The 1,130,453-nt window shown below is 44.4% G+C and overlaps 1 protein-coding gene across 6 annotated transcripts; it reads right to left on the bottom strand.

Annotated features, from left to right (window-relative positions):
- Window positions 1-160,421: 160,421 nt before the first annotated feature.
- Window positions 160,422-970,865, bottom strand: MTUS1 (microtubule associated scaffold protein 1). Of its 6 annotated transcripts, XM_069200374.1 has the most exons (17): window positions 970,745-970,865; window positions 887,842-887,902; window positions 747,483-749,684; window positions 716,378-716,585; window positions 609,794-609,985; window positions 558,720-558,857; window positions 531,273-531,374; window positions 527,728-527,763; window positions 374,601-374,809; window positions 276,797-276,863; window positions 214,072-214,286; window positions 211,397-211,502; window positions 197,154-197,227; window positions 196,959-197,057; window positions 170,075-170,191; window positions 165,533-165,630; window positions 160,422-162,948 (listed from the first exon to the last, which is right to left on the bottom strand). In XM_069200374.1, the coding sequence occupies exons 3-17, from the start codon at window positions 749,463-749,465 to the stop codon at window positions 162,735-162,737; spliced, it is 3,858 nt and encodes a 1,285-aa protein (XP_069056475.1). In that variant the 5' UTR covers window positions 749,466-749,684; window positions 887,842-887,902; window positions 970,745-970,865; the 3' UTR covers window positions 160,422-162,734. The 6 variants fall into 6 exon arrangements, with proteins under 6 accessions (XP_069056475.1, XP_069056504.1, XP_069056485.1 ...); XM_069200403.1 differs by lacking the exon at window positions 887,842-887,902 and having other exon boundaries at window positions 970,745-970,827; XM_069200384.1 differs by lacking the exons at window positions 887,842-887,902; window positions 970,745-970,865 and adding an exon at window positions 844,276-844,688.
- Between the last annotated feature and the right edge of the window lie 159,588 nt (window positions 970,866-1,130,453).

Below are 1,130,453 nucleotides of genomic sequence, written 5' to 3'. Positions count from 1 at the left end.
AAAACATCGAAATTCACTGAAAAAAACAAAACAAAAGTTACAGCAACATTATAGTTAGGTGGATGTTTTACCCATACAAAACAGACGTTCAGCAGTTATAGTTATACTTATCTGAAGAAAATATAATTCATGCTAGAAAGTAACTTTGGGCAATGAGTTATAGTTTCTTAACAAAAGTATAACTATTACTGCTGAATTTTCAATGGTTTTGTATGGGTAAAACGTCAACCTAACTATAACATCCTTGTAACCTTTGTTTTTTTCAGTGAAAATAAATAAATAAATATATATATATATATATATATATATGTATATATACAAATATATATATGTATATTCACTTAAAAAACCAAAGGTTACAAGGACGTTATAGTTAGGCTCACATTGTAAACGTACAAAACCATAGAAATTCACCTGTTATCTCAAGTAACTATAACTCGTGCCCTAAGGTTACTATAACTTGTGCCAGCCATGCAATTTTTTCATCAAAAAGTTGACTGCAAAAATTACATTGATATTATCATTGATGTTATCAAACATGTCATGAATTCTGTAATTTGTGGAGTAATTAGTGCATGGCGAGGGTGCGAGTTATAGTTACCTTAGGGCACGAGCTATAGTTACTTGAGATACTTAACTATACCAGGTGAATTTCTATGGTTTTGTACGGTTTAAATGTGAGCCTAACTATAAAGTCCCTGTAACCTTAAGTTTTCTACATGAATTTCTCTGTTTTATTAAATTCTATTTCCTAACTATAACGCCCCTGTAACCTTTGATTTTTTTCAGTGAATTTCTATGGTTTTTTTTAACTTAAAGTAATTTCATCACTATGCGTTAATTTACTCACAGCCACACAAGGCTAAAGGCCTTTGGTCAGGTCCTGTGGCCAAACCCTTGTAACCATCCAATCCTTTTTAAAAAAAATTTATTGAGCAGATGCATATCTTGAAACATTTGCAGGAAGCAAAACAGAAAATTACACCTTGTCTTCAAACAGCTTAATTGACACTTAATTAATTCCCTACGAATGACGGCTGTGGTAACTCTTTACCTATCTCATAAAGTCATAGATACATCCTCACTTTCAAAAGTTGGTCCCCAAATAGCCTTAAACTTGCGGACTGCGCCTATTCTTTGTGCATATAACTTTTCCTTTGAGCGTACCAGATTCGTTTTTGCCTCCCAAGCTTTAAATGTAGGAGGAAGGGGTGATTTCCAAGCTCGTAAGATAAAAGATTTTGCAATCAATGAAACTATAAATAACAGCTGCTTTGCCCTTATCCCTAAGACAGGGTGTTCCGAAATTCCAAACAAAACCCCCAGGGTATCTGGAACAAGTACACACTTTAACTTGAAACTAATCCACTGAAAAACTTTATCCCAAAAGGCCATAAGCTTGGGATAGGTAAAACACATATGTAGCCAGTCCCCTGGGTTACCATTACATCGCGGACAAGAACCTGAGGTAGTCGGGAATGCTATTTTAATATGCGCTGGAGTAAGATATAGCATTTATTTAGTGAAGAAAGCCATTCTCTTAAAATTACCCACCCCCGATTGCCTTATGAGACATACTATTGAAAGTCCTCCACATTTTCAGCTCAATTTCACACTCAGTGGCTCTCTTGATCTTCGATAAAAAAAGGCAGAATCTGCCATGCTTTCTGGGGGTTGAGGATCCGGTACCAATTAACCACCCCTTCTCACTCCCAAAGAATGCCTGCACGATAGAAAAGAAGGGTAGATCGACTAATGAGGCATAAGGAAGCAAAAAATGCTGAATCTGAAGATAGGAGCATTTTAGAGACTCTGGAATAGGTGCCCCAGCCTGACATTGATCCCAAGTATTGACTTGGTCTCCTACTAAAAAGTCAGAAAATCTTGTAACTCCCGAATTCAACCTTTGATTTAGATGCACAGGCATCAGCTTTAGACCCATTATTGTTGAGTAGATCAATGACATTTCGGGATGAAACCCGGGAATTTGATATTTCTCCAGAAATTGAAGAAGTCTAGTATAGATTACAGTAGGGACTTTATATCTAGTAAGTTTGGGTTGCCGCAGAAACTTGAGAAATGGTGCTAGCTGGCATCTATTCTCAGATAGCATGAATTTAAGATAGACGCAAGAGTTGGGGGATGTGATTACTGTAGAAATCCAATGCATAAACGTTGAATTGTAATATTTCCTAAAATTTTTAACCATCCAGTCCTGAGAGAGAGTTTGAAAGCTTGAGAGAGAAAGAGCAGTTTAGGCTTTGATGAATAATATACTTAGAATGCGATATCTCCGGAGAAATTGAAAAGAAAAATGTTTTTGTCAATTAAAAAGAGTGAGATCACCTTTCAGTATGTAACTTAAATATTTTAGTTGAAAAGAAACTAAGGCAGGTAATGACCATGGGCTCACCTAGACTGGAACCCTTAACCTTCAGTGTGCATATCTGAGATCTTAACCACTAGGCCAGAGGTGACTCTTTACTGTGCAGTGTCCAGACTTAGCTATGATATTCAACCAACAGATTTTGAGGGGAAAAATACGTCGATGTTACATCTCTAGGAATGTTTAACAGTCAAAACATTGGAAAATAAACAGACCACTCACTCACTGCCATGAGATACAAAATTTTGAACCTTTAGCCTGCTGAGTGACAGTCCAAGAGCTTTACCATTAGACCAGAAGTGACCATGGTATGCTGTTCGTCAAAACATGACTATAACGTTCAACCAAACATCTTGCAAATTTGATGATTTGAAGTCATTGCATGGAGTGACCATTGCAATAACAATCTCTCTCTTTTCCATCCCATTATGGGATGGAAGACAGAGAGTGACAGGACCACGGTGGGATCCTCAAGGCCCTTGTGGTCCTAGCCAGCTCCCCGCATTCTGCGGGAGCCGGCAGTGCTCCCACAAGCATGGAACTGCTTTATATAGTGGCTTCCTGCTTGCGCCAGAAATGTTTTCAACTGGTTCCCTGCACGCATATTTGCATGCAGGGAAACAGATGAAAACTTCACTTTCTGCAAGTGAGAGCTGTTTGACAGGTCTCACTTGCAGAAAGTGAAGTGTTTTCTCTGATTTGGTGGTAGTTGTCAAAGCTCCTGCCAAGTGAGAGCAAGTAGCTATGTCCCGATCGTGATGGCCATGGGACATAGCAGGAGCCAGCCCTAGAGGGTGGAGGTCCCCAGGGCCATCTATGGCTCCTCAAGGGGGACCACGCAGTCCCCCTCCAACATAAAATAGCACCAGGGAGGTAGTGGTCCCCAGGGCTGCGGGGGGGGGCGGACTCCCCGCATTGTATTTGATTTCAGCCCTGTGGAGGTGGCGGCCCCCGGAGTTGCGGGGCGTGCAGCTTCCCCCTATCATATTTGATTAAAGAACCAGAGAGGTGGTGGTTCTTGGAGTTGCAGGGGGCGCACTGCCCCGCATATTACTGAAAGTTAGACCCAGGGAGGTGGCGGTCCACAGAACCCCCTCTACATTAACAAAAGCATTTTGCCACAGGGAGGTGGTGGGCCCTAGGGCGCTGGGGACACGTGTCCCCCCGCATGTAAGTTAATCGCCCCGGGGAGGTGGCAGCCCCGGGGCTTCAGCAAGCCCAGGAGGGGGATTGAGTGTGCCCTCCTCCTTTATTTTAGCATGCCCCCAGGACCTGGCCCACCTGGTGGCTTCAGTAAAAGAAAAGGGAGGGAAAACACACATTTTTTTTTAAAGCATCAGAAAAATCTGCAAATTGTATCTGCAGATTTTTCCGACTTTTGTTTTGGAAAAATGCTTTTTAGCCCTGGCGTGGACCCTTTGGGACCCCAGCACCAGAGCTGAGGGGTGAGGGTGTCCCTATCCTGGCCCCTTTTTGTTTTTTTTACATTTTGTCTGGGACTCGGCTTCAGCTGCCAACAGATGTCTGCCAACTCTTCCTAGTTGAAGTGTTGGCAGCCAATCAGATAGCACGGGACAGTTGGATCAGTGGAGGATCTGAGTCCCTATGTATCTGTATTTTTTAGACTGAAGGGATTTACACAGAATGAAAAAAGCACACTTTCTGGACCAAGAGCTAGCTTTCTGCTGAATTTGGTGCAAGTCCATTCAGCGGTTCGGGCTGCAGTCGTGTTCAAAAAGTTGAAAAATCCCAATGGCATTAAACAGGGAAAAAGTGTTTTGGGTCCCCCCCCATCATTTTTCTTAGTCCCCGCTTGATGAATCACACTGAAACATTCAACACAGCAGCTGAACTGACCTAAGTATACGTTTTGAAAATTCTGTGAAGATTGTTGAAGCAGCGCCCAAGTTATTGGCAAAACAAAAAATGCTCTGTCTATGGAAAAAATTGTCCTAACTAGAACTACCTACTGGCGGCCCCCAGTATGTGATAGATAGATAGATAGATAGATAGATAGATAGATAGATAGATAGATAGATAGATAGATAGATAGATAGATAGATAGATAGATAAAACCATTCTTTTACAACAAAGGCTGTTGACACAGGCACTCTGGCGCAAAGTGAATATTTTATTACCTGAATCGCACCAATGCATTACGGCTCTGAAGCCTGAAACAAGCCTTGTTGACTGGGTTCATGCCAGCCACATAAATAAATACAGCTTTCTATCCTTGCCCACCATCTTTACCATAATGAAGGACTTTGTGGAAAAAGAAAGTAAAATAAAATATTTATATATATATATATATATATATATATGTATATATATATATATATATATATATGAACACTTCCGACTAGCGTGACAATCCTGCTCCAAAACGTCAGCGGTGCTCGTCAACTTGCGAGCGCTACCTCGCTATAAATCCACACTTGTTCCCCTTAATACAGAGAAGGGCAGCACTCTGCGGGAATCGTAATTCATCGGGGTTTATTGGCACAAAAGAAAAGAACGCGTTTCGGCGTTACCGCCTTCATCAGCTTCTAATTCGCCATTTTGTTTTTCTACATTTATATCACATGATCTTTACGCTCAATCCCAAATACATTACAATCAATTTGCCTTTTAACTAAATTTACCATCATAACATTTGTTTACATATATCTAATTTGTGTCAGTCACCATATAAATACATAAATAAATAAAATAAATCTTATTTAAATACAAAATTGCCAACGTATATGCTGCAAACCGAAAAGACCCAAATATACGTGCAACGATGTGGATAGAAATAAAAGAGAATAACAACAATACAAATGCCTAAATAAATATATTCATACAGTACCCCATTAACTCGGTCTGTATATATCATAAACATTCATTAAACAATTAATTTTCCAAATAGAATATATTTATATTGAAATTCATGAGGGTAGACTCTCCATTAATTGATATAATTGATTTTGAACAATCTTATATCATTATCATACATCTTGACCCTTAAATTGTATTGCCTTGATTCGATCTTACGCTTTTTATCTTATTGAATTTTTCTTCATGATATCATGACCAAATCCGGCTCAACTCCCAACTTGGTAATATGAGGACTAGATGTAATGAATTTGTATTTGGATAAACGACATTTATATCTATCCATCATAGCCATTTGATATATAGGAGTAGACTAATTACCACCTCTTAATTAATATAGATGTATGTATAGCTCCTCACTAGTATTCAAACCATTTGGTTCCTTTGTGTCGAGTAATAATATATATCTCGACTCTAATTTACGCAGGTTTTTCTCTCGGTCTCCCCCTCTACTATCTCTAGATATGCCATCAATTACACTGTAGCGTAACGCCTCTATTTTCCCTCCGTGTATCTCATGAATGTGTCTGGCTACTGGATATGTGATATCATTATTTGTGATAGCTCTTAAGTGTTGCAGGACTCTCTTATGTGCCTGTAATTTTGTGCTACCCACATACAATTTAGGGCAAGTACATTTCAAAATGTAGATCACATAGTCACTTTTACACGTGTATCTTCCCTTTATTGTGTGTACCGTCCTATTGCTCATGATTAAATTTTTAATATTTTCTCCATTTTTGCATGCTTTGCATTTCGTACACTTGTAAAAGCCATCCTGTGTGTTCAACCATGTTGTTTGTTTATTCAATTGTCTAATATCACTTTTTACTAGGACATCTTTCAAAGATTTACCTCTTCGATAGGTTAATTGTGGTCTCCTCATCATTCTCTGTCCTATTATAGGATCACTCCTTACGACATGCCAGTGCTTTTGTAATAAATTACGTACTTGATCATGTGCTTCATTGAATGTTGTAATGAACCTCACTATTGTACCACTATTCGCACCACTGTTTGTCTTGTTCTTATTTCCCTTTGGCGAAAATAATAGATCTTCTCTAGCTCTTGATTTTATTTTGTTATTAGCTCTTTCAAGTGTCCTATCAGTATATCCTCTATTGTGTAATCTCCTCTCCATGTCTGCCTGAACTTCTTTGAATTTGATCTCAGTACTACATATCATTTTGGCTCTCATCATCTCACCAAATGGAATACTTTCTTTTAGCGGTTGTGGGTGATGACTAGAAGCATGTAAAATGCTGTTGCCTGCAGTTGGTTTTCTAAATAATGTGGTTTCTACCCTATTATGTTCTATCATCACTTTTACATCAAGAAACTCTATCTCACTTGTATGTATCTTACTTGTAAATCTTAGATTACAGTTATTCTTATTTACTTCTTGTGAGAATTGTTCCGCACTGGTCATATCCCCTTTCCAGATGATGAAAATATCGTCTATATATCTCAACCAGAGTACAATGTACTGATTCCACTGGTCGAGAGGGGGAAAATTAAGTACTTGTTCTTCCCACCAACCCATATACAGGTTCGCGTAGCTCGGTGCGAAGCAAGTTCCCACAGCAGTCCCGCATTTTTGCTCGAATATGTCATTGTTATAAAAGAACATATTATGTTGCATACACCAGCCTATCATGCTAATTAACATCTTGCTATGTTGGAAAAACCTAATAGGTCTCACTCTCAAAAAATGTTCGATAGCTTTCATCCCTAAATCATGGGGTATGCTCGTATATAATGCTGTTACGTCTAACGTCATGAGGAGGAAATCATCCTCCCATCCGACGTCGAAGATCCTTTTTAGAAAGTCAGTACTGTCTTTCAAATATGATGGCAAGCTCGCAACTAAAGGGGATAAAAATTTGTCTATGTACTGTGATAGGGGTTCAAAGAGACTGCCTCTACTTGAAATTATAGGTCTCCCAGGGGGTTTCACTGCGTCTTTATGTATTTTAGGTATTAAATAAAATACAGGTAGTTTTGGGTAGTCCACTTTCAAAAAAATGTATTCATCCTCTGTAATCAGACCTTTGGTTTTCCAACTCTGTAATTCTATGTCAAACTGGTGTTTGACATTCTCCACATATTCCTTGTCTATCCTTACGTAGCATATAGGATCATTCAATTGTCTATATGCTTCTTCCATGTATTCTTCAATTGGCCAGATCACGATATTTCCACCTTTGTCTGAACCTCTCACCACTATTTGCGGATTGTTAGTCAACTTTTCAAGGGTCTTGATATATCTAGTCTTAATCTTCCTTGTCTTATTCATTTCTCTTTTTTTCAATGTTTTTAAACCTTTGGTTATAATCTCTGAGAATTGGTCAATTAGATCTCTGCTGGATCCTGGCACAGTTTTCGATCTTTGTTTGAGTCCTGAGATCTCCAACTTGTCCGTTGCTATTCCTTCCAAGTCTAATCTGGCAATTATTTGCTCATCGTCTGTTATTCTGATGTTTTCATCCATTTCCCACAATTCTTTTAATAAACTTGCATCCTCAATTAATAAATTATCAGCCGATTGTTTCTTAAAGGTATCACCACTGATTGTCACCACCTTTTCATCCTCTCCAATTTTATTGTTTTTAAGGGTATGAATCTTTAATAACTTCATGGCGAGGTACCAGACAAAGAGGAAGAGGCCGAGACAGAAGAGACGAGGGGGGAAAAGAAACCTACACAGAAGGGTGCGAGAAAGTAACCCGAAGCAACAAACGATACTAACAGATGATAAAACAGTTGTGAACCTGTCAAAGCTTGTATTAGAAGAAGATGACATTAAGAACCTGTCATTGGGATTATCATACTGTCAACCCAATCATTTTGAGTATGTGCAAAGTCGAATAGACCTTTTTCTGTTTATACGAAAATTGAAGTTATTAAAGATTCATACCCTTAAAAACAATAAAATTGGAGAGGATGAAAAGGTGGTGACAATCAGTGGTGATACCTTTAAGAAACAATCGGCTGATAATTTATTAATTGAGGATGCAAGTTTATTAAAAGAATTGTGGGAAATGGATGAAAACATCAGAATAACAGACGATGAGCAAATAATTGCCAGATTAGACTTGGAAGGAATAGCAACGGACAAGCTGGAGATCTGAGGACTCAAACAAAGATCGAAAACTGTGCCAGGATCCAGCGGAGATCTAATTGACCAATTCTCAGAGATTATAATCAAAGGTTTAAAAACATTGAAAAAAAGAGAAATGAATAAGACAAGGAAGATTAAGACTAGATATATCAAGACCCTTGAAAAGTTGACTAACAATCCGGAAATAGTGGTGAGAGGTTCAGACAAAGGTGGAAATATCGTGATCTGGCCAATTGAAGAATACATGGAAGAAGCATATAGACAATTGAATGATCCTATATGCTACGTAAGGATAGACAAGGAATATGTGGAGAATGTCAAACACCAGTTTGACATAGAATTACAGAGTTGGAAAACCAAAGGTCTGATTACAGAGGATGAATACAGTTTTTTTAAAGTGGACTACCCAAAACTACCTGTATTTTATTTAATACCTAAAATACATAAAGACGCAGTGAAACCCCCTGGGAGACCTATAATTTCAAGTAGAGGCAGTCTCTTTGAACCCCTATCACAGTACCTAGACAAATTTTTATCCCCTTTAGTTGCGAGCTTGCCATCATATTTGAAAGACAGTACTGACTTTCTAAAAAGGATCTTCGACGTCGGATGGGAGGATGATTTCCTCCTCATGACGTTAGACGTAACAGCATTATATACGAGCATACCCCATGATTTAGGGATGAAAGCTATCGAACATTTTTTGAGAGTGAGACCTATTAGGTTTTTTCAACATAGCAAGATGTTAATTAGCATGATAGGCTGGTGTCTGCAACATAATATGTTGTTTTATAACAATGACATATTCGAGCAAAAATGCGGGACTGCTATGGGAACTTGCTTCGCACCGAGCTACGCGAACCTGTATATGGGTTGGTAGGAAGAACAAGTACTTAATTTTCCCCCTCTCGACCAGTGGAATCAGTACATCGTACACTGGTTGAGATATATAGACTATATTTTCATCATCTGGAAAGGGGATATGACCAGTGCGGAACAATTCTCACAAGAAGTAAATAAGAATAACTGTAATCTAAGATTTACAAGTAAGATACATACAAGTGAGATAGAGTTTCTTGATGTAAAAGTGATGATAGAACATAATAGGGTAGAAACCACATTATTTAGAAAACCAACTGCAGGCAACAGCATTTTACATGCTTCTAGTCATCACCCACAACCGCTAAAAGAAAGTATTCCATTTGGTGAGATGATGAGAGCCAAAAGGATATGTAGTACTGATATGAAATTCAAAGAAGTTCAGGCAGACATGGAGAGGAGATTACACAATAGAGGATATACTGATAGGACACTTGAAAGAGCTAATAACAAAATAAAATCAAGAGCTAGAGAAGATCTATTATTTTCGCCAAAGGGAAATAAGAACAAGACAAACAGTGGTGCGAATAGTGGTACAATAGTGAGGTTCATTACAACATTCAATGAAGCACATGATCAAGTACGTAATTTATTACAAAAGCACTGGCATGTCGTAAGGAGTGATCCTATAATAGGACAGAGAATGATGAGGAGACCACAAATAACCTATCGAAGAGGTAAATCTTTGAAAGATGTCCTAGTAAAAAGTGATATTAGACAATTGAATAAACAAACAACATGGTTGAACACACAGGATGGCTTTTACAAGTGTACGAAATGCAAAGCATGCAAAAATGGAGAAAATATTAAAAATTTAATCATGAGCAATAGGACGGTACACACCATAAAGGGAAGATACACGTGTAAAAGTGACTATGTGATCTACATTTTGAAATGTACTTGCCCTAAATTGTATGTGGGTAGCACAAAATTACAGGCACATAAGAGAGTCCTGCAACACTTAAGAGCTATCACAAATAATGATATCACATATCCAGTAGCCAGACACATTCATGAGATACACGGAGGGAAAATAGAGGCGTTACGCTACAGTGTAATTGATGGCATATCTAGAGATAGTAGAGAGGGAGACCGAGAGAAAAACCTGCGTAAATTAGAGTCGAGATATATATTATTACTCGACACAAAGGAACCAAATGGTTTGAATACTAGTGAGGAGCTATACATACATCTATATTAATTAAGAGGTGGTAATTAGTCTACTCCTATATATCAAATGGCTATGATGGATAGATATAAATGTCGTTTATCCAAATACAAATTCATTACATCTAGTCCTCATATTACCAAGTTGGGAGTTGAGCCGGATTTGGTCATGATATCATGAAGAAAAATTCAATAAGATAAAAAGCGTAAGATCGAATCAAGGCAATACAATTTAAGGGTCAAGATGTATGATAATGATATAAGATTGTTCAAAATCAATTATATCAATTAATGGAGAGTCTACCCTCATGAATTTCAATATAAATATAGGCTATTTGGAAAATTAATTGTTTAATGAATGTTTATGATATATACAGACCGAGTTAATGGGGTACTGTATGAATATATTTATTTAGGCATTTGTATTGTTGTTATTCTCTTTTATTTCTATCCACATCGTTGCACTTATATTTGGGTCTTTTCGGTTTGCAGCATATACGTTGGCGATTTTGTATTTAAATAAGATTTATTTTATGTATTTATGTATTTATGTATTTATACGGTGACTGACACAAATTAGATATATGTAAACAAATGTTATGATGGTAAATTTAGTTAAAAGGCAAATTGATTGTAATGTATTTGGGATTGAGCGTAAAGATCATGTGATATAAATGTAGAAAAACAAAATGGCGAATTAGAAGCTGACGAAGGCGGTAACGCCGAAACGCGTTCTTTTCTTTTGTGCCAATAAACCCCGATGAATTACGATTCCCGCGGAGTGCTGTCCTTCTCTGTATTAAGGGGAACAAGTGTGGATATATATATATATATATATATATATATATATATATATATATATATATATATAGGTACACACACTGAAACGTATACATATAGTTAGTTATGTACATAATATATACACCTGCATTTGCATATAATATATAAAATTTAGACATTTGGAGTGTACACTGTAGACAATATAACTCATTGTTTACTGTGCTAAACCTTATGTAATGTCCAAGTTGTGCCACTGTAATTAAAATATTAAACGTGGGCCTAATGCAAATGTGCCTTATGTATGCATAAATTAGTATTTGGTAAATTGGTAAATATAAAGGTATGTGTGTGTGTGTGTCAGTGTCATAGTGGTCACCACTATGTAGTTAGTTTCCCTTAGAATATTATTTCTTTTTTGCTACGAAATCTGGTGCCATTTGACAAATGTGCACAAACCTTCCCCAAAAGAGTTCATCCACCTGAGCTTCTTCACTGAAAGTTTTGTGCCAAGCTGTCAAGCAGGAGCCAAGCTAAGAGGGGTCCCAAACCGTGGATTTCCCATTTTTATTCCCATAGGAAACTTCGCTCTCTGATACAGAAACAAACGGCTCAGTGGAATTACATCAAATTTGTTAAAAAGTTAGAACTTTATTCTGAAAGCATGCTTTTTTGTGATTTGGTGTGAATCCATTCAGCTGTATTTAAGAAATATGCATTTAAAGTGGTACTCAGGTTGGGCTTGAAGGGGTTAGAAAGTTAGGCATGTCTGGCCAGTTAGTGCTACAGGAGCCCACCTGTACAGAAAAAAATATGGCCTTCTGATTGGCCAAGACAGCTTTCACTACGGTTGGCCATTTTTGGTAGAGTGGGGCTTGGGCCAGTCTTGCTGAGTTAAGCGATCTGATTGAGCCCCTGAGACCTAAATGAAAAAAAAAATTGTCACTCATTACTCTTCCGAGACTCAGCATGGCTCTCCTCTAAGCTACAGCTGAAGTTTCACCCACCTTGCACTATGGTATTGTTTAAGCTTCCCCAAGGAAGTTTGCATGGTACCCCAGTATACTGGGGTGAAGCTTGAGCGTCAGGTACCACAGTGCCCAAAAAAATAAAAAACATATTAAGTTACAAAAATGTGGTTTGGTGTCTGTAAGTGGACGAGCGTATGTGAGAGGTTGGGAGTATGGCTGGGCTTGGGTGGATGCCAGGCTCAGTCACCAACCCTTCACTACGCATGGCCTTTGGCCACCACAGCAGGGCAGCTGGCTGAAAATGATAACAAAACATGAAAATCACTGTAGTACTCAAAGGTTTAAGTTATGTTATAGTTATGTATAGTAATAAGGTCTTACTTTACAATAAAAAGATAAACGAAATTCACTGAAAAAACAAAGCGACATTCTAGTCAGGTGTTCAAATAAAATAAAAACTAACTTTTAAAAACCACTGAAATTAAATTTACCATTTATAATTTACTGCATTGCTTATGACCCCACATATTTCATCACTCATAACAAATGACATATTTGATGACACAACTGATGACAACTCAAATTACATCATTGATGACATCATACAAGCATTATGACATGTTCTATACAGTTTGTGAACTTGAAGTAATGTAACACACTACACCTGTGGGCAATTTTGTATTCACCTGAATGGGATTATTCTATTAAGGACTGCACATAACCCACAATTGTAAGTCAAGAGGTTGACTGGAATTCACTTGCCACTGCAAGGCCCTATTGACAACCCTCTGTAGATTAGTAAAATACACTACACACATTTCTGAGATGGGCACAATGGCATACAACCTTAGAGCCATGCTTACAACACCAGTGTGAAATAAACTGCCCTTAATGGGTCATTCCTACATTATTCAACTATCTGCAATGCCTCAAAATCTCCAGTGAAGTTCTGGAAATAAACACCCACTCCTTATAAAAGTCTTTGCGACCACAGCAAGAAACACCTACAATATTGCACTTAGACACTATCACCAAGTGAAAGAGGCCAAGAAAAAGGCCCTGACCCCGAGAATTGAATCTCACTCCAACAACTGCAAGCAATTTTTCATCATAGTCAAGGAATTCACCAACCTGACAGCCACAACCAACACCATCACCCCTAAACGAGAACTCTGCAACAACCTCTCTGACTTCTATGAAACATCCCAAAGCTCTACAGCAACCAGGAACCCCATCAACCTTCCTACCCTGCTAACCTCATCAGCTAAAGACTACTAACTTACAGCATGCAATCCTATAACCTTTGAGGACACTGCAGAAATAACAAAGAGAGTTCTTTCGGGCACCCACAGACTCCTGTCCCTACCATACTTACAACCTGGGAAGAGCCACAATCAGCACTGCACTTACTTCCATCATTAACACCCCCTTCAAAACAGCAACCTTCCCAGATAGATGGAAACATGCTGAAGTCACCGCAGTCCTCAAAAATCCCTCAGCCGACCCCAAAGTACTCAGCAACTATCGACCCATCTCACTGCTCCTCTTCCCAGCCAAAGAAATAGATAAGACCATCAACAGACAACTCTCTGACCACCTAGAACACCACAAACTCCTGGACAACTCACAATCAGGATTCTGAAACAACCACAGCACCAGAACAGCCCTCATCGCTGCCACAGACATATGCACTATCCTCGGCTGTGGACAAACCGCCGCCCTCAAACTCTCCACTGCTTTCAACACCATCTCCCATGACACACCCATCACCAGATTACAGACAGGGGAAATACAAGGACCAGCACTCAAATGGATAGCTTTTTTCCTCTTGTGAAGAACACAATGGGTAAGGCTCACACCATTCATATCAACAGCCAAGGACCTCATCTGCAGAGTCCCACAGAGATCATCACTCAGCCCCACACTTTGCAACATGTACATGACTCAACTGGCTAACATTATCAGATCCCACAAAATCAACATCTTCTCCTTTTTTTTCCTCTCAGATGACACTATCACCTCCTAGACAAATCTCAAACAATGCATGACCAGCATGGCCAATTTGATGAAAGAAAACTCCCACAAGCTCAACAGCAGCAAAAACACGTGCTGATCTTCAGGAATAAGAGCTCACCAAAACACAGTTGCCAGACTCATTCTCGAGCTCCTGCGCTGATTCCAATTCTTACTCCTCCTTAGAGAGCTCTACTGGCTCCCCATCCAAAAGTGCTGCCAGTTCGAACTTACGCACATGGGACCTGCATAACTCAATCACTGGCTTCACTTCCATGAACTCACCAGACAACTTCGCTCAGCATCACTCTCACTTGCACATGCACCCTGCATCCACATAAGCAAAACAGGAGGTTGGTCATACCAAACCGCTAAACAACCTCCCAAAACTTCAGGGCCTCTTCCTCACTTCTGCAAGAAGCTAAAGACCTCGTTTTCCAATTAGTTTTCTTGCAGACCATTGAGACTGCCTGTACTCAGGCCCAGTCTCACCAAACACCTACTCTCGCCTACCCAGTATCTACATACCCTCATGGGTGACAAACAGCACTCCACAAATCCACCTTACATTTAACATGTGCATGTGCCCAGCTATCCAGTGGTAAATGACCTATTGCCAACAGAAGCTTTGGCCTTGCTCACAGATTTATTAGAACAGGCTTTGGCTTCAAGCCACAACCTGCTTTCTAGCATACTACTGCAACCCACATCAGGTTGGCTCAGCATTTACTCTGTTAGACATGTAGTAATGCTTGCAACCCAAATATTAGTGATTGGTAAACGGTGCACCATATAACTTTCAACTTGCACAACCACGCTTGCCTTCAAGACATTCGCAGTTTCCATGTTTCAGACCTGCACATGTACACTCAGTAACTCTTGCTATATAGGGGGTTATTCTAACTTTGGAGGAGGTGTTAATCCGTCCCAAAAGTGACGGAAAAGTGACGGATTTACCACCAGCCGTATTACGAGTCCATTATATCCTATGGAACTCGTAATACGGCTGGTGGTATATCCGTCACTTTACCGTCACTTTTGGGACGGATTAACACTCCTCCAAAGTTAGAATAACCCCCATAGTGTTATGAGGTATGTCATCAATGAGGTCATTTGAGATGTCATCTGTGATGTCATTTAACATATCATGAGTGATGCAATATGTGAGAGCATAAGCAGCGCATGGCAGGAGCGCAACTTGTACTTATCTCAGTAAACCATAACTGTTAAATTTCAGTGTTTGCTAAACACTAAGGTGGTCATTACAACCCTTGCGGATGGTGTTAAAGCGGTGGTAAGACCGCCAACAGGCCGGCGGTAAAAAATTTGGAATTATGACCGTGGCGGAAACCGCCAACAAAGACAGCCACTTTAACACTCAGACCGCCACAGCGGTACAAACAAGCAGCGCGGCGGTCACCGCCAACAGACAGGTGGAGGACAAAGTACAGCCCACAGTATCACAACCTACCAATCCACCACCTTTTCCGGGGCGGATTCACCGCGGACAAAAACATGGCGGAAACAGGACTTCGAAGGGAAAACGCTCACCTCTACACACCCCACGAGGAATCCGGACACCATGGAACCAGAGCTGCAGATCCTGCCAGCCCTTATCTTCTTGCTCCTCCACCGGGAGCACGAACGCCGGCGACGAAGACAACAGTGAGTACTACACCTACGACACAGGGGAGGGGGAGGGAAAAAACAGGGGGACACACACGCAACACGCAACACCCCCACCCCCACCCACAACAACACACACACTAATACAGCATGATACATTATAGTTACACCCCCCAACTCCACCGGAAGAATGCAAAGACAAAAGAAAATGAGTGTAACCATTGTAATATATTAAAATCAAGTACCCAGAAATATATATATACACTATAAACAAAATATACACCAAGAATAGTAGTCCAGGTAGTGCTCCAGTGAAGTCCGTGGAACACTGAACCCACACGGTATGGGCGAGGCCCACACAAGATCCCCGACCATGACAGAGAGAACACTGCAGGGACATCATAGAGCAAGAAAACAGGCACCTCAGGGGGAGGGAAAGGGAGGGCACCTCAGCCGGTTGAGTGCACAACGCCAAATCCACGAGAGGGCCACATGCCCACTGTTCCATCCTGGGGAGTGCAAAGCCACAGTCTCTCAAGTCTCTACAGTGGGTGGTTTGCCCACTGTTCCATCCTGGGGAGTGCAAAGCCACAGTCTCTCAAGTCTCTACAGTGGGTGGGTTGCCCACTGTTCCATCCTGGGGAGTGCAAAGCCACAGTCTCACAAGTCTCTACAGTGGGTGGGTTGCCCACTGCCTTATCCTGGGGAGTGCAAAGCCACAGCGTGGCTGGTGCTGGCGGTCCTCTCTGGCCCAGCGGGGCTGGTGCTGGCAGTCCTCTCAGGCCCAGCGGGGCTGGTGCTGGCGGTCCTGTCTGGCCCAGCGGGGGGGTGCTGGCGGTCCTCTCTGGCCCAGCGGGGCTGGTGCTGGCGGTCCTCTCTGGCCCAGCGGGCTGGTGCTGGCGGTGGCCTCTTGGGGAGCAGGGCAGGCGCTGGCGGTGGCCTCTTGGGCAGCAGGGCAGGTGCTGGCGGTGGCCTCTTGGGCAGCAGGGCAGGTGCTGGCTGTGGGCTCCTGTGCAGTCGGGATGATGGCGGTGGGCACCTGGGCAGCGGGGATGATGGCGGTGGGCACCTGGGCAGCGGGGATGATGGCAGTGGGCACCTGGGCAGCGGGGATGATGGCGGTGGGCTCCTGGGCAGTGGGAATGATGGCGGTCTTCTCCGCCGTGCTGCTCTTCCCAGACCTGCTGACTTTCTTGTGGCCCTTCCCCACCTTGGAAGGTGTCGCAGCTGACCCCACACTCCCACCTGTACCTCTGGGAGCGGCTTTGGTGGCTGGAGTCTTCCCCCTCTCCGGCCGGGCACTGGCCAACTTCTGATGCTTCACAGGTGGGGGACTGTCCGTGCTGTGGTTCTGTGCCACACTGGCTGCCCTGGTGGCCGGTGCACTCCAGATTCCGGTGACTACAGGCACCACTGGTCCCAGAGATGTTGTGGCTGAGGTGCTAGGTTGGGACCTGGAGGGTCGGGCCCTAGGAGGCGGGCGGGGTGGGGGAGGTGTGGGAAAGAGGTCAAGGTTGGACAGGAAAAGTTTTTGGGAAACACTGGGATGGGTAGCTGTAGGGGGTTTGGGATTGGAGGAAGAGGTTGTGGTTGTAGGAGGTGTTGGTTTGGTGACTCTGGGTGAAGGTGCATGCGCTGGAGGTTGGATGGCTGTTGGGTGGGTGTGTGCCTGTGTTTGTGTATCTTGGGAGGTTGCGTCACAGACACACTGGGAGAGGACACAGGGGACGTGTGAATGGTAGTGGGGATGGTGGCTGCACGTGAGCAGGGTGTGGTGGTGGGTGTGCTGGTGATGGAAGTAGTGGCTTTTGATGTAGTGCATGCAGGTGTGAGTGTAGACGAGACTGGGAGGGAGGTGGAAGATGAGGAGGAGGGGGACACAGTGGAGGCAGTGGATGTTGGTGTGTCTGCATGTGTGTGATGCTTGCGTGAGTGCCTGTGGGATGTGTGGTGCTTATGTTAGCCAGAGCTTCCCTTGTGTGTTGACGTGTGTGCATGCTGGTCTGAAGGTGTGCTTGGGATAGGCTGAGGTACAGGGGATTGGGTCGGGGTGGAGGAAGTTGGAGGGGTGAGGCTAGACACAGGGACAATGGCTGCCATCAGTGCTGAGGCCGGAGTCTGAAAAGCTCGCTGAAGGGCCACCTGACCAGAATGAATGCCCTTCAGGAATGCATTGGTTTGTTGCAACTGCCTTTCTGCACCCTGAATGCCATTCAAAATGGTAGACTGTCCAACAGTGAGGGACCTGAGGAGGTCAATGGCCTCCTCACTGAGGGCAGCAGGGGTGACTGGGGCAGGGCCTGAGGTGCCTGGGGCGAAGGTGATGCCCACCCTCCTGGGTGAGCGGGCACGGGGCAAACGCTGAGGGGCTGCTGGGAGGGCGGTGCTGGTAGAGGGGGTGGCGGCTGTACCTGTAGATGTGGGGGGCACAGATGTTGCCGCCACCACAAGGGAGCTCCCATCAGAGGACGAGTCCGTGTCACTGGTGTCAGCTCCTGTCCCCGCCGTGGAGCTCCCCTCGCCCTCTGTCCCACTGGTGTACTCCGACTCCGTTGTCTCGCCCTCCAGGGCCATGTGGGATGCAGCTCCCTCCTGCTCCGTTGCCACTGCTCCTCCGCCTGATGATGCTAATGCACACAAGAACAGGGAGAACACAAAAAGGGGGGGACGACAGAAGAAAGACATGTTGAGTGCATGCATTACCACTACCGTTGGCGGACACGACAGACGCAGAAGCCCCCTGCACTACGCTGCGCACTTGGCCTCCACTGTTCAATCCCTGGGACATGGCCTACAAGGCTATGGACGACATCTGCTCACATCGATTTCACAGGAGCCTGACTAGGTGTACTTGGCACTGTACACAGGTGGGGTGGGGTGCCACAGCCTCTGCCAGCTCAAGGGGACCTTGCCTCCTAACCTCGCCCTGGCCTAGGGAAACCCACAGCCCACCTCCCCCACCCAGACACCTCCACTGTGCGCAAAATCAGCAGAATGAGAGTGTACTCACCCCCTTGTGGCTGCTGTGATGCCCCCCAAGCGCCCATCCAACTCCGGGTACGCCACCGCCAGGATCCTGAACATCAGGGGGGTCATGGTGCGACGGGCACCCCTCCCACATTGGGAGGCCATCCCCAGCTGGGCCTCCGCCGTCTTCTTGCTCCAGCGCGAATGTCCTCCCATCTTTTCCGTCTGTGGTAGACCCCCAGGGTCCGGACATCCTTGGCGATGGCACGCCAAATATCTTTTTTCTGGTGGGAGCTGACTTACATGAATTGTACAGGGGGAAAAAAAAGGTTATTACCAACTGCATTGTCACAGTCATTGGCCACCATCCCTACCCTTGCCATGAAGCACATGCACTCACCGTCGTTTCATGCATGCCTCAATCTCCCCCCCCCCATATTTCATCCACCCTACTCCACACAGGCATAGCCCATACAGCATGCTCCCAGTGTATTTACCTGTTTGTCTGGAGGACTGTAGAGTAGCATGTACTGGGGGAGGACCCCATCCACGAGTTTCTCCAACTCCTCTGATGTGAAGGCAGGGGCCCTTTTCCCAGTCGCACGAGCCATTGTCTCTTCCAGACCGATGTCACAGCAGCACTTGCAGTGTAGGTCCTCTCCTGTCGAAGATCAGGTATCGAGTGATTGAACAGACAGAAAATGGCGGTCACGTCCGCGGCAGTGCGTACCGTCACCGCTGACGTACCTACTGGCTTGACCGTGCCACAATCCAGGAACTGTGTGCCCAGTTGGAGCCAGACCTGATGTCAGCTATCCGTCATCCCACAGGAATCCCCCCTCAAGTGCAGGTGCTGTCAGTACTCCATTTCCTTGCAAGTGGGTCATTTCAAACAACAGTGGCCATAGCATCAGGGATGTCCCAGCCTATGTTTTCCAACATGTTGTCCAGAGTGTTGTCTGCCCTGCTGAAACACATGCAGAGCTACATCGTTTTCCCTCAGGTGGAGGATTTGCCTACAGTGAAAGGAGACTTCTATGCCCTGGGACATATCCCCAACATCATAGGTGCCATTGATGGGACACATGTGGCTTTGTTCCGCCCCCCCGCAGGAGTGAATAGGTGTACAGAAACCGGAAGAGTTATCATTCCATGAATGTGCAGATGGTGTGTTTGGCAGACCAGTACATCTCCCATGTGAATGCCAAGTTCCCTGGCTCAGTGCATGACGCTTACATCCTGCGGAATAGCAGCATCCCTTATGTGATGGGTCAACTCCAGAGGCACCGTGTGTGGCTATTAGGTGAGCACCTGGAAGCAAGTCAGTGGGAATGGTTGTCTGGGTCTGGGGATATCACTCCAGGTTAGTGTGTGTCTAACAGTTGTCCCTCGCCATTTGCAGGTGACTCTGGTTACCCCAACCTGTCATGGCTACTGACCCCAGTGAGGAATCCCAGGACAAGGGCAGAGGAACGCTACAATGAGGCCCATGGGCGAACACGGCGAATAATAGAACGGACCTTCGGCCTCCTGAAGGCCAGGTTCAGGTGCCTCCATATGACAGGTGGATCCCTAGTCTACTCACCAAAGAAGGTGTGCCAGATTATCGTGGCCTGCTTTATGCTTCACAACTTAGCTTTGCGACAACAGGTGCCTTTTCTGCAGGAGGATGGTCCAGATGGCAGTGTTGTTGCAGCTGTGGAGCCTGTGGACAGTGAAGACAAGGAAGCAGAAGAAGAGGACATGGACAACAGGAACTCAGTGATCATGCAATATTTCCAGTGAGACACAGGTAAGAATACAAACCTGCCTACTACATGTACTTTACCACTACTAACTCTCTACTGTCTGTCGTTTTCACCCAGTGTATGGTCACTGAGTTGTCACTTTCCCTTACGATTTCACAGATGTGGGTCCCACTGTGTGACATCTGCTTTGATTCCTCATGGACTAGAGCTGTGTGACATAGGTATGTTGACATTACAATTGTAAGAGCATTTTGCCACAGTAATTGCTAATACACTATTCCGAAATCACAGACTGACTCCAGATTGTTTTGTTCTTCAAGGGTGTTTATTTAAGTGCTCAATATTGGAGGGGGTTGCAAAATGGTGAGGGTTGATGGTGGAGGACTGTCCATGGCAGAGTCCAGTCTATTAGTCTCACAGGTGCATTGCCCAAATGGGCATAAGAAGTGGAGCTTGGGCAGTTTAAGGATGGACAGGGTGACAAAGTGGGACATAGGGATGACATTCAGGGTGGTCTCATTTCTTGGCGGGGGTCTTGGCATCGTTCTCTGTCTTTGTCCTGGATCTCAGGGACGGTTTGCGGGGTGGTTCTCCCTCTGCAGGGGGTGGGGTGCTGGTGTGTGGTCCTGTGGCGGTGCCTCCTGTCCACTAGCGCCGGCGGAGGTGGTGGGCAGTTCATCGTCCATGCTACTGTCAGGGGCCCCTTGTAGTGCCACAGTGTCCCTCCTGGTGTTGAGTACTTCCTTCAGCACCCCTACGATGGTGCCCAGGGTGGAATTGATGGTTCTGAGTTCCTCCCTGAAGCCCAAATACTGTTCCTCCTGAAGGCGCTGGGTTTCCTGAAACTTGGCCAGTACCGTTGCCATCGTCTCCTGGGAGTGGTGGTAGGCTCCCATGATGGAGGAGAGGGCCTCGTGGAGAGTGGGTTCCCTGGGCTTGTCCTCCACCTGTCGCACAGCAGCCCTCCCAGTTCCCCTGTGTTCCTGGGCCTCCTGGACCGTGTGCCCACTACCACTGCCCCCAGGTCCCTGTTGTTGTTGGGGTAGTGTGTTAGCCTGGGTTCCCTGTAGTGGGGGACACACTGCTGCTTGACGTGTCCTGGGGACAGAGGTATGGGCCCGCTGGGTGGGTGCTGTGCTGGTGTTTCCAGAGGGGGGAAGCTCTGTGGTGGCCTGTGACTGTGTGAGGGGAACCGACTGTCCAGAGGTCCCCGATGGGCCGGGCTGGTCATCTAGATCCAGTTGGACAGAGCTGCTGTCATCACTGTGGGCCTCTCCTGTTGGTGGTGTGGACATGTGTGGACCCTTCTGTCCGGTGACATTTGGTAGGGGTCCTGCAGGGGTATAAAAGGATGTTTATCACATCTGTGTGTGCCATGGTGTGCAATGGGTGGGTGTCCGTGTACCCCAGTGCTTGCATTCCTGTGTAGGACCTTGTGTGATGATGGTTTAGGGGGGTGTATGGGTATGTGCAGTGGCCATGCTTTGGTAATGGGTGTCCATGCTTTGTTGTTGCATGCAGGGCTGGGTGTTGGGATGTGTGGGTTGTGATAGTGGAACATTTGTGAGGAGTAGGAGTGATGGGGTGAGGGTGAGTGTGGGGGTATGTGATGGCATGCAGGTAGGGTGGGGGATGTAATAGTTAAGATTTGACTTACCAGAGTCCATTCCTCCATCTATTCCTGCGAGGCCCTGAGGATGCAGAATCGCCAAGACCTGCTCCTCCCATGTTGTTAGTTGTGGGGGAGGAGGTTGGGGTCCGCCGCCAGTCCGCTGAACCGCGATGTGGTGTCTTGATACCACGGAACGCACCTTCCCCCGTAGGTCGTTCCATCTCTTCCTGATGTCATTCCGATTTCTTGGGTGCTGTCCCACTGCATCTACCCTGTCCACGATTCTTCGCTCCATCTTCCTTGCAATGGAGGTGTGCTGCACCTGTGATCCGAATAGCTGTGGCTCTACCCGGACGATTTCCTCCACCACGACCCTGAGCTCCTCCTCCGAGAACCTGGGGTGTCTTTGCCGTGCCATGGGGTGGTGTGGGTGATGTGTGGGGTGGTGTGTGTGGTGATAGGTGGGGTGATATTTAGTGTTGTGTTGTGTGAGGTGCGTGGAAGTTCTGTGGGTGATGGTATTGTGTGCCTGTGGATGCTTGTTAGTTGTTTATTGTGTCTCTCTCTGGCCTTCGTTCGTGATTTTTTGTCATAGGGGTTTGTGGGTAATGTGGGTGTGTGTTTTATATTGTATTGAGTGTGTGGGAGTACTGTGTGTATGTGTATCAGGTGTGTGTATTTTGAATTGTCCAATGTGGCTGTGTTTTGTAAATGTGTGTGTATTTTGAGCCAATGTGTGCCATGTGTGCCGCCAATGGAATACCATGGTTGAAAGACCGCCGCGTGGATTTGTGTGTCGTGATAGTGTGGGCGTATTTCTGTTGGCGTGACAGTGGAGGATTTGTTTTTGCCAGTTTATCACTGACATTTGGTGTGGCAAACTTGTGTGGGTGTCTGAATTTTGGCGGATTCCGAGCAGTGGGTCATAATGGCCGTGGCGGGATTCCGCAGCCGCGGAGGTGTGTTGGCGGTCTTCTGCACGGCGGTAAGTGGCTTTTGCCGCCAATGTTGTAATGAGGGCCTAAGTATTAGTATTTATCTTATTGTAACTCCTAACTATAACTTTAACGTTTGCTTTTTTCAGTGAATTTCTAAGCTCTTATTGCCATACCAAAGAATAACATCACTTAAAAGTTTGTTTGTTCTTCAGTCAAAATATATGCATATTTTGGGGGGCATGGCCAAGAAGGCCAACATGACGGTCGAGCTTTGGCAGTGATCCTGTCCCCCACTGTTAATCCTCCCTCATCCTGCCTAACAGTGCTCCATTGACCCCCCTCCAGTGCCCTCTTACACTCTCCCCCACTCTTTTTGGCCTCCTCTTGCACAACCCGAAGAGGACCACAGCGCTCAACTTGGGCCGCATGGAACCTGGGCGGCTTAATGGCTGCTGTCGTGTGATATGTCTCGCATCTGGAGCAGCTTGTGAGTGTGACCCTTGTGCAGCTGTGACCCCGCAGCCCCTGTGTGTTCTGACCACTAAGGAGGTGAGTGTGCCTCCCCAGTAGCAGGTCCAACGCGGATGGCACATGCTAGATTCCATAGCAGGAGCTGCCCAGGTCTCTCCTCAGCCTACAGCGACCACTGGACTTGTGTCACAGGCCTGGGCCAGCCAACACATTGATTCTCTCCCCAGATGGAGACGGAGACTGGGACCAGTGATTTTGCTGCATGAGCAGAGCAAGGGAGACTGTTGATGCCCCCTATGGATAGTTAGAGGTAGGCAGCATACGGGGAGGCCAGTGTTGTGATTATGCAGCCCCTGCATTGATCATCAAGGCTGCACAACCAAAGGTCCATATGAGGGCCCAGGGAAGCTCAAACGCAGCATCATCTGACCAGGGGCCACAGTCCACCGCACATCCCAAGGAAGAAGTAGGGGTGCAAGGAACCCCCCCCATTGGAGGATTCCCCAGAGGGGGGAGACAGCCATGGGTGGCTCTTTGGGGTGACCAGTTAGAAGTTCTGCCTTGGCAAAATTGCAGCCGACTCCTATACAGATCGGCTGAGACGGCGGGCCCTGGGGAGCAACTACAGTTGACTGGCATGCCGTGGATCATGAAAGAGAGGTATGCCAACCCATATGGTGACCTAAGTGCCTTATCCTACAGCGTATGCAACCTTCCTAGTCGATGAAGGTGGGACCTGCCCGCTTACGCATTATCATGATCATTTGGGCCCCGTACTAGCTGAGGCTGCCTTACAGAGTCCCCTTGGCCTTAGATAAAACATGACCCCACCTGGTCACGACACTGAGGGAGAGAGGTGGACCGGACCTTGGAACACAGACTGCTGCCACATGGGCAACTATGACTACCAGACCTGAGGTGCATTGATGGTGACTGATTGCCCCATGTGGGATGGGAGATAGTAGGCACCCAAAACTGCATGAGATCCCTCATACAGAGGTGCTCCCGAAACTTGGAAAGAGTGGGGGTGGGCCCCACTGCTGCATAGACCAGTTATGGGGAGATAGCATAGACGTTCACATCCTAAGAGCCCACAGGGCACTGCACTGGCCCCCGTACCTGGGCCATCCCACCACCTTGGATAAGACGTGCTAGCAAACTCTATGCCAGAGCTCCAACAATCGAGCGCTATGAATCCGGTACTCTACTGCCCCAATTGTGTGAAGTCCTCGCTTTGCCTCCTACTTGCCGATGCCCACAGATTCACACTGCAACTGCAAAACTGAGAAATCACTGGTTTGCGGAGGCTGGGGGGGACACAGGGAAGTGTGAGATTGTCAGCAACTTGGGTCAGTCATCCACCATTCGGCTCCTGCTTCCCTCTTGCAGGCCACATGACTCCTTTTCTGGGTGGCCCTGACTGATCACCACCGACTGCTCATGTTGCCCTGAGGCAATTGGGTCAGTGCTACTGGACTCTCCTACTGGTCCCACCTATGGACCATCTCTGCCCCGACCATTCTGTGTGTCGCCGTGGACTTTCCTCCAGGGACTTTGACCTTGATGGGATGGGATGCTCATGCTGCCCTGGGTCTGCTCCCAGTGACCTTACTTTCCACCATCATTAATCAAGACATACCCAACAATGGGAGATGGTAAACCCTCCCCTCCGCAGGCGGCTCAGACCAAAATGGACCAATATACTGTTCTGGCATCAGAAAGCAAAGCGACAGCGGAGAGTCCCCACTCCACCACTTTTATTCAGCCTACTACAGACTTGGGAACTAAAACATACCAGGACTCAAGGGAGGCAGTGGGAACCAAAGTAGATGATGTCTGTGTGACCTTTCACTTTTGAACCATGACTTACGCAAAGTCGTAGAGAGGGTGACTGAAACTGAGACAGGGTTTTCAACAATTGAAGTTGACAGTGACACTTAAACGCCAAGGGGGTCATTTTGCGGGAGCCAGAATACCGGCAGTGCTGGCGGTATGGCTGGCTCCGTATTTTGACTTTTCCGCTGGGCCAGCGGACGGTAACAGTTACCGTCCGCTGGCTCAGCGGAAAAGTCACATCAACATTGCCGCCGGCTCGTAATTGAGCCGGCGGCAATGCTGAGGTGCAGCGGGTGCAGTAGCACCAGTCGCGCATTTCACTGCCCGAAATTCAGGCAGTGAAATGCGCGACGGGGCTCTGCCTGGGGGCCCCTGCACAGCCCATGCCAAGTGCATGGGCAGTGCAGGGGGCCCCAGGGGCCCCCTGAGTCCCCTTACCGCCAGCCTCTTCCTGGCGGTGCTACCCGCCAGAAACAGGCTGGCGGTAGGGGAGTCATAATCCCCAGGGCAGCGCTGCCCTGGCGGATTATCACTGCTGGGGCTAAAATGGCAGAATACCGCCAGCCCCGGCGGTGCGACCGCGGCGGTACTGCTGCGGTCAAAAAGTGGCTTTCCGTACTACCAACCTGTTGGCAGTACGAACGCCACTTTAACCCTGGCGGTCACCGACCGCCAGGGTTGTAATGACCCCCCAAGTGTCTAAACTGATGTCCACAGTGGCTAATCTGGACAAGATAGCTGAGGATGCTGAAAATCTCTCCAGGCATTACAATTTGCACCTTGTTGGCCTTCTGGAGGGAGTGGCAGGACTGGTTCTGACCCAGGATCCCAGCAGACAAACTATCTGTCTTAATTGTAATTGAGAGGGCACGCAGAGCACCGACTAAGAGGCCCCAACCCAGAGCCCCATCTTGCCCGGGGATACCTGCGAATCCTCAAATTTGGAGACTGTTACACCATCCTACATGAAGCTCGGAACCAACCGACCAACGACAATGGAACTCTAAGTTCATGATTGTCCCAGGTTACACCAAGGCGGTCCAACAGAAACAGCGCTCCTTTGATGAAGTTAAACAGAAGCTTTGTGCTCTTGACATCCACTGTATGATTTTATTCCCAGGCGGCCTCAGAGTCATTTTTGACTCCTCAACCCAGTTCTTCAACAGCCATGAGCAGGCCTGGGAATGGGCAGTCGAACAGCAGTCGCTGCACCCCATGGAACCAGGATATTGAGTGGGTCAAGGGCTTAAGGACCGGCCTCTGCCACTCCCCATCCAAGGGGATCAGAGGAAGCTCTCCAGGTCCCAGAAAGCAGGACAGAACCGAGGGGGAGACAGATCTCGGTGAGCCCACCACCTGTAGAGGAGAGTCTGACTTAAATGGAGCCTGATGAGACCCTCACAGCTACCCCAAAACTGTTCAGCTCCCAAGATAGTGTACCCATCCCTCTGCCTAAGCCCCACCTTCAGTTTGGACTGAATGGGGGGGGTGGCCTGCGATAGAGCAGAACTTGACCACTGGCACCCAGAATGGTATTGGGTATCTCAATGGCCAACTCTCTGGATTTCTGGGAGAGGCGGCAGGGGCTACATACACTAAATTTGAATGCTTTAGTACTGTATTTTTTTAATGGCTACTTATATGGTTCCTAAATTTAGCCCTTCACTTTAAATCTGATCACTATATTGCAGTCAGGCTCAAAGATTCGACTTATGGGTGACTCAAACTGCCTTTTAAATTTTCCCCAAGGTTTTCGTATTTTGTGTTCTGTCCACTGGCGCAGATGCTTCAGGGGAGGAAGTATGGGATGGGAGGAGTTTAGGGCGGGGTTGTGTTGTTTTCAATGGGACTGTTCATCTGTTGTACTTTTGTTTCTTTTCAGGTATCCACAATGCAAGCTGTGCACTGTATCGTTACTGTTCCATGACTACGCTCTGGGTTGCCATGCACAGACCACCACTATCATAGACTGGTTCCCATCCACCACACTTATATCCCACTTTCTAGAAAAATGAATAAAATCATCTCCTGGAACGTAAACGGTCTCCTGGGCCATATTAAGAGATCTGCGGTGTTGGGCTGTATTAAGCGATATAGATCAGATGTAGTCATATTCCAGGAGACAAACCTCCTAGCTTCTCAATGCTCCTTCTGGGTCGATTTGGATACAATAAAATCATCCACTCAGGCTTTGCCAAAGGCTCAAAAGGAGTCACAATAATATTGCATAAAACCTTTCCACTGACAGTAACCAAGGTTCACGAGGATCCCCAGGGAAGATATGTGGAGATTGAGGGATGTATGGCTACCCAACACTATACTTTTCTCTCCTCTTTTGTCCCTCTGCAGCACCTGCACCCGACCTCACAAGAACTTCGATCCCTAATAGTAGCCCTTCCATCCGTTGCCACCCTAGTAGGTGGGGACTTCAATGCGGTTCCCGATCCTGTGAAAGACACTTCTGACTTCCCGCGCCTCGGTAGGTAGACATACTCTACCTATTTGATCTCTTGGTGGGATTCCATTGACCTCTGCAATGAGTCGCAATAGTAGAGCCCATAAAAATGGTCTTACACACACCAGTCCTTAGCCCACAACATGGAATCAAGGATTGATCTCCTCTGGGTGACGAGTGCCAATCTTTTTTCCCTATGGTTAATTCAGATCTTGCCATGAGGTATATCCATTAATTCCCCCCTCCTTCTTGATTGGGGTACCCTGCACCCAATCTAGAGGTTTAGCACGTTGCATCTGTTGGATTCAGAAAGTGTCACCTGTGTGGAAGAGACCACAACGCTATGGGCACTGAGTAAACCCACTCTGCGAGGATTGCACAAGGGCTATGTGTGGTGGAAGGAATTGGTGCTGCTGGCACAAGTAGCAGACTTCGAGTCCCAAATCCTTACGCTGGAACACCAGGTCGGTGGTTCTAACATGGACAAACCCAATCGTCTACTGGCGACAGCATGATCCATATTGAGACAGGTCTCCCTGGAGGAGGCAAAACAGGGCTGTAGGGTATCGACCCAATGGGTATATGAATTGGAATTTGGCAAGTTGCTATACTGGTTAGCGAATGACCCACAATATTACCAGTAGGATTGTACCTGCCATTAGAGATTCAACTGGTAACCTCCAGGGGGAACTGCCCACAATTGCTTGAGTTTTTGTGGCATTTTACCAAGACTTCTATGAGGCGCAACCCCCAACCTTTGAGGCCGAGAAACCCCTTTTCTGGAACATACTTCTGCCCTTGAGCCCCTGTTATTGAGCTCATGAGCTGGATCAACCTCTGACAATCGAAGAGGTAGGCCAGGCTATATCCCGAACCTCAATCGGGAAATACCTCAGGCCCAGATGGCTTCCCTATTGAATATTACAAGAGATACTGTACCATTCTGACGGTGCACTTGCAGGCACTTTATACGGCGGTGTCACGCCAGGAATCATTCCCCCTGGACATCAACTGTGCCACCTTCGTTGTCATACCCAAAGCAGGACTTCCCGCAGATCGATGGCCCTCCTACCAACCGACCTCCCTTACTAATGCTGACATCAAGGCCTTTGTTAAAGTTCTAGTGGTCAGGCTGAGTCGAACCCTGTCCCACCTCATTCATCTAGACCAATGTGGTTTCATGCCGGGTAGAAGTACCTGCCACTATATTTGCTGAGTGTAGTTAGCCCTCTCCCAAACACACCGCCAGATTGTAACCTAGCCCTTCTCCATGTAGACTTCTGGAAGGCATTCATCACAGTTTCCTGGACTTTCCTCAATGCTGAGCTCCAGCGAGCAGGCCTTGGCCCATCGTTCCAGAGAATGGTACATGTCCTATACAACACCCCCACAGCTCAGATCTCTGTCAATGGAGTTCTGTCCCCCCCCATTTCCAATTCATAGAGCCATGCACCAGGGATGCCCCCTATCCCTGCTGCTGTTCACCCTAGCTATTGAGCCCCTGGCATCTCTGATACGTTGCGATGTTCAGATCTTGGGCTGGAGATGAAAATCTGGACTTGAAGATCGGATAGCCCTATATGCTGATGATATACTTTTCCTTAGCGACCCCCAAGCCTTGGTCCCTCGATGTCTGGAGATTCCAGACTACAAGTCAATGCACGTAAATCCCTGCTGGTGGAGGTGGCTGTGGAAACTGCAGGGTGACACTGGTGCCCTGACATACCTGTCCGACTGAACTCCTTGTATGCCATGGGATTCATATCATGTCTTGCAGATTAGGCCCGGTCCCTTAACTTTTGACCCCTGGCCTCGAGTCTGGACAGGGACCTGTGCAGATGGAGGAGATTGCCTCTTAACCCCAATGGGACGTATTGCACTCCTTAAAATGATTTGTCTCCCCCAGTACTTATACATTTTAATGAACTTTCCTTATCCAGTGCCCCAGGGATGGGTCGTTCCCTGACCTCAAAGTTGATATCCTTTATAAGGGCAGACAAGTGACAATAAGAGGCATTTTACTCATTGCGGAAATCTCCTTCGGATGGCATGTTCGACATTTATGGCTACCATCCAGTGGCACATCTGGTGCCTCTAAATGAATGGTTTACAGGGGGCAGGGACGACCCTGCCTACCACCTAGAACTACATTTTCTGGGATTTGAGGGACTTCTTAACTTGCTCTACGGGGGCTTATTGCCCCTTATGGCCCCATCCTGCACTCGTGTGGCAGTGCTTTGCTGGAGGGCGGCACTTCGCCTTATCAGGCGGGACCACCACCTGACACACTTGACTCCCCTATGGCCGGGCACCTGGCTTCAACAGGTTTTGAGCCTTAAAGACTTTGCCCAATAGGACCAGACTGAAATCACGTACTTGGGGGATGTTTACAGCGGGTATGTCCTTCTAAGATTAGAGAGATATATACGCCCTGTACCAGACACAATTTTTTCAGATTCCTCCAACTGCGCCATGCTCTGGTGGTTAACCTCCCACTAGACTCCACGAATACAACCAGCTCGAGGCAAAAATCTTCATGGGGCACCTAGGTAAGGGTGCCATATCTTTGATTTATGGCTCACTGATTATCAACGCCGCAGATGGTTTCTCTTTGGGGAAAATTGGAGGGTTGGCTGGGCGAGCTAGATGATGATGTTTGGAGGGGCGGCATGTCTGGCTCGAAGGGAACTGGTGATGTGATCGCGGCTGCATATGATTCAGACTACCTACCTTCATGGAACCTACTTATCCCCACATCGCATAAACAGATGAGTCTATCAACACAGGCAGCCTGTACACGTTGCGCTTTCCCCACTGCTGACGTCTATCATGTGGCAAGGGCTTGCCCAGTTCTACGTTCCTTTTGGGGTGAGGTGGGTCATAAAATCTTAGTGGCTCTGAATCTTTTGACTGAATTAGGCCCCTAGGCAGCACTGTTGGGTCTTATGGAGGAGTTGGGGGGACCGTGCCCCTGCACTTCTGCTATCTGGCAGGCAGTAAATAAAAATGCCTGCCCTATGAACCCCCTGACTCTTACTACTCGGTGGGGGGATGAGGCATCACACAATCTGCCCAGAATGGGAGCTCCAGTGCTCCTAATACTCCACATGAGGTGCTTTTCCTCACCAGGATGGGGCCTCCATCGAGGTCTCCACCCCAGTCCTGTGAGGGGAATCAAAACCAAGGCCCCCGCGTCCCTGTGGAACTCCGCAGAATGATAAGAGAACTCACATGCAGCTTCACTTATGGTACGGCTGCTCCTCTTTTGGGGGAAATGTGGTGCTCTCAAAGGCGAGCCCCTGGCTCTGGGGCCCGCGCCTGACACAAAGCCCAACACTCTGCCACACAAAGGAGTACCTGGAGCTAGCGGCACATGTGCCTAGGTCATCTGAGACTCCTGGGCCAGCTGTGGAAGGCAGAGCACTTCTCTTGGGGCCGCGGCAGTGAAAAAGTTCCACACAGAGGAACGAGCGCAGCCTCACTCTGGGAATCCACAGCAGGAGTGAGTGCTGGCTTGTGCCCCGGGGGCACTGGTCAGTGCGCCTCGTCTCCGATCCATATAACCTGCTGGCAGCCGCCACTGTGGGTCTCCTTCTCCCTGCCCCTCCTGGGACCAGCAACACCAGGGAACAGGCACCACCACTGCAAGGGGAAGCAACAAGGGGACCCAAGCGAGACAGCAGGCTACTGAAGTGCCCACCAAGAGATTCTAGCACTCAGCTTGAGCTCACAAGTAGAAAACAGGGGGTAGGGGGCACACCACCCAGCCCCTGGAGACAGCTGTTGAACATCAGATACATGGAAAGCAGTAGGAGGCCAGCACATTAGGCAGCCAGGCAGAGTGGTAGTACCCTCTGCAGACCAACAAGTACAGGCAGCATTCCAGGGTCACAAGTCCAGTAGTCCAGATGGCAGTTCCTTCCTAGCACCAACATCCTCGGATGCAGCATCTGGCTCCAGGTCCATGCAGTGTCTAAAAACGTGGGGGACAACCCCCTGTACTTATACTTGTTTTGTACAGCTTCCACAAAGGTGGGGAGCGGGTTCCAACCAGTTCTAGCCAGTTTCAGGAATATCCCCTTCTCCACCACTGGCTCCAGACATCTGTAGGGGGTAAACGAACCCTTTGTGTGAGACCAGGACACAGATGCATTTGTGCCCCACCTCTACCTCTCCCAGCACAGGAAGACCATTCAGTATGCAAATGTACTCCTGTTACATCTCCACCCTCCCTGTGTGTTAGCTGTCTGGAAAATATGCATAAAGCCCAGCTGTCACTCTACCCCAGATGTGGAATCGAGTGAAGCTGTAAAAGCATCAGTTTTAAGCCTAGAGAAATGGGCACTTTCTATAAGTGTCATATCTACAATGGTATTAAAAAATCCACCTACACCAGGAAGCAGCATTTCTCACTACCATTCCAATCATACTAACCGCGCCTTCACCATCCCTCATACATCAGGAAATACCACTTAGCCATATACAAAGGTGTTCCCAATGCACTCCTATGAGACAGGCAGCACTCACAGCAGTGAGAACCCACATAGGCTATTTGTCACTACAAGGACAGGCCACACAACAGGGCACATGTCCTACCTCTTACGTGCACTGCACCCTGCCCATAGGCCTGCCTAGGGCCTACTTTAGGAGCAATTATATGTAGCAGAAGGAGAGTTCCAGGCCTGGCAAGTACATTTAGATGCTAAGCCCATGTGGCAGTAAACTGCACACGCAGGCCCTGTGGTGGCAGGCCCGAGACAGTTTGGAAAGGCTACTTCTGTGGGTGGTGCAAGCTGCGCTGCAGGCCCATTAGTAGCATTTAATTTACAAGCCCGAAGTATAAGGGATAAAACTAGACAAGGGATTTACAGGTAAATTAAATGCGCCAATCAGGTGTAAGCCAATCACACAATGTTTAGAAGGGAGAGCACATGCACTTCAGCACTGATCAGCAGTGATAAAGTGCCCAGAGTCCTAGAACCAACAAAAAGAGGTCAGAAAAATAGGAGGAGGAAGGCAAAAAGTTTGTGGATGACCCTCCACTAAGGGCCAGGTCCAACAGGCATGCTAATTGAAGTAGAAAGCGTCCCTTGTATAGCTGTATGAGCTGGTTTTATTCATGAATTTTATGCTATATTTTTAATATCTGTCAAGCTTATACATTCGGCTGTATGTTGTATACCTTGTCTTTTATGATTTTAGCTAATCGAATAAAGACTATTTGATGATGATACAAAATGTTATTGTGTTTAATAATACAGGCATCCTCCACCGCAATACAATTATCAATTACATAACATCCCTGAATTACAATATTCATTAGAACAGTAATCTCAAACAACATCTTCATTTTGGTGATATCCCATGGTATGTCCACCACTTCCCCAATAGTTTGTCATGTTTTTGGTGACATCCTTGTGCCTCATATATTGATTTCTCCTACTACGTACACCAGTCAACCCCCCTTCCCCATAGCTGTAGCGAGGAGAGGTGAAGGTTGTCTCCACAGGTGAGCCACGTCTCTCTTCACCACCAAACAAGCCATCCTTATAGTGAGGAGGAACCGGTATTGAGGGATGGTCACTATTTGAGGGTAGGGCTCGATAGCGGGCCTGATTTTAATAGAACGTATGCATGAAACAATGGTTTGTGTAGCTCCTTAGGTTCTCTTTCAGCCTGGGCCAGAGATAAAAAGTGTTTCTTCACCCAGGCCAGCTCCTTCCTAGTAATTAGTTCTGGGGAGCAGTACAGTTGGGGGAGGTTCAACCTATCCATGACCAATCTAATATAGTTGATTCACTGGATACTACTCCCCTGTCCAGAGATAAACAGTCCTTGATAACAATGTGGTTGTTTTAATTCTGGATTAATCCAGATCCTGGTAATCTAAGCACGGGGACCAGGGCCAGAAGGTAGGCGATAGTACCATTGCCCAATTTGTCATGAACTATAAAGCTGGCTGTGGACTGAGGGGCCACTAACAATTCAAAACAAAAAAATTCTAGTCTACTTGCAGTTCAGATATCACATCATCTTGTAGCCCCTAATGTCACATCCATAACTACTTAGGGAGATACATTTAGAGTGATACTCTTTTAGACGGGCTGGTAGGGGTTTAGCAAAAAAAAGGAAGGATATACATAATTTATACAGTGGTGGTTGCCAATGTGTAGTTATGCGTGTGTCATAGTTTCCATAGGGAGAGTGTTTTTGTTATAACTTTAGTGCCATTCGACGAAACTTTCCAGAACAAAATTCATCCACCTCAGCTCCTTCATGGAAAGTTTCGGGGTGATCGGTCAAGCAGGGCCAAGAAAAACCGAGAGTCCCAAAAACTTTTTTCCCTATGCAATTTCCATAGGAAAAATAGAAACTATACAGAAAAAAATGGCTGAATAGAATTACACCAAACTTCAAACAAATTTGGCTGGAAGTTAGATATTTATCCAGAAAGTGTGATTTCTGTAATATGGTGTAAATATGTTCAGCCATTTAAGAGGGGAAAAAGTTAATGTCTAAATACAGAGATACCTAGTGTCTTAGAACTTCTGCAGGAAAAAGTGACAAAAAATGGATCCTGATTGCCTGGTCTCATCGGACAACATTGGGACTAAGCAATGTGGTTGGCAGCCATAACATAAAGAAAAATGTTGTGGCAACCATTACAGGACACAGGCCCTGATTACTGAAAAACAGAAACTAAATAAGGGGGTAGGGTATGGAAACTCTGATGCAATGGCCTTCGGCAACAAAAAATAAATTTAGGGTATGTCCCAGCCCCATGAGACCATCTGGTCTCATGGAAAAAGAAAAAAAACTTTAAAAAAAGGTATTGCTCAAATGTGGATTTACCTTAAAGAAATTAAAGACAAGAGGTGTTTGGCAAAACAGGAACAGTTGGTTAATTTTAAATTAAACGCAGTAGCTAGAAAAGCAGTACAGAGTTTGGGGTCTGATAACCATCTCTTAAAGTTACAGAGTTCTGAGCGCCATTATATACGGTGACACGCTACCCTCGCTGTTTTGGAAGGACATGATCCGACAAGTAGTCTTTGGATGTTTGGACGCCTTTTGGGGAGAGGAGGCGGCAGAGCATTTGCTTACGATAAGAGTCAGGTAATGAACTGAGATGCCTGACTGCTCTGGAGAATTTCCCTACTGACTTGGTGCCATGTTGTTGCTTTGTGATATATCGGATCTGTGCATGGAGTTTGGAGTTTTATGGGGACAGCATTATCCCAAGTGCGTGTGAAGCCTGGCTCCCAGCACTGGAACATTGCTTTGTTTTGGAACTAAAAGGGGGCCTGCCCCTTGGCCTGGTGGCTTGTTGTTGTAGAATGGGGTCCTTTCGACTTGGAGCCCATCCCAATTTGGACTTGGATTTGGGTGGAAACCCTCTGGGGTTCTGAGGTAGAGCTTCCTTCAAGACTAGTGCCCTCGAGGGCGGACTTCTTTAACTTATGTTGGACCAGCTTAGCAATCTCTCTCTGGGCATGCTCCTGTTTTTGGCCTTTCCAAGTGGGCCGCTGCATGGGCAGCATGGGTGGTGGTCTGCACACCTCAGTCTCCAGGACTCTTTCCATGTGGTTGGTGGGGGCACCTCCTTGGAGTATTGTTCCAGTTGCCAGGCATGCCGAATCCCCTACAACGGTCACTTGCATGGGTACCATATCAATCAATCAATCGTAGCATTTGTAAAGTGCAGCACTATCAAACGTAAGGGTATCTGGGCGCTGAGGGTGCCATGTCTCAGTCGAAAAGACATATCTTGAGTCTCCTTCTGAAGTCTGCAAAGGAGTGAGCTGTTCATATGTGGAGGCGCATACTGTTCCAGGACTTGGCTGCTGTGTAGGAGAAGTAGCAGACTCTGCTGTGGCTGCAATGGATGCAGGGTGTGTGTGCAAAATTTAGCGAGGCACAGCGTAGTTGTCTAGCTAGAATGTAGAAGCTCAGTCGATGTAGGACAGCCCTAGGTTGTGGAGAGCCTTGTATGTGAGTGTGAGGATTTTGAATTGCCATCACTTCTGGACAGGGAGCCAGTAGAGTATCCTGTGGTGTGGGATGATGCTTGAGCGCTTGGGGAGGTTGAGTCTGGCTGTGGTGTTTTGTAGAGTCTGGGGCCTTTTAAGTAGCTGGGAGGACACTCTGGTGTAGAGAGCATTGCCCTAGTCAAGGCGGCTGATGACCAGGGCATGAGTGACTGTGTTTCTGGTGTCGGTAGGGATCCATTAAAGAAATTTGGCGGAGCATACAGATGATGTAAAAGCAGGAGGAGGCGACAGAGTTTACTTCTCCGTTCATGGATAGTTGGCAGTCGAGGATGATGCAGTGGTTTCGTGCCTCGTCTGATGGCGAGGGTGTTGGTCCGAGGTCTACTGGCCACCAGCTATGGTCCCATATGGAGGTGTTCTTCCAAAAGAGCAGGATTTCCATTTTGTCTGTGTTTAGTTTGAGGCAGCTGTTTTTCATTCATGTTGCTACATTGGTCATGGCGTTGTGGAAGTTGGCTTTGGTGTTGTAGAAGTCTTCGGTGAGTGAGAGGATTAGTTGAGTGTCATCAGCATGGGAGACTATATTGAGTCCGTAGGATCTGATGATGTTGAATAGGGCTTGGTTGAGGGAGGATCCTTTGGGTACGCCGCAGGTGATGTTTTTGGGTGTATAAGTGAGGGGAGGAAGGTGGATGCTCGGAGTGCGGCCTGAGAGGAAAGAGGCAACCCACTAAAGGGCATTTTGTTGAATGCCTATGTTGTGGAGTCTGTTGAGGAGAGGGTGGTGGGAGATTGTATTGAACGCTGCAGAGAGGTCCAGAAGAATCAGAGCTGCTGTCTCTCCTCTGTCAAGGAGGGTCCTGATGTCATCCATGGCGGCGATCAGTGCAATCTCCGTGTTGTGGTTGGGCCAGAATCCTGATTGTGCGGTGTTGAGAAAGTGTTTTCTTTCAAGGTAGTCAGTGAGCTGTTGGTTGATGGCTTTCTCAAGCACTTTGGCCAGGAAGGGGAATGGAGAGAGTGGTCTGTAGTTTTTGAGGGTTCTGGGGCCGTTGGAGGGTTTCTTTAGGAGGGGTCTGACCTCTGCATGTTTCCATTCACCTGGGAAGGTTGCCATGGAGAAGGAGGTATAAATACTGAATTTAGGGGTGTTACAGGGAGTGCCAGGTGGTAGCCAATGGGCTACTCACCTGTAGTGTGAATACACAGTGGAATGTCCATCCTGCCTGGGAGGGGAGGTCACACCTCTGCCCAGAGGAAACACTTGTTCAGAGCCCTCCAGGACACTGGCTCTCACCCCAGGGGGACAGAACTTTATCTAAGGTGGCTGTACTGGTTCTGACCAGTCAGTGCCCACGTTAGGAGTTGGTAGGTTTTGCACGGGGCACCATAAGTGCCCTCTGAGTGCATGTATTAATCAATCCATCACTGGATTCAGTGAAATTTTATTAATATGAGATTGTGAGAGAACAGGGCTGATTGCAGAGGCCCCCTAACATTTTTCCCCCATTTTCCACTTTTTGCTGGTGTTTTCCTGACTCTGATGGTGCCCTGAGTACTGTTAACCAGTCCCAGGGCCTGTGCTCTGTGTAAAATCAGTATGCAAATTAGGCTAATTATAATTGGCTAAGTCAACCTACCTATAAGTCCCTAGTATATGGTAGGGCATGGAGGTTTAGGGACCCCAGCATAGGTAGTGCCCCCATAGGTGCACTGTTGAGGTGCCCAGTGTCATTTTAAAGACAGACCTGCCTTGCTGGCTGCTTTTAAAATAAAGTTACATGCAAATTCAACTTTGGAATTAAAGGTAGTTTTTAAACTTAAACTACCTTAATTTTACATATAAGTCACCCCTAAGGTGTGCCCTATGTGCCCCTAGGGCTGGGTGCCATGCAGCTATAAGCAGGGACCTAATAAAAATAGTTTTATAAGCCCTGCTGAGGTAAAACAGTCAAATCTGTTTTTCCCTCACTGTAGTGAATGGCCTCCATAGGCTAGAATGGGGAGACTTTGTTTTAATTAAAAAAAAATCTCCTTAAGTAACAGATACAAGAAGTTTGGTATCAAATTAATTGTTATAATAAATCCCACAACCTTTCAGTTGTTGGATTTAATATAACTTGTTCAGGTAAAGAGTTTTAAACTTTACCTGAAAAGTTGCCAACTTCAGCCCTGCAGTGTTTTTGCTGCTGTGCTCCGGTTGGCCAGCCTCCGGCAGCCTGGCCAGGCTGCCTTGAGGAGATGTGAAGTGGCCTGGCTCAGCACAAAGAGATGTGCCTGGGGGAGGAGATCTCCCCTCAGCAGATGGTGAAGCAGGAAGGGGGAGGGCTGCCAAACTGGTCTTCAAAGGCAGAGAAGGACATTTGGAGCAACCCAGCAACACCCTCACATCCTGCAAACCCAGACAATTAGGTGCCCCCTTGATTACATAAGGAAAGGGCAGGAGAGGGGTGTGTCTAGGATTTTTGACCACACCAGTGGGTGAGCTCAGCCAGATGTAACCTCCAAAAATCACTTTCAGCCATGAGGGATTTTTGAGGAATGTTGCTCCCTGGGATTGATTTTTGCCACACTTCCCAGGAAGTGGTCTTCACAGGGGGAAAGACTCTGCCCCTGATTGGAGAACCAGGATACCCCTGTTGGTTTTCACCCCAGAGCAGGGATAAAACTGGCAGACCTGCACCCACACCTCAGATTCCAACAAGGAAGAACTACAGAAGAAGAAGGACTGCCCTGCTGGACCACTGGCCTGCACCTGGACACTGCACTCTGGAAGACTGCACCAGCTGCACACTTGGGCTTCACCACAAGAAGGACTTTGCCTGGCTTCAACTGGTTCAAGGATGGGCTCCCTGTTTGCTACAGGTACAAAGGAGCTGCCCAGAGTCCCCTGCATCAAGTCCTGCAAGCAGAGCCCAGCTGACCAGCGTCCAGTGGCCATTTGAGGATTCTGACCAGGTGCATTCTGGGAATTGTAGTCCCAACTCTCAAGGAGCAACTCAGAGCTTCTGAAACCTTGGATCAAGTTGTGGACACTTCAAGGACACAAAAAGGACCTCTGGAAGAAGATCCAGAAGTTTGGATACGTTTGGAATAACGCCATAAGTTGAAGAGGTGCATTGTGGGAGTTGTAGTTCCAGACCCCAAGAGGCACACCAGAGCCTCTGAACCCTTGGCTGGTGCTATGGACCACTTTCCTGAATCAAACACTTCTGAAAGTAAGTGTGACAGTGTTACCTCGTGGGTGGCCTGAACTCTGGACTTTGTTCCTTTCCAGTGTGACCTTTTTTAACCCTTTGAGCGCTAGTTGCTTCTATGCGCTAGAAAGCATTCATTATTTAAAAATTCACATCCGGTTCCCCTTATCCGATTTTATTCGTTTTGGTGTCATTTGAAAGATAAAAATATAATCTATTTTTATAAATTGATTTTGGATTTTTCTACTGTTTCCTATTTTTTTTTTAATTACTGTTTTGTGATATTTGAATGCTTTACGCTTTGTCTCCTAAGTTAAGCCTTGTCGCTCGTTGCCAAGCTACCAAGGGTTGGCTAGGTTTAATTTACTGAGACCTAACTGGACCTAAGTGGAGGTTAGTGGCCTATTGCTAAGTGTAGGTACTTACCTGCCCTTACCAATAACCCATTTTCCAACAGAGATGTTTGATACCAAACATCCCTAACTTCAGTGAAGCCATCATGTAGCTGGGGAACTCATAATGATCAGTGGCCAGCACATGCATTTTAAATGGCTTCACTATTCACTGGCTATGTCTGAGAATCAACACATACCTAGCAGGGGCATATCTGCTCATGCAGATATGTCCTCACATGTAATATATTGCACCCTGCCTTCAGGGCTGGAAGGCCTGCCAGAAGGATGACTTACATATATTATGCAGTATAGCTGGACAGGGCACACAGACTGTGTGCCATCTCGTGTTTTCATTTTGGGTCTGTACCAAGGAACGCATTCTGCAAAGGCAGCACTAGATGCACTTAGGTAAGAAGGTCCCTGAGAGTGGCACAATCTGTGCTGCAGCCCTCAGGGGCCTTCCTTTAGTACCCCATGCCCTGGATACCAGGGGTACCATTTACTAGGGAATTACAGTGGCAACTAAAGGTTTGCCAATAGGGACAAAAACTACTGTGCAATTTTATGGAAAGAGATCTGGCACTGGGGACTTGTTTAGCAGGGACCCTGTACACTTTCAGTCAAAATCACACCAGAAACCAGGTAAAAAAGTGGAGGGGGCCATGTCAAAAGAGGCCCTTTCCTACAGTCTTGTCCTAATATATTAGTCGGGATGAGGGAAAATACAGAAGCTGTCCCCTCATCCAGCCCCCCCTATCTCCAGCTTGCGGAGTTCTGTGAAGTTGATCCTAGCCATCATACCCAAGACCACTTGTATAATGGGAGTGTTTTTTGATAAGGGGACTGTTCCTTCTCGCAGGCATGGTCTTGTCTCTTCTTGTCTATTAGAAAGTTGTATGGTGTGTCGTTTACCAATACCGTGATCATGGGGTCCTCCTCAGGATAGCCTTGGGCGTACAGTGGGGTGCGTGTCTCTTTAGGCGTTTTGGTGGGATCTAGTGTAGGTTTCCTATTTTGCCCTTTGGTTGGTGGGACAAGTCCTGCACTCACCTTCGCTGTTGGATCCTGAGGGACTGGAGCTCTCTTCCTTGCTATTGCTAGTTGTATCACTGTTTAGGTCTGTTACAAAATTCCCTGGTGCCCGTGCATGTCTGTCTGGATGGGTGATAGTGCATCCTCCCTAGTGTCACAAGGGTTTGATAGACTGAAGGCTGATTAAAGAGAATCCTAGTGCCGACCTGGGATGGGGATTAAATCATCTGGGCCTGCCGGACTGGTGGCTCCCCAGCCCTGGATCCAGCAACTCGCTGCCCGGTGGGGGGCTCTCCGGGCCCCGTAACCAGCGGAGGCTCTCCAGGCCCCGTAAGCAGCAGATTGGTGTAACCTAGTGCAGGAACAGCTGGACTGGCAGGCATCAGAGAAAGCACCTTCATATATGCGTATGGTGGGGGAGGTGCGTAAACCTTACTTGCGGGTTCTGGCTGGTTACAGGTCGGGCCACCTAAAAGATGGCCCATAGTTCTAACAGAGCCTCTCTTTTAGTCTTCTTTTGCCCTACAAAATTGGTCTGAATGTGTGTCCTTGTGTGTTCTATTATGTTGGTGTTGAAGGTTCCTCTCTCTGGCCAGGGGAACACATGTGCCTTAGTATGTGTTTGACATTCACAGCAATATTTATCTAGCCTGCATGGGGAATCTAGTTTGGTTGTGGTTTAACAGTGTCTCTATAATTGGTTGGGGACCTCTTTAAGAGACTGGTATAGTTCTAGATTTCTTGAGTTTTATATAATCCTAAATTCTACTCTGATTGTGGGGAAATATGTACACAGGATTATGCCGGTAGTAACTATTAGCTACAAGCTCAACTTTAGAAAGAGATGCATCAAACAGACATTCCACAATACATAAAACAATGCATATGAAGGGTCACAATCTGAAAGAAAGTGCAATGGTTAATTCAAAACATTAAGAACTGTTTTGGCAGTGGAATAGCTGATATGGAATAAAGATTTGTGAGAAAAAGATAACTTCTTCATATACACATTAAAACATTTAACGAAACATAGAATTTCAATATGAAATATAGTTGCAATAGTTTATCAGCACCACAACATCAACAATGCATCAACTGAAAATCACAGTGGAAGTAAAAAGAGATGAGAGAAAATAGTGAGAGAAAAAAAAGTGATGACTTTGACCAAAAATAAACCCTTAGCCAGCTCCTAGCGTATGCTGCCCGATGGTGAGGGGAGGCTCTGTGTGCTACACAGGACCAAGTGAGCCTGATAGTCTGTCAATATTGGCTCGGGGACAAAGATAGCAACAATTTATGCAGAGAAGGAGCAACTCGACAATTACAGGCTCTCCTCAGCTCAGCACAGGCTACACCTAATCCCCAAGGTCCAAATCTTACCCGAAAATCAGAATTGCAGCCTGTTTCACACTCAGGGGAACCACACGTCTCACTCCTTTCAGACACCACCAGTGTTTAAAAGACTGGTAGTGTTGAGGAAACATTTTTAAACTAAAAACTATTGAGGTGTTGGCCCTATATCACACCCAGGGTCTATGTGTATAGTCTGTGTCATGCCCAGTTGTCCAAGCGGTGAGGCCTCGTCCCTAGATCACATTCAGGGGTCAAGCATACCACCTGTGTAATGACCAGCAGTCCAAACAACTAAACAACACTTTCACCTTCCCTAGCCATGTGCTGACTATTATAAAAAGATGATCTCCACGGGATCGCCTCCAAGGCTGCCTTATGACTACTCAGTTCAGACACATGAAATATGTCAGATTTCTGTCAGTGGCAGGGAGCTCAGATTACATTTTTACCCTTCTTCCTAGTTTTCCATACACTGAATGCTGGGACTAAAGATCAGATGTAGTTTCTTACCCACTGACGGTGGCTTCAGGATGAGCCTCCAACCCACATATTCAGCAGAACTTTCAATCAATTGCGGTGTCTGCTCACCTCTTTATGTTGTGCAGATGTGAATCAGTACGGCCGGGGTCCTCTTCCTTCGGCTGCAGTTGGGCTCAAAAAACCAATCTCTCCTGCCTGGCTCACCAAAATGTTGCACAAATGTGGATTTACCATAAACCATTGAAAGGCAAGATGTGTTTGGCAAAACAGGAACAATTGGTTTAATTAAACACTGTGGCCGGGAGAGCAGTACAGAGTTGAGGTCTGATGACCGTCTCTCAAAGAGAGTTCTGAGCACCTTTATATACGATTCTCGAAAGATCATAAAACAATCCTATGCATTCTTTGGAGAAAGGAATCCGGGCCTAGGCATTGAGTCATAAATCTGACCATCTGATAAATTGTGGGTCTCGACCTTGCGTGTTCAGGATGTGGGCCAGTAGGTTAGATGTCCAGCATGGGGAGCATGTGATCACTGGGTGTTGTGTGTGTTGTGCTCTGATTGGCTGAGTATTCCTAACTTCGTGTGGCATCTAACTTTTATGGCGTTTTGGGAACGCACACCCCTCCGGCAAAATGTGTTTTTTGGGGGCCAATCTCCTAGGACTACTGTGGTGTCGCTGCCTATCTGAGGGATCGATCTGGGCTTTTCCTGCTTGCACGTTGTCTATGGGCTATGTGTCACCCCACCTGTGATCTGTCAATCAGTTGCTTCAGGCCTAGGTCGCAGGGCTTATGTGACCACATATTTCCGACTCGGGGTTGATGAGGAGGTCACATTGGGTGGAATCAACAACAGTGATCAAGTTCGTTGTTATACACACATATATCATCGCGTACATTGACATCGTTTTTATCAATATCAACAAAGGAAATGAGGGGTAGGGTTATGTGGCCAGCTGGCTGGTTAGGGGGGTGTTGTTCACCCATGGAGGGTTGGCTGTAGGGTGTGTGCAGATATGTATTACCCACTGGTGGTTGCTAATAGGTAATTAAAAGTAGACCTCTTTTCTATAGGTAGAGCTTTTTTTGGTTTGTTCATAACTTTTGTGCTCTTTGACAAACCTTCACAAACCTTTCCAAAATAAAAATGTTCATCCACATCAGCTCCTTCCTGGAAAGTTTCTGGGAGATCCATGAAGCAGGGCCTGCAAAATAGGGGGGGTCCCAAAACTAAATTTCCCAGGGCAGTAAAGTACCTAAATAACTTGCAACCTCGCCATGCACTGCTAATTACCCCATATATTACATCAATTACAACATGATCTACAACATCATTATTAACATGGATGCAAAATCTGACTTTCGGTGGACGGAAGATCACCCTCCTGAAGATGGTAGTGCTTCCCCGCCTCTTATACTACTTCTCCAATTAGCCCTACTATGTCCCGGTTGGCTTCTTCCGTGAATTGGAGCCTATAATGTGGGAATTTATCTGGAACAACAGCTCACAACTGCCGCTGAACTGGGACCTTGGCATGCAGCCGATCTACACACCCTGGGTGACCTTTATAGTGAGAGTGGACTCATTCCGTTTAGTGAACTCTCTGCAGAGGTGGGACTACCGTCGGGGCAGTTTCTGCTGTACACTCATTGTTGACGGCGCTATCGCACAGATGGGGAGATATGACATCTGAAACCCTAACACAATTACTAGTGCAATACATACAAGTCATGGAGCAAGGTAGGCATCTGATACGGTGGTTCACTGATGCGCTTAGAATGGACACGCTAAATACCCAAACTGCTTTGCGCGCCAACTGGGAGGGTGATCTGACTGAACCTTTTACTGAAGCAGCATGGTCAATGGCACTATCCAGCCATACGAATGTCCCCCGCAATTCCAGATTCCGCCTTATCCAATTTTATATTCTTCACAGAGCCTATCTCATGCCACACACATTAACAAATACTTTAATCGTGTGGACGCTGGTTGCCCCTGCTGCAACCTCATAGGGGCAGACATCCTTCACATGCTATGGTCTTGCCCTTCCTTAAACATTTATTGGCATGGAGTCACATCATCCCTATCAAAATGCACATCAGGTCCATTGTTGATGGATTGGGGCTCCTGCCTCCTGGGTCTCTTCCCGAGAAATAAAAAGCGAAAAGCTTCCACAAGGTTCCTGGACCTGGGACTTCTGACAGCCAAGCGCCTCATCACTAAGAAGTGGAAAGCCACTGAGCCTCCACCAGTACTAGCTTGGGAATGCTCCTTTCTGATATGGGCGGAGGCAGAGGGGGTTGCACTACGACGCGAAGATGCTATAGGCGTGCGTAAATATCCCCTGTCCGCTAGCTGGGACGAGATGCTGACCCTTTTACACAAAGCAGAACACGGCATAGACACTGAAGGCGCAGTTGCACATGACAATGAACTAGTGCTGGATTAGTCAATTTATATGCTACAATTGCTACCAGGTCCATTAATAGCATATTTTCTCACATAGACCCCTAGCGGTCAAGCTAAATTGATAATAATCCATTTACCTATCATGCCTTGGACACGGGTGGAGATACAGTAATGCAGACACAATGGGAGGCCCCTGGGCGGTGGAGTTGGGGGACGGTGAGACTGGGCTCTAAGTTTAGTTCTTTGTTTTTCTTGTTTCATATAATTCTCTTTCTTAACATTGCTGAATCTACAAGATTATTAGTAGCTTTCTGAATGAGAGACTTCGTTTATGCCAGAATTGTGTAGACACTTGGTTTTCTGGAGGTGGTTTACAGTATGTATTGAGCTACCATTTGCACGATGCTGATTTCAAGTGCACTCTCCGTTATCTGCCAATTCAATATTGCTGTGCAGCTAGTCAACATAACTATTCCGTTATAGAACCAAACACAATTTGTTGATTCTCCCACAGGGAGTTCAAATCTATAGATGATGCACATACTATGGGCCTCATTAGAACCCTGGCGGCCAAATACCGCCAGGGTTGTTTTGGCTATTGTACCGCCAACAGGCTGGCAGTACAATCAGCCTCATTATGACTGCGGCGGAAGCGCCACGATCGGACCGCCGGGACCGCCAGTTTTAATCCTCCAGGGCAGCGCTGCCCAGGGGATTATGAGTCCCCTTCCAGCCAGCCTGTCTATGGCGGTAGAGACCGCCATGGAAAGGCTGGCGGGAAGGGAAGTCGCGGGGCCCCTGGGGGCCCCTGCACTTGGCATGGGCAGTGCAGGGGCCCCCAGGCACACTGCTTTTCACTGTCTGCACAGCAGACAGTGAAAAACGCGACGGGTGCAGCTGCACCCGTCGTACGGCCGCAGCACCATCGGCTCTATTAGGAGCCGGCTCCCATGTTATGCCCGACATCACCGCTGGGCCGGCGGGCGGAAACTCTTTTTCCGCCCACCGGCCCAGCAGGGATGTCAAAATGGGGCCGACAGGAGTGCGACCGCTCAACGGTCAAACCTTGGTAATGAGGGCCTAAATGTGTTTACAGAATTTCACTGCCAGATGGGCCTGTATTAAAAGAAATAAAGCTATGTGGAATAAATAAAACCAATAAAAAGATTGAAAAAAAAAAACATGAATGCAAAATCTGAAATGAGATCATGGATGACATGACTGCATAGTGGAATGCAAGTTATGGTCATTTTAGGGCTCAAGTTATAGTTACTTGAAAGGAGAAAAGAGAGTGTTTTTTGTGTGTTTAAAACATTACAGTGTCATTGAAATATTAGCCTAACTATTACGTTACTTTAACCTTTCTCAGTGATTATATATTAGCTACTGCCAACAGCCGGTAGATAGATATAGTTAGGACTTAATTCCCATAGACAAACCATTTTTCGCTTTGCCAATAACTTTGGCACCGTTTGATGAATCTTGATGAAATTTTCAAAACTTGTATGCTAATTACTTCAGCTGCTCTGTGAAAAGGTTCAGGGTGATTTGTAAGGAGAGACTCAAGAAAAAGAGGTGTGGGGAGGTCCCAAAATGTGTTTTCCTCATGCAATTTCCCACAGTGATTTTGAATTTGGCTACAGTCCGAATCGCTGAACGGAATTACACCAAATGTGTCAGAAAACTCAATCTTGGCCCAGATTTGGTTTAAATCTGTTCAGTGGTTTTGGAGTTATTACAGGAAAAAGAAATATAGATATCTAGAGACACGTACCCTTCACGGATCCACCCGTGGGGGATCTGCAAATCCAGGTGAAAGCAAGGACCTGATTGTCTGGCCGCAACCTGACACGAAAGTTGCAGCTGCCATGTTTTTTTTTAATCCCTTAGCCTGAGGAGGGCAGAAGTATTATGTAAAAATACATAAGGGGCCAGGGTAGAAGTATCCTGACCACTTACGACAAATGCAGGAGTCTCTGGGGTACCCCTTATGTGCAAAAGATTGCCCATTTTGTTTTGTCTAACCCACAGATGCACGGATCCACTGTGAGGCTCAGTGCAATCCTCAGTGTAAATCTGCAATGGATCTGCAGATACAAAACCCAGTGAGAAACAAATGCACCCACTTACACCAAACCCCCATCGCGCATGGGCAAAGCTGTGCACAGCTTGCGTGTATGCAGTGTGGGGTCTGCAAGCCAGGCCCTGCGTCCAACTGCCACAGTGCACGGCCAAAGGTGGCAGTGGATGTATTAACGTACGGTAATTATATATTACTTTACATTGAAAAACATAGAAATGCACTGAAAAAAACAAAGGTTACAGGGACGTTATAGTTAGGTTCACATTTTACACACACAAATCCATAGAAATTCAGCAGGTGTACTTATTCTTATCTGAAGAAACTATAACTTGTGTCATAAAATAACTTTAGGCTACGAGTTACAGCTTCTTAAAATATGTGTAACTATAACTGCTGAATTTCTATGGTTTTGTGCGCGTAAAACATGAACCTCACTATGATGTCCCTGTAAACTTAGTTTTTTTCCAGTAAAAATTATATATTTATTGATTTGCATGAAGCTTTATGGCGACAATAGTAAAAAGTTATAGAGGTAGCGGAGGAACAATATCGCTTGTAGTTAATAAGTAAGACACTGAACTATTTTTTAATCTGGAGTTAAATAGGGGAATCGGATTGTTATCTACGCAGTAGATTTTTTTGCCTGTAAATTAAATGTCCTCTTTCTTTTCCCCTTTCAGTACAACCAAAAAACAGGGCCTAGAAGGCTAAGTCTAGAGCCTCAAGCACTTTGTGAGGCATTCTCTCTGGTGCTACTAAGTCATGTTTTACCCATTTAATATTACTAGCTTTAACAATTAATATCACTTAGGGTCAAATGCATCATGGCCTCCTGTGTTCTCTTTTTTATTTTTCCTAACTTCCCCTCACCTACTTTAGTTTCCATTAATCCCTCACACCTCTGTGTTTCCTTTTGTATTCAATTCTGTTTCTGCAGCCTCCAATGCCTTATCGTCTGTTATTTTCTTCTTTGCCTATTTTTTCTTACTGTGCCATCAAACTCTTTCTTACAGCTCTTTTACATTTCACCTCTCCAAATAAGTCTCCTTAAACTTTAGCAATAATTTCAGATCTGTTCATTTTTTTTTGACTTGTGAAAACACTGTAATTTGTAGTTAATATTACTAAATAAGTGCCTTTTGTTTTTATCCAGGACCTGTTCAAGCCAACATGATGAGGTAGGAGGGCAAGGAGAAATAAAGGGCAGCATGTTTTGTGAAGGCATTCCTTCATTCTTTGCTCCTAAGTCCAATCCCAAACTGTCCACCTCCCTACTTTGTTTCTGTCACTGCTTCTCTACTAGTTAACTTAACAGCAAGAAGAAGAGGAGTGTTCACTGCCCACCCATAACTATTACCATCCCCATGGTGTCCCATCCCACTTCCATCCAAGCCTGTGTCCTATTTCTTCAATGACTTTTTCCTAAGGTTCTTTTCTTTTTCTCTTATGCCATCTCCTTCACTGGTCCATCTTCTACCTTCCATGAACCACTTGACATACGAGTCACACAATCCAACCTGTCCATAACCAAACCTAACCCAAGTCAAAAAACTGATATTTTAGACCTTACCTAACACACACAATGTTTTCTGGGGGATTTAGGAACAGGTGGACGTGTTGCAGGTAGAGAGGTGTGTTCATTTTTCGATAAAATATATACTGAGTATTTAATTATTATGGTTACTTATTATTATTATGGTTAGTTGTTCCATTTATTGTACTTATATTTGCAAACAGGATACTCCATCTACCTGTCATCAGAGCAGACGCTGAGCCCCAAATGTGGTCCATCACACAGTATAAAGGGGACAACATTAACTAAACTAAGCATAATGAACATTCAAATCACAGAAGGTTATTACAGGTTAGCTTCAGAAAAATCCTAAGGAACATTGATTGATTCTCCGTGGGGCATAGGTTGTGGAAGAAAAAGAGCACAATGCCTATCCTAGGCCTATGATTGTTATAATTTATTCTCTGTGCTATGATGTCCCTTTCAGGCCTGGACAAAGGGGATTATGAATATTGATGACAGGGTGGGCAGGAATAATTAGGTAACACTTTAGAGAGACAAGCACAGCAATCAGCAAGTCTAAGAGCATGGTCTGTCAGACATAGAAGAAAGGTGACGGTTAAGTTAATCTACTTAGTCCTTAGCAGCCAATAGATTGCAAAGTTAGCTATAGTTATCTAGGCTAAATTCCAAAATGGCAATGATAAACAGAGTTCAAAAATATATGTAATAAAAGTTTAAAGAAATATAATATATACAGATGGTGCATTTGCATTTTTCAGGCAATGTTCATCTTGGGAGCAGGGGTGAACGGCTGAGCAGGAGCGCCATGGAGGTTCCACTTCTATGCAGAAGTGAAGGTCTGTATAATGCGAAAAGAAAATGACAATATTTGTGAGAGTCAAAGTAAACAATCATGTTGCACAAGAAGCAGTCAAAGTGTAGAGCGTAATCTAGCATACAATTAACTAAGGGCTACCAAACAATTAGCTACAAGTACCCTTAATGATTGAACACCCATACAATAAAAAAGTTTAGTTGTGCCCATCATTATGTTAAGTGCTAGTTGACAGCCACTTAGAGGTTTATTAACTCAATCCTCTTGTTTCACAGAGAAGTAGATAGGAATTGGTCTTCTTTCTATAAAGACATGCACATTTAATTTCTTCCAAAAAGAGACTGAACTCTTGAATAAGTCTTATTTTAGACAAACTGAGACGTTTCAGTAGATTCAAAAGATGCTGATGTGCAAATTACAAAAAATCTAGGAAAGTAACACTCCCAGCATTCATCCTAAGTCAAATGATCACCCAAGAATTAAATACCAAGTTTACTTAAGCTACATGTCTCACAAGTCACCTTTTGCAATTCATTGATGCAAGTTACTTATTCCAGGTGTGGTGTCCACATATCTAGGTGTATTTTTTTGCAATGGAAGTGACATACATAATTTGTGCAGTACAGTCCTTTACATCTTCACTTACAGCTGAATGTGGGAAACCATTTTTAGACATGGGAGGCAGATGGTTTGTTTCTTTAGGAAGTAGACGTCAATTGCTAACTTAGCTAATACATTATTTATGATTGACCCTTAAGTTGAATTAGCTCTCTTTCCTTGTCACCCAGACCAAATGGGTGAGTCTGCCCTGATTGTTTATCTGTGCTGTGCACAATGGTCCATTTAAGTTTATTCACATTTGCTGCACTCTAAATACAAAAGTTCAACTTTCCTTTTTTAACATAGCAGGAGCTTGTGTTGTGTTTTTTTTTTAAATCTGGAAAGTAGAGTTAATCCTGAAATTCAGGGAAGTCGGCAGGAGAATGATCACTCACCACACGGAGATACTTACCTTATCCATGGTTGTGTCTTTTGGAGCCTTTTAAGTTTTGGGTATGAAATGTTTAGTCGTTTTAACCATCATCAGTCTTTCCACGTTTTGAAGAGAGATATTGGTCCTTCTGACCATGACAACTGCCCCAGCTGCATTGAACAAGTGCTCCAAAGATACACTAAGTAAACGGAATGAAAGATACTATATTAGCAGTTTGCTAAAGTTCTTGCACCTGTTCCTTTTTTCCATGCCAATAGGTCAAAGGGTCTTGATCCAGGTAGACCTATGTATGGCCATCCACATAGTCATGTCTCATCTCAAGTGTCACTGTTGTTGACACTTGTTGTTTCTAAGTTGCCTGTGCACTTGACTTGTGTCCTGCTCTATCCATAAACCAACCCATTGCAGATGTTGTGAAGTGATGTGAAGCTGTTCGAGCAATATATTTAGTAGCAGGTGATGGAGTTACCACTGGTGGGAAGATTCAGGCCAAAACCACGCTCTTTTGAGGTTGAAGGTAGTACTGTATTTCTGTTATGGTCTCAAATGTTCAATTGTTAATTCTATAGGTCTTCAACTTTCCTGACAATCCAGTTTTTGTAAACTGAGACGTCCACTGTTGAAAAAGTAATGAAAGTAGTCACTGCTTTTTTGTACCATAATGCCGATGTACTTTTCAGAGGGCACAGATACTTTTTGCAGCCTTTGATTTGTATTCATATAAAGAATTACACTGTTGGTCATTACGGCTGCTTCTTCATTTACATTGGTAAACATTTTTTCCACCTTTTGCCTTTTTCCTTGCAAGAGACTGTGAAGCTGATGTGTCCAAGTGTCCAAGGATAAATGAGTCTCATCATCATTTGGCTCAGCATAATGCTCTACTTCCTGCCCTGTTCCTAGCTCAAGAAGATCAGGAGTAGCAGAATGGGGTTAATTTGGGGTTCCTGTCTGAATTTTGTTGGCTGCTGGGACAGTTCAATTTTCGATTAACTGTACTAATCTATGACTGCAGCGCTGGGAGAGAATGGCTTCAACTTTTGAGGTGGTGCAGTTGCTGATCTAGGGGTGATCCTCCTCCCAGCTTCTTCCTGCTCAGAGGAGAGTGCAGTAGGTCTGCCATGCTACTGGAAAAAGGTTGAGGGGGGATGCCAGTGGTGGCACTGGCAACAGACTACTTCTCACTGGCCACTTTCAGAGGAACCTACTTCTTTAGGGTCATCTTCTTTATTTCTTGTATGGGGCAGCAGCACAAACTAAAGCTCTCGGCAGAGAGGTCTCACTGGAATCCGGAGTCAACTTAGTCACATGCTTTGCTCTGTCTCAGTCAGTAAGTAGCCTCTCATACACCAGCAGGCAATGAAAAATAAGGGTGAGAGTGAGATTTAGTATAAATGCAATATATGGAATAAATAATCAGCATCATATTTTTTTTTTTTTTAAATCAATCAAATCAAGATAAAAATATCCGCTGTCCCTCTAGGTCCCACTGAGCCTCTGTGAGAGGCAGGGGCGTGGGGAGGAAAAAATTTAAAAGTTGGATATAAAAATATCTGGCGTCTCCCCATAGTCCATGGGACCACTATGGAAGGCAGGCAAAAAATTAATATAGAAATAGCTGGTGTCCCTCCAGGGCCCACCGACCCTGTGGGAGACAGGCAAAAATGTAATGCATTAATTAAACATAAGCCCTCTAGGACACATGGGAGGCAGGCAAAAATAAAATAAACAAAAACCGCAACCGTGTACTACAGATGACTACAATGGGCCACAGGCACACGTTTTTTAAATATATTTTTATTGTTTTGTTTTACACTTACAAATCTTTAATTACGTTTCCTTTCTCTCCCTCCCCCGTACCCCCCAGTTGTTCAGGTCGGATTCCCGTGCTCCTTTCCTCTAGGCGATGTCACTTTGGTTCTTGCTGGGCCACAGGCACACTTATATGTATCAGGAGAAATATACAAGGGAAAAACTATAAACAATTAATTTCAGTGCTCCTAAAAAAAATTAATAACATGTTCAATAATCAGAAATACCCACTCGCTTATAAAAAAAATAATAGTAGTTTCCCACCACGTGCCAGCAAGGAAAAAGGTAAGGAGAACAAATTCAAAAATGACTGCCTATGACACACACATAGACATATAGGGTTGACAAAATGGCTGTCGCTACATGGAGGCATGGAAAGCAAAGAACATGGCTGCCTTACTCTGGCTGGGGCCCCTTCTTCCCTCTTCATTAACAAAACCTTGATTGGTTGCAGGGGAAGGATTGCATAAATATACACCCACAATGTGACTTGCCCTATCCATGGGCCTAGTACATCACCAGCAAAGCAGCAATAATAAATTCAACAGCACACCGAAATGTGAACAATCAGAAAAGTTTAACCCCTTTGCTGCTGAGCCTTCCCCCTCACCCCCACCCCAGTGCTGAGCCCTTTGTTGGCTATTTGGAGTAGTTCTCGCTTAGGCATTTATAACTCTTTGTCCACATAAGCTATCCACGCCAAAAACATCCTAAGGATTCCAAAGGTACCCAGAGTTTTCAGAAAAATGGGAAAAAAAGAGCTGCAGAAGAAAGCATGTGGTTTTTCCCCTGAAATTTGCATCAACAAATGGTTTGCGGTGCTAAAATCACCATCTTGCCAGCTTTCATGAAAAGACAGACTTGAATCAGAAAACCACATTTTGCAACACAATTTTGGTATTTTACTGGGACATACCACATTTTTACTATTTTTGTGTGCTTTTAGCCTCCTTCCAGTTAGTGACAGAAATGGGTGTGAAACTAATGCTAGATCCAAGACAGCTAAACATTTCTGTAAAGTAGACGAAATTCTGAATTCAGTGAGGGGTCATTTGTGTAGATCCTACAAGGTTTTCCTACAGAAAATAACAGCTGAAATAAAAAAAAGATTGAAATTGAGGTAAATAAACAGCCATTTTTCTCCACGTTTTGCTCTGTAACTTTTTCCTGCGATATATTTTCAAAAGCAATATACCGTTACGTCTGCAGGACTCTTCTGGATGTGGGGATGTATAGGGCTTATAGGTTCATCAAGAACCCTATGTACCCAGAGGCAATAAAGGAGCTGCACCTTGCAATGGGTTTTCATGGTATACCGGGTGTACAGCAATTTATTTGGTGAAATATAGAGTGAAAAACAGGTACCAAGGAAACCTTTGTATTTCCAAAATGGGCACATGATAAGGTGTTGAGAAGCAGTGGTTATTTGCACATCTCTGAATTCTGGGATGCCCATACTAGCATTTGAATTACAGGGCATTTCTCAAATAGACGTCTTTTTTTACACACTGTCTTAAATTTGGAAGGAAAAAATGTAGAAAAAGACAAGGGGTAATAACAGTTGTTCTGCTATTCTGTGTTCCCCCAGGTCTTCCGATAAAAATGGTACCTCACTTGTGTGGGTAGGCCTAATGTCCAACATCGACACAACACATTTTTACATTGAAATCTGAGTTGTTTTTTGGAAAGTGCCTAGCTGTGGATTTTGGTCTCTAGCTCAGCCTGTACCTAGGGACACCTACCAAAACCAGTGCATTTTTTAAAACTAGACACCTAGAGGAACCCAGGATGTGGTAACTTGCGGTCTCTCACCAGGTTCTTTTACCCAGAATCCTTTGCAAGCAATATTTGGCAAAAAAAAAAAAAAAAACTTTTTCCTCACATTTTGGAGATAGAAAGTTCTGGAATTTGAGAGGAACCACAAATTTCTTTCCACCCACCATTTCCCCAGCTTTCCCGATAAAAATGGTACCTCACTTGTGCGGGTAGGCCTGGTGCCCGCAACAGGAATAGATCACACAACGGTCAATTTTGGTCCTTACAGGAGGGCAACTGTTGACCCTGGTGTGATCCATTCCTGACGCAGGCACTAGGTACAGGCACTCAAGTGGGGTAGCGTTTTTATCAGGACAGGTGGGGAAACACTGGGTGTTAGGAATTTTGTGGATCCCAGGATATTCCTGTAGTTTGTGTGACAGAAATGCAAGAAAAAATTGAGTTTTTATTCAACATTTCACCTTTGCAGGGTATTCTGGATAAGAAAGCTTTGGGGAATCCACACAAGTCACACCTCTGTGGACTCCCCCGGATGTCTAGTTTCCAGAAATGTCTGGGTTTGGTAGGTTTCCCTATAAGTCCGTCAAGCCCAGGACAAAAAACGCAGGTGCCTGCCTTACAAAACCAGGTTGTTTTGTGATAGATAATTTTGATGTGTCCACAATACGATTTGGGTGGTGGGATTTGGGGCTGAACTAAATTGGGGAGCTCCTAAAAGAGCACTCTCTCTGTGCTTGCCGCTGCATGCACCTGCTTTCTGGGTTGAGCTAACCCGCTACTGTCCCGCTGCACAGACTGTGCTTGCGAAGGGACAGCAGGACTGTCCTCATCACCTCCCTCATAATCAATGGAAGAGGAGTTATCAAATGGGACTCCTTCGACTGAAAAATCACTCCCAGAGTCTGCACCATTGTCTTCTCCCTCAGATGCTGTCTCAGTATCTGACCCTAGGTCAGAGCTGTCCTCTATAACACGGGTGAGGGCTTCAGCAGCAGTCATCCAACGAGATGCCATCTCTGCTACTGGCTAAACTGTTGCTCTAAAACACTAGCCTACGTAGACAGTCACAAAATTGTTGGTGGGTGGGTGGGTGTGATACGTGCTACAGTAGAGGTCCTTACCTTTGCTTCTTCCCTCAATCAGCACGTTCTTTCAAGACACTCAAAAAAAAGACTTCACCCTGTCACATACCAATCATCACAGTCTTTAACACCTCTAGCGCCAAGTCCAACAATCCTTATTGGTGCTCCCACTCCCATGACCTCCTCCTCAGATTCTCTCACTACCACTCAGCAAAAGTGCCCTTCATCTCTCCATAGCTACCCGCACATACATTTCATTTGTATTATAGCGCAGGTAATGGCTGACTTTACTAATGTACTCAGCTATTTACATAAAATACAGTTTTGATCTTTGCAGTAGGCATATAAACCTTTTGCGCTACTTTATGGCATCAAAACAGTCACTAGACAAAAGTCTGATCCTTTTGTAGCAGAAACATAATCACAAAGACTTATGCTGCCTAAAAGCTACAGCTGAAACATGTCAGTTGAAGTATGTGCATTGCTTTGAAGACGCAAGCTGAAACTGCAAGACAACTGGTGGAGAATATATATAAATATATATATATATATATATATATATATATATATATATATATAGAGAGAGAGAGAGAGAGAAAGAGAGAGATCACTTTTATATGTGGGTCCAGTTTTCCTGGGGGCCGATCGGAGCCCCCAGGGAAACAACACACGTGTTGACAAAAGTGATCTATAGATATATATATATACAATCGCCACCAGTTGTCTTGCAGTTGCAGCTTGCGTATTCAAAGCAATGAACATACTTCAACTGACGCGTTTCAACTGTAGCTTTTAGGCAACAATAAAAAAGATCAAGACCTTCTTTGGTCGAAAAGCACTTTTTCTTAAAAAATTTGTTGATGAATATATATATATATATATATATATATATATATATATATATACACACACACACACATATACGGATCTATATATCCATATATTTTTTTAGTAGCTGTATGGTTTAATTGGGGGCCATATTGCACCCACAGGGGGTCACCCTGCTCACAGGCGACCGCCTGTCAATTTCTTTTTAGTTAAAAAAAAAAAACAATTTGCCCCTGGGGGTTCCCGTTTACCGAGGGGGGCCGACCCCCCCAAGTGAAATCCCCGGTGTCTAGTGGAGTTTCCTGGCCCTCGATCGCAAGAAACCAGTTCAGGAAGGCCTTGTTTGAAAGGGGAGAGTCTCCCCTTTCAAATGAGTCCTTTCTGAACGTCAGTAAGGCTGTTTGCGGCTGTTTTCCCCACTGGAGCAAGAAGCGGCTCCGATGAAGAAAACAAACAGTGACGGATGTCACAAAGGGGTGGGTGGGGAATACAGGGGAAGAAACAGAAGATCTTCTGTGTCTCCCGGGGTATTTTTACATTTAAAAAAAATCTTTGGGTGCAATGCACCTGAGGATTTTTTTAAACCCCTCCCTGATGTCGGCCACTGGTTGTGACCCGCACCAGGGAGGTAGTATGGGCGTCGGCCAGTGGCATTAAAGCAGTTTAAAAAAACTTTTAAAATGTCACAAACACAGGCAGCATACGTCAACACCTGCAAGATACGGTCTACATGGGCATAAACTCCTGCAGGCATCCTGACCCTATGCATGTACAGGCACAAGCAGACAAAAAAGCACTTAAGTCTGGCATGAATACAAGGTCATCCACATGCACCTAGAATAATAAAAATATATCTCGAGCACACAAGTAGTGACCATGTGGAAAAAATACATTAAAAATGCATTCAAGGGCTACAGCAGACTAGACTCTAAAAAGTAAATTGCACCAGGGTATGATGACAAATCTGGAAAAACAAATCATTGAAACACAAGGAAATCGGGTAAATGTTATTAACTCTAGGTGCCCACAATCCAAAAATGTCCTTTAGCCTTTAATCTCACATGGGCCTGCTTGTATTCTTCCTTCCGTAAACTTAAGGCCCTCAGCAATAAACACAATTAAAAAACAAAATCAAGAAAGGAACAAAAATAGTGGTGTCTGCCAACACAAACCTTCTGCAAAAAACTGCACACAACCTAGTTGATTTACCAAAAACAGCACAGATTCCAACATCCAAAGGTGGATCGTCCAGCAGAGATTGCCGACAAAGGAAGAGTGATGCTTTCGATCCAAAGCACAGTGAGGAATCTTCAGGACAGGAAGAACAAGTTGATCACTCTCACTCTCTGTGGCACTTCCCCTGTGCAGCTCAAAACATTTTTTTTCTAAAAATATGTCTCATGCTCCAAATTTACCCGAATAGTACATTTAGGTAAAAAAAACGCTAACATGAAATGGCAGTTATTTTATCAGTGCCTTTCTTAAAGAAATGCTGCTCATGTTCGTGTCACTATCGTCGTTGCCACACATTCGATCACATTATTTCAGTGCTCCTGCAAGCCTTGTTTTCCCCCAAACAAATATCTTTTATGCTAGGTTGTGTAATGGTATGATTCCATGCAATACGTGCAATTTTGTAATGCAAATTTTTTGAGATTACATCAAATTACACCAGTGTAATGAAAATTATGCCTGGGCGTAGCAGTGGACCCTATTTTGCAAGACCATTCTTCTGTGGAAATGGGAGCAGCAACAGATCATCTTTTCAAAAATAGATCATCTTGCCGGCTCCCTCAATCCAAGAGAAGATGCTTGACTTACTGGAAAACCACAATTAGGAGCTACACTCATAGGGAATATCCTGAGCCTGGTGTAGTACACTTCCTTCTCAATGGTTCCCTGGGGAATACCTTCAGGTTTGGTAGGTCTCATGGCCTTCAAGCTGTGATCCCTTTCTGCCCAAAGTACTGCAGAAATTACGGCAGGATAAGACAGAATTGATTCAGGTCGCTTCAGACTGGGAAAGCAGGATGTGGTATGCCGACCTGCTGTCAGTCAGCATCGACATCCTCTTCTCCTCCAGAATGGATCTGTTCTCACAGGAGGATGGTTAGTTCCTTCACCTCAAACCTGAGACACTGCAGCTGCATAGGTGAAGATTAAGTGGTGACAGCCAGAATAATTTCACATTCCTGATAAGGTTCCAGATATCTTGACAGTCAGGAAACCTACTACCAAATTCATCTAGGCAGGCCGTTGGAACAAGTATTTCCAGAGGTGTGTTGGAATGTAAAACCCCTTTCAAATCTCACTTGGCCGATGTCTAGAGGTTTGGCACTGTCTCTTGAACAAAATGGTGTGACAGTGATTAGAGGTAAAGCCTACCTGGCTTCACCGTCTACATTTATATGTTTTCATAAGCACCCTTCCCCGTTTAAATTGACACTAGTTGCACAGCTTCTACAAATGTTGTTTTACGCGTTTCTTCACACTCCATTTAAAAATCACCGTTGGATGTGGGAAAGTAACTTTCTTGATGGCATTACCATTGGAACGGATTCTACAGCCATTTCCAGAGGCATCTAGGTTGCCGACATCTGTATGTTCACCCATGCATACTTTTTTCAAGCGCTACTGCCTCATGTCTAAGGTACACAGTGATGGATACTTTGCCAGAGCTGTGTTTATTTACTTCCTTGGATAACCTGCAGTAGTCAGTCTCACCTTCCAGGGAGGTGCTGCTTCAGGACTCATTCATGATGTAAAGAATCTGTGGAAAAATGCATCCGTAGAAGAAAACGTCACTTACCTTTGGTAATATTACTTCTGGTTGATACATAGGGGCATATTTATACTCCGTTTGCGCTGGAATTGCGTTGTTTTTTTTTACGCAATTCCGACGCAAAACTAACTCCATATTTATACTTTGGCGTTAGACGCGTCTAGCGCCAAAGTCCATGGAGTTTGCGTCATTTTTTAGCGTGGACACCTACTTTGCGTAATGAGATGCAAGGTAGGCGTTCCCATCTAAAAAATTGACTCCGAGGCATGTGCGCCGTATTTACACTCCCGGGCAAAATTCACGCCCGGGAGTGGGCGGGTCAAAAAAAATGACGTACGGCCGCTTTTGCGCCGTTTTTTAGCGTCTGGAAAAAGCAGGCGTTAAGGGACCTGTGGGCTCTGAAGGAGCCCAGAGGTGCCCTCCCATGCCCCCAGGGACACCCCCTGTCACCCTTGCCCACCCCAGGAGGACACCCAAGGATGAAGGGACCCATCCCTGGAAACTTAAGGTAAGTTCAGGTAGGTATTATTATTATTTTTTTTTGGGTGGTATAGGGGGGCCTGATTTGTGCCCCCCTACATACCACTATGCCCAATGACCATGCCCAGGGGACATGAGTCCCCTGGGCATGGCCATTGGGCAAGGGGGCATGACTCCTGTCTTTGCTAAGACAGGAGTCATTTCACTGGGGGTTGGGAGTGAAAAAAAATGGCGCAAATCGGGTTGAGGTGAAAAATTTGCCTCAGCCTGACTTGCCCCATTTTTTGGCGCCCAAGCTCCATATCCCCCTACGCCGGCGCTGCCTGGTGTACGTCGTTTTTTTCCACGCTCACCAGGCAGCGCCGGCGGCTAACGCCGGCTAACGTCATTGATTAAATACGGCGCCCGCATGGCGCTTCAGAATGGCGTTAGCCGGCGCTAATTTTTTTGACGCAAAACTGCGTTAGCGCAGTTTTGCGTCAAAAAGTATAAATATGGGCCATAATATCCTTGAAACTTTTTCAACACACTTCCTCCTTCCCGATGAGCTAGTGTCTTGATAAATAAGATCCCAAAACAAGCTAACATATTGTAGCTGTTGTGGATTTTTTGGTTCCTCTCCACATGGCTCTTTGCCGTACGTAAAGTAAGTATCAGGAACCTGATGCCAGCACTGTGCTAGATGCATAATATACTCATATCTGGAGTGAAGTCCTGCCTGAAGCCATTTGGTGCACTCAGTGGCAATGGGGAGTTATTGCTGGGGGGACATTTTATTCACCCAGTCTGAAGCCTGGAAGGAGTATTCATAAGGTGAGGAATATGCAGGAAGATTATGTACACACCAGAATAATTACCATAAGTAACCGATGTTTCTTCACTGTGACTGGCTAGATCTTGCACAATAGTACAGCCTCAATCTAATGTGCAACTTATTGGAGATACATTTGTAAGCAATCCTATCCCAACTGAAAAGGTTTGAGTCACAGGATACCAGAACATACAGGGGGTCATTCTGACCCCGGCCGGCGGCGGAATCCGCCGGCCTGGCTGGAACCGCCAGAATACCGCTGCGCGGTCAAAAGACCGCCGCGGGTATTCTGGGTTTCCCGCTGGGCTGGCGGGCGACCGCCAGAAGGCCGCCCGCCAGCCCAGCGGGAAACACCCTTCCATGAGGATGCCGGCTCCGAATGGAGCCGGCGGAGTGGAAGGGGTGCGACGGGTTCAGATTTTCAGTGTCTGCATGCATGAAAATCCTGTTACGGGGGCCCCTGCAGTGCCCATGCCATTGGCATGGGCACTGCAGGGGCCCCCAGGGGCCCCACGACACCCCATACCGCCATCCTGTTCCTGGCGGCTTGGCGGTATGGGGGTCGGAATCCCCATGGCGGCGCAGCAAGCTGCGCCGCCATGGAGGATTCCCCAGGGCAGCGGGAAACCGGCGGTACACCACCGGTTTTCCGTTTCTGACCGCGGCTGTACCGCGGCTGTACCGCCGTGGTCAGAATGCCCATGGGAGCACCGCCAGCCTGTTGGCGGTGCTCCCGCGGTCGTTGGCCCTGGCGGATTTTACCGCCAGGGTCAGAATGACCCCCACAGTGTGTGAAACCCCAACCTAATGCAATCCTCCCCAAACAGGGGGAGATCTATTTTCTCAGTAGAGCACCTGCACCAGAGTTACCAATCTGCCAATTGCTAAGGGCCAAACCATCAGTCTAATCCTCATGAAGGGTATAAAACTCATAGATTTCTAGCTATGGTATTTACAATATGGCGACATGCAACAATGCATATGACCATGCTAAATTTGTGGATCTCAGAAAAGCCATACATTCTACTGCAAAAGTAGAAGACGACCTCTGGAGTAGATTTCAGGCTTTTCCCAAAAAGGCTTTGGGAAATCATGCCCCGTAATAGCATAAAGACCAGACCGCTTACAAATTTCTAAATTATTATTCACTTTAGTGATGCCGTGTTTGAGGGTGGCACAGCTCTGAGATTGAAATAGGCCAAAATGATTCTTTCTGAATATAATCTCACTATACATTTGCGATTTTGCCAAAAATCAAAGCTGCATAATGACTTTAAGAACGACTTAAGCCAGTGGTTCTCAACCTGTTGTCCAGAAATCAATGGGGGTCTGCAAAGCCTCTTCAGGGGATCCATGGCTGCTTAGAAATCTAACTAATATTAACAGATTAATAAAGTGTTGTTAGACCTGGCAGCTCTTGGCATTGTTTCCCTGTATTTCGTTTGCTTCTGACCTCCTGTTTTTGGATCCTGTGCTGTAATTCGTTTTGATACTCTGGGCACGTTAACATTGCTAACCAGTGCTAAAATGCAAATGCTCTCTGTCTAAAAGATATTGGTAATTGGTTTTTCCATGATTGGCATATTTGATTTACTGGTAAGTCTCTACTATAGTGCACCATGTGTGCCCAGGGCCTGTAAATCAAATGCTACTATTGAGCCTGCAGCACTGATTGTGCCACCCACGAGTAGCCCTAGAAACATGTCTCAGACCTGCCACTGCAGTGTCTGTGTGTGCAATTTTGAACTGCCAATTCGATCTGGCAAGTGTACCCACTTGCCATGCCCAAACCTTCCCTTTTACTACATGTAAGTCACCCCTAAGGCAGGTCCTAGATGGCCCCATGGGTAGGGTGCAATGTATTCAAAAGGTAGGACATGTACTGGTTGTTTTACATGTCCTGATAGTGAAGTACTGCCAAATTCGTTTTTCACTATTGCAAGGCCAATCTCTCTCATAGGGTAACATAGGAATTGCCTTTAAATATATTTTAAGTGCAGTTTCCCATTGGGAGCAGATAGATATTTGGAGTTTGGGGTCTCTGAACTCACAATTTAAAAATAAATATTTGGTAAAGCTGTTTTTTGGACTGTCTGTTTGAAAATGCCACTTTTAGAAAGTGGGCATTTTCTTGCTTAACCATTCTGTGCCTCTGCTTGGCTGCTGAATACATGTCTGGGTCGGACTGACAGTTAGGCTGTTTGTGAATTCACTCTAGACAGTGACACAAAGAGAGCTGAGGTGTGTCCTATATATCATAATGAGTCTTCATAGGCTAGAGTGAGAGGGAGGATCTGACACCTGCACTTGAAAGGGCTGTGCCTGCCTTCTCACCCCCTCGTGTGTGTCTGGGGCAGGGTTTTGTGCACTACAAAGACTTTCCTTTGACATTTGCCTACTTCAAAGGCAGAAATGAGTATAAGTATTGGACTGCTGATCCCACAACTTTAGATTACTTCTGGGTCAAAAGGAACCTCTGCCAAGGAGAAGAGCTTGATGCTTGAGGAGGACCTGCCACTCTGCCTTTTGATTTCTGTGCTGGCCTGATGCTGCTGCTTTTGCCTGAAGAGGATAAGGACTGGACTTTGCTTCCTGAAATCCTGCTTGTGAAGTTTCTCCAAGGGCTTGGACTGAGCTTGCCCCCTGTTCTGAAGTCTCGGGGCCATCAACAACTATTTGCCAGCACCGGGCTCTCTTGCTTAGACCCCTATCCTGACAAGTTGTGCCACATCCAGTCCTTGGGCCCTTAAAAGGAGAAGCTGGTGAACTCAAGGTGAAAATCCATGCACCACAGCCGAGCGGCAGAAAAATCAATGCAGCGCCTGAACCGCGGCTGAAAGGTCAACGCAGCACCGGTGAAATTGACACATTTGTCACGCATCATCCGTGGGAATCAAAATCTTTCACATTGCCCAGAAACTGACTCATCGCTTAACCGGCAGAGAAAGAAGCAACGCACTGCCTCACTTGAGAGTAAGGAATAGACGCATTGCTGCTTTTCCGATGCACGCTTGCATGTGCTGCTTTATTTTTATGATGCTTACCAGGTACTTTGTGCTAAAACAATGCATCCATTGATTTCTATTTTTAAAATTGATATCCTTTCTTGTGTACGTTTGGATTTTTGTCATTTTGGTCTTGTATGATTTAGATAAATATTGGCTATTTTTCTAAACTGGTGTGGAGTGCTTTTGTGGTGTTTTCACTCTTACTGTGTGTGTGTGTGTACACATACTTTACACATTGCCTTTAAGATAAGCCTGACTGCTTGTGCCAAGCTATTGAGGGGATGAGCAGGAGTTACCTGAGCTGTGTATCTCTCTTACCCTGACTAGAGTGAGAGTCCCTACTTGGACAGGGTGTAAACTGACTGCCAACTAGCGACCCCATTTCTAACAAAGGTATACAAATAAAGTGGCTAAATGTACAATTGGAAATTTTAAAACATACTGTAAATGTCAAGGTAACTGAAATTGGAGGCTAAAAATACAATTAGGATCCTCAAATTGATTTGTTGGAGCAGGTGCATTAAAAAGAATATAGTACAGAAGATTTGTGGCTTCAATTGAATTTAGAAAAGCTCCAACCTTTCTATTAAAAATTGTATATTTTTATTTTAATTGTTTGCAAATAAATACATTTTTCTCTTTTGTGTATGCATATGGAATGCTTGTTTCTGCATTTTGTGTGTATTGTTTTGTGGTTCAAATCATCAACAATGTTTAGTCCTGGGCCTCTGACTTCCAGTAATGACTCAGTTGGGGGTCTCCAGATTCCAATAATGATTCAGTGGGTATCCCCGGGTTCCAGTAAAGATAAAGTGGGGGTCCACAGAAGTCAAAAGGTTGGGAACTACTGACGTATGTGATTGTCTATAGAATACAAGTATGTCCACTTCACCCCACGAAGTAGATCACTCAAAACGTCTGTAACTGAGTCTCCACTAAGTGTCAGGAGGTGAAGGCAGGCATGTGTAATTACAGAGTTAGCACTCAGAAAGATAACGGGGCAAGTTAAATACTAGGCTATTCAAAGTAGAACTATGATTGTAGAAATAAGAAAACAGGAGAAGACTGTAAGCAGGGACATAGAGAGAGAGACGAGACATGCAAGAACAAGGTAAGGGATGTACTAGCTTGATCAAAGTAAGGGATGTACTAGTATATGACAAAAGGTATCTTCGTAGCTTAGAAGACACCCTTTGGATTGGCATTAGCATCCTACTCTTAACAACAGCCATACAGCAAGGTCATAGTTGAGTCCTGCTGTTAGAGAGACTGTTGTACTTCGAGTAAGATAGACTAAAACGGGCAACAACAGTGAGACAGGAAAGACTCCAAAGAACCTGGACACACCAGCAGGATTACCTGATCAGAACAGAGACCCGGTCAGAAGTCACACTGTAAAGACTACAACAAACAGTGGAATGGAAGAGAAAACCAGAGTAGAAAGAATAACCAGACCACAGGACAGACAATATAGCAATGAGATAGAGAGAAAGACTTATGAACAGGGCTTCAGAAATCAAAAACAGGAATACAGGGATCAAGAACAGACTGTATGGCAAAAGGGACTGTGGCAAGTAATGGCAGTTGAAGCACTAATTCTGAATGCAGAAGCCAGCCATCAATCCCTCCTCTCAGCTCACAGTCACAGAGGGTGACTGGACCTCACAACAGGTGTAAGCTAGTTGCAGCACAGTGCAGGTAAGAGCAGTTAAAGTCCTTCCTTTTTGGTTTATGCCTGATGGAGTGAATAGAGGTTTCAGGAAGCAAAATTCATGCAAGAAAGCACATCGACCTGCTCGAAGTTCAAAATATAAGATTCACCATAAAGCTTTTTTTTAACTGTCAGGTTTTTAATAAGACATACAAGTACCAAAATGCATTAGGAATTTATAAGTAAAACCTGGAAAATAAGGTGCTAATCATAATGCTTGAAAAATTATGGGGAAAATATGTGACGGATAGTGAAGGTTATGTCACCAGTCAAGAAAACTGAAATAAAATTAAGACTCGGCTGAAAACAATAATTCGACTTACTTAGTCTGTCATGGTTCAGGACTCCTTTAGGCAATTCTGCCCAAAAAAGTAAAAGCTAGCCAGATGCAATGGTCCAATGAGTGGACCTCTCTACATGGGGTAAAAATCAATTAGTAACTACCCTGAAAATGGGGGAAGAGATGATTGCTTATTAACCCTGTAGGAAAATACCTCAATGGGTAAATTGAACCCAAGAAAACACAGGTGCTCATTAAACCACTAAACGGAATGAGCTAATAAGTAACCTGGAGGTATTTGGTGAACACCAGGGTGTAAACAGAAATAATTTTATTGTGACAAAAGATCTCTGGCTGGTAGGGCTCTGTGGAGGGAAGTTCATACACCTTCAGGCACAGGCACGCCTGCCCTATGGAGTTTCAGCAAAGCAGAAGACACAGTAGGTTTATTCTTTTACCTGCATCATGAACTTTATCCGTACATGCTGCTTTGGATTTACTTCATAATTGGACACTTTGGCCTTCCTTGTCTTTCACCATTTTAATTGATCACACTTTATTTTGATTGTTTCAGCTGCACTGTATGACCACTCACTTTATAGAGCACTATGCCTTTTGCAGACCTTTTGTTACACCTGTCATCCATGGTGTGGTCTTCCCCTAACCCCCTTTGCCTTAACACTGCCTGTTTTCTGAGTTTTGCAATTTACCACTTAATGACAGAGCTAGAGTGATTGTGCTCTCTCCCTTCAACATGGTAAAAATGAATATCAGTTTGGCACATTTAAATTTACTTGTAAGTGCCTAGTAAAGTGGTACTACCTGTACCGAGGGCATGTAAACACACTGCTAGTAGGCCTGCAGCGCTCATTGTACCACCCACTCAAGTAGCACTTAAAAATATGTCTCAGGCCTGTCATTGCAGCCTGGCAGGTATTAAACTGACAATTTCAACATGGCAATATAAACTCTTTACCAGGCTCAAACCTCCTTTTTTAATAGATATGTTACTACTAAGTAGGCCCGAGGCAGCCCATAGGGTGGGGTGCAGTGTATTTAAAAGTGGCACATGTTTCTTACATTTTACATACCATGGTAGAAAAAACAAAATCCTAAATTTGTTTTTCAATACTGTAATGTCCATCTCTCCCACTAGATAACATCGGGTTATGCTAAAGTTTGGTTGGAAACAGAAAGTAATGTCAGGTTTGGAATCAAATAAATTGTAATTTAAAATCCTCTATAGTCTGATTTTAAGTCTCAATTCTGAAAATGGCACTTTTAAAAAGTTTGTATTTCCCACACATTTGGTGCCTACAGCCTGTGCCCTGAGTCATGTGACTGTGGATAGCTTTGCAGTTGGCCTATGTGTATTCCTCCCAGACAGTGAGGCAGAGGGGGATTAGGTGTTGTTAGGCTGTGTCATCCTGCCAGGATGGTGGGAGGAGCTGTTTTTTTCTACACTTTTTATTCCAAAGGGCTACCTCCAGGAAACACACACACAAAAAGACATGGCATCAGTCTTTTTTCAGCCCATACTACTTGGAACCTTGGAAAGGGAGACCTTTCCAGCACTAGATGTGGGTCTAGCCAGAATGTTACCCTCACTTTAAAGGCATCAGGTATAAATATTGGACCTTCTGAACTACCTGTTCAGTACACTTCTGGACCTGTGGACTATACAGAAGGAGGACTATCCTGCTCTGTGACAAGGAAGACTAGACGCGCTTCCTTCATCCTAAGCTAACCTGAGTGACTCCAAGAGTCGGTTGGCTGAGCGACATTTTCTCAGCTACAGGGACACAATAAGCTTGAGGGGCTTCCTGCAACTTCCCAGCTGATCTGCTACACTGCTCCTACATGAGCCCTGCTGGCCTCTGCTGGAGATAGTCCCTGATACTCAAGACGTGTCTCCCCAGGCCCTGGGCCCTTACCTGTTATCAGAGTGAACTTCTCCTTGTCTAAATGAAAGTTCATCTAAACTGGAAAAAAGTGATGCAAAGCTATGCTGCACCAGTGAAAGCTTCATTGGAATAGATGGCAAGCAGTGCAAACCTCCACTGCACAGCTGAAAGCTTCATCGGAACTGATGCGGAGTGATGCAAAGCCCCACAAAGCTTTGCTGCACAGCTGAAAGCTTCATCAGGAGTGACGCAAAGCTTATCTGAACAGCTGAAAGCTTGATCGAATCCAATGCACAGTGAGGCACAGCCTTGTTGTGCATTTGACAGCTTCATCAAAATAGACGCTAAGCGATACAAAGCCTCGCAAAGCAACGCTACACAGACCTCACACAAACTACATAAGGTACAACTCCCCGCGGGCCAAACTTGTTCCTGTTAAAATTTACTCTATTTTCTTGAATCAATTTCAATTTCAAATTTCTCTTATTATATTATTACTATTATTACTGTTTGTGTGCTGCATAAACAATTTACAGCGTGCCTCAGAGTTAAGCATGACTGCTTTTGTGTGAAGCTACCAGAGGGCTAAGTACAGGTTAATTTTGTGATTTCTGTGGTTCACCCTGATAAGGATTGTGGTTGTTGCATAAGTGGGGCTTAAGCCCCCTTCAACTAATAACCCAATATCCTACACCTTTTATATTCTATGTTAAGATATTTAGGGCCATATGTATGAAGACATTTTCCCATTGACATAGAATGGGTAAAATCCTTTGATACATCTGGCCCTTAATGTTTCTCAAGGTCTCCTTTGCCTATGTTTATAAAAACAGTTCAATGCAGATACAGTTGTTTGAAGATTTGAATGTAATAGGAATAATATCTCTAATCGATGAAAGTTAATCACTATCTCTAATTCTGTTGACATATTTTTACTATCATTTATACCTAGATGTACATTGCTGCTTTTCCATGATATTAGATCTGCCCCCCTTTGATCTTCAGGTTGCTCCTGTGGTTATTGTATCTAAAACACCACTGTGATGCTAGAATCCACATTGTCTAGTATGTGAAGCACTAGTCTGGTGCAAGCATGCACATTGCTCTTGTTTGTACAGCGCCATCATCATCATGTGAGAATCCACATTACTCTGAAACATTTGGCACCAGTGTAATGTCAAATAGCAAGCTGCCCTAATTTGTAAAACTTCATTTCAATGCAACAACCATTTCAGCCTGCTACCAACATCAACGTGTTTCCCTTGTCTCACACTCCCATTTTCCCTCTCCTATTCGCATGGGCCTGAGCTAGAAGCAGTTTCAGAGGCTGTGGTTGTGTGGACGTGGATCTGCAGTGCCCATATATCGACTACTGTACAACAGATCACTGTAGAATATTTGCTGTTTCTGCAGGGTCTCCGTGGATTTTTCTCCTTTTGGTGGACCCTATTTATGCTGGCTTTAGAAATCAGGGCGCTACCAAGGGATAAAGTTCCTGTGCCTCTCCTTTAAACATGACAAAATTGGCATACACCTAACTGGCATATTTAACATACATGTAAGTTCCTAATATATGGTATAAAGTGTATCCAGGGTCTGTAAGTTAAATGTTACTAGAGGACTGCAGCACCAAGTGTACCTTCCATTACAGTGATAGTGCAAACATGACTGCAGGCCCACCATTGGTAGTCTGGCTGTTGCAGTTTTAAACCACAAATTTGATCTGTTAAAATACCCTGTAGTCCACCCATTTTTGCCAGATCTTAGGATGTTTTTGTGGCAGCTCCTCACCTGATATATAGGTATCTCTTGGCCCGTACAGTGATTCAGTCCATGTTTCCAAACATTCAACACAGGAGGTAGCTCTGATTTCCACACTCTGGCAATGTCTTTCTTCGCTACGGTGAGGCCCAGCAACAACAGTGTGCGTTGAGATCTATTTCTCCTCACTCTTTCGGCTACATGTAGAAGTATTAATTTTGGGATCTAATGGTATGGTTTGTGATAGGACTATACCAATACAACCTGTGATCCCTTCCCAGAAGGGTCTCAGCACAGGGCAATCCCATACAGTATGTATAAATGTACCTTCCCACCTTTGAAAATGAAGGCACTGCAGTGATGCTATCATACCCATTTGCCAGAGGTGCTGCCTGGTATAATACACCATATGGAGATATTTTAGTTGTATCATGTGTAAGCGTGAGGAAATAGCCTCCTAACAGGGTGACCGGACCACCTCGTTCTAATTATCATCGTCTAAGGCTATAACACCCTTCTCCCACAGCTGTTTCAGAGCCTCTAGTAGCCACATTTCCTTCACAGCCCTCAGAGAAGTCCACAAATCGTAAATTGTCTCTGCATGCTCTTTCCTCAGCATCCTCGACCAGTAATGCCAGTTTCTTGGTTATCCCTTCCAGGCTCTGTACTTTGTGTTGAAGGATATGTACGGAGATCTTCACTCCCGATACCCTAGTCTCAGCCTTAGTGATTTGTTCTACTGCAATCCGTAAGTCCTGTATTAACAGAGTAACATCAGAGCCGACCACTTCTATCTTTGCGTCAAGCATGTCTCTCAACAGGTTAATGGCTGTCAGCAGTGTTGCGGTGTCTGGGTGCCCACGGACTGTCCCCCAGGGCCCGCAGTCAGCGATGAGGCGCTGGCTCTTTGTATATTGGCCCATAGTGCTTTGTGTTCAGACCTGGTGGCGGCTTGTCTTTGGTTGTGTTGCTTGATTACGTCAACCCTGCTGTATATTTATGGTGTGGCTGGTCCGGCACACCTGGCGGTCCCAAAGGCCAGTGACTGACGTCTGCTTCAGACGCGTGCCTGTGCGCCTAAAGAACAGTGCGGAGCCAACAAATGTCCACTGCTGTACACTACATCAAAGAACGCAGGGATCCCCATCCAGGCCACGTGCTGATCCAGGGGTGATCTTGATGCACTCATCAGCAGCAGACTAGACTATGGTAATGCCCTCTACGCCGGCACCACACTCAAACGCAAACTCCAGAGAATCCAGAACACAGCTGCACGCCTCGTCCTTGGCCTCCCCTGCCACGAACGAATCTCACCACACCTCAAATCCCTTCACTGGCTCCCCATAGACAAGAGAATCACATTCAAGATCCTCATCCACGCACACAAATCCCCTCACAACACCGGCCCAACCTACCTCAACGAAAGAGTGAACTTCCACACTCCCACACGCAACCTCCGATCAGCTGACCTCGCCGTAGCCACAGTCCCCCGCATCCAACGCACCACCACAGGAGGCAGGTCCTTCTCCTACCTTGCCCCCAAAACCTGGAACTCCCTCCCCACCAACCTTCACAAAACCAAAGACCTCCTGCTCTTCAGAAAGAACCTCAAGACATGGTTGTTAGAACAGTGACAAACCTGGCCCCCCTCCCAGCGCCTTGAGACCCTCACGGGTGAGTAGCGCGCTCTATAAATTCTTTTGATTGATTGATTGATCTAGCTCCATCCCCAGGGCTCACAGAGCCACAGCCGGGATAGGGGGCAGGGATCACTCTCCGTGCCCATCTGGCATGAGCCCTGTGAAAGCTAACAATCAGGACCTTACACCATCTACTCCATCCCTCTGCACCACCAGAGGACCAATGTAGGTTGCCCCCAAGGCCATGGACCTTGGCAGATGGGGGGGGTCCAGTCTCAACCAAGCAGGAGACAAGAGACTAAAGCGCACCCAGTGGGGGCCCCATCACTGCCCCAGGGCTCAGTTCCATTGCCTAAGCCAACCTCCTTTATCTTATCTGCATGCTGTCTTTTGACCCCATGGGGCAACGATCCTACCGCTCCCCTGCTGTCTCCTTTGGAAAGACCCCCGGGGTCGCAGATCTGCACTGCGTGTGTCACAGATGGGGAACTCCACTCAGGAAGACACATCAGCCCCGGCCCGTCTCTGCTGCTGACTTCCTCATGGCGCAGGTCGCCCGACCGCAGCTCACCAGCTCTGTGCCGCACAGACACCCTCACGGCTCAACACAGTGCTGCGGGAGGCCCCCAGGGTGATTTAATGCCCCTTTGGGGGGGGTCAATGACTGAGGACTATGCAGGATTATAGCAGGCCACCAGGAGTGTTCTCAGAAGGCGGCCTCCATGTTGGGCCGCTAAGCCACACTTTATGAGCATCGTTTTTGACATTAAAGTGTCACATCCTGCTTGACAGGTCTGCTGAGATTTTACATACAACTCTTGGGGCGCACTTCAAAGAGGTTTCACTTGTGACAGGCAAATGTTAGCCAACACGTGGGCAAGGCCAGTCCCTTGCCCCCCCCCCCCCAGTCCAGCAGACTCCAATTACAGTGGGCCTCTTTTTGACATTACAGTGCAGCTTGCCAGGTATGCTGGGGTTTGACATGTAACACTTGTGGCATACTTTAAGGGGTGAGAACAGGATGCCAAAATAATTCTTGTGTATCCACTGTCTTGTTGCTGGAATTCCTACGTTCTTCTACCAGGCTTCCATTCTGGGTTTATCAGGAGTACAGTGACTGCTTTCAAACTGAATATTAGAATTAGATGAGGGAATACACTAAGATTATCATTATACACTCCCCAAACCCAGCTTTGAGACACACGTTTAGTGTGGCTGAAGACTTTCGCCATCTTGAAAATGCCCAAAGCTGTAGGGTTAACCTTGGGAACTTTTACCCCATTGGTTAGAGCGTGCCCATAAGTCACTCCCATCCACTAGTTCACACCAGGCTAAATGTGGTACCTAAAGACACCCACTTCAGAACACTCCTGGACCTGAGGATGACCAAGAGAGGAGTGAATCTGCTGTCTGTGACCTGAGAAGAGCCTGAACAGATGGAGTTACCATACCTGCTCTCTCTTGTATGTAGGGCATAAAAGTGAACTCCAAGGGTCATATGGCTGATCGCCTGTTAAAGCTACAGGGACACAAAAAGTTAAGATAGGCTTTCTCATACATCTGCCCAGCGACAACTGACCCTGGAGTGGACCATGCCTTTTGACTCGTGCTTGACAACCTGTACATTTCTAAGGACCTCTTCTGAGGTCCTGGGTGGCTTTAGAAGTGTACTCCTGTGGTGGATTGGGACGTAAAGGACTAAAGTCAGAAGGTAAAATCTCTGATCAGGATGAACCTGATTGGTGTATCCGACCTGTGCTCCATCACAGTCAGCGTCAAATTTCCCCAAGGTCCCGCAGCCATTAATTATCATTGACACTTTGTGGTTCTTGTAACAATTCCTACTTTAAACTTCGCAGACTTCTATTTCCAGTTCCCCTTATTGCATTGTTTATTAAATGTTTTTTTCTATTTTTCTACTTTGGTTTGGGATTTTTATTGTGTTGCATTTCAGCCTTATTACTGTTTAGTACTGCATAAATACTTAACGTATTGCCCCAGTTAAGCCTGTCTATTCTGTGCCATAGCTATCTGGGAGCTGAGCTTAGGTTAATTTAGAGACTTTGAAAGTTCACCATGATAAGAGTGGGGATTATTCTTTAAAGTGGGTAGTCACTCACAACAAATAGTAAAACGTTTTTTTACAATCACAATTATCTTTATGCAACTCCACTGGCTCCCACTGCCTGCCCATTTTATGCTCGAGATCAGCTTCATAATCTTCAACGCAGTCACCTCTGGCACCCCACTGCACCTCATGACAAAAATGAATTAGTGGACAACTTGCGACAAGCACCATAGTCTGAATGGAAATCGGCAAATGCTGAAAGGAGTAGACTAGATGCCAGGTGTTTGCCTGCTATGGTTCAAATATCTGAAATAAAATTCCAGGCAACATTTCTTCTCCATTTTAATAGATAGCTGAAAAATAATCTTTTCAACACCTGGGGTAGCCAGGGCATTACATGCCTTAATGCAGGCAATAAAAGGAGGCCGGCAGTCACTGGTTTTGTAGTAAAAGCCACTACTTTGGATGAAGTGGAAGCTCACACCACCTGGTTCATCATCGACAACTATGCCCCTGCGAACACCAATCTGGATTCTGGACCAACCCTTTTCACACCCACGACTCAAGCACTCTCCCTAGCAGCCACAACCCACCACATGGGCTTGGTCAATCACCCTACACTGCAAGCCCAGTCCTTGATGATGTAATGCCGCTGCCCCTCTTTCTTCTCTTCCCCTGGTTAGAATGTAGGTAGTCAATGTAAATCCACCACTGTGTGCAAGCTCCTCGTTACTTTGTAGCTAGGTTCCCACTATGTAGGTCACATACATCCATGCATTGGGTTAAAAGTACATAGTTAGTGGTGCAGTGGAAGATGGTGATAAAAGGAGAGACAAAATAATACTGGAAGAGAAGGAGCAGATGTACCAAAAGATTGCAATGTGTACGATGATTTAGCTGGGCTACCTCAGAGCAGGACTGGTTGATACTGCAGAAAAAATATACATTTCAGCTTCTTTCACAGGACGTTTTAAGAAAACTTGCCCTAATAAACTTTGAGCTTTCATTTTATCTTCTTCGACAAGCACTCATCTTTTTGTTATGGTGCCTTGATGGGAGTTACGTATAAGATTAAGTGACTTACCTTGCTATTACACCTGTCACTTCATAATAGTGATCTGTAACTCCCTGCTAAAAATGATGATTCCTGTTAAACCTGAGCCACTGTACATTATCAAGACCTCTCAATACCTGCTGTAAATTATTTTAAATCATAGAAGGACAAGTTACTTACCTCAGATAATGCCTTATCTGGTAGAGACATTATCTAGTTGCAGATTCCTTACTTTAGAATTTTTCCCATATTTTTCTCGAACAGAACCCCTGTGCGATGTTAGGTGGCATCAGTTGGCTCTGCATCCGTCGTCGGCATTTTCCACGCCGGATATGATGTTGTGGGTCCTATATAGGTCCTACTCCGGCGCTCTGACGTCAGTTTCTTTTCATGACTTTTCACATCAGAAGCGCAGAACCATGAAGAACACTGACCACTGGTGCATCAAACCTAGAGACCTGAAAGGGGAATCCCTGTCAGTAGATTCACAAAAGACTTTGTATGGTGGGTAACAGACTATGTTAAATCTTCAATGTGCACATCCAGTGTTGATCAGATGTTAACAATCGGAGATAATCGCTTGATATGGAAATATGACACCCTTAGAAATGGGCTTAGTAGCTCAATAGGAAGGCAGATTCTTGCCACGCTGTGAAGGTACAATATGACAAAACATGTGATTGCCCTTGGATGTAAATTTTGTAAGACAACTGTGATAACCTGTTTCATTTTAATGAATTTGCTGTCTCTATATCTGTATTTCTATGTAATAGACTTCGGGGTGGGCTTACTACGACGAACTGACCTGACATTCCTGAATGGGTTTATATTCATGGTGTTAAGTGGATTACACCACTTATCACTGAATTATTATGAAGAAAATTATTGATTCTCATTTCATTTATTTTGAACATGTCATTTCCTGGTTCTCTGTCTCATAAATCATGGCTATTTTACTGAATGGATCAAATTGCGCTGTGTTTTATGTCTCTGATGAGATACTTTGATTAATACTATGTTCAAATTCATTCACTTTTGTAACATTGCTCAGGATTCATATGTAACAACATTGAAGATAAAACATTGCTCATGATGTTAACATGTTTTTCATCCTTCCAGGAATCAAATGCATCACTGAGGTAGAAGTTCCTTTTGACTCAGTAAGAGTGTGGGGAACTGTATAATATAACAAATAATATATTACTACTTACAAAAATTTCACAATAGAAAGAACAATGATTCATCAATTTATATGATTGCAAATATGAGCTCTGCAGGCCTAGTTAAGCTAACACCAGAAATATAATGCAAATAATATATTTGATAATAAAACACACAATGTGCAAACGTGTAAATTCAGCATTATTAATATTATATAATCAAAACAAATAAAACATTATATTATGAGTTACAAACTTGTAAAAGCATCAAATTAACTATGGCAGTGAAGTGCATTTATTTTTATGTGCCTCTTTATTTGAACTCATAAATCAAATAAACAAACCAAATTTGATTTCAAACTAGCAATTAATCTAGATTCTAAAATATACTTTGACATTATTTAAATCATGTTAGCACATTAGTAAATCTGGTAGGTACAATTGTGACCACCAACAATGAAAACATGAGCATTTTTAACTTGTGTGTCAGTGCAGCTTCCTACGTTAAGCTGTTAATCATGAAATCTTCTGCTGACGTCTGGGTCACTAAAAGCATTATTAAAACTTATGCTCCAACAGTCCCTCCTCTGACGGCAATCACAAAAGGGCACACTCGTTTCAATGAGACAACTCAAAAGTTTGATGTCTTTTTCCGGTAAGGACTGCTGTAATTCTCAATTTTCTTGCGATTAGCATACTAAACCTTTCTCATCTTCTCCATTTCTATCTCTTCCCTCTTCTGTTTACTCTTATTTCTCTTCTCTTTCCACAGTGTGTATACAGTACTTTATATAATCCAAGTGAAACTAAGGCACACAAAGCCACAATCAACACAGGTCCCAAGATCATTCCTACTACTCCCTTTCCAAAGTTTCCAAACCACTTTCCAATGGTTTAAAAGACATTACCTATTGCTTGCCAGGCAGCTGTTGCCGTCAGTCCTTTCAGGTAATTTTTCAGTTTTGTGATGTTAGAGATAAACTTTGTTATATCTCTTTACTATTGTCAGGTATGTACTTGTAGCAATGCAGTGCATGTAAAACTTTACAGACTCCACCCTCCTTCGCTAATAAAGTCCAAAGCAAGACGATTTTTCAAAACCTTGATCAAACAGCGATCATCTCCGCATCCATTAAAAGCATAGCTCCAGCATAATCAGTAGACATTTTATCTACTATGGTTGACCACTTCCTAATCTTGATATCATTCAACATCACACTAACTATATGATGGAATGATGGCACCAAATATATCACCTGTAATCTCTGCTACATTAGCTCCTCTCAACTCTGGAATTCAGTTTTCCTTTCCAGACCGGATTTTCAAAACTATTCAGATGATACATTTTCAGAAATACCACTCCCAGCTAACATGACCCATACCAGCCTTTTGGTAGTTTGTAATAGGCATTTTCCCCACAAATGAAATAAACACTTGGTATGGCAGGATCCTGTTCATTTAATATAAAAGTCCAAACACTTTTATACAAAAATACATTCCTACATTCACTAGTACTTACAAAATGTAGGTCTGTTTTCGACTTAGGTCTATATATACATAATTTCTCTACATGTTGCCAACCTAAAGCTAAGTGTCCCTGTGTATCACTGCCTGTTATGTGTGTAGCATCTTTCTGTCAGTCCTGTAAAACTACTCTTTTTCTATTTTGGCTCTCATTGCTTTCCTTCTGTCATCTACTTGACCAATGAACTCCTTCTACTACTGTAAGAATACAGGTTAAACTGTTTGTGTGTGTATGCAGTTCCAAAAGTCAGGGTTGGTTCAAAGAAAGCTCCCACTGTGTCAATGTTTTTCGTTTTAGCAAGACTACTCAGATGCTGACGAATAGGCACAAAAGAAAACACAAGATCATAGTTTGAATAGAAGTATTGTATATACTCCTGGTTATACAACCATCTTAGTAACAGACTACAAGAGATTCCATAAGTTAGTGATAAACTGTGATAATTGATTCACATCTCCCTTTGAGCCGTCAATGTGAAGCAGTCCCTCATCCTCATGCAGGGGATCTCGCTCTGTGTGCGAGTCTCTTAGCATTGGTGTAAATGTGCTGTAAACCTCTTCTTTCACTGGCAGACTCAAACCAACTATCAATTAAATGCTAGCAACCACACACACTGTTACTAATCCCACACACATGAACTTGCATTTACTCCTTTTACCTTGGTCCGGTTTTAGGGCTTGCCTAGAACTCAGACCAAAAATATCGAATTCAAAAATAAAAATCAAAAACCAAAAATGCAAAGCAGCTCAAATAATTTACAGCATGTTATCGTTTTATGTGAGCAAAGCAAAACCAAAAAAGTTCAAACGTCACTACTAAAAGTTCAAATATCTCGAGTAATAAACCATCTGGTAATCACTGAATAGCACTTCCAGCAAATAATGTTTTTGTTCGGCAAGCGGCAATGAGATTTCAAAGTTCAGTTCTAAATCAATTTCAAGTTCCAAAATGTTCAGCTGGGTTTGAATTGTCAACACAAAAGGCAACAAATGCCATCTCCCAGTCATCAGCTCCGTCCATTAAGGAGCTGAATATTTTCAACTGGCACTCTTTCTTTTTTGACCTCCTTGCTGCACAACCTTCAATATTACTGCCACTGATTCTTCAGTCAATTTAGCAGGATGCACATTTATCACTGGGCATGGACTTTTTGCAGGTTACTGGTCTCCTAACACAATTGTTTTCTCAGGCACAACTGGGACTTCAGCGTTTTCTGAGCTAGCAGGAGTCAAGTGACTGGGACTCAACCCTTCGGCACGTTTGATTGCTTTTGACGCACTCAGATTTTCACCAGACTGTGCATGCTCTGCGATAGACACTTGTTCAGTCCTCACAGTTTGGCTAACCTGGACCCCTTACCTCACTGTATCTGACTCTAGGGGAACAGGCACTATATTTTCAAGAAGATTTGGAACTTTGTGGATGTGGCTCGCATGAACCCAGTTCTGTAGCCAAGCACACTTTACAGCAGTCGTAGTCACCAAGACAACCTAGAAAGACCCTTTCCAGCATGGTTCCAAGCATGACTTTGTGACATGCTTCTTCACCAGAACCCAGTTTCCACGACTCAGGTTATGGCACAATACTTATGGTGGTTGAGCAGTTGCTTCTTCAACCTGGCGAGACAAAGAGTGAACCACACCAGCTAGTCCTTTGCAATAATCCAGCACTAAGTCACCTGTAATCTTCACAAATGCAAATGCAGACACAGCTGGCAATCTCATAGCACGCCCCATAAGGATTTTGTGAAGGGACAATCCTGTCTTTCTGTTGGGTGTTTTGCGCATGCTCATCATGACATGACGCAATGCATCCAGCTATTTCAACATTATAGATACACACACCTTTTCCAGTCAAGACTTCAGCTTTCTATTGATTTTCTCGACTAATCCTGGGGCTTCTGGTCTGTAACTGCAATGCAATCTTCGCTCAACTTGTAAAGCCACACACACCAATTTCATGATCTCATTATTGAAATGAGTTCCTCGGTCTGACTCTAGAGAAGTCGGAAAACCGAATTGAGGTATCAACTTGAGCAAAAGCAGCTCTGCAACTGTAAGGCTATCATTCCTGCGAGTTGGGTAAGCCTCAACTCAATGTGTGAATACACACACCACCACAAAAACATACCTCAATCCATTACACACAGGTATTTCAATGAAATCAAGATGCAATCTGTTGAAAGAACCTCCTGATCTAACTAATGTGACTCAGATTAACTACAATGTGTTTCCCTATTTTCTTTTATTGACATGTTACACATCTGCGACACATTGCTTCTGCAACCAGTCTAAATCGGGAGTTGAACCATGTTTGTCTGCCCTGATCATTGCATCTCTACCTATATGAGCCTGTCGAAGGTAATACCTTGCCATCTGGGACAACAAACTATTGGTAGACAGTGCTTTTCCCTCACTGGAAACCCAAACACTATCCTCATCTCTGAACACAACCTGCTCTACTCCAACCCCTTTCTTCTTCTGGCACTTCTTCCTGAAATCTTTTTACTTCTTCCCAAGTATCAATTGCTGTCAAAGACATTTTGATTTGTCTCACTAGTGCTTTGTCCCTCGCTCCATTCCTAATTAAAGGATGTACCATAAGGAGCACAATAGCAGGCCACTTGGTCAGCATAGGCATTGCCTAACAAGATATGTAATCATTTGACTTTTGATGTTCAGCACATTTAACAACTGCAATTTTCACACATAACTGTAATGCTTTCAATAATTGATAAACCCTATCACTGTTATGGATAGGTGATCCAGAAGAGGTCATAAAGCCTCTCTGGGACCATAACTGTCCAAAGTAATGAACAACACTAAAGCCATACTGGCTAACACTGAAAATGGTCACTTTAAGCTGTTCAGAAGCATAGCATGCTCTGGTAAGAGCAACCAATTTAGCTGCTTGGGTAGAAAAGACTCCTTGAAGCAGTGAAGCTTCCATCACTCATGAGACAGTGCAAACTGCATAACCATCCTCCATGATCCTAGAGTTCCATCATTGTCTCTTAAACAGGAGCCATCAATTAACATGAGTCATTTTCCTCTAGTGGGGTATCCTGTATATCATCAGGTCTTGGTTTGGTGAACAGTTCAGTCACATCAAGACAGTCATGCTCCACCTCATCTTCACGGTCATTTACATTTTGAACAGTAACTGGTAAACGTGTTGCTGGATTTAAAGTCGTAGAACTTTTAATATTAACATTTGGGGATCCAAAATAACTTGTTCATAATGGGTCAAACGAACACTGGTTAAATACTGGATCTTGATTTGTGTCAAAAGGACTTCAACGGAATGGGCCACAAAAAAGTTCAGGGGGTGACCCATGACAATGCTTTCACACTGGCTGATAGCTACACTCATGTTTGACACAGCTTTAAACAGCCGGGCAATACAGCAGCTACAGGATCAAGTGTAGCTGAAAAATATGTCACATGCCTGTTGCCACCTCTGTGTAACTGTGTCAAGCAGAAAGCGCACAACCATCTCTTTTGCAACAAACAAATAAAAACATTTGTTGTTACCATGCAATACCAGAGCTGGGGCTTGGAATAGGCTTCCTCTCAGCTCGGAGGAGGATTTCATGCATGTGTCATCAACTGGTACCAGATCTGACACCTCCTTGAGTGTCAACTTCAGTAAATGCTTAGACAAAAGTGAAACATTCAGAATCCACTGGTAGCAGTAGCCAACGATTCCCAAATACATTCTGACACTCTGTCACTGGCGGATTCACCTGCAAGATAAATGAAATTCTGCCTTGGGACACTTTCATTGCAGCCCTCTCTATGTGGTCATCTAAGTATTTAACTTAGACAATACTGCAACTTTGCTGGGGAAACTTTATGTCAGTTTTCTCCTAAGTGGATTAAAAGGGCAATTGTATCTCTCCCCCAGGCTTCACATGTATTTGATGCAACCATCAGATCATCAATGTACTGCACCAAAACTGAATGAAAAGGCATTTTAAGGGACTACAAGTTCTTTTTCAAAATCTGATTTAAAACCAGTGGTGACTCCGTATACCCTTGAGACGTACAACACCATGAGAAAACACAGCTTTTGAATTTAAAAGCAAATAAAAATTGACTATCCTCGGGGAATAGAGAAAAATGATTGTCACAAATCAATGACCATAAAGCATTCCACTTCACAAGGAATCTGGAACAATCACTGGTGGATTTGGTACCACAGGACAAAATGGAACAACAATCTCGGTCACTTTTCTCAAATCCCGAACTACGCAGTATTTTCCATTGCATTCTCCGCAATCCTAAAATAGGGGAATTACATGGGCTTCCCAGGATCACTTTCAGAACACTGTGTTCAATAAAATTTTAAATGACAGGAGTTATTCCTGCAATTACTTCTGTGTCATGTTATACGACGGGATCCTCGGATACACTGCGTTTGGCTTCACTGTAATTTTAACTGGCTCATCTCCTTTCCTGAAAAAATCCCAAACTTTCACCATAACTGTCCCTTGCAACTCCTCGGGTAAATCATAAACTGTCATTATTGGGAAAATGACATGAGTGGGTACACTTCCGCAACCTCGCAGGGCGTTTCTTCATCACTGTTTGTCTGACTGGCTGTCCCCTTGTGTGTGCGCAGCTAATAGAACAATTTAGCTTGCACAATGGATCACGACCTAACAAGCTCACAGGACTTGAATCGCAAACCACAAATTGATGCCGGTCCTCAAATTACCCTATTTTGACTAGGACATGTTCTTTAATTAACTGCTGATTTGCCACTGCTACCACCTGAATTATTTTTCCTGACGAGGGCACATTTGGTACTTCTGCGGTTCCGACTGTGGAACGTGTAGCTCCAGTGTCGACCAGGGATGAAACATCATGTCCCTTAATGCTGGCATTTACATAGGGACCATGTTGACCTACCTCTAAGGATGCTGCTAACATGCAATCCTCATCATCAGTGCTATCACTGTTAAATGTTTCTGAAAACTTCTTGTCACTCAAATCAATTAAGGGAAATTGTGTTACCAAGCGATTTACACTTTCATTGTTTTGCGGAGGAATTATTACCTGCTGCTGTGTCACTGGGGCTTGTGGAATTTGCATATTCTGCAGAACTTGAATCTGTTGTGGAACCAGCATCTGCTGCGGGACCTGCATTTGTGTAATCCTGTAGGAACAACTACAATTTGGACTCTGGGTCTTTGGATTCTCTGAATTTGAGCTTGATCACTGCCAACAGTCTGAGCAACACCACCATTTTGCACCAAATTATTCACAATATTATAAGAATACTCTAGTCTTCAATGTACGAAGTTGCCGCATGCACAACATGGCTGCAATTTCTTTATTGACTGCACATCAATGACATTGCCACTCTGATCTATCCGAACACCACATCCTTTACCTCTAAACTGAGGCACGTTGTTAACCTGCTGTTGCATGCCTTGCATTCCACTAGTTTTCACTATCATCTGCGGACTCTGATTTCCTGTCTGAGCACATTTTATTTTCATCACCATCAATTTCTCCTTCAGCTTTTTCTGCTTCAATTCAATTTTGTCACTACAGCACCTTGCGTACTGTAATACCTCAAAAATGGGATTGTTGTGCCAACAAATCAAATGCTGCTGAATCATTGTGCTGACCTCGCTTCAATCCTTGCAGAAATCTAAATACAAAACCACTCATGTTTTTTGGCTCAATGGTTTCAGAACCACTGTGCTGTTTGAGTGTTTGCAACAATCTCTCATAATAGGCATATATCGACTCTTGTTTCTTGTACTGTCCTGTCAATCTCTTGAAAATCAACATCTTTTGGGGAAACTTTGGGCCATATTTATACTTTTTGACGCAAAACTGCGCTAATGCAGTTTTGCGCCAAAAAAATTAGCGCCGGCTAACGCCATTCTGAAGCGCCATGCGGGCGCCGTATTTATTGAATGGCGTTAGCCGGCGATAGCCGACCGCCGCTGCCTGGTGTGCGTGAAAAAAAACCACGTACACCAGGCAGCGCCGGCGTAGGGAAAAATGGCGTTTGGGCGTCCAAAAATGGGGCAAGTCAGGCTGAGGCAAAAAAATCGTCTTATCCCGATTTGCGCCATTTTTTTTGGGCGCCCAGACGCCATTAACATGACTCCTGTCTTAGCAAAGACAGGAGTCATGGCCCCTTGCCCAATGGCCATGCCCAGGGGACTTCTGTCCCCTTGGCATGGTCATTGGGCATAATGGCATGTAGGGGGGCACAAATCAGGCCCCCCTATGCCACAAATTTTTTTTTAAAAAAATACTTACCACAACTTAACTTTTGTTCCCTGGGATGGGTCCCTCCATCCTTGGGTGTCCTCCTGGGGTGGGCAAGGGTGGCAGGGGGTGTCCCTGGGGGCTTGGGAGGGCACCTCTGGGCTCATTCTGAGCCCACAGGTCCCTTAACGCCTGCCCTGACCCAGGCGCTAAAATCCGGCGCAAATGCGGGTTTTTTAGTCCCGCCCACTCCCGGGCGTCATTTTTGCCCGGGAGTATAAATACGACGCATATGCATCGCAGTCATTTTTTAAGACGGGAACGCCTACCTTGCATATCATTAACGCAAGGAAGGTGTTCACGCAAAAAAATGACGCTAACTCCATGAACTTTGGCGCTAGACGCGTCTAACGCCAAAGTATAAATATGGAGTTAGTTTTGCGTCGAATTTGCGTCGAAAAAAACGACGCAAATTCGGCGCAAACGGAGTATAAATATGCCCCTTTGTTCTTCAGAAATTCAATCACTTTATAATACCTTTTCATCACCTCTTCAGACAGCGCACCTGTTACTGGATCTCTCGGCGGTTCGCGATTTGGCCAATCAACACTTCACTTCCACTCAAACCACAAATCAGCTGGAACCACAATTTCAAACAATGTGTTCAAATCTTCCCACAGGTATTTTGAAAACTTCATAAATCCCTCTGTCTGCTTGTACCACTCTACTGGCTTCTCCCTCAATCTCAGGTAATCATTTGTCAATGACAATATGTTACTTCTGCTCCAGGGACATGAACATAACATCCACCTGGAATTTCCCTCATTGGTAACATTCTTACATTATCATCAGCTTGATTTGCTCCAGCCGGAGAAAATTCTACTTTGCTTTCCTTTGATCACTTTTCTAGGCCCAGATGCCTTCCCATTTATCTAACGCACCCCATGTTTGAATGTATGTAATTAATTCCTTTATATGCCGTCTCATATCAGGTGATCTAATGTTTGCTATGTCTTTGGTACTGAACTATAATCTGTAGCTTCTTCTTAAGGTATTAGATTTTCTTAAATCTACTACTTGTCAGCTAATTCTGCTAACTTCTCATAAGCTAGTCCTGCACGTTGTGCAACATCTTTGCCCATGAATCAAAATTTGTCCTCTGTATATGTCCAATCGCTATGTCTCTAGCGTGCCCATAGTTAATTAATTTAATTCTAATTTTAATTATGTACTTTTCTGGTGTCTCTTCTAACCTAACGTTGCAATTTGATACACCGGTTGCTCCTTTTGAGCTCAAATTATCTAACCACTCAGTTAACTGCTGGGCTGAAAAAACATACAAACTAGTATCTCTCTGTGGCATATTTTGCGGGGTACTGTAATGTACACTTGTAATCTGACCTGGTGTGGGCAGGTAAGGAAGTGGGGTTCCCTGAGGACATCTTGCATCAAAAACTGGTTCTGCTTGATTTAACATATGGTTTGGTTCTGCAATTTGTATAGAGGTCAAAGTTGGGACTCAAAAAGCTATTCTCTCCATCTCTGAATTGTTTGAATATCCTGATCTCTGCATACAAGTTGGTGACATCCATGCAGATGCTGTTGTTTCATGAACTGCTGAAACATTTGTGGACTGGCCATTACTTCCAGGGTTGCCTGAAGCATAAAATGGAACAATAGGACCTATAGTCATGGGAACTGTGAATTCACACAAATTTTCTAAAACATCTAAATTAAAAGTTCTGTAACAAGGGAGAGCTAATGAACCTTCTTTCTCAGTGAACTTGCACCACTGTTTAACTGAAAGTCCTTTTGCCTCTGACACTTCATATGCTGGTGATCCTTCGGGTGCTACCTGTTCACACCTTCTAACTGGAATAAACATCTCCTGTCAGCGCACTTTGAAAATTTTCATATGTGCACAGATTAAATTAATCACAACGATTTTCAATGAAACCAGGAAGTAAATCCACAATCCCTTTCGCAATCTGTTCTCAACCAATAGCAACACTGTTCTGTCCACCAATAGGAGTGCAGCTTTCTCAGCAACTGACCTATCCCAGAGCGATACAAATGACGTCACATTCACTTCACTCAGCAGCTGCAGTCGCTTCACAATTGTGTCTCACACAATCGCTCACAAATACAGTAAATGCAAAACATTGCGAGCAAGTCCAAAATCCAAAAACCTGTCTGCACACTAGAGGTAGTGCTCAAACACTTTGAAAGCTGTACAGCTTACGCTTCTGACTGTGACTTTTGCAATTACGCAACATGCTAAACTTGACCAGCAATTTTCATCCTGGTTGATACAGATCCTCCCTGTGCACTGAGGATTCACCCAATACCATACAATAACTCACACTCCCTCAATAAATACTACTTGTAAAGTCAATGGTACCACATGACACATACCACACTGCAGACAAATTAACCAAGTGCATTCTACACTTCTGCATTACCCTAGGGTCTTAGGCCTCGACAGACCCATCAACAACAACCGCAGACAATTTTTTAGCACAAGGTGCCTATTACTTTCAGTACGACTCCGCAAAACATTTCACAACATCACACTTCACCGCAATCTTTGAGCAAAAAGCATTGCAAGCGCAAATCCCTACTTATACTTACACAACACGACACTTGTAGACAACATTGGCATTTCATCAACGTCCCAAACTAACCATAGAACAAACAATGGGGTGGGCAAATTAGTGAAATTTTTGACTGGGCAATAACATGCCTAATACTGAACAAAAATATGGCTACCCCTTTGGTGGGACGCAACCATCACTCTTATAAAAAATGTGAATCCTAATTCCCTAACATTAGCCTAAAATGTGGTTCCCCCCCTCTTATGGGACAGAACCATCACTGTGCTACCAAACTGTTAACAATGTTTTCATCCTTCACAGGAATCAAATGCTTCACCAAGCTCGAAGGACCTTTTGACCCAGAAAGAGTATAGCGAACCCTACAAAAATGTATATTAACATCACCCAAACAATTTAAGCAACATGACCAATGTAGCCACGGAAGGAGACTCCAATCAATGAAAAGTTTCAAAGCTTTATTTTATAACCACAAAGCTAATGTCATGAAGCCTGTGTGCAAAATCAAATTTTAAAGATAAATCAACACCATTGGCTTCCCAAAATGGCAACACAAATTTAATCAAATTAGCATCAACACAATAAAACATTCAAAAATAATAATACATATCATTAAAGAGACGACTTGAGCCACAGAAATATATCTCAAATCAGACTGTATCAACATTAGTCATGCTCAATTAAACAGAATATGCAAATTTGGGTTGAGCTTAGATTGTCCCTATAGCTAACCAAATTATGACAGACGTGTGGGGACAGGATAACACATGCAGGTAAAATACAAAAGACGACAAAAATAATTTGAAAGAAATATATATCTGAGGCTACAGATTACTAACTAGAAAAAATAAAAAATAGTGTTGGCATGCTAACTTGTATTCTAGAAAAAGGAAAAAGGATGTCAAGGGAAATGGCAATCAGCAGGGAGATATACCTCTCCCAAGGCCATGGTTTCAGAAGCTATAACACCTGTCCTAACTAGGATTAATAATAATACTTTGTCTTCTGGCTGCATTCCCCATCACTGGAAACATGCTGTGATCAAGCCATTGCTGAAAAAACCTACTCTTGACCCGGCTTTATTTGAGAATCTGAGACCTATTGCCCTTCTTCCCATTGCCTCCAAAATTATGGAGTAACATGTGAATTCCCAGGTGTCAGGTTTCCTGGAAAAGTCCAACAGCATTCACAATACCCAGATGAGTTTTAGACCTTTTCATAGTACGGAATCGGCCCTTCTAGCTGTTACTGAAGATGCCAGGCGCCGTCTAGATGGAGGCGGCTATGCAGCTATTATTCTTCTGGATCTGAGTGCAGCACTTGACACAGTGGATTATGAGATTCTGCTACACAGAGTCGCTCAAATGGGCTTTGAGGACAAATGCCTTAAATGGCTGACAAGTTTCCTTCCGCATAGTACATTTCAAGTTGTAAATCAGTCACATTATTCAGACACTTTCTGCTTAACATGTGGTGTTCCACAGGGCTCCTCGTTGAGTCCTACGTTATTCAATATCTATATGGCCTCTTTAGCAAAGACTGTTGAGCCACATGGATTATCTCTTATCTCCTATGCGAACGATACTCAGTTGGTCTTCTCTTTCTGCACTAACAACTCACAATCGGCCGTCCTCTCGTCTTGTCTCTCGGACATTGCAGTTTGGATGCTGGACAGCAAATTGAAATTAAATGATGGAAAAACTGAGGTGTTGCTGATGGGACATTCTCTTTCCTCCCAGCCCTCCTTACTTGCGTCAGAAGGATTAAATACTCTTCCCCTGTCAAAAGATAGTATTAAGAGTTTGGGTTTCTGGCTGGACACTCAACTCTCTATGGGATGCCATGCAAAGAAACTAGCCTTCTCTTGCTTTGGTGTACTGATAACCTGTAGGAAAATGTTCCCTTTCCTTCCGTTTTTAGCCAATGGGCTTATTGTTCAGGCCTTAATTCTTTCTCGTTTGGACTATGGCAACGTTAGGTTTATGAGCTCCCCCAAATATGTCCTGAGGAGGCTACAGGTAATACAGAATGCCGCTGCCCCCCTTCTGCTGGGAACCCCTAACTACACCTCAGCAAAACCTGCCCTGGCCACTCTTCATTGGTTACCTGTAGAACAGCGTATAAAGTTTAAAGCAGCCTGCCTGGTTCATCGAGCCCTTCACAACAGAGGTCCGGCCTTTCTCAAACAGATTATCACCCCCTATATTCCCCAACATCTGCTCAGATCCTCCTCTGCATCCCTGATTAGCGTACCACGGTATAAAAGATCGAGATGGGGAGGTAGATCCTTTGCTCTCAGGGCAGTCCAGTTGTGGAATTCTCTCCCGGCCGAAGTTCGGTCAGTAGACTCTGAATTCTCCTTTCGGAAATCTCTGAAAACCATTCTTTTTCCTTTATAGGGCTCTTGATGGTTGTTTCTTTTCCGTTTGGTTGTGCAGCAGCGCTGTGAAGCCTTTGGCATCCATGTGCTTTACAAAATTTCAAAATAGAAATAGGTCCGCATTCAAGGAGTCTTCATCAGCAGAGCATTAGATAAGCAGCAAAGTCTGTTAGAAGCCCCATCAGGGAAGTGCAGAACACGAGCTGCACAGAACCAGGGTTAAGAGCCAGGGAAAGACGGAAACTTACAAAGTCCATTCCTATAGTAAAGCACGCAATTAGTTCAGATTTGTCGGTTCAGTGGCCTCACATTGTGCAAAAGAGGCATCATCCAATCAAAATTCAATAAAATGCCAGGTTACAACAATATGGTATTTTCTCAGGTTTAGTCTGAATTAGCCTACTGTGAATCCAAACAGTCAATTACAATTTACTCTCACTTGAATCAATACAGTTTCTTCCAGGGAGTAAAATGGACTTGTCTCAGTTCCACGTGAATCTGCATTAGTTGAAACAATTTATGTCATGCTATATCCAGAAACCTATTCGTTCCGGAAACAAGGTCATTTAACTTCAAGTCTCTTTATAACTGAACATAGGATATACTACTACTTCCAAAGCATCTCATGAGAACAGAACCTAGAGGAAAATTTCATATTAGAAAGAACAATGATTCATCACTTTATATGACTGCAAATATGAGCTCTACAGGCCTAGTTATGCTAACATAAGAAATATAATGCATTAATATATTGTTAATTAATAAAACACACAATGTGCAAACTTGTAAATTCAGCATTAATATATCAACAAAAAAATAAAACATTTCATTATGAATTGCTAACTTGATAAGGCATCACATCAACAATGACAGAAGTGCATTTATTTTTCTGCGCACATCCATTTAAACTCATAAATCACACATTAAATTAAATTAAACCAGCAATTAATCTAGAGACTAAAATATCCTTTGACATTATTTAAATCTTGTTAGCACATTGTTAAATCCCTTAGGCACAATTGTGACCACCAAAAATGAAAACATGAGCACTTTTAAAATACCTCAGTGCAGCTTTTCTACCTAAACTATTTAAAAATATCAATTATAACACAGTCACTGCAAGGTTTAAGATCTTTACATTCTTTCTGGGGGATGGCTAATTCTTTCCTTTTTTAAACCCCTATTTACACTAGGAGTTAAATAGAAATTGTTGGCAGAATTAACATTCTCCTCGTTTTTCCTTCCAATATGGCCGATACCTATCTGTGGTGTAGTCTCCCATTGACTTTGGGTATTTGTTAGTGGAACAACTTCTGGAACCCCATGCGGCAGTGATAGCTGTAACAGACGCCGTCTCCTCGTGCAAACTTGTCTCGGAGGCAGATATAATAGAAGTAAGTTTCGTGCTACGCATGCAAGGCATTGATATGCCACATTTTATTTCACCTAAGTCCCGAAGTTTCTTTATTCTGTGACAACAGTGGGTTTAAAACAGCCCCCAGCGCGGTAAACATTGCTTAAGATGTATTAGGTGGTATTAATAGGCTGGAATGGATGTTGATTTTACAGTTGCCCCGATAACACCACCCAAATTATTATTCTTATGTTTACTTTTTAATAGTAAATCTTTTGGATGTATATAGATAGACCTGACAAAAATGAGAATTCCAGGTGATTTTAAAACCTACACAAACCTTTGAAATGAATGTTATTAGAATTTAGCTTGCTTTATGCGGCAGGAATACACTAGATTTTTTTTTGATTTTTTTTATCACAGCTGCCCTGAAAATGCCACCCTAATTATTCTCTTGTTCAGTTTTTGGCAGTGAATCTTTGGAAAGCATGAATGACCCGATTAAATTATGAGAATTATAGATGATTGTATACCTCACAAGAGCCTTAAAATGAATGATGCCAGAATTTGGTTGCGTTAGCCCTTCACTCAAAGCACTCCATCTACTGATTCTGATTATTATTCTTCGATCTGAGACAAGGTTTCTTCTAGGTTTCAGCCAATGTGAACTCAAACGACTGTCAAACGATACATTGCTGACTTATAGACCAGATCCAATGTGAAGAAATCTAATCACACGTATACACAGGACTGTCTCGGTAACTTGTAAGCATTTGCACTACCCTATATCTCTTCATAAAACCGATGTCTTGACCATCAAGCATCATTGTTTTGAATCCTTCCATAGATAAAATCAGTCAAGTCCCCATCCGTATGAAACTGTGTGCTTCATTCCCTTGAATCAACATTGTGTTTCACGTTGGACTGTAGCACAGCAGAGTAGATTTACTCATTCTGTCATCGTGCACAACAAGATATTTTTCTTCAGTCTCAGTCAGGGGACCTGTGGAGATGCATGACTTCACGTGCCAATCGTTATTTCACAAGGGTTCCTCTCCTTTCTTTTCTCTTTGCACCAGGGAAGATGGTCTAATTTAAGAGCACAACAACCATCTCTTCAGTCTGTTCATCAGTTTTTAAGCCGACTCAAGGTTAGAGCAAAAAGGTTGTAATTTTATGATACATTTTAAATCTATAGGGGACTGGTTTTGTTTTCTTGAACATCCCTGTCCTGAGGATCATCTCATTGACAAACTACCCATCTTTCTACTGATGAATTTAGATTTTCTGTTATGTTAATATAGCATAGTCAGTAAACTCCAGAAATATGTTACCAGGTATATCAACATATGTTAGAAAACATCATAAACCAAGATGGGTATTGTTGATGTACTCAAAAATGTCTGTTCATCCTCTGTCATCTGTGATTACTTGTATTATACACTGGATACACACAGATTGAATTTTGTGTTGAATATAGTTGATTCAAATACAATTACCTGCAGTCTTGATCCATTCTTTCTTTGTTGAATGATTGGTTAATTGACTTTTGAAATACAATTCTGATGTGAGTAAACTGCATCACCAAAAATGTGCAATTCTGAAAAACTTTTAAGAGGATTAAATACCTTGTAGGCACCTTTACCTGTTTGTTTCAAATACCCAAACCCAATAGGTACCCCAATCGACCCAGATGGAGATGCCATTTGTGATCGACTAAGCATTGTTGGTTGAGCTTGTCCACTCTGCCGTTCAGAGAGCCCTCCATATGTTAAACCACCAGAGGAATGACCTGTTGTTCCAGCCCATCCAGATGCGCAGAGCCTCTTGACAAAGGGTCCACAACCCCACCCCGCCCTGCTTACTGTAGTACTACATGCAGAGGTATTGCCCATGAACACCTGCACTACCTTCCCATTGAGAGAGGGAAGAAATGCTTTCAAAGCTAGTCTGATCACCCGGAGCTCCAGCAGGTTGATGTGGAGTCCGGACTCCACCAGAGACCAGATGCCTCGGCTCTCCACCTCTTTCAGGTGGCTGCCCCATCCCAGGAGTGACGCATCTGTCATTACTGTCAGATTTAGTTGGGGAAGGGAGAGGGATCTGCCTCTGACTCAGTCAAGGTTTGTTAGCCACCATTGCAGATCTTGCAGTTCACTCAGAGATCTAGCCCATGTCAGAGAGATTCCCCTGATGCTGCACCAAATGGAACTCCAGGTCCCACTGCAGAGCCAGCAAATCCCATCTGGCATGTGTCACAGGCAGGATACCGTAAGGCCCAGCAGTCTAAGAGTCATTTTCACCAAAATCCATGATAGAGGCTGAAGCATCAGTATCATAGCGTGAATATCCCAGACTCACTGCTCACAAGGATAAGCCCGAAACTGCAAAGTGTTCAGATCCGCTCCGATGAAAGGAAGCATCTAAGCAGGAGTCAGGTGTGACTTCAACACGTTTATAGTGGACCCCAGCGAATCCAGGAGGTCCGTTGCAGTCTGGAAGTGGGAGACAACAGCATGGGGTGAGCCACCTGCAACAGCCAGTCGTCAAGATAGGGTAAGACTGAAACCCCTGATCTGCGACCACTGCCAGCACCTTGGTGAACATGCGAGGGGCACTAATAAGGCCAAGGATGCACGGTGAACTGAAAATGCTCATAGCCTAATGTAAAACCGCAAGTAACGTCTGTGGGCAGGCAGGATGGGGGTATGGAAATACGCGTCCTGCAAGTCCAATGCTACCATCCAGACTCCATGGTCCAGGCCAGATAGAAACGGAGCCAGGGCGATCATTTTGAACTTCTTCTTGAGAAAGAGATTGAGGGGCCGAAGGTCAAGGACAGGACGTAGGCTCTTGTCCTTTGGGCACCAGAGTGTAGAGGGAATAACAACCAGAACCTAATTCTGGCACAAGGACCCTCTCTATGGCCAAGAGAGTTGTAACCTCCTCGCAGAGAAGTGTCAAGTGATCCTCTGTCATCTGATAGTAGGATGGCGGCATGGATGGTGGGGTAGTCTTGAAGGGGAGGGAGTAGCCCCTTTGGATTACCTGCAAAACCCACCTGTCTGACCTGATAGATTGCACCTGGAGCAGATGATGGCAAATCCTGCCTCTGACTGGTCACTGGAGGGGAAAAGTCAGATTAGGAAGATTTTGTGGCAGCTGCAGAGGGGGGATGGAGGACTGGCCAGACCCTTGGCTCCCTGATCCACGAGGGTGGTGGATACCACATCCCTGGCCACGCAGAGGCTGTGTAACATGCACCACAGCTGAACTGGAATGGACGTGGCAGTACGCCCTTTCTGTAGCCACGAAAAGGGTGAAAAGCAGACTGAGGGACAGCCTGCTTGGCCCAAGGACCTGGCCGTAGCATGAGAATCTTTGAAGCGCTAGAGTCTGCTTTCTCTCCAAAAAGGTGGATGCCATCAAAGGGCATGTCCCTAAGGTTGATTTAGACATCCCCCAAAAAGCCAGATGTCCTCAACCAGGCGTGGCATCTCAGGGTCACTATTGATGCAACCGCTCTGCCCAGTGAGTCGGTCATGTCCAGTCCACATCAGATCGTGAACTTTGCTGCATCTCTCCCATCAGTAACTGCTTGAGAGAGTATAGCCCGGGCCTCCTCCAGCGCCTGTGGCAGCACTCATGCAACTATATCCCACAGCGTATGGAAATAGTGGCCCAAAAGGCAAGCAGTGTTCACGGACCACAATGCCAGGCTGGTGGAAGAAAACATCATCTTCCCAAGATGGATTCCCTAGCCGGGGGTGCAGAAGGGAACGCTCCCGGGGATGTGGAGGCTTGCATAACCAAGCTCTTAGGGCTGGTGTGGGGTGTTGCAGCAGGAAACATGGGTCTCCTGGTGCTGGGCGATGATGACAGGCAAGTGCCCTGTTCACAGGAGCCCCTATGCTGTGTTTGGACCAGGTACCCAGCAGGACATCGGTAAGGGCTACATTAAAGGGCAATAGTGGGCTCAGAGGATGAAGCACCTCTGTCAGGAGGTTAGTCCTGACTGCCACTGAAGGGGGGCGCTCGAGGTCCAGGACCTCAGCCACTCTCCGCACCACCATTGAGTGGGACATTCCCTCCTCTGTAGCCACTTTAGGTGAAGAAAGCTTATCAGTGTCTGGGCTCCCTCAGTGAAGCCAAATCACTAGCTTCATCTAGGTCTGTATGCCAGTCCATAGAATCTTGGAGCTGGTATTCTAAAGGGACCAGTGACCCCTCCCATTTCTCATCGTTCCCCCAGCCCATAAGAATAAGTGTCAGGATCCAACATAGGGGGCAAGGCCCCTGTCAGCGGTGGAAACAGCATCACACGATGCCGATCCGGCTCCATGTCAGAGTCAGAAATGAGAATGGGGTTGGCGCTGTCTGGGCGGCACAGGGAGAGTCTGTATCTGAAACAGCATCGGGGAAGGTTGAGGTGGTAAAAGCAATGCCATTTCAAATCCAAGAACGGATCCATGGGTGCCCCTAGGGTCAAAGCCATTGGCGTGGAAAGTGAGGGGCCCCCCTACAGTGCCCAAAGGTGCACCAGTAGAGCAAGACTGCCCAAAAATGCATGGTCTCATAAAACAATGAGTTGGACAGGGGTTGCTCCAGTTCATGGAAACTTGGAAGGCGCAGTGCCAACCCAGACTCCTCAGGTTTAGAGCGACAACACTACTTTTCCCTTGTCTCATCGGCTAATGGACGAGGTGAAGTTAAACATTTGTTCTTTTTTTTACTACTTCTTGTGCCTCGACTTACCTGAACGTCCCAAGGACTTGCAGTGAGACGTTGATGAGGGGGCGCTCCACGACCAAGACATTCCTGGTGACCCAGGTTGGGACGCAGAGCTGAGCGCCGGGCCGCCAGGAACTTTAGGGACTGTTCCCTCAAAGCTTTTGGATTTATGACCCGGCACTCGGAGCACAATTTTGGGTCATTGTAGCGCTTCAGACACCAAAGGAACACACCAGGTGCAGACATGTCACAGACATCACCCGATGGCAGGATCTGCAGGGATTAAATCGGGTCTTATGTTAAGACATCCTCGAGGCACCAGGAGTGTAGACACTCAAAAATCTTTGTAAAAAAAGACTACCCAAAAAGTGACTGAGAGGCAGCTCTTCAGATCAGCACTGGGTGGTGTGGAAAGAAAAGAACTTATGTCAGCACACTGGGGTGGCACACATATAGGATCTGCAACATCATATCAGGTGAGGACAATGGGGGCAGAGTTGATCGACACCACCCAACACGTGCAGGGGTACTGCTTCAGAAAAATAGCCAGATCTAGACTGATGCCTGGGGAAACTCTAAGGTAAGGAATCTGCAACAAAGTGTCTCTATCAGATACAACACCTACCTCAAACATAGAGCGCAACCAGATGTGTTGATATCATGCAAGTTAACCCACTACTCGATAATTTAAATATATCATGCTGATAGAAACGTGACCATGAAACAATACACATGCACAATCATTTTGCAGCGATGCCTAATGCATCCATGTTAGACTTTTCATCCTTGGCGTGGTCTCCTTAACTTTTTGCCTCTGTTCCCCAGGTTGTTGATGTGTCCTGGATGCTGATTTTTTTCTGTTTTTGTTACTCTGGGCACTTTACCACTGCTAACCAGTGCTAAAGTGCAAGTGCTCCTTTACAAAATGTGTATGTAATTGGCTTATCCATGATTGGCATATTTGATTTACTCGTAAGTCCCTAGTAAAGTGCACCGGAGGTGCCAGGGCCTGTAAATCAAATGCTACTAGTGGGCCTGCAGCACTGGCTGTGCCACCCACATAAGTAGCTCTGTAATCATGTCTCAGACCTGCCATTGCAGTGTCTGTGTGTGCAGTTATAACTGTAAATTTGACTTGGCAAGTGTACCCACTTGCCAGACCCAAACCTTCCCTTTTCTTACATGTCAGACACCCCTAAGGTAGGCCCTAGGTAGCCCCAAGGGCAGGGTGCAGTGTATGATTAAGGTAGGACATATAGTAATGTGTTTTATATGTCCTGACAGTGAAATATTGCTAAATTTGTTTTTCACAGTTGCAAGACCTGTCCCTCTCAGAGGTTAACATGGGTGCTACATTTAAATCTGATTAAAGTGTAGATTCCCTTTGTGAGCGGATGGACATGTGTAGTTTGGGGTCTCTGAGCTCACAATTTAAAAATACATCTTTTAGTAAAGTTGATTTTAAGATTGTGTGTTTGAAAATGCCACTTTTAGAAAGTGATCATTTTCTTGCTTACACCATTTCCGTGACTCTGCCTGTTTGTGGATACCCTGCCTGGGTCAGTTTGACAGTTGGGCTGGTTGCACCTCACACTAGACAGTGACACAAAGGGAGCTGGGGTGTAGCCTGCATATCCTGATGAGTCATCTGTGCTAGGAGGGAGGGGAGTAGTGGTCACTCACACCTAAAAGAGCTGTGCCTGCCCTCACACAATGCAGTCTCCAACCCCCTGGCGAGTGTCTGGGGCCTGGCCTAGGCAAGGCAGGATTTCACATTCAAAAGAGACTTTACTTCAAAGTAGGCCTACTTCAAAGGAGAAACTGGGAATAAGAAGGGCACCCAAAACCACAGACTTTAGAACACTTCTGGAAAAAAAGAGGAACCTCTGCCTGGAGAAGAGCTGAAGAGCTGAGGAAGAAGAGCTGCCCTGCCTATGACTGTGCTTTGTGGAGCTATCCTGCATTTGCTGCTTCTGCCAGAGTAAGAGGGCAAAAACTGGACTTTCTGTGCCTTCCATCTTGAGAAGAAATCTCCAAGGACTTGTTTGAAGTCTCAGGGACAGCAAAGACTTCTCTCTGCCAGCACCTGGAGTCTCTGGAGAGACTCATACTCTGCCCTGTGGTGCCCATCCAGTTCCTGGGACCCTGAAAGGAGAAGCTGGCAGCTTAAGAGGAGGAAATCCATGCACAGAGTGCCGTGCGGGGAAAATATCGACGCAACTCCGATCTTTCAGCTGAAGAAACAATGCGCCGCCAGCTTTGCGGCTGAAAATCAACGCTCGCCGGAAACGTGACTGAAGAATTGAAGCACGTGGCTGATGAAACAACTTGCAGCATCGCTGACAGAGACTCGGAGATTGAAAACCACGCTGCGTGGTTTTTGAATCATCGTGCGGCTGGATTTCCGATGCAAGTACCGCTGGGCGTGTAAGAACAACACAAGGCCTACCCAGACCCCAGAATGCTGACCGGATTGACACATCACTCTCCTGCGGAAACAAGGAACTATGCGCCCCGACCCGGCGAAAGGAGAAACGACGCAAGGTCCCGCTCGTGAGTGGAATCGACGCATCACAAGCCCTTTTTGACGCACACTCGCCAGTGTGAGGTTATTTTTGACACACCCAAGGTACATTTTCACAGTGTTAGTGTGTGTTTTAAACTACATAAAGACTTTTTTTGCTTTTTACTTGATAACTTGACTTGTGTATTGTGGATTTTTGTCATTTTGGTCTTGTTTTGTTTCGATAAATATTTTCTATGTTTATAAACCTGGGTTGTGTCATTTTGTAGTGTTTTCATGAAGTTACTGTGTGTGTTGGTACAAATACTTTACACCTATCTTTAAGCCTACTGCTCTGCCAAGCTACCAAGGGGGTAAGCAGGGGTTAGCTGAGGGTGATTCTCTTTTACCCTGACTAGAGTGAGGGTCCTTGCTTGAACAGGGGGGTAACTTGACTGTCAACCAAAGACCCCATTTCTAACAATCCCTAATACGAATACTCTTCCTTGTTTGGTCATTTATCTCTTAGCTACTTAGAGACTTATCACTACACAGATTATTCCTTATTGCAATAATATTGATGTGGTTAGGTCTCATTTTCGGACCAGATTCAGTAACAGGAATTGGCAGAATAAGCCTTTCCTGCTGACATCTGATGTAATCTCAGGGTCACGAGTGTTTAAAACACACAGGTTCAATGGAGGTATTGTATGGTTCCATGTGTACAGTGCTTACTACTCCTATGTGGGCATTACCCACATGAATAGCAAACTATGGCAAGAAGGGAGTGTGGTCAGGAGAATGCTATTTTTGTTTTGAGCCTATATGGGAAGTTTTTCCATGCTGTGAGTGATGATCACTGAGGTGTAGATAATATGTTAGGGATTGCAGAGCTTGGTGGTGTGATGGGTGAGGGTATGTGAGAGATTTTTTGGGGTAAACAATTCTTTCCATGTGAAGAGAAAAAACAGGGACAGAACACAGATCCTGAGCTCTAATGTGATGTTGGCACAGACAAATGAATCTGTTCAAAATGAACCAAGCATAATTTCACTGAAATAACGTAGGACAAAATGTCATCAGTTTACCCTGACTTTGATAGAGACAACAGATATTTTGGAGTGCCTTTAGTTTCCTTGCTATCTTGTGAGAGCGAGGCCCCATGATGTCACCTGTGCATGAAGAGATAATCTATAAAACCTACAAGCGCACATATCAGTAAGCCACCCAGGACAGCCTATCACAGAGTCCTGTTTCCACACTCTGAGGATGCAGATAAATAACTACAAGTGACTACTGAATAACACCACAAAAACCATCACCCAAGCCCTCATCACGAGCAAACTGAACTATGATAACTCCCTATATGAGGGAATAACCAAGCAGGTCATGAAAAACATGTTACTTACCTTCAGTAACAATGATTCTGGTAGAGACAGGATCTAGCCGCAGACACCCAATAGATTTTTCTGCAGGTGCCAGCCTGGATCCAGAAACTTTTTTCCCTTAGTATGTCAGAGCATTGGCAGAGGGTGTCACATGACTCCGTAATGACGTCTCCTGCTGGACGTGACGTCAACTGAGTCTATTTAACTTCTTCGCAGACGCCATTTTCTTCTGTGACTATTCTCCATACTCAGAATGTGGAGTCACAATAGAAACCGGCAATGGAAACAGTGTGCTTGAAATAAAGACACCTTTGTGTCAAGTATCACCTAAGTCTTAAGCTCAGGCATAGATTACCAAAATGAAATCTATGGAGACCACAAAGAAACTCAGTGTAGACCGTAATTGCAGGTTCCACACTGTTGGAACACAGATCAGCATAACTAGCCACGGAGCAGAACCTCTCGCCATGAAAAAGTATATTCCTTTCAGACCTACCTCAAAAGGTAAACATAATAGAGTATCTTGTGCAGAAATACAGTCCCCCCCATGAAGAGAACAATACTAATCAATTGGCATATAAAATATTTGTATCACTAGGAAAAGAAGCAAATATAATAAAAACATCATCAAGATGCGTGAAATACATATCCACTGACTTAGGAGTGAAGAACCAATGCCTACGTAGTACCAATAATATATGTATATGTAGGAAGCGGGCTCTATATATACCAAAATGAGGCCTAGTGTACACAGAGTCTAGGGGTTCCCCCAGAGGCTTAACAGAGGCTAAAGTAGATAATACTAATGCTCTCTTTTGTGATAGTGTGGTTGAGCAGTTAGGCTTTTCAGAGGGTAGTGCAAATAATTTGTTGTACATACAGTGTAAAAAAATTATGCACACACTCAATTGTTTTTATATAGTAAAAATATATTTTGCTACTTTAATACTAGAACCAGGAGAACTTTGTTGCAGGTAAGTACAGTGTTCAGTAGGTATCAAGCATATATTTATATCAAATGTACTTTGATTTTAGCACTTATAGCAGTTTACAAGTAAGCAGCAATTTTCTATTTCAAAAGTTAACCGTGCAATTTTTGTTAGGAACCTATGCAGTTCTAGGGGAGGAAAAGTATTAGTACATTTTGAAGGTAAGTATTTGACTTACAGTTCCAGTCTCTGGGGGGGAGGTCACAGGTCTACTCCAAACACACACCCTCAGCGGCACAGGGGCTGCTGGGTTCAAGTTGCACACACAGAGCTGGGCTCCCAATGCTTTTCAATAGGGGGGAACCCCAGGCGTCACAAAAGATGCTGCAGGCTGGGTCAAGGGGGTCGGTTTCAGGAAAACCAAAGGCTGGACAGGCAGGTGAGATGCCCGCTGGACGTTGCTGGTCAGTTGGTTGGATTCCTCAATGTCAGGGGGCTGAGGTTGAAGGGGTCTCCTTGGGCATCGGGAGTCTTCGTCTGATCCGGTCGCAGTCAGGGGGGGTCAACCCAGGTTCGACTAAAGGTTGGAATCGCCTGCAGCCCTCCTCTGGACCAGTGGGCCACCTGGATCCGGGCCGTGGGTGTTGGGTGCAGAATGTACAGGGGTCGCAGATCCAGGGAGGTTCTGGAGTCGTTTTGTTCTTGGTCCTCTGCTGGGCAGGCAGTCCTCTGGGGGTTTGTAGAGGTCTCCCGTCCTGCAGGATGTGTCACCTTCTTGGAGCAGGTGTCTTTGAAGCTGCAGACTGGCCAGTAGGGCTGGGGCCATGTCAGTTGTCGTTTGGAGTCTTCACTGCTGGGGTGGGCTTATCAGTCCTTCTTTCTTCTGAGGTTGCCAGGAATCTGGTAAGGTTCAGGGGAGCACCTAAATTCTAGATTAGGGGCGTTGCAGGGTTGAGAGAGCAGTAGCCAATGGCTACTGTCCCTGAGGGTGGCTACACCCTTCCTAGGCCCACTCCCTTTGAGGAGGGGGGCACAGCCCTAAACCTATTGGTGCCTGTCCTCCAAAACAAGATGGAAGATTCTGCAGATAGGGGGTCACTTCAGCTCTGGACGCCTAAGGTGTGGTCACAGCTGAAATGGTCACTCGTCCTTGTTTTTCCAAATTTTCCCGCCAGACTTGCCACCAAAAGTGGGGCTTCGTCCGGGGGCGGGCATCTCCACTAGCTGGAGGGCCCTGGGGCACTGTAACAAGAGGCCTGAGCCTATGAAGTTCAACTCCATGTGTTGGAGTTCCTGCAGGGAGAGGTGTAAAGCACCTCCCCCCAGAGCAGGCTTTGTTCCTGACCCCAGAAAGCACAAAGGCACTCACCCTATGGGGTCAGAAACTTGTCTGTTTAGTGGAAGGCTGGCACAGACTGGTCAGCCTTACACTAAAGGGTTGGGTAAAATACAGGGGGGGGGGCTCTCTAAGTGTGGGTTCATTGTGCTGAGAAGTTTGATACCAAACGTCCCTGCTTTCAATTAAGCCATCATAGAGCTGTGGAGTTTGTAATGACAAACTCCCAGTCCATGTACTTAATATGGCCACACTGCACTTAAAATGTCTAAGAATGGACTTAGACACTGTAGGGGCATATTGCTCATGCAGCTATGCCCTCACCTGTAGTATAGTGTACCCTGCCTTAGGGCTTTAAGGCTGTAGAGGGGTGGCTTACCTATGCCACAGACAGTGGTTTGTGGGCATGGCACCCTGGAAGGTGTGCCATGTTGACTTTGCCCTTTTCTCCTCACCAGCACAAACAATCTGCAATGGTAGTGTGCATGTGCTTGGTGAGGGGTCCCTTAGGGTGGCACAATACCTGCTGCAGTATTTAGAGACCCTCCATAGTCACAGAGACCTTGGTACCACTGTTACCTTTCACAAGGGACTTAGCTGTGTGCCAGGCGCAGTCAAGTTAGCATCAATATCAGGCAAAAAGTGTGGGGAGGTACCATGCCAAAAGGGGCACTTTCCTACTCTCTCTCTCTCTATATATATATATATACATGTATATATATATATATATATATATATATATATAAAAACACATGTTAACACATACACACATATATATTATAAACACCCATACATGTATATATATTTGTCACTCAATGTGATTTAACTTTAATAATAAATAAATTAAAAAAAGACAAGAATGGCCTTGGTATAGAAGTGGAAACAAAGGTCAATTTAGGACTTTTATAATGAATAAAAGGATCAAAGGAAGTACTAGAAAAGACCCCAATAAGGAGAACTGTTATAGTGAATAGATTCTTAAGAAAAGAAACAGTCAGAATTTAATCAATACATCCAATGACAACACACCTCAAAATGTGAACTGACCTACAATAGTCATGTAAAATGAAAGCAATTGTACCTACGAGGTATCAATAATAAACTGTATCAAACATGACAGATAATATCCTCATAGAGAAGAAAAGGTACCCCTGAAAAGGGGCAAAATCTTTCCAAAAGAAAGGAAGTCTTGCATGCAAGTGCAAAAAATGTAAAAGAACTCCCAAGTGTTCAATAACAAGAGGGGACGTGGTCTGACGCCGATGGTGCCAGCAGCACAGTGAGAAGCTCCTGGTCCTAGAGCCCTTTTTCACCATAATCCTGCGGTGCATCCCACACTTGAAGGCAAGGGGTGCAGTGGACGCTGGCGCTGACCAAGCCGAGTCCTTGGACTGCGCAGCTGAGCAATAAGGGTCTTGGTGAGGCTCAGAGGAGTGAGTGCGGCCCTTAAATAACAAGATGGTGGCACTGAAGGATGCACGCACAGGAGTACTGTGGGACTGGGCCGTGGGGAAGCCTCTGATTCTTTGCCCAGGGAGACGGTGTAATGGAGTTACCGCAGTGGTGGCCGGAGCAGATGCTGAGAGGCACAGCGTGCAGCAGGACTGGCCCCTGAAAGAAACCCACCAGGAGGGCCTGCTCTGCGATGGAGGAGATGTGGGGGGGCGACGGCCACGCATCTGTGTCCACCCGGTTCCATCGCAGGCGGAGGAAGAATCGGAGGGGCAAGAAGATCGGATAGCTGGCTCAACAACGGGGCCTACCTCGATGCCTAATTGGAGGTGAGGCATAGTGTACCGGGTGTGAAGCAGTGGGGGGTATTAACCGGGGACTCCGTGTCTCTGTCTCCTTCCCCTGCCTTTCAGCCAGGAGCAGTAGAAAGAGCACATTGGAAGTGGGGGGTTAGGAGAGCTGTTGACTCCCCCCAAAGCAGCTTGGTGGTGCACTTCCCCCCCAGACTGGTGCAGCTTGAATGATTTTACGGGTAGCCCTACGAGGAGTGGGCGACCCTGGTTCGGACCTACCTGCGACCTGGAACCTCTTTCTCCCCACTGGCTTGCTTTCATCCCCTGGGGCCTACTGCCTAATGACCCTTCTGGCATCCTCTGGGCCTGGAAGAGAGTGAGGAAACTGCTGGGAATGCAGCCTGAGCAGAGTGGGGGGGCCATGAACGTCAGATGTACAGCTACTAAGATATGAGGTCCCCCTCCTGGTCTTTCTGGTGCACCTCCCTAGGACCTGCCTGAGGTACCCGTGACAGGGCTTGCTGGACGCTTGAGGAGACGACTTGGTGGGTTGCAAAGGCACATGAACTGACACATCCTGATTGAGCTGAGGATTGTGTGGGACCCCGCGTAGGAGAACCAGGTAGCCAGGCCATCTGCTGATCTTGTTGGAGAGGTGGCGAGTGAGTGTGAAGAGGAGCTCATGTGTTTGTTTGTGGCTGAAGGTGCGGCCTGCCTGCTGGCCCGGAGGACATCTTTGGAGACATCTCATCCCCTGTGGGTGATGATAGCAATGGAAAAATCCATGAAGGAGGACCCCATCCTTCATCCTTGCTCGTGGATGGAAACCGAGATGAGTGCACAACATGGTCCGATACTGCAGATGTAATATAGACCATAACAGCTAGAGAGGCTCTAGAAGCAAAGATATATACCCTGGGTGCAGACTTGAGCTTGCTAAGAGATGACCACCAGAGGTTTGCGGAGCGAGTAACTGCCATGGAGAGGGAGGTAGCAGGATTGCCCCCTGTGGTCACGGATCTTACAACACACCTGACTACAATGGAGACTAAGATCAAAACCTTATAACTCTGTGCTGAAGATGCAGAAAACAGGCTCTGCCAAAGCAACATTAGAATAGTGGGGCTACCGGAACGTTTAGAGAGTAGCAATATAATAGACTATCTGTAAAATCTAATTTGCACAGAACTCCCACAGGAGGGACTGTCCCCCTTTTTTGCGCTGGAGCAAGTCCACCGGGTCCTGGGCAAACCGCCACCCCCAGTGCCCCCCCCACGCCCAGTGGTGGCAAAGCTACTCTTCTACAAGGACCGGGACTTTATACTAGCCCAGGGTCAGCAGAGGGAAGATTGGCTGATAGGAAGTAGCACGGTCAAGATCTTCCCTGATATCTGCTGCAAGATCCAGAGACACCGAGCTACCTTCAATGGGGTTGCAATATGGAATGATGTTTCCAGATCGCCTTAGAGTCGTGACTGCTGAGCGAGCATGGTTCTTTTACACCCCCCAAGAAGTTTGGGACTAGATCAACAACCACCCTCTGCCGGGACCCAGCAACATGGTGAAGATGCGGTGTCCTTTTCCTCGATGAGGGCGGAGAGCAAATCCACGCAGTATAATGACACCAACTGGCGAGGAATCTCAAAGAGAACAGCGACGAGCAGTTGAGGCGGTGCCACTTCTGGGAGATGCAGATTCTGGATCCCTGGGTGGGACTCATGGGGACCAAGAGGAGGAATCCGATTCAGGCCTAGCCTCTAGTGATTCAAACTCTTCCAGCACTTTATTACTGCATGTCACACCTGGAACTGCAGATGATATTATCTAACAGCCTTCTGAGTCATCATCTGGTAGGCTGAATGTTGCTCGGATAACTGGCCGGTGTTGTACTGTATCTCCCCAAGACAATGGAATGCTGCTACATTGGGTTAATCTATTTTAAGGCTGATTTTAATATACCCCAGGGGAACTTCCTCCTGCATAGCGCAGTCACCGCAACCATCTGATGACACTGGCGAAATGGAATTGTTGAACCTCCACCCCCTAGGGATTTGACGCTACACTGCACTCTCATCCGGCACCATGAAGGTGGTCTCCTGTTTGTACAGGGCCATCGGGTAGGGGCGAGAGTTTGTGTGACTCCAGTTCCCCATTAGAGAAACTAAGGACCAACTGTGAGAGGTACTCAGAGATTCAGATAGCAGAAGGGGCCTGGAGCTTCATTCTTGAGAGGGTGTCTCACGTGTCTAGAAATGCTTGCTTCAAACTGATTAATTTTTATGTTCTGCAAAGAGCATATCTGACCCTTGAGCGTATTCAGAAATATTTTCAGATAGATAATGCAATGTGTCTCAGATGTGGGAAACATAAGGGGGGCCTATTACACATGATGTGGAGTTGCCCCCAGCTTTGCCCCTGTTGGGAGGGGGTTACGGGCTTACTGACCACAGTCTTAGAGAAGGAAATTCCATATACGCCAGGGCACTGCCTTCTGAGTTGATTCCCGCACACCTCCAAAAATAAAACTATTAGAAAGTTCCAAGATTTTGCGTTTTTTAGCGAAGCGTGAGATTACAAGGAACTGGAAATTTGCAGGGGGACCCCGACTACTGAAGTGGCACAATGAATTGGTAAGATGGGCAACAGTAGAGGGACAGGTAATGCTGAGGGAAACCAAGAGGGGAATTGGCACAGTAGAGGTGGCACGTGCATGGGAGGGGCTCCTAGATGAGTTACAGACTGCCGACACAGGCGAAGAAGCAGTGCCATGAGGTGCCTCCCCGGTCTCATGACAAATTTGATTCATGCCTGGAGTATACTACCTAGCTGAACTTTGGTAACTGGGAGCGTAGACAGGACATTAAACACATTGTTGATTCTCGATGATGCAGTAGTTGGGGACTGGGGGGGGGGGGGGGGGGGGAAAGTTACAGGGATTGTTCTGGTTAGTTGTGGAAGGCCAGCAGCTGAAGACGCAAGATAGACAAGAAACACTCAAATCTAACAATTTATGTTTGATGTACATAGCTCATTGTCATATGTAAAGCAATTATACTATTGAACCCATGCATGTGAGCATATTCTGCTCGATCTTTGCACCATTAAAGAATAAAATTCAATAAAATGTTTTTAAAAAAAAGAGTTCAAAAACAAGAAGTCTACACAATAGACTAAGCAAAAGTAACAAAGAGATACATCTCTATGAAGACGTATTATGGACTGACCGAAGTCAGGAAAAGTAGTAAGGATGTTCAAAGAACATTTCAACACTATGGAAAGGTCTACACCAAAGTGTAGAAAATATGTAAACAGCAAGGAATGTGTAATAGAACCCTATAAGACCAAAACAAGGAAGGTCATGAAGTCCTGAAGGAGAGAGTGATATCACAGGAAAGAGATAAATGTACTCGTCAAAAGGTACCACCACAGCTAACCTATTTGACAGTACAAGGGGACATAGTAACCAATACTCCTAGTGTTAAAGAAAACCAAGAGCCGCTAATATCTCCAGTTCCCTATAAGGGCTACTAGTAAAATGGTATAATGCAAAGGTTGGATAAACTAACTGCCCTGGGAGAATTGGGAGGAAACCCCCCACTGTTAAAGGAAAAACCAGGTAGAGCTGCTCTTAAGTATACCAGCATAGGACGTGAATACTGCACACAGAGTATGATATGTATACCAGACAGGTACTACTCTTAAGCATAAGCTTGTCTTCCGAGTGAAGCAACCAATATCGCCTTACGTCAGGTGTGTTATAAATGATAACCTCTAGTTGTGCAATAGTAACTAAATCATTACTTTACATCAAGTAATAAAGATCAGGCATAAAAGTGACAAGCTAGGGAAACTATTCACCTTGCACACCTCCAGCGGCATCCCAATGAGGCATAACTGAAAACCTCACAGTAATGATGAAAAAAACAAAGTGTGGCAAGAGACCCAGAAATGAGGTTAACTCATAGCTCCACCCCTACTATCTCAAAAATGTCTCACGGCAGAGTCAGCCTGTGCATCAAACAAATGGGCACCATCAAATGGCATGTCCAGTAATGTAGATTGTAGTGGCAGTGAAAACCCTGAGGAATGTAACCAGGCACAGTGATGGAGAGCAACTGAGTAAGCCATAGCTCGACCCACAGTCAGTGGAATCCATGCCACAGCAAATGACCAATTTAGCTGCATTCCACACCCATCCTAAATTATAGGAGTAAGTAATTATAGGAGTAAGAATACTCCTGACCTCGTCTGGAAACAAGGGCAAGCTGTTCGCTGAAGAGTCCCATAAGGAATGAGAGAAATGTCCAAGAACACAAGACGTGTTCACAGAACATGGAGCAGAATCATGCCTGCCACAGACATCTAGGGCTCTAAACAGTATCAGGAGGAGCATGGGGAAGGGACTCCATATCAGGGAAATATAAAGCGGCCTGTGCCACAAAATTGCAAGGAGTAGGATATCTGATCAAACAAGGTGGGTCACCCAGGGCAGAGAGGTGCCAATGGGATATATCCCAGTCACCGGAGACCCAGAAGTAGGCTTAGCCCAAGAACCCAACAAGACGTCATGTAATGCCTCACTATTAGGAAGCACCGGCACAACCTCGGTTTGGCTACAGTGGAGTAAATCAATTAAAGGATCTGAAGACAACTCCATTAAGAGAAGAGTGACCCCCAACACCTCCGCAATCCTCTTTGGCATATCTGTAAAGGAGGAACTTGCTTAAGTAGCAAGTCCAGGAGGGGGCAGAAGGCCTGAGAAGAATCCAAGCCACTAGCAGTAGCCAGATACGATAAACAGCTGTCCTCTCTAGGAGGCCCCTACTCCAATACCACCTCACCACCATACCCTAAAGCAGGAGCAACAGGAATGGAGTCTTGCGGGGGAAGGAATAGCACCGTTCCCAGTGTTGAATGGCATTGAAAGGGCAAAGCCGCAATGTTGTCATCAACATCAGATGGAGAGGGGCAATCGACTTTGATCGGCACCACCAGCGAAGCCGCCGGAGTTGGCTGATCGGATGTCAGCACCGAAGGTGGGAATCCCAAAAGGCTGTGCACTGGCACTGCAGTAGACACATCAGAGGATGTTGCAGGCCTAACTGAAGCAGAGGACAAACTCGCTGGTGTGGCCACAGCTAAGGTGCTGCACTCCAGAGGAAGGCATCTGACCAAAGATGGCAGGCAGGGAAGAATAAATGCACATATTTGGTCTAGAATCGCCCCATCTCTCGGAAAGGGAGGAAGGTGCTGGGCAAACTGTGACCCCGACTCAGCCGAGGAATGACGGGAGGTCGAGTGCGGTTATCTCAGTTAAAAGTCGAGGGCTCGACCATCTATGGAATGTACCTGTGGAACTGACTCCTACTCGTTGAAGGAGACCAGCGACTTCTCGGCCGGCTCTCAGACTGGACGTCAGACTGAGAGGGAGATTTCCTGCGATGGGAAGACCTAAACAACTCCATTTGCGCCACCACAAGCTTCATTCTACGCTCACCAAGAGCCTTCGGCTGAAGTTGCTGACAGGAGCCGCAGTCCTCAGCGTAATGGTGCTCACCTAGGCACCACATGCACACAGAATGGGGATCTGTAGCCGATATCTGCCGTCCACAGGATTTAAATCCCGACGAAATAGTACACTGTTTCTGAAGACAAAAACGCAGAAGGAGGCTGACACCGGTCAGAATAACCATCTCCGTATCCAAGCAGCAAGCGCGGAAAAGAAGGAACTGGCATCAGCGGGGGAGTTATATAGACTCTGTTGAGGTCACATCCTGTGGACGACATATTTACGGAATCATGTGATGCTCTCTGGCGATGCCCAGTAGTGCTAAAGGAAAAAAGTTTCTGGATCCTGGGGAAGATTCTAAGCTAAGGAACTTGCGGCTAGATGTCTCTATCAGATAAGGTTCCTCATCATTCGGAACGCAGCAGCCAGACTGAACCTGAACCTTCTATGCCCGGATCACACCACACCTGAGGGAGCTCCACTAGCTCAAGATACACAAAGGTGCAAGGTTCAAGCTCCTCACCTATACATACAAAGCACTGTACAACTTAGGCCTAGCCTACCTCAACAGCTGCACACATTTCCACCAACCAATCAGGCTACCAGCACTCAGGCGGACTCTTACTTGCATACATCCCACTCAACCACAGAAGCAGATCTAGCGAGGGGGCCTTACTATACATTGCTCCTAAAGCATGCCACAACCTCCCACTCCATATTAGAGCCGCCTCTTCTCTTGTTGAATTCTCAACTGCGAAGTGCCAGGATAACCACAAGGGTGATAGAGCGCTATACAAATATATACAACATAACATAGGCCCTCATTAAAGGTTAAGAAAATGTACAGATCAGACAACAGTTAGATCATTTGTGACCTCTTGTGGGTGAGCCATACCGGTTCATGAAGCTTCATAGCTCTGCTGAAGAAAATCAAAGACATTCCACTGTGAAAGAGGAGCTGTGACTCAATTTGTAGTAAGGATTGAGCTGTGCAATCAAAAGAGCAACCACCATGGAAAACACCCCTCAGTCTTTAGTGCTTCACTGGTGAAACTGTCCCACTCCCAACTAGACCAGGGTGATCAGTCATCTGTGAATTTCATGGATAGTCCATTATTTGAGCCTCACGTCCATTGCCTTTGATGATCGTTTTCACGGATGCTATCTGTAATTCTGTAGACTGCGGCGAGCGATGCTGTTCGCCTGTGAGAGGCCACAGAGATTTGCAATACTCACGATGGGGGCCAGCTCACACTGCCTGTGAACTTAAAGGGCCGCAACAGCCCCTCCCTGACCTAGCATCAGCCCACTGCCATTCTGTTTGCTGCCCGATTGTCACATACAGCATGACAATGTGCCAACTCTGTGCAGTTAAAGCCTGTGCTGGGCCTCCTCCTAGGGCATGCCATTTTGCTTTTAATGAGGGGCTGGTGTCACTGCACCAGAGGCCAAGCTTGGGGGGAGAGGGGTCCATTTTGACACTTCTTACAGACTTAAAGGCACAGACTACAAAGTCCCTTGTGTCTCAGCAATTTCTAGACAATAACAATAAAAAAGTCAATTTAACTCTGGTGATTAATGTATCTGTTCCAGAGATCTGAGGTTTGCATAGTCTGAGTTCTGACTCAAAGTGGACTGGAAAGATAGTGCGCCTCCAGAAAAGCACAATGATTAACACACAGATCAAAACATTGTTTTTAATGTACATAGTTCAGTGGGTTACTGGTTTTGTCACAGAAAAGTTTTAGTTAATTGCAGTTCTTAAGATACAATCCTAATATAGCACAGTGAACTATGAAGTAAAATCAAATAACAGCACAGAAACTTCAAGGAATGGTTTTACAACCTTAGTGTTTTGCCCTCAATCTTTTATTATTCTAAGGTTGCTAAATAGGGTTCCATTTGATACTAATAATAAATACTTAGTAAAAACAACCCCAGCCACTATGTTATGTTTTAAAACCTGAGTTTTTATTTTTTAAGACTAGGCAATCTTAACATATGATGCCTACCAGTACTGATGACAAGTGACTCCTACAAGTTGTAATGCTCATTGTCTTAAAAAGGGCTACTGGAATTATGCGGCAAGGGAGTGCCAAATTATGCAGCTGAGAAAGGCAAATTATGCAGCCTAATTCAGCACATTTTTGTGATAGTAATACCTTATTATTTTGCAATTTTTAAACTTGTTAACACTATCTGGGCATTGGATGCACCTCATCAGTACCAGCTTAACACCCAATGATAGATATAAGCAACAGAAAGGTGAATAGTAAGCCTTTGTAAAGGACCTTTCCCTGCGGAAAACACAATTTCAGCTAAACTCTGCAGATAATGCAGTAGATGATGGATTACTAATTGCAGAAAATCTATAATTATGTGTATATCGCCGTAGCTGCACAATTGCATAATTCCAGTGACCCTGGTCTTAAGTAACACTTGCTATACATTGACTTACACTTTAACAAGCCATTGTCTCTGTATAATATGTATTATATAATGCACCCGACACCCTACTCTAAATACAAGACTATCACTATAGAAAATATTAAATACACATGAGAGCCGGACGATGGAGAGCTGAAGGGCACCTCTGGAGGCTAGTACTGATTGAATCCTTTGAGAAGGTGTTTTTTTTGCAGGGGGTGCAAAAAAGATTCTTTCACCGTCTGGCACCAGCACTAAAGCCAGTCCTGTCAGGAGCGTAGCTGTCATTCCTGCAGCTTTCCAGTCCCCAAGGCCCTTCTTATGCGGTTCGTATTTTAGTAATAGGACTGCATGGTTCAGATGGCAGCACTGGCAAGTGTGGGAGACTTAGAGCACCCCACTCCACTGGTAGCCGTTAGCCTAACTACTGGCTAGCTCGGGGTGCCTCACCGGAACCCCCAAACCTGTTGGGGTAAAGGTGATTACGGCAACCTGAACATGGCACTCCAATTCCCTAGGGAAGCCATGGAAACAGATCGCACCCCTTCCGCTCAGTTACTCATGCATGCCAGGGCAAGACATGAGGTGCGCAGTAAGTTTTCAATATATTTATTGAAGTAATCGCAATCTAGTATAAAAATACACATGCTGCGATGATTAGGCAGATGAAACAAAGCAAAGTAACCAACATTATGATCAGGTAGAAGAAGATGAATAACCCCACCATAGTGTGTGTGCTACTAGATGTTCTAGAAGTTGCTACCCAACCCTATGTCTACGCCTGAGAGCATAGTGGTTGTAACACTCTACTTTGCACAATCTAAGGGTTTCGCTCCAGACCCATATCTGGATAGAATCTCAGGAATCGGCCTGTTGTGTAGATGGCATCCCTCTCGGGAAGCTGGAAGTTCAGCGCAAGCAAAACTGCAGTACGTGTCCCGGTAAGATCATGACCGGAAAACTCTCTGCCCTCCTTGGGTCAGTGTGTAGTTTACAAAATAATCTAAGTCACATTGGGACCACAGTTCTGATGTAATGCTGTGTCTCGGAGACAGAAGCTGGCTCCTGGACTGGTAACACAAGTTAGCATATCATGTACTTTGTGTAACCGCCCTGGACAAAAGGTACAGATTATATGTAGTGCAAAGGCTGATTAAATAAAGAGCGCCAAACTCGCCTTCCTAGAATGAAGCAGCTGATAAAATATGTTAAAGCCATTGCTAAGAAGCAGTCTCTGAGTATGAATATAAATGTGCATAAAATGTGAATAAGACACTAACTATAAACCTAAACTAATACAGGAGTGCCCAACTCGGGTACTATAGGGGACCTCACGACACCCTGAGGAAAAAGCTCGTCAGCAGGGGACAGACTGGTAGGAAGGCATAGCCTATGAATAGAGGGAATTCATTTTATTGTAATTCTTGTCTCTGTAAAGTTTTTATTTCAACATTTCCAGTCAATGGCAAGCAAAGCACACATGTAGAAATCCCTAAGATAACATGGCCAGTGTGCTGTAATCCAAGAATCTTCTATTGCCACACTGTAACCTGCTAAACAAATGCTCTGCGCTGGAAACTTGGATTGATTTCTCCCTCATTCTTTTCTCTTAAAGTGATTTTATGTCTGTAGATGTAATATTATATAATTACTGTAGCAGGGCCCTAATCAAAAGGCAGGGGAGCACTGTACAAGGGTCCAAAACAAAGTTTAAGTCCGAACACCTGTGCCAAATATTTGAAGGACATACTTACTAATGTTTCATACAACACAGAGCAGCAAGTTAAGATGCTGTGCTGTATTGTGTGAAAGGGAAAGAGCAGAGAAGCACCATGTTGTCAAAGATATGGTGCATTGGAATTGGGGCTGCAAGGTCTAACATGCAAAATCCACAGTGAAGTCTCACAATCTTTTTGCTCACTTCCTATACAACCTTTTCATCTATCAGTTCCCTTTTATCTGTACCCTTTTGTCTCCTACCTTGCCATTTGTCTCTGCCATTCTCCACATGCCTTACCTTGGATCCCTCTTTACCATGTATATGCTCTCTACACCTTTTTTCTCTTTTCAACCTTCTCAGCGTATTTCTACCCCATCTTTTTCTGTTGTCTTTTCTCTTTTTACCATCTGCTTCTTCTCTCAGGTGGCAGGCCCTCACTTGCGTTCCTTTTCTGACTGTTCACTCTCACAGTTCCAACCTTCGGTCTCTCCCTCTCAGTAAACAACCCTCTCCACTTTTTCACCATCATTTCTGTTTTCCAATCTCTAGTAGTGCTACTGCCTGTAAATTCTATGTTCAGCAACAGACCGCTGCATCTGGCACTTTCATTCATGGTACAGAGATAGAATTGTGAAAAGTGCCCCTCACGTTGGCGGTCAGATTCTGCATGAAGTGTATATGTTTGCCAGTCTTTTCATCTTTAAAATTGTCCACCTATGTGTGGAGGTTTGCTCAACACTCCAGTGTAATACAAACTAAAGAACAAAAAACTATTTTAGTTTGTACTTCTTGTTTTATAATGATGAAACCTCCTCAGATGTGTCTGTAGAAATGACGTTTTGTCCTGAATTTTGACCCTTTGTCCTGAATTTTTACTGTCATTCTCCAGAACTTGCATTCTTACCAGGTGGTCACACTAAGCTAGACCTTCTTTCTTCTGCCAATGTCGCCATTAGACAGCCAGGGAGAGAGAATGTGCACACCTATGCAACGAAACCCCTTCATTGTGAATGAAAATGTCCTATTAGTTCACCAACAGTTCACTAGATTAATAGTAGAACAACGTTACCAGTTCCCCAAGATAAGCTGTACATCATACTTGTGGGTATTTATAGAATTCACCATTTTCGCGTGAATGCCAACTCAGATGCATAATTGAGACTAATGTGCTAACCACAGCATATGTAGGGACAATGGTGAAAGCATTGTCCTTTTTCAAACTAACTGGGCATTCTCTTTTAATAACGCTTCAAATAACCTGTTGAATCAAACACTAAATGATTATCAGCTTCAGATCTGCTGTTAAGAACTCATGACATTTTAGCGTATGTGTAAAAAAATTAATTATGTTGGTGGCTTTTCTGTCTCTGTAGTGAACCTCAATGCTAAATTCCACTGGTAAAGTCCATACTGCATTACTTTGTCGGTTCTTGCCCAACGTACACCATACTTTGAAATGAAAATGCACACAAGCTTCTCCTTCGTAACATTGTATTGCCATATTTGTTGTGCATCATTCAGGTTTAGTCAGGTTATAAACGGACCCCAAGAAAGTATTTAATTGTTACAATGGGAATTCCCTTAAGAACCAAAGCAAAGTAACAACTTCAGAAACATTTTTTTACCACATTTCTGAGGCACGTAGGGCTTGGTCTCATTTGGGGACTTTTCTAGGTTTGGCTTATTGTGTTTGATTTATATTTCAGAAGAATGTAGCTGTCCAATGTGCTCACAAGAATTGTGTATATATTCACTGAAACTGTTAAGGAATATATTATGGTTTTGCCTGCTTATGATATATATGATCAGATAGAGGGCGGCCCTCTATTGTTGAGAAATTTACAAGAAGGATTAATGTCACAATTCCCAAAAAAAATTGAAGACCACTGAACTTGGGTTGTTTTTTAATTTAATCTTATTGGTTCAAGGTTATTCCTAATTGTTTTCCTCAAGTGACACTCAAACTCTCAAAAAACACACAGCAGCCATTATGTGGAGGTCCTTTAGAACACTAAGGCTTATTCAGGGCAGCAAATCACAATTCATGAGAAGGAGTATCAGTCAAAATACTAACAACTGGTATGATACCATAAGGGTGGTAAAATCTGATAGTCCAATAAATATGAGGTGCACCAACACAGGGTATCACGTAGTAATTGTCTTCTAAACAGTGCAGTAGAATTTTTTTTAATGCAATTATCTAAAAAAATTAGCAACACATTTGCATCACAAAGGAGACACTTTCATTAAAGTTCTAGTTTCCTGTTTAAGTCTAATCTGCAGTTTTTGCAACTCCCTATGGAAATTGAAACTGAAAAAAACTGTCTTTCATGCCATTTGACAGGAAGTTTGTATACAAGTTTGTCAAAAAACACAAAAAATGTAAGTAAAGAAAACTAGGAATTAACCATAAGCATGCACGCACAGTTGTTGAATGTGTAATATCAAAACATATATATATATATATATATATATATATATATATATATATATATATATATATATATATATATATATAAATACACACACGCACACACACACACATACACAGACACAATGAAAAAACCAAAGGTTAAACCTTGTTATAGCTAGGAAAAATATCTTTTGATACAAACTAAATCTAAAATACACAAATATTACAAATTCTTAAGTCCTAGTTATATGTTAAAAAAGTTATAACCTATGCACCACCTTTTAATTAATAAAAGTTTTGTTTGTAGATAAAGAACTACACAATATTTTTAATTTCTAAGCTTATACCTATACCTTTAATTTATAAATTACGCAACACCTTCCAACTATAACTTTCGCAGCTCCATTGTTTTCAACTCAGTAGCTGCACTACATTAACTATAACTCACGCCTTCTGCATGCACTGTTTATAACATTTTATATTAGCTCACGTATACCATCGAAAATAAAAGTATTTACAAGAACAGTTATGACATTGCACATTAAATATTTAGTGAGAACACATTGCACGGTAGAGTGACGCAGAGTGCAGCGGCATCAAATATAATACTGTGGAGTGGAAAAGCATGGTGTGTGGCAATTGATACAGACATACCTTGAAAGTGTGTGAATGGATGTAGATGTAATGTGCCAGGAAAATATATTAGGTATAAATTGTAATATTGGTAGTATGCGCGAATAGTGTATATGGAGTGTAAGTTAAAAGTTGTAAAATAGTTATATATTGTGCCACAGTAAACTTGTGGCATACTGCGGTACATGTGGATAATAAAGCAATATGTGATTTGCTAACAGCTGTGTTTACCAAACATAAAAGGCAACCACATCGTTTTCAGCACAGTTTGGCTGTGTTCTGTGTTTTGCCACTTTCTAAGTTGGGGTCTTAGATATAGGAAAGCAGTAGATTTTTAGTCGATCCCTACCTGTTACCACTTTATTAAAGTGTAAATAGAGAGAGAAATGTATTTTCATTTTCTTCTTATCTTAACAGCAGTTTAGGGAGAACTGCACATTTTTTTTAATTTTAAGTACAGCAGTAATTTGTATGTATTATGGTGGTCCATCATAGACTTTTTGAGAATATTTAAATATGTTCAAAATAGAAAAACACTATTGTACACTATCTGTAAAATTTAAGGTAGTACAGTGTATTTTTTTATTTTTTTTATTTACTTTTAAGTACATGGTACTGCAAAAGCAATAAAGTGATCGCCCGTACATTTAAAAAAAATATATAGAAAGTTATATATACTTTTTCCTCCTACCTATTTACACTTTGTTAAAGTGGTAATTGGTAGAGAAAAAAATATCAAACCTAATACTTACCTATATCTAAGGGCAAAACGCAGAACACAGAAAAGTGTACCTAAAAACAGCATGGCTGCCTATAACTTTTATAAAGACAGTCATTAAACAAACACATAGGCCCTCATTTCAATATTGGCGGTATTGATCGCCTACCACCACAGCCGCCAACATACCACCGCCGTGGCTACCTGCCATCTACCGGTATCATGACCGCCAACGGTATTCCGCCAGAATGCTGGCAGAACACCGCCGACAGTCATGGCGGCGCACGGCGGTAAGGCAGCGCTGCTGACAGCAGCACCGCCACGCTAGCAAAACACCACCGACCGTATCTTGACCAATGATACGGCCTGGTGGTGTTTTGCTGGCGGACGTTGCTGCTGACAGAAGCGCCGCGGACCGTCTCCAGCCGGAGGACCCCCTGCAAGCAGGTAAGTCAGGTTCTCCGACCGGAGAGGGGGGTGGGGTGCTGTGTGTATGTATTGGTATGTGTCCATGGGGGTGTGAGTCACGTAGGATGCATGCATGAATGAGTGATTGTGAGTGTTGTGAATGCATGTGTGTGACAAGGTATGTTGGTCTGTGTTACGGTGTGTGGGTATGTATGTGTGCATGCATGGGTGGTGGTGGGTATGCATGTGTGTATATGGGTGCACTTGTGGGGGTGTGCATGTGTGGGGACAGGGGAGGGAGGGGGAGTGTGGTGGAGGACTCTGGGGAGGGGGTGGGGGACAGGGGAGACCCCTATCAGTGCCAGGGAAAAAACTCCCTGCCACTGATAGTGCCTACCGCCATGGTTTTCGTGGTGGTAACTTTGGCACAAAAACCATGGTGGTAGGCCAGGTCGTGATCCCGAGGGTGGGACTGTGACGGGCGCCGGGCTGGAGACCGAAGTCTCCAGCCCAACAGCCGTTACCACCCTGGCGGTCGGTATGTTAAAGTGGCGGATGTGGATGGCGGTAGCCGCCATGGCCCAAATCCCATTTTTTTTTTTTTTTTTTTACAGCTGGCCTGTTGGCGGTATTACCACCGCTTTAACACCAACCGCCAGGGTTGTAATGAGGGACATAATGCCAGGTCATCACTATGTACCACAGTGTTCCAGTGTTCCATGAAATAATGCCAAATTTCAGTGAAAAAAGGAGCAACAAATATCAAAAAGTTTAAATGCTTCAGAACTTAAAATAAACTTACCCTACTTACCTGTAGTACCCAAAAGGATCATCTGTGCACCATAATGTGTAATCCTGCCACATTATATGAAATCCGTTCAAACGTGTTGTGGACCCCTTCCCCCCCTTCATCTACGCACACCCTTGACCAGTCACCTTAGAACTTTCCATCCTCTGCCAATGTAACAAAAATAAAAAAAGGCTTTAGGTCTGGAAGGTTTTGTGACAAATACTTCAACGGTTACAAAGTTGTTAGCAACCGGAAGTCCATGGAATTCCTACAGAGAGGCTCTATATACATATATACTTAAAGATATATATGCCTAAGAACGAGGTCCCACAAGTCCTGCTTACTTCCACCAACGGGGCTGGTGCAGAGCAACGGTAGTGGAAACCATTTTAAATTATATTCAGAAAATATGGCAACCAATCCATGTCACCAAAGGATGAATCTTAAGAAATATTTATTTGCCAACGGATGGTCTTAGTCACAGCCAGGATCAACTATCAAAACGCACTGTTAAACAAATCTTTCTTAAGATGCATCCTGGAGGGTGAGCCTTTGTTTGGTGACATGGATTGGTTGCCATCTTTTCTATGATATAATATACATATACATACATGCATATATATATATATATATATATACATACATAAACACACACAATATATATAAATAAAATATTTATGGATAAATGTATGGATAAATCATTACCCTCTATCCACTGGTTCATAGCAGGTAGTGCTCCACATTCATGAGCTCTACATATCCCTGACACCTAATGTGGGGCACCACATTTGCTAACTGCTTTTCCTTGAGTCACAAGACTTGCTGTGGTCCAAAATGCATCAGTAGTGTAAGTTTAGAGCAGTGTTGAAGACAGAGCATGCTGTATACAATAAAAGGAATGAAAAAGAAATGCAACATCCGGGATCATTGCTGGTTTCTGGTTATGTGAGTTGGTGCATGTGAATCCACAGCCCTATAATTCACAAACAGGTGGTTAGAGGGTAAGCAACATTTTCCTCTCCAAAGCGGTGGTTAGCAAGCAGATGATGTGGATGTTTGAAAAAGTGTGCTTAGGACAGCTTGGTCAACCACAGCTGGTTGATGTAACATAATGTCTATACAATAATGCTTGATATAGGTGTGTGGCGATCACCAAGTGGCAGCTTTGCAGCTATCCATTAGAGACGTTACCCAGAAAATCTAGGGTGCCAACTTATTTCTTGTAGTATGAGCTCTAGCAGGCACGGGGTGTGTGCATTGGTCCTTGCCTGCTTTAGAAATGGCGTGACCCTTCTAGGTTTTCCCAAAGGCCACAAAGAGTTGGTTGGACTTAATTAATGGCTGAGTTCTATCAATATAATACATGTGCATGTTCTTTAAATCATGTGTGTAGTGCCCTCTCCACTACAGACTGAGTGAAAAAAAGATGGGGAGATCAAAGCTTTGGTTGATGTAAAAAGGTTAAACAACGTTTGGCAGAAATCTGGGGTTGGTGCAAAGGACCATACTATATTTGTGAACATGTGGGATGATTGGTTACCATATTGTAAGACCCTGAAGCTCACTAATGCATCTCAGAGAGGTGATTTCAATTACGAAAGCCACCTTCCAGGACACAAACTGCAGGACTGAAAGGGTGGATATATTGGGGTTGCAGGTGTGACTTTTTCGCATTGATATTGAACCCTAAGCCATGAAGTTGGGACACCACTGAGTGTGCGTGCTAGGCATTGCTGTTTATTGCTGCTCTTGACCAACCAATCTTCCAAGTATGTAAAGACATGTATGGCATTTTTATACAGATATGCTGTTACTACAGCTAGGCACTTTGTGAATAACCTTTGGACCTTTAGTGACTCTGAAGAACAAGTAACTTACCTTAGGTATTGCCTTATCTGGTAGAGACTATCTAACTGCAGATTCCTTGCCCAGGGATCAGTCTGGATCCGAAAGATTTGTGAGCAGTACATCATCAGCAACGGGATGATGTCACGGTTCCCATAAAGGTGCCACCCAGTTGCGCTGACGTCAGTTACTTTTTATGACTTACCACGCCAGAAGCGCCGAGCCATTTAGTGCACTGACTACTGGTGTGAACAACTAGGGCCCTGAAAGCGGTCTGCCTTCTCCATAGAAATCTATTCGCAGAGCTGGGAGGACGAGTAGGGTGGTGAGGAATCTGCAGCTAGATATAGGCCCTCATTACGAGCCTGGTGGTCGGTGATAAAGTGTTGATAATACTGCCAACAGGCTGGTGGTAACTACCGCCAAATTATGACCAATGTACCACACGGACCACCATGGCGGAAACAACAGCCACCACGGCGGTAGCCGCCTACAGCCAGGTGGAAATCAATGTTCCGCCCACAATATTAAGACCTGCAAATCGCCACCTTTTGCCGGGGCGGTACCAACGACATCAAAAGCCTGGCGGAAACTGAGCTCAGAAGGGAAAGGACTCACCATTGCAAGACACAGGGAACAACCACGCCACCATGGAACCTGAACTGCATGTCTTCCCGATGATTTTCTACGTTATGCTCCAAAACGAACACCAATGCAGGCGAAGACGACGACGGTGAGTACATCCGCCTAGCACACAAGGGAGGAGGGGAGGAAAAAGAGAGTGACACACGCACAACACACACACACACACACACACCATACACACAACCAGATGTACAAGAAAGCAAGTTACTCACCCTAAATCGGCTGAATGAATTCAAGGACAAAACGATTTCTCAAAAGTGAATGTAATGAGATCAACACAATATGAAAAATAAGTTAGACAAGATAATAGATATATACATATGTACAGAAAAAGGAACACAGCTCAGTCCACAATTTGCGTAGGCCGCATGGCCACAGGCCAAAGTCCAAGGCCACACATGTCACCTGCTTCAACACGGAGAGAACACTGCAGGGGCATTAGTTTTTAAATAGGCAGGAGGACGGGGGCAGCTTAGCCGGGAGATGTAACAAGGCCACTGGTTCTGGAGGGGGCAACATGCCCTGTGCTTGGTCCTGGGGGTGCAAGGCCACAGTCTCTCAGGTGGGTGACTTGCCCACTGGTCCTGGATGGGGCAACATGCCCTGTGCTTGGTCCTGGGGAGTGCAAGGCCACAGTCTCTCAGGTGGGTGACTTGCCCACTGGTTCTGGAAGGGGCAACATGCCCTGTGCTTGGTCCTGGGGAGTGCAGGCCGCACAGCAGCCCATAGAGGCAGGACTACATACCGTCCGCCAGCGGTGATGGCTGCACAGTGGTGGTGCTGCTGGTGGGGGGAGGCTCAGACGGCTGCACAGTGGCAGTGCTGCTGGTGGGGGGAGGGTCCTGGCCATCCCTTGCAACCTTGGATGGCTGCACAACCAATGTAGGTGGTGGGGGCTCTGTCACATTTCCTGGTCCAGGCCCCTTGGTCTTCCTGCCTGCTGGGGCAGGCTCCTTGGTCTTCCTGCCTGCTGGGGCATGCTCCTTGGTATTCCTGCCTGCTGGGGCAGGCTCCTTGGCCTTTAGGGTGGCAGGTGCAGGCTCCTTTCCCGTCTTGCCTGCTGGGGCAGTCTCCTTCCCTTTTAGACTGGTTGGTGCAGGCTCCTTCCCCTTCAGGACATGTGGCCTGGATCCCTTTCCACCACGAGTGGGGCGGTGATGACTGGGCACGTGGACAGTGTGGCTGAGGTGCTTGGCTGGGTTCTTCCTACACTGGCCATACGTGCAGGATGGGGGGGAGGGAAGAGGTCAATGTTGGATAGGAACAGTTTTTTAGGGACATTGGGTCGGGAAGAGGGAGAAGGAATGGGAGTGGAGGATGAGGGAGTGGTTATTGGAGGTGTCTGTGCTGCTTTTGGGTGCAGGTGCATGGGCTGTATGCTGTTGTGAGGTGGATGGCTGTTGGGTGTCTGAGTGCTTGTGTTTGTGTATTCTAGGAGGGTGAGGACAGACAGTGGGAGAGGACACACGAGACGTGTGCATGGCTATTGTGGAGGTGTCTGCCAGTGAGGTGTGTGTACTGCTTGGTGTGGTGATGCTAGTAGTGGATGATGATGTAGTGCATGCAGGTGTGAGTGTGGACGTAACTGGGTGGGAGGTGGTGGAGGAAAAGGAGGAGGAGACAGTGGAAATAGTGGATGTTGGTGTGTCTGCAACTGGATGTTGTTTGTGTGAGTGCCTCTGGGATGAAGTGTGGTGCTTGTGTTTGCCTGTGACATTCTTGGCTGTTGTCTTGTGTGTATGCTCATCTGTATGTGTGATTGGGATAGGTTGAGGTTGAGGGGAATGGGACTGGGCAGTGGTAGATGGAGGGGGGGGGGGGGACAGTAGAAACAGGGACAACGGCTGCCATCAGAGAGTAGGCTAGAGCCTGAATCGATCTCTGTAGGGCCTCCAATCCAGTGTGAATGCCCTCCAGGAATGCATTAGATTGTTGCATCTGGGCTGCCAGACCCTGGATGGCATTCACAATGGTTGATTGCCCTACTGAGATGGATCTCAGGAGGTGAATAGCCTTCTCACTCAGAGGAGCAGGGCTCACTGGGGCAGGGCCTGAGGTGCCTGGGGTGAAGGAGATGCCCACCCTCCTGGGTGAGCAGCCACGGGCAACACGATGAGGGGCTGCTGGGAGGGCGGTGCTGGTACGGGAGTGGCAGCTGTAGCTGGGGTGGTCACAGAAGTGTCTGCCACCACCAGGGAGCTTCCATCGGAGGAGGTATCTGTGTCAGAACTGTCCCCTCCACTCTCCGCCGTGGTGTGCCCCCTCGCCCTCCGTCTCACTGGTGCCCTCAGCGTCGTTGGACTCTGCCTTCTGGGTCCTGTGGGATGCAGCTCCCTACGGCACTGGTGCCTCTGGTCCTCTGCCAGATGATTCTAATGCACATAAGGACAGGATGACAAAACATAAACGGGGGAAAGAGGCAAAGGATACACTTGTTCAATGGCTGCACCAACACCACCGTTGGTGTACTCAGCACCCTCACACACAGGGAACAGCCCTACACAATATGCATTGCACTACCTGAGAAAGAGGTAGCAGCCAAGGCATGGGGAGGGGCAGCACACCTGGGACCCACGCAGCCCTGACCAGTAGTGGATGCCTACGAGCTAGGTAGCTAAATTTGCCCTTCTGCACCCTAGCCACCAGGGGACATACGCTGCAATGTCAGGCCTGGCCTAGGGGCACCTACTGACACACATCCCCCACCGCGTGCCACCCTACCATGCGTAAGTTGTAATGATGGGCACTGTACTCACCCCCTTGTGGCTGCTGTGATGCCCTCAAGTGCCCATCCAGCTCAGGATAGGCCACCGCCAGTATGCGGGCCATCAGGGGGGTCAGGGTTGGACGGGCACCCATTCCTCGTTGGGAGGCCATCCCCAGCTGGGCCTCCGCCGTTTTCCGTGCCCAGCATCTCAGGTCCTCCCACCGTTTGCGACAGTGGGTGCACCGCCTGCCACAGACACCCAGAGTCCGCACCTCCTTAGCCATGGCACGCCATATACCCTTCTTTTGATGGGCGCTGACCTGCAGAGGCAACAGACACAGGAAAATAGATTTAGACAACCAGTCCAGCCTGTTACCCATATGGCCCACCATACCCATTTCCATCACCATTTACACACACATGGCCCAGCACTTAACCTGTATGCCGCCCAAAGGACATCCACCCACCCCCCCTTACACAAGGCCTTCACACACACAACTCCATGCATTCATGCCTCATGCATTGTGCTCACAGTGTACTCACCTGTTGGTCTGGAGGCCCATACATCCTCTGAAGTGAAGGCTGGGGCCCTTTCTCTGGTCACACGGGCCATGGTAGGTTCCAGAGACAGGTCACAGCAGCTCATGCAGTGTAGGTCCTCTCCTATGGAAGGTCAGGTAGAAAGTGAGGAATCTGATAGGAAATGGCGGTCACGTCCACACTGGGCATACCATCACCGCCGGCATAGATCACCATTGGCCACTGTACCCCATAGGGCCCAATTATAACCAATGAGGAGTTGCACGGCGGTTCCCGACCGCCTCCCGCAATGGCGCACAACGTCAGCTGAATTACCTCACTCCGACCTGTCCCTCCACACAGGACAGGCGGACGCCATTTCAGATGGGAGGGCAGGACCTGGAATAATGCTGCGTCACAGTAGAAATTAGGACATACTGGACAAATCACAATGACCCATTACATGATTACAGGATGCAAAGTTCTGTTGTAGCTCCATTGTGCGTTTGTGACCGGATCCTCACTCTTGTGTCCTTTAGATTGCTACTGCTGTGGATGAATAGGAGATGAAGACATACCCCTGTGTACAGACCCCTGGTGGACTTGGCAAAAATGGAGGACAGGCACATTATCCTCACCTACAGACTTGACAGGGCCACAATCACAGAGCTGTGTGCCCAATTGGAGCCTGACCTGATATCTGCTATCCGTCACCCCACTGGGATCGCCCCTCTTGTGCAAGTGCTATCTGTACTCAATTTCCTGGCAACTGGTTCCTTCCAAGTGACAGTGGGCTTGGCAGCAGGAATATCACAGCCAATGTTCTCAATAGTGCTGACAAGAGTATTGTCTGCCCTGATAAAACACATGTGCAGCTACATTGTTTTCCCCCAGGTTGAAGATTTGGCCACGGTGAAGGCTGAGTTCTATGCAATGGGATATATCCCCAACATAATTGGGGTGATTGATGGAACACATATTGCATTCCCCCCCCTGCCAGAATGAACTGGTGTTTAGGAATCAGAAGAGTTTCCACTCTATGAATGTATAGATGGTGTGCCTTGCGGAACTGTACATCTCCCATGTCAATGCTAAGTATCCTGGGTCTGTGCATGATGCTTTTGTCTTGAGGAAGAGCAGCATCCCAAATGTGATGGCCCAACTACAGAAGCACAGGGTGTGGCTAATAGGTGAGCCCTGGTTCCAACCCAGTATATGTTGGTGTATGGGTATGATGTGGGCCATATGGGATAGTGTGTGGCTAACTGGTGTCCCTCAAAATGTGCAGGTGACTCTGGTTACCCCAACCTATCATGGCTGCTGACCCCTGTGAGGAATGCCAGGACAAGACCAGAAGAACGTTATAATGAGGCATGTGAGTGAACCAGAAGGACAATTGAAAGGACCTTTGGGTCTCCTGAAGGCCAGGTTCCAGTGCCTCCATCTAACAGGATGCTACTCACCAAAGAAGGTCTGCCAGATAGTGGTGGCATGCTGCATGTTGCATAACCTGGCCCTCAGATGCCATATCCCATTCCTGCAGGAGGAGGAGGCTGGAGATGCCTGTGTGCCAGTAGTGCAGTAGTGGACCCTGTGGACAGTGAGGATGAGGAGACAGAGGGTGAGGATGAGGACAACAGAACATCTGTGATCTGACAATACTTCCAATGACACACAGGTTGGACAGTATTGCTTCACACTTCAATGACATATTTTTGGATTTGTGTGGCAATGGCATGCTGATATTTCCCACTTCTATGCCCTCTTACTGTTCCCTCTGGCAATTCATTTTGCAGATGTTGGTGGCCTCACATAGACTCCTGGTGTGATCACTGCAGCCAGCTACAGGTCATTAATCTATGCTCATTTTCTGTACGATTGATTTGCAATGTTTGCACCTGTTTCAATGAATACATATTTGATGTCATACTCCAAACTTTTATTTTCCCAAGGGTGTTTATTGAACTGCTAAAATAGGGAGGGAATCAAATGTACAGAGAAGGGGATTTTTATGTAAAGACGGGGCAATCACTACTGTATCAAACAGAGTATTCAATGGACGGTGCTTCCCAAGGTTGTTCCCCCATACACCCTTGAACCGGAAAGCCAAAAGGCAATCCCTAATTACATATACCAATGGAAGCACTCAAGTCCCTGTAATAGTATTAATAACAACCAAATTCAAAGTCCACAGTTCCACTTGAAATGTTCATCAGCTTCTTTAATGTTTCCTTTTAGCAGCTACAGCCAAGCCAACACGTGTTTCGTCTGGGTAAACATCCCCCCACAGACGTCATCAGGGCTTCTCTCAACTGTTAATAATATACAGTATCCAATTAGTATTGTATTTAGAATCTCGCTTACGAATTTCAATTCTTAGCAATATATTATGCCCCAGCTATCCAAGACTGCATACAAATATAAGTTGGTTAGACCAGGAACACAAGGGATTCTTTAAATGTGGTAATTGTAATGTTTGTAAATGTCATGTCAGGGACAAAGGGGTTTTGCCGGAATGGGAGGCAATAAGAGGTATCCAATACAAACATTCATAAATTGTAACACAACGTATGTCATCTATATGTTGTTATGTAAGTGAAATCGTTTATACATAGGGAGCACCAGCCGCCCACTGAAAGTAAGGATTGGAGAGCACTGGAGAGCTATCAAACAAAATGATGACAGATTTCCCATTGCTTTACATATGAATGAATGTGACATGCAGGACACACAAAAAGAATTCAATTTTTTGGGATTTGACCACGTAAAAATAGATCCAAAAGGAGGGAATAGAGAACTTGTTTTGAGAAGAAGGGAATCATGTTGGATTATGAGATTAATGGCAGTAGAATGTGGTTTAAATTCCGACTATGAACATGAATATACTGAATAATAGTCGATCGCGTGCACGGACGAGTGCGGCCTTCATATCAGGGAACCACTATATATTATACATACACCAATTAGGTTATGTACTATACATATAGATCTGATTAGTTTCAACATATTGACCATAATATGGGTTATTACAGTCAAATAAATAAATAATGTAAATATAAAAAACATAAATAAAATATAATATCTGAGAAACATTATTTGGCTATCAAAACCGTGATTATAGATATAGGTATTATAATAGGATACGAGAATTAAGGATAAGTATCAATGAGCATAATTGTTACTTGAAAGTGCTTTGGAGATGAACATTTAGTTTTCTTTTTATACTAATATGTTTGGTAGACATGAGTAGTTAAGCCCCCCTTTTTTTTTTTAATGTTTATCAACACACGTCACATCTTTACATTTATGAGGACAATAGGCCTCTTTCTATTTAGACTAACTACAATAGAAAGGGACGGGAAGTCTGGCATCAATGTTCATGAAGGACTAATATAAACACACACATTAGCTACGAGACCTTCCTTTCGGGTACTCGCATTTGGTAGATCAGCTGACACTCTGCCACCAACTGTAAATATACAATCGAGGCGGCGTGACAGCGTGCTACAAGACGACCATCTACTATTGCCAAAGATATTCTGTTACGAGAGGTAACATTAAATTTTAAAGGCGCGGTAGCGCGCAACGAGGCAGCAGGTAACTATTTATCTAAGAGAGCGTTTTTTTCCTTTTACAGAAAGACGAATGCAATACATTTAAAAATAATGATTTTCAAATGATACAAGTTAAATATTGTAAGTAGAACAATTGGATATGGACGATATAAACTATGCAGCTTGTTATAAAAAAAACTTTTAAAAAACATAGAAAAATAGTGTTTGAATTTACCTTACTTTTAATTTATTTGTGTCTATAGATACACTGAATCTAGGTTCGAATATAAGGATAAATACGAGGTTTATCGTACAAGGTAAAACCAATACCTTGTATTTATCTTTATCCTAATTGGATGGACACACATTGGTGTTTCTGGTATTGGGAGCCACACTCGCTGTTGCATGTGAATCTGTTTTTATATAAAAATCACTAATTTTAAAATCACTAATTAAAAGAGAGAATTAGCTGATGTAATAGACTAACAATGAAGGTAATAAGGTTTCCACCACATAGAAGGTAAATATATATATTTTGGTATAAAAAATATTAAATATGTGGGTTCATTAGGAATTGAAATTCGTAAGCAAGATTCTAAATACAATACTAATTGGATACTGTATATTATTAACAATTGAGAGAAGCCCTGATGAAGTCTGTGGGGAGATGTTTACCCAGACGAAACACGTGTTGGCTTGGCTGTAGCTGCTAAAAGGAAACATTAAAGAAGATGATGAACATTTCAAGTGGAACTGTGGACTTTGAATTTGGTTGTTATTAAAACTATTACATGGACTTGAGTGCTTCTGTTGGTATTTGTAAAATAGGGAGGGGCAAGTGCAATGGGATGGGGTGATGATGGAGTAAAGTCCAGGGTATTTTTCCAGTCTGTTTGTAGCACAGGTGCATTGTCCAAGGGGACATAGGAAGGGCAGGAATGGAAGGTCAAAGTGGACAGGGTGACAGAGTTTGACACAAGGGTGACAATCAGGAGAATCATTTTCTGGCGGGGGTCATGGCAAGTGTCTCTGGCTTCTGTCTGGATTGCAGGGAACATTTGCTGGGTGGTTCATCTTCTGCAGGGCGAGGCATGCTGGTGGCCTGTAAGTCCTGTGGCGGGGCCTCCTGGCCACTAGCGGAAGTAGAAAGCTGTTCAGATGTCTGGCTAGTGGCAAGGGCCCGCTCTTGTGTGACTGCCTCCCTCATAATATTGGCCATGTCTGCCAGCACCCCTGCTATGGAGATCAGGGTGTTGTTGATGGCCTGCAAGCCCTACCTGTTCCCCTGGTACTGTCCCTCCTGCAGCCACCTGTTCTCCTGCACGTTGTCCAGGATCTGGCCCATTGTGTCCTGGGAATGTTTGTAGGCTCCCAGGAACTCTGCACGTGACTCCTGGAGAGTCAGTTCCCTGGGCCTGTCCTCCTCCTGGCGCACGACACTCCTTCCAGTTTCCCTGTTGGCCTGTGCCTCTGTCCCCTGAACCGTGTGCCCACTGCCACTGACCCCAGGTCCCTGATTGTCTTGGGTAAGAGGTGTGGCCTGGGGGCCCTGTAGAGGTGGACACACTGCTGATTGATGTGTCCTGGGAACAGAGGTGTGATTACGCTGGGTGGCTGCTGTGGTGGTGTTTCGTGATGGGGGAGACTCGGTGGTGGTGAGTGACTGGGCATCTGGCCGTCCAGTGGTCTCTGATGGGCCATGTAGGTCATCCAGGTCCTGCAGACCAGAGTTTGTCATCACTGTGGGCCTCTTCAGTTGGTGGACTGGATATTGCAGGCACCTCCTCTACGGTGACATTGGCTGGGGTACCTTCGGGGATATAAATGATGTGTTATGGTTTCTGTGCCTGACATATTGTGCATCCATGGCTTGCCCTCTTTGGTTCGATTTGCCCTGGCAACTTTCACTGATGTACGTTGGTGTACGGTGGGAGTTAATTCTCTATAGTGTCCAGCCTTTAGTGATAGGTGTCCATGCAGGGCTGTGAGGGGTGTCCATGCATTGGTAGACCATGCAGGGCTTGGCATTGGGATGAGTGAGATGTGATGGTGGGGTGTGTGGGAAGTGGTGGAGTGATGGGAGTGAGGGTGGGGGTATGTGATGGCATGCAGGTAGGGTGGTGATCGTGGTAGAGATTTGACTTACCGGAGTCCAGTCTGCCTCAGATTCTGGCCAGGCACTCAGGATGCAGGATTGCCAAGACTTGCTCCTCCCATGCTGTTAGTTGTGGAGGAATTGGGGGTCCACTGCCAGTCCTCTGTACAGCAAGCTGGTGTCTTGCTGCTATGGAACTTACCTTCCCTGCATGTCATTCCACCTCTTCCTGATGTCAACCCTAATTCTTGGGTGCTGTTCCATGGCGTTGACCTTGTCCATGATTCTCCGCCATAGCTCCATCTTCCTAGCTATCGATATCTACTGCACCTGTGCTCCAAATAGCTGTGGCTCAACCCTGATATTTTCCTCGCCCTGGACCCTTAGCTCCGCCTCTGTGAAACGGGGGTGTCTTTGTGGTTCCATGGGTTTTGTGTGAGGTGTGTTGGTAAGGGTGTGTTGGGTAATGTGTTGGGGTGTGTGATGTGGGCTGCGTGAGTGGTGTATAGGTGTGAATAGTGCGCGGCTCAAGTTGTGTCATTGGTCTTGATGTCTCTCTGGTGGCAATGGTTTGAAAAGGTAAAGGGTTGCGGGTAATGTGGGTGGGTGTTTTATAGTGGTGTGGGTGTGGTATGTGTATGGGTGTCAGGTGCGCATTGTTTGAATTGTCCAATGTGGTGGTGTTTTGTTTGTGTGTTTCCATTTTTTACGGTATGTACCGTCAATGGTTTACCGCTGCTGAATGTCCGCCGTGGCGATTCGTGGGTCATAATGTGATGGACGTTGTTCTGTTGGCGTAATGGTGTGGGTTTTGATACTGCCACTTTATCACTGAGCTTTTGTCTGGCAGATTTGTGTTTGTGGCTGAGTACTGACGGATTGGTGTGTGTGTGTGTCATAATATGGTGAACGGATATCTGTCGCGGCGGTGGTAAGTTGGTAGCAGTCAGCATTGCGGTAAGTGGGATTTACCACCAATGTCATAATGAGGGCCATAGTCTCTACCAGATAAGGTGTTAAAAGGTAAGTAACTTGTCAATCTGATAGATGCTTCTATCTGCAGATTCCTTGCCTTTGAATAGATACTTAAGCAATATCATCCCTAGAGATGGGTCTGCAGATCAAATTCAAACAAGGAAGTCCTAGAGGATCGAATGGGCAAAGTGCCCATCCCTACACACCTGACTGTCCAGGCAGTAGTGTTTAGTAAAAGTGTGCAGAGATGCCCACGCTGCTGCCCAACAGATATCCAGGACAGGAACTCCACGTGCTAACGCAGTGGTCGCAGCTTTAGCTCTGGCGGAGTGAGCTCGCAAACCTTCAGGAGGCTGGTTCTTGGTCACTGAGTACCAGATTTTAATGCAGAACACAGCCCAGCTAGAAATGGTCCACTTTTGAACCACACTACCGTTCTTCGCACCAACATACCCCACAAAAAATTGGTCGCCTACCCAGAACTCTCTTATTCGATCAAGGTAGTAAAAAAACACTTCCTTTTTGGGTCCAGACAGTGGAGTCACTCCTCTTCTTCGGAGGAATTTGGAGGAGCAAAAAACATATGTTGTGTGATTGATTAGCCTGCAAGAAAGTGGGTGACAATTTTCAGTAGAAAGGAGGCCCATGTGCGGAGCACCAACTTGTCAAGGTAGTCAGAGAGGTAACGCAGCTTAGATCATATGGTCTATAGCTCACTTACTCTGCGGCAGATGTAATTGACATATGGAAGGCTCTTTTCTGAGTCAGAAACCTAAAGGAACAATTGTGGTGAGACTCAAAGGGTGCACACATTAAGAACCTTAAGACCAGATAGAGATCCCACTGAGGCATTATAAATGGTGAAGGAGGAAAAAGATGAACAAGACGCTTTAGGAACCTATGTACAATAGGGGATTTGAACAATCAGGGTAGGTCAGGCAGCTGCAGGAAGGCAGAAACAGCAGACAGAGAGCCCTTAAGAGTTCCCAGAGCAGTACCTTGCTGGGCAAGGGAAAGAAGGGGCAGAGAGGATCAACATATATAATTATAGGATTTTTTTTTTAATGAGGTGCATGGCCTCATAAATCCCTTTCAGCTGGGCAGAGGCTCGACTCTGGCTTCCAGAAAGTCAGGGAGACGCAGAGTTGGCCCAGTCACAAGCTCAAAGGAACCAGGCTCTGAATGATGATGATGCTCCCTCATCTCATCGGCTGACAGATGAGGCAAAGTTGAAGACCACTTCGACTTCTTGCTCTTCTTCTTGTGCCTCGACTTACCCGACCGTTCTGAAGACAGAGTGGCACAGTGACGACTTCGGGCTCCAGAACCGATCCCGGGACCTTCCTCTCGACCAGGACCTCGATTTACAGGGAACATGTGGGTCCACTGTGAGCTTTAAGGCCCACTCCCTCAAAGCCTTAGGGTGCATGGCACGGTAATCACAGCACGCGTCAGGCAGACAAGGTGCAGGTCCATCACCGACATCTGTTGATGACAGGCTCCACAGGGATTAAATCCTGTCTTCCTTGATGACATGATTCTACAAACCAGGAAAAAAATCCTCAAAAATTCAACAAAACATTTTAAAAAAGCCAGACAAAAAATGACTGAGGGGGTAGTTCTTCTCCGGTCAGCCCTGGCTGGCGCAGAAAGAAAAGAACTGACATCAACGTGCCTGGGGGCGCCTATATAGATACTGTGAGTCATCCCAGCGCGGATGACGCCAACGATGCACGCAGAGCCTACTGATGCCACCTGACAGCACGCATGGGTACCTCACAAAAATCTTCTGGATCCAGACAGATGCCTGGGAAATTCAAAGGTAAGGAATCTGCAGCTATAAGTCTCTATCAGGTTGGCAACACCTTGAGCTCATAGTGTTGTCTTTTTACCATGAATCAAAGGTACTGGTGATGCACTGGGTGGATTGTGATGTGGAAGTATGCATCTTTCAGATTCAGTGCAGACATGAAGTTACCCTGGTAGAGCAGCTGGATGACATCCTGCAGAGTGATCATGTGAACATTTTAGAGAGCATGAACCTGTTCAATAGCCAGAGGAAGCCACTCTTTTCAGGGATGAGGAAGTAGATGGAGCACACACCACTGTCCCATGATCTTCTGCATGCACTGGTTAGATGGTGCCCTTTGCCTGTAGTGCGGCCATTGTTGCCACGTCTATTTCATCTGCCGGTCCCCCGTTTTCTGGGCATCCTGAAAGGGCTGTTGTTGGCAAGATGGACTCTTGCCTGAGACCTCTGGTTTAACAACCCTGGTTTGTTGGCTGTGAAAGGCAGATCTGCGTCCTCCTTAATTGTTTCCAGCATCTGGAACACTGTGGAGGAAGGGGTGGGGGTGGAGGGGTAACACACGATGATCATCAAAAGGGACATTTAGATGAGCTGATATACTTGGTCAAAAGCCTAATGTTTTTGCCCTCAGCAACTAACCCCTATTCCAGTTTCATCTGGGAGGTGCTTGACCAGCTCCTCCATTTCTTCCCAGATTACTGGTCGTATCAGGAGAGTAGACCCACAGTACAGATAAAGTGCCAATTAGTAGGTGACCCAAATGTCAGGTTTTCTTGCTGCATCTATGTGCTTGGATTCCTTACTGGGTGGCTGATTGTCCCCTGTTGCATGTGTGGATGCCCTTTTATATGCATTGTGCACAACTAGGGAGTTGGGGCAACCTGTCCAAATATACACAAAAGGCAATCAGAAGCAATTTTAACATTTCTTTCAACCCTCAGTTTTCCACTTTGGCCTTTATGTGGTCTTTAAAATTACTTGCACCAAGCTAAGCACTCACTTTGGCATTAGGAGGTAGTGTACTGTCTGCTCCGTTTTGGAAATGGTCTCCACTAAGATGTCGCCCTCATCCTTAATGACACTATAGCACACAGTAGTAAAGTGAGGTAGTGAGGGCTTGGTGGATTAGGTTTTGAGCTCTGGTTGATTAGGGTTTGAGCTCAGGATCCTCCAGGAGGTTGGCTATGTAGCTCTACCATAGGTGCTCTCTCTCAAGGCTGGAAAGGCTCGTCATAAGTGCTCTGTAAAGAATAGGAGCTCCCAGGGAGTGTGGGGATAGTGGTGATAGAGGTATTGTGGATAAAGGAGGAATAATGGTGTGGTGGGATTGTGGCTGAATAAATAACCCTTTGGAGTATGGGTGGCCTCGATTTATCCAGGCCTCAGTCATCCTCAAAGGCCATCTGTACTTTTTTAGGATCCAGATAAGCCTTGGAGCAGAGGCTTGGTGAGGGCTTGGCCTATGTCTGGATGTACAAAGTTTCTTCTGCTTTGCATTGAGGACCTAGACAGTTTCTCAGAGACTGAGCCCTCTATGGTGTCTGATGGTTTAAATGTGGGTTTTAGCAATTGTTTTGACACTGGTGGTGAGGCAGCTTCCAGTTTCACCTCCTTGCACTGCTGGGACACTGGAAGGCTTGGCTTCTTCCTTCTCGGTGCTGGGCAGATCTTCGGTCCCATTTTTTATGAGACTTGTCACTACATTTAGTGGTAACCCACCACCATTTTATCTGGCTCTTCTTGCAGCGGAAGGCACCACAGGCATCACAAGACGTCTCATCATGGTCTGGTGTGAGAGATAAATTACCGACTCTGTGATGGTCACGCCAGAGCTATTTGGTGTTACATTTAGAGGAAAATTGGAAATGTTTATGGTCTATCCCATTGCCCTAACTGCATTTGCCCAAGAACAATCAAGAAGACTCTGGGTTCGTTGAACTCTTAAGTGAGGATGATTGGGCTTCGAAGGCTAATGGTCACTCTCTGTATGGTTCGAAGGATCTCTCTGCAGTTCAGGAATGGTGTCATGAAAATCAGAGGGTGAGTAGCTGGTACGGAGAAAAGCTTGCTCCCTCAGCAGTGTTCTGAGCCAAATGACAACAGAGAATATAATGAGATGGAAGCCCGTGTGTTAGCGCATTATTGACTATGGGTAGAGTCACAACAGTTCTTGTGTCCGACTTAAACGTCTATGAAGAACAAGTTGCAAACATCCGGACTCAATACTAGAAGGAAGGAGTATGCAGAGCATGTGTATCTAGTGTCATTTTGCTCAGTAAGCTACTCCAGACATAGACCAGCCACACACAAGTCAAACTCGGTGCTGCTCGTTTTGTTTACAAAATAATTTAAAAAATAGCTTGAGGGTTATCAACACTATCATTTCATACAAATTTATATCTGTGGAGCGACATCACCTTTCTATGTAGTCTCCCCCGATTTCTTTGCATCTATGAAAGAGAATGTACTGCCCACTTTGACTCTGGGAATGGAGAAACTGCTAAGCAGCTAAATACCTCAATGCGGTCAGCCTGAAAGACTTGTGGGACCCAGTCACCCAGGACCATTGACAGACAGTGGAGATTCGTGTGTTTTTTTAGGTTGAGCTTAAGCGTGCAACCTGGTGTATACTTATACTGCGGAAGGAAGCAACTTCATTTGTTGGTTGCAGTGTCCTTTAAAAATTCTCTCTCGCTAGTGGCCAGTTCTGCCTTCTTCTAACTCCTTTTTCTGTTTCAGAGCAGTGACCAACAACTGTATTGTTCCAATTTTCTTTATCTGTTGCTGTGACTATTGTTTTTTTTACATTTCTTTGGTGGTCCCCTTTCACTGTGCGTGTGTGCGTGTTTTAGGCTGGTAGCTGCCTGCGTTTTATTGCAGCATTCCGTTCCTCCCACCTCCACCCATGTCGCTGACATTTGTTTTGGCTTCATTCCAGTGCTGTCCTCATACCCGGCTCCTAAAGAACAAGTTACTTACCTTCTGTAACACTTTTTCTGGTGGATACACTAGCTACCTGTGGATTCCTTACCTTATGAATTCTCCCAATGCGCCAGCCTTCGATGGAAAATTTACTTCCCAGCTCTCCACGTCGACCAGGACGTCACAATTGCACTGCTCCGTCTGACGTCACCGTGGCAATAAGAGGTCCTCCCTGGAATGCTGAAGTCAGTTTCACCCTTTTTTATGTGCCTTTGAGGCAAACAGGTGAAAAACGACCTTACGATAGCACATATATACATACATATAACCATACTGATGTAATAGAACTACAACATTTATTTGTATAAAAATGTATCAAAACATATATACACTCATAATAAAAAAGTCTTGGTATGACCAGACAGGCAACAGGGATCCACCAGAAAAAGCGTTACTGAAGGTAAGTAACTTGTTCTTCTGATGGATACAACTACCTGTAGATTCCTTACCTTATGAATAGAGCCCCAAAGCAGTACCGCACTCTAAGGTGGGTGCCTGACTAGTCACGCCAAGAAATCCTGCAACACAGAACGTGCAAAATGGCCATCCCTCCTGACTTCCGAATCTAAGCAGTAGTGCTTCGCAAAAGTATGGAGGGAAGCCCAAGTTGCCGCTTTACAAATATCTACCACTGGAACACCCCCAGCCAAAGCTGAAGTGGCAGCCTTAGCCCTGGTAGAATGAACTCTAATACCCTCAGGAGGAATGTTCTTTGCGAACGAATAACAGATCTTAATGCAAAGAATGACCCACCTGGATATGGTTCTTTTATGGACAGCTCTGCCTTTCATCTTGCCCACATATCCAACAAAGAGTTGGTCATCCGACCGAAAGTCATTTGTTCTCTCCTTATAGAAACTGAGAGCCCTTCTGGGGTCTAAGCAATGGAGTATTTCTTCCTCTTTTAAAGGATGAGGAGGAGGGTAGAAAGATGAAAGGGTAATAGACTGCCCCATCTGGAAAGGAGTGACAACTTTAGGAAGGAAGGCACCCTGGTTTTCAGCACCACTTTGTCAGCATAGAATGATGTAAAGGGAGGTTTGACACTAAGAGCCTGAAGCTCACTCACACGTCTAGCAGACGTAATAGCTATAAGGAAAACTGTCTTAAAGACCAATAACCTTAAAGAACAAGAATGCATAGGTTCAAACGGTGAACCCATTAAAAAAGTCAAAACCAGATTTAAATCCCACCGAGGCATAAGAAATGGAGTAGGAGGAAACTTATTTGTTAGACCTTTCAAGAACCTGACAACTATAGGTGATTTGAACACGGAAGGTTGATCCAGAAGGCAAAGAAAGGCTGACCGCGCCGACAAATAGCCTTTGACAGTCGCAACTGCACAACCCTTCTGCGCTAACGTTAAAGCAAACAACAGAACATCAGACAGATGGGCTCTCAAAGGATCCATTTGTTTCTCTCCATACCAAGCCACTAATTTTGCCCTCCTGCCGGCATAAACAGTCTTAGTGGAGTGTTGTCTGGCCGATAAAATAACATCCACTACCTCTGGTGGGAGAGAGAAAGAACTCAGATTGCCCCGTTCAATCTCCAGGCATGTAGGTGCAGGCTCTGGAGGTGGGGGTGTAGAACCTGCCCCTACGACTGCGAGAGGAGATCTGCCTTGAGAGGGAGACTGAGCAGAGGGCACAGTGAGAGTTGGAGAAGGTCAAGGTACCACACCCTTCTCGGCCGATACGGAGCTATTAAAATGACTTGAGCCCGATTTTGGCGAATCTTCCTCAGAACCTGAGTAATCAAGGGTGTGGGGGAAACGCATCCCCCAAAGCTCCTTGCACCGGATACTGGAGGCTGCAGAATGACGGGCAGTGCGCGTTCTCCTGAGTAGCAAATAGGTCTATCTGTTGAAAACCCCACATCTGAAAGATGTGAAGGACCAGGTCCAGATGGAGACGCCACTCGTGATCAGACGAGAAATGCTGACAGACTGTCCGCACGTACGTTGAGAACTCCGGCCAGATGATTTGCTACCAAGCGAATCCGATGGTCCTGAGCCCAGGACCAAAGCCGAAGAGCCTCTCTGCAGAGAAGGTACGACCCTACTCCTCCCTGCTTGTTGATGTACCACATTGCGGTAGTGTTGTCCGTCAAGACTTGAACTGACTGACTGCGAAGGGACGGGAGGAAGGCCTTGGGAGCCAGACGTATTGCCCTAAATTCTAACAGATGGATATGAAAAGTCTGTTCCACTGGAGACCAAAGACCTTTGATCTCCAGGCCCCCAGATGAGCTCCCCACCCTAGAGTGGAAGCATTCGTTATGACCGTAGCCACTGGAGGTGGTAGTGAAAACAGTCTTCCTTGGGAAAGGTTGCCATCCACAGCCCACCATCGTAGATCTGCTGCAGCGTCTCTGGAGATCGTTATCGACTCCTCAAGATCCCCTTTGTGTTGAAATCACTGCCTGCAGAGGCACCACTTAAGAGCCCTCATGTGCCAGCGTGCAGACCGAGCAGGCGCAGGACCTTGAGGACTGGAACAACCACTCCATTTTGAAACACTGGAATCAACGCCTGAATGTCCTGAATCCGCTAAGGCGGAGGATAGGCCAGATTCAATGTTGTGTCCAGTACTGCCCCTATGAACAGGAGGCGCTGAGAGGGCTCCAAGTGAGATTTGGGCACATTTACTGAAAAGCCCAGACTGAACAACAACTGAGTTGTCATTTGCAGGTCATGCAGCACGAGCTCTGGAGACTTGGCTTTGATCAACCAATCGTTCAGGTAAGGGAATACCGATATTCCCTTCCTCCTGAGACTTGCTGCAACCACCGCCATCACCTTCGTGAAGATTTGAGGTGCTGAAGTAAGACCAAAAGGAAGGATCGCAAACTGGTAGTGTTGCGACCCCACCACAAACCGGAGATACTTCCTGTACGACTTGAGAATAGGGATATGAAAGTAAGCAATCTGCAAGTCGACAGACACCATCCAATCCTCTTTGTTCAGCGCCAGAGTCAGCATCTTGAATTTCTCCTGCTTGAGGAACCAATTCAAAATCCTCAGATCCAGGATAGGTCTCAATCAACCATCCTTCTTGGGGATCAGGAAATATCTTGAATAACAACCCTGACCACTTTGCTGCTCTGGAACCAACTCCACTGTGCCTTTTGATAACAGGATTTGAACCTCCTGCTGCAACAAGTAGAGATGGTCTTCTGAAAAAAACAAAAGATGGGGAGGGAGGGGAGGGAGAAACTCCCGAAAAGGAAGGGCATTATCCTTTCCTCACAATATTTAGAACCCAGGAGTCCGATGTGGCTAACTCCCACTCGCAGAGAAAAAGAAGTAACCTTCCCCCTACAGGAGAAGTGTGACTCAAAATGGGTAGAAAACTAAGGCTGCTTCCCTTGTTGTGCTCCCACAGAGGAAGAGGATGATGCGGGGTGCTGCTGGGTGGCCCCTCTTGTCCGGACTCTCCCCCGCCCTGTAAAGGATCTATATGGAACACTGGCAGGCTGTTGGACTGTGGACTCCCATGATAAATGGCTCCACGCCCAAAGCCCCTAATCCTGCGAAAGGACCTGCAAGCGGTAGCAGTGGAAGCCTACAGACCCAAAGACTTTGCTGTGGCCCTACTGTCCTTGAAGTGCGCTAAGGCAGAGTCAACTTCGGCCCCAAACAGCTTTTCTCCATCGAAATGCAGGTCCAATAAAGTGGTCTGGACATCTGTAGAAAAGCCAGAAGACCTCAACCATGCATGCCTCCTAGTAGCGATTGAAATACCCATCGCCCTGGTCACTGAGTCTGTAGTATCCAGACCAGACTGGCTAATCTGCTTAGCCGCAGTTTGAGCGTCTGACTGGAGCTCACCGAACTGCCCTTGCATATCCTGCGGTAAGTCAGGAACTACAGTTTTAGCCGCATCCATTAGGGCATGCACATATCTACCTAACACACAGGTAACATTTGCTGATTTCAGGGCCATACTGCAGGATGAAAAAGTCTTCTTGGCGGACTGCTCCATTTTTTTGGACTGTCTGTCCAAAGGAGTAACAGGGAAGGAGCCTGGTGCCGAACGAGCTGAACATGAGGCCTGGACCACTAACCTCTTCAGAGTCGGACGCTTTGATAAAAATCCTGGATCTCCCGGAGCCACCCTGTACCGTCTTGCAACATATGTATTCACAGTTCACAATGACACAGGCTTCCTCCAATATAGGCTCCGTAAGAGCATCATTAAATGAAAGCAAGGGTTCTGCTGAAGCCGAAGAAGGATGCAGGACCTCGGTCAAAATGTTTGTTTTAACCTCAGCAGCCGGCAATGGAAGGTCCAAGAAATTTGCCGCCTTACTGACCACAGAATGGAAGGAGGCCTCTTCCTCTGTAAACTCCCCTGGAGATTAAAGATCCCACTCAGGGGGAAGTGTCCAGCCCACTGGCTGAGTCTAGGCCCTGATATTCCCCAAGGGCTCAGCAATCTCTCCTTCTTCCAGCAGCTGTCTCAGGTACTCCTGTTCTTCTAAGAGCCTTAGTGCTCTCCTACGCAACCTCAACCTGGCCTCCAATCTCAGCGTTGTCAGAGTTAGCCGACGTCAACGTTGACGATACCGGCTTCAGGACCAATAGACACAGACCAGGAGCAGGAGACACACTAAGATCCAATTGCGACCCATCCATCGACTGTGTATGAGGCGACGTCATCGGCACCGTAGGCCTATGAGGCAATGTCATTGGCGCTGTACCGGTACCCTCAGCTGGATAAAAAGGCATGAACGGCGCCCGACTTATATGGAGCCGGAGAGACCAATGAGAATGCCAAGGGACCCGTGGGACCAGCCGGTGCACCAGCAGGGGCCATAGCATTAAACATGTTGAACATGGCATTAAAAAATGCTGCCGGATCCGCTCCCATAGCAGGGAAGGCAAGATACCGTTGATCTTCCTGCAGCACTTGCGCCGGCTGGGCATCAGAATCCTGCACCCCAGACGAAAAGAAAGGACTTTCTTGGGGTGCAACCACCTCGAAGACCGATGGCGCCAGCGAAGCCTGAGGGCTTAGAGGTTGTGAAGTCACCGTAGGACTAACCTCCCACGTCGCATGACGCCGTTAAGATGGAGATCTGGATCGTGAACGACCTCTAGCCGAACGACGCAGAGAGACGTATCAGCGCCGCTTCTATGCTTCTTCGAAGAGTTATAGGAAGACAATCTCTGATGACTTCTGTGCCCTTTCTTTGCCTTAGCCAGAAAGAGTTTGGCTTCTCTCTCCTTCAGCGCCTTCAGATTCATCCTTTGGCAGGACACACACTCCTCCACATCATGCTCCGAACTTAGGCACCATAGGCAGTCATTGTGAGGGTCTGTGACCAACATATGACCCCTGCACTCCCGACAGGGTTTAAATCGAGACTTTCTAGGAGGAGACATTGTAACCAAAGACAAAAAGGACACCTTCGAAACAGTAGCTCCCCGAGAGCTAGGAGAAAACCATTAGCATCGAAGGTATGGAAAAAAGGGAGCTGATGTCAGCACGCCGGAAAGGACCTCTTATTGCCACGGTGACATCAGACGGAGTAGAGTGTGGAGCCGTGCAATTGTGACGTCCGATGTGGAGAGCTGGAAAGACAATTTTCCGGCAAATGCTGGCACATTGGGAGAATTCATAAAGTGAGGAATCCACAGGTAGTTGTATCCATCAGAAATAACCTTATTTAACTCAACAAACTGCTCCTAAAATAAGCTTATTTTACTAAACACCACATGCCCTTGCATCGCAGAGTCTCTCTCTCTCAAGGGCCTCTCCCTGTTAGCACTCGTGACATCACACACAGGGCATTGCTGATCTCCTTTACTGAGACCATAAATATTCTCAGGCTGCTCTGCTAACGTCATTAGAGCTTTGTTGAAATGTGAGGCAAAAATGCTTGGTGTAAACTTGTTTCTCAAAAGTGGCACCAGCGAGCAGCCAAGGCTGACTGCAGGAGGTAGTAAAAGGATTGGAGCTCAAAAACCATATGAATAGCAATCCCTTTCAATTCAAGTTATATTTTTATTATGGCTTAATTCAAAGTACGGGATTATGGAATGCAACTGCAAAACTGCTCCTGGTTCACTTGCTCCCCAGTAAGTATGTTTTGAGGCCTCCTGGGCACAGTGTCCTGAAGAGTGATAGTGGAAATTTGGCGGCTCTAGTTCTGTGTCAGGTGTCAGCACCTTGACCACTCCTGGCGTTATGTTAGTTTTATTCTAACCCTTGTAGTTTTGATTTTCCTCATTGTAAAGACTGGGATGCACGCCACAAAATTCACAGAATAAATTAAGACTGGTTGAGACACTCCAGTGGTGCAAAGTGATGTCTATGTGCACTCTGAGTGACCCGAAAGGAGACAAGCAGAACAGATTAAAAATTTTAAAAAAAAAAACACATGCTAAAGCTGTGAGCTCTGTGTGAAAGATTACTGCCAGTGACCTCGGCTCCATTGACCTCATTCATAGCGCCGCAGTAAATTGAGGCAAAAACACCGGGGTAATAACACTGGTGCATAGCCTTGGGTCGGCACTTGATTTTTAGTTCTGCACTTACAAGGGGGATAGAGCACAGAACCATTCTCGGAGATTGGTTTACCTGATCACACGGGTGCCTGGGCAATTCTCTCTTCGCTGAACTCAGGGGGACATTGTGAGCGCACAAACCCAGACTGGGCGAGGTTTCTTCATACTTGCGACCATAAAAATGAACGCAGGCCCTGCATCCCGTATTACAATCGCCTCTGAGCTCGTATCAGTGATGGCGCAGAGCACTCTGTCATCCTTTCACCCATATGCGCCAACATTTTAGAAAAGAAAAGTGGGAGATTTTAAAAACACTAATCAGGAGAATGTATTTCACACTGACGTCTATAGGAGCTGGAGGCAATTTCAGGCAGGAAAAAGCCAAAATGTATACATTTTTGCTCCAAAAATTATTAGTCTACCGCCTGAGTCGGATCTATTGGCTTGTGTGCGTGCCTGTGCTATAAAACCCCTTAGCACAGAGACAGAGGTCACACTTGCACAAATAAACATGTTGAAAAATCAACTAGAGATTTCCGCTGTGAACAGTCGCCCTCTGCAAGGCCTTCACACAGCGGCAGTGGACTCATCCTGGGGATGTCTGTCCCCTCCTGATGCAGCAAGAGGTAGAAGGGTATCCGTCAACTCAGCACTGTTGGCTGTGCGTGTGCGCTGCTTCCCATCACACCTTGGAGCTGCCTCCCATCACAATGGCACCCACACTGGTGCTGGTACCCATCCTGGAGCTGCCTCCCATCACACCCTGGTGCTGGTACCCACCCTGGAGCTGCCTCCCATCACACTATGGCACTGGTCCCTACCCTGGTGCTGTCTTCCATTAGACCCTGGTGCTGTTACCCACCCTGGCGCTGCCTCCCATCACACCCTGGTGCTGCCTCCCTCCACACACTGACACTGGTACTAAAAGATGCTACTGCCCATCACACGCTGCTACCCACATAGTTGCTGCCTCCCATCACATGCTGGTGCTGCCTCCCACACTGGTGCAGTGGCGCTGCCTCCTGCAACAGGGGCGTACCTTGGGCAGTAAGATGTGGGGGTGCCAGGTTCAGATTTTCAACAATCAGACTGTTATTTAATGAAAAATACATCATTCAATAAGGAGGGTGCACGAGAGGGGCTTAAGGTGCAGTGGAAAGGGAGAGGAATGCAGACTGGCAGGGTTACTAAATAAGCGAAAACAGAAGATTTTGTAAAAACAAAAAAAAAAAAAAAAAACATTTTTGAAGACTTTTTCACAGTCCGAAATTTTATATAAGTAAAACTCTCTGGTGAAATAAGACGGACATCTCATCATACCCGAATTAAAGCACCTGTACCCAACTATTCATTCGAAAATATAGTTATTAGAGGGATGTGTGACACCTTAAACTCCTCCTCCCCAGCTACATTCTTGTCCCTCACACAATGGAATTGCAATCTCCCCACGCTAGCGTGCTGCCACACTGGCACTGCCTCCCACTCCTGTGGTACAGCCGTGCATTCTGTGAAACAGCCAACCATCCCTCCCTCCCTCCACATGACCCTCTCAGGAAGGCAGCCTTAGGGTCACTGCGCGTCACTAACCTAATCTGTAGGGTGCGGCTATCAAACGCAGGTGGCTCTGGAAATTCCAGATTTACCATTCAAATATCAATGTTCTTCCAGATACGTATTGGGAAAAGTTTACACTGCAATAAATGCCATTCAACTTTCCAGTCATAGCCCAAAACGTGTGGATTAGTGTGCTATCCGTCCACTCCAAATGCTTTGGCATCTAGTCAGGGGCATGAAGCACTAAATGCAGCTGTGAAAAAGTGCAAATCAAATGCATAGGACAGGCTTGTAGTGATCAGCAGCGAAGGGGTCCACAGGGAGCAAGTCACTGCACACCAGTGGGTGTATATAACTCACACATACTAATCACCACTGACTGATGATCCTGCCCTAAGTGTAAGGAGAGCTGGCATCCCGGATTTGCCTGGACAGTGCTGTTTTTTTTTTGTGTTTTTTTAACCAGCTGTCCTGGCAGATTTTGGGAAAGTTAGCTCATGTCTGGTTTTTAGAGAGGGGCGCCTTAAAACTGTGGGAGGTAATTTTTTTGTTTTCAAAAGAAAAGATAGTTAGCAGGTGTCATCAGAAAGCAAACTAATTAAAAGGCATTATACTAACTTTTAAAATTGCAATTTGTTTATGTTCTTGGTGCCTCTTCTGTAATTCTGTGCTCATGAGCACTGTCATTCTGTGCGCTCGGTTGAAGTAAAATTGTAAGTCCTTCTTTTATTTTGGTGAAATGTCCCAGTTTTTGGCCTTAAAATTCTGGTCACCATAACAAGGCATAAACTGAAATTTTTGTTTCGCCTGCTTCATCACCAGCATCAATGGTACTGGTGTGATCGACCTTGGATGGATCAAACAGAGAGCTTGCTCTGCCCTGCCAGGATTTGAATTTGTGGCAGATCTTCGCAGCATATGTGCAACTCATTAAGTTATCTTTCTGGGTTTATTGTCAGTGTGACTGTTTTGATCCTCCTTGCACCTCATAACAGCCCCTCTGGGTGCACAACTGAGGACGTTTTCCAGGCAGGTCAGCTGCACTGGCCCCCAGCCTCATCCGGTCTGGGACCAAATTACCAGCACCTCTGAGAGTTGGGTGACCAAGACTCCTGGATTTGCCAGGACACTCCCGTGTTTAGGAAGATCGCTTTTCCGATGTGTTGGTATCTATTTGGGCGTTTAACCACGCCAGTTACTATCACTCGTTCATGGGCTTGCTTTTCAAAAATCCTTTATCATCATTGGTAAATGCTTTACGTTTGCCCCTCCTTGGGGCAGTTTTGTTACCGCCTTGACCATCGACCATGTTACATGGATAATTGCATGCTTGCTGATATGTTTGACTGAGCGTACTTTTTAGGGTCGAGCGTGCGTTGCATGCGCTCGCGCATGCGTATCGCAGCGAGACACTTTAGTTACTAGAAAAGGGCTCGGAGCCCTGTCGACGTCACGTCAGTGTCCTTCATTGGTTCATGGGCTTGCCTAGTAAAATCTGCTTGCTTTCATTAGGCGAAGGCAGCACATGTCATGCCTTTATCGGTGGTTAGCCCTCCTCGAGCGCAGCGACCAAGTACAGAAAACAGGCGAGGCTCGCTGTTTTCTGTCTGATCGTGGACTACATTTTTCTCTATTTTCCACGCGATTTCGCTTGGCAGAAGTCGAGCGCTTTACACATTTCATTTCACTTTATTGGGTTACCTACATAAAAGCACTTTTGCCAATAGATGAAAAGTCGGGTTAGGAGTTTACCTCGCGATCAGCTCTAACATGAGCAAACGCGAGACCCGTTGCATTGCAAATGCTTGTTCCTTTTGTGTCTCTCTCTCACGGTCACCGTGGCACTTTGAATCGGCTCGCTGTTTTACTACCATTTTCAATTTATGTGTCAAGAAAAGTCCGGTTAGGAATTTACAATGCTAATAGCTCTAACTCGAGCAAACGCAAGATTCATTTCAATGCAAATACTTGTTTCAAACTTGCTGACTTTTATATTTTGAACATTTTAATTCAATTTCCGTTTCTAATTTTTCCTAAATAGATTTGGAATGAAAATGTCACTTACCCAGTGTACATCTGTTCGTGGCATCAGTCGCAGTAGATTCGCATGTTCTGCAATAGCTCGCCATCTGGTGTTGGGCCGGAGTGTTACAAGTTGTTTTTCTTCGAAGAAGTCTTTCGAGTCACGGGACCGAGTGACTCCTCCTTTTGTCTCCATTGCGCATGGGCGTCGACTCTATCCTCGATTGTTTTTCCCCGCAGAAGGTGAGGTAGGAGTTGAATTGTAGTAATAGTGCCCATGCAATGGAGTGACTAAGTATGCACCTATTTAAGGTTGAGATGATACATATATAAATAATTGAAGGTAACTTCTAAACTGCTACAGGCTCCCGGGGAGGCGGGTGGGCACATGCGAATCTACTGCGACTGATGCCACGAACAGATGTACACTGGGTAAGTGACATTTTCAGTTCGATGGCATCTGTCGCTGTAGATACGCATGTTCTGCATAGACTAGTAAGCAGTTATTTCCCCAAAAGCGGTGGATCAGCCTGTAGGAGTGGAAGTAGTCTGAAATAATGTCCTTAATACGGCTTGACCTACTGTGGCTTGTTGTGCGGATAACACGTCTACACAGTAGTGCTTGGTGAATGTGTGAGGCGTAGACCATGTGGCTGCCTTACATATTTCTTGCATTGGGATGTTTCCTAGAAAGGCCATGGTAGCACCTTTCTTTCTGGTTGAGTGTGCCCTTGGTGTAATGGGCAGCTGTCGTTTAGCTTTAAGGTAGCAGATTTGGATGCATTTAACTATCCATCTGGCTATACCTTGTTTTGAAATTGGGTTTCCTGCGTGAGGTTTTTGAAATGCAATAAAGAGTTGTTTAGTCTTTCTGATGTTTTTTGTTCTGTCAATGTAATACATTAATGCTCTTTTGACATCTAATGTATGTAGTGCCCTTTCAGCTACGGTATCTGGCTGTGGAAAGAACACTGGAAGTTCCACTGTTTGATTTAGATGGAACGGTGAAATAACCTTTGGCAAAAATTTAGGATTGGTTCTTAGGACGACTTTATTTTTGTGTAGTTGTATAAAAGGTTCCTGTATAGTAAACGCCTGAATCTCGCTTACTCTTCTTAGGGAAGTAATGGCGATGAGAAATGCCACCTTCCAGGTTAGGAACTGTATGTCGCAGGAGTGCATGGGTTCAAAAGGTGGACCCATAAGTCTAGTTAGGACAACATTTAGGTTCCATGAAGGAACAGGTGGTGTTCTTGGTGGTATAATTCTCCTAAGGCCCTCCATGAATGCTTTAATGACTGGTATCCTATATAGGGAAGTTGAATAGGTAGTTTGCAGGTATGCAGATATTGCTGCAAGGTGAATTTTAATGGAAGAGAAAGCTAGGTTAGATTTTTGTAAGTGAAGCAAGTAACCCACTACCTGTTCTGGAGTTGTGTGTAATGGTTGTATTTGATTAATATGGCAGTAGCAAACAAACCTCTTCCATTTACTTGCATAGCAGTGCCTGGTGGATGGCCTTCTGGCTTGTTTTATGACTTCCATACATTCTTGGGTAAGTTGTAAGTGCCCGAATTCTAGGATTTCAGGAGCCAGATTGCTAGATTCAGCGATGCTGGATCTGGGTGTCTGATCTTTTGGTTGTGCTGTGTCAACAGATCTGGCCTGTTGGGCAATTTGATGCAGGGTACCACTGATAGGTCTAGCAGCGTTGTGTACCAGGGTTGCCTTGCCCAAGTTGGTGCTATCAATATGAGTTTGAGTTTGCTTTGACTGAGTTTGTTTACCAGGTAAGGAAGGAGAGGGAGAGGAGGAAAAGCGTAAGCAAATATCCCTGACCAGTTCATCCATAGGGCATTGCCCTGGGATTGTTTGTGTGGGTATCTGGATGCGAAGTTTTGGCATTTTGCGTTCTCCCTTGTCGCAAACAAGTCTATCTGAGGTGTTCCCCAGAGTTTGAAATAAGTGTTCAGAATTTGGGGGTGAATTTCCCATTCGTGGACCTGTTGGTGATCTCGAGAGAGATTGTCTGCGAGTTGATTTTGTATCCCTGGTATAAATTGTGCAATTAGGCGAATTTGGTTGTGAATTGCCCAATGCCAAATTTTTTGTGCTAGCAGGCTTAACTGCGTGGAGTGCGTCCCCCCCTGCTTGTTTAGATAATACATTGTTGTCATGTTGTCTGTTTTGACGAGAATGTATTTGTGAACTATTATTGGTTGGAAAGCTTTTAGTGCTTGAAAAACTGCTAGAAGTTCTAGGTGATTGATATGCAGTTTTGTTTGATGTACGTTCCATTGTCCTTGTATGCTGTGTTGATCGAGGTGTGCTCCCCACCCTGTCATGGAAGCATCTGTTGTTATTACGTATTGTGGCACTGGGTCTTGGAAAGGCCGCCCCTTGTTTAAATTTATGTTGTTCCACCACAGAAGCGAGAGGTAAGTTTGGCGGTCTATTAACACCAGATCTAGAAGGTGACCCTGTGCTTGAGACCACTGTGATGCTAGGCATTGTTGTAAGGGCCTCATGTGCAGTCTTGCGTTTGGGACAATGGCTATGCATGATGACATCATGCCTAGGAGTTGTAATACCATCTTTGCTTGTATCTTTTGTGTTGGATACATGCGTTGTATGATGGTGTTGAAATTTTGAATTCTTTGTGGACTTGGAGTGGCTACTCCTTTTGATGTGTCTATTATGGCTCCCAGGTATTGTTGTACCTTGCGTGGCAGAATTTTGGATTTTGTGAAATTGACGGTGAACCCTAGTTTGAAGAGGGTTTGTATGATATGATTTGTGTGATTTGAGCACTCTATTAACGAATGGGCCTTGATTAGCCAGTCGTCTAGATATGGGAACACATGTATCTGCTGCCTTCTTATGTGTGCTGCGACTACCGCTAGACATTTGGTAAAGACTCTTGGTGCGGTTGTTAATCCGAAAGGCAGTACCTTGAATTGGTAATGTATTCCTTTGAATACAAACCTTAGGTATTTCCTGTGCGATGGGTGTATTGGTATATGGAAATAAGCATCCTTGAGGTCTAAAGTTGCCATGTAGTCGTGTAGTTTTAGCAATGGCAATACTTCTTGTAGTGTGACCATGTGGAAGTGGTCTGACTTGATGAAAGTGTTCACTACTCTGAGGTCTAGGATTGGTCTCAGTGTTTTGTCCTTCTTTGGTATCAGAAAGTACAGTGAGTAAACTCCTGTGTTTATTTGTGTGTTTGGCACTAATTCGATTGCATTCTTTTGCAATAGTGCCTGCACTTCTATCTCCAGGAGATTGGAATGGTGTGTTGTTAAATTTTGTGCTTTTGGTGGTATGTTTGGAGGGAATTGTAGAAATTCTATGCAATAACCATGTTGGATAATTGCTAGAACCCAAGTGTCTGTAGTGATTTTCTCCCATGCTCTGTAATAATGACCTATTCGTCCCCCCACTGGTGTTGTGTGGAGGGGGTGAGTGACATGTGAGTCACTGTTTAGTAGTAGGGGTTTTGGGGCTTTGGAATCTTCCTCTATTTCTAGGGAATTGCCCTCCTCTATATTGTCCCCGAAAACCTCCTCTATACTGTCCTTGGTAACTGGACGGTGTGGCTTGTGAGGTGCTGGCTTGTGTGCTTTGACCCCGAAACCCCCCTCGAAAGGGCGTTTTACGGAATGAGCTGTAATTCCCTCTGCTCTGCGGGGAGTAGAGTGCGCCCATGGCTTTGGCAGTGTCCGTATCTTTTTTGAGTTTCTCAATCGCTGTGTCCACTTCTGAACCGAACAGTTCTTTTTCATTAAAAGGCATATTGAGAACTGCTTGTTGAATCTCTGGTTTAAATCCAGACGTTCGGAGCCATGCATGCCTTCTGATAGTTACAGATGTATTAATTGTCCGTGCAGCTGTATCTGCAGCGTCCATGGAGGAGCGGATCTGGTTGTTGGAGATGGCCTGTCCCTCCTCAACCACTTGTTTCGCCCTATTTTGTAAGTCCTTGGGCAGATGTTCAATGAGATGTTGCATCTCGTCCCAGTGGGCTCTGTCATAGCGCGCAAGTAGTGCCTGGGAGTTCGCGATGCGCCACTGGTTTGCAGCTTGTGCTGCGACTCTTTTACCAGCTGCATCAAACTTGCGGCTTTCTTTATCTGGGGGTGGTGCATCTCCAGATGTGTGAGAGTTGGCCCTTTTCCTAGCTGCTCCTACAACGACAGAGTCTGGTGGCAGCTGTGTAGTGATGAAAACCGGGTCCGTAGGAGGCGGCTTATACTTCTTTTCTACCCTTGGTGTGATTGCCCTACTTTTAACCGGCTCCTTAAAGATGTCTTTTGCGTGGCGGAGCATACCAGGGAGCATAGGCAGGCTTTGGTATGAGCTGTGGGTGGAGGAGAGTGTGTTGAATAAGAAATCATCCTCGACCTGTTCTGAGTGGAGGCTTACGTGGTGAAATTGTGCTGCTCTAGCCACCACTTGAGAGTACGCGGTGCTGTCTTCTGGTGGAGATGGCTTCGCAGGGTATGCCTCCGGACTGTTATCTGACACTGGGGCATCGTATAGGTCCCATGCGTCCTGATCTTGGTCACCCTGGCTCATGGTGGTGTGAGCTGGGGAGTGTGATGGAGTTTGTGCTGGTGAGACGTTAATCACAGGCGGAGGAGAGGGTGGTGGGGTAACTCTTTTCACCACTTTTGGTTGTGGTGTCTGTTCCGTCTGGAACTCCAACCTTCTCTTTCTCCTAATGGGGGGAAGGGTGCTTATTTTTCCTGTCCCCTGCTGTATGAAGATACGCTTTTGCGTATGGTCCACATCAGTTGCTTGCAGCTCTTCCTCAAACCTATGCTTCTGCATTTGGGAGGTTAGCGAGTGCTCTTCTGTATAAGAGCCTGAAGCTGGGTCGCTTGCAGTTTGTTTCGGCATCGAAACCCTGTCTGCGTGTTTTTTCGGCTCCGAGGTGACTCTTTTCTTTTTCGGGGCCGAAACCTCTCGGCGTCGATCTGTTTCGGTGCCGCTGTCTCGGCGTCGAGCCGTGTCGGCACCGGCATCTCGGTGTCGAGGCTTGTCTCCAGCACTTTCTCGGTCCGGAGAAGGCTGCGTGCCGGTGTCTCGACCGGAGTCGGACGATCTCGGCACTGTTTGGGCCTTTTTCGGTGCCGATGGTCGGTCACTGAATTTATGGGTCGAGCCATGGCCTGGTGGCAGTGGCGTCCCCTGGGCCTTGTAAATGTGTCTCTGTGTGGTTTTCGACGTCTTACTCACGGTTTGTGTATCGTCGAATCCTTCGGAGTCGGAGTCTTGGATCGAGAAGGTACCTTCCTCTTCCTGTTCCTCGAACTCCCGTTGGGCTGTTGGTGCGGACGCCATCTGAAGTCTTCTGGCTCGACGGTCTCGGAGTGTTTTTCGGGACCGGAACGCACGACAGGCCTCGCAGGTGTCTTCGCTGTGCTCAGGTGACAGGCACAGGTTGCAGACCAAGTGTTGGTCTGTGTAGGGGTATTTATTGTGGCATTTGGGGCAGAAACGAAACGGGGTCCGTTCCATCGGCGTTCTTCAGCACGCGGTCGGGCCGACCAGGCCCCGACAGAGGATCGAAAAAACTACCCCGAAGGGCACCGGAGCTCTTCGATCTTCGATGCGGTGTTGAATGTAAGTACGCCGATCCCGAACGCAACAATACCGACGAAAATCTTCCGAAATTAGCTAATTGTCCGTTCCGAAACTCGGAGCGACAGGAACACGTCCGAACCCGATGGCGGAAAAAAAACAATCGAGGATAGAGTCGACGCCCATGCGCAATGGAGACAAAAGGAGGAGTCACTCGGTCCCGTGACTCGAAAGACTTCTTCGAAGAAAAACAACTTGTAACACTCCGGCCCAACACCAGATGGCGAGCTATTGCAGAACATGCGTATCTACAGCGACAGATGCCATCGAACATATTGTTTTCTGAACTTTAACATTGTCCTGTGCTGCTTATAGTAACGCACGTCTGTGTGGAAACGTCATGTACCATAATTATCGGGAGTAAGCTCAAGAATTCTCAGTGAAATTGCAGTTTTCCGTATGAGGTGCTCAGATGGTAACTGTGTGAGTTCATACGTTACTGTCTGCGGAGTTAAAAATCTAGGCCCTCACAAACAGGTTCTAGCTCTATAAAAGCTAAAGGACGCACAATAGCAGTAAAGCGCTGGGACATTTGTCAGTATGTTAAATTACAAATATGGCTGAGAGCAGGACAGACGATTTCTTTTGCACTGGCCATTAAGCCTGCTGTGAAAAACACTCAAGGCACCAAATCAGTATCAGAGCCATGACATCTACACCGCTTCATTTTATAGAACCCTCCAACTAATCACCCCAGAGATACAAAACACCCCTTTTTAATATGTTACAATGTATATGTATATATATATATATATATATATACACAAACACATATATATACACACACATATATATATATATTTGGTCCTGCATCCCATCCTCATTTTCCATAACTTTTTCTGAAATATCCTAAACGACGAGCAAAGCCAGGAGCCTGGAGTAGTGCTGTGGGGTAGCCACGATGACCTAACAAATGCCTGTGGTCTCCTGCAGGCTTCCTATGACCAAACTACTACTCTTCTGCAGAACGCTTCCTGCCACCTCATCAACCCTGCAAGTATGAGGCCTTAATCCTGGATTTGTTGTAATGTAATATCTATGGGTCTTTCTACAGCCACACAACACAGCAAAATTTATTCTTCTGGGGTTAGCCATAACAAATGTAGCTTTATTAATTCCTCCATGATTTGTAACAGACTGAAGTTCACCATTACTTATCAAAGTAACTGGGGCATAAGTAAACATGGTTATTCCAAAATAAATACCTGCCGAAAAGTCGAGTGACGTAGAGTTCAATATTGGATAGATGTTGTATTGAGTGGGAACTTATGTTGATGAAATGTCTGCTTCTCAGTCCATCATCATAAAGTGATGATACAGTGACTAGCAAAATGTGACTCACTTGAGAGATCTGATGGCCAGGATATCTATTTAGGTTTACACTACGGTTTCTTATGTCTGTGGAGTTCCAACTTAACTGGACTCCAAGGGTGCTCCCAATGTACCCCCTCCATATCTGGTAAGACATCCTCCATCTATTCTGATATTATTCAGGTACTTACAACACAACAGCCTCCAAGTCTAAAACAGGTAAGATTTCATTGGGTCTGTCCTCTTCGTCCTCCCCATTCACCTGGCTGGCATAATTCACCTAGCAACTTATTAAAACTAATGTACAAGTTATTTACCTTCGGTAACGAAATATCTGGTAGAGACATATTCTAGTTGCAGATTCCTTACCTTAGAATTTTCCCCCAGGCATCAGACTGGATCCAGAGATTTTTCTTCCAGCAATACCCTTGCGCGTCGGTAGGTGGCGTCCGTCGACTCCGCAGGCATCGTAGTTGCCGTTATGACGTCGGGAGTTGTACTTAGACGCCGCCCTCGCGCAGTGACGTCAGTTTCTTTTAACGACTTCCCACGCCAGAGCGCAGAGCAGCTAAGAACACTGAGATTGGTGCGCCAGAGCTAAGGACCTGAAAGGGGGGGGAAGCCCTGTACCTAGAAATCAGTTTGCAAGCGGGGAGGATGGGTGGGCGGTAGGGAATCTGCAACTAGAATATGTCTCTACCAGATATTTTGTTACCGAAGGTTAAGTAACTTGTACATCTGATAGAGACTTCTAGTTGCAGATTCCTTACCTTAGAATAGATACCCAAGCAAAGCCATCCTCTGTGGTGGGCTGCGAACTAAGATCATACTAGAAAGTCCTGCAGGACCGAACGACCAAAGTAGCCATCCCGACGGACCTGACTATCCAGACAGTAATGCTTGGCAAACGTGTGCAGGGATGCCCACGTAGCTGCCTGACAGATAGCATGCAGAATGCCTGTCCTGGATAACACAGTGGATGCAGCAGTGGCCCCGGTAGAATGAGCCCGCAAGCAGTCAGGAGGTTGATTTTTTGCCAAAGCGTAGCACACTGTGATGCAAAGAAGCACCCATTGAGAGATGGTACTCTTCTGCACCGCCTTCCCTTTCTTCGCACCCACATAGCCAAAGAGTTGATCGTCCACCCGGAAGTCTTTAGTACGATTGAGATAGAATGCCAATGCTCTTTTTGGGTCCAGACGGTGGAGTCTCTCCTCCTCATGGGAAGGATGTGGGGGTGCGCAGAAGGTAGGCGAAGTGATGGACTGGCCTACATGAAATGGTGTAACTACCTTAGGAAGGAAGGAAACTCTAGTGCGTAACACCACTTTGTCAGGGTGCACAGACAAGTATGGAGGCTTTGAAGAAAGGGCCAGAAGCTCACTCACCCTGCGAGCAGAGGTGATAGCGATGAGAAAAACAGTTTTGAATGTGAGGAGCCGCAAGGGACAATTATGCATTGCCTCAAAGGTGGTACACATCAAGTAAGTACGTACAAGTTTAAGATCCCACTGAGGCATGATGAAGGGAGTGGGAGGAAATAAGTGGGTGAGCCCCTTCAAAAACCTACTCACAAGAGGAGATTTAAAGAGTGAGGGCTGATCAGGAAGCTTAAGAAAGGTGGAAATGGCAGACAGATAGCCCTTAAAGGTGCCCAATGCAAAGCCCTGCTGGGCTAAAGAAAGAATGAAAGAGGGGCAGAAAGGGGGTCAACAGATTTGTTGATGTACCATGCCACAAATTTATTCCCACGACCGGCGTACACAGTTTTAATCAATGGACGCCTGGCTGCCAAGATAACATTACAGACTTCGGGTGGAAGGGCAAATGCCTTCAACTGTTGCCCCTCAATCTCCACGCATGAAGGCGGAGGTTGGACAGGTTTGGGTGGAGTACCGTCCCCTGCTTCTGCGTCCTGAGAACCGCCCAAAGAGGCAGCCTGAGTGGAGGAGCGACGGACATGCTCAATAGCTCTGGATACCACAATCTTAGAGCCCAGTCCGGAGCCACCAAGATGACTTGGGCCCGTCGTTCTTGAGAACTCTGGGCAGAAGAGGGATAGGCAGGAATGCCTAAAGGAGGCCGGAGTTCCACTCGAGACGAAAAGCGTCTCAGAGCGAGTGCCGCCTTGGAAACTCCAACGTGCAAAGTATCTGACATTGCGCGTTCTCTGCGGAAGCGAACAGATCTAACCAAGGCTCTCCCCACTTGAGAAAGAGACCTTGCACCACCTCCGGATGGAGACGCCATTCGTGATCAACAGTGCGTCAGCGGCTGAGTTCATCGGCTCTGGTGTTGAGAGAGCCCACCAGATGTTGAACCATCAGGGTAATGCCCTGATGTTCCAGCCATGTCCAGAGGTGTAGTGCCTCCTGACAAAGGGTCCAGGACCCTACCCCGCCTTGTTTGTTGGAGTACCACATGGCGGTAGTGTTGTCCATGAACACCTGCACCACTTTCCTTTTGAGAAAGGGGAGGAATGCTTTCAGCGCAAGTCTGATCGCTCGGAGCCCAAGCATATTTATGTGGAGTCCCGACTCCGCCGGAGACCAGAGGCCTCTGATCTCTGCCTCTCCCATCTGGCCGCCCCAACCGAGAAGCGATGCATCTGTCACTATAGAGAGATCTGGTTGGGGAAGGGAGAGGGATCTGCCATTGACCCAACTGGGATTCGAAAGCCACCACTGCAGGTCTTTCGCAGTCCCCTCCGAGATCTGGACCATGTCGGAGAGATTCCCCTGATGCTGGGCCCACTGGAACTTAAAGTCCCACTGCAGAGCCCGCGTATGCCACCTGGCATGTGTTACTAGCAGGATGCAGGAGACCAAGAGACCCAGCAGCCTCAGAGTCTGTCTCACCAAAACCCAAGACCAAGGCTGAAAGATCGGAATCATAGCCTGAATGTCTTAAACTCACTTTTTGGGAGAATAAGCCCAAAACAGCACAGTGTCCAGAACAGCTCCGATGAAAGGGAGCGTCTGAGAGGGAGTCAGGTGTGACTTCGGCACGTTGATAGTGAACCCCAGCTGGTGCAGGAGGTCCGCTGTAGTCTGAAGGTGGGAGACCACTGTCAGGGGTGAAGCCGCCTTCAACAACCAGTCGTCTAGATAGGGGAAGACTGAGACCCCTAACCTGCGCAGATGAGCTGCAACCACCGTCATCACTTTCGTGAACACCCGAGGGGCACTGGCAAGGCCGAAAGGGAGCACGGTAAACAAAGTGCTCGTGACCTACCACGAATCGTAGGTAATGTCTGTGGACAGGCAGGATGGGGATGTGGAAATAAGCGACCTGCAAGTCCAACGCTACCATCCAGTCTCCCGGGTCCAAGGCAGACAGAACCTGAGCCAGGGTGAGCATTTGGAACTTCTCCTTCTTGAGGAAGTAGTTTAGGTGCCGAAGATCTAGGATAGGGCTCAAGCCTTTGTACTTCTTTGGTATCAGAAAGTAGTGGGAATAACCACAACCTACTTCTGGCAAAGGGGCCCGTTCTATAGCTCACTTGGCCAAGAGAGCCGCGACTTCCTGGCGGAGAAGCACCAAATGATCCTCCGAAAGGTGATGGAAGGATGGTGGCATGTGTGGTGGTGCAGATTCGAAAGGGAGGGAGTAGCCCTTCCGAATTATTTGCAAAACCCACCCGTCCGTGGTTATATCTTCCCAGTGGGACAGGTGATGGCGGATTCTGCCATCAACTGGACGGGAGTGAGGGGACATACTAGGAAGGTTTGGAGGCTGCTGCAGGGGCAGAGGTGGACTGGACTGGACAGACTTCTGGTTCCTTGTCTCACGGCCACGTGGGATTCCGCGCCCCCGGCCACGCATAGGCTGTCCAGCGTGCATGGCCCGTTGGCTGGGTTGAGGATGGGACAGGGTGCCCCTTCCGTGGCCACGAAAGGGACGAAAAGTAGACTGTGGGAGGCGTGTGGCAGAAGAAAGGCTAAGGGACCAAGCCGTGGCCCAGGAATCCTTGAACCTCTCCAAGGCCGAGTCCGCTTTGTCTCCGAAGAGACGGGTGCCATCAAAGGGCATGTCCATGAGTGACTATTGGGCATCCCCCGAGAAGACAGAAGTACGTAACCAGGCATGGCGCCGTAAGGCCACTGTCGTTGCAACCGATCTGCCCAGAGAGTCGGACGTATCCAGCCAACAACAGATCGTGAACTTTGCCGCGTCCCTCCCATCTTTGACTGCTTGGGAGATGATAGCACGGGCCTCCTCCGGTATCTGCTGCAGGACTTGCACAACCTTATCCCACAGTGAGTGGGAGTAACGGCCCAAAAGGCATGCAGTGTTCACGTACGCAGCGCGAGGCTGGAGGAAGAAAAAACGTCTTACCAAATTGTTCCAGCCGTTTGGATTCCCTATCCGGGGGTGCGGGAAAGAATTTTCCAGAAGAAGAGGACGCCTGGATTACAAGACTCTCAGGCGTAGGATGTTGGGACAGGAACTTTGGGTTGTTCGGCACAGGCCGATGGCGGCGAGCGATAGTCCTGTTCACAGGAGCCCCTGTGTTGGGTTTGGACCATGTACCCAAAAGTACATCAGTGAGGGCCTCATTACGAGGGAGAAGGGGTTCAGACGTAGAAGCCCCAGGCTGAAGCACCTCCGTCAGGAGATTAGACCTGACTTCAACAGTAGGTAGCTCAAGGCCAAGGACCTCAGCCGTCCTACTAACCACCATACTATAGGTAGCTCCCTCTGCCGTAGCCACGGTAGGAGGAGACCGCATGCCAGCGTCAGGAGAAGTATCCAGACCACTGGCTTCACCCAAGTCCTTTGCCCAGTCCATAGTAGGGCCTTCCTGGTATTCTTAAGGGTCCAGGGACCCCTCCAATTCCTCCCCGTATTCGTACCCATAGGAAAATGGGTCAGAATCCGACCTCAGGCGAATAGGGCCCACCGAAGCCGATGGCGGCGTCGGCCAACGCTGCTCTGACTCCAAGTCGTCGGGAATGAGAATTGGGTCGATAGTGGGCACTACTGACGTTGGGAGCGTCGATAACCGACCCAGCGCCGGGGAAGGTCTCGAATGTGCGACCGGTGTTCATGCAGATCCGCGCACGGATCTGGAGGCGACCTCGGTGGCTGGGGCCGAAGCCGCCGGCGTGGAACCCGAAGGCCCCTCAGCCAAGCTCTTTGGGCCCGAAGGCCCCGTATCGGGGTCGGCACACCCAAAGATGAGGCTTATGGCCTCGTTGAACTCTGAGTTGGGCGGGGGTCGCTCTGGCTCTGGGAAACTCGGGGAAGCGCGGAGTCGACCCAGACGTAGGCTCCAAGGACAGAGGCCTAGTGCGTGGACGCTCGTCCCGCATCAGCCGAGCACCGGGGTGAAGTCGGAGAGCGATGGGACTTCTTCGACTTCTTCTTCTTACCTTGACCCGAGGACTTCGAAGAAGACGAGTGGTGATGGCTCCGTGACCGATCTCGAGACCTTCCTCTCGAGTGAGATCGGGACCTACGCGGAGTCGAGTGCCGGGCTGCCATCAGCTTTAGGGACCGCTCCCTCAAAGCCTTCGGATGCATTGCCCGACACTCGGAGCACGACTTCGGGTCGTGCTCGAGGCACCACAGGCAAACACGATGAGGATCCGTCACCGACATCATGCGGTGGCAGTCCTCGCACAGCTTGAACCCGGTCTTCGGGGACATCCTCGACACACCAAGTGTCACACCCAAAAAGTTCGACAAAACAGTCGAATTCGGCCAAAAAATAGCTGAGGGTAGCTCTCTCTCAGATCAGCGTGTGGCGCGGAAAGAAAAGAACTGACGTCACTGCGTGAGGGCAGCGGTCTATGTACTACTCCCGACGTCATCACGGCGACCACGACGCCTACGGAGTCGACAGACGCCACCTACCGACATGCAAGGGTATTGCTTGAAGAAAAATCTCCGGATCCAGTATGACGCTTGGGGGAAAAGTCTAAGGTAAGGAATCTGCAACTAGAAGTCTCTATCAGATTAGAGTCACACGCTGTGAGCTGCTTCATGAATTCAGCAAACTCATACAGCTATGTAGTGCTGAGCAGGCACAAAGATTCGAAAAACAGCCAATTTATCAACATTTTCTCTGCAGACAAAAGAGGCCCAAAAACTAAGAATTAATATTTATGTGGACCCAGTTGACCAGCTTATCATGCCGAATGGCAGAGCTGCTTAAGCTACTGAAATGGTGGGGTTCCCTATGCCACAGCACACACCCATAAACAGGCCCCTTAGAACGCATCAAAAATGCTATCATATATGTGCATCAGTACTAAGATATGACCACTTACAGTTTACATAACCTGGAGTGGGCATGCACACCTGGCGACAATATAACCAAATTTGTAGACTCCTACACGTTACAACCCACACTTGGCTGAGAACTGAAAACATTGGCGATTCACATTACACACACTTCAATAGTGGCCCAGCGAAAGTCATGATTTTTCTCAAAAGAGCAGCTTAACGAGACAGCCTTCTAGGAGAGTTAACTACCCGTCTCATTGATTGAGCTTGTGAGATATGAGGCATAAAATGTTTAAAAGATGTGGGGGACGAATGTACAAACTTCGTTATGAGTGCCATATGGAAAATTGTGCCCACTTGGACACGGAGAGCAGTGTTTAAACGCACACACACATCTGTGCATTCATTCACGACATCAACGACATTTATAAAGGCACCTCTATGGTCAGTGGGGTGGGATGGAATGATGATTCAAGATTAAACGGAGATCTACTCTTTCTCTCCTTTCAGGCCCATTCGCCATCGATGGTCAGCCAAATCCATCCACAGAACATGTGTGAAAAGAACATATTTTTATGTACATAAGGCTACAATCGCCAGAAAGCAGCACCAGCCACAAAGATATTCCCATTTTATTGCACATCACCGAGTGTCTGCAGTGTAATAAGATCGTTGGTTAACATCATCATCCGAAGGTATGCCTCACCTGCAACATGCATCTGTAACCAAGCACTGAGTACCAATTGGTCATACTTGTGGCATTTGTTCACTGGTTGCTATACACATTGTCATACCTCTCAAGTAGCATCCCAAACCCTGACAGATGAAGGAAGGACATTGACACCCACGACAGAGTGGATTTCATGCTGTGACCTGCCTAAGAGACTCATGACTAGGAACTGTGATTGGGCCGATGTGGAAGTATAGACTTTGGCTAGACAGTGTGTACGGTTAAAGCATGAAACGAGGTGGAGACAGAGAGCAGAGATAGAGGGACTCAAGCAAAAGTAAAGGGAGAGAAAGGCACAAGGGGAGACATGGACAGTGATGGCTCCTCGCAGGACAGAGCCAGAGAGGTCAAATGTAGTATTCCATATCAAAAGGATATCAAATGCTGTAATGAATGGGGAGCGAGTTAAGTGATCAACAGATTTTAAAAAGCTGCAGCGTGGGAGGGTAGATCAGTATGAATTGTAGCAAGCCATAGAGTGAAGAATTAGGAAGACACATGAAGCTGCAGTTGCATTGACGACTATGGGCATTATGTTGGAAGTGCAAACATCTGGAGATGCAATTGCTAGGCCAAGTCTCCTCTGATGAGACCAACTAGTCTGAAACTGGTCTTTGGTTTCTTATGTTTCTGCTAAGAAAAACAGAGGAAACAGAGGGAATCATCAAACATGGATGGCCATCATGTTCATTCTAAATGTGCTGGCCATTTTGGAACATTAACATAATGACTCCCTATGTACAATACTATTTGAATATGACTGCCACCTTTATTCTTAACACAGCTTTTCTTTGAATAACAAAATAATGATAAACTTTGTACAATACTATTCCAAGATGGCGGTCGTGTTAATACTGAATTGGTGAACAGGCTGCTTGGATCACTGCATACAAAATGAGCAGCTTAGCGGCACTGACTGGGTAGCTGTCAGCCGCTCTGAAAAATAATTAGTGACCCAGTTGCAGGAGAGCATTACAGTAAAGGAGTGATCAATAGCCGTGGATGGGGAAGCTGTTATGTCCACTTAGGAGAGGGAGGGTTTAATTTGCCTGAGGTTATGAAGTTGCGGTTAGGCAAAATACTATAATTCGGAGGGTATGACATCACACTCAATGAATGGGTATCAAGTGGACAGATCCACTTGTGAATGTCAGTGCCAGCTGGGCTAGTAGCTGAAAGGGGGTGACCCAATCTGTGTGAGCTGTACTGTGTGATGAACCAACACTGCGCTTCAGGCGACCAATGGCTGAAGGGGGCTAACTGAAAACCCCTAGATGTGTATATATTTACAATTTGATGCATCAATCTATCTATTTTATTCATCTTGGTGGTCTCTAACCACTGTATGACAAGGGTGGTGACTCTGTTGCTCCTGGGTAGACCCTAACAAAATCTGAAATACGCCTTCCACTGCCAACTGTTGATGACAAAGGGGTATGTGTAATTTACAAACTGGGCATTAGTCTAAGCTTAAGTTGCCACTGTGCCCAAACTCCTTTCCTTTCACCCCTTACTCGCTAAACTTAACCCAACAGATTGCACGTACAGACACTAGTAAATGTCACCTCAGTCATCCAGTGTATATAACTAATAATGAAATACTTTTCTGTTTAAAACACCGATCCATCTACTTTGGTGTCTGTCTGTTTCTATCAACTGGACCTCATGTTCTATCCTGGTGCCACTGCCCCATAGAACGAGATTCTCTCACTCCTGTGTTAATTCTGTGTAGTGTTTCCTGGTGGCTTGGCACAGCAGCCAGGGGCTAGGATTCTGCCGCTCCTGATTTAACTAACAGATGTACTTCAGGGTAGCTTAACACTACCACAAGAGGATGGGATTCTGCCACCTGTGGAAGGACTGTGTGTAGTGTTACTGTGGTGCCACTACTGGCATGACCTGGTATGATTACATAAGTGCTTGTATAATCGCTACAACACAGCATGTCCAACCACTTGCACGACTGCCTATGTAACAGGTTGCACAACCTCTTAAGGACATGGCATGACAGAATGCATTGCAGTTTCTGACAGCCCTCAATAACAGACTGAGGACATGTTGCATGGTAAACTACTTCTAAACTGTGTCACAACCGTGTGATAAACAAAACAAAATGTAACTCAATTTGCATAACAGCTGTCTCTAATGTTGCAAGTATTCCACAGAATAGTATGGTAACTGTCCACAATGCGCTCCAGTATGTCGCCAGGTCTAGAGAGGGATATATGAATGACATTACAAAATCATACAATGTCAGAGTTCCTTATGGTGTGAAGCATTGCACATAATGCATAGAACCAACCACAAAGGTTTTACTTTCTTTTTTTTTTTTTTTTTTACTCTCCCCATATAAGGAGTTGCACAATAAATTAGCTTAAAATTCATATTGCAAAATACAAGACAAAAGCGCCCACTACAACAAGACACCAGGAAATGGTCAGGCATTTATCGAGAACATGCTCAACTAAAGAACATTTAGCAGGTTTGTTCCAACACCAGGACGAAGCTGGACAAGTGCTTGACATAAAAGGAGGGAAGGTAAGAACCGGTAATTAAAGGTGAACCGAATGTGAGCACCCAGGGTGTGTATACGTGCAGCGTGGCGCTATAGATCTGTATTCCTCAAAAAGTTGGCAAGCAAGATTTCCTTAATTCCAGTGGCCTTGGAAATCGCCCAAAACATTGGTTCAAATATAGGAAGCAAAACTATAACAAGTGACGGTTTCTGACCTCAATCGCAAATTAAATAAAGGCAATGTTTTGTTAACGGCACTGTTTGTATTTTACGACTTTATGGGAACGATATTTTTCATAAACAAAACAAAAATCAGAGATAGTAATGACGCATAGTTATTGTAAATTCCAGGGAAATGGAAGACTGTAAGTGTAAATACATGTGACTTCACTAGGTGCGGCAGCTTTACGACTAAATCAGCTATTCAATCTAAAATTGCAAAATATAGATTGTGAGTGTGGTGTCCTGCTGGACCCCCACTAGTGTTTGTTACAGAGCTCTCTCAGCCACTCCTTGGGGGCTGGCCCTTACACCCACCCCACACCAACCTAACACAGGCACCAGCGGTCAGGTGACCCTGCCAACAGAGGAGTCCGAGTGCATGTGCTCGTGGCCAGGTCTAGTACTATTACTCTGGTGTCTGTCAGTCATTTACCTTTCATGTGGGCCTAGGGCCCAGAACATAACAGTAGGGGAGAGCATAACTTAAGGACGAGCGCCAATTGCAAAAGGGACCACCCTGTGTGTGGCAAGTGTGCTTTAAACGACAATATAACCTGAAGCTATTCCGGCACTCCCTCACAGGAAACCGCATTGGTGCGAGTTACGCTTGGGTACATTCATAGCCAGAAACCTGCCAGTGAAGCCTGTTTTGTGGTAGGCGGATTTTGAGAATAAAGGTGGCACAAGTGGAGTTTTCTTCAGGTGTACTGCAAGCTAGGACATCCAATTTGCATTTCATCTAGATAAAAACCATAAAGAGAAATGATTATGTTAAAAATAAACCCCAGAGCTGTAGTTTTTGGCTAACCAGCAATCTAGAAACTTAAATGTAAATACATTAAGCAAACCGGTTTCAAAGATAAGGATTGAAGATCTGGAACACACTACTCCAAACACTAACGATTATTGCACCAATACATTTATTTTCTTATCACATACTTGAATATAATACAGTTTCATAATTACAAACGTGAGCAACAACCACAAAGTTTTTACTTTTTTTTGTTTACAAACAGGGGTCTCTCACAAGCTTGACGTATCCGTTTACATGTATGTTTAAAAGGGCCTTTTGCAGGTTTGTACTCACCGTCTTTTTTTCCACTAAATTCATAAAAATGCCCATCACTGCTTACCACAGCAGGAAAGTGTGCATGGAAAGGGGGGCCGCTCTCCTATTTGCAAACCTCGCGGCAGTAGCTTTGGTCCACACCTTCAGCAGAGGCAGAAGAGATGAGGCAACATCGACTCAGGCCGATTCGTTAATTAAGTCTTTATTGCGAGAAAATGACCCGAGGCATTAGGCCAAATAAAAATAAAAAAAAGTACGTGCACTCAACAAAAAAGGTCAAATATACAAGCGAGACTAAATTAGCAAATTTGCAACGTGTTGGTTTGACATGTGAATAGCTCTTGTATGGGACTGAATACAAAGTAATATTTTCCGCTTCTTAGGAGACACTTGACATCTCTCCTCGAACAGACATGCCGGTGCTATGAACAGCAAGTGCAATACAGTCGGTGCAGCATGTCTGGCTAGTTATGCGTCCTAAAAATGTTAGTTCAGAGCACATGTAAATGAAAATGTGATGCACATTTATATGTATTTAAGGCAGTGGAAAGAGTCTGTAGTGTGAAAAGGAAAAATATCAAGAAAGCAATATTTATTGTAAAAACAAGTCAAACCTACATACATTGAGCACTTCACAACTACTATCCTTGTTTTCTGCAGTCGATTGGTGACAACTAGCCAAGCTTTATTTTTTAAACTTAAGTGAACTTGTAACAGACTCCCTGGGACTGTGTACATGAAGATGCAGGGTGCACATAAACTTAGGTGTAGCTCAAATTACAGACACAAATACACAAGAAGTGAATGAGGGCACTTTCAATTCTACAGAAAGTTTAACTCCTACTTTATGTTTCAGGACAATGGAGCTCAATTTGAGCTGGTGCTGGGCCTTTTACTCCCATGTAAATGATTTTTGTTAGTGGCTGTTTTCAGACTTTTAGTGGAGTTATCTTCTTGGCAGTTGGTGTCTGATGTACGTGAATGTCAACTGTAAGAATCTAAAATGAAACCATAGAATTTTTTGAACCATCATAAGAATTAGGTGAAGCACAGTGAAAGATAAGTTCCATTATACAGGAATTCAATTGTAATTTTCAGTTTTACAATACAGAGTTAATAAACAATGTTTGTATCCCAGACTTTCAGGTCGCATGCTTTAAATATTGAAGGTCTCGGTAGAAAAAGCCTCACAAATCGAAACTGATAACTTGAGTGGAATTAATTTATGCTTTTACATGTTTCACTTATTTTAGTAGAGCCAGTGCCATTCACACAATATATGTTTCCATGAGGCACTCATCTACTGTTTTTCTTCTTTTTGTTCGAACTTTGTTTTGTTATGGCGCCCAATTAGTGCTTAACTGAGAACTGAGCTCTTTCGAAACACTATTTTTCATGACCTGCTTTAAAAACAGGCACCGCAACTACTTCCCTTGCACATTTAGCTAGGAAAATGCAGATTTTTTTTTTAAAGACACCTACAGGTCATACATGGCAGTGCCACTCACGTCAAACCTGTGAGCAGGATTGGAGAACGTGAGGGGTTATAGAACGAAAGTATGCGACCTTGCACGGGTGGCTGTTTTCGCCTCTCCTAAAGGTCGAGCCCAATCTGCGAAGGGAAAAAACAACCTGGAAAGTTCAGGTATTTAAGAAAACATCAGATAATATCTACTGTTCATTGCAAACACCACAAACGCACGAACCCAAGCCCACCCCATGTGTACACCCACTCCACTCACACCACGCTCCCCTGAAAAAGGTGTCTGTGATAAGGAAACAATATAAAGGTGGTGGTCTTTATCTACAAGCCCCTGAGCTTTGTTGTCCTAGAGTAGCTGTAGGTGAAAAGGCAAAGTACGCAAGATTCAATACATCTTGCAGTTAAGTGCTTCGTGCAACAACGTCCAGCGACAGCTTGTCCAACGGAAGTCCTGCTCCAGGGAACACCCACAGTCTTGCTCCCATATTCAGCCCTACTCCCATGTGTTCCAGTATCTTCCACAACCGTTCACCCGCCAACAGTTTCCAGTCATGTTTCCATATTGGTATCGCAGCTAATATAGCTTTTGCTTTGAGTACAGTTCGGCATAACTCCGCAGATCATCTCTGAAATGCTTTTAGGAAGTCTCTTGCTTCCCGTCGTGTCATCTCGGCGACACAGTTGGGCTCGAAAAGGAGCCCGTACTCCGGGAGGACTGGAAAGGGATGGGAGACGTGGGCGAGAGCTTTTTAGGGCTGCAGAGGTCACCATTGTGGAGTTTCCAAAGAAGCTCTTCGTTTTCCATCGACAGCCTCTTGTTCACTTTTGATTCTTTCTGGAGGGATTCCTGCAAAACAGCCTGTTCCGTAGAAAGTTGTCTAAAATAAAAAAAAGAAGCAACAATTTGAATATGTACGTGAACCGTTCTTTTAATCGGACTACAAGAATGGCTGTAAAATGCATCCTAACCATTGCAAGAACACGAATATGGCTCCCTCAGCTGTGGCTAGGAGGACATTTCTTGAACTATAAGTGGCTCGTCAAACCATAATACGGTGCATGTTAATAGCAGATGGGGTGAGTAATGAAGCATGTGCCAAATATAAAGAGTAAACCACAACTAAAGCAATTTAAAACGAAAAGTGCCAAAAGACACTATGAAGCTGGAAACAGACAGAAGAAACAAGACGTAAGAAGTAATACTTCTTGTAGACGTACACACAGCTCTAATTGCGGCAAAACATTTCTGTATTACAGCACGAAGAATGCAGTGGACAAAATCTGGCAGGCTAGTCGGTGAGGGGAGGGGGACAATATTAGAATAAAGGTCCTCCGAGAGAAAACGCTTGTTTTTGAAGAAGGAAAGGAACTGATGCTATGTTGGCCATTTTTCCGGCACAATCAGATTTGTTAAGCGGCATTAGGTAGGACCCACGTGTTGTAAGAGCCAAAGAATGATGACATAAATAGGACGATCCGGGGAAGGACAACATGGTCTGTGGCAGCAGACACTTAGCACCAAAGAGAAGACCTGGCCTGGTGTAGACCGCCAAACATTTATCTTTCATGGAACTTTTTAAACTTCACAGGGGGCTTGGCCTCTTGTTGAGTAAAAGCTGTGAAGACTACTAGTATGCGCAAAGGAAGTTGATCTGATTAAAAAGTACACGTTTTAAATGTTTTCTTTGCATTCTGGCTCAGGCCCTCTCCCTTGTGCTACTTTGAAGAGCACGAGTAGAAAAGTCTATTCATCACTCCTGGGCTTGACGTCTGCTGGAACTTCAAGTGCCAAGAAAGTCTTATGATATCTGTGGCAACAGGAGTTGGGGGCTGCTGACAACACTCCTGAAAACTATGTGTGTGATTACAATAGGACATGTACCAGATCTGTGAAAATCAAAATCTGCAAAATCAGACACCATAACCAGCCACCTTATGAACCAAATGGAACTTTGTCAATTTCTCATAACTCAGCCACAAGCCCTCATACATCCCATGAAAGACACAGGATCACTGTTCAGCCTGAACAACTTTAACTGGTTCTTGTCACTAGAGAGAGTACCCCATAATTGCTGCCAAAGTAGAACTAACTGAGAAACTCTATTCGACATTAAGCATCCCCACTTTTGATGCTGGCTGCAGAGAAACGCCTCCCATCCTCTGGAGCTTTTTTATTTCTGTTTCAGACTGCTTACCATGTGCATTCAGTAGGTTTGGGGCTGCCCCATATAGCCTCTGGGTTTCTTCTAGCAGCCTCTTTCAATCACTGGTTTGAGACTTTGTAAGTCACGTCTTGGCTCAGCCCACAGGAGTTTTCAGTTCTCACTTAATGTTGCTGGATGTATCCTTCTGCCTTGACTTGATTGTTTTTACCTTGAATTACATGAAGGGCTACTATATGTTGATAGCTGTTGCTGTCCCCTCTTGCTAGCTCTCTCCTGTGTCTTGCTCTAATGTACTAACAGTGCATGCATGTGCTTCACATCTTTCTTCACTTCTGTGCCCTAACAAATGTATCTAATCTCAGGGTTCTCATCATATGAAAGCTTGGATCCCTCTGCACTGAGAGCTTGTGATGTTCAAGTTCCATAAATGAAACTAAGGCTGAAGGTAACTTTCTTGGCCAAGATGAACCTCTAAAACAGCATCTGACCATGCACACTTGTGAGTCAGATCCCATTCAGTCCAAACTGCATGAAAATGTTATGTTAAAATAATTTCTAAAGAATACACATTCTCTAAGGGATATTCTGGCGCTCAGGACAGAGAAACAGAACAGGAACTCTAGGATGGAAAGAGCCAATTTTTTAGGAGTTTCTTCAACTGGGTGTAGTCTGACATAAGTTTCAGACTTAACGGGGAAGCATTCCAGTGGGAAGCAGCAAGATGAGAAAAGGCAGTCCATTCTTGCCCTATAGATTTGCCTTTTAGCAATGATTACCTATAAAGCTGATCTTAGAACGCTGATAGGTTTACAGAAGGAAACTTTATGTTGCAGGGAGTGTGGGCCACCAGCAAAGTGTGTTCGGTGTTCATGGCAGAGTATTTTGTAAGTGGGCCATTTGCTAACAGGCAACCAATGAACAGTTCTAAAAATGTGGAACACAGAGGATATGGCCGGGAGGTTGCAAATCATGCATGCCACCATAGTCTGAATGAGCGATAGTGGAGAAAAGAGATATTTTGGGACGAGACAGAGAGACACAATCTTATTTTCCTTAATATTTTGCACAACGCATTAGTTCCTACAAAGTTATGTTAACAGTCACATCTATTGACTTACACTGAAAGATTTCAAATACTTGGCAACTGTTTTCTTCGGATTTTTTTTGTGTGGTAATCAGCCAAAACATGTACTTTTTTTTTTTTTAATTTCTATTGTACGTGCTCCTACTACTACTTGTCATTACACAGCCAGGGGTTAACATTTTGATGGAAATATTAGTTACTTCAGAAATCTACCTCGACAGTGCCATGTGCTTGTCCATTCTGGCTTTCAGATCCTCATTCTCCTGTTGACACTTCTTTAATTTTTCGAATAAGGTTGCGTTGTTGTCCACCTACGAGAAATGGAATATTGACAGTAACCACATTTGCAGTTTTCCATCTTACTCATTCAAGTAAAAGTACTAACCAAAAACACTTTCTATTATGTAGTCTGCCCAATACATCACTGACCCAGAATAGGCCATAGGAGTCTTTTTTCTTTTACACCTTTCATAATTTTGAGCATGCTTCAGCCCTTCTCTTCCCTACTCCTATTTGCAGGAGTGATAGGTTTAGTTGGCAAGGTACCGGGGGGGACCCAAACCTTGACCAAATCCCGAAAAATACAAATACATATAGAGGGGAATTTTAAATCCTTGGTTGGTGGCAAAAACAGAGCAGGTGGATACGAATGTTTTCAGAATTCAAACATTAAGGATTAAGAAAATATAAAAAAGACTATCACATTTAAGATAAGGAGTTAAAGGCCTAATAAATGTAGATGGGCCCACTCTAACTGCACTTGACCCTAAGTCATCTGTTCATGATGCATTCAACACCACATGCCTTGCAGTGTCTATTGTTCACTCACGGCTACCACTAATAATCTACATTAAAAGTTGAACTGCACCCTCAACCATTGGGATAGTCACTTAAATAACCAGTATTGCGAACTTACTGACCCACTTCTAGCCAGGCCTCTTAAAGGAAGTCCTCTAAAACATTACCAAGTCAATAGTTGCATAGTTATTTCAGGGCTAGCTAAACTTCCAGCCACCAAACTTGACCACCACGAAGGGCTGCTGAACCTTCTCACTGTTGCCTCTTCTGCGAAAAAAACTGTAAGGGTCAAGTGAGGTGCATATACCGTCGTCCTCCTCTCACATTTGCTTCCTCTCACGTGTGCTTTATCAAGATAGGTTACTTTCTACCACATTACACTCTTTAGGGCCTCAGTAGGCCTGTTCAGCTCGTCACTGCTACACGTCGACCATGCAAATTTGAAACAAAATTTATTTTTGTGCTGCACTGGCCATTCCCACTTTGACAACCAGACGCACTTGCTAAATTTCTTACTGTGGAACTATCCATTAGCTCGCTACAACTGAGTGACGGTCGAATAACCAAACAACAAACCTTTGCTTGGCAATGTGACTCCATAGAGGCACTAAGACTCAACGGTCATTTCAACGTGTTACAGAGTCCCGGAATGTTTGATGACCCTTCCCCCAACTGCCTGGCAAACAAAAAAACAATTGGTTTAACATGAAGGTCAGGTGTCTTTCACTACATCTCACGCCTGGTTAACCGAGGAATGGCACCTACTGCTTCATCCTCAAATACAACTCCCCACACTCACAATTTGTCGTTTATCTGACCAAGCAAGCAAAGGATGCAGCACTGGATTGGGTAGTGGGAAGAAACGCTAAGGCACACCTGCTTACACCTCAAGTGTATGAATAGAGTAAGTGAAAGAAGCACAAATCATGGGGTGCATAATTCATTTCTCTGAACAAAAAATGGTTAAAAGACCATTTGTGGGACTACAAGGTGGCTTAAGAGGTCAACTTTTTTCTGGGGCTCAGTGACATGGGACAATGAAATGGTAGCATTGCTGTTTTGAGTACCTGATAAAGGCAACAGATGTCCCGCAAGAACTCTTACTGAATATTACATTATCAAGATTCTAAAGAATGAGAACCTTGCCTTTCTTAACCTAGGAAGGATTAATATCGAGTCACATGGGAGGTAGTGGTGGTCTCCTGGCAAAGAATGGAATTTACCTTAAAATATTAAACCTGTTAATCACTGCTTCAGGAAAGCACTAAAGCAAGGGAAAGAAGTTTTGGCATAGGCACTAAAACGTTCTTATTTGCATCCTACAGGATTACCACATTGTGGGGAAAGGGACGAGGGTGCTGCTGCTCCAAGAGAGATGGGAAAATCAACAAAAGATGACTTTTTGATTTCCAGGGCCCAAAAACAAATCAAACGGGTCTGGGTGCCTGGCTAATACTGCATATTAGGGGATGCACACAGTTGTGCCTAGTGGGGACAACAGAGGTTTTGGCCTATCTTCAGGTGTGGGTCTAGTTAACACCAATGGCTTGTCTCTGGCTAAGTTTCAATGCTTGTTAGACCGTGTAAAAGGCAGTAATGGTTTAACAGTCCCTTTCCTCACGCTGTTCCACAACAGGAATAATCACAGAGTACAATGAGTTGCACGTTCCAGTGCTGCAACACGTAAATACATTTTTAGGTCTGGTGGTGTTGGCAAATACATTTTGATTTTACCATTATTAAACACATAGTATACCTAAATGACAGCTCATCCAGCCCTCTTCATTGACATTTTTCTTCCACTCACTACACTATAGTGCTGACCAAGTGTCCAGCATAGGGCACTTGGTCAGCACACTTCAGCCACTGGCTAATTTTACTAGGAGTGACAGCATTCTGCTTTTTCACAAAGGGCACACCTATACACAAAAGCTTTCCACATTGCCAAGGTCTACTTTGCAAGGAGTGCTTTTGAGACACAAAAAATATGTACGGTTTTAACACCTTTTTTATTACACTGGCGAGGGGCCCAACTGCTTTTCCAATAACATATTTTTACAAAAACCATGACAAAAGGAAAGAAGCACAGATAAATCCAAAAAACTGACAGATAACTTCAGATCTATTGGCTTGGCCAATGCTCGTTTTAAAAGCTCACGGTTATGGGGAAAACAGGCTTCACACCAGGTCGGTAAAAGTTTGCACTGGTAACAGACTCATGCTGTCATATTTCAGAATGTATTCGGAATATATATTATTGCCTCTGATGAAATGTGTCCATTGGATTCACTTACGTTTAAGAAAGTAGTGCTTACGTTTGAAGAGGTACTTCTAGAGTTTTACAAAATGTCAAGTGACCAGGAAAGTGATATGGACTGGTAACACCAGAATGAAGCAGGATTGGCAGAAGGTTGAAATTTACATAGGGGCGAGGGAGGCATAAAAGCCAGTTCAACTACCTTTTGAACTGGTTGTGGTGTGTGCGTAACTTGCCAGCACCAGCATGGAACTGGGTCCGGGTACAATGACTATCTGAACTCTAGGGATGGTCCAAAACCTGATCTATTTGCTCAAGGGGTTGAAGCTTATATAAAGTGCTCCACACTTACACACAAAGACGTGGGAGCTAATTCATACCTTATATAGCTGTGAAGCCATGTCTCATCCTCCATCCATGATGGCTGTAGTTTGAGCAGCAGCAATTTTCTAGTGATTTTCTCTCCACATTCTACTTCAATGAATGAATGATGGTACGTTTACACCACACAAAACCCAGCTCCTTTTAGTGCTAAGAGAGTATCATCACACAGCTTTATAGAAAGTGGTAAGTTAACAAAAAACTTCGGGCGTAAAAGCCTACTGAAATATCTGTAGCTATCAGTGGATCCAAGGAGTAGCGATTCCACAACTGAAGAGCAAGCAGAAAAAAGGCCCCGATTCCCAACCTAGCTCTCTGGTGTCAGGGATGGTAGCACATACTGAGTTCAGCAGAAGTCGTGGACAGCAAAACAATTAGCTGTGTCCTTACAATCCTGCATCTGTGAACGATTTGCTGGATAAATGTCACATACTTTAACTTCTTCCCACCAATCATACCCAAGCACATGGATAACGTATCAGCAAATAGTTACTGCACATTTACGAACAGCACAATGAAGCACACTTTACAATTTACCAATGTCATTTAAGAAGGTATTCCACTGTCACATCAGAGCCATTTAAAAGCGAGCACCCATTGCTCATCAGACAACAGCAGAGGACCAAAAGCCACAATTGGCTCTAAAATGTACATTTATATTAGCAAAAAATGTCGAGGAAGCAAAAACTGCATTGTTTTTAATACTACATTTTGCCATCCTTGGTCACTCTTAGAAGGACCGGCACTGCTGTATCTTTGTAGCAGCACCTGCTGCCAGGTAAAGAGAGCGAGTGCACGGTGCCATATTTTAAAAACATACTCTCTGGTCGAAACAACTGATCCTTCTAGACTACTGTAAGGAACATTGTTTTAATAATTTAAAAAACATGCATGTGTATTTTCAGATCTAACTACACGTGACAGTCCAAAAGGCATTTCAATAAGAGAATGAAGGCAAAAAAAAAACGTGTGCTTGTTGGGCATCTTCACTGTAAATCAAACTTTGATGACTAAGTCCGGAGGGAGTTAATTTCCGCCCAGATTCAATTATTTATGACATGCTGCTCCATCCACAGGAACTAATGCAGACTACGCGATTCACTCACAGTCGGGTGCTGGCAACATGATTCCAACATACTAAAGGCGTCAGTTAAATGAGCAATCAGGCATAGGTCTAAAAAACATACAATATAACCTTGACCTGAAAATGTAGGTAAGAAATGCTATCTGCGCCTCTGACTGAAACCGCAGGATTTCAGCGCTGTAGGTTGAGTCACTATAGGCTCTGTTCAGCATTAGACAAGAAAAGGAAGGCTTACCAGTTTTTCAACCTGCATCAACTTTTTGTCTTGCTGATGCAGTTTTTCATTCTTTATCTCCATCACGGCCTTTAAGCTTTCTAGCTCCTGCTCCAAGTACATAATCTGAGGATTTTTCTGGAAAAAAAGGTTTAAACATTTAAGGGGTCTGTAAAAATAGCCACCTTTCTATAAGAATAAAATGGGCATCCTGATGGTAAAGAACACACGGTAAACCACTGCATCACGCCCATTAACCCCTTGTGTCACAATCATTAGTTTGTTAAGTGCTGAGGCTTTCCCTTCCTCATTCCGGTACTGAGCCCCTTTTTTTGTTTTTTTGGGACAGTGTGCTCATAACTTTTTTTCCACAAAAGTAGGCAGGTCGCTTTTGTATCCTTTTCCCACCACATGTTGGAGATTCTAAAGGTACCCAGGGTTTGACAATTTCCCTGAAGAGGACCAAGAAAATAGCCGCAAAAATAACAATGTTTGTTTTTTCCACAATATTTTGGCAATGGTTGTGCTAGGATCACCCTCTACCCAGCTTTCAGGAACAGGTACAATCATACAAAAATACTTGAGATTTTGTAATGGTAGCCTGGTTTTCTTCTCGTTTGTAATATCTACCCCTCCTTGCAGTTTGTGCTGGAAACAAGAAAGAATCCCAAGTGGAACACAAAACTCTAAATTCAGCAAAGGATCCTTTGTGTAGATCGCTCATGGATTTCACAAAGAAACCAAAAATCACTAAAAATAAGGACAAAACAGGAATATATGATGTTTTAAATCGTAATTTCTTGCCCTACTGGCTAATTCACAAAAGCAGTACCCCATGATGTCCTTCAGATGTGTCTGGTCGCATGGATACACTGGGTTTCATTAAGAGTTTGGCGGAGGGGATTACTCCATCGCAAATGTGACGAATATCCCGTCCACCGTATTACAAGTTCCATTATACCCTATGGAACTTGTAATATGGCGGACGGTATATCTGTCACATTTGTGATGGAGTAACCCCCTTCGACAAACTCATCATGAGACCCATAGTGTTTGTTGGTTGTTCAAAACCAGTGACGCCCAGAGCTAACTGAGCTGCAGCTTACAATCATTTTTCATTGTTGAGTGACCATGCTTAAGTTCATATGGTAAAATCTACTGAATGAAAGAAAGGGAAACCTATGCATTTTTTAAATGTGCCCAAGATAATTAGTCTAGGAACTGTATGTATCTGTACAAATCTGAATTTGGAGCGACCCTGATATTAGGCAATTCAGAAAGCATTTTGAAAAATGTGTTCTTTTCTTGTCCACAGATATACATTTGGAAGATAGAAACATGAAGACATTCGACTGATAAATGTTTTACTAATCCGTGTCCTCACACTTCTCCTAAAAAAAGTCTGTACCCACTTGTGGATGAACCTAATACCCAAGATATGAAGGGACTCATAACACAACAAGAATCTCAAGACTGTGCATTTGAAATTCACCCATTCTGGATATGTGGGTAGCTACAGTATTTGGGCCTGGGGTCAGTCAGCATTCAGGGAACCATATCCTAGCAAACAATGCTGATAACTAGACAATCAGCTGAGGTCTGAGTGGCGTCACTTATGTGGATCTCACTATATTCTCTTGCCACAAAAGTTCTGCAAAAGTCAAGCCTTGGCTAGAATCACAGATTTCCCTCACATTTCAGTTAAGCAAAGTTCTGGAATCTGGAGGGATCCACACAATTACTACCACCCAGCATACACACTTGTCTCAATAAATATACGTCATTTATGTGACTGGGGCTATTGTCGGTGGAGGAACCGGTCAAAACCTGGACTGTGTGAAGTTAATGTGGTGTCAATGAGGTCTTCATAGGGTTACAATTTTGGTACACTTCTAACATGTATTGGGCAGCCCGCACAATGACTTTATACATCGTTGAAGATGGGTGTGTGCTAGATATGAGCAAAGATTGATAAAGCTGTGTCATGCAGTTGCAATACACAGGTACAGTAAGTATTTTTTAAATGCTGACTTTTTAATGGATTCAATAATGCCTGGGAGAAACCAAACGCGATGAAAAAAGTCAGCAGCTTGCTTGAGCCAACCCGGTAGTCTAGATGTGCCTTTGAAAGCATGGAAGTAAATTTTAGAAAGCAATACAGAACACTGCTTCACCTTCCCGCACATGTGCAAGGTGTCATCTGATTGGCTCAGTCTCTGCCCCTGATTTGGAACCTAGTGATCAGGTCTGCAGGTCATATGAGCTTATCACAGATCAAGAGCAGTACTCGCTGTTGACTACCAGCTGTTGCTAGACCCATTCTGTTGGGTGCTACACCTTCAAGGGATTTCCATCTTCCTTACCCATCTTTGGTGGTTGTCACCATCGATAGCTAAGGAAGATGTCGAAAAGATACAACTCCATTCTGATACCACAAAACCGCCAGATGAACCTCCCCATTTTACGATGACTGATGATGTTTCCGTTATCTCAGCCAGACCTTCTCAACATTATCTGAAGCCATACAAAGTAGCATGCGTTCTCGCAGGGCCCATAAGCAGATATATAAAATGAGACAACAGAAGCCTAGGACTGCCTCCACTTTATAAATGCATAAACATTAGTTTGTAAAGGGCAATAATAGGAGCTTTGGGTTCTAATGTTCTCTTTTGACACTAATCAAAAACACTAACAAGTATTGGCAAAGCCAACAGGTCAGGGTTTGGCAAGCTTGTGTGATGGCAATTTTTATTTTCTACTACAAGTAAAAGCAAGAGAAGGCCAAAAAAAAAAAGATATAGTCATATAAACATCCCGGTCATATGCTTGAAATCGTAAAAAGCATTTAGCATTTAATTTACAAGTCTTGGGTACATGTAGTATCACTTAAATTAATTGTGCCAGTTTGGAGTAAGCTAATTTCACCACGTTTAAAGGAGAATGCACAAGCACATTTTGCTCTGGTTGGCAGTGGTTAAGTCCACACACTCCTTAAAATAAAACAAGAACGGGTTTAGAAAACAGGAAGTGTGAAGGCAAAATGTTGGGGGGGGTGAGGGTTTACTGAGAGGGCCAAGTCCAACAGAGGCAAAAAGTGAACGATACGTAAACAGACCAATGAATGAAGAGGGCTGACCCAAAGCCCCTCACTGCACCTACTAAGTATGTATTTTGTGTTTATTAAATTTTTGATTACATGAGACTGGCAAGACAACTAAGGCTATCTTTGGGCCATATCTAAAAACCCAGATACACTAAGTGGTGTCTTAAACAACACTATATAACAGATTCCACAAAAGAAAGGTGTCACATCTCGAGTTCCGATTTGACAATTTTAAGGACATCTCCCTAGCATTAAAGTTTACATAAGACCTTCACAGACTTCAAAATCATTCTTAATATAAAGATATGCGAGCATGGGCGGTCTTTCTGCGATAACTTTATATTTTTCTGAAGTGCCCAAAATGTATCATTTGCTTGTGAGAGATGTGCAGGTTAAAAAACAGAAGCCCATTAAATTAAGGCACCGACTTGGCTTTGATCAAGCCACGCCCATTGCCTTCTGGGTTTTGTTTTGAATGCAGGAACAAAGACAAATCAGTAGGGACATGGGTGTTTCTGAAACGAATTAAGAGCAACCTTATGTAGCAAAATCTGAAATGTTCGATTAATAATGTAGTAGTTTAGTGCAGGGCATGCACTAAAGGTGGAAGAGTCTTTAATAAATTGACAGTGCATATCCCCACAGGAGAAAAATGATACCATACATTTTCAAAAGTCAATAAGTGTACTGCACCATCAGTGCAAAACCTCAAACACTGATCATGAAAACTAGAAAAAAATGTCAATATGTGTCAAGCAGAAAAAATAAGCAAATGTGACATCCTTTTCAACACTTTAGAAAGGACCTAACTGGGCCTGTGGCAGAATAAAAACACAAAGGTTAAACATATAGCATCCGATTGTTAATGCTTTTAGGACTGCGCCGGTAACAAGGGATTGATCTAGGCGTTTAAAAAATACTTATTATTAACTACCTACGGATTCATTATGAACGTTACTCTACTAGCCTATGGGTTCCAAGGAGATGGAAATACTTCACTGCATGCTGCTGTAACTAGGCCAAGGTGAAATGTTCGTTACACCGGGGTAATTTTGAGTAATTTCCAGCATTTCGCTTTAAATGAAATTCACAATATTCCGCCTAGTCCTGTAATCAAATAAACGTTTGGGCAAAAAATCTGCTGCAGAGCACAACAACAAGAATAATCAGAACGTAAGTGTTTTTTTTTTTCTTGCACGTAAGATTTTGCACTATTTTTAAGAGTGGAATGCTGGCTTTCCATTATGTATAATTTGACATAGTTTCTCGGAAATTTCAATGATTTATACAAATAAAACTTAAGGAAATATCGCACACCATTTGGCCATTATGAATGAAATACTACTCTACCATTCTAAGCTGTGCTGGAAATAATATAGTAGGGGAACTGACAAATGAGGCTGGAGGTGTGACGGGGAATCAAGAGTGGCCGAGTCACGAGGGACAGGGTTAGCGACAATGGTCTCTGCATACATATACACCATTCATTCACAATCTCCAGCAAAGAAACTGGCTTCAAATGTCCAAAATTGACTGTATTTTACTTTAGGGTGTAAAGCCTCTAATTTTGAAAAGAGGGGACGGGAGAAGAGAGAGTAAATGTGTATAAATGTGTTATTTATATATAATACATGGGATTATGTACTCCCTGAATAAATGGTAGTTACACCAAATCGCTGAATATAAAGAAAAAAGTAAGAACTCCACTATTATAAAGTTATTACAGTTTAATTATGATGCGTCAATGCCTTCTGCCAGCAGCCAAGTGAAAGGTACGTCAGGTAACGGATCATAATTAAAGCAGCTGCTTAAAGCAACAAATGGAACATTGCCCTTTTTTCTGCTCTATTTTAATAGTTTATAATGATAACCAGAGAGAAGAACAAGTTACTTACCTTCGGTAAAGCCTTATCTGGTAGAGATAGAGGGGGTCATTCCGACCCCGGCGGGCACCGCCCAAACACCGCCCCGCGGTCAAATGACCGCGGGGAGCATTCTAACTTTCCCGCTGGGCCGGCGGGCGATCTTCAAAAGATCGCCCGCCGGCCCAGCGGGAAAGCCCCAGCAAAGATGAAGCCGGCTCCGAATGGAGCAGGCGGATTTGCTGGGGTGCGACGGGTGCAGTTGCACCCGTCGCGATTTTCAGTGTCTGCCAAGCAGACACTGAAAATCTTAATAGGGCCCTGTTAGGGGGCCCCTGCACTGCCCATGCCAGTGGCATGGGCAGTGCAGGGGCCCCCAGGGGCCCCATGACACCCGTTCCCGCCAGCCTCTTCCTGGCGGTGTAAACCGCCAGGAACAGGCTGGCGGGAAGGGGGTCGGAATCCCCATGGCAGCGCTGCTTGCAGCGCCGCCATGGAGGATTCCTTTGCCCAGGGGAAAACCGGCGGGAAACCGCCGGTTTCCCTTTTCTGACCGCGGCTTTACCGCCGTGGTCAGAATTGGCCAGGAAGCACCGCCAGCCTGTTGGCGGTGCTTCCTCTGCCCTCTGCCCTGGCGGTTTCAAACCGCCAGGGTCAGAATGAGGGCCAGAGTCTAGTTCCAGATTCATTACCTTAGACCCCCAGAAGTCCGTGTGTATCTGAGATTTTTCTTGAGCAGTACCCCTGGGCACCGTCAGTCAGCTCTGCGTACATCATCGCGTACCAGATATGACGCTGCGGAAACTATATAAGCGCCACCCCAGCACGCTGGCGTCAGTTTCTTTGCACTACTTTCCACTCCAGAAGCACAGAGTCATGAAGAACACTGACCACTAGTGCGTCAAAACTAAGGCCCTGAAAGAGAAGTCCCTGTCCCTAGAAATCAGTTCGCAGAGCAGGGAGGAAGGATGGGTTGGTAAGGAATCTGCAACTAGAATATGCCTCTACCAGATAAGGTGTTAACGAAGGTAGGTAACTTGTTAATCTGATAGAGACTTCTAGTTGCAGATTCCTGACCTTAGAATAGATACCAAAGCAATACCATTCCAAGAGGTGGGTCTGCGAACCAAGATATTACTAGGAAATCCTGCAGGACCAAACAGGCAAAGTACCAGACTCTTTGGACCCGATGTCCAGGAAGTAGTGTTTGGTGGATGCATGCAGTGATGCTCACATTGCTGCCTGACATGTCCAGGACTGGGACTTTGCATGCCAACGCAGTGGTTGCAGCTGCTGCTCTGGTAGAGTGAGCGCACAAACCCTCCGGGGTTTCTTTTTAGCCAATGCATAGCACATTTTAATTCAAAGAATGACCCATCTAGAAATGGTTCTCTTCTGCACTGCCTGACCTTTCTTCGTACCCACATACCCAACAAAGAGTTGATCATCCACCCGGAACTCTTTGGTATGATCAAGGTAGAATGCCAACGCTCTTTTAGGCTCCCGGCAGTGGAGTTTCTCCTCCTTAGAAGAATGAGGGGGTGCGTAAAAAGTAGGCAAGGTGATGGATTGGCCTACATCAAAGGGCATGACCACCTATGGCAAAAAGGAAGCCCAGGTGCGAAGCACCATTTTGTCAGGATAGATGGAATGTAGGGTGGCTTAGACAATGCCTGTAGCTCGCTCACCTTGCAGGCAGATGTAATGGCCACAAGGAAGGCTGCTTTCAATGTTAGAAGCCCAAGAGGACAACTGTAAAGAAGCTCAAAAGGGGTACACATTAGAAATGTCAGAGCCAAATCCAAATCCCATTGGGGCATGGTGAATGGTGATGGAGGAAACATGTGGGTAAGACCCTTAAGGAACCTACTAACAATAGGAGACTTAAACAAAGAGGGTTGGTCAGGTAATCTCAGAAATGCAGAGATAGCAGACCAATCATCTTTGAGGGTGCCCAAAGCAGAGCCCTGATGGGTCAAAGAAAGTATAAACAAGAGGCCCTAGGCGACAGGGGCAGAGAGGGGGTCAACAGACTTGTCTGTACACCATGCCACAAATTTGTTAAATCAACAGGCATATACCATTTTGGTGGAGGGACGCCTGGCTACCAAGATATTGTTACAGACTTTGGGTGGAAGGTTAAGAGCTGTCAACTGCCACTGCTCAATCTACACGCAAGAAGGCGGAAACTGGACAGGTTCGGGTGGAGAATACTCCCCTGCTGCTGTGACAACAGATCCTCCCGAAGGTGTCTGATCGGAGGATCGATGGTCATGCTCAATAGCTCAGGATACCAGATTCTTCGAGCCCAGACCGGAGCCACAAGGATTGCTTGGGCCAGGTTGGAAGCCTGAACTCCACTGAAGATGAAAAGCATCGCCAAGCCAGTGCTGCCTTGGATACTCCAACGCGTAAAACTGCTGACATTGCACGTTCTCTGTGGAGGAAGACAGATCTAACCAAGGTTCTCCCCACCGCTGAAAGAGACCTTGCACCACCAGATGGAGATGCCATTTGTGATCAACCAGGCATTTTCAGCTGAGTTTGTCAGCCCTGGCGTTCAAAGAGCCCACCAGGTGTTGAACTACTAGGGAAACACCTTGATGTTCCAGCCATGTTGAGGCGCAGAGCCTCCAGACAAATGATCTACGACCCCAGACCGCTTGTTGCATTACCACATGGCCGTGGTGTCTGTCAATACCTGCACTACTTGCCCTTTAAGAGAAGAAAGGAATGATTTTAATCCCAGTCTGATCGCCCTGATCTCCAACAAGTTGATGTGGGGCCCGGACTACGCCCGAGACCAGAAACCTCTGTCCCCCATGTGACCGCCCCATCCCAGGAGTGACACGCCTGTCACTACGGTCAGATATGGTGAGGGAAGGGAAAGGGATTTCCCACAGATCCAATCGCAGCTCAAGAGCAACCACTGCAGATCTTGTGCAGTTCCCTCCGAGATGTGGACCATTTCAGAGAGATTTCCCTTATGCTGCACCCACCGGAACTTCAGGTCCCACTGCAGAGCACACATTTGTCACCTGGCATATGTTATCAGCAGGAGGCCATGAGGCCCAGCAGCCTCAGAGTCATTCTCACTGAAATCCAGGATAGAGGCTGAACCATTGGTATTATAGCTTGAATATTCTGGACTCGCCGCTCTGGAGGATAAGCCCTAAATTGCACTGTGCCCAGAACAGCTCTGATGAAAGGGAGAGTCTGAGAGGGAGTCAGGTGTGACTTCGTCACTTTTAAAATGAACCCCAGAGAATGCAGGAGGTCCACTGTAGTCTGTAGGTGGGAGACAACAGCCTGGGGCGAGCCCGCCTTCAAATAGCTAGTCGTCGAGGTAGGGGAAGACTGAAACCCCTGAGCAGATGAGCTGCAACCACCACCATCACAGAGGGGCGCTGGTAAGGCCAAAGGGAGCACAGTAAATTGAAAATGCTTGTGGCCTATGGTGAACCGCAAGTAACGTCAGTGTTCAGGCAGGACGAGAATGTAGAAACAGGCGCCCTGCAAGTCCAGCATTACCATCCAGTCTCCTGGGTCCAGGGCAGATAAAACCTGGGCCAGAGTGAGTATTTTTAACTTCAACTTCCTGAGAAAGATTGAGGGACCAATGGTTTAGGATAGGGCGGACACCCCGTCCTTTTTGAGCACCAGAAAGTAGTGGGAATAACAACCATGACCTACTTCTGGCACAGGGACCCTCTCTATGGCTCCCTTGGCCAAGAAAGCCTTAACCTCCTCGCAAAGAAGTGCTGTGTGATACTCCACCTTCCGATCATACGATGGTGGCATGGATGGAGGGGTAGTCTCAAAGGAGAGGAAGTAGCCCCTTCGGACTATTTGCAAAATTCACCTGTCTGATGTGATGGACTGCCAGTGGGGCGGGTGAGGGTGAATCTGACTGGACCCTGGTGGGGAAGCGTCAGACTAAAAAAGGTTTGGCGGCTACTGCAGGGTGGGGGGAAATCTAGACTGGCAAGACCACTGGCTCCCTGATCCACGAAGGCGTTGGATCCCACATCTCAAGCCATAGAGAGGCTGGGCAACATGCACGGCACAGTGGCTGGAGGGGAACGTATGTGATTGGGTGCCCACTTCCGTAGCCACGAGGGGAGAATAGTACAATCAGGGGGACAAGGTGCAGCTGTGAAACGAAGGACCTGGCTGTAGCCCAGAACTCCTTAAAGTGGTTGAGCACCGAGTCTGTTTTGTCTCCAAAGAGACAGGTGCCATCAAATGGCATGTCTATAATCGTCCTCAATTGGTAATTGCCTAGTGAGTCGGTTGCATCCAGCTCACATCGTATTGTGAAATTCGCTGCGTTTCTCCCATCAGTACCCGCTTGGGAGAGAATGGTCCAGGCCTCCTCTGGGATCTGAGTCAGCACCTGTGCAACCCTGTCCCATGAATTATGGCTATAATGGCCCAAAAGTCATGCGGTGTCCACAGACCGAAAGGCCAGGCTAGAAAAAGAAAACATCTTCCCAAGCTGATCCAGCCCTTGTGTTTCCCTATCCGGGAGTGCAGAAGGGAATGCGCCCGGGGACGTGGAGGCTTGGATAACCAAGCTCTCAGGGGTTGGGGGTTGCATTAGGAACACTGGATCATTTGAAGCGGGTCTATGGTGGTGGGCTATAGTCCTGTTCACAGGAGCCCCTGTGCTGTGTTTAGACCAGGTCCCTAGCAGGACATCAGTGATGGCATCAATAAAGGGTAAAAGAGTTTCAGAAGTGGAAACCCCAAGCTGAAGCGCCTCTGTCAGGAGGTTAGTACTGACTGCCACTGAAGGCAGCTTGAGGCCCAGGACCTCACCAGCTCTTCTCACCACCACTGAGTAGGACCCTCCTTCCTCCATAGCCACGGTATGGGGAGAAAGCAAGCCAGTGTCAGGAGAAATGTCCTGACCACTGGCTTCACTCAGGTCCAACCACCAGTCCATGGGTTCTTCCAGCTGGTTTCTCAAAGGGTCCAGTGACCATCACCATACACCACCCCAAGAGACTAAGGGTCAGGATCCGATCTAGGGAGCAAGGTCCCAGTCGAAGTTGGAATCGGCATTGTGCGACGTCAGTCCAACTCTGGTGTTGGCAATGAGGATGGGGGTCAATGCCGACTGGAGGCATGAGTGGCGCCAGAAGCATTGACATCAGAACCATTGTCAAGGAATGTTGAGGTGGTACGACCAACGCTTGTTAGGACCCAGGAATGGATTCACGGTTGCCCCCCAGAGCTGAGGTCAAAGCTGCAGGCGCGGAACCTGAAGAAGGCCCTGCCGAGCCATTAGGGCCCGAAGGCACTCTGGAGGAGTAGGACTGCCCAAATGTAGCGCATGGCCTCATACAACTTACAGAGTTGGACAGGGGTCGCTTGGGCTTCTGTAAACTTGGGGAGGCACGTAGTCGACCCAAATGCAGGCTCGGAGTTCAGAGGCCTGGAATGATGACACGCCTTTTCCCTCATCACGTCGACCGACAGGCAGGTATGAGTCAAAGAACGCTTGTTCTTCTTTGACTTTTTTTTGTGCCTCGACTTACCCGACAATCCTGAGGACTTGAAGTGGGACGATGAAGAATGGGGGCTCTGTGACCCTTCTCGGGACCTTCTTCTCGACCAGAGTGGCGTGCCAGGCTGCAAGGACCTTTAGGGACCGCTCCCTCAAAGCTTTCAGACTCCAGGACCGTCACTTGGAGCACAAGTGAGTTGTGGTTGCGCTCCATACACCACAAGCACACGAGGTGCATATCAAGGACATCGCCCAATGGCAGGATCTGCAGAGCTTCAACCCAGTCTTAACGTGGCGATATCCTTGATGCACCAGGAGTGCCAACACTCAAAACATCCTCTACAAAATGTCAAAAAAGACCAGGCAAAAATTGAGAGAGGGGTAGCTCTTCTTCGGATCTGTGCTGTCTGGCAGCATGCTGGGGTGGTGCCTATATAAGTCTTGTGATGACATCCGGCACGCATGACAGATACGACCGACAACACCTGATGGTTGCAGGGGTACTACTCGAGTAAAATCTCTGGTTCTAGACTGACGCATGGAGGAAATTCTAAGGTAAGGAATCTACAGCTAGAAGTCTCTATAAGAGTACGTTTATTTTTTCATTCTTTAGAAAGAGGAAAGTTAGAATTGTTCTGCATGTTTCTACATGTTCCATGCTACTGCAGCTTTTTTTTTTTTTACCTGTATTGAGCTGTTCCTAATATCTGTTCTAAAAAAAATATCAAATAGGTTTCTGAGGTGTTAAATTTTGCACTAGATGTTTTATTTATATTGTTTGCGTTTGCAAACATGCTTATTCTTTCATATGAAAGAGCTACGCACCAAGGTTTTAAGTGGTTAGAGGGAACGGCGATGATGTGTCCATGTATTATATGGGATAAAGTAACCCCTGGCATACATGATAAGGATATTCCAAGTCACGTCGGAGTTCCTCATGTTTCTGTTGGCCTCATTCCAAGAATATGGAACTCCTCAGTGACTTGCAATATCCTTTTAATATACGCCAAGGGGTACTTTATTCCTTATATATAAATATTTCTATATATCGAACATCAATTACTGGGGATAGTCCTCATGTGGTTAATAAACTTGCTGGAGAGATCTGTGTGTAATCTTTTACGGGCCAGCTGGAATCATCATAGAATAGCAATGTATGTAACCTCAGGGGATTAATTTATTTCATGCAGATTCTACTGCAATACAGATGTCACAAGGTCAAATTCTAGAAAAACTGTTCAGTGGATTGATAATGCGACTGCTGAAAACAGCTGATAGTTACCTGCAAGGCATACGTGTGAATACTTGAGGTTTTAAATTGATATTGTGTTCTTTTTAGGGTCAAACCAAATCTAAATCGTTTAAGATAGTATCTATTAGGCATTTAAAAAATTTTTTTTTTACTAAGTTTATCCCAAAATCGCATCTGAAAAATCAGATCAAATCGATTCTCTAGTGCCTCCATGATAAAACATTTTATACACTGAGCTATAGTAGCCATATGGTCTCAGATAACCCGATATTAAACAATTTAAGTATTTAAATAAATATTAATAATTAGGTAATGATAGTGGTACTGTTTGAAAAAGATATAAACATTTAGGGAGGACACTTTTCTTTATCAGATTGTAACTGCCTGTCAGGGATAAGGGTAATCTGTGTCATCTACATAATGGAGTAACAGATTTTGTAAGCAGCTAATCATAATTTATTGAACTATTTATGTTGATAGCCTAACAGGTAATGGGAGCAGTAGCCACACATTCCCCAGACTAGCAAATTCTAGGCTCAATATGTTCTTTGTTTTGGCGATACTGAGTTTCTAGCTAGCAACCCGGACAAATCGATCAACTCTCTCAGTAACTGATCTTGTGTTGGCTAAATAGACTGCAGCATCGTTGGTATATGCAGATATTCTAATGTAAATAATATTATATACCATCAGCAGGATACTGTCATTTCGTGGCAATGATATTAAAACGTTTTTGATAGCATTAATAGGATAGGGCCGTGGCCTTCAGACCTTTTAATGCCGAGCCCCTATTAGTGAAAAAAATAAATAATTTCCCCCACTCTCCGAATCTTTACAATTATTCTACTAAATTGGCAATGTTTGAATATGCCTGGACTTATATAAACATTGCAATTAAGTTCTGATACTGTTTAAAAAAAAGCAATCAAATACATGATGCCAAACATACTATTCTACTCGGGTGGGCCTCACTAACGTAAAAGTATCCACAGTGTGATTATTAGAATGGGGGTGAAGCGGGGGTTTTGAAGAGTATTTGCAATCCCTTCCATTTTGGCACATACTCCCAGCTTGGATATAAATGACACAACGTGTTAGTGATGGCCCATTACAAAGCCGTTCACTGCTGCTCATGTTTTTGCAGCTTAAAACAAAGCCCTGTTATCAGCATGATGCTTCTTTTGGCCTGAGGCTGGTGCCTCTCCTCCCCCAGGATTACTTAGGCCCCCCCAGTTTGAAGACCCATGGCATAGGGGATATAGGACAGCACTACTGTATTCCCCCTTAATAGCACTATCCCCCAGGTGACGCTCGGCCATTTATTAGGATCTTAGAGAAAAAGCCTGATATAATACCTGAACCCACAGAATAATGTGGAGCCAAACTCCATTTAGTTTATAACCACACATAGGAATGGCGGCGTGGCGTGGTCAAAAGCCTTTCTGGCATCAAACAATCATGCTATCTGGAATATTCAGAGATCCAGCTGCATCAAACAGATTCCATGATTTATGTGGGTTGTACTGCAGCCTAGTGTAAAAGCGTGGTATTCTTTGGTTACCAAATATTCTATGTATTTTACTAGCCTTATGGTGGACACCTTTACATATATCCTGGTGTCAGCATTAATAAGTAAAACTGAATGATATGATCCATATTTATTCAGTGGCTTCTCTAGTTTCAGAAAAAAAGGCACATTTAATCCTATTCCACGATGAAGAAATTTGAGATCTACCTGCAATATACTGTATAATTAATTCAACACTGGTGCCAGTAATTGCCCAAAAGTGTGGTAGAATTCCAAAAGGCTCCATCTTCCCCCACTCGTCTTACCAGATGCTAGCCTGGAGGCAGCCACCTGCTCTTACACACGAGATTGGCTGATCAAGAGTGTCTTGTATCTCTGTATCGAGGACAGGCAGTTACCTTGTTTAGATATTCCCCTCACATTCTCTTCTTCATATTTCAGGTCATCTGTATATCAATTTGTATAAACGTTTTTGAAATTGATCGAAAATGGCAGATGGATCAAGAAGGTTTTCATCCTGTTCATCCTTAAAGCAGCGTAATAAATTGGTGTTCGCCTTTTCTCTAACTTTCTGTTCTACTAATGTTGATAATTTGGTTTCTATTGTTGCTCCCTAAATGAGGATTGTTAATGTACTAGGTTTCTATCATTGCTATCGAAATGGTGCTAATTATTGTAATCACAGAAAGCCCCACATACGTTACAAATGTAAGTGCACGTGTGTTACCTACATGAAGTTTCAGAAATGAAAGCACTTTCATTAATATTCATCTATTTGCCAACTTGTGAAGTGGTGGCCACAGTGTATCGTGTTTCCATGGATGATCACTGAGCCACTTTATTAATCCCCCAAATCATCCTCGTCACCAGTACTAAAACCAGGGAGAACATCAACAGTAAGTACATCTGGCCTTTGCAAGGACCCAAACAAGACTGCACAATATTGGGGGCTTTGGCATATGCCACCGGGGTAAAGCTCAATTTTTTTGTAACAATGTTGACTCTCACCAAGACTAAAATATCCTTTTTCAGAACTATGTTTTGGTTTCTATTTCAATAATATTCTTTATTATGTTTATTGCACATTTCACATTAAACACTCATGAATATTCATAAGTATAGACCTAATTATTGTTTCACAGCTCGTGCTGTTTGCACCAAGACTAAGCAAAGCTCACAGTTTACAGTTTGATACAGAAAGTTATATGCACAAGATAGATGTTGGGACCAGAATCTCCCTTGTATGGTATGTAACATGCACCCTGCAAGGACTGACCCAACTGCATGTAAAACTGGTAGGGTGACTTTGTTAGCATGCTAACACAATTACCAAGTGTGTATGGTTCCGAGGACTGTCCAAGATAATGTAATTGTCTATTAGCTGTTCTGTGATCTGGATGGCGCAGTAAGAGGGCCCTTATAACCTACATAGGGCAACTCCATGTCCTGGGTAAAAAACAATACAGAGTTTTGTGGATTATTAGTGCTGGAAAGACAATTTCATGTGTCATTAAGGGGTGTGGTATTACCACCACTCGTACAGTTCCAGTTTAGTGTGATTCCCTAACATCCTTGCGCTGGTATTCTGTGCCCATGCTTAGCGAGTTCACTGATGGGGGAATGCATAGGACATGCATGGTGACCAGATTCTGTGTTTGATGGAAATCTGAGTACTGGAACAAGTGGGATCCATTTTTCACAGCCCCTAGTTTAGCATGGCACAAGATGGAGGGTGAATACGGCTTTTCCAGACAGAAGAAGTGTACTTGCACCATTCCTGTGGCTGGAGTTTGGAGACCCAGGCACTGAAGTGAGGGAGAATGGAGACAGAGATGAACTTAGAAATCCAAATTAGCGAAGGACTGCTGATTAATTTTCCTGAGCACTGTCCTAGTACGGGTGAGGTATGGGTCCTAAGTTGACAGTTGGAAATGAGGAGGAACTTTTTCTAGTCAGGGCCTGCACTTTTGCCTTTTCCCGAAAGCTGCTTCAGGAAAGCTGCTAACAAAAGTTGCACACTTCAATGTGCCCATCTTTTGAATACGTCTGCTTGAAGCCATCCTCATTACCATCTGCTATGACAGCCATCACCCTGCATAAAGGCGGTGTCTGCCTTATGGCCCAAAAAAGGTCATCTGATAAAAAGCCATCCCCAAACCAGTTCCAGAACCTTGGAAAATGGATTCACAATCCGTCTGGAAAATGAGTACTAAAGTGGCACTCTAACCACCCTAAATTTTTTTTTATTCCATAGCAAAGAGCTGCTGTGTGGTCAGGTCTTACGTATGCATGACAATCAGGCTTCCAAAGGTGAGCACACATCAACTGAAGTTTGGCCAACTTGCTACAGAAACTGATGGTCTGCCTATCTCCTAGAGGCCTGTCAGCTTAGGCACGGAAGGAGTGTGCTTGGCCTTGCAGAAGTTTAGACTGTCAGAAGGATACGTCTAGGTGAGCTCTCTGAATAAGGAATACCCAGAGGCAACTGACTGCCATTCGGAGCGAAGTCAGAGCCGAACTGTGTTGTGATGGGTACCCCAGTATCCTAGTGTGGTTCCCATTGCAGACCGCTTAAAAGAATCAAGCCTAAACTCAACATTGTGCCGTTCAGCACCCCTGCAGCATGTTTGAAGGCCTGCTGCTGCCACTGCCCAATGTCAGTGCACCAGGTGAGGGAGCTGTGCAAGCCAAAGTGGAAGCCTTGTGCTCACCCAGGAGGCCACAGCTGCCGATTAAACCACCTCAGAGTCTGTAATGGCTGAAGAGAACGCCCGTCTGATCAGAGGCCACATCTGCCAAAGAGGTGCACCCCACTGAGCAGGCCTGCCAGGCTGCTGAACTACCAGCAGTCAGAGTCCAGAGCAAGGCCGTCGCTGCGTTCCTGCGTCACTAGAGCGGATACAAAAGACGCAAGTCAGATGAGAGAACTTACCAACCCCGCACAAACTATCTCACTCTGGGCAGGGAAAACGGGGCGCAGATGTCAAAGGCTGGATCGGCTTCACAGAGGTATATCCTTCATGAGAACATGGTTGACAGTGTGATTGCTTTAGGAAAGAACTGTTGGAACTCCTCTTTGAATTATCCAATGGGGTAATCACTAGGGAACTGCACACCAGCCTAATCGAGGAGCATGCCTAGATGCAATGGCCAACGCTTACATGTGCTAGTAGTGACAAGACTTCCCCTACTTTCAAAACTTTTTACTTTGCCCCTCTTTAGCAACTTACTGAATTCAGTTTATTCTGCTGCAGTACTAAAATGCCAAGTGAAACTTCTCTCCTGATTCTGTGTGGCAGTCTTAATGCCTACATGGACCACGAGGATAAAGAGTGTCAAATGGCTATGGTAAAAGGCCCTTTTGTGCTGTAGGTCATCATCAGTGCATTTTGACCTTTCTCCATCAGAAACTTGACTTTAATCCCTTGATGTTAGCAAGCTTGTCATTTCACTCTGCCTTAAAGTTCTACAAACTAGATTTCTAGCCGCCTCGGTTGTTTCATACTGTGGTTTTTATGTACACTCACACCTTGCAGCAAACACTTTACCCTCGCTCCTCTCTAGTGATCAAGCAGACATTTTCTCATCACACTGGCTCGTGCCGATTCACCAACTCGGAACTAACACTCCTCCCAGGTACGTTGACTGCCATGAAATCCTCCGTTTGATGTAACACTTCCAGATTTTAATGAGCACGTTTGTTGCAAGTCTCAACCCCATACCTAACGGGTAATTTCCATCTTGCCAACAACACTGTAATAATTATACACACACTTAAACTACTAATGCGGAAATGCGACGCAAAATAAGTGCATGCAACTTCACTCGGGTAACCACACATCCTGCCTTCGGCGCCATGGCTCGTTATTCTCTCCAGCACTAAATTTGAAGCTTTTCAGGAGCAGGGCCACGCCTTGCTTTGAAGAAAAGACGAAAAACAACTGGATACTAGAGAGGACTTAAATGGACTAATTAGGAGAGAGAATTAGCTGAAGAAATATTATTTAAAATGTAAGCAATATCATCTAAATATATTTGAGAATCCACTGTATACATCTCTTTTAGTCAGAGGAAGCATAGGGCCTAAATAGGGTATTTTCTCTTGGAAGTCTTACTTGCTTTAGGTGCAAATACAGGGCCTAAATGGCGCGAAACAATACTATCTCACTAGAAATGTGTCACAACACGGTATTGCCCCAGGAAAAATGAAACAATAAATGATCAAGTGTGGACTTATCTGGGTTGGAAAATCAAAGCACTGAATGTACTCCTTTACAATTGATGCAGCAGAAACCTGAGCTATTGTTGCCTTTTGGGGGCACTGAAGCTTGGGCAATTACCAATGCAGTGATTATGCTTTTAAATGAAAACTAGCACTTGCCTGTAATAGAGTGGCTTAGAGAGCTGTAGTGTACAGTACAGTAACGTAGAGTGCAGTGACAGTGCAACTGTGTAGAGTGCATTGGCGTAGAGTGCAGTGGTTAAGAGTAGAGTGGCATAGAGTGAAGTGGCATAGGGTGGTGCAGAGTAGTGGCATAGAGTAGATTGTTTCAGAGTGGAGTGGTAGAGTGGCAAAGTGTAATGACTTACAGTACAATGGTGTCGAGTGCAGTGGCAGAGTACAGAGGTGTAGAGTAGATTAGAGTGGCACACAGTGGACTGGAGTACAGTGCAGGGCATAGACTTGAGTGTTACACAGTAAAGTGCACTGGTGTGGAGTGTACTGGCATAGAGTGCAGAATGGCATACAGTACAGTGGCACAAAGTGGAGTTCTGCAGAGTTGAATGGTGTGGCCTACACTGGAGTGGTGTTGAGTGCAGTGGTGAAGAGTGCAGTGGCGTAGATTAGAATGGTGAAGACTGCTTTCATGTAGAGTAGTACAGGGTAGACTAAAGAGGCACAGTGTGAAGTGGCACAGAATGCAGTGGTGAAGAGTAGAGTGGAGTGGTGCGGAGTGGTGCAGAGTGAAGTGGCATAGCGTGGAGTATTCATGGTGTGATAGCACACTGCCATTACAGACAACACATTTTCAACTGAAATTACCATTACATTTGCACAGACATACAGTTTCTCTAATAAAACTATACAGAGCACAGATGGCTGTGTGCAAATTCCATCACCTAGTTCAATGATTCATTTTGATCATAAGTACTTGTTTCCAACACACTTCAGAATTAGCAAATAATGTGCTTCATTTGTGCATTCACAGTTGTGATATGTTCTGAAATACTGACAGTTCATTTAAACATAGTTGTGTGCTAGAAAACAACTCTTGCCCCCCCATACTATCCAGCAAGATTTTCAAATAAATCCTCTCACTTTGCATTAAGAGAAAGAAAAGTAAACCAGCCCCCTTGAAAGACAGCACCTGACATCTGACCTTTTCTTTGACTGCACAGCAAATGTGACAAGAACAAGATTTAAAGGCCTTTTTACAGAAAACAAGTTTGTGGAAGGATACAAAAAATGCAGTTTATGCAATTAGAGGGGCAAACGGAGCATGGAGAGCCTAAAGCAAATAAAGCCAGCAAGTGAAAGCCATAAAGCATGAGTTACAAACCACAAAAGCCAACGGTAATCAGCAAGCGGAATGCATTCCTAGGTAAACGTCCTCCTGTCCCCAAGATGTCCTTACCAAACCAGACAGGTGCGACCTATAATGGAAGGTTTAGGGTTGGCAAAAGGTTTATTTTGCCTGGTGGAAAAGGGAGTTTAAAACTGCACTGCAGACTGCAGTGGCAGGTTTGAAGCAGGTTTTAAAAGGCATCTTTAGTGTGTGGTTCAAGTGCTGCAAACCACTATTAGCATTTCATTTACTGACCCTGGTATAGTTTACGTACAAGTAAACTGAATGTACCAATTAGGCATAAGCCCATTTTACCATGTTTTAGGGAGAGACCACAAGCCTGTTACCACCTGATAGCAGGGAAAAAGTGCACAGAGTCCTAAAACCGAACAACTTGTTCAGCAAAAGAAGGCAAATCTAGGATGACGCTGCACAGATGGCCTTTTCCAATAGGTGGGAAATGCCAAAAGGTGTGGATTACAAATGAACAAGAAGTAAAAAGAAATCATCAAGGACGGTGTATAGGGAAACTGAAAGGTAGGGCATACCTTGGGAGATACCAGAGATTGAATGAATGTCTAAGGGATTATAATAGAAGCCACATGAAAAAACATTAAGGTAAAAATAAAACGTGGCATGGTGAAACAGGAAAAACAAAATAATAAAATAATTGGAAAAAATAATGTGCTGAGGTGCTACGAAGGTAGCAGTGGATCTCTTCTACCAGCTATGATAACTGAGTTCATTAAAGAATAAATACATTGAGACAAGTCATTGGCTGAGACATCATTTAAAGGCAAGGATACATTGGTAGAAGAGTAGAATTTTACTTAGGAGGGCTTAGCTATTACAAAATGTTTTCCAAGAATTTAAAAATTGTATTTAAAAAGAAAAGAGCATTCTTTATATCCAAAAACATTTTTTCTTATACTTGGTTCAGAGTAAAACTCCAACACTGAACACTATTGGATTTATACCAGTGATGTTCAAAGTTTTAAAGTCAACCACTTCCCTCTCCAAAACCAACCTGCACGAAATATTTTCTTCACGGATCTCCAAAATGACAAACACATTTTCTAACATTTCCTCCAAGAAGAGAAGTACGTAGGTGGGGCTTGAGAACACACACTTTAAGAACTGGAAGCAAAACTGGATGCAGTAGTGATTTTCAATTTACCACAGTAAACAGAAGCTCTATAAAACAATGCAAGCAATCCAGGCATTTTATGTGAAATTGCTGGGTAAAGGGTATTTTAAAAGAATAGACATCAGTGTGTGCACCCCAGTTTGAAGGCCGCTGCATCATGCTAAATATTTTTTTCTCTGAATGTTTGTGTTTGGTAAATATAGATTGATACACAGAGGTTCTAGTTTAAAAGGAGGTACTAAAACAATAAAGCTATCCCTCTGTTAAGCAGTTACACAACTGTATACAATTTTGTGAAACATAAAGTGCACAATTATTTTCACTTTAAGCGTTTTGAGTCTCTCTGAAAACCTAACATCGTTTTTATGAAATTTCACCAATACTCACCATCGTAACACACGAGGAGGCTCTGTGCAGCACTTCATCTACCTCAAACTACGACCACTTAACCCGAAAGTCAATGCTCAGCCCTTCCCTATGCCAACTAACCTGCTGTCGCTTCGCCTTCAATATTATGCCACATTTTCTTTATTTACATCAATATTTGAATCAACATCATTTCCACCTTAATGTATTCATTATAAATAATTCAAATTTTTATAATGAGGCAATATCACAATTTCCTGTGATTGCTAAGAATTTAATTATCATGCAAATACTTTCTCCAGTCGATTTTGGAAACCGAAAATAACAAGCACTGGCAAAGCCAAGAAAGAAATCTTCTTCCTATGAAAATACAATCTGCCACTGCCTTGCTCTCTTTTCGAAAACTCCTAAAAACCTGGCTTTATAGCCAATAGGCTTTTGCTGTTTATGTGGGTGCTTATTCTGGCTGCACTGGTCCTCGTCACTCAGCGCCTAGCCGCCTTCGGGCAACTGTTTGAGCTCTACAAATATTCAAATCCAATCACATGAAAGGGGAGGGGCATTCCTGTTAGCCTGCCAAAGCTTTCTTCTCCTCAGCTGATCGCTGGGAGAACACACTAGCAATCCTACAATAATTTTTCTTCTAAGAAAAATCATTCAAAATATTAGTAAGCAGGGGCGGCAAGCAGGCATGGGGGGGAGATGGGGCTACTTTTTTTTTATAAAAAGAGAGGAGACAGGAGAAGAGGGGAAACAGGCTGAGACAGCGAGAGAGTGCCTCTTGCGTTCAATACAAGGCCCTGAATTCAGCACTGGAAGGATACAACTCATTCAAGCAAAGGTTTTTAAGATTGAAAAGTTATTTGGGCAGGACAACCACAATAACAGGGAGGAAAGGCATTGAGTCAAAAGCAGGGAAACGAGATGGACGACAAAAAAAAATCATCAGAGCATAATCAAGGACAAACACAAAGCCCATTCTAAGTCTATAATGAGCACAGCTCGTCAGCTGTCAAACACCTGAAGTATAAGGGCAACAAAAAACTGTAGTTTTTCAGTGGCTTCAAATCAGTTTACCCTTCAACCAGAGGTCGAGTGATTAGTTGCTGGCCTTGAAGCTATCAAAGGAAATTAACATGGGCGCCATTGCTTTCACAGAGACCTCTGATACACGATTACTGGGAGAGTGACTTTGGAGCTTACGATAAATAATTCCATTTTCTGATTTTTTTTCTGATGGGATGCTCCACACTCCAATTACAGCCGTTTTCAGGGATAGGGTCGACCATGATTCTCGTTCGTAAGCTTGTCACAAGAAGAGGTGCAATATGAGATCTCCATTATCATTTAACAAACATGTTTCTTTGGAGGGTTTTGGCACTAAGAACTGCACACAAGCTAGTAAATTAAGACAAAAGCACAAACACATGGAATTGCTGCATCACTAAAAACTGTCAGCCCCACGTTTTAGCTCTGCCCAACTCTCTTGATAACATGCCAGCCACACTGATGTAAGAAAGTACTAGAGGTGGTAACAGGATAATAAGGAATGCAGTTGTACTGAATGTTCCATGTCCTGCACAAGAACAACCCAACTATTTTGTAAGACGGTAATAAGAATCAGCAAAAGTAAATATCCAAAAGTTTTCTTCACAGAAAAGGGTAATGGCAGGAATTTTATGAAGTGGGATTGCTAAACCTCCAAGACCGAGACTGCAAGAAAACCATTGGCAAAGCAATTGGTCTCAATTGTGAAAACTAAATATACTGCCTATGCCAATGGTTTTGTTTCTTAAATGAATGCCCTCTGCATGCGTGCACATGCATATGGGTGGCCATCGTGAAATGGTTTAAAAATATTTTAAGATGGCCGCCTGGCGATACAGTGACAGCTGACACTCAGGTCGCCTTGGGCTGAGAAGACTAGGGGCCACTGGAGGAGTGGGAAAGAGTTGTATTTTATAAAAAAGAGTGGGTTGTGTGGGACAGAGGTTAGAAACTCTCCTATGCTCTGCCATGCAAGGCCTGACAAACAGTGGAAGGATGTGTGCCATCCAATCAAAAAAACTATGAGAACAAAATGCACCTGGTTGGACAAAAGAAAGAGAAACCAATTAATTAAGAGCAGAGATGTGAGTTGACAAGAAAGCATCCAAACATGAGTAAAAAGCTGGCCTAAAGCCCAATCTATGCACTCAATTGGTCGCAATAGGTATACGACAACAGGCAGCTGAAGTTACCTCTAGTCGAGACCTAAGAATGAGCTGAAAAGATTCAAACAGCACTACCAACAAGTGTCAAGCATTTTGAAGAAATGTAAAAAAAAGAAAAAAAAAAAAAGAAAGGGGCAACTCAATAATCCCTTGCGGGCATGAGTAAATATGTTGAAAGGTAAGGGGCTAACAAGGGAACCAATTATGGCTAAGGAATACTTGAATACTTTGATGTAATTTACTTAAATTCTCCGTCCAAATAGTGTTTTAATACGAGTGAGACGATTCATTCAGTGTAGATGTCCAACTTGTCCTCTCATTCTTGATGACTTTTCATGATTCATTCAGGTTATAGTTCTTGTGAGGTCATAATTACATTTCCAACATAATCTGGTTATACTGAGGATGATCTCGCGGACTGTGAACAATAGAGACAAACATCGGTGATAATTCCAACTCCTCCGTTATGCAATTATTGGACTTGATTAATCATTTTGTGTTATCCTGATATCAGAGTGGATTTTCCATACATTAATCTCTGACTTCCTAAATTTCATTTGATGTGCAAGATTAATGTTTATGTGGAATTTTATGTTTTGTACCCCTAAATATGTATAATGAATATAATGGATTTATCCCGAATTTAAATTGGCGTGCGCCTTGTTCTTTAGATTTGCTACTCCATTAATTACATAAGGTTTCATCGTGATTTACTCTCTGCTGTTACTATTTGGTTAGAGAACTTAAATAAATTACATCAAAGTATTTCTTCTCCATAACTGGTTCCCCTGCTAGCTCCTTACCTTTCAAAAAAGCATTTTGCAGAGCCATCTTTTAACAAGCATATCTCCTAGTCCAAATCAAGACCAATATGCACATCTGTAATTTGTATGGAGCGCTACAGTTTAAGCATTCCAAATACAATGCTATATAGAGCAAAGTAACACACTCCATTGGTTTCTTGACAATTGCACCTGGAAACACGTTAAAATGTACACTGGCAATGTATTTTTCCTAAAGTGCAAATTCTTACAATCTCACTAAACTGGGGAAGATGGAGCCCTGATCAATACGTTAATAGTGACTGTGGATAGTATGAAACAATTGTTATTGTGCACAGTGCTTTCTCCTCATGTCCCATTTCCCAAATCTTTTTGAATGTTATTCCACTCCAATAAGGCATATTTACCTCAGAGAACCGTTTTTTTCATTTTGCAGAAAGAACATCTATATATCATGTCACAGTGGATTCTGTGAAGCTTAATTTTTCACCCATGATCGTTATTAACTCAATATGGTGGACATATGGGGTGCTTCATGAGCAGTTTCATGTTCACAGAATATAATAAGAGGGATTCTCCCTCCTATGCAATCATCTGTCCCTGGAACATACCATCATGTGGTCAGGCTAGTGAGCAGTGGTAAAGGACAGAGGTAAGGGCTGAACAGTATATTCTTGGAATGGAACGGCGAGAGTCCAGATGACAGGCAAGAAGAATAAGCACCACTGAGTGCAGAGAGCTCTTAAGCTGGAAAACAGTCTGCAGGAGATAGCTTTAACCACAGTTAACTCTGGAACATACCAAGAGAAGGACAAAGTGTTGCTCCCTAAATCCGGTGAAAATCGGAGTGCAAGACAGGCACTCAATAATACCACTTGCCTAAAGACAGAGGTCTGGGGGTTCACTGTGCAATCCATGTAGGAGGAGTGACCACTCAAGACTGCAAGTCTATGAGGAGATGACTGAAAATGTGCATGAGTGGAATGACCAAGTTGATGATGCAAGAGTATAAAAGCAATGAGAACATAGGGAATGGGTATCTTGCCTTCTGAAAACAAGAAAATAGGAGTTAGGACCAACATTCTCAAATGGATAGTAATTAGAATGTCCCGAAGAACAGATACACAACACAGGCTGTGCTGATCTTCAAAGTAGGGCTATCGATTTAACCCAGGAACCTCCAGATAGTATGACTGACTTGACATTTGACTAAGTATTGTACAGAGTTTTAAACAGCATTCGCAGGCTAAGTAGAGCAATAATTGTAATGCTTACGATTCCAGAATGTTCTTTAAATGCATCCAAATTGTGCAATGCTAAGACCCTCGGTTTGGGACTAGTCAGCACTACATGAAACTACATTAAAATAAAAATCTACCTACTATAGGGATCCAAACATGGCAACATAAATCTTTATCTGAGCCTTATTTAAAGATGCCCCACTGCAATAAAAAAACCTGGTATTAAACAGCTGAATTTTGACTTATGACTATTTTAACCGTAGTGCGGATGGAGGATAGTGCTGACATACTTCATCCTCGACACAAGAAGACTATTTCCTGCATATCATCAGGATCAGATCACATCACCTCCCATCAAATGATAAAGAGGCACATCTCCTTAATAAAAGCAACTGTACATCAGAACATACATTTGACTGTGCTATACTTATTAAGTAACCCAAAACTTGCAAAAGCCCTTAGCGTCATCTGTACTAAGGCAAAACATGCGTTGGCTTATATAATTGAAATGTGTTTAGCGTCTGTTAAAAGCAACAAGCCATAACTAAAAAATAATGGCCCTTTTTGTACATTGCAAGTGAAAGCTATCTTTGGGCTCGTTTCAAAGAAGATGAAAGAGAAGACAAATCACGAGTTCAAGACCTTAATGAATAATTTTATCTGTACTGGGGAACTATTGGTTTATCATTGCTATCAGGAAAATGATTGGGATGTAACGTGGGATGTCTGCACACTGGATACTGCTATAGGGAGTAGATGAAGAAGCACAAGACGCTAATAAATTCACATTGACATTACCAACAACATCATGATGCCAGGCAAGATCCTTGATAATAATGGATCCAATAAGTACCAAGGCCCTAAGGCTACATCTTCTTTGAATATACCTTATGGTTTATATGAATGACACCAATCACTTACCTGCAGATGTGTGCGTTGTGTGCATACAAACTTTACGAACTGTAGAAATCCCATAATTTTATCCCCAAATACTAAACAATGTAAGACAAAGGTCAAAGTACCATTTAGGCGTGGGTGACAATTAAAGGAAACAATTATGGCTGTGCTACATTTTAACTATGACTTACTAAATGAAGTTGAACTAAAAGTTGAACAGAAATGAGAAGCGGCTGAGAGGGAAGGACAACTGCCGCTTTGCACAGGAAGAAAATGGATCAGAAGCAGCAGAAACAACAGTACAGGGAAGCGCAACAGAAAGGACACACGATTATTAGTGAAATAGGCAGTACTTAGGCATGGCCTAATGGACTTCTCGGTCCAAGAAAGTGCACTGCAGAAAATCCAAGAGGCAGAGCTTCTGGCGATGGCTGCCGGCAGAATGAGGGATAGATTTTGGAACGAGGGTTGGAGGGGACTTGGAGAGGTCAAAACAATATGTGCTCTGGAGTTTTGCATACTGATGGTTTTGAGGATGAGTGAATGTCATATCTAGGGGAGGTGGTTTGGTAATCAGTTGTGCGATGTAGAAGGAGGGAAGGCAATTTGTTGAACTCACATAAGTTTTAAGGGAGTTTTAAAAGATGTGAAGGTGGAAGACAAAAGAGATAGATGCAGATCTGTCTTGGCCTAGGGCAGGTGTCAGATCTCGGATTCATCCATGGTAAACAAATCGAGATCTTTGAACTATGAATGGCTGCCTCGTTAAGTACTGCCGGTTAGATAGTTTAATTACTGTTTGCAAAAACAACCGCAAACCTATGCTCAAACATACTGTTGCAGTAAATATTACAAGGGGTGTGCGCTGGAAGTACTGCTGGGGTAATATCCTTAACACAAAAACACAGTGCTCCAGTCAACCGTTAATCAACCCTATAATTTACTGACCAATGCGCAACTCCTTTTCACATCGGTCAGTATTTATTTACTAGGATTTCATTCGTTTTTGTAGCTGTGATACGAGAACATCCAGCATTGAGCGTTAAAGTCACAATGGCACTCTGGAATCAGTGAATTTGAGAGCAAGGGCTGTGGCTAGAACAGCGTTCAGAGTCCAACCAAAGTTGTAATGGATGATGTAGAGAAAAAAACGGATTTCTTTAGAGAGAACACAGCGGTAGAATACGAGCCACAAAGCTGGGCCCGCGAGACAAAAGATCAAATGCGGTTATCTGGTGCAAAATGAAAATGGAAAGTGGACATCAGGGTCATAAAACTTAATACCGAAGTCTCCTCTTAGTACCACCAGTACAAAGTTTAGACACATACCCAGGAAGGCAAGGAACAAAAATGGAGTTTCCCTGACCATCAGGTAACTCGTCTGTTACTGCTTCTTCTGCACATAATCTACTGAAAATACTCAAAGAAACCCTACCTGATTTGATTTTTCTTTAGCCAGTTTCCTTTGCTCTTCCTCAGTCCTAAATTTTTCTCTTAACGATTCATTTTCACTTTTCAGCTCATCAATTGTTTTCTGCAACACGAAATTGCTTTTATTCGTAAATATTACTGTCAACGATATTTTAGAAACATGCCCATGGGCAGATTTTATTCAGGAAACTCTACAAACCTGCAATGTGGCTTGCTGTTCTGCGAGTGATTCTTCCAACAGGGACTTCTCGTGCTCTTGCGTGCTCTTGAGTTCTGAAAAACATAATCAGGCCTGTTAGCATGCTATGGAAGGAGCATGACAGGGGTTACAGGTCATAAATGTCAAGTGCCCCGAACCACACTGAGAAGGCAGAGCCGATGTCCTAGCAGTGTAACAGCGGTCACAAATCCAGAGTAAAAGCAACTTTAGGGACCTCTTCTGCAGACACATTTCTGTTAGAACTTGTTTGTACATAGTGCTTTCTGGTACACGAGCAGTGCTATGAAGCAGAAATGCCACTGTACCCAATGAAATACCATTCAATGTATCCATTTTCGGAAACACTAAGTAATCAGAACTGCATGGAATCGGATTATGATCAATATGTCATCAACAGATGTCAGAGGTGGGAGTTTAACTGGCACAGCAATCTTGCCAGCCTGATATTAGAGCTTTACCCATGCAAGGAGATCCCTGTAGATCCTCAGATCTCAAACCAGATTGTCGGCAATTTCCTCAGGCCACGAGCCCTGAATTACTGCACAGAAGGAGAGATGAAGTTCGCATGCCTGAGTTATAACCAAATAAAGCACAGGAAAGACGAGGAATACATCCCAAGAAGAAAATTCATTGGACATCATGTATTGGTCAGGAGCAAAGCAAGCACGGATGTCTATGCAAAAGTGATAGCAACTTTCAAAGTCTCCTTTAAAGTGAAAGAAACAGTATGAACGATCACGCAGTCACCATATGCTACAGTGGAGCAGTGGTTCACTCAGTGGAAGACGATATACGCAAATGAAATAAAATGGCTTTCGGTAACCCTCGCAAAGGAAAAGATTGTATGTATTTCTGTAAGAGATTGAAGCAGCTGTACACAGAGGAGCCAGTTTAGGATTGCAAGTTAGGGAATCTGGTCAGGACATATCGTAGCTATCAAAGCAGGTGATTGGGTTAATATCAACGGCTCAAAAAATATTTAGACTTCGAATAAATAGAAAAATTAAACAGCTTACGTTTAAAACACTAAGGCTCCTACTGTTGATGAATAGCAACATCTTCAGAGGACAGACTAACTCATCCCAGGGACAAATAGAACATGTACTATTGGATTCTATTTGTTCGAGTCTTTCGTGGACGCAAACAGAAAAACTATACTGCAGACGAGGGATTGGAGCAGCCCATTCTTCTACAGCCAAATGGGCGAATCCCAGCAGCTAGCGGGAAGGATGCACAAAAATCTCCCACAATCGCACACAGGACAAGATGTGCCTGATGGGAGCAGAGAACATTATCCCAGGAAAGGAATGAAGTTCGACTGACTAGTTTTGATGACCGAAGTATAGCACTATCGTCATGAACGCACAACATGGCATGCTACTTTCTTTAATACTGAATGCCTTATTAATTTGTAGGCCATTCTTGCCCAGTGTTGTTCTCCTTCATAATGTTACAATGTGGTTGTTATTCCATTTATTGTACGTGTGCCTACGAAAAAGGTTTTGTGGTATGAATACTGGGATTAAACACACCTTGACAGAAGTCGTGGACATAAAACAAAATAACAGGCAAATTATCATTACAACCAATGACCTTTCCTCAACTTTGCATTATCCTGGATCAGAGGACAAAAGGTAAAAAGTTTACATAGCTAGTTGGACCAGTGCTGATCTTTGAGCTTCCACCAGTGCAAGCTCTTACCGATGTTGATTAAGTGCGGTGCACACATTTGCTTTCTGAAGAAAAAAGGAGCTTATATAGTAAAAAGCTTGGTGGGCTATGCATAGCAATTCGAAATCTATGCTCTCCAGCTGGAGGTCAGTGGAGAAATCACACAGTACCAGAGACAGCTGTCACTGTTTAAGAAATCTCAAGAGGAGGGGCTGCGCCATTCAGCAGATCAAGAATCTGATATAATGCAAATGTCAGATATACCCAGATAAAGCAATCGAAATTGACAAAACTAGGTCCACTGACCCTTTTGAAGGAATGCAAATATGGAAAATATTGAGAAGATATCAGATATTGAAATATTACAGCTTAACCAATGAGTCTCTTCCACCCACTATAAATCACTGAAATATTAGTTCAAGACTTTCTTGATTGGGTTAGACTTTTATAGAGAGCCCTTGGTGCTGGTACGAGTCAGCAACAGTGTCATGGGCATTTACCCTCCACAAGGGAATGAGACAGGGGTGCCAACTAACCCCCATGATCTTTGCACTGGCCCTCGAGCCTTTAGCCACTTGGGTTGGACAGTGCCCCTTCATATGGGCCATACCAATGGGACAAGAATGGGATGAGAGAATATCCCTTTACACAGACAATGTACTACTGTATGTGACACAGGGCTCTCCATCGACCAGATTTTGCAAATTTTTTGTATTTTTGGAGATTACTCTGGATCAACTGGGGTAAATCTCTGGTGTTCCCACTAACTGGAGAAGCACTACAATTGCGGAGGCGATGTACAGCACCACAAGAGATACGTGGCTTTAAATACTTAGGTATTTATATCACTAGACAATTAGACAAATTTTTAGACAGAAATTTGCTACTGCAACAGGGACAATTTCACTGGGACATACCCCACTGGCGGGCACTCCTGCTCACTTTAATGGGGCGGGCTGCCCTTTTTAAAATGATGACCCTCCCACGCTTGCTATATGTCCCCTAAAACAGTTTAACATCCCCTCCCCCGGAATTGTTCCACAAATTACTCTGGAATGGTGGCACCTCGCGCAAACTGCAGGGGGGAGGATATGAGGGAGGCCTAGCGGTCCCAAATGTGTTACAGTATTATTGGGCCTCCCAACTGGTTGTAATAAATGAATGGCTTTATGCGGTTAAAGAGAAACCTGCTGAGTGGACAGGATGGCTATGCGCCCTGGCAGCTGCTTGCCCCTCCTTTACCGGCGGGCGCGGGAACGGACACTGCCCCTCCATACTCATTCGGTAGTGAGGGCATGAAGAGAAGCGACTCAATATTTGGGCTGGGACGTTAAATGCCCAGAACCCACTCCTTGTGGGACAGTAATATGCTCAGAGAAGTGGGAGGCCTGCAAGACTTCTCAAAGTGGGCCTTGATAGGAACTGAACACCTTGGAGATGCACGGAGTATTCAGGCATACATTACATTTGAGTCCCTTCAAACAGAATTTAAAATGAGTGACACTGAAAGGTATAGGTACCTACAACTAGGGCATGCATTTAGATGCCATATAGTGGAAGGGGAGCAGTTGCCTCTGGCAGCCCCATTGGATAACTGAGTACTATCGGACCCCCTGACCGGAAAAAAAAACCTACCTTCTTTACGAGAAGCTAATGTACAATGCTCTGGGCCAACTGGGGAAGCTGCGGGCAGCGCAGGATCAGGATATAGGATTGCTGGAGGATGAGGACTGGAGTGAAGAGATACAGAGTCCTAGAGAGGTGGCGATTTGAGCCCACTTTAGATTAGTACAACTTAAAATTCTAGTTAGAGTAGACTATTCTAGGACGCTACGGCACTGGATAGGGAAAGCACTTACCCCAATGTGTCTTAGAGCGTGTGGGCAGGAAGGGACCTTTATTCACATATTATGGGAATGTCCTAGAATCCAAGGCTACTGGGGAAAGATAGCAGATATAATGACCCAGGTCGCAGCCCTAGACATACCTTTCAATGCTAAATGGCTCCTGCTAAATGTCACTGGGGACGTAAATTGGCCTAGGTACCAGAAGATTTGGTTGAGACTAGCTCTGCCAGTGGCAACGTGTAATACAGCACGAATGTGGGGATTCTCCCCATTAACCACAGGTGGTCGACTGTGAACGTGACCTTTACTGGTGCCAAATAGCTTAACATGTGGTGTACCTTAGTAGGGGACTCCCGCGGAAATGGCAATAGTTATGGAAGGATGGTACACCTAGCAAGACCTATAGATTTGGTGAGAGTGGTGGTCACCGAAACTGGCTTACAAGTGTACATGGGTTTTCTGGGAAGCAACTTGTGTATATGGGAAAAGATTGGATTTTATTATGTCGTCTTACAGTGTTTCACCAACATATTACCCATACTGTATGAGGAGCAACATACTGTATGATAGACCGCCTATTGTTGCAAGTGAGTATTTCTTAATAACAAAATAAAAAAATAAAAAAATTATATATATATATATTTATATATATATATATATATATATATATATATATATATATTTTTTTTTTTAGTTCAAGCCATGCATCTCCCCATCCCGGACACCTCCTCCCCCCTTTGTGCACGGACACTGTTACATTTTCTCAAGCATTATAATGACATTCACAATCTCCCCACCTTGGGGGGACAGAAAACTGTATTGGCCACTAAAGTGTTGTGGTGTTATGGGCTTGCTGCGCCCCTTTTTTTCATCAGAATGCCATCCTTGTTGTCTAGTGGTCCTTACTGCTTCTCCATGAGTAAGTAACTTGGAGGCAACAACGTCCCAATCTGCCCTCCCATGAAGGAATAAAGGCTGTCCTGGAGATGGGTGGATGACGTCCCCTGCAAGTATGAAAATGAGTTACTTACCTGTAACTGCAGTTATAAAGTATTGGTGTCTTTCATAGATTCATATGCGTGAATCATTCTCTGTCGTGGAAATGGGAGTCCCACGGTACCATAAAATAGCAGTATGCATCATCACCATAGGCCTTAATGGCAATTGACCATCTATTGAACAACATATCTGCATCTTTTTGTAAAAAGAACCAAACATGAATCAGGTGACAGACCTCTGGAACACTCCCAAGAGAGGCGGTTTCCCTCCGATTTTGAAGCTCAAGTGAAGTATTTGAATGTAAGTTATCAGGGTGAAGAGGGTGGGTTGCATGTGAATCTATGAACTACTGGATAAGTGCAGTTACAGGTAAGTAACTTATTTTCTTATCCAGTATTGGATCTTTCATAGAGCCACATGCTTGAATCAGAATATCAAGCAGTATTTCACCATTGTGTCATGACACAATGCCCTAATTGCGGATGGGCATAATGTAGGGGGAAAAAAAATACACACATGAGTTATGCAAATAACACCATGTAATAAATGAACATAGTCAATTTGTAAAGAAATGTTCTCTTAAATAGAAATTCACCTTACTGTGACAAATGTCTCAAAACAGCTCTTCCTACGGCTGCCTCCTCTCTGAGTGCCGAATGCAGGCAGTAATGCTGCGTAAATGTGTGGGTATTCTTCCATGTTGCAGCACGGCAAATCTTCTCTCATGGCACACCCGCAAACAAAGCAGCTTGGGTGGATACCGCTTTGGCTTTGACTGTAAGCAGTTTACCTGCCTTTGTATGACAATACTGAAATGCTGCAGAGATCCATCTTGGAACTGTGGTCTTGGGAACTGCATACTCTTGATATGCTTGGCTATATGACACAAACAGTTGATCAGATTTGCGTATGTCCTTAATACAATGCAAATAGAATTTAATACATCTCTTAAGATCCAGTGCGGAGAATGATTGGTTCATTCAGATGGAAATTAGTTGGCACCTTTGGAATAAATCGGGGATTTTTTCTTAAGAGAACAGTCAACTGTGAAATGCAAATATGGCTCTTGTGTTGTGAAGGCTTGTATCTCGCTAATTCTTCTTGCAGAAGTAAGCACTAGTAATAATGCCACCTTTGCCGTTAGAAATCTTAAGTAAGCTTTGCGAATGGGCTCAAAGGGTGACTTCATTAATTGAGCCAGTACTATATTGGAATGCCATTCCGGTAATGGGGGCCTGAGCAGAGGGAAAGCCCTAAAAAATCCTTAAATAAATTGTTTTATTAGTCTTTCCAAGCAAAGGGATGGAGAATGAGAAGACCTTCTGTATCTCGATATTGCTGCAAGGTGGACCTTGACTGATGCAAGCGTCAATCCAGATTTTCCCCAGAGATAATGGGTACGGCAAGATCTACCCTGGAGACACTTTTAAAGGATGGAAGTTAGATTGCTGACACCACTTGCAAAATCTTTTCCATTAAAACGTGTATGTTTGATGGTGGAAACAGCTCTTGCTTTGGAGAGTATATCCTTGCATTCTTGAGGAAGGTCTAAATCCTTGAATTCATTCAACTCAGGAGCCATGCACATGTGTGAAGAGAAGATGGGTCCGGATGGATGATCTGCCCCTTATCCCTGGTTAGCAAAGTTGGAAGTGGTGGTAGGTGAATGGGTTTGTATTCAGACATCAAGAACAGTTCCATATACCAGTGTTGCCTGTGCCATCTGGGAGCAATGAAGATCATGTGACACTGCTCCCTTTTAATTTTTCTGAGAACCGTTAGTATGAGGCGGTTAGGGGGAAAAGAGTAGGCATAAATCCCTGACCATCTCATCAAAAGGACATTCCCTCACGATCCTGGGAGTGGGTACCGACTAGTGTAGGATTGGGATTTGGCATTCTTGTCTGTCTCAAACAGGTCAAATGCTGGACTGCCACAGTATTAGAATATTTTGATTATCTGCTCTTGATCCAGCTCCCACTCGTGACACCTGTCCATTGTCCTGGTGAGCGTGTCCTCTAGGGTGTTGGTTACTCCTGACACATGTTCTGTCTTTAGTGATATGTTTTGAACAGTGAGCCAGTTCCAGAGCTTTTGAGTTTCCTGGGAGAGCGTTAGAGATCGTGTTCCTCCCTGCTTCTTGATATAATGCATGCTGGTGGTACTGTCTGTGCAAACCAGTACTGAGGCACGTGCTAATCTCGGGAGAAAAGCCTGCTGAGGGAGAAATATAGCCTTCAATTTTCTAATCTGTTGATATACTATGTTTTCTGTTACGTTGAACAGTGCCCCTGAAGCTGCAAGTCTTGCAGGTGGCCACCCCAACCCTGCAGGGAAGCATCTGCTGTTATGATGAACTCTGGGATCTGAGGTAGAAACGTGAGACCCATGACAAATGAGAAATTTGGGACCACCATTCTAGAGCTTTTTCCATAGCTGGGGTAATAGCCACAATATAGTCAAATTATCCTTCTGTCACTATCCAGTTTTTGCAATTCTTCTTATAATGGTCTTATCTTGAGGTGTGCAGGAGGTGCCAGAATGATTGAAGAAGTCGTCATGTCCAGCAACGAATTCTAGAGGCGAACCAAAGCAGACTTTTTTGACAGCCTGATTGCTAGTGCTCTTAGCTTGGTTTGTCTGTCCTGAGATACATATGCCCTGTTGATGTTTTCCAGAAGAGCACCCAGGAATATTGTAGTTATTGATTTCTGTAAATTGACTGTGAGACCCAGCCTGTAAATTAGGTTGAGACACACTTGAGTGGTCTTGGCAACAGGAAACTTTGTTTGCTTCTGGAGAGGGCCTTGCTTGTTATAGGCTGCTGCCAGAGGCTGATGGTACTGTTGCTGGTAGCCTTGCCTGTATTGAGACTGAAAGGACTGAAACTGCTGAGGACACCGATATGATCCTCGGAAAGAAGAGAAACCTCTTCCACGGACCTCACCCCCTACAAAAGGGAAAGTTTCCTATACTCCAGGGATCCTAGGGATCTAGCAGTGTCTGTCATTTTTTATTGCTAGCAGTACATCATCAATGTGCCACATCTAGAACCTTTGACTGGACCTCCAGCCTACAAGATGTCGATTTAAGCCATCCTTGGCATCTGAGGACAGCTGCTCCTGCTAGTTGACGGAAGCCTGCTGAAGCTATGTCAAGCGCGCAGTCTATTACCTCAGGCGAGGTACGTTCTCCTTCTTGAAGGATCTTCACTGCTTCTGCTTTCTTGCCTTCCGGAATAAGGTCTGAGGTCCCCGATATCAGACAACACCTGCCTATCATAGCGGCCAAGTATCGCCAGCGAGTTAGCTGCTCACGCTACGACATGAGGGAGAATCTCTTGCCCACGTTATCCAGAGGTCTGGCCTCTTTATCTGGTGGACTGGAAATAAGGGTGGACGGATTCTTGGAACAGTGTTGTACTGCTTGAGATTTCAGTCTGGTTTGGGGCGCCCTGAAAGGCAGGCTGGGGAATCTTCTGGTGCTTTGTATTTATCTACCCAAGCCTCGAAAAATCATAAAAATTTTACTAGACTTGCAGGCCGTATGACTTAAATAATCTACTCGACCTAACTGTAACGTACTTGACCCGTAAACGGGTCTCAAATTGTGTGATCCAAGGCAAATAGTTTACAGAGTCGCCTTTTTCTTCATTCTCACATATGACTGCATCTTCAAATCTGTGAGCTCAGCATTTCTGCAGTACAGAAAAAAATATTTTGTTTGATTGAGTAGACTAACATTTGCTGCATGCATCACAAGAATCTAGCCCACATACCCATGACATCTGGCCCACATAACCCAGGACTCCTTTTAGTTTACTAACAGCATTGCCATCAGGGCAGGAGCGTGTCTCAATTTGTTTAAACACTCACTTTTAATAAATATATTACTAAACCATGATGTGGTAACATATTGACATCTACACACAGTAACTTTCCAAGAAATGTCCAAAAACATCTCCACTAACTTGCAGCTTTACTGATAAAACTATATATTGTATTAACAATCTCTGAAAACTGGGTTTCAGAAAACATATCCTTTGCACATCAACACTAAAATATTCTGATTTGTTTTCATCTTATTAAAATATTTTTTTCATCACACAAATATAAAAAATAGGGCTTTCACAACTATTGAAATATATTTTGAAATGTTTGCACAGTTGACAGTCATTTAAATGTTGTGTGTTAGGAAAAACCTGACACCCTATATCCTTTTATTTTACATTCTAAGCAGCAGGTCACAGGGTTCACCTTACAAAGTCCTGGAACTCTGCAGTCAGAAGGAAAATTACTTGTAAGAAAAACTGACTTTTGATCTCTTTTTTCGAACCCTGCTACCCATGCTGGCACAGCAGTCACGATAGCCAGACTCTTCCTTATTTTAATCCCCTCGCCCCATATATAATCAATAATGGGGACTGACCTTACTGATTTCCTTGCCTTCTCTTTAAAGTCATAGAGGAAGCAGTCAGCCTGTTTAATGGAAGTTGGAAGATGAAATCATGCTGCGGCTCGGTCCATCAAGTTGTGAAACCTTTTGATGTCCTCAGGAGGATAATCTGATGGGTGCAGCAGTAGAGGTGACAGTGCAGGAATTAAATAATCATTCCACTCATCTTGTGGAGGAGGATTATCATGCATCTCCCCTTCTTCCCTTTCATCCTCCGATGAAGAGGGGTCTTCTCGTGGTGGTGCCACAATGCTTTTCAGTGTAATCCTGGGGGTAACAGGTGTAGGCAGATTCTGAAGTGTAGATGGGGCAGACACTGGAGGTGGTAATGGTTGAGGTTCTGTTGGTGGTTCAAGAAACCTCCTCCTATAATCTTGCAATATTGCTTGCAGGTCTTGAACCAGGGTAGAAGGCAATTGCATTTCTACCTGTGGCCTTTGAGGTGCATAATGGTGCTCATAATACCTTCTTGGTGGAGGGGCATAATATTGTTGGCCATAGATCTGTTCTTCATCCTCATAATCATCTTCCTGGCATTTCACAAGTAGCTGGGAAGGACTATGCACAATTCCAAAGGGTCCGTCGTCATCTGAATCCTCCATGTCCAATAGGTGAGAAGGAGGAAAAGGCAATACTTTCCTAAGAGATGTTATGGCCGGTGTTAAAGTCTTTTCATGTATTTTAAGTCTCTGCAACGGTTCCCTCAATATCGATGATGCCTTCGCCGATTGCATGGTTGTCTTCTTTGGTGTTTCTGCCGACGGTGGGGTCATAGATGTTACTGTCAGATTGAGTAGTCTATGAAGTTGTTATTGACGGAAGTCACGTCGGCGGGGTAGTCGGCGATGATGGTCTCGGTGGTGTAGTCGTCGTCAATGGATGAATTCTAATTGACAGCCGTTATCATTCCAGTGGACGAAGGCCTGGTAGAAGATACCATGTGTAGTCTCTTTTTTCCCACAGGACTTGAAAGATCTGAAAAGTCCTGTTTTGGAAATATCAGCCATATTTATAGGAATTCGTGCTTGAAGCAAAGGTAAAACTGAGCAGAGCTCACGGAGACTCCCTTCACACGATGTGCGGTAGAACATCTGAGGGAAACTGCCTCTCTGAAGTGTTCTAGAGGGTGCTGTCACCTGACTGGTCATAGTTTGGTTCTTTTTGCAAAAGGATGTGGATATGTTGTTAAATAGATGTCCATTGCCATTAAGGCCTATAATGATGATGTGTACTGCTAGTTTACGGTAATGTAGGACTACCACTGAGGACAGGGAATGATTCAAGCATGTGAATCTATGAAAGATCCAATACAGGATAACTACATATTCCACCCCACCTCACACTCTGCTCCCACAACATATTATAGAGTAGGGAGAAGGTGGATGCAGCTGTATGACTAAGCTCCAGTAGCATGGCTCCTGAACTGCAGATAAAGAGGCAGTGGTGGTGATGGTGCTCAGGAATGGGTTAGATACAACAAGGACAACCCAGTACGGCATAACACACAGATAGAATGGTTTTATATTTTACACCAAAACATAGAATTACTGGTCAACAATTTAAGCTAGCACATATTAAACACAAATGATAAATATAGAGCCAGTCACTGTCTCAGTAATCATCTAAGTACTGCAAATATTATTACACAAAAAAGTAAATGTAAGTAAAAACTTTGTGATCTTAAGTGATCACACAATGTGCACTTTGACAGTTATGTGCACCAATGAAAAGGGTCACAAGCCTGATAGAACTGGAGTAAATAGGATGTAAGCCTAATCAATTAGAAGGTCTTCATCAGGACAGCTACAAAGAGAGCCCGTCAGGGTGCAGGTCAATATGTCCCAACTGAACTCACTGAAATGAAGGGCTGATGAGTTTACTATGAACCATGAGGGGCTGATGCTCCCATTACTATAATGATGATTACTAACCACAATAATGGAAACACAACCTGTCCTGTCCATTAGGCCCATGCTCCAGTGGAAAGTAAAGCGTTCACCCATGTGTTGAGAATTCTGGATGATCAGGTGACACTGAGAGTGGACAAATGCTACATAGGACATTTTTGGGTCTGGATTCTCCAGACACCAGGGAAACCTAACTCTGGGCATTCTGAAAACTAGAGCCCCAAGTGAACCCTGGGAGGAGGTGTGGCTTTCAATGATCCCTTAACGTTGTCATACCAATATTTTTGTGAAAATGCCAAATCTATGTCAAGCGCAGATGTCTTTTTATTTTCCATGTGGGATGGTTGCACTTTGTGGCCGGATTTCGAATTTTCTAATTACTGGCTTAGAATGTTGAGACACAAAAAAGTTGCCTTGTAACTTCACTTTAATTTTCTTGGAATATGGTAAACTAGAAACTTAAATAAAGTTTTTCAATTCCTCACCTTTTAGATTAAGATTTTTCAACAACAGTGTCAGTAGTAATACAGGGACTAAAGATAAAAGAAAGTGATTAAGGACCAACAGGGTTCTAGCCACAAACTGTATTTTAGTCGTTGAATCTTGAAGTGACAGCAGTGTGAAGTGTATCCGTCTTGGTTGCCAAGGATTTATTTCTGGATTGTTGTGACTTCTGGCTCTCTCTGAGTTGCATTTCACCCCACTGTTACTAAAGTTCAAAACAATCGAACGATATTTTCTTTTGGAATATGAACTATGTTATAAGCGCACATAAATGAGCTATTTCTGTGCTAGGGTGGAAACGAGAAAGACACGCAAAAAAACTGGAATAGCAGGAATTTCCTCCAATGGCTTTGTCGTATGGAATGCATTGCCTCCATCTTCGAATATGAGCCGTGTATTGTGGCTTATTTCCATGCTGTAAAAGGTAAACAACTTCGCAAGCCTTAGACAATCATCATATAACCCTTAAGCAATCACATTACAAAGTGTATAGGTATGTATGCATGCAATGTGGTGTGCACACAACTACACATCAACAGCAGTGCATATTAATGGATGATTCACCAATATTAATCCACTTCAAAATACTGTAACAAAATGTTTCCCAACGCAGGATGTCTACCAATGCAACTTAGAAGATGAGGCTGCTCACAGTGGCCCCAAACCATACACAAGCACCCACACTGAGAATCACTGAACCAATCGCCCATGCCGCAGGCAACAATTTATTTTCCAGAAATCATAGATAAGTGACATTAGTCTAAATCAGTGGTTCTTAACCATTTGAATTCTGTGGTGCCCTACTTAATCACGAATAGAATCCGGGACCCCCACTGGATAAATATTGGAATCCGGGAACCCCCACTTAGTAATTACTTAAAGCCGGGGACCCCGGCCTACGCAGTTTTGATGACCTGAACCTCAAAACACAACAACGTAGAAACAACCATTCGTCAAACAAAAACACAAATTATTACAAAAAAATGACATTTTAATCGAAAGGGTGGAACTTCACTAAATTCATCTGAGGCTATCCATTGTCCATTCTGTTTTCTATCTGATGCCCTTGCACTGCTCCCATGAATGTGAGGACACAGCCTTAATTTTCTAGCCTCCATTGTCAAATTCCTTCACACTTAATTTTTTTTCTTTATTGACATATATTTTGTTAATCTGTTAATATTATTTGATTTGGGCTAAATCGTTGAACAAGCAGTTTTCCTTCCGTATGATGCTGGTAGCTCAACAGTTCTAAATTTCACTGACAATTTAGGCTGGTAGTGTTAGGTTCCATCTCTTAAGTTGTGAAGGCTGTGTTACAATGGGCCTACCTGACCATTCTACACCCAACTGTGACACAGAAACATTAAAGAGGCTTTGCTGGTAGAATCGTGTGAACTTTAGTAGTTACAAATACAAAACAGAGCGCAGGAAAAAAACTCCTGCACCTTTCACCTGCGTGGGAGAAGTATTTTTAATGGAGGCACCACTTTTGAAAGCTACAGAACTTTGTTGAAGGAGCACAGTGGAACTAGCTACTTTAATGTGTACCCTAAAACATGCTGGATGTTTTACTGACCAGATGATCAGTAGGCTCCAGCAAATATTAAAGACTAAAAGAGTTATCAAAACTAAAATGGCCATATGGAGCAGGGACTAATGCTCGTACTGCAGGTGAATGGTTTGCTTTGAGGAATGAATGAGGTGAAGCAGCCAGAGACTATTCACCCAGGAAAACAAACCCTGGGAGGGAGTCCTGAAGGCCATTCTCCGTTCTGAGTAAAATCTTCAATATATTTGAATCTTATGAGTTTCTCTTGAGAACAGCAGTTAAGACCTATACCTCTGTCCATGCTGACAGAGGCTCTGTCTTTTAATATGATTCTCTGTGCTGTGGATCTGTCAAAGCCAGGACTGTGCCCACTCTCTCACTGAGATGGTGAAAAGGCTGAAATGGTGGAAGGACACCTGTTTTTTTTTTTAATGTATCAGATGTGTACAGGGGTTGGAAGAGGTGGACAGGATACAAAAGGCCATGTTGCGCACCACATGACCCCCCTGGTTCCCTGCATCTGTGGTATCAGTTAAGAGGAGCAGTGCTCATGTTTGTGCCATCCACAACAAAGATCTAGCTAGCCTAATTGTGAATAACAGGGTTTCTGCTATAGATCATTCGATATCAACTGTACTCCTTGATGCCACTTGGAACCCCTAATGGTAAACAATCCTGTTAGTGACAGCAGCCCTTCTGTAATTCTATGGCAGCTTTCTGGTACGGTGTGAGTAAATGCACCAATGTCTGCATCAGACATGAACCATAATCTACTCAAAACTGAATTTGTGTTACAGCCTTCCGAACTCACATTGGGCCACCATGTGCAACATGATATAGGCAACTCCATGGGTTAACCTGGTTAACAGTCGACAGCGCCTGGGGATCCTAAAGAGAGCTGGAAACCCCTACAAAAAGTAGGCTTCCAGCTCGTGTGTGGATGCTCTCTATGGTTGTAGGATATCACCGTTTTTGCAAACTTACCAAGAGCATGAGGCCGCTTCAGAAGCATTTAATCATGAAATGGAGAGAGTGGAAGTCGCTCAAAGCCCTGCCTCCTCTCTCTGCCCCATTCTATCCCCACAAGGTCCCGCCAGGGCTGATCAGGCGCCTTCCAAAACCTATTTTCTCGCTGTTGGCTCATAAGGTGAACACTGTTTCAAGGTTGGCAGTTCTCACATTACATGGTTCTGTAAGTGTACACCGCGTGTGCCGTTGGACTGTTAAGAGATGCAACATACTATAACAGCAAGCCCGTGGATAAAAGGCATGTGTCACTACCATTACCTGAAAATGACCGTTCGTACTGTTCCTGGAGTTGCTTTATTGCATCAAAATGAGTGTTCTCAAGTTCAAGTCGAAAGATTTCATGGGTAGAATTTAGATCATCGACCTACAAAATGCCAAGCATCAACATTCCATTAGAACCAACGAACAGTACAACTCAGTGCTAGCAACCACTGCTGCCGGTCATTAACACCACATGTTCACGTACTGCAATTTACAGCATTAACAGGTAAAACTGTAAATGTAACAGAAAACACATTTTTCGAATTAAATTGGCAAATGCTGCCGTAGATGCAGCTAAAAAACCCACCAGGAAAAAAACTCTTCTGCTCCCAGAGATCGGGCAACACGTGTATCACAGCAGGCATCGCAAAGAACAGCCAAAGCTGTTCACAGTATTTCATGGACAAAGTTAATACATTTGCAAGCAATACTAAAATAAAGCAAACAACAAGGAAAACATTGCAGTTCTGTGGCCCGGGTCATTCACAGCATTTCCCAAAGCAGAAGGTTTTTACCTTGCTTGGAGGGGGGGAAAAAAACACCTTGAGAATCTGAATATTTGTAGTTTGTTCAAGACATACAGACCCAAGGACAGGCAAACAGGGAAACAATGGAAGAGAATAAGAGAGGGAAACAGAAAGAAAAACAATGATAAGGAGATTCCAGGGTAAGGCATAAACGACAAGAAAAATAAGGAGGCAGAAAAATTTCAGGGAGAGCAAGTCAAGGACAGAAATTAAAACAGACCTGTTCAGGAGGGGGGACGTGGGGAGGAGGGGGGGGGGGGAGAAACAAAAGTAGAGGGAGATGTAGACAGGGTGAGACAAAGAATGACAGAGAGGATAAGAAGTGAAAGGCAAGGAGAGACCGGGATAGGCAAGAAACAAGAAGAGAGAAAGACAAGGAGAGGCAGCGTGAGGGGGAAAAAGAGGCATTAAAAGACGAAGCGTGTGACAGGGAAGCAGGAGATTGAGATGGATAGACAAAGGAAGGTGGAAAGAACGACAGAGTGAGATGGGGAGAAAGAAAGGGAGAGAGAAACAGCATAACCAACACTGAAAAGAACAGGGAGAGCAAAATACATTGAACGACACAGGGTGAAGACAAAAATAGGCAGAAAAAGAAAAAACAGAGAGACAGTTTGGTATTAATCTACCTTTCCTTCATCTATCACCCTATTTATCTACATCCTGCTATCTAGCTAGCGTATCTACCTGACTTTATTTTTACACATTTACCCATCATCTGTCAATCGACAACAACCCATCAATGTATATTTCTTCCTCTATCACTCTGCCTATCCAATACATTTCCATAGATACGTTTTTAGGTTGCGACTACTGGGCAGTGTGTGCGCTGTCTGCTGTGACATGTATTGTGTCCTACCAAGGACAAAGAGTGGCTTGGAGCTTGCCCATTGCTTGGCTTATCTGTCACTCATTTGCATCCTTCTTATTTGTGTCCCAGCTAGCCAATTTTGTGTTTCACTTTCCAAAGAGCGTTGCCTCTCTACCATCTCGGATTGGCTTGCATCTTGGTTTTCACTGCTTGCTTTTCAAGCACCACCTTTTTTCTTTTGTGTAAAGCACTTCATGAGAGTGCATGTGGTTTTATTAAAGTGTCTCCCTCATGTACTGCTCTCCCCCTGCACTCTGTTGTTCTCTGTCAACCATGTTTCTCCCCTTCATGTTCTGCTTGCCTTGTTTCTGCTGCTCTCCTCCTTTCTCTCCACTGTTGCTTCCCACCACACACGCCCTCCGTGTTGCTTTCCCGAATTAGGGTTGCATTCACCTGTGCTAGTGCCCCTGTGTTGCTTCTGCATTCAATGTTTCTTCCGCTTCACTCTGCTCTCCCCGGTGCTGCACTATATAATGGTGCTTCTTTCCCAGTGTTGCTTTCGCAGCCCGTTTCCATTCCCTATGTCACTTTCATGTTACCCCTCTCAAAACTGTGCTGCTTCTACTCCCTGCTTTAAAAAAAAAAAATAAAAAAAAAAAAAAATAAAAAAATAAACATACAATGCTTTTGTGTATGGGTTTATTTTATTTTTTTTACATTTTTAGTTACCAATTCAACTCAGATTGGTACCTAAAAATATTTAAAAAACGACATTTTGGAGGCTCGCACATTGGTGTGCGTATGCCGACAAAATGACAGCAGCGTCAAAGGCTTTTTTTCTTTTCAAAACTTTAACCATACTGCTAAGAATATTCGATTGCTGCGCAGTGTGACTAAAAACCATGAACAAAGCCAAAAGTGAGACCTACTGCCTTTGCCAATGCTCATCTACACCACTATCTGTTCGTTAGCCTGTCTCTCACAAGTCCATCTCTTTGTGTACGACTATCTTCGTTTACCCACCACTATTTACCAATTAACCTAACCAGCAATGTATAAGCAACAATATCTCTCTATATAACAATCTCTATCTTTAAGTGCCTATCTATCTCTACGTCTTCCTGTCTGCCTCTCAATCAGTCTGCATCAGTCCCCCAAAAAGCCTCTATTATCTCTGTCTGCCTCGCTCGGTCGGTCTGTCTAAATACAGGTCTAAGAGACACACTCCCAACATGTGCGGGGACACACGTGCGTCCTGGGCACAAGCTGACCCCGCCTGTGTGGTAACCGCAGTCTCTGCCATTCGTATAGTGTTTTTTTCTACAGTTACAGACCTTTCCTTGTAATTCTGCCTTATATTTCTCAGCTTCTTGCACAAACAGGTTCTGCAATTTCTGAAACTCTTCAGTGTAATAGTCTTTAAGTTTCTCCTCTCGTTCCTCAAGCTCCAGCCGGTGCTGCTCCTTCAGTTTCTCGAGGATACCTTCATAGGCGACTTGTAATTCATTCCTCTCTTTTTCTAACTTCTCGCAGGTGGCGGAGCTTGATACTAGAAAAGGGGCAAGAGAGAGGCCATTTAGAAAGGACATCATCTTCGTATAACTAAGGTACACAAACGACCTCTACTGTGTGTGGCATACATGCATCAAAAGAGGCATGAACTCAAGAATGCAATTTCAAACATTTACTAGTTAAGAAACTTCTCATTTACTTTTCCCAGTAGCTAGCAGAATGTCATTTTCAAAAACAATAGCACAGACATGGAAAAAAAAATCTTTAAATTGCCATTCACTGAAATAAAAAGCTAATTAAACACTTTGTCAAGACGCTTGATTTGCCCAAGGCAGGCGTACATCTGATACATTCAAAACCGACTACCTGTGCACAAAGCAACAGTGGATCCGTGCCACGTAAAGGGAAGCAACAGGTGGAAGGTTCACAGCAGGGTTCACGTGAACGTGGCCAGAGGCATAATTGAGCACTTGCATCACTGCCCAGGGTTATTTACCAGCATTTGACATAACTGGATGCATCAACGATGAAAAGTGTGGATAAGAAAGCAAACTCTGGCTCACATAAAATGTATGTCTAAACAAGGCTTTCAGTACTGTAGTTTATACAGATGAATCATCTCTATGTTTGAAAGACCATTACTGAAGATGATTACAAGAGTTTCTGCTTCACACAGAGTAAAGTTTTACACCATCATCCAGACAGTTTAATAAACCAAGAAACTGCATTTGTTCTAGGCCTGGTTCTAATTACGCATACGTAATTCGCGGTATTCCTGAATTTCAATCTATACAAAATTTCTTGAAATTTTGCTTTCAGAAAATGTTTGTAATTGTTTGCCTGCAAGTGACACATTCACACAAAAAATATATCATCCAAGACACATTTTTTGCTCAAACTAATCCCTATCGGTATTCTGCAAGACGTATTTACTGGAAGTGCGTGCACACATGAACAAAGTCAGATGAGATCACAGCAAAACATATTTTGCCTTAAAAGCATAATTTAATGACATTTTTATATAATTTTGCTGGGAAATATTATGCAATTTCACCCTTACTTGATTTCCTGACACAAATCAATTACCCTTAGGAATATTAAAGTACTGTAGTAAAAAACAACCTTTCTAGTTTAATTAATTTTACATTTCCCTTTTTTTTTTTTTTTTTTAAGTTTGTCATCTAAACGGCATGTAGTTGGTGAAAGTGGAAGGGGTGGGGTCCGTGTGCCCAAATTTGATTCACTTTTGACCATAACTGCGATGGTGGAACATACTTTAGAAGGGCTTTTGAGACTAATTTAAGTTCAAATTCAAATCTCTCGTAAGGCATCCAGTTCTTAGATAAAAGCCACTCTGATAATATAAATGTATCTTCCTAAGATGAAACTTTTTGACAGAGCGTGGGTGCTTTTGGCCAAGGTCATCTGCCATTCTTGGAATATTCATATTATGTGTCCCATACCACGAACGGGTGAGTGTATGAATGAAGAAGGGTAAAGTTCCTCTGAGAAGATTCCAATGCCATTCTTAGCATCTAGTTTTAGAAAGACAAAAAAGATCCAAATCATTCAACCCCACTGGCACCTTAGTTCAGTTTGAGGACAAAAGCAGGGGAGATATAGCTTACTGTAGTCACTGCCTAGCCAGAAAACAAATGAATTGAACAGTCACACAAAAGTATCAAGACAATGCTGGCTAGATTCTATATTTAGGCACCACTGATAATATACAACTCTGGCTTTGACCAAAGCTTTCACTAGGCTATGCATGTTTTCTGTTGTGATGGGGATATTTCTAACTTCTATGGGGTCAAGTAGCAAGGAACATTTTGGAAATCTGGAAAAAGCATTAAGTACAAAATAGCAAAGCCAGAAAAGCTGCAAATGCATATAGTTGCTGCCATTTGGATGAATTATCAAGGTATATTTTGTTAGCGGCATCTGACCCGAAAACATACATCTTCAGTACAAGCCTTCTCAGCATCTTTAAAAGAAATTCACTCATCAACAATCATGACAAGCAGGGTCAAATACCTTCACCTCTGCCATTCCAAGATTTAAAGCGACCATCCTGGACACAGACTTGTAGCTGTTCAACCCCTTAATGCCTAGAGGTAACAATTTTATAACAAAATGGAGGCACTGTCCTTTAATACCTCACAGATATCTGTTTGATTACTATCGCTTCAATTATAACTTTCAGAAATATATTAAGCTCACTGATAATTTAGCGACATTATCAGTGCGGTCCTAGGTGCTCTATATACCGCAATAATCTCAAAGGCACAATTACAGTAATGAATTCTAAAAACAATTGTTAAAAGAGAAGACCCGAGGGTCTGTAATTAATCACAATAACTGGAGTTTACAGTTAAATAACATGCACACGTCAAGCTACAAAGTGCCATTCTCTTAGGATGCTTGGTCACCTGTCAGAAAAGGAATCGCTAGCCTAACAGGTGTATACTGATGAAGGAATGATTACAAAGTCCTGTCGCCGTACACAAGCTTAGTGGAGTTTAAGAAATAAGGTGAAGTGCGAAAACATTTTCAACTATTCCACGTTCACAGGATGCCATGCATCAAATGTTATTTCTAGAACGAGGACCACTGCATCTACATAAAGTGCAGATATACTAAAACTAAACAGAGAAACGTGGTACTCGTGGAAGTGCACAGGTTTAGGGCTGGATTGGAAGAAGGACACACCTCTTTTTACATTGAAATATAACGTGTAGATGTTTCAAATTAAGACGTGGTATGCGTTTCTCAATGATTATTGGCCGTTTTTAACATATAAAGAAGCATGCATTAAGTAACTGCGCGCTAACCAAAGAGATTGTTTTTTAGTTCTGATAGAAAAGAAACCCACGGTGTAGGCGCGGATGTATACACCATAAAGATTAACTTAGTGCGTTGCCAGTCGCTGGGGCTCCAGTCCTGCGGTATCATTTCCCTGAAGAACTGCATCAGTGACAAGAACTCACACCGGGAAAAAGAAAGTAAAGGTTTTCAATTCATGCACTAAACTTCAGAAGGCTCAAGACCTATGTTATGCAGCCACAGATAGTGGAGGTAATTAACAAGATACCATGTGGAATATTTACCTGGCGTATTTGTTTGTCAAATTAATTTTATTGTCTAAATAGGTGTAATATAACCAGGAAAATTAGAGCCATTGTTCCTTCATGAATTGTTGAATTCTTATGACGATAAAAACCTAAGTTAAAAAAAGAAATGGAGTGCTTCTTCGTGCTAAGGTAGTTTGAGAAAGTCACTGACAGTTCAGGTTAAGGGGTATCACCCCAAGCCCCCTTAAGTACCATGTCATTATATAACGATAGCATCTACTTCAAGAATATTTTTGTTACTCCTAAATAGAAAGACTGCATTAAAGGAATAAACAGCAAGGAGAATTTGGCCCCTAAGCTCAAAGGGTAATAAAATTTCTTGGAAAATGTACTAAACGGGACATAAAATAGTAGAAAAACAAGGGTAGTGAGATGCTGCAGACTGGCACCTAGCATCTATTTTTAGGTCTTGCCACAAAAGAGCAAATGTACTGTCACTTGCAACACAATTTTGCTTACTTACAGGGGGATTAGAGCCCGCCCATTGCTTGCCATTGGTTGACTTAGTTTTCACTCTCACTTCCCTTGCTTTGCTCTGGTTAGTGTCTGCCAGCTTTACTTCCTCCTCATGCGTTTGTGTTCCTCTCCGGGAGCATGCCCCAAATACTGCTTCCTTGCCAGTGTCCTTCCCCTTCTCACGCTTTTGGAGCTACCTTTTCCTTCAAGTTGCAGCAGTCCCTAAGAGTGCATATGGTTGCAGGCCATCTCTCCCATCCTGCCGCACACTGTCGCTTGCCCCTCCTGTTTTGCCGCTTGCTTGCCCAGTTCCACTCACCCGCTCCCACATTGTTCCTTGCCCCGACTGCATTGGTGCTTACTTGCTCCATTCGACCCAACCACCCTCCTGCACTACTGTTTATTCCCACCTATCACCTTCGCATTGTTGCTTGCTTGCCCCATCCCTCCTGCCTCCTCCAGCTTGTTGCTTGTTTGCCCAATCACCCTCACCCAATCCGCGTTGTTGCTTGCCCAGTCTCTCACCCCCTCCCACTTTGTTGCTGCTTGCCCTATCCCTCTCGAATTTGTGTTGCTTTCTCTGTCTCTGTCCATCCCATAATGTTGTTGTGTCCCTCGGACCTACCACTCCCCTTCCAAACTGTTGCTACTTTCCATTACCTCCCACATTGTGGTAACTTGTTTGCTCTGTTCTGCTGCATTGTTGGTTCTTGCCCTGTCCATCCCGCAGTGTTGTTGTTTGCTCCGTTCCTTCTGCACCGTTGTTGCTGACCCCTTCGGTGGCACCAGGAAAAATAAAAGCTATGTTGTCGCCAGCAGTTTCCCTCTCTAACTTCCACCTTGCAGCACAGAAGAGCTCTGCAATACGGCCTTGCTAGAATAATCCACAATCTCTCATGTAGGTGAGACTAGTTGGCTTTGCCCGTGCTGTTTTTTGCAAGTCATTTAAGCGAAGGAAAGGCTTTTTTTTTTTTTTTTTATCGTTCATTTTATTCTGGACAATTTTAACTTACATAATAAGCATACCTAAAATTACTGGGCTATCGTGACATGCTCATTTAAGATACCTGCAGGCAAATGAGAGATCTGGGTCTGATTTAAAGATTGAAGATAGAAATTAGGCCAGAGAAACTCAGTTTTTCACAATTTTTTCAGTCCAATAAAAAATTATTTGGTAGCAGTTCTACTGTAGACTTTGTGAAACCCCAAGAAACCCCCCAGAGGCATGAGTGAGTGCTGAGAAAATACAGTTAATATGATATGTTAAATATTTGCTGCCAGAGAGTTCATGGACAAGGAAAAGGAAAATGAGTGTGGCCAAGTGCTTTGGCATCTTGGAGGTAATTCCCTTACAACGGGAGGGGGTCATTTAGGAAACAGCAAGTACCCCGGTCACGGTAAGGAATGCGGGAGCAGGCAAGGGAATGCTAGCTCAGCGAGCTATTTAATGTAGACACTGATAAACTTGTGCACTGCTGAAAAATCAAAGAAAAACCTGCCGCGGATAGACTGTAACTACAGGGAGTGCAGAATTATTAGGCAAATGAGTATTTTGACCACATCATCCTCGTTATGCATGTTGTCTTACTCCAAGCTGTATAGGCTCGAAAGCCTTCTACCAATTAAGCATATTAGGTGATGTGCATCTCTGTAATGAGAAGGGGTGTGGTCTAATGACATCAACACCCTATATCAGGTGTGCATAATTATTAGGCAACTTCCTTTCCTTTGGCAAAATTGGTCAAAAGAAGGACTTGACAGGCTCCGAAAAGTCAAAAATAGTGAGATATCTTGCAGAGGGATGCAGCACTCTTAAAATTGCAAAGCTTCTGAAGCGTGATCATCTAACAATCAAGCGTTTCATTCAAAATAGTCAACAGGGTCACAAGAAGCGTGTGGAAAAACCAAGGCGCAAAATAACTGCCCATGAACTGAGAAAAGTCAAGCATGCAGCTGCCACGATGCCACTTGCCACCAGTTTGGCCATATTTCAGAGCTGCAACATCACTGGAGTGCCCAAAAGCACAAGGTGTGCAATACTCAGAGACATGGCCAAGGTAAGAAAGGCTGAAAGACGACCACCACTGAACAAGACACACAAGCTGAAACGTCAAGACTGGGCCAATAAATATCTCAAGACTGATTTTTCTAAGGTTTTATGGACTGATGAAATGAGAGTGAGTCTTGATGGGCCAGATGGATGGGCCCGTGGCTGGATTGGTAAAGGGCAGAGAGCTCCAGTCCGAATCAGACGCCAGCAAGGTGGAGGTGGAGTACTGGTTTGGGCTGGTATCATCAAATATGAGCTTGTTGGGCCTTTTCGGGTTGAGGATGGAGTCAAGCTCAACTCCCAGTCCTACTGCCAGTTCCTGGAAGACACCTTCTTCAAGCAGTGGTACAGGAAGAAGTCTGCATCCTTCAAGAAAAACATGATTTTCATGCAGGACAATGCTCCATCACACGCGTCCAAGTACTCCACAGCGTGGCTGGCAAGAAAGGGTATAAAAGAAGGAAATCTAATGACATGGCCTCCTTGTTCACCTGATCTGAACCCCATTGAGAACCTGTGGTCCATCATCAAATGTGAGATTTACAAGGAGGGAAAACAGTACACCTCTCTGAACAGTGTCTGGGAGGCTGTGGTTGCTGCTGCACGCAATGTTGATGGTGAACAGATCAAAACACTGACAGAATCCATGGATGGCAGGCTTTTGAGTGTCCTTGCAAAGAAAGGTGGCTATATTGGTCACTGATTTGTTTTTGTTTTGTTTTTGAATGTCAGAAATGTATATTTGTGAATGTTGAGATGTTATATTGGTTTTACTGGTAATAATAAATAATTGAAATGGGTATATATTTTTTTTGTGTTAAGTTGCCTAATAATTATGCACAGTAATAGTCACCTGCACACACAGATATCCCCCTAACATAGCTAAAACTAAAAACAAACTAAAAACTACTTCCAAAAATATTCAGCTTTAATATTAATGAGTTTTTTGGGTTCATTGAGAACATGGTTGTTGTTCAATAATAAAATTAATCCTCAAAAATACAACTTGCCTAATAATTCTGCACTCCCTGTAGATACCAGGTAGATGAACAGCAGAGAGACCACCAGTAAACAGAAGAGATGATGCCATAACAAACAGTAAACCGATGTTAATTATTGTAGTATTCATGTATCTAATGCAAAATCCCGCATACGTGATTGTACGGCGCAGACCTTCCCGGGACACGTCAGGCGCCCGGCGACACACAGTGCATTAAGGAGCGGAGTACACGGCTGCTGCCGTTCCTCCCGGGCCAAGAAACCGCAGCTCGTGCACTTCTTTGTTGCTCTTTCGGCCACATACAAAACGGCAGCCTTCGCCAGCACAGGAGATGTGCTTGTAATGTTTGTGGCTTACTGTGAAGCCCTCGGGAGAATCTCCTTTAAGCGGTGACAGGGAATAGGCGTCTTGAAAGCTAAAAGCATTTTAAACCGCCCCGGTGAGATTAGAGTTCACCACACAATGGGTATTTTCTCCAACTCCCTATCAATCACAGGGTGATGCTGGCACCGCTCTACCTGCTCCAGCATTTCTCTCAGACCATTACAAACAGCTAAAAATATCTGAAACAGAGGATGTTAAGGCCAGTGATGAAGAGTTTTCAAAAACCGTGCACTCAAGCAGCCACCAGTCAGCCGTCTTTGTCAGGATCCTACTCTCGCAGATCTGCACGACAATGCAACCGCATCAAGAAGACCCCCTCATGACATCGAACAGTCAATGCAAGGCGCTCGACATGCATGCCACATATAACAAACAAGCCCATGATCCATGCTAGAACAGCAGTCAGCATCCGCCGGATGCAATCTGAGAAAAACACAAACAACCTCATCATGTATACTCAACCTGTAACCACAATGTCTTGATGTGAGCTACAACAGGAAGTAAGGAAAACCATTACGTGTATGCTTTAACAGTAAACACAATGTTTCTAAGCACCCTACAACATAAAACCTTAATCGTCAACTGCATGCTTCAACAGGAACCACCATATGCCAAGGTTAACAATACCGAAGATGAACTGCCATACGATTCATGCTACAACATACATGAAAATCTACCCCATTACATACTACATCAAAGATGCGGCCAATAGATGGATGCGTACTACTATAGCAAACATTAACAGCTACGGAGTGCTAGACACAATAGCAAACACCAGCTATGAAAAGACAATCGGGTATCTGGGAAAAGTAAAGAACTGCACTGGTTTCCAACACAGAAGCAGATTTATTATAGGGATTTGTGTATGCTGTGCGTAGGAAAGTACCCTCTTTTTGGCATGGTTACCCCCACTTTTTGCCTGCTGCAGTGTGTTTTGATTGTTTTCACTGGGATCCTGCTAACCAGGACCCCAGTGTTATGCTCTCTCTCCCTCTAAATTTGGTTGCTTAGAACGTTGCACACCCCACAATTGGCATACTGGTGCCCCCTTTCAAGTCCCTAGTATTTGGTACCTATGTACACAGGGCATTGGGGCATCAGGGGTTCCCCATGGGCGGCAGCATGTACTGTGCCACCCACGTGAGCCCAAACAAAATGTATGTGCTGTCCTGCCATTGCAGTCTGCATGAAAAGGTGCATGTACACTTTCACTGCAGGTCATTTCACCAGGTCACTATAGACACCCCTATGGTAGGCCCCTCCTAGCCCAGAGGGCTGGTACCTGTCTGTGAGGGCATCACTGCATGAGCAGAGGTGCCCCTAGGAACTCCACCTCCATTACACTGGACTTCGTAAGTGTGGGGAAGGCATCTTTACCAGTGTACTAGACACAGTGTCCAGCTACATAACGGTAACTCCGAACCTGGCATGTTTGGTATCAAACATGTCAGAATCATACCCCAATACTGTTGGCAGTATTGGTTTATGACTCCACGCACCCTAGGGGCTCCTTAGAGGACCCCCAGCATTGCTCCTACTAGTCTTCTGGGGTTTTCTGGGCAGCCCGTGCTGTTGCCACCCCTCAGACAGGTTTCTCCTCTCCTGTTGCGTGACCAGCTCAGGCAGAAGAAGGCAGAACAAAGGATTTCCTGTGGGAGAGGGAGTTAACACCCTCTCCCTTGGAAATAGGTATTACCTGGCTTGGGAGGGGTAGCCTCACCAAGCCACTGGTATGCTTTGAAGGGCACATTTGGTGCCCTCCTTGCATAAACCGGTTTGCACCAGTCCAGGGACCCCTGGTTCCTGCTCTAGCACGAAACTGAACAAAGGAAAGGGGAGTGACCACTCTCCTACCCATCACCACCCTAGTGGTGATGCCCAGAGCTCCTCTAGGTGGCCTATTGATTCTGCCATCTTGAATCCAAGTTGGGCAGAGGCCCCTGGAAGCATCTGAGTGGCCAGGTCAGGTAGGTGACGTCACAGCCCCCTCATGATAGGTGGTCACCCTGCTAGGTGACCAATCCCTTTTCCTGGGCTATTTAGGGTCTCCCTCTTGGGTGGGTTCTCAGATTTGACATGCAGGATTCTAGCAGGGCTCCTCTGCATCGTTTACTTCATCTTCTGGCCACTGGGACTGCAACTGGACCTTCCAGGAACCGACAATCTGCAACTCTAGCGACAACTGCGCTCATTGTTTCTCTGGCTCCTTCCAGCAAATGCAACATTTCCCCAGCCGTGCATTTTCTGAGAGCGACAAGTCTTCATCATGCACAAAATGAAGGAATCTCCCTTGGAGTGAAGGAGTCACTCCCTTGCATCCGCAGGCACCAACTGCAACAATCGGCTGAGTGGATCTTCTCTCCTCTGGAGCTGCGTGGGCCCCGCATCACAGGTGGTGGTCTGGAGTGGTCCCCTTGGTCCTCTCTACCAGCTGTCCAACTTGGGAGATGGTAAGCCCTTGCCTCTCCTTGCGAGACAGTATCCCTGGGCACAGCGACTCTTGTAGCTACCAAGGCTTTTTTGTTCCTCCTCCAAGGGACCTTCAGGCTTCGTGTAGCCCCGGCATCCAGCACTCCTTCCTGCAAAGCACAGTCTCCTGTCTGCTGCTCTAGCGACGTGGGACTCCTCTTCAGATGTGCTGAGTGGGCCTCATTACGACTCCTGTGCCTGCTCCCCTTGGATTGCCTGTGGGGGCTGCCTCCTCTTTTTATGACTCTCCCAGCTGCTGGGAGTCACCCCCAGAGTCCCCTCCTTGGGTCGAGTCCCTTGCACCTTGCTGGTCCTCTTCAGCCTTGCAAATCTTCTTCCCAGTCTCTTGCATTTGCCAAGGTTTGTTGGTGGTTTTCTAGCACCACTGACTGCATCTCAACCGTTGACGTGGATCATCATTTGCATCACTTCTGGGACTCCTCCTCAGCTCCTGTGCTGCACTGCTGACCTTCTTCATCCACTGTCGACATGGTCCTGCATCCAGAAAAGGGTGGGTAGTGGCTCCTGCCTCCAACTGGACACCCCCAACTCAAACCGGACTCGATCCCCTTCCTTTGCAGGTCCTCTACTATCAGTAGACACCTTTTGATTCTTCCATTCTTGGTTTTGGGTCTTGCATAATTCTTTTCCAAAGTCCTCGTGTTGGTTTTGGGGAAAGCCAGATACTTACCTCTGCTCTCCTGGTCGCCACTCTGGTACTCAACTCTTGGGGTCCCTAGTTCCTCCATCTCCCTTCTACCAGTTCCACTTCGTTGCGAGGGGGACTGCCTTTCACATTCCACTTTTTTAGTATATGGCTTGCCATTCCCCTAGGGCCCTCAAGATTTGCTATTGCTTTTACTGATGCCTACTGCTTTCTATCCTATTTACTGATTGCTAATGTGTATATAATAGTGTGTTTACTTACCTCCAGATAGGAGATTGCACATTCAGTATTTAAGTATTTGTGTTTCTATAACTAAGTACCTTTATTTTTGTAACACTGTGTGGTTTTCATGTGTGTAAGTGCTGTGTGACTACAGCGATATTGCATAGGCTTTGCATGTCTCCTAAATCAGCCTTGGCTGCTCATCCACAGCTACCTCTAGAGAGCCAGGGCTTCCTAGACACTACCTACACTTCACTAATAAGGAGATAACTGAACCTGGTATAAGATAACACTATAGGTGCTCACCACACACCAGGCCAGCTTCCTACACTGTGTAAGGCGGTTTCAGCAGCCAGACAGACGTTTGCATTCAAGTAAAGACTACCATACAAAACTTGAAAAAATGTGGAAGAAAGATGCTTAAGGTTGAAGGAGCCATGCTTTGGAAATCCCTGCCAGTGAAAGTGAGAAGGGCCAGCAAGTGGTTGAGATTCGAGCAAAGTCTTAAGAGTCACTTAATTCAGTTATGATACTGAAACTGTTGAAGCATAAAAACTCCAAGCTTCATTAGGACATGGAGATGACGCAAAAATATTATTTCTGTTTACTTTCTGCCGAGCCCTATATACAATACTCTGTAGTTTAGTAAAATATAATACACACATTCCTGAGATGGACACAGTGGCATACAACCTTAGAGCCATGCTTACAGGGCCAGTGTGGAAAAAAAAATCTCCCAGTGGGACAGGTACAGTCTACATTATTCAGCAATCTGCAGTGCCACAAAAACTTGAGTGAAGTTCTGGTGATAAACAGCTACACCTTATAAACATCTTCACTACACAGAATTTGTAAATAGCACTGTATTACAATTATTTAAAATTTGAATCCAAAAATCCACTTGTGTATGATTTGTCACCAGATGTTTTGGACACACATTTTCAGGAACAGGCTTTGGCTTAAAGCCACAACTTACCTTGTAACATACCTCTAAAACCCACATCGGGTGTGCTCAGCTTTTTCCTTATTTAACATGGAGTTATATTTGCACCCCATCTTTAGTGATTGAATAATTTGTTGCACGATTACTTAAAATCATTACATCGTTAGTGATTTGTAAATCGTGCACCATATAACTCTTCATGCTTAACCACACGTGTGTCCAGGACCTGTAATATTTCCATTCTATATCCATTCTATTTGCGAACGCTTGTTTATGGCTGTCTTCTTTATTAATTTTTTTAAGGGCACTGAAAGTATGGGGCTTAAGGAACTTAAACGATTTAAGAAAAAAAAGTACTTACAGGACTTAATGGAGTAAATATTTATGCAATCTAGAGGAACTTGTGATCGGGTTAGTGTTTATTAAAATGAATTTTCAATGATGCATGGGCCCTGCTTGCTAAATGTGAGCTAATATATAATGGTGTCTTGAATGACAATATTGGAGTTATTTATGAACAAATGCCTTTTTGTTTTCTGACTGTTAAAGAATAAGAGATCAACTTAAAAAAATATATGGAAGAGTTAGGGATTCATTTCGCAATAAAATCTGTGAAGGGTAATGATTATGTTGTGGATATATAAACAGTGAATACTTATTTATGTGTGTGGAGAAACAATTGTTATTCGATACTGGAAAATGTTTGCTTACGATTTAAAGCAAAGGAGAATTGTTCTAATATTGGGTACTTATTTTTGTTATGGGCGAGAATAACTGAGAAACATGTAAAATGTTTTAACATATTGTTTTTAAGCACATTGTTTTCCGAGTGCATGTTTTTAATTACTTACAGCCTTGATATAGGCTTGGTCCCCGAAACACGTGACGGCTGACTGTATCCTTGTGGATGCAATAAAATATACATATGAAGAAGAATCTAAGTAATAAATAATTAAATTAAGACCAAGATGTTTGGGCTAACAATAGAGTACGTTTAGATATATGAACTCTGATAAATCATAACCTTACTTCCTGTGGAACATTTATGTAGAAGACTGCACCTTTGGAGTTTTGCTGCTGGGCAATCAGTTCCTCCTGACCCTGAATTTTTGATTGAAAGAATAGAGTTGGCCTTTTTCATGACCGAAATTAAGTTGTTTGTCACTTTTATTCTCAGCAAAGGTTCTGTTTTTGAGCTAATTTCCTGGGACACATTTTACAATTCTTTTAGCTGTTCTTTTTATTTATTCATTGTTTCTTTTTTTTTTTATAGTCATGGTTAAACCCATCCACACTGACTAGATTTTTCCCCCCAATTTTCATCATCGATAATGGGTTCTATCCACTGAAGGATAAGAGAAAGTGAGGCATGCAGGGGGTACATATTCTTTAAAATTTATTTTGTGATAGTGGCTGAAACTACATATCAATTTATTACCGAGGATTCTGCAAAACGTTATAAAAAAAACGTTCATAAAAACTGAACTCCACATAGAACAGCAGTCACCCGTATGGTGGATTATGGAACTGAGAAAATATTGCACAAATCGAGAAGGATTTCTCCCTGTGTGGACAAGTATGCCCCATTAACCTCGAGCTGCATGATCTTCAGAAAAGTCGCATCAACATGCACTCTTGCAATGTTCCATATTATGTACATGGATTAAATGACCATTTGCATATGTTTTTGATTGTGATGTCTTAACACGAAATAAAGTTTGCGTTAGAAAAATCTTTAAATGACTTGGCTCAAGATTACTGCATACTAATGAAAACCATTAGACTTAGGCGTAGAATCAATACTGAATGTCAGAGTCCTACAGGTGCTGGCTGGCAACACCTCTTTGACTCTCTTCAGTAAGACTTAGAACAAACCGCATAGAAAAACGTTCATAAAAAAATAAGTGAAATGTAATCTACCCAACTCAACCATCGGGAGCCACGTTGAGCCACGATTTCTTTGAATAAATATTTAGGACAACATAGTAGAGATAATGATTATACTGGAAGAATTCACTAACCACTAGGTAAAGAATCATACAGGAGAACCTCGGTGCCTCTTGATCAGTGCTCAGTAGAGGCTGCAGAACGGCAAGCCTTTATTTAGGGTTGCGAAAAAGCTGTTCATGCAGATGTTGGCTACCTCCGAGTAAGGAGACCTAAATGGATGAATGTATTAAAAGACCCCAAGGCAAGATTAATCGAAACTCTGCAAGTTATTAATTAATTCGGAATTTGAACATAGATATCATTTCATTAAAACGTGAGTTTATAAAAAGAGAAGAAAGTGAGGGCCAACGTCTAGCTGCCGTTTATTCCGTAGTGTTGCGAGGTCATCACTGAGCCTTAGCTACACTGCATGAGAACCCAACACCATGACAAAAATTCTACACAGACTTGAGTAGAAAAAGCCTACACAAACTTGTATACAGAAGATATGGGCAAGCAAGGCGCATCTAGACATTACACCAGTATGAGATGCAGCTCTGAGCATTCTTAATAACCGTCTGGGGTTGTTACCCAAGATCACACCAGTAAAAATGTCCCGAAAGCTGCTAAATAATTACCCGTGTGTTCGGTTTTCTTTCTATGTGATACAAGTATGCTTCACACTGTCAATATATTAGTACGAATATGTCGTAGATGGAGATGAAATAAAATAAAAAACCCAAATTCTTAAACGGAGCTATGAAGTAATGATAGAAGATAGAAAGTACATGTTTACTGCCATGCACTGGTGACCAAGTGTATTAGCAGCTTGTCTATGATGAACTGTGTATGGCCTAATGGCAGAACATCCTTTCAATACAGAAATGAAGCAACTGATTGCAGGTAATCGAGTGACTAGTGGGGTCACGGTACCATGCTCAAATGCAAATCCTCCTCATAATGTGCTGGTAACGTTGCTAGAGGTAGCCAAATACATTCAATGATGAAGGGGCACTTGGCTACGAAAACTGAGAAGGACACGTAGAAGAGAACGAACACATCTGAATATTGGAAGGAGTGGGCACGCATGCTAGGAGAAGTACCTGAAATGTATCACTCATAATTGACTTTGCTATGGCGCTATTGTCCTTACCTCCCTCACTATGCCCAAGAAAACAAAGACAATCGCTCTCCCACCATTCCTTTAGTACATGTAACATTTTCTTTCCATCAAAATCATTTGTAAAATGTAAACATTTTAAAAATATGATATCACGCAATTCCATGTGGAGGAAAGCATGCTCATTCTAAATTGTATAAGAGGCAGAATCCCCCCAACCGTCTTAGGGCCCTCAGAATACTGTGCCTTTTTTTGTAAACATGTCTTTATTGAAAGTGGCACATCACAAGCCGAACAGTTTAACACGCAGATTTAAGTTATAAACAATACAACATGTTTTCAATAGGCATCCCAGCATACAATGTATGAAACGGTGGGGTAGCCTCGCACAACGGGGTTAATGGATGACACATTAATACCGCCTTGTACACATTCTTCAGGCAGCATCCAACTAGCAACCTGCTGGTCAAGGGCAATAACCCAAAAAACAGTATAGAGAAAGTAAAAGAACCTCCATCAAATCAACAATAAAAAGAAGAAACCAACTAAAGCACCAGGGTACACCCACAGCGTCAGTCTCTCTCCATGACCCCCCAGGCATCGCCCTCGGGTGGGGAAGATAAATAAAAACATTCAGGCTGCAACTGTTGCTTCTGCAGCTCAATCAAGAGATTCAGCCACTTGTGCGGGCTCAGACATTAAGACTGAAGGGTGGTCCTACACCTCTGTAGCAGGCAGGAACTCTGCAGGCCTCTGGGAATAGGACCTCCCCAGCACCCAGTCGCCCCAGCGTATCACTCCATTTTTTCCAACTCTCTCTCAGCATTCTCATCAGTATGCACAAGTCACAACAACTGCTCCTCCGTAACCCCCCTCCATTCATGCATATCCGCTAACCACTGAGTCGTGTCCAGTGAATGGCAATGCGCAGCTTGGCTAATATCAATCCCAATAGGGCAAATCTATGGCTCATGTCACGTGAAAGAATGCCACAAGCTCCACCCCACATCTAGGACACGCGGCGGACCGTACTGCATTAAATGATTGTAATCATTGTAAGTGCAGTGCAAATGGTGAAACTGGGTGAGTTTGAATCACACATTGAAAACCACCTCCAAGATCTGTGCATAGGCTCACTGCCACACTCCTCTGTTAGAGGCTCAGGCATATCCCTCGCCCATCAGCCACGGACCCTAGACATATCCGTCTTGTGGTCAGCCTTCAGTACCTCATACAGGGGGATATCATGCCTTTTGAGGAAGGTGGGTCCAGCCACAGCGTCCGCGGCTTTGTGGGGAAGCTGATTCAGACGTCGGGTGCCATGCAAGATACATTGGCACAATGTAGAAATTGGCCCGGCTGTAGCTGGAAGAGCTCTTGCACCTCTCCAAATGGGAAGACGATTGCCACTAAGGTACAGATCACCAGCCGTGGAACAGTCCCCCTCATACCATTGCGTCAGATCCATTGGAAGCTTAGTAGCCACTTAAGGGGCAGCAACCAGGCGTGTGGGGGCTTGTACAGCACACGTAACTGCTTCCAAACTTCTGCCACATGCCAAACAATGAAGGGGCCTCCATCTGGAGCTCTTGTCCCTTTCCTCAGGTACCCAGCGAGGTCAGTGCCAGCGTCCCACTCCACCAACAATGCCTTTTCCCCATTCAGTCCCTGTGTGCACCACTGTGCCGTGTACTGCAGTAGTCTGGCAAAGTAGTACATTCTGAGATGTGGGACACCTAATCCCTCAAGCTCAGTGTCCAGTTTCAATATCTCCAGCTTCACCCTCCTCCTCCTTGTAGCCCACACCAGGGTCACCAGGAGGTTGTTTGGCTTAGTAAAGGTGGACTTCAGCATCCAACAAGGTGAATCCTGCAGGACGCAGAAGTAGCGTGGTAACAACACCATCTGATTCATAGCCAGCCTAACCATCAAATACGGATGCAGGTGGTTCCAAAAACAAATGGATATCTCCAAGTTTCTAAGCACCCTACCCATGTTAAGGCGACAGTTGGCCTCCGAGTTATGGGCCAGTTGGATGCCCAGGTAACGGAAGTGATCACACTCTCACCAGAGTCCTGTTGCAGGAAGAGCAGCCTGGTGGCACATCACTGACTTCACACGGTTAAACTCACAGGCCGGAAGTCAGATATGATGTCTAACAACACCAGCACTAATCTCGTCGGGTGGGTGACAGAGTAGTGCATTGTCTGCATATAAGGTGACCAATGTGGGTGCGCCCTCTCACTTCTGTGCCCCAACAGGCCATATCATGACATAGTTGAATCATCAAAGTGAAGAGGAGCAACAACAGTGGACACCCCTGCCTTGTGCCCCATTGAATGGGGGAAAAACTCAAACTACACACCCAGTCCGGGCATGCACCACCGGCTGGTTATATAACAACTTCACCCATGCCAAGAACACCGGAACCAGCCCCATCCACCTCAGTATCTCCCCAAAGACTCAGCTCAGTGTATCAAAGACTTTTTCAATGTCCAGTGCTACCATGGCGGCTGAGACATCAGTCAGCCACCAAAAGCAGCACGTGGTACAGCCTCATTGGATCATCTGCGTCCCTCTGCCCGGCATAAATCCACATTTGTCTTTGTGCATCAAGTGGGTCGCCCCTTGCCTAGCCTCATCACCAGAGCTTTGGTTAGGATCTCAGTATCAACTCCCAGCATTGACAGGGGCTAGTCCGAACCTGGATCTGTTGGGTCCTTGCCAGGTTTTGGGCACATGACAATCTGGGCCTCCTGAATATATGGAGGCAGTAGCTCACCGGGCCTGAACTCCTGTAGAATCCCCAGGCAGGCGGGGTGCCAGTAATCCAGCAAAGGCCTGATACTACTCCATCAGGAGTCCATCTGGACCCTTGCGCCATATCACGAACCTCCTCTTGCAGCGCCTTTAAACGGAGCTCCGCTTCTAGCCCCTGCACCTCTGGAAGCCGAGGGAGCTCCAGATCATCCCGGAACTGCCAGGTATCTCCTGGGCCACGCCCACCTGTGTGCTGGCCACAGCGCCATTTTCACGCCTCAGTGAGAGGATCAACGGGGGCAGGCTTTCCGTTCTGAGCAACCATGCCAGCATTCTCTGACTTATCACCCTCCCTATGAAGGAGCTGCCGTCACGGCGGACCAAACAGTGCAGCCTCTTCCAAATTTCCCCGACGTGTCTCTACATCCTCAAGAGGGCCTCCCGGCATTCGCCGCCCATGTGTGAATGTCGCAGAAGGTATGCAAGACCCTCTCCCCCCGTCAATTCTACACCAAGGCGGCGTCGTGTCATTCTGTGACCTTTAAATAGCACTTGACGTGTACCTCTAAGTTCATGAAAGGGGTGGAAAGGTTATCACATATGTAAAATAAAAGACACGGTGCACTCGCAATAACAGAGGCAAACTGGTAGCATTTAGTACACCAGCTCCTCTGTTACGAAATTACTGCTGCAGTGGAGTTACAGAAGCTACAATATGTGCACAAGGCTTAAACCAAAACTATTTGAATCGGTCGCTTTCTCTTCCACTGTACTAAATACACAACTTCAATCAGACGTGTGCTACACGACGTCTACATTTCCGGCACGTCACTAGCTAAAGCTGCCCAGGGAAAGCAAGTACTGGTTGCAGCTCACCGCCTCGTGCACGGAGGCTGGCGGCACACCGGCCAGGCATCCGTCATCGAAAGTCACCCCTCCCGTGGAACTTTCAGAGTAGTTTCCCACGGAAGCTGGAAACTTGCACCAGGGTCACACAAGGAAGGCACCTTCCTCAATTCAAAAATCGAATAAAAAGAATAGATCTAATTAAAATGAGCCTAGCTCGAAGTTAGATAGGCACAAACTGCCAGAGTTCACACAGGTGTTTCCAGACATTTGACACTCGACAGATGAAAAGCTGGGAAAAATAAACTTTCAATCACTCCTCGGAAAACCTACAGCGGAACGCTAAACTAATTCACCGGGAAGCCAGGGACTTTCAAAGTGCCTGAAACAATTGTGGTGTTATAATTTGAAGATTCAGACAAGCTTGTAAGACAAGCGCCACTGGTTTCAATTTGGTACGAACGACTGAAGTTAGTAGAAGAAGCCTTGGTAGCTGGATTCACATCGACTCATGAAGCAGAGGAATTTCTCCATGAAGGCCCTGAGAGCTGAACCTACTGAGCCAGGCCTGACAGTGTCTATTCAACATCTAGAAGATGGCTCAGACTTGGCTCAAACTTACTGCATAGTAGTGCAACCACTAGTCTTGGGTGTAAAATCAAAAGTCCATTAAGCGCTGAACGTTAACAGTTTTTTGATTCTCTTCTGTAAGACTTTCAACAGACTAAATAGATTAAAGTACTCTAGTACCTGTTGTTATTTAAGATGATAAACTTAAATATTTCGTGAAATGTAATTTGTAAATCAAAGCCAATAATCAGAAGCCATGGTGAGTCAGTGATTTCTTTAAAGAAATGTGCTTTTAAGGCAACACAGTGGATGGTGATCATACTAGAATAGGGGCATAACAGAAGCCCCTGCGGCACCGAAGGGGGCACAAACCTTTAGGTGGCCCCAATTCAGCCAATGAATGTCTGTGAGATAATGAAGACTCAGGATCCCCTCATCACATTCTGCAGAAGGTAAGGTCCCAACAGTTTGCCTAACGCCACTGAAACAGGGGTGTCCAATCTTTTCTATAACTAGATCTACTTATGTGTAAAAAAAAATCCTGAGCTATGAATATTAGTGTAATAGTGACCATGTCAAACACGATTACGTTAGTGGACACCCCATGCATCATGCAGAGTTGTCAGCAATGCCTCCCTATTGGTAATACATGGCAGCCATAGTTGCAATGCCCAGGCACCTGGGTAATATTAGTAAAATAGTTTCACTCATATCCACTTGAAATAGATTTTGGACATCCTTTACGAGTTATGAAAACACACAATTTCATCACCAAGACAAACCTTTTAGTTTTGGGATACATATATTAATTCAACTAAACAAAAGCTTCGGATTCAGTGTTTTCCAAACTGTGGGTTGCAACATATTTGTGTGTGGTTAGCCCATTTTTGGTGGGTCGCAAAAATCCAATCTATAAATAAAGAGGACTTTAAATTCTGCATTTACCTCGTCACATTTGCTGGGCTTGAAAGAACAGAGGTCAGGCTACAAATTGCTGATTCTGTTTTTTTAACATGGCGACTGATGTTTACGAACTAATCTCACTTTGCTGACAAAGAAAATAAAAGTTAATTTTGTGACAATCTTGCTGGGTACACATTGTGAAAGGAAAGGCATTAGGATGTCATTTTTAGTAACACAAACTGTAAATACCTGTAAATAAACTGTACACACAGCATTTAGGAAAGCAAAAACGAATTACATAAATAATTTTGAAGTGTCATGGAAAAAAAAATGTAAATAGGGTCAGAAAAAAATCAGAACACTTTATTTGGTGATACACACATATTCACTAAGCCCTAGTTCCACACATTATCATGTGTGTGCAATATAGCTTGATCAGTAAAACTATGTGCAAATTTAGTGGCCATTTCAGTGGAATGTGCTGTCTGTAAATGCCACTGCGCTATCACATAGTGGTATAGTTACATAAAAAAAAAATCCCAGAGTCATGTTCATTTAAGTTACATGGGTCGCAACAGTTTGTTGTTCTAAAAAGAGGGTAGTGGTTCTGAAAAGCTTGGGAATCATTGTTTTAATATAATACCATATGTTGCACACAGGAGAGCTACTTCCAGGTAGCTGGAGAGGTACCAGTAGCTAACAAGCTACTCGTTGGAGAAGCCAGTAACTAAAATAATCCATTAATCACAAACTATCCTTAAATCTATAACCGATTATTGGAGTGCTTTTAACATTTAGAAGATGTGCCCATCCTTCACAGCATACGGGCACACTTGTAGACAACCCATAGAGGGCAAATGCAAGTACACTGGCTTAACATGGCCCCAGCTCTCGGAAGAGACCTCGTCAGTGACCCATTTACATGTAGGCAGTAGAATGAATAACCCACTTACATGTAGGCAGTAGAATGAATAACCCACTTACATGCAGGCAGTAGTAATCCACTTACAGGCAGGCAGTAGTAGGAAATTAAGGTTGCTTCACTTAACCCAAAGTTACAAGACACACTCAGGCCACCATGAGGGCTACAGAAATAGGGAACCACTATGCAGAGATGGAACCTGACTAGAAACCTACAGAAGAAATGGTTGCAGTAGAATGTAAATGCCCATTTTAATCCATAGAGGAAAGGCATATTAGTTCAGTGTAGAAAACATCACATTGTAATTTCACGGGGCAGCCAGCCTAGTCATTTCACAAGAGAAATGAATATGGAAAACATTTACAAAATATAAACAAGTAAGCAGCTACATTAGAATGCAAAAAAACAGAAAAAGGAGAAGCAAAATAATAAGAATATTGCCACAGATTCAATTAACAGGGAGTACCTGATAGAGCCATGAACAAAGTATAACCTAACTATACCTACAGCAAAACAAAACCCACAATTTCAAAACTTGCTAGAGAATTAAGTTTATGGAAAAAACACACCATCAAAACGAGAATAATCACAACACAGTGGAAAAATTAAATACGAATAGAACAAAACTTTATTCACCCAAAACAGAGAAAATTAAAAGACGTCAGAGAGAAAACCAATTAAAAGAAATAAAATGAGGGGAAAAGGAGAGAACTAAGAGACACAATTGTAAAGAGTTACGGATCAACTAGATTATTAAAGAGATAAGTGGAATAAATGTAATAGTATCACAATAAGAGAAAATAAGTGGTGAAAATACCCTGGTTGACTGAGACAAGACACCAACAAAAGGTGAATGTACAGAAAACCAACATAAGAAAAAAGGGGCAAAAGGAAGGCTGTAGGAAGGCTGTGAGAAAAAGTAAAGACAGTAGAGGTAACAAGAGGGTGTAAAAACAGACATTAATAAACACGAAAAAGGATACTGGGTAGAGCCATAATGGAAGGAAAGGAAGGAGAAAAGGGGGAAGAGCAGAAGACCAGTGCTTGCTTTAAAGAGAAGGGGAGCCAGGGACGAGAGTAAAAAGTGAGAGGTATGTGCCAGGAAGACGCCTTACCTTAAAAAACCCCACAAAAAAAACCCACACATGAACTCAAGAAATAAACACTACAAACTCTCTACCAAAACAAGGCTAGATAGAGGGATTATTTTCAGAGATGAAAGACTGACAAGAACTACTTGCATACATCAGGGCAGAAAGATTCAGTGTCGTATACCAGGGTTTCTTAAAATGCCATGCACAAATTGAAACAAGCAATGCTAAACCTCATCTCGACAAGCTAATAGAAATATCTACCAAATTATTAAAACATTTACTGGCAAAGCCAAAAGGTCTGCCATTGGCTTCCAGCCTTTTAGCTTTACCAAGGTTTGGTTTGTTGTGTCATAGTTTTAATGAAATTTTACTACTTGGGAAGTGTGAATTCTTGCCAATATAAAGAAAAGCATTGGCTAAAATCCAAAATATTTTTTATCTCAAAAAAGTACACGATATTATAATAGTTCCATGCACTAAAGGGAACTACTTTGTGTATGGATGAACTCCTTGAAAAAGAACAGAATGGCTTCACGCGCATTGAAGCTAGCAAATGGCTGAAATGGGCTGACCAATTGTCCATGCTATATGCTATAGCAGGAGGAAGAAAAATTTAAATATCAATAAAAGACAAATGGACGTAGAAGGTATACAATATATAAATATAGTAAAATAAAAAATTACTGGACAAAGCCAGCCCTAAATACAAGTGGACCAGTAAGTGGAACAATACAAATTGATCTGTCATTCATGTTCGAAACAGTGACACGGCAGGGTACATACCTTTGATGTCAACCCCAGCGGCAGACAGCAGAAAAAAAATGCAGTCAGATAAAAGACTACCGTTGTCACAAACATATAAAGAAATAAGCATTTACAATACCTTAACATTCAATCAATCAAGTGCTTGAAACATCGCAACAAAGGAAATTGGGATATAAAAAATAAACCAGGTGTAAAATCACCTTAAAAGTAAGCGAAGCCCAAAAGCAAGTAAGACCTCAGCTAACCTCAAAAATCAAAATATTTCAAACAGGACTATTTCTAACCATAAGTTGTTTACTGAAGATAAGAATGTGGAAACAAAGCACCTAGTAAAGACTGACACAAAAGTTAACCAAAGGTAGTATAATTCAAGTTCATTAAATGTGGTGCCAACCCTGGAACTAGGTACTAACCCTTAAAACAGCAGACCATCTTTAAAAATGTGCTAATATGTTGATCAACTAAGCAGAAGAAACCTTCAGCGGAACCAAAACGAATCTCATTTCTTGCCACTGAGCCCAACCCAATCAACATTACCAACATCACATTCCACAAAAAACGTGGAGGTAAACGGGGAGTCTCTTCTAAACGTGTATGAGGCTATTCAGCTGCTAAAATCTCTTTGCTCAGCCCCCATTACTGAAATTATCCTTCAGCAAAGTAAAAAAAAAGTGCCACAAACATACCGTTAAAGTTAATGAAATAGGTAGTTATTTAGGTCCTGTCACTAAATGCAGCAAAGGAGAAACTGTGTCTTATTTTAGTTACCCGTGGGCATATTATCATAAAAGGTGTCAAAGTAAATGAACACTCCTTAGTTGCCACTAGGGCACTAAAGTTATTCGAGCAGGGGTCACATACACTAGAACCACTCCTGTAATAAATAATGCACTGGCATAAATACAGCACTGGAGCAGTAAAGGGGGGTAGTCCCACGTATGCATGGGGACACGGCAATAAGCAAATTAGGAAACACTTTGCCTCGTGCCTCTCTAATTAAAGATGCTGACGCAAAGCCAAAAAAAGTCAAGGGATGCCCAGCTAGTGTGCTCCTTGGAATAAGAGAAATGGAGTCCTATGGACTCTCTCAGGTATCCACCTGCAGGATGGTGGAATCGCTCACTGAAATCACTCTCTGCACTTATCCTGCTGGGTGATCTGTTCTTTTTGATATGCAAGCTTGGGTGTCACCCGCACATTGAAATGCTCACTAGCGGATGCAATTACCCATAAATGTGCAAAGGTGAACACAGTAATTGTGACAGGGCATGGTCTGCTCCCAGCACACAATTAATGCTGCACCGTGGCACACAACAGGCCTGAGTTTCCAATCTGTAATATGGGGCCAGGTGCTTTTTATTTGGTTCCACGCCATTAAAACAATTTCAGAAACTACTCTTAATTGAACATGGTATTCTACCAAGGCTGCAAACAAACCACCTACTCTTTGGGGCACCTGGAGGCCACTTTGATCATACATACCAACATCCAACTGTTTACAAAGAGAAGCAGGGGCAAGGTAAATAGGTCTCACCTATACAAGAACTATTAGCTTTGGCAATGTGTTTTGCCATGTTGTACACCAGTGTGGCTGCTGTTCAGTGTGGCTTAAAGTGAGTGGGGGAAGTAGAGTGTCAGAGTGGATTTGTTGGAATGTTGTAGAATGGAGTAGGAGGAGTAGTGTGTCAGAGTGGAGTGGGAGTAGAACAGGGTGGAGTAGGTTCGAGTGGATTGAGATACTGGAGTGGATTGGTGTTGAGTGGGGTGTATTTAAGTGGGATGAGGTGGATGGGATTGGTGTGGATGGTTTGGAGTGATAGGGCGGGGTGGTGTGGATTGGAGTGTGTTGAACTGGAGTAGGTGGATTAGACTGGACTGTAGTGGGTAGGGCTGGATGGACGTAGTGGGGTGGTTTGGATGGACGGAGTGGGGTGGTTTGGATGGATCGGAGTGGGGTGGGCTAGATGGATCGGAGTGGGGTGGGCTAGATGGATCGGAGTGGGGTGGGCTAGATGGATCGGAGTGGGGTGGGCTAGATGGATAGGAGTGGGGTGGGCTAGATGGATAGGAGTGGGGTGGGCTAGATGGATAGGAGTGGGGTGGACTTAACTGGGGTGGGGTGGACTGGAATAGAGTGGGTGAAAAGAAGTGAGTGGGGTGGATTGGAGCAGGTGGATTGAAATGTGGGGTGGATTGGGGTAAGGTGGATTGGGGTGTGGTGGGCTGCAGTGGGAAGGATTGGACTGGGGTTGGGTGGACTGTATTAGGGTGGATTGGATTGGGATGGCATGGAACGGTGTGGGTGGATTGACTGGAGAGGGATGGACTATATGGAAGTGGGGTAGATTACGGTGGTTTGGAGTGAGGTAGATTATTCTGGAGTAGGGTGGATTAATGTGGACTGGGGTGGGGTGGACTAAAGTGGACTGTATAGGAGTGAGGTGTATTGGGTAGTGGTGACTTGACTGGAGTGGGGTAGTTGGACTGGAGTAGGGTGGGTTAGACTGGAGGGGTGGACTGGATTGGTGTGGGGTGGACTGAGCTGTAGTGGGGTGGATTGTGAAGGAGAGGGGTGAATTGGGGTGAGTGGGGTGAGGCAGATTGTTATGCACTGGAGAGGGTTGTTTGGGATCAAAGCAGTGTAGGTTGGAGTGGGCTGGCTGTTTTGGATTTAAGTGGGCCAGACTGGAGTGGGTTAGATTGAAATGGACTGGAGTGGGGTAGGTTGTTTAAAATTGAAGTGGGGCAGACTGGAGCAGATTATTTTGGATTGGGGCAGGTTATTTTGGATTGGAGTGAGGCAGATTGTTTTGAATTGCAATGGGGCAGTTTGGAGTGGGACAGATTGTTTTGGGTTGTAGTGCAGCAGACTGCAGTGAGTCAGACGGATTTGGATTTAGGCAGATTGGAGTGGGGCAGATTGTTTTGGACTAGAGTGGGGAAGATTGTTTTGGATTCAAATGAGGCAGACTGGAGTAGATAGGAGTGGAACACACTGTTTTGGATTGGAGTGGGACAAACTGTTTTGGATTAATGTGGGGCAGACTGGAGTTGGGCAAATTGTTTTGGAGAGGTGCATATTGTTTTTGATTAGAGTGGGGCAAACTGGAGTGGGGCAGATTAGACTGGGTGGGTTGGAAGGATTCAGGTGTGGTGGATCGGGGTGAGTGGTTTGAATTGAAGTGGGGTGGACTGGTGTGGGGTGGGCGGACTGTAGTTGGGCAGATTGAAGTGGGGTGGATTGGGAAGTACTGCATGATTATGTGTTACAGCATCATTTCAGAAATTACACATAATTTTAAAAAACGATGTCGCTTTGCAATATTTCACACAAGTTAATCTTTATCTTTTAGAAGAGCACATGAGCAAAAAAAAAAAAAGAAAACTAGTGGAAAGTGAGAAAAGGCGACTTGTCAAAATAAAAGAAAGTTAGGTTTAAAAAAAAAAAAAAAACTCAGCAAATTTTTTTGTCCTGCTGTGCAGGTTTTTGCCAGTCACAAGCCTTATGTTTTTGGGGCACTAAAAGTTTAAAAGAACACAGAACCGCAAACATGTTGGAAGAAGCGGATGGGCACAATGAAGATGAATCAATCAGTGCTCGGTCCCTGCTCCACACAGAGGAACAGAAAATATGTCAGGCTTGCCTTGACGAATTACGAGGCTGTAAGGAAGAGTGCCATGCAAACCAACAAATGGCGAGCGACAGGCAGGCTCAAAGCCCTTCACGGTACACAACAGAGTCGTGCAAGCAAGACGCATTAGCTAGAGCATGCACTCACAGGCTCAACCCTAAAAAAGGACCTTAATTACAAAGTGACGGAACAGAGTGTCCTCAAGCAATCCACTCATTCTCAATAATACCCGTGGTAAAGCCATAACCTTTTACAGACACACACACCACATGTAACTGTTTTTATTAACAGTACCCTATTTCATGCCATCACCTTGACCCCTTCGCTGCCAGACCTTTTCCCCATCAGGGGTCAAGCCTTTTTTTGGCTGTTTGGGGCAGTTTGCGCTTAGGCACTCAACTTTTTGTCCACATAAGCTACCCATGCCAAATTCCAAACATCCTAGGGATTCTAGAGGTACCCAGACTTTGTGGGTTCCCCTGAAGGAGACCAAGAAATTAGTCAAAATACAGCAAAAAATTTCGTTTTTGTAAAAAAAAAAAAAAAAAAAGAATTAAAAAAAAAGAAAAATACGAAAAAAAAAGGAAAAAAGGCCTGCAGAAGGCTTGTGGCTTCCCCCCCTGAAAATGGCATCAACAAAGTGTTTGCAGTGCTGAAATCTCCATCTTCCTAAATTTCAGGAACAGGCAGACTTGAATCAGAAAACCCTATTTTTCAACACAATTGTGGCATTTTACTGGGACATACCCCATTTTTACTATTTTTTGTGCTTTCAGCCTCCTTCCAGTTAGTGACAGAAATGGCTGTGAAACCAATGCTGGATCCCACAAAGCTAACCATTTCTCAAAAGTAGACAACATTCTGAATTCAGCAAGGGGTAATTTGTGTAGATCCTACAAGGGTTTCCTACAGAAAATAACAGCTGAAATAAAAGATTATTGAAATTGAGGTTAAAAAAACAGCCATTTTTCTCCACGTTTTACTCTGTAACTTTTTCCTGCAATGTCAGATTTTTGAAAGCAATATACTGTTACATCTGCTGGACTCTTCTGGTTGCGGGGTTATGTGGGGATTGTAGGTTCATCAAGAACCCTAGGTACCCAGAGCCAATAAATGAGCTGCACCTTGCAATAGGTTTTCATTCTATACTGGGTATACAGCAATTCATTTGCTGAAATATAGAGTGAAAAATAGGTATCAAGAAAACCTTTGTGTTTCCAAAACGGGCACAAAATAAGGTGTTGAGAAGCAGTGGTTATTTGCATATCTCTGAATTCCGGGGTGCCCATACTAGCATGTGAATTACAGGGCTTTTCTCAAATAGACGTCTTTTTTACACACTGTCTTACATTTGGAAGGATAAAATGTAGAGAAAGACAAGGGGCAATAACATTTGTCCCGCTATTCTGTGTTCCACCAAGTCTCCCGAAAAAAATGGTACCTCACTTGCATGGGTAGGCCTAATGCTTGCAACAGGAAACGCAACATGGACACATCACATTTTTACATTGAAATCTGACGTGTTTTTTGCAAAGTGCCTAGCTGTAGATTTTGGCCTCTAGCTCAGATAGGGAAACCTACCAAACCTACACATTTTTAAAAACTAGACACCTAGGGGAATCCAAGATGGGGTGACTTTTGGGGCTCTCACTAGGTTCTGTTACCCAGAATTCTTTGCAAGCCTCGAAATTTGGCCCAAAAAAAAAAAACACTTTTTCCCTCACATCTCGGGTGACAGAAAGTTCTGGAATCTGAGAGGAGCCACAAATTTCCTTCCACCCAGCGTTCCCCCAAGTCTCCCGATAAAAATGGTACCTCGCTTGTGTGGGTAGGCCTAGTGCGGGGGGAACCTGCGTTTGTGGTCGTGGGCTCAGCAGCCATCTAGGGAAACCTACCAAACCCAGACATTCCTGAAAACAAGACACCCGAGGGAGTCCAGGGAGGTGTGACTTGCAATTCTCAGCAAACCTCAAATTTAGCAAAAAAACTCATTTTTCCCACATTTCTGTGTGGGATCACCACACTGGGACAAATTTCCTATCACCCAACATTCCCCTCAGTATCCCAGTAAAAATGATACCTCACTTGTGTAGGTGGGCCAAGGGCCTGTGACAGGGACGACACAAAAACATGTTGAAATTGAGGGAGAACCCAAGCGGGTCCACAAGGGTAGTTTGAAAAAAAACATTTTTAGGTTGACAAGCGTAGCAAAATGTTTATTGGTACAGATGAGACCATGCTGGGTGGTAGGAATTTTGTGGATTCCTGCAGATTCCGGAAGGTTCCATCACAAAAATGTGGAAAAATTTGTGATTTCCAGCAAAGTTGGAGGTTTGCAGGGCATTGAGGGTAAGAAAATGGTGCGGGGTGCATGTGAAGCACACAACCCTGGACTCACCTAGATGTTTCGTTTTCAGATGTGTCTAGTTTTTGTGGATTTTTCTACATGGCAGCATCCCAGAGTCTAAAAAGTGCAGCCCTCACCATTCCAAGTAGGACGATTTGGAGAGTTAGCCAAGCTCTCATGGCCCAAATGTAAAACCAAAATAATCAAATGTCCTCTTGCTTGCCCTGGGATAAGATGTTTTAGCGTGTGGGGGAAGAGATGAAAGACTGTTACCCCCTTCAGTTGGGGTGGGGGGCATAACCAGGCCCATACTGGTTGGTAGCCACCACACCACTATTTTTTTATTTTTTTTATTCCCTGGCATTTAGTAGACTTTCTGTCCCCATGGGGTGTGGATCAGGGGTAATTGCCACATCTGCCCACTGGTGGGCAGAACAACTTTGGCCCCATTTATATGGGGTGGGGGTATGGCCATACGCCCAGCCTCTTGTTTTGAAATAAATATCTTCCCTGGTCTCTGGTGGGCTTACCCAAGGGGCCGCTCCCCTCATTGAATAATTTATATATAAAAAAAAAATCCCTGGTGTCTAGTGGTTTCTGCCCCCCACACCCCCCCTTTGGGGGAAAATCGGCCTAACAAAAATAGGCCGATCTGCCCCCGGGGGGAGGGCAGAAATGGACTAAACGTAATTCTGTCCCCCACCCCTCCCCCCCGGGAACGACCCTTGCCTAAGGGGTCGCTCCCCAGATATAACAAACATAAACAAACAAAAATAATTATCCTTGGTGTCTAGGGTGTTTGTGCAGGAAGGACCTAAAAATAATGTGGCCCCCTGGGAGCAGCCCTTGCCCAAAGGGCCGTTCCCCTCATGACAATTACAAAAAAAATCCCTGGTCTCTGGTGGGCATTTCTGCTGCCAGATCGCATTGCGATTGGGCAGTAGAAATGCTGAGAGAGAAATGAAAGGAGAGGAAAGGTTGGGAGAGGGGGGTTTGGGTTGCAAGCAGAAGGGGAAGCAATTCCCCTTCCATCCCTGCAGTGGGGGCGCTGAGGTGAGGCTAGCTCTCACCCCATGAGCCAGTACCAGGACGTAACTGTTACGTCCTTGGCAACTCAGTGCCGCAGCCAAGGACATAACTGTTACGTCCTTGGCTGCGAAGAGGTTAAACAACATTTCAACCCTATTTTAAAACAAATTAACAAAGTGGCCACAATTGTTTGGGGGAATACAAAACAAAAGATGCAACATTTTAGTAGATTTGTTCTCTGTGCTTTTGACATCTGACCACCTTTTCTCCAAAAATATTATCCTAAAACTAAACTTATGTTGTGGAATCTCACCTGTTTACACAATCAGAAACTGACATTTACTGAGGTTGAAATATTGAGTAAAGGCTTGGATAACATTAAACTATTCATTTATAAAACTAATGTTAAACAATACGATGCTGGTGCTACGATGCAGATCTTGCTCCAGGACATATGCTCCATTTCACAGAAAAACCTCGATGGACCACAAATACTATAAACTAACACACATCTACATTTTAGATTTTCAGGAAAAAAATAACATCTAGTAGATCTGCTACACTACTTTTTTTAGACCCGACCAAAAGTTTGGTTCTTAAACCTTTACTGAAAGATGTACGTAACCAACAATGTGGCACAACGCGTACTATATGGACTAGAAGATGATGAAGCAATGCTTGTTCAACAGCCATACACACGACACCTTCCGACACATAAGGCAGAGTTCAACACCTGAATGATGGGCTTCTAGGCTGAGGAATAACAAGTCTACCGACGCTCGCAAGGAACAAACGATGAAGACTCACCAGTGACTGCCAAACAATAAAACTCTTTTGAAGTGTCCTGTACAGGAATTAGGGGGCCCCGGGAAAGATATATATTGGGAGCACATGTTCAGAACAACATCGAAATTTATTACACTTCCTAATTCAAGCCTGCATAATCCCAAACTATACTAAATTACATATTATACTTCCAGTAACTGGGTCACAAAAATATAATTGAAACATGCCTTGCCATGGGTCACAAAACTACGTTAGTTAGCACTGGGTAAACAGAGACAGAGTAAGAGGTGTAGACAGGCAGAGAGAGGGAGAGTGGTTTGGATAGTCAAATACGCAGTAGACCGATGGCCAAACGGACAGAATGTTTACTTCCCTAGGGAGCCCTTTGGAAAGTGGGGGACGTTCAATTGCCCACTTTGCCCTTGCCTTAGAACGACTCTGCTCTATATGGGAGGATGGCAGCTGACACAAATATCAGTAAGCAAACTAAATGTGGGAATGTGATCTAAATAAGAAAAACTCATCTCAAGACACAAACATATAATCAGTTTTTTGTTCTGGCACTGAAGCCATTCCTATTTAATGTCCAGCATTAGCGTGGAAGGTAGGTCCCTCTGTAGCTGCAATCCAATCTGACAGAGCACTTTTTTCAGATATTGCTTAGCCAGAGTTGGCTGCTTTCCAATTGGATTTGTAATCTACATTATACTTTAATGCAAAGCCAATATATATTTCTAAGAGTTATCTTTAGATAACAAAACAGACCAAGGTCCTTGAATAAAAGCAGGGAACGCAATGTCAGGCAGGTATGAAGGTCAACCAATCGACCACAAGTTGCAGGCAAAACAACTATATAACCATTGCCAATGCCAATTCATCCCTCTCTTGGGTTTTGCGAATGCTGACCATTCTAATTTATTCATCATGACGTCACTGTGGGCATTTGTCATGATGTGGTTGGTATTTGTTTTTCTATTAAATTTACCATTCTAAGATAGCAGACCCCAATCATGGAGTGGTACTTAAAAAAAATATGTGTAAACGCATAAGAAAAAGAAAGGAGTGATCCAGTTAGTTGATGATCTCCAACAAAATTATGAAGTTTAAAGTAAAAGTTAACTTAAAATAAAATGCGATGGGGAGGGGCAGGGAAGCAATGAAGGCAAGGGTGTCAGCAACATTAGCAGCAGAGAGAAGAGGTGGGAGGTTAAAATTTAAATGTAAAAGATGCATGACAAAAAGAGAGGTGGATACCATGGAATGAATATGGAGACAGAAAACAGGATGCAGTGCAGGGGTGATTTGATAGGGGAAGCAGCATACAAGGCAGAGAGAAGGAAAACACACGAACTTCCATGTAGTGCTAAAGGAAAACATTTACTTCCCTGAATGCAAACAGCGAAGGGAACAAGTCATCCTATCGGAACATAGTGAGGAAGAAATCTCCAAGAGGAGAGATAAAGATAGATTAGGCAAGAAAGCCACTGAATAAGAATAACAGCAATAGGACAGGCAAGAATGCCATTCAATCAAGATCAAGGGGCTGACAGAAAGCCCACTACATGAATATATTTTAATGTACTAAAGACAATATGTCTAGATGAAAGTAATGTTATGCACACAAAATCTAGAATGATTGGAGCCTTAATTTAATTATATTCTATCAAATAAATCCATTGCTTCGCTACATTGCTTTTCTTCATACCGAGAGGGGAACCAATGCCACACAAAGCAAGAAGCCTCTCCCTTTACCCACTTGACCTCTTTTTGGACTATTTCAATGGCTGAAGTGCAGATAAGGAGAAGCAAGCATTGGAAAACCAATGGGTCAGGCTGTAATGAATCAAGACACAGACATGTCATTCACACACGCTGTTTGAATGTCTTTCATACACAAATGCTGTTTAAAGTCTGCCCTTCTGGTTTTGCCAATTTGGGGAAATAAGAACCAAAAATGCTTTTGTGTAGATTACACATAGGAGAAAGAAGTGAATGTGACAACTGCTACAATACACACAGCATGAGTGAGTGTACATTTGAGATGTAAAACAGTCCCTCATGCATCCCGATGGAAGGAGTTCCTAAACAGTGTAATGATACACCAAATGGCTAATAGCTGGGCGTGAGAGGGACATACTCTTCTGGGTGGAGCCAAAGCCCACTTTATTTATATTGTATAGCATAGCTAACAATGTCTTGCAAGCAGTTGTGTGTGAAGCCCAAAAAAAAAAAAAATCACGATATGATAAGTAGATAGGAGAAGCTCAACCCACCATACAGTTCAAAGTTTGATTTGCCCCATCGATGACAGGAGCAATCTGGACTGGACAGTTAGTATACCTCAACGTTGTCATTTTTATGCAGTTTTCTTTTTAATAGCACGAATGTGGCCCAGGGTGTTGGAGCGCTTTACAAAATAACCCAACTAAGAACAAGAGTACTGAACACATTAGTAGAACAGCATCAAGACAGAAGCAAATGTATACTTCATATCAAGGGACAGACAGAATAGAAGTGAACAAAGAAAGTAGGACCACTTCCAAGTGAGAGTAAACAACAAAAGCATGTGGGGCCTGAGAGATTGTCAACTAGGAAGTTGTGTGAAGTCTTAGTTACCAACCACATCACAACACCATGAACATGTCTATGGAACAGGAAGATATTAGGATCCTTTCTGAAGCTGCTAGGCATGGGTGGTATGGAGAACTGGTGTAACCAAATTCCAAGTTCTTGTGGCGCTACCAGAGAAACATCTATCCATATACTCTTCATGTGTTAAGGTGGGACGCTCAAGGATAATGGACTATGCATTTCTTCTCTAGGTAGACACCCTTGCATTCTCCACCTGCATATTCCTGTTTTGTCAAGGGGTAGTTGCCATGTGCCTTCGAGGCTGGAAACGACATGGAAAATCTGAGCCAACTCTTACAAAGTTACAACGCTAATGGTCACTGCACTGCAACTTCCCTTCTAAAGTCATTAGTTCAAAAAGTCCCTTTGCCAGTATTGATGTGTTTCTCTTGCAGGGAGAAGGTGCAATAACATCAAGATGCGCCTTGACAATCAAAGACGAAAAGTTCTACTTTAGCAGAACCTAACTGCCACCTGTCAGTCCTTGCACTAATGAAATGTACTACAACAAATTGTTCTCCGGAATGTCCAGCTGCACTTAAGTAATAACACTAGATTTGTGGTGCCTTGGATCAGAAATGTTATCCGTTTGCTTATACTTCTTTTAGATAGGACCTTAGGAGCAAAAGAGAAAATGTTCCTCCTAAACATTTTCCAGTCAGTTTCATATCATAAGGATGGTACCGAGGTAGAAACTCGTTTTAGAACTCTAAAAGTACATCAGATTTGGAGTCTCCATATTTCAACTGACACTAGGTTCATACAGCCCAACTACAGCCAGTCAGCTGCAGCCGGTCATGTGACCGCTCAGATCTTCCCAACCAATCAGTAGCCAGCATTGGCTTTAGGCTCTCCTTTGCTTGAGCTACCAGAGAACATTTGCCAAGAAGCCCAAACCGAAAGGTACTTCTAATTTGCTCCTATTACGGCCCAAGTGCTGGAACCTCTGCTTCATGTGTCTCACTCCTCACTATATGACAGAGCCAGCTACATCATCCCACATCTCCATGCAGCATACCTACTATTTCATAAGCATGAAAGAAAAAAAAAAAAGAAAAAAAACTTTTCACACCCTTCAAAAGCAGCCAGCTCAAGAAACACCTCAACAGCCTCAAACAACAAACTCTCATAGCATAAGTTGCAATTCAAACTAAAGTCCACTTTAGTCTGGCAAGCAACAGACCTCAAGGAAGCAATATTCGTCACAGAGAACTGCCATACATTTTTCACTGTTCTCAATGTAATAACTCTCCACTAAAATAAAAAATGGCGTTCAAATAATCGATCAACCATTCTATATTATCTTCTCCCTACCCAGTATTAGCCATTTCCTCATGTCAAAAAAGTTTGATATCAGAACCACAGCCCTGACCTTCCTCGGCAATCTCAGAGGTAAAGAAAATATTAAGATCTTGAAGAAGTGTTCATCAACAGCTGCACATGTCCACCATCAAACAAAACTTGACACTATCAAGAGGAACACCTTGGACGTCTTCTACTCCTCCAACACTACTCATACCGGCTCCAATCAATGGCACATGGCCAGGGCCAACAACTCAGCCGTCGGCTTCATCCTGTTCTATTTCAGACCCATCCCCTGAGAACAGCTGGAACCAGCAAAATGATGGGATCGCCCATTTTAAAACTTCCAAATTGATGCACTACCTGAGAATTTAAACTCTCTAGCACCTGCATCGGAATAGCCCTAACCCCATACCCGAAGTAATCCCCTAGTGCTCCGGCCACTGTGCTTTATGTAAATCCAATCACTCTTTTCCTCTGTACATTTCATATTTTCATACACTTCTTCCTTTACACACAATACCACACAGCACGTGCTGCTATGAGGCCAGGCCTGCAGCAGCTGCACCCACATGCACACAGTTGCTTGTTATTTTAAACATGCGTAATGCACGCTAAACCAAGGCACATTGAGGTCACGCAGACACAAACATAGACAAGACATTTTAATTTGCAACTATCATAAAAACTGTATTTTCTTTTATAAACAGACCTTGGAAACAAACCGAACCCCGAAATAGAATTCCCAGATCCAAGAGACGTTGACTAGGGACGTTTTATCAGTGGGATTTAGAAGCAAATGTTGCAGAGCTGTGTGGTGATCAATAGCACGCTGAAGACACGAGGCCAGTATCTGCCCATGTGTCGTGACCCCACAGCTCTGTGAGCACAGAGCTTAAATGGATACAGACAAAAGGGAACCGGCCGATTAAATTAACCAAGGACAAAAACACCAATCAATGTTATGACAAGGACTGCACAGCCTGCACAATCCGCCTGCAGACAAGGCGCTGCCATTTAATGAATTACTTTGCTTAAGGTGAATGAGCGCCCACTTAAGGCAGAGATTTATGGAACCTCACGCAATCCCTCGGCAGACTCCAACCCCCAAGAGGCCTGGCCCACGTGGATGCGAGGCTGGTCTGCGCCCTGCCCCGGCAGGCAACGGGTTAACAGAACCAACACAGAAATCGAGGGAGAACAGAGAACCAGCGTTGTAAACAAATGCCTACGTCTTGTTTCCCGTCATCAGACAGGGAGTAAATCAGACAGATATTGCTGTTTTGTTTCACGGCCACTTCAATTCTACGTTCTATTTTCTCAGAACAGTACATCATTTTAATGCCTGAACTTATATAGTGAGCCATATAATTGCGATAAAATTACACAGGCAAGAAAGCGGTCTATGTAAGATCCACAAAGCAGTAAACGAAGGAGCTTTTATGGCATACGCGGTTTTGAAATTGGCGTATCCGTTTCCGTAAACTACTAATGTTATCTTACAGCATGGCACCTCCTTGATCGGGTATCCCTCCTATGGTTTGGCTGTGGTCGCTTCGTTCAATGTCTACTTGTGGTACTTTGCTATGGTGTTATGTAGGAGTCACAAAAACCTCTCAAACAGGGTAAACATGGGAAGCCGAATCTCAACCAAGCCACAAATCAAGGCAGTTCCAGACCTCCCCGTCAGTCTAGACAGGCAACAGGCAAAGACATAAGCGAATCAGGGTGAAGAGAATCTTAAGACATTCCAGTGCTTCTGGAAGCAGCTACATCTCAGAAAGCCAGGTTTTCAATAAACATCAGTGTGTTGTAAACTACACCAGTACTGGTAGAATCGTCAATCAAAAATGAAGGACTGTTTTAAAATAAATATTAATTCAACAAACTCGCGCCTTTAAACAATGACATCTATATCGTCCTTTTTCATATCCTTGCCTGACAAACTCAGGATTGGAACCATTAGAACCAGCAAATAGGAAGGACGCTTTCAAAAAAAGGACCGAGGGAGGCTGTTGAATGGTGAGCGCTCTATCTGACCGGGGTACAATCATAACATTTCAAGGAATGTAAATAACAATTCACACTACGCTGTGTACAACATGTTGCGTAGCACACAATTGTGAGAAGTAGCCCTATGTTTTTTTTGTCAACTAAAGCAATACAATGGCATTATAAAAACACATCTATATTCGTTTGCTGGTGTGGTGCAGAGCTGAGAGCAGATGTTAATACTTTCTTTACAGCGAGAAACTGAGGAGCCAAAAGTAATATTTGGACTAGGATTTATGAGCCAAAAAAGGTGATCTTCAGACAATGAAAAAAAAAAATAATCTGTGAAATTGCAGACAGATAATTCTGGAATAAAGTGGCATTAGCACTCACTTGCAGGAAGTCACCTATAGTGGATCCAGAGTGCCAATCCCAATACATCACATAACATCAGAAAGAGTCCTTTGCCTCCCCTGAGACAGCCTTTTCCAACTGCTTTAGATGACAGCTTTCTTAGTGGCAGGCTTTAGTTTCAGGACTGTATATCCTTTTATTGCTCCCCCACGGACACACTCCCTTTGCTAAACTCCCTGAAAGCAGGCATCATATGCCTGACCAAACTTGTCACATTAACATGCACATCTTTGGTGTATGCATGGTGTGCTATACACAACACTTAAGTTATACAAAGGCCCAGAAAAAAAGATTCACCAGCACAAGAGTCCAAGATCACGGATAAAGCTTGATGAGCGACAGATGTAATCCTCATGACCACCATGGTATCAGAGTTTGTGTCACAACCGACTGTCATATCCAGTAGGAACAGGTACAGGCATTTACACCTCTTCAAGCAACAGCCAAGGAGCGGTTCACTACAAAATTCTAGAAAGCTACATTAAGCTTGATACCGGGCAGAATTTACAAAAACAAGCCCAGGGATGGATTCGTAAGCACCCCTCAGAATCCAAGCTTTCTGAAAGGCATGTGGGCCCAAGGGTGCTGAATATCGCTACAAAACAAAATAAATTATTGTCTGGGGCATAAATAGAGAATTCCTTTTAGAAGCAGGCGCCAGTGTAATAACGTGGGTTTTAAGTTACAGTTTCAGTTGGTTGATATGGTAAGTGGGAGGGCTGACCGGATCGCCATGTAGAAGATGGTGCAAGGGTTTGCTTACAATTTTTCCGTCTGATTTTGACCGTTTTTATATTGAACATTATTGGAAACTTTAATTTGCTTAGGGACCTTCACTGAATTAGTTACACTGCATGTGGTGCATATAGTTTCCTTACCATGCGCAGGACCACCTTCAGATGGTTCATTTGTCTTTGGCTACTTCAAGCTTTTACATAAAAATAGCTCTTCTTGGGACTCGGTGTTATAACAGCTATATATCCTTATGTTTTGAACTGATAGATTAAAGTAGGACTCCACATCATAGCTTCTGAGGGTTTTATTTATAATGGAGATATATTTTGGTTAGACAGAATCTTTTAGTGAATCCACAATTAGGTTGATAAATCATTTGTAAGGCCACAAGTCCAAGGATGGACACACTGATGACTATTTTGTAAACATCCACATAAAAGTAGCTGAAGGTTATTTACTCTATGGTTCAGACACCGGTTGTTTAGAAGAAGCTGGTACAACTGTATTGCAGTTCACTGTATAATTATTATAGTGTTTGTTATCCTTGGTTAGGCCACAAAACACTGATCCACCCTGGAATCTTGCAGCCCTTCCCAAGTGATTAAATGTTAAGAGTACAGGCTGCAGTTTGCCTTCAATGGAGGTGTCCGGTAAGGGACATTACAAGTAATTTAGTCAGTGACATCGAAGTCGCTTTGGTCTTAGTTGAGCTGTGATAAAAACGAAGTAAGGCTGGCAAAGTAGACCAACTATCCTACTCTAGATCTTTGTTTTTATTTCAATCTAGACGCTAGATGTATAAAACACTGTTGATTAGTAGCCTTGACCCATCTCTGAGCCACGCTTTGACAGCAAGATGGTTATTTGTGACAAACACGTACATTTAAGCAGAATGACAACAAGGTTGCCAGGCATCTTAAAGACTCCCACCGTGCTTGTGGTACCAAATACAGTTTTATGAATTTGCAACACTCATAACGTTGTTTCTAGTTAAACTAAACATGCTCTTTGGTTCAAAGGACATCAGCTATCTGAAAGAATGTTTGATACTGAAGTCTGACAAATGTAATGAAATCAAATAGGTTGGCAAATGATCACATCTGGAATGCCAGTGTTTGCAGGCAGTTTCCTGGATGCTAACTATGAGTTAAAAAGTTTTACAAGTCAGTGAGTGATCTTATATAATAATATAAATGAAAAGAGACAACAAATGCGCAGGCAAGTGCAGACACATTTGGCGAAAGTAGCCAGCCTTTCTGTCCACAACTTGGACAAGATCTCACAGCCTTCCACGATGCATTTGTGTGTTAAAACAAAAACTTCTCTTTAGGAGTAGGTTTCGTTTATTCAAGTAAACATTGAACTTGGATTTCTGGGAGGGGCTGGCTCCATCATTGCAGAGATGAGTCCATTAATAAAGTTTTTGAAACTCCAACACAGTAGTGTATTTCTCCATAGCAGGCATGTGTGTGCTGTGCACCAGTAAAAATTGTATAGGGCTACCTCTCACCCAAAAAAACAATGACAAATTTACACAGGGATAAAAAAGCTGAGAAGTCCATCAAGCAGAAAGTGAAAGGAAATACCTAACCACCTACAAAATAAACAAACAACTGGTATTACTGTGAGTGAGCGTACTAATGAGGGGACTTTGGTGGGAGCAGAATGTAGTTGGGGTATGTTTGTGGCCTGGAGAAGTTTACACTTACAGCTGGTGAGCAACCTTCACATTGGTCGAAGACCTGACAACACAAGAAGATGCAGAAACTGGGATGAGCCCTTCGAAGCTCAACAGTACAGTGGTAACCAACTTTCAGCATTACTGTAATTCTGTGTTGGATGTGTTGTACATAGTATTGGAATGACTCTGCATCAAGGTGCATCAGAAACTGCATGCAGGATAGCCATTCATAATTTAATTTTCTGCCTGCCCATCTGCAAAATCAACCAGTGCGTCCAACTGATTTTAGTTGAATTTGAAAGGGGAGAAACAGGCTAATGTGCAAGTGCTCACAAGTATGTTTTCAACTAGCCCTGAAAGAGTGGCTTAAGGGGTATTTGCAACCCGTTCCACAAGATATGATTCATGTAGAGCGCATCATTCCTTTTACCAGTGGAATACTTGCTTTCCTGAGACAAGGGTGGATAATTTAATGTGCTTTTGGTAAGTAATTCTGTAAGTGCACATCAGTCAAAATGGAATCTGTGGCCCAGCCTAAGAAGCAGTGTTTCGAGAGAGGAGGCAGCTTTAATGACATAATTGTGGGCTGATTGAATGAGACTGTGTCCACAGCAGAAGGATGCGGCGATAGCAGAAAGGGCAGGTTTCCCTACAGCACTGGAAGGGGCTCAGACGTCATACAAGAGTCTGACGGAGAAACACTAATGCACGGTCCACCGATGCAAAGTCCATTTACCGTTCATTTCATTGTCATTCGTTCCTATTCACGGAACAGGAGGCTCCCTAGCCGTGTTCCTTCAGCACACTGCAGTCTGGGCAGCTGCTTTTCACGAGCAAAACAAGAGTAATGGCTCGAAGCAATCCAGCACGGAGCACGGGACACACATGCCTTAAGAAAAATTAGGTATTTTTTTTATAAATGAACAGTCGAACACTAACTTTACCTAAAATGGAATAGTCTTCGCGTGAAAATGGGATTGCAGAAAATAATCCAAGGTTTAAACACCTGGCCTCATTGGTGTATTTTAGACGGTCTTCACAGACACTCCAGTCTTGATCTCTCTTTCCATGTGCAATATATCTTTGCAAACTATATACCGTATTACCCTTCATTTGTCCACTTTATATGTCTTGAACTAAATAACCTTCCCCTCTACTAAGCTTTACTTGTCATTCTTAAACAGCACCCCTTTTTCTTACAGTTTGAACCCCTTCTCAATGAAACGGCATCTAGAAATTGAGGTTTGCAGAATATCCCTTATTTGAAAACTAAATAAAATGGAATTACTCAGATTTTTAAATGTAAGGCAAACCGGGATTTACATATTGTATATTAATGTCATTATTAATTGTAGGTAAATATACCTTTCTTAAAAGAAATAAGAAACATAAGTGAAGGATTACATATGACGAAAATACTACCCAGGTTACAGAGGCTGTCCACTGCTAGTTTTGTTCCAATCCCTATGTAGAGAGCTCTTGTCTGGTGTGTTGATCCCTTCAATGCAATGATGGCAACTTTAATTGCCACTCTCAAGTCTCTGCTTTTGAATGGTTAATTTCCTCTACAATGGTCCTGAGCTGCAGATGTAACATTTCAGCGTACAACACATTTACTACTCACGTAACGTGTATGACACACTAAACTCTATACTGCTAGGGTTTTTCATATTCCATTACTAGCTAAGGTTTGTCATATTCCATTACTATGCCTTCCTAAGCAGATTTACATTGAAACTTTTTTTTAATGAACTACACTATAGCTTATTTTGATACCAACTTATCCCAACCGTACCTTGGGTTAGAGATCGTTGTTTAATTGGTTTTCCCGTAACCAAAGTCTCTTACTATTTGAAAAAAATGTTATGCACGTGATTCAACTGGGTTTCTCTGTACATGAGAAGGAATAAGGACATAATTTGTCTCTGACCAGTGCAGAACATGGTGAGGTAAATGCAGTGCTATATTTAGATCATTGCTTCATGCTGTCAAATTCAATTGCTTTTGGTTTGCATATGTCTAGGCAGCCTCGGCCAACTAAAGCCATACAAAAAGCATGGATAGCTAGAGAACTACACATTTCTATAAACTGGACACAATTCTCAAGCGGTCCTTAAATTCAGGACCCTAATATCCCAATAATGGGTACAACAATATTGTGTAAAAACCTATCTGTAATCATGTCTCTTTACAGTACATCTACATTAACACTTGGCTAGCGTTGCCTTCCACTTTCCGGTAAAAAATACCCACATTTTTCAGACAGAACTACTTCATAACCAGAGCCCACAAACGAGCTACACCAACTTTGCATTTCATATTCACTATCTTCCGTTTTGCACAGAAAAATAAGAGACATGATGCGGTGCACAGGAACTAAGTAAAGGATTGAAAAGTGTTAGACCTGTCAGCTCTTGCCGTGGTTTCCCCAGTCTTTTTGGATTCTAACCAGTTTTTGATCCTGCGCTGAATTTCGTTGTTGCTGGCTTTAGGACTCTGGGCTCTTTACTACTGCTGACCAGTGCAAAAGTGCAAGTGCTTTCTGTATACATTGTATTGGTAATTATTTTACCCATTATTGGTGTATATATGGTTTACCAGTAGGTCCCTAGTAAAGTGCACTACGTGTGCTCAGGGTCTCTAAATCAAATGCTACCAGTGGACCTGCAGCACTGATTGTGCCACCTACATGAGCAGCCCTGCAAACACGTCTCAGACCTGCCACTGCAGTGTCTGTGTGTGCAGTTTTTACTGCCCAAACCTTCTATTTTACTACATGCAAGTCACCTCTAAGGTGGGCCCAAGGCAGCCCCATGGGCAGGGTGAAGTGTATTTAAAAGGTAGGACATGTACTGATAGTGAAATATTGCTAAATTCGTTTTTCACTATTGCAAAGTCTATCTCTGCCATGGGTTAACATGAGGATTGCCTTGAAATATTTTTAAAGTGTAATTTCCCACTGGGAGCAAATAGAGACATGCAGTCTGGGCTCTTTGAACTCATAATTGAAAAAAATACATCTTTTGGTGAAGCTGATTTTTGAATTGTAAGTTTGCAAATGCAACTTTTTGAAAGTGGGCATTTTCACACTTAACCATTCTGCGTCTTTCCCTGGCTCTGGGTCATGATGACAGCTGGGCTGTTTGTGAATTCACTCTAGACAGTCACACAAAGGGAGATGAGGTGTTCCCTGCATATCCTGGTGGGGCTTCTGCACCCGAGTAGGGCGGTGCCTCTCCTTACACAAAGCAGTCTCCAACCACCTGCAGTGTGTCTGGGGGCCAGGGTAGGAAAGGCAGGCTCTTGTGCACTATGAAGACTTTCCTTTGAAGTTTGCCTACTTCGAAGACAGAAATGAGTATAGGTACTGGGCCTCTGAGACCACATCTTCAGAACAATTCTGGACAGAGGACATTCTGCCAGGAAGAAGAGCTGGATGCTGTAGGAGGAACTGCCACTCTGCCTGTTGCTTTGATGTTCTGGCCTACTGCTTCTGTCCTGGGAGTGAAAGGACTTGAACTGAGCTTGCCTCCTGTTAGAAGTCCCAGGGACATCGAAGACTTCATCTGCCAGTGCTTGGACTCTTCTAATGAGAGACCAGGCTTGCCAAGTAGTACCAAATCCAGTCCCTGGACCCTTGGAAGTGGAAAATTGAGTCCGGAGGAAGAAAATTAACGCATCGGGTCGGCAAGGCTGAAAATCAATGCATTGCCAGGCTTGCAGCGGAAGAAATAATGCAGTGCCTGCCTTGCGGCACAAGAATCGGCGCAGCGCCTGCCTTGCGGTGAACGAATCTGTGCATCGCTTGTAGGACAGATGTAGCGCCTGTTCCAATGCGGCTCATCACAGGGCATCGTCCCTGGCCTTCACTTTCGCATCGATCCCACACCCCAGCAAGGAACCAAGACTGCATCACCTCTCCTGCCAGTAGTGAACTGATGCATTTCTTTGTTTTCCAGCACCTCACCTCCTTTGTGGCCCACATGGTCTTTGACACATTCCAGGGACTGTGTTAAAAAGATACAACCATTGATTCCTCTGGATTAAGACTCATTTCAACTTTTAAAAAGTTATAGCTTTACTTGAGCATGTTGGATTTTTGTCCTCTTGGTCTTGTTTTTTTCAGATACATTTTGGCTATTTTCTAAACTGGTGTGGTGTGGTGTGTGTGTGTGTGTGTGTGTACACAAATACTTTACACATTGCCTGTGAGATAAGCCTGACTGCTCATGCCAAGCTACCAAGGGGGTGGAACAGGGGTTATCTTAGCTATGTGACTCCCTTATCCTGACTAGAATGAAGGTTCCTGCTTGGACAGGGTACACACCTCTGCCAACTAAAGACCCTACTTCTAACAAAAAGTACACACAACTAGAAATTTAGGGATGTGCGTTGCGCACCTACAAAAATAGAACTATTTGTCCTGCTTCAACCCCAAAATTGTGTAGCAAAAACACATTCGAACACTAGCTTGCTGAAGAGCTTAGAAATCGCATAGCAACCCGACTACTTACCAACAAGTCTCAGCGTTTTAGCACTGCAGTACAAGTTACTTACCTTTGGTAACGATATATCTGGTAGAGACATATTCTAGTTGCAGATTCCTTACCTTAGAATTTTCCCTCCGGCGTCAGACTGGATCCGGAGTTTTTTTCTTTGAGCAATAACCTTGCGCATTGTTAGGGGGCGTCGGTCGACTCTGCAGGTGTCATTGGCGTCTTAGTCACCGTGATGGCGTCGGGAGTAGTACATAGACACAGTCTCAGCACAGGGACAGCAGCTTCTTTTCCCATCTTTCCACGCCAAAGCGAAGAGCCGCAAAGAACATTGAAATTGGTGTGCCAGAGTAAGGCCCTGAATGGGGAAGCCCTGTCCCTAGAAATTAGTTTGCAAGCGGGGAGGATGGGTGGGTGGTAAGAAATCTTCAACTAAAATATGTCTCTACCAGATATATCATTACTGAAAGTAAGTAACCTGTACATCTGATAGAGACTTCTAGTTGCACATTCCTTACCTTAGAATAGATACCCAAGCAATGCCATCCTTGGAGGTGGGCTGCAAATCAAGATCATACTAGAAAGTCCTGCAAGACCAAAGAAGATGTCCCTACGGACCTGTCTGTCCAGGCAGTAATCTTCAGTAAACGTGTGCAAGGATGCCCACGTAGCTGCCTGCCAGATAACCAGGACAAGAATTTCATCTGCTAACACCGTGGAAGCAGCAGTTGCTCTGGAGGAAAGAGTGTACAAGCCCTCAGGGGTTTGCTTCTTTGCCAAACCATAGCACATTTTGATGCAGAGAAGTACCCATCGTGAGATGGTATATTTTTGCACTGCATTCCCTTTCTTTGCACCCACATTTCCAACAAAGAGTTGATCATCCACCCAGAAATCTTTAGTACAATTGAGACAGAACGCCAAAGCTCTTTTTCAATCCAGGTGGTGGAGTCTCTCCTGCTCATGAGAGGGATGTGGAGGTGCATAAAAAGTAGGCAAAGTGATGGACTGGCCTACATGAAAAGTTTTAACCACCTTGGGAAGGAAGGAAGCCTTAGTGCGTAACACCATTTTGTCAGGGTGGGGATTTAGAAGATAGAGCCTGAAGCTCACTCACTGAGATGGCAACAAGAAAAACTGTTTTGAAAGTAAGGAGCTGTAATGGACAATTGTGCATCGGCTCAAAGGAAGAACACATTAAGTAAGTAAGGACTAGATTGAGCTCCCACTGAGGCATCATAAACGGAATGGAGGGAAATAAATGGGTGAGGCCCTTAAGGAATCGACTAACAATAGGAGATTTAAAGAGTGAAGGCTGATCAGGCACCCTAAGAAAGGCTGAGAGAGACAATAAATAGCCCTTAAGGGTGCCCAAAGCAGAGCCCTGCTTGGCCAAAGAAAAAATTAACAAAAGAACCTCAGAAAGATGAGCAGAAAGAGGATCAACAGATTTGTTGGTACACCATGCCACAAATTTATGCCGACAGGCGTATACCGTTTTGGTGGCGGGGCGCCTGGCTGCCAAGATTACATCACAGACTTCGGGTGGAAGGTCAAAAGCCGTCAACTGAGGCCACTCAATCTCCACGCATGAAGGCGGAGATTAGGCAGGTTTGCGTGGAGAACCGTCCCCTGCTGCTGTGACAGAAGATCCTCCCGAAGGGGCAGTCTTCATGGAGGATCGGTGGCCATGCTCAATAGCTCTGGATACCATAATCTCTGTGCCCAGTCCGAAGCCGCCAAGATTACTTGGGCCCTGTCATTCTTGATCTTCTTGAGAACTCTGGACAGAACTGATATAGACGGAAAGGTGTAAAGAAGGCCAAAGTTCTACTCAAGATGAAAAGCGTCTGGGCGAGTGTCGCCTTGGAAACTTCAACGCGCAAAACAGCTGACATTGCACGTTCTCTGCGGAGGCAAACAAATCTAAACAACGATCTCCCCACTGCTGAAAGAGACCTTGCGCCACCTCCGGATGAAGACGCCATTCATGATCGGCTTTGCATTGACAGCTGAGTTTGTCTGCTCTGGCGTTCAGAGAGCCCGCCAAATGCTGAACCACCAATGTGATGTGCTAATGTGCCAGCCATGTCCAAAGGCGCAGCGCCTCCTGACAAAGGGTCCAGGACCCTGCTCCGCCCCGTTTGTTGCAGTACCACATGGCAGTAGTGTTGTCCGTGAGCACTTGTTCTACCTTCCCTTTGAGAGAGGGAAGAAATGTTTTCAACGCAAGCCTGATCACTCAGAGCTTCAGAAGATTGATATGGAGACCAGACTCCGCTGGAGACCAGAGACATCTGATCTCTGCCTCTCCCGTGTGACCGCCCCATCCCAGAAGTGACAGGTCCGTCACTATGGACAGATCTGGTTGGGGAAGGGAGAGGGATCTGCCACTGACACAATGCCGATTCGAAAACCACCACTGCAGGTCTTTCCCAGTCCCCTCGGAGATCTGGACCATGTCGGTCAGATTTCCCTGATGATGCGCCCACTGGGACTTCAAGTCCCACTACAGAGCCCACATAAACCATCTGGCATGTGTCACTAGCAGGATACAGGAGGCCATGAGGCTCAGCGGCCTCAGAGTCAAGCTCATCGAAACCCAAGATCGAGGCTGAAAGATCGGAATCGTAGCCCGAATATCCTGGTCTCGCTTTTTTGGAGGATAGGCCCGAAACTGCACTGTGTCCAGAGCAGCTCAGATGAAAGGGAGCATCTGAGTGGGAGTCCGGTGTGACTTCGGCACGTTTATATTGAACCCCAGCGCGTGCAGGAGGTTCGCCGTAGTCTCAAGATGGGAGACTACTTTATGGGGTGAGTCTGCCCTTAACAGCCAGTCGACGAGGTAGGGGAAGACAAACCCCCAACCTGCGCAGATGAGCTGCAACCACCGCCATAACTTTTGTGGACACCTGAGGGGCGTTGGTAAGGCTGAAGGCGAGCACAGTGAATTGAAAGTGCTCGTGACCTACCACGAATCTTAAGTAATGTCTGTGGGCAGGCAGGATCAGAATATGTAAATAAGCGTCCTGCAAGTCCAACGCTACCATCCAGTCTCCTGCGTCAAAGGCAGACAGGTCCTGAGCCAGGGGGAGCAATTTTAATTTCTCCTTCTTGATGAAGAGATTGGAGGCCCAAAGGTCTAGGATAGGATGTAAGCTCGTCTTTTCTGGGCACCAGAAAGTAGCGGGAATAACAACCATGACCTACTTCTGGCACAGGGACCCTCTCTATGGCTCCCTTGGCCAAGAGAGCAGCGACTTCCTGGTGAAGAAGTGCCAAATGTTCCTCCAGTATACGGTTGAGTGATGGAGGCATGGCTGTTGGGGCAGATTTGAAGGGAGGGAGTAATCCCTTCAAAGGATCTGCAAAACCCACCTGTCTATAGTGACAGATTCCCAGTGGGGCAGGTGATGGCGAATCCTGCCGCCAACTGGACCAGAATGAGGGGATGAACTAGGAGGGTTTGGAGGCTACAGCAAGGGCATGGGTGGACTAGGCAGACCTCTGGTTTCCTGTCCTACAGACATGTGGGATTCCACACCCCCGGCCAAGCAGCAGCTGAACAGCATGGGTGGCACGTGGTTGGGAAAGGGACCCAACAGGAGCCCCTTCTGTGGCCACCAAAGGGGTGAAAGGCAGACTTTTGGGGACAAGGGGCAGTGGAAAGGCCGTGGGACTGAGCCGTAGCCCAGGAGTCCTTGAACCTCTCCTGCGCCGAGTCTCCAAAGAGACAGAAGCCATCAAAGGGCAGGTCCATAAGAGTCTGATGGACATCCCCTGAGAAACCAGATGTAAGTAACCAGGCGTGGCGCCTCAAGGCCACTGTCGTCTAACCGATCTACCCAGAGAGTCGATCGTGTCGAGCCCACATCAGATAGTGTATTTTGCCATGTCTCGCCCATCGGTGACAGCCTGGGAGACAATAGACACGGGCCTCCTCTGGTATCTGCGGCAGAACTTGCCCGACCGTATCCCACAGAGAGTGAGTGTAACTGCCCACTGAAGGAAGAAAATCTCTTATTCCAAAATTGTTCCAGCCTTTTTTGATTCCTGATCCAGAGGTGCGGAAGGGAATGCTCCCGAAGATGAGGATGCCTGGATAGCAAGACTCTCAGGCTTGGGGTGTGGGTACAGGAATTTTGGGTCGTTCGGGATGGGCCGATGGTGGCATGCGATTGTCCTGTTCACAGGAGCCCCTGTGTTGGGTCTGGACCAAGTACCCAAATGGACATCGGTGAGGGATTCATTGAATGGAACAAGAGGCTCAAATGTGGAAGCCCCTGGTTGACGCACCTCCGTCAGAACATTAGACCTGACCTGAACAGTAGACCGCTCAAGGCCGAGGACCTCAGCCGCCCTACTGACCATCATGGAATAAGTTGCTCCCTTCGTTGTAGCCATGTTAGGAGGAGACAGCATGCCAACATCTGGAGAGGTATCCAGACCACAGGCCTCGCCCAACTCCTGTGCCCAGTCCAAGTTAGGGTCATCCTGGTATTCATAAGGGTCCAGGGACCCCTCCAATCCTTCCCTTAATTTGAACCCATAAGAATAAGGGTCAGAATCCGACCTGGGGTGAATAGGCCCCATCGAAGAAGGATGCGACGGCTGAAGCCAGTCCGACTCAGAGTTGCCAGGGATCAGGCTCTGATCAACATCGATGGTGGGCACCAATCGGCGTCGGCAGAGTTGACAATCGAACCGGCGCCGGAGAAGATCTCAATGGTACAACCGGCGTTGGTGTGGATTTGGAGGGTACTTCGATAGCCAGAGCAGCGGAACCCGAAGGCCTCCAAACCAAACCCTTTGGGTCTGAAGGCACCATAGCGGGGTTGGACTGCCGAAAAATTAGGCGCACGGCATCATAAAATTATTTCAATTGAGCAGGGTTCGCCCTGGCTCCAGGAAACCCAGGGAGGTGTGGAGTGAATCCCAATAGCAGGCTCTGAAGACGGAGGCCTCGGGCGTCAACGCTCCTCCCGCGTTGCATCAGCCAAGTAACAGGGTGAAGTCGAAGGATGAAAAGATTTCTTCAACTTCTTCTTACCTTGACCCGAAGACTTCGAAGAAAGCAAGTGGTGGTGGCTCTGCGAACTGTCTCGAGACCTTACTCTCGAGCGAGACCGGGATCTACGCGGAGTCGAGCACCGGGCCACCATAAGCTTGAGGGACCACTCCCTCAAGGCCTTCGGGTGCATGGCCCGGCACTCGGAGCATGACTTTGGGTCGTGGTCGCACTCTAGGCACCACAAACAGACCTGATGCGAATCTGTCATGGACATCATGCAGTGACAGCCCTCACACAGTTTGAAGCCGGTCTTCGGGGACATCTCTCGACGCACCAAAAACTTCACAAAAACTCAACAAAAGAGTTGAAGTCGTCACAAATTGACTAAGGGTAGCTCTCTTTGGATCAGCGCATGGCACGGAAAGAAAAGAACTCACGTCACTGTGCCGAGGTTGCGTCTATGTACTACTCCCGACATTGTCATGGTGATTACGACACCAAAGACGCCCGTGGAGTCGACCAACACGCAAGGGTATTACTCGAAGAAAAATCTCCGGATCCAGTCTGACACCTGGGAGAAAATTCTAAGGTAAGGAATCTGCAACTAGAAGTCTCTTATCAGATGCAGGTAATAGGTAATGCACATATGTAGGCTAATGTACATCACTCAACGTTAGCTGCTATTATGTGCCAGCAGTTTATGACAAACATATGTTTCTCTTCTAAGGGATCAGAGACCTGCCCTAAACAGAACTAAGAAATATTTTAAAAAAGTAGACTTTATTGTGAACACAGAGAGGAGTCCGTTACAGAATTCATGCAAGTCGTTTCAACCCATAAATTGAACTTTACATTAGAAGGTATATCAAAATCTACTGCTCAGCAAATGCCATACATTCCTACCTACATTTCTACACTCCTGAGCAAAACGGCACTACTTATTCACATAACATTGGTTCAGGAGATACAAAAAAGAAGGAACTTAAACCAATCATGCTATGGGCAAAACGTGTGCTCCACAATCAAGAAAGTACACGCTCCGCAGGTTGTGCCCTAGGGGAAACCTGCACACAGGGAATCCGTGCAACAATGTACATTTCTGAAAAGTAGAACATCTGGTGAATCCACTGAAAAATTGTCATGGAAGTCTTACCTAGCAAACCTTGACATTCTCAATAACAATGAATTGACATACTCGTTATGGCAGAATAAAAAACAAGTTAAAGTTGGCCATATAAAGCACTAGGTTTCTCTCAAGAGTGTTTTAAAGCTAAGCTACAGAAAGCAGATGCATCCCAAGAAGAGAAAATATCTATGTTTTTAGTGGTTTTCTAAACTGGTTATGACCTATTGAGTGCTCTCGCATCTTTATGCAGAGTTACAATTTTTAGCTGCCATGTATGAGGGTATAGTCCTCCCATCCTGGCCTTTTTAACGGTGGTAATGCATAAGGGATGGCCAGAAGGTGATCAAACGCATCTACTCGCGGCATAACAAGTGAAGAGATTCTTAAAATATTTGGGATTAGTGGCATGACAGACAGAAAGGTTTAAAGTAGATAACTTTCCTACAGGGAGCCAAAGAAAACAGAGAGATTGGCAGCCGTTGAAGAAGGAAGACCTAGAAGGTGTGAAGCCATATTCTGAATGAGCTGTAATCTGTTAAGGTTACGCTGGGATGCTAAAATGTAACAAATTACAATAGTAGTTATAACTGTGTAACTCAAATTCTGACTGTAAAGAGGAGTGCAATTTTGTCTGAAGATGGAAAAAAAAAGCAGACCGATTTGAAAACGTGAGCATTTGATAAGGAATCGTCCATTAAAACACCCAACTGTTGTGCACATGAGAATGGAGTGGGCAGTGCACATAGCTCATCAAGCTTCCACATGGATGACAATAGCGATCAACTACCAGAGAGGCTCAGAACCTCTGTTTCCTCGATGTTTAGCATTAGGAATTGTGCCTCATTCAGGAAGCCACAGCTCACATACGAGCCCCGAGGTGAGCTGGAGCCTACCCAAGTGAGCCATTAAAAAACAACTGGTTGTCATCCATGTATGACACTAACCAAAGGCTGAAAGACTGAACCAGCAGGAGCAATGCGGTAATATAAAGATGGAAGAGGGCTGGGCTCAGGGAAGAGCCCTGAAGGCGACCACAGATCAGCTATTTGAGCAAAGAGTGATAGGGTGGTAGAAAGACCGCCTGAGCACTTTGACAAAGGAATTTCAACCAATTAAGCGCTACTTCCGGCAAACCTATCAACTCTAACCAATAGTTTAAAATCTCATGTGAGAAGGTATCAAAGGCAGTGCTCAAGTCTAGCCACTCCGCAAAACACATAAGAGATTTTCAGTATTAGCGCACAAGGCAAATTCAATACTGAAAGGAGTACGGATCAAGACTGTACCTTGCTCAATATGTTGTTGGATACAGTGAGTAAAGAAAGGAGGATGTCAACTTCTTTCTCTGTTACATTTGAAATGAAAGGATGAAATTGAAGGTCAGCAGAAGGTTTGTTTTTTAAGTAAAGGATGCACCATTGTCTGTATCCATACATGGGGGAGGAGGGAGAGGGGGACATGGGCAATAGCACACTCTAAAGAATTATTAGACAACTCCGCATCGCCTGTTTTTAGGCAGTCATGACAGTCCTTGTGAAAGCTACACTGAACAGGATCTAGGAAATTACAGTCAGACACAATAGCAGTACAGCCAGTGTTGCTATTTCTCTGAAAGCAAACCTCTCATGACCAAGAGTCATCATTCCCTAGTATTCGATAGGTGTCTGCTACAATGACAATATATCATTGTTATCCTCTCCTGGGTGCCAAGTTTGACAAAAGAGAAAATGTAATGTGCAGAGCTGAGATGCAGCCCGCTTCTGTGTGCATCCCACCACGAACCCCAAACACAAACCCAAGATCTAGTCTAGTGTAATGCTCTACCCACACATAAAAGTTCAAAACCAGAAGACTTGCCCCATGTCAAGGCCATGATCCTCCTACACCACAGGCCCAGGAGACAGTTTGCTTTCCCTGCTGGAAAGCGGCAATCTTTTCATGATCCCTTGACAAATAGTGGTAAATGTGTACACTTAAAGGGCTAAAATAAAATGTTTCCTTTTATCTGACATGCAGCTCAACGTGGACAATGCTTTCTAGGGCCTCCCGGTCCCACACATCAAAGACAGCCTTTATCCCTGTGACACAGGGCAATCACTCAGACGCACAGTTCTCTATATGCTGAGAAGAGCAAGCGGTCAAAACATAGTGGTTTGCCCTGTGGCTTGGGCCAACCTCATGAACTCCTCACCCCCGTACATGTACTGGTCATATTACTGCTTTGGAGCTACTATTCCGTTTTGAAAGCATATTCTTCCATAAAAAGTTTAACTCGTGTCAACCCAACTGAAAGACTAATTTGACTAGGAATACTCTCATGGCTGCAATCCAGCCTACTACATTAGAAGCTTTTGCTTAGCTGAGGTAATATATGCATTTAAAAATGTCTACTCTAGAAGAAAATGTATGTATTTTCATATCTCATAAGCTGTTTGGAGAAAAATATTTGAGTTAGCAAAATATATGTAAAAGTTGGTGTTTGAGTGATAAATCATGTGCTGTGGGAGAATTATTGCTCATATTATCTTGGTGCCAGGGCCACTGCAAGAATGGCTGTTATGTTTTACCCATGTAGAGCCATTTCAAATTGATTTAAGTGTTTACGTTGCTGCTGCCAACCCTGCCTAGTGCTTTGGGGAGATCATTAATAACAATCTTGCATGGGTGACGACTAATGTAATCTTGACTCATATGGTCAGTATTACTACACTAATATCTGCTCAGAATGATTTTTGAAGGAAGATGTTAGAGACCACATTCGATGAGCTTCCTTTCAAAATAGAGAATGTAATGATAAGCCGCCTTAAAATAATGTACCCTTGTAGATTTTGTGGTATATGATTACTATAGAAAAATTCATAAATGCCACATCATTATAACTTCTCACATAATTCACTATAAAAACTATCAGCTTTGGTATTCATAATATGTATGTGCTTTCCAGTTAATCTATAGTAGTTCCAAATAATGAACGAAAGCAATCTACTAAAAAAGAAGATGGTACATTTGTCAAAATATACCAAACTGGGAAGCCGTGTTTGGGCGTTTTTTTAGTACCCACTATACAGGGTTCCATATAAAGATCAAGCAAGAATGCCTATGTTATGTTACACATTTTATAGAGCGCATGGCTACCCTCGGGTTTTCCAGCGCTACTAAACCCTAACCACAGAGGGGATGAGAATGATACGCAACGAGAAAGGAATAAGAAAAACGGACCTAGAATAACAAAGTTTTCAAGGCCTTTCGAAATTCCAATTCTTGCTCCATCAGCCGAAGATTAAGGGGAAGCGAGTTCCACAATTTAGCTCCTAAAAACATCAGAGAGGACCCACCCCATCTTGCTTTCTTTATTTTCGGTACGATTACCAAAGCTAGACTAGTAGATCTTAAATCTCTATTCAGCCTATAAAAGGTGGCCAGATTCCTAAGGAGCATAGGTCCTCTATCATGCAAAGACCTGTGGATATGACAGAGACTTAAATTTGATGTGCTGTCCAACAGGCAACCAGTGCAAAGAGGCCAATCCAGCCTTCACAGAAGACCTTCTCGGGATGTTCAGTAATAAATGATCTGCAGCATTTTGAACTCTCTGTAATTTCTTTTTAACATATACTGGGGAACCTAGGAAAAGGCCATTCCCATAGTCTAGCCTTGAAAGAATAATAGCTTGCACAACAAGTCTTCTAGCCAGTGCTGGCAGAATAGCAAAGATCTTCCTAAGAAGTCTCAATAAGGCAAAACAGGTAGTAGATATGTTCGTAGCCTGCAGGTCTAGTGTCAGAAGGGGATCCAAACTGATCCCCAGGCTCTTAACATGCTTTTTAGGAGGAGGGAACTCACTAAGTGCCGAAGGACAAGTGTGAGAAATTCCAGGCCTTGGTTCAGGGCCAAGAATCATGACTTTCGTCTTCTCCTCATTTAGTTGCAATTTACTCTGAGTCATCCAGCTTGAAAACGCTTGCATACAAGTACGGAAAGCGGCACCTTCAGAGGTCTCATTAGCAGAAAGGGAAACCACCAGTTGGGTGTCATCAGCATAGGACACTAAAGCTAACCCAAATGACTCCACCAAAGAGGCCAAGGGAGCCATACAGATGTTTAACAGTGTCGGACTGAGGGCAGAGCCCTGAGGTACACCAAACCTGCACTGCAGTTTGTTTGATAGGAATGATTGATCTAGGACCTGAAAGGACCTGTCCTGTAAGAAGGAAGTAAACCAGGCAAGTGCCTGTTCCTTAATTCCGAACGCCCTCATTCTCTGGATCAAAACCTGGTGGTCTACAGTATCAAAAGCTGCGCTCAAATCCAGCATGATAATCACTGTGGTAAGACCCTTGTCTACCCTCTTTCTGGCCTCTTCCGTCACCGCAATTAATGCAGTTTCTGTGCTGTGACCAGTTCTAAAGCCCATCCGAGTGGGTGGAGCAACCCATTCTCTTCTAAAAAAGTAGAAAGTTGCCAATTGATACATTTATCCAGAATTTTAGCAGGGGTGGGCAAAAGGGAAATGGGTCTAAAATTCTTCAACACTGTCGGATCAAGAGAAGATTTTTTTAATAGTGGTTTCACTGTAGCATGCTTCCAAGAGCTATGTACTACTCCTTTGGAAAGAGAATCATTAAGTAAATGTGTCAACATCAGGACTATAACTTCCGCCCCCTGCACCAGTATGTGAGGAGGGGCAGGGTCCAGGGAGGATCCTGATTTCAGGACACTCAAGAAATCGAACACTTGAGTTTGAGAAAGAGGGTTAAAGTGAGAGAGACAGGCTGTATTAACACCATTAACAAACTCTTCCTCCTTCAGTGAGGGACTATTCTCCCCAAAAGTGGCATAGATGTCCAAATGTTTTGGTGGAAAAATTCAGCTAGTAAATTGCTGTGTTCTAAGGAAGCCTCTAAAAGGTTGTCTTTCACCGGCGCATGTAGAATATCTTTTAATATTTGGAAAACTACTTTGGGGGAACCTGCCGCACCCTCAATTTGTTGCTGGTAGAAAACCCTCTGTGCCTCCTTAATTTCAGCATGATACCTTCTAATAGCCCCCTTGTAAGCTTCCCTATCTGCTGAAACAAACAGCTTTCTCCAAGTTCTTTCTAACTTTTTACATTCCTTTTTTAGGAGAAGTAATGAGGGGGTAAACCAAGGGGCACTACTTGTTCTCCGCGTACCAGACTATGTCCAGACTTTCCGTGATCCAGTCACTGAAAGCCTCAACTTCCGATCCACTCTTGCTCATGACACTGGACACAACAAATAAAATGTCCTTGGGATTTGCTTCTCTCTCTCTCCCTCTACATTTTCTCGGCCACTCTTCTACTTTACAAGTAAACAAATCCGAGCCCCTTCAAATATAAAAAAATTAAAGATCCATGCATGTTGTCTAATGAAGCTATTATACAAGTTTACTACAGTGAAAGCGTGTATTCAAGTGTAGTATTCTGTCGACCCAAGCACAGGAGGTTGTGGTTGCCAAGGAACTTTTATTAACTAGTACAATACATTTAATTGGTTATAGGACTGATATAATCTAGAATAAGTACTAGCAAAAGGAAGCAAGATGCCCATCCCACAACTCAGACCATTCAATTCTAATCAGAACTGAAAAAAGTAGGCTGGGGTTGGATTACTCCATTCTAGAACAGGAATTAACACTGATTTTTAAAAATTAGTGGTAGAAAAAAAAGAAGAAAGAAGATGCTCACATATCAATAAAAAATTTCAAACAAATCACTGCGAGCATATCAACTTTTCATTGAGGGCACAATTTCATCAAGGCTTTATACTAGGAGAAGTCTGGTCTGTGTGTAGGATAACCTCCTCGCGATCTTGCAAAGCCAGATATACACAGCCATTGTTAAAAGTGAAAGAAAAAAATGCCTACAGACATAGGAAACCAAAAATGTGTTTAATCTTTTAAAGTACCTTAGCTGTCATTGAAGCACTGAGAGAGGGAATGCCTATCCTTCACAATGGCCATACATCATACCACTCGCATAATCTGCGAGTGTATCCTTCAAAAAATGTTTTTCAATGTTCAGTGTTGTGTCCAGGAAAAGGGGAAACTGACTTTTTTTTCCATCTACCTTTAAAAGCTTGTGGCAAATAACATTTCTGCCAGTGTCATTCACGTTAAGAATTTTATTTCAAAGGTTGATGTTTTCTGTTTTTTCACACCACATGGCTGTGGATTGCAAAATTTGACCCTGAGCCCTGGTACAAGATAGGATGCAACAATCCGACCCAACGAGTAAAATCATGGGGGGTTAGGGGGAGGAGGATAAACACTGTAGCTGATTTTATTACATACATATATCTATATATATAAAATAAATTTCTGCAGTGCAAACCATGCCAAAATAATCAGATTGGTTATATGCCAAAGGAAGGTAAGCATAAAGTCAACAAGTGATAAGAGGTAGCGGATTTGTGTTATGTTTTTTTAAAGAGATGCGTCTTCAACTCCTAGAGAGGTCCTGATGCACACGGGAGTGTTGTTCCAGAAATGGGTACATAGATGGAAAACGTTTATGGTTGTGTTTTTTTTTTATTTCTTAAACTTTGTCTGCAGTATGGTGTGTCCTTGCTGCCGGTGTGGCAAGAACCACCAGAGATCGTGAGCTTGTTTGAAAGGTAGAAGGGGATGCTGGCCATGATGGCTTTGTAGCTGAGGCAGCTGGCTTTGAGGATGGTGGGGCTGGCAAGGGGAGCCAATGGAATATGTAGAAAGATCTACAACTGCAGTATTGCATACCCCGGTAATAGATCTTTGTGCATACTTTTACTTGGATGGAAAAAGTAAAAGGAATACAGAATCTTGTTATTTAATAATTATTAACTTTAGAGCTCAAAAAATTTCGAGTTATGCTAGTTAACGCTGTTGTAAAAGAAGCTTCAGTCTGCAATTCATACAGCAGATGAGCTGCAAAGTTTCCAAAAATCTAAACTCTGTGAATTGAGGAAACTTAACTTGGTGCTTTTGCCTCCAACACCAACCCAGCCGATGTGCAATATAATCTTACAATCATATTAGGAGCTGTCAATCAACCGGAAGCAAATCGCAACTGCATGAAGGATGTCGTACTTCTAAGTTTCATTAAAAACGTTTATTCATACATCTATTCCAGAAAAAATGATGCTGTTCAACGCTTAAACACCTTCAAATCCCAAACCAGCCAATTTTGGGTTTAAAGATATTTGGACATTGTACGGTATAAATATTACCAAAATGGATGTATGACTGTTTTTAATGACATTTTGGTGTGTGGGTGTGTGGTGTCAATCTCATCACACCACTCATCCGACGAAAAACCCTCCCAGTGTTCCTATCCTCTCTAGTTTTGATCATTTTAATATCAACTGCTGATGAAGCCCAAAAAAGACTACAATGATCATAACATCAAAACACCTTTAAACCCAAAACGAGCCAAATAGCGTATAAAGGTTATTTGACATTGTATGGCACCAATATTACCATAATGGATTTAAAGTGTTTTTAATGAAACTTTGGAAGTAAAACACCCTTTATACAGTTGTGATTAGGGTTGGACTGACTGGCATCTAATAGGGTTCTCAAATTTTTCAAAGAACTGGAACTGGAAAAAAAAAATAGCCCTAGCTCTTTTGGCAGAAACGGTTGTAATTTTCTAATCAAAGAACTAGGGCATGGGAAGATCCATAGGGAAAAAATATATTATTCTGCAAAAACATCCTCCTAATTATGGGATAAAATGTTTAAGGTAATAAGAAATTGATCACTGTAGTCTTCTTTTGGGTTTCATCAGCAACTAATTATAATGAACAAAACCTGCAGGCATAGGATCACTTAGAGGGGCTTTCAGGTGAGTGTTCTGTTAATATTGACACTGCATAGCCACACCCATCTCTGATTAAAATGTGCTAAGGCAGCGCTGAAGGAATGCACACAATGCCTGCACGACTGAGGAGACTTCACTGTACACAATGACCAGAATTAAGGCTTACAAGCATACTGGAGCCACAACAAACATAAGATGGTAGACCTGGGTAGTGAGTTCGTAGTAACTTAGCTGGCAGGTTTTTATATAGTTCATATCAATAACGCACACACTGCATTTACATTGAAATGTGAAGATTTAAGAAACAACTTTAAAGGCCCCAGCTCCCTGAATTGGGCAACAATCTTCTACAAGGAATGCAGACAAATTACAACCTCAGCAACATCAGCAGTGTTTTTGTTTGAAAAGTACAGTAAGCACCTGAAGAAATATATAGCTTTCCCTGACCCTCTGACTAATGGATACACAGTACACCATACTAGGACAGTAAATCAATATAAATTTGATTTTCAGATACAATGAAGTCTTGGCAAATCTTTCAGTGTGCAGCGACACTGCTGAGTCGTATAAACCTTCACAACACACTAAAAGAAAAGAAATCTTAACAAGCAAACTAACCATCAGAAAACAGTATTTAGGAGAGATTACAGCAAGAATGGCTGATTCCGAAGGTCGTTCTCGATACTCGCTAGCAGCAGTTGTACCTGCACAGCTTCGGGTCAGCTATGCAGCGGCACTTAAAGAGTTGATGTAATTATGCCCGTACATTAATTAAAGAGAATTTTAGGCAATAAACATTCAGCAAATAAAATACGAGTGGCCCTGCTGGCTCACAGCGGGCACGGGTTAAAAACAGATACATGTCCAAATAATAAAAAGTCCTTTGCTGTCTGCTATTGCAAATTTGGTCAAGTGTGTGTTAAGACTCTGGGAGCACGATGGTGTAAGGTACACGATCTTTAGCAGGTGCATCATAGGTGGAATTCGTGATGTTTTACAGCAGAGCACAAGGCATCATTATTTTAAGAACATCTGTTAAGGGGGTGGTCTCTAAATGTTTGGGGTTCCTATTTATTGCAGTTCAATATGGAATTGTAAGCAAACTAACATGCAGCCGCCCTGATGAGAAACTGTTTATTTTCATACTCAAAAAACACTAAGCTAACATTCAATTAACTTTCACTTTTTCTGACAAATTTTCTTTAGATCCTGGACTGGCTATCGATCGACGAGTGGGGTTCTATTCAGCTGTTCAGCAATATCCAGGAGCCAAAGAAGAGTCCTCAAGTACTGGCAAATGGTAATTTGCACTGATCTAAGTACTGGCCTGATGGCCCCTGGGCAAAGTACTGGGAACAGAGGGCCAACGAAGGCGGTCATGTTATCCTGCTGCTCTTGGTTAGCTAAGAAGCTGAACAGAGTTAAGGAGTGCCTCTCAAAGTTGCATTAATCATAAAAATATAAAAAACTGAGAGGGCAATTAAAAATATCATGTATTGTAATAAACAGCATTATCCTTCTACGGGGGTCACTATACTGAAAGCATCTACAGACAAGTCGGTGCCACCAGGATTAGAACAAGTGACCTGCAATATACAACGCATCCCTGCGGAGGACACAATCATCACTGAGGGGAGAATTAAAACATGACCTGAACAAAAAAACCTGAATGTTACACGTGCATCAGTCAAGGAGACTCAATCAATGTAAACAATTTACAGATAATCACGTGCAGAGAACAGGCCTCAAACAGAAGCTTCACATGGGCCCCCTGGGAGAAGGATATCTTGACCCTGGGCTCATGACCTTGTTCACAACTGTGTTTGTAATGTGTGTCACAAGCAAAAACAGTTTAGGTTTTCTAGATGGGCTATATATACACGGATAAACACCCTGTATGGAGTACCTTGCTGCTATAGTTTCAAGCATTTAATTCTATCAAAACTAAAATTTATCCCAAGAGTTAAATGGTTACAATGTACAATATTTAATTTAGGACGTGGTTATGTTCCGTGGTTAAAACAAAATCCAGTCATCCTACAAATTAGTGAAGAAATAGGTTTGCCACCCCTATCACCACAGTGTTCTGCATGCAAAACTTTGCAAGTCCATAATTGCCATAATACTAACTTTGTTTGAGGAAATGTTTGGCACTTGGTTATGGAAAACCTATGAGCATACTTATGCATAATTCGAATGTAAGTGTTTAGTGCCATGTTCAAGAAACGGGCTTTCATCACATAAAAACTCTTCTCTCTACACTCAGAGGAGAAGTCTTAAGAAAAAAGATACATTTGTTGGCCTACTATCGCTCTTAAAAAGTCACAACAACCCAAGATATTGTATGAACTTGTTACTGAGGTAAACAATATTACTTGGAAAGAGATGATGCACTTTACTTTAACTGTGTCTGCACAAACCTGCAATCAAAAGGAGCAGGGCCAATCCCTTTAATGAGGCTAAGGTTAGGTCATTATAGCACTGCATCATTTACAGAGCTCTTTACTCCTCTTGTAATCCACCTTCTCAAATTACCCATGAAGTCATCACACCCAACTCCAATCCCTAAGGCCATCTTTTACCATGCAACTTGTCTGTTGTGCTTTGTAGTTTTCTTAGAAGATTAGGGCTCCGCACTAATGATCGAACACCCTTTGAACCTCTGTCCATGAGACCTCCATTCAAAACCTCAAATTCCTTGTTTAAAGATCCATGTCCCATACACACTCTTCTGTGCTGCAGAAGCTGCAGGACATTGACCACGCATATTCTATAAAGCCCGTTGTCCCTTGAGTTAGAAACCATGTGTCACTTCATGGCAGCAAATATTACTATCTCCTAACTTCCACGTCAGCCTAGAGGAGAGCGAAGCCTCAAAACCAGGGACATGCACAACCGAAACACTACTCTCTCCGTGGGTGACGAACAGAGGTATTTTACCATTTACTGAGGTTCCTATCCAACACACATACTGAACTACATGCAAGAGTTCTATAATGCTTTCACCACAGGAATAAGCTACACACTAACTTATGCGGCCCATTCTTCTTATCAATCAGTATTCCTCTACGAGTTGCAAAGATTAAATAATCTTTTTATACCAGCACACTACACTTTTCACTGGCTTCTGACTGCAGGCGTTGACATCTTAGCTTCACAACCACAAAAGACTTGATAAACAATTCTTTGGTCCGACTCTTGAAGACATTTTTGCTCCCCAGAATATTACCTTTGAGACTTCGCCACTGCTTCGAGTTGCATTCGGCAGATGTCATGCATATGAGGAGTGTATCAATCAAGCTATCTGTAAATGCCACAGCACAACTACCAGTCAGTTTCTTTCATAACTCAGGAAAGTCAATGTCCTCTCAACAAATTAAGTGCCTCGCCAAGAGAGTCCAGTCCTTGCAGTAAAGGATCTTCCCATCATCTTCGATTACATTATCAAATGTAAGGAGACTGCTAAACCTCCCTCTGTGAGTTGCATCAGGCACAAATTTGCCCACCAACCACAAGCCATCTTCAACTCGACTGCTACTCTTAACACCCTCAGAGCGCATCACCCATGGTTCACAGGCTACCGTAAGAAAGAGGATTCACTCTAAACTCTTATGCTATCATTTCAAGTGTACCAAAGAAAGAAACATACAACACACAATGCAGATCATACAACAAATAACTAAAATAAGTACAGTAACTTCCTAATATTTGGTGCAAAGACAATGGAACAATCTTTCTGTCACTATATGTGAACAGAGCTTGGCAATTAGATGTAACACTACCAATCACTAAAGCCAGCTAGGAAATAATGGCAGAAATGAATTACATGGCAAAGTACTTATCTTCCTAAATATGACAAGAAATTGATTTTCCAGCTTATGAACTTGGGCCATTTCACATTAATGCGGCTGATGCACAAGTTAGTCTATGACAGTGCTTTCTCAAGTCGTTCAGTAGTTTCAACAAGCACAAGTTCAACCAATGAATGTTCGCTGTCAGTTTTTACTGTGTGCTGTACTACTTGAGAAGGAAGCGCTCTTAAAGTTCAACACATATGGCTTCAGTGAGAGGCTGAGTTCAAACTGGAATGGCATGGGAAGCAAAACAAACAATGGATCTAGGCCCAGATCTCTGTACTGGGGTGAATGTTTGACATTGTTCACCATTCCGTCCATCACTTGTTCTTTTTGCATTGGTCACCCTAAGTGGGAAGGGTATGCACAGACATGGGTCCCTTGCTCCCCATGCCACTGGAATCAAGCTAGCCTGGCTGATGATGGGTGATACCCTAAAACCGGTCCCAGGATGCTTGTTTCCAGTCCAGGGAGGACCTGGCTTGGCAGTTCGGGCTGGACTGTTCCCATGCGCAGGGTCAAGACTGATTTTGCATTTGGCTGGGTCCAAACTGGAATGGGATGGGTGGCAAAAAAATGATGGATTTAGGCCCAGATCTCTGTACTGGGGTGAGTGTTTGACATTGTTCAGCATTCCGTCCATCACTTGTTCTTTTTTTCAGTGAGTATATACCATATTCTACAGTCAACCTTTTAAACAAAATCATCCCAATGGTTACATTTCTAATGGCAAACACAAGTAAATTACACATACGGGAAACAGTTCCAAAAGCAATCCACGTGGAAAACACATCACAACAGGACACAATGGTAAGAATTGTCAGCTGCACTTTAATCCTTAGTTCAGTAAGTTACTTTACACCAAAGTACTGTATGTTTATTTGGAAACCCCGCTCTCAAGATTTCCTCTGAAGTCCCTCGATGCAAAGTAGACAAGATATCTAAAGTTTGAGCAAGGGGGGCTAGTTGTATTTGCTCAAAGGATTTCCAAGGCGTTTTTCAGCATCTAATTGCCTGCCCCCAGGTATTCTTTTCCATTTGCCTGCCGCTGTGAGCACCATCAAAGCACAAATGACCTATTATGAAGTCCATGCCTCATTATTCCCTCGACTGTTATCTGGTGAAAGATTGTGCTTGCGAACCGCGCGGAAAGCAGACCTCCACACAGCACGGCCAGTGTATGCCTCGTACTGTTCCATAACATACATTCCTCCCTTACAGCGAGGGGAAATATTTTGGCGACCCTATGAGCACTTCCCGGGAAGGCCGTGCTAGGTGGCGGCAGCTCCCTGCCAGGAATGCGGCGAACCTGGGGTCAAGCTGGCAGCCTCCCGAGAAATGCAAAGCCAAAGTGCGTGTGCGCTATCCTGTCATGGAGCCGCTGCAAGCGCCTCTGCGTGAACGGCCGGGCGGCCCTCTAGGCACCACAGTAACAGCGAGTAATCCAATGGCGGTTCTTACCTAGGTCTCCTCGGAGGCTGACAAGTTCCTGAGATAAGGCTCTGCGCTGCTTCAGGGCCTCTTCGCGCTGCGAGAGAGAAATAAAAGAGAATGTGTGTTACTCGGACAGCAGGCAGAATCTGGCACCTTCAAACTCACAACTTCCCTCCTCTGAGCAGCAAAAACAGAGGAAGAGCCCGCAGCCAAGAGGGAACGGGGCAGGGAGAACTGTTGTTTCCCCCATCATTATAAAAACACAGATGCGCTCCAAGGCTCTGGCGCGTCAATATGTGAGCACAAGCTTACTGTAAGCAACCAGACACATCAGAAAGGTTAGCGGCTTTGAAAACACTTCATCACACACTATCACGAAAGTACGACTCCGAACAACAAAGGGCACTTAAACACAGCTTGGAAAATATAGTAAATGATGCGTATTCCAGCACCTGTGCGTACGCCCCCACACACTTGAGAACGTAAGCAGTTGTAACTTGCACGTTAGCTCGTCTCTGTTCAATATCCTTATTAGTCCACGTACACCTATATTCACTGATATAAAAATACATGGCAGATTACAACCCCACCCATACAAAAGAAGTACCAGTCTGTGCGCTATACGTCATGGACGAAACTATTAATAGAGCACCTGTGAGTGGTACCGGGAGCCAGGGAGGTGAGGAGCCCCCTGGACCCCAAGTATGTCGCTACTTTATTACCATACTGTGGCAAGGGGTGCATTTTGTTTTCTTGCACGAGGGTCGATAGCATCCTTACTACGCCACCGCAGTCTGGCCGCTATGCTGATGCCAGCAACATGCCATGTCATCTCAAGTTTAGTCAAGAAACATTAACCTCTCCAGTGGTTTACCGAAACGTGCACCCTGTTAATGTAAACTCCGATGCAAAGGCAGGGCATACAGCCCGCTGTACAGGATCCCCATGAATGTTTGTAGCGAATGCTCGGTCCGATGCACCCCATGCGTCGGTTACATCCTAGCAAGAGAGACCAGCACCCTGCCACCTCTATCTGACCTGCTAACTTACGCGTACCATGCATGCCACACACACACAACACAAACAGAAGCCAGAGTAAAGGCTCGCGCACGTCCGCAATAGAAATGCTGTCCAGGCGTACAGCCACCAGTGCGCACGTCTAAGTCCGAACTGCGGCTCCCTCATGTGCACGAGATCCTTCCAGATGTCAGGGCTGTGCAGTCATCCAACACTGCGGCGTGCGCGAAGCCGCAGACTCCGGAGCCAGGAGTTGCCTGATGTTAACCAGGTACCTAACTGCAGAAGGGTCCCGGACTCCAAACTCGGCACAGCCCAAGAGAGCCCCCGTTACCTTGCTCGCCGCACACGGGGACTTCAGGCACATCCTGCTGCTGGAGCAGCCCATTTTCAGGCTCCGCTGCCCTCTGCGTGACCCCCGGGGCGCACAGGTGGAGGAGGCACCGGGACCCGGGCAGGCTCCGGCCACATTTACACGGCCGCCTCTGGGAGCCCCATCTCATTCTGTCCGCTCTGCAGGTTACCGTACTCCTTGTAGGGCGAGCCCTCCCCCCGTCCCTCCCAGCAGAGGCAGGCACTGCAGCTCCTGCCGCTGGCACAGGCAGCCTGTGATTACTTAAAGCCACAGCCCCTCGCGCAGGAGCACCGAGGCAGGCATTAGACTGATCGATGGCCACTTACTCAAATATCATCTCACGCCGCGGAGAGCCGCCCGCCACGCATAATGGCGGCTAATTTTAGCCATTTCACTATGACGCCATTGATCCTATAGCACATATTTGCACATGGAAAAACAGAGTCACCAAGTTCCTTCGTACACATGCGAGCAACATAAAATGCATTCTTAACATTTTCTGTGAAGAAACAGTTATACAAGTTAAGTGCAACAGTTCTATTGATGTTTACGCTAACATAACCTCCGTGTTTTGTGCATGGCGTCTAGTTTCAATAGGTAATGGATCAACAAAGGGGACAGCAAATAATAATAACTTATAATGTCCCAGTTTATGGAAGCACTTTGAAGAAAACTGCACGTGAGGGGCAACTACACCAGCAACTATGGTAACCCGGGTGCCTGCTGCTAACATCCTGCTGACAGCAGCCCACAGGTGGTTAGCGGCTGAGAAGGGAACTCCACCTTTAGCCAACATCTTCCTACTGTAAAACGTCAAAACTTGACACGATTTCAACGAGCAATTCGCTGAAGGGGCACAAAAGCACAATGAATTATCCACTTACATTCGTACAAGGGAGGGGGCGCAGCAGGGGACAAAACTCCTGTTAAAAGATTTGCTGAGACTGCCTCAAGAGACCAACAACAAAATTAGGGAAAAGGAGGACAGAAAATATTGGCAGCGCTATAACGGACACTGTCTAGGTAAGGGTTTTCGAATATATGAAAAATGGGACTATGAACCCAAGAGTTAAAAACACGCAGTTCAATTACCTGTTCCAAACCCAGTGCCAAATTTGTTAAATAACATAACAATTGCCATGGAGCTCGCTTCTTTCACCACCTATTGCCCCTGCCAGCACTGCCAATTACAGTACCAACCCCATTACTAACCATCACACTCCTGCAAGTATGACAATTCAGACTATTTCAGAGCCCATAACTATAAGGACTGCTTGGTCAGCAGCTATTAGTGATTTTTAGTCTATAATAAATTAATAGACAACTTTTGTGCTTATCTCTAAATTAGACAAACAGTTCCACATTGTGGCAGATTGTCATAAGTGCTGGAGTTGAAAATTAAGTGCCAATGACCACAGGCACCACCAGTAACCACAGTCTCAAATTAAGCACGGACCAGACCTACTTAATGGCACAATATAAATGCCCGACATACTAGACGTCATACTGATAACCTAGACATTTTCACCTGGTATGGAATTGTATGCTAATCAAGGAATACTAGGAATCAGTGTTTAATAGAATAGCAGACCGTAGACTAAAGCCCAGCAGGCTGCCTGTCAAAATGAATGGAGCACACAAACAGGTTTACAGATTTAGATTAGAGTATATGCTAGCAGTTAGACTTTTCGTCCTTGGCGTGGCCTCCCTTAACTTTTGCCTGTGTCTCCCAGGTTGTTGATGTGTGCAGGACTCTGATTTTGCTGTTTTTGTTACTCTCAGCACTTTACCACTGCTAACCAGTGCTCAAGTGCAAGTGCTTCTTTACAAAATGTGTATGTAATTGGTTCATCCATGATTGGCATATTTAATTTATTAGTAAGTCCCTAGTACAGTGCAGAAGAGGTGCCCAGGGCCTGTAAATCAAATGCTACCAGTGGGCCTGCAGCACTGGTTGTGCCACCCACATAAGTAGCTCTGTAATCATGTTTCAGACCTGGCATTGCAGTGTCTGTGTGTGCAGTTTTAACTGTAAATTCAACTTGGCAAGTGTACCCACTTGCCAGGCCTAAACCTTCCCTTTTCTTACATGTCAGACACCCCTAAGGTAGGCCCTAGGTAGCCCCAGGGGCAGGGTGCAGTGTATGGTTAAGGTAGGACATATAGTAATGTGTTTTATATGTCCTGACAGTGAAATATTGCTAAATTCGTTTTTCACTGTTTTAAGGCCTGTCCCTCTCATAGGTTAACATGGGGGCTACCTTTAAATCTGATAAAAGTGTAGATTCCCTTTGGGAGCGGATGGACATGTGGAGTTTGGGGTCTCTGGGCTCACAATTTAAAAATACATCCTTTAGTAAAGTTGATTTTAAGATTGTGTGTTTGAAAATGCCACTTTCAGAAAGTGAGCATTTTCTTGCTTATACCATTTCCATGACTCTGCCTGTTAGTGGATTCCCTGTCTGGGTCAGTTTGACAGTTGGGCTGGTTGCACCTCACACTAGACAGTGACACAAATGGAGCTGAGGTGTAGACTGCATTTCCTGATGAGCCATCTGTGCTAGGACGGAGGAGTAGTCACTTACACCTGAAAGGGCTGCGCCTGCCCTCACACAATGCAGTCTCCAACCCCCTGGTGAGTGTCTGGGGCCTAGCCTGGGCAAGGCAGGATTTCACATTCAAGAGAGACTTTGCTTTCTCGAAGGAGGAATTGGGTATAAGAAGGGCACCCAAAACCACAGACTTTAGAACACTTCTGCAAACCAAGAGGAACCTCTGCCTGGAGAAGAGCTCAAGAGCTGAGGAAGAAGAGCTGCCCTGCCTGTGCTTTGTGGAGCTATCCTGCAGTTGGTGCTTCTGCCAGAGTAACAGGGCAAAGACTGGACTTTGTGTGCCTTCCATCTTGTGAAGATGTCCAATGGCTTGATTTAGAGCTTGCCTCCTGTTGTTTGAAGTCTCAGGGACAGCAAAGACTTCTCTCTGCCAGCACCTGTAGTCTCTGGAGAGACTCCTACTCTGCCAAGTGGTGCCCATCCAGTTCCTGGGACCCTGAAAGGAGAACCCGGCAGCATAAGAGTAAGAAATCCACACACAGAGCGCCATGCGGGGAAAAGATCGACGCAACTCCAGACTGCGGCTGAAGAAAGCGCGCCGCCTGCTCCGCAGCTGAAAACCGACGCGCGCCGGAAATGCAACCAAATAATCGATGCACGGAGCTGGAGAAATGATGCAAAGCATCGCTGATGGAGGCTAGGAGATCGCAAACCCTTGCTGCGTGGTTTTCGGATCATTGTGCGGTTGGATTTCCGATGCAAGCACCGCTGGGCGTGTAAAAACAACACAAGGCCTGCCCGGACCCGAGAGTGCTGACCAGATCGACGCATCGCTCTCCTGCGGAGAGAACAAACAACATGCCCGACCCGACAAAAGGAGAAATGACGCAAGGTCCCGCTCGTGAGTGGAATCTGCGCATCGCAAGCCCTTTATGATGCACACTCAACCGTGCGGGGTTATTTTTGACGCACCCAGGGTACATTTTCACACTAACAGTGTTAGTGTGTGTTTGAAACTACATAAAGACTATTTTTGCTTTTTAATTGATAACTTGACTTGTGGATTTTGTCGTTTTGGTCTTGTTTTGTTTAGATAAATACTTTCTATTTTTCTAAACTGGTGTTGTGTCATTTTGTAGTGATTTTCATTAAGTTACTGCGTGTGCTGGTAATACTTTACATCTAGCACTCTGAAGTTAAGCCTACTGCTCTGCCAAGCTACCAAGGGGGTAAGCAGGGGTTAGCTGAGGGTGATTCTCTTTTACCCTGACTAGAGGGAGGGTCCTTGCTTGAACAGGGGGTAACCTGACTGTCAACCAAAGACCCCATTTCTAACACTAGCCAAGAGAAGATTCACCATGGGGTAGAAAGAGCAGAATGACCATCATTAAAATCAAGTGTAACAGACACACAAAGATGGGGAACTGTAGAGTCCAAGACACTGAATGCGCTATAGAAGCAAAAAGGTGGGACAGCGGACACTAAAATGCGGGACATGTTTCTGCTAGAACTTGCCACGGGTGAGAGACCACCATGAGAACATGTAATCACAGACTTGACCTATGAAAGACATAACCAGATGAACAAAGGAACATTCACTCCTGCCTACAGCAGGCAACACTATAACCAGAACCCCTAATGCAAACAACTCTTGACTGATGGACACAGTAGTTTATTCAAAGATCATTGTTGTTTATATGTAATGAATACTCTAAATTCTGCTACACATGGTGCAAACTGCAAAAGTGGTATGACAACACCAATACCATGTATGATAAGCATGTGGTGCAATAAACTTCAAAACAATAGAGTGACTGTTGGGATGGTAAGTCTTCTGCATGTCTCTTGAGAGCATGCTTCCCCTGCCTTATGGTAATTTACAGACCAGTTTCTTAAAAGTTACTGTATGGTTTCTGGATCCTTACCTCAGTGAACATGACACACACGTATGTCCCTGAGGATCTCCCTGTTTACATGGACTGAGACCATAGAGCTTAGGGGCATGCATAGCGCAGCCGTATTTCAAAGGGAGTGGCTACTGCCCTCTCTACCAAGGCGGTGGTAGACTGACAGTGGTGGTAGCAATAAATCTATAGTCAAGGATACCTGTATCCTTGTACCCTTGGTGGTGGGGGATTGGATGGGGCTAATAGCCACCCTCCTGAAAAAGGCTGTGCAGTCTTCTTTGCCTGTAGGCCTGTTGCCTTTGTCAATCTGGGATGTGTGTTTGAGAGCCAGTAGGTTCCCTAGGGGAGAATGGTGAGGTGAGGCATTGTATTTAATGTGAGCTGAGCTGTTTTTCTTGACATTCCAGTTCCCCTATGCCCCATCCATATTCCTTGAAGAAGCCTGGTGGGCTGGGGTAGACACTTGCTCGTATCTGTGTTTAGCTGCAGTAACTGCTAGGAGGGATCCTCCCTTCTTTCTTTGTGATGGGCAGGGCCTCCTGGTCTGGAGCTAATTAAAATTCCTCTTTGGGAAATAGCCCCAGCTGATACCAAGAGCCTGTCCTGAAGTACAGCAACTCATCCTTCCATTCCTTGTACATGCAGTGAGCATAACACACAGGTGCCTCATGATTGGAGGGGCACCCAGGATTCAAAAGTAGCAGACCCTCTGATTGGATCAGCCTATCAATCAGAGGTGATAAAAGTCTGGCCTGAGTGGTCAGTGGCTGTTCAAGATTTGTCTTCAGTTCTAACAAGCATCTACAGAAGCCAGCTGTGGGCCCGCGGTGTTAAGGCAAGGAAGCTTGCTCACCCTGTGTGAACTTGAGTTTTCTCTGTGATGGATGGATCCTGCTGTGAAGGAATTTGCCAGTTGTGAAAGAGCAAAAGGATCAATCAGCAGCCTGGAAGCAGAGGACCAGTAATGTTGTGAGGCTTGTCAAGCGTTGAACAAGGACATTGCAAACAGCCGCTCGAGATAAGGCAGCTTGCAGCACAGCGACAGAGGGAAACTGGGAAGCTTGATTCCAGCCCTGAAAGGTGAGATTACTTGTCCCAGACACCTCTCCTGTGCTGTGGGAGCGTGTGTGACACTATCAGTTACTATCTATAGCTGGTGAAGTGTGTCCTTCTGTACAGGCCCCCTTCTCTTTCTCTTTGTGATACATAGGGGTAAAAGTGTGTACTGGCACTCTGGCCAGCCAAGTACTCTCCTATAGCTAGCCAGTGGCTACTTGGCTAGTGGGACTCCAGTAAGCTGTGCCAAGACATCAGGCACCTGTGACCAGATCCCTGACGCCACCAGAGCAGTGTTCTTGCTAAGGATGGGAGGGCACCTCTGTTCTTTAGGTGGTGAGTTGTGAGGCTGTTCTGGAACATTTGACTTATCACATGCTGAAACTACACCATTGCAATACAGGGATGGGTATCATACCTCAAAGGAGAGCAACCCTGTGCAACATGGTCTGTAATATGCAATGCTTATTGTGTTTCTCCATGCTGTGTTTTTATAGTGCTTACCAGTCTAGATGCTAAACTACTGTTTGGGGTCAGAACTCTGGCCCATAGGGTGGGAGGGATGTCTGGTTTTCACTGTCTATCCTAGTTTTATGTGCAGTATATTTCTCTGTGTATTAAATTACTTTTTTTTTACTGAATGTCTAAACCCATCTCACATCCTTGAGTAAGCCTTGGACTGCTCTGTCTCGCTACCCTGAGAGAGTAAAGTGCTAGAGAGGAGTGCTATGTAATTCAGTTTTGGTCCACTAGTACTGAGGACACCAGGGGGGGGGGGGCACTCTAGTTGATGAGACTGGAGCACAGTCACCCCCCGAGGACCCTGGTGCCCAGGAAACCTGGTCTAACAGTGACTTACAAAGGGAGAGAGCATGGTTATCACAAGATATACTGCAGAAGAAAGCAAGAAACTTGATTCAGAGAAATGAGCATGAATGTCATGATATGGAGCAGTGTGCCTCTTAGGAATATTGTGGCAGACAGGGTGGAGGCCAGGAACAAGCTTTATGCATGCAGCACGGAATCAGTAATCAGACTATCAATAGTTATACTTATTTTTAGGAGATGCTATTATGTCATTTCGCTAACACATGCTTCGAACTTCATAAACTATCTTGTTGATCTATCAGGACAACAAAATGTCAACATAACATCAGTGTTTTGCACCTAGTGATTTGCCAATGAGATCAGCAATGTGAATCACTCAATGACGTTCATATTTGGAATTATCTTTACTACTCAAAGTTAAACACAATTAAAGTCTGGCTTGAAGTTATAAAGTACACATTGAGGGATGGGCAAGTGCCTTAATTAAATAAAGCCACTGTTAGAAAATGGGTCTCTAGTAGGCAGAGGTCTGCACTCTGTCAAAGTAGGGACCACAATCCTAGTCAGTTCAAGTAACATATACACTGAAAGTTTACCTGTGCTCACACTATTAGCTTGAAACAGAGTATTCAGGCTAAACTAAAGAGGTATTGTGTGAAGTATTTGGGCACACACACAGTAATACAGTGAGGCACCACAAAAGGACTCCACTCCAGTTTATAAAAATAGGCAATATTTATCCGAGTCAAACAAGACCAAAACGACAAATACCCAGCATACACAAGCCAAGTTATGAATTTTTAAAGATGAAGCCAAAATGCAGTGCTTAGAAGACAATAGTTCCCACCTGGGGCTATTTGGTCGAGCTGGACCGGGCAAATCCAAAAGTTCAATTAGACTGCAATGGAGGGCGGCTTGATACACAAATCATGCAGACGATCTGACAGTACATTTGTTGCGCCGATGCTTGGTGATGATGCATTGATCTAGAGGAGGGGGATGCGCTGCGCTTGCAGATGATGCGCTGTTTCTTGATCGGGCAACGTTGGTGATGAGTCAATGTCCAGAAGCAAAGACTACTGGTTCTGATGTGTCAGTACTGCATTGGCCAGGTCGGGCTCAATTGTAATTCAGGGTCGCTGCGTTGCGCAACTGGCGAGTGGTGTCTACTGCTTCGGTGCAGGCAGCAGCAAAAGCGGCATTGCTGCAGCACAATGCATCAGTTCAAAGTGACTCACCAATGTCGCTGGTCAGTTCTTGTAGCACCACACTCACCTCCAAGGGCCCAGGACTAGATTTGGCACCATTTGTGGAAGCAAGACTCACAGCAGAGGGGCCCAGGTGCTGGTAACAAGATGCAGGTGAAATCTTTGATATCTTTGAGACTTCAGAAACAGGAGGCAAGCTTAGTCAGGCCCTTAGAGAAACTTTATATTGCAGGATGTAAAGAGCTAGATGCAGTCCTCTCACTCACAGGCAAGAAGTAGCAGGGTGCAGGCCAACACAGCAGAGCAAACAGCAGAGTAAACAGCAAAGTGGTAGTCCCTCCTGACAGCCCAGCGGTCCTTCTTCCTGGTAGAATGTTACCAGTCCATAAGTGTTCCGAGTATATGATGTCAGAGGTCCAATACTTATACCCAAAATGTGCCTTTGAAGTGGGGGAGACTTCAAAGTAAGGTTTTGAAGTGCCGCAGTTCACTTTCAGCCCAGTCCTGTCTGCCAGGAGGTCTGTGGGGGGTTATCAGTCCCTTGTGTGCAGTCAGGACACTACCCTTTGAAGTGCGAGTGACAGCCCCTCCACCCTTTCTGCCCAGGAAGACCATAGGTATGCAGAAAGAATGCACAAAGGTAGCCGTCGCCTAACCTTACACAGATCAGATCAGATGTGGATTGCTGGCAGGCTAAGGTAAGGATGGTTAAAGTAAGAAAATGCCAACTTTCAGAAAGTGCCATTTTCAGACCTGCAATTTAAAAACCACCTTTACCACAAGATGCGTTTTTGAATTGCGAGTCCAGTAACACCACACTCCATTTTTTTTTTTTTTTTTTTTTTTTTAACTTTTCCCAATTGGGAATTGCACTTAAAAGATAGTGTAAGGCAATCCCCATATTAGCCTATGAGGGAGTGTGTACTGGGAATAGTGAAACACAAATTTAAGAGTTTTTTCACTACCTGGACATGTTACACTTAAGTACCTGTCCAACCTTTTAAATACACTGCACCCTGCCCTTGGGGCTAACCAGGTCCTACTTTAGGGGTGTTTCACATGTCATAAAGAGGAAGGTTTGGGCCGTCAAAATGGCAGTTTACACTGTGCACACATGCTCTTCAGTGGCAGGCCTGAGGCATGTTTGAAAGGCTAACAAAGTGGGCATCACAACCAATGCTGCAGAGGCCAACAAGAAGCATTTGACGTAGAGGACCTGGGCACACAGTGCACTTTACTAGGGACTTACTAGTAAATCAAATATGCCAATCATGGAGAAGCCAATGTTACCGTGTTTTAGATACAGCACATTAACGTTAGCACTGGATAGCAGTGGTAAAGGTTGCAGAGTCAAAGCCAACAAAACCAGGGTCAGAAAAAGAGGAGATGGAAGGCAAAAAGTCTGGGGATGACCTGCAAAAAGGACCATTTCCAACAGCCACTGGAATAATAGCCATGATTCCAGTTTTAACTCTACAACTTTTGCTCCTGTGCTGTAATATAACAAAGGTACTGTGCCCTCAGTGTGTACTTTATAACCTCAAACCAGTTGTAGTCACTCCTGAGTTATAAGTACGACTTCAAACATTAACATTGCTTACAGACTCATCTCTGATGTAATCGCCTAACTACTAGGTGGGAAACACTAACGTTATTGAAAAATATTTGAGCCCTAAGAAAGTGACAATTTAAAAAGTATTAAGTAGAGTAACACACAGAATTAATGAAGGGTAGAAACTAGTAGTAAGGTTTTAACTTTTAAAATTTCCACTAAGGGACATATGACTACATCGTTGTATGCTGACCTTCTGGAGCAGGTGGACCTTTTGGAACTGAACTACACCAGATAATTTCTCCAGTAGAATTAAACATTCCCAAGTTTCTGTTACTGGGTTTAAATCTTTGTAAAACGCAAACGCCAAGCAGAAGCAGGATGCTTGGATTTTTTTTTAATCTACCTGTAGCCTATCAATAAGAGATCACCATGCTACCCATTAAACTGGCCATACTCTTGACGCTATTTTCACATCAAAATCTCTTTTCACCAATGTACTGGTTCCAATCCCGGTGCCGCAGACCTAACATCTCAGGGTACCCTTTTCAATGAAGAGCAAGATATTAAAGCAAATGGAATGTCCTCTACCAATAGGTAGGATATTGCGTGCACCTGAAAAAATCCCAAAAGAGACTTTAGAGAACTCATTTAGGTACACCTTTTTTCCACCAAACAAAAACTTGGGTACTGTCCTGACAGGCTGTGGTTAAATGCAGGAGTAATTAAATCATAATGACACTCATGTCTAAAATGGTTACCTTCGCTGCATTTAACAAAAACACATGTGCTGCTCCCTATAAGGGATAATGCCATCAGGTCCATGCTTCTCTTACGAACTAGCTTTAGTCAAAAGTGCAGCAGTAAAACGGTGGAGAAATCGTGGAGACTTTTACTACTAGGCTGATAAGATAACCGACCAGATGGCATTAGAAAACAATAAAAGGAAATTAAAATGTCAAGGCGGATTACTTTACTAATAAAATTGAGATAGGCAAACTTTCATCACGAGAATGTTTCACAGTTGTGAAAAATCTTTGCAATCCTCCCGATTTGTAAACCTATATTTCCATCACAAACGCTGTGTAGTTATCTATTTTCTTTGAGAACAATATTGAAACAGTTGCTGCCAACTTTCCAAACTATCCTATATAAAAGAAATGCTGTTTCCTCATGGTGAAATTTCCTTTGTATAGACAGCGGTGTACAGGTTGCAACAGCTCTGCCACTGATAAGTATCTTTTTCAGATGGTGCGGTGGTAGAGGCTTCTGGGTATCACAATTTCCTGAGTTTAAAGAGGAGCAAAAGGTCGCCCTCCAGAGCTTATTATCATGGACATAAATGGTAACATCAAGTAAAAAAACTAAAGGTCCAGAAGGAATTAAGGAATATGCTTTGAGAGAGAACTCTTAGCTGGGATGGTCATCCCCTGAGGCCTTCATCGTGTGGTCACACATGATCCTAAGGAGAGTATAGGACTTAGGCATGAAGTTTAGGAAAATCAATCTGTCTGAGATGTCATAACTCAGAAATGGCCAACCTAAGCAAACACGAGGGTCATTTAAAGCACATTCGTCATAAGCTAAGAGGTGAGCAAATGTTGCACAAGGAAGGGATGCATTTATCAGCCATGGGCACAGATTTATTCATTGATACTTTTTGAGCTTTTTCAACACCTGTCAGTTGGCGGTGAGTGTGAAGGTATGGAGGGCCCTAGTTACCCTTGTGATGCGATAGCAGGCCATAGCAACAGCTAATTTTAAAGGGTAAGCCACCTCTTCAGCATTCCCTTTAGGACAGCACTGAGGGAGTCGGACAGGCTTCAGCCTGCATGGACATTCACGTCTGCTTGGGTATTTAGACCCACAGATCACACAGCAGAGTATGGCATGGGGCTGTAGCTCCCAGTTTTACAGCAGGAGCGCCCCCTTTGTTACTTGTTGGTGCGAAGGTGCAGGGCAGGTTTTCGGTTGGGCAAAAGTCACGGACTGCCCCTCATGGATACGGGTGGTTTCACCACTGTGTTCTGGGACGAACAAGCTTTAAAACGCTCCTGTGATATATGTGAAATTCTTGATTACAATGTTATGTTCTGGTGTTATGTTTTGCGAGATAATAAACTTGGCTTGTATGTGCCCAAATCTAAACGACATTGTATTCATGTCACTGATTCGTCTGAGTTGGAGAGGGGGCAGAGTCGGTAACTGGGAGTCTTCTGGGCGTACCTGTTCTGTGGTTGTTACACTGTGATGTATTTATTTATGTAGGGCCTTTTCCCAGAATGGAGAAACCACCATGCATCAAGGTGAGTGTAAACTATGTCTTTGTACATGGTCTTGGGAAATTGTACCTATGTCACTAACATTCTGCTCCATCATTTTTGTGGGCTACCAATACAGACAAAGGCATGCACTGACCATAAATAGTGCGATTCTTTAGAGGAAACAATAAATCAGGAACATTGAATTCAGTGCCAAGATTAAAAGTTGTGAATTTTTAAGTGCCACTGTGCTATCAGTGTAGGTTTACACATGGTCATGTGAAGAGATTCACAAATATACAGTCACAGGTTGACTTATCAAACACATTGAGAACTGAGCCCCTGAATCACAAACACAGGGAAGTATATTAGAGTACACCTTTACAAGCATTTGTAGGGTGAAATGACACTGTAAATCCGTACCAGTTGAGGGTCATTCTAAACGTGTAATTTTGTATGTGTTTGACAATTTACAAAAATTGTGCTTTTATCATGCGGAACGCCATACTCAAACCTCCTGGGACAATAAAAGCCGTTTCCCTAAAATGATCATGGCAAGGTGGTGTGTGCAAGGATCGGTGGTGGTGGCATCGGTGGTGGCACACCCGGGCAGCACAACCAGTTATCGCAGTTCCTGCTTACGGTCTTCCTCTACGACCCTGAGACCTGGGAAAAACCTGCTGAGATTTTTCGGTGTTTTGGAAAGGCAATATGTTGGTGCTGTGCAAAGTTTATAAAAATAAAAATGTGGAAAAACAATTAAATAAACTGATTGGCTCGGCGGCAGAGGTCCGGAAGATTTTTCACTGAAGCTTCCTGTATCCGATATCAAACCTGGCATTAACATGATGGTTCGTTTCTGAACGATACATGATACAGTCAATTAAACCATAGTGCGGAAGGCGGCGGAAGAACACGACAGGCCAGCGTATGCGCTGCACAGTGTGCGTCCTGGATTTCAGAGAAGGCGGATTCAATACACCATCAGGCGCGTGCCTGTGAGGGGGCGCTGCCTTACGATTCCACTTCACCCATGTGCAGCAAAATGTCAAAAGGATACTGTGCGGTGCTGGAGTTCAGGCATGGGATCTGTACAGACGCAAGAGGCTCGGGTTTCTTTCTAAGCTACCCACCCGGGTGCCCGTGGCGGCAGGTGTAGGCCGAGCCTGCGGGCTGCCCACAGGAGCGCTCAGCGCGCCAGCCTTCCTCCATCAGAAGACACCTCCGGAAGCAGGAGGGTGACAGAAGCCCAACACCGCACGTACGGACAGGACGCCCAGAAACAAACAGAACACTGCAAGAATCCGAATTCAAAAGTCGCTACTCATACCAACTTCATTAGTTTTAGGAGGACAAGTTACTCATAGAAGTGAACTGGTACTTTGTGACGCAGGGAGCTCCTACCTACTAATTTTTGGACTGCGCATTGTAAGTATTCAAATATTAAGTCAAATCGACATAATGCGAAACCCTCGTGTGCCCCACGGAATGAGACATGTTAATGGAAATACACAGAAGCAGTTTTGCGGGCACCAAGGCATGCGCACAGAGACGCTACTTTCTACACAGGATGAAAAAAAAAAAGATAACGCCCTTCTAACCACACTCAATACACAGTACAGAGTACAGAGTGCTAGCCGTAGAGGAAAGCGCTTCGGCGCCCCACATGGGGTAGTAAATGCTATATAATGGTAATATACACTGCAATACAAATATTTCTAGTTAGGTCACACACATGAATACAGTCCTTAAGTTTAGTGGCTCCTATGTAGCTTCTTTTGATTGTTTTCAATGCTATATCCAATGCAAGAGACAGGTGTTTTAGACTCATGATCCAGGCCTTGGGCCAATACTTATGGCTCTGTCTGACTCCACCAAACAGCAATGATATTTTACGCAGAATCTAACAGTTTGTAGAGTCTGCGGTCTGGTGCAGGTTAGCAAGGCTCAGTTCTAAGTTGATGTAACAAGCTCGGTTCTTCTGAGGTGGCTGAAAGGCCAGACAAGGAGGGGTCCGCTGCACTAGCCCTTGGGAAAGAGTACAGTTCAGATGTATGCATTGCTCATAAACAAGCATTCACAAGCTACCACACACATCAGAGAAACTAGGAGAAACGACATATCTAGCAAAATTGAGAATGCTGGCAATTCGTCCAAAGAGTTCTACAAAATACTCAATGATTTCACTAAGCCATGTGCCTATTCCTTGGTCATCCCAGCTTCACAGCAATTATGTTACTCTTTGGCCAATTTCTTTGAGGATAAAATTGAAGCCATCTATAAAAAGTTTCCTGTCAATCAGTTGGATCAATGCAATGTACTCTATCCTGCCTCCTTCCAACTCCACCCCCTACCTAGACAGTTTTGAACCTCTGACTTTGGATCAAATACTTGGGTTTCTGACCAAAATTAAATCTGGTCCACCCAGGATCTCTGTCAGGCTTGCGACTTTGAGAGCACCCACCATTCTTTCGTTATTCAATCTTTCCTTAGACCCAGCCAAAATTCCATTAGCCTGGAAGGCCACTGAGGTCTCTCCAATACTAAAAAAAAAAAATGCCAACCCCAAAAGTTTGTTCAATCACTGCTTCATCAAACTTCTCCCACTACTGGGGAAAACGTTGGAAAGCTTAGACTACAAACAGCTAATGGCATTTTTGGACAAATATAAGATTCTTGCTCCTTCCCAAACAGGATTTAGAACTGGCCACAGCACAGAGACCTTGTTGGTGGCTGTCACAGACACCATCCGCCTATCTCTAGCTGCTAGCTCTCCTGCCATGAGTGTTCTGTTAGATCGATCAGCGGCCTTCAGCACAGTTTCTCAAGTTATTGTGCTGAGCAGACTGAGAAAGATCGGTGTTGGGGACAACACTCCACAGTGGCTTGCTGACTTTTTAGACAGCCATGCAAAAATGACCATGCTGGGCTCGTTGAAATCATATACTATTTCCATCAATAAAGGGGTGCCCCAGAGCTTATCCTTGAGCCCGACATGGTTTAACATCTAAGTAGCCCCACTGGCCCTAATTGTCAAGTCTTGTGGCTCTGAGGTCATATCATATACGGACGATGCCCAGCAGATCATCTTGGTGGGTCACAACATTGATGGTGCAAAGCACAGGACTGTATAAGGAGGATTTTAGCATGGATGACAGCAAACTACCTCCAACTGAACAATGAAAAAACGGAAAAACTGCTGTTTGGCAAAGCTCAGCATCTCTGGTCCCCCGCCTGGTGGCCTTCTGAACTGGGAGTAGCCATTTCCCCTAGGGAAGCCGTGAAAAATCTGGGTGTCAAACTAGACCAGGAGCTGTACATGAAAAACCATATGGCCGCAATCTGAAGGGCTTGCTTAGCAAACATGCAGCTACTGAGAAAAGTCTTCCCCTGGCTTCCATCTTCTGCAGGAAAACGCTGGTTCAGGCCCTAGTTTTAAGTTGCCTTGACTACAGCAATGTACTGTTTATGGCCAATGGCACCTTATTGTCTAAATGCCAGGTGGTGCAAAAAATACCTGGTCTATTATCTTCCAGCAGGCTCCCCCTATGCTCCTATTCTAAGAGCCTTACACTGGCTTCTGGTCAGAAAACGCTGCGTTTTTAAGAGCTGTTGCCTTACCCACAAGTCTTTGATGGGTAGAGCACCCACTTAAAGGACAAATTACATCATTACTGTTTCGCTGGAACTTAAATCTCTGGTGATAAGACACTACTGACTGGTCCCCGCATTCACATTTCCAGATTTGGCAACTGAGCTTTCTCCTTTACTGCCCCCGGGGCTTGGAATCAACTTCTGTCCATCTCTGTTGCTGTTCCGATTTTTCCAAGTTCAAAAAACTCTTGAACAGCTGGGTGTTTTAGGCTGTGGATGCACTTCTGTGATGGCTGAGCGCGGAGATATACCTTCGGGTGTGAGTCGTTGCGCCACATCAACGAATAACATTGCAAGGAATCATCCTGGTGTAGTTAGAGGATATGGTAATGCATATTTAAACAAAGATGTTGCCTTGGAAATTCTCAGTTCATGGAAATCCAGGGATTGTTAATTTGTGCATGTCTGGCTGTTTATCTGTCTCACTCTGCATCCCCCTCTCACTCTGTGCGCCTGTCAGGGCCCCTCTGTACACACTTATCCGTGCGCCTTCGTGAACCTGTCTCTCGCAGCATCCGACTGTCTCCATCTCTGAGTCTGTTTACGTTTATGTCGGCCTGCGTGTGTTTGAGAGGCTTTCTGCATCTTTGTCTCAGTCTACCATTTTCTTCCAGCTCCTAACCCAATCTCCATCTTGTCCGTTCCTGGGCAGCCAGAGTTTGATTGGCTGTAGTCGAATTTTTTTCTTCGAATCGCCTATTAAAAAAATGTAATCTTTATGGGTAGAGCGACTGTTTCACAAATAAAAAATAAAGCACTACTCAGGTAAAGACTGTTCATCGCATGCCTTTCAACACATTCAGATAAATTACATATTTGCTCCAGCTAGAAAGAACCATGGTCCGTTTTTACATCTTTCAGAGTTAACGTGTCTGTTCGTTACTGACTGTTGTTACGGTCCAAGTGCTCCAGACTATTTTCTTATTTGTTTTGAGCAAGGTTCATCTTCCTTACTCAAGTTGCGTGCTTCCAGTAACAAGGTGTTGTCTGATGTGGCGCCGTTCTGTACCTCCTTTCCCATTACCAAACTCTTCTTTGAACTACAGCCTATATTCTTTTTCTATAGATGGGCGTGAATCATTTCCACTGCTACCATTGTAAAGTTGAGGCACAGAAATCCTTTAGTGTTCATGCACATTGCAGGAAATTAGGATTGCTTTTGGAATAAAGAAAAGGTACAATTGGCTTTAAGTTAGTTTAACATAAAGATATACTTTAAAACACAACAGTAACTTACACAAAAATTGAAAGAAAAAACATTAAGATAAATGTACTGGACAACCATCCCTGGCACTCGTGCGCTTCTTTATACAGGGTATGTGCGCGTGATCAGGAAAAATGTCGTCATTCACAGTACAAGAGAGCCAGTGGCTGAAGTGGGCCAACCTAGTGCCCCACGCTGTAGCAGTCCCTGGATGAGTAGGTCTACCTTTAGGAACTCTCCAAGTATGTATATACCTATTTGCTTGGGGTTTTATCTCATTACATGAGGTGGCGACCAGACCTAAAAATAAGAATGAATGAAGCATGGACATCTTACAATGCAAATAAGAACTCCCAATAAGTTAAATGTTTATTGAGTGAAAAAAAGAAGTACAGGGCAGTAAATCAATACATCGCTGGGAAATAATCAAAGCACATTTTAAAGTATTTACTGTTTTTTTTTTTTTTTAAAGACGCTCACAAAGCCTCACAAATTTAAAAAACAAACATGCAAAATTATGAGTTTCCCCGGGCGCGTCTCCCAGGAAAAGAGGGAGCTACAGCAATTATTCATCCAACTTGTTAACAAATGCGTGCTGTCAACATTCAGCTAAAGCCATACACTTCCATGCACACAGACTGATAGGATTAATTTGTTGGGTGTAAACCTTGTGAAATTAACCACTGTGTCCCAGGCAGGTGCAGAAAGACATTTCCAAACAATTAAATAGTCTAGAAAGAATGTCAATTTATTGCAGATGTAAGAGTAACCATCTGCAGGTAATTTTTTTCCACCATGGTTTGAATCTAGTATAAGTGATAGCAAACAATTTCTGACCAACTGCGCAGTCAAATTACATTTTAGTTTGAAGGGCAACCCAAAGGAGCACTGATTTTAATTCCTGGAAACGGGTAAACGCGCAATATGTTATTGTATTACTTTATGTTGTTTGCTTGTGTTTCCTGTGAGGGAGAAGTAATTTGATAAGTGACAGCTGAGCATTTGTGATAAATATACTGCCTTTTTGTCCGGACAGTGGGACAGAAATTAATGTGCCTTGACACTGCCCCTTTAATAAAAAAAACTGGCAAGAAGGTTCGAGAAACCGACCTCCCCCGTATTTACTTTGTTCCTGGGACATATTTTGGCCAATTGTCTGCAGAACTGTCAGAGCTCTGTTCAGTGATAAATGTAGAATGGAAAGAGGGAGGTGACACAATCGTTCTTGATATTTTCCCATACTGAGCAAATCCAGCAAATTAGTATTAACTGTGTCTTTATCCAGCCCGCCTTGAGTGAAGAAACAGTCTTCGGCTAGGCTTTCACTTCTTGGCTGGCGGTGCTTTCTTATAGGGCCAGGACTTGTAAAGAAAGGGAGATGGAGGTAACAGATTGCCTCGCAGATAGGGTGCAATGTCTTGAAAACTGAACCTCTTAAAATGAACACCAAGTCTCATGCACTGTTGAAAGGAGGGGAAAAGTGATTCAACCACAGCTGATGTTTTCATGCGAATCACATTTTCTCAGTTTCTCAATCAATTCGTGGTACCGCGGGCCAACGTTGTGAAATATACTTTCAAATGTTCTTTCTGGTACAACGCTGGGAGATTAGCGCGCTCCTCTGCTCTGCCTTTTAAATCAGGGACGGTAAGAAAATACTCTTTCTAGTTTGACATGAGCCAGGATGGGGCGAAGGTTGGGTCCTTAGCTCCTGAAAACTTGCGTTGGACCAAAAGTACTCACAACACGTGTTTTTGGTTCATATCACTGCTTGTGCAGGTAAAACAATATTATACTAGATATAAACTAAGGGTTGTAAATCTGCCCAATACATAAACCTCAGAAGTCAGTTACTTGTGTTTTTAGTTCTAAGGAACACAACTCCATGTATTCTGCTCCTATGCAATTCTCGATAGAAGTGAGATTAGATTGAGAAACGTGAACTAGGCCCAGGCAGACTGAGTACAACGATTATGATAAGCAGGTTCACCTTCCTGCATTCTATTTATTCTGTAAAAACATGTCAGGGTACCCTCCGAAGATTTATGCTAAAGTTTGTCTATCAGAAATTTAGCCAGGATTGATAGCGAACCATTTCTGCTATATTCGCCATCCGTTTGAAGAGATATTCCTAATTTTTACGTTAACGTATGCTCCCTTCACAGGTCACTATAACCTATCACTATAACCTACATGTAATAGGATTGTAAAAATGTGGGTTCCTTGGAAGAAAGGGTGCAGAGAATACAACTGAAAGTGTGTCCACACGTTTTTGCCTCAGTCTGGTACATGGAATGATGCTAGTGCACACACTGGTCTAAGAGGATAAAGGTCGGAGAATTTAATAAGCACGATGACTTGTCTCAAATCGTCAATTCTTCAGCATTTGCAGCTCATACTTATAATTTTTAGACACTTGGTACCATACATACAATTACATAGGTATACAATGGAATTACTTTCTAAATAAAATAAAATAAAACAAGCATTGTAATGTTTTATTTATGAACACCTAAGAATGATGGAAAATAACGGCCACAGAGAAAGACGGTACAAAAGTTCAATATACTTGCAACGAGTTTGAGGTCTCTCTCGCAAGTAAGTGGCGATCAGAATCTCAAAGATGCTATTACACCTCCGGGCAATAGGCTAGAAGATAGTACAAGTTGCTTCATGAATGTCTGATGTCACCAGAATCAAGATTAATCAATGCCTACATTGCAAGGGTTTTACAAGCGTTACAAATATTGGGAACCAGAGATTTTCAATGGTCAACAATGAAGAGTTGGTTCTACTGCACGTAGCACTTGTGGCTCTTTTTTACTTATTTCTGATCAAAACAAGACAGCTTATGTGATGCATTAGGTAGAACTGTTACTAGTAGAACAAAAGGTCTCTTAAAGAGTCTGCTACAAAATACTGGGCCACAGACCGCTTTAGGATGTCAGAATGAGAAAAGGAAACCATAAATAATAAAAACAGTAAGGAAACAAAGCACTGACAAAGCCAATGGGCTGGGTTTATTACGCTACCTCATGTTTTAGCGGATTACAGCAAGAAACATGGGAGCCAGCAGGAGCGAAGAGAGAGGGCTACCAAGATACAGCCAAACATCCAACAGCATTAGTTAAGAGATAAATGCTCTACTAGTCTTAGCAAATAAGCAATTGATAAAGTCTCAAGCAACTGGATGAAAGTGGATGTTCCAAAAGCCCAGTGGTGGAAAGGGAGACGCCCCGCCCCCAAAGTCAACTCTAACTTTATAGTTAGCAAAAGGGCAGTTTGACAGCTGCACTGTCAAAACCCAGCCCTAACCAATGAGCTAAGTGAAATTCAGTAATGCAATTGAAATATTTTTTAAGCTTGACCTATACACCTAATTACAAAGATGTCAGCACTGAAGGGAGGGAGGAAGACATAAAGCGCCATCATTGGAGTGTAAAGTCTAATGATTTATTACACGTATTATGGTAAGAACATTCAATTAATTTCAAATGGTTAATTAGGTTCTTTTGAACATACATACATTATAAACTATAACATACTTATATCCCACATTAGGCACCAGTATTTCATTGTGTATCAATCTTCCATTCTTTTGAATTTACAATACGTGTTTTTTTACATATTTAGAAACGTATATCCCACATATTTATACATATAATAATGTCACTGTGGTCTCTGAAGTGAACTTTAATGTTATATTTACCAGAATAAAAAGTGCAGTTTACATTTTTTCTGTAATGCTCATCCAATTATATTATAGCTGCAAACCTTTATTTAGTTATTGTCTATGCCTTACAATAGCTACATAAAATGTATTTGAATAATCAACCTGATTGTTTATATGACAAATTATGTTAATCCGTTGCGGTGTTATCAATGAAACATTCATGTTACCCACAGCAGGCTGAACATCTCCTGGTGTACCACAGCAAAACTATGGCAGTGGCAAAGTAACTTTTCGAAAACGTCCTCATATCATCTATAGCAAATACGGACTTCTCCCATCTCGGGCCAGCAAGAGTCACCCACCATCCCCTCTAGAGCCACAAAGAAGAGCAACTGTCTGTGCTTAGGTAGTAAGATAAAGGGTGCCCGAACTTATGCTCAGAAACCAGCAACCACTTCATCACTTTAACTTTGGCGTGCTGAATATCAAGGCTGGCAGTGCTAAACTCAGCGCATACCTCTTTAATCCACTACCAGACACTCCCTGACATTTTCTCTCACACTTGCAGGTTCTTGCCTCCCCCCTTTGTGACGGGTTTGACATCTTTCTCTTGATGTGTCTTTACGGTCTGTGTGTTTTTCGCCTTCTTGCGCTCTGAAAATATTTCTTATGAGAAATAAGTGCTGGTGCCCCTCACCGGCATAAATTAAGCACTGGCAACTGTATTAAACGCCATGACTACAATAACAGAATCAACATTGACCTACAACCTCGTACATTATATAAATAGGTTACAAGGACGTTACAGGGAGGCTCACATTCTAAACTTAGAAAACCATACAAATTCAACAGTTACCGTTAGTGTTATTTCAAGCAACTATAATTTGTGCCCTAAAAGTGCCCTTGCCATGCATTGCTAATTACCTCACAGGTTTATGGCACTCATGCTATTTGCAGTTAAAAAAAAATAAGGAAAATGACTACTCCTGGAGTCGACTCCCTCAGTGTGAAGGTCTGTGACCTGCACCATTACGCTACACTTTTTAAGCCGTTCATGGACTATCTGGGACCGCGGGTGAGACTCTGGGCCTCCCCTGCGGTCCCTGTCAATTTATTTATTATTTTTGGCCCCTTACAAGCTATCTGGAACCAGGGGGGGGGGTGGGGGGGGGGATTCTCAGGGCGTACCATTGCTCCAGCAAGCAGGTAGCTGCTTTTAACCGCAGTTCCCTGCTTGCTGGAGCAATGTTTTCATCTGTCTTCCCTGCACGCAGATTCATGCACACAAAATAATTTTTAAGATAATACTTTACCTAAAGTACATAAAAGTCGCAACATACCTATTTTGATGAGACGAGTTCTCAAAGGAATTAGATAGGTTGGTAGCATCTGAAATAATTGAACCTATCCAGGCTGCAGATTGGATTTCTCCCTTTGATATTTCCAGGCGCAGTAACGGGAAGATACAATTGTGTGTGGTTTTGCACCACTTAAATAATAATATAATAGATATGTTTCCTCTTCCCAAAATTAACAAAATGGTCACATGTTTAAAGGGCGCAAAATGGTTTTCAACCACTGACCTTTCGTCGCCATACCATCAAATCTCCTTATCACAGGAATCAAAGGAATTGACGTCGTTTATCACTCCCTTTGGTTGTTTTCAGTTTAAAAGAAAGCTATTCGGATTGGCATCAGCAGCTGCTGTTTTTCAGAGGCTCATGTTCCAATCGTTTATCAAGGTTCAAGGTGTTACCTTCTTTCAGGACTATATCCTGGTGTTTGGATCTAATGAAGAGGAACATGAGTCTAGACTTTAGGAGTTTTGAGAATTTTGGAAGAAAAGGGTCTCACTGTAGAACAAAGTGTAGGTTTGCAGAAAGAATTATCACTTATTTAAGACATAATTCATGAATTAGTTATTAAGCCAAAAACAAAGTTGGTAACAGCCCCTGAGAAGGAGGATCTGAGGTCTTTTCTTGGTATGGCAGAATACTGTGCAAAGTTTATACCTAATTTTGCAGAAAAGACATATAATATGTGTCAGTTATTTAAAACGAACTGCATTTGGTTGGTCTCCGGAATGTGAAGATGATTTTAAGAACATAAATCTGTTAATGCTACGACATTAAAGAGCTTTGACCCTTCTGCAGATAGCATCATCACTACTGATGCTAGTAAGAAAGGTCTTGGGGCAGTTTTATCCCAAAAAGACAGTCAGGGAAGAGAGTATATAACTGCATTTGATTGGTGCCTCCTCAAGACTAGCAAGAATCTCTATGCGTATTCAAAACTTTGTATATAAAATTGCTTATACACGAGGGAAGAATGTTGTTCTGGCGGATTGTTTGTCAAGGATGCCGGTTATGTTAGAAAAATGTGAAGATGAAAAGTGAAATGAATTTGAAGTGGCTACGATACATGATCAAGGTTATTCCGCAATCAACAAGGATGAGTGGCATAATGAATTTTTGAAAGACCAGACCTTACAAGAAATTCATGGATATGTGGCGAGTGGTTGGCCAAAGAAAGAATCTTTAAATCCAGCTGTTAAACCTTATTGTGAGATAAGATCAGAGTTGACAGTTAATGAAGGAATCTTGGCAAGGAGAGAAAGGATTATTCCTCCAGTAAATTATCTGGGAGTTATGCCACGAAGGGCACCCTGGTATTGTTATAATCAAGGCGATTCTCAAGAACCTAAATCGGTGGTCTGGAATGGATATACATACTGAGGCGAAAGTAAGAGAATGTGGGGCATGTTCTACTGCTGGTAAGTCCTCACATAGACTACGTCCACCTAGGAGTTAGGGATTTCTTCCTAGGGAGCCATTGGATACTGTTGCCATTGACATTATGGGACCATTAGGTGAACAACAAAAATATGTTAGTATTAAGAGATTTATTTTCTAACTGGCCTGTGGTTAGAGTAGCTGATAAGATGCAGATTGTGTTTGAATTCCTGGACAGTATATTCACATACAAAGGTATTCCGGCTTTGATGTTAAGTGATAATGGAGTTCAGTTTTTATCTAGAAAAGCCAAAGCATATTTTGACAAACTAGGAATAAAACACAGAACCACCTCTTAATATAATCTCAGTGGGACTGGTATGGTGGAAAGATTTAACCGTGAATGAAGTGGTTCCATTCAATTGGCTTTAAGGAACAATGAGGATTTGGTCAATATGATTGGAAAAACTGTGTGGGCATATATATTGAGACTAATATAATGAACCTACTGGATTACCCCCATTTGTGGTTTGTGATTATGTGAGATAGGAAACCAAGATCCATGTATAATCCTGGATGGTTATTTTCTACAGGGGTAGAATTTTGGTTGGAAGAGGAGGTAAAGAATAAAATACAACTTGCCCATGATAAAAGTAAAGTATATTATGATGCTAAACATGGTGTGAAATCAGCAAGAATAGAAGTGGGTGACTGGGTCCACGTGAAAAAACAGGATTTGTACAAAAGGGGAAGAGTAAATGTTATGACCCTGAGGAAGAGGTGGAAGTTTTACAGAATGCTGTGAGATTAAGGAGTGGCAAAGTATGGAATTTAAACAGAATAGCAACAGAAAGAAGGATTGAGTGCATTAAAGATGGAGAATTTGAATGGCTTCAGTATGAAGTAGAGACACCATGTACTTCTGCAATACATGAGCAGAGTGATGCTATCAATTCATTTAATAATGATGAATGAAATGTCCAGGGAGATTCTATGCAGGAAGCCAATATAAATGAACCAGAGAGTCTTACAAGGAAAAATAAGGGGAGTATCAACACACGATGTACTGAAGATGAGAAGTCCAACTCAAATGTTTTGGGAGACCAGGATTCCAATCAAAACACTATCAGGAGAAGGAGAGCTCCTGGTTGGTTAACAGATTATATAGTTGAAAATAATATGTGATTTATTAAACACACAGTATAAATTGCATGTTTTTTTAACTTTTGCTCTATTAGTATTTATACATTTTGTTAATGAGGAAAAAGGGGGGGGGGGGGTTCTATGATGCTTAGTTTCATGGAATGTTTGATTAGCAAGCATCCATGGGATGTTTATGTACAACCATGGTAGGATGTTTTGTGTCAGTTGAAGGCTGGACACGAAGTGAAGCTGTGTACAGACTGCTCCTCAGCTATAATAAACATAAATGCTGATTTGCAAATCCAAGTGTTTCGTACTTAACAGATACGCCCTCCCAAAGACTATTTACAATTTGAAAAACCTTTTGTGCATCTGTTTTATTTTCTCCCTGCTGTAATGCTATCGTTACCTTGAGGCATTAAATAACAAAAATTAGGCTTGACGTTTCTGAAGTGAAAATACTTTTGTCATGTTTCATCAACAGAGCACACAGACATGAGCGGTAAGAGGAGTGTAATATATCATTAAGCAAAGAAAGGTTCTCTAGGTTGCACACGTAGACAGAAATGGAATGAAGCATTACTCTAACTCCCCGGGTCCTAAACTGATAGTCTAGAGGGCTAATGCACTTGCTGATGAGATGCTCCTACATTCTGTAGCCTTTACAAGTTGAGTTCTTGCCACTCAGCCTTTCATTTCTTACATAAGAATGGGACAGCAAGTGCTGTAAAAACACTTTAGGTCCTGCATCGATATCGCCGTTTTGAGCAGCTAGGTGCCCGTTGTCTGGATAAACAAAACGCTTCTTTTAACTTCACACAAACGTAAGGTTTTTGAGCATTTTGAAAGGTAGAGCGCATAACTCACTAGACCACTAAAAGTTGTTAGCTGTTGATTAACTCGTAGATGTGAATGTGGGGGTGTCCTCGCATCGAAGTCCTGAAAAAGTCAGGGCCACAGTTTTCACAAATGTGGCCTAGAAATCTCACAAACACGATAAAAAAGGCTAAAATCGTGACTAAAGATAATGGTGATGCGGTTCAGAGATGAGAACTGAAGGGTGATTAGAGAACATGATCATAGAAAAGATAAGGGGAGGGAAAACAAAACGGAAGGATAGAATAAAAGAATGATTAGGAATGGTTTAAATAAGAGTAAAGGAGTGACATGAACAGAAGAAATATGACAGTGGGCTACAGAAGAGCAGATGGGTGATGAGTGTCAAAGTAAAGAAGGCAATGAAGCTGATGTGAGCTGGAAGAACGAAGTCTGAGGAAAGAGGAAGATGGAGCAGGAAAGAGCTGGAGACTCAGACTAGGCAATTGTAGTAGGGTGACAGAGGGCATGGACTGAGAAGGGGACGAAGAGAGGTGCGGGAGCAAGAGGGATAGAAAAGGGTAATGTGTTGAATGAGGCTTTTAACAGATGAGGATGAGACAGAAAGGTGGTCGGAGAAGAATAATGAGCTAATTCGTGATGGGGAGGGACCAGAGAAGGAGGGTGAAGAGAAGAGTGGTAGAACAAAATGGGAGATGCGAGTGATGGTTGTGGAGAGTGTTGGGAATAGGAGAGACTATTTGAAAACAACGGGAAAGAGGCAGGAACATACTAGTCACAATTTAGACTGAGCTGTTCAGTTTTGATGCACTCACATGAGCTGCATTTTGCTCTTAGCTCCCATTAAAATACATTCTAATCAAGAAGCTGACATCCAAATATTGATTGAGAATCTAGCTACCAATTGAGCAGTCCAGTTGTCCACATCGGAAACTGTAGTCTTGGCACAGTGAGCAGCTAGAGGTGGAAACAGGCCCACGTTTGAGGATTGGTTAGTTCTGCTCAGGTTACCAACTTAATATGCTTTTCCAAATGTTATCAAACCTTTAGGAGTAAATGTGCAGCTGCTAGCAGGTTCCTCAACTTTAAAGATGTGCACAAAGCTTTACTATCAGTCTAAAATACATAGCCCCCAGGTTTCTGTAGCTCTTCAGCATGCTCATGAGCACGCTTTATAAAATCCATGGCTTGGAGCAGCAAGGGTTCAAATGAGCTGCCAGTGAAGAACGCATATATGGCAACAAGAGTGCAAGGTCTGATTATACAGACCCTCACATCCACTCAGATACACAGGCACACACACACACGTATGTGTGCGATAGCAGTTCAAGCTTCCTTTGCATACACAAAATTGTTTCCCCAGAAGCAGCAGCAGTGAATGCAAGTCTGACGGAAGATGGTGAGGTGGAGTGAGAAGGATAAGGTGGAGAGGGCTCAGAAGAGTGAGCGGAGGGATGACGTTAAGACAGAGAGAGGATGCAAGGTACAGAAAAAGGGTGAGAGTAAGGTGAGGGTCAGGCAGAGAGGAACCAAGAGCCAGGAGAGAGCAGGGTGAGGTGGGGAAGAGAGGAGCTGGAGGAGAAGAGAAAGGAGAATTAGGTGGAGAGGAAGGAGGATAAGGTAGAGGTGGGTGAGGTGAAGACAGAAGTAGTGAGGCAGAGTGAAGGGTGAGGTGGAGAGAGAAAGGTAGGGTGGAGAGGAGAAGGTGAAGCAGAGAGGGAAGGTTAACAGGCGGGAGAGTTGGTGGGAGGGAGGTGGGTGAGGCACAGGGAGGATGCTAAGGAAAAGAAGGTGGGCAGCAAGATGGAGTGAAGAAGGGTAAGTTGGAAAGAGAGGGTGAGGCAGAGTGAAAGGTTGAGGCAGGGAGGAGGAGGTAAGACAGAGAGAAGGGTGAGGCGGAGGAAGAAGCATCACATGGAGAGAGAGGAGGTAGATGCACAGTGGGTGGATGGGCAGCTGGTGAAGGAAAGCAGTGATGCTAGAAAAAAATTGAGGGTGCAGCAGAGAGAGAGCGCAAGGAAACCGAAGCAGGGAGAGAAGGATGAGGAAGAGAGGAAGGTAAAGTACAGAGAGGAGCGTAAAGTAGAGAAGAGGATGAGGCAGGATGAGGCAGGAGGAAGCAGAGAGTAAGACGGAGAGGGGAGCAGGGTGAAGAGGAGGGTGAGGAGGGAAGAAAGGAGAAATCAGAAGACACTAAGCTTATATGTACACCCCCCCAATAGTACTGAGTAAAATGTGTAGACCGTCCATCATGCCCAGAGCCAGCTCTCAGACACCGGGAAGACACAAGGCAATCCCATTCATCTTCATGAAGCCCCCAGTGACTTCTCATAGGCCTCCCACATCCTGAATATGGGCCTCGTACTGTCACTCTTTTCACACACATTGACATGACCCTGCTCTCCCCCTTAATGTTTGTACTACCTGCTTTACTCACACTCAGGTGGTCCTTCTTGCCGTTCTCCTCTTGGTCCCTTCTCACCTAGGCAGTTTAGCTTTAGTTAAACCCCCTCCCATTCCCCCCTTTTCCGCAAGTACTACTGCACTTGCTTTCCTCCTGCATTGGTTGCACATGCTGTTAACTCTGGGGATATCAAAAACCTAAGAATCATCGGACCCCAAGGATGCTTTTTCTAAAGCATCACTTAATGTTGTTCCCAAGATCTGCGTCACTCGACTGAAAGTCTTAGCTCAGAAAGCACGGTCACATTGACAATAAACAGTACTTTGCTACAACCTGACAAAATTAAGTCTGTGCCCAATTGCATCCAACACACTCTCATTTCTTCCGGTCTGATGGTACAGCTGCATTGATGATATGCACTTAAATCTTCACCTAAAGCACAGGTCTTCAAACTGGGGGGTGGGCCCCCCTACGGGGGCCTCAAGTGGTTTCTGGCCAAAAGAAGCATTCAACAGATAACATGCCATGTCATTGCATTTTTTAAAAGGTAGCAGTACTTAACTGCAATGTTGAAATAGGTCTAGACCTATTCAAACATTGAAAATTTTATAAAATAATTGCAAAATATTATGAGGTTGCGCCAATGGTTTTTTATTTTTCAACTGCAGTGGCGCAGCATTAAAAAGTTAGGAGACCACTGACCTAAAGGAACGATGGCAAATATGGTCACTGGAGGCGGTCTGTCTTCTAGTAAACAATGAACACATTGCCAAACGGGGGCAATATTCCAATGTGAGGAACATTAACAGACCTGCCAACTCACATAGTGCCGTGTGTCACACAAATTTGGCTCTTTTCACAAGGTCTCCCAGTGAGGAATCAAAATCACACAGTGGCGGGCAAGAGGAGCTGGAAATCTCTGAAAAGTGTGGGCTTCCAGCACCTCTTTGGCAGCTGCAAGCATCCCAAGATACAGGCTGCAGCCCCAGCAACCTTTGCTTTTTTGTTTGCCAACATACAGCCCAGCCCCTAAAAAGCCACACCCCCTTTCACACAGCAAACTTTATGATCAAGTTGTCAGGTCTGCGTTAAAAATAAGGGTGGAGTAAATAGATATAAAGTGTGTGGCGGCCATACTTTTCCTCGACGAGTGGTGTGTGCGCACATGCACTGGATTGGCCTGTCACTGCCTGGCTGCGTGATCATCGACAGAGACCTTGGCGCTAGAGTCGGGGACAAACAGGCAAGTATTTATTGCAGAACTAGTGAGTATGTTTAAAAGAATGGAACAAATACTAAAGGGGAAGCGGGGGCTGCAGGCCGGCACCGTGCCCTTCTTCAGCCTTAAGTCACAAACCGCTCCTGAGAGTCAAAGGTTGCACCAACCCGCATAATCTCTTGCTCTTACAATAAAATAAAGCACATGCTTGCTCAGTTTGTACCCCATAGCTCATTTTCGCCAGCACAAAAATAGTTAGGGTTGAGTTAAGTGAGTATGAGTGCTTCCCATAGCAAGATCACAGGTGACCCTGTGACCACAATCGCGGTCCTACTTTCTTCTCAATCTTTCCTGCTTAAAGGGGCGCATTACCGGCAGGGCATCTAGCATTAATCATCGAAATGCCTTTTGTTTTCAATTTAGCGGGAACACGGGTTCCCGCTGTTTTGTCGCATTACGTTACTGTATATTTCTGCATTACGACACCAGGAAGAATAAAAAAGCGCACTGGCATCACCATGTCATGAGGTTAATGGAAAATGAAATGCCGCATTTGAAGACATAAAACCAAGCCATTTACAGTACGGTGTCAAAACGTGATCCTCGATTTCTTTCCAGCAACGCGATGAACAACGAGGCACGGGGACGTGAAAACGATTTATGTTAAAGTTATTCAAGCTCAGGAGCGCAAGCAACCCAGAATGCACTGCAGTGCTACCGGATCTGTAAACCATGAAGGTTTAGACAAGAGTGGGGAGGTGAAGAGAGAATATTCACTGAAAAAAACAAAGGTTACAGGGACGTTATAGTTAGGCTCACACTTTAAACATACAAAACCACAGAAATTCACCTGTTATAGAGTTACGTTACCTCAAGGAACTATAACTTGTGCCCTAAGGTAACTATAATGCATGCCCTCACGATGCACAGTTTCTTTTTTTTTTTTTTTTAACTGCAAATATTACACTGATATTATTAGTGATGTTATCAAAGATGCCATGAGTGTTGAAATTTGTGGGGTAATTAGAAGTGCATTGAGAGGGCACCAGTTTCAATTACCTTAGGGTACTATTTCCCAACTATAACGTCCCTGTAACCTTTGTTTTTTTCATTGAATTTCTATTTTTTTATAATTATTTTTTTTTTATATTAAATTTCATTAATCCAACCACCGCGCCTTTGGCTGTGCGCAGCAGTGGTCGCCCCCCCCCCCCCATAAGTATTCCCAACCTTTTACCGTGCATGGCCTTCACCATGAGCAGCAGGGGTTGCATTCCAGGCCTGGCCTGCAGTCAATTCTTCCGGCCAGTCACCCAACCTTACATGGCTGCTTGGCCATGTGTGGCGGAGTTACCTGCAGCCTATCTCTCTGGGTGTGAGAATAGGTGTAAGGGGGTGAATCTGGAGGTGAGGTGGCTGTAAAAATCTGAGTGTAAAAGTGCATGCATCAGTGTCTTAGTGGGTGACTCAGTGTCCGTGCAGGTCTTTGAGTGAGTGCATGAGTGGGTCTGTGAGTCGGTGCATAAGGGTCTGAGTAGAGCTGTGACTGGGTGCATGAGAGTCAGAGTGGCAGCATAAGGATCTGAGTGGGGTGTGTGAATGAGAGGGAGATTTAAAGAGGGAGGGAGAGAGCTATATGATCTATTTAGAAAGAGATTTCTGCAGAAATTGAAAAGAAAAATGTATTTGTCAATTAAAAAGAGTAAGAACATCTTTCAGCAGGAGCCTTAAATATTTGAATAAAAAAATAAAAGACAGAAACTACCAGGGACACACCTGGATTCGAACCCTCAACACTTAGTATGAAGGTCTGCGATCTTCACACTTGAGCTATTTATTAGATTTTTTTTTTCATATTTCTTTTTTAGCCCTTTTTGGGCTATCTGGGACCACTGGGCGAGCTCAAGGTCTCCCCCGCAGTCCCCGACTATTTAAAAAAATATATATTTTAGACAAAACCCTTTTGGGCCTATCTGGGTCTGCAGGGGAACCTCAAGGCATCCCCTGTGGTCCAATTGCTCCAGCAAGCAGCCAGCTGCTTTTAACATCAGCTCCCTGCTTGCTGTAGCAAAGTTTTAATTTGCCTTCCCTGCACGCATATCTGGGTGCAGGGAAGACAGCCGAAAACTCTGCTTTCTGACCTGGGGATGGGTCCCTGCACCCCCGCACGTATGTGAATATATCACCCTGGGAAGGTGGTGGTACCCAGGGATGTGGGGGGGATTTGTGTAAAAATAAAATAAAAAAATGCTTTTTTAGCCTTGGGGGGGGTCCCTTAGGGACCCTGGCACCAGAGCTAAGGGGTCAGGGTGCTCATACCCTACCCTTTTTGTATTTTTTATTCTTTTTTTCTGGGACTCAGCTGAAGCAAAGTCCCAACATGGCTGCCAACACTTCCTCATTAAAGTGTTGTCAGCCTATCAGATCTCAGCACGAGATCGGGAGGGGTCGCGAATCCTTCATTCAATACAAATTTGGATTTCCTTAAATTTCTCAAAAACTACTGAACGGATTTCCACAAAATAACAAAAAAGGCTTTTTCTGGACCAAGAGCTACTTTTCTGCCAAATTGAGTGTAGTTCCGTTCAGTGCTTTTGGCACCATCGCTGATCAATTTTTCCTATGGGAATTCACAATGGAAATTCTCTAAAGTTGACTTTCCCCTTTTATTTCAGCCACCACATGACACATCACACTGAACCTTTCCAGACAGCAGCTCATGTGACTGTCAAAATGTTTGGGAGATGTTCGTGAAGATTCGTCAAGCGAAAGATATAGGCAAGTAAAAAAAACTGCTTTTTCTATAGACACCAGCTCCTAACTACAACTACCTAGAAGCAACCTATGACTTAGTGGCTTAATGTTCTTGCTTTTGTTGTATTTGAGTTACAGATACAATACATTGTTTTGTAGTATTGTAAGAGGGACTAAATTGCTCTTCTTCCATTGATGACCTTTGGGACGTTTTTGCACGATACTAATACTACCCAGGCATTATCAGAGCAGCTCCAAACTGCTTCTGCAAGTCTAAACTACCGTGCTGGTGTTTACCAGATCTGATCTTGGATTCCCTCCTGTGGGTAATCAACAGGACTCACCATTTATCTAACACCCCATTCTGGACCTGGGGGGGCTCTCCGCTTGTTTGACAGGAGGGTTTGTTGAGATCTGGTTGCTGCTTACTGTAGACTGCTTCTCTGCTTCTGCACCAGAATGGTGACCATCCACAGTGACTCTGCAAGGCACCTGGAACTATGGGAGTGTTTAAGCGGGAGAAGGCATAGGAAATGCCCGCATTCACAAGCAAGAGAACTTGCCCTGAAGAACTTATTCCAACGACCCAGGTACCATTTCAGCTATGCCTGGAGGAGAAAGCTGACAGGGGAAGAAACATTTTAATACATAAGAGTCTCAACATTTAACAGACTGACCAAGTAAGTCACAAGTTTGGGTTTGGGGGACATGGGCACAGCTGAAACACACAAGTGTGATTAGCTGTAGTCATGTTATTTCCCTTTTCCGCTAGTATAACGTTCGGGATTAAAGTACTGTTCAGAAACAATACTTTTAGTACAGATGTCATTTGGTAGTGTTTCTGGAGCATTAAGTTGTAGCAAGCTTGCTACTGTATCTATTTAAAAGTTGTGTGCACTGTCTAGTTCCAAGTATCTAACCTCACACCACCTCCACAAATAAGCCTTAGACTATTCATCCTCATTTACTCAGTTTTTAGAGCAGTTGTAGGTCCACCCTTGGGACATCAGTGGTAAACAACCTTGAACTGTATGGCTGGGATCCAATAAATCCTCCAAACCGAGAGTCTTCTAGAAGGATGTCTTCTGTGTTTAGTATGCTGGATTTAAATTTTCGCTTTTGTTCATGTGAGTAATGTTTTCCATCTGAGCTTCAGGGCCAGCAAGTGTAGTCTCTCTAGATTTAGGGAAGAGGTGAACCACCCTCCGGCAACTCTTCTCGATTATTTTCTTAGTAAGGGATATTACGGTGCCCACTGGGAAACACACAGAAGAGATGTGATGTTCAACTACAGAGTAAGTGCTTACACGCTATTGTTTTAGAGGGCGCAAAGGTGGTAGCAGAGCTTAGGGTATGTAGGCACATATTTCCTGTGTTTGGATTGACACTGCTGGTCTATTTCAGTGATATTGATAGAGAATTGTATAATGGTGTGATTAGTCCAACAAAACTTGTATGGGTCATCCACTATTCCACATACAAGGCAGTGTAAGAAATTGGGTTACTGGTTGACAGGGGTGTAAACTCCGTTCAAACAAACACAATCCTTGTCAGGGTGAGCCCGTGGAAATCAATAAATGAACATGTGCTTCTGTCCCCCCCCCCCCCCATAGCCTGGCACAAAAGCAGTCAGGCTTAACTTACATATTTAAACAGCAGGCAAACAGTAGTAAAGGGAAGCAACGCAAGAAAAATCCCACACCAAGTTAGAAAAATGTAGTATTTTTATTAGATAAAATGACATCAAAACAAATAAATCCAATAGGCAGAACAGTAGTTATGATTGTTTGAATTTTATTTAGTGAAATCTAATGCCTAAAAGATGAAAGCGCCAGCCATGGTTATCTGTCCGCGCAAGACTGAGACAAAGTCGAAAGTTAAGGCTGACCGCAATGAAACACTGGTTGGATACAAGGGGTAGATCAGATCCAGTTATGGCTTATTTTTGAACTTAGAAAAATTGACAGAAAAATTTCCAAAGAAGGTAGAGTCTCCGGGGAAAGGCACCAGGCTGTGTTCGGGGATAAGTCATTGACAACAGGGAGCTGCTGGAAGAGTACCGGGCTTAGGCAGCCGACGAAGGCGGCAAAAGCTCCGAGTGGCAGAAGCTGGATTTTCAGACCAAGGTCATAGTCAATGGGGGTGCTGGTCGTCTTATTATTTCTGCTTTCATACTTAGAAGTTTTTCTGGAAATCTGATTGGCCAGTGTGTTCAGGCTGTAGCTGAAGAGGGCTCTACAAGGCCAGGGAGGCTGGGAAGTGCCACTGAGAGTATATGCTGTTGTGGAAAATAACGTAGCAAGGAACCCAGTCTGACCGACTGCAGATGAAACATCTGGGATGAACTGGCAGATAGATCCCAGTCTTCTGTTGGTTCTCTAGGCAGTTTTTCTTGAAAAACTTAAAAATTCCCAGTTTTTAGGCTTAGGCAAGAGCAGTACCACTAACATCACTTCCAGGGTTCCATGACCCAAGTGGCACCACTTGGGGGTGAGGACCCACTCCAGCATAAGCAGGCAGCAGAGTACAATAAGGACTATTGTACAAATGAGCCCTTGGAGTCACTCTGGTGATCAAGGGTTCAAGGAGCAGGTCCAATATTCATTCCTCAGGCGGCAGGGCAGTCCTTACAGTAGCAGGGCAGACCTACTGAGTCTTCCACAGGTAGAGAAGTGAGATGAGGAGTGGTTCTGGGGGGAGGGGTAAAATATTTATACCAGGTGCTAGCCTTTGTGTATTTGGGGGAGGGTGGGAACTCTACCCTACCCTAACCCCGCATATTATTCTCAAAAGGTACCCTTTCCCTTTCAAGGCCCCAAATTGCATGGGGTGATAAAAGGCTAATGTCAGATTCCTTTGTGTGTGCTGGAGGCAAAGCCCTCTGAAGTATAAGTGGGGCAGGGCAATGTTCCGGTTCAGCCATCCTGGAAGGGTGGCCCATCGTGTCCACACCTAGTCCCATGTGCTTCACTGTCTAGGAGAAACACACAAACCACAACAGTAGGGCCACTCACAGTCATGCAACCAAGGACACTGGCTGAAGTCACAAATGGTTGGCACAAGAAAATGCCAACTTTCTGAAAATTACATTTTCAGAATTGTAATATAAACTATGATTTTACCATTAAAGAGGATTTTAAATTACAATTTGAGTCTAAACAGCATATCTATATCTGCTTCCAGTCCAAAGCTATCACTGATTGAATGTGATAAGGTAGCCCAGTGTTAGTCAATGGGGGAGATAGGTCTTACCACAGATTGACTTTTCCACTGTATACCTTTTAGTACACATCCTATTTTTTAAATACCATGCACCTTGCCTAAGCAGCTGTAAGTGCTTACCTTAGGTATGACTAATAAGTATTTAAATGTAAGGTTTAAGCCTGGCAAAAAGTATTTTGGCAGATCAAAATGGCAGTTAAACAAAAGCTGCACTAGAGGCTGCAATGGCAGGCCTGAGATGTTTTAAACTGCTACTTTGATGAGTGTAATTATGAGTGCTGCAGGTCCACTAGTAGCATTTAATACACACGTAGTACCATTTAACAGGGACTAGCAAGAAAATTAAAGGTGGCAATTAAGTGTAATTAATTTTAACATGTATTAAGGTGTGAGCACACACACTATAGAACTGGTTAGCCGTGGTAAAGCGTATAGAGTCCTAAAGCCAACAAAAATGAGTTCAACAAGATAAGAGGGGTGAAGGCAAAAAGAGTAAGGAACTGACAACCAAATGTGTCAGGTCTAAGAGGCAGGATACAATCAGATCAAATATAGATCCCTTATAATGTGTTTTATGATAGTCAAGATTGGTATCTCGCAAAAAAAAGGCTTGCAGCAACTGTAATATGCGTATTACCATTCTACTAGATCTCTTCTTCTTTAGTATCTCTATCACACATGAAGCAAGACAACATGGATCAGGGTTCAATTGAGATTAAAGAAGGTGGTTCCATCCAGCAAAACTTTTCTCCTACCGTAATCATGTTTGGCTCTGTATGCCCAACATGGCCTACAGACCTTTAAGGAGCTGTAGTAGCCACAGTTTTGTACAGGTACCCCCATTCACTTCTGGACATCTTAAAGTCCCTGTGAGGATTAAAGCTGTGGCCAGGAAGAGAAAAGTATATCAGTAACCGGCACTAGGTAAGCATAACTATATCTTAACACACACCACTGAGAAAGCTTTAAATCCTACCCCCCATACATTAGCCATGTTACGTTAAAGGCATGCCGAAATGGGATAGGCCACATCTTTAGGCTTTCTCTGCAACCTACTGCACTAAAATCAAACTAGCTGCTCTGCTCTGGAACACAGTTTATCCTAGGAGAGAGTAACCTGCCACCACCACCTGCTCACCTCAAAACTCAACATACTCCCTACTCATTTAATATGAAAGCATACATCGAACCGTAGTGGGCAATTTAAACTGTGCTTTCTCAAAGTGTTGTAATTCACAAGTAATTACTTTGTGCTGGTTTACCGATTGCAAGAAACCAAAAGTGCTTCTGTTTTTTTCGCACAATCACAGCACTCTACAAGGCTGCCACCGCAGTGCCTTCTTCCTATTGGCTGCAACAGGCATCCAGTCTGAGCAACGAGTGTGGGAGGGAGGAACAACAGATGGCTGCATCCCCCAAAGGGGGACAGTAAAGGGGAAAGCTTGGAGCAGACGTTGGGGGTACATGTGGGTAGACCTCATCTACCCACTAATCTCCCCAGGGTGGGCGTCATCCCCCTGCCAAGAGGTTTGTGACCAATCAAATACGCTGATCTTGCCCTGGTGTAATTGTCCGACACCGGGACGCATTCAGCAGTGCCTACATGTTGATTGCTTTCCCTTCTCAACAGCAGCAGGCAGGGGAAGAGTTTATTTTTTATTTTTACCTCCAGCTGGGCCCAAGAAAAGGGCTTTAACACAAAAAGGTACAGAAGCACACGAAAAACGGACTTCTTCCCCTGTTTGGAGATAGGGGAGATGTTTGAAAGTCAGAGCTGTATTTGGACATCATAGGAATCCTGTCAGGTCACGTGGGAAAGCCATTTCTTTTGGGAGAGGAAGCCTCACACACTTCTTGTCATCCTTCATCAAAGGTAACTTCTCCCAGCTCTGGTAGGGCAATGCCACCAGGGCAGACTCAACCTCCTTGTGGGTTCAAAAGGAGGGAGTTGGAACCAGGAGGTTGAGCCTCCCACAAAAGAAATGGCTTTCCCATGTGACCTGACAGCACTCCTGTGACATCCAAATAGGGCTCTGACTTGTTTCTCCGAATAGGGGAAGAAGTCTGTTTCTCGTGTGCTACCGTACCTTTTTTGTCTTGATTTATCTAGTTCAGTGAAGATGTACAGTGGCACTTACCTCCTCTCCATTTTGTCTGATTTAAGCACAAGATAAGGGCCTCGTTTAAAGGGCCATCACACCTTCTTTTGTTCCAGCACAATCCTGTCTGGAATATCTAGAGCCCCAAGCCTAGCTACCAGTGCAATGGAGGAAGAAAAAGGCACAGTTTGTTATCACTTCACAAGGGCTTAAGAGAAACTACAATTTGGAGGCAGGTTTTCTACTTTGTTCATTTTCTATATAAATAAAAAGTGTACATGCACCGAAAGAATGTCAGATGTGACGGTCTGTACAAGTATTTAAATAAACAGTTTAAATGCAGCTAACCTTTATTTCATCTCTTTTGTATGGCTACTAATCCCAATGCATGTTACATAACATGCAAATATTATACATTGACAATCCTATCTGTGTAAACCAATGTACAGGATTGTTACTCAAGACAATGAAGACTACAAGGTGTAGGAGTCTCATATCGTCCTTCATCCTTCACTGTGCTACATTAGAAGAATTGCAGTTTATGAACTGCAAGTAATAAAAGGATCTCTGTTTTAAGAGTAATATGCCAGTCACCAATCTACATAACATCAAAATCTATCATCCGAGTGTTACACAATATGCTTTGCAGGAGACACCTTAACCCTCTATGCTACTGAGAGTCACAACCGACTAGGCAAAACACGGGTCTCTTCAGAAAATGCATACACCACCAGTTATCTTACTATTACAATTATTTGCTGGGAATTACTGGGCACACAGACCACTGCAGCAGAAGCCTTAACCCCATAAGATATTTTAAAATGCAGCCTTTGCAAGCAATTAAGCGAGAACAGATCTGCTGCAAACATTTCTCCTAGCTGCCAATTTCTTTGTGGCTATGAGTTTTTTTATTTTATTTTTATTTTTAAATAAACGTATGAATTGAAACTAAGATTTACTAAGATTTTGCATCGGGGTTCACCATTTGTTTTGGTCCAGTCCCAACACAATCTATTTTAGGATTTACTAAGCCATGCAAATCCAGATTTGCATGGCTTTGTGGAAAAAAATTAACTCAAGGCAGCACCAAGCACTCCCTCGTCTTATCATGCATCAGGTAGGCATTAACTGGTAGGTCCATGCGCGTTCCTGTGCATCTACCGATGTATTTTGAGGCAAACCCATACTTACAAAGACTTGCCAACATGGGTGTGCACCAAAATAGTGTGCCTACATTAGGCTGGCATAATGTATTATGTCTCCTGATTTCCTCTTTGCATATGTGGGTTATGATGTCACTTCCTGTGATCTCATGTGCCCTGTCACTTGCATACTGCCTAATCTGGTTAATCCCCCCACTTCTTTTATTAGGACTTGTGCCCTGGGAAGCCCCCTAGTGTTTCCCTACTGCCACGACAGCAGCACTTTAGTGGCCACTTGGTAAACTATCCACGCCCCGCATAATAGCTATGTCACTGACCTTGGGGAGAGTGATGTCACCTCTGGAACTGGGGTCTCGCACTGCTGCTTTCCCTCTTTTGTTCGCAGCAGCAAATTAAAGAAACAGCAGCTTTCCAGGTGAGTAGGAAAAGGTGGTATATTACGGTCCCCAAAGGGAGCATTTGTGAAAACTGTGGCTGCAATTGCCATTGCGTGCAGCCTGAGCAATGAGTGTTGTGGGAGGAAGGAACAGAGCGGTATCTGCGTCAACATCTCACTCTGGTACCTGCTTCCGCTCCTGCCACGTTCCCAGCTTCGTGTACAGTGCGCTTGTTTTCAACACACGAGGCTTTCTCTCGCCTTGACCTGCTCGGACAGGGCACGTTGTTTACAGTACACAGGAGTAACGCATCACAGCCGGTGGCACAACATAAAACGGTGGGGGCCTCCACACCCCTGCACAGTGCGGGGAGGATAACTCCCGCACTTGGCACACTACAGGCCCGGTGATAGACACCAATTGACATCCAGTACAGTGCATGCATTTCTTAGCATATAAAATGACACTTTAGCAACCTTTTTACAGTGGAATCAATTGGCCGCTTTATTAGTGTGGACAAGCGATCGTGTGACTGCCTCAATGTTAACATATTTACAGGTTATGCAGTTCGGTCAATGATCAACAAGCGTTTAGTACAAATGTCAAATAACTTTTGTCTTGTGCATTCTTTAGTTTTCAACCCTTACACGTCTAAGTTCTCCATTTGACAATTTGTCAGGCGTTCCATTGTCCTCTGAATTTAGCAGCGTGCCCTCTGAGCTGCAGGGCCCTATCATATTAGATGGAGGAAGAGGAGTGCAGCCCAGAGCGCTCTCAGAGCGACCAGCGGGTCAGAACTGTGTGCAAGGGTGCCTAAGGATACCGACTGCAACCTCGGAGTCAAAGAGTCAAATTACACTTGCCTACGAGACCTGAGCCTCTATGGAACACCGCCAGTCGCACACCACACATGGCACTTGAGTCGGACTGACCCTCTATTTCTAGCGTTGGTCTCCTGTTTTCATGAATGCAAGAGAAGCAGGAGAGGAAGCCCCCCCTGCTTCGTATAAGGGGTTTGTTTTTTAAAGATGTTCTTGGAATTACCTGCAGCATAGGGTGTCCACTTGGCCTACAGAGTGGTGAGCGTTTATCTTTGCAGGGAAGCGTTTCATTTACAGGAAGGCTGTAAATAAACCCATACAAATTAGTGGCAGAGAAAAGCCAGAGGTGGAGACGAGGCACACATGTCTATAATTCAGAAACTGATGGTTCACGAGCAAGGGGGGCAGACATGCGAGCTTTTCTGTCGTCGATATACTTATCAATGAACACTGCTTAACGTGTTTATAAAAAAAGGAAAATAACTTTTTTTTAGATTACTTTCGCTGAATAACGGGTTCCATTCTCTCACTCTTGCAGGTTCTTTTTCACTCCCGCAATTCACCCTTTGCCACCACGTTTCCTGCAATTTCCTCCTTCCTCGCATTTTCTCTGGGTGCAAAGATTATGTAAAATCAGTCCCAACCCCCCCTTAACCCCGCCAAATAAAATCCGAATGAGTGCCAGCCACCTGCACAAATTGTTATGTGTACTTTTATAGCGCTCTATGACCTGTGAGGTAATCTTGGTGCTTAGCAAGTGAGAGACTAGACTCAAGGAGACCTACTCTAAGAGCTGGGTCTTCAACTTCTTGTGGAATTCAAGCAGAAAAAAGGCGGCTCAGATGTGGTCACTCCATGCTTTAAGAGCAATGTAAGATGGCACAACCTCCTCATCTGTTTTTTGTGTATGGTGGGATGTGTGCTAGTAAGTCTGGCTGAGCGAAAACATTTGGAGGGTAACACAGGAGTTAAAGTTGTTCCATGAGCTGTGTTTTTTGTCTGAGAGGGACAGTATCATGTTAACAGCGTAGGTGAGTATGTTGATGTTATGAGCGCAGATAACTTCAGCTAAAGAGTCAGGTAGATGATGAAGATGACTGAGCTCAGTGAGGAACAGTGTGGAGCTCCGCAAATTAGTTCCTGGACTTCTGAGGAGCAATATGGTGGCATACTGAATGTATGGGTTTTTCCAATGAGAGAGATGCAGACCCATAGAAGCAGGGGTCCTTGGATGACTGTCTCGTGGGATCATCTGAGCAGGTTGGGAGACCTCTGTTGAGGATCATCTAGATGCCATCTGCTGCTGCAATGAGAGCTGTCTCAGTACTGTGGGTGGTCTGAATCCTGATTGTGTGATGTCGAGATGCTGGTGAGTCGCCTCTTGATGGCTTTTTCTGGGACTTTGGCTGGGTATGGGAGGAAACAGATCAATCAGTAGTTTGCAAGCTTGGACGGGTCTCTGCAGAGGGCTTCTCAGGAAGGCACTGACAGCTTTGTGCTTCCATGATTCTGGGAAGGTGGCTGTGTCAAAGGCAGTGTTAGGAACAGGGAGTCAGAGCTTCGCTGACTGCAGTTGAACCTTTGTCAAAGGTGTGATGGGAGCACAGATTTGAAGGGGCTGCAGAGTGAATGTTCTTCATGACTGTTGTAGTTTTCTCTGTGGTAAAGGCGTCCCTTGTTGTCAGGGTATTGCCTCTGTCCAAATCCAGTAGACTTGTTACAAGGTTGCTGGGGTCTGGGTGTGGGATTAAGTTAAGCATGGTCCGTGTCTCTGCATAAGACACTAACATAGCACGGGAAGCTGCATTTTACAATATCCTATGGGGTTAAGGCCACTACGTCAGAAATGTTTCTATGCTCAGCAAATTTCACGAGATACTAATAATGGTAAAATAATTGTTGGTTAATGCACTTACTGCAGAGATCTGTGTTTACTATTCACAGTTTTGCCACAAAGTAGCATAGAGGATTAATGTGTCTCCTCCAAAGCACATTGTGAAACATGCCAATAACAGATCTGAGTTGTATGCAGATACGAAGGTGGGTTACTGCTTTTCATACAGAGATACTTTTGTTACTTGCAGTTCATAAGTTGCAATATTACAAATACAGCACAGTAACCTATGAACTGGCATCAAGGAGCTACATGCAAACTCCAAGGCAGTTTAGAACCTCGTTTTTCCCCCCTCACTGCATTGCTATCTAGGGTTGGTATAAAGAGTTCCTTGGGTAACAAAGGCTTATCAGTACAGACAACCCCAACCACTGTATTACATTTTAATTCCTTATGCAGTGTTTTCCAAGAAATGAACGTTTAACTTATAATGCTAGGACTCCTAAAATGTGCAACCCTCATGTTATAGGTAACATCCTGTACACAGATTTACACACTTTTATGATTTTTTTTTCTTCTGTACAATGTATATGTTCATGTGATGAAAAGCGCTCTGGCACTTAAACTGGAATGAGTAGCGCAAAAAAAAAAAAAAAAAAAAAACGAATAAGTGCTATTTAAATCGCCATTTGTGTAGTTACTCATACTGACTATGCATCTGACATTTTTACAATCCATCTCTTCTTCTCTGGCTGTCAGATTCGTTCTGACAGTGGTTAGTTTTGGATACTAAGGTTTGAGCCTCATTACTCCATATTCACTTTGAATATTAAAATAACAGTTTTGGTTTCTTGTTAATCTGTAACATATGGTCACAGGTGAACTGGTTCACATGGTCAGTATTGTGACACAGGTAACTGTCAAAAGGGTTTTCAGAAATATCAGCAAGTTTCTTGATCACTGGGTTTTCCTTTTGATCAAGTCCTTTGTAGAATTTCCTGTTGAGTTTGTGGAGATCGCTGATCCAACATCTCAACGCTTAGACCTTTATCTCCTCTCCACTTAGGCTGATCTGAAGATGCTTTTTGATCGTCTTTCTGATGAATGAAGTTGCTGTGGTTTTGCTTGTGCTGAAGTTTGTCTGTCAATCATTGTACCATCCCAATATTTTGGATGTTTCAAGGTTCTTATCACCTTCTTTTTCGTTGAAAGACCAGGAGATGCGAGGTAAGTGTGTGGGAATGTTTGTAAATAGAGTAAAAAGAAATGGCCCAAGAATTGATCCTTGATGCACTTCTTCAAGAATAGGGCTAACTGTTGAGCATTTCTCTTGTATAATTACGTCAAAGGTGCACAAGTGCCTTTGGCAAAGTAGCTACACAGCTGGTTTGCCACATAACTTAGAAATTGAAGCTTAATAAACTTGATGATCAGTACTGTGTGTCATACCTGACCAAATAACTTTGGCTACTTCCAGAAAGACAACTGCAGTTGATCTGTGGATGTTAAATCCATTATTTATAATCTCTACTAATCTGAAGAATTGTTGAATCCTCTTTCCAGATCCCAACTGTTCTTTGGAGAGAGGATTGCTAGACGCAAAATTGCTGAGATTGGCAAGACTAGCCTTTTCGAATAGCCTTGGTAAGCCTGAACGTATACATATAGGGTATTAGTTTGAATGATCTCGTAGTGATTTTCCAAGCTTAGGAAATGCGATGACTCCTACTTCATTCCAGGCTGTGCTGAATACATGCTTTGAAGATCAGGTGCAGCCCGTCCTTTAGGGTAGAGGGGCCACCCCCCCACCTCTTGCACCTGATGAAGAGAGCCGGTTAGGCTGAACAAAGGTCAGCCTGACAGACACTCTTCATGTTCAGGTCAGGCAGCCAGGAGCAGACAGGCGCGATTTGCATAGACTCCTGGCTGCCTGAGTTGAACTTTACTGGGCTGAGGAGGTCACAGTTCGTGTGGCCGTGACCTCCTCGGTTCAGCAAAGGTGCCTCAAGGCCCTCTCCCCGGGCGACGAGGGAAGCGTCACCCATTGACTTCGACCTGGGCGCTTCAGGTTGAAGCCCTGAGGTGCCCAGGGCGAGTTTCAATCCGTGACACCACGTCACAGAGTGGGATGGGGTCAGCAGTCTCACTGACCCCATCCCTCTCTGTGACGAAGTTGGGACTGCTGCCTTCCCTCATTGGCCGACCTAAGATCAGCCAATGAGGGAAGGCAGCAGTCACAACCCTCCTGGGACCTCTGAGGATAAAGGTGTGTGTGTGATATTTTAAAATGAATGTTTGGTGCATGCATGCATTTTCGAATGGTGTGTGTGTGTGTGTGTGTGTGTGTGTGTGTGTGTTTGTGTTTCCCGCCCCTCTCCCTTCTAAAGCTGCCGGCTGCCACTGTTGAAGATTCCAGCAAGACTATCCATTGCTGTATCTGTGAGCATCTTGATGGCCTGTTTACTTATTCCATTTCGTCTTGGTGCCTAAGTACTTAATCCCTTGAACATTCCTCAATGTTTGCAGCTTCTGTTTTGGGTGGGTGTTCCAAGTGATGACATGCAACTTCTTATTTTACATCTATTGTCAGTCTGCTGGCCTAGTTAGGCTTGAAGGATGCTTCTAGTGTGCCAGCAAGGGCCTCTAGCCTATTCTATATTGCTGCCTGGACGGTAAGCCTTGCCATTTATAGGTGGGTTTGCTTTGTTTTTTACCAGACAAATGACCAGCCATTGTTTAAAGAGTTATCCAAGTCACTCAGTAGCAGCTTCCAATTTTGCACATCTGGCTGATCTGCCTCCTCTGTAGTTTAGTGAGCATAATGTACTTCTTCAGCTGGACATTCAGCTGGATAGGAGTACAATACTTCTGGGATGGTCTTATTGTTTTGTTTTTGTCAAATAATTGTTGCCTGATGCCTTTCGGGAGGCTGGAGATGGACATTCTTAAAATGCCTGCATCGCTCTCTTATATTTAGGGGTTTGCACACCTGTGTTTTTTAATGTATTTCTGTGTAAAGCCATTTTAATAAGGAATGTGAGGAAGTAAATAATTTTCTCATGTTAATTCCCTAATAATAAATGTGTGATTATTAGAATACATGTTTCAAGTAAAGTGTTTTTGCACCACATTATTTCATGGCAGAAAGAGAAACTGAGGGGGACACATAATGAGTAACAGTCTGATATGGTCCTAGAGGACCACTGAGGGGGTCTGGTAAACTTGAGGCTGAAGGCAGAGCGATTTGGAAATGTCACAAGATCCCTGAAATCCAAGAAAGCAACATGGGAACATATTTTACAAAAGATCAATAATGCATTTTTTGGATCTCATGTTTACTTTGGTGAAATTAGAATAACCACAATGCTTTTGTCAAACAAGGAACGGTTTATTGAAAACAGTAAGCAAAATACTTCACTGAAATGTTTGTTTTAAGAAGGGAGAAAAATAATTACAAAGTTTTACATAAAATGTTTTACCTTCTTGAAAAACACATTCTGTCTTTAGAAAAAATAAATATTGTTGCCGCTACTGCCAATAAGGCAGAGCTCACAACGGAACAAAATGGAAACGTCTAGTTTTCATGAATACATTGTTGACTAAACAATAGGCTGTGTTTATGCCCAGACTAATTTGAAGCTACAGCAAAGCAGAGATAACAAGGATCTTGAGCTCATTTAGAATGTTAAGCTTTTGCTTAGCTTTCATAAACTGCCTCTTAAACAATAAGCAATGGCTGAACTCAGATGCTTAAAGCTTCTCTTCCAATGTTCAATTGAGGATTGGCCCTCATTGCAATTTGAGTTTTATGATTTTCCTTCAACCTTCACAAATAGATTACTACAGTAAAATTGAATAATGTTGGCGTTCTGCAGAGGCTGCCTTCCATAGTACTTTTTATGCAAAATATGAAAAATATTTTAATCGTTCTTGTGAAATGTGTATAATACCACTGTATTTTGTCTAAAATTGTTATTTACAGACACAGATGTCTGTTAAATAGGTATCTCATTGCTGTGCAGATGACAGCTACTTTCTTTTTTTAATTGAATGAACTTCAGATATTGATCAAATACAGAATTTTCTATAATTATTAGCCCCCCCCCCCCATCTAGTATCCCATGGTGCTCATCATTTGTTCTATGGACTATGCTCCATCCCTAAATATTGTTTTGTGAAATTCTAGACATCCATTGTATCCATTTTTAATACCAATTACATCACCGACCGTGCAGTAAAACAAACAGTTGGCAAGAAATAGGTTAACCTCCCACACATTACAACATTCCATGAGCATAAGAAAATGTAATACTGTCAGCAAATTGATCTTTTAGCAGAATAACATCTGTTTTGCCTCATGTGATAGCATCTGCACCGTCAACAAACAAAAACACAGCAGTTCGTTCTCTGAAGTAGTAATGTGTAAAGTTGCTGAAACAATCTGCCATTTAGCCACTCCAATTGAAAAACACATTAACTGGATTGCAACTTCGTTGATCTAGCACAGCAGACTATGCCAGCCCCACCCTGGTACACAGAGCTTAAGGCATAGTGCTACAAAACAAGGCCATCAGGAGACAATACAAGCACTGTGCAAGAAAATAGGTCTGTACTACTCAGACAATACACAAATACGTACATACATATATATATATATATTTGTGTATGTATATATTTTCTTTTTTACTGGCAGTTGCTAGTAGGAAGTTATATAGGACCTAGTTTCCATAAATGGAGCATTTTTTATTTTGTTAATAACTTTGGCACCATTTGACGAATCTTCACAAATTTTCAAAAACTAGTACGCTATTCACTTCAGCTGCAGTTTTGAAAGTTTTGGGGTGATTGGTCAAGCGGGGACCAAGAAAAAGTTGGTCCCAAAACATGTTTTCCCCATGCAATTTCCCATAGGGAGCTTGAACACTACTACAGCCCGAATTGCTGAATGGATTTATACCAAATTTGGCAGAACGCTAGATCTTGTTCCAGAAATAGCTCTTTTAGTGACCCAGTGTAAATCCATTCAGTAGTTTTGGAGATGTTAAAGGAAAAATAAATATAGATATCTAGGGACAGGGATCCAACAAGGACTGGCTGCCAGCAGCAAAAGTGTTGGCAGCCATCTTGGGACTCAGACTCAGCTGAGTCCCAATAAAAGCGAAACAAAAAAAAAAAAAAAACACCCACCCACACACACCCACAACCCCATCTGCAGATTTTTTTTTTTTTTTTTTTACACAAGGCCCATCTCTATCCTGTGCTACTGCATCACTCTTCCACTTGTCTTCTCCTTGCTTTTCCCTTGTTTTTACAGCTTTCTGCTTGCCTTGCTCTTTCCTGTTTTTGAGTGCCCTCTCCCTGTTTTTCACTAGTTTTCATTTTCTCCTTGCTTTTCCCTCGTTTTAACTGCTTGCTCCTTGTTTCTTCACCATTTGTGCACCTTCTCTTTGCTTTTCCCTAGTTTTCACTGCTTTCTCCATGCTTTTCCCCCTGTTTTTTGTATGCCTTCTCCTTGTTTTTCCCTAGTTTTCACTGCTTTCTCCTTGCTTTTCCCTCAGGTTGGATGCACGCCGAGAGTGGGTGAGGAGATGCAGAGCATGGTTGCCAACCCTCGCTATGTTAAAAAAAAAAAAAACATAGAAATTCACTGAAAAAACCCGAATATTACAAGGACATTGTAGTTAGGAAACAGCATTTGTTTCCTTGGTAATCTAAAGAAATATCATAGAAAAATCACTTATGTTAATTTCTTATCTGAATTACCCAGACTTGAGCGACTTGATGCATTCTGGTATGTTTTCACTTGATAAATCTCATTTCATTAATTCATTTAATAAAAAAAAATAAAAAAATCACTAAAAACCAAAGGTTACAGGGATGTTATAGCTAGAAGCAGAATTTCTAAACACAAAACCATAGAAATTAAGCAGTTATCTCAAGAAACTATAACTTGCACCCTAGCCATGCGCTGCTAATTACCCCACATATTACATCAGTAATTGCATCTTCTATGACATTAATAATATCACTGCAACATTTGCAGTAAAATTATTGATCTGCAAACTGTGCATGGCAGGGGCACGAGTTATAGTTTCTTGAGATAACTAACTGCTGAATTTCTATTGTTTTGTGTGTATAAATTTTGATCCCAACTGTAACGTCCCTGTGACCTTTGTTTTTTTTTAGTGTGCATGTTGTTTCTTACCTAATGGCGGTCACCAGTAGGTAGCTATAGTTAGGACCTAGTTTCCATAGGAAGAGCATTTTTTGTTTTGCCAATAACTTTGGTGCCATTTGACAAATCTTCACGGAATTTTCAAAAGTAGTTTGCTACTTACTTTAGGTGCGGTCTTCACCGTTCCAGGGTGACATTTTCCCATAGGGTCTTTAGACATGACTAGAACCTGTACTACTGAACGAAATTACAAAAAAATTGGCAGGAAGCTAGACCTTGGTACGCATATTGTGCTCTTTGTTATTTAGTGTAAATCTGTTCAGTACTCTTTGAGATATTAAAGGAAAAAAGAAATATAGATATCTGGACAGTTGATGTTCAGATTGCTCTGATTGGCCAACTTAAAGGAGACTAGTCAATCCTAATTGGTTGATGACAACCTGAACAATATGCTTTGGCAGCCATCACAAGACTCAGGGACTTGTTCCGTGTCCTAAAAATGAATAAAAAAAATATGTAAGTGAGCAGGATGCACACCCAGATCCCAAAGGGCATATATGAGGGTCCCAAAAGGAACCCCCCTTTGTCTGACCACAACATGGACTACAGGCTGTGGCAGCACTCACTGAAATGCATCGTAGTGAATAGCAGGTTTTGACGGTCACAAAAAGGAGAACATAGATAAGGTGATACCAAACTTTAGTTACAATATAAATAATTTGTTAATGACACCACACTCATTTTAGGAACTGTGGTGTGCTTTAAGGCGATTTTACTCTGAAAAGGCCTTCTGCTGGGATTTTATGAATACTGTTTGAGAGAACAAAGTTCTCATGATTTTTCCCAGAGAGGTTATGAAAGATGCTTTAGAAGCTAAAATGAGAGCACATTATCTGTTAATTCACACTATCCTTTCTCAGCCATATGAGAATGAAGTGCAACATTCTCAGCAAAACATGTACATGTAACAATTGATTCCTGTGTGTTCTACTACAGCCTCCCAGGGCGTTCTTAAGAACAACTAGAGCGCTAATATTCTTACTTGTGACACAAGTGTGGTATACCTGAAGCCATTTTAATTGAGTCAAACTGGAAATCTTAAAACATTTAATTTAGAAAGGAACAAAATGAGATGTTTCATTTTGTCATATAAATCGCGGTCAGTGCTGTAGAAAGAAACATCAGGAAATATCAGGCCTTTTCCCTCTCGGGTGCCAAGCCTTTTTTTGGCTATTTGGGGCAGCTCGCGCTTAGGCCCTCATAACTTTTTGTCCACATAAGCTACCTATGCCAAATTGCGTCCTTTTTTTCCAACTTCCCAGGGACTCTAGAGGTACCCAGAGGGCTGCAGAAGAAGGCTTGTGGTTTTTTTCCCCCTGAAAATGGCATAAACAAAGGGTTTGCAGTGCTAAAATAGGTATCAAGAAAATCTTTGTATTTCCAAAATGGGCAAAAGATAAGGTGATGAGAAGCAGTGGTTATTTGCACATCTCTGAATTCCGAGGTGCCCATATTAGCATGTGAATTACAGGGCATTTCTCAAATAGACGTTTTTTTTTATCACTGTCTTACATTTGGAAGGAAAAAATGTAGAGAAAGACGAGGGGCAATAACACTTGTTCTGCTATTCTGTGTTTCCCCAAGTCTCCCGATAAAAATGGTACCTTACTTGTGTGGGTAGGCCTAATGCTCGCAACAAGAAACGCAACATGGACACATCACATTTTTACATTGAAATCTGACATGATTTTTGCAAAGTGTCTAGCTGTAGGTTTTGGCCTCTAGCTCAGCTGTCACCTAGGGAAACCTACCAAACCTGCGCATTTTTGAAAACTAGACACCTAGGGGTATCCAAGATGGGGGGGGAATTGTGGGGCTCTGACCAGGGTCTGTTACCCAGAATCCTTTGCAAACTTCAAAATTTGGCCCAAAAAACACTTTTTCCTCTCATTTCGGTGACAAAGTTCTGAAATCTGAGAGGCGCCACAAATATCCTTCTACCCATCATTTCCCCAAGTCTCCCGATAAAAATGGTACCTCACTTTTGTGGGTAGGCCTAGTGCTCGCGAAAGGAAATGCCCCAGAACACTATCTGGACACATCAAAATTATCAAATACAAAAGTACCTGTTTTTGCGGGGGGACCTGCGTTTTTGGTCCTGGGCTCAGCAGCCATCTAGGGAAACCTACCAAACCCAGACATTTCTGAAAACTAGACACCTGAGGGAGTCCAGGGAGGTGTGACTTGCGTGGAGCTCCCAATGTTTTCTTACCTAGAATCCTCAGCAAACCTCAAATTTAGCTTAAAAAAAAAAAAAACGTCACATTTTCCCCACATTTCTGTGTGGGATCACAGCACTGGGACAAATTTCGTACCACCCAACGTTCTCCTTAGTCTCCCGGTAAAAATTATACCTCACTTGTGTAGGTGGGCCAAGTGCCTGCAACAGGGAAGAGCCAAAACATGTCGAAATTGAGGAGGAACCAAAGCGGGTCCAAAAGGGCAGTTTAAAAAAAATCATTTTTAGGCTGACAAGTGCAGCAGAATTTTTATCGGTACAGATGAGACAATACTGGGTGGTAGGAGTTTTGTGGATTCCTGCAGATTCCGGAAGGTTCCATCACAAAAATGTGGGAAAATGTGTGATTTCCAGCAAAGTTGGAGGTTTGCAGGGCGTTGTGGGTAAGAAAATGGTGCTGGGTGCATGTGAAGTACACCACCCTGGAATCAACCAGATGTTTAGTTTTCAGATGTGTCTAGGTCTTGTGGATTTTTCTACATGGCAGCGTCCCAAAGTCAAAAAAAGTGCAGCCCTCACCATTCCAAGTGGGACGATTTTGAGAGTTACCAAGCTCTCATGGCCCAAATGTAAAACCAAAACCCAAAATAATCAAATGTCCTCTTACTTGCTGTGGGATAAGATGTTTTAGTGTGCAGGGGGAGAGCTGAAAGACTGTTACCCCTCCAGTTGGGGTGGGGGCATAACCAGGCATATACTGGTTGGTAGCTACCACCCCACCATTTTTTTTTTTAATTCCATTGCATCTAGTACACTTTCTGCCCCCCAGGGTGTGGATCGGGGTAATTGCCCCATCTGCCCACTGGTGGGCTGAACAACTTTGGCCCCATTTATTTGGGGTGGGGATGGGACCCCCACCCTCTTGTTTTGAGAAAAAAAATCTTCCCTGGTCTCTGGTGGGCCTTCCAAAAATAGTCCGATCTGCCCCCAAGGGGGGTGGGGGGGGGGGGGGGGAGGAGGGGCAGATATGGCCAACAGTAATGTGCCCCCATGGGGAGCGACCCTTGCCCAAGGGGCTGCCCCCCAAAACAAAACACACACACCAATCCCTGGTGTCTAGTGGCTCACTGGGGCGGTCGAGGGTGGAAGGGTAATCTATTTCCCTTCCAGCCCTGACCTTGAGGGCTGGTAAACTGATGTAATGGTTACGTCCATGGCGCATGAGAGGCTCATCCATGGATGTAACCATTACGTCCATGGCCCTGAAGGAGTTAAGTGAGTTCTCAAGTATCTTCCTCTTCTATTTAATTAAAATATTCTGACATGCACACCGAAACATGCACTTTCAACACCAGCAGCAGAGTACCGGTTAACAGCCTAGTAATCAGCAGCTTTACTACAGTGTCCTGATGGGAAACTAGAGAGCTAACATTCTGAATTTATGCCAAAAGAGTGGCACATCTTAACACCATCTTGATGGAATCGAAGTGGAAAACAAAGCATTTTCTACTAAGGATACTACAGTAATTGAGGAATTAGGGCGCTTCATAACAAATAAGTCTCCCAAGATGGCCACCAGAGAAAAAATAGCCCAAAGGTAGCACAAATAGCACCCAAATGTAGCTCAATGACAAAAGTGTGGCAAAACACTTGATTTTTTTTCTTCAGTTTTATATAGCACACACTTCACCCAAAGGTATTCTAGTATTTTACATGGGCATTAGTTACATTACACAGGAAAACAATCGTTTTGGTTTTAGGTATGGGGAGATTAAGGGATTTTCCCAGAATCACAGGATTTTGAGCTGACGCCGAAGCTCAAACTTGGTTCCCCAGTTGCAAAGTCTGCAGCTCTGGCAGCAGAGCCACATCCTCTCCCGTAAGTGTAACATATAATCAAGTGATCAACTGGATAAAAAAAACAAAGATAGAAAATAATTTAAATTTTAGAACTCAGAAATTATGCGCCCATTTTAGTTGTTAGAGCACTTACCATAATTTCTATGGGAATGAGAATCTCAATTTTATTATTTCTAAAGGAAATGCTTTAGGTATTACAGTTTTGAATACATCAAGATGAGATCAGGCTTGGGGGAGGGTGCAGAAGACCAGGGGCCTTTGGATATTAGCTTCAGTGAGGGGACAGAGAGTAGAGTCTCCATCTGGCACACCATCATTGTACCTTTTGATGCCATTGTGATATTTTGCTCTATGTAGACTGCACTGTGTCAAATGTAGGTTTATTGAGATGTTATGGAAATCAATAAAAAAACGTTTTACAAAAAAAAATGTCAGACATGCCACACTTTTGTAACCAACTTAGAATGTTAGCAATCTAGTTGTTCATTAGATTACTGTGGGGAGGCAGATGTCAGGGCCCATGGACTCTGATAATTGTGGGCAGGGAGGAGGGTGCATAGGGGACAAGTTGACCACGGTGGGCAGGCAGGAGGGGCAGTGGCGGCACAACGGAACATGGAGGGCAGGGGCAACAAACCAACCATGCAGGACAGGCAAGAGAGGTTGTGGCAATTTAACAGACCACTGAGGGCTGAAGGAAGAGGCAGTAGCGGTACAAGCATAAATGCCAACAGACCCGATTCAGGCAAGTGATTCCTGATGTTTTTAAGTCCAAAAGGGCTTTACTTTATCTGTCTCCTGCCTAAAATCTCCTCTTTTTCAATGTGTCAATGGGGAAAAATCAATTCTGCAGGGTTGTTTTTTTTTTTTTTCCCTTAAAAATCTCCCTCTTACCAAGTTCAAAATGTTGGCAAGTATGGTAGATTGGATCAAGGAGGGCAGAAGGAATGGGGTAAGAAGAAGGACTCAGCAGAGAGCAGGAATGAGATGGGCAGATGCACCAAACTGACCTTACAGGGCAGGCATCAGGTGCTGCAATACACCACACAGGGCAAGCGGCACAACAGTGCTGCCCAACAGACCATGAAAGCAATAGGAAGGGAACAGGGCCATGCATATGGACAACAGAGAGCAGAAGGAAAAGAGGAATGGGCAACAAGCTGACCATACTGGACAGAGAGGCAGCTGCAGCAAAACGGACCATGAAGAGCAGGAGAGGGGGCATGGGCACAATAACTGACCAAACAAGGCAGGAAGGTGGGGACAGGGGCCTGTACATGGGAAATAGAGGACAGAAGCAGCCAGCTGACCATGGAAGGCAGGCACTGGAAGCGCAACACACCATGGGGGGTGGGGGCAACAGTGAGACTATATTGGAGCATATACAGACAAAAGAGAGAAGGTGGGAGGGAGCCAGGGGCAGAATGCTGACCACACTGGGAAGGTGGGAGGGGCTGTGGCAGCACAGATGACCACACATGGCAAGTAGGTTTAGTGGCAGCTCAATGGCCATGGTGGGTAACAGGGAGGAGGCAGGGGCATGCACAAGGGACCATGGAGGACAGAAGGGAGGAGTAGGGGCTGGACACAGACATGAGAGGGGAAGGGGCTTCACAACAGGCCACAGGCAAGAGGAGCAGTTGCAGCACAACAGAACATGTAAATCAGAAGAGAGTGGTAGCAAAATGGACCATGAAGGACAGGAGGGAGGGGGATAGGGACATGGAACTCGGACATGCAGGGTAGAGGTGGCAGGGACAGACGGCAGCCATCTGATCATGTTAGGCAGGTGGGAGGGGCAGTAGCAGTTCAACAGAACACTCAAGAGTAGATAGGATGGACAGCAACAGGTCCATGTAACATGATGGACAAAAAGGAGGAAGCAAGGGCATGCACACAGACATCAGAGGGCAGGGGGAAGGAGGGTAGAGTTCAGCAAGCTAAGCACAGAGGCTTAGCAAGAAGGCACTGATATGGACTAAAACTGGGCAACAGAGGGCAAAGATATCAAACTAAATGGAGGGCAGAGGCAGCACTTCGGACAATGCAGGGTGGAGGGCTGGTGCGAGGACTCGGACAACAGAGGGTAGGGAGGAGCTGGTGGATGGGGAAGCAAACCAACTTTTCAAGGCAGGAGGGAAGGGCAATGGTATACCAACAACGGCCACATAGGGGGCTGTAATGAGGGAGCAGGGACATGGACTTGGGCAATGGATGGCAAGGGGGGGCAGCACAATGCCAGGCCCGCATTCAATCCCCCGTGCATTGTGATGGGCATATTATATAACTATAGTTAGAAAACAGAATTTTAAAAACCTTCAAAATTCACAAAAAAGCTAAACAAAGTTACAGGGATGTTATAGTTAGGTTCAGATTTTATAAACACACAAAAAGTTGAAATTTAGCTGTTAGGAGTTATTTCAAGGGACTATAACTCGTGCCCTTGCCATGCAGTGCTAATTACCCCAGATATTAAACACTCATGAAATCTTCTATGACATCATTGATAATATAGCTGTAACATTTGCCGTAAAAGTATTGATGAGAAAACGGTGCACGGCAAGGATGCGAGTTATAGTTACTTGAAATGAAATAACTCTGAACCTAACTATAAAGCCCCGGAAACCTTAGGTATTATATATATATATATATATATATATATATATATATACACACACACACAAAAGCAGACCTCACAGAGCAAGGTGAACAGGCCAGACCCAGAATATGTGGTGACATAAGCATGTTTGTTTGCTGCCTACCCTGCGACGCAATCACAATGTTGCACATGGCTTAGTGAGTTATACTGGGACATATGAAAATTGGTGTAGTGAGTGAGGAGTGCTGTAATAGACTGATGATGTGTGATTGGTACGGGCAACTCGTTTTGTTATAGGTGGGTGCAAATAGGAGTATGCAGATTTTTTGTGTGAATTGTGTTGTACGTACCGGAGTGATGTAGATGACTGACTTTTGGTTTGAGTGGCTACGGGTGAATAAGAGGGCATGCTATGATCTGAGAATTGAGTGGTAGATGGAGCAGAACGCCAGAGGTTGAGTGAATAGCAAGAAAATTGTGAAGGGCAGATAGGGTTATGCATGTGAGTGACCTAGTGAGCAGTGTCCTAAATAAATAGATAAATAAAAGTGGAGACCGTTGTGCAAGAGGTTGAGTAGTTTCAGTGTTGGTGAGCGAGGGAGGCTTTAAGTGATAGAGGGGAGTATTACTGGGTGATGGGAAATGGTTGTGGTGTTTGGATGCGGGTAGGCAGATTGAGGTGGCTGTATTGAGAGTGTCTGACGGCTTGTGCTAGCAGTCAGTAGAAAGTGAGATGCCTTAGACACGTGGTGTCAGTGACTGTAGCAAAGCACTGAGGCAAGTTACAATACACGGCTGTGATTAGTGTACAAAATATTTCTGGCACTTCCCATACTTCTGCAACGACAGATACATTAAGAACTAATGTTATCTAAAAACAAAAAGTGTCTTCTATGGAGGAAAAATGTTTCTTAAATGTAAAAATATATGTTACTGAAAGATAAAAAAAAGCTAAATTGTCAGTTTGCTCGCCCAGAACAAACAAATACAGATGACCAGAGTATATATGCTGCTAAGTCAATTCAGGAGTTTAATAACCCCACATTATTTAGTGAACTGTCCAGAACTTTTAAATATAAGACATTAATACTATAGGACAAGTTGATATTTACATATACGTATATGCTGAGTTTGTGTTACATCTAATAACTTAAAATTCAATTATGTTTCTCTGATACTACCACACACATTGGATGTAGAAAGCACAAATACATGTAGTCTCCCATGCTTTACAAAACAACTATACAAAGTTCCTTTATAAGTTCAAAACTACCCTATTTACAAATATGGGCCACTTTTTTTTAGCCATCTGATCGCTAATTAGTGTTATTTTGGTGTCCGGCACTATTTTCTGCCCCAATCTGACCCTGTCCATCAGCCATGTTTCTACTTTTGACTAATTTCAAGTCCGGATGAATCATATCTTTCACCAATTTCTGCTGTCTCTCATTCTTGTCCAATATATGTTTTGTTCATTTGTTCTTGGAAGATTATTTTCCAATTCAAAAAGCTTGAGAAATTCTATTTTTCACTTTTTTGTGTCTCTTAGCTTAGCTGATGGATGTGACAGTAGTATCCAGCTGCTACGCAATGAACTCTCACATTTACTTAACGGCCACCCATGTTACTTAACTAACTTTATATAAAGGCATCAATGCTGTCAACCTGATTGTCATCATTACATATCAGACTGAGCCCTTATCAAGTGGCTGTCCCCACCTCAGGGAAGAAAATCTTCTCTGGTTGAGGGCCGATGAAGATTTCCATCTTCCGACAACATTTTCAACTCTTCTCGGATCTGAATCCATCCTCTGCTTATGAAATCTATCAAAGCTGCTTGCAAAATCCTCCCTGCATGTAATTAGCTGAACACTGTCACGGAAAATAGGGCTGAACATCGTCGTCGAGAATAAGGTATCAGAAGTCCAGTCAGGCCTCCAATTGTTCTGAGCCACACTGAAGATTTGATATCGCACAGTACACAATCTGCCATGAGCACTGCTCAAGTCATTCTTAAATCGGTCTTTGTATGGGAATAGTAGAAGATAGACTTGTGATGTGCAGCCTAGTGACAATGCTGCAAAATCAAGTTTTCCAAGTTCTTAAGGGCTTATCAAATCACGCAAGAGATAAGCACACACCTTCAGCCAGTGGTAAAATACCACGCTGTGTTGAAGTGCAGTTAAAGTGTTATCACTCATGGTGGCATGGCCAAGATGGCGACCTTGCAAGTTGCACAGCATGGAGCTCCACACACCCAGACCCATAAAATATATCCTGAGCCCATGCCAAAATCTCCATGGCGGAACAAATTGCTGCATGGATGTTCATGAACACCACGATTAAAGCTAGGGGCCTCCACATCACTGATGGTGCCGGGTAACAGATGATAAAGAGGATGCGGCTGAGCAGCGCCGCTGGCCGGGGTAGTCATGCAAGGCCAGATTACTGGAAACGGACCATGGTAAGTTGGGGGGGGGGGGGGGGGGGGCAAGAATAAAACAGAGCCGCCTTCTTCAAACCTCTTCGGGGATGAAATTCAAAAACAGCAACTGAACAGAGGACCCGAACCGCTGGCACCACCTCGTCAAACACGCTCTACAGGAAGCGACAGCGGTATAGAGGAGACGCGGGCCTCAGTAAATAGCCCACAGTGACTGAAACTGAGCGGGGTGAAGGAGGGCCCAAGCCTCCACCCTAGCAGTGCATTGTTTAGCCCCGAGAAGCAGAACAGGCTGACTTGGCTGCGTGGGGATTGGCCCCGCAAACACTACTTCAGCAGTCCTGTCTGTAGACATGCACAAAAGAGAAGACGCAACGTGGCCTACCGCACCATCACACAAGTGGTCTCTACCAGACTCACCCCTGCTGCCACAATCCAGGGTAAGAAAATCCCAGAAATAACCCTGCAGCAGTGCCCTGCACACCTTCCCCCTGCTGACGAGCACAACTGGCTGAGTGAGGCCGAAACAATTTGGACTGGCGGCTGCCTCACTAGTAAGCCCATAACTGGTGGTGCTGCTCAGAGGGGGACTGCTGGAGTTCGTATATTCCTCTCCCCTACGGCAAAGTGTCCATAACCTCTCAAGAGAAGCCTCTTGAACACTGGGAAACCCACTCTCGGCCCTCGGCTGGTGGGAGGGGGAGACAGGAGGGGTTGGGGTAGGAGGCACCGACTCTCCTGGCACTGCAACTTCCACCATTGCATGGCTCCTTCCCCTCTCCTCATACAGTGCCCTCACCAGCAGTACTGGGGGCTGATCGGGAGGAGGTGTCAGCAACAAGGCACCTATTAAGGCACTAGCTGTTGAAGAGTCTCCTCTCACTATTACTTAAACCCACAGCAACTGAATTGCTGCGCCCCACGTTATCAGAGACGCAGAAGATTGCTCCACGTACCTATTCGTACTTCTGGTCATTGATTGATTCTTGTTGCGATGGGCCACACTAAACAATATAGGGCGCCTGCACACACACACAGGTGGCATGGAAGGGGAACGTCCACACACCCAGGACGAAAATCTGTGTAACAAACAAGCAGCGCATTCGGGCAGGTTCGATGAGATATTATGCGCAGTGCTAAACATTAAAACCACGTTGAAACCCAAGATCGACGCATTGCGAGTTCGCAATATGGGCCTAATGAAGACCACAAGAAACTGAAAGAACAAGTTGAATCAATTGAATCCAGCTTTGTGTCACTCAGACTGACAGTTTCAGATGCCACTGCACACATAAGGGATCTGCAAAAAGAGGTGGCATACTTCTAATCCGACAGCGAGCGGATGACGAAGAGAGAAGATCTCGCCACAACAATGAGCATATAGTAGGCCTTCCAGAATGAATACAAGGCCCCAGTATGGACCTGTACCTCGAGAATGGTTCTAAAAAAACAATCCTCCAAGGTAAACATTCAACCTTTTTTTTCAGCTGAACATGCACACAGGGTACCAAAGGCAGACCACTTCCAACGGGGGTACCACTCGACCAGTAGTAGCCCATCTCTTCAACTACTGAGAAAGGGACCATATCCTGCAAATCACCCGCGCAAGGGGTCCATGGAAAGTGGAAGACTCCCAGGTTAATATCTACCCTCTTTACACCTTGGAGGTACAACGCTAACGTTCCTCCTTTCTGGCAGTAAAATGGAGCCTCAGAGACAACAACATTAAATCTGAACTCCAGTTCCCTGCCACGCTCTGAATCAAGCACAAAGATAACACCACCTTTTGCATTTCCCCGAAGGAGGAATGGGCGTGGTTGGAGCAGAAATGTATAGCCATCACACCTACATAGATTCAAGAGCGAGGTGCGGCGTGGATAAAGCAGAGGCACTGGGGGCCTTTCACAGTCAGCCGCCAGTTGGCCCCTTGAAAGAACAGGGAGAGAGCGCTGGGGGTAACTGAGGTGGAGCAGCGGGTGGCAACACTCCCCTCTCTCCCCCTCCCAACCGACCCGGGATAAGTGGACGATGACATCAGAGAAACTGCTCAGGCACTAGGGGGTGAACTGTTGGGAGGCAGCTCCTAGGTGACTCCCCAAATGGCTGACGAAGTGGTATAGTTGCTTACATAACTTGTGGTGCCACAGCACCACTAAATGTAATGCACCAAGGCATGTAAGCTGGTGGAGGTTAAGACAATACTGCATGGGGTGGGATCTATGAGCCATACATCATTAGTGCTTTTACTGCTTACTAAGCCATGCTTCCCTAACACGTCTCATGTAATCGTAGTTGAACAGTTTGTAACTTTGTTAACTAAGTGCATTATAGCGCCATTGGTTGGACACCTGTTGGCGCACCAATCTGGGAAGGGGTGTTTGTTGTTGTGTTCAGGGTTTGACATTGGGCCCGTTTACATAGCAAATACTATTTTTCATTTCATGTATTTGTTTAGGTAAATGGTTGATGGGAAATCGGGTGGGAGTGGGCGGGGACAGCCAGAGAGCAGTGGAACCAAGCAGACATGACACTGTTCACACCAATCCCTGATCCAACACTGAACTATGCATGACACAATTCTCCTTCTTGTCCTGGAATGTTAGGGGACTGGCGGGCGATGTCAAACGTTACCGGGTGCACCAATACTAGCGTAGACACTAAATACATGCACTGCTCCAGGAAACTCTTCCCACGGCACCGTACCTCAAAATTATGCACAGATGCTGGTGGAGCACATTGGTGGGAACTACATACTCTAGATAAGCCAAGGGTGTTCTAGTATGGGTGGCTCCAGGAGTGCCCCTGGTAGAATTGCACTCCAAGAGTGACCCGGAAGAAGATACACCTGGTGCTAGACGGGAATCTTGTCAGCTCACTTATATTGATAGTCTCCCCATATGCCCCCCAACTCCAACCATTTCAACTGTGTCCCTGACTTGGACTGGGACCACTCCCGTCCTCCAGTGTCGGGGGCCCAATCCACAGCCCATACGCAACACCTGAGGCAATAGGCAGATCACACACAGGTCTCAGATGCTTGGCGTAGTTTGCATCCCCATACTAGAGAATACCTTTTCGGGCTACACGACCTCCAATTTAGAATAGACACCTTTTACTGCAACCCAGAGGTGCTGTCAAAAGTCAGCAGCGCAGAATACCTTGGGTGCACCCTATCTGATTACTGTCCCTTGCAAATCTGGTTGACATGGGGCCAAGGGCAACCAAGAATACCCACACGGAGACTCCCAGTGCCACCCTTACAAGGTTTAGGCATTTCATGACACTCTACTATGCCAAAACTATGTATACTTTGAGGCCAATGAAGGCAAGGCTTTTAACACCAGCATAGAATGGGATGCATTCAAAATAGCTTTTAGGGGTCACACGATTAAGACAGTCTATGGCACCAGACAAAAAATGCGCCGGGAGCTGCAGACACTAGAAACCGATATGCAGCGATTGAGCAGCTTTTACCAAAAGACAGTGTGGCAGCCGCCCCACTGGCACAGACATGTATCGATCACAAGACGACATTGGACTGGTAAGGCAAATTAGATTACAGTAAATACCAGACGAAAAAACACGTGGAAGGTGGTAAGGAAAGAAAGCTTTTAACTTGGCTTGTGCATTCAAACTCTTCCAGGGTTCCAATTACCGCTATTCGTGACAGGACAGGACAAATAGTCAACACACAGGAGTCCATTAACTCAGTTTTCTGCTCGTATTAATCTTTGTTATACTCCGCCCCAGAACAGGTAGAGGGGAATCACATTGAGGTTGTCTTCAACACTGCTCCTCTGCCACGCCTACAGGCATCCATGAGCGCTGAACTGGAGGCACCCCCTCTACTGGCCTCTGAAATGAATACGCAATTCCTGTGGAACGGTCACCCACGCCCTCATTAGCAGCAGACTTGACTATGGCAACGCCCTCTACGCAGGATCAACGGCCAAGCTCCAGAAAAAACTCCAGCGCATCCAGAACGCCTCAGCACGTCTCATCCTCAACCTCCCTCACCACGAACACATCTCAGCCCACCTCAGAGCCCTCCCCTGTCTACCCGTCAACAAAAAGATCATCTTCAAAATCCTAATCCACGCTCACAAAGCCCTCCACGACACCGGACCGGCCTACCTCAACAATCGACTTAACCTCCACAACCCAACACGCCAGTTCCCCTCCGCCGACCTCGCAACAGTCCCTTGCATTCACCGTACCACAACCGGTGGCAGATCATTCTCCCACCTCGCCGCCAGAACCTGGAACTCCCTCCCCACCAACCCACGCAAGATCCAGGACCTCTTGACCTTCAGGAAGCGCCTCAAGACCTGGCTCCTCGAGCAGTAGCCCCCCCAGTGCCTTGAGACCCTTCCGGGTGAGTAGCACTTGAGACAGACGGCTAGCCGACTGAATTCTAAACACAACTAATTCCTCAACTACCGAAGGTATATAATTCCACTTATTGAATGGAGATATTGCCTACCTCCTATGCGAGAATTGACACTGTTGGTGCTACCGAAACCGGCCAGAGATCCCCCCCACCCACTCTTGATGGGGTCCGCTCTCCCTGCTAAATGCAGACTATAAGATACTTGGTAAGGTACTGGTAACCAGACTGATCCCCGCAGTACAAAGTATAATTCACCTAGACCAAAACGGGTTAATCTGGGGCAAGAACACTTATGAATCTTAGACACTTATTCATGCTTATGAGCTGGGTGAGAACCAAGTAAGCCAACCCTTGGGTCGCAACAATAGACATAGAAAAGGCATTAGACACTCTTAGCTGGGAATATCTGTTGAAGGCACTTAAAAAACATAGGCATGGGCTCCCGCTTTCTCAAATGGATAACTCTGATCTATAACACTCCATTATTGCGGGTGAAAACAGGCAACACTATCTCTGACCCATTCAGCATCGAACAAGGCACTCAACAAGGATGTCTTTTGTTGCCACTGACATTTGCCCTAGCGATGGAGCCCTTGGCATGTGCACTTCTAGTACATGCACTGGAGTGGGGTATCCGAGCTGGGGATAGATAGCATATAATATCGTGGTACACAAATGACGTCTTGGTGTACCCTCGCGACAATGCAGAGACACCGAATCAATTGATGGCCCTCCTGCAACAGTTTTGAAGAGCACTGGGACTGAAGGTGAACTGGGAGAAACCCTGTCTATTACCCCTCACTACCTCATCGGAGGAGCAATGAGAGAGACTCCTGATCACCGCTTTGCCATGGGTGTTTGACTCCATTAAGTATTTAGGCGTCAGAACATATCACTCAGATAAGGACCCAATAGACGGGAATATCGGCAGGGCCTTGGCAGGCATGTGGTCTTCCCTCCAAGTCTGGACTTCAATTCCCCTCTCACCAATGTGTAAAATTGCCACCTCCAAAATGTTGGCCCATCCCAGGCTACTATACTACTTTTCTGCCATTCCAGCCCTTCTGCCCCACAGGCTGATTACCGACATGCGATCCTTGTTGACATCATTGATATGGGGCATGGGCCACCATCGGGTGGCCCTCACTAAACTATATGCCCCATTGGAACAGGAAGGAGGGGGCCAGGGAGGGTTTGAGTTTGGTGCCCCAACCTACGAATACTATTTATTATGCAGCCACCCAGCTTCAATGGCCTATGCACTGACTGGCTTCTCAGAACCAGAATGAACTAGGGGTTGGCCAGGGGGAATTTCCACAGTTCAAGTATTGAGATAGCAGCTAAGTACAAGCTCAGAGTTACCTGGGGAGGACAACAATATTTTAATGCGGGTCACCACAAAATGTTGGCTTATATACACACGCGCAAATCACTCCCACCCTCTATGTGCACAAGGACTACCCCTCTGGGCAATGCCGGGTTGCTCATAACTACATAAACACCCGGACACTGCTGCCTGGACAAAGACAGGCCTCAAAGACTGGGGGGACCCCTTTACAGACCAGGTGCTAACTACATTTGATAACCTGGTGGATGATTATGGCATACCACAGGGCACCTTTCTCAACTATGCCACTCTCATACGCTACCTGAAACAGTTCTGGGACAAAACACATGATGAACCAGAATCATCAGTACTAGTTCAGGTGCTACTAATGCATGGGGAGCGTGAAAAGCCATCATCAACCTGTACAGTTCCTTATGTATAGACAGAGAGCAACTTCTACATGTGCTTAAAGCTTACTGGGACTCCGCTCTCAACGTAACACTCACAGACAAACAATGGACGCAAAGCATCACTATACCGAAATCTATCTCCCCTAACGCCAGACTAAAATTCATACAATTCAACTACCTACACCACATCTACCTTACTCCTGAGCAGATACATGTCTGTGGTGCCAGCTGCATAAAGCTGATTTCATAAACATGGCATGGTCATGCCCTCACAATCCCCTATTGGAAAGGCATAACTGAGCTCCTACCCATGATAGTGGGACATCAACTTCACAGAGAGGGACTACACTACATCCTGGGGATCACTTCCCACACCGTGGAACGTAAACCTACCAACAAACTCATTGACCTGGCTTTAATCCTAGCTAAGCGCAGACTGGCAATGTGCTGGAAATCTGCTACAGCCCCATCCCTTACCCTGTGGATTTTGGACCTACGCACAGGGATTTTAGCAGAGCAACAGGCGACACCTGCACCAGAACACGAGGCACACCACCAGTCAGACCCCCAGACTGGCAGGGATACCTGGAGAGAGTAGAAGCACAATCCACCATAGGAGTACCTGAATGCAACCCACCATAATCCCTTACATATATCCCTACACCAACTGCATACACCACACATTCATGAGTGGGCACAGTCCCCTCCCCCCCCCATACGCAACAGCACCATAGTGAACACCGCACAGTAGAACCACGGCAATGTTCCCAGACTGCCAACCCACAAGAAAGAGATTGACACCAACACCGTTGAACACAGACCCCCTCTCACCACCAGCACATCGTGCTGCAATCCACATTTCGTTAGCTGCCATACATGGACCCTCAACCACATACCACTATTAAATTTTTTTATATTCTGGATGCCTATTGGCTATGATGAGGATGCTGGAGTCCTGGTTTTAGCCAGGCTGCAGCATTTTAATTAAATTTAAAAAGTGTTTTTCTCACAACATCATTATCTTCTTCATAAGTATGTTTAAAAAATGTGTATGTAAGGGAATGCATCTTTTTGCATGATCACTCCCATTCTTTTTATCTGATTATGTGGGTTTTTAGACACTGTACACTGGGACTCTGATAACCAGGCCTCAGTGCACATGCTCTGACACCTAAAAACTTGTGAAACTGGTACATATAACTTACTTATTACCTAGATTGGGGAACCCAGGGCCTGTAGGTTAAGTCACTAGAGGAATGTAGCACATATTGTGCTACCACTAAAGTGACAAAGCAAAGCATGTTTTCAGGCCCGTTTCTGCACCCAGAGTCAGCAGTTTTAAAACTGCAAATTTAACCTGAATAAATCAACCTCTTGCCAAGCCTATGAAAACAAGTTACTTACCTGTAACTTCAGTTCTCCAGTAATGGCATCTTTCAAAGATTCACATGCTTGAATCATCCCTGTCGAACTGGGAGTCCCACGGTATATTAACATAGCAGTATACATTCTTATCATAGGCCCTAAAGTCAATAAACAATCTCTATAATAACAAATCCATGTCCTTTTTATAAAAGGACCAAACTTGACTTATGACCAATCAGACAACAGCACCCTCCCAAGAGAGGCTGATTCTATCAGGTTTTCGAGCACAAGTGGTCATTTTATCCCTAGTTATAAGGGGAGACTCTCAGGGGAGGAGGGTGGGTCGCATGTGAATCTATGAGAGATATCAATACTAGAAAACTGAAGTTACAGGTAAGTAACTTGTTTCCTTCTCTAGTATTGGATCTTTCATAGATTCACATGCTTGAATCAGAGTAGCAAGCAGTAACTGTAAACAGAAGCAACATTTGTACTAGATATATTTGTGGATCATCATATTGAGCATATATGTTTAAGTTATCACTCATATATACAATATTAAATAAATGTATACATTTTATTATATCTACAAATATATATATATATATATATATATATATATATATATATATACACACACACACACACACATATATATATATATATATATATACACACATATATACACAGATATCTTAAAAGAGCAATGGAGGCTCACCTTATTGAAATAGCAAAGCACTGCTTGGCCAACAGCTGCATCAGTGCGTTGAGCCGACTCGAAGCAATAGTGCTGCATGAACGAATGCACACTTCTCCAAGTCGCAGCACAACATTTTGTCCAAAGGCACACCAGCTAACAGAGCTGTAGATGTAGACACTGCCCTGGTGGAGTGTGCTGTAACATACTTGATATGGGCTTTCCTGCTTTACAGTGGCAAAACTGTATCATGGCTGAAATCCATCTACCGATGTTCGCTTTAGTCACTGGGGCTCCTTTGCACATCTGACTATAGGATACTACTAGTTGAGACCTCTTTCTGAGATCCTTTGTATAATGTAATTAAAACTTGAGGCGCTGTTTGATATTCAAAGTGTGCAATGATCTTTCTGCTGGTGAGTTTGGATGCAGGAATTTTTTTTCAGTATGATACGTTTATTAAGATGGAAATTGCAAGGTACTTTAAGAATGTACCTTGGGTTAGTTACAAGGATGACAGAATCATCTGTGAAGGCTCTTGAGTTGTAAAGGCCTGAATTTCACCGACTCTTCTGGTGCTTTTAACAGCTAAGAGTAAAGAGACCTTCCAGATGAGAAACTAGAGGTCTGCTGTGTGAATGGGTTCAAACGGTGGTTTCATCAGTTGACAAAACTATGTTTAGATGCCATTCAGGTATAGGAGCCCTCACTGGGGGAAGACGCTCTGAAGAGGCCTTTAAGAAACTATTTGATGATTCTGTTGGAACACAGGAAGAGCCATCTGTAAGCGTATATATTTGGAGATCGCAGCAAGATGTATCTTCATAGAGGAATGAGCCAGACCCGATTGGGCCAGTGAAAGCAGGTAAGATAGAAACTGCTCAGTGATATTTGTAGAGGATGCAAATTTGATCTCTGGCACCACACATAGAATATTTTCCATTTAAATCTGTATGCTTTTAATGTGGAGTTTGCTCGCGCCTTCCAGACAATATCTTGACACTTGTCAAATGCTCAGATTTTTGAACTCATTAAATTCAGAAGCCACGCACAGAAGTGGAGAGACGATGGGCCGGAATAATGTATCTGGCCTCTGTTCATCGTTAACAATTGAGGAACTAGTCTGAAGGGAATGTGGGTGGTCTCGGATAGAAAGAGGACTTTCATGAACCAGTGGTGTCTGAGCTACTTCGGAGTTATTAGAATGATGAGACCTCTCTGCCTTGATCTTGCTGAGAACTTTCAGGATCACAGAATTCAGGGGTGGGGGGGGAAGCGTAAGCAAAGATCCTTTGACCCTGTCACCAGGCAGGTCGCTCCCCCCATCTGCCACGCAGCCCCCTGTGGGTTGAACCTCCGTTGCCGCTTTTGCAGCCTGACTACTCGCTCCCTTGTTTCTGTACCCCTGCGCTTGGCCTCTGTGCCACTTCGTTTTTTCATTCAATGCCCCTGTGTTTTGCTTTCTGTACCCCTGTGCTCTGTTGTCCCTCTCCCGTTGTCTTTTCCCGCGGGTTTTTCCCTTGCTGCTGAGCCCCTGCTGCCCCGCCCCCTTCACTCCCATTGGCTGTCCCGCTCCCACCTCCCAGCTGCTCCTCCCTCCCTATGCCCTCATATGGAGGCCGTGAAGCCGAGGAACTTGAGGTAGGAATGAGAGACCCTTGTCCAGATGGTGAGGAAACATCCACAAGCTTAGAGCTGATATAATTCGAGAAGTGACTGTGATTAGATCCTCAAAGGATCCATTTACCTATAATCACTGCCTGTCGAGCAAGTTTTGCAAAGGCCCCATCTTTAAGCAACAAAACGGTAGGCAATCTATGGAAGAGGACATCATTCCTAGGAGCGATTTGTACATTCGCACAAACATACTTTTTCGTTTCAAGTTTCAGAGGTAAGCACTGTAGTTTTTATTGTCTGTCCTGCGATAGGTAGGCCTTGTTCTGTATGGTGTCCAAAGTTGCTCCTAGGAACATAATTTGCGTTGATGGTACAGTCGAAGATTTGAGGCGGTTGACTGTTAGGCACAGGTTGCTGAAAAGCTTCAGGCAAGCTGAGGTGGCTTTTGTTGCTTGGGTGGCTGAGGGTGCCTTGATTAGCCAGTCATCAAGGTATGGGAACACCTGATGACTTGACCTTTTCAGCATGGCTGTCACAGGGGCTAGGTATTGTGTGAAAATATGTGGTTCCGATTTGAGAACAAAGGGAAGAACCTTGAATTGGTAATGAGTGCTGGCTTCCACAAATCTCAGGAATTTTCAATGTTATGACATATAGGGATGTGAAAATATGTATCTTGCAGATCTAGGGCTGTCATATGAGCTCCATGATTTAGAAACCTCAGGATATCTGAAAGAGTAATCATATGTCAAAATTGCTTCCGCAGGAACTTGTTCAGCTTCAGTAGATCCAGAATAGGTTTCCATTCCCCTAATTTCTTTTGGCTTAGGACAAAACGGGAATAGAAACCCATTCCCTTTTGGCATGAAGGAACTCTTTCTATTGCTCCCTTCTCTAGCACGGTGCGGGCTTCTTGTTGCAATAAATGATGATGAGGCGGGTGCGTTCCCTTTGGAGGAGTCGTAGGCGGTCGTTGGATGAACTACAGGGAATGTCCGTGGGAGATGAGCTCTACTACCCACTTGTCTGTCATCTTCTGCCAGTGATGAATATAGTTGGAAATATTTGCACCCATCGTTGGAGAAGGATTGATAGTAACCGCCACTCGGTACAGTTCACTGTTTTCTGATGGACTTCTTCCCAAGAGAGACCTGTTTTCTGTGAGGCCCTTGTTTATGGAATGCTGCTCAGGCGGCTGTCTCCGTGGTTAATGCTGGTAATAAGGTTTGTATTGTTGATGATAAGGTTGCTGGAATCGCTGATAAGCACCCCGATATGTGGAGATGCTTCTCCCATGAGCTCCACGAAAGGGTTTTTTCCTAAACTGTAAGGTCCCCACTAAACTGGCAGTCTCCGTGTCAGCTTTTTTTGACTGTAGGCGCTCAGCAACATGCTTTCCAAAAAGAGCCTCTCCGTCAAAGGCCATGTCTAATACTTTTGTTTGAACTTCTGGCTGAAACGAGGTGGATTTTAACTACCCTTGTCTTCTCACGAGCACGGCAGCCCCTGCCAGCTGGCGGAACCCCACAGATATGATGTCCAGAGCGCAGTCAAATATTTCTGATATAGTGCCTTTCCCTTCCTGCAGCAATTTATTTGCTTCTGTTTTCGGGTATCACTTCAATAAGAGCTCTGATGTTTAATCCATATTTGTCTGCCATAGCAGGCTAAAATGGCCAGAGCATTAGCTGCCCACATCGTAACTGCAGACATCAATGTGAAGGGTTTTCCTATGTTGTCTTGGACAACATTCCTATCAGGAGGAGCTGATATGGCGCAGATTGATTTTTGAAGCAGCACTGTCCTGCCTGTGCAATAACTGAGTCCGCCTTCAGATGACCCACTAAACAGGCTGGTGAATCTTCAGGGGTTTTGTATTTTTTGTCTATCCGAGGCAAGACAGCAGCCAGATTCTGCATGAATTTAATGCCTTCCAGCCAGATGTCATTTATAATTGGGATAGAACTCGCTGATTTTCTTTGTGGTTCTCCAAAATCATACAGAAAACACTAAGATTGACTTATTGGGAGCTGAAATCTATTAGCCGCTCTCTGCACTAGAGCATGAAACCCATCAATATCTTCAGACAAAGTCTACTGGATGGAAGGCAGGTGGAGAAGGTGTTGGAAAGAGATATTTGCCCACTCTTGGTGTACGGGAGTGTCATGGATCTCTCCTTCCTCATGTTCGTCACTAGATGATGAAGGATCATCTTGAGGAGGAGCAGCAATGGTGGATTCTGGAGGAGTCATTATCGGCATTACTGGAGGAGGTATATGCTCTGGTTTTCTCGGTACTTGCGGAGGAGGTGGAACAGTGACATATTATGCAGCTGGCTGCTGAGCCAGATCAGGAAATCTAGTGTGATAGACTTTTAGCATGCCCTGTATGTCCTGCAATAAGGATAAAGGCATTTGAACCAGGTATTGAGGTGCATAAGGTTGCTCACGAAATTGGTAATGCTCATGTGATAGAGGCGGTCTAGTAGAAAATCTGGGTTCTTCATAAAATTCCTCTTAAAACTGTTCATCCTAGTCTTGAAGGTCTTGCCATTTTACCTTCTAGTTCAGAGGGAATATGTGCTGTTTCGAATGGACCCTCGTTGTCAGAGTCCTCTAAATCCAGGAGATGACTTGAAGGGTACGGAGATACCTTGCTGGAAGAGGTGTACTTAGGACGAATACATTAAAAAAAAAAATTAATGACTGCTGACTGTGTCATCGATGATGCAGTTGTGGATGCCTTAAGCACTGTTAATGATGGTAGTATCTTTGCCGACGAGGACATCGATGGCAGGGTCGTCGACGGTAGGATTGCAGTCATCGACAACACCTTTGTCGATGGAATAGGTGCCAAGGCAAAAGTGGACGGAGTCACCACTATAGTCAACGTTAAAGTAGCGCTTGTTCTCGTTGTCTGTGGTGTCGTTGATGCTGTGCTCATCGACAAACGTTTTAAAGTAGATTTTACTGTTGACGGTTCTAAAGAGGATTTTGAAGAGCTGACACCAGATTTGTTTAGGTTGATTAGAAGGATGAGATCTACTCTGCTTAGAGGAAATGTTTTCCTTTTTGTCCTTGTTAGCTGTGCCCTTGATATATCGTCTCATGGTGAAACTTTTAAGACCTTTTTTGATGTTTACGGGCATTACTTGTCAGAAGGCCTTTTCTGTTTTGATGACCTTTTGTGAGAGGTCACAGAGGAATCAAACCTCTTCAGAGCTGCCAGTTCTAGAAGCTTTAGACTTCTGCAGCCACAGTAAAAGTATACCCTCACGATCTTTTAATGTCTTTGTTCAAAAAGTGCAACGGATTTTACAGTCTTACCTTATAAATGGGGCGTAGACAATATATTCAATTTATGTGAGGGTCATCACATGTAGTCTTTTGTTTCCACATGAATTATAGAGTCTAAATAACCCTTATTAGGTGTTTCAGCCATACGAAAATTGAAATAAACTGTACAATACCACAATTTGAGGAAAAAACTGAACAGAGCTCAAGGAGACTCTGTTCATACAACGTGCGGTTGAAAATCTGAGGGAATCAGCCTTTCCTGGGAGTGTTCTAGTGGGTGCTGTTGCATGATTGGTCATAAGTCAAGTCCTTTTTTAAAAAGGACATGCAATATTTTATTAAAGAGACTGTTCATTACCATTAGGGCTTATGGTAATGATATATACTGCTATGTTAATATATAGTGGGACTCCCACTTCTACAGCAGTAATGATTCAAGTATGTGAATCTACGAAAAATTCAATACTGGAGAAACGTTCCTTTCTAATACTTGTAAGTCACTTGTACAGTTGGCCCTAATGCCCATAGGGAAGGGTGCATGGTACTTAAAAAGCAGGACATGTGCACTAAGTGCACTAAGTGCTACATGTCCTGGCAGTGAAAAATTCTAAAGTTGTTTTTCACTGTGGCAAAGCGGACTCTCCCATATAAAAGCACCGAGTTACATTATAGCACCTTCTAATACATTACTTTGTTTTGGGAATAGCAAGAACCATGATTCAAGGACTCAAATAGTTATCTAAAATCCAATCAAATGGTCAAGGCAGATTTTAAATTACTATTTAGGAAATGCCACTTTTGGAATAAATTGCATTTTCCTGCCGAAAGCCTACGGTAGTGTTTTCAGAGTTATTCTCACCTGGCACCCTCCTGGCCCCCTGCAAAAAGGTACGAATGGCTCCCAGGAAACAGAACATAAAGGCCTTGGCAGGGAGGTGGAGGTGTGACCGCCTCATCACAGGATGGCCTGGAGATGTGCAGACCAACTACACTAACTTCAAAGGATTGTCCCCAGTCACATACAGATTAGGTATGATTTGGATGCCCATACCACTGTCCAAGCAGCCAGAGTGGCACCAACCCCAAAGGAAGGAAAACTGTTTTCAGAACTGGTTTTCATGAGGAGTTACTCGTTTCCCTAGACACACCTCTGGGGTGTTCACAGAGCTAAGCCCAGGGAAAGAAAGCTTGTGCCATCATGGATTTTGGCAGAACAGTGCACTTTGGGATTGTTTAAGGCCAAAGCACTCAGACGTTATGTCTAAGTGGGTAGAGTTGCTCCTGAGAACTTATTTTCCTATTTATCAATGAGTTTTCCCCCCCCATCCACAAGCTGTTGGCTGGCATAAATGTGGCATTCAGAACTACTTTCTTTGAACACCTGTGGAAGACAGAAGGAGTGTATCTGCCATTGAACCCCTGGAGAGGATTCTCTAGGACTGTACCTGCTCTCCACATGTACTCCATGGACTAGTTGACCAGCCTCCTTCTCAGCTACAGGAACACAAAAGCTGCAAGAAGTCCGAACCTCTGCAGAGTCCAGCTCACACCAGTTCCAACTTGATTTGCCTGGTACCCTGCTTGTGGCTGGCTTATGGGACCCTCCCCCCTAAACTCACCCCCTCCTTCACCACCCAGACCTCTGCCCTCTCACAGTTGACAATGCCGAAATGTGTGTCAGACTCAACTTGCTGGTTTGCTTCATTGAAAGGTTCCTGACTTGGTGAAAAGTTAGTAAGTCTAAACATAGAGGACGTCACTGAAGTCAACACCGAGCAACAACCAGTTGATCAAGGATTTCGGACCCTTGGATTTTCCCATCTTTGACGTCAAGCAACTCAAACCTCCCACCAGAGCCAATTCTCCCACTGAGGCCCTGGGCTGCAGCAGCCCACGGCTGACAAGCCATTCTTTGAATACAGCCTGCAAACTGGCCTGTTGAGGAGGAATTTCCTCCAGAAAAACAGAGTCCGAAAGTAAAGTTTCCGTCATGACGAAGCTGGTCCCTGTAACCAACCTGTGGCCGGCATTAACTTTTGACTTTGACCCGGTATAGCGTGACCAGACACCTGCTGTTAGCACTTTGTTCTTTTTGGCATGAGAAACACCTAAAACTTGAAGAAATTGTATCTCCAGTTCCCTACATATTACTGTTGTCTTGGTGTATATTTCTTCATTAAAATTGTCTTATTATTATAAATTAGAGTGAGATTTTTATTTGTGTGGGGTTTTCTACTTCTTAACTGTTTTGGTGCAGGTAAATGGTTTACACTTTTCTGCCAAGTTAAGCCTGTTTACTCTTTCCTTCATCTACAAAGCATTGAGCTCAGGTTTACATCATTGATACCTAACCGGACCTAGTCAGAAATAGTGCCATTATTACTTGAGGTGGCATTTCAAATAATAATCCACTTTCTCTATCTAGAGACAGCCACTGAGTGTGCGGTCTAATACTGTCTAATTTATATGTTCTATTTCTCTTGCTTGGCACCATACACCTATATACTCTCTCTTTCCTACCACTCCAGATCCCTATAGTATAACCATGTACTAATCCTGTTCCTTTGATGCTCAAACACACTCTCCTCTGGTACCTTGATATTTTGCTTCTCGTCAACCCAAAGCATCCATCTCACAACCATGCTGTCAATGGTCTTTCCAGTCTCTGATGTCTTGAGAATCACTTACTGGGCGAAGGTGTGGTCCGGGAGGATGCCATTAAAGGGCCGGGAGTATTAACCCAAACCAGGGTCTGGGAGCACAAGTAACAAAATGGCGTGGTGACCTTTCGAGTCGGTGGCACCAACCAGACCAATGTGGCTGGAAAAAGATGCAAGAGGCAGGGTAAATGCAATGTGATGATTGTGTGGCACTCCCTGAACCAGCCAAACTGATCAGTGTGCCGTTCTTCAAGGTGGGGACATGCAGCCCTTTTTGCAGGGAAGGCAGCAATGTGAAGATGTCCAACAAGCTATGTAGGTGAAGCTAGTATGGTCCACGGTGGAGTACCAAAGCTCAGCGTGGATTTGCAACAGCACAGGACAGCAGCCATGCAAAAAGTGAGCTTTGGTGGCAATAGAATGAGTAACACAGGAACAGTGGATGCTGAAGGCAGCTCAAGGCTAGAGTAAGCGCTGAGAGAAGAGGAGCCTCACCGGAGCCACACCGATACGACCCCCTCCCTATCGGCAAAATTGAGCATCGGGCTTAGAAGAATCAGAGTGCGCTTAGAGGAGAGAGAGCTAGCAACAGAGCAAGCCGCACCCCTATCTGGACCTCGCTTCCCCTGTTATCAGAAGTGAATGAGTGCCAGGGCTTGGAGCACAGCCCAGAGCAGTGAGCAAGCTGAGCACAATATTGACCTTGGAATCCTGCTAGCTAGGCTGGGACAGACAACCCAGCAAGGAGGAAGAACCCCTTCTTTCTTTTTCAATTGTAGGAGGAAGTATGGGGTAAAAGGAACCCTTGCAGAGCTCAACAAGTGGTAGGACAAACAAGACAGACATTGTAAGGGCCACTGAGGCACAGACAGCAACACAGCAGGTCAAGAGGATGAATGGCTTAGAGGACATTCAACTGAAAAAGTGCGTACAGCAGGATCCACAGAAATAACAGTGAAATTAAAAGGTAACCCAAAAAGTTACAACAAGCTGCCAGGATGCCTGCCATAGGGACAAAGGGCTCAGGCAAAAGAAAAGGGCCAGCAGCTTAGCATCTGAAGCCACTTTGGCATTGAGCTAAACTCTACATTCTAATGGATTAAGACCACCTCAGCTGCTATGGGATGAGAGTATGAGTGGCTGGGGCACAAATAATGGGCACCTCATTGTGGGAAGGCTCCGGATGAGTGGTGGGGGAGGGAAGGAGTCAATGTTGTGCCTCCATGAACACTTTTGGTTTCTCAAATGGGTGTCAAACTGTTGAAATGGAGCATTCAATAGTTGCAGTGAGCCCATGGCACAGCAAGTAGCAGCAGCTTCACAAATCAAGGGTCCATGGGAAAGGCATTTGGTAAATGGCTGGGTTTGGCAACAGCAGAGACAGTGGTTGGTAGGGCACTCCAGCGTGGGATACACAAAAATGGACAGAACCATGGTGCAAGGACAAAGGTGTGTGGCTGTCAAACGCCCGCGTGCTGGCCTTCGGAAGGCCAGGATGAGATGTGCCACCTGGTCCCTATGGTGATCAGATTACTGAGGACACACCACAGGCTGGAGGTGCTGGTGGTACACTTGGAAGGCAACAACTTAAGGATATAGAAACCTAAGGATATAGACAAGGGGTCGCCTGCCGTTGATCATGAAGAGAGACAAGACAACCATAGCAAGCATGTTGGGGCCCACCAGCATAGTGTGGTCAAGTGGATACCTAGATTTCAGTGGAAGTGTGGCAAGATTAAGAGTGCAGAAAAGGGGTCTAGGAGAAAGCTCAATATTGTGAGGAACACGTTTTGCAAGGGCTGGGAAGGTACATGCCACTGAAAAATCAACCTGCGGGAACCCAGCTACAACTTGGATGAATGAGTTTGCTTTTCAGGGGTAGGCTCCTGCTAAACATCTTGAGGGCCCTGGAGCTAACAGACTGTTCTTAGCGGACACAAAGTTAGCAAGGGAGCTGCACAAGGGCAATAACTCTAGATTAGCTTGATGGACTCAGAGTTAGCAGTTGGGCAGGAGGAAAAGCACCCACAACAAAGACAAAGGGTGTCTAGTGACCCAGGGACTTTAGATGCCATAGAACAGGTCTTTGGGGGAGTAAACAATAGTACAGTAGGAGATGTCAGACATGGCACTTACTGCAAAACCCAGAAACACCCGAAACTGTAAATGGGTTGTCACTGGCAAGATTAAGCCTCAAACAAAGGCCCCCACCAAAATCAAGACTTATGCAAGGGTGATGAGAAAAGCTTATGCCTTATGGTAGCTACAGGTGGTAATATATGTCATAAAATATGAACAAATGCAACCTTTGTTTCTCCAGTACTGACTGTGCTCCTTTCGGAGCGGGATCAAAGGGTGATTGTGAAAGGAGGGCCAAGTGGCAGAAGTGAGTGGATTAGGGCAAAGGCCGAGCCCAGGTTAGTGGCCCATTAAGGGGCCGGGATCATTAACCCAGATGAGCACCCAGGGAGTCCAGGCAAGAAGATGACAGAGCGCAGAGCCCGGCGACTGGTGGGAAACAGAGGAACTCTGGGGAGGAGGGGGTTGGGGATGCTGCACGATGATTGAGCAGTCGCTTTGAACCAAGCAATCTAATCAGGGCACTGCAATTCAGGGGGCAAAAACCCTGCTGCAAAGTGGGGATCAATTCAAAGACCCACCCATAATGAGGTTGAGGGAAAAGAAAGAATGGAAGGGCGGAGTAGCAGTCGTCAAGGTAAGGTTGCAGAGCGTGAATTGTTGAATGTGAGCTAACACTCTGGAAATAAAGAGGACACCCATAACAGTAAGACTAGGAGTGCCTGGTGGCTCAGCAGGCCTTCAGTAGGCCTTCTGACAAGATGGCACTGCTGCCCCACCCTAGGGCAGCCATCATATAAACGGGTGGCTGGTAGCAAGATTAAGCTGTGAACCGGCAGAAGGGCCTCTTGCGGAAATCAACAATTCGACAATTATGCAGATATGATGATGAAGGTTGATGCCTTATGCTGCCTGCAGGTGGTTATGTATGACAAATATAAAACTGCAGCCTATATTTCTCCAGCATCGACATGGCGTTTGTCTTTGTGAGCAAGGTCAAATGGTGTTTGGGGAAAGGATGGCTAAGTCACACAAGTAAGCAGGATATGCCTATGCAGTGTATCCTGCGAAGTTTATGTTCACCCTACTCAGTGAACTGCAATACTATCCCTTGGTCTCTGCATACCACTCAGTTTTTCTTCAAGCAGCCATCCATGTACCAGCGTTCTCTACACCTGTCCTCAAACCTATTCCGTTAGTGAAATCTCTCCTTCACTTTTACAGCTCTCCTATTGTTATTGTCTTCACTTTGATGAGAAGTCAACACGCAATCATCGACTACTTCACTCTCCAATAATACCAAAGTTTAATCCATGCCCACTATTCCTAAAGCGCATGAACTGGAACAACACAAGATGTCCACTGTACCCAAGAAAAATATTTTCCTGTAGAAAGACCATGGACCCCCAAATAATACCAATCCTTGTCAGGGTGAACCACACAAGTCAGTAAAGAAACATGTGCTGAACTCTCTGGTAGTCTGGCACAAAAGCAGTCAGGCTTAATTTAGAAGCAATGTGTGGGGTATTTATGGAGCAGTAAAAGAATAACCAAGTCAAAATGCAAAACAATAAAAATCCCAAACCAAATTAGAAAATTAGATTAAAATTTAAGAAACAAAATGACGACAAAGTGACAAAAATTCAATAAGAGGAAACTGTAGCTATGATTTTTTTTTAAGATTTTAGTAAAATTAGAGCCAAATGTCTCAAAGTGCCTATAACAGTCAATGGTCGTGGTAGAACAGGGCCTAGATTCAAGTTGACACTGACCACAAGGGAGTTTAGGCCAGATACAACTACCAGGTTTGTAATGGTCAAAGATTTTACCTAAATACCATGCACCCTGCCTCGTGGGAATTTAGAGCTTTGACCTGACGGATGACATGCAAGTAAGAAAAAAAAGGCTAAAAGCCTGGTAAAAGGTTTATTTTGCCACTTCGAAATGGAAGATTAAAATTGCATACACAGGCTACAGGGGCAGGCCTGGAGACATGTTTAGAGGACAACTGTAGTGAGAGGCACAATGAATGTTGCAGCCCACTGGCATTTATTACAGGCCCTGGGCACATGTAGCATCATGTACTAGAAAATTATAAGTAAATTAAATGTGCCAATTAGGTGAATGCTAATTTGCCCTGGTTTAGAGAGGAACACACAAACATTTTACCACTGGTTAGCAAGGGTAAAGTGCAATCAGTCCTGTGCCCAACAAAAAATGGGTTCCGCAACAGAAGCTAAAAATCTGAGGTGACCCTGTAAAAAAGGTAAATTTCCAACACCACCTTTTAAAATCTTTATGTTGGTGTATAGAACTGGCTCTATAACGGGCCTTTCTGTTATAGCATTTTAAAACAGCGTTCAAACATGTTTGCTTTGACTTTTTTTTTAATTCTTTATAGTCATTTGGGAACGAAAGTGGACACGTGGTGCATAGTAAGCAACTGGTACACTTACAATATATTTTCTGGCTCCCAGATGATAGCAATACCATTTTTGGATGGTGACACTTTTACAATTTATTCTAACTAGCCTTCAGGCAATTTACAGGGGCATTTCTGAAGCTCCCTCTATGGCAGTTGTCGTGGAAAAGACAAGCTGGGATTTCATTTGACATCTTCTACCTGGGTACAGTATCATATTTAGCACGGTGCTCCAGGTTACTCTTGGTCAAGCCATCCTCTAACCCAAACCATACAATGTGGCCACTGGGGGAGACATGATTTGGGTGTTCAAAGTTTAGATATGTGACCTGCCAGGGCAGCAAAAAGATTTTTGGTCGGGGAACTAAACGCCAGAATGAATGTCCATCCCTTACAGCAACTGTCTGGTGAATGATGTCACGGTAGACCTCACAATAAACAAAGTCACGTTCTTGAAATGGCTACTGTTGATGATCGTTCGAGATCCAGGACTGGGTAAAGAGAAATGTATTTTTTTTCTCTATACGGAGTGGCCCATTTAACACCAGTAATATCTTTTGGTGCCTAGAGGCAAATTAGTTCACAATCTCAGTAAGTTGAAGCACACAAAAGGTATTCAGCAATCCCACATTGTTAGATCGAGTCTAGGCCAGTCGATTAGCTTTAACCATGCCCACTATAGCCATTCGTTCTTTGTTGAGCTCGTCTTAAATGCTTCCTTTTTATTGGTGCATTTGTTTTCTAAATGTCCCTCCTTTGTGTGCATAGTTACCTCCCAAGCAATTTCACAAAGAGAACATTTCTGTTGGCCATCACACTACGTTCAGGCGAGTTCACACTTTGTCCTGCCACAGCCCCTCCTCCCGTCAAGGAATTGCAGCCTTAGTGTTCTTTTGGTTGTTCATAGCAATACGTTCACACCAGTGAAAACACTGTTTAGAAAGGCACCAGAGGTTTCAGTTTTCGTTTGTTCTTGTACCTATGCTTGGGTATACGTAATTCAGGTTTTCCAAGCCACTGACCCCTCCACTGCTGTTTTAGAAACAGTTGGTTCTGTGTGTCTTTTTCACCCTCTGGAAGACACACTCCTACACTTTCAGTCTTCCTCATCGTAAAGTCCACTACACAGTGCTGCAGCTGCTTATTTGGTCCCAGTGGTAAAACCTCATTCTTGATCCTATAGGCAGTGCTGCTAGCTACTTCTCTAGCCCCAGTGGCAATTCCTCATTCTTAGTTCTGTAGACAACGCTACTTCTCTAGTCCCAGTGGTAATTACTCATTCTACATCCTCTAGACAATGCTGCTTCCGCTTCTCTGTTCCCAGTGGTAATTCCTCATTTTTAAGCCTCTAGACCAGAGGTCTTCAAACTGGGGGGCCTCAAGGGATCCCAGGGTGGGCGCCAAACTCTGGCCAAAAGAAATATTATACAGACAAAATGTCTTTGTTTTAAGCAGAAGCATGTTATTGCAGTTTTAAAAAGGTAACAGTACTTAACTGCAATGTTTAAATAGGTTTAGACCTATTTAAACATTGCCATCTTTCTAAAATAATTGTTAAAAATTCTGAGGGGGGGCCCAATGATTTTTATTTTTCAACTGGGGGGGGCGCGGCATTAAAAAGATTGAAGACCACTGCTCTAGACAGTGCTGCAGCTGTGTCTCTGTTCATACATCCACTACACTCCAAACCAAATTACACAGGTAAAAGACATTGTAATTTACAATGCCAATAGCTCTAACTCTCACAAATGTGAGACCCCTTGCATTGCAAACGCTTGTTATGCTCTGCTATCGTGAATGATCTACCGGCTCCTGGCGATGTTAATGCGGAGTCGTAGCACACATGGTGATGTATTACAGAGAACGCCAGCATGCAGTTATGCAGCAAATAAAACACAAGGGCTACAACGAACCCAAATAATGTGCGAATAAATCCAAGACAGAGCAATTGCAGATGGTCACGGGTGCCTAGAAGGAGCCCGTGGTCGGTCAGGCACTTTTATCTAAGAAAGCTAAAATAAGGCAACGGAGGAAAGAGAATTCCGAATTCAAGAACTACAGAGTTTTCGCTCTTCTGTCAATAATAGAACAAGGCTGTAGTAAAGTGTAAGTAGTGCGTGGCTATCAACAAAGGTGCAGTTAGGTTGAACAACAATATGGAGATACCAGCAGTAGTGAAATACACACCACCTTTGGGAAAAACGCGCTCTGCTGGCGACCAACTAGGTGCTCAATGGCGGAAGTGGGGAGTGTTCACTCAAGGCACTCTCCAGGTTAGGCAGGCGCTACAGTGCGAAACGTGCCTGTTGTTCCAATGCAGTCATCCGAACCACGGTTTCAAAGCAGGCCGCTGTACTTCCGTTTTGCATCTTCTAGAAGTGACTTGGATTTTAACGGCCGAAATAGACGCGGCGCTTGCATAAGACAATACAAATAACTGCACCTCGTAACATTTGGGGCCGGTCAAATCAGGGGAGTAGCTTCAACTGGTAAAGCAGGTTAAGTGGCCCTGGGGCCAGAACCATGCATTCCGATCCGTGTTGCATTTTACATCTCAAACAAGAAAGGGGGGACGGGGGTAGCATTTCCCTCGGTGCATTACAGCCAATGACACACTGGCTAGCCACTGATGGAAATTAGTGAGCCTGGACTGAACACGAAGCATAAACTGAACGTCACCACAACAGCGGCTCTGCGCGCCGGGCCCACACCAAGGCGCCTGCGTGAGTTACCTCTGGAAAGAGAAGCAACTTTCATAACGTTAAGCTGTCAGCTGCTCACCCCGGGGTCACGGAAGGGGGATTTCACTCCGAGGGAAAGGAATGCCAGGAGGAATGTGTAGACAGCGCGCCAGTTCACCGGGAGATCCTCTTCCAGCCGCGCCCAGAAGGGACCGGGCAGAGCCCCACAGCAGCAAGGGCGGAGATGTGTGTAATACTGTGCAGTGCACGCAGGCAACGGGCAGCTCGGGAAAGTGGAAGGGACGAGGGTACAGCGGAAGGACAAAAATGATCCGTAAAGCTCCAAGGGTAACTTCACTTCTATTGTCGTCTCAACTCCTCAGTAAGACAGACAGACAGTCAGTCAGTCAGTCAGTCAGTGCGGTAACGCGCTGTTGTCCCTGGTCTCTGCTTCTAGAGAAACTCGGGGAGGAGCGAGAGAGACTAACTATAACGAACCCCGTGCATGAAAGGTTGCGTTACAATGTGTAGCTTGTACATGGAGATTACAACATCTGTAACTGCAGACTACTAGCACAGCCTCTCTGGTTACAGACAGCTAGCTGCAGTGCTCATCTGGTGTCAGGCTATAAGCAGTACTATTCCTCTGGATTCAGACAACCAGTAGAGTTCAATGACCTTATAAAGGAACCCAGCCTTCTGCCTCATCCCGCTTTATAGACAGGCATCAACTTGGCTACTTTATCAAAAGTTTGGGAATGGTTCGTAGTAGGAATTTTCTGGATCCATTAAGATCCTCACAAATGAGGAAAATGCACAATTTTAGTCTAAGTTTTACTTCTGCTTGGCTTTCTGTGTAAGAAAACGTAGTGAGATCCACTCCAGTCACATCACCCTTGACTTCCCGGGGTATATAGTTTTCACAAAGGCCTGGGTGTAATAGGTTTTCCTGAGGGAGGCTGATCCCAAGCCACAATACCACAACTACCCACACCGTCAATAGGCATCAATTTTCATGGTGAAAAGCTGTCCTCTCCACTTTGCATTTTTGGGTCACTATGTCTCGTGTGATGGGCCCAGCACATAAATGGGGAGCCCTTTTATGAACAGGATTAGTGTGGGACTGCAGAACAGTGGGATCGTAGCATAGCAGAATAGTGATTGATATCACTGAATATCCCTATTTTTAGCTTAGACATGTAACCAGTAAGCATGAAACACATTTTACAAAATTCCCTCTGAATCACGACAGAGTGGGTAACACCAAATTAAGGGTTGTATAAATAAGTACTATTTCTGAACTTAGTATTTTAGGTACATGGAACAATGCACAGGTTTCCTTCATATCCAGGCTTAGTTAATTAGATGTTCATATATGAATTGCTACATGAAATATATATCATAAAATATATTTTATCAAGTTGAGTTGTTGGCTCTGGGTACTGCATGTTTCTGGACAACCAACAAACATATTCCTGACCAGAAGGGTCTAGCAGTTGTAACTGTAAATTACTTTTCTAAATTGGCCATCGGGGCAAGTAATTAGATTTAAACATCACCAATTTCATTTTTTACCACTTATTGTCATTATTTTACAAACTGCAAGCAGGTAGGACTAAAAAAAAAAAAAAAAGGAAACTTGACAATCACTCAGAAAAAGACAAAAAAGGATTTCAAAACATGTTTAAAAAAAAAAAAAAAGAAAGAAAAACAATCCTGCTAGTTCTTGAAAGCTGGAGATCTTAAAACAGCAAAACATCTGTTGATGCTATTTTTAGGAGGAAAAACAAACACTATCAGAGCAATTGTTTTTTTTTCCAAAACAACATTTTTCCTATGTTTTGGCTATTATCTCCGTTACCTCCAAGGGATTCTAAAGGAGGGATTCTACAATCTGAGGTAACTTTACAATACCGAACATACAGTGGGAAAAAAAACGTTTGGGATAGGATACCTTTTGTGTGAAACAATTGGTTCTGCAAAATAATTAAAAAGGGCGGAGCAAGGGGTGGATAAAGGTACTGCAAGACTCAGAAGCTAAGGGGTTAATGTTTGAACGCTCCAACATATATAGCTTTCCAGATGCCTCTATCCACATATTGTTTTAAAGCTCATCTAGGGCCCGCCTTTTACATTTGGTCTGATGGGTTCCACCCTTGTTCTTTTCTTTCTTTTCACTTTGGGCAAATAGGGGAAGATATTTATTAATTTTACAAAGCTGTGGAATTTATGTATTTTATCGTTATTAGTGTGCTAATACGAACGGAATTATGCTTTATTTGTATAATTATTATTGTGTAGGCAACCGAAAGGTCTGTATGTAAACTGCACCATATAACTGAAGACCCTGGTGACAAGGGTCCCCGCAAAAAGGTGTATATTTCATAGTGGCTTCTTGTCGTACTTTGACATCTTTAAGGGTTCGTAAGAGTCCCAATGTATTTTGATGGGGCACTTCCACAATTTCTGTGCTTCTTCCCTGAGGAACCCTTGGCTTTCAGCCTCTGCATAAAATTCTATGTATCTGTGCCACGTTTGCTACAGGGGGAAGCGGGGATTTCCATCTCATAGGAATTACACCCACTCGGCAAGTACAAGGGCCTGATCAATTAACTTTGTAGTGACTTTGGTGTTTTTGCAGCCTGGAGTAAATTTTTTAATAAGAAGGCTTCTATGTTTTCAAGCTGTGGTCCTAGCAAGCAGGCTTCTATGTTTTCAATTGTTGTCTGTAGGCTATTGTGACAATGCAGTGCTTGGCCTCATCCCATAACTGGTACAGTTTATCACAAGACCATAACGTGACTTAAGTCAGCTGGTGTATAATGGCATATAGGACAGGCTGCTGCTGGTCCATACAAAATGTGATGGAGTTAATGTTGTGTGAGGTAGGCACTGTGTAGTATGCTAATTCAAATAAACAAATTCTACATCCTAGTGTTAAAAAGGACAAAAGGGAATTGCATACCTTTCAGAACCTCAGGAAGGCACAGTAAACATGCGTCTTGCGTGGTCTGTAAGCCCATTAAAACAGAGGCAGTTCATTCTAGAACCACCACTTATCCCTGCAAGCCTATGAGTGGCAGAGAGGCCATGGTCCATTGTATGGAAGGACTGCTATTTAGCCCACCATCACCAAGGCTAACTGTAAGCATTTGTCAATGGCCAGTACACCTGCAACAAAAATCCAAGTAGTCTAAGACTCATGGTCTAAAACCCACAAGACTCAACCTACACAGTGACAACATGCCGAAAGACACTAACAAAACGCTCAGACTGAAGACTAGAAAACTCTGGCCCAGGCAGGCAACATTCAGTCACATCTGTGTAGGCTGTGGCTGAGGCACGGCATGTCTTAAGTGTGCAAAAAACACACTTGACAATGTTATATTTACCGAAGAAGACATTCACATAAATGCTGATGTGCGTTCGGCACGTTATTTGAGTTATTCCTATCGGGCCAGTGTGATTGTTTAAGACAGTGAAATGCCTACATCTTTTTAAAGATGTGAGAGAAATGGAGTCCATTTAATTGTTCCAAAAGTTTATTTTATAAGCCCGGGTACAGCCAGCTGGTACCATCCAAAAGAGTGCACATAATATACAGGCTGCCCCATGAATCATGTCGGAAATCAAAATAAAATACGACATGATGGGCTGAAAAGAGTTCATGGCTCGGGCCAGCGTCTAAGCTGGAGATGTCAACTAGGACAAATGCATTTAAGATGCAATCAATCTTAATTGTGAACTGAAAACGGATCCCTCGTGACAGTAGTGCGACCAGGATGCACGAGGCGACCCGAGGCTGCCCACGAACCCTATTAATAAGTTTGTTTACTTTGCGTCTTCAACAAGCATGAGTGAGTGCCCGCGTGCCCTTAAAGTATAATAAGTGTGAACACCGTGGCAAGCTCACCATTTATTGACTTCTGCGTAGGAGCAGCAGACGAAGATGGCATGCCAACATTTTATTTATTGACAAGATCATTCAAAGTTCTGTTGATACTGGAATTCCTAAATGCATTCAAAGCTGTGCAGAAACTCATGCATTTCAGATAGAACACATTTTCTGCTGTCTTATATTCAAATATGTTAATTTTAATACACTTTGCAAGAGAAGCTGGTAAGTCCAAGGAAATGCTTGCGAGTTGTGTTATTTTGGCAGACAAATTATTTCCGCTGTTTGTACACATTACATTTTGTTTTATTTAGTGGACACTCAAAAGGCATTCAATGATAGCTAGTTTTCACACTTTCCATGATCTCATTTTGCAGGTATCGAATGTGCTGCTGTGTGTATTAAATGCACAGAGCATTTAAAACATATTTTTTCTTACCATCCTGCAAGTTACCTTTGCAGCCTCCACGGGCAGATCCAGAACTAGGCAGTCTTCTGTCAATGGGGAGACTAGCACTGTGCTTGAGTTAAGTGTGCAATCTCGATGAAAACACAACCTGCTGAATATCAGGGGTTGTTAAGAAAATGAACATTTCGTTTGAGAACTTCCCCTTTCTAAAACATTTGTTAATTTTCATTCAAAAAACGTTTGCGAGGTTTCAAATCCACCGTCCAGTGTGGAAAACACCTTCTAAATCTCATTTACATTACCAAAATTAAAGGCACTGTAATAAGTACTTAAAAAGAAAAAAATACTTAACTTGTCCCGATGAGACCCCTTAACTAGCACGAGGTTGAACCCTTGACAGGCCATTCCCTTGCAACATGTGTGTGCTAATAGATACAACAGATCTAGTTAAGAACCTTTTTTACTTACATTTCAGGGTGAGTGACCCAATTTTCACTTAAAAGGTACTAGCCAGGTACACTTACTCATTTAAATGGTACACAAAAAACAAACAATTGACATGGGTCCAGCATTCAGTCCTTGGTAAATAAATCAAAATCTTAATTCTGCTTTGGTATGGTGGACATCATACCTACATGTAGGCTCAGATCATTTTAAGGGGATAGTTGGTCCACTGAGCCAGGTGCTGGGTGGGACTGAAGTGGTGTTTTTAGGCAAAAGTATACTTTTTCAGTTAAATGTGAAATCAAAATACAGAGTTCTCTCACTCTATCCGAAGCAGCAGTACATTTTGTCTAACACCACCTCTAAGGAGGTCTCTACCACCCTTCAGAAATGTGTGCAGATCCACACTAGCATATTCATGGGAAAGTAGTGAATGTGGGAGAGGTCGCAAAGGAGAGCAACTCCCTGCACCCGGACGCAAGCGGAGCAGAACTGGTCTATTTGTGCTTCTCCATCTACAAATATGGTGGATTAATGCACCAACAAGCTAGGCCCTGCTAGGCTAGTACCGAGGCATTACGCTTCCATCACTAGAAACGAATAAGAAGTGCTGGGAATTCCATGCCAATATTATCAGAAACAGCATTTCCAAACTGTAATAGGCAGTGAAACAAGTGCATACCTCTAGGGGAAACAAAGTCAGCTAGGGCTCAGGGGCAAAAAAAGTAACAACTCACAAAATTACTTACAGGCTATATACACCCGTCCTTTGCCTTGAAACTATGTTTCACTTGTTTGCCTTCGAGAAAGTGCAATATGCGTATTAATCAGGCGTTCTATAACAAGCATCATCAATGCCCAACATATAAAACTAACAATCCTACACGTATTAAGCTTCTTTGAGTTATGGTAGTAGGTCCTGGATGTGTCAGAACAAGTCTATTACCCTTATTTAGCCATAGAGCGCAAGGCTGAATGTTAGCCTTTCTCTGGCTCCGGTAAAAAACAGATTCATTTTTTAAAATATGTTGTAGCCTATATTGCAAATCTCACATAATGAGCCCTTAATCTCTCAAGGGGAAAGTGAGGAGCACTGCTAAATTATTTATAAGCAACTGGGTTGATTTACACCTCCAAGAAGCCACAAACTTTCCTGGACTAGGCCACTGTACTTGGTGCACCATCATTTTAACACTACCATTCTCCATTTGCGGATTATATTGTCACTGAGACCCAAATATTTTAAAATCAATCCAGTATCTGTCCCCAAACACTATAGCCAACACTGCCTCAGGACTAGAAAAGAACCTACCCATCTGCACGCCACATTATAGCAAGAGCTGCAATATGATATACTCTCCAGACATTGTCGAAAATACAATATTTAGAAGAGCTTACAGAATGCATGTGGAATGTCTTGTGGCACAGAAACTAAGAACAACCATCTAACACTGGAGGAGAATTTCTGTCCTGAAACTAGCTCAAGGGTTGCACAATTCCCCGAATGTGGTAAAAGGTGGCATATGGCGGCAAGGAATGCCAATTTACATGCACCTAAAGACTTACAATGAAAACCGTGTTTTAGACTAAACTCCATCCTGATAGGATCACTGCATCCATGCTGTGCAAACACGGTTTGTGAAAATGAACACTCAGTTCACAGTTCAACAAAATACAACAAGATCTGTTGTTATTGGTGTGTTTATAGAAACAAACAAATCCCTTCAGGGATGAAAATGAGCTTAGAAGCGAGAGGCACACCCCCAACGGACAGTGTGTGCTTGCTTCTGTAACACAAGTTGCACACTACATAATTGATGGACTGGAGTTCCCAGCTACACCCTGCGCCCTGCCCAGAAACATTCCTGTGAGATTGTGCCCAACGCAGCTTAAAAATCAGGACATACAAGCAGGGCGGCACTGCATTTCACAACAATCCTTAACAGCTGCTCCTGGGCCCATTTCACCAGGTGGGAAGAGGTTGCCAATAAGACTGACTTTCTACATGAAGAATTGTTTCAATTGTAATGTAATACTATGCTATTTGTAGAGTGCAACAGTTACTTAAAAGGTGTCCTGGCGATTGACATTTTGAGAGACCAAACAGATGCAAAAAAGAGTGACACATGATTCAATTGGCAATAGGTAGCCAAATGCAAACTGAACAACGCAGAGTGCGCAGTGGCTCTTTTGGAAAGGTTCAAGGTAAGGCAAGGAGATGACTTTTGAATGACCTGGAGTCAGTGAAGGGTACTGGAGGTCAACCCAAGAAAAGGGAGCTGCTTTATTTTAAATAGCTTAAAACCTTGACCTGAATTACCAGCTGAGTTTCCTCTGGGAAGAATCTTACATAGGTGTTTTAACAACAGAAAGCAGGTTGACGATAGTTTGCTGACATGAGCCGAAAGGGATAACTTACGGTCCAGACAAAGCCAAATGTGTGCACTGCGGATGCTGGGGTAAGGGCACAGCCTAACCCTGGAGGCCACGGGCCAGAATCAATAGTAAATGACGAGTTGTTACAGCAGATTAAGTGGACCTGTGTTTTAGTTAACTCTGACGTCTCTCATTTGTTATTCATCTATCCTACAACTGAGATCACGCAATTAAGAAAAATGTGATGATATCAAGCGAAAGCTGGATTTGGTTATCATCGGAGAAGCTCATGAACTTCCGGATGAAAGATCGAATCAGATGGGCAAGCGGCCTACAAAGGTTAAGAACCGCACGGCCCCTGGGCAGGAGCCGTGATGAACCCCTGGTGAAAGTGCTTTAAATGTGGATAATGTCTAGAGTTCCTGATCCTGGTCTTTACTAATTGGCCTGATAGTGTCATTTTTTTTGGACACATTATATTGCTTTTGTTAAAGTAAACTTATCGCCTGACGCAGTGTAGCCACTGCAGCAGTGACTGTGCACTCTGGGGCTGATAATTAGTTAACTTTTTTTTAAAGCTGTCCACAGAAAACCTAGCCGAAAATCTTTTGCCTGCATAAACGTTAGTTTTGGTAAGGCAGACCAAATTTGTAAAGTATCTGAGAGCGCCCTTTCATATCCTTCCTCAGGAAAGTTAAACTGTAGTTGTGTCTGGCTTCCGTTAGGACCCTGTTATACCAAGAAGTAGTAGGGAGAGCCCGATTAGAGAAGCGAGAAGAAATAAAGAGCTTTGTTACTCCAATGTCTAAATGCCGAAATGTCCATATCTGATGATTGAAGGACGGCAAAGTAAAAGAAGGGAGAGCTGATCAAAGAGATCCTGGCCAGAGTCTGGACCACATAGGGTTTACTGATCTGTACAAGATGAACAATTTGCCCATAGAGAAATAATGGTATTTTATCGAAGAAAATTAGAAATGGTTTTTGAATATAATAGCAAGTCAACTGCCTGTTTTGTTAAGGCAGCAGCTACATCTGAGCCGATGCATGATACATTTATGCATTAAGACAGTGGTTCCCAACCTTTTAACTTCTGTGGACCCCCACTTTATCATTATTGAAACCCAGGGACCCCCACTGAATCATTATTGGAATCTGGGGACCCCCCCACTAAGTAATTACTGAAATAATATGTTAATAATAATGCATTTTCTAAGCAGTCGCTGACCCCCAGGGGTCCCCGGACCACAGGTTGGGAACCACTGTACTAAGACACTCAGATAAAGTAAAACTAATCTATTACATCGACAGTTCAAACATTTCTGAACATCCTTAATGCAACACACACAAAATAACTTTTCTTTAAGTTAAATAACAAAACAGTGCATTCAGACTGACTTTTTAAGCAAGCTGGCTTCCTTTCTCTATTCCTACTCACAAATCACTCCAATCGTATTAGGAAAATCACAGACCTGTGTTCTTTTGTACCTTCAAATTTAAAACAAATTGATGAAAACAAACTGCTACTAACTCACCAAATAAGTTACTTGGAGGTACTCGTAAACAAGACAATTCAAAGCATCTGGATGACAGGTTATCTGCCACGCCACAGGTTTGGGACTGGAAGAGCCATCTTCACTAACTAGGAGCGCAACTCGGCTCCACTCTACACTCCGCTTTCCCTCAGCTTTGTCCAAATTCTCCCAATTGTAACCCGCAGCTTCAAAATGCAGCACTCCACTGCTCTCAAACACAGTGACACCATAAAAATATCTAAATATAAATAGTACTGCTTTGACGTGCGTGAACGATGACCATCCTATTTTCTCTGAAATATTTGCCCTGACACCCCCGAATGGTTCAATCTTCTGGCAATAACAGTTAAAATTCAATAGCAGCTTACGCACGAAGGGTTAGGTATTAAAATTAAGATGCTGCATGTTGTCTACAATCCCTGAGTGATTAGCCACACAATAGACATGTTTATCCAGATAAGTAGATCAACAAATGAATAGACATCTTAAAAACTACAGGGACCTTGTTTATATAGTGCCTTTTACAATATAATGCTCACAAACGTCGGCATAATCTCGCAACGAAACCCACAACACAACAGCAATTCACTCACTTACCCATAGGAAGGCGTACACAAAGACCCCAGGCAATAATTTTCGCAATCACTAGGGGATCACTACAGACCCTTCAAAATAGAGGATTCAGAATTGGCGACTAACATGTGTACTTTGTTATGAGTCAAGAAAGTTAACTATTCATGTCCCTACGCTCCTCAAACACCAAAGGACAACAAAATATAGCAAAACAAAAGGATACAATGACCAACCTACCTAGTACTTGCACAGGAAGAGGACAGAGTCCTACGTTCACCTTCTGGGCTTTTCACTGGGGATGTAGATTCTAAATATCTTGCCATTTAGAGGCCCTACAAACTTGGGGTCAGTGGTGAAAGAATGCCTGGTCGTGCTGATGAGGAATGGGCTCAGACTTATTCCTGTTCAAGATAAAAAACAGAACCTACAGGGCACAAAGTTCTCCCATCAAGCCGCAAAGAAGTCTCGCAATTGGACACAATAGAAAGCAGACTGGGTGCCCAGCCACTGCAATAGCTATTTCAATGATGAGTCGTGGAAAAACGGTGGTGCAGTGAGGGAGTGTGTGCCAAGCAGGCTCATTACCCTTTGTAGGTGATTATTTTGTTGGCAGCCCTCCTTTGGTCTATGGTGATGGATAGAGAGGGCGTCTAAGCAGTGTCCATATCCCTAGACTACTTGTGCTTAAACACAGATAAGATTAGATGAGCTTCAACAAGGTCTAAGACTTTTCCCTAGCCCAGAGTGAATGAAAAAACACACAGAAGGGCCTGCCTTCTGCCATAAATCGTCCAAAATAAGTTTAAACAAGAAAACATGGTCTAGTTGTCATTCTGGCTGTGAAGTTCTTACATTATTACACTTTATTGTCAAAGTCACCAGACATAGGGCCTGATTCTAACTTTGGAGGACGGTGTTAAACCGTCCCAAAAGTGGCGGATATACCACCTACCGTATTACGAGTTCCATAGGATATAATGGACTCGTAATACGGTCGGTGGTATATCCGCCACTTTTGGGATGGTTTAACACCGTCCTCCAAAGTTAGAATCAGGCCCATAGTGTGTTTCATACCAGAGTCTGTTTGGCAATGAATTACTGCGGTGATGTCAAGAGAAACAAATACTGGAAATACAAGTACAACCTGATTTATTTGAAAATGTCCAAACTCCTTCACAGTGGGGAAAAAAGCAGCACTAGCGAGGCACACAAGTTCAATAATGTTTAATACACAAGAAACGTTTTCATTAAGCAAGATTCTGAGAGCAAAATGTCAGTGCAATGGGAGTGGGCGACTCTGAAGAGGCCGTGAGCCCTTAGACAAATTAAAAAGCAGGTAGAGGGTCTCCATGAGTTGCAAGACTGATGTTGGTCAGCTGCTAAAATGTCAAATCCAAAATGTCAGCCTGCAGTAAAGGCTTCTGTCAGTCACAACTGGAGCGAAATCAACTACTCTAGCTGACAAGTACCCAAGAAACACAGCGGGCCATTCAGAAGAGTTCAAATGAAGTCAACATTCATCGAGCCTTGCAAACTGCGGCAAAAAACTGTACTGATAAAGGGCAACACAATCTAAAGCACAACTTTGTGAGTGAAGCTAGGTATTTTATATTTTTAAAAGCCTATTTACCAGTATAGTTCGCTAGGAGATGAGTAGGAAAGCAATTCTCATGTTATCAAACCAATTAAGGAACGTAAGTATCATTAGTCAACATGGGTTTCTACTTCATATGCAGCAAGGATTACCTCCTTACTTTTACCCTTCCAGAATCCGGAATGCCCAGTTTGCTAGTTTCATTGCCAATGATCAAAGACTTTCTTGGACAAAAGGTTTCGTTCCCTCTAGACAGTGATCTGCCAAAACAGGTTTGACATTGATCAATTAACTACCTAAAAAACATGTTCTGCCTGTCACGGCCATTCTGTATTCAGTTACCCATCAAGAAAAGTTCCTATGGCAGGGCCTCTCCAGAGAGCTGGTATCTTACAGACAGGAGGAATTAAATACCCAAGTTAGGAATACCAAATGAGCTGAAAAGGCTTTACGAGAAAAGAGAGTTAAGCAAGACATTGCTTAGTTTTGCCATCTTGAAAAGCATCACAACAAAACATTATGAGCGCACCTTTGCTGTAATTCAACCCCCGGGGAACAGAAATGGGCAGATATGGCTAAGGATGAGAGAGACTGAATGTACAGGCAATCTGGCGTGAATGGGTTAGAGAAATTCACCAGCTAAAAGCTAACTTTATAAAAACTGCAACCATTTCTCTCAAAGCAGAGATGCTTGAGAAGATCAGAAGACTACACGTTTGAAAGAATCCTGTCTGTTGAAGAACTGAGGAGTAAGTTCTTGGTTCATTTTGAATCTGTGGACCATCTGTCAGGCTGCTCCAAAATTTTAGAAGTACGCAGTCTCTCTCAGATATCCCTCTCACTGTGGAGCCTCTCGGCAGGGAAGAGAAGTGAGGATGATTAAAGGAACAGAGACATCTGCACTGGCTGGAAGAAAACCAGTAAGACCAAAGGTAATAGGCGTTTGTTTGGTGTCCTCCTTGGAAGTAGGTTAAAGTTTTTTTCTAACCTGAACATCCGGCATGGAGTCCAACAAACATTCTCTGGAGATTTGTATTTGGAATAGTCCCTTGATATATGGATTTGGAATCTTACTGATCTTTTGAACAGAATAAGCTGCAAAAGTTAACTAAACAAAGATTGTAACCTTGGTTAACAAGATTACACTTGGAGCTTTTCATCACAAGATACAGAACCTCACCCCAAAGAAAATTGACAAAGGGACACTGTATCCATGAACAAGAATGGTACAAGAACGGACAGACCTGTTACCACTACATGGTAAAAATGCAAAGAGAACCCACGGTGGCATGGTTACAGCGGATTATCGATCAGGAACAACACACCTAAGATGAGAAACACAACACCCACAACCACTGCACAATAATTACTGACACAAAGCACTATTTGGAAAGGACACAGTCTATTACACAACAACAACACAAACACTGGTAATTTTGAGGTGGGAGCGTGCATGACCTAAACTCCTCTTCACAGCACCCAAACAACACATAAGAAAACGTCTTGCAAACTACACCATCCACCCTTATTCAGGCAAGGTGAATGATGAATGCATTCCCATCTGTAGTGAATACTCCACAAGTCAATCCTATTTCAAGTTGAGTTTATTGTATATACCCCAGCACTGCACGTAGATGCCTCTACACGATGTTCTCACCTCTAACGTCTGTCTTCTTCTCCCTCCCTCCCGTCATATTCTATATTCTTTTCTACCTCACTGCCTTCTAAAATCTTCACTGTACGGTGTCACAAGAAAGACATGCTTCAAGTCCATTCTTATACATTCCCTCATAACGCAGCTGCCTCCTTATATTAAAAGATCTGCATAAGTAAATCAAAAATTATAACATAGGAAATAAAATAATTGCCAATAAATAAAACCTAAATAATTATCGAACGCTGTGAGCTGCACACAATGGTATGCACAACATGCTTACCATTCAACTCAGTTGCATCACATATAACAATCTTTAGGCTTGGGTGGTCTGGCGATTAGGCTCCCAAACCTACTTCTTGTATGAACTTCACCTGTCCCCTACACGTCATCACTCCTTTGCGTGGGTGCAAGTGTTCCGTTAGATGCAGGAATATCGTCTGAAACACCACCACTTCAATTTTTTTCTTGATCTTCTCCAAGTGCTTCCTTCTAACATTCAAGTTGGATTCTCACACACTTTTGTTTTCCCACTATATGGGGAAATGAGACTAAAATGCCACACTTACCCGTCACTCAATAAAACATCACCTTCACCACACTCAAAGGACAGTAGAATCTCACCTAATTTTTCCTGGTACACCAGGCCTTTTGGCCGTTTCTCAATCTCCTATGTGTATATCAACCTGTTTACAATTGTGATTGTTATCATAAAATCATTTTGTATGTTCCTGTGTCTTATTTAGGTTGTCTCACACTCTTGTCTTGCATTTCCACCCCACATTACCTTTTTTTAATGGGATCCTAGCCCTCACCAGTTCAAACAGGCCATGTCCTCTAGTAATATCTGGTGTGACTAAGTCCACACAGTCTTCCACACTTCACTTTCCCATTGTAAATTTGCATCTTTACCCAATTGTTTTGTGTTCTTCAACACTGTGTTATAGCACTCAATAGCACTATTTTCGGATGGATGGTATTTACATGTTTATTTTTGCTTTAAACAATTTATTTTCAAATATGTCCCCAACTCATTAGATGTAAACTGGGTTCCATTATCCATTAATATGGGTTTTGGCAACCCTTCCCTCAAAAATATTTCATAAAACCACCTAACTATGGTATGGGGAGCCACTCTAGATTTGATACATATCTCTGGCCACATAGAGAAATGGTCCATCAATACTACAATATACTTGGGTACACCTTCCTTGTATATGGGCCATGCTAAATCCACTCCTACTCTTCACCATGGCATGGTATAGGGCATAATGGGGGCTTGAAAGTTGTTAAAGGTTTTTTCATATTTGTTACAAAGTGTACACTCCATCACTTTCCTCTCAATTGTCACATCAATTCCTAGCCACTAATATAGATATTTGACACTACTTTTGGTCTCTGAAATCCCTAGACATTCCTTATGACAAATATCCAGAATCCTTTCTTTGAGTACTTCTGGGGGAACTACCCTACCATTAAACAGAACCATATAATTTTCTATAGATAACTCATGCTTCAGTTCCCAAAAGGTACGTAAATTACTCACCACTTCACTCTTAGTTGGTCATCCCTCTGTAATATATCCTGTCAAAAGCACATCTGCATTCAATATCACTTCCCATTCTTCTTCTGGAGGGCCTTAGCCTTGATTATTTTCTGTAATTTTTGCTACATAATACTTATCTATTTCTCCTTCCTCTAGCTTTGCAGTGTAGCAACCTACTTAGAAAATGTGCAATTTTATTCTTTGCACCAAGTACATATTGCACCTCATATTTGTAGTCTAATAATTTAATAGACATTATTGCTATACATGGAAATGCTTTAAACAATCCACCTGTGGCAAGCACTTCTGTGAGCGGCTTGTGATCGCTACGCACCATCACCAACATTCTCCATATAATTGGTCGATAGTGCTCTCATTATATTACAGAATACTTATCTTCAGTGTTTGTCAGTGAACGAGAGGCAAATGCAACCACACACACTCCTCTCCATCCTTGTCCACCTGTGTTAATACACCACCAATACCTCTGTTGCTTGCGTCCGGTGTGACTATGCATTTTACATCTTGATCAAACCCCTGCGAGGCAGGTGCACATGAAATATCATGCTTAATCACCATGAGAGCATCTTAACAATCTTGCTACCATGTGAATTTTATTTTTGAGTAGTTGTCATAAGTTTGTCTTATGCAATACATTTTGCTAGAGAAATTATTCACATATCTGGAACAGAATTCTGCCAATCCTAAGAATGCCCTGACTACTTATTTATTTGTCAGAGTTGGTGCATTCTTAATCCCCTACACCAATTCTGCCCTGGGTTCTATGCCCCATTTGACTGATTTGGTGTCCCAAGCATGTAACGTTTTTCATTGCAAATTTAAATGTTGTTTATTCTGGCGGAAGACCATGGGTGTCTAGAACTTGCATAACTTTTTTCAATGTGGAATCATGTTTTTTCTTATTTTTTTCCATAATCAAAATATCATTAAAAAATATATCACACTACGAATCTCTTCAAACAATTTAAACATAAGCCTTTGAAACACAGTGGCTGCAGACACTAACCCAAAAGAGACTCCAACAAATTGATAGCACCTGAAAGGTGTGATGAGGGCTGTCAGCCTGTGGCTGTCAGGATGTAATGCCACTTGATGGTATGCTGAGGTTAGGTCTGTGATGGTGAACCACTCAACTCACTTGGTTAATGATAACACTGCATTGATTTCTGGTGATCCACCATGATGTTCTTAAATAAGTCCCTTAAATCCACACATAATCTCAGTTTACCATTTGCATGTCTTGCCACTACCAAAGGAGAGAAGATTATTTTGCCTCTATATTGCCTGCTGTTTGTAGTTTTTCTAGTTCTCTTGCCACTCCATCCCGAAGTCCTACTGGACTACTCCTAGCTTTGTAAATAGAGGGCAGTGCATTGTCTTTTAAAACAATTCTATGTTGAAAAACCTTCAGTTCTCCTATGATACCTTGGATATGTACAAGTAATGTTTACTCCATCTGTTACTCCTTCATGGGCAACTGAAAGTGTTTCAGGGCTGCTTGGTCAAGGGTTATACCTAACTCACCCTGATCCCACCATCCAAGTACCAAAGGACCAGATTTCTGCCTCTCTGTCTTTGAATCTAGAGCATAATTTCCTAAACCCCAATAAAACAATGGGTTCTCCAGTTAAGCCTTTGGAGGATATATCTGGCGTTTCCAAGACTTCCTCTAAAAGAGTTTTGAATCTCCTGATGCTTATGGATTCCTTAACAATCGCGTTGGGAGATCCTGAAACCGCTGCGACAGTCACCCCACCAACTGATTTATCACATTTTGGTTTCTTTCTTTGGGCCCCATTATTATGTTCCTCTGAGGGGCCATCTATACTCAAAGCACACATTTTTCTCATCCTCTTCTCTGTCGCCTCTGAATCGGATTCCTCCTCCAAAAATGTTGTCGCTCATTTTATTTTCTTCTTACACATTTTCAAGAAATGCCCCGTAATGCCACAGTCCAAACATCTTTGGTTACAAGCTGGACACCTCTTATTCACAAAACAATCTGTAAAACCACACCTAAAACATTTTACTTTAGAGTTTTGTTCTTCCCATTCCTCTCGGTTTGTATTTTTGCACACTGTCTTGTCTTTTAGGTGTATCATGTGAACCTCCCATAAGTTTCTTTTCAATCCTAACTTTGTCAGCTCTTTCTGGACTGGTTTCTCCTCTGTCATATTATCCTTCTTGTTCTTTAAAAGTACCACTTTAGCACACCTCCTTGTGCGTTCTACTCTTTTAACTTGAAGCTTGTTCTGGCCCATAAACAGACATGCCTGGCAGAGTTTGCAGCATGCATCACTATATGGTCTCTTATTAGTTTGTCATGCAATGTTCCAAACAAGCATGTTTAGTGCCTAACTCTTTAGTGGAGATACACATCCTTCAACTGATGCTTCCTTGGACCACTTTCTATGAAAGAACTTGTAACAGTCTATGCCAACAGACGGTAGGTGCACAGTAATTGTCTAAATCCGCGAAGGCGTTAGTGAGTACATCACCCTGGCCTTTTTGCCTTTGTTTCTTTCCCATACGATTATATGTTTCCAGCCCTCAAGGTCCAAGGCAATGTAAAATATTTTTTCTTTTTTGTGGCCTATAATCATCTTCATCACAAGTAGGTAAGTAATTAAAAAAAAACAAAATCACGCCATTCCTGCCATCAAATAGCATTGTTTCCAGAAGTTGGTGTGAGCGGTTGTGGAGGAGACAGGTTTCAAGTATTACTAGATGCCATTTCTTATGTGCATAGACATTATTGGCTAGACATAGTACATGATTAAAATTGCCAATAAATAATGCCAACAACGACCAACCAATGAACACAGCATAAAAAAAAATAAAAAAATAAAAAAGCCCCAAATGCAACTTGAACCCTATCACTGAGGCGATATTTTCGGCTTTTGTTTCGATCGAAGCAGTCCACAGCTGGTTGCAGTACAATTAATACCACAAGATGACGGCAGGGACTACGCTTGTCAGAAGGCGAGATGAGGCAAGAATCGAATGCGGTGTATAGCGCAGTGCACGCCAGGCACAAGACCAGATGGCTGGTCCAAGAGACTCCGGTTAATGTTCAAAATCGTACACAAGTTGTAATAAGAGTTAAACTATTGTATTCAGGGCAACTCACTTGATTAAAGATACTGGGACAGTACTGATTTATTGGCTTCCATTTGTGGAGTCCTTCATAGTGAATCCGGTGATGTTTCAAATGAAGGTGTTTGAAACGTTTGTGCTGTTCAGCTTGATTTTTGGTGACTGTAAAGGGAGGTTGAGTTGTGTGCTCATCACCACTTTCTGTAGTGAATACTCCACAAGTCAATCCTGTTTGAAGTTGAGTTTATTGAATATACCCTAGCATGGCACAGAGCTGCCTCAACAAGATGTTCAATCCTTTAACTCCTGTCTTCATCTCACGCCCGTCACATACTATATTCTTTTGTACCTCACTACCTTCTAATGTTTTCACAGTACAGTATTACAAGAAAGACATACTTCATGACAATCCTATACTTTATCTCACACCACCACCTCACTAGATACCCCACTATATGGTAAATCAACAATCACAGACATGAAATAAGTAGCCAGGCAATTACCAAAGGTGAGCTATAAAAATCCTTTGTAACAACGGAAGTATAACATAACATACCTGCTTCAGCAACTGCTGCACTAACACCGTTATCGCTTCAAAGCGCTGATTTCCGCTGATGATGAGCTGCTTCAGCTGTGTGATGAATCCACTCTGCTTCTCACACTTTGCTTTGCATTGGGCGAATTCAAGAGCTTTCCTATCTTCTGTTGAGATTGGTGCCGGGGTGCTGGTAGTTTTTGTGTTGGCCTTCTGTTTGCTCTTCTCAACTACGAAGAAAGAAGTTCCATGTCAGACCCTTCATACTCCATTCTAGTTTAGATTACTAGTATATGACAAAGATGAGCTTCAGTTTTCAGAGTTTCTCAGGTAATTCATTTCAGTACCATGATGGGATTTACAGGTAACAGGCATACATCTAGGTGTTATTTGCAGCACAAAAGCACATTGGTGGGTATATTAGTTTTATTCCTGCCTAAATCATACCTTCAGTCTAACCCGATCAATGTATTATACTGTAGAAACAAGAACACTTAAAAATCAATGACTTTCGGGTGGGGGGTTGTGGCCACGCTGACTACTGCAACGGCCACTTGGCTGTGAAGCTCCTCCGGCGACCCCCGTGAACATACAAGGAATGGACGAACTCAGCCAATGCCGACAGTGGAAAATGGGGCTCTACACTGCCAGAAGGAAGGGGAACGGGGGAAAAAATTGCAACAATCCCACATTTGCTGAAGCGGACGCCGTGATTATCGGCAGCCTGCCTGTGCTCGGGCCTGCTCGCTATGCAGGCCCAGAGGTGACAGTGACAGGGGCCTCAGGTGAGCCTGAAGCGTGCGGCCGACCGGGCACAGAGCTGCCAGTTACCCCAAGTTGTTGGCACCCTACCCCTTCACATCGCCCGCTGGAAATAAACCCTCCACATGCCTGTAGTGAGAGATAGGAAGTTTTCCACCGTGCCGCGAACTAACGGAGCCCCAGGCTGCTTATTTTTGTCAGCAAGTGGCCCCCATCGCTTACTCCTGTTTCCCACCCGCAGCAAAATATCGGGCTGAGACTGTGCCATACACGGAGGTAGGAGATCCTGGCTCCACTACCACGCTGCGACTGGGCCCCTGGGAGTCATAAATATTTTGACTCTGGGCGCTCTCTACACACTGGTCTGCTCTGTACAATCAATATTCCACCCCTACTATCTTCATTCCCACGGGCCCGTGCGGACCACACCACCACTCACCCTGCGACACTGGCCGATCCACAGCCCACCTATGCTGGAAAACCTTTATGCTTTGCTAACACGCCACTTAGCCTTTTCCCGAATTGTGTAGAGGGTTATGGAACTGGAGCAGATGTCATCTGACCTCTCAGCACTGTATACCTCCTTCCAGCATAGCGCCTACCCCATGATCCTCTGCATTACTTCACGGTGGGCACCAACTTGACAGTGACTAAAGAGGGGGACGGTGCTTCACGCACCAATATGGACATGGTGAGAGGGGACCCCAAACAACGAAAGCTTCCTTTCTAGAAACTCACGACATCAGAAGTGACTGCTACGGCCCCACTGGCTGGAGGAGGCACCAGTGGGGAACAGTGGATGGCGGGTGCAGACGACATCATGATGGGCGGGTTTCCGCACATACGGACACTCAACAAATCGCCTAGAGGACACTGATGAGCGTATTTCGGGACTGAAGGACAGAACCACGAAAATGGTGAAGAGGCTGGAAAAAGTGGAGGCCAGACTGCTAACAGTAGCTATCAAGAACGAAGAATTGGAAGTGACAGGCCGCAGAAACAACCTGCATACAGCCAGTATCGCAGAAACAACGAACATCGGCCGAATGGATCTCTTTGTGCAGGGCCTGCTCGTGAAGCTCCTGGGCCGTCAAATTTTTTACCTTATTGTTTGTGGTGGAGCGAGCACACTGCTTGTTAGGACCGCGACCCGCACCTGGGGCCCCGGCCCAACTTATGACGCGGTTGCTTAACTACAGAAACTGCGACACTGCGCTCCGCCTTACTAGGGATAAAGCTAAACTATACACCTGCTGACCAGGAAGCCAGGAGGAAATTCATGGATGCAAAGCGGGCACTCCAAAAGCTGGATCTCGGCTATGGCATGCTCTACCCGGCCAGGCTGCAGGTTGATGTGAACAGTAAATCACAGTATTTTGACAACCCGGTTGATGCCCGAACTTTCTGCAAACAACATACCAAGCATGGCACTACAATACCGGCGCTCAACCCGGAAAATGAAGCTCCTGATGCGGGCCTCTCCTTCAGCATGGACCTTTTCCCTCCAGACACACTATTGCCCCTGCTTGCAGGACTACACTCTATGGTTCTCTGGCATGCCCCGTTGGACTATACTAGCTAAGATCACTCACCACTGATATTCGCTCATTCTAATACCAGTATGCTGTTGCTAATCTTTTTTGTTCTTACGGGGGTACTTTGCCTTTGCATTGTCACGTCCACATAGTTGATACCAAAGTCAATATTACCAAGTTGGGGATGTTACTTTGTTGGGGCTCACGGGATTCACCTGGCAGTTTCCCGCCAGGTGTGGGTGGGCTTTTACTTTTGTCTGGGTTGAATGTCTACACATTGATACAATGCTTCCTATATCCAATGTTTTGTCTACTGAAATGCCATAATCTACCATTAACCTGATGGCACCGCACACACAAGAAAGCAGGCGGCAGACATGACCTTCATGTCCTGGAACATATGCGGTCTCAACAAACTTCGTAAGGGTAAGCAAGTGTTACAATACCTGACTAGGCACAAGGTGCAAATTGCTTTTTTTGCAGAAGACGCACCTATCTGCGGGTACCACACACTCCTTTGCATCCACATGGGGCCTACACCGCTACTATGCCAGCTATAGCACGTATACTCCTGGGGGGGAGGGTTGTAATATATTCCAGTGCTTAAGATTCCGCCCTTCCTTTGTTCCTGCTCTTATTCGGATGGGGAGGGCAGAAGTATTCTTGTTGTGAGAACACTTGCGGGTCTCAAAGTATTGCTAATTAATGTTTATGCACCAAATGTTGACTCACGTGACTTCTTTCACATTTTACAATCCCAAATAGACTGGTTTGAGGCTGGCCACGTATTCCTGGGGGGTGACCTGAACATGGTGTTACATCCCTCACTGGACACCACTGCCACAGTTCCTACCACTAAACCCCCATCCCTCTGTATGTTACTATCTGTGAGGCATATTCACTGCATGATGCGTGGCACCTCCATAGCACTGATGCATAGGCTTTCACTTTCTATTCGGCGCCCGACAGCACCTGGACACGTATCGACTACTGGCTCCTAACTAGCTCAACTATTCAATGGGTCACCTCCAGAAAGCATCACCCACGCACGTTATCCGATCATTCACCGGTGTTGCTCCCACTCAGCGTTCCCAGAAGGGTGTTGTGAAATTGTAGTGTTACCCGAACTTAGCGCTGCATATGATGCACTATTCCAATCGGAACCATAGTCTAATACCTCCGGCTCAATTACAGTTATGTGGGCACATGCTATTCTATGGGACGCGTTTAAAGCATATGCAAGAGGCATTCCTATTTCTAAACATTCTGGGGTGCTGCTCGACATCAGGCGCAGTCTTGTGCAGGTGGAGGCACGGCTTGCGTAGATTGATGGCAGACTACAGAACATGATGCCGATTCCCTCTTCCACCATCATAAACTACTTTTGGATGAATTGCACGGCCTAGTGGAAAGAGAAGCATGTCATATAGGGAAATATGCCAGGGCCCATAGATATGGGGAGGGAGAGCGTCAGGGACGCACAGTGCCAAGAATTCTCCACCCGTCGTACTCTTCTGCGTGCATACTTGAACCGAGGAGGGAGGAAAGCACGAGTGCCGTGGGCCCCGCGGAGGTCCAGTCGGAATTTTTCAACTACTACTCATGCGTCTACGTGGCCCAACCCACTTTATCCATACATCGCTGCAACAATATCTTGATGAGACTGTGATGGTGTGGTTAACCACTGCCCAACAATTCCTCAATGAGCTCTTCACCACCGAGGAAATAATACAGGCCATAGATGCTACTGAAGGTACGTGTGCCCCTGGACTGGATGGGTTCTCCAGGCTGTTTTATAAAGCGTATAAGGAGATATTGGTGCCGTGACTTCTGTGTACGTCCAGGCTGTTGAAACTGGAATTCTCCGAGCAACATTATGGGAGGAGATCATCACTCTGCTGCCTAAACCTGGCAAGGACCTGTTTGGATGCAGCTCATATTGACCACTATTTCTTCCCAATTTTGATAAGAAGGTCCTTGCCAAACTAATAACTACAAGACCTCTCACTTCTGCTAGACTAAATCATATCCCCACCTCAGTCTGGCTTTGTTGCGCACCGCTCCACTTCTATTAACCTATGCACAGTTTTCTCAGTCATGAACAGAATATGTCCTACAACTGCAGCGGTCAAAGCACTAGTGGATTCAGAAAAGGCTTTTGATTCCCTTGAATGGCCATTCCTTCATGCCACCGTATGTAGGCTTGGATTTTACGGGGATACATGGCTCTGATTTCGCTACTATACTCTAAACCCTCAGCTACTATACGTCTTAGTGGAACGCTGTCTTCTTGCTTTCCCATCGAGCGGAGAATCAGTCATGTATGCCCACTCCCCCCCTTACTTTTCATTATAGCAATGGACCCCTGGTGCGCAATATGCAGGAGAAACACATTCACAGAGCTTTGCAATTCAACAGCGGTACGCTTCTCATATCACTATATGCAGACAATATTTTGTTGTTTATGTGCCACCCTTGAGACAACCTTAACCCTATTATGGATGAAATAGTCCACTTTGCCACACTCTCGGGTCTACACAAACTGGGGAAAGTTGGAACTCTTCCCACTCACTGACTTCACCACCCCACCCCAACTATCCCTTAAAATGGTGCAGCGAATCAACATAATATCTTGGTATTCATATTCACAGAGCTAAAGAACAGATTATACAGCTCAACTATGGGACTGCCATTGAGAGACTGACTACGCAAGAGGTTCACTGGGTGAAACACCCACTGTCCGTGAAAGGCTGGATTTCTCTTTTTAATATGATGGTGCTTCCACAGCTTCTTTACCTCTTTTTAAACATTCCTATCCCACTCACTAACTTCTTTTTGACACAGTCCGCGGCTTACTGATTCGGTTTGTAAGGGCGCATCTGATGGGAGGTCCTCACTCTCCAGTATGAGCGTGGAGGCTTTGGAGCGCCCAATATGCAACTTTATTTTCTAGCAGCGCAATGTCACTTCTCCTACCACTGGTTTCATCCCGACGCGCATCCCTTAAGTAATCCAAGAACATGACCTCGCTGCGCCAGTTCCTTCACGAACACTCCTGCCCGGGGCGTCCCACTGGACCCTAGAGATGTTCAAACGTTCTCTACTACAAGCTGGGCATGGCGCAAATTTGTACACATACTACAGTTTGAATCACTTTACTCTCCTGCCTTGACAAATAACCCATACTTCCCCATCACGCAAGAAGCACTAGTTCAGTGCACGCTACAAACACTTAACATTCACACGCTCGGTGATGTATTTTCAGACCACATTTTCTCACGTACTGAGGATGCTCGCTTTGAGCACTTTGTGCTATGTTGCCCACAAAGCACTTTACGCGCTCGCTTTCCTTCCTAACCTCTGGCCCCTGCAGACTTCTCCCCATTCACATTACTTATCACAACATACTAAGGGGCACATCTCATTTTCAAACTCTACCGAGCGAGCATTGCTATTCTAGCCGTCTCTGATGTGAAGCTCAGAGAAGTCTGGGAGGCGGGCCTGGGTCAGCCCCTCTCCGAGAGTCTGTGGTCCACCTGTTGCACCCAAACGGATCTGTGTCCTTTAACCAAAGACACAAACTATAACACTTTAAATTTCTGCGCAGGGCATATGTAACAGTGCTGTAGCCCGAATGGACCTCTCTCAGTTCTCTGCCTGCCTCAAATGTCATGCCCCATTGGCTGATTTCCTACGCATGATGTGAACATGTTCCCCCATTAGTCAATACTGGAGCAAGGTGTTTGGCCAACTATCGCAAATGCTTAGTATGACTCTCAACCCTGACACGCTGATGGCTCTCTTTGGGTATATGGGTGATATTCCTAAAAGCATGAGATGCTACGCCACCATTGCACTCTTACTGGCCAAAAGAGAAATAGCACTCCAAGCAACCAAGTGTTGGCTCACAAGTCTAATGTATTGCAACTACACTAGCGAGACATGTGCATCGCTCCACCCCCTGCGTCTAGACAGAGGGATACCTGGCAACCGCTTAGAGAGCATCTGCGCACCCTTGACGCTACTCCCTCTAACTCTCCACACCTCTCAGACACGTGTTGACATATGTGCCCATGTTCATATTATATGATGCAGTTACATGCCTTTGAAAAAACCATCAGGTCTGTGTTTGTAGCCGGTCTCTTTATTAGTATGCCTAAATGATGATTATGCCTTTCGTGTTTTCCTATTCGAATATTGTACCTCAAGTTTCACTTCATTGCTCAATCCTCTCTTCATGACGCTTCATGAGTTGTTTGCATTGCTGTATATTTCTTGAAAATTATAAAGTTTAAAAAATCAATGACTAATTCAGGACTTTGCCCTACGAGGTTTTATTAAGAGTTGTTTCATTACAAACTCGGCTCCTCGTTTCACTGTTGGCTGTCTCATCACCAACAGTAAACATATACTTTACTCCTTCCAGGCCATGTATTAAATACTGAATATGTGTCCCCGCCAGTATCAAAGTTTGGCATTCAGTAAGAAGCGTTACCTCCCCTTTACACTCAGGAGCCGTGTACAAACCAAATATTTTGCATCATTTCTTCTCCTAGTAATTACCATTACGGTCCTGGATAAAGTGTTCTACATAAAGTGCCACATCCATTTGAATATAAGCTTTCACCTCCACACCCGGCTCATTAGGCAGTCCCAGGAGGATAAAGGCGGCAATCATACCCCTTGTTTGCTACAGATTAGCAGCTACACCACTTAAAGGAAGAAACAGTTTTATTGCAATACATGGCTAGCGCTGTATGCAGCTCAAGTAACACCTGTCACAGCGTGCGACTGTGGGGCCTTTCAATGGCGCGTACTGCACGGGCAATTACTGTACAATGCAGTAGTCTTTAAGTAAGGGCAAGCAAAAAATATATACAGCGCCTGGTGCACAGACAAAAAACACGAGAGCAACAGAACAAAACCGTAACAAGGCAAAACATCAAGAACACATTTTAAGATCTTATTCGGTAAGAATATTTGGACACTTAAAGGAAAAGGGATAACTGGAGAGTATGTCATGGTAGTCCAGTGATGGCCAGGACATTCACTGGCCTCACAAATATAAGAGCAGTGTACAGGCCAGGATTTCTTCAAGTCTTCTTGAGTTCAAATGATAACTCCAAACATTAATAATATTATATCATCCCATCAGGAGCAGTCAAACTGCATTTTAAAGTGCAACACAGGGGAAGGAGCTCCTTCGGCCCACATCTTTACATGGTAGTAAGGACTGAATCATCCCACACGTCTGCTTTCCTAACATATATGTCTCCGAATGTCTCCTGGAACATACCTTTTCATTGCTCCTTGGTAACCCAACTGATATATATATATATATACACATATATATACATACATACATACACACACACATATAGGAAAAAGTGTTCAATTCTCTCCCAACTGCTGCTTTTCATGCAGGGTGAACTTACTTTTGTGGTTATTTAAAACAGAACAGTGATGCTAATTTGCAAAGTTTAAAAAAAATATACAGGCAACTCTCAATCACTTAATTTAGACTGATACGAATGGTCACTTTATTCAGAAAAATGTGGAGAACGTCAGGTACAACAGGGAGTTTAAATGCAACTAGCTGAACCACCATTAGCGCCTTCAGTTTTTCCGTTTTGTTTTTTAAATATAACTTTTCATTCAATTCTCAAACAGGGGAAAAAATAACCACACGTTCCCCCTTCCCCACACCACACCCACAGGGACATATACACCAGCATGTATTTCCAACCATTCCATGGTCAATTTCACCCGCGTGTAGTCATCAAACCCTCATCATCTTTTTCTCACAAAAGTAAAACACAGCAGCAAAAACAAAGGATGACACACAGGCTCACTGAACTTCTATTGGGGATTTCTTGCCAGTTAATAGCTATCACTCAACAACCAGAAGTATATGTTAGATCAATACCCCTGTGTTCAGGCAATGCATCCTATCCTACAAGATGGTTTGTGCTAGCTTAAATCATAGCACTCGTGCTATCAGTCATGTTTAAGAATTGAGGTCATCAGTCGATCACTGAGCTATCTGGTTACAATTTCTTTCGAGGATTCCCTATTAGTAGGAATACATTCCAAGCAATGACCAATACTAGACATAAGGTACATATTTATTTAGTGATTACATGTTATGCTATTTAACACTACTCTAACAATATGTTATTTGACAGTGTATGGACAATCTGACAAGTCAATGAAAATATTCATCCAGTTTAGAATACCGAGATGGGTACATCCTTTCACACTGTTTTGGTGAACATCACCAAGGATGCTGCAATATTCAGGAGAAAGACCTCACCCATCCAACCTTCTGAGACCTCCATTTTGTGTGCAAAATAACCGCTTCATTTTTTTCTTCCGCAAAAACGTATTGAGTACTTACTGGGAGCATTTGCTCTAATCAAAAAGACATATTTTTAATTGTCAATCTTAAGATCAGTGTATTTGCATAACACCTTGTTCCATAATCTTACTGAGTATTCAGTGGTGGAATTGCTTAAGGGTTCTAGCCCTCTGTAGGGATTTCCATTTGGACTCTCTGCACGCTGTCGATTGCTCGACCTTGTCAAAACCCATTCAGTAATGTGAACTACCAACTCCTAATAGGGATCCCATAACTATTTGACCCACAACCTATGGCTAGCATTTGCGTGCAGCTGGTCTGTCTTTTCGAAAATTCTAGGAGGTTAGACAGCCTAGAGGCCACATAGGGGGTTCATGAACCTCTGAATCCACCTCTGTAAAATACAGTTGCTCTAGCTATTGCCATTTGTAAGGACAGCTGCAGCAAATACAGTGCTTAACTCAGGGTGAAGCCGAAGCAGTCACATACTATTAACTCCAGGACTAAAAGTGCTATGAATTAAAGGTACAAAAAGGGGGCTAAGCTCCATTTTCAAATAATTAATTAAAACAATCTCGTTTCTCTGCCATCCTCTAAACTGCTGGCATTCACAGTTATAGTCTATAGGAGACCCACAGAGGGCACTGGGATTGAAAAGGTAACTTAGATCAAAAAAGTGCTAAAGGACTCTGACTTCAAGGCATGATTTAAAATCTGCAGACCACGAGATTCCCAAGAGGCCTCCTTATGTGTGTGGCATAACCGGTTTTGAGGGCTGTAACAGGATGGATAATGCTAATGATAGTTACAATTCAAAGTTAAAATTGTTTAACTAAGGTGCTTATATATTCACAGTAAAATTTATTTAGTCCAATGGGTCCAATATTTGTAGTAATTTATGAGTAAATGGGAATTTGAAATCAAACGTGCATTTAATATGCATATGTGCCACAATGTTAATAACCGAAAGGGTTTGCTGTTACCTTAACCTTTAATAAGATTTTATTGCAAATTGGATGTTCAGATGAAAGGTCAAATATGTGTCTACATACATTATCACCTTTGAATGATTTAAACTGCAGTCAGGCATTACTTTCAGAGTGAGCAGGTCAGAGTGTATGTATTCTCTGCAGAGATTAGACTAAATCCTGGTGATTTGAATCAGACTTTCAGATTTTAATGTTAATAAAGTATCAAGCAAATGTTATTACTCTGAAGTTAATAACGGCTAATGCAGTAGTAGAAAACTGCAGTCAGTGGTGACAAGCACGATAAATAAACAAGCACTGGCAAAGCCAATAGGTCTCGCCTATGCAACAGTTATTGCCTTTGCCAATGTAATTTAGCCAGGCAGCACACAAGCATGGCTGCTGCTCAGCATGGCTAAACATCAGTGGCATAGAGGAGAGTGGCATGGAGTGTCAGAGTGGAATGGCAAAGAGTGGAGAAGAGTTGTAGAGTGGAATGGCAGAGAGAGTTGTGTATTGGAGTGGCACAGTGTGGAATTGCACCGTGTGGCACACACTGAGGTGGCGCAGGGTGGACTGGCGTAGAGTGTTGCAAAGAACAATGACACCGAGTGCAGTGGGACTGCATTTAGCTGTATACAATGCAGTGGCATAGATTAGAGTAGTGCATAGCAGAGTGCCGTGGCAAAGACTGGAATAGTGTGGTGTGGAGTGGCATAGAGTGATGTAGAGGGTAGTGACATACAGCAGAGTGGCGTAGAGTGGTGCAAAGTAGAGTGGTGTAGACTTGAGCGATGCAGATGGCAGTGATGCAGAGTCGAGCTGCATAGAGTACATTGGCGCACAGTAAAGCAGAGAGGCAGAGTGCAGCGGCGTAGAGTAGCAGTGTGGTGCAAAGTAGAGTAGCAAAGGGTGGTGCAGAGTAGAATTTAGAGCCATGCAGTGGCATAGAGGGCAGTGATGTAGAGTGGAGCAGCATATAGGACTAGTGCAGAGTAGAGTGGCATAGTCTTCTATGGCAGAGTGCAGTGCTGCAGAGTAGAGTGTCAGAAAGCAGTAGAGAAGAGTAGAGTGATGTAGAGAAGAGTGAAGTATAGTGGCCTAGACAGAAGTGGCGTAAAGTACAACTTTGCAGCGTAGAGTGCACTGACAGAGTGCAGTTATGGAGAGTGCACTGGCGTAGAGTGCAGTGCTTAAGAGTAGAGTGGCATATAGTGCAGAGTGGAGTGGGCAAGATGTGGAGTACAGTGGCATAAAGTGCAGTGGGGGTACAGAAGATTGTTTCAGAGTGAAGTGGATTGGTGCAGGATAGAGTGCAGTTGAATAAAGTGTAAAGGCATAGGTAAGAGAACAATGGCAGGGTGCAGAGTAAATAAGACTGGCGTAAAGTGCCTGGGCATAGAGTTGAGTGTTCTAGAGTAACTTGCATTGGCATACAGTATATTACATTAGAGTAAATTGGCAGGGTGCAGTGTTGCAGAGTGTCAGAGTACAGCAGCGTGGAGTGGAGTTGTGCAGAGCAGATTAGTGTGGCCTAGACTGGAGTGGTGTAGAGTGCAGTGGAGAGAAGTGCAGAGGTGTAGAGTGGTACAGGGTAGAGTAGAGAGGCGTAGCGTGAAGAGGCGTATAGTGCAGTGGCATGGAGCGGTGCAGAGTGCAATGGAGTGGTGTAACGGAGAGTGGTACAGAATAGAGTGCATTGGGGGTGAGTGTTGCAGAGTGGGGTGGCGTAGAGTGGAGTATTAATGGCATGGTAGTAGACTACCATTCCAAACAACACGTTTTCAAATGAAATGACCATTACATTTGCACAGATATTCAGTGCACAGGGGAAAATATGTGGAAATTGTCTCACATAAGGTAATGACTTGTTTTGATCATATTTAAATATTTGTTTCCAACACACCAGAAATAACAACAAATGTGCATCATTTGAGCGTTCCTAATTGTGATATATTCTAAAATACTTGCACAGTTCATTTAAATGTTGTTGTGCACTAGAACAAAACTTTCTTACTCCCAGTATCTAGCAAGATTGTCACAACAATCCTCTCACTTTGAAGTCATTACAGGCCTGTTTACAGAAAGGGAGAACTCAAAAGGATACTGTAAATAAGGTACAAACTCAAGCTGACAGCCTAAAACAAATTAAGCCAGCACATGGAAAGCAAAAAAATGTGAGTTACAAACCACAAAGCCAGCGGCAAGGAACAAGCAGGCTGCATTCCTAGGTCATCCTTCTGAACGTCCCCAAGATCTCTTTAAGCAAACCAGACAGCACCGCTGTCAGGTAGGCTGCGACCTAAAAACAGGCTATTAACCAAACAGGTCCCATTGGAGACTGGTTGTTTAGAGTCCACCAGGACTCCACATTCTAACTGGAGCTAGAGACACTTGACAAGCTGGCATTGCTATATCGTACTGCTCCCTCCCACTTAGTTCCCCACGGAACCCGAATACTGTTGCTGTGCTGGTGGAATTCCCTGAAGCATATTAACTGGCTGTACAATTTAATCAACCAAACACCTCTGTGTAATGGTATTATGATCAAATAAGCTGTACAGTTAACAGAGACCTTATTGCATTTCCTCATTAGGAGATGTCTATAAATACCTGCAGTTTTGACACGCTTTAGCACTATATGCCCAAGATTTAGAGACCATGTTGAAGTATAAACCTCTTGAGGCGAAACTAACAGTGAAACCACTGGTCCGTAAGGAAATCTCAGGACAATACAGCTCTTTATTCATAAACGCCCTGGACCTTATTGCAGCCCTTAGGGCTAATTGGTACATGGATCTATGTGAAGTAGAAGACGACTGGTGGGGCGCAAACACTGGTCATGCCGTCCAATCTCGGGCTTATTCAATTCAACTACTTCGAGGATTAGTACATTCCACGGAGACTGTCGAGGATGAGGCGAGCCAGCAGTCTTGCAAGTGCACAATGTGGGGAAGACACCCTTTAACATATGGTATGGGACTAGCACCTTAAGGCAACTACTGGCAAGAGTTCCACAACATTTTAGCAGCTGTACTGGGTATCTCCACTGAATTAAACCCCAATGTAGTTTTATTGCAATAAAGGAGGGGTGGGATAACTCGAGGTACCAAAGGTCACTGGCTGCCTTGGGGTTACTCCTGGCCAAGAGAGACACTGCCCGACTACTTTCTGCCACTGGAGGACTGCTACTGAGGCATGGAGCTGTGTGGAGTAGTAGAGAAAATGGTGTATAAAAAGGAGAAGCTGCGTAGCAAAACATGCTAAGATCTGGGGCCCGTGGACAGCCTACCAAGCTGGTAGTTAAAGCTGCCTTGGCTCTACTGTGTGGCCTTGGGATGGCTGCACTCATGAATCATATGTCCTTGTTGGTGTTTAATGTACTATTAATCTCCCTCTGCTTCTGTCATTTTGCTCTGTTTCTTTGCATTAAAAAGGAATGACTTGTGAAAAAGTAGCTACGATATATTTTATGGTGCACTTGGGGGTAGGCCCTCCAGGTAGGGGCAGAAAGTTGTCGAAGAAGAGTAGAGTCAAGCTGCAGTTGAGTCACCGAGGCTAGTCATCACTCATTTCAGAAAATGGCACTACAGAGGTTGGTAAGTGAAAGATGGAAACAGTGCCACAAAATGTTGCTCGAAGGAGCGGGCACATTCATCTATCAGCCGCAGGGGACTTGAAAAATAATCTGTAAAGGCTGGGTTCTGTTAAGGTTTGGCTGTTTTTTTTCATCTGTTCACTCCATAGTTATAAACACAGAAATCACTACACCAGGCGACGTGTGTAAAACATCAGTAAGCTGCTTTACTACACGTTCTACGCTGCAAAGCAGTCAGCATGCAACAGTTCCAGAAAACAGCTCGGGACTCCTATACAAAACTGTGCGCAATGTTGCACTGCAGCATTCAGTGTGACTAGTGTCAGTAATGACGGTAGAAACAGAGCGCAATGCAGCTCAGTGCATGTATGCATTTGTGTCGAAGCTAAAAGTCAAAGTCTCCAAAGCTACCAGGGCACGCCCAGTCTTTCATCCTTCCAAAACCAATACAAATAGCACGACCCAACCGGGTCATAGTGACATTTGGAACAGTTGTAAAAGTGTTGGCGCTGCATAAAAAAGTTAAATATCCTCAATTCATCGCTTAACTACTCATACAAAAACTTCCATTACCTACTACTTTTTCAGTTTTATATAGCGCGAAACAGGCCCTAAGTAACTGTAGAACCTTACTTGAGCACCGGATACTTTTAGGCATGGGGAGATTAGGTGCCCAGAATCACAAGACGTCGAGCAGGCGCCGAGACTCGAACCTGGCTCCCCTATTCAAAGCCACTTACTCTCGCTCATCTGTCCTACCGCTTTCACCACACGACAGCTCATGGAACTAGACGGGCCTCACCTGCACACAGGTGTAGACTTTTTACTGGTCATAAGAATTGCCTGCAACGCCTTAATACTTTGAGAACAAGCAATTAATTATATTCGGTTTTCAATGAAAACCGTGAATTAAGTAGCAGAATATAACGTCATAAGACTGAAAAACATTACCATTTCTAAGGGTGGGAACAGATGACCGCGCTTGCATTAGGAACAAACCAACTCACACATACTCGACAGCAAAGCAATTTTAGGACGATGTGGCAAGCACCCGGGGGTATCCACATATCTGCACAACACCCACAAGCCTAGTCACGTAGCACGGAGAATGTACGGCCGACACTGCGTACACCTAGGGCAAGAAATACCAAACACTGCCCTGTATACATGCAACTCACAATTTCTCGGTCAAGGGAAAGGGGCAGCCGCTCTGATCTCTTCAAGAATGCCTACCCGGATTCAGCCAGGTGGGGCTCTGTGATCCACCCTGAAAGCAAACATGAATTCAGCTCAATGTTTGAATTGGCTCCTTGTTTATGTTAATCCCGAGTGCCAGCTTCCGCCCGCCGGTGTTATCTGATGAAGGCGGTGTACACCCAGCCGTGGGTGCTGCGGTGTGATGGGCGCCACCGTCAAGCGTGGTACGAGTGGGGCAACAAACATGCGGGGGGGTTAGGCACGACAGGCAGATTTCAGAATCGGACCCTGGGAGTTCGACATAAGAGTAACCTGTGCAGCCCTCAGACCCCCTTTCCCCCGGGCTGAGAACCCCCACGAGGGGCAGTGCGCTCTAGGCCTGAATGCCAGTGACCCTCGAGATGTGACCCACGTTTTAGCGATGCCCCCAAACCCTCAATAACAAAGCGTCAGAGTGGAAGGCATGCAAATCTATTAGATGGCACGCCCACCAGATTATTATTAGGGTGCTGGAGATGTAGACTGATGGGTCGTGGTTTGTCTAACAAAGTGGCAGGGCCCTCGCCAGGATGCCAATGCAGCATGCACCACCCACTGCCTCTGGCAGCTCTATCGATGCCAGTAACAACATTACTACGAATCATCGCACTCCGGCTAGTGTGACAACTCAGATTATTCCAGGCCCCAAAAGCTGGCCTGGGCAACAGGTTTTTGTCATTTTTAAACTATATTGAACAACTGTTGTTTTCCTCATCCCTAAATTAGACAGAAAGCGCCACCATGTGACAGACTGTCGTAACTGCCAGTGTTGACAATGAAGTGCCAGTGCTGAGCACCAGAAACCACTGGCTCAAATTAAGCACTACATCAACCCAATGTCACCAATACGCTTAACAGCGGCAGTCGCTAGAAATAAATCACAGGAACAGACTCATCAAACTTGATGCAAGCCCCTAGAAAGGGGCATGAGAGAGCAGCCACTCTAAGCCTTGATGCAGTGGAACATCACTGAGCCAGCTCAAGGTTTAACTGCACTGTCCAAATTCAAACTGTGCAATAGCGTGATCAGTTCACCATACATTCATATGAACTGTGCTTACATCCCCTCTATACATTACACCTCACACCTCGCATCCAATATCTATTTACAAGGTACCACCAAGTGGGAATTTCACACAGTAAGGGAATGCCAACAACAACCTTGAGCCTTGAAATAAATCATGGACTCTTCCAAACCAGCCTTCTTGTTAATGGCATGATTACCCAAGAGCTGCACATGCCACAATGCATGAGCGGCCTAAACAGTTTGAGCCCTTAACCTAGGACTGCAGAGGGCCTGGTAGGTGCACATTCAAAATATTTTTGCAAAGGTTTTCTCTACATGCTTGTCTGAAGCATAGGTACTTCGGCTATGGCTGGGATGCCCCTACAAACAGTGACAACTAAAGCAAAGAATCAACACAAAGTGGAGGTCTCCGAGTTACAGCACAACTTTCTGTAAACTGATGTGGAATATCACTGGTGTGAGAACGTGCAATTTACTACCTCATCCACATATATACCCCTCTGTCAGTTAAGCACTCTCTTCAAAGATAAGTCTGTAACCAACAAGTCACACATCTTAACGATGTATGTGCTGTGAGTGATCACAACTTATTCTAGTGTGCCATGCTGAATTTGTTCTGCAGAGAATGGAAGACCACACTTACTGCCTTCTGAGAGGGAAGCTTGCGCTGCCACAGCCATGATGTACCTGTTCAGTGAGGAAGCAAAGCTTGCCCTGCTGCTGCTTTTTTTATACATAAAGGGGGAATGCTAGCGCTGCTCGTGCCCTAGGTATACCTGTCATCTGAAGGAGGGAGGCTCACACTGTTTCTGTCCAAGGTGTGTCTGTTCAATGAAGGAGCGTTATCACTGCTTTTGCCTCACTTTATGAAAAAAGCAATATATGGAGTTCACTTGAGTAGTCTATGCCCTATGAACCAGTTTCACGTTATTTCATGTGAGATACCTGTAACCCTAAGGAAGGGGTCTGTCCCTGTCGCAGCAATTTTCTCTTACCAAACCATATTGATGAAAAGAGAAGCAGGGTGCATTTTTCCACCATCCTGCTTTTGATGCAACATGGTGAGGCAAGTAAAAAGTATTTTTAGCTCAACCACAGAATTTTTTTAGTTAAGTCTGGCCTGAATTTAACCAATGGAGAACATACACCTTGACACAAGGGACATGACCGTACTCAAACTGAGGAATCAATAACTAGGAGCCTACAACCAGCAACTATAGTGTTTCCCAGTGTAAGATGTGGAAACTACTGATGAAGCACAGCACACAAGGGCGGTGAGGGTTCACAGGGTGAGGGTGTTTTTTATTTCTTCACTGTGTAAGCCTGTTTATGGAGGGCTTTTAAAAGTCCCCTAATTCCACTCACTTCCACTTTAGTGTGGTGGCTATCTGTATTGTAGCAGTCCTGTATACATGAGGTAAGCGTACGCAGATTGCTTTGCTTCTGTCCATATTGTACCTTTATTGCTTTTTGAAGCTCAATATAAAACTTTCCTCTACACAAAAGACAACACAATTTGTATAGCGTAAGCTTTTTTTGATTCATTATGCAAAAGAAAGTGTGGGCCTGCAGAAAACATGAGTAGAGTTCACTCTAGTTTTTACATCAAAATCAAGCCATCTTTGAACTGGACTAGACAGCTTAATACAATAAAAAAAAATAGCTAGCACATGGCTACATGTGATACATAACACTCTGAGTCAATTGTGGCATTTTAGCCAACAGCACTTTGTACACCCTTGTTTTGAGTCCACAAGGAAAATACTGAAAATAATGCATAAGCCCTGCAATGCAACAAGCTTTTTGGGTGAAAAGCCAGGCACGCCTGACTGTATGATATGTTAAAGTACCACTTGGCAGACTTATGAAACATAACATGAAATGTAGTTCCTGGCTTATTGCCATTTTTCGTGTAGACAATCGTGGGCTAAACAGCCTAGAGGGACAGTGGACAAAGATAGTTTTTAAAATGCAAACGCCAACATCTCAATTCAAATGTGCTAACATGAACACACCTTTGAAAACAAGCTAAAAAAATACATTTACCAGAACGATGTAAGCAGCAGCAGTTAGACGTGTCCCTGGAGACACCCAGAAAGTCAAAACAATTATTTGCCACCTCTTTTTCTGGGCCCATCCTCAGCCTAGAGGTAGGTGTGAAATAGGTGGAGCGCCTGTAACACCACTGTGAAGCGCCTTGCCTTTAAAAGGTGCAGAGCTGCCAGTGCCACGATGGCTTCCCACGCTATGGCACAGGCTGTGTACCTGCTCACTGGGATTCACAAACTGGAGCAGCACGAACAAAGACTGCTGTTTTCTATTTGATTTTTAGGATCCGAGTGAGCCTGTGCTCACAGCAGATAGCTGGGGTAATGCTACACATGCTGCATACAAGACATGGACAGGACATGGTGTTGCGTCCCTGCAAGGGAGGGGAGGGCGTCTAAATCCCTTCTCTAAATATATGAGAGGAGAGATTCACAACCACACCACTCATTTCACAACTGGAATTCTCACAAGGTGAGGTAAGGCAGCAGCTCTGATATGCCACCTAGAGGTAGAGCCAGGTGTTTTTTTTTTTTGTTTTTTTTTTATAACTAAGAAAATAAGGTCTAAAAATGTCCTGTTTGTTACTCGGAATGGAAAGCTTAAAAAAAAATAATTTTCTCCTGAAGCACAAAACATGCTTACGTTATTCCCACTGCCTTGGGGGATGCTGTATCACTTCTGAAGAAGGGGCATCAATCAGGATTATGCATGTCACCGAAAGACACTAATGACCTAAAAAAGAAATGGCTCTGAAGTTAACCCAAACTTTTTCAAAGTACATCCAGAAATGATTTCCTCCATATCAGGAAATTCTGTAAATCTGTCAGCATAAAGAAAAATGCTGACGATTGCCATTAGGGGCAGTATTCTAGAAAGTGCCATGGAGGCAGAACAGGCAGTGAAACTTTTTTCGCACCCAGGGCACTTTGGCTCTACAGAAATGACTGCATATGTTTGTGTTGGCTCTTCTGTAATACAGATGAGGCACTAAGTGTGCACCAGTGTGATCTCAAGGGAGCCACCCCCCATGCAAATGAGATCGCTATTCATCTCCAAGCATGCGCTATCTTCAAGATGAAGTTGCAGTGGCAAAGAGGCCTCCGGGAGGCACACCCAGTGCACCGCAGAAGACAACCCTTGTTTGGCTGGGGCAGCACAGGGATTGTAGAGGCACCTTAGGCTCCCCCTTGCAGGTGTTCCGGTCCCCCAGTGCACCTGCCTGTGGGAAGATCTATGTCCTAATTTCAAATGCAACGAATGGTGGACAGGCAGCTTCAAACAGCTGGTCAACCTTTCACCATCACACTGTTTACAGGGCAGGTGCGGTTAGTGATTGCAATAGAAACAATACATTCAGTGTGATATGGCACAATATACATGTCTTTGCATGGCACGGCCAGTTAACACAGTGCAGTGTTGCAGAGCATGGAATTGCACCCTATTTGTAATATAGGCCCAGGACACTTTGCTACCTACTGCTGGGGCAGTCCTGATCATTGTGTAAACCGCATGGAGCCTAAACCTGACCTGTCCCTTATGCCCCACGTAAGCCCAAGAATGCATGTCCCAATATATCTGCCACACTAGTAAAGGACAAACAAAATCCCAGTATGCTTCAACAGGGGTAGGAGGTCCATATGTGCAATTTACATTTCTTTCAGGACATCTGCTTGTGTTACAGTATATTTCTGACTGGATGCTGCCCTGGTCCCATGTGGTACTGCCAGTAACCTGCCCATGCATGTTCAGTTCAGTTACAACCGCCCCTTGGACACTTCATCATCAAACCGCAGCTGCCTGCACCTCCTGTACTACACCAGGCCTGCGCCATCGGCCACTCTGCCTTGGTCCCGGTCCCTGGCTGTGCAGCACGAATAGACAGCACAGCTATCAGCTCGCCTCCAGTAAAGCCATTGCAGCTCTTAATACAGACTCCTGCCCGACGGTGCAGTCCGAGCATGGAAGGCAGAAAAGGGTATTGCGCCACTTAGTGCTTAATTTGTAATTAAAAATAATGTGCCGGTGCCCAAAGCTGTCCTCTGAAACACGTGGCTGCTGCAATTAAATGCAAAAAGAACAGTTGATGGACGGAATGTAGAACAAATCAAACATTCACCCACAGTCACAGATCTGGGTTTAATCCATAAGTTTTTGTTGCTCACCATGCCATTCCAGTTTGGACCCAGCCATATGCAAATCAGTCTTGACCCTGCTCCCCATGGGAACAGTCCAGTCCAAAGTGCCAGACCAGGTACTCCCTGGACCAGAAACAAGTATCCTGGGACCAATTTCGGGGTATCACGCCTCTTCACGCAGGCCAGCTTGAATCAGGTGGCATAGTGAGCACGGGACCCACGTCTGGGCATACCCTTCCCACTTGGGGCAACAAATGTGCGAGCACGGAATACTGATGGAGTCTAATACTAAAGCCACCTAGGACCTCTTTCATCCATTTGCAGGCACTCCCAGGCCATTCAGCTCATTCTTGCAGCTTTCTCCCTTTGACACGCTTTTTCGTTTTTCTCTTCCTCAGTCTTTCCCATAGGTGTCTTCTGCTAGCAGTAAACGCTTGAGCCAGAAAAATAAGTGCCAGCCCTCAAAAATAAATGGCGGTGACCCGCGCCGCAAACCACTGGCTCAAATTAAGCACTGGCGCCACTATGACCTGGGGCAGGGTGGGGGAACAATAGCAGACAGTGCCATCCGCACCCACAGCGTGACCTGCCACACTCCACAAGTTTGAGCTTAGTGTCAGGAGAATCAAGCAACAGGTCATGGCTGGGGCATGGCAGGGCATTAGAGAGCAGCCTGTACTTAACACCTGTAAGTAAAAATACTAGAGTTATGAGCTATATCCACATTAGAGGCTATTTTTCTGGCGGTATCCTTTAATTTGAAATTAAATGGACAGTTGATTCTGCCTCTGCGCGAAACTTGGATTCAGTCATTAGCTAAGGCTTTTGCGATAAAAGCAACAAAAAAAAACTGAGCTCGTTCATTTTTGCGGTTCTGTATGTTTCGTTCAACTTTCGCTACAAAACAGGATAAACCGGTAACGTAGTCAGTGTCCACACAAACTTAGCTGTACAAAATCACTTATGCACGTCAGTGTTGTCCGCGTGGTTGAACTGCTCCTGCATGTGTACATCGTCGGCTTCAGGCGCACTTCCACCTGCAAACCAATGTTGTACTTATTTTCTCGAACGGCAGAAATCCACATTCACGTCAAACTCTTTGAAAGCATTCCATACACATTCCTAACATTCCTAGCTCGTGGAGGCTAGAGGGAGGGGCGACACAGTGGGCACATTCACACAATCGTAGAAGATGAATACCACAGGATTTGGAGCCTTTGTGGAGCGCTGGTTCCTGGACCACCGACACCGGTTTCTCTGCCCCTCGTGTTTACTACTTTGCTGCAGTAGTTGAAATTAATCTTTCATCCGGAAAAACACGGCGCCCCGTATCAGCGGCACACGGTAGGCGCCCCCTTTAACCACGAGCGTGCAATCACTCGGCGCGCACCGACCGCCGTGTGTTATTTCGGCATCCCCTCTGCATTCCGACCTGGACTGGTGCGGCCGGTTAACGCTTTCTCCCGGGGCACGCTCGGCCCTTTGACTCAAATGGCATCTGCATCTGCTTGAGGCGCTTTGAGTCGGGCACGCACCTGTATAAAGCAGGCCATGCGTACAGTGTCGAGACACGTCGGCGCTTCTGGCTAATTTTTTTCAGGACTGCAAATTCTTAGCACAGCACAATTTGGAATACAAGTAATTACACATTTCAGTCGAACCCACAAAACTGCACAATTGTTGGTGGTGAAGCGAGACAGCACTTTGGTTAGTAGCAGCATTTTAAAACGACCCCTGCAGAGCAGTAAACAGTTAAGGTTGGAAGACGCCTAAGCGTCCCCCCCATCCCCAAGCAAGTTGCAAAACTCGAATTAGTGACGTGCTCACAACGTGACACTTCAAACATTATGAAAATATTTCACTGAACAAACTCACACAGCGCTTATTTAAACCGCCATGTTTCAGCTATTTTGTGCTACTGCGCAACATAATCCAGAAATAAACTTAGCATCGTTAAAATAAATAGTGTATGAAAAAATAGATCTTTATTGTCACAAAATCTTAATATGTACAGGAGATCAGACGCAACCCAATCATATAGATGCACTCAGATTAAATGTCTATTTGAAAAATTATTAATGGGCTCACTCTAGAAACTGTCCTGCACCACAAGGTTCAGCCTCTTTGACTGGAAACCTTGTCATCCTGTGCGCACCATCCCTGTATGTGTGAGCTGATGTCTGGAACGCTGATAGTGAATGAAGTACTAGATTATTAGTGTGGAGTGGAAGCTAGAAGATAGACAGCTGTGATGGAGGATGTAGCCCTAACTGGAACTACCTGCTGATGCTGTAACCTAAGGGCCCATACCTTCTACCAGGGCGGTTCCAGACTCATGACTACACAGCCCTCCAACTACAAAAAGTTGGTGGCTAATTGTTAAAGAACAAGTTACTTACCTTTGGTAACTCCTTCTGGTGCACAGTCTAATTTCATGGCAGAGTCTTCACCTTGTTAATTCTCCAAGGCGCTAGACTGCATCAGCAAATTCAAAAAGCAGTGTTCTTGCCTACCGCTGGGTAGGTGTCAAATTCTTCATAAGCTTGTCTGCACCCTCAGATGTGGACCCCATCACAAGATTTAGAGGAACAGGTCACAAACTGATTGTGATTCACAGGACGCCAGCATCAGTGACGACGTTACGCTACGGGGAGTGGAGAGCAGGGGCAGAGTTGTAGTGTGGAGTGTTCGAGCATCACAGCTCGATTCGCATTTGCAGCGGGCTGTGGTGAGCAGGTGGGGGGGGCCTTACCTTCAGAATTGGTCCATTCCCCCCCCCCCCCCCCAGTCCTGGCTGAGTTGGCCACCTGCAGTGTGCAACTTTGATCCCGGGCCCTTGATACTGCAACAGAGGGCCCCCAGAAGGGCAGTTGGAGCACTGGTTTTGGGCTTGGCGCAGCTGGAGCGCCAGGACACGCGCCCTGACCCTCAGGTGTACTTAGTGGTTGTAGAGCGCTTTGATCAGGCGCTAGGTGAACTATTCAGCACTGGAGCAGCGCGATGAGCTGAAGCCCCAACCTGGGCCCAATGCAAGTGGCAACGCAAGCGGGCCAAGTGGGGGTGGTGGTGAAAGGAAGCTTAGGCCGCAGGCAACCAGTCTCTGGAGGAGGCGGCTGGTGTTAGGCCAGTGCGGCTTGTCAGGGCTGTGCTGCCTTGCATCATCTTACCTCCCACCTCAAATTTGGCTTACTCCAGCTCTCCTCATCTATAAATTTCTTTATCTACACGCAGTTTCAAGTCTTCATCCTTTCCACGTGGCGTTCCGACATTACCACATAAGAGCCGCGTAGTACTGCACTAAGGAATCTACTCATTCTGACTTTTTATCACTTTCCGCCTAAAATGTCCTTAATTTGAAGGAAAGAGTGTTGGAACTGTTTGCGTTATGAGGTCTGGCAAAGTAAGAAAGGAGCATCCCATTTCTCAAAAACTCAAGAAATGCCACAGAGGTGACGCTATGTGCAATGTCACATCTCATCCGTCGCCGGCTCCTGATGAGCGGGCTTACCCTTTTTCCTCTAATTCCTCTACGGCGGCACCTCCTTCAATGGCTTCACAAGTCACCAAACCGTTTAATCCCGTAGTTTTGAACTCTCAACATCCTGCAGCCAATCCGCCTCATTTAAGTTCCTTGAAGTTTCGCAAGCCCCCTCTTCTGGCCTATTTTAAGAAGAAACCTAAGGTGAAATCTAAGGCAATTGGCGGGGATACCCAGCCAGCTACAGGTCTGGGTAAAACTTCGGCATCTGCAGCTAGGGAGGCTTCACCAACCACCTTTGGACCATTGACAACAGCTGCGTTAATTCATCAACCTGCTTCACCAGTTACCTTCGTGAACTCTCAGGGTTCATCAATCCTCCTAGGGGCAGGGGTCTTTGCTCTTACTCAGTTAGTCTCTCACGATGAAGTGAGTTCAACAGCATCACAGGAGGGCTATCTAGCTGCGATCCCATTGAAGCATGGGCTCTCTCGAATTATCTCAAGTGACCACTCCTTTGACTGCAGGGAGTGGGTGACTTCTCCAGCTGCTTCTCAAGCAGCTTCATTTCGGCAGGATGGGCAGGACGCGAGCAGGCAAAACTGTCAGCAGGATTGTAGCATTGCCCCTCTAACTAGTCCTACTGACGCACAATGGACCCGTAGTCCAACTGGCAGCATTCTTCCTATGCTACCCACAAGGTCATCCAGTGGAGTCAGTGGCCCTCAAATTGAGTTGAAGGGCGAGCTCAATGATCAATATCCTTTGGATCTATCCTGTCTTCAACCTGAATTTATGGGTGGTGCTGAAGTGGAATCAAATTCTCTGCTCATCTCCAAGATTGCTGTGAATGGCTCCGTTTGGCCACAGCTTCTTCAAACCCTTCAATCCACTGTGCTGGCCTTGAATTATCACTCTGATAAACTGGACGTCCAAGTTTATTTGTTGAATACATTGGCCACCTATGTCGCTGGGATTGATCACAAAAAAGAAAATCTAAATCAGTTAATTACTAGAGCACAAACAAGTTCCAGCTTAGTTAAAGCAACCTGCTGCTGCTCCCCAATTATTGAAAGACTATCATCTTTGCCTACCTTTTTAAATTCTGTTCTAGCTGAAATAAATGTTGTCAATTTTGCCGAATTCGAGGTCTCATCCTGACACGGCTTGGAAACCAACTAAATTTAAAACATTCAGTACAGTGGAACAGTCACATCCAAGGAGTTCCTTGTGCCCCCTAAAGGCCTCATCAGAGTGTTTAACTACCAAACTTGTGTTTACACCAGAATACTACTCAAGGGGTGCCCACGATATCTTGAATAGAGGGAACATTTACGACTCTTTAAGCCAACTCAGAACGGAGCAACAATGGATCCGGTGATACTGCCTCTATTGAATTTCTTACCCCAATGGGTTCTCAAATCGGGGAATCCACTTTGGTCTCATTGATCTCCGCTCCTATAGCACAGTCCATTCTTGCTAAGAAAGACATATTCCATTCCTGGGGTATTACAATTATTCCTTATAAGAATTCGGGCTACCCTGTGTTGGTATCTGAATCCCAAAGTCTCCTATAGCATCAAAGCCGTGTTGATTCTGAGAGTTGCTCAGGGCAGCACCACTACCCTCAGCTGCACTAATAGCACAGGTTCCCGCTGCCAGCAGGGAATTAATTGGAATTGGTTATCCTCTGCTCTTTTGCGTGGGTGACCAAATGACCCCTACAGGTGGGGGCCTCAGTGCCAATGTTTGAACGTTTGTCCTTATGCTCGTGGAAGATTAATGGGGCTGTGCATAAGTTTGATCCAGTTGTTTTAATATCCTTTTTAAACAGTTATGATGTAATCACCCTTCAGGAAACATGGCTGAGATCAGCTTCCTGCTGTTAAGGTATTTAGAAATATGGAAACCCACCCACAGAAAGAGCAAGAATGGCCGTGCTAAGGGTGGGTTGGCCATTTATTTCACTGTCAATCAATCAATCAGGAGATTTATAGAGCGCACTACTCACCCGTTAGGGTCTCAAGGCGCTGGGGTGGGTGTGGGGGGGGGGGGAGACTACTGGTCGAAGAGCCATGTCTTGAGGTGTTTCCTGAATGTCAAGAGGTCCTGGGTCTGGCGTTGGTGGAGCGATAGGGAGTTCCAGGTCTTGGCGGCGAGGTGAGAAAAGGATCTTCCTCCGGCAGTGGTGCAGCGGATGCGGGGGGATGGAGGCAAGGGCGAGGCTGGCGGATCGAAGATGGCGGGTCGGATTGTGGAAGGACAGTGTCATTGAGGTAGGCAGGACCTGTGTTATGGAGGGCTTTGTGTGCATGGGTGAGGAATTTGAAGGTGATTCTCTTCAATACGGGTAGCCAGTGTAGGTCTCTGAGGTGGGGTGAGATGTGGTTGCGGCGTGTGACGTCAAGAATGAGGCAAACTGTCAAACTAAAAGGGTGTACTTCGCCACTGGCTTGGGTCGATAATTGGATCGAGGGGACTGTGATCAGCAACTGGAGCTCGTAGCAAACCCTCATAGTGATTAACCTCTATATCGCTCCTGGAACAAAGGAAAAAAGAGGGAGGCTGTCCTGACTAATGCAGATGTTGAGTGACCTAGCTGGGGAATATGCGCGTGCTGATTACCTTATAACTGGGGATTTCATTACAAACTTGTTTCAGGATACTGCAGAGGCTCTTGAAGGCACTGATCTTTGTAATCGTCAGTTAGTTCCTGAACAACAGAGACCCCGGGGTTGCCCGCACTGTCTGCTGGGAGAGTACGTAGGAATGCATTTAAATGAGTTTCAAAGTTCTGAATGGCAGTTCGTACGATGATGCTCCTCCTTGTTGAACGAGATCAGATGGACAATCCTATTCCTATTTGGACTATACTATTTGTAACATGGAATTGTTTGCCCTCATTGCGAATTTTTTGATTTCCATCCGGTGTAAGAGTGATCACTGTCCCCAAATTGTAACTATAAAATCTAGTTTTCATTTCTATGATGTTGCGTGGGCTGTGGGTGGCGGCCTTTGTTCCGAGTCACTAAAATATATAAAATGGAATCCTTCTATTAGTGGTCTAGTAATGACTGAATGTGTAAACTTCCTCGATTCTGAAGGATCTGGTTGTGTCCCCCCCAAATAAGTTATGGGATAAATATCTTTCCTTTTTATGGTCCAGGTTTCACCAACCCACACGTACTTGCACCTCACTTTTGCCCTTTGCTATTTCTAGGGAATCTTAAGAGTTTAAAGAAAGCGCGTAACAGATTAGCCAGGGCAATTAGGAAGAGTCCTGACTCTGAGGGTCTACTAATCAGATACAAGGAACTGAGGAAAGACTACTGAAAGGCTATCTATGATTACCACCAGAGGCATTTTAATCAGTTTGGGCCAAACTCAAAAGTGTGAGTAAGGATCCAAATTCTAGAAAATGTTGGTTCCTTATTAATAATTTAACAAATAATAAAAGGGGAATTGGTACTGTTAATATCTCAGAAGGTAAATGGACGACCTACTTGATTAGACATTTCTCTGCAAGCGAGCTTGATGGGAATTTGTTGAGTGAGGGGGGCTTACTGCACCACAGCTGTCCCGGTCAAGCCTTGTTCTCAACCTTTGTCCATGATTTCTCCTCCTTAAGAGAAGTTCTTTTCACAGACTGGTCTCCTTCGTATAATTTCCAGCGCAAAGCGAGATGGAGCCCCAGGCACTAATAGTCTCCCGCAGATGCTGTTCAAACAGGACATGTCCTTCTTGGCAGTTCACCTTGCACATCTGTTTGAGTACTGTATTCAATAATTCCGGAGTCCTTGCGTGGTGCCATATTTCACCTACTATATAAAAGTGGATCGAGGTCGGATCCAGCTAGTTTCAGGTTGATAGCCTTGCTTGATAACGAGGCCAAGTTTTATGCCAGTCTTCTGTTGCAAGATCTTTGTGCCTAGGCAGAATCAAAGGGTTAATCCCTATTGTTCAAACAGGGTTCTCTGCTGCTTTGGGTACATCTATGATCTTATTAGCCCTATCTTTTCTGATGGACAGGGCAATCTTATCAAGCTCTGTGTTGCATTGCTGTTTTGTTGATTTTAAGGCAGCATTCAATCGGATTCCCAGGAGTGGCCTGTGGATTAAATTACAAAACTGGGGAATTCCAACAGTGCTTTTGGGTGCCATTATAGAACTACACCCGGATACCAGGGTCCGTATTAAATTAGGAGATGGTTGTTCCCTTTCTAAGAAAATGTCCACTGGTCGTGGTGTGAAGCAGGGTTGCACGCTTGCGCCCCTGCTTTTTAACCTGTTTGTGGCAGATTTGTCATCGGCTCTTGAGGCTGTTAATTACCCAAGATTGGTGGTCTTAGGCTCAGCCAACTGCTCTATGCCGATGACCTTGCAATGTTTAGCTATACCAACATTGGCCTTCAACAACTGCTTAACCAACTTGCATTTTATACGCTTGAGAATCAATTAGAAGTTAATCTGCTCAAAACCAAAGTGGTCTCCTTTGGCAGAAAAAAGCATTTGGGAATCAGCTGGTACTACAAGAGTAGTAAAATTGTTTCAGACCAGTCTTAGGGTATAATCTAGCGGTGCATCCTGACTCTAGGTGTAGTTTTGTTAAGCATGGGAAGGAGATTGAACTTAAAGCTGTGGCTCTGCAGGAGGCTTTTTCTAAATTATTTAAAACTCTTAAGGGGCCGAATCACCTCCCACTAATGGAAGTTATGAGAGTAAAGATTAACCCTTTATTGTTTTATGGTCTGGAAATGTTGCTGGGTATAGGCTCATGTTTGTTAAATAGGCTGGTTAACAAGATCTACAATAGAGTCTTTCATGTACCGCATCTTTTTTCTCATGCACAGGTGCGGATGGAATTCAGGCTTTTGGATCAGCAGGCAGTAGGTACTGGCGCCTTCCTGAAGCTTTGTCATAAGCTACACCGGGACAGGGAAGGTAGTTTGGAGGCAGTTCTGTGGCTGGAATCAGTGCGTTGAAAACAAAGGGATCTCACTTTCACTTTCTGGCTAATTGTAAACGGTGATTGAAAGCTGAGGACCTCTGGCAAGTAACCCCCCCATCCTCTTTTCAAAAAAGATCATACAGCTATGCTCGTACCACTTGGCTCGTACCCTTCCTTGCCAAAAGCAAGCATGTCTGGTCGGTAATTAATTCATTTAAGCCAGGTACTCCAGCTGGCTATCTTTCTTGCTCATATGGGTTTTGTCTGAAAGAGGCATTTATGGCTTTAAGGATGGGAGATTTCTTTTTCTGAAACTTCTACTCACATGGCGGTCAGTTCCCGAGGAGGGTGTGATGTGTAGGGGTTGTGGCTATAGGGAAGAAACAATTGAACACGTGGTTTGTTTTTGTCCATCCCTGCTCATGGAGTATAGATCTCTGCTTTGGAGGAAGTGGAATGAATTGGGGATCCGTTCCTGTCGGCAGGCAATTGTTATGTTTTTGGATCCTGTGAACTCAATGTTGAACGTTTTATTGACCAAACTCATTAAAACTGCTCAGACCAAACTTAGGGGCACTGCGAGCAGTGGATTATGATGTTTGAAACCTACACCCGCTCTTGCCCCCTTTAGGTTTGAATTAATTTTTTCCAGTTGTTGAGCTTCAACTTTGCATCATGGGCTTTGATCCATGTTGGTAGCTAACTTATGATCTTTCAATGCGCTTAAGCGCTTTTAGGGCCTTCACTACAGTGGGTCCCTTGTTTACTATGCATTATGTGGCGTTCTGGTTTGTGAAGGCCCAGTTATATTTTAATTGCAGGTCATGCAATACAATACTATTGTGGGAATGCTTTTACTGAGGTTAGATTATTGAATATTTTAGTATGTATTTAATGTCTGATTTATTGGCTTGTATGTGCAGCTGGGGCTCTTTTTGTTCTATGTAAATGTGTTATTGACTTTTTTTTGCTTTAACTGTATGGGGTTTTAATTATCTGTGCAATAAACTATTCATTCATTCCATCACCAAATTGGACGAACCAGTGTGCAGATTCCTAAATTGAGATCTTTTTGGATGGAAAGGAGACAGTTCCACAGAACCGGGAGGTGAGAGGGCAGCGTGCAATCTGCAGTTAGATAGAGTATCTACCACAAAGAGCATTAACAAAGGTAAGCCATTTGTTCTACTGATGGATACTACCCACAGATTACTCACTTTGTGAATAGATACTAAGGCAGTACTTCCTTAAGGTGGTGAGCCTGTGGAATGGGTCATACTAAACAATCCCGCAGGACCAAACAGGCAAAATGTCCATTCTAGCAAACTTTACTGTAAAAACAGTAGTGTTTTGGGAATCTGTGCACGGATGCCCACACAGCTGTCTGACAGATGATATCCAAGACAGACATTCTGCATGCCAACACATTGGTAGCAGCCTTAGCTCTGGTAGAATGAGCCTGTGGACCTTCGAGAGGCCGCTTCTTAGTCCATGCATAGCAGATTGTAATATAAAGAACTAGCCATTGCAAGATGGTCTGTTTCTGCACTACCCTTCGTTGCCCTACAGAACCCCACAAGGAGCTGATCATCTACCCGATGTTCCTTGGCGCAATCAATGTCAAACCTGAGCACTCACTTATCAACCAATGATGGAGTCTCTCCTCCTCTTATGAGATGGGGCATAACAAAAAGTAAGTAGAGCAATGGCTCCAGCGTGAAATGGCGTCATCGCCTTAAGTAGGAACAACAATCAAGTCCTTAAAACAAGTTTGTCTGGGGAAAAAGGTTTATAACGAGGCTGGACAGAGGGCCTGAAGCTCACTCACACAGAGTGCTAATATTATTGCAACCAGAATTGCAATTTTTAAGGCAAGGAGCCGCAACGGACCACTGTTGCAAACCTGTGAAGGAAACGCATCAAAACGGGTGATTTGGGCAAGGACAGCTGGTCCGGCAAATTTAAAAAGACAGGACCACAAAGTAACCTTTTACAATACCTACAGCATAAACAAAACAAATCACAATACATCTTTTAGTTCGGCCTGCAACAGGCTCATCTGGTGAGTATAGTACCAAGCCACAAACTTATCCCACCACCCAGCATTCACAGATTTAGTGGAAGGGCATCTGGCTGCCAGGATGACAACTTCAGGAGGGAGGTTAAAAGATATTAATTATCACTGATCAATCATCATTCATGGAGGTGCAGGTTGTACAAGACTGGGTGCAAGACCCTGCCAAACTGCTGACAGAAAATCCTCCTAAGCATCAATTTGATCATAGGCCAGATGCTCAGGCCCAAAAGTTCCAGTACCATACTCTCCTGGCCCAATTTGTAGCCACTAGGATGACTTGGGTCCAGTCATTTCTGATCTTCAGAATTCAGGGCAGGCGACATAGAAAAAGGATGGTGTATAAGAGTCCAGTTTGCCAATGTATGCAATATTCATATCCGAGGAAGAGCCTTCATGGGAACTCCAATGCACAGAAGTGCTGACCCTTTGTTCTCGGCGGTAGCGAAGAGACTGAGACAGGGTTCTACCCATTCCCGGAAGATACCCTGAGCCACCTTTATGAGTATCTGCCATTTGTGATTCTCCAGGCATCAGCAATTGAGCTCATCAGCCTTAGCGTTAAAAAAAGGTCCTGTCAGGCGGTGTCCCACCAAGGAAATTGCCTTATAATTTGACCAGTTTCAGAGGCGAAGAGCCGCCTGGCACAGGACCCAAGACACCAACATGCCTTACTCATTACAGTACCACATTGTGGTGTTTTTTTCTGTGAGAAACAGAACCAGCTTTCCCTGGATGGTCAGCTGGAAGGCATACAAAGGAAAACAAATCACCCACAGCTCCAATAGATTTATGTGGAGGCAAGAGTCCACCAAAAACCACAGTTCTCAGAGTTCCACTTCTCCCAGATGGCATACCCAACCCAGTAGTGATGTGCCTGTTACCACCATTATCTCTGGATGGGTTGGGGTGGGGAGATGGTCTGCCACTGATTCAGAAGCAGTCACCACTGCAGAGCTTTTGAAGACTCCTGAAATACCTGGATGCAATCTGAAAGGTTCCAGTGGTGCTGGGCCCACTGAATCTACAGATTGTACTGCAGAGCCTGCATATGCTATATGACACAGTCGGTGAGCAGGCTGTAGGAGGCTAGCAGCCCAAGAAACCTTAGAACCATCCTCACCAAGACCCTGGTCAGAGGTTAAAACATCGGGATTAAAGTCAGATTGTTTTGAACGCATTGGTCTGGAGGAAAGCTATCAATTAGCCCTATAAACAGGATGGCTGCAATGAAGGGGAGCCTCTGTGAAGGAATCAGGTGTGACTTCAGCAGGTTCACTGAAATCCACAACAATGTCAAGAAGTGCACCGTTATTCTGGGGGTTGACCACCAATGACTGTGGCGAGCCCGCCTTCAACTGCCAGTCATCAAGGTAGGGGATGACTGGTACCTCCGACCTACAATGATTGCAAGACACCACCGCTATCACCTCTGTGAACACCCAAATGGCACTGCTGAGCCCAAAAGGGAGCATATGGTTCACTTTGAACCACAGGTAGCCTGGGTTGATCTGTAGAACGACGATGTGAAAATAGGCATCCTGCAGGTCCAACACCACCATCCAGTCACTAGGATCCAGGACAGAAAGAAACCTGGCCAGTGTGAGCATCTTCAATTTGCCCTTGTGTAGGAAGGCACTGATAGGGCAAAAATCCAAAATAATCCATCCTCCTTTGTCACAAGGAAGTAGTGGGAATAACATCCAGTTCCCCACTTCCAAGGCCAGTACTCTCTGCACAGCTCCTTGGTCAGAAAAGCTTCCACCTCTTGAGGCAAAAAGAACATATGGTCCTCCGAATGTTGTTCCAAAGTAGTTGGTAGGTGCAGTAGGTCTAAAGGAACGGTATGGCAAAGCCTGGTTGGTCAGTGCGAAGGATCCACATGACTGATGTAACGCTCACCACCCCTGAAGGAAGTGGCTGAATCAGGCTCCTACCAGATGGTTGTTTGCCACTAAGGGTGCCCTAAAGATATTTACGAGTTGTTTCCTGATGGGCAGGGGATTGGAATAATGCTTCCTCTCATGGCCTCGTAGTTATCTGTTGTGCTGACGGCCCAAGCTCAAAAGGCCTGGGAGGCCTGTTATGAGGGTGGCTAGCATTTCCCAAAAGAGGCAAAACTGTTGGGGGAGAATGCCGGACTGGTTCCATAAGGCCCATATAGAGTGTCATGGCTCAGCTCTCCCTAAAATACTACAGGGCAGAGTCTGCATTTGCATCAAACAGACAGGTACCAAGAAGGGCATGTCCTTTAAGGACGCCTGGATGACCCTAGAGAAGGTAGCAGAATACATCCATGCTGGAGCACCACTCTCTTATCAATAAGCCTTTCCAAGACAATCAATGGTGTCAAGGCCAGACCAGATGTCTAACTTGGTTGCATCATGAAATGTTTCAGCCAAGAATCCTGCAACTCTTCCCGGAAAGCCAATAGGATCCCACCAACCGTATCAAAGTGCACTGGTGTAAAATCCAAAGAGGCAGTTTGCATTGACTGACCTCAAGGCAAGCCTGGCCAATGACAATTTTCTTTAACCAAACATTTCCATGCATAAGGACTGTCAACAGAAAGGTGTTAGGGTTGTAACTGCTGGTAGACACCAAACTCTCAACAGTTTTTAATGCAGAGTTAAACAAAAATCAGGGTTGTCAGGAGCAGGTCTATGGCGATGAGCGACCTGTCATTTGACTGGAGGGTCAGCCACATAGTTGTGCTAAATAGTGTGTCTGTGAATGCCTTGTTGAAGGGCAGCAGAGGTTCAGTCGGTGCCTGGCCAGGTCGAATGACCTCAGTGAGGAGGTCAAGGACCTCAGAAGACCTCCCAAACACAGTGGAGTGCGATATACTTTCTCTTCCGTAGCTGGTCCATGTGGGGGAAATAGCCCAGTATCGGGTGAGGTATTCAGCTGACTCACCTCTTTGGTGGTCCTTGTACCAATTGTCTTCATCACAGGGTGGGGCAAACCCTTCCCCATTTCCTTCCACTGTCATCTCCATATGGCTAGCTCTGGTCAGAGTCAAACATTTTTTTAGGGTATGTGCACAACTGCGCAGTAATTGAATACTGTCTGGTCTGAGAAAATGGGTACCAGCAGCGTCACACTGGGATCTGAGTGTTGCCAATATTGAGAAGAAATTGGCTTGGAGTCGAATACAAAGATAGGTTGTGGCTTCTCCTCCAGCACCAACGACATTGCTACTGACATTCAAAGGGCCAGTGCAGATTTTGTTGACCTCCGATACACTGTGTGAACAATGGGTTAAGCAGGAAATATGGAGTTCACCTACTGCAATGAGCCCTCGGAACAAACTACCACGTGAAACCCTTACATTGCCTTGAGATAGGTGCGCACTTATTAGCTCTCCAATTAGAATCAACATTCTAAGCGGAGTCAAAACATTTGATTATGATGTACATCTGAAACACTGGTTACAATTTGAAATCAGGCACTTATCTGCCACATGATTCTTATTAACTTGCAATATACATCCTATTTCAGACCAGGTGATAAATGCATCTTATATTATGCTCTGAAAGTAGTTTCCTCAGAAAAATGTATGATATGGTTGGTTGCTTTTTTTTTTTTTTTTTTTTACACTGTTGCACATGGACATAATTACTGTGATGTCAGCACTGGACAGCATGTTACATAATGTTTCATGTGGAATAGCGTGATCTCTTAACTACTGTCTTCTGTATTTGTCTTCTGATCAATGCATGTATTTATACTGTCAATGTTGCATTGAGAAATTATCAATTAAGATAACCCCCAGATGAAGGGTTGCACAGTCCAAAATGTAATGGGGATGTATTAAAAAATTATGTGATGAACATTTCGATTGATAATGAAACTATGATTTTGGTACACAGCTTTACAACCATGTAAATATGGAGCGATGCACAAGTCTACAATCTAAAAATAATTTATAATACATTTATATTTTAATGATCAATGTGTATCACAGACTATTTGCAGCACTTTAGAGGCACCAATAAGCAGTGCATCTGTGGAACTCCAAATTAAGTAACAAAAAGCTGGAAAATTGCTGAAATGCTCATCCTCGGACAGACAATACTTATAGAAAGCATGCTTTGAATTGTTTTAATTTTATGAGATTGACTGAAACTTTGGTCAATTGATGAAGGGGCATAGTCAGAACCTTTTCTATTATTCAAAGTACACAATATCTCATCAAATGTACATACTGCCATGGCATTCTCAAATAACTAAATACTAAGAACAAAACTGAAGCACCGAATGAAACAAGGCATAACACCTCCTCAACTACAAATCTGTGTACATAAATATCACTGTTAATGTAAAGGCTCTACCTAAGGTGTTTGGTCACAAACTTGAAAAATAAACTTTCCTCATATTGTTTTTTTCCACAGATCACAACACAAAATCACTTCATGTCATACGTGTCAATTAGTTCACAATGTAAATACCCTTCATATTGTGACTGACATTGGGTATGCACTAACAAAGCCTTCATCGGTCAACACTGTAAAACAAATGTACATGGGTAGGGACAAACCCCCTCACTGTGATTACAGAAGGTCTGGCCCAAAGATTAAGGCGTTTCTAGCCAGATGCAAAAACGAAGCTGTGTCCTCTCCTACAATCAAAACGTCTTCAAATATCACCAAACTAGAGTGCATCGCGGTAGAGATAGTTTGCATAACTGCCAAAAAGTAATATAGTATGTGCATCAAATCTTCTAAAACATTTCAAATACGTATTGGCGATTTGTGGGAATTCTGATCTACATTTTTAGACAATGTTTTTGCCATTTTAAACTCAGACAAACTAAAGTACGAGTTCGTAAAACTAACGTTAAAAGCACAGTTTATAACTGGAAGTCTTTCTCCCTGGCTGTCGAAAAGCTCCAGTTTGTCGTTTAACATCATGATGCTATATTAAACCCATCTTTCCTGCTGTACTTCTTGCGTGTAAATAGTCTGTGCGTACGGCCTCTCTGTATGCCAGGCGCATGCCCAGGATGGGATTACGGGAAACAGTGGGCGAGCATACAGACATAGTGCAGAGGCCAAGAGGCTGCTTGTGCATTGAGAATGTTACAATTAGATGTTTGCTAGTGAATGGTAAATTACCCCCATTACCTCAATTATGTTAATAATTTCTCGCTGGCTGTAGCCATCAGTGATAAATCCAGAGAGGAAAAACCAACGGATAACATAAAACAGTAACTATTACAGAAGTACAGTATAGGGTGACCAGATTTTCAGAATGAAAATGCGACAGGCAGAGAACTAGGTCTAGGGCTATTATGGTCACAAAAGGACTACACTAAAAACACACACATACATATATATATACATATATATATATATAGAGAGAGAGAGATATCTATTGATATAGATACATAACGCCAGTAGGGAGTTATAGTTAAGATCTAGTTTCCATAGGAAGAGTGTTTTTTGTTTTGCCAATAACTTTGGCGCCTCTTGACGAATCTTCTCAAAATTTTCAAACCTTAAACTTCAGTTGGTTCAGCTGCTCTCTTGAAAGTTTCGGGGTGATCTGTCAGCAAGTGCCGATAAAAATGGGGGAATGGGGGGGGGGGGTCCCAAATCACGTTTTCCCCATGCATTTTTCCATAGGGATTTTGAACACAACTACAACCCATGGAATTAGACCAAATTTGGCAGAAAGCTAGCGCTTGGTCCAGAAAGCACATGCTTTTTGTTATTTGGTGTAAATCCATTCAGTAGTTTCAGAGATATTAGAGTTTAAATAATATAGATATATAGGGACACAGATCCTCTGCCGATCCAGACTCAGATCCGGGGGAAAAGCAAGGCCCTGACTGGCTGGCTGCAACCTGAAATAAAAGTTGCAGACACCATTTTATTTGTTGCAATGGCTAAGGGGTGGGAAAGGATGATTACAAAAACACATAAGGGGTCAGGATACAGTTATCCTGATGCCATAGGACACAGAGGAGACTCTTTCTTGTCCAATCCGCGGACTGATTCAGAAAAAAAACTGAAAAAAATAAGACATCAACTGCATCCAACCTCATGCTGCACACGATCAAAGGATGTGCGCTGCTTTGATTTGGATGCATGTAGGAGGGTTGGCTGCTGGGACTGCTGGAAGAGACTCTGTCAAGACACTGTGATAGCCCCTGTTGGAGCTATTGTGTTTCTAAGAGCTATACTAAGGTTTAATCTTTGAAAATGTGTATATTTACTTGTTTATGTTGGATTTTTGTCCTTTTGGTATTGTTTTACTCAGATACATATTGGCTATTTTTCTAAACTTGTGTGTAGTGCTTATGTGGTGTTTTCACTGTGTTACTCTGTGTGTGTGTGCAAATACTTTACACATTGCCACTGAAATAAGCCTGACTGCTTGAGCCAAGCTACCAATGGGGTGAGCAGGGTTATCTTCTCTGTGACTCCCTTACACTGACTAAAGTGAGGGTCCCTGCTTCTACAGGGTGCAAACCAATGCCAACTAGAGACCCCATTTCTAACACAAGGGTACTGCAGGAGATCATCGATGACCATCTATGTGGAAGGCCTTCCACCTACTACACATTGAAATCTGCTAAATAGTGACCACATAGTTGAAAAAACTCCACTTTCACACTTCTATTAGACTAACAAGATATTAACAGGCAGAGAGGAGAGGGATGCAGCGGAGGTTCAGGGTATGATTAGCTGGGTCAGCAGCAAAAAAAAAAAATTCAGTCAGACTTTGCAAGAGCTAAAGGCAGGTTTTACTATATCTCAATGTGATTACTTAGATCCAGATCTAGGGAAAGGCGTCTGAGACAGCAAGCTTACGCCGTGTAGATTTCATGATGTGTTGTAGGTTTCAGGTGCAGATGACTGGTTCGACCTTTACTTCCTCCCTCTGGTGATGAAGTGTTCTCGGTTTTCAGTGTTTTTAAAATGATACAGGCTTTCCTGGGTGTCCTAAGTGCTGTGTGTGTGTGTGTGTGGGGGGGGGGGTTGTAATTTTAGCTTGAATAGTAACCACGGTTTGAAAGTAAGCCGGCTGCAGGTATCTCATGTGGCTCAAAAAACTCGGCCCCCCATCTTCTAATCTGCGGCAGACAAGGTTTAGTAGCTTTGCCGAGGCGTGGTCATGTACCGCGTTCTTGTGTCCTGATTCTTCGTTAAGTGTGTTATGTAAGCAATGTTATGTAATGTAGGAGTTATGTAAAGAACATACTGTCAGTCACTCCACCCGCATTATTACATTGTGTTCTCGACCACACGCGTGCGATTAAAGATTCACGCTTTGCAGCCTCCTCACTGGTTACAGACCATAAGAACCATGAAAGAGAAGCGCCGCCGCCCACCGAAGGTGTGACAAAAACACACCCACGCAGGGCAAGCATCTCTCCACACCTCGCCACCGACATGGCCTGGGAACCAAAGGCAGACAGTGGCGAAGGGAACGCGTCAGAGACGTCTATTCTGCGTCATGCATAGCAAGTAATTGTCGGTTACTGTTAAGCATTTAATATTGCAAATCACTCAAGATGGAACAAACAAAGGCCATCTTCTCGTAAAGGTTAAGGAAAAAATGCATCCCTGGTCTCAACAGATCGTTAGAAACCGCCTCAAATTAATCACGTTGATGAGGATTTTAAAGAAAATAAAAGCACATTTAAAGGAATTCCTTTTAGTATACTTGAGTTAAAGCGGGACTTGTTACCTCACATGACAACGCCCTTTTTATCGACCTGAGTAAATTCCGATACAGGATCGCCCGCTGGGATTAAAGTGCGCAGAGACACATCTGACCAGCTGGACCGGCTGTGCCGGTCACTGCTGTGGCTTTACACCCTAAGGGACAGGTGCTTCTGGCTCGCAAGCGCAAAAAAGGTCGCGCACTGACTGTTAAGGGGCTGCCTGCACCGATGATGTTTCTGGTGGGAGAGCCTGGCACTCGAGAGACATGGCCCATGTTATCCCGCAATCACCCAGGTTGCCCACTGCGCGCTCCCGCTGGCAAGCGCGGCACGTCTGGGTATCGGGTCAGGGTGGGCGTTCCCACTGCTGCAGTCTGGGGCTTCGCGACCCCACCTGGCTCCAGCGCGTGCACTGACCGTTCGGAAAGCGCGCGGAACCGGGTGCATCACTTTAGTTACTACTCAGTGGTTGAGTACACACTCACCTACGGCCCTTATGTCGTTGCCTAGCCTCGTGGAGGGGTAAAGGAAGCAGAAATCAGTGCCACCACACTAGGTAATAAACTGATGCATCAGTGCGCTTAAAGAGTCTATAAAACAAATCTTGTTAAAGCAAATATATTGATGGCAATAGTTAACGTACTCCCGTCAAATCAACCGCATCAATTATCTGTCGCCTCGAAAGAATAATGCATTTCAGAAAAATGTTTACGCCGGAGTGACATACCAGTGCAAGAAAAACAATAACAAACCACAGCTAGGAGACTGCACCGTGGGCCGGAGGAGGGTGTTCCCGTGTTAGAATGAGAGAGGAGCGGCGCTGTGGGACGCCGCCACAGACATACCTCTGCTCGCGGGCATCTCCACCACCATGGCGCAGCGGTGGTAAATGCTCAGCTGCGAACCCAGCACGGTCGACATCTCGGCCGCTGAACAGCGCAGTCCTCGCAGATCAGAGGCGCAGCCCAACTGGACAGAGGACGGTGGCACCGAAGCCTCCGTGCGCCGCAGGTTAGTGCCGGAGATGTGTTCAGGGCCCCGGGGGCCACTGGCGCGCAGCACACGAGGCGAGGCTGCTGCGCGGCACGCGTTCCCACTCTAATGTTTCTCATCACACAGGCTACCGTATTTTGCACGATTTTGCAGCTTATGAGAAAGCAAAGGAGCCCTAGGGAGGGAGAGGGAGTTGCCACAACCCATTCCTGTCGAAACAAAGCCACGGAGGATAGTTGCGAAATCAGGCTTGTTGATGGATGGCATAAGTAGGAGCAACTAGAGACGGCATAGAATGTTTTTTTTAATCCTGTGTATTCATCAAGCCAAGTTATGTGAACGGGCGTGTGCAGATTAGACGTTGGCCCGTGAAGGACCTGAGCAGCTTTACTACAGCACCTGTGTGAGGGGACTTCAAGAGCTGCAGAGGCCTCGGACCTCGCGACCTGGTTACAGTATGCCTGTAGTATGCAGTAGTTCACTTTTAAGCACATTTACACTGTTATTACGTTGTTGGCGCTTGTGCATTTATTATGACACACTGTTCGTTAGAACACTTGGTTTGGGTCTTGGAACTCAGCGGGTCACTGGCCCTGGGTTCTTGTGCCACTTCCATGCCACAATCTCCAGGGACTCTGCCCCACACCACAGGTGGTCTCAGCCTTCTCCACATAATCTAACCGACCGTCCCTGGGTTTACCTCCCTGTTTATCCCTTTCCTGTGGCACCAGGTCCACCCGAGCGCCTAGCACTGTATCATCAAGATAGCGCACTGAGGAGAAACTACATTCATCATCAAGCTTTGCACGATATGGCTGAACATTAATAAATTCTAAATATGTGGTCTCTGCATTTTTTTGTATCTGGGGTATTGTGTAGTGGTTGCATGTGCTGTCCCAATACTTCTGACTACTTGTGAATAAGACAGTGGGTATACGATTCCTCCTTCAGCTGTATAACACAAAATGACATGGCCACCCCTGCAAAATGTGATGACGGTGCCCTGCCCCAGGGTCTCTCATATCTCACAGATATGCATTGGCCTTTGGCTGAAATGGTAAAAGGGGGCCCATCTGAGGCTTAGACTTGGGTTAAGCCCCGACCTTGCTTGATCAAGGGTTGGGTTCTTCTGCCAAGGACTAGCCCCAGGCATGGGCTTGTCCTTTGCAGAAGGGTTCAAGAAGAGCTAAGGTCTTGACTCCTGGGCATTGCCTTTCCTTGGTGGATCCAAAAGAAGTTTGTGCTGCATGTGGACTAACATTTCTCTCTTTCATACCAACACCACAGGGAAGACCATTCCAAGGCAGATTTAGGGTTATCAACATGAAGAGCAAAAGTTTTCAAACATCTTTGCTCTGCGTCCCTACGAAAGCAAAATGTTTTGAAAAAAATCCCCACCTCTCCCCTGTCAAACTTTATAGCAAAGATTGGGGGAACATCAGGGGCACTACAGAGTAAGAGATAATTTTATCAATACTTCTTCTCTATCTCATAATCCACAATAAATGTGCGACTTTTAATAGGGCAATTTCATCCAACAAAAACATGATTTGACTGAATAACTATGCTGCCATAATTGAGGTGTCATGAGCCCCTCGCACTCCTGGGTGCACCTAATGCACGAATGACACCTGTGGCCCTGAGCAGCGCTATCTCCTCTGCCTTTTTCACCCCTTCCTCACCATGCCCGATCAGCACTCCAATCTTGAAACAGGCTTCCGGTTTTCTCTCTCTCTCCCCCCTCCACAAGTTTTTTTTTTCTTCTTTTTTATGGATCAAATCTGTTTATTATTTCAAGTTATAAACGTTACAATTACAGCTCTTCGAAATAAGAATCACACTGCAGTAGTACTTGTCTGGAGGTGTGGAGGTAGGCCATAACGGACCACTCCTGGACAACCGAGTCCCAATGGGCCACCCTCCACCCTATGCTGCAATATGAAGCGTACTCCATGTATAATATTATAGAACATGAAAATACAAAATAAAACATTAACATTGTTTCCCCGGCACTGGCTCGCCATACAGCAATCTCTCAATTCCCGGCCATACACCTACATGATCCTGGATCTCCAGAAAGTCTCCTCCGCTTACACACTCCCACTAGCTCAAGTCAACCCCAGCACTCTCAAGTAAGCCAGGCATGTCAGTTCCGTGAACTCTGTGGATAAGATCTATAAAAATGGTTACCAAAGGTCCCTGAAATCATCGCTGCACTGCTGTGAGGTCAGAGTAAGCTTCTCCATAGCGAGAATGAACCAAAGCTTATGAAGCCATGATATAAACGTCGGGATCTTGTTCGTACCCCACATCGCTAATATCAGCTGCAGTGCCGCATTGAGGGCCAGGGCCATCTGTCGCCCTTTCAGTGATCTCAGGGGGAAGGTAAGCGGATTAGGCAGGCCCAACAAAGTATACACAGGGAATCTGGGGATCTGAGTATCAAATGCCGCATCAATAGTATCTATAATATTCTCCCAATGTCGATGAAGCTTTGGGAAATGCCATAGTAAGTGCACAAGCGAACCCCCACATCCCCTCCAACAGAGGCTAGACTTAGTGGGATCCCAAGCATGAATCTGTGCTGGGGTGAAGTACCAATAGGAGGCCACCGTATAGGCTGTCTCTGTGCCTGCTGCGTTGTATGCCGTATGGTGTGACCTGTAAAAGATGCTATCCCACTCTTCGTCAGACATTTCCCTTTCCAGTTCCCCCTGCCACCGCAACTGACCTTTAGTCTTAGGCTGGCGACCCTCCCCTCGTAACAGGCCGTAAAGCTACGAGATCACCCGCTTATCATCCTTTTTCACTAGGATCCATTTTTCAAACAAGGTTAACGGCCTATCAATTAATGCTCTATTAGCTGCTGCAAGGCCCAATGCCGTATTAGATAGTACATCATCCTGTCCGCATCTGTTAAGCCGTATGTCTCCCTCATCTGGTCAAAGGAGATCACCCCCTGTTCGTCAAAGAAATATCCCACCCTTTTACAGCCCCCTTCATACCATCGGCGCAGCGCTTCCAGTTGCAGGCCCGGTCCAAAGTCAGGGTTCGCACCCAGGGGAGTCATTGGGAATGGGAACGTCGTCAGCCCCAGTCTACTAGCAACCGCATCCCATACACGCATCGTTACTTCCGTGATCCGAGATGCATACAAACCACTCGCTCTATGGTGGCGTCAAAGCCAGGGCTCCTTCCATATATGGGAGCCCCCCACCGCTTGGTCCATAAAGCACCAATGCTTCTCGGTAGACGGGTGACTCCATTCTAGTAAAAAACGCAACTGCGCTGCCTGAAAGTATCGTAAGAGGCAGGGAACCGCTAATCCTCCCATCCCCTTGGGGCGGTACAAGACTCGACGTGGAAGACGCGTCGCTCTGCCCTCCCAAATGAATCTCAGAACCACCGTCTGAAGGGTTGCAATCGTTCGGGCGTGGGCGTCACGGGAAGCGCCTGGAACACATTCAGAACACGTGGCAAAATGGTCATCTTCACCGCCGCCACCCTGCCCAACCAAGACAGCTTAAGTCTCCCCCAGGTCTCTAGATCACGCTGCACCTCCCGAGTCAACTTCGTGTAGTTCAGCGCCGCCGTTCGAGCAACAGAAGGCTCTAAGTCAATCCCCAAGTAAGGTAGCTTTGAGGAAGACCATATAAAATGGAATAAGTTCTTCAGATCCCTCTCATGCTCGGCGCTAATAAACGTGCTCATGGCCTGCGACTTTAGCATGTTCATCCGGATTCCCGAGACCCGGCCAAATTCATCTAGTATCCCCATTAGTGCGGGCAGTGAGGTCGCGGGCTCCGCCAGAGTAAGAATCACGTCATCCGCATACAGAGAAATGATATGCTCATCGCCCCCGAACTTCACACCCGCAATCTGAGGGTTATCCCGTAGCCGCTGCGCCATGGGCTCCATATAGAGCGCAAACAAAAGAGGTGAAAGTGGGCACCCCTGCTGGGTCCCACGTTGGATTGAGAACGGCAACGAAAGCGCCCCATTGACCCGGACCGCCACCTGAGACACCTGGTAGATACACCGGATCCATGCCAAAAAACCCGGGCCCAACCCAAAGCGCTCTAGCACCCTAAACAGGTATGGCCAGTGGACTCTATCGAATGCCTTTTCGGCATCACTAGAAAGGAAAAGCACCTCCCTGCATGAACGGTCCGTTTTATCCAGTAGAAGAAGCAATCGCTTGGTATTATCACTACACTGCCTGTGCGGTATAAAGCCTGCTTGATCGGGATCCACAAGGCCCGGCATGTAATAATTAAGACGGTGTGCCAATATTCCAGTAAATAATTTGGCATCGATATTCAAGAGGGAGATCGGCCTATAGGAGGCGCATTCCTCAGGATGTTTCCCCGGCTTAGGAATAAATCACAATAGTGGCATCCAACATACTGTCCGTTAGAACTCCAGTCACTCGAATGGAATTAAAAAGCCGCACTAATATCGGTACAAGTTCCACACACAAGGTCTTATAAAAAAGTGCTGTGAAGCCGTCCGGACCAGGGGACTTCCCCACCTGCAAACGTGAGATTGCTGATATGACCTCTTCCGCCCTTATAGGTTGATCTAATGAAGTCGCCTCTCTCTCGCCCAAAGAAGTAATTGCTATACCCTCTAGGAAGGCCTCAGGCGCTGCATTACCAGGGTCCTCCGCCCCATACAGTCCCCGATAGAACTCCGCAAACGCCTCCTCAATCTGATCGCTCGTGCGCGCTTCCGCTCCCGAGGGAGAGCGAACCAGTTTTATCGTCGACGCCGCGCACGTAACTGGTGTGCCAAAAGCTTCCCACATCTATTACTTCCAATATAATACTTGTGCTTAAGGCGAGCCACCGCATACTCTGCCCTGTCCCAATCTAGCCGTTTCAGCTGCTTCCTTACCTTCTCAAGCTCTCGCCATACTCTAGGAGCACCCGTATGTTTATGGGAGCGCTCCAGTACCGCCACCCTTTGTTCTAGATCCTCTCTCAATCTCCTCGATTTATTGTCCCTAGCGGACAGCGACATCACCTCACCTCTCACCACTGCCTTCAATGCCTCCCACAGCGTCGCCAAACAGGTGCTCCAGTCATCATTCAAGCTAAGGTAGTCTACAATTGCTCTACGGATCGCCTCCACTGTTGCACCATTCTGAAGCATTGAGTCCCTGAATCGCCACCCCGATGCCCCCACCCGCTCCATGCTCATAGCAACCTCCACAGTAACAGGAGAATGATCCGACAGGGTCCAAGGCTCGATCGCTGACTCCCTGATTCGGGAAAGAAACTCTTGCGAGGCCAAGAAAAGGTCAAGCCTAGCGTATGTCTTGGTCACTTCTGAGTAAAAGGAATAATCCCTTAGCATGGGGTGTGCCCTCCTCCACACATCCTCCAGGCCACACTCACCCAGCCACTGACGACCAGCCGCTGTCAAGGACCCTGTCTGCCCATGACGGTGACCCGAGCGGTCCAAATCACCATCCATCACCAGGTTAGAATCGCCCCCCACCAAGATGGCACCATCCGGCGAATGCAGCAGCGGGGTCAGAGCCTGCTTTAGGAAGACTTCTTGCTGGGTATTAGGCACGTATACAGAAGCAATAGTAAAAGAGAAGGCCCCCAACCTCATCCTCATGGCCAAAAGCCTACCTTGCACCTCATGCAGTTTTGTCACCGCTTCCCCGGGAAATGAGCGCGCTAATAGTATCGCAACCCCTGTATCCTTCGATGAAGCCGAAGACCAAAACTGCCTAGGGAACCACTTAGAGCGCATGCGATAGATGTCCTTCTGCACGAGGTGTGGCTCCTGCAACAGGCAAATGTGACTCCCTGACCTCTCTAGGGCGGACAGGATGGCTAACCTCTTTGTTGGATTATTAAGCCCACGGACATTCAAGCTTATGCATTTAATGGTCATACCCTAAAATGAAAGCGGCGATCAAGAAGGGAGTGGCCTCACGGGAAGACCACCCTCCAGGCCACAGCATCAACCACCTCAAACGCCAGGGCCCGGGAACATCTCCACACGAAGGCCAGCATCGCAGGGAAACTCCCCAACATTCAACCAATACGCACAACAGGTGCTCACAACCAAGAAGTCCTCGCACATCCATCTCCACGAGGAAAAGTCTCCACAGGGCTGTAGAACCATTCATGTTCAACGAACCAGGTCCATCGCCCCGCCCTCTTCAGCGGCCACCAGGCCGCGAGCATTGCAACCATCCGCAGTTCAGGTCTCACGGTCACCTCTCGCCTAGGCATTAGTTCCAGTGGCCACGCTGCTCAAGACGGATTCCCGCTCCGACCTCAGCTCCGAAGCCGTAGGGCGCTGTAGTTTCCTCCTTTGGCCGCCAACGCGGGCAATCCCTGCCAGCCGAGCTCGCTTTTTCGCTCGCATCCTGGCTGTGATCCTCCTTGCCCAGGATCCGATTCGCTTCCGATATTGACCTCACCTGCCAGAGCTGATCCTCCCACCGGAAAAGAAGGCGGAATGGGTGGCCCCAGGAGTAAGACACCTCATGTGCCCGCAGGTGCTCCGTAATGGGTTTAAATTCTCTCCGCCTCTGCAAGGTCCAGACAGAGAGGTCCTGGAATGTTTGGAGCTCGTGTCCTCTAAAAAGAACCTGAAGATTGCGGGCCCGCTGTAAAATATTCTCTTTAAGCCCAAAGTTGTGAACACAAGTTAGAATGTCCGGAGGACGGTCTCCAGGGCCACCCGCACGGCCCACACGGTGAACTCTATCCAAAATTACCTCCTGGGTCTCATCCGGGCCAAGCAATGAGCGAAACAGGCCCACCACGAAGCCCCCAATGTCCTCCTTCTCAGCCCCCGTCGGGGCCCCTCTGATGCGAATATTATGTCTCCTCGAGCGAATTTCCAAATCCTCAACTGCTATCTGGAGGAGGTCCTGCTGCTCCCGGAGGCGGACGACCTCCTGTTGCAGGCCCGCCACCTTCTCACCACGAGAAATCTCGCCGTCCTCCATCTGCGCTACTCGCTCGCCCAGGGACGTAACCTCCCCTCGCAGCTCTTTCACCTCTTGAGAAATGTCCCTACGAAGATCCTGGATATCACTCCGGAGCGAGTCAAACAAGGAGGTTAAAAAGCCCTTCGTAACCGGGGAACACTCATCCGGCTCCACCTCCATCCGCCTCTCTGGGGATTTCGACGCCGGTGGGTCCTCAGCCACAGCACCCGTTGCCAGGCGGGCCCCAGTCAACATTTCTCGAACTGATCGCTCCCGTTTGGATTTGGATGCCGCCATGGCACGTGGGTGCAATCCCAGTCAGATAGGCCGCCCTTCTGGGCCCCTCCGCCAGCTCCGTCCAGGGCCAACCACCAGAAACCCCCTATGTCCAAGATTGCACCTGGCCTTACGCTTTTGAGCCTCCTCTTGCCAATCGTCACAGCTCTATATCGTCTGCACCATCACTCAGGGGCCCGCTCCTGCTCCTCCACCTTGCGACTTCTTACTACACCTTCGAGGCGAGCCAATGGCCCTCCGTGGCTCTGCCTCCACTTCCAGGCCTCTCGGCGATCCAGGAGGGTCCAGCTGGGGGGGAGCTTCCACCCGACCCCCTGGACAAGCCCAGCAGACAGGGCGCCCTCTGCTCCCAGGGGTCGCCCGCAAATCCTGGGTCTCGGGCCCCCGCTCCGGCCCCACTGCTCGCGGGGCCCAGCGCCGTCTTTCTGGAGCTCCGCGTCCCAGGGAGCCGCCGGAGCAGGGCCCACCACGCGGCTTAGACTGCCACCCAAACTGCTCGGCGGTCCCGGGCGCAGGCCAAGGCTGGCCGCTCTTCACCCGCCACGGGCGGCGCCGCGCGCCTCTTGGTCTCCGCTGGGCGTCCTCCAGACAGCGGCACTGCTCGCTGTCTCGGGGGGGCCTCAGGGCGTCCCCCTGCCGGGCCGCGCGAAGATATTTTGGGCCAGGGCGGCGGAGCTCGGACGGAAACGTCCTCTCATGCCGCCATCTTGGTCACGCCCCCTTTTTCTTCTTTTTTTTTTTTATAGAGAAGGAAGGGCACTGGAACACTTTACGTGAGCACCAGTCACATTACCAAGGTCAGATTAATTTCTTTCTTTTTTTAAAATATTGGACACGTGGACATTTAGGGATTTGCCCATGTTGGACTTTTTTGCTTATGCAGGGTCATCCCCAATCTTTTTGCCAACTGCCTCCTATTTTTTCTTACCTGTTGCTGTTGGCTTTTGAACTCTGAGCACTTTACCACTGCTAACCAGTGTATATGCTCTCTGTGTAAAATTATATGTAACTGGTTTATTCATGATTGGTATATTTGATTTACTAGTAAGTCCCTAGTAAAGTGCACTAGAGGTACCAGGGCCTGTAAATCAAATGCTACTAGTGGGCCTGCAGCACTGGTTGTGCCACCCACATAAGTAGCTCTGTAATCATGTCTCAGACCTGCCACTGCAGTGTCTGTGTGTGCAATTTTAACTGTAAATTCGACTTGGCAAGTGTACCCACTTGCAAGGCCTAAACCTTCCCTTTTCTTACATGTAAGACACCCCTAAGGTAGGCCCTAGGTAGCCCCAAGGGCAGGGTGCAGTGTATGGTTAAGGTAGGACATATAGTAATGTGTTTTATATGTCCTGACAGTGAAATATTGCTAAATTCGTTTTTCACTGTTGCAAAGCCTGTCCCTCTCATAGGTTAACATGGGGGCTACCTTTAAATCGGATTAAAGTGTAGATTCCCTTTGGGAGCGGATGGACATGTGGAGTTTGGGGTCTCTGAGCTCACAATTTAAAAATACATCTTTTAGTAAAGTTGATTTTAAGATTGTGGGTTTGAAAATGCCACTTTTAGAAAGTGAGCATTTTCTTGCTTATACCATTTCTGTGACTCTGCCTGTTTGTGGATTCCCTGTCTGGGTCAGTTTGACAGTTGGGCTGGTTGCACCTCACACTAGACAGTGACACAAAGGGAGCTGGGGTGTAGCCTGCATATCCTGATGAGCCATCTGTGCTAGGAGGGAGGAGAGGAGTGGTCATTCACACCTGAAAGGGCTGTGCCTGCCCTCACACAATGCAGTCTCCAACCCCCTGGTGAGTGTCTGGGGCCTGGCCTGGGCAAAGCAGGATTTCACATTCCAAAGAGACTTTACTTGAAGTAGGCCTACTTCAAAGGAGAAATTGGGCATAAGAAGGGCACCCAAAACCACAGATTTTAGAAACACTTCTGGAACCAAGAGGAACATCTGCCTGGAGAAGAGCTGAAAAGCTGAGGAAGAAGAGCTGCCCTGCCCGTGACTGTGCTTTGTGGAGCTATCCTGCAGCTGCTGCTTCTGCCAGAGTAAGATGGCAAAGACTGGACTTTGTGTGCCTTCCATCTTGAGAAGAAATCTCCAAGGGCTTGATCTAGAGCTTGCCTCCTGTTGTTTGAAGTCTCAGGGACAGCAAATACTTATCTCTGCCAGCACCTGGAGTCTCTGGGGAGACTCCTACTCTGTCCTGTGGTGCCCATCCAGTTCCTGGGACCCTGAAAGGAGAAGCTGGCAGCTTAAAGACAAGAAAATCCACGCACAGAGCGCCATGCGGGGAAAAGATTGATGCAAATCCGATCTGCGGCTGAAAAAATGACGCGCCGCCGGCTCCGCAGCTGAGAAACGACACTCGCAGGAAACGCGACCAAAGAATCGACCCAAGGAGCAGGAGAAACGACGCGCAGCATCGCTGACGGAGGCTGGGAGATCACAACCTGCGCTGCGGGATTTTCGGATCATCGTGCGGCTGGATTTTTGACTCAAGTACTGCTGTGCGGAGTTATTTTTGATGCACACCCGCCCGTGCGGGGTTATTTTTGACGCACACCAGGTACATTTTCACTCTAGCAGCGCTAGAGTGTGTTTAAAACTACTTAAAGACTCTTTTTGCATTTTTATTGATAACTTGACTTGTGTATGGTGGATTTTTGTTGTTGTGGTCTTGTTTTGTTTAGATAAATATTTCCTATTTTTCTAAACCTGTGTTGTGTCATTTTGTAGTGTTTTCATTAATTTACTGTGTGTGTTGGTATAAATACTTTACACCTAACACTCTGAAGTTAAGCCTACTGCTCTTCCAAGCTACCAAGGGGGTAAGCAGGGGTTAGCTGAGGGTGATTCTCTTTTACCCTGACTAGAGTGAGGGTCCTTGCTTGAACCGGGAGTAACCTGACTGTCAACCAAAGACCCTATTTCTAACAGCCCAAAATCATAGAATGTTGGGCTGACACTGGTTCCTCAATTCCAAGGTTGACAGTACTTGCCATTAGGCCAAGCTCCTTCCTTTTAGGGAAAAAAAATGAGCTCATGTGATTCCACCTCCCCCAAAATGTCATCCCCCCCTTTTGCAGCCAAGATGCCCTTTGCCCTAATGCTACCAAGGAAAATAAACTCCGCCCCCCCCCCTTTTTTTTTTTTTTTTTTAGAGAAAGACAGTCATAATTGTGATTCAGCCATCCTCATTTATGCGTCCTTGCAGTTGCAAATGCCCCGCCCCCCCCCGGAATTAAGTCACAGATCCCCATTGGGGGCACACCCACAGTTTGAGGTGTCAAAAATCAGTCCCTGCCGATTTCCAAAGTCTTTGGCAAACCCAAGTGCTGGGTCAAAACTCTAATGAAATCCACCCCACCCCTTGTAACCCCCGTGAGCCACAATTGACTATATAGCTGTTAATGAAGCTGACTATCTACTTACATGGAGAGCTCTATACCACCTTACTCATCACTTCCAACATCCAAACAAAGGTTCCATTCCTGGCCACTTCCTCTCCTACCGGGCCCATGAGCTACATTACTGCAAGTATGCACATGTTTACTTGAGGAGAGCATTGGCAAAATAGGTCACTTTTTAATTTAACCAGCAAAATATAATGATTATATGTTCAGCAACTCCATTTTATGCTCACAATCCAGATTCTTTTCATTCATTGCATAGGGAAATAGTTTCTCTTTTGCAGTCTGGTGTAATCAGGAAACCTTTTTAGTGGAGAATATGGTGTCGCGTAGGTTCTCATTATCCTAATGAGACTACTGGATTTGGGCGGCAGAATCACTTGTACTGCGGGGACTTAGTTTGATCCGCACCATGCGATGCCTGTTGGCCTAATCCGGGTTTGATCCGGCTAACTAGCAGTGCCTCATCTCCACCCAAGAGCAAGGATGATTGGGGCAACCGGGCGCATGACATAAATGACTCCTCAGGGGAATCGTGGTCTCTCAGATCTCATCCGTTTCTCTCAGTTACATTAGTCTCACATGTGCAAGGACAATCGGAGGCAGAGTAAAGTTCAATAATGTTTTATTGAAGTAACTGCATCTTAGATAATAAGGCATGTATTGTAATACCGAGGACAATGAAGCACAATAGGATTAGAATTGTGACAAGGAGAGGAACACACAAGAATAACGCTCCCATGTTGTCACTAAGGCTGAAAAGAGTGTGCTAAAGAAAATAAAGATAACAAGGCATTGGGTCCCCAAGGATTCTGTGGTGAATTCTACACAATCTTCTGAGTAAAACTGGTCTAGATAATTTACTCCATACAATTCTACCTGAGAAGAGCTGGCAGGGTGGCACGCTCAGTATTTGCAGGGAAGGGCATACTGGGTTTCCTTTTATATTTTGATGCAGGAGGAATCACCATCAACAATACCCTGGGCAAAATCCAAACTTTCCATTATGCCTGCATAATCTTGCGTTATGCTTGTCATGCGAAACTCCTGAAATTACACTATTAAGTCATATTGTGTGATTACTCGACATTCATGGCAAAAATTTAGCAAGAGGGCACAAGCAGCACTTTTGATTTGGTACATTTGTTTAGCACGAAATGCGCCCTGCATCATTTTTCAGAAAAGTTCAAGTAATTAAGCAAAAGAAAATTACATGAATTTCGAAAACCACAAGCTATCAAGGCACTAAAAAATCAGAAGCTTTGTGCACGTTACAGACCTATTTCTGTGCCTAATGCAGACAAAAAGATTTATATCAAAGTGGTAGTGATCAGGCTGCAATGTTTGTTACTTGAGCTTATTGGAGCGAATCAGGGAGGATTTACCAAGGGTCACCAGACCTCAATCAAATCAGACACTTAGTTAACCTTACTGAGTGAGAAAGTAGCAAAAAGAAAGATGGTCAGTAATGCTCCTGCTAACTGCAGAGAATGCATTCAAAACAGTGAGCTGGTCGCTTCTAACCAAGGTGATATCAAGATTGGGCCAGGTAAGAAATACCTAGAGTGGTAGTGACAAGTTACCAGTCACCAGAAGCCAAGGTTATGGTTAATGGTATATTCTTGAGACTATTCTGACTCTTTCAAGGAACTTCGCAAAGTTGTCTGTTATTTTCCCTGCTATGTGTGTTGGCGCGTCACACAACGTACTCAGCTTAAAAAATTTAAATTTGGGATTCAAGAACAAAAAAAAATATCCTTCCCCCCTGGCAATCTGATTTCGTAATAGCAAACCACGAAATGTTGATTGCCCCTTTTCTCCCAAATATGCAGATCGTAAATTGCTACAGCATTATTTTTGCTTTAAAAGAAAGTTGACAAGCTAGAACTCTCCCCCCCCCCCCCCCCCCCCCCCTTGCTGAGTAATGAAGATTTAGCCCTAGCTCACAGTTATCACTTGCTGAAAAGGGGACATTGTGAGGCTAACATCCTGAGCACCTGGGACGCCATCCACTCCAACCTAGCAAGATGGACATCATCGATGTGTATTCAAATGGGGCAGCATTGCAGCTATTAAGATGTCTATGGCTTACTCCATTCTAAATTTTAAACTTATATATGACATGGTTTGCAGTACAAACTCTGTCCTGTGACAGGAATTATATATTTAAGTTGCCTTGATAAGCAGAAAAGAGCAGAACTGCAAATTTAGTTTCTAAGCATACTTGAACTAATTTGTCCCGCCAGCAAAGCTCACAATAGATGGAATGGTCAGAGGCAGATTTCCCATCATCCATAGCTTTACAAATCTCCTCTTAAAAAAAGCAGGGCATGCGAGGATGCTCATACCTGGATTGCTCCAGAGCCTCAGCGGCCGGGTGTGTAGGGGACAGGGAAAAGACTAACAACATGGTCACGTTAGATAAAAGGGAGGAACAGCATGACAGGTGTGGGGGAGGAGAGTGAAGAGTGGGAGCCTGAACTGGAGTGTAAGGAAATGGCTCCCTGTTGCAGTTACCCCCCACTTTTTGCCTGATACTGATGCTGACTTGACTGAGAAGTGTGCTGGGACCCTGCTAACCAGGCCCCAGCACCAGTGTTCTTTCACCTAAAATGTACCATTGTTTCCACAATTGGCACACCCTTGGCACACAGTTAAGTCCCTTGTAAAAGGTACTAGTGGTACCAAGGGCCCTGTGACCAGGGAAGGTACCTAAGGGCTGCAGCATATGTTGTGCCACCCTAAGGGACCCCTGACCTAACACATGCACACTGTCATTGACTTTTTCTCCCCACCAACACACACAATCTGCAAAGTCGACATGGCATCCCCTCAGGATGCCATGCACACAAAATACTGCCTGTGGCATAGGTAAGTCACCCCTCTAGCAGGCCTTACAGCCCTAAGGCAGGGTGCACTATACCACAGGTGAGGGCATAGCTGCATGAGCAATATGCCCCTACAGTGTCTAAGTCTATTCTTAGACATTGTAAGTACAGTTGTGGCCATATTAAGTATATGGTCTGGGAGTTTGTCAAAAACGAACTCCACAGCTCCATAATGGCTACACTGGATACTGGGAAGTTTGGTATCAAAATTCTCAGAATAATAAACCCACACTGAAGCCAGTGTTGGATTTATTAAAAAATGCACACAGAGGGCATCTCAGAGATGCCCCCTGTATTTTACCCAATTGTTCAGTGCAGGACTGACTGGTCTGTGCCAGTCTGCTGCTGAGAGACGAGTTTCTGACCCCAGGTGGTGAGGGCCTTTGTGCTGTCTGAGGACAGAAACAAAAGCCTGCTCTGGGTGGAGGTGCTTCCCACCTCCCCGCTGCAGGAACTGTAACACCTAGCAGTGAGCCTCAAAGGCTCAGGCTTCGTGTTACAATGCCCCAGGGCACCCCAGCTAGTGGAGATGCCCGCCCCCTGGACAAAGCCCCCACTTTTGGCTGCAAGTCCAGGGGAGATAATGAGAAAAACAAGGAGGAGTCACCCCCCCAGTCAGGGCAGCCCCTAAGGTGTCCTGAGCTGAGGTGACTCTTACTTTTAGAAATCCTCCATCTTGTAGAAGGAGGATTCCCCCAAGATGAATAGGGACGTGCACCCCTCCCCTCAGGGAGGAGGCACAAAGAGGGTGTAGCCACCCTCAAGGACAGTAGCCATTGGCTTCTGCCCTCCCAGACCTAAACACACCCCTAAATTCAGTGTGAGGCTTTCCACTCTGCACCCGACACCCCCGGCTCGGCCTGCGGAGAACCATCACTACAGGGAGGACTCCCCGGTGACTACGACCCTGTGAGTAGCCAGAGTTGACCCCCCCCCAGCGACGCCTGCAGAGGGAATCCCAAGGCTCCCCCTGACCGCGACTGCCTGCTTCCAAGAACCCGACGCCTGGGAAACACACTGCACCCGCAGCCCCCAGGACCTGAAGGATCCGACCTCCAGTGCAGGAGCGACCCCCAGGTGGCCCTCTCCCTTGCACAGGTGGTGGCTACCCCGAGGAGCCCCCCCTTTTGCCTACATTGCTGAAGAGACCCCTGGGTCTCCCATTGCAACCAATTGCAAACCTGACACCTGTTTGTACTCTGCACCCGGCCGCCCCTGTGCCGCCGAAGGTGTACTTTTTGTGCTGACTTGTGTCACCCCCACCGGTGCCCAACAAAACCCCCCTGGTCTGCCCTCCGAAGTCACGGGTACTTACCTGCTGGCAGACTGGAACTGGGGCACCCCCTTCTCCATTGAAGCCTATGTGTTTTGGGCACCACTTTGACCTCTGCACCCGACCGGCCCTGAGCTGCTGGTGTGGTAACTTTGGGGTTGCTCTGAACCCCCCACAGTGGACTACCTTGGACCCAAACTTGAACTCTGTAAGTGCTTTACTTACCTGAAAAAACTAACAAATACTTACCTCCCCCAGGAACTGTTGAATTTTGCACTGTCTAGTTTTAAAATAGCTTATTGCCATTTTTGGCAAAACTGTACATGCTATTTTGTTGATTCAAAGTTCCTAAGATACCTGAGTGAAATACCTTTCATTTAAAGTAGTGTGTGTAAATCTTGAACCTATGGTTCTTAAAATAAACTAAGAAAATATATTTTTCTATACAAAAACCTACTGGCCTGGAATTGTCTGCGTGTGTGTTCCTCTTTTATTGCTGGTGTGTATGTACAACAAATGCTTAACACTACCCTCTGATAAGCCTACTGCTCGACCACACTACCACAAAATAGAGCATTAGAATTATCTCTTTTTGCCACTATCCTACCTCTAAGGGGAACCCTTGGACTCTGTGCATGCTATTTCTTACTTTGAAATAGTACATACAGAGCCAACTTCCTACATGGAGTCTCTAAGTGTAGTGGTTATCAGGCATTTTTTATTGTGACCAAGTTTGGGTAAGTAAACAGTGGATAAGGGGAGGGAAGTGGATACTCCTACAGCGAAGAGTGAAGAGCTAGGTCAGGAGACTCAAGGGGAGCATGGCTGGAACCTTAAATATATTAACAAAAAATGGTCTCATGTTTCTAACCAAACTTCTCCTGTTTCTACCTGCATAACTAATTTTTACTGTCTCAGGTGTGCCCACTTGGTAGGTTTTTATGGGCCCTTTATTGACTGCTTAGTCAGAGGGACTCAGTGGATGATTCATATTGCACTGGGTTAAGGACCACCTCAAAGATGGCTATAAACTCCATGTCAGCTCCAGTGTACCCGTAGACCAGTGCACTGAGCACAACAGCATGTCAATTCAGCTTCCATCTCGGTGTGGATATTCTTTGTTCAAAACTCATGCAACTGCTCCGTTAAATCATGCATATTTCCTGAGACCTCAGACATATCAAAACTTTCAGTCAGTCGGGTCGGTGTTCATCAATCTCAACTGCAGCTATCACCAGGAGTAACCAGGTTAAGTAAAAATAGAGCACCACCATAGATTAACTTCAGTGTGGTTTCCCCAAATATCGCCTTGCTCCCGTTCTCTGTCCACCTAAGAGTCCCCCAGAGGCTTCCAAGGGTTGATAGTTGTCTCAAGTTCAGAAATTACAAAAAATAAATAAACTGTAGACCTTTTTGTGTGCCGTACCTGAATGATAAACCACAATGGGAACAAAAGGAGCAGCTGTATAAACTACTAAGACAAGTGGGGCATGCACTGGTAGAATAACATTATACAGAATTAGTTATTGGTATGAGATCATATAAATTCAAATAAATAAAGTGTCTCAATTCGTAATGGCATGAGAAAAATACACGAACACCATATAATCATTGCACTAATCAAAGTTATATTGTAAAGCCAAAAAGCAGTACTTTAAAATTGAGCTAAATTTCATGAAGAAAAAGTGCTCAGATCAATAGATGATCATAGTGTGAAAAGTGCAATAACGACAACTTATTGGCCTGGACACTTCGGCAGTGTACCAAGCCATCTGCCCGATACTGGGCAGCACCGCCGCCACAGTGACGATAGGTGGTGAGGGCCTGTACACTGCTCTACCCGGCCACAGGTCTGTGCCAGGGATCACGCACCCACCACGTCGAAGCTGCGGGGAAGGTCTCCTGAGGATTTGGAGGTGTGTGCCTCCCTCCACTGCTGCTCCCACGCTTTGCCTGGAGCCTGGGTGGGGACCTGCACCTGTCGAAGCTGGGGGGAAGCATTCAGCAGCCTGGGGCCGCTTGCCGGATCACTGGTGCAAGTTGCCGTGTGTTTGCTTGTGCCGGGGTGTGTACAAACCTGGTGAGGTCTGTCCTGATATTGTTTGACCCATGGGCTACTGGTGCCCAGCTCTCTTGGGTTACCTGGCATGCTGAGGTGGAGCTGTGAGGGGGCAGCCTGGCCCTGCGCGGTGACTACTCTTGGGCCGTTCTGGGTCCTGCGTTGCCACCCCACTTGCCCGCTACAGGGATTGCATGCTGGCTTTGAGAAGGGGTGCCGGGGAGGCTCTGACCTATAGACTTACCTGCTGCCCACCTCCCTCCTGTTCCCCCTGTGGTGCCCTCACTATCTCCGGTGAGGTGGTGCCTGGCTGTCCCTTCTACGCTTGACAGACTATGACGCTGTGGAGTGTACTGTCCAGCTTGGGAGCCTGGTTTGGGCGAGGGCTACGGAACGCCATTATATTCTGCCATGGCGGTGACAATGGGGCAGGGGCCCCGGGCAGTCATGATCAGTCCCTGTTCGGTGTTTGATCTTGTGGATGCAGGTGTGACTGGTCTGCTGCGGGCTCAGAATCTGGACCTTTCCACACTTAATGTTTTGAGTTGAACCTGTCACCACCATTTGCGGACTTACGTTCCTGGTGGGACCTCATGCCTGGATACACCTGATAACAGTGGTGAGTTGAGAAGGGTCTACCGTGCCTCGATGCGCCAACTCCTGGGCTGGGGGAGCCCTGGTTTCTCTGCCTAGCTGGGCCCTTTATCATCTGACCCACGCGTGGACCTTCGACTATCACTGCAGAGGAGGGAGTAAGCCTTGGAGGGCCCAACAGCTGGTTCATTGGCCGGACATACATAATACCATGGGAGACCATCCTTAGCCACTGCGGGCCGCTTATGCTGCGCTCCTGTTGGGAACTTAGTAGTACAAGTAGAGCCTGTCTCTGCTTGGTGCGGTCCATCGTCCCGTGAGGCCGACCATCCTACCCACCCGGCCGACTACCGACCACCTTGAGAAAAGATAGAACGCAGAGAGGGGTTTGAGACCAAAATAGACCAAGTTCATGGCACTGGGGACCAGTACGGTCCATATGCCACCACCCCAGACAACTATGAACAGGTCTTGGAGCTGCAGGGTCCAGCTTGGGCTGAACTACTGGCCGCAATTGAGGCCTCGAGTGCGGCTGTCTGGCAAAAATCAAGACTGACAAGACGTGGGTCTGTTGGTGCGGATCTTCCTAGGGTGGGGGAATGCTCCCCATCTACTCAGCAGAACGTGGCAGAGCTGAAGAGGGAGATGGCCTCATTGCAGGCTGCGCTGGAGTCCCCGCAGGCTAAAACGATGACAAGAGGCGAGAGCTGAAGATGCAGAGGGCTGTTCCCGCCACTATAACCTCCATTTGGTTGGCTTCCCAGAGGGTGTAACTGGTCGGACCCCGGAATGCTTTCTAAAGCATTGGATAGTGACTATGATTCCCTTGGCTCAATTGTGTGCCTGTTTCGTGGTCGAGAGAGCTCACCTCCCCTTGGTTTCACAACCCCTGCTGGGGCTCCCCCCATGCACAGTCATTGCAAAGGTACTTAATTACATGGACAGAGATACTGTCTTACATGACACACGTAAAGACGGAGACCCCAAGTTTGAGAATCATGTGGTTCATATCTTCCCTGATTATACAAGGCAGGTGCAGCAGCTGCAGCAGCTGCGCCAGACCTATGAGGGGGTGGGGGAATAACAGAAACTGAGAGCCAGGGGACTCCATTATATTCTCTTGTACCCTTTGAAAGTGAAGGTATTGCACAATAAGCGTGCATACTTATTCATTACTCCTGAGGAGGTGGGACTGGGCTGGAGATCTATGGAAGTGACAGGATCCCAGCGCACCTCCTCACAGAACCGGAAATGGGATGGGGGAGGGGGGGTCCCGCTGCTCACCACACTCAGGAAGGCAAAGGATACGAGGCGTGTGGTGGTCTGGATTTGGAGCAGCAGTGGTCAGAACGAGAAGCAATGATGGCACTGGTGGAGGTGGTGATGGCCTCCTGCTCGGATGCCAATGCAGTGTATGTGGTGGAGGAGACACCCGATAGAGTGATTTGATCTAGATATTCAGGGACCGTTCTGACTGTGGTGAATACCCTTATACACTGTTCGCCTCCGTGAATCGCAGATTAAGAGTCCGAGGCCCTTGAGGGGCAACTCTTGATGGAGGAGCTGGGAGAGGTGGTCTGGGGGATGACACTGGGACCAGATGGGCTGCCAGTGGAGTACTACCACATGTTCTCGGTGTTCATTCTTCTCCGTATACAAGAAACAATTCACGAAGCACGGGATTCTGCCACAGACCGTAAGCGAAGCACAAATAGTCATGGCTCCCCAAGCTGGGTAGGGACCCATCTGACCCAGCTCTTATACACCCCCTGTCCATGCATGGGGTGGATGTCAATATTCTTTCAAAGGCACTTGTCATTAGACTGCATGGCGTGGTCACCAATCTGGTTCAGATGAATCTGTGTAGATTGTTTCATGTGATGCACTCCATCGCTGATAGTGAGTTGGAAGCAGCCTTAATAGCTTTGGATGTGGAAAAAGCATTTGACACCCTGGATTAGGGGTACCTTTGGGAGGTTCTTCAGAGAATGGGATTTGGACCGGTATTTCTGTCCTGGGTGAAGCTGCTCTATGCCAGCCCAGTCGCCCGGGTTCGGACAGGTTCTGTAGTGTCGGATCGTAACCCTATCAAAAGGGGTAACAGACAGGGTTGCCCCCCTGTCACCACTCCTTTTCGCCTTGGCAATGGAGCCGCTGGCCATATGCCTTTGTCGTGACATGGTCAAGTGGAGGGTCACGGTAAGAGGCGTCATCCATGTTGTAGCGCTCTACGAGGAGGACGCTTTAGTGAATGTTACCCACCCTGAGAGGTTGGTAGGGACTCTATTGCAATTCATGTCTGAATTCAGTGCAGGGTCCAGACGCCATGTCAATAGACAGAAGACTGTGGTGTTCCCCTTGGCTGCACTGGCACGGTTGTGGCAGCCAAGCTCCAAGTAACTGGGATTCAGTAGGACAGTGACCATTTTCGACATCTGGGGATCAAGACAGCAAATACCCTGATAATTAGATAACAACTTAATCTGGGTAGAGTCCTCAGTGGCCTGAAGGAGTCCATTCATTTCTGAGTCTGCCTGCCGTTGTCAGTGATGGGTAGGGTTGCACTGAGCAAGATGGGTCTGTTACCCTGCTGTCTCTGTGCCCTACAAAACACTATGTACCATGTTCAGCAGTCCACATTCTCTAGACTTAATAATCTCCTGGTGTCCCTGGTATGGGCAGGTAAGCGCAGCAGGGTCAAACTGGATCTCCTGAAGCTGGACACTGACCAAGGTGAGCTAGGCCTGCTGGACCTGAGACTGTACTACTACGCAAGCCTGTTGCAATATGCTGCTCAGCGGTGTTCGGATGGCCCTAATTGGGGGAAAAACTCTGCTGGGCGAATGGAGCGCTGCAGCAGACCTCCCACACTATCTCATGATGGGGAGGAGAATGCCGGTCAATAACCCCTTTACCATTAGACAAGTGGCTGCAGTCTGGGAGTATGCGGTCATACAGGTGCTATGCCAGGCCCCCTACGCTAGACTTCTGCAGCTGTGCTGGTTGAAACTCACACGTGTAATCCGATAAGTGATGGACCTGACATAATGGTTTGATGGCAGCTACACCATTGCTGGTGACCTGTATTCTAATGGTGTGTTGCTCATGATGGCAGCAGCTAGAGATGTGTTTGGCGTCCACGGAGGCCAGTTCCTCCAATAGGCCCAAGTATCCCGCACGATCTGCGAGATGTGCCTGACCTTTCCCAATGAGCCATTAGAACCTCGAACTCTGCAGATTCTGCTAGCCCCCTCAGTTGGCTCATGGCTTAACCTTGTGTATATACAAGGCTCTTAAAGATGATTGGAATGTTAAATTGAAGTTGGTTCAAGACAGGTGGACAGTGGCATTGACAACGCCCTTCAAGGATGGAGCCTGGTTGAGAGTGTTTGTCCAAGTTAAGGAAGCGGCAAACAATGCGAGGTTTCAACTTACACAGTTTTACTACTTACACCAAGCCTACCTGACGCCACTGTGGCTGCACAAGATGAATGGGGCTTGCTTGGCAGCCTATCCCCGTTGTAGGTCGACCTTCTCTATATGACCTGGGACTATGTAAAGCTATGAGGGTACTGGGAGAAGGTCCTGAGGGCACTGTAGGAAGCACACAGGTCTTGGTGAAGGCCTCCGCTGAACACTGCTTATTGGGAGACCAGACGCCTAAACATAGGACCCACATGTCACAGGTTTGCACTGTTGGGCCTGGTGCTGGTGGGTGGCCATACAATGGACACAGCCACAGCTCTGACGAGCGGTAGATAGCTGCCAGACATGCAGGAAGTCGGCATGGCAGAGGAGAGATGGCTCTGAGCTGTACGTACAGATGAGCACGCTGAACGTGATCTGGAAATGGGGTGGGGAGGGGGAATCTCTGACTGACCTGTTGAAGGCAGAGGAGCTGACCCATACTCCCTCTGGCAATTCCAGGAATTGAGAACTAGGGACGCCCTGCATGAGGAGCTCACATGCTGGGTTGGAGTTGGGGCCCGGATATGCAATTATACTCTTAGCATACAGCAGTATGATTGTGGTGGTATACCTGGGGGCTTAGGGGCCTGTTGTGCACACACCCCCACCTGTTTTAGGATTGAGTCTCCATTGCCCCACACTGCCACACCTCCCCTGCCCATGGTCCCTATAATACATCCTGAAACATATTCCCTCAACCTACAGAGGCTGTGGTTGGGTGGTTAGCTGGGGTCGTGGGGTTGTACCCCCATTGGTAGCAGCCATCTCATGCTGATTTAGGTGCAGTTTATTTAATGTTGTGACATATGTATTGACTGTATTGTTTCTGAAATGGTTTAAGACGTGAATTTGAGTCATAATCCTTGTAGGACAATAAAGTATGGCGGGCCGAGCACATTGACGCCCTTTGTGGTTATGTGTTGCTCGAGCTGTCCCATGTATCTTTTGTGTCAAATGCTAATAAAGACATGTTTAAAATCATGTATACAAACATTTTAACACACACCTGCATTTAAGGATTTTTTTTTTTTTTTTTTAACTCCTCATGATGCCCATCTCCTCAGCTTTTGGCCTGGCATTCATGAAGGACAGCATGGGGAGTGACTCAAGAATTTTCTGTATTTGCTTTTTTTAAATAAATACAAACAGGAAAAACATTGCTTTCGGTCTGTATTTATCTGTAAAAACGGAAAATGGGAGCCTTAAACACGATTAGGAAAGCTGAAAGTAAAAGAAAACACTGGCTAACAGCAAAACATTTTTGGTCTCAAAATGCACACATTTACATATTTGTGCCTGGCTCTGAAGGAACTACTTTGTGAAAGACCACACTGCAGTCACTCATAATAAAATTAGCCAATGTTTGAAGTGGGCCTGCCCATTGCCCCATGCTGTGTGAAATGATGGTTCCCCTCAATGTTTTCTTTATGGAGAAGCCAACCTTCTTGCATTTTTCACTGTGCAAGCATGGCAGTGTGTCTGGGACAGCTTATGGAATTGCGTCTTAGCCAGGAATAAGAGCGAATAAAGGACTGGCCAGACTGAATTTGACTGCCTAGGACAAACTCGACCAGTCCCTTCACTAATGCACATGATTGTAGGTGTGTTTTTGATTTTTTTTCCTTTTGCAAGGTGATGAGGACTGCGGGGCAAAAAAAAAAAAAAATGTTCCCACCCAGGATGTTCAACTTATTCTCCTAGAAACCACATCTCTATGACCACTTGAAGCCTGTTACACTCTTCACCTTTCTGGAAAATGCCTATGAAGAAGTGGCCAGAACTGATTAGCTAGAGACCTAGATCTTGAACAAGGCACAACCTTTAAATGCCCTCCACTCCATCTTGCTGGTGAAACGAATACGTGCCATGGTTTACCACAAGCGCCCCCGGCCAAATGGAAAAAATCTGATTGAGACCTACCTTTTACACGACAAGCCCCTAAGGTTTTGTACCCCTGGGGTCACACTTAGGATTACAAGTCGCTATCAGGATCAGCTGTCCCATAACTGGAACGGACACTAGGTCCGCTTAGAACTGTTTTTCATCATGTTTACTGCCCTTAATTTCCCATATGTTTGAAAGGCAGAGCTGCAACTAGCCACTCAATGTGTGGAAAGGGATTACTGAATCAAACTGCACCCTAGGTCCTAACCTACCATGATGTCCTAACGCGAGGCTCGACTATTCTACGCTTGGAGGTATAAGAAACTGGCCTTTGACAGTGGTTTTGCAGCTTGATAAGTTTCTAAATTAACAAACTGTACATCAATCTGCCATCTAGTGGCAGAGTTCAGAAATGTTAAAAAAACAATCCAAGTTTTTGGAGTGAACAACTAAGGTGGACTCCTTGCAACATCGAGTGTACATCCATAATGCCACAAAAAATGCAGTTTTTTATATATGTTTTAAAATGCTAGTTTCTCCTCGTCTGCTTTACACTTCAGAAGTTATGAAGGTCGCATGTGTCTCTAGAAGTGTACACAACTGCAAAACTGGTAAGTATTCAATTTCTTTTGCAGCCGAAACCTCTTAGAGCCATGTGCTATGTGCATATATTGTAGAGGTAGTTGCAACTTTTGTTTAAAGGAAGGGTATCACTGAATGATTGTGTCAGAAAAATGTGACCAACCACACTTTTTTGTGTGACTCAATATACAATATTGTTTTGTGAAGGTATGTGTGGACACATGGTGTATTTGGCACATACATGTGTATAAGGCACCTATACTTCAATTATACATTAGCCAAAATGATAACATTTTCCCTTCTTTCTTGTGGGATATGCCTTTGGTCTAGTCCATAGTCTGTCTGCCAGTGTACAGGCCATCTAAATCGCTTGCACAATCAATCAATCCATCAATTTTCCCCTCCACAATCGGCATAAATAGCCTGAGAAGCATTCACTAAAAAAAACTGCTTAGACTTTCTAATAAGTTTTGTTTTTTTCCCAAGTAACGTGCAGCATATTTTCTCACATCTAAAGAAGGCAACTGTCTTTTAGCAGCATTTTTTAGTATTTGAAAAAAAACGTGGGAGGGTGAATAGAACAGTTCATATGAACTACCTTTGGAATGAACTTAGGATGTCTTCTCATAACTACCTGAACGTTGTATGTATGCAAATAGTTTCCTGGTAACGACAATGCCTGCAGTTACCTTTTTTTGTCTTAAAGGAGAAATTGCAATTAAAAAGGAAGTCTTTAAAGTGAGAAACTAAGTGTAACTCATACATTGGTTCCCAGGGGTATCTCATTAGTGCTGTTAGTCTTTCAATTTAACGGAGGAGATGGTGTTGAATGTGGCGGAGAATTTTTTCACCCCCTCTACAAATGTTTTTTCAACTAGTAAAGAAAGCATTCATGTTTGATTGATTCCTCTTGCGTATGCAGCAACAGCTGACAAATGGACATTTAAATGCACAGCTAATTCCATATTTAAGAAAATGCATTAGAATGCATTATATATTTCTCCAACACCACCTAGTCTCTTCCTTTCCACACATTCACTTTTAAACAGCAATTGAGGCATCTGCAGCATTTTGCAGAAAACATTTTCGAGTCAATGATTTCCAGAGAAGATTCAAGTGTCAAAACTCCAAGACTAGGAGCCACGCTGTTAACTGTAGACTCTTAGGGTCAGGATAATATATCCTTCTCTTCTCCCTTTTCAACACATCCCCGCCTACTACTGTTTTTATTACATTATGTTGCACCAGTGGGGCTAGTTGTAATAAAGCATGTTCATCGAGCTCCAATGAGTTCTGTGAAAATCAGCCTCAACTTTTCATGCCTTGGCATTTTAAATTCTCCCTGACTCAAATATATCTAAAATGGTGTGCCCCACTTGGCAAATATCTCCTCTACAATCTAATTTTTTTATTACCATTCATGGGAAGAACCTATGTGTTTTCGTAGAAAATCTGCTTGACTATTTTCAAGCAATGGCACATAACTTGAAATCTGAAAGATGTTTCTTGCATTTGTCCACTGGCAAATTTCCTAAACCAACTTTAGGAGAGGATAGGGCAGGCCCCTTCCCTGCGTGTTGAGGTAGAACATTACTGTTCGATGGCCTCGGTGGATCTGAATTATTTGTCTTTCAATCGAGTCTGGACACGTGTGTGTGTTTTGCAAACATCCTGTTCTGACCATTGATCTCTGATTCCCAAATTGTGAAGGTGAACTCCCCATCCCACCTATAACACATCTGTTGTAATGATAGCATCTAGTGTCTCGAAAAACGTTACCTTTAACATGCTGGTATTGTTTTTGTTCCGCTACTTACTCCTGTGTTTTGCTCTTCACAACTACGACATCCTCACAGTTCCCATTAACTTGAGACCACTAACTGCTCAACCATTACTGATCTCACGTGAAGTCTTGCGTTAGGGATCAAATGAATCCACTAACGTTACTGTTCTCACTGATTGAGAAATCTGGTATAGATAAGATATAGGCATCACTTCCTGCACGGACAGTACTCCACCTAGAGGGTGTCACTGTTAATCCTGTATCAATTGCTGGCGCCAGAGAATTCCTGTGTCTGAAGAAAGGAACTGACAACTGCCTCATACTAACCGTGAACCCAAGTGGTACAGCAGACGCTCAAACACGTGGAGGGTCCGCTGACACTGCCCAGCCCAGCCAGTCGCTCAGGTGAGGGTCCACGTGAATCGCTCCCCTCATGAGATGCGTTACCACCAATGCATTCAGAAAGACTCTTGGTGGATACGTTTTACCAAAGGGTAGAACTATGAATTGGTAATACATTATTTTTTACCACAAACCTGAGATACTTCACTTGAACAGGATTCATGGGCGTGAGAACGGCCTCCTGGGTCTGTCAGCCGTACCCAAAGCAGCCATTAAGCAAGGTTTTAATAGTTCTGCCTTCTTCAACTACTGACTCTGCCCTTTCGGATATTGTTCGGGAAGGTGCTGATGTATATCTTCTATGTGCTACTACTACCTGTGCACAAGGCAAGGCATTGCAGTTTGCTCTGCACCATTGTAGGGCTGTAGCTCACCCAGTTATTCTGCTCACTTCCCGTCCACGTCTGGAAGTAAGCCAACGCTCTTGTGGACTGTACTCTTTCCTGCCACGCTGAACAATACGGGAGCTGGGCTCCACACAATCTAATGTACTGGCAGTCCAATGGTGATGCAGTATGTTTCTTTTTGATTCAGGAGGCTACTGCTTTAGACACAGCAGGCGTTCTCAATACCTACTCAACTTGCTGCAAAACTGTTAGTCATTCATAAGCGTTGATTTTTATTGACATCGGACTTTGCAATTCCATCCAAAAACTGGACCAAAAAAAAAAAGACACCCAATGCTCTTTTAACTACACCATAAAACACAGAGACATCATCTGGTGGGGATTATTTTGTATGGGAGGCCTAAATAACTTCAATGGCAGATACTTCTATTTATTCCTAATAGCTTCATGTCCGTCCTGGATATAATGTTATTTTATTGCTCCCAACCTGGAGTTTTAGGAAACTGCTCCGTCAACACCAGACCTTGCATTTCCTCTTATCGTTTCTCAACTTCATATACAGTATCAAGCCTTATTATTTGCTTTCTTTTAACTTTTTCTGAATCCTCCCATGAACGTTTTTGGCTTGACAATGTTTGGTAAGGCTTCTTCAAATGTTTTATCTTCTCAGTAAATTTTCTATTTCAGTGTGGAGTGTACTTTTGCGACCTATTAAATACAACATGCCTGTTTCTCCTTCAAAGCCTATTACTCATAGAAATATCATGATCCAGTGGCTCTTTGACATGTCTTTTGAGGTCGATAATTTCATGTTTGCATCTCTTGTTTACCTTTTGAGATCAATGAACTCGGTTTGTTTTCAAGGTAGACACTTTTGTTGATCTCTCACGTTTCAATCTCTACACAATGTAGAATCTGAAGCCTCTAACTTTCCTATCCTGGTACCCATGTGTCTGGGCTCAGTGGGATGGGACGAATCAAGCTTACTTTCAAAAGAGGTTATGAACACTGATGGTTTCTCCTTATTCATTTTTTTCCCTTCAATATCAATATATCTTTGATGGTCTTGTATTAGAAGAGTTAGGATATTGTGGGCGGCTCTGAAGATTATTTTGTTTGCGGTAAAGAGGGCATACATTATTTTGCCTTGCTAGTACGTACATTTTGTTGTGGGAGGGATTTCTATGCCTCTGTACAATAAGCACCAATTTCCTTCAGACCAGAATCTGTTTGATGTTCCCGTTGAGTCTCCTTTGCCTCAGCATTATCTTTCCCTACAGCTAAGTCCAAGTTCTCCACGACTGAAGCCAGTCTCCTCCGTCTGGTAAACAGATTTTCCTCACAACTCAATCTTGGCCCACTATGCCACAATAATCTTGTTATTAATTAGAGCATTTAGACTAAACAAAGCGCATGCATTCAGCGGCATGGTCTCTAAGAAGAGCACAACAGGTATTAGTTGTTGGACGCAAACTCATGGCTGCAGTTAGTGAGAACTTCAACAGACCACTCATGTTCCAAAATGGCATTGAGGGGACTCAAAGTAAACAACTAACCGGGATACATTTCCAACCTATCCCGACCCAAAATCTTGAAATCCTCGATGATGGCTCATCTTCACTGTAAGATTTGCATGCGCGCAATAGAAGTCTAAGTTACTTTTTTTTTTTCTTTCTGAGAATCCTTTCCAATGCCTATAGCTCCACTGGTGAAAAAAAAATACAAAAATGAGAGCACGTTTTGCAGGCTTATGATTGACGTTGTAAGTTGTAGAGCTCCACTATGTTCATTCCAAAAAAGTTATTACATTTCAAACACTTTAGGGCCCTATCTCTAGATGATCGAATAACTCACAGCACATGACTTCGGAAGAGAATTCAGCCTGCAAAAGTGCATGAAGGAAGGACATGGTTACCAGTATAAAGCGACCCTAAAAAGAAGGGAAAGGTGCCACTTTATAAAAAAATAAATAAAAAAAAAACAATGCTAAAATATAAAAAAAATTAAGTCATCTTTCCTATTTGACAGAAAGGCACACTTTCCAATATAAATATTTGTAGCAGCTATGATTTTTCACTCATTGGGAAAGAAGGTCATTTTAAGTCCCTTACCATCCAATTGATGACCAGTATTCAAAATGTCTACCACAACGAATAACCTAGGGCGGGGGCCCCAAACTAAGTCACTGGGCTGTTGACGGAAAATGTCCATTGACAGAGCTAGGAGCTCATCTCTAAACGAGGTGGGCGAACCATGAGTTTCGTCGACCGGGTACTCCATTGTGTTTGCGATGGAAATACTTTTACACTCCTCACTAAATCAGCCCCCGAGGCTGTCTGTCCATAATCAAATTATTTACAGTCTAACGCAGTAGCTGCAATTTGATCCTAGTTCCCCAGCTTCCACATTCAACAACTTAGCCACGAGATCAAGACTGTGGCAAGCAGGGAAGCCACAAACCAGTATTGTTCCAGGAGTACATAAGATTTACCACAAGTATAAAAAAAAAAGGGTCATCACAGGGTCAGCAGCAGATCAACAGAACAGCGCACTGTCAACAGGTCTCAAAGGGGAATGACAGTATCATAGTCCCTTGTATAGAGTCAGTGCATTTTTAAGGTTTAAGCATTAACCCATCTTTGCAAAAACAGGCCAAGTACTTCCTAAGTGTTAGTAGTCTACGGCCACAAACCAATGACCACGCACGAAACCTGGGATTCATCCTGGATTCATCACTATCAATGACCCAGCAAGTCAACGCCGTTCCCTCCTGCTTCAACACCCTCTGCATGCTTCAGAAGATCTACAAATAAATCCCAACTGGAACCAGAAGGCAGGTCACCCAAGCCCTTGTAAGCAGCAGACTGGACAACGGCAATGCCCTCTATGCAGGAACCACGGCCAAGCTCCAGAAAAGACTGCAACATATACAGAATGCCTCTGCACGCCTCATGCTGGACATCCCCCGCCACAGCCACATCACAGCCCACCTGGGAGACCGGCACTGGCTCCCCGTCAACAAGAGAATCACGTTCAAACTCCTGACCCACATTCACAAGGCACTGCGCAACACTGGACCAGAATACCTCAACAGACTGCTCTCCTTCTACACCCCGACCAGGCAGCTTCGCTGACCTTGCCCCTCGCAACTATCCCATGCATCCACAGAATGACCGCCGGCGGCAGATCAGTCTCTCACCTCGCCGCCAAGACGTGGAACACTCTTCCCACCCACCTGCGACAGACACACGACCTACTTACCTTCAGGAGACACCTCAAGACTTGGCTGTTCGAGCAGTAGCTTCCCACCCCCCCCCCCAGCGCCTCGAGACCCTCATGGGTGAGTAGTGTGCTTCACAAATGCCTTGATTAATTGAACGATGATGCAACTTCCTATGTATTAGTTCTAATAATGCATGTGTTAGCATATTACACCTTACAAGCCTCCTTCATTCTCTTAGTCCGCACTCTGAGGAAACTCCCTAGGCCCCCAGGTAGTGCACTATAACTGCTTCCCGTAGGCAACATATTGTAGGTTTCCAAATGGCCTGTGTAACCATGTGTTGTAAATTTCCAGAATATCCACTTAATTCTCTGCGTTTTTCACATCCAATTTTGATTACTCTAAAGTCATCACGTTCTGCAATCTTCATTTTTAAATTCCATTATGTGTTAGCTTACATTTTGCAGTTGTCCATAAAGCTGGAGGTAGGCACACGCTGCAAAGTTCTTAATGCTGCAATTACCAGGACGCATGGTGAATCCAGTTTGTAGCCTCCTCACTGGACCACAGCCCGGTGTTAAATAAATGGTTAGCAACAAAGAGAAACGGGAAAACTGAGTAATACACCTTGGAGTTTACACACAATCAGTCGGGTGTTGGTGGTACTAGTCTCTTTGCTGTTATCATTGCATACACTCACTCAACTTTACAAAGAAACATGAGAGAAAGTTGCAAAATCTTAGTGTCTCCCGACTGATGGAGTCCACTGGAGACTTTAGTGTAAAGATTCTGCTTCCCTTTGAGCGATCACGATGTGCCACTACTGACCTTACAGCGACATTCTCTAATGACACAGGATCCTGGAAAAAAAGTATTACTGGAAAGATTAAATCTGAACGGGACCATGTGTCCTCTTTTGCAAAAAAAACAACAACAAAAACGAGTGTTGTGTAGAAGTATAGCAAATCAAAACAGAATTGCATCACTGTGAAGCAACACTTTAGGCTGTCGAGAGCAACATGTTGGGGGATCACTGACTTACAGCATTTTGTCCTAAAGCAGTACACAAGCAGATTATGGGTGTGGACTTGTACTTTAATTATGAATCGCTTGTGCTATGAACAAGGCTGGGAGCGAACCCACGTAGAATATACATTACGCCCGTTTCGTTCATCTTCGCAGATTAGCTCTAAATTTAGAAGAGATGACTGACCGGAAATGCATATGTTAAGACAAATGCACCCCCCAACAGCCTCCCATCCCCTGATAATAAAGATACTTGGCCATTTAGGATGTCTGCTAACGTGTTTCTGAATGTGAACACGACGCCTCTTTTGCCAAAATAGGCATTCAGTACATGCACAGCACTAAAGGTAAACCACACGAGAATAGAAAATGTCGTGTTCACAATGCCATGACATAAATCACAGAGACGCCAGCCCAGAGAGCTCATGTGAAACTGTCACGTAATTGTACCAGAGAAGTACTGGTAGGCGTGGCGTGTGAGTGTCGTTAAAATTTCAAGCGTGCAGCACGCAAAAACAGTTGAACTTTTTTTAAATGCTTAAGTCTTTAAAGAAAACTATCGGTAATGTTGGAAGCGAGAGTTCCACTGTGAAGTTTTGTTTTTCACACTGAGGAAGAGTAAAGTTCTTGGCATCCACTAGGGGGCAGCGTCGGCTAAGCTAGCACAACAGAGATGGTAGGTGACAAGTCGACGGCAGACGTAGACCGGCTGTTTACTTTCTCTAAAGGTCAACTATTGAAAGCAGAGCAGTAAATCACGTAGAAAGAGCCGAGCAATAACGAAAACACTTAACCCACTCAGTACAGGCTTCAAATCAGAAACCCCATGAATAGGGATGCAGGCATTAATTGAGATTAACTAGTAAAATCGTAGAAAATGCGGTCGTAATTGTTTCATGTACAAGACGGGATGCGAGAACAGCAGACGGGTCGGACAAACCACGCGGGGATTTCGATTAAGGAACAGGATGCCAGTTTAGTTCCACCGTTACAAACAATCCAGATGTATGCAGCAAAGCCAATAGGTCTTGCCTATGAGAGCTATTCTCTTTGGCAATGTGTTACCAGGCTGAACAGCAGGGCAGATGCTTTGCAATGTGGCTAAAATATATTTAAGTAAGAGCTATGATGCAGACAGGGGAAAGTGCGTGTGTGTGTGTTTTTTTTTTAGTGCATTAGTGCTGGATGAAGCGGAGTCCTGTTTTTTTTTTTTTCTTTTAACAGAACTAGTATAACATCTTTGATAGCTTTAGAGACCATAAAAGCACACAGTACATAATGTTGTAGACAAGAAAAAAAAAATCACAAATAATAAAATCATTACAGATAAAAGCAAATCTGCATATATAAGAACAGTTCGCCAGTTCCGTAAACAAAATCCACACACACTCAGGTCAAACGTGTGGAGGACACACCAATACCAGGAATGACAAGGACGCGACAGCAAAGTATGACGTGTTCAATCGCATCAGAGTTGATACCGCCATTCTTATAAGTCACAGCCGGAAGACAAGGGAAACGGATTGAAACTTTTAGTTATTTCCCAACTACTTTGCACAGTCTAACAGGCCGCGATAAACCGTTATACTGTATGTGATACTAGTTCAGTCTACTGGTTGGAGATACAGTAGTGCTGGTCTTCATTGTCTGATATTAAGAGTTCTGAGCAGTCGGGTGTAGGAGGCTGGACTGGCTTGTAGTGAGTACCTAGGGGTACTTGCACCTTGCACCAGGCCCAGTTATCCCTTATTAGTGTATAGGGTGTCTAGCAGCTTAGGCTGATAGATAATGGTAGCTTAGCAGAGCAGCTTAGGCTGAACTAGGAGACGAGTGAAGCTCCTACAGTACCACTAGTGTCACTTGCACAATATCATAAGAAAACACAATACACAGATATACTAAAAATAAAGGTACTTTATTTTTATGACAATATGCCAAAAGTATCTCAGTGAGTACCCTCAGTATGAGGATAGCAAATATACACAAGATATATGTACACAATACCAAACTATGCAGTAATAGTATTAGAAAACAGTGCAAACAATGTATAGTTACAATAGGATGCAATGGGGACACATAGGGATAGGGGCAACACAAACCATATACTCCAAAAGTGGAATGCGAACCACGAATGGACCCCAAACCTATGTGACCTTGTAGAGGGTCGCTGGGACTATTAGAAAATAGTAAGGGTTAGGAAAATAGCCCACCCCAAGACCCTGAAAAGTGAGTGCAAAGTGCACTAAAGTTCCCCAAAGGACATAGAAGTCGTGATAGGGGAATTCTGCAGGAAAGACACAAATCAGCAATGCAACAACGATGGATTTCCAAACGAGGGTACCTGTGGAACAAGGGGACCAAGTCCAAAAGTCACAAGCAAGTCGGAGATGGGCAGATGCCCAGGAAATGCCAGCTGTGGGTGCAAAGAAGCTGCTACTGGACAGTAGAAGCTGAAGATTCTGCAGGAACGACAAGGGCTAGGAACTTCCCCTTTGGAGGACAGATCCCCCACGCCGTGGAGAGTCGTGCAGAAGTGTTTTCCTGAAGAAAGACCGCCAACAAGCCTTGCTAGCTGCAAATCGTGCGGTTAGGGTTTTTGGATGCTGCTGTGGCCCAGGAGGAACCAGGATGTCGCCAATTGCGTCTGGGGACAGAGGGGGCGTCGAGCAAGACAAGGAGCCCTCTCAGAAGCAGGCAGCACCCGCAGAAGTGCCGGAACAGGCACTACGAAGTGGAGTGAAACGGTGCTCACCCGAAGTCGCACAAAGGAGTCCCACGTCGCCGGAGGACAACTTAGGAGGTCGTGCAATGCAGGTTAGAGTGCCGTGGACCCAGGCTGGACTGTGCACAAAGGATTTCCGCCGGAAGTGCACGGAGGCCGGAGTAGCTGCAAAAGTCGCGGTTCCCAGCAATGCAGTCTGGCGTGGGGAGGCAAGGACTTACCTCCACCAAACTTGGACTGAAGAGTCACTGGACTGTGGGAGTCACAGGACTGTGGGAGTCACTTGGACAGAGTTGCTGGATTCAAGGGACCTCCCTCGTCGTGCTGAGAGGAGACCCAGGGTACCGGTGATGCAGTTCTTTGGTGCCTGCGGTTGCAGGGGGACGATTCCGTCGACCCACGGGAGATTTCTTCGTAGCTTCTAGTGCAGAGAGGAGGCAGACTACCCCCACAGCGTGCACCACCAGGAAAGCAGTCGAGAAGGCGGCAGGATCAGCATTACAGAGTTGCAGTAGTCGTCTTTGCTACTTTGTTGCAGTTTTGCAGGCTTCCAGCGCGGTCAGCAGTTGATTCCTTGGCAGAAGGTGAAGAGAGAGATGCAGTGGAACTCGGATGAGCTCTTGCATTCGTTATCTAAGGAATCCCCAAAGACAGAGACCCTAAATAGCCAGAAAAGAGGGTTTGGCTACTTAGGAGAGAGGATAAGCTAGCAACACCTGAAGGAGCCTATCAGAAGGAGTCTCTGACGTCACCTGCTGGCACTGGCCACTCAGAGCAGTCCAGTGTGCCAGCAGCACCTCTGTTTCCAAGATGGCAGAGATCTGGAGCACACTGGAGGAGCTCTGGGCACCTCCCAGGGGAGGTGCAGGTCAGGGGAGTGGTCACTCCCCTTTCCTTTGTCCAGTTTCGCGCCAGAGCAGGGCTGAGGGGTCCCTGAACCGGTGTAGACTGGCTTATGCAGAAATGGGCACCATGTGTGCCCATGAAAGCATTTCCAGAGGCTGGGGGAGGCTACTCCTCCCCTGCCTTCACACCATTTTCCAAAGGGAGAGGGTGTAACACCCTCTCTCAGAGGAAGTCCTATGTTCTGCCATCCTGGGCCAAGCCTGGCTGGACCCCAGGAGGGCAGAAACCTGTCTGAGGGGTTGGCAGCAGCAGCCGCTGCAGTGAAACCCCGGGTAAGGCAGTTTGGCAGTACCCAGGTCTGAGCTACAGACCTGTGGGATCATGGGATTGTGCCAACTATGCCAGGATGGTATAGAGGGGGCAATTCCATGATCATAGACATGTTACATGGCCATATTCGGAGTTACCATTGTGAAGCTACATATAGGTAGTGACCTATATGTAGTGCACGCGTGTAATGGTGTCCCCGCACTCACAAAGTCCGGGGAATTGGCCCTGAACAATGTGGGGGCACCTTGGCTAGTGCCAGGGTGCCCACACACTAAGTAACTTAGCACCCAACCTTTACCAGGTAAAGGTTAGACATATAGGTGACTTATAAGTTACTTAAGTGCAGTGTAAAATGGCTGTGAAATAACGTGGACGTTATTTCACTCAGGCTGCAGTGGCAGGCCTGTGTAATGTTATGTTAAGCGTGTTTATATAGCGCCTAACTGCCCGAAGGCCTCGTAGCGCTTATATTGCCATAGCGGAAGTGAACTATTTATGGTCGTAGAAGAGTTTAGATTTTAAATAGCCAGGTCTTCAGGTCCTTCCTAAAGGAAGTCTCTTGAGAATTAGATCTTATACTGAGAGGCAGGTTATTCCAAAGCAAAGCACCTTGATATGCCAGTGATCTTCCTCCCCATCTTGCTTTCTTCACCGACGGTACTATGATCAAGTTGGCTGATGAGGATCTGAGTGGCCTAGCTGGAATATAGACCTGTGCCAGTGTTTTAAGCATTTCAGGACCCTTGTTGAAAATGGCTCTGTGAATATGGCACAGGGCCTTGAACTGAATCCTCTCCTCTACAGGGAGCCAGTGTAAGGCCACGATTCCTGCTCGTGTAGAGTGTTGCTTGGGAATGTTTAAAAGCAGGCGTGCCGCAGCATTCTGTACTCTTTGCAGTCTTTGAATAACATATTTAGGTGATCCTATAAACAAGGCGTTGCCATAATCAACCCGAGAACCTATCAACGCCTGAATGACCAATCTTCTAGCCAGAAATGGTAGTAGCGTTAGAACCTTCCTCAGCGTCCTAAGCAGGGCAAATGAGGTTCCTGCTACTCTATTGGCATGTTGAGCCATTGATAATAAGGGATCCAGCCAAACGCCCAAGCTTTTGATAAGGCTTTTAGGAGGAGGCAGGGTGAAGGCTCCATCTAGTAGGCTGGAATTAACTAGGGGCCTATTTCTCCCAAAAAACAGCACCTCAGTTTTTTCGTCGTTAAGCTTCAGTTTGCTTCCCGACATCCAGGTAGCCACTGCTTTCAGGCATGGCCCTAGTGCCGTACCCAAATCTAAGAATTGTCAGAGCTCCCTATGGGTGGCAAAAGAAATGCTGCAGCCCATAGGGATCTCCTGGAACCCCAATACCCTGGGTACCTCAGTACCATATACTAGGGAATTATAAGGGTGTTCCAGTATGCCAATGTAAATTGGTAAAATTGGTCACTAGCCTGTTAGTGACAATTTGTAAAGAGAGAGCATAACCACTGAGGTTCTGGTTAGCAGAGCCTCAGTGAGATAGTTAGGCATCACACAGGGAACACATACCTATAGGTCACAAACTTATGAGCACTGGGGTCCTGACTAGCAGGGTCCCAGTGACACATAACAAACATACTGAAAACATAGGGTTTTCACTATGAGCACTGGGCCCTGGCTAGCAGGATCCCAGTGAGACAGTGAAAACACCCTGACATACACTCACAAACAGGCCAAAAGTGGGGGTAACAAGGCTAGAAAGAGGCTACTTTCTCACATCGGGCCAATATGGTTTTTCTGGGGTCCCCATATAAGTCACATAAAAAAAGTGCAGCTGTGACTGGGTCGTGTTTTAATAGCATGGGCAGACTGCGAGATCTTTGTCGCAGTGGACATGTGATGGATAGGAGACCAACAGATCAGCCATTTTAAGGCGAAATCTTACTAGGTAATATCTCTGAGAGCTGGGAATGGTGAGCAAATATGGTTCTAAACTGGTGGTCGTTCCCAGTGAGGCATAAGCCCCCACCAAATTGTTTCCACTCTCCATCTCCTATTAGTTGCCATGAGGGCTAGCAGTTCATTTTTGGCAAGAGCTTTGGTGCGCCTTTCTAGGGTCTGTAAGTTGTCATAGAAATCATGATGATCAATTGAGTACAGCTGCATCTTTACATGTTCTGGTCACTGAATATGGCGCGCTTTGTCTATGGCCAGGCAGTCTGTAATCACTGATTTGTTGAGTGATACTTCTGGTTGACACCAGGTGGACATAAATAACCACACCATGTAGGGGCTAACTTAATGGTGCCCCCCAGATGTTTTAGGCCTAGCTCATCGTGGCTTATAACGGCGGGTACTCTCCAAGATAAACGTAAGAGTTTGCACTGGAAACTATTTTCGCCAGTCTCTAATGGTGTCAAGTCACAGAAGCCCCAGATGCCTGCACCTATGATGCAGCCGAGATACATCTGGCTTTATAAATGTTCAGTACTGCCTCAACGGGGTAGACCCAAGTTTCTTTGCGAACTTAAATATGGGTGCCCTGTTCTGCTCAAAATGTTTATGTCTCACTTTTATGAGATGTTTCCATGTTCACTTATTATCAAAAGGAACCCCAAGTTAGGTGGTCAGAACTGTCTGTAATTTGGGGCCGCTGATCTGAAACGCTCTTGCCTTGCTCTTAGGTTAGCCACAAACCACAGTGTATGATTTGGACTTGTTTGTAACCTCAGACTATCCATGTACTCCACAAATCTGTCCAGTAGCCTCTGTAGTCCAACTCAAGTTCTGGACATGAGTACATAATTGATGGCATACATAAGGACTGACAGGCCTCTTATACCAGCCCTAGGGGGATCAGTCTCCATCTATAACAGGCAGGTCTCAAGGTCATTGATGTAAAAGTAAGCCAGGAAGAAGCAAGAATGCAACCTTGCCTTACGCCTTTGCCTGATCTTAAGGGGGGGGGGGTGCATTTTCGGTTCGGCCCATATCTTGCACTGCCCACTACATTATGTAGTTTGGATAAGATGTGTACTATTGTTGGTTCAATGCCCATGACCAGCATTTTTTTTACCATAGTCTACCTCTGTCAACATTGTCAAAAGCTGAACTTGGGTCCATAAACACAAGATATGGACACCCTTCCTTGATCTGAGCATACTTACTGATCAAGAGGTGACGGTAGGTACATTGGTCCCCAGCCCACGCCTGAATCCGTATTGAACTGGTGTTGATATACCCTCATCCACAGCCCAAGTCTCAAGGCAGTCCAACAGGATCGGGTAGTAGCAACAGGGATTCCCTTTATCTCCTTTTTTTAAAGATCAAGACTATGACTGCATTTGACCAGGACATGGGAGGGCCGCAGACAATAATGCTGTTCAGGATGTTAACTAAAAGTAGGGCCCACAGGCTGGATTGTTTTTAAAAGGTCAAGAGGGACCATATCTGGTCCTGTGGCTTTGTTACTGGGGCACCGTCTCACTACCAAGGTGTTATCATCTAGAGAAAACTTCAGTTGTTCAGCATCCCCAGAGGTGGGAATGATGTCTGTTGCAAAGTTATCTGCACCCACTGGGATTCAAATGCCTTGGATCAATGCCTTTGTAAAGTGTGCCACCCATGTGGAAGACTGAGTGGATACATCGGTGATGGTTTTGGGTCCACTGGAAAAGTAAGGAAAGTTCACCACTTTCCAAAACAGGGAAGCATCACTGGGCGTGCTTGCCCTCTTCCGCCGTGCCCATACTTCGCTTCTTATTTTTCTTACCCTTTTCTTTATAGTGGTGCCTACAGCGTAGTATCTCCTTCAGGTACCTGGGTGTCTTCTCCAGTGCAGTTTTTAAGAGGCTATGCACTTCTGAGGGTATTTTATCAAACCACTTCTTTAGCTTTGCTGCCTGAGGTGTCAAGAGGGTTGTCAGCAGTCCCAAAGCATGCTGACAGATATCAGAATATGCCTCCAGGGTGACTACTGGGTTGGTATCATTGTTAATTATCACTAGCTACAAGAGCAAACCCAAATGTTCGCATGGATTTGGGTGAAATGGCAAAAAGGGACAACATTCATGTGAAGCTCGTTCAAGAAACTAGTAATTGTCCTTTTTTGGTATCACTGTTAAGACGTGACATGAAATGCTCCATACTGTCTCGTACCAGACTCCTTACCAATGCTCCCATGTCAATGTCTGCCCACTTGCAATAGAAGATCTTGTTTCTTCTGTAATAAGTTGGGGGTAGGGGGTGAGGGGGGTAATATGGGTGTATTGTGGAACAGCCTGCCCCAATGATAAGTGTAGGGCTAGGGGATTGTGGTCACTTAAGTCACTGGGAAGGATGGAAAAATGAGTTTTCTTCCCCAGCTCACCTGCTATGTCTACAGTTGATCACCTGCCCTTCCCGCTCCCAGTGACTGACATTTAACTGATGCCCGCCTCCTCGGTCACATCAGCAGTAAGTAAATGGCGCTTGCTTATCATTTTGTTTAACCCTTGACTGCGGAGGTTGCGGTCAGAATGCGAATGATCGGTTGTGTCTTGCTCCCAAAATCCACAGACAAAGTTGCTGGAAATAGGGCAGCGGCGGCAGGTAAAATCCCCTCCCCACATTATGGACAAATCCCCAGGTAGCCTGACTAACATAGCTTAAGGTGGGGTCAAGGGAGTCCACTAATTCTGGAAATTATTGTGATCTAAGTTAATCAGCAGTATGGCGGGTTGTGAGGGAAAACAAATTATCTGAAAGCGAGGGGAGTCTAAATAGGTTTTGAGTATTTTGTAAGATAGTGCGACACTAATTAAATTCAAAAGGCCACCGCTATTGTGGCCATGTGTAGATGGCAAAGCCGGTGTCGTCACTGAATAATACCCATTAATATGCTTTCTAGTCCATGACCGGGTCTCCTGCAAACAGATAATGTGATCATTTATCGTATTAACCCATTCAGACTTTACTTGTCTGTAATTCCTGCAATATTTCAAAAAAGGAAATTGTTGGTCTACGCAGTTGAGATGGGGCATGCACTGATGCTAGACATGGTGGCTGATGCTTGCAACGGATTAGAAGGCTGCACTACTTTATCTACCGAGCTGACAAGGTGACATCTTGAAGGTAGAAAAGAATTAAGGTCAGTGGATTGTGGCCCAATATTATCAATCAATCAAAAAATGTATAGCGCACGCTACTCACCTGTAAGGGTCTCAAGACACAGGGGCAGGGAGGCCGATTACTGTTCAAAAAGCCATGTCTTGAGGTGTTTTCTGAAGAGCAGGAGGTTCTGAGTCTTACGGAGGTTGGTGGGGTGGGAATTCTAGGTAGGCGAGGTAGGAGAAGGATATGCCTCAGGTGGTGGCACGTTGGATGCGGGGGACTGTGACGAGTACCAGGTCGGCGGAGCGGAGGTGGCGAGTGGGAGTGTGGAAGTTCACTCTTTCGTTGAGGTAGGTTGGTCCAGTGTTGTGGAGGGATTTGTGTGCGTGGATAAGGATTTTGAAGGTGATCCTCTTGATGATTGGAAGCCAGTGAAGGGATCTGAGGTGTGAGGAGATGTGTTCATGGCGTGGGAGGTCCAGGATGAGGCTGGCAGCTGAGTTCTGGATCCTCTGGAGTTTTCACTTGAGCTTGACTGTGGTGCTAGCGTAGAGGGCGTTTCCGTAGTCTAGCCTGCTGCTGACAAGTGCATGGGTGACGGTCTTTCTGGTCTCTATGGGAATCCATTTGAAGGTTTTTTGCAGCATGCGGAGGGTGTTGAAACAGGAGGAGGTGATGGCGTTGATTTGTTGGGTCATGGAGGGGGAAGAATCCAAGATGATGCCGAGGTTGCGTGCGTGGGTTGCGGGCGCTGGTGGGGATCCTAGGGCGGTGGGCCACCAGGAGTCTGTGTTTAATAGCAGAATAATCCTGGGAAAATAAGCTTTGGGGCCAGGCCTTGGCTTGGCGTCTTCAATGTGCTCCATGTACCCTGATGTTAATTGTTACCCCTGACATAATGGTGCTAGGGTCAGACGCTTTACATCTGAGCAAACACTTGTCACCATCAGCTTCCATTGGCCTCCATTTTGCTCTGTGCGCCCCTTGGAGATTAGAGTAGTTGGTGTGCCACTGCCCAGGTTTTGTTATGTACATACAGTCATGACTGCCCAGTCAATCTACATCTGCTAACACAGAGAAGTGATTGTGTATTGGAATTGTAAATGGCAAGGCCTGTGGCCTTGTTGCTAATGGCCCTATTGCCAATGGCCTTATAGTTTGATTTAAAAAAATCACTGTTAGACAAGGCAGCGGAAGGGGGCCTATAGAGGTAGCTCAGGGGCACCACTCACGTGGTGTTGAGTGTGGGCCGATCTTAACAGGCTATGTAGTAAGATGTGGGTCAGTTCCGCATCCCGAAAAATGACAATACAGTCTCTCTGTTCCCTCTTGATACTGTTGCATAACCATGAAAGTCTCCGCACCATAATAATGCTTTGAAAGATGGTGTTGCTGTTTAGATTCCCCAATGATTTGCACAGCCAGTGTTCAACCTTATTTTTTAGTTGGAACTTATCTTCATTTTGATCTGGCTGCAGCAAAAGGGTGGCATCTGACTGCAAAGGGGGTGTGAGAGGATTAATCAAGCGGCTATGTGGTGGCTTATCATGGAGTGTCCCATAAGATGCCCTTAAGCAACAACACCACCTGGTGATGCCGGGCCCCCCTTTGGCCCAGGCGTAGCCCACGCACCGGGTCCTGGCTTCGCGCTTTATAGCGCTGTGAGCATATAACAGGCAGCAGGTATGTACAATGTCCTGGGGCCATCTTCAATGCATCGCTGTTCTCCTGGGACTATGTGTCTAAAAGAATGATAGCTTAGCAGCTCCCTGTGGTAAACACGTCAAAAACAGTTGAAGATCAACACACGACCACGTCTAACTTGCACTGAATAGACTTTGTTACCTTAAGTAAGCTAACAAGTAGTTTGAGACGATGGTTACATCTTGTGAGTCATCATATAGGACACGCTGAGCTCCCTGCAAGGTAAACACAACCTTTGTAAGCAAGAACGATCTGAAAACGTATCAGAGACAAGGATGCTTGGGGGACGAATGGGCCACGGTAAACCTGAAGGGGAGCAGTGGAGACAGCTTACTCCAACTGAAGCAACAGCAACGGAGCGAGCAACGACTTCACGAGTAGCCCAGGGCAGGCACAGTGAGAGCTAGCCGGGCTCAGCCAACCAACACACACGTGATCTGATTTTTTTTTTAAACTTTGTATTCTATCCACAGTATTTGTTCTGGATTCACCTTGTAAAAGACAATTTGTTCCCCTGTAGCGGTTCCTAGTCTAGGAATAAGTAGCCGAGGGAGAGTGCTCTGTGGAAACAAGTGCAGCAAGACCAGTGTCAATCGGTGACACAGCAGGAAGATAAATGTCTTAAATTTGGCAAATAGACTAATTGTTTTGCATTTTAGGGTAGAGAGGCACCTGTTTAATCTCATCTTGTCTCGTGAGAAAACAAGGACTAGGTCAGTGGTACAGTTTGTAGGAATACTCCAAAGTTCAATCTTTGTCAATGAACTTCTGAAGTGATCGCTGGGTTAAGCGAGTACACATCTTTATCAGGAGGGTCTACTTGCCTAGTCTGTGCTTGTGCTGCTCATCTAATACCCCCACTAGCTAGCCTCCAAGTGATGCAAATGCACTTTGTGCAGATACATTCCTACACAGGTATTTGCCTTTAGGCAATCAACTGCTACATTTAGTTTAACACAGCAGCAAATTGTTACTCGGAAGTTTTGCGATACAGGCCGCTGAATTTCATCCAGTAACCACAAAGGTAAGAAGAGCAAGACTTCTTGGCACAATTTGACTCTTGGAAAATGTTGACTCATCACTGTGACAGGGCCCTAGTTTCCTGCAAATTCTGACTTTCCGACAAAGGGGGCTGAACTGTTCTACCCATCCACTCTGTGACGGAAGCCAAGTTATCATGAACTGACGCGAACAAAAACTAGTGCTAGTCTGGGTTCGCATCTCTGGTCTTCTGAATACTTCCCGTGCCAGTGACCCGAAATGTAAACGCTAATACCAGGCCATGCAGTGCTCCACACAGCCAAGGACACAGAGTTGTGTTTCCGTCCCGCGCAGTAACATTGGGATATGTTTGCGGTCACGAGTCACCAACAATCCCACGAGTGCTGGGGACTTCAGGTGTCACCACTGCACCCTGTTTACCTCTCACTCTTCTAGACTGAAAATAAAGAGGCACTCCTTAAAGAACATACTAATATTCGTTAAGTGTGTGGGCAGACTGACTATCACCCCTCAGAAGCCTGTACACAGCCTGGCAGCCATGCAACGCACACAGGCCAGTGATGGCGCTGAAAGGCATTCCACGTTCAAGGAGTGCAAGACGCAGGCCCGAGTGCCTCACCTGCCACAGTAGCGTCAGTTTCTGGAGCCGACGGGATGCTGTGTCAGTGCGCATGTATGTCAGGTGAAGGTTCAAAACGCATTTGCTGCTGCTTAACAGTACTGTGACCACAGTTCTTGAAATTCAATGCACAGAAAATAGACAAATAATGCAACCAGACTAAGTGTGACGCGAGGCAAGGGGCTCGATTGCTCGCGAGGACCCAATCTGGCCTGCAGGGAGCTAGCCTGGCCTAGAGTTCCGCGGCTGCTTCTAGTTAACATTGCTCAATGCAAGGCACCCGGACCTGTGCTTCCAAGTCCTTGGGCCCCGTCCGAGCACCGACCTTCCATCGCTCTGAACCGACTACGAGTGCACAAGCAGGGGTCCCTCACCTCGGAGGATATGGGCTAAACCCCGACAACACTTTAGTCAATGACTATATTTAACCCTTCTCCCAGTTAGCAGCAATTCAGCAGCGCACCTGCGTCCAATAATCATTCCCTGCGAGTATCACCCGTTTCATCTTCCAAATACCTTGGTTCCAACAGGCGACTCTCTCATGCAACGCACTTTAACAAGTGTAAACGAGCCTTGGTAACCTGATGGGGCTGCCAGGGAGGCAGAATTAGTATTTATATATTACTGTCCCCGAGCTTCCAATGACGTCTTCCAAGGGCGTCCAATTTCAAAGCTAATTTTATCCCCCCGTAAAGTCTCATCGGATCAAAACAAACACTTCAGCACAAACTTACGGCAAGAGTAAAGGAGGTCAATAGCCCGCGTACTGAGACATACAAACTTAAAAATACCCTTGTTACCTACAGATGCACAAAAGAATAGCGCTACTTCAACAGTGCAGGAAAGTGACAAACACTTGCACTGCACACACCCTTTCCATCTGAATGCAGTCTTTTCCCCTCAGGTATCGGAGCGCTACGCGAGCGGATTAATTAAAACGGACAGGGGAACTGCCGAGTAAGTTTACAAGTAAAACCCCTCTAGTCCTCTGCATCACTCATCTCACGATGTTACTACTTGGCTGAAACCCTCCTCAGAACAAGAGAAACTTCTATATTCGAGCGTGACTGCCCCCGACATCCCCTGCCCTCTGCACCGGCAGCCGCGCATCTGGGACATGCAGAGGAGCGCACTGCTGCTGGCTCAGCAGAAAACACAACAGGGGCACCCGGGGTGCCTCTCCCAAATACAAACAGAGCCCTGCAGCGAGGCACAGAAGGGCCCGTTTCCTGCCCCTTTCAGTAAGAAGACTGGAAAAGCAAAAGCAAATTCGCAAGAAGGCAGCTAAGCCTCAAATAAGCATTCGAGGCCAACCGAAGAGGTAGCTCTACACTCACAGTTACTGCCATCTTCACAGAAAACACTCCAGAGGCCTTCATCCCTGCAAATCCACTCCTGCACACACAGCTTAAGTCACTTACCTTTCTCCAAAACAGTACAGTAAAATATGTTTCCCAAATCTCACCTTTGTGCTCCTGTTTGGGTACAAACTAGGCAGGACAGGGCAGAGAGCTTGACCCTCACACCATGGAGGGACAGTGTAAGACGACGGATGTTCAGGATTTTGGATGCACACATTTTAGGAGAACTAAGCCAAGAATGGTCTGTCTATGGACTAGATATGGGAGATAAACTAATTATTACAACAACAAAAAAACTGCCCCTTGATGGCACAAAAACCACCACAGGTTCACTGGTAAATGCCATAGCATTTGATGCCAACTTTATCCCACCTCAGAAAGAACATTCAAGTTTAGCAACTCGAGGGGCATAAAGCTTTAGAAACTCTTAACTATGTCATACCCATATATATTTTTAAATTCATTTATATGGGCAACTAAGTAACTAGACTTTTTTCCAGAAAGCATTTAACACATCGTCCTACACAGATCCATATCTAAAGATGAACATGATATAAGGTCTCAGAGCCTTCAAAATCAAAAAAACACATTGGATCTGTCTATGAAATCAGATGAACCACAGGGTAAGTACAGGTTTTACCCCATTTTAATATCTTAAATAATTTTTAAATAGTCTTTGCATGAGAATCCTCTGACTTTAAATAGGTATTGAAACAATTTTAGAGTCCAGTTTGAAACTTTAAAACAAACTTTGCAAAGCTTCATAACGTGACTCATCCACAATATTTGAGCCCATGATAATGGAACTGCACTTTTACTCAGCGTTAACATAACATTATTAACCCTATTAGGTCAATCTTCACACCTCTCAAAACCCCTGGTGAAATAACAGGAAGAGCACTTCGAGCGCCCTACACACTGCATGAAGCCGTGGATGCCTAGGGTAAAGTCTGAGGGGGTAAGATCATGACAATCCTATGAGACTGGAACGCACGCACACTCATTGCAAGGATGCGCACTTTAAGCAATCACTCTCAAGAAATATCTTAAGAATTCAAGGCAGTGGCGTAATAAAACTTGAGGGGGGTTGTGAAATATGCTGAAGGGGCCCCCACTCTCATATCAGTAGGGTCTGAGGTGGCCCCCCCTCCACTATAGGTAAGGCTGCCTCACCCCACCCCCCTGCACTGCAGGGTCTGCGGGGGCCTCGGTTACGCCCCTGATTCAAAGAGTGCATTAATGGCTACACCACAAGTTGTACACAGTCAGGAACGTCTCAATGATGAAAGCAGACAACAGAAGTCAAGAGTGTAGCTGGCTGTGTAGTATTTCCATTTTCACATTCTTTGTTACACAAATGAATGTACCAATTCAAATCTCTTGAAAGTCACTCATGTACACCTATAAACCAATACAAATCACAGCCACTAGCCTTTACACCATAGAAAATTAATCTTAAACACCTCTATCTGCTTTCATGGTTCCATCCACAAAGGCAACCCATGGAACCATTTTAATTTACTACCTGTTATTGATATTATTGACGTTGATGCCTGCACAACACAAAGGGCAAATCCACAAGAATATTTACACACACAATTTCGACTTATATGGGGAAATGGAATGGTTTACGACTTCAAAAATATGTTTGGAAATACCAGAATGCGCATATACGTTTACTTGCTTGTAATATCCTAACGCTGGAGTACAACATTAAGTGGGTATAAGTATGTTCCCCGGGACATGGAGTGGGCATTTCAGAACAATAACGTCTTGTAAAGTTGGTCAACACTCAAATATGTGAATTTGTTGGCATTCAAAGCCTTCTGCAAGGCGCATAAGCACAATTGCTACCATCAGAGGTAATAATGCTGTGAGGGGCAGGTGTACATCTCAAGGAAGTGCAGTAAGGGGTTGTGGAGGGTCAACACCCCCACAATTACTGGTGTGGGGAGCAAGTTTGATCGGAAACCGTTAGCAAGGACATCTGCACAGGCTCTAGCACGTTTACCCGGACGAGAACAGCATTCACAAAAGCAATAACCCTGAGGAAACTGTCTCCACTACCCAGGAGTAGCACTGAGAACCTTTGTGAACCCGGGAAAAGACAAAGGAAGCCGAGACTAGTCTCTAAGAGGAGCAGGACCCAGCAGTAATAAAAACTGACTTTTAACGGCTGCCTGATGGTCCCTACCTTCTGGTCATTAGTTTTACAGTAAAATACTGATCGATTTCATCAATAAAGGTAAAAACTCTTAAGGTAATCTGTGTCAGTGATGCAGCCCACGGTTACATTTGACATGTTTTACTTGCGCTTGTTTCCCCGAGTATTTGCTCTTTCCTGATTATGTTTTTCTGTTATTGTTAAACATTCAGCATGACTCTCTACTGTGGCAGCTGAAGATCTTTGAAAGTAGTGGGGCATAATACCCGCCAGGAGTGTACCCTATTTTTTCCCCAAAAAATTGCCTCACTCATACTCACGCGCTCTTACATTTAATCTCCTCTCCCTCATGCAAACCCACATTCTCTCATTTACTCATTCTCAAGGTTACTCACACAAAGATACTCAAACTCACTGGTTCTAACTTACACATTTACACACGCTTTCACACTCACTTCCTCTGGGCTATCAGTGGGGCAGCCACCTGCTGGACCACTGATAGCTACACCATGACTCACCTCCACCCCCTCTCACAATCTCCAATCAATCACCCCTAACACACACTTACTCCTTCACTAACTCCCACATACTCCCTTTCACGGATTCATACACTCTCAAACCCCATTTCACACTAACTTTCACTCTTGCTGACTAGAGAAACATTTTTTACTTATCTCGCTTCCTTAGCAGCAGAGCATGAATTTGGTGCTGGACACAAACCAGCAAGCCACACTCCCAAACTACAGTCAGCCAGAACAGAAAAGGCAGCTTTGAAACAGGAGAAGACCCACATCAACCACTCTCCCCGCTTCTTAGGACTGGAAGCGCAGCCCTATAAGAAACTGGGACAGAGCAGGGGATACTCACTTTAGCAGATATACTGTGCTGCCTGAGGTGTATGCAGGATGTCTGCTAATAAAATGGATTGTGGCTGTGTGAAGGGACCGTAGCTGAACTATACCCCCTCTGACATGCGCAATCCAGACATTCACCTACAGACTGTTGTGCAGTAACAGCACTTTGTAGTGCCTCAGCCCTCTCAGCCCCCTCATTCTCCTTCTGCCATCAGGAACCTAGAGACGAGGCCAGGGGCGAGGAGTGGCGAGGGCCTGTGCATTGGCAATATTAATGAACACACAAAAAAGTTGTGTTTTCATTAACACTGCTAAATAAAATAATGCACAGTGCCAAGGTCAGACTGGCCCTACCAAGCACCAGGTGCTTCCAGAGAGACTGGAGGGAGTGCTTTTTTATTTTTTATTTTCAACACTTGGGGAAGGTTTTTTTTTTTTTTTAGCAGTGCAGTGTAGGAAAATACCCTCTTTTTGGCATGGTTACCCCGCACCTTTTGCCTGCTATCGATATGCTTAGAATGTTTTCACTGGGATCATGCTAACCAGGACCCCAGGGATTCTGCTCTCTCCCTCTAAATTTGGATGGCTAGGACTTTGCACACCCCACAATTGGCACACTAGTATCCACTTATAAGTCCCCTAGTATATGGTATTCAGGTTCCCAGAGCACTGGGGCACCAGGGGTTCCCAATCAGCTGCAGCATGTATTGTGCTACCCATGGGAGCACATGCAAAATGTGTCTGCAGGCCTGTCATTGCAGCCTGCTTGAAAAGGTGCATGCACCCTCTGACCACAGGTCACTGCACTAGGTCACTGTAAGTCACCCCAATGGTAGGCCCTCCTAGCCCAGAGGGCAGGGTGCAGGTTCCTGTGTGCGAGGGCATTCCTGCATGAGCTGAGGTGCCCCTGCGAGCTCCTGCTCCATTGCACTGGACTTCGTGAGTGCGGGGAAACCATTTTATCTGTGTAGTGGACACAGGTCCAGCTACATAATGGGAACTACGAACCTGGGCATGTTTGGTATCAAACATGTCAGAATCATACCCCAAATACTGTTGCTAGTATTGGTTGTATGATTCCATGCACTCTGGGGGCTCCTTAGAGGACCCCCAGTATTGCTCCTACCAGTCTTCTGGGGGTTTCCAGGCAGCCTGCGCGGCTGCCACCCCTCAGACAGGTTTTTGACCTCCAGCTGCTTGGACAGGTCAAGCAGGGGAAGGCAGATCAAAGGATTTCCTGCGGGAGAGGGAAGTAACACCCTCTCCTTTGGAAATAGGTGTTACCGGCTTGGGAGGGGTAGCCTCCCCAAGCCACTGGTATGCTTTGAAGGGCACATTTGGTGCCCTCCTTGCATAAACCGGTTTGCACCAGTCCAGGGACCTCTGGTCCGTGCTCTGACACAAAACTGGACAAAGGAAAGGGGAGTGACGAATCCCTATCCATCACCACCCCAGGAGTGGTATCCAGAGCTCTTCCAGGTAGCCACTTGATTCTGCCATTTTGAAACCAAGATGTGCATAGGCCCCTGGGAGCATCTGAGTGGCCAGGTCAGGCAGGTGACGTCACAGCTCCCTCCTAAGTGGTCACCTTACTAAGTGACCAAACCCCCTTTTACGTCTATTTAGGGACTCACTTGGGGGTCCAGATTCGACCTGCAAGATCCCACCAGGACTCCTCTGCATCGTTTTATTTATGTTCTGGCCCCTGGAACTGCAACTGGACTCCTCAGCAACCGACAATCTGAAACTTCAGCGACAACTTCGCTTTGCAACATTGTTTCTCCAGCTCCATCCAGAACCTACAACATTTCCCTGGCTGTGCATCCTCATGCGGTTGGAGAGACTTCAGCCTGCACCAAGAAGCAAGAAGGAATCTCCCTTGGAGTGAAGAAGTCACTCTCTAGCATCTGCAGGCATCAACTTCAAGACAACAGGTTCTGTGTATCTGCTCTCCCCCTGAACTGGGCGGAACCTGCATCACAGGTGGTGGTCTGGAGTGGTCCCCTTGGTCCTCTCTGCCAGCTGTCCAACTTGGGAGACGGTAAGCCCTTGCTTCTCCTTGCAGGACAGTACCACTGTGCACAGCGACTCTTGCAGCTACCAAGGTTTGTTTGAGCCTGCTCCAAGGTATCTTCAGGCTTCGAGTATCCCCAAGCACTTCTTCCTGCAAAGCAGTCTCTCCTCTCTGCTGTTCCGGGGACTCCTTTTCACGTGTGATGACTTGGGCCCCACTGCGACTAACTGTGCCTGCTGCCAGAGGGTTGCCTGTGGGGGCTGCAACTGCTTCTTTTGGCTTTCCCAACTGCTGAGGGTCCCCCTGGACTCCTTTCCTTAAGTCAAGTCTCCTGGGCCTTGCTGGTCCTCTTCAATCTTGCAACTCTTCTTTTGCTCCTGTTGCATAAGCCAAGGCTTGTTGGTGGTCCTTCTGCACCACTGACCAACTGCGACCTGACAACTGGCGTGGGGCACTATATGCACCACTCCAAGGACTCCTCTTCAGCTCCTGGGCTCCACAGCTGGTCTTCTTCCCTCGTCGACCTGGTTCTGCATCCAGAGAAGGGTGGGTAATGGCTCCTGCCCCCATTGGGCACTGCATCGTGGACTGGACTCTGTCCCCTTTTTTTGCAGGTCCTCTTCTACTGGAATCCACCTTGAGTTTCTTCTTGTCTGGTCCTGTTCTCGTGCAATCCTTTTTCTAAGTCCTCCTGTTAGTCCTTGGGAAAACCAGGTACTTACCTCTGCTCTCCTGGTCACTGAGGGTCACTCTGGTTCTCACCTCTTGGGGGTTGTAGTTCCTCCAGCTCCCCTCTAACAACTCCACATCCTTGGGTGGGGGACTGTATCTCACATTCCACTTTCTTAGTATATGATTTGGCCCTCCCCTGGGGCCCTTTCTATTTTTACTAAGTATTGCCTATGCTTGATGTTTATATGCTATCTACTGATTTCTATTGTGCATATCATTAGTGTGTACTTACCTCCAGTTGGGGGGAACAGCCAATAAGTATTCAGATGTTATGCTACTATAATGAAGTACCTTTATTTTTGTAACACTGTGTGGTTCTGTCATGTGTGATAAGTTGCTGTGTGACTAAAGTGGTATTGCATAAGCTTTGCATGTTTCCTAGATAAGTCTTGGCTGCTCATCCACTGCTGCCTCTAGAGAGTCCTGGCTTCCTAGACACTGTCCACACGTCCCTAACAGGGGATCCCTGGACCTGGTATAAGGTGACAACACCATAGGTGCTCACCACACACCAGGCCAGCTTCCTACTTGCAGCAGTTTTAAAAGCACTGCAGAGCTCCTTGTGTATTCAACAGCTTTCAGCCAAGATAACTCTGGTGATTAATGTACCTACTGGAGAGAGGGGAGCTGTCTCAAGTGGCAATTTTTACTCATCTAAGGTAGCACAGAGGGTTAATATGCCTGCTTCAAAGAACGTGTACTATGCAGTTTACAGAAAAGTATTTTATGTGCACAGCTCAATAGATTACTGCTTTTGTCACAGAGATCCTTTTGCTACTGTGCATTTCATAAGTTACAATCATAATATGGCACAGTGAGCTATGAACTGCCAAAGAGATGCATATGAACTGCATGGTACAGGTGAGTACGTTATGTTTTTTCCCGATCTTTTATTATCCTAAATTTGCTAAATATGGTTTGTTTGGGTAGAAACACCTTCTTATTAGTAAAATCAACCCTAACCACTGTTACGTTCTGAATCCTGAGTTTATGCATCGCCAGAAGAAGCACTCTTAAAAACATGCCTACCAGTATGGATGGCATGTGAATCCTACACATTGGAGTCCCTTTTGTCTTACGTAACATTTTCTATACACTGATTTGCATGTGATTCATTGTCTCTGTATGTCTGTGTGATGTAAAGTGTGCCGACACCCTACACTGGTAAGAGAGGCACTATAAAACAAATGAAATACATGTGAGAGAGGGGCTAGGGAAATATGAGAGGCACTGTTGGAGGGTGGTAGTGAGAGAATCACTGAAGAGCCCCAATAAAGAATGCCATATCCTGGTGCATTGTTTAATCTTAATTTACTATGCTCTAAAAACTAATACAATTGACTATATAATGAAAAATGTTTTGTAGAATTCACAGTTTTTTCCAAATTTTCCAGGGGGTGGGGGGGGTGAGAAGCCCCCCCTTATAACGCTCACTCGCTATATACCCTACGAGGGCTGGCCTGACAAAATAAGTCAGGACCGCGTTGGGTTACTAGTCCAGGCCTGGTGTCAGGACGCACAAAGTCAAGGTGTAGAATATGATGCTTCACAGGAGGCGGGGGGCCACATTCTGAAAAGGAGCAACCACTGCTGTCGTACAGACCAGAATATTAACAGAGTCACCTCTAATTGTCTAGGTGGGTTCAGTGTGTAGGTGGGTGATCATGACGGAGAAAGGTTAAAGGTTGGGAAGGAGATGCAAGTTGCTCACCATGCCTGTTAGAGGGTCATGGACTCATTGAGACTGCATGCTGGTCCAATTCTTGGCCTGCCTGCATGGGATGGTCATATATGCCAATTGTAATTACCATTTTATGTTAAAGTGTATGAAGGCGGTATAGACAGCTGTAGACATATTGACACACCGAAGGAACAGAAAATGCAGTGTTTGCAGATTAGGAGTGTGAGAGGAAGGGGAGGTAACAAGGAAGTACATGCAGAAAACGAGTGAAAATGCAGTGAAGTGGAAGAAGATGATGTGCGAGGGTCGAGGTTGGTGGATTTCAGATGCTGGGAGAATGCAGGTGGTAGAAGGGGCGTAACAGAGACGAACCAAAGACGACTTTTTTTTCCACAGACCTTAGTAACCCTTAATTCACTGTCACATTTTCAGAACTGAAAAAAAAAATTCACAACAAAATCATTGTTACTCGTTTTTCTGATCACTTTTCTGATGCAGTTAAACACTGGGGAAGCCAACAGGTTTTAGGCGTACATTCGTTGTTGTACATTACGTCTAAATTCAATAATGGAAAACTCTCAAAAAGGCACTCAAATACAAGTCAGGTGGCATGTTGTATTACGGTATTCTTGTTTTTTTGCTGTGCGCAGCACCTCCAGGCAGCACTATTCACAATCCAGAGTTCCCACTTTTCAACCATTTCTTATTACAGCTGGTGAATTTTTAAATTTCCCCAAAATATTTCATGGGCAGAGTTAGAACAGTATCTTTTCCCAAATATGCAAAGTCTTAAGTTAGAATAGTAAATTTAGCCTCCTTTGGCCTGCAACACCCACTTCTGTCCTGAGAGAACAATTCAGAGCAAGAAACGCAAGCATGCATTCCTGTTATGCTTCTTCGGCTATGACCATTTCGGAGATGCCGCCCCACAACTGTTTTATTCACACAAAAAAAAAAAGAAAACTGGCTCCAAACATAAAAGTAAGTTTACAACTGATTTTTGTGATCAATATGTTTTAGGTTGCTCACCTTAAACTGGATACCTGTTTTTTCCCAGACCACTATTTTTCTAAGCCTAGGCTTCTGAGCAATACTAAACTTAATCCTGTGTTAACACACTTTTTAGCACATTCACTAGTCTTTCTGCACACTGTGAACTCAGTCTCTTGTGAACAAAATAAAGGAACTTATGTTTTCACAAATACACAAGTCAACATAAAGCTGTGACAGAATATGATAATAATAGAAAAAGGGAGAATTATGTGGTGAATGGAACCTCATAAAGAATAGCTCCGCCTGCTTTGAACTTGGTAACAAATCACCAACAAACCCTGCACTCTGTGGTGGTTGTGTTAGCATCATGCTTGGTTTCTCAGAGCATGCTGGAAGATCGGGAACTTCAAGTGAACTTACAAAACTACTATCAAACACCAGAAAATAGTAGACAAAAAAAGCTGGAGATGGTGTGCAGAGGCAAAGGTGCAATATCACAGCACAAGTACCTCTTGTTTTAAATGTAAGTTGCCTGTACAGTGTGGCTTTAAGGGGGAAAAGAGACTCTCCATACTCAAAACTTGAGTTAACCAAGTTGCAAACCTGCCAGGCACCAACAGCAAAACTGCAGCCTTAGCAAACAGGACCAAGTTTGAATTTGGGACAATAGATTTTTAATCTGAGACAAGAAAATGAAATTTGAAAAAGAAATTGAGGAGAAATCTAGAGAGCTCATTAAAGGAGAAAGGGATAGAAAAATGCTTCGACATTACTTTCTGCTTAGTTTTTACATTTAATGTAATAGTGAATTCCGATTTTTGTTAACTTAAGCAGAAAATTAAATCCTCGGTCAAGTACGTGTTAAATTCAAGCAGTACAGACAATTTTAAAGTAAAGAACAGAGCACAATATAGCAGAAAGTAACTTGGGAAAAATATACTTGATGGTGCCTGAGCCACAATTGGCTTTAAAACTGTTCTGCCACTTAACACACCTTCACAGCAGAAATAACCATCCTTGCCTCTCAACCCAAGAAAGGCCAATAGGGGTTAACAGTTGACCACTTAGCAGGGATTAGCTACACTACTTTTTTTTTGTTTTACTTGGAGAGCAAAAGGTGAATTCTTTCGATCCTCTCCAGGACATAACCAGACATTTAAGCTCCAGCCACAGTAAGAATGAAAACCTGTTTTGACCTTCTCAAGTAAGGAAGTGGCCAAGAAACTGAAGACATCCTTGTCAGATGGCAGTTGCGACTCGCCACCTTGAGACAGGGGTTCATGGGAATTTTACAGAAAGGCAAAAGGAAAGTTCTGCAAAAGGATGAAAGGGGCTGAGAAGATTATTATTGGGCAGTAAAATTCCTCCAATTGACAGGCTAGTGCGCAAGACAAATCTGGTACAACCACCATATTCTCAGAAGATTCCTGGACCTGTTAAGACTCCATTTGAAGAAGGCAGCCTTGCTGGAAGAAGATGACTTACACAAGGACCCCTGAATCCTACTCGCACAGAGGGACTGGAACTGCTCACCAATGGTCCAGTGGTTTGCCTCCTTTAAACTTGCTTAGGGACACAAAAAAAGCAAGCCTGATTCCATGTAGGCCCAGATGACTACAGGGGACAAGATCTTGCAGGAGACCTAGCTGGAGGGAGGCCTGGTGCCCACAAGCCTACCAAAGGAGCAAGGGGCTGCAGACATGACCAGAGGCAGTTGCAAACTAAGTTGGAAGGTAAAACCTTTTAACAGGACAATCTGCTTGCTCCACCGTTGTCAGCCTGTAATTGTGCCTATGTCTCTGTGCACTGCGAACGGTTGCTTTCGACAGTGCCTAACTTTTAAGACACCTTTTGCCTTAAAGCTAAAAAAAAAAGATCATATCCTTAGTTCCACTTACCTTATTTTGATGATCTTAGAGCCTTTTTGCTCATTAAATATTTCTCTATTTTTCTAAATTGATTAGGCAATTATTTTGTGCTCTGTTCTTTACTTTAAAATTGTCTGTACTGCATGAACTTACCATGTACTTCACTGGGGATTTTATTTTTTGCAGTTTTATACATCTCAAATTTGGCCCAAAAGAATTAGAGCACGTTACAAGAACACCAGATTACTCTGCAAAAGCAACAGTTTATATTACACAATAAAAACAAATTAAAAAAAGGAGCATGGGGAAATTAAGTGATTAGCTGAAGATCACAGAATGTTGAGCCAGGAGTTCAACGTAGTTCCCTCAATTCCACAATAGGATACATCTCCCAGGGAATTGTAACCTGCTTATGCAGTAGCTACTAGGGATTAAAAAGAAATTCCCTAAGAACTGTATTTTGACCTATCCAGAGTAGAGCACTACCTAACTCCTAAATTAATATTCCCATTTCAGACATGTAGTACATTTCCGGCACAAATAAGGGTATAAACACCATGGAAATGCTAAAGGATACAACTTCAATATAAACCAATATATTGCAGATATTAAACGTCTCAAGAGAAACCTCGGCACAATCCTGACCAAATGGTTACAATGTATACTGAGAAAAGGAAAATGTATGTTTTGAAGAGTAAAATAACAGGCTATGATCTCTCCCAAGAAAAGAAAAGATACGGGCATCCCCTTCACCGCCAATTCCTGATGAGTTTTTTCGCCCCCAATGGTACACAGTTTTCACGCCCCCAATCGGAATTCCAAGCACTCTGTTAAGGAGAATAGTGGAAAGATATTCTGGCACTTACTCTGAACATTGCAAAGATCTGCAACGCCCAAGGACACAGTAATGCAGCGCCTTACTTTCCTACAGCCTATGTACGAGATTGCTTCTCATTCTGTAATCCGTCTTTGCTTTTCCTCCAGTAGATGTCATCATAACAAACACCTACAATCATCAAATGGATGAGCCCGTCTCACTGTCGCAAATGTGAGCAGACTAAATGAGTTATCCTTTGAACTGCATCCATCATGCTGGCAAAACACAGTGACTAACTCTACGAATTAATAAACATGCACAGCGTTCCTCCCATCATGTAGGGGCACACTTACAAAGCTAGTATACTAAGAAGTGCACTTGCTACCTACAGTAAGCTAGGACTGCAGCTGCTTCCGATTGGTTCTACGTGTCAAAAAACAACACTATACTTTCATTCTGCCTGTCTTTACAGAATTGGAGACGATGGGAACAGAATTAAACCAAACCTATAAAGCTTTAACCCTCAAACGGTACGCCTGCATGCGGCACAAGGGTGGTCCACTAGGAGTGGGCAACCAGCCGGGGATTCTTAGAGTTGGTTGGGTGCTGGGGTTGTGCTTTCTGCTGAAAGATGGAGTAGAATAAGGCATACTAGCTGGGGCGATATGAACGGAAAACTGATTTAGTGCCCAAGGCAAGCAGTCCACGAAAAAGGTTTTCTACATTCGAGCTGTCGGCTGCACCATCTGTTTCCTGGTTACTATTGTGACGTGTTGTATTTGACATGGGGGACGACTTCCGCCATGCTGATCGAAGCAAAGCGTACACGCTTCGTGCCCATCAGGAATTGCTAGGCCGTTGCTTGGAAACAGAGCTATTTTCGTCAAATAACCTGTGCACCAGTGTTATCTGGCAGTTGCTGGGCAACTGCATCTCTCCACCATGGTGCTTGCGGAGCACCTGCTCCAAGTGCCACCTTGATGTCCTCCGAGTGATGTAATGAAGGCACATTGCGCTGTATGTGAGTTTGGTCAGTTCTAATGGACTGATCTCATCTGACTTCTTAGTGGTGCACAACAGGATGATCAAGGGGCCGATGCATGCCTGATCTCCAAACATTCAACTTCACAACTGTATTGTTGAAGGGCATTTTTAAGATCAATCAACCTGAACGCGGTTTTATGCAGGAATGTATTACACATTTTCTTATGCGTGCCTTGTTTCCCATTCCCCTTCTCGGGGCTAAAACGTGTTCTGTACAAGTCATTGCTGCTTTAGTTTTGACTATTTTGGTTTTACCGAAATGCAGCCTGTACCCAATCGCCATTTTCTGCCATTCCGATTGGTACAGGTGCTTTAACCCCTGGTACTGTGCAATACATGGCATCTATGCAGGCCAAAAAGGTGGGGTGTGGTATGTTGTCGATACATTTATTAGAATTAAGTGGTCAAAGGTTTTCCCAGCACCTTTCATCCTATACTGCTCCCGAGGGAGAGGTAAAACTAGACAAGCATCACGAAGCAGTTCATTGCAGTATTTAGAGTAAAAAGGCGCACATTTCTTTTGCAAGGCAACAGCAAAATATTTTTATGTTGCTAAAAAAAAATGGACAATGTTACCAATTTGAAAATCAAAGAAATGCTGAATGTCTTATTAACAATAATTTAGTTCAGGTGTTACTCAGCAAAATAATGCCCTTTCTATGGAACAATCACAAGCGCCTACGCTAGTATTGGGTGTAGGAAAGTAGCACCTCCCAAGCATAGTTACCCCCACTTTTTGCCTGGTGTCTGTGTGTTTAGACTGTAGTATAGTTGGATTCTGCTAACCAGGACCCCAGAGTCACTGCTTTCTCCTCTAAAATTGGTTACATGGTAATTTTTACATCCCACAACTGGCATACTGGTGCACCCATGTAAGTCCCTGCTATATATGGTACTCAAGTATCCATGGCATTGGTACACCAGGGGTCTTCCCATGGGCTGCAGCATGTATTATGCCACTCATGGAAGCCCATGCAAACTGTGTCTGCAGGCCTGCCATTGCAGCACACGTGAAATGGTGCATGAACCTTCCATTTTAGATATAAGGCTTGCCTTATATCGGTCACTGTACTTGGACACTATCGTAGGCCCTTCAGCCCAAGGGCAGGGTGCATGGTCCTGAGTGGTAGGGCACCCCTGCATGAGCAGAGGTGCCCCTACAAACCCCAGACTCAATTCCCTGGGTTTTCTAAGTGTGGGGAAGCCATTTTAAGGTATATATTGGACACTGACCAACATGAGTAGTCCAACTACATAATGGCTTCATCAAACCTAGGCATGTTTGGTATCAAACATGTTGGAATAATGCAATTACACAAATTCCAGTGTTAGTTGCATGATACCATGTACTGTGGGGGTTCCTTAGAGGATCCCCTAGATCTCCCTGTACAGTCTTGCAGGATCTGCATGCCAGCCTGCGCTGCTGCTGACTCCAGACATTGTTCTGTGCTCCTGCTGATGAGCCTAACTCGAGCATGGGAAGGCAGAACAAAGGATTTCCTATAGGAGAGAGGTATGACCACCTCTCCCTTTGAAATGGGTGTCTCTGGGCTGGGGTGGGGTAGACTCTCAGTGCCACCAGACTGCTTTGAAGCGCACATTTGGTGCTCTCCTTGCACAAACCAGTTTGCACCATTGCAGTAACACCTGCTTCCTGTTCTGGCACAAAACCACACAAAGGACAGAGGAGTGACCACCACCCTGTCCAGCTACTCCCCTACAGACCTACCTCAGAGACTTGATTCTGCCATCTTGGAAATAAGATGTGCAGAGGCCCCTGGGAGCATGTGATTGGTAGGCCAGGTTGGTGACGTCCTTGACTCTCTCTGATAGGTTGGTCACTACAGATAGTGTCCAACCACCCCCTTTTAGGGCTACTTAAGGGCTTCCCCGAGGGTGGGTCCCAGATTCCCCAAACAAGGCTCTGCAAAGGAACTCTTTGCCAGAGTCTTCTGCTCCTGACCTCCGGAACCGCTGCTGGTCTGCCTTAGGAACCAAAACAAGACTGTATACAGTTGAGAGGGATCCCACTGGAACATTTTTTCTCCGGCTCCTGCAAGAATTCTGCAACATCTGTGGTTGTGCATCCTCCAGGGTCACAAGGACTCTGTGTGCATCAGGAAGCAAGAAGGAATCTCCCTTGGAGTGAAGGAGTCCACAGGCACCTTAAGATGAAAATTAATGACTGGTGGATCCTGCTCTCCCACGGACATTGAAAGGCTCTGCAACACAGGTGGGGGTTCTGTGGTCCTCTCCAGGTCCAACTTGCCTTCTGACCAACTTGGAAGTTGGTGGGGCCTAGCTGCAGGCACTGGAACTGAACCCCTGAGCACCGCAACTGTTGCTCTTACCAAGGCTTGTTAGCTCTTCCTCCAGATCTTCAAGCTCCAAGAAGCCCCAGCCTTCAGCACTCTGCAACTCCAAGAACAGCCTCCATCCTGCAATTCCTGAGGCGTAGGACTCCTTTGTTTTGCTGCTGAGGCCTCAATGTGACTCCTTGTGCCTGCTGTCAGTGGGTCACTCATGGGGGCTCCTAGGATTCCTACCGGCTCTCTTGCGTGCTGAGAGCCAGCACTGACTCCAATCCAAGGGTCGAATTTCTTGGACCTTGCTGATCCCCAAAACCTGCAAACTTCTCTGCAAATTCATTTGCGTTTGCCAATGTTTGTTGGTGGTCCTGCAGACTACTGACCGTCCTGACACCCGGAAACCGACATGGGTGACTCCAAGGATCTACCTGTATCCCCTGGACTCCTCAGCTGGACTTCTTCCTTCACCGACCTGCAGAAACTTCACCTCTAGGAGGGTGGGCATTGCCTACCTGAACCGCCTGGACATCTCCGAGTGGTCTGGACTCTGTCCCCTTCTTTTTAAGGTTCTTCTCATCTGGAATTCATTCTAGGATTCACTGACCTGGTCCACGACAGCAGCTGGGAAAACGAGGCTCCATTGACTCCAGCAAAGATTTTTGACGTCACTTCACCCCTATGCACCTGGGCTCCGTGTAGGTACTCCTATCTTCTGGGTATCCACGGATGGGGCACTATCCAACCTTCCTTTTGCTAAATGGTTTCCTCTAGGTCCTCTGGGAAAGGTCCTGAATCCTGAAAACTCCAACCGCAACTCCCCTATATTAGCCTATGGGACGGCAGGGTAGATAACCACTCTGCACCCGGGCGCTGGGGACACTTCTAGTGCTTACCTTTGGTGTTTTAACACTCCCCTAGCTCTTAGTCTCCTAACATACTCACCTTGGTTGGATACTCCATTTGCATTCCACTTTCTAAGTATATGCTTAAAGCCTTTACCAACAAATTTGTCACTAGGTGTAATGGTGGTGGCAAACCTGAAAAGATGTGGTACACATGATGGTAACCTAATTATGTGGCTGCACACGCGTGTCTATCCATTAAAGTAAAATTTTATAAAGTTCCCCAATAATATGTTTCCCTTTTAAATGCTTGAGAGACTTAGAACTTAGAAGTCATATTGACAGTTAAGTCCTCTCTTCGGAGGGCAGACATCAAAAAACTTGGGCCAAGATATTTTTTTACATCAATTTCATGCATCTCATCATTGAAAATCTAGTGTGGTGGTGACCCACATTGCCATGAAATTTCCCTTTACGGTGGCAGATATGTATCAAGATAAAAAGGGTAGGTTCCTGGGCAGTTTTGGATAAGCTGTGTAAGTAGGGCTAAGAAAGGGGTGATCTCCATAAAGTAGCATTAAGAAGAAGCTTTAAAGGTCCTTTTTGGGTCAAAGCTGGTCCACCTCCAAATAAAATGCAGTCTCCTTTAACTATACCCTCTGCACTTAATGAACAAAAAAAATAAGGCAACTGTGTGTATTCTTGGAGGAAAGCAGGATACTAGAAGGTTGGTAGTCTTCTCCCTGACTGTGCAGAACTCTACCATCATCCTACACATCTGAAACAGTCTTACAAGCACTAAGAACAAAGACAAAGAGGTGTCCCTGGTTTTCTAAAAAGAATTGAACAGTCATTCTTATTATTTTAGCAGATTAGCAGCACACAGAAGTATGTCAGATGCCACCATAACATGTGTTCCATTCTTACTGATCAGATAAACTCACTTGAATCCATAAGGATAATCTACATTTCAATTGTCATGTTCATCAACTGGGTAAGTGAAAACAATTCTGCTCAATGAGAAATATATATTTATTTTAAAACAACTCTAAACTGAAGCTTGAGGATAAAATGTCACATTGACAATTAAGTGTTGCATAGCAGTCCAAAACAGCTGGAGATGTGGATTCTATATCAGATTGTGTACTCCAACACCGTACTCAAGAATGTGTGCTTTCCCATCACTAGCTATGACCCCAAATCTGATCAGGTAAACATGCTGGGCAGGTCCAAGATTGTAGTCCCTAGCACATTGATGACACAAAATTACACTGCTACGGATATCTAGGTCCTATATGCTGCAACAACTTGAAGCGTATGAGGACTAAAGGGTGTCTGAAGCAGTCCTGACTACATACTATGGGAACTGTATGAGCAAATTAAAATAACCTTATCAGCATATAACCACTGATAAACCCACATATTTTGACAGCATATTAGGTGTGTTTCACAAAACACAGCTAACTCCTCTGCAAAGATCCCCACCCCTTCAATCACACGTATGTTTAACACACTACGCATTTTCCAGATTCTTCACAACCTCTTAGAACACATCATAACCCATGTCGCCGCTGCCGCAGTCACCACCACCAAGACGTACAATCTCCCAGCCATCATGTGTAATCACCTACTAGACACCCAACCTACTTTCAAGCTCTGGAGATTTGCCTCTCCAATATATGTGCAACTAAACTTTGCAGGTCAAGAGAATGCAGGTGAAGATCCAAAGGTTTTGAGTAATTTCCGGAATGGAAGGAGAAGAGCTTGGTCTTTGAAGTTTCATTCTTGTGTGTCTCCGTCTCTACATCAACATGCAGATGACACGCAATTCTCCTTAAAATAAGTCAATCCTTAGGGACATAATTTTCCTCTGCTCATGCTTAGAAATACTCAAAAATTAGATGGCTGACAGTTTCCTATGGCTCAGTCTGAAAAACCTAAAATCTTCTGCATCTCATCCCAACACAATGAACCTAACCTCCCCATTTTGTACAGCACAGGAAGCCCTCTCGCCGTCTCTTTCCTACTCATTTAAATCTGTGGATTTCAGATTAGCCTTCACTCTTAAAGTCCATACCAATCAAGCGGCAAAGTCAGCAAACTCCTTTCTGAAGTCAATCAAAAAAGCCATTGACTCAAGCCATCTACTCTTCCCGGACTAACTGAAAACTGCTGCCTTGGTCACCTGCAGTATAAAAACTTTTGCAATGCTATTTTAGTGAGCAGCACAATATCCTAACTAGCACTGCTTGAGGCTATTTACATTCACCACCCCAACTGATCAATGAAGCGAAAAAGTGACCATATGAAGCCAATTGTCCGTGATTTGCATGTATTATTTTCAAACGGGGCTGTCTAACCTAAATCAGGTCAACAGGTCTGGGTTTAATGTGCCAACACATACCTCATTAATACATTAGAGGCTAACACATGGGAGGCAGCTAGTAGAATCAGGCATGGAGGACTATATTTATAAAGTAGTGAATTTGAATGCAAGTACTGGGGAAGAGGTGTAAGGGTGCACCCAATAGCATTAGGTAAGAGTCTCCAATGGGCTGATCCAAATAGTGACAAATGGCTTAAAGAGGCTAATCGAAGAAAGCCAATAGTCGATAGGGGTGGACCAAAAGCCTGTTCTTTGCATATTGCAAGCAAAACATCAATTTTGACAACTCTGCTGACAAATCAGAGACCTAGAAAGTGTATAACTTCCTACCTCAGGAGACTAAAGCAATCTCTTAAATAGCAACATCCTAGGAGCAGTAGTAGTTCTTTCCAAATTGCCCACGGACAGAAAGATTCCTTTTGAAGCACTTGCACCTTTATCTGGAACATGCTGCCCCTGAAGATGAGAACATTACCCTGATAGCTTAAATCCAAGAAACATTTAAAACTACGGATAGTTCTTAAACTATGGTTCTCGTATAAGCTAAAACGCAATTTCTAATTCAGGTTTCTAAAAGGTTCTCTGAAAAGTATTGCAATACCTTTTCGGGTGCTGATGCATTCAATAAAACTGTTAAATAAACATGTTAAGTAACAATTCAGTCACTAATTACCGCATAACAAAAAGCCTCCAAAACAAAAGACCCCGGTTGGATTTCAGGCTTTGGACAGGGACTTGAAGTTTTTAAACCTCTAGTGAAAGTCTTAAAAGCCAGAACTTTATTAAACTCAGAGTGACACAGGAAGCAAATGAGGATTCCAGAGTGTCAATGAAACACTTTTGCAACAGCCCTACTGCAGAGTACTGCAGTTCCCAAAACCTTTGAATCTGTTCTTTGACCAAGCCAATTAATGGTAAATTGGGGTAATTCATTATAAATCAATCTTAGAAGTGGAGACTCTGTGCTTCTTCACTAAAAAGATGGATTTGTACAAAACAGCTTAATATATTAAAAAGAACCCACTAATGTTAGCCTAATTCTCTAGATACAGTTTAATTAAACTTACCTTTATGGGTTTTAACTCTGGATTGTGGGGGCTAGGGGGGAATATGATTTACAATTATAAACTCATAAGGTAGTATGTTCTTTGCTTGATAAATCCAAGTATCAGTAAGTCAGTTGTAATCTCATTCAAATGCGACCAGTTAAAACTCATTCAAAGGTTATCGAGAAGAATGGAAAAATCAAATAAGCTCAAGTCCACTCAATTAGCATAGGCATGTAGGTTAAATCACAAAGAGATGCAAGAGGCTAGACAATTTGTAAAACTAAGTATTTTTTCCAAAGCTACCTCCAAATTAGACCAGTCATTAGCTATAAACTACATGTATGTGCTTGATCCATTTAACTATGTTACTACCTCCTCAGGGGTAGTAAGCGCTATATAAATATGATTACAATATAATACAATACAATACAATACAATAGCCGGTTCATTGAGGCCCCATAATATTATATGTGTATGCCTGTAATATAAATATATTCCTTTAATTGGGCAAATTAAAGTTAGCACCCCCTTGTCAAAATAACTTATTTTTTTTCTTTTTATACAAACCAACACCATATCTAAATAATTCTACACCCAGATGGTCCACATTTCTCCCATCAGCTATAGGATGAGACAACAGCAATAGGGGAACAACTGCTGCCCTGTTAAAAAGTGACTTAGTATCATTCACTTACCTGCCTGGCCCCTCGAGTTGCTGGTGCATGATGAGGGAGGAGACCAACAGCCGGCAGCAGAGTATGCACCCTATCATGATGCGATGAAGATCGCCCTCTAGAGTGCGGCCTTGAGGCGCAGGTGAAGCCCAGCAAGGTAGAGGAGACATATACGCCATGGCCACGCCTGAGACTACCTAACCTACTAAGTCTAAAAAAGTTCTGGTCATTCCTCACATGGACAATGAGATTAATGGAGATGTCGCTATTTATGAAAGGGAATAATTATTACAACTGGCAATTAAGACTCCAGAGGAAAAGCTTCATTTTGTTAATTTAACTGCTGATGCTCGGACAATTCTTAATTGACTTTGTGCTTATCATAAACAGATGGTACAATAATAATTGGTGAGTGCAATTTTTACCAATTAAATGTGTCTCCTGCTGGAAATATTGGCTGTTGCTAGTCACACTTCTATCAAGGAACAACGATTACTACGTAGGACAGTCTCTACTGCTGACACTGCAATTCCACATGCAGCGGTAATTCCTTGTTGGAGCAGTAAAGCTGCTGAGGCAATTCTTGGAGTGGGGAGGGATTTCTGCTTTGGGAAACCCTACAAGTACCATGGTTTCTGCTGATGGCAACTGATGCTAGAGGCACTCATTCTTGGTATTTGTCTAATTACTTTTGGTGAAAGATTCACACAGAACCAAATCAGATTCTTGCCCGTAAACCTCCTAATAGGACAGGATATTTTGTAAAGATGGGATAATTCTGGGGCATTCTGGGAAAATGATGGTGCTGAGAAAATAACTGCTGGAGAAGGGATTATCTGTAGGTAAAAGTGGCAGAATCTAGGAAAATTCGATTGAGTTAGACCCCTTAAAAGGGAATTTGGTAATTTACAAGTGATTTAAAGTTATTTTAGACATTTACACTACAAAATATCATACCATCATATGCATTTCACTCTGCTGACAAGGCCTGATACTAATGTGCCATACAAATGAATTGGAAAAATGACAAACTTAAAATATGGCAGCTCTGCCTATCCAGAATAGAGACATCTCTGAAGGCGACCTGTGGTGAACCTAACAAATTGTATTTGTTCATCTATGCCAAAGGCCCTTCAAAGCTCTGATGGTCAGAGAAAGAAGATAGGGCCCACTTCTGCTGACACGCGCACTCTGCACAAAAAAAAAAAGAAGAAGAAAACCAGGGACTTTGCATAAGTCAACTAAAACCATTTTTGAATAAAATGTCATAAAAATCATCAACTGTGGACTGTTGAATTGTGGGGCCGTCTTGCACTGGCATGAATTCTGAGTGTCCATTTGTGCCCCCCTCATTTTGTGCAGCATCAACCTGATGCATCAAAGTAAAGAGAAATGTAGCACTTTACACATCATCAATAAACTACCTCGCATAAGGCTTTTTGTCACCTATTAAGGATTAAGGTAATTTTAACTCTCATACTGACCCAGGTTTCTATTCTGTAGATAGGTGCAAACTTTTCCGATATATATATATTTTTTTTATTACAGAGATTCTGTAAGTTCCTCGTGTTTTAGTAGTCGGGCAATCACAGAAATGTATATTTACCACATCATCTCACAATCTTTCTCTTACACAATGATTGCATAAAACATTTCAAGTTCACAGGGCACCCACACGCTAAGAATAAATCCCTAGTACCTCTAAATAACAAGAAACTTTTCCTTGTCGCGCACCCGTTTAAGGCTTCAACAACTTTCAACTAGTTTACTGCCTGACATCTCTAGACCAGTAAGTGGGATGCCATCACCTGAAACCTCCAACACTACCCTTTATACAGTACTCACATTGTTTGCCTGCTCCAAACCTGAAAGTGGTGTCTCGAGATAACCATGACAAACTCTTGTAGAAGGATGTGTAGGTTCACTGGTCCTCCATCAGTTGTTTGCCACCACTGATGCTACTTACCATTCAATCTGGCTCCAGAAGTGAAAAGTGCAACAGACCTGGCTAGAAAAATGTTACACCGAGTCTAAAACGGTTTCACAAGCAAACTCGCACTGAGTCTAGAAAATACAGAGATGGAAAATAAAACACCAATGGCCAGTGCGGTGTACCGAATATCTGTTGTGGCACATTTACCGTTACCCTGTGCACATATAAAACTCAACAGTTGCTTCATATCAAGGAGACTGATGAGATACAGGTCAAAGGATCACCAGACATCATTTAAGAGCAGATGGCTTCCAGGAGAAATTGCACAGATCTCACAAAGCAGAGCTTCATCTGGTCAGCGTCGAGACTACTTTTCTTATAAATTGTGCCTTAAAGTTCCTATACATCCTAAAAATGAGCCCATATGTGAAGTCTATTCTCTGCTGCTTGCAAACACATTGACCTGGTTTGGCATGATTACATTTCTGAGTAAAATAAAGTCATGCACCTCAATAAAACCATGCCAAGATGGTGCCTGCGCTTTAATCTGCTCCATGACACCCACTGCTGATAAGCCTACAGGAAACTAACCCCGCCAATCCCTGTAAATACAAATGTTGCATTTGAAATCTGCGCTACACAGACTCCACTAGCAGATTCATCATGGTCCCAATGCACTACAACTAGCATGCACTGTGCAAAAAAACACTGAGCTAGTAAACAAAAACATCTAGTCAATATATTGACATCACACAATAAATTGACACCAGGCTGCAAAACCAGCTCAATGCATTTTCAATTCCCAAGCACAAATCTGTCTGCTGTGGGGGAAGCTCAGACAGTGGGACTGGACTTTCCCATGGAAATCTTTTCATCCTGCTCACGCAAATACAACACATTCAAAACACATCAGCGCTCACAGGTACTCAACCATCTATAACTCACTGTTAACTATCTTTTCAGGAGACTGGGCCCTAACCCTATCAACTTAGCCACTTCTTACACAACTCCAAATATACTATATATATATATACACACTACACAATGCTTCTGCAGCACTCAAATTATGATACGGCGCTAGAGAACAACAAGCACATGAAGCTGCCATTCGCTGATGTCCCCACAGGTAGCACAGAATTAGATTTAGTACTAAGTATATGCAAAAAAACTTCAAAATCTTAAATCTTCTAAAAAAAAAAATCATCCACGTTGGCTTAGATCAGGGTGTCGAAAGTAGGTCCTAAGACACATACATGGCAGATTTTAATGTATCTACAATCAACCTACATATAATGTGTTTGGTCCTATCCTGATCTGCATGAACTTGGTAGCCATAAGAACAAGGAATAGGCGGATAAGGAGGTTGCATTGTCTAGGCTTTCTACAAAAGCACAGATATCCAACAAGCTCATAGTGAAAGGTTTTGGTCTTTTTTTGCATGCAAACTCGAAATCTCAACTTCATTTAATTATTCAGAAGCCAAGCTAAAGATTCCCCAGAGAGGTACAGAGCGATTCTCTTAATATAATCAGATCAAACAGAGCGTCTCCTCGGCCGGTGTCGTTTTCCTGCCAGGGTCAGACATAGTCCATGTTACATCAGCAGAGTGAGAGGAAATAACGCGGGCGCCACAGGAGCAGAAATAGCGCTGCTCCAACACCCCCCTGGATGACAGATTTGCATGCTAGCATACCATCCAGGCTCCAGGTACATGTACCCGGAAACTCCGTCATCCAACAATTCTGAATCTTTTAAAAACAGAAAATAAAAGAACATCTGATCACTCAGAACTACTTCCTCGAACATCTGGCAGGCAATCAATCATAATACGTGGAAGGACCAGAAAGTGTGTATGAATCATAATGCACTTTATAAAAGGCAGTGTAAGGGTTTACTGAACAGTCAACAAGGGGGAAGCTTACACATTATTTACATATTATCAAAATACTAACAATCGAGGAAATTTGAACTGTGCTAGGCCACCATACGCTTTTTGCACACTTTTTTACAACCATTTTTGTTTGCGGTGGGATTATTTATCAAATTAATATCAAGATACTGTATCGCAATAAATAACATACAAACAGGCTATGCACACGTTTAGCTCAGAGAGAGGAGGAAGGGACAGAAAATGATATTAAGCATTATGGCACCGTGTAAAAATGACGTCCTGTGAACCCCGTTTGCAAAGGAATGAATGCTTGATTGTAATAATGTGTAATCTGCGTGGAGTGGGTAACAAGCGGCCGCTATCCTGCATTCCACACGGACGCAAACAAACAGGGCTGTTATCTGCCACAACAGCTCACATGTACAAAACAACATGCAGCCCCCCCAACATGGGCACCAGCCGTCCTCGCACCACAAAACACGGCTTCACCCCATGGCACGCATACTGCTGCCTCCCCCCGACAGCTCCGTTTCCACATGCGCGCCCGGCGGCTCAGAATGGCACAAGATGTCTCCCGTGTGCATGAAGGGCTGCCGAGGGACACCGACCTGCGTGAAACACCACCGTGCTCTTCCGGTACCCCGCCGGGAAGCGCAGGCCGCGGAGCAGCCCGTTCGCGCTCAGACGGACGCGCATGTTGGATAAGGCGAAATGGGGGGTCCATAACATGTCTCCGCAGCGAGGGGACGGGGTTCAGGCAGAAGACGGCCTCCGCAGACCCCGGCAGCGCATAATGCCCGGTCCCCGAGGGCAGGCGGGGGAGAGGGGCGCGCGCCTCGGACGCAGGAAGGAGCCCCGGGTCCGCTGGGCTGGACCCGCCAGATGCTGCAGCCACAAAGCCGTGCGCTGGGACTGAGGGCTCGGCGAATCACCGCGGCGACCGCTTGCATCACACTGAGCTCCCGCGTCGTGCGCTGTGTGGGATTCACGGGGGAGTCCGTGGGGGAGGAGAGGGCGCGTTATTCCGCGCTGAATATATCTTCCAATGGCGACGCAAGAACATATAATCGCACTTCAGAAAAAACAGCCTCTCAAAAAAGGATACACTTCCGAAAACAACTATCGCCCTTAGCATCTCCACAATCCATTTGTATTTCATTCCAAATGCCACAGGAGACTGAGGAACGATGTCCGGGGGCGTCCGTTATAGCCTTTGGCTTTTCAACCTTGAATTTCATTTTAGTAAAATGCTCCGGTGGATAACAGCCAGGCGGTAATTGCTGTAGACACTCCTTTTACTGCTCTCAGGTTTTCTTACCCACAAAACGGACACTCTGCCCAGTAATGTATTTTGAAGCATCATTTTATATTAACGGTTGAGGTATAAAATCGTGCAGACGGGAGAAACGCTTCCGCAAACGACACCGCTATGCACACCTTTGACTGTCATTATGATGTACATAAAAACATTTGAAAAGGCATTTATACAGTATAACAAGGTGCTTAACACCCATCAATATAGTCACCGGCATCATCCAGTTCAGTGAGAGAACCCTAGCAGCCCATCGGCAGTGAAACGAGCCGGCCGCCATTACCCGGCCGCCGAGACCGTCGCCAAACACCCGTCTTGCCACAGTCAACAATAGCATGGCATGCCTGCTCCGGGTGACACCTGCAGAGAGACCTCTGCCATCAAACAATGTCAGCAGCAGCACTCAAATATCCCTTATTACCTGCTGCCCGCCACCAAACGCATACCTAGGGTAGGTCTCAAGCTGGGGCTGAATGAAGCTCCTTCCAAGACAATGCTACCTACTTCAACCACCAATCACTGCCTCCTGGAAATGGGCCTGTCGTGCCTACGACGGGCGTGAAGGAGAAGCCCCCCAAGATCCAGGTAGCACCCGACGGGCTCTCCAGGTGGCTTTGTAAGCAGTCCAAATATCCAGCCAATGGCGGCGGCAGCAGCACATGCAGTAGCCTTGGTATAGGTTTGCTGGCGGAAATTGAGGCCATTGCACATGCACTTTCAGACAATGCCTGCTTGAAAAAAGGCACTTTTTTGTTTTTAATGGGGTAGGTCGTGTGTCAACATATTGCAGGTACAGCAGTCTTTAGTACTAAAGTTCATATAAAAACTAGTTTTTTTTCCCCTAGCAGCTGTAATGATGGATCGCTGGAAAAATTTAACAACTGGATTAAAGTACCATATTAGGTCTGTAAGTGATCATTTAGGAGGAGATACATGACTGACGCATTGATGTCATCATTGGTTTTCCTTCTGAGGAATCCCTGAATTCGCACTCCCGAGTCAATATGATTTCTTGAAAAGCATGGTAAGTGTTTAAGCGCCACATTGTGTGCGCTAGAGGATTCCCTATATCATAGAGGCGCACATGTGATACATGCATCAGTCACGCAACTCTCCCAGGATGTTGCTTCTACCTGTACAGTATGATTTGCATGACTGTCACTCCATCTCAACAGCAGCAGATCGGGGTGGAGGGGCAAGCCAATGATGTGGCAGTTCACGGCTGTCAACAAGGTCTATTAAATGCTTTGCCTAAACATCATCTAACTCACCTAGATAAGATACTGCAGACAGATAAGACACACCAGGCCAAATCAGTAAGTCATTCACAGCCTGCCAAAATAGAAGCCTCATCATTTTTTTTTTAAAAGAAAACCTCTCATCCAACTATCACTGCCTTTTATTTGGCCCATGGCTTTCTCGATTCTCCTGCTACTAATCTTACTGGAGATACTACAAATTTAGAACATATCAAGAGTGTCTAAGTTACAGGGTGTGGCTTAACTGGCCATGATACCACTTTCTTCTATACCGATCCCAAGGAGGCCTGGGATTGGATTGACCACCATTTGAGGGGGCTGGCACCTGAATATACTAACTTCATCCGGCCCCAACGGACCGAGGTGGAAACGCCAGTACAGACCTAACACAAAGTCACCCTCACACAGTTCCACAGCCAGCTTTCCCAACCTAGAGCTAATAGCAGACCAACGAGTCATTCAAGCAGCAGCAAATTTGGGCTCGACCTCCGCAGCCACAGATGAAGACAAGGGTCCCCACATCATCTCCTCGGAAGAAGACGCCACCCCCTCTGAGGCAAAGAACAGGATCACAACCCACTCTGGGGGGTGGAGGGGTTGGGATCCAGGGGTGGGGTGGGGACGCGTGCTACTGGGGTGGGGGCGACCAACAAACTGGACACCATGACATACCCCCTGTCCCTCAACTTCACCTCTTCCTGGCACCCCACCCTTTTGCCTCACTGCACAGCATCACAATGGCCACCGCAACCCCCTCACACCTATTAGACCCCAACAGGCAATAGGCACACTTTAACACCATCCCTATTGCTCCGCAGCATAAGACTCTCAGCACGTATCATCTCTACATGAACCTAGCATGCACCATACACGTTGCATCGTGCAGCCTTGCACCTTCCTTTGAGGCGGACTGTTGTGTTCCTCTCTACCCCCAAACAAGGGGCCTCCCATGCCTCCTCTTCACCTGTCAATCCCATCTATTCCTACTCCAGAGGCACTAGCCTCACGATAGTGATTAGCTAACCCTGCCATACAGTAAATTACTATGAGTACCCCTGGTTTGGGCATATCGCCTGTTGCAATACTTTGTTTCCTATATTGGCATATTATTCTTCATATATATTCTTCACACCACCCCCGGGGTACCCTCCAGAGCTGCTTCCTGGATCGCTTACTCGAACCTGGCTCGGAGGGGGACATGGCGGGGGAGGGAGGGGGACTCACTGCCAATCACATTTCAAATACCTACTTGCAACCATGACCAGTGCTGATGTACGCTTACTCACCCTTAATGCTCGGGGCCTTCACACTGTCAGAAAACATTACAAAGTCTATTCTTACATCAAAAGGCAGAGGACCCAAACATCACAACAGGCGAATTAGAGCACCTGCAAGGGCATTGGAGGTGCCTCCTCTGTGCCACTACATACTCAGCATATGCCAAAGGCGCAATCATATGGGTGTGCCGGAGAGTGCCCTTCCATCAAACTGCTGCAGCCACGGACAAGGAGGGCAGACACGCGCTCTGGAAAGGCATCCTCAACGGTCGGCTGATCTTCCTGGGCAGCATCTATGTGCCAAATACCAACCAAGAGGCTTTCTGGGACTCGCTCTCCATCGAGCTGACCCGGTGGACTCATGCCCCATGGGTGTTCGGCAGTGACTACAATTGCGTGCTCGACCCAGAGCTCAATAGATCCTATCCCAGCTCCTTGCTCCGGCAGACCGCTTCCGAGGATGGGCACTCCACTGCTGGTCGCTCAGAGATGCATGGCGGTCCCTACACCCAGAAACCCAGCTCTACTCCTTTCATTCTGTTCCCCATAATTTGAAAGTGCGGCTGGCTAGGCTTCTTTGCACCAAGACACTCATACATCACTGCAACATACAGACTACATAGGTTGCATGGTATCGGATCACGATGCTCACATTATGGATAACATGTGGACTCCCCCACCACTCCTCCGGTGGCTATGTGGAAACTTCCTTGCAATTGTCTGGAGGGTCCGGTGTTCCAGGAGGAGCAAGGCAGGCATATATGCCAATATTTCAAGACCAATCACAAGTCTACCGCCTCCTGGACCCTGGAATGGGACACCTTTAAGGTGGTGACCCTCTCGATGTGCATCCATCAGATCACCAGAGTCCGCAGGACTCTCGAAAAAAGCATAGCTACTGCAGAACAATCCCTCACAGAACTGTCCAAAGTGGTAGACTGTAATCCTGCACACACACTGCGTCTAGCAGATACCAAAACCAAGTACGAGCCCCACTTGGAGGACCTACGCAGATATAATTTCACTGCCTATGCTGCAAAACTCAACCGGAAGGGTGATAAATCCATGAAACTCCCGGCAAGCCTCTGAAGCCTGTCCTACTATCAAGGTGGTTACCCTAGCTGGTACTTCTGCACACACTCACACAATCCAACATTATGCATGCATTCTATAACTATTATTCATCCTTCTACGAAGCCTCCCCCACAGCAACAGCTGACCAAGCAAAGGCATTCCTGCTTGACAAAGACCTCCTCCGTATATCAATCTCCACCAGACAGTCCCTGGAGGGGGTAATCACACCCACGGATGTAAAGCTGGTAATCAAGGACCTTGCCTACAATAAAGCGCCAGGATTAGATTTACTACCCCTGGAATACTACGATACCTTTGCTCCACTCTTGGCCCCGCCTCGCAGAAATGTGTAATGCTTCTTTATAAGACCACAAGCGTCCACAGTCTCTCTGCGAATCTCCTGATCTCCCTTCTCAAACCAGATAGGGATCCCTCCTTTCTGGCCACATACAGAGCCAAGGCCATCCTTGGAGCAGATTATAACATTGTAGGAAAAATCTAGGTGGACCGATATGCACAGAGCCTCCTACATTTAGTGCACCCAGACCAGAATGGCTTAATTCCTGGATGCAGTACATCTTAAAATATCCGCTGTCTCTTCCAGGTGCAGGATCAAGTCCAAGAGTGCCTCCCGCAGTCGGCTTGCATTATCCTGGACCTTGAGAAGGTGTTCAATACGCTATGCTGGCACAATCTTTTTGCTGTGCTCTCCTGCCTGGGTATCGGTCCTCGACTGCTCGCTTATACTAAGCTGCTAAACTCCACATCATCATCCAAAATCCATCTGTCATCTGATTTCAGCCCCATTCCCCAAAGGCCGTGACACAAGTGCCCACTGTCTTCTCTGCTGTTTGCGCTCGCCATGAAGCCACTGGTGACGCAGCTTTGTAAGGAGGGCCTAAACTGGGCATCCCACTAGAGAGCACGACACATGCCATATCTCTTGATGCTGATGATCTGATCCTCTACATTTGGGACATAACAACTGACCTCTGCCTGATACCCTTGCAGATCACTCCAGTGCATCGGTCCTCTGAATTAACTGGATGAAGTAAGTGATTTATCCACTCTGCCCCCAATCGACAACCACTCTGAGTATCACAGACACCCCTCTCTGCTGGCAAGCGCAGGCAACTGGCTATCTAGGAACAACTCTAACACACACCAGGACTTGTTATAGGGAAACCTTTGATGAGTCCTCATGGGAATTTAATCTCAATTTCAGTTCGGGCAAACATTCACCTTGGCCCCCATAAGCAGAATCGCCCTTGCCAAGATGATTATCTTACCTTGCTTACTATACTAGTTTAATAAACTCACCATCATACCACCACGCTCATTCTTTAAAGTCTCATTATTATACACACTCATTTGGGGTTCAAAGCGCAGACTCGTCTCACTAACTAAGCTCCAGCTCCACCCCCAATCGCAGGGGTCTCGGGCCCCAAATTCTGAGGCATACTTCCTAGTGGCTCAACTGTAGTGACTGTTCTGGTGGACAGCAGGCCGTCACCTACATGAAGCATCCACTTTGAACGGCCCCTTTTACTCCTCCAAGATTCACTGCCTGTTCTATCCCAAGGTGCAACAGGATACCCCATGGCCACTCCAGGTACGTGTAGCGCAAACTTCCACTACACTGCTGCAGAATAACAAGTTTGAACAAGTCACTTGGTCCTCACGGAGGGAGACCTATTCACTGAAGGCCATTTCCGCCAATACAACCAAGTAACTGAAGAATACAACTTAACCCTGGGCAGGTCCTAATGTATCAACGCCTTAAGCACATGCCATACTCTTTGGGACTTATCAGCGGGAGTGCTTGCACCACACCCAGTAATGCAGACCATTATAACGAAGGGGGCAGGCCAACACCTTAGCACCAGGCTTTACAAAGCGACGCAGGACCTCACAGCAATCCCCCTCATGGCACTGCGCCACAAGTTGGAAGATGACTTTTGCCGGACGCTCCACGACAAAGAATGGGGACGAGCGTTAGAGTTTACTAAAAGGGTCTCTTGAAACTCTTGATTCAAAAACATACAATTCTGTGTCCTACACAGAGCTTACCTGACCCCAGCACAACTACATCACCATTTCCCTGGGACTCTATTTGAATGTCCCCGCTGTCACGCACCACATGCTGACCTTAAAAACATGCTCTGGCCCCATCCAGCCCTGCAGGACTATGGGCGCTCCATACACAGCACCCTTCCTGGGAGCCATGCACCCTCGACATTTACAAACATAAGGCATCAGAGGTGGTCTGCACTAGTTTCGTGGACCTACCATTACTTATAGCCATACGCATCCTGGCCCTACACTAGCGCTCCCCTGAGGCCCCTCACCCCTTCAGGGCCTGGCAGGGGGCACTGTCCAAATGGGGAGCAACGGAGGAAGGCGCACTTCACTACAAAGAGATCCACCGACTCCGCAGGTGACCCATTTCTTCCCAATAGGCTACTATACTAGCACACTTCACACATGCGATAAAGAATGATGGCCTCCCGCCATGACCGCAGGAGTCACACCCCCAAGATTGTAACATTGAATGACACTAGCGACCCTCACTGTGGAACCGCATATGGGCACCTGACCCCCCCCCTCCCAGAGCCATGACCCTTTCAGCTCGATTAGAGGTGGCACCCCTCTCTTCCTCCATCGTACACATACCTCTTGGTGCCAAATGACAGACCGACTACTCCTACCCCACCTCTCCCTAGACAACCCCCCAACTCTTCTCCATGATTATACGGCAATGTTAACTTTACACACTAAGGGATATCGAAAACTGACTAGCCACGTGTGTTCACAGCTAACTAACCATTTTTTTATTTGACACACACCAAACCGACACTCCAACCTATCCCATCCGTACCACTGACCCTTACCCATGAGTTGTTCTAGGATACTGTTGCTTTTGATCTGTAAAGAAAATAAAAATAAAGATTTTTTTTTAAAGTGTCTATGTTACTCACTAACCTCCTCCGAAAAATCTCATGATTTAAGCAATTCTTCAAATCAAACATATTCACCACTACTACGACAGATACACTATTGATGCATTTAAGTATGTCAATCTTAACATACAAACACTCCCTTCGTTCATGCATACTATTAACCTTTGCACACAACTTCGTTGAATTTCTAGTGCAGACACTGCATTTGCTACTAGTCCTCCTTTGGAATCAATTTCAGAATCTGTCAACTTCCAACATGTTGGATCTACCAGACCACACAGGATTGCCACCAACAAGCTTAAAGAATATGAAAAAGGTCCCCCATTTTCAACTATGCTGACTGTTTGACAAACATACCTTCGGTATATTTCCTTATCCATGAAATTACTTTGCTAGTGAGTAATCTTTCAACATCTTCTAGCTAGAATGTCAGGTCTCAATGGGAGTCTACTTCAGTCTGAAGAAACAGGACTGGGTGAAAGTCAATCTTTTTTAAAAATATGTTAGTGGGTGTGCCTGGGTGACAGGTTATATGTAGGCCATGAGGAAGGCCTTGGTAATACTGCAGAGCCTCACGCTATCATGACCTGGCATGCTCAGAGCTCTACCAAGCCAGGACTCCAGGTGAGGTACTGACCCTATGCCTCAATTATTAAAGTTTAATAGACCCTCGAGAACATGACATACCTCTCCATTCTATCAACGGGGAAGCAAGGTCTAGTAACCAGACACTTAATAAAAGTTAAGGAATGAAAGAGCACCGATACTGAATGGCCTCTTTAAAGAACCACTTGCAAAACTCCCATCTAAGGAACTGAACTGAGCCAGACACCATCAAACCAAGCAGGTTATGAGCACCTGAAGGAGCTTAAGACAGATCTATTTAGGGCCGTTCGCTTTAGTAACGAAACATACTACAATGACTGAACTACCAATAACAAGACTGCTCTCCTTGCTACAGAGGGTAGATACTAAAGACGCCCCTCAATATCAGATTGAGCATTCCTTTAACATTTCTAAGTTAACAGATGGGCTCAAATTCATTCACCACAGATTTGCCCCACTTTTCCCCAACCGTGCCTTAGCCAAGAGCATGTTCTGAGCTAAATCTTATTTCCATATTGAATTGTTGGGTCTGTGAGGTGTTGCTAGAGATTTCTGCGTTAACAGAATAATTATGTGTGGGGCTGGCAAAGGCTACATATAGCCAATGCAGAAAGAGGGTGGCTAATTAGTTTTGTACTACAGTAAGGTTTGCGGCCCAAATTGGAAACTAGGGAGGTAGACAGCGTCCTACATCAAGTCCAGGATGATAAAAGGATGCAAAGGAGCTGGAGTCCGAGCTAGAGAAAAGGCCAATGGGCAGAAGCATTCTTTAGTAACTACTTACAAGTTGGTCTGTAACCACTTTAGCTCTGCAGTTGACGCGACAATAAGAGCAAGGCCCACCACCATGTGTAAATAGAACCCATTCAAAACACCATTTCAATGGCAAAGGAACGTGAGTCCAAGATACCGTCCAGGTCAAGCAGAAACAGCTTTTTCAGGACTCACATCCAGTCTAAGAAAGTGCCCTTTCTCAGTTTTGCTAGCAAAAGCATCATACACAGCCAGGGGTGACTGCTCTATTCTGAAGATTTCCGTCTTCAACTTAATAATAACCTCACAATGGGCTGAGAATATCTTGGCACGGTCTACCACACACGCTCCAGAGATTCAATTCAGAAGCATTTGTGGCCCTGCATGCAAAGCATTAAAAATTATAAAATCTGCACGAGAAATACAAATCAATCCCGGTAAATATAGAGGGCAGATTAGAACGACACAAAAAGAAGAGAACCAGAAATAAAATATTTATGTCTGTACGGCAGAGTAAGTCAAAGCAAGACTAAACGACCCTGAGAAACCATGTAATTCAATCTCATTAGTATAACTGTAACCAAGGAGCCTGACACATTCAGGGCAGGCAAGCAAGGAACCAGAGAAGGCGAAGATGAAGAGGCATGGTCGGTCTTGCAAAGGAGCCACTAACATCTCCACTGGTCAAACACTCATAATGGTGTAGGTACGAGTAAATGTTTGTGCTTTGCCCTATGATAAGACCGTACATTTAAAAGACATTGCAACACACCGAGGGACTCATGCTCATTCCTTTCTCATAAAGTCAAATCTAGACAACCTGATGTAGTAGATTTCCTCAAAAGTATAATCCATTACTCAATAGCAAGACACGTCAGGTTCCCTTTCAGAGACATTACTCTAGAGCCCTGCCAAGTAAGCGCCGCCAGCACCATCTAATCAATGTCTTTCGGCTGGGTAGATTTCACGGTCTCCACATTCACTCATGCTTTCCCTTCAGCAAAGAATGTCAAAAAGTACAATAATGGAAAGTAAATGCCTTCGAGTTCAACTTGTTGGACCAGCGCCAAGTTTTGCAATTCAATGCCCCTTCTACCACAAAATAACACATTACAACAAAATACCTAGTCACAATTAAAGGTATCTGTATTTGAGAAGCACCCACTCAAGTCCCCTGCTGCGACTATGCTATTTGAGTTGTGCTTGATTCTCAGACTGTCCAAGATCTTCATTGTCTTCCCCTTTCAGGCATGTCTCAGGCATCTCTCAGCTCACTCGGTCTCCAGCACCACTGACAGCAATGCAAACAAGCATTAGCAAAGCCAATAGGTCTCACCTAAACAAGAGCTACTGGATTTGGCATTGCATTTTCCCAGTTGTATGCCAGTGTGGCTGCTGTTCAGCATGGCTAATAGTTAGTGGCATGGAGTGTCAGAGTGAAGTTGGGAAGTAGAGTGTCAAAGTTGAGTAGAGGGGAGTAGAGTTCAGGGGTTCAGTGGCGGAGAGCGGTGGAATAGGTTGGAGTGGATTAAGGTAGTGGGTGGAATGGATAGGGGTGGGGTGGGGTGGACTAGAGTGGGGTTGACTGGATTAGAGTGGGATGGATTGGACTGCAGTGGATTCAAGAGGGGTGGATTCAACTGGAAAGGGGTGGGTGGGCTGATTTGACTGGAGTGGTGTAGATTAGACTGGAGTGGATTGGAATCCAGTAGGGTGGATGGGAATCTAGTGGGCTGGACTGGATTCACTGGATTGGACTGTAGTAGGATGGATTAGAGTGGGGTGGGGTGGGCTTGATGGGTTGGAGTGGACTGAAATGCGATGTGGTGGGGTGGACTGGATTAGGATAAAGTGTGGTGAATTGGAGTGGACTGGCATGGACTGGATTGGGATGGATTGAAATGGGGTATGGTGAGCTGCAGTGGGATGGACTGGATTGGAGTGTGGTGTGGTGGATTGGAGTGAACTGGATTGGCGTGGGGTGGACTAGACTGGACTGGGATAGACTGGATTGGAGTGCGGTAGATGGGTTGGATTGCAGTGGACTGAACTGGGGTGCAGTGGATTGGATAGAGTGGGATGAACTGGATTGTGCTATAGTGGGTGGATTGGAGTGGGGTGGAGTGGCTTGAAATAGGGTAGGGTGGATTGGAGTGAAGGGGTGGATTGGATTCAGTTGGGGTGGATTGGGGTGGACTGCATTGATGTGAGGTGGCTTGGTGTGGGGTGAACTGGATTGGAGTGGTGGGGTGGACAAGTGCGGTGGATTTGATTTGGGTGGAGTGGATTGGATTGAGTGAGGTGGATTGGATTGAGTGGGGTGGATTGGAAAGGGGTGGGGTGGATTGAATAGGGGTGGATTGAGTGAGGCTGATGGGTGGGGTGGAGTGGATAAGACTGGGATGATTTCGAGGGGATTGGACTGGGTGGGGTGGATTAACTGGAAAGGGGTGAACTTTATAGAAGTGGGGCAGAATAAGGTGGTTTGGAGTGCAGTGGATTGTACTGAAGTAGAGTGGATTATTGTGAACAGGATTGGACTGGAGTGGGGTAGACTGGGGTGGTGTGGGTGAATTTAAGTGAGGTGGACTTGGTAGCACTGGGGTGTACTGAGTGGGGTGAATTGGACTGGAGTGGTTTGGGATGGACTGGAAGTAATGTGTAACGGAGTGGTGTGGGATGATTAGAAGTGGGGTGGCACGGATTTGGGTGAGATAGACTGGAGTAGGATGAGATGGATTGGAGTGGAGTGGGGTGGTGGATCGGTTTGAGTGGGGTGGATCGGACTGAGTAGTGAAGACTGAACACAAGTGGGGTGGACTGAAGTGGGCTGGGGTTGGGGTAGAATGGCTTGAGGTGGATTGGATTGTAGTGGGGTGGATTGGATAGCAGTGGGATGGATTGGATAGCAGTGGGATGGATTGGATAGCAGTGGGGTCAGGTGAATTGGGATTAAGTGGGGTGAGGTAAATTGGAGTGGGGCCAATTGGAGTGGGGCAGATTGTTGTGGATTGGAGTGGGTTGTTTGGGATTGGAGTGAGGCAGGGTGAAGTGGGGCAGGCTGGAGTGGCCAGGTTGTTTTGGACTAAAGTGGGGCAGATTGAAGTTGGGCAGATGGAAAGGGTATGGAGTGGGGCAGATTGTTTTGGATTGGAGGTGGGCAGACTGGGGTGGGGCGATTGTTATGAAATGGAGTGGGACTGATTGTTTTGGACTGAAGTGGGGCAGATTGTATTAGGGTGGATTAGAGTGAGGTGGATTGGGTTGTGTGGGGGTGAACTGGGATGGAGTAAGGAGGATTGGAGTGGGGCAGACTGGAGTGGAGCATATTGTTTTGGATCGCAGTGGGGCAGACTTTTTTGGATTGGAGTGCAGCAGATTGCAGTGGGCCAGATTTTTGGATTGGGGCGACTGTTTTGGATTGGAGTGGGATAAATGGGAGTGGGGCAGACCGTTTTAGACTGGAGTGGGGCAGATTAGATTGGGGTGGATTATGAGGATTGGAGTGGGATGGGTTGGATTGGGGTGAGTGGTGTGGATTGGTGAGGGGTGGAGTGGGGTGAACTGCACGAATATGTGTTAAAGCATCATTTCAGAAATTACACATAACCAAGAAACAATGTTGCTTTGCAATATTTAAAACAAAATAATTAAGAAAACGTGTGTGTAAAGTCATAGAAAACGACTTGCAAAATAAAAGAAAGTTAGCTATAAAAATAAAGCTTTGCAATTTTGCAAGATCTGCGTTTCTATGGCACCCAGCAAGACATTGACAAGACAAGCAATGCTTAATTTGAGCAGGCGAGGGCCAGCTCCACTCATTTTTGGGGTCTGGCACTTACTTTTCTGTATCACACATTTACAGAGAGGAAAAGAGGGAAAATAGAGGAGAAGAAAGAAAGATTGGAGACTATCAAAACAACGCAGGAACATGCACGAGTAAGATTAAACAGGGTAAGATGGGCATGAGGTGGATTCAAGACCACGCAGCCTTGGTTTTGGGCTCACAGACATTTAATTGCACGCACCTGGAGCTGGATAATTTTGGCTCGACCCTTACACGTCACATTTATTCAATATATATGTACACTTAGTACTACATACTTTGTGTGATTTAACTGTATTATTGTAGAGTGTTGCACTTCAACTCAATAATCTAGTACATTCACTGATGAACTAGAAAATCATATGCTCTGTGTGTCTTAGCCTTATGAAATGAAATGTAGTCATTTGAAATGATAGAAACCACCTTCACATTATTAAATTGTATTTACTTTAGAAACAATAAGAGTCCATGTATACATGTGCACTAGTGTTTTCACATTTCACATGCAGTTCTCCGTTGCATTTACAGGGAGTGCAGAATTATTAGGCAAATGAGTATTTTGACCACATCATCCTCTTTATGCATGTTGTCTTACTCCAAGCTGTATAGGCTCGAAAGCCTACTACCAACTAAGCATATTAGGTGATGTGCATCTCTGTGATGAGAAGGGGTGTGGTCTAATGACATCAACACCCTATATCAGGTGTGCATAATTATTAGGCAACTTCCTTTCCTTTGGCAAAATGGGTCAAAAGAAGGACTTGACAGGCTCAGAAAAGTCAAAAATAGTGAGATATCTTGCAGAGGGATGCAGCACTCTTAAAATTGCAAAGCTTCTGAAGCGTGATCATCGAACAATCAAGCGTTTCATTCAAAATAGTCAACAGGGTCGCAAGAAGCGTGTGGAAAAACCAAGGCGCAAACTAACTGCCCATGAACTGAGAAAAGTCAAGCGTGCAGCTGCCACGATGCCACTTGCCACCAGTTTGGCCATATTTCAGAGCTGCAACATCACTGGAGTGCCCAAAAGCACAAGGTGTGCAATACTCAGAGACATGGCCAAGGTAAGAAAGGCTGAAAGACGACCACCACTGAACAAGACACACAAGCTGAAACGTCAAGACTGGGCCAAGAAATATCTCAAGACTGATTTTTCTAAGGTTTTATGGACTGATGAAATGAGAGTGAGTCTTGATGGGCCAGATGGATGGGCCCGTGGCTGGATTGGTAAAGGGCAGAGAGCTCCAGTCCGACTCAGACGCCAGCAAGGTGGAGGTGGAGTACTGGTTTGGGCTGGTATCATCAAAGATGAGCTTGTGGGGCCTTTTCGGGTTGAGGATGGAGTCAAGCTCAACTCCCAGTCCTACTGCCAGTTCCTGGAAGACACCTTCTTCAAGCAGTGGTACAGGAAGAAGTCTGCATCCTTCAAGAAAAACATGATTTTCATGCAGGACAATGCTCCATCACATGCGTCCAAGTACTCCACAGCGTGGCTGGCAAGAAAGGGTATAAAAGAAGGAAATCTAATGACATGGCCTCCTTGTTCACCTGATCTGAACCCCATTGAGAACCTGTGGTCCATCATCAAATGTGAGATTTACAAGGAGGGAAAACAGTACACCTCTCTGAACAGTGTCTGGGAGGCTGTGGTAGCTGCTGCACGCAATGTTGATGGTGAACAGATCAAAACACTGACAGAATCCATGGATGGCAGGCTTTTGAGTGTCCTTGCAAAGAAAGGTGGCTATATTGGTCACTGATTTGTTTTTGTTTTGTTTTTGAATGTCAGAAATGTATATTTGTGAATGTTGAGATGTTATATTGGTTTCACTGGTAATAATAAATAATTGAAATGGGTATATATTTTTTTTTGTTAATTTGCCTAATAATTATGCACAGTAATAGTCACCTGCACACACAGATATCCCCCTAACATAGCTAAAACTAAAAACAAACTAAAAACTACTTCCAAAAATATTCAGCTTTGATATTAATGAGTTTTTTGGGTTCATTGAGAACATGGTTGTTGTTCAATAATAAAATTAATCCTCAAAAATACAACTTGCCTAATAATTCTGCACTCCCTGTATACTTGTGTAGTCAAAGTTGCATTGCACTTACCTAAAACTGTAATATGACTAATTTTAAATTGTGTACGGACATCCTCATATTTTGTACTTGTGTGCACAACGGACATGTATTAAATGTGCACTACTGAATTATATGTTAAAACTTGACATGATTATGCCTGCATTTCTTTCAACATGAAATGTTATTTTCCATTTCTACTTGCATGTCTTTTTCTTTGCAGGAACATTCACATGAATTGTTAGCTTGAGAACATATGTTACACTGTACTAGTGATAGCAAGCCTGAGAAAGACTTAAATGAGGAACATGAAGAAATGGATCATTAACTGACAGTGTCTTTTCACAGTAACGTATCGAGGATTTACAGGTGTCCGAGGCCAATGGCATTCAAAGGACTAGTCTGGGAGAATCCACAACTGTTGCAGTTTACAATAAGAATAGAATGGACAATGGAACCCCCGGTGGCTTGAATGAGGGGTGTTGTGTTGAAGATGTGTGTCTTATAGGTTGATGTGGCCACCATTCCTTTGAACTCTGAGAGGTGCAGACCTCTATGCTTTCCCTTTTTGCCCCTTATTCAAACACTTATATTCTCTAGAAGACTATTGACCGAGCTTCTGAGATGCTGACACCTTCCCTGATAATGCAAGAACATGCACGTTTTCTTCCGTTTCAACATTTCATCAACTTTGAAATTTTCCCTGGTTTACTCATTTTGATTTATTTAGGCCCAAATGTACATGATTTCAGACATTACTCATCTTTAAGAGAGGATTGAAGACTTTTCGCTGAGCATCAGATTTTATTGCTAACATTGTGTATTGCTGTAAGTGAAATTCTAGTTTGTCTCATATTGATTCGCCTGAACGTCTTCAGATTTGGTTATCATGTAGTATTCTTGTATCTTTACAGCATGTTCTTGAGACTAATTTATATTAACCTGTTAATTTGTAATCAACTCCACTTTATTCCTGATCCTCACTAAGCAGCCTAATGTGTTACGCTGTTAAATGGAAATTGTTTTTGACTAAGACTAACTCCTTTCACCACTCAACAAGAAAAGTCCATCAGGTAACTGATTTTGAGAGCATGGACCAGCGCTCCATCCGTGGGCTTCTGAGCAGAGCTTTTGGCACTGACACATTCTTTCACAAATTACGCACCGGAGGCAAGAAACAATTTTTTTGTCCCGAGGCCTCCAGGCAACACTTGTCTGAAGGAACCCCTGCCAGAGTGGGATTTCTGAACTACGTACAAATATGGGAGTGCATCTTCACCAAAGCACCTCAACTGATAGACTCCTATAGGCAAACTGAGGGTGGCACCTGTAAGTGAGCTATCCAGTTTATCTTGATGAAGGAATTACAGAGGGTATCTATTCTGAAACGTTATAGGTTGCAGAGTCTAGCCCTCTTGCTCACCCCAAGCGCCGACTTATATCGGTGGGAGCACTGTGATTACTTACTGGAGTTCTCAGTTTGGTTTAAATATTTGAAAAAAAGGGATACTTAAACGTGTTATTTTTCTTCAGCTGAAAGTCTGCTTAAAGTGGAGTTGTGTCATTTTGGTGCATTTATTTTTATATAACTGCCTCTTTTGCTATGATATGCCAAATCAATTATTTGAACGTTACAAAAAGGTGTTACTGCTTTAAATATTTCTCAATTACTCCTATTGATACTCTGAATACACCATGACAAACATTTCCATGAACCAGTGGTAATTGAATCAGATTTCAAATTGATTTCGATCTAGTTGACATTATGATGTTAGCGCTATTAAAACAAAACCCACTGTAGTGAAATGCTGTGCCTTCCATTCAGTCTCACTGTCTTGTTCATTTTCTCCTCAGCCAGTATTTAGGGTAGGGTATGGCCAACGTGAGCTAATGCAGTAATTGTTCTAGATTTTGAAGCATTTTTATTACCCTCCAACCTTTGGCTCCCATTTAATTTGCTTTTGAACACTGTGACGCGCCAGAATACTATCCTTCCTCTGGTGGAACAGCAACGCTTCCTAATGTCGAGCTGAACGCATGATGCTGGCTGGACACACGGTAGATTTAATTTCAAGTCACTGTTTGCGCACAGTCGTCTCCCTTTCAAAGTTCAAGTCTGTTAATGGTCATTGTGTCTGGTGGAGGTGGCTGGATTAGAGTGGGAGAACCGTGGTGTAGAGTTGACAGTAAATGCTATGGAAACCTGTATCCACTTCCTGAGACTGTGTTGTTTATTTAACAAAATCTAAAATTGGACTTCCTGCGTATCATGCAGGCCTTTAAGGACCTGGTGTGTCATGCATCACTGTTTGAAAGCTTCTGCCTTCCAATAACAATACAGGGCACTCAAAGGAAGAAATCCTTCCAGGCTGAAGGCAGAACCTGGGGAAGTCACAGTTAACGGCCTCGCATCAAAAGGAACACAACCCCTGTCAGCAAGGCCACTGGAATTATGCAAGGGGGGTGATTTAGTCATGCAGCAAGAAAAGGCAAGCTATGCAGCGTAATGGACACATTTTGTGACAGCATTACTTGCCAGTTGGGTCATTTTTACACAGGTTAAAACTACCTGGGAAGAGGTTTCACATAATTAGTACTAGTTTAATTCCCAAATACTGCAGAAAGCAACACCAGGAGCCCCTGTCAACCTTTGCAAAGGTCCTTCCCCTGCGCAGCAACCTCACCACATTTAATAACTTTTGATCCGTTTGAGCAAAAAAAACATTGTGTGTTAAAATCTGCAGATTATGCATCAGATGATGGATAACGAGTTAAATGCAGCAAATCCGTAATTGTGCGTAAAGCGCCAGGACCACAAAATTGCGTTGTTCCAGTGGCCCTGCCGAAGAGGTCATCCTAAACTTAAAATAGTAAGCATTAAGAAAGTCAATGGACCAAGAGTTGAACTTGTATGTGGAGACATGCATAACAAGACATTACGAAAAAAGTAGCTCACTTGAAGCGATGCCTGTTGACACTTATAAAAAAAACAGCATGTGTTTTTAATAAATATTATTATTTGTAATGCAAAATGGAGGAAAAACAGCATACATAAAAAATAAACTGAGTAGCCACCAAGCTGATATTTGTGACACCAAAACACACCCACAACTCATACAACAGGCCAATGCCACCTAGGACGGGAAAAATTTAAAAAAATCTGCCCAACCAGCGCTTGGACTTTGGTCTACCATGCAAACACCAGAATGCCCCAGATACTCAAAACCACTACCGGGCCAGATTAGTAGCAGCCTGCCAGCTATACATATGCAACACACTGGACATAAAGTAGAAGCATAAATATATTTAAAATACAAACATTGTTGCATGGGTTCTGTACATTCAAAATGGTTGTGTTTTATTTGTAGTTAAGTAGTCATGTACAAGTGTATATAGAAAGCGCATTTGTTACTATAAAGTACGAAGAGCATGCCGAGGTAGACCGTGAAATGGATGCAGGCTTCAACTATAAGCAGAAGTGGGGGTGCACGTGCAACAGCAGCCAGATAATTTTCCCCACCCAGTGGGAATCTTAAAATTCCACTGCAAAGGTTGCATCTAGTCTGCAAAAGTAAGAGAACAGGTACTGCTGTCCCTGCCATGGAAATGATCTCCTTTTAGTCTCCCTACTAGATATTACATATTGTGAGACATTGTTGGCTTATAGTAGGCTTAACATCCGCCTATTGATTACCACTAGTTGGCTTGTCACTTATTTATTTGCTTGGTTGTTATTTGTTAGTGTGTGTGGGCTTTCCTTCCTCTTCTTGGGTTTACCCTTCCCCTGAAACATGGACGAATTACTTCTGTCCATGCACTGCTCATTTTTCAGGAACTACTTTTTGCTAAAGCACTCAGTGAGAAAGCATGTGTTCTCCTGCCATCTCCCTAAAATACTTCTCTCCCCTCCCCCACACACCACTTTGCTCTTCTCACCTCTATTTCTCCCTTTGCACTTGACTCCCAGAGAAGCTGAGGATATTTGGATCTGCTTCGCGAGGGAATAAAAGACCTGCCAAACTTTTGGTTCAACTTCGCCAGGGAAGAAATCACTTAAGGCAGTAAAGAGTACACCTGGAATTGCCCTGTAGAGCGAAGGGATGTGAAAAAAGTGGACTGCAGAGGCAGCAGTGCAGACAAGAACACACATGGCAATAGAACCGCCTTGGGAGCAGCCAGAAAGTTAAAAAAATAGCCTCCATATTCATACTGACGTCACAAATGATATCACGTCATGATACACATGCTTCAAGAATACGATCCAGCACAAAAAGTACCCTGACAGGTGTCGTGTGTACAGAATCTGGTGCATGAGCCACAAGTAAACACTTTCATGCCTTTTGATGGATCAGAAATGACACCAGACGTCGCTCGTGCCTCCAGAATAGAGGATAGTACCAGGCCCTCAGTAAATCTCTAACATTACAGTGACTCAAACTGAAAAATAATGCACGCAATATCACCCATAGCAATTGTTCTATTTCATATTTTATTATAATGTTTTATTTGGTACCTACATGTTGGTCAGTTTTTAACAGTGGGTTATTGCTTACTACTGGATGGCTCCTTGATCACTCATTTGCCTGCTTATTTGTTAGCTTGTGTAGGGCTTTCCTTCTTCCTGTATTTCTCTCTCAAGGAGCATTTATGCATTAGTTGTTTCCCTCCACTGCTCATGTTTCTGGTACTTTTTTAATTCTTTTTAGGTCTCGCCTTCTAGACTGCGCAAGAGCTGTCTTTTGCAAGCTGTACTATTAGCTTACAGTGAGCTTAGAGCCTACCCATTGCTTAGCGTAGGTTGGCTTCATTTTCACTCACGTTTGTTTGCTTCTAATTTGTTAGTGTGTGGATTTTCCTTCATCAACTTGTGTTTCTCCCTCCACAGGAGCATGGGCGCATTACTGTGTCCTTACACTGCTCACTTTTTCAGGTCTATGGGATTGGCAAAGAAAAAGAAAAAAAGTGCCTAAAAATGACACTATCGGTTCCCCCCCCCCCCCCTAATTGCCCATGTTGCACAGCATTGGGAACGATGTAGAGAATAGATAAAAGGTATTGCCAAAGTCAACAGGGCCCATAGGTAAGACCTACTTACTTTTCCAGTGCATGTTTGTTTTATAAGGGGATCTTGCTGCTCTCGTCCTACACATGCTGTACATGTGTGAATCTTTGTGAAAACCCCTTCTTTATACAAAAGTCAAAATAGCTTTCACAATGAAAGCAAGGGAGTGAAGGGTGCAGAGGTACACAGTGAACACTGCATGCAAGATGTGAGTGCAAGATCCAAAGGGGGGATCGATTGGTGCAAGAATGTGTGAAATAAGATGCAGGGAGCAAGGGAGGGTAGTGTGCAAGATGTGAGAGCATCAACAGCCCTATCGGCCGTACAGAGCTGTGCCTAATGTGACCGATTCAGCCTCAGCTCTGTGGCCTGTAAGAGGCCCACCCAACATGCAACTGCTGCTCCATCAGCCCCTTGGTGTGCCAAAGGAGTGAATAACGCGAGGTGGCTCTTCCTCAGACTTATACTGTCAAAGGTACTGTAATGGCCTTTCAGATGCAGTTCTGGAGTATGACTAAGTGCCATTCCTACTGGCCTACAGATGTGCACTGGGCATGTGACCAGCACTACTCCAGCCTACTGGCTTATCAATATGCATCTCTCAATCAGACTGCTCCAGTTCTACTGCCCTGGCAGAGGCTTACCTGACATGTCACTGGCTCATCCCCCAGCCTACTGACTTTTCAAAGACAACAGCTGATGTATTTTATTGTACACTCTGAATTGTCAGTCAAGCATCCATCTTATTTTACTTCCAAAACCTCTTCTGTTTTTTAAATACACTTGAGAGTATCCATTTAGGACATTAGGGGTCAAATAGTGCTGAACGCAAGACAAGTATATGTCGCAATACTGTAAAGGCCAGAATGCACAAAACAAATGGTTATTTTAACAGTGTATTGTTTCATGCTGCCTTGTAAAAAAGCAAAACTGTACCTTTTAAATAAACTGCACAAATGAATTGTGATTATGTCTCCATAAATTGTAGATTCAGTGCTAAATGGAGCATTTCAAACACTCATAGAACCCTGTTCTTCGTAAGTGAAACTCGCTAGGGTGAATTGATGTATGCATAGCAAATTAAAAAAACATACCATTTAGACGAATTGTATTTTGAGAAGCAGATGTTTGGAGAAAAATGGCTGAATTTTTAAAATGTATTTAAATCTATTACTTGAGTGATCACATGGCAGTGGAGAGACTTATTGGTCATAGTGTGTTACCCTGGGGTGCCAGTGTGGTTTGCAGCTATGGTTGATATGTATTACTCATGTAGAGGCATTCCAATCTCATATTTTTTTTTGTACTCTACTGCTGGCAACCCTGCCGGGTGAAATGATGTGATCACTGCATAAAATCTTGAATAGGGTGGTCACTATTACATCATTAGCATTAGTAGCTTGGGGAGATTGTCATGGAACATAAGTAACTATTGTCACAGAAAACGTTGGAGACACCTGATCTATAGGATCACCACAGTTCTAGGGAAATAAACTTTCAAAGTGCATCAGTGGTAAATACAATGATCTGATGAATGAAGCCAGTAATGACCTGTGTTAATTCAAACATAAAATGGGCTTTAAATACTCCCAAAACAGCGAGAATGTTACATGCCAGTATGAAAGAGATGCAACACGGAGAAAAAGAGAGCTAAGTAAAGAAAGTTGGTTCCAACAGTGTGACCTGTGTGTTTTAGCTGCATTTTCCAAGTTTAAATAACAAAATAATATTTTCTATCCAAAAAACGGCGCGGACAATGGTTTACGGAGCACACTGTAGAATTTGACTTGAAATGAAGCCTGTCTATAAGGGAAACGCGGTAGCGCTCAAAAGATTGACAAAACTCTACTTGGGCAATGTGGAGTCACTAGCTACAGGTTAAAACACAGAGCTTAATATCCCCGGTTTAGGTCACCCCGGTCGCCAAAAATACACATTCACTTTGGAATTTCCAAAAGACTTAGATCAACTTATTCTAAGTCATACTGCTGAGAATATAAGATAGTAGGCCCAAGTGCAGTAAAACCTCTTCATCCCGTAGTGAAATGGGGGCATGCTCCATGGGGTCTCAGTCGGGAGGGGAAGAGTAATCGACAGCACAAAGGCAAGATGCACTAAAACTCCATGCATTTTTCTCAAGTTTTTTTCTAGCAGCGACATCACGCCTTGCGGTTACTTAAGATTCATAGGTGTTGGTAAGTAAATCTTGATATCCTGCAAACCATGTATTTTAACCAACTGTGAAACTACGAGAAGACTTGGAGTGGTGTTCTGAATGACTCAAAAGGTGAATTTCAGCTGGTCCATACTGGGGAAATCAAGAGCTATATTAAAGCTATCAGAAACTTGGAAAGTACCTTAAGCTGATAAGGTCCGACTGCCTAAAACGAGGCAGGTTTGTCATAATGATACATTTTCCTCTTCCAAGTATCCCACTTCAAGAATGATATATGCTGTTTATTTAGGCATATGTTTAAAATATGAATGCACATTTATTCGTGTCAATATTCATTTCAACATGATAATTAAATATGGTTAAAGATGTTAGTTTTTTGTGTATAGACTACATTTTCTTTGACAGGGATTGTTTTTAATTATTAGACAGGCTGTACCAGAAACTGTTTGTTTTACTTCACTTATTGTTTTTCAACAAAAGGTAAGGTTTTACAGAATGAAAGTAATTTAAAGGTCGCAAGAGCTTTATTATTAATAGCTTATTCTAAAAATATTCAACAATCTTCATATACAACATCTATGTATTAAGAACATAGAGTAAAGAGGCAGGGAGGAACTTTGTATCAGGGACTTGAGATTGAGGGTTATATAGAGCTGTGATCACCTTACTTTGCTGAAGGCTACAAGCAAAGGCACATCTAGCTTTCGCTCTGCGGGCTCATCTGCCTGCCTGCATACAGAGAAGAGTAGCAGACACTGTTTCATTGCTGAACATTGGTTCTATTGTTCAGGAAAGGTATGCAAGGTGTGAGCCATCTCAAATTCATTGTAAGCATTTGTTTGTGCCAGGTTAAGCTTAATTAGTTGAGAGAAAGGCGGTGTTGGTGATATTAATATAAAGAAGATTTACAACATTATCACAATGTTATAAATATGTTTTATTGATCTATGTACTGTTTACCACTATTTTGCATGTTTTTGTAATAGTTACTATTCATATTTTTTGCAATAGGATAGGGTTTTGATTTTAAATAAATCTTGAAAATATATTCCTGTTTTCCTAGAGTTCTTCAATGTCTCTTTCCATAATGAAAGGGTTTCCACTAACACTGTGAAATCCCAAAGGGCTGCCTATTACCTAGAACATGTCTCATTCAAATAATGCTGAGCGGGTTGTAGGCTAACTGCAGTTGGTGGTGTTTTTAGTCTCAGGTTGGCACACTAAGACCTTGTGCCAGAAGGTCTAAAAAAAAAAAAAAAAAAAAAATAATAATAATAATAATAATAATAAATAAAATAAAAAATCATTTCCTGACAGTGTCCTGGAAAGAAAACCGATCAGGTTGGGATCCCATTAAGATCTTCAAGTCTTTAATGAACTTGAGAGTTTGGTTGGCCTCTTAAGCTTGCATATAAAGTTTCCCATAGACAGAGACCCAGGGGCTCAAGGTACATTTCACCATAATTTAATCTTCTGGCATTAATTTGGCATGGAAAACATTGATGTACCCAAGATTCCTCCTGGGTGTGCCTTTGTTGCAATGGAAGAGATTGACGCCTCGTCCAGAGACTTACCTCGCTGCTGCACCAATGAAAGGGCAATATGTCTTAGGCGAATAGTCTAAAGGCAAAACTACATACGTCATCATTAACAATCACAATCAACCTATGTTGATGAATGTCCCATACAACATCGATTCAAAACTCAAAACATCAGCACCACCCAAATGCCCCTCTCTATATACAGATTACCAAAGCTCTCGAGGGCTTTAAAACGGTCACTGTTGGACAAAAAAAAATAGAGGAAATTGTCTGCATCGGCAATTAAGGACACAAGTTTGCTTTTCTGGAGACAAAAAAATAGAGGAAATTGTCTGCATCGGCAATTAAGGACACAAGTTTGCTTTTCTGGAGAAAAGCATTTTCTGCCAACTAGTATGTGTATGTTGCTCAAATCTACATTTATCTGATAATGACACACTCAAACCCAAGATACAACAAAAACTGAACAAACACGTCTTTCTTAAACCTTACAAAATACACCCACTGTAAAGTGAACAAAACATACAAACGTACTCATGATAAAGTGAACGAAGATACATTGATACAGAGAAAAGAGTTGGGTTGCAGCTGAAAAAAAAAAAATCGGTTCCTGGAGCTGCTACAAACATTAAGGAAAGAACACACAACTAAGGAAAAGTATTTGAGCGGTGCGTTTGCAGACGCGGCCCGTCCTTTAGGGCAGATATAGAGTGCCGGTCAGGCTGAACAAAGGTCAGCCTGACAGACACCCTTCATGTTCAGGTCAGGCAGGCAGGAGCAGACATGCGCGGTTTGTGCAGACTCCTGGCTGCCTGAGATGAACTTTGTTGGGCTGAAGAGGTCACAGCTCCTGTGGGCGTGACCTCCTCGGCTCAGCAAAGGTGCCTCGAGGCCCTCCTCCGGGTAACGAGGGAAGCGACACCCATTGACTTCGACCTGGGCGCTTCGGGTTTAAGCCCTTGTCACAGAGTGGGGTGGGATCAGCAGTCTCACTGTCCCCATCCCACTCTGTGGGAAAGTTGGGACTGCTGCCTTCCGAATGAATGAGAGAGTGCTTCCCGCCCCTCCACCCTAAAACTGCCGGCTGCCACTATGCGTTTGAACACATTTTTCAGGCAATTCAACTTTTTCGGCCGTGGTGCAGCAGATCTGGTTTGTCTGTGTGTGCATCCGAAACGGGCACATCAAATGGTACTTGGGTGTGCACCACATTAACACAAAGATGCTCTTGCACATGCTATGGAAGACCGCCCGCTGCAGGCGAGGGGCGGCTGCTTGCAATACTGCCCTCTCCTGTGGGACGCTTGAGAGGGACCGAGATGCACCCCACTACCACTGCAGATGCACATACACACTGCGGACGGTGGTGAAGGCCTGTGGCGGTGCCAGTGTTTGCATCTGGAAACACTGGCCTTGTAGAAGGCCGAACAGGGATCGGACAACTGGAGGGAAGTGATGTGAGCTACATAGGGGGAAGAAGGGCACCTACAGTATGTCCCACCAGGACCAGGCCCCTGTGCACAAACATGAAAAATATGGTATGAACCATGTGAACTGGCACATCGATGCCCCCTTTTTTTTTTTTTCTTTTCTCAAAGGACGTTACGCCCATATGCAAGAAGTTAAAACTTTCTTTGGAAAGCTGGCACATTACAAGAGAGGACGCACATTCATTGTTGCAAAAGGACTTTCTTTGCTATCAGTTTGCACCTCTCAAAAGGCGAATGGCCAGAGGGCAATTTCCATTCAGGGCACAATTTTGTTAGCTCAGCACCTGATAAGGATTCAATAATGCCCTAAGCTGCTTTCTGAAATGTGACCAATTATTAGGGTACTTCACAAAGTGGTGAATAAGAAATTCTATTACTTAAAGATTCGTTTACATTATCACCCCATGCTGCCGTATCTACAGTGTCAGAAGGGACACATTTAATCTGCTCATAAAAAGCAGTATCTGCAGGAGGATGCATCTGGCTTCCATCACTTGCACGGGAGGAAACAAGACCAACCTTCTACCCCATTTTTCATACCTTCATCTTCTACACATTGACATGGTTTGACGCAGATCTTACAGGAGAAGAGAAGTCATACTGCACATGCTTAGCAAATGCATAATTCTAGACCAGACAGACCCTGCCAAATAAAAAAAGATTAGGCCCTTTGAAACCAGTAAGTGGTGGAATTGTTTGTTTTGGGCTCTGCATCCTTGAATGCAATATCAATGTACTTTAGGTGAAGAACTTGAACTTTCTGGGACCCAAACTAGCCCACTCCTAGCATAAAGTGAAAGAACAATCATCTTGAAATAGTACTGTGCATAAGCTATCGCTATGCAAATAATATTTTAAGATAAATATATATATATATATATATATATACACACACACACACAAACAGTTTGTTCCAACATATAGCTTCCACGTTTCGGGGACAGCATGTTTCTTTTTTAAATCGTTTTTGTTCTGTAGGAGTGAAAAACACATTTTAATATTAACCACTGCAATGGAAAACTATCACCGCTTGACAGTACCAGATATATTCATACCCTAAATGCAATTTGGTTATAGATAAGAAACTGCAGCTATTTGTGCAGCCTCCTTCAATTCCATTTATTAAAAACACATTTCAGACATCATCCGCCCGCCCCCATACCGAAGAAGGAAAAAAAAGGACCGAAAGGAAAACAAAACTCACAAGGAGAATACGAAGACCCAAATAAGATGAATCTAAAGAGAAGTGAATTGGTATCAAAATAGGAAATGCATTGGGCATAAACAAAAATTATAAAAATCATGGTAATCATAATAAGGAAAAATAATGGATGATAACAGGCTTCAGAATTGAGTACAGGTTTAAAAATGTAAGCATCAGTAAATGGCGAAAGGGACAGGAAAACTGGTATTTTCAGGAAAGGAAGCAGTATCACTTTCACGTGGGTATAGGATACAAGAGTGACCGTGGGATAACCAATCTTAGTTCAACACTATCTTCCAGTCACATTCAACTGTAGTCCTTTCGAACCTAAGGTAGGCCAGCGGAGTGCTTTTACTGCATCTCAGACTCGTGCTTCTTCAGTTCTCAGGTGTACAACATCCTTCGACCAGTATTCTGCAAAAAGTCCTTATGTCAGAAGGTCTTGAACGTGCACAGACCCATCTTGACTTGGAACCAACCTATAATTGCCTTTTTTCATTGAAAACCTTGCCTCACTCAGAAGTCATATGGAAATGTAGTTAAAATAAATATCCTGTCCCTCATTCTGGTAATTTCCACTCTAGGCATTTGGCCTTTACAACCCACCCAGCATCATGATATTGGAATATCTTATCACACGAATGGTCAACCTTTTGAGTTGGCTTTCTACTCAATGACTGTCACTCTTCAGAGGTGGTTAAGCGTACATTATGAAACTTTGATCAGCGCTGGACGTAGAGAACTGCAGGAAGTCTTCTGAGCATCCCCTGTTGCTTAAATCCCTCTTTGTCCTGCCTGACAACTTGGTGTGGCGGGTCTTCTTATGAGGTGCAGGGAAGAGATGTTTCCATTGCTGGCTCTAATTTCATCAAAAATAGCAATATCACAGCGATCCAGTTCTTCCCAGTTCATTTCCTTTATACTTTGATAACATTCCCAAATAATGCTGATCACTCACATTCACCTGCCAAAGAATAGGAAGAGGGTGAATAAATGGGTGAGGGACAAAGTGGTGCCCTGGGAGAGATGCACTCCCTTACTTTAAATGCCGCTCATGAAGTGTTACTTAGTTAAAGGAAACCAAGTGCGAGAGGCACTTGTTAAAGTGTCCCCACTCTTTTTACTTAGTGTTGCTACTCACAGGACTCAAGTGTCTGGATGGCAGAAATAACTTACTAAAGAGCTTTAGAGATTGATCTGTTTCCATTTCTTTCTCGACCTACTTAGCGAACTACTTGGTGAACAGCCCTCTCCCAGATTGAGTAGGTGGGTAAGCCCACAGGAGAAAGCCTGTTATGGCTAGGAACCTGATTCCCCCATGCATGAGCCCTACACGGTTTTGTAGGGTGGGACAAACTAAGGGGTACCCACTAAACGGGCGGTCACGTTCTTGCTGCAAATTAAGTAATTGACTGATATTTGAAAGGAGCTTGGCCTACTACATATACAATTCTAACAATGGTTACAACTTAGGCATGCTTTCACCCTATACTGGACTACCTCCTTTCAGTCCTTTAGAGGCCAAGTTGACAATGACAGATAACCTGGAAAAAAAAAAAAAAAAAAAAAAATTCGAAAGAATAAATAAATCTCTTGCTGTGAACAACCAAGATAGGGTTGGCACATTGCTGCAGACATGGGAAGTAGACTTGTGTCCGCAGCAGGAAGAGGATTAGGTCACGACCCTTAAGGGACCAAGAGCAATTGTGTCAAAATATTGACTTGATCGAATTCAAATACATCACGCCCTTAATGCACTATGGTGCATGCACAGAGAATCCACCCCCTGCCTCATATCTGAATGAGTAAGGTGTCTTCAGTCACACTTCGGTCATGCAGAATTTATGAGCCCTTCTGGGAGAATGTAAAATGGGTCCTGCGGGAAGTCATACGTTTGGACAGTAGTACTCCCCTTGAAGCATGCAATTTGAAACATCCTAGGAGCCAACAGTTTCACCCTAGCAGAGTAGACCTTATTAGGCTCGGTACTTATACCAGTGAAGCCTGATACTGCATAAGACTGGAGGATAGATCAAGGGATTGCTAGGTGTAAAAGCTGGACTGGGTGTGTGTGTCTGCACGATATCCCCACATAAGAAGCCAAACTATGGGGGTGGAGTCAAGATGGCGGCCGGAGCGGACGCTTGAATCAGAGCTCCGCCAGGGCCCTGAAAAAATATCCTGAAACAGAACCTGGCACGACCCGAGCCTCAGTGGAATCAAGCAGGAAGCTGAGCGGAGGTGTCAGAGACGTACGGCACCTCTGGAAAACGAGGGAGACGCTCAATGCGACCCAACGGAGGAGAGGCGGCCACGAGCCTGTAGGCCCCAGAGTCGGGCCTCGTCTGTGATGTACTGTGCTGCCGCAGATCGCGGCGGAGCCGTGATCCGAGGGAGCCGCGGAGGCTAAGCCCAGCCCGACCCGACCGCCAAGACAGAGGTGAGCGCTGCCTGTGTGAGCGACGGAGACGCTCAGTGCCGCCCTGGGGAGGAGTGGTGTCCGCGGGCCTGTGGGGCCCGGAGTCGGGCCTCATCTGGAACGCGCGGTGGAGGCTGTGTCCGGCCCGACCATTAAGACAGAGGTGAGCGCACGCCAAGAGTGCTAGAGGGGATCGAGGGCCGGCAGAGGGAGCCGGAACCGTAGATACACCGGCCGATTAAGGGAGAAGAGCGGCCTGACTGCCGGCCGTGATACACTACCCAGCCTCAAGAGTAGCCTTCGGAACGCGCCAATAAGAGACGGCACAGACGGCGGCACTGGTGGAGTTTGAGGCGGAAGGGCCACGTGGACCTAAGTTACCTTTATGACACACTTGAAGCGGCGGCAGCGACACCAGATGGTCACCGAGCCTGCGGCAGTGAAGGGGGAACTTGGCCGAAGGCCTACGCGCTGAGGGAGGGCCCAGACCTGGGATTGGCACTCCTCGGAGACCCAATGCGAATGGGGTAATTGTTAGCCAAATAGAGATTGCCGCCTCAAATAAAACAACTAACTGAGAACTTTCCCGAAACCTACGCCCACGGGCTGCTCATGATACAGGTGAGCCTTACGACGCCGCTTCTCCAGGGGCCTGAGATACTGTGTGTGACTGCTGTGCATTGGAAGGGATTTGTACATGAGCTGAGAGCTGTAGCCCCACTGGAGAAGACTGAGAAAGAATCAGGGCCATAAGATGATGCATCTAATCTCCCACAACACTTTTTAAGGTTCCCTGATTACTCCATGAACTACTTTCTCACTGGTATCAGGGTCCCCTGAAGTTCTGCAATGATCGGCAAAACTAAGAGCTCCAAAATTACAGGGCCCGATTTGGATTACACCCGAAGGAGGGAGAAGCGTTGGAAACGTTGGCGCACCTAGCTGCCACGCTTAAGTCACACTCCACTCAGTTTGATAAAGTTCAGCAGGCCATACTTGACACAAAAACGTCACTAGAATCGAGGATTGATGCAATAGCCACGGAGGTCAACTTACTTTGCGTAGATCATCGAAACCTAACAGACCGGGTAGAGGGAACTGAATCCTCATTGGCAGCCATCCGTCCCACTGTGCAGGACTTGCAGACTCATATGGCGAAAGTAAAACTGGAGCTGACTACTTTGCATAAACGAGTGGAGGACACCGAGGGGAGATCACGCTGCAACAACATTAGGCTGGTGGGATTCCCCGAACAAGTGGAATTACCCAATACGGAACTAATCATAGAACAATGGCTGATCAACACTGTACTGGGTGGAAACCCTTCCAAGTTCTTTTCTGTCTAAAGAGCCCACAGGGTCCCAGGTAGACCCCCCCCCCCGACCAGGCGCTCCTTCACGACCTAGAATAGGTCGACTTTTGAACTTCCGAGACAGAGACCTGATTTTACAGCTATCCCGTTCTCATGGCCCGTGGCGATATGAGAACGCAGAAATCTCAGCTTCACGATAGGTTGGCCTTACCTAATGTGGACGCTGAGACGCTTCGGGCTAGGTCCCCAATTTTTACAGTGGATACAGCTGCTTTATACCACGCCCCAGGCTAGAGTCCGGACGGGCCACTACGTATCGGACCCCTTCCCTATTCAAAGAGGGACAAGACAGGGTTTGCTCGCTGTCCCCAGTACTTTTCGCTCTAGCCATGGAACCCCTTGCTGCGCGCCTGCGGACGAAGGACAGTGAATGGGGAGTGTGGGTTGATGGTAGTTGGCATATCACATCACTATATGCCGATGACGTATTAATCTACCTGCGGGAACCTGTTGACACCTTAACCGGTTTATACAAGATAATAGACCAATTCAGTGAATTATCGGGCCTTCAGGTAAACTGGAGCAAATCCTGTGTGTTCCCCCTAAGAAAAACGAATGATACGCTGAACCAAATGCCCGTACAAGGAAGACTAATATGGGCAACTGGGAGTTTTCGTTACTTGGGCATAGATGTATACCTGGCTGAATCGGATTTAGTGGAAGACAACTATAACAAAGGGCTGTCCTCTATCCGCAGGTCCTTGCCCTTCTGGACACGTCTATCCCTTTCTCCTATGGGCAGAGCAGCAATAGTGAAAATGCTGGTACTCCCTAGATTTCTCTATTTATTCCTATCGCTGCCAGTGTCGCCCGGACAGGGCCTTCTTAAACACTATACGCAACCTATTGAGAGCGCTTATATGGGGCCCAAGACATAAAAGAGTATCCCTAGATGTGTTGCAATACCCTTTGCTTGAAGGAGGTATGGCCATCCCCGATATGGAACGATACTAGGCAGCAGCGCAACTGCAGTGGGAAATGGTTTGGTTGACAGGTCGACAATCAATAGAGGGTAACATGGTATGACATAAGTTGACGACAACCGGAGTACTGTGATGGTTTCTGGGGCGGATTGAATCGACAAACGACACAGGACTAACAACAACTTGGACCCGCTATATTCAACGTAGACCGTATCCAATCCCCTATTCACCTAAACTACAAATATGGGACATACCCCAGATATATGCTCTTAAGCAAGTATACGATTTTCACACATGGCAGGAAGGGGGGCTACTGCGCATAGGTGATCTCTATGATGAAGGACGATTGCGCTCCTTCACAGACTCTAGTACAACATTCCACCTAGACCCCGGACAGTTTCTCGCACATGCAGCCCTTTGCGCTGTTGTGAAACAAAAATGGCAATCCGGCCTCCTGGAGCCGGCAACGCACCTGGGACTCCATTATATGTTAACACAAGGACAGGTGAAAAAAGCTGTATCTAATCTCTATATCCAATTGAGGGAGACCCCAGCTGTACCACATCCTCGCAGTAAAGCACGATGGGACAGGGGATTGGGCATCGGGTTGACAGATCAACAATGGAAAATGGCATTAGCCCAGGTGCGGCATGTCTCACGAAATGCTAGACTAAAATTTACACATTTTAACTATGTCCACCAAACATACCTATCCCCACATAGACTTCACCGCATGTTCCCAGAAGCCACCTCGAGATGCCCGCGATGTGGGCACAATGACGCCACCTTCCTACATATGACTTGGGAATGTCCTGAGATATGCAGTGCCTGGGGATGCATCCTGCAACATATATCTGACATTATAGACAAATCCCTCGCACCAGACCCGCTCCTTTGCCTACTGGGGGTGACCAAGCGGAATAAACAATCCAAGTATTATATGAAGTTTGTTGATCTTGCCCTAGCACTGTTTACGCGCATGATCGCCATGGCTTGAAAGGCCACGCGCCCCCCAGATGCACAAGCCTGGCTCCGGGTTGTGTTGCGTTGGACCACGGCAGAGGTTAATGCATTAGATCGAGATAGGCATGCACAGGGTGGAGAGGGAGGGCTAACACTTACCTAGCGAAACTGGAGGATAAGTTGAGCACACAAAAGACTGGCAGAGACACGACATCAGAACACCCCCGCTGATCTGTCACCACGTGACCCACCCACACGAGCTCTTCCCCATAGACATTCTTCCTTTAACCCCAACTCTCGTCTGCTGAATATTGACAACACCTGTTTGACCCCATAGCAAGAGCAGGGATTACTGTGAACTCTCAGTATCAGATTGCCCTACAAACGTATAACAAACTTGCTCTACCTTTTGAAATGAGAACACAGAGCCTAAACCGCTCACCCCCCACCTCTCCCTCTCCCCCTCCGTCCTCGATAACTGGAGGTTGGGGCCAGAGGTCGGAGAGCCATAAATAGATACAGACGAAGATCCCGAAGTCCCCTCCTCCCATACGCCAAGCAGGTTCCTTTTCCTTTTTTTATTTCTTCTTTCTTTCTTGTTAAGATATAATGCATTTTCAGGTCTACTCCCGCATAGCCCTACGCAGGGATTACTATCTGTTAGGTGTTATTAGTTATCCGGCAATATACCATCATCGACCAGAGGCACTAGTACGCGAGGAGACTGGCTCAACTGGTGGCGACCATTACATTAAAGGTCATGTACAGGGAGTGCAGAATTATTAGGCAAGTTGTATTTTTGAGGATTAATTTTATTATTGAACAACAACCATGTTCTCAATGAACCCAAAAAACTCATTAATATCAAAACTGAATATTTTTGGAAGTAGTTTTTAGTTTGTTTTTAGTTTTAGCTATGTTAGGGGGATATCTGTGTGTGCAGGTGACTATCACTGTGCATAATTATTAGGCAACTTAACAAAAAAAAATATATACCCATTTCAATTATTTATCATTACCAGTGAAACCAATATAACATCTCAACATTCACAAATATACATTTCTGACATTCAAAAACAAAACAAAAACAAATCAGTGACCAATATAGCCACCTTTCTTTGCAAGGACACTCAAAAGCCTGCCATCCATGGATTCTGTCAGTGTTTTGATCTGTTCACCATCAACATTGCGTGCAGCAGCAACCACAGCCTCCCAGACACTGTTCAGAGAGGTGTACTGTTTTCCCTCCTTGTAAATGTCACATTTGATGATGGACCACAGGTTCTCAATGGGGTTCAGATCAGGTGAACAAGGAGGCCATGTCATTAGATTTCCTTCTTTTATACCCTTTCTTGCCAGCCACGCTGTGGAGTACTTGGACGCGTGTGATGGAGCATTGTCCTGCATGAAAATCATGTTTTTCTTGAAGGATGCAGACTTCTTCCTGTACCACTGCTTGAAGAAGGTGTCTTCCAGGAACTGGCAGTAGGACTGGGAGTTGAGCTTGACTCCATCCTCAACCCGAAAAGGCCCCACAAGCTCATCTTTGATGATACCAGTACTCCACCTCCACCTTGCTGGCGTCTGAGTCGGACTGGAGCTCTCTGCCCTTTACCAATCCAGCCACGGGCCCATCCATCTGGCCCATCAAGACTCACTCTCATTTCATCAGTCCATAAAACCTTAGAAAAATCAGTCTTGAGATATTTCTTGGCCCAGTCTTGACGTTTCAGCTTGTGTGTCTTCTTCAGTGGTGGTCGTCTTTCAGCCTTTCTTACCTTGGCCATGTCTCTGAGTATTGCACACCTTGTGCTTTTGGGCACTCCAGTGATGTTGCAGATCTGAAATATGGCCAAACTGGTGGCAAGTGGCATCGTGGCAGCTGCACGCTTGACTTTTCTCAGTTCATGGGCAGTTATTTTGCACCTTGGTTTTTCCACACGCTTCTTGCGACCCTGTTGACTATTTTGAATGAAACGCTTGATTGTTCGATGATCACGCTTCAGAAGCTTTGCAATTTTAAGAGTGCTGCATCCCTCTGCAAGATATCTCACTATTTTTGACTTTTCTGAGCCTGTCAAGTCCTTCTTTTGACCCATTTTGCCAAAGGAAAGGAAGTTGCCTAATAATTATGCACACCTGATATAGGGTGTTGATGTCATTAGACCACACCCCTTCTCATTACAGAGATGCACATCACCTAATATGCTTAATTGGTAGTAGGCTTTCGAGCCTATACAGCTTGGAGTAAGACAACATGCATAAAGAGGATGATGTGGTCAAAATACTCATTTGCCTAATAATTCTGCACTCCCTGTATAGACACAATATATGTCCACTACTCTATAACGGTTACGCATGGTGACACCATTGCTAAGATTCTTGTGCTATTGTTGCTTTTGCCACAAATTGGTATTTGTAACCAAGAAAACCTGATGTATGTTGATACCCTAAACATGTGCTGGATAACCTGCCTGATTTGAAAATAAAAATAAAAATATTAAAAAAAAAAAAAGCCAAACTATGTCACCAAAACCACAAAAATTGGAAAATATTGATAATCACAATACCTTAACTAGCAGAAGCCTGAAAAAAAATCCTGGTAGCATTAAAGACAGCCCTGCAGCCTAATTCTAACGTCATTCTCTCATCCAAGTGCTTATCTTTCGGTTCCTTCGGGTGAGTTGAGTGTACAGCATTTTACAAAATGTCAGCTCACTGAAATGGCTTATTTATGAATGTCTGAGACATCACTTTCTTTAAGTTTAGGGTACCTGAAATTAAATTTCGTTTACGAAAACGTTAAACTGTTTGAGTTTTGAATTCCACATACTAGATACTCAAGAATTATGAAAATGCTAAAAAACCGACGAAGGTATACTTATTGTGTACTCTTAAATTATATAATAAGCACATCGGAATCTCAGTATTGGTTAATTTACTTCATTATCAATCCATACATAAGTAAACACAATGCTGTGTAATAATATGTTAAACAGAGCCCTCCTGACAAAAAAAGAAGAGAGTTACACAAGATGTTTATTGGTATACAAACAAGTTTGACCTAATGCAATAGTAAAGAAAGGGGACGGAAGGGAAGAAAAGGGACTCTAGTCCTAGAATCTAGAGGAGAGTTCAAATCGGAATATTTGCTAGTATCAAGAGCTTAAACAACACACCCAGTCTTTTTTACATGAATATCTCTTTGCTACCATTAATCTGTAGCTGTTGTTTTGTATGAGTGCTAATGTGGCCTCATCCTCCAAGCTGGATGTACCCATGCTCCAGACGCTTTCCGCATGGGATGCCACCAGCTAAGATTCGGTGATCACCACTACTCTGAGGGTTGCAGTCCCTCTCCGACTTTAACAGTCCATGAGCCTCTGTCGCCAAAGGACTGTTCCTATAAACAAGATCCCATCCCCACACTTCTGTTCCGTGTGCCCACAAAAGAGAGCTCTGGCTTTAAACATTACGTGTAAAGCTCCAAAGTTATAGCCATCGCTGCATTTTTTAATGTGAAATGTAATTTGAATTACCAAATCTCAGTAATCCAACAATAATCTGGATTGTTGGATCACTCCACTGCTATGCATGGCTTCTCCACATCTGAAGAGAGTCAATTAACTTGCTCAAGTAAGAATCAATCTTTGGGACAGAGTGACCACCGAGACTCGTTTGTGTGTGTAAAAGGCCGCTTTATTGGAACAGGTGCCCCTAAGCCTACCCCCCTTGGCCTTTGCCTTACAAAACTAAAACCTCACTATACATCGAGCCACCTGGCCCCGCCCCTCCCCTACCCCGATCCCTCCCCCCCCTTCTTCTGGACCTGTCTTTTCCTTCCTCTTGTCTCCTTTACTTTCTCCCGCCCTACCTACTTCTCTGAACCTGTCCGCTCCTGAGCAGTCTCCTGCCTGTCCTTGTCTAATTAATGTTCCCCCCCGTCCTAATACCTGTCTTTCCCTGCCATCTCCGTCCTACCCCCGAGCCTTTAATAGCTGCCCTGCAGCTGTCCCCGCCTTGGCAAGCACCTGTCCAAGCGACGCCTACTTATACTACCCTCCCCCCCCAGGACACCTGCTCCAAGAAAGACCCCTAAATCATCCAAACCATGAGGGAGGGAGGGAGGGGAAAGACAACACAGAGCCTCCTGCCTACACCCTGGCCACCAGGTCACCTTCCCAAAATGGTGCCTGTGGCCACGAAATGGCCGCATAAATACCCAACCCGCCCCCCTGTAATTGGCACCCCGGACGTCCAAAGGCGTCCCGGGTCGTGCCACCCGTCCCAAAAACACCGGGAGGGGGGGGTACTCCTCGTTCCTCCTCTTCCCCCCAACCCCCCACCCCCCCACCCTCAGGCCCCATTGTGTTCCAATCACACCGAGACCGCACACTTTCGCCACAACCACCATTAGCGTTAAGCTTGATTACCTTGCTGTGCTCACAGTCTCATAGCTCGTTAAGAGAAAATGTATCGGGTCCTGGGCATGGCGTCCCTTCAAAACTATTAATGCTACTTACTTTTTTTTAAAAATGCCATTCTACACTCTGTTACCTAGAGGCTGACATGCGAGAAAAGGAATCCAATTGGCCCAACCAAGGTATATTGCGCGCCCCCTCTTCGCACACCGTCTGCTTGTCTACCTCCCCTTCTGCGCACACAAAATACACACAAATGCCCGCGAGTCTGTGGCCCGTAAAGTCACAGACGGCCTGCGACTGTCTGCAGCCACGAGAGACGACAAACTCAGGCACCACCAAAAAGAGGGAGCCCGCTACATACAACACTCGAGCTTCGCTTGTGACCGAACATGAAAGAAATGACAGCTCAGGATTTCGAAATATATTGTGCACAAGTGTGTATCTTCCATCCGCCTCACGAGATCTAATTAGAAGCAATTCCCGGGGTGGCGCAGGTGATAATGGATAGCGGTCTGTTGCGAACAGCACCTCTGCTCGCTGACGAGCGGCGCGTGAGCAGCCCGGAGTCAGTAGGGTGAGACCTGGTGTCCCTGATTTGCCGGGACAGTCCCGTTTTTCCCCCAGCTGTCCCTGCAGATTTCTGCAAATTTGGCTCATGTCCCGGTTTTTAGAGGGGGCCCGACTGAAAACATAAAAACACTTTTTTAGGTGTTCTAAAGCTGTGTTAGCTAGCAGCTGCTATACGTAAGCTATTTAACCAACAGGTTTGATGCTGGGCTCAAAATTACATTTTATGTATTTTCTTAGTGCCTTTTCTGTCTTTCCGTGTTGATGGGAGCTGTCATTCCGAGCCCCTCCCTTGATGTAAAATTGCAGTCCTTCTATTTTTGTAAATTGTCCCGGTTTTTAGTTCTCACGATCTCGTCACCCTAAATGCACTGGGGCAGGTGGAGTCGCACGTGCACCCCCTGGCGCCGTCGGTAAAGGCGCGTTCATGTGCCCGACCACAGGCTTCTTCCACACACGGATGCACGTACGCTTTGTATTTAGTGATGACTCACAGTGCGGACAAAAATATCAACATCTTGAAAAGAGAAACACCAGCTGCTACTCACCAGTTCTGGCTAATAACACACTGTAGCAACTCACGACAACAGACGAGCACGCGATTGGTGTCTATCTTAGTAAAATACATTATGTGGGCTCACTCTGATCACAAGGCCCCTTTTCCACCAGAGAAAAGTGATAATGAAAATAAGTATTTAAAAGTCATATTTATATTTACCCAGCCACATCACTGCTTAGCTGTTATCAATCCTACCATTCTGGGCCCTGTTCTTCCATTTCATGCACATTTACCTTCGTCTTCCTTACGTCAACATATCCTACCTATCAAGTCCGGCTTGTTTACACTCTCTCCGGCCCTAGGGACAGAACAGGGGTCACCGATGACTGACAGCTCACAGGCTGGGGATTGTCAGGACCACACTGGCTGCTCAGTTGGTGGAACAGTTGTCATCGGGACGGCTCTAGGGCGGTGCGAGTAGTGCGGCAGCACCGGGTGCTGGCCTCGAGGGGGAGGGGTGCTGTTTTTAGCAATAGCTTATAACTTAGGTGCATCTGAACCAGAGTTCCATGTGCACCCAGCTGTCAGGCAACAATATATATATATATATATATATATATATATATATATAAAAATAAAAAAAAAGAGAGGGAACACACACACATACACCAGAGCAGGCAGCAGAAAAGTATTTAAGACTAATGGTGCTTGTGAAAGAAGAGCATACCAGGCTGACCTTACCTTCGTCTCAAAAACAGGGACATTTATTTCAAATTAACAAAAGCTTTGGCAGATTGACCTGCCCTTTGCCCCAAAAACCGGGACATTTATGTAAAATGAAGAAAGGCGTCTGGACACCGGGACAGTCCTTTGAAAACCGGGACATCTGGTCACCCTGCCCTCAGTAAGAACAAACATTGGGTTCGAGACGCCGAGTTTTGAATACAGTACATTCAATTCCTCACATGTGAATATACTGCTCAGCTCCCCTGTCCGAGGGTCTGCCTGGGGTTCGAAGCAGATGTCGGCGCTGCTGAACTACCTGCTCTTATGTTTGGAATTGAAGGGAGTACGGCGCCTTGCATGTGTACTGATGTGCACGGAGTTGTGTAGTATCATTTTACTCGACCCTGGAGTATCCTGGTTTGTGTGGAATCTGGTACTCGGCATCATCTTGCCTTCCAACTGGAATAAAAAGGCTTTTTCTGTAAATACGCCCGAGGATGCTGTTGTGTGTCAGGTCACAACAGAGTTGAACGCTGCACTTTTAATCGGCAACAATGTAGAGTGCGAGCAAAAAACGTGTAATTTGAAGAGTCCAGTTTTATCACGGCCTCGCGCTCTCTCAAAGGCCATCTCGGTGCTGTCAACACATCTACTGATGCACATGGGAGCTTGAGGGGCAGGATTATCATTGCACGCAGAATTAATCTTATTATTAGTAGCAGTATTTTAATTAAATATTCTTACGTTTTATATTTCAATTGAAAGTTACTGTGCCAGCGACACAGCTTTGTTACAGACGATGGCTCTGCGTTACACATTGACCCAGTCAACTTTTTACAGCCCCCGCCCTCTCCCCCCAAAGTGGTTGTCAAGCAAGGAAGGAACAAACTGCCTTTGTAAAACACCTAAACACTTCAAACAAAAGCCTCAGTGTGCAAGACCCGAAGGCGCCCAGAGGCCGCTAAGCGGATAACTGGCTCCAGTCTGCTGACGGAAGAGGGCTCCCCGGGCCCCACCGCCCGGCAGGTTATGTGCGCTTCACATTTTGGACACAATTTTAAATAAAAAGGGTAAAAAAAAAAAAACATCAGAATAAACTACTGCTAGGTTAAGCCGTTCCGGCTCTGCATCACGAATTCGTTTGTCTAAAGGATGAGTAAGGACTGAAAAAAGTCCTTAATTAATGACTTGATCTCCGTTTACAAGATTCTTGAAATACGGGAGGCCAGGCAGGCCAGGCCTGTAACTAAACTCCACCTGCTGAGGGGGGAGAAGTCGCCATTTAAACGGAGCCGGCACCGGAGACCGAGGAGGCCCCTTCCACGTGTCACGTCTCATTAGCAAGACAGTTAATAGAACAAAATGCAAATGCTGCAAGGCCATCTTATTCTTCTTTTTCATATTAAGTTTAAATTATTTTTTTAGCATCATACTAATAAACTACCAAAAACATGTAGTATTTTCCTTCACAATGCAGTTACACTAGACTCTGCATTGCAAGTCACGGAGCATCTCGGCGAGTGCGGGGAAGCGGTCTGGAAACGGGCGGCGACCCGTGTTTCATGGCTGCCACCAGGGGTGGCCTCTGCTCAGTGAGCACCCTGGGCGAAACCACATTTGGTGCCCCCTCCTTCTCGCCCTCTTAAATGGTCTATGCATTGAAAGTTGAGGAGGCGGCATTAAGGGGCGCCATGAAAAGAAAAACACACAAAAGGCAAACGAGTGCCAGCAGACTTCAGAAACAAATGTTTAAACTCTTTTCTTTGGACCCGAGTCGTAGGGAGACTGCTGCGCCCTGGGCGTGGGCCCAGGTCCCTCATGGTAAAGGCCACCCCTGAATGCCACAAGTCTGTCATATCTCTGGAGTCTAAGAATACGAAAGCAGAGTCCTCTAGCACACCTGGCCCTCCTCTGCAGATGTCTAACCCGTAAAGACCAAGGTGGGCTTTCAGTTTTACAAAGGAAGCCTCTGGTCTCCGAAGACCTGTATATAAGGCACAAACACCCTCACTGCCAAGCTTAATAAGGCAGCCTCACCACTCCACTTAGACATAGCCCAAAAACAGTCCCAGATCACCAATTCTTTACTTTTCTATCCTTGATCCACAACCGCCACCTCTAACTTTTCATCCAACAGCTTTGCCCAATACTTTACCTCAAATACAATTAACATTAAGAACTCCTCCTTTTGCCATGTTACAGCTTCCCCTCTCACTTAATACATGCCTTCTCTCAGACCCATCCTCCTAAACTCACCACAAACACACACGCTCCCATTATTGTTCCTCCTTCAAAACCAGGATGACTTGTATTTACATGTGGGTCACCTCTTCTTAACATATTTCATGCCGAAGGTTCTCACCATTAACTCTCCTCAACGCCATCTGATGTAGCACCACTCACATAAAATTAAAGTCTAAATCCTCTAGGATGATACAAAAAACTGTCCTACCTTCCTGCCATGCACGAAGTATCATACCAATGGCTTATGATAATTTGCTATTTGTATATTCATAAACTCCTCCTCTAAAGAAATGTAAACAAAACTCCTAAAGTTGACAGCTAAAATGCCTCTCTGCCTCCTTGAAGAAACAAGTTTTATTTTATAAGGGATAAAGTACCTCCTGCCTGACATTATAAGGATACTGCACATCACCAAGGTGTTCCTTAACGATATAGAGGAACGAGGTCGAAGGCAGAGTTCCTGTATCAGGATATGGAACTCCAAGGTGACTCGCAATATCCTTACCATGAACACCACTTTACCCTATTTAATACATGGTCACACCATCACCTTTCCCACAAACCACTTAAAATCTTGCTGTGTAGCTCTTTCATATGAAAGAGCAAGCAGGTTTGTAAACATGAATACAAATATAACTTCTAGTGCCAAATTAAACACTTCAAAAATCTGTTATTTGTTGCGAAGATATATAAACAGTTCAATAGAAGTCAATTTTTTTAAAAGCTGCACTAGCTCGAATGTGTGGAGATATGCAGAAAGATTCTATCTTTTCTCTAAACACTATCTTCGGACTTCAGAAAATAAACATGTTCTCTCTGCTTGTCAGTGTTGGCTAAAAAATAGACACAGAAAAGAAAACATTTGTTTTTGGTGCTTTAGGCAGCTCCTTCAATTGCGCTCTGTGAGCTGACCAGCCTTTCACCTGGCTGCTGGCAGCAGGCTTTGTGATGTCAGAATTCGAATCAAATTATTTATAGCTGGCATTCTGTAATCCATGTACATTCACCTCTCAAATTCTTTACAGTCGGCAACTTGTGACATACCCAGTCCCCGATTATAAAGAAAAGACGTCAAATCTTGACTATTATATGAGATAAAGTACCACCCTGAAATACATAAGGATACCACAAGTCACTGAGGTGTTCCATAACCATATGAAGGAACAAGGCCAAAGGCAGAGTTCCTTAATAAGGTTATGGAACTCAAAAGTGACTTGCAATATCCTTTGTGTACGCCAAGGGTTCATTTATCTCATATAATACATGGTCATACCAGCATCTTTCCAACAAACTTCTTAAAACCTTGATGTGCAGCTTTTGTAGGTGAAAGAGCAAACATGTACGGAAACATTAAAAATAAAGCCTCTAGTGAGAATTAAACATAACAACCTCTTAGATATATGTTGTAAACAGATAAAGAAAAAGTTCAATATGTCAGGTTTCCTTTTCAAGCTACGGTAGCTGGAAATGTGTAAAAATATGCAGAAAGATTCCAGCTTTTCTCTATCTAAGGAGTGAAAAAAGAAACATTTTCTCAGCTTGTCATTGTAAGCTATTAAAAGAGCAGAAGAAAGAATCAACATTCAGTTTTCGTTGCTTTAAAAAGCTGCTTCAATTATGCTCCGTGTCCTTGCCTGCTGGCAGTAGGTGTTGTGACGTCAGAACTCAATTATAATAACTTATAATAGTCTAGCTCTGATATCTTTTCTGAATAATCATCGACTTGGTGCGTCACTAGTAGCAGATTATAAAGAAAGTAGACCGGTGAATATGCAAGGTTATAGAAACCTCATGTGTTATGTTAAGGTTATACACTAGTCTGTCTTACACAAACTAGCAATACCCTTGAGCAAATAAAACATTGTTACATCCTCTTAGAAAATGTTTGTGATTCAGAGAAATCAAACTAAGAAACTAATTACAAAAATCGATTTCATGTAAAAGATAGTAAAATGTGCTGAACTCTCCTGTTTACAAATGCAGCATTCAAGAGGGCATGAGTTTGAATTCCGACAAGGCAGACTATCTCTATGAGGTCCCTACATTGAGAACCATAAATAAGTAACAGTAACATCTGTTTTACATAGCACTTATAAACAAGTGTGGCATGAAATGCAATATAAAAAGATATATATATTTTTTCTAAATCCACCAACTACTACGTACGTTTCGAATGTTCCTATTCTCAAATGATACCCCTCTGTACTCATTACTCTTTCACGTCCACTGAATATCTCTCATTATGGGTATCCATTACAATGACTCAGATTAGTAGTCGTGCTACTATTTTGGAAAATAAAATAACTGACTTCTCCACTACCTCCACCGACCAACCCAACACGCAAATGCATTTGTTTGCAAAAATCATGCGACTGCCATGCAGTACAGACTATTTACTTGCACTTTAACATCCTATTTGACCCTCTTCAGTTTGGTATCCATACTATGCACTTTCATCACACTTTCAAACGAGTAACTCCAGCAGTATCATGTGAGGTAGAGTAACTCAGCACCTCTGGAGCCCAACTCCGTATACCACAGTGCACGTGTGAAGCTTGAGTGTTGATGCCTCCTGTACAGGGCTGTCTCACTCAGCTTCAGACCCTCGGATAGATTGGCAGCCAGCAAAACAAATGCTAGAGTGCGCGCAGACACACACACAATGTGACATTCCTGTAAATATGAGGACCGGCCACTGACCGTAATGAAGTGTGTATTTACTATTCGAACTCCACACGCGCTTTGATAGTAGGGAAAGTTATGAAGCAGACTGAGGTAAATATAACTGCACTTTTAGTTTTTTGATGCACTCGCTCGAAACTACCTAAGCACACTACGGCAACCAGTCCTCCTAACACACTGGTTCTCACAAGGCTAGTGTTTGTCTGGAACTGACAGTGTTAAACCACGCTATGAGATTCCATGAATTTGCTCATTGTGAGAGCAGCCAAAAGATAACAGGCAGAAATATGGTGTTTTCATCCTTGCAGATAACCACTAAATATTGCTATGTCAGGTAGGTTAGTTCCTCAATATATTTCCAAACAAATGAGTATGTTGTTTATCTTTGGTAGCACTCTTTTTAGTGAATACTCTAACTGCAGATCCCACACCTCATGAATTTCTCAGGTGCCAGGCTGGATCCGAAAACTCTTGCAATAGCATGACAACACGATGCCTTTGTAAGCACCACCTTCTGCATTCAGGTCAGTTGTCTCCAATTTTTTCCAAGGCCTCAGAAACAGATATGAATGATGAGACTGAATTGTACTGACAGCGTGCAAAAGCTAAATTGAGTCCCTACTACTCCAGAGAAGCCACTCATTGCATGGGGAGTTGGGGGTGGATCTGGAGTTAGAAAATCCACCAGAAAGAGCCTTACTGAAGGATAAAAAAAAAAAATGCTTTTCTTCCAACCACAGATTTCTGACATTGGCAATCAGGGATTCCTGCCCCCAGCTTGAGAGGACAGACATTGTGATTTGGCTTGATTAGGGCTGCCATAGTTTTTCAAAGCAAAGCTTGCTGCATTATATTGTATTTGATATTAATGTCATGGAGTTTGATTGTGCTTTGCATGCAGTGTTCCAGGGTGTCTTATATATCTTACTTTTGTGTGCAGGTTTCCTGACCAAAGCAAAATTAAGAGTGAGCTTCATACCAAATCTTGGTAAAACTAAGAGTGAGCTTTATTCCAGATCTTGGTAAAACAGCAAAGTTGTGGAGTTTAGGTTACAGTCCGAGATAGCCGCATCCTTCATATAGTGCTACTTCATTAGAGACTGCAACAAAGCTGTCTGTCCGGTGTGCAAAGCTTTAGGGTGCAAAAAGACTATTCGGCAACAACAGGATAGAGACAGAGTGCATAATAGGATGCTTTTCTGACCCAGTCTCCAGACACAGCACCAAATAATTTAAATGGGCTTACTCTAAATGCAAAGGGCAGCCGCTTTGAAAGTCCAGAGAGCCATGGGGGAGCAAAGCCCTAAATAAGTGTCCTCTATAGAGATCATTTTTCCCCAGCGTGATCAATGAAATCCAGTATTGGCGTGCTCAACAAGAGTGGGAGGAGTTAATTTGCATTAGATGGGTGACCATGCTGATCACACTATTTAAAGGCATTTTATCTTCTTTTTCAAGCACTTTAATGATGGACAGAAAGAGGAAATCATGGGTGCTGAACAGCATTTTGGCAGAGCAAATCTTTTTTCCTTTTAGCAAGAGTTTCTCTTTAAACATGGTCAAAAACAGGCAGCAGTGAAAGGGCACTTTTTTCTCTAAATCTATCAACTAATTATGTGGAAATAATACATTTTATTTTGCCAGGCAATGGCTAGCATCTCAAAATTCACTCTGCTTGACTTGCATCTTCTTTCATCATCCATTAATTTCTTGATACCGCATACCTTATTGACACATGAAGAATTCCATACACATACAGTTCATCATGGCCCTTGTAATTGGAGACAGAGCTCAGCAGGTCAACACACAGAACCTACACCAGAAGACCTCAATATCTCTGACAGACTTTCTACTCTGCTTCTGTTGGCCTACAAGCTTTAGAAAGTCTTCTGCCCCCAAGACTCTAAAGCGAGGCGATGATGTGGGCGGAGTTGTAGAGGGGTCTACAATAGGCTTCTCCATTGCCATATAGGAGGACAGCAACACACTTCATAATGTCTATAAAGAGCACATCTTGATTTGAGGTCTCTCCAAACAACTGCGCCTTAGATCATGCTTTTGCTTCATGTCACATGATGGCATGCGCACCTTTTCAGTAAAGTACGGAAGAAGGAGTAGTGTTTGAGTGTTTATATCTGTTTGCAATGTTTTTCTTCATCTTCCCAGTGTTACAATGCCCTTTTTGACGCGAGTAAAACACTCACAAAATCAAAGAGGTGGGTCTTAATAAAATCCTCTCTAAGGCTTGTAGGATTGTTCTTGAGAAGAAGTAAAAAGGTCACGTGCTTAGCTAAGGGTCGGGGAGAAAACCCTGCAATTTAACGTGGCAGCAAGATGGGGAGAGGCAAGAGACAAAAAAATAAAAAATAATAATTTATACTAAATAGAATATCACTGTGCTAACAACCAAGGATGCCCTGACGTGTCCACTTCCTTCCAAACACAAGCCCTTCCCTCTTCAATGTAGCATCTGCCAGAGAGGGCCATTGCACGGGGGCCACCCCAATCAGGGGGCCCCCGCTTATGGTGGCACCACTAGGCCGTGGGGGTCAGGTAGTGGCAGGCTCACTGGCCCCCACCAGCAACAAAAACACAGCTGATTGGCTGAAAAGGGGCCTGCGGCCCTGCAAGCACTGTTTGTGCTTCCGGGGTCGCGCACGATGATGTCACGCGGCCAGCCTTGTAAAGGTGGCCGCAGTCGGCGAGCGTCTCTTTCTCACGCTCGCCGACCGGACCAGCGGCCCCAGTGGCCACAACAACTGGGATTCGTAGCGTAGGGAGGGGCAGGGTTTGGGGTAATACGAAAACAGTCATGATCTCCTTCACAGCCACCAACATTGGGTATGCAAGAACGAACTGTTTTAGTCAGTGACAGGAATGTGGATCTATTAGCGTACTCTGTTAAGGCTAGGTATCCCTACTCTGTAAATACTTTGTGAATATGATTGTGGTTACTGCATATAATTTTGATTAGGATTTACAATATTTTTTCAAGAAAAATACAGCCGGGGGTTTACGAAACCTAAACCCAAAGCTAAGTGCATGTACAGTTTTAATTTAAGCTTGGGGGTGGGGCGAGTGGTGTTTGGTGGTAGGAGGCCTCGGAGATGCCCGGCCACATGCTTTGCGTCCTCTTCATTAAATTGGTACCCTCTTAAACCTAAACCGGCGACTGAGATAATTAGTCTGTTGCTGATCCAATTAAGTGCTGCGCTGCAACACTTAAACATGACTGACGCACACAGCTCAAAGGTTACTCCAACTGAACGATGGCCAGACACCGGCCAGCAACGAATAATTCTACCAAACGACCCCCATTCTCCTGCCACGGAGTCCATCATCATTCGGGTCAAACACTTTCACAAAACCGTGTAAGGCCTCCCCACTCCACGCCTGCCTGGACCGCTCTGCTGCTGCTCCCGGTACGTTTGCTGATCGGAACACGTTTAAACAATACTAATCGAACACTACAGGAATTAGCGTTTTTGTCCAAACGCGTTATTATAGAAGACCAGTTATAACAACATTTCGTGTCAGGCAGAACACCCACTTTTCTGCTTTACAAACTATCTGGCTCGGGATAACATTTATATTTTACACAGCGCCTAATTCAGTGTGTCACGTGACGATTTTAATAAACACAGTTTCAAGAGACGGCGTTTCCTATAATAATGCTCATTCCCTTCAAAGTGTATTTCTAACGGCCCATACCTGCCCCCATCACTAATCCTTCTATGTAAATGGATTTAGAGTCTTACCTGCCGCAAACCTGCCGCCAGGTGTCGCTGTCGAGCCTGCAAAACAACAGCGTGACGTGAGAAACAAAAATAACCACTGCCTTTTCTTCATCAAGATTTCACTGGAACAGCAAGATAAGTATCAGACCAAATGGTAAACAACAACTGGACAGTAACAGTGAAATATCCCCTCCCTCATCAGTTAGAGCGATAGCAATAGCAGCAAGGGCAAAGGTTAAAGCTGAAAGCAAGGGATGTGTATTAAGTGTGGGATTTTATTTTAATTGTTGGCATTTAGACTGCCAATTTTTTTTTTGTTGTACAAAGTGGATTGAAATGATAGGATGTCGGAGTTTCCAAAGTAAAAATAATGACCTCACTGGTCCAGAAAGGAAAGGGGGAGGGGGGGAGTTGGCCAGATTTGAACGTACACCACTCGCCAGGCCTACCCCCAAAGAATAAGGGACCCAACGAGAAATCAGCTTGTGTCATCACAATGCTGGCTGCGTTTGCGCCAGGCATGTGCGCTTCTACAGCCCAGCCCGTACGTTTCAAAGGAAAAAAGGCACTATTACATGCCAAGTAGTTACCACGGCTCATTCCGTTTCAAACACAAAGCCCTCTTGAGAAGTACGCACTTTCTCCTACCCAGGCGATGAGATCTCTTAACAGCTCATATCTTCCGTAATAAAACATCAGTAGCAACATTAACACATATCGAGAACAAACAATTAACAACAAAGCAAGCAAAACAAACACTGAAACATTATCTAAAGTTAATTCATCTCAGACACAACTTTAAAGATAAGACGGAATTTTTATTTAATCTGTTAGATATATGAGTAACACTCTCAAAATCACCAATTTCTTTTGGTAATTTCACTTTTCCATTACACTGTCTGAACCCACCACGTCATCCATATCTATACGCTTATCCTCCCTGACTAAACCCTACATTATTTCGATGTTTTCTCAGCATTACGAAACAACTCTAAAACCCCTCACTGGCAGGTAAATTCAGAGCTTGGCAGGGTACCAGTGCACACAAGCCAACATTTTAGAAGAGCAAAGTGGGAGATTAAAAATAAATTATGATAAGCAGGAGAATGCATTTCTCCCACTTGCTCCTAATGAAGGAGAGGCAATATCAGACGTGAGAGAACCAAAGTATCGCTATTTTTGCTTCAAAAATCCCGAGCCTCCCGCCTGAACCGGGTCTGCTGCCTGCATGCATGCCAGTGGGCGCTCTCCCCCCAGTCACCTGCAGAAACAGCCTGATATCTAACACACATCTCGGGATTGTACCTCCTCTTCCTGTCAACTACAGCTGCTGTTCTTTTTGTTTCCACAACTCATAACTACTAAAGTGAGAGCCTTACTTTTTTTCTATCCAGGTGGGAACTCATAAGCTACAAGGTCTCCTTCCACAAAACAACTCGATGGTCCGATGAGGAGTGAGTCTATGGGCAATCACTCTTTTATGCACCTCATTTTTCTTATCTAAATTTGAAGCCTTTATCCATTGAATATCCCCCTTCAGAGTTGTACTGAACCTCTACACAACACCATCATTTCTTGATTGAGGAAAGATTTCTTGTGAGAAATGCATTTTTTAAATTACTTTTTTTTTCTTCATATAACACAACCGTTTCATTGTCTGACAACACAACCGTTGGTGACCCCTCACTCTCAAATGCAGTACTCAAAAATCTAAAGATACTCTTAGAGCCGACATCACACACTGAATAATGGGCCAACTGGAAAACAAATCAACCAACACCAGCAAATATCATGTAGCATCTTCCCCTGTTAAAGGTTCTACAATATTAATGGCCACGTCCTGCCTCGTAACATCCAAAGGCGAGCTCACCTGCACCGGAGGAATGCATTGGAGGAACCCTGTCACTGTTTCTACATTCCAAGCACTCCCTGACTATCTGCAAATCTATGTCAGGCCCACAGAAATCCCCGTGAAGCCATTCATCAGTCTTCAGAATCCAAAGTCCATTTTGCACTAATTCAATAACTCTCTGAGGTAAAGAGGGTTGGACAACCAACCTGACAACTCTAAATAACCTGTCCTGTACTGACAACTTAGCGCAGACCTGGAATTAAGATTTCCATGACTTCTTACATACTTTCCACGCATCACCCATTCAACCACCCCATCCCACTCAGAACCACATCAATGCAGAGAGATATTAATTTATAAAAGGATGAGCACCAGTGCCCAAAGATCTGCTTAGAATCCCAGGGCCAGTGCAATTAAATATTGGTGCCCCGAATACCAAGGTTGCAAAATCTTGCATCCACCCCATGCCTCTTTAAACCACTACCAGACACTCCCTTGCCTATTTATTTCAACCCTGCTTTATCCCATTCCATCCTTCTCTTCCTCTGTCTTACCAAATGGTTTGTTGATCCCTCTCTTGCTCTGGGTAAAGGTCATCTCAGGAAAAATAAGTGCCAGTCCACAACTTGAGTGATGGTGGTTCCCACAGGAAACCACCAGCACATATTAAAGATGGATTGCATACCTCCTCCTTCCACTGATCCTCACCAACAGCTCCATTTGTCACCTCACACAGATCCCTACCTTTTAATCCATTCTAGAATCTTTTCTTCCTTCCCTTCATTTCCACAGCTAGATACTAAAATCAAGAGACAATCTGAGGTCCTTTTTGCTCACCTGGCAAGTAAGATATATTCAAAGAGTATCCCTGCAAGAAAATTACACCCATGTTCATATCATCCAGCTGAAACCTCATCCAAGCTCTCTGAACCAAAAATACCCCCAAAAGTTTGTGGTCTGTTCTCAGGCTGAACCTCACTCCTCAAAATGTTCTGAGTTTCTCAACTGCCAATTTAACTCCCAAAGCTTCCTTTTCAATGACAGAGTAATTTAAGTCAAGCTCTCTCAACATACATGACACAAAAGTGAGGGTTCGCACTGCTCCTAAGCCCTTGCAGTTGGCATCAGTGACCACAATACACATTTTACCTGCAACAAATGCTTTCAGAATCTGGGAGCACGCTTCAAGATCCTTTTTAACTTGTTCATTGCTACAGTCCTCTGTCCAGGAACATTCCACATTTCCCTCACCAAGCTCCGAATTACCACTGTTTTTGTTTTAGCTACATTTCTAATGAATCTTGAATAATATCCCACCATGCCAAGAAAAGACAAGGCCTCATATGTTTTAGGGTATCTATAACTTCTTATTCACATCCACAATACTTACTTTTGGTTTAGCATCATCACAATCTATGTAATGACCCAAATACGATACATTTTCTTACCAAAATAACTTTTTTAACTTGTGCACCAAACCATTCACTTCTAAAACCCTCAGTGTCTTCAATCTGTTTATTCAGAAAAAGAAACATCCAAACCACAGCGCCTTGTGGGCTTCACCATCTCGCTTCGAATCACATCACCAGCTAACATCTCAACATTATAAAAAAATGAACAGTCGATGAGAAGTCCAAAACATTACACTGCGCAAAAGCAAGTGCCGACTTGAAGGGATGAAGATTAAAACAAACCACAAACTTTTAAAACGTACCTATATGAGAGTTTATTTTTGCTTCAATTTTCCGTGTGGAAAGTATCGGCCCAGCTGACTTCGGTGCATTCTGGTACAGACCAATGGCTTTGTTTTTTGTTCCTAAAAATATACAAAAAAAACTTGACATAAATAACTAAACATTACTTGTGGGTTTTAACGTGTTATTACAGAGTTTATTTTGAAACATTTAGTCCAAATGTGGTAGGCAGGTTAAGTGAAGGATAAATCAACCACATGTGTCAAGGCCACCCAGGGATTTCAATCTAAAGACAACCATCCTACAAGATGAATGCAGTTAGTGGAAGAAACAAAAAGGGACCATCACCGCAAATAAAATACAGCTGGGCAATAAATATTTAAACTATACATTTGTAATGTTCAGGCCAGATATGTTCACCAAATTGATACCCTTAACGTTATGTTCTTATGTGCACAAATGTTCTGAAAATAAAAACTGTACAAAAACACGCCGCAGGCAGGGAAAAACAGGACCTTAGAGCATGTTAACCTGTTGAAATGAGAATAACGCAGTCAGTGCAGCAGTGCACAGTATGCCCAGATTATGGCCGAAAGGCAATGACCCTCACGCACATCAGATAAAGCATGTTTAAACTTTATTCACCTCAGTTATGAAATTCTGAGGGGAAACACTTGTTGCTGAGAGGTGAAGGTCTCTACTAGGTTAGTTACTCGCCAACGTTAATAAAAAAAAAAAAATCTCAGGGGAAAAAAACTAGTTGAAGGGGCCTTATTATTAAGATCCATAACACCAAAGCCTCATTTTTAAATCGTTTTTAAAATTTTTGAATACAAAAGTATTCGTGTACATTTTATCAAACATTCCTGAAATTATATATGGTGCTTAATGGGGTTTTAGGTCCCCAGTTTTAACATACGCTTAAAATACATGAAAGATTTGTTATTCCAGGCTGAATCATATTTCTCAAGCAGACTCAAGTTAGCAACAAACTGTAAAACTTCAAAATAAACTGGTGTCCTACTGTGGGTTCTGCGCTCTACTTCAGTTATATTCTTGTTCTCATCACTCAAGTATACTTTCTACTGGTGGGTGAAGTCAGGGTAGTCCTTATATGATGGCTTGAGAGGCACTTTGTTCTCAGCCCATTAGTATGGAGTTGTGATAGATTAACATCTACTAATGCCCCCAACGAGTGGTCCCCCATCGCATGGTAGATTATGTTGTTCTTAATTATCATATTTTCTTCAAAAAGAGGCCAATACTTCGTCCCATAGCCGGGCTAGTAATACATGCAACCTCCTTTTTAATGCCCATTTATGTAGGGTGCCTCTCTCGCTTCTGGATGATCGTACAACATCTGTTCTCCATGTACTACTGGGGGATATATCGGTCGCCCTGCCAGCGCGTCACTATAGTTCGTTTTGCTAATATTGGGGACAAGTCAATGAAGCTGTTGCCACTTTTTTCCATTTTGAATGGCCTAGCAAACACCTCTCCAATGAGTGTAGTCTACACAAATTGTTTTGTGACCCTTCTCCAGAACTATTTTACATTTGGACAGTTCCAAAGCAGGTGAAACAAGTCTGCATTCAGATAATTACATCTATGACAAGCCAGTGTATGATAAGGCAATATATTAATTTCTATCATTCTGTGGATTCTCCTTGGAGTCCTTCATACTAAAGGCTCTTCAATATGCAAGTTAAGCAAAACCATTCATGATCTGACTAATGACCTTAGCACCCATACTACGATTTGAATTAAGACAGATCTGAACAAGAGAACACACAAACACCCCCATGTCCTGTATCTGCTATGCACAGGGAACAGGCAGTGGCGGCCAGCAGCAAACAAAATATGTGGGGCGATGGCGAATATGTAACCCACTGCCAGGCACTAACTAAAACCAGCAGTGCCCTTAGGCTCAAAGCCAAAGCTCTCAATCCTCGTCCGTTTTAAACAGTGATTGAGAGCTCTGGAGTGGAGACTGAAGGCACTGTGAGTTTTTCAAACTTCCTAAAAGTGAGTTATATTACATATAAAATAATTACTTACTACGTCTCTGTCTCGGTGGCTCCTCCAGCACAGGCAGTAAACTTTATGGGCCTCATACAAAGCCCCTCTACCAACCCTGGTGCTGCTGTCATGCTGCTCAAGCAGCATGAGAGAAGCACCAGGATTGGCTGAAGTGCACTGGCTTGACACACCTTTTAGCACTAGGGGGGCTTGTGCATTCTCTCCACCCAGCTAAGACTGCTCGGGTTGGAATGTTTGAAGTGCGCATGTCAGGCTGGCCGTCGCAAGACACTTGACTAAAGTGACTTTCAGATTTTAAACTGAAGTGCACACTATTCTTTCCTACTGATGTCCCACCCTCACACTTTGCTGCTGCTTGGATGAAAAATAAAATGGTAATAAATCTCTTTTATTACCCTTTTATTTTTCGTGTTTCCCGCATCCAGCAGAGGGGCGATGCTCCTCCGCTTTCATGGAGGCACCACCGCTGAAGATAGGGTATAGCCAAAGACTGTGCATTATTTCTATTACACACAAATCTGGGTGCAGGCCACTGTCTATACAGACCGTTATAGGCACAGTTTACAGAACTATGCACAGTTCACCGAATATACTGCCAAGTACACTATTTACAGGGCATGCCCAAAGGCAACACCCTGCATGTACTTTAGACAAGATATAGCCACAGCCCAAGCAAAATTCGCAGTAGATTTGTGTTATGGTTGGACACCCTGTCCTGTGTGTATTAGATACAGGGTGTATGCTCTATGAAATGTGTATTGATCGACACTGTGCATGGTGAAGTCATAAAGGACATCGCCACCGGCATCTGAGGTGGTATGGGCCAAGTCATGTGCAGTGCAACATTGTTGCATAGCTGACAAAACAACCAAATGAGTGGCTTGATGTAATGCAAGAATGAGATGAAATAAGTAAAATTTCCCGTTCTAAATTTCATACGGATATTAACTTTACAACTAGTGCAAAAACTGCGGGAATGAGTTACAAAACTGACATGAGAGCAGGATCAACTGTGCAATCACCTATTAGTGTGGTGGAAGTCCATACAGCATTTTATAAAAGAAAAGTATAGATTTATCAACAGTGCTGGTTCACTGGCCTCAAAATTCAAATCTGGGCTCCCACTCTATTTGGCTTAAGATTTTTGGTTCGGCCTCTATTTGGGAATCGGCAGTTGCTTGGCGGCTATATGGGGGCAGGAGGAGTCTCCCCAGCACCAGGGGTAGGTCAAAGCGCTAGAATATACATCACAAGGTTAACAAACACCCCTCCACCCCCAATTTGGTAGAAACAGCTGTAACTTATTCAGTCCCCCTTTGAGAGTAACAGTAATCAACTTATTTTCGAAAGACAGGATGAATATGAATTAAGATATACAGAACTTAGGATGATTGGGCATTACACAAATGTTAGGTCAAACAATGCTCCCTGAATTCTTTTGAACTATTAAAAAAAGAAAAACATAGCTGGCCACCCACACATGGCACCCAACAACATTTTTGACGTTAGGGGATGTGGGGGAGCCCCAAGGCCCCCGCACCTCTGCTGCCTCCCCTGCCAGCATCTATCTCAGGTGTGTAAACTGCAAGGATTGCTCCCACCCGGCGAAAGCAGCTTTTCATTCTGCTCCCACAGGGCATGAGCAATTCTATGTTTACCTGCCCGGGACAGCACGGCCAAGGACACCCTTTTTTGCTCCCACCTAACAGGAGAAGAGGACTTCACTGCCCACACGCTCATGGGACGGAATAAGAAATTAACACAGAGGATGGGGTCCACGCAACACCATCACAGAACCAGCCCACAGGATGGGATAAGCCAGAGCTAGATCATGCATCTGGGAGGGAGCATTCTCACCCTGATTAAGTTTTTAAGTCCCAGGGGTGGAGTTTCTGGGTCCTCAAGGAAGCCAGGGCAGGGAAGCCATATGCCCTCCTTCCCGTTCAATATTAATCTGCCCCAGGGGATGGAGTGCCCGGGGCCTATAAAAAGGTCCATGGAGGGGAAGCCATACTGCCCCTGCCCTATAGAATATTTTGCACCTCCCCTCCAGACCCTGGCACACCCAAGGGTTTTTATTTTTATTTTGTTAAGCTCAGGAGCATGCACTTTGGAAAAAAAAACAAAAAAAGATTCCCTGATCCTTCACAAACATTCAGTAAAGTTAAAAATTATAAAATAATTGTAAGGAATTTTCTTTGCAACTACTCTCCTGGACATTTTAAACATATTCCCTATGTGCAATACATTCCTTATGAGTGCATTCGTTTAGTTACAAGTAACTCTTGTTCTAGAACCATAATGATTTTCTAAATGTTAGTTTTTCCCATTGTAACTTCCAAAGTGTAATTTTCCATTTTCGAATTTTACATAAATGACTATAGCCGAGTGATTGTAATGTAAAATTATTTTTTTTGGTAGTTCAGCATACATTACCAGAAAAACTGATAAAAACCTCTGCCACCGACATTTCCACAATTCATTCTCCTCATCAACTCCTTTCTCACTGAAGGCATATTTTCCCATTACAGCCCTGCCAAGTGTCACACACCACGCGTTTGAACAACACATATCCGGCCATTTTCCCGCACTACCGCAATGCCTGAGATTGTCTTGCAAAAGAACCATGCCCTGAAGTGCAGTAAAAGCTTCTTGTTCCAGTTGCCCACTTTGCTAGGTAAGCTCCGAGTAGTGTTTGTCAACGGCCATGAGGTGGAGCTGGCGTAGAATGGGAGGTATAGGACTCTCGATATATTACAATATTTCTATGGTTCCCTCTCCATCGCTTGACGTCGCCTGCGAGAAAGTGTCACTCAGTCATTGAAATGTTACTCAACTACCCTGAAATTATGAAAGTGTCACACACAGCAATCTGAAACCTTGACAGCTATGCCCTTATCACAAATCTGACCATATGACATCTTTAAAAAAAACAAAACAAAAAAACGTATGAATCCCAAAGGCTTCCAAAACCTAATATCAGCTTCTAAACTACCCTTCCAGGACAATTAGTAGATGGCAACTGTCACTTTACAAAGTATCTTTTATCCCAAACAACAATCTGCTAAACTCCTACTCATTGGTATTCCATCCTAAATGCATCACTGAAAAGGCCACTCTTCAAATCCTCAATCATAAGCTACATTTTCTGGATGGAATAGGGCTCTTGCCTTCCAAAAGAATACACTTCTCATCAGTGTTTAGCACCAGACCACATCTTATCCAAAAAACGAGAAGGTCTAGTTCCAAAATAGCACCAACCAAATACCACAACCAGATTTGAAAAAAAAAGGACTTTTAGGCCACTCTGCTGTGACAAACCACAAGGCTCTACCACTCTCTTCAATTCAACCTATACATATAGCCTTTGGGATCTAAATAACACAAAAAGGTATAAAATGACATTAATGGCAGATGACACCCAAAGGTACAGTAAATATCAAACCCATCCAAAAACACTACCTTGAAAGAAGTAATGGAAAACCTCTGAACATGGATAAAGGCATTCTGGCTCAATGTAAGCTACCTCAAAAATCGAATTCCTCCTCCTCTATTCTCAATCCCCACCCCATTCTTACCAAAGCATCATTCCATCCTGGAGTCCAAAATCCCATTAGTTTCACTGTCTACCAAAATACTGGATTACATTTTAGGGCAAGCAATAGAGACCGTAGCCTTCGCACATCTCAATGGCAGCAATGCTATACTTGCAGGTCTCCCCAAAACAAAGCAAGCTCCTCTCGGAGCCATTATGCACGTGGTTGCCAGCCATGTTAAAAGCACCAAGAACAAAGGACCATATGATTGTCTTGAAAGAACTTCAATGAGTCCCCGTTGGTGGCAAAATGAAATTCAAAAAGGCATGCACAACCCACAAAGCTATAACCTAGGTGCACCCTCTTACCTGAAAGACAAAACTGTTGATTATTACAGCAAATAAAAGCACCAGAATAAAATCACGGCTGAGTTCAGACATTTCTCAAGTAAGAAAAACTAAAACACTGAACTACGCCCCTTTATGTCTGGCTTCAAGATACCGAAAAAACACCTGTGGACTTGAGATTTAATGACGTACTATCTTTCAGGAAAAATTTGAAAACCACGTACTCAAAACCAGTTTCATAGAGAACTCTCTCACAGGTACCCCAAACTGCTTGTGCCTGTCTCAAACAAGATCGTTCACACTCTTCTGTCTTCTATTTATCTCTAGATTGTTTTGTCAACACATGCTCCATTTTCTGTAAGGTAAGGTCGGTGCTATATAAATATGCATACAAAATAACTCAAACAGATTATGTTAATTGAGCCAAATGTGAATTAAACATTGAATGAACTTTATACACAACTGAATCCTCTATTGCTGTGGATTGTTACTGTCTGAGAGCCAAATTATATCAGGCCACAGATATTGTGTGGACATTGCGGACTGAGTGCTAAGCTGAGAGAGGGAAGGAGCATGTTTTGCCCTGCAGGAGTTAAGAGTTCAGGAAACAGCACCTCCACATTGGTTATGGGATGCCCAGGATAAAGGGGACTGTTTGTTTTTCTACTTTGATTCACAAATATTGGGCACAGATGACTCAAACAACTTAAAAGAAAGCCCACTATTCCCTTGAAGCAGAAACTTCCAAAAAGGTAGCCGTGAATGGCATAACACAATTCTCTAATACTGCAAGGGTACATTCCATCAATGTCAAATCTAGAACAGGAAGCTTTAAGAAAACTCCCCAAGGACACCTTCACCACCATAAAGCCAGTGGGCAAAGGGAGGTGCAACAGTGATGCTCTCCACTGAGGAAAACCACACAGAATGTTTACAATTCATTTTGAGTAAAAGGAGTTATAAAAGATTTTCGGGAGACCCCACTGGACTTCAGCAAACTATTATATCACACTTGGTGACTGAAGCAGTAGTGCAAGGAGAGATCGCTCAACATGAAGCCATTTGCTGGGTTACAGAGAATCCGAAGATCTCTTATTTGTAGTTATTACAAAAGGTACACAAGTTCCAAGGTCCTCCACAAGAAAGACCACTCGTCTCAAGTATTAGTTCAATTTTAAAACCTTTGTCCTAAATTTTGTGATAGCTTCTTCCAGTCCCTGATACTTCACATGCCTTTTTTTCTTTAATGACACTGAAAATGTTCTAATTTTTTAAAAGCAAAAATGGAGTTTGCTTCAAATAAATTCTTTTGTGTTTGGATGTGGAAGCACTTTATATGAGTATTGCACAGGGTTCTATATGATCAAATACTGAGGAACATTTGAGACAGGAAGGCTAGACCTCAATTACCCATGTTTCATTGGTGAGAGTGAGTTGCCCTGACCTGTTAATTTTTTTTTATTTATTATTTATTGAATTTTATCATAAACATTAACAGATTGCCAATCTATTATACGGTATGGAAACTGAAATCATACAGTGACAAGGAAAAAGTGTTAACAGTAAAACAATAATGCTCTATACAAATAGCTCACTCAAGAATTGAAACCTGATCCTTCTCAGGGTACTTACAGTGTGTCCCAACGTAGGTCTCCTGGAACCACTGACTAGTACCACGAGCTACACCCAAATATCTGATCTTTAATCCAGGTGAGAGGGGTACTTGGTCCAAGTAGTGAGGAAATAAATAATAGATGGGAATTCTTTGGGTATAGGATAGGAACCCACTAGGGTGTTTCTAGTTTTTCCTGGACTTCCTATTCGCCCAAAAGTATATTCCATTCAAGAATACCCATTACTTATAAATATGCAGGACTTCAATTAGAGACCACACATACATATAAAGAGACTAATGTTTTAAAAAGACAAACTCTGGAGATACAGCACATGATAATCTCATCTTACGGACAGGCAATGAAGAGGAGGCTATTACCATACTATCCCTACATGGAGAAAACACTCTACATACCCTCATCTCAGATCTATAAGCTGCATTAGCCACACCAGTTTCCCCTTTCTTGACTTTTTGATCATCCCTCCTGGTGGTGGCTTGATAACATCAAACCCACATATGATAACTTTGTTACATAATGACCATCAACACTAATGGGGACTAAAAAAATCTGCCCTTTGGTCAATTTTTATTCTACGAGTAAGATGTCATTGCTGATCAACAGGCGGACATCCTCTCTTCCAAATGGTACAAACAGTGTTCTGCTAATGTGATGTGAGAAGCAAGATAACGTGCCCATAGAAAATATAGGGAGCCTCTCTTAGAGACATTTCCAAATAGACCAGTGTCAATTACATCTTGTATCACTACCTGTTCTGAAATGTTTAAGAAACTTCAGAAATTAATCATGATGCATCAACATTGTCATTGTTGTCAATAACTATGAAAAATCACTGTCTGCCTGCAAACCTAGATGAAACATCAAGGACATGCTAGCACATACAACACCTACGTTTATTATTAACAACCTAGAGCAACTGACCCTATGGGGCTACCAATAGTCATAGGTCAACACTCATGTGGCAACTGAAGTATTGGTCTGGTCTATTTCCAAAACATTGAAAAACATCAGATTTTGGACTCGATATACCCTTGAATCTGCAGCTACATTAGAAGTGTAATAGCCACAACAATCTATTTGATCGCATGGTTGTATAAATTATGATATGGCATGACCCCTCAAAGTGAAACATAAAAAAACGCAAAAGGGCTTCAACTGAACCAACAGCACATTATCTACAATGTACTCACATGGAAGCTTGGATGACATTGACTATTACAGAAAAACTCGACACCATGCGTAATGACTCCTCCTCACATATTTGTAAGCAGTTGTATCTTTATTAATAGCCCCTCACATCATACAGCGTCTTCTCTAAACAAGGCTGATTTTCAAATGCCTCAACTGTATCCCTACATCATACATTCTACTCCCAACTAACATTCTAATATTCCTTAAAGACACACTACTACATTACCATTACTACACCGCGCTGCAGAGATACGGTTCGTCAATCTTTTTTTGAAGAGAACAAAGGATGTTTTTTAAACTTCAAACTAATCCGAGGGTTCTATCGATGACAGATGGCAATTATTATGATACGGTCTGACATACAGCACTATCATGAACAGTAATCTAACTGAACTCAACCACTCTTTATGCTCCCTGAATACTATTTTATTTACAACCCCCCAACCGCTTTTGTTCATATATTATCAATTATATTACAAATGACTTCTGGATACATTGTGGGTGTAGCTTTCAGGGAACACTTTAGACTCTTTAGTAATACCAATAGCAACTTGGGTCCAGCCTAGAACATGGGACCAATGTCTGTGGAAAACCTGCCTTCTTCTAGCCTTTTACCTTCAGCATATGCCAGGGTTTTTACATCTGAAGACAATCTCTATTATTACCACAACTTTGCCGTCCAGTGCATTTTACAAGTAAAACTACTTCGTTGTCGATAATACTACACCATTTGAATTCACCATTCGTTTTCTAACATATTACGGTCTAAGTATTCAGCAGAGTTTTTCATTTTCACCTCAGTCAAGTATCATTGTTAATAAACACATTTTTCTATTTACACAACACTACTGATAACATGTCACAGTTCTTTCTCTGTGGTTGGGTCTCCATACGAATTATGCATGCACCCTGCTAGATAAAACTTAAAATGACAGCCGTTTCCTCCGTTTGATCATAAACTGTATACAGTATAGCCTCTCTCACAAAGGCACATACGCTCTGCTGGGGACCTCACACCAACCAGCATTGTCCCCCTCCCAAGCAATTCCTTTTTAAATAAGCATTGGCAAAGCAACTGGTCTTGCCTATGTGAAAGCTATTGGCTTTCTATAAATTTATTTTGCCATGTTGTACAAACCTATCATGAAGCACTATGGGCCTGATTACAACTTTGGAGGACGGTGTTAATCCGTCCCAAATGTGACGGATATACCACCTACAGTATTACGAGTCCGTTATATCCTATGGAACTCGTAATACGGTAGGTGGTATATCTGTCACATTTGGGACGGATTAAAACCGTCCTCCAAAGTTGTAATCAGGCCCTATATGGCACTCCAGAGAAATCCACTATCAGCTTAAGTGATTTACAAAGTGATCCTCTGGCGCTATTAAGATACATCTATAAAAACTACTTGTTTTTGCTCTTTCTGTGAGTTTTCTTTCTAAAAGCGCTTTAATGGAAATCTTACACAACTTAAGCCCTGTGAGTACTAACTGTAGCTTTATTTTTCACACACAATGTAATCAGTCGAGTGAACAACATCCCTGTAGACGTAGGCCCAACAATGTTCTTTTATAGAGGTGTAAATATCAGCAGCAATAAAACAGCTTTGTGGTAAACGATCCCTGCCCCCTCCCCATAAAGTGATTCAGCTGATCACTCTCTAAGAGACATGGCAAGTGAATGGTGCAAAAGAGGCAGGAAGGGAAAATAAGGCAAATAACGCAGACGGGCTGTGAGACGTGTGATGGGTGGACAGAATGTAGGTGGTCAATCAATCAAAAAATGTGTATAGCGCGCTACTCACCCGGAGGGTCTCAAGGCGCTGGGGGGGAGGGGGGACCGCTACTGCTCAAACAGCCAGGTCTTGAGTTGCTTCCTGAAGGAGAGGTGGTCGTGGGTCAGACGGAGGTGGATGGGGAGGGAGTTCCAAGTCTTGGCTGCCAGGTAGGAGAAGGATCTTCCTCCCATGGTGGCTTTTCTAATGCGTGGCACGGCGGCGAGGGCGTGGCTGGTCGATCGTAGCTGGCGGGTGGGAGTGTAGAAGGTCAGGCGGTTGTTGAGGTACCTGGGGCCCAGGTCGTGGAGGGCCTTGTGTGCGTGGGTGAGGAGGCGGAACGTGATTCTCTTGCTGACGGGGAGCCAGTGCAAGTCTCTCAGGTGTCCGGAGATGTGGCTGTGTCGGGGGATGTCAAGGATGAGGCGTGCGGAGGCGTTCTGGATGCGTTGGAGTCTTTTCTGTAGTTTGACCGTGGTTCCGGTGTAGAGGGTGTTACCGTAGTCCAGTCGGCTGGTGACGAGTGCCTGGGTGACCGTCTTCCTGGTTTCGGTGGGGATCCATCGGAAGATCTTTCGTAAGATGTTGAAGCATGATGAAGAGACGGCGTTGACTTGTCTGGTCATCGAGAGGGAGGAGTCCAGAATGAAGCCCAGGTTGCGTGCGTGGTCCGTTGGTTTGGGTGCGCTGCCCAGGGCAGGGGGCCACCAGGAGTCGTCCCAGGCAGAGGGTGATGATCCAAGGATGAGGACTTCCGTCTTGTCTGAGTTTAGTTTCAGGCGGCTGTTCATCATCCACTCGGCTACGTCTTTCATCCCTTCATGCAGGTTGGTTCTGGCGGTGGCTGGGTCATTGGTGAGGGAGAGGATCAGCTGGGTGTCGTCGGCGTAGGAGATGATGTTGAGGTTGTGATGGCGTGCGATGGCTGCGAGGGGGCTCATGTAGACGTTGAAGAGGGTGGGGCTGAGTGAAGATCCTTGTGGTACGCCGCAGATGACTTCGGTGGCCTCGGATCTGAACGGGGGGAGGCGGACTCTCTGGGTTCTTCCGGTGAGGAACGAGATGATCCACTCTAGAGCCTTCTCTTGAATTCCGATGTTGCTGAGGCGCTGCACTAGGGTGCGGTGGCAGACCGTGTCGAACGCTGCGGAGAGGTCCAGGAGGATGAGGGCCGCTGTTTCCCCATTGTCGAGCAGGGCTCGGATGTCGTCAGTGGCTGCAATGAGGGCTGTCTCGGTGCTGTGGTTGGCTCGGAAGCCGGACTGTGAGTGGTCGAGGGATCCATTAGTCTCGAGGAAGGCGGCCAGCTGTCTGTTGACGGTCTTCTCGATGACTTTGGCAGGAAACGGGAGGAGCGAGATGGGGCGGTAGTTCTTGAGGTCGGTGGGGTCTGCTGATGGTTTCTTCAGGAGGGCGCGGAGTTCGGCATGCTTCCAGCTCTCCGGGTAGGTGGCGGTGTTGAAGGAGCAATTGATGATGTCCCGGAGATGGGGTGCGATGACGGAGTCGGCCTTGTTGAAGACGTGGTGGGGGCATGGGTCAGTTGGTGATCCGGAATGGATAGTGTTCATAGTATGGATGGTGTCTTCGGTGCTGACCGGGGTCCAGGCGCGGAGGGTGGTGTTGGGGGGCGTCTGTTTGGTGGTTGGGTGCGTGGTCTGTGCGCCGAAGCTGTTGTGTATGTCGGCGATCTTGCAGTGAAAGAACGAGGCGAGTGAGTCGCAGAGGTCTTGTGAGGGGGTGATGTCGTTGTTTCCGGCGCTGGGGTTGGAGAGCTCTTTGACGATGCTGAAGAGTTCCTTGCTGTTGTGTGCGTTGTTGTCTAGTCGTTCTTTGAATACTGTCTTCTTGGTGGTGTGGATCAGCTGGTGGTGTTTACGGGACGCGTACTTGAGGGCGGTCATGTTGTCTGTAGTCGGGTTTTTTCGCCAGGCTCTCTCGAGGGTGCGGCAGTTCTTCTTGGAGTTCTTGAGGTCGTTGTTGAACCAGGAGGCTTTCTTGCTGTTGGGCCTGATGGGATGGGTTTTCAGAGGTGCGAGGTTGTCAGCGCAGTTGGTGATCCACTCTGTAAGGTTGTTGGCTGCTTGGTTGGGGTCCGCTGAGCTGGCGGGAGGGTTCTGGCTCAGTGATGTGGAGAGCTGGTCGGTGGTGATCTTGTTCCAGCTCCTGCGGGGAGCCTGTTGTGGGTGGTGGTGAGTCGTGGTTTTTCTGAAGCTGAAGTGGACGCAGCTGTGGTCTGTCCAGTGGAGTCCGGTGGAGTGGCTGAAGGAGATGTACTTGCTGGAGGAGAAGACTGGGTCAAGCGTGTGTCCGGCGTAGTGGGTGGGGGTGTTCACCAGTTGCTTGAGTCCGAGGTTGGCGAGGTTGTCCAGCAGGAGGGTGGTGGTGTTGTTGTCGTTGTTGTTCTCCAGGTGGAAGTTGAGGTCCCCTAGGAGGATGTAGTCGGCGGAGGAGAGGGCGTGAGGGCTGAAGTCTGCGATGTCTTCGCTGAATTGTGTGAGGGGTCCTGGGGGTCTATAGATGAGGGTGCCTCTGAGTGTGGTCTTGGGGTCGGTGTGAATCTGGAAGTGGAGATGTTCGGCAGCTGTGAGGGTGTCGTCGGAGTTGGTCGTGATGCGGATGGTGTTCTTGTGGACAATGGCGATGCCTCCTCCTGTCTGGTTGATGCGGTCCCTCCGGGTGATCTTGTATCCGTCCGGGATGGCGATGGCGATGTCGGGCGCTGAGGAGGCGTTCATCCAGGTTTCTGTGAGGAAGGCGACGTCTGGAGATGTGGTGTCGAGCAGGTTCCAGAGTTCCACGGCGTGTCTGTGGATGGAGCGGGTGTTAAGCAGGATGCACTTCAGGTGGTTGCTGTTGGTGCGATGATGGTGGCGGCTTCGTAGGTCCGGCGTGTAGGCTCGCAGCGGTGGGGGCCAGGGGGTCTGGCGCTGGGCGCGGTCCAGGCGCGGACGGGCGCAGACGGGCTTGCCTTTGGCGCGCCATCGGCGCGGCCGCTGCGCGGCCTCCATATGAGGGGAAGAGGGAGGGAGGAGCAGCTGGGAGGTGGGAGCGGGGTGGCCAATGGGGAGCAAGGGGGCGGAGCTACCGGAGTGTAGCGGCGGGAAACGAACGGGCGGCGCTGGGGTGACGCGACGAGGCTGGAAGAGGGAAGAACACGGTAAGGGCAAACAAGGTAAAAACAATACAATACAGTGGAACAATACCAGGGGCACAGGCACTCGGGGTACAGAAGAAAGAGCGGACACAGGCACTCGGGCACAACGAAGAGGGCGCTGGCGCTAGGTCACTGGAGGCGGGAAAAGGCAGTCAGGGCACAGGAGCACAGGAGCGAGAGCGGTCACGCTGGAGGCTGTGAGGGGAGCGACCTGCCTGAGAACCAGGTGGTGGTGGTGAGAGAGTGGGGACAGAGTGCACACTAAATCGTTGCACTGGAAAGAAGGTTGGGCAAGAGTAGCTTAAGCCCTCAGGTACCCGGGATGAAACGGTAACATCCTCATTTGCACCACTCGGGTGCTGAGGACGTGACTGTTACATCCTGGTATGGGCCCTCGGGGGAAGCGCTAGTGCCTCCCATGGACAGGGATGGAAGGGTAATCGCTTCCCCTTTCAACCCGGCTCCCCCACGGACCCCATCGTGGCATCTGATGACATCAGCGCGCAATTGTGCACTGACCTTATCACAGGCTGCCACCTCCACGCTGGAAGCTCAGCTTCCAGCACGTATCAGAGGAGAAATGCAAAAGCATTTCTCCTCCTCCGATCACGTGACGGGGCGAGAGAGGCATCAAAGGAAAGGAAAGGCCTTTCCTTTCCTTTGATGTCTCTCTCAGCATTTCTGCTGCCCGATAATGCCCACTAGACATCAGGGAGTTTTTTTTTTTTTTGTATGTACACATAAGGGGAGCGGCCCCTTGGGCAAGGGGGCAATTTATTTTAAGGTCATTTCTGCCCCACCCCCACACCCCCTCCGGTGGCAGATACCGCTAGACACCAGGGATTTATTTATTATTATTTTTTTTATGTGGGGAGCTACCACTTAGGCATGGGTCGCTTTCCTGGGGGGGAAAATTAACTTTAGACCATTTCTGCCCCCCTGGGGGGCAGAGTAGCCTATTTTTATTAGGCCAATCTGCCCTCAAGGGGGGCATAGATCACTAGACACCAGGGATTTTTTTTTTTTTTCACCAATTTCACGCAAGGGGAGCAACCCTTAGGCAAGGGTCGCTCCTGGGCGGCGGGGGGGATTTATTTTATGGCCATTTCTGCAGATCAGCCAATTTTTGGAAGGCCCATCTACCCTCAAGGGGGACAGAAAGTCCACTAGAGACCAAGGAAGATTTCTTTTTTTTTTTGGGTAGATGGGGCAATTACTCCCTGTACTGCCATTTGTTAAATTTTGTTTTGACCAATGACTTTGTGTTTCACCACTGCGCATATTAGTTGCTCAATGTTCACCAGTAGCACATGGTATGTTTTGTTCAGTTGAGCCGCCTATGGGCTTTGACATGGCATTAGCCATTACTTTCTGTATTCAGTTTAGCCGCCTATGGGCTTTGACATGGCATTAGTATTAGATATTCTGCCTATTGGCTTTGACATGATATTATATATTGCATTTTGTATTCAGCTTAACTGCCTGTTGGCTTTGACATGATATTATACATTACATTTTGTATTCAGCTCAGCTGCCTATTGGCTTTGACATATTATACATTGCATTTTGTATTCAGCTCAGCTGCCTATGGGCTTTGACAGGATATAAGACATTGCATTTTGTATTCAGTGATACTTAGGTTAGCTGCCCATTGCCTTTAACGTGGAGTTAGACATTGCAGTTGAGAATCCAAGCTGTATTTTTCCAAGCTGTGTTTTTGCACCAGAGAACCAAGATGTTTTTCTCACAGTAGACTAGACATGATAAGAGAGAGTACATGGGTGTTGTTCTCTCTGCTTGAGCTTGGGAACAGGAGTAGTCTTGGAGACCTGGCCAGTCTCCAAAAGGCTTGCTCAGTTTCCCAGGTCTGAGAGGAGGGGGCACACCTTTGTAACGAATGTAACAGGCTGCAGAGAGTCAGATTCGAATCTGCCGGACCTCGTGCTGGAGCTTGGCGCCAGCTGCCAGCAATCCCGTGTGGGTAGATGAATCTCTTTCTCGCGGCTGACAGGGGTCATCAGCTTGCAGACCTTAGAAAGATGAAGCTGTAGATAGTTCCCACACGGTGAAGTATTTGTTTTGCTTTGCATTCAATATCTTATAAATATAACCTGCTGTGTATATTGCAAACTGATATATTTTGTTTGATTAACGCGGACTTGAAAGCTACTAATTCGTCATACATAAAAATTGGGGTTGGGGAAGAATTAACAACAATAAAAGTCTTCTTTGACCTCACAAGTGCATTTCTAGTGTGTTATGTTAGTGCTTTAAAAACTAGATAAGAGGAAAGCACTACAATTGGTACCAGGAGTCGTGGGGTCGGTCATTAAGAGGTGATTAAGAGGGTGTTGACGAGTTGGTAGATTTCTAAGTGCACACTTTAAAAGTGTAATTGTTTTTGTTGTTTGGAGAATTACAGAAATTGTTTTTTTTGGGAGAATCACAGTAGCACAGCAGACCATGTCTGGGAATGCATGTGTTGATAAACTGCCTGATGGTGCTAAGAAAAACTGTGAGTTGTTTTTTGTTTGGAGAATCACAGTAGCACGGCAGACCATGTCTGAGAATGCATGTGTTGATAAACTGCCTGATGGTGCTAAGAAAAACTGTGAATTGTTTTCTGTTTGGGGAATTACAGAAGAAAATGCATGTGTAGCTAAAATGCCTGATAATGCTTTGAGAAATAATTTCTGTTGTACATATGTAGAAAACGTGTCTTTTGGAAGTAATGATGACAGAAAGGTCTGGATACCTTTATCTGCTTACAGAGAAATGCAGGAGAAATGTAGGAAGTTGGAACATGAAAATAGGAATTTACGTGAGCAAATTAGCCCGACTGAAAGTTATAAAAAGGCTGTTTTTGAAGAATCTTTCTTGTCCCATTCCAGTAATGAGGGGGTTAAGACAGCTCCGAGCTGCTTTGAGTTTTCGTGTGAGCCAGGGTTTTTGGCAGCCAAAATGCATTCCTTAACTGATAACACGGACGAGAGAGACCAGAATGTGATTTACGAGTTACCGTTGCAAAATGCACAAGTAAAACGAAGGATTTTAGAGCAAGACACCCCGAGTTTCATTAGCTTGTTTGATTTTTGGAAAAAGAATAGCCCTCATTTGAGTGAAATCCTAACACTTTTGTATATGGTCACTGTGAAAAATTATATGCAGCTGCGCGCTTGTGATTTGGCAAATGAAATAATGCAGACTTTAGGTTTCTGCGCAGCGCAAGAAGGAAATACTTATGTACATGTAACTCAAGAACAAGGAAAGAAAATAGTGCCCCTAGCTAGAATCATACAATGGATCTGCTACTTGCAAGACAGGGCTAGAGTACCAAAGGTAAAAGAGTTACCAATGAAGTTGTGTGCACCATTTGAATTCGTGTCTACTGAAGATAAAAAGCATGTTTTACCAATGAAGTTGTGTGCACCATTTGAATTCGTGTCTACTGAAGATAAAAAGCATGTTTGTTTTACTAATGATTCATTGACTGAAATGTTGTTTTCTGGCACAGGAGAAGGAATGGAGTTGTATAATGTGTGTCAGATTTTAAAGCAAGAGCTACGTGAGATGTGTCATTTTTACGCTGATTTTTGGTTCTTTGCTAATGTTTTAGCTATTTGTTTTTTCACATGGCTTGTACCTAACTGGTTCAATTACCTTGCAGATGTTAATGAGAAAAATTCAGAGAGAGAAGTGTACACCCAGAATTCTGCCTTAGTGGGGATGGCTAAGTGGGTGCCCCAGAAATGTGAACAGCTGAGAGAAAAAGCCACTTACAGGTGGGCAGAGATGAGAGAGATGCACATTCCCCTAGATTTGATAAAAACTGTGCAGCACGCACAAAAGCAATTTGTCATGCAAGCAGTCACAGAGCAGTTGGGGAGAGGAAAGTTACCAGGACAGAAATGGCAAATTGATCAGGTTTTAGGGAAAGTGATTGCTGCAAATTACCAAGGAAAAATCGAAATTATGCTGATACCTAGAAAAGAATCTGATTCATTCATACAAATTGGAGACAGAATGGCCCAAATTGACAAAAGTGCAGTGAATGGAGGTTTGTTAAAGAAGGAGTCTGCCCCAGCCCTTCTGACAGTGCAAGAAAAGGGAAGCTGTGGCGCAGCAGATAAAAACCTCAGTGCTGATGTGTGGGCTGAAGCCCCAAGTGATCCTCCAGAACCTGCAGCGAATGTAACAAAGGGCCCCAAAAACGTCCTGCTGATTATAAAACAGGGAAAGAAAGAGGAAGGGTGCAGTTTAAATGAAAAATGTTATTTGCAAGAAAAGTCATACTTGTTTCTTTTGCAGATCCTACCACGTTTCGCCACTGTCCCTGAGTGTGCTGTGTGGTCCCCTTTCCAGTGTGTGCGTGTGGGGTCGGGGAAGGGACCGAATCCCCAACCTGAACCTGGCTGAGTAAAGTGCCAGCACCATGGATCCATTTTGCGCAAACTGCGCCTTCAGTTCAAGTTCAACTTGTTTGATTGCATTCTTCCACTGGAACTAAGCTGTGTTTTTTTTTTTTTTTTTTTCCTTTCCCTCTCGTATGGAACTCTGACTTTTGCTTACCTTCCAGAAAACCTTTCAGGTGGACCGCGCACCTTTACATGAGCAGAACTCATGCCACATCAAATTGCTAACACTGTTGAATTAGAGACTCATTCAGAGTACAAATTGCCCAGTCTTTTCTATGTAGATGTATCTGATGTGAAAGGTTATGAAATCAATGTGTTAATTCACTTCTATTGCTTTACAGGGATTGCTTTGATCATTCAAATGTGACTTGCTGATAATGTTTTTTTTGTGCTGATGTTTTTTTTGTTTTTGTTTGAAACAAGAGATATGTGAAACAAAAATTCATTGGTCAAAGGGCGGAATGTACTGCCATTTGTTAAATTTTGTTTTGACCAATGACTTTGTGTTTCACCACTGCGCATATTAGTTGCTCAATGTTCACCAGTAGCACATGGTATGTTTTGTTCAGTTGAGCCGCCTATGGGCTTTGACATGGCATTAGCCATTACTTTCTGTATTCAGTTTAGCCGCCTATGGGCTTTGACATTGCATTAGTATTAGATATTCTGCCTATTGGCTTTGACATGATATTATATATTGCATTTTGTATTCAGCTTAACTGCCTGTTGGCTTTGACATGATATTATACATTACATTTTGTATTCAGCTCAGCTGCCTATTGGCTTTGACATATTATACATTGCATTTTGTATTCAGCTCAGCTGCCTATGGGCTTTGACAGGATATAAGACATTGCATTTTGTATTCAGTGATACTTAGGTTAGCTGCCCATTGCCTTTAACGTGGAGTTAGACATTGCAGTTGAGAATCCAAGCTGTATTTTTCCAAGCTGTGTTTTTGCACCAGAGAACCAAGATGTTTTTCTCACAGTAGACTAGACATGATAAGAGAGAGTACATGGGTGTTGTTCTCTCTGCTTGAGCTTGGGAACAGGAGTAGTCTTGGAGACCTGGCCAGTCTCCAAAAGGCTTGCTCAGTTTCCCAGGTCTGAGAGGAGGGGGCACACCTTTGTAACGAATGTAACAGGCTGCAGAGAGTCAGATTCGAATCTGCCGGACCTCGTGCTGGAGCTTGGCGCCAGCTGCCAGCAATCCCGTGTGGGTAGATGAATCTCTTTCTCGCGGCTGACAGGGGTCATCAGCTTGCAGACCTTAGAAAGATGAAGCTGTAGATAGTTCCCACACGGTTAAGTATTTGTTTTGCTTTGCATTCAATATCTTATAAATATAACCTGCTGTGTATATTGCAAACTGATATATTTTGTTTGATTAACGCGGACTTGAAAGCTACTAATTCGTCATACATAAAAATTGGGGTTGGGGAAGAATTAACAACAATAAAAGTCTTCTTTGACCTCACAAGTGCATTTCTAGTGTGTTATGTTAGTGCTTTAAAAACTAGATAAGAGGAAAGCACTACACTCCCGATCCACTCCCCAGGTGGGGCAGAAACCCTACTAGATGCCAGGGAAAAAAAAAAAAAATAGTGGGGTGTTGGCGACCAACCAGTATGGACATGGTTATGCCCCCACCTGAACTGAATGGGTTAAAAGTCTTTCAGCTCTTCCCCACACACTAAAACATCTTCTCCCAAGGCAAGTAAGAGGACATTTGATGGTTTTGGTTTTACATTTAGGGCCATGAGGGCTTGACTAACTCAAAATCGTCGCACTTGGAATGGTGAGGGCTGCACGTTTTGGACGCTGCCATGTTGAAAAATCCACAAGACCTAGACACATCTGAAAACTAAACATCTGGGTGAGTCCAGGGTGGTGTTCTTTACATGCAGCCGCACCATTTTCTTACTCACAATGCCCTGCATACTTCCAACTTTGCTGGAAATCATACATTTTTACCACATTTTTGTGATGGAACCTTCCGGAATCTGCAGGAATTCACAAAATTCCTACCACCCAGCATTGTGGCATCCATACCCATAAAAAATCTGCCCACTTGTCAGTCTAAAAACGTTTTTTTTCAAACTGCCCTTCTGGACCCGCTTTGGTTACCCCTAATCTTTTACATGTTTTGGCTCTTCCCTGTCACAGGCACTTGGCCCACCTACACAAGTGAGGCATCATTTTTACCGGGAAACTGAGGGGAACGTTGAGTGGTAGGAAATTTGTGCCTGTGCAGTGATCCCACACAGAAATGTGGGGAAAATTTGTTTTTTTTTTTTTAGCTAAATTTGAGGTATGCTGAGGATTCTGGGTAAGAAAACACTAGGGGATCCACACAAGTCACACTTCCCTGGATTCCCTTGCATTTCTAGTTCTCACCAGTGTTTGAGTTTGGTAGGTTTCCCTAGATGGCTGCTGAGCCCAGGACCAAAAACATAGGTGCACCCCCGCAAAAACAGGTTGTTTTGTATTTGATAATTCTGATGTGTCTACATAGTGTTTTGGGGCATTTCCTGTCGCAGGCACTAGGCCTACCCACACAAGTGAGGTACCATTTTTATCGGGAGACTTGGGGGAATGCTGGGTGGAAGGGAATGCTGGGTGGAAGGAAATATGTGGTTCCTCTCAGATTCCTGAACTTTCTGTCACTGAAATGTGAGGAAAGTGCTTTTTTTGGCTAAAGTTGGAGGTTTGCAAAGGATTCTGGGTAACAGAACCTGGCGAAAGCCCCACAAGTCACCCCATCCTGTATTCCCCTAGGTGTCTAGTTTTACAAAACGCACAGGTTTGTTAGGTTTCCCTAGGTGCAGGCTGAGCTAGAGGCCAAAATCCACAGCTAGGCACTTTGCAAAAAAAACTCGTCAATTTCAATGTAAAAATGTGATGTGTCCATGTTGCATTTCCGGTCGCCGGCACTAGGCCTACCCACACAAGTGAGGTACCATTTTTATCAGGAGACTTTGGGGGGGGGGGGGGGGTGACCAGAAAAGAAGAACAAGTGTTATTGCCCCTTGTCTTTCTCAACATTTTTTCCTTCCAAATGTAAGACAGTGTGTAAAAAAAACCATCTATTTGAGAAATGTCCTGTAATTCGCATGCTAATATGGGGATCCCGGAATTCATGGATGTGCAAATAACCACTGCTTCTCAACACCGTATCTTGTGTCCATTTTGGAAATACAAAGGTTTTCTTGATACCTATTCTTCACTCTTTATATTTCAGCAAATAAATTGCTGTATACCGGGTATACAATGAAAACCAATTGCAAGGTGCAGCTAATTTATTGGCTCTGGGTACCTAGGGCTCTTGATGAACCTACAAGCCCTATATACCCCCGGCAACCAGTAGAGTTCAGCAGATGGAACAGTATATTGCTTTAAAAAAATCTGACATCGCAGGAAAAAGTTACTGAGTAAAATGTGGAGAAAAAAGGCTGTTTTCTCACATCAATTTCAATATTTGTTTTTTTCAGTTGTTATTTTCTGTAAGAAAACCTTATAGGATCTACACAAATGACCCCTTGGTGAATTCACAATTCTGTCTACTTTTCGGAAATGTTTAGCTTTCCGGGATCCAGCATTGGTTTCACACCCATTTCTGTCACTAACTGGAAGGAGGCTAAAAGCACAAAAATTTTAAAACTGGGGAATGTCCCAGTAAAAAGCCAAAAATGTGTTGAAAATGTGGCTTTCTGATTCAAGTCTGTCTGTTCCTGAAAGCTGGGAAGATGGTGATTTTAGCACCACAAACCGTTTGTTGATGCCATTTTCAAGGGAAAAAAACCACAAGCCTTGCTCTGCAGCCCTTATTCCTATTTTTTTTCTATTTTAAATGAAATGTTAGTTGTATTTTAGGTAATTTCTTGGTCTCCTTCAGGGGAACCCACAAACTCTGGGTACTTTTGGAATCCCTAGGATGTTGGGGAAAAAAAGGATGCAATTTTGGAGTGGGTAGCTTATATGAACAAAAGGTTATGAGGGTCTAGGTGCGAACTGCCCCAAATATCCCAAAAAAGGCCTGGCAGCAAAGGGGTTAAATAAGGCTGAGGAAGAAAGCAAGCCTGAGTGGGAAAGTACAGGAAGAATGTGCCAAGCGATTAATTAGATGTACTGTTTGCACCTATTTTGGATATTTCAGTTTCTACAATCTACTAGCTGTGGATAAACTCATCAGGACTCCTACTTTTGCGAAACAAAAGCAAAATAATATTTCAGGAAAAAAGCAGCCAATATGGCCTCGTTTTTAAAATATAACAAAGTGCAGTATATGGATGAGAAGAGTGACAGCTGTTCTCAAAACAAAAGGCGAGTAAAGGATGTGGCGCTATGACCAGAGCACCCTACTTGGTAAATGAGAAAACAGGTTCGAGTTTCCGCGTCGACATCTACACCCGGTGATTCTTAGCAAATCACTTAGGGGGTGATTCTAACCCTGACGGGCGGCGGAGGCCGCCCGCCAGAGTTCCCCCCTCCAGAACACCGCTCCGCGGTCATAAGACCGCTGCGGTGATTCTGGGTTTTCCACTGGGCTGGCGGGCGACCGCCAAAAGGCCGCCCGCCAGCCCAGTGGAAAACAACCTTCCCACGAGGACGCCGGCTCAGAATTGAGCCGGCGGAGTGGGAAGGTGCGACGGGTGCAGTTGCACCCGTCGCGAATTTCACTGTCTGCAATGCAGACAGTGAAATTCCTTGTGGGGCCCTCTTACGGGGGCCCCTGCAGTGCCCATGCCATTGGCATGGGCACTGCAGGGGCCCCCAGGGGCCCCACGACAACCCATACCGCCATCCTGTTCCTGGCGGGAGAACCGCCAGGAACAGGATGGCGGTATGGGCTGTCAGAATCCCCATGGCGGCGCAGCGAGCTGCGCCGCCATGGAGGATTCTAATGGGCCGCGGAAAACCGGCGGGAGACCGCCGGTTTTCCACTTCTGACCGCGGCAAAACCGCCGCGGTCAGAATGCCCTGCGGGGCACCGCCAGCCTGTTGGCGGTGCTCCCGCCAACCCTGGCCCGCCGGGGTCAGAATGACCCCCTTAATCTCCCCGTGGCTAACAAATAAATAACTAATGTCCTTGTGTAATATAACTGGGGCTGATTTAAATCACTCCAATACCTTCGGGTCGAATTTGTGCTATATAGAAATGTTAAAATAAATAAATAAAACAAAAAAGTAGTAACAATTACAGCGCGAGCAGCAGACAGACTTAAGATAAAATAATCTTTACGTGGCCACTCGCCACAGAAAGAAAAGTAGGTGCGGTAATGCGAATACAAACTTTAAGTCATCCTGTTTTATTAACTTTGTTTCCAGCACCCACTGAACAAATTAAAACAATCAAAACAATTTAAAAAATGGCAAAAAAATCTCAGAGAGTGTTAATAGAATGGTATTTGGTCTTGCCTGGACCCTGCATGTAATGGTGCACACCGGTGGAAGGAGTACTGCGCACAGATAATGTTTGCAGGCCATCCTCTGAGTACTGCGGATAGGATTCTATGTACAGCGCACGCGTGCCCAGCTGGGCCAAATCAGCTGCGGATATTGAGGACAGTGGTCAAAGCCTATCATAACATTCTCTGAAGATACTTTCACTAAGGGAAGTTATGATCCTCTATCGAGATCACACGCTAATCTATGTTAACAAATAAAAAGCTTACAGGTTCCCTGAAAACCTGCATTTAAGTTATAATGCGGTTAAAATCCAAAACATGTAAAGTAGGAAGGGAACCATTAACCCCTTCAAATGCACTTCTTGTAACCCTACATCAACGGTATAACACACAAGGGACCAATGACATCATAGATAGCATCTCATGTGAAATCACCAAGAACACCAACAGCTCACCAACCAGTACTAAGAAGCCACACGAAAAGGCATCCCAGGCCTGTCGTAATGCCCTATGTCATGTATTCCATATGGCCACAGGCATATGGAATGGCCTGCATCTATGCACTGCACTCAGAGCACTGATCCATAAGGCATGTTTTATTTATGGCAACACGGGTCATGCCACAAGCAGGGGGATAAAGATGGCAATTTGGCACAAGTTGTGCAGGGACACTGTCTTAGAACAATGACTGCGTGAGCAAGTGGTCAATGATGATAGAGACTAGAACAAGGTTTTGGCTCAAAATAGCTTGACACAACCACTAAACATCTAGTTTCAGAAGAAAGGTATGATTGTAGGAGTTGGACGTCAATTAATGCTGAAACCTTTGAGTGTTGGGCCACGCAAATTTCCTGAGATTCCATGTACAGAAGTCAGTGCTTAGAGTATGAATACTTGCTGTACTCAACGCCACTGGTAGATATTCAGAACAGAGAGGCATTTGGAAACACTAGCATCCGTAGCTTCAAAAAGGTGCCAAAATGGAGAACTTTTTTCTGGGTGAGCAGGGTGTGGGTTAAGTTAATAATGGATGGACATGCATTTCATTGGAAGGGTTTCAAGATCCAGGCAGTGAGGATGGCCTCGTAGAAGGTTTTTCCCCAATGATTTTACAATAAAGGTGAGATTCACTAGGGTTACTGGCTTTAAGCGCTTAATTTTATTAGCTATGCAAGGACTAGGTGAGACATGGTACTGTGCTGTCTTTGTTGTGGATAAGTTGTTTACCTGGATAGAGATAATGTGGCAATGAGTTGAGTGTGGGGGTAGTGGACTTGTAAATTGACTTGTACATTAATTCACTGTCTTGCCTCCACTATTGCTTTGATCAATGTTATCAGTTTTATTTAAGCAGTGAAGACGGATAGAAGTGTTAAAAAGTCAATGATGGTTTCCTTTATTTAGGTGATCTCTCCACACCAGAAGTATACGTTTGTGGTGATCAGGTAAGGGGAGTGCAGAATTTAATGCACCCAGAATGCTGGCTTAGATTTTAATGAGGTCACCATCCTAGTGGTATTGATGCCTTGGTCTTAGATGTAGAGGTCAGTTCCATGGTCGGGAGAGGTGAAGGATTTGCTGGGATGTGATATTGTGTAGATTAGAGAAGGTAATCGTCACAAGGCAAGTGACATTTTAGGGTTTCACAGTAAAGAAAGAGAAGATGCAGGACCGTGCTACTCTGTGGATGGATAATAATCACTACGAATTGTGTAAGGGTGGTCTATGCATTACACAATATATTCAATGAGGAAAGACCATGTACATTATTTGTAATGAGCTAGGAGTGAGCCAAGTTTTCTTGATGTGGTTTGAATCTATGCCTTTCATCATTTGCCTTCACTGCTTTTTTTGTACAGTCTTAACTATATAGACAGGCCACAGGCTTAGAGCATGAACTTGGCCGGTCACGCCATTCCCAAGCACAAAAGTTTATTACTTAAGCCTTAAAAATACAGGTTTATTTTTAGTTCATGTTTGGAGAAATCAAAAAATGAACAAGTTCATAAACAAACTGGATGATCAACCAATAACTGAAGGTCCTATGCGTGTACAATGTGCACGTTCATCCTGAGAAGTAAAAATGGAACATTAAGTTAACTATTTGATGAAAGAAGCCTCTTCCTGTATCCTCGCCCATACATCCACAAGTAAAAGCATGATATAGTTGCTTTGTTCCTTTCTGACCCCTCACAAAAGAAGGCCTCTTGTGAATTACTAACTTGAAAATACAAGGTTCACACAGACTCCATTTGTTAGGTCTCGCCTGCTATAGTGCATGAGCTGCATGCGCTCTCACATGCAAGAGATATTGCATACAACAAGGGGCTTGCAGCCAGCCAATTCCTTAACATATGTTGACTATTGTTACTCTTATTTGCTGCTTTGCAATCGGCCAGTGTCTGTTGGCTTCATTTCCATTTCGGCTAGAGCATGGACCAAGTACTTAATGCTTCAGCTTGATTGCCGTCCTGCTGCTGATCGCTCTGTGATTGAGGTACTGCTTCAACTTTCTTCTTCTTCCAGGTCGTCCTTGTTGAACCTCTTGTAAATAGCATGTACTACTTTACTATGCCACACAAATTTCAAAGGAGACATTTTCTCTGATGAAATGGATGTTAATTGTGACAACAGTTGGTAACTGCATTTATTGTGACGAGACGTCATCTGTTTCCATTTGTGTTTTCAGTAGGACACAGACATGGGCACAATTATTTTCTATGTGATGGCATTTGTTGCCAAATATTTTATTTTCTTTATCACACATGGGGAGATTTACTGATTTGCTCAGAATCCCAGTGGTGTTGTGCTGATACCTAACAAGCACTGGCAAAGCCAAAAGATCAAGTCTTTGAGACTACGGGCTCTGCCACTGCCCTTTTGTTCGGGCTTTATAGCATGGGCACTGACTACTTTAGCAATGATTTGTAGCCATGCTGTACAGCAGCGTGGCTCCTGCGTAGCATGGCTAAAAATTCTGATAAAAAGGACTATGATGCATGGAGGGCTAAGGCGCTTAAAAACAAACCCATTATCCCTGACTGCGACATTGTGCTTTTTTGGTCGAGAGTGCAAGCTCTTTGACCTGCTGTAAGAATTGTGGGCTCCTAGCCATGCCCACTGCACACCCATCACTTTCACTCCTTCATGGGCTTGCCTTTCGAAACTCACTTTTCAATGGTAAATGCTTTACGTTTATACCTCCCTGGTGACGTTTTGCTACGCCTTGCAGACTGCCCCTGTTACATGAATAATTGCACTATTGCAGATAGGTTTGACTGTGAGCAAACTTCTTTTTTCTTTTGTGTCTTCTTCACGGTCACGCTCATGGCAGCCATGGCACTTGAATCGGCTTGCTAATGTCAACTAATGTTTTACACTTCATTTTCAATTTATGTGGCAAGAAAAGTCCAGTTAGGAATTTACAGCGCCAATAGCTCTAACTCGAGCAAATGCGAGAACCATTGCATTGCAAATGCTTGTTTACATTAGTTTTAGCCACTGCTGCACAGCATGGCTACTAAACATTGTCAGAGCCAATAGCTCTCTCATGCGATACCTACTGGCTTTTGCTACTCCTTGTTACCCATACTTCCCATCTTTTGGTGTGTCGTAAGTCAGTGCATTTTATCACCATTATCTGCTTACGCATCGCTTTGTTTTTATCTTTCCAATATTCATACACCTTTTTTGTAACAAAACTAAAACTTTCAGCACACAGCACAATACTTCCTCCAAGAAGATGTCCTTTAGAACTGCCTGACACTATTTATAATATCTTACAACATATCGATGGATTAGGCAATTCACAGGAAGACAGCAGCCTGACTGGCCAACATGGAGTCAGTCCAAACATCGGAGCCATGTTAGTACTACAGGCTTTGAAACCACAAAAGGTATACTGGAATAACATTACTCAGTCATTGGATTACAGCACACCTGATGAAATACAGTACCTGTCTGAATGATTTTCAGAGGTTGCACTTTACTTTTCGAAACCAGTGCTTTCGAAGCTGGGGGAGCAGGAACGCTTTTGGAACGGGTAATTGTTGGAGTTGTGGCGACATTTTTGGGACTGTTAGTACCAGTTGCTGCTAAAATGGAGAAGGGGAAAAACACAGTGCATTACAATCAAGAAATGCAAAGCTAATCAACAAGAGTAAATAATTATAAAACTGCACACATACACATCTACACGCTGAAGACATGCTATCAATTTTTTCAACTATTGCATACGTGAATATATATACATATATATATATATATATATATATATATATATATATATATATATATATTTTACAAAGACACACATAGCCACAAAGGATTTCAGCTCAAGGTTCGAATCAGAAGTCATAACAATATATGCTGTCATTACCGTATGTACTAAGCACAAGACAAGAACAGTAGTTTTTTCTCCACTATGACGGTACACTTGTTGCACCCCTTCGGGTTTCAGGTCAGGTCCTAGACTGTGCTTTGTCAGGGACAGACCAGGGCCTCCGCCAGAGACTATATTTCTGGAATGTCCAGGCCAAATAAATAGTCAGGAAACCACATTCACATGTAGTTAGTTGGTTACTCAAGGCAGGGTTCCCACCCGTATACCATTCCCATCCAAACAGAAAGCAATCCTAGCGGCAGTCAGACCATTAGACTGATTCTAGTGCTTTTAAAATTAGTATAGCACTATATCACATTCAATGATATTGGTTCTCCTTTCTCCAAGCGTAGCTTTCTCTAAATTGCGAACTGTTCATTACTCTCTATTTTATTGTGCAAACTGCCTACACCTCATTTCACTGACAACAATCTTTTCGTGTTTGAAACTTATCCATGCAAACGAATACTTATGTCCTCTAGCATATCCATTCATCCCACTAACGTTTTGCAAGAACTCAAAAGCCCCCAGTAATTATCACACCAAAACTCTACTAATCTAACTTGCCACATAGACCTGTAGCAAAAACAAAAAATACTCACGGCTAACGGCACAAGACTAATCTCAATAACCACCAATACTCACTTGATCAACCACTACCGCTGGATTCTGGAGTAGCGTGTCACTTGCTGTAAACCACTTCGATGCCCCACCGGGGGGTAATAAGTGCTATATAAATCTATGTGCAGTACAATGCAATGTAAAGTAAGACTAATGCCCAGTAAAAACAGCCCAAAAACTTGTGTCACCACATGGCTTGCATCGAGCACAAGGAACACTCGAAAGGAAAGGTAATCAGAATACAAGGATGAAGCTACACAGTCCTATTAACAAGATAACTTGGCACCATGAAGCAAATGGTACACCACAGTGTGAATTCTCAAGTTGACTCCGGCCTTAACTCGCACACAATGGAGGGTCTTTCTTAAATGAGAGGTTTTGTCTCAGAGAGGACAAAGAGCATACGACCTTCTGCTTTAAGTAGTCCTAGCAGTCAAGTAAGCTGGACATCTGGCAGGCCATCCTATAAGGGGTTTGTCGAGTCTTTGAAGAGCTAGCACAACACTCCGCATAGTCTGTGCAATTTATATTGGCATTCTCAAAGACCACTACCTCACAGACCCAAACCCCAGCCCCTCTACCTCCCAGGGTCCCCAGGTCAATGTAAAGTTTAAGACACAAGTTGGCATCACATATGAAGACCAGGTTCTTAAATCAGTCAGAGAACCTGGCTGGAGATACTAAGCAGGGTGGGTAGATGCAGACAGAGAAATAAAAAGGAGTGACTATACCTCAGGACTAGGTATATTAAATTAATCTTTTCTGCATTTAGTTTCAGGCTGCTAGCTCCCAGTTAGTTTAGAATCTTGGAAAGGCTATTTTTCATACCTTGAGATGTGCAATTCGGGAAAGTCATCTAAAAGAGATCTGGATATCATTTGCCAGGAGTGGAAAATTGAGTTCTTCTAGAGCAAAGGAAGAAGAGGGCTAATATACACGGATAATAATAAAGGGCAGAGCCTAGAGAAACTCTGCAATCAACTGCCAGTAAACTGACGAAAACCGGACATGCTGGATTGAACCTCAAAAAGGATTCAAGATGTTGTAGCGATGGACCTGCGATTCTGACATTTTGGGGGTCATTCCGACCCTGGCGGTAAAAACCGCCAGGGCCGCGAACGACTGAAAGCACCGCCAACATACTGGCGGTGCTTCCTGGGCCATTCTGACCGCGGCGGTAAAGCCGCGGTCAGAAAACGGGATTAACCCCGGTTGGCCCAATCCGCCATGGCAGCGCTGGATTCTGACCCCCTTCCCGCCAGCCTGTTTCTGGCGGTTTTCACCGCCAGGAATAGGCTGGCGGGAACGGGTGTCCTGGGGCCCCTGGGGGCCCCTGCACTGCCCATGCCACTCGCATGGGCAGTGCAGGGGTCCCCTAACAGGGCCCCAGTATGCTTTTCACTGTCTGCCTAGCAGAGAGTGAAAAGCGCGACGGGTGCAACTGCACCCGTCGCACACCTGCAACACCGCTGGCTCCATTCGGAGCCGGCTTCAGTGTTGCAGGCCGCTTTCCCGCTGGGCCGGCGGGCGCTATATTGGCTAGCGCCCGCCGGCCCAGCGGGAAAGTCAGAATGGCCCCACCGGTCTTTCGACCGCGGAGCGGCCATATGGCGGTTCCCGGTCGGAATGAGGGCCTTAGTGTTTCAGCATGAGGACATTAACAAATTCTGAATGTGTTGAATGCTGATGAGATATCTAACCAATAACCATAAGCAGCCCCCTGACCACCAACCAAGTCATTCCATGTGTCCAATAAGGCAGCCTTGGTGTAAAGTATTGGACACCACTGGTCTGATGTGAGTGTAGTAGACCATGGAAAGCCAAATGAACCAGAAAGTTCCTTACACATGGGAGCCCTGTTTAAGGAATGGCATTACATAAACTACTGTCAAAGTTTGGTGAATGTCCATGACAGCATTAACGTTTTGAACTAAAAAACAAAAAAACACAGAAATTTACCAGTTATAGTTAGCAGAGCTAAATATATCTTGCACCCTCACCATGCACTGCTTACGACCTCACATATTACATCATTCATAATTTGCTCTACAACATTTATGACATCACTGATGACATCTCACATGGCATCATTGATGATATCACTGAAGACATCATCCAAGCTTCTTTTGTACACATTACTCTGTAAACTAGCATGGTATTAGAGGCCTGCAAATAAGTACAAAATAGCTCTGAATAATAATAAGGATAATTAATGCTATAACAAGTACAACTCCCTTGGGTGCAGCACGCATGTGTTATGTGCAACACTGATCCTATACCATAGGCTTCACGGGTAGCTTAGTTCACATTAACAAACAACCACAGATGTATGGAAAACCCTCATTACATATTATGGTGTTCAATCTGTATAAACTGTTTAGTGAAAGCCACGTTTCTAAAAATACTAAATGTCTGTTCCAAAACGAATGCCCTACTATGAACAGCTTTTACCTGAATCGAACCCCTGACAGTCACCGAACCTACACTGAGAAATTATGTTGATATGAGTAGAGCAGTGGGTACTGTAAACACTATTCACTCTATGAAAATAGTTTACTCTGTACCACACTGTTCAGACAGTAAAACTCTCATGAGAAAAATACTACAGAATATTAAAACTTATCTAGTCAGAAGTGTACACTCTTTGTAACACTTAGCAAGAAAGACACTATTTGCTTAAACTAAGTAACGTCTGGAGGTGCTAAAGATTATACTGCTTGCAGCCTTCACACTGTGGTAAAAGCTTTACAGATACACCATCTTCACAACGCAAAACAAGCGCATGTACATAGCTTGATAATTGGTGAAATAAAGCTTCCTGGGCCAATCAGAACACTCTAATTTTAAAATAGTGTTTCTGCAAGAGTCTCTTGCGGACCCAACCATCCAGATATACAATTATTTTTTAATCTTAATTTCTTAAAAGCAGCTGAACGGATTTAGAACAAATCGAAAAAAGGCACAATCTGCAGACAAAGAGCTATCTTCGGGCTGAATTCAGTGCAATTCTGTTCAGCAGTTTTTAGTGTAGCTTGTCTCAAAAAAGCCTATGGAAAATGCATGGGGATTTGTTTGCGTTTTGGGACTCTCCTTTTTTTCCTCTGTCCCCACTTTCCAGATATCCCTGAAACTTTCCAAGCACTGACTAGTCAAACAGTAGCACCTTTTAGTTTGGATAGTTTTGTGGACATTTGTCTAATGGTGCCAAAGATATTAACAACACAAAATCACTTTTCCTATGATACAGCAGATCTAACTATAAATACCTAGTGGCAAGTATATATATATATATTTTCACTGAACAAAACAAAGGTTACATGGACATTATAGTTAGGTCCTGCATTTACTTCCACCAATACAAGCACTCATACTTTCAGTCATACCTACATATAACCACTTACAGATACTGGATGACATCATCAGTGATTTAATTTAAGATGTCATCAGTGATGTCACCGACTATGTCATGAGTGATATAATACATGAGCTGATAAGCAGTGCATTACAGGGGTGCAATTTATGGTTAGCTTAGGTAATTATAAATGCTGAATTTCTCTGGTTTTGTGGAAGTAAATACAGCACCGAACTATAACGTCCCTGCAACCTATGTTTTTTTTTCAATTAATTTCTATGTTTTTTTAAATTCTAGTTCACAATTATAATCTTCTTGTAGCCTTTGTTTTTTCAGTGAATTTCTATGTGTTTTTAAGGTATATTGATTTTCATTACTATATGTTAATTCAACCATGGCCATGCATGGCCAAAGGGGAGTTAGCGGCAGCGTATCTCTCAGGGTGTGAGAATAGGTGTAAGAGGGTGTATCTGGGGTGGTAGTGGTTGTAAGAGGGTGTATCTGGGGTGGTAGTGGTTGTGAGAGTGTCTGTCTGGGTGTGCGAGTGAGTGCATCAGTGTCTTAGTGGGTGCGTCGGTGTCTCAGTGGGTCTGTGAATGGGTGCATGAGGGTATGAGTGGGTCTGTGCATCTGTATGAGTGGGTGTGTGAGTAGGTGCATGAGTCTCTGAGTGCATGGATAAGTGAATGAATTAGTGTATGGATGAGACTATGGGTTCTCACCCAATTTGTTTTTCATTTTCCTGAATAATTTGCAAATATTTTCAAATATCCCGCATGGTGATGCAAAATTATTTTAAACCCATAATTTGCCCCGAAAACACACCTATATCATACCCTTGAGGTCAGGGTACCTCCAACCTGATCCCTTATGCCACTTTCAATTAGGATTTTCACCCTCGGGAATATGTCCTGTGAAATAAAATGGCGGCCGCAACTTTCTAGTCAGGTTGTGGTCAGTGAATTACAGCGCTTCTTTTCACACACATATTAGCGAAAGTGTGAAAATATTCGCAAATTATTCTCGAGCCAAGATATACAAAATTAGATTCCCTTTAATATCTCAAAAACTACTGAATGGATTTACACCAAATAAGCGAACGCGTACTCTGTGTACCGAAATCCAGCTTTCTGCCACATTTGGTGCGATTCTGTCAAGTAGTTCGGGCTGTAGACGTGTCTAAAGGTCCTATGGGAATTAACATGGGAAACAACTTTTTTCACCCTCCATTTTTCTCTGCCCCTGCTTCATGGATCACCCAAAACTTTCTGTGTGCAACAAGAATCACTGCAACACTTTTTTTGGAAACTTTTGTGAAGATTTGTTGGCATGAGACGCTGCAGATTCACATGCTGTGCATATCCCGCCACCTAGTGTTGGGCTCGGAGTGTTACAAGTTGTTTTTCTTCGAAGAAGTCTTTTCGAGTCACGAGATCGAGGGACTCCTCCCATTTCGGCTCCATTGCGCATGGGCGTCGACTCCATCTTAGATTGTTTTCCCCGCAGAGGGTGAGGTAGGAGTTGTGTTTATAGTAATAATGCCCATGCAATGGAGTAAGTATGTATGTACATAATGTGCTTAAAAGCATTATATTTTAATTTTTTTTTTTTTTTTTTTTTTTAATGTACAAGTTTAATTTTAGTCAACTTAAAACGGCCACAGGCTCCCGGGGAGGTGGGAGGGCGCATGTGAATCTGCAGCGTCTCATGCCACGAACAGATGTATACTGGGTAAGTGACATTTTCCGTTCGATGGCATGTGTAGCTGCAGATACACATGCTGTGCATAGACTAGTAAGCAGTTATCTCCCCAAAGCGGTGGTTTAGCCTGTAGGAGTTGAAGTTGTCTGAAATAATGTTCTTAGTACTGCTTGTCCTACTGTGGCTTGTTGTGTTGTTAACACATCCACGCAGTAATGTTTAGTAAATGTATGAGGTGTAGACCATGTGGCTGCCTTACATATTTCTGGCATTGGTATATTACCTAGAAAGGCCATTGTGGCGCCTTTCTTTCTAGTGGAGTGTGCCTTTGGTGTAATAGGCAGTTCTCTTTTAGCTTTGACATAACAGGTTTGAATACATTTAACTATCCATCTGGCAATGCCCTGTTTGGATATTGGATTCCCTGTATGAGGTTTTTGGTAAGCTACAAACAGTTGTTTTGTTTTGCGAAACTGTTTAGTTCTATCAATGTAGTACATTAGAGCTCTTTTCTGTCTAATGTATGTAATGCTCTTTCAGCTACAGAGTCTGGTGTGGAAAAAACACTGGGAGTTACACAGTTTGGTTTAAATGGAATGGTGATATAACCTTTGGCAAAAATTTTGGATTTGTGCGTAGAACCACTTTATGTTTGTGTATTTGTATAAAGGGTTCTTGTATGGTAAAGGCTTGTATTTCACTCACTCTTCTGAGGGATGTGATAGCTATTAGAAAGGCTACTTTCCAGGTTAAGTATTGCATTTTGCGAGAGTGCATGGGTTCGAATGGTGGACCCATGAGTCGCGTCAATACAATATTGAGGTTCCATGAAAGAACTGGTGGTGTTCTTGGTGGAATGATCCTTTTTAGACCCTCCATAAATGCTTTTATGACTGGGATTCTAAATAGTGAAGTTGAATGTGTAATTTTCAGATATGCTGAAATTGTTGTGAGATGTATTTTAATGGATGAAAAGGCTAAGTTTGATTTTTGTAAGTGTAGTAAGTAGCTTACAATGTCTCTTGCGGACGCGTGTAATGGTTGAATTTGATTATTTTGACAGTAATAAACAAATCGTTTCCATTTATTTGCATAGCAATGTCTTGTAGTAGGTTTTCTAGCCTGTTTGATGACTTCCATACATTCTTGTGTAAGGTGTAGGTGTCCGAATTCTAAGACTTCAGGAGCCAGATCGCTAGATTGAGCGATGCTGGACTCGGGTGTCTGATCTGCTGTTTGTGTTGAGTTAACAGATCCGGTCTGTTTGGTAGTTTGATATGAGGTACTACTGACAGGTCTAGTAATGTTGTGTACCAAGGTTGTCGTGCCCAAGTTGGTGCTATTAGTATTAGTTTGAGTTTGTTTTGACTCAATTTGTTTACAAGATACGGAAGGAGTGGGAGAGGGGGAAAAGCGTAAGCAAATATCCCTGACCAACTCATCCATAATGCATTGTCTTTGGAGTGAGGCTGTGGGTACCTGGATGCGAAGTTTTGGCATTTTGCGTTTTCTTTTGTTGCGAATAGGTCTATTTGCGGTGTTCCCCACTTTTGGAAGTAGGCTTGCAGTATCTGTGGATAAATCTCCCATTCGTGGATCTGTTAGTGATCTCGACTGAGATTGTCTGCCAATTGGTTTTGAATTCCTGGGATGTATTGCGCTATTAGGCAAATGTGATTGTGAATCGCCCAATGCCAAATCTTCTGTGCTAAGAGCCACAGTTGTGACGAGTGTGTGCCTCCCTGTTTGTTTAAGTAATACATTGTTGTCATGTTGTCGGTTTTGACAAGAATGTGTTTGTGGGTTATTATCGGTTGAAATGCTTTCAACGCTAGAAACACTGCTAGTAGTTCTAGCTGATTTATGTGAAGTTGTTTCTGCTGAGTGTCCCATTGTCCCTGGATGCTGTGTTGGTTGAGATGTGCTCCCCATCCTACCAGGGAAGCATCTGTTGTGATTACGTATTGAGGCACTGGGTCTTGGAAAGGCCGCCCTTGTTTAAATTTATAAGATTCCACCATTGAAGCAAGGTGTGTGTTTGGCGGTCTATCAACACTAGATCTTGAAGTTGACCCTGTGCTTGTGTCCATTGTGTTGCTAGGCACTGTTGTAAGAGCTGCATGTGTAATCTTGCATTTGGGACAATGGCTATGCATGAGGACATCATGCCTAGTAGTTTCATCACCAATTTTACCTGATACTTTTGGTTTGGGCACATGCTTTGTAGTACGTTTTGGAATGCTTGTACCCTCTGTGGACTTGGAGTGGCAATCCCTTTTTTTGTGTTGATTGTTGCTCCTAAGTATTGTTGTATTTGACACGGCTATAAGTGTGATTTTTGGTAGTTTAGTGAGAACCCTAGTTTGTGAAGGGTTTCTATGACATATTTTGTGTGTTGAAGACACTGTTCCTGAGTGTTGGTTTTGATTAACCAATCGTCTAGATACGGGAATACATGTATGTGCTGTCTTCTGATATGTGCCGCTACTACTGCAAGGCATTTTGTAAATACCCTTGGTGCTGTTGTTATTCCGAATGGTAACACTTTGAACTGGTAATGTACTCCTTGGAATACAAACCTTAAGTATTTCCTGTGTGAAGGATGTATGGGTATATGGAAGTACGCATCTTTGAGATCTAATGTCGTCATGTAATCTTGTTGTTTGAGCAAGGGGATTACGTCTTGAAGTGTTACCATGTGAAAGTGATCTGATTTGATGTAAAGATTTAGCGTTCTGAGATCTAATATAGGTCTTAGAGTTTTGTCCTTTTTGGGTATGAGAAAGTACAGGGAGTAAACCCCTGTCCCTCTTAGATGACTGGGTACTAGTTCTATTGCTTCTTTTTGTAACAACGCTTGGACTTCTATTTGTAATAGATCCATGTATTGTTTGGACATGTGTGTTTTTTGTGGCACATTTGGTGGTAATTGTAGGAATTATATGCAACAGCCATGTTGGATGATGGCTAGGACCCACGAGTCAGTTGTTATTTCCTCCCAATTTTGGTAAAAATCTTTTAGTCTCCCCCCCACTGGTGTTACGTGTTGGGGATTTGTGACACTGAAGTCACTGTTTGTTTTGAGGGGTCTTGGGAATTTGGAACTTCCCTCTAGTCTTAGGGAACTGTCCAAGAAAGCCTCCTATCTGATACTGGCTCTGGTATGTGGGCCTGGTTTGTGAAGTTGAGGGTTCTGTTGTTTGAGCCCGAAACCCCCCTCTAAATTGTGTTTTCCTAAAAGTGCCTCTGCTCTGTGGGGAGTAGAGCGCGCCCATGGCCTTGGCCGTATCTGTATCTTTTTTCAACTACTCGATAGCAGTGTCCACTTCCGGCCCAAACAACTGCTGTCCATTAAAAGGCATATTAAGCACAGCCTGTTGGATTTTGGGCTTGAATCCTGAGGTGCGCAGCCATGCATGTCTCCAAATTGTCACTGCTGTATTTACAGTTCTTGCAGCTGTGTCTGCTGCGTCCATTGCTGAACGTATCTGGTTATTTGAGATACTTTGGCCTTCTTCTACAACCTGTTGTGCACGTTTTGGGAATTCTTTGGGCAGATGTTCAATAAAGTGTTGCATTTCGTCCCAGTGGGCTCTGTCATATCTTGACAGCAAAGCCTGTGAATTTGCAATGCGCCATTGATTGGCTGCTTGTGCTGCCACTCTTTTTCCCGCTGCGTCGAACTTGCGACTTTCTTTATCGGGTGGTGGTGCATCCCCAGAGGTGTGTGAATTCGCCCTTTTTCGTGCTGCGCCAACTACTACAGAGTCTGGTGTCAGTTGCTGCGTAATGTACATAGGGTCTGTTGGTGGAGGCTTGTACTTTTTCTCCACCCTAGGAGTAATAGCCCTGCCTTTTACGGGTTCTTGAAATATTTCCTTTGCGTGCTTTAACATTCCCGGTAGCATTGGAAGACTCTGGTACTGACTATGTGTGGATGACAGAGTATTAAATAAAAAGTCATCCTCGATTGGTTCAGCGTGCAGTGTGACGTTGTGAAAGGCAGCTGCTCTGGACACCACCTGTGTGTAAGCAGTACTGTCTTCAGGTGGTGATGGTCTCGCTGGGTAACAGTCAGGACTGTTATCTGACACAGGCGCATCATAAAGATCCCATGCATCTGGGTCATCTTGGCTCATGCTTGTGTGTGTTGGAGACTGCACCATCGGTGGGCTAGCGACTGGTGATAATTGCGTTGAGGTGATGGTGGCGGAGTTACTTGTTTTGCCACCTTTGCTTGTGGTGGATTATCCCTCTCTTGGAAAGCCAGTTTCCTTTTCATCCTTATAGGAGGGAGAGTTCTTATCTTCCCTGTCTCCTTTTGGATATGGAGCCTTCTCTGTGTATAATCTGGCTCCCCTGCCTCTAGTTCCTGTCCCAATCTATGGCTTTGCATTTGTGTGGAAAGCCCTTGCTCCTCAGTGTATGAGCTTGTTTTCGGCTCCGAAGCCGGATGTTTCAGGATTGAAACCTTTTCCACCATCTTTTTCGGCTCCGAAGCCACTTTTTTGTGTTTCGGTGTTCTGATCTCTCGGTGCCGAGTAGTCTCGGTGCCGGTATCTCGATGTCGAGATTGTTCTGACCCGGTGTCTCGGGGTCGAGTCTTTTCTGTGCCGGTATCTCGACCGGAGTCGGATGACTTCGACACATGCGTGCCCTTTTTCAGTGCCAATGGACGGTCACTGAGTTTTTGGGTTAAGCCATGGCCTGCCGGCGGTGGCGTCCCCTGGGCTCTGATGAATTTTCCGTGAGTTTTGGCTGGGGCGGTTTTACTCACGGTTTTCAGCGTCTGTTCAGTTTCGGCCTCGTCCGAGTCCGAATCGGCAATGAAGAAGGTTTCTTCTTCCTCCAAGTCTTGGTGTCCTGATGGCGCCGACGCCATTTGAAGTCTTCTCGCTCTACGGTCCCTCAGCGTTTTCCTCGATCGAAACGCTCGACAGGCCTCACAGGTATCCTCTTTGTGTTCTGGAGACAAACACAAGTTACAGACCAAATGTTGATCTGTGTAAGGATACTTGTTGTGGCATTTGGGGCAGAAGCGGAATGGGGTCCGTTCCATTAGTCTTGTCGACGCACGTGGTCGGGCCGACCAGGCCCCGCCGGGGAACCGAAACCCCGAAGGGCCACCGGAGCTCTTCAAAATTCGGTGTCGATCTGTATTAACTAACCCGATACCGAACGCAAACAATAACGTCGAATTTTTCCGATATCTAACAAATTTTCTGAACCGAAACACAGAGCGTAGAGGAACACGTCCGAACCCGATGGCGGAAAGAAAACAATCTAAGATGGAGTCGACGCCCATGCGCAATGGAGCCGAAATGGGAGGAGTCCCTCGATCTCGTGACTCGAAAAGACTTCTTCGAAGAAAAACAACTTGTAACACTCCGAGCCCAACACTAGATGGCGGGATATGCACAGCATGTGCATCTGCAGCTACACATGCCATCGAACATACACACACATATATATATATATATATATATATATAGATAGTCGCACACGCATAGCTACACAAATTTCTTGCATTGAAAAAAACAAAGGTTAAAGTGACAGTTAGGTGAAAATGTCAGTTAAAACATAGCATTTTAAAAACCAAAACCACTGAAATTCACCAGTTATAGCTATTCTCAACTAACTATATATTGGGCCCTAAAGTAACTATAACTTGCGCCCTCGCCGCGCCCAGTTTTCCCATCAATTTTAGTGCAAATGTTACAGTATCAATGTTGTCATAGGTGTCATGAGTGATGTGATATCTGTAGTAATTAGTGCATGGCGAGGCAGCAAGTTATAGTTACCTTAGGGCACAAGTTATAGTTACTTGCAATAACTATAGTTACTTGAGGTTACTTGAAATAACTATAAAAGCTGAATTTCTATGGTTCTGTGCATGTAAAATCTGAACCTAACTATAATGTTCCTGTAATCTTTTTTTTTTTAACTGAATTCCTGAGTTTAAAAAATATATTTATTTCCTATTACGTCCCTGTAACCTTTGGTTTTTGCAATGAATTTCCAGGGTTTATTTAATGTTCAGTAAGAAGCCCATCGCAATACCTGGGGTTGGGAGTTTGGACGCTTGGCATGGCATTGTGCTGCCACCACCCAAGCTTGATACTCCTGCTGCCACCTTGCCATCCATTGTCCAAGTCAATGCCCCTGCTCCCTCATTACAGCCCTGTCTAACCGTTGCTCTCTCACTGCCCTTCCTGCCTTCCCTGAACAGTTAGCTTGCTGCCCCATCCACCTCCTCCCTACCTCTTTTGTATGAGTCTCAGCCCCCTCCATGGTCCTTTGTACATGTTCCCTCTTGCCAAGCATGGCCGTTGTGCTGCCACTAACCCTATAATGGCACTACTACAGTTATAAATACCTTAGGGCACAAGTTATAGGTACTTGAAATACCTATAAAAGCTGAATTTCAATTTTTTTTGTGTGCAAAATCTGAACCTAACTATAACGCACTGTAACTGTTTATTTTTAGTGAATATATATATATATATATATATACATACATATATATACATACACACACACACATATATATATATATATATATATATATATATACACACACACACAAACACACACACATCTTCATTGTTCAGATTTAGAAAATGGTCTCCTGCGTGTTTTAAAATGTTGGACCTCCTCCCCCCCTAAAATCCCCCAGGTGGGCCTGTTTTCTTTATTGGGGAGGAGGCACGCAACTCCACCCCCTCACCAGCACATATGAGGCAGTGTCGATTGTGAGAAAATGCCCTTTCTGCCCAATTGTTTGTGCGGACTGATGCACTGGGCCCTGCCGACCATGCCTCAGTGCATGTGCTCCAACTCATAAAAGCTATACGATTAATTGGCTTATCCCCAATTGGCTAAAGTTAACTTACTTGTATGTCCCTAGTATATGGTAACATGGGTACCTAGGGCATATAAATTAAGTGTCAGTCATGGACTGCAGCACTGGTTGCACCAGTGTGACAAGGGAAAACATGACATCCAGACAGCCATTGCAGGCCGGCAGAGCAGTTCTGGAACTGCTAACTCAACTTTGCCATTTAATGTTATGGCAAATTATATATATCTCCCCCTAACGAACCCTAAAGCAGGGTGCTGTATATAAAAAACAAAAAACATGTGTACTTAAATGTCATGGTTATTTAAAAAAACAAAACAAAAAAAACCTGCATTTTTGCTTTTACTGAGGAAAGTATAAGCAACCCTTATATGCGGACAACTCAGCAGTGTTAACTTGTAAAGGGGACTACTAAAATTGGGACTTCAAGGTAGAGATTTGGTGCATTAAACCGGAGTTGCTGCTCACAACTTTAATGTCACTAGTTTACAAAGTTCAACTTTAGAAAGTTGCCACTTGGTTTCCCAACTTTTCAGTAGCTGTATATGGTTGCAAACAAGCTGCTGTCCTCAAGACAGCCTTCTATCTGCCTGGAGAGAGGTTAAAGAACACAAAGTATCTGCCAGGGAAGAGATGTGACTTACTCCTGGCAGCACAGCCAAGGGAGAAGCCACCTTTGAAGGGCAAGTGATACTCACACTCAAAAGGGGCTACTCTGTTTGTTTTAGCAGACTTTCTAATCTCAGACAGAGACAGCAAGGCTGTTGTTGAACTGTTATTTTTAAAGGGCTGGTAGTACCTAGAGGTAGCCATACACTAAGAGTAGGGTTCTGACATGTTGATAGTGGGCAGAGTGGTGCATCTTGGGGCAGCTAGCTGCCGCACTTCACAGAAAGTTATCAGATGGGAAGGCCATATTAGCTTGACGGGCTAGTTAGTCGCCACATACCTCTTAGTAACTAGTGGACATAAAAGCAGCACCCAGACCTCAGATCATGTATGTACTGGAGAGAGGACCGAAGGAGGACTGCGGTTATGTTTTCTGGTCCCAGTAAAGAGAGGCTGCACCGATGACTGGACTACACCTAGACAAGCAAAGAGGTAAGTGTGCCTGGGGCGCCCACTAGAGGAATAGTCATTCCCGAGGCCCAGACAGAGAAGGTGACCCCAAGAGTACAGGGCCAGAACCAGCTTTAGGACACTGCAACGGCGCCCCTGCACCAGGTGCAGACCTCAGGAGTCACTGTGTTTTCAAATTTATTATGGATTTAAAAATTCCTGCTGCAGAGCTGCACAAGTTTGGCAATCTTCCAGAAATAATAAAAAAATCAGGAAACTCTGGTGATTAGTGGATATGCTGCAGAGAAAGCGAACTGTTGTCTAGTGGAAGTTTTGACTCATCATAAAGTAGCCCAGAGGATTAATATTGCTGCGAAGCACATGTACCATCCAGATCACAAAAGTGCATATAATGTAGATAGTTCAGTGGGTTACTGCTTTTGTCAGATATCCTTTTGTTACCTGCAGTTTAGAAATTGCAGTCCTAATATACCACAGTGAACTATTGACTATCATTAAAGAGCTGCTTCAAAACCGCAGACCATAGGTTAGAGAATTATGATTCTCCACCCCCAAACTTTCATTATCACATTGTTAAAAGGGTTGATGTTTATTGTCTTTATTAGTAAAGCAAACCCCCAACAATGGTGTTACATTTTTCATTGTGAGTTTGTGATCCTCCTGACCAAGCACTCAATCTATTTTGCCTACCAAGATGGATGAAATGTGACATCTACACCTTGTAGTCCTCTTGTGTCTGTATAATGTGTATGATGTAAAGAGCTGATACCCTACGCTGGTATGTGTAGCGTTATAAAACAAAAGAAATACATGTGTGAGAGAGTGGTTGTGGAGATTTGAGGGGCACTGGTTGTAGGGCGGTGGTGAGAGAATTCTTGGAGAATATCACAGGGGGGGAGGTGTGGCAAAAAGATTGTTGCATCAGGAGTTACCAGTGCTAATCCAGCCCTGCACACGGCCATGAAAGTTGAAGAATCCTGGTTTAGCAAGTTGGTAGCAAAGAAAGCCTGATTGTCACTCACCACCGAAGTGCAGTCTTGGAGTCCCAACCCTCAAAAGGGGCACCCGAGTCTGCTGAACCCAGGAGAGTTGTCAGAGAGCAGTTTGGTCTCCCAGCAAGGAAGTTCCAGCCAGTTAAAGGTAGCTGTTTAATTCAATGTAAGCAGAGAACTATGACTAGCTCACTGACTAGGTGGTCACCACAAAAGTGCACTTACAGCCATTTACAAGTTATTTGTTGTGGCTAAACCGCAACACATTTGTTTACAATGATTTGTTGCGCTAAGTGAAAATCTGTGATTTATTGTTCCTTTAAAAATTCCTATCTCTGGAACCTTCCATTGGATTTTTGTCATTGTAAAAATACGACCTCTTTTTATAAATTGGTGTTGAATTTTTATTGAATTAGGTTTTCTTTTGCTTGATATCTGTTTAAGATTTTTACGAAACAATACACTATATAATACGTGACGTGCATTATTAGAAGGAGCGTACCACATTTACATGAAGTGCTATATTGTGACAGTAGACATGTCATGTGTCTAATAAGGAGAATTAAAGAACAGTGTGACCAAATATTGGAATCAGTATAGCTCCGAGGTGTGGAAAAGGTACCTACCAAACCGGGGAAATGCCATGGGGCTGCATTGGTAGGAGGCTCTGAGGCGGTGGGAGGGGATAGCAGGGAGGCGATGGGTGGAGTGCACCAACATGCAACTTACCGAATTCCTCAAATCACATCTTAGACCCGTCCCAGGCCAGATTCAGGAGCAATTACAGCACCGAAATAGCCCTCCTCACAGCCACTGACGACATCTGTGCCATACTGGACCACGGAGACATGACCGTCCTCATCCTCTTCGACCTCTCCGCTGCGTTCGACACAGTCTCCCACTCCACCCTTTGCACCATCCCATGACACCGGCATCCGTTGCTAAGCACTGGAATGGATTCGATCCTTCTTCACCAGAAGAACCCACAGTGTCACACTCCCACCATTCACCTCTGCACCCAAAGAAACTTGCTGGGGAGTACCCCAGGGATCCTCACTAAGCCGGACCCTCTTCGACATCTACATGGCAATGCTCCCTAAAATTTATAGACAGCAGGGCCTCAACATCCTCTCCTACGCCGACAAACCCCAATTGATCCTCTCCCTGACCAACGACCCAACAGCCAAGAGAAATTTCCCCAACGGAACGACAACAGCCCTCACCACCTGGATGGAAACCAACTGCCTCAAACTCAACTCCGACAAGACGGAGATCTTTGTACTCTGCTCCACCGCCTCCATCTGGGGCGACTCCCAGTGGCCAACTACCCTAGGAAATGCCCCCATCGACCACACATGCAACCTGGCATCATCCATGACCAGTCAAATAAACACCGTCTCGTCATGCTTCCACACTCTGCATCTCCTTCAGAAGATCTTCAAGTGGATCCCCACCAAGACAAGAAGGATGGTCACCCATGCTCTTGTCAGCAGCAAACTGGACTCGTGGCGTTTCACTCTGTGCTGGCATCACAAAGAAGCTACAAGCAAGACTGCAGAGAATCCATAATACAGCAGACTCATCCTGGACATCACCTACCACAGCCACATCTCTGCCCACCTAAGAGACCTTCACTGGCCCCGGTCGACAAATGCATCACTTTCAAGCTACTGACACACACCTAACAAGGCACTCCACAACATCGGACCAGACTACCTCAACCACCACCTGACCTTCTACACCCCTGCCAGGTAACTCATCCTCCCAACCTGCTATCGCCGCCATACCTAGAATAAGGAAGAGCACAGCCGGAGGCAGATTCTTCTTTTACCTCGCAACCCAGATATGGAACAAGCAGCCTTTTTGAAGCAGTTCAGGAAGGATCTCAAGACCCAGCTTTTCGCGTGATCAGCATGCCCACAACAGCGCCTTGAGACCCCATGGGTGATAAGCTGCGCTTTACAAGTACCTGATTGACTGATTTAAGGGACAGGAGGCCAGAGTGACTGTCAACATGACGTGTGGTTACTTAATCAAATTGTTAGAGCATTTTTAGCCAGGGCGACGTGAACATGTATATTCTAGACAGGTAAAATAATAAATTTGAGGTTGCCAGATGCGGGCAAATCTAGCGTGTGTGTCACTTTATGAGACAGAAGCTCCATAGCAATGGCATTCCAAAGGTGAGTAAACCATTGAGCAATGGGTGGAGCAGAGGTTTCTTCCAGAGAAGCACTATGAGCTAGCTGTTTTCAGCACCTAGCATGTGACTAATGAGTGGGTCCAGTCTGTATGTGTCATCACTTCTAGTTCAAGGGGCCAGATGCATAGCATTAACCATGGTGTACGAGTCTGGGCGAGCGGGAAGCCCACAGAGCCTATGGTGTAGCCAAGAACCTCTTTCCAGTAATGAGAGAGCATGCCCAACAAATATGCCAAAAGTCCCCCCGGGGCAGCGTTAGAGTGGCAGCAGAGGTCAGGAGCGGTAGGATAAATAGTGAGGAGGCAGATCGGTGTGTAGTTCCATAGTGTCATGATTTTGCATGCAGTCTCATGCTGGGGTATACTTCTGTCGGTTTTAGAGATGTCACACCAGAGAGTTTCCTAATGCTTTTGGGAAATGTTTGCTACAGAACTATTCTGCCATTGTGAATGGTACGTGTGAGACCACAGCTGCAAAGTGTGTTGAGTGTGACCACCGTTTGTTACATGTGGGACCAGTGCTTTTCGCTCTCGTGGGCCACCCATTCAGAAATATAGTGGAGATGGGCCGGCCAATAGTAATCTAATTGGTTGGAGCATGCATTTGAATCGAGATTGAGATCCTATGGCATTTTACCCCCCCCCCCGATAAAAGTGTATATGTTACGCTCAGGGGTGTGGAATTTAATAAAATATCTACTTGTCCTTGGAACAGGTTGCTTCTTAAATCTACTTGCCCGTTTTGTGCTATGTAGTGCTGCGACAGATTACGGCAGCAATCTCATTATGTAAGAGCTCTGATAATAGCCAGGGTAGGAATGCCGTTAGGTCTGCAAACCAACTTGCATGTTTTAAGGATTTTTACCAGCTATACTGTGGGTGATTGCATTCTGCTCTTACACAAGGAGCATATTGGCACACAGTTATTTTTCACTGCCAGGAACCACTGTGGCAATTAGTGGTGTAACAAACCTGGAGGGCCCCCCCTCCCCTGCGAAGAACATGGAGGACCCCCCCCCTCCTTCCGGACTCACTGAGGGAATGTGCTGCGCTGACGGGGGCCCCCTGGAGGGGAGCTGCAGGGCCTTTGTTACACCACTGGTGGCAATGTGAGCTTTGAGACCACAAACTTTTTTTCTTTTTGCCAGTGTTTGTTACAATGGTGAGGGCCTGGCAGCTCCCACAACAATAAAGTGTTACAAAAGCCAAGTCAAAACAAGACATGCATTGACGAAACCAACAGACTCTGAAAAAATGTTGGATCAGTGGCTCTGCCAGTGCTTGTTTATTTTCATGTTTCCAATAATCTTGTTGAAAATGGATACACTGATTTTCCATTAGGAATATTTTTTGGAAATACTAGCATGCATCAACATTTTATATAAATGACGCTTCAAAGAAATAGCACCTAAAATTTCATAATAGCAAAACTTTTTTTTTCCTACTTGCATTTTTCAGAATATTTTATTTTGAAAGCAAAGAACCATCACTCCTGCTTACAAGCTTCTGCAAACATTTGCATCTAATCAGAGAGCTTTCTGGGTGCATTTATACTTAGCCTCATATTGTTAAAATTTTAAAACAAGTGTACGTATTTTTTTTTTTTTTTAAACAAACCACAGTCAGTAGTGCAGTGTGACCTTAAAACGTTTATTTACAACACTCACCCTAATAATGAAGGCTTTTTTATCAATGAACCATAAATACAAGTTTGAACAGTATTAACATATGGACACCTATATTACCTCAACGGCACAGTGTTCCCTTCACTGTAAATGGGCAAAGGGTTTGTGCTGCAGGGGCTTGGGCATACTTGTCCCAATTATAAAATAAACATGAAAACAGGTTGCCCTTGACCCCAAACAATATGTCCCAAGCATCAGGGGATAGGAATTTCACATCCCTGCACGCTGAAGGCATAGGCTGTCAGAGGGGAAGGGGCAGGCAATGATTGGAAAATGTAAAGGATTCTAGGGAGGATATTCATTTTGACGACTTTAAGCTGGCCCAACAAGGAGATGTACAGCAGCCTCCACCGTTGGACAGTGTCCATGATGTCAGAGAGCGGGTCCGGTTAAATAACACCTTAATATATAATGGTTCGAGGGGCCCAGTGAAAGTTGGCCAGTGCCTTCAAAGCAAGGAGGTCCTGCTTGGGAACGGTGAGGTTCAGAGCAAACAATTTGGTCATGTTTACTATAAAGCAGGAAACCTGCTCAAAAGCTGTGAGGCTTTGTACTGCTGCGGGGAGGAAGGTAGAACACTGGGTAAGTTAGCAATAAGTCATCTGTAAAGAGACTTATTTTGTGGGGACGCCAGCCGAAAAGGATGTCACCAATGGACACCATCTGTCGGATAGTAATGGCCAGGGACTCAGTCAGGGCGAACAGCAGGGGTGTAAGTGGGCACCCATGCTGGGTGCCTTTAGCTAGGTGGATGCATTTGTCTTTTGTCCATTAACTCAAACAGTGTCAATTGGGCAGACATAAGATGCCATGATTCTATTATTCATGCCCAGGACTAGACCAATTCTGTGGCAGACAGAAAAAAGGAAATCCCAGCTGGCTGTCGAAAGCCTTTTTGTCTAGTGAGAGAAGACTGGAGGGGATATCATGATGGTTGATTTTTCTACCAAGTGCGTGATCCGTCAGATATTATCCACACCTTGCCAGTTGCGGGTGAAAGCTACCTGGTCCAGGCCTATGAGGCCAGGGAGATACTGTTCCAGCCAGTTTCCCTAGATCTTCCGAAAGATCTTGGCGTCCGTGTTCAGAAGAGCTATAGGATGGTAGGAAGAGCAGTATGAAGGGGATCTCTGCAGCCACCATAGTGGGATAAGTACTGTGTGAGCGAGTTGAATAAGGGTGATCTGGGAAGGAACACTGTAGAAATTGGCAGGAAGCCCATCCAGGCGTCTTCCTGATCGGAAGCTCACACAGGGCTTGGTGTAGCTCTGCTGGAGTATTAGTGGCGTCCAGGAATTCTGAGTGCTGTGGGTCGCTTTGTTGGTACTATGAGCTCTCAACCATCCCAACAGTACCGCGATTTGTCGCTTGTTGCGCCTGGTGGGCGCAGACGGCCATCATCCCTTACTCTACCAGACGGGATTCTCTTGTGCAACAGCAATAGTCAAAATCACTTACCCCCTCCCCCCCTCCACGTGGTAGCATTGAAGCCATCCCACAGTGTGTACAGCGATACATCAGGGAAATGATTATGTTCGAAGTAGTCTGTGATCCCCTTTTGGAGTAACTGTGGAGGGAAATACCAGCGTGGAGGACCCTGAAAGGGACCTCCGTGCGGGGCCCATACCAGTTCTACAAGGGCATGGTCTGAGATGAAGATGTACGATATGGACACTGCTTCCAGATCGCAGAAAATTAGTGAAAAAGATAAATTGATGTGTGTGATTGAGGCATTGACATGCAGATAAAAGGAGTAGTCTTGTGTGTCAAGATGTCTGTAGCGCCATGTGTCCACCAAGCCCAGATCAGTAAAGTCACGTTTGAGCAGGGCAGACATTGCCGCAGCACGCTTGAAGGATTCAGCACGGTGATCCAGCTCAGGGCCCCACACCAGGTTAAGGTCGCCACCTGCTATGAAGCTGCCCACCTCATTCACCAGCTGTTCCCACATTAGGTCCATCAGATAGGAATCTTGTGCTTTGTTTGGGGGGGGGGGGGGGGAGGGGGGGTGCCCTGTAGGATAGTCAGTTTCACAAAACAAACCATCCGTGTCTCTAGTAGCTTTCAGGACTGTGGAGAAAAACCTGCCTTGCAAATGATGGCCAAATCCAATTGCGCCCAAATGCTAAGTGGGTATTTTGGATGGGACATGGGGAGAGTCCTCTCGCAGAAAATGAGTCTCCTGGAAGATGACGACATCCAGGTCCTGCAAAAGAAGGTAACCCCAGACCTGCTTGCGCTTGTTAGGGGAGTTCAGGCTCTGGATTTAAAGCCAGAGTAGTTTAGTATGTTGTGTGGTGGCCAGAGCATATACACCTTAATGTGGATGCTGTGCTATCAGGTGTGGCAAGGTTGATGCCCGGAAGGGCACTCCCAGAAGGGACTCTGGTGGGTAGCATCTCCCCACGGGACAGAGGGACTGGTGTATGGTAGCGTGTAGCGCAGGCTAGAGGAGGATGGGTCGGCCTCCCCTGGAGAAGCATCTGACCAAGAGTGGAAAACAAAGAAAGAAAGTGAACAACAGTATGCCAACAGAGCCTAACAGCTCCATTCTGGTCCTGAGGGAGCTGATGCAGGAGCCTGCCAGTCCCACTAGAGGAGTCTCGCTCCTGAGAGATGAATCGAGGCAGACGGGCCATCGGGAATGTTCGTTGGGCCATCAGGAGAGGGAGTGCCAAATGGGGAAACAAAGTGGTGGGCATAATGTCATAAATGATAGGGCCCTCCGGAACCCGGTGTCCAGCATTAGCCAGGACCTGGGCCCAAGGATAGTTGAAGGTGTATCATGCAAATGACAATGTCCCCTCTTGCCAAGGGAGCTGAGGTTGGAGATTATCGCTGTCAGCCCATCGGAAAGGCAGTTAAGGACAGTTTCATTTCCATGTTCTACAGATGGATGATGATGTTCTGTTAAGCCTCCTGGAGAACAGTCACTTTGGAAGGCTTGCTGTGTCAATGCAGGTCTGTGGATCAGAGGCCAGTGTGCAAAGCCCAGGGATTTCAGAGCGCCAGTGGTGGCAAGGGCCTAGGGCAGTGCTTTTAATGACATTGCAACACTTGCCCAGGCAGGTCCCAGGTACAACAATTAGCTGGGACTCAGAGAGCTCAGATGGGTAGCAGGATGGTGAGGCCTGGGAGCAGGAAAACACCCCTAGTGCAGTAGGCTGATCACCTCAGGCCCGCGGGTAGTCTAATGCGATACAGGGCCACAGGTTGCAGCCTAGCCACAGCCCTCTCCTCAAGGGGCAGTTTTGTGGTGCCACACTTGCCCCAGCGCGCTAGCTCATCCCCCTCACTGTCCAGGTCACTTATACTTATCAGGGACGTATTGAGGGGGGCAGGGGAGGTCTACTTTGGCAGCCCCACAGCCATGTTATTGCTCAGCAGGACACAGAAGTCCAAACAGCAGCAGCATAGGGATGCAGAATGCCTTCAGCAGGCAGGTGCTGTTGCAGATGGCCCAGCTGTAAATCCAGGACCAGAGGTAGGGAGAAGGGGACTTGTTGACCCCGCAGTGGTCACTGCTAATGTTAGCTGCCAATGGAGGTGATCCCCCTGTGGCTGCAGGCTAGAGCAGGATGTAGGAGGTGAGCAGAGCACTTGGGGCCCCCCACACAGATCAAGTCACTCACTGCAGGGGAAAGGCATAACTTTGGCGAGATCATGACCTTTGAGGGGCCCCCTGATCAGGCATCAAGGGGGGTCCCTTTAGGTCATGCCAGTGATGTTGCGTCACCCCCTGCGCCTAGGTGGGGCAAAGGGTGATTCCCATGATGCTCCTTGAGGTTAACAGGCCTGGGATGGTGCATCCAGCCCCGGGAGACTCAGCCCAATAGCATTCGCTGGCACTGTTCCCTGCTGGTGGCGGCAATACCCTGTTGCAGGCTCGAGCAGGGTGCAGGAGGTGAGTAGAGTGCCGAAGGCCCCCCTACCTCCAATTCTCCCATCTCAATCGGCTCACTCACTGCAAGGAGGGGTGGCCTCACTCCGGATGAATCACCTTCTCTGAGAGGCCACCTATTTAGGCATGGAGCAGGGCCGCTTTAGTTGGTGCCGATGGAGGTCAGTCGCTCCCAAGCTGTCACAGAGGGTCCTGGTCACGGGATTGGAGCACAATGCAGGGCTATGTGTGGTCCAGGGCTGCACTTTCAAAATGGCCAGCCAGAGTGACACCACAGGCTCCAAAAGGATTGTTAAAGCTGCAGTGCTTAAAAGTGATGATTTTGGCCTCTGTGACCAGCCTTCAAGTGGCCCAGGTAGCAGCTACTTGAAGGGAACGTGTGTGGGGCTGTCCCGGACTGAGTAGATGGTGCTTAAGGCCACAGGAGTCTGGAGCACAGACACCATGCCTCTCACTCCTTTTCCGTCCTGGCCACATCTCAAGTTATGCTTTCTTGTTACTGAACCAGTTAGTTACCTTCCATAATACCTTATCTGGTAGAGACTAGTCACAGATTCCGTACCTCAGAATATTCCCCAAACGTCAAACTGGATCCAGAAACCTTTGGTGAACAATATCCCTGCACCCCAGTACGTGGTGTAGTTGGCTCCCTGTTGTGTTGTCAGCATCAGACGTTACATGTGCTGTGCCTTTATAGGTGCTCCCCAGCATGCTGGTATCAGTTTGCTTTGGGACTTTCCATTCCAGAAACACGGAGTATCGAGGGTTATTGACCACTGGTGTGTAAATCTATGGCCCTATAGGAATACATCCTTAATTGTATAATGTGTTTGCAGAGTAGGGAGAATGGGAGGGTCGGTAAGGAATCTGCAGCTAGAAATAGTCTGTATCAGATAAGTCGTTACCGAAGGAAAGTAACTTGTTCATCTGATAGAGACTTATCTGCAGATTCCGTACTTTAGAACAGATACCCAAGCAATAGTTCCACAGAGGCAGGGCTAAGATACGGATTATATTAAGTCATCCTGTACAACCAAGCAGGCAAAATGACCTTCTCATCTGACCTACCTGTCTATGCAGTAGTGCTTCATAAACGTGTGTAAAAAAGCTCACATAGCTGCCTGACATATCAAGGAGAGGAACTCCGCAACCTAATGATGTTTTCGCAGCTTTGGCTCTGGTAGAATCAAAATGCAACCCTGTGAGGGTTTTTTGGCCAGTGCGTAGCAGATTTTGAAGCAGAACACTATCCATCTCAAAATGGTCTACTTCTGTACTGCCTTATGTTTCTTGGATAAGATACGTGGACACAGCCTAGGTGCAGGCTCCACCACAGAGCTAGGTCTTAAGTGCTAACAGCTCCACGACTCATGCACAGCAAAGTCAACGACCTCTCAGGTGGAACTTACCTGATTATTTTAATGAGACAACGATCACCGGGTATGACTTCACAAACCATCTTGGGACCTTCCTCACGACCAAGATCTGGAGTGCCACAGAGCCATTCAATGTCAGGCAGCCAGGAACCTAAGGGTTGGTTCCCTCAGGGCCTTGGGATGCATGGTACAGCAATCCTTCCGTGTCTTGTCATTGTGGTCTCACTCAAGACACCAGAGGCAAACCAACTGCATCACCAACATATGCCAGTGACAGGCAACACATGGTTTGAAACTTGCCCTTCTGGTGGACATCTTGCACATTAGTTGACAGTCTCAAAACATCTTCAACAAAAGGTCAAAAACGATCAGTCATAAGTGACTGAGGGTAGCTCTCTCAGAATCTGCACTGACAGGCACAGAAATAAAAGAAATTACATGAGCAATCTGGGGTGGCACCAATATAGGCACAGCGCACGTCACTTCCAGTGTCAACAAGGTAACGTGGAGCCAAACAACATCATCTACCTGCTTACCAAAAGTTTCCAGATACAGTCTGATACTTTGGGAATATTCTAAGGAAAGCAATCTGCAGCTAGAAGTCTATCAGATCACCTATTGTGGTAATTCTTAATGCTTAAAAGCCTGACTGCTCTGAGTCACAGCTACTCAGCACTGAGCTAGCCTCTTACAAACAAACCTAACTGGACAAGATATGGAATTGAGCCTTTATTACACGCTGAGATTGCACAACCACACCCACTAAAATAAGTCACTTTCCTCACACTGATGAAAACCAAATAGCTTAAAAATGTGTCCAGAGTCCTGCAGCACTGGCTGCACCTACAATGAATGACAATAACTTCAGACAAGTAACTTCTACCACAAGTGCAAATACTAAATCTCATACCTCTTTCAAATTCATGCATAGGCGCAGCATCTAACTCAAGAGCATAACTCTAGTCTTAAAGACCTAGCCATACAAGCCACAAGACAGAGACACTGTTCCATCCCAAGGACTCCCAAGGAATAGTTACCCTTCAACACGTGTTTCAGTGTCTCGTCAGGGATATGAAGCTCTATAAAACTTCAAACAGAATACAATACTCATGTGAGGGTGGATCCTTACTGTCACTGAAAATATGGTACTTAGTACCTTGATGAATGTTGAAGATGTCAAAGACAAGGTCATAGCACTATATGGTGTACAATGCTCATTGGCTCCTAAGTCGCATGTGTTTGCCTGGGAGGAATTAAATATGCAGCTAGGGTACGTGTTAATCTATCCCTATTGGTCTTGGTACTTTTATCTGGTTAAGGCAATATCACACAACATTAACTTAACCAATATAGAAACCTATTTGGGATGACAAATAATGCCCTTCAAATTAAACGTTGCTAGTGACTGATTCGTTAAGAAGTGACTTCCGCTAAGAAAATGAATACTACCTTGTTTCTCTCAATGGCATGATCTGGATGCCAAATGAAGCAGTATTGGGCAAAATCATTTTTACAGAAGACAAACAATCTTGTAAGGGCCAACAACAAAATACTTAGGAGCCTACTCTGATTGCTGAGAAAGTACACTATGCAAAACATATCACAAATGCCTGCGACTCTTCCAACAAAACATACTGGGCGTGGTTACTGGAAGACCCTGGGTTTCAGTTTCTTCCTAGGCTATGTGGTCTGGAGGTGCGTTGCGCCACCAGAACTATAGACGGTTGACCAGTGGTAGCAGCCAAAAATTATAATTTCTGGTGAGACCTTTTTAACCTTTCACCTGCCACGGAGAGCTGCCGACTACTCTATCCTGTGTTTTTAATTGGTCTGTAAGTAGCAATTGGCATTTCACTGAATGTATGCGAGACATGGATGACATCAATATATGTAGTTTATACATATGATAAGGTCAGAATAGGTTGTTTATACATTGGCTGTAAGATGTTTATGAAGTGAGTGCTTTGAGCTCCTGAACCAGACGGGTACATATGCAGGAGGTTAAAGTGAGTCTCACACAACAATGTGAATTGCAAGGCTTCTCCCAAGCATTCCTCATGTCCTTTGTGGGGGACCAGGCTCTAGTTTCTGAAGAATATGGGACAGAGGTTCCAATTGGTAGTATAGGGAGGACCCTTGGCCTTTTTCTTAATCTTTCTTCTCTATAAGTGTTACCTACAACATGTGAATGAGCAGGAAGCCTCTCTGGCTTTTTTTGTGCCTTTAGTCAGCAACTGCCCTGGGAACAGACTCCTAACATCATCCCACCTTCCTGGGAACTGAGACACAGGCTATTGCTGGACCAGTCTGTGAGGAATACACTTATGTCAGGGACTGCCTGTAACAGTTCCCAGAGTTGGACTTGTGTGAACACAAAGGTTCTGGCTGCAGACGTGATATAGGTATGGGGTACAAACAATGAGACTGAGTGACTAGATTTCTCTGCCACCAGAATCTGAGGCCCCACAGCTGAAACTCGTGTGTTGGGTGCCACTGTCTACTTTCCGGGTTCAGGAACAGCAACCTGAGAGTTATACAACCTCCTAGAAGAAGAGGTGACTGCTGAGGAGGTCTGCTGGACGTTCTGGACCAAGAAGACAAACCTAGAAGAAAGGGACTGCGAGTAGCTGCAACAGAAAAAATAAAATTGCTTGCTGCAGCTCAGGGGAGGATCTGCATTGCCAGGTCAGGCAGTGAGACCTTGAAACCTGGGTGCTCCCACAGCGTTCCCTGAAACAGGAGCTTCTGTGGCAGTAAAGAGCTCTTGTAAACTGCAGCCACAAATCATGTTCTCTTTCAAGCAACACAGTCCACAACATTTGGCACTCAAAGCCACAACTGTCGTCCGTGGTTTTATCAGCAGTAACCAAGGCCACAAGGAAGCTTGGCACCCAGACTGCACATGGTAGTACAGTACTGCTGGAAGTTAAAAAAAAGAATTTGTGATTGGCATTTATCTTTTGAATCACAGACCAAACCAGCCGTGCATGCAGCACATTTTCAGTAACTTGTAATATGAATTATTTAGCCTCACTCACTCCAGACCCAAGGAAAATATTAAAACAATTAGCTCTTATCTTGGTAACAGTGCGGAACTGTGCTATCTGAGTTATCTTTGGCCTCTGGAAGCATGATCAATATATCAGAGTTGCAAATGCAGTTACACTAACTATGACCCTCTGTTGAAAAGTCTCATTTTTTGGATGGTCAACTCCCACTTTTTGATGTTTGATGCTATTGCTAACCAGACCTCAGTACCAAAGCTCTTTCCCTTAAATTGTACTTAGACGATTGCAAATCCCATTGGCAAGGACTTTACCACCCCTGTGAGTGGTACATGGGGTACCCATGGCAATGATGGTAAAGGGGCTGTAGCACTGACTGTGGTACCCTGCCTGACCCGAGTAAAAGTAAACCTGGCTGACGTGAGTAAAAGGAAACCTGCAGAGCTGCCATGCCAGCCTGCATAAGCAGCTTGCCTGCTCAAGATTCACTCTGCCCACGCCACATGCAGGCAGAGTTCATTCACTGCCAAAGCACAAGTCAGACACCCCTAAGGGAGGCCTCCTATAGCCCAGGAGGCAGGGAGCACTGTGTTATGAGTGTGGACATATAGGCACAAGCACGTATGACCCTGTGGTAGCATTTAAAACTTAATGCTACTGCAAGTGACCAACAGTCCATAGGATAGCACAGGCTAGCAACCGGCTAGTGCTCAGATGTTCAGCTCCAAGATAGCCTGGCCGATTTCCCCCTCTGTTTGGTAACAATGTGCTTTTTAACCCTGGCCAAGATTCTTGTGCCAAAGGATTAGATACCATGTACACCTGTTGCGTCTTTAGAGGATGCACACCAAGATATCAGCTTTCCCCTGCCTTGGCAGGCTATCCTGAGACATTTGCCGCAAAGTCAAGTCTGCCCTTCTGCTGGATGTGCTAACACTTCCCCTAGGATGGAGACGAAGGACCTGGGCAGGAAGGTCACACCTTTTCCCTCCAGGGAAGGCTAGTGTTTACAGTAATCAAGGAGGTGAGCCTCAAAGGCTTCACTGCCCTTGATGTGTAATCTCTTGTTTGTCACTCGAGGACAAAGCCCTTACCGCCCTGACCAAGCTGGCTGCCGAGAAACGTAGCCATTATGGAGGCATACACCCCCCAAAGACTAGCCACACTTACCTGTAAAGCAGAAGGGTTCTGCCATGATGGGAAACATTAGGAATAGTGAGTTTTGGGTAGAAATGTGAGATAGTCCCACAGGAAGTCATCACTTCGGCAGGGGAGGGGGCTAGGTGCAGGGACCAGGAGCCCATTGGCTACTGTCCCCCGCACCCTTAACACTCCCTAAACCAGGAGTTAAGGGGCTCCCTTCACACCAGAACCTCCATTCCGACTTTCTTATCAAAAAGAGGAACAAAGGCGACACTGTCACTGACAAAAGGACTTCTGGTTCCGCCGCAGTGCAAAGATAGGACACTTAAGTGCCCTGAGGAGACCATATACTAAACCTGTGTAATCTACGTGTGCCAGGGGTGAAAACTCGTTCCTTTCAGCAAGAGGGACTCCAGCGGATGCCAGAAACCTGAAGCAGACTCCCCTGACTGTTGGTACCAGTCACCTGCAACCTGCAGAAGAATCACTGTGTATGTCCCCAGAAGTGCAACCTGTCAACCCCCTTCTCCCCCGTGAGCCCAAAGAAAATCAGTGGCCTGGACCCCAAAAGTGGTAATAAGGCTCTCACCAGGTTTTGAGCCGCTAACCCCTTCCAGACGACCAAGTAACAATGGACTACTTTGCCACTGCCACAGCTTGTCTGTCGCCAGCCAGCAGCTTCCCGGACATCACCTACTCCAGACCAGTTCCCAGCATAGTGACCGGCAAAGACCCCACTCCTGAGAATCTGCATGTTCAAGGAGGCGACTGAGAAGAGCAGCAAAGCATCTTTGGCATGACCAGTCACTGTGATTGACAGCTGCAAGGCCACCTCTGTACCCGGAGCCACCGGAAGTGGTAGTTAAGTTCCAGCTGGGGAATCCAGGTCCTGGGACCCCAAAGGCCTCTACTTTCCAAGGATAGGGTGTGAGTCCAACCTGAAGTGTGCTTTTGTCAAGTGCTGCATTTTGATGGCACCTGCGGATCCTGTCAGCACCAAGAACAAACAGAGAACCTCTGCACCCTGACTCTCTGGGCAAGTTAACTAGAAACTGACTGTTAAGGGTTGTTGGTCTAAGGACCTGCAAGACCTTAATTCCAAGTGGGTTCCCTGTAGCTCACCCTACAAGTAACCAAGTGCACATTTTCCTCTTTGACTTCAATGGGAGTCGTTTTACCATTTAAAGCACTCTATTTTTCAATGCTTTAAAAATGTTCAACTCCAGTTGGCTGTAAGATAAAAAGTTAATTTGGTGTTTAAATTAAGATAAAAAATGTGCTTTACTTTTCTAAATTGGTGTCGGATTACTTTTGAGTCATGTCATGTACTTATCGTCCATGTGGTTTTTGTGAAATGCTTCACGCATGTTCCTCTAAGTAGCCTGACAGCTCCATTGCGGTAGTGTGACAAAGAGCAAAGGTTTACTAGTGCGAACCCAAGGTCCACTTCTGGGTATCGTGTTAGTATTACAAGGTAAGACTCCCCAGTCATAACACATAATACTGCCACCTCACTACAACCTCTAAGTAAAAATAAGATTAGTCTGTCTTTCATGTCCAACAACTATAAACAGGTGCAATCAATTTAAGCAGCCCAGTAATCAAATACCTCAATAGGACTGTGTTGTCTGGAGCTAATCCAACATTGGCCATTCCCCATGCAGAAGTGTAGATAAAGAGTCAGTTTGGTGAAAGATGCAAGAGAATGGGAAAGTCTCTGTGAGACATTAAAGCAGTACCCAACTTGATCAATATAAAGAAAGTTCAAGACTAAATATCAGACGCAGGTCCTTTCAAATCCACTGGTGTACTGGAAATTTTAAACACATGAATGATACTGACCCTTTTATCAGTGTATGTTTATTCCATTAAATATTTAAATGATGATCTGTGCGCACCAGTCTTATTTTAAAAATGCAATAAGAATGTTGTATATATTGGTGAGACGGGGCCTCAATAGATATTATTCACTTTGTGCAACAACATGGTTAAATATCATAAAATGTTAGATGTTCCACTACAGGTACAAATTGAAACTTGGCAATTCCTAAAGACCATCTTGTGGACATTGTTGTGCTGCAAGGACTCTGTGATCGACATTTTTGTACACGTTTAAGGGAAATAGATGATTTAGAATAAACTAAGTGGAGTGAGCTAAAGGCAGAATAATGTACAAGTTTTTTTGGTTATTCCAAGTCATAGGAATCTTAATCAAAGTCCTCACTAAAAATGCTCAAAGATCATAAAAGCATAAATAAAGGATAATTCTTTAAAGACAGCTCAGGCCATTTGGTTAAGGAGCCGAAAAGCAATATAGGCAATATTAAAATGTACGTGGCCGGACACATCAAGCTAATGTAATGTTTGATGGGCATTAGATGTACAAACTCTTACTCAGTCCCATTACTGCCCTGAGAGCAGCATTCTGTGCTATCTGGAGCCTAACAAGAAGAGTCTAGGTGCAGCAACAAAGTACTGATTAACTGAAGCACCTACCACTACTACCCATTTATCAGGAGGGAGAGAGTGGATTGGTTTTCGTTTCCTGATCTAATGTAAATAGTGTGTTATTACTGCAATGGCCTATCGGAATCAAAGGTGTCTCTTCGCTGACCTCCATCCGCTCCCTAGAACAGTGGTTCCCAACCTCTTGACTTCTGTGGACCCCCACTTTATCAGTAGTGGAACCCGGGGACCCCCACTGAACCATTATTGGAATCCAGGGTCATTCCTCCCCCTAATGAATCATTACCATAAACTGGGGACCTAATCCGTTAATATTATTAGATTTTCTAAGCAGTCGCAGACCCCCGGGGAAGCTTTGCAGACCCCCAGGGGTCCTTGGATCACAGGTTGGGAACCACTGCCCTAGACGGTTTGTGTATTAAATGCCGCTACTGGGCACGGGCCTGAGGAACAAAAGCATTTTCTGTAGGGTTAGCATGTGTTTAACCTATAAAAACATTAAATATTTTTTTTCCTGTACACTCTATTACTTCATTTTTTCTTTATATATTTGACACTGTCACTTGCTGGGAAACAACTCTGTTGTTAAATGTTTTTATTGTACAAAAAAATCCTAATTTGTCCTTAATATAGGACGCCAAACTAGTTAATGTCAGTATCCGCTGAAAACCTCTGTAGATCTGAATCTTCTGTATACACTGATTGCATTTCCTCTTACTCTGTCCTATCTAATTTATATTTTACATACCGCTTTTCAGTAGCCTACAGTGGGAGGGGCGTTTCTATTTCCATTTTATCAATGGTATCCCTCAAGTTACAGACAGATTTAGTGTAATGAATAACTTACAGAACATCTGCGATTGGTCTCCGTTTGTGAATGTTTACAGCTCGCTTGTCAAACGCCAAGTACACTGTCCCTTTAAAGACCGAGGATGAGTTCTGATAAAGGGAGACATTCTTAAGATAAGTTTTTTTTTTTTTTGCTATATAAGAGCATCTCAAATAACTAAAAACACATGCGTGCAGACAAAAACTATGCTGAGGCGTGGGAAACCGGCTCGGGGTTAAGTACCACAGAACACTGGCCTCTAGGGCCAGGACTATTTCTCGACTGGCAAAAAAAAGTGGTCTTAAATGCCAAATTGTAGTTTGACAATATTTGGTTTATTTGGGTGTTTGATTAATTTGAGCTTTTTAATTACAGCATTTTGAATTTCACACTAGATCTGGATTACCTTAATATCCTGGTGCAATATCCCTCGACTAAATGGCAAAAAGAAGATAAAGAGCTTTCGGTTAAGGATGGCAAAAGAACACGGGCCCCTCCTCCTGGCGCTGAACCTCTTCAAACTCTCTGGCAAGATCCGAATTTACCTTTCTCTGCGCGCTTGACACTGACATCACTGCGCTTTTGCACCATACTTTCCCAGTCGGCGGGACCGGCCTGGGGCAGAAAATAGGTCAGGGGACCCAAACTATGCGTGGCCCCGATTAGTTAACTTAATAACTAAAAAAAAAAGGTAGCCCATGTTTGCAAATTGGGACAGTTTTCAACTTGTAAAGGCACGCTTTGTGAGTGTTTTGCAATTTATGCTAGTCTGCAAGGATTTGAGCTTTCTGCAGTCAAGGTTGTTTTTTCTTATTTCTCAGGGAAGTCAACAGTAAAAACCGGTGCATTACATCATAAAACAGGCCCACAAACAGACAAAAAACGGGTCACACAACACCTATGAGGCCAGTCCTTCCGCACTGCCCGACTTCCTGGGTAAACACACATCCCTTAGGAAGCATTCCAACCCATCATTCTTATGCTCACCATGCTACCTCAGTTTGGTCCTAGCCATATGCCAATCAGCAGATTGCATCCACTGTACATATTCTATCAATGATCTAGTTATGCACAAGCTGGTAGTTAACTTCTAGACATTCTGACTTGCAGATGAAGTTCAAACCTTGCTTAACTTCTTGATAACCCACTAACAATCCAAGGGGTCGTGGAAAGCTAGAGGTATGAATGAAAAGCTATTCGCCTGCACTTCTTTGAATCCTTCAGAAAATAGGTCTTTGTTCTGCATCCGGTGTCCACCACCTGCATTGAATACACAAACCTTCTGGGAAGCAACAATACTGGCCAACGGCCGGTGAACCTGCAAGAATCAGAAGGCTAAAATCTGAGATGCGACAACAAACACCAAGCCAATTCCAGCAGCAAGGAGGTCTCCTCATAAGACTCACAGGTTGGAGATGTACAATGTTAGGCAGCTATCAAGTTATCCTCGTCCAATTTAATGGTTAATGCTTTCTTGAGCCACGTTCAAGACACCACTGTTAAAAGTTCTCAAAACAAGGGGCGGCTCTAAACATGCTACATAACTCGGGATGCAACACAGTTCTCTTATAAGAAACTCGAGTCTCCGGAAGGACTGGTTCTGTTTGATATTCCTGAGAGAATTCCTTTACATCGGTCCTATGTAAAACGGGGAACAGGGAGGAACAGCAATATTGATTGCACAAACATGTGACTATGAGGTGTTGATATTGTACTAGACAGTGGACACTGTTGAGGCAGAGGAAGGAAAAATAATGTGGGGCAATCTCAACATACTTGAGAATGGGATCAAAGATGGGGCGGGCAGGGAAGGCATGAAAGTCTCGTCTCTTGAGAGGGTTGTTATTAAGTAAGTGAACAGGCTCTGATATACGGCAAACGCAATACCCATATGCAATGCATTACTCATTTTTCTGAATCATATAGAAAAGAAGGCCAGGCTACCACATTTTGGTGACCTCCTCCATGCTCTCAAACATACAGTGGACAGACTGGGCACATCACCATTTCAGACTATGGACAAGTGCACCTCACACTGATCATCAAAGAGGCCGGCCAGACAGACAGACTGCTGAAACGGAACAATCTCTAACATGACACCAGCTTTAAGAATGAAGTACAGGAAGCAACAAAAGTCTATAATGCAAATAATGATATAGGAGGGACTCATTACGAGACGTACCAAGACGCCGTTAAAGCAACGCAGCAGGTTATAAGAGGCATGCTAATACTAGATGCTTTTAAAAAGAAAGACCAAATTTAAGAATTGAGAGCAGCAATTGAGAAACCTGAAAGATTCCTAAACGGACAGTAGCAGTGAAAATGCACCATAAATTAGAGCTACTGAGTGCAATAAACATCTTAAGCCTAAACAAGGCTGAGTGCAGGCTGCTAAGGCTCAAAAACACCAATAGTGGCGGGAACAAAAAAGGGTGACTTCTGCCATGTAAAACAAGCAGAGATCGTAGGGGATAGGAAGACAATGGTAAGGGATGAGTCAGAGTTATTGAAGAAAGACAACTAATCGTTGGAGCAAAACACCAGGTCAAGAGCAGGCACTAGACCAGCCAACAGGAACATAAGTGACAAGCGCCAAAGCTACACACCCTGAGGACAAGACGAAATGGCAACATTTTATAAAGTGCTTTGTGTGACCCTTGCACCGCCTGCTGACATGACTGTTTAACTCATTTACAATCACAGGACAGCCTCTCTGAGAGAAGAGTGCCTAAGTACATATCCAAACCAGGTCATGACATGACAACATGTGGCTCATACAGTCCTATGCTATTGATGATATGAAAATATTCACAGCCATTTTGGCACGCAAGTTGGGGTCAATCATACCTCACTATAAATGACCCAGATCTATCTGGTTCACATTTAGCAGGCGCTGTGGTGTCAACACAAAAAGATCTTGCAAAGACTGATAAAGTTCATAGAATCTAGAAGGTTGCCCTCTTGCTCTCCTTAGGTGCTGAGATGGCATTGGGTAGGATGGAATTGCGGTTCCTCTGGAGGCTTTAGAACAATATGGAATACGCCTTGCTTTTAGGGACTGAGTTATGGCTAGGTATGTGAACCCTGCCACACTAGAAATCAATGGGGTTTCAATTACGTTGAGATTAGTAGGGGCAAAAAGGTTACCCGTTTGCAAATCAAATCCCAACAAATTCAGCTACTAAAGGGGGTAAAATCTGGAAAAGATAAGTATGTGTGTATTATCCATAGCATGGACCTATGTAAAAGGCAGAGGAGCACTGTACAAGGTCAAGGGAAGCAAAGCCAAACAAGTGTTAAGACAGGAAGTTGAATTGTGCACTACTAATGCATAGTGATGTGTTCTTTAGAGTAGCAAGTCTACAATTCTTTCCTAAATCTGCCCAGCGTTGGGGTGGTATTAAAGGATGGAAAAGCATATGCTGTTCCAGATACTGGGTGCATAGATGATAAAGGCCTGCTGATTTGTTCTTTCTTCTTATATTTCTCATTCTGCAGTCTAATGGTGTTCTGGCTGCTGACTGTGCCAAGAACCACCTGAAATGAGCTTGTCTGCAGGATAAGCAGGTGTGCTGGTCGTCATGATGGTTTTGTAAATGATCAAGTTGGCTTTGAAGATGGTAAGGGACAGCTAAGGATAGCCAATGGAGTTGCATCAGGATGGAGATGTATTCATATTTATTCAGGTCCTGGATAAGACATTCCACTTCATATAGGATGCCCTTAAAGGGCACACTGTAGAGTCTACAAGGCCCTGGAGTAGGGCATTACCACCATCCAGGTGCGAGACTGATGGCTTGGACAGCAGTTCTGAAATTGCTTTCTGGAAGAAATTATGTCACTTTCTTTAGAAGAGAGAACAGGCCATCCTTGTTACATATAAAATTGCCATATATGCAGATGAGGTACTGCTATTGATAACAAATCCATCTTAATCTGACCCTCTCTAAGCGAAGAGCTAGATATTTATGAGAAGGACTTCGGATTCAGAGTTTCTGGAGTCAGGATTCTGAATTCATAGCTTCTAAAAGATCAGGTCCTGGAGGTGAACGCCCACTTTCCTTTTCAAGTTGCAGCCTACCAGACAGTGCAGTAGTCTGTTTTTCTTAAGACATCTTGGAGACTTTTAGAAACTTGATCTAGGAATGCATTCTGCCCTTTGACTGCCATTGGCTTTGTGGTTTATAACTCACATTTTCTGGCTTTCTATTTGCTGGCTTTATTTGCTTTAGGCTATCCAGGTTCAGTTTGTCCCTCCCGTTGCCTAAACCATGTTTACTGTATTCTTCCACAACCTCCCTGTCTGTAAACAGGCCTTTGAATATTGCTATTATCTTGTCACATTTGCTGTGCATTCAAAAACTGAGGTCAAATTTCAGACGCTGTCTTTCGAGACCCCTTGTTTACTCTTCTTTCTCTGACTTCAAAGTTAGAGGATTTATGTGACAATCTCACTGGATACATGGCGTAGGAAAGATTTTTTCTAGCATACAACATTTAAATGAACTGTGTAAGTATTTCGGAATATATCAGAATTATGAACACATTCTGCATTTTTTTTAAGTTCTGAATTGTGTTGGAAATAAATACTGTAATATGATCAAAACAAATTACACTAAGTGATGCAATTTCCACACATTTTCGTTTGTGCACCAAATAGTTTTGTTATTAAAACTGCGTCTGTGCAAATGTAATGGTCACTTCAATTGAAAATGTGGTGTCTGTAATTGCAGTGCGCTACCATACCATGCATACTTTGCTCTACGCCACTTCACTCCACTCTGCACCACACCACGGCACTGCACCACTCCACTCTACATCACAGCACTTTATGCTACTTCACACTACACCTCTCACCTCGATACCACTCTACTCTATGCCAATGCACTCTTTGCCACTCTGCTCTACACCATTGCACTCTACACCACTTCAGTCTAGGCCACACAAATCTACTCTGCACATCTCCGCTCTACGCCACTGCACTCTATGCTAATACACTACGCCAATCTGTACACCACTCTAATCTACTGAGCACCACTACACTCTACACTTCACTTTAACCCATTACACTCTATGCCACTCCACACAGTGCACTCTACACCACCCTACTCCACTCTTAACCAATGCACTCTACACAACTGTACTGTCACTGCACTCTACAATGCATCACTGCACACCACTCTACCACAGTGCTCTCTGTCACTCTACGACACTGTACTGACACTCTACTCTTCAACACTGCAATCTGCACTACACTCTGCAGTACTCTACACCACTGCACTCTATGGCACTATACTCTGCACCACTCTACATCACCATACTCTACTCCACACTGCTTTACGCCACAGCACCATACTCTAATCTGCACCACTATGTCACTGCACTCTGCTCTGCACCACTTTACGTCACTACACCCTACTCTGCACCACTCTACACCACTACATCACTTTATGCCACTGCATTCTACAACACTATATTCCACTCTGCGCTACTTCACTTGTAGAAAGGTGGCATTTTTCTAGTTTAGTTCACTCCACTTTTTGCCTGGTGTCAGTGTATTTAGGCTGTAGTACGCTGGGATCCTGCTAACCAGGACCCCAGTGTCAGGGCTCTAAGTTTGGTAACATGGTCATTTTTACACCCCACGATTGCCACACTGGTGCACCCATGTGAGTCCCTACTACATGGTACTCAGGTGCCCAGGGCACTGGTACACCAGGCATCTCCCATGGGCTACAGCATGTATTATGCCACCTACGGAAGCCCATGTAAATTGTGTCTGGAGCCTGCCATTGCAGCCTGCATGAAATGGTGTATGCACCTTTCACTTTAGATATGAGGTTGGCCTTATATCGCGGTCACTGCACTTGGGCACTAAGTCACCCTTTTTGTAGGTCCTTTAGTCCAAGGGCAGGTTGCATGGTCCTGAGTGATAGAGCACCATTGCATGAGGAGAGGTGCCCCTACAAGCCTCAGACTCCATTCCCTGGGCTTTTTACGCGTGGGGAAGCCATTCTAAGATATGTATTGGACACTGGTCAACACGAGTAGTCCAACTACGTAATGGCTTCACCGAACCTAGGCATGTTTGGTATCAAACATGCTAGAGTCATGCAACTACACCGATGCCAGTGTACGCTGCATGATACACTTGAGGTTCCTTAGAGGATCCCTGACATCTGCCTGTACAGCCTTGCAGGGTGTGTAAGCCAACCCATGCTGCTGCCGACCCTCAACATTGTTCTGCCCTCCTGCTGAGCCTAACTTAAGCAGAGGAAGATATAACAAAGGATTTCCTGTAGTAGTGAGGTGTGAACATCTCTCTCTTTGTAATGGGTGTCCCTGGGATGGCCCCAGTACCACCAGACTGCTTTGAAGAGCACATTTGGTGCCCTCCTTGAATAAACCATTTTGCACCAGTGCAGGAACCCCCGGTTCCTGCTCTGGCACAAAACCACACAAAGGCCAGGGAAGTGACCACCCCCCTTGTCCTGCTTCTCCCCAATGGAAGTGCATGGTGCTCTGTCAGGTGGCCACTTGATTCTGCCATCTTGGAAATAAGATGTGCAGAGACCCCTGAGAGCATATGACTGGTTAGGCCACCTGGGTGACATCCCTGACCCCCTCTGATAGGTGAGTCTTTGAGGATAATGTCCAACCCGCCTGTAGGGTTACTTAAGGGCTCCCATGAGGCTGGGTCCCTAGATTCGTTGTGCAGGACTAAAGGAACTCTCGGCAATAAAATTCTGCAAACTGGCCTCCAGAACGGTTGTAGGTGTGCCTTAGGAAGCAAAACAAGATTGTATCCAGTTGGGGGGGCTCCAATTGCAACACTGTATCTCTGGCTCCTACAAGCATTCTCTAATATTTGTGGCTGTTTATCCTCCAGGGTCAGAAGGATTCTGTGTGCATCAGGAAGCAAGAATGAATCTCTTGGAGTGAAGTCGTCACTTCCCTGCATCAGCAGGCACCTCAACGATGAGCGGCTGGTGGATCCTGTTGTCCCATGGACATCAATAAGGCTCTGTGACACAGGTGGTGGTTCTGTGGTCCCCTCCAGGTCCAACTAGTCTTCTATCCAACTTGGGAGACAGTGGGCCTTTGCTGTGGCCACTGGGATGGAACCCATGTGAACTGCGTCTGTTGCTGTTACCAAGGCTTGTTGACTTTTCGTCCAGGAGATCTCCGAGCTCCAAGGAGCCCCAGCCTCCAGCACTCTGCAACTCCAGGAATGGCATCCGTTCTGGAACTCCTGCTGCGTGGGAATCCTTTGCTGTGACTCCCTGTGCCTATTACCAGGACTCCAATGATTCCTGCTGGCTCTTCTGCTTGCTGAGTGCTAGCCCTGACTCCTCTCCAAGGTTCGAGTCGCTAGGATCGCTGATCCTCCAAATCCTGCTAACTTCCCTGCAACTTCTTCTTACATTTGCCAATGCTTGTTGGTAGTTCTGGTGACTATTGACCCTTCTGCAATCTGACAATCGACATGGGACAGCTCATGGGCAGCTCCAAACTTCTTCCTGCATCACCTGGACTCCGCAGCTGGGCTTCTTCCTTCACCGACCTGCAGGAACTCACAAAGAAGGGTGGGCATTGCCTACTGCCACCGCCTGGACATCTACAAGTGGTCTGAAGTCTGTCCCCTTCTTCATCAGGTTCTTCTCGTCTGGAATCCACCCTTGGGTTCCACCGGCCTGCGCCACAGTCCTGTGTTAGCCTATAGGACACCATGCTAGATAACATCTCTGCACACAGGCGCTTGGGGGATTTATGTTACTTATCTTGGGTGATTTTGTACTTACCTACCCCCCTGGGCTCCTAACACTTACCTTGGTTGGGCACCTCCATTCTTATAACTCTTTAATATATGGTTTGCCCCCCCCCATACCCCCCCCATGTATTTCTATGCTTTTGGTGTTTGTTTCTAAGTATATTTCTTGTGTGTAGGTATCGCCATATGGAGTAATGCTAGGATGGTACTAGTGTTCTAATAAACAAAACTATTTTTTAACACTTGCTGTGGTTCTCTCTTATGAGAACATCACTGACTGACTATTGTGGTACTTTAAGTGCTTTACACTCCTCCTAGATAAGCCGGAGCTGCTCTCCACAGCTACCCCTAGAGCGCTTTAGTAATCTAGGCACCAAGACACTATCACTAAGGGTTGCCTGGACTAAGTATAGGGTGCCACACCAAAGACAGACCCAGCCTCCTACACCACTCTGCACCACTGCATTCTATGACGGTGCATTGTATGCCACTGAATTCAATGCCACTGCACTCTACTACACTATACTCTGTAGCAATCTACCAGTCCACTTAACTCTATGCCACTCAATTGTATGACACTATATGCCACCCCGCACTATGCCACTCCAAAACACAACACTCTCTGCCACTCTACAGCACTCTACGCCACTCTTTGCTATTCCACTGTACAGCACTCCACATGACTCCCCTCTAGGCTACTAACTTTAAGCCATGCTGAACATCGCTGGTGTACAACTTAGCTAAAACACATTGGCAAAGCCGATAGCTCTTGCATAGGTGAAACCTAATGGCTTTGCCAATGCTTATTTAATTGGCTTAGGAAGCAATTCTCTATTAGGGCATGCAGACAGCCACAGTGATAGAGAAGATGATCCATGCCAATCATGGTACAATACTGCAGGATCTAAAGATCTGTCTAGGCACATGGGGGCCCTCTCCAGGTTCAAAAGTATAGCATCAGTTTAGATTCTGGCACTCCCCGAGATTCTTCGCCTAGTTCAAGCATTGTGTATTGCGGAGTTCTCTCTACTTCTTAAACAATTTCAGAGAGCTATAAGCGACTTGACATGGGCTGGGAGGAAACCTCGGTTCAGCTAAATCCCTGCCATAGGTTACATCAGAGCAATGAGATTTAGGTCTTCCTGACATTGTTAAATAGGAGCAGACATCACAGTAACCTTTCACTGTGAATAGGAGAGAACAACTGAGAAGCAATGGCACATTATCCACAAAACTAAAGCAGGAACACAAACCTCGAATGTACAATCGATGTAGTAATAAAATAAAATAAGGATGGGATCTGTACTCCTCCCCGCATATCCATGTCCTATTAGTCAGCGTATCTGCATAAGGTTATACGCTATGCTGGTCTTTCATGGCCTTTGGTTATGAATATGGTTATTTAGGCAGGGCCCAGGGAAAAATCACATTACACAGGCCACCAGTATGAAATAGTGAAGACCAAGAGAATGATCATTCAGCCTCTCTCTTCTGTACTGATATAAGAGCACTGGACATTACCTTTCCAATGCAGTAATAAATGCCTGAGTCAGCGTGTATTACTACATTCGCACCATTTATGAGGTGTTGGGCCGCATGGGCAATATGCCTCCCCAACCTTCACCTAGTGATGACTCACATTCCCTCGCCCACAGAGGCACAATGGCCCCCTCCCACACTGGAGAAGTGCTCCCGAGCTGCCCTGGGTCAGGCTACCTCACAGCTGTGCAGTGGATAAGGCTGAGTTTCCCGCAGTATGATTGTGCAGAGGTTCTGCTGCTTTACACACCGGTGGAAAAGGGCATAAAACGTGGATTCAGAGGTAAAGTTAAAAAACATAAGATAAAATGAGATTTTTTTATCACAGTTTTTGAGTAGCAGCTAAGGATGCGCTTCGGATTTGAAAGGATACAGCAGGGTTGGTGGGAGCGGGCTGAGTGAGAAACGCAGCTGGGCCCCCTCCGGTGCACGCTTTACAGTTTAAGGCGGTCCGGCGCTGCCCTGGGATTAAGTGACGAGGCCGGTAGTGTAACTGGAGGTTGGTGTCGTGTTTATTAACACTAAGCTTCCATTACACGCTACCACTGAGGCAGCAGGTCATGTTTTATTGAACACATGACCCCATTTTCAAACTAAACCTGTAGTTTAGCAGTGAGTGTGCCCACAGAAATAAGTATCGGCGCTACTACGTTCAAATTTAGTCACAATAAGATATTTGTTTTGTACAGTTGCAAATGAATAAGGTTGTGCTATTAGGGCAACAATCTAATGAGGTCATCCGCATCTTCTCGATTGCCAGCTTCCTCCACAATACAGTTAACATAAAATAAGATTCTCCAGTTGTCAAACAAACGTGCACACGTTGGATTCCAGGCGCTGGAGTGGTGTTTACAAATACAGTGCGCCTCACGCTCCCGGTGTACTGACACCGTGCACTCAAGATCGGCACTAAGGATCAATAATTATCAACAACGCAGTTATGAAAGGCGGTTTCTTGTTCACAATAAACGGTCAGCTGTACGTGCTTCTAGTTGGGTGGTATTTTGTTTCCCTAAATTGCACCGTGATTAAGACCCAACGAGGGCGTGAGACGCGCTTTTTAGACGAACGTGCACACTGAAGTACAGCAGCGGAGCCACCTAACGCCAGCCCAGCTGCACACCGCTGCCACCCAGGAACTCGCGTGCAATAAAAATACACTGGACAACTGAAACCAGCTGATAAATGTGAGGTGTAAATAATGCCCTGGCCAACCAAAGCACATACGCTGCCAGCCCGCACATCGGACAGGTTGCAGGCTGACCACACACACACCCTCGAGCCGGCGGACCAGCGCTCTCCGGGGTGCACGCGCCCTCGGCTGAAGCCCAGGCAAACGGTGACCGACATCTTGAGCGTAACCGTGCGCAAGACAAAGAGCAAACCACTGGACCGTTACACATGCCAGGCAGAGGGGAGGCGGAGGACGCACAGGGGGTGCAGGAGGCTAACCGCCCGTTTACCTGCCTCCCCTGCACCCAATAAACAAGGAAAATTCAAAACCGCTTCTAATATGCAGGTTACTCAACAAGTTAAGAAATCGAGCACGAAAGATGCCGTCTCTGCTATGAAAAACAAATGCTAACACGAATAAGGTCATTCATGAAAAAATACCCAACAGCTTCTTAAGCTGAAAGAAGCTACTAAACATGAGGTCTGTGTACCGACGCCTACTAGACAATTAAGACACATAAATAAATAAGATTTGTTCCTTGCATCTGAGCAAATGGAAGGCAGACTTCCAGTCATGAAAGCAGAGCTGGGGTGAACAGAGACTGGCCAGAGAAAAGCAGCGTTTAAAACGTTAGAGACCTACTTCTTCTCGCAGTGAGGGTCGCTAACAAAGGAATTACGCAAACGCCGCAGGATCCGACGAGCAGCAGGGTCAGCAGGGAGGCATCGCAGTGCCTGCCCGAGTCCGTCGGCGGCACTAGCGACGAATTGATGAAGAGGCGAGGCGAGAAGTCCGTCTCGGTGCAGCTGCGGAACCCGCCCGGTACAGTCATTGACGAGGGATCAGGGCGCGCTGGCAGCTGGAAGGGCTGCAGCCATGTTCGGCCTCCCCGGTGCCTTCTGCTCGCCTCTCAGCGAACTAGAGTGCAAGTGAGCTGTCTGCTTCTAGGCACTGGACCTGCCGGCAAATCAAGCCGGGGGTGGGAAACATTACAAGCCATCTTCGGGTGCCTAATGCGATACACACAAACACACACAATAACCCGCTCAGAGTACACGAAACGTGGGAGTTCAGGCCCCTCTGTGTGACGCGGGAAAACACACCCAGCGCGTTTACAAGCCACTCAGGAATTTCTGGTCCTCGCACTGCGGTTAATACGACAGTCCGCATTTAGTGCACAGATGAAGGAACAAAACGCGTTTTCTTGTTCGATGGGGGGCGATTAATTAATAAACATAGCGAATGCTCGCCAGCACACGGCAGCTTTAATTTCAGGAGAAGCATGCATAGTAAGCAGCAAGGCACAGAGCAGTTAACAGGGCAGAGGAGTGCACTGCAGAGGAGCTGGGCACATCAGGGAACAATGATGAAAAGCAGATGGAAATGTCGACGTAAATGAATACAAAATGTGAAGGCGGGGCGCGTGCATGGCTGAAGGCATCCCATTCATCGGATTTCTAAAGAACATTTTAAAAATTACAATCGTGCGCATTAGAGTCAAACCGAGGAGCTGCCCACTCTTTCGTTTACTACGTACCCGAGTTTCACTTCTCTGGAGAATCTTGCGGAGAGAAAAAAATATGAACTTGGAATGTAAACAAGAAAATGTCTCTAGTATTTTATTTCAAGTTGGATTTAAAGCGAGAGCGGTTTCTATTGCTCAAACCGAAAGTTCTTCTGTGGGTCAAATTAAAGCGCACTGAGAGGCTTTCTGCGCACCGGGCGCAGCACAACAGCCGGTGGTGTCGATTTTAGTGACGGACCAATCCCAAAGACATTAGGCGACTATTTTATCACCCAGAATTAACTACTATTGTGCATCCTACTTTATTATTACAATGAATCCGACACAATCAGGGCTCACCTTGGCAGACATGACTCCATTAGTATAATGAACATTACCAAAGCCAATAGGTCTGATTTTCATTAGGAGTGGGTGAAGAATTCTGCTCCGCCAGCAGAGTTCGGGGAGTTTTGCCCACTCCACGCGGAGTTCCTAGAAACTACATGAAGCGACGTGGAGCGGAGTTTCTTCTCTCACGCGGCTTGTCTATATTAAGTTGGCAAGTGAGAGGACACACATCGCTACGTCAGCGCACGAGATTTCTGAACGGGGCAGCCGCGGCAGGTCACAACCACCTGCATTGAAAAAGCAGCTGCTCGCGTTGAGGAAGCGCAGCTCCAGAAGAAACTCTACTCGAGTGGCAGAAAGAAGTTAGCGCTCTCTGGTGCTCCGCATGATGCAGTTTGCTCTGATTTTACAAGCACTGGAGAAACTCCTGGTGCTGAAATCAGTGCAAACAGTATGACTAACCCAAACTCCACTGCTCGCAGACCTCCACCTAGCACAGTGGAGTTTTCTCAACACTTCACAGAGTTCTGCAAAGCAGAACTTAACCCAGGACTAATTTTTATGTGCTAACACACAAAGAAATGCATAAAACCTGTTATACTTATTTTCCATTTCCAACACTATTATTTCAAATTCTCAAGTGGAGCCCGTGTGAAAAAGAAAATGTTATATTCCAAAACAGAATAAACATAAGTAGTAAAATGCTGTCAGGAAGGGCGTACTATTTTCCTCTTCACTAGCACTCACCTGAAAGTTAGTAAAGAGTGAATGCTTGCGGATAGGATTCACAACAGACTTTGTAGCCAACCAGCAATGCCAGGACGCGGCTAGACCAGCTTGGGTGCCTGCTTTGCCTTCAGAAGATAAGACACAAGTGCATGCCTGTCCATCACTGAACTGCAGCAAGGCCTAAGGCAGGGACATCAGCACACTCTGGCACTAGCATGATGGGAGCCAAGATGCTCAATGGTTCACGGCTGTGAATACAGACCTCAGGAGCCGCAAATACAAGCACATTTTGGAGCTCAAATACAACAACTCGCTCCAAGACACAACTGAATATTTTCCTTTAGCAGCAGAGGAAAGGTGAAACAATAACATGCCATCAATGCATGGCCCAGTCGAACTATTAACATTAGGTGGGTGACAACCGCAGCCAGGGAAAATGGGGGGGCTTTAGAAGAAGTAAAGGCTGCAGCTGAGGCTCCCTCACCAACCTGGCCCATGCATGAACAGAAGTTTGCCATAGAGCATTGGCAATTTAGCTCCAAACTAGACTCCAATGATAATTTTCTGTGACTAGAGTTTTAAGCCACAGAACGAGTTTCTCACTTTACCGTTCAAGTGGAGTCAGAGGGACCAGTTATTGCTTGCAAAACATGTGCGACAAATCACACAGGCCACATAACGGGGGGTGAAAACATGAAATAGGACAGTACAATGCATGTATCACATAAGCTTTAGAATGCTTCCTACTACATTACTACATTATACAGAACTACTCTACAAGCCTGAATAATATCCTCCTGCAGCGGTTTGAGACTGGAATGAGCACCAAATCACACTGCATTGCCTATACAAAGCTTGTGTAAATTATATAACAATTTATTTAAGAACCTTGAGAACGGAGAGGGAATAGAAGATCATACTTAAATATCTGATTATGTAAATTATCAGCAATTTGTCTTACAATACAAAATATCAATTAAAACAATACACTTTACTATACTCACAAATATTATATGTTTAAAAACACTATATACAATCCTTACGAAGTACTGATGCATCGGCGTCACTTGCTGAGTTAGACAGCAATTAGGCCCCATTTAGGAAGATAAAACAAGGACTTGCCAAATACTGGCCACAATTGTGCAAAAACTAGAAAAGGCACTGAATTATGGGCAACGCAGCAAAAGAGCATTTTTTCACACTTTCCAGTACTGTTTTCAAGATATCATCACCTCATTAATAAGGACTATTGTTCAACCTGCAGATCTCTTGGCTAAAATGAAACTATACTGTTCAAGACCATGATGCCATACTAAATACCTCATCGTCCAGTTCCAGAATTGACAAATGGCAATGATGTCCATAAATAGGAGGGCATGGAACTAAACATGATTTCATCTGTCCTATAACAGAATGCTAATGCATGTGCTGTCAGCTCTGGTAAGCTTTGGGCAAAATAATGTGACATTTAATGCTGTCCTGACCAAAAAAAGGTATATTTACAATAATCGCTTCCCTTTGCGAGCCTTGCACATCTCACTAGGTATTCTCTGGCAGGGAAGATACCCATTCTAAACTGGATATATGAAATGTGTTTCAGTTCAGGGTACATCATGTTTTTAAACTGAATATCACGGAATGTATGTGAACATTGTAAAATGTATTGGGAATTCATTGAAATGTTTTATTTTAAGGCAAATTGCTGATGACAAATCTACATAAATAAGTTTAAGAAAACAAAATATTTGTTACAGCTTGTGAGTTATACTTACCTTTGGGCACGGGCTACAGTTACATGAAATCTATAACCGGTGGTTTTGTTAGTTTTAAATGGTAGATTTTAACTGACATTTTCAACAGAACTCAGTCTTTTTAACCTTTGTTTTCAGTGTGTGTGTGTATATACTTGGCACCAGCAACACTAACAGTTCAAAAGCTAATGAATAGAATGGAACCAGACCACAAAAATTACCTCTTCTGAGTAAGGTTGTACCCTTTTGCCAAGCACGTAAATAATGTTGCCCTCCCTTTAACCAATTTGCACAATTCCTCAGGAAAAAACAAACCTAAGTTGGGCTTAAGACAGTTCCTGCTAAATTTTGTGCTGATTCCTCAAACCACATACATTGACAAAGTCCATTCTTATGGATAATCAGATTTAACCATAAATTCAAAGACACTATTGCAGACTCAGTAACAGAAATGTACATACCTGATGGATGAAATTAGCTGGTTGTATGAGGAAAAATTTGTGGCAGCCCCCATTTTCCAAGAAGAAGGATCTGTGGCTGTTCATAGATTTCACACAGCATAAAAAATTTGGCGGAGATAAGAGGATGAGGTATACCCCAGGAAGCCCGACTGGACGTTAAGTCATGATAAATGGGCCGATCCTGCCCGTAAAGGCTACCCCAGTAAAATAAGTTTTGCATCATGACATCTGTGGAGCCATAAACGTCAACTGTGAATCACTATGGATAAAATTAAGGGTTGGGTCAAGTGGCAGCCCCCTTCAGGTACTAGAGAGTGGTGTTCATCCTGCTCCTAGAGGTACTGTGGCACTGAGGCAGAAGGTTCCGGTTGCTGTGTGAGCCCCTTGGCAAAAGGGCCTACAAAGCAACCAGAACCTTCTGCACATAGCCTAGGGCCATGCGAGGAGACTTGAGACTTAAGCCACCGGGACAAGGCATGCCCAAAAGCCATGTTCTTCACCCAGATTCCACTGCACTACGGACAGTGGTTTCCTTCTTAGACCAAGGACCAAAGTGCACCATTTAAAAAAAAAATTAATTAAAAAAAACAAAAAACACTGAAAAATGTAAAAGGGAAGATTTGAATGTTTACTCAGAAGATAAAGTAACTCTTCTTAGGGTAAGCAAGGCAGCCATAATACACCCTTCCAATGTACTGCTCGTGACCTCATGTCATGCATGACATCACAAAATTACACAAGCGGCCTCAATAGCTTTAATGATGGTGTGGCACCTGGAGCTCTCAGAGCTGTATCTGGCCAAAGCCAGGCCTCGGAGGAATGGGAGGTGATCACTGGGGCTTGACTGGAAAGCCTGCTTCCAGAGATCACTTGGCACGACGGAAATTCATGATCAGTGGGGTGAGAGGTCTTGCTTGCTTGGCCAAAGCTCCATATACTTTTGCCGGGTCTGATTTTATTTTACAAGCTTGAATTCAACCATCTCTTTTTGTCCATCTCTTTCGTGGCATTTCCTGATTAGAAGCAATCAGTAAGATTGGGGTGGGGGGTGAGCTTCAGATTTTCCAACAATCACGTAGGCATAGAATGTTAAAATACATTATACGATAAGGAGGGCATATGAGAGGGACGTAAGGGGCAGCGCAAATGGACAAATGCAGATTGGTAGAGGCACTAAGTGAGGAAAAACAATATTCTGTACACTAACCAACATTTAAAACTTTAAAAATCAGCGGCCACCGCCTCAAAACTCAAGCGGAGCGGGGGGGGGAGATGGGAATAAATAAATAAAATAAACACTCACCTTACTGCTGTTTCCGTTGGACACCAGCACAGGCTCCCCAGCAATCCTAGCACTGCTTACATGCTAAAAATTGCATAAGAAGTGTCAGGATTGGTCTGAGCGGCAGTCACTGCTGCTCAGACACAAGCCTAGGGTCTGTGCTGTTTCTTCAGCCGGGCTGAGAGACACCTAAGTGGGCATGTGTGTTTGGCCCTAATCACCACCCGTGGCCCAGCCCGCCCCTCCCCTGTACTCCTCTCTGAGCCAGCAGATAAAAAGTGAAACGATAGAAAACTATCGCTTCACTTTTCATCTCCTGGCTCTTGGGCAGGGATGCAACACTCCTGCGCCATAGCGAAGGAGCCGCTCCTGTTGAAAACAGGGGGGAGAGTGAGTGTGTGCGTTTTGTCTTTGTGTATGTCAACATCCCTGGTGAAATCCAACAGACTTCACCACGGCGGACTGAAAGCACCTGCTCCCAACTTTTTACCACAAACTAGATTTACTAGGGTGGCTAACACCCCAAACACCCCCCTGAACCTACACCCTTGTCCATAAAGGCATAAAGTTCACAAAACACCAGGCAGTGTTCAGAAAGGCAGCATTCCACCCCAGACAAAGAAGGGTGGCTGGGTGGATCGGCTTGCAGAAGGGGCACTAAAGACTACCAGTACCAAAGTCACGACAACACCAAGTTATAATTATTGGCACATCAACACCCTTCCCACAGACTTGTGGGGTGACGACAAGATCTCCTCGTGGCTGTCAGGAAGGCATAACTCATAAGCAACAACAAACACTGCCTAAAGCACAGAAAGCCAACCACTAAGACACGGGAGAGGTTAAGTAAATCTGGTAAAGGATACAGCAGTTGTCTCAAGTACAAAGAGTGAAATCTCAAAAAAGTGTAGTACCCATCAACTCAACAGGTATAGAACAACTAGCCCAGGATGCCCAGTGAAACCCTGGAGGAGTAATTGAACCCAATTGTAATAAACACCCATTACCGCCAGACCAATGTCGAAACAAAACACAAGGGCTCTGATGGAGATGCATCCTATGGACATCTCTAAGGAGTGGTACCAAGAAAACTGGCAAAAGGAGGCATACAAAACAGTTGCATTTGCTGTTTTATCAATGATTGAGAAGTGCAGACAATTATTGAGACATTTATTCACGTGACCATCTCTACCACAGTGCCAGCTTGGAAAAGCAATTGGTATTAAGGCTGAAGAATGGAGTTGGGCATGCATCTACCAGAGACAGTGGTCTCACGATTCATCTATGTGCATGAATAAACAGGAAAGTCACTGCTCAAAGATTATCTAGCAGCCCAATAATGGGAGCAGAAAGAACTAAGACCACTAGATAATCGTGTAAATGGTCATCGCTTCTCAGAAGGATCAATTCATTCCTATCAGCTGAGATTTCCTAAAGAACAAAGAAATCAAGTCATACCATGCCAAGCTACAAAGAAGCCTAGAGTTTTAGTGTCCGAAATGGCTTACATCAGCCCACGTCAAAACGGTGCAATCTAACTACTGCCTTGAAGTCCTCTGCAGGCCATAGAGAGGTCAGATCCTCAGATTGTGATCCAGTTACCAGGACGACAACTAAGCACCCTGGATTAAGCCGTGTGCAGGTTGTTGGTTGGGTTGGTGGGTGCAGAGGTGTGCTGTAAACTTTCTCATCAAGACAGACTGGAAACACTGTTTTAACGTCCTGAACCAGGGATAAAAATGAGTCTTCCAAATCTCTTAGACCTTGTTCCAGGTGCCTTTTTGAAAGAGATAGATGACTTAGAAGAGGAAGGAGTACTGTACAACAGGGACCAAACAAGCGCATTTCCACCAGTTGAGAAAGCCAACCAGAAGCTCCTTGAACTTGCTAAGAAGAAAAGAGAACTTTTCTCTCCTTACATCATCATAATACCGGAAACTAAGTTACTATCCTCCCTCAATGAAAAGCACCTACAATAAAGATATACTATTTTGACTCTTGGGTTCCAAAAGGAAGGTAGCCAAGTGGGAAATGCAAGCACACCCCGGAGTCCTTCCACAACAAACTGAAATGCTCTCAGAAGGTTCAGTTGGAGTGGGGACTTCATGGTAGGGACATCAGGGTAGAAAGCAACTCAACATGGAACATCCTACGTCAGAAGGCAGAGGACTAGGAGATGCAAAGTGAAGCTTTCCAGCGGCCGAAAAACCATATGCCAAGAACATCTGCAAGTGCAAATACGGCAGCCTCCAGGAAGAAAAAGTAAGGGGGAAGATTTTAAGGCCTTCTTTCTATTCTATACATTAACAGAAGGGAAATGATTGCCAAAGCAGCTAGAGAGGACCAAAAATGACAGGGCCCTTTGCGTGTCCTCAGAGGTGGGATTGTTCTTATCAGCCTCCCACTTACTCACTGACTTGTTGGCCTAGAGAAGAAGTAGAGAGAAAACCTGCTTCCCCTCTGTCAGTATTTTCTTCAACTTCTGACTCTAGAATGGCAAACTGAAACATAATGAACACATTTTGAAAGGTGGGGGAGGGGGTGTCACCATACTGTCAGTTTCACTTCATTAAAAAAAAAAAAATAGTCAGGGCATCAAGACGTGGCTCACCCACTGCCCTCCCACCACCACCACCCCCGCCCCCCCAAATAAAAAAAAAGCTTGTTTTAACTACACTGGGTTTCGCAGAACCTGTGCCTTTTTTCTGGTAACACTGTGGCATAACGCTCCATCCCGGCTTCAAAAATCAATCCCTAATCAAAGTTCTGCCATCTTTACACCATTACACATGCTCCCGCACAATAACAGATAAACTAAGCACAAGAATACTATAAGCAATGACAGATCAAACAGCAGAGAATGACAAGGGTTCCTTACATCGAGTGCTGTAAACACTTTGCCCGCTCTGGGAGCTGCAGACAGAAGAGATGCTCGGAGTTCGCTGCAGGGTGGGCTCCTTGAGAGGAAGCCTTGACTTCGGCAATGACCGTGGCTGCGACGCCTTTGCTGTAATGGTTGCCAATGACTGGACTGCAGTTGACTTTTGTCTGCTTGTAACGGACTCCGGTCCTATTAAAATCAGGAGAAAAATATTTGGCCGTTAAAGACACTAACTTGATTTGTGGTACAAATCAAAACAAGCACTGGTCTGGCTGAATTATTTTTGTGTTGAGCATTACAATGTGGTTTATGGATAGCGGGGGGTGGAATGACCATTGCATTGGGTGGTAGTGCTGTGAGGCGTGAGAATTGTATTGTGTGGTGGCACAGCAGTGGTTTATGAATACGTGTGGTGGATGAAGAATGTTAGTGCAATAACGCAGAGTTGCACCGTGGTTGTTGGAAATGATACTGTGGTAGGGCTGGGATGTTACGTGAAGCTGGAGTGTTATTAGTGTGGTTATGAGGTGACAGTGTAGTGCTTCAAGGCAGGTGCTGCCGAGTGGCTACACGATGAGTGGAGCGATTCTGTGGGGTACACTTTTAGTTGCGGGGGTAATAGTAGATGGAGATTATGTGCCGTTGGAGATGGCAGTGCTTTGCACCAGATCTCACTGCAGTCCTGCAATGCTGGTGGTGGCAGTGAAGTGCCTAGGCAATACTGTGGTGCTGGGCTTGTTAGTGCAGTATCTGAGGCTGGTGGTGCAGTAGTGAAGGGTGGTAGAGCGAGGTGATAGTGCTGGAGTGGGATAGGGGTTAAGTGGCACTGTGGGGGCAGGAAAGTGATGATGGTTTAGTAATGTATCCATGGAAGAGATCTGGGGGTGGTAGCTTGGTTTAGGCAGTGTTTTGGTTACTGTGCAGTGAGAGAGAATACAGCAGTGCTGGGAGCAACAGTGTGTTCCGGGGGTGATGATGGTGTAGTGGAGTGCTGGGGACAGTGCTTATGTCCCTGGAGGTGTGTTAACTGATGGTATTTAGATAATAGGGTGGCAGTGAGATAGGGGGGTGAGGGGGGTTTCCAATAGTAGTATTGAGCAATGTTGTGGTGTAATGTATAGTGTTGTCAATACAAGAGTAGTGTGTGGGTGGGTGAACTGGTGAAGTGGCAGCAGTAAGGATGTTGCGGTGCTAGTGCTGTTGCTGTTGCTCTGGACAGTCAAAAGCTGTGAGGATACAGAGAACTTTGGAGTGGGAATGTGTGACTGAGATGGCAGTGCAGGCTGCAGGGGTGTAGGACAGGACTAGGAGTGGAATGGTGAAACAATACTATTTCACAGTTAGTGTAATGCCTGGGTTATAGTGCAGTTCTGGAAATTGTAGTATGGTGGTGGGAGTGGCAGTACATTTTGTAGTGGTAGTGCTGTGAGGTGCTCATGTGACGAAAAGGGATTATACTGTAGTCACGTGAGGTGGTTGTACGATGGGGTGGTAGTCAGTGGTTGCAGTACACAGTGTGCAACTATGAGGTGATAATAGGATTGCATGACAAATATAAAGCGGGAGATGATATTCTGAGGCAGAGGGGGAACTATGTTGGCGGGCATAAATGTCATGGGGCTAGTGCTTGTGCAGCGTACTGGCCATCTTGGGGTCAGGCAAATCAAATTATCCCAAAAGGGTAACAGGTATTTATCAGTCACAGACAGTGCATGACCTTAATACAGCCAGCGTACTGGACAGGGGCTTAGTCACTGATCAGAAGGTCAAAATGAAACGGAGCAATTCTATATCTAACTTGTTTCTCTGAACAACAGCATCCTAAAGTTACACTACACGTGTCAGCTCTTCAGAATGAGGTAAGTCGCTCTCGGCCACCCCAAAAAAAAACATATGACTAAAACCTGTGTCATTGCCCAACATCAAACACTTTCATTTAAAACAAACTGGTAATGCAGATTTGACAATACAAGAATTAAAGATCTATTTTCGAACCTCTGCGTTATGTCACTCAATTGAGATTTTATGCTGCAAATACTAAACATTTAGAATGCAATTTTTGCATATGTTGGCATACCTATCTTGAGGTGTGGCATAGAGAAACAATATTTCCCATTTATAACCACATTGCTGACATCACAAGTGGAACTCCTGTCACTGAAGAACACGTTACGTGCCTTCTTAACACCTTATCTGGTAGAGACTAAATCCAGCTGCAGGTTCCTGAACCTTAGAATTATCCCCAGGCATCAGACTGGATCTAGAAGATTTTTCATGAGCAGTACCTCTGTGGGCCGGTAGGTGGTGCTGTTAGGCTCCGCATGCATCGTCTGTGCCAGAAATGATATCAGCAGCATATATATAGACACCACCCAGGCTCACTGATGTTATTTCCTTTTAATTACTTTCCACGCCCAGAGCCATGAAGAACACCGATCACTGGTGAGGAAAACTAGGGAAAAAAGGAACAGCCCTAACCCTAGAAATCAGTTTGCAGAGAGGGGAAGATGGGTGGGTCAGTAAAGAATCTTCAACTAGAATATGTCTCTACCAAATAAGGTGTTACCAAAGGTAATTAACTAGTTCATCTTATGGAGACTTCTAGCTGCAGATTCCTTACCTTAGAATATATAATCAAGCAATACCCTTCCCCGGAGGTGGGTCTGCAGACCAATTTCAAACAAGTAACTCCTGCAGGACCGAATGGGCAAAGTTCGTATCCTTACAGACCTGACTATAGAGGCAATAGTGCTTTATGAACGTGTGCAGAGAGGTCCACGTTGCTTCCTTGCACATATCTAGGGCCAGAACTCCACATGAGAACTCTGGTGAAGTGAGCTCACAAACCCTCAAGAGACTGCTTTTTGGCCAGTGCGTAGTAGATCTGAACCCACCTGGAGATGGTCAGCTTCTTCACAGCCTGGCCTCTCAGCTCCAACATACCCCACAGAGAGTTGGCCATCCACCCAGAACTCTCTTGTTCAATCAAGGTAGAATGACAACACTCTCTTTGGGTCCAGACAGTGGAGTTGCTCCTCTTCTTTAGAGAGATGTGGAGGAGTATAACAAGTAGGCAGGCTGATGGATTAGCCTACGAGTAATGGAGTGACCAATTTTTCAGGATAGATGGTGACATAAGGAGGCTTGGATGACAAGCCCTGACGCTCACTCATTCTTCTGGTAGATGTAAATGCCACAAGGAAGGCTGATTTGACTGTAAGGAGCCAGAGAGGACCATTATGGAAAGGCTTGAAAGGAGCACACAGCAAGAATATTAGCTCAAGATTAAGGGCCAACTGAGGCATGATAAATGGCGAAGGGGGCAAAAGATGTACAAGACTCTTGAGAAACGTATTTTCAATAGGGGACTCGAAGAGGGATGGCGGGTGAGGCAACCAAAGGAAAGAAGCGATAGAGCAGTAGCTCTTGAGAGCCCTGCTGGATAAGAGAAAGTATGAAAAGAGGAACTTGAGAAAGAGGGGCAGAAAGGTGATCAACTTGTTTTTCTGTACATCATGCCACAAATGTTTTTTTAGTTTTAGTTAAGGGACCATGCCCATCAAGATGACATCAAAGGCTCTGGGAGGAAGGTCGAAAACTGTCAACTGCCGCCAATCAATCTCTACACTAGGAGACGGAGACTGGACAACTTCAGGTAGAGGACCCTCCCCTGCTGCTGTGACATAAGATCCTCTAGAAGCAGCAGTGTGATCGGAGGATTGTTGACCATGCTCAGTAGCTGAAGACACCAGACTCTCCGTGCCCAGTCTGGAGTCACAAGAATGACTTGAGCCCAGTCGTTCTTGATCTTCGAGAAATCTGCAGAGATAGAATGGGCGAAAAGATGTACAGGAGGCTTGAGCTGCACTCAAGATGAAAAGCATCTCCAATCGAGAGTCACTTTGGAAAATCCAGCGTGCAGAACTGCTGACATTGTGCATACTCCACAGAGGCAAACAGTTCTAACCAAGGCTCTCCCCACTGCTGAGAGAGACCTTGTATGACCCCGGATTAAGACACCATCCGTGATTTGCTAGGCATCTTCAGCTGAGTTTATCTGACGTGGCACTCAGAGAACCAGCAAGGTGCTGAACCACCAGGGACATGTCCTGATGTTCCAGCCATGTCAAGAGATACAGAGCCACTTGGCAAAGGGTCCATGACCCCACCCCACCCTGTTTGTTGCAGTATAGGACAAAGGCTTCTGTCCTTTCTCAGCACCAGAAAGTAGCAGGAACAGCAACCACGACCCACTTCAGTCGTCAGCACGCTCTTTATGGCTCCATTAGCCAAGAGGTCTTAACTCCCTGGCAGAGAAGAGAAGGATGATAGTCCATCAGCCTGTTATAAGATTGTGGTGGAGGGGGACCTGTCTGATGTTTTGGATTGGCAGTGGGGCAGGTGATGGCTAATCCCACAACCAACTGGATGACTCTGATGGTATGTGGGGAGATTAGGAGGGTTGGAGGCTGCGTTTGCCAGAGAGGTGGTGGATTGACTACCACTGGCTACCCAACCCACGAGGTCTGTGGGTGCTGCGCCCTCAGCCAATCAAAGGTTGGGGAGCATATGCCGAACGGTGGATAAGTGGATAATGCCACAGCTGGAAGCCCCTTCTGCAGCCACAAAAAAAGTCAAAAGGTGCACGGTGGATGACGTGGGACCATAGAAAAAGGCCCAAGGTCCTGTCAGAGGGAAGGATCCCCAGGAACAGTACCCCTCCTCAGAAGCCCACGTTCCGGCTGCTTTGTCTGACAATATGAGCAGAGGAGCCGAGTGGCCCCACGAGGGTGGGGGAGGGTACGTGTACATACAGGTTAGTTGATCATAAATCTAGAACCTGCAGAACAGTATACAATTGCATGTATGGAAATTAATCATGTGGAACGTATGACCATTTTATGCCCGGACTGAATCTGATGGTTGACAAAACATAACACATTCACAAAACACTGTGTATACATGATTAAACTATTCATGAGGATACCCCCATTGTGGCATCGGAGATATATATAAGTATTGTACTGCAGTGTGAAATGTATCGCTCTTAACAGAACCAGGTTGAAACTTAGGAGCATGCCCTGGGAGCCGAGAATGATGAACACCACAATACTTGGTGCCAGTCTGCAAATTCAGGAGCCACAAAAGTCCGAAACTCCTTTATGAGTCTCAGTAGGAGAGCGTAGCCGCATGGAACACACTTTAGCAAAATACAAAGACGAGGAAGCACAGATGCCACAAACACAGAGCTAACAGGCTGGCTACTGCAGGGAGAAAACATCCAAGCAGCCTCCTTATTCTAAGCGGGATGCATGCTCCTTCAATAACACAACCCTGCTTAAGGATTACAAGCACAGATGGACCTTACTGCCCAACAGAAAGATGAAACTGGAACTGACGGCCAATACTAGGAACTGAATTGCAGGTGCAGGCCCCAGAGGATTCCGGGAGTTAAATGCAGTTCGTTTACGGCTTCCCCAGTTCCACAGTCTTGCAAGATCTCACCACAATGATTTTCTATCGCAACCACAGCAGCCATCTCATATTGTGGAAAAACATTCAAACTCTGGTAACTTCCAGAATTTCCACCAATGACAAGTTCCACATACCTGGCTTTTCTCACATATTCCAAACTTTGCTTTATCAGGACACAAAGAGGAATGGGCTAGGTTACTGCAGACGCTGACCGGTCCTGGCCTCAGCCCAACTGTCCTTAAAGCACTCCAGCGCCAAATTCACCTTGTCTCCAAAGATAAGAGCCAAAGGGCATGTTAATCAGGGATGATTGGGCATCACCTGAAAAACTAGTCGTCCTCAACCAGGCGTGGCACCTCAAGGCCACCATTGACGAAACCGATCTGCCCAGTGAGTCGGATGTGTCAAATCCACATGGGATGGTGAACTTCACAGTATTTCTCCCATCAGCAACAACCTGTGAGGGCACAGCTGGCCTCCTCAGGACTGCTGACAGAATCTGCACAACTGCGTCCCAAAGAGCATAGTCTAAGTGTCCCAAAAGGCATGCAGTGTTCATGGACTTCAATGGCAAGCTGGCAGAAGAAATCATTCTACCCCAACGTCTAGGATTCCATGTCGAGGAGTGTGGTATGGAATGCACCAGGATTTACATGGGTTGTAGAGACCTGGACCACCAAGCTCTCTGGGGGTAGGGTGTTAGTTGTGGTAGTTTGAGATCCACAGTGGAGGGAGGGCGTGGTGGGCAATAGTCACTGCCCCTGTGCTGGGTTTGGGCCACATCCCTAGAGGGACGTCAGTGAGGTCTTCGTTAAATGGGAGTAGCGGTTCTGCAGGGAGAAACTCTCGGTTGCAGCACTTCTGTTAGGAAGTTAGTCTTGACTGCCACCAAAAGCAACTAAACGTCAAGGACCTCAGCTCCCCCGTACCACTATTGCAAATTAAGCTCCCTCTGCCATAGCCATGGTAAGGGGACAAGGCATACTAGTACCTGAAGAAGTATCTAGTCCACTGGCTTAACGCAGTTCCTCACACCACTTCATATTGGGATCTCCACATGGTTGGTTTTAGGGGCCCGGTGGCCCCTCCCCCCATTCCGTCCTGAATCCTAGCCCATAGCAACAGGGCTCAGGCTCCAACTTGGAATGCATGGCACCAGATGGAGATGGCAACTGCGTTGATAAACGCCCGTCCGGCTCAGTATCTTAGTCAGGGATCAGAAGGCGTGAGGTGGCACTGAGAGAGTCTTCATCAGGACTGGTGTCGAGGAAAATCAAGATGGTACGACTGGCATCGGTCCACTGACAAATGGATTCTTGAGCCCAAATGGAGTCGGGGCCAGAGCCACAGGTGCAGAACCAGAAGGGGCCCCTACTGACTCCTTGGGGCCAAAGACGCAAGGGAGGAGTCTGCCCTCCCAAAAATGAGGCACATGGCCTCATGGAATTCTTTAAATTGGGCAAAGGTTGCTCCGGCTCGGAATTTCAGGAAGGCTCAGAAGGACCCAGGCCACAAATTGCTGATGGCTCCTGCATCGTCACCCAACGAACGTGGAGAAGTCAAAGCCCTGCTCAACGACGACAAATTCTTATGGCGGGACTTACCCGAGTGACCAGATGATTTGGTGAGCAAGAAGAATCTCTGAGTCCAAGACCGCTCTCGGGGCCTTCCGCTTAACCGGGACATAGAACGTAAGTGTTGCACGCTGAGCAGCTAGAAGCTTGAGTGATTGCTCCCTCAAGGCCTTCGAGTTCATAGCACAGCAGTCTGGACACAAATTCAGGTCATAGTTGCACATACAAGAGGAGTATCCACCACAAAAAGCATTAATAAAGGTAACTTGTTCTTATAGATGGATACTTCAAACTGATACTTGAGCATTATCTCCTAAGGTGATGGGTCTGTGGAACATCAAGGCTCAAAAAGTCCTGCAGGACTGAGAGGGTGAAAGGTTCATCCCAACAGACCCGATTGTCAAGGAAATAGTGCTTTCTGAACGTGTGCACTGATGCCCACTTTGTAGACAGACAGATTTCCAGGGAAAAGACTCACGTTCCAACATAGTGGTAGCAGCCTTGGCTCCGGTGGAATGAATCTGACAACTTTCAAGAGGTTGTTTCTTAGCCAATGTGAAGGACATCTTAACACAGCGAATGATCCATCAAGCTAAGGTCCATGTCTGCACTGCCTTGCCTTTCTTTGCTTCTGAGAACTTCACAAGAAGCTGATCAACCATTTGAAGGGCCATGGGACGATCAGTGTAAAAGTTCAGCACTCCTTAAGGGCTTAAGCGTGGAGTCTTTCTTCCTGTTTTGAGAGATGAGTTGAAGTAAGAATTTCAGAGTGTGAATGTGTGAGACAGCCTGTCCGACATGAAAAGGTGTCATAACCTTCTGCAGAAATAGAGCTTGAGTTCTTAACACCAGTTTGTCCAGAAAAAGTGTGCTATTAGGCAGCTGGACCAAGAACATCTGATGCTCACTCACACTACACACTGATGTTCCTGTGACCAAAAAGACCATTTTCAAGGACAAGAGGCATATTGGACAACTGAGCATTGCCTCAGAAGGGGTACACATTAAATAAATGAGGACCAAATTTAAGTCTCACTGTGGCATTACAAAGGGTTTTGGCAGAAAACTTTTGTAAATCTAAGAAAGCTCATAACAAGTGATTTGAAAAAAGACTGCTAGTCCAGCAAATGTAAAAGGCCATAAGGACCAACTACTAACCTTTAACAGTGCTCGTTCCAAGACTTTGGTGGCCAAAGCTAAGAACAAGACATCTGATAGCTTGGCTTCAAACTTATCCCAGTGCCCAAACAACACAGATTACATGGAAAGGCATCTGGCTGTTGCAATCACATCTTAACTTTGGAAGGGAGACTGAAAGAAATGAAATGCAGCTGCTCAATCACTACATATGGTGTTGCAGATTGCTCAGGCCCGGGTGCAAGACCCTGCAGTGCTGCCGCAACAGAAGATTCTCCCAAAGTGGAAGCATCATTGAAGCCCAGCAGTTATCCTGGCCCATTCCAGAGCCACTAAAACTACTTGGGCCGGGTTGTTCCTGATTATCTTCAGAACTTAGGGCAGGTACGGTAGCAGTGGGAAGGCATTCTGCAGTCATGTGCGTCACTCTGGGCAGAATGTGTTTCTGAGAGAGTCTTTCTTTGGGGGTCCACTGAGCAAAAATAATGGCGATGTGAGGACTCGGGTGGCGAAGAAATCGAGCTAGGGCTCTCCTTTTTGTTGGAAGACTCAATGTGCAACCTCTGGGTCTAACTGCCATGGCGTTCAAAGATGCCATCTGGTGGGTAACGACCATGGAGATGTCCTGATGACACAGACAGTTCTAGAGGAGCAGAGCGTTCTGACAGGACCCACCAACCCTGCTCTGCTTGTTTAAGTATCATATGACGGTGGTGTGGTCCATGACAACCTGCACCAGCCTTCCTTTGATGGATGGCAGGAAAGCCTTCAACATCACGATAATCACACACTACTCCGTAAAATGTATGTGGAAGTAGGTCTAAGTCTGAGGCGCAAGTCCCCCGATCCCTACCTTTCCCGGATGGCCTTCCAAACTCAGCAGTGACACCTTCATTAACTCTCAATTGGGTAGGGAGAAGGGACTGCCTCTTGCGGTAGAGCACCCACCACTACAGAGCTTTTGCCGTCTCCTCAAATAAACCTAGGGGAAATCTGACGACTTCCCAGGGTGCTGAGCCCACTGAGACTTTATATCCCACTCCAGGGCTCACATATGCCATCTGCCATTGTAGACACGCAGGAGGTAAGTAGACCAAGCAGTCACCAAGCTATCCTCACTGATGCCCAGGACAAAGCCTGAAGCACTGGGATTATAGTCTAAATATCCTGGGCACATTCAGGCGATAACATATTGGGATTTGGAAAAGAGAAAACCAAGCAATGGGGTAGATTACCTGGGAGATACTCCGGGATTCTGATCTACCAAATGAGACTTTAGGGCTTCTGAAGATGGGACCTCCTGGGCATATCGAAAGTAGAAAACATTTGGGGACCCCAGGACATGATGACTTTTGATGAGCTTGAACACCAGTATGAACCGAGTCCCAATATTACAAATATTTGTAAGGTGGACATGTCCGTTTCAGCGGAATGGCATTACTGTAAGATATGATAGATGAACGGCCATCAGAGTTTAGGTTGCTGGCTGCACACCTCTATAAGCATGAGATATCACAAATATACAGTTTTGCTCAGGAATTTCCAGCCTCTATTAGAAAACCTAAAAACAAATGGAAGCAGAATTTGGGAATCCTGGAAGAGGAGAATTTTGGGAGGAAACCTGTAAATACCAAACAGAGAAAGCTGGAGTTTGCCTGATGCACTTAAAATATTGCACCAAGCCTACTACACTAGCACACGTCTGTTTAGAATAGGTAGGATAGAACCAGATACCTGACAGGGTACAATCAAAGATGCTTGTTAGTACATACACTGGGGGAATGTCTGAGGGTGCAATGTTTCTGGTTGAGGGTGCAGCTAACAATAGCAAGAGCCATATGCTCAGACTGGGAACTGAATATACAGGTGGTATGTCTGAGGACATGAGGCGAAAAAACAATTCAAAGGGATGCCTTACTACTATGTAGTATGCCCCTGACTGTGGCCAAAAGGGATGTGTTACGACTATGGTGTAGCACTGAAGTACCTAAAATGACACAGTCTGTCCAAAATATGGGCCCATGTATTCAGGATGTAGAGGTGGTACACTGAGGAAGATGTTGCCAGAAGAAATTTGAAAGGATTATGGGTCCCTGGAAAGAAAGTCAAGACCAAGACTAGTAGTCAGTCATTAGATTCTTGTAGGTAAGAGGAGACTGCAGGAACAAGAGTCTATTTCCCCAGCAAAAGATATTTTATAGTCAATTGGTTGGCAAATAACCAAGCTTAATTGGTTGATGGAGATTGTAGTGTTGATAACTCACACTTTGAGATAGGATTCCCTTAAGTGTATGGATGCCACCATGAAGTAAAAATCACATACCCATATACTTTTATGCATGTCCATTGTTATTGAAAATCAATAAAATGTGTTAAAAAATGAAGGAACATGGCAAAGAAAGATTTCAAACGTGTGTGGCTGAGTCCAGCCAGGCAAATGCTAAAAGAGAACCCAGATCTGACATTCTGCAAATACTCTATCATAATCTAAGATTTAAATGGCAGCCTGTTAAATCTAGTGACCGGGACTGCCTGACACATTGAGGTGAGAAGTAGGCTTGGGATTCAAATTGCAACACGGGGTTTGCCGCATATGATAGAGGCATCACCCAAAATCACGGTCCTTTGGTACCTCACAACTCCAAACTTACCCAAGTCTCATGGTCCCTGACCTTGCGTGCAGCTAGGGTACAGTGGACAGAAGCTGAAGATGTTGCAAGGTGGTTGCCAAAGTAGTCCTGACGCAAGAAGGGATGAAGACAGCATCTTCCCAAAGAGCAATCTTATAAGTGAACACACATGCATTAAAGATTAGTGTTGCTCCTGTATGCCTGCTGGATGAACCTAATCATGTGCCCAAGTTCAGTTCTTCGTTCACACCGTCAGCCATTCCTTAAGCCATACATCATAAATATCTCCTAAGAAGAAACAATGTTGCTTTGCAACCCTTTCCTCTGAAATTCATATTACTGTATTCTAACTGTGCCTTTGAATAAACCTTCTCCTCTTCAGCTCTGCCTCTTGCCTGAGGCCTTTGCTTACTCCTCTTATGGTCCAGTCGGTCTATCCCTGAATGCTGCTCTGATTCAGTCTTCAGAATTGCTAGCTGTTCTCGAGGTTTGCCAGCCACTATCTCTTGAAGCTTAACAATTGTAATGCTACTAATAACTTTTGGACCTCCTGCATATGTTCTTTCTATACTGTTTTCATGCTGCCTCCTGTGATGACATGGATTTCTGGCACCCCGCATTGCTTCCCCATGCTACCAGGACTGTGGCTGCTCTTGCTATGGGCCATAATACTTTCAGGGAGCTCTAAAGGGTTGTGTTCACACAGCCTCAACATACAGGATAAAGAAAGCTTATGTAACCCAGGGGAGATGGTTATTAGTAGAGGTTTTTAAGAGCATTCCCGGTTGGCACAAGTCCTCTATTTTCTTGAGAGACGTTTGCAGTGACAAGGCTCTAGAGCAACAAAATCACTGTTGCAGTTTGGGGATCCATGGAAGCCCAGGAAAAACGTAGCAACTCTCCTCCTGGGCTACCTTGAAGGACAAAATTCAAGCAATAAAAAATAGAAGCTAACAGTTGTGAAAGACATGAACTGCAGGCAGACTGCCCATGTGAAGGATCAGCATCAATCAAAAGAAGTAAACCAGGTACGCACAGGATTAAACTAGCTATCGAATTGATTCATCCTGACGTTCAAGGAAGAGGTGTCTCCAACTAGAGTAGAACCAAACAAAAAAGTAATTCAACCTAGCAAACTCCCCTAATGAGTGACAACTTGGTAAGCGTCTGCTTCAGAAAGGCAACTGTAATCTTGAAGGGGAAGATAACACTCCTGTAAAAGAACAGAGATTCTATAATAAGAATGCTCATCCTTCCTCTTGGCATGATGGAGGAAGACATGATGAATGATACTTTCCTGCAGTCAGACACTGGTGGAATACCTCATACGGATAGAGGATTGTTTATTAATAATTTTGCTCTGACCAGCCTCATTTTGTAACCGGGGGTCCATTACAGTAGTGGGTTTTAGTACTGACAGAGGATGAAAGAGCATCTGCAACAATGAAAAAAAGTCCCACTGTTCTCAAATTGTGTGTCAATAACCATGCATATTAGAAACAGGATAACCAGGATTAAAACAGATGCGAAGGCCAGAGAGGATGAAGCAAGGGTTTCTGCCGCTTGCTACAGTCAAGGTTACTGGGGGAGTGACAATCTATTTTTTGTAAGTTGCTGAAGTCCATTCTGTTAAAGGAAGGGGGAGGGGTGAGAGACCATGGTCATCTGTTGTACCTGCCTCATACTAACACAAACCAAAGCACTAGAAAATTAGAAGATCAACTAAAGTACTTCACCCATAGCAGAGAAAATGTGTTAAGGGTAGGTGCCTTATTCAGTTGTTGGGGGTTGGTAATGGTATGGGTGTATCAAAGTTGACAAAATGATTTGAGCAAGGGCATTGTCTTCTCTGCATACAAGGTTGTCCAATTACATTGCCTACAGAAAGAAAACGGTAAAAAAGGAAAATAAACAGATAAATAACCCGACACAGACAAGCCATTACTTCGATATGAGACTGAGCATGCAACATTTTACAGTTCACAGTCTCTTATGTGATCATATAAAATTATGTTTTGTAATAAAGTGAATGAAAAAGTGATTAAGGTTTTACTGAAGCAGTTCAAGAACTCTTACTTATCCTTTCAAGGGATGGATATCAATTAGTCCAAGTGGTGGGCGGTGACCTTGAACAGTGGCCGGGCGACAAGCGGACCAAGTGCCCAACCAGGCAACAGTTATTTTAATAAATCACAATGGGCCTCATTTGGACCTAAGCGGTCTTTTTTCAAGACCGCTGAGGTACCGCTGAGGTACCGCCGTGCTGACGACCGCCAGTGCAGGCAGTTTTCCGCACAGCGTATTATGACTGCTGGCAGCCCTCCACCCTTTTCCGGACAGAGAGCCGCCAGCAGCCATACTGGCGGTCGGCGGTGAAGTGGAGGCTGCTCCACGTCATCAGAACACCGCCCACTGAATCACGTCCCAGGATTCGGCGTGGCGGTGTTCTGGTGACGGGGTGCTGGTGGTGGAGGAGCCCCCATGGATTCCGTTCCCTCCCGGAGGATCACCGGACCAGGTAAGGTGATCGTCCGTTAGGGGGATGGGCAAGTGGGGGGGGGGGGGGGGGGTTGGAGAGACATGTGTATGTGCATGGGGGTGTGTGTGTGTGTGTGTAGAGGGGGTGTGTCAGTGTGTGTATGCATGCGGGGGGTGTGTTGTATGTATGGGAAATGTGTATGTGTGTATGTCTGCACAACAGCATGCATGAAGCCTCAGCCAACTCCTCTATAAAAAAACAGACACTGCAGTGGATGCCTGTTCTCCACCTAACTAAGACAACTAGGTGGAGAAGTTTAAAGTGTCCATGTCAGGCTGGCCGTCCGAAGACGGCGGCCAAAGTGACATGCGCACTTTAAACTGGAGTGAGCACCACTCCCCTGCTGCCAGTCCGCAGCAATGGCCCCACCCTCAAACACTGCTCGGGCTGGGAGAAGTGACAAATAAAATCGTAATTCATTTTATTTTTCACCTTTGCTACACTGGGAGGAGGGGGTTACGCGGGAGAACGGGTGATGCTCCTCCACCCTATTTTTGGGGAGGGGGGTCACTATGCATGAGCCAGCTACTTCACCAAAACGCTTCAGGTATGCTGTGGTGTCACTGTGACGAAATAAGATTGGCATTATGAAAACGTATGTCCTTTTAATATAGGCAACAGTTAGCACTAGTCTAATACTACAGAAGCATGGCCGAGTTGCCCAAGATCGAAAAGCATGTATTGCGAAGTTACCATGCAACTATGGCAATCTTTGCAGTGTGAGGTGGCGGATGGGACAAGCAACAGCTAGTGAAGGACGGATCCCAATCTGTCACTTTCATAAGTTCTGAGGGAAGCTTGGGAGACAACAGGTGCCCACAAAAATTATCCACTGTGAGAGTGGTCACACCTTCAAAAGAGAAATGAAAAGGCGAAGGTGCTATTTCTTGACCCCACACCCTCATATCTGCAAATGCCAGCAGTATCTTGTGGGTAAGTACACAAACACTTCCAAGGACCCAATTGACTCCAGTATGTTGTATATGAAAACGTTTATTAGTGAGCACCCTTCGAGTCCTGCTCCCAACTGATCATAACGCTGGCTGTAGACCTGATAAGCTGCAGTAGTGTTTCCACTAACTATTTTGCTTTTTCTAGGAGGTTATGCTGATTCTCTTTGAGTGGCCTTTGGGCCCTGGGGACTTCCCCGCTGTAAGTACAGAATTAAAGTGTGCACGCCCTATATATACTGAGCCTGTCACAGCAGGCCTGTGTAGGCACACTTGCACCTTTTCGGTGTTTTTAAACTTGTATAAAGCCTGCCCCTGCAAGCTTGTGCATGTGCCAGGGCACATGCCCAAGAGTGAAGAAAACTCATGTTTGTTTTCACTATCAATGAGAGCTGCTCTGCCCACAGGTTAACATGGGGGAAAGTTTACAATTAATCCCAACTCCAATAGTGGATTGCAGTGGAGCAGCCTCGTGATGTTTACTATCATTGGATTCACAATGACAAATCCCTTCCAATGGTAAAGGTGGTTTTGTCAAGAATACCTTGGAAATGCCACTTCTAGAAAGTTGGCATTTCTATGATCTAAAACTCTTTGTGTGCCTTTTTTAATTCAGCTTCATTCCAATGGAGGCTGGGGAAAGCACATCTGTGCATTTCTTAGCAACAGCTAAAAGACTTGGGCAACTGGAACAGCAGACCTCTGCCATATGAGTACCTGGCTGGATAGACTGGAGGGAGTGGTTTCAACACTTGGCCTCTTGCGGCCAGATCATGGCCCCACTAAAGATTAAAATCTGCATTCCACGGCTTAAAGGAATTGTGCCTGGCTTGGCGTCACTGTGAACATTGTGTGTCCCAAGGCGACCCTCCACCCCGTGCTCTGCAGACGGAGGCGCATGCCGGAAGTCACTGTGCGGAGACCCCGTAAGTGAACTTCTGAGTGGCAGCCAAACCTCCATTTGTCAACTGCAGCCTGATCAGCCATTATCTCTCTCTTTTACCCGGGATCCTGAATAAGCGTAACCACCGGCCGCAAGCTGTCTAGTGTCTGGGGAAAGGTCGCTTCTGTCTCCAGCTCGTGGGGACAGGAACTGGTTGGATGGTGAAGGAAGGTTTGGGCCCAGGGAGGTCTGCGAGCAGAGTGACAACTAACCTGCCAGATATCAGAGCACTGTATTAGGTGCTGGGAGCAAGTGCATGCTATACCAGCCTGTCTGATATCTGTGTCACTGTGTAGAGATGCAGAGCAAGTGTGTGGGGGAGTGACTGCCTGCTGATTGACTACACCGCATGGCGGTGTTGCAGCTACCGTTCTCTCTCTGTCAGAAGACTATCACAGTTGACATTGAGGTTTACCTGTGCAGCCTAGGCTGCATAGATATTTGAAACTGCTGCAACTCTCTGCATGTACACAACGTTTATGCACCACGAGGGTGCTGGGAGGAAAAGTATTATTTTTCTCATATGTACATACTGCTAATGTTGTTTTAACACAGTTGGGCCTAGTACTGCTAGTGATATTTCCAAATGGGATTTATGCCCATATTTACATGATATGATGTTAATGCTGTGTTAACTAATGTGTGTTGAATACAAACTTTAATTACATACACCTCGTGTGAAGTCTCTCTTTTGTGATGTTCCGTGTATTTGTAGTGTGGTAGTGCTGTTCCAATGCTTTACACAACGCCCCTACCCGACTGTTCTGCGCCAAGCTACCCAAGCATGAGCGCAGGTTAGAAAGCGAGTGTAATCAACCACTCCTGACGGGAATGTTAGGTTCTGCCTGGCTAGGGCCTTGCCTCAGCAAACCAGAATGTGTCGCCTCCAACACTGACGAAGTTCCAAGCAGGAACCAGAACATAGAACAACACTTGCAAGATGCACTTAACAATAGTAACAGAACATAGTAACACAGAATATAAAATACAATACATGAATACAACACATCTCCCCCCTTTATATTAACAAAACAAATAAGAAAAATGAATTGATAACATTCGTGCAAGAAAATCCTGAATAAAACCTTTTTTTTTCACAACCTACCACTTCTAGATGTATTGCTGTTATTACAGTCTTTAATGACAAACTTGTTGTTACTTTTACTTGTAGTGTCTAGTTCTATGGTATCCATTAAAATGTTTTTCTCACAAGTATGCGTGGTGGAGTCATTAAAAACACACCATGCTGTTGCAAAATGTCATTAGTCCATTTTTTTTAATAGGAGTTAAATTTACAGGTTTCTGCAATTTCTCTTAATACAGTGCTCTGAAAATAATTTACTAGAATGAGATTCCTTTTTCCCCCCACCAACGTCCATTCTCCAATTTAACAGAAGTGTAACCTTGCTTACCTTATATGGTGCATTGAATTAGAAATCCACTTTCAATTTCCTAGGTCTCAAGTCCTTTAACATAACTAACACACATTTCTGTCGCCTGTGTTTTTCACCTTGTCATGATGCATTTTTATTTTTTCCTGAGCATGCACTTCCTTAGGATCACCTTTACACTCTAAATCGTTTGCAGCTTTAGACTTCTCCTTCAATCACTTCTGACACAATCCTGTACGTGATTATCTTCTGCTTCAAGAGAAAAGTACCATAATACTCCCCAGTACCACTATGGGGAGTATTATGGTAAGCCCAAACTTTACGTTGAATAAATATTTCTGCATCTAATCTACACGTCAACACAGTCTGGATACCTTCCTTACATAGACTGACTCAATAACACCATTAGCTTGTGGTGTATATGATGGTACATCATTGTATTTGACGCCTCTTTCTTTTAAAAATATTAAAAAATAAATAAGCATACTCTGATATCAACTGAATACCATTGTCCACAATTAGTTCCAGAGGGATTAGTAATTGAATGACTTTTTGTGTAGACATTTCCTGTACAAAATCATAACATAACCAGAATAGTAATCGGTTAATACAATCAAATATTTCAGCTGGTCAGGTAAAGAAGAGATAGGTCCTGCTAAATCTAAGGCTAGCTTACACCATGGCCTCTAGGCAGTCGCATCGAAATTACCCGGGTATCCTTCAGATTCCAACGTCTGTTAGACAAAATGCATTCATGACATTTATTAAAATCATCCACATCTCTATCCATATTAGGCCTTCAAAAATGCATTCTCAGAGTCTTCTTAGTAGCGATATCACCTAAATGCCCACTATGAGCTAATTCTATGATCTTCAATCTTAGTCCATTAGGTACCATAAATTTCCCTGTTCTCAATAGGATGCCTGTCCAGACGGTATGTTATTCAGCAATTTGACAGGAATAATATAATTCTCCTTTAAATTGCTTAACAGGAGGCTAACTGTGTTGGACAAAATGCATGATCTTTCCCAGGACCTCATCTTCTTTGTAAGCTTTGTTCCACTTCAGATATCATGCCCTAATATTTGCTAACAGCATTCACACAGGCTACTACACACTCTTCCAAGCAAATCTTCATCGTGCGTCAAACTGTTCCGCTGATGGTAGTCTAGACCAGGGGTCTCCAACCTGTCGATCGTGAGCTACTGGTAACTCCCTGACACCCTGTCAGCAGTTTGGGGCCTGACTACCACTTTAGTGCCCTATCATTCTTACATTTGTTTTTTAGGCCTTTTCAAGCATCTTGTCGGTCTGCCACCCTCATACGAACCAGTTTCTCACACTATTTGAGCCTATCCTATCTGGGGCGAAGCGGCTGATGTCGGCTCAGCATGAGCAGTGTTAGACTGCCAAAGAGAACCACAGTACCTGCCTTCTGCTGCCCAGCATCACACTTTTATCCTGTCCAACTTGGCATCGAGTTTCCAAAGCACAACTGCCTCTACATAACACCGCACAGGAGATGCTGAGCTTGCTACCTTAGGCACAAGTAGACAGGCATCAGGTTTATGGCCAAGAGGAACTTTATTTAAACAAGAAAAAAAGATACCTGTGCAATGCTTTATTCGAGCCATCTGGCACATGAGCAGTACTTTATGTAAACAAATCCATTTGAAGGAAAATGCTACTTATCCAGTAAGCATGTTTGTGGCATGTAGTGCTGTAGATTCACATGATCTGCATGGATTCCAGTAATTAAAGCCTTCATGAAAGGTCTTAAATGGGTCATTTTGTCATAACTGTCCCCTGCATCATCTTGGAACCTAACCATTGTCCTTACCAGGCTTATGGGTCCTCCTTTTGAACCACTTCACTCATGTCCTCTTCAGTACCTCTCATGGAAAGTGGCTTTTTTAGTCTCCATCACATCTCAGACATGTAAGTGACCTCCAGGGTCTAAACCTGGAAGAAACATTCTTCCAAATACATCGGGACAAGTTGGTTCTTCGCACCAATCCATTGTTCTTCTTTAAAGTGGTCTCTCAATTTCATATTAATCAATCCATAACCTGACTCAGTTGTCGAAAGAGCCCTTCACACTTTAGACGTTAAAAGTTAATTAATGCTCTACATAAACAGAACTAATAAATTTATAAAGACTAAACTTTTTTTGCTTTCTCACTACCTCATAAAGGCAACTCAATATCAAAGAATAGCATACCTAGGTGGATAGTAAAATGTATCCAAAGTTGTTATGCTAAAGCAAAAAGACAACTTCCTGTTACTCCGAGGGAGTCACTATGGCTTTACTTGGAAATGTACCCATAACTGACATATGCAAAGCAGCTACAAGATCTACACACCACATATATTTACAAAACACTATTGTGTAGATGTACTTGCACAGTAGCAAGCCAACTTAGGCCAAGCAGTATTAAGAACACTGTTCCGGTTAACTCCAACCCAACAGGCTAGTCACCGCTTTCATGGAGGGACTGCCTTACAGTCTATGCAGAGCATGTGTATCTACAGCGTGCATGCTAATGAACGGAAACTGTTAGTTACCCAGTAAGCATCTGTTTGTGGCATTTAGTGTTGTAGATTCACATGCACCCTCCCTCGTCCCTGGATGCCGGTGGTCGTTTCTTAATTTATACTTATATAATTGTACATATATAGTTACATTTGCATGGACATCTTTCTCTAAACTTCCTCTACACTTCTTTTCGCACCCGCCAGGGGAAAAACAATCTAACAAAGGACTCAATGCCCATGTGCAGTATCACAGAGAAGGAGTCGCCGCTCAATCCTCTGACTTGAAAATGCTTCTTTGAAGAAAAACACCTTGCAAAACTTCAAACTCAACACTAGATGACAAGAGCATGCAGATCATGTGTATCTACAGCCACACATGCCAAACACATTATTTTGATTTAAAAATTAAATTAATGCAGTATTTCACAGGCATCTTATTTTAAAATAATGTACCTTGCAAGTTGTTCCTGGCCACAAACCAGAACATAATTTTACATATCTTTACACTAACTTGTATTGAAATAATGGAGAATGGTAAAATTAAATTCCTGGCTCCAGTTTGTGCACAAGAATCACTTGTAAGAGGTACTTTTTTTTTTTTTTTAAACCTGGTAATGCTGTTTTAATTTAATGATATAATGAGAGAAATCTGAAATGAAGTGCTAATTTTATGATGCAATGAATACAAGGCTTAACACTGCATTTTGATTTATCCTATTTGAAAAAAGTACCACACCCCTGCAGAACCCATATTTGTCTGTTGTAAACAAGGTTAATACATTAACAGGGAGAGCGGAGCATGGGCCAAGCTTAGGTCTGTGGCTCCATTCTTGCATGAGCTAGGACTTGAAAATAATGCAAGTAGTGGCACAAAAGTCACACAAAAATACGATGGAATATTTTAAAAAAATCATGACATTTATTTTTCCTACATGCAGAAACATTTATTATGAACATCAGATTATATCACTACACAGTCATTTTTAGAAGTGTTAGCCTTTGTGCATAAACAATAAAGGACTCTCCTCATCCCTGATGACAATACTGTATCAATGAGCTAAGTGGCAGGTGATGTGCACCATACTTATGGCTTAGGTGACTATTACATGGAGCAAAATTATAGCCTGTCAGGAGAGAATTTTATACGGTTCACACCCTGAACTCAGGCAGGTCAAGGTCCTGTTGTATGATAATGTAGAAAAAAGGCACGATGTAATACAATTACTGTATTGCAGCATTTATATAGTGCTTACTACCTTTATGTGAGGCACTGAAGTCGTCACCTACATAGTCAGCAAGCAAATCCATGTAGAGTGAGCAGATGGAAAGGTGTGGTCTTTATTTTGTGATCATATGTGTGAAGTGTTTCCTTGTTGTGCATGATGACTACTGAGGTGTGGTTACCGAATTATGGAATCTAGTAGTGTGGTGGATGAAAATGTGTCAGAGGCACATATGCAGTTTATGGCTTTTAGTATGCTGGCAGCTTTGAACAGTTCTGCATGTCTATATGATTTCTTATGACTGTAGTCTTAGCTGGTTACTTCAGAAGTCATGAGCAAACAATCTGTTGAAGAGGGAAGCCAAAATAATACCAGGCTCTCTGGTTTCATACTGTGCAATGCAGACACGAAATGGGAATCTCTTTATCCATAGTTAATGAAGCTGGGCGTGGGGGTACACGGGGAATAATGCACAAGTTGCTCAGCCTTTAGTAGCTCACAATGATTTTCACTTATCCCAAGTAGCTCTTACTCCAGAAAAGGTTGGAATCCCTGGTCTAGAAAGTCAGCTCTGAAATTAATGCCTCCTGATGTATATATTGAATTTCAAAGTTATATTCTTGTAATGTACACTCATTAGTCTTGATGAAGCAGGTGAGGTGCCTTTATCACCTAATAAATACATTAAAGGTTTATGGTGAGTAAATAGAGTAGATTGTGTGCCCCATACATATGTTCTGAATTTCTCCACCACCCATGCACAAGCAAGGGCTTCTCTCTCCATAGTGCGGCATTTTTTTCTGTTTCAGGTAAAACTCTGGATGCAAACACAATTGTACATACAGTATTACAGACATGCTGACAGGTGTGCGCCAAGCCCCACAACACTTGCATCAAAAGTGATAATACACCTATGAACATTACTGTAAGATTTTAACACAAGTACTTTCGTCAAAATGTCCTTGATATCCAAAATATTTTTTCTTCTCCTGGACCCCAGCCAATTTATTTTCTTAACATCCTCAAGTGGTTCCATAAGAGCTGTTGCATACCCACTCACAAATCTAGAATAATACCCAATCCCCAAAAATAATTTAATTCTTCCTTATTGCAAGGAGCTGGTATATTCTTCTAGGCTTTTAAAATGTCATCTTTATGTTCGATAGCTTCAGAGTAAATACAATGTCTCAGGTTTTCTACCTTATCAGTTAAGAACTTACATTTGTCTTTGGACACAGTCATACCATGTTTGCACAATATTTTCAGGTGTTTATGTTATTGTGCTCCACTACCTTTTTTGCAAAACTCAGACTATGATCCTGAAAAGCTAGGATACCCGACATCTTTAAATAAATGGTAAAATGATTTTTGAAATGCCATTTCTGCTGATGCAAGGCCAAACAGCAAATGTAGATATTTATATGCTCTGATGTTATGAAAGATGTAAGAGATTGTGATTTTGCTTTCAACCACACTTGGTGATAAGCCACTTTGAGATCAATGAAGTAAAAAGCATTTGCTCCTTCTAAGGTGGATAAAAGTTCATAAATTTTCAGCAAAGGGTGACAATCTACGATTATATTTTTATTTAGCTAACATAAATCCGAAGACAAACGTTTCTTGGTGAGTACAATTGCACTGATCCACTCTGCTAAATTAACTGGTTCAACTATTTTGTCTGAACACATTTGATTAAGGTGTTCCATCAAATCCTCTCTAACTGATAAGGGTACATTACATACCTTATGGCGTAAGGGTACAGTACCTCGTTTTAAAATTATTTCATGCTCAAATCCTTTAACTGCACCAATGTAATTTGATAGGATATTTTGCTAAAACTTGCTCAATACTCTCTGCATAGTATATTGTACATTACTGAAGTGGTGGTACCAGGCCTTAATACTATGCCTAATCTCCGTTGATCCATCCAATCAAGCCATTTACAGCCACATAAATCTTTTTAAAAATACATCCCTCTGAAAATCCCAACACATCTTCAAAGAAACACACCATGCAATTTCGGTCTCACCATAAGCTATGGCTCTCATGTCAGTTTTTTTAAGCATCACGTTAACCCAATATTGTTTGAAGGATTCCTCAGATAACAGTGACTGGCGAACCTGAATTTACCATGATTCTTATGTCCACCCCTCCACTTCAACCTCCCAAAAGGGTACTTTTTGCGTCAAAAAACCCTATGCTGACATCATCGTGTGTAACTTCTTCTGACTGATCAATATCAACAGTTAATATGATCATAGTACTTATACTTTCTTCACTGATAGTGTGGTTCTGTTCGATGTCAGGAACACAATCAGCTAACGGTATCCTCATTCTTACATGCTTGCATAAAATGGCCAATTTTCTTGCATTCGTTACATTGGTTTCCTTGTGCAGGACAACTCACAATATTTCCCATATGACTTTACAAACCACATCTATAACGAGCATTAGACTATTACATTTTGGCTCTTGTATTTTTTTTTTTTTTTTTTAACAACATTCACATTAGTATTATCATGTACATATGAAAAAACACTTGATGCTCCAGCTAACACTTTCACAGATCGTTTAATGCCTTTCGCTTTGCTCACCATCTCCTCCAATGTAGGATTTGTGTAACAAACAAGGTGCTCCTGTACTTTCTTGGAATGACAATTCAATGCTATTTGATCTCTTACGTATTGATCCTTTGTATTTTCAAAATTGCAGGTACTGGCCAAAATTCTTACAGTAGCCACATACTGATCACTATTTTCCTCAGGTGTTTGCTTTCTTGAAAATAAGTTAAATCTTTCCAAAACAATACTTGGTTCTTCTGAAAAATGACGTGCTAGTCTTTTCTCTGCCTCAATAAATGTATTCCAAGCACTTGCATTTCCTGCTTGCTCCACAGGTGGAGGAATTTCAATAAGATTATTACAACCTTTTTCGGACCTCCCTAAATATGAGAGGAATTTATCAAGCTTCCCACAAAAATTGGCAATACAAATATAATTACCATGTACAGCAAGGAATCCCGGCATTGTTTGTTCTCTGCTTTCCTTGGCATAAACAGAGAAATTAATGTAGCACGATGTTCTCAACTGCATCTTCAAAACCGTGTTAGCCTAGACATACGTGCTGTACAGCATACACGATCGACTAGGCAATACGTCATAACGCTAGCCACGCGTTGATGCCTTAGCATAGAAAGAAGACACAAGTAGCGGTTGCCACGGAACAGTATAAAGGATTGTGGCTGGTAGCGAGAAACAGTGTTGCAATTAAAAACTTAGTCATTAATCGTTGCGTGCACCTGCGTCTCCAAGACCAAAAGCTCCTTAATGATAGGCATACAGCCTGGTAGGGAGCTTCAACACAGTCACACTCGACCACTGAGAGCAACTATGGCAACTTCAATGTTGTTACCATTGGATCTCAGCAGGCGGCCTCAGTACTGTTGCTTCGCAACAACTGTGGTGAAGAGATGAGAATCTGCTGATATCCGTGTTGTTGTAGATGGGCTCCAATACTCCAACATGAATCTGCTCTACCATCCCATACTTGTCGCCAATTTGTTGTGGCTAAGTACATAGACACTTCTAAGGATCCAATCGACTCTGGTACATTGTATAATATAAAGTTAATCTGTGAGCAGATAACATTAGAGCCCATCCACAAGTGCCCTTCCAGTCCTGCTCAAACGGATCATAATGCTAACCAAGTTCCAAGCAGGAACCAGAACATAGAACAGCACTGGCAGGATGCACTTAACAACAGTAACATAGAAAAACATGTTACTTACCTTCAATAACGCATTATCTGGTACAGACGATCTAGCTGCAGATTCCTTATCTTAGAATTTCCTGGTGTCAGCTGAGCAATACCCTCGCGCACGCCATCGGTTGGCGTCGGTCGGATCCGTGTGGCATCATTGGAGCCATCTGTGATGTCATGATCGCCTATAAAGGCACCAACCAGGTGCGCGTACGTCAGTTCCCTTTCCATGAACTTCCATGCCAGAAGCGCAGAACCATGAAAAGAACTAACAGTTTGCCTGTGCAAAAACTAGGGCAATGAAAGGGACAATCACTGACACTATCAGACGTGTCCTTAGAGCCAGGAGGCAAGGGTAGATGTAAGGAATCTGCAGCTAGATATGAGTCTCTACTAGATAATGCGTTACCGAAGGTAAGTAACTTGTTCATCTGATATAGACTTCCGTCTGCAGTTTCCTTACCTTAGAATAGATACCCAAGCCATAACCTCCGGGTGGTGGGCTGCGGAAAGATCTCCTTACCCCAGAAAGTCCAGTAGGACTGAATGGGCAAAGTGCCAATCTCTATGGACCAGATTGTCCCGGCAGTAATGTCTTGTCAACGCTGGCAAGGATGTCTACGTCGCTTCGTGACAGACATCCAAGACTGGAACACTTCGTGCTAGCGCAGTGGTAGCAGCTTTGCCCCTGGTGGAATGAGCTCTCAAGCCCTCAGGAGGATGCTTCGTGGCCAGTGTGAAGCAAATCTTAACACAGAGAACAACCCAGTTTCTGCACTGCCGGACTTATCTTTGCTTCCACATACCCACAGACAGTTGGTCATCCACCCGGAACTCTGTTGTGCGGTCAAGGAATAATGAAAATGCTCTTTTTGGGGCCAGTCGGTGGAGTCGCTCCTCTTCTTTTGAAGAATGCAGTGGATCAAAGAAAGTGGGGAGGGTGATGTTCTGACCCAGGTGAAATGGGGTCACCACCTTAGGGAGGAAACAGGCAAGAGTTCCAAGTACCACATTGTCCGGAAACATGGTACGATACGGCGGTTTAGTTGAAAGAGCCAGCATCCTCCCTGACCCTCTTGGCAGATGTTACTGCCACTAAGAAAGCTGTCTTGACGGTAAGCAGCCTGAGTGGATAAGTATGCAGTGGCACAAAGGGAGCACACATAAATGTGACAACCAGATTTAAGTCACACTGAGGCATAACAAAGAGCAAAAGGGCATACAGGGAAGCATATGTACAAGCCCTTTGAGAATTCTATGTACAATTTGTGATTCGAATAATTAAGGCTGGTCAGGCGGCCAAAGGAATGCTGATAAGTCGAAAGAAAGCCTTTGAGAGTGCCCAAGGCAGAAACCTGCAGGCAAAGGATAAGACAAAGAGAATAATATCAGAGAGAAGCAGAAAGAGTATCAACATTTCTTTCTGTACAATAATTTACAAAACATTTCCAATGCCAGACGTATACCATCTTAGTGGAGGGACGCCGGGCTGGCAAAATAACTTTACAGACTTCAGGAAGAAAGTCGAAGGCAGTCAACTGGCTCCACTCAATCGCCGCGCATTAAGGCGTAGAGTTGACAGGTTTGGGTGGAGAACCTTCCCCTGGGACAGAAGATCTCCCCAAAGGGGAGCCTGATCGGAGGATCCATGCTCATTTTCAGTAGTTCAGAATGCCAGACTCTTAGTGCCCAGTCCGGAGCCACCAAGATTACTTGGGTCCAGTTGTTTGTGATCTTCTTTAGAACTCTGGGCAGAAGTGGTATGGGCCGAAAGGTGTACAGGAGGCCTGAGCTCCACTCATGACGAAAAGCGTCACAGAGCGAGTGCCGCCTTGGAAACTCCAACACACAATACTGCTGACATTGCACGTACTCTTTGGAGGCAAAGAGATCTAACCAAGGCTCTTCCCACTGCTGAAAGACTTGTGCCACCTCTGAATGGAGTTACCACTCATGATCCGCTAGGCAACATGGCTGAGTCTGACTGCCCTAGCATTCAGAGAAAATGCCAGGTGTTGAACCACAAGGGTAATGCCCTGCTGTTCCAGCCAAGTCCAGAGATGCAGGGCCTGTTGTCAAAGTCCACGACCCTACGCTGTCCTGATTGTTGCAGTACCACACTGCTGTGGTGTTGTCTGTGAAGACCTGTACTATCTTCCCTTTCACAACAGGAAGAAATGCCTTCAACGTTAGTAGATAGCCCAGAGCTCCAATAAATTGATATGGCGTCCAGATTCCGCCGGAGACCAGAAGCCTCTGATCTCCACCTCTCCCAGATATCTGCCCCACTCCAAAAGTGACACATCTGTCACTACTGTAAGCTCTGGTTGGGAAAGGAAGAGGAGTCTGCCTCTAACCCAACTGAAGTTCCCTTCCACCACTGCAGATCTTTTGCAGTTACCTCTGAGATTTAAACCATGCCCGTGAGATTCCCCTGATGCTGTGCCCACTGGAACTCCAGGTCCCACTGCAGAGCCCTCATATGCCATCTGGCATGTTTTACTAACAGTATGCAGGAGGCCACGAAGCCCAGCAGCCTCTGTCTGTCTCACCGAAATCCAGGATAGAGGCCGAAATGTTGGAATCATAACCGAAATATCCTGGACTCGCTGCTTGGGAGGATAGGCACAAAACTGCACTGTGTCCAGAACAGCTCAGATGAAAGGGAGCGTCTGAGAGGGAGTCAGATGTGACTTTGGCATGTTTATAGTTAATCCCAGCGAATGCAGGTGGTTTGCGGTAGTCTGAAGGTGGGTGACGACAGCCTGGGGCGAAGAAGCCTTCAACAGCCAGTCAAGGTAAGGGAAGACTGAAACACCTAATCTGCACAAATGAGCTGTGACTATGGCCCATCGCTTTGGTGAACACCAGAGGGGCGCTGATAAGGCCGAAAGGGAGCACATTAAATTGAAAGTGCTCGTGGCCCACCTTGAACCGCAGGTAACACCTGTGGGCAGGCAGGATGGGGATATGGAAATACACATCCTGCAAGTCTAACATCCAGTCTCCTTGGTCTAGGGTAGACAAGACCTGAGCCAGAGTGAGCATTCTGAATTTCTTCTTTTTGAGGAAAAGGCTGACGTGCCGCAAATCCAGAATAGGGTGAAGGCCCTTATTTTCTTTTGGGTGTCAGAGAGTAGTGGGAAGAACAACTACTGGCTACTTCTAATATCGGGATACTTTCTATGGTGTCCCTTTGCCAAAAGAGCTGTAACTTCCTCGTGGAGTAAAACCAAGTGATCCTCCATCAGCCCTTCTTTCGACTGAGGCACTAGGGAGGAAAAAGACTAGAAGGGGAGGAAATGGTCCTTCTGTATGATCTGCAAGACCCATTTGTCTGATGTTATAGACTGACAGTGAGGGCGATGAAATTGAATCCTCCCTCCAACTGGACGCGTATGGTCTTGTAGAATCCCACTAGGAGGATTTGGGCGCTGTGGAGGAGGGGGGGGGTCTGGGTGGTGGACAACTTCTGGCCAGACCCTCTGAGTCTGAAGGCACCACAACCATGTCACTGCACAAGATGCTGGCCTGGCGAAGGATGGTGGCTGGTCTGTGGGTGTCATGGTACCCCCAACCCTTCTGAAGCCTCGAACGGGGCAAAAGGGAGACTGTTGGAGCCAGGCATAGAGTCGAAGGGCCACCGTCGGCAAAACTGCTCTACCTAGCAAGTCAGTTGTGTCCAATCCACACCTGATAGTAAACTTGGCTGCATCTCTCCCATCTTTGACTGCTTGTGAGAGTGTCCCGCATGCCCTCTGGGACCTGAGGCAGCGCCACCGTATCCTATAAAGTAGGGGAAAAACTGCCCAACAGGCATGAGATTTTTAACGCCCTCAACACCAGGCTGGAGGAACAAAACATCTTTCCAAGCTGGTCCAGCCTCTGGGATTCTCTATCCAGGGAGAGGAATGCGAGGTGCTATGGGAAGTGGAGGATTCGGCCACCAATCTCTCCAGGATGAGGTGTTGTGTGAGGAAGCTAGGATCACCGGGAGCTGAGTGATGGTAGCAGTCAAAAGTCCTATTTACAGAAGCCCCTGTGCAGGGTTTGGACCACGTCCCCAGCTTGACATCAGTAAGGGCTTCATTAAAGGGTAACATTGGTTCTGATGTGGAAATCCCTGGCTGTAGCACCTTTGTCAGGTGGTTAGGCAGATATAGGCCCAAGACCTCAGCTGCCCTACACACCACTATAGCATACGATGCTCCCTACTCACTAGCTATCGTAGAAAGTGAGAGCATGCCAGTATCTGGAGAGGTGTCCAAGTCCATTGGCCCCTCCTAGCTCCTCATTCTGAGCCATTGCTCCAATTGAGACTCCAGAGGGTCCTGAGACCCCTCCCATTCCTCACCAATGCCTGGCTGATCATAGAAAGGCTGAGGCAATTTGCAACATTGTTCCGGCTACAGATCATCGGTTATTAGAATGGGGCTCATGCTGCCGGTGGCGTCGACATCGGCAGTGATGCTGGAGGAGGCCGATTGTGTGGACTCTCTATTGATCCGGATCCGATATCTGATCCAAGAGACCCCAACAGCACAGAAGCCAAAGCCGCTAGCATGGGACTTGATGAGGCCCTGCAGACCCTGTGGGGCCCTAAAGCGCATTGGTCGGGCCAGCCCACTCAAATACGATACTCATGGCCTCTTAAACTCTCAGCTGAGCGAGGGTTGCTCCAGCTCCCAGAAAGGGGGAGGAGGCTCAGAGTCTGCCCTGGCAATGGTTCTGTCAGCCAATAGGTGAGGTGAAGTCAGAAGTTCGCTTGGACTTCTTCTTATGCCTCTTTCCCGAGTGCCCATAGGACCTCAAATGGGATGAAGAGGACGTGGGGCTCCTGGAGCAGTCCCGTGACCTCCGAAGAGTCGCAACCGCCAACGTCGACGTCAACTGCCGGGCCACCATGAGTGTCAGGGCCCACTGCCTCAAAGCTTTCGGAGCCATGGCCCGGCAGTTGGAACACAACTTTGAATCGTGGTCTCGATCTAAGCACCAGATACATACCTGGTGTGGATATGTCACCAACATGGTGTGATGACAGGTGCCTCACAGCTTGATTCCGGTCTTTCTCGAGGTCATCCTCGCACAGACACAAAAAATCTCAGCTAAAAAGTTGAAAAAGGCCTGTCAAAAAAGACCGAGGGTAGCTCTCTGTTCTGGAAAGAACTGACGTACATGCGCCTAGGTCTGTATAGGAAACCGTGACGCCACAGATGGCTCCAACGACACCAAGCAGATCCAAACGTTGTCAAGCAGATCCCGACGCCACCCGATGGCACGTGCAAGGGTACGGCTCAGGAAAAGTTCTTGATTCCAAGCTGACGCCAGGAAATTCTAAAGTAAGGAATCTGCAGCTAGAAGTCTTAATCACATTACAGAATATAGTAACAGAGTACAATACAAGAATACAGCAGTACCATTAAGAAGAAACTCTAAGTACTTCAGCTGATAGTAAAATTATTCCTGAGCCTAGAAGTGTAAGCAGAAATATTATTCCCAGCTAAATCAAGAGTCACCTGAGGCGGCAAGCAACACATTATCTGGTCTCTGGTGCAGGGCTGTTCATTCTCAGCAAAAGACTTAAGCACCTGGGGGGTTCCCGGTAATGGAGACTGCAGTACGTACAGCACCCAAGCACCACAATTCGTATGATTAAAGCTGCAGCTGATTTTTGATTCAGCACCATTGTCAATTGTAATCAAATATCTTGAACGTGTTCCACACTTGTCAAAATGTCCAGTAACTGTAATTCTAAAACGAACATTTCAAAACGTGTTTCAGCTCTGTAATGATCGATTCATAATTTAAGTGTATGTATATTAGGATTATAACGGGGAAAAAAACAATTTTATCAAATGTTTTTAATTCGTCAACAAGAAAAACAAACTTGGCAGCAGATAGGACTTTTTCCACCATCCGTCAACCAGCAGATTGTCTTTTAACAGGAAATTATTGCTTACGCCACAGCCTGGAGCATGTCTGTGGGAAAATATGTGATCTTTCAGATGGGGCAAGGAAACCACAAAGTGGTTTTAGTATTGCTGTTTTTGTCTTTCAGCATTGAACTGATACTTGCTAACATGCCTGGAACTTTTCTTTCTAGCTTTTTCACATGGCTGGGATTCACTCCACTCAGTAAGCTGTTCTCACAACAAAAAAACATAATGAAGATTTATTCTTAATAAATGCCGACCCAAATGTAAGAGCCTGGATATTAGAAACTAGCTTAAAAAAGAATCTACAACATTGTAGGCAAACCGAGAAAACGATTCTACACTCTTAAGATAACCAAAATCATATTACTGTAAATACAACATATCAAAATGACCATAGATGATGGATGATCAAAACGGAGGTTTTGCCTCTTCAGCACGCAAACAAGAAGGTGGATGGAGGCGATGTACATTAAAACAACTAGAGAGGGAGAAACAAGGGGTTAGGGTGGAGTGGGTGGGAGGGTTAAAGAGATAGCAATAAGAAACAGTAAACAGTAACAAGCATTTGCAATGCAATGGGTCTCGCATCTGCTCGAGTTAGAGCTATTAGCGTTATTAACTCCTAACCCGACTTTTCTTGCCACAAACTGAAAATTGAAAGTTAAACACTTTCACATAAGGGAGCCGATTCACAGCGCCACGGCCACCATGAGCATCAGCGTGAAGAGATACACAAAAGGTAAAGAAGTTCGCTCGCAGTCAAACTTATCGGCAAAAGTGCAATTAGCCATGTAACAGGGGCGATGGCCAAGGCGGTAAAAAAAACTCCCCAAGGAGGGACAAAGGTAAACCATTTACCAATGTAATCAAAGGATTTTTGAAAGGCAAGCCCACGAACAAGTGGTAGTGATGAGCGTTGTTAAAAGCCCAGATCTACAAGTTACTTATCTTCAGTAACGAAATATATGGTAGAGAAATTTTCTAGTTGCAGATTCCTTACCTTCAATTTTCCCCCAGGCATCAGACTGGATCCGGAGATTTTTCTTTGAGAAATATCCTTGCGCGTCGGTAGGTGGCGTCTGTCGACTCCGCAGGCTTCGTGGTTGCTGTGATGACGTCGGGAGTAGTACATAGACGCCGCCCTCGCGCAGTGATGTCAGTTCTTTTCTTTCCGCGCCACGCGCTGATCCGGAGAGAGCTACCCTAGGCTATTGTTTGGCCAAATCCGACTGTTTTGTCAAGCTTTTTTGGTGCGACCTTGGCGAGTTGAGGATGTCCCCGAAGACTGGGTTCAAGCCTTGTGAGGATTGCCATCGAATGATGGTGGTGTCGGATCCTCATCGCGTTTGCCTGTGGTGACTCGGGCGCGACCACGACCCGAAGTCATGCTCAGAGTGTCAGGCAATACACCCGCAGGCTTTGAGGGAGCGGTCCCTAAAGCTAATGGCGGCCCGGCACTCGACTTCGCGTAGGTCCCGGTCTCGCTCGAGAGGAAGGTCTCAAGATCGGTCACGGAGTCATCACCACTCGTCTTCTTTGAAGTCCTCGTGTCAAGGTAAGAAGAAGAAGTTGAAAAAGTCCCATCGCTCTCCGACTTCACCCATTTGCTCGGCCGACGAGATGCGGGACGAGCGTCCACGCACTAGGCCTCCATCCTCGGAGCCTACGTCTGGATCGACTCCGCGCTTCCACGAGTTTCCCGGAGCTGGAGCAACACCCACCCAACTTAAAGAGTCCAACACATCGGAAAAGCAGCACAAGCGTGCTGCAATGCTTGACCTAAAAACATTGAAGTAATCTAAAAACCTGAGGCTACTTGGAATAATTGTTGTTTCCTGAGGCCTGGAAATAAGTGGGGGCCGACCCAGTCCTCTCTGCACATCGTTTACACGCAGGCTGACTACAGCTACATTAAGCGTGTGACTGAATGACAGAGCAAGGAATCGTAGTAAAAAGGGGCTAGAAGAACCGATTGTTACATTATGTCCTCGTACACCTTCACCTTACTGACACCACTATAGGATGCTTAGTCACTGATCAGTGGAGGCGGGAACGCACACAGCATATATGCTGCTGGAACCACTGTCTGGGAAATTATGGTGGGTTCTCTCAAGCAGGAAACCTAAATAAATGTTATCAAATGAACTTTGCTTCATTTGACATTTTTAAGGCAGGCAGCAGGGTTACGTGATTGACACTACACTCCTCTTTGTGATGTGCTCCCTTTTGCGCCAGAGTCGCAAAAACACAAGTTGAGAGCTTGTCAATTCATAATACGTAGAGACACCAGCTAAAGGGTTGAGTGGTCACGAGTGACAGCTCCGCAACCATCCTGGAAACCGCCTTTTTCGATCTTCTCAGAGCAGGGTGGGATCATCGAAGCTTACCGAACCCATACAAACTGTAGTGAGGTGGAAAAGGAAAAAGAAGGTAAATTTGAGAGGCAAACGTGCACTCAGACTCACCTGAACCCATGAGAAGCTCTACTGGTAAAGTGACTTAAACTACATTTAAATGGTTACAACTGGAGATTGATGTCCCCTGCATGGTGAGCAGTTGTGTTTCCCTGCCTTCGGTGTTTAATTGGGTGTATCTGGTATCATGTGTAGATTCGAGCCTGCAAGTGTACGTGCTAGCAAGACACTTTGTTCATTAAAGAGCTTGGAGCATGCCAGTTGCTCACCATTTGTCGGTTTGCCTGTCACTCTCCTTTTGTGCAGCCATGTTAGCCATAGATTTATACAAGTTATTTTAGCAAACTAGGCCTGCTGTTGTGCACTTTAGCCTGGATATGTTTTATTCTAGCTTCGACAGATTGTTTTAACAATAGCCACATTTGTGGTCTTGTTTTATTTTCTCTATCTAGCTCTTCTTCGACTAGGTCAGCACTACGTCCTTAATCAAGACATTTCTTTCACTCTGTGCTTTTCTCAAGGCTGCAGTAGGACAGGTTGCTGGCAAAAGGGTATGCTTTGTCTCCAATGTTCACAGAAACACACACACTCTTACATGGGGATCCTTTCTGGGAACATCAGCTGTTTTATTATAAAAACACTACTTTGACCCATGTAAGTTAGAGGGAGATTCCAGCCAGATGACCACGACTGTAGGCTGATTTCTTTGCTGCAGCTGCTTATGTAGACTACAGGCCTCTTGCTCAGGTATGAGGGATGATGTCTTCCCAGGGGGAACCTGAAGGGCAGAATTAGAGCTTAACATGCTGTGCTCTAACATAGCCTAAGAAGGAACAATTCTTAAAAACCGTAGTAACAACATGGTAGCATTATTTGTGTTTTACTCTCCTTGTCACAATTGTAATCCTGTTGTGCTTCATCGTCCTAGTTATTGCAATACATGCTTTGTTAACTAGGATGCAGTCACTTCAATAAAACCTTATTGAACTATACTATGCCTCTGACTGCCCTTGAATACGTGAGACTAATATAACTGAGAGAAACGGATGAGATCTGAGTGACCACGATTCCCCTGAAGAGTCATGTATAATGTGCTGCGTTGCCTAATCATCCCTACTCTTGGGTGGAGATGAGGCACTGCTAGTTAGCCGGAACAAACCCGGATTAGGCCGGCATGCGTCACCTGGAGCAGGTTCAGACTCAGTCCCCCGGAGTCCAGGAGATTCTGCCGCCCAAATCCAGTAGTCTCATTAGGATAATAAGAACTTGCACGCTTCGCGCCACCAACGTTTGGTCAGGCACTAATTTTTCGGGTCCTCCTGAGTATCTCTGTTTTACTACATGCAAAGACACCTCAGTACTATTTACGGAGATGTCTGTGATATTGAGGATTTTCCTCCTCAGCTAAGTAGGGAGTACTTAACTAACACTGTAGATTGTTCAAGCTTGAACCCTAAAAGGATAATCCCCATTTGGTGTGCTTATCTCTGAACGAAGTCTACCATTCATCAAGCGAAACCCGCAATTGCAGTTAATATGCGACTACCCCTTACTGCACATTTATTGGCACATGGCCTAAAGGCAAGGGGGGTCCGGTTACATTTGTTGAGGCTCATCCAGCATATCCAACAGAAATTTTTCATTCTTGGATCACATTTCCAGCAGCTGATGGGAACACAAATACATTTCATCACTATGCACCTGCAAACATACATGCACAATATAGAGCATAGGCATATTTAGAACTACCTTAACCGCATCAAGAACATAATAATTGGCTTGATGGCCCCCTACCACATACGATCCTACACATTAGGTTAGGTCCTCTAAGTAATGATGGTCCTACCTAGCCTCTATTGGCCACATATACACCGCACCCTGATGCAGCAACGTTGACAGTAGCTGAAGTCCACCGATTATATGCTGAGGTGACAGAAATATATAGCCTATTAGTCCAGTGTGCAATGCAAACATTACATACAAACCCAGCACGTGCTGCCCCGGCTCAACCACATACAGTAACGCCAGGTATTAATCCTGCGACTGTACATTGGATCATAGATAAAGTACCCACCAAGCAAGAGGAGATTCTGTTTTGGTGAGCTCCCAAAAAAAAATACAAAAAAAATAAAAAATCAGTGCACTGTAAGCAGTATTTCCCCACACAGGACCTCAGAATAGAATATTAACTAAATGCTTGCCATTTGGGACGGTTCCCAAAGTAGATAACTTCAATATTTGGGGCACAGTATTTGCCATGCTCTATACTACCGCACATGGTACACCGACATTTGCCGATCTACCAGAAGTGTTAAAACAGATTCAAGATGAATACGGGGCTGCCCCAGCCCTGGACTTGGGGATGCAACAAATGCTGGGATAAAAAACAACACCTAAAAAAGAAAGGGTAGAATCTCCACATATGGAGACCCCACAGAATAGATATAATCTAAGAAATAGAGATAATATAAAAACGGCTGAGAGACCTCAATATACTGATACACGCCAATATCGTTCCTTTCAGGACTCACCGGAAAAAAGCAGTGAGAGAGGTGGGTGGTCAGAGCGAAGAACTGACTACGTTAAATCAAGACAGGAATCACAATGTTCTACAGAAGTTTCTGTCAGAAAAGAAGAGAAACTTCCCCAACACAAAACTCAATTTAAAAAAAAGTGGCAGCAGTTGTGATTTATCATGCCACTCAAGAAGAGAACTCTATTGAAGAACAAGAAGTGGGCACTAGCTCTGCTAGACAGCGCAGCAGAGGTCATCTTCAAGAGCATCTGGTAGTGAAAGCAACTGATGACTTCTTACAGGTTGAAACTGCGGACAAGCGTGTCTCTTCGCCTGACAGGGTGTACAAAGTAATGTTACAGTTAGAAGGAGACACTGAACACACAATCGATGGAATATTTTGAGACTGCGTAGTAAACATATGATATTCTACTGGCCGAAATGGTTTGGCCACCTGAATTTGTCCATACTTGCCCATATGGGGAAGAGGTTATCAAACCTTCCTTCTCGCCCCTTGTTCCCAATGAGCTTGCAGTCTCCCACGCCATTGATTTTCAATGGTGCAGGCACCCACATTATACTGCAACCACGTAGGGAGGGATAAAGATTTCCCCTATCATGTAATTCCAATTATGAATCAACCCCAACCTCAACCCCTGTAGCCATTCAAACATGATGCTAAAGCAGCTGTGAGGAAAATCCTCACACAACTAGAGTACCAGGGCATAACTGAACCCTGTCTCTCACCAATGAATAATCCTTTATTCTCTGTAACTGAACAGGACCATTCATACACAATAGTCTTAGACTACAGACACTCAAACAGTGGTAAATGCACATATGCTATACAAGAACTCTCATAGAATGACACTTATGAACAACATAGTGCGCAAAAAATACAAAACAGAGGATATTTCCAATGGTTTCTTCTGCCAAAACATAGCGCCTGAGAGTAGAGACCTAACACGTTTCAGCACATTAGGCTCTCCGAAAAAATTGTAGTTTAGTACAGGTGTATAAAGAACAGTCCAGGACTGTTCTCGGCTCATGTAACTTCAATATTGTATGAAATTGACCCTGAGGCATTGTCCTATATCTACCTTACAGATGATGAATTACTGCAACATCTAAGACAGGTAGCCTGCATTGTAGTGGGATCTGCCGAATTCAGCTATAAATTAAACCTAAAAAAAAAAAAAAAAAAAAAAAAAAAATTGCCTTCCTTATATCATTAAAAAAAAAAACCTCCAATCCCTATTGGGTTTCCTATATGTTGGCAGAATTTACATTACAGATTATGCATCATGCATAACACCTTTATATGACTTTATACGTCCTGATTTGTCCAGTAAATTTTGGACAGTCGAACACACACGCTTTCTCAGAGCTTTACAAACAGACCTGCTTGCAGCACATCTACACACAAGGGACAATAAAAAATATCTGGTCATCAGAATAATTGCTGGTGTCATTGGTTTCACCTATGTAACATTCGATGAGGGTGAGAAAGTTCCAACTACATACAAATCACATTTGTATTCAGCATCAGAACAACGCTTTGCTCCCACCGACAAAATTCTCACTGCTGTTCAGGTGGCTGTCATTAAAGAAAGACCACTAGCCCAGGGGAAACACATTATTGTTATATCTCCAATCCCAGCCCTTGATGCTTTTACCAAAGCCAGCGTTTCATCCAATGGGTAACACCTGACAGCCACTTATGCTGACTATATTTTTGACCCAGTTACAAACTCAAACATTTTTGCAATATGAACTAGAATACCCAGTCCCAGCAAATACATTGCATATTGATCAATATCAAAGAGTCCTGTACACTAATGACTCAGCACAACCTGCTATAGGCACAAAATAGCAATACTCCGCTACTTGCGCAGTCGTAAGCGTCTATATGGAGTGTGGTAAATTCTCTCCTCAACATACTTTTACACAAACACTAGGGGGTAGCAGATATAAAGGCTTTGGTGATGATACTGGAACATACGGATCCTGACCAGTTAACGCCGATTGTCTGTGATTCGTAGTATTGTGTCCCGTCCTTTAATGAATATCTGCATTATTGGCACTAGAATTAGTTAAGAGATTCCAAAGGTATCACTATCAAACACAGACTCCTGTGGGGGAAACTAGAAGATCTGAAGGAAACGCTACCAAATGTCCATGTTGTACATACAATTGGTCACCAGCGTGTTGGAATACACATTGCTGGGAATACAATGGCTAATGAAGCCGCCAAAGCAACAGTAGCTGCAGCTTCTGTTGCTGCAGTAACTCATTCTAGAATGAAATCGGACAATGACATATGGGCTGCTGTGAAAGCCATGGCTGAAGGCACACCTTTACCAAAAGCATTCCCTGCTAAATATTCCTACCAGATGGGAGGCTTCCTTGACACTAAAGGAAAAATAACAGGGGTGGGAGTTCGACTAATTCCCAATAAAGACCTAAGATCAGAGTTGATCAAAGCAGCCCATGAGGGAGTTGCCTCTGCCCATGCTGGGGTGGCGGCTACAATATTATTGCAGGCTCGCTGTAGGTGGCCAGGACTATACAAACGGCCCAAGCAGTATGTCCTTTGTTTTGACATCTGCCAACAAATTAAGGTGTCCATCGTCAAATGCCCACCACAGACACCCCTCCTAATTTCTAACAAACCACTACAATGTGTGTATTTGGACCATTGTGGTCTCCTAACACCGGACAGTGCATACAAATACATCTTAGTCGCTGTTGACACTCGGACTGTTATTAAAGATTTGCAAGTCTTTATCGGTCCTTATGCAGTTGCGGCTTTCCACTCAGACCAGGGCCCTGCTTTCACCTCAAGGGCATTAAGGGATGCCATGGCTTCGTTAGGGGTCCAACTCCATTACTCGTCTCCATTTCATCCCGAGAGAAATGGTGTCGTGGAGCAACGAAACCTAGATTTAAAGCAATCCTTAACAGCCAGAGTAGTAGGTACGGGTCGTAGTTGGCTTAATCACCTGTATGGAGTCCAGAGAGCACTTAATAATCTGCCTAGAAGGTCCCTGGGGGATCGTCTTACTTCATACGAGTGCTTGTTTGGAAATCAAATATGTGTTCCAGATCTTGATGGTCCCGGCGTGGAGGAGGCAGAAACACCCTTTGACATAAATGAATGTGCCACTGTCTTGCATGTACTACAACAGTTCCGAGACAACGCTTCTGCCAGTGCTGCCTCCGTAGGAATTAAGGATGTACCAATAACATCTACTGGCTGGATTCCACAGGTTGGGGATCTAGTACATGAAAAAGTTGCTGCAAAAAAAAAAAAAACTCTTCGGTCCTTCCTATCGTGCACTGGTCCCAGTCCTGGGAATACACTGTACCAGAACTGTCATTCTGCCACCCCTGCCTGGTTCTAAAGAAAACCGCTTTGTCTCCATCGACAATGTCAAGTTACACCATGTGGCCGATCCTGCACAGCAGACCAAGAGGAACAACCAGTAGTACCCGAATCCCTCTCACTACTGGTCAAGATGTCCCTCTACAAGTCTTAAGCAACAACACTGACACCTCTCCAAGCTTGGGGAGGGTGGAAAATGATCTTCCATTAGTTCCACTAACATCGATTACAACAAACAGCACGGAAATTGCAGATCGATTTGACTCAACTTCTACAAAAACGGATGGTGTCAGTTATTATGAACCACCGCGGGAGACCCCTACCAGTTCTCCTTCTTCAAATATGGCACCAGTATTTGCACAAACTGCTTCTGGATACTTTGCCGATATCACTGATACCTTCTCAGACTCATCTGCCTCTCCTGTATCTATACTGTCAAAAACACGTAAGCTGATAAACTGGCTTAAAACAAATTACTTTATTTTCCCATGGAACTATCTGCGGCTTTCCTTGACTGAATTAGCTTTCCTCCTTTGGATTGGCTTTGTTATTAATTTCTTTCTATTAATACATGGTCATTACCTTCCTGAAAGATCAACAGTTGAACTAGTGGATGAGGTCCTAAAACCCCAATTTTCTTCTCACAAGGTCCGCAGAGACTTGGCTTTCATGAACATTTCCGCTATAACAATTCCTGATGGGATTGTTTGGGATAAAGTCACATTTGATATATAAAGCCTGATGGAGGTCATTCAAATACCATATGTGTTTAAACTTTCTATGAACGATGTAGTAATACCTGGAGTCGTTTCTGATGACTGGGATGTGAAAACAGTTGATTCTATGATGGCTGAATTGCAGTACTTTACTGTATTTGAAAGTGAGGATGTTGATCAATCCAAAGAAAATTATGTTGACTTGTTCTGCTATAATTACTATGGACAGCATTTAATTCACAGAGCAAGCACCCCAAAGATTATCTTTAATTACACACCATGGGAACAGTGTTCAAGTCCTCCATAAGGAAGTTCTAAAACATATTCTGAAAAATATGCATATTTTTCTGGGCACAAAGTTAAATGGCAATTTGAAATACTATGACTCAGCATTTTTATATTTTTATGGAAAATGTATATATATTATTGCCAGATACAATATTCATTTATTCAGATTCCTTGGTTTCCCAGTTTGGCTATAGAAGGATATGAATATTGGTTGAAGTCGATTGATTTTTAAAGTGTGTGGGGAACAAAAGATTGGCAAATTAGTGGGAAAGGAAGTTTTATTTAGAGCATGCCTGATACCTGTCCATTTGATATTTTTAAATAAAACTGTACAACAGACAAGTTGTTCAGGCTTGCAAAGATTAGAGATTTAAATGGGCCCAGTATTCCTGCCCCTGCAAAATTTTACAAATGGCAAAAGTATATAAATGCAACTGAAGACCAGCGAGATGAATGGGTCCAAAATGGCTCCTTTAATGCTTCACTTTCATGTCCTGGTTGCTGGTTATTGTGGCCAATAGATACCAATGGGTGTCAAACATTTTGTAAACTCCACAGGGGTTTTTAGAACAAGTAGGCCTGGCCCTTGTTATGTGTCATCTGAACATGCGGGTATAGGGAAACTATGCCAGCAATGTTTGAAAAGTTCCTCACTAGACGCGGTTAGAGAACATCTCAGTCGTCTGTCTAATAACACCGACTTACAGGATTTCCTGTTAGGCGCCAGAAAACAACACAGAAAGCGCTTCTTATATGTAGTCTATAATGAAATTTGAAAGCTTTCTCAACGAGAGGTTGTCGCCTGGTTAAGGCAAATAGATCAGGAAAACTTACAAAAGGCATTAGCTGTTGTAGATAATGGGATTAATACCCTGTCTGACCAGATATACACCTTAAACAAAATAATTTCTTCTGCAATGGACATAGTACAAAGCGACATGTCCTCTTTGCAACATGGACAAAGTCAATTAAGATCTATTATGCAGTTGAGTTGGACACTACAAACAATTAAGTCAGGTCGCATTCCCTGGCAACACGTTAGCGCAAGGGACATTTTCCACATTTAACGCGACAACAACTAAAGGCTAAAAAAGAAGCGACTTATGTCATGGTGAACATTGAGCAATTAGAAAAGTTGCCTTTTACTGTGGCTGAAATACCATCTGCTGATTGGTTAATACACAGGGTCATTAATCTGCCTACTTCAACACTTCAATTCACGTCCTGCTTAAAACACATTCCAGTGGGCAGATACGAAAGGCTAGGAGATAGTTACATCCATGAGGTGTGGGAGCTACCCTTCTCATTCAAATGTCTCAGTGGCATGAAAGAGGTCTTTCTTAGCGGTAGTGAAGGCAGGACTTCTGTCAGCCATTCAATGGTTTGTAAATAGCTGTCCTTGCATGGGGCATGCAGTGCTTCAGCAACGAACCTGGCTTGTTATCTGAAGAGAGTCCCAGTCCCCTTGATTAGACCTGCATTCAAGGTGCTCTCAAATGGCAGCTATGTGCTGCTTAATAGTGAGAGCTGTTGTGGGAAGTGAGCCGGAATAGTTTGTTGTTTCGGTCTCCAAAATTGTTACATGCTGTGAGAATGTACTTTTTCCTCCTACACGACAGAGGGAAGTACCTGAGATTTGGCCCAATATCGCTACTTCAAATGTGAATTTTTACAACTTGAGCAGACTCAAGGCTTTATTGTTTCAAAAACATGTGGCGCTTACATCGGCAAGTTGAGAACTTTGCGCTTCAGGTTGCGAGGTCATCCGCAGAGATACACTCCTTTTTAAGTACTAACTTTCCGAGACACTTTGGTAAACTCGTGGGAAGGATATTTAATGCGTCCAGTACTACTGGAATCGCGAGTTTCTTTAAGGCTGTTGCTTCTTAGTACCTTAACCCATACACTCAATATTCTCAAGTATTTTCGGGGGGTTTTCCAATAACTTTGGCTATAATAGGTGGCGTTTTGCTATTGCTACTTTTCCTTAGCAATGGCTGTCCCTCTGCAACAAGGAGGACTGAAAGCGCTTCCACCGGCGCAGCTGTTTTGTCAACGCATGATGCAGTATTTTGGAGCATCACTCCTGGAGCAATTGGAGTGTGACTGGTCTTGGTCATTCAGACCAGTTTTGCATTGTGTACAGCCCATGTTTCGGTGCCTCTGGTGCACTTTTGAATTAGCACTGAAAGTTTGTCTTTCCACGCAGCGCTTGCTTTCATTGGACGCTGATCTGATGTTCTCGCCGAGGGCTCATTACCAGACAGGCGCGTTGAGGGTGTATTTGCTACGGGAAGCTGTCTATAAGTTGCCCTTTGTGGATTATGCAGCTCTAAACTCACTGTTGGTCACACCACGGAATGCTGCTGCCTCAGCTGGAGCTCAGGCTTTGGAACACAAATGCTCCTTGGTTTTTCTTGGCGATGAACTTCCTACTTTACCACCTGCCGAAGTGGAGGATTTCCTGTCTTCAATTATCCCTGATACGATTGGCAACTTTAAAAATTACTCTGACTTTTGATATTTGGCTTTTTGGCGCCACAATCAACATTTTAAATTGTCTTTTTAATACAAGCTCGGTGTCTTTTGACTTTTCATTATTGACACTCCCATTTATATATGCCTTAGGTGAATTTTAGTAGCTTTCACATATAATTAGGCTTTGAACCACCTTTGAACCAGCAAGAGGAGGATGTTGTGTAGCCATTTTAGCTATAGCTTTATACATGTTATTTTAGCAAACTAGGCCTGTCGTTGTGCACTTTAGCCTGAATATGTTTTAATCTAGCTTTGTCAGGTTGTTTTAACAAAGGCCACTTTTGCGGCCTTGTTTTATTTTGTCTATCTAGCTCTTCTTCGTCTAGGTCAGCACTACGTTCCTAAACGAGAGATTTCTTTCACTCTGTGCTTTTCCCAAGGCTGCAGTAAGAAAGGCTGCCGGCAAAAGTCTCCAATGTTCACAAAAACATACACACTATTACGTGGGGATCCTTTCTTGGAACATCAGCTGTTTTATTATAAAAACACTACTTTTAACCATGTACGTTAGAGGGAGAATCCAGCCAGATGACCATGACTGTATGCTGATTGCTGAATGTTTCGCTGCAGCTGCTAATGTAGACAACAGGCCTCTTGCTCGGGTATGAGGGATGATGTCTTCCCGGGGGAAACTGAAGGGCAGAATTAGAGCTTAACATAATGTGCTCTAACATAGCCTAGGTAGGAGAAATTCTTAAAAACTGTAGTGACAACATGGTAGAGTTATTTTGGTGTTTTACTCTCCTTATCACAATTTTAATCCTGTTGTGCTTCATCGTCCTAGTTATTGCAAAACATGCTTTGTTATCTAAGATGCAGTTACTTCAATAAAACCTTATTAAACTATACTCTGCCTCTGATTGTCTTGCATACGTGAGAGTAATGTAACTGAGAGAAACAGATGAAATTTGAGTGACCACGATTCCCCTGAGGAGTAACTGATGTCATGCGCCTGGTTGCCCAATCAACCCTACTCTTGGGTGGAGATGAGGCACTGCTAGTTAGCCAGAAAAAACCCAGATTAGGCCGACAGGTGTCACCTAGAGCGGGTTCAGACTCAAACCCATGCAGTCCAGGCAATTCTGCCGCCCAAATCAAGTAGTCTCATTAGGATAATGAGAACCTACGAGACACTCCTTTGCAGCCTCGTCATTCGTCAAGGCACGCCTGGCATCATTCCATTCCTCTGTGTGCAGCAGGGATCAACCACTAATTACTTTCAACTTAATTAGTGCCCGTCCGCTGCTCCAGACGTGATTAGGGAACTATTTTGCTTATTTTAACTTCCAATGCCCCACAAACAGAAGGCTTGTGACTGATAAACACGTGCCCAGCAGGACAAACAAAATTGTAAAGTTTTTTTTTTTTTTAAACTAGCTTTATTTTATTTCGTTAAGTAGTCTTTTCTCAGTTTCCACTCATGTTTTCTTTTGTTTTTGCTCCTGGGCACTGTTGTCAAAAGATGACAATTAGCATGTTTGAAATATGCGAGACCTATTGCATTGCAAATGCTTGTTTAGGGTGAAGCTTCCTGGACAGCACAGCTGCCTGCTTGCGAAAGACTTATTAGGGACATGTTGCAGGCTGACCCGGAAATTAACTCCACTTATTGCTGTCTATTGGCTGTTTATTTTAATTTTCTTGCTTTCTGTTTGATGGTTTTATTTATTTTAGCCCGTCCAGCACCTTTTTGTCCCTCCCAGAGAGCACAGTCTGCTCCCCATCTGTCTGATTGGCTTCTTTTAACCTTTCACAGGTCTGCTTTTTTTGGGAACTATTTTGTCTTTGTGTAAAAGCACTCAATGAAACGGCATGATTTTTCCCTCTTCTGTGTTTTCACCCTTCTTCCATCACATACTTTAATGCTAAAAAGAGTCAACCTCACATTTCCTAAGATCTTCTCCTGCGTCTTTCCTTAATTTGTAACAGCATTGGCTTACACATGTTTTACTTGCTCACACAGAGCATAAAAAGCTTACAAACAACCTCTTTGCGAGAGAAAAACAGCTCCATCACTCATCTTTTGTGTGTAAAAGGCCGCTTTATTGGAAACAGGTGCACTCACAATATTTTGCCCTTGGCCTTGCGCCTTACAAAACTAAAGCCTCACTATACATAATCTCTCCTATCAACACACCCCCATCCCCTCCCCCTCCCTTCCCCCCTTTGCATTTGCCGCTCATTAGTCCAGTCCTCCTTACTTCCCGCTCCTGTTTAATCTGTCTAGTACCTTAATAGTCAGTTGCTAGCGTCTTGAACGTGCAAGTCTCCAGCCCCTACAGCTCGATATTATCTACGTAGCCCTGCTACTGTCCACCCTCATCCAATCAGCATTTGTCTTGTCTTCTTTTCTTCCCATCCGTTCTCGTCTGTCATGTGCCCGTTCTCTGTTTCCGCCACCAGAAAAGAAGAGGATCCGGCCCGCAGGGCCATCCTCTTCTGACCCCCCAAAGGACCCTTGCTCGCTGTTGACCATTGGCACCTAACGCTCCCTAAACGTCATTCGTAACACCTCCTTTATTTGGAGCAGGTACAATTCCATGCCCACAAAGGACAGGTGTACTCCATCGCCCCGAAAAAATTCCTTGTCCTCAAACCTGATGTCCGTATGTTCCATTTATGTAAATCCCTGCTCTGCACAAAATGACCTCATCTCCTTATTAATCTTCCTCCTTGCTTTCTCAATTGCTCCTGGTTTCCGAGCTCCCCTCCAAAACTGCCGGGGAACGAAAGCTGTCCAGATCAAATGACACCCGTGCCACTGCTGACGCACTACTGTCAAATCTCTCTTCATATCTCTCAAAACGTCCAAGCCCGTCCTCTTAACCAAGTCATTCTCACCCAAATGTACTAACAGCACAACCGGGCAATGCCCCCGCCCTTTTAATCTCTATAAAGTCCCCAACAGTTCATGCCAGCACATACTCCCTCTACCCCCGCACCGTACTCGGTAACGTGCACCATCGGAACCAAAGTTGGACCCCAAAGTCGTCGACTGAGCTTGTCTTGCTGCCCATTTTACAAAGGAGTGTCCCACGACCCATATGTATAAGTACTGCACCGTTGGCCCAGGAACCGAACCTGCGTCGAGAAAGAAATACAAGTTATCTTTCTTATTGTCACCAGCGCTCATCGCATATACTTCTTATAAGCATTATATTTCCATCGCCCCAGTTCTAGGACCGCAGCCCTCTGCCAACCCCGTTGACCTGCCTCTGTCGCCATACCAATATTGTGAAGCCTCAACGCCTATGTGCCGCAGGCAGAACCTCAGAACCGCCAGGAGCTGATACGCAGACACCGCGTCACCTCGCAAATGACAAAAAAACAAACCCCCATCTCTGCGCCAAATCCCCTGCATTTGCCGCGCTAAGCGCATTGGGAACATGTCCTGCACTGGATAGGCCCGCATAAAAGCCTGTCTCCCCTTACCCTGCTGATCCGTCTTGGAATGCTTCAAGGATACTCCTAATCCGCGCTCCGAGATGCACACATCGTCCCATCGAACTCCATCCCTCGACCTAGAACCTAATAACTCCGACACCCGGAAAGCCCCAAAGAACATCCAGGACATCAAGGTCCTAAATAGCGCAGTCTCCGCCTCACTCGTACAAATCACCTCAGTTACTGTCATCAGTTGCTTCAACAGTCCCAAAGAAATCGGCTGACGTTCCTGCGCTCGAAGTCCCCGTTCCCTGGCCCAACCTTCTAAAATGCACTGCCCCAATTCCCCCGCCGACGGCGCATAACACCACAACAGTTTACCCATAAACGCGATACCAGCCAACCTCCCCGCCATGGACACCTTGGACAACCCATTGTCTATCATATCCATAATGAAGTTGACTACGTCCTCAATCCGCTCCCGCCGGGCCCCCAACTCCCAAAAATCCCGCCAGGCCCGTACATACGTTCATTGCGTAGAAGGAGCCAACAAATTCACGACCAATCGCAGAATCCTCTGTCGCCTACGTTCCAAAGCGCCGCCGGCATCGCCGTCCTGCTCAATTGGTCGTCCGCAACCAAACCACGGAACCTCTCCCACTGCGAACGAGATAATGCATCCGCAATGTCATTATTCACCCCAGGCACGTGCCTCGCCCTGAAGTAAATGTCGCACCACAAGCATTCCAACACAAAAACTCAAAAAAGCTGCAGCACCTGCGGGTCTCTAGCTGACTGCCGATTTATCACCAGCACCACCGCCATATTGTCCACTCGGAATAAAACTTGCTTGTGTCGCAACCACTGACCCCAGACGCACACTGCCACCACCAACGGAAACAACTCCAAAAATGCAATACTCAGACCTCCCTCGGGCCACGCCTCCGGCCACTGTTCCGCACAAAACTTGCCCTGCCAGTAGATCCCGAACCCAGACGCCCCTGCCGCATCCGTAAAAATTTGCATGTCCCATTCACACAAGGGCCATGCCTGAATCGGGATGCCATTGAACGACTCAAAAAATACGCACCACATTCTCAAGTCCTCTTTGACCCCGGCACTAAGCCGTACATGATGATGTGGCAGGGTGCTACCCGAGAGTGCCATACCGAGCCTCCTGCAAAACGTCCGGCCTGCGTGCACAACCCTGCAGGCAAAATTCAAATGACCCAGCAGTACCTGAATTTACCTCACTGTCACTTTCCATTTTTGGACCATGTAACACACCGTCTCCAACATGTTCCGCTGTTTGTCTTTTGGCAAACGCTCCACAATGGCCATTGTATCAAGCTCAATGCCCAAAAAGGACAAGGCCGTACAGGGCCCCACCGTCTTTTCGGGGGCCAGGGGCACACCCATGAGCGACTGGAAACTCTGCAAAGCTAATTTACAGGACTCGGACTCTTTCGGCCCTGCGATGAAAAAATCGTCTAAATAGTGCGTAATTGACGCATGCCCTGTGACCGTCACGAAAATCCACTGCAAAAAGGTGCTGAAGCATTCAAATAAAGAGCAAGAAATGGAACAACCCATGGGCAGCGCCTTGTCGACATACCAGCTGCCTTGAAATTGAATGCCCAACAGTTAAAAGTTCCACGGGTTCACTGGCAGGAGTCTGAAAGCAGATTTTATGTCCGTCTTTGCCATAAGGGTGTCCGGACCCAATGCCTCCACCAATGCCATTGCCACGTCCACAGAGGCATATGACACTTTGAGTTCCTCAGGTATGAAATCGTTAACCGACACCCCTTCAGGCCATGACAAATGGTGTATTAGCCGATATTGCCCTGGCTTCTTTTTGGGCACCACTCCAATAGGGAAGACAATCAAATTCTCCAAAGGCCAATCCGCAAAAGGGCCTTCCATTCTCCCCTCAGCCACTTCTTTCTCAAGTTTGAGCCGCACAAGCTCCTCCTTCCCCCGAACGGAACACAAATTCTCCGCCCACCGACGCTGTCGCGGTCCATTGTATCCCAGTTCAAAACCCTCAGAAAACCCCCTCAACAACAGTTGCCCTTGACTCTTTAAACCATACCGGCTCACCCAATAACTAAGCCTGTCCAGCTTAATTGGCGTAATAGCTTTTCCCCATACTGCTCTGCCCTCTCGACTTGGGCTGTCCCTGCAGTATTACCTCCTGCTGCCGCCGACTGTTGCCCGACGCTGGCCCCCCCAAAACAATTGGTGAGAGCGTGTTTTCCCCCGCACTTGGAGCATTCGTGCCTGAACTTACAATACGCCCTAGTGCACAACCCTTTGTTAAAATCCCAACAGGCTCCGGATTTTTTTCCGCCCGTACCTGCCGCACCAGATCCCCCCTTTTCGCCCACGCAAGCCCCGGCATTGGCCCCACCCTGGGTGGGGCGATCTTGAAAGGGCCGATAAATGATTGGCAACCCGCTGGCCGTAAAAACGGTCTTACCAAACTTCGCTGGCCCCATCGTATGCTGCCATAAGTCCGCATCTATCTCGCCCCATTGCGCCTCCTCGTCAGCCGCCATGCGCGGCAAAACTCCTCGTACTGCGCCCATGCATTGCCCCCGTAATTCAAATATGCCTTCCTAATAACGTCCATATACTTAGATAAAGCCACTGCCCGCTCTGGAAAGCGCTCACAATAGACACTGGCGAAAATCAAAAAAGCCGCCATCCAATTCTCAATGGTCACTGGGACCCTAGGCCGCTTCGCCAGTTCAAACTCTTCTTCTTTGGACCCTTCTTTAGCTCGCACCTCCCTGTGCAGCAATTTAAGCATTTCCACGTACTCCCCTTTCCACATCTTTTCTTTTGTTGCCTGCATGAGATGCGCGCCCAAAGGTTTCGCCGTCCCCATATATGGTAGCCGCTTGTGCTTGCCACTGACCTTGCCAACGCCGTATTCTTCACCGCCATTACCAGATTCCCCTTCCTTCGTATTACCTACCTGCTCCTTCACCTCATCTGTGACCACCCCCACGTCCGCCACGTACACCCCTTTGTATAGCCGCTCCCCCGCTGCCGTCCTCCGTCCCGACCGCCATCCCCACTTGCTTTAAAGCTTTCGGCGTGCAATGACTGATGGACAGCATTAGATTCCCCCCCGCTGCCCACCATGCCGCCTCTTCTCGAATCCCCCCTTCCTCTACACTGTCCTCCTCATAATCCAACCTCTTCTGATCACCCATGTCATCACTGTCAGTGTCCTCCAACCCTTCCCCAAAGCGAGCCTTTTTAATGAGGTCCTCCACTCGTGCCACCGGTGTGTGCGGTCGCCACAGAGCCGCCTGAGGCTACTTCCGTTGTGGTGTATGGTCAGGCCACTTCACCCTACTCACCATCCCACTGGTGGGCGCAACACCCAATTCAGTGTGGCGCCGCCGTGCAAATGTCTTGGCCCGCACCGTCCCACCACCGCGTCTAGGTTCAATCCAGCCAGCCGCACCGGGCCCCGCCTTCTCTTCTTCCCAGGGTGCCGAGCCCGTTAAGAGCTCGCCTGGGTCCCCATCCTCGCTCCCGCTCCGCTCCCCCTGCACAAATCCCAAAGCATCGTTGATCACCAAACCTTCTTTGGGCCCTCCCCCCCCTAGACTACCCTCTGCTCCCCCCTGTCCTCCTACCTCATCGCTATCTGAACTACCGGAGCTAAAAAAAAACATGCGACCACCTACTTTTTTCAACCCCCATAAGTTCAGGTGGGCGGGCGCACCTTGAGAGTAATTCCATCCTCTTCCACGTCTTGCTCTGCTTCGTCACTCCATTCCAGGATGTGACTTAGGTCTTTGCCCTGAAGCGACGACATTCCAGCACCCTCCCCAGTATAACCCCACTCCACACCCTGGAACTGTACCCCTTGCCCCCCTTCGGCCCCCCACCCACCCTCAACATGTTTCTGGAAACCTTCAATATCCTCTAATCCCGTCTTAAGATCCCCGTGCCCTGCCCCTCCCACCCTCTCCCTTCGCCATGCTCTCCTCACTGCTGCCGCCCATGAAGGGCAGCTTCTTCCCCGCCTTCGTATGGGAAACCCCTTCTGCTGGGCGAAAACCTGCTGGCTCTAGAGCCGCGGGGCCGGCCTCCTCTGACACACCTCCATTCGGCGGCCGTGCCCCCAAGGGGGCCAACCGCCGCCCCTTTGCTCTCCCTGGCATCGGAGCCGAGGGGGCCCCCAGCCCGCCCCTGCCTTAATTGTGCCTGGAGGCGGCCTCGCCCCCAAGGGGCGCGGCCGCCTCAAGCTGCCACCAACTACCCGCCCTGTAGGCGGGGCGGAGCTCACGCCCCCACCCCTCCCTCCGCCCGCCCTCCTCACCTGCGGCGCCAGCCGCTGACGACACCCGCGGGGGTGAGCATGCCGCCACCCCGCTCGCCGCACTGGACGATCCCGCCGGGCGGCAGGTGCCACCAACAAGTCGAGGCGCCGCGCAACACGCAGCAATTGCATGGCTTGGATCACCCTCCGGTCCATGCTTCTTTCTTCAAACGATCACAGCGGCACCGACTGATCCAAGGTAACTGCTCAAGCTAACGCTGTCCCGTCTAACCTTCACCACCACTATGGAGTGCTATTTATCTGTTTGTATATGCTCCTACACCTGCACTAAGACAAATGCTGGACTAGTGGAAACTTTACCAACGTGAAAAAACCTGCCCACGAAAAAAGCCTGCCCACTGGCAAAACTTCGCCCATAAAATGGTGGCGATCTAAAATGTCGCCCTTACTTATACTGTAGCCCTAGGCTACCAAAAAAAACACACCCATGTAGCCCAAACAGCGCCCAAAAAGGTGCAAATGGGCTGTGCCACCGCTCGCAAAATTCCCGGGGGGGGGGGGGGGAGACTGCCGATATCGGCGCCTTCCCCCCCCCCCCCCAGACCCCTAAATCCTTGTTTACATACAGCATACATTGTCTATTTCTTTTTACATTCAGCACAATTAGGCTGCCTCTGCTTACAAGCTGAGCACAGACTGCCTCTGCGTACGAGCAGTACGTGTAGACTGTGCTTAAAAGCAGTACAAGTTGACTGCCTGTGGTTTCCAACAGTACATGTATACTGCCTGTGCTTATGAGCAGTACATGTAGACTGCCTGTGGTTTTCAGCAGTACAAGTAGACTACCTGTACTTACCAGCAGTACATGTAGACTGCCTGTGGTTTCAAGCAGTACAAGTAGACTGCCTGTGGTTTCCGGCAGTACATGTAGACTGCCTGTGGTTTCCAGCAGTACATGTAGACTGCCTGTGGTTTCCAGCAGTACATGTAGACTGCCTGTGCTTACCAGCAGCACTGTTGTCCCTGCTTACGAACTGTGTATGTATCCTGCCTCTGCTCTCTACCACACACGTACTTGCATGTGCTTAGAGACAGCATAAAGACTGACAGACAGTACGCTTCTTCCGGGAGAGTGTGCTTGTGATTCACTTCTTGGCGCACTTTCCACTGATACAAATGCACACATGCTTACTGCACACGGTACATGCAACTTCAAGCACACATGCTTTACATACTGTTTCATGTCACTTTCTATGACCGCTGCTTGGTTTGTTCAGGTTCTGGCAGTGTTTGAGGTCTTGATTCGATTTTTCCATTCCTTTCATTTCCTTTACTGTCAACCCCAGGGCCCTGTCAGTAGCCTTGCCTTTGGGCCATCACCTCATGACAAGCAGACCCTGCCAACCCCCATCCCACCCCTGCAACACAACATCCGGTTAACATTTCCACTCCCAGCTCGGGTTATGACCCAACCAGCTCTACACTGCGAGAGGCCACAACAAGAACCAGTACAAAGGAGCATGGTTGTGTAATGCCAGTCAAGTCTGTTCTGCAGTTCATACCCTAAGGCCCACTGGGAAAATGCCAGGCTCACAGAGCAACAGGATGGACAATCTGACCCTGTCAGCTGCCAGTTTTTAAACACACACATAGTGAGGAAGATATGACACTCCTACACAGTCACTGTACCCCACACCACAAACACACATTATGAGACTCAACAGCCTATCTAATTTCGACATTTCTGTTGTGTCCTGCTGAGAATTCCTATGAGCCTGGAACCTGGTCTGCACTTGTGTTCCAGCACAGAGAACCTGGAGCTCTGATGTCATTGGGTTCTGAGGTCGGAGAGTTTGGGCATTCTGCGGCGGTTGGTGGAGCTGTCAAGATGTGCTGCTTTGGGTTGGTAACCAAATAAAGCTTCTGTGTATAACTCACAGCCTCCGCTTCATAACAATTTCTTACTCACAGCATACCTACATTAAACTGACGAATGACACACAAAGCCTAACTCGCCTGTGATTAACACATCTGAGAGATTTCTGACTAACGAAGTCAGATTTAAAACAAAAGACACCACCCACCTATGGTTGTTTTTCCATTAAAATGGGGATATCGCCAACTTCTGCATACGCTTTGACTCAGTGACTAATCAATAAAACACGTTCAGGAGGACGCATTGTTCTCATTTTTATCACAGGTTCTGGAAGTTCTTAAGTACAAACATGCAGGGTCTTGAGTTTGTTCGCGCAAAAACGACGACTACTTCTGGCCCAGCCTCCTCCAGCACGGACCTTCAAGCGGAATGTTCTGGAAGGCAATAACGGAAGATACTTTTACGCCACCCAGGTTTCACGCCCTGCGCCACCGGCAAAAATGCAACATGAGGGCAGTGTTAAATGATCTCGCTGATAATGTCTTCTATAATATTAATTAATGGCTTTACATTATAAGGCAGCGATTTTCACTGTAAAACAAAAAAAACTGTTACCTCTCAAATCACACAGTGACTCGGCCTTTGCAGTGCACCATGTGTTTTTCGTATAGTTTTGCGCTATTTAAGTAGCGCATACATGTTTATAACATGCTCAATGGGAGCAGCTGGGTTTTAGGAAGCCAGTAGGGGTTTAGTTAAAACGTGTTATAAGGAAACGTGAGTGTTTGAACAGTGTACTTGTCCAGCTATGATGAATGAGATCCCTGGGGAGAGATACCTTGATGAATACGAAAAGGACGCAGCAGCAGGAAAAGTTGTGGCACTTAGAATCGGACTGGCTGATTGAAGAGGTTGGAACTTTGTGATGTAATAATGCTCAAACACTGGCTTATCAGCAATTATAGCCCTCTCAGTATGCTTTCTCATTGGTCAATTCAAGTGTGCATGCTCTGGAGACAGAATACAGCAGTTTTTTCGAGCCGTAACACCTCTGCCTTAAGAAGCAGCTGCCTCCATAAAACAAATAAAATTAGAGCCAGGACACCCTTTTCCAGGGTAGTAGCACACCTTATACATTAATTTAATAAAGTCATTCATTCTTAAGCTCTGCTGCCACAACACCCTGCTCTTGCTTCTCCTTATGAGAAACTTTTTTCTTTGCCTTTTTAGGTCTCGCCTAAGGCTGTCGACTGCGAGCCATAACGTACAGTGGACTGCAAGTGTGGCTGGTGCTTGCTATTGGCTGGCATTATTGTAAATCATATACTTTTCAGCTTGTGTGCCATCCCTTCCTCTTCTGCTTTTTATTACTTCCTAGGAAAATGGACCCATTACTTGTGCCCTTCCACTGCTACCTATTTAGATGCTATTTTTTTCTTTTTAAGAACGCTACAAGACAGCTTTGTGTTCCTCTTTCTCACCCATGTGGTACTCCCCCCAACCTTTCTTAGTTGCGTTTATTTTATTTTTTTTGCTTCTTTCCTGTCCACCCACCATCTGTTCCCATTTTAGCTTCCCCAGCACACCCGTTTTCTGTTTGCTTTCCCATCCTCTCCTACTTACCCTACATTGTTGTCTCTCGTTTGTCCTTCCCTCCCCCACCCACATCCTTCTCTCCAGCCCTCCCCTCCCTTCTTGTTGCCTTGTCCCGGACTGATTCCCAACCCCAACCACTGCCTCATTTTTCTTTGGGCATATGGCTGGGGTTCAAACTGGGTGGAGTAGTCAAAAAAAAAAGGGAATTGGGATGCAACGAGTGATGGCCAGTGGCTGAGATTAATTCAGGCATTCCATTCACCTTGTTTTGCCATTTTCCGCCCTAAGTGCGGCAGGAGTGCACAGACGTGGTTCCTGGTCTCACTATATACAAAGCTAGCCTGGCTGATGAGCAGCGATACCCTGAAACCGGTCCCAGGATTCTTGTTTTCAGTCCTGGGAGGACCTGGCTTTGAAGTTTGGGCAGAACTGTTCTCATGGGAAGCAGGGTCAAGACCGATTTGCTGGGTCCAAATTGGGGTGGCATCGTGGGCAAAAAAACGATGGCTTCGGATGCAGTCCTAAGCGATTGCCAGTGGCTGAAATTAAGTCAAGCATTCCATCCATCACCTTTTTGCTTTTCCTTTTTTTTTTTTAAAGCACATTCGTTCTATTTTAAAAAGGTGCATTTCATGCAAGTTCTATTTACTAATCCATGCCAGATTGGTAAACAAGAAAAAAAAAAGCTTGCCGCATTTTGTAGGTGAGTGGATCCTTGGTGGAGCAAACATAAAAAATGACATGACAGCTGCAAGAGTGCTGTTTTTATTTACACTATTTACAGCCAAGCTGTTGTACATCGGGGCTCACAATCATTGCCAAACCCAATAGGTCTCAAAAGCGAGATCTATTTGTTTTGCCAATGCTCGTTAATTTTTGGCCCTAGCCTCACACTAACCCTGTGTGCGCAAAGAGGCCTAAGCACACATCTCGACATGACTGAGGGACTGGGGGGCACACCAAACATGTCCTCTTTGCACTCACTTCACTATCATCCCTTTTATGGGTTTAGTACACAGAGCAGCCTTGGCAGAATAGCTGGTTTCGTGAATCTATCACTGAAGTGACCCACGTCAATAATCTGATTCAATTAGGCATTTATTCAGACTCCGAGCACTAGCGTAAATTGCTGTTAATATAGAATTATGAACAGTGAGTAACTTGTTAGGGTCATCTGCAGTTCTGGACTTTGGCCAATTAGATGTGATCTTTTGTAGCCTTTTTGTAACTTTTTACTTTGTCCTTGTGTCGATCTTGCACCGACTAATAAATAGGTCAAAAAGCCGTGGACAGATCTGAGCAGTTAACCATTGGCTACTTTCATCTTCATACAGGATGCAATCTACAAGGTTTTTAACAACCTACTTCATATCGTCTGTTATGTTCCTTGCTCGCTTTTCAAGTTTAACACGCAACACTTTGTTTCACTTTCGTGTTCATTTCACTTTCTCTGTCCTTGAAATCGTTCATATTAAAAGTGATTTACAAGTTTCAATCTTTTGGAACGTATTCAGGGGTAATACAATTCGAAATTATTAACAGTGATAAATAAACAAGTTCCTAGTGAAATACTTTTTTTTTTTTTTTTTTACTGCAACAAGACATCTACTGCAACACACGCTGGCAAACACGTTCTTTTTGTTCCAAGAGACTGAGAGCTCCCTGGATTTGGAAGAAAATAATAAAGAACCAAGTGCTGTAAATAAAGTTCGGACAGACCGTTAAAACAAAGGTTTCTTTCTGAGAGGAAAACAATTCACCGTTTTAAGATTTTGTAAAGAAGATGTGAGTCAATCTTTTAATGGCCTCCTTAGGTAAATATTGGAATTAATCACCCAAATCTGAGGGGTTGCAGAGTTTCTCCTTCAACAAAATGTGTATTCTGCAATTTTCATTTGCATAAATGACATTATCTACGTTTCATCGAGATGAGCTTGCAGTTAAGCATACTCGTTCTGCACTTGAGGGCTTGAACATGGTTTATTCAAGCCTCAACAGGACTTGCTGCCACGTGCTGGTGGTCACTCAGCTTCTGGGATATGTCACTGAAGGCCTTCGTGGAGCATCGTCTACTACTGGGAGCCTGGCCTCTATTTCCTCAACCTCCATGTCCGAGTACCTGATGAGAACAAGCCTCTCCAAGGACTCCTGCCTACCATGCACCTGAATCCTGGGGGTCTTAGGTCTCGGTGATCTTGCAAAAAGCAAACACTTCAAACTCACGAGGTCTGCTGAAGTGTGCCTCATGCAGTCGCTATCTGCACAAGTTCTTCTAAAGGAAAGTTTCAGCTGCTCTGGTTCTTTTCCCCATTTTTCATTATCCAGACACACTGAACTTTTGACATCAGGCTAAAGAGGTAATACAGAATGTCCAGGATGCTGCTCAGATACAGATGTCATGCTCTCTCACCTGATCTCCAACATTAGTGTCTTATGAATTTTGATTTTTGCTCCTGTAATTAATGGCTTACCACTTGTCTCTGCGATATAAATGCAGCAGTCTCTCATTCTGTACTCTAGCTCTGGTTGAGGTCTAATGTACTGAGCGGTCATTAAACATCATCGGCGCAGGGGGCTATGCCGGTGGTGAAATGGAATACACACGTACCTATGGGATCATAAAAATGGTGAACAGGCCTCTCTTGGACAGCCAGCTATACCAACGTGTGCCATATTTGTAACAATCTGGAATCCCGTGTGATACCTAACATCTCAAAGGCACACAATGTCCTGGACCACAAAGGCACCCATGCTCCTCGCCGGGCTAACAGACTCAGTTGCATGGCAGTACAGTCTACAGTTAAGGATAAAGGCCTTTTTTGTCTGCACTTGAAGGGCAAGAGCCTACTGACCTCTTTCTGGAAATTATTTTCAGTGCTTCATTATTGAGGTTCTTCAATTCACTTTAAGTGTTATGTGTCATGAGTGATGTAAGGATGCCACTATATGTAAAGGACAAACATCTCGTAATGCAAGTTTCTCAAAATTGTGAGTTACGGGGGCCCACAGGACACTGGTTAGCAGGAGACATATTCCTTAAACAACCTACTGCCACCAGCATGAGACTGGCAGGTACTTGTGTTAAATTTGTGAGGGGATTTCCTGTAACTTGGCTTATTTTTTTTCATATTTACAGACTGTCGAAATTAAAAACTGGAAGATCAATCCAAAAGGGTGTTTCCAAACAAGACGTGTAACCTTCCCTGAGCATATTTCTTTGCATTACTGACCCTTCGCGGCCCAGTTACAGGCCCTTGACTAGAAAGTCTCCAACTGGAGTTCCGGATGGACATTAATACTCCACAGTTTATTTTCTGACTAGTACTGTAATCCTCCACACCTTCCTCAAGTAGGAGACTGCTGATCACCCCGCCCCCCTCCCCGGGTTGAGGGAAAATCGCCTTCTAAAGATTGTCCAACATTAGGAAAGCTTAGTCGTGCCGTTACCGTACAAAAGCAGGCAGTAAGAAACGCTACAACTAGGCCAACTTTACCGCCCCCTCCACTCTCCGTTCCTAAACGTACCTCGGTGATGTTTACAGCAGCGGACCCGCACCCTGCCTGAAAATAACATTCTTAAGGTATATGCTAAGGAAAGGAGTTTACTGTATGCATAAATAAATAAAACAAACTCTGAATTTGCAAATAAGGAAGCATCATTTTTCTCAGGAAGCAATTTTTTCAGATGCGGATAAACCAGTGCTTTAAATGGGCCGGTACTGTCCGGTACTGAGCACCGGCACTTTTTTATTTTGAGAGGGAGAGTACCTGCACTTCTCACGAAAAAAGGTATACCTTTAATTGGAGAGTGCCGGCACTTCTCAGAAACAAGCAGGTAAGGTACTCTGGAACAGAGTACCTGCACATCTATTTTTCAATTTCAAGCACTGGGATAAACATATGGGAGCTTTTATTCTCTTCGGATATGAAGTAACTACGATTCGTTGCTGAGGGGTCGTCTCTTTCCTGAAGTAAGAGTTTTGTTTGTACAATGCGCCGCGGGTCCAGGAGTTTCATCCTCCCCCGGGAGAGTCGGATTCTGTGCAATGGTGTGTAACTAACCCGTGCTGTTGATCAGGCCAATATGTTACAGTGTACATTTCGTTGCAAGTTTTCCCAATGCGTTATAATTAGCCAGAAACGTTCGAAATTATATTTGCACACACAATCCAAAAATAACCTCTTTTCCAAGATGTTACTGAAACTTCATTCAATCTTGCATATTTGTCAGAAGGCAGGGCTATGCTCTTGTCTCAGAGCGCCATCTTGTGTTTGCTTGTCATTTTCGGAATAGCTGCATGGACATGGTTGCAGATATGAAATAAACAGCAGAATGCCGGTTTTTTTTTTTGGGTCGAGCGCGCAAGCGCGTTTACCTGTATAAAGTCTTGTGGGCTTTTAACCACGACCCCCACTTTCACTCGTTCGTAGGATTGCCTTTCAAAAAATATTTTTTACCATTGGTAAATGCTTTACGTTTGTCCCTCCTTGGGGCGGTATTGTTACGCCTCCAACCGTGTTACATGGATAATTGCATGAATGCTAATACGCTTGACTGCGAGCGAACTTTTTTCTTTTTGAGTATCTCATTCGCGCTCATGGCGGCTGTGGCTCTTTTAATCTGCTCGCTTATGTCAACTGTTTTACTTTTCATTTTCAATTTATGTGGCAAGAAACTTCCAGTTAGGGAATTTACAACGCCAACAGCTTTAACTGGAGCAAACGCGAGTCCCATTCTATTGCAAATGCTTGTTTCACATCTTGCTACGGTTTTCATAGTAAGATTTCACTGAATGAGCTTTCAGTTTACGAAAAAAGTTGTAGATATTACACAACACTGAAATATTGTTCAAAAAGAAGCTAAAGTTAGTAAAAACACTTTCAAGTCCAAAAACTGTAGTGTCAGACATGGAAACCTGACAGCATCTTTCCAATTACCACGGAAAAGCTGCAGCAATGCGAAGACAGCACCCACAGACTTAGAAGTATTACAGTGCCATAGGCCCAAAAAAAGGCAGCATACGTTACCCCCACCACCACTAAATACCACACCTAATCTGCTACTAATGCAATATACCACATAGAAACTGGAGCAAAGGCATGGAAAGGCTCAGGTAGAGAACAGGTCTAATGCCAATAGCCAACAATAAACAAAACAAGCATTTGCGATTCAATGGGTCTCGTGTTTGCTCAAGTTAGAGTTATGAGCATTGTAAATTCTTAACTGGACTTTTCTTGCCACAATATAAAAAATAAAACAGTTGACATAAGCAAACTGATTCAAATTGCCTTGACCGCCATGAGCATGAGCACAAATAAGACACACAAAAGGAAAAAGAAGTTTGCTTGCAGTCAAGCCTATCGGCAAACATGCAATTATCCATGTGACATGGTTAGTGACCAAGGCGGTAACAAAACCGCCCCAAGGAGGGACAAACGAAAAGCATTAACCAATTTTAACAAAGGATTTTTTAAATGCAAGCCCATGAACGAGTGATAGTGAAAGGCGTGCAGTGGGCGTGGTTAAAAGCCCACAGATAGATTACAACAGGTCAAAGCGCTTGTGCGTTCGACGTAAAAAAGACTAACCATGGGACCTGGAGCAGCGTGCTGCCCAGTGTAAAGCACAACAGTGCTTTGTCATATAATATATGCATGAATATAATGCAATTACAATATATAACCCACACTAAGACTAATTTAACACTCAGCAGTCAGTCCGTTGCAGTTCAGACAGGCTGCTTAATAATTCTGTTTACTGCTTGACGCTCTTACACTCAGATAAGACAAAACTGCTAAGGGTCACATTCATCACCCAGTAGTGTACTAGTCCATAGCAATAAATCACCAATTACCATCTGAAGAGGGGAACGTGCCCTGGTAGGCATTGGCACAGTAACAGCTGAGAGATATCACTAGCTACTGGATATCGATTACAGCACCCATGTTGCTCGACTGATTAAAAGTAATGGACAAATGGGAGAAGTTGAAAGAACCAATATCCATGAATGGGCTGCCCACAAATACAAAAAGAGTTGGGTTGGAATAACTGAAGAGATCTGTCGCATACTGCTGGCTAACAGTGGACTTTAACTTAGCCACTGCAGGTCCTGACTAGCTACATGCTACAGCCACTTCTGGGATCCCACGATGACAGTGATTTGGGATGATGTAAACAAAGTACATCCTAGCAGATCTCCCCATTAGTACTCCCTCTAACTTGTGCTTGCTCAGAACTATGCACTTTAGACAAAATATCTCACAATGGACAACCCAGTGCAGTAGCCAGCTAAGTGAGCTATTAGCATAAATACCATAAAGAGACCTGAAGAGCTGCTCAAAGCTGCCCGCTTACTAAAAACCATAAATTGCACACCCCTCTCACACTTGCTCATCCATTTCGTTCTGAAGTACTGCGGCACAACATGGAAACCGTTCATACATAGGATCAAACATCCTTCCAACCACACATCATACAGTATAGGGTGCTACCCATGTAGGCAAGAGCTTCAGCGTCCCACACAGGGATGGCAAGTGCAATATAAATGTTGAAATACAAGAATGACAAGAATAGGAGTGTATTAATGGTGTATATAACTATTTAAGTGAGTGAGTGGTAGAGTTACCCAATAACAGGAAAGCGCAGATCCGTCCCTTGTTTTCTTTGTATTCTGATAGTTGTAGCGCTACAGACACACAATTGTAGGGCTACAGACACACACAAAACAAAATCACACTGGATGAGTTACTCATGCTTTACACTGCACAGCTGCCAGTTCTGTAGTTTGTTTGTTCTGCATTACGCGTGACTCGCTCATTAAGTGCTTATTTCCCTCTGCATTCTGTGAGCTCCAGCCCTGCACTTAGAACTACGAAAGAAAGTGCCACAGAACGCAGAGTGAAGCCAGGCCGAACAATGGTCTCGCACCTGCCAAGGAGTGAATGAAGGCTCTGACATTTAGTATTAGACAAGACAAACGAGTGATCTACACTGGTGTTTAAGTGATCTGTGCAGCACTGCGCTCTCTCCTGGCAGCCTCAGTGACCCTGCAGCTTCTAAAACATGGCAGAAAACAAAAGCTGCTTAATTTGGGTGAGGACGGAAAGTTATTGTCAACGATTGGTTAAATAAAAAAAATGTTACCTTCTTTAAAGAGGCGAGGTGGCAGAAAGGCGCATGTTATGCTGTACAGTGAGATAGTTGCAACTCTGTGGGGGGAAAAAAAAAGAGAACAAGGGGCCCTCGGTGGAGGCGACCGGGAAGGACGAGAAGAGTTAGTGGAGTTTAAAATGGGGTGTACTGTGGCGTTTCATTTCTGAAAAACAATATTTCTAAGTGTAGCAGCTGACCATCAATACAAAATAGCTTTGTAAGTGCTGCTGATTTATGGAGTAAGGCAAAAAGCCCAGGGTCTATAAAGCGGTTTCTCTCTTTACCCAGCGACGGTCGAGGGAGAGGACTAGGGTACCAAAGCCAGCATGGATATCCTTTCTGCATAAAACTGCCTCACAGCCAGACTTCAGTTTGGATGCTTCTGCGGGATGTTGACAGACCTCGATATATGTGTGCAGCAGCTTACACAACAGATAACTCAAAGCTTCACGGTTCGAATCCCACTCCCAAGACAGTGTTAACAGAGTTGAGGTGATAAAATATGAAAAACCTATTGTATTGCATGGTGTACTATTATTGTTAAAAACATGTCCCCGCTTTCTCTCCATCCAACCATCACAACCTAGTTTCTGTAATCCAGTCTCAACCAGAACTAAAAACACTACACTGTACCAAGTGCAACATCTGATGATCAACATGGTCCTGAAACAAAACAAAAAACAATCTTTGCCATAGCCGGTGTCTAGTTTTGGGAAAGTGGTACTTGAACTTGGAGGCCATAAGCTTGTAGTAACATTTTACACCTGAATTAAAAAAACAAAAAAAAAAAACACGATAGCGTATAATTATAACCCCTTCACTACAGTTATGACACAGAAAACAAAATCGTCACCAGGGCACCCTCATGAAATAAACAATTGTTTTAAATGGCCCTTAGCCCAGCACCCTTTTTTTCTTTTTAAACAATTATTCCCCGCCCTAACTGCCTCAGCTCGACACTATTTTCCTGCTGGTGGGTAAGGGAGGTGGGAGACAGAGTAAGGGAAGCCCAGTTCCTACTGCACCCCTTCCTACACCACACCAACAAAAGAACCAGTAGATAGGTATTGGAAGGGGAATGACCAGGACTGTTCTTAGTCCCTCTCCCTCCAATCTCCACTTCCTGAATCCATTTCACAGTAATCCATCTCCAAATGCTTCTCTGTCTGAAGCATGTTGAGAAGGAGCCGTATGTCTGCACGGAACCACAGACTGTTTGGATGTTTTCTTAGCTTACCAAAAAATCCAAGTAGTGTCTTGTTGCTTGCTGGGGCACGGAATTGTGGGGAAAAGAAAGTGATGGGTCAAGCGATATCCACTAGTAACTTTCACAGACTATAGATCCTCACGGATATACCATTAAATTAGATACTCTTCCTGTATAACACATGCAAAGTGTTCGTAGCTTGTTCAAAAGACAACGTTGCAGAGAGCCAGCAATCAATCCATGGTTTAAGTTTTTCACTGAGTGCTAAATTTGCATCAAGTAAAAAACTAACAGAAACTGGGGTGAACATGTACGATATGGAATTCTGGATTACCTATGAAGGGAGGGGATTCTGCGGGAACATTTGCAAAAAGTGTTTGTGTACACTGTTTCGATATGAAGTCAAAAATATAGAAAAAAATAATTCAATAATAGCAAATGCCAACACTTCTCCTAACTACAATGGTTGCCAGTAAGTTTATTGCTTGGAACAGGAAAGGGCCAAGATGACAACCAAACCCTCTAGTGGAAATCTGTGAATTCAAAACAAGTGACGAAAAACAATTATATAAGCACAACTTTGTGGCGTAAGGCACACGGAAAGACCCTAAAGGCCAACCCAAGAAACACCCTGGCTGAAACAGCATACAATTATCCAATCTCAGAATTAAGACAGACAAAAAGTCAGTCCAGGCAGAATTTGATCTCCATAAAACACAGTTCTATAAATATCTTTAACTGCAACAAGTCATCAAGGGACACTAATCGACCTCCCAGAATACAATCCAATAGGTGAAAGGAGTTTTTGGCCCCTTGTCATTGAGGCTCCGATCTGTCCATTAAAGTGGCATGGGCATGGATCCAGTTACCCGAGCTCTTGGGTGCATCCTCAGACTTCCACCCTTTGCTTTAGTAGTCTGCACCTTGCCATGACTCTGCATTTTATTCAATGTAGGCAGGGCAGCAGGTCCTTGTTCCTGCTTGGTCGTACGTTATGGAATACTCTCCCTTTGAAACTTCAGCAGGGTACTTCCTTCCTGAAGTTTCGCCAACTGCTTAAAACCTGGTCATTCAAACACTGCTTCTGCCAGCCTGCTCCTTACTTAGCGCTGGGAAACCTCATCAGTTAAGACACGCGCTCTACAAAGCCACAGATTAGATACGATTAATTTCTCACAAAGGTAGGAGAGTTGGGTGGGTTCATTGGAAGAAAGTGATTAAAGAGAGAAATGATGACCATAGTGTGAAACCTTCTGAACCAGGTTGAGACTTGTTGACAAAGTATGTTCACACTGTTTACTTCACACCTGAAAATTACGGCATGCTATGAAGATCTAATCGCTGAAATACTTTTTTCTTTTTTTAAATGTTTTCAATGGACTTTTTAACCAGATACAGCAATGAGTAAGCATTACTGAAAATGTAGTAAATAGTATTCATAAAATGAGAGGTATCAAATTACCTGTAAACAAAGGCTATCTAAGGGAGTGTCCCGCAGACCAAGAGATGTGCTTTTGATGTGGAATGACTAAGCGCATTTTTCCATTTAGTATGGGAATATTCCGTGATTGCAACATACTGGGCAACAAACTCGCCACACTATTAAAAGTATTGGGTGGCCAAATATGCAATTAACCCATATTGCCCTCCTGGGCATTCTAGAAGACCTCGGCAGTAGACGTTGGGTAAAGTTTTGGAAGGCAATGGCACGAACAGCTGAGAGATATCACTAACTACTGGAAATCAATTCCAGCACTCGTGCTGCTCGACTGGTTACAAGCAACGGACAAATGTGCGAAGTTGGAAGAACCAATATCCATGGACAGGGGCCTCCCACTTAAATACAAAAAGTGTGGAAAGGTGGTGGGATTATCTTGGCATCCAACTGTGCAACAAATCTCATTTCTGCTGATATTTTACTTAGAATGTGCTGCCCGAAATGCTGCGTAACTTGCTATTTTTATCATTTAAATTAATGAAGTCTATTTTATTTCTTGCTCAAAGACAACTTAGTTTTAGGCTAAGTGTGGCACCCAAGCCCAGCAATTGTTTACATCTAGCTTCCCCTTGCAGGAGCCGTCATTAAAAGTTTCCAACGCAGGGTAACGTTTTAATTAACTTGCATCTTTGGAAACTCAGTTCTTACCGGTATGCTGCAAGACTTGATCTAGAATCTTGATCACAGAGATCGTATGTGCATAGAGATTTTTGTACTTCAATTCCAAGACACTTAATATACATTTTGCCATAATAATTGTATACACCAATGATGCGGATTCAAATGTAAACATCTTTTAGTAAACATTCTAACCTGTGAATAGGCTTTGTATGATCAGTTCTTTGGTCACATTTTTAATTCTTGCGAAACTGAAGTACGCCCCTGCCCTCAGTGTGGAAATTTCAGCAGACGTGAACAGTCAGTGTGGGAACTTGGGCAGACGTGAACTGTTTATCTGCTTTAAGAAAATTAGTTACTTACCTGTAACTGCAGTTCTCCAGTATTGGTATCTTTCATAGATTCACATGCTTGAATCATCCGCGTCGTCGAGGTGGGAGTCCCACGGTAAGTTTAAATACATAAAGCAGTAAGTCAGTAAAAGTAAAACCAGTAGGCCTAGTAGGCCTCATAAGGTATTTTACAGTCTATCCACTTTTTTTTGTGAAAAGACCCAAACTTCAGTCTCAACCAATCAGGATTCAGCCCCTCCCAAACAGTCCCAACAGAGGCTGAATTCCCTCAGATTTTCTAGAAGGAGTGTGAAGATTAATATCCGTATAATAGGGGAGCCTCTGAGGGGAGGAGGGTGGGTCGCATGTGAATCTATGAAAGATACCAATACTGGAGAACTGCAGTTACAGGTAAGTAACTAATTTTCTTCTCCAGTATTGGATCTTTCATAGATTCACATGCTTGAATCAGAATAACGAGCAGTAATGTCTTCTTAATTAGTGAATTACATTGACGGTAATTATATCGTAAGTTTATAAATGATGTGAATCACATTAGTTCATCTTTAAAAAACCACATAGATATCAATATATGTACATCAATAGACATTCGAATAGAAGAGCAATAACAGGTGTTTGGTGGAAAAAACCTGTACTCCTTTCATTACTCTGAAGAGTACGAGAAGCAAAAACATTACAATGAGGTGAACAACCTGAAGCAGAAAAGTAAAATAAAACACACTGTAGCTATTAAGTAGACTAAGAACCAATAATGAACATACCTGGAGTGTGGTGGTGGGATGTGTTAGAGGCTCACCTTATCGAAATAAATGCCTCAGCACTGCCTGCCCCACTGCTGTATCGATGTTGTTCGTCTCCTCGAGACAGTAATGTCTCGTAAATGTGTGTTGGCTGGACCATGTTGCTGCTCTACAGATGCTATGTAGTGGTACTCCTGCAAATAATGCAGCAGAAGTGGCTACCGACCTTGTAGAGTGGGCTCTCACCTTGGTGTGGAGCGGTTTTCCTGCTTTTGAATGGCAGAATTGAATTGCCAGGCCAATCCATCTTGCTATAGTCTGTTTGGACACCGCAAGTCCCTTTCTTGTTCCTCCGAAAGCTACAAACAATTGATCCGACTGGCGGATAGTTTGAGTTTTCTGTAGATAAAACTTTAAACATCTTTTAATATCAAGGGAATGTAATGTTTTTTCCGCTACTGTTTGCGGATTTGGAAAAAAGGTTTTTAAGATAACTGGTTCATTTAGGTGAAACGCTGAAGGAACTTTAGGGATGTATTTTGGATTTGTACGCAAGATGACACCTGAGTTTGTGAATTGGAGAAAAGGCTGTTTGATAGTAAAAGCCTGAATGTCGCTGACTCTCTTTGCTGAAGTAAGAGCTAGCAGTAACGCTGTTTTCCATGAAATAAATTTTTGATCAGCTTTGTGGATCGGTTCAAAAGGAGCTTTCATAAGCTGCATCAATACCACATTCAATGACCATAATGGTGGAGGTCTTCTAACTGGCGGGAAAACCCGAAAAGGCCCTTCATAAATTGCTTGATGATTCTTGTGGAACACAAAGAAACTGTGTCTGGAGATCTGCGATATCTGGAGATTGCTGCCAGATGTACCCGAACAGAAGAATATGCAAGCCCTGATTTTGCAAGGAGCAGGAGATATGGAAGTATCTGTTCCGGAGTAGAGGACAAAGGATGTAGATCTTGTGTTGCACACCAGATACAAAAACGTTTCCATTTAAGTTTATAGGTTTTGTTAGTAGTGTCCGCTCTAGCTTTCGCCAGGATGTCTCTACACTCCGGGGAAATGTTGAGATTCAAGTACTCATTGTGTTCAGGAGCCAAGCTGACAAATGAAGAGATGACGGATCTGGGTGTCTGACTTGTCCCTGGTGCATCGTTAAAAGAGTCGGGCTCTGTCTGAGTCGGAGATGTGGTCGTTCGGAGAGCATGAGGAGCTACGTATACCAGACTTGTCTTGGCCATTGGGGAGCTATGAGCAGAAGGCGACACCCCTCCGCCTTCAGTTTGTTGATGACTCTCGGAATGAGCGGGATCGGAGGAAAAGCGTAGGCATAAACTCCGGACCATCTCATCGAAAACGCATTCCCCCAGGAATCTTTTTGGGGAAGCCAACTTGCGTAGAACTGGCATTTCTTGTTCTCGAGAGTGGCAAATAGATCTAATTTCGGTTTGCCCCATAATAGAAAAAGGCTGTCGAGAGTTTTGTGGTCTAGTTCCCACTCGTGATAAGGAATCACTGTCCTGCTCAGGGTGTCTGCTAGAATATTGGTTTGTCCTGGCACATGCTCCGCCTTGAGTAAAATATTGTGCTTTATGGCCCATGTCCAAATTTGTTGGGCTAGCTGCGAAAGTTGCAGGGATCTTGTGCCTCCTTGCTTGTTTATATAAAACATGCTGGTTGTATTGTCTGTCCTGATTAAGACGCTTGAACTCTGAATCCTTGGTAAGAAAGCTTTCAGAGCTAAGTGTATTGCCTTGAGTTCCAGATAATTGATGTGGAGCTGACGTTCTTGCTGATTCCAGATTCCGCTGATCTGGAGGTCTTGGCAATGTGCCCCCCATCCTGCGAGAGAGGCATCCGTTGTTACTATGTAACTTGGTGTTTGGAGAAGAAAAGACAGTCCGTTTGACAAATTGGTTGGATTCGCCCACCACCTCATGACGTTCTTCATTGGAGGAGTTATGCGAATCTTGTCTTCGAAGGAACCGTTGACCTGGGTCCATTGTATGTCTAATTGTTCTTGCAGGGGTCGCATACGGAGCCTGCAATCTGGGACTAGTGGAATGCATGAAGATATCATTCCGAGCAATGATTTGTAGATGCGGACTGAAACGAACCTTCTTGTGGAGAGCCTTTCTGCCAAGGAGGTTAACTTCTGTTTCCGCTTGTGAGATGGGTAGGCTTTGTTGCGGACTGTGTGCAGGATTGCCCCCAAGAAATTCAATTCCTGTTTGGGATAGAGTTGAGATTTCTGATAATTGACTACGAACCCTAGGTTGTGTAGCAATTGAAGGCACTGGGAAATATGATTTGTCACTTGCGATCTTGAGGGTGCCTTTATAAGCCAGTCGTCCAAGTAAGGAAAGACCTGGATCTGTGACTGGCGGAGATGTGCTGCTACCGGGGCTAACATTTTTGTGAAGATTCTGGGGGCTGATTTGAGGCCGAATGGCAGAACTCGGAATTGAAGGTGCATACTTCCCACTCTGAACCGTAGGAATTTGCGATGGTTGCGATATATGGGGATATGAAAATAGGCATCCTGGAGGTCTAGGGATGCCATCCAATCTCCGGGATTTAACAAACGCAGGACATCCTGTAGAGTTACCATCCTGAACGATTGCTTCTTCAGAAACTTGTTCAGGGCTCTCAAATCCAGAATGGGGCGCCAGTCTCCTGAGGGTTTCTTTACAAGGAAGAAACGGGAGTAGAATCCTCTGTTCTTTTGAAATAAAGGGACTGGTTCCACTGCTCCTTTTCTCAGCATTATTTGTACTTCCCTGAGGAGTTGGTTCAACCTCGGAGGCGGTGGGCCCGATGGAGGAAGAGTTGGTGGTGCTTGAGTGAATTCCAGAGTGTGACCTCTGGCCACTACATCGAGTACCCATCTGTCCGAAATTATAGCCTTCCAGTTGGGGAAATAGGAAGTGATGCGACCTCCGACCCTCGATGTTGGTTGGTGGGGAAGCGTTGAGATGATCAGCGGGTCATTGTTTCCTGCCTGTATCTCTTCCTCGGGCAGCTCCTCTTCCTCTAGCTGGGTGTTTGTAAGCTGCGGCCGGAGGCAATCGATAATGCTGCTGTTGGTACTGCTGTCTTGATCCTGTGGAGGAAGATGGATATTGTGACCTGTATTGCTGGTATCCACCTCGAAAGGAGTAATTACCTCTTCCCCTTGCTCCACGAAAAGGTTGTTTCTTATATTGAAGGGTACCTAGGGATTTTGCCGTATCGGTATCCGCTTTGATAGCCTGCAACATGTCGTCCACGTGTTTGCCAAACAGACTCTCTCCATCGAAAGGCATGTCAAGAACACGAGTCTGAACTTCTGGCCTGAAAGAAGTGGCCTTTAGCCATCCTTGTCTGCGCAGGACTGCTGCCCCAGCTAATTGTCTAAAGCCAGTGAGAGAAATGTCTATTGCGCTGTCTATTATTTCTGCGGAGACCCTTTCTCCCTCCTGCAAGACCTTCTTTGCTTCCACCTTGACGTCTTCTGGCAGTAAATCTAAAAAAGCAGACATGTCTGCCCACATCTGGCGATCGTACCTTCCCAAGATGGCGAGGGAATTAGCCGCCTTAACAGTGACTGCGGCCACAGAGGAGAATTTCTTGCCAATATTGTCTAATCTCCTTCCTTCTTTATCTGGGGGAGACGCAATAGGTGTGGAGGGGTTTTTGGAACGTCGCTGAGCCGCCTGTGATATCACAGAGTCAGGTTTCGGCTGTGAGACTAGACAGGCCGGAGAATCCTCTGGAGCCTTATATTTTTTCTCTAGTCTTGGCATCTGTGAAGGCACTGTTGCTGGGTTTTTCATTGCCTTCAAACCCTCCTGCCATAGGAAATCGACAATGGATATGGCTCTTACAGATCTTTTTGATGGCTCTTTAAAGTCGTACAGAAAACATTCGGTTTCATGAGAAACAATTGCAAGGCCAAAACGTTTCGCCGCTCGCTCTATCAGATTATGGAAACCTCCTATGTCCTCTGGAGGAGGATCTACTGGACCTGCTGGCGGTGGAGATGGTGTGGGGACGAGGTAATCATCCCATTCACTAGTCGCCAAATCTCCTAGCTCACCCTCTTCCCTTTCGTCGTCCGAAGAGGGGCAAGTTTCCTGTGTTTGGCTAATTACCGGTATAGTAGGCTGTGGCGTTACGGAAAGGCTAGTAGCATGAACTTGTCGAGGTGTCTGGTAGCTCTCAGGTCTAGGTGGCGTGGACTGAGTTGACGGTGGAAACCTTTTATAGTAATCTTTCAACATAAATTGAAGATCTGTCACTAATGTGCTAGGCATAGCGAGGGGCCATGGTTGTTGTGTCTGTGGATAAGATGTTGAGGCATAACTAGGCTGATACTGTTGATCCTCTTCTTCGTCAAACTCTTGGCTTTTTACATTGAGTTGTGACGGGCTACTAGCTGCCCCAAACATTCCTTCGTTCTGAGAGTATGTGTCGTTGTCCTCATCCTCTAAAAGATGTTGTGGTGGGTATGGCAACACTTTACTTGGTGAGGTATGCATTGGGAGAATATCAGACGCCTTGTCCCCTATATTGATAATTGAAAGGGGTAAGAATCTGGAGGAGTCGTTTTGATGGTACGAGGAATGGTGAGGCGAAGTATCCAGGTAAGTAGATGGTTTGTGTACTGATAATGCTGTAGATGATATGATCGTCGACGGGTCCCTCGTCGACGGTTCCTTCGCCGACGGTTCTCTTGTGGCCCATTCTCTCGTCGACGGTTCCTTCGTCGACGGGTCTCTCGTCGACGGCTCACCCATCGACGGCTCCGTCGTCGGTGGCTTTTTTACTAACGGGTCCTTTGCCAACGATTGCTCCGTCGATGGTCTCTTCGTCGACGGGTACTTCATCGAAGACGGTCGTGCAGATACCGTCGTCGGTCGTGCCTTCTTGAACCTCATTGAGAGGTGCTTCGTAGATGGGAGTGCCCTTGTTGAATGGTGAACCCAGGAGGCCTCTGCTGTCGACGATGTGGTTGTCGACGAAGCTTTCTTAAAAAGTTTTGCCGTAATTATAGTCGTCGATGACAACGGCGACGACGTCATAATCATGGGTGAGGCTGGCGTTGTAAACGTCGACGATACCGTAGTCGCGGTTATCGTCGACACAGTCGTCGACGGGGTGGTCGTCGACGGATGTTTTTTCACCGAAAAGAGTTTTTGTGGCTCCTTCTGTGGTGACAGAGACAGAGATGGCTTTTTTTAGGTACTTTTCTGGTGTAAAGGCGTAGTAGGTTCTGAATGAACCTTTTTTGGCCCATGTTTAAATGCCTCTGAATGAAAAACATCCTTTTTCGTCGCAGTAGAGACTTGTCTTGTCTTCTTGAGCACCTTCTTTGGTGGTTCATCCGACCCTCTGCTTCTCTCACCTGTTCTTTTTTGAGGGCGAGAAGTCTGTGATGATGCCTCGCTGTCATCTGAGGAAGGATGCTCCAAGGCTTTGTTTTTGTAGCCATAAGAGAAGTCTACCCTCCCGGTCTTTGAGGGTTTTTTGACTAAAGGTGCGACAGATTTTGCAGTCTCTCACCTTGTGGTCTGGATGAAGGCAATAAATACACTTCTTGTGGGGGTCATCAACATGCAGTCTCTTCTTCCCACAGGTGTCACAATCTCTGAACAGACCCTTTTTTGCCTTTTCAGACATAGTAGAGCTGTAGCAAGTTTTCCTGAGAAAAAGAACTAATCTTCAGTCAGAAAATAGGAAAAAACTGAGCAGAGCTCAGGGAGACTCCCTTCACACGACTTGCGGTAGAAAATATGAGGGAATTCAGCCTCTGTTGGGACTGTTTGGGAGGGGCTGAATCCTGATTGGTTGAGACTGAAGTTTGGGTCTTTTCACAAAACAAAGTGGATAGACTGTAAAATACCTTATGAGGCCTACTAGGCCTACTGGTTTTACTTTTACTGACTTACTGCTTTATGTATTTAAACTTACCGTGGGACTCCCACCTCGACGACGGGGATGATTCAAGCATGTGAATCTATGAAAGATCCAATACTGGAGAAATAACTGATATAATTTCCCCCATAACAAAGTCAACAGCTTCTTTTGAAAATTTGATGGTAGTTTCTTATCTTGAATCATACATCAATGTTTCAAAATTACAGGTCTTGTTTGGCGACTTTCGGGAGGGTGAGGAACACTACATTTGATCTCATCCACCTCTTGATATTTTAGACTCTAGAATTTCATATTGTTTAATGAGAGATACACATGCATTAGCTTTTCACAAAACTGTCTTTGAATGGTACCTACTGGCAACTTTTAGAAGAACTCCTATTGTCCCTGAACGTATTTACCATCACCCAAGAGAAAGCAAATCGCATGCTATGCTGGATTTATAGGAGATTAGCAAAGAATTTAGAATTGAGAGACAGGTGTGTGATTCTCTTTTCATGTTGTCGAGTGTTGGCAATTTCTTACACCCATTTTCATCGGTGTTTAATGGCCGTCTTGTAGCAATAGGCAAATCGTTCTGGCCATTTCTGCTTGAGTGATGGTGATCATTTTTTAAATTACGCTTGAGGAAGCCCGCACTGTTGCCTAACAGTGTCAGCCTTATGGTAAAAGGTGAACTAGGCGAAACGTGGGTATAAGACAAGAGAACCAACTGCAAACATATTGCAGTTAACAACCCTTCCGCATGATTGTGGGAAACTAGTCACTCAATGCGATGAGGCCATGTGTGTTCTTCACATGAGCAGTGTTTTCTTACATCCATGAATACAGCTTGCCATATGCTGCGAGACCCTGGACTCCTCTGAACAATGTATTATTCCAGGAGGGCACTGTAGTGTCACACCCCGGCCCTGCTGTCGGTCCACACATCACACCGTCACCATCACAAGGCTTTTGGACGAAGACCTGTGCGGGTTGGTCCGGCTGTACTTGAGCCTAGTACCCTATGCGCCCGCTGCAGCATTCGGCGTGAAGCATGAAACCCCGGGGATCAGTGTTCAGAGGGCCGCATAAGCATCCGAGGACCCTTTACAGGACAGGAAAGCAGGCAACCCGCAGTCCACCCGGCGCGCCACGGAACGCTCCAGGGCAAGTCTATTAAAGCGTATTTTACCATCGGCTTCCTTGAGACTTTGCTTTGTGGATATATTTGTTTTCTGTTACCTCTGCTTTAATGGAAGGGCTGCTGGCGAGGCCCCACTATTTTCTGCAAAATGGCATTACTACTCTTCCTAGGGCTGCACCGACTTTGGGCAGGTCACAACAGCAACACTACAGAAGTTGTGGCGTTGCAGCATGCACAGGGTACCCCAACCAACAGATTTTTTTTTTATTTCCTAAAGGTTATATATTTTAGACTAAAGCTCCCAAATCCGAAATCCTATGTCTCTCCAAAGTTCTGCAAGTTGTTCGTTTTTATAGCGTTACCAGACACGGAGTCAATAAGGCCGTAAAGTGCACCTCTGGGTTGGTTGTTCGGATAATGTCATTAAGGAAAGCAAATTAGCTCTAATTGCTCGTGTAATTGTTGCAGCTCCGCAGGGCTAGTGCCAAGAAACCGTGGAGTTTTGCTGGAGCCTGTTAAGCAGGTGTGAACTTAAGTGCGTAATGTGGTTCTGTCCTCTGTACACACAAACCCCGGGAGGCTCTGGTCTGGCCTGAAGGTGAGCTGACGCTGCTCGGCTCCTGGGGAAGGATTACTGCTCAGGGGCAGGCCTGGTACACCTTGTTTGGACAGGACTGGCTTGTGAATGGTCCGCTTACCATAAAACGGCATTGAAGGGGATGGCTTGCATTATTTTGCTGGAAGATGGGGCGGTTTGAAGATATCTACGAGATGTTGAGGGGTACCCACCAAAACAATGTTGGACCACAGAGGCTCACTTCAAGACTAGGGGAGGAGTGTGAATATCACCCGATTTACTGGTTAGAGATTCGAGACTGTTTGCATGTGTAAACCTTACACTACCATACCATGCACTGTATGTTACGGATAAACAGCCCGATAGCGATCTAAAAACGAAAGGTGTATATAGTTTATACAATCACGATTCTAACATCAGCGTTCAGCTGAACCAGAGAAAAATGTGGTACAAGGCGAAAAAACTACTCCTTAAACAACGACATATATATATTTTTTTACTCGAAGCAACAATATGATGTGACCTCCTCGAAGATGCATTTTTGCAAACACCGAGCATCCTTCTTCGAGGTATCAGTCATGTGGGAATATTAACAGCAATGAATCTTGTAGTCAGTTCTTCCTTTGAAAATCGGCTCCTCCTCGCATGTCACTGCAGGCCGCATCCTAACATCAAGCGAGCCAGTTTCACATGACAGCTCTCTACAATACACAGGGAAGCAAGAAATCCATGCATATAAAAATGTTTCTAATTTACTTATTATTGTCGAGTTCACTGGCCACTCCTCTGTAATAGATTATACTAAAGCACAGTTGTGAAACAGCACGCGCTGCCACAGCAGGGGTGCTCACGGAAGAGCACGAAGTACCTTTACATCCGCTCTGTAAACCATGATGGGGAGAGTTAGCTTTTCAGCTCTTCTGAACTATTTTCGAAGTAGAAGTCATTAACGTGTAGTTGTTTATAGCATCAGGTTTATTTAGTGATATTGCGCTTACTACACCTAACAAGGCATCGAAATTGTTTATTAAACCTCTAGATATAATTAGACATTCTTAAAGTGGCTTGCAATACAACTCTAAAAACATTCTGCAACAAACCATAAGCTGCATATTGGTGTATATATTCACACTACATATTTCCGAATTATTCTACATTCATGCAGCCATACCACTCAAACAATCTTTACAAACTATCAAGAGTCTACTCTGGCCTTAAGTCATCACACTTTATTTCCATGCAAAATATCTGCACCTACTTCACTTCGCATAATTATGCAAATATTAAGGCAAAGCCCATCCAATAATTTGACATTACACTCCATGCAATGGCTTCCTAGACATGAGAATCCCTTGGAACACAGCGACTGTATCATGATTGGTGAATGCTTTTCAAGACTTTGTCCTACCTTAAACAAACAAGTTACTTACCTTCGGTAACACTCTTTCTGGTGATCTAACAGCAGATACCTCATTTGTTTTTATCCCCTAGCAACGGACTAACAGGCTCCTGCCGGCTGGTAGGTGGCATTGTGCAGCTCTGCACCAATCTTCGATTTGCCCCCAAAGTGTGCAGATTCCTAGATTGAGACTTTTTTTATTAGAATGAAGATCATTATACAAAATAGTGAGGCAGAGAGGAATCTGCGGTTGGTTAGAGCATCAACCAGAAAAGGCGTTACTGAAGGTAAGAACATGGACTTCTGAAGGATACTTCTAACCACAGATTGCCCAAATCAGTCCCCCCCCCCAAGGTTGTGGGTCTGTGGAATGTCTCTCATCAAAAGTCAGTCAAGACCGAATGGGAAAAATTCCCTTCCATTCGGAACTGTCAACGCAGTAGTGCTTTGTGAACATATATACTGACCCCCATGTCACAGTCTGACATATGTCAGGTACAAGCACTCTGCGTGATAATGCAGTGGTAGGAACCTTGGCCCTGATAGAATAGGATCTCAGCCCCTATATGCAGTGGTAGGAGCCTTGGCCCTGGTGGAATAGGATCTCAGCCCCTATGGAGGCTGTTTCTTGGCAGTGCATAGCAGATCTTGATGCACAAGACTATTTACCTTTAAAAAGTCATTTTAAGCACTGCCTTGCCATTCTTTGCCCCAGAGAATGATCATTCAGCAGTGGCCCTTAGTGCAATCAATGTAGAGGCTTAGGACTTTTAGGATCCAGTTGAAGTGTCGCCTCCTTATCTGAAGGCATGAGGAAGGGCAAAAAAAAGTAACGGTGAGGGAGCTTCAAATGTGATTGCTGGACCAGAGGTAAGACGAACAATAGGACATCAAACTGTTTGACATGCAATGGATCAATATTCTGGGTGCCAGCACCCAGCACAAACAGACTTAGTAGAAGGGTGCCTGGAAGTGAGGATGAAATTCACTACTGCTAGAGAAAGATCGAATGCTGTCAGTTGTCACCGCTAATCTGCTACGTGGAGGTGCACATTGGGTAGGTTTGGGTGCAGAACCATGCAACACTGCAGCAAAAGAGGTCCTCCAGAAGAAGTAGCCTGATTGGTGGAAAAATGCTCATGCACAGAATTACCCAATCCGAAATCACTAGGATGACTTGGGCCCAGACATTCCTGATCTTCAGAACTCTGGGCCAGAGGAGCAGTGGCAGAAAGGCCTAACCTCTACCCAAAATGAGCCAGAGAGACAGCCTTCTCGAAACCACAATGCGCAAGTGTTTCAACATTGTACATTATGTGCAGTGACAAAAAAATTCTAGCCAGGATTCGCCTCAACGCTGGAAATGTCCTGTGCCACCACAGAGTGCAATTGCTATTTATAATCCACCAGGCACTAACTACTGTGGGTGGTCCAGGGCAAAAAAACAACTCTGTGTACAGGAAAGTAACCAATTCTTAAGTGTCCTGCAAAATCAAGCTTTAAGTGGTTATCAACATAATGGTGGAGAACATACTTTGGAAAAGCGCCCCCCCAACATGGGGGGAGCGCGGCCCCTTAGGGGTCGGGGACACCGGGGGCCTGGCCCTCGCACTAGTTGTGCGCGGGCCGGCCTGCGGCTTCCGCTCGCGAGGCGTGCGAGCGGAAGTGGTGTCGCAAGCAGGACGTTGAGGTCGGCAGCAGTGCCGGACCGGTTTGGGCCGCCGCGAGCCAGTGGGGGGCGGGGGCATAAAAGCACCCCCCCCCCAGAAGGCTCAGCCGCCTTCTTCCTGGCGCGGTACGACGGGCCTGTTGTAGAACTTCATTGTGGGACTTGTTTGAGAACTTCACCCTTCGTCTTGTGTTTTTGGGAGAAAGAGGAGCGCAAGGGAGCGTCCGTGTTCTGGGAAAGAGGGCAGGGGAGTGGCCACGTTTTTGGGGCTTTTCTGCTGAGTAAGCGAGGTGAGAGCGCACGGAGGCCGGACTCCGTTTTTAGGAGGTTGATCTGTGCGCGCTCTCACCTGCTAGGGGTTCCCCCTTCCAGCAGCAAATTTAAATTAGGGGAGTGGGCGCACGGTATCGGGCATACATTTATTGGTTGTTTTTCTGTGCTGTGCACGCTCTCTCCTGCTAGGGGTTTCCCCTCGCCCTTTGCTAGATTAAATTAGGTGCGGGGACGCGCGGTGTCGGGATACGTTTTCGGGGGGGTTTGTAATTGCGCGCAAACTTAATGTTTACGTGATTTAATTTTATTAGATTCAAGGTTATTTTGTGTTTGCATTTGTTGTTGACACCCTTTATTAACAGGCTAATCCACAGGCAGATGTTTGTGGTAATCGTTATATTAAGCAGTTGGTTAATTTCCTGTTAGTATTAATGTAAGCAATTGTACTGGACTAAGTGGTATTACAAACTGTGCATTTACTACTATAGATAAAAAGGGGGTTAGACCCTAAAAAATACAACGCTGAGCTGTGCAGGAATCGGTCTTGCTGCGGGGACAGTGGTACAGTTCTGTTAACCGCTGTACTTTCAAGCTTACTGTTGGTGTTGTGTTAACAAAAATCTTCTTTCAGGGTAATTAATTTTGGCAGGTTATTTACCACAGCTTAGACCTTGTTTCACCTGTCTTTTACATTATGGCATCTAATAGGGTGAGGGTGGGTAAGAGGAAGGGCACAGATCCTGAGTTGGCCCAACTATTGAAATTGGTCTTAGCGAAATTAGGGGACGGTGATTCCGATGGGGAGGTTGCTCCTTCAGATGGAGAGGACGGTGGGGAAGGCACTTCCCGCCCACGCCGCACGCACGTAGCCCCGCGTGCAGCATTTCCTCCAGTTAAACGTAGGAATAAAAAGCAGACCACAGCAGTCCAACAACCTAGGCCACAAACAGTCTGTCCCTCCTCCTCCTATTGTTGATTTAGTCACCATGGTGGCCCCTATTGCTGCATCTGCTGCACCCTCTGAGGGAATTCCTGGGTCTCGACCAGGGGGGTGACGTCTATTCCGGGTCCGGTGGGAGGGGTAGAAGCTATGCTAGCTGACATACGGCATTCGTTAGTGGTATTAGCAGCACCCACCAAGGAGTTACCTGCACAAGCATTACCCACCATGCAGGGAGTGGCACCAGGAGCTAGCACGACCAAAGAGCAGGGGCAGGAGGCAATGGCTCTTCCTGGGGCATCTCAGGACCCAACAACTCAAGCTTTGTTGTCAGTATCCCAGATGTTAGCCAATATTACTGTGCCAACCTCAACACCACCCCCACAACCCCATGGGCTAGTGATTCATTGCAGAATACGGTACACGAACTTAGGCGCCAGGTCGAGGCATTGGCAGCAACGCGTAATGTTCCTTCATTGCAAGCAACAACCTCAAGCCCCTGTGTCAGCCCGGCACCGGGCTCGCTGTCTCAGACTCCTCCAGTGGAAAAGGAGCATTGTAAGGTTATGGAACAGGGTAGTAGCGCCATAAAAGCACCGACTTCAGCTGAGTGTACGGGCTCAGACACATTGCTGTCTAGACCATGGAAGTTAGCTGCACATGTGGCTTCTGAAATTAAAGATAAAATATGGAAAGGGAATTTTTTGGACATTTTTAGCCTAGTAAGGGCTAAGAGAAGGGAAGTAGAATCAAAAGATAAAGATTCAAAAGCCTCATCATTTACAGATAAAAAACAAAGATAGAAGAGAATATTACGAATTGGCTATTCGGTTTTAATGTGTTTATGTCGGTCATGCTAGAAAAGAAGCCTGAAATTGGTATGTCAATGATATGCTATGCAAACAAAATTCTAAAAGCCCACCATATGTATGGAGGAAAAGCTTGGCTGGAATATGACAGATTTCAGGTGGGCAAAGGTAGCGGACCCAGCAATTGGGTGGGACCAGACTGAAGTAAATGTTTGGTTGGAGTGCGTGAACAACAAATTACCTAGTAAGCAGCCCTTTCGAGCACAGTATTCAAATGACAAAAAAGGATCTTGTTGGGCGTTCAACAGGAAAGTATGTTAACGCCCCCCTGGGACGTGCAAATTCAGGCACTCCTGTGCATTTTGTGGGCATCCCTCCCACCCCAAATATAAATGCCTTAAGAAATCGAGGGACAAAGCTAAAGAGGGGAGTAAGCCCAGTGTCTAGTTCCTCCTTGCCTTCTCCCATTCATTTAGATGTTCTTATGCCTTGGCTGAAGGTTTATCCAGTTAAAGCTTCAGCTGTTCTACTGATTAAAGGTTTTCCTCAGGGCTTTAGAATTCCCGCCTCCCGGGTCCCCCCTTTAGGTCATTGCAGAAATCTCCTGTCTGCCATGAGGAACCCCGGGGTACTGGCTAGAAAAGTTGCTAAAGAATGCACATTAGGGAGACTGGCAGGCCCTTTCCCTTCTCCCCCTACGAATAATTTTGTTTGTTCCCCATTAGGACTAGTACCCAAAAAAGATCCCGGTCAGTTCAGGTTGATCCATAACCTCTCAGCTCCTCGGGGGCGTCAGTAAATGAGGCTATAGACCCGACCCTCTGTTCAGTGCGTTATGTTACCGTAGACCAGGCTCTGGTGATGCTGAGGGGTCTAGGGTGTGGGGCGCTGCTAGCAAAAACAGATATTGAGGCAGCTTTCCGGCTTCTGCCAGTCCACCCTGAAGATTACCATCTCTTGGGATTCCAATTTAACGGGGGCTGTTTTTATGACAAGTGTATGCCCATGGGGTGCAGTGTGTCCTGCAGTTATTTCGAACAGTTCAGTTCTGCTTTGCAGTGGATTTTCACCAGGCATACAGGTCATGCAAATATGATCCATTATTTGGAAGATTTCCTAGTTTTGCCACCCCCCTCCCCAGTCTAAAAAATGCCTTTGGGCCCTGCAGTCTCTAACAACCATGTTCAAAGAATTCGGGGTCCCAATAGCTCAAGAAAAAACAGAAGGCCCCTCCACGTGCATCACTTTTCAGGGCATCGAAATTGACACTGAAGCGGGGGAGTGCCGCCTTCCTCTGGATAAGCTTCAGGTTTTTAAGGGGTCCATCAGAACTGTCCTATCCCTTACCAAGGTCACCCTTCACCAATTGCAAGTCTTGGTGGGACACTGAATTTCACCCTGAGGATCATTTCCATGGCCCGACCTTTTTCCAGATCCATAGCTAGGTCTATGGCAGGGTTGACCGAAAAACACCACCACACCAGGCTCTCTGCTGAAGTAAAGGAGGATTTGAGGGTATGGGATGCATTCTTACAAGACTTCAATGGGGCGGTAAACTGGCCTCATCTCCCTGTGGACAGCCCTTCCCTCGGCCTATTCACGGACGCTGCAGGCAGCGTGGGTTTCAGGGCTATTCTAGGTTCCGACTGGTGCACGGAGGATTGGCCATCAGAATGGGTTAACCTAGGTCTCACCAAAAATAATGCATTCTTAGAACTATTTCCCATCATTGTCGCAGTATCTGTCTGGGATGACATATTGAGAGACAAGTCAGTAGTATTTTGGTCAGACAACATGGCAGTTGTGGAGTCTATTAATAGACAAAAAGCTAGCTGCAGATGGGTGCTTAGATTACTTAAGCACTTGGTGTTACAGTGTTTGAAACTCAACATCACATTCAGGGCGGAACATGTGCCAGGGGTAAATAATGCGGCTGATGCCTTGTCTCTATCATTAATGCAGGATTTTCAGAGGTTCCACCCACAGGCGTCGGAGACGAGGACAGAGTTTCCAACATCACTGTGGAGGATTGGTGTCCCGCACTGTCAGCCCTAGTAGTGTCATCTTTGGCGACACGAACAAGGGGAGAAAACGAAAGGGCCTTCTGGCATTATAGACTTTTTTAAATCAGTGAACTCTTTAGATTGGTTTTCATCCGAAGCAATCTGTGCCTTTTTGCAACATTTAAAGAGCAATGGTAAACCAGTGTCTTGCACCAAGGCCAACTTGTCAGCCATCTGTTTTTTTCGCCAAGCTAAGGGGGCAAGACTCTAAATTCAATGCCTTTGTTATTAAGCAGGCGCTGGTGGGGTGGTCGACAACGGACGGTCCCAGGGTAGACTCCAGGCGGCCCATAACCCCTCAATTATTAGAAAAATTGCTGGGCTCAGTTACCATAGTTACATCATCACCTTTTGAGGCTACCTTACTTACAGCGGCCTTTTCTGTGGCTTTTTATGGGGCCTTCCGCATTGGGGAGATGTTAGGTACCTCCAAGAACGACCACGCACGGGGTCTCCAGTGGCCAGATGTGATAATCGATAAAAACTCTACCACCATACAGCTGCGCAAGTCAAAAACTGATCAGTTAGGCAAAGGGGCGAGGATTGCTCTCCGGGCAGCGCATGGCTCAATTATCTGTCCTGTAGCCAACCTAGCTGCATGCTTAAAGGTGCGCCCTCTTGAGAAATCCTCTGCGCTATTCATACATGCAAATGGGGACTGTCTGTCGCGCTACCAATTTACAGAGGTACTGAAGATTACACTAATGGCAGCGGGTGTAGAACCTCTGGGTTACTCCCCTCACTCATTCAGGATTGGCGCGGTTACGTTGGCAGCAGGGGCAGGCTTGCTCATCTCAGAGGTGAAAGCCATTGGAAGATGGTCATCCTACTGTTATAAGCGTTACGTTAGGCCAGAGCTGGTCTAATCAGTGGTTATCTGTGTTAGTTATCTTAAAATCATTATCATTTCTCACACAATTTTCCCTTTATTTCAGTAGATGGCTCCTAGTGTAGTTTGGGTACTGGGGCATTTATTCGTTCATCGGGCGGCGTACCGGTTGCAGCAGCTCCGTAAACCGAATCCGGCGACAAGCTTAGATGTGGCCTTCAGGTGGTGCGGGGTTGACGGCAAAGGAATTAAACAGCTGCAGCAGCTTGCAGATCTGGCTCGTGGATGTGCAGAGCTCCAATCCCCGGACCTCATCATCATTCACCTTGGAGGCAACGACCTGGTACAGTTAGGACGGAAGGCCCTCAGAGAGGCAATATTCTTAGAAATTACGAAGCTTGCTAAGTAATTCCCTAATGCAGCCATCGCCTGGTCTCACATGGTGCCGCGGAAAAAATGTGTCCCAGGAATAAAGCCAAGGACAATCAATGTGTCAGTTAGGCAACTTAACGCGGAGATAGCAAAACTTTGCCCTGGTCCGGGCCGTTTGTGGAACATCCCTCATAGACAATTAAAAGGACCGGAGATGTTTCATAGGGATTTGGTTCATTTGTCCGACGCCGGTACTGACCAATTCATGGCAGATATGTGGTTTTTCGCTAAGTGTTTGTTTTCTGGTGGGGAGGGCGAAAGACCCTGGGGCCCTGGTCGCCCTCGTGGCAGAGGAAGAGAGAATAAAGTAACAGGAAGCAACAGAGGAGACCCCAAGGTTGGGGCCCCAGTATAACAACAGAGATAGGATCCTGAAGTCCTGGACCAACCTGCGGATGGACACACCTGATTGGGGGTAGGGAGCCCAGATCACTGGGGTGGTCACGGGGCTCATGCCCTGGGCCACCCCGGTACACCCCTTGGCTGATAGGTGTTTGGAGAGGGGGCGGAACCCTGAGCATGGGGGCAAGGAACAGAGGAAGCAGGGGACCGCCCCCCCCCTAGGGATACAGGTGATGACCAGTCCCCTGTGTGGTCCAAAGGAGGTTCAGGACAAGAAGGGATCCTGTCAAAATAATTTATGGTTACAAATGAAAAAGTATCTTATATAACAGTATATATTCAATTTGCAGTGAAATGTTTTTATTAGAGTAATATGCTTATGATGATTTGCATAAATCGTTTCTATGATTTTTAATGAAAGTATATATAAAAAATAAATACTTCTTCCATCAAACTAAATTGTCTTGTCGGTTGGTGTATGACCGGTGTTGGCGCTAAGGGCCCACTGGCGGCTTCCGAGCCCTATCCCTCATCACCACTGTTATCCCCACTGCCAGGATGGCTCCAATTAGAGTTAGAACTAAACATTTGCTGGAGGACTGGGATGCAGCTTCTAGGTAGACAGACCTGTCTGAGAAGGCTTGTACGTTTAGGAAGCGGTCTTAGTGTGTGGTGGACACCTATGGGGTTGGCACCTTATACCAGGACGCCCCTATTAGTGAATGAAGACAGTGCCTAGGAAGCCAGGGCTCTCTAGAAGTAGCTGTGGATGAACAGCTAAGACTTATCTAGGAGACATGCAAAGCTTATGCAATACCACAATAGTCACACAGTAACATATCACACATAAAAGAAAACAGTGTTACAAAAATAAAGGTACTTTATTACAGTAACACTATACTACATTTCCTATAGGCAGGCCCCCCAACCAGAGGTATGTATACACACACACACACACATACACATACCAACACACACAAACACAAACTAGCAATCAGAAATTGACATAGAAACAACAAGCATTGGCAAGAATTGTAGAAAATAGCTAGGGCCCTAGGAAAGGGCCAAACCAAACACATAAACAGTGGAACGCAAAGTGAAGTCCCCTACCCAAAGATATGGAGTAGCTAGAGGAGAGCAGGGAGATCTTGGGAAACCAAAGGGTAAGTACCTAGTGTTCCCATGGACTAACAAGATGACTTAGAAAATGGATTGTGCAAGAACAGGACCAGACCAGAGGAAATCAAAGGTGGATTCTAGAAGAAAAGGACCTGTAAAAGAAGGGGCCAGAGTCCAGTACACAATGGAGTGTCCAGTCGGGGCAGGAGCCACTACCCACCCTTCTGTGAATGAAGATCTGGACAGATGGGGGGGGAGAAGACCAGCTGTGGAGCCCAGGAGCTGCAGATGAGTCCCTGGAGCTGTGCCGATGGTGTCCCACGTTAGTAGTCGGGTCGCAGATGGTCAGTGGTTTAGAGAACCACCAACAAGCCTTGGGAAATGCAAGAGGAGCAAAAAAAGAGTTGCAAGGCTGGAGAGGACCAGCAAGGTGCATGGGACTCAACCCTTGGAGGGCAGTCCGGGCTGACCCTCAACAGTCAGAAGAACCAGCAGAAGCAGTTGCAGCCCCCACAGGAAACCCACTGGCAGCAGGCACAGTAAGTTGCAGTGAGGCCCAATCAGCACACCTGGAGAGGCGTTTCACGTTACTGGATAGGCAGAGGAGAGACTGTCCTAAGAATTAATTGCTGAGGGCTGGGGCTACTCGTAGCCTGAAGATACCTTGGTGCAGGAGACAACAAGCCTTGGTTGCTGTGTCGTGACCTGTGGTGAAAGGGTGAATGCACCTTTTCACGCAAGCTGCAATGGCAGGCCTGCAGACACATTTTGCATGGGCTCCCATGGGTGGCATAATATATGCTGCAGCCCATGGAGACCCCGAGTGTCCCAATGCCCTGGGTTCCTAAGTACCATATACTAGGGACTTATAAGCGGACACCAATATGCCACTTATGGCGTGCACAAGGTCCTAGGAAACCAAATTTGGAGGGAGAGAGCACAATCACTGGGGTCCTGGTTAGCAGGATTCCAGTGAAAACAGTGTAAGCACACTGACAGCAGGCTAAAAGTGGGGGTAACCAAGCAAAAAAAGGGTACTTTCCTACAGTACCGGGGCCGGATGCATTGATTAAGTTTTGAGAAAACAACCGTGATTGGAGCAAAGATGGATTTGGCTCAGTCGGAGAAGACCATGGGAAGAGAACAGAGCTGCCCTCCAATGCAGGTGTTAATGTAGCATTGACAGCACAGAATGTTGTGCCTTAAGGGAAGTAGCCACCGGTGTCAGGATAAAAACAGAGGCAGGTTCTGGAGGCACAGGCTTTCAGTGGCAGTGTCCCAAATTGAGTCCTCTGCAGATCCTTGTTGCCTGAAGGCACGCCAGAGGAAGCCAGAAGGTTGTCGAAAATTAGCAATATGGCTTCTCTAAAGACCTTAATTTGTTGTAATGTTGCTGATGGATCTGGGGAGATCAGGGTGCATCAGGTTCAGCTGTGGAATTGGCTCTTTGCCAAGAGACCAACAGCGAGACTACTGGACAACTCGATATCCTTGTGACGTCACAGGGACTGGGATGATTGCCACTTGGCCTTGCTGTGCTCTGCTTCGATTTAGACTTATGGAAGAGTTGTATTTTCGACTAAGACCTGTTGTGGGAACATCCGAGTAAGAAATAGTATGCATCCTCAACTTCGAGTGGGACTTTGAAGGCTTCTTTTGGTTTTCTGTGGAGTACAGCTTTGCGTTCCTGGATCGACTTTGGGTTCATAGCATACTCCTCGCATGGCTTGGAGTAGTGCACCAAACAAAACACCAGGGACAGACCTCATGAGGATTTCTCACAGACAAATGTATGCAAAAGTCCCTGCAACGCTTAAACCATGCAGTTTTAGGAGGTGACAGTCACTTGTGCCCTGAAAAAAAATAATTTGGAAGCAAAAACTTGTCAATGAGGAAAAGTGTGTGGAGAGATCTCAGATCCACGTAAGATAGCACGGAAAGAAAGGAACTGAGGTCAGTGCGCAGAGATGAAGCTTATATACGACTGTCACTTCCAGTTGGAATAAAGTCCGCATTGAGCCGCACAACACCACTTACCAGTGCGCAGGAGCAATGCTGTTTAAATCTTCCAGAAACAAGTGATATTCTAAAGGTGAGGGATCTAGGTTAGGCGTATCCAGCAGAATAGTAGGTTTTCATTCATACTTTGTTCTGCCAAACATAACCACATTTGATTTTGAAATATTATGGCCAAGTTTGGTGTTCGTGGTAACGATGCAGGGCACTAAGATGTTTTGCTATTCTATCTTGCAATCACAAATGAGGATTATTTCCGTTTTGTCAATCGGAAATCATCGATGTGTTCAAGGACTTAAAAGGTTAATAAATCAAGGGGGGCTGGTTCAAAACATTTTATTGGCTAAAATGCAAACATCCCGGTTTGTGGTCATGATCGTGGATCAGAAGGGCAGATTTACAAATCTTCGAAGGTTTGCTATTTAAGACATTTTATGTGAGAAACATACTATGCAAATTTACATGTTCATTTATAAATGAGCAAGACGAGGCTGGGCGTATGGCTAATCAAAACTCCTCCCCGAGTGCCAAATAAAAAAATTCAACTTTGGGGTCTATCGCCTGGTAAATTTCCACCCCTTTATCAGTTTGTACAGGATAATAAATGCACAATCAGATGTATGCTCTTTTTGAGAAAAGTATTTGTACTGTTTCATCTCAACCTCATTAACATGGCCAAAGATGACTGAGGCACACATTTCTAACTTACGCAAGGCACGATGAACGCCATTTCTATCTATTACCCATTCTTTTCGCCTCCCCGTCCCATCTGTTTCCTTTCTGGAGTCTCCCATCAGTCAGTGACCTCCCCTCTTCCGCTTTGGCTTCCCAAGACAGCTTTTAAGTAACCCTTTTATCACTATCAGTTTCAAAGTGCTTATTTCCGACATGTTGCCAATCCTGCGCTGTACCCCTGACCTGTCTATGTGGCCACTCATCTGTAATACTGGAAAACTGAAACCACTTTCACTGGGTCAGTCTGACATTACTGGACGACTATTTCTACAGCCAACAAAACCTCTCCACAACAATGACCTACTCGTTTTCTTTCGAGGTCAAAAACATGTATTGTGCCCCAACACTAATTACAGAAACGGTTTAAACCTCGCCCACATGAATGCCCTGCTACTTCAATGTCCTCTTGTAGTTATGATGCATTTCAACCAAAAACCTTGCAGACTCTAGTTGTTGCACTAATAGTCAACGCCACAAAATCTACTGATTTGAAAGCCACAAAGTCAAAAAATTCCAAGAATTACAGGGATCTTATAACATGACTTCCAGCTCTGGAGGCCCGGCTGTAATTAAACATTTTGCTAGTGATGAAAAGTATTTTCGCACATCACCCAGATGGTGTGTGGGCGAGTTATTTTCATAGTGTACAAAAAGTAATAACTGTAAATTATTGAAATGTATTAGGTGTGCCACAGGATATCGGGTTTGCAAAAGAGGTATTCATTGATAAAATGTGTAAACAAAAAAAACGTAATGGCTCACTAATATTTGCCTATGCCCTGCTCACGAACTCAGCCAAAAACGTAACTGAAATGCTAATCTTAGCACCTCATCTCAAGTTTTTTACTTTAATGTCAAGATTGTATCGTGTTGTGTGCGGATTAACTGTTTGCAAACTTGTTTGTGCATGCACGCGTTTTGTTTTATAATGTGGCGCTTCTTCATTTCAGGCACAGCGTCCCCTCATTTACTTCTTCTAGCCATCTATTCAGACTGCGGCGCAGATACCATCTCCCACTTACAATAGCTTGGAGCAGTGGTTCCTAACCTTTTGATTTCTATGGACCCCCACTTTAACATTAATGGAACCCAGGGACCCCCACTGAATCATCATGGGAATCCGGGGGACCCCCGCCTGAGTCATTACTGGAAGCTGGGGACCTAATTTGTCAATATTTATTTATATATATTTTTTTAATTTTCTAGGCTCTCGCGGACCCCCTGAGAAGGCTTTGCGGACCCCCAGGGGTCTCCGGACCATCGGTTGGGAACCACTGGCTTGGAGTATTCTGCAGCCTGTTACAAGAACACGCCCATTTCCAATGTACAGCTGCCATCTAGGGGTCAGCCCGGATCAGATGCGCTCGGATTTTGATCACGTGACTGCATCTAGACGCTGTAGAAATGTTTTCAAAGACTGAATACAGCTGGGACCCTGAAGGAAAATAACGACGAGAGGCTGCTAGACAATGACAAAAGGCAATGGCCAGAATAATGGTTATGCTAAAAGCCTACATGCAGCTGTGCCACATTCAAATTGTTATCAACAAGTACTGACAAAGCCAATAAGTCTGAGACTCATTTTCAAATGCATGCAGCATAAGCACATTGAAGCCCAACTCATTGAAGAAACGAATGTCTGTCTAAATTGAAGGCTCCCTTGCCCTCAACAGACTCCTGTTTTGGATTCTACATTACATTATGGACTGATGACAAGGGAGTTGCCATTAGGTTTCTATGACTTGGAAAGATAGGAAGAAATATAAATCACAGCTCCCTCGCCGCCCAACGCTAGTAAGGGAGTAGTGGAAGGAGAAAGCGAGATGAATGAATATGGCATTTATACTCCGCATTTAAAAAAAGCTACCTCTGGAACAAAGTGTCATGGTGCCATGGGGAAACAAAAAAGTAAACAGACTGCCCCGAAGTAGGTTGTCACACATAAGACCCAATCTTGAGATCAGAAGGATGTATCCTAGATTTTATTCTAGATAAAAACGTCTAAGATGTTTTCTAGAGACTGCCATGTTTGGTTGGGAACAACGTTTCCAGAGGAAGAGAATTGCAGAGTTTGGCAGTGACAATTGACAGAGATCTGCCCTTCTAAACCCGAGAACAGTCACAAAGTTCCTAGGTGGAAGGTACTAAGTAAAGAGCTCTTAGGTACGAGTGATGCAGCTGGCTAAGTTGTTGGCAATGTTTGTGGACTGGGAGTCAGCGTAGTCTAACAAGTTCACCTGAGATGAATGCAGACTTTTAAAGACCAAACACTAGTCTGACTAAAGCATTCTGAATAGTTCTGGAAGGGATACTCCGGGAGGCCAACAGACAGAAAGGTGCAATAATCTAACCTCACAAGAATCAGGGCTTGGACAAGATCCTTCCTGGAGTTGGCTAAGACGAACAGCAGAATCTTCCTGATAATGCTTAGGGAGTTTAATGCCAGGCAAGCATGTGATCCCAATGTGTTCTTCAAAAGATAGGTCAGGGTCAATCCAAATTACAAGATTCTGAGCCTAAAAAACAGGAGTGGAAAGAGTGCTAAAGAAAGCTGTCCATCATTCACAGGACCGGAGGGCCCAAACAGCATAATCTCAGTTGTATTCTTGTTCAGGGTAAGAAAATTGGTTGCAATGCAATTTAAAAACTCTTTCAGGAAAATCTTGAAATTCTTTAATATAATTATTCTCTAATCTAATCTTAAACCGGTGTCATCCGCGAATGAATAACAATGATGCACAAGGATTCGAGATGTCTGGCTAACTGAGGAAGGTACAGGTTGAACAATACATGGGTCAAAACCGAACCCTGTGGTACACCTCTAGAGATAGATGTTGGAGAGGACCTATGTTTGTTAATGGCAACTGCCTGGGTTTTATGAGACAAAAATGATGCAACCCAGGCCAGAACATTTCCAGCTATCCCCACTGTTTCTAGTCTGTGTAGAAAATGTGAATAAGAAATGGTGTAAAAAGCAGCTGACAGACCTAATGAAATCAGAGCACTCATTGTTGCCACAGTTACCTCAGTCACTTGGGTGGCGCTGACCAGCACTCTCTCAGTGGACGGATTCCTTTGGAATCCTGACTGGTCCTGATGGTTAGTCAAGGATGCTGCAGGTTGTTTATTTACTGTACTTTCTCTAACTTTAGGGTAAAGAAGCAGAGAAATGGGAAGATATTTTGACATGATCTGAGGGTAAAAGGATGGCTTTTTAAGCAGGGGGTAAACAAGGTCTTCTTCCAAGAGCCAGGGACTGTTCCTGATGCCAAAGAAGAGTTGCAGGCATCCTTAATGTAGACTGTAACAAACTTAGACTTTCTTCAGATGTACAATGCAGCAGCCATCCGAAGGACAGACCAAAGATGTGGGAGAAAGAAGGTTGACATTTGCTCTTTGGAAATGGCAGAGCAGGATGTCCAAAACGCCCAGCTCTAGTTGCCTAAAACTCCACAGCATTGAGCACAGGCTGAGGTAGGGATGTGACCAAGGTGTTTAATTTGTCTACAAAGAAATTAGATAAATTAACACTTTTTAGTGAGGCTGTAAGAGGATTTCTCAAGGCTTCGGGACAGGCCATATGCTGCGTAACATGAAAACCTCCTTAGTAGGATGTTGAGAACCAAGGATACGCTTCTCGGCAAAACCGGCTCTACCAACTGTTACATTTGTAAGGTGGGCTCGTTTCTGTTCTCAACATCTACATTCTTTAAGGATTTACAACTCCTGGTCGAACCACAGGGCAAAAGGTCAAAAACTCTTGAGCCTTAAACTTGATGAGGATTACTTTTATCTAACTGGACAATCAGCTAAGGGCTGATTCTACTGTATTCTACACTGGGTTATCCCTGGTCAAAGAGGGGCTAAAATCAAGAATAGTGGTCTCCCACTTTCCTACGTTGAGATTTTTCCATAGTTTAACTTGGAGCCATGTTTTATGTGGAGAAGATTTTTACGTAAACCTGTCTGCACCATAAAACAGATCACAGTGATCCGTCAAGGCAAAAGGAATACAGTCCAGAAGAGAGGCCTATTCTAAGGACCACAGCACTGCGTCACCAGTGTTTCCTGGCACAGACTTCTTGCCAGCAGGCATTTTCCATTGGTCTGGTAAATTGTCATTCTACTTCTGCCCATCACAGCTTACTGCGTAGGGCAATGGTTAAGTTCACTTTATTTACTGGCTTTAGGGGTGTGTGAAATACACATAATTAGAAATTTCAAAGAATCACAAATGTTACACAAACTGTAAATCAGTAATTTAGTGCTATATTTCACTGCAAAATGTATCCTCCAGCAATTTTTAATGAGTGAACGCACTTTGCACTTAAAGTGAAGAAAACAAAAGCAACACGAACAACGCCTCACAAGCTTGTTTCTGTGCGTTTGCTGTAAATTTTACCGCAAATAGCTTGTAATTATGCAAAGTGACAATTTCAGGAATTTGGTGTAACAAGCATAATATGAAATTACTCTGGCGTAATTTACATTTTTGCCTGGCCTAATTGGCTCCCTTCTCCTTGGGTGACTGCACAAAGCCTGCGCACGTTGTTCACAGCCACCAAAAACATTTCCTTACTCTTCAGTGTCAAAGCGGTTACACAGTGCGCTTTTTATTAGGGTTGAGCCTGTGTTGCATGCGCTCGCGCATGCGTCAAGCAGCGAGACTCTTTTGTATTTAGAAAAGGGCTCGGAGCCCTGTCAACTTCACGTCAGTGTTTTTTATTGGTTGGTGGGCTTCCCTAATAAAATCTGCTTGCTTTCATTAGTCGAAGGCACGCCTATGTCATGCCTTTTCCGGTGGCTAGCCCTCCTCCAGCGCAGCGACCAAGTACAGAAAACATGCGAGGCACGCTGTTTTCCATCGGGCTCGTGGACTTTTTTTTTCTCTAATTTACGAGCCCGATCTCGCTTGGCAGAAGTCAAGCGCTTTACAGACTTGATTTCACTTTTTCGGGGTATGTACATAAATGCACTTTTGCCCGATAGGTGAAAAGTCGGGTTAGGAGTTTACAACGCGATCAGCTCTAACATGAGCAAACGCGAGACCCGATGCATTGTAAATGCTTGTTTGTATTGCCTTTAGATGTAGGCTATTTATTGTCTGCAGTTATGGTGCCCAGTTACATATTGACTTATTTTCCATCTCTTTTTTTCAGTTGTATTCTAAAGTGACATGGATACTGTAGTTTCATGAGATGAGTATTTTGTTGAGTGGTAATTCACTCGTGTCTCCTTCAAATGAGTAGTAGAGAAGGGACAACAGTGAACGTTTTTTAAATTTTACATTTTTATTGCAAACACGACAGCCATGTTTAGGAGGCTCCACATTTTTTCTTTTTAATTTTCTGCCACGTCGACAATAAATAAAAAGACCAGCCTGCCAATGTCAGACTTATTGGTTTTTCCAATGCTAGTTTTATCTTTGCTGTAGCCTTCGATACAGGCTTCTGCTGCTGTGTTCAAACTGTCAGTGATCAATATGGTCAGCCAACGGTGCAGCTGCACAGAGAACAAATAAGGGTAAGTACAAGTAAATTATGGAATTTATTGATTGAACTCACAGTGGGAATTTATTTTTTCTAATCCTTCCTGCACCCATTACTGAGCCTGGAGCCCCCGGACGATTGTGCGAATTATGTCAAATAACAATGTGCATTTTCCATCAGTTCTTAAACATTATTATTTTAGGTTACGTTTTGGACAAGGGACTCTATGCTCCAGATCATATTCCCACTGTGTAAAAGGTATTAATGGTCCAAAAGGCACATAGTAGTAAACAGGCCCCTTGTTGCAACTACCCCCCCCTTTTTTAGTCTAACATTTGATTCTAACTTGACTGTGTGTGATGGGATCCTGCTAACCAGGCCCAGGCACCTGTGTTCTTTCCCTAAAAGTTCACCATTGGTTCCACTATTGGCACCCTCTGACACACAGATAAGTCCCTTGTAAAAGGTACCAGTGGTACCAAGGGCCCTATGGCCAGAAAGGGTCCCAACGGGCTGCGCCATATATTATGAGACCGTAAGGGACCTCTCACCAAACAAATGCATACTGCCACTGCAGATTGTGTGTGTTGGTGGAGAGAAAAAGGCAAAGTCAACATGGCAACCCTCTCTGGGTGCCACGCCTATCAAACACTGCCTGTGGCACAGGTCTGTTACCCCCTCTAACAGGCCTTACAGGGTGCACTATACCACCGGTGAGGGCATAGCTGCACGAGTAATATTCCCCTACAGTGTCTAAATCCATTCTTAGACATTGTAAGTGCAGTGTAGCCATATTAAGTACATGGGCTGGGAGTTTGTCAATACGGACTCCACAGCTCCACAATGGCTTCACCAAATGCTGGTAAGTTTGGTATCAAACGTCTCAGCTCAATAAACCCACAATTGTGCCCCTCCATCCCCCCCGCAGAAACATCAACACTTGGCAGTGAGCCTCAAGGGCTTGTGCCTTTTGTTTTGCTGCACCAGTGCACTCCAGCTAGTGGAGATGCCCGCCCCCGACCAGGCCCTACTTTTGGCAGCAGGTCAGACGGGAAAATTAGTAAACACCAGGAGGAATGTCATCACTAGCTGGGACCACCCCTAGGGTGCCACAAGCTGAGGTGAATCCCTCCTGGCAGAATCCTCCATCTTGTTTGGAGGGAGATAGTCAATAGGGTTAGGTATGTACCCCCCTCCTTCAAAGGGAGTGAGCCCAGGAAGGGTGTAGCCACCCTCAGGGTCAGTAGCCATTGGCTACTGCCATCTGACCCCTGTAACACCTCACAATCTACTATTTAGGGGCACCCCTGAACCTTGCTCTTCAGATTCCTGGTGACCTAGAGAAGAAGGACTGAAGAGCCGCTCCAGCTGTGAAGACTCCAGACGACAACTGACTTAGCCCGAGCTCTACTGGCCTGTCTGCAGCTTCAAAACTCCTGCTACAAAAAGGCGACGCATCCTGTATGAGAAGTGACCTCTACAAACCCCCAGAGGAGTGCCTGCCTAACCAAGGACCAAAATCTTCCAAGGATAGAGGCCCTGTCCACACACAAACCTCCAATAAGAACTCAAGACCCTCCCTAGATCCGTGAGTCTTGCCCACTCTGCAGCTGACGCCCATGGGCCGAGTCAAAGTGGCCGACCAGTCCTGAGAAGGTTCGCAGGTGATTCCAACCTCGAGTCCACCATGGGTTGACCCCTCCTGACCACCACCACCACAGCGCCTGCAGCCTAAATCCAGAGGACCCCTCTGACCGCAACTAGTTCTGGAAAAGATTACTAATGTCCTAAGGTACCTTGCACCATCAGCCCCCTGGCCTTGGGGACCCCAACAGACAGTCCAGCAACATCTAGTGGGCTCTCTACGTATCTGTCCAGAGGTTGGTCTTCTTCAGCCGACTCCTTGAACCAAGCATCAAGCCTGCAGCCTCTTTGTGACCCCCACCCTCCCCCCCAGGGTTGCTCCATTACAATGCATTGGGCGCCCAATGCTGTGTTTGCACCCTGCACCCGGCCGCCCCCTTGTCACTGACAGTGTGTGATTTTGGTGCCGACCTGTGACCCCTCCAGGTCTGTGCCCAAAAGTCAGGGGTACTTACCTTTAAGTTGTTTCTTTTTAAGTGCCTCAGTCTCCACTGGATTCCACTGGGCACCCAACACCAATTTGACCTATGCACCCAGACATCCCTGTGTTACTGCTGGTGCACCCTTGGTGTCTTCCTAAACTTTGCCCTGTGGACACACTAACTCCCGAAGACTGGGGTTGTAAGTTGAGTACTTACCTGCAAACTGTGTTGATACTTTTCCTCCCCTAGGACTGCATTGCTTTCTATGAAAATGGCACTAAGTGTCTACTTATGATATTGAAAAGTACTACTTACCTGTCAACTGTTAACTGTGAATTACTAACTAAGTGCATTTGAGACTTGAAAGTGATAGATTCTTGAAACTGTACTTACCTGCCACAAAGATCCTTTTGGTTCTAGTACTGAAGTAAAGTGTTTTTTCCATAAACAGTGGCTTGGAGTTAGTCACTGAGTGTGTGCCTCATTTCGTGTGTGCGTGCCTCATTTCATGTGTGTGTGTGTGTGCCTCATTTCGTGTGTGCGTGCCTCATTTCATGTGTGTGTGTGTGTGCCTCATTTCGTGTGTGTGTGTGTGTGCCTCATTTCGTGTGTGTGTGTGTGTGTGTGCCTCATTTCGTGTGTGTGTGTGTGCCTCATTTCGTGTGTGTGTGTGTGTGTGCCTCACTTCGAGTGTGTGTGTGTGCCTCACTTCGTGTGTGTGTGCCTCATTTCGTGGGTGTGTGCCTCATTTCGTGGGTGTGTGCCTCATTTCGTGGGTGTGTGCCTCATTTCGTGGGTGTGTGCCTCATTTCGTGTGTGTGTGCCTCATTTCGTGTGTGTGTGCCTCATTTCGTGTGTGTGTGCCTCATTTCGTGTTTGTGTGCCTCATTGTGTGTGTGTGCCTCATTTCGTGTGTGTGTGCCTCATTTCGTGTGTGTGTGCCTCATTTCGTGTGTGTGTGCCTCATTTTGTGTGTGTGCGCCTCATTTCGTGTGTGTGTGAGTGTGTGTGTGTGTGTGTGTGTGTGTGTGTGTATAACAAATGCTTAGCACTATCCTCTGATAAGCCTAACTGCTTGACCACACTACCACAAAAGAGAGCATTAGTATTATCTACTTCAGCCTCTGTAAAGCCTCTGGGTATCCACTGGACTCTGTGTATACTATTCCTTACTTTGGTATAGTATATACAGAGCCAGCTTCTGACACTTGTCATGAACCAAGACATTTGACCAGAACCACATTGGTATTCTCTTGCTAAAATTAAGAGGTTCAAAAACAGTGTAGATCTCTTTTACATGATCAAGAACAAACTGTCTGCTTAATGTGGGGTACACGCTGATAGTCCCCAGAAGAGCTGAAAAGTGTTAGCGAAAGACAAAGAAAGGTTCTTGACAGACGAGGTAGCCGGGCGACAATTTGCACACTAGAAAAACATGAGCAGGAACAACTGCACGGACGAAGGAATTGTGAACCATGCACATGTTCTAACAAAACAGAAAGCATCCCAAGAAGGGACTACTCTGAGGGTGACCTTCCCCAGTCAAGTGGTCAATGCAATAGGAGCTGGGAAGAATAGGAATGCATTAGACACAGGGCAACACTGCGCTTCTAGGTAACACCAATTTAATTTTACATCATTGATTACTGTGCAAATGTTTACTGCCCAAAAACCTGACAAGAACAGCACTAGTAGAATAGGCTAGGCCTGAAGCACCTCCACTCAGGACAAGCTTTGTTTCTGACCATAGAGTGCACAAAGGCACTCACCCCATGTGGTCAGAACTCACCTGGAAGTGGCAGGCTGGCACAGACCAGTCAGTCACACACTAACAGTAGAGCTGGCATACAGGGGGCATCTCTAAGATGCCCTCTGTGTGCATTTCACAAATAAATCTAACACTGGCATCAGTGGGTTTATTGTGCTGAGAAGTTTGATACCAAACTTCTCAATATTCAGTGTAGCCATTATGGAACTGTGGAGTTCATAATGACAAATTCCCAGACCATATACTCAGTATGGCTACCCTACACTTACAATGTCTAAGAATTGACTTAGACACTGTAAGGACATAGTGCTCATGCCACTATGCCCTCACCTGTGGTATAGTGCACCCTGCCTTAGGGCTGTAAGGCCTGCTAGAGGGGTGTCTTACCTATGCTACAGGCAGTGGGTTAAGGGCATGGCACTCTGAGGGGAGTGCCCTGTCGACTTAGTCTTTTTCTCCCCACCAGCACACACAAACAGGCAGTGTGCATGTGCTGAGTGAGGGGTCCCCAGGGTGGCATAATACATGCTGCAACCCTTAGAGACCTACCCTGGCCACAGGGCCCTTGGTACCAGGGGTACCTTTTACAAGGGTCTTAAATGTGTGCCAGGGCTGTGCCAATTGTGGAGACAAAGGTACAGTTTTAGGGAAAGAACACTGGTGTTGGGGCCTGGTTAGCAGGGTCCCAGCACACTTGCAATCATAACTAGCATCAACAAAAGGCAAAAATGTAGGGGGTAGCCATGCCAACAGTGGCATTTTCCTACACACAAGGTCAGATTGTTTCTTTTAAAGTTAAGATAAGGCTGTGTTTATTTTACATTATCATTAGATTGCAGATACCAGGGCCTGATAAGGAGCAGTACTGGAGTCAGATTTATGACCCAGGGCTCAGAGATGAAGAATTGAAGCACTGAGATGGCTAACTCTTAAATAAATGTCATTGTCAACTCAGGATTGTAAGTGAGAACAAAATGAATGGCTCTATGAACATTAGGCTTAAGGTCAAGGAAGTTTGCCGTGGAGTTGATTGGGAATAAAGTGTGAGCTGTTTAGCCTTGGGTAGCTCACGATGATCTTCACTGATCAGATTTAGCTCTCGCTACAGAAAAGGTTGGAGACCTCTGCATTAGACGCTGTGCAAAAATGCTACAATTACACAGTTAAATAGGCATTAACAGCCACCTCTCTAACAACCACTGGAAGAAGAGTGTCCCCTATCCTTACGCTTCTCTGTTGAATCATTTTTTCAGTTATGCAAGTTAAAAAGCTGCATTTTAAAAATCGAGACCGATGTCCAGATAAAAGAATGTAGAGTAAGTAGCTACCACCTTAAGCGGAATTTTTCAGCCTGAGGCTGTTTTAATTATGCTTGCTTTCATTACTAACGTTGTATTTAATTTCACCAACTGTAATCCAGCCAAGTGCGCCTTTATCATGGGCCCATATCACACTGGCTACCCTACTAGCGTCACACAGCAAAGAAATTCATGCAACAAGGACAACAAACCATAAATTCCACAGCACGAGGCTTACTCATTGGCAGAGTGACGAGTACAGCACACACCAGCTCGTGAATCACCTCTCCGAGTCTATAAACAGCAAACACCTCCTCCGCCATGAAACAGGAGCGGAAAGGTTAGCGCCCCCATGACTCTTGCACTACATCTGCTTCCCTATAAACACTCGGCCAAAAGAGCTCTAACCCGACGACGGCAGTACCAAGCCGTGCACTGAAACAGCTGAGCAACTAGTCTGGTTCTACGATAAAGACATGAGTCTTGGTTTAACCAGATTCGTTCACCACTGCAGAGAAAGGCACTCGGATTCATCTGACAGAAATACATGCACAGCATAAACACGTTTCGGACCCCTTAAATCAAAAATGGATTATTTTGCAGCATCCTCGCTCTCTCTCCTCTGAGTGGCTACACCGATGCAGAGGCAGCAGCTTCGGGCGCGGCGAGTGCACTGTCCGGCCTACCGCAGGGTCATAGAGAGGGCCACGGGCGAGGGAGAAGGCCCAGTGGCCTCTGCTGACTACAGATGAAATCTTCTCGCTGCTCTAGATCGTAAACTAAACGTCACACCGCATGTTCAGACACGGCTCCTGACCGAACATAGCCACGAGGGGAGCAGGCACCTCATATTCACGCTGAAAAACCCACGTGTGCTATGTCACACCTATTTTTCCACTGTGGTTCACAGTGAAAAGTAAAATATTACATAAATACCCTTGCACACAGACGCATGGTAATTGTGAAATATTGATAATGACCACTGTACTGTATACACGAATAAACGCGATTATGTTTTTAATGTCAATGGTTAAAACTAGACAGACGCACCAATTTCCTTCACATTACATGGACTTCAATAGGTTTGTAATTTAAGACGCTAAGTATAAAGGGCCACTGGAGTACACGGAAGGATCAAGTTATGCGTCGAGGTTGACTAAATTGTGTGTCAAGAAGAGGCAAATTATGAGCATAATGCACATTTTGAAACAATATGATGGTGCTACTTTGTCTTTTTACACGTTAACACTGAGGAAAGGTGCCGATTTATTAATAAAGTTCACATTCTAATACATTAACAGACAAAAAGCGGCATTTGACTTTTGTGAACGACCTTACACTGCACAGCAAGACGGGTCACTGTGTTTTGAGTAACTTCATTTGTCTGATCTAATGATATTTTTTTTATTTCGTAAAATCTACAAACTATGCAGTTGATAGATTATGTGGTGCATGCGGCAAATACATGATTATGAGGAAAATGCTGCTACAAAAAACAGGACAAAACAGTAAAATATATATCAACTCATGTATCTTGCACACTAATTGTAAAAGTAAAGGAGACCAATGCTTCTCTACAATGGCTCATCACCTCTGAAAAACTACCCTGCTGAACATCTGTAGTGCCATTAGCTTCAGGTAAATCAAAGCAAAACAAAACAAGAAAGCATTGGCAATGCCAATATATCTGGATTATGAATGAAAGTGCCTTTAAGCACTGATGGGCTTAGGCACTCTATGCATCACATACATGCACACTGTCACTCATCTATGCACTCATTTATCCATTCCCTAAAACTTTTTTAATTCACCCTCTGACACAACCGCAATAAAATAGTCACAAACATTACACATGCAAGATAAATTAAAAGAATACAAGCTAAAAGAAGGAAAACATGCTGATGCCTAAATACAGCAGGTATTTGCTTACAAAAACAAAACTAAACATAGCAGCGCGTATCCATCTTGCGGAGGTTCCGTAAATGAACTAGTGTACTTTTAAAGTTCCAGCACAACAGCCTTATTTAGAAACATGGTGACAATCTTGGAATGGTAATACAACAGTACACTAAGGATAACAGCATTCCATAATGGTCTCCTCGTCTAGAGGAAGTGGCAATGTAGGATGCTACAAAATACAGCGGAAATGAGTGGCAAGCAAGTGACCACTTTACACTGCCTGGAGAACTGTAGTAGTCTCTTAAGAAACATTAAAATAAAAAGAGGAGAAGCAAGGAAGCTAAAGGGGAAATATAAGACAAGAACATTGAAAACTAAAGAACTGGACAACCAGCCCGACAGTGCAGTAAACTGTCATGGATTAAAGAGAATGTAAATGACAGACCGAACTAGTGGCAGAACAAAGCTGACTCAAAGGCCTTCTAAGTTTTCCATAAAGATATGTATTTATAAAAATGGATGGATGCATTATTTAATGCTTTTTTATTACAATATCCAGACAGGTAAGTAAGAAATAATTATAGCAAGAATCATTACAGTGCAAATGTTTTTACCACCAGTGTTTGCAAGGGGATAACCAACACCAAAATCCTTCCCTACAAATGTAATCTGTGACATTTCATTTAACAAAATATCTATCTGCTGGCGCTGATACAGTGGAACAACAATCCATCCTAAATTGCCTATTGACTATGTCAGATCTACAGCATTTATCTGAACTTTTCATAAAAACCATATCAGGCTTAAGATATCGGAAATATATTTTCCCAGTGAACTTATCTTGCTTCCAGCTGTTACCATGTGGCTGTAACCATAGCCAACAGGGGCCTCCTTTACTGAGCTTAACCTTTCCCACAAGGCATTGAACAGGCATACAATCAAAGTGTCATAGTATGCTAACTGCATTTGGCAAAGCTTAATTCCATCTCTCCAAAGAGGGCCTTAGAGGGATTCCAATAGCGCAAAGGTCAATACCCATGGCTTGTCAGAGGAGGCAAACAAGAAGCAGAGCCCTTGCATACACAGTAATATGTGAGATTCCATTCAACACCACACCTAGCTGTAGGCTTTAATAGAGATTAATAATCTACCCTTAAATGCCTATTGACTTTAGCATATCCTTTTTACAACCAATATGTCAGGCCTACTGCCTTTATCATACCTATTCATTATAATCAACCCTATAACCTTTATCACTAAGTTGTCACCATAACTAACTCAGCTCCTACTGTGTGGGTCATTAGGCTTTTCACAAGGCAACCATCAACAATGGCATAACAACTTTACAATATGCACAAAATAGAGTTGTAAAAAAATATAATTCCTCTACTAAAGAGCCTAATCACCACAGTGCAAATCATCTATCCCCACAGTTTGTTCTAGTGGGTCACTAACACCAAAACTCTTTCCTACTACGGTAATCTGAGATTCCAAGTAACAAAATACCTGCTTACAGGCTATACACAGCATAATAGCAATCTACCCCTAAAAGCCGATTGCCTTTAACACGAGTCTCACAACAAGGAAGGCCTATTTGCACAGTCACAACTCCTCATTATAAAGACATCACACCTAAAGAATCAGACGCAAGTATTCCCAGTGAATCGGAAAGGCATCTTGCACTTACGTTTATCAGTGGCTTGACACTATATTAAACACAGGTGTACGGAATTGTGCATAAACTGGCAACCATCAGGCATAGTTATAAAATTGCAACTATGTACAAAATTACAGTTAACAAAACAATATTTAACCCCACTCAATGGATCGGAAATGAACTAGAGTTTGTCGAGGTGAGTGACCAAAACCAATGACTTTTGATAATCTGTGAGATTACATGCACCCAAATACCCTTCAGCAACCTTTAACATGATGTGATAATCCACTGACAGGGGTTTAATGGCTTTACCGTCTGCTTTCGCAATAATTAAGTAAGCTCGCCAGTCACTGTAATAACTTTTCATAATAAACATACCAGACCTATGGCATATCCCATAACTCCCCCCTGCACACCAACCAAGATACAGCTATTAGGATTTACCTACTACCATAACCATATCTTTAGCCTTCAATATTGGCTTGTCGTAACCAACTCAAGCCTTCAGTAATAGGAGCAAGCTTTCTACAAGGCAAGTATCAGGCATACACTAAAGTAAAAATTACACAAAAATACAGTTGGGAAAGTGAAATAGTATCTCCCTTAAAAGAGCCTAACAAGTGTATATCATCTATCTTCACAATTTGTTCCAATGGATCACCAACACCAAACCACTTGTATACTTACAGTAATCTGTGAGATTCAATGTAACAATATTCCTGCCTACTGGATTTAGCACACTGCATTAATAATCCATTCTTAACAGGCCTAATGTCGTTAAGCATGTGCTTTTCACAATAATTAGATCTGGCCTACTGGCATTGTCATAACATTTTATAATAAACACAACCTGGGCATGACTTTTCCCAATAAACCGAAGAAGCATTTAGCATTGGCTTTACACCTTACCCAACACTGGCCTATTCAAGTGCACATAAATGGCAACCATTATGCATACAGTTATAAAAACACGTATGATCAAAAAGCCCAGCTTTAAAAACAGGGACCAACAGAAATCAATACAGGTAAGATTGGCAAAATCAGTGGCCAGCGCCAAAAGCCTTGCCCACTACTGGTATCTCTGAATTTACATGTATATCACCGAATTTACATGTACGAAAATACCTGTTTATAGCCTGCAACATAATATGATTACCTACTGTTAAAGGCATACTGACTTTTACAAGTTTCTTAATAAATAAGCTAGACCAACTGCCTCTATCATAATATTTAATACTAAGCAGACCCGACCTATGTCATCAAACATAACTTTTCCTAGCTCCCCAAGGCCTGATGTCACCATAAACACAGACCAGGAATATTGAGTGTAAGCTTTTCCACAAAGCAACCATTAGACACACAGTCATAAGATTAGAAAGGAATAAAAAAAAAAAAAACAGTTGGCGAAGCAAAATACTATTCTACTAAATGGCCTAACAAAGGTTCTTCAAGAGCAAGTCTTCTGAATACTTGGTTTCTCATATGGGATAATCAACACCACAAAAGCATGTCTACTACAGTAATCTGTGAGAGTCCATATAACAAAATACCTATCTGTAGGTTTAAAAACAGAGAAACAACAATCCATACTTAAATGCATATTGACTTCAAAATGTACTTTTTCCAATAAATGTCACACCTAGTGCCATTATAACATTTCATAATAAGCAGATCAGCCCCATAGCCATGATCATTGGCTTGCCACCATAACCAAGTTAGTACTGATGTATCGAGCATACAAGACAAAAAGTCAATTATATGGGAACACAATTTTTGTTTGCTTTTCTTTAGCCACCATAAGTTCACCGGGTATACCCAGACGTGGGTCACAGGCTCCCCATGCCACTGGATTCAAGCTAGTCCAGCAGATGAAGGGTGACATCCTGAAACCGGTCCCAGGATGATTGCTTCCGTTCCAGAGAGAACCTTGCCTGGTAGTTCCGGCTGGGCTGTTCCCAGGGTGAATGGAGTCAAGACTGATTTGCACATGGCTGGGTCCAAACTGGGGTGGCGTGGTGAGCAAAAGAATTGATGGATTAAACCCAGATCTGTGACGGGGGTGAATGTTTGATTGGGTCTGCATTTTGTCAATCATTTGTGTTCGTTTTGCTTTTGTAAACACACATATTCAGCAAAATCAAATCCTGTACTGAGGGCAACACGATGTGGGTGGAGTCTACACCCTTCTCCCATTAGTGCTCTTTTTTGTTGTTCACAGAAGGTAAAGCACCAACTGCACTCTCACCAGACTTAAAAACTCACTTAGATAAGTGCAGCCCTGAGCACCCCACACTGCTGTCAAACACATTTAATTCTGTCTAAAGTTACTGAAGGAAGGTAACTGGTTATCTAAGACACTTAACAGCATTACAACGCTATGTTTGCGCCCCGAAAGCTCAGGCTCTGTCTGCTGCTGGCTCAGGCATGAGGATAAACAGAATAATCACAGCTTGCACAGAATGGAAGCACTTTTTTCTGAGAAGCACTCAACTTCTTCCCACTCAAACGTGTGTGGGGGAGCCAAAACACCTCTCTAATACTCCTGAAGGAATATTTGTAGGATTATCACAGTACATCTGGATTATCACATTACGTCTGGCAAGAGTTACACAACTCTTCAGAGTGCGTTATCGTGTCTGTAAACGTATACCTGAGACATGCAATTTTGGAATCTGCTCTGCAAACTAATACTGCTACCTACGCTGATTGTACACCGCCATACCAATTGTTAAATTTTAAATTCAGAATCAATGTCACTTTAATATACTTTAAAAGAAGGCACTGGCAAAGCAATAATGTTTTGTCTTTCCAAACTACTAACCATGCCAATGCTTTTTTGGCAAAGCTGTGCAGTACTGTAAGCAAATCAAAGGTCAATTCAGGAAAAGAAAAGTAAGTGGATGGGGAGCAACAGAGGAGCTTGAAACTGAGAAAAAATAAGTAAATAAAAGCTGGGGTGCGGATGTTGGGGAACAATGTACAAGCTGGTGTGAGTAATGGAGTAAGCAACATGGAGGAGAAGAGGTGGGGTGGCTATTTGAAGGGGGAGCAGCAGTAAGAATACACGTCTTCCAGGAAAAATGTTGGGAAAGTAGCTGTACTCCTTAAGAGGGACAGAAACAAAAAAGAGGTAGTAAAGGCATTCAATAGGAGGGAAGCAAACAAGGGACAAGAAAGGAAACCAATGGTAAGCTGTGGGCTAGCACAAAGTTCATTATGTCTGGTATGGTCAAAAATAGGTAGGTCAACAGAAAACAGCTAATAGCAGTCTGTAGGCAAGACCTAAAACCTAGTCCATCATCCTGCCATGGTGAAATATAGTAATTAGTCAAACATCTAATACCAAATTAAATATGCCTTTCGCCATCAGACACCAGACTTCCTTAAAATTCAGAAGCTTCCCTTTTTGACCCTGTCTTCAAGTAAAGTGTGTGTTTCGGCTTCTTTAGCCACCTGCTATTCAGGGGCTCTGTGCTACACAACTGAGGAATGTCTGAAGAAGGTAGTCAGACGACAGCATAATGACTCATGTTTAATGTGAATGAATGAGGTTTACTGTCTATACACAGAAAAACTGCCAAAGGAATGGACATACCACAAAACACCTTAATTTAGTTATATGTTGGCCATCATTTACCACATCCCTCCCTTTCTGCCACAGAAACCCTCTGTTTCCAACTGGCACACAAATCCTAGTCCCCATGTGGCACCCTCTGAGACATAAGTCCCTGAATCACAATAAACTGCTTCAACCTACAAAATTAATTGGTAACCGCTTCAACCCACAAAATTCTTTAGACGGCACTCACGCCTCTCTACAATGGAAAATATGTCCCTTTGCACTAAACATTCTCTGCACCCGTTTTTTTACTGTGGCAGGTTAACTGTACTGTGATAGTTACATGCCCCAACAATGGCCACTTTGCAGCCAACTACACTACAACACTGACAGTCTCTCAAAGGGGCTCGCACTACCCAAAATACATCTACTTATTGTATGGTTAGCGCATCCCGATCTTTGTCCATCTAAACAGAACACAACATTTGACTTCTGTATTTAAAGCAGATATATGTTCAGAAGCATGGTCGGTCAATATGATGCTAGGAGAGATAACAGTACAACAAAGTCAAATTAGTTGTAGAACACTATTCAAACCTGAAATGTTTTTCTTTTCTTGTTCTATGTCACTCTCTTCCTTCATATCAGTTTACCTCAATCTGTCTCTTAATCCTCCGTTACATATGCTACCCTAATTTTCTTCCATCCGTATGCCTCCCCAAATGTCCAATCATTGCCTTTCAATACTCAAAGCCCCATCATAACATCTAGGGCAAACCAACGTAAGGCAATTTTGTGATTGTAAGAGGCTGGACTGGCTTGTAGTGAGTACCAAGGGGTACTTACACCTTGCACCAGGTCCAGTTATCCCTTATTAGTGTATAGGGTGTCTAGCAGCATAGGCTGATAGATAATGGTAGCTTAGCAGAGCAGCTTAGGCTGAACTAGGAGACAAGTGAAGCTCCTACAGTACCACTAGTGTCATATGCACAATATCACAAGAAAACACAATACACAGATATACTAAAAATAAAGGTACTTTATTTTTATGACAATATGCCAAAAGTATCTCAGTGAGTACCCTCAGTATGAGGATAGCAAATATACACAAGATATATGTACACAATACCAAAATATGCAGTAATAGTATTAGAAAACAGTGCAAACAATGTATAGTTACAATAGGATGCAATGGGGACACATAGGGATAGGGGCAACACAAACCATATACTCCAAAAGTGGAATGCGAACCACGAATGGACCCCAAACCTATGTGACCTTGTAGAGGGTCGCTGGGACTATTAGAAAATAGTAAGGGTTAGAAAAATAGCCCACCCCAAGACCCTGAAAAGTGAGTGCACTAAAGTTCCCCAAAGGACATAGAAGTCGTGATAGGGGAATTCTGCAGGAAAGACACAAACCAACAATGCAACAATGATGGATTTCCAGTCGAGGGTACCTGTGGAACAAGGGGACCAAGTCCAAAAGTCACAAGCAAGTCGGAGATGGGCAGATGCCCTGGAAATGCCAGCTGTGGGTGCAAAGAAGCTGCTACTGGACAGTAGAAGCTGTGGTTTCTGCAGGAACGACAAGGGCTAGAGACTTCCCCTTTGGAGGACGGATCCCTCACGCCGTGGAGAGTCGTGCAGAAGTGTTTTCCCGCCGAAAGACCGCCAACAAGCCTTGCTAGCTGCAAATCGTGCGTTTTTTTTTTTTGGGATGCTGCTGTGGCCCAGGAGGGACCAGGATGTTGCCAATTGCGTCTGGGGACAGAGGGGTCGTCGAGCAAGACAAGGAGCCCTCTCAGCAGCAGGCAGCACCCTCAGAAGTGCCAGAAACAGGCACTACAAGGATGCGTGAAACGGTGCTCACCCGAAGTCGCACAAAGGAGTCCCACGTCGCCGGAGAACAACTTAGGAGGTCGTGCAATGCAGGTTAGAGTGCCGTGGACCCAGGCTGGACTGTGCACAAAGGATTTCCGCCGGAAGTGCACGGAGGCCGGAGTAGCTGCAAAAGTCACGGTTCCCAGCAATGCAGTCTGGCGTGGGGAGGCAAGGACTTACCTCCACCAAACTTGGACTGAAGAGTCACTGGACTGTGGGAGTCACTTGGACAGAGTTGCTGGATTCAAGGGACCTCGCTTGTGCTGAGAGGAGACCCAGGGTACCGGTGATGCAGTTCTTTGGTGCCTGCGGTTGCAGGGGGACGATTCCGTCGGCCCACGGAAGATTTCTTCGGAGCTTCTAGTGCAGAGAGGTGGCAGACTACCCCCACAGCATGCACTACCAGGAAAACAGTCGAGAAGGCGGCAGGATCAGCGTTACAGAGTTGCAGTAGTTGTCTTCGCTACTATGTTGCAGTTTTGCAGGCTTCCAGCGCGGTCAGCAGTCGATTCCTTGGCAGAAGGTGAAGAGAGAGATGCAGAGGAACTCGGATGAGCTCTTGCATTCGTTATCTAAAGAATCCCCAAAGACAGAGACCCTAAATAGCCAGAAAAGAGGGTTTGGCTACTTAGGAGAGAAGATAGGCTAGCAACACCTGAAGGAGCCTATCAGAAGGAGTCTCTGACGTCACCTGCTGGCACTGGCGACTCAGAGCAGTCCAGTGTGCCAGCAGCACCTCTGTTTCCAAGATGGCAGAGGTCTGTAGCACACTGGAGGAGCTCTGGGCACCTCCCAGGGGAGGTACAGGTCAGGGGAGTGGTCACTCCCCTTTCCTTTGTCCAGTTTCACGCCAGAGCAGGGCTAAGGGGTCCCTGAACCGGTGTAGACTGGCTTATGCAGAAATGGGCACCATGTGTGCCCATGAAAGCATTTCCAGAGGCTGGGGAAGGCTACTCCTCCCCTGCCTTCACACCATTTTCCAAAGGGAGAGGGTGTAACACCCTCTCTCAGAGGAAGTCCTTTGTTCTGCCATCCTGGGCCAGGCCTGGCTGGACCCCAGGAGGGCAGAAGCCTGTCTGAGGGGTTGGCAGCAGCAGCAGCTGCAGTGAAACCCCGGGAAATGCAGTTTGGCAGTAACAGGGTCTGTGCTACAGACCACTGGGATCATGGGATTGTGCCAACTATGCCAGGATGGCATAGAGGGGGCAATTCCATGATCATAGACATATTACATGGCCATATTTGGAGTTATCATTGTGAAGCCACATATAGGTAGTGACCTATATGTAGTGCACGCGTGTAATGGTGTCCCCGCACTCACAAAGTCCGGGGAATTGGCCCTGAACAATGTGGGGGCACCTTGGCTAGTGCCAGGGTGCCCTCACACTAAATAACTTTGCACCTAGCCTTTACCAGGTAAAGGTTAGACATATAGGTGACTTATAAGTTACTTAAGTGCAGTGTAAAATGGCTGTGAAATAACGTGGATGTTATTTCACTCAGGCTGCAGTGGCAGGCCTGTGTAAGAATTGTCAGAGCTCCCTATGGGTGGCAAAAGAAATGCTGCAGCCCATAGGGATCTCCTGGAACCCCAATACCCTGGGGTACCTCAGTACCATATACTAGGGAATTATAAGGGTGTTCCAGTAAGCCAATGTAAATTGGTAAAATTGGTCACTAGCCTGTTAGTGACAATTTGAAAGAAATGAGAGAGCATAACCACTGAGGTTCTGATTAGCAGAGCCTCAGTGAGACGGTTAGTCATAACACAGGTAACACATTCAGGCACACTTATGAGCACTGGGGCCCTGACTAGCAGGGTCCAAGTGACACATACAACTAAAACAACATATATACAGTGAAAAATGGGGGTAACATGCCAGGGAAGATGGTACTTTCCTACAGTGATTGGTTGCTGTAGCAGGGGTATATCGACATTGTGTGGTTCTTTATCAGATGCGTGTGGCAGCTGAGCTACTAATACTGCTAACCACAACTATAAGTAAACTACAGAGGTGCAGAGATGCTTACCATTGGATATTTGCTGGTTGTTTCTCCGGGGCGACACAATTCCATTCACGACCACGTTTTTGCTGGTTGAATCTCGTCTCGCGGTGTCTGAAGGCTGCACTTTTGGTTTAGCTGCAGGAATTTTGAAAACTGCTGTGCTTCTCACTGTGCGGGGTTTTTCTTTTTGTACAATCGTGATTTGTGCTGAGGAGACTTTGATTGGAGGAGGCTGTAAAGCATCACCAAATATTATATTGAATTGTGTTTTTTCGATCCACGAAGATTTAATACAAGGCAAAATTCTGTATTTAAATCACTCCAAAAACACATGCATTTATCAATCAGTCGCCGTACAGGACAATAGACAGGGTACTAAAACACTTAAATGCATAACGATTTAAGAATAAATCAGCGTATAATCTATAAAAATGCACCAAGGAACAGAGAAATTAGGCAGTTATAACGTAATGACTGATTTCGTACAGCAAATACTGAAATACTTAAAGGGCAGAGCACCCACTTACCGGGGTCTTAGAAAAGCATTAGTTTCTAAAGAATCCTTACCCACTGTGCTTCGAGACTCGCAGCACAACCACTTTTACTTATAAAGCCTAACATTCGAGAAATACGTACATACAAGATGGCCTTCTCAGGATAAGGATGCTAGAAACTCAAACTTTCCAAGTAACTCTAATAGCCGCACTGACATTGCCCCAATGAATCTCTCAGAAAACCTCTTCTGTCACAGTGAACGGCAGTGGTGGATGATACTGCTGGATGTAGTAGGTATGTGTTCCTATGTTTTTATGCTATAAAATTTATAAGAGTTTTCTTTCTGTTAATTAGTTATTGTTTCCATTTTTATACGTTCCAGATATATAGGTGAACAATGTTTACTTTTAATCTGCCAACCGCTCTGTAAGGTCATGTAGAACCTTGGCAGAGGTTCTAGATCCCACGGTTAGCTCTAGCGATCTGGACGTGAGGCTGTACGAACACCAGCGCCTGCTGTGGACCTGCAATAAAAACGGCACTTGTCGGGGGCGTGGCTTCGGGCGTCAAGATGGCGGTCGCACTCAGAGTGCTCTGGAACCCTCCGTCGTCCGCCCGTAGTTAACGCGGTCTGGCCGAGCGGAAGACGCCGCACTAGCTGTCCTTGTGACCCTCAGACCCGGGGGAGTCTGTGGCGGTGAGCAACTAAAGAAAGCAGGCCCCGTTCCCGTGCTGCGGCCCGATCGGCCCCGAAAACAAAATGGCGGCCGGGGCGGCGGCCCCACCTGGCGCGGCCGCTCTAGACCGGAGGTGTGGCGAGGATCCTGGAAGGAGTTGAGGCCGCGCTCCATACGCGGACCTCATAGCTTGAGAGGGCGGCACTGCCCCGGCCCGGGGGGGGAAGACTCCGGGTGGACGGAGCCGCATCTGCGCGCTGGCTCGGGGGCGCCGACCGGGGGGAGCTGCAGGGCCCTGCTGCGTTGGGGCGAGACCCTGCTGATCTGGACCGGAGCGGTGTGGGAGCGGCCACGGCAGCCCCCCCCCCCCAGTGCCCCGACTGACGGGAGGAGCGTGCTGAGGGCGTGCGGAGTGCCTGGGCTGTACCCATGGCCGGGCGAGGCCCTACTGAAGGTACGGACGCGACCTGGGGATGAGGGGGGGGGGGGGGGGGAGAGGACAGGAGCTTTGAGGGGAAAGGCACCCTCCCCCCCTTAACAATTGAAAAGAGAGCCGGTGGCTTGGGTCCACCCTCTCTGAGCCCTTGGACTGGTCGGGTTTGCCGCAGACCACGACTGCAACAGGGAGCAAGCCGCGATCCGACCGGACGGAGGGCTGCTGCCCTGAACCACCCCATAACCATGATATTGCAGCGCAATTAGCAGCTTAGCCAAGGTGAGATTGGACCTGTCGCAGAATCGCTAGATCCCAGAGGTGGAGAGGGCTGGATCCTGGACCCCCCCTGCTGTGACGGGACCCCACCGGTGTGGAGCCCTCTTTGCCTCCGTGGTAATAACAAATGCGCAGGAGACCTAGACTTGATCTGAAGCACTGCAGGAAGCGACTTATCTGACTCTCGCCCCCTATACCGCGATGGGGAGAGACAAGGCGAACAAACAACCTCCACCCTCCCAGCAAAAGATTGACCAGTTCACGACGCCGGCGGGCCAGAGAGGAGAGGGGGACGTGGGCTAGTGGGGGCCCAGCACCAGACGGAGTAAGTGCCATCCTTCAAGCCATTCAATCATCACAGTCTGCCGTAGAGACCAAAATCGGGGAAGTACGAGAGGACGTGGGCCTTGTTAGGCAGGACCTCAGAAACGCGGTGAACCGAATCACTGAGGTTGAAACCAGAGTCTCCCAGACTGAAAACGACCTAGCCGACCTTATAACCAAAGTGGCCCAGCTGCAGACTCGAAACGGCAAGCTACATGGTTGTGCGGAGGACGCAGAAAACCGGTCAAGACGCAATAACCTGCGCTTCATCGGATTCCCGGAGGGCATAGAGGATGGCGGGGCCTCTGAGTTTCTGGAGAAGTGGATCAAAACCTGGATGCCGGTCGAGCGAGCCCACAGGGCACTGGCTCCGCATCCCCCCCTCCCCCCCCCCCCCCGGTGGCCCAAAACGCCCGATGATTGCGCGATAGATAGAGACAATATCCTTAAGGAGGGTAGGCGATCTGAGGACCTTCAATGGGAGAACCATAAAACCCTAATTTTCCCAGACTACACCTGTGAGGTCCAGATCCGCCGCCGGTCGTACGAGCATGTTAAACAGAAACTTAGAGCAATGCAACTTTCATACATGCTCCTCTTCCCCGCATGGCTCAAAGTCCTTATGGCCGGGCAAGCACACTTTTTTGAAACACCTGAAGAGGCATGGGACTGGCTAACGGAGGAGGACGTCGGAGCTCGAGGGGGGCCCTTGGGACATGCAGGGAGGACCCCCCCGTGTCAGACCCCCCCTCTCGGGGGGACCCCGGAGGCGTACCAGATCCCAGAGGGGGAGACCAAAGGACACAGACACTCCTGCAGACAATGAGACAGCCCGAGACTCTGGTTCACAAACAGAGAGAAATACTGCACACCCTTCTAAGCCTCAGGCCTCAATCCAAACGACAGATGACAGCCGTTTGAGCCAGTCCCCGGCTCTCGGTTAATATGATACACTTGGCACCCGCTGATGGGAACCTGAGGGGCCCGAGATGTCTGACTTGCATATGCGGACCCTACAAGGGTCACTATTGATGGCGTTGCGCCTCCCTATTACATGGCACCTGGAACTTGGCATGTGACCACTAATTGTAATCGATCCGACTAAATGGAGGGGTCCACCACTCCACCCCAATGACAGTCCTGCTGGCTGTCTGGTTTTGGTTGGGTATTTGGGCGACAGATGCTTCCGGGGTGGAGTATGGGGAGAGGGGTAGTTGGGGGGGAGGGAGTTTGAAACTAGTTTATAAAGTAACAAGTTGGTTAGTTTCATTTGTTGTTTTATTATTTCATTATTATGTTCGAAACGGTCGTCCCTAGGTCCACAGCCAGACACTCAGCTTTGTGTAACACCTATGCAACCCATACCTGGCACTCATTGACTCAGGTCCTAGATAAGATCAAGAGGTCAGCAGTATTTAGCACTCTTCGCAGATATTCCCCCTCAGTGGTCCTCCTACAGGAAACTCACCTCCTCGGGTCTAGGTGCCCCATGCTCGCGCGAGGAGGATACAACAGAGTATATCACGCGGGCTGCTCTGGGGGGGTGGCCATTTTACTCCACCGCTCCCTACCTATGGTGATTACAGCTACGCAATCCGATCCACAGGGCACATTTGTAGTGGTCACGGGGACTCTTCATGGGTCACCGATAAATCTTATATGTGCGTACGCCCCCCCCGGCGAGACTGGATGCCTTCTTGCTCTCGCTCCGCCGAGTGGCAGTGGGACTGTCCCAGGGGGCCATCCTGCTGGGAGGAGACTTCAACGCGGTTCTCGACCCCCAACCTGGACGTATCTGGCGGGACTACTGCCAGTAGATCCGCCAGGGCTTCGGCCCTCAACCAGTGCGAGTCCGTCTGGGCAGAACAGATCCCTCTAAACGCCCGGTGTGGCGCCTGAATGCATGGTATTTACAGGACAAGGACTATACCCAAGAGGTCAGGAATCATCTCACTCAATGTTTTGAATTGAATCTGGGGTCGGTCCGGTCCCCAGGAACAATATGGGCCGCCTGTAAGGCTACCCTCAGGGGACATGCCAAGCACCTTCTCCGTTCCCGCGAGCGAGACCGGAACTCCCAAGGCCTTGAGACTGGAACGCCAACAAATGACTATCGTCTGCCGCTACCATGAGGCAGCTGACTATGGTTAGAGAAGAAATTAAACACATAATGCTGGACTCGGCAAAGCACATTTGGAGAGCCTCAGTAGCCCGAATATATGGTTGGGGGGACAAAAATGGGAAACTTCTGCATTGGCTGGCCTCCCGCCCACTGGTCAATAGGGTTATACCTGAGATTTTAGAGGCCTCGGGCTCCCTCTCCAAAACACCTACTGAAATCGCACAAAGCTTTGCCTCCTGCTACGCCTGCCTCTATGCAATGCACCCCCGTCCCGCTATTGAGAGAGAGACTCCCCTCTAAATGAAATCACTCTTCCCAGGGTCTCCCCAGAGACAAGGGACAGGCTAGACGAAATCATTAGCCTCACAGAAATCACTAGTGCCATTTCCAACCTGGCACCAGGCAAGACCCCAGGCCCCGACGGATTACCAGCAGAGTTATACAGCAAATGCAGTGATATTCTGGGTCCCCACTTGCTCAGCATGTACGAAGAGGCCGAGAGACTGGGCCGCTTCCCCACTGAGATCGATCAAGCTACAATTGTAGTGATCCCCAAAACCCAACACCCGTTGCGGCATTGTTCGGCATACCGGCCCATCTCACTTCTAAATATTGAGATCAAAGTGCTTTCCTCAATCCTTGCCTCTAGGTTGAAAGAGGTAATGCCCACACTAGTGCACCCTGACCAATGTGGCTTCATGCCCACTCGTAGTACCAGGCACTGCATTAGGCGGTTACACCTGGCCCTGGCACACCACAAGACTCTGTCGCATACACCCTTGGCATTACTCCTACTCGATTTTGAAAAAGCCTTTGACACAGTGGATTGGTCCTACCTTGAGAGCTGGTTCTGCAGAAAAACGGGCTCGGCCCTAAATTCCGAGGCCTAGTGAGACTCCTATACTCCAAGCCGACAGCTCGAGTCCGGGTGAACAGAGTGGTCTCCGACCCGTTCCCTATTGGCCGTGGAACTCGGCAGGGATGCCCGCTATCCCCCCTGCTCTTCGCATTAATAGAGCCCTTGGCGATACTGCTGCGAGGGGACCCACTGATCGAGGGTTGGTCCTGGCCTACCTGTTCAGAGGACCGTGTGGCGCTGTACGCAGACGATGTCCTTTTATATATTTCCAACCCGGCTAAAAGTGGCCCCCGCGTGTTAGAAATCTTGGGCCTCTTCGCAGAGGCCTCGGGACTGACTTTGAATCCCGCCAAGTCCCTGTTGGTCCCCCTGCACCGCTCCAGAGATTGTGTGGACTGGCAGCGGAGCATCCCAGTACGAAGAAACAGCTTTAAATACTTGGGAGTATATGTCTCACTTCTCCCCGAATTGACATGGGAACTTAATATTACACCGTTAACTAGAAGAATCAGAAGTGATCTCCTACGCTGGAGGACTCTCCCCCTTAACCTGCTTGGTAGAATAGCGCTCTACAAGATGATGATCCTCCCTAGGCTCCTCTATCTACTGCAGAACTTTCCCCTTCCCATCCCCAAGAAATGGTTTGGAGAGATGGACTCATTGGCACGCCAATTTATATGGAGCGGAGCCCGTCCACGACTGGCGCTCAAAACTTGCCAGAGAGATGTATATGACGGGGGTTTGGGCATGTCCAGTATCCATTACTACCACCTCGCGACACATTTGCTTGTGATTAATGACTGGATGGGGGGTGGATGGACAGACCCGGCATACCGATTGGAACTTCAGACGATGGGCTACCCACAGATTTTTGACACCCTCTATGGGGGCTCGATCTCCCGGGATGTCCCAGATGTGACCAAGGTGGTTTTGCAGGGATGGCGGACGGCTCAAAGGTCGACGGGGTGGTGGGGATGTCTTACCCAGCAGACCCCGCTGTGGCATGGGAGGCACTTGGCGGAGGTGGCGGGCCTGGAGGGTTTTCAGAACTGGGATAACATAGGTATTTCTACACTGGGCGATGTCTGGAGAGGGTCGCACATGCGGTCCTTTGAGGATCTCCGGAAAAACATTTCATTAAATAAGACAGTTCCACAGATACCTCCAGCTCCGCCATGCCTTACTAGTACATGTCCGGGTGGGAGATGTCATACCCAAATATAGTCCCATGGAGGCCAAGGCACTGTTGGGGGCCTGGGCAGGGGAGGTGTTTTTCAGATATATCGCACCCTAATCACCGGCCCCACAGGTCCCACAGGTCCCCTGGAGGGGCTCCGCCAGAGATGGGAGGGGTGGGTGGGCCCCATGGAAGAGATGGACTGGGGTGAAGCACTAATGGCCCCACGCACCCTAGCGATGGCTACCCGCCTTCGACTGATACAAACTTACTATCTCCACACAGCTTACCTCACGCCCGCCAAACTACAGAGAGCGGGCCTCCGCCCCACAGCGGAGTGCCCCCGTTGCAGGAACCCTGCAGCTGACTTCTTCCACATGGTATGGACCTGCCCAGCCATGGTGACCTATTGGGAGGCTGTCTTACAGGAGGTCTCTGGGGTCTTGCAGGAGGATATAGAGAGGGAACCTCTGCCCCTCCTCCTTGGGATCATGGGCGACACCGAGCTAAGGAGACCAGATCGAATTTTCCTTCGGGTGGCGTGCCTAGTGGCCAAGAGGGATATAGTGGCGGACTGGAAGGCCAAGAGTGCCCCAACACTGGCTAAATGGATACGGGGAGTGGATTGGTGCACACAGAGCGAAAAACTTGTATATGAGGCTAGAGGATGTCCGAATAAGTACAATAAGATACAGGGGAAATGGGAGGCCGCACTAGGTTCCTAAACAGCATGCAATCCCCAATATAATGTGTTGCCTGGGATAATGGGTTCGACCATTGTTGGATGCCCGTTGGCATCGTGTTTGATGTAGGTATCATTGTTTTTATTTTCTTGCAAAATCAATAAAAAATCTTTATAAAAAAAAACGGCACTTGTCGCTTGAAGACTTACCGTAGCGCTTGGCCTATTTTCTATTGGAGTGCTTGGCTCACCGTGCGTTGCTACATTTTTGGTACCAGAAGTGGGGCATCTCCCTCTCGCCGAGGATATAGTTGCAGGTTCACCGACCAGCACCTCTGGAAGATTGTCGGCTGCCATTGTTCCTAGTTTGCGTCAACTTCGAAGGTACTGTTCTGTTAATTTTGTTTTACGGGGGAACCTCTACTCTGCGACGTCTCGAACTGGATTGACCGTTGGAGGCGGCAGTGCCTGTGCACGTCTCTGCGCTGACACGCGCTGCAGTTGCTTGGATACCCAGCTCACAGCCGCCTACACGTGTCTTGCTGTTGCTAGGGTGCTTACAGCCATTGTTTCTCTCCGAGGATTTGTGCGGGTACTTGTTGTGTTCCTTTTACTGATCACAAGCCTCTCGTGTTCCTAATGAGTGGTAATGGCTTGGGAAAAGCGTGTGTAGTTGGGGTATTAGATGCGGTTTCCGCATCGTAAGGGTTATTTTCTGAACAAGACTGGGAGTCTGCCATGTCTAAAGATATCTTGTTGTCAGAAGTGCTGTATCATGTTAAACATGGGTGGCCCAATAAAAAAAAATATATAAATGTGAACTCAGCACTTATTGCCAGTTAGCCGCTGAGTTGTCCTGTGAAAACGGTGTTTGCATGAGGGGTCCTGTTTGTATTCCTCCTAGTGATCTCGGACCCATGTTAATCGGGGCTGCGCATGAGGGTCACCTTGGAATCTCAGCCACTTGCAAAAGACTGAAAGAGAAATATTGGTGGCCTAGTCTTGACAAGTATCAGATTTTGTTGATAAGTGTTCCTCTTGTATTGTGTCTGATAAGCATTGGAAGTGCCTGACAAAACCTCTGTGTACAGTTCCGTTTCCAGACAAAGCTTGGGAAAACGTTGCTGTTGATTTTTTCAGGACCCTTCCACTTGTTACCTAGAAATATGAAGTACCTAAATGTCACTATAGATTATTTCTCAAAGTGGATATACTACTCTTTTGTTGAAAATGCTGGTGCTGAATCTGTTTCATTTTGATCTCACCTTTTTCTTTTAGAAGGTCCACCATCAGTTATAGTCACCGATAATGGTGCACATTTTACCTCTACCAAAGTTGAAACCTTCATGAATGAGTTTAATGTCAAACATTCACGTGTAGCTTTGTATAGTCCTGCTTCAAACGGTTTAGTTGAAAGGGCAAACCGTATCCTAAAGGAGGGTATTCAAACAGCTTTAGCGACCAATCATAAAGTAACTGATTTCCTGAGAAAGAAAGTTTGGGCATATATAAATACCCCACACTCCACCACTGGGGTTTCTCCTTTTGTTCTGCTCAGAGGTAGAGAATCCAGATCCAAATTAATTCCGTCCTGGATGACTTCATTAGGTAACAATGGTATAAATGTGGATCTAAATAAGTTAAAACACAGTTTACGAAAAACAGGCATCTCAGAAATATGATTATGATGCAAAAAAAGGTGTACATGATGTTGCATTTAGTGTACAAGATTGGGTTTTGATTAAGAAACCGTACAAGGAGTCTAAAGGAGAATCTAGATTTTCTCTCCCCGCAAAAGTGATTTGGGTGTCCAAAACTTCTGTTCTCTTGGAAGGAAAAGGGTGGTGGAACAAGAATAGTCTTTTTCCCATTTCTAATTTGCAAGCAGATGTTTTTAGACGTACATACTTAGGAAGAGAAGACAGTTCCAGTTCTAGTAGCATGTTTCTTGAGGATTCTTCAGCAGTACAAGCAGAGAATGGTGGGACCATAGAGAATGGAGTTGACACTACATTATTGGATTCAAAATCTATGCACACGTGCAGCCATGGACCCACTTCCTTGGATATGGAACATACACTCACACGTAGTCATAGGCTGGTCAAGCTACCTACCAAGTTTGATGATTTTGTCTTCAGTTAATTATCTTCCTCCTTTGTTTGTTTAAAGGAGGGAGGTGATGTAGTAGGTATTTGTTCCTATGTTTTTATGCTATAGCATCAAGAGTTTTCTTTATGTTAATTAGTTATTGTTTCCATTTTTATACGTTCCAATAGAAGTACGATGTTTACTTTTAAACTGCCAACTGCTCTGTAAGGTCATGTAGAACCTTGGCAGAGGTTCTAGAACCCACGGTTAGCACTAGCGATCTGGACGTGAGGCTGTACGGACGCCAGTGCCTGCTGTGGACCTGCAACAAACAGCGCTTGTCGACTTACCGTAGCGATTGGGGTCTATTTTCTATTGGAGTGCTTGGCTCAGCATGCGTTGCTACACTGGTAGCAAAGCATAAACATCTGGAAAGCTCTAGTATTTATTCTTCACCATCTCAACCTCCAAACATGTAGGCACTACCTGCTGACATATGGAAGAAAATTTTTTGCACCTCAGCAAGAGAAAGTTAAAAAAAAAAAAAAAAAAAGATTGTACAACTCTTTGTGTGTATTTCTTATCTCACTCTTAGGTTGTAAGAGCTGTGTCCAAGAGATAACATTATAATTTCCACACAACCTCAGATCAGTAATTGTGTAACACATCCTATCACACTTGCACTGCCACACTGCATACCGACAGAACATGAGTGGCTCTTGTTCCTAACACTAACTTTGTTGTTGAGTAGTGTTTTCAGGGCAAAGTGCATACTTGTCCTAATCTTGGACGTGAGGACGCTTTTCATGTTTAAGTAAGTACAAAATGCCAGATTCACATTTCGTGTAATTTTGCTTAATTTGTCTGAAATTCGCATATTTACTTAAAGGGAAATCTGATCGTCCACACAATGTTATCTAGGACGATCAGTATAGAAGTTGAGATATCTTTCGGGATCCATTCAATGTATTCTCTCTCCATCCTCAGATGGGAGAAGGTGAGCGAAGAAAGGTGGGAGAGTGATATTTTGCCCAGTATGAAAAGGAGTAACCACTTTAGAGACGAAAAAAGATTGGGTCCTCAACACCAGCTCATCTGGAAAGAATTTTGTGTATGGTGAGTTGACGAAGAGCTGCCAGCTCCCTCACCCGCAGTGCCTATGTTATGGCAATGAGGAAACCTGTCTTCAGAGTGAGGAACCAGAAAAGGGACTACACATAGGAAATGTAAAGACTAAGTTCACATCCTACTGAGGCATGATGAAAGGTGTGGGCAAGGCGTCTAAGAGAGCTATTTTGGGAACTCCAATGTACAAGAATGCCGACGTGTGTTCGTGGTGGTGCTGAAGCAATCGAGCGAAGGATTCCATTTGCGAAGAGAAACTGTGCCACACTGTAGCTCCACATGTGATCCTCTGCGCGTCAAAAGCTGAGTTAGTCCACCTCGACAATCAAAGATCCCTCCAGGTGGTGTGCCACCAGAAAAGTTCCCTTGTGTTCAAGCCACTTCCAGACTCTTATCACCTCAATTCTACACGGGATCTGCTTTTTTCAGTACCACATGACAGTGGTTGTGTTTATGAGCCCTGTGTCAGTCTCCCTTCAATGAAAAGCAGGAACCATTTCAACGGAATGTGAATAGCACGCATCTCCAGGAGACTGATGTAGAGATGCTACTGTGCCAGAGACCAGATGCCTCTGATCTCCGCTTGTCCCAGAAGGCTTCCCAACCCAGAAGCAATGCATCAGTCACCACTGTGAGCTCTGGGTGGGAAAGGAAGAGGGGTGTGCTGCTGACCCAATTGCGATCCAGCACCCACCACTGCAAGTACTTTGCAGTCTTCTCCAAAATCTGGACACTCAGAGAGATCCCCTGATGCGGTGCCCACTGGGACTTTAGATCCCCTCTAGAGCCCTCATATGCCACCTGGCATGCTTAACCAACATGCCAGGTGGCATATGCATTCAATCCTGCATCCTGCTGGTAAATCATGCCAGATGGCATATGCAGGCTCTTCAGTGAGACCTGAAGTTCCAGTGGACAGCGCATCAGGCAAATCTCTCTGACATGGTCCAGATCTCAGAGGGAACTGCAAAAGAGGTGCAGTGGTGGATTACCAACCGCTATTAGGTCAGAGGCATACTCCTCTCCCTTTCCCAATCAGAACTCATAGTAGTGACAGATGCGTCTTCTGGGATGCGGCCACCATCTGGGAGAGGTGGAACTCCGAGGAATTTGGTCTCTGGCAGAATCCGAGCTCCACATCAACCTGTGGGTGCACCAAGTGATCAGTCTAGCATCAAAGGCATTTCTTCCTTCTGTCAAGGGGAAGTTAGTGCAGGTGCTTACGAACAACAACACTGCTATGTAGTACTGCATGAAGCAGGGTGGGGTGGGGGTAGTGGACACTTTGTCAAGAGTCCCTGAATCTTTAGACGTGGCTGGAACAGAGGGCATAACCCTGCTGGTTCAACACCTGGCAGGTTTTCTGAATGCCAGGGCAGACAAACTCAGCCATCGATACCTCGCGGATCACGAGTGGTGTCTCCACTCTGAGGTGGTACAAGCACTCTTTCAGCAGTAGGGAGAGCTTTGGTTAGATCTGTTCCCCCCTGAAAAGAACACACAATGTCAGGAGTACTGCACACTGGAGTTTCCAAGGCGGCAATCGTCGTGCGACACTGTCGCGAGTGGAGCTCAAGCCTGCTGCCCATACCACTCCTGTCCAGAGTTCACAAGAAGGTCAAGAATGACAAGGCCAAAGTAATCCTTGGGGCTCCGGACTGGGCAAGGAAAGTCTTGTATCCCAAGCTTTTGAAGATGAGCATCAATCGTCCAATCAGGCTGCTCCTTCGGGAGGGTCTTCTATTGCAGCAGCAGGGGAGGGTTCTCCACCCAAGCCTGTCAACTCTGCGCATTCATATGTGGAAATTGAGCGGTGACAGTTGACAGCCTTCAACCTTCCTCCCGAAGCCTATAATGTTATTTTAGTAGCCAGGAATTCCTCCACAAAAACGGTATACACCTGTTATTGTAAAGATTTGTAGAATATTGTACAGAGAATTCACTGAATTCTCTATCTGCTTCTCTCTCAGATGTTCTTTTTTTCATTCTGCCACTTGTCCAGCAGTGCTCTGCTCCTGGCACTCTTAAGGGATACCTGTCTGCTTTATCTGCGTCTGCCTGACCAAACCTCACTGTTTAAGTCCCCTATTGTAAATATGTTTCTAAAAGGGCTTGTACATATGTTCACACCTTTGCCTTTTATTATGACTCAGTGGGACCTGAACCTTGTTCTCACTATATCATGTCTGCTCCGGCTGCTTACCATCAAAACAACCTTTCTCGTACCCATAACATATGCCTGGAAGGTGCGTGAGCTGTGGGCCTTGTCATCCAAGCCTCCATATCACACAGTATTTCCTGACAAAGTGGTGCTTTGCCACAGTGCCACTTTCCTACCAAAGATGGTGACCCCCATTATATTTGAGACAGACTGTCACCATGCTCACCTTCGTTGCTCCCCCGCATCCCTCTAAGGAAGGGAAGCGACTCCACTCACTGGACCCAAAAAAAGCTTAGTCGTTCTACCTTGACCACATCAAAGAGTTCCGGTGGACGACCAACTCTGTGGGATATGTGGGAGCAAAGAAAGGTCAGGCAGTACAGAAAAACCATTTTGCGCAGGGTCATTCCCTGTATAAAGATCTGCTAAGCTCTGGCTAAAAAGCAGCCTCCGGAGGGCTTACGAGCACATTCCACCAGAGGAAAAGTTGTAACCACAGCGTTAGCTTGTGAAGTCCCAGTCCTAGACATCTGTCAGGCAGCAATGTGGGCATCCCTGCACACATTTGCCAAACACTACTGCCTGAACAGTTAGGTCCACTGGGACGGGCATTTAACTCGTTCGGTCCTGCAGGGCCTTTCTAGTCTAAAAAACTTGTCCGCAGACTACCACCAGGAGGATATGGCTTGGGTATCTATTCATAGGTAAGGAATCTGTAGCTAAAAGTTTATCAGATGAACAAATTACTTACCGTCAGTAACAAATTATCTGGTAAAGGCTGCAGATTCCTTACATCCACCCATGCCTCCCAGCTCTGTGGACTACTTGTAGGGTCAGGGTGATGCCTTTCAGGGCCCTAGTTTGGACACGCACATTCGCCAGCTCTTGTCATGGCTCTGCTCTCCTGGCGTGAAAAGTCACGATCAAAGTGAGTGACGTCTGCGCACCTAGGTGGCACCTACATAGATGACTGCGATATCACATCTGGCACCAACGACATTGGCAAATGCCACGTGGTACAGAACTGAGTCACCTTAAGGCACACACAGGGGGTATTGTTTGAGAAAAAAATTCTGGATCCAGTCTGATGCCTGGAGAGTTTCTACCAGGTAATGTGTTACACAATGTAAGTAACTTTTCTTTATCACAGATCCGGCACCTATCTGTGGCCTAAGAACTTTCTCAAATATCAATAGAGCAACAGAAGGGAATCTCCGTACGATCGTAACATGATGTCCCTTTTCTAGGTATGAAAAGTGCATTTCTGAAAAGAAATGGATAACAAAACATACCATGAGTAACCTCAACTGAATAAAAGGTTCATTACAAGGCCCACTTCCCTTTCCCTGTAACACAGGATGATGATGTATGTAACCATGAAAATAACTGAAATGTGATAAAAATGTGAAGTATAAGTTTCATGGTAATGACAAAATGGGTGATCAATAAATGTTTCTATGTCTCTTAGAAATTCAAACTTTGTCTTCTGGTATGTCTTGATGAAGGTGGAGTTAAACTTGGAGTGCACCGAAACCCTGCGTCGACAGATATTTTAACTTTTCTTATTTTTACACTTTATTAGTTATTTTGGTGATTGGAGATCTTTTTAGAACAATATTGTGATGAACATTTGTGTGATCTATGAATGTAATTTGAGAACTTAAGGACGTAAAAACGGATCCAAAAACAGTTTTATGAAAGAATTGTTAAGAAAAAAGAAAGGTTGTGTAGATCTGTGGTAACATTTTTATTAATATGTATCATTTCCACAAATATAGACATGTGTTTTTATAACAAAGTAGGGAAATAATCATGTGTTTAAATAAATGTTTCTTTTAAGTAAATATAGATAGTTGTAATTGTTTAAGGACAAAGATGAGGTAAGCATCTGTGTGAATCCTTGGGTTACAGGTAGAGGCAGTGGCTAGAAATATTGAAAGTCACAGAGAGGGAATCTTGATTATGTGTTTTACTGTATGCTACTCCTGTCCCTTGTTATTTTTAAGGGTGACTCCGTTTTTAAGGTTTTGCTACAGCTGGAAGACTGAAGGCTGGACACACTGGACTGCAAGAAAGGAGTTGGCAAGCAGGTACCATAGGAAGTGTACAAAGACTGGGGACAGTGGAGATGTGCTGGAAACCACGGATGACAGAAGAACAAGTGGAGCACTTGGTCTTGCAGACCTCGTAGGTATATAATGATGCTCCTAATATTAATACTAATAATATTGGTCAAAAGGTAAACAGAGGGGTTAATCAGAAGCAATTGGTTAGTAACAATGAAGATGGTTGGGGGTGAGGCGGGCAGCAGGGAGATTAAGGAGGGGAGCAGAGGGGCCCCCAGTTCCACTAACACATCTACTACCTTGACAATCTCCTCTGATAATTTAAAAACAAAGCCTGCTATTTATGCTACAGTTCCTGACATTCTTTAAAGTCTACAGGTTGGAAGAAAAAGGAGGATAAGGGGAAAAGCACCATTAGCAAAATTAATAAAGGTGCAAAATAAAGAATATCACCCCAATAAAATGCAAATACTTAATCCAAGCAGGGCTTGTATTATGTCAAACAGAAGAAAAAAAGCTGTTGTGGTAACCAAGAAACGACGACTCTCGCCTAACTCCTTTCTAAAAATAATGGAGCGGAACAAAGATGAGCAGTCTGCAATGCCCACCAAGGATAGGATGCCCACACTGGTACACAATCAGAGGGGTTACACGGCTGGAGATTTAGCTCAGACGGCGCCGCAGGCTCGACTTCACCCTATACCTACAGTAAACAGGTTTGTGGTATTACCACAGACAGAAGAGGGCGCTTTTGGAAAAGCAAAAAAATATACATTGGGCAGTACAGATGCGAAGAAAGGAGTCGTATTTAAATTGTCTATACACAGTGAACAATCTGATAAAGTTGATAACCCACACACTTATCTGGAGGCATCCTTCTTGGCCTGAAAGCTCAAATCATGAGAAGGTTTGAAACGTCTAAAACTAACCAGAAATAAATACATGGCACGTGCTGCCTGAACTTATTTGCCGAGCTAACACAGGTACTGTAATACAATATAGAAAGGGCTAATCTTGGTATACAGTTAAATAACTTGGAAATAGGGAACTTAAAACAACAAAACAGACACCTGAAAGATTCAAAAATCATTTGAGGCAGAACAATCTAATGTTTTTTATATTCTAGAAGGAATTGAAGCCAGTGACTTACAGGGGTTGGTAAATAAACTTCTAAAGACATGACCTCTGAGGGATAGGCCTAGCAATCTTGACCTTGAAATCCAAAGAGTTCATAGGGATCCCTTTAGCTATTTTAACCCGTGTGTTAGAAGATAAAGCTTAGTGTATGAAAATGTCAACTATCAGATAGGGTCGGATACAGAAAAAGCCACAGCCCAGGCCAATGAGAGTTAGGCAACAGAGTGGAAGAGCTGCAGAAATTGGAAGCTAGGGATCAGATGACATTTACAGCCACACTAAGAATAATGTGGAGAATGAAATGTTCAGTTTGCAAGAAGTTTTCGAAGTGTAAGAGTTAATCAAGAAAATGGAAGCAAGCTCTTAAAAAAGGTAGAAATTACTAGAAGGGTGAACGAAAAGGCATGCAAGTATTTATGAACAGACAAGTTGTACTTAAGAATTGTCTGATCATCCTCTAATTGAGGCTCTCGAATGGCAGAAATGGCACCAGGGAAGGAAGGAAGTGTTCCTCTGGGGCAAGGCGGGGATACAGGGAGAACATATTTAAAACATCTTCAAGACACATAAGAAATAGTAAGTCAATTGATAACAGCCAAGATGGATGAGAAGCCAACATTACCAAGGAAGAAATTTAGGGAGTAAGAGGCCAGGCATGAGCGTCAAGATCGTAATTACCTGGAATGTGAATGGATTAAGATCTAGGAAAGAACAGAACAGAACGTAACCTGTGAACACCTAAGAAATAATGGATTGTAATACTGTAGGAGACTCAACTATAGAGACTGGACTGTACAACAGGCTTTATTAGTAAATGTTCTTGGGTGCAAGACATTGTATGCTCAGAGCAGCAGGACAGCATGAAAGGGGTGGCTATCGTTTTAAACAACACTCAGGAACTAGTTTAATAAACTACACAAATGACAATAGCGTAAAATGGCTTTTAGCAATGTTACGGGTCGGTGGTATATCCTGGTCACGTGCAGTCAGCTATGGCCCCAACTGGGATGATCCAACCTACTTGAATATCTTCGAATACCACCTACTAAATGCCTCTACACCTATAGAAGTGGGAGGAGATTTTAATATAGTATTAGATAAAGGCAAAAATAGGACAACTAACAATAAACATATACATTTCCCAAAGACAGGGTGAAAACTAAATGATGAGATTTTAGCCTGATAGATATTTGGCGTAGGAAGTTTGGCACTCAGAAAGGCTTCACTTTCTACAGTAAGAAATATGGACACCACTTCAGAATTATTTTTTCCTTGATGAAGACAAGTATGAGAGGGTACTGTCAGTGTTCCACCTTCCAGCCCTGCTGTCTGATCATTTGACCGTGGTTTTATGTTAGGAATTCCCAGTTAGGATGGGTCGGGTGAGATGGGCATTTAATAGAGCCTAATTGTCAGACAGGACTACAGACTTTTTTTTTTGGTTATGATAGGGGTTCAGCAAGTCAGCCTATCGTTTGGGATGCATAAAAGGCCCATCTTAAGGGAACAGTATGCACAGTTTTACAAAGAGCAAGGCTAGAGGTTCAAAGACAGGAAAAGGCCCTTATGGGCAACATTCAGACTAAGGAAAGAGAACTTCAGATCTATTTACCAGCCGACCCATGTACATAAGCAACTTTGCAATCAGAATTGGAGAAGATGCAAGGACAGTTTGAGGGATGGTTGGCAAACAAAGTATGGGATAGATGGAGAGCCAGTGCAATATAGCCTGTTCAATACAGTAAGAACAGTTTACCTCTGTTAGCCTGGAAGACAGATAGATACATTATTTAAATTTGAATCAGGGATAAGTGTTGACCTCCCCAAGAGAGAGAGAATGGGAGATGTTGAATTATTTAGGATCATTGTATACGGAAGACATCAATCCAGATGTAAATGAAGTTAAAGTATGTTTGCAAGATTAAGCACTTCGAGCCTTAACTAGTCCACAGACTAAAGCCCTTATTTCCAAAATGACTGAAGAATAAATAAGTAGGCAGATAATTCTTCTATAGGCAACGTCTAATCTAGATCAAAGCCACTTTCTTTATACCTTTGGCAATCCAAAGTATTTCTTGAAGGTAAGAAATAAAGACATTAGTAGCAGTTCTAAAACATGGGTATACTTAAGGAAGGTACTAAACATTCCTTACTATTGATACTGGGTCTGATTTAGGATTCTCCTGGAACTCCCGAATCCTTAAAAGATTCACTTAGTAGATCATTAAGACAGACAGGCTTTAAAAACGGGGGGGCTCAGGAGGGGAGTTAAAGAGCGGAACAGGCATGATACAGTGGGAGACAATCTCAGTATTTAAGAGTGGAGAACTGTCAAGGTTTAAGTACCTCCAGGTACGATCATGGCAGCCCTCACAAAAATGTTCCATAGATGACAGTAGAGTCTGCGAGGGTCTCATCAAAGACAGTGCTAAACTGAAGAAAGAAGTGGCAAGAGCTTTCAAGTCAAGGACAGTCATCACTCAGAACTATATACAGTATGGAAAGATGGCCTGTTGGAGATAAAAGAAATGTGGCAAGTATCTTTGAATACTCTTTATTCTACATAAAAACCTGTGGCATTAAAGAGTAATCATTTGTTTACGCTCCAAAGGCTTTACTGGGTGCCACAGAGGCTAGCTAGGTTTGCACAGGCGGCACCGACATGCCTAAAGTGTCAATTTGTTAAGGCTGATGACAATCATATGTTTATCGATTGGTCCTACTGCCTTTCTGAGAGAATGTAAGTAGGATTTTAGTGGAAGTCATCAGGTGCCAGATTGAGGTAAACTGGCCTTTAGTATTATTTGGGAGAAGCCAGAGATTAAATGGAGCTTTTAACAAGACTCATATGAAACTCCTTTTTACATGGTACTGTTGGCAAAATGGAAATATGTAGTAAATGGTTATCATCAGATCCTCCAGTCTGTGCAGGGTGATTCAAGAATGTTAATTATATATATCTGATGGATATTGCATGTGACCCCGAAAGTTCAGAGAGAGTGTGGTGGTTTGGGCAATGGCAATCTGGCCTGATAAGTAAATGATTACACCACATTGTCTGCACCAGCTGGCTATTTGTTAGTAAAATAACCAAGCCGGAGTCTTCCGTTGAGGAAACTACACAGTTCAAAACTGATGGTGGAATAAGGGCAAACAAACTGAGACAACTTCAGAAATCCCACTTCCAACAATGAAACTGTTCTTAATGTGGAGATGAATCATTTGATTTTCTAAATCGGTTTTCCTGACCCACTGCCTATTTTTAGCACATTATAATTTTAAGTATCCTAAAGAACTCCATAAAGCAGGCTGCTAACGAAGCCTGGAGATGTCAACATACCTCAACTGAACACATGATCAAGTCATGCTCATTGGTCTCCCTGGCTCCTCTGAAGACCAAAAGGGAAGAGGACCATGCCTAGGAACAAAATGTCATGGAAGTGGCCTTTCTTCTCGGGTACCCCAAAAAGATCTCACACACATCACACTAAGTATATTCAGTTTTCAATATTACATATAGCCTAACACACACCACACAGACCCCACGTAATGTTCCTGGCAGTCTCCTCAGCTTGCCCTCAATGCCGCACCCTAGATGCAGACTTATACACATGCTATGGGTTTGCCGCCCTCTATCTGCTTATTGGTCAGGCATTAGAATGGCATTAGAAAGATTTGACTGGACTAGATCACTGGCAAACATTGGAACAGAGTGTCTTGGGATGATATCCCCGACCTGAGAGCTCTAGAGTATTGACATATTTCACAGACTGGACTTTACTTCTGGCGGAGCGACTTTTAACAATGGAAATCCCCAGCAGTGCCCCCTGTTACCTGGTGCAAGGATGTGGCGCACCAGGGTTTGGCCGAGAGCAGAGGCTTGCACAGGAAGGAATATAGAGTTTTACGTAAAAGACCCATAGTGATGGAGTGGGATGCATTGCTAGAAGCACTCAATATGCAGGCGAGGCGGCCGAGGAAGAGAAGTGATTACAGATATTCTGGGCGATGACTCTTGATGCGGCACCAGACTGCTGACCCCATCCCCCCCCAATCTTGAATCGTTTCTTCTGCAGCCTCAATTCACATTCTATATATGATGCAGCTCAGCAGAGTATTATACAATAAAATCAGAGACAGTACAAGTTTAATGTCCAACTTACTTAAAACCTTACATAGCTATCAATACCCATTGCCCTACATACACAGATCAACCGTTTGGTGGCTATGTCTAGTTGCAGGATGGGCGGAACGGGGTGGTATTAATTAGTTTCAATGGGACAGATATCTAAGATGCATATCCTTTGGTTTATCTAAAAGGGATGGAATTGTAATGCTCTGTACTCTTTTGTGTGTGACACTCCTACAACAGATTTTTATTTTATATTTTGAAAGTATCTGTACGGGGTCTTACTTTGCCTAAGCGATCAAGTGAATTTGTACCTTATTATTAAAATGTAATTAAGTTTGTGTTAAAAAAATGATCAATTCATGCTCACTACCTACATTCAGTAGGAATATTAACGCAATCAACAATATCTTTTCATGAAAACCTTCCACAGCTGAGGAGACTTTAGTGAGTATTGTATTCTACCAATCCAAAGTTCTGTAATATAGCAAAACAAAACTTTTGAACATTGTGTTGGCCTTGGCCAACTAAAAGGTAATAAGTTGGAAGGACATTGCAGCACCATGCCCTGCAAATTAGAGGAATGCCTCTGCAATAAGTAGTTGGAACTGACATGCATTTCATCTAACCAGCCTCACCTTGAATTAATTGAGGACAAACCACTTATTAAACAATGGACATTAGGGAGGAATCAGAGAATAGGAAGAAGTCCCAAAACCAAAGTAATTCCAACTATACTGGCTTGTTTATGTGCTACTACTTTGTTTACTCACAAAGGACTTTCTTCTGCCTTTCAAGTATGCACTAATGCACTCACACTGAAAAATGTATTAATAACTGTTTAACAGTAACAACGGCTTACATTGTTCATATTCAAATAGACTATACTAAAATTGCTACATAAACCTCAAAGTTGCTCAACCAAAGAACTCGTTTTCTCACTCTTTAGGTTCCTCTTCTCTTATTTCACACCTCCATCATTGCCTCCGGATCTCAAACATAGTATTAGTTAACATCTTCCAAATGAATACAGAGGCACCTTTCAATCAACTTTAGAAGTTTTGTGTTTGCGTCACAGAATTACTTTCTAACCTCTTTTTTCAGAGTTCTACATTTAAAAAAATATATGGTACAGGCTGTGCATTTCTTTATTTCATAACGCAGACAAGCTGCATGATTTAACACAATGGATACACCTCCTAACTACTTTGTATATTTTTGACATGTATCTGTGCTATGGAATTTTGACAATCACTGAACTCAAGGTATGTTATGTTTATCCTGAATTCTGCCTAGCTAAGCTGGACATGTGCCACCTTCAGAGTCCTGAAAAACATGAATCTGGTTGTAGAAGGCTAAATGTGGTTTTCTGTGATATATAGAAAATGTCTTACGATTCCGGCCAATAGCTTCGAAAACAGAAAACGTGAGGTTAGTGTCTTTTTGTTAACACAGAATATTCGGTGACTTTCACTATGACAACAATGTTATGCATTTCGTATATACCAGTTTTCCCAGTCATTCATTTTCCCTTTGATTATCTCTGGGGTAGGTTCAATGGTTTGCTTCAAAATAAGTACCAAATGATAACAGCAATTATTTTAAGGGGTTGATTTGCCACTTAAATTTGGTGACCACGACCATATAATTTATATAATTAGTATTAAGTGGTTAACCATAACACTTTAATGTAATCGGAGCTAGGAGAAAGTATAGACCGGACCGTGCTCACCATTTCCTGTGTAGGCAGACACTTACTAAATGCATCATTTTCTCTTTACGCATTCAGAAGGATCCCAAAAATAGCAGAAAGGGAGGAAACAAGAGCAGCTTTGTTGGGTTCACTAAAGAGAATTAAAGTGACACAAGAGAAACCAATATCTCTAACCACAGCTACTGGGAACCATAAAGCCATTACAACTGAAATTAATGTTAGGAAGTGGTTTCACACGTGCATTGAGAAATAACATCAAACATTGTCAAATGACTTTTTAGAGTAATCACGGCGCGGGGGGGGGGGGGGGTCAGGAAAAGGTTTAGCTGTATATAAAATGTGCAATATGCAATTAGTATTCTCTCCCGCAGCAATTCATTCAATTGATCAAAGTGAGGAAATGTAATTACATTAAATTTTAGTTTATATAAAATAACATGCTTTTATTCTAACATAGATTTAGCTGAAAGTTTGGGAAGGGCACTGATCTACAGCTGGAAAGGTTGAGAAGCACCCTACTTAATGAATTCTTGAGAAAGAGACCGTAAGTATCTTTTTTAATTATCTGAAGCGCATTCTGTGGAATAGGTTTTCGGGAAGGGGTAGTTTGGTCCAGAGGTTTCAAGAACGGGAGAGTTAAGTGTTTGCAATATCTCAGTGAAACAAATGAAATTACAAAGAGTAGCTCTGAATTTTGTGTACAATGGAAGGCTCACGTTGTTAAGATACCGTTCTAACTGTTCTGGTTTGTTTGCCTCCTTCATAAAGGCTGGTGTGGAAGTGCCTGTTATTTTCAATGTATGAATTTTAAGTTAGAAAGACGAGTATTGTGGCTTAGCCAATGAAGCTGGCAGTCGAATTTTTCTAGACTACCGCCAGATGCCCTGAGTATTTTCACATCCAGTCATAACCCGCTACGTAATCCACCCTTAAATGTGCCATCTGATGACCAACCTGTAACCTAACCATAAAAGACAGGTTTTGGAGACTGGAGGCGAACTAAGGACCCCACAGGTGTTGGCCTGCATTGGAGCACGCCTGGATCAACACACTGTGGAACAGGCTGCTGAGGCGCGGACACTTCATGTGCCGCACACAATCAATCACTTCCTGGACTGCGCTGTAGCCCAGCAACCTTGGGTGAAACTACGGGGTAACCCCGCAACTCTAGCCTTGGGGAGCACTTGTCTGAGGAGATGCAGCTCAAGCTGCATCAAATGGGCCCCTGGACCTGACAAAGTATTGGCAGCATGTGGGAGAAAGACCGATGGGAACTGCGGGCAGTGTGGAACCACCACTGTGCACTGCTATTTAAAGCGCTGCATTGATTGGGGAAGCCAAGGCTACACGGGTGTGGAGGTACTGTGCCATGCAAGACTCACCTTTTATCCTTGTGGAAAAACCCACTCTTTCCCCCTGGATGACCATCCAGCTGGACTACCCCCACTGGTGTTTGACGAGTGGTACAGACAGTGGACCTTCATATTGGATGGGAACTTCTATAGCATCAGATCGCCCATAAGGTCAGAGGATTCTGACCCTCATTTGAGATGCTACTTGCATGTGGGAGCCATCATGGAGCTGCTTGTGCCCCTCTGGCAGCTGACAGTTTGGGCAGGCTCTACTGATTTTCTATACGTTCCCACTTAACACAGGCTGCTGCTAATTGAGAAGGGCTGCGGTTTCATTTTCTACTTTGGCATTTCTGAGAGACCATGGCTGGGGGTCCCTCTCTCAGTGAGGTTATGATGAAGGATAAAGCAGGCTCATAATGTGCTCATCATGTGAGCTAGCTACACTGGACAAATTTGCAAGACCTTCTGCCCCGGTTGGTGCCTCGTTGGCTCTCTCGGGGTAGGCAGACCCACCAGCAGACTCAACTTTGACTATCATACAAGCAACTGGAGACATCAGCTCCTCTCCTAGAGGCCAGAATCAGTGAGGTTAGAACGGATCTCTGCGTTCTTAGAAAAGACCTCTGTACAGCTGCAACCAGACTAACAGAGATGGACGGAGGGGAGACTCTCGGAAGCAGAAAATCTATGAAGACACTCCAGTAACAAGTTTCACCTCCTCAAAACCACCAGGATTTTGGAAGATCATGCTGATGACACAGAGGGTCGCTTCCAGCGTAACAATGTCTGTAGTTGGTTTACCAGCAGGCACAGAAGGGCTAACCAGACTCAATTGATGACAACATGGCTCCTGTCCTGGATACTGTAAGAAGACCTCTCTCCCAGTGTTTCTTTATAGAGAGAATGCATTGTTTAGTCGTGTCAAAGCCCCTGCCTGGGGCTCCATCTTGACCTTTCATTTTACGACTCCTGAACTACAGAGACAGAGATGTCAATCTACAGACAGCTAAAGCAAAAAGAGTTCCATCCTTTGGTGCTAGCTCCACCATGGTTTTTTCCAGAGATACCACAATGTTAAGCAACCCTCATTCTCCGGTACAATTGCAGCAGTTGGGAGGTAAAAAGGAGACCGCCATAGAAATGGGGACATGTGGTCCAAGGAGCAAATCACAGTGGCAGAGGGGACACCAAATCAGGATCCAACACCCACACAGCAGAGGATGTGTGACAGCCAAACTCAGTTGAACTTACAAACTGCAGATCTCCAGTGCATCCTGGCAGGAGGGGAGGATGAGTCATCCTATACCTTGGAATTTGGAGGGTGGGGGCTTCACAGTGACACCATATGCAAATTAACATGTTATTTTCATGAGTCTCTTCTGTTGCTTTCAGTAGTGTACACTCTTGGACAAGAGGTGACATGTTCACATATTACTATAACACAATTCTGCTTATAGTGTGACGGGCCAAGACTCTATGGCCCCACCTCATTGCTATCCTGACCCAGTTTCTTTCTTAAGTCACTGAGAGCAGACCTTTTCTAATGTTTTTTTTGTCCCTTTTCCGTATGCAACGTATTTTTTCTTTACGTTTTATAAGACTGGACAACATAAGCTTCTGGGTGGAAGTGTGGGGTGAGGTTACAGGTACAACTTGATGGCTAGGAAAGACCTGACACTGAATACCAATACATATAAAGTTATGCTGTGGAATAGTAATGGACTCATAAGATAATAGGAACCGTGTGCCAATTTGCAAAATCATGCTCTCATCTCCTTCCGGAGACTCATTTACTATATACTAACTGTAAACGTTTGGGCTGTTATAAATTTGACAATACCTATCATGCAGGCTTTACTTCTGGTTCAAGGGGAGTGGCTATCTTGCTGCATAGGCCATTCCCTGTGGTAGTTTTTGAGTTCTATGTGGATCCCACAGGCAGATATCTGAAGGTAATGGATATATGGTCAACAGATTGCGTTCTTGAGTGTCTAAGGTCCTTTTGCTCTTTTGGACACGACAATACAATCCCCAACTACATTTTTAAATCTTCCCCCATATAAACTGATGATTGGTACTGACTTTAATCCAGTCATGGATAAGGAGCTAGATATTCTGCACCTACATCTCATCCTCTAGTCTACAGGACCTGGTAGACTTCTTGGCCTTTGTGACACCTAGAGGGCTAGGCACGCTGACAAATTACTATACATGTTCGACTCCTCGCAAAATATTTTTTCCCCAGATTAGATCATATATTTCTATTTGCCTTGGACACTGACGAAGTTGTTAACCTACCATTTTACCAAGAAGTATTTCAGATCACTCCTCTATCTTAATGACACTCCATAGTGGAGGACCTAGGACCAAAGAGAACTGAATGTTTAGTCCTTGGTGACTCACGAATGTAGATTTAGTGGCATCTCACTGGTTTGACATTGAGGAATGCTTTCAGATCAATACGAGCTTAGGTTTTTCATCTAATATATGGGAAACTTTCAAAGCAGTAATGAAGGACAGGGCTATGGCACTTACTACAACACAAATGTGAACAGGTACTTCAGGTTATGGCACTGCATTGCTCTATGCGGCGGGGCGCAAAGCACTAACTCACTCAGTTTGGTATAAACAAATCATGCTAGAAACTCCCAACTGTGAAGATCTAAAGCTACATAGTCCCTAAAGCCTTATGGGTGGCCCTACACCAGCTCTCTATATTCACTAGTTTGAACTCTCCACATCCCAATTCAGAGATTTGCACTTTCATTTGGCCTGGCAGTCGAATCTCTAGTGGAGTGAATCGGGAAAGATGCACTATTGGAAGGCTTTCAGTGGCTAGATTAGCCAGAAGATTGCTTATCCTTATACACAGATAGTTTTACAGTCTTGGGGGAACCCATAATTTTCCAGTGCCCGTATAATGCAAATTTTGCACCTATGTGCTGACGCAGCCTGCCTAACTGTAAGTCTCTGATGCTCCCTCCAGATGGTGGCACAATAATTTGCCTGCCTCACCCCATAATTTGCATAAACATTTAAGTATTGGGGATCCCCATCAGGGATGGAAGCAAAATATCCCTGACTTGCTGATGAAACTTGACTGTAGTATTCAGTAAAAGACTGCTCTACCGTTATCCATAACAGGCAAGGTAGCTCTAAGCAAGATGATACTTCTTTTTACATTTCTATATGCAATCCCAAATTTCCCTTATGCTATCCCAAAATCCTTTTTTTGGTTATCATTTTAAGTGTACTGTAAGAAGATACATTTGGCTTGTAAGCAGCCTAGAGTATCCTGGGCCAAAGGCATGCAAGCCAAGTTTGACAGAGGGTGAGGCATAGCAGATATCCAGCTACATTACTCAGCCTTCCATCTTATCATTAAGTACTGGACATTTGGAGGCAGGGATGACCCGATGTATAGACTGGAACTGCAATACTTCCAGGATGCTAATCCACTATACCAGTGGTTCCCAACGTGTGGTCGGGGACCCCAGGAGGGTCCGCAAAGCCTCCTCAGGGGTCCGAGACTGCACAGAAAATTAAATAATATTAACAGATTAAGTCCCCAATTTCAGTAATGACTCAGAGGGGAGGGGGGACAATGGAGTGGGGGGCTCCTGATTCTAATAATGATTCAGTGGGGCTCTCCGGGTTCCAGTAATGATAAAATGGGGTTCCACGGAAGTCAAAAGGTTGGGAACCACTGCACTGTACTTCTTGTTTCAATCTAATATTCCTAATCTTCTTCCTGAAGCCACTGCATTGGTCTTTGCAGTGTGGGGCAAGCACTAACTCACACAGCCTGGCATAAACGAATCAAACTAGAAACTCCCTTATGGCAGGGTGACCAACTTCCTATTGCCAAGCAAATTCCCTGGCATTTAAAAAATGGGACCTCATTGGTATTTCCCGCCTTAAGGACATGTGGGAAGGAGACTGTATTAAGCCCTCTGGTACTCTAAGTAGTATGTTTAATTTCCAGTTCTTCCAATTACTACCATTAGCTTTAACCTATGTGATTCCAATTGGTACACCCCAGGAATTTAACCTTTGAGAGTTTTAACTACTATTTGAAGTGCTGGGAAAAGGTAGGATCCTGTGGACTTATTACTCTGATAGTAAATTTCCCAGAACTGTTAACTCATTTGCGAGCTAGTTGGGAAATTGACCTTGGTACACTTGATGAGTGTAGGGAGACCAGAGAGGCCCTGCGCGCTGTGGCTATCTCCTCTGCCTCATTCAGTTTCGCTGCTTGCACTGCATCAACTTTACCCCTGAAAGACTGTCGAAAATGAAACAATCCAAACATTTACAGACACCAAACTGGCCACAGGACACAGTTGTAGAAAAATCCAAAGGAACTCAGCAGGTGATAGCGTCCTAGCTACCGTTCTTCAACTGCTACGGCGGATAAGAAGGTGCGAGAACAGTGACTTTTTTTTTGCAAAATGCAACAAGGACCTAGCTTAGAGCAGAGGTTCTTAACATTATGATTTCCTTAGACTTCACTGAATCACTACTAGAAGACCGGGATCCCCACCTAAGCAATTTCTAGGATTCGAATCTGGAAAATGCCCAAAAATACAGAAACAAATGTACATCAAACACACGAATTCTGAAATATTTTTTTATTTAGTTCGTAAACAAAAACACAAGCAAAAACCAAAACTTTAATTGGAAAGTAGGCGCGTCCTAAAATGTACTTTCATTTCTAAAAGATAAAGTGATGGCTGGGCCCTAGCATAGCATTTTGTCTTTTTTGCTAATAATGTATGCTCTCTTTTTGTCGGACTTTGCCAGTGGTTCACTTGGGGCCACCAATCCTCCATTGTTGCTTTTTATATATATATTTAGTTCCTAATCTGCTAATATTAAATTTTCTATACAGCCGTGGGCCCCACGTTAAGAAACTCTGGCTTAGGGGGAGTAGATAATGGACTGGATTAATTATAGAAAATAAGGCAGAGTGAATTATTTTATTGTTAACTACTTGTATTTACAGTGTTTGGGAGATTTTGAGGAAAATGGGAACAATCGTGAAAGGGGTGCTGCATCGGTTTCATTATTTTAAGTCTATTTCTCCGACGACCATTCGCTTTGTGTAACACATTTCAGGAAATTAGCAGAAAGGAAAGATCTTCTATAATAGTTTGCTGCACAACATCTTTAACTCAGTAATATCTATAGGGGGTGGTTCCTCAAAGGGTACGCTGCCTCATATGCGTCTGTAGATGCCAGCTCTTCACGTTTCAATAAACATTAACATATTCAAAGTTATTTTGTAAAAGTTAGAAAATCAATTATACAAAAAAAGAATCTTAATAAAAATCAAAAGTCTTTCCCTTTAAAATGGCTCTATAAACTGTAAAAGGGCACATGATTTTCCCCTTCAAGCAGATAAGGATCTCTGGGACAAAACTTGCGTTTTTCATGAGTTTTTTCAACCTGTCAGACATACACATTTAATTTCACCTTGTAATACTTGTATGCCCTTTTCTGTGCAGTTGCATTTTGAAGCAAACTACCCCCTCGCATCTAGCAAATAGCCTCTGCTGTATGTATAAAACGATAAAGGCTCACGGTCAGAGGAATCGAAGAACACCAGTTAAAAGAACACAAAAGTAACTTCAGGAAGTGATTAGTTACTCTGAAGAGGTGTTAGTGCAGGCCTGGAAACTCCAATGTGGTTATATTTTTAGGGTAATTTTAATGTCTGAACGTGGTCCCTTCCGAAACGCATCCTGAAGAGACCCCGCTCACCCACAACTTCTGCAAGTGCGGATGGCACAGCTCAGGCTAAAATTCTCGGCAAACCAGCCACCTGTTGTGCTCGTCTAGATCCCAAAACTCTGGAACACTGAGAACCGAATCCGAGAGAGGACATCTTGTCGGATAACTAATGTTCCTGGGCAGCAGCTTTACTTCCTCTCGGCACAGCGACGAGGCAGCCGTGAGAACTAGGTATCTGATCTATGGGTCAAGGCCTGGAATACACGACAACGGCTGGCACGAGGGTTACTCTTAGAAGAGCATCGTGCTGAATGGGGATTCCGACAACCCGTTAGCTTTACCTAGCAAACCACTGACAAAATCCGAAGCACTTCACTTTGTCTTCAGACATTACTAAGCACACGATGCAGATCCCATTTTAATAGTTTTTACGGTCTAAGCACCTACACTAAAAAAACTGAGCTACTGTTTACAATACAACTGTCATTTGCTTGGTGTAGGCAGTTCATCACTGACAAACACACTTTAGGCATTTTAATGAAAGTTCCCTTTCAAATAAAATTAACAAAATTTCACTTTAAAAAAATCCTCACTATTCCATAAACTGGTACATGTTGTAAAATGATCACTGTCTTGAAAGCAGCTTATTATCCATCTGTAGCAGAGTCCTTACTTTGGAAGGATAACTGAATACAATGAAAAGTGCAGTGCCAAATCATTTTAAGGATCATGAACATCAGATCACTTAATTCATTTGTTTGCCAAATAACCTTTAATGGCTACATCTCAACCCCAATAATTGCATAGACAATATACTTATGCTATGAAACAAACAAAATAATTATAATCCAGTTACATGGACTCCGCATAACTGGAACTTTACAACATTAAACTATTAGTATTGTGATTAAAAACATTTTTTCCACAAAGAACACTATCATCTAACATATTTCTTCAGCCATATTATAGTGAAATACCAATTATTATTTTTTAAAAACACCTAAATTATCACAGCCTACCCAAAAAGAACAGAACAAGTAAACCTCAGCACCTCCACAAACTCTACATTTCATCGGACTACAACAGAAGAACTTCAAGACTGGGATCTTCATCCACATAGCTACAAATAGTGTTTGCAGGAAATGCATAAACCCAAAGGATACTGCAAATCAGTGAGGCGTCACAAATCATGTTAGATATGGCACAAACGTCTATCCTAAATTTAAAGGTGGGTTTTAATTCTCATACAATCATTCTGGATCAAGCACCGTAAGGGACCACTAGGATTTACTGTAAATAATGTTGTATGAGCTGGAGAAAGTAGCTCAACTGGTAGCTGCAGATTACCATTACCCTAGACAGCGACAGCAGAAAACCTCCCCCTTGCCTCCTTTTCCCCCACAAACACCTGGGGGAACATCACTTACAACGCAGTAAATGCAACGAGACGCATTTACCACAATGCCGTCACCACGCTTATCTGAACAACGACTCCCTTTTTCTCTGCTTTCACCCTGTATTTGCTGAACAATGCACATGCGTGATTGAGGCAGAGAAAAAGGGAGTCAGCAGCGGGAGAGGACGCGGTCGGGGTAGGGTAGCTTTGTTTTTGGGGGGTTTGGGTAGTTTTTTTTTTAGGGGCAGGTGGGGGGGTCGGGGTAGTTTTGTATTTAGAGTGGGTGGGGGTGGGTTTTAAGGGGTAGGGTAATTTTGTATTTAGGGCAGGTCTGGTTTTTAGGAGAGGGGTAATTTTGCTTTAAGGGGCCAGGGTGGGGGGGAAATCGGTGTAGGACGCAGTCAGGTAAGTGTGGCTGGGAGAGGACCGGGGTAAGTTTTAGGGGTGGGGTTGGTTGGGTTATTTTATTTTATTTTTTAAGGGGCGGGGTGGAGGGTTTTGTTTTTAGGGCATGGAGTCGAGGTAATTTTGTATTTAGGGCGGGTTTTTAGGAGACTGAGTGGAGGGTCGGGGTAATTTTGTGGTTGGGGGAGTTGGGTTTTTAGAGGTGGGTGGGGGATGGAGTAGTTTTGTTTTTAGGGACGGGGTCCGTTGTTTTTAGGGGGTGGGGGCCAGATTTTTTAAGGGCGGTTAGGGTAGGTTTTAGGGCTCAGGGTGGGTGGGAGGTATCGGGGTTGTTTTTAGGGAAGGGTGGGGGGGGTCATGGTAGTTTTATTCTTAGGGCGGGTGGAGGGGTCGGGGTAGTTTTATTTTTAGGGTGGGTCGGGGTAGTTGTGTTAATCGGGTGGAGGGTGGCATGCGAAAACCACTCATGCCATTCCACACATGCCTTTACTAGAATCTGAATGAAAAAGAAAAAAAAAAACGCTGTAAAGGCATGAGTGGTAAAGGCATTCGTGGAAACAATGTGGTGGTTGTTCCGACCGCGTTGTTCAGGCATGCGTGGTTGGCGCATGCGTTGTTCCATCATACAACCACACCTGGAAGATGCAAGGTCATGCAGCCTTAAAAGCAACACTGTGTCAAGAACGAACACTGGGTCAGTGAAAACTTTAGGAAGGTTACCCTCGTTCTCAACCAGCCAATACATTTACCAGGTTAAAGTATTTTTGCTTACCACTTTCGGTGCAACAAATTCAGATGAATCCGTGCATGTCAATTCTTTCACCACTTCAAGATTTTCCATTTGTAGATAAGGGTTTCCACTGCATTCGTTCTTTACAACTCCGACGTGTCTGAGTGTCAAAATGTTTGGCTTTGGAGGCATTTTGGGTTTCTCCATTTTACATTCTGTTATTTTCAAGCTCTGAACACATGCTGTACCAGCAGCAGGGGGGCATGCTGAACTGGCAGAGCTGGAGCGTTCACCATCACCACGATTTGGTTTCAAAGCAGAGATTGTTCTTGGAGCCTTACTCAATAAATGTTTGGAATAGGCTACTGAGTGCACATCTTGGCTAGATGAGGGTTGTTTATTAAGAGCTTGCTGCTGCTGGGGCTTAACAATAGCAACTTCAGATTTTGAGTCTTGATCTACTGCTGGTCTCTTTCCCAGCCTTGTACTACAGAGGCTAGGCGATGTAACTGGGGACGATGCAGCAGACGCAGACTGAGGTGATCTTGGAGAAACTTTTGATGCAACTACTTCTTTTGAAAGCAGTATAGGTCTAGTCATTACTTTTGGCTTAACATTCTTGAAATTAGGCTTGGGAAAAGTAATGATGTCTGTTTTTTTAGTCTTGTTGGTAGGAGTCACAAAGAGTTTTTTAGATTTTGATGCAAAGCTTCCATGACCTGCTTTAATACTCTCTGCAAAGATATTCTTTCCATTAAGCTCAAGTTCACTTGATGCAGGCCTTATGGTTTCCGACATGTCTTCCATTCCAGAAACAAAAAATGTCATATTTTTCGATTCTGGTATTGGAGTGGACGTACATGTTCCTGCTAAGTTAGGGCTGCCAATCAAAAAAGTATCATCATGATAATGGGTAGAAGACGCTAATCGTGTACTAGGGGTACCACTCTGTACAGTTTCAGATCCTGTACACTTACTTTTAATTCCTACCACAAACCGTTCCTTTTTTGATTCTTCTAGCTTTAAGGGGGTTTCATTCTTGGGTACATCATATTCCATGTGCTGATCATCAATTTTGTCTGGCTCACCACATTGAGGAAGTGCAAAACCCCAGTGCCGATCGTCCACTAATCTTGTGGTTGGTATTGGTCTTTTGGTTTCTGCACTTGGAGGTGGAAGGTCTACATATTCCATATCTTCTGTAAAAGAATTGCTTACACCTTTGTTAATACATGGTACTTCAAGTGACAGCCTAGGTAATGCTGCACAAGCATCGCTTGAGTCGTTTGGTGCCCCAGAAGATTCTAACACAGATGTGCTTTGAGGTTTTTCAGTGCTACTTGAAATAAAACTATTGCTTCTCATATGCATTTCATCACAAAATACAGATGGAAACGTGTGTAAACTAGAGGAGAAACTATCCTCACTAATGACCAGCATTGGTTCCAGGGTTTCATCAGAGTCCGGCGGCTTCCACACAAGAGTCCTATCCACTTCCATATGGATGCAGTCAGCCTCACCACGTCCATCTTTAAATTCAAAGGGGAGGCAAAATGTGTGCTTGTCAAAGGCTTGAACATTCGAGGTTTGGACATAAGGCACAGAATCAATAACACTATCGGTGGAAATATTTGGAAGGTTTGTACTATCTCCCAGACATGCTGGTCCCTTTACGTTGGATCTTGAATTACGCATGCAGGCCTGACTCCTTGCAGAAGCTGTGCACGGTGGGTCCATTTTCTCCAAAGGAATTTTTTCACATGTGTAATCAATCGTCTCCTCCAACTCAATGGACCCAGTGTTGGGACAATGACTACCTTCAGGGTCTCCTTCATTCTCAGAGCCCAGGTTAGGGTCCTGCCCCGCTGTACTCTCTGAGTCTACATTTTCATTTATTCCAGCGCCAAAATGTATCCTGGAAGGCCCCCCTGTGCTGTAGGCTACCTTATTGGCATTTTTATCAGCCAGAAAAGACGTCAACTGCAATCCATGACTTTCTTTTACTTCTGAATTCTCAACACTCATCTTGATTCTTCCTTTGTCGCTGGTGCATGTGCCATTACATTATAACTTCATGTAAACTTATAGCAAGTACAGTTTCATCCTCCAAATGCAAAACAAAATAAAAAATCTGGCAAATACACAGGGTTCATTCCAATCATGCCCCATGTCTTGTGACTGTATTCCTCGCAAACTGCATCCACAACGTCAAAAGCCCAAATCCAAATAGTGCAGTGTGAAATCCTAGAACAGGAGAGAAAAAAGTGATATAAATAAAATTTAAATCTGTACACGTTAGGTAATGCAAAATTCATAAACTTGCAGATGAGTCAGTTTTAACGTACAACTACATAATACTGAAACCAAACAATGTTGCAAGAGTAACTGGAATAAAAAACATTGGACTGTAATCTGTAAACACCTCAGGCCACAGCTCCATGGCTGTACAGCACTACCCAATCCTTGCTGCTCCTTCGTCATTGCTTACATCAGGATTGTGTGGACGGGAGTTGTAAACGAGGCAAGGCTGCAGATGAGTAGCCTGCAGGTGGCATGTGTAGCCCAGGTAACAGTCAGAGGTCTGGTAAAGTTTGGAAAGACCATCTCATGCTGTGCTGATCTCTTAATTAAACAAGCAATGACCATGGTTTTACTAAATATCCACAGATTACAGTTGAGTGCGCAAATGAAGGGTAAACAGAGTGTATAGGAAAGATGAGGGCATGCAGTGTGTAATGACAGCGTTGGCTAAAGTGGTGCACAGCATGATTTTGCAGGCATGCAGTATATGACCCGGCACCCTGAGCCACCAATGTGAACACATGACTGGGTGCAGCCTTTGAGACCACAGATTGTACCTAAGGGAGTGTGGAGGCTGACCGATGATGTTTTGGATATGGGCATTTGTTGTGGGTGTGTGCATGTGTGTTGTATGGCGTGCAAGCGTGCTGCCCAACTGTCGATCCAGACTCCGAAAATTACTGGTAAAAGAGCCCAATAATCTCCTAGCAATAAGATTTTAATTTCTAGAACTGCCCTTTAGTAAGTGGCAAAGCTCAACATTTCGCAAACAATAGTTCTGGCAAAGGGACTATTTAAGCACTCATTATCTAACCAACAAGAGGCTCTGATCATTCGTCAGAGCACAACTGTGAGCTCTGTTAATGCCTAACAGAGTATGGTGCAATAAGCAGCTGTCAGAATTACAAGTCAAGACCATATGTGGGTTTGAAAGAGAAGTAGCAGGAACTGCTCAGGTCTGCTGCAGTGCAAATGAGAAAAGACATCAACATACTGTGTGGCTCCGGTTCTCTAACGCCCCAAAGCTCGCTCTTGGGTTTTCAAGTACAACAACAACCAGTTGTTAAATGCCATCTTGCAGCTCAAGTCTAAAATGGGAGCAAAGACCTTGAAAAGCTATTTACTTATCTCCAATAACCCCAGATTCCTCACCTTGTGAATACCCCGAGGCTCTAGAATGGATCCTTGAGATTTTTTTTTTTTTTTTTTTTTTTACAGCTTTGCCCCAAAGGGCCATCAGGTGGCCAGGTGTGGTTTTACACCGACTGCATCCAGCCCCAGAAGTGATAGTCACAAAAGATGACGAATGGAGGCTGAATAGAGCACCTGCAGTTTACTCATGCAGCTAGCTGATGAGAAACTGGTTTAAAAGTCAGAAAATGCAAAGGACAGTTGTGTGTCTTCTCAAATAGGATTAATTAATGTGAGAATCATGTTAAGGTCCCACTGCAGCATCCCAAAAGATTTAAACAATTAACTATGCACTAAATCTCCAAGAAAACTCATCACTAAAGGCGATTTAAACAAGGACAGTTGGTTTGGCAAACAAAGATGAAAGGGCCAAAAAATAACCTTTAACAGAGGCACTAGGATGAGTTAGGCCCAGTCATTACTCATCTTCTTCAGAAATGGGGCAGAAGAGTTAAGGGGGTATTGAAAAGTCCTGAGCTCCACCCAAGAAAGAATTTGTCTCAAAAAGACACTTTCTGGGGACTCCAGTGTGCAAATGCGTGTTCTCAGCATTGGCAAAGAGTTTGAAGCAGGGTTCTCCTCTCTGCTGGAAGACGCTGCCACTGATGGGTATAACTGCCATTTATGATCTGCTAAGCTTCAGTGGATAACTTAGTCTGCCATGGTGTTTAAATACCCTACCAGGTCGTTCATAACCAGGTTAATGCCCTGATGGCTCAGCCAGTTCCAGATGCGCAAAGTCTCTTAGCACATGTCCCACGACCAAACTATGCCATGCTTGTTAGACTATCACATGGCGGCGTTCTCACTAAGATCCTACACCAGTCTTTCCTTCACGGTCAGTAGAAAGGCCTTCAACACCAGGCAAATGGACCGCAAATCCAACATATTGACATGAGGTGGATAACTGAAGGAGTCCAGAGACATCTAAATTCCACCTCTCCCATGTGGCCTCTCCATATGAGCACAGGCACATCAGTCACTAATGTTAAATCTAGGAGGGGTTGGAAGAGGGGTACAGCGCTAGTCGAATTGGCTCCACGGCAGGTCAAGTAGCCACCACTGCAGGTTTTCTTGCAGTTTCCTCCAAAACATGAATAGAATCAGACAGGTTTGCTTGGTGCAAAGTCTACTGAAACCTCAGATCCCACTGCAGAGCCTGTCTGTACCATCAAGGGAATTCTACAATTAGTATGCAGAGAAGTCTCACTGAGACCCAGCACCAAGGCTGAAACACTGGGGCCTAGTCCAGATGTTAAGAGGTCTGATATTGCCAGGAAGTGGTTCCTGATGACTTTCATGAACACCCAAGGGACACTGGTGATGCCAAAAGGGAGGACAGAACGTAATTTTAGCCCACTCTGAAACACAGCACCAGAAGGACTGCAGTACTGGGAAATAAAAATAGGCTTCCTGCAGATTCAGCGCCACCTTTCAGTCTCTTGGATCAAGGGCACATACAACCTGAGTCAATGTGGGAATCCTGAATTTGTCCTTTTTCACCCAGAAACAGGAAGCGAAGATCTAAAACAGGCTGAAAGCCTCCATCTTTATTCAGCACCAGGAAATAACAGGAGAAACATCCAGTCCCTATTTCTGGTACCATCAATCTCTCTATGGCTCTTTTGTCCAAAACAGCATTTACCTCCTCCCACAGAATGGACAAATGGTCTTCCAAAATACAATAATGTGCAGCAGGTCCAACAGGAAAGACATAAGATACACATGTTGAATGATACAGAACACCCATGTATCAGATGTTATGCTCTGCCAAACTGAGGTAATAACTTATCCTACCTCCTGAAACTAACATGGTGTAGGAGGCTGGCCTGGCTTATAGTGGGTACCTTTTGGTACTTACACCTTGTGCCAGGTCCAGTTATCCCTTATTAGTAGAATATAGGTGTTTCTAGCAGCTTAGGCTGATAGAGGTAGCTATAGCTGAGCAGCTTAGGCTGAACTAGGAGACATGCAAAGCTCCTACTATACCACTTATATCGTATAGCACTATATCACAAGAAAAAACAATACTCAGAGTTACTAAAAATAAAGGTACTTTATTTTAGTGACAATATGCCAAAAGTATCTCAGAGGATACCCTCACTTAGGAGGTAAGTAATATACACAAATTATATGTACACAAACCCAAAACAGGTAAGTAACAGTAAGAAAAGTAGTGCAAACAATGTAGAATCACAATAGGATGCAATAGGTAGAAATAGGCCTAGGGGCAACACTAACCATATACTCCAAAAGTGGAATGCGAATCACGAAGGGACCCCAGGCCTATGGTAGGTTGTAGAGGGTCGCTGGGACTGTGAGAAAACAGTAAGGGTGTCCAAAATACCCCACCCCAAGACCCTGAAAAGTAGGAGTAAAGTTACCCTACTACCCCAGAAAGACAGTATAGTCGAGATAGGGGATTCTGAAAGAACCACAACTGATACCGGCGCACTGAAGACGGATTCCTGGACCTGAGGACCTGTAAAGGAAGGGGACCAAGTCCAAGAGTCACACAAGTGTCCAGGGGGGGCAGGAGCCCACTAAACCCCAGATGAAGGTGCAAAAGGGCTGCCTCCGGGTGGAAGAAGCCAAAGATTCTGCAACAACGGAAGGTGCCAGGAACTTCTCCTTTGGTCAGAAGATGTCCCACAGCGTGTTGGAGGATGCAGGCGTGTTTCCACGCAGAAATACCGCAAACAAGCCTTGCTAGCTGCAAGAGTCGCGGTTGAGGATTTTGGGTGCTGCTAAGGCCCAGGAAGGACCAGGAGGTCGCCCCTTGGAGGAGGAGACAGAGGGGGCGCTCAGCAACTCAGAGAGCCCCCACAGAAACAGGCAGCACCCGCAGAAGTACCAGAAGAGGCACTTAGAAGATCTGAGGACAGCGGTCGGCTCAGAGTCACAAAGGAGGGTCCCACGATGTCAGAGTCCAACTCAGCGAGTTGGGCAATGCAGGACGGAGTGCTGGGGACCTGGGCTAGGCTGTGCGCAAAGGAAGTCTTGGAAAAGTGCACAGAAGCCCGAGCAGCTGCAGATTACGCAGTACACAGGATTACTGTCTGGTGTGGGGAGGCAAGGACTTACCTCCACCAAATTTGGACAGAAGGGCCACTGGACTGTGGGAGACACTTGGACCCAGCTCCTGTGTTCCAGGGACCACGCTCGTCAGGATGAGGGGACCCAGAGGACTGGTGATGCAGAAGTTTGGTGCCTGCGTTAGCAGGGGGAAGATTCCGTCAAACCACGGGAGATTTCTTCTTGGCTTCCAGTGCAGGGTGAAGGGAGACAGCCCTCAGAGCATGCACCACCAGGAAACAGTTGAGAAAGCGTCAGGATGAGGCGCTACAATGCTGCTGGTAGTCGTCTTGCTAATTTGTTGTGGTTTTGCAGGCATCCTGGAGCAGTCAGCAGTCGATCCTTGGCAGACGTCGAAGAGGGAAGTGCAGAAGAACTCTGGTGAGCTCTTGCATTCGTTATCTGAGAATTAGCCAAGAGGAGAGACCCTAAATAGCCCAGAAAGGAGGACTGGCTACTGAGAAAGGTAAGCACCTATCAGAGGGGGTCTCTGACATCACCTGCTGGCACTGGCCAGTCAGAGCTGTCCATTGTGCCCCAACACCTCTGAATTCAAGATGGCAGAGGTCTGGGACACACTGGAGGAGCTCTGGGCACCTCCCCTGGGAGGTGCTGGTCAGGGGAGTGGTCAATCCCCTTTCCTTTGTCCAGTTTCGCGCCAGAGCAGGGCTGGGGGATCCCTGAACCGGTGTAGACTGGCTTATGCTCATCAAAGCATTTGCAGAGGCTGGGGGAGGCTACTCCTCCCAGTCCTTCACACCTATTTCCAAAGGGAAAGGGTGTAACACCCTCTCTCAGAGGAAATCCTTTGTTCTGCCTTCCTGGGACCAGGCTGCCCAGGCCCCAGGGGGCAGAAACCTGACTGAGGGGTTGGCAGCAGCTGCAGTGGAGACCCCGGAAAGCAAGTTTGACAGTACCCGGGTTCTGTGCTAGAGACCTGGGGATGCATGGAACTGTCCCCCCAATACCAGAATGGTATTTGGGTGACAATTTCATGATCCTAGACATGTTACATGGCCATGTTCGGAGTTACCATGGTGACGCCACATATAGGTATTGACCTATATGTAGTGCACACATGTAATGGTGAAGCCCGCACTCACAAAGTCCGGGGAATTTGCCCTGAACAATGTGGGGGCACCTTGGCTAGTGCCAGGGTGCCCACACACTAAGTAACATGGCACCTAACCTTCACCAAGTGAGGGTTTGACATATAGGTGACTTATAAGTTACTTATGTGCAGTGAAAATGGCTGTGAAATAACGTGGACGTTATTTCACTCAGGCTGCAGTGGCAGTGCTGTGTAAGAATTGTCTGAGCTCCCCATGAGTGGCAAAAGAAATGCTGCAGCCCATAGGGATCTCCTGGAACCCCAGTACCCTGGGTACCTAGGTACCATATACAAGGGAATTATAAGGGTGTTCCAGTGTGCCAAGAAGAATTGGTAAACTTAGTCACTAGCCTGTAGTGACAATTTTAAAAGCAGAGAGAGAGCATAAACACTGAGGTTCTGGTTAGCAGAGCCTCAGTGATACAGTTAGGCACCACACAGGGAACACATGCAGGGCATACTTTATGAGCACTGGGGTCCTGCCTAGCAGGATCCCAGTGACACATAGGCAAAAACAAACATACATACAGTGAAAATGGGGGTAACATGCCAGGCAAGATGGTACTTTCCTACATATGGCTTGAAAGCTGAAGCTTGGGCAGGGGACAGGGACTGGGACTGTGAAGTTATCTGTTCCTGTTGGCTGGACATTGTCTGCTAGATCCCTGACCGTAGCATCAAAAAAACAGGGAGGAGGTCTGCCACTGGGGCAGAGGGCCTTGGTTTCGTCTTTGCACCAAAACTGTTCTGAAGCCTTGAATGTGGCAAAACAGTTGGGCATACTGCTGCCTGGGCACAGATAGGCCTGGGGTGCATGCTGATCCCTGCTTTCTTTGAAGCACTGTAATGCAGAGGTTACCTTACCTCCAAAGGCACTGGTGCAGTCAAACGGCATACCCAAAGACAACGCCTGCTCATCATCCAAACAAAAATAGTGGATCGAATCCACTAGTTTCGCCAAAGCACTATGCTGGTACAGACTACCCTGCCTAACCAGTCAGTAGCCTCTAGCCCAGAAAAATGACGTAATTCACTGTGTACTGGCCACCCTCACTGATCTGCACTAATTTGGCACATAATTCTTCAAGGCAGTGTTGGTACAGTCTTACTATTTCTTACAGTACTGGTGTATAGCTCCCCAAGAGGTAGCTAGCACTGACAGAGCAAAGGGCGATACTGACAGAAGACAAGACTAGTTTTACTAATGCTTCCTTATATTTGGGTTCCCTGTTGGGGTGGGGGAAGCTGTAGGAAACTAGGTCAGGATGAGCCTGCTGAAGAGGCCTGGACAACCAGCTTTTCAGGTGTAGGGGGGGCGTTGGATAAGGAAGAGAGGGTCTCCTGTAGGAAGTCTGCAGCATTTAGTCACCTGCATATTTATAGACCGGCATGAGCAAGGTTTGACTAATGTATCAGTGAGAGCTTTGTTGAAAGGAAGAAGGAGGTTAACAAATGCCTGATCGAGCAGCAGAACTTTCCTCAGGACCTTGGTCTTGACCTCAATGGATGGTAGCTGCAGGTCCAAAACTTCCCCTGCACACCCAATGACTACAACAAAAGAAGTAAATTGTTCAGATGAGCAGCCAGGAGTGGAACTCACCCCAATGTCACTACAGGTACTCAAACAACTGGCCTCCTGCAAATTTACATATATAGATTAACATCATCATAATATTGGGCATCATCCTCATCAACTCCATTGTCATCTCAGAGATTATGCTGGCCTTGGCCACAGTGTGATCCAATCAAGTTGTGCAGGATTGTGGGTGATTTTCCCGATCTGGGAGGTGTCATGTCTGAGTGTTAATGAGGCTGGACCAGTTTATGGCATATGACAATTTCAGTCAAGGTCGCACCCGATTCATTTCTGAATCAAACAAAGTGAATTGAGGCCAGTGCAGCTGCAGCAGGAACTGGCATTAGTCTTGGCGCTGCAATCAAAGCAGGGTTAAGTGTCTGCTCGACAGCCAGGTCAGACCCTGTGGCAGGGTGAAGAGGCACACACGGCATCAAGGGTGGATCCACCAACAGTAATTCTGACTGGAGGGCTCCTGATATCCATGGGGTCCCAACACTGTGCCAGAGGTCACTGGAAGAGTGGCATATATGCCCAGCATGGTTTCTTAGAAATCCTCTCTGCTGTGACATCTCCAAGCTGCTCCAAAAGGAACAGGAGGGGTTTCATAAGCACAGCATGGCTTATATCCTTTCTGCTGCGACATCTCCAACAGATCTAGAAAGACGAGGTACGTAAGTTTAAGATCCTTTTTAGAAGACCAGGAACAAGAGGCACCTTTTCTGGTTGGGAGTGGCGGGACAGGGATAAATCTAGCTTCGACTTTTTGCTTTTCTTTAACTAGTACTCTGAATGCGAGGCGGATCAGACACAGGAACAGCTTCGATAGAGGGATCATGTCAATAACTTTGGCCTTGAGTGGGACTTGCACACCCCATCAATGTTTGGCAACACAGCTTGTCTTTGCAGTCCCGGATCACCATGTGGTTTATCCAGGCACAGTCATCACAGGCCTTGGAGTCATGTGATCATCATAGACACCAGTGACAGACCAGATAGGGGTGGTCTGCCATAGGCATTTGCTTGTGATAGTCCATACAAGGCTTAAACTTTACGGTTTTAAGTGGGACCATGTATCCATGCACATTGTGGAAAAATATGGTAGTGTTGGAGCAGATATGCTAATATGAGAATATTCTAATGATTTGCGTATACATACTAATGAGAAATAATGACAAACTAAACTAATAATTGAAAATAACGTGCAATGAGTAAAATGTGCCCACGGGGGCGTGGTCACCATGTATGTTAACAGTACTAAAATAATGTGAAAAATGTATTAATATGCCATAACTGATGTTATATTCTATGTTTTATGATGTTTCATAGCCTTAACTTAGCCGAACTAGAGGCCTGGTCGGCACTGGGCCTTGCGTGCTTAAACGTGGAGACGCGATGAGCTGCCGAGGACTGGAACTGGAGAAAAGGACCTTGAACTGTACAGAGTTCAGATGAGCTCTGCTAGAATTTTCTGCAATGTACCAGTGGACAGGAGACGATCAGAACAAACTGATACAATTATGTGTAGAGTAGGCTACATGTACTTTCCCAGGACTCGAACAATAGAACCACTGACTAAGAGACTGTGGGCTACAATTTCGTTACTTGAAGAGCCGGATGATGTTCTCATCGACAGAAGGACAAATCATATTAATGGAACTTGATGCTTGAACCGACGCAAACAAGTGGTAAACTAAAACTATAGGTTAGAATCATGACCCCAGATTAGGTTGACCAATTAGCAATTTGTGGGCCGAACTGAGAGACCCTAATAAAAAGCCATGACACGAAAAGGGAAATCAGAGTGGATAGGCGAAAGTTGATGACGTCGGGAGACGCTGTCCGAAGTGCTGATAATTGGGCTTACTCTTTGTGGCCTGATACTTGCTGATGACTGATGAGCTAGAGACAAAGACTGACTCTTGCTGCTATATCTTGGATAGGTAGCTGTAAAATGTAGACTGACTAATGTGCACTTTTTCTTCTAGGTACCACCTGCGCTGTTTAATTTTTTTTTTCCTCTCAAGATTTTTCCAAATTAACGATTTTTGATCAAATTGTTTTCGCATGAAGACCCACGTGCTAATGCTAATTTGAGATAGGTAGGCTGACAAGGGTGACTTATGGTGACTACAGACTGACTGACTTTCACTGCTGAATTATTTCAATATTTGATTTACTGAACTAGGTTTGATGTTTTATTATTGCTTACTAAAGAATCTTAGCAAAATTGTTGATCATGATGGTAATAAAGTTTTATTAACAAATTTGAAATGAAGGTTTTTGATTAGAATTGTAACAAATAGGGAATAAAAACGATTAACTTTTTGAGAGTGATGGTGTTTTCTTGTTAGATGTTTTTATGACATTGCATGTTGATTATAATGTTTATTGATGTTTCACTGGTTACCGCTTAACTAAGATACTCTATGCGATGCAAAAGATTCATCGACCTATACACGTCCCCTTGTAAGTTTAGTTACTAAGGACAAGGCGCGCCAGCAGTAGCAAGAAACCCGAAGTGAGGAAAGATTTGGGAAATGAGCTTGGATCCACACTCAGAGGGCAGAAAGAAAAGAACTGATGTCAGTACCCAGGGATGCTGCTTATACGCGACTCTGATGTAATTCTCGGGTGAAATGAAGCAGACAGTGAGCCACTTGATGCTACCTGCTGGCACCTGGGGCAATGCTGAGAAAAATCTCTGGATCCAGTTTGGCACCTGGACGGGAATCGCAAGGTAAGTAATCTGCAGGTAGAAGTATCCATCACAACTATTTATATATCTTGAGTAATAAGGGCTATCAAGCTATTACAACATTTCACCCACTGGGGTAAAATTGCTTTAAATTAAACCAAGAGACAAATAAACAGAAACAATTTAATTTTGAGCAGAAGGTCCACTATATAAAAGTGATGGTTTCCCTTCTATCAAGCTATTATCTTTAATGGAGCTTCCAGCAATCCAATGGACGAATAGGTGCACCAGCTTCAGCACGTTTTAAAATGCCAAGCAGTAAAATAAATGAAAGCGGTACGGGAAACTTCAATAGTAGTTGTGTTCTTTAGACTGGAAGGCGACCGGCGGTATTCTTTCCACACGGACTACTTTTCTGGTACCCAGCCTGATCTTTCAAATGCCAAGAGGGTCCAATTACATTTTAAAGAAGGCAGTGCTGCTGTGTGCTGAAGGATCGCTATCCCCCTTGCTAAGATCAGATACCATTCAGTCTCTCTTCAACTGAATGCATTTATCAATTATTACACAGAAGCCGTTCAAGTTAACTGCTCAGATGACAACAGAGCCCTGCTGGCAAAGGCCCAGGCCTGGCTCTCTGGCAGAATGTCCTACGGCGAACTGCTCTATGTGCAAAGGCAACAGAAACGCCACAGAGCGCTCATTTCCATTTCAGATATGTGGCAAAGGAGCTTACTGAATGTCAAATTCAGAGACTCCTGTTAGATCAAACGGTGAATTAACACTAGAGAAGCCAGGGAAGGCAGTGTTTTAGTAGACTCAGTGTGCGGACACTATTCCAAGTCATGCTCGTCTTTGTGAACGAAATAGTGCTTAAACCGACACCCTTTAAAAACCTTTAAGGAAACAACAATATAAAGTTTGTTCATTAGCTTGGCCTCACTCCTTTGGGCATGTATAGTTGTCCTGTAGTTCATAAAATGACGCTGTTGACATCGAACTACCTGGGCAGCGATATGTCACAGCAACGTACTGCTAGGCTCTGCAATTTACTCCTGTTTTAAAAATAACCTACACAGTAGACACACAGATGGGGTGGGAATGGGACTGGAAAATATAGACAGTGGTGGCAGCAGATACTCAGAGTGGTAGGGACGGGTCTTTTTCTTGTTACCTGCAAGAGGAGAGTAGCCCACAGGACTCTGCCCCCCAAAAAAGGGTTCTGCTAATCCCTCTTACCCAAGTCCTCTGTGCATTGGTCCATTTGTGTAGGACACAGACGGCACATGAACGGTCGCTAGAGAGTCGCATGCAAAAGAGTAACAGACAGCAGGCACTAGAAAAAAATACTATCTCCTGTGCTACAGTGGAAGCATCTCATTTCTCCATTTTGTGATCCAAACGAGGGGTGCAGATTGGCGGGTGTCCCCAAGACATTCCTGAGGTTTCTTGAAGGGGACGAGGATTCCGTAAAAAGAAAGGGAGGCATACGCCTCGGATAAATGTATGCTTCGTCTCTATACCCAACCTGCTCCATCCTTCTCCAGGGGTGTGCACAGAAGGCCTTTGGTTAACAGTCAGACGAGGAAAGCTCGAATTATTTTGTGGCACTTGTTATGCAAGCACAACTTCAGGGAGACACAACCCCCACCTCCCTCCCAGCAATGTTTACCGAGTAATGCGATGTGGCTAAGTCAGGTGTGAAGTGAAACCTAACACAGCAGTCAAACCACTGCATGGTTAGAGGAATAAACATTTTTAGAATACAAATCTAGGATAAATAAGCCATGGCATCCACACATCTGTGACTTTTCACAGGCTGATACCAAGCAGAGGGCTGGGGAAAAATTCTGCCTTCAACAGATGGTCCTTTAATGCAGCCAGCTCTCTTCTCAGGTCACGAACACAACTTCAAGTCCAGCTACACTATTGGAAATAGCACGAAATACCACACTATCATGGCCCTGGATAGGCTCTGCTCCACAAATGCTTGCCCTTGGAGATAATAAGGGACATCCCCGACTTCCTTCAAGACTTGACTGAAAAACCAACTACTTCTCAAATGACTCCGCAAGTCTTGGCACTACAGGTCCAAACATTACATTGACAATATTGTACACCTCACACCATTTAAACATATGAAATATTATATTACGTCAATATCAAACAGTAGCAATAGTGCATTCTTCAATACTTCAAATATATGGTTGTATTTATACGTATATGCAAATATAACAAATCTATGAATGAATGTGGTTCATTCCTCAAGTTCTCTAACAAACAACTAAAAGAGCTCTCAAAGCTGTGATTCTACTTTAGCAATAATCCAAATATCTTTGTGAATATGCTCAGATAGGACTGTAACAAATGTATGAAGGAATGTGGTTTGTTTACCTTTCCCCCCACCAACACATTTCTACTGCCACACGCCGCGGAAGAAGATCGACTTTGTTTAAAAAATAAATAAGTAAATAGAATTAAGTGCCGACGGTGATCACACAGCGAACTTAAGTCTAACAGAACAGGGCACTACTAAAGACGGAAAAAGTTGTGCAGCAACGACCAAGCGACAAGCACTGAGTGAGGTGCGAAGAAGCAGTACTGCCTAGAGCTGTGTTCTCCCTCAGCCCCTGACTGCACTGCCCATAACATAACCCCACAATAGACCGGATGCCTATCTTTGGGAATACCATCCTAAGAGATCCTGCTAGATTGAGGCCAGGTGGAGGTGCACTGTTTCTCATGAGCCGTGATCCGGAGACAAAGTTGAACCACAGCATTGTCATGAAATACCCAGTGACTCAGCACAAGACACACAGACTCAGAGAGCCTGGTGCACAGGAACAGAGTAGCATCTCTCGTTCCCATCAGACTCCAGTAAAAATCTCACCAAGTACCCGGCATCAAGTCTCCTTTGGTAAAATGCTCTCCAATTGGTTGGTTGGGGGAGTTTTGGGCTCGTCCAGGTGACCACCTAGGGTAGTAACAAACTTCTACAGTGCCAAAGAAGTGCAATTGGCATTCCTCAGTCACCTAAAGCTGCTTTGACCGCTACTTCCCAATATGGGCTACTTCCAAGTGAAGATGGGTATTTGCGCCACATCAGAATAGTGGAGCCACCTGAGACCACAGTCTATAGGGATAAAAGTTGAAAATAAGAACTAAAACGAGGCCTTGATTAAAAGATACTCAGTTAGGAGAAGCAATAGGGTGTCATAGCAACACAGGGTGGGATATCCCAGAAATGGGTCCTAGCTGCATTAAGGGATATTTCGTGGACTACGAGTCCCAGAGTGTACCGGGGCAGCAATCCAGATGTCTGCGGAGGAAACATACACTACAGCAGGATAACTCTCTCAGAGGAGATAATCCCACTATTGATAGCCAAGTCCTGATAGCTCCATAGAAAAAGTGCAGCCAGATATACAAAGTGTAGGAATAGCGATTTTATCCGAATCACTATCTGGAAATCGCTATTGTTTATGTATGAAACCTTTTGCTTCATATTTGCAATTTCTACTGGAAACTGACCTACCTCATGAATATTAATGAGTGTAGGTAGCAGTTTGCAATCCTTTAGAAATGCCTGTTATCACAGGGATGGGGGTCTGCTAAGGTCAGCAGACCATTATCTGTCATTGCCTTCGAATAAATGTTTTTTGTTCTTGAAATGCAATCCGTTTTCTTAAAGGGAAAAGGGGATGTGTTTCAACAATAATAAAAAATAAACATTTTTTTTCTCGTTTTTTAAGAGAATGCAGTGGTCCCTGGGGCCATTGCCTGCTCTTAAAAAATGTTTTTCCAACAGTCACAAAGGGGAAGGGGCCCAATGGGGACCCCTTCGAATTTGTAAATGCATTACCACCAAATTTGAGTTGGTGGTAGAACATCAAGGTTTAGCAACCGCATGTCCGTCACAAAAACACTTGATGCATAACACCGAAAATCAATATTTGGAAGGGAAACCCTAAACACCCCACTTCTAAATAGCAATTTCTACACCTGAACTGCGATTCTGGAGAATCGCAGTTTGGACATTTGTACATTTGGAAATGCATTTCTGCTGTAGGAAACGGCCCAATTCTGCAAACCAGGCTGCTTGAGACTCCAAAAATGCTTCGTACACGTGGCCCACAGTGTTTGTTTCTTCACATGTATAGTAATGTACCAATAGTAGACTAAAGATAAAGCACTGCTTTTAAATGTATTAATTATGGACTCTCAATGTGTTGTTATTTTGAGCCATTAATCCCACAAAACCTCACAGAGAGAGCTTTGGATCCCTTCATTCGCCCCCACCACCCCAATAACAGATCCATGCTCGTATTACATCTTCAACCTTGGAAACCAAAGGATCGGCCAGGAACTCACCATCCTGTTGAACACCTCTATCAACATCGCAACATTTCCCGATGTCTGGTAGCATGCCAAAGTCAGACCACTTCTACAAAAAACACTCTGCTGACCCCAGCGAACCCAAAACCTACCAGCCAATCACCCTGCTCCCTTTCCCAGCAAAGCTACTGGAACAGATCTTTAACAAGCAACTCATGACATACCTGGAGAAGAGCCAACTACTCGATGCCTCCCAATCCTTCCACACCGTATTCCACCACATGCTGATCGAAAGACTCCACCACATCAGCATCCAAGGAGACCCGCTCAGATGGATCACCTCCTTCCTCACTGGAAGAGCCTAGAAGAACTACCCATGCTCTTCAATGCATATATGACCTGCTGCCCAATATCGTCAGATACCATGGTCTCAAAATAATTTCCTACGCAGATGACACCCAACTCATCCTCTCACTCACCGACGACCCCTCCACCACCAGAACCAGCTTCCACAGATGCATAACAAGCATCGCTGATTGGATGAAAAACAACTACCTGCAGCTGACCACAGACAAGATGGAAGTACTGAACTTTGGCAACAGCAACAACACATGGAATAACTTACGGTGGCCATCAGACCTAGGACCCACACCTTCTCCCTCAGACCACACCAGAAATCTCAGAATCATCACTGACAACAAGCTCACCATGAAATCACAGATTAACGTCTTCTCCGTTGATTGCTTCCTCACTTTCCGCATGCTACCTAAGATATTCAAGTGTTTACCTCTACACATGAAACGCACTGTGACAAAGGCCCTCATCACCAGCCGAATGGACAACTGCAACTCCCTCTAGCTAGGAATCGCCGGGGACCTTCTACTGAGACTTCAGAGTCTGGCTACAACGCTGCAGTCAAATTCATCTTCAGCCTTCCCCGATGAACCTACATCACACCCCACCTCAGGCAACTCCACTGGCGCCCCATACAGAAGAGATGCCAATTCAAGCAGCTGACCCAAGCACACAAGGCTCTACATTAACCACAACCTGAACTTCCACCAACCGTCAAGAAGACTACGTTCTGCCTCCTTTTTATTTGCCCATACTCCCCGCATCTACTGAAGCAGAAGTGGAGGACGCTCCTTCTCTTACATTTTGGCAAAAACCTGAAACGGCCTCCCCTTCCCCCACACCTCTGGATCATCACCTCACTTCAGGAATTCCGAAGGACCCTCAAGACCTGGCTGTTCAAATAAGCCTCTGGGACCTGCAAGCACCTGGATACCCTATCGGGTGATTAGCCATGCTTTATAAATCCTGATTGATTGAAGAAGAGTGATACTGGGGCTCAGGTTTGAAACTAATATGTCAGCCACAGAGACAAACACTTGTAAAACATCCTGGAGCCTAAGAGCGAAAGCACGTACTATTAGGCACCAGGAAACATCTCAACAAAAATGATTCATTTAGTGCGGTGGGGGTGGGGAGAGGGGGGGGGGGGGGTTTCCAGATGCTAAGCACACCAAAAAAGCCTCCAGCAGGGCATCATGCTTCCACCACCGAAGCATTTGTTGCAATGGTGACAAAGGTATTATCATTAAGAATGCTACTTGAATGACTGGACTGATATTCTGCATATTTTTGTGGTTAAAGGTCACCATAGTTCCCTGCAGTCCGTTATTACATTTTAATATTATAACAGTTTTTTAACGTAATTATTGCCCAAGGATACTGAAGAGAATAATGAGCTTGCCATTTGTCGTCATCTGTATTTTAAGCACAACATTCTATGAATACTGATTGAGCTATGGTGTCTTCTTGTCGAGGACAAAAAAAATAAGATTATAAACTAAAATAATGTAGTGGTACATTTCCCTTTTTAAAAACCACAGCACTGGTGGCACACTACAGAACAAGCCACACAAAAGCAGTGTGCTCCTCCCCCAAAAAAGGCTTTCAACCTAAAAGTGAGGTACATTGAAAGGGAACGCTAGGAAAACTTAAAAAATATAGCTTACTAACACTGGGACTTTGCCAAAGCAGAAAAGGTATATTGCTGCTCTTTGACTAGGCATGGAAGTTCAAGGAAAAGAAAAACTAAGAAAATTGTAAAAATTGGATTAGCAGTTGGTTCTTGTGGCCATGTATGCGTGTATTGGTTTATATATAGAACGAATCTAGCACAAAAGCAACAGAGTACCGTACATTACTTGAGAGGGGATGGGAGATAATCTACAAGATGGTGTACATCATGAGAGATGACAAATATACACATTACATTTCACATTTTTTTGTTGGAGCAGGGAAATTCAGTTATTTGCCAAGGATCACACAATGTTGAGGCGGAAATTTGAACCTCCCAGGCTCCAGAGTCGACCGCGCTAGCTGCTATGCCACATCTCCCCAGTCTCAGTGATAGTGAGTATCCGAGCACACTAGACGTGTCTTAATCGGTACAACATGTACCCACACAGAGGACTGCTCCATGCGGTCACCAATAAACACCAGGACATCAAGTTAAGGTTATGTTGCACCGCCAACATTTGAATGAATAATTCTACATTACATGATCCTAATTTAGTGCTCATATGTAATTGTTTTGATTCATTTCACATACTTCCCAAACTGATACATAGTACAGTAACCAATGTAGTCCACCCCCTCGAGTCTGAATAGGCCTTTTATGTGCACTTGAAAACCATAGCCACAGTAGAAAGACCCGTAAAATGGATTACTGACGTGCGTGGGCATGCACACTCAGCCAAGGCTTCAACTCCAGGCATGTTAACAACTAGTTTGTGTGTGAATGAGCCGCAGGTCACAAAGAAACAGTGCCGAGGCCTAGGGCAAGCATTGCTAAGCCAGCCTTGAACTAGTGCCTGCGTAGGTACGATTGGAAGGCACGTCTACAACTGTATAATGCCAAAAAAGACAGCCTGTGTTAGAGAACAGAGCTCTTTAATGTAAGACGTAATCCATTAAGATGCCATTTGTCAATTTTGCTGCCCACTGCAGACTCTTCTAATACCTAAATGAGGAACTGGCTTTTTGGGCTACGTCTTAAAGTAGGGACTGTAGGGGGTAAACACATTTTCCCTACGGTGTTGCGTGGCTCTTCACTGGTAGCAAGGCTATGCTCAAGGCCAGCAGTGCACGTTCAAAGGGGTGGATGTACTCAGTCAGTCAAATAAAACGTTTTTCGGCCGAGGCAATAAAAGTACAGCAAATATCATATGTTACCATTTCTACATTAAGAACGAGCTGTCAATCAAAAACAAAAAAGTTCATTGTACATTATACATAACATTTTTACAAAATTCCACAGATAAAGTACAACAACCTAATGTAAAACACCATAATACAAGCCAATATAACATAAGGCGGAAGGCCAAGATTCATATCTTTTCCTAATAGGAAAGGTTGATCTTACAGAATGTATAATGGTATAGCAAATTTTAGGGGCCTCTAAACATTGCAAGAATATTAACCCATCATAGTGACGCCTCAGACTCATGCTGGGCAAAACAGGAACCAGGAAAGAATGTCAGGGTTCAGAGTACAGGGTACAAAATAGCATCAAGTGACTAGTGCATTGCGTGGCAATACTGTCACACAAACGGGGCAGAAGAACCTGGTGACATGACGGACAAGGGAAAAACAAACTTACGATGCAGCATGACCATTCTCAGAAGAATTAGCCAATGGCGATGAGTGGGATTGACAATCCAACCTAGGTACGGCTCGTGTTGTAGAAACTGCTGCATACCTGACAACTGATTCCTTTGCCTGAGCCACTTCAATGCGAATGTTCCGACTGGTATGCCAAATAGCATCCTTTGGCGCATAACTTACGTTTGGGCCCAAAAATGCAGGGATTTTCAAATAATTCTATTAAACCTAATTTTTTAAATGAGTCTTTCAAATATGAAAAACACACTATGCAGTTAGTAATACTGCCACGCAGTCAGTAGTACATGTTCCGGTTAAACCGGCTCCCAGTGTGATCCAGATTTTAACCCAATGCAGTAAGGGGTCCAAGCCAATCATGTCTTCCAAAAATTGTAACCCTAGATCTTCCTGGCATATTAGGGTGGCGGTGCCTCCTGGTACTGACAGGATTCCAAAGGTAAAACTATGTTCTGCTTTTTGAAGAATATCAACATTGTTATAACCCCACAGATCAGCGCCATGTTGCCACCGCTATACATTTACTCCTATAAAGACTCAGCATCTCTGCTTTTGGCTGTTTTTTTTTTTTTGGGAAGCTTGTTGGCAAACCTAAAGATGGCCTTAATGTTCATGTTCAAGGCCTGGAGGTTGGATGTTAAAAGTGATGACCAACTAAGGGTTTGAGAGAAAGAATCCCTAAATAATTAAACTCGACACATTTGCTAAATTAGACTCCCCCATGGTGAAGTGCTTGGACTTTGTATAAAGCCAACACAAGTTAAAAATATATGATTTAGTATAATTTACTGTAAGGTCTACATCATGCAAATATGCTAAAAACAAGTCCAAAAGAGTCTGGAGGCCATTTGCTGCGCAGGCAATTAGCACTGCATCATCTGCCTACAATACAATGGGGATAAGCTCATCCTCCATGCGGGGAACATCCTTCCCACTTTCAGTCAAGTAATTAGCAATCCCATTTATAAAAAGAAAGACGAGGAAGGGTCCCAAAATATACATACCCCTGCCTAACTCCCTGCATGGCACAAATTAGGGGAAGCATTCTCCTGAAGGGCCATACAGAACCTTAACTTTAAGGTCTTGATGTAGCCGCCTAATAAACGTTAAAAGTTCAGCCTCCATCCCCTTCTTTGCCTTTTGACCCCATAGCTTGGTGCAGCTGACCAAATCAAAAGCACTTGACAAATCAATGAAAGCCAACTGATCAAAGCTCTTTTGTGCTTTGACATATTTGCCCACATTTAGATAGAGGTTTAGGCATTGTTCAACAGTCCCTATACGGGGTCTAAACCCAAATTGGACATCTGAAACAACAGCATTGGCCAAGACCCACTCTGCAAGGCTGCGCAATAAAACACTTTCAATAATTTTGGCACTAGAATCGATAACGGAAATGGGCCGGTAGCAACTTGGCTTGGACTGCCCCCTTTCTTAAACAACAGGACTACGGTGGAAGACCTCCAGTAATTTGGAGCAGGTCCCATGACAACTGCTCTAAAAACATTAGTAAGTACTGGAGCCCGAATGTGGGTGTTAAATTTGAAGATGTCAGCTGGGACTCCATTCGGACCCAGGGCCTTACCTGGAATGCATTTATTTATTGCTGCAATTACCTAGGGAATTTCATTCGAATTTTGAAGTTTGAGAGGCTCAGCTGTTGTATAGGTTTCCTCATGGGTGAACATTTTTGTAAAATGGGACACCAGACGTCCACTGGAATGAGATTATCAATACTGGGTGGGTCTGTTTCCTTGAAGAAAGGCCTGTTTACCACCTCCCAGAATTTGGAACTTTACCAAAGTTTCTCTGCCATTTCCAGATCTTCCCATGCTTTTGCTCTAATTTACACTTTTCTTACTTCTAGAATCTGCTTATATTCCTTCCTGGCATTCTTGACATCACAGGCGACTCCGAGGATTCTTCTTCAATGCCCCTATCAACTTCCTATGAGTAGCCGAACAGGCTGTATCAACTCATCGTCATGGTGATGTCACTCAAGCAGTTGTTAGAGACGTAAGGCCATTTGAGATAGCCCTACAAATATGTGCAAACTCTGATTGTATCTCTACCATACTTTAATCGGCTATCAAGCACACCACAATAGAAGCCCAAGAATTTCCAACTAAAGCTTGTTTGAAGACCACTGGGTTAACCCTGTTACACTTTCATTACATTCTATTATTTTTAGAAAAACTCACATTATCTGATCTTTTAGATATTGATATTTTAATAAGGGAATTCATGGTAATTACAAGAGGATTATGGTCGCATATGCAATTACTGTGTACCACAAAATCATTTACAAAACAAGATAATTCAGAAAAGAAAAGTATATGGTCTATTGTGCTCCCAGCATGGCCTCCTGTAAAAGTTGGGGCATGGGGGCTTTGGGAGCCACAAATTTCAGATGTAAAGACCAACTTATATTTAAACGATAGTTCATGCAAGCCCTCACCATAGACAGGGCACAATTTGTCATTTTCAGAGTGATCATTGCTAAAACCCCAAACCCGAGTACCGAACACATACAAGTAGCAATATTAAAAACACCAACCCATGTAATATAGACAATATTAGTATTTTGAAATAAAACACTAAATAATCATCCAGTTGGTCGATTATGTTCCTTGTTGACTATTTGAAAATGCTATAATAAAAGTTAATTAAGAGAATATCAGTCAACAGAAAATGATATGTGTGGCTAAAAAATGGGGAGAAGACCAGCATTTCGTTATTCTAAGGTCAATTGCTTTAGCAGAGACGAGACTAGCAAGGCCCTCTCTTGTTCTACCTGCCTTAAAAGGTATTTGCAGGTTAATAAAAAGCACAATACCCATCAATATGGAAATCCTCCGTCATCCAGGTCTTTTGACAACATATAAATATCAAGAGCATTTCTAAAACTAACACAGTCCAGGTTTGACAGTTTTAACCGGGCTCCGCAATATTCCAGGATACAATACTTTTCACACTCATGGCAGGGCTTGTTGAGGGCTTATCTAACAGGACTACATCGAAAGGAGAAAGTTCAGATTTACAGGAATCGCGTTAAGATGTTGGTACTAAGACGTATGTAGGCCTCCAATGGCTGCTGCCTGAGCACTGTCGCAGTTTACAGATGAGGACTCTACTTTTTTATTGACAAGAATCAAGAGTGGCATCAGTCATTATCTTCTAAAGAAGCCAAGGGTTCAAAAGAGTTACGGGTCGTTATGTTGTATCTGTATCTCAGTGAAATATTCTAACAATTGGTCTCTCCACTATATACTCTAGACAGAACTGGTAGTCTATAAAAATAACCCAGTGGTAACACCTGAATAGAGCCTGGTGAATAAAACTGATTTTCAAAGAAGTCTAAGAATGATTTTACCACCCAGGGGACTTAAAATTAATTCACAGTCTCACTTTGATTCCTTTTTACCAGGTTTAATCCACAGTGTTCTTCTGACCATCAGGATGTCAGATGATAAATCCAGAGCGCAACCAGTCTTACTTTTGAGCCAGAAGATAATTTTATTTTTTAGGCTCACCAAACCTTTAAAGTTCTAGGGGGAAACAGTTGGAACGTTTTTAAAACCAGGATATACAGGGTGCAGTTGGGTGGAAGTTAGGAAAGTTATAATCTTTCTCCATAGATTTAGAATAGTCAGTACTTTTATATTTCCCAACAGTTTTATCTCAGCCAGAATTGGCTAACGGCCTGGTTCCCTTCTTGCTATCGTTGTTATTATCCCCTGCACCCAGTAGATGATTATTTGCAAAATACATCTGGGGGTTCAATGGGGGTAAGGCGCGCTCAGCCGATGGAGTGCACTGTTATTAACTACAGGTGGAGACACTCCCAGCTTCACCCAGGGACCTGCAAGATCTAAAGGTACCACTGTGTATGATGGTAAAAAGGTACGAACCGCAAGATTACTTAGTTTAGCCTCAATAACCCCTAAACAGGCATACATACTTTCAAAATTGCTACAAAGGAGATCTGTTATAGAGGCCTTAAGCTCGCCGACAAAAGCAGTCAAGGCCCCGGGCAAGGACCTCCATATCAGCCTGTTCCTTTGAAGGCGCTGGGGTTGGAGTTGTAATGCAGGTCTCTTTCTTTTCCCAGCCTAGCCCTCCAGTGCCTTACTAGCCATGTGCGAGTTGGCTACTTCCCCCGGGAAAAGTAAATACATGAAAGCAAAATGCAACTGCTGGTGGTGTTTTCTCAACTGCGGTGACAGGATCATTATTATCTCCATTATTTGGGGTTTCCCTCGTAGATGCAGTAAGGCTTGCATAACAATTTGGGGGGCAATGAAAGACAGGTGTCGTTCCACCAGCTCGACCTCTTTAGAGATCACCCCGACTGCTTGTTGTAAAAACCTGTCAAGGGTAGTCCCTGTACTCCCCAAAGCAACCAATGTTGTTTTATGCTTCCTCATGTCTTACAGCAGCAAACAACCCACCAGCAAAAGGGGAGACAAGATGATGAGCAGTTTCACCGAGCCAAGGGAAACAAAAAGTACAAAGCATTACATGAACAGCCAGTAGTATAAAGTTTCTTGAAGAACCTCAACAAAAGTCCTATCGATCTTACCAGACTGATGAATCCCTAATGCAGAGCCAAGAGGGGTGCCCACTCTGTGCCTCTTCCTGTTGCAGGACAGGCCAGCCCTTGGCCCGGACTTCGCACAGGTGAGGTCCATGCCAACGTGCAAGGTGGTGTTTGGCCCCTTCTCCACGGGGTGGTGCAGCCTGAGACTTGATGCCCCACCAAGGAACGTGAGACTAGCAGCTGTTCTGGAGGAAAGTTATTTTTAGAATGTTACCTTTATCCTGCATGAAGCTCATGCAGGCATGTTTTCCTTCTCTCTCTAGTAACAGCCCAGTGAGTGTTTTGCCCTGTTGAGGTATGAAAACTGCACCCAGAGAAGAGCAATAGCCAGAGTGTAAGAAGGTGGTTTTCTTCTCCTGGCAGGAAGACCAGCTGGGCTGTACCCAGGAATGTAATTTACTTCAAAGAAGCCTGTCTCTTGCAGATGTCACCTAAACAGCCCCCTTCCTTTGCCCTTTCAATCAGACAGGCACCAACCACAGTTGGACAGGCTGCTCATTATGATGAGCACATCTCATTCAAAGGGACAGCAGAAAGAAGGTATCTGGCCTCATGGAATCCTCGGCAGATCCATCCACAGTCTTGCCCGCTGGAGGATTCCAAGTTTCGATGAAGAGGCTGCGTCCAAAGGTGAAAAATGTTGACCAAGTAAAGGTACAAAATGTATTCAGCTGGCAAGTGGACGTCCCTGGCCGCGAAATTAGAACTTCTTTCACTCAGCTTTTCCTGCCAAACCCAACGGCATCAGCTATACCTCGCCCAATGCCCATCAAACTTCATGAGGGCTGTTACCTTGGTCGACTCCCAGAAAAAAGGCTAAGCCCCAAGGGAAAACCTCAGATCGAGTCAAACCTGGCCGGTATATCTGACCAGGTCTCCATCGCAGTCAGCTTCAAATTGCACCTAAGTCACAATCTACTACCATGGTTGACTACCAGTGACGATTTGCAGAGCTGTTTTTACTTAAACATTCAAAAATTCCTATCTTTGATTCCACTATAGGAGTTTTGTAATTTTTTTCATTACATTTTACTCTATTTTTATAAATTGCTGTGGGATTTTTATTGTGCTTTGTGACTTTTGAACTGTTTGGTATTTCTACATGCTTTACACATTTTCTTTAGGTTAAGCCTGTCTGCTCTGTGCTACACCTATCAAGCATTAAGCTCAAATTTTAATTACTAAAATATTTTACGGATAGTGACTATTACTTATGGTAGACTCAATCTAACAACTAATAAACCATTATCGCACAATCATCTTGACTCATTGTCACGCCTCTCCTGCTCACCCATAGATAGCCCGTGTGCTATCATTCAGTCAGCTGACAGTGTGGGAGGGTGCAGTAGTGCAGAGTGTGTCAGAATGAAGTCACACATTAAGGCCTTGCTTGGTGTGGTTTGCTACCAGTGACGTTGAATAAGGATTATCCTATCAGCCCGTTTCTCATGCCCCCATTCTATTCCTGCCTGTACTCAAGTGAGGCGCATCTGCAGAGAAAGAGGCACAGACCAATCACTATTGAAGACGTCATTGTTAAAAACACAGAAAATTGCCCACTGAGAAACAAGATGTGCAAAACATCTAATGATAACAGTCGTGGCAATGGGGCTAAGGCATACTGATTCTTTACATTTTGATTCTCTCAAGGGGCTTCCCCCTATTCTTTCAATCAATCTTTGCAAAGAGTGACTCTCAAAAAAATTCCTAAATGTGCAGCCTTCCCTCCTGCTATTGCTCAGGAGAACGTCCCTGAGACCGGGTCTGCTGGGTATTAAATACAGTTGTGCCAAATGAGCAGAGCAACAAGGAATCAACTCCCCACCCAAAAAACACTGTGAAGGTACATAACTGATTAGAACAAAACTCAACTTCCCCTGGATTATACTCTGCTACACCTGGAAGTTGTGTTACCTCAATTCTCCACAAATATATTATCCAGTACTAACGGAAGAGGTCAGAACTATCCTTCACCTACTGTTCAGAGTCATCTCCCCTGCTATGCCCAGTGATTACTCAGTACAAAATAGAGTTATGATAAATGCAGCAACCCAATCAGGACTATTTTATTTCATAGGATCCAACTCAATAAAATATCCCTTCTAGGGAACCTTGACACTGTACTTTCCCTTAGCAAACTATTTTCAGATGTCAATTCCACTAGCCTCGTACATGGGTAAATGATGTCCGGCTATCCAATCTTTCCTAGGCACGAAAAAATGGCTGAGGCAGTCGAAGCAGAACATAAACGAAGACTAATCATAGAGTATGATTATTATTATTTTTTTTTAAAGGAGAATATCAAATAAATGCCAAAGCCAGGTCAGATTTCAATCATCCTCCACAGTAAACACTGAGACAAACTATCCCCTGATGTCAGCATGCCACTCATTCAAATAGCAATCACCTCACCCTATTTACAAGTAATAGTTAAACTGTCTCACAAGAAGCAATTACCAACCTAGAACCCTTGGCTAACAAACTTTAACCTACAAACACCACGATTCTCAAGGCAGTTCGCCATTGAAATAAAGGGAAACACCTCCTTGAGTTCTAGAAACTACATATACAAGCTAAGGGTCCATTCTCCAACTACATCTCTGCTCATGCAGGAGAAGGCACAACACAACATATCCACAGATGTTTTTGGCGACTGAAGTCTGTGCATACAGCTTGACAATCTAAAGCCTCCCTCTTGCCAATTCCAAATTAAAGAAGACAAGTTCTGGCAATGGAAGGCTTTAATTGCCTCAGGAAAACAACATCTACATTAGCTCCCTTGTGAAGCTTGCTTCAAATTGTACTCCAAAAAGTATCCCACGGCATAAGGACTTCTTCCACTATAGAGGCTTTGACATATCTGGCCATTAAACTCAGGCTAAGAGACCCACTCAGGAACTACCATACATATCCCTAATGTGGGGGATTCTACTGCCCAATCGCACTCAATCATGTACTCTATAAAAACATTACCTCTGAGACATGGTCAATAATTATACACTTCAGTTCTAGTTAAAGTGCATAAAATGTGATAAAATTATCCTCCACCACTAACTCAAAGTCTGAGGTCATGTACCGGAATGGAGCTGACTTTTTGAATTCTTGAGGTGTGCAAATCTTCTGCTGATGCTGCAACCTCATTTTATCAATAACATATTGAATCCTTCCTGGAACCTGAAGGGGTTATTCATAGACAAACAAAATGTGTCCTCACTGTTGAACTCTAAGACAACTATTACCAGGGTAACAAATAACTTTCAAATTGTTAACTACTACATCCCAAAATCCTGGGTGTGTAGCGTCATAGTACAACTGTACAAAAAGGATCCTAAAGATGTCCCAGTAGCTAGGGTAAAATTGCTCAATTAGGTTGTCAGCAAGATTTGTACTGAAGGTATTATTGAGCATCTAAAACTCTGAGTTCTAAGAATTTAGAGCATGTGAGCAATTGGTACCCTTGCCAAAAACCTCAGGAGTTCGCTTAAAGGAAGCACTTGTTGCCTTTTCTCAGTACAATATACCTCGAACTATTCTGCTCTCAAACATTCCAAAATGATTTTCCATGTTTTAAGTTCAATAAGACTGGGTCTCCGTTGGTACAGAATATTTCTTGGTTATTTAATATACGAGGGCTTCCAGGGATGATGTATAATAATGTATTATCAGTTCTTGATTTTATAATTTAAACTAGTGAGAAAGAACCAGTATTTCAGATTCTAATTGTTAACAATATTACCTCTAAATTATCCCTTGAAATTCAGTACTGGAGAACGGAAGGAGACTTAAAGAATCCCTCTTGCTCGGTTGCCACAAATCAGTAAGCATTCTACTTTGTCAGAAGCTGTTCGAGCTGGGTTGTGTGGTGGTGACTGGAGAATGGAGAGTGCTTGCCTACCAGGCCAATAAACAAAAGCACACACTGCCCTTCCATAATAGACTGCAATAGCTCCTCGTTTGAAATGTTCCTTCTTTTCACAGAGTTCATTATCCAGAAATAATCACTACGCGATATTCAAGAATTTGTGTTAATCTCATAATAATCCCTGAAAAGAGTTCAGAATGGAACAAAATATCCTGTGCAAAAACTCACTGGTGCAAAAACTCACTGGTCTTCAAAAACTTACTTTGTTCCACGTATGACTCTACTTGATAATATTAAAGATGATGTAATTGCAGGCTTTGAAATCTGTACGAATAATTTGTTTGAGAGAATCAAACAACAAAGTCCACCAACAAGGCATAAAATCTCCCCCTCAATTTGAGAGTGAAAATGTACTGCTGTCTTTCTGTCCAGATCAATAGATTTATCTATAGACAGAATACACATTTTTTAGAACACTGTGCTAAAATAAACAGGCTCTGGAGGAGGAGGCTGCCAATACCTAGGGCAGAAGTAAGAAGAAAAAAAAGATTGATTGTGGCACAATCTATATGATGGAGCTCTATCAAAAAGTATGAGAGAACTGGGTCATGTAATAGCTCTTTGCAGCGGCTGAAAAGTAAGAATCCCCAATGGTAGCCACTTGATATAAGGGATGGTCTAATTATCTCTCCGACTAACACGCCACAAAGAATAGGGAGCAGCATACCGTGTGCCCAGAAGGTGTTTGTCTGACATACCTGCTGGAGGAATGGGATATGCCCGTTATTCCCGACCCTTAAGGGTCCGCAAAGCCTACGAAAGAAATTTAAATAATATTAACAGATTAATAAAGGGTATATAAAATTTAAAAAGCAAAATGTAAATCTGAACAAAATCTAAAAATGTTCTATAAATGTGAAGAAATTTAAAACTGGAGATTAAAAATGAAGTTGGTGTCCTCATTTTGATTTGTGGAAGCAGTACAAGTGCATCAAACAGAATGTAGTATGGATGGCTAGTGGCTGCAATTGAATTCAGAAAAGGTCCAAACCTTCAAAAAAAAAAAAAAAAATTGTTTATGAATTAAATTAATGAATAAATATTTTGTCTATTTGTTTAAAAAATGTTTGTTTCTGTATTTTTGTGTATTATTTTCTGGTTCAAAACATCGAAAATACTTAGGTTGGGTTCTCCTGCTTCAAGCAATGACTCAGTGGGGGTCCCTGGGTTCCAATAGTGATTCACTGGGAGATCCTTGGGTTCCAGTAAATCCACAGGAGTCAAAAGGTTGGGAACCACTGGGATAGTCATATGATTTCCAATTCTATGACCCTCCGCGCCAGGAAGGATACCTGGGTGGAGAGTTCCTCTGGTACAATGGGCCCACATTAAATCTCATTCTCAGTCATGAAATGACAGAATGATTTATGGGACAGGTTACCAGCACCCTTATTTCACTACTGCTACAGGAGGGGTCACATCCCATAATCCTGGGTAGGTAGTGTTATAGTACATCTGTAAAAAAAAAGGATCCTGAAGATGCCTCAGTAGCTAGGGTAAAATTGCTCATTTAGGTTGTCAGCAAGATTAGTACTAAAAGTATTATTGAGTATCTATAAATCTGAGTTTTAGGAATTTAGAGCATGTGGGTAATTAACTTAAAGGTTAACTACTCTTTATTGGATAACCGCTATCGCTCACTCCACCTTAGACAGGTTTATAGGAGCAAGAAAAAATATGTATACATAAAGTTTGACTTTCGATAGAGCTGAGGGGTAATTTGTGTGGAGCGAATAGGCAGCCTTAAAAATTTCCAAGACCTCCCAAGTACTCATATTGAGAGGGGGCAACAGGGGTTTGTCCTAAAAAAAAATGAACAGGGCTATATATTAGCCCCATTTCTCTTTTGCTTGTACTTGCATGATTTGCCCAAAACGCTTGATAACTCACTTGTCCTCCCTCAGCATTTAGGATTCAGCATAATTCAATCCTAAATGTAGGCAAATCATGCAATCTTATTCAATGTTGCACTGAGGTGTCTTCAAAACTGCCTGGATAAACTACAGTACTACACATCTCTTATTCTGAAAATTAAGTCAGAGAAAAAGTATGGTAGGAGTATTAAAAGGGAAAAAAATGAGAAATCGCTCAATGACACCGAGGACTCTCAACAAGTGTTTAAATTGAGGTTTATTTGTGCAGAAGGGGACTTACAGTTCCTTTCACACAAACTCAACCCACGCACTGCAACTCCGTGGCCAGTCTATTATCTGATGGGTTTGTCCTTTGCTCTTTTACATGCGGCCCAGAAAGATAGTGTCCCAAATAGTTTTGCCTGAGGCAGGAATAAATGTCTTAATTTCGCCAGACACGGTACAACAGCAGAACTGACCAAAGTCAATAAAGTACAATCCTACTTAGAATTGTTGTTGGAACACAGGGCCTGGAGAGTTATCATACTGCTGACACTAAAGGAAGGATGTCCCTTTATTCGGACGAATCTGACCTCTGATCTTAGTCATAAGTTTTTAAAAACAACATAGATTTTCTTTTTTAATAAATACTTTGCCATCCCCTCGAATGAGGTTCTGCTTTCACACGGTCACACTGTATAAACTGTATTACTGGAAAGCGCCGTTCAGTAGGAAACTGCACTATTAGAGGGGGCGGCGCAACAAACAGAGCCGCGACATGTTGTGACTGGCAACTCAAGAGGTGCAAAAAAGAAAAATACGCCACAGCCAATTAACTAAACAATTAGCTCACCGATTATTAGCTTGCTGCAGTAACATTTATAGCGGCTGCGTGTGGTTTGAAGGGGTGTATGATCAATACCGAACATGAATTCAGTGATGCATTCGTTCAACAAAATGTTTGTTACTGCTGTATATTTTATGAATCTGTCAACTGAGGACGCTAACACTTGTTAAATGGGGAGTAGTTTGAATAAAAAGCCATCTGTACACTGTTCGAAAGTAGTGGACTCGCATCAGTAAACCCCGTATACGAGTTCAGAAGGGCCGTGCTCTTCCACTCCACCTTCTGCGCAGTGGGGGGTCGGGTGCAGACACCCTGTGAGATAATATCCCTTTGTTTGAAAACATCCAAAGGAGAAGTAAATTACATCTGGCCATTTCGCGATTTGCTAAAAATAAGATTAAATTGGGCCTTTAGTGAAAACACAGCATTGTAAATGTTTTCTTTTTACACAAAAGACAATGCAAAATCTAAAAAAAATATATATATAAACCTGGTCTGATCCTCGTCCTATTGACCGTGCGCTGCTGCCGGATCAGTAAGAGGCGGGCAGGCAGTACAGATAACTTCTTTCTCTCTGTCCTGCACGTACGTACTGGAGGAAGTCTGAAGCAGAGCCAAGATGAAAGTACCGCAGCAGACCGGGAGACAGCAGATACGTGAATGTCCCAGGCTCTTTCGCAGTCATTCTCCTGGCCCTCAAATGCTCCTGCTCCCCCTCCCTAAGGCATTAGTGGTCCTGATCGCTGTCCTGCCACGTATTTTGGCATAACCCCCACTGCCCCGTGGCTTCTCCTCCCTCATCATCATCATCACTTGTGTCCCGGAATCCACTATCCCCTGTGAAGTCATCGCTCTGTATACACTTCCTCCACGAAACATGTTATTCCGCCTCTCCGTAACTTCTTTAGCAGCCACCCCAAACACCTTCCACCAGGCGCCCCACTTCCTTCCCCTCCCAGTCTCTTCTTTTCCAGTGCCCCCACCGTGGCGGAAGTCCCCTATCCTGCACCAGCTCGTGCACAATTACCGGAGTGAAACACATGGTGCTGGAGGCATCCACTGCTACAGCTCCCTTCAACCTTACATCAAGATGGGAGGATGGTGGCGTGGGTCACACCAGCAGCTCCCTCCTGCAACATGTATTTCACACTTGTACCATGTGAGGATAGTGCAGGAGAAAATGCACATTTTATAGAGAAGCATACATTTGCTCTTGCACCAGACATACCCCTTCCCAGCCCACTCTTGTTTCGAGGTGCTGATTTGCTGACTACATCTGGGCACTATAATTGTTTTACGTCTGTTCCACAAAAAACAAAAACAAAAATTATTTTTTTTATTTTGCAGCTACAATTTTGTCAAATAGACTGCTATGTCAAGGGTGGGGGCTGATAAGACCAGATAAATTTGTGTATCCTAGGTTTATATTTGTTGATCAACACAATTCAGCTCTCACTGTTATGAGGGTATGTGGTTAACCAAGTTGAAATCGATCTTTGGGGAAGTGAGATGAGACAATCCACAAGCCTTTCATATTTTTTTTCAGTCCGATTAGTAAAACTGACGTCCATATTACAGGAATGGCATTTTGAAATTTTTTACATTTATGACACTAATATGTTGACTTTTTACCCGGGGGGTTCTTATGATTAAACCACTCCTCTTTGGAAAGAATAACTTGGTACCTTTTAGCACCATGCTTAGTACATATATAATTACTAGCCATAACCTACCATTTAAAAAACGAATGGAACCTTAGAAATATGCTCACTGTAGGCACAAAAAAAGTTATCAGGTTTAGATGAAAATAATAAAACATTTTCAACATAGGTCAACCCGGGCTAATGGGACCTGTGATTTTGATCTCCCTCTGCCAGCTAAAAGAGTGGCCAATATGGTGGATGAAGTGGGACACTCCTCATTGCTCCACTTAAACCTCCTACATAGCTACTAGAAATCTGCCTCCGCTGCGGAACTTCACTGGAACACGAGCCAACAATACAGCACAAGATGCCTCTCTCCCGCACCAGCTAATATTTCCTCTTACTTTGTTGTTTGAGTCTGATAATATGTCGTTAATTCATCCTCTGTTTATTCAAGATGGTAGCCCCAGCGACATGCCACTAAGGGGATTCTTACCAGAGGCTGATGCTGCAGGGCCCAAAGAGCAAACCTTTCCTGTGATGATGAAGCATCAATCAGCTGATGTTGGCCGCACATCGGTGCAAAGGCAATTCTCTACCAATAATGGAGTCCAAGAAAAAGTGAAGGTCTTGCTTCTGCACAAACTGCCTTACAACAGCAAATCAGTGCAGCAAGGGAGCATAAGGACTGGGCGCCCAAGCTAAGAGGGGCTACCCAGGGAAGACCTTAAGGCGAGTCCTCAAATCACCACAAATTAGTCAAAGATCGTACTGTGGTGCTTCAGGGGTGGAGATTGAAGGCCCTTGCATTGTTTAAGCTGAGGAGTCCAGCCTTGGATACACCTTGCAGGCCTGTCCTATTGAGACAGCAACTACCCAGTAAACTAGGGCAGGATTTATGAATACTGTGAATGACTGCTACTAGTCTCCCTCTACAAACTGCTGGCCTTTTTACTGCACTACTACAGTAAAATTCAGACCATACCCTTTGCAGGGTTTTAGATCTGTCCCTGATCTCACTGCTCTGGAAGGCACCTCCCACAACCTAGAAATCAATAACTGTACTTAACCTACTCCCAATGGTTGCTGGACCTGACAATGCAAGCCTTACGTGGGTCACCAAGGCAAGTCCAAACAATGACCATTATCATCAGGATGGCATCCAGCAAAGCTACTGAAGATGAAGCAGTTTAGTACATGCTACTAATGTCCCCTTTGTCACGAGGACAAAGCATCAGGGCATTCTCCCAAATACCCGATAATATTTAGAAGTTGTACGACAGTGGAGGAGACATGCCGATCCTTAAGGAAGACACATCCACAATTTTTCTGAACTCGCATTGGAACTGAAAGAGGTCCAACATGATTTGAATGGAAACCATGTTTCCATGGAAAACACACAAGAGGTAAGGGAGGAAAAACAAGAGTTTCTCCCTTAAAACCTCACAGCCCTTAGGGATCAAATATTATGCTGCAATCTCATCTGGGAGATCCTGAAAATAGGACCAGCAGGAATAATATACAGATTAGGGGAGGATCCTAAAAGCAGAAACGGAACTGTTACAGTAGCATATGTCCAAGAGAAGTTCTAAGCTTTGCTTCACACTCCTGAAGCTGAATATCCTATACTGTACAGAACTCAGAGCATCTAAATTATAAACAGCCATCTCCTGCCTGCAAACCTTCTTACTGAGGTGAAGTATTTTCACCAGCAATATTAATTAATGAGAGCAGCTAGACAGCAAAATGCCTGAAAATAAGAAGAGAACTCTATCTTCAAGATCTTCCACCCACCTCCCTCCAAAGAAAACCAGGCCTTTGCCTGGTAATTTCGCAATTGTGGGAAAAAGGGGGTTTGTATAAATAGTGTCACTACCTGATCTTTATCTTTGCTTGGGAAGGGAAATACAATCAAAAATCTTCTCTGGTGTATGTGAAAACCATTCCCCAACTCCTTGATGTAACCCTGGAAACTTTATCACAATCAAAGACTGAGGATGGTAAACACGTTCTAGGGCTTGCAAATACTAAATGGCACAAGGTCTCCAACAAGAGGTCTGAACCTAATGGACAAGTTACTTACCTTCGGTAACAATATATCTGGTAGAGACATTCTAGTTGCAGATTCCTTACCTTAGAATTTCCCCCAGGTGTCAGACTGTATCCAGAGATTTTTTCTTCGAGCAATACACTTGCACGTTGGTACGTGGGGTCTGTCGACTCCGCCGGCGTCCTTGGCATTGTATTTGCTGTGACGACATCGAGAGTAGTACATAGACGCCGCCTCAGCACAGTGACGTCAGTTTCTTTTCATGACTTTCCACGCCAAAGCGCAGAGCCGCGATGAACACTGAAATTGGTGCGCCAGAGCTAAGGCCCTGAATGGGGAAGCCCGGTCCCTAGAAATCAGTTCGCAAGCGGGGAGGATGGGTTGGCCGGTAAGGAATCTGCAACTATAATATGTGTCTACCAGATATATAGTTACCAAAGGTAAGTAACTTGTACATCTGATAGAGACTTCTAGTTGCAGTTTCCTTACCTTAGAATATATACCCAATCAATGCCATCCTCAGAGGTGGGATGCGAACCAAGATCATACTAGAAAGTCCTGCAGGATCGAACAACCAAAGTAGCAGTCCCTATGGACCTGACTGTCCAGACAGTAATGTTTAGTAAACGTGTGTGCAGGGATGCCCACGTTGCTGCCTGGCAGATATCCAGGACAGGAATTCCAAGTGCTAACGCTGTGGAAGCAGCAGTTGCTTTGGTGGAATGAGCGCACAAGCCCTCAGAGGGCTGCTTTTTTGCCAAAGCATAGCCTATCTTGATGCGAAGAAGTATCCATCGTGAGATGGTACGTTTTTGCACCGCCTTCCCATTCTTCATACCCAACAAAGAGTTGAACGTCCACCCGGAAATCTTCAGTACGATTGAGAGAGAACGTCAATGCTCTTTTTGGATCCAGGCAGTGGAGTCTCTCCTCCTCATGAGAAGGATGTGGAAGTGCATAAAAAGTAGGCAAAGTGATGGACTGGCCAACATGAAAAGGTGCAACGACTTTGGGAAGGAAGGAAGCCCTAGTGCGTAGCACCACTTTATCAGGGTGCACAGATACAAATGCGGGCTTAGAAGATCGAGTCTGAAGCTAACTCACTCTGCGAGCAGAAGTGAGGGCAACAAGAAAAACAGCTTTTAAAGTAAAGAGCCGTAAGGGACAAGTGAGCATCGGCTCAAAGGGAGTACACATTAAGTAAGGACAAGATTGAGGTTCCACTGAGGCATGATAAAAAGGAGTGGGAAGAAACAAATGGGTGAGGCCCTCAAGGAATCTACTAACAATAGGAGACCTAAAGAGTGAAGGCTGATCAGGCAAACTAAGAAAGGCTTGAGATAGCCAATAAATAGCCCTTAAGGGTGCCCAAAGCAGAGCCCTGCTGGGCCAAAGAAAGAATGAACAAAAAAATCTCAGATAGAGGAGCAGAGAGGGGATCAACTGATTTGTTGGTGCACCATGCCACAGATCTATGCCAACAACAGGTGTATATCGTTTTGGTGGAGTGACGCCTGGCTGCCAAGATCGCATCACAGACTTCGGATGGAAGGTCAAAAGCTGTCAACTGCTGGAGCTCAATCTCCACGCATGAAGGCAGAGATTGGACAGGTTCAGGTGGAGAACCGTCCCCTGCTGCTGCGACAGACGATCCTCCCAAAGGGGCAGTCTGAGTGGAGGATCTGTGGCCATGCTCAATAGCTCTAGATACCATACTCTCTTTGCCCAGTCCAGAACCACCAAGATTACTTGGGCCCGGTCGTTCTTGATCTTCTTGAGAACTCTGACAGAAGTGGTATAGGCGGAAAGGAGGCCAGAGTTCCACTCAAAACAAAAAGCGTCTTCGAGCGAGTGCTGTCTTGGAAACTCCAATGTGCAAAACAGCTGACATTGCGCGTTCTCTGCAGAGGCGAGCAGATGTAACCAAGGCTCTCCCCACTGCTGAAAGAGACCATGTGGCACCTACGGATGGAGGAGCCATTCGTGATCGGCTGTGCATCGATGGCTGAGTTTGTCTGTTCTGGCATTCAGACAGCCCGCCAGATGTTGAACCACTAGGGTGATGTCCTGATGCGCCAGCCATGTCCAGAGGAGCAGAGCCTCCTGAAAAAGTGTCCAGGACCCTACTTTGCCCTGTTTGTTACAGTACCACTTGGTGGTACTGTCGTCAATGAACACTTGCACTACCTTCCTTTTGAGAGATTTAAGAAATGCTTTCAACGCAAGCCTGACGCCCGGAGCTCCAGAAGATTGATATGGAGCCCAGAGGCCTCAGATCTCTGCCTCTCCCATGTGCCACCCCATCCCAGAAGTGACGCGTCAGTCACTATGGATAGATCTGGTTGGGAAAGGGAGAGGGATCTGCTGTTGAACCAATGCCAATTCGAAAGCCACCACTGCAGGTCTTTTGCAGTCCCCTCCAAGATCTGGACCATGTCTGAGAGATTTCCCTGATGCTGCGCCAACTGGAACTTCAAGTACCACTGCAGAGCCCGCATGTGTCACAAGCAGGATGCAGGAGGCCATGAGGCCCAGCAGCCTCAGAGTCAGTCTCACTGATGCCTGGATAATAACTCTCAGGCGTGGGATGTTGGGACAGAAATTTAGGGTTGATACTGGGGGAGGGGGGTGCTGATGCCCTCATGCGATTGTCTTGTTTGCAGGAGCCCCTGTGTTGGGTCTGGACCAAGTACCCAAAAAGACACCAGTGAGGGCTTCATTGAATGGAACAAGAGGCTCAGATGTGGAAGCCCCTGGTTGAAGCACCTCCGTCAGGAGAATAGACCTGACCTGAACAAGGACCTCAGCTGTCCTACTGATCACCATGGAATAAGTTGCTCCCTCTGTCGTAGCCACGATGGGAGAAGACAGCATGCCAGCTTCTGGAGAGGTATCCAGACCAGTCGCCTTGCCCAGCTCCTGTGCCCAGTCCAAGTTATGGTCATCCTGCTATTCAAAAGGGTCCAGGGACCCCTCTAATCCTTCCCAGAATTTGAACCCATAAAAATAAGGGTCAGAATCCAACCTGGGGTGAATAGCCCCTGTGGAAGGAGTCGTTGTCGGGGATAAGAATAGAAGCCAACGTCAATGGTGGGCACCACAGACGTTGGGAGCGTCGACAAACAAACTGGCGCCAGGGAAGGTCTCAATGGTACGACTGGCATTGGTGTGGAACCGAAAGCGGATCCAGAGGGGACTTCAGTGGCCAGAGCCCAAGCCTTTGGCACAGAACCCCAAGGCCTCCCAACCAAACCCCTTGGGCCCGAAGGCGCCTTAGCGGGGTCGGACTGCCCAAAAATGAGGCCTCATAAAATTCCTTTAATTGGGCAGTGGTCGCCCCGGCTCACAAAAACTCGGGGAGGCACAGTGGGCCTAAAAGCAGGCTCCGAAGACAGAGGGCTTGAGCGTCGACTCTCCTCCTGCGTCACATCAGCCAAGCGACAGTGTGAAGTCGAAGGATGACAGGATTTCTTCAACTTCTTCTTACCTTGACCCGAAGACTTCGGAGAAGACTAGTGCTGGCTCCATGACCACACTTGAGACCTTCCACTCGAACGAGACCCAGACCTATGTGGAGTTTAGCGCTGTACTGCCATAAGCTTGAGGGACTGCTCCTTCAAGGCCTTTGGGTGACTGGAAGGGCACTCTGAGCACAACTTTCTGTTGTGGTTGCACTCCAGGCACTACAAACAGACCCGATGCAGATCAGTCACCGACATCATGCGGTGACAGTCCTCACACAGTTTGAAGCCAGTCATTCCTCAACGCAACAAAAAATTCACAACAAGCACACAAAAGAGCCGATGTCGGTCAAAAATTGATCAAGGGTAGCTCTCTCCAGGTCATCCCGTGGCGCGGAAGCAAAAGAACTGATGTCACTGCACTGAGGCAGCGTCTATGTGCTACTCCCGACGTCATCACGGTGATTACAACACCAACAACGCCCGCAGAGTCGACCAACGCCACCAACCGATGCACAAGGGTATTGCTCGAAGAAAAAATCTCCAGATCCAGTCTGACGCCTGGGGTAAATTCTAAGGTAAGGAATCTGCAACTAGAAGTCTCTATCAGATAAAAAAAAAACTAACTTTGGCAGTTATGGCCAAGGAGCAAATAGAGATCTTAAACACACTTATAAGCTTGAACTCACAAGCAACTAGTCCTCTGGTTTCACAAGATCCCTTTGTATCGGACTCTCAATCTGTTTGTTTTGAGATGGTTTCTGTTCCACAACACTGCTATTTGCAGGAAGCGAGCAATATGCTGCTGGGCAGACTAGAGACTGGAGGGGATTATAGCAATTACTTTGCCTCAGTGACATGCAACATTATAAGAATTTTTTCAACTACATGAGTGAATTTTATGTGTGCCTATTATAGGTAGGTAGGTAGGTCACCATCTACTCACTCACATATACAACACTTTTTTCACCCACTCAACAAATACCAATTTTGTGCAGGACTCTGTGGAATGTAACTTCAAGTGTAGCACCCTGCTGTTAGTGAATTAGGGCATGATTTTTTATGTTCATGGTATTGTTGGTTTGCTCTGTCAGACTCTGTGCTGATTCGTTTAAGATTCATGTTCTTTCATGTACATCTAAAACAGATGTGCCCAACCTACTAGTCTGTCAACACCAGCCAAGCCATACAGCACCTGGCGTAAAAATGAAAAGGGCACATAAGTAACTGTGCCAGTTAATGTAAGAAGGAACAATTCTCCTTGGGAGCAAATCTCTATTCTTAAGACCCTTACCCATCTGAAAGGATAGGTCAATTCAAAAAAAAAAAAAAAAACATTAAATCAGAAACACAACTTTTATTCAAAGACAGTAAGCAAGTGGCCTCTAAAAGATTTCCCTTGCAATATTTTAACCCACCAAAACCAAAAGTGAAGGTGTAGGGATTATCTTTAGTAAAAGGATATCTTTTTCACTACCTCCTCTGGAGACAAAGACAGCAGATGGCCTATACTTAATGGCATACTTAGCATCAGTGTTCCCACGTATTTTGTTGGCCGTAGCAGAACGGGAGGAACCCAATGAAAAGGGATGCCACCAAGGGCTAACCCTGGCGGGTGAGAGTTTTTCTAAAAGGAAAATCCTTTTTCCTCGTCCATCCTGTGGGAGTTTTTATTCCCTTCTACTGGGCCTTTTTTGTAATGTTACTTGGACCATAAGGAGGAAAGACCGAGTTAGACAACATCCTTCTCCCTCTTTGTTTTTGTTCATATAGGCAGCACTGAGTTGCGGGAGTTTTTTTGTAAAGATTACCACTACACTGACACGCGAAGAACCTCCTTTCACACACACAGCAGAAATCACAGGGCTCGCTTTGTCGGCCAAGTAGAGAAAAGTGTGGCTTCGGAATCCCCATTTGGAGAGACACACCAATATTGATAATGTGGGGTATAGTAAGGATTGGGATGAACTAAACACCATGAAAAGGAATCTAATTAAAATTGAGAAGCCTGAGAGAACCATTATGGAAAGGCACGCACATAACAAATGTAAAAAACAAATGCAAATCACATTGGGTCATAATGAATGGTGCTGGAGGAGACGTGTAAGGGCTTAAAGGAACCTATTTACAATAGGGGAATTAAACAAAGAGGGTTCATCAGGCAACCTCAAAAAAGCAGAAACTGCAGACAAATATTCTTTGAGAGTGCCCATAGCGGAGCCTTTCTGGGCCACAAGAAAGTATAAACAACAGAACCTCAGAGAGGGGCAGAAAGGGGGGGTCAACAGACTTGCTGTGCACCATGCCACAAATTTCTTCCAACAACTGGCGTATACCGAATTGGTGGAGGGACGCCTGGCTGCCAAGATAACGTTATAGACTTCGGCAGAATATCAAAAGCTGTCAACTGCCACTGCTCAATCCCCACACAAGGAAGACTGGACAGGTTCGGGAGTAGAACCCTTCCCTGCTGCTGCAACAGAAGATCTTCCTGAAGGGGCTGTCTGATCGGAGGATCAATGGACATGCTGAGCAGCTCAGGATACCGGACTCTCCGTACCCAGTCTAGAGTCACAAGGATTACTTGGGCCCGGTCATTCTTGATCTTCTTGAGAACTTTGTGCAGAAGTGGTATGGGCGGAAAGGTGTACAGGGCCCGAGTTCTACTTGAGACTAAAACAGTCTCCAAGCGTTTGTCGCCTTGGAAACCCCAATGCGCAAAATTGCTGACATTGCTCATTCTCTGTGGAGGTGAATGGATCTAGCCAAGGCTCTCAACCACTGTTGAAAAATGTCTAGCACCATCTCCATATGGAGATGCCATTTGTGATCTGCTAGACATTTTCGGCTGAGTTTGTCTGCTTTGGTGTTCAGAGAGCCTGCCAGATGCTGAACCACCAGGGATTTGTCATGCTGCTCCAGCCACATTCAGAGGCGCAAAGCCTCCTGACAAAGGGTGCACAACCCCACATCACCCTGCTTGTTGCAGTACCACATGGAAGTGGTGTTGTCCATGAACACCTGTACCATCTTCCTCTTGACAGATGGAACTAATGCCTTCTAAGCTAGCCGGATTGCACAGAGCTCCAACAGGTTGATGTGGAGTCCAGACACCGGCAGAGACCAGATGCCTCTGATCTCCACCCCTTTCAGAAGGCCGTCCCATCTCAGGAGTGAGACATATGTCACTACTGTCGGATCTGGTTGGGGAAGGCAAAGGGATCTACCTCTGACCCAACTGCGGTTCGTTAACCACCAATGCAGATCTTGTGATGTTCCCTTTGAGATCTGTAACTTGTCAGAGAGACTCCAATGGTGCACCCACTGAAGCGTCAGGTCTCGTAGCAGAGCCTGCATATGACATCTGGCAGCAGGATGCAGAAGGCCATGAGGCCCAGCAGCCTCAGGGTTCACTCTCACTGAAATTTAGGATACAGACTGAAACATTAGTATCATAGCCTGAATATCCTGGAGTTGATACTCGGGAGGATAAGCCCGAAACTGCAGTGTCCAGAACAGCTCCGATCAAAGAGGGCCCCTGAGAGGGAGTCAGGTGCAACTTCAGCATGTTTATAATGCACCTCAGCGAATGCAGGAGGTCCACTGTACTCTGAAGGTGGGAGACAACAGCATGGGGCGAGCCCGCCTTAAACAGACAGTCATCGAGGTAGGGGAAGACTGAAACCCCTGATCTGCACAGATGAGATGCGACCACCGATCACCTTGGTGAACACCCAAGGGGTGCTGGTAAGGGCAAAAGGGACACTATGAACTGAAAGTGCTCATGGCCTACCGTGAACTACAAGTAACGTCTACCATCTAGTCTCATGGGTCCAGGTCAAATAAAACCTGAGCCAGAGAGAGAATTTTGAACTTCTTCTTGAGGAAGAGATTGAGGTATCAAAGATCTAGAATAGGGCTGAGGCCCTTGTTCTTTTTGAGTACCAGAAAGTAGCAGGAATAGCAACCACGACCTACTTCTGGCACAGGAACCCTCTCTATGGCCCTTGGCCAAGAGAGCCATAACTTACTAGCGGAGAAGGGACAGGTGATTCTCCGTCATCTGACCATATGATGGTGGCATGGATGGAGGGGTATTCTCAGAGGGGAGGGAGTAGCCCTTTCCGAATATCTGCAAAACCCACCTGTCTGATGTGATAGTTTGCCAGCGGTGGAGGTGATGGGGGATCCTGCCTCCGACTGACCCTTGGTGGGAAGTCAGACTAGGAAGGCTTAGATGCTGCTGCAAAGAGGGTGCCATAGACAAGCCACACTGCTAACTACCTGATCCACAAGGCTGGTGGATCCCACGCCCTCGGCCATGCAAGCACTGGGCAGCATGTTCGGCACAGTAACTGGCCAGGAATGGACATGGTTGAAGGCCCCTTTCATAGCTACAAAATGGACTAAAGGCAGACTAGGAGTGACGAGGGACTGCTGCGTGGCCCAAGATCGGACTGTAGCACAAGAATCCCTGAAGCGCTCAAGCACCAAGTCTGCCTTCTCTCTGATGTGACAAGTGCCATCAAAGGGCATGTCCATAACAGTAGCCTGGAAACCCCCCTAAAAGCAAGACATCCTCAACCAGGCGTGGCGCTTCAGGGCCTCTGTAGACGAAACCGCTCTGCCCAGTGAGTTGGTTGTGTCCAGTCCACAACAGATAGTGAACTTTGCTATGTCTCTCCCATCAGCAACTGCCTTGAAGTACAGCACGGGCCTCGTCTGGGATCTGTAGCAGCACCTGTGCAACAATTTCCCACAGTGTGTGGGAATAACAGCCCAAAAGGCGTGCAGTGTTCACTGAACACAATGCTAGGATGGAGGGAAAAAAATCTTCCTTCCAAGTGTATCCAAGGTGGGGGGTGGGGCTGAGGAATTTTGCATTAGAAGACTTGAGCCCTTAGAGCGTGGCAATGGCAGCAGACAATTGTCCTGTTCACAGGAGCCCCCGTGCTGGGTATGGACCAGATACCCAGCAGTACATATGTTACAGCTTCATTAAAGGGCAGCATAGGTTCTGAGGTGGATGCTCCAGGTTGAAACACCTCTGTCAGGAGGTTAGTACCAACAGCCACCGAAAGCAGCTCGAGGTCAAAGACCTCAGCTGCCCTTCTCACCACCATGGAATAGGAAGCTCCCTCCTCTGTTGCCAAAGTAGGGGGAGAAAGCATGCCAGTATTTGGAGAAGTATCCAGACACCCAAGTCTGCACACCAGTCCATAGGGACTGGTATTCTAAAGAGTCCAGAAAACACTCCCATTCCTCACAATAGCCTAACCCATAAAAAGAGACTCATGATCTGACATAAGAGGCAAGGGTCCTATCAGCGTCGTCGTACAACACCCATGTGGCTATATGATACAGTCAGCAATGAGAATGGGGATGGCCCCACCGGTATTGCTTGTGTCGAGACCAGCGTCTGGGAAGGTCGGGGTGATACGACCGACGCTGATCTGGCTCCACCTCTGTGCCCAGGCCGAATCCACCAGTGTGGAAACCGAAGGGGCCCCTTCCAACTCTGCATGGTCGGAAGGCACGCCAGCTGAATTGAGCTTCCCAAAAATGAGGCACAAGGCCTCATAAAATTCTCAAAGTAGGCCGGGGTTTGCTCAAACCCCAGGACACTCAAGGAGACACTGAGTCGGCCCCTGTGCAGGTTCCTTGGAACGTGGCCTAGAGCACTGATGCTCCCTCGTCTCGTTGGCCGACAGCGAGGAGAAGTCGAAGAACTCTTTGACTTCTCTATTCTTTTTATGCCCCAACTTACCTGATCATCCTAAGGACTTGGAGAGGCACGATAACCATGGACGACTCCGCGACCGCTCCTAGGATCTTCCTCTCGATCAGGACCTCAACTTGCTGAGACAAAATTCAGGTACTACTCCCTCGAAGCCTTTGGATGCATGGCCTGACACTCCAAGCACAACTGAGTCATGGTCGAGCTACAAGCACCAAAGACACACAAGGTGCGGGTCAGTCACCCTCATCGCCCAATGACACAACCCGCAGGGCTTAAACCTGTTCTTCCTCAATGACATCCTTGAAGCATCAGGAGAAGAAAATCGAAAAAAATCTTAGACAAAAGTAAAAAATAAAAATAAAAAAAGAGTCAAAAAGGGACTGAGGTGTAGCTGTCTTAGGATCTGTGCAAGCTGGTGTAGAAAAAAAAGAGTTAAAGTCAGAGCACCAAGTGGCGCCTATTTAGGACCTGCAACATCAATCGACCGCCAACTAATGGCGCACGGGGGTAGAACTGATCAGAAAATTCCCTGGATAAAGCCGACGCCTGGGGGAGATTCAAAGGTAAGGAATCTGCAACTAGAAGTCTCTATCAGATATGCATTCCATGCCCACAAATTTTCAAGTATACATTTTGCTTTAGAAAACAGCACGACCGAATACCACTCAGCACCCTTGCATACTCTAAACCCTGCAGAGTATGTGAGGGCGTTCAATGGTAATGGGGTGGGCTCTAAACTTTAGGAATCACTGCGGTTTTAACTACAGAAGAAGAGCAGCGGAATTTTACTTTTGAAATCAGTAATTCCGCCTTACAAAATTAACACCGATTTACCAAACTTCTTCTGATTCCACCAGAGGGATTAAAAATTTCATACAGGCGTATTAAAAATTCCATACACTATTCAAAATAAAGAAATAAAATAGAAAGAAAAGCTTTGGCATGACTAATCTCATAGTTTGATCATGTTTGTGAAGTACTCACTTGCCCAAAGATACTGCAAACCCTACCTACACATTTCTTCTGAATAACACTCAGAGTAAAATGGTTTCACAGAATCCTAGGAGACTCATTTATCCTTTTGCTTTTGTTAGAAACAGGGACTCTGACAGATAGTAAGACAGGGTGGAAGAGTTTCATTTTTGGACTTCAGTGAATTGTTTGAATTACTTGCAGTCATTTATGTGGTTGTAACATATTCTTCTATTTGTTGTTTGTATTTAAAATATCAATAAAATGTATGGAAGCCTAAGTAAGAGGCTGATCACCATTGTACATTCCTACCACGACTTCCTCACAAGTTCTCAGACCTAAGGCTGGAGCTTTAGGACATTTATGCTCTGATATCCCTGAACAAGTGTGCAAACAGATAATATTTATAGTTTAAACCCATGAGCAGAAATGTGCATTTATTTGGTTAAATTTCCTGAGCTCTTATTCTAAAGGCCTAAGTTTCCTGCCTTAAGTTTTGTTTTTTGGTATAAATTTTTATTGGCATTTAAGACTGTGAAACAGTTCAGATTTTGGTATAACAACAACAACCCAACTCCCCCCCCCCATCCTCCTGCTCTACTGCAACCACTGCATATGACTGAGCAATGGATGATCTCCGGGGTCAAAATGAGGGACTGTGGGTCCATGCTCTAGATTAGCCAGACCGAGCACAAGAGTTGTGCACTTACAGTCTTCTATTTGTCAAGTGTGGCAGCGCCGTCCCTCCCCCTTACCCCCTACTCCATTTGAGGCCTTGACCACTCATCACAATCAAATCTTTTGCTGTTATCCAATTTCCCTATTAGAGGGTGGGGGGGGGGGGGGAGGAGGGGGGAGTAAAGTCACTAATGTCTGCAACTCTTCTGGGGCATCTGGGTATAAAGGCCAGATACTACAAGCTGTGGCAGCTGTTTTACTTAATTGCAAGAATTGTCTACATCCCAAATTAAACGTTTCCATCGCACCTGTTGGGTAATAAATGTATCACTTGGATTAGGATCCTGCAATGTGTCACCGCCTCCCGCTCGCCACTGATCTACAGCCATCGTTCGCACTATTTGTTTGAATGTGCGTAAGGACCATATGGACAAGTCCTGCACATAGGGAACATGACATGCTACCCGCCAAACCGCTCCCTCCCAAAACCCACACACCTGTCTTGCCACTTTCGGAACCAAGTCTGGTGTTTTTGTTCATAACAGGAGTCAGAGCAGAGGTATCCCACCACGTGCCGTGCAGTAACAGTTTCTCCCAGTTGTCACCCTCCGTCTACTCAAAGCACTGCATGTTGTAGCTGTGCAGTAAGATAGTACAGCTCCAAGCTGGGTAGTTCCAGACCACTGAGTTCCCTGCCTTAAGTTATTCGGATGTCTTACTTCACTTCAAAATAAAGTTCTCGAAACCTAGAAAGGTTATGCACTGGACTTGAACAGTCGTTGTGTACTGCACATACTGTAAACATATTTGCTCTTGGTAGGACTCCCATGGTAGAATACAGTGCGATTCAAGAACGTCCTATAAGTCCTCAGGTTGTTCGATAGATGCACGACCCTTTAACGGTGTGAACGCAAGAATGATCAAACCAAAGTAAAACATCAACCGGAAGAGTCTGAGCAGCCAAGAGTAAACGAACAGTGCTAGGATACCAGATCTATTCACAAAATGTATATCAGGTTCAAGAAGACAAGGCTGCGTCAGTGTTTGTAAACAAGTTTCCAGACACTGGCTCAAGAAAGAAAATGACAAGCTACCACTAATGCAGGGAGGAAAAACTGAAATTTGGAAAGGACGGTTGTTTGTGTTCGAAATTCACCCAAGAGCATTTTGGATGAGCATCTTATGCAAATGAATTATGCAACTCAGTATGACTGCATCCAAACTAGCAAAACCAGGACACTGGGTACGTGGCAAGGAGCCCACCCAAACAGAGCCTATTTTTTTTTTTTAGGACAACTAAAACTCAGTTACATTTATATAATTTCACATAGGAGCCAAAAATCCAGTCCAGCTACTCGAAGAGTATGATTTGCCAGTCGAAACAGTAGGATTACCGGGAATATGGAAAGGGGTACAGAGTCTGAAAGCCACCAGTCTCTGTACACAGTGACTGAAGCATCTCTACAAGAGGTGTCGTGCAGTTCATGAGATTAAATCCTCTATTCGTTTAAATATATTACGATTAACACAGCAGCGCCCATGGATCATTCTGAGACGCAATTGAAGAGCAATATCCTGCCACAACAGCAGGCTTTACAGAATGGCATTTTTAATTAACTCTTATTTTAAGTGCAAACATATAATAAGCCATCAAACAAACGAGAACTTAACTATTTCACGTTCCTTTTAGAATATTTGCACTTTATGATTAGATTATTCTAGTTACTGCTGAGAACTTTATATGTCTGCTTCTAACTTCAGGCTTTTATTCAGAGCATTAAACGTAAGCCTCAAGATATTTCTTTTAAATAATGATTCGTTTTAATCTACTTGTTTTTCTTTGATTTTTATTGTAAATTCTTCCTTTTCGCTACAAATATTGTAAAGATTTTAATCATACAATAAAATGATTTCTTACTTACTGGTCTATTGTATCTGAGGTGGCCGTGAACAGCTCTGTGTATGGTGAGCTTCATTCATGGGCCTTGTATAAGGACTGCAACTGTATGCTTTTAGAAGGCTTTCAGTATAGACTTATGTTCTCTTTATTTAACACCTGGACTAACGACCAAAATACTATGAATCAAGATCTGAAAAACTAAAAACTTAAGTTGTTACTTCTGTCCTGTTTAGTAACATAACTGGCTAAGGTACTCGCTGCTTATTAAATGAGTTTACAATCCACTGAACTAGAAGGAAGATCAATCCCTGCCAGGATTCAAAATATGACCTGTAATTTCTGCAGAAGATGCATCAACTTCTGGAGTACCCAACTGACCCTGATGGTGCCCAAAGGTTGCAGTAATGGAGAACTATGACTGAGCTCCCACACAACTTCAAAAAATAGAACAATCTATTCTGATCACCTATGTAAAGGCACTGAATGTTCTCACTATACATCTGAGTTGATCTAAAATAGATAACAGCCTTAAATCAAGTAAGAGCACAGCTACTGCTGAACCTGTCTCCTGCCTTAGACATGGTCCGTCACCAGACAAAACTGCTGAGACTAGAAAATCTCATCAACTAACAAAGTCTCTCCAAGTTAGGCAAGGCATTGTTTCAATACCCCTGCATACACTAAGCACTTTCACCACACACTGTGGAGTTCCAAGTCCTAATTATCACTTTCCTACTGGAGGTGACCAGTTTCTCCAGCCCAATCTACTACACCAAAACAAGCAGATCATCCTAAAACTGGGTAAAACTAGAATCAAGATTTGACCATTACCTTTGTGTCACTGACGATTGGATGCTAACCAACAATCTTAAAACTCAGCTGTTGCATAATTTAGTCAGTCCTGTGGACAATGTCAAAACACGAACCAACAACCATCTAAGGCAAAGAACTAAAGACACCACCACTGACATCAAATGAAGGAAGACACATGTGTGATTAAGCACAAACTTTCCTCCATGTCTCAAGTGAATCAAGTTGCATGAAGCGCCTTCTACACACTGCCAACAGTCAAACGCATCTTTGGATACCTAGAATTTATCCAGAAACATATGCTCTCTCTCACTCTTTTTCCTGCCTTGACCCACAAACAATCAAGTCAAGCACACCACTCTGGTCTTCCACGCATGACCCATAAAACACTTAACAAGTACACCACACTGCAAATTCAACAATCTTTCAAACAAAAACACTCCCACATGGTTAGTAATCACACAGTGCAAAAAGGGACAGTGTGAAATGTGTGCGCACAAATTAAAAACAGCCAACACCGGGACTGTGCAAATTGGAATATGGTCCATATGCCTCTTGTATCCAAGTCGATGGCATTTCAACCACATAGTGGATAAAACGGTCATCGGGACAGGAAGGATGAGAGCACTAATAGCTTGTAGAAAAGGGAAAGGAAAATATTTAGGTCAGGAAAAGGGCTGGATAAAACCAAAACATTTGTGAAACAAGCATTGGTAAAGCCAATAGTTCTCTCTTTAATATGTGTTTGCTATTGCTGGGAGAAAGAACACTGAGAATAAAGAAACATGTATCCAGCACGAGGCACAGAGGTGACAGGAAAAGAAGGACTACTGCATCCACTGTAGGGACCTGTGTTTGACCTCATGGTCACACATTCAGATCCGGACAGGTCCACTCAGCCTTTCATCCCTCTGATGTCGATATAATTAGCATATATATATTTTTTTAAATCATGTTTATTATTTTGAGTGTCACCACAATACCATGCCACAGAGAGTAATTAATTTTGATTGACTAACACATAGATTAGCACAAAAACAGTGGAGAGACATCCATTCCTCGTTTTCTCAACTTTCCCCATGGCCGCCTCCTCTCCCCAACCAGTCTCCACTGAAACCCACATCTATTCCCCTCTCACTGAGACAAGGCAAGGCTCAGTTGGGGCCACACACAGGTTCCCCCGGTATGCATTCCATTTGCCCCATATCTTACTCCACTTACAGGGGCAACCCCTTGCTTCATTTACTACCCTCTCAGCCTTTATGCACCAATCCATATAAGAGTGTGCGTCCACCCCCACCCCCCAAGCCATACAATATTATGCTTTGTCATCCTTAAGCCCCAGGGTGACACAGCCAAGGTCAATATGGATCATACCCGATGTGTCCCAATTGATGAGGCACCATTTGGCGATGGGTTCCAAGCTTTGTCTCCATACAGAATCAATCCAATTAAGCACAGCATTCCAAAACTCCTTTAGCATAGGGCAGCTCCAGAAGACATTAAAAAGTGAGCCTTGCTGGCCACAGCGTCCACAGAACCCATTATCACTAACCCTGTCCATTTTCATCAGCATAGTGCACAACATATGATCTGTGAAAGATTTTAAGTTGTACTAAGCGGACACTTGATCATATGGCGACTTCTCGTCAGGCTGCCAGTGCTTCTTGCCATTCCTCATCCTCTAGGCTCTCTAAATCTCGTTTCCTTTGCTCCCATAGCTGTGTTAGTAGATCTGGTGAAGTATTTTTTGGTAAGGGTGATCACTCTGTGCGGCATGCAGGTATCAAGCAGCCTATCCTCCAGTGGGGATGGCTCAAGGAGCATCTCCCCTTTCGGAAGAGCGGTCTGAAGCACATGCCTAATTTGTAGGTATCGGTAGTATTCGGTTTGGGCTAGGTAATACTCTTTTTATAACACCTGGAATGGGATAACCCCACACCCTGCTCCCATACGTCTTCCACTCTTGACAGTCCAATTAAGTCCCATTTGGCAAAACCTGGCTGGTCCCCGAGAACTCCCAGGCCCTCTGTGTCCCAGAGTGGGGTAGCTTGTGCCATCTTACCTGTACAGCCCAGTGCCTTGAGAGTTGTGTACTGGATTTTTTGCTTTACCACTGCAGGTTCCCCAAATGCCTCAGACGGGTCCCTCCATATATGGCTTGCAGCTATCCCCCTGTTGCATAGCCCATCTAGCCATCTGATATGCAAATTCGTTTGGTGGAAAGTGCATCCGGTGGTGGATCATTGTCAATTGTACTGCCCAGTTTTTTTTCCTTATGTTTGGAAAGGCAATGCCTCATCAGACCAGGACAGAGTTAATTTATGGAGGGCAATGCGTGGCCCCATCCCAGAGTACTAGTCGTACCTCCTTTTCAATTTCTCTGAAATAGAAATGAGGGTTTGCATAAGGGGTATTATGGAGAGCATACAGGAATTGTGGGAGTGCTTTCATTTTGAAAAGGACCGACTTCCCTAGCAGAAAGAGAGGGGGAGTATTCCCCAATGTAGCATGTCCCACGTAAGTCGTGACTGGCGGCGCTCGTAAAACCTGTTCCCAACGGCAGTGACATAGATCCCCAAGTATCGGAAACCATCTCGAACCACAAAGATAGTACAGTTAAAGCAGTCGGAGCTCTTCTCCTGAGAGCAAATTGATTAGGGATTTTACCCAGTTAATTGGATAGCCCGAATAAGAACCAAATTGGGTAATGGCGTGCATGAGTCTATCCAAGGTCAGTGTCAGGTCTGATTCATTTAGTAAAATATTTGCGTACAGGGAGTTTGTCCTTCCCATGCTTCTGTTCTGTCCCCTGGTGTCCTCGGATTAAGTGATCTTGGTGGATGCGTGCTGCCATCGGTTCTAGAGTGAGAGTGAACATTAATAGCAAAAGCAGGCAACCTTGACGGGTGCCCCACCAAAGATGCAGCACAGGGGATCTACACCCATTAACCGTGACCTATGCTAAAGGGCATGTATAAAGAAGTTTCACCAAACTCAAGAAGCGTGGGTTAAAGCCCATCTTAAGCAATACTTCAAAAAGGTATGGCCACTCCACGGAGTCGAAAGCCATCTTTGCGTTGAGGGAAAGCACTAAAACATCTTTCCATAGGGTGTCTGCGTGTCTCAGTACCTAGTGGAGGCGCCTCGAGTTGCAGGCCGTGTTCCTTCCTGGCATAAAGCCGGACTGGTCAAGATGAACAAGAGTTGTGATCACATGTAGTAGACGAGTGGCCAAGAGTTTAGCGAATATCAACTTCTGTGTTGAGCAATGAGACTGGTCTATACAAAGAACAATCCTTCGGTGGCTTACCCTCTTTGTGTATGACTATTATATTTGCTAATCTTTGATTTTTGCGGAAGAGTCCCAGTTCACCACTCTCCCTATACATTTTAAGCAGGTATTCTTTTTGTTTAACCCTTAACATATGCTGAGTATCTTCCTCTGTTTGGCTGACTAGTTTGACTTCTAGGCTTGTATTTCATGTTCCAACATCTCTAGTTGCTGCCTTTTATCTTTTATATGGCCTGCAATTAACGACAACCCATGACATCTAATTACAGTCTTGTACACCTCCCACAAGCTATTAGAGGAGTCCACTGAATCCTCATTGTCTGTTAAGTAAGTGCTCCATAGTTATGCCCAGGACCTCCCTGATTTGGGGGATTTTAGAATACCAGGGATTAAATGTTATGTCGCCCCTATGTTGTTGATCCCGCTGTCCATAAACCTCCCATTATGATGAATGGACTGAGAGTCCCCTGGCTAATTGGCCGGTGTCGCTGAGGTGGGGGGCAAGATGAGCAAGCGTCCAGATATAGTAAATACGGAAGAGGCTCCTGTGTACCCGAGTGGATTGTTGCGCTGTAGGGCTATGAAAACACCATACATCTATTAGTCCAATGTCAGTTAAAAAGTCTGCTAAAGGGTGGCATGGGGGCCCCACCAATCCCAGGGGGGACATGAGCATCTAATGCTGAATCAAAGTCGACCCCCACCTGAAAGATCCCCTCAGGAAGGCGGAGTAGTAAGTCACTCAATTCTGGGAGTATAATGTCTAGAAGACATGGAGGTACATATACCGATAGAACATTGATTGGCCTATGTTCCCATAACCCTGCAATGGCCACATATGGACCCTGAGAGTCAGCCCAGGTATGATGGACCATCAGTGGAAGTGAGTCACATATGAGGATGCCAATCTCCACCCCAACCCCCTGCCACCCCCCACCCCCCAACTGGACTCTATTGTGTACCTAGCAGGGGCCACAACTTTGAACCCCCATCAGTTCAGAGCATACTGGGTCCCAACCATCCTTGTCGAGATGGGTCTCCTGGAACAAACCAAGGTCTAAGGCCTGGCTCTTAATAAGTGATCCTGGTTTTCTTGTTTTATTGATCTTTACAGATAGAGACAGAAAACTTAATTTTCCTGTCTGTATTTATTTTTAAATACAGAAAAATTAGGAAAATAGGTCTTTTTTGGATGATTTTCTCTATTGTCAATCATGAATGCCAGGCCAGTAGGGGTACAGATTGAGGTTGGGGAGATGGAAAAAAAAAGACCGCAGATTTCCTAATTAAGCTTAATAAGTGCAGATCCACAGTTATTTATGTTCTTTCACTATGTAAGTGATTTTAGATAATGCAATTGCACTGTATACCGCTGAAACATTTTAGACATTCATATACAAGTATACCTTTATTCTTTAAATAAATGTTGAAATATACCCACTGCAGCTTCATTTATACAGTAAATACTAATAAAAATTGATAAATACAGAAACAATGAGCAAAAAATAAATACGGTTAAATATAGACGGAAATGTCGGAAAAATAAACATAAAACTGGGAGCCCTACTCTTAATGTATTTCGTATTTGTCTCCAAGACTACTGACGTTCCTGGAGAGCAATTTAACTGAATAGTCTGTCATGTCAATGGCCAGGGATAACCTTGGGTTTGCTGCTGTTCAGCCCATGGATCTAACCTGGGCAAGCCATAGTTACTGGGGATGTCTTTTCCCCAACAGTGGATGCTGAAGCATGTAACGTGTGTTGTGTAGCAGTACCAACATTGTAAACTAGATGCAAACTCTACAACCAAAACCCCATAACTCCCCCCACTCCCTGCCTGGTGAACCTAAAACTGTCCACTCAACTGTGCAGAGTGCATGTCGCCCCCAAAACATTGTTTTAACTATGGATGGCTGTAATATACTTTTAGCATGCATCCAACCCTCCCAACCTAGATAAAAAGAAAATTGTGACCACAATCACTCTTCATATATAGTCCCCTATAAGAGTTCACTGTGTTCAGCCTGCGACTAAGGGCATGTTAGGTTCAACTTGCCACTGCAACATCATTTGGCTTCATGTGGCAGAGGGCTTCAGTTGGCAGTAAGAAGCAAGAACTCCTTCCATCATCAGGGCCCCGAGTTGCCTCCTTCTTGGATTTCTGCTGCGGTGAATCGGGACACTGTCTTGGTGAATAATCTGGGTTCTCTGGAGATCCAGGCTTCTTCCCCGCACGCTGCAGCCATCGCCCTTGGGCCCCTTCCTTGGGCCTCCCACAACTCGTCAGACGTCCAACCAATCCCAAACCTCCTAGGCTTTCTCAAAGTACCAAATTTTCCCTTCTACCACAAATGACAGGGTCACTGGATAGATCATTGAATATTTTATTTTGATTTACTTTAAGGCTCACTTGACTTCCAAGAAGATGAGTCTTAATAGACGCACCTTCAGTGTGGAGTCTGGGAAGAAGGTAACGGCTGCATTTTCGGAGGTAAGCAGGGGAGCTGTATGCACTGTTTCTAAGATGACGTCTCAGTCATGCTAGTTGAAGATCCTGGCAATAATAGGACCGGGGTGACCCGGGAACGGGTGGCTTGCTTGGAACACGATGGGCACTCGCCACTGAAAAATAGTTTGAGAGACCTCTCGGCAGTAGCTTAAGAATCAAGTCGTCTATACACTGGACCCTCTGGTTTCTCTGGGACCTCAACGATTCTTATATTATTTCATCAAGGGCATTCTTTGAAATCTTCCATTCGGTCCTCCAGCACTTTCATGGCTGTTCTAAGCTCAGCAACCTGGGTGTTCAAGGTTTTTGGACAAGAGGGTGGTGACCTCTTCATCATTGGTTACTCTAGCACCCGTGTTTTGGAGGTCATCCCTTATCAATAGTATTTCAGCAGAGAATGAGTATGTTCTAGGAAGGTGCACATTCCTGCAATAACTGTCATTATGTCCTGGAGCGTGAGGGGACCCCTCTTCAGAGGAGGGAGTCTGTGGTGGTAGTAGTCGTAGAATTTCTGCCATGTCAGCAGCTTCCTTGAGAAGCGCATATTTCTCAAGTTTAGTTTGTGGGTGGTGCAACTCTGCATGCCCCCAGTGAACAAAGCCGGGAGCAAGCCCAGGCTAGTATGCTGTCTCTCGGAGATGAAGTCTGGTGGTCAGGAGGAGTACCGCCGGCACCCCCAACCACTATCCGTCATAAGACCTAGGGCCCAGGCTCTGGCCCATTGTGTAAGCGAACCCCAGTCTCTCTTTTGGCTCGTCTGATCGCCAGGCATGTTCACATTCATCTCCCCGGAGTCTTACCTACCGCTCGCTGGGCCAAAAGCCCATGTTAATGTTAACAATGTTTATGCCTGAATGGGTAGGGCCACATTCCTTAGTCCACTCCGTTTCTCGAACTTGAGTCTTTTTGCGCCCTTGCAGTATGAATTGAGGTATCGCCGCAGTAAATTTATGGCCTGGAGGGCAGTGTCAAACAAATGGGGTGCGCAGGGACCCTTAGGCTGCAGGTCACAGAGGCTCCCCAGGTGCCTGCCTCCTCTCGCTCGCGTGTGCCCTGGGCCCAGAACAGGAACCAACCTTAACTCTCCTGCTTCAAGGTCATGCCGCACGCAGAGACAGGTAACGTTTTTGGGCCCGCACCAGCCTCCCCTTCCAGTCGCCAAGCCACTAGCAAACCTAGAGCTATGCATCACTTTGATTTGAGTCCCTCACTGTGAGGTCTTTACTACGGCTGCGCTCTGTCTGGGCTGCCACTGCAGAACGCTGCCCTGCTACGGAATGTGCTTGTGTTCTCATTTGCTCCATTGCTCTGGAGTCTCAGCTTGTCGCACAGCCACTTCTCCCCACTCAAGGTCGCATCACAGGCGCGGCTTCCCTATCAAGCGTAGGAGGTCTGTAAGATCGCCAACTGTGGATAGTCAGCCTCCCCACGTGAAGTCACCTTGAGAATATAGGCTGGAACTCTCCGGTGAGCGGAGTAGATAATGGATAATTCAGGATAGCTGTGGTGGATCATGCGAGCTGCATTAAGTTGTGACCATCATCAACAGTGGTTGGCCTTGCCCCCCCATAATTAGCATCCTTAATTTGGGAAATTATCATCTGGTTTAAAGTGCCAAGATACCATTATGGGCAAATGTGCACTTTATAAATACACCTGTGATGCTATAAAGTTGCATGGTAAGAGTTGTTTCAACTAAAGAAGCTTCACAGACTGCAAAGTGTCTATGTCCTGTAATTACAACATGTGTGAACTAGGGAGTTTGCATCACTGTCCTGCCTGGCAAGGAATGGAACATTGCTGGAGGCAGTACCGTCGTAAGGCCTGACCACATATGCCAAGCCAATGAAAAATTCGATTTGTTACAGTAAACTACACTGGAAACACGCTCGTTGACACTAGCTGCAATACAACATATCGATGCAGGTGAGCGCTATGTGCCAGCGCCATGAAGCACTTGGAATCTAACATGAGGCCTGAAACACTGCTATTAAGATGTTTAGCATTAAAGACACGTGTGGCAGAGATAACATGATGCAACGCGGAAAAACTAGCTACAATTATATTATCAAATAAAGAGCAGCACTTTGCTGCCGTTAAAGTATGCGAATGAAATTTTAAAGCGAGTTTAACAGTCGTACAGTTGAGCATACACTGATGATCAGCAGAAGGACAGAGGGTAAAGTGCCATTTAGGACCAACATGTTTACACTGGCACGGAGAGTGGAGCGCTTCGACTCTGAAAGAAGGGATGCCCGTGATTAACCTACATACTAGCGAAATAAAAACATTAATTTCATTATGCGCTTCATTTAGATAATGTGGCTGGAACGACGTCCAGCGCCATCTTCCCAATCCTTCACTCGTGCTCTAGATGGCACTCGGGATACCCTTCTACTGGCCTTTCCCTAAAAATGCCAAGCTGGTTCATTGCCATGGGGTGAAAGTCTAAATCTAGCACAGGCAGCGGGCTATGTAACAGAACACACAGAAAACCAGCATGAACGTTATCATTTAAATGACAAGTACGCTGAAAACTCGCAGCAAAGTCAAAATATGATGATGTTGCATACAAGTAAAACAGGTATATGCTACTACCTTCCTTTTACAGATGTTGTTTGAAACAGTTTTAAATGACAGGTTCCTAAAAAGCACCTTTAATATTCACAATTTGTTGTAACTTGTGTAGAGCTGAGCAGACGGTCACAATAACAATCACAATGGTTTCAGAGATGTAAGGTCCAAGCGAGGCCTAAAAATCAAACCATCCTGAGACACGGACTAATTTTTGTTTAATAGCTAGGACCGCTGGAATTATGCAATTCTTCAGATGCTGAGTTTTTCCACATAACTTTGGGTTCGCTGCATATGTCGCATAATCCATCATCGGCTGCATAATCTCCATATTTTAGCAAAAACATTGTTACTACCGCAAACGGATCAAAACTTACTAAAAACAAGGCAACAAATGTTCCTGCACACTAAGGCCCTGTTCAAAGTTTAACTATCAGTTATTGCTGTCTTTGGGTGTTCGGTTTGTACTAATAAGATGTTTTTTCAACGATAGTGCTACTATGTGTAAAATGTCAAAATAATGAATACTATCCCATATGTGCCGCATTGCGCTGCATAATTTGTCTTTTCTTATATAGTTTAGTCAACCATGCTGACTAATTCTGCCATTCGGTGCCGCATAATTACGGCCCGAATATTGCATTCAGGACAAGTGTTGGTGGCTCAGGTATTCATGAATTAACACCACTGTTATGCAATGCATAAAAGCACAAGAAAATGTAAATATAATTCCAGGCGGTGTAACAGCATTCTCCGATGCAGCGTTAAAAACCTGTCGGGTAAAACTAAAAACAATACTTAAGAATCTGGTAAAATTAACTGAATACTTTAGGGACGAGGGCTGGCTCTGTAACAATGCACCCGGGGGTTAGAAATGGGAGGATGAGTGCCATGAGGTCCCCCCGTCTAAGGATACAGCAAGTCCCTGACGCTGTGAGACCACCGAACCTGAAAGGCGTCCAAAACTAAGCATTTATTCAACACAGGGCAAAGATGGCAAATATGTCATTCCGTTGGGTGAGTAAGAGAAGTTGTAGCAATTAAAGTATATAACTTGCATAAAGATATGTAAAGAGAATAAGGAACAGCCTTGATGCATCCACTGAAAACATTAAATCACAGTGCTGCAAAAGAAAAACACACACGGCAGAGGAAAACAACATCTAAGGAGGTTATGTTCCTCCAGGCTGGTTAAGAATTATCTAAAAGTAAATATATTACGTAACACCACATTAAGTATTTCAAAGCCAACTTTAGACATGTCGGACTTTACCTAAAAGCAGATATGGTAGACTCTGAAAATACCCACCCACCCGAAGCAAAAATGAAACGGGGACAACATCAATTGTGCAGAGAGTGAGGGATTGGAGCGTGGGGGTAGATATTTAGCAGAGAGGTGGCAGAGAGCTGCTAAACATACGCACTCTGATGGTGTGAACAGGCAGAAAGAAACACGTATTTGAAATGCAGGTCTCACATTTGCTTGCGTTAGAGCTATTGGCATTGTAAATTCCTAACTGGACTTTTCTTGCCACATTAATTGGTCAAGTCTGCATCATCATTTCGTCTTTTCCTGACACATAATACCAGTGGCCCTACAAATAACTAAAGAACTTCAATTTACCTGATTCGTCTATCTGCGGCAAAAAATGAAAATGTTGCCATTTAGTATCCTAATTTAAATCTGCCATGGTACTCCCAACAGAATACTACTTTCACCACCCCACCCATCAGAGTTGCTGGCTGGCTAACAATTCTCTCAAAAAAGACACAAGACACAAGACAGAGATGAGAAATAAACTAGAAGGGTCACCTAAACATATCAAGAGTGTTCAGTCAGTGTAATAATGTTGAGTTGGCCTGAATCACGGTCATAATTGTAATAAGGAGATATTATTAAAACATATACTATCATATAAACATTTATCAGAAATAAACGTTTGGCATTAGACTGTAATGCTCAGAAAAGCCCCCAGAGGGCACCATAATAAAAATATGATTTGTAAGAAACGCGGTCAAGTAACCATATTATTAGCCCCTAGAGGGCATAACCCCATGAAAAAAACAGGAGAAAGTAATGCAGTGTAACCATATACTTAGGCCCTAGAAGGCGTTTTTAGGGCTAGCAGGCCTACTGCAATGACATTACTAACAAGGCCTTTACAACAAAAACTTCTAAAGTTCTAGCCACGAGAAAGCTTAAAAGGCACTGAATGGAGGGAGTGGTTATTATTTTGGGGATCACCACTAACAGTGTGGGGATCCAGCGATGACCTGAACATTTTGGTGGTGATCCTATTATCCTATTATCCTAGGACCACCATACGCTGAGCAAAAATGTTTTGTAAAAGTAATATCCTGCAAAGCATTATGGGGCGAGTTTCCAGAGTGCAGTGAATATTGTAGTATCGGTTCTCCCACTGTGCCAAAAGAGGCTCTTTCACTTTGAGGATTTCCGTTTTATGTAAAGCATTTACCAATTTCGATAGTTTTAAGGAGAGAGCCACAAGAAATTACTGATTAGGTAACTGAACAATGTGACCAACGCTCCAATATTGCCATCGAGTTCACACTGTTGTGCCTGTTCGCGCTGTGAGCTCCATGGCCACCATCCAGCACAAAGGGGCGAGACCAAAGGAAAAAAATAGTTTGCCCTCACTTTAGTACATCGGCAGTTGTGCAATAATCCATGTACCTGGGGCAGTCTGTAAGGCATGACAAAAACAGCCTTAAGGCGGGACAAACGTAAATCATTTACCAATGACAAAGTGATTTTTGAAAGCCAAGCCCAGGAACGAATGAAAGTGATAGGCCATGAGATGGGTGTGGTTAAAAAGCCCACAATACGTACAACAGGTCAAATAAGTATTTTCTTTAAAGTGTGCAGCAGAAGGATGAAGGCCAGTCCATTAGAGAGAAGGAAAATCAGCTACACTCCAGGACAGGGATGAATACAAGATGTGCAAGCTGGGACAAGAAAAGCCATTGAATAAGATGCAAATTAGAAAGACAACAAAGCAACCAATAGTAAGTAATGGGTGTGCTCCAAGACCCTGTACATTTTGGGTAAGCCCACAATAGCTTATGATCACTAGTAGGCTTGCCCTAAAAAGGAATACATACACACATTTCATAGGCACTTTTTTTGCACAGTGTGCTGAATTTGAGCACTGAATCAATTCATTCCTGTGAATAAAAGCTAAATTATGCAATAGTTTTCAAAATTAATTATTGAGAATTTGGCTTGCTCATTGCTCTGCATTATTTGCATGCTTGATTACTTATCTGTCCACAAGATAGCTTGACTGGAAAATCAGTCCGAAGTGAAATGCTGTGTTAAAGTTTATGCTTACCCATGGTTGTCAGGTGGCACATTGTGTGGCTCTTGTTTTTAAAAACTGTGCATGTGACCGAACACAAAGGCTGCTCTTTAGTATAAGTAAACACAGACTGAGGGGATTGCACAAATGTAATATAAAATTGGCATGGAGCACGTGGTTAGTGCTTAGAGTGGTCTGGTATTTTAGGGAGTAAAAGGAATACGAGGACACCCTTTAGGCTTGTTATATAAACAAATAAAGCAGTAACACAAGAAGTCTACATCCTTACACCAAGCATGTTGCGTTAAATAACCTGGTTTTGGAGTTACGCAAAAACTGTACAACTCCTTTATTAAGAAACAGAAAGCTCATCAAATTAGAAAGACTCACTTGGGCCATGCAAAGGATTTAATTCAGCAAACTGTAAAATTCTCATTCCCTTCCACAGAATACCCTTAAACAAATCAATTATTTTCTAAGATATTACCCACATGGGCTGTTGCATGATGTCGTCTGATAGACTGCTGCTAGGCTTGGCATCCTTGGCGTAAGTAAAATGTATGTGTAATTGGCTTTCCATGATTGGCATATATGAATTACTGGTAAGTCCCTAGTACAGTGCACTAGAGATGCCAGGGCCTGTAAATCAAATGCTACTAGTGGGCCTGCAGCACTGGATGTGCCACCCACATTAGTTGCTCTGTAAACATGGCTCAGACCTGCCACTGCAGTGTCTGTGTATGCAGTTGTAAGCTGCCAATTCGACTTGGCAAGTGTACCCACTTGCCAGGCCTAAACCTTCCATTTTCTCACATGTAAGGCACCCCTAAGGTAGGCCCTAGGTAGCCCCATGGGCAGGGTGTAGTGAATGTTTAAGGTAGGACATATAGTAATGTGTTTTATATGTCCTGACAGTGAAATACTGCCAAATTCGTTTGTCACTGCTGCAAGGCCTATCCCTCTCATAGGTTAACAAGGGGGCTGCCTTTAAATATGATTAAAGTGTAGTTTCCCTTTGGGAGCTGATGGTCATGTGGAGTTTAGGGGTCTCTGAACTCACAATTTAAAAAACACATCTTTTAGTAAAGTTGGTTTTGAGATTACGCGTTTGAAAATGCCATTTTTAGAAAGTAAGCATTTCTTTGCTTAAACCATTCTGTGACTCTGCATGTTTGTGGAGTCTCTGTCTGGGTTAGTCTGACAGTTGGGCTGTTTGCACCACTCTCTAGACAGTGACACAAAGGAGCTGGAGTATAGCCTACATATCCATCTGTGGTAGGAGAGAGGGGAGGAGTGGTCACTCACACCTGAAAGGGCTGTGCCTGCTCTCACAATGCAGACTCCAACCCCCTGGTCTATGTCTGAGGCCTGGCCTGGGCAAGGCAGGACCTCACAAACAAGAGAGACTTCCCTTTGAAGTATGCCTACTTCAAAGGCAGAAATGGGTATAAGAAGAGCACACAACCTCCTGAAAATTAAACCACTTCTGGAAACCAAGAGGAACCTCTGCCAAGGCGAAGGGCTGACAAGAAGTGCTGCCCTGCCTGTGAATGTGATTTGTGGAGCTAACTTGAAGTTGCATCTTCTGCCTGTGAAAGGGGGCAAAGACTGGATTTTGTTGTGCATTCCTGCTTGTGAAGAAATCTCCAAGGCTTGACCTGAGCTAGCCTCCTGTTGTATTAGTCTCCGGGCCAAAGACTTCCCTTGGCAGCACCTGGACTCTCTGCTGAGACTCCTGCCCTGCCAAGTGGTGCCCTATCCAGTTCCTGGGCCCTTAAAAGGTGAAGCTGGCAGACAAAGACTGAAAATCCACGCACAGACTGCCGTGCGGGGAAATTTTGGCCGCATCTTCTGAGACGTAGCTGAGACACAGCTCACCGCCGGCTTCGCGGCTGAAATCAACGCTCCAACTGTATAGCGGCTGGAAGATCGACACACGCAGCTAGAGAAACAACACGCAACACCCACTGACGGAGGCTGATAACATTGCAACACCCACGCAGTGCAGTTTTGGGATGCCGTGCAACTGGATTTTCAATGCAACATCGCTGGGTGTGGAAAAAACGCAAAGCCTGCCCGGGCCTGAGGTGCCCATCAGGATCGACGCACCGCTCTATTGCAGAGAGGCAAAACTACGTACGCCGACCCGACCGGAGGAAGAATGACACTGTCTCGCTTGTGAGTGAGAAATCGAAACATCGCTGGCCTTTTTAGACACACACTCGTCCATGCAGTGCTATTTTGACGCAACCCAGGTACTTTTTCACGCTGACAGTGTTCTCACTGTTTTCTAAGAATTTAACATTCTTATTCATTAAAATTTCATAACTTAAGTTGTGTATGTTGGATTTTTGTCGTTTTTGGTCTTGTTTTGTTTAGATAAGTATTACCTATTTTTCTAAACCTGTGTTGTGTAATTTTGTAGTGTTTTTACTGAGTTACTGTGTGTGTTGGTACAAATACTTTACACCTAGACTCTGAAGTTAAGCCTGCCTGTTTGTGCCAAGCTACCAAGGGGGTGAGCGGGGGTTCGCTAAAGGTGATTCTCTTTTACCCTGACTTGAGTGAGGGTCCTTGCTTGGACAGGGGGTAACATGACTGCCAACCAAAGACCCCATTTCTAACAACTACTGCTTGTTGTGGTTGTAAATTAAACTCTAAAAAAAATAAAAAAATAAAAAGTGATTATTTATATAATCCTTCATAACTTTTACCCTGTTAAATAATAGGAGTACAACACTCTTGCATGGGTTAATTAATACTAAATCATCTAATCTCGTGCCTAAAATTTCCCAACAAAAAGTGTGCCAGTGATTCTTGTTGCACACGGAAAGTTTTGTGGTGAGACACAAACTGGGGCAGAGAAAAAAAAAAAAAGGGGAGTGGGATAAAAAACGTGTGTTTCCCATGTTAATTCCAATAGGAGTGTTGAACACTACTACAGCCCAAACCGCTAGACGGAATTACACCAAATATGGCAGAAAGGTAGCTTTGGGTATGCAGATTATATTTTTGTTATTTGGTAAATCCGTTCAGCAGTTTGAGAAATTAAACGAAATATAAATTTGTCTATCTAGGGTCGCGGATCCTCCCCGACTTCGCAACTAACAAACCCATGCAGAGCTCTGATTGACTGTCAATACTTCAACAGAAAGTGTAGGCAGCCATCTTGAAAAATAATGGGGGGAGAGGGGAAGAAAGACGAAGGGGTCACGGTAGCTCTGGTGCAAATTTGCGGCAACAAAATGTAAAAAAATGTATAAAAAAAAAATTCTAAGGCTTTGTGAGAGTACATTCAGAACCTAACTATAACATCCCTGTAACCTTTGTTTTTTTTTCAGTGAATTTGTATGTTTTTTTTAAGCAGGCACAGACGTGAATATAAGCAGCATTGCGCATGGCGGGGTTTGGATACAGGGCCTGGTCTATGGCCCGGCCCAGCGGCCAACCCTCCTCCATGCACCCAAACCCACTCTGACAGTTCTGATGGTGACTCAGGTGATGAACCAGGCCTGAACATACGCTGGTGACCAGAAGGTGGCGCCAAGAAGCCCAGGCTGGAGGAGAATGGCTATCAGGACTTCTCTGGGGTGTCAGGTATGCTGAACCTGGAGGATATTTATCACCCTCGCTAAGCAAACTGGGTCCCTGCTTCTAAAGTGGCGAGCCAAATCAGACACCCCATAGACCAGGCGGTCTGGAGCCTCTTGAGGGCAAAATGTCTGCGAACCTCACTGGCCAATATAGTAGCATGCACCTCAGAAATGGTTGCAAGAAAGGCCACGTTTATTACAAAGTTTGTCAAGGAGCCTAAGAAAAACCTAGATTGCTCCTGGAGTTCCTGACAGGATAAAGTACAGGATGTCCTGGGGCCACTTAACAAAATCTTGGCTACGGCTGAGAACATCAAGGAGCCTTTTCACATGACTGACCCCACCCATCTTATCAGGAGGGGCACAGCAGGCCCTAGTCTCTCTGGACAATGCCAATTGTGCCTTGAAAACAGAACGCAGATGCTCCTTGCTCATTAAGCTCGGACCCAGAATAGGTATATGTGAGTTGGCCACCACTGAAGTCAGCCCGGTGGTTAATGGGTACCTCTTTCCAGGACCCTTTATTAGGGAGTAGTAATGGTTTGTGAACACTTTTTCATCCTTGGATAAAGCCGATCAGTCCATCAAGGTGGTCTTTAACCAACAAGTTTTTTGGGAGGCTGGAAGAAGTAGGGGGGGCTCCTCAGCCATGTCAATAACTCCAACCTCCACAAACAAACCAGGCACTTCATCCAGTAGCAAGACCACAAGAAATTCGGAGGGTTCAACCCCTCTAGAAGTCGCGGCAGAGGACATGGAGGCAAAAAAAGCCTCTAGAAGGGTCAACAATGTGTCTGGCGGCTCAACAGGTAAGCAGGGAAGGGAAGCGGGTTACAATGGTTCACTCAGAATTGGGCATCCATAATAAGGGATGCGTGGTTACTTCAGACTGAGGGGCTTTCATATAGAATTTCACAGAACACCCTTTTTACATTGTTGTGCCCGCCCATTAGTTTTCTCGCAAGAAGGGATGCAGGTGCTAAGCCAAGAGGTGAGAGAGCTTCTCCAAAGGGAGCAAAAGGAGCAATTAGCCACGACAGCCTTTAACCCAGGGGATTCCCAAGCAACATTTTTCTGGTGGTAAATAAGGACAAAGGTTAAAGACCAGTTAAAAACTTGAAAGAGTTCAACCGATGGGTGCTTCACCAAGGTACTGGGGGCAGTCATGGAATGGCTCCAGGCACGGGGGAGGGGGTTGGGGGGGAATCAGGCTAAAATTGTACCTGGACGACTTTCTTCTAATGCAGCAGGACATGTCTACTCAAATTCCAACTACAGATGAGAACAACTCTCCTACAAGAACTGAGGTTTATCGTGAATGTTCACAAAGCGGATTTCGTTACGGTTGAGCAAATTACTTAGAGTTCCAAGTAGACACTGGACGACAATCCCTTTGATAACCACAGAATAAGATGTTTCTGACTAATTGGGAGCTAAGCAAGATGCTGGACAGGGAAAAATTCTCCCTCAGTCAACTGGTCAGGATAGTAGGACTCCTGTCTTTCTCTTTCCAGACAACCTTCCACGGTCAATTGCACTATCAAGCTCTACAGCACCTGAAAGCTCAAAGCCTCAAGAAGGGACTGATATATGCATAGGAGAATTCTCTCTCCACAGAAGTTCAGACAGGACTCCGTTGGTGGCTGAACCGCATGAGGGAATCGAAAGAGTGCCATTTTCGGTTCATCCCTAGACCTTACTATCTAGTCCGATGGCAGTCGGCAAGGGTGGGGCTCATGTTGTTAAGTTATTACCACAGGAGAAAAATGGTCAGAGCAAGAGGAGACCCCCCCCCCCACATCAACTGTCTGGAACTCCTCACAGTAACCTTTGCAGTGAGGAGCTTAGCAGCCAATAAGATGTCTTGATTCATTCTCTTGAAGATGGACAAAATCGCCGCAATACGATATATCAATTGGAGGTGGCAGGGGGGACATGGTAAAAGGCACTAGTGGAACTGGAGAGGTAATTTTGTGATCTGTCTGAAACACAATTTGTCGGTAACAGCAGAACTACCACCAGGGAAACTCAGTTGGAGGACTGGCAATCCAGACACCTGAAGTATTGCAGCGAGTAGAAACTGGATCCCCTTCGGTTTCAAAAGATCACAGATCGATAGGGCCCATGTCAGGTGGAAATATTTGTGTCTAGGCTCCAGTCAACTTCCATGCTTCTTCAGCTGGCATCCAGATACTCTAGCAAAGGCAACAGGTGCCTTGCTCCAGAATTGGAGTCAGTTTCGGGGGTGTATGAGTTTCCACCTTCTCGATAATAGCCAGACTAACAGCACTGATCACATGAAAGAAAGCGGAGGTGATCCTGGCAGCATCACTTTGGAAATCGCAAGTTTGGTATCCAGGTCGTCTGGAACTTTCCATGGATTTTCCAATTCCATTCCCTTGACTCCTCGTTTACTGACGGATCCTCATGGCAAATTACATCCACTGGCTCAGGATGGAACTCTTCTCCTCATGGTATGGAAGATTACAGTGGATGTTGGGCAGTCCAGGCATTTTGACTCAGGCTGCCTCCCTCATCAGTCGAGCAGGGGTGGATTCTAATGTCAAGAGACAGAGCTCAGCCTGGAGGTGAAGGGCACAATGGTGCCTGGGACGGGATCTCAATCCCATGAGGGCCAATGTAATCCACATGGTCAATTTTGTGTCTAAATTGACAGAAAAAGGGTTGGCATATCATACAATCAATGCATGCTAATCAGCAACTTCTGAAGATAATGTCCCTATTCATGATATTCTGCTAGGCAAACACCCACTCGTCTGCAGACTTTTCAGGGGCATTTGACTGTCTTTCCCACCGGAGCGCAAAAACTCTTCCCTCTGGGATGTTAATGTAGCACTCTGTGTGTTGTGTTCATGGCAGAACAATCAATATTTGTCACACAAGGCATTAACAGGTAAGTTGGCAATTTTGCTATGCCTCATTTCCTGCAAAAGGGTGCCTGAAGTGCGAGCGCTGAATATCACAGCACTTATCTTTACTCCAGATGGGATAGCAACACAACAAGATGTTGGAGTGCTGAAACCTTTCAAACACTCACCCCCATTCACAGATCTGTGTTAAATCCATCATTCTTTTTCTCCCCATGCCATCCTAGTTTTAACCCAGCCATATGCTAATCAGTCTTGACTACATTCCCCCTGGGAACAGTCCAGCCCAAACTCCAAGGCCAGGTTCCCTGGACCGGAAACAAGCATCCTAGGACCAGTTTCGGGGTATCACCCTTCATCAGCCTGGCTACCTTGAAACCAGTGGCACAGAGCGTAAGGGACCCACGTCTGAGCATATCCTTGCCACTTAGGGTGAACATAGCAACACAACAAGATGATGCACGGAGTGCTGAAACTTTCAAACACTCACCCCCAGTCACAGATCTGGGTTAAAATCATTGTTCTTTTGCTCACCATGCCACATCAGTTTGAACCCAGCCATTTGCAAATTAGTCTTGACCCTGTTCCCTATGCGAACAGTTCAGCCCGAACTGCCAGGCCAGGGGTAGTGTCATTTACTATTTCACGCCACACAAAATCCAATACCAGAGTTGTGCACTATCCTGCCTTCCCAACACATTCCAAGTTATGTGTGGTCCGTTGCCTGAGGTGTACGAAAATATAACTGATGAATAAAGGCCGCAAGGGAAGACAACTTTTTATTTCCCTCAAGAAGCCTTTTAAACCAGTTTTGGCATTGACTAACACCAGATAGGTGAGATTGGTCTTACAACAGGCAGGTATTGATTAGTCCACTTTTGGGGCCCACGCCATACGAGGAGCAACGGCATTAAACCTTCTCCTGTGGGGGGCCGCTTGGAGGATATACTTGGAGCTTCTGATTGGTGTTTGGATTTTACCCTTGAGCCCTTTTATTTTATACCAATCACTTGTAAGGCTCCTCTGGTTATCGACCAGCTTTAGACTAGCATAATACGAGCTTCCGATCCTGACAGAACGTGAAATTTCCTAGCTATTGTGAAGGAAGATTTCAATTCTATTAAGGACACAGAGGAGAGGATTATCCCTTCCGAATAGGTACACTCCACCACTCTCCCTGTATCTTAAGAAATCTTTGGTGGTGGATAAGTATATATCTATGAATGTTGATGTATCTTGAGGAATCTTGAGGTAAGACCAATGTTGAGATTTTGTTTATCTGAAGTATGGTTCATTAGATTGTTTTTTTCCTAGACGTTAGTCATGCATTACTGTACTTGCTTGTCTATGAAAATGTTGGCATTGGAGAGTGATTGAGAGCGGGTTCCTGGTAGCGGGGATTCATTTTTCTTCCTCATCTATTTGCTTCCTTTAGGTTTGGACCAGAAACAGAAATTTTGAAAGAGCAACAGAATCTCAATGTTCGCTTGAAGAAAGATTAAGTGTTTTTCCTTGATGCTGGATATGTATGGGACTCACTCTGTGGTTGTTGTGTTGAATTGTTGCAAATACTCCCTGGATTTGTAGTCGGTTAATAATGTGTTTAAGGCTGCTGAGAGAATAAATGAAAAAGGAAACCTGCCTACTTGTCCTTAATAGAACTGAAACTTTCCTTCACAAAAGCTAGGAAATTTTACATTCCTTGTATTAATCATTACCATTTTAAAACAAATTGTTTTAGTGCCTCCTCAACTCTGGGAATTAAAGCTGTTACTACAGGTCACCGATCCCCTCTGAACCCTCACAGCAACCAACGTGTAATATTCCTAAGAGAAACGTGAATACATTTATAATATTCCAAGGATGCATGACTTCTGCTACCTCACTTGATAGTCATTCAACAACTGCTCCTGAATCATGACACCGGTGAATTGCACTTTAGAGTTCATCCTGTTAAAAATGGTCCTGTTCGCAGTAAATAATTTTTTTTAAACCTGGATGTTCGTATTAATTAAAAGATAATTTAGTACTGTGGAACTGAAAGAGGCTTGCTTTCCAAGTTGGCTCTTCTACTCTCACTGAACACTTTTTTTTCACTTTCAATGTTTCATTTGATACATTTTTTAGCCCCATTCGAGGCACAACTTTGACTTTAGCCAACAGGACACCCCACACTGAGTTTAAACCTTACAGGTGAAACCTTCTGAACTGCAGTTATCAAGTTTGAATCCTGGCAAAGCCAATTAGGACTTCCATTCACCAGATGTCTGTAAACTAGGTACCATTAAACTTGCCCCCTAAGCACTAATGCTTGTATAATAGAAGGGAGACTTCCATACCTTCATAAAAGCCTGTCCCCGATTGCCTTCTTAGAGGTGACTTGTAACATCTCTAGTCGTCTATAATAAATAAATGATGCATCCGCTCAACTGTAATAAGTTATTGCAAAGTAACAATGTCTGCTGCCAGAACCAGCAGCCAGGAAGAAAGGCAGGTCATGAAACATATTTACAGTTGGAATTTAAACAAGGAAATCGGGAATTGGCTTTTCCTCTTATGAATACATTTTTCTAAAAACAAAAAGTTATTAACAGAAAGGGTATATAATTGGCAACATGTCCGCATGTTTCTACACAGTCTGAGCCACAGCATTTTTCAAGCCGACTTACCATTAAAGTGATTCAATAATCCTTTAAAACAATGATTATCTACATTTTGGTGTAATTAACTTTGCAGTGTAGATTCTGCTTTTTGTTTTATTCTTGTCTGCAATTAGCATGAAAAAGCAAAGCACCGAGGATTTTAGTGTTTTGAACAAAGGGTGATAGTATGACCGTGATTTTACAAGGAATAAAGTATCCCCTGCCATACATTCTAAAGCTATTACGCGCCACATGAGAGTTCATTGACCTTATAAAGGAACTCTGACTTTGGCCTAATTCCATAAGGTAATGGTACTCCTCGGTGACTTAGAATATTCTTATAAATTACGGTAGGGGTAATCATTCCATTGACTGCAATGAAATGGCAGAAGGGATGTATGAATAAGTATTTAACATCAACTTTTACCTGGAAAGTAAAATAAAGTGTTCTGAAGTTACCATGTACAAAATTCTCTCACTGATTTTTGGTGACAATGTGTGGCCAGTCAGGGCTGGTACACGAGCACCACTGCCGACTACCAACACTGAGAGGCTTTTAGCTTTTTGGTACAAAATGCAAACATTTAGTGTCACCACACAGATTCTACCTTCCATCCCCAAATGCAGCTGTTTTTATTTTTGTTCTATGTCTGTGTCGCTACCAAATGGAAGCCAACATACATGTAGCAGCAAGGATGACCCAATGTTCCGCCTAACCCTGGCCATTGGGAGACACTGCCAATGCATCTCAGTCCTGACCAACTGACACCCGTACATCTGTTAGCGCGCCTAAAAGACTAGCGCCTCGTGTTTTAGAGGCTCGTGCTTCCACGCACAACATTCTGTACAGCGCTCTTACTGCTTCTTGTACCCAAGTCCATGTTGCAACAAACACATAAAAGAATATCTATACACACGCCCCACAGTATAGAATTGTACATTTACGCTTCGATTAGAACAAAGCTTGTCAAGAGACCGAGCAGTAAAAGTCCAGTTAGGTTTTCATGAGCTCGACATTGATCTAGGAATACATATGAAAAAAATGTAAGTATCAGCCTAGATGATGTAATTATCATTCTGAAAACCTAGACTGGGTTTTAGTATTCAGCAGCTGGCCTAGTTTATATGGAAAATACACTTATGTTTATTACTTCAAGGTTTCCTAACAAAACCCGAAGCACAAAGACATCAAAGGTTTACACTTCTTTGTGTAGCTCCCACTGCCGTCTTTGTCCACAGCATTATTGACTTGTTTAGACAGAAGAGTTGCCTAAAACCAGCTGTGTGTATCGGCGAGGTTTCAGGCCATGCTCTGTGAGGCTGAGTTGGTTCTTAGGGTGTATGGGTGATAGCTGAGCCCCTGTCTATCCATCCTATAGCGGGAGTTTAGAAGTGAGTGTGTTTGGTCATCTATGTCCTTTTTGTACTTCCTATTTTTTGTGTGTGGTATGCCAGGAGCCCTACGTTTCTATGCAAGTGCCTCTACCCTGTTGCTAGTCAGTCTATTATTTTCGGAGTTTAAAAAAGACGTCTCCACTGCATTAGAGAACCTGTTCCGAGTGCGGGAAGTCTGTGTGCACACGCATAAGATGCCCGAGGCCACAATAGTAATGTTTAGATCAGCTATATAATAGGGCTTTGGATTCCCCACCGCTAGGGAACCCTTCCTCTGGGGCCACTGTTTCCTCGCTGTGGTTACCTGACTGTCCTCTCACCTCTGCATCTTGTGCCCATACTGCCATGCATTAAAGGGACAGAACGGAGCAAGTCACATACAGAAACAACAAACAGTACATGCACATGTGTGCATGCTTGTATGCATGAGAACAGAAACTCAGACCTATCGGACCTGCCAATGCTCGCTTCCTTTCAGACATTATTAAACAAGTAATTACAAAAACGAGTTACAACATGCATATGATGGTGGATATTGTAGTGTCAACATATGTAAAGGAACTCCTATGAAATAATCATAAGGTAGGGTCCTTACTAGATGTTATGTGCAACACAGAAAATGAACGCCGTTTAACAAACTCCTTCTCGAGAAAGAAAGGAGCTATTTCTGACCAGAAACAGCGTAGCTGGAACATGGATTAACGGGACTTCATCATATAAATGAACTCCGTTCATGACGTGACTAAAAGAAACGATGCAGTGCCAATTACAGTACGAGGGCGTTTGCCCTTCATCACTTAACACGAAATAAGAGCTGCACTCTAGATTCCAGCAAAGCAGCTCTTTCCAGAAACCTAATCCTATGGAAATTGAAAACAATTAAAGGTCATCTAATGGATTAGAAAGAGACGGTGAAACCCTCCAAAAAGCTATGATACAAGGGAGCATACATTTACCTCAAATGCAGTTTGCATTAGATTCTACAATTGTAACCTCACACTAAGATCAAGTAGCTATGCCACCAGGCTTCAAATAAGCACTGGCAAATACAAGAAGTCGGCTGCCGGCCTTTTGGCTTTACCAATACTAGATTTGTTTTGCCAATAGTTTTTGTAAACCGCAACCCCCAAGATCACAATACACATTGGCAGCAAGTAGAACTACTTTTTGTCTCAGAAAGACCACATTGTCGTAGTAGTTCCTGGCACCGAAGGAACAGCTGTGTGTGAATGTGTTCACTATATAAGAGCAGGAAGCCATCACTTACAGTGAAGTTAGCCAATGGCTGAAGTGGGCCGACCCACTGGCCTATGGCTATGCTCCATACAGTAGATGTGGAAGAAATATGTGAATGTCAACCAAAGATCAATGGGTGAAGAGCTTGCTAGAACCCCCGATGTCTAGGTATATTATTATTATATATAAAGATTTAACATCTTAAGGTCTTGGCACCAGATCTTAAAAATAAAAAAAAAAAGATATGTAAGCTGTAATGTAAGAAAAGGCTCTCATTCCCATTTAGTCATTCAATTGTAGGAGACCCTAGGCCATAGATGGAGAATGGTGGGGAGGTGGCGGACATCACCGGTGTACTGCAAGCACCACCACACTGACATTCCTGTTGCATCTGGTAGAACACTTTTTGGCAGCCAAACTATGGGGTGGGGGTACCTGCATCTCAGAAGATGCAGAGTATCCACAGATACCACTTCCCCACACTGCAGTCCATGTACTAGAGAGTAAGGGAGAAGAGGTGAATCTGCAGGGATTGCGCAGGATGGGAGAAGTCCAATTCTGGAGATAACTGCTGTGCCCTGGGGTAATGGGTCCCATGCTCTCCTCCGAAGTGGCTCCCTGAGCTCTGGGCATAGTGGAACTACCACCCCAAAGCTTGCGGCCTATCAATCAAACTCCCAACCAGTCTCACCACCTGGATATGTTAGTCTTAACCGTCAAGTACTGCAACCATATGCCAAAATGGTTAAGTTTGGCAAGTTTCTGGTGGAGATTCTGCAAGCTGACTGTTGGAGTCCTCAGTTTCACCTCATTTAAAAAAAGATATCTTTATTGTTTTCCACTAACAGCCAACAAAATAGGTAAAGAACATACGTATCATTAAGCTGGTGCAACCACGTGTGTGAAAACGCCCAGGTAAATCAACAGGGAAAACAGCAAGTTGTTGCATTGTAATATCATCAGCTCCCGGTCTTCTGAGTGGCGTAGGTGCTATACAACACAATGCAACCAATTAGAGGGAATGGGTGGAGAGATGTAGGGGAAAGAGGTTCTCAGCCTATGTCCCACGAGTTGGGAGGGTAGATGCATAGGCAACCCCCAGCGTCCTATTGTACTGTCCCACAGTGGCTGGGATGTCAGTCAAATGAATGTGACGCTGTGAGACTAGGGGGGTAAATCAGAGAACTTCAAGTTTATATATTAATCAATGGTTGCCACAGATAAGTGAATTTATTCTCAGAGTGAGAAAGGGTATGAGTAATGTGTCCTATGGTATGTGCCATTGCCTTTGAAACCAAGCGACTATAGGTGGAGAGTCGAGCTTCTTCCAAAACAGTGCTATGAGCTGTTCAACTGTTTAACTGCCCCATCATGTGTCTGGTCAGTGCTCTCACCTCATCTCTTAACTGGTATCCCATGGGAAGACATGCATTGTGGCTGAGAAAAACAAACACTTTTTGTCAAGAGTCAAACAGAGAGGCAAACGTTTCTAAGGGGTGAAAACGTACATATCTGTACTGCTAGCCCTTAAATCTAATACAAAGTACAGAGGAAAATCATATGAGAAGATTCAAACAGATGTAGTAGGATTCTTCGTTGACATATAATCTAGGTTCATATTATGTAACTAGCTATTTATTGCTTCCACATTGGCCAAATCTCTGACCCGAACACCACCAGTTACCATCATCCTCTACAAAAACCCACATTAACCAAAAAATCATCCTAAACCTAAGGAACACCATAAAACAAAATAACACCTCACCCCAAATCTAATCCTAAACCACCTTCTTATAATTAGATAACGGTTTACTGCTAAATCGAACACAAAATTCTAAACCTAAATAAATGAGTAAGGCTTCCCCTTGCCTTAAGCTTATGCTATGATTGCACAAAACCTAACCATGGACTTGCCTTCTGATGTAGGAGTTTTAACTGTTGTGATATTCTTAGTAGTGGCATGCATCGACAGAGTGCCTTCCATGCAACTATAGAACAATGGAGTCAATTCTCTGTACTGGTGGAAAACTCCATAGGCTGCTGGCCCATTCAACATCAACTCCAACAAAGACTCAAAGTTCAGCAACAAGACCTTGGTTTATAAATTATTAGTAGCAACAGTTAAATTCGTAGTAACTTTAGAAAAGTAATGATTCCCCAAACAACAGAAAAAAATGTATCCAAGAACATGCTTAAACACTGCAGATCATGGAGGAAAACAAACTAAATTCAATCTAAAACTAAGAAACCCAGAGAACAATTCCAATGATTATTGGGCCTCGGAATAAGCAATGACCCCATATACATTCCTTGAGATTTTAATCAAACTCACTTACAGTGGAGGTAAGTAATTAATACTGAACAACTCAGACTAGCTGTCTAACCGAACTCCTCACTGACAAGGGGTTGCAACAGAACACCACAGGCTGCGGATCCATACACTGCACTTCAACATTCCTAGTGTCGCCACAGTTTTGTATAAAGACAGCTTCTCTAGTGCCCAGAAGTAACCTAAAGCTAATAAAGCACTTTTGAAAACTCTAAACAAATAATATATACGCTTTAGCCCAGGTTGTCTTAATCAGAGCTGGCCAACAATTAGTCATGTAACCATCAAAGGACAAACATTATTCTAAAGATTTATCAAAGTCATTCTTGAACTTTCAACTTTCAATTACACTAATTCAATTTCGCAAATACCCCAGAGGATTATGAACAATGAGCCACTTTAAGTGTGTGCTTAAATGTACAAGAACTGTAAAATTCAACATTCTTCATTGAACAGTTGTTAAAACTAAGGTGATGTCTATGGGAATTAAACCAGTTAAAGAATTGTTTACAGTGAGACCCCATTTATAAGGAGCACTTGAGGCTCAAAGTAACAACAAAGTTGTAAAACAGATCAACATAACTGATCAAGAATAACTGAGCCCTAACACAAAACACTAGTGATTATACATTGCTCTATAGTTCAAGTAATATGCTAGGGAATGGGAGCTTGGGGGGAGCATGGGCTTGCCCGGTCCCCCACCCCACCCCACCCCCCCCTCCCGGGCTTGTCGGGCATCGGTGGGAAAATCCACCATGCGGAGGTTTGGGACTGGCGCAACTGCAGGAAAGGGTGGGTGCTAAGGGGTGGGTATAATAACGAGGGGCAGGGTGTGGGCGGCCTCTTTGGCCGTTTGTCACACCCAGTAGGCGGTTCGCGAATTTGGGGGAGTTTTGATAGGAAGGCCTTAGAATTGTAGTTAGTGGATTTGGTGCTTTATTATTGAGCATTATCGGGATGGACAAGGCTCTGAAAGTGCTCCAGGAGGAGGGACGGGAGGATCTTTTGCGGGAGGGCGTCTTGGAGCAGGCGTGGGTGGGGCTGAGGAGGCCTAAAAGGTTTTTCTCGGAGGGCGTGGTGGCAGCTGTGATAGCGTGCTCGCCACCTTCACAATCCTATAAAAAGTTTAGACAAAATAAAGTGGCTGGGCTCAAAAGTGAGGATTTCGCCCGACTGTGTGTTAAATGAGGAGCATGACGCATCTCAGGGCTTACCGGCAGTTCCGGTGCAGGCTTCACGGGGCGGAATGGAGTTTGAGAGGCATGCTGGCGCCTCGATTCGTCAGAGGGTCCTTTCCAGAGGTCGGGGAGCTTCTGAGAGGAGTGCGGTGCCAGAGATTGGCCGCGTGGGGGTGCAGCAGGAAGGAGCACATGCTTGTTTGGACAAGCGCTCAGAAGAAAAAATACGAAAACAAGCACTGCTCCCCTTAGGAAATGACAGCGAGCAAAGGAAGAGAGTTTGAGGAAAGGAACTTGGGAGGTGAAAACAAGATGGCGGTACCCTGTACAGGCGATAATGAAGCCATAATTGTTATTTCAGATGAGGAAGATAGGCAAGAGGAGCAGATGATTTTGGCTTATAGTACAGGCGAGCCAGTGGTGCATATTACTCCAGGTGAGGGTAGTTTTAGGCAGTTTATTCCAAGGATAGTGAGTCCTATGTTAAGCAAGGTACAAGAATGGAAGGTGGAAAATCAAAAAAAAATTAAAGCTGGTGAGCAGAGAGAATTTGCTGACAGTAGTGGTTTGGTTATGAGGGGTAATATTTGTGGTGAGACAAGTGGTAATGGTGAGGCAGGTAGGGCACAGTTGAGGTTGGATTTATGGCAGTCAGGTGTAGGAGCGTCGCAATCTGGGTGTGACGGCACTCATGCTTTGGGCAAGCATGAGGAGCAGTCGACAAGGCAGCTTGGATGGCCTGCTCAGGTTCAGAGGTTGCCGGTGAAAGTCGGGGCACCCTCAGGACATCGGATAGAAAAAAGGGCGCAATCCGGAAGGGTACGTCTGACTACGGGGAGGCAACAGATCCGGGCCTGGGCGTCCAAGGATTTCTATCCATTGCAGGAAGGAGTGCCGTATACCAGCCGGAGCGCTGGTGTGGCGGATCAGGAAGTCATCGACGACGTGCTTCTGGATTATGAAGAGGAGGATGAATCGGAGGAAGTTTTCTCGGGTCAGCTGAGGGCTGTATGAAGAGGAACATCACAGGTTGTTGCACGTGAAGTGGATAAGAAGGCGGTCCAGAGTGATCGTCGGGTTGGAAGAAATCGACCGGTGTCTTTTGCTGGCAATTTACCTAGAGGTAAGACTAATAGAGTACAGTCAAGTAATGTGGGAGGTCCCCATGTTGGGTTGGGTAGTGTTAAGAGAATCACGTGTACAGACTTGGGAATTCAAACAGGGGTGAGTGATAAACGTGAGGGTATAGATGTTTCTATTCAGGTGGGAGGTGGGAAAGCTCTGATTAAGTTCAAAGTGAATCAGGTAGGTGACGGGCCTGCTATTGTTTCTGTAAGTGAAGGGTCTGGGGGTTCTATAAAAAAAACAAGAAGTTGCCATACATGGGAGTGTCGATACCTTTGGGGATGCATCTCACTCAGTTTGAGGGGAGAAATATGGAAAGGTGAATTTATTGATGTTTTTAAGCTTCTTCATAGAGCAGTTCAGTCAAAAGAGGGTTCCAAGGAGGAAGAATGGGAATTGGCACGTAGGCCCAGGGTTCCTACTACGATTGAGAATTGGACATCTGCTTTTCTGATCTACGTTAGCGTTTACTGTGAGCGCTGTCTGGAGAGTTGTGTGGCATTATTTAAGTATATGGATACTGTACGTAGGGCTCAGATGGATTATGGTGGTTTTGGTTGGTTTAGATATGATGAGGAGTTTAGAGCTCGAAAAGCATTGTGCCCGGATAAGGTTTGGGGAGAGATCGATAATGAGCTGTGGATGCAATAGTTAAGAACGGCAAAAAATGCTCCAACGACGTATACGGCGAGTGGTTTACCTATACAATATAAGCCCTTTCTGGGGCGTCCCACCCATATTGGAGTGGGATTTGCAGTTCGGGGACAGTTACCACAGAATGGGACATGCTGGTCATTCAATAGTGGAGTGTGTACCAGGCAGCAATGTAGATTTCAGCATGAATGCTCCAGTCGTGGTGGTATACACCGGGCTTTCCAATGCTTTGGAGGGATGCATTGGGGATGGCAAGGGGTGCAGGTTACAGGAGGTGAGAGGGGCAGGGGACAACTGCTGCAGTTGGCAGGTAAAGGGTCCTACGCCTGTTAAAGTGGAAGTTATTAGTTTTTGGTTACAATTCTATCCCCGGTTTAAGGAAGCTAGGATTTTTTGGTGAGGTTTCATGGATGGGTTTAAATTGTGTTATCAAGGTCCGAGGATAAGAAGATGGGCTAATAATTTGAAGTCTGCAAGGGACTATCCTGAAGTTGAGAGCTAAGCTGCAGAAGGAACTGGATTTGGGCCGGATTGTTGGTCCCTTCTATTGTTGGCCACTGCCTAATTTGACCATCTCTCCTTTGGGGGTAGTGCCTAAGAAACGGAAAGGTGATTTTCGCCTCATTCATCACTTGTCTTGGCCAATGGGGTCGTTCATTAATGATTTTATCGCACAGGAGGAGTCAGTGGTGCATTATGCTTCAGTAGATGAAGCAGTCTCATTGGTGAGCAGATGTGGTGGGGGGGCTGAAATGGCAAAGTCTGACATCTGGTCAGCTTTTAGACTCCTCCTGTACACCCTGACAATTTCTCATTATTGGGCATGCAGTTTGATGATGCAATTTTTGTGGACAGGATGTTGCCGATGAGTTGCTCTGTCTCTTGTTCATTGTTTGAAATGTTTAGCACTTTCTTGCAGTGGCTTTTTCAGTTTAGGTGTGGTTACAGATTTGTAACGCATTATCTTGATGATTTCTTCCTAGTTGGCAAACCTGATTCAGGTGAATGTGGCAATGCTTTGTCAGATTTTGAGGAGGTTATGTGCCAGCTGGGGGTTCCTTTGGCACCTGAGAAAACAGAAGGTCCCTCGACATGTTTGAATTTCTTTGGGATTGAGTTGGATTCTATGAATATGGAATTGCGTTTACCTAGGGATAAAGTCCAGAAGCGAATTTCCAGGTTGGAGGAGGCTGTGCAGAGACCCAAGTTGGAGTTGCTGCAGGTCCAAAGTTTATTGGGACATTTGAATTTTGCATGTAAGGTTGTGAGAGTTGGCAGAGCTTTTTGCAGAAGATTAGGTTTTGCAATACGAGGAGCAGTCTTACCTCATCATCATGTGCAGCTACGGGCCAGTGTGAAAGCAGATTTGAGCACGTGGATTGTTTTTCTCAAACATTTCGATGGAGTCACGATGCTGGTAGAGGAGGAGGATTAGGTTTGGCATAATCACGTTTTTTCTGATGCATCTGAAGCTCACGGTTTTGGCCTTTTCTGGGATGGGCACTGGGCTGCAGAGAGTTGGCCGATGAGTTGGAGTTCGGCGAGGGATAGCATTGCCTTTTTGGAATTGTTTCAGTTAGTGTTTGCATTATCCCTATGGGGTCACAAGTTTGCTGATAAGGACATGGTTTTCAATGTGGATAACCAGTCTGTGGTCAACTTGATAAATTCTCAGAAAGCTAAGGATGAAAAAGTGTTGAAGCTCTTAAGGGTGTTTTTGTTGAATTGTCTGAAATTCAATATAATGTTCAAAGCTAAGTATGTCCCAGGTGTTCAGAACAACATTGCTGATACACTATCTCGTTTTTCAGTGGCAGAGATTCCGTGTGCTGGCACCGGGTGCGGATGCACAGAAAACAGCGGTCCCCGGGGGATTGTGGGAGATAGGAGAGGGAGAATGTTGGAGCTGGTGCAACAGTCTATAGCTCTGTCTACAAAGAGGAGCTATGTCCAGGCTTGGTCGGAGTTTCTAAATTCAGGTGCTGCTTGATGGGAGGGTGGCAGGGCAGTATGAGGAGAAAGGCGAAAGGATGTAGTGCATTTTATAATGCAACAGATCGGAATGGGTGTGTCTGCAGTTACGATATCAGGTAAGTTGTCGGGTATTTCATTTTATGGTAAGTATTTTTGGGGTTATGATCCAGTGGCGAGAGAGATCTGTAGGAGGATACTGGCCGGGTGTGCAAGGACGGGGGGGGGCGCAAAAGGCGACTGTAGGCATCCTATAACTTCTCAGCTGTTACAAAAGTTGCTGTTAGTATTAAACAATGTTTGTTTTTCTACATGGGAAGTTCAGTTGATGTCACTCTGTATGCCCTGACTGTTTCATGGGGCATTCAGAGTTTCTGAGTTACTGGGAGTACAAGGTAAGGAAGGAATCTCTCGTTCCGAGGTGCAGGGAAGAGACAGGGATTTATATATATATATATATATATATATATATATATATATATATATATATATATATATATATATGGCTGCGCTCATCTAAGATGTATCAGTTGGGTAGGGGCCACGAGGTGATATTGAAGGGTAAGAAGTCTCAGGCATGTCCAGTTGAACTTTGGGTTTCCTTTGCTAGGATTTTACCGGCAACTTCCAGGTGGGTATTTGTTCATCGAGATGGTTCTGCTCTGAAGTGTTTTCAGCTGCTTTCAGTTTTAAGGATGGCGCTTAGATGATAAGGGAAGGCACCACAATTTTATGGCACACATTCTTTCAGGATCGGAGCAGCTACTGAAGCAAAATGTTTGGGAATGTCAGATAGGGCGGTTATGGATCTGGAGCGAAGGCGGTCTCAATGTTTCCAGCGTTATGTTAGGTTGAATCAGCAAGGAACAAGCTGATTTGTTTGATTGTTACTGGATGTTTTAATTTTGTGTTTTTTCTGCCTCTCATCCCCCCCTTTTTATTTCTTCCATATGTTTCTTTTAGGCTGTGTGGCGGGCCCCGACCGAGCTTGCACAGTTTGGATAGTGGGGCACTCATTTGTGCGTTGGGCTGAGAAGCAGGCTTCTTTGCATCATTTTGGAAGGCAATTGGGGTTGGATGGGGCCAGGATTAAAATGAGTTTGGTGGGAAAAAGCGGCATGAGGTAGGGGGAGTTGTTGTACGTCCTGTCAAAAAGAATAGAGCAAGTTTTTTGTACCGATCTATTAGTAATTCATTTGGCCGAGAATGATTTGATCGCTTTTTCTGGTATTGGCCTTTTGAAAAGTATGAAAATGGATATGTTGAGTATAAAGCAGAAATGAGTAGGGATGCACATTGTTTGGACCATTTTGGTAGCTAGGCATGTTTGGAGAGGTGCAAATTCCTTTAAGGGTTTGAGAAACAGCGTAAAAAAGTGAACAGGAAAATTAAGATTTTTTGTCGGGCACAGGGTTTTTCAGTTTTGTTGCACGAGGAGATAGTTTTCATGGATTCTGAGTTGTTCAGGCCGGATGGCGTGCATCTTTCCTTTTTGGGGAATGAATATTATTTATTGGACCTTCGGACTGTGAATGCAGACTTGTTGGGTGAGAAACTATAGGATCAGTAGAGGCCTTCGAATGTTTTTCAGCTGGGGCAGGAAAACGCCAGGCGGATTTTCCTGTGTGGCGGGTTTTTTCCACAGAAAGGCTTTTTTTTTGTGTGTGTGTGTGGGGGGGGGGGGGGGGGTAAATGGAGGCAAAAAGATGAGGACAGGGAGTTTTCACAAGGAACGCAAGGGAGGAAAGGCAAAGGTAACTACAGAAGGTGGACAGCAGGACAGATGGGTAATGGATTGGTCAGGTCAAGGTGGGGATGGGAAAGGGGTATTGTTGAGGGGTACGTTTTAGAGGGTGTGGGCGGTGTTTAGGAAGACCTATGTATTAGTGGCCTTTCACCCCTTAAACTTAAAATGGTGTGTGTTGGTTTTGTACGCCATTTCGCCAGATGGGGGTTTGGGGGGGGATGAGCATGGGCTTGCCCGGTCTCCCCCCGGGCGTTGGTGGGAGAATCCACTGCACGGAGGTTTGGGATTGGCGCAATTGCAGGAAAAGGTGGGTATTATTACGAGGGGCAAGGTGTGGGCGGCCTCTTTGGCCGTTTGTCACACCCAGTAGGCGGTAAGCGAATTTGGGTCCACCTGCCCTCCCATATTTTGGTAACTTATGGTCCATCCTTTAAAATATGGCTTTGGAATCTGCTTTAATGGGCCAGGTATATGCTTAGGATTAAGTATTGCACTTGTGGTTTGTCTTGTTTTATGCTGCTGGTAGGCAGGTCTGGTAAGCAGGGTTTTTCACAGAACGGCTTGGGGGGGGGAGGGGATGGAGGCAAAAAGATGAGGGCGGGGAGTTTTCACAAGGAACACAAGGGAGGAAAGGCAAGGATAACTACAGAAGGTGGGCAGCAGGACAGATGGGTAATGGATTGGTCAGGTCAAGATGCGGGTGGGAAAGGGATATTGTTGAGGGGTATGTTTTAGAGGGAGGGGTGGGGCTTTAGGAAGATAATTGTATTAGTGAGGAATTATAGTTTTGTAAGGCTTAATGCCAAGGTTAATGTTTTTGCTATACCAGACCTGTGCTATTAAAGTGTCCTTTTACCCCTTAAAATGGTGCGTAGTGGTTTTGTACGCCATTTCGCCCAATTAGGAGTCCATTTCTAACAAACTCATGGTCTGAAAGCAACGGGGTAAGCATGGTACCAAGCCAGTAACAGCGTAGCAAATAGGGAATATAAAGAATGTTAAGCAATCAGTGATTTACACCATAATAATTTTAAAATGTGTAGATTATCTTCTAAAATTATAAAGTATAAGTAAAGAAAGATGAATTGCCTGCAAAGGAATAGTCAAAATATCAGCTAAATTAGGGAATTGGCAGTCTTGGTGAAGGAAGGCTCTTAAAAGCATGGTTTGAAATGCATTGACAGAAGTGCTCATTATCCAAGAGTACCTGTACACTAAAGGCCAGCCCTGACACTCTCCCATAAATATTAATGCATCTCTGCTCAGAGGCATAGGCACTCATCTTGTCAAATACAAATAAGTGCAAGTTTTCAAGCCTGAGAGTACCTGTCCATTTAAACCATTGTTTTTAAGTAATATAAAAACGAAACGCATTTTAAGCATTTAAAAGCATCATGCATAGTGCACATGAAGATGTGCAGATTGTAATGTGCTGTTTAGTACCATTGGGGTGTGTGTGTGTGTGTGTGTGTGTGTGTGTGTGTGTGTGTGTGTGGGGGGGGGGGGGCGGGGGGGGGGCTTGACCAATGAGAGGGGAAGGCTAGAGCGGGTCATTCAGCAATGGTAATAAATAGCATTTTGTACTGTGAGCATCTGAGCATAAGCTTTACGTCCTGGAATTTAATGCTTGTTTTGACATAAGGCATTTAACAAAAACATGGTTCAAGAGGTTAAATGTATGCAAGAAGTTAATACATTGCAGGAGTCTCCTAGCTATTATGAGGGTTGTTTCTCTGTGTAAATTATTAGATACAACATGCAGAGCAGTAATAAGTGTATCCCTAATGTAATGTTGCTGTACTGTTGTAATAAACTCGAATTTTACCTGTGTACTTAGTAATAAATGTGAATATGTATTGGTATAGTTGCTCTAAATGAGGTGCTAGTGGGCCGTATTTAATTTCACTACCACGCCAAAAATCTACTTATTGAAAAGTTGTAATTTCCAAAGGAAGAGCAAGAGCTATCACGACGGCGAGCAAGATTTCTGAAAATGGGTAGCTGAGGCGGGTCACTACTGCTCGTGCTGAGAAAGGTGCAGCTCACGCTGAGGAAGCTGCCGTTCGAGTAAAAAATCTACTCCAGGGGCAGACGGAAATTAGCACTCTCTGGAGCTTTGTGTGATACCATTCATGCTGATTGTACATTGCAGGATAAACTCCTGGTACTGAAAATTAGTGTGAAAAGCGCAATTTACCCAAATTCCGCAGCCCACGGAACTCTGTATAGCACAGCAGATTTTTTTTGGCACATCATGGGGTTCCGTGTAGCAGATCTCCACGACCTCAGAGCAGGCCTAGTACACAGGGCTGCTGTGCGCATGCCTTGGCAATGACCCCATCCAAAAAAATGGTCAAAATTGCTGAAAGTTTAAATTTAATGCAGCCAATATACACTTAAAGTTTTAACGTTAAAATGTTGAATCCAAGAATAAAGATCAGTGCTGTCCATTAAAGAAACTAATTCTCATATTCAAATGTACAACTAAATTCCACGCTGGATTCCAAAGCATTTCAGGCATCACAGTGCCTTTCATCATGGAAAAGGAGCTGAAAATGAATAATGTTTCGCTGATCAAGGAAAAAGCCAAAATCAATGTAAATAACAACTGAAATGTTATATTCTCTAAGACATATGTCAGACTCTTGCTTTAAAACAAAAATATGGTAGCACCAACCAAACTACTTTATAGAGGTGCTTCCATGTCCACAAAAACATCTAACACCAACTCACGCCATACCCAGTCCATAACAAAATTACTAAAGCCACACAGCACCATAATAGAAACATAGTTTGAACAAGTTAAATGCTCGAAAAACAAAAAAGGATGTGAAACAATTTAACAAAATTGTGTAATGGTGAATATGCATTCAAATTAAAACAACTAAAGGTCTGTTCCACCAACATGACAATCATTTCATCAACCAAAGCACAAAGTAAACAATTCTCCTCGCTATATGAGACCATCATAAAGGGCAAGTCATTTTGAGTGCCATTTAGACCAAATGGTTGCGTGTGTATTTTACATTTTTATCCATAAAGTGTTTCTCTGCAGCAACCTTTTATTATTGTCAGTACCCTTGAACATTTCCATGAATTCCACAGCTGTTGAATGGCATTGTGTTTAAATTCTAACCATGCATGGCTACACATGAGGATTTAAAATTTAGGTGAATATTACTTTTATGTTCAGTTATTCTTACTTTGATTTTCCGAGGTCTCTTGCCTAACTAGAATAGGCCACAAAGGCATTTCAAAGAATAAATGCAGTTACAGGTATTACAATTAGAGGAATGTTTCAAAGAGATTTTTTGCCCACTATGGAGATGAGTCAACATGTTCCCAACTGTGATGTTGTTACAATGGGCACAATTCACACCTCTAGATGTGCCTTTATTGCCCATATCTCGTGACTTGAGTACTGGGGTTTCTGAATATCTAAGGTTTCTTGACCGTTGGTAGGCAAACAAAGGTCTTTCAAAAAAAAAATATATATATCTCCAAAGTCTTTCTCACTTTTTAAGACTTCCCATTTTTTGGAAATGATATTCCTAATTTGTCTTGAACTATTAGAAAACTTGGAAACAATTGTGAATCCCATTTGCGTTTTTTTCGGGTGTTCTAGCAGTGATTTTGTTTCAGGTGTCTACTTCTGGTTTGTTATCCTGTGTAGGAAACCATTCCACATATTCTTGCAAAAAACGTAGAAGAGAACTTTAAGATGTTTTTCTTTTAATTCTCATAAATTGAGAATAATGTAAATGTTTTTCAGAACAGCGCATGAAACCTGGAATACTACAGGCTGTTATCCCTGCCAGTACTTTTTTTTTTAAACAATCTAGGATGCAATGATTCAACCTGTTTGTGTATTTCAACACCTAGAAAGTGGGTGTTGTCTATCTATGGTGAGAGAAAATTGAATAGAGGGATTTCTACTATTCAGTATAACATTGCTGAACACTATTCTCCAGTAGGCTTGGAAAGGAGCTGGACCAAAAAATAAAGATATCATCTATATACCTCGAGTACATTCTTAAATGTTGTCTCTAGGTATCAATCTTGTAAATAAAATCTGATTCAAGTGTAGCCATACAGATGATAGCGTAGCTGGGAGCCCCACTAAATCCCATTGATGTACCATTTTTGAAGAAAGAAAATGCTTTACCATTCAAAGTAGCTGTGGTACACACAAAAATTTAAACTCTCGTCAGAAACACTTTGTTCGCTTGTAAATCCCTATGACTTAGCAAGGCCCACCCAACGGCCTCAATTCCATCCTCGTGGGAAATGGATGTGTAAACAGCATTAACGTCTATGGAGTATAACCAAACCTCTTGTTCTATGCTTCTGTCAAAGCCTGACAATTTGTTACTGAAAGACGTTGTATCTTTCACATATAACCTCATGGCCTGGGTTAACAAGCTGAAGGAAGTAATCTAGATATTTCCCTAAGGGTTCCTAAATTTGGCCGAATGCCGCTACAATCAGTCTAAAAAAGGGTGATAGGGGTCAAGCAGGTTCTTTTGAATTTGTGGCAGCATATACCGTTTAGATCTTTTTGGAAATGGGGTAGTCAAAAACACTTGTTTTTTCTTAAGAAATTCAACCAAACTCCACAGCCTATTTCAAAATACCACCCAAAGTGTTTCTCCGTGTTGCAACCAAGCATAAGCTGGCCATGTATACGTTCTTCCAACATGCCTTCACGTTCACAAGTGGCACCCAACCTACGGATATCTGTGACGTAGGATTCCACAGAATCATGCGCCCTTTGCATGCACCTACAGAAATGGTAAAGTTCTAAAATAGAGCTCATTTTTGGTAGGTAGTGCTTATTGCATTTCACCAAGTGTACTTGAAATTCATTAAGATTGTCAGAAACTCAGGGGTGTGGGGGATGGGGAGGCAGGTCTGTCTTTCTAACACAGATTATCCTGTGCTTCTCTGTTATGAGATTAATGTAATGTTTTCTTCTCAATTTTATGATTCTAAGGCCACATTGGATGTGTTTTATTTTTTATTTTCTTGCAAACTAATATGAAAAAAAAAGAAATACCACCCAGAGTGTTCTGGAGGATTGTGTAGGATCATCTTCCATTTTCATATAAATGCTTTCATTTTTGACATGCAGCCATACTTTGAATTCATAAAAATCTTTATTCAGTATTGCCAATTCACCACCTTCATCTGCCTGTAAAAAATTGATTTTGTCATTTCCAGCCAAGGATTTCAATGTTTCCCACTCTAATGTGGATAAATTTGGTTAGAATTTTTGTATCACTTCAGTTTATTGATATCTTGGTATACCAAGGTTTCAAGTGTGTCAAATATTTTATGAGAGATTGGGGACATAAAAGTACTCTTGGGTTTAAAATCCTCTAAACCCACATCTGCAGTCTCCACACATGAATAAGGTAAAATGTTAAAAAATATATATATTTTTTTTAAAAAAGCATTTCAGTCAGAGATTACGCAATAATTTAAACATGGCTATTTCTGGTTCCAACTTGTTAGTTTGATAGAAGAGAACAAAGAATGACCCCCTATTTAACACCTTTAGTTGATGGAACCGATGAAAAGCACTGTGATACCTGTAATGTATTGGGACAGAACACTGAATGTGGTTGTTGTACATCAGGACACAAGAAAATGAAAGTTTCTTTAATGGACAGCATTGATTCCTCTGTATTCTTGGATTCGACATTAAAAAGTTAAAACTTTAAATTTATAAGGTAGAAGCATTTAAGATAAAGAAACAAATTGTCGTAATTACTAATTATTTCTTTCACTTATGCTTCCTGCTCATACAATTTATCTATTTATCTTATATGCTTGTACCAAAAAGATTAGATTAGCCTCGAAAGAGGGTGAAATGATAAACTTTTCAGCCTAAGAGTGTGGGACAGTGAAAAATACTCCTCTGAAACCCCCTTTTGGCAATAGTTGAAAGCATATACATCCGTAACTAAAGACTGAAGAGTGAGCAAGTTTCTACTTTCATGCCTACTTTAGTGTAATTTTGTTGAGCTGTTCCTGCCATGGTTTGAGTGGGTGGGGGAGGTGGAGTATGAAGTCTTGTAACAGAAATGTGTTTCCTTTGTGAGGGGAACTGTCTCAAAAGCATGATGAAATCAGAAAATTGGGGGCAGTCAGCTCCTTGTGCTAATTAAAGAGATAGTGCATGTTAGAAACGGGTTCTCTAGTTGGCGATGGTTTGTACCCTTTCTAAGTAGGGACCCTCACTCCAGTCAGGGTAAGTAAGAGTCACACAGCTAAGATAACCCCTTCTCACCCCCTTGGTAGCTTGGCCCGAGCAGTTAGGCTTATCTCAGAGGTAATGTGAAAGTACTTGTATGCACACATACATAAACACTGAAAACATCACAAAAGTACTCCACACCAGTTTAGCAAAATAGCCAATATTTATCGAAGTAAACAAAGAGCAGAATGGCAAATCTTCAACATACACAAGTAAAGATACACATTTTCAAAGATTACATCTTAGTAAAGCACTTAGAAACACAATAGTTCCAAGGGGGCCTCTCACGTCGTCTTGACGGGGTCACTTCCAACAGTCTGAAGCGACTCACAAAGGAGTGCGGGCCGTTCATGGGGTCTGTGTGGGTACAGTACTTTGGAAAACAATGAGGCAACAAAGATGTTGCACTGAGTCTGTAGGTGTGGCTCGCTGGAGCCAATGCAGCATCAGTTCCTTACTGCTACTGGGGAGCGGAGGCCTCAGTTCCTTAGTGACAGGCAGGGGAGGTTAGGCGTTACTTCTTTATGGTTGCAGAGGAGGCAATGCGACGTCGCTAGCGAGGCGTCAGTTTCTTCTGACAAGGTGGGGGTCAATGAATCTAGCAGGTCAAAATGCGAGGCGTCAACTTTGCGGTGTCGCAATCACACCACAAGGTCACAGGTGCTGCTGTGGAGTCAGGTGTCACGGATGTCGGGACTCACGCTGTGGTAGGGCTTCAGAGGCGCTGTGGTGGCATAAAGCCTGTGTTGCTGGTGGCGTTTGCTGCACTCAGCAGGCCCACAGCTTCTGTGCTGGCAGCGGAGTCAGAGAGGTGCCTGCTCTGAAGTCACTCTACAGTCTATATGCTTAGTTTCTTCTTAGTTGCACCAGAGCTTACTACCAAGGGCCAAGGAACTGGATTTGCCACCACTTGGCAAGTTAGGACTCTCAGCAAGAGAGCCCAGGTGCTGGCAGGTAAAGTCTTTCATGGCCCTGAGACATCTTAACAGGAGGAAAGCTCAGTTCAAGCCCGTGGAGAACCTTGGAAAGCAGCATGTAGAATGCCAAGTCCAGTCCTTTTACTCCCAGGACAAAAGCAGCAGGCCAGCACAACAAAGCAACAGGCAGTGGCAGTCCCTACGACAGCATCCAGCTCTTCTTCCTGGCACAATATCCTCAGGCCAGAGGAGTTCCAACTATGTGGTGTCAGAGGTCCAGTACTTGTACCCATTCCTGTCACTGAAGTAGGCAAACTTTTAAGAGAATTCACTGTGATGCACAACACTGTGCCTTTTCCTGCCCTAGCGTCAGACACACTCCAAGGATTTGGAGACTGCTCTGTGTGAGGAGAGGCACAGTCTTATCCAGGTGTCCAGGTATCCAGGCTCTATCAAGTGTCCGCTCACACACCACTCTAGCTCAGGAAGACCCATCAGCCTGGTGATGGGCCATCAGGATATGCAAGGCACACCTCAGCTCCCTTTGGGTGACTGTCTAGAGGAACTACACAAACAGCCCAAATATTTTCCTGACCCAGACGTGTATTCAGACAGGCAGAGGCACAGAATGGCTAAGCAAGAAAATGCCCAATTTCCTAAAGTGGCATTTTCAAACTTACAATACAAAAAATTAACTTCACTAAAAGATGTATTTTACAATTGTGAATTCAGAGACCCCAAATTCCAAATCTCAATATGCTCCCGATGGGAAATTACACTTAAACACTGAAAACCAAAATTGCACTATTTCACTCTCAGGGCATGTAAAACACACCAGTACATGTCCTACTTTTTAAATACACTGCACCCTGCCCATGGGGCTGCCTTGAGCCTAGTTTAGGGGTGACTTAAAGGCAATGAAAGGGAAGGCTTGGGCCTGGTAAGTGGGTGGACTTGCCAGGTCGAAATGGCAGTTTAAACCTGCACACACAGAAAGTGCAAAGGCAGGCCTGACACATGTTTGCAGGGCTACTCATGTGGCTGGCACTATTGGTGCTGCAGGCCCACTAGTAGCATTAGATTTACAGGCCCTGGGCACACCTGGTGCGCTATACTAGGGACTTACTAGTAAATCAAATATGCCAATCATGGAGAAACCAATCACCAACACATTGTAGACGGAAATCATATGAACTTTAGGACTGGTTAGCAGTGCTAAAGTGCCCAGAGTCCTAAAGCCAACAAACACAGGTCAGAAAAAATAGGAGGTAGAAGGCAAAGGGTTCAGAATAACCCAGCATACGGGCCAGGTCCAACAGTGCATCACTCATTTTGGATTCCTTTGATGGGAGGAGCTTCCAGTGGAACTACTCTCTCCAAGCACAGAAGGAGTGTTACTTCTTGCTTGCCCTCAATCAAGATTGAAGGTTTTGTCTGCCCAGGATTTAACAATTTGGTCATGCTGTCTACAATGAAATTACTTCACAGATTCATCCTGTAGAGCATACACTGTTTCATCGAGGACAGGGGTTGCAAGGCTACAATCACTTTTTACCTTGTCCTGATGAAGACCCAGACAAATACTCCTGTAAGTGTCAAAACACTGACATCAGTCTCCCCTTGAACTGTCCCTCCTCTTTAAAGGGATCTTATGAGACTGTCATCATATTCAGTCCTGGTCTAAATTTGTGTAGTTCACATCATAGGTGTCATGCATTGTGATTCAAGGTGCTTTCTCAACACTGAAGGGACGTTTGACAAACCTGATCATTGTGCCATCACCAAAACTATGAATCATTACCTACGTTACCTAGATATACAAATGTATTGACTGCTGAAGTAAAGAGTGCTGTGTTTTTGCTTTTGTTATCTACTGCATGTCTTTGAACCCAAAAAACCTTATTGTAATGTAAAGTAACCTTTGGTACAACATCCCTATACTGTTATTTGTGTTTCGAATTACACAAAAAATAATCAATATTTATTTACATATTATAATTCAGGTTTCTAGGTATGCAGGGCGACCTCTCTTTTTACTATACACTTTGAGATACGGGAGCCGGAAAACAAATCAAAAAGCATTTAGGAGTGACAGGGCTGATATATTTGAGTATGCAGGAACAGGGCAAGGACACTGCTGATATCAGGAAGTAGAGAAGGCCTTGGTTTCAAATGTTATGCATCCTACCCTTCCCTAAATTAAGCCAACAGCAAGAGTCAAGAAGGAAGGCTATGGAAGTGATGAAAACGGAGTATCATCTCAACGGGTCAGGCGTGGGTCTGCTATTACCAACCAAGTTGAAGATCTGTATAAGAGAAATTAATGCAACCAAAGTGGAAAATTGGACATTACCTTAAAATAAAGTTACAAGCAGAACATCACAAATAAAGAGAATCAGATGGGTGAGGCAGAGGAAGTGGTGTAATGAAGAACTTTGAACCTTCTTGCTGCGTTGAGATCTTCACAAGCCTGCAATTACTTTTTCTGCCTCCATTCAATGGGTGGACGATATCTGCATCATGTTTTGGGCTCACATGGGTTGTCTGGTAATCAGTAGCTTGTAATGGTTTATCAGGACAGCTAAGCAATTCAGACTTCCACGATATTGGTTTTGCCAATGCTGTATGCTTAAGAAAGATGAAAACAGAAAAACACTAGCTAAGCCAAAAGAGCTTGTTGCAAGAGCTATTGGTGTTACCAATGTGTTTCAGCCATATTGTACACCAGAAGGCCTGCTGTCCAGCGTTACTAAAAGTGAGCGGTGAGGAGTGGCATAGAGAGGAAAGTCGTAGAGTGGAAGGTCATAGTGTGTCTGAGTGGAGTATGCATGGTGTGGTAGTGCATTGCCATAACACATTTTCAACTCAACTGCCCATTACCATTGTAAAGACATACAGTTTTACTGATAAAAACTATATGATGCACAAACGATAATGTGTGGAAATGGCATGACGTAGCATGCTGATTTATTTTGATCATTGTAACGGGAACGCTGTTACGAGTTCACGAGTGGCTGACCAAGTTGCCATGACAACCCTCGACGCCAGCTCCAGAAAGTGCCCCGGGGGCACTATGCTGGGAAATGACCTAACCTGGAACGACTACTTTCAGGTAAAGGAGGAGGGGCTAAAAGACGGGGAGAGAAAGAAAGACAAGGAGACGGAGACAGAGTTCAGCAAGGAGAGAAGGAGCAGGAGGACGCCATAACGCGACCAGAAGACCATCTAGGAAAGCAGAAGAAGAGGAAAGAAGAGAGGACTTAGGACAAAAAACCCGGGATCGGAGGAGGACCCAAAAGGGGACACAGAAAGGAGCAACGAGGAGGAGGAAAAGGAGGCGGAAAGCTGAGGATCATGATGATTGTTTGGCATTGGAGGGGACTGAAAGCCAACCAGAAAGGAGGACACCACCAAAGAAGCACACCATGTTCCTGGAGGAGCGTGGCTATACAAGGTACAGAGATTTTTCACCTCAAATGTACCTGTTGGGGTTAAGGGGCGCGAGAGGGAAGTAAGGAGGGTCAGGAGCGAGTCACTTACCTGTCTGCATGTAAAAAACCATGTGTTCTGCACTTCGGAATAATCCCTGTCTAAACATCCCTCACTCACCCCCTACCTGATGAAGGCCCAAACATATTCCCACTAGTACACTTACCTGATGAAGTTCTCCTTCATTTTGAGATACCGGGGAACAACAGAACCTGGCACCAACCGCCTGCCACCACATCCCAAGACAGAGTAACCAGTCTCAAAAGAGGAAAAGACCAGAAGGACTCCAGTTACCTTTGTAATACGGTGTTTGCCCACTTGTTACATAAGAAATAAATAATTACAGTCCCACCAATCTTGACTGCGTGGCCCTCAAAAGTTACCATAGTAACCGTCACAGTGGTGTCAGAAGTGGGATTAGGTAATAAAGAATACGGACACTAGCCTGGCCGACATGATACGCCAACTGGCAGAGGGACAAAGACACCTACAGCTAGTCTTTGAGGAGCAAGTAAAGAATGCCGAGAAAGACCAGGAGCAACTCCAGGCGGAATTAAAAAGTCAAGCCACCATAACACCAAACGATCAATTGGTGCACAAGACTGCTGTACAAAAACTGACAGACTATTGCTAGCGCTAAGGTGCATCCAAATGTACCCAGTTCGGTTTTTCAGAAATATGCAGTCAGAGAGGATCCAGATTTCTTTTTCACTAATTTTGAGAGGGTTGCCCTCTCGGCCACATGGCCCAAGGAACGTTGGGGCCTATACGTCACCCCCTTATTGACAGGCGAACTACAGAACGCCCATCGGGCTGACAATCCAGGAGGTTGCACCCAATATGACGAAATAAAATTTGAAAAAACACATACTCAAGAGGTTAGGATTGGACAGTGAACATTATCGGGCCCGGTTCAGACGAGAGAAGTGGGGTTCCCAGGACAATGCTGGAGCATTATTTGTTTGTGTCCAAGATTTAGGCTTAAGGTGGTTAAAACCTGAGGAATCTTCTAAAGAGGAAATCATTCAGAAAATTCTCCTTGAACAATACATGGAAGCTTTACCCCCTTCAACTATAAACTGGATAAAGCAGCATCCAAATGTATCCACAACTAAAGCTACTGAACTGGCAAACGCCTATCACAGAACTGTAGACATTAAGAGCACTCCCTCCTACAGGGAAACAGCCCCTAGAAAAACCACCATTCCGAGAGTCAATCCAGACACCTAGATTGCCCAAACCTATAGGGAGGGAGAGCGATAGTCAGCCTCAGTGCTATAATTGCATTGAGTGGGGCCATATCGCCAGATATTGTCCTCAACGGAACCCATGGAAATCTGATTTTCTAGAGGAAGGGTCTATGTATTAGAGGATACCAGAAGAAGTACACACTCGGGAGGAAGGTTAATGGGCAACCGATGCAAGTCTTCATAGATTTGGGTTGTCACCAGCCATTAATACAGGCTGAAATGCTAACGCCAGAAAAATGGTTGTCCAAAAAGAAAACGCCATAACGTGTACACGGGGAGACACAGACCTATCTTCTAGCCCAGGTATCCCTTGAGTAGATGGACAAAAGAGAAATACTTCTGGTGGGGGAATCCCAGGTCTTGTGCATGACCTTATAGGTACCGACTATCCTGAGGTCGTATCCCTACTAGAGAAAGCTATTGGGTAAGAGAAGTCCTCACAATGATGGTTACAGGAGGGACCTTTTAGAGGGGAGGAGATACAACTGGGTAAGACCAAGATAAGGCTAACCAGAACACAAAAGAGAGATAATAGGAAATACTATAGTAAAGGAGTCATTGCTCATAACATTTTCTTTTCCCCCACAGCCTCCTCTATGAGCAAACCCACAGGGAGCTTCCGTACTCATCAGCGAGAGGACCCCACCCTTAAAAATGCATGGGAACAGGTAGTTAAAGACATGCCTGACAAGGTAGGAATATGTTTTATTGAGAAAAAAGGGCTTACTTTATAGACATGTCAAAACCCCAGAGCACACTTAAACCCAATTACTAGTACCCACCCCATTCAGACCGTAGGTATTTACACCTAGCTCATTATCAGACTGGAGGTGGACATTTTGGAAGAGAGAAAACAGAAACATACCTATTAACCCGTTTCTATTGGCCAGGGGTCTTCTCAGACATCAGGAAACATTGGGAAACATTGTGCCTAATGTATCCGTTATCAACTAACAAATCCACCACAGCAACCGAAAGCCCCTCTATATCCTTTACTGATAACAGAAGTTCCCTTCACCCGGGTCGGTATGGACCTGGTTGGCCCCTTGATACCATCCTCTATGAGATATCACTATAGTCTAGTATTAGTGGACTATGCCACCAGATATACAGAGGCTGTTCCCCTACGGCACATGAATACCAAAACAGTAGCACAAACAATGATTGAATATTTCACCAGGGTAGGATTCCCCAAAGAAATCCTAACCGACCAGGAAACTCCGTTTATGTCAAACCTTTGCACAGTTCATATACAGATAATTAAATGTTCTTGTGTACTAAAAAAAAGCTCTCCTTTCACACCCCCAGATTGTCTGATAAATCCTCTCACTTTAAAGTCAGAAACAGAAAAGTAAACACCAAGCTCCCTCAGAAGACAGAGCCTGGCATTTCACCTCTGTCTTTGAATGAACAGCAAATATGACAAGATGAGAACAAAATGTAAAGGCCTGTTTAAATAAAGCGAGCGCTCGTACCTGAAAACAATAAACAGGCTACTCTTCATAGGAGGGACTAACAACTTGGACAGCCTAAATGAAATAAAGCCAGCAAACAGACAGCAAATAACTGAGTTATAAAACGCGAAGTCAATTGTAAGCAACGGGCATAAGACATTTCCAGGGAATATTTCAGAATGTCCCCAAGACACATTCAGCAAAGCAGACAGCTGTGCTGTCCGGTAGGCTTTAACCTAAAAAGGAGCAATGATATGGCACCTGTTACCTGTCGCACATTCTGTAGGTTTACACATGGGGGTATCATTTTTCTTTTTTAAATGACTGATCTAAGATGGCAGAAGCCACTTGAACAGTAAACAAAAACAAATAAATAATGGAAAAAACGCTATGTATGTGAAAGTACTTTTAATCTAGGAGTTTAGGGGCGGGGTGGGTAAGTACACTGAGGAGAGAGCTATTGAACATCTGCACTCTGGGAGTACTGAAAAATGAAAATGTAGTTTCCTAAATGTGAGCAGCGGAAGGCTAGAAGTCAATCAGAAAGATGGTTAAGACTATGCTCCAGGAAAGGAACAAACAAGGCAAGGGGGGGAGGCAAGTCATTTCATGAGAAACACGCATATGAGAATGAAGATAAATCCAACCAATAGTAAACAGGCAGGCCCTAAGCCCAATGTAGGTTTTTAGTAAACCACAATAGTTGTTGCGCAACCAGACAACTTGCACTGTCTGGTAGGCGAGATCGAATAAGTAATTCCCTGAAAGTAAGCCGTGGAAAAAGAAACATTACCATGGGAAGACAGTATAGAAGAAATGCTTCGGATCTGGGTAAAAAAAAAAAATAATAAAAAAAAAAAACATAACTGGGAGGAAAGCTAGAGAATAAAAAGTACGGGGACGTGGCAGATTAGAAAGCCATCATACCAATAGCAAAAGACTGACCCAAAGCCCACTATGTGTACATATTTTAATGACCGAGAGGCAATAGGTCTACGACAAATAACATCTAAAGTTATCTGTAGGCAAGACGTAATAAAATTGTGATACTAGATGTTAAAGATGTCAACAATACTTCCGCTCCAGCAGCTAACGTCTGTAACTAACACAATGCAATATTCTAATATTTTTAGTTCAGCCTTTGTCAATTGCAAATATGATGTTAAAAGAAGCAACACAACAGTAAGACTCCAATTAACACTGTGTTAAAAGCCATTGTTCCTGGGATCCACTCTCAAGAATGGCATTAGAAAATAGAAGAAAAACAAATCAATGTTTACTAGCTTTTTTTTTTTTTTTACTTTTCAAGCCAAGGTTGAAAAAAACTTGGAAACACATAGCACGTGCTGACAGGGCTGAATATCTACTTCTTAGCCAAACGAGAGAACGTTTAAGTAAGTCGCTTAAGCTTGAAAAGGCAAACTATATAAAAGTCAGAACAACAAATAAACCGACACATTACATCTCCGATGACTGGCGTGGGAGTCGCATATCGCCCTGTACACACTACGTCACGTGCATCAGAAATAAACACAGGCAGGACGAGTTTGACAGGACCACCCACAGCCAACTGTTTCAACTACAACTGAAGCGAGCCTCGTCCTCGCTAAAGTAGGGGCTATAAAAACTAGACAGCCTCGTACACATCTCTCCCTCGTCACAAGGACAGCACCGCATAACGCGTGTAAAACCGTGTACTCATATACGCATAACAATTATTTTGGCATTCATAACAATAAAGAGGCGGACCATTGAGGGAAATGTAACAGCTTCTGACGACAGTAATCAGACCTGGGAGAAAGTGGGGGGTCGGTACAGAGCAGAAGAGTGGGGAGGGGGCTAGTTTCCTCCTCACAGACCTCCCACAGACACTCACCTATGTGCAGTCCTGGACCCACAAACCAAAGAGCACAGACCATTGGGGGGGAAGGGGTCGTAGGGCACGGATCTATAGCTCCACGTTAAGGCCAAGCATTACTTTCTTTAGTTACACTTAAAACAAAAATACGCATCTGTGTTCTGCCATTAATTAAAGTGCTTATTTCTATAGCAGGACGGCCATAGTATTCGCCGAGGGCAGCCAGTCAAGTCCCCATCTTTGAAAGACCACTTAATGCACGCTGGAAACGGTAGTGGGGTTTGCTTCCACGGAGACCATAAGATAACTCACTTGCCAAGCCTGAAGACAGGATCTGCAGCGCTGAGGCGTCAGGTGGTGACCCTTCTGTCAGGAGGTAGATCACGATGTCCTGGCACAAACAACCGCGCTAGCGTTTATTTTACATTGCAAAATGTTTCCCTAAGTAAACACAATTACATGTAAAGTGGATACAGTGAAAGCCCTGCTCTCACCTTTGCCGTTTTTTAAATAAAACTTCAAGTCTAAGTAAGAAATCTTTACGCGCATAAACATGAACCTGGGTGCAGAATGACCTTTGCAAACTGAATCGTCACTCTGGTTCCAGCAGAAGACAGACACTGCCAACAAAAACAGCCCCGCTGGCCAGAGGCAAAGGACCGCTATACACTTGAACGTCACACAAAACAGTGTCTCACCTGCGCTGCCTCATGGGGTCAAAACACATCTGCAACCTGTAAAATGCATGTTCCGGTGGGACTGTGGGTGGCAGCCAAGGGGGGCTGTGCCTTGAGGAACACAAACCATGCAGCAAACCACGAGAGTCTGACTGTAGCAAAGTAACAGTAAGGCAGCCGTCGGTACGCGGAGTCCTCCGAGAGATGAGGGTGTTCAGAGCCAGTTCCAGCCGCCGAGGCACGTCCCGCGGACTGCAGAGTTACCTCCCCGGACCAGCGGCCGGCTCTCCACCCCACGACGCTCTGTAAAGTATCACGTACCCGGGCTATCCCTTCCCAAGCCCAGCCCTGCTCTCCCACGGCAGTTCAAGGTCCGCAGCCCGGGAGCTGCAGCGCTGCATGGCCTGACTGCGGGATGGGAGGGACCTCGCCTTGTCAGCCTGAATCAGCATTCCACGTTGCCTAGCAATTACTCCGAGAACCCGACCGGCCTGCGGTTTAAGGAAACCATTAAGTGTAAAAAAGCAAAAATGTTAAATACTTTCCAAGATCTTACTGCCCAAAAAATAGATTAAAAAAAAAAAAAAACTAATATATGAAAGCGAACCTCACCAGAATGGAGGTGAGTGTTGTCGCTAATGAGAACTTAATCGGATTCACGTGTGCTACTACCACAGGAAACCACCACAAAATGGGGGCAGTTAACGTGTCCCACACAGGTACTAGATGTCAAGCTGGTGTCAGCTTTTTAGTCCCATAACTTTTTCCTGGCAATGCACACGTAGTTCGCATCCCCCCGCTATCAACAATGGTGCTTGATTAAAAAAACAAAAAAACAAAAAAAACACAAGAACGGCTGCACACTTCACATCAGACAGGACAGAAGACCGCATTGTAAACACCCGGGCCCCACCCGAGCTCTCAGGTCAAAGGAGAAATGTTTCGCTTACTGGTGAAAAATGCGTTACACAATACTCCGATACAAAGGCATTAAAGATACATTCGAAGGCCTTTCTGATTTATTAATAACTTGGAGATTAACATCCGTAAACAATGAATGACATTTAAAACCGCAGGCTCTGCCAGGCACAAGGCAGACATAGACATGCGGCCCGCGGCACATTAACACCCAGGGTTCACTGCCAGCCCTCAGCCCTGAGTGCCAGTCCTCACTGGTGACAGTACCCAGCTACCAGGCGGGAAATGTTCAAGTAACGATTGGCAGGTTGTTGAGGGACGCGGGCTCTAATTTAAGGAATTGATTTCGGAGACGCGTTTAGATGCCCTCCACAAAGATATTTATTTACTGACTGACACAAAGGTGACACTGGTAGGAGGGAGGCGGCTTAACATACTGTGCATTTTAAAATAGCCAGTCAGCAGTTCATCACGATTTTTCAAGTATATTTTCGTAGAAAGCACTGTAAAGCGGAGTTACTGGCGCAGAAGGAATCTAACTGCAAATTAATCTGCCAACCTCTATTCCACTCAATAAAAAAGCCTTAGTCCCTCTGCTCTAAGGATGCTCAAGGCTCATTACTGGATCACAAGGAGCAGGCGCTGAAAAGGACAATTTATGCACGGCGTCACCTGTACTGCACCGGCTTACCTCTAAAAAGGGGGTAAAAGTAAGATGGGCAGCCCAACAAATTAACAGGGGGAGTAGAGCCAAGTTAAAGGTCTGGCTCGGCTCTTAGAGCCTGTGCACGAGCCGAGCCCGGATAATATGTTCTAGAAATCATACAATTAACATCACTTAAAATGCGAGCACCTCTCTTCAAACTTCAAAAATGTGTATTCCTTTAACACGCGGAAGCTCTGACACACATTGCTGCACTGCACTGGGAAATATTTACCCAAAGTGACTGCTATTTTGAACTCACATATTTGAAAATGCTTTCATAGACGATAAAGAAAACACGTTTTGGTGAAATAATATATTTGCCTGGGATCACACAAATTAAGCAGGAAAGCGCCCCCCCGCAATCCCCCCCCCCCCAACCAGGGATTTTATTTTTATATTATACTTATGTATAAGGGTAGCGGCCGCTTGAAGAAGGGCCCCTCCCTAGAGGGGGGAAATATTTTTTAGGAATTAGTAGAATTAGGCTGATCTCCTCCCCCCCCCCCGCAAATAACCCTAGACATCAGTGCTATTTTAAAAAAAAAAATTTTTTTATTTATGTGTGGGGAGCGACCCATTAGGCAAGGGTCGCTCCTTGGGAAGCCAAGTTGTTTTTAGGTCATTTCCACTTGACACCAGGGAATTTTTTTTTTAATTACACTTACGCATAAGGGGAGCAGCCCCTTGGGCAAGGGCCACTCCCCTGGTGGGCAAAATATTTTTAGGCCATTTCGGTCCCCCGGGGGCAGATCAGCCTGATATAATAATTAGGCCGATCTGCCCCCATGGGGGAAGAAAACCCCTAGACACCAAGGAGATTTTTTTTTTTCCCCATTTATGTGTGGGGAGCGACCCCTTAGGCAAGGGTATCTCCCTGTGGGGCCAAATTGTTTTTAGGCCATTTCTGCCCCTCGAAAACACTAGACACCAGGGAGGTTTTTTGTTTTTTATTATCCTTACGCATAAGGGGAGCCAAATATTTTTTTAGGCCATTCCTGGGTCCCCCCCGGGGGCAGAAGCCACTAGACACCAGGGATTTTTTTTTTTTATACCAACATATAAGGAGAGCAGCCCTTTGGGTAAGGGCGGCTCCCCCGGGGGGTTAAAATATTTTTAGACCTTTTCTACGACCCCTCCATAAGACGCTGACACATCTGAAAACTAAACAGCTGGTTGATTCCAGGGTGGTGTGTGCTTCACATGCACCTGCACCATTTTCTTATCCACAATGCCCTGCAAACCTACCACCCAACATTGTCTCATCTATACCGATAAAAATTCTGCTGCACTTGTCAGCCTAAAAATGTCATTTTTCAAACTGCCCTTTTGGACCCGCTTTGGTTCCCCCTCAATTTTGACATATTTTTGTCTCTTCCCTGCCACAGGCACTTGGCCCACCTACACAAGCAAGGTATCAGTTTTACTGTGAGACTGAGAGGAACGTTGGGTGGTAGGAAATGTGTCCCGGTGCGGTGATCCCACACAGAAATGTGGGAAAAAAGTGATTTTTTTAAACCTAAATTTGAGGTTTGCAGAGGAGTCTGAGTAAGCAATCATTGGGGGATCCACTCTGGACTCCCTCGGGTGTCTAGTTTTCAAAAATGCGGAGGTTTGCTAGGTTTCCCTAGGTGCCGGCTGAGGTAGAGGCCAAAATCCACAGCTAGGCACTTTGAAAAAACAGCTCTCTTTTCTTTGGGAAAATGAGATGTGTCCACATTGTGTTTTGGGTAATTTCCTGTCGCAGGCGCTAGGCCTACTCACACAAGTGAGGTACCATTTTTATCGGGAGACTTGGGGGAATGCTGGGAGGAAGGACATTTGTGGCTCCTCTCAGATTTCGGAACTTTCTGTCACTGAAATGTGAGGAAAAAGTGTTTTTTGGGCCAAATTTTGAGGTTTGCAAAGGATTCTGGGTAATAGACCCTGGTCAGAGCCCCACAAGTCACCCCATCTTGGATTCCCCTAGGTGTCTAGTTTTCAAAAATGTGTAGGTTTGCTAGGATTCCCTAGGTGACGGCTGAAGTAGAGGCCAAAATCTACAGCTAGACATTTTGCAAAAAACAAGTCAGATTTCAATGTAAAAATGTGGTGTGTCCACGTTGCGTTTCCTGTTGCGAGCATTCGGCCTACCCACTCAAGTGAGGTACCATTTTTATCTGGAGACTTGGGGGAACACAGAATAGCAAAACAAGTGTTATTGCCCCTTGTCTTTCTCTAAATTTTTTCCTTCCGAATGTACGACAGTGTGTAAAAAAGATGTCCATTTGAGAAATGCACTGTAATTCACATGCTAGTATGGGCACCCCGGAATTCAGAGATGTGCAAATAACCACTGCTCCTCAACACCTTATCTTGTGCCCATTTTGGAAATACAAAGGTTTCCTTGATACCTATTTTTCACTTTTAATATTTCAGCAAATGAATTGCTGTATACCCGGTATAGAATGAAAACCCATTACAAGGTGCAGCTCATTTATTGGCTCTGGGTACCTAGGGCTCTTGATGAACCTACAAGCCCTATATACATCCCGCAACCAAAAGAGTCCAGCAGATGTAACAGTATACTGGTTAAAAAATCTGACATTGCAGGAAACAGCTACAGAGTAAAACATGGAGAAAAATTGTTTTTTTTTCTCACCTCAATTTCAATATTTTTTTTATTTAGTTGTTATTTTCTGTAGGAAACCCTTGTAGGATCTACACAAATTACACCTGTCTGAATACTTTTTTTTGTCTAACTTTCAGTAATGTTTAGCTTTCTGGGATCCAGCATTGGTTTCACACCCATTTCTGTCACTAAGAAAGAGGCTGAAAGCAGAAAAAATAGTAACAATGGGGAATGCCCAAGTAAAACACCAAAATTGTGTTGAAAAATTGGGTTTTCTGATTCAAGTCTGCCTGTTCCTGATAGCTGGGAAGCTGGTGATGTTAGCACCTCAAACCCTTTGTTGATGCCATTTTCAGGGAAAAACCGCAAGCCTTCTTCTGAAGCCATTTTTTCCCATTAAAAAAAAAAAAAAAAAAAACACAGATTTTTTGCTGTATTTTGGCTAATTTCTTGGTCTCCTTCACGGGGACCCACAAAGTCTGGGGAGCAGTGGACTTCACTGGAGCGGGGTGGACTGGAGTGGTGTGGTGTGGGTTGTACTGGAGCAGGGTGATATGGACTGGAGTGGGGTGGGGTGGATCAGACTGGGCTGGATTGAGGTGAACTGGATTGGTGTGGGGTGGACTGGATTGTAAGGGGTGGACTAGAGTGGGGTGAACTGGGATGGAATGGAGTGAAATGGATTGGAAGGTGCAAATTGGAGTGGGGCAGATTGTTTTGAACTAGAGTGGGTTGTTTGGGATTGGAGCGGCGCAATATGGAATGGCGCAGATTATTTTGGATGAAAGTGGAGCTGCTTTAAACGGATTGGAGTGGGGCAGTTTGGCATGAGGTGGTTTGGAGTGGGACAGATTGTTTTGGATTGGAGTTGGGCAGACTGGAGTGGAGTGGGGTGGTGTGGGGGTAGACTGGATGGGAGTGGGGTGGACTGGGGTGAGGTAGACTGGATTGAGTGGGTCAGTTTGAGGCAGGTGGATTGAAGTGGGGCAGAGTCGAGGGGGACCGGGTGATCTGGACTAGAGTGGAGCAGATTGTTTTGGATTAAAGTGGGACAGATTGGAATGAGGTGGATTGGAGTGGGGCAGACTTTTGATTTGAAGTGGGGAGATTGTTTTGGATTACAGTGGGGCAGATTAGAGTAGGGCAGATTTTTTGGATTGGAGTGCAGCAAATTGTAGTGGGACAGACTGGTTTGAATTGGGTAGATTGGAGTGGTGTAAACTGATTTGAATTGGAGTGGGGCAAACTGGATTGGGACAGATTAGATTGGGGAGGGTTGTGAGGATTGGAGTTGGGTGGGTTGGGGTGGACTGATGCGAATATGGTTTTGGATAGGAGTGGGGCATATTGTTTTGGATTGGTGTAGATTGTTTTGGATTGGAGTTAGGGAAACTGGATTGGGGCAGATTAGATTGGGGTGGGTTATGAGGATTGGAGTGGGGTGGGTTGTGGGTTAGAATGCGGTAGATTGGAGTGGGGCAGATTGGGTTGTACTGCATGATTATGTGTACAGCATCATTTCAGAAATTACATATAATAAAGAAAGAATGTTGCTTTGAAATATTTAGACATGATAATGGACATCTTTTGACAACAGCACTCACAAGCAAAAACAGAAGAAAATATGAGTGCAAAGTGAGAATACGACTTGGCAAAATAAAAACGTTCGCTACAAAAAATAAAACCTTGCAGTTTTGTGTGTCCTGCTGGGCATGTTTTTGACAGTCACACGTCTGCAGGGCACTAAAAGTTAAAAAAAGGACAAAATAGTACCTAAATCACTTAGGAAGCAGCGAACGGGCAATGATTAAGTTGAACCAATTAGTGCTTGGTCCCTGCTCCACACAGATGAACAGAAATGATGCCAGTCCTGCAGTGACGAATTACAAGGTTGTAAAGTAGAGTGCCACACAAGCTAACAGTTTGTAAGCAACAGACAGGCTTCACGTGAGACGCATGAACTAGCGCAAGCAAACCACAGACTCAACCCTAAAAAAGACAGTAAATATAAAGCCTTTGAGGTACTGAGTTTAAATGAAGTCTATTTGGTTTAATATTTATTATTATGACGCTGCCAATGCTTATCCTCGGGTTTACTCAATTGTTTTGATGTAATTTGGATGAATAAAATTGGTTTATAGATGGAGGTTTTAATCTTAAATTGTGAAATAGGAATGGCAATCTTTGGTCTAAAACACAGTACTCACTGCCCAGAAATGGTATGGTTCAATTCCAGGGTTAGAGCACATGTTTTTTGTTTGGTGGGCAGTTTGAAAAGGGCATAAAAAGGCAGCTTAGACAGGTGCTCAGTTTACTATTGTGCAGTCAGATCGGGAGTTTTTTCCATTGATGTGCATATATTAGCCTTTAGAATATAGGCAGCTGATCTGCAGCATTTAGATTATCAATTATGGTGCTTGTTTGGAAAGGTAATGCTCTGAAGAACAAGGTAATGCTCTGAAGAACAAGGGAACCCAATGGCAATTAGGGACCTAAGGGTAATTAGGGACCTAGGGTAATAATATACTATAAGGAACAAGAGTCACTAAGCAAGACATCAATAATAACCAATATGGGGATATAAATATAGCCAGGGACATTAAATTACCATCCTTTAAAACATACTTTGGTTATAGGCACCTAGGAGACTTCTTTCAGACAAAAATGTCTGGGTTTTGGTGAACAGAAGGATTTTGCAATTGTCCACTTCTGGATATTGTACTGGTTATCATTAGGATAATGCAATTTCTAGGAAAGTGAGACTCAACATTGTGCAAGATTTTTAACAGAGTGGATTTTTTTAAGCTCTAACGTATTTTATTGGGTAATGCGTTACATGGAAGGGGAATCATAATGGATTTCAAAATCATGTACATAATACACTGTGTAATAACTTCTTGTGCCTCTTTTCAAATTGTTAGCTGAATTAACTTGATTTTTTAAAATAATGTCAAAAAGGATGACCCAGAATTATACTGAGATTATTGATTTACTATTATAACATTTGATGTTATAAATTAACCAAATTGGTCACCTGTAATTCCTAATCCTATATACGATTATGGTAATAAATTGTTTTATTTTTTATTTAACAGCCTGAAGAAGCATCTGTGTAGAAAGAACATGTCGGCTTTTCTAATCATTTAACCCCTTCTGTGCCGTGGATGTAATGTTTATGTCCTGCGGCACAGTGCTTCTTTTCCCAGGACGTAACCATTAAATTCTGGCACTAAGCCTACCCACACAAGAGAGGTACCATTTTTAATCGGGAGACCTGGGGGAACACTGAGTAGAAGGAAGTTTGTAGCTACCCTCAGATCCCAGAACTCTGCAGCACCGAAATGTGAGGAAAAAGGTTTTTTGTGGCCAAATTTTGAGGTTTACTAAGGATCCTGGGTAACAGAACCTGGTGAGAGAACCACAAGTTATCCCATCCTGGGTTTCTCTAGGTGTCTTGTTTTCACAAATGTCCAGATTTGTTAGGTTTTCCTAGGTGCCGGATGAGCTAATAAGCTATAGGCCAAAGTCCACAGGTAGGCAATTCGCAAAAAACAGGTCAGTTTTCTTTGGTAAAATGTGATGTGCCCATGTTGTGTTTGAGCATTTCCTGTCACGGGCACTAGGCATACCCACACAAGTGATATACCATTTTTAGCGGGAGAATTGGGGGAATGCTGGGTGGAAGGAAATGTGCGGCTCCTCTTAAATTCCATAACGTTCCATCACCGAACTGTGAGGGGAAAGCGTTTTTTTTGGCCCAAATTTTGAGGTTTGCAAAGGATTCTATTTAACAGAATCTGGTGAGAGCCCCACAAGTCACACTATTCTGAATTCCTGTAGGCATCTAGTATTAAAAAATGTATTGGTTTGCTAGGTTCCCCTAGGTGCCAGCTGAGCTAGAGGCTAAAATCCACAGCTAGGCACTTTCCCAAAAACACGTCAGATTTCAATGTAAAAATATGATTTGTTCATGTTGTGTTTCCATTCTGCGGCATTAGGCCTACCCACACAAGTGAGGTACCAGTTTTATCGGGAGACTTGGGGAAACACAGAATAGCAGAACAAGTGTTATTGCACCTGGTCTTTCTCTACATTTTTTGCTGCCAAATATAAGACAGTGTGTAAAAAAGATGTCTATTTTCGAAATGCTCTGTAATTCACATGCTAATATGGGGACCCCGGAATTCAGAGATGTGCAAATAACCACTGCTTCTCAACACCTTATCTTCTGCCCATTTTGGAAATACAAAGGTTTTCTTGATACCTATTTTTCACTCTCTATATTTCAGCAAATGAATTGCTGTATACCCGGTATACAATGAAAACCCATTGCAAGGTGCAGCTCCTGTAGTGGCTCTGGGTACCTAGGGTTCTTGATGCACCTCCAAGCCCTATATGTCCTCCCAATCAGACAGACATAACAGTATATTGCTTTAAATTTTTTGCCATAGCTCGATAAAGTTAAAGAAGAAAACGTGGACAGAAATAGCTCTTTTTTCACCTCAATTTCAATATTTCTTTTTATTTTAGCTGTTACTATCTGTAGGAAAACCTTGAAGAATCTACACAAATGACCCCTTGCTGAATTCAGAATTTTGTCTACTTTTCAGAAATGTTTGGGTGCCGGGGATCCAGGATTGGTTTCATACCCATTTCGGTCACTAACTGAAAGGCGTCTGAAATCACAAAAATCAGTAACAATGGGGTATGTCCCAGTAAAATGCCAAAATTGTGTTGAAAAATGTGGTTTCCTCATTAAAGTCTGCCTGTTTCTGAAAGCTGGGAAGTTGGTTATTTTAGCACCGCAAACCCTTTGTTGAAACCATTTTCTGGGAAAAACCACAAGCTTTCTCCTGCAGCCCTTTTCCCATTTGTTTGAAAAAAAAATGTTTTAGCTGTATTATTGGCTGATTTCTTGGTCTCCTTCAGGGAAACCTACAAACTCTGGGTACCTCTAGAATCCCTAGGATGTTGGGAAAAAAGGACACACATTTGGCATGGGTACTTTATGTGGGCAAAAGGTTATGAAGACCTAAGCGCGGACTACCCCAAATAGCGAAAAAACAAGTCTTGGCACAGGAGGGGGAAAAGGCCTGGCAGCGAAGGGGTTGATGTTTGAACATTGTTATGATTATGCCTTAAATCTGATGATTTGTGTTGAAATGGAATAAAATTCATCTATTAACGAATAATAACAGATTATTCTGAAGGAGCATTTTTCTCAGATCTTTAACGTAATCCACAAATGTATTTAGACACATTAACTTATCAGTGGTATACTGCAGCACACAACTATGCCAGTGCTGGACCGCCAGTCAAATTATCCCACAAAACAAACCTAATAAAGGACTGTCACTCTCCAGAGGATAGGATCTTATTAACTTTAATTCAGCATGCACATTAGCAACCCTCCGTCCTAATGTGTTTCATCTAAAAGGTTTTCTCAAGGTAACACTTTTTTTCAGTTTTCGTGTTTGTAAACTGAACAACCCAGGTGGCATTACAGGAGTTTTTGTGAGCAATAAATGAAACAGCCATCGCTGTGATTATCTGCCTAGTTGTAATGATTACCAGGTTTCCATTGTAGTCATTGTGATCTATAGGAAATTCATTTATTAATGGGTTTTCCAACTTCTAGAGGTCATTTACAGAAATTAATTGCTCTCTAATCCCTTTACATTTAAATTTCTCAAAGCTCATTGCTGATTATGCCTTCTTCCGGAATATTTAACCTGCTTTAGAGCACTGTAGGTCACAGACCTCCATGTTTTTCTTTATTATCTACTTCAGTTGATTGTAAACATTCTGTTTTGCTGAAATTCACTCATGTTCACATGAAAACCTTAGGTACTTGATTTGCTTCATACCGATAGGGTTGTAATCAAGTTCATAAATCCATGTTTACCTTAGATGGGCATGAAACTCCTTATCTATGTGAAGTTCATTTGGTGAATTTGTTCCCAATATATGATGTATTTGGAATTTGTTAGACTTGGCGCCCTGTACAGGGTCCTCCCCAAATTGTCTGCCTGTAGCCCTCCTGTTTTCTAAAATTTGTTTTTGTTGGCATTGGGCCTCTGTGCTCTTTACCACTGCTAACCAGTGCTTAGCAACACTTTGTCCTTACCCTATACATGGTAAAATTGGCTTACACCCTACTGGCACACTTCATTTACTTTTAAGTCCCTAGTAAATTGGCACAGCATGTACCCAGGGCTTCTAAATTAAATACCACTAGTGGGCCTGGAGCACTTACTGTATCACCCACTTAGGTAGCCTTTTTAAAACATATCGCCGGCCTGCCATTGCAGCCTGTGTGCAGTTTTAAACCACCAAATCGGATTGGCAAAATAAACCTTTTGCTAAGCCTAAAACTCCCTTTTTAACACATACACATCACACCCTAGGGTAGGCCCTAAACAGCCCAAAGGGCAGGGTATGTTGTATTTAAAATTTGGACATGTGCTTGTAACTTATAAATATCCTGGTAGTGAAAAACTCACAAATGTGTTTTCCAATACTGTGAGGACTACATCCCATGGGTTAATTATTTGGGTTATCTTATGTTTAATAAGTGATAACAAATTTTTTATGAGAACAGGTAGAAATATGTTTGATTCCTAAATAATTTTAACTAAAAATCATTTTTAATGGTAAAGTTGTATTTTCAGTCACAGTTCTGAAAAAAAACACTTTTAGAAAGATGTCATTTTCATATACATTGAGGAGTATGTTTATCCCGTAAGAGAAGCCCCCTTAGAATTTTTAGATAACTTTATTTGGAATGGACCCATGGTTGGTACTGTGCACTTTATGAGATAGGCCCCTTCAGTATAATATTGCCACCTTAGGAAATAGGGATGGCATTCTGTTTATTAATGGATTAACTGGCATGAGTATCTCAGTTTACAAAGCACTTTTTTCCAATTAATTAGGTATATGGGAACGCTTCACATATATTATATTTTATGGCACTCTGGGAGAATGGCAGAAGATATGCTTGATGTACTTTGTCACAATTAAGTATATTTTGCACAAAGCACAGCACCTTGGCGTATGTACTAGACTTGCATGTAAAGAATATATGAAGTTAAATGGAGCAGGAACGTTTTGTTTACAAGGCATATGAGAATTTATATAGCATCAGGAAGAAAGAGGTATAATTTACGGTACCTTGGAGGAATGATCAATGAAGCCTACCTGCATGAAGTACAGTGGTTGAACTAGTATGAATGAGGAGCACAAATGAATTGATGTGGGAATTTTTGTTTTAAGGCACGTCATTTTATTTCTCTCCCAGAGGGAGTTGGGATTACCTTAATTACACCAGACCCAATTTATGGTACCCTGGAGGAATTACCAAAAATATGTTTGATGTATTTTCTGAATATCATGAAGTCTATCTATATGAAGCACTGTGCTTTCACTTAGTATGAATGATGAGCATAAAAGTAGTGCAAGAATTTTTATTATAACGCATACGTCACTTTATATCTCTCCCCAGAGGGAGGTGGGAAAAATGTATATGTATTAGATCTCATTAAGCCTCAGGAAAATTAAGAGGAACATTTTTTTATGTAATTTTTTTTTTTTTTTTTTTTACAAAGAGCAATATCGAAAGTTAACATCATTATATTTTTATGGCATCCTTATGTAAGCCCAACCTGTTATGGAGACGTGCTTTTGAAGTAAACATTGCTGTTGGGAATGTGGGCACTTTTGTTGGGTCTAATGACTTGCTTTGAATACCTAGGTCATATGAATTTTTACAGATTTAATGAATAGCTATTTGAATGCATTTCCCGTTACAATGAATTGCCAGTGAAAAATCTGTCTAAAATTACAATTTTGGGATTTTTGGAGGCAAGTATACAACGAACAGGATTTACTGATGGAGGTAAATGAGAACAAAATGGCGGACGAAATGGGTTAATCTGGGGTGAAGGGATTTGATTTGAAGCAGCCTAGTTGGTGGGCTACTGAAATTACAAAGGGATTATGTAATAAAAAGATGTCAGTCACCGACATTTGAAAGGCCCAGTTGAAGGCGTATTGCCGAAACCCATTGGCTGTTATATGCGTTTTCATCTGTGAGCATCTGAATAAAAAGAAGCAACAATCTTAACACATATGACTTCTGAAACCGTTTGTGTGCTGGAAGAGGATCACGGTCTGTGAAACGCGTTGTACTGGGAGGAAAGCATTGGTGATTAAAGCAATTTGGACTTCCATTTGTGTCCTGGTAATCTTCTATATGGTTTTAGAAGAATTGCGTAATAATATATATAATGAAATAATATTTAGGTGAAAGTGTCAGTATGTCAGAAAAACATACTGTTTTAAAGGATGAAATTCACTAGTTATCTCAAGTAACTATAACCTGTGCCCTAAATTGACTAACTTGCGCCCACACTGTGCAGTGTTATCAATCATGTCATTACAGATGTCATTAGGGATGTTTTCAATGTAGTTATTTAATGGGAAATGAGTGATGTAATATTTGAGGGTAGAAGCAGTGCATAGCAAAGGTGCGAGTTACAGTTACTTTTGGGCAAGAATTATAATTAAGGCTCCCAGTTTTCCGTTTTCACTTGTACTTACAGATAAATACAGAAAAGCAATGCGTTTCCTGTCTGTATTTATTTTTTAAAGTGGAAAAATACTGTTTTTTTTTTTTTTTTTTTAACTCTCCATGTGGACTCTAATGAATTCCAGGCAAAAGCTGAACAGGTAAGACAGACAGAGCATTACAAAACAGGATCAGATTTCCGTAAATACAGGCATATGGTAAAATATTTGTAGGATAAATCTAATATGAACCTATGAGTGTAAGAATTAAATAAATGCAGAAATATGCCTTTTTACGACTCAGTTTATTCTCAAAACACAGTAAATATGGATAAATATCAGTAAGATGGCCAAAAAAATAAATATGGATGAATACAGATAGAAATGTTGAAAAAATAAATAAGTACCATAAAACAGGGAATCCTAGTTATAAATACTTGAGATAGATATAACTGGCGAATTTTAGTGGGCTTGCGCACCCCCCTCCCTAAGCCAGTGTATGGCCCAAAGGAACCCATTCACCAGGACCACATCATTATGGTGTCCTGGGGACCCCTAGATCCCCCTTTGGTACACCGTTGCTTCCCTGCCTGCACTTGAGCTCCTTCCAAGCAGCAGCATAAAGGCTCCAGACGGGTGGGAGCACAAAGGTTTCATCCTTGTCTGTGTTCTTGCAGGCAGGAAAACACAGAATTTCTCCAGCCTGGCAGGAGCAGAAAGAAAAACTGCTCCTGACAGTTGTGAGCAATGCCGACTCCTGCCACACCCTGGATGGGTGCTGACCGGGGAGCCTGTGGCCTGCAGCTTCCCTGGGGCTCCTCCACAATCCCCAACAATACCACTGAGAAGCGCATTAGGTGGGCACCCTGAAATAAAATAGTGTTGCCAGCTCTTGCCTTGCAAGGAGCATGCACGGGTCATAGGTCTCCCCCGGCAACATTATCAAAAACAGTAAATCTCCTGGGTCATTAAATCCATTACCCCAGGAGAGCTAATCTTTTTTTAAAGCACTCCTAGCAGGAGCTCTATGCTCTTCAGCTAGACTGCTGGGCCCTCTTGTGGTTTTGTTTATGGCTGCATTTTGGTGAATTAAAACTGTTAGAAGAAAGACTCAAATATATGTGGATGTGTGTTTTTTTTTTTTTAATAAAACATACTAAAACATGTTAATGTTTTTCCAATCACTTGGATTAAACATCGCAATGCGTGAATTAATCAAATTTAATTTTTTTATTATTGGTGATTTTTTGGACAAATACAATAGGTCTGCTTTATACATGTTGATATGCTGACCCATTAATAAAGCCAATAGGCCCACCTTTTTATATTTTGGTGTTATATTTTGTTATTTCTGACCTTTGATAAAGTTATTATGTATGCCTTACTTCAAATAACACCCTTTATATCGTAACGTCACAGTCAGTCTGAGCCCAACACTCCGCACTGCTGACTTAGTTACTTTAGGGAAAAAGGCCATGTGTTGCTGCTTGGGTAGGGTGCTCACAGGGGGCGTCCAACCTCACACCACTCACAGCAATCGACATCCTACTGTACATACATTTTTTTTTTTTTTAAAGTAGAAATTCAATGAAAAAAACAAAGATTAAAGGGATGTTACAGTTAGGTGAAAGTCAAAACACACTGTTTTAAACAAACAAATCCACAGGAATTCACCAGTTAGTTCTCAACTAACTACAACTCACGGTCTCCCCATACACTGCTCATTACCTCACATATTACATCATTCATGACATGTTCTATGACATCACTGAACCGCACTACAAAATCTGATGACAACACTGCATGGCAGGGGCTTGATTAACAGTTACATTAGGACATGAGTTAGGGTTACTTGAGAAAACTATAACTGGTAAATTTCAGGGGGTTTGTTTCAAACATTGTGTTTTAACTGACATTTACAGCGGACTATAACATCACCTAATTATAACATCCCATTAACCTTTTTTTTCAGCTAAAAGAAATATATGGAAAATGTCATTTACCCAGTGTACATCTGTTCGTGGCATTAGTCGCTGCAGATTCACATGCTGTGCACATCCCGCCATCTGGTGTTGGGCTCGGAGTGTTACAAGTTGTTTTTCTTCGAAGAAGTCTTTTCGAGTCACGAGATCGAGGGACTCCTCCCATTTCGGCTCCATTGCACATGGGTGTCGACTCCATCTTAGATTGTTTTCCCCGCAGAGGGTGAGGTAGGAGTTGTGTATGCTAGTAATAGTGCCCATGCAATGGAGTGAATGCGTATGTACATAATGAAGTTTCAAGTAATATATTTACAAATTTACAAATGTTCAAGATCAACTTCTAAACGGCTACAGGCTCCCGGGGAGGCGGGTGGGCGCATTTGAATCTGCAGCGACTAATGCCACGAACAGATGTACACTGGGTAAGTGACATTTTCCGTTCAATGGCATGTGTAGCTGCAGATACACATGCTGTGCATAGACTAGTAAGCAGTTATCTCCCCAAAAGCTGTGGTTCAGCCTGTAGGAGTTGAAGTTGTTTGAAACAATGTTCGTAGTACTGCTTGGCCTACTGTGGCTTGTTGTGCCGTTAAGACATCTACACAGTAGTGTTTGGTAAATGTATGAGGCGTAGACCATGTAGCTGCCTTACATATTTCAGTCATTGGAATATTTCCTAGAAAGGCCATGGTAGCACCTTTCTTTCTAGTTGAGTGTGCCTTTGGTGTAATAGGCAGTTCTCTTTTTGCTTTAAGATAACAGGTTTGAATGCATTTAACTATCCATCTAGCAATGCCTTGTTTAGAAATTGGATTTCCTGTATGAGGTGTTTGGAAAGCAATAAATAATTGTTTTGTTTTTCGAATTAATTTTGTTCTGTCAATGTAGTACATTAACGCTCTTTTGATGTCTAATGTATGTAGTGCTCTTTCAGCTACAGAATCTGGCTGTGGGAAGAACACTGGTAATTCTACTGTTTGATTCAAGTGGAACGGTGATATGACTTTTGGCAAAAATTTAGGATTTGTTCGTAGAACTACTTTATGCTTGTGTATTTGAATAAATGGTTCTTGTATGGTGAATGCTTGAATCTCACTTACTCTTCTTAGAGATGTGATGGCAATTAAAAATGCAACTTTCCATGTTAAGTATTGCATTTCACAAGAGTGCATGGGCTCAAAAGGTGGGCCCATGAGTCGTGTTAAGACAATGTTGAGGTTCCATGAAGGAACTGGTGGTGTTCTTGGTGGTATAATTCTCTTGAGGCCTTCCATAAACGCTTTTATGACTGGTATCCTAAATAGTGAAGTTGAGTGCGTAATTTGCAGGTAAGCTGAAATTGCAGTAAGATGTATCTTAATGGAAGAAAAAGCTAGCTTTGACTTTTGCAAATGTAGTATGTATCTTACGATGTCTTTGGCAGATGCGTGTAAGGGTTTAATTTGATTTTTATGGCAGTAATAAACAAATCTTTTCCACTTATTTGCATAGCAATGTCTAGTGGTAGGTTTCCTAGCTTGTTTTAAGATCTCCATACATTCCTGTGTAAGGTCTAAGTGTCCGAACTCTAGGACTTCAGGAGCCAAATTGCTAGATTCAGCGATGCTGGATTTGGATGTCTGATCTGTTGTCTGTGTTGCGTTAACAGATCTGGTCTGTTTGGTAGTTTGACATGAGGCACTACTGAGAGGTCTAGTAGTGTTGTGTACCAAGGTTGTCTTGCCCATGTTGGCGCTATAAGTATGAGTTTGAGTTTGTTTTGACTCAACTTGTTTACCAGATATGGAAGGAGTGGGAGAGGGGGCAAAACGTAAGCAAATATCCCTGACCAACTCATCCATAACACATTGCCCTGAGACTGATCTTGTGGGTACCTGGATGCGAAGTTTCGGCATTTTGCGTTTTCCTTTGTTGCAAATAGATCTATTTGTGGTGTTCCCCAATTGTGGAAGTAAGTGTTCAGGACTTGGGGGTGAATCTCCCATTTCTGGATCTGTTGGTGATCCCGAGAGAGATTGTCTGCTAACTGATTCTGGATTCCTTGAATAAATTGTGCTATTAGGCGAATGCGGTTGTGAATCACCCAATGCCATATTCTCTGTGCTAGGAGACACAACCGTGTTGAGTGTGTCCCTCCCTGTTTGTTTAGGTAATACATCGTTGTCATGTTGTCTGTTTTGACAAGAATGTGTTTGTGGCTTATTATGGGTTGAACAGCTTTCAGCGCTAGAAATACTGCCAATAGTTCTAAGCGATTTATGTGAAACTGTTTTTGCTGAGCGTCCCATTGTCCTTGGATGCTGTGTTGATTGAGGTGTGCTCCCCACCCTATCATGGAGGCATCTGTCGTTATTACATATTGTGGCACTGGGTCTTGGAAAGGCCGCCCTTGGTTTAAATTTATACTGTTCCACCATTGAAGCGAGATGTATGTTTGGCGGTCTACCAACACCAGATCTAGAAGTTGACCCTGTGCCTGTGACCATTGTGATGCTAGGCACTGTTGTAAGGGCCGCATGTGCAACCTTGCGTTTGGGACAATGGCTATGCATGAGGACATCATGCCTAGGAGTTTCATCACCATCTTGACTTGTATTTTTTGTTTTGGATACATGGCCTGTATTACATTGTGAAATGCCTGAACCCTTTGTGGGCTTGGCGTGGCAATCCCTTTTGCTGTGTTGATTGTCGCCCCTAAGTATTGCTGTGTTTGACACGGCAGAAGGTGTGACTTTGTGTAGTTGATTGAGAAACCTAGTTTGTGGAGGGTTTCTATGATATACTTTGTGTGTTGTGAACACCGTTCTAGCGTGTTGGTTTTGATTAACCAATCGTCTAGGTAAAGGAACACATGTATTTGCTGCCTTCTGATATGTGCAGCTACGACTGCTACGCATTTTGTAAAAACTCTTGGCGCAGTTGTTATTCCGAATGGCAACACCTTGAATTGGTAGTGTACCCCTTGGAATACAAACCTTAAGTACTTTGTGTGAAGGATGTATCGGTATATGGAAATATGCATCCTTTAGGTCTAGTGTTGTCATGTAGTCTTGTTGTTTGAGCAGTGGGATTACGTCCTGTAATGTCACCATGTGAAAGTGATCTGATTTGATGTAGGTATTTAATGTTCTGAGATCTAATATAGGTCTCAGACTCTTGTCTTTTTTGGGTATGAGAAAGTACAGAGAGTAAACTCCTGTTCCTTTCTGTTGGTTTGGTACTAATTCTATTGCCTCTTTCTGTAGCAACGCCTGAACTTCTAGTCCTAGAAGATCTATAGGTTGTTTTGACATATTGTATGTTTTCGGTGGGACGTTTGGAGGGAATTTGAGAAATTCTATGCAATAACCATGCTGGATAATTGCCAGTACCCAAGTGTTTGTTGTTATCTCCTCCCAATGTTTGTAATATTTGCTTAGTCTCCCCCCCCACAGGTGTTATGTGTTGGGGATGTGTGACTTGGAAGTCACTGCTTATTTTGAGGAGTTTTGGGACTTTGGAACTTTCCTCTACTTTTTTGGAACTGTCCCCCTCTATATTGTCCCCGAAAACTTCCACGCAGATATTGGCTCTGATAAGTGGGCCTTGTTTGTGAGGTCATGGGTTCTGTGCTTTGCCCTCGAAACCCCCCTCGAAAACTGTGTTTTTTTAAATGTGCCTTTGCTCTGTGGGGAGTAGAGTGCGCCCATGGCTTTGGCCGTGTCAGTGTCCTTCTTAAGTTTTTCGATAGCAGTGTCCACCTCCGGCCCAAACAACTGCTGTCCGTTAAATGGCATATTCAGCACATCTTGCTGTATTTCTGGTTTAAATCCTGATGTACGCAGCCATGCATGTCTCCTTATTGTCACTGCTGTGTTGACAGTTCTAGCATCTTTGTCTGCAGCATCCATTGCTGACCGTATCTGATTGTTGGAGATACTCAGTCCTTCTTCTACTACTTGCTGTGCTCATTTCTGGAACTCCTTGGGCAAATGTTCTATAAAGTGTTGCATTTCGTCCCAATGAGCCCTATCGTATCTGGCCAACAAAGCCTGTGAGTTTGCAATACGCCACTGGTTTGCTGCCTGTGCCGCCACCCTTTTGCCTGCTGCGTCGAATTTGCGACTTTCTTTATCTGGAGGTGGTGCATCTCCTGAAGTATGTGAGTTTGCTCTCTTGCGAGCTGCCCCTACTACAACGGAGTCCGGTGTTAGGTGTTGTGTGATGTACACGGGGTCTGTTGGTGGCGGTTTATATTTTTTCTCCACTCTTGGAGTAATGGCCCTTCCTTTTACAGGCTCCTCAAACACTTGTTTGGAGTGTTTTAGCATTCCGGGTAGCATGGGAAGACTCTGGTACTGGCTGTGTGTGGACGACAGTGTATTAAATAGAAAGTAGTCTTCAATGGGCTCTGCATGCAGGCTGACATTATGAAATGCCGCTGCCCTCAACACCACTTGTGCGTAGGCTGTACTATCTTCTGGTGGCGACGGTCTAGCTGGATAACAGTCAGGACTATTATCTGACACTGGTGCATCATAAAGGTCCCACGCGTCAGGGTCATCTTGACTCATCCCTGTGTGGGTCGGGGATTGCATCATAGGTGGAGTGGCTACCGGTGATGTTTGCGGCGAGCGTTGTGGAGACGGTGGCGGGCTTACTTGTTTAGCCACCTTTGCCTGTGGCTGCTTGTCTTTCTCCTGGAAGGCAAGTTTGCGTTTCATTCTAATAGGAGGGAGAGTGCTGATCTTCCCCGTTTCTTTTTGGATGTGGAGCCTTCTTTGGGTGTAGTCTGGCTCCATTGTCTCCAATTACTGTCCAAATCTATGTATTTTCATTTGTGAGGACAGTCCTTGTTCCTCTGTGTAGGAACTTGATTTCGGTTCCGAGGCCGGATGTTTCGGTATCGAAACCTTTTCGGCTACCTTTTTCGGTTCCGACGAAACCTTTTTTGTTTTCGGCGTCGTTGTCTCTCGGTGCCGACTCATTTCGGTGCCGAACTTGCTCGGAACCGCTATCTCGGGCCCGAGATTGCTGTGTGGCGGTATCTCGACCGGAGTCGGATGACTTCGACACCAGCGTGCCCTTTTTCGGTGCCGATGATCGGTCACCTATTTTTCGGGTTATGCCATGGCCTGTTGGCGGTGGCGTCCCCTGGGCTTTTGTGCTCTTTTCGTGAGTCTTATGTTTCGACGTCTTACTCACGGTTTTCGGCGTTTCTTCAGGATCGATCTCATCAGAGTCCGATTCCTGGATGGAGAAGGTTTCTTCCTCCTCCTTGAAACGCCCTTGTCCTGTCGGCGCAGACGCCATTTGCAGTCTTCTTGCTCTTCGGTCTCTTAGTGTCTTCCTGGACCGAAACGCTCGACAGGCTTCACAAGTATCTTCCTTGTGTTCTGGCGACAAACACAAGTTACAGACCAGATGCTGATCTGTATATGGATACTTGTTATGGCATTTTGGGCAGAAGCGGAATGGGGTCCGTTCCATCAGCCTTGAAGAGACACGTGGCCGGGACGACCAGGCCCCGACGGGGGATCGAATAAACCCCGAAGGGTCACCGGAGCTCTTCCAAAGTCAGTGTCGATCTGTTGTAACTAACCTGATACCGAACGCAAACAATACCGATGATTTTTCCGAGATTCTAACTTACTTTCCGATCCGAAACACGGAGCGAAAAGGAACACGTCCGAACCCGATGGCGGAAAAAAAACAATCTAAGATGGAGTCGACGCCCATGCGCAATGGAGCCGAAATGGGAGGAGTCCCTCGATCTCGTGACTCAAAAAGACTTCTTCGAAGAAAAACAACTTGTAACACTCCGAGCCCAACACCAGATGGCGGGATGTGCACAGCATGTGTATCTGCAGCTACACATGCCATCGAACATATAAATATATATATATTTTTAGATGTATACACGCAAATCTATTTCAAAACAGTAATTGGGGTGGGGCAAGTTTACCAAATTAAAAATAAACAAATCCTAAATAGAACATCGCTATACTTAGGGGATACTTCTAAAACAAGTGCATGGTTAAACAAATAAAAAAATATATCATTTAAAATTAAAAAAGCATAATAAAATGGAGGGAAAATACATTTTTAGACAAAAGGTCGAAACAATGGTAATCTGAAATTAATCTTTCAAAATAATTATAAACTGTATTTAGGGAGGATGAAATATTGACATTCAACACTGACCGGACACAAAGTGCCTGCATACTATCTGCAGAAAAGGAGACCCTCAGCCTCGAGGAGGCTTCCTCAGTAAGAAATGCAACCTGCTAGCACAGTGATTCCCAACCTGAGGTCCGGGGCCCCCTGGGGGTTTGTGAAGCATCCTCAGGGGACCCACGGTGCTTAGACAATTTAATAATATTAACAGATTAATACAATGTGAATAAATAAAGTGGCTAAATGTACAACTGAAAATTTTAACATACTGTAAATGTCAAGAAATTTTAAAATGGAGGCTAAAAATTAAATTAGTATCTTCAGATTGATTTGTGGGAGCAGTGCAGGTGCATCAAACTGAATATAGTGCGGAAGATGTATAGCTTCAATTGAATTTAGAAAAGCTCCAACCTCCCTATAAAAATGTTTTTTTTTTGTTATTTTATTTATATTTGTTTGTAAATTAAATTAAATGTTTTACCATTTGTGTATGTTTTTGATGAATGCTTGTTTCTGTATTTTTTTGTATATTGTTTTGCGATTCAAATCATCAACAGTATATAAGGCGGGGTACCGGGCTTCTAGTAAGGACTCAGTGGGGGTCCCCGGGTTCCAGTAGTGGTTCAGTGGGGGTCCCCAGATTCCAGTAATGATAAGTGGGTGTCCACGGAAGTCAAAAGGTTGGGAACCACTGTGCTAGCAGGAGTGTTTTCTCCCTTGGGAGTAGGCAGAGTGAGGTTCTAACTAGAAATACTGAATTGCTTTTATGTCCGGTTAACTAAGGTATGGGAAATAAATGCTAAATGTTTAGTTGATAAAGTGTACTTGATTCAGTTATTCTGTTGAAATGGCGAAGGTGTGTCGGGTGTTTAAGGCAGCTTAAAGAATGGTGGTAAGTTTGAGACATGATTAATCAAAGTTTGCCAGGACTTTGAGGTGGCTGGGAATTTGTCAACAGAGTAGGAGGTAAGAAACGTAAGGAGCAGTTAAAGTGGTACGAGGTTGACAGTTGACTTCAGGAGTCAAAGAGTCTCAAACATATGGCCTACTCGCACTATAATTCCAGACTCTGGAAATATCCTCGGCGAAGAGCACATTTTCCATGCCTACGGTTGTGTTTGGGATCATGATAAGTACCATGTCAACATAGATTAAATCAAAGCAACCTGAGCAGTGCTTCTAGCGTGGACCAAAAAAAGTGAACCTTGACCACATTTTTATTTTTCCTAAGAATCAGAGACACGGGCCAAAGAACCGTCCTAAACACGAAGAATCTGAATACTGCTTCATGATGAGGTTCCAATTCGGGAGACCTGGGAGTTATTGGATTCTATGGAGAAAAGAGGGACTCTCCCCACAACCATGCACTTATTTAGAACTCTGCTATATTAGGCTGGGAGAGATGAGCAATCATTAGTTAACAAAATTTAATGTTTATTTGCATGGCAAGTATTTGCAACAAACAAGATGATGAGGTTTAGAGATATTAATAGAGATATGGAATAAAATAATTTAGATGCCAACATCTTTATTGTACTAGGTGCTCTGCAGACTAAGAGGTGTTTGGCTGAGAATGGGGGCACCTTTCCCATGAACATTGGGAATCTGATAGAGGCACAGGTTCTGGAGTCAATGCATGATAGCCGTTTCTGAAATCTGACCTTAAGCAATGCAATGTTCCTTCACCTAGGCATGCCATGCCTAAATAGCTGCTCTGGCTCTCTACAAGATATGGATTTTATTACAAAAGCAAAGCGGTGATGTTGTTTAGCAGCCAAGAAATCCATTACGAAATACAGGCAACAAAGTAATCTCTTTGGCAGCTTGTCACAAATCAGTCAGTGTAGGAGCATTAAGTGGCTCACTGATCTCTACATGGCAGGTGACTTCAAAAATTCCTTCCAAGGTCATGCTTGCACTCTGAACTCCAACTATGGCTTGAAACCACTTGGGTTTTACAGGCCGAGCATGGCTGAGGAAGAACATTTTTACCCACTTGTGGGCCAACAAGCAACCACTTAAATGCTTCAATTCAGGAGTGCTGAATTTGTAGCCTATTAAATATAGGTGTTACCTCTTCAAACAGTAACACATAACAGATGATCTACTTGTACCTTCTATTACCCAAAAAGGGAAAATGGGTAAGAAATACCTGGGGTACAACCCTGCAACATTACTTAACACTAGCCCAAGATACCCCCAAGAAAATTACTCCAGATAATTTAAAACTGAAAGTAAGTTGGAAAGGGAAATTCCTTTCTCAAGGCTGGAACCTAACCCACCTTTAGGTGGCATGCGTCATCATACCGTTCCTCCTCACACTGATCACCAGTCTGAGCAACACCCAGGTACACCAGGGGAGGCCTTATTGATGTTTTAAGATGTAATATTGCTATGATGACTATGTGTGGAATGATAAACCCAGCTAGGTGTTTACAAAGGTAGAAGTGAAAATACTCCTACTTGATACTGCAAAGATATACATGGAAAGGGAACGCCCAGAATTGAACTGAACTCCTTTAATGATATCTTTTCTCGGTATAGCAAAAGATATAAGAAACAAAACAGGAATATAACAGTAGTAATTTGAGCCAGGTTCTGCCAAACAGACTCCTAAGAACTAACTTTGCAAAGTAAGGTTTGGTGGTGTTTGCTGGTAACATGAGCAATAGCTAAAGCAGATACCCAGCAAGACACTTATACATATATGCCTCAGAAAAACAGAGGCAGCCTTATCTTTAATTAAAGACACCTGGTTGATTCCAAATATCAAAACACCACGCAGCTCATATCTTTCATCATGAAGCCTGGGAATTATTACAGTGCTTTGTAAAAATCTGCATTTTACAGCTCCCTCTACATCTTCCCTAGATGTATGCAACATACATAAGAAGGAATGTGGATAACCTTCTAGATTGAAATAGACCTAAGAGAACATCTGTGACCTGTACACCCCTTATATTCATAGGTGACTATATGAGGCGCAGATGAGAAGAGTGAAGACGACTTTCAAATTAAACTGAGGCAACAGCAGTAACTGTTAAGACAGTTTGGAAATGGAGAACCAAGTTCGAGCCTAAGCGTCGGCTCAACATCCCGTGATCCTGGGCAAATCAGAATCTCCCCATGCCTTCCAAAATGAATATGTTCTTGTGTAATCTAACTGGTGCTCACGTAAAGCGCTCCAATACCTTCGGGTCAAGTTATAATACAGCAAAGAGAAAAAATAAAGAAAAAAAAACGCTTTTATCAAAGGTAAACTAGTGAAATACCCAAAGTGAGATGCATCTGAACTTGGAATTCAATAGAGGTGTCAGAAAGGGGTACAGAAATGGCACTGACTAAATCAGAAAGGCTGTCATCTCACATTATACATTTAACTCTGCCCATGTAGGATGCATGTACATTTGGAAATAGATAATTTGGACTGCGAGGCTAATTGTTGATTTACAGGAAGCCCTGCAGCAGAATATTCTTTTAAATATTTTGAGGTTCAGCTCCAGTCATCCCATGGAATGAAAATATCTGTACTGTTCTGGCTTTCTCATTGAAAAATTTTAGCAAGGGAGTGATGATGCAGTATTTAGCCCCACAAATATCTCTAACACAGCGATGCTGTAGGCCTCAAGCATCAGTTGCCCTGCATGAGCAAGGGGGAGAAGAGTTCTACACAACAATAAGTAACTATTGGAGTCCCAGTGTTCAAAAACCCAAAACAGACCTTTAAGAGTAGGGCCACCTTTTGTCGAAGTTTAGTTAAATGGCAAACTCTCACTGCATTTGTGTTCTAATCCCAGCTGATATTAGGGATAAGGGAACACGATCAGAAGTTGTAACATTCAAAGAGTTTCATTTGTACAACAACTAAAATGCAGGAAGATATAACGTGGGTAAGGTGCCTGGAAGCATCAGAGAGATATAGCAACTTGAAGAGGAGCTCTGCATCAACCAGAGGACGGTCCCTTTTTGAGGGCATGTGTGCATAAAGGAACATGGGAAAGGGAATGCACTGAGCTCAGTGTTAGCTCTTGCTATCAGAAATATTTGTTCTTTCAGTTTTAAGCACAACATTGGTGGTTACAACACAACATTGGAGACCGACTTTCAACACGGAACTGTCTCAAGAGACCTTCAGGTGTCAAGAAGTGGCAGTGTTCAAAATGATACAATTTCATTCATATGACTTACCTCTCCCCCAAACACCTACACACCATATATTTTAACAGGGACCAGAGATGGCCACGGAGCAATGCTGGAGGTGGCAGATTTTATTCCCATGGTCTGGCACTATGCATTGGTGAAGGACTACTGGACAGAATTCCTGGTTCAACTAAGGAGGCACCATGGGAATGGAGACCCCGCAAATGATTAGAAAAGGCCTGTTTGGACTCCTTCCAGAAAGACCAAAAATGCTCAGCAGATGTTACACCCTTTTAGGCCTAACTGTAGCAAAAAGATGCATCGCAATGCACTGGATAAGTCCCAAGGCCCCAACAAGGGAAGCTTGGGGGACAGACATGGTAGAGTGGGCTGTGGCAGAGGATGTGCACGAGAAGGAAAATAAAAGATGAAAAAGCACAGGAGGTTCGGTTAGCCTGAGCAGATATGACTCGGGCGCTGCTTGAATATACACAACAGGAAGGCATACCATTACAGCAGAGGGAGAGGGAGTGAAACCTAAAAGGTGGTAAACGAGTGTTTTTTGTTTTTTTTTATTTTAATATTGGGCGCTTAGATATTATGGACTACTGTGACCTGAGAGAGTCCGTTATCATGGACAATGAGGATTGAAACACAATGTACTGACCAGGGAAGCTTCGGCGGGAGGTGAGGGAGGAAGAGACTGTGGTAAATATTGATTTATTTTGTTAAGTTGTTGGGAGATTGATTGAGGTAAATGTCGGTCTAATTACTTCAGTTGTTCATGTTGGAAGTAATGGAGGCAAAAAAACTTACCTGACACACACACACAAACACATATATATCAACTAATTAAAATGTTTTTTTTAAAACGTTGGCGGGTTATCTGAACCCCAGAGACCAGAACATTTGTGAAAATCAGATGAAGGTCTGACCTGGATCGAAGACCTGATAGACATCCAGTTAATAGTTAACATGCACCTTCGGCTAAAGGAGAGCAGCCACTGGTGATGAACACCTGGCAGTAGTTAGGTAGACAAGACTGTCAGCTTCATCTTAAATTACATACTATTAGTCAAAGTGGTTCTCATTTAAATAAAGGCTATCCTGACAACTCTAGTCCTGACTGCACCTACAATGGACATTCCAGTAAGCTGTAAAGGGATTTAAGGGGACAATCAATCAAATAAGTGAACAGATGATAGCCTTCATACAAAACATGGAGAATAAAAACTGAATGGCGGGATTTTAACAGAGGTAGCATAACAGAGAGAGAATTGTTTGAGACCAAAATAAACTTCAGAGAGAATCGAATGATAATGGGGAAAAATAGTAGATGAGTGGATGGTGAACAAGAGAATACCAAACATGGGACAACAGGCATGTTCACCTTGATACTGCTTTAACAGGCAACCATTAAGGAATTTCAATATTTAATAAATTCTGAGCAGAACATTTTGTAGAGGTTTAGGAATAGAATGGCAACTACTGAAACAACTACATTTTCAAAACTTTGTGAAAACATATTTGGGTGCTAGACGGACAGTTTCAGCACTGGCCTTTGTAGTGATAGATGAGGACAGACATCCACTAACAACTACATCTTCTGAATGTCATGTTGTATTAGGCGTTTTCAACATATGTGGACACTTCCTTCTGCTGGTAGGCAAATTCCTTACAATTTATCTAGCACAATATTCAAGAATCTGGCAATTACTTTTTAAGAATCTGGCATTTGCTACTAATTTCCATGTTAAAATATGGATATGGCTTACAGATTTTGTGGTTTCCCCGAATATTGTCTAGTTGAATAAGCATGGACAGTCTCCACTGTAACCATGCATTTAAGAGAGAGAAAAGTTTGAACTTCTACAGGAACTGTCCAAGCTCCTCCAAGTATACAGCATACAAGGCCCTTTCCATCACAAAGGTGAATTACATTGAAAAGATGACTGTTGTGCCCTTGAGACACTGACGACTCATCCTCTATGCTGGCCACTCTTCATCGGTCTATCTTCGATTATATGATGCCCTTGGGCTCTGGGTAAGGCTTAATGAAATTTCTGATGAAGTGTCTTGCGTTCTTAAGAAAAAATAAATGGCTGTGAGGTTTAACGGATCTTAACATAGTTAAAATCAGCATAAACATAACCACCAAGCTTTTGCTTCATGCTTGAGCCTCTTGCATATATGAATACTACAAAATCTAAACAAAAACATAACATGTAATGAGCCAGCACAGGCTTCCCTGAATAGGACATCTTTATAGACTTATTGAGGAGGCAATATAGGGCCCCTGGAAGAACGCGGACAGATTATCAGTAGAGTGCACAGTGTGTTCTAAATGTTTTTCCCACGTGCTTCTTCCTCTCAAACTCTGGGCGTGCAATCAACCTGGAAGTGCCTGATTTCAGGTTGCTTCTTTATTGTAGTGGAGGTGCTTTCACAGATTAGTTGGCTTGTCTGCATTCATATTTCTTACAGACAGTACGGAGCACCAAACATTTTTTCAACACACTTGAAGTCAGTGGATCTCTCTTAAGGTCGGCGTGATGTGAGCAGGTATTCTCAAATAATACTATCATCGCATTTGTGGTGAATGCCAACACCCAAAAATATAAGGATTATAACAGGAGAAAAGACCACATCATACAATTAACGTATTACAGACCGCAAGTGGGTTTAATGGTAGTGCCTTTGCCACACATACTTACCACATATTTAAGACAAGATCTCCTGTGAAATCAATAGTAGCTGAAAAACACTATGTTTTGCTTTATTATTATTTTTTTAGCTTGTATGACAACTAGGCTGTCCAGCAAACTATTTCAAACAAATATGATAAATCAATAGTACAAGCATGGCTGATGATATAAGAGCAATCTGTTGCCATTACTGGGAGAACCTTCAGTAAAAGATCATTCGTCCAGCACAATGCGACTAGCTTTTACAGATTCTTTATTTCCTTCTAAAAGAAAAGACTGCTCAAGGCAGGCCATTGGGCAACTCCAGGCTTGTAAAGTCTACACTTGATGCCTCACGTACACAAAGAATTGTGCAATACTGGAAAACAAACTAATTAACTGAGGTACTGATGTGTATCCAACACAAGATGATCCATGAGGACCAAATCAACACACACTTCGCACACACGACATTCATGGAATTCTTGGTAAATTAATCCACCTCTGACTACCTTTTATACAATATCCATCCACTAACTGGATCAGTTTATTGTTTGTATTACTGCCATTGGTATGGCACATCAATAACAATCTTACAGGGCATGGTTAAAACAACTAAAAAATGAGGACAGTACTGCAGGTTACATAACTGGATTACCGAGCAAACGGGCCCCTTGTACTTTTTGCCACACCAAAAAGAGATAGGACAGTAAAGTTAACATTCCATAATGTAAACTGGTTTTGCTTTCTTGGTACAAGAGCAAAGCTAGAAACCAAGAATGGGCAAAAAAAGGCTCACAGGAATTTATTGGCTTTACAAAGCTTTCAATGCGTAAAGTAAACAAACTGGAATTCCAAGATATCCGCCAGTTTAACCCCTTCGCTCCCAGGCCTTTTCCCCCTCCTGTGCCGAGCCTTTTTTTGGCTATTTGGGGCAGTTCGCGCTTAGGCCCTCATAACTTTTTGTTCACATAAGCTACCCACGCCAAACGTGCGTCCTTTTTTTCCAACATCCTAGGCATTCTAGAGGTACCCAGACTTTGTGGGTTCCCTTGAAGGAAACCAAGAAATTAGCCAAAATACAGTGAAAATTTCGTTTTTTTCAAAAAAATGGGAAAAAGTGGCTGCAGAAGAAGGCTTGTGTTTTTTTCCCTGAAAATTGCATCAACAAAGGGTTTGCGGTGCTAAAATCACCAGCTTCCCAGGTTTCAGGAACAGGCAGACTTGAATCAGAAAACCCAATTTTTCAACACAAATTTGGCATTTTACTGGGACATACCCCATTTTTAAAAAATTTTGTGCTTTCAGCCTCCTTCCAGTCAGTGACAAAAATGGGCGTGAAACCAATGCTGGATCCCAGAAACCTAAACATTTCTGAAAAGTAGACAAAATTCTGAATTCAGCAAGGGGTCATTTGTGTAGATCCTACAAGGGTTTCCTACAGAAAATAACAACTGAAAAAGAAAAATATTGAAATTGAGGTAAAAAAACAGCAATTTTCTCTACGTTTTAACCGGTAACTTTTTCCTGCAATGTCAGATTTTCGAAAGCAATATACCGTTACGTCTGCTGGACTACTCTGGTTGCGGGGATATATAGGGCTTGTAGGTTCATCAAGAACCTTAGGTACCCAGAGCCAATAAATGAGCTGCACCCTGCAGTGCGTTTTCATTCTATACAGAGTATACAGCAATTCATTTGCTGAAATATAAAGAGTGAAAAATAGCTATCAAGAAAACCTTTGTATTTCCAAAAAGGGCACAAGATAAGGTGTTGAGGAGCAGTGGTTATTTGCACATCTCTGAATTCCGGGGTGACCATACTAGTATGTGAATTACAGGGCATTTCTCAAATAGATGTATTTTTTACACACTCTCTTATATTTTGAAGGAAAAAAATGTAGAGAAAGACAAGGGGCAATAACACTTGTTTTACTAATCTATGTTCCCCCAAGTCTCCCGATAAAAATTATACCTCACTTGTGTGGGTAGGCCTAGCGCCCGCGACAGGAAACGCCCCAAAACGCAACGTTGACACATCACATTTTTTTAAAGAAAACAGAGGTGTTTTTTTGCAAAGTGCCTACCTGTAGATTTTGGCCTCTAGCTCAGCCGGCATCTAGAGAAACCTACCAAACCTGTGCATTATTGAAAACTAGAGACCCAGGGGAATCCAAGATGGGGTGACTTGTGGGGCTCTGACCAGGTTCTGTTACCCAGGATCCTTTGCAAACCTCAAAATTTGGCAAAAAAACAAATTTTCCTCACATTTCGGTGACAGAATGTTCTGGAATCTGAGAGGAGCCACAAATTTCCTTCCACCCAGCGTTCCCCCAAGTCTCCCGATAAAAATGATACCTCACTTGTGTGGGTAGGCCTAGCGCCCGCGACAGGAAATGGCCCAAAACACAAAGTGGACACATCACATTTTTTCATAGAAAACAGTGCCTACCTGTGGATTTTGGCCTCCAGCTCAGCCGGCACCTGGAGAAACCTAGCAAACCAGCACATTTTTGAAAACTAGAAACCCAGGGGAATCCAAGATGGGGTGACTTGTGGGGCTCTGACCAGGTTCTGTTACCCAGAATCCTTTGCAAACATCAAAATTTGGCTACAAAAAAAAAAAAAAAACTTTTTCCTCACATTTTGGTGACAGAAAGTTCTGGAATCTGAGAGGAGCCACACATTTCCTTCCACCCAGCGTTCCCCCAAGTCTCCCGATAAAAATGATACCTCACTTGTGTGGGTAGGCCTAGCACCCGCGACAGGAAATGGCCCAAAACACGACGTGGACACATCACATTTTTTCATAGAAAACAGTGCCTACCTGTGGATTTTGGCCTCTAGCTCAGCCGGCCCCAGGGTGGGCAGAAATGGCCTAAAATTAATTTGCACCCCCAGCCCCCCAACCTCCCCCCAAGAGCGACCCCTGCGTGACATTGGCGCCAAAAAAAAAATCCCTGGTGCCTAGTGGTTTCTGCCCCCTTGGGGGCAGATTGACCTAAAATCGGGGGCAGAAATGCTCTAAATACAATTTGACCCCAGGGGAGCGACCCTTGCCTAATGGGTCGCTCCCCATCTAAAAAAATAAAAATAAAATAAAAACACAAAAAAAAATTGCCCTGGCGCCTAGAGGTTTCTGCCCCCCCTGGGGGGCAGATCGGCCTAATAACAATAGGCCGATCTGCCCCCAGGGGTGACAGAAATGGCCTAAAATAAATTCCCCCCCCCCCCACCAGGAGCTACCCTTGCCTATGGGATCGCTCCCCCTGCGTGACATTGGCGGCAAAAAAAAAAAAAAAAAAATCCTCGGTGCCTAGTGGTTTCTGCCCCCCTTGGGGGCAGATTGGCATAGCAAATGGCCTAAATACAATTTTCCCCTCCAGGGGAGCGACCCTTGTCCAAGGGGTCGCTCCCCATCTGTAAAACAAAAAAATCCCCGGAGCCTAGTGGTTTCTGCCCCCCTTGGGGGCAGATCGGCCTAATCAAAATAGGCTGATCTACCCCCGCAAGGTGGGCAAGCAATCCGGCTTTTGAAACGCTGGGAGAGACTTCAAAGGGAAGGAAATACATTTCCTTCCCTTTGAAGCCTCTCCGGGCCTCCCAGCACGATGGGGGAGACCCTGGGACAAATCAGTGCGCTTCGTGCGCTGACGTCACAGGGGGGTGGGTAGGGGGGGGGGGGAAGGGGAGGGCTTCCCCTTCCATCCCTTACTTAGGGGGGTGGGGGGGAACCCCGCAGAGGGAGCGCTAGCGCTCCCTCTGGGCTCTGTGACCAGGACGTAATGGTTACGTCCTGGGCACAGCAGCACTGTGCCTCAGGACGTAACCATTACGTCCTGGGCACAGAACTGGTTAAAAGCATGCACGTTTAGTAGTTGTGAAATGAGTTTTATTTTAATTTACGTAAAAAAAGATGGTCGACCCTGCGTGAGCATGAATGGGCCGCTATTTTGGAATTGGTTGTATCAAATAGAAAGCATTCCAATATGGGTCTCTGTGAGTACACCTACGCGTGGAAACAAATTGTCATTTTGTAAAGGTAAATTAAATACAATTTGTGTGGCATTCCATACAAACTAAAGAGGCAAGCAGCCCCATAGCACTGTGCAGCCCCCATACAAAACAATTAATGCTAGAGGAGGAGGAAAAGAACAACGGATGAGCAGAGGAGGACTGATACAGAAAGAACTCACTGAGGGGGTAAGGAGGATAAGGCAGGAAAAGAACAAACAGAGTAAGAGAGCAGGAAAATCCATGCCTTCCCATCGAGTGCTATAACAGACATGAAGAAAATAGTTCCTCTAAGTCACAGTGGAGAGAGACAATTCTTCCAATCAAAACAATGGTAAAGCATCTATACTACAGAGATAGGCCAAAAAGATAGAATATGGAACAAATATATATATTTTTTTTTAATTAGGTTTCACATAAGAATAACAACAAATAGCGAAGCAACGAGAATTTCACAATTCGCCAATGTCCAATCAATCACTTAAAGTGATCATTCACCCAAGATGTACTTGAAACAGTCTACTTTAATTGCGATGATAGTCTGACTAATGTGTACATAACTATATAAGCCATCAACAATGATGATATAATCTGACAGAGGATAGCTATTTAGGAAGGGGGGGTGGACGACATGCACTCTGCCATCACAATACGGAATCTCTGTCCCATATAACCCTGGCATCCCCCAGGGGAGGCCTACACGGCAGTCCAGCCATCTCCAGTACGCTGCCGAGAATCAGCGTCATCGAAGTCCCAGGCATTAGAAATGCCTGAAGAGGGGTGGTGGGACACCATATATGTACAGGCAGTGAGTTCACTGGCATTAGATCCCAGTAAGTTAGTTGTTCCTGACAGTACTCAGCGTCTTTCAGCCAGTCTATCTTGCGCGGGGTGTGGTAGTGACCCCAATACATTGTAATTCTGCACTTTGCTAAAATGAGCAGCATACTGACCAGCTTCCTAAAAATCAGGGTGTATTTTCTTGACAAACCCAAGGAGTGCAAGGAGTTGGGTGCAGGTGTGCCGAAGCACTAAACCAGTCAAGAGAACAAAGTTATAGTATCAGGAGCATAAATCTGAGATAAACAAGGAAACCTTCCATTTGTAAGCAAAAGGCTGAGCCAAAGCTCACTATCATGAGAAATGGGATGCCCCAAAGTCCTCCATGTATAATGGTGTAGACAATATGTCGACAAACGTTAACTACATTTATAGAAATGGCAATACAGCTCCATAAAACGGTGACAGTAACAATGCAACTGCGAGTTTATCAGGTTCTGCAGGCTGATTTCAAGCACAGAGAGCCAACATAAAAAAGAGCAAACAAGGAGGTGAGCGTGTGTGCCAGGAATGGCATTAGAGAAAGGAATGCCATTGCAGAAGAGAATAAATAAAGATACTAGAAAAAGTGTTTAACACTGAAAGTTCACACACTGAAATAGGATTACCCTACGTCTCAAAGGAACGAAATATAAGTGGACTGCCCAAACTGGTTCTAGTTTCAAGCCTTGGAATCCAACAGCGTGAAGTAAACCAATACTCAGGCAAAATGCAAAAAAAAAAAAAATCACGCTCACTAACACCTTGGAGCGAGATATTCAGTTTCAACAGGAAAAAGTTGTTGGTACAAACTCATTAACTTCGGGAAAATATCTACAAAAGCCACAGAAAAAAAAATTCACTCCCTACATATAGTTCAAAATTCTAGATCCAGCCTCTTAGTTTGTCATTCCAATTTTAGAGCCTCCAAGTCCTGACAGGAAATGCACGGAGTTTGAGATGGTCCCAACACACAAATGTATTACAAGAGCACATCTCCATAACAATGATAGATTTTATCTATGAAGCCGTGACAATGTCATTTATTTTGGATTATTCATAGTGCTTTGCCAAGTTTCATTAACAAAGATACTGCATGCACAGTTGAAGTGCAAACTTCTTAACACAAATTTAAGGTAGAAATAGGTGGTAACAGCATTTACTCACACGCAGAACAGTCACGACACAGGAAGAAACAATGTCAGCTTAAGGGGGAGATGGGATTGCTCGGTCTACTCCTGGGCTAGTTGAGCGTGCTGGTGTGTACAGCAAAACTTCAGGGTTTTGATTGGGTCAGGGAATTAGATGGTGGGCTAAATAGGGGTTTTTAGTTGGAAGGAGAGTGTGGGCGGCCTCTTTGGCAATTGCCACACCCAGGTGTAGGGCTTGGTTAGTTGCTGTCTTTGTCATCTAGATATAGGTCATCCAGAGTAGTTTTTGTGGTTTAAGTTGCCTTTTACTAGTGTGTTTAATAGAGTGGTGCAGGCTTCTAAGGTATTGCAGGAGGAGGGCATAGAGGGCTTGCTTTTGTGCTAGAGCAGGCTTAGGTGGGATTAAAACACCCTAAAAGGGCGTCTGCAGAGGGAGTGGCTGCTGCAGTTTTCATGTGTACATCCCCATTGCAAAAACCGAAGAAATTTAGATAGAAGAGCGCGACCTGGAGGCGGGCACGCTCGTTACCTGTTAATCAAAGTTTTCGTGAAGAGAATAATGGCTCCAAGTTGCTGTTTTCAGGATGAAGCAGGTCCACTGTGAAGAGGGAAAGCCTGCGGCTTGCAGGTAGTTCGGGTACACTGAGCCAGGAGCATGTCAGGGGGCACAAACAGGGTTTCTTTGCAGGTGGTACGGTGACGGGTTTTCCCCGGCAGGGGGATGACCACAGCAGCACGCATACGCCATCAGTGGGCAGGCGCAAGATTGAGGAAATGTAACAGGCCTGGAGGGCTCATGATGTGCTGGCAGCAGACTGGAAGCTCCGATGGAACTTGCGAGATGGCGGCAGCAATGTTTTTGACAATCCGGTCATTGTAATGGACTCGGGTGAAGAGGAGGGAATAGGACAGAAATTAGAGGTAGTGCAAGATGCTTTTTTGGGGGTTGTGCATGCAATGGAAGCTGGGGTGGAGCCTAACTCTGCCCAGCAGTTGGTTCCCAGCTCGGTCATCCACATGCTTAATAAAGTACAGAGATGGGCAGTTAACAATGGCACTCTTCATGAAGCCAATGGTTTGTTGGGGACTTCAGGTATTGAGGGGAGCATAGGTGGTAGTGCTGGACTTTGGGAGCTTGAAGTTGTGAACTAAAAATATGCTAGCAGTGGAGGGTATGTGTCAGGCAGAGGCTAGTGAAGTGCTTTTGCAACCCAGGAAAATGGCCTGCAATGGCACAATGTGCCAGGCGCCAGTGCTGTATGGGCGCTGGTGGGGGCAGAGCACCCTCCAGTTTGAAGAGAAAGCAGGTTCCGGAGCGACCTGCTCGACATCGTGGGAGCCCTCGTGTGCTGCTTTGGAGTCAGATGGTGATGTGGAGAGCAGCCAAGGACAAGCTGGGCACTGCTGGTTTTGCAGGTATAGCAGGGTGTGATGAAGACATGTTACATTATGAAGAGGAGGGTTGTTTGGAGGAAGGCAAAATTGTGGAGGAGGAAGCTGGTACTCAGTTGGTGATGGCTCCAGAATGTGGGGTTGCGAGGACAGTTAACACCCGGAAGAGGGTTGTTGCTTTGCAGAAGTTGGTACAGAAGCCAGTCCAGTGCGACATGGGGGGAGTGAAGAATATAAGGAGGACTCAGGAGCAGAGGTCATCAGTACTTAGAGTTAAGTCTAGAGTGGTTTTGGGAGCTCCTAAGGTGGTGGAAGGTCCCAAAGTTGTTAGAGTGATATCTGTGGGTGTGGGAAATAGCTCAGTTAAAACAATCACAAGACAGGATTGATAATGGAGGCAAGGACATGGAGAAGCAAACAATTGAGGAGAAGAATAAGATTTCATAAACCAAGTGCTGTGAAGGATGATAAGACAGTCGGGACACTGTGTCAAACACAGGAAGTGACAAGACAGGTAAAGATGATGCAGGTGGATCAAGGGTAGTGTAAAATAAAATATTAAAAAAATAATAAGAACTTGCCTTACATGTGGGTGTTGATGCCTCTGGGGATGCATCTCACCCAGACGAAGGATAAATTCTGTAAAGAGGAATTTGTGGATGTTTCCAAGTTGTTACACAGGGAAGTACAGGCAAAGGAGGGCTCGAAGGAGGAAGAGTGGTAACTGGCATGTGGGCCAAAGGTGCCCACTACTATAGAGAATTGGACTTCTGCCTTTTTTAATCTTCATGAGTTTGTATTGTGAGCGAAATCTGGAGCAATGTGTTGCCCTTTTCAAAAATATGGATGTGGGGGGAGGAGAGCACAAATGGATTATGGGGTTTTTTGTTTGTTGAGGTACAATGAAGAATTCAGAACCAGATTAGCAGTTATTCCTGAGAAGGATTGGTGGAGATAGATAATGACCTCTGGGTGCAATGGCTTTGCACTGCTAAGAATGTTCCAGTGGCCCACACTGCTTAGTGGTTTTCCATTGCAATGCAATCTCTTTCAGGGGCATCCCACCCAATTCGGGGGGTGGGGCAGGGTGATTTGGAAGAGGGCAATTTACCCAAAATGGCGCTTGCTGGTCCTTCACTAGAAGGGCATGTACACGCCTCAAATGTAATTTAGACACAACTGTTCAAATTGCAGGAGGGAGAATCCCTTGGCCCAGTGTTTCACAGAGCTCAGTGGGAATGGCACAGAAATCCAGTCAGGGGAGAGGTCAAATGCAAGAGGTGGTGGGAAACGGGCCCTAACTCCTATAAACATTCAGATCCTGAGTTTCTGGTAATAGTTCTATCCAAAGCAAGAAGTTGCTAAGTGTTTGTACTAGGGGTTTCTTGACTGTTTTGTTTGTATTATGAAGGGCCCAGAGTTCATAGATGGGCGAAGAATCTACGGTCTGCATTGGAGAATCTTGAAGTTGTGAGGGCCAAGCTCGATAAGGAACTTGCTCAGGGTAGGACTGTAGAGCCGTTTAGCTTTGGCCTATTCTAGACCTGACCATTTCTCCTTTGGGTGTGGTCCCCAAGAAACAGAAGGGTGAATTTAGATTGATTTATCATTTGTCTTGGTCCATGGGAGAATCTGTGAACGATTTTATAGCTCAAGAAGATTCTGTAGTTCAATATGATTCTGAACAAGGTCATTACTTTGGTAAAGGCTTGTGGTGTTGGAGCAGAAAGGGCTAAATCTGATATTCAGTCTGCCTTCAGACTTTTACTGGTACATCCAGAGGATTTTTTATTGTTGGGATTCCAGTTTGACAGTTCTATTAACACAGATTGGATGTTGCAGATGGGTTGCTCAGTATCACGTTCATTGTTTGAGACTTTTAGGTCCTTTTTTGCAGTGGTTTTTCTACTTTGGGAGTGGAGTGCATCTAGTTAAGCACTATTTGAATGATTTTCTCTTGGTGGGAAAAGGTGGTTCTGGTGACTGTTTGCGAGCATTGGAGCTTTTTAAGAAATCCATGGCAGAGATTAGTTTTCCGTTAGCTCTGAAGGAGACTGAGGGTCCTAGCACATGTACTATTTTTTTTAGGGATAGAGTTGGATTCCCAGATGATGGAGGTGTGCTTAAATGTGGAGAAAGTGCAGAGGTTAACTTCTTTGTTGAAAGAGGCTGTGACTAAGTCTAAATTGGAGTTAAGAAAGGTTCAATGTCTTTTGGGTCATCTGAGCTTTGCTTGTCATGTGGGCAGGGTTGGGTGTGCTTTTTGCAGGCTGCTTGGGTTTGCAGTGAAGGGTGCCGTGTTTCTCCACCATAGGATAAGATTATGTGCCAGCATTCATGCGGATCTCAGGATGTGGATTGCCTTTCTTAAGGATTTCAGTGGTGTGACTGTGGAGCGATGAGGAGGATTGTTTGTTGCAGATTCAAGTTTTTTCTGATGCGCATTTTGGGATGGCCACTGAATGGCAGAAGATTGGCTGGAAGCGTGGTGGCCAGCAAAGCATAGTATTGTTTATTTTGGACGTGGTACTGGTGTTGTGGGGGTAAGAAGCTGGCTTACAGGATATAGTCTTTGATGCGGACAATCAAACTGTGGCATGGCCCAGGATATGAGAGCTTTGAAACTGTTGAGGATTTTTCTCTGGGGATGCTTGAAGTTTAATACTATGTTCAAGGCCAGATAAGTTCTTGGGGGGTGAATAATGATATTGCTGACACACTATCTTCTGCACAGTGGTAGCAATTTCATGGGCTTGCACTGGGAGCGTACGCAATGAAAACAGTGATGCTGCAGAATCTGTGGTTGCAGGGAGACTGAGGATTTTCCGCCAGATTCAGCAACCTATATCAGCGCCAACTTGAGGGAGTTAAACTCAGGCCTGATTTGATTTTGTTAATTCGAATGCATCTAGAAGTGTGGACTGCCCATTGGCTTTGTTGCACAGAACGGAGGATTCGGTATGTTTTATTATGATGCACATTAATGCAGGAATATCAGCAGTGACTATACTGGGTAAGATGTTGGGGGTATCTTTTCACAATAAGTATTTTTGGGGATATGATCCAAGGGAGAGTGAGGTTTATAAAAGAATTGTTGCTGGTTGGGTGAGGGAAGGTGGGGAACGGGGGGACAGGAGATGACTGATTTCTGGTACGTTATTGCAGGATATCCATGTTGAGTTGGATGGGATTTGTTTCTCTCCTTGGGAGGTTGTGTTCGCTATGCATGGCTTGGATGTTTCACAGGGCGTTTTGTGTATCTGAATTGTTAGGTATGAGGGGTAGGGAAGGTTTGCTGTATTCTAATGTTATGGTGGGTAAGGAGGGGATCATGGTATGGATGACCAGATCCAAAACAGATCCATTGGGTAGGGGACGTGAAGTGCTCCTGCAGCCGACTGCCCTTCTGAAATGTCCTGTGCATTTCTGTTTTTCTTTTGCTCATTTTCTGCCTCAAGATTCGCAACATGTTCATTCATGACTAAATCTCACCTGACTTATTTTCAGGTATTAACCATTTTGAGGATGGTCCTTGTTACGCTGGGGATTTGCCCTAGAGATTATGAGACACATTGCTTTTCTATTAGAGCAACCACAGAAGCCAGAATGTCAGGATCTTCTGATACTGACACCAAGAACATGGGATGATGGAGGTCACAGTGTTATAAACGCTTTGTTCATTAAAGGTTAACTTAATGTAGGGTCTCTAGTTGGCAGTGGTTTGTACCCCATCAAAGTAGGGACCCTCTTCCTAGTCAGGGTAAGGGAGTCTCACAGCTAGAATAAACCCTGCTCACCCCCTTGGTAGCTTGACTTAGGCAGTAAGGCTTATCGTAGAAGCATTGTGTAAAGTATTTGTACACACACAGTAACAGTGAAAACACCATAAAAATACTCCACACCAGTTTAGAACAATAGCCAATATTTATCCAGGTAAAACAAGACCAAAATGACAAACATCCAACATACACAAGTAAAGATATGAATTTTCAAAGAATAAATGTAGTATAGCGCTTACAAACGTAATAGCTCAAACTGAGGCTATCATAATAGCTTGACTGAGTCGATTCCAAAAGTCCAGCACCACCCACGAGGGAACGCGGTTGGCCACGCAGTCATGTTGACACAAGTAAAGAGATGAATTTTCAAAAAATAAATGTAATAAGCGCTTAGAAACATATTAGCTCCAACAGGGGCATCCTAATAGCTTGATGGAGTCATTTCCAAACAGTCCGGCACCACCCACGAGGGAATGCAGTCGGCCACGGACTCATGTAGATCCCCGTTACAGTACGTTGGAAAACGATGAGGAAACAAGGATGTTGCACAGAGTTGGGGAGGTGAAGTGTCGCTGGATCCGGTGCAGCGTTGGTTCCTTACTGCCACCGGGGAGGTGAGGCATCAATTCCTTACTGCTAGGCAGGGGAGGTAAGGCGTCAGTTCCTTATGGTTGCAGAGGAGGTGATGCGGCGAGGCGGCAGTTCCTTATGGTAAAGCGAGGATCAATGAATCCAGCAGGTCAAGTCAAGAGGCGTCGACTTCGCAGTGTCGCGATCAAACTACAGGGCCACAGCTGCTGCAGCAGAGTCGGCTGCCACAGACATCAGTGACAAGGCACTGTGGACTTGCGCTGTGGCAGGACTTTGGAGATGCTGCGGTGGCATCGGGCCTGCACTGTAGGTGGCAGTCGTTGCACTCTGCAAGGACCACTGCTTCGGTACAGGCAGCGGGCAGGGTCAGAGAGAAGCGCCAGATCTAAAGTCAATGCACTAGTACCACACCTCACTCCCAAGGGCCCAGGAACTGGATTTGGCACCGCTTTACAAGTCAGGACTCTTAGCAAGAGAGCTAAGGCACTGGCAAGTGAAGTCTTTGATGTCCTTGAGACTTCTTAACAGAAGGCAAGCTCAGTCCAAGCCCTTGGAGAACCTTTGAAAGCAGGATGTATAAAACCAAGTCCAAGTCCAGTCCTTTCACTCTCTGGACAGAAGCAGCAGGCCAGCACAACAAAGCAACAGACAGAGTGGCAGTGCCTCTTATAGCATCCAGCTCTTCTTCCTGGCAGGATTTCCTCCAGAAGGACTCTAAATATGTAGTGCCAGAGGTCCAATTCTTGTACCCATTTCTGTCTTTGAAGTATCCAAACATCAAAGAGAAGTTGTTGTAGTGCACAAGAACCTGCCTTTCCCTGCCATGGCCCCAGGCACACTCAAGAGGGATGGAGACTGCTTTGTGTGCGGACAGGCACAGCCCTATTCAGGTGGAGACCCTGTTCAGCTGCAGGGCACACCTCCAGTCCCTTTGTGTGACTGTCTAGAGTGAATGCACAAACAGCCAAACTGTCCTGACCCAGACTTGTATTCAGAAGACAGGTAGACGCACAAAATGGTTAAGCAAGAAAATGCCCACTTTCTAAAAGTGGCATTTTAAAACTCACAGTTCCAAAACCAATTTCACCAAAAGATGCATTTTTAAATTCTGAGTTCAGAGACCCCAAACTCCACATCTCCATCTACTCCCAATAGGAAATTACACCCAAAAGATATTTCAAGGCAATCCCCATTTTACCCCGGGAGACATAAGTCTTGCAATAGTGAAAAACAAATTTAGCAGTATTTCACTATCAGGACATGTAAAATACACCAGTACATGTCCTATCTTTTAAATACACTGTACTGTTCCAAGGGGGCTGTCTTGGCCATACTTAAGGGGTGACTTACATGTAGTAAAAGGGAATGTTTGGGCTTGGCAAGTGGGTGCTCTTGCCAGGTCAAAATGGCAGTATAACTGCACACACAGACACTGAAGTGGCAGGTCTGAGAGATGTTTACAAGGCTACTCATGTGGGTGGCACAGTCAGTGCTGCAGGCCCATTAGTAGCATTTGATTCACAGGCCCCGTGCACCTACAATGCACTTCACTAGGGACTTACTAGTAAATCAAATATGCCAATCAATCATGGATAAACCAATCACCAATACAATTTAGACAGGGAATACTTGCCCTTTAGCACTCAGCAGCAGTGGTTTGGTGCCCAAAGTCCGAAAGCCAGCAAAAAAGAAATCCAGCACAGGATCAAAAACAGGAGGTCAGAATCAAAAAGACAGGGGAAACAACGCCAAGACCTGACAGGTCTAATAGTTATGGTTGCACGTTGCATGTTCTGTGGGTAATGTTTTTCTTTTCAGATTATGTGGCAGGTCCCAGCAGCACACTTCTATCTTTTGGACAGTTCAGCACTCGTTCATTCCTTGGCCAGCAAAGCATGTGTAGTTGAGGCATTTTGGCTAGCAGTTGGGACTGGATGGAGCGTGTGTATTGGTTTGGGGGGTAAGGGAGGGTGGGTTGGAGGCGTCATGAGATGGGGTGAGCTGCTTGGTGTATGGTCAAAGAAATTTGGCAGGTTTTTATCCTGACTTCTTGGTGGTGCATCTAGGAGAGAATTATTTGGTGTCATTATCAGGAGCTGAGTTGTTCAAAGCAATGAAGATAGACTTGGCAAGGATCAAAGAGAGAGAGGGGCTGGAACGCATATTTTATGAACGGAGTTGGTGCCCAGAAAATATTGGCAAGGTGCAAGGAATCCGGGAGCTTTAGAAAGCAAAGAAATAAGGTCAGAGAAATGAGGGTTTCACTAGGATGGAGTGCATTTGTTACTATTAGGCAATGACGTATTTGCTTGAATTAAGGCTCAAGATTGCTGACCTTTTAGGAGAGAGGTTTTGGGACTAGAAGAGCAGGTTTTGCATGAAAGTCCCATTTTGGGTGGGGAAGGAATACACCTGCGGGTTTTCCCGGTTGGCGGTTCAGAAGGGATTTCTTGGATGGGGGCGGGGTCTGAAAGCAGAGCAATGAGAGGTAAGGGATAATGATCAAGGACCAAAGGGATGTAGGGCCAAGGGTAGCAACACAAGGTGGAGAGCAGGGCAGAGGGGTACAGGATACTGGGTACAAGGTTGGGATGGGAAGGGCCATCTCTGGGAGGTAAGATTTTAAAAAACTTTTAGAGGGGAAGGATTGGGTGTTAGGCGGTTCACTAAGTTTGGTTAGTTTTGTAAGGCTTATTGCCAGGGCTCTTAATTTGCCAGAGCAGCCTTTTACCCCTCACATAGTGTGAGCATCGTGGCTTGCGCACCATCTCTCCCGATGCATGCTTCCTCATACATATGAGCAACATTCACAGCAGGGGTGGACTGACCATATGGAGCCAAGGGAAACTGCCAGTATGTTGAAGGCAATTAGCTGTTTAACCTTTTATCCTTCCCTAGAAGCAACTAAGTCAAACAGTCTGTGAACTCAAATACTTTTGGCCCTTAAGTCCTCTTGGAGAAGATCTGACTCACTTAGTACAATAAGGGACTGCTGAAAACATTTTAGAGGGCTCTCTCTGCACAAGTACAAGTATATCGATTTTCTAACAGTCACTGCTGCAGTTCACTGAGGACTAGTGGCTGCTTGATGCGCAGGTGGTGCATGTGGAAAGGGCCACCAGAGAAGTTGAATGGAGAGTAAACAGGCGCATCCTGGCTTCCTTTCAGCCACTGCCTAATTATAAACGTGGAAAGAAGAAAGCAGCCAATTCATGAGTACAGAGAGGGAGGTGGGAGATCTGATAGTATGCAGAGTTAAGACACGAGAGCAGTGGGAGGAGGGCAATGCGCGGTTGAGGTCAATGCATCAGTAAACTAAGAAGCCAGAATTTCAATACAACCTTATTTGGGTGGTGCCAGGAGATAGATCAAGGGTGCACATATCTTGTTTCAACTCCTGGAAAAGTTTGCATTCTAAGAAGAGTATATTCAAATTATTTCATTAACTGGTAAATCTCAGGGACACGTTTGTGGAAATCTCTAAGTTGCAATAACCCAGCCTGAAGACGGGAACGCACCCACTCCTTGACTCTTTGATAATATTCAAAATAAGGAGAGACTATCAATTTGGCACGCACATGGTCACTTCAGATGCAAAAAAAATGACATGTCTGAAGATGATGTAGCAGTCAGGTTATTAGGTCCATGCTTCTGCTTTACTTTAACAATTCCACAGAACGTTCTCCTAAAACACACCCTTCACGGTGCAGAGTCATAAGGAAAGTACTATCAACAAGTACATCCTTAGTGAAGCTGCTATTGTGGCAGTAACAAGCTAGTTTAGGAATGTCGCTATATAATTTTCCAGCCGGAGATAACTAACACTAATAAGGGCTAAGTTTGATAGGTCTATTGAATCACATTGAAAATAATTGTAGCATCTTTTCTGAACTTGCTGTACAGTCGGAGGATGAATCCCCAGATCTGCAACAGACTTTTGTCCACTGAACCTCAAGAGCTGGCATGACCATTTTCACACACAATCCACTACTAATAAGACAGATTCTGAAACCAAAAAGCTGATTTGATCATATGTGTATGCTTTTAAACTACTGTGTAAAAACATTAAATAATGCTTACCTGAAGTGGATCAATTCAGGTTACAAGCATCACTCCCAGTAAGAAGACAATAAAATGTTTCCTAATAAGATAAGAGGAATAGTGGTCAATTTGACAGGTTAAATACTAATCAGCTTTCACTCATTTTAACTAGCATCTCTATTTTCTGAACACAGATATTCCCGTTAGCCAAATAAAAATCTAGACCTTTCAGACATTCAAAAAAGGTTTCTTTACAAACTAGTATCATCCTATGAAGCTTCTGAGTATATTTTACAAGTTGGTTTTGTGTACAAGTAGTTTGCCATTTGTATCTCAAGTAGTAGTGTTCTCCCCCAGCCAAAGCATAACCTCTTTAGAAATCCCGTGAGCAATTAACTGCCTAAGGTCTAAGAAAGCTCCAGGAACCGACAACCTCCCAGTGAGCTTCTACAAAAGCTTTCAAGACAATCTACATCATTATATGGAGACCTTAAATAAATACTTGTGGGAAATTCTACAGTCCACATCTGATGCCAAAAAAAGAGTTTCTGGCACTGAGGCTTGAAATCATCTTTTACCTACTAAACCATTGGTCCCGAATGATTTTGTTTAAGGAAGACTTATCTGACAACATCAGACTCTCTTGTCACATTACAGAAAAGGCCAATACACTACCCTCCCTGACTACAGCCCGGCTCTCGATGCAGAGAAGCCTTTGGATCAAGTTTTGTAGACCTTCCTACGGTCAGTTATCCACAAACCGAACTTGGGTAACAACATTAGGCAAATGGTATTTGCTTCTTTATACCCAACTGGCAGCCCAAACAGGGGTAAATGGATACCTCTCAGGTAAAACACATCTCTTCAAAGGGACCAGGCAAGGTAGCCCAATATCACCACTACTATTTTACTAGGAATCAAAATAAACATATCCATCAAGGGTATCCTATTCAATAATGACACCTATGAAGAGGCAGCATACATGGACGATGTGTTAATTCTCACAAGAGGAGTCTGCACTACCTGCAATCTTAGACACAATTAACCTTAATACAGGTATATCTGGTTACTCACTATACCGAAATAAAAAACAAAATTTTTAACAATCTATGGCCACCATTGATACTGACACAGAACTATAGTGGCAATCAGCCCAAATGAAATACCTTGGGGCACCTTAGGATACAATTTTAGGAGAAACCATGAGGACACAAAGCAAGCTGAAGGTAGGCTCCTCCAAAAACAAAATAAAAGGCTAATCTCCATGTAGCCCCCAAAATCCATGACTTGATGGGGGAAGAGTAGAATCAAAGTGATGGAAGCTCCTCAAGTCAATTTCATCGCATTCATGCTCCACCTCCAACTCTAAAACAACTTCTTAAAAAAATTAGCCAATCTGATATCTGACTTGATATGGAAAAACAGAAGTAGAATTCCTCTTAATAAGATAAACATTGACAAATATGACAAGGGGATTTATCCGGCCATACTTTTTCATATTTCAGGTTGCCTTCTTAATTAGACAGGCCAACGATGGAGGTAAACCCCTGTGGACATATACTGAAGATCATCTAATATAACCATTCTCTTTATCTACATTAACATGGAAAAAAAAAAACTTCTAGTTCAACACTCCTATAATATCAGAGATAATTTTTTGACCCTTGTATTCCTAGACAAAAATCTTACAACAAGATTCAAGGATCCCAGTATGCGCCTCTCTGGGGAAATACAAAAATCAATACAGAAGGTAAATTTCAGATATCGTCAAATTGGTTATAAAATACATTTTAGATTCAGGCCCCTCTGCAATGCTTAAAATCTTTGTTGAGATTTAATGTGCTCCCAACAACACTGATTTCTACATCTTCCTAAAACTCAAAGCAGCACTGACAAACGCAATAGAACACACAGCACTGACCTCCTCAACTGCTAGTAAAAGTATCCACCCAACCACATGGAGCTGTTATAAATTATAATAAGTCCAAAAATGTTGATGAAATTCTCACCCTAGGTATCCAAATTAAGCAGCAAAACACTCCCTCAAAAGAGCCCTCCACAGCTATGTTTCAAAATTCCTGGAAAACATATTTGTAAGGCCTACTAAACACCTGAAAACATTTTCAAAACAAATCTTATTGAATATGACCTATAATGAATTGATGCTGGAATTGCCACAACGCACCAGGATCCCTTGAACATGGTTTTCAACTGTAAGATTGTTTACCTGTTGTGGACGTAAACTGAAGGTACCATAAAGAAGTGTTTGATACCATTATTATCCTCAACTACTAAGCCATGACCTTAGGTCCATGGTCCCTCACACCTACTCAGAATTTAAATGCTAATGACCTCTGTCTTTTTGGCTTATTACTAACTATAGGGATATATTATGCAAATTGAAATCATATTAAAACCTATCCTACTATACCTGGTGGGTGTGGGTTTGCTTTGCCAGAAGTACAGACGCAGGGTTCAATATGAACTTCAACACTCAATCACCACACAAGCTGTGGAATAAACTTGAACTATATATCCAAAAAAGTAAAACCCCCATAGTCACTATCCACACCTCAACCACACAAACAAATCGTTTTGCTTCTTGACATCTCCTCTACAAGAATCAGATAGAGGTTGAATTTTAAAACGTTCACTACAAAGCAAATGAAATATCTAGTATCGGCTCCGGTTTAGCTCTTTCCTCTCTATCTTCTTCTTCTTCTATTGTTTCCCTTATCTTTCCCGCTGACATAGCCATCAAAAATGCTTTGCACATGACTAGGATATAAACATGTTTCTTATGTTTAAAAAAAACACTTTGCTACAAGAGCATGTAAAATAGTCTGCAGTGTACTTATGAGCAAGGCCATTCACGTGGAACGTGAATGGTCTTGGCAACAAAATCAAGCACACCTCAGTACTACAATATATCAGGAGGCATACACCAGACTTAGTTTTCATACAAGAAACTCATCTGAAGGGTAATCATCATTAAGCCTTAGACAGAATGGGATCCGTCATGTTGGCGCACTCTGGCTTTACAGCTGCTTCGAGAGGAGTGGGCATCCTACCAAGGAAGGCAGTACCATTTATTCCTGGTCCCATCTGGACCGATCCCCTAGGCAGGTTTGTGGCCCAATCCGGAACTTGATACGGGCGTGCCCTCAATTTGTACTCGGTATACATCCTTATCGACTACATTCAGATACCTTTCAAGCCCTCGGGTGCTGCGGTTACAGCTGCTGCTGGGGACTTTAATCTTGTGGGGGGGTGGGACGGACGGACATGAATGATATGATGGATCCAATATATGATCTATCAACTCAGTTGGGGGAGAACTGGGGGGTGGGGGGGTGATCACATTAAAATGGGCCTAGTGGACTTGTGGGGTGCCTATAACCCCGGGGCTAGGCAATATACCTTTTTATCTGCATCCCACAAAAGCTTCTTGCGCATAGATTATCTATTCACCCAACACTCGTGTGTGGGTAGCTTCCACGGGGCGACCCATCTAGCGAGAAGCATATCCGATCATTCTCCTGTTGAGCTAACTTTGAGGGAACCCATGAGGGGCACGACGCAGATGCCCACACTTGATCTGGGGTGGTTAAGAGAGGAAGGGTTCTCCGAACAGGTATGTGAAGGTGCAGAGAGATACTTATCTGAAAACTGTGGAGCGGTAGACTCGGCGATTACACTCTGGGAGGCATTCATTACAGTGCCCTGGCGAAACTGCAGAAAGGAATATATGAAGGCGGTATAGCAATCCCTCAAATGCAGGCACATTACTGGGCCGCCCAACTTGTTTCGGTGGGGGACTGGGCCTATACAGACGTAGGGGAGTCCACCTACAGAATAGACAGGTATTTAATGGGAGAAGATGGGTACCCTTCAGTGCTGTACTCCTGAAGAAGGGAGGTCCTGCTCCCACCCCACACACGAGTTGTGGTGAGGGCGTGGAGGGAGGCCACCAAGTTGCTGGGTTGGGACAGAAGATTAATGGCAGAGACTCCACTTTAGTGTAGTGACCAACTATGTGAGCATCATACACTAAAGGGCTTCCGTGCTTGAGGTTGATTGGCATTGACAAACTCAGACATTTGGAGGGAGAGCTCTCTGATTACACTAGCAGACTTACAGACCGAATATGAACTGGGACCCTCTAAGAATTTTAAGTGCGTCCACCTGAGCCACGCGCCCTCTCCCCCCACATCCCCACTGGAGGACCCCACTGCAGGACTGCTTATTGATGGAACCCCTGCCGGAAAAAGCAATTTCTCTTATTTATAAAAAATGTATGAATAACTTGCCCGACATTGGGCGGTCTCTTCAGGAGGCATGGGAGCGGGATGTAGGGCTAGTCTAAGAGGATGACTGGCAAGTCGATGACTGGCGAGTCGTCCTTCAAAGCCCAAGAGAGGTGTTGATCCGGGCAAGATTCCACCTTGTGCAATTACGAATCCTTCATAGATCATATTACTCTAGAACCCTACTACATCTCATGGGGATTCAGACCTAGTCCGAAGAGGGTGTGGTGAGGTGGGCACGTTCTTTCTTATCTTGTGGGGCTGTCTGGTTCCAGGGGGGAAAATAGTACACATACTGATCTGAGTTACGTGACTCAAGGTTACTGAAGAACCCAGATGGCTGATACTCCAGATCTCAGGAGAAGAAACGTGGCCAGGACACCAAAAGACCTGGCTGATACTAGTGGCGGGGGTGGCCAAGCAAGATATTGCCAGATCCCGGGGGCATCGGAGCCGCTGACATCCAAAGCTGGGAGAGAAACAGACTGGTGCCATCATGCAGAGCAGATGGTCTATCGAGGTAGGGGCTGCCCCAAGAAATTCAACAAAATATGGTCGCAATGGGGAGGATATAGAGGATTATAAAAGGGGGGTGCTAGGCAGTCTAGCAAGGGAGGGAGGAGACTGTACCACAAAGGAACTCGCTTCATGATGGGCTATAGGGCAAGGCATGAATAGCAGAGGGAATGATTCCTGTGGTATCCCATGTAGAAATGTTTGCTCCAATGAAGGCTCATACCCTTGACCATGATATAAGTGTTGCCTATATTCTCTAATACTGTACTCAGTTCTGGTTTAATAAAAAAGATTTTCAAAAACATAATATCTTTTGCTAAGTGAGCACCTTTTACGCTGGTCATTTCACCTAGGTCTGGTAAGGGGTGCAAATCCACTCATGTGCTACCATTGAGATTCATTAGGTCCATACACACTCTAATTTTTCTGTTAGCCTTCTAAGCTATGACAATGGGACTCAACCACTCAAAAGACTCAATCGACTATTATGTTACACTCATGTAACCTGTACAACTCCTTCAAGTGTCATTTTTAGATCTAATGGAACATTGCATACTTAGGGGACCTTAGGCACTGCACCATGCTTTAAAATTTTTATGGATGGAGTTGTCCAAGCAACCTAGCTCCTGTTCAAATAATCAAGGACATTCTTATATCAGTTTGTCCTGTTCACCGTGCACAGTAAGCAACGCTTGTTCTGCCTGACTGCAATTCAACACAATCCTCAATGCCTGTAGCTCCCTCCAAACCAACAAGGTTCTACCTTTTCCACAACATACCCTCTTCATATGACCCACCTAGGCTTAAAACCCAAAGTTGATCACAATAATCAGTTATTATCAACTTCACTTCATAATATCCCTGAGGTTCCACATCTGATTTACAGACCTTTCTGGCCAAAGTACACCACATTTATATATCAATTAGTACATAGGGTGTGCATGAGTTTGTTCACCTTGCTACTCATACACCACACAGCTTCACTGAACATTTTGGGGGGACAATACAGATTCTTAAGCATAACATGACATTTTCTATGCTCCTAGTAACATCAATAGATTTTACTAGGGAAGGCTATTTTTTCTGGCTTTGTTTTTTTAATTTGTGGTTCAAATGATTAATTGATAACAAGTAATCTCTCCATGTAATTCCTTGAAATTCAAGAAGCTGCTAAGGATAGTAGAACTGCTATATGCTAATGTGTGGTTTCCCCTGTAAACCCTGCTCTTGAAAAATTATGTTTCTCTACTACTGTACTAATTTTCTTGCCACCCTTCCTTTTCCTAAAAAATATTCATCATTCACTCTTCATCTATGCATGAAGCATTCGCACCACTGCTCATCTGTTCTTATGTCTGTGGCTTTTAACACTACCCTACTCTCCACTCTTAACTATACTTTAAAATATCATGTTTTCTTTTCACTACCAACACAACCTCCCACAGCTTCCAAATATATTTCAAAAGCTTCAAGCCAATATTCCCATGGTATTATAGATTCACCAAGATGGACTACAACTGTGGGTAGGGATACCACAAACTGCATGGTGGTAAATTAGTAAAGCAACAGTTATAGTTAAATAGTAATTCTTACATACAGAACACCAGAATTGATAAGTACTTGACTAAAATAATAAATGTGGTCACAGCTGTTGAGATAGTCAAAATATAACAAAAAGTTAACTACACCGTTGATTTGAGGCACAGAAAGGTGATGATTTCAATTTAAATGCTGCCACCATTGGCATGTGAAAAGTCAAGGCAAATATTTATGTATGTCAATGAGATTGCTACTGCATTGGTGTTTTCTTAAATTTTATGCATTGCACATTAACCTTTAATAAGTTTTTTTTTTATTTTAATCCGAATTCCCTTTTTGAGTCATCCCTTTCTTACAGCCTTTTTAAAACCAGAGAAGTTTTAAAACTTTCAATCTTATCTCTGGGGGGACACTACCTCAGACTTTAAGGTTAACACAATCTCAGAGCCACCCAATATTGGGCACACTACTGTTAGATTCATCTAGTAGGCACGCTGTACCCCTAGGAAATCTACACATCACATGGAGGCATGAAGTATTCTGATGCAGGATATCACATCTGTTTGGCAGGGGCAGTGCGGTGTCGCAGGTGAGTTTTGGCAGAGTGAACTCTGCACTTAAACTAAGGTAAGGCTCTGAGGTCTGATAGCAAAGTCCCCAAAAGACAATAGAAGCATTGGGAATATGCAGACTACGCACAAACACAGGGAACAGTCAAACAGTGCCTTTGTGATTCTTATAACCCTCTATCAGCACTTAGTTTTGTTAGAGGGTGAAAATTACTAATACAATTGTGTGATTAACTGAAAGAAAAACCTGCATTTAAAAGATCAAGGCTGAAATGAAAATGAGGCCTAAACTGATAATTGTCAAAGGTATTTTGAAAATGAAAATAAATCACCGTCTAATTAAATGTATTTTATGTTTTACTAACTGAGAGTAATGGATAAATAATAATTACATGTTCAGAAAATAAATAGTTTGAGCTTTAAGAAATGTTGTACACTTCACATTTTACTGCGTTTTTTAAAGGGCCTATGTTAAGCTAATTCAGAATGAAATAAATGTGATGCTTAGAAAGTTTTCTGTTCTTTCTGAAACACCCTGTGTGATAATCTAATGTCGGAGAGAAATGTTCTTGTGCTGTAACTTTTGAAACATTTGTTTAGTTCCTGGCCGATAGAGTTCCACAGAAAACAATGGCTTTCAGTAGTTTTATGTAGTTTGAAACATTTTATTTCTGCGATGGAAACTGGTGATAGCAGTGAAAGGAGCTGAACCAATGGAGAAAGAAAAGAACACAAGAAGTACAACATAAATAAACGTGATCTAGTTTTAATTGGTTATGTCCAAAACAACCCTATGGTCCAACCAATGGCAGAGTATCTAGCTACTTTTTGGGACTTTAATATTCTGATGTAAGCTCAGACTTGGAGGAGATTTTGCTTCGACCTTTGTTGTGATCAGTCTTATGCAGAATTCTTCCCTGCTGATTAGAGTGCAGATCTTCCCTGTTACTGGCTATGTTCAGATGTGCTTTTATTTCTGCTAGTGAAATAATGTGCTATGTGCCACAGAGCTCAGATGCATTAAGGCCAAACATTACTGAACTGTTCCCATATGCCACTGCCCACTGAAGATGACCAGAAGATGCTCTACTGATGAAGACTTCGCTGCCTGCTGAAGAAGAGGTATAACAAATCGCGCATTGGCCTTACTTGCAAGTTTTCATGTTTTTCTCTTCTAGAAACCAAACCTCTATTTTTACTAGCGCCATAAATAGATGTTTTCCAAATTAGTTTTTGCCTTCTTTTTCTTTTGGCATGAAGTCCAACATGCTTAATCTAATTAAAGTAATAGTCACATTCTGAATTTGGCTGCACAAAATACCCGATTGTGAATAATACAGCTCTGTTAACTCAATGTATTCAATCTTAACTGTGTATCTGATATTGCTGTTATTCTGTATGATGATTCTTGAGTGCATAATGATTCATATTCTGTCAAAACCGAGTTTCTTTAGAAGGTTTAGTCAACCTGTGTTATTCATGCATCTTTATAAATTTGGTTTTGCGCTCTGTTTACATGATCTTAGTGTTGTTAATCTAAAGTTCAATAAATGTTTGAACTATATTAAACTGGTGTGGTGATTCATGCCAAATAGGTCATGGTGTGTTTAAATTACTGACTCTAATGTTGATGAATGATGGTATTGTTTGGTTGTGTTTATTGTTGACTTTGTTTTGTTCAGAGCCAAACACTCACAACAAAGGTTCATTCAACCTCATGATGGTGGATAGTTGGTTACCCTTATGTGTCACCTAATAAAAAATTATCAAAAAAAAATATAAGGTAGGATGTGCCCACAGTTTGAAACTAGAATTCTCACCTGCAATACTGGAAACACCCTCTGGAGTCGAGACCGGGTCTATCACTTTCATATTTTGCGTTTCAAGCATACTGATGACTGTCAAAGAGTGGCCCGAAACAACTCTTTTGGAGTGGCCTAATTGGAGCAACTGTTGCCACTGTGGAGTTTAATAATCTACTCTGATCCAAGAGATGTGTTTTAGTGCAGTTTATTCCATTTAGTAAGACACAATCAGCTTGAACAGAAACCAAACACCAACTACCCTGGGTATGATGTTATATAGAACAATACTATTGTCCATGAATTCCAAACATTAAAGAATGCAGGTGTTACTTGGTAACAAGACATTACAAACGGATCTTGTAGTATTCCACAATGAGGACAGATGTACAGGGAAGGTGTTGGGAAATAGGAAAATCCCAATGCTTCTCCTGGTCGCTTCCATACAAAACAGCTGTCCGCAAGACAAGGGTAAGGTCTTGTTTTTGACTCGATTTTGATTCAGACATACAGTCAGAACACATAATCTACACAAACCTAGGGCAAAACTGTTTTTGAAGTTGCATGCCGCATATTATACGGTCAAAAAACAAATTTGGTCAGTGTTCACTTCCAATTCAGATTGGAGCAAGCAAGTAGTTGGCTCCACAATTTCAGAGATAACTTGGTCTGGGAATTAAGTTGGAGCTTTATGCTGTTGAAGACACAGGCCCAAGTTATGAGGTTTGGAAGTTATCTACAGATAGTTATATAATGGCAATTACAGCTTTAGTAATGAGTACACTAGTTAACTCTCTAGAGGTGCTAACAGCACAAGGACAAAATATGTTTACCACAGTAGTTCAAAAGGCACATATTGTATGTGGAGCAAAGATGCTTATTGTAATATTTATGCATTTAATTATACCCACATCAGGCCAGGAGAGCATCATCATGTCCTTTCATAAAAACCCTAAAAGACTCTAGGCAATAATTGTGCAAAGGCATCTCCAAACATAAGTGGCAAGAATATCCTAAGTTGCTTCTTAAGGATTTGTAAGATAGGTCCCACAGAAAGAACATTATCCCCAAAAGAAGTTTTTTAAAGTGTTAAAGCAACACCTACATTTGAAGAATTCTGCACTAAATGATTGAGAAACGAGCTAAGCCAGTTTTAGACATTAGGTTGTGGTGTAAAATAGTATAGAAAAATAAATAAATAAAAAGTAAAATGAAAAAGGCATCTTTCTCAGGAAGGATACAGAGGATTGAGATGCCTACAACTTTGTTGCAAGAGATTATGGAATTTTAAGACTTTTGGATTTGCCTGCAGCATTCAACAAGGTCATACACAATTTATTAAGCAACAGACTAGCTGAATGTCATGTACAAGGAGATGCTATGTCCTGGCTCATTTTATTCCTAAATATTATATCCCAGTCATGTGGCACCTCTTAAACACAGGGATGCCACAAGTGTCCACTCTTTTCCCCTTTCCTATTCAATATTTACATCCTACATCTTTCAAACTTAATTAGGAGATTGCCTGCTTATTTAGCTCTTTTAAGGATGACATCTAATTTTCAGTTTAAGAGGCATCAACCCTAATCATGATTTAGTAATTGAGTGTCACTACAACATAAGAAATGGATGTATTAAGACTGGCTCAAAATCAGAAAGGCAAAATACAGAGATCCTGGTGGTGCATAAGGACTTGTTGGCATGGTCCCCCTACAGGTAGGCTGTCTTCTTTATGCCTAGGTCAGATGTGAACAGCTGGGTATTATGTTAGACTAACCTCAAACTGGACATACAGGTGTCTGCAGTTTCAGCATATACTTTTTTATTTTCAAAGGGTGAAGTTAATTCTTCATCTGTTGAAAAGGGTAGTAGATCTGCAATTCGCAGCCACTATTGGATCCAGAATGGACTACTGTAATTTGCTTTACCTAGTTACCTCTGAGCAGAACATTAACAGACTTCAGAGAAACCACAAATAGGCTACAATGTCAGAAATGTAACCCCCCCCCCAGTTTCAAATGGGCCTATTGTATTCTCCTAACACTTCACTGGCTGCTAGTCGAGAATATAATCATTTTCAAAACTATTTGTTTGGTCCATAAATATAGTATTAGGTCAACACTTAACTTTCTCAAATCTAAATAAACTAAACATCTGCCTTCATGATCTCCTTGATCATTTCCAGCTAATCTTTTGGCTATTATTCGCTTTAACAAACCCACATTTTGGTGGCAAATCTTTCTTCAGTTTTGAAACCCATGCTATGAAACAAGGCCCCAGCATACTAGAGGTTATCCTTAAAACGAAAGCAGTAGAGAATAAACTTAAGGCTCATCTTGTTATACTCAAATAGTTTGCACTGGTCAAAGATCTCTCATTATTGCTTCAATGCCAATGAGAACTTAGGATGTAAACATGCTTCATAACTATGATGTACGGAGAACAGACTGGAACAGGGGTGCACAATGGCACTTGACATATTCAATATATTGCTTGAAAATCTCCCCTCAAGATTACCACAAACCATTAAACTTCCACCAAATTAGCCTCACAAGTAGTGACCTACAGTGACAACATTATCTTCATAGAAAACAAGGATAAGGCTTGCAAAAGTCAAATAACCAGCTATAAGATATACTAATAATTATGCTATCAGACAGCTTCCGGTCAAGGTAATCATCTTTCCACCACGGGTCAAAAACATGGATTACGGTTCACATGCTCTCAAATGTCACTCATTTGACTTATTTGAGCTTACAATATGATTGGAAAACCAGTTGGTCATGGTCACAAAATGTTTTTTGGAATAGTCTACATGGAATCTGCCTGGGCCTATTTTTATTTTTCTAAAGAGACTGACCGCAGAGAGTTAAAAAATCCTTGCAGTATCAAAGTACGGAATTTATTTTTATTAGGCCTCAACAGAGCTCAGCAGTTGGACAATTGGAAACTGAAATGTTATGCGCTTGAGTGGATAACCCGAGAATATTAAACCTTCCCTTCTAGGTTTCCACACCTCCAAGTCCTGTGCATTTACTATACTGCCTGTGAAAGTGGCACTGAGATTAGGGATTATTTAGTGGGAAGGACAGAAGGAAAAATGCATATGATGCAATAACTGTAAACAGAATATAAGATGAAAACTGGAAGTTCATGTATTGTTAAAAAGAGGTAGGAATTTGAAAACGTAAACAAGCAAGCATTTGCAATTCAATGGGTCTAGGGTTTGCTGGAGGTAGAGCTATTAGTGTTGTAAATTCCTAACTGCACTTTTCTTGCCACTTAAATTAAAAACAAAAAGTAAAACAATCAACATAAGTGAACCGATTCAAGGCACCATGGTCGCCATGAGCATAGGCGTGAAGGAGAAACACACAAAGAAAAAGAAGTTTGCTCGCTGTTGAATGTATCAGCAATTGTGCAATTATCCATGTAAAAGGGAAGTCTGCAAGTCGGTAATGAAACCGCCCGAAGAGGCCCAAACGTAAAGCATTTACTAATGATACTTTAGGATTTTTGAAAGTGAAAGTGATGGGCGTGCGGTAGGCATGGTTAAAATCCCACAATACTTACAACAGGTCAAAGCACTTGCATGCTCAACCTAAACAAGCATTTGCAATGTAATAGGGTCTTGCATTTTATCCGAGTTACAGCTATTAGTGGTTGTAAACTCCCAACCGGACTTTTATTGCCACATTAAATGGAAAAAAACAGTTCACTCGTATGGACAGTTCAAGACGGCATGCAGGTAGAAAGAAAAAAAAAAGAAAAAAAACTAACACGATCGCGCTGCTACAGTTCACTCGTAGTGAAACCTATTGGCAAAAGTGCTATTATCTACGTAACCGGCAAACGTGCAATTAACTATGTAACAGGGTCGATGTCATGCAAAAAGCTGGACTTCTGCCAAGCGAGATCATGTTGCGAAAAAAAGATAAAAATTAGTCCAAAATTCTGACGGGAAACAGCGAGTCTTGCATGTTTTCAGTACTTGGTCACTGCGCTCAAGGAGGGCTAACCACCGGAAAAGGCATGACGTATGCGAGCCTTCCACTAATGTAAGCAAGCAGATTTTGAAAGGCAAGCCTGTGAACCAATGAAAGACACTGACGTGACATGAACGGGGCTCTGAGCCCTTTTCTATCTACTGAAGCGTCTTGCAAGCGAAACTCATGCGCAAGCGCATGCGATGCAGGCTTGACCCTAAAAAGGATCTACAGAAGAGTGCGCGTACAGGGATGCAGAGAGGGAAGAGAATCAGAGTTCAACTTCAGGAAGAGATGGGCAGAGCGAAGAAACTAGATGGGGAAAAGCAAAGAGTAGTTTAGGAGCAGAGAGCAAAATCAGAGAACTCAGGCATGCAAAAGATTAACAGGGAGAGCGCTGGGAAAAGGTAAAAATAATAATCTCACAACAGCGAGGCGAGATGTGTGGAGAGAGAAGCAGCAAAGGGAATAAAGTGCTGGATAATTGTAGACAGATACGTTTTAAGGCATGGGCAAAGTGGGCAAATGCACAGAGCCTCCACCTTCTAAGGGCCCCTGAGAGAGTGTACTTTCTATCTCACCTCTAGATAGCTATGACCTTACTTCTTTCTGCCCTGTTTATGTTGAGGATTTTGGAGCCACTAAAAAGATATTTAAACTGCTGGACTGCATTTGTTTCGTTTCATGCCATCTTGAACTAGAAGAAAATAGGTGAAACAAATTCAAAATTGTTCCAACTAGGGGGTTCTACAATGTAGAATGCCCGGGGCCCCAACAAATCATCGAGAGGACACTGACGTAGGCGGGAGGAGTGAAAGCAGGAAGAAAAGCAAAGAAAAGCAATGTCAAGTCGGGCGGAGAGAAGAGGGGAAGAAACAGTGAGAAGTACGAATGTGGAAAAATGACAGAGGAAAAGAGAAGCAAACAGCGGAGCGCCCAGAAACAGCTAAAGGAGGAGACGGGCAGAAAGAGGGAGAAGGTAAAAAAACAAGAACTGCTCAGGCGAGAAACTCGTAGAGTAAGGGGGAAGGTGTCAATGGAAAAACTGCAAAGGAGAAGTGTACGGACAATGAGGAGGATGGGAGAAGAAAGCAGAGGGAACGGGGCTGCTGAATGTGTGGAACAGAGGACAGCAGATAGCTTTAGAAAAAGAGGTGAAATGTGAAATCTTTATTTAAAAAGAAATTGTGATTCTGGAAAAGAAATTCATGTGTGCTGGGGGTGAGAATCCCTTAGAATTCCTTCCACTGAGATTGACATAACTATACCCCCCACACACAAATGTTAATTAGGAACACCAGGGAAACCATAGTTCGGAAAGGGGTGATAGCTGCACATTTAATGTAGAGGAATTTAAATTAAAGAGTGTCGAACTAGAAGGTCAAGTACAATTAGGTAACTCAAGAGCTCCAACATGGGACAATCCACTTAAGTTGAGCCATGTGTTTTTAGCTGAAAACAGCAAAGGTAATTTTTTTTATCACAATGATCTTAAACATCAGATTACAGGCAGTACAAATGTATGAAACCAACTGGAGCACGAGCCTCAGAGACTGCGATTTAATAACCCGGTTTGCACTGATTTCACAGGTTCAAGCCTACATCATACATTCATACGTCCAAACAGTGTAACTGGTAATTCTTGAATATACGCACAACTCGCAGGCACCAGCCTCAGACATCACAAGGTAATGTATGCAGCCCAAAGTAATCAACTGCTGCTCTAGCCCTATGGCCGCATACATCTTGCTCTTTAGTTATGTGAAAGAACTAATGGTCAACATCCGACATGCGCAGAATTTAAACAAAGCACGGAAAGCAGACGAAAGGCGTGTTTAGTTATGTTAAGAGAATGAAAGCACCTGGTTTGTTACACTAATGACAAAAGTAATAAAGTGGGTAGAAAGACATGAAAAGCCAGTACCGCTCCACTCTTAGCTGCATTGGTCACCGAAAGATAAACTGTTGATGGGCCATGAGATAAAAGGACTAAACCCTTTGCAAAAACAGTTTTGTTTTTAACCTTGGAGATTAAAAAATGTGTAAGGTCAGAGGAAATTATACAGTTTCAGTAAAAAAGAAATGAGGAAAGGGCAAAGCGATGGACAGCAGAGGAAGGAGGTACATGAAGTGCAGTCTCGTGAAAGTGGGATAAGATGTGGTGCACCGAGGAAGCAGATGATTTCTATATCCACTTATACATGATCAAGAGTTCAAAGCCCCCATTTCATTAAAATGTGGAGGATCAGGGCATTCAAAATCAGATCATACCGACAAAGGGGCAATATAGGGCTCAGATGTGTTTACTGCTCTTTTACAAACTAAGGTTTGCAAACAAGAATACCCTTCTCAGCATGCAAACACACCTTTTTCAGCAAAAGCACACTTTTTTCTAAATGAATTCACCATTCACAAGAACACACAGTACATTCATAAAATATCAGATGATTTTAAATTGCGTAGACCTTTTTGATTATATGCAATAATCAGGTATTTCATACCAGGGTAGAAATGGGAGAAATTCGCCATTAGTTTAATAAGTAATTAAATGGGCACCAATACCTGAGAAAGTTCAATAACAAGAGCAGTCTCCACAATTAAGAAAAAGAAAGAGGTACCAATACCCGTAAATTGTAATTCTGTATAAAATATTAACATTAAAATCAAAAGCTCCCAATAGCGAATATAGTGATAAACAAAGACTACAAAACCCACAATCCATTTGGAAACGGTGTGGAAAATACATTAATGAAATGTTACAAGAGCACAAATAAGAGTCCTGTGGTATCGTAATATGCACAAGAGATTGTAAGAGTGATAATTGGTTGTTTTCTTTTCAACTAATTCACGTTATGGGTTCAATTAAGCACTGTAAATATATGTTTTGTATATAAACACTGAAGAGGGGCTAACAGGAAGTGCTTGTGAACAAGGTCTGGCTGGCTGAAACACGTTGGGCGTTTCCAATGTACTGAGTAATGGAGCTCTGCAATAAAGCGAGGTGCACGTGAAACATCTTTGGAGTGCGGTTATTTCTTGATAAAGAGGGAAAAATGAAGACATACCATTACATTGGCTAGACCATTCTGGTTATGGGTTTTACAAAAACTCCAGGTACCAAGAGCCAATAACTGAGCTGCACCTTGCAGTTGTTTTTTATTGTGTACCGGGTATGGAGCAATTTATATGGTAAAATATTAATAATGAAAAATACATATCAAGGAAATCTACCTATTTCCGAAATAGGCACAAGATAACAAGTTTAGAAGCAGGTGGTTATATACACATCTCTGAATTTATGGATCCCCATACAAGCATGTGAATTTGAGGGTATTTCTCAAAATTACGTCTTTCTTACACATTGCAAAAAGAAGTACAATTAGTAATAACACTTGTTCTATTATTCTGCGTTCCCCTAAGTCTCCTAATTTTTAGGCCCTAGCTCAGCTGGCACCTAGAGAAACCTAGCAAACCTGTACATTTTTGAAAACTAGACACCAAGAGGAATCCAGGATAGGATGACTTGCATGGATCCAGTCAGGTTTTCTTTTCACCCACAATGCCCTGCAAATCTTAAACTCTGCCTCAAATCACGCATTTTCCTTATTTTTCTGTGATGGAAACTTATGGAATCCACAGGCATCCACAAATTCCTACCACATAGCATTGCCCCACTCTTGCCACTAAAAAAGCTGCACCCCATTTGTGGCTGGGCCTAGTCCCAGTGACAGGAACTTATCAAACCAAGGGCAATGGGAGCCCTTGCATGGGGACTTCTAATGACATCAGATAGGTACGTCCCTATCACTAGATCTAGGCCCAGCCATATAACTGGTGCAGCACTTTCATCGGCAGAATTGGGGCAATGCTGGGTGATAAGAATTGGGTGGATTCCTACGATATGCCGAAAGTTCCTATCACAGAAATGTGAGGAAAATGTGTGTTTTTGGTCAACATTTGAGGTTTGCAGGGCATTGTGGGTAAGAAAATGGAGTGGGATGGATAGGAAGTACACCACCCTGGACTCCCCCAGATGTCTGGCTTTTAGAACTGTCTGGGTCTGGAAGGTTTTTCGAGGTGGCAGCAAAAAAGTGCAGCTGGTCACCATTGCAAGCGGGATGATAATGGGAACTAACCGAAATCTCTTGGCCCATTTGCAAAAACCACACCCAAAGAACCAAATATCCTCTTTCTTGCCACTGGGATGACATCCTTTAGTTTGCAGGGGTGCAGAAAGAGCATTTCTCTTTTTTTGGATGGGATGTGGGGGCATGGCTATGCCATGGGCATCCCCCACCTCTACCAATAAAAATCCCTGGGATCTAGTGGGCTTTCTGCCCTCTTGGGAAAGGGGGGAGGGGAGTGGATGGGTAATTGTCCACATCTGTCCCCACCTGAGTGGCAGAAAGATGTTTTCACTTTTTGAGGAGGGGTAGGGGAAAGGCCATACCCTTGCTGAACAGACCCCACCCCTACAAATAAAAGAAAGAGTAATACCTGGTGTCTAGTGGTTGTCTGACCCCCACCAACCCCACCCCCACCCCTGAAATAGTCCTGCGTGCACCGAAACAGTGAAAGTGAATTGAGAGCCCTGCACGTCAATCATCATTACATTGAAATGCCTCTGGCAGCAGAGGAAACGTCTCCTGCTCCCAAGGATAAAAAAAATAAAAAAGGAAATTCTTCTGCTGAGAACAGCAGAGGGATTACCTGCTCGTGTGCAGAAGACGGAACAGTTCTGTCCTCAGCACACACCCACCGTGGCTAAGGATGGAACCGTTCCATTCTCATCACACAACTGGTTAAAATCCAAGTAAACACAATGGTAAAGCTAATATGTCTCTCCTTCTCGACATACTGACTGACAATGATGATTGCCAAAGACTACAAATGCCCAACTGCTCAAGGAAGTCTTGGTGGAGGGTTTGCTTCGTTTACAGAATACATAATTGCATCGCTGCACTTGATCACTAACGTTCAATGAGAACATTTCCTTAAAATAAGTCCCCTGATGGAGGTATTTGATTAATGTTAATCTTACCAGGCTCAAGCAATCCAAATTGAAAACAGACATCCAAGAGTGGTTAATGATATGTTACGTATGGCATTTCAATGGAAAACTACTACAAAGGGTGATGCGCTAGCTTATGTTTATGCTAACGTTTGCTAAGACTATGGTAACGATAAAAGCAACCCTTTTTAGAATTTGTTCATAACAGCAGTCAAGCTGTAGGGTTATAAAAAATATGGTTGGACACTCAAGATAGCTGCTTCAGCATTAGCACTTCTACTAAAAGGAAAAAAAAAAAAAGTGTGGGCCCTGAATGGTGTGAGGCATAAGAAATGGCCCGTGGCCCCACCCTAGTGGTTACAAATTAAAACAGATTTTCAGAACAACTGAACAACAATGTGAGCAATGTGCTACTGCACATCTGTGCAAGTCTAGAACAAGGCCACAGCTCCCTTTAGTGGGTTTGCATTACAAATATGAAAATATTTTCCTGAAGACGTATTGACACGAAGGTTTGGGAAGAGACAAATCCTCACTTTAGTTACAGAGTTCACAGATAATTATTATTATTTTTTTTTACTACTTCGTGGCTCTCTCCTGCATCCAACTAATGTGTACATTCCACATCACAAGGAAGATAAATACATATACCTTTATGAAGACAGGGACCATCAGTAAAGCCATTGCCGTTCAGTCAAACAAGTTCCTTAAAACCTCCTACCAAATTAAACATCACTCTTAGAAGAGGCATCTACTGCTTGATGAAAGCTTGTGGGATAATCTACCAATCAACTATAAACCTAGCCCTATATTTTAGGGAACTTAAAAATTAACATTGTTGAGATTAAAATGTCCCTTCACGTTATATGTGTGCGGTCCCCTGACCTGAGAGCCAAACTGCAAATTCATCTGTACCCTGACACAGTTAAGCCCTTGAGCTTAACCTAATGTGAGCACAGAGGACTATGGTCTGTCCCCACTATGTGAGATCCTGGACTTTTCCATTGACATCAAGGGGTGAACCAAGCATGCCCTCAAAGTAAACAGTCTGCCCCTGTCCTGGGAGTATCACATAAAGCTGTGGTGACAACATGCCATGTTCAGTGATTTGTAGTGTGAATAGACCTATTTCTCTGTGTGTGTGTGGTCTACTGTCCCTCTTCTGTAAAGTTCCACTGATATATGGAACTCAAAAGCTAGCGCTACCACCCAGTGTGCTTGTGGATTGCAAGTACAGTAAGCATGTGACAAACACAGTAGGAGACAGCGTGAGCCTTCATTACTGTAGCTGGACTCACAGGCGCTTAACTGAGGAGGCTGGTTAAAGGGCTGCCTTTAGACATTCTATTAATACTTTGCTAGCAAAATGCTGGTGATTAGTTCTTCCTGAGCACAATAGATGATGGTTCTACAGTTCGAGGTGAAGACATTTCTATGTAGGGGGTTGCAACTGGTTCTGCTCCTGTGACCAACAGGTATATGACTGAATTGCCACCAAAGTGAGAAGCATCAAGCCGGTATGGAGGCTGAAACTTTCACAAACTGAAGTGCCAGACAGCCACAGCTGCCAAAGGCTAGTATTGCCATGTAAGCTGTACCCAGAGCCAGTCTTGTTACAACTGTCCTGCTTAAAGCAGAACTCCAGTCTGCAAGAGTAAGGAAGACAACTGGCCACACATACTGGCTGTCAGCCTATTGCCAACAGGTAAATACAGGGCTTACCTGCACCATAGGACAAGAGAAAGACAGACGTAGGTAAACCTGTTGCACTTGCATGAGATGTTTTGGTACAAAAGCCACCAAAGACATTGAACTTAGTCAGACATTTAATTTGTGAGAACTTTTGAGTGCTCTTCACCGAGCCTAAATCCTTGCCTATGTCCCAGTATTGTGGGGATGATAATAGCAGGATCTCAACCATAAGGGAAAGGAAGCCACTTACACTGGAAAGAAGGGAAAGTATAGTGCCCGTGGTAGAAACACAACTCATGCATGATGTATTAATGGGATTAAGTAGTATTCAGTTCTGCTGTGGGATTAAAAGTACTTTATTTTTCATAAACAAACAATGGGCTGGAAGTTACATTAATGTGTTGTTGTTTGACTGATGACTTCTGAGTTCTTGCTCCCCACACTACATCCCTGAGAAGCATTTGACTCTTCACTCTCAGTACCCTGAGAGTCGAGTGCTGATGGGGTTACTTGAGCCAGTTTGCAAAGCCATGTGAGGACAGACTCTGGTGGCAAGCAACCTCATCCACCATGGTTTCGGCACAGTTGCCCCTGTGTCCCCCATGGTTTCCTCCCAACCCTGGACAGGGATCTGACAAACAATATGAACCTCCCTGCCTCAAAACACAAACAAGACTATTGCAAAAGGAAACTATAGGTGGCTGAAGAGCAAGGCATGTTTTCTATGTGAAAAGTGAGTTGGATTTATAGTTTTAGTGCTATCATTGAGAAATAAAACTCACCTCTTGAGACAGATCTAGAGATGGGAGTTCCAAAGGAGGCCAAGATGGGAGGAACAATAACTAAGAATACAGGAGGTAATTGTGCTGCAGAGGAAGGAGGGTGCAAGACTGAATGTAGAATGTAAGGCACAACATTTGGCTCACACAGGAAACCAGTCAAAGCTCTTCAGGATATATATATATTTTTTTTAACAATCCGTTTACTAGCAACATTTTAGATTGTCTGAATCTAGTTCTCACAGTATTTATGCCAAAAATGGCTAAAGTGAAATCCAGATATGAGCGGACAAGAGAATCCCCTAGATAATGATGCAGGCTTTTGGGAAATAATGGGAGGGTGCAGTTGAGCTAGCACAGACAACAATCTTTTATAGTAATCAAACATACACTTCATGCTGAGGTCAAGGTACAACGGAGCATCAAGGGTGTTTTTACATCAAAGAATTCTCTTCTCTCCTATTGGAGCTGATCTATACGATCGGAATGGGAGGAGGGAGAAATTACATTTATTATATTCTGTATGATTCCTGTATCGTTTTCACTCTTCTTTAAGCTCAGAGAAAGAAGACATCTGAGTGAAGACGGACTCTAGCACTAACCATTTTAATAATTTAACTGCAAATAAATGGGTTCACTCTGTAGTCTTCTACTAAGAGTAAAGAAAAGCAAACAATGCCAGGAACAACAAAAACGAAACTGAGTGGAAACCAGACAAGCACCGTAATACCAAGTTTTAAAAGTAATCTGGCAAGAAATTAAATTACAATAGTTCACCCCCACCTTGTTTTATTATAAAGATTGTATGGAAATGCCTCTTTTTGCACATTCACCCCCAAATGTTTGGAATGGTACTGCTGGTTTTTTGACTGAATGCACGGAGGCCTGCTAACCAGACCTCAGTGCCAGTATTCTGGCTCGATATAAAATTGCATATCGAATTGGATACACCCAATTGGCAAGGACTGACTTATAAGTTCCTAGTACATTCTACTCAGGCCATGTTAGGCAGTGTACCCACTCAGGGCCGCAGCACAGTTTGTGCACCCAGTTTGTGACAAGGTACAAAATGGCACTCAGCCTGCCTGTGCAGACTGGAAGTATTGCGTTTTCACTGTCAGTTCAACTTTGCCAGTCACTTCAATGGCAAAACCACGCTATCCCTTAACATTATATTTAAGTGTTCCCTCAGGAAGGCCTATAGAGCCCCTATTGCAGTGAGCTGTATTTGGTTAAGAGAGATTTTTTTACATGTTTTGACAGCAACACTTCCAAATTGTAGTTTTGCTTTGGATAAAGTTAGTAGCCCCACTGGCTTACACAGGGAGCCCAGCTGGCATCCCAACCCGGCAAACTCCTGAATGGGACTTCTTAAGTGGGTCATGTAAGTTATCAAATTTATCGTGGCATGAAACCCACCCTGATGCCCGGATCAAATTTAATATCACTATTAAAACGTAAGGAATTTTTAGAAAGTTGCCACTCTTTTCTACAGCTTGCCAGCAGCCTCACAAAGGCCCTGGAACAAAGACAGCATTCTGACTGCCTAGGGAGACATGTAAACGACTTCAACACAGGAACAAAGGCAGCTGCCATAGAGAGAGTTGTCACCTCATCCCCAAGGATGGCCACTAAGGGTGGTAGCCCAAAGAAGACGGTTCAAAGGCGAAACCGCCAATCGTTTTAATACCCCTGAGGAGAAGGCCTTTTGTTCCTGCACAGAAAATGGAGACAGGGTCAAGGAGGAAAGACTCACACCCAAACCGGTTTCTACCGTGAGTGTGCAGCCTTCTGGTAGCCACACCTCTAGGATGGGCTACCAAGCTCCTAACTACTGAGGAAGGGTTGTGCCATCTTGAAAGGGACAAGAATGTGGCACTATGGGATAGCCAGATGCCACACATCACAGAACTTTGTCACTAGGTAGGAGGGGACCCAGTAGGCCATTGGCCAGTGACTGCGTGGTCCCCTCAGGGAACCTTCCTGGGATAAATATATGGCACCCCTGACACATTGACCCTCAGATTATGCTGGAATCAGAGCGAGAACCTTGGACCTGCAGAGATAGGCTGCACCTGCTGCACTCTGGGCTTGCAAAGACTGCACTGTGCCTGCAGCACCTGGCTTTGGGAGAAGTTGATTCCCAGCCACAACCTACTGCAGTGACTCCAATTATCAGTTGGCTGATATCCTTGCACTAGCTCCAGGGACACAAAAGCTTTAGTTGCTCAAACCAACAAGTTGGTAGCCACAGCAGAAGTTTTTGCTTTTACCAGTCACCAGGCACCGAAGAGGACAAATCCGAGATAGCCACAAGTTGCACCGGAGTCTGGCTTACCCAGGAGTGCTATCCAAGTCCAGATTTGTTACACCTAAGGGACACTAGCCCCCAACTAAAGATTTCACCCCAACCACGGTGCAGATTGACCAGTAGCCCAGCATTGACTGGCCTGCTACTGCAACAGAGGATTTAGAGATATGGATATCTTTGGCAGAGTTCACCCCACTTAACTCATGGACTGAGGAGCACCTACAGACACACCCATTGACCAGACCACAACCAGAGCATACTTTGAGCATATTTTGCCTGCATCCCTCAGCATCAGGATCACTCCGTTGTCATCTATGGCGGTTGTCCTATAAAGCTTTAATTTTGCTTCAGAAACATTTGTTGGGGACATAACTGTCCCACGTGTCCTCTCTGGCCCCCTAGGCATCTAGGCAGCTGTCCTGCAGACTTGCTTGCGTAACACGGGCCAGAGTAGATGAACTGTTTCAAACTTTTCAAAAGGTTAAAACGTTTTTTGTCGACCAGGGCTTGTTTGCCGGTGCATTTGGTCAGGTGCATTTGGAAGTGATATCTTCTCAAATCATTATCTCCAGCACCTTTGTTAATGAAGGTCTCCAAAAATACAGCCTTTTTTTAAAATATAAATTGCCATCTTTCTTTCATGTGTTTTTGCTTTCTTATTTCGTATTTTGATGCGGTTAAATGCTTTGCACACAGCTCCTTTGCTAAGCCTTACTGCTTGCAGCCACAGGTACCCAGGTTTGAGCTTGAGGTCAAGTAAACAAACCTTACTTGTCCCAAAATGGTATTTGAGAGTGTACGGCATGATAAGCCTCCACAGCCATATCATATAGTACACCCGAATTCTAACAAAGAGGAACACTTAACAAATGTGATGTATGCTGGTTTGCAGAGCGTGGCCGCACAACCTTCTTTGAAAACTGCAAGCGTGACGCTATTGCCAAACATACTGGTGTTCTTAATTCTTAATAAGTCTTCCAAACATACAGATATTTACAGCACATTACTACATTTAATGGTTCAGTTCACATTTACAATAAGGGAAAAGGATCCTCTATTCCGTTCTTTAGGAAAAAACTGTCAGAAAAAAAATCTGCTTTATTCCAAAACAAAGTAAAGTAAAATAACAAAACAAAATCCCGAAAAGTAACACTTTAGCAGAAAGCCATACTAGTTTGGCAAAGAGCTTTTAAACCACAGCTTTAGTACACATAAAAATGAAATAATCACGCACTATTTATCAGTTACTACTTTTTCCTATTTTTTTACAAGTATCCTATTCATGTGAAAAGGTGTGAGCGGTACATATGGAGTGTTGTTTTCTAAAGATGTTCCAGCGCCGAGTCAGACTTGGCCTTTCATGTTCACACATTCATTAACACCAGTTACTACCCAGCATTTGCAGCCAAGAGTTTAATTATTTCAATTTCCGTTAATTGCCACAGACAGCCTTTTTACAAGGCAGACAAAGTACACTGTTTAAGCGGAGCTACTAATTTGATTAAGACACAACACAAACCGAATAAAGGCTAAAGCACAGTCATTTGTGATAAGCCTGTTAAGTACGGCTGAGCGCAGGAACCAAGAATCAGTCAAGAAACAAGAACATTAATGTCCAGCGCATTACTTTTCCATTCATCTGTTTAGGGCCTCATGTGGCACCAGAACCCCAGACAACACTGGAGTTCCGACTGTCTCCTGTTAGACTTGATAACCTTAGGGTGATCACCCCCTACTTTTTGCCTGCCTCCCTCTACTTTTCTGACACTGTTTTTGATGGTTTTAGGACTCTGCACACTTTACCACTGTTAACGAGTGCTAAAGTGCATATGCTTTCTCCCTTAAACATGGTAACATTGGTTCATCCCCAATTGGCATTTCTGATTTATTTTTAAGTCCCTAGTGAAGTGCACTACATGTGCCTAGGGCCTGTAAATTAAATGCTATCAGTGGGCCTGCATCATTGATTGTGTCACCCCTCTAAGTAGCCTCTTAGCCATGTCTCAGGTCTGCCATTGCAAGGCCTGTGTGTGCAGTTTCACTGCCACTTCGACTTGGCATTTCAAAGTAATTGCCAAGCCTGAAACTCCTGCTGCTCTACATATAAGTCACCCCTAGGGTAGGCCCTTGGTAACCCATAGGGCAGGGTGCTATGTAGGTAGAAGGCAGGGCATTTACTCGTGTGTTTTATATGTCCTGGTAGTGAAAAACCCCTAAATTCGTTTTCCACTACAGTGAGGCCTGTTCCCTTCATAGACTAGCGTTAGGTCTGCCCTCCTAAACTTTTTGAGTGGTAGATTCTGATCTGAAAGGGGTAACCAGGACTTCCCGAGTGGAAATTCAGCACAGTGCCTGCTGGATCAACACAGAACCTGTGCCTTCTTCCAGCAGGTAAAGGATGTTTCACCGCATTGTCCCTGGGTGTCAAAATACCCGCATCGCAGTGAGGAACGAAGACTGTGTGCCGAAAAACAACGCAAACCCCTTAAGACGTGGGAAGAAATTACGCATTGTCTGTGCCGCGTCGGAAATTTCAACGTGCCAACTTATTTTTCCACGCATCTCCGTGGTCTCCATGTATCTTTATTTTTCACGCATAGCAGGTACTGTGTATAACAAGGAGACAACTGTTTATTTTCAAGGATTAAGACTCCTAAATCTTGCAAAAGTGATATATTCAACTTGTGCTTATTGGATTTTTGTCGTTTTTACCTTATTTTTGCAGATAAATATCTATTTTTCTAAACCTGTGTGTTGTATTTTGTGGTGTTTACACTGTGTTACTGTATGATTTATTGCACAAATACTTTAGACATTGCCTTCGAAGTTAAGCCTGACTGCTCAGTGCCAAGCTACCAGAAGGTGGGCACAGGACAATTTGGATTGTGTGTGATTTAACCTGACTAGGACTGTGGTCCCTACTTACACAAGGGTGTATACCTCTGCCACCTACAGACTCCATTTCTAACACCAACCCTAACCTGGGATACACAGTTGTACCCGGCAATCAATCTGGGTTAGAGGGCAGACAACCAGAGTCCTTCCATGTTCTTCACTGCATCCCTTAATGTGTGGCCTACTAGATCCAATGCTGTGCACCAGATGCCCAAGCCACCAGTGAATGAATGCACTAATACCCAGAATATTACTTAGTACTTGCACTGCGATTGAAATCTGACCCTACAAATTACACTGTAGTAAAGGAACGTTCACTGCTGAACCGAACATTAAGCAAGCAAGCTATGTATTACATACAGGGCAAGATGTACAGATTGTAAATCACCACACCACTTCCCAATTTGTGACGGCTTAAGACAAATCTAAACCCAGATCACAGCAAAAACACATCTTTCACATTATAACAATACACAGGGCTTCAATCTAGTTTTACTGATTAGGTTGCATTTGTTAACAGCTTCCCAGATGTGGTGCGTGCTCTCCTGAGGGACCAAGTAGTCAACTATACTAGGGTCCCTAGAAAAAGTCCTTTATTGATTAAGGTATTTTTTGGAAGATCAAGCAGGCAAGTGTGAAGCAACGGGAGGCTTTCCACCGAGCTCACTTCAATAACCATATGCCTCAGAGATGTCACAGATCTACTGAGGATGTAGACATCCGATTTCACTCTCCTGCTGAGGACTAGCAGCCCTACCTGCAAGTCAGGGACTACTGAGAGAACTTGGCAAGAGTAAAGAGGACTTACCCCTCACATCACAAAGAAAGAAATAATGTTTGGGCAACATTATCTGCAGACCAGTCAGTCTTCTTACCATTTTCCATCTACCATTCTTAGACATTAAAAAGCATACTGACATACTGAAGTAGGTAGGTGCTTCTGGGATGAGGAATGAAACAGTAAGTATCATATCGGCTCAGACGGTCAAAGGTCATTCTTCAAGCTCTAGTACTCTTAGTAGGTCCTCCTCTTTGTTCCTAAGTAACTAAACCAGTTTGGTTGACCCAGTTATCAGTTCAAAACACAAGTATGAAAATATCCCGATGCTGGAGAGAAACTATATATGAATACACTCTGCCAAGCTGCTCTCGCAATTAAATTCCATAGCTGCTGTTATCCCACAGACAGCCACCATAAGGTACTTTGTGAATGCTTTAGAGTTGACATTAATGCATTTACAATGCCTATTTGATAATTTAATTGGTGTTAGGAATCTAAACAGAATAACTAAAATCCCCAGTACTGTGCTCAATTGTTTTCACCAGTTATAATCCTGGTGTTTGTTAAACTGAGGTTTAGTTAAGTTATACTATGTTGCTCTGACTCTTGATACCCTTCTGTGTGTAGGTAGTTATTAGCATGTTATAAATAGAAGCACTAGTGTGGGTGGAATACTGCCAATTCTTTGACAACATGGTCACTGTCTTTTGTAGGTCCTTTACATGCTAGACAGAAGTTAGCAAAGAATTCTGTTTTATTAATCAATCAATGTTAGTGGTGGCCTCCTTTTTGGATAGCAGGCTTTTGCAGGTGTAGCCAAATGTTTGAGTGGTGTTCTCTGTAATTATTCATAGTTATTTTTGGTGAATTAGCAATCTGTAATTGCCACTGGCTGCATAAAAGACAGAAAAACTGTAAAGGGTGAATATTTTTCCAAATATAAACATTTCTTTGAATTATATCCTAGGTAAAAACTAAAGCAAAATAGACATTAAGAAATACATGAGATGGGAGCATTTAAACTCAATGGGTCATCATTTCTAAGAAATAATTGTACATCAGCAAAAAATTAGGAAGGAAGTGGCAAATATGCAAAATGTGACATATATGCAACTGTTGAACAGAAACATGATCTGATTTAAGTGTAACTGAAACGTAAACTGTAAAATGTAAAGATAAGAAAATATTAGACATTAAAGATTTTAATGTATAATTGTGTTATACTGAGACCATACATAAAAGTTTTTTGTTCATTTTTAGGTGTATGGGCTAGCTGCTTCTGTAACAATCAGTCTTGACGTTCCCAACCATGAAGCATGCTTGGCCTGAGAGGGGCCAAAACAATGAAGATTTAGTTCTGTTTTGAAGACATTTGATTGATATTTTAATTGCAACCAAGTAGTGCAATATTTGGTATCTATATTGGTAAGATTTTTTTAATGCAACAATACATGAAGACATGTGCTTTTTTGTGTTACATGTCTGCTATGTTTAGGTAGCTAACCCCTTCGCTGCCAGCCCGCAATTCATATAGTAATATATAAGTAGAGAAAAGTAGGTATCAAGGAAACCTAAGTATTTCCGAAGTGGGCACAAGACATGGAGTTTTTCTCTAAACGACTTATTTCTTTTACACTGTCTTACATTTGGAAGGTGCAAATGCAGAGAAATACAATTGGTAATAACATTTGTTCTACTATTATGTGTTCCCGTCTCCCAAGAAAAATGGTACCTCACTTGTGTGGGTAGACCTAGTGCCCGCGACAGGAAATCCCCAAAACGCAACATGGATACGTCAAATTTTTCCACGCAAAGTTAACACGTTTTTTGCAAAGTGGGTAGCTGTGATGTTTGGATCCTATATCAGGCAGCATTCAGGGAAACTTTGCAAACCTGTACATTTTCGAAAACCAGACACCTAGGGGAAATCCAGAATGGGGGGGGGTGGCTTGCATGGCTCTACCCAGTTTGTTTTACCCAGAATCCCTTGAACACATCAAAATCTGACAAAAAAAACAAACAAACACATTTTCCTCTCATCTCTGTGATTGTAAGTACTTGAATCAGCACAAAGCCAAAAATTCAATATGGATACATCAAATTTTCCCCTGCAAAACAAGCTTTTTTTTGGCAAAATGGGTAGCTGTGGTTTTTGGGCCCTACCTCAGCCAGCACCTAGGAAAACCAAGTAATCCTGTCCATTTTTTAAAAACAAGACAGCAAGGGGAATCCAAGGAGGAATGAGTTGCATGGATCCCATGAGTTTTGTTTTTACCTCCAATACTCTACACACCTCAAACTGTGCCTGAAATCACACATATTCCTTACATTTCTGTGATGGAAACTTCCGAAATCCACAGGAATCCACAAAATTCCTACTAGCCAGCATTGCTCCACTTTGCCAATACAAATACTACACCACTTGTGTGGCTGGGCCTAGGGCCAGACACATCACTGTCTGGCTAGGACCATCAAAGAAATCTGAGGAAAAAAATGTGTGTTTTCAGTCAACATTTGAGGTTTCCAAGGCATTATTGGTAAGGAAATGCTGTGGGATGGATGCGAAGTTCACCACCCTGGACTCACCCAGATGTCTAGTTTTAATAACTGTCTAGGACTGGCAGGTTTTTCCAGGCGGCAGCCTACCCAAGCCCAAAATGTGCAGCTGTTCACCATTGCAAGTGGGATGATACTGGGAGCTAGCCAAACTCTCTTGGCCTAATATGTAAAACCAACACGCCCAAAAACGTAAAATATCCTTTTGCTTACCATTGGGATGAGATGTTTTAGTCTGCAGGAGAGCAGAAGGAATGTTCCTCCATTTTTGTGGGAAGGGGGCATGCCCATGCTGGGCAGCACCAACCCCTACAAAAAAATGTAATCCCTGGTCTCTAACGGGCTTTCTGCCGTACCACCACCCACCCCAACACTGGGGCAGATGGGGTAATTGTCCAGCCCCCACTGATACAAATGTAAAAACAAACAAATGTCTGGTGTCTAGAAGGCTTTCTGCACCCCCCCCCCCCCCAGGGGGCCAGAAGGGGGTAATTGCCCCCATCCCCCTCCAGGAGGGGGCAGAAGACTGTTTCCTTTTTGGGGGTGGGGCATAGCCATGCTCGTGCTGGACAGTCCCCACCCTACAAACAGAAGAACCAAAAAATCCCTGGTGTCTAGTGGGCTTTCTGCACCCTGCCCGGGGGAGGTGGGGGATGGGTTATTTACCCGTATCTACCCCTTCAGAGGGGGACATGGCAATGCCAGGAAGCCCCGATCCATACAAATAAAAAAAAATTGGAGAGTTTCTAGTGGTTTTCTGTCCCTCCTGGGGCAGATCGGCCTAAAAATAGGGCCTATCTGCCACCCCCCCCCCCAGTGGGGCAGAAAACAGACAAACTAATGCCCCTATAATGTGGAGCGACCCTTGCTTAAGGGGCCACTCCCTTCACTAAAAGAAATCTCAGGTGTATACTTGAGTGGAACCCTGCTTGGGGAACGCCCCCTTAGGCGATCCCCAAGCAGGCATTTACTTGGGAAAGCTATCACTGGAAAGGGGAGGTTCTCCCCTGCTCAACGATACCTCTCCTGTGTGATTCAGTGCTGAGAGGGAGTGGCTGAGATAGTTCCCCCACGCCACCCACCCATCAAAGCACTGAATGTGAAATGAGCCAATAGGTTCATTTCAGTTACAGTTTCACTGTAATGACATCAGTGCACCATGCGCACAGATCATCATTACAGTGACAAAAAAATGCCTCTGGCAGCAGGGAAAGCTCTTTTTCCTGCTTCAGAGGATCAAAAATAAAAAAAGGAAACCCTTTGCTGTTTACAGCGGAGGGATTGGTGCCCATGTGACGAGGACAGAACAGTTCTGTCCTCAGAACATGAGCACCACAGCTGAGGACAGAACTGTTCTGTCCTCAGCATGCAGAGGGTTAATAGGTTAATACAAACTTTGAAGTTACTTGTGTAAACGATATACAGTAAACAAAAGCAAAATTTATTTTTACGAGTTGGAGGTCAGCCTGTTCTTGAAGTAAAGAGACACACATAAGACTAAAATGGTTAGTTTGGATCTATTTTAAGACCTGCATAGTCAATTATCCCTAATGGGAAAAACAAATCCCACTAGCTTTTCTATTATTGAGGTTGGTAAGTATTCATTATCCTCCACGGTTATTGGGTTCCTCTTTATTTCTTACAGGTTAGGGACAGAGCTGCTCCTGATCTGAAAGGTTACTAGGAAAAATCTAGTAACCTAAAAGAAAACTCTCTCACATTGAGCTGGCTAGAAAGTGTTTCTCTGTATGTCACAGGTTGGTAAACTGCCTCTGGCACACACACAAGCAAAGCCTAATCGTTTCCTAAAGTCCCAAGACAGTTACTTATCTGCAAGGCGTTCCTGCAGCAAGTTTGCAGAGCAAGACAACACTATCTCAGGGGGACACTGACTGCAAAGGAGGCTCTGTACCGGAGAATGTCAAGTCGCAGACTTGATGGAGCCAAGATGTCAGTGCATCCAATATGGGAAACTAAGTAGGAGAAAAGGCAACCCCAATAACACAAACCGATAAGTTTGAAGGGAAGGGCGTATTATAGGGCAAGGTCTGTAGAAATACATTCCATTAATGCCCACTCGGACAACAAATAGCTATCTGGATCCTGCTCTGACCACTCGCCATTCTTCCTTGCAATTTTCAAGAACCTATCCTATGGACGACACAAGAAATAATCAGGATAAAGCAATGAAACACCAACCATCATACCGCAAGCTATATTGCCTTCCCTTATGAAGAAATAAGGGAGGCAAATGGGTTTTATCCCTGTTGAATGGACTTTCCTTTCTGAATCAAGAAATGAGACTTCCCTTACTAATAAGGAATATCTGCAAACTGTCAGAAAAACATTTTCTAATGAGGTGCTAATAAAACCTGTGCATCTTTACCTTAATTTGAGTCTTGAGGCTGTTTTTTTTTTTTCTAACTGGGCCATCACAACTACTTGACTATAAAATGGAAACATGTTATTGTAACTCACTAGAAGTACTTAAAACTATTGTAAACTATGCTGCAAAAATCCTGCAGCGATCAGAATTCTGTAAGTACATCACTCCTCATTTGAACAATCTCCACTATCTTCCTATTAGGAGAATCGCTTTCAAACGACTCAATCTACTATAGTGTTTTGGAAAATTGTTCCCTATAACTTTTCAAATAGCGTTTATCATTATCTTGCATCAAAATGGCTCTGATTAGATAATTAAACTAAAACATTTTCTATCAAGAGGTCCAGATTCTGTGGCTTTTGGTGTACTCACCAAGGGGTATTATTGTCACTTTTGAAAAACATTAAGATGCAACACTTCAAGTAAAGGTTCATGAAGTTAATCATATTTCAATTTTGTGGCTAATCATCGCCTTCAACTGAACAGTTTTTCCGTTATATCTCTTGAGCGCTCTGTGGTATCTTCCAACTAACCTTCCCCCATTTCTTGTACTTCGAAACAAAAGAGACAGATGCTGACTGTGGATGATGTGACTCCAATGAATAAACCTCTCTTCACTTGTTTGTCAGTGTACAGGACACTTCAAACACATTTGCACCACTTGTGGCTACAAAGCGGTAAATTAGTGCCAAATAAAAAGTTGAAAAAAAAAGAAAGAAAAGAAATGTACACTGATTATAGAGTTAGGTTTCTAAGTAACCGCTTTAATTAGTTGGCCATAATTGTGCTTATTGCTCACTGATCAGTGGCTGATCAAAGAAACCAATCTTATGCAGGTTGCTCATGAAGATCTGGATGTGTTCTTAATACACATTTCCAGTATATCTGGTGAGGAACCCAGATTTTCTGACCCAATCTTTATTAGCTCCCAAAGGTTCTTATGATGAGCTGAACCTTTTATAACCTTCTGGCTGCTAACAAGACCTTTTGCTGTTGAGCTGACTTCAAAGTTCTGTTCACGCTGGCCAACAAAGCAGGGCTTACTGAAGCCTGGAATCTTCTGGATGGTGTGCACCAGCTCCAAATGCAGTGGCCCACTCAAAGCACTGGCTGGAATCATGGAATAATCTTGCAACCAATCTGCAAGTCCACCATACATAGTGCAAACAGTTATGTTTAAGTACAGCTGCACGGTACATAGGGAATGTTTAGAAATAGGTGACATTATTTCTCAGCAACATAGCGATGTACCATCATCCAAGATACCAGTCGTTGGTATAGTAGTTGAGAAATTTAATAGTAAGGAATAGAGCTTTTCAGTACAGGTTAACCAACCAGGAAATACACTTCTAATAGATACAAGAGTAAAAGACTAAGATTTAAAATCTCAAACTTTTCAAAGCGTTCCTGTTCACAATGATGTATTCCCCATCATGGACTGCATGTAGTTGTTCAACTAGTTTATTATGGTCTGTTACTTGCTCAGTGCCAAGGAGAATAAACCGCTCTTTACAATAAACATTACTGAAACGTAACTTTCAGCTTAAGTTGAAACATCTGAAGTTATGTGCTGAATATGATAGTCTGACTGGCAAAGAAGGCCAACATTCAGCCTTAATTATGCAGAGAGCCAATGCAGGATTTAAGAAAAAAGCAGTATTGCTGCCAGAAGACATGTCTTTTTCAAAATCTTATGCCTGGCATATAAATGGGAACACAACATTTTCTGGGGGGTCTAGAGGATTAAGGGCCATATGTACGAACACTTTTTCCCATAAACACAGAATGGGTAAAAACCTTTGCTACATCTGGCCCTAAGTTCTGCCACTTATCTGTGAGTGGGGACTTGTATCACCCTATCAACTCCTGTCTATGCTAATTGGAAACTAAAAGCAGTTTTGACAACAGCTTTTGTGCTCATTACCAAATGTCTCATAGTCCTGGTTTGCCTGCTTGCATGACCTTAACGGAGGGACTGGACACTGCTGTAGTCAAAATAAGTCTGTAAGCTTGTTTCCTCTCATTCACAGACCTCTAGTGCTCAACCAATTTAGTTTTCATAATTCATACTGTTGTGTATGGAATGCAAGCCATGGATAGCACAGACTCTTTAAAAGGTTTATATAAAAGACTTACGGCCTTGAAAAACACTCTAAATGGTGATGTAGGTCAGATTGTCATGTCTTAGCTGCAGGTTGATATCTGCGCTAACAAAAAGGTCACGTTATGTTGTGTATATCTGTATGAAATGTCTGTCAGCCGGGAGGCCATCCTGGGATCTTCAGCAGTGGGTATAGCCGACTCAAAGCTTTTGGAATAGCCAGAGACTCTGTTTTTTGCGGCATTCTGGGACTGAAATTGTGCCTTGGATGTGCAGGGGGACGTTGTTCCATGCATTAGGGGCCAGGTTTGAAAAGGATCAGCAGCTGGCCCTGGCTCTTCAGATGCGGTGGACGAGAGTCAACAGAAGGAGCAGAATTTTTGGTAGGAGTGTGGAAGCTTATACACCTATTCAGATATGCAAGACCTTGGTTGTGCAGTGCCTTCTATATGTGGAAAAGAAGAGTGTAAATAGGCCAGAGAGAGAGAAGATGGATAGAGAAACAGAAGAGGTCTTTGAGGTGTGTGGAAATGTGAGTGCAGTGTTGGAGTTTAAGTGGGAGTTTGGCTACTGTTTTCTGGATAACTTCGAGCCTCTTGGTGAGCTGTATGACCTACAGTGCGTTTCAGTCAGGGTTGCTGGTGATCACAGCTTGGGTAATGATTCTGTGGGTGTTGTACAGGAACCATTTGAAGATTTTCCTGAAGAGTTTGAGTGAGTCAAAGCAGTAGGAGGTGACGGAGCTGTCCTGGCTGGTCACCAAGATATATGACGGCATGATTATCCCTAGGATTCTGGCTTGGTTTGAAGGGGTGGATATAGGCCCTAAATCTGAGGGGCCACGAGGTCTAGGATCAGAGACAAGAGTCTTTTATGATGAAAACCGTCTCCGCCTTGTCCGATGTGAGCTTCAGGCAGTTGTTTTCTTCATTCAGTTTCCGACATGCACCTGATAATTTTTCGTTTGGGATTTGGAGGCGTCTGAGATGAGGAAATTGAGCAGTGTGCACTGGCATTCCAGTCATGTGGAGGCGCTGTACGAGGATGTGGTGGGAGATGGGTGTAGAATGTGGCAGAGAAGGAGTAGTGCCGCAGGGCCACTCTTACAATCAGATAGATGTTGATGGAAGCACTGAGGGTGGTCTCAATACTGTGCGCAGTCTCAATGCTGTGGTTTGGACTGAATCCAGATTGGGAACGGTCCATGAGGTTGTTGTTTTTGCAGCTGTCAGCCAGTTGTTTGTTGCCTAGTCCATCTAGGACTTTTACCAGGTGGGGTAGTTAGCAGACTGGTTTGTAGTTTGTCTGTTTTTGGGTCCGCTGAAGTGTTTCAGTGGACACAGGATGGTGGCATGTTTCCAAGCATCCGAGAAGGTAGCATTGGTGAAAGAGTTTAGTCTCATGGAGAAGATGGTGCAGATTGGTTTGACTATTTAGTGAACATTGGGTGTGCACGAGGGTCAAAAGGAGCTCTTGGGTGAAGTGCATGGTTGTAGCAGTTTCCCGAGGGCTGATGTTGAAATACCATATAAAGTTCGTTTCTGGTGAGTTCTTGTCAGGTTGCAGGGCTGTGAACGTGAAGAGGTCACGGGGGTTGCAGCAGGCGTGACCTGATGACTCATTAATAACAGGATTTTTCAGGACAAGGCTTTCCTTTTGCAAATTAATTCGGTGGGAGAGCTGTGGTCTTAATTTTAAATGAACGAACTTGACCAACAAAAGGAAACCCCTGAACGGGCCTGGGCAGGGATGATGAAAACACGTGACGAATACCACACCACAGCTTCCCCAGTCTGTCAAAGGCGCTGTAATGCCCGTAAAAGAGGCAGACTGCAGTATATATCTAACAAATAGATTACTTTTTTCCTGCCCCAACAATTGACTTAAATAGCAAGACTTAATGTATTAGACTTAAATAGCAAGACTTAATGTATTATATGCCTTCCTTTCTACACATCTATCCGCTAATATCATATTAATAAATATATAAAAATAAATTCTCTCTTCATTCTGCATGCTATAATGATTCAGTCCTACAAATGCATGCCTTGCATGCTGCCCAACCCGAAATAAATTGTTCGTCCTATCCCTTTGTAATGTAATGGGGACTTACACAGGAAAACAGAAGGTAAATTAATTCCTAAGAATGCTACTGGCGTCTTTTCTCGATCTCAAAAGACCCTGTGTGCGCCAAAATGCAAGTTACTAGGCCAAGTCAATTTTTGTTTCAACAAATGCTGCTTAAGGACAATATATCCCTTTCGAAAATGCATACATAGTTCAAGTACGTCATTTTGAAACAAAAAACAATGTTGCTGCTCTGCACACATTCATGGCCAATTAAAAACGCCCATACTATGCGAAAAAAGCTTAACAGCACAGGAAGCGTGCTAAACTAATCAAAACGTTTCACTGGTAGTTTCTCTGCCGCTAGTGACACTATCACCACTCAAGTCAGACCGGTGAGGTGCGGCTGACTGAGTGACGGGGGTTCTCACTACAGTATCATGCAAACATAGATGTAACGCCACTACTAGGTAATGAAAGCAAAAGAAACTAGAGTGTCGTCACTCACAGAAAGGGCGCTACAAATATTTACTCCTAAAGATAGTAAACCAGAGGTTGGCCGAGTCATTCAACTAAGTACCACCGGGCTATTGAATTACCATTCCAAAATAACTTACGTCTGCGAACACCATGTAAGCAAACCACAGGAAATGAAAGAAGAAAACAAATATAAGTTTAAACAAGCACTGGTAAAGCCAGTAAATCGGACCTTGGGAAGCTGGTGGTATGCTTTAATATATATTGCCATCATATGACAAAACGAAAAAAATAAAATAAAACATGCCAATGCTTTCATTTAACTAAAATTAAGACTCCCATGACTAACAAAAACATACAGTTAACTGCTAGCAGGCAGGTACATAGATTGTTAGTTGTAATATGCAGCACAGGAAAATAAGATTCTCATTGCTGCAAAGAAAAAATAAATTCATAAAATGCTTTCATCTGAAGATCTAGTTTAAACACAAAACAAAAACAAAAAAGGCTAAAGAAGGGGGAAAAAAAGAATAGCAAAGGAAAGTGTTGACACACCCGCCCTGGCAGTGAAGTGTGTTTTGTAGAAGGATGTACAGAGATGTACAACATCGCTAAAAGACATTAGCAAAGCCAATAGTTCTTGCATAGATGAGTTATTGGCTTTGCCAGTGCCCGTTGTATCAGAGTCCTTGTTTCCTTAATTAAGTATCTGTGTCTAAGTCTCACTGTCACAAGCCAATGTCTATGTCCGTTTTCCCAATTAAGCTTGACAAATATATATATATATATATATACACACACACACACACACACACACACACACACGTAGATAAATAATTATATACTACCTATATGTATACATTAGAGCAGTGGTTCCCAACCTTTTGACTTCTGTGGGCCCCCCCACTGTATCATTACTGGAACCGGGGGACCCCACTGAATCATTATTGAAATCAAGGGGACCCCTACTGAGTCATCACTGGAAGTCAGGGACGCCGGCCTAAGTGCAAAACAATACACACAAAATACAGACACAAGCATTTATCTACACATAGAGAAATACATTTTATTTCATTTGCAAACAAATCTAAATAAAAAAATAATTTTAATAGTAGGTTAGAGCTTTCCTAAATTCAATTGAAGCTACATGTCGTCCATACTATATTCTGTCTGATGCACCTGCACTGCTTTCACAAATTAATCTGAGCATACTAATTTAATTTTTAGCCTCCACTTTCAATTCCTTGACATTTACTGTACATTTAAAAATGAATTTGTACGTTTAGCCACTATATTTATATACACTTTATTCATCTGTTCATATTATTCAATTTTCTAAGCAAGTCGGGACCCCCTGAGGAGGTTTCACAGACCCAGGCGTCCCCGGACCACAGGTTGGGAACCACTGCATTAGAGACAAAGACAGCGCCTCTTTAGTGACAGGTAGGTCAGAGTTTACATTGAAAATCCAGGTTTTAATTTTCTTAACTTTTACACCACTAGACTAACTGTACATAATTTTCCACAGAAAGGAAAAAAATAAAAATAAAAATAGCCCATTTTGGATTCTTGATGAGCAGTATATTGCAGATCCCTCAAGCGGTGGCCTAAAAAATAGGGGGGCCTAATAGGAGATATTTCCCATTTTAACTTTCATAGGATTTTTTGCTCATTGATACAAACAAAATATCAAGAAATTTGCCATGCAGATAAAACGTTGCTCAAGGAAGCTACTTTACTGGTTTGGTGTAAATCATTTCAGAAGATCAGCTTTCAAAAAACTGTTCTGATCTGGAAGAAGTTACATTTTAGAAATATCTGGACCATTAATTCAATTCCTCCTGGATTAACGTTTTCACAGAGGATGTGCAAGTCAATTAAAAAAGGCACATTACTGGTGCATTAGAAAAAGGCAAACTGGTTGATAAACAACTCAATGCACATAAAATCTAAATGTAGGATCATCACCACACGCTTCACTTACAGATGAAACTCAAGACAGAATCCCAATATTTTGATGTAAGAAAGCTGTATCAAATCATACAATTTTATATTTAGGATGATGTAGATCACAAGTACAGCTCAAAAAGAACTTAAGATTTGTATACAGAGAACAGAAGGCCTTGAAGCGGATCAATTGTTTTCCACACACAAATTTCTTTGGTATAGTATCCTTTTGTATAGATTGCATCCTGATCATGACTCTAGCTGGAAACCCATGTAGATGAAATTATTCAACCAAGATCAAAACAACTTCACATAGAACTACACAGGAGAGAAAGACCATACCACTAGCCACAAGGAAGATATGGAATAGGGCACTGTTTTACTGGCTTAAGGCTAGTAACGATTAGATAAAGAAGCCCAAGGTTTTCTGCAGCTGACTGTGGCTTAGGGCAGGGTCCAGTAATCGCAAGCCATGGTCCCCACCTTTCTGAGTCCAGTTGCTACTATCACAAGTTCATACCTCTTAAAATACAGCTTAATTAATGGAAAACATGCTTTAAATATAGAGCATATGTAATAGTAGAAATAAGCATTCACTGAAAAGCTTCTGATAAGGCCTATGTGACACTATAAGCCTCAATTCTCACAAATGCTCATCTACGCTAACATCCATAGGAAGTCATCTCATTGATAACAAAATCATGGATCTTCACCCACCTGCTAAAAGTATTAAGGCTGCATAACCCGGGGTGGGAGGGAGGGGTTCAAAATTGAAATCAGAGCTCGACATATGGGGAAAATCAGAGCAAAAGCCCATATGCATACTTAACCACAGTCCACAATTTGAACCAAAGGTTCACTGAAAACATCCACAGCTACAATTGCATTTGCATGTGAAAATCACCAGATCTTTTTGCATGAATCCAATAAACAATGATCAAGAAGACAAACTTTAAAGGGCGGAAATGGATATACCCGTACTGCCTCTGGAAGAATCCCAGTTTCTGACATAGGAAAGCAAGTTAAAGCAACTCTCAGACTTCTACGGCAGCAAGAGCTATACCCATAGGAAATGCCATCCTCTTAAAAACCTATTTAATAATCTTCTAAACCAAAACATATACACCCAGGACCATTAAAGATATGAGAAGATGTTCCCTACTGAATCCACCATTTTTTGTTCCATTGCCAATTGCCTAGATCAAACAGATTTTTCTTAGGCAAATGATCAACACATGGGCCTGCTACCTGGTAATCATAGGAGGGCTGAAGGTGCATAAAAGTAACCTCCAAGGCATAGTGAAAGGCCATGCATGACCTTTTCATGGCACATTTAGCATGAACCTATTACTGAAGTTAGCAAAAACTACCTTGCCTTGAAGGTCTGGCAGCAACATTTTAAGCTCCCACTAGCAATGATCACGATGGATAGGGTGTTCAGAGAGTTCGGAAATTTTCAACCAAGCTGAAATGCTCAACACCTCCCTACTCTTGTAATATACACCACAGACGAAAAAAAAATGCTGTACGTCAAATCTAAGTTTTAGACGGCAAAATTCAACAGATAATTTGACAGGATATTTTGAATGAAGACTTGATGACAACATTGTGTGTCCCAATACTGTATGTCCAACTCCTCAAGGAACCATGAGAGCATAAGAATCAGTTTGAAGAATGCTGCAATCTCTCTAAAAAAAATGGGTATGTCAGCTTTTGATGTGTCCAGAGCCATTGTTCATATTCTTCATCTGTCATGGCTATCCAGGCTTTAAAGTTGCATAATTTATTACCAGCAGCAGACACTGTAGTTCCAATGATATTCCTTTCTCTTACCTGTATGGAAGTAACAGTCACCCAAATGCTGCTGTCGAGTCCTCAGACACCATAATCCTCAAAGCCAAGAGAAATTAGAAACCCGGAGTATGATAAAATAGAAAACAAGAACTGGGAAGATCTTGGCAGCGAACACCAACTCATAATTACCTTAACTGAGAGAGCCTCGGTTCCTATGTTCACATCAACAGATCCGACTATTTATTGATTTACTTCTTATATCAATACAGCACACCTGGATATCAATTCTATTAGGGAGCTCTCAATGAAATGTATCAATGTAACAGGGTTACACCAAGACGAGTGCGGGAGAACATTATAGCAGTTGACAAGTGTAAAGAATATTGGAGACCAGCAATTAAGATAAATCACCAGCTCATTACAAACCATTATATTAAGTATTGTTGGAAAAGATTAGTCTTTATGCATGTTTTTGGAAGGTAGTATATAGCGTCATTGTTCTGAGGGCTGGATTAAGAGCATTACAGGTTGAAAGGGTCATCTCAATGAAAGATTGCCTTTGATTAATATATTTTCTAAACTTGTTCCAAAAACGTCCTCTCTGGCTCCCAGAAATCTTGATGAAATCCACAAGGTATGATTAAGTATTATTAGAGAGTCTTGTGGATAATTGAACAGATGTGGAGCTTAATTCTGGCTAAAACGGAGTTAATGTGATGGTATTACCTGCACCATGGACTAAACTAGCCACCAAGTGGTGTTCTACTTTGCATGGGACCAAAAGAAAATTTCTGAAACGAAGCTGGGAAATGACCGCTGAATGGTTAGTCATTTTTAGCAAATCAAGAGAGATAAGGGGACAACTTGCTTAGTGTACCGAGAAACTCTCTGAGCCTTTACCATCTTATTGATATGATGGCCAGGTTGAGTGTGAATTTTTATGGCTCAAATGACTAGTTTGGTCTTGGCATAAAGACTTCCAGATCGGCACAGCCAAGACCAAAATTGCTGTTAGTAGAGACTGAGAGGAGGCATACAGTTTTATGTGGGCTGTGATGCAGAAAGTCCTGATGCGTCAAAGCTTGTAGTTTTAGACAATTAATTTGAGGACCTGATCATTGGCTAATGTGGATGAATTTAGATAAAGCTGATTTGGATACGGCAGTGTGTCATCCACAAATTGGTGATCAGCAACACCCAAGTTTCACTACATTTAGTGGTACATGTAGAGATTAAAAAGAGTGGGTGCTTGGATGGAGTCTTTTAGGATCCGACAGCACATGTTGAAAAGGGAGGAGCACCGTTCCAAGATTATCGCCAGTTGGTAATCCCTCATATTCTCAAATCAAGTTAGAATTTTGCCCAAAATCCCATGCGGTACTCAAGTATTTGAATGAAACGTGTAGTCAATGGTACTGAAGGCAGGTAATGAGTCTGGAAAAACAATTAGGCAGGCATTCCATTGTGGAAAATATGTTGTAGATCACCGTAAACCATCAAAGGAATTGTTTCAATGCCATAGCTGGGTCTAATAGCAGACTTCTAGTTCACTAGCAGATGACTGTCAGAGATTAAAGTACTGAATTGGTTTGCAACGATCCTCTGAGTGCCCTTGCCAAACCATGATAAATTGAAAACTGGTCAGTAGTGTGCATTTTATTTTTTGGATGACAAATAGAAAACCCTTATTTTGGGTCAAAGTAACATTCATTGTTTGTAAGCTCCTCCCAAATGAAGGACTATTTGGTCTCTACCCGAACACAAAAAGCAATCTAGTATTTGCAATAGGCTCAGACTGCATTTGTCAATTCACTAACAATCTGCATTTCTGAAACAGTGTGCACATTATGTCTACCCCATGACACATCTTAAGAAGAGTCTGGGACACAGGCATTCAATGGTAGATTAAGTATGCCCATGCTGTGAATCAGGTCAAGGCCAATAAGGGGGAACTCACCCTTATAATAATTTTCTGGATGCCATGTTGGGAGGGGGGTGGGGTTTGGCCTGGCAGGTTAGGCTGGATTGTTCCCATTGGAGCAGGGTCAAGATGGAGTTGCATATATCTGGGTCCAAACGGAGGTGGCATGGTGAGAATATAATGATGAACTGCATTGCGGCCCCAATGAATTTCCAGTGATTAACTCAAACATTCTATCCATCACTTTGTCTACTTTATTCTTATAGTTATAGGGCGACAATGCTTCAGATTGTCAAGTATGAGTCAGGGTGTTTTTGGGCAGTTATGGTTTTGTGCTGGTTTTAGAAGACTGTGGCAATGAATCAAATCAAGCTCAAGGTTTTTACATATTTTAACCCTAATGATGTATTTGGAGTGGCATTTCGGGGCAGTATAAAATTATGACCTAGAATGTTAATAGCCTCCTTCACAAAATTAAATGGGGTCAGTAATGTTATGTGTTAAGAGACAGTGTAGAGGGTCTGTGGTTGCAGGAGACTACTCCTCAGCACCAGATGTGGCTTCCTGGAGAGATACAGGTACACTAGTGTGTATAATTCTGGCTTTACCAGAGGTTCTAGGGAGGCAGCATTCCTGTTTCATGAATTTTTTCTCTAGACAGGAACCAAGACATACTCTAATGGTTTGGGCTGATATGTGATCATGAAAGGGACAATAAAGGGAACCAAATAGGCTATCTGTAGGGGGAATGTCCCCCCCCCCCATTCACCACTTTGATCAGTGATATGCTACAAACACTGTCCACTGCTTAGCTGAATCTGCTGTAAGTGTACTGGTTGTGGAGAGGGACTTAAACACCATATTAAATAGTGATCTTTTATTGCTACACTAGGTGAACATTGGACCCTAGTTTCTAATCTTTATTTGGGCCTTATATGATGCCCCAGAAGTTCAACTGAGAATTAACAGAATGCCCGCCTCCCCAAGGACAGGGGTCCAGCGCAGTCTTGTCCCACTTCTTGCTTGGCGGTGGAACCCTTGGTGGAGCAGATCCTGAGTTAGTGTACAGGTGACTAGCTTGCACTTGCGATATGCAGACAACATGCTCCTCTTCCTCAAGCGCCTGCATACTTTTGTGTCTCAACAGAAACCGATGCTGTGTGCGCGTGTATATATATATATATATATATATACATACACACATACATATATACACACACAAACACACACACATACATATACAAACATACACACACACACACAGACACACACAGATATGAGGAGGACACTTCTGAACTATCTAGAAACTGGGGCAAGTCCATCTACATACAGCTGCCAGATACATCCCGATAACCACTCCTAGACGTCCAGATAGGTCTATCTAAAGGCTCCATCCAATTCTTAGGCTAAGATATTGCCCGGGACAAACATAAGGCCTCTCATTCTACGACCTACACGCAGTGACCTTGAGAAATGGGCACTGCTGCCTCTCAACCTGCTGGGTAGGGTAGCACTGCAGAAAATGGTAGCACTCCCCCACTATGTCTACACCCTGACAAGTTTCTTCCAGGAATTGCAATCCATAGTTTCCAATTTGCTCTGGGCTGGGAAACTGCCTAGGGTCGGCTATGCTAAGTGTACAGAAACGGGTTCTTTTTATCCTTTGAAGTCTTATTTCACAAGCTCACACTACACAAGTACCAGTTTGATATCCAGTTTCATACAGGTATAAAACAAATATTAGTACAAATCTCAATTTGTAAAGAAAGATATATGTTAAAAAGAATAATATTGTTATGGTTTAAACCTATCAATGGACAAGGACAGTTTATAGTTGTGATCTGTTTAACAAAAACAAAAAAAAATACCCAACATAAGGTATGGACTATGAATCAGTCTATCACTAGCTGCTGAAGCAGAAAGTTTATCAGTTTATCATGGAACCTTCCTTTTTGGAATTCCTGTCATGTTCGGTTATGAGCACATTTTAAAATCCGCTAAAATAATTAGCATAGAGTAAAATGTATTTCCCCCAGACATATACACACTGTCAACATACAGGACCAATTTGTTCAAAAGCTGTTGCACTCACTGTTTCTTTTCATACACATGCCAATGAAACACAAGTTATCTAGTAAGTACTCTGGATACCTTGCTTTTTTCCACAGTGATAGTCACATAGGTAAATTCCAATCGGCTCAGCCTAAATGGCGCCCAAACCAGATTTTCAGTTTGTGCTCCCCCCCCTTAGCCATAAAAAAAACATCTCCCTTAAACGACACAGAATTGCAAAAGGCCTTAATTTCAAAATATTTCGCCAGCCACCGCTAGATAATCTTAAGAAACCTTCAGTCTTTGTTACTACTAGATCCCACTTGGAAAAGTGGGTTAGTCCCAATTGTGATCAGCAACCATTAAATTGTTTCTGATAACTTACAACTTCGAAGCTAATGAGAGGAAACTACAAATTAAAAGCATAATTCTTCTGTGTTTCAAATGCATTATTTTTTTGGTTTGAAAATGACCTTTCCATTGATGGTATTTTGCCCACTGCAATTTTTAAAAGCTACGGACTTACCACATCGTCAATACCAACCTTCTGATCCAGGCGTCACACACAACATACACATCATATTAATTTTGTCCTGCCTACGTTAGTCCAGATAGCTATCATAGTAAACTTTATTTATTAAATGGAGTGAGCTTTATTTATTACATGGCGTTGTTCTGACCTTCTTTGACTGAAGTCCATCTTGCAATCATCACTTAGGTGAAACCAGCCAATGTTATGCTGGGTACCCACATATTATGAATATTAGCCGCTTCAGAATTAGACTGTGTGCATTGAGAGAAATCCCTCTAGGATGTTGGGCAAGACTTCTATTCTTAATGGGCTGTATTAGTGCGGTGTAAAAAAAAAAAAAAAAAAAAAAAACATCAAGTTTTAACATTTTATCTAGACATCTATGAAATACTGGGCTCTGTATGGTACTGAACATTCATATATGAAATGGAAAATATGTCTTTATCAGGCCAGAAGGCTTCTGCACTCCAAAAACAAATATGTTTGCAGTTTCTACAATAAAGCAAGTCAGATTGGGAGGCAAGTTGTTTGTTAGGCTGAAATTCTTGGGAACTGCACACTTGTTGAGTTCTACAAAATGCCCCGTTATTTTTTCCTCAACAATCGATTCCCTTTGGTGGATCTTACCTCTCTAATGAAATGCATTTATACTTTTACTTAAGCCTTTATAATGTGGATTACGTTGGTCACTGCATTGGCTCTGGTAGGGCCATAATGAAGTTTATATGACACCTAAAAGTGCATGGCACTTAATGTAACCTTGTCTGATGTGGTGACCACTACAATACTGACATTAGTAGCTCGCAATGATGTTCACTGAACGTAAGTTGCTGTTTCTAATGAAAATGTTCAGAGTTTATCATAGCTCACCAAACCCATTACAATCAATCATTGTGGTTGGGTTTCTGGCGAGTGTTCATGTACACAGATTGTGGCGGATGCATTGTGCGGTAGAAATATTAAAGTACAAAAAACAAACATTAATTGAGCTGGAGGCCACAAAATGATTTCAATACAATGCGTCTTTAAACTTTTAAAAGTAAGAGGATGGTTTATAATTTTACGTGTGAGTACTTAGAGTTTCAATTAGTGTTCCACCACGTAAATATGTGGAAAACCCTGTTGTAGGACAAAGGAGTGCAGAAATAGTAGTCTTCATTTATTCGCAGGGGCGTTCATTAACTCATACCATCCCGTCGTGTACAGTATATACAAAGTTAGGTTATTTGTTGTCCTTGTCTGTATGGTCTATAGAAAAGCTTGTTCTGTTCACATTTCTATGATGGAATGTGCGCTTAAATGGATACTTTAGGCACAAGTTGCCATCCGAGGGCAGCTTGACAATATTTTGGACACGCGGCATCAAACATTAACATGTCCACAGGGCTGTGTTTTACACATAAACAGTAACCCCACAACAAATAATCTAAAAAAATATTATTAGCAGAGGAAGGGTACATGACTGCATGGATGAACACAAATATACTTTCTGCAGCCACATTTACGATCTCTATATTTAAAATACACTGATATTAGTAAACACGGGCCTGTATCTCTGCACAATGTAGCAAATTCATGTTCGTACTGTACCCACATTTCCAATTCTAAGTGTATGTGATTCTGAGGGAAGGTGAAAACAAGCACAGTCCTAATTCTTGCTGACCACAAGGTCTTGGTGAAACGGAAGCTCTGAACCAGGAGATCCCATTTCAATATATTCTACCAGCCACCTTCAAGAACGTTCAGTTGTCACTGCTGCTACGGCCACCTCTGAGCCATTAAGCTGTTTCAAATAGTCTATGACATCAAAGCTAATAATGGGGTCTTGGGAAAGGGAGCATTCCAGCAACGCTCCAGGCCGTGACTGGCCAGACCAGGATAGGGGGGTGGTTGGTTGATAGGTTCGGTGGGGTTTTTAGGTTCTGAGTAGAGTGTAGACGACCTCTTTGGCCGTTTCCACACCCAGTGGTAAGGCATAGTTAGCAGCGGTCATCTAGGTAGGCCAAAGGGTTAACAAATTTATTTGGTAGGTGGTTGGTGTTATTTTATAGTCTGGAGATAAGGCAGTAGCGAATATACTAGTTGAGGTGCTTAAGATACTCCATCATGAAGGTAGAGAGGACTTATTAAAAGGAGGGTGTGTTAGAACAGGCATGGGTTGGTATAAAACACCAGAAGAGGCCGTCTTCTGAGGGAGTGGCTTCTGCAGTTTTATCCTGCTCCTCATCTTCAGGGAAAACCAAAAACGTTTTAGCAAAAAAGTGTGTGCAGGAGGCGGGTGTGTCCTGTACCTGAGGTGGATGTTGCTGGAGATGATCATGAAGTCTTTTTTCCTCTGCACGAGTTGGGGTGCGTCTCTATAGGCACAAGGAGGCCCACAACTGGCGAAGAGGTCAGGCGGGGACGGGGCCTCCTTCATGAGACTGCAGTGGCAGCCATCCAACAGCAAAAAGGGGGGTTGGAGGAGACGAGGTTTCCCAGTTCAGTGCGCATGCGCAGAGTCAGGCAGCGACAAGCTTCACACGTCACAGGCGTAGGATGCCTGTGACGTTCCTACACCTAATTTGTCTGAGAGTGGGCCATTTGAGAAAAGGCCATTGGGAGCACCGGTCAAGAAGGCAGTGCACATAAATGGAGCCGATCCGGTCGCAATATCTGATTCAGACTCAGAGGACATGTGAGGCAGACATCAGGAGGGTGAACATGTTGTGAAAGTAAAAGATGATGTTTTAGATAATGCTGCCATTCCTCACTCTCACACAATATGGTGCCTAGATGGCTAAGACCCATACTGAATAAAGTATAAGATGGGAGTGGATTATGGGGTGGTGCACCAGCTTGCAATCAGTTTAGAACCATAGTGGGTGGGAGGTATGCTGATTTAGGTAGTACAAGTTTGGTGGTAGGTTCCAGTGGTCAGTGGGTGTTTTTGTCTAACGAGGCTGGTGAGTTTGTTAGGGGACAGGCTAGGGCAGCTTATAGAACAGCTGGGTGTGAGAAATCCTCAAGGCTGGGCAGCTCTGGGGAGAATGGTTCGCAACGGCGCTAGAAAGTGAGCACCAGTGGTTTACAGACACCGGTGGAGGCATGGGTGCCACCTGGGCACCAGTCTGAAGGGAGAGCAGAGGCTGGGGCGGTCTTCTTAATATCTTGGAGACCAAAAGTCCACATCTGGACATGGATGGAGGAGTTGGCGAAAGAGGAGCCAAGCACTAGCAGTGGCACTGCTCGTTTTTAGGAGTTGGGAGGGTGTGAGGGTGACAATCTAGATTATGATGAGGAAGGTTTATTGGTAGAAGGTAAAATTGGGGAAGAAGAGTTTGGGGGTCACATGGTTCACAATGGGAGAAGGCAGGGGGACCACATTTTAACAAAAGGAGGAGTGTCAGTGTGTTTCTGAGTGGAATCAAGAGGTCTGTGAGATGTTGACAAGGTGAAGGCGAGAGGAGAAGAGTGAGGACAAACGTCCATCAGTGCCTTGAGGTAAGCCCATGATGGGCCAGGGGGCTAAATCTGGCTGAAGTGTTATCAGTAGGTGTGGGCAACAACCCGCTTAAGATCATGCCACTGGACACATGTAATAAATTAGGCAAGGATATGGCAATACAAACAGTAGCTGGCGGTGCTCAGCTGGGTGGAAAGGGGAATGTTGAAGGGGACAAAGGTTAGGGATACAGTGCTGACTGTTAAAGATGAGAAGTCAACTATAGACAGTGAAAGTGTTTCGGGGGGTGGGGGGGTATAAAGAATATAAAGTTACCATACTTGGGGATTTCCATGCCTTTGGGGGCACATCTCACACAACAAATAAAGGACATGATATGCAAAGGGGAATTTGTAGATGTTTTTAAATTGTTACATATGTGGGTGCAAGCAAGAGAGGGCTCCAAAGAGGAAGTGTGGGAGTTAGAGCGTAGGCCAAAGGTGCCAATTACAATCGAAAATTGGACTTGAACTTTATTAGTGCAAGTGTTTACTGTGAGCACCATCCAGAGCAATGTGTTGCTCTTTTCAAATATCTGGATGTTTCGTGAACAGCTCAAATGGATAGTGGGGGGTTTGGGTGGTTTATGTATGACGAAGAATTTTGAGCAAGATTAGTAGTGAATCCAGATAAAGAATGGAGTAAGACAATAAGTTGTGGATGCAATGGCTTTGGACTGCTAAGAATGTACTGGTGGTTCGTACAGCCAGTGGTTTGCCGTTGCAGTGTAAGCTCTTTCAGGTTCGTCCCACCCAATCTGGGGTGGGAGGCTTTGGTAGAGGACAAATTTCACAAATTGGGTCTTGCTGGTCATTTAACAGAGGCGCTTGAACCCACCAGCAATGCAGATTTAGGCATGACTGCTCCAACTGCAGTGGAAAACATCCTTTGCTCCAATGTTTTGAGGGAGCTCAATGGGGATGGCAGGAAACTCCATTTAGGGGGTTAAATAGGGAGAAGAGGCCAGATGCAGGAGGTGGTGAGAAAAAGACCCTACTCCTATTAAGATTCAAGTTTTGAGTTACTGGTTGAGGCTTTATCCCTAGCAAGAGGAAGTTAAGTGTTGGTTCTGGGGGTTTCTTGAATGGTTCGGGTTATGTTATCAGGGGCCAAGAGTTTGTAGAAGAGCGTTGGCCTTGGAGAATACAGAAGTTGTGAGGATTTAACTGGCTAAAGAACTCTCACAAGGTAGGATTGTGGAGCATTTTCATAATTGGCCTTTACCAGATTTGACTATCTCTCCCTTGGGCATTGTTCCAAAGAAGCAGAAAGTTGAGTTTCGCCTAATTCTTTATTTATCTTGGCCCATGGGCGAATCTCTTAATGGTTTCATAGCTATGGAAGATTCAGTTGTTCAATGGCTTCATCAACTGAGACATAATGCTTTGGTACGGTTGTGCAGACTAGGGGCTGAAATGGCAAAATCAGATATACAGGCTGCTTTTCAGCTGTTAACGGTTCATCCTGAGGATTTTTCTTTGTTGGGTTTACAGTTTGATGATCTCATTATTATAGATCTAATGCTGCTGAAGGGCTGTTGAGTATCATATTCTCTGTTTGAGAAGATTAGTACATTTTTACAGTGGTTTTCCCGGTTCAAGAGTTGTGTGTATCAGGTTATGTACTACTTGGATGATTTTCTACTGGTGGGCAGAGGCGAGGCGAGTGATTGAGGGTGTTGGAGTTTTTCTAGATGTCAGTACAGGAGTTGAGAAATACTTTGGTTTCCGAGAAGATGGAGGATCCAAGTACTTGGGAGTCCAACTCTATACCCAAGAAATTCATGCAGTCAATGGAGGTGTGTTTGCCAGAGGACAAGGTGTAGAAATTGATTTGGTTGTCGGAGGAGGCAGCGAGCAGTAAAAAGGTGGAAATAAGTAAAGTACAGTGTCTTTTGGTACACCTGAAATTTGCATGTTGAGTGGTGCAGGTAGGGCAAGACTTTTGGAGATGTCTTGGTTTTGCTGTGATAGGTGCAATGTTGCCCCATCATAGGATACGGCTACGAGCTAGCATCTGAGCTGATATGAGGATGTGATTTTCATTCCTGAAGGAGTTCAGTGGTGTCACCATGTGTTCCAATGATGAGAACTGGTTGTGGCATATCAAAGTTTTTTCTGATGAATCAGGAGCACATGGGTTGAGCCTTTTTTGGGATGGACATTGGGTGACAGAAGTGTGGCCTGGGGCATGGTTGGCAGTAAAAGACAGCATTACTTTATTAGAATTGTTTCCTTTAGTGGTGACCTTGATTTTACTGGGTAAGAAACTGGCAAACAGAAGAGTTTTTTCACATGGACAATCTGTAGTTAACTTAGTGAATTTACAGAAGGCTCGGGATAAGAGAGTATTGAAGCTGTTGAGAATGTTTCTCTTGGGATGTTTAAAGCTTAACATTCTGTTTAAGGCCAAGTACGTCTCAGGGGAGAATAATAACATAGCTGATGCACTCTCTCATTCACAGTGGTGAAGATTTTGTGGACTTGCACGAGGAGCAGGCAAACTAAAGATGGAGATGCCGCGGGATCTGTGGTCTGGGAGAAAGCGGATGTTGCAACTGACTAAGGACTCCCTGACTGTCCATCGGCAAGAATTATACACAGTCTTGGTTCCAAGTTGTGCACTCTGGTGGTATCAGGAGGTGGGAAGGCCCTTTAGTTTTGTTGCAGAGGTGATAGGATGCAGTGTGTTTTAATATGGGACAGATTGATAAAGGATTTCATTGGTGACAATCTCAGGTAAGATGGCGGGCATTTCCTTTTACGGTGAATATTTCTGTGGTTATGATCCTATGCAAGGGGAGGTCTGCAAGAAGATTTTGGCCAGTTGGACGATGGAAGGCAGAGCACGTTCGGACAGGTGAAGGCAGATTTCTGGTAAGTTACTGGGAGATGATATTGGTGACTTGGAAGGAATCCGTTTCAACCCCTTGGGAAGTGGCTTTGATTTCATTGTCTAAGGTTTGCATGTTTTATGGGGCACTTTGAGTTTCTGAATTGCTGGGGACAAGGGGCAGGGAGGGTCTACTTTGTTCTAATGTTAAGGTGTAGGATGACGGAATCAGGGTTTGTTGGTGCAATCCACAACATATCAGTTGGGCAGAGGTCATAAAGCTCTTTTGAAAATTAATTCTCTTATATGTCCTGTGGTGTGTGGGTTTTCCTTTTCCCTGATTTGCAAGAACGCAAGCCATATTTTTATTCATGAATATGGGTCAAAACTAACATCTTTTCAGGGATTACCTATATTGAGGTTGGAGCTAGATAAGTTGGGCATCTCTCGAAAATAGTATGGCACACATTCCTTTAGGATAGGATTTGTGACGGAAGCAAAAATAACACTGGTATAATGAACATGGGTCGATGGAAGTCTCAATGCCTTGGTGTTATGTGCATTCAGGTTTGCTTGAGGTTTGATTTTGGATGGAACTATCATGGTTTTGTACGTTTTTATTTTTTGTGGGCACTTAATATTTGTTTTCCTTTTCAGGTTGTGCTGTAGGGCCACGCAACTGTGTTACTATAATCTGGATAGTGGGTCATTCGTTGGTCTGTTGAACAGCAAAACAGGCAGAATCGAGGCATTTCGTTTGACAGCTGGGACTGGACTGAGCTCGAGTTGTGGTTTGGTGGTGAGAAAGAAGTGGAATGAGGTGGGGTGAGCTACTAGGTACACTGTCCAGGAAATTATAAGTATGTTTTTGGCCAGATTTGTTAGTTTTGCATCTTAGGGAGGATAACCTTGTGCCACTATCAGGGACTGGTTTGCTAAAAGCTATTAAGATGGCTTTAGCAAGGATTAAAGAACGGTGGTATGGTGCTCACATTCTGTGGAGGGAGTTAGTGCCCAAGAGATTTTGGAGAGGTACACGAAATCAAGGGGCTATGGAAAAGTAGAGGAAGAAAATAATAAGGGAAATTAGGTATTTGTAGGTCTTTGGATATCTGTTTAGAGCCATGCCAAAATTGTGCAGGATGATGTTTTGCTTTTCAGACAGGACGGAGTACATTTGTCTTTATTGGGAAATGAATTTGCACCCCAAAATAACTGATCATTTGGAAGAAAGGTTGTGGGATTGAGTATGGGGTAGGGCAATCAATGTTCTTTTTGGTGGGGCAGGAAAACTCCTGAGGGTTTTCTTAATTGGCAGGCAAGAAGGCATTTGTTGGACAGGAGGGAGACCGAAAGGTAGGGCAATGAGAGGTAAGGGATATTGACCAAAGGGATGGAGGGGAAAGCGTAACAACAGCAGATAAAGAGCAAGGCAGAGAGGTACAGGATTTTGGGTACAAGGTTGGGGTGGGAAGAGTCATCTCTGGGGGGTAAAATTTCTTAAAGGGGTGGGTTGGTTCAATATATTAGTGAGGTCGGTTAGATTTGTAAGGCAGTTTTATGAGGTTTAATGATTATAAATTTGCCAGACCGTTGTACTAAAGCATCCTTTTACCCATTAACAAAGCTACAGTGTTGTTGTTTGTGCCCCGTCTCACTTGAAGGGGGCTTGGTGGGAGATGGGCTTGCCCGGTCTCCCCCCACCCCCAGGCAAATCTGATAGTGCTGCGTTCCAGCAACACTCTGGGCCCTGATTGGTCAAGATATGTGGGTGGATGGTTTGGTTTTTAGGTTCTGAGGTTTGTGTGAGCCTATTAGGCTGTTGTAACACTCAGATGTATGGTATGGTTAGCAGCTGTCATCCCACCACCCTCCCTTTCTTTTATTGTCTGGATTGTCACCTGGCTCCGGCGATTTTCTGGATTTGGAGTATCATGCTTTCATATTGCAGGTCTGTAGGCAGTTGGGGAGGTTACTGCTGGTAGTCGGATCTGGGATGGGGTGGGCTCGAAGGCATTTGTTGGATGGAAGTTGGTCCAAAAGGCAAAGCAATGAGAAGTCAGGGATACTGATCAAAGACCAAAGGGCTGTAGGGGCAAGGTTAACAAGGGAAGGTGGAGAGCAGGGGAGAGGGGTATAGGATTTGAGGTATAATTGTGGAAGGGGTCATCTCTGGGGGTAAGATTTCTTGGAGAGGTGGGTTGGGTGTTAGGTTGGCTCAATGAATTAGTGAGGTTGGTTAGTTTTGTAAGGCATTTTGCTATGGTTTAATAACGATAAATTGGTCAGACCTGTTCTATTAAAGCGGCCTTTTAACTCTTATCAAGGTCTAACCGTCATTGTGTGTGGCTCATCTCACCAGATGAGAGGAAACTAATAATAAACACAATTACCACATGGTCAATAGAATTATGTTTATTTGGTTTCACAGCACTTTTCCACAGGTGGGTTTTAGTCTAAGAAAAGTTTTATAAGCCAAGGACTGATCACATCGTCCCTGCCAACTCTCATATCTTGTTTGCCTCAGAGGACTGCATGCAATGAATAAATATGCCCTAACCACAAACAGAAAAACAGCTGCAAGCACTTATGAAAAACATTACTTGTGACAGAACAAACAAGTTCTACTTTTCTAAATGATATTAACAAATATATGTAGAATAGGCATAATCGAAATATGGGCCGAAAAGTCTGATGAGGACCTATTACCATTCTGCACAAAGAGCAAACATGCAAGTGCACAGGACAACAAAACCAATAACCTATTTTCATGAAGTCCTACGTACTCTCAGGTGTGTGGCTAGCGCAAAGAAAACTAACAAATTCACAGCATCAAAGCATACTTAATCCTGTGCTTCAAGAGGATGATATGGGGTCAGGCACTTCAAACAAGCAGGGGGTCAGGCACATCACAAGTGCCAGAGATACAAATTAATAGTTAATTAGCATTTTTTATTCAGCAGACGTAAAATATCTAATGAAAAGCTGTTGGAGCTAGGCACGGTATACTGCTTCCTACAAGGGACCCGATAGAGCAGGACTCTGAATAGCTCATGGTCTACTGGTAGCTCTCCAGCTACTTGTGAGGAGCTCTCCTGCGTGCAATCGACTCATACGCTGTTATTTAGAAAATATGGCTGGATTTACAAAATAGATTTAAAGTTTATATTTGAGTGATAAATCATGTGCTACTGGGGAAACTTTACAATTATTATTACCTTGGTGACACAGGCATTGCAGCTATGGATATGTGTTACCTATTTAGAGGCATTCCACATTGACTTATTGTCTGGCTTTACTTTGAAGCTGTGCTAGACAATTATGTGAAAATCACCAGGCTACGAGCTTTGGCTCCTGGCTCCACCCTCGTTGGAGTCAGACATAAGTTTTCATTGGGCAAAGGTTGTGTGCTTCCACAAAAAAGTGCTTAACATCCACATGGCTGTGATGATTTTGTTTATTTATCCCGCATCTGAGCTCGAACTTTTAGGGGCACTAACATGACACTGTAATCATATTAAAGTGTCTCGGATAATGTATGTTTTTTTGTCTGGCAGGAGCAAAAAGGGAGGAGGACAGTCATTAACCTGCAAAAATATTTGGGTCTGGCTGGATAGTGCAACGTTCCTCTGAACTGTTAACCTACAACACTAAACTCTTTTGCTTCCACACAAATGCATACCCATTTGCGTGCTATCTACTTTTAATGCTTCATATCATCATGCAACATTCCTTTAAAGGCAGATCTATCGGCATTGCCATTGCTTATTCACATCACTGCTTGCAACCATGCCTGATGTACTGGGGAGAATGCTGCTGATAATTCTGCATTAGGTGGCTACTAATCTAATCTTCTCTATGTGGTTAATATTAAAACACTAATCATAAGTAGCTCTTATCGAAAAGGTTGGAGACGCTGGTGCCAGAGGGAATAACTTATCTTGCACACCATCTACAGCACCGTAGGCTGCCTAAATGCTGATGATACGGACAAATGAGTAAGAAGTAATTTTACTGGTTTTAATGACAGTCTAGAATCTTGACTGTAGGCAATGGCAGCACCGAGAAGACACTAGCATGCTATTTCTCAACCACACAATAACTCAGCCTGGTTTAGAGGTCTCAGTTGATAATGGAGGCACAGTATACACTGAAACAAACAGGATGAATCATGCTAGGTCTGCCGGCAAATTTATTGAAAACTAAAGGATTAGGTAATGGATCTAAGCCTGGCACTAACAAACCTCTTCACACTAGTTACGCCCTGATGTATTTCAATATACTATCTGTATTTCCACTAGGGCAGCATGTACACACCCAGCAAGCCGTCTATACTTGCTGGATGTACCTTGAGCATCCTGCCCTAGTGAAAATTGCCCAGCCCTAATAAAGGAGGAAACGGCAGATTTGAACTGATGATTTCTACATTAATAGGCCGCTTTTGCAAGCAAGTCAGTCACTTACTGAAGTATTAACACACATATTAATTAATTCCAATAATATCATTAACAAGGAAATCCATGGCCGACTACGTGTACTAGGGGAAAATTACCAATTCTGAAGTTATACACAATTTTAAATTTTCCTAATGTATACAAAGCCTTAAAAAGCAGTTTCCGACAAAACGCATGTGGACTGTAGCTCTGTTTAAGATTAAGTTCAACTTAAAACTCTACTGTGAAGTGGTTATCAAAAAAGATTTATAAGAAGCAATTAGAATATATGCTATTAATAAAAAGACGAACACAAAGAAGCTGGATCCGTGTTAATCAATTGGACATTGACATGTAAATATTCCGATTTCACAACAGGGAAGTTCCTGTGAACGGTAGGGAGACCTGAGCAATCATTCACACAACTGACCCTGCGCCAACCGATCCACAAGCACACATTCACTGCACTATAGCACAAAATACATAGTTTTAAGATATGATGTTCTACTGTCCTGTTACCCATAGTGAACAGCACTGAATTAGCTTACAAGTAGGGTACGTCCAATGCACTGCTTGTATACAAAAACCCAATGGGAAGAAACTAATACCAGGAAATCATCAATAACGCACATGTTCTGCAAGGTAAAATGCTATTTCGTAAGGTATCCAGGAAATCTGTACCTCCCCCTCCAACCTGTCTTGTAACTGAAGACAACAACACAGACAGCTCATATTCCACTAGCAAAGTCATTTTATTTAAGCTCTAAAAACTTCATAACCTACTCATGCACCATATTGCATACTTTGACGTCGCAGTTTAGCAGTTCTGAGAAATTACCCAGAAATCAAGAACTTAATTGCCTTTTTCGTTTTTTCTGAGCTGGGCAAATAAACAATATCGCTACTGGACTAAAAAGCAGTTGTAAATATTTTTCCTCATGAGTATTTGTTCTCAAACAGTGTGTAGCAATCAATATCAGTAAGACATTTTACCAGACATATGTATATAAGGAGCTGCCTAAGTAGCACACGCAGGAACTCTTCACTTCCCCAGTCTGACCGCCCAGCCATCCAATTTTAATTAGAACATTCCCAGGTCAGAAACTGGCAAGTAGAACATTCCACTTCAGACACTGAGCCCAGTTTCTAGACAGAAGACAACACTTCTTTTCTTCTCAAATAAATAACCCATTACCCCTTCTCAACACAAAACGACCATGCAACAATACATTAACCCTCAACATAACAGATCACAAAACAGCCAACATACAACCATACCCAACATAAATGACATATGAGAACAAGAATAAGATTCACGTCAAAATCGAATAGGTTTGGTGGCGCTGCTAGAAATTCTACCCAGGAGGAAATGCCATTTCACACATATGGTCACTGGAGGTGGAATTACCCACAGACGAACACAGGGAACCAAATTCTCTATCAGCTTGGTGACATACTTAATTCCGCACTTAAACCACCCTTGAGAGATTCCACCAATGACCACCAGCAACTCTGACAGCATTTCCATAAATGTTCTCTATTTTTCCAGGATCGCCAAACCTGTTTCTTCCTTTTTGTACATGAACAGCAGGTTTAACTCTCACCAAGTCCCCAACCTGTGCTACCACATCTCTCACTTCTTTCTTCTGATCATACCAGCATGTCTGCTTGTTCTGAGCAAGACTAACATTCTCCCAGACCAAGAGCATCAGATTCTCAACATGAGACTCACTCTTCAACCATTTGGACAGACAAGCTGGCCAAAAAGTGATATCAGCTTTTCTACACCTCAAATGGTGAAAACTTGGTTGAAGAATGGGCTGCAGTTCTGTAAAACCACAACATACTTCTCGTAGGTTTAACTTTGTCATAGTTTTTACTTTTTGCCCATCTAATACATTCCCCAACAACACAGTTAATTCTTGCGACGAGACCGTTGGTCAGGGGATGATATAAGAAGCTCTTGAGATGTTTAATTCCACTTGATTCATTGACTCCGAAATTCCTTGCAATCAAATTGTCAGGGGTGCAGAATTTAATTAAATATCTACTTGTCCAGGGGACAGGTTGCTTCTTAAATCTACTTGTCCTGTAAAAAAAATCTACTTGTCCTTCTGGTACCATGTACTGCAGCGACAAATTATGGCAGCAATCTCATTCTGTAAGAACTCTGATAATAGCCTCTCTGACCATGCCAGGGCAAATACTATAGTGGGGCTTGAATACTTGCAATTTCAATCCGTCCTATAGCAATTTCTTTATTTTACTACCTTTCAGCAGATCTACGTACCGGGGCTGGAGGAAGCAGTAAGCAATAGTTCCAGGGCTGGAATGCCTTTGAGTCTGCAAACCTACTAACTTGCATGTTTTAAGGATGTACATTAGCTGTTCTGTAATCTTTCCCCATACTGAGAAAGGTTGGAAATTTACTCCTGACAATGGCAGAAGTAGAAGTTCTTCCAGGATTGGAGTCAACGTGAACTTGTAAATGCAAAATAGATTTTCGCAAGAGCAAATCTACACATGCATAAGTGCTTGTGCTAAAATACAGTTCACAGATATTTTCTAGGAATACGATTTCCTTGTCTAGTTCTGTAAGTTTGTGTAAATTCATGAAAGCCACTAATTCAAAGACGTATAGCATGGGTGCACTTTTGTGACTTTCTTTAAGAAGTGGGTCCCTAATTAGGTCTGGCGTTGACAAAGACATATTGTTTTTAGTAATATTCTATTTCTCGATCTATCTATCAGCTAGCTTTACTGTGAGAGATTGCATTCTGCTGTTCGACAAGGAGAATATTGGCACACAAAGTAGTTTTGTTGAGTGCCAGGAACTACTGTGGCAATCATTAGCATAACGAAACTGGAGGTGGCCTCTCTGCAAATAACATGGAGCCCCCCTCCCTCCAGACCCACACAGGGCAGGTGCCCGGGTTTCCCTGCACCACAGGAACTTTTTTCCACCACTAGTGGCAATGTGTGCTTTTTGAGACCAAAACGTTTTTCTTTGCTTTTTGCCAGTGTTCATTACAATGGTGAGGGCCTGGCAGCTCCCACAACATTAAAGTGTTACAAAAGCCACATTTGAATTGACAAAACCAAATGACTCACAACAAATGTTGGATCTGTTGGCTTTGCCAGTGCTTGTTTATTTTCATACTTCCCATAACCTTGTTGAAAATGTTACACTGATTTTCCATTAGGAATATTTTTTGGAAATACTAGCATACATCAACACATTGTACTAAATAACACTTCAAAGAAATAGCACCTACAATTTCATAGTAGTGATAGGTTTCCGTTTACTACCTGCATTTTTTTCCTCAACATTTTATTTTGAAAACAAATAATCATCACTCTTGCTTACAAGCTTCTGAAAACATTTGCACATAAATCGGAGAGCATTAAACTTAGCCTCATATTGTCAAACTTTTCAAGTGAGTACACTTTTTTTTTTTTTTTTTTTTACTGGAACCACTGTCAGTAGTGCGGTGTAACCTTAAACGTTTTTTTACAGCACCCAAATAATAAAGGCTTTTCAATAATGAACCATAAATACAAGTCGAACACCATTAACATATGGATACACATATTACCTCAACAGCAGACAGTCCCTTCTCTATAAACTGGCAGACAAAGGGTTTGTGCTGCCGGGGGTTGGACATACTTGTCCCAAGGACAAAATGAACATGAAAACTTGTTGCCCTGGACCCCAAACAATATGTCCCGGGCATAATAGGAATTCCACATCCGTGAATTGGGTACCATTTTCAGAAATAAGAATTTCTGGAAAGCCCTACCTTAAAAAAGAAAAATATCTTTGTTGAGTTCCACCACAGAACTTACAAATTTAAACTATGACCACTTGGAACAGTAATGCATCAGGACAAGAATAAAATTATTAACTCAAGGTAAGTAATTATAGGGACCCATAACATCAAATCCTAACTTAATCCAAGGTTTTGATGGAATCTCAATAGATGTTAAGGGGAGGGGGCGCCACCCTCAAACTTTTGGACACTGAAGAACATACACCACAATCTTCCACCCCCTCTTCAACATCCACATCCATTCTGTGGCACTAGAAAAATCAGAAATGAACCATTTAGTGAGAGACAAACCAAGGTGCTGCTAATGGGCATTGTTAATTATACCACATCTGAACTTATGTGGAGGAACAAATTTGTCAGGCTTAAGTAACATCTCATCTTTTGTGGAAAGTTCCTCACAAACTTTAAAATGCAGCTGAAGCATGGGAGGTAATACTTTTTCCCTTGGCCAACCGTTTTTGACGAGATCCAGCACTTGTTGTAACACCTGGCCCTCCGTTAGAGCAACTCTCCTTTCATTCTCAGAACACACACTTAGCTTGGATGTTTGGACATCTCTATGGATGTAAACAATCCTCAAAATCTTCGTTCATAAGTTCTGCCAAAACTAATTCATTCACATCAGTCCTTTTGCCTTGGAACCGGGAAAAAGTCAGCTCTGACATTGTTACCACAAGCAATGTGTACCACATCAAACTGGAACTGTAATACTTTAGTAGATAACTAACCTAAAAATTCTCAGACAACAACCTTTAACTCCAGCACTACCAAAGAAAGATACAAGAGGTTTGTGGTCTGTCTTTATACAGAACCGCTTACCCCAGACATGGCAGAGGAACTTTTCAATTGCCCACCAACACCTCTCTTTATTACAGAGTACTACAATTCAGCATCACACAGAACACTCAAAGGGAATGCAATGGTTAACTCTACTTCCCCCCTTCTTTTATGTGAGCACAGCCCCCAAACCCACCTTGCTGACACTAACCGTGACACAACATGGTAAAGAACCATCAAACAGTTTGAGGGTTTTACTCTTAGCCAACTCTGATTTAATCGAAGTAAAGTCTTCATAACACGCCCCATCCAAATTAAATTTGAAGCCTTTCCTGAGCAGATTACTGAAGGGTCTTACCTTGGATGTGTACTCAAGAATTAACCAAAAGTATAAATTCACACAGCCCTAAGAAAGAATAAACTCCACACCTAACAGAAGGAGGTACTTCCATAATAAATTGTCAACCCCGGCCTGGGTTTGATACCTTCTTTGGAAATCACATATCCCAAATACTCAACTTCACAACATAAATATTGATATCTCTCGAGTATAACTCCATGGTTCTTGATGACTCTGAGAACCTTTTCCAGATTGACACTGTGTGCAACTATGTTAAAAAAAAAATCAGCAAATCATATTGGAAAACCAAATCACCTTTTAACATGTTGTACATTATCCTTTGAAATACTGATGTAGCAGAGGCAAGCTCAAACAGCATACAGTGATAATGGAATGTACCTACTGGAGAGACAAAAGCTGTAAAGTGTCTCGACTCCCAACGCAAAACTACTTGGTGATATGTCGAACCAAGATTGAGCTTTGAAAATAAAGTTGCCCCTGCAGTGTGGGCAAACATGTAATTAATTTTGGTTAATGTGCGAGTTAACCCAAATGTCCTTAACACTGCCCACTGTGTTTACGTGCAACAACTAATGGGGGCAACCACAACAATGACTCTGTAGGTCAATGATCCCCTGTTCACACAATGTTTAGAACTCTTTCTCAAGATCATTTCTAACACTGAATGGCACCCCCTGTGGCTTTTTCTTGAGCGAAACTGCGCCTTCCTTGACCTTGATCTTGTGTTTGAAGCACTTGTTTTGACCCAGCTTATCTGCAAAACCTTCAGGGAATTTGTGATTCCACTCCTCTGCAACATCATAACATTCCACTACCAGACCTACTTCTTTTAAACCGGTCTGAGAACCATCCAGAAAAAAGCCCTTGTAAAATCAATGCAAAGCGTTCTACACATTTGTAACAACGTACATTTTACCTTCAATTCTCCTGCCCTTAAATTCAAGCACATTCCTTATGTACCCTAAGAGCTCAATCTTTTGCCCTACATAGGAAACTGGTGGAAATAAACGTGTTTCCCCATGTGTCCTTGAATAACCTTTCGGTGATCATAGTGATTCTCACCCCTGAATCAACTAGGAGTTTTTAAAGTTTTATCACTGACACGAATATCCACAATAGGATAAACACATGATGAATGATCACCCAAAATGGGACGGACCTTACTATGGTGGTAGGTGACATCTCAACACCAATCTTCGTCCCCCACACTGAGTACAATATCGTTCTACCCTTCAATATCAGACTCCGAACTGACCTCACAATCAGACTCCATCACACAGACTACAGACCTAAAGGTATTATTCTTTTTTTTCTGGAAAACCTTAGCAAAATGCCCTAGGCTTTGCAGTAATTACAGGTGACATTTTTAACAGGACAAGTTTAACCATTTTTACCACGCAGGGAGTTCCTACAAAGGAAACACATATCAGATGAGGGTACTTCCGTTTTGAAACCAAGTTTGTTTCCACACTTTATCATATGAATTTCAGACACTTTCCTAGATAATTTACTAGACTTAACCACATTCAATGACTTCAAAGTTTTCTCCTCAAGTTATTTTACTGCAATGTGTGCAATCTCTAAACACTTTGCCATTTGATGGCTTCATCCAAGGATGGGCCTCCCATGGATAACAGTTTGACAGATCTGTTTATCTTCGCACTGGCAAACTGGTCTCTAATCAATTGAGCTGTGAAATTTGCAAACTGACAATTAATGATCCACATCTTCATTGATCTTCTCTTCATTTTTGAAAACCTATGTATGATAACTATTAAACTGGGTTGTTTATTAAATCTCATCTGGAGTTTTTTTTTTTTTTTTACAGCCACTTTATACTCAAGCACTTCACCTTTATCTAGCACCAACTCAGGTAAATGCTTGAATGTAGTTCTCCCCTCAAATTGTAGAGAGTGTATAAGAAAACAATTTTTTCCTTTCTTCTTTGAATCCATGGGCCCTACATACATCTCAAATGTATCAAAACACTGACCACCTGACCAGTCGATCTCCAGGAAAGTCTTGAAATTGTGTTGGTGGAGCAACCGGATACATAGTGAAAACAAGAAACTCAAAGTAGATATGCTGCACCATACATTGCAACCAGAACAACAGTATACTGCTAAATATTATTTAAGTCACTGTGGGTAACAAATTATTGTATAAATTGAGCAAAGAATGAAAAAAAAAAAAATCATTTTACATACGAGTATGCTAGACAGAGGAGACAAACATCAGGTCAATTATCAGTGTAAATGCTCAAAACATCTTATAGCAAACTTTAGTGATAACAGACAAGCAGCTGACTTACATAAGTGTGCTCGTCACTGTGATAATCTTATTGATATAATGAGCAAAATTACACTTTCCACTTGCAGTGGAATAATTAGTGTGCTTGCCTCCAAATGGCATTCAGTATGCACTGAAATATACCGAAACTGCAGGCGCAAAGTGCAGCTGATGAATGGCAGGGGTGAAACTTTACGGAGTAGCATACGCAAAGCTATTCACTGAAATGTTTAAAAAAAAAAAAAAAAAATCTGAAATGGCGGCCCGACCTACTGCGCTTTGCTATTTCAGTAATGATGACCCAACAACATGCACAACTAAAATATACTTGCAAGATAGCGGACGCAACAGGAGGTGGTTAGCGTTTTATGCCCTTAAAGCTCAGCACCTGCACCGCTACCATACACAGCTCGGGGCTGTACAGGGGTCTGCGAGTCAACACTGGAAATCAATCTGGACTCTGTCTAAAATCCCCACTGAAGCATTCTGCAAATGCAGTTCAGTACTCATGGAGGTGCCAGATCCCAGCGCACACAAGGAAGCAGAGGATAACAGTGCAGGATTCACAGGATTCTCAACTCAATTGTAGAGACGTCCATGGAACAGCTACTAAGCCTTAAGCAGCTACACATATCATAGACCTGGACTCACAATTTACATAGTCTGGGGAAGCAAAACAAATCAAGTGGCCAGCAGGGCTTGTGGGTCAGCTTCAGTCATCAATAAATCTGTAGCATTCGACTACAGACGCGGTAAGAAGTTTTGCAAGAAAAGTTTATTCCAAACGAGTATAAGGACCTGCCTATGTAATACACGCAGCTACTCCTCGCTTCTCAGCGTCTTCCCAGTCCAACCATCCAATTCAAATCACAACATTCCCAGGTCAGTACCTGCCAAGTAGAACATTCCGCTCCAGGCACTGAGCCGCGATTCTAGACAGAATACAGCACAGTGGTACCCTGATAAGGCCTACCAGAGTTCAAAACTCTGTCACATGTATGCCTTTCGTTAGGTCTTGCTAGCAAACAGCTTTACCTGTCTAATGTTGAAGACCAATTGCCTACAATAACATATGTACAATGGGCTTTGAATCAGCCCATTGTTCAAAATTGTGTGGCTGTCTTGTCTATCTCAGTTTTCTGCTCTGTATTCAATGGCTTTCCTCCTTATTTCTGTTTTTGGCCAGCACCTGAAGCATTTTTTTTTTCTTTATATCGTTTTGACTGGATGAGCAGTTTCCTTCAACTGCCGACTCAAGGACTATTTTTTCCTATTTTTCTCTCAGCACTACATGGCTTTCCTCGCTCTTTTTCCCTGATCCCCAACTTAGTTTTACAGTTGCACACGGCTACCAGATCCTAGCTTGCCTCTATTTCCACAGCATTTCCCACATACTTTATTTTATCATTTAACAACCCAAAATGGCCATCTGCCATTATAGGAGAGAAAATGAAGAGAAAACAATAAAAAGGAAGGGTTTACAACATTACAAGATGGTCACCACACAAGCACTGCAACAGTGGCCATCTTGGATTTGTTTTTCGATTGCATGAAAAACATATATCTTTCCAATATGGCCACCACAACTGTATTCATGCACACCAACTATCAAGTGAAAAACGAAACAAGCATTGGTGTAATTGGCAAGATCTATTGGCTTTCTGAAGTATGTTTTTTTGCCTTTGTCAAAAGTTTTAATCAGTCCCACTTTTCCACCACCCCAAGAGGACTACCATTGGTACATGCACAGTTTCATCAAATTTAAGTGCAATACCTGCAACACCTACAACTAGACTGGGACCTAAACTATGTGTCTCTAATCTCTATCTTACATCTGGTGTAACATAAAACAGAGATATGATGTACGTTTGCACTTTGGATTTGATTTTTCTTTGGCACCCTACATATCACCAAGCTACTGCTTCAAACTGTGCATAAATTGGCAAGTAAGCTGCGCTTTGTGTATACATGATATTCAAAGATGCTGGATCTTAACAATGACTGACTCATGTAGCTTCAATAACTACTATTTTTAAGTTCTATTTACAGAGCTACGATATAGGACCAAACAGGAGCAAAGGGGATTCTCCCCCCCCCCCTCCCTCGGCCCCTCAAGGTTCACTGTTCTGCTCTTCGCTTATAATAATAGGAATAAACTTACATAAATTAGGCCTATTTAACATGACCCAAAAAGCTGATTCCCATAAGGCAGAACACAGCGGCATGTGATCAAATATGAGACCTTATCTAAACCATAATTAACATCAATCTCTTTACCATCCAACATTATCAGAAACTGCACAACACATTTAAAAACCCATTACCCAAATTTAAGCTAATCAATCACCCTTAGAAAATAGAAGTTCTGGACCAACCTCACTATGACTCCTACATCTGACACTGCTGAGATGTAGCTTTGTAGATTAATCCTTAAAAAAACGTTCTTATCCATGCTGTATAGTTACAAACAATAATGCATGTGTGCAAGTTGGGCAGGCACTGCATTATTTTCATTATTTAAACTGATGAAAGAATACACTCTCATTCATTTAAGTTTCGATAAACTCAACCTTGTAAGGTGCCAAATGTTACAAATGACCTCAGTGTGATAAGAAAAAATAAAACAGATTTAAGAGGAATATATTTTAGAACTACTTGCTTATTTTGTTCTCCACCATTTTTGAGAAATATTCACCCAAGTTAGAAAACTTTGGGACAAAGTTGCTCTCTCATATCTCACTCATAACTATGTCATGATGGGAGACGGTGGCCCTCCTCCTGCACTTTACATCCACATAAAAAGATGTATATGGGGAAGCTATGCACTCCATCGCGATAAAAATCACAGTATACTTAACATTTCTGCTCCCCGGAGAGAATAATGATCAGTGGCAGTTTTTGCGTCAGAAAACTAATTAGCTTTCAGGGCATTCACAGAAAACCATTCAGTTGACGCTGAATACTTCAATTTCAGCAGAATGTCAGCCTACGTTCAAGCCACAGCAAGATACATCTCATATGTTCACTAATGCATGCAGCAACAGATCATACCAGCTTGATTTGTTTATATAGCCACTCCTTCCCAGCACTGGGTAAAAAAAATACAATTATAACATGAACACGTTTATATAGACGTCACTAGCTTGCTTTGATATGCTTAATTTACACTCCTGGGTAAATGAAAAAAAAAAAACTTTCAGGTTTGTATGTCTTGAAGTATACAGCTTGCACTCCTAAGTAAAATGGTGCAATCCAAATGAACAGCCCAAACACTGTGCTTAATGCCACCCACAAGCAGATAAAAGAGTATTGCATTAGGAAAGAATCCCTAATATAGCAAAAAAGCATTCACAATGTCCCAAGGACAAAATGGGTTCCTGAGGAATCCCAGGTGTCCGTACAAGGAAGATCAACAATAGGACAGAAAATGTTAGTAAACACTTAACATCTGAAACTAATACAAAATGAGTTTATTTAAATAGTATAAATGTGTTCAACCCCATTGAATCCACAACAAAATATTTTTCACAAAACTAATAAACCAACTTATTATGGATCCTGGAATAAATGCAAGAGCTAAAAAAACAAAGAACGCACTCATACTAAAACACTCATACCAATAAAAAATCGTAACTGACAAGGACCTAACATAATTCTCTAGGACTGACAGGTATCAGATCTGAAGAGCACCATACAAATAACAGCTAGCGGACCCCACAGGACTTGTCAGAAGTATGCCAACACAGTGAATCTCAAATCGGATTGTGATCTACAGACTTCAATATCTCCAACATGTATTGTGTTTTCTTATTTGGCCAACTTTCTGATAGTTCTTTCTTCTTTTCTTTAGAATAATAAGATGTATCCTTAGGTCCTTTTTACTGTTAGATGAAACAATCAATTATGACGTAAGTGCAATGTCCATATTGATTTCAACAAATGTCCTGGTCTTGAATATTAGTGCCGACGTGCGTTTCGGCCATAGAAAATAAAAGAGAAAAAGAAAAAAAGAAAGAGTTGTTCCTATACACAGGATACTCATGCAGGAAAAAGTAATGAAGGGTGCCGTCCAAAAATCTACGTGAAACCCTTTATCTCGGGTGTGGTGTGAATAGCCTACCACGAGGGACGACTCGCATCTGAAGAAAATACACCAAAAAGTGTTATCTTTCTCAGTAACCCATGGTGCTCTATATATAGATTGATAAAAAGCAACGATGATACCTTACTGTTTATGAAAGGAACTCAATATTATTAGCGAGAATCTCTCCTCCACTAGCTTGTCTTCCTTTCAGTCTTGGCGCTTAACATACCTGTACAAAATCAAATAAAGTTTGTAACTGAGATAGTCCATGATTTTTATTCTGCACCTGCAAATACTGCATTTAAAAACATTCCTTGTTTCAATGGCGCTACCTCTAATTCTTGCATGTAATTCAATAGCCATGGGTCTATGTACCTTCTCTTACCTTTAATTCGTGGCATCGCCCAATGTACGAGGCCATATGTTGCTATGTAACAAGGAGGCAATACAAAAGCCTCTATTCAGACATTGCAAAGAGCCATGTCAAGACGCGGATCGTACGAGAAGAACCCCGTCGTCATTATCTGATGTAGGAAGCTCAAAGTGAAAGACTCTCCTCTCAGGCTCAGTTGTAATTGGGGATATATGTCTCCCTGCTTCTTTGTCAAATATTTTTTTTGTTTATTTCCCTTTCGGTTAGTCCCTGTTCGGCAAGCAGTTCGCTAATTACATGTCATAAACATTCACTCCAAGATGGCACCCATTATATTATGTGATCCTCGTGTAGACTCTATGTCCGTTGTCGGCCTTTAGTAACAGTATCTGTTTCCTTCCGCCTTACGCAGCATTTTGAATCCTAGTCATCATCCGCCTCCCGCATTCGTGCGGTTTCGTTTTTGCAAGCGTCTGACTTTTGCCTCACTCAGGATTACTCTCTGGTGTCAGAGTAGAGTCTTTCACTTTGGGCTTCCTACATCAGATAATGACGACGGGTTCTCGTACGATCCGCGTCTTGACATGGCTCCTTGCAATGTCTAAATAAAGGTTTTTGTATCTCGTCTTCGTTACAAAGTAACATATGGCCTTGTACATTGGGCGATGCCACGAATTAAGGGTAAGAGAAGGTACATAGACCCATGGCTATTGAATTACATAAAAGAATTAGAGGTAGCGCCATTAAAACAAAGAATTATTTTAAATGCACTATTTGCAGGCGTAGAACAAATACTGGACTATCTCAGTTACAAACTTTATTTGATTTTGTACAGGTATTTTAAGCGCCAAGACCGAAAGAAAGACAAGCTCGTGGAGCAGAAATTCTCTCTAATTACTGAGTTCCTTTCATAAACAGTAAGGTATCATCGTTGCTTTTTGTCAATCTATATATAGAGCACCATGGGTTATTGAGAAAGATAACACCTTTTGGTGTGTTTTCTTCAGATGTGAGTCGTCCCTCGTGGTAGGGTATTCACACCACACCTGGGATATAGTATTGCACATTGATTTTTGGACGGCACCCTTCATTACTTTTTCCTACATGAGTATCCTGTCTGTAGGAACAACTCTTTCTTTTTTCTCTCTTTTTCCCCTTTTTTCTATGGATTTTTGTGTCTTTCTTCACTTTTGTCATTTTATTTTCTCTTTCTTTTTGTTTCTCTTTTTGTATTATTTATGTGGAGATCTCAAATATAGATACATTTATTGTGTTTTTTATATTCCAGAAAAATATATCAAGGTTTCAAAAAAAAGAAAAGAAAATTCCCTGGAATGGTTATATATATTTCAAAGGCTTTTGTGCCCTAAAGAAGGTGAGCGACCCGTGTTTGGGGCGCATGTCACCAGAACGTACGTCTGCATTAATACTCAAGACAAGGACATTTGTTGAAATCAATATGGACATTGCACTTCCATCATAATTGATTGTTTCATCTAACAGTAAAGAGGACCTAAGGATACATATTATTCTAAAAAAAAAAAAAAAAAAAAAAGACTATCTGAAAGTTGGCCAAATATGAAAATACATTACATGTTGGAGATACTGAAGTCTGTAGATCACAATCCGATTTGAGATTCACTGTGTTGTCCTACTTCTGGCGAGTCCTGTGGGGTCTGATAGCTTATTTGTATGGTGCTCTTCAGATCTGATACCTGTCAGTCCTAGAGAAATATGTTAGGTCCTTGTCAGTTACGATTTTTTATTTGTATGAGTGTTTTAGTATGAGTGTGATCTTTGTTTTTTAGCTCTTGCATTTATTCCAGGGTCCATAATGAGTTGGGTTATTAGTTTGGTGAACAATATTTTTTTGTGGATTCAACTGGGTTTGAACACATTTATACTATTTAAATAAACTCATTATTTTGTATTAGTTTCAGGATTAAGTGTTTACTAACATTTTCTGTCCTATTGTTGAGACCTTCCTTGTACGGCACCTGGAATTCCTCAGGAACCCATTTTGTTCTTGGAAGATTGTGAACGCTTTTTTGTTGTATTGTTCCCCAGTCCGACTTTTCTATTGGGGTACTCTTCCTTTTTGAAGAATCCCTAATATTTCACAATATGAGTAACTTTTGAGTAGCACTTCGGACCACAGAAGTAAACCTAGTAGTTTACAATGTAGACATTAAAATATCCACTGTAAATATGACCAGTTGAACACATCTTACATACTTAATCAACTATGAAACACTCAAAGAATATTTTTATACAAATAATTATTAGAATTACAAAAGCAACTGATAATTGCTGCTTTTTAAACATCCTTTTGCCAGCAGTATTCCAATACACAAAGCACAATATAAAATCAAAACAAAGTATCAATACCTTGACTTGTGCCTTAAGAATAGGAAAAGAGTAACCAGAAAATTATCTCCTTGCCTACTTTCATCTGATGCTGCAATGATTTGTTAATAAGCATTTGCCTTCTGTTACCCTTAAGTTGCTGATTAAATAAAAAAATCGCTAAACATTCTATTAACCTGCCCGGGCTTATAAGTTAACAATACACTGAATATTCTGTAAAAGAAGAAACAGGCGTCACAAACATGTTCCCAAGGACATGCTGCAAGAAGCAGAACCTTTGTGCCTTAACACAACATAGCTTTCTCAAAACCAAGTCTTGAACAGTATACTCCACATAAAACAGAAAATGGAATGCCTAAAAAAAGTTACAGCACAATGACTTGAACCCCAGACTCTACCCATTTTGACACACCTAGGAAAATTACTTTTTTCAATAATCCGTCCATTATTTTTTTGCTATGGAAGTGTCGTATTTCGGTTTCTTAAGTAGCAGGGGTATACAACAGAATCAGGAAAAGAAGGACTAAAAAAGATCCAAGACTTCCATTTCACATATACTTTGGAAAAGAATGTGTAAAACATTTTCCTAATCTATAGCGATACATTTTTGGGATTTATTTAGAATACAACCAGAGCTGGGGGTCCTTTAGAGGCTTTGGTAACAAGTAATTGGTCAACATACCAATCCTAAGATGGAAAACCTGGTGTACTATAGCTCCATACACCATCTACACATTAGGTTGACAGGGTGCGGTCAGGCAGCGATCAGGTCTGTTAGACTCACAGGAGTACTTTTTATTAGGTTCCTTTTTCATCATGAACAGCCACACTCAAGAATATGCACTAAGCATATATATCTTATCATTTTTATTCAAAACAATATCCAAGTCCTATTCTACTGCTGACAATGTGCTTGGCACTAACTATAAGAACAATATAGTAGCAAAATCAGTAAAAACTTATTCTGGTAACATCCGTTAAGCTCCCACATGAAATCTGAATAACCCAACAGTGGAGTACACTCATAGGTTCTCAAGCATGCTATAGCTCTTGCTACTTTTCTAGCTAGACCACAATTGTTTTTGCACCAGTGCAACCAATTCTCAGATAGAACAGTGTTCCAAAATAGATTTAACAAATATTAATACATAAGAATAGCTTGTTAGCCTCTCTGTTGACCTTACTGAGTTCCAGACTGTAGCCCAAAAGGCTGTGGAGATGCAAAGACTCCTGGCTCTCTGTTCCTCCCATAGAAATGGTAGTTCCTGCAGTGTTCATTTGAGATTGGGTGGCCGATCAAGTATCAAGGCTTTTCTGTGTCCTTTCTAATATAGTCTAGCATGCATCACTACTGAGTTGCCAAGGAGCACTCATACAAGTTTGTGATCCTGGTGTCTCGCACCTGTGGCTTACGGTGCCCTTACCCACCAATATACTTTCCTAAATCTTATAGTACAGCAGTATGATTCAGTTTCTCTTTTAGCTATGAATTAGACTAACGCTTTAGAATTTAGATTAATTTGCTCAAAGGTGATCGCTTATCAAAACTGGGAGTTAACTTTTACAAGGCCCTGCTACATTTCCTAGCAGAGGTGCGACTTGGAACTAAAGGTGGCGAAAAATTTTTTTTTCTGTATTGACAACTTTCTTGTCTTACCTAGAGGCCTGCAAGAGGGTTATCGGCACTAGCTTCCTGCAGACCTCACTGGCAATCTTGCCACTCTTGACTAATGATGAAGATTGTTTTTTGAGGAATCTGCATGGCACCAAACTTCAAGCCAAACCCAGAATTTAAAATCCAGATGAAGGCCAAAACTAGCTAGAAGCTAAAATCATGGACAATATTAGGATCAAGGAGAGATGAGCATGAAGAAAAAGAATCTAACAAATGTGTTGCATCTGATCTAGCACCAGGAAATGCCTCTCTTTATATGGTATGGGATTAACTAAAATGGACAATACAAGAAGGAACTGTCACATTATGGATTGGGAACCTATGTTTACGTTCTATGAGCAACCCACCACCTTAGAGAGGGCTAATTTTATGGCTTGACCATACCTCATTTCTGGAAACCGTTATGTTCACCAGGCGAACAAAGTAGCAGCCAGAAATTGACTTCTCTTGGCCAGTGCCGCAAATTCCAGCCCTGTTATCACATAGACCACTTTACATAACATCCCTCTCAGTGTTCATGAACACAGAGGCACTAGAAGCATTCAGGCAGTGCTGTCATTCAGCAGCATGCCAAATTAAGCGTCTCATAATAAGTATCAATGCAGACTACACGCCTTTCTCCCTGGTGCATGAAAGCCCTCTATTAAACTCCAGGTTCTGTTCTCACAAAAATTACAATAGGACTACCTTCCAAAGGTCTGGGTTTATTAGGGTGCCCTTGGAATAAACAGCGGACTAGCAACAGAGCAGGAACTGATGATGCATCTTCCCAAGAATAATCACTAGGAGCATAATATTATAGTGGATCAGGTACTCAAGAATACCTCTAAATCTGCTAATCACAAACTTAATGAACGTCATTAAGGTTGCCCATGTGTCTTACTTAGTTTGTGGAGTTTCAGACAGAAGTCAGTGATGAGGATCAGGAACATATTGCTTCAACTAAGATGAACAAAAAACAGAATTAATCCTTCAGGCATGAAGCAACGTTAATCAAAAGGACAATGGGTTAATTGGCTGATTGATGAAATCAAGCATTGGTAAAAAAACAATAGGGGTTGCTTTTATAATGTGAGTGCAGAGCTGTTGGCTTTGGCAATGTTTGTCTGTAAAGCATAGTTGTAGGAAGCTGGCTCTCTATTTACTATAGCAAAGTGAGCACAGAGTCCAGGGGTTCCCCAGAGGCTCGACAGAGGCAATAATAGATAATACTAATGCTCTATTTGCTGTAGTGTGGTTGAGCAGTTAGGCTTATCAGAGGGTAGTGTTAAGCATTTGTTGTAAACACACACAAGCAATAGAAGAAACAAACACACAATGACTTACTCCAGGCCAATAGGTTTTTATAGAGAAAAATATTCTTTTGTTAATTTATTTCTAGAACCAAAAGATTCAGTTTGCAGGTCAGCACATAAAACGAAATGTACTCGGCATAGATATAAGCAGGACTTTGAAAGGAATCAATAATGCATCAAGTTTTCTTTAAAATGGCAAAAAGCTATTTTAAAAGTGAACATAGTGCAGTTTAACAGTTCCTGGGGGAAGAAAAGATTGAACAGTTTTACAGTTAAGTATTCGACTTACAGTTCCATCTCCGGGTTTTAGGTAGTCCGTCATTGGGGGTTCAAGTTAACCCCAATCACCCACCACCAGCAACACGGGGCTGGTCGGATGCAGAGGTCATAGATGAACTAAATTAACGTTGGTTCCTATCGAGACCTTTGGGGAGGGCTCGAAATCTGGTCAGCCAGCAGTTAAGTACCCGCGACTCGGAGGGCAGACTGGGGAGGGGGGGAGAGGGAGGATATAGAAGAGCACTGGAGGGGCCACAAGTAGACACCAAACACACCCCCTCAGTAGCACTGGGGCAGCCGGGTGCCAACAGGATGTCGGGTTTCCAATGCAGGTCTATGGGGGACCCCGGGGGTCACTCAGAGGCTGCAGGTGAGGTCCAGGTTGGGGGGGGTGGAGGGTTGTCTCGGGCACACCAATGGTCAGACAGGGAAGCAGGCCGTCTGCTTGGGTCAATGCTGCTCCGGGGGTCAGGTTCTCCATCGCCTGGGAGCTGCAGCTGCAGCTGAACTTTAGGCGTCCGATATCTTCGTCTGAGCTCGCAGTCAGGTGGGGACCTCTGGATTCTCTCTTCAGGCGTCGTCGTGGGGGCTTGGAGGGGTCAACCCAGGGTGAGCTCTTGCTCCCAATCGCCTGCAGACCCTTTCTTGCTGGGTGGACCACCTGGACACTGCCGTGGGCGTCGGGTACACAGGGGTCAGGACTAACGCATCCGGAGTGCAGTGGGAGTTCATGGTAGAAAGTTTATTTGGGACAGAGCCGCTGTCATCGGGAGTTCTTGGTCCTTTTGGGTGTAGGGCAGCCCTCTGGAATTGGCAGAGGTCGCTGGGCCCGCTGGATGCGTTGCTGTTTTTTCTGCAGGTTCTCTGAAGCAGGAGACAGGCCGGTAGGGCTGAGGCCAAAGCACTTGTCGTCTTCCTTCTTCTCTGCTGGGGTTTTCAGCTTAGAAGTCCTTCTTTTTCTTGTAGGCTGCCAGGAATCTGGTGAGCTGGGGTCAGGGAGGCCCTTAAATCCTAGATTTAGGGGCATTTTAGGGGTCAGAGGACAGTAGCCAATGGCTACTGCCCCTGAGGGTGGCTACACTCTCCTTGTGTCCACTCCCTTTCGGGGGGCACATTCCTATCCCTATTGGTCCCTGTTCTCCAAACCAAGAGATTCTGCAGGGGGGGGGTCACTTCAGCTCTGGGTACCTTAGGGGTGGTCCCAGCTGAAGTGGTCACTCCTCCTTGTTTTTTTTAAGTTTCCCACTGAACTGGCTACCCAAAGTAGGGGCTTAGTCCGGGTGGCAGGCATCTCCACTAGCTAGAATGCCCTGGAGCACTGTAACACAAGGCCTGAGCCATTGATGCTCCCCTCCAGGTGTTACAGTTCCTGCAAAGGGTGTGTGTGAAGCACCTCCACCCAGAGCAGGCTTTATTTCAGGCCTCAAAGGCCCTCACCCCAGGAGGTCAGAAACTCTTCTGCTAGTGGCAAGCTGGCATAGACCAGTCAGTCCTACAGTAGAGGGTTAGGTAAAATACAGGGGGCATCTCTAAGATGCACTGTGTGCATTTTTTAATAAATACAACACTGGCATCAGAAGGGGCGTTTATTATGCTGAGACGTTTGATACCAAGCTTCCCAGTATTCGGTTTAGCCATTATGGAACTGGGGAGTTCATTTCGACAAACTCCCTGACCATATACTTAATATGGCCACAGTGCACTTACAATGTCTAAGAATGGGCAGACACTGTAGAGGCATAGTACTCATGCAGCTATGCCCTCACCTGTGGTATAGCCTTAGGGCTGTAAGGCCTGCTAGAGGGGTGACTTACCTATGCCACAGGCAGTGTTTTGTGGGCATGGCACCCTGAGGGGGATGCCATGTCGACCTTGCCTTTTTGTCCCCACCAACACACACAATCTGCAGTGGCAGTGTGCTTGTGTTAGGTGAGGGGTTCCTTAGGGTGGCATAACACATGCTGCAGCCCTTAGGGACCTTCCCTGGTCACAGGGCCCTTGGTACCCCTCACAAGGGACTTATCTGTGCACCAGAGGTGTGCAAATTGTGGAAATAATGGTACATTTTTAGTGAAAGAACACTGGTGCTAGGGCTTGGTTAGCAGGACCCCAGTACACTCTCAGTCAAGTTAGCATCAATATCAGGCAAAGAGTGGGGTGGGGGGGTAACCGCAACAAGTGCCAGTTTCCTATAATAGTTAAAAAAACCATACAGAAAAAAAATACTGGAGGAAAAGCAAACACACATATCCTAAGATAGATCAAAAATGTTTCACTCAAAAACGGAATTTAAAAATAAGGAAATGTCAGAATGAAAAGTGAAATGCTTCCCAAGGTCTAGTTTATGATACAGCCATTTTCTCCTCTGTGCTTGCCCAAGTAGCAGAGTTTTGGGTCTCCAGGACACCTGCTGAGTGAATGCAGCAGATGCCCCTTGCCCCAACTCCATTAAAGACTTTGTGTCAAAGCTTGTGCTTTCACGCAATATGTGAAATGCAGCAGATAAAACAAAATTAGACCTTAAAGTCTGCTTTTCAGTCATACTCCAGCAAAAATATTTCTGTTGCTGTGCAGACAAACTGGAAAGTGTAGGGAAACAGTGTGGGCCTATTTGGGAGGGGTTTTTAATTCTAGAAGATAAAGTGATATGCTAGACTCTGGCATACCACTTTTGTACATCTAACGCATGGTGTCCTTTTGTTGGTGCCCTCAACTGAGGCTATCCATCCTCCATTCTGTATTCTGTTTGCTGTGCCTACGCAGATCAAACTAACCAGGCTGAGGATATCAATTTAATTTTGAGTCTTCAATTTTAAATTCCTTCACCCTCAGAGAACATTTTCAATTTTACATTTTGCTTCTTTAAACATACTTTATGAATTTACAAATACTTCTTAATTTTCTCAACAGTTGCAGAGCCCCCCACAAGTAGGCATTTTGGACACCCAAAAGGTCTGAGGACCACAGGTTAGGAACCACTGATCAATACAAATCTTATGTCAAGGTTATGACCTACTATTAACAGCTTCAGGTATTCAAATAGCTTAGAACGTACAGACTTATGCTGATCACTCACTGAAGAGTTAAGAACATACTACGTATTCCTTAACAGAGTTTACGGTTGCTTGCCAAAAATTCAAAGTCCACTTCACTCCTCTGTGACCAGAGATGACAGTCATGACATTTTAAAACACTTTATTCCTTAGTCTGATTAATAAATAGCTTGTTAGTTGACATAGAATTCATTTTGTCAATCTAGAGGGTTCTTTAAAAGATCTTATAGTTCCTTCAAACCCATTTTCTCTTGAGCAGTTCTGATTAAAAAAGACTGAACTATTCCAACTGCTCGTTGAGGAAAAAAGCTAACTGATCATAAATTAGTGCCAATTTTGGATGACATGATCAGGCATCCACTAGAACATTCTGTAAACCAGGAGTATAGGTCACAGTGACTGGGTGCAGGACAAACAGAAAATGCCCACCTGACCTAACGACTATTCCTATACTGCGTGTTCAGGACTCGAAAAATCATAAAAATGTTACTAGACCTGCAGGTCGAGTAATTTAAATAATTTTCTCGACCAAACTGTAATGTACTTGACCCGTCTGAAATTGTGTGATCTTAGGAACATAGTTTACAGAATCGCCTTTTGCATCATTCTCACATATGATTGCAACTTCAGATATGTGAGCTCACCATTTCTGCAGTACAAAAAAACTGTTTAAGTAACTGTAAAGTTTGCTGCATGTGTCACAAGAATCTAGCCCACATATAGGAGGCACGTGACCCTTGACTTTTTAGTTTACTAACAGCATTGCCATCAGGGTAGGAGTGTTTCTCAGTTTGTTTAAACACTCAATTTTAATAAATATATCACTAAACCATGATGTGATAGCATATTGTCATCTACACACAGTACATTTCCAAGAAGTGCCCCAAAACCTATCCACTAACTTGTAGCTTCACTGGTAAAACTATAGTGTTTTAACAATCTGTGTAATGTGGGTTTCAGAAAACATATCCTTTGCTCTTCAACACAAAGTATTTTGATTTGTTTTCATCCTATTAAAATATTTTTTCCCCCTCACACAGAAATATAAAAATGGGCTTTCACAACTACTGAAATATATTTTGAAATGTTTGCACAGTTGACTTAGTCATTTAAATGTTGTGTGTTAGGAAAAACCTGACACTGTATATCCTTTTATTTTACATTCCTAACAGCAGGTCACACAGTTCACATTACAAAGTCTTGGAACTCTGCAGTCAAGGAAAATTAATTCTAAGACAAACTGACTTTTGACTTCTGTCTGTGAACACATCAAACGTGACATAAGAAGAACTAGATTTAAAGGCATCTTTCAATGCCCCGCCACTTTTCAACTGAACAGAACAACTATTCTTTGTCAACTCGCCAGAAGGGGTGAGTAAGCCCTAAAAATAGCTGGACCTGATCAAATAAGACTCACCATAGCGAGCAGTCGAGTAGATTTTGAGAGCCTTGATGTTTCATTTACACTGTAAATTTTAATAATCAGATTTTCAAATCGTTTTCTAGTGACCATTATCCAGATCTGAATGTCCAGCGTCTACCTAAAGTTTTACCCCACTAAAGCGGAATTCCTGTTATTTGCCAAAAACATGCAAAAATTATAACAAATTTACCACATTAACATGAACCTTGATGACTTAGAGCCTCAACTTTCACGGAACTTGGATTCACCCTGGACACCAATCTCACGCTCGGGGAACATTCTGAAAAGCAAAGATGGCCTGGAACCAGATCTCACTTCGGTGAGAAGAGAAACCATTCTGCCAGAAAACTACCCCAGAACAGCTGTTCAAAACCACATACTCTTAATGTTTTGTAACGCCCTGCTCTATAACCTCACAGACTACACGTTGCCCTCTTTAAGTACATCCTACGCACCCCAGGACGTCTCATCCTGGACCTTAAGAAATATCATCACACCACCCCATTGTGATGGAACTCCACTGGCTCTTCTTGACTCTTAAGGGACTTGCCAAACGCTAATTCAATTTAGGAAGTAGTTGAGGTCTCAACTCTTTAACAAACACTACAACAATGAGGCACTGTATAGTTTTGCTCCCAGGTACCTCTCATTTCACTCACTTCATTGTATCCTTGCTTTTGCCCCATACAGTGCTCTGCTGCCTTTTGGCTAGGTTTATGCTATACAAATACCACAAACTTGCACATAGATGTCATCACTCAGTGCATGCCATAATATAGGCTAAAAGTTCTCTTTCAAACACTGAGCAGTTCCATTCAAATTCTTACAAAAAGATGAAATAAGGAGGAGACTGGATGTTTGAGTCCATCATCTTTTGGGTATTTTAGCATATCCATCCTCTGTCAATAAACTTAGTTGGATTATCAGGATGACGAAACATAGGTGGTTAAATAAACAGCTTCAAGTGTACAAACACCTGCATAGCTTGATTGCCCCAGCAAAACCTTCTTCACACACATATATGTATATATTTTTTTTTAACATGAGGGGTATCACTAGTTAACTCAGAAAAATCTTGATGAACTGCAGAAAGAAATGAATAATTACAAGAAACCTCTGGGTCTGCTTAATATTAAGGTCATTCCAAAATAGTTGCTACTAGGATCCAGAGAGAGGCCAGGCATACACAACATTAACACTAGATCCTACACTTCTCTCAAACTCACACTCCTCAGATTTACAAATACCGTTGATTAAGCCTTGAAACTCAAAATCCATGTATTTCTGTTACTCGTGAGTCTTCAATAACACTAATATATCATCAAAACAGAACACAAATGGATTTAAGATACTGAAAGCCTGATTCATGCAAGTGCTGTGTATACTAAGAAAAACTAGCCATCAGATTTTTCTTCTGGACGCACAAATGAAAACTGATTTCACCCCACCTTTCCTTCCTTTACTATGAGCAAGATAGTTCTGTTCTAATCTGCAGGTTGTTTTTAAACTCCTTCAAAGATAATTATATATTTGGAGGTGTTAGCATAGCTGTGTGTTTGCATCAACTAAACAGGACACAGCTCAGGAGCATACTCAATAGTTCCAATGGAATTCATCTCACTGCCTGTTTCCTTAAAGTTCAGAAGGCAAGAACAGGAATGTATCTAGTGCAGTGATTCTCAACTCTATAGCCCCTAGTCTCCTCCTGTAGCCCTGTAGTAGGCTGTACCTTCATTATCATCGGTAAGCATGTCAGTTAACTTCAAATGAAGCCCACACAAAACTTACACCTTACCTCTTCAACATAATAAAGCTGAAACACAGTTGCATTGCTTTCATTCAAATTTAACACAGATCTTAAGGCAACGCTTAAGGCTTCTGAGGAGACCAGATTATAATTTATTGACACTAAACAATATATTTTCCAGAGATTTTGTGAAAAGAAATTGCGGTCATGAAATTCACAGTCCAAGTGGTAGCATTTTCCTGAGTGTTTTGATAATCTATCTAGCAACTAGCTGAGAAGGTTCTTTATGAAATATCTTTTTTAAACTCTCCAGAATCGTAATTACAGTTTAGCCGAGCACATGGTACCTCAGTTGCGCATACATTCAAGACATTAACCAACAATTTCATATACAGCGGAAGGAACAATGTATCCCTTGCTGGGATGGATACGTCCCCTGCATGGTTCAGCAGAGCATGCACCCCAGCCCTATGTTGTTTTTCTCGGTATGCTGGGTTAGGTTTTTATGTTTTTCCCCTCTGGTGAGCCAAACTATTAGGTGTGCTTATTAGAGACCTCCCTACTATTTGGAATAATTACACAAACTGTCGGACGAAGGGGTACCCACCTCAGGGATTTAAGAGAGAGTGCACTGCCCTTTTGACCTTAGTTTTATGGAATTTACCGAAGTGGCTTCATAGATTATATTTAAGGGGCAGGCCTTTACATTCATCACCAAGGCGAAAACATCCCATGTTTAAAAGGCTCAGTTAGTCTCCTTTCAATTGAGTTGTTCACCTTGTGTGGAATGTGGGAAGGTATATGTGCCTCGTGTGAAGTGTGAGAATGGAGCATGTTTCATGCTTAGAAGAGGGAATCCAATTCGGCTTTCTGTGTATAACGAAACAAATGACCGAGTTTTGTACTTACCAGTATAAATTAAAGGGATTCTAAATACTCCCAATCTAGTCAAAAAAGGAGAAAGTTAATATGTTCAAGATTTGATTGATCAAGAGCACACAACCTGACCAAATTGAGAGGGCAGGATTGAAACTACGTCTTCTGTTTCCACAGTTTCAACTAGTCCACTAGACCAACTGAAGCAGTAGTGATTCTGATCGCAAGGCACTATGTTTTCCTGGAAAATGTCACTCTGTCATGGGGGTCTTTCAATTTTAGAACACTGCGTTTATTTCCAGCTCATTTAGGCATAGTGGTAAAGCTGAGCAGCAAAGTAGATAGTGTCAGTATTATATACAGGAAGGTTGTTCTTAAAATTAGGTAATCTAACTTGCCCATATTGAAACCAACACACAATATACTGCTTCAGGAATCCCCAAAACATATAGAGCCAATAGGAATTACCCATATGATGACTCAACATTGCCTGGTGTGTTCGGGGGCATCTTGGGTGACCTGCAACCTGCACATGTGAAGAGAGTTAAAATGGTAGACTATCATGGCAGCAGTGCTGAGGGTTAGAGACATTGAAAAACAAGCCAGCAAAGAGCCCCCTAACATACGCACACGCCTATATATCAAATCCAGCTGGCTCTTCAATTTGTACACATGCACCTAGCATAATGAAGGCAACCACTAAATGCGCCAAGGCGGATACCCTGGGCACTCGCTCCAGCAGCTGTGACACCACTTACGGTAAAAGGAGACAGTGCACAGAGTGCACCAATGCACAAACAAATGTATGCATTGTGTATCATTAGTCATCATTATGGAATGGTTTCTGCAGTTGTGAAAACTGGATAAGTGGTCCTTCACTTGTGCATTGGGCGGTCATGCGGGTAGAAAACAGCCCGTAGGAAGATGCCAGGCTTTGAGGACAGAAGCATTTGAGGTAAAAGAGTGGGGTAGTAAATGGGATGCGATAGGGCCAGTTGTGTTAATGGTTGGCGAGTTTGGGCCGTGCAGAGCCAGTTCTGATTTATTGCTAATACATCTCAGAATGATTTGGTTCAACGTTCTTGTTTGACATTTTTTAGGATAATGAAAAGAGATTTGGATTATCAGGAGTTCTTAGGTGGGAATGTTTGCTTTGTGGAATGAGCTAGTGCAAAAAAGAGTTTGGCAGGAAGTTTTAAACTACACTTTGATCAGGGAGACAGAAGGTTAACAGGCAGATGCGGGTCCTCTGTGAAGTGCAAGGGACTGAGGTAGTGCAGCCCGTTGGCAGCTGGCTTATTTTTAACGCAGGGGACACAATAATAATAATAATAATAATAAATAAATAAATATAAATATATATATATATATATATATTTTTTTTTTTTTTTAAAGGCAGTTAGTTCAGGGTCTTTCTGCTCCTGAAAGCTCTAATGCTGGACCAGGAAACGCCACTAACCAATCCTGATGCTGCTTTCATGCTGGTAGCCAGCATGAAAGCAATGTCAGGATTGGCGTGAGTGGGCTCTCTCAGCGCCCACAAGAGTGCTGGAGGCCTGTGCTTTCTCAAACCCTGCTGTCTTAAGACAGCTGGGTTAGAGATGTTGAAAGTGCCCATGTCTGGCTGGCCAAAGGGACATGCGCACTTTAAAGAAGTGCACAGCTCGCTGCTGCCACTTGGCAGCAAGAGCCCTGCACCGTCCTGACACTCGGTTCAGGGCAGGGCGCAGAAAAATAAAATGGTAATAAACAGATTACCATTGTATTTTTCCGTTATGAGAGGCATTTTTTGGTGGGGCGACGTTCTTCCGCTCACATGGAGGGGCCGCCCCTGTGTGCAGCACAGAAATATAGTACAGGAGCAGTGTGAGTTGTTTAGGCATGATGGAGTACCTCTTTGCTCTTTGGGGAATAAGCCTTACCTTCTCGAAGTTTTCTTGTCAAAAGCTTTCAGAGTTAAATTTTGGAGCTGACGTTGGTGGTAAAAGGAGGGACCTTTTTCAGAGGCAGCCTCATTCTGGAGTACAATTTGTGGAAGAGAGGGCAAGAATACACCTACGTAGGTACGCAGGGTTTTCCTGGGTGGCAGAATACGCAGTCATGAGCTAATACTCAGGGAAGGGCTTTTCCAGGAAGAACTCTGCAGCTCAGTGGGGGGGGGGGGTTCAATAAGAAGCATCACGAGAGGGATCTGAAAGAGGTTGACAGACGAGATGTATGAAGCTTGGAGGACAAAAGAGGGGTGTGGGATGAAAGGATGGTGGCCAGAGAGGCACGTATATATTGAGAGTGGAAAACACGAATCAGCTCCGTGATGGGGTGGTTGAAAATACTGGGGAGGATAAAGGCTGGTGGGGTGTAGGAAAATTAGAGAGGCCGTGGTCTGTTAATCGCTGTAATCTGATTAGGTTTGCTCTATTGAAGCAACTTTTACTCTCATTAAAGTGCCTGTGACCTCATCTGTGCCAGAGCCCCAGATTTATTATGGGGCACTCTGTAATACTTCTGCAACATTATAAAACGATTATATGTGGCGATAGAAGTTTCCTTACTCTGGCTGTTATCACAGTATTGTAGATTAGTGTAGGTGCTGGGTAGATCAGTATCATTTCAACAATACACACGCCGCTCACAGATTGCAATGTGTAGGTTATAATGATAAACAGGGATCACAGGCTGTTGCATTAGTACACAGACCTGCCTGTTTTAGCACACAATCCAAAGACAAATCAACGTTTACACAAAAGCCGGTTGCCAAAACATCAGAGCATTTAATTCAAAAAACACACACGTGCGTCTTGTTTTGCTACGCTTTAAAACCCATAGCCGGCGGGATACAACCAAAAGCTTCCTCTGCATATCGGGTGCTCCACCAAGCCCCAACAACTGCACAGGTTAGCAGTAGAGATTGCTGATCAATTAAAAAGACGTACATAATAGGTTAAGCTGCATGCCCCGGGCTATGGTGTGTATAACCACGAGTGCGTTAAGGAGAAACCCGATTTCCTTCAAGGTAACTGCATCAAGCTCCACAGCCTCACAGCATCTCGTTGGAGCACGTTTGGTAAATCACTATTTGCACAAACACGCGTGCGCCTAAAATTCGAAAGCTTGCTGAATTCACAGACACGCCTGCTTAAAGAGGTTATTTGTGTTTTTAAAATGAGAACACCGCCGCCCCCCTAATTTCATGAGCTCCGTGAATACCGTTGGCACTGCCCGCTACTGCTGCACGACCGTCCCTCAAGAGCTCAGGCGGCATTTGCAACTTTTCAAAGAAGGGATACCCGTGTGGTGATGCACGGTGCCGGGGGCGGTGGCTGCACCTCCCCCTCGCAGCAGCCCCCTCGAGTTCAGCGGACAAAGCGGTACCTTTAGCAGGTGAAATGGATCCTCCCCAGGAGAGCCTGGCACCAGCCAGCTCCCCCTGCAGCCAGACACTGAGCCCCATTGTGCCCCGGATCATTTCCACCCCGGGCCGTTATTGAACCCGTCGCACTCCACACATCTCAATCACAGGCTCACAATACACTGCGGAAAGAAACCCTCGGGAAGCCACAATGAACCAATGTGTTTTTTGAGCAGTTCTCTGCAGCACACCCGCGGACGCGGTACGGTGAGACGGCGTTATGTACGGACACTGTCAGGGCACTGCGTGTCGGTGTGTACTGTGCATGCAGCGTCCTTCCCCCACATTCACTGCCCACCAGAAGCCGTGCCCGCTGGCTCTCCGAGACACATACCGCAGTGACGCGACCTGGTGCTGGAAACCCGAGCTGCCTTCACCTGCCCCGAGGACGCCTCGCCTCCCCGCCCGCTCTGCGCTGGCGTCAGGCGGAGCCAAGCTGCCGCAGCTCTCCTCCGCCCCGCGCTTACAGCCGCCTCCCTCCCCGCCCACTGCACCAGCGCGGAGCCGGGCGCTCACCTGGAGTCTGCGGCGCCCCCAGCGGCCACTGCCGGTGCCTGCGCCGCGGACGGGCACAGAAAGGGCGTACAAAGGAGCGCCTGCACTGCCTCCAGCGGCATTGACACAGCCGTTGGGCTATAATCCGAAATTACCCACATTTGTTTTAGCCTAATCATGCACAAGGGAGTCCCCTAACTTGGACTGAAATGGAGAAGTTTTAAAGTTAGGGGTTTTGTGTTTAAAAAAAAAAGACAATGGGACAGAGTGACCAAACCGAGACTCGTTTGTGTGGGTAAAAGGCCGCTTTATTGGAACAGGTGCCCCTAGACCTACCCCCTTGGCCTTTGCCTTACAAAACTAAGACCTCACTAGACATCAATCACTTACCCCCGCCCCTCCCCCTCCCCTACCTCAATCCCCCCCCCTTCTTCTCAACCTGTCTTTTCCTTCCTCTCGTCTCCTTTACTTTCTCATCTACTTTGAACCTGTCCGCTACTGAGCAGTCTCCTGTCTGTCCTTGTCTAATTAATGTTCCCCCGTCCTAATACCTGACTTTCCCTGCCAGCTCCGTCCTCCCCCGAGCTTTTAATAGCTTCCCTGCAGCTGTCCCCACCTTGGCAAGCACCTGTCCAAGCGACGCCTACCTAACAACATCGGACACCTGTTCCAAGAAAACCCCCCAAAAAACAGCATAGCCATTCCTCCGCGCACCAACGCCCTTCCCAATACAGCCCAAAACCTGCTGAACCCGCCGCATCCGAAAACATCTGGGCATCCCATTTCCACTCCCGCCAGACCTTCAGGGGAATACCATTAAATGACTCCAAGAACTTTGCCCACATGCGCAAGTCCTCCCGCACTCCCACCTTCAACCGCACATGATGATGGGGAAGCGCGTGCCCCGCCAGCGCTAGAGAAAGTCTTCTGCAAAACGTCCTACCTGCTCGCACCACCCTACACGCAAAATTCAAATGTCCCAACAACATCTGCACATCCCGCACCGTGACCTTGCGCCTCCGCAACATTTCATAAATTCGGCTGATCATGTCCATCTTTTTATCGGCAGGCAACCTGGCTATGCCTGCCACCATATCCAGTTCAATCCCCAAAAACGACAGCACCGTAGCTGGCCCCACTGTCTTTTCAGGAGTCAGGGGCACACCAGGTCTCCCATGATGTCCATAAACCAGCTCAGCACCGCCGCACAATGCGGGCTGTCCGCTGGCGCCGCAAAAAAGAAGTCATCCAAGTAGTGCGTTACCCCTTGGTGACCTGTAATTCTCACAAAGATCCACTGCAGGGCCGTGCTAAATCGCTCAAACAGCGCACACGAGCTGGAGCACCCCATAGACAGTGCCTTGTCCACGTACCAGCTCCCCCGAAACTGGATGCCCAACAACTCGAAGTCATCCAGATGCACCGGAAGCAGCCGAAAAGCTGACTTAATGTCAGTCTTTGCCATCAAAGTCCCCGGCCCCAGCTGATCCACCATCTGGACCGCTACGTCCACCGACGCATACAACACCTTTGTGAATTCCTCCAGGATGAAATCATTCACTGAGGCCCCCTCTGGCCAGGACAAGTGATGAATTAACCGGAATTGTCCTTCCTCTTTTTTCGGAACTATGCCAATTGGCGACACAATAAGGTTTTCCAAGGGCCAACAAGAAAACAGACCCGCCATGGGACCCTCCCTTACCTCTTTCATCAGTTTCCCATGGACCAGCTCCTCCCTTCCGTGCACGGATCGAAGATTCTCTGCCCACCGACTCTCCCGCGGACCCTGGTACCCCAACCTGAACCCTTCCCGAAAACCCCGAACCAATAAATCAGCTTCATCCTGCCTGCCATAACCCTCCAGCCATGCCTGTAACTGGTCGACCTTAACCGGCGTAATAGCCTTTTCCTGCAACGCCTTGCCACTGGCGCTGTCCCTCTTTTCCTCCATAAGTACCCCCCTGACTCCAGCTTGCAGCTCCCCCTGCGCTGGCTGAGTTCTGCTGGCCACTACACGCTGTGACCGGATGTCAACCCGCGCATTTTGTACATTCGTGTCAGAACTTACAGTACTCTCTGGTACATATTCCTTTATTGTAATCCCAGCACGCCCCCGACCGTCCGGTCCCTGCACTGTTAGATCTATTGGGGCTGGATCCCCCAGACCCCACCCCTTGGGTGGGGCGCTCCCGAAAGGGCCGAAATATTATGGGCAACCCACTGGCCGTAAACACCGTTTTTCCAAACTTCGCTGGACCCATGGTGTGCTGCCACAAGTCTGTATCAATTTCCCCCCATTGCACCTCCGAGTCCGCGGCCATGCGCGCCCGAAACTCCTCGTCATATTGGCGCCACGCATAACCACCATAATTAAGCTGAGCTTTCCTTATGATATCCATATATTTAAATAATGATACAGACCTCTCTGGGAATTGCTCGCAATATACGCTAGCGAATATCAAGAAAGCCGCTGTCCAATTCTCTATCGTGACTGGCACTTTTGGCCGCTTAGAAAGCTCCCATTCTTCTTCTTTGGAGCCCTCCTTGGCCCTGATCTCCCGATGCAACAATTTTAATATGTCCACATACTCCCCTTTCCAAATCTTTTCCTTTGTTGCCGGCATTAAGTGCGCCCCTAGAGGTTTTGCTGTGCCCATATAGGGCAACTTCACCTTTTTGGACGACGGCTCCCCCTCCTTTTCCTCCTTCGCTCCCTTCTCCGCCCCGATAACCACTGCACCTTCCCCCCCTTTTTCCGAAATCGCGGCCTGCCCCTCCTTCGTTGCCTTCCCGTCGCTCTCCGTCGAGACCCCCTTGTCCTGCATATACACTCCCTTTACTAAACGCACTGACTCCTCTCTCGCTTCCGACACCACCGATATCATTGAGCATGAAGAAGCCTAACCCGGAGATAGCAGCGGGGGCCGCTCCTGAACCGTCCGTGCCTCTCCTCCCCTGCGCTCTCTGCGATGCTCCCTGTGCCGTGTACCCGACCGCTGTACCTGCAATGACTGACGGACAGGGTTAGACGTTCCCCGCCCTCCTCTCTCCCACCACTCATACTCACTACCACTATTACGCAACTCGCCCTCCTCCAAACTCTCTTCTGACCTCTCCTCACGCTCCACAGCACTCACACCTGAGCCACCGCATTTCGCACAACCGGAATACTTCCCTCTGTCTTTTGACCGCCTTCTGGACGGGCCCGGACGTTGCTCCTCCTGGGCCCTGGCGACGGGGGGCGCAACACCCTCTCCTCCACACAGCCCAGCAAAAGCGTCCGCAGCCCCAGAACGTCGCCTGCTCCATCCTGGTGATGCCATCCGGCTAGCCGCCCCAGTGCCAGCCTTCCCTCCTTCCCAGTGCACTCGAGCCGCGTCCTGCTCGCCTGGGTCATCGTCTTTGTAATCCAAAGGCCCCTGCCAAACAAGGTCTGGTGTGCCAGGGGAAGAACCAATATCCCACTGACTTCTGACCCCTAGACCTTCCTCCCCTACCAAGCCCTCATCATCCAACCCATCATCCTCCCCCAGGACCTCACACTCTGGGATGCCAGCCCTATAATCCTTCCTGGGGGCCCCCAAAACTCTGTCCACTGCGGATCCCTCCCCCTCGTACCACCTGCCCCCCTCTGTACTCCCTCCCTCCTCATCGCTGCTCCACTGGAGCATGGTAGGCCATTTTTCCGACAATGGGACCCTGGGGTCCCTCTCTACCTCTTTTTCTGCAGACAACCATTTTTCCCCCTCCCCACGTCTAATCCCCAACTCCAGGACCCTTGCCTCCTCCACACAAGGTGCCCCCCATTTGCCCCGACGCCCCCGGCCCGAAATCGACAACCCCATTGAGTTTGAAAATGCCCCAGGGCCCCCCGTAGCGCCTCTGGCCTTCCGAACCTCAATTGAGACGGCCGCACGCGCCTGGCGCGCGCCAGCCTTCCCCTTTTCAGGCTTACCTGCCGCGCTCGCCTCGAGCGCCCCGACTCCTTCGTTCCTGTCCCCTTTACGCCGCACTGCCTCCTGCGGCCCCGCCTTTCCATTCCGAGCTGGTTTCCAGCTACGATGCGGTATGCCGTGCCCCGCCTCCCGGGAAGCCCTCGGGGATCCCCGACCTCGCTCCCGCCCTGAAAACCTCCCCTTGCCTGCCCCAAACACGCCCTTCGCCCCCGCCCCCCGGGACGCCCCTCTCACCTTTGCTGCTCCAGATACCCGCGGCGGGGAGCATGCGGCAACCGCCGCCGCGACTCCCGCGGAGGCCCTGCGCGCTGGGCGACCTGGCGCCAGGACTCCCTCCTTCAACAAATCCATCCGGCCTGCCTGACGCAACAGTGCGACGGCCTCCAGGACTTTCGCCTCAACCTCCATCCTGCCGTAATCTCAACGCGATCACCGCCAAAGGAATACACCTACCAAGCTAAGGAAGCTTATTTAATTATATAACTATTTTTTTATTATTATTTTTTTTTATCGCTATCCACCTACACGATCCAGCCACGTGGAAAGAACAACACAGAGCCCGTCTGACTACCCCCTGGCCACCAGGTCACCTTTCCAAAATGGTGCCTGTGCCCACGAAATGGCCGTTTACATACCCGTCCCACCCACCTAATTGGCACCCCGGACGTCCAACCACATCCCGGGTCATGCCACCTGTCCCAAAAACCCCGAGGGGGGAACTCCTCGTTACTCTCTCCCCCCCGAGGCCCCAATCTCTCGAATAAATTGGCATATCTGAGTGGTCTAGACCTGCACGCTTCTAACCACCTTGTATTGTCTGAGGAAAAGGAGCCTTTGACAGTGAACCACAGCTTTAGTATAACAATGCACCAGGTTAAGCGAATGCTGGGAACAGGGTGGAGTATTTTGTCTAGTGCGCTGCCTTTCTGCACAGTCTAAACTGATCTGTTCGAACCTTGTCACTTTAACCTCTAATACGTGCTCAAAGAAGCGCTCAAACTGGAATATTTAGTGTGGGCTCCAGATTTCTTGTGTGTTATTTGAGTGACACTACATCTCCTCTGGCTTTTACCACTGTTCAAACAAAAGGGCGCAGTAAATCTCTGGGTTGGTGGGCAGCGGCATAATAAAACATGAGAGGTCCCCCTGCAAAGTACACGAAGCACCCCACCCCAGGAGTTCTCAGGCCAGGGGCCTGTCCCTGTGCACAGTGCTGAGGAGACCCACTTACCCATGTGAGTGTCCTGGGTCCCCCCCACACTGCAGGGGCTGCTGGGGGGGATGGGAGGGTTGGTTATATTATGCCACTTATGATGGGCTACAAGGATTGGCCAGAAATAATGTCCAGAACAACCAGTACGATATGTGAGTTCTAATGAGAAACGTTTTAAACTCGTATGCAAAAGTAGAGAGATTTAGTTTTGCGCCACACAAACAGAAATGTATTAATAGAGTTTTTCCTCATTTGAAGGTACTATAACATGAATGCTAATGTACATTTGTTTATGTTGACTTTATAGTTTGCGTATTAAAATGTGTTTTATATGAATTAATGAATGTGCTGTTTTAACCCACTTGCATTAGCTCAAGTGAGGACTGTTAGGTCCTCTATTCGTGACTGTGCAGAAAATGTTTCATCATCTTGTTAACAATGACCTTTGTTCCAGATTTTGTTCTCATGAGAATGCTAGCTTGTTCATAGATGTCTATTGTTCCACAGATAGTAAGCCTGGGAAGTAGTCCTTGGGTACAGAACATCCAGGACCATGGACTGGCAAAATATACAAATGTAACAGTCTCACACGAAAGGGAACAGATGGACACCCTTCTCATGACAAACCTGAGAATCCTCACCAATGTTTAATTTTGAATCACATGATCATTTTCTACTGGATGTTACCCCTTCAATGTCATGTGGAACAATGGATTGACGAATCATCTTGGCCTGTGAACTTTAATATGCCATTTTCCAGCTGGAGTGAAATCAGAATCTTTTTACTCTTCTTTGCTGAATGCTGAACCATTGGATTCTGAGAGGTATTGTCCTCTCTGCCCTTGCCCCTTTGAAATGCCTTGCTGAGACTTAAAGATTTTTCCCCCTGACCCAGAGAAGAAGTCTCTTGACCGAGCTTACTTTTTGCCCACTTTAGTTAGTGACCTATTACCCAAGATTTCCTTTTTCCAAAATCTTTTTGCCCCTTTTGCCCTTTTTGTCTTTTGCCCACATGTGTTCCGCCCAGCACATTAATCCCTAATTGGTTAATCTGTAGGGTTTCCCTTGCCCATAGTAGCTGAACCTAGATGATTTAAATTGTCTTAATGCTTATTAGAGTTGAGTTGCGCTTGTTTTCTGTACATTAAGTTATGTTTCTGATGTTCTGTATTGTAATTGTGGAGTGTTTAGTTATTCTACTGTTAGTTTGTTTAAACATATTTCGTTGCCTTGGTCATCCCTTGGTGATTTTGTATCTTTATGACTTTGTCTGACTTTGACTCTAATCTTGGAATACAACCCCTTAACTTTATTCCCAAGTGGAGCTTTCCATGTATGACCACATTGGTCATACTGTGTAGCTGAATTGGTTTGAATTGAAATTTGATGACTTGTTCTTCTCATCCTAATGCTGGGTCCAAAGTTTCATTGACCTTTGATTTCTGCAAAGGAAGAACTCAATCCACAAATCTGGTAGCAGATGTCTGGTTTGTCCCAGAAGGGGAAGCATAGTATTAGGGAGATAGGATTGGTCACATGTGAGTGCCCACTCCAAATTTAGCCTACCCCAAATTCTGTCTCATGGTTCATTCCGAAGACTGATGAAGTTCTAGCATCGTTCCTGCGAGAGACTGATGTGTGAGTATTAATAGGGTTTTGCACTTGCATTGCTTTTGGCCTGAAGATTGCGATAAAGTGTAATGTTGTGAAGTGTTTTGCGGAGTCGTCGTACTCATGTGATTGTGGCCCTTCTTAATAAAATTTGCCCACTGTTGTTGTTTACGGGTCCATCATGGCCTAAGATCCCAGGAAAATGCACAAGTGTAGAAGACACTTGGTGAATTTATTGTCTGTAGTGAGGTGCTTGTCATGAGACTTCGTTGAGAGTGACAATAGTTTTGCTTGAATGAGTGTGAGTTTGTCTGGTATTAAGTGAATTCTGAGTGCACATGGAGGATCTGTATCAACCAGAATGAGAATAGCTTGTCAATTATCATTTGTTGTGTAATTGTGAAAGCTATAGTTGGAAAGGGTATCTCAGTAATGCTTTGAAGTGTTTGAATGAAGAGCAGAAAGCATGGAGAGCAGACATAACTGAAAGAATTGGATTGTATACAGCTATTTTCAATGAAGAAGGAGAAATCACTAAATACAAGACTAAGAGAAAGACAGGAAAAGCAGAGCAGACAACAGATACTAAGGATAAAAAGACAGTGACTTACAACAGGGATTCAGATGATGAGTTTATAAATCAGATTTTTGTTAAATCATCCACCTCCATACCATTCTTTTGAGGTAGGAGCAAGAAGTGAAGATGCACAAAATGTGATCCTGACTCTGTCTACTGCTCCAGTTGCACACAATCCGAGTCAGATAGTACCAGATACTCCTGCAAAGTCAGTGACACAGATGTGTGAAGTGAATCAACCGGTTCAGAGCTTTAGTACAGTTCAGCCTGTACTGAGTCCTTTTGTAAATCTAATTGTGTTGAATTCTAATGTGATCCAGTCACTGCAGACACCTTATGTTAACTTGCCTGTGCCAAATTTCATTCTGAATCAACCTGTTCACATGTTAAATCCATGTCAGTCAATGCCAGAAGTTTCACCAACTCAAACAGGACCAAGTTTCAGTATTGTCTTGTCAAGACAGTGTGGGAATTAAAATTCCTCAGAATCAGACAAATCATATTAGTCCAGATGCATTAGCAATTCCGGTGACTATATGCCCGTTGTTCCTTTGTATGCTCCAGGTATGTCTGGATCAATAAATGTCCTGACAGTTCCTGATATGCTAGCTACAGCCACTGGGATGTCATCCATTGGTGTGCAGAGAGTAGAATATTCTAACAGCTCAGAGATGGAGAGAACAGGTTTTGTTCTGAGGATGTTAACCCCTACCCAAATTGCAGATCCAACCCCAATGAAAAGTCAGACAGCATTTACACCTGATGCAGAGTTTCCTCTGGGAATCTCACCTTACTTTGTGCCAAGACCAGAGCAGATCTCGTGTGTAAATTGCAGTACCCCACAAGGAAGAATATATTTTAACACCCCAGAGAATATGTCTATCACAAATACCCTGATTCAACAAGTTGCAGGTCCTTCAAGAACAGAAGTGATACAGAATAAATCTGTGAGTGTAAGAGATTTCACTGCACAGCAATTAAATAACTGGTTAAATAATTTGAGTCCTGAAGGTGCGACAGGCATAACAAACTGTAATGTGAGAACAGAAGAGCCTCCAGAGAGAGATAGATCATTAAGGGCCTGATTATGACCCTGGCGGACGGCGGAGGCCGTCCGCCAAGGTACCGCCGCTGAATGACCGCACCGCGGTCAAAAGACCGCGGCGGCCATTTAGACATTTCCTCTGGGCCGGCGGGCGCTCTCCAAAAGAGCACCCGCCGGCCCAGAGGAAATGCCCCTGCAACGAGGACGCCGGCTCAGAATTGAGCCGGCGGAGTTGCAGGGGTGCGACGGGTGCAGTTGCACCCGTCGCGTATTTCAGTGTCTGCTTAGCAGACACTGAAATACTTTGCGGGGCCCTCTTACGGGGGCCCCTGCCGTGCCCATGCCATTGGCATGGGCACAGCAGGGGCCCCCAGGGGCCCCGCGGCACCCCCTACCGCCATCCTGTTCCTGGCGGGCGAACCGCCAGGAACAGGATGGCGGTAGGGGGTGTCAGAATCCCCCATGGCGGCGCAGCAAGCTGCGCCGCCATGGGGGATTCTAAGGGCAGCGGTAAACCGGCGGGAGACCGCCGGTTTGCCTCTTCTGACCGCGGCCGAACCGCCGCGGTCAGAATGCCCTGCGGGGCACCGCCGGCCTGTCGGCGGTGCTCCCGCCGACCCTGGCCCCGGCGGTCTTGTACCGCCGGGGTCAGAATCACCCCCTAAATGTGTTCAGACTGAAACTGGAATTAAAAGAAATTATTGGGAACGTTAGACACAGCTCAATTGGAAACATACACAGAAGACTAATTACGGTTCGTGTGCAAAGACATTATTCAACAGGCAGGACATGGTTATGAAAGATTAGCCAAGGTAGCCAAAAAATACGATGTTGATTTGAAGAAATCAAGGGCCAGATGTAGCAAAGGGGTTTTCCCCATTCTGTGTCAATGGGAAAATGTGTTCGTACATATGGCCCCAAATCCCTTGAAGGGAAGTTACAAATTGGAGTTTAGAACAAAAGATATAGTCAACATTAGAACCCATGGAATAAAAATGTACATTAAGGAATTAATCACATACATTCAGAAATGGAGAGCTATAGATAAGTGGAAGGTAGGTGGGCAAAGTAATGAGATCAGAAGGAAGCAAAATCAGATGTGCCTCTGGCAGGAGCAAATCAAGCTGAGACCAATGTAAAATGCTGCCATGAGAGAGATACCAGGTCGAGGCTATGTTCATGTACCTTGGAGTAGGAGTGATATTTTATCATTCACAGAAGACTTCCTGAGATTGAGAGAAAAGCCAGTGGAATAGTATAAGCAGACAGAAAGGTTTGTGAAACTTTCTCAATGACTGTGGGAAGGTTTGAATACCCTGTATGACATTGTGGTTCCTGAATGATTTGTGGACTGAATGTAAAGTTAACATTGATTGGCCAGACAGTGAACCCCCAAGAGACCCAGTAATGGGTGCACCATCTGAAGAAGTGATAAAAAGGCATCACAAGGTAATTGAGTTCTTGAAAAACAAGGTGTCTCCGAAAGACATTGATTGGCAGAGGATTGAGAGGACGACACAGGAATCGAAAGAGTAGATTCATGCATAGTATAAGAGATTGTTCCAGGGTTTCAAGCATTCCAGTGGCACAGAACCCATAAAAGCTAAAGATACGGGTAATTTTGTGTTTAGATTTTTGCACGAATTGAAAGCAGACAAAGTGAGATGGACAAAGTGAGATGATTCAGCAGCATTTGATTTGTTGGCATAAAAAACGATTGATGAAATCCTTTGTTACATGAAATATCATAGCTATTGATTGGAACTGAAGCAGAAAAAGTTCAAAGAAAAGGTCATGGTCATGTAGTTGAAAGCTGCACAGAAAGCTAGTCAAAGCCCACAGATGAGGGTGAACCCTGGTGGTATGCAAGGAGAACTGCAGGGAACGAATGTTATCCAACCTAGAGGTAGAGGACGTGGTGTTGAGGTAAATCAGACTGGCGTTGTTGATGTTCAGGCTTTGAAGAGAACTAATCTGTGTCATGCATGCAGAAATTTGGGCCATTGGCAAAGTTAGTGTTGCCTTAATTATGTAAATCACCAGGTACAGAATAATGGAGCTACTGAAGTACAAGGTAATATTCAGGTTCAGATTCAGAGAGTTCAAAGACACAGAGTGCAGAATGTAAATGTGTCCTGAGGCAGCAGATGCAAATACTACAAGTCCCGATGACTCAACAAGAAGTGGTTGTTCCACAACAAATTTTACATCAAATTGCATCCTTAGAAGTAGATCAACTTGGTCCTTATGTAAATGCTGATGTAATTGGTCACCACGTGTCATTTCTGGTTGACACTGCGGCTACACACTTCACTGTCAGAACAGCAGAAATACCAAATTTACCCCTTTCAGGAAAAAGAATCCAAGTTGAAGAAGTTGCAAATAAACAATTGGCCAACCTTGAAACAGAATCTGTCCCTGTAAATATAAATTAATTTGATGATGAGAACCAATTTGTTGTCTGCGATTCAAGTCCTGTAAGCTTGCTTGGACGCAACCTACTATGTAATCCAAATTGTTCCATTAGCTGCACACCCTGAGGAATCTCAATACAAAAAAATGATGTGCCCTGTAAACTTGTGAAGCAGTAACCAATGCTGAGATGCAATGATTTTCCCAAAGATTTAAGAGGCACAGTGACACCTGAAGTTTGGGAGTTTTCAGGGAAAGAGATAGGACTCATTAAAAGAGTTGAGCCTGTAAAAATAACAATGAAGCCACATGCAGAGTATCCAGAAATTCTTCCATATAATATGACACCTGAGACAACTGCTGGAATAACGCCACTGATAAACTATCTAATTGAATAGGATATTCTGAAGGAGAAAATGGGAAGTCCACGTAACTGTCCCATTCTATGACTGCTGAACAGTACTTAATTTGTAAATACAAAGGTGCCGGTGCCCAAAGCCCTCTTCTTAAACATGCGGCTGCTGCAATTAAATGTGTGAACATCGGATACTGAGGCAGCGCAACCCTGAAGCCATCTTGGGCCTCTTCAATCCTTATAAAGCCACTCACTGCTCCTTCAGCTCGCTATTGGTGCTTTTTACTTTCTCCCTTTGTGACGCTTTTTTTGTTTTTCCCTTCATCCGTCTTTCATATGTGTGTATTTTACTCGCAGCAAATACTTGAGGCATAAGAATAAGCCCCGGCCCTAAAAAATAAGTGACTGTGCTCAGCATCGGAAACAACAAGCACAAATTAAGCACTGCTGCAGAAGCCCAATGCAAAGTTCAGCATAGTCCAGTGCCGGAGAAAAGTTAACAAAATTGTTGATACTGAATCAAGCACTGATTTTATTCCAAATTCCAAGTAAAGCAGAATGGTTCACAATGAATGGCCTATACCAAGCATTTTTCTCCATACTGTTGCATGAGTAGAGCTACTTTCTCTTTGTTTTTTTGGGTTTGGCAGTCATGTTTTGGCATGGTGCTGAGTTCCACAAGGGCATACCGACAGTCTGTCAGTTTTTAACCAGATCCTGAAAAAGAAAATCGAGTCACATAAATTGGCCTGTCACTCAGTCTTAGTTCAGCATATTGATGACCTGCTTGTGGCATTAAACACTCGAGAAGCCTGTAGGAGAGATACAATTGCTCTGTTGAATCATTTAGGAGAAAATTGACATGAAGATTCCCCGGCAAAACTGCAGTATTGCCAGAAAGAAGTTCTGTACCTGGTTCACTACATCAAGAAAGGTGTCGCAAGAAAGAATCTCAGCAATTTTGAAAATGAATCCCCCTATCACTCAGAAAGAAGTCAGAGTGTTCCTGGGAATGGTTGACTACTATTGTCAGTGGATTCTAAACTTTTTCCTTGTGGCCAAGCCTATGAATGTCCAGTACCATTGAATGACAACTGTTTGTGCACCTTCACAGAGCTGAAAGAGAGCCTATGTTGAGCGCCAGATCTGGAAATACCTGATTATAGCAAATGTTTTTCTTTATATTGTTGTGAGAGGGAAGGATGCGCTATCTCAGTTTTGCCTCATTTGCATGGCAGTGCAAAAAAGCCTGTGGCATACTTTTCGGCCATACTTGATCCTGTGACTTCTGTGCTACCTGGCTGTTTAAAGGTGGTTGCAACCCTGAGTTTCAGCATTGAACAGTGTGAAGACATTGTTATGGGTCACCCTATGAATATTTTTTGTTCCCCACTCAGTGGAAATATTTTTAACCCGAACCAAGACACAGTATCTCACCAGTGCGCATTTGACCCGATATGAACAGGTCATCCTTACCATGTCAAGTGTCAATTTAAAGAGATGTATCATTATGATTACTGCTGCTCTGCTGTTGAAAATGCCAATAAATGTATGGATGAGGTTGAGCATGACTGTCTCAATGTTACTGAATTGTGCACCAAACCAAAAGCTGACATTCAAGAAATTTCCCGAACTGAAAATGACTGTCATGTTTGTTGATGGCTCCTGTTTAAGAGACAAAGATGGTACACTGAGAGCTGGTTATGCAATTTGCATAGTCTCAGGTGTGATTGAAGCTTTCTGGCTTTGAGGAGACTTTTCTGCCCAGGTACCTGAATTGGTTGCTCTTACTAGACCATGCTGTGTTTCTGAACAGCTGAAAGTGACAACTTTCACTGATACGTCAGTATGATTTGGTGTAATTTATGAGGTTTATGACCTTCTCTGGATCGTCCATCTGCAATGCAGACAAGATTTATAATTTGTTGAATGCATTACAATTGTCTGCAAAAATTGCTGTCGTCAAATGTGCTGCTCATAAAAAAACCTACTGATTATGTAGCTTTGGGAAATACAGCCACAAAAGAAGTGGTGAGATAATACAACCTAAGTTACACCTCCTTTAATGGAGAGTGGAACAATGATACAAATGATGAAACAAGTCAAAATTTCCTATTGACTGCTGGAGGAAGGTAAAAGGTTGCAGGAAGAAGTGACAGAAGAGGAACTGCAGAGTTGAGTTACAGCAGGATGTGTCAAGAGAAATGGGGATGATATTTGGGTTTCAAGTGATGGAAGAGCTTTGTTGCCAAATAACATATTGTCACCTATGGCTAGACACTATCATGGACAGGCACATGTAGGGCAAGATGCAATGATCAGAACTTTTACATGGTTTTACCCTGGATAGAGTGATAGCAGAAGCCGTGTTTCAAAGGTGTGTCATATGCCAGCAGATGAATATAGTAAAATAGACAGTAGTTACACTGAGTCACCTGGGCAGATCAGGAGGACCGTTCAACAGGATGCAGTTGGATTTTATAGAGCTACCTGTATGCAGTGGACTAAGGTATGTTTTGGTCATTGTATGCATTTTCTCTCATTAGGTAGAAGCTTAACCGACCAAGAGAAATGACGGTCTCACAGTAGCGAAGCTACTTATCTGGGTCAGGGGAAAAATGTCTAAGTCTCAGCAAGGCATTTCAAAGGGGCAAGGGCAGAGAGGACAACACCTCTCACAATCCAAGGGTTCAGCATGCAGCGATGAAGGGTAAAAGTATTCTGATTTCAGTCCAGCTGGGAAACGGCATATTAAAGTTTATAGGACAAAATGATTTGTCAATCCATTGTTCCACATTACATTAAAGGTGTAACATCCAATAGAAAATGATCATGTGATTCAAACAGAAACATTCGTAAGGATTCTCAGGTTTGTCATGAGAACTGTGTCTATCTGTACTCTTTCATGCATGATTGTAACATTTGTCTATGTTGCTAATCCATAGTCCTGAATGTTCCGTACCCAAGGACAACTTATCAGACTCACTGTGTGTAGAACAATAGACATCTAATACCAAGCTAGCATTCTCACGAGAAAAATATCTGGAAGAAAGGTCAACGTTAACAAGATGATTAAACATTTTCTGCACAGTCATGAATACAGGGCCTAACAGGATTCACTTAAGCTAATGCAAATGGTTTAAAATAGCACATTAAATTATTCAAATACATTCTAATATACAAGTTATGAACTCAACATTATTAAACTTTCATTAGCATTCATTTTACAGTAACTTTAAATGAGAATACCTCTGTTAATACACTTCTGTTAATGTGACGCAGAACTATATTGCTTGTTCTTTTGTATACAAATTTAAATTTCTCATTAGATAGCACATATCATTTTAATGCAGACTGTTAGCTTGAACTCTAAAATATAGCATGATGATGAATTAATTCTTCAAACATTAAACTTTATAGCTAACATGGCTTCTCATTGCATCACTTTACAACCAAACTATTAGTACTCTGATTCATATAATGCATAAACTGTCATGCATAGATGATCACTGTGACATGAGGGACATTACTAAAATCTCTGCTACATCAATCCTCCTCTGTTGGCGAATCAAGCCATCACACAAAATCCAAACTTTCATTTTTTATGAAATAGCTTAAAATTTCAGAGGTTGTTCCAGGTAAGGTCTTTTGAACTCTCTGATGTTACTATAGTATATGCTCGTCCTAGTCTCAATCTCATTCTCTTTCTTTCTCCTTTTACTGTTTGCTCTTCTCTTTTTCAGTTTCTTGAATAATTTGGAAAGACCAACTACAGCTAGGGCACACAAAGCCATTATCAATAAGGATCTCAACATGATTCCAACAATTCCTTACCTTAGGCTTCCAAACCACTTTCTGATCACTGAAAAACCATTATTCATCGCTTCCCAGATACCTGTCGCTGTTAACTCCTTCAGGACCTGTTTCAAGTTTGTCATATTCACAATGTACTTCCTTATCTCCTTACTATTATCAGGGATATATGTGCAGCACTGTTGGGATTACACCGTTTTGCAAACTCTGCCCTCCTTTGCGAGAAGAATGTTTAATGTAAGGCAATTTTGTAAAACCATTGATCTTACAGCAACTATTTCTGTGTCCATTAACAAGATGGCACCTGCTGTGTCTGTAGATAATGTATTTTCTATTGTTGACAGCTTCATTATCTTGAGATCATTCAAGATAACAGCTACTGATGGAATTATGGCACCAAAGATATCTCCTACAATCTCTGAAGAGCTAGCACCTCTCTTTATTTTGGTATTTGATTTCTCTTCCCGGACGGGATCATTAAATTGGTCCACGTGGTAAATCTTTGGAAAAACTACTCCAAGGTAACATGTACCATACCAGTCTTTCAGTAGTTTGTAATAGGCTTTCTTTCCACAAATGAAATAAAATCCTGGTATGGCGGGTCTTGTCCATTCAACATAAAAGTCCAAACACTTTTAAACAAAAGCACATATCTACATTCACTTGTCCCTACAAACTGTGTCATTCCTTGACCTGGGTCTATATACGCATAACCTCCCTACATGTCTAAAACAAGAGATCCTTGATTTCCAACTAATGAATGTGTTTCATCTTGTCCGCAACTTTGTAAGGCAAACCCCTTTTCTACTTTAACCTTCATAGCTCTTCTTCTTTCTTTGACTTGTCCAATAAATTCTTTCTCTACTGGTGTAAGAATACAGGTCAGATTATTTTTGTGGGTATAAATTGTACCAAATGTCAATGAAGGCTCAAAGAAACCCCCCACAAATTCTTTGTGCTTGCAATGTTGCTCAAATGTTTCATGATTGGTATAAATGAAAACACAAGATCATAATTAGACTAAAAGTACTGATATTCTTGCTGATGCAAAAGTATTAGCAATAGGCTACAAGAAATTCCATAGGTTAAGGGAAGACTATGATAGGCAATTCCCTCACTAACTGATGAAGGCAACTGTGTGCACATGTAATAGTCTTTAGCTTCTCCGGTATCTACATAGTCATAAACAACTTATATTATATATTTGCGGACAAATCACCTCTGGAACCATCAGTGTGTAAATGTGCCTCATTATTTTATAAGGGATCTTGATCTGCTATGGAATTGTCGACTCTAGGGGCACTTGTACAGTTAACTTTCTCAGAATCATCTGGTGTTGGTATACTCAATCCAAGGAGCAATAATATGATCATGATAACTGTCACAACTAGTTAGCCTACACATATGTAGTTACACTTACTACCTCTATTTCTGTTAGACTCCATGAGTTCTCTAATTTCAGACCATAAATTTGAATTAAATAAATCAAAAAATGTGAAGCGACTTCAATGTATTGCTGTCTCTTTTCAGTCCTTTTTATTTATGAGCCAAGCAAATATCCAAAATAGTCGTTCAAAAAGTTCCAATCATTCACAAAAAGTTCCTTGATTTTCTAGAAAATTCATTGTGACGGGTTAGATATGGATCGCCCACACATTAGACTGACTACTGCTGGCGCTGCCTGTGTTGCTCCGGACCTCCCCAGCTTCCCTTCCCGTGATTGGCTGAAGGGACCGTGGGCGCGGGAAGCCGGGAGGTCAAATATCCCAGTAACAGAACAAGCAGTCGTCAGAGGAGACAGAAGAAAAGGCGGGGACGGAGACGGAACCGGTGTTGAGGAAGAAGACGGCGAGTACAACGAGGAGGAGGACAAAGAAGGTTGGAGACGCGAGAGGAGTCCGGAGACAGAGGAGCGGTGTTCATCCCAGCAACACAACCGGATACCTCCGACGGGACCCCTAACAGCAGGAATCCGGGAAGACGGAACGCTGCACCCTGCCATGCTTCTGGAGAAGCGTGGCAGTTCCAGGTGTGTGAGGGCCCTGCCCTGAGGGAGTGGGAAAGGGGGGGAGGGGAAGAAGGAAATGGAAGAAACAAGGGGAAGGGAGGGGAAGAATGAAAAGGGCAACCGAAGGGGAAAAAGGGTGGGAGAGCGCTATCACATAAAATCACTAAATATCCAGCACAAAGTATAGAGGCCACACCAAGGCACCGTGCACAGGGTATTACCAGCCAAGTAGGCTAATAGGAGACTAATAGATTGGTACAATTCGTAAAAGAAAAGGAAGAAAAGGGAGAAGAATAGCCCTAGGAAGGCTCTCAGTTAAAGGAGATAGAACAGAGAACGAGTACAAGGAAGAAAAGATACCACAGTGGAGAGGAAACAAAAGAAGGAAAAACAAGAAAAGAGACAGAAAAGAGAATAACAAAATCCCAGAGCATCGAAAAATAAATCACTTACCTCTGTTCCTCTTTTTCTCTCCACATACGCTTCCCGGGGAACCTGTGAGACGAGGAGACAAAGGAGAAGTGTGAAGAACATACTCCGAGATATAAACCATCGAAAACCAAGCCAGCAGAAGAAAGACCTAAAACTACCCAGACTCTAACCCACAATATCTCAAATAAACACCTTGTACATAGAACAGCTGGTTCATGTGTGATTCCTACGCGCCGATACGGTTACATTCATCAAGTGTTTCTCTACTTGCAAATGTTCAAAGGGCTTCTACTAAAAGTTCAAATGTCTTCTATAAAAGCATAGCTCATAATAACTAATAATCATTTCCAAAATGTAATGTCTTTGTTTATCAAGCAGCAAAGAGATTTCAAAGTTCAGTTCCACCACAGTCTCAACCTCAAAAATATTGAACTTCGTCAAATTGTTAACACAGAAGTTTGCAAACTTCTTCCCCAGTCATTGGCAGCAAAATATGTCCATTCAGGTGCTGAATATTTTTGGCTTGGTATTCTTTTTTTCTTTGAAATGCACATAATGACCTAAACATATCTTAATCCATTGCATGGCTTGCTGAGACCTAAAGATTTTTCCCCTGACCCAGAGAAGAAGACACTTTCCCTTTTTACTTACTTTTTGCCCACTGTAGTTAATGACCTGTTACCCAAGATTTCCTTTTTCCCAATTCCTTTTGCCCTGTTTGTCCTTTTTGTCTTTTGCCCGCATGTGTTCCGCTTAGCACATGTTACTCCCTAATTGGCTAGTCTGTAGGGTTTTCTCTTGCCCTTACTAGCTGAACCTAGATGAATTAAATTGCCTTAATGCTTATTTGAACTGAGCAACGCTTGTTTTCTGTATATCAGGTTATTCTTCTGATGTTCTATATTGTATTTACGGAGTGTTTAGTTCTTTTAATGTTAGTTTGTTTAAACTTATTTCTTCACCTTGGTCAGCCCTTGATGATTTGGTATCTTTATACATTTGTCTTGAGAGATATCTACATGTCTTTGAGTCTAAGCTTGTAATAAAGCCCCTTAGCTTTATTCATAAATGGAGTTGTCTTTGTGTGGCCACTTTGGTCATACTGTGTAGTTGAATTAATTTGAATTGAAATTTAATGACTTGTTCTCCACACCCTTATGCTTGGTCCAAAGATTCATTGCCCTTGTCAGGCATTGATTCCTGTGAAAGATTAAATGCGTCCACACTTCAAAAGATATGGACTTGTACTTGTTGTTTTTCACTCAGTCATCATTCAGGATTGTAAACTCTATTTTGCACTTTGCTTCATTAAGAGTCGTCTCTTAAAATTCCAAACTGTATTTTTCACCTTGTTTATTTTCATCAAGAGTCTTCTGTTAGGATTACAACATGTTTGCACTAGTTCATGCATTAATGAATCAGCCATTTGGATCATAATCTGTATCTTGCCCTGTATTATTTTCACCAGAAGTTATATATTTTGATTAAGAACGTGAGAGTCAATGCAATGCTTTCATAAGAGAAGTCAGCAGAATCATGATGAAACAGAAATTATGTTGTTAGACCAGTATGGTATGAAGATATTGATAATCATGAATGTATGATTACCCAGAGCATAGGTAAACTATATATAGAGCTCCTGGTTTTGTGGTATGTACTTTTTTTTCATTTCCTTCTGTATTTATCTATATTTATTTTTTGCTAATTTTATCTGTATCTATCTATGTTTATTTGGGGGGTTTTGTGAAATGTTTAAGCTGAAACTAGTTATTTACACATTTATTTCCCCGATGAATGTACACTTGAATGCCTGGCAGGTTACAATGATCTGAACAGCCACAGATAACACTGCAATAGTCTTTCATGAAAACATGCACATCTACTGATGTTTAAGCCTTATGACTAAAATGTCTTTCTTTTTTTAACACCGTTACCTGTCGATATGCGCAACTATTGGTCGTCAGCCACAACTGGAAGCATTTAGAATAACTCAAAAACAACCTAATTACTTATCTACTTTGAAAGATAAATACAGATAGCAAAATAACTGTTTTTTGTCTGTCTTTATCTGTAAAAATCAGTAAAACAGAAACCCGTAACTATCCCATAGAAATGTCTTTTATATTACAGATATTAAACAGTTATATTGATTGCAAGCAGAACAACAGAAAGGTACTGCATATCAGTCAGGGTAGCTCTCTATAGCAAGCAACATATAGTAATCCAGAATGTTGTTTGCAGTTATCATATCAACTTTAATTTACTTAAAACTCGGAATAAATATCAAGTTTCATTGCAAAACAGAGAGTTGAAAATACAGAGTGCGCGAGCAAGCATTTTGTAAAAAAGCATCAGATGTTAACTATCAAGGTCGACACTATGGCCATCCTTAAAGCATTCTCTTGTTTCAGTTATCAATGTGCATGCAGTATATATTATGCCAATTGTCAACCAGACAGCATGACAATATCCAGCGTTCTGTTGTTATCTGTTGTTCCATTCTCTTTTCCCCAGGACTATTGCTAACCTACAAAGTAATAGACTGAGTGTGGCTGTGGGTTTGGAAAAGTGTTCTGACGCTTCTGCTGCATCTGGATTGCAAGGATAGTGCATCTTGTCAAACAAGTATAAATCATATGATTAAGAAACTGCAAAAATAATAAATTAGGTTATAGAGAGACGGTCAATTCCCCAAAAATTTGGGATCGCTGAAGTTAAGGATGGGTGACAAAGCTATTATGTACATTATAGAGAAAAAGTATTTCTTCAGGCATAGTTTCACTGAAGAGAATTTGTGAAGATGGCAAGAAGAAAGGCCAGCCGAGCATCCCAATGTCCTTATTGTCAACAAAAGTGCAGATAACCCTTTCCAAGCCAAAGGGTGACAAGACTAGTCTCAGCATGGACAGGCTTCCTAGGGTGCACCCAACCCTTTTCTGGAGCATATGGTATTATAATCACAGAGGTTGGGAAAATACATGGTATGCTCCTCAACAGTTTCTGATGGTCCAATGACCAATTGAGAAACTAGTGGGCTTCCTTCGAAATTCCGAAACGTTGCTCACCAAAGCTACATTGTGTATCTTGCAGTTGTGCTGAAATCTATATCGTCCCAGGAATGGGCTACTTTCAGAGCAATGTATATTTGCTAATACCAGTAAGCACCAAGAATATGGATGTCAGTTAGACCACATGCCACATCATCTCCTGATACCTGAGAGTTGGGGGCATAGATTCATGTGGTGCGAAGCCTGGGGGAACCCAAGGAGGATCACCTGGTGTCAGTGCAGCCAAGACAACTTAGAATGGTGAAGTCATTGGGAGTAGACAGAGCACTGCTGGAGAAAAATAAGGATCCGGGAGCACTATTGCACCGATAAGTCAGTGTGGGAGACCTGGCACTGCTGTCATGACTATCGCACTGCCCAACGCACTGCTTTAGGGAGCTAATACCACTAAATATTGCACTATTGAGAGGATTGTCTTGTTGCAAAACAAGGTGCTGGATTCAGAATATTAGAGAGAAAGGGTTGAGCAAAACAGAAGCTAAGCAGACACGCACACGCAGATGCACATGCGTACACACACACACACACACACACACACCGTCCACACACATTCCATTCATATCTTTCACCTTCACCAGCGATACCAAAAGCCCCAGATATTGTATTGACAGAGACAAAATACACACTCAGATATTTACAAACACATTCCTGAAATACCCACTCGGCGTTGACACCGACACATACATGTGAACTGCCCCAATGTCATACGAATGATTAATAGCCGGACTTGTTTTCCAACTATCCACGCATGTTATGAGGTGCAGGCTCATACTTACACCTGGAAAACTGAAAGTATAAGCCCTAGAGCTGTCAGATGAAAAGCACAGGTCTGCCTAAAAGTCACTTTCATGATAGGGGCCAGTTTACATCTGTGCTGACAACATCCATAGACACACACACAGACCCAGACAAAGCTTCACGCAAACACATATACACAGACGCCATTCATGCACACCGCTACAAGCAAACATCAGTCACAAACACAATGTTACTATCATTAGTATACATAAACTATACGCTTTACAGTTGCTCCGCTTAGTGAAATGAACTGGGCATCATTCGGGTATATCGAAAAACATTGTCCAAAAAATTGCCATTAATATACAGAGCCAGCTGTGACTTCTGGAATGTGGTAAAGCAGAATTTGCTCCAGCAAAACTTCAACAGAAATACCAAGAAAAAAGCAAATAAGAGATTATTGGCCGCCCCAAGCCCAGTCACATATATTGCCCTTTATCACCAAAGTCATAAAGTCAGTGAGGGTCTGGGTGAGTCTTGGTGATCCAGAAAAGAGGGAAGGACCCAGAAAACTGCGGCTCAAACTAGCCTATTACATTATTAAATGTTTATACAAAGATTTACCATTGAGTAATTACAAGTAGGATGCAACCTATGATACAAGACCTAATACACACTGTTGAGAGAGGATTTATTGAGAAAAGAAGGGCAGGATGAATTAAAAAGAAGATCACACATTTGATTGACATAGCCAGTGAACAAAAAAGCATGCTGATAAAGTCTTGGCAGAGTAGACTGGATGCTTCTGAGGGTGGAGTTGAGGAATAGGGGAGTGAGCAAGAAAAATGCAAAGGCCCTACCGGAATACACAAACTCAACATCCAACATTCAGGTTAATGTCCAAGACTCTTGACTAATAATGTCTGAAAGAGGAACTTTAAGAGGTGGCCTCTGCCTCTCCGGTTTTTGCAGTACACATAGAACCACTAGCACAACGCATTTGAACAACACAACCAATACAGGGAGTGGAACTGGGTATCAATGAGTTTAATCTTTCCGTATTCGCAGGCAACATTCTAGTGCACTGGCCAGTCCAAAAAGATGACTGCACCCTTTAGTTGAAGAATTAAGCACTTTCTGTGAGGGGTCAGGATTCAAACTCAATATGATCAACGCCGACTCCATTGGAAGCAATATTCCAGAGGGAGACTAGACCTGGCTACAAGAAAACTCGTCTTTTCTGTAGAATAACAGCACTATCAAATATCTGGGCATACAACTGGGCCACACTATAAGAGCCAAAGCTGACACAGCAGTTGCCTGTCTTGGCAGAGCTGCACAGCCTCGGTTAAAATGTCAATACTTCCTAAGCCACTGTTTCTTTTTCCCAAGATAAGTAGATCTCTGAATTCTAAAATAAGTGTAAAAACTTGCCTGAACTATATCAATGGTGAAAAGAAAGCCAGAATAGCCGCAAAATATGGAGATCGGCGTCTGCAAAAAAGGGTGCATCTGAATTCCTTATTTCACTGCCTATTACCAGGCCATCCTTTTGAGCTTTCTACTAGAGCGGTCCCAGGTGGAACTCGAACTACACTATTTGGCTTTCCTGGAAACCGACACTTCCTGGTGGGAGGGTATCTGTGGGAGGTCCCATGGCTAAGACCCAAACATACAGCTCAGAATTTAACACAATCGCCAATAACCAGGGCGACTCTAAAGGGATGGGTCGTAATAAGAAAACAAGTAGGACTCACGAAACATCCTTCATCCTGTCATTCAGGATCGCATACTCCACACTTGAGAAGGACAGAGAGGCGTTTAAACTGTGCTGGTAGGCCTGATGTATTACAAGTGGTGACCTGTTTTGCCAAAGGGAAAATAAAAACAATCAAGCAAATTAAAGTAGAGTATGACCTAGGACTAGCAGAGAGCAGTAGGCACACACAAGTCAGTCACAGGGTCATGTAGAAACGCATAAGGGAAACAGCCAAACGTCCATTAGCAGAGTTTGGAAAACTTTTAAGGAAAGTAGCAAAAGGTACACACTTACTGACCAGGATGTACAAATTAATATTAAATGGGAAGCCTTTGCCAAAGAATGTGGCAGAGATTAGCTGGAAAAAAGACTTAGGGGGTCATTACAACATTGGCGGTAAAAGGCGCTTACTGCCGTACCGAAGACCGCCAATACACCGCGGCGGCGGCGGGAGACCGCCACAGCTATTATGACACACATCACGGAATCCGCCGAAATTCAGACACCCACACAAGTCCGCCACACCAAAGGTCAGCGATAAATATGCGGAAACAAATCCTCCACCTCCACGCCAACAGAAACACGCCCATGCTATTACGACCCACGAATCCACGCGGCGGTCTTTCAACCGCGGTATTCCATTGGCGGTACACACCGCCGCGCTCAAAATACACACACATCTCCAAAACACCGCCACATTGGACAATTTGAAATACACACACCTGATACACATACAAACACCACTCCCACACATCCAATACAATATAAAACACACACTCACATCACCCACAAACCCCTACGACCAGAAATTAGAGACGAAGGCCAGAGAGAGACAGCACAGAATAGATAACACCATCACACAGAGGCACACTACACCATCACCCACACAACATCCACGCACAAAACACCACATACCACTACACCCACCACACTCATCAACACATACACCACCCCACACATCACACACACCACCCCATGTCACGCCAAAGACACCCCTGCTTCTCCGAGGAGGAGCTCAGGGTCATGGTGGAGGAAATCATCAGGGTAGAGCCACAGCTATTTGGCGCACAGGTACAGTACACATCCATAGCCAGGAAGATGGAGCTATGGCAAAGAATAGTCGACAGGGTCAACGCTGTGGGACAGCACCCAAGAAATAGGGAGGACATCAGGAAGAGGTGGAACGACCTACGGGGGAAGGTGCGTTCAACGGTATCCAGGCACCACATCGCGGTACAGCAGACTGGCGGCAGACCCCCACCTCCTCCCCCACAACTAACAACATGGGAGGAGCAAGTCTTGTCCATCTTGCATCCTGAGGGCCTCGGAGGAGTCGTCGGAGGAACGGATACTGGTAAGTCTAATCTTCACTATCATATCCCCCACCCTACCTGCATGCTATCACACACCCCAACCCTCACACCCTCCCCTATCACCCTAACTCCTCACTAATCTACCCATAACACCAACCACCCATCCCAACCCCAAGACCTGCATGACACAACTAAGCATGGACACCCATCACTAAAGCATGCCCACTGCACAGACCCACAACACCCCCCAACCATCACCACACAAGCCCCCACACAGGAATGCCTGCACTGGGGTTCACGCACACCCATCCATAGCACACCATGAAACACACACATGCAATAATCATGTTCTCATACCCCTGCAGGAACCCGAAGGACCGTCACCACACCAGAGGGTCCAGAGAACACCACTCCACCCCCAGAAGAGGCCCACAGTGACGACAGCAGCTCTGCCCTACTGGATCTTGATGACCAGCCCGGACCATCGTGGGCCTCAGGACAGTCGGTTCCCCTTGCCCAGCCACAGCCCAACACCGAACTGCCACCCTCTGGGAACACCAGCACAGCACCCACCCAGCGGAGCCATACCTCCCTACCCAGGACAGGTCAATCAGCGGTGTGTCCACCACTACAGGGCACCCAGGCTAACCCACCACCCCAACAACAACAGGGACCTGGGGGCAGTGGTAGTGGGCACACGGTCCGGGGGACGGAGGCACAGGAACACAGGGGAACTGGGAGGGCTGATGTGCGACAGAGGGAGGACAGGCCAAGGGAACCCACTCTCCACGAGGCCCTATCCTCCATCATGGCAGCATACCACCACTCCCAGGAGACGATGGCAACGGTCCTGGACAAGTTGCAGGAGACCCTGCGCCTGCAGGAGGAGCAGTATTTGAGGTTCAAGGAGGAGCTCAGGACCATCGGCTCCGCCCTGGGCACCATCGTAGGGGTGCTGACGGACATTCAAAAGACTTTGAGGGACACCGTGGCACTCCAAGGGGCCCCTGACACTAGCCACGATGACGAACTGCCCACCACCTCCGCCGGCGCTAGTGGACAGGAGGCCCGGCCACAGGACCACCACACCAGCACCCCACCCCCTGCAGACGGACAACCACCACGCAAGCGGGCCCTGAGATCCAGGAACAGGACACAGCAAGATGGCAAGACCCCCGCCAGGAAATAAGACTACCTTGATTGTCCCCCCACTGTCCCACTTTGTTACCCTGTCCAGATTGGAACTGCCCCAGCTCCACTTCCAATGGCCAGATGTGCAATGTACCTGTGAGCCTAATAGACTGGACTCTGCCATGGACATTATTCCACCATGGCCTCTCCCCATTTCACAACCCCCCTATATTTTTATGCACTTCAATAAACACCCTTGAAACCTCAATAATATTGGAGTCAGTCAATGATTGTGAACTTTGTATTGTCAATTACAGTGTTAAAAAAGGTCAACATACCTATGTCACACATCACAAGCCTTTCAAGGGTTCAAGCTGTTGACACGTAGGTCAACACATTAGTGAAACTGAAATGGAAGGGGACAACTCAGTTAACAAATAGGGAGTGAAATGTAGGTACAGGATAGAGGTAGACGTGTGAGATGTAATATAATGTGAAACATGAAATTGTACTCACCTGTGTCTCATTGAAAATATTACTGTATGACTGACTCCCTGTTGTCGTTTTCATCTTCATCAGCTTCATCCTCATCACTGTCCACAGGCTCCCCAGGCTCCCCCGCTGCAACAACACCGTCATCTGGATCATCCTCCTGCAGAAAAGGCACCTGGCGTCGCAATGCCAAGTTATGGAGCATGGAGCAGGCGATGATGATGTCGCACACCTTCTTCGGTGAGTACAATAGGGACCCACCTGTCATATGGAGGCACCTGAACCTGGCCTTCAGGAGGCCGAAGGTCCGCTCGATTACCCTCCTAGTCCGCCCATGGGCCTCATTGTAGCGTTCCTCTGCCCTGGTCCTGGGATTCCTCACTGGGGTCAGTAGCCAGGACAGGTTGGGGTAACCAGAGTCCCCCAATAGCCATACACGGTGCCTCTGGAGTTCACCCATCATATCAGGGATGCTGCTATTCCGCAGGATGTAGGCGTCATGCATTGAGCCAGGGAACATTGCATTTACCTGCCAGATGTACTGGTCTGCCAAACAGACCATCTGGACATTCATCGAATGATAACTCTTCCGGTTCCTGTACACCTGTTCATTCCTGCGGGGGGGACCAGAGCTACATGGGTCCCATCAATGGCACCTATGACGTTGGGGATATTTCCAAGGGCATAGAAGACACCTTTCACTGTAGGCAAATCCGACACCTCAGGGAAAATGATGTATCTCCTTACGTGTTTCAGCAGGGCAGCCAACACTCTGGACAAGACGTTGGAAAACATATGCTGGGACATCCCTGATGCCATGGCCACTGTTGTCTGAAAAGACCCACTTGCTAAGAAATGGAGCACTGACAGCACCTGCACGTCAGGGGGTATTCCAGTCGGATGGCGGATTGGTGACATCAGGTCAGACTCCAACTGGGTACATAGTTCCCGGATTGTGGCACGGTCAAACCGGTAGGTCACGATGACATGTCGCTCTTCCACTGTCAACAGGTCCACCAGCGGTCGGTACACCGGCAGATTCCGCCATCTTCCAATATGTCCCAACTGACGGTGCCTGAGAAGGACAACAGCGAAAAAACTGTCAGCATTCCTCCAGGTATGTACCCACAGTCATACACAAGACTACACCAGACAATTAACCCATCCGGGAAAGGTTTTGAGTGTAGGCCTCGGTATGTGTGACGCAGTAGTAAATTAAGCCATGTGGGACCCTGAAATGGCGGCTGCCTGACCTCTAAAATGGGACAATGGAATTGTGGGGTAACTGCGCTGGCGTTGCACACCGTCGCGGTAGGCGGTCGTAGAGCGCGGCGCAATGCTGCATTGGTTAACATTGGACCCTATGGGTCCCAGGAGCCAATGAACAGATGCGCTGGCGGTGATGATGCGCACCGCCGCGGACGTCACCGCCGCGGACGTCACCACCATTTTCTATCTGTTCAATCACTAGATACCTGACCTTCGACAGGAGAGGACCTACACTGCTAGTGCTGCTGTGACCTCGGTCTGGGAGCGACGATGGCTTCTGCGTCTGGGGAAAGGGCCCCTGCCTTCACTGCACAGGAGTTGGAGAAACTTGTGGATGGGGTCCTCCCTCAGTACACGCTACTCTACGGTCCTCCAGACCAACAGGTTAGTACACAGGGAGCACGTTGTGTGGGCTAGGCCCGGGTGGAGAGGGCTGGGTGGATGAGGGAAGGGGGCAGAGTACATAGAACAGTCATGCATGGGGATGAATGGGCCACAGGGATAGAGTTGGGAGGGGGCCAATTACAACGATGGTGCAGTAGGTAATGACTGTTCCTCTTTCCTTGTGCATCTCATGTAGGTCAGCGCCCACCAGAAGAGGGACATTTGGCATGCCATCGCCAAGGAGGTCCGGACCCTGGGGGCCCACCAGAGACGGGGCACCCACTGCCGTAAGAGATGGGAGGACATTCGCCGCTGCAGCAAGAAGACGGCAGAGGCTCAGCTGGGGATGGCCCGTCGCACCATGACCCCCCTGATGTTCCGGATCCTGGCGGTGGCCTACCCGGAGTTGGATGGGCGCTTAAGGACATCACAGCAGACACAAGGGGGTGAGTTCAACCTCATGCAATGGACTTTGCGTGCTGTGGAGCTGTCTGGGTGGGGGTGGTGGGCTGTGGGTGTCCCTAGGCTAGGGCGAGTTAGGTAGGCAAGGCCCCTCCGTTATGTAGGCCATGTTGCACTCTACCCCAGCAAAAACAAAAAGGCAAATTGATGTATAGCTGCCCCTTTGCCATCCATGTGGGCAGATGTCTACCATTGCCATGTAGGCCATTTCCCAGGAATTGCATGTGCAGAGGGCAGGAGCACGGCGTAATGCAGGGGGCTGCTGCGTTTGTCTTGTCCGCCAACGGTAGCGGTATGCCATGCACTAAAACTCTCTTTCTTCTGTCTCCACCCTTTTTCTGCTCTCCCTGTCCTTCTGTACATCAGCATCATCAGGCGGAGGTACAGTGGCACCGGAGCACGAGGGAGCTGCATCCCACATGGCCATGGAGGGCCACACCACAGACTCTGATTTCACCAGTGGGACGGAGGGCGAGGGGAGCTTCACGTCGGCCACAGGATCACCAAACAGCGATACGGACTCATCCCCCGATGGGAGCTCCCCTGTGGTGGTGGCACCATCTGTGCGCCCCACTTCTACAGGTACAGCCGCCACCTCCCCTACCAGCACCGCCCTCCCAGCAGCCCCTCAGCGTTCGACCCGTGCCCGCTCACCCAGGCGGGTGGGCATCACCTTCGCCCAGGCATCTCAGGCCCTGCCCCTGTCACCCCTGCTGCCCTCAGTGAGGAGGCCATTGACCTCCTCAGGTCACTCACTGTTGGGCAGTCTACCATTGTGAATGCCATCCAGGGTGTAGAACGAGAGTTGAAACACGGTAAGGCATTCCTGGAAGGCATTCATTCTGGTCAGGCTGTCCTTCAGTGAACCCTGCAATCTCTGGCCTCAGCACTGATGGCAGCCATTGTCCCTGTGTCCAGCCTCCCCCCTCCAACTTCCTCCACCCAGACCCAATCCCCTGTACCCCAGCCCATCCCAAGCACACCTACAGACCAGCATGCACACAAGTCAACACCCAAAAGTAGCTCAAGCAAACATAGGCACCACACTCACCACAAGCACTCACACAAGCATCAGACCCATACAGACACAGCAACATCCACTGTCTCCACTGTGTCCCCCTCCTCCTCTTCTCCCTCCTCCCTCCCAGTCTCGTCTACACACACATCTGCATGCACCACATCTACAGGCACTAGGACTCACATCAGGACACCCAGCACCACAAGCCGCTCACCTGCAGTCACCACCTCCACTGCCATATACACGTCCCCTGTGTCCTCTCCCAGTGTGTCTGTGACTCCCCCTCCCAAAGTACACAAACGCCGGCAATCACTCACCCAACATCCATCCACCTCACGACAGCCTCCAGTACCTGCACCTGCACCCAAAACACCTAAAGTGACACCTCCTACAACCACCTCCTCCTCCTCCACTCCCGGAGCCCCTCCAACTACCCAACCCAGTGTATGTCAGAAACTGTTCCTATGTCAAATTGACCTTTTTGCCCCCACCCCTCCCCCCTCCAATTCATCAGTCCCGTCGTAGCGCCTCAGCCAAAATGCCTCCAGTACCAGTGGTGCGTGTTCCAGGTTTTTGGAGTGCTCCGTCCACCAGGGCAGGCAGTAGGACCCGGAGCCAAGGCACTGTCAGCCCACCCCCTGTGAAGGCTCCGAAATTGGAGATTGGACGACGGGACCGTGTCAAGACTCCTGGTGGTACAAACAGTGAAATGGGATCCAAGGCGATTGGTGAGTCATCTGTAACTCAAAAGAAGGTGGGGAAGGTCCTGAGGAAGTCTCCCCAACCTGTTGTGAGTGTCACAGCGGAGAAGTGCGCCATCATTTCCGGCGGTCCAGACACAACCGCCAGCACCGTCGTTACTGGTCAGGAGACCACCGCCAGAGTCATAGCCACGGAGGGCTCAAGTATCGTTACTGGTCAGGAGACCACCGCCAGAGTCATAGCCCAGGAGGGCTCAAGTATCGTTACTAGTCAGGAGACCACCGCCAGAGTCATAGCCCCGGAGGGCTCAAGTATTGCTCAAGTATCATTACTGGTCAGGAGACCACCGCCAGAGTCATAGCCCAGGAGGGCTCAAGTATAGTTACTGGTTAGGAGACCACCGCCAGAGTCATAGCCCCGGAGGGATCAAGTATCGTTACTGGTCAGGAGACCACCGCCAGAGTCATAGCCCAGGAGGGCTCAAGTATCGTTACTGGTCAGGAGACCACCGCCAGAGTCATAGCGCCGGAGGGCTCAAGTATCGTTACTGGTCAGGAGACCACCGCCAGAGTCATAGCCCAGGAGGGCTCAAGTATCGTTACTGGTCAGGAGACCACCGCAACCGCCGGAGTCACATCCCAGGAGGGTCCAGAATCTTACAGCCCCGCTGGGCAATGATGGAACGTCATGCCACACACCAATGTCAGTATCTGAACCGCCATCTTAGGCTACCGCTGAACAGTCCATAGGCAGCCATGGCAAAGCACCGCTGAACAAGGCCAAGACCGCCATGGTGAAGACCGCTGAACAGGGCAAAGACCGCCATGGCAAAGCACTGCTGAGCAGTCCATAGGCAGCCATGGCAAAGCACCGCTGAACAAGGCCAAGACCGCCATGGTCAAGACCGCTGAACAGGGCAAAGACCGCCATGGCAAAGCACTGCTGAACAGTCCATAGGCAGCCATGGCAAAGCACCGCTGAACAAGGCCAAGACCGCCATGGTGAAGACCGCTGAACAGGGCAAAGACCGCCATGGCAAAGCACCGTTGAACAGTCCATAGGCAGCCATGGCAAAGCACCGCTGAACAAGGCCAAGACCGCCATGGTGAAGACCGCTGAACAGGGCAAAGACCGACATGGCAAAGCACCGCTGAACAGTCCATAGGAAGCCATGGCAAAGAACCGCTGAACAGTCCATAGGCAGCCATGGCAAAGCACCGCTGAACAGTCCATAGGCAGCCATGGCAAAGCACCACTGAACAAGGCCAAGACCGCCATGGTCAAGACCGCTGAACAGGGCAAAGACCGCCATGGCAAAGCACTGCTGAACAGTACATAGGCAGCCATGGCAAAGCACCGCTGAACAGTCCATAGGCAGCCATGGCAAAGCACCGCTGAACAGTCCATAGGCAGCCATGGCAAAGCACCGCTGAACAAGGCCAAGACCGCCATGGTCAAGACCACTGAACAGGGAAAAGACCGCCATGGCAAAGCACTGCTGAGCAGTCCATAGGCAGCCATGGCAAAGCACGGCTGAACAAGGCCAAGACCGCCATGGTCAAGACCGCTGAACAGGGCAAAGACCGTGTGGGTATGAATAGTCCGGCACATCAGGCATCGTTCTCCCATGTGCAGCTGGGACAGTGACAGGACAGGTACTTCCACGGGGAGACTCATCTGGGCACCAGTCCCCCTCCAGAACCAGTGGAGACCTGCATCTACCTGAGAGACTGTGGCTTTGCACTCCCCAGGATGGCACAGTTGGCAACCCACCCACTGTAGACACTTGAGAGACTGTGGCTTTGCACTCCCCAGGATGGCACAGTGGGCAAACCACCCACTGTAGTGACTTGAGAGACTGTGGCTTTGCACTCCCTAGGATGGCACATTGGGCAACCCACCCACTGTAGAGACCTGAGAGACTGTGGCTTTGCACTCCCCAGGATACATCAATGGGAATGGAGCCCCATCGTGGATCTGGCTTCGCATTCATGTGGCTGAGGTGCCGCCCCTTCCCTTCCCCCTGAGGTGCCTGTAGTGTTTCTATCTGATGCCCCGGCAGTGTTCTCTCGGATTTTGGTCAGGTATCTATTGTGGGCGTCGCCCATGCATTTTTGGACTGTTGGTGCACGGACATTGTTGTGTACATATCTGCACTACTTCTTGTTTTGTATATTTATTTTAGACAGATTTCGTGATATATATCCGTATATTTTTGAGTGAGTTGTATATTGGCTAAATACAAAGTTTGGGCGCTATTCGCTTTGTCATTGCATTCTTCCGGGGGGGTTGTGGGTTGTTACTGTGATTTTTGTGACTGCATTGGTGTGTATGTTGTAATATGCGAGGGTGCGGGTGGAGGTGTTTGGTGGGTGTCCCGTAACTTTTGGCTCCTCCCTCCCCCGTGTCGTAGGTGCAGTACTCACCGGTATGTTCTGCGCCTATGTCGCTGTTGGTCGTAGATGAGCAGGAATGCAAGGGCAGGTAAGATTTGTAGTTCCGGGCCCATGGAGTCCTCGTTCCTCGTGGGATGTGTTGAGGTGAGCGTTTTCCCATTGCAAAAGCTGTTTCCGCCGTGTTTTTATCCACGGTGAATCCGTCCCGGAAAAGGTGGCGGATTGTTGTGTTGTGATAGTGTGGGCGGTACATTGTCTTCTGCCTGTCTGTTGGCGGTGACCGCCGCGCTGTTTGTCTGTACTGCCCTGGCGGGCGATGTGTTAAAGTGGCTGTCTTTGTTGGCGGTTTCCGCCAGGGTCGTAATTCCATTTTTTTGTCCGCCGGCCTGTTTGCAGTATTACCGCAGCTTTAACACCGTCCGCCAGGGTTGTAATGACCACCTTTGACTGAGAACTCTCCCACAGGATAGGAAACTATCCACTACAAACAGGGCTGGTTTTAGGGCGGTGTGGCCGGTGTCCCCGCACTGTGTGCTGACTGGGAGGTGGAGCCGAGTTTGCAAGTATATTATAGGTTTAAAAGATCCTACCGCAGCGTTCTTTGCATCCAGTAATTTTCAGGCAACAATAAAAATGTCAAGAATACCTTGTTGAGTAATGTTCTGCCTGGAGAGAGCTCCGAGTTTCCTCTAGTGGAAGTTTTAAGGTAGTGCAGGGGGTTAATATGCCTGCTGCAAAGAATGCACATCACAAAGTGCATATAAGCCAAAATGGTTTACTGCTTTTGTCAGAGAGGTGCTTTTGTTACTTAGAGTTTATAAATTAAACTCCTAATATGGAACAGTAAACCATTAACGATCATCAAAGAACTGTATGCATTCCGCAAGGTATAGATTTGAGAAAAGGGTTCATTTGGGTATAAATCAATTCTTATTATTAAAGAGAACAATGATGTTATATTTTAAATTCCGAGTTTGTGCTTCTCCAGACCAAGCAACTTTACAGCCTACCAGTATGGATGACATGTGACTCCTACATCTTGCTCTGTTTTATGTAACTTTTCTTATACATTGATTTACATTCTTATGATTGATTGTCTCTGTGTAATGTGTGCGTGAGGTAAAGTGGTCTGACGCCCTACACTGGTATGCTAAAGCCGGCCCTGACTACAAAGCATGTTAAGGGGCTGACCATGTTCAGGGGGAGCTAGCAAGGTTCTACTACAATGGCATCCGACTCTGCGTAGGCTTAAAGCAGCGAGGGAGAGAAGGAGAGAGAATAATGCTGGTATTAGTAGCCAAACAAACCATCTTAGCTAAATGGGGCAAGACGTTTCTACCCTCCATAAGAAACTGGTATAAACTGTGGCGCATTTCAGGCATCTGTGCTGCTGTATAAGGGGAGAGGCAAGAATTGATTGCAGCTCGACCTGCGCAGCCGGAAAATAATAGCTATCGCTGTCAGGGCGGAGAGTGGAATGTTAAGATGGCTGAAAGTTGATGTTTATCAGCTTACAATACTATACAAATGTATAGAATCGACTTGCGAAAATTTCATCGACATACTCTTTGACCATGATGTGTGCCCCGCGTGTTTCGCAAATATCCCCCTGAAAGGAGGCGCCTATGTAGAAGGTAGAAAAATTCGAGCCTTTGACGGGAACCACTTCGAACCGCCAACCGGCCTATGGCATTAGAGACCTTTAACAGTGCTGGAATTTTAGCCAATACGACTTTACATTTGGGCCATCAAGCCACATGTTCTCCATAGAATGGGACCAGAAATACTCGTGCTGTCAGAAGCCACAGTGCCGGTGGGTAACATGCATGACTGTGACCCTCAGGGCGTAGGGCTAGTTGTCACCTATGACCCTCACAAAATCAATCACCTGTAAAAATATGCGCGTGACCTTCTCTCAAATGTGCCCGTGCTCTGGGCAACATTGTAAGAGGAGTCTTTGCTGCCACGAAGGGTGATGACTCAACGCAGCAAGCAACATTAAATAAAACAGCAGCAGAGCGTGTTGCTAATCTCATACTAGATGCCTGTGCGATCCGAAGCACACCATACCCACGCTGAGTGGACTCAGCTGCCCGAACATTAAACGTTTCTGGCTGCCACTCAGCACGTTCACCTTGGCAATTGGCAGTAACTCAACATACAGAACAGTCCCAGTGTATAAATACATTTCTCAGCTGGATGCGTATTAATGCACTTGCAAACAATACGAGACTATTCCTATTTAAATAAAGCTGGATATCAAAATGTTTTTGTCTCATTTTTAGTATTGAAGAATTGAGCCTACTTATAACCTTTTGTACCCTTAATGCTACACATAATAAATAATACTGTAAGTTGTAGGGACTTAGCATGTACCCTGAGAATTAGGAAAAGCGTGGGATCCTGGGTGATATATTTTACATTTGTACAGTCCTAGAAATACACAGATTAACTACATTTAATTTTCTGTGATCCGAGCAGTAGGCAGGAGCACTGCTAAGTAAGGGTGCCTAATACAAATGATGTTACAGCACAGCATAATACAGTAATGAAATCCACTGTCTAGGTAAAGGAACTCCATGAGAGGAATAGCTGAATGTTAACAGAATGCACTTTGTTGGAAATGTTTTGCCCTTTCTGCAGGGCCTCCCAGAATTTTTGTTGCCTTTTTGCTGACCCCTATTTTAACTGGCTATAGAACTCTGTACGCTTTACATCTGGTAACCAGTGGTAAAATACACGTGCTACTCCTTTAAACATGACAAAACTGGTACATTTCTGGTTGGGATATTTAACGTACTTATAAGCTCCTAGTATATAAGTATTAGGTTACCCAGGATCTGTAGGTTAAATGCCACATTGTGCCATCCACTACAGTGACAATGTGAACAAGACTGCAGGCCTTCCGTCGGTAGCCTTGTGAAGAAAGTTTTATCTGCAAATCCAACCGGACAAAATAATCTTCTTTGACAGACCTGAACCCTCCTTTTCAATATTTGTCACTCCTAAGTAAGTTTTGCTGCCTATTAAGGCAGGGTGCATGGCATGTGTAAGTAGGACATGTAAAGGTTAATGTTAAAAAATGTTCTTATATTGACTACCACCTCGAAGCTATTTTCAGTGTAGCTGGGTTGGTTGTTCCATAGGAAAGCATTGGCATATAATATGAAGTTTAATAAACGTTATCTCTGCCTTGGAAACATCTAGAAATTATTTTTTTAGTTTTTATTACAAGCCCAATTCACTGGTGAAGTCAGATTTGTAATAAGTATTTTGGAAAAATAACTTTTATAAAGTCATCTTTGACCTCCTGAAGTCCTGGGAAGCTAACTCTTCATCTTGCTTGCTCTCTTCTGTCACCCAGTAATTAGCATTTCAAGGGTCATGAATGAGGTGTGATCTTGCTCCCAGGACAAGGACAGGAGCCCTTGAGTATGGGGAGATGTTACTGTTACCTTTACAGTGGGCCTAAGGACTTAATTAACTTCAAAGAGGCATACCCTGTCACAAGCGGGTGTAGCTAACACCCAGAAGTGTACTTTTCTTTTGTCCACCTAGCCAGACCAGCCACCTTCACAGTGGGTCTTTTGTTGCCATCATAGTTTCAGATCTTCATAGAGTACTAATTCACAAGACCATTTTCAGGACTGTGATGTTTGTGTGACGATGAATGTAGGACTCCATCAAAAGATGACAAGATGGTGCTTCACTGGAATATATGAAGCCTGGAGTCTGCAATGGATCCAGTGCCAGAGGTAGGTATAGGACCAATAATAGTCATGATGCGGATAGCTGAAAGGCAGTCCCATAGTAGAAGATCACAGTAAAAATGGCCGATGTGAGGTTTGGCGAAAGTATGAAAGATATTTGTAGTACGAAGCAGTGTGATCCCGCAGAGAACCTGAGTTCTGCTTATAGAGGCTGAAGGCCTGGAGTGTCGAGTCCTGTCAGGGCTTCAGCCAACAGATTATAATTTGAGCACATATGTAGCGAAGGTGCTGGGAACTCAAACAACGCTGACACACTTAACCCCCCAGAACTGCATGTCTGCCTCCGGCCACATTTTGACTCTTCTCATTTGGCCATGCAAGTGCCTTTACTAAATATGTGCTCACATTAGAATCTGTGCGCCGAAGCTCTAGCAGTGCTTGACACTGCAGGCCCATTTGCTATTGTGAAGAGCCCAGAACTTCAGGATTTCTTCTTTCTTTGCAGGGGGAGCTCAATTGATGCCACACCAAAGGTCCAGGACCTGAGGGACAGCTCTTGGGGATGAAGAACTCTCTCCAGAAGAAGCCATCAAGGCTCAGGCAGTTGCAGCTGCAGTTTCAGGCAGCAGGTCAGCTTGGCAGGTACAGGAAGGCCTCTGGAGCTTATGTCCCAGTAGCTCAGAACAGGAGGTTAGTCAGCTGGCCCTTAGAGTCAGTTCAGCCTTGAATGAATAGTGCAGGTCCCGACTTCCTTCTCAGCCAGCTGGGCAGCAGGAAGGCGGAGTGGTGGTCCTTCTTGTAGCAAAGCAGCACAGCAGTCCTTCTGAGTCTTCCACAGGTGTAATCAAGAGTTGCGTCTGAGGGTCTACTATTTATCCTTGGTGCCAGCTTTGAAGTAGAAGTTTTAAGAGGGTTCCACCCCCTGAGGTACTTGGAATGTCCTGCCTCCCTGCCCTGATCCCAGCTTGTCCGAGGACACAAAAAGCTAGAGTCAAACCCTTTGTGTGTGTGCTGAGGCAAAAGCTTTGTGATGTGTGATAAAAATGGGGTCTTTGGTTGGCAGTCAGGTTACCCCTTGTCCAAGCAAGGACCCTCTCTCTGGTAAGGGAAAGTCACACACAATCCAAATTATCCTGTGCCCACCCTCTAGTAGCTTGGCACTGAGCAGTCAGGCTTAACTTAGAAGGCAATGTGTAAAGTATTTGTGCAACAAATCATGCATTAACACAGTAGAACACCACACGAATACACCACACAGTGTTTAGAAAAATAGATAATATTTGTCTGGTAAAATTCAATAAGTATACATTGAGATATCACTGTAAAAAATGATATAACGTGTCTTTAGTCTTTTAAAAGCAACAAGTGTCTCTTGCAAGCACAAAGTACCTGGTTTGCGTTCAAAATCTCCGCAAGGGACCACAGAGGAGGAGATGCGCGGAAAACGGGGAGATGTGCCTTGATTTTTCTGGCACACACAGATGATGCGTCATTGAGTTTTCACACAGGGCAGGATTTGCGTTGATTTCCGACGAGGAGGACGAAGTTACAGCGGTTGCGTCGATCTGGTTGGCGATGCATGGAAATTTCAGCCGCACGGCAGGCGCTGTGTCAGTTCCTCTCAGGAAGCCGGGCTGCGTCGTTCCGGCTCGGTTTTGCGTCGATCCAGTGGGCCGTGCGTTGAATTTCCGGTCACAACGCTGGTGCTGCGTCGATCTTCTCCTTGCGAAGTCAGGCTGCGTCATTCCATTTCGGCGTGCAGTGATTTTCTCACCGTGATGCAGGCTGTGCATTGTTCCTTGCAGGCTGTGCGTCAATTTCGCCGCACAAGGTGTTCTTTTGCAGAGATGAAGTTTTTTTGGTCCTGAGACTTCAGGGAACAGGAGGTAAGCTCTATCCAAGTCCTTGGAGAGCACTTTTCAGCACAGCCAGAGAGCAGCAAGGCAGCAGGGCAACAGCAAGGCAGCAGTCCTTCTCAGAAAAGCAGTCCAGGTGAGTCCTTTGGGCAGCCAGGCAGTTCTTCTTGGCAGGTTGCAGGTTCTGGTTCAGGATTTTTTCTCCAGGAAGTGTCTGTGAAGTAGAAGTGTCTACCTCAGAAGTGTCTAAGTTGGTCAGAGACCTTGCTTAAATACCCAAATGTGACTTTGAAGTGGGGGAGACTTGAAAGAGAGTGGCTTAGAAGTGTACAAGGTCCCCTTTCAGTTCCATCCTGTCTGCTAGAGTCCCAGTAGGGGGTGTGGCAGTCCTTTGTATGAGGGCAGGTTACTGTCCTTTGACATGTAAGTGTCAGGCTCTCCACCCCCCCCCAGCCCAGGAAGACCCATTCAATATGCAGCAGTCTGCAAGTGTGACTGTGCATCCTGTGTTTGGGGTTGTCTGAGTGAATGCACAAGGGAGCTGTCAACTGAACCTAGCCAGATGTGGATTGTAAGGCACAGAATGATTTAAGTGTGGAGAAATGCTCACTTTCTAAAAGTAGCATTTCTAAAATAGTAATATACTATCCAACGTCACCATTAAGCAGGGTTTTGTATCACCATTCTGGCCATACTAAATATGACCTGGCTACTCCTTTTAAATCAGGGTCTACCAATCAAACAGTATATGAGAGTAGCCCTAATGCTATCCTATGAAAGGAGCAGGCCTCACCACAGTATAAAACGAATTTAGGAGTTTTAGGCTACGAGGACATATAGAACACACATGTTCATGTCCTGCCGTTTATCTACATAGCACCCTGCCCTATGAGCTACCTAGGGCCTACCTTAGGGGTGACCTACATGTAGAAAAAGGGGAGTTTAAGGCTTGGCAATTACTTTTAAATGCCAAGTCGAAGTGGCAGTGAAACTGCACACACAGGCACTGCAGTCATGCCTGAGACATGGTTGGGGGCCACTCATATGGATGGTACAACCAGTGCTGCAGGCCCACTAGTAGCGTTTAATTTACAGGCCCTGGGCACATGTAGTGCTCTTGACTAGGGACTTACAAGTATATTAAAGAAGCCAACTGGGTATGAGCCAATGTCACCATGTTTTAAGGAGAGAGCATATGCACTTTAGCACTGAATAGCAGTGGTAAAGTGTGCAGAGTCCTAAAGCCAGCAAAAATGAGGTCAGAAAAAGAGGAGGAGGAAGGCAAAAGGTTTGGCGGTGACTCTGCAGAAAGGCCATTTCCAACAATGTGCAAGTGTGGTAGGTGACAGCTCTGCTCCACTGCCAAATCAGAGATGGTCCATCATTACAACACCTAGTCACCCTTTGTATCACTGACTGGGAGCAATAGACAAATACCAAATGCAACCCATCTCCTTGCAGTCAGCCTCAAGGACTCAACACTAGTTGTTTCTTGGCCTTCCTCTTTTGCTTCTACCTTAAGGGCTCCAGGTCGGGGTATGCCTGGTGGTTTTTGCCGTGGGCTTGTGGAGGATGCGACCTATCCAGCCCTAGCGTCTTTTCATGATTTCTTCATGGGCAGGTAGTTGAAAAATCTGCTGCCATAGGTCGTTATTGCTGATGGTGTTTGGCCAGCAGATTTGGAGGAGTTTCCTCAGAAAGGAGTTGATGAAGGTCTGGACTTTGTTGGTGCTGATCACTATTGTCCTGCAAGTTTCTGGTTCATACAAAAGAACCAATTTTATGTTGATGTTAAAAAGCCTGATCTTGTTTTGTATGCTAAATACTTGGAGCTCCAGGTCTTCTTTAACTGAATGAAGGCAGCACTTGCTTTGCCAATTTTTGCCTTGAAATCAGCGTTTGTGCCACCCTGCTTCTCTATGACACTTTTCAGGCAGGTGAAGGCCTCAATCTCTTCCAGAGAGGTAGGCTTTGAAGTAGAAACCAAATGAAGAGTTCTTCACTACCTGCACATGTAAAAGTACATGTCCAACTATTTGAATACACTGCACCCAGCCCTGTGGGCTGTTTAGGGCCTTTGCTAGAGGCAATTCATATGTACTAAAAGTATGATTTAGGCCTGGCAAAATGTTTATTTTGCCAGGTCGAAATGGCAGCTTTAAACTGCACACACAGGCTGCAATTGCAGGTTTGAGATATGTTTAAATGGCTACTTAAGTGTGTGGCACAATGAGTGCTGCAGGCCAACTAGTTGTATTTAACTTACAGGCCCTGGTACATGGTGTGCTACTTTACTAGGAACGTACAAGTAATTTAAATGTGCCATTTGAGTGTACGCCAATTTCACTGTGTTTAAAGGAGACAGCACAAGCACATTAGCACAGGTTAGCAGTGCTAATGTTCACAGAGTCATAAAAGCCAATAACAACAACTGGACTAGAAAACAGGAGAATGAAGGCAAAGAGTTTGGGGATGACCATACCGAAAGGGCCAAGTCGAACAACCAACTTCTGTGCCATACGGATTTCGGAGTAAGAGATAAGAGGTAGAGCTCTCTATACCACTGGAAGATGAGAGATTCTCCAGCATGTTTTGTCTGACTCCAAACACTCAGCTAGACTGGCATAACTCTACAGGGAAAGAGTGAGAGACAACTGCCAGCTTTCATTTTCTCCTTAAAGGTTATAGATCTACTGGGTGTGGCCCCAATATTTTCAGGGTAAAACAACACTTCAGAATCACTGTTGCCCTCGTAACGCCTCTTATTCATCAGCTCAATTAAATGGGATGGATCTCTGTGCTAACCTACCTCACTCTCCCAAAAACTGTATTCCTTGGTGGACTTACATTGGAGCACAACAAAAAGATGACTGATAGAATGCTTGAAATAATGTCAGTCACTGGTAATTCCTCTAGGATTTACGCCAGTCCATTGTTATTTTTGCTCACTGTGCTTATATAGACAGGGATTAACCATATGCAAATCAGCATTGGTCCTGCCCGAACAGAACGACCCCATAGACGTCATTTAGGAGTTTCCAGGGGTTGCAGCTGCGACGCCTGGTGTGCCCCCTGCCACTCCTGGCACTGTCTTTCAGACCCCTGACCTCAGAGGTGGCAAAATCAGTGCCAGAAACACAGGGGGGCAGCTCGTCCTTACAGACATCAATTGGGGACCCACTTTCCTTGTTTTTCTGTCATTTTCTTACACTACAAGTGAATAAATGTATATCATTTATTATTAGTGTAATACAAAATGAAGCGCCATTAGCTGGAATATGGGCCTCCCTGGGACCTGAGATAAGCAAAAAACGCTTTTAAATGTATGATGTGTGGATGCTTGCGGGTGAGAGTGTGTTTATGTGTGTGTATTTGTGAATGTCTGTGTATGCGTAAGCAAGTGTGCATGAGTGAAAGTAAAGGTCAAGTAGTGTGTGATTTCACTTCCTGGCATTTTGGTGAATTGACATCCATGAAAGACCTTGCCTAAACTGCTTCGCAACTTCCCTTTTGAATGGATATACAGACAACCCAGATCAATATGGTCCCAGAGTATTTGCCGGTGGGTCAGATTAGTTCACACATTAAACCCATTATTCCTTTTGGTTTTCATTTTCTTGGTATTAGAAATAAGCAAATAATTAACTGAAGTCCTTTATAGAAAAACAGACAATGATCAATTGTTCCCCTCTACCTGAACTGGCATTCTGCTACATTAGCCATTCCAAAATATCATGCTACAAACATATAGTTTGCTTGAGTGAAACAAGCAGTCCTGTTATTCCCATAGGAACCTGGGTCTACAAGGCAAAATCGATAACAGTGGTTCCCAAAGATTCATTCATAGACAAAGCTTATATGTTACAGGATAATGTATACACACACCTTTACGATGGATGATTATGCTTTAAACATCCCAAAGCGCAATCAGTGTGATGGGAATTGTCTTGACATTAGCACAAAGACCAACTAAAGTAAGTTGTAAAATTACAATATTAGTTATTTGTTCTCAAACAAATATCATAGCCAAAATATCAGCTACCACAATATGGAAGACAAGTACATAAAGTTAAGTATAGAGTTACTACATGCATTTACTTTGTTGATATATCTATCTTCAAGGTATTTAGCGATGAAGATAGGAAAAGTACATCTATACTTCCCTGTATACACTTACCCTCCTAATATAGTAGTGGTCGATATTTGGACCATACCACATTTGTAGCACAGTTTGTGTCTTAAAATTCTAACATACAGCTTATTATATGACCCATCTGTGGAATGTCTCGTGGCCCCATGCTCGCCATCCTGCCGTCCGCTGTTAAGCAGATAATCATGCCAATGAGGCGCACTTTTAGAAGATTTAGAAGGATTTTGCTTAATGATTGTGTTTGTTTTGTTTCCCACTCCCAGTCTCACCAACCTTTAGAATTTCCGAAGTGCTCCATGTTCGCTAAATGGATGTGTCCAAGACTTTGCTTTTACAAACCATTGCTATCAGGCGTGCTAATAATACAGTAGTGGACTTGAAACAAACAGTAATAATAACTGACAGGATGTACTGCATTGCTAAATTGACTCCAGGACTGGAGACATGATGCTTAAGATCCACTGAGGTGTCTAGCAAGCCTACCTGTTTTTCCTATCCAAGGACAGAGTAGCAACGTCTAATAGTGTTGAATTATTTGTTTTACTTTTGTTTATTTACTTCTGTTTTTAGATAACATGTACGTAGACCAGCAAGGACGTCACAGTGTTTTACAGAGACAATGAGTAGCAGAGCATTCATTGTGTTCCGGAGATGAGGTGTTGTGGTCCTAAAGAATGGTACAGACTGGACCGAGGCAAAGTCAATATACATGCTGACTGGAGACTGAACTAGATCCAGAAAGGTCCTGAGCAACATGTTTTGCAATAACAAATTACAATAGCCAGAGATCTCATCATGGTAAAGATGGAACGTCCGCAAAGGAGGAGGGATAGTAGAAACAATAGACAAAGCAGAAAGAAAAGGAGGTAGGGCTAATGGGAAAGATATAAGATGTCGAAAAATTGTCTGATGAAATAGGAAGGTCGGAAATCAAGGCAGCCCCACGGTAGAGAACACGAGCAGAATACACAGCCTTGCAAAATTCGGTGTACATAGAGGTGTTTCATCTGGTTCTTATATAGTTCAGTAGGAAGTACTCCTTTAACTGTTTTTATGTGACAGTTTTGCTTAACCTCAACATTTACATTTTTTTCCTAATCTTAGGGTAAAACCCGAAAAAGTTAGAGGGATGGAGTAGATCCTTATCGTAATGTAGTGCATCTGGGTGTACTGTGTTGATGCTACTGAACTTTCTGCATCTTCCTGAGAATTTAAGTTTGTTTCTTAACCAATGGGCCATTTTGAGTTTCTTGGCTTTCAAGGCAATTCTAAACCTGAAAATGCAGAGAGATTCTAGAAGAGTACTTTTTAGTTAATTTAGAGCAGAAGTTATGTGTTTGTATTTTCTAAAGCCCATAATCATCCTTACAGCAGCATGAAGGACACTTTATGCCGTGCATACAGATATCTTTTTGCTCCTGTTGGTCAGACCTATTATTTCCAATATGTATAGAATGGCTTTGGATCAGCCTCTTGCTTATGATTGGATGGCTCTGCTGTCTATCTCAGTTGCCTCCTCTTCAGTCAATAGCGTTCCTCCCTATTCATGTTTTCCCCATTAGGGAGCATTTTGGGCTTCTGACTGGTTGAACTGTGCCCTCCACTGCTGACGTTGCTTACATTAGGAGAAGCTATTATTAGGGTCGAGCCTGCGCTAGCATGCGCTTGTGCATGCGGATTGACTGCGAGACGCTGTAGTTGTTAGAAAAGGGCTCGGAGCCCCATCCATGTCACGTCAGTGTCTTTCATTGGTTTGTGGGCTTGCCTTTTAAAATCTGCTTGCTTTCATTAGTGGAAGGCATGAATATGTCCTGCCTTTTCCGGTGAATAGCCCTCCTGGAATGCAGCGACCAAGCACTGAAAACATACAAGGCTCGCTGTTTTCCGTCCGGTTTGTGGACTACTTTCTCTCTTTTTTCGCAGCGCAATCTCACTTGGCAGAAGTTGATCGCTTTGCATGACATCGACCCTGTTACATAGTTAATTGCACTTTTGCCGGTTACGTAGATAATTGCACTTTTGCTGATAGGTTTCACTACAAGTGAACTGTAGGAGCGCAATCACACTCTTTTTTCCATTTAATGAGGCAAGAAAAGTCCTGTTGGGAGTTTACAACTGCTAATAGCTCTAACTCGGAGAAATGTGAGACCCGTTGCATTGCAAATGCTTGTTTCTCTTAGTTTGTGCACTCAAAGGGACTGCAGGCGTTTTCTTACTTTCTCTCCCGTGGGCTGCTGCTCCATCACTTTCTCACTATGCTCTCTGTGTTGTTTCCTCTTCATGGTGGTCCTCCAGCTTGTTTTTGTTGCTTTCCCTTCCCCATCCCACTTATTCCTTTTAATATTCTCCCCAACCCCTGCTCCTCTTTTGTTTCCCCACCCCTCCCGCAAGACACCTCTCCTCTGTCCTGTCCTGCTTCTTTTGAAATCTTTTTATTTTGGCTGTGCTGTCAGTTGGTGTCTATTATAACATGTGTTTTGCTTCTTACACACCCATACACTACTTAACATGAAAAACAATCCAGGGCAAGCGTCGGTCTGACTTATCATCCATCTACTGCCTCTGTCTCTAGTGTACCCTAAAGAGAGGAGCAGGTATGCACGTTTCCCCTTCATATGCTAATAAGAAGCTGTCCGGCCCCACAAATCCCAAAATGGTGGTGAACTGCCTCACACACTGTAGTAAGCAAGGCGAGTGTCCTCCTACTTTAGAGAGAAATGAAACACTTAGAGCCTGATTCACAAATTCTCCGCCTCCATTAGTTTCAATTCGAGGCTGGTGCAGTACCAGTGGTTGGTAATGTATGGTGCTGGATTTACTACTGCTCTTTTAAACTAACACTCAGATTTTGCAATAAGTAAAAAATAGTAAGCTTACTCAGAAGTGTGAGTTACTCAATAGTGTAAGTTACCTTTGTGAATCAGACTCTTAGGGCCTGATTTAGAGTTTGGTGGAGGGATTACTCTGTCACAAACGTGACAGATATACCGTCTGCCGTATTACAATCTCCATCGGCTATTAGGGGATCGTAATACGGCTGACGGGATATCCATCATGCGGGTCAAGGTAAACGGGGAGTTTTCAGAGGCTTTACAGTTGCACAAGGGGACAAGAAAGGGATGCCTGCTCTCACCATTGCTGTTTATGGAGGGTCTGAAGCCACTTGCGGCATGGATTTATAAAGATGGAATGGTCCGCAGGTTCAGATGGGATGACTCTTGTAACAACAGAATCTTGCTATATGTGAATAATGTCCTTCTCTACATGACCCAACGATATTCTACAAACCAGAGACTCCTACATATCGTCCTCCTCTTCGGCATGTATTCGGGCTACACCATTAACTGGGAGAAGTCCAATCTCTATCCGACGTCCGGGAGTGAAGGGGCAATCTCTGGAGGCCTCCCACTCCTGGCAGCGCTTGAAGGCTTTCGGTTCTTGGCCATCCCGGTGTCATGAAATGAGGAACAGTTCCCCAGGGACAATCTGTATGGCCTCCTGGATGAGTTCAAGAATGACATAAAGTTCTAGAAGACTCTGACCCTTTACCTATTCGGTAGGGCAGCACTATACAAAATGGTCACATTGCTGAAACTGATGTATGTACTCCAGAATAGACTCTACAAGGTTTCAGATACCTTCTTCCTGCAATTGGATAGTGAGGTGAGGCTCCTGTTGTGGTATGGCAGGGGTCCCCGCATAGCATATGTGAAACTGATGAGAGGGGTATATGGCAGGGGATAGCCTTGCCAGATGTCCAGAAGTACTACTGAACAGCAGAGCTGATGGTTGCTGATGGATCACTTATGGAGCCCTCATTGAGGGTGGACAGACATGCAAGGAAGCAGGGGATATCTAGCAACCCTTTACAGAAATGGATCTGGAGACAGGCTACGAACCACCTAGGCTGGGGGAAAAAAACTAACTAGGGCTACTCCTCTATGGGACAGTGATGCCTTGAGGGAGGTCGGCAAGCTTGAGGGCCTTCCCCTGTGGAACACGATTGGTATATCCAAACTAGGCAATGTCTGGGATGAGAGGGGTGCTAAAGCCCCTGGAGAGGCTCCGACAGGAGTACAGCCTAGCGGAAACCAAAGTATTCCTCTACCTGAAAGTGTGCTTTGCCCTTGCGATGCACATCATTAGTAGAAATAAGATTGAGGGCTCCTCACCTCCGGAGGATAGGGTGTTGAGGGAACCGCTGACATAGAAAGCAGCCTCCCTACTACACAGAAAAGTAATGGCTGACTCGTTGGAGAGTTTGACAAAGTTGAGGACTGACTGGGAAAGCAATGTAGATCGCCTCGAGGACAGGGAGTGGGAGGAAGCACTCCAGGCCCCAAAAGCTTGGTCTACTGCATAGAGCATACTATACCAGGGTGGCCTTCTGCAGGTTGGGGAGAATGGGCTCCCTGTGTGCAATACAAGATGCAGGAAAGTAGATTTTCTGCAAATGGTGTGGTCCTGTGAGTGCAGTACAACAATACTGGGAGGCAAATGGACAGGGCCTATATAATGCAACTGGAATTAAAGTGGCCAATAAGGTAAAGCCACTGCTACTAAATATATGGGGGGGTGAGAATCCGCCACTATACACCAAAACTCCTGCTAATGGTAGGAATGGTGGTAGCTAAAAGGAACATTTCCAGAAGCTGGAGAACTCTAGAAACTCTAGTCTCTCAAGCCTGGGCAGACGGCATGGATTGGTGCATGATGGCTGAAAAGAAGGTACGCTGGACGGAGGGGGTCGCAAAAAAAAAGGAAAAGGAATGGAGTCTGTGGAGGAGATATCAATGTTTGGAAGTGTAGATTTAACCTGGTCAGGGAGGGAGAAGACGACTAGGTCAGTTGGGTGGGAAGGTGTGGGGGGGGGGGGGGGCAACATAAGCTGATCCAGTTGTCCATTTGTCATGGATGTGGAGTTTTCTGTATGCATTCTGCAGTGGGGGATACAGTGGCTTTGACGGCTGTTTGTTTACATGTTGCACATAAAAAGATTTCTAAAGAAAATGGTTTTAATCATGAGTTTCTTTAAAAAGGCTTCCTGCAGTTAGCAAACCCTCCTCAAACTGATCCCAGTTTCAAAATTGGCATGGTGCCCCCATTTGTGTAGAGGAGGCAGATACACACAGAAATTAGAGTGCTGTGGTGCATGTTTTAATTGTTAGAAGTGGGATTAAACCTTCGGGTCAAAAGAGCGTGCTAACCCTTTTAAGCTCTGTCCTGTGACTCACATTAGCTTGTTTCCACTGGAGTCATGTGTGTGGGACAGACTTTTATAAGAAGTTCAGACACTCCAATAATAACCCCTGTTCTGGTTTAAATAAACAATTATTTGTCCAAACATACTGTAAACAAAAGGTTCTGTAGGGTGTAAATTAGAGGAGCAAGCCTTCTGGTTTTATGAAAGAACCCCTCTCCCTCCCCTGTCTGTCTCCACTGTAGTCCAGCCCTCTAATGTTTTCCTATTGAGTCCTAAATAATAATTATTCTCACCTGGGCTATTTGGTCGCCCTCAAAGAACACCGAGTTGTCTTTAGAACGTGTTTGTTTGCAGCCTTGGGCCACATTTCTAACACCTTCCTTTACAACTGAGCGACAGCCTGACAAACGTTTGCAGGATAATGCGGGCCTAATGAGCCCAACACAAAAACACTGTGTACATCAGCAGCTGCGGCGGCCTGCATCTATGCTAATCATTGTGAGTGAGAGAAGCACATTCAAGCTGTAATTCAGAAAGTGGTGCTGACTAACAGTTGGGCCCTTGTGTGACAAGCTGATTGCCATTCTAAACGGCTACTGAGGAACAGATTCAGGATGTCTGAGTATCGGTGGACGATATCTTTAGTTCTTCTTAATCTGATATAGTTTAACAACTAGCAGTCAGATTTCAGAGGTGTTCCTGTACTATGTCGGAAATGAGGGTGGCACCTGGCCGTTTTTTTAAATTTTAATGTCTTAGCCCAGCGGTTCTTAACCCGTGGCCTGGAGATCCCATGTGGTCGACAACGTCTACACACGGGGTCAACAACAGCTAAAAAAAATCAAGTGATATTAATAGAATAATAAGGTATAAATAAAAACGAAGCACATTTTAAAAAGTGAACATTTTAAAATGTTCTGTAAATGTGAAGGAATTTGAAATTGGAGGCTAAAAAAATTACCTGATATCCTCGGATTGATTAGTGGGAGCAGTGCAAGTGCATCAAACAGAATGTATTCTGTTGGATGGTGGGTGGACACAATTGAATTTATAAAAGCTCCAACCTTCCCATTAACATTTTTAATTGTTATTTCTTTGTGAAGTAAATAAAATATTTAATCATTTGTGTGTTTGTTTGATGAATGTTTGTTTCCATATTTTTGTGTATTGTTTTGTGGTTCAAACCATCAGAATTTCTGTAATGTCTTAGTTGGGGTCCCCCGGATTCTAATATTGATTCAGTGGGGGTCTTCGGATTCCAGTAATGATTAAGTGAAAAAGCACAGAAGTCAAAATGTTAGGAATCGCTATCCTAAGTGGTACTAACATTAGGAAAATCACCTAAAGCCGGTACGTTTGTAATCAGTAAAGACCGAACGGCCACATTAAAACTGATCACAGAAGATCTTATATAAAGTTGTATTTACGTATCTTATCTGATCCTTTGATAAAAAGTTAAGATGTAAACAAATCACCAGTATTTTTTCTCTGGGAAATGTGGCAACCCTGGACCAGTATTAATTATAATGTCTGAGAGTAATATTGTGTCCTAAATATTGTTTACAAAATATCAACCCATTCACTGTTTCTATTGTTAGCAATATGGGGTGATATTTTTTTAAACAATACTAGGACACAATATTTCTGCCAGATGAAATTTTGGCTCCGATATTTCGGTACCAATATGCAATGAATTGTAAAAAAAAAAAAAAATGCTCCAGCATATCTTTGATTTATCTGTCTTTTAGGGAGAAGCCCTGTGCACCCCAGTAGATGTTTGAGAAGTGGGGATCTGTATGTCTCCACTTCTCCGGAACAATGAGGACCGTCTGCAGTTTGATCTCATTTTTGTGGGTGAATAGAGACAAATAGTAAGTTCTTCTCAACTCAGTGATATATGGTACGGCCTGCATATGTTTCAGTCCTTGTGCAGGATAGAAGCAGTTAAATGAAGTGCTGGCCACACCTCTTGAGGGGTAGTCCACTTTCATATTACCTCAAAGAGAGGGGAAGGGTTCCCTTGCACCTCTACCTTCAATCTAGGTCAGGGTACAGGATAGGCTTAGCCTGCAGTACCCATTACCGCTGGATATGCTCAAAGGAGCTGCATGCGCATCCCAGGCTTCTCATACAATGGAGGTTCAGTATGCTCCCTAACTTAGTCCAGCTGTGTCAAGCTGTACTTCTCAGATCACGTATAGTCTACACTTTGACGAGTGGAGAATGGGCTGTTTGATATATTTTACTCAGTATGGAGTTTGTCTTAAATTTAATGCAGCAGATAGCAAATTGACTTCCCACAACATTTAGAGGCTAAGGGCCTGATTTAGAGTTTGGCGAAGGAGGTTACTTGTTATGCATTACACATTATTTCGGGCTGAACCACATTCTCTCCAACACCCCGAACAAAGAAGGCCACTCCAGGGAGTTGAAGGCCATCTTCGCATTAAGGGAGAACGCCACTACCAGTTCCAGAGTATGAGCATTCGCAAGTTAAGTCTGGTCCCCCTGTTGGGCATGAAACCTGACTGATCCGGATGGACCAAGTCAAGTATCACCCATTTCAATCTGTTGGTCAACAGTTTTGCCAGTATTTTAACTTCTGCATTTAGTAGTGATATTGGGCAATAGAAGCTACATCTGTGCAGTGGTTTGCCCTCCTTGAGAATCGTACCTATTGTGGTCAGTCACTGATCGAATGGAAGGATGCTCCACTGCTCAGCTTCCTTAAACATACTGAAGAGGTGAGGGGGCATGTAATGGGTTTGTTATCCCACGAGAGGGAGATATTGGAATAATGCGACAGGCGCAAGATTTGAGGGGGATAACCGATTTATTTAATTTCTAATTACTGCGGAGTGTTTTAATCTCTTGTTCTTTTCACAAGATTTGTCCGGTTACATTCACTCAAGGCCCCTTTCTTTGCCTTGCAGGGCTCTGGCGGTGATCCCGATGTGGTTTGGTCCAACCTTGAGAGGGGTCCAGCCGCCCAGGTTTCCCAGAAACGAAAAAGAAGAACAAAAGCAGGTAAGTGGGGCGTACGGGGAAAAAAGTCTCTATAGGGTTAGTAGGGTAGTGCGGGGATAGGTAGAAGAGGTGGTGGTTGTGACGGGATAATCTTTAATTGTTTGTGCTCTTAGCTCTTTTGGTGTGTTCCCAGGACTTTCCCTTTCTCATGATAGTTTCTTGTAGTGGCGCTCCTATCTGTGGGTTAGGGAGTTCGAGGTTAGGTTTCCCTTCTATTAGAGGGTCTCCCCTGCCCTGCAGGACCTCCCCGGTTTCCTCCCTTTATTCCCCCAACCGCCCCTTATTCCTGACAGCCACTCTGTCAGAGCGCCCCAGTTATGGTACACACGTACCTGAGGAGGCCACGCCCCTCCGGGGACGCGGCTGGCTGTTTGGCGGTCTCCCGGCTTCTCTTCCAGAGGGACGGGAGGCGCCCTGTGGTTCCTCTCTTTTCCGTGAGGTTCCGTTCGGCCGGGTTCCGTTTCTCCTTTTTCTCCGTCCTCGGTTTGTCTCCGCGGCGCGTCTCTCTCCGTCTCTTCTCTTGCGCTCCCTTTCTGTCCGTCTTCTCTGTTTTTAAACGTCCCGACACCTCCTGCGTCAGATGTCATACCCCTAGGCTCTCTCTGGTGCCCCGGGGGTATGTTGCTACGGATGCGGCCAGCACTGTGGACCTGTTGTCGGCGGCCGCTCCGTCACACATCCCCTCCCTTGAATGGGGCTGTTCGAGCCCCAAAGGCTCCGGGTACCGAGACAAATAGTCAGCCTGTCCCATAAGATCTCCAGGGAGATGGCAAACCTGGAAGGAAAAAGGTTGAAGCTCCATAAACCATCTCAGAATGCGAACGTTGGTATCTTTATACCTCGAGAGCCAGGTAAGAGGAGCGTGATCCGTGTACAATAGGAAGGGTCTCCCTAGGAGGTAATATTGAAGGCTTTCAATGGCCCACTTAATGGCGAGACACTCACGTTCTATTATTGGATATTTCTGTTCCCGGGGAAAAAGCTGGCGGCTAATCAAGACTACTGGATGGCTTACATTGGTTTTATCCTTCTGAAAAAGCACAGCCCCCAGACCTACGTCCGAGGCATCTGTTTGAAGGTGAAATGGAAGATCAAACTCAGGGCATTTTAAAACCGGTTGTGTAGTGAGACACTTTTGTAAGGTATGATAACTATGTAACTGTACCGGGTTTAGACTTGAAATAATTTTGGGCTGACCTTTCCTTAGGAGATCCGTCAGAGGGGCTGCCAAGGTGGAATAATGCGGTATAAATCTCCGATAGTACCCCACCAGGCCCAAGAATGAACGGATTTCTTTTTTTGTGGTGGGGGTACTAATGCGTAGGATGGCCTCTACTTTATTTATTTGGGGTCTAATGCTCCCTTTTCCGATATGATATCCCAGGTAGGGGATTTCATTAAACGCTAATCGGCTTTTTGAGGGATTGGCTGTCAGTCCAGCCATTTGTAGTGCTGTAAGGATTTTGTCTAAATGCGTTAAATGGTCTTCCCAGGTCTCGCTATAAATAACGATGTCATCCAGATAGGCGGCCGCGTATCTGGTATGAGGTCGTAGGATGGTATCGATGAGTCGTTGAAAAGTGGCGGGGGCCCCATGTAGTCCAAAAGGGAGAACATTAAAATGATATAGGCCGGAGGAGGTGGAGAACGCCGTTTTTTCTTTATCTTCTTTGGCTAAAGGTATCTGCCAGTACCCTTTTGTTAAGTCTAGGGTAGACATGTATTTAGCTTTACCTAGTCTTTCTAGGACTTCATCTACCCTTGGAAGGGGATAAGTATCAAATTGGGATACAGCATTGACTTGTCGAAAGTCAATACAAAAGCGTATAGACCCGTCCGGTTTTGGTACTAACACCACAGGGGAACACCAGGGACTTTGGGAAGGCTCTATAATACCCAGGTCTAGCATTTTTTTAATTTCATTTTCAACTATGACTCTCCTAGCTTCGGGAATACGGTAGGGCCGTAGCTTGACTATCTTACCAGGTTGCGTTATAATCCGATGTTGCCCTAGTTCGGTTTTACCCGGTATCGGAGAAAATACATGGTTATGAATGTTGAGGAGTTGGGTTAATTGTCTGTTCTGTTGAACCGAAATTTCTATATTCCGATGGGGTACATCGTCTCGTGAGGGAAGTTCGGTGGGACACCATCCTATTTCCAGTTCCTTGACCGTATTAACTAAACAGCCCGTGGTCTGGTCTACCTGCGGTTCTTCCCACCTTTTAAGCAGGTTAACATGAAAGATCTGAGATCGTTTGGGATTAACTGCGAGTTGTATGTTATATGTAACAGGAGTTACCACTCCTATCACCCTATACGGCCCCTGCCATTTGGCCAAAAGTTTGTTATCTGAACTGGGTAGAAGCACTAATACCCTGTCTCCCTCCACAAAAGTCAGCATTTGCGCATTCCTGTCGTAATAACGCTTTTGCTTCTCCTGAGCTTTTTCCATATGTCCCCTTACATCTTCCCATACCGTTTGTAATCGGGATTTTAAATCGCTGGTGTATTCCAGAAGAGACTTTTCCCCATCCTCCTCTTCCTCCCATAACTCTGCTGCCATGTCTAGTAATGTCCTAGGCTGCCGTCCAAACAGCAGTTCAAATGGACTATGACCTGTCGAAGCTTGTTCATGGGTCCTGATGGCATATAATACCAAGGGTAGTTTCCTGTCCCAGTCCTTACCTGACTCGGAAATTGACTTCCTTAGGAGTGTCTTTAGGGTGCGGTTGTACCTCTCCACTAACCCGTCTGTTTGGGGATGGTAGACCGCTGTCCTCAACTGTCTGATCCCTAGCAATTGACAAATCTGAGCCATCAAATTGGACATAAACTGGGTACCTTGGTCCGTTAATATTTCCTGTGGAAAACCGATTCGGGAAAAGAACCCTATCATGGCATTGGCAACACTTTTGGTGTTAATACTGGTGAGGGGTATGGCCTCAGGGTATCTAGTGGCGTAATCGACCAACACTAAAATATAACGGTAACCCCTGGAAGAGGGTAGCAGGGGACCTACTATGTCCATTCCTATCCTAGAGAAAGGTATGTCAATAATGGGAAGGGGATGTAATGGGGCTCTTTTCTTAGGTCCAGGGTCGATCAACTGACATTTAGGGCATTGCTGACAGAATTTCCTGATTTGAGAAAAGACCCCAGGCCAGTAGAACTTCCTTAACAGGTACTCTTCTGTCTTCTCCCTCCCATAATGACCACCCCCCGGTTGGTTGTGAGCTAGATGCAGCACCTGCTGTCTATAGGGTTCAGGAACCAGTAGTTGTCTCTTTTCTTCTCTGCCGCTATTGGTGATTCGGTATAACAAGTTTTTAATTATCGTAAAGGAGGGGCCCCTATCATCTAGGTTTCGGGGTCTGGCATTTTTCCAGGCATTGATCAAGCTTGGATCTTCTCTTTGACTACTACGGAAAGGGGGAAGACCCGTGAGGGTGTGTACCTGTGTAAGTACCCTAGCGTGGCTCGCGTTTCCTCTTACATAGGACTTCCTTGCTTCTCGTTTTTCTCTCTTAGTAGGTTTATAGCGACCAACAGGGGCTTGTATGGGTAGCTTAGAAAAAATGAGCACTTCTCCACCAGGCATTCAGGTCCTCCTTATTCCGTGTACTGTCTAACAGTATCGGGAAATCTTTAAAGTCCGTTCCTATTATGGCTTCTTCAACCAAACGTTCAACCACCCCCATCTTTATGGGGATCTCCTTTCCTTCCCATGAAAGGGTGGTCCATATTAGGGGATATTCTCTTGTCTCCCCGTGTATACAGCAAATAGATACTGTGAGTCCCGGAGTGAAGGTAAGGCCGGCCATTAAATCTGCCCTAACTACGGATTGACTGCACCCTGAGTCAATGAGGGCCACCATTTTTCTTCCACTGATGACGAGCTCCTTTTTGTACTGGGTTTCTCTTCCCCCGGTGTAGAATACCCTGCCCCTAGTAACTCCTATTTCCATAGGTTCAGGTTTTTCGGATTTTAGAGGACAGAAGCGGGCAATGTGAACCCATTCCCCACAACTAAAGCATTGGGGTTGTTGTACATTGGGCTTCTCAGTCCCGCGTGGTTTTCCTGGTTCTTCTACTAGTCTTTTCCCCAAGGTCGAGGATTGTCCCAGGCTCGGTCTAAGGGGGTTAGGCAATGTGCGCGGGAGGGGCGTTTTAAACTCGAGGGAGCGATGGAAGGCACAGGCTAGCTCAATGGTAGTGTTCGTATCTGTGTTTGGGTGTTCCTTGATCCAGTTGCGTGTATTGGTAGGTAGGGCGTCTAGATATTGTTCCAAGAGGACGACCTCAATAATATCTTCCCTATTCGTCCCTATGGGTCCTAGCCACTTGAGACCCAAATCTTTGATCCTAAAGTATAACGCTCGAGGGTTCTCGGAGGGGCCCCACTTGGCTTTACGGAACCTAACCCGGTAATGCTCTGTGTCAAAGCCCACCCGTTCCAGGCTGCTCTTCTTGATGTCCTGATAGGGCGTTGTTCCTCCCGGGTTAACCGCTTGATATGCTGCTTGGCGAGTCCCTGTTAACAAAGGAGCGATATACTGACCCCGTCTATCTTGCGGGCGGGTGGCTGAAGTGGCAACACGTTCAAAGTTAGTAAAGAAGGCGTTGGGATCCTCGCCTTCCTGATATCTCTGTAAAACTGAACTGGGTACATTAGGATGTACCCGGGTGGCTGCAATAGTATCAGTCAGGGTTTTTATCGCGTTTTCATGTACCAACTGGTTGTTGGCCATGATAGTGGCCTGACTTTTAAGAGCGCTTTGTAGTGCCTCCCTTTCCACTTTGGCTTCTTTCTGTTGCTCCTCCCACACAATTTGTAGATGTCTCTGTCCTTCAGCTAACTGCTGCATCATGTCCGCTATTGTGGGAGTACCCTCCATGTTCTTGAATTATCCTGTCGGCCGTTCCAATATCCCACTTCTGACACCACTGTAATGGGTTTGTTATCCCACGAGAGGGAGATATTGGAATAATGCGACAGGCGCAAGATTTGAGGGGGATAACCGATTTATTTAATTTCTAATTACTGCGGAGTGTTTTAATCTCTTGTTCTTTTCACAAGATTTGTCCGGTTACATTCACTCAAGGCCCCTTTCTTTGCCTTGCAGGGCTCTTGCGGTGATCCCGATGTGGTTTGGTCCAACCTTGAGAGAGGTCCGGTCTTCCCCTTGGTCCAGCCGCCCAGGTTTCCCAGAAACGAAAAAGAAGAACAAAAGCAGGTAAGTGGGGCGTACGGGGAAAAAAGTCTCTATAGGGTTAGTAGGGTAGTGCGGGGATAGGTAGAAGAGGTGGTGGTTGTGACGGGATAATCTTTAATTGTTTGTGCTCTTAGCTCTTTTGGTGTGTTCCCAGGACTTTCCCTTTCTCATGATAGTTTCTTGTAGCGGCGCTCCTATCTGTGGGCTAGGGAGTTCGAGGTTAGGTTTCCCTTCTATTAGAGGGTCTCCCCTGCCCTGCAGGACCTCCCCGGTTTCCTCCCTTTATTCCCCCAACCGCCCCTTATTCCTGACAGCCACTCTGTCAGAGCGCCCCAGTTATGATACACACGTACCTGAGGAGGCCACGCCCCTCCGGGATGCGGCCGGCTGTTTGGCGGTCTCCTGGCTTCTCTTCCAGAGGGGCGGGAGGCGCCCTGTGGTTCCTCTCCTTTCCGTGAGGTTCCGTTCGGCCGGGTTCCGTTTCTCCTTTTTCTCTGTCCTCGGTTTGTCTCTGCGGCGCGTCTCTCTCCGTCTCTTCTCTTGCGCTCCCTTTCTGTCCGTCTTCTCTGTTTTTAAACGTCCCGACGCCTCCTGCGTCAGACGTCATACCCCCTAGGCTCTCTCTGGTGCCCCGGGGGTATGTTGCTACGGATGCGGCCAGCACTGTGGACCTGTTGTCGGCGGCCGCTCCGTCACAGAGCACCTTTCCCACCACCCTTTTATAGAGCTCTATAGGGAGACCATTTGGTCCTGCTGCATAGTTAAAAACATTTTAACTTTTTATTCGATATGTTTTGGTGTGCTATACTGAAATGATTCTTTATTAATCTTCAATAACGTTGTGTATTATGAGTACAAGTAGCCTAAAAGCACATTTCTATAACGGGATTGTGAGATTGCAGCTTTCTCCTTATGATCATTGTATTTAGGTTCTGCAAATTATTTTTTCATTAAGACACACCCCAAGTAGAATGATGAAATGCGTGGCACCAGGAAAAGCTGGAAATTAGGATCCACATTGGTAATAGTGGCCTTATAGTGCCTCTATTTTTTTAGAAGCACTTTTTATTGTGTTTTATGCAAGTAGAACATACATAAAACGCGCCAGTTGCCCACAGAATGCCTCCCAAAATGCTTTACAATTGACATTACAGAGACATTTATACAGTACAAAATCAAAGTCAAACTTAGAATCACCTCCCATATGGAGCAGTACCGGCCAGCACAAACCTCTTCCAGGTACAAAAGGGCGTACGGCAGTGCTGCATCTTGGCACCCCTACTCTTTAGCCTTTTTTTCAATGATGTGACTCAATTCCTCTTAGGGGAGCAGTTAGATGTCCCCCTTGTAGCGGGTGGCAGGGTGCCAATACTGTTGTTCGCGGACGATGCAGTTCTTATGGCACGCACTGAAAATGCGGTCCATAGGCTCCTTGCCCACTTTGTGAAATACTGCGAGGGAAAATCATTAACTATTAATTCCATGAAGACCATGGGGATGACCTTGCGGCCCTCTCCTAGCCTACGGAGGAAGCCGATGATTAACGATGTACTAATTGAGGTTACCAAGCTCTTTGATTATCTAGGGGTGCGGTTCTCTGGGAACTTAAGTTGGGACTGCCAAGTTCGGAAGGCAGCCATAGCCCTTAAGCAAGCGGCTGGGACAATATTGAGATTTAAGTATAAGGCTAGAGGCCGTAGTGTTAGTATCATCCTGGAGATATATGCTAGAAAAGCAGTGGCTGTGTATTTATAATCTTTGGAGGAAGTCATCTTGTTTGGTTGTTCTGGGGGGTGTTCCTGGGGAGCTTATGTTAAAAAGACTCTAGACAACCTTCGGTTGAAGGACCTATGGGTGGATCTGGGTAGAGTTACCAAAGACACGGTGGGCCTGGTAAAAGATCGATACTGGGAACTCAGTAACATGAGGGTGCACCAGGAACTCGGGCCTGATTCAATCATGCACTATTATTTTAACAATGTCTATGACCCAGCTCCCCAGGCTTCCTTGGATATGTTGTATCCGGAATTGAAGCTGACCCTGCATATGAAATGCAAGCTGGGAGTGCTTCCCCTAAGAGGCTACCTGGAGGCAGTCATAGGCTGGCGGTAGGTTTTGAGTTTTGTGACTGCACCCCTGGGGAGGTGGATAATGTGGCTCATTTCATCCTGGCCTGTGAGAAATTTGATGAGGAAAGGCGCCGGTGGCTTCTCCCTCTTTTTAAGGATAGTGGAGAAAATGCCATGAAAACTGCACTCGCACTTTGCACAAGGCTGGGTAATATGAGTGAACATAACCTGGTCGCCTCATACATATGGGCCACTTGACCCAGGCTAAGGGAACTGCCAGCTAAACTAGGGGTGGCTGATTTTTAAAACGTTAACATTTTTACAAGATCTAATAGGGCCCTAGGCAATAGTGGTATGATGAAATAATGGTCTGCCCCACGGCAATGTTAGGGTCCCTCTTCCCCTCTAAAAGACCCTGTAGCTATGTGAGTTATTACTGCCAATATAAAATACTACGAGCACAAGCACCTTGCCTCAGGGTCCCTCCACGAGTAGAGGACAGGTACTGACAAAGGGCTGCCCTTCTTCCAAGATGTGGCTGGGGGGGGTAGTCGTTCTTAAATCAATTATTTATATTTAATTGTTTGGGGATATGTGGCTTTTTATCAATAGAGTGATTGTTGCAACTATGTTTTAAAATATGACAATGGGGCTATTATGAATTGTTTGTCTTTTATGATGTGTATTTTTTATATTATTGTAAGGCTTGTTGCTGATACAATTTAATAAAACTGAAATTACCGGCCAGCAGTCTTGGCTTATCCTGAGAACACGTTGGCCTGAGTCAAAGGAGTCCAAATTTTAAAATATTTGTTATGTACTCCATGGGCTTTGTAAACCAGTTCTTTGAGTGCTGCGCATTGGTTCATGCCAGCAGTACTTCCAGGGATGGCAGGACACCTGCACCCTACTAGTGTCAAGCTCTGTCTATCTTTGCCATCAAGTAGCCCATGTGTGGGTGCTGTGTGGACCTCCCAAGTTGTCCATAATACCTAACAGTATAATTTTGTGATCTACTTTGAGGTGCCTGCCTGCAATGCCGCTCAGGACCCTGTTGATGGTTCACCAGTACCATTGGCTAACAGGGCATTCCAAGACAGTATGAAAGGTATCTGGTGAGAAAAGTACATCGAAGGCAATCAGAGCCAGTGGCGCATCCCATTCGCCAGAGCTAAGTGGGAGGGAAGTAAAATTCCTGGAAATAATTAAATTGGATAAGGCAAAATCACACCAAGATTACCAACAACTTAGGCTCCATCTTTGCCTCCACCTACCCTTCATCATTGAGAGCTCCCAGACCTGCCTCCCATTTTTCCCTCAGTGGAAGCAGGGGATCAGATAAATGGATCACTATTGATTCATATAGTTGTGAGATGCCTCTGTTCCTTAGTGTTTCTAGTAGTAGTTTAAGCCCTTCAGTCAGGGACCGCTGTATGTCTATCGTGGTAAGGGATCAGGGCATGCCTCAACAGCAAGTATTGATAAAATTGTGACTTATGAAGTTGAAAGTCTGCTCCTAACTCTTGAAACAACTTGATACTGCTAATCCTCCAGGCGCCCCCAAGGGTGAAGATGCCTATTAAATCTCATCTAGCAAAACCAGAGAGTTAACAAGAAACCCTGTCACAGTGGCGTTGTCACTCATTTTTAAGCTCACCATTTTATGTGCTTTAGCACAGCCTGCCAGCATAGGATAGGGAGTCGCTAGACCGGGGCCTACGAGCCCACCATAGGGCAAGTTAAGAGCACCATGTGGGTCAATTATCTCAACTTACAACCCGTTGGTAGGATCGTCCTTGTCACTGTACATCCAGTTATTGATAGGAGCCAAGTTTGAAGTCCAGTAGTACAACTTAACAGCTGCTCAGCCCAAACGTGCATCATATGGTCACACTTGTCAAACGACTTCAAAGAGTTTTGCCAGTCCACAGGAAGGAACTGATCTGGGCTTGCATATTAGTACAAAACGTAGGGCGCAAGATGAAAAGGTAATGTTGTAGGACATAGACGAAATGAGGGAGAGAGACTATCTCGAGTAGTGTTCCCTGGCCCGATATGGTAAGTGGCAGAGGCACCCACATCCTGAAGTCGAGCTTCACCTTCTGTAACAGCGGCAACATGTTTAATTCCCAACATATCTCTGTTAGGTAAGGGTGACCGTCATGCCAAAATAGTGGACGTCCGACCTCCGTTGAAGATGTCGGTACGTCTCCCCTTTATGGGACCATTGTAGATTTCCCCCAGTTCAACCTCAGCCCGAAGCATCCCCAAAAAGTGTAGGATTTCCATGAGGTGGGGAATAGTGGCATGGGGTTGTTGGACGTACAAGGGCATGTGGTCTGTGTAGAAGGAAATTCTGTCTTCATGACCCCTCTCCCACCAAAAACCACACACTCAAGCACCCACCCGTATCAGTTCTGTGAGTGATTCCATAACTAGGGTGAAAAGCAGTGATGAGAGTGGGCAACCCTGATGCTCTGTTGGAAAGGAGGGGGATAGTACTTCATAAACCGGGACCTGTGCCAGGGGCCCAGCGTAGAGAGTTTCAATCCAAGGAAGCCAGAGGCAAAATCACATCTTCAGAAGAGCCACCTGGAAGAAGGGCTAATGGACGATGTCGAAGATGCACTGTACTTCCACCAGAAGACGTGCGCCGTCCTCCAGGAGTTCATCCATATGGGCCAGAGCCAGGTTTAAGCAGCAGATGTAGTGTCTGGTGCTCCTGCCACGCATAAAACCATTCTTGTCTGCATGAACCAGGGAGAGCACCACCTTGGCCACAGAGTACTCAAGGTTTTGGTGAGTATTTTAGATTCTATATTTATTAGCGATATAGAGTGGTAGGAGATAAACTTATCTGGGGTTTTCCAGCTTTAAGAATGACGATTATGGCTGCCATATAGTCAGTGGGGAAAGATCGCTTATTGTAAACATCTTCATAAAACACCAGTATGTGAGGGGTGAGTAAGAAGGAATGTTGGAAATTGCCTTTTCTGCAGGATTATCTTCAAACTTTTTGCCTTTCTCCTCCTATTTTACTGATCTTCTTTTTGTTGGGTTTAGGACTCTGGACACTTTACCACTGCTAAACAGTGCTAAAGTGCATGTGCTCCCTCCCCTAAAACTTGTTTTAATTGACTTACACCTATTTGGCTTGTTTAATTTACCTGTAAGTATCTTGTAAAGTTGTATACCTTATACCCAGGGCCTGTAAATTAAATGCTACTAGTTGACCTGCAGCGCAGATTGCGCACCCACAAAAGTAGCCTTTCAAACGTGTCTCAGGGCTGCAACTGCAGAGCCTCCGTGCGCAGTTTGCTGCCACATTGACTTGGCCAGTCAAAAAACTTGCTAAGACCTAAACTCACTTTTAACTCTACCTAGAACACCCCTAAGGTAGGTCCCAGATAGCCCTATGGGCAGGGTGCTGTGTATGCAGGAGGTAGGATGTATATTTGTATGTGTTACATGTCCTAGTAGTGAAAAACAGCCTACATTCGTTTTTCACTACTGTGAGTGCTGGTCCTCTCAGAGGTTTAGGTTTACATTGCTAATTCCCTTATATATGCCTAAGTGGTAATTTCTGATCTATGAGAAGTAGCAGGAGCATGCTTGGTATGTTTGGAATGGTAGTGAAAAATCAGGCTTACTGGTATTGGTGGATCTTTCATTACTATTGTAGAAATGTCACTTTTAGTAAGTTGGTATTTCTCTGTGCTTATAACTCTATTGCTTTTTAGTCTGACTCCAATCCGCATCTGGGGAAGAGTAACATCTCCACTTGGGGCATACTTTCCCGACAGCCATAACACAGGAAGGGCTGGTTGTGACAGACAAGACATCTGCATACTGATAGTCATCCTGGGCTGGGGTGAGGGAAGGTCGTTCACACCTTAACCCCTTCTGTGCCCAGGACGTAATGGTTACGTCCTGAGGCACAGTGCTCGTGTGCCCAGGATGTAACCATTACGTCCTGGGCACAGAGCACTCCCTCTGTGCTTTTCCCCCCTACCGCCCCAAGGCAGGGATGGAAGGGGAAGACCTTCCCCTTCCACCCCAACCCCCCACTCTCGTGATGTCAGCGCGCGATCGCGCTCTGATTGTCACAAGGCCTCCTCCTTCGCGCTGGAAGCTCGGCTTCCAGCGCGATGATCGGAAGAGAAATGCAAAGCATTTCTCTTCCGATCACGTGGAGGAGGCAAGAGAGGCTTCAAAGGGAAGGAAAGGAATTTCCTTCCCTTTGAAGTCTCTCTCAGCGTTTCAAAAGCCGGATTGTAAAGCAATCTGGCTTTTGAAACGCCCACTAGACACCAGGGATTTATTTTTCTAAATGAAACTGGCATGAGGGAGCGACCCCTTGGGCAAGGGACGTTCCGGGGGGGGGAGGGCATTTTTTTTTAAGGCCTTTTGAAACCTCTAGGCACCAGGGATCATTTTTTATTTATTTTTTGTTTTTTTGTTTTTTTGATTTTAGAGGTAGGGAGCGACCCCTTAGGCAAGGGTCGCTCCGATAGGGGGCAAATTATATTTAGGCCATTTCTGCCCCCCTTGGGGGCAGATTGGCCTATTTTTATGAGGCCAATCTGCCCCCAAGGGGGACAGAAACCACTAGACACCAGGGAGGTTTTTTTTTCTTCGTGAATTTCACGCAAGGGGAGCGACCCCTTAGGCAAGGGTCATTCCCCTATGGGGGGAATTTATTTTAGGCCATTTCTGCCCCCTTGTGGGGCAGATCAGCCTATTTTAGTTAGGCCAATCTGTCCCCAATGGGGGCAGAAACCACTAGGCACCGGGGATTTTGTTGTTGTTGTTGTTTTACAGATGGGGAGCGACCCTTTAGGCAAGGATCGCTCCCCTGGAGGGGCAAATTGTATTTAGGCCATTTCTGCCCGCTTTGGGGGCAGATTGGCCGATTTTAGGTCAATCAGAAACCACTAGGCACCAGGGGTCTTTTTTTTGCGCAGTCACGCAAGGGAAGCGATCCCGTAGGCACGGGACGCTCCCTGAGGGGGTGGGGTGGCAAATTTATTTTAGGCCATTTCTGCCCCCATCGGCCTATTGTTATTAGGCCAATCTGCCCCTAAGGGGGGCAGAAACCTCTAGGGGCCAGGGCAATTTTTTTTTTGTGTTTTTCTTTGTTTGTTTGTTTTTTTAGAGATGGGGAGCGACCCATTAGGCAAGGGTCGCTCCCCTGGGGGGCAAATTGTATTTAGACCATTTCTGCCCCCCTTGGGGGCAGATCGGTGGATTTTAGCTCAATCTGCCCCCAAGGGGGGCAGAAACAACTAGGCACCAGGGATCTTTTTTTTTGCACCAATGTCACGCAGGTGGAGTGACCCCGTAGGCAAGAGTCGCTCCCCGGGGGGGTTGAGAGGGCAAATTTATTTTAGGCCATTTCTGCCCCCCCCCCCCCCCCCGGGGCCAGCTGATCTAGAGGCCAAAATCCACAGGTAGGCACTTTGCAAAAAACACCTCTGTTTTCTGTGACAAAATGTGATGTGTCCACGTTGTGTTTTGGGTTATTTCCTTTCGTGGGCGCTAGGCCTACCCACACAAGTGAGGTACCATTTTTATCGGGAGACTTGGGGGAACGCTGGGTGGAAGGAAATTTGTGGCTCCTCTCAGATTCCAGAACTTTCTGTCACCGAAATGAGAGGAAAAAGTGTTTTTTTGGCCAACGTTTGAGGTTTGCAAAAGATTCTGGGTTACAGAACCTGGTCAGAGCCCCACAAGTCACCCCATCTGGGATTCCCCTGGTTGTCTAGTTTTCAAAAATGCGCTGGTTTGCTAGGTTTCCCCAGGTGCCGACTGAGCTAGAGGCCAAAATCCACAGGTAGGCACTTAGCAAAAAACACCTCTGTTTTTTGTGAAAAAATGTGATGTGTCCACGTTGTGTTTTGGGCCATTTCCTTTTGTGGGCGCTAGGCCTACCCACACTTGTGAGGTACCATTTTTATAAGGAGACTTGGAGGAACGCTGGGTGGAAGAACATTTGTGGCTACTCTCAGATTCCAGAACTTTCTGTCACCGAAATGAGAGGAAAAAGTGTTTTTGGGTCAAATTTTGAGGTTTGCAAAGGATTCTGGGTAACAGAACCTGGTCAGATCCCCACAAGTCATCTCATCTTGGATTCCCCTAGGTGTCTAGTTTTCAAAAATGCGCTGGTTTGCTAGGTTTCCCCAGGTGCCGGCTGAGCTAGAGGCCAAAATTTGCCAAAGTGCCAAAGTAGGCACATTTTGAGGTTTGCAAAGGATTCTGGGTAACAGAACCTGGTCAGAGCCCCACAAGTCACCCCATCTTGGATTCCCTTAGGTGTCTAATTTTCAAAAATGCGCTGGTTTGCTAGGTTTCCCCAGGTGCCGGCTGAGCTACAGGCCAAAATCCACAGGTAGGCACTGATTTATGTGAAAAAATTTGATGTTTCCACGTTGTGTTTTGGGCCATTTCCTTTCGTGGGTGCTAGGCCTACACACACAAGTGAGGTACCATTTTTATCAGGAGACTTGGAGGAACGCTGGGTGGAAGAAAATTTGTTGCTACTCTCAGATTCCAGAACTTTCTGTCACCGAAATGAGAGGAAAAAGTGTTTTTTGGGTCAATTTTTGAGGTTTGCAAAGGATTCTGGGTAACAGAACCTGGTCAGATCCCCACAAGTCACCCCATCTTGGATTCCCCTAGGTGTCTAGTTGTCAGAAATGCGCTGGTTTGCTAGGTTTCCCCAGGTGCCGACTGAGCTAGAGGCCAAAATCCACAGGTAGGCACTTAGCAAAAAACACCTCTGTTTTCTGTGAAAAAATTTGATGTGTCCACGTTGTGTTTTGGGCAATTTCCTTTTGTGGGCGCTAGGCCTACCCACACTTGTGAGGTACCATTTTTATCAGGAGACTTGGAGGAACGCTGGGTGGAAGAACATTTGTGGCTACTCTCAGATTCCAGAACTTTCTGTCACCGAAATGAGAGGAAAAAGTGTTTTTGGGTCAAATTTTGAGGTTTGCAAAGGATTCTGGGTAACAGAACCTGGTCAGATCCCCACAAGTCACCCCATCTTGGATTCCCCTAGGTGTCTAGTTTTCAAAAATGCGCTGGTTTGCTAGGTTTCCCCAGGTGCCGGCTGAGCTAGAGGCCAAAATTTGCCAAAGTAGGCACATTTTGAGGTTTGCAAAGGATTCTGGGTAACAGAACCTGGTCAGATCCCACAAGTCACCCCATCTTGGATTCCCCTAGGTGTCTAGTTGTCAGAAATGCGCTGGTTTGCTAGGTTTCCCCAGGTGCCGACTGAGCTAGAGGCCAAAATCCACAGGTAGACACTTTGCATAAAACACCTCTGTTTCTATGAAAAAATGTGATGTGTCCACGTTGTGTTTTGAGCCATTTCCTTTCGTGGGCGCTAGGCCTACCCACACAAGTGAGGTACCATTTTTATCGGGAGACTTGGGGGAACACAGAATAGCAAAACAAGTGTTATTGCCCCTTGTCTTTCTCTACATTTTTTCCTTCCAAATGTAAGGCAGTGTGTAAAAAAGACGTCTATTTGAGAAATGCCCTGTAATTCACATGCTAGTATGGGCACCCCGGAATTCAGAGATGTGCAAAGGTTACAAAGGTTTTCTTGATACCTATTTTTCACTTTTTATATTTCAGCAAATGAATTGCTGTATACCCGGTATAGAATAAAAACCCATTGCAAGGTGCAGCTCATTTATTGGCTCTGGGTACCTAGAATTCTTTGTGAACCTGCAAGCCCTATATATCCCTGCAACCAGAAGAGTCCAGCTGACGTAACAGTATATTGCTTTCAAATATCTGACATCGCAGGAAAAAGTTACAGAGTAAAACGTGGAGAAAAATGGCTGTTTTTTTCACCTCAATTTCAATATGTTTTGATTTTCGCTGTTATTTTCTGTAGGAAACACTTGTAGTATCTACACAAATGACCCCTTTCTAAATGCAGAATTGTGTCTACTTTTCAGAAATGTTTAGCTTTCTGGGATCCAGCATTGGTTTCTCACCCATTTTGGTTACTAACTGGAAGGAGGCTGAAAGCACAAAAAATAGTAAAAATGGGGTATGTCCCAGTAAAATATCAAAATTGTATTGAAAAATTGGGTTTTCCAATTCAAGTCTGCCTGTTCCTGAAAGCTGGGAAGATGGTGATCTTGCCACCACAAACCTTTTGTTGGTGCCATTTTCAGGGAAAAAACCACGAGCTGCCACCTGCAGCCCTTTTTACCCATTTAAAAAAAAAACATTTTCACTGTATTTTGGCTAATTTCTTGGTCTCCTTCAAGGGAACCCACAAAGTCTGTGTACCTCTAGATTCCCTAGGATGTTGGAAAAAAGGACACAAATTTGGTGTGAGTAGCTTATGTGAACAAAAAGTTATGAGGGCCTAAGCGCAAACTGCCCCAAATAGCCAAAAAAAGGCTCGGCACAGGAGGGGGAAAAGGCCTGGTAGCGAAGGGGCTAAATGTCAATGGGCTGTGTCCTGCCCTCACACAATAGACTGATTAACACCTACTGATGTCTAGAGACAGGGCTGAGTTGAAAAGGTGTTGTGCTTCACTTGAAAGGGTCCCTTTGAAGTTACCCCCTGAACAAAGGGATTTTTTAGTATAAGTAGAGGGGCTCTTGCCCCCTGAGTTCAGAGCACTTTGGGAACTGAGGCGAACCTCTGTCAGAAGGATTGCTGGACTGCACAAAAGACTCATCTAGAATGCTCTTCTGTTAGTTGCCCTGCTGCCAGCTGCTCCCTGACTCTGGACTACCTAGGCACTGCTGGAATGCCAAGAGGAATTACCATTAAGTTCCTTATTCAGCTGGCCTGCCTGCCCCTGTTGTGCCCCGAATTGTCTCCTGAGGCTGGGCTGCCCCAGAAATGGCCATGGGACCTTGAGGCTGGCCCCCGCAGTCTCCTCACAAAGCACGTATTGGGTGCTGCCCTTTTATTTCCTCTTTTAATCAGCTCTTAGTGAGCGCGTAGTTATCAGCCCCATAATTTTCAAGTACAGCATGTGGTGACTGTTTTACACCTTCTACAACTATTGACGGGGGAGTGCTTCATACTCCACTTCCCCAGGACCGGCATATGCCTTGTTGCTTTTCAGTGCATATTGCGCGCTGTGAGACATCTGTGTATGATAGGATCCTTCCAAGAAGTCCCGGACTGGTGCTGCCATGCGCTGCTCTAACAGGATTGCATGGAGAGGTGCAGGGTAGCCCCCCTCCAGCACATCCCTGACCTGACGGGCACACTGAGCCGCACTCCCCAGGACGTGGCACCACACAGTGAGAGACACTGACAGACGTCCCTGCCACAGAACACAGTCACACAGGGTGAGTCTGGATAAGGTGATGCAGGTCCTGGTCAGAGGCTGGCCTGAAGCGCATAACTAAGCGGGGTGAGTCCCCGGCAGAGGCCCTTATCAAAGCTTTGTGGGTGTCGGGGCTCTACGTGAAATAAATTACCATATATCACCTAGTAGGTGCACAGGAGACCATGGGCCTTCCATTTTTGCGATCATTATTGTTCCTTATAACCATAGCATACCTAATAAGAGTGCCGGTGTGCTGCACTGTCATGCCTGATGAGGAACGTTTTAGGACCCAAGCCTGTATTGCAAACTGTGGTGATTCATGGGTTATACTGCTGCATTTTCAGGCCATGAGTATTCAGTGGCGTTGTGATCTAGGTCACTGCTGAGTACTATCGTACCCAGGACAACGAGTAATCCTGTCAGTAATGGTTTATGAAGCACAATAATTATCATCAACTGGCTTTGCTGTGCCATTTTGTGACCTGGTACTATAAAGTATGTGATCTTTTTACCCTGTCTTTTCAGGATGATGAGTATTATCATGGGATTAGTAACTTATGCACAGTTCGTGTGATCTATGTTTTTCTTGGTCTAATGAAATACATATATGTAATACAGAAACCTAATTTTATATAATCTGGCGTGAAGTCTCTTTTGTGGTGAATTTATTGTGTCACTGATGTGAGTGAGCTGCGCCAATGCTTTACACATGACCTCTGGGGATAAACCTGACTGCTATGTGCTAAGCTACTGGGGTGAGCACAGGTTATCTTTGATGGGTAACATACTCACCCTGACTAGAGTGGTGGGTTCTGCCTGGCCTTGGTGCATACCCTAGCCAACCAGAAACCCCATTTCCAACAAGGAGTATCTGTTAAAGAACTCCATCGGAAAGCCATTATGGCCCAGAGTCTTACTAGAGGGCATCAAGGTAATGGCTTGTTATATCTCCATTATGGTAAGCAGGAGATCTAAATCAGCTCTAGCCTTAGATGGGAAAGTGAGTATTGAGAGACTGTGTATAATTGGGTTATCTCTTTCAGAGGGGAACGAAGCAATTGGCGGACATACAGGCTGCAGTACTAAGAGGCAAATTCTGCTGCTATGAATATTGTGCAGACCATTTCACTGGCAGGGGTGCGAAGTTTGGAAACAAACCTGTTGACACTGTGCCTGTTTGCGAGCCAGTAGAGGAGTTTCCCCACCTTATCACCTATCTCATAACCCTCCCCTGGAAGTGAAACCAGCACAAACTGCAGAGGCAACAATCTTCTTAAATGTAATGTGAGCCTGGTCTATGGACTGTCGGAGCAATTAGTAGGGAAGGGCCACGTCTACTCTATCTAGGTAGCCAGCATCATCCTCAAGTCGCAAGCTCTCCCTTGTGATCCCTGGTTTTTCCACAAATATATGAACATATGACAGCCCCCCCCCAACTTAGCAACATTTTGATGGCTTCCCGGAGAATGGTCGGAGATAAGACTGAGACCGCGTTGAAATCAAAATACTCTGTGATAGTGGCATGGATAGTATGCTAGACGAATCATTCAACAACCACCTGACGTTCAACCGGCATGGGCCCCACTCCCCCCTGTCATTCAACCGACTGTCAACACCATGGGAAGTGATCTGAGAGCCCCTTCTTTAGTATGTATGTACGCAGATGTTGTCAATATTGACACTCTGAGTAAAAATGTAGTCGATACGAGAGGGGGGTGCCATGTGGGGAAGAGTAGTATATGAATTGTCTAACGTTGTGGTGGTGCAGTTGCCAAACATCACTGAATCCGAGTGCCCTCGCTCAGGCATAAAGGAGGGGCAATCTGCTGGTCGCCGAGTGAGAGTCCATGTTGTGTCGAGTGTGCATTATTACATTAAAGTCGCCACCTCTGAGGTTAAAGAACGAGGCGGAGTTGGCTAGGAGCTGTGAAACAGCCTCCAACATAGATTCTAGTAATTGTGCGGGGGTGTACACACTAAGCAGCGTCTAAAGACAGCTATCCAGGAGTCCAGAGATCATGGCATAGTGGCCAAGGGATCTGTGGACACCTTTTGCACTGAGGTGGGGAAGGTTTTCTTCAATAGGACGGCCACCCCTCGAGAGCCACATGTGTAACCCGATGGGTACACTGTAGAGTAGTCATGCCCCAATAGGAGCAGGAGCAATTAGTACCCAGCAAATGGGTTTTCTGGAACAACAGGACAGTGGGCTAGAGTCGCTTAATATGCAATATATCTGCTCCCCTTTTGAATTTGTCATTAACCCCCATTAACATTCCGTATAATACAGTACAGCTTCTATAGTCATCTAGGGTGGGTGTAGTGTAAGTGACATGCCATGGGGAGACTCCAAGACCCCCATTACTGTAACTTGTAAAACGAACAATCAATAGGAAGGAGCACTAACCAAAAACCAGAACATGCACCCACAGAATCCGTACCCCATCTTATACTTCTCTACATGAAGCATTTGTCTCCCTCACAGGAAAGTCTAACAGAAAATATCCCAAAAACCTGAGTGGATGCTACCAGCTTGGGAGGAGGTGAGGATTGTTCGTTTGTACAATACTTCATGATGCACAGCACCTGATGAAAATGACATTATGCAAAGTCATAATCAGACGTAACCTTCACTACTTTATGTGACCTTAGTGCTTCCCTGGATGACCCCCTTTCTGGCATGGGACAACAGTGTTTTGAGCCACAGGAGATGATGTTGTCTAACTGATACCTTTGGCTGCTTCTCCTTATGTGGCTCTTTAGTTGCCTCTATACCCAATCTCCATCCCTCTGGTTGATGAACTTAGGTGGGGGGAGACGAAGACAAGAGGTGGCCAAAATCAGGAAGCTCCTCCACCCAGGATCACGCACTTTCGGGTTTGTAGAAGAACAGGGTTTTATACTTATAGATTACTTTGAGGTTTGCTGAGCACTGAGCATGTTTTGTATTTGCGTGGCCCTGAACTTCTCCTTTATAGGCAAGAATGAGTGATGATGCACTTTAAGGATGTACTCTGGGAAAACCCTGACTGCGGCAGACCCACATTCGAGTTTCCCCAGTTTACAGGCCTCATGGAGAATGACATCTCAGTCCACAAAGTTCAGGAGCCTGGCAAACATCGGTCTCGGGGAGGCTCCTGGGGGTGGGTGGGCTGCCAGCAACCTACGCATTCTCTTCACCGCAAAGCAAGATGATAGTTCCCCAGCTGGGAGTCACAATTTCAGCAACTCTGTGGTAAATTGCGTGGGGTGGATGTGCTCCACACCCTCTGGGATCCCCACAATCCAGGTGTTGTTCATTCTAGACCTCCCCTCCGTATCCTCGGCCCTCACCTGCAGCTGGCCAATTCTGCACTGAAGGGCCTATACAGTGGTCAGAAGCATGCAGGTAGAGTCCTCCACTTCTGACAGTAGACCCTCCATCTCAGTGACCCAAGGATCTTGACTAAGCAGTGATAGGTCAAGCCTCAATTTACCAATCTTGCCCTCAACAGAGGTCCTTGAGTCCTGAATGGCTTGTACAATGGATGCTGTAGAGTCTGGTGAGGTACCAGCCAAGGGGGGGTTCAACATCACAACAATCCTGCCTGTCGTTGGTGGAGGTAGGCCTAGCAAACTTATCAATCTTACCCTGCACAGAGGGGTTAGGCTGTTTGCCCTTCCCATGCTCAGTGTAGTGTGCTCCCCGCAGCCAGGGAGCAAACAAGAGAGAGGAGATGAATGGTGAAGCAGAGAGAGTGCTGGCAATAGGCTCAGTGCACCTCGAAGCATGTAGGCAATGAGAAGGCAGTCAGGTAAATCCTCAAAGGGTGACCCAGTGCGGCGGGGAGAGCACCAGGCCCTGGTCCCCTCCTGCCACCAGTAGCAGAAGCAGGCCCACAAGAATGAGGTTGTCATGTGATCCGCTGGCACAGCTGTCATCAGACAATCAGGGCCCTTCAGGAAACAGCTGACACCACTCGACTACCCAAAAGGGCTATTCACCTCGCAGTGACATCCCGCCTCAAATTAGGACTAGTGCACCTTCTGGAGTGCTGGGGCATCCCACCTCCTCCTCCAGCGTTTGGGCCTCTCTCAGCCCCACGATCGTGCGAGCGAGGCACAGGTCGACACACCCCCACCATCCATGGGGGTGATACTAGGGATGTTCTCCAGGCTGGAAGAGGTTGAGGCCTTCACCTACCTGAGCAGTGTCATAGACAAGTAGGGCAGCACAGACGCCGATGTCAAGGCAAAAATCAGCAAAGCAAGGGGAGCCTTCAGTCATCTAAAGAAGATCTGAAGCTCCAAGGACATAACGCTGCGAACCAAGATTAGGCTTTGTGGTACTTCTGTATGGAGCAGAAACTTGGAGGACCAAGGTGGCCACCACCAACAAAGTCCCGACCTTCATCAGCACCTGGGTTAGGAAAACCCTCCAAATCCACTAGCCAAACACCATCAGAAACAACAAGCAGCAGACTTTCAAGCTCCTTGGTCATGAAGAAATCATGAAAAGATGCTGGATAGGTCACACCCTCCGCAAGTCTGCATCAAACACCACCAGGGAAGCCCTGATCTGGAACCCTCAAAGGAAAAGAAAAAAAGGAAGGTAAAGAAACACCTGGTGTCAAGACCTCGAGTCTGACTGCAAGGAGATGTGTTACATCTGGAGTGAGATTGAAAGAAAAGCCAAGGAGAGAGGTGGCTGGAGGATCCTGGTTGATAGACTATACCCCAGGATAGGTAGTAGGCATAAGTAAGTAAGTCTCTGGGCTAGCGATCTGACCACATCCCCCTGGCCTCTCACTCCGCACCCAGCTGCGGACTGGGTAGGGCTCCATAGGGTAGCACTAACCTGCCTCTAGGCCACAGTTATGCTGCTGCCTCAGATCGGGGGCCCATAGCACCAGGAAATTAGCCAGTCATATGCCCCACGAAAGACTAGGTGAAATTGCCACTGTCTCCACCCTTGGGCAGTTAGGCTGGGCGCTGATATGCTGGATGAGGATAGATGGCATGGACTAGGCGCAGAGCTCAAGATCGAGCTTACACCATCTTCGGCTATCTGTTACACCGTCCCCTTATTGTGTGTTTATTAAGCATGGAGAACTGCAAAATACTGATGTGCTTTTTATGGTTGGTGAGGAGAGGTCACCCTCTTCCTGGTTCCAGTGCTTACTACACTGAGGTATGTCCATCTCACCTGACAGGCACCATGGACTCCTCCCAACCTATCCTGGTACAACTATAAAAGAGTACTCCCTTGCAAATCCTCCTTTGTTGGTTGTCTCACCTGAGAAGATGAACAAGGATGGCCCAGGGCTTGCTTTGCGGTCAGGCCAGGCTTCTGTTAGATACTGCTTGGGTCCTGATGGAGCGGCTGATGCGTGCAGTATATATGTGTCAGTTTTCCCACATAGGAGAAACTCTGGGCCATAAGTGGATGACTGGATCTATGCTGCTTGAGAAAGGGAGGTTTCATACTATAAATCACTCTAAAGATGAACTGTCAGGTCCCCGGCATGGAGCCGTGGAGGGTGGATTATCATCTCCAGTGATAGAGACACTGACATTGGATTGGCAGTTGTGTCTTCATGGGAATCCATGGATAAAATTCTGGATCTGTGTTTGTTTCCCTCATGTGGGTTACAGACCTTGGCTTCCACCACACTGCACTGAGACATGCAATTGTGTTTCAGAAAACAAAAATCATAGCCTTGATACAACCGCTTTGTGACAATAGGTGGACATCTGTATGAATCATTTTGTTAGGTTTCCTCATTGTTTGCATTCTGACCCCTAGAGTTCCTCCATATTTGGATAAAGTAAGGAATAGAAAAACAAGAAAAAAGTCTTAAAAGTGCGATGTTGCTCTTACTGTTTTGATTGTCTGTTTGTCTGCCTGCTTGTACTTTTCCATGGATAAGATATCATCAGTGGTGTAACAAAGGCCCCAGCAGCCCCTGCAGCGTGGGGGAGTGCAGGGGCTCTAAGGCGACTCCCTCAGCCCCACACCTAGCCTGAGTGCGTCCAGAGGGGCCCCCCCTTCCAGTTTTGTTATGTCACTGGATGTCATGCTCCCTTTTTTTTCTGAAATGGTGTGTTACAGATTTACTATGCAGATTAATAGGCCTGAATGCCTTCAGTCTAAATGTTGTGGACCGGCCCTCAATAAAGAGTAACCTCTGAGGAAACAAAAACTCCCTTTCATCTCTGCAGGGAGCTGTGTGGGTGTGAAAGGAAGTTAGAATCAAGTTTTGTGGGTGCGTTGTTGTTTAGTGCATATTTGTTATTTTTTCTTTCAGGTCAGTGCATTAGCCTTGTAGTGAAGATGCACATGGACTAGTGACACATTTGTTTTGATCAATGAGAACGTTAGAATAACAGGTTTTCATAGGATATCTTTATTGAGTTAAAGCCTGGTATGAGGAATCCGATCTGGAGGAAATGCTCAGATTACTTACTGGCCTTCTTCATTGTTTCAGTCCATATGATGCAAGTGCTTCTGTGGCAGGTTTACATACTTCACCCGGGATAGAGGATCAAATTTGCACAAGGAAGACTTTGGGCCTGATAATGATCTTGGCGGATGGGATACTCCGTCACAAATGTGACGGATATCCAGTCCACCGTACTACAAGTTCCATTATATCCTATGGAACTTGTAATATGGTGGACGGGATATCCCTCACGTTTGTGACAGAGTATCCCATCCGCCAAAATCATAATCAAGCCGTTAGTGTTTTATGTTACATGGACACATCTCAATGAATTAAAGACTGAGGTGAGGAAGGGGGAATCAGAGTAAAGAATATTACCTGTAAGCAATTTAAGGTGTACATTATTCTTCAGGCCTTATTTAGAGTTTGGCGAATGGGATAGTCAGTCACAAACCTGGCAGATATCCCATCCACTGTACTGTAATTTTAATACTCTATAATGCACTTGTAATACGGTGGATGGGCTTTCCGACATATAGATAAGGTTGGGAGGCTGGGTTATGTCTGGTGCACACTCACACAACTAGGCTTCTCCAACAAATAGCTTGTGAGCTACTGGTAGATGTCAAGCTACCTGTAAGTAGCTCTCCTCTGTGCAGCCTTATCTACTACAGTAGAAGCTTCTGTGCGGCTGAATTAATATAGTATACTTTCAAAATCCATAAGCTGATATTTGAAGAAAAATGGCTGAATTTCCAAAATATAGTTAAAGCTCACTGAGTGAAAAATCTTGTGGCGTGGAGGGGATATTTTACAAATATTGTTTCATGGTACCAGAGACATTGCAGCTACGACTGTTTCGTATTACCCATGTAGAGGCATTCCACATTGACAAAGCCCTTCTTACATTACTGATGGCAACCATGTCTAAGGCATTGAGGTAATTGTTGGTACTAAACTTGCAAATGCTGGCCCCTAACGCAATCTTGTCTGATGTGGACATTATTACAACATTAATTATATTACTAGTATCTCTCATTACAGAAAAGCTTGAAGACCAGTTGTCTAGTGCTCGAGGATGGAAGACTAACCACCACAACAGTGCTCAAAGAACAGCAGTTTAACAGTATCTAATGCCTTTGAGCACTCAGTAAAACAAGTAACCCTCTAGGTCTTGCAATGTTTTAATTTTCTCCAATATACCCACTTACGTCCTGTAACCTAAGTCTTGTAGCCAAAAACAGTAATAGTTTTTTTAGAAAAAGTGAGAAGAATCAGGATTGGGAATCATGATTGATTACCAGACAACAGTAAGAGAAAACCAGAGGGTGGAAGAGAAGAAAGGGATCCACGAAAACAAAAAGAATGTTACCAATACTAATCCAAAACTGCGGCGAGATAGCAGGTTATTAATGCACGAAGAATACCTATATCTATTGATTGACTTTATACCATTACAAAGATACATAGAGATCTCTGCTTTCCACAGGGAAGTCCCATTATTTAAAGCATTGGAGGCCCTACTGAGAGGATGTCAGAATTTGTGGATATTTTTAAGACCATATTTCAATAATCGGCTGTCTTTTATTTGTGACATTAAACAGGTGCCTAATATATTGAGCGATGTAATGTGGGAACCTGGCATGATGTTGGTGACACTATATATATAGTGCCATTAGATGCAAATATGACAGCTGCCCGTTGTCATTTTCTTAATACTAGACCTGCTCAAGTCATGCATCACACAAATATGATATTGAAGATGACGAAACTGATTCTTGAAAATAACGTTTTTCTGTTCATTGGGCAATGGTTCCACCCACTATGTGTGACTTTGATGGGCTCCAGGTTTTCCCCCAACAAATACTATCCGATTCATGGATTGGTTTGAGTAGGAGAAAATCAGAGATCCGAGCAGATCCACATAGTTAATAATATCCATTATTGGTGGAGATTTATTGATGATTGCTTAACGTTATGGACAGGAGATAAAATGTAATTGAAGGAATTCTTCATTTATCTCAACACAAATTATTACTCAACATTTACTTATGATTTTAGTTATGAAAAATAATCTTCCTGGGTGTTGAGTTGTAGGTGGATGAGAACAAGTTACACACAAGGATATACTGGTAAAAGACATCCTGCAATGTACTATGAAAAGTGCATGATCATATTTATTGCAGTTATGGGACAGATTAATTCCCAATATGATGTTATGGGATATTGTGCTGTTGTACGGATATGTGTGAGCCTTCTTGTAAGTTTATTGCTCATATTGTGACTCAGAATTTGGGATTATAATATTGCAGAATCTTTTGATATGAAGAACTCTGATTATGCATTGTTTTGTATAATGGTGAACTGTGTCCACAAGGCTGTTATTTAAAGGCCTGATATTTTGACTGTCACTCAAATTGGACTTATTGCCCAGTATTAATTTTTTATGTTGCAGTCTGTGACCTGATAATTTACCTCAAAGTCTCAGTACACGTAATTGTTTTTTCCGATATGAGGCAGTCTTGAAACTTCAAGGTTGGTGGAATGGAAAATATTTTAGCTATATTATTATATACAAACAGATGTTAAAAATCCATGGCTAGCTTAACGTCTAATATTTATGATATGGCAAGGCTGAATGTTTACCTCACAGGGCTATGTATAAAGTATAATTGTCCTTTTTCAAAGTCCAAGGATGGTATTTAGTAACTGACAAGATGGCACCCTAGTTAGATGCTGTACATACAATACACAAACTCCTGATCCACACCTTCAAGGCACTGCACAACATAGGACAAGCATACCTCAACCAACACCTCACCTTCCACGTACCCAACAGAAGTCTCTGTTCCTCTCAGCTTGCCCTTGCAACCGTCCCCAAGATCTGGAAAAGTTCAGCAGGAGGAATATCCTTATCTCACCTCGCAGCCCGGACATGGAACACACTTCACCTCAAGCCAGGCAGACCGCTTCACTGAAGCAGTTCAGGAAGGACCTCAAGACCTGTCTCTTTGACTGAGCAGCATGCCTACTTTCAGCGCCTTGTGACCCTATGGGTGACTAGCCGTGTTTTACAAATCCATGTTTGATTGATTGATTGAATCAACAGAGTACATTCCCAAGTAAGCGCCTTCACTCTGACTACAAAATGATTTCTTCTAGGTTATCGCTTGTGTATTTTGATGTCTGAATTGGACGCTTTGGCAAATATGGATACGTATGAATAGTAAGTGTGGTATGCACAGTTAGAAGAACAAAGGGACTGTTGGTCTTTGCAGGCAATCGGATTAACAGTTTGAGTGAAATAATGATCAGAAACATTACGGATAAGATGTGGATTCTTTGGTAATGATATACTATCATGCACATTGTATTTACATAATGTTATATTTTTACATAATTTGATTGACTCACTTGGGCATATATTAACTTTTAGTTAGAGTCCGCAACTGTGTGGTTTATAAGATGCCTTCAGCTAGATGTTACATGTTACTGTGTTATGTGACTATTTGCAAAGATATGGAATGACCGCTTTGGTGTTATTGGTGAATACTCCACAATCTTAACTGCAGAAGATGGCTCACCTGAGTATATGTTGATATCTTGTGTAGGATAAGGGGCACTCGTGCCCCACATTATATTCATATTGGACACCATCAAGTTAATTCCATACTCTGATGTGAGTTTGATGTTAGACTAGACACATTCCACGTTCAAGCAGCAGCAGAAATATTAAATGGCTTTACTTGCTTTAGATTTTTTTGCTTTTAGATTTTTTTGAGTGCAGAAAAGATATTTCGTACTCTATTTATTGGTACTAAACGTATACACCTATGAAGTTTGGTGAGTGTACAGTCCTGATACTTATATTCCTCTGCTTACCCTCTTAGGTTCAATTTTTCTGAGATAGTCATTTTAACCATATTTTGTTAAGGGATTGCAACTGATATCGTGGCACAATCAGGTGAAACTCTGTATTGGAACTTTTGTTTTTTTCTTGACATGATTGATGACCTCCACTATGCAATACAGATATGTATAAGTAGTGATGATGGCTATTTTGTATCTTATAGCTGTTCTAACCCTGAGGAAGTCAATGACGTAGAGCCCCAGCGACAAAACAGAAGGTGGGTAGAGGAGCTAGTGGATATATTGAAGAAAATTAAAACTTTGCAAGAACTTTTACAAGACCTACTTGTTTTATGATGTGCTTTGGGGCAATCCATCATGTTTTTGATGGTGTATCCCATCTTCTAAACTCTAAATAAGGCCCTCAATGTTTGTTACTGTTTGCATTAAGCAAGAGACACCGAGTTTCATTAGCTTGTTTGATTTTTGGAAACAGAATAGCCCTTATCTGAGTGAAATCCTAACACTTTGGTATATGGTCACTGGGAAAGATTATATGCAGCTGCGCGCTTGTGATTTGGCAAATGAAATAATTCAGACTTTAGGTTTTTGCACAGTGCAAGAGGGAAACACTGATTTACATGTAAATCAGGAACAGGGGAAGAAAAGAGTGCCCCTAGCTAGGATCATACACTGGATCTGGTACATGCAAGACAGGGCTAGAGTACCACAGGTAAAAGAGTCACCAGTGAAATTGAGTGCACCATTTGAATTCGTGTCCACTGAGGATAAGAAGCATGTTTGTTTGACTAATGATTCATTGACTGAAATGTTATTTTCTGGCACAGGAGAAGGAACAGCGTTGTACAATGTGTGTCAGATTTTAAAGCAAGAGCTGCGTGAGATGTGTCATTTTTACACTGATTCTTGGTTCAGTGCCAATGGTTTAGCCGTTTGGTTTTCCACATGGCTTGTGCATAACTGGTTCAATTCCCTTGCAGATGTTAAAGTAAAAAATTCTGAGAGAGAAGTGTACACCCAGAATTCTGCCTTAGTGGGGATGGCTAAGTGGGTGCACCAGAAATGTGAACAGCTGGGAGAAAAAGCCACTTACAGGTGGGCAGAGAGGAGTGAGATGCACATTCCCCTAGATATGATAAAAACTGTGCAGAACGCACAAGAGAAATCTGTCCCACAAGCAGTCACAGAGCAGTTGGGGAGAGGAAAGTTACCAGGACAGATATGGCAAATTGATCAGGTTTTAAGGGGAATGATTGCTGCAGATTACCAAGAAGAAATCCAAATTATGCTGATAACTAGAAAAGAATCTGATTCATTCATACAAATTGGAGACAGGATGGCCCAACTTGTCAAAAATGCAGTGAATGGAGGTTTGGTAAAGAATGAGTCTGCCCCAGCCCTTCTGACAGTGCAAGAAAAGGGAAGCTGTGGTGCAGCAGATATAAACCTCAGTGCTGAGGTGTGGGTTGAAGCCCCAAGTGACCCTCCAGAACCTGCAGAAATTATAACAAAGGGCCCCAAAAACGTCCTGCTGATTATAAAACAGGGAAAAGAGGAAGGGTACATTTCAAATGACAAATGTTATTTGCAAGAAAACTCATACTTTTTTCTTTTGCAGATCCTACCACGTTTCGCCACTGTCCCTGAGTGTGCTGTGTGGTCCCCCTTCGGGTGTGTGCGTGTGGGGTCGGGGAAGGGACCGAACCCCCAACCTGAACCTGACTGAGTAAAGTACAAGCACCATGGATCCATTTTGTGCAAATAGCGCCTTCAGTTCAAGTTCAATTAGTTTGATTGCATTCTTCCACTGGAACTAAGCAACCTTAACAGCTAACTGTCTGTGTTTTTTCATATGGAACTCTGACTTTCACTTACCTTCCAGCAAACCTTTCAGGTGGACCGTGCACCTTTACATGAGTAGAACTCATGCTACATCAAATTGCTATTTTAGAGACACTATAATCTCATTCAGAGTATAAAAGTTTCAGTCTTTTATGTGTAGATGTATCTGATGTGAAAGGTTATGGGATCTATATGTTAATCCACTTCCATTGCTTTACAGTGATTGCTTTGATCATTCAAATCTGATTTGCTGATAATGTTTTTTTTTTGTGCTGATGTTTTTTTTTTTTGAAACAAGAGATATGTGAAACAAAAATTCATTGGTCATAGGGTGGAATGTGATGCTATTGATTATGTTTGACCAATGACTTTGTGTTTCACCACTGCGCATATTAGTTGCTCAATGTTCACCAGTAGCACATTATATGTTTTGTTCAGCCTAGCCGCCTATTGGCTTTGACATGGCATTAGCCATTATTTTCTGTATTCAGTTTAGCCGCCTATTGGCTTTGACATTGCATTAGCCATTACATTCTGTATTCTGCCTATTGGCTTTGACATGATATTAGACATTGCATTTTATATTCAGCTCAGCTGCCTATTGGCTTTGACATGATATTAGACCTTACATTTTGTATTCAGCTCAGCTGCCTATTGGCTTTGACCTGACATTAGACATTACATTTGATATTTAGGTTAGCTGCCTATTGCCTTTAACGTGGAGTTAGACATTGCAGTTGAGAATCCAAGCTGTATTTTTCCAAGCTATGTTTTTCCACAAGATGAACCAAGCTGTTTTTCTCACACTAGACTAGACCTGATAAGAGAGAGTACATTTGGTGTTTTCCTTTCTGCTCAGGCTTGGGAAGAGGAGAAGTCTAGGAGATCTGGCCAGTCTCCAAAGGCTTGCGTAGTTTTCCCGAGTCTGAGATGAGGGGGCACGCTTTTGTAAGGATGACTCGGGCTACAGAGATTTAGATTAGAATCTGCTTGACTTCGGGCTGGAACTTGGTGCCAGTTGCCAGTCTCCCGTGTGGGTAGATAATCTCTTTCTCGCAGTTGACCGGAGTCATCAACTTGCAGACCCCAGAAAGATGAAGCTGTAAATAGTTTCTCACACGGTGAAGTATTTGTTTTGCTTTGCATTCAATATCTTATCAATATCTTATAAATATAACCTGCTGTGTACATTGCAACTGAGAAGTGCTGTGATATATTTTGTTTTCATTGCTGCGATACTTTTACTCATTTGAATGTGTGCTTGAAATCTATTAATTCGTCTCTCACGAACTTCTGGGTGGGGAAGGAAGAATTAACAACAATAAAAGTCTTCTTTGAACTCAGAAGTGCATTCTTGATATGATCTGTAAGCTCTGATACGAGATAAGAAGGAAAGCAGAACACCATGTTGTATCCACTTCACAGGGGATTTTTCCTATTTAATTTTTGTAAAATATTTAATAATCTTCAGTGTAGGCTCACTAATTTTCCACTGTGTTATTTGTTGTCTGATGTCCATCCTCATCTCTTTTTGGTGATTTGGTATGCATTTGTTATGTATGTATATGAAATTTTGTAAACTGTTTCGAAGAAAAGGAGCTCATTTTTCAGATGATGATTGTGGTATGCTTTTCTCTTTGTCTTCCCTTGCCCTTTCCTTTAATTTTAAATTTTTCAAGTTTTTTTTGGTTCATTCTCGTATTGTTATGTTCAATGTTGTCCTATATGTTATTGTAATTTCTACAACGTCTCTAAAAAAGCGCTGATGAAGCTGCAACATTATTAACAAGTCAGGAAACGTGTTGTTGGCTTGCTGTTGATTTTTGTACCAAAAATTAGAGTAAAATATCAAGAACCTAAAGCATCACATTGTTTAACTGTAAACTTTGGAAGCCTGTCTATTCTACTACTGACCATCAGTTTGCTTCCTCTGTGATTATCTGTAATCATCATAAAAGTCTTGCCATTAGTGGTTGGATGCACATTGACTATAATATGTATTTACAGCTACTATAAAGCGGGTCTGGCTCACAGAAAATGTGGTAATCATGTTTAAAGTTCTATGTATCTTTGATAAATCCATATATGGATGGCCACAGTCCTGAACATTATTTTGGTAAAATAAGAGAATACCCCAAAGTAGGACTTAGAGTCACCCACTAAAGCACTCAGGTTAAGAGAGCAGCGGCCCAAAGTCATGTTGAAATAACTTTTACCATCCACTGTTTCAGATTGAAGTGTACCAGCAAAATATGGAGAATCTGCCTAAAAACGCATTTGATTGACTACTAGTGTGCCACAATCCAGGCACTTAGCAAACAAGTGATGGGTGGAAATGCTTAAATTATTCTTAACCATGTAACCTACAAAAGAGAAAGAAATGACATTTGACTCAGCGCTTGGGAGTCCCGAGAAAAAGTTTGCAGGCTCAAAAATGCCTTCATGTTTTGGAGAGTGATGAGTTCACAACACATTAACGGGGAGATGTTTCATCTTTAGCAGCTCATATTTCTGCTAACATGTGGATATGTCATTTTAAATAGGTTTATTGCAGAATGTACCTTTTCCCCACCCAGTGTTACAAGTCTTAATCATCTTGTAGTTTCTTTTGATGAAGGTTTCTCTGCAAAACAGGATAGTCCTTCTGGTTAAGCTCTGGGACCTGATGGAGTGCTCATGAACCTCTATGGAGCAAATGTTAATTTCTGGGCTATACTGGCGACTAATGTATTGAACTGCGCCCGTCCCTTACAATTTCCTAGCTTATGGTCCACCTCTATAATTGTGCCTGTCCTCAAGAAGGATAACAGTCATGATACTAGATGTTACGTGCCCAAGTCTTTCATCCACAAAATAGAATACTAGCTGATGTCTAGTATGACCATGGAGCAAAGTCTTAACCTATGCCAAATGATAAGTAACTATACTGTGGCTAAAGAGAGTGTTATCAATCTGGCCTTTATGGATTTAAGTAGTGCATTTGACCGGATTCATAATTCTTATTTGGGGGCAATTTTGATCATGATGGGCCTTAACGCACCACTTGTTGATTTTCTGCAGGAGCTACATGGATAGTTTCAGTGACCGGAGAGAGTGTACATATTTTTCCAGTCTGGTTAGAAGTGTCCATCAAGGCTGTGTTCTTGCACTAATGTTGTTTATTTGGTATGTCAACAATCTTAAATCTTGTCTATTTGCAAATGGCAAGACATGGTAATTGTTAACCATAGACTATGCCGTAATCTAGCAATGCTATGTTCTTGTCTCATGTCTTTAACGATCTTACGAGGCTTATAGAGGCATTCATCACCTTCGTGGAGGATTTATATTTGGATACTAATTTCTCAAAAAGGCATGTTATGGATTGTGGGTCTCACTCAACAAAATCTATGTCTCTGACAATAAAAGATAAGGTTATTGAGAAAGTCCATCACTTCCTTTATCTGGGGGTCATTTTTGACCCTGCTTGTTTGTAGTCTGCTTGTTTTAGTTTTAGACGTGAAACATTTGTGCAGTTGGCTGAGGCCAAGATTGGCAGTATATCACTTTCTCCTTTGCTGGCGATTTATAAAATGCAATTGTGTTGTTCCCACTCTCTGTTATTGCTCCGGCATGAGGTGCCACTTCTCAACGAGGAATCTTCAATATGAAGAAAATATTTAATGTCATCTCAGCAGCTCACATGATTTCTGCCATGAGGAACTGGGTTTTTCTTTTGTTGAAATTTTGATCAAACTATCCCCCTTTGTGAATTGTGGCCTGGGGTACCCCAAGGCCTCCTTGAGCAGATCATTTATTCTTGATTATCTAAATTCTTGTGTTCTAGGCAAGCCCTCCCTATTCTCTAATCCTGAATGTATATTAAACTCAGATAAATCTTGGCCTGAGACATTTTTGGGGCAGGTGAGGCGATGGAACATGTTAAGTCCTCTATGAGATGCTATGCTATTCTGCAGAACACATCAGGTTTGAAGTTTTATTCATCTATTGTTAGCCAGTGATGGGAACGAAGTCTCCTTTGCAGGTTTAGGCTGCATATTATTTGTAGCTATCTTTCATTACCCAAAGGGACAGTTTAGCCCTGATTTGATGTGTTGTTGCCCAGGTGATGACAAATCATCGCAGACTCTCTTGCACTTATATTGGTCCCTATCCATTAGATTCCTAAGTAAAGATGTGATTTTAACAGTTGCACACTTGCTCTGATGTATTTACAATTGTTATCTGCTACTGATACATGTTTTGCTATGGGATCTTTTCTAAAATCAGCTGTACGGTTTCACCATTCTTTTCTTTTTATAATACATATGGGGCAATTGCTTTCTAACTCTGGACCTGCTTTTGTGTTTTGTGGACGAGTTACTCCTTCACAAACTCCAAGTATTTCCTCTCCATCTTATCACAAGTGCATTATTATCTATGCCACTTATACTTAGGCAGACCAGATCTACATAATATTTGCGATGGAGTAACCTGTCACCAGCTCGAAATCTGGCCCTGTATGCTTTATAAGATACTGCATAGTGTTTATGGTGTTAACGCGTCCCTTTATGATAAATTATTTCACATTAGGACTCGTTTTAGGTCAATGAATCTTTTGACCCAGTTGAGAGACACCTTAGGACGAGATAGCTAATCAATATGTCAATCAATACATCAATAATGTCATCAATATTTATTACAATAATGCATTTTACTTTAGTCAAAGACATTAATCAACTCAAGACACCACCATGACCTTTCAGTCATGAATAACCACACCAGTTTAGTAGAATTTTATGAGTTTTATTCCCTATTGATTACAATTCTAAAAGCAGGTGTGTCAATTTCAAAAGCAAAGCACTCAATATCATTGTCATAATTTGGCAACTCGAATAAGACTTAACCAAAGCAAGGAATGCAATTATTAGAGCATAACACAGTGTCAATATGGATCAACTTTAGCAGAGTGTCATTACCGCGTCAGTTCAACAAAGCATAGATTCAGTCATTTGTCTATTTGCGTCGGTATAGTGAACCCCTGTCCTAACCACTGATTAGCATGGGCATGTTGGGCTTCATGCAAAACAATTTAGAACACCAATTTGGAAAACATCTAGCTATGGTCTCTGTCAAAAGTAAGCAGTTGGTACCTAGAAAGGAAAAGCAAACAGACAAATCACAATTAATTTCTATAGTTACCCTCCAAGGTTTAGGTCAGCACCCAGGTTCAGTCTTCGTCTTCAGGACATAAGTTCATTCGTCATCAGTCAGAAACTCAGCTCACGGGGAAAACGAGGCACTTCCCTCATAAGGAGGTAAAGTGTAAAATGGGCAATCTAAGGACAAGGATGGTTTAAGTAAAACCATATAAGTCACCAAAAAGAGTGACAAAGTTTCTGGATCAAATCGATAGCATTTCCCTAACCAATCTCTCCTGGTCTCCTGCTCCCTAATTCTCTAATTCACTTCCTGGTGACAGGGGTTTTTATCCCCTTTTCGTTGTACATTCCCCTAAAACTTGATTAGACAAATATTGCACCCCACTATCTTTAGCCAATTAAAAAAACTGATTATGTCATTAATCTTTCACCCCACATTAGTTCTCAGACAGTTTATTGGTCCATATGATTGACGTCTTCAGAGGTAGCACGTCCGGTATGATTTCATCCTTCCTTCTGTAATTTCTTTGCACATCTTCGGTCAGTAGCTCCATTGTCTGTACCGGTTTGAACGGCCTTGTACATTATACTAACCTACACTGTTGCATTTTAACTATGATATTTCTACAAGCAATATGAATTTCATGAGAACGGATCTACTATAGTTACATTCAGCTTCTAGTTTGAAAAAAACAAGAGTTCATGTCCTTTTGCAAGTCAGCACACTGCTTGTTTAGAAAACACATTTAATATGAGAGCCAGGCAACTAGGCCTCGACTCATGCTAACTAAGGCCTACAAGATTTATTTAGCAAAACTCTAATAACATAATCATTAATAATTAGTACAAAACCATTCTTTAACAGAACATTAGTCATTTTTATTAGTCTCCGTATACAATAGCGGCCACTCCCTGTGGTCACATTTCAAGTGCACGTTTAACAAAATATACTAATACAATTTCTATGCGGCATTATCACACATTAGTTCATAAACATTTCATGTTACTATAGATTATATAAGCTATACTCTCTCAATGGTTTCATAAATGTGATGCCCATGACTGCCTTGTAGTAGGGATATCTTGTATTTTGTTGTTTTGTGCTGTAATGTAGTAAATATTTGTCTGTCGTTTTGTAATATTATGGTTATTCATTTTTAACCCAATAAGGCTCTTTAGCTATGCCTGACCTGTATTATTGGTGATTCAGGAAGAAGCAGGAAGGAAGGCATCCTTGTAAAGAATAAGATCAATGAACAGATGATTTTAATTTATGTTATATTTTCTGTTATGTCATGTCATGGCATGTTATGTTGTGTCATGTAATGTTATGTTATAATATGTTAAGTTACTAGAGCGTATATAGCATACATTCACCAGCGGTTTGTCTACACTTTTAATAACGCACCCTATTAACTCCCTCCCCATGTATCTGTGGGCCATTGGCGGACACTGCTGAAGGTTAGAAAGGGCCCTCTGGTGATTTTCATTTTGTCAGTGAGGCTCAAGCTGCTTGGGAGGAGCTTTCCGAGCAGCCTGAGCTTTTTTATTGTCTGTAATGACCATCAGAGGGCAGGGCACGCTGACGTCATTACATGCAAAAGTGAAAGTAAAACAGGCCGGAGGGCTTTTTTCACTTTCACTGAATCAGTGCTCTGAGCACTGATTCTTATGGGAGAGGTATTGTGGACCCTTTTCCAATAGTACCATTGCTCATTGTATCCCTGCTTGAGGATCGCCACAGTAGAGCAATCCCCATACAGGAATTCACCCACTAGACACCAGGGATGGTGAGAGCAGCCTCTTAGGCAAGGATTTGGGCTCCCCAGCACATTTGTTTATAGCAGTCTTTCTGCCCTCAAGGCAGACAGATGGGGGCAATTGCCCTCGATCTGCTCCCTGGGGGTCAGAGAGCCCACTAGACACCAGGGATTTTTTCCCATATAAAAATATAGGGGTGGGGGCTACCCAACAGGGCATGGCCATGCCCCTACCCAAAAATAAATGGAACAGTCTTTCTGCCCCCTGGGGACCAGATTGGGCAATTGCCCCAATCTGCCTCTGGGGGAGTGAGGCAAGGGGGGTTGTAGACAACCCACTAGACACCAGGGATTTTTCCCATATAAAAATGTAGGGTCAGGGGCTGCCTACCAGAGGGGCATGGAAACACATAGAAAAGTGTTTCTGCCCCCAGGAGGCAGATGGGGCAGTTGAGGGAAGAAAGGCCACTACACACCAGGGATATTTTCCTGTATAAAAATATAGGAGTGGGGTCTACCCACAGGGTCAAGGTCTAGCCGCCCACTCGAAGAAACATGCAAGAGTCTTTCAATCCTTCTGGGTGGTGGGCAGATGGGGTGAATACTCCTTATATGCCCCCAGAGGGGGCAGAAAGCCAACTATTTACCAGGGATTTTTTTTTATATCAATAGTAATATAAGTATGGGGCTGCTCACTAGGGCATGGAAATGCCCCCACTCCTAATATACATGGAACAGTCTTTCTGCCCACCCCTGTGGGACAGATTGGGTGATTGCCCCAAATCCACCCCCCCTCGTGTGCAGAAAGCCCACTAGACACAAAGGTATATTTTTGAAAAAATAAACATAGGGGTGGAAGCTGCTCATGATGCATCCAGCCCAAAGGGGGAAAACATATTTTGGCCTCCACGAGGGCAGAGAATGACTTTGCCCCAATTTGCCCCCAAGGGCAGAAAGCCCAGTGAATGACAGGAATATTTTTTAACAAAATAATGGGGTGGGTCTGGCCCATTCTGACATTGGGCTCCACCCTCACTCTTCAAGACTCAACAGTCTTTCTGGTCTCCTGGGAACAATAAAATCCCATCTCACAGGCAAGAGAGGGGGCTCCTTGATTCTTTTGGACATAGAGGCCGGGAGAGTGGGGTTAAATCCCAATATCTTCCCACTTGCCATGGTAAATGGTTGCACTTTCTGGGCTTGGGTAGGCCACCACCTGTACAAACTACCAGACTCAGATGATTCGGAAAACTAGACATCGAGGGGAATCCAGGGAGGTGTGTTTCACATCGATCCCATGACGTTTTCATAACCACAAATTTTTGTAAACCCCAAGGTTTGCCTAAAATCACATATTTTCCTTGCATTTCTGTAATGGAAACTTCCTGAATCGGAAGGAATCCACAAAATTGCTGCCACCCAGTCACCCTGCTTGTGCCAATAAAAATGCTGCACCACTTGTGTGACTGGACGTAGTACCTGCGACAGGAACAGATCAAACCAAGGTAAATCGGAGCCCTAACGTGTGGGTAAGAAAACCACATGGGATTCACACAAGGCACGCCACCCTGAAATTCCCTGTTTGTCTACTTTTCAAAAATATCTGTGGTTGGTAGGTTTCCATGGGTGGCGGCCGAGGAAGGCCCCAAATCCCACAGCTATCCCCATAGTACTTTATGGCCTTTTGTGTCAGTATCACAAAAGTGAGGTATTTTTGTTATGGAGAGACTTGAGGGAATGCTGTTTGATAGGAAATGTGTAACTCCCCGCAGATTCCAGAACATTCCATCACAGAAATGTCAGAAAAATGTGTTTTCTAGTCAATGTTTGCAACGGGTACTTGGTAAAAAAAAAAAACTGTTGAAAGTCATGCAAGTCATCCGACCCTGGATTCCCCCAGGTATCTTGTTTTAAAAAAGTACAGGTTTGCTAGGGTTTCCCAGGTGCCAGCTAAGCAAGAGCGAAAATCCACAGCAATCCACTTTGCAAACAAAAAGGTCCTTTTTGAGTGGAAAATGTGATGTAGCCATGTTGTGTTTCCTGTCATGGTCATTGACCTACCCACACAAGTGTGGTACCATTTTTAGCAGGAGACTTGGGGGAATGCTGTGTGGAAGGAGGTTTGGTTACTCCCCGCGGATTCCAGAACTTTCCATCACAGAAATGCAAGGGAAATGTGTTTTTTAGTCAAAGTTTGAGGTTTGCAATGGATCCTGGATGAAGCAACCTGACGAGAGCCATGCACGTCCCTACACCCTGGATTCCCCCCGGGCGTCTAGTTTAAAAAAAAGTGCAGGTTTGCTAGTATTTCCTAGGTGCCAGCTGAGCTAGAGCCCAAAATCCACAGCAACCCTCTTTGGCAAAAAAAAAGTCAGTTTTGAGTGGAAAAATGTAATGTATCCCTGTTGTGTTTTGGGCTGATTCCTGTCACGGGCACTAGGCCTATCCACAAAAATGAGGCACCATTTTTATCAGGAGGCCAGGGGTAATGCTGGGTGGAAGGAAGTTTGTGGGTGCCTGCAGATTCCAAAACTGTCCATCATTGAAATGTGAGGAAAATGTGATTTTTAGTCAACGTTTTAGGTTTGCAAGGGACTCTGGGTACAAAAATCTGGGGAGAGCTACACAAGTCACCCCAGCTGGATTCCCACAGGTGTCTAGTTTTCAAAAATGTACAGGTATGCTAGGTTTTCCCTGTGTGCCGGCTAAGCGAGGGCCAAAAATCCACAGCAATCCTCTTGCAAAAAAAGGGTCAGTTTTGTGTGGAAAAATGTGATGTAGCCATGTTGTGTTTTGGGCCATTTCCTGTTGTGGGCACTAGACCTACCGACACAAGTGAGGTACCATTTGTATCAGGAGCTTTTGGGGAATACTGAGTGAAATGAAGTTTGTGGCTCCCCGCAGATTCCAGAACTTTCCATCAAAGAAACATGAGGAAAATTGCATGGGATTCTGGGTACAAAAACCTGGTGAGAGCCATGTATGTCACCCCACCATGGATTCCCCCAGGTGTATAGTTTTCAAACATGTGCAAGTTTGCTAGGTTTTTCTAGGTGCCAGCTGAACTAGGGCCCAAAATCCGCAGCTACCCACATTAGAAAAAAGGGTCAGTTTTCAGTGAAAGAATGTGATGCGTCCATGTGGTGTTTTGGGCCGTTTCTTGTCTCGGGCACCACGCATGCTCACCCAAGTGAGGTGCCATTTTTATTTGAAGACATGGGGGAGCACAGAATAGTAGAACATTTGTTATTTGCTATTTGGATTTCACTGATGTCTTCCAAATGTAAGCAAGCCAATGTGTAAAAAAGAAGAAATTTTGAAAAATATCCTCTAAATCAAATGCTAGTACAGGCAAAAACAAATTCAGAGATATACAAATAACCACTACTTCTAAACTCCCTATTTTGTGCCCATTTCAGAAATATGTAGGTTTCCTTGATACCGATTTTTCACTTTACACATTTCACCATGAGTTGGTCTATATTTGGTACACAAAGAAAAACCATCTTGGGTTCTTGGAGAACCTACCAACCCTATATATCCCCGCAACCAAAAGGGTCTAGCGGACATAATGGCTTTTGTAAATTGGACATTATGGCAAAAAGTTCAGATGAAAATGTTGTCTCAAATGGCCGTTTTTGTCTACTCATTTTCAATATTACCTTTTTTCAACTGTTAGTTTCTCTTGGACAACCTTGAGGGTTATACAGATATGACCCCTTGATGCATTCAGAATTTGATCTACATTTCAGAAATCTATAGCTTTACTGGAGCACCCATGGGTTTCACACTGGTTCCCACTACAATCTGGAAGTAGGTTCAGAGCATAGAAATAGGGACAAATGGGCTACCTCTTTAAAAAAAATGCCAAAACTGAGTTCAAAATGTGTTTGTTTTATTCTGCTGTGCATGTTTCTGAAGGCTGGGAAGATGGTGACTTTAGCATAACAAATTGTGTATTGATTCAATTTTTAGGAAAAAACTGACACTTTTATCCAGAGCACTTTTTCCCTATTTTTCCCCAAAACCTAAAAATTTAGCTATATTTTGCCTATGTTCTCCGCCCATCCAGGAGAATCCACAAACCCTGGGTACTTTTACAGCTTCCAGGATGTTGGAAAAAACAGGATGTAAATTTGGCATGGGTAAAAAGTTATGGAGCCCTAAGCATAAACTACCCCAAATACCCAAAAAGTGCTCAGCACTGGATGAGGGAAAGCACCCACAGTTAAGGGGTTAATAAGAAATAGGATAGAGACTACTCACTTCAGTAAGCTTGCTTGAAAAGGTATGTCTTTAAAGATTTGCAAAGTAAACTAAATTCAGATTCATGGCAAATGTTATCTAGGGGAAAAGTCTAGGTTACAGGGGTCAGTGTGGAAAAGCTCTGTCCGCCCATCTGCATTTATGGAACTTTGGGATCATGAGTTGATCTGCATATGTCAAACTTAAGTTGCATGTGGGAATATACTTCTCTGCTTTTTCAGTGACAAATTCGGGTGCTAGACCATTTGAACACAGTGCAGCGCACTTTAAACAGTATTTATTACTTCACTGGTGACCAGTGGAGTTTCTTTAACAGTGAAAGAGCATAGGTGTTTCTGGGGAGTAGAAATACCAATGTTGCAGCCTCATTTTGGTTTATTTGAAGCTTGTGCTGAGTGGTGTTGGGCAATCCTATGTAGGCAGAATTGGCATAATCACGTCTAGAAGTGATGCTTGCCATCACTATCGATTTGTGAGCCTCGAAAGACATGAGTGATGCAATTAAAAAGGAGCACTTAGGCACTATAGATCTTACTTGTGGTTGCACTGTAAGTTTACCATCAATAACAACACCTAAATTCTTTGCTGAGGTTGTTGGAGTAGACACAGGGCCCTGTTCACTCGGCCAGTATAGATGCTTCCATGAACTGGCTTTGTTGTTAATTATAGCAATCTCCATCTTGTTCACATTCAGTTTTAATTGGCTGGCACTCATCCAGCCAGCAATAAATCTCACTGTGTTTTAGAATTTTGCATAAGGTGCAGGAGTACCATCATGGTGAAATAGCAGCTATGAATCATCTATGTTGTTACACATTCTACTGCCCCTAGAGACAAGTTTTACTAACTGGCTTGGTGTACATCTGAAGTAAATGCAGAGATACAGATGGTCATTGGTTTAACAGACCCACTTTTGCTGGGGATAGCCCTAGCTTTACTGCCTGTATTCCCTCAGCTAGGAAGGACTTGATCCAGTTTCAGAGACCTGCCCTGAACTTCACACAGTTGATCAGGATCTTAAGATCTACCTTGTCGAATGTTGCTGCGAGATCCAGCAGCACCAGAACTGTTACTTGCCCTTCCTCATCTCAGATCATCCAAATCTGACACTATAACAGATTCTGTGCTGTGCAAAAGTTGAACAAGACAGAGAAAGACAGTGTTCTGTAGGTGTGTGCACAATTCTTGGGCAACATGAACCTCTAAGATTTATGGCTAGAAGGGAAGTAGGGATATATGGCTATATTTTTTCAGAACCATGGGATCCCCACCTTGCCTTTTCATTGGAGGGATTACATCTGCATGGTTGAAAGCATTGGGCACAATGCCTTGCAATAACGATTTATTAAGTAAGGTTCTCAGAAGATTATTTATTACTAAGGATAACCCATTTAAGATGGCTGGAAGGCAGGGGTCCCTCGGTGACCCAGATCTCATTTTAGATATTAAATCACCCAGCTGGTCTCCATCAATCTCAGTAAAACTAGTTAGTGCTCCAGGGCAGGATTCCAACTTTGACTCAGATGTTCCTGTATGTTTGCACAATCTAATTTTCTCAAACTGCATTATTCTATTATACATGATCGTTCACATCACTTCCTTCTATCAAATGACTGTTAGCTTTTTAATCTGAAAGCACCAGTAACTTATACAAGTCCACAAACGATAGAAAGTGTCATTTGTGATCATGCCCGTATCTTTTCCAGTGGCTTCTTTATATCAATCAGTGGTTATTCAGGTTTGCAACTGCGTCGCTCCTATCAATCGGGGAACACTATAAAAAAGCCTACCTTACAGTATTCTGGGCTTAAGGTATGATTAATGGAAGTGAAGATCTATGATTCTTTAAGAAAATTGCCCCATTAGCCTTTCTAAACTCCATGGTGGAAAATGTTCTCATACAAATCACCTCTTACAATTCAGACATCTCTTGGTAAGGCTAAGGGTTGTTCCCTTAGTCATTGCTGGTAATCCAGATAATACCTCTTTCGAAAAAGCCACACTAGGTACTGAAGATTCAGCCATCGTTTGTCATGCTACCCCACTTCCTCCCTTTAGTAAGCTTCCTTAAAGCTGTGCAGCACTGCATTACTGTCCATTCAACTCTTGTCCCCGATGGAGTTCAGAGACAGCAATCCTACAGACTGTGAATGTTCCTTTAGTATGCTACATGGTGGAAATGCCAGTCTGTTGAGTAGGCAGTCATCTCTTAGTCCATCTCTTTCATATGTGGGTTCTGGTGTACTACAGTGTGTTCTCTTTATGCTTGTGTTAGAGACAGGGGCCTAGTCTTTATCCCTGTTTTCATGATAAATATTTAGACTTCTATCTGTTTTGTAGAGCGCTCCACTGCTTTGAGCTCGGGGAAATAAAATAACTAAGGTAGGTAGTCCTCACGAGGCAGCTGATAGTGGTTCTAGTGGTGCTAGTGTCAGCGCTATTGGTAGTGGTACCATATGTTCACGGCACCTCACACAATTTGCCCATTGCCTTGAGTCCAACGGCTACCAATGTTAACTTTGGATATCACTATACATAGAGGAACTCCTGTAAAATGTCCTTAAGATTGTAACATCCTATTACATCGTAGTCCTTGCAACACTATATGCTACTGTGCCCTTGCTTCTCCATGAGGTACATGCTGAAGTGTGTGATAGACAGGCGATCACAAAGCATGTCCAATATATGCTTAACTCTTGTCCCAATGGACTCGACTGTACTTTTGATAAATCTATTTCATCTATGCTGTTTATTTTCATAAACAATAAAAGAAAATACAAAAAAGATAGAAAATATTAAATACAGTGAATTCCATTCTGTAGGAAGTTGGCTTTATATATACAGTACTATCTCAAAGTGAGAGATAGTGTACACATAGTCCAAGGGTTCCCCTTAGAGGTTGATAGTGCCAAAATTAGATAATACTAAGGCTCTATTTTGTGGTAGTGTGGTTGAACAGTAGGCTTATCAGAGGGTAGTGTTAAGCATTTGTTGTACACACGCAGGCAATAAGTGAGGAACACACACTCAAAGACTTAACTCCAGGCCAATAGTTTTTATATAGAACAATATATTTTCTTAATTTATTTTAGAACCACAAGATTCAAGATTCAAGATTTGAGGTAAGTACTTCACACAGGTAAGTATAGAACTTTGATTTAAAACAGTAGTACACACAGTTTTGGTTAAAAATGTCAATAAGCTATTTTAAAAGTGGACAATGCAAAAATCAACAGTTTTGTTAGGTTTCTCAGGTAAGTAAAGCACTTACATAGTCTGTCTCCTGGGCAGAGGCAGCCCACTGTTGGGGGTTCAAGGCAACCCCAAAGCCACAGCACCAGCAACACAGGGCCGGTCTGGTGCAGAGGTCAAAGGAGGGCCCAAAACACATATGTGCCTATGAAGAACAGGGGTGCTCCGGTCCTAGTCTGCTTACAGGTAAGTACCTGCGTCCTCGGGGAGCAGACCAGGGGGGTTTTGTAGAGCACTGGGGGGACACACACAAGCACACAAAACACACCCTCAGCGGTACAGGGGCGGCCGGGTGCAGTGTGCAAGGTAGGTGCCAGGTTTGCTATAGAAAGCAATGGAGGAACCCAGGGGTCACTTAGGTGATGCAGGCAGGGCACAGGGGGGCTTCTCAGACCAGCCACTGACTGGGCTAGGATGAGGACTGCCTGCTGGTTACCCCTGCTATGGTAGGTGGTTCCTCTTGGTCCTGGTGGCTGCGGGTGCAGTGCTTGGTCCAGGCGTCGAGTTCCTTTGTTACCAGGCAGTCGCGGTCAGGGGGAGCCTCTGGATCCTCTATGCAAGCGTCGCTATGGGGATGCAGGGAAGTCGACTCAGGGTGTCCATGTCATTGGAGTCACCTGGGAGTCCTCTCTGCGGTGTTGGTTGTCCTGGACTCGAGCTGGGGGCGTCGGTGCAGAGTGTGAATGCTCACGCTTCTGGCGGGAAGTGAGAGTTTCTTGAAAAATGGTTTCATAGTTGCAAAGTTGTTGCAGTTTCTGAACAGTGTCACTGTTCTCAGGAGTTTCTTGGTCCTTGGGGTGCAGGGCAGTCCTTTGAGTCCTCAGAGATCACTTGTCCCGTTGGATGCGTTGCTATGCTGGAGACAGGCAGGTAGGGCTGGGGCCAAGTCAGTTGGTATGTCCGTCGCCTCTGCAAGGCTTTCAGGTCAGCAGTCCTTCTTATTTCTTCAGGTTGCAGGAATCTGATTTCCTGGGTTCACGGTCACCCCTAAATACTAAATTTAGGGGGGTGTTTAGGTCTGGGGGCAGTAGCCAATGGCTAATGTCCTTGTGGGTGGCTACACCCTCCTTGTGCCTCCTCCCTGAGGGGAGGGGGCACATCCCTATTCCTATTGGGGGAATCCTCCAAACTCAAGATGGAGGATTTCTAAAGGCAGGGGTCACCTAAGCTAGGGGCACCTTAGGGGCTGTCCTGACTGGTAGATGACTCCTCCTTGTTTTTCTCATTATCTCCTCCGGACTTGCCTCCAAAAGTGGGGGCCATGACCGAAGGGGTGGGCATCTCCACTAGCTGGGATGTCCTGGAGTGCTGTAACATCAGGCAGGAGCCTTTGAGGCTCACTGCTAGGTGTTACAGTTCCTGCAGGGGGAGGTGAGAAGCACCTCCACCCAGCACAGGCTTTGTTCCTGGCCACAGAGTGACAAAGGCACTCACCCCATGTGGTCATAAACTCGTCTGGTTGTGGCAGGCTGGCAGAAACTGGTCAGCCTAGCACTAGGAGTCGGATTGGTATTCAGGGGGCATCTCTAAGATGCCCTCTGGGTGTATTTTACAATAAATCCCAGATTTCAGTGTAGCCATTATAGAACTGTTGAGTTCGTAATTGACAGACGCCCAGACCGTACACTCTTTATGGCTACCCTGCACTTAAATCTCCTAAGGTTTGGCTTAGACACTGTAGGGGCATATTGCTCATGCAACTATGCTCTCACCTGTGGTATAGTGCACCCTGCCTTAGGGCTGTAAGGCCTGCTAGAGGGGTGACTTACCTATGCAACAGGCAGTGGGTTAAAGGCATGGCACTCTGAGGGGAGTGCCAAGTTGACTTAGTCATTTTCTCCCCAGCAGCACACACAAGCTGTGAGGCAGTGTGCATGTGCTGAGGGAGGGGTTTCCAGGGTGGCATAATACATACTGCAGCCCTTAGAGACCGTCCCTGGCCACAGGGCCCTTAGTACCAGGGGTACCAGTTACAAGGGACTTATCTGTGTGCCAGGACTGTGCCAATTGTGGGAACAAAGGTACAGTTTAGGGAAAGAACACTGGTGCTGGGGCCTGGTTAGCAGAGTACCAGCACACTTTCAATCATAACTGGCATGAACAAAAGGCAACACGTTAGGGGGTAACCATGCCAAGGGAGGCATTTCCCTACACAACCCCTCCCCAAATGAAAGAGGATGAGACTAACCTTTCCCAAGAGAGTCTTCATTTTCTAAGTGGAAGAACCTAGAAAGGCCATCAGCATTGCATGGGCAGTCCAAGGTATCTGTCTTCCACTACAAAGTCCGTTCCCTGTAGGGATATGGACCACCTCAACAGTTTAGGGTTTTCTCCTTTCATTTGCATCAGCCATCTGAGAGGTCTGTGGTCAGTTTGAATTGTGAAGTGAGTACCAAAAAGGTATGGTCTCAACTTCTTCAGGGAGCAAACCACAGCAAAGGCCTCCCTCTCAATGGCACTCCAACGCTGGTCCCTGGGGAGTAACCTCCTGCTAATAAAAGCAACAGGCTGGTCAAGGCCATCATCATTTGTTTGGGACAGGACTGCTCCTATCCCACGCTCAGAGGCATTGGTCTGCACAATGAACTGCTTAGAATAATCTGGAGCTTTCAAAACTGGTGCTGTACACATAGCGTGCTTCAGGGTGTCAAAGGCCTTTTGACAGCCCAAGGTCCAGTTAACTTTCTTGGGCATTTTGTTAGAGGTAAGTTCTGTGAGGGGTGTCACTATGGATCCATATTCCTTCACAAACCTCCTGTAGTACCCAGTCAAGCCAAGGAATGCCCTGACTTGAGTCTGGGTTTTTGGAGCTTCCCGGTTCAGAATAGTCTGGATCTTGGGTTGGAGTGGCTGAACTTGGCCTCCACCTACAAGGTGTCCCAAGTAAACCACAGTTCTGTGCCCTATCTGACATTTAGATGCCTTGATAGAGAGGCCTGCTGCTTGCAGGGCCTGCAAAACCTTCCTCAGGTGGACCAGGTTATCCTTCTAGGTGGAGCTAAAGACAGCAATATCATCTAGATATGCTGCACTAAAGGACTCCAAGCCAGCAAGGACTTGATTCACCAACCTTTGGAAGGTGGCAGGGGTATTCTTTAAGCCAACGGGCATAACAGTAAACTGATAATGCCCATCAGGTGTAGAGAATGCTGTATTTTCTTTTGCTTCAGGTGCCATTTTGATTTGCTTGTACCTTGCTGTCAAGTCAAAGGTACTTAAGTATTTGGCTGCACCTAATTTGTCAATGAGCTCATCTGCCCTTGGAATGGGGTGAGCACCTGTCTTTGAGCCCTCTGTAGTCCACAAAAAACCTCATCTCTTTCTTGCCATCTTTGGTGTGAGGTTTGGGGACCAAGACCACTGGGCTAGCCCAGGGACTGTCAGAGTGCTCAATCACTCCCAACTCCAGCATCTTGTGGACTTCCACCTTGATGCTTTCTTTGACTTGGTCAGACTGTCTTAATATTTCATTCTTGACAGACATACTGTCTCCTGTGTCCATATCATGGGTACATAGGTGTGTCTGACCAGGGGTCAAGGAAAAGAGCTCAGCAAACTGCTGGAGGACCTTCCTGCAGTCAGCTTGCTGTTGTCCGGAGAGGGTGTCTGAATAGATCACTCCATCTACTAAGCCACCATTAGGGTCAGTGGAGAGGAGATCAGGGAGAGGTTCACTCTCTGCTTCCTGGTCCTCATCTGTAACCATTAACATCTTTACATCTGCCCTGTCATGATAGAGTTTAAGGCGGTTAACATAGATCACCCTCTTGGGGGTCCTGCTAGTGCTCAGGTCCACCAGGTAGGTGACCTGACTCTTTTTCTCTAGCACTGGGTAAGGGCCACTCCATTTGTCCTGAAGTGCCCTGGGAGCCACAGGCTCCAGGACCCAGACTTTCTGCCCTGGCTGAAATTCAACCATAGCAGCCTTTTGGTCATACCACAACTTCTGGAGTTGTTGGCTGGCCTCAAGATTTTTGCTTGCCTTTTCCATGTACTCTGCCATCCTTGAAAGTAGGCCTAAAACATAGTCCAACCAAATCTTGTTTAGGCTTATCGAGAGGTCTCTCCCAGCCTTCTTTTACAAGTGCCAGTGGTCCCCTTACAGGATGGCCAAACAGAAGCTCAAAGGGGGAAAGCCCTACTCCCTTCTGTGGCACCTCTCTGTAGGCGAAAGACACTCATGCCAAGAGGACGTCCCATCTCCTTTTGAGTTTTTCTGGGAGCCCCATGATCATGCCCTTCAATGTCTTGTTAAATCTCTCCACAAGACCATTGGTTTGTGGATGGTATGGAGAATTTGTAAGCCACTCCACACCCATTCCACATGTGTTTTAGGTAAGTTGACATGGAGTTGGTACCTCTGTCAGAAACCACCTCCTTAGGAAATCCCACTCTGGTAAAGTACCTATGAGTGCTTTAGCTACTGCACGAGCAGTAGTGGACCTAAGGGGAATTGCCTCAGGGTACCTGGTAGCATGATCCACTACTACCAGAATATATTGGTTCCCTGATGCTGTGGGAGGTTCAAGTGGACCCACTATGTCCACTCCCACTCTCTCAAAGGGGACCCCCACCACTGGAAGTGGAATGAGGGGGGCCTTTGGATGGCCACCTGTCTTACCACTGGCTTGACAGGTGACACAGGAGGTGCAAAACTCCTTTACCTTCTGGGACATGTTGGGCCAATAGAAATGGTTGACTAATCTCTCCCAAGTCTTGGTTAGTCCCAAATGACCAGCAAGGGGAATGTCATGGGCTAAGGTCAGAATGAACTCCCTAAACCCCTGAGGTTCTACCACTCTAATAGTGACACCAGGTTTGGGATCTCTTGACGCAGTGTAAAGGAGCTCATCTTCCCAATAGATCATGTGGGTTCCACTGACAGTTCCTTTTTCTTGCTCAGCTGCTTGCTGTCTTGGGCTTTCAAGGGAGGGACAACCCCCTTGAGGGCCCCCCTGGGCCCAAGAGCTCAACCTGATAAGGCTCCAGCTCCATGGACTCAGTTCCTTCAGGGAATAGAACATCTTCCTGGGAAGAGAGGTTCTGGTGCTTTTGCTGTGTTGAAGCTGGTTCCCCAGTCTTCTTTCCTTTTCTCTTGGAAGGTTGAGCCATTATTCCAGACTCCAACACTTCTTTTTCACCATGAGCCCTGCTCTGTGCCCTTGTCTTGACACACACCAGTTCAGGGATAACCAGCATGGCTGCATGGGTCTTGAGTTCTACCTCGGCCCATGCTGAGGACTCCAGATCATTCCCTAGCAGACATTCTACTGGAATTGCAGAGACGACTATCACCTGTTTCAGGCCAGTGACCCCTCCCCATTCTAAAGTTACCATTGCCATGGGATGGACTTTAGTTTGATTGTCAGCATTAGTGACTGGATATGTCTGTACAGCCAGGTACTGTCCTGGGGAAACAAGTTTGTCTGTCACCATAGTGACACTGGCACCTGTATCCCTCAGGACTTCTACTCTAGTCCTGTTGATTAAGAGTTGCTGCCTGTATTTTTGCATGTTAGGCAGCCAGGCAGCAAGTGTGGCTAAACCCACCCCACCCTCAGAGACTAATGTAGCTTCAGTGTGTACTCTGATTTGCTCTGGGCACACTGTTGATCCCACCTGGAGACTGGCTATTCCAGTACTAACTGGAGTAGTTGTTGTTGTGGGAGTTTGCTTTGGACAGGCCTTGTCCCCAGTTTGGTGTCCATGCTGTCTACAGTTTTGACATCAGGCCTTCTTGGGATCAAAGTGTTTACCCTTATACCCATTTGTGGACTGTGAAGAGGCTCGGGCCCACCCTCCTGAGCAGGTTTTTGGGATCCTGTAGAAGACTCTTTACTTTTGCCCTCGGATGTCTCACCCCTGGGAAGGCTTTGTGACCCCTTTCTTTTGGCCATCCCCTGTGGAAGTCTTGGTCACCCTAGTCTTGACCCAGTGGTCTGCCTTCTTTCCCAATTCTTGAGGAGAAATCGGACCTAGGTCTACCAGATGTTGATGCAGTTTGTCATTGAAGCAATTACTTAACAGATGTTCTTTCATAAACAGGTTAGACAGCCCATCATAATCGCTTACACCACTGCCAGTTATCCAACCATCTAGTGTTTTGACTGAGAAGACAACACAGTCAACCCAGGTCTGGCTCGAGGATTTTTGAGCCCCCTGAACCTAATCCTGTACTCCTCAGTTGAGAATCCAAAAGCCTCAATCAGGGTAGCCTTCATGAGGTCATAAGATTCTGCATCTTTACCAGAGAGTGTGAGGCGTCTATCCCTACACTTTCCAGTGAACATTTCCCAAATGGGAGCTCCCCAGTAAAATCTACTTACTTTTCTGGTTGCCCAAGCCCTCCCAAAAGCTGTGAACCACTTGGTGATGTTATCACCATCTTCATATTTAGTTACAATCCCTTTGGGGATTTTTAGGATGTCATTATTCTCTCTGACCCTATTTAATTTGCTGCCACCATTGATGGGACTTAAACCCATCTCTTGTCTTTCCCTTTCTATGGCTAGGAGCTGCTTCTCCAAAGCCAATCTCTTGGCCATCCTGGCTAACAGGATGTCCTCTTCATTGAGGCTGTCCTCAATGCTCACAGAGGCACTGGACTCCGCTGAGGAAGACCCAGGCTCTCTGACTAGGACTTTTGGAGTCAGGGTTCTGGGAACCCTGTCTTCCCTACTTAGGACAGGAGGGGTGAGTGCTTCCTCCTGTTCACTAATTTCCCCATCTGAAGGAGTATCCTCCAACTCAGAGGGGTGGTCTCTTGTGAACTCTGCCAAGAGCTCCTGGAGCTTTACCTTGGTAGGGTTGGACCAAGTCTTTATTTTTTTTAGCTTACAGAGAGGCCTTGACTCTGACATCCCTAGATGCAGGTAAGGGGTGAGGTTAAGTTCCACCACCATCTCATCTGTGCTAGACATTATCACTCTAAAAGTTGGGATTACTTTTTAAGAATCTATAAACTACTTCTAGAACTTAAATCCAACCTTTTAAAAATGTTTAAACTCTAAAAGAAATGCTAACAGGGACTTACACAAGGTCCTAGAAAGACTTTAAAAAATTTCAAAAAAATAGTCAAATTGCAAAAATCAATTTCTAATGACATTTGTTGGAATTTAGTTGTGTGATCAGGTATTGGCTGAGTAGTCCAGCAAATGGAAAGTCTTAGATCCCACCGCTGCCACCAATGTAGGAAGTTGGCTCTGTATATACTATCTCAAAGTGAGAGATAGTGTGCACAGAGTCCAAGGGTTCCCCTTAGAGGTTGATAGTGGCAAAATTAGATAATACTAATGCTCTATTTTGTGTTAGTGTGGTCGAGCATAAGGCTTATCAGAGGGTAGTGTTAAGCATTTGTTGTACACAAACAGGCAATAAATGAGGAACACACACTCAAAGACTTAACTCCAGGCCAATAGTTTTTATATAGAACAATATATTTTCTTAATTTATTTTAGAACCACAAGATTCAAGATTTGAGGTAAGTACATAAAATGCAAGGTACTTCACACAGGTAAGTATAGAACTTTGATTTAAAACAGTAGTACGGACAGTTTTGGTTAAAAATGGCAATAAGCTATTTTAAAAGTGGACACTGCAAAAATCAACAGTTCCTGGGGAGCTAAGTTTGGTTAGGTTTCTCAGGCAAGTAAAGCACTTACACAGTCTGTCTCCTGGGCATAGGCAGCCCACTTTTGGGGGTTCAAGGCAACCTCAAAACCACAGCACCAGCAACACAGGACCGGTCAGGTGCAGAGGTCAAAGGAGGGCCCAAAACACATAGATGGCTATGAAGAACAGGGGTGCTCCGGTCCTAGTCTGCTTACAGGTAAGTACCTGCGTCCTCGGGGAGCTGTCTGGGGGGGTTTGTAGAGCACTCGGGGGACACGCCAAGCACACAAAATACACCCTCAGCGGCACAGGGGCGGCCGGGTGCAGTGTGCAAGGTAGGCGTCGGGTTTCCTATAGAAAGCAATGGAGGGACCCAGGGGCCACTTAGGTGATGCAGGCAGGGCATAGGGGGGCTTCTCAGGCCAGCCACCGATTGGGCTAGGATGAGGGCCGCCGGCTGGTCACTCCTGCACTGGTAGGTGGTTCCTCTCGGTCCTGGGGGCTGCAGGTGCAGTGCTTGGTCCAGGCGTCGAGTTCCTTTGTTACCAGGCAGTCGCGGTCAGGGGGCGCCTCTGGATCCTCTATGCAGGCCTTCCCGTGGGGGTGCAGGGAGGTCGACTCAGGGTGCCCACGTCGTTGGAGTCACCTGGGTGTCCTCTCTGCGGTGTTGGTTGTCCTGGACTTGAGCCATGGGCGTCGGGTGCATAGTGTCAAGACTCACATTTCTAGCGGGAAGTGAGAGTCTCTTTAAAAGTTGTTTCAAAGTTGCAAAGTTGTTGCAGTTTCTGAACAGTGCCGCTGTTCTCTGGAGTTTCTTGGTCCTTTAGGTGCAGGGCAGTCCTCTGAGTCCTCAGAGATCGCTGGTCCTGTTGGATGCGTTGTTAGGCAGGTTTTTTGAGTCTGGAGACAGGCCGGAAGGGCTGGTACAAAGTCAGTTGGTGTCTCTGTCGTCTCTGCGGGGCTTTCAGGTCAACAGTCCTTCTTCTTTCTTCAGGTTACAGGAATCTGATTTCCTGGGTTCAGGGTCACCCCTAAATACTACATTTAGGGGGGTGTTTAGGTCTGGGGCAGTAGCCAATGGCTACTGTCCTAGTGGGTGGCTACACCCTCCTTGTGCCTCCTCCCTGAGGGGAGGGGGGCACATCCCTATTCCGATTGGGGGAATCCTCCAAACTCTAGATGGAGGATTTCTAAAGGCAGGGGTCACCTCCGCTCAGGGCACCATAGGGGTTGTTCTGACTGATAGTTGACTCCTCCTTCTTTTTCTCATTATCTCCTCTGGACTTGCCTCCAAAAGTGGGGGCTGTGTCCAGAAGGGCGGGCATCTCCACTAGCTGGGATGTCCTGGAGTGCTGTAACAACAGGCAGGAGCCTTTGAGGCTCACCACCAGGTGTTACAGTTCCTGCAGGGGGAGGTGAGAAGCACCTCCACCCAGTACAGGCTATGTGGCTGGCCACAGAGTGACAAAGGTTCTTACCCCATGTGGTCAGAAACTCATCTGGTTGTGGCAGGCTGGCAGAAACTGGTCAGCCTATAACTAGGAGTCGGACTGGTATTTAGGGGGCATCTCTAAGATTCCCTCTGGGTGTATTTTACAAAAAATCCCACACTGGCATCAGTGTGCACTTATTGTGCTGAGAAGTTTGATACCAAACTTCCCAGATTTCAGTGTAGCCATTATGGAACTGTGGAGTTCGTAATTGACAGACTCCCAGACCATGTAATCTTTATGGCTACCCTGCACTTACAATGTCTGAGGTGTGGCTTAGACACTGTAGGGGTATAATGCTCATACAACTATGCCCTCACCTGTGGCATAGTGAACCCTGCCTTAGGGTTGTAAGGCCTGCTGGGGGGTGACTTACCTATGCCACAGCCAGTGGTTTAAGGGCATGGCACTCTGAGGGGAGTGCTATGTCGACTTAGTCATTTTTTCCCCACCAGCACACACAAGCTGTGAGGCAGTGTGCATGTGCTGAGTGAGGGGTCTCCAGGGTGGAATAATACATGCTGCAGCCCTTAGATACCTTCCCTGGCCACAGGGCCCTTGGTACCAGGGGTTCCAGTTACAAGGGACCTATCTGTGTGCTAGGACTGTGCCAATTGTGGAAACAAAGGTACAGTTTAGGGAAAGAACACTGGTGCTGGGGCCTGGTTAGCAGGGTCCCAGTACACTTTCAATCATAACTGGCATCAACAAAATGCTAAAGGTTAGGGGGTAACCATGCCAAGGGAGCCATTTCCCTACTCATTCCAAATGTTTTTACCACCAAAAAATGCTTTCTTCTTGCGTAGAAGACCAGGAACATCTTTTTATCTACTGTCTTCCAAGTCTGAAAGTAAAATAGTTTGTATTATTATAAGATGTTGCATTCAGCCTACATTTTGTTTCTCCTTGTAATAAATAGTGCAGACATCTTATTCTGCATATCCCCAAAAAATCCTTGCTCGGATGTGCAATTACTCGCCCATCAGTATAGTGACCCTGCTGAGAAGGAAGGGTAATATGCTTGTATAGCTGAGGCAACCCTTAACATTGCCGTAATTAAGGTATATCAACCCTGCCGAGAAGGTCTAACAGGTGAGTGCTTTAGCTTTTGTATTCTTCACATGTAATGAGATTATTGTAATAGCAAACATTTGTGTACTTCTAATACCCTGCTCCTCCGGTGAACAAGATACATGGACATAGACTATCATAGTGCAACAGTACAAGAGATGAACAGAAGTAGTGCATTATTAATAGTTCATTTATCTAAATTATACACACAGACACACAAGCAAACACATATAGATGCAGTCAAGGACAAACTCACACATACACATAAAGACATCATGACAGCGTCAGTACCACGTCCACAATCCCTCCCTTTCAGCCGTTTGCCTTTGCCTCACCACGAAATTGACCTCCTTCAATCCAGTCTAATACATGGATCTCCTATATAATCTGAAAACTCTCAATGCAACCTCCTATGACAACACTCTCCCTGCTTCAATAATCAAATTGCTCCAAGGAGAAGCCTTCACATCCCTTCTCCACATTGACAGAAACTCCCTAAACCAGGAACATTTTCCAGATGTCCTTAAGACAGGCCAGATCCTTCCCCTGCTAACTAAATCATGCCTGGACCCAGCCGATATCACCAACTTCTGCCTTACTACTCACCTTCCAATTGTAGGAAAAACCATTGAGGAAGCTGTTGCGACCCAGCTACAGGGGCACACCATCAAGAATAATTTTCTACAGAGCTACCTATCATGCTTCACGCCACATTGCAGCACTGAAACAGTGACACTTCAAGTAGTCAACAACACCTTCCTCCGACAATAATAACCCGTGCCTCTTGGTCCTGCTTGATCTTTCTGTAGACTTTGACGTAGTTGTCCATTCAGCTGAGATCAACACCCTGAAAACATACATAGGATTTGTCTTGCAATGGTTCACATTCTACCTCACCAACTGGTGCCAGCTCATGCGGAGAGGTTCCACAAGATCACAGAAACTCCCCATCTTTGTGGAGTACTCTAGGGCTCCATCCTTTCTCTCATCTTCTTTAACTTCTAAGATCTATTCTCGCAGACCACATCAGAAAAATCCATCAACACAGATGCTATGCATTGTAGCTAAAATTTCCTGCCCAATTTCATGCAAAGATTCAAATCGTACCTCTAACTCATCCAATCTTGGATGTCAACTAACTTCCTGAAGCTAAACCCCACAACAACAACACCAAACAACCCTAGCTTCAAGCCTGGTTCTCCAACTTTAACTTACCATGTTTTGCCTCCCAGCTGACAGAACACAAAATCTCTGAGATTCACTATCAACACAGACCTCTCATTCAAACAAAGCATTGCAAGGAAGACCTTGAGGGTCTGGTTGCAACTCTCTCTCTTGAAGCAACTGAAGCAGGTGCTCCAGAGACATGACTTAAGAACAAATGTATATGCCGTATTCTTGGCCCATCTGGATGGAGGCAATGCCCTACTCAGTGATAACCCTGATACCACCCTGGCACATCTGAAAGGTTTCCTACATGCAATCAGGGGCGGTTCCTCCATAATGGCAGAGGGGCGTCACCCTCCTGGTTAAGAGCCAGCAGCAAAAAAATTAAACGATATTTCAATATTGTTTTATTTTTCGGCTGCTGGCTCAGCCAGCAGTGCAGAGAGGGGCAGGGCTGGGCCTCGGGAGGTGGGTGGGGGAAGGTGGAAGGGGGGATGAGGAGAGAATGTGAGGCAGCAGGAAGTAGTGGTGGTGGAAATGGTAAGACTTTTTTAAATTTAATTTTATTGTTTGTCCTAAACCTCCCCCACCCCAGTTGTCCACTCCTGCCCCTCCCCTTCATTATTGCAGTGGTGGCAGCTGCATGCAATGACATGGCTTTTAAATAACTTCAGCTACATCACCTCCACATTAAAATACCTACCCTGGCTTCTCCTTTCAGCACTGATCATCTTCAAGTCAAACTTCAACTCTTATAAAACCCTTGATAACAATATTCCAGGGCACTTGGCAAACAAATTAGCCATATCAATGAGCCTGAATATCACCATACTGGAGAAAATCTTTTGAAGAATGAAAGTATCTGAAGGAACACCTGCAAAATCTGGAGCAGCATGCTTTTTGACATGAGATCAACATTAACTCTCCCATAATTCAGAAAAAAGCTCAAGATACATTTCAAGAAACACTACCTCTGACAGGACACCTCTTACCCTTGACTTTCCTCCAATAAGTGTACCTTCCTGATGGCAATGCCTCCTGTTCAGAGCTCTGTTGCTCTTGAGATAGATTTGCCCTCTACAAATGCCAACACATACATACATGATTGTCACTTATTTGACAGACAAAATTTGACAGCATCAATACTTGCTGTACTGTGTGCATATGTGCACACAATGAGATAGTGGTAATTTTAACACCTGAGCATATTTATTGCCAACACACTAAAAACCCAGATCCAGCGACTTTGTTAATATTTTTTAAATCACTACGAACACCACAAATATGTGACAATCCTTTGAAGCATCGTATGGGGCGAGTGCATAAACTGGCAAGATGATTTCTTATCTTAGTGAAGTTGCAGGTGATCGGTTTGTATATGAAACATGAGAAGGAAAGCACTCCATCTAGTGAAAACTTGCCCATCAGGGGAGCCGGTTTTAACTTTTTAAGCTGTCTGCCTGGAAAGGTTCATATACTTCTAGCATGATAGAATATGGAGTCAGGGGCGTAGCTCGGCCAATAAAATTGTGGGGTGTAAACTCCCGATTTTCCAAGAATTACCCTGCCATATAATGTTATAATTCATTATTGGACAAGCAGAACGCATGAAAGGGGCGAAAGGGGCTTTGGAAAGGGACACGAAGGCGGATTGGCTGGGGTACTAAGCAGGGGCGTAGGAGACACTAAATTTCTGGGGGGGACAGGGACAACCTTGAGGTGGGCCCCCTGCACAAAGTTTGCACCCAGAAGGGTTGCCGTGGTGGGGGGAGATGGGGAAGACGGTCGCTTCCAGTCGAGTCCTGTGTGGCCTGCAATTCCCTGTCTGCTGGGCCCCTTTGCTGCCTGTTAGGCAGCGACAGGCTCCGTGATGCTGTTCGCCTGTGTGAAGTCCTAAGAGGCCTGTACTGCCTGCTGGGCGCAGTGCTTCCTGTCGATTCCTGTGCTGCCTGCCAGGCACTGTGCTGCCTGTTGGGAGCTTTCTTACTAGTCAGGCTGTATAAGTCTCTGGGTCTCCGCCTGCCTATGAAGGCCAGTAAGGCCTATGATTGCTGCTAGGTCCTTGTCTGACTGTCAAGTGGCAGTCTCTGTGCTGCCGCGTTCCTGTGAACTGCTGTGCTGTCTGATAGGGCCGTCCTTAGTGCTGGTGGCGCCCTGTGCGACATTGTTTGTTGGTGCCCCCCAGTGACCACCTCTGCCAAGGATTCCCTCACTACTATCCATCACCACTCTCTCTCAGATGCATTTCATTTGTTTTATAGCACCACTCATACCGGGAAATATCCCTTACAACGCAATCAATGCAATGCAATGCATTGACCATGCTGCCATTACCACAAATATGGGTCTAGCACACATGCCTTTACCACACATATCTTTACAACACATATGCGTGGTTACAGCATAGATAGCGGTCTAGCTGTCCGGGTGGAACAGGAAGAAGCAGAGGAGAGAGAGGTAAGTAGGGCTGTGGCCGGGTTTAGAGTGGGAGGTTGGGGTCATTTTTAGGTCAGGGTAGGGTCGGGGTCGTTTTTAGGACAGGGTGGGGTAGGTTTTAGGGGTCAGGAGGAGTGCATGGAGTTCAAGTAGTTTTAGGACAGTGTGGGGTAGGTTTTAGGGTACAGGGTGGGGGTCATGTAGTATTTAGGACAGAGCGGGGTAGGTTTTAGGGTTCAGGGTGGGGGCAGGGGCATCAAGGTAGTTTTTAGAGCAGTTCAGGGTAGGTTTTAGGGTTCAGAGTGGGGGTCGGGTAGTTTTTAGGACAGGGCAGGGTTACTTTTAGGGCTCAGGGCAGGGGGGTTTAGGGCTCAGGGCAGGGGCAGTTTTAAGTGCTTGGATGGGTGGAGTATGGTATCAGGTGTAAGGGGGCAGGGTAGGGAGAATTTACCACGCATGTTCCTTTACCAAACATGCTTTTACAATGAAATTCGTTGTAAAGGCATGCGTAGTAAAGACACGGTCATTGTTGAGACCGCGATGTTAAGGCATGCACGATATACGCATGTGTTGTTCTATCATTCATCCCTCATACCAGTCTAGGGTGTCAAAGCACTTTACATCACACAGACATTACGCAGAGACAATCATCATATATGTGTAAATCAGTGTATATGAAATGTTACATAAGACAGAGGACTACAAGGTGTAGGTGTCACAGGTCATCCATACTGGTAGCAGGTATAGTTTCAGAGTGCTTTATCTGGAGAAGCGCAAACTCAGAATTTAAAACATAACACCATGGTTGGGGGCTCTCTTTAATAATAAGAACTGCACTCAAATCAACTTGTTTTGCAACATTAAGTTAATCAAAAAGTGGGGGGAAATCATGACGCTCTAATCTATACCTTGATGTTTGCATGCAGCTCTTTGATGAGTTCATTGCTCACTGTTCTATATTCAGTTTTCATTTATAAATTGCAGGGGACAAAAAAGGAGCTCTCTGATGTAGGAAGCTGGCCTTGTGTGTGGTGAGTACCTATGGTATTATCACCTTATACCAGGTCCAGGTATCACCTTATTAGTGAAGTGTAGGCAGTGTCTAGAAGCCAGGCTCTCTAGAGTTAGCTGTGGATGAGCAGCCAAGACTTATCTAGGACACATGCAAAGATCATGCAATACCACTGTAGTCACACAGCACTTACACACATGAAAGAAACACGTGTTACGAAAATAAAGGTTCCTTATTACAGTAACACAAACTCTAAAACACTAGATAGGCAATACTCCAATAGGATGTAAGTAACACACTATTATATGTACAGCAGCAATCACAAATTGGCATAAAAAGCAATAGAAAACAGTGAAAAGCAATAGGCAATACTGAAGGCCTAGAGGGGACCAGACCATATACTAAGAAAGTGAAATGCGAAAGCCGGGTCCCCACCCAAGGAAGTGGAATTGGTAGAGGGGAGCTGGAGGAACTAGGAAACCCCAAAGGTAAGTACCAGAGTGCCCCCCAGCGACCAGGAGAAAAGAGGTAAGTTACAGTTTTTTCCCTGACCCACCAAAAGGACTTCAGAGAAGGATATTGCAAAACGCAGACAAGACTGCAAGAAACTAGAGGTGGATCCTGGAAGAGTAAGACCAGGAAAAGAAGGGCACCAAGTCCAGTTTACGTAGGATGGTCCGGTCGTGGCAGGAGCCACAACCCACCCATCTGTGGATGCAGGAGTTGGTCGACGGGGAGACAAAGATGGTCAGCAATGCAGCACTGGAGCAGATGAAGAGTTCCTAGGTGATGCAGTCGACGTCCCACGCCAGATGAAGAATTGCAGTCAGTCTGTGGTGTGGAAAACCCACCAACAAGCCTTGGCAAAAGCAAATGTCGCAGTAGGAGAAAAGTGGAGCTACCGGGGACCAGCAAGGTCCAGGGGGACTCAACCCATGGAGGGGAGTCTCAGGTGACCATCAGCAAGGCAGAGAGTCTGGAGGAGGAGAGGCAGCCCCCACAGAAGACCTACAGGCAAGGAGCCCAGGAGCTGTAGAGAGGCCCACAGCACACCTGAAGAGAGATCCCACTTCACAGGCGAAGCACATTGAGGGCTGTGCTTCACAGAGAAGAGTGCCGCGGGTAGCTGCAAGAGATGCGGTGCATGGGGGTACTGTCCTGCATGGGAAGGCAAGGACCTACCTACTCCAAAGTTGGGCAGCTGGTAGAGAGGACCAAGGAGACCACTCCAGACTACCACCCCTGATGCAGGATCCACGCAGCTCAGGAGGAGAGGAGAGGAGATCCACGCAGCCGGTTGTTGTTGCAGTTGGTGCCTGCGGATGCAGATAAGTGACTCCTTCACTTCAAGGAATTTTCCTTCTTTCTTCTCATGCAGACTGAAGACTTGCTGCCCTCAGAGGAAGCACAGCTGGGCAAATGTTGCAGTTGCTGGAAGGAGTCGGAGAAACAATGTTGCGTGGCAAAGTCGTCGCTGGAGCTGCAGATTGTAGGTTCCTGTGAAGTCCAGTTGCGGTTCCAGTGGCCAGAAGTCAAAGTAAACGTTGCAGAGGAGTCCTGCTGGAATCTTGCACGTCAAATCTGAGGACCCACCCAAGAGGGAAACCCAAAATAGCCCAGAAAGGGGGATTGGTCACCTAGCCGGGTGACCACCTAGGAGGGGGCTGTGATGTCACCTCCCTGACCTGGCCACTCAGATTCTCACAGAGGCCTCTGCCAACCTTAGATTCAAGATGGAAGAATCAAGTGGCCACCTGGAGGAGCTCTGGGCACCACCCCTGGGGTGGTGATGGACAGGGGAGTGGTTACGCCATTTCCATTGTCCAGTTTCACGCCAGATTAGGGGCTGAGGTCCCTGAACTGGTACAGACTGGTTTATGCAAGGAGGGCACCAAATGTGCCCTTCAGAGCATACTAGTAGCTTGGCGAGGCTACCCCTCCCAAGCCTTGTAATGGAGAGGGTGTTGCCTCTCTCTTCCAAAGGAAATCCTTTGTTCTGCCTTCCTGGGCATGAGCTGCTCAAGCAGCAGAAGGAGGGCAGAAATCTGTCTGAGGGGTGGCAGCAGCGTGAGCTGTTCGGAAGACCCCATAAAGCTGGTAGGAGCAATGCTGGGGATCCTCTAAGGAGCCCCCAAAGTGCATGGAATCATACAATCAATACTGACAATAGTATTGGGGTATGATTCTGACATGTTTGTTACCAAACATGCCCAGGTTCGGAGTTACCATTATGTAGCTGGACATAGGTAGTGACCTATGTCCAGTACAAGCGTAAAATGGCGTCCCCGCACTCACGAGGTCCAGGAAAATGGAGCTGGAGTTCGTGGGGGCACCTCTGCTCCTGCAGAGGTGCCCTCACACACAGGTACTTGCACCCTACCCTCTGGGCTAGGAGGGCCTACCATAGGGGTGACTTACAGTGACCTGGTGCAGTGGCCTGAAGTGAAAGGGTGCAAGCACCTTTTCACGCAGGCTGCAATGGCAGGCCTGCAGACACAGTTTACATGGGCTCCTATGGGTGGCATAATACATAATAAATGCTGCAGCCCATGGGAACCCCTGATCCCCCAATGCCCTGGGTACCTGGGTACCATATACTAGGGACTTATAAGGGGCACCAGTATGCCAAGTGGGGTGTGTGTGTGGTCCAAGCAACCAAATTTAATGGGAGAGAGCACTGGGGTCCTGGTTAGCAGGATCCCAGTGAACACAGTCAAAACATACTGACAACAGGCAAAAAGTGGGGTAACCATGCCAAAAAGAGGGTACTTTTCTGCATCTGACAAAAGCAGAAACCCACTGACCTATTCACATTATATACACTTTGTGATCTGCATGTAGACGGCCTTTGTAGCAGGCATAGTAACCCTGTACGTTATGATGAGTCAAAACTTCCACTAGACAAAACTTCAGTCTCTCTCCAGAATGACCATTAATCACCGGAATTATCTTAAGATTTTTATTGTTGCCTGAAAACTGTTGGTGGCAAGGAACATCCAGCAGGTGCTTTTAAAGTCACAATATACTTGCAAACATAGCACCCCCATCCTAAGTCAGCACCCAGTGCGGCAGCACCGGTTGCATCGCCCTAGCTGCCTTACCTAGCCCTGTCCATCTCTTAGGCCATCTGGTTCTTCCTGGGACCCATGCTGTGTGATGGTCTCTCTGCTGTCTATCCAGCAGTGTCAGGCTCTGTTCCACCATAGCCTGTGAAGTCCTGTAAAGCCTGTGAGCTGCCACAGTGCTGGCTTCGCATCCACAGGCCATTGGCAGGAAATGAGATTTACAGACAGCCCTTGCCCTTCAGAGCGGGCTTTCACAAATACCAGGAAGGCTGAGGGAGAGACAGGGGACAGAAATGTTGGGGGGGGGCAGGATGTCAACTTAGGGGACAATAATTAGCACTGGGGCAGGCAAGCTGGAGACAGAGGAGAGAAGAGAGTGAGAGAGAGGCGACAGAAAGGGGGGCCCTAACAAACACTGGCGCACAGGGTGCCACTAGCGCGCTAAAGCCTGCCCTGCTCATATCTAACAGTAACTCAACAATACTGTTTTTAGAAAGGGAGATACTCTGCAACACAGCACTGTATTTAAAAAGAAAGGGAGTTACTTAGCAATAGTTTATTTAATTACCCAAACCTTACCTTCTCAAATCTTGCTGCTGTCTTCAGGGTTCGATCTTCAAGGGACAGGAAGGGTCGGGCTCAGGAGGGACTGGATGCACACAGCAATCAACAAAGGGCCTCTCCTCCCCCTTTGTTCTCAGAAGTGCAAACTGCAGGCAGCTGTGGCGGCAAGGTGAGAAAGAATCCCTTGTGTGCTGCAGCACAACAAAAGGGCAGAGGGTGAGTGTCCTGGAGCCAGGTCACAGGTCAAGTGCAGGGCCATATAGGTAGCGCTTTCATGCGCTAATGGCCCTGCGAATTACAGGAGAAAGGAAAATTCTTCTGTCCCCTCGTCCCCCCCACCCTTGTCCCCCGTGTCCCCCCCACTCCAAAATCTGGGGGGACATATCCCCCGCGTCCCCCACACTTCCTACGCCCATGGTACTAAGTGAGGGAAAACACCAACGCTTGTAAGATAACGAGCATCTTTGAAGAATTAATTTATTAGCAGAGAGGGAGTGTGTGTGCGTTTTTGTCTGCGTTGATGTAAAAATCCCTTGTGAAACCCGACAGACACCTCACTATACCTGGCTGAAAGCACTTGTTCCCAACTATTTTCCAGAACATATATTTATTGGGAAAGGGGTGTAACACCCCAAACACCCCCTGTATGGAGTAGAAAAGATTCAGTACTCCTTGCATTAAGTCAGGGCTCCAGGAGTCTATGCAAAGAATAGATTTTCAAGGAAATGCACATTTCATGCTGCATGTCTCAGTGATGGTCTTCATTGCTTCCTGTTTACCTGTCATGTCATTGGGGTTTCATGTAATAGTCAATCTCGAGCTTGCTATAATACGTACCCTTCTGCCTAAACCTTGATTCTTGAATGGCTTCCCACAATATACATCTGCTGTGTGCATTGTGTGGAGAGTATTAAGATGAATCGGTTAAAAACCTGTTTTTCTCTTTATAGTTTTTTTTTTTTTAATGCATTGATGTCAAATCATTTTGGTTATAAGAACACGTGGCAAGAACTAAGCTTACTCTGTGTACCTTCCTTATGTTGAGCCCAATTCCAAACACATTTTCAAAGTTAAGGGGCAAAACAGCAATTTGCTTTCGTGAAATTCACAATCCTGATTCGCCCAATCAGGACTTGTGGTATTTTGCAAATGCCACGTGTGAATGTGGAAATTCTGCAACAATGGTGGAATTTCTTGAATTGCAAATTTAGCACCATGGTGACATTCCATAAGAGTTAATTTAATCATAGGTGAGTAGTAATGGAAAACAATAACAGAAATTTCCAAGAGTACAGCTGGAGCTCTTCGTGACATTCATAAAGGTGTGAAATGTGCTCCAAACGTGACAGTAGTTCTACAGGGAAAAACATCAGAATTTCTAAGCTAGCCCTTTGTGAATTAGGCAGGTTTCATTGGCTGTTTTCCTTGAGGGTGCTCGTAGAAAAATATCCCACCCTGCGGATGAAACTCTGAAGAAAGAAACGGTACATTAGTGTACTGTCCACCCTTATAAGTGTCCCCTTTGAATGTGGCTCAGCAGCTCATCCCTAATCAGACCCCCAATGATTGTGCGATTCTGCGCTTTAATATATATATATATATTTTTTTCCAAGCGCACAAAAATTGACACTTCGAAAAAACAAAGAGGCTGATTCTCCTTTTACTGGCTCTGCGCTGCCACTGAGCCAATATAAGGACGGTGAGCGACAGGCCAGTTGGCAGCAGAGGTGTTAAGTTCCTCTGTCGCATGCCCTTTAATAGTTTGCAAATGCACAGGGCCCTCTTCCGACGGACACCTCCCCATAACACGCTACGCCCGGTTCCCTGCTTACCTCCTTGTCTCCCTATGCCCCCTCCCTCCCCATTGCACTTTGTCCCATGGGACTTACCAGGCCCCACCGTCCCCTCGCCTCTGCCTCCTCTCCCCGTGACTCATGTGACTTAAACATCCTTTTACCTCTGCCTTCATCCCCAGGACACTCATCTAGTTCCTCTTCTGCTCAATGCCCCCGTCGTGTCACCTGACACCACCCTGGTTTCACCGCCTCCCCCCCCCCCTCACCCCCCCTTCCTGTTCTGTGCACCTTGTGAGTGGCGTTTGTCGCCTGCCAGAGAGAGCAGAGTTGTCAAAATTAGATCTGCACGCTCTGGCACCAGACATTTCTGCTGCTGGACACTCTGCCAGGTCACAGACTGTGATTTGGCAGTCTCTTGTACTGACAGACCAAGGACTGTACTGTATTTTGGTACAGACACATTTTCTGCCTGCCACAAAATTACTGCTAGTTTTCGGGCTTTCGGACTGCAAGTTTAGCGTCTTGTGATGCAGAATTTGCCGCATAATGCAGGAGGTAGGGGCCAGGGGGGTTGTTTAGTGTGGCCCATTACAATGATTTGTAATAGGCGCATTGCAAGATTCTAGGCCTTTTATAAATCGGTGCCTCAACCAAGCATTCCTTCTTTGGAGATATAGCAGATGTGTGGCCCAGCGAGGGACTGTCCTCCACAGTGCTTTGATGAAGGTACCAAAATAAATATAACACTTACAGTACTTTGCCGAGAGTTTTCCTCCCTGGTGTGGAATGCATAAACTGGGTGGACTTTGCTGTCTTCAAGGAAGAAGGAGCAGTAGGGAGAGATGGGGCTATTGGTGACTTGTGCAGCAGAGGTAACACCTAAATGTAAATTCACGAAAAAGGCGTTCACGGCGGAGTTTAATTCTCTGCTAACATCAATAAAAATCACTAAATGATTTCGATAGAACAAAAACACTACTTTCTTTAAATTCCTACGCTTATTTTTCTGGGTAATTTTTCTTTACTTTTTACATTACGTTGTTTTTATGATCTTAAATTAGGCTGTTACTTAATGGAATTTATTTTATTCTACATATCTGTCTTGTCTTTGTAGGGCACTTTGGAGAGCTAAATAAAATAAAATGAATACAAAAATTGACATGCAAATTAGTGTGTGCACCACAATCCTTTTTGATTATTTGTGCCATGTTATTCAGGAGATATTGCTCTGTACTTTGTCTCCCTATTGGGGGAAAACAAGGTGTAACGACAATCTCCACTGTCTGGTAAGCTTGTTATTCATGTTATACATGTAATTCATGTCAATAGGACTTGTTAGAAATGGAGTCCCTAGGTGGCAGTGCTTTGCACCCTGTCCAAGTAGGGACCCTCACTATAGTCAGGGTAAAGGAGCCACACAGTTAAGATAACCCCTGCACACCAGTCAGGCTGATCTCAGAGGCCAAGTATTTGTTCTAACACAGACACACATAATAACACAGTACAAATACCACAAAAGTACCCCACACCAGTTTAGAAAACTAGCCATTATGTATCTGAGTAAAATAAGACCAAAACAACAAAAATCCAACATACACAAAGATACGAATTTTCAAAGATTAAATCTTAGTATAGCGCTTGGAAGCACAATAGCTCCAACTGGGGCAATCATGGCTTCTTGACGGAGTTGCGTCCAGCAGTCCGACACCATTTGCGAGGGAGTGCGGGCAGGTCACGGAGTCGCACGGACCCCAGGTACAGTATGTTGGAAAACGATGAGTAAACAAAGATGTTGCATGGAGTCGCGTAGTGAGGCATTGCTGGAGCCGGTGTAGCTTTGGTTCTTCACAGCTATCAGGGAGGGGAGGCGTCAGTTCCTTACTGCTAGACAGGGGAGGTGAGGTGTTGGTTCCTTATTGGTGCAGAGTAGGTGATGCTGCATTGGTAGTGAGGTGCTGGTTCCTTATGACAAGGCGGGGGTCAATGAATCCAGCAGGTCAAGATGTGAGGTGTTGTCTTTGTGGTGTTGCAGTCACACCACGGGGCTACAGGTTCTGCAGCTGAGTTGGAGTCAGGTACCACGGACGTCTGTGACATATCACTTGGTACTCATGCTGTGGTGGGATTTCCAAGGCTCTGTGGCAGCGTCTGGCCTGTTTTGCAGGTCCCAGTCCTTGCACTCAGTGGGGACCATGGCTCAGGAGCAGGTGGCAGCACCGAGTCGGAGAGTGGCGCCGGTTCCAAAGTTCCTTTGGAGTTGATGTGCTTAGTTTCTTCTTGGTTACACCAGAGCTCACGTCCGAGGGCCTAGGAACTGGATTTGGCACAACTTGGCAAGTCAGGACACTCAGCAGGAGAGCCCAGGCGCTAGCAGGTGACCTGTTAGATGACCCTGAGACTTCTAAACAGAAGGCAAACTCAGTTCAATCCCTTGGAGAACCTTGGAAAGCAGGATGTAGAAAGTCAAGTCCAGTCTTTTCACTCCAAGACAGAAGCAGGGTGCAGCACAGTAAAGCATCAGGCAGAGTGGCAGTCTCTCCTACAGCATCCAGCTCTTCTTCCTGGCAGGATGTCCTCAGTCCAGAAGTGTTCTAACTTTGGTGCTAAAGGTCCGTTTCTGTCTTTGAAGTAAGCAAACTTCAAAGAGAAGTCTTCTTAGTGCATAAGACCTTGCCTTTCCTTGCCCTGGACATAGACACACTCCAGGGGGCTGGAAACTGCTTTGTGTAAGGACGGGCACAGCCCAATTCAGGTGCAGGTGTCAGCTTCTCTCACCACTCTAGCTCAGGAAGACCTATCAGCCTGGTGATGGGCAATCAGGATAAGCAGAGCACACCTCAGCTCCCTTTGTATCACTGTCTAGAGTGAATGAACATACAACTCAACTGTCACCCTGACCCAGACGTGTATTCAGCAGACAGAATGGTTAAGCAAGAACCTGCCCACTTGTTTATAAACTTACAATTCAAAAACCAACTTCACTAAACAATGTATTTATAAATTGTGAGTTCAGAGACCCCAAACTCAAGATCTCTATCTGCTCCTAATGGGAAAGTACACTTAAAGGATATTTCAAGGCAATCTCCATGTTACACTAATGGAGACATAGTGCTTGCAATAGTGAAAAACAAATTTAGCAGTTTTTCACCATTAGGACACATAAAACACAACAGTGCATGTCCTACGTTTTCAATAAACTGCACTCTGCCCATAGGGCTGCTTTGGGCCTAATTTAGGGGTGACATACATGTAGTTAAAGGGAAGGTTTGGGGCTGGCAAGTGGGCGCATTTGCCAGGCGGAAATGGCAGTTTAAAACAGCACACACAAATACTGCAGTGGCAGGTCTGAGACATGTTTACAGGGCTACTCATGTGAGTGGCACAATCAGTACTGCAGGCCCACTGGAAGCATGGGCCTGGGCACACATAATGCAAATACTAGGGGCTTCTTAGTAAATCAGATATGCCCATCATGGAGAAACCAATCACCAATACAATTTAGACAGAGAGCACTTGCACTTTAGCACTGGTCAGCAGTGGTAAAGTGACCAGAGTCCTCAAGTCAGCAAAAACAAAATCCAGCATAGGATCAAAAACAGGAGGTCAGAAGCAAAATGACAGGGGAAACCAGGCCAAGAGCTGACATTTTTAACAGGATATATATATATATATATATGGTGCTCTTTCGAGGTGACCAGTCTCCTTTGGTACACTACTGGATAGCTCAGCCCACTGATTCTCACTGTTGTGAGGAAACCACTAATTTCTGCCCAAGACATCTCTGTTATTATCACCTAATTACCCATACTCTTCTATGGTTGATTTTTGGTTGATTCGATGAAAGCAAGTGTAGTGAAGGGTGGTCAATGGCTGCTGGGCTGCTGAGCTTTCAATACTATTTAATTTTCTTGCTCATGGTTTGTTGGTAGATCTATGTGATTTAAGGTTTCCAATCTGTGCAGACCTCAAATCATGACAATTTTTATATTTTTCCTGATTATCTTGTTTGCTCTTCCTCTGTTGTGTCAGTGACCCTTTTGTGTCAGTTTAACCCAAGCACACGTGTGGACTATTACACTACCATCTCCCATTCTCCCATACCCAGGACAGACTGGAATCTTAGGTAACTGCACGCCATTTCCTGCTTTCATCTGGTCACATGACTGTTTGACACGTTTCTTTCCTGGCACTCTTTTTCTTCTTTTTTACCAGGACCCTCAATTGCAAAATAATGCTCTGCCCCAGATGTATTAGCGACACATCCAGGCAACACCTCTCTCTAAACAAATCAGCTAAACATGGTAGAAGCGATCTCAGCTGCATTCCTCTTTTACCATGCTGTTTATCCTGCACCCTATTGTCCTTATTGCCACCCTGACATGTTCCAGCATCCCAGGCGCTAGCAGATCTCCCCTCCCTATCTATCTCAGCGCCAGAAACGCCTTTACAACAACACCGCACTATGCACCCTCTTTGCCCACAACATACCACACTTTCACTCTGCAATGCCTCCAAAATACTCAAACTCCCTGAATGCATCCACCTATTAAGCCTAAAGACACAAAAATACACTGCTGACGTGACTGACCAGCTGGCAACCTATCCAAAAAATGGCTATCCTGATGCCAGCACATCACCTAAGGCAGCCTGCCACCCTGCTCTCTAGGATTCCCTACCAATGGCCACCTGTGTGGCCAGGACCGCATCACCACCCCAAGACACTTAATGGGAGCTAATACTGCCTCCTCTGCCCTCCTCATTTGACATTATTTATTATTTTTGACAGATCTGGTTTGCAGAGGGGGTATTGTAACCAAATTGTATTAAATCAATGAGATTTATCAAACATCTCTACTGTGTCACCGGACTTTTGATCGTATGTTTGTCTTTATGGGCAAACCCCTTCCCATCACCACAAATCCAGTCCATCTTCCTTTCACCCAGATATATTTCTCTGGACGTACGTCACTGTCTGATTTCACTTTCTTATGTTTCTTGTCTCAAATAATGTCTCAGTGAAATGTTTAGATGAATTTACATATGTTATTGATAGGTATTGATAGGTAGATCTTTGAAATGAAATTTTAATACCCGTAGGTGTCTTGGCACTGCCAAATAACAGAAGGGAAAAAAGACAAGAAAAGATAGAGCAACTCTAGCCTAGGTATTGAAAAACCATGTTTTAAGCTGTGTCCTGAAATATAGCAGGGACGTGAATTTCTTTAGGAGAAGAGGCAGAGAGTTTCAGTGCTTGACGGTGCCATAGATGAAACTTCTTTGCCCCCAACTTCCTCTTTTGAAGTTAGGAATGGCTAAGTTAAGGCCTTTGAAGGACCTTAGGGGTCGAGAAGGAACGTACCAGAGGAACCATTTCTTTAAATAGTCAGGACCTGTGCCCTTGAGGTGAAAAAGGAAGTGGAGATCACAGAGTTAATCTGTTTATCAAATGAGAATTTGTAGTCAAATACAATCCTTAGATTTTTTAACTTTGGGGTCTGGGACTGGTAGATCTCCTAACTCCGATGGTCACCAATCTGGAGGCCAAAAAGAAATATTATTCCCTAATAGAAGAACTTCCGTTTTATCGGAATTCAATTTTAGGCAGTTCTTGGACATCCAGAGACTGATAGGATGCAAACAGCTGTGGGAGTTAGAGAGGGAGACCACTATCTAGGTGTCATTTGCATTGCTTACCACGGAGAACCCAAACCTTTTAATGGGGTTGGCTAAAGGCGGGACATATAGATTCAAGAGAATAGGGCTCAAGGACAAGCCCTGAGGAACCCCACAGGGAAGGGAGAAGGAACCTGAAGTAAAACCTTCCATAGCCACAAACTGCTCTCGTTCAGATAGAAAAGATTTGAGCAGAGCCAGTAACACACCCTAGACACCTTGACAACCGAGATGGTCAATCAATACCTTGTGATTGACTGTACCTAAGGCAGCCGAAAGATCCAGCTAAATAACTGCTGCACTACTGCCACTATCCAAAATGTCTTTCAATTCTTCTGAAGCTACTAAAAGAGCTGATTCCATACTCCGGCGACTTCGGAAACCGAATTGTGAATGGTCCAATAGATTGTTGGCTTCGAAAATAGACAGAGTTCTTTATTGATTGCCGTTTCTACAATTTTAGCTGGAAAAGAAAAACGAGAGATGGGCCTGTAAATATCTGGGCCCAATGGGCTTAAATTAAGTTATTTTTAAGAGGGGTAGAATGCAGACAATTTTTCAGGTTTATGGGAAGTAGCCTTGAATAAACATTTCATTGAAAGTGTCAGTAAGATGGCAAGCTACAGTTGTAGGTACCAGTAACAAGACCTTTGGAGGGCAGGGGCCCAAAGGTGAGTCGGATTTGACAGATAAAATAAGATCCTGGACTTGTTCTGTGGTTAGGGTGGAAAAGAACGAAACCGTCATTGCACCCAGATGGAGAGAAAATGCTCCCTGCCTTGGGGGAGCCACTGTGTAGGTACTGTCCGCAGTAGAATTTGTCAATAATGCAGGACCTGACTCCTGATTTGTGGTAAAGGTGTTATAGATGTCGACCACCTTTCACTGAAAGGCAGCCACGATGTTGTCATACAGCATTTGACTGCCAGAGATTTTGTTAAAATCTTCTATTTTGGAAAGCTTTTTAAAGGTCATGAATACATCTTTAGAAGAGTTTTAGAAGATAATATCTTCTGTGAAAATGAAGCAGATGTTTCCTTGAAAATCAGTTCTTTATATTTGGAGATTCCTGACATATAGATAACTTTTTACACAGGGTCATACTTTTCCATCCAACAATGTTCCTGCCTTCGGCAGCATTTTTTCAGTTCTCTGAGATTCTCTGTGAACAATGGTTGAGGGGGTGCATTCACTTATTCTTAATTTGCATTACTGGGACTAGCTGACAAAAGCAGTGTTTAACCAAGATTGATATTCCGAGATGGTCATAGTCAAGAATTTTCATTACTATGGGTAGCTTGGTGTGCAACTAATTTTCGAGCAAAGTGGCATGGATCTAATGCCACTGACGAATAGCTTTCAGTGATGAAAGAAATTATTTTAGATTAGATCTATTCTCGAACTTTAGATGGAACATGACCGTGGCATGATCAGACCAAGTTAGTCGTATTGCCTCTGAGAAGGATAATGCAGAATTGTCAGAAGAAATGCCATCAAGTGTGTGGCTGGCTGTGTTGGTCTTTCCTGCCACCACAGTGCCTGGACTATGTGTCTGAACACATCATTGTTACCATGCCAGTTATGGTGTATTCCACAGCAGCTAGTACATGTTGTGCTGTGGAATGGGTTGACTAGATAGCTGCTGTAAAAGTGATCGTCTAAACGACTCAGTAATCCACATGAATTCCACAGTTAACTAGCGTCCTTTGACTTCCTGAATCCGGTGCTAATCTTCCTAATACCAAGAACACCTCAACTTTAAGAAGGGCTGGACTGAGGAACCAAAAGCAGCCTTGGCGAAAATGCTCAAACTAGCCCCTCATCTTCGACTTCTAGCAAAATCTCTCTTTCCATCCACCCATTCTCTTGTTCTCCTTCTCTTGCCTCTCTCTTCTCTTTCCCTGTTCACTTTCTCTCTACCTTCCCACTCCCTTCTTCTCTCATTTTGAAGCCTCCACATGCCTGCTGTAATTAACCTTGGGGCTGTGGAAAGTGACAGAGGCACCAGGAGTGGCCCTGGTCTCACCAAGCCGCCTTGAAAGGATCAGCCCACCGGGGAAATGCCTGGTGGAATAAAAGGCCTCTCCGGTCCTGACTCTAACCATGGAGACTTGCAGAAGTGCTGCCTGTTTTTCAGTCTCAGCAGGAGTCGAGTAGCTAGCCTTAGAGAATCCAATTATCAAATGCAACACTACCTTTGCAGCACTAAATTAAAGTGCTGTTGGTTTAATTGAAGAGCTGCAAAAAGAGTGTTTTCTTCAACCAAAAATGGTGCCATGTACTCGAAGGACAAGAGGCAGGCAAGACACTGCTAAAAGACCTTATGCTTCATTTTGATATTGTACTATCTACAGATCAACAAGACTCCTGGTCTCGCCACCCGTGCCCCTATCTGCATCAGACAGACACTTGGCTGATTATATTGGCCTAGAGTATTATCATACTCAAATATGTTGTGTTACTACTTTCCATTCACAGATGTAAAGGACTTACTCAAGCAACACAGGCAACCCTGCCATCATCTTCAGCTAGTGCATGGAGTAAGATTGAAAGTTCACTTACCCTGGAAAAAAGCAGATTTGCCTCTATATGCCAAAGAGGATGTACCATTACACAATAAAACGGTGTGGTCCCTCCCATACCACCTCCAACTGAGGAAACTAGTTGAATAAGGGGGGCCCTCATGGAGGTGCTGTGAGCTACTTTTTCCCCACCTGGTCCACAGGCATTGGCAACAGCATTTGTACGTGTTATGGACAGCTGAAAATTACACTTGAATCATAGCCATCTGTAACTTCACCCTCGAGATGCTAGAGATTTCGTATCAAGCATTTTCGTCCTGGTCTAGAACTCTAATTCACTTGTCCTATAAAATGTGTTGCAGTGCACATAGATGGATGAAGAAAAGTTGGGAATTGTTAATATCTGCTACTAATAAGGCTGCTGTTATCTGTTCTATAATTATCAACTTCTGGAGTCTGGTAGCTGACAACAGAGTATTGCCTTGTCAATTGACACACTGTATCTGCATGGCTAAATAAATGTATATTTTGATTTACCGGAAGAGCTGCGAAAGGAGTGTTTTTCTGAGACAAGATGATGGATTTTCAGATTTAAGATACCTTTTTTTCAGATGATTGGCCAAACCACTAGGCAGCCTCTAAGGAGGTGGCACTTCAACACTTTAAGCTTGTGCCGGTGTAAGGGGACAATCTTGAGCAGAAATCTAAGTGTTATGCCACTTTCCTTAGATTTATTTCCTCTGCTAATGTGCAAATTTGTCATTGCAAATCAACAATGTTGCAAATTGTAACAAATGTCTGAAGCATTTACCTACAGTAAAGACAGGCAGCGTCTTAGTAACTTGGCAATTATTCGCATTCTGATCTGAACAGAAGCGCATAGACTGCTCTATCACCAAAACACAAACGACTTGACCTCAAAGGGCCCCTTTTGGATACATAGACTTTGACAATTAGGAGACGACCCTCACCTGACAGTTTGGTAACACCAACTGTACTAGGGGTAGGCATGCTTGTTCACTATGGGTAACTTCAGTTTTGGATAAAGTAGTCCCAGCACTATGTAGTAATGAAAGTTCGATTTACAGATGGCCAGGATCTGATTTACAGATGGGCAGGATCAGAGTATGTGCCTCTACGAAAACACTGCATGTTTACCATGCTTTCTCTGTTAATGTGTACCCCTAATGTGTTTCATGGATTTGTGGTAATTCCAGAAACCAGCACACCAAGTAGCTGATAACTTCACCAAAATGCTGGTAAATGAATGAGCCCCCCCAATCCAACTATTCCTCTTTTATGTCTAGCAGTGCTGCCTCCATGACATTCTGCACATAATTGGTGGCAGACTTTCCCAAAAAGGAAATGTGGTTTACTTTACCATGCTGGCCGCCTCCCACTTCCTAGCAGCTTCTTGTGAGACTAGTTATGTGGCCACTTACAATGTACCCTCGCATCAGTAATTGACATTAGTAGATTTTACACATAGGCCCTCATTATGACTTCGGCGGTCTTTTCTCAAGACCGCCGAAGTCGCGGGTGCCAACATATCGCCATTGCTGGCGGTATGCGTGGCACCCTATTATGACTTTTCCGCTGGGTCAGCGTACAGAAACAGCATTTCTGCCCGCTGGCCCAGTGGAAAAGGCACATCAACTTTGAAGCCAGCTCGTAATAGAGCCGGCGGCAATGTTGATGTGCAGCGGGTGCAGCAGCACCCATTGCGCATTTCACTGCCCGTAATTCAGGCAGTGAAATGCGCGAAGGAGCTGTGCCTGGGGCCCCCTGCACTGCCTATGCCAAGTACATGGGCAGTGCAGGGGCCCCCAGGGGCACCCGAGTCCCCCTTACCGCCATCCTTTCCATGGCGGTGTTTACTGCTGTGGACAGGCTGGTGGTTGGGGACTCATAATCCCCAGGGCGGCGCTGCTTGCAGCTCTGCCCTGACGGATTACGACCGACAGGCTGCAGCCTGGCAGTGTCCTGGCGGAACCGGCGGTGTGACCATGGCGAATGCGCCATGGTCATAATACGCCAGCGGAACAGCGCCAGCCTGTTGGCGGTACTACCGCCAGAGTTCCGCCGTCCGCCGGGGTCATAATGACCCATATAGTGTTTGTCCACCAAGGCCCTCATTGCTACTAAGATGGAGCGGCACCCCGTGTGGGATGCAGCACCACCTGATCATTACTGAACCAGTGTTCCTGCACCCAGATTTCCTTGGTCCTGGAACACCAGACTCATGCATCCTTGACTGCATCAGTAGTTAAGCCTTTGTTCCAGTCCCTGCCCGAACATTTTATTCAGCAAGGTGGGAGCATGTAATGCTCTTCTCTCCCAGAGCACCTTTTACCCTTCCCTTTTTCCCCTTTCTTCCCCTACTCTTCCAATCATCTACCTCATTCCAAGCTAAGCACCTGCCCCCCCCCACCCCCCAGCTCACATTTACCACCAGCTCGAAGCAGGGAAGTGAAATTCAGTCTGGTAAAACCAGGTCCACACAGTTCTTTCCTATTCTGAAGTGATTACCTTATAAGTAAATGGTACTGAAAGGGTGTTACTGTACTGTAGCCTCCATTTCATATGTGAGGTTTGCAGCCCACAAGCCAATACTGTGCAACCCATAATGAGGGCCCAATTGCCTTTCCTGATGGCCGATTCAGGCACCTTTGAAGAGAAACCCTTGTACAAGATCCACCAAGAAGGAAGTAGAAGAGAGAAGGATTTCCTGAACAGGGACTCCACAATCAGCAACCTTTTTCATTGTTAAAGGCCTGTCTTCTTCATCATCACATAGGCCTTGATTTCAGGTATTATAGAGTGGAATTCCTGTCTGGAATTCCAGGCTTAGCTCAGAAAAAGTGGTTTATGGTTGAGTCAGGGTACAGTAGATTACAATTATTGAAGCTGCAATAAAGATGTAAATGTCCAGTCAGAATTGTAGGTTTTTGTACATACAGATCGCTAAATGTAAAACGTACAACCTGAAAATACATACTAAACCATATAGTGAGAAAGACAAAGCCTCTGGATAACACCACCATGGTCCGTTCTTAATCACAAGATGACATTGAACATTGGACACTATAAGCAAGAACACAAAAAGTACCCAGGCATTTATTTTAAACAGTTGTACGTTTGATCCAATGTTCACATATATTCGCAACCGCCACACACTTGCAAATGGAGGACAGAAACCCTCAACATGGTTATAATGTATAGTATTCACAAATGTTTTCTGTTGGCAATGGTAAACTCTGGCAACTGGCTGGGAAGCACGCAGTTGAGGAGGTCTGGCCAGACCACTGAGTGGCCCGGGACAAACCCCTATTAGGGGTAGAACCCGCAAGCGGGAAGGCGCATAGCCTGGGAAAAGTCTGAGCACCTGATTGGCAGCGTGGTTTAAAGGGACCAATCAGCTGGGGCCCCTCGGGGAATGCTATTCGGCTTCTAAAGACGGGGTGATGCACGGAGGTCATGAGCCTCCGCTCATTGTGGATGTGGGGCTGATTTGCGCCAACTGAGAAGTTTGCGGATGAGAACAACTCCGCCACATAGGAAGCTGGCTTGAATCGGATCCCGCTGGGAAGCAGCTGCTGCCATCAGGGGAGGGGAACGCTGATGTCGGATTTGCTTGGGAAGCTGCAGAGTCTTGTGGAGCCTGCGTGGGAAATGTTAGAGGCAAGCTGCCCAAGCTGAGACTGCAGTGGACAGCAGCATGCCTGGAGCATGCTGCATGATCAGCTGGTCAGCTGGTCAGCAGCGCAGCAGCGTGGTTACAGCACGCTGCCCACTTTCGTGACACCGCCCACTTTGCATTTTTGGCATCGTGTGAACGGTTTTTGCGAGAGAAATTCAGCACCATCACTCCATTTTGTGTGTAAAAGGCCACTTTATTGGAAACAGGTGCACTCACAATATTTCCGCCCTTGGCCTTGTGCCTTACAAAACTAAAGCCTCAGTATACATAAACTCTCCTATCAAACACTCCCCTCCACCCCTCCCCTCCCCCCTCCCTTCCCCCTTTGCACTTGCAGGTCATTAGTCCAGTCCTCCTTACTTCCCGCTCCTGTTTTATCTGTCTAGTACCTTAATAGTCAGTTGCTAGCATCATGAGCGTGCAAGTCTCCAACCCCTAAATCTCCATATTATCTTCGTAGCCCTGCTAATGTCCACACTCATCCAATCTGCATTTGTCTTGTCTTCTTTTCTTCCCATCCGTTCTCATCTGTCATGTGCCCGTTCTCTGTCTCCGCCTGCACCTGTTCCAAGCGACAGTACATAAGACCCCCTTCCCGTGCACCCCTTTCCAACAAAGCTAAGCATACTACAGGGTCAAATTTATATAAAAACTACCCCCCCTCACTGACCATAAAATACTCCGGGCGGGAGGGTGGGGAAAAAACCTGCCTCTCTGCAAACTGTCACCAACAAAATGGTGGCAGCACAAAATGTCGCCCCTTATTTATATGGTAGCCCCAAGCTACCAATACCCCGCACCCATGTAGCCCAAACAGCGCCCAAAAACGGCGCGAATGGGCTGTTCCACCTCTCGCAAAAATCCGGGGGGGGAGACTGCCGATATCGGCGCTCCCCCCCAAAACCCCTTTGCTTTGATCATGGGACTGATCTTATTTGTCAGTTTATTTTTAGGGAAAAGCAGTGTGAGAGGGAGCGTGCTGCCTGTGTGGATCCCTGGCATGTCCTTCGTTGTTTAGGAATTTCTATTTCCCCAGTGTGCCGTTCGTTGAGCAGGCAGCAGCGTGGAGAAGAGGGCACTGCCAGTGTGAAGGATGCTGAAAGGTGGACAGCAGCGTTGAGAGTAGCACACTGACCATGAAGAACTCCCCAGCATGCCTTTTGTTGGGGAGGCAGTGGCATGGAGAGGAACATGCTACTCGTGTGAAGTGTGGTAAAAGTTGGGCAGTGGCGTGAAGAGGAGTGCGCTGCAGGTGAAGGACTTCACCTTCTCCCCCGTAAAGCCTACCTGTGGGGAGCTCGTGGAGCATGGCCTGTTTCGTCAAGGCTCACCAAGGACTGGTCGGCCACACTCACATCCTGCCCAGTACAGGACTCAGCCTCCTCTTAAAGGACCAGCACCATTAAAGGCACTGCCCCCTTGTCAGCTCCATCTATGTTAACCTAGGGCCCAAGTGGCAATGCGGTAACAGCATAATGCGATGCTTGGAACCAAAAGTCCAAGGGGCCCGGAGGAGGAACATCGCAAGCCCGCCAGGTACAGGAGTGAGGAAGAGGATGCTAGCGCGCCTTGTCCTTAGTAAGTAAACTTACAAGGGGAAGCGTACAGGTCGATTAATCTTTTGAATCGCATTGAGTATCCTAGTCATGCAGTGACTATTGAATCGATAACTAACATCAATAACCAGGGAAATACTCTATGAAATCAAACGTTAAACCATACTAATCAAGAAAAACCACTACTCAGGAAAAAGGGTTAACAAGTTATATTTCCCTATTGCTTACAATTCTAAATCATCTTTTAGATCAACTTTATTCAACTCAACTGTTTATTAATTCATCAGTTAGAAGACATTGTCCCTCATTACAACCCTGGCGGTCGGTGTTAAAGCGGCAGTAATACCGCCAACAGGCCGGCGGTAAAAAAAATGTGATTTGGACCATGGCGGTTACCGCCATTTTAACACACCGACTGCCAGGGTGGTAATGGCCGCTGGGCTGGAGACTTCAGTCTCCAGCCCGGCGGCCGCCACAATCCCACCCTCGGGATTGCGACCTAGCCTACTGCCGTGGTTTTCCTGCCAAACATACCGCCACAAAAACCATGGCGGTAGACACTATCAGTGCCAGGGAATCCCTTCCCTGGCACTGATAAGGGTCTCCCCGGCCCACCCCTCCCCAGAGTCCTCTCCCACCATCCCCCTCCCGCTCCTGCGCATATGCACACCCACATGTGCACCCATATACACACATGCACACACGCATACCCACCACCACCCATGCATGCACACATACATACCCACACACCGCAACACACACCAACATACCTTGTCACACACATGCAGTCACAACACATAACACTCACAATCACTCATTCATGCATACATCCTACGCGACTCACACCCACATGCACGCTTACCACTACATACTCACACACACACCCACATACACAAAAAACCCCCCACCCCCCTCTCTGGTTGGCGAACCTGACTTACTTGCTTGCAGGGGCTCCTCTGGCTGGAGACGGTCTGCGGCGCTGCTGTCAGCAGCAGCGTCCGCCAGCAAAACACTGCCAGGCCGTATCCTTGCTCCTGATATGGTCGGCGGTGTTTTGCTGGTGTGGCGGTGCTGCTGTCAGCAGTGCCGCCTTACCGCCGTCCTCCGCCATGATCGTTGGCAGTGTTCCGCCAGCATTCTGGCGGAATACCGTCGGCGGTCATGATACCGGTAGACTGCTGGTAGCCACGTCGGCGGTATTTTGGCGGCCGTCGCCTTGGCGGTAGACGGTCGATACCGCCAATGCTGAAATGAGGGCCATTATCTCTTTAAAAAAACATATACGTCAATGCAATACCATGAGCTATGAATACCAGCATTAATTATGTAATTCAGCAATTAAGTTTGACAGTCATTTGTCCCCATCAAAGTCACCCCTAGCAGCCTACCTAACCCAGATTAGCCTTAGCATGGGGGTCTTCATGCAAAAACAATTTAGAGAAAACATTAATTTTGGAAACATTCTACCTATGTGTGAATCTCAATAAACAGGGCAGTTGGTACCTAGAAGAAAAGGCCAAAAATCATCAGTCACATTTTCATAGCTCCCTATCCAGGATGGATCAGCAACAAGTCGGTCTTCGTCTTCAGGTCATCAATTAGTCAGCTACGGATCAGGCTCACATAGTATGAACCCAATATCAGAACCTTGGACAGCGTCTCCTGACGTCATCAATTTTCTCCCCGCAATTCTGATTCCTCACCACTTGTCATTACTTTTTATTAGGGTCTCCCAGTCCATCCCCATAATTGCTAATTGGTCAGTCGGTCAGCAGATATGACTTTAACCTTTAGTTTTTTGTTTACCAAACCTACTCATTTTCATAAATGTCAAATTACACGAAACAGATTGGTTTTCCTTGCGATGCCCTCATCATCCGGCCCTTCAGGTATCAAAATTGTTGCATATGGCTCTCCAGTCAGTGCTTTGATTGTTCAAGTCCTGGGAAAGTCCATTTAGCATGCTCTACACGTAATTGTATCAAATTGTCTTCATCATCTCCTGTCCGCCGGTACATTGCAGAAAATTCTAGCTAAGTAACTTGAACTTCGAACGGGTCAAGGCTGCAGTCCACGATTTCCAGTCCTTTGCAAGGCATCTGTCAACATCAGGACAGTGCGTGCTCTACGGGCGACTAAAACGCAAAAACCCAGTCTTTATGCAAGAGCATAATTCATGCATTGTGTTTACATGCAGTTTGTTAACCTTTTGCATTGCAGAGTTTTACCTTGAAACCACTATTAATGATGATTGCAAATAATGTTAATTTGCAAGGTATTGCTGCAGGCTTACAGAGTGTATCAGGGTGTGGTCCCTTTCTAGGACCTTCTAGAAGCTTTCCCTGCAGCATGACAGGGTATGGTTTGTGGGCTGGGCCAGACTCTATACAGTATAAGGGAGCCAGCCAAGCTCCACATGCTTACTATTCAGAGGTCCCGGTGCAGAGCAGCAGCAATTTTCTGAGCTCCTGCTCCGGAGGCCTACCTTGACTTTCCAGGCAAAAGAATCTTTAGTTTTGGGGCCTACTCGTGAAACTTTCAGAGTACGCAAATCATTGCTCTGATGCAAATCTTGGTGTTCAGATCGGCAAAGGCTTGTGCGATCATTTCATGGCATTTACATATTCTTGTTAGAGTCGGCAGTGTGCGCAATTCATTTCCCGCATTTAAACCTTGATGTTCAGATCGCTTACAGAGTGCGAGATCATTTCATGGCATTTGCATATACTTGTTAGAATCAGCAGTGTGCGCAATTCATTTCCCGCATTTAAACCTTGATGTTCAGATCGCTTACAGAGTGTGCGATCATTTCATGGTATTTGCATATACTTGTTGGAATCGGCAGTGTGCGCCATTCATTTCCCGCATGTAAAACTTGGTGTTCAGATCGCTAACAGTGTGCGCGATCATTTCATGGCAATTAAAACTTTGATGTGTAGTGTTTCCTGAAGGGCACACATTTATCCAGGACCTTGGGATTTTCTGCAAAGAAGCTAAATTCGAGATGTTACATTCTTTGTGCATATTAAGTCCCTAGTACAATTCCAATTGTTTTCCAGGGAATGTTTCAGATTGTTTCGTCCTCATGTTGAAAATGCAGTGTTTGTTCTGAAACAGTATTCTAGAAGGTTCTTGTATTTCTAGACATTATGTGACATGTTATGAAAAGCTCATATGAAACATTGCATTAATCATTCTTGATTTGTTCCAGGTACCCAGAATTCTTGAGGCCTAGTTAGAGTCTAGTGCTAGGCCATTCATGTTCCTTCAGTCACAGTGTTATTTTATGTTCCGAGTATCATTGAACCCTAGATTCCACAGAGTGTTATTTCATGTTCCGAGTATCATTGAAACCTAGATTCAACAGAGTGTTATTTCATGTTCCGACTATCATTGAAACCCTAGATTCAACAGAGTGTTATTTCATGTTCCGAGTATCATTGAACCCTAGATTCAACAAAGGGTTATTTCATGTTCCGAGTATCATTGAACCCTAGATTCAACAAAGTGTTATTTCATGTTCCGAGTATCATTGAACCCTAGATTCAATAGAGTGTTATTTCATGTTCCGAGTATCATTGGACCCTAGAGTGAACAGAGAGTTTTTAGGAAAATCAATGTGATTATATCTTGATATTGTGTTGTTTAACCTTTTGCTTCCTACAGGTCTCCTTCCCAGCTGTTCCCTTCCTAATCCCCTTTTCCCCACTTGGACTCTCTTAGGCTCTGTGATATTTCTATCAGAGTTTTGGAGCTGTCTTGTGGTGGACATGTTAGGAACGTGCGCAGACCCCGAGGATCTGGTCTCCCTGACAGCGTCCGGTTTCTCCATGTTCAGAGTGTGTGAGGCTCAGTGGAACTAGGCCCTTAGTTCAGCTAAATTAATAACACAAAACAGAGGTTACACGTCTCATTATGACATATTACTACATTTTTCTCATATATTTTCATTATTTTGCACATTTTCAGCCGTTTTAGTACACATGGTGATCATACCCGAGGGCACATTTTCCAAACATGCACATTATTTTTCTACGATTAATTTCTCTATGCATTTTCCCATTAGTAACAACATATAAGTTATTAATAATTTTCTTAATGATCATATCTGCTTCAACAAGGACGACGAGGGACGATTGAGGCCAGCAAACTGCAGGGTGGAAAGCCAGGATAACTACAAAGGACCAGAGCTGGACGACAACCTGCAGGAGCTCCTGGGAAAAGGGTGGAACCTGGTGGCCAGTCAGGGCAAGGATCGGGTCAGCAGGCAAGTGCTGGCGGCCCTCCAGCTGGTCAACGTCAGGGAGCAGATAGGAGCAGGTAGCAGGAGTGCCTGTAGGCCCTAACGTCAAGGTCCTTGAGGCTGGAGGTTTGCAGCTGGAACAGCAGCCCCCGCCGATAGGCCTACGAGGAAACAGCAGGCACAGGTTCAAGGAAAGAGTAGCCCTGAAGCACAACTGCTCACAGTGGGGAGGGCTCCTGACATTGAGGATGACAGCGATCATGGGGAAGGACGGTCCCTGTAGCCAGTCCTGTGACAGCCAGAATGTCTGCAGCAGGGCAAACCACCTACAATGCAGGAGTTAATGGTGAGCCACAAGTGGGGAAGGGGGGTAGGCTAATGATTGCACAGCGCTGTGTACTTCCAGGGTGACATCAGAGGGTTTGCCAATTATGGCATGCAGGTGAGAGTACTGAACGCTGAACGCAGCAGAGCAAGGGGCCCTAGGACAGCAGGCTAACTCAAGGCAGGGAGCAATGGGGTAGCAGCGGCCACACAATACTGGGCAATGGCAGGGCGGGCCAGGGTCGTGGGGACATAGCCTACCCCCATTCACTTGCGCACCACGGTGGTTATGGCCAGGTGCGGGGAGCCTGTTAACCCTGGCTGGCTCTGCATATTTTTGGCAGGGCATAGACCCACTGAAAGGACGGAGTAGTGGGACAATCAGTATGACCTCACCAGCTGCGGACAACCCACAATCAGCAGAATCTGAGAAACGGACAGCAATAGGTCAGTCAAATGCCGGGGGCTACAGAATGACTTAAAGGCAGCAGGGGACGCCAGCAAAGAAGCAGGCAAGACAACAAGTAAGGAGCCAGAGCCACAGGCACCCACTGACTCCAAAAAGTCTTGGTTGGGGGTTGAAGGGGAGGGTAAGCCTGCTAGTGTGTATAGAAGGCCTTCACCAGGCAACCCACCAATAATAGCCAGGAAAACAGGATTGGCCACCCTCATTTCATTATTGGTGAAGGAAAGGATCTGGCGTAAGCTAAATATAAACATATACACTCTGTTAGAACTACCCCAAGCTGGGTTAGACTTGACAGTGCAAGACAAAGAAGATGAGGATAATAGGAAAATGCTGAACCAGAGGGTGGAGGGGAATATTGAGAATTGGCTACAGCCCTTTCGGACACTTGCAAGCGTATGTGTTGAAAAATTCCCACTAAGTGTGGCCACCCTGTTTCTGTACAGAAATTGCATGAGGCACAACAAAATTATCAAAGGGATGCTTGGCTCCGCTATCATGAAGGCTCCAGGGAGAAAATGCAAACCAGGCCACACATAGACTGGAATCATCAGGAGGTAGAGGGATTTACAACTCATATGGTGCCTCCCAGAGAAGGTGTCAGTAGTAGAGAGACAACTTTCTGGGGAACGGGTCAGAAAGGGAGGCTAGATGGTATTCCCCACAGCAGCAGAGAAAAGTTGTACACTGGAGGGAAACCAGGTAAAGACTGTAACACAGCATGCTGGAGGTATGACAAAGACGAGTGTAAATGGGGGCAGTCCTGTTAGTTTAGGCATGCCTGTAGCCTGTGCGTGGTAGGGGGGAACCCAGCCATAGAGTGAAAGAGGGCCAAGGGATCTGGGGATAGCAAAACCACCTTCAACAAAAAGTAGGGATTCAGCAGTAGAAGCAATAGAATCAAATTGTTGGTCTACCACACAGTTACTCACACTCATAAAAACTACACCCTTGCTGCAGTTATTAAGCAACTACCCTAAGGTTAATGAGAGGCTGTAATTGGTGAAAAGTTTCCTGGAATGGTTTACTATACCACACCAAGGCCCACTAAGTCAGTTCAAGAAAATCCTACCGTGGCTAGGCAAAACGTTGAAAAAGAGGTCCGCCTGGGGAGAGCTGCCGGCCCCTTTTCAGAAACTCCTTGCAGCAAATTTGTTGTATAACCTCTAGGGACTGTACCCAAGAAATAGCCCGGTCAGTTCAACTCATCCACCATTTGTCACACTCAGCAGGGGTAGGTCAATAACTGGCTAGATCAGAACAGTTGTTCAGTATCCTGTGCCACAATAGATGACGCCAGATCAGAATGATAGGGAAAGGGGCCGTTAGTCAAGGCTGACGTCAAATCTGCATACTACCCGTGCACCCAACATATTATCACTTGTTGGGCTTCAAGCTGGAGGACTGTTGTATGCTTGCCGAAGGGTTGTGCGGTTTCTTGCACCTTTTTTGAGGCCTTCAGCAGTTTTCTAGAGTGGGTGTTGGGGAATGGTCACCCAGCCGGGGGTCAGATTCACTACCCTGTTGACTTCTTGTTCATTGGTAGGCCCGACTATGCTGAATGTGTGGATCTGATAGGGCAGTTTGTGACATTGGCAGCTGAGTTTGGGGTGCCACTGGAACAGGTACAAAAACAGTGGGCCTAACCACTCAACTTTCATTATTGGGTATCAAATTAGACACCAAGTAGGGCCTGTGCAAACTGCCATCAGTGAAAGTAGATGACCTGAGACAACTAATAGGGGCGCTTCTTGGTAAGAAAAAAGCTACACTGGGGGAGATGCAACAACTACTAAGCAAGCTCAACTTGGCCAACCATGTGATCCCAGCATGGAGGCCATTTGCCAGGCACCAGGCATAGTTAACTAGAGGGCTAACTAGGAAGCAGCAGAGGGTCAGGCTGACACAAGGGGTGAAAGAGGATCTCTGTCAGTGGGCAACGTTCCTAGCTGAGTTTAATGGACCTTGACCTGGCGGGAACCCTGGGTGTCAGCAGGGCAGCTGGAGCTGTTTTCTAGTGCTGCTGGGTGCAAAGGCTTCAGGTCACTTGGGCTCAGCATGGGCCAGCACAGTGGCATGAGAAAGAGATCACCAAGAATTTGACAGTGCTGGAACTCTTTCCCATCATAGTGCCGTTTGTCCATAAGGGAACGACGGCTCACCAACAAGCAAATAATCTTGTGGGTAGATAATCATACAGTGGTCCAAGCAGTGATTATGGGAACTGCTAAACATTTGGTGGGCTGTCAGCTCAGGGCTAATATTGCGGTCAGGTCCAGGTACATCCCTGGCGTGAGGAATGCAGTGGCTGATATGGTGTCTCATTTTCAGTGGCGAAAATCAGCGTGCTGGCACCGCAAGCGTATCTCGACATGACAGCAGTACCACAAGAACTCTAGAATCTAGTAACCCAATCTGACCATGCTGGTGGAAAATGTCCTACCTCCCAAGACAGCGAACAAATACCAAAAGTGCTAGGCGGCGTTTCAGGCCGTGACTGGTGCATGAGGGTGTGGCGCGGTGTCCAGTAGGAATGTGGAGAACTTTATACGTGGATCTTCTCAAGGGAAAAAATGAAATCTTGGGCACAAACCCACATTAGAGCAGTATCCTATTATGTGAAACAAGCAGGTAACAGAGACCGTGCCCATATTTTTATTGTAGGGAAGGTATGAAAGGATGGGTGCCTCCAACCAAAGCAGCGAGATGGGAGACATCCCACATGTTTCAGCACCTTCTAAACAACTGGCTGGAATAAAGAAAACACATGATAAAACATGAAACTGTAATTTTGCCGTCAAGGAAATGGGATGAGTCTTTGATTTGGGAAAGGCAGTCATAAAGCTGTGGATGTATGATCTTATCTCCAGTTTTAAGGTAATCAGTTCCTGTAAACAGGCAAATTGCGTGACATTGGGTCCTAGATGGTCTGTGTCTGTGGTTCCACAGGCAGGAATGACTAGTAAAAAGGGGCAGGCCTGTCTGACCCCCAAGGACATGGGTTGTAACACCCAGAACACAAAGCGCCTGTGGGAAAACCGTTATACAAATATTGAACTAATTAGGTTATATAATGTTTACCTCGAATACTGTGGGTGCTCAACATAGAATACTTAAAAGGGCCATATGAATTATCAGCCTTTCGAGGGGGGCTCATCAGGAGTGCCCTGAATCCCCTTCAATTTTTGCCTTGTCTATGGAGCCCCCATTTGCAAAAATCCAGGGCAATCCTGTGATTCAAGAGATACATATCAGTGAGAAGCACAAGCTTGCTCTCTTCGCAGATGATGTACTTTGGTTCATTACTAGCCCGGATTCTTCCATCCCAGTGCTGATGAAGAAACTGGATTTGTTTTCAAGAGCTTCTGGCTTTAAAGTAAACTTCACTAAATCCTGTGGTATGGGAGTTCCTGATCTGCAGGGTAGTCTGGAGAAACCTATTTGGAGGTCTGGATTCCAATGGACCAACTCAATGATAACTTATCTTGGTAGTCACCTTCCGTCACGCACTGAGGACTTATACCAAAGCATTATTCCCCCATTGCTCACCGTCTTCTTTAAGGACCTCTACCTATGGGGCAAGCTAGAAATCTCTTGGAGAGGCTGCCTCAATTGCCTTAAGATGAACTGTGTGCCACACTTACTTTACATTCTTCAGACTCTCCCCCTGCTGATACCTAAAATTATGCAAATGCAAATTTGTACCAAAATACTTAGGTTTGTCTGGTGGTGGCTGGTAAATACCCATGGGTGGCCAGGACGACTCTATACCACACCATTGCTGGGGAGGCCTGGGGTTTCCTGATGTGCCCACCTACATCCTAGCGGCACAGCTTTAGCCTTCTCTAGATTGGAATTATGACCCCAACAACAAACCATGGGTACAGGTGAATCAGGGTTTCTCTCTGATCCCCTTGGATGGCCTCTTGTGTCTTCTTCCATCAAAGAGCGCCCCGGTCCCCCACTGCTCCCGTCAACTTCCACACTGCTAGCTTATTGGTGTGAGGTTTGTGGCAGGAGATTATTCCCCTCTTATCCCTTCCCCCTTACTCCTTTAGTACCCAATAGTGATTTTCTGCCTAGAGTGATCCACCAAGACTCTTTCGGCTGGGATCAGGGTTGCGTCCCTAAATTGCTGGAGTTTTACAACGAGGGTGAATGGCACTGTAATGAGTCTTTGAGTCAGACATTTACTGTGTCCTGAAGAGCCACATATGGAGTAGGGCAAGCCTTACATTTGGCTGGGCGCATGGCGGCTGCTTGGGCATGGAAAGGGTGGAAATGCCCATAGAATCACTATGTCTCTCAAACATCAAACACAAAGGCATCTCATGGCGATACCACTTCATACTCAACCTCACCCCACCAAAGAACCATGCACACATGACACAATGGGAAAGTGAATTAGAGCGGGATATCTCCGAGGCCACATGGGGAGCAATTTGGCAACGGACGTCTCAATCCTCAATTTGCCTTTGTCACAAAGAAAACTCCTATAAACACTTTACACAATGGTATCTGACACCAGTACGGTTATATAGAATGTTTGGGAGCTCGGATTCTTGCTGGACGGGGTGCAGGGAGTGGGATATGTTCCTACTCACATGGTGGACCTGCCTGAGAATACAATTATTCTGGGATGAGGTCATACTTACCATACATAACCTAACCAACATTACAATAATTCGTGATCCACTGCTGGTTCTTCTGGGTGCTTCTGTGTGCAGAGAGAGCCTTCCTTCGTCAACTCCATGGGTTGATTCCTTTCCTATTTTCTTTTAGCCACACGATTATGCATTGCACAAATGTGGAAGCAACCTCAGGTGCATACATTAAATCTATGGTGGGGAAAGCTGTGGAATTTTTATGCAATGGAAAGGCTCACTGCTACTCTCAGGGATAGCGTGGCTAAGTTTGAGGCAATATTGTGCCCTTTTGTCTCAGGCCTCTTCAATCCATTTAAAGCCACTCCCTGCCCCTTCAGCTCACTCCTGCAACTTCTACTTTCTCCCGTTGTGACGCTTTTTCGTTCCTCTCTTCCTCGGTCTTTCCCATATGTGTCTTTTAATCGCAGCAAATGCTTGAGGCAGAAGGATAAGCGCCGGCCCTCAAATGTAAGTGTCGGTGCTCAGCACCGGAAACAACAAGCACAAACTAAGCACTGCACGACCCCCTGCTAAGGCTGCAAAAAAAGATGTTTTCTCTCTATCAAACAAATAATTTTCTTCAAGGACACAGTAACTGTATGGAGCAGGTTATCTTCTGGGTTGGCATGTCACAGGTTTAAAGGCCCGGGTGGATGACGTCTAAGAAAGTAAATGCATCGATTAGTACCAGGTACTTTCTGGAAATAGAAAGAGGGCTGCAAAGGTGCTGATACTATCAATATTTTATCTTCCCCCTTAGAAAGAAGGTCTGCAAAGTATGAAATATTTCTTGTCACCTTTGATAATGGGAAATCACTAGATAAATTAGTATGCTTTGGCAAACTGAAGAACGCCAAGCTCACTAGATCATGCAAGTGATTTCAAGTAGTATACCTTTGTTGCTGTGTAAAACAAGCATTGATACACCCAATAGGTCTGTGTTTATTGTGCTAGTGTATGCGTCGTAAGTACATTAAAGTCAGACAAGAAACAGTTGCTTGGCTATTCTAAAGGCTCCCTTGCTTTTGATGCAGCCGTTTTCAATTCTATTTAAAAACAGGAGGGCTATAGTTGTAAAGTAGTCAATTCTGTAGTTCGATCATACACTCAAACAGCAATAGTATTAGGAGAGAGAGGAATACTCCACTGGTCTGAAACAAGAAATGATTGGCAAAATCTCAAGTAACTGACAGAAAGAGGCTGGTCATTGAAAGCCAATGGTCGATAAGGGCAGGCCCAAGGCACCCTCTATGTTTATTGTAAGTAACAAATGCACTGTGGAAACCCAGATCTAAAAACAATGCACTCATTTATATTTCCTTTTCTCTAGTTCAATGAATAGTTAAAACTCTGTTACCGTTCACGCAGCAGGCCCCAACACCCGCCTTCCCACTTTCTTCAACAGCATTGTTGTTGCATGTTTCTTTCCTGCTTCTTCTGTCACTAATTTGACGTTACTGCGGAGCACTGCATACGCTTACAGAATGTTTGTTTGTGGTACAGTTCTTTTCAGAGATTTGTGCAAACACACTGGTTTGAAAATATACTTTAATCTCCTAAATACACTGAAGCCATCAGCATGTTCTAACCTGCAAAGAAAGCAGATGAATACCAACAAGCGGTGCCAGTAACAACCAGGCACGTTAAGTAGCTTGTGATTTTAATTAGCACTTGTACCGGTACCAGGACTCATTTGGTCATGCTCTTGGAATACCAGAAATCTAACATGATGTTTTTCTTTCTTGTCTCTGACAGGTGCCCCTCGGGGCATCAAGGCTCAAATCCCTTCCTAGAGAAGGCGACACAGCAGATTAAACTCTAAAGCCTGAAGCTGCTTTTTGGGCAAAACATGCAAGGCCTGGTGAAAGAGATTCCTATTTTGTATGTTTACCTTTTCAACCCACTAATCCCTAATCGTAGATAGATTTGTGTCACAAAGACATGCTGAAAACTTCCACAGTATAATACAAACATTAATCACCATTGGTTTCTGTTGGTCACTATGAATGCATTCATTTTATTTGAAACAAATGGTATAAGTCAAGCACCAACCAGAACAATAGGTCTGTCTTCCTTATAATGCACGCACACATTGACAAATAGCTCAGACAACAGCTACATGTCCTCCGAGAGAACGCATGTACATGCACACACCTGCACGTAAACAACTGTTACTGATAAGCAGATGCATAAATGCAACATCACAGGCACTGGCAGACACGGAAAGAGAAAAGGCATACACAGACTATTCAAAAACTGCACTTCGTAGTGGGTTTAGTAGCACAATAGTAGTACTCAGGTACTACAAAATGTTCTGCTACTCTTATCTTTTGTATGCCGAGTTATCTGCCCTGGTTGCAAAGGTCTCTGCACACATAATTATATATTTTAAAACTAAAGGTAGGAGGAACCTTCCGGGACTGCTATGAAATGGGGAATACCTACTACTGAATACAAGTTCAGCACCACACATGGCCACATATAGGTACTGCAACACATTCACAGAAAACATTGGAGACAAGGACTTGAAATAAGCAAATAAAGGGCAAACAATCCAAAGCCATTGTGCATGAGAACAACATAAATGATAGACTAGTGTGAATAGTGATGAAAGACCTGCATCAACATTATGTGTCGGAGTCTTTCTTCAATAGCCTTAAGGTTGGCATGTGTACAGTGGCAACCACATAGTCACCTCCCCGGTACACAGACGTTTTAAGACATGGACAAAGTGGGCAATTGTGAAGGGCCCTCACCTTCCAATGGGACCCTGTGAAAGTGAATTTTCTCTCTAGCTCACATCTGTGTATTTTGGAATCTTAACCCTTATCATATAATTCAGTATTGTAAGGCAACATAGAGCTAAGCATGGTAATAAAACTCAAAGTTGTTCTAAACAGGGGCCCTCAGATTTTTTCTTTTCATGGGCCATAAAAATCCTTAAGCTGATACTGCCTGGTACCAGATACCTCTGGCTACACGTGAAAAAGTACTCGTAGGGTCTCAGTCACAATAGTAAACTTAGACCAAAAGTCTAAGTTTAGACCAACAGTCTAAGTTTAGACCTAAAGTATAACTTTACCCATAGTGAAGTTAGACTTCTGGTCTAAGTTTAGACCAAAAGTCTAAACTTAGACCGGAAGTCTAACTATACTAGAAGTAAAGTTAGACGTTTGGTCTAACTTTAGACTTTTGGTCTACATGTAGAACAAAAGTCTAAACTTAGACCAAGCGTCTAATTTTACTGGTAGTAAAGTTAGACTTTAGATCTAAACTTAGACTTTTGGCCTAAGTTTATCTTTGTGAATCCAGCCCGTCAACTCTAGCAGCCTCCACCTACAGTTTTGAGGTGGAGACATGTAAATCTACAGCCAGTAGTAAATTTAAAGTCAGAAATGGTGCATAGCAAAACAGGATGCAATTACTAGGCGCAGCAGTAGGTTTACACATGTGTACAAAAAGGCACATAACCAACCGTAGACACAAGCAGGAACACACACCTACACACATGTAAACACTCTTGTCCAACCGGAACTATCTTTTGAAATTAAATGTAAAACAATTATATGAATTGGTATAGGATGAATACTAAGGAAGGTCATTTTGGAAACAACTTTACTGAGATTGAGGGCAAAATGGAGGTTGATCAATCCAACATGGTTCATCTGAAAATTAAGCTGTGAACAGAAACAGATATTTGAGATATTTCATGTTTATTATACTGCTAACCCAAACAAATAGATGAATGAGTTTCTAACAGAATAACGTTTGTGAAACATACATGCTGGTGTTGGGGTGTCAGACAGACACAAAATTACTTAGGGGATGTCTATGTTAAGGATGAGGCCTAGCTACCATTGGTGAAGCTTGTGCAATGCATCTGAGCACAGAAGTGAGAGGGGTCTAGTGTGCCTGCACAAACTGATATATTACAGAGGCTGCCTGTTCTGATTTTTGTTCTAAACACAGTGCATGCCAGGGGCTTGGATGTGTTTACATTTCAGGGTGAGTGGTACAGAGGGAGTAGATGAGAAAGGAAAAATAAGGAAGAGGAAAGGGATGAAAGAAAAGGATAGGTGAATGAATTGGGAGGTGGGCAGGAAAAGGTGACAGAGTGGGAGAAGGGATCAAGGTTGAGCGAGAAAGCGGAAGGAGATAAGGATGACCAAAGTGGGCGAGAGCAAAAGAAGTGAAAGGAACCACAAATAAGTAGAGAAAGGATGAGCACGCAAAAGCGATACAGTACAATTGTATTTTTTAAGTTTGCGCCGCTTTTGCGTCAAAAAGCGGCACAAATGCGGCGCTAAAAAAGTATAAATATGGGCGTAAGTTTAGGACAAAAGTCTAACTTTAACACTTTTTGGTATTCACAAAAGGACTTACGAGTAGTATGTTTATGACTACGGAGGTTCGGCTCTCTGGGTGGAACCTTTGCAGTCGGGGCGGAGACTGCGCAATTGGGGCAGAACATACCACAGTGAAAGAAGAAGATATTCATTGATGTATGCCCCAGCACATATGCATAGATACACGCATCATGAGATCAATGACTTCTAGTTGTGCATCCAACATAACACAAAATACCTCACTTAAAATAAAAAAGAGCTACATGTAGGCACTGGGCTGTTACATATGTGTATGTGTAAGGAGTGTATGGGGGGTAAATGTGATTGCAAAAAAACACACCAATACAACATTGTAGAAATATAATTTAAGAAACAATACCAGACGCCTAACATGTGACCCTTCAAATGGCTACCAGAATATCACAAGTTTGATTGATACCAAATCCCTACTACAGTTGCATATTTACCTAAACAGCCCAGTTGTAAATATAAAATACAAGTCAAAACATCTGATCAAACCTCAGATTTCTATCTTTCTCCCATGCACACCACACACACCTGTGTCAGCGCCTACCATCCCCTCACCCAGCCCCAGCTGAAAGTTGTTAGCCTTTATCCCAGCCTGGTGGCGTACTTAAAATCAGAGCTGCTGCACACAAATCCTTTCAGACCTTACAACATATCACTGAATGTGTTTTTGAGTTTGCTCCTTGTGATGCAAAAGAATGATATGAGGAAAAGGACAAGGGGGTGAAGAGCGGAGACAATCTTCAGGCAAAGGATTAACCTCTTTGGGATGTCCAGCCAAGATGTCACCTCCAGATTTCTTTTCCCCCCTGATGCCATCTTAGAAATGGTTTCTGAGTGGGAGCAGGATCTTGATCCTGAGACATGCTGCTCCCATGCCATCCCAGCATATGTCAAGATCCTAGCAGCTCTCCATTTCTTTGCCACTTGGTCTTTCTAGAGTGTGTCCAGTGAAATCGTGGGCATTTCTCAGGCAAGCCAGTCCTGATGCTTGCATCAGGTTCTGAGATGCCTAAATAGGAAAGTGCATCTCTACATCTGTATGCCACATATGCTGTCAGGAAGGCAAAAGGTTGCTAGGGATTTCTACCTCTTTTCCCACTTCCCACGTGTGGTAGGTGTAATTGATTGCACTTCAGTCACCTCGCCAGAATGCACATATCTTCCGCAACAGACCCCTCTAGCACTCCATTGACGTGCAGGGTGTGTGTGATACCAGTGGCCGCTTTATTGATGTGCATGCAGTGTTCTTAGGCAGTACACATTACAGCTACCTATTCCGCAGGTCACCTCTTACCCGACCACTGGCAGCTAGATTTTAGCAACATGTGGCTTCTGGGTAAGTACTTAGGCATAAGGTTGATATTCAGAAATGTTGTTTTAATGTTACACAACAATTATAAATTGCTAAATCTCTTGACACGTATATGACAACAAACATGTGCCATTCATGCATTATGAAGTCTACAGATGAAAGAGGGACTTGTACAAATATTTCCTCATTTTCATCCTCAGGTGATGTTGAACATGCACCCTCCCCTCATCTCCTCATAACAAACAGACATGCAATCACTGTACCTCAGTGTATGTGCAATAGGGTACGCATTAGGAAAACAAGCCATAATAGAGTACACTTTTGGTCTCCTAAAGTCGAGATTCAGATGTCTTGATTGTCTCAGGGGTGCACCTGTACTCCTCTGAAGTTGTGTGCAAGATGATAGTAGCCTGTTGTGTCTTGCACAACAATGCAGTACGTCATAGCTTACACATACCCCTAGAACCTCACCTACGTCTGAATCCAGGGAACCGGACCATTGTCCAAAACAGATGGCAGGGTATGCAGATGCATAACTAGCTGGTTGACACTTCTTTCTCTTGAGCAACCAGTTGTGTTATGACCTTTATGTGGTTTCAGAGTCTATTGTCAATGATGATTGGTGGGCATTTAACACTGTATCCATAAATTCCAACCTGAGACTACTCTGTAAGCCATACATAATGTATGTAAACAGCTGTTGTCAAGAGTCAAAAGACAGGCCATGCAATGAATTTCTTGCATATGTTAGTCATTAGTGTGGACAAATTCTCCACGGACTCCATTGCCTTAGGGGAGTAAATGTCACTGCATGTGTGAGACGTCCCCAAACAGTGGACATCTGACAACTTTGTCAAGACCAAGTGTCACAATGATTTACATCTATGCATAGAATCAGTGAGGCATGGCATTGTGAATGAGATGGAAACCTACAGGAATATGTGAAACATGTGAGCTTTTAATGAGGTGTCAACTTTGGACTTTTGGGTTACAATATTACAAACAATCAAGCCTTCCCCATTGTTTACTTGTGGCTTGCTGTATGGAACACTCTTTTTGGACAAAGACCCTTACAAACATATGTGACATGGATGTGACAGGCAGTGTTGATAACTTATTGGTCCATCACTGGACATGTTTTGAAGAAATAATAATCCAAATGTAACTAATATTACAATGGTAAATACAATAGGAATTTAATGTCGGTGTCTGAGACACTGTAGTTCTGCTGCTGACATGGTGAAGCTAGGAATGTTCAAAACTTTGTTGGTCATGACCTACTGTTACCCATTTGTTTCATGATATCTAGCAAGATGCCATAGCAACTTACTACACACTCCTGTCTCCATGTTGCATATGTGATGTACTCAGACATTACTGAATGCATAATTGTAGGCATCTGTGTGGAGTTGTATTTAGGATTTGTAATATTAAACATATGAATGTACAGCTTTTGAAAATATCTTGTACTCATGAGGCAGTGTAGCTATGTGTCTGTCATACATACACCATGGATCAAGTGTACCTGTGTAATGACCTGGATTGTCCAAGCTCAGAAAGAGACTCCTTCATGCGTTCAACTGAAAAGTAAGTAAATTTTTCCTTCATGAGTTCAACTGAAAAGTAAGTAAATTTTTATTGTGTGTGTATTGCTGACTGCATCACACACCGAAGTCTAATGTCGTCCTATTGTATATGTTACTGTCTCATGGTTTCTTTCAGGTACCATGTGAGATATCTAGCAAGGCGTGGCTGGCACAGTTTGTGATGTTAATGCTGAACTAAATCATTCCCCCAGCGCTAAAAACACATCTTGCTCCGCTGCTGGAACACACCCCCTGCAATGCTCAGTAATATCTCGCCAGATTTGTGCATGTGCTGCATTACTCAGCCTGTCATCAAGGCTCCGGTTAAGCTGAGGTTACATATTAAACATTCACACAGTTCTGCCTCACTGAAAGGGGGTGCCTTGTCCTCACGTCCCTCAGCCTTGTTTTTAACAGGTTTGAGAAACAAAGCAGCAGGATGACAAATGATCTTGTTCTGAGGTGATGAAGGCAAAGAATGACAATAAAATAGCTGCCTGCAAATTTATGTATTTAATTTCCTGTATGTGATTTCCAGTGTATATTCTTGTTTTAACACCCCAAGTGTGGAAACTCTGCCCGGACTGTGGAATTTCCATCTGAGTGTGGAACCTTCGTATGCTGGGTGGAACCTCTGGGAGGAAAATCAGCTGTCGGAGCACAGAAAGTATAATGACACACACCTGCAGACAATTTATGCCACCTGCAACCCATGCACTGCAAACCACATATAACCGCTCACATCCAAGGCTTTGATTGTTCCACACACATACATCCCCTGCATGCCCTGTGCCTTGCCTTGCCTTCTGCTAAGCGTCAGCATGCCAAATGGTAGGAGGAAGAAGAACTTCACCAAGGAAGAGACAAAGATGATTGTTACATTTGTTGTGGGGAACTATCAAAAACTACATGGTCTTCCTTCATTACTCAGCAGTGCAACACAGAAAGCAGCTGAATGGCAGCAGTTGGCTAATGCATTTGGGGATGATGCGCAGACCATTACAGACATCAAAAACAAGTGGCAGGATGAGAGGAGGTGAGTGAAGGAGAAGTTCACCAGGATAGAGATGGCCAGAGCTCTGTCTAGTAGACAAACTGGACCCTGTCTTCATCTCACCACTTGAGAAGGACGTCCTCTCCACCATTCACCCCCACCGGCCACATGGGCTGCCTGTGAATGATGACCTGAATGTGGTGTCACGTAATTTGTGATTAAACAATGACTTCGTCTGAGAAATGTTTATTATGAACTGCAAATTTGACTATGGAAGTCACTTCAGGTTTGTGCAAATATTCATGGTGAATTGGACTTCATGTATTTAATTCTATGTATCACACCACAAGTTCCAAAATCCTAAGTACTGCACATGGTCACTTCCAACTTCTTCACAAACAGTGGTCAAGATCTCCAGGTGATTTCAATGTAGTTTTGTAACTGGCACATGAAAAGGGACCATGAATTGTTAACCGTGATACTTGTTTTGTCAATGCAACTGAGTAACTATGTAAAAAGTTGTACATAATCATCATTTGTTTGTTATGTCTGCTTACCTTTTCATTTTATTTCCACATACAGCCAGACTATATCCACTCACTTGAGCAGAGGTTCCTGCACTTGCAGGAAGGCAACATCATGGGGTGTAGTGAATCCTGGTTTGTTTTAATGGGATAACAAGAGTTAGCTTAGCCGTAGGCTTGTAAACTCGTGCCCCTGTCACCTAGTGCCTTTTAACCTACTTAGCTTGCTCTGTCTTAGCTCATTTAATTATTTATTTCCTCTAAGATGGCTGCCTTTTTTATAGTTAAGCCACTTGTTATGAGTTTTATTATCAGTGTCACTGCGCCAAGGCGTCAAGATCAAGCGCGAAAGACAAACAAACAGTAGGTGTTCACACTTAGGGATTTTCCCTCTCTATACTTTCGAGAGATTGTTGATATTAATTGCCGTCCCAAGCATGTCTATTATCTATTGTTTTGGAATACACCTACGTCAGGGGACCTTGTAGATCTGTATAAATACATCACACTTTTAGACAGATAATCAGAGGGATTCTGACCAGAGGGCATCGCCACCATCGCTGATACCGATGCTGCAGTCATCTTGACGCTGACCCAGTCTTCGTGTCCCTGCGGAGTCTGAGATAGAGACCTCATTCCAAGGTAACGAGGGTTGGGGGCTCCTCTCATGGACACGGCTTTGGCAGATTAGGTTTAGCAAACCCAGCTCTCCTTTAGGTAGGAGGTTAGGCCTATTCTCATTAGGGTATTAGGGCATATTCCATCTTATACATACGTATATATATATTTCTTTCATATATTACAAAATGGTGGGAGTCTTCATAACAATGACTCTCTTCTTCACAATACTGTTGCTTGGTATATTCATTATCCTAATCATTGAAGTTCATGCAACTTATCGCAAATTGCAGTTATGTTAAATAAAAACTATTATAACTTCACTGCATCTGTGTTATTGCCTTTGTTTGTATGAGACATAATATATCTGTGAGAAAAGGGTAATTTCCGTTTAACCACGACAACCCTGAGATATCTTACTTTGAGTCCATGCGTAAAGGCTGCCACAAATCACCTTTTACTATTATGTTTCTGGTGAGGTGCTGCTAGTGAGCTGGTAAGGTTGGGACAACAGTTGCGACTTGTTGTAGGAAGGACTCAGTCGCCTACAAACAAAAGTACTGTTATCCTTAAACCAGCAGTCTTGCTCAGAGCAAGAGTCCAAACTACGACAGGGGCAGATCAACCGCCACCACTGGCACAGCTTGGTACGTATAAAGGGCCGGCAGTGGCTCCCATGTACTACATTATCATCAGACAGCCTATAAATATTTTACATAAACTCCGTTATTAGTCTCACACATGCAATCGTAGCTTGTATATGTTGGTTTTAACATGTGTCAACTAGCCTGAAAATAATTTACACTCATATCCTTTTAGGCACTCTGGCTTTGCCCAGGAAATCACGTAATACAGTGACCTCTGCTCCAGGTAGGAGTATGACATATGGGCAGGCACCACACGCTAGACCAGTGGTCTTCAAACTATGTAATGCTGCACCCCCCCTGAAAAAAGAAATTCGGGAGCCCCCCTCAAAATGTTTCACAATTATTTTATATGTCTAGATGTATTTAAACATTTCAGTTAAGTTCTGTTACTGATTTATATATATACATGATTGCAAAACATATTATTCTGGTCAGGCAGGCTTTACTAACTTATAAAACTATCCACAGTGTGATTATTAGAATTTGGGTTGAGGGGATTTAAAGAATATTTGAAGTCCATTCCCTTTTGACACCTTCTCACAGCCAGGATATAAATAACAAAAGATGTTAGTGATGGCCCATTACAGAGCGGCTTACTGCCCCTCGATAAAACAATACACTGCTATCAGTGTAATGCTTCTTTTGGCAAGAACCTGGCGCCCCCCTTGGGGTCACTTGAGGACCCCCTAGGGGGCCCTCCCCCCAGTTTGAAGACCCCTGTGCTAGACAGATGGTAGCCCTTGATAAAGTCACTGACAAAAAACTTAATTGAAAGCTCATAGTCAACATTATTGGATGACCTTTGCAGTATGTAGTGTGTGTCAAATATCCCTGTTGACACCCATCTCCATATGCTCAGATACGGTTCACAAGAGTATAGTACTTCATAACATTTTGGCTAATGAAAGGACCACATATAAATTTAAATAATAAAGTATGTACCAAATTGCTTATGTTGTCTCATCTAAAGAGGCATACAATTAACTGTGTTGAAAGTGGATATTAATGACACCTACATTTCAACATATACACACACCATCCTTTGTATAGAAAAGGGACATGTGTGTGTCATTACAGCTGCTCCCAGGAGTACTTCAGTCATCCAACATACCTCATCCAGGGATGTGGGGGACATTATCCCTACAGCAGTCAGACCCACTAGTTCATCAGGTAAGTGTGCCATTGAGTATTGTAAACTTTTATTTTCCAAATAGTTCACAATAACCACATCATTTTCACACTAAACTTGCAGATATTGCAAGTGTTCAGCTTATTTTTTTGTGTTGGTACAACCCTAGTAGATCTCAGAACTAAGGACAGAGCATCAGGCCACTTAAGCTGTGTCTCAGAAAATATTTTTGCTACATAATTCCTGAGACTACCATTGTTTCATTCTACTTTGCCTGCTGACTCTGGCTGATAGATGCAGTGGAAGTTGCAAATCTTCTGCACTACTGATGAAATGAAATATGTTGTACAATCACTTTAAAGTCAGTTTGAAATTCTAAACCTCAGAATAAAGTCCCTAAGAAAGTGCTTTGCAACTGTTATGGCATCTGCTCTTGCACAAGGGTAAGTTTCCTGACACCCTGAATACATAGAGACAATGTTGAGTGCATATGAACATGAAGCACACCCTGACATCTCTATACAATCCATCTGCAGGTGTACAAAGGGGCCCCAAGGAGAAGGGTGAGCAGCAGGGGTGATTCTGATCCCTTTCAAAGCATTATGGAACTGACAAGTGAAACAGGAATAGCAATGATTTAGGGCCATAGAAGGAAAGAAGAGCACACCTATCATGCCTTCTCTATCGACAAGGTTGAGGATCAGAAATGTTAGCGTGACCACATGCTCTGCCTCTTCATACCCACTTGAGGTCACTAGCGCATTTATGCTTGATCCAGTACTGTTTCTCACTCTCAGATGCCCATTTCTGCAACAGAAGTAAATCTTTCAGAGAAGGTACAGGAAACAAATCATTAGTACAACATGCATGGCTACATCAGCTATGCAGAAGAATGTAGCTTTCTAGCAGCTGAATCAGTGTGGTCAGCACGCTTGACTACAGCAAGCTGTTGTGGATACATCAATGCATTCAATAAATTCTGCACATATTGACCATTTTTTATGGGAGTTCCAGCCCATGTCCGAAATCCCCTTTGCATCCAGAGGAGCCCAAAGTCATATGTCACTCCAAACACATAGGTTGAGTCTGTGTACAAGGTTACATTCTTTTTGTAGGCTAGGATACAGGCCCTAATCGGTGCACTAGGGCCCATAGTTATACTTTTTTAGCGCAGCATTTGCGCCGCTTTTTGACGCAAAAGCAGCGCAAACTTACAAAATACAGTTGTATTTTGTAAGTTTGCGCTGCTTTTGTGTCCAAAAATTACGCAAATGCAGCGCTAAAAAGGTATAAATACGGGCCTAGGATTAGCAACCTGAGCAGATTAATCGTTCGGCAATTGGTAACTCTATATTGTGATATACAGTGCACACAGCATAACCTGTGACCAAGACACCTTCATCGTTTCTAAGACATGTAACCACCAACGAAGCACATCACTTCACAATTTGGGGATGGAAATGTAAGTTAAATCGATATGGGATGTTGTGACAAAGGCAGTGACAATCAAGGATTTGTGGGGTTTTCCTTCTTTAAGGGTGTGCATCAGAGATGCGGGATTTCAAAGTGGGACAACGGCCAAGTGCAATATAAGATGCAGACAGTAATATTATTTCATATCTCAAAAGTCTGACAGTAGAGTGATGTTGTTTTCTGTAGAAAGAAGGTCAACGAAGCATTTGGGCATAAAGGTGGAGCTCAATCTTGTGTTTCCAGAGATTTAAACAAAATGAGTAGTGACAGACACAAAGTGGGGTCATGTTGGAAGGCCTGCCATAAGTGGGTCCAGGGCCTCTTAATAATAGGCCAGAGCCTTTTTCTGTACCTGTGATCTTGGACCAGAACACCAAGGGTAAACCCATTACGCTCATGTCAATACAGAGTAAGATGGTTTGGTATAATCAGGAAGTTCCAAAGCAGTTGCAGAAGCCAGTGCTTGTTTTATTTGCACAAACCCATTTTCGGTATCTTTAGATCACTCCAAGTGTTCAGGAATGTCTTTTCTGACATTATCTTGCAGAGGCATTGTCTAGCTCAGGATCGTATGTATCCAGTACCCAGCCATAGCCAGCAAAGTTGGTACCTGGGAGATGGTCACTCGATGGGGAAACTTATGAATGGTTTTAATATGTTTGAGTGACAACAAATGGCACCATGGCCAATAAACAAACCTAGCACAAACCCTCTGCTACTTACCAATTTTCTACCTATATCTGTGGTACCATTTGAAGTTAAGATCTGAGAGAGATATGGCAATCACCTTCTATCTGAGTTGTTGGTGAATGCTCAGTTCTCAGATGATGTACAGTCCGGCTTCTACCCCGACCACTGCACAGGAACTGCTTTATTGGATTTGGTGGATGACCTGCGGATCCTGAGTGATGAAACATGGCCTGCAGCCCTTCTGATGTTAGATACATCTGCAAAACTTTACATTGTTTATCAAGCCATCCTTCTGGATAGGTTGCAGGAATTTGGGATTGGAGGCAGAACCTTAGATTGATCTAGATCTTATTTAACGTGTAGGTCACAGGCAGTCTACGTAGCTCCACATAATGAGACAGTATAAGATCTTGCCTGAAGGAGTTCCCCAAGGGTCACCACTGAGCCCAATACATTTTAACATCTGCATATTCCTGTTGGTGATACTCATAGAATATTTTGGCCTTTGGTATATGAATTAAACAGATTATGTACAGTTTATCATTGCAATATAAAGGTCAGTGCTGACACTGTAGAGCAATTCCATCAGTGTGTGATGGCAGTATCAGCATTGTCTACAACATAACTCTTTAAAGTTTGGTTCAGGTGAAAGAGAGGTTTTCTAGATTAAGCAGACCAGTATCCGTAGACCACTGCCTTCTGATTTTGGCCCTTCTCATGGGCTTCCCAGACCACCCCTGCTAATCTGATAAAAAAAACCTTGGGGTCCATCTCGAACCAGAGCTCTATATAGCTGGAGAGGTGAAACCTGCTTTTTCCTTTGGAAGTTACCTAGGAAAATTCTCTATTTTTCCCCGTAAATGTTACCCAAGTAATTATCCAGACAACCATACTTAGCCATCTAGACTACTGCAACTCCCTCCATTTAGGGATGAAAAAATGTCAAATGAGGAAGCTGCAGAGGATTCAGAATGTGGTAACAAGAAAATCTCTCGGTCTTCAACGTTTCTCTTTCGCATCAGATGTTTTAAAAATCCTGCACTGCCTCTCAGATGAAAGAAAGGATGGCTTTTAAATCCCTCTGAGATGAGAAGATTTCAAAGCAGTCCATCATACTCAAATAGCTTCTCTATCGCAAACATTCCTTACATAAATCTATTAATTTTGCCTTTACTCCTCAGATGCTCAACTTCTGATCCTTCCTGGAACTAAATACAGCTCTTTGTGGGCAAAGAATTTTCAGTTAGAGCAGCCAAAGTTTGGAATGAGCTTCCTGGTACACTTCAATAGGACTCGCCCCTTATTACAATTTAAGAAGGCCTCAATTACCTGGATTTTCTGAAAATAGAGCTGACCATTCTTACATTGTTTTCTTTGATGATTTATTCTTACTTCTGTTCATCTATACACTCCGTCAGCACCAGGACACCCTTTGGAGTAATCATGCGGATTATAAAGGACCTAACGTAACAAGATATCGCATTCGTGGGATGAAAACATTTTTCCTTTAAAGCCTTGTTCTCATTGTGCGCCACTTCATTAAGGAGGTAGACTGGGTTCATCTTTCATTGATCAAAAATAACAGATGCCAAAAGCAAATCATTAAAATACTGAACCGAAGGAGTACCCTGGAAGAAAACCAATGTGTCCTGGTCCTTCTTTAAAGCTTGGGAGAAGAATGACAGAGACTCCATAAATCCTTGTGTGGTAGTTGTACACCATGAAAGTTGAAACACTCTGAATGAGAATGCAAAGAGGAACTGACTCTTTCGTGTATAGGGATGGAAAGGAAGGCAGAACAGAGGTCTAGTATGGTAAACCATTTATCATCAGGAGGGATGCATGAATGGAAGGTGGCTGGGTTGGGGACCATAAGGAAGCAAAGGGTAACCGGATTTGTTATGGCTTGTAAATCTTGTATGAACCTGTACTTATTGTCCCTACTCAGTTCTTTGATCCAAATTGGGGCATTGAAACTGGTGGATGACAATGTGCACCAAATGCCTCTGCCTTATCAGATCAGCTATTACAGGAAGAGTCCCTTTCTTTGCCTCGATTTTGATTTTCTCTCAACTGACTTCTCATATTTGGTAACAATGGGTCCCTATGGATCACAATGTGGACGGCATCTGGGAAAGCATATCAATTAATTAGGATACATGTTTTTACCACTAATAGTAGATTGGCAATTGGTATTCTCGCAGAGAAGGGCTAACACCTTATTCTAGAGGTGCGGGTGTATATTCAGGTAAAATACTTCATGGATCCAAAACGCAATACACTTCAATTTTCACAAAATGTCATACTCCAACAAATTAGCGCCTGAGGTAGGGCTGAGAAAGAAGGAATGCTAATCAGTGATGCATGAGTGGGAGATAAAAACTGAATCAGGGTTATGATGGAGAACACGCTGGTTAGAAATATCAAATGCGTCTACGGACAAGCCAGAGAGAGGTGATAAGGGAAACAGAGAGGTTTTTAGGGCAGAGTGGGATGTGCCGGTGTCAGTAAAGCATGGGGTGCATTTACACTTGATAAAATAAAATAGACCTTTCCTGCTCTACTAGAATCAGTGTATTCATGACACAGCTGGAATCCTTAGAGCCATCCTAAAACTCAGGATAAAAATTCTGTGTACCTTGGTGAAACTCCGGTAGGTCAGCGCGACCTGGCATGTTTGACACAGCATGTGGTCAATCCTTTTTCAATGCCCCAACCGACCACCAGCACAGGATGGTCCTCCCATTTTGAAGACCTCTACCCTCTTCTATTGAGCCTTCTTGCTCTATGTCTTCTCATACTCCCCACACCTCTCCCTTTGATCCTCACTTTGAAGGGATCCCTACCCTCTTCACTTCACTGTTAGCTTCACATTGTGTAGTCTAAAAGGCATTAGTTTTCACACAACATTTGTTTGCTTTTGTTATTGCCACAATGGTTTAGAACGGTTGTCAACTATACTAACTTCTTAATTTGCCATCCAATACATATTGGGCCTGATTCCAACTTTGGAGGACGGTGTTAAACCGTCCCAAAAGTGGCGGATATACCACCTACCGTATTACGAGTCCATTATATCCTATGGAACTCGTAATACGGTAGGTGGTATATACGTCACTTTTGGGACGGTTTAACACCGTCCTCCAAAGTTGTAATCAGGCCCATTGTCATCAACTGACTTCTCATATTTGGTAACAATCCATGCACAAAAGCAGCACCTACAGCTTCATGAACCATCTCTGTCATACAGGCAATGCCAGAATACCTCTCAAACATATCTGTAAGCCTGCCTTGATAATCAGTTTTATTCTGTTTGTAATTCAAGATTTTATTATAATCCATTTTGACCAGGGACACATCAGCAGCCACATTCAGCAATTAATCCTGTACTGTGTTCAACTATGTGCCATTTCTGGGGTCCTGTCTCAACTTTTCCACTTCCCGATTGATTAATTAACTTGGTAACACCAACTGCAATAGGTGATTCACATCTGCCCAACTCGTCCTGCCCACTTCAAACACATGGAACTAGGTTGGGTTTTCCCTAATGTTGGGCAACTGCTTCTTAACATTCCTGAAGTCAGAGGGGGGGTCCAGTGGCCGTGAACAGGAACTCTAGCCCTGGACGTGGGGTAGTCCCTCAACGGAAGGGGGTATCCAGAGCAGATGGGGATGGGTTTTCATTGTCTGTGTTGCTATAATCAGTGGAGGTGGAGCATCTCCTAGCCAGTGGGTTTGTTGTCCATCTTAAACTTTCTCTAATGATTGGGCGGCTGAGCTTTTTGGGATCTTTACATCCAGGTGGGACACAACACACTTGTGCTCTGGATGGAATCAACGTCTTCTCTAGTTCAATTGCACCCCTCCACCAGGTATTTACTATCAGTCCTCAAATCAGAGTGCTCCTTTATGCGTTACCTCGCTGTGCTTCATCCGGTAGTGGTCCTGCTAGTGCTGCTTTATTTCCAGATGCACAATTGTCTTCACCAGTGGCATCCATGTCCGGTCTGGGGAACATGTTCACCAAATCCACCTCCCTGGGGTCTCTCTCGTTCCCTTTCTTTTCCTGTTATGGTTGAGTGATCTGGGGAAATAAATAGAAAGGAGGGGAAGTGGTAGAAGCACAAGCTCTAACTCTGTCCCTGAGGTTACTTATTTGGTACTCCAGCTTCTCCAGGGTATTGTACATAGCACAAACGTGGGATTCATGGTTTCCTTTATGGGCTTCCTCGTGACACTGTAAAAAAGAGCATCCTTACTTCAGCATGCATCTTGCTCTAGGAGTCTTTCAACTTCCTTTGTCAATTTGCTAAGTTCTCTACATTGAAGGTAGCATGTTCAGGAAACAACTTCTTCTCATCTTTGTGAGTTTCACCCACTCTTTTAAATACTTGCACATGGCATTACAGTACTGGTGATACATACTGCGGGTGGGAGTCCCTTTCATTCAGAGTTCACTATGTTTAGATTTTTCATCCCCCATCACTGTTACTTTTAGTTCATTCCCAAATGCAAAACATGGAAAATGGATTTCCCACATCACATGAGAGGAGGAGAGGTGGAGAACATGGTCGAGATTCCATTCCCTCAGTTATTTTTTTAATTGATCTTGTGGAGGTGAGGAGGAAAGGTATCATACACTCACATTCAACGATCACCTTGTGTTTGGAAGATTTTCAGTTATGTGCCTGGAGGAGCAAGTGGCTAAATCAGGGAGCTTCATTCTCTCACATATTCATCCTCCAAATCCATTGGAGCTGATGGTAGTCCTCCAGGTTACGGAAGCAGTTTAGGAAGCATCAGGTATTTTCTTCATTCCACAGAGGTGACCCTGCCTATGTTACTGCAATGTAACTGTCACCACAGCTGACCCTGATGGTACCTGAGGGAGAGGTGTGTTGGTGGAGAGTGAGCCAGAGAAGCAGCAGCTTTTCCTGCATCCAGTGGATCAGGTCTTCATGTCATCCGGGTAGCCAGATCTGATGCAACCTGCTTTTATAATACAATTTCTTCATAATTTTGTTTTCCCCTTTTCTCTGTAAAATTTTTCTCTTTTCTTTTCTTCCTGCCTCTGGTCATTCTTAGACCTTTTCAATTTTATTCTTTTACATAATTTGCATAACCCTCATACCGCCAATAAACAAGCCACAACAATTAATATCCCTTGTAACATTTTCAATAGAATCCCATTCCAAATGTTGCTGAGCCAATTTCCCACTGAAGCAAACCCTTTGCCAACCTTTTCCCAAATACCTTGTTCCTTCAATTATTTCAAATCAGCACTTGCATTAGTCAGATGAGCAAGTAAGGGCCATATGTACTAAAGCATTTTCCCATAGAAACAGAATGGGTAAAATCCTTTGGTACATCTGGCCCTAAGTCACTTATCTCTTTACTATTATCTGGACTATATGAACAACAATGCCTAGAATTAATCATTCTACAGACCCCACCATCCTTCGCTAAAAGAATGTCTAAAGCAAGACGATTTTTAAGAGTCATAGCTCTATCAGCAGCTAACTCAGTATCTATCAGGAGTATGGCCCCTGAAAAATTTGTCAGCATGTTATCCACAATAGTAGAAAACATTCAAATTTTTAATTGAATTCAGAATAACTCCCACTGAAGGAATCACTGCTCCAAATATATCTCCCACTAAAGCAGAAGAGGACTCTCACCTCTGTCTTTCATGATGTAATTCAGTCACTTTCGGAAACTTTTTCGGATCCTCCATTTGATAAATCTTTGGGAAAACTATCCCCAAATAACATGTCCCTTACCATCCTCTTGGAAGACGGTAATAAGCATTGAGTCCACAGATGTAGTAAATCCCAGGAATTGCAGGATCATGTCCATTCAACATAAATGGCCATTTACTCTTAAACAAAAACACATGCTCATTCCCACAAATAAAGTGTCAATGTGCGATTTAGGCCTATATATACAAAGTTCCCCTACACGTGGTGTATCTAAAGCTATTTTCCCTTGCGTTTTAATTGCACTTTTAGCATAATCATTCTTGTAAGTCCTTTTCTCTGAGCCTTTTTCTAATTTATCTTTTAATGCCTTTCTCCTGTCATCTGTGTTATCTAAGAAGCTTTTCTCTAAAGGTGTAAGCTAGCATGTCAAATTATTTCTATGCGCATAAACTGTGCCAAATGTCAATGTAGGTTCAAAGAACCCTCTAACTATTACTATGTCATTATCTTTAGCTACTCTACTCCAATACCTAATTATAGAAACAAACGAAAACACAACATCGTAGTTAGAGTAAAAATACTCAATGTACTCATAGTTATAAAATCTTGTTAGTAACAGACTACAACTTATCCTGTAGGTTAAAAGTAAGCTATGATTGGTGACTCCTTCCTCGACTGATGAAGGAATCTGCGTACACACAAAGCAATTCTTCGCATCCATTGTCTCAACACACTCACTCAATAAGCGATAGAAAACATTAGAAGAATGTTCTCCCTGCGCATTAGTATCCTCATGCAAATATTTCTCATAACCTAAACTTCTTTAATGCTGTTAGTGCAGTAGTCGTCTCAAAAGCAGAAGTATGGTTGGCTTCCCTCTTATTAAGAACAGACATACCCACAATCAACACCATAAACAATATCCCATACATAATCACCAAACCAATGCTCATATATTTACAGCACCTAGCATCCCTATCTTTTTGACTAATGTTACTCGTGATCTGTAAAGAATCAGAAAGCAGAAGAAATCAGAAAAACTTGCTGCAAAAATCAAAAATAGACAACTCTTCTTTCAGCAGTTCAGTTTCACTTCCAAGAACCCTTGTCAAAATCGGTTAGCAGCTTTGTCAAAATAAGGTTTCAAAAGTCAAATCAGGTTATCAATTTCTCTTCCGGGTACTTTCAACAGTCTCTTTCAAAAAAAAATTCTCTCAGGTTGTTTCAACAGTTCAGTTCATTAGCTTCCTTCATGTGCCAAAATATGACCCGGAACTTCTCTCTAAAAAAAAAGATATAAACTCTTGCTGCCATTCGTTAGTAGTTGCATACACCCATTCAGGACCTGCGTATCTTCAACTTGCTATTCTCTTTCTTTTCAATTTTCGATCACCATTCAGCTCTCCTTAACTTAGATCCTCTTTCCTTGTTGTGTCTACTTCTTCCTCAATTGTTGGTTCGACAACCACCACTTTCTCTTTCTCCACTTGCGATTCCGGCCACTTATCTCCTTTCAGTGGACCTTTTGTCAGTATTCTCTTCAGAATTGAACTTGAACCTTTTTCTTGTTCTGTGGTGTTTTCTCTTGACGGACCTGCAACCGGTTCAGGAGGAGTCAGATCACATTGACTTTGATCCACCTCAACTCCTTCCCCTTCTGGGTCTGGCAATTGCACTGTTTGTCTCTCAAGATCGTCTGCTTCTGGGAAAGCCCTCCTCTGACTAGGCTCTCCTGCTGCTTCAGTTGCGATAGGCTCTCCGTCTTCTCCCTCGTCTCTCACAGGAGTGACTGAACCGTCCTCAACAAGCTCAGATCCGGTCTCAGTTACCCTTTGTTCTCCTTCCAGCCCTGAGACTTGTTTCTCTGTTTTTGGTACTCTCAACAACGCTTCTTCATGATCCAGTGGACATACCACTTTCTCCGTGTGACTTGCATGAATCCAGTTTCGAGCAGACTTTACAGCTGTAGTACTTGTCAAGACCACTTGGTATGGTCCCTTCCAACGAGGCTCCAAACACGTCTTTCTCATGTGCTTTCGGATGACAACCCAGGCCCCAGCTCTCAGATTATGCCCTGGATCATGGATCGGTGGCATTGTTGTGGCCTCCACCTGTTGAGAAAAAGAGCGAACCACATCAGCCAGACCTTTGCAGTAATCCAACACCATATCATTTGTAATGTTGACAAGTGCATTTGCTGGCTCCGCTGGTAACCTCATTGCTCTGCCCATGAGGATCTCATGTGGCAACAGTCCTGTCTTCCTGTCAGGTATGTTTCTCATCAATATCAACACTAAAGGCAATGCATCAGGCCATTTCAAATTTGTAGCTGCACACATCATTGCAACTCTTGACTTCAATATGCCATTCATCTGTTTCACTAGTCCTGATGCTTCAGGGCGGTAACTACAATGCAACTTCTGCTCAATGTTCAATGCTGCACAGAGTAATTTAATTACTTCATTGTTGAAGTGACTTCCCCTATCTGATTCTTAAGAGATTGGAAACCTGAAACGCGGTATCAGTTCCCTAAGCAGTAGTTTTGCTACTGTGAGACTATCATTTCTTCGTGTAGGGTACACGTCAATCCAGTGACTAAAGATGCATATAATCACCAACACATATCTCAAACTTCCACACACAGACATTTCAATAAAATCCATTTGCATTCTGCTGAATGGACCTCCCACTCTACCAATGTGGCTCAAATTTACCACTGTCCCTTTCCCTGTGTTTAATTGTTGGCTGATGACACAACAATGGCAAACTGCTTCAACAAATTGTCTAAAATTTGTATTAAACCAATCCTGTTTGAACAAACAAACCATAGCATCCCTACCAATATGTGCTTGACCATGATAATACCTCGCCATTTGAGACAACAGACTGTTTGGCCAAACCAACTGACCCTCTTCAGAAACCCACAATTCATTTTGTCTTTGCACACATTTCATTTTGCTCCATAAACGTTTTTCCTCCCTGTCAACATTAGTCTGTAATGTTTTCAATTCTTCCAAGGTGTCAATTATTTTCAATACATAACTTGTACAAGTTTCATCTTCTTCAGGTAACAGTTCCCACTTGTCTTTGAACAATATACAGTTCAATGCTCAAAACCTTGTGACTTGATCCGCATATCCATTTCCAATGACACATAGTCCTGCAACTTAAGGTGTGCACTGCATTTCACCAAGGCAATCTTTTCAGCCATTTGAATATCATGTAGTAATTCTTTAATTCTCTCACCATTTCTCACTGGTGAACCAGAAGAGGTCAGGAAACCTCTTTATGACCACAACTGACCAAAATCATCAACTATTCCAAATATGTACTGGCTATCCGTATATATTGTAACTTTCAACCGAGCAGAAACATGGCACGCTCTAGTAAGGGCTACCAGTTCTGCTACTTGGGCAGAATATACTCCTTGAAGCCAAGAAGCTCCCAAGGTACCTGTAATTGTGCACACAGCATATCCTGCTCTCAGTGTCCCTGTATTGTCTCTCAAACAAGAACTATCAACAAAGATAATTTTGTCATTTTCTTCCAATTGGGTATCTCTAATGTCAGGTCTCGGTTTTGTGCACAAATCAGTTACTTCGAGACAACATCTTCCTCTTTTTCAATTTCAGCATTTTCATTCGGAAGTAAGGTTGCCGGGTTCAGCACTGTACATCTTTTCAACGAAACATTTGGTGACCCTAGAATACTTGTTTCGTAACTTGTCAACCTTGCACCAGTCAAATATTGTGTTTTCGTCCTTGTCAGTAGAATCTCAATAGAGAGAGGGACCATTACAGTCAGGGGATATCCCATCACAATGCCCTCACACTGTGTAAGGCTTTGACCAACTGCATGCAAACAACCCAGTAAGGCTGCTGCAACTGGGTCCAATGTAGCTGAAAA

The sequence above is a fragment of the Pleurodeles waltl genome, chromosome 1_2, assembly GCF_031143425.1.
Source record: "Pleurodeles waltl isolate 20211129_DDA chromosome 1_2, aPleWal1.hap1.20221129, whole genome shotgun sequence".
Classification (NCBI taxonomy): domain Eukaryota; kingdom Metazoa; phylum Chordata; class Amphibia; order Caudata; family Salamandridae; genus Pleurodeles; species Pleurodeles waltl.
The sequence above is the reverse complement of the archived record's forward strand: the minus strand, read 5'-3'. Positions and strand labels throughout refer to the sequence as shown.

Excerpts from the sequence above, each read along its gene's own strand:
- MTUS1 (XM_069200374.1), bottom strand. The coding sequence starts at position 749,465 with ATGAGTGTTGAGAATTCAGAAGTAAAAGAAAGTCATGGATTGCAGTTG. Across the intron at positions 374,810-527,727 it reads TGGCGGCAGGTTTGCGGCAG|TTGAGAAGAGCAAACAGAAG; the intron begins GTAAGACTCTAA and ends CTTTCTTCGTAG. Across the intron at positions 162,949-165,532 it reads AAGCACATGGCACTGTCGAG|ACAACTTTCTACGGAACAGG; the intron begins GTAGATTTCTGA and ends TTTTTATTTTAG.